At 43.9% G+C, this 1,144,110-nt stretch overlaps 11 protein-coding genes, 4 long non-coding RNA genes and 1 pseudogene across 57 annotated transcripts; 8 read left to right on the top strand and 8 right to left on the bottom strand.

The window, feature by feature from the left end:
- Positions 1–9,248: 9,248 nt before the first annotated feature.
- Positions 9,249–43,832, bottom strand: FBXO32 (F-box protein 32). 3 transcript variants are annotated; one of them, XM_045895939.3, is made up of 9 exons: positions 43,482–43,832; positions 37,265–37,377; positions 36,323–36,372; positions 35,118–35,210; positions 23,103–23,196; positions 22,077–22,261; positions 16,326–16,508; positions 15,203–15,346; positions 9,249–14,746 (listed from the first exon to the last, which is right to left on the bottom strand). In XM_045895939.3, the coding sequence occupies exons 1-9, from the start codon at positions 43,595–43,597 to the stop codon at positions 14,657–14,659; spliced, it is 1,068 nt and encodes a 355-aa protein (XP_045751895.1). In that variant the 5' UTR covers positions 43,598–43,832; the 3' UTR covers positions 9,249–14,656. The 3 variants fall into 3 exon arrangements, with proteins under 3 accessions (XP_045751895.1, XP_064443987.1, XP_054368441.1); XM_064587917.1 differs by lacking the exons at positions 36,323–36,372; positions 37,265–37,377; positions 43,482–43,832 and adding an exon at positions 35,685–35,705; XM_054512466.1 differs by lacking the exons at positions 35,118–35,210; positions 36,323–36,372; positions 37,265–37,377; positions 43,482–43,832 and adding an exon at positions 32,395–32,414.
- A 90,326-nt stretch (positions 43,833–134,158) lies between these two features.
- KLHL38 (kelch like family member 38) lies at positions 134,159–141,557 on the bottom strand. Its single transcript, XM_045895937.3, has 4 exons — positions 141,370–141,557; positions 139,373–140,964; positions 135,491–135,596; positions 134,159–134,588 (listed from the first exon to the last, which is right to left on the bottom strand). Exons 2-4 carry the CDS (start codon positions 140,759–140,761, stop codon positions 134,299–134,301), a joined length of 1,785 nt encoding a protein of 594 aa, XP_045751893.1. The 5' UTR covers positions 140,762–140,964; positions 141,370–141,557; the 3' UTR covers positions 134,159–134,298.
- Positions 141,558–164,878: 23,321 nt separating this feature from the next.
- Positions 164,879–221,540, bottom strand: ANXA13 (annexin A13). Its single transcript, XM_045895935.3, has 12 exons — positions 221,526–221,540; positions 220,304–220,426; positions 193,140–193,215; positions 184,584–184,678; positions 181,236–181,406; positions 178,434–178,467; positions 178,002–178,081; positions 177,345–177,413; positions 176,822–176,923; positions 171,982–172,057; positions 168,525–168,637; positions 164,879–165,626 (listed from the first exon to the last, which is right to left on the bottom strand). Exons 1-12 carry the CDS (start codon positions 221,538–221,540, stop codon positions 165,507–165,509), a joined length of 1,074 nt encoding a protein of 357 aa, XP_045751891.3. The 3' UTR covers positions 164,879–165,506.
- A 10,855-nt stretch (positions 221,541–232,395) lies between these two features.
- LOC135364067 (uncharacterized) lies at positions 232,396–246,749 on the top strand. Its single transcript, XR_010410524.1, has 3 exons — positions 232,396–234,417; positions 234,941–235,008; positions 244,847–246,749. It is a non-coding gene; the product is annotated as an uncharacterized LOC135364067 (long non-coding RNA).
- Positions 236,092–236,956, bottom strand: LOC123860482 (tetraspanin-3-like; annotated as a pseudogene).
- Positions 246,750–249,787: 3,038 nt separating the features above from the next.
- On the top strand, positions 249,788–296,901 carry FAM91A1 (family with sequence similarity 91 member A1). Of its 4 annotated transcripts, XM_045895931.3 has the most exons (24): positions 249,788–250,103; positions 255,009–255,093; positions 256,108–256,259; positions 258,125–258,182; positions 258,879–258,946; positions 259,493–259,606; positions 261,149–261,239; positions 261,650–261,712; positions 266,079–266,185; positions 266,709–266,747; positions 267,251–267,363; positions 267,791–267,906; positions 268,697–268,809; positions 269,145–269,231; positions 271,461–271,593; positions 276,043–276,191; positions 277,951–278,085; positions 278,231–278,344; positions 282,261–282,333; positions 284,159–284,308; positions 286,279–286,383; positions 286,903–287,026; positions 288,327–288,396; positions 290,391–296,901. In XM_045895931.3, the coding sequence occupies exons 1-24, from the start codon at positions 250,032–250,034 to the stop codon at positions 290,574–290,576; spliced, it is 2,517 nt and encodes an 838-aa protein (XP_045751887.1). In that variant the 5' UTR covers positions 249,788–250,031; the 3' UTR covers positions 290,577–296,901. The 4 variants fall into 4 exon arrangements, with proteins under 4 accessions (XP_045751887.1, XP_045751889.1, XP_064443985.1 ...); XM_045895933.3 differs by lacking the exon at positions 255,009–255,093; XM_064587915.1 differs by lacking the exon at positions 259,493–259,606.
- Positions 296,902–328,950: 32,049 nt separating this feature from the next.
- LOC135364066 (uncharacterized) lies at positions 328,951–333,484 on the bottom strand. Its single transcript, XR_010410523.1, has 3 exons — positions 333,207–333,484; positions 332,465–332,599; positions 328,951–329,254 (listed from the first exon to the last, which is right to left on the bottom strand). It is a non-coding gene; the product is annotated as an uncharacterized LOC135364066 (long non-coding RNA).
- Positions 332,652–480,993, top strand: FER1L6 (fer-1 like family member 6). The gene is made up of 41 exons (XM_064587907.1): positions 332,652–332,814; positions 366,799–366,881; positions 370,820–370,940; positions 373,854–373,908; positions 374,005–374,136; positions 376,527–376,589; positions 380,510–380,588; positions 381,832–381,988; positions 382,663–382,849; positions 384,535–384,727; positions 386,247–386,599; positions 391,694–391,802; positions 392,550–392,730; positions 397,324–397,444; positions 399,886–399,986; positions 403,340–403,430; positions 407,021–407,140; positions 408,623–408,775; positions 414,129–414,306; positions 417,615–417,739; positions 422,690–422,824; positions 426,772–426,921; positions 434,618–434,728; positions 434,990–435,151; positions 436,260–436,440; positions 438,666–438,892; positions 440,575–440,697; positions 441,957–441,996; positions 443,292–443,407; positions 444,668–444,799; positions 445,698–445,823; positions 449,272–449,399; positions 453,441–453,611; positions 456,389–456,549; positions 458,495–458,637; positions 460,854–460,942; positions 461,431–461,529; positions 463,788–464,029; positions 465,436–465,599; positions 477,626–477,726; positions 479,056–480,993. The coding sequence occupies exons 1-41, from the start codon at positions 332,792–332,794 to the stop codon at positions 479,237–479,239; spliced, it is 5,610 nt and encodes a 1,869-aa protein (XP_064443977.1). The 5' UTR covers positions 332,652–332,791; the 3' UTR covers positions 479,240–480,993.
- Positions 455,113–684,719, bottom strand: TMEM65 (transmembrane protein 65). 12 transcript variants are annotated; one of them, XM_064587909.1, is made up of 10 exons: positions 683,891–684,696; positions 662,310–662,390; positions 640,755–640,850; positions 639,249–639,293; positions 636,575–636,642; positions 631,971–632,025; positions 631,060–631,102; positions 628,515–628,620; positions 552,043–552,142; positions 549,059–551,657 (listed from the first exon to the last, which is right to left on the bottom strand). In XM_064587909.1, exons 1-9 carry the CDS (start codon positions 684,204–684,206, stop codon positions 552,053–552,055), a joined length of 900 nt encoding a protein of 299 aa, XP_064443979.1. In that variant the 5' UTR covers positions 684,207–684,696; the 3' UTR covers positions 549,059–551,657; positions 552,043–552,052. The 12 variants fall into 12 exon arrangements, 11 of the variants coding, with proteins under 11 accessions (XP_064443982.1, XP_064443979.1, XP_064443981.1 ...); XM_064587912.1 differs by lacking the exons at positions 549,059–551,657; positions 552,043–552,142 and adding an exon at positions 455,113–455,248 and having other exon boundaries at positions 683,891–684,695; XM_064587911.1 differs by having other exon boundaries at positions 549,059–552,142; positions 628,530–628,620; positions 683,891–684,697.
- A 129-nt stretch (positions 684,720–684,848) lies between these two features.
- Positions 684,849–728,689, top strand: LOC123858739 (uncharacterized). 4 transcript variants are annotated; one of them, XR_010410521.1, is made up of 5 exons: positions 684,849–685,315; positions 688,052–688,205; positions 718,243–718,355; positions 721,285–721,476; positions 727,201–728,689. It is a non-coding gene; the product is annotated as an uncharacterized LOC123858739 (long non-coding RNA). The 4 variants fall into 4 exon arrangements; XR_010410522.1 differs by lacking the exon at positions 727,201–728,689 and having other exon boundaries at positions 721,285–722,390; XR_006794214.3 differs by lacking the exons at positions 718,243–718,355; positions 721,285–721,476; positions 727,201–728,689 and adding an exon at positions 689,153–690,268.
- Positions 728,690–731,520: 2,831 nt separating this feature from the next.
- TRMT12 (tRNA methyltransferase 12 homolog) lies at positions 731,521–740,942 on the top strand. 3 transcript variants are annotated; one of them, XR_006794210.3, is made up of 4 exons: positions 731,521–733,005; positions 733,097–733,234; positions 735,768–735,796; positions 736,228–740,942. XR_006794210.3 is itself a non-coding variant. In XM_045895924.3 (2 exons), the coding sequence occupies exon 1, from the start codon at positions 731,653–731,655 to the stop codon at positions 732,970–732,972; it is 1,320 nt and encodes a 439-aa protein (XP_045751880.2). In that variant the 5' UTR covers positions 731,521–731,652; the 3' UTR covers positions 732,973–733,005; positions 736,228–740,942. The 3 variants fall into 3 exon arrangements, 1 of the variants encoding a protein (XP_045751880.2); XR_006794208.3 differs by lacking the exon at positions 733,097–733,234 and having other exon boundaries at positions 731,537–733,005; XM_045895924.3 differs by lacking the exons at positions 733,097–733,234; positions 735,768–735,796.
- A 3,473-nt stretch (positions 740,943–744,415) lies between these two features.
- On the top strand, positions 744,416–789,521 carry RNF139 (ring finger protein 139). 3 transcript variants are annotated; one of them, XM_045895913.3, is made up of 3 exons: positions 744,416–746,991; positions 778,809–778,884; positions 788,949–789,521. In XM_045895913.3, exons 1-3 carry the CDS (start codon positions 746,811–746,813, stop codon positions 788,959–788,961), a joined length of 270 nt encoding a protein of 89 aa, XP_045751869.1. In that variant the 5' UTR covers positions 744,416–746,810; the 3' UTR covers positions 788,962–789,521. The 3 variants fall into 3 exon arrangements, with proteins under 3 accessions (XP_045751869.1, XP_045751868.1, XP_045751866.1); XM_045895912.3 differs by having other exon boundaries at positions 744,425–746,991; positions 789,322–789,521; XM_045895910.3 differs by lacking the exons at positions 778,809–778,884; positions 788,949–789,521 and adding an exon at positions 756,890–762,406 and having other exon boundaries at positions 744,588–746,991.
- On the bottom strand, positions 759,542–802,351 carry TATDN1 (TatD DNase domain containing 1). Of its 10 annotated transcripts, none has more exons than XM_045895915.2 (12): positions 802,260–802,351; positions 792,165–792,230; positions 790,012–790,061; positions 787,020–787,083; positions 784,988–785,131; positions 784,849–784,891; positions 779,260–779,345; positions 779,127–779,167; positions 776,871–776,947; positions 764,206–764,276; positions 762,871–762,997; positions 759,542–759,723 (listed from the first exon to the last, which is right to left on the bottom strand). In XM_045895915.2, the coding sequence occupies exons 1-12, from the start codon at positions 802,279–802,281 to the stop codon at positions 759,627–759,629; spliced, it is 888 nt and encodes a 295-aa protein (XP_045751871.1). In that variant the 5' UTR covers positions 802,282–802,351; the 3' UTR covers positions 759,542–759,626. The 10 variants fall into 10 exon arrangements, 9 of the variants coding, with proteins under 9 accessions (XP_045751871.1, XP_064443969.1, XP_064443970.1 ...); XR_010410517.1 differs by lacking the exon at positions 759,542–759,723 and adding an exon at positions 763,363–763,534; XM_064587899.1 differs by lacking the exon at positions 792,165–792,230 and having other exon boundaries at positions 802,260–802,278.
- On the top strand, positions 802,072–809,382 carry NDUFB9 (NADH:ubiquinone oxidoreductase subunit B9). Of its 2 annotated transcripts, none has more exons than XM_064587906.1 (4): positions 802,072–802,205; positions 805,048–805,240; positions 805,874–805,987; positions 809,152–809,382. In XM_064587906.1, the coding sequence occupies exons 2-4, from the start codon at positions 805,076–805,078 to the stop codon at positions 809,281–809,283; spliced, it is 411 nt and encodes a 136-aa protein (XP_064443976.1). In that variant the 5' UTR covers positions 802,072–802,205; positions 805,048–805,075; the 3' UTR covers positions 809,284–809,382. The 2 variants fall into 2 exon arrangements, with proteins under 2 accessions (XP_064443976.1, XP_045751879.1); XM_045895923.3 differs by lacking the exon at positions 802,072–802,205 and adding an exon at positions 802,359–802,516.
- A 762-nt stretch (positions 809,383–810,144) lies between these two features.
- Positions 810,145–971,791, bottom strand: MTSS1 (MTSS I-BAR domain containing 1). 9 transcript variants are annotated; one of them, XM_064587893.1, is made up of 16 exons: positions 971,196–971,791; positions 948,549–948,610; positions 944,166–944,239; positions 845,939–846,023; positions 843,795–843,886; positions 842,311–842,385; positions 838,185–838,196; positions 826,280–826,437; positions 824,757–824,864; positions 823,371–823,468; positions 821,290–821,500; positions 817,203–817,322; positions 816,131–816,325; positions 814,714–814,887; positions 813,991–814,153; positions 810,145–813,088 (listed from the first exon to the last, which is right to left on the bottom strand). In XM_064587893.1, exons 1-16 carry the CDS (start codon positions 971,265–971,267, stop codon positions 812,388–812,390), a joined length of 2,400 nt encoding a protein of 799 aa, XP_064443963.1. In that variant the 5' UTR covers positions 971,268–971,791; the 3' UTR covers positions 810,145–812,387. The 9 variants fall into 9 exon arrangements, with proteins under 9 accessions (XP_064443963.1, XP_045751858.1, XP_064443965.1 ...); XM_045895902.3 differs by lacking the exon at positions 838,185–838,196; XM_064587895.1 differs by lacking the exon at positions 817,203–817,322 and having other exon boundaries at positions 971,196–971,790.
- On the top strand, positions 817,780–825,947 carry LOC135364065 (uncharacterized). Of its 2 annotated transcripts, none has more exons than XR_010410519.1 (3): positions 817,780–819,277; positions 824,954–825,083; positions 825,818–825,947. It is a non-coding gene; the product is annotated as an uncharacterized LOC135364065 (long non-coding RNA). The 2 variants fall into 2 exon arrangements; XR_010410518.1 differs by lacking the exon at positions 825,818–825,947 and adding an exon at positions 825,374–825,630.
- Positions 971,792–1,144,110: the final 172,319 nt, after the last annotated feature.

Genomic DNA, 1,144,110 nt, shown 5'->3' with positions numbered 1-1,144,110 from the left:
CACGCACAAATGGTAATTATGTGAGTTGGTAGAAATGTTAAGTAGCCTTATTGTGGTAATCATTTCAAGTATACATGTGTATCAAATCGTCAAGTTGTACACCTTAAACTTACACAGTGTTATGTGTCAATTATATCTGGATAAAGCTGGGGCAAAAACCAAAACAAAACTAGGGATGTTTCTAAACTTAAAAAAATCTTCTAGAGATAACTTAGGAGATGCTTATTTCGTAAACAATTCTATGAAACAGACCATAAAATTTAATGTGTATCATTCTCTTTTCTCCTCATACCTGAAGCTATGACTTTGTGAATTGTATGTCTTTGGAAATGAGTCATTGGAAGTTTTTCCAAATTATATACACAGGCAATTTTTTTTTTGAGCTAAGAAATATGGCACATGTTAGAAGTACTTGAAAGACACAGATGTCCCCAGAGCTGGGAAATGAGGTGACCCAAGTTAGTGAAACTAGTTAAAATCAATCAACTAGGAAAAAACAAAAGCAAAGTTCTGGGACCAGAGAAACCCCACTCAACATCCTATTATAGTAATTACTAAGTTACAGAGTATTGTTTTGGGGGCAGATACCGAACATTCCTAGGTCTCAGCTGTCTCAGTGAAATGGGGGGCGGGGGTGGGCTGTATGCTTATAAGAAGTTGATAGAAGCTGGACCAGATCACCTCTTCAGGTCTCTGTCAGGTTTAACGTCTGTAAGTCTGTGAAGTTCATGGTTTTAGGGTTGCCTGAATTCAAGGTTTTCTTCCCTCCTTTGTTTTGTCTCAAGTTAAGATCACATTCATGTCAAGGCATTTCCTGGTTGTGAAGCCAGACCTGGAAAGGGGGATAGTCCTAACTAGGAGAGGAGATGAGAGGGTTGTGCTCATACATACGAAGGAATGGAAACAAAGCAGTGCTCTGTGTATAATCCAATCCATCTCCCAGTGGCAGGACTATTCGCACAAGCCAAGAATTCTTTCAGTTATTTGTCGGCAAGTGTTCATCTAATAGCAAGCCCATTTGAATGGCAAGGCTAATGAAAATGCATCCAGGAGACCTTTGGGTATCTGGTGCAGGAAATACGTATTTCATGATGACTTTTCCCAAGGCACCGTATTAGATGCTGCGCAGGGAGGCTGGCTGTGGTGTTAAAAAAGCACACTGGGTTTAGGGTGAGACAGATTTGAGCTTAAGTCGTAGCTCTGTGGTTTAGTAACTGTGTGGCCAGAGTATGATGGTAAATGCTGAAGAATCAGCTCTGATTCGAAAGCACAGGATTCAATTGATTATTGATATTATGTCTGCACTTTCTTATTACTTACAAGTTTATTTTTATTTATTTGTTTTTAAAGATTTGATTTATTTATTTTCTTTGAGAGAGAGAGAGAGAGTGAGCACGAGCCAGGGGAAGGGCAGAAGGAGAGGGAGAGGAAGAGAATGTCAAGTCCTGATGTGGACCTCAATCTCACAACCCTGAGATCAGGACCTGAGCTGAAACCAAGAGTCAGACGCTTAACCAACTGCGCTACCCAGGCACCCCTATTTAGAAGTTTATGAAATTTAAAGGATTTTAACTTGAGAAATATTCTAACCAATGGAGGAGTGTATGTCCTTGTTTTGGAGAGGAGGGTGGGATGGTGTTGAAGAAGAAAAGCAAAAAAGAAAACAAAAATACCAAATAACATAGTTTCCTCTGAACTACTATATGACTTCCTAAAATTACAAAAGGATATTTGAGCTAAAAAGGATCTAGAGACTAGCTGATCCAACATACCTTCATGTTATAGATGAGGAAACTGAGAGAGCTGAAGTGGCTTCCCACAGTTTCAGCCTGGTGGGATAGACCCCTGAGTAGAGGCCAGGGCTGCTGAGTGGCTTCTATCCAGAGCTCATTCTGGGAGCCCTCCCCTTTCCAGCAGGTGTTTATTGGCTCAAGCAAAAACTTTTCCCTGAAGAGTGCTGGAAGAAATGGGGAATCTAAGGCTTATATTCACACTGGTCAGGAAAATGATTTGGCTTACTGTTCAGAATAGCTATTTAAACTGGTGGTCTCAGGGATGCCTGGGTACCTTAGTCGGTTGAGCGTCTGACTCTTGGTGTGGGCTCTGGTTGTGATCCCAAGGTCCTGGGATCGAGCCCTGCGTCTGGCTCCGCACTTGACAGGGAGTCTGCTGGAGATTCTCTCTGCTCCGTCCCCCGCCCCCCAAAATACATAGATAAATCTTTGACATAAAACCAGTGGTCTCTGAAGTGAGGTTCTGGAAGGAAAAAATGAAAATTGCCATTGACTGCTTTCTTGAAGAGGAAGAAATAAAGCAATTATTCGTGGTTTCTGATGGGAAATAATCTCCTTATGGAATTGAAGTGAAGGGACATGAATGAAGGGACGACTTGGAGAGGTGTGGGCTGGGTTAAGGGGACACAAAGGATGTGGAGGGCCCCAGAGGTGAGCAACAATGAGCATTGCTTCTCCCAGGCTTGGAGAGAAGACCCATGATAGCTGGAGACATGGGGAGGGTTTATGTGGAGGAAGGAGACAGCCCCTGTCAGAGATGAGTGGCCAGCCAAGAGGGAGAGGGCAAGAAAGACCCCAAACTCTCTCTTTCTCTGCTCTCTGGTCTCTGCTGGCACCTCCCATCGGGCAAACCCAACCACACAGCAATCCAATGGCAATGGAGGCTGGGGGATGCAGCCCTTTCCAGTCAGTCCTCCGGGGCACGGAGCTGGACATGGATCTTTGGGGACAAACACAGAACAACCAGCACAGAAGCTTTACAAATATTTAATATCCAGATTGCTAATCGTCCTCTCTGTCCACCTGTCAGACATCAGGTGTCAAGTCAGTACTCGAGGCACCTTGACCCCAATGCAAAGCGGAGGCCAGTGGTACCCTCAGTCGTTCATTTTTGGTGTATTGTAACATACTACAACTTCTGTCTGCCTGGCTACACGGATTTATGGATTACAGTATCTGGTTTTAAAATAAATCTCACAAAATGCACAAATGCTTTAAGAAGGTTCTTGTAGCGACACAGCAGAGTGAAGATACCACACTTGCACATAAAGGAACAGGAAAATGTCAGCACTAACATGGCTCTTCCTAGGAGGGTCTCTTCACTGGTTGCAGTTTCTGCTACAATGACAAGCTAATGAGAGCTGACCAAAAATTGGCTCAAAAGTTCAAAATGCTCCCAACTATTTGAAATACGGGTTTATTTCCATCATTACTAATGTTGACTGTCCTCCTGAGTGTTTATTATGCTTTGAAATATTAATGATAATAATGCCTGCCTATACTTCTTTTTTTTTAAAGATCTTATTTATTTATTTGAGAGAGAGACCAAGAGAGCAAGTGTGAGCAGGGATGGGGGGAGGGGGCAGAGACAGAGAATCTCAAGCAGACTCCCTGCTGAGTGCGGGGCCCAACATGGGGCTCGATCCCACGATCCATGAGATCATGACCTCAGCTGAAACCAAGAGTCGGACGCTCAACTGACTGAGCCACCCGGGCGCCCCTGTCTATATTTAATAAATACACATATTGGGTTTATGCTAAAAATGCTTACTGATGGGATGATAGGAGACCATTGGTTTAAACAGTAAGCAAAGGCTACAATTGTGGTAATTATGCTTCTCTTTATGGACAGTGAAGGCTACATGGTTTTTCTGCTTAGAGCACAATGCAAAAACAGAAAATGGAAAGTGGCCTTAGTGAATAATAATAATGAATGTTTATATAAAACTTAGTATGCATTAAGCACGCTCTAACCACACAAAATGTATTAATTGCTTAAAATGCATCAACTCAGGTACTCCTCACAGCAGTTCTATGATGCAGGCACTGTTACCATCCCATTTGACATATAAGGGGACTGAGGCATGTGAAGGTTGAGCAGTCTGTCTGATATAACAAGGAGGAGGCAGAACAGAGTTGGAACGCAGGCAGATTGACTTCAGATTCTTTGCTCTTAATCACTATGATGGGCTACCTCTCTGAAGGAAGTAGGGGCTTCTTGGAATAATTTTGAAATTAAGACAAAACTATCACCTCACACCTGTCAGAATGGCTAAAATCAATAACACAAGAAACAATGAGTGTTGGTGGTGAGGATGTGGAGAAAGGGGAACCCCCCTGCATGTTATTGGTGGGAATGCAAACTGGTGCAGCCAGTGTGGAAAACAGTATGGAGGTTCCTCAAAAAGTTAAAAAGAGAACTACCCTATGATCCAGCAATCACACTAGTAGGTATATTTCAAAGAACCCAAAGACACTAATTCAGAGGGATAATGCACCTGATGTTCATAGCAGCATTATCTACAGTAGCCACATTATGGAAAGAGCCCAGGTGTCCATTGACTGATGAATAAAGAAGATATGGTCTGCATATACAATGGAATATTGGTCATAAAGAGAATGAAATCTTAGCATTTGCAACGACATGGATGGAGCTAGAGAGTATTATGCTAAATGAAATAAGTCACAGAAAGACAAATACCATATGATTTCATTCATACGTGGAATTTAAGAAACAAAACAGACAAGTAAAGGGGGAAAAAAAGGGAGAGAGAGAGAGAGAGCGAGGCAAACTAAGAAACAGACTCTTAACTCCAGAGAACAAACTGAGGGTGACCCGAGGGAAGGTGAGTGGGGGCGATGGGTGAAACAGGTGATGGGGATTAAGGAGGGCACTTGTGATGAGCACCCAGGGATGTATGGAAGTGTTGAATCACTATATTGTACACTGAAACTAATATTACACTGTATGTTAACTAACTGGAATTTAAATAAAAACTAGAGAAAAAAGATAGCTGACAGGTCAACTGGGTGCTAAGCGGATATAGAAAGGCTCACATTTCTTTCACACACACTGAAAAGGAAAGAACTAAATATAATTAAAACAATTGAATGCCAGTTTAAAACGTACAAAGAAAGGGGAGCCAACTCACTTTTATGTAGGGTAAAAGTGATTATTTTGCTGCATTTTCTAGCATCTGCCAAATATGATTTCTCAGGATGTGGTAGCTGGCTGACAGCCCCTTAGAGCCTCTAGATTCCGCTCTCTCTCTGGGTTTTCTCCCTTTCCCTCCTGCCCTCTGAAGCCTTCCTGCAGACTTTCCTTGCCCTTGTTCTCTTTCTAGGAGCTTGTACTAGTCCGGGTTCTCCAGAGAAACAGAACCAATCGGATGCATCTCGCTCTCTTGCTCTGTCTTTCCCTCTCTCTATATGTAGATATACACAGTCTCTCTTTATCATCTGTCTATCATCTATCTATCTTCATCTATCTCTTTATCTATCATCTATCTATCTATCATCTATTTATCATCTATCTATCTATCTATCTATCTATCTATCTATCTATCTATCTATCTTTAAGAAACTGGCTCACACAGGTGTGGAGCTGGCAAGTCTATAATTTGTAAGGAAGGCTGGGGGCACCTGGGTGGCTCAGTTGGTTAAGCGTCTGCCTTCGGCTCAGGTCATGATCTCGAGGTCCTCGGATCGAGTGCCACGTCAGACTTCCTGCTCATCGGGGAGTGCTTCTCTCTCTCCCTCTGCCCCCTGCTCGTGCTCTCTCTCTCTGTCTTGCTCTCTCTCTCTCTCAAGTAAATAAATAAAATCTTTAAAAACAATTTGTAAGGAAGGCTGACAGACTGGACACCCAGAGAAGAGCTGATGTTGCAGTCTTGTGCCCAAAGGCAGTCTGGAGGAAGAATTCCTTCTTTCTGGGGGCACATCAGCCTTTTCCTCTGAAGACCTTCAACAATTGGCTAAGGCCCATCCACTTTACGGAGGCTAATCTGTTCTCTCTACTGATTTAAATGTTAATCATACCTAGAAACTACCTTCGCAGCAACGTCTGCATTGGTGTTTGACCTAACAAATGGGTACCATGGGTTAGCCAAGTTGGCTCAAAATTGATCATCACAGAGTTCATTGAAAGGACCTGGGGTTCACTGAGCTTTTGTTAATTTTTGAGAACAACGACAAGGCTCAGGCCCTGGGACCCCAGGAAACACAGAGCGCTTCTTCAGTTCCCTTCAGAAGGGAAACCTGCCCAACCTTCAGTGTTTTGTTTCGTCTTTTTCAAGAAACCTACTGACAGCACCAAACAGGCTTGGGTGGTAAGTCTTGGTCTCTGGCTTTTAAGCCACAGTCCCTGGCTTCCAGATTCCGGAGGAGCCCTTGTGTATACTGATTCAGGAAGAGTATGTTGTGGGCTTGTCTTATCCCACATTCTTCCTTTTCACAAGCATGAACTCAGTCCTTCCTCTCTGAATTCCTCTGGTACTTTGTACCTCAGTCAGGGTACTTAGAACTAAGGATCTTGTGTCGTAGTTGATGTACATTCTCTTGCCCCTCCCAGCCCCGCTGACCAGATCTATGGAAGTTCTTGAAGGCAGGGGTTGGGCTCACACTTCTGAATGACTGCCCCCTGCCAGGACACTGCTGCTTTGTAAACATGGCTTCTTGGGGAGACTTCGAAACGCTGATCCTCTATCTCACTGGGCTAAATTCAAGGTGTTGGCAGGGCTGCATTGCCTTTCTGCAGGCTCTGGGAGAGAATCGTTTCCTTGCCTTTTCCTGATTATAGATGGTGCTCTCCTTCCTTGGCTCATGGCCCGCTTTCTCCCTCTTCAAAGCCAGCAGTGGCGGGAGGGCCTGTTGTCCGTGACATCACTGTCCTCTCGTGCCTTTCTCTTCCACTTTTAAGGACCCTTGTGATTGGGCTCACCCAGGTAGTTGGGAGTAATCTCCATCTCAAAGCACTTAATAACACCTGCAAAGTCTCCCTTGCCATGTAACATGGTCACGGGATTTGGGGATTAGGATGTGAACATCTTTGGAGAGTCATTATTCTGCCTACTGTAGTAGCCTTATGATTTCCATTTAAAATAAGTAATTAGTGTAAGATATGATTTTAAATGGAAAGGTATAATAATTTTACTCATAACAATGCTAGAGTTTTTGAGATATATTTATGCTTAACTTATAAGTTATTAATTTACCTGGGAATGTTTTGTTTATTAGGGTTGATGCTTACCTGAGCAGATATTTGAAATGCTTATAAAAAAAAAAGCATATGTGTTAGATTTATAATTGTAGCTTTAACATGTTTAAAGGAATTTTCTTTTTTTTTTTTAAAGATTTATTTGAGAGAGAGAGAAGAGAGTGAGCATGGGGAGGGGCAGAGGGAGAGAGCCCATGCCAGGGCTCGATCTCACAACCCCAAGATCATGACCTGAGTCAAAACCAAGAGTCGAACGCTTAACCGATTGCACCACCCAGGGGATCCAAGGAATTTTCATGAAGTGTATAAAAGGGATTTGTTTTTTTTTTAAAGATTTTATTTATTTATTTGACAGAGAGAGACACAGTGAGAGAGAGAACACAGCAGGGGGAGTGGGAGAGGGAGAAGCAGGCTTCCCGCCGGGGAGGGAGCCCGATGCGGGGCTCGAACCCAGGACCCTGGGATCATGACCTGAGCTGAAGGCAGACGCTTAACGACTGAGCCACTCAGGTGCCCCAGGATTTGTTTTTTTTTTAAAAGAGACTTTAGTCTGTTCAATTTGAGCTTATTAAACAGTACTAGACTTGTAAAGATGTAGTTGAACTTTAATGAAAACTAGGTCTTCACATTTGTTACTTTTTCAACTACCATTAATTTTTAACCAAGAAGCTATAAATAGTTCTGTCTATGCCCATAAACTCACACTGATTCTTATTCGAGTGGAGGGTAAGCATGTGATCAGTGAGACTTTCAAAAGCATTTTGTGAATGTCTGTGTGTGTTATTAAAAAAAAAATTTTTTTTATTAATAGATAATGTATTTTGTTTCAGAGGTACAGGTCTGTGATTCATCAATCTGACACAATTCACAGCGCTCACCATAGCCCGTACCCTCCCCGATGTCCATCACCCAGCCACCCCATCCCTCCCACCCCCCTCCACTCCAGCAACCCTCAGTTTGTTTCCTGAGATTAAGAGTCTCTTATGGTTTGTGTGCGTTATTAATTCATTCAGCCCCAGCACTGTGCTGGGCACCATGACACAGCCCCAAATCAGATGCAGGAAAGTGTTATGGGAGGTGAGATTTACTCAGTCGGAGGAGGCTCTAGGGACGAGCTGGTCATAAGGAGCCATAGATGCTTACCAGACAGAGGCAGGGGAAGAATATTCTAGTGGGTAGAGCAGCCTGAGCAAAGAATGCATGGGATATTTAGTGAGTGTTGAGCTTTTGTGTTCCTGGTGGAAATTAAAAAAAAAAAATCTGATTACTCCAATGTGCCTTTTATGTCTTTTTCTGATGGAGAGTTAGTGGCAGGATCAGGGTGCATTCCAGAGTAAATGTATTATTAATTCAGCTACCATGTCGGTCACCTGAGCACATCACACCTAACTAGAGATGCAGAGCAATGTTGCTTGGGGAATCATGATTGTTCACATTTATGGAACACGTGTGGTGTGCCTGGTTCCATGCTTTTTTAGTCACATTAGTTCGCTTAGCCCTCACAACCATAAGTAATGGATTTATTATCACCATTTTGGAGTCTAGGAAATTGAGACCTAGAGGAATTAAGGGGACAAAGGTCACAGTGTAGTAAGTGGCAGGACCATGATCTGAACCTTGCTCAAGCCATTCCCTCTTTCTGGAATGCTCAAGACCTCACTTCTCTGCAGCTGGCTCTTTCTTACATTTTGGGTCTCAGCCTCACTATCTTTTGTTGGAGAGACCTACTGCTCAGCCTGTCATCAGCAGGTTCCCTTGTTATTCTGCATCCCAGACCCTTGTTTATTCTTACCATAGCACTTATTATGAATTAAATGTTTTCCTACTTACTTTGATTGTCTTTGTTTTTCCTACTAGAATCTAAATTCCATAAAGGCAGGCATTCTGTCTGTCTTGTTCACTATCCTATTCCCAGTGCCTTGCACAGGGTCCAGTGTATAATAGCTGTTCAATAAATGTCTATTGATGAATACATTGATACTGATTTCACAGCTCATTATTCCCTAATCATTCTAGTATACGTACAGTAAGTGGAACTATCCCATTTAAGCACAGTGCTGTGTTATTTACTGAGTTTGGCACTCAGCAGCAAGCTTATTTTTCTACATGTTCCTAGAAATTTTATAACAATGATAAGTTTCTGGGACAAGGAATCTAAGCCTCACGAGACAAAAGATAAACATACTCAGTATGCTAAAAAGCCAACTTGAATTGGCACACACCAAAAATGCACCCGTGTGTTGTTGGAAAAACATTTATTGCAATTCAGTGTCAAAAAATTTTTACAAAAATATGCCACCGTCTGGTACAAACAACTATAAAAAAATCAATTCATCATGCAAGGAAAGTGTGCAAATAATTTATACAGAAGGACTCAGCTCACACAATATTAAACATCTTTACATGTAATGAGACTAACCTTGTACTTTTAGTTACATGTTCAATCCCCTATAGCATTTTTTATTAAAAGGAGTAAAGCTTCTAAACTTAGGACATGGACTTTAATATACACCCCCTCTAGCCAGGGTTATTGGCACTTGGTAGAATAAAGATGGTGCCAAGAGTTCTCAAGCATAGAGCAATCCTAGGAGCCTTCTGTTTAACACACTTGTGCATCGTTAATTAAACAAACATTGCTATACTCAAAGACAGAAAAAGTCATGTTCAAACTCCAGAAGTTTGCTACAACAGATGGAGTTTTAAGAAGTTCAGAGATTGGGAGCAGCCATCCATTTTTGGACAAATGGAGCAGGGCCTGAATTTGGGGAGATTACTCAGGAAGCTTTGTTTGCTGAGTTCAGGGACACTTTGAAAAATGTCCAGCAGACAAAGTCACAAATATCTGTGGTCCCTCGCTCCTTGCTGCCTCTTGGAATAAAATAATCCGTCTTTGCTTAGTGAAGATGAAGTTTAGCAGAGAGTGGGAGGATTCTCCCCCGCCTCCCCCCCGCCCCCAATAGAAACTCACCAGATCTTATGGCAGGTGCTGGAGGGTGGGGAGATGAAGAGGATGGATTAAATGTACTTCTTGGTCTGAGAGGAAATACCTGCTTGGTTACCATCAGAACCTCAGTTTCTAGAATGCAAGCTGGCTGCTCAGCCATTATCTAGCTGTCTTAAGGACCACTTTTGTAATTAAAATTTAAGTACCGAGGGAAAAGTGAGTTTGTCAACACATGCTGCTTGCTCTATGGTGAGCAGGTTGTACTCACTAGAATGCTGTACTCTCGCGACAGGTTCAGAGGTTCGTAAAAATGTTAAGTGGCTCCGGGGAGAAATGTTAACTTCTCCACGGAGAACCAGGGACTTAAAATATTTGGAAATGATAATGGCTGGATGCCTAACACTGGACCTTCATGCTTGCCTTCCACAGTGAAGGTGTTGAGAACAGTCGGGTCAGGTGTCACGTGCCTCCAGACAATACCAACAGATGCTGGGTAGGGGGGCACAGAGTCAAGGCCTCAGAAAGTCCCGGGTTCATACTCAGGTCTACCACTGAGGACCAGATGGGCTCAGACATGTCCCCTGAATATTCTGGACCCCCTACCTCATGTTGAAAGGCGGAAGGAATGCCAGACTCCACCATCTTCAACTTCCCTTCCAGCACCAAAGTCTGGGATGGGAGTTTCCTTCCTTTGGGAAACCACGAGGGTTCACTCTAACAAAACAGAGAAGAAAGCATCTAAAGAAGATGTGGAGTTTAAAGGAATTATGATCTTGTTTACTGAAGACATCAAGAGCCCAAGATATATCAAAGAGCCATGTCTTTGCATTTGTCTAGAGGTTCGGGGTGTTTCTGAGGTGTGTTTAAACACTAATAGGATTTTAGGCCAGGATCCAGTCAGAAGGATGGTTCACAGACTCAGATAGTTGGAAATAGATAAAAAAAAAAAAAACCAACAAAAAACACCCAGATGTCCACATAGAAAATGTTGATATAGTTTAGTTAAAAAAAAATTCACACATAAAATAACAATTAAAAAAATTCACACACATAAAATAGAGTGCATAGCAAAACATTATTGCCCTATAGCCTGGCATAAAACTATAAACTCAGGTGCGTATTTTATGATAAACATTGTATTCAATGCTACAAACGATATACGGTTGAACATGTCTTGAAATGATTGACCTTGCAAATCACACCACTTGCTTAGACAAATGAAATTTTAAGCTCCCTCTCTTCTCCCACATAGAAACAACACAAAAAAGGAGACTCTGTTAAATTTTAAGCTCCTCATGAAAAACACTTTTCGAATCCACAGAGAATCATGACAATAACACCGTACCTGCTTGTGACCTTCCTTCACCATCACCCAGTAAAGCCCACTGCTGTACTGAGTATTTTGCGGTATCAACCCAGCCCCCCTCATCTCCTCGAGGCCACTTCAGTATAAAATTGATCATCACTAAACAAATGTCATCTCACGGCTGACACCCTGGGGATGTTTTTACTTTGTGGTTTTGCCAATCGCCCTCCCATGCTACCGATCCATCTACTCAAAGTATTAGCATCAAGTACATGCCCTCTACTTGAAGATATCATTGGACTTTTTTCTGGATCTTGCTATGAAGTGAACACTCACATATTCTTTCCCCAGATGTTGTGCCTTACTCTCAAGAGACTCCGGGCTCGCTGCTCATATACCTTTACGTTGGACCAGATCATACCTAACATCCCTGTGGACTTGTGCTCACTCACACTGCCCTGGGCACCCTCCTTCCTTCTCTGCAAGTCCAAGTTACTTCCTAGGTGACATCAAAGTCAAATTCTATGTTATGGGGTCGGGGGTGGTTAGGTAGGTACAGCAACGAGAGGGGAGCCTTCTATCTCTTCCAGCACTTTCCATCGTCCTGTCCCTCTGGCTTTTAGACCAGCAGTTTTGAGACAGGGATCCTTTGTTTTTGTTTTTGTTTTTTAGGTTAGGTTGTCCCCAGAGGGCTTGCCAATAGAAATTCTAAAGACGGTTAGTCCCCAGGGAACGAGAATTTTCTTTTTCACTCGCTTTACTTATATGTGAGGCTCTGGCCATGCTTAATAGCTGCCCCATGGCACCAACACAGATGCTCTCACCGCCATGTTCTTCTCCATTGCCTTCACACAAACCACAGCATCAAAGATAGGCCATTTCTATTCCTTCCCCCATCCCTCTCCACCTGCCATTGCCTTTCTTTGTCTCCTCTTCCAATGAAAGAGAACCACAAATGTTGGTTTCTTCTTTTTCCTTAAAAATTTTCCTTGACTTTGTCACCACACCACCTCCAAAAATGCCAACAGAGATGGGGAGAGCCCAGAGGCACCATCAAGGGAAACAACTCAGAAAACCATCACCCTACCACTTATGGTAGGAGTCATCTTGCACAGATGTGCCTCGCTGCCTGGGGTCTGATAGGCAGTCAGGGGCACTGCGGATAGTCCAAAGGAGACTGGTTTGCCAGCTTTGAGCTGATGACCTAAAGCGGGCAACATTTCTGGGACTGCAAACCCGAGGGTGCCCGGGAGTTCCCACCTCCCTGATCGTCACGAAGGGGCAGAGGTCACGAGTTGATGGACAGATGTGGAAGGCCACGAACACCTACACCTAAAAATGTCAGAGTCAAAGGTTCCAGAGATCTCAGAGTAACAATCAACCCAGCTCCGCCCCACGTCTTTCAGGAAGCGGAGACATTTGAGAGAAGTTGTCTGAATTCTGGAAGTGCTTGTTTTTTATTCCACCATCTAGGCCCCGCGTTCCTCAGTGTGACTTTGACTCAGGGGGGAGGGGAGAGCAAAAAAACCCATTCGGTATTACAGGGGCTCCGGAAGCTCAACCTTACCCAACAAGATCTCATTCTTTAATGTTTAATTCTTCTCAGTGGGGAGAATTTAAATGCAATTTCATTTTTTCTCCTGATGGGGGTGGGGGGTAGTGAAAATAAATACGGAGACACCCTGGTGTGTAGGCACAGTGAGGAGGGTTGACGGAGAGTTGACTTCTCTTCAGCATGCTGATACTGGGGCTGTGCACTGAGGGGAGGGCAGGAAGGGGCTCTGCATCACCGACTGGTACCTGGCCTGTTTCTGTACATGCTTACCCACCTTTCCCCTCCCCAGGTCACCCCAAGGTTCAACCCCTAAGGATACACTGTTCTCCACTATAAATGTGAGCAAGTTCCTATTTCTGCTTCACTTATTTGCCAAGGGCATGCAGCGTGGCAACTTTATTTGCAAAAGAAGAAAAAAAGCACAAAGCAAATACAACTGCCAAAATATGTACATTGTTGTAGAAAAGCAAAGTTCTATAAAAAGTAAAAAACAAAAACATCCCCTACCCCATCCCAGGAATATTTGACAATGACCTCATTAAGTCCTGAGATTTCCTTTCTTCCACACAGTTATCTGCTGATATTTGCCTAGCAAGATCCCCAGGGGTATGGAGCAAGTTTAGGGATGAACTCACAGTACTTCTGTTCCCTATGACTGGAACTCCGGGCTTTATCTCGTCATCCTCGCAAGAAATCCTAGCTTAGGCTGAGTAAATTTTGATGTTGGACATAAAAGAAAAGAAAGCTCCTCGGCCCATCACCTGCCATGAGGGACAGCCCCTAGTAAAATGTTTAACTGATACGTAAAACCTGTTTTACAAGCTTTTATCAGCACTCTGGCTTCGACCAGTCCACAGATAACGCTTATCTGTGAAGATATTCTGGGAAGCCCAGACAAGCCGAGAAGTTAAACAGGAATAAGAAAGTCTTCACAGCTTTTGGGTGACTCATTCTGTCTTTTCTGCAGTAGGACTCCTCTGGGACTGTTTTTAATCGGCCTTATGTTGTCCCGAATGAGCTATAACGTAGCTATAATACGAAAGGGAAAAAAAAAAAAAAAAGGCATATGTGCTGTGGAGTTATTCTAGAAAAGAGGCAACTCCGAAGAGTGCCTAGTCATCTAAAAAGGAAGTCTGCAACATGATGAGGATTGCCTCCAGGATCCCTTCCTACTGAAACCACTTTCATGTGACGAAAAACCAAGAAAAACAGACACTGCCTACCGGACAATGCACTTTGGCGGAGGGAGCACTGCATACTTTCCGAGGTAGACTATTGTGTGATAATATTTGCAAGATAAGGCCCTATGCCCTCGTGGGTTTAAGATGGGTGGTGCTTCCTTTGCCTTTTTAAAACAACCCCCCCCGCCCCCGCCCAAATTGAAACCAAAGCGCAGGGATTTCGCATTATGTTGTCGTCTTCTCTTTCTTTAAGCAAATTTTCACATTGTAAACAGAGTGTTCTATCTTGTATTCGAGTTCTGCCCTTTTCTTCCACATCCCTAGGGAACTACCAAGGCGTCTCAGTGAACATGAGGAGAATTCCATTTTCACCGATGAAACTGAATTCCTGCCCTTACAGTCTTGCCGGCAAATAGTTAGAAAAAAGTTTATTTACAGTATTTCCGTTTTTCCATACCAGTTCTAACGAGAAGTCCGTATTCTTCAACTCCCCGCCGGCAACTGCATCTCTCCCCTTCCAATGTCCTCTCAGTGACTTAGCTCAGAAGTTTTGAGCCAACGTTTCAAATGTACACTATTTACAAATGAACTGTCCAAGCTCTGTATTCACAACCATCTGATCAGCTGGGGAACCCTTCGGAAGTGTTGTCCCATGCTGGGATTCAGAACTTGAACAAGTTGATAAAGTCCTGGGGTGAAAGGGAAACGGAGCAGCTCTCTGGGTTATTGGCTGTGCATGGGTGATCAGTGCCCTGGAAAGGAACATCATGGTTTTAGGTTTGAGTTCTCAGAAGCATCTCGTTGGCTTGTAGCCCCATGAGGCTGTGCCCAAGCTCAAAACAACATTCCTCTGTCAAGAATGCCATAAGTTCTGCAAAAACTAAAGAACTGTGTGTGTGTGTGTGTGTGCATGCACACCCACACGCAAAGAGAACGGGAGAATTTGCAGGTGGGTGGGTATACAAAAAAAAAAAATATATATATATATATATACACACACACACACACACACATATAAAAATAGGGGTGGAGGAAATTAAGGACTCTCAAAGTTTTTCTCCCCAGGGACTGAATCAATGTCTCCTACACCTTCAGCTGCAGTAGGGAAGTGCAGGAGAGAAGTAGGAAGGGCTTTCGCATGGCAATGCTGGTGCCTTTGGCTCTTAGGGGCTGGGCTAGGGGGTCTGTGGCAGCCGAGAGACACATACCTTCCAGGAAAGAATGTGACAGTGTCTGCAAAGCTGAAGGGTGTCTCCATACTGCTCTTTCCGTGGGTAACATCGCACAAGTTTAAAATACATCTTCTTCCAATCCAGCTGTCCTTTGTCGGACAAAATTAATCGCTTGCGGATCTAAATTGCAAACGAATACAGATAATTGCACACGACTGCAGGAGAGTTCATCAAGAAGATGGTTTGTGGTTTTGTGCTCTGAAAAGTTCTGTTCCCACATCTCCTTCCCACTTGTTCATCTATGCCCTGCACTTGCCAGGGAAAAAATTGCCCAGATAGAAAGAAGGTCCTTCTGAGCTCTACCCAGTGAAATGGTAGCTTTTACCAGTCTTTAAAAGAAACAGGGGGCTGGTGACATCTTATTGTTGACCTCTACTAAGTTGTATTTGGATGGTCCTTTAAAGTTTAGGTGATTTCAATAAACACCTTCAATCTTTTCTTTGCTGTAGACTTGAGTGATTATTTCCAGGGAGATGCAGTCCCTGCTTGGCACAGTGGCTCTATTTTATATCTAAATATTAGTGGCTTCATGAACAGAACTTGTTGAACTCACACATCTATATAAAGAGGGTGGAAAAAAAAGTCTGGGGCAGCATGAGGAGGGGAAACAGGCCTAGAGCTGGTGTCCGAAGCCCCCAGTTCAAATTCATACTCAAGGCCAGTTTCCTTCCCTTGAGAGCCATTTCCCTAGTTTGTGGACTGAGTCCCCTCATCTGTTTAAAGTGAGCATCAAGATACCTACCCCACCCTGGGTTGTTAGACTAAAATGAAACATATCTATAAAAGTTCCTTAGCTGTAAAATATAAAGATAAGTTGCTTTTGTAAGTTACTCTGTTATAGAAGAGGAGGACAGGTGTTGCTTTATGAACTTTTTAAAGCAAGTTGTGAAGTGTGCATATAGGTTAAGAATGTAAGTTGTTTTTTCCACTAGAATCATATACATTATTTAGAAACTCCTCGTATTGTTGCTCTCTAGTCAGCCGGGAAGCCCCCTGGGGGGTGGGCACCCATGCCTCAAGCTCAGGAAGAATGCCAAGGAAGTTTGAGGGTGGGGGACAGAGAGGGAGAGGAGGGACTGCCCGTGAGGGCCCCCCTGACCTGCCGCTCGGAGAAATGGTATTGGCAGAGCTTCTTCCAAAGCAGCCGGTCCTCGCTGAGCACGTGCAGGTCGGGGGCCACCTGGCCGAGGCTGACCAGGTCACGCCCGTCACTCAGCCTCTGCATGATGTTCAGTTGGAGGCACAAAGGCAGGTCAGTGAAGGTGAGGCCTTTGAAGGCAGGCTGTGGGGAGAAGGATGACGTTAAGTTGCAGGTTGTGGGGGGCGGGCCGCACATCACCAGGTGACACTGAGGATGCAGGTGTCCCCTTGTCCTCCACCCTCAAGCTGGTTGACTGATCCCAGATCCAAAGCTGCAATTCTCCGCCCCCTGAGGGCAGAAACAGGACCCGCGGCTGAGGCCCACAGGAATAGCCTGGAACAGCTCGAGCTGAATGGTGCCAGAGGGATTTTCCTAAGTTTCACAAAGCTTTATACTTTTAACGATTCTCCAAACAGCACATGTTGGATTTCTCTGCTCCACTCAGTTCACTCAGTGACCAGATTCGCTACCTTCCTAAAGGGCCCCATGCCCTGGACAGAGAGCCCCGGCCTGCCACCTGTGCGGGCTTTCGCATCACCCCTCCTGGCCACGGATCCCTCCAGGCGGGTTTTCTTGCCTGTGCCCAAACACGCTGCGCCTGGGCCCCCTGCTCTCCCCTCGCCGCTCTGCCCATCCAAATGATGCTCTTCCTCAGATCCAGCTTATACCTATTTTCTCTGAAAGGGAATTTCTTTTCTGTTTTCTGTGGGTACCCCAGGCATCTTCCTGGAATTCTATGAACTCTTCTGGGGACTTTTTGAACCAGCCCCTTTTTGTTATGTAATGCAAACTGTTTCCAAAAGGAAGCTTGAATGGAATATTCCTGCTGGAATGTAAGCTCCAGGGAGGCAGCACGTTTTGTCTTTTTTCATTGCTGTGTGCTTTATCCATAGAAGAGTGCTTAGCATATAGTAGGTACCCAAAAAATATCTGAGGGATGACTGAAACCCTCCTACTGAAGTGGGTAAAAAACAACAACAAAAAGACCCTGTGCTTGTTGTGTATATTTGTGTGTGTTTGCACCCGCATGTGTGTCCTTTAGGAATGGCTGGTCCAGAAACTTTTGGCGTTAAGTGCCCCCATCCATTAGAACATCTCTATTCAAACCTAGGGCTCCATGGAATATTTAAAAAAAATTATTTGTGGATAATATGTTGACAGTTAATCAGGAGCTGTTTCTGCTATAACCCTCAACTTGTATTTAATTGTTTAATTTTATATTTATTATTTAAATTTTGATGGGCTCATGTTATCCCACCTACACCTAGATCCTTGAAGGTGGGGTCTAATTTCATATCCCTTGCAGACGAGCCCAGCACAAACAACCTCTTTTGAGGGCCTACTAAGGCCTGGCACTGGGGCTGGAACGGGTTCATTAGGCTCGCAAGAGACTCAGAAACATAAGCAAATAATTATAGAACAATATGTTAAGTGCTATCCAGGAAGTAAGCACAGAGTGCTCTGGGAACCATCTGTGCAGAGGAGGCCCTCACTAGTATTTACTGAGAGGTCCTCAACAGCAACTGATGCTGCTATTAGGGTAAGAAGTGAGCACAAATCACCTGAGACTGGGGTTCTTTGTTCTTCTCATGCTAGACCTGGGTGAGCTCTTGATTTTGGACTACTGCCATTTTTAGCTTGGTGCTCTGTCACCTCTGGGGGTCACAGGAAAAAATATAGAATGAAGAAGCCCTTCCTTAGCTCAGGGGAAAATAATCCTGTCAATGGGTATCCTCACATTTTTAGGGAACTACTCTGTACAAGGCACATCAGAGCCTACACGCACAGGATTCCAGGGGGAGATGCATGGTTTCACCAATCCCCACCTGTGTCCCCTGCAGAGCAGGACAAGTGTATAGAGGGAAGGTGGGAAGAGGCATGGGGCCTTGGGAAGCCGGACTATGGAGAAGAATGGGAGGTGGCATGGGAGGAACACGGGATGGACAAGCAGCAGATCTGGATCCCAGGTGCCCTTGGAACTCTGGGTCTCAGTTTTCCCATGTCCAAAGTGAATTAGCTTAGAAGACTCTCAGGGTCCCTTCCAGCTCTAACAATCTCAGATTTGAATCAGCTTCAGCTGATTCTTAACTCATCAGAAGTGTCTATGACTTGACAGTTTAAATTGTTCAGGCTGCTGGGCTGAATTTTCAATTGTTTGCAAAATTCAGGACTTTTGCTGGACCGCTGAAGGCTCTACACTTATTTGTCGTTTATCATCTGCTGCTGATCATATGAGCTAATAAAACTGCCATGAAATTTTCTTTTTGTTTCCAGCACTTCAAAGCATCTACTTTTTTGGTTAAAACTCCCAGGCCAATTATTACATGAACTCCTATTAAAGTCCACTTGGCAGAGTTCACGCTCAAATTTTCAAACCTGAACTTTTCCAAAATCCTTGCCCAGACCCCATGCTGAGCCCTTACTCCTGATAAATGGTTAACTGCTTGCATGCCGCCTTCTTTTGGAATATAAACATATAAAAGAACAATAAGTCAATCAAGCATTTGGCTATAATCCTTCTATGGCTACCCTGCCCTCTCTCTGCTTCAAACACAGCCTTACCCCAAACACTGCCTTACCCACAGTGATTCTATTTGACTTCTCCCTCTCCGAACCAGTTCTCTTCGTTTTTCCCCCTTCATTCTTTATTCTATTAATTATTTTTGCCAATAAAAATTGGCTCCATAAAATTAGATATGAAATTTTGAAGGAAAACAAGATTATATGCCGGGAAGATACTGCGAGAACTTTGGCAAATAGAAAGCAATTACTGTAAATGTCACCTTAACATTTTTGTGGAATAACATACTTCTCTTTAGTCCAAACTGTTAAAAAGTAGGCTTTAGTATATGTGCTGCCGAAATATAGTCCAGACTGAAGTAATTAAGTCCTGTTTTTCTCTCTCTTTCTCGATCTTTCTTTCCTCTGCAGAGTTGGGCATTTGTGTGACAAGCTCTTTAGGGCTCCATGGGTTCCCATCACTGCTCTCAAAATAATGTGGCTCAGGGCGAGGAAGGCTGGGAAGGAGGGCAGCAGGGAGCAGAATGCAGTGGGGAGAAGGGCCGCCTCTGCAGACAGGCCTGGGTTCAGTCCCCTGCATCTTACCTGCATCGAGGCACCAGCCACACTATCCCTTTTTTTTTTTTTTAAAAGATTTATTTATTTTAGAGAGAGTGAGTGAGCCCAGCGGGGAGGGGCAGAGGGAGAGGAAGAGAGCGAATCTCAAGCAGACTCTGCTGAGCGTGCAGCCCGATGCGGGGCTCGATCCCACGACCCTGAGATCACGACCTGAGCTGAAACTAAGAGTTGGACGCTCAACTGACTGAGCCATGCAGGTGCCCCCAGCCACACGATTCTTAACTACTCAGCCTGATTTTTCTCATTTGTAAAATGAGTAAAAGCATATCTTACAGTGTTGTTGGGCAGAGTGGACGAGATGATGCATAGAAGTACTTAGCATAGCGCCCTGTGGAAATCAGCTATTATAAAGACCCCTACTCATAGTTATTCACTGGATGAGTTAATGTACATGTGAAAGACTTAGAATAGTGTCTGCCGCAGAGCGAGCCCTTCGTAATAGTAAGAGCTGACACATTTAAAGACTTACTATGTGCCAGGCACTGTCCCAAGCACTTTCTATATGTTAGCTTATTAAATCTTACACCGGGGCTAGGAGATAGGCATTACTACCCTTCATTCATCATTCATTCATGCATCTAAAATTTATTGACTGCCTTCTGCTCTGTGCAAGGCGGAGGGAACAGAGCAGAGAGCAAGATGGTAGTCTTTCTTCGTGGCGCTCATAAGCCAGTGGATGGAGATAGGGAAGTGGTATCACGTTGGAGATCATTTCAGATGGCAACACTCCTCTGAGGAAGGCGAGATGAGAGTGTTTCCAGTGGACTGGATGGCCCGGGGAGGCAGGGCCAAGCTTGGCATGGGGCAGAGAAGAGCTTGGCCTGGCTGGAGTGCCAGGAGCAAAGGGGAGGGTGAGATGAACTTTAGTGTTTGATCTGTCCTGCACGGGACTGCATTGGATGTAAAGGGTTTGCAAAAACCTGGATCACTGAATACATAGTTGGAAGAAAGCTGGATTGAAAAGAAGTTTGGAAACCACTGATGTTAAGAAAGCTCTGCCATGTGAGGAATAAGGAGTCCTGGGTCCTGGCCTAAGCCGCTGGCTTCTCTGGTCTCCACTCCTGTCTCTGAAGGGTTATAGCAGCTACAGGGGCTACTTCCTCCCTGGTGTGTTTGTGGATCAGTTAAGGGGGGGTTCTAGGTAAGCAAGCCCATGGGCGTGCAAAGTACGTGAGCGGCTGTGGCCAGGGAGGCTCCTGGGATGCAGGCAGCAGAGGCAAGATCTGGCCAAGTGTGATCACCTAAATAGTGTTCCAAAGTTGCTGGAGGAAAGAGACCCTTGGGACAAATGGGACGTGCTCATTTAGATCACTGGCTGGATACTTCTCTCCTGGGCTTGGACCAAAAAAAGAAAGTGTTACGTCCAGGCTACACAGAATACCAGAAATCAGGTAGAGGGTCTAAGTGGGTTTTCTGTGAGAGATAAGCTGGGAATCTGGGTCTCAAATTCACGTCGTCAAACTATGTCTACACTTAAGAGAAGAGAATGGGGTAAATTATTAGAATAAACTCGGTAAATGTTCAGAATACACGCTCTTAAACAACTGAGATAGCTTTTCTGGGCTTGTGCTGTGTGTGTGTGTGTGTGAGTTGTAGCCAAAGTGATTCTAAGGAAGTCACATAATTCTGAAGCTTCTCATTATTCCCTTTGTTTCTGAGTTAAAAAAACTAAGAGGCACAGAGAGGTTATTAACAGCCAAGTCAAGGATGCTACATTTTGAAAACTTCATATAGTAAAATAAGTATTTAAAAAAGGTCAAAGAGGCTTCTTGTTACCTTCTCAAGAGATGGAGCAGACCCAAACTTTATCAGCTTGGGTCCCGGAACCACTTAGAACAGCGCAGTCAGTGATAAGCGAGGCGAGCGCTACGTGAGCCGTCTAAGTGTGCCTGTCCATTAGCGAGCCTTAGGAGATTACAGCAGTGTCTTTCTCACATTTTTTGTGTGCCTCAGTCCTCCTGCTCACTATTAAAAGGACAAGAGCTGAGGGCCAAGTTAGGTTCAAAAAGTCAAAAGACACTACCAACAGAAGTGTAGCTCTAATACAGGGCCTCTTTGGGTTTTTTTCCACTTTGAGTGAGACTCGCTCTCTTCTTTCCCTGCGTGGATGTTCGCGGTCTCTAACCAAAGGCTTACTTGTCATAATGATTAATCACTGGAACTAGACTTTGCAGAGGTTGGTGCCAACTTTCCAAGCCACTGCCATCAGAGCTCTGTTGTATTCAAGGAAGCATTCCTACAGCTGTAAAGGACACGTTCTTCAGGAGGAAATGGGAAAGACAAGAGAACTCCCCTCACCCCCCCACCCTCAAATCCAAGCTTCCGGTTTTCCTATCATGTTGCAATTCACATACTTTGATCCCGTTGTGCCAACTTTTTTCCCACCCCCTCTTTATTGGGAATTTCCAGCCCACTCTCAGCGCCCAGGAGAGAGCATCCAGATCAGGACAGTCCAGGCTCTTTGACCACCAGAGAAGATTTAAAAAGGCCTGGGGAGGCCGCCCGGCCTCTCGGTGGAGGCACCAAACAAAGTCTTTACTGCTAGGAGGAGGCCGGGGCGTTCCTGCTTACCCTGGTAATTTGGATATTGTTCAGCTGCTGTTGCCAGTGTAGAATCGTCTCCATTCGGTACACCCACATGTTGATGTTCCCGACCAGCACTGACTTGCCGACTCTTTGCACCAGTGTGCATAAGGACGTGTAGAGAGTCTGCAGCAGTTCCCTGATTAGCCTGATGTTCTGCTGGTCTTCGAGGACTTGAAGTGAGGGAGAGAAAAAGCATGAGCAGTTATGATACAGGGACACGGTATATTTTGTACTCGGGCCTTTCTTCTTCTTCATTCTGCTCCTGTCATGTGGGTAACTGCCTCTGGGGATGTGGTTTTCTTTCTCGCTCTTATTTATTCGACACCTGACCAAGCTTCTACACTTGAGGTGACTGGGGAGAGTTTCCATTATCTAGGTCCCTCTTTGTTCTCTTCTCCCTAGTTTCTGGCAAAGACTCTTTCTCTCTTCATTGTTTCACCAGCACCAATTGGCTCACTCGACCTGAAGGCAGTTTCTTTGGCCCAGCAGTGATGTCCTGTGTAGGTGGTCAGTAGTTAGGAACATGAGTTGTGATCCTGTCTGCCTGAGTCTTTGTGGGATTATGGATAAACTACTCTTCCTTAGGGGCCTCAGTTTCCCTGCGTGCACAAGGACTCAGATGAGCCAAAGACCTAAAGTTCCTTTTAGATCAAATAGTCTGTGAATCTATTCTGCCTTGTACATAGCTCAATTTTCTAGGAATTTGGAATCCAGAGGCTTGGTAGCCAAGCTTGGGACATGTGACCACACTGAGAAGTGTGAGAGGTGTGTAGCAGGGCAAATGGATGCTCTTGATAAAAGGATGGGAGGGTGACGGTCTCTCCCCTCCGTTCTGAACATGAGTGGCACACTCCTTTCTGAACTGGCATTTGGCACCCCTGAAACGCATCTGGAGTTATTCATGTCCATCCATGTCTCATGACGTGTCTGCTCTACTGGAAAATCCATCTGTCCATCCCCATCTCTATAAAAAGGGGAGAGAGGTGGGGCGGGGTGGGGGGTAAAGCTCACCTTTCAGTACCACTTTTTCCAAAATGTTCATGAAGTTCTTTTGGGCGATGCCACTCAGGGACGTGAGCTGTGACTTTGCTATCAGTTCCAACAGCTGTGGGTAAAAATAGAAGTTGCCAGGCTTAGAACACAGAGACATTTTTCTCCTCTAATCTTCGCTTTTGAGTCACATGATGTGGAGATACGGACCAACGGGGAGAGACAGAAGGCAGGCGGGCTCACAGTGGAAGACAAATGGGGGTAATTCAAAACCCAGGAATCAGGCTGAATATTTAATTGCTTTTTTTCTTTTGAATATAAAGAGTTTGGCTTCAGCCAGGGTGAATTCATTCTGCTTGTCCTACTTCAGCAAGTGAAGCCGAGGGACTCTGAAGGGAACAAAGTTGCCTACGACCTGCAAATGTTTGAGTTCTACACAGTCACTCCCAGCAGGAATCTTTCTACCCCTACTTGAACTTCTTCCCCACTGGTACCAACTGTTCTCAAGGCACATTATAGCTCATGGTCAGCAAGATGAGTACTTTCCAAGGAAGGGGCAAGTCTTATCCAGAAATCTCCTGCTCATGCAGTGTTCGGTAAAAATGTCTGTTAATTAGAATCTCCCATTGCACTTAATCTTCCCGTAGAAAGAGGCCAATCACAGGGAGAGAGGAATACAGGGTTGTATAGTATATATACATATTTCTACTTAGAGACTAGGATCCTCTGTGACTATGGGCAAGTTACCAAATTTCTTGGTGCCCCCATTTCTTCATCTGTACTAATAAAACTCAGAGTCCCCAAGACTGTTGAGAGCTTTGAATGAGGGAATGCCCGTCCATAAGGCACAGTGCCTGGCACTGATCACATGGAAAATCAAGGCTGGTTGGTTTGTTGGTTGGTTGGTTGGTTTGTTGAAGGCATGTGTCCTAATCCCACTACCCCATTTATTGCCAAACAAGAAGAAAGAAAGGTAATAATTTAAGTTGGTGCATCCTTAGTCTGCTTTTTCTTTGGTAGCAAAATTCTTTACAGATGTGGCAATATTAAAAAAAAAATCTATTAAAAATTCTACTGTTGAAAAATGAAACTTAAGACTGGAAGGGCATCTTAGAGATCAGGTAGATCAACCCACTCAGTAGATGAACAAAGTGAGGCTCAAGAGACTAAGTCTCACCAACTTCAAGCAGTGGGAGGACTCAGCAGAGACCTCCCCAATACACTCCATGCTTTCACAAAGTCACTAAACAAAAGAGGTTGATGTAAAGTGAAAATAATTTTACCAGAGCCTAGCAGGCCCCCAACTAAAACTAGCTATGCTAAGACTTAGAACCAAGACCCCTCCTTTACATTAGAGCTTGAATTTCTGCCCCTAGGAAACTTTTCAAGGGAGTTTCATCTGCTGGCCACGCCCCGGCCCAACATCACTTCAGGTCAGTAAACACCGAGTGTGACACTGTGCTCGGGCACTGGAATCAAGGCTGAGAGAACTAGCAAAGTGACATTCCAAACATTGGGCTGCAGAGGAGAACTGAAACTCTTGGATCAAAGCCCTAAGCAATTCCAAGGCATTTGTTTAAAACTTCTGTCCTCCTGGAGCCCCTTAGGAGCCTGTCAAACCACATACAGACTTTTAATTTCCTGAACATAATTTTACCCTAAGTAAAATTTTACTCTAAGTAAAAACAAAACAAAACAAAACAAAACCCACCAAAAAAACAAAAACAAATAAAACACTCCGAAACCTCTCCCTGCCTGGCTTATGTATCTCTCACACACGCAGGGAGAAGGAGGTGAAGAAAGGCTGAGGCTGGTTTGTTAAGATTAGTACTGGTGATCCAGCGTTGGAAGTCAGGAGCTGACCTAGTGCCCACAGAAAGAGGCAAGAAGTCTGTTCATCTGTAGACGCTACATCCATGGGTGGGCGGTGACCACACTGGATGACCTCTGCTTGTCTGGTTCAGCTCTGTCACCAACCAGCATGTGACAGTCAAGAGAGGAGTGACAAATGGCGGGGACTGGCCAGACCTTTCGTTTATCTCCCTGACCAACAACAACCAGATTCAGAAGGCCAACCTGATGGTCTATTAATACCCTGCGCCTCACATGACCAGCATGAAGCAAGATGAAAGAAAACAAAAGCCTTGAGTCCCTCTCGGAAGGGCAGTTGGCTGTGCACTGTGACTCATCATGGGGTGGGGGGAGGGCGGGCAGCGTTCTGCCTGAAATCCATCCAAAACCCAGATTCCATGTGACTACCATCTCTTGAAGGCGTCAGTGTTAATCTTGTCTAAAAAGGCACCAATCACAAGGAGAGGAAAACTCTCCAGGCTATGACTATGCATTAGAGGGAAAACAAAAAGCCCTTTGGTCTGACTGAGATGGTGTTTGACTAAGCAGGAGGAGGAATGCAGCAGCCAAAGTTTCTCAGTTGACAGCAGAAGGACATGTCAAGCACCCTATGTTCAGCCCTATCTCAAGAGAAAGTCCCTCCTTCCACTGCCAGGAAGTTGTGGGGTCAGGAGAAAAAACCCTAGGGAATAGGAGACCCAGCTTCTTTAGCCGGGTGACCTTTACCACTCTCTTCCATTGGCAAGTATTTTCTGAGTGCCCACACTGCCCTAGCATTGTGGTAGGTGACGTGGATATGACAATAAAGACACACGATGCCTAGACTCATGGAGTTTATGGTCTAGTCTGTGGTGTAAGTCTGCTAACCTCTCAAAACCCCAGGTTCTTCATTTCTAAAATGGAAATACAAAGACTACCTACTTCACAGGGTTGTTAGGAGAATTAAAGAGATAAATATGTGAAAAGCCACTCTAAATACAATACAAGGCATTATTATTACAAGATATTATTTCATCCTCTTCCAGACCCCAATCTTTTAGTGAAGTTTACAGCTGATATCAAGATTTAGCAAACTTTCTGTGAAGGGCCAGATAGTAAATATTTTGGGCTTTGTGGGCCATATGCTCTTTGTCACAACTACTCAACTACTTAACTCAGCAGTCGTTGTACAAAAGCAGCCTTAGACAATATGTAAATGAGTAGATGTGGCTGTGTTCCAATAAAACTTTATTTACAAAAACAGGTGGGGGGCCAGACTTGGTCCTTGGGCCCTAGTTTACCAACTTCTGATCTATATCTCTGATATATATAAATGTAACATATATCATAGATATATCATAAAATTTATGTGTGTGTGTGTGTGTGTAGAGTTTAAGAGGGTTTCAGAACCAAACTTCCTGCTTCAGTTTCGCCATCTGTAAAATGTGAATAGTATCCACTTCAGAGCTGCAATGAAGATTGACTGTGTTCATAAAGCATTCACAACAGTGTCTGGTACAAAGAATATACTCAAATTATTATCATTAGTTTTTATCATAATACAGAGACTGTTACTAGGTAATATTACTGCTAGGGAGGGGATAGTGAATTACTAAAGTAGAGCTGGCTTAAAGATCTTTAGAATCCCTGTATTTCAATTTTATTCATTGTCAATCAAATACTTAACTGGTTCCAAATTTTAATATTCCTTTCTGTCATTTTTATTATGTTTGTGATCCATTTAATAGCCCCCTGTCTGTTGATGAGAGTTAATGTTGATACATTTTATGTCTTACATAGCTGCATCTACTGCGAGGTCTTATTTGGCTAACAATATGGGGGGTTACTACATACCAGTGACTGCACTAAGCACTTCACATGCACGATCTGATCTTGCTTAGTCTTCCACGGTGAGCCGATGAGTTGGGTTCTCCATTTGATAAAAGAGGACAGTGTGGCTCAACGAAATTAAGTCAAGTACCTCAAGTCACAGCAGCAATAGTAAGTGGTAGAGCCAAGACTTGTGCCCATTTGTGTCTTAATAGAGAACATGTATTTTGATCACTTAAGGACTTCAGCTTTTCAGGGTCAATTAAATTTATACCTAGGGCCAAACTTTAAAACTAGTAGCAATATTTGCTATGTTCTAGAAGACAGAGTCTAGAAATTCTCTATTAATATGACATTGTGACAGGTGATCAGCTTTAACCAGGAAGGGAGAAATAATCCCCAGAAAGTGTTAATAACACGATCGGGATGGGGCAGTTGCTTTTGGTAAACCATTTAGGTCTACTTTCCACGTCAGCAGAACTCGGCAGGCCCTGAACGGGTAGGCAGTATTATGTGGAACTAGTGGTAAAGAGCACAGAATTGATTCCTTTTACTTCTGTGTTAAGAGAGCTGTGTGCCTAGGGGAGCAGGACCCTAGCTAGCCATTTATTTACCAAGAGGACTTAGCCAACTGGATTCTTTGCCCCCAGCCACAAGAGAGCAGAGGAAAATGTCTTGTTGGGAAATAGCTGTTTCTTTTCTGCTGGGCAGATTTGAGCCCAGGTGCCAGGAATTTGCAGCCGTGTTTAAGGGGGAGTGGGAGGGTCAAGAGGAGGAGGACGAGGAGCAGGAGGGCTCTCAGGCTGCCCCCGAATTCCACGGCATCACTGCCGCCTGGGCAGTCTGGGTATCCGGCACGATTTGCGGTGACTAGGTGTACAGTCACAGGAATGGCTCTGGGCTGCCAGAGGAAGGGATGGTGGTCACCGCATGTGGAAACCGCATCCTGCCCTTCAGCTTTGGCTCATGTTGGTTTTGGAAACGTTGAGTAGGAGAAAAATCGAGTTGCAAGCAATATCGCATAGCAAACCTCAGAGTGGATACCACCACAGTTTGAAGTGGTGTGTGGACCACGACTGGGCAGAAGGGAGATTTCCCTTCTCTCTCACTTCGCTGCAGAAAGAGCAGGTGTCTTCTCTTCTCTCCCCTTCAGTTCATCAGAGCATTCATACTTTACAAAACACAAGAGCTCGGGTCACTGCTCTGCTTGAAACCTTCAAGCGGCTTCCCTTTGCACTTTGAGAAGAATCTAAACTCCTTTCTGTGGCCGGGGCACGGTCCTCCCTGATCTGGCCTATGCCCCATCTCCAGCGTCACTTTGCACTGCGCTTCCCCGACTCATTCTGCTCTAGCCACACAGCCCGTCCTGGGTTTCCTGCACGGGGCCAGGTCAGGCCCACCCCCCAGCCTCTGCCCCTGTCACGTCTCCCCGTCTCCCCGAGCTGGCTCCAACCCACCCTTCAGGCCTCAGTGCGGAGGTCACCTGCTCAGACCCTCCTCTACGGGAACCGTCCGGTCTCATCGTGCCACTGACCTATCTCTGCAATGATCTTGTGTCCTCATTTGAGGACGGTCTAATTGGGATCCGAACCTCAAGACAGCAAGGCTTGTTTCCTTCCCTCTCACTCCACCCCCGGCCTGGCAACATGGTAGGCGGGTGACCGCTATTTGTTTTCTAATACATCTGTCTTTTAGAATCCATGCGTGTTGTAGCTGCAAGGGACCTGGGCACGAGTATACCCAAGTCCCTCCTCTATAGAGGAGGCGGCTCATAATGGTCAGATGACACCATCGCGGTCAATGGCAACTGGTCTGTGGACTGTCAGGCTGGGAGTCAGACGGGGTCTGGTCCCACGCTGATGTTTCAGCAGTTAAATCACTTACAGTGCACACATATGACAGACACCTGCCAGGGAGGCAAGCGGCTGAGATCTAGAGGGACACTAAAATTAGGGCTTCAGAAGCATCCACGGACGCAGTAGCTGCCCTGCCCGCTTGAGACAAAACCACACGGAGGTTACCCATAGGCTGGTGCTCAAAGCATACTCTAGCTTGCATTGAACGTGGTTAGGAACATAATTTATCTCTAAATTCTTCCATCTCTTAGGACAGTGGGCCCTGAAGTTTGAGTTACAGGTCTTGATGGAGAAATGAGCCTCCGGGTTATCAAAGGCAGAAAAGCAGCTGCAAGAAGCCTGCCATTTTTCACGTGCTCAGTCGCCAAGCTGGGGGTCTCTAGGAAGCTGTTGTCTTCTGCAGGAAGCCCTTGGTCACGTCAGGCAGTGCCTCTGCTCGTACCGAGTGCCATGGACTTTCAAGACCCTTATTTATTCAGGGGAGAACACAGATTAAAAACCTGGAAAGTTTTGTCCTGACTTTGAGCTTGAACACGGACAGGTTGGAAGAGGGAACATTTCAGCAACATTAATAATCTTCAGGCATGTCAAGATTGGGTAAATATTATTTGCAAGGGAAACATCTCTCTAACGGAGGGCGTTAAAATCCTAAGAAGGAGGGCCAAGTTTATACAAATTAATTGTATTCTCATCGGAGAGAAACTCGCCTGTCTTCTATCCGTCCTACATATTTTTGAACATGTAACGGTGCCCTGCTCCCTGTTGCATCAATTGGAACAGTTCTGTTTGCCTCAATACTCCTGCTTAAACTGAGGTTCCCGTCTACTCCAGCACTCGTCACCTCTACCCTAGGATTCCATGAGGCTGGATGTCACATTGCCCTTGGTCCCTGGCCCACCTGCATTCCCCTCCACTCCCGTTCTTTCCCACGTCCGGATTTCTGCTTCTGCCACTCATCCCTGCAAAGCCTGTGACTCGCCTCTCTACCTCACCAGATCCTGGCCATCCTTCAGGGAAGGAGGCTGGTTCTTCAATCTCAGGTTCTACCTCTTCCAAGAAGCTGTCTCCAATACCCCCTTCATCCACTCTCCTAGACAGGACCAAAACCCCATTTGCCATCTCAGTGGTTGAACCTTGTCCCCCAGAGTAGCCCAGAAGCTCCTGACAAGCAAGGGCCAGGTGTTTGTTGATTCTCAAGTGGCTTTGGCAACACTAGGGAAATGTTACGGGTTGCATAGAGAAACCCCCGTTTAGGAATGTGAAAGCATTCACCCGAAGGAGTCTGTGATCTCTGGGGATCTAGCAGGAGGATGCTGTCAACTCCTTGCTATTGGAGCTCCTCCATCAGTGGACCTGAGGGGCTTTCCGATCCTAGCTTACAGATACTGGGAAAAAAAACCCCTCTGTTTTACCCTCAACCGGAGCACTTAGAATACAGTGCCAGATGCTCTCAGGAACTTACCTCCTTGAATGGGAAAAAAGTCTGCTGATTGGTATTTAAGTCAGCTCACCTGTCCAATTTATCATACCCCACCCCCTGCATAGTAAGCACCTGACTTAACCTAGAAACTAGACAGAATTTTTGTATAAAATATATTTCTGGGCCCATGGTGGGATAGGTTTAGATTCTGAGTCCTGAAGAAAAAAATTTGATCCTGAGGTCTCCAAAGTGGGATGGGAGAGGAAAGCAGGCAGAAAAACCATAAAACATCAATCTCTCCATTTCATCTTTAATCTCTGTTATTTCTATCATCTTTCTACTTGTGTGTTTTCTAATGCCTGTAATCAGGACCCGAAAGATGAGGATATTAATGGCAATAAGTGATTCTTATTGAGTGCTTACCACGTAACCAGGCACTGTTGGAAAGCATTTAAATTCAGTTTTAATTCTCTGAGCAACATGATGGGGCAGATATCATTATTAGCACCTTTTATAGGTAGGTGATTCACAGATGAATTTATGAACACACATAAATGGAGAGTACATGCTTACATTGTTTGTTTAGGAGTCCATGGTCCAAGACACCACTGTTCTGGGCTCTTGGCCATCCCTCATTTTCTCAGGTGCTCCCCACTTGCGTGAGCACCCTCCTACTTCTGCATGCATTCCATTATTTCCATGGTTCTGCAGGCACCCTTACTTCTTCAGGTAGCTCCCCACTTCTGTGGGTCCCCAGACATTGCAGGATCTGCAATGCAAGCCTGAGTGCTTGTTAGGACTGAAAGCCAGGAATTCTAAGAGACACAGACTTTCTCCTGTAAAAATCACTGGCAGCCTAATCCGCAGTCACTGAAGGATCCCACCCTGTGCCCTCAACTGTTAATGCCCTGCAGTGGATTCTCACAATTCCCAACCATTTCTGCGAGTCCTTTTCAAATAGGCTCACAACGGCTCTGTTCTTTTGATTTGTTGCCTCTGGGGTGACTGGCCGCCTTCCCTCCATCCCAGCTTCTCTGTCCCAATGGAAAAAAAGAACCCCTGGCTTTAAGACCCAGGTGGCAGGGGCCACCCTCCATCTGAGGAAGGCGCCGGGTCTGTGAAGTGCCAAATTAATCCAAGGTCACTGCGGCAGAGGAACCCAGTGAAGGGGCCAGGCTTCTCAGGCACATCATGACCCACCAGGGGGTTGGCAACAGCACGCCCTTAATTTTAAGGCGTTGGGTTTGAATTTGAGTCACAGTGCCATATTTCAGCCTTTTGTTTGCCAAACCGCCAGTCAACTTAAACTAAAACATGTTTTTGGAAAAGACTTTCAGGGGTGGTAGGAATGCAGTAACTTGCTGGAAACATTCAAATGATCTTAGGGTGGTGATGCAGAAAAAAATAAGAATGTGCCTGGGTTTAGGTTGTGATGTTCTTTTTTGCTGCAGAGGGCTAGAGAGTGGGGTTGCAAGCTTTTGCTTGTCCTTTCTGATCTGCTAGCACATATGGGTCCGTTCATTCCAGTCAGGAAGTGGCCCTCAAGGTTCCCCAGGACCTTGCTGGTCTGGAGGGGGAAATCGACAGCCCTTAGAGCTGGGAGACCAGGTCAGAGGACATCCTGGCATTAAAGCATTAAGATCCTCTCCTGCCTGTGTGCCTCGCTGTATCTTGTTTAAAAACGCCACATGCAAAATATGGCTTTTGGGCTCCCAGTAGTTTTTTGAGCTGGTTCTCAAACTTGGAAACACAGGGATCACCTGAAGGACAAATTTAAGTAGCAAGGTGTGGGCACCACCTTCAACTAATTAAATCAGATGCTTTAGAGGTGGGCTTCTGTAGACCAACAAGCTTTGCTGGCTATTCTAATGTGCAGCCAGTTCAAATGAGAACCAGTGGGCCATTAGCAGGCTCACTTCAGAGAGCCATGAGTTGGTGTGTGATCTCCAAAACCCTCTCCCGGTTTACTGGAGACCCACTTTCCCCACTGGCCTCTCTGTGCCCTGGCTCCATTAATCAGCACTCACCTCCTCGTGGTGACCAAGTGCCAAGCCCACCACCAGCCCAGCCCCTAGAATCCTCACCAGCTCCCCAGGGGGATTTCCAAAACGTGTTGGCCCAGAGGCACAATGTAAACCAATTTTTAAAACGACCTTTCATAAAATGGGTAAGTTGTTGCCTCTAAAGATTTTAGATCCTCTTTAAAACCCACAGTTAAAATTGTATTTAAGCCATTGGGGGTGTATAGGGAAGGGGGTGAAGGCAGTGAGTAGAACCTGAAGCCTATCGAAATAAGGTACAAATGCCATATGAAAACCTTTCCAGTTTATATTCAAAAGTTTTGATTCAAAACATTCCACAAAATTTTCATACTTACTGATAAAAATGATGAAATCTTGAGATAGCGCTGTTAGCCATCTCTTTTATTCCCTCGGCATGGTCTGTTTCTGAAGATGACAGCCAGCATGAACACAACACATTTTTAAAAAATGTACTTGGCTTTAAAGAAATTAAAAAAACTTTTTTTTTTTTTTTTTAAGGCTTTCAAAGCTGGTTCAGTCATTCACTGGAACTAAGGAATCACTGTAGCACTGTATTAAGAACCATTAGGTGGAAGTAGTAAGATGGGGAGGACATATTGGCAAGCTACTTTGCAAAGTTGGCTTTAGGATAAGAAGTATATATGAGATGTGCATAGAGTTCCTTAGTAGAAAACCCTCAGAACACGGTGCCTATCATTGAAATGTTTTAAGCTCTTTAAAAAAATAACATTATTTCTCAAATTATAGAGGACTCTAACAGTGAAGGGGAAAAAAAGATGGCTCTTTCCAAAATAGAAACATTTTCCCACTACCGCTGAACCTGACAACTCTGAAAGCATGGAGCAGTTTCTCTGACTTAAAGATTATTTAAGGAAAAGTGCTCACAGTTTACAATTAGATACTATCAGATACAAGTTCTCTATGCTGGGTCTTTATCAAGTGCAAGATTTCCTTTTTTTTTTTAAGGAGAAAAACATTTATCAACTGGCCTGAAAAGGCATATTAGGGAGAATCAATAATAATTTTGGTTAGTAGGTAATAATAAATATTGTAGCTGACCCTGAATAACAGATTCTGGTTTGCAGGGTATCTCCACAGAAAACACATTACCGAGTGGACAGCTACCCTGTGAGATTGTTGTGAATCCTCATAGAAGGGGCAGCGGAGTCTTAGGGAGGCTGAATGAGGCTGAACTAGCCTGAAAGTAGTGGAGACACCGCCTGACCTCAGACCATTGTATGTTTCCATCCTCTGTTTGCAGAGGACTCCCTGTAGCAGTTAAGAGTGTGGACTCTGAGACGGACCAGGTTTTGGATTCCGATTTTGTGGCTTATGTAGCTTTGTGATCTTGGGCACGTCGTTTTACCTTGCTGTACACTCCCCTTTGTTTATTTTATTTATTTATTTATTTTAAAGATTTTATTTATTTATTTGAGAGAGAGAGAATGAGAGACAGAGAGCATGAGAGGGAGGAGGGTCAGAGGGAGAAGCAGACTCCCCGCCGAGCAGGGAGCCCGATGCGGGACTCGATCCCGGGACTCCAAGATCATGACCTGAGCCGAAGGCAGTCGCTTAACCAACTGAGCCACCCAGGCGCCCACACCCCCCTTTGTTTAAACAGATCATCCAAGTCCCCACACTCCATAGGGTTAATGAAAGGATAAAGGTGAGTGCACATAGTTACGCGGAAATAGATTTTGGCTACTGTGATCTTGTCCCTTTGCTTTATTTCTTGTGAAAGGAAAAACAGGTAGGAAGGAGAGCCATCTAAGAACGGACCGTTTTGCTGATCCGTTTGCAAAATGAAGACATCAGCACTGGGTGTCCTCCCCTGACACCTAGAACATGGAAACTATTCATATTCTTAGCAACAGAGTTTCCAGCTCCTGCCAGGCCTCTCTCTACCCAGCCTGGGCTGGGCTTCGGGCCACAGTGATCCCCCCGGAGGGGCAGAGTCACACTGAATGACACGAACATCTCATCCAGAAGCTCTCTCATGTTCATCCCTTTTGGATGGCAATAAGGGCTCAGCTGAGAGCAGACAGATCTGCTCATGCGGTCACACGCTCAGCTCAGAGCTTCTGACCTCCAAGGAGGCCTGGGTATCAGGTCCGTTGGGACGGCCAGGCCTGCATCTGCCCAGAAGACAGGTGAATGATCCAGGCCTCAAGGGGGCTTGATGTCATCGCTCTGGCTGAGCTGTGCAATCATATGACTCAGTGACCTGGCACAGAGCAGCATAACAACCAGGGAGAAAGAAAATAAAAACCCAACCAACCAACACCCAAACAGCCACGACCTCCCCGGTTGAACCACTGACAGAAAGGCACAAGACAGCTAAGAGTGGGGGAAACAATAATAAACCGATTAAAAAGAATCATGGACTTGAGGGGCATGGTTAGACTCATTTACTCCGTTCATCACGAATATTTCGCTAAAGCTCTTATTAAAAAAAATCCTCGCCCCCCCCCCCCCAATATAGGGTTTCAAATGGAAAGCAAGTGGTCCAAACAGGTAGTTTCAAGTTTTAGTGAACGCGAGGCCAAAGACCGAATAGGTTATCCCATGGGGATGGAAGGGAGTCGTGGGCAAGAAGCCCTGGGGTGCTCTGAACTCATCTGGTTTTGTAGCCTAAACCACGACTGCCTTGGGGTCACCGAGGCAGGACAAGGAGGAGGACAGTGAGAAGAACCCGAGGCACAGAAGGTTTTTAAAACAAGCCATGGTGTTTTCCCGGCTTGCTTACTATGAATTCGCTCTTACTAATGTTGCTGCCCTTGCTGCCTGCAGCGTGTTCCCCTTCATCTGTGGGCTGGGAGTGGCTCACAGGAGTATTATGGCCACTGCCATCTGTCACAGCCAATGTCAGGGACATCCTAATGGGATCCACGTGAGGACGTGAAGTACGTCTAGAGAGAGGGGAGTTGACAAGTCTGTTTTCTGCTTTCCTCAAAATTCCCAGTGTCCTAAGAAGTTATTTTGGGGGGAGGGCAGGAAGCTACCTCAAGACAACCTGAAAAGACAATTCAACCGAGACTCGAAACCTACAGAGACTTACCCGTACGACGTAGTTAAATCTTCTGGAATCCAGAATAGCAGTTGAGAAGTCCAGCCTGTTGAAAGCTTCCCCCAAAGTGCAGTATCCATGGCGCTGAACATGAAAACAGGGGGCACAGAGGTCATTCTCCAGAACAATCCCCCTGGACTCTACTGACAAGCCAGATGCCTGTCTCAGGTGACCTGTGGCCATCTGTGGCTTTCCTGCCATGAACAGCTCTTTCTGGGAACCCCGTGAGCCACAACGATGGGCAGGGCAGCCAAGAGCTGCTTTAGTCAATGACTCACGTGTTAAACACCCCTCCTCATGATTTCTACCATTGGAGCCCTTGCACAAAGCTGAATGGGAAAATCGTAAGTAGCTGCTTATCAAGGGAAGGTCAGGAGTTGGATGTCTGATGGGTGACAGGATGATAGCTGGTCACTGTAACATCCCCTGGGAGGGGAATTACATTTCCTGGTGTCAGCTCTGCGTGCTACCTCGTATCTCTAGTGCTTTTCTCATTGTGATCATCAGAAGCATTTTTAAGGCTTCATGAGGAAGCAAAAAGAAGTTTTGATCTTTTACCTGTGAACACACAAGGAACTGGGAGCAGAGAGCCCTGACTCCGTCCCAGCTCTGCTCCAAGTATCTGGGTGGTCGCGTGTATGTTCCTGAACCCCCGGCAGGGCCTCAAACCACACAAGGATGTACAAATTCACCAAGGTCCCTGAGAGTGACAGAAATTCTATCATTCTGCCATACTGTGTTGTATTCTAGGTATCTGAGCAGATGCCTGTGCAGAGAGAAATGTACACAAAAGGGTCTTATAAAGTGCCACGCAAATGTACTTACTACCGTGTCTTGTCCCCTGCGCAGGCACTAAAACTGCTGCTGTGTTTAGTGGTTAGCCCTTCTGGGGCTAAAACTTCACAAAGTTGGAGTCTGAAGAGATCTCAGAACAAAAGAAGGGGGAAAGAAGGGCTAACCACCAAACACTTGTCTCACTGAATGACTGGGGAGTCCACCTAGCAACTTTTGCTTCTCACGCTCTCTGTAGCCCTAAACCCTGATGGTTGGGTGGGTGGCAGACTGCTAGTCACCACCAGCTGCACCCAAGAAGACAGCCATGATTTGAAGTAATATTTTTGCCCAGTTTCCCTCCCTACCCTGTCGGGAGGGGCCTAAAGCTAAGCATATTCTTTAATAAACGGATGGATGCTCACCTCTTTAGTACTTCCTTTGTGAACATAGATCCATTTTTCTTGGTGGAAATCTACAGAGGCAATAAATAAATAAATAAACAAACAAACAAACAAAAACCCCACACAGCTTTAAAATTTGCAACATGCCCCAAATTTTAAACTTGTTTCTTTTTTATGTATTCCCAAGTGTCAAACGTTTTGACAAACAAGATGAAGACTCTACTAACAACCTATGAGATGCCAATGCCTGACTTCTGCAGCGCATATAGACTGGTGTTATAGCTCGCTTGGTCTGAAGCTCTCCAAATCTTTGATCATCAGACTTAGTAGGCCAAAGCTCCAAATTGAAAAAAAACCCCCAAAAACCAAAAAACCCAAAAAAACCAAATACCCAAGGACAAGTTTGTTTTAAATGCCAAGCCTACAACTTATACAAGGCCATAAAAAGTAGAAATAAAGCAGGTAACATGAGGAAATCATCTTGTACAGGTGGATTAAACTAAAGATCTATAATTCCCGCTTATTAATAGAACTTTATACTCTTACATATGGCATCTAGAAATGTAATGGTATTTATATAAGGAAAGAGGGAGAAACAAATCTATTTCCAAAGCCTCAAAGCCCAATGCCAAATAAAAACACATGCTGGAACTGATTCAGCTGACCATATCACTGTATAATAACTAAATTAACTATGGCAGATGTAAGTGACAAGCAGGAGAAAAACACCCCAACTACCAACTGACTTATAAACAAGACTATAAAGAACACATTAATCTTGCTTGTAAAATGCACAGCCAGTTTGAGTGCAGAGATCCCAGTAACCTCTGTCAATGACAGTCAGCATTAAAGCAGATGTCTCACATTCGGGGTCTAATTCCCCCCCTACCCCCCCCCCCGACCAAGAACCCATCCTAACGATCTTCAAACAGCTTTCTTCCAAGTTCAGAACAAATGGCTTACACTGAGTTTTGGTTTTGCTATTCAGCATGTCCTTCTTTCTCTTCTTGGCTGCAACATCATAGTTCAGGCTGTTGAAAAGATTCTCCTTGTTGTATACTTCCTTGTTGCAGTAACTAAGAACAACAGAAGAGGGGATGAGCTGTGACAGCTATACTTTAGTAAGAGCTGTTTCTATAAATAACTTACTGGGTTATAAAACATACATCTTCCCAAACAAAACAGTAAACCCCCTTGAAAAGAAGTCTGTTCAGGCACAGACCTCCCTCTTTGGGGATGAAATATTCTCGCAGCTCTGTGGAAGGCAGGGATGGGGGCTTCTACTTCTTTTGAATTTCCAACAGTGCCTGCCATTGTGTTGGACACACAGCCCTGCACCCTTTAACTAAGGGCAATGCCGGGCACTACAATATTACTTTAAGCAAAAAGGATGACTGCAGTGGGGAGGGAGAGGGAAGATTACTGGTATCACTGTAGTCCACAATGCCTTCATTTTGCAAAAGCATCCACCCTAAGCTGCTTTCTAAAAAAACAAACAAAAAAAACAAAAAACAAAAAAAACCACTCCCACAAAAAAACAGCTTTATGGAGACAGAATTCATATACCATACAATCCACCCATTTAAGGTGTACCCAAGCTGCTTTTAATGAGCATGCTTCTATCATGGCTTTGAAACATGATCACATTTGCCAAAAATCGGACTTATACCCTCCATTTCTAGGAGATGTTTAGCGTACAGTGCTAATTGTTTAAGTTTCACGTAATTCTGTGACTAACACTAGGCATCATGCTGCGGGGTAAAGACTTCGGGTCCTAAATGAAACCAGCTGAATTCACAGTTCATAAATTTATAAGGGCTGAAAAGACCGAAGGGCCCTAACCACAGGTCACTGAAGGATGCACAGGTTCAACTTGGGTCAGGTGCATACTTCCGTCAGTAGGCTGAGTTCTAGGCTATTACACCATGTAACTTTACAGAGAGTCTCTGAAGAGTTTCTGTAGAAGGGATGATACAGAAATATCAGGAATAGTGAGTAGCTTCCCCAAACCCCATGGGTATGGATGAGCAAGGCAGGATTTATAATGCCCACCGGTAAAACATAAACTGGGGGCTTTTTCTTCTATCACCAATCTATCAGAGTCCTTTAATTTTCTGAGTTCCTCTGCTGAATTTAAAATGGGATTTGCTTTAGATCTTCTGACATACATCTGTTGGGTAAAACGAGGCACACCTGCGTTTCTCCATTCAATGGACATTATGTAAATAGTAAGAGAGAAAAGAGGGTTTAAAACAATTTCCAGTATCCTGTTGCTGCAATCATTTCTCAAGTAGCACTTCAGTAAGTATCTTGCTACATAAACACACGTGACATCACCAACAATATACGTGGTGTTTCTGGACCCATAGGGAGGAGCTTGATGGGTAATCATTTGTTAATCTGCCCTAGGAAGGCCATTTACCGAGTTTCCTAGTATCTATAGCCTTCTTTTCATTTGGGCGAAACAGGATATTTTTAGGTTTCACAGAGATTACTGCAGAAATGCCCTCTCTTAGAGACAGTTTCTTAAGCAAGCCAAGGGTGAATGTTTGGGGCCAGGCTTTGTGTTACACAGAAGCGGGTGCTTGTCTACCTGCATGACTAGAGCATACAGAAGCACTGAGCAGCCAGTTACCTGCTCCCAGCTCAGCAGGAAAAGAGGGGCAGAACAAAGGGAGAGCTGAACTCTGAGTCCTTAGAGCCAACAAGAAATTTCAATCAAAGTTGAGGGGGAAGGGAAAAAGAGGGAAGGTCATTTGGTACATGACATACCAAAGCTGAGAACAGCTTTAGAAAGCAAAGTTAGAACCTTTTGTGTGTAAAGAGGCCACATGAAGGCTTATTTTTAGAGAAAACACACTCATGCACCATGAATGAAAACCAAGAGCCTAAATTCCACCTGTAGAGAACCATAAAATGAAGTGGTTTTATTCTCTTAATCACACATTTGAGATTTAGCAGAAAGTTTTCAGAGCCTGGGCCATAGACTGTGGCCATTCCCCAGAAATTTTAAGTATTTATAGTTTATCTTACTCTTTTTTTTTTTTTAAAGATTTTATTTATTTGACAGAGAGACACAGCGAGAGAGGGAACACAAGCAGGGGGAGTGGGAGAGGGAGAAGCAGGCTTCCCGCTGAGCGGAGAGCCCGATGCGGGGCTCGATCCCAGGACCCTGGGATCATGACCTGAGCCGAAGGCAGACGCTTAACGACTGAGCCACCCAGGTGCCCCGATCTTACTCTCTTCTAATTGAGAACATTACCCAAAGGAATTTGAGCACCTGCCTTCCTTATAGAAATGACAATGACCTGCTTTAAGTCCAAGTGACTCATTTCCAAAGTTAAAGAAGAATTTGACATCGTTGATGATGCTCTCCCACTGTCGAATGTAGATAAAGCTTCAACCAAAGACAAACCCTGCACTTTTCTCTTGGTTATTAGGTTTTGGATTCCTGAGGTAGGGCCTGGAAGGAAGGGCTATAAGATTTATTTGTGTTGCCTGCTTATAGGTTTTCTGTCAAGCAATAATTTATTTTGAGAGTTCAATTAGGTCCATTTCAAGGAAATGCAAAGCCAATGGAAAATTACAACTGAAAATTTTAACAAGAAAAGCCACCGCCATTTAGGAACGATGACATTTAATTTTTTTTTTTTAAAGCAAAACTATTTAAAGAGGCTACTTTCTTCATTAAATTCAATAATAGCCACTAAAGTTGCTATTTTGTGGTCAGTTTTTACTAATCTTGGTTTTTATAGGCGCAGGCCTAGAATAAGAAAAAAAGACCTCTCCCAGCCCTATACCATCAACACACACATACCAAGATATTGAAAGACAACTTTAGAAAAGGTGGAAAGATTTCAAAATCAAGACCTTTTGGGCAGAGGAGATAAAAAGGGAGGGAAGGGAAAAAAGGAGGCCTATTTCTCATTTTGTTCGCATTAACAGGGCATTTAAGAAAGCTGCCACTGCCCCAAAGGGCTTAGTAGTAGAGTAAGGCCAGTGAGATTTCTATGCTAATTTGCTCCCATACATACCCAAATGGTCAAACTCCCTTGGCTAGCACCCAGATTGTTTTGGTAAAACAAACAGCCTAATATATGAAGCTCATAGACCAGTGGCTTCCTGGCACGTAGTAAGCACTCATAAAAATCTGAACTATTATTTTCATCTCCTGCACTACTCATCCAGGGTACCAAGCTAAACTTCCTGCTTCCTGGTTCAGCCTTAGGTACACTGGAAAGCAACATTGGGGTTTTCAGCTGCAGGACTGTAGACTTGGAGAAGAGGGGCCTGAGGCTCACATCGCTGAGATTACTCATCCTGGGGGTGGGTGAGGCGGGAGTGGGTGGGGGGGGAGGTTGTTGGTGAGAAGGGGCTCCTAGCTGGCATGGGCTTAGTACTGTTCTGCTGTTGGAGGGGGACGGGGCTCGGAACAGAGAGACAGTGGCCAGCAGAGTCCAGAGAAGGTGTGCTGTGCAGACATGCTGTGATCAACACTAAACACTGTCCCCAGGTCGGGACACGCCAAAGGCACCCTTCATTCCCTATTCTTGTTCAGGCAGCTCACAGGATGGTACATGGAATTAGAGAAGTGTACCCTGCCTCTGTAGTTCTCGGTTTTATTACCCGTTCCTGTTCCTCCCCCTTTTGAAAGGGTCTGCCTTTTGTTTTCTCCTAACAGGAGAGGCATTCAGCTTCACCTGTGTAGGCAGGCATTCAACCCAAACCTTACTTCACAGAGAAACATCACCAAGGCTAAAAACAGTGGGGATATTTGAGACTACAAACCTAGGTCTCAGAAGACCAACTGCTTTTAAGTTGGCAGACTTCTCATGCTAAGTAGGGAAGAGATTGTTTACAATTGATGGAGGGAAAAAAAAAAATACTCCACAAACAAACAGCCAGCTGCTTTGCTAGGAGCTACCAGATGATTCCTAAACTCTGACTCATCCAAGAGCCACAGGTGGTCCCTATATTGATCACCATTTGTTATAACTATGGCAGTGCCACACCTCAGAAGGCAGGAAATGGGAGGAAAGAAAGGCGGCTCATAAGGGGACAGAGGGGTGTAAAGCTACCTGATCCAGCCTAGGTTAAACTTCCGCGGTAAATTAAAACCATCTTCAGGTCTCCCATACTATGGCCAGAGAGGCACCACTATTTGCTCCTAAAGGGAGTGAAACCAGCTTATCTCCTGGAGCAGATACAGTGTGAATATTTATAGGAACCAGAGGCTCTGTATTTTGAATCCTCCCCTGCTGAGCCCAATGGTCTGCATCCTACTGAAGAGCATCCTACAATTGTATCTGGGTGAGCCACTGCGACACCATTCAGCAGATCATTGCTGCACCTCCCCAGAGAGAATCTGAACTGTTGTACAGAAATAAAGTACCGAACTAGCAGATCATCATTCCTTAGGAACGAGGAGGAAGGAAGGAGCCTTCTAGTCTAGGAAGAATAATTTAGGCATAATTGGTAACTGGCATCCCTAAAAGGGAAGAGTCTAGTGACAGCCGTTGGTCTTTTTATTTTACTATAAGTAAATGATCTGATTTTCCATAAATGAGATTTCTTATTTGCTCCCCAAACTCCACTGGAACTGCCTCAAAGGATCTTTAACGTAAGAGTTATATATGCTCTTATCTCTCCTGACAGACCCCTAGGATTAAATGCTTTTTGGTTTTTTGTTTTTTTTCATTGGAAGACTAAAGGAGTTTTAATGCTTTACAAACCACAGACAGCTAGGGGAGGGGGTGCTCTGGAGTTCAAGCTATCAAAATAACCATACTTTCTTGTTAGTTTTCTTAAAATTGAGTGCCAGGGGCTCGCCAAAAAAAAAAAAAAAAAAAAAAAAGTCACTGGTAAATCTCAGTAAGCGGGAATCCCATCCAGTTACAGAACTCATCACCGAAATCAATTTAAGGGCTCTGGTACCAGTGGTTTCAACCAAAGGCTGCGAGAAAAGGCCCCCAAGGATGGCTGGGCTGCACTGATCCCCTCTGGATCTTCTTTCCTTCCTTTCTTCCTTTCAGATTTTATTTGACAGAGACACAGCGAGAGAGGGAACACAAGCAGGGGGAGTGGGAGAGGGAGAAGCAGGCTTCCCGCGGAGCAGGGAGCCCGATGCGGGGCTTGATCCCAGGACCCCGGGATCATGACCTGAGCCAAAGGCAGACGCTCAACGACTGAGCCACCCAGGCGCCCTGGACCCACTTTCATTGCCCTTCTCACCTGTGCCAAATGGCGGGGATCTGGAAGTCGACTGTTGAGATCCGGGACTGACAGATTCCTGACCACTTAACTTATTAGACAGCACTCCTGTGTTATTAACCAAGCGGAGCACCCGATCGAGCGGAACTCGGCTTTTCCACCAGACGGACAGAGCTCAGGTGGGACCTCCCCTGAGCCAGGTGGACTTTCTGCAGTCGATAGGCATCACTTGAAATTATTTCGGCCAGGAAACGGACCGAAAGGCCCCCTGAGGAAACAGGTGCTAATGCTTCGTCCTTTCAGAAGCAGAAAGCTTGTGGGTTCCATGCCCGCCCCCCTTCCCTCCTCCGCAGCTCTGCATCCGCCGCAGGTCTTCACCCCGGTTCAAGTCCGCCCCGCAAGCGCCGGCGCCCCGGGGACCATCTGGCCGCCCCTTCCCGGTTACTCATCCTCCCTGCCCACTCTGCGGTCGCCTGCGCGTGGGAAGAGCCTGGAGGTGCTGGACCCGGGACCCATCGCGTCACCCGACTTGTGCCACAGCGCTTGGGCGCTCCGAGCCCCGCCGCCCCGGCGGTGACAGGCGCGCAGCCCACTCGCCCGCGCCCCCGCACGGGCAAACTGCGCGCCTCGTGTCCTTAAGGCAGGGGTCCCCTGAAGTTGGGTGCTTAAGTTTGAACGTTTGCGGACAAGATCCGCGGTCGTCGTCAGATTCTCAGAGGAACCGGGGTTCTGTAGAGTTGTGCCCACTCGGAGACGCTGACCTTGAACAGCGAGAGAAACCAAATTCTCCGAATCCCGGGCTCTGGCGACCTCTGCAGAAACCCCGTCAACTCCCCACCCCACCCCCCGGCCCGGGCTCCCCTCCTCCCCCTGTTCCAGTCCTGCCGGCCCCCGATTCACCCGCCCCGCGCCCCCGAAACCAGCCCAGGTCTGTTTCGCGGGGCTGGAAGTTGGCGGCGGATCCACTCACCTGCTGAGGTCGCTCACGAAGCTGCCGCTCTTCTCATCCAGGAAGCGCTTCCAGCCGTCGGCCGTCTTCACCCAGCTCTGCCCCGGGGACCGCCAGTCCTGCCCGAGGAATGGCATGGCACCGGGGAAGACGCGACGGACTCGACGGACTGACGGCCCGGCCCGGCTGGGCGGCCTCGGGGAAGTGCCGCCCGGGGCGGGTGCTCGGGGTGCCGGGGCCGGCTTCAGGGAAGCGGCGGGCAGGGCTGCGGAGCCGAGCGCCCGTGCTCGCGGAGGGCGCGGCGCCGGGGAGGGCCGCAGGGCGCGCGGGGCTGGCGGGGCTGGCGGGGCTGGCGGGGCTGGCGGGGCTGGCGGGGCTGGCGGGACTGCGGCGCCGCCGTCGCGGCCGCACTATTTATCCCGGGCCGCGGGCTCCGGCCCTTTGTTGCCGGAAGAGCCGCCTGCTCTCAGCCCGGCCCCCCTCCCGCCCGAGCCCACGTGGCTTTGTTTATGGGCTCGGCTCGTTTTCCGAGGCGCCCGCGGCTCCCGCTCCTCCGGCTCTTGCACAACCACGCGCCGGTGGAAACTTGAAGCCGAGCTGCCAGGCCGGGGCTCCCGCCGCCCCTCCGCTCCCCGCCCCCCCCGGGCGCAGCTGCCGCCGCCGGGAGAGCGGGGCCCAGCGCTCGGCAAGACGCGCCCGGTCCTCCCGCCGCTCCGGGGCTGGCGAGGTGCGGGAAGGAGGCCCGAGCGGCGTCTGGGTCACTCCTGGGCGGGGCTGGGAAGGAAGGATACCCCCCCCCCCCAGCCCCGAGCTGTCACATCGAGTCCCGCAATCACAAGGGCCCTTCGGGAACGGGGCGGGCGAGCACAGAGCGGCCGGGAGTGGGACGACAGCCTCGTGGCCTCTCTCCCCTCCTCGACCCGGCTCTGGGGCGGAAGAGGGCCACCCCTGCGAGGCGGCCTGGGGAGGGGGGCAGTCCCCCCCCCCCAGCCCCCGAACTGTCGTTAATGGGTCCGCTGCCAGGCCCGAGTCCGAGGGTGGCAAAGGAAGGAGAAGGACAGGGAGGCCGGGCGGCGTCTGATGCCTGCGGGGTGGGAGTGGAGAGCAGGGACAGTCCCCCAACCTACCCTCGGCACCCTGAGCGCGCAGCGCCCACGTCTGGGGCGCCGGGCCGCACACAGCGCCGCCCCGAGCACGTTGGAGGCGCCCGAGCCTCGCTCCGGCGCCGGGGGCTGGGCTTTTGTTTTGAGGACCCGCTATACCCTCCCCTCCTTCCCGCCGGGCGGCATCCTCTGGGCTGTTAATTCCTCTCCGGGAAATAGCAGGCCGGGAGTTTTGTTTAGCTTTGGTGAGCGTTCCGGGAGAGGGACGCAGAATGCCCCTCCGCCCGACCGACGGGGACTAAAGGAAGTGCGGCGAACAGGCCTGGCCTGGGCGCAGGTGCCGAGACCCTCACCAACTGGCTCCTTAACCTAATCGTTTTAAACTGGGGCGAGCAGGCCCGGAGCAGGGGGCGGGGAGCTGCACGGTCTTCCAGATGAGGGCACAGAGGGCCCCAGAGAAGAGTTAAGCCAGTGACTTCCCCAGTTTGGTAAGGCTGGCTTCTTCACAGTCCTTAGTACAATCTGAAGTTACCCTGTTCAGTTTTACTTTTTATTTGTAACAATCCATCCCTCTCCATCCCTCTCTGCAGAATGTCAGCCCCTTGAGAGCTGGATGGTCTGGTTCAAGGGGCATCCCAGCACCTTGCCAGGCCAAAAGTTAGACCTTCCATCACTATTTGAGTAGGTGAATGGGAGGCTGTGGGAGGCTGCCAGCATCAGGATAGCTGCTTGCCCTTCATGACTTCTAGCTGTGATGCTTCACCGTCTGACCTATTGGGCGATTAGACTGCACGAAGCAGTCGCTGCAAGTTAAAATTGCATGCTCAGGAATTAGTTTCAAACTCGATCCCTCCATATTCCTTTCTCGGCAGCCATCTGTAAGTGTCTTCTGTTCCACAGACTCTGCAATCTCTAAGGCTTAGAGTAGGGCAAAATAATTGTGGGTGTGCCTTGGGAGGGTGCATGTTGGAGGGGGAAGGAGATGTTCTTAATAAAGTCTGTTTTCAAGTAGCCAGAGTTTTCTGATTCAGGTTTCCCACCATAAATAATTTATTAGTGTGGTAATAGTAAAAATAGCTTGTAAAAACACTGCAGAAGGTCCTACACAAATGACAAACACTATGATCATGCTAACAGATGGGACAATGTTGGGTCTGGCCTTTGTTGGAGAGAACTGAGATCTGCAAGGGAGCATAATTAAGGGATGTGATTATTATAGATGTCTGTTAGTTACATGTCAGTAAGCTACATCACTCTAGAAACCACAGAAGGCAGGTGATTTGAATTCTCATTCTGCTAGAGTATCATACTGCTGTCTGACCTGGATGAATGACTTAAATTCTGGAGGCTCAGTTTTTTGAGCCGTCAAGAAAAAAAAATAGAGCCCCTAATAATCCTTTCAGGATTATTTAGAGAGTGTTGTAAATGGGATTATCAGTACTAGTTCTTTTCTCCTCCCCACATGACCCATGGCTTCTTAGTGATATGTACTTATCTGTTTTTTTTTTTTAAGATTATTTATTTATTTGAGAGAGAGCACAAGCAGGGGGAGGAGCAGAGAGGGAGAAGCAGACTCCCCTGCTGAGCAGGGAGCCCAACGTGGGGCTTTATCCCAGGACCCTGGGATCATGACCTGGACTGAAGGCAGACGCTTAACTGACTGAGCCACCCAGCTGCCCCTATACTTCTTTGATTCTTGACATTGGACTTGGCCATGTGACTTGCTTTGGTCCGTGGGGTGCTGGTGGTTGTGAGGTGAGCAGAGGATATGGTGTGTGTGCTTGTGGGTTGGTCTTGTCCCCTTCTGTTTCTGTGAATGCCATGGCAAGAATATGCCCTGGGTAGCCACTGCTCCAACCTTGGTCCCAGGATGGGGCACATGGAGCAGACACCTCAGCTGCCCCACAAGGAAGAAATCAGTGTTTATCGTTGAATGCCACGGAGATGGTTGTGGTCTTTTGTTACGTAGCCAGTAGCTACAAAGAGTTGAGGGCTGAAAGTTTGTCAAAGTTTTTTTGACTTCTAAAATTCAAGCATAAATAGGAAATCACCTTTTTGGGGGGGAGGATAAGAACTAATCTCAGGAAACCTCAGTGTTTGTCTCTAGTCCCTCAGCTCTATCTTCCCTCTCAAAAAAAAAAAAAAAAAAAAAAGTTGTGGCTATCATATCTTAACCCAGCCTTCTTCTGAAGTGTCAGTGACTGCTTTAGATTTCCCTCACCACTAAAAATCTAACTTGACACTTCTTCAAACACATGGTTTCTCCTGGGAAGCCTTGGCATGCTAAGCCCCTCAGGATAAAGAATGTGCTAGGCCATGTCTAGAACAGTTACCTTCTTATCAGATCCTGGCTTGACTTCACAAAGTCTGTGTGAGTGGGGGCCTTATCCTGACTGAGCATTGAGAACCACCAAGGCAAAGCTTCGGACTGAAGATACAGAGGCAGAAGGATGCTCCAGGAATTTTGCAAGGCACAGACTGGGGAGGACCAGCATGGCCTCATGGTTTGAGCAGGGCACACCATGTGAGCACCACGATGGTGAGTCCCTTTGCATGGACACTGAGCCATTGCCTTTCCCAAACAGCTTCATGCAACAGATTGCCCATGTTATATGCTGGGTATTTGATTTTTTTTTTTTTTTAAATGTGTGTTCTCCCCTATGGGGCTGCGAACTCCTTGTGGGTAGGGCCGTGTCTTAGTGCTTTAGTCACCATGGTGCCTATTAGGGCACTTGCTACGTGACTCACAACCAATAAATAACTCAAAAAATGTGGTTGAACTACTCTGGGATGCAAGGTAGGGAGGAGGAAGGGATCCTACCCTGCTTAGCTGAGCCCTCCATTGGTGGCGCCTTACCAGTTGGTGAGGCAAATAGGGGAGGTTAAAAGGTAGCATCTTAGGGGAAAAAAAAAGTTTTTATTTTTATTTTTTAAAAATATTTTATTTATTTATTTGAGAGAGAGAGAGCATGAGAGGGGGAGGGTCAGAGGGAGAAGCAGACTCCCGCTGAGCAGGGAGCCCAATGTGGGACTCGAACCTGGGACTCCAGGATCATGACCTGAGCCGAAGGCAGTCGCTTAACCAACTGAGCCACCCAGGTGCCCCCCCCAAAATGTTTTGAGTGTTTAAATGTTTGTTCCCCTCATGACAGGTGCTAGCCATGCTAAAGACCCTGTGTCAAGCACTTTGCGAATGTAATCCTATTTAATACTCCTCACAAAAGCCTGTGAGCTGGGTATGGTTATTCCCTATTTTATAGAGTAGGAAGCTGAGGGTCTGAAAAGTTAGGTAGTATGTGGTGAAACCCAAGCTGGTACCCAGGTCTGTCTCCAACCCTAACTGGAGCCAGATTGGGTTCAAATCATAGTTCCCCACTTAAATAGCTGTGTGACCCTGGGCAAGTTACTTAACCTCTCTGTGTCACAGTTTCCTCATTTGTGAAATGGGAATAATGATAGTATCCACCTCAAAGGGTATTGTGAGGATTTATCGAAATGATACATATAAAGTACTTATAAAGGGGCCAGCACCAATGGTAGAGAATATTCTTACCTTTAGGCAAAATTTGAGCCTCCATCTTTTACTTGCTTACGTTCATGTCTACCCACCAAATTTTAAGTTTTGAGGGCATGGAGCATAGCTCACTCAACTAATTTCCAGATGGGAAAAATGGCCTATGTGGGAGCACATTATACAATGAAATGATAGTTTGCATGTTATTAGTTCCTATTTATTGCACTTGAACTATGGAAATGGACTTTTTTCTGTTCAGAAGACTACATTTCCAAAGGTAAACCCAACATAATTTTAGCCTGCCCACTGCCTCGCAGGGCTGTTTAGAGAATTTGTTTGTAGGAAGGATTGAAAACTTGATAAATACGAAGTGCTGTGTTGTTTCTACCCCAAAATGACATTCGTTTATAGTTTTGGCTGAGGGACTGACTACTTCTCACTAAAATGCAATGGTATTTTGTTTGTTCATAGTTTCTCTTTCTGAAAGGGTTTTTTTTTTTTTTTTAAATACTTATCAGCAGTAGTTGTAAGTTAAAAATAACTCTAGCTTGTTGGGTGGGGTGGGGGCTGGGATCAACCAAATCTTTTGGCTCACCCTGTCCCAGTTAGGGTGAATTTTATGAAGGGGGAGCCAGAGGAACTCGGGATATTAAATTCAGCCTGTCAGTGTGGTCACAGGATACAACAATTTGCACATGACCCTACACCCTGTCTGTCTAGGGTGTGGCATCCTTGAAACAGTGTGAACTACGTCTGTTAGGTGTGTTTGAGTAGGAATTGTTGGCTGTGTGTTATTTTTGGGTCTCCGGCTGCAGTGAGTTCTGCCAACTAAATTAAAGTCGGTTGGACACATGTCACTGAAAATATTCTCATTACTTTAATGAGAATCATTTGGCATTCCTCAAATGTGGGCCTGGTTCTGTTTGTGAGAGAGGGTCAAGGGCATTTTGCTATAATCCTCCTTCTTTCATAGCTCAGTTGTTCAGTTTTAATGAAAATTCTTTTTTTTTTTCTTTCAATAAGTAGTAAATAGGATTTGGAGGCAAGGCCGCTAACTTTTGTACAATATAGAGAAATGAATGAAACCACAACATTTTACATGAATAACCCAGACTTCTAGTGTCTTTTTATAAAAACACATTTTAGAATGAGGATGTTAAATTTGCTGTGGCTGTCAAGTTTTAAATACAATATCAGTGCCTGAAATTGGTTAAAACCATCCTATCTATAACCTTTCAAATGGTATCTTGAATAGTTGAGTAACAGGTTTTAGTTCTGAGATTTCTCATATACAAAAATAGCTTGGACTGAAATTCGTCTAGACATTGTGTCTTGTGGGTTACTTACTTATTATCACTAATGTTTATATAACTTCGCAAGGTAAGTATTTTTATCCCCATTTTATAGATGAAGAGACTAAGGCTCAGATACATTAAACATTTAATCACAGGTCTGCTTAAAGATCAGAACAAACTTTTAGAGAGGTTACCTAATCCAGTTCCCTCCTTTTACCCTTGAGAAGGTTAAGTCCCGTAAAAGAGAGACTCACTTGAACACAGAACTAGTTAGTAGCAGGCCTGGGAATTAGGCACCATGAGACCAAACCAACAGGGTTGGAATGTTCCATTAATCTTGCTGGACTGACCAATGTCCCTGAGAAATGTAAATTTTCAAGTAAAATTCAAATCCTCTTATTTACACACTCCAGTGATCAAGATTTTATTAGGACTTGTTATCAGTGAGTTTGTTCCAGAGGGTACAAGAAAAACAACTTGATCCCCTAAAGAGGCTACTCCTCAAAGTCACCCAGGATCCTAGAGAAACAGCAGAGTTGAAAAATCAGGTGCCTTCTAAGTACTTACCTGACCATCAGATTGAATGCAGATCTGCTGCTTGTTACATTTTGACAGCTTGTTGTAATCACTGCATGTTTTGACTCGTCAACCCTGGTGATTGGAGAAGTGGTTCATGAGTCATATGGAGTGTGTTTCCTCATGTGAATTAATTACTGAATTATCAAATCCTGGAGAAGTCACTTAACCTGTTTGGTGGTCAGTTTTCCGTTGATAGACATACCTGTTGTAAAGATGGTTGTATGATTCTCTGGGCATCATTGATTGAAGTGATCATTAACAATGATTACAAATTTTCTTCGGGAAATAGAAAAACAGAAGTCTCTCCTGTCTTTCTTATTGGGTGGCTGCCTGTCATACCCATCATTTTTCCACAGAAAGCAAAAGTCTATAGATGTGTTCTGCTCACTATAGTATGCCGTATGCCTGGCATGTATCAAAGAATCAAAGTGCCTCGGTGTATGTGGAACTGAATTTCTAAGTTGTAGCCTAGAATTTGTGGTCCATGAACTGAAAACCATTTTACCGTTTGTCTCAGATGATTCAATAATGAGCCCGTGAGGTATTTTTTTTTTTTTTAACAACAGTACATTCATTTCAGGAAGAAGAATGTAATTTAAAAATAAGTACAGAATGTTCATCTTCTTTCCCTTTCTGACTACAGCCTGAGAAATCCAGTCCCTTAAGGGACATAATATTTTCAACCAGGGTTTACTGTTGATAGTAATTTAAGAAATAATTCAGTCTTTTAAACATCTGCTTTGCTAAAAATGGTATTGTATAAAAGCTTTTTGCTAAACGTCTTCAAATTGTGTATTTATTGAAGAGATGGGGCATAAATTAGATTTTTTTCTCTCCTCTGTCAACCAAGCAAAAGGAGTGGTTATCTTTAGTTCTGGTTTTGATCATTTTACAGGCTGTAAAATTTATTATAGAATATCATTCATTCTTTGTCTCAACAGGGATACCTCATGCCTTTGCTATGTTCCTGGTACTCTTCTAAAACAACTTAGAACATTTACTCTCAGGGAGCATATAGGCTATAGAGAGAGAGAGACATACAAATATGTATTCCTAAAATTATGTGGCATGGGCAGTGATAGGGATTTGCATGGGGTTTGTTGGGACACCTGAGAGGATAAATCATGTGACCCAACCTGGAACCATCAGGTGAGGCTGCCAGGAGTTGCTCCTGAGCTGAATCCTAAAGGATGAGTAGGAAGTGATGAAGCAAATGGTGATTGATCCCATCCAAGTGATGAAGAAAGGGGAATGCCAAGGAGGGCTTTCTGCACCCTTCCCTTTTCCTTCCTTCCTTCCTTCCTTCCTTCCTTCCTTCCTTCCTTCCTTCCTTCCTTCCTTCCTTCCTTCCTTCCTTCCTTCCTTCCTTCCTTCTTTCCTTCCTTTCCTCTATGCCCAATGTGGGGCTTGAACTCATGACCTCAACATCAAGAGTCAGATTCTACTTTAGGTGGAAGAAGAAACAAATGGTTGGGTGGAAGGCTGAGGACTGTTCTGAGTGAGACCTCACTTTCACTGGTTTTAGGGCCACCAACAGGAGGAACTCTGTGTTTCCTCTGCCCTGGGGGGATTGCCTGTGTTGCGGGAGGGACTTCTTTCTAATTGCCCAGGCCTGCCTAGGGAAGAGGGAGGACCTCCATTTAGAACAACATTCAGAAGGGATCTTCTCTTTCTGTCCTCCACTATCTGATCCATCTTGAATAAGATGCTTTTTTGTTTTTTTGTTTTTTTCCTGACAGTGGTTATAACACACAGTCCTGTCCTGTGAAATGAAATGTTTCATTTTCAAATGCCTTAAAAAATGTTATGTATATATATGTAGTGCTGTTCTCACTACAAATAAGTTATAACAAACTTTCTTTTAAACAAAGAAGCAAAGAATGAAATTGCCCCAAACCAGTAAGTGAATGGGTGGGTGCTGAAAATTTGTTTTATGTCTATATTCTTATGTATATATTTTTACCATCCAGTTTGTACCTTCTGCTAGCCCCCTGATTTGGGGTGGAGGGTGGGGATGCCTCACGTATCTTGGTGAGAGGTAGTGCTGACTTCCAAATGCAGGATCAAAGGGACCGGATCTTCTCTCTCCCTGCTGTGGTCAAAGTCAGGGGCAGGCATGTGACCTGGGCTGGGCCAGTCAAACACACTCTCCTGCAGAAGTGATGGAAGGAGGTTTGGTGGTTCCTGGTGGGAGGGCATTCCTGGCCAGTGTCTTTGGAGAGGTGCTGACCCTGGTTGGCCTGCTGTAGCAGCTTTGCTATGATCCTTGCTGTCTGGTCCTCTGGGCTCTCTCAGTTCTTGCCTCAGTTTCCCATGCCTGTTTCTTTAGCCTCTTGCTGATGCTATGGACCCTGATAGTCTTCCAATAAAATCTTTGTGCTTAGAAGAGCCAAGGTCAATGTCTGTAGCTTGCTAACAGTAATTGTTAGCAATTCAGAGGCATTCAGAGCCTGGGTCACGTAAAAACACACGGTCTCCTCTGCCCATCACCCCTCCAAGCCCCAGTGGTCTCATGTGCTTATGTGTGCACTCAGGCCAACCGTTGAATTAGACCAGAGAGGATGATTTGTAAGTATTAGGACTTACCTAAAGAAATCATCTGCTGAGGAAACTGGGCTCAAGCCCAGATAGGGGATTTCAGCTTGCACAAAACTGGCAGATTTAGAAACATGGAGACAGAGAAGAATGTTGAGCTGTCCATGTATGAAAGTAAAAGATGAGGAATTGAAAAGCCCAGATCTATAGGTTTTTCTTATAAATCCATGGTATGAACCTCATCAGGGCAGGAAGCCTGAACCCTGAGAAAGTTCAACTGGTGATATCTTAGAAATTTCCCTAAGGTACACATTCTCTTACAAACATTTTCTAAAATTGATGTTTCAGGTGTGGAATTTAGCTTGAAGGCAGGATGAAGGGAATAACATTTATTGAGTACCTGTTGTGTGCCTGACTTTTATCTACATTGGCTTATTTAATTCACCCCCCCCAAACACTACAAGGTAGATATAATATCCTTATGTTATTCACAAGGAACCTGCATAGTTAGAATCACAAGCTTACAAGTGGCAGAGCTGGGATTTCAATCCAGGACTTTTAATTCTAAAGCTTGTGTTCTTTCCATGAAACAATTCTGTCTCCCAAAGTTTACAGTAGGGCAACAGGGAGAATAAGGACAGAGAAAGCCGACTTCTAGACCTCAGAAAGAAAATCCTTCTTTCATGTAAGTGAGACTCAGGACCGGAGACATGGCCAACTGGTTTTTGTCATCGCTGCTATTATGTAGTCTGGAGGGACCTCGATTGTCTTGGTATCCATCCTCTAAATAACCAAGGGACTCACTTTATGACAAAAGAAGTATAGCACTGGGTGCTTGCTGGCAAAATGAGCTGATTGGACTGTAACCCATCACTCAGAAGTTTGCCAGAACTGTAGAATGACCTTCTAAAGACTGCTGGGGAATAATGTTCTAAAAGTTCAGGGCTCCCATCTTACAGAATGCAGTAAATACAGTGTTTCCCCCATGTCCAGAAGGGGGGAGGTGGGACTAGCCCCATCTCATTTTTTAATCCATTATACCTAACAAGCCCCACCTGGAGCACTTTGGCTTCCCATCCCTGAAATCTTGGGTTGGTGGGCTTGGAGGTTCTGGTTTCCACCAGCGAGCACAGACACGGTTCCATTAAAGTTGAAGCTGAAACTGTCCCTAGCCATTTGAGCCTCCTCTTGCCATGGAACCAACAAGCAGACAGAAGGTTACTGTATTGACTGGAGTGACTGATCCTAATTATCAAGGGAAATAGGTTACTGCTACCCAATGAAGGCAAGAGAAACCATATCCAGAGCCCAGAAGGCTCACTGGGTCACTTCTTAGCACTTCTTAGCCATATACAATAATAATGGTTAGTGGAAACCCGTGATAATCCAGTCAGTATGGGGTCACTAAGGGCTGATCTCCAGGAACTGAAGAGTTGACTCATCCTATCAGGTAACAAAACTCCAATGAGTGGAGGTGCTGAGGGAAAAGGTGGAATGGTGGTAGTGGAGGGACTGCTGATTTTCATCCCATGAGCAGCAAGTGAAGTTTGGATTGGTGGTGGTATGCATGTCTTCTCTAATTGATTATAATTTTCTTTTTGGGGTTTAGCTTTCTGCTGACTCATGGGAAGGGTACGTTACAATATAGGTTCCAAGAGAAAGTGTGACTGTATTGACCTCTCCTTACCATGACATAGCAGTTTATGGGACTTTGGGTCTCCAGAATGTTGGGGGCGAGACTTTTATCAGTCTTCATCTGAATGAGGGGCAAGATGGATGCTGAGTAGATGCAAAAGGGGTGAATCGTGCAGGTTACTCCCAGCATCGCTCCCCTTCCCTTCCCTTGAATCCATCTAGACCCCCTCACCTGGGCTTCCTTGCGCTCTGGTTTCTGATTGAGTTTGGTCAATGAAAGTTACTAGCAAAAAATTAGAGAGAGAGAGAGAGAGAGAAAGATTTCCTCCTCTCTCCCTCTTTGCTTCCGCACCGTAGGCTTAGCCCTTCCACGACTTTAGTTCCTGCCAGGCAGCTGCTCTGGCCTGATTTCAGCTCTGACTGGACTCTGAAAATCACTTTCTGCCTTTTGCCCCCAAGACCCAGAGGTAGTAGCTGCTTCCTGCTGCCCTTGCCTCTTGTAGGCTCCCATAACTCTATCTGCACCTCTGTAACTGATCCCTTCATTAAAACCTCTTAAGTTAAACCATTTGAGCAGAGTTTAGTAACCTGCTAGGCCCCTGTGTGATACAAATTGGGAGCTGATTTCATTTTATTGAAGCATAAAGTGATCATTTTATTCATTTTATTGAAGTGGTCTGAATTTTCCCAGAAGCTGTGTAGGTGGTGTTTCTTGAAAAAGCAAGGGTTTCTACAATATTTAAATCAATTTGATCTACAAATGTTCAATTTATGTGAAGCTTTCCAGGAAGAAGGCAAGCCAGAAATAATACAAAATAAGAGAGGGAAGCTATTTTAAAAGTCTCTTTTACCTAAGAAAGTTAGGCAAATAGACTTTGCTCCTAGCATTACTTACGACAACATCATTTTTATAGTTTAAATGAGAAAGTTGATGGGGTAGAATTTAGCTTTTACTCTACCTTTTCTTTTTCAGTTGCCTGTCATCAAGTTATAATCCTTTGGGATATACAGTAATCATATTTATTCCATCATTTATTCCTTCTTCAAGTTTTTATTTTGTACTTAAACAAAGTCCTGCCATTGGTGAAACAAAGATGAGGGGGCGTGGCCCTTGCCCACCAGACACAGGCTAAGCGCAGGGAGAGAAACATGGGTAAATTCATTCCAGTCTCTGCTTTTGAGTGTCTCTGTAAGTAAAAAAAAAAAAAAAAAAAAAAAAACCCCCCCCAAATCCAAAAAAACAAAAAGCTAACTTTCATTCATTCAACAAGTATTTGTTGAACACTTTCAATTGTGCCAATGCTAGGTATTGGAGGTATAAGACTGAAAGGAAAAATGCAAAAAACAAACTCTCCAAAATACACGAAACAAGAGAAAAACAAAGCAAAAAAGGAAAACCCAACAAACAAATAAAGTTGCCCCCAAAAACCAACACCCCAAAACACATACTCAGATGGTCTCTTCAGTCATGGCATTTACAGTTCAGGGAGCTAGTGCAGAGCTGGTATGAGGGTTAAATGAGATGTTCATGGAGCAGCAGGTATGTAGTAGATGCTTAATAAATGCTAGAGATTATGAGCATCAATAGATGGGGAGACAGACCCATTGCGCTAAAATGTAATGTGTGGTATATCTGTGCAAAAGAGTAGAGGAGTGTAGAGGAGGAAGGAACTTATTCTGTTATGGAGAAGTCATGGAAGGTTCTAGAGGAGAGGAGACAGCTGAAGGACAAACCTCATTTCACTGTAGAAAGGACAAGGGAGGATGACATTCAGGCAGAGGGCAAAGCTGTGCAGGAGTGTGAGAGCCCGGGGTGTTTGGGCAAAGGTGTTGACTCAGTCTTGCTGGAGCAGAGGTTGCATGGAAGGAGACAGGAAACGAAACTGGAAGGCAAGTTAGAGCGTGATTGTGAAGACCCTCCTCTACAATATGGAGGGCAGAGAGTCTTTCAGAAGTGAGGTGAGCATCTTGCATAAACCCTACAGCACTGGAGACATGTTGGAACCAGTGCGTCTCTCCTTGTTGATGGGCACTCTGTGGTCTTGTGCTTTCAACAGTTTTAAAGGCTGAAGCAGCATTAGGAGCCCCTAAAGCTGGGGAGACCAATGGATCCAGAGAGCTGTTTTACAGTACAGTCTCCAAATATGGTACAGGATCACATGTTTAAATGGCATCCTTCCTCAGCAAGACTTTTCCAGAGAAAACACACAGATCAGATCATGTGTGACAAAATCACTATATTTGCGACATAGCAAAAATATAAGATACAACATGAAGACCACCACTATAAGCTTCTGGGATTGGTAGGAGTGTCAGAGAATTGAGTCAAGTGATGCCTTATTTTTCTTATCTATCTTCCAGAACCAAAGGGAAGGAACAGGGGCCAAAAACCAGATCAACATTCCATGAAATAACATTTATTGAGTACATGGAGTGGACCATGTACAGTGCTAGGTGCTGTTGATTCAAAGATGAATAAAATGAGCTCCCTGGTCTGGGAGGAGCTCACAGACTAGTGAAGGAGATAGTTGTGTCTTTAGACTGAGTGTCTGCCTTGTGTCAGGCAAGGTGTTGGGCTCCTATGTCATCCCCTAATGACCATGAGAAGCAAGTATAGTCATCCTCATTCTCAGCTGTGAGAATTAAAGTTTCTGGAAGCTAAGGTATTTGCCTGAGGTCTCATAGCTGGGATATCACTCAGGATCCCTGCAAGGAACAGACTCAGATGGGGTACATGAGAACAGTTTAGTAAAGAGACAGTTTATAATGGTTATGGGCAGGGAAACCAACAAGGGAGTGGAGCAGTGTGGGGACAGAGGTGGGGAGGAATATGCCCACTGCAAGGCCTCCAGGGGCAAGTGGAGGGAGTAGTTATAGGAACCTGGATTGAGGAGCCATGGTTGTAGGAGAGGGACACCAGAGAGGAGCAGTGGCCTTTGGTAAGGGATATGGCCAAGTCCCAAGACTTGGGACAAAGGAGCCAAAGGGGAATAAATACCCTGACCTGACTCTCTTCCTGCCCTTCCATCTCCCACCCATCCCTCCCATTGATAAACCCAACCAGAAGCTAGAGGGCAAGAATGCCCACTGATGCAGCTTCCTGGAGCCCAGAGCAAGTCAGAGAAGGGCAGAGTGTTGAGTCTGGAAAGGCAAATGGGAAATAGCCAGCACAACTCATAAGGCATTAAGAGGAGGTTGAACCCCCCACTTTTTCTGACTTTCTGACTCCCACTCGCCATGTTAAAGCATCAGCCTTCTAACACATGGCCCACCTTCACAATTACCCGGAGAATATCTGTCAGCAGGATTAAACGGTACAGAAAGTTGGGGTACAGTACCCCTCCTTGATACTTAACACGTGTGTGTGTGGAGGTGATAAGGTGGGCATGTGGCCCAAGTGAAGCAGGTCTCCGCAGGGCAGAGTTGGAGGCTTGGCCCCACCCTAAATATTCAAAATGTCACAACTTCCTGTGACCAGCACCGAAGGTACACTCTCCGCAAAGAGGACCAGGAGGTTTCAGGCTGGAGGATGTGCTGGGGAGCCCTACCTTTAGGCACCCCGTTTCTTCTTTAGAGATACATTTACATTTGTGGTGATGGGATTCTGCCTGTCCAGGGTGAGGTCCCATTGAAATTCCTGATTTGCAGAAAGTGCCTTTGTCAAGATAGTTCGTGTCAATCTGACATCGAGGTTCTGGGAACAATTTCCTACTGGGCCATCAGCACCATCTTGTTATATAGTTTTTTTTTTTTTTAATCTCTCAGTCAACTTACATAAATAGAACTCGTTATGTATTTCCAGGCATCACACATGGGCATTAAATGACAGCCATGAAATGATGACCAGTGTGTGGGCTTCTGTAGCCATTTTTCTAGAAGGTCTGGGAGGGGCTGAGCACAACCCTAGCCAGTCATCCACTTGGATATAGTGAGGCGTTCAGGGCATGTGACCCAAACAGAGTGAATTGCAGGACTCATGTCATGGTGCTAGAAGTCTCTTTTCTGCCTGAGTTGCAGAGAGGGTGGGACATGCTGGCAGCCTTCTTGCTTCCATGAGAGAAGCAGGAGAGAATGGAGTTAACACAGAGGATGACCGGCTGAGGATACAGACTAGAGTGACCAACTGATCCCAGACTGTCCTGTGTTTAAAACTTCAAGTCCCACATCCTAGGAACCCCCTCAGTCTGGGCAGACTGGGACATTCTGTGCTCAAGGACAATGAGGTATGTCCTGATGACATCATTGGAGCCCCAAGTCCCAGCCCTGCCTGTGGACTTTCCCTGGCTTCTGTCTTTTGCAACCAAGTAGGTCCTGCCTGAGCTAGAAATGGGCAGCTTAGGGGACAGGAGCATTTGTGTGGTTTAGACCAAATCACTGAAGTCTTCCAGGACTCCTTGATTTCCCCATCCTTAAGATGAGTGGCTGGATGACTTTTATGTCCTCTCCCAGCCCCATAAAGTTTATGCATCTGTGTCAGCCCAGTCTTGCAACCTCCCTCCCCCAACCTCTTAACATCAAAACAAAACAAAACAGAACAAACCTGCTGTGCAGAGTGTTCCAAGATTCAAGCAATGTGCTTGAGCTGATGTTATCGTCCCTTGGCACAGTTTTACCTAGATGAAAGTGAGGACTATTAAAATATCTCCTTGCAACTTTTATGTGGGAAGAGGGTTGGAACACTAGGCATGAAATGGTATTTATTTTGCTTGTGATACGAAACAGCCGGAGAGTCTTCATGAATCAGGTGTGTTGCTCATCCACAGTGACAGGTCTCAGTGGGGAGCTTCTGCAGGCGACCTGAGGCAGAATGTGTTCTAAGCCACATCTCTCCGGAGCAGAGAGACCTTGTCTGGGAGGCAGGATTCCTGGGTCCTAGAGTAAGCACTTCATTACTTAGTGGTTAAGAGTTGATGATACATTTTAACGTATATTAACATATGTATTCCCTTCACCTGTAGCATTCTTCCCCAGGTACTGGGTTTTACTTGACTAATTTCCACTTATTCTTTAGGTCTTTTATTAAACGTTCCTATGGAGCTTTTACTGGCATGCCTGGAACAGCTTAGTTTCCATAGTAATCGTGGTGAAGCAGGATAGATATTGGTTGTCAAGCACACCATCTCATCTCCCCCCCCCCCCCCCCCCCCGCCCTTTTGGTAACAGATCCTCCTTTCCTTGTGGGCAAACTCCCCCCTTTCTGTGTGGTTCCAGTGGGGCTGTTACTCACCGTGCCCACTTACCTTCCCATAGGGGTTGCCAGGTAACCAGGCTGGGCCAATCATAGTCCCTATCCCCCACCCCATGTCCTGCGCAGTGATTAGTCCATAGATGGGCATTGGGCATGTGACCTAAGTGGAGCCAATCAGAGTCTTCTCTGGAATTGACTTAGATCTGAGAGAGGGAGGGTCCTTGTGATGGGTCTGCTAAACCAGAAGTGTGTGCACCTAGGGATACCAGAGGCTCTCTTAGCAGCACTGAGAAAAATGATCAGCATTAAGAGAGAAAGAAGGCAGGGCACAAAGCGAACAGTGATGAGGAAAGGAATAGGAATGAGAGCCCTCTTAGAGATATACTCCACATACCATAAAATGGACCCTTTTCAAGTGTTCATTTCAGTGGTTCTTAGTGTAGTCTCACGTCGGTGCGACCATGGCTACTATCTAGTTCCAGAACGTTTTCATCACCCCAGAAGGAAACCCTGTCACCTTTAGCAGTCACTCCCAAATACCCCTCCCCATTCCTAGCACCTGAAGACCACTAATCTCCTTTCTATCTCTATAGATTTGCCGATGTTGGACATTTCTTTTATTTATTTACTTACTTACTTATTTATTTATTTATTTATTTATTTATTTATTTATTTATTTATTTATTTGAGAGAGAGAGTGAGAGAGAGAGAGCACATGAGAGGGGGGAGGGGCAGAGGGAGAAGCAGACTCCCTGCCGAGCAGGGAGCCCGATGCGGGACTCGATCCCGGGACTCCAGGATCATGACCTGAGCCGAAGGCAGTCGCTTAACCAACTGAGCCACCCAGGCGCCCCGATGTTGGACATTTCATCTGAATAGAATCATACCGTCTGTGGTCTTTTGTGCATGCCTTCTTTCACTTAGTATAATGTTTTCAAGGTTCATACGTATGGTAGCATGTTTCTGTACTTCACTTCTCTTTATAGCTGAATAACATTCCCTCGTATGCACATACCACATTTTGTTTCTTCAATCATCAGTTGATATACATTTGGCTTGTTTGGGCTGTTATGAATTATGCTGCTATGAATTTTTCACAGAATCTCACACAATTGTAATAAATTATTTCCATGATAATTTGTTAATGTCCGTCTTTCCCATCAGACTGTGAATCTATGAGTGCAGAAGAGCTTACACAGTGCCTAATGATTAGTAGGTGTTCAGTGATTATATAATAAAGGGAAGACATAAGAGTATGATCCCCATTTTACAGACAGGGAAGCTGAGGGTTAGGGAGATTAACTTGTCTAAGTCATGCAACTAGTGTGTGCATCGCAGCTCTTCATCATAAACAACAGAAGCCAACTCTGGCTGATTTAGGAAGAAAAAGAACTATGGAAAGCCTGTTGGGGAGTGCACAGAATCACCAGCAAGACCCAGGCTTACAAAATGAGCTGGAATAAGGGAGGCAAGATGGCGGTTGGGGCCAAGGCCAAAATGATGCCTAAGGAGCAGCCTAGTGAGGACGTACGTGGCTGACATCCCCACCTCCCCCTGGCACAGAGGACATTACCAGCATGACACTGGTACCATCACTGGCCTGGATACCAGGCATTGCTAGCAGCAATTACTGGCAATTACAACAGCAATTACTGTTACTGGCCTCACCAGAAGGCCTTTTCCACTGGCCCTACTTCTTCGCATTACCGGCTTCTGATTGAAAGCCCGTGGGTCTGTGACTCAACCACAAGGAAAGCTGGGATAATGAATGTCTGGCCTTTTAGGCTTTTATAGTGTAGGTGGGGTCTGCCTTACACCAGGACTCCTAGTGGGGTCCTGGAACAGGAAGATTTAGTGTTGGGAGAAAAAGATAACTTTAGTAATAGGTAGAAAGCCAGATCTCTCCAAATTGAATACATTATAGTTGTTTGATAGCTTCTTTTTATTTATTTATTTTTACTTATTTATTTATTTTTAAGATTTTATTTATTTCACAGAGAGAGACATCGAGAGAGGAAACACAAGCAGGGAGAGGAAGAAGCAGGCTTCCTGCCGAACAGGGAGCCCAATGTGGGGCTCGATTCCAGGACCCCGGGATCATGACCTGAGCCGAAGGCAGATGCTTAACGACTGAGCCACCCAGGTGCCCCTGTTTGATAGCTTCTGACAAGACACCCAGTCCTCTGAACCTTTTGACTCAGTGAAAGCCTTACCGTGTTGTTTTTCATCTAGTCCCCACTCTCCAAATGTCGGGTGTCAAAACTATGACAGGTCATTATGTACTGAGGGAGGCCTATTAATTTCTTATCTATTCCCCACCTTTTATTTTAAAAGCAAATCCTGCCAGAACACAGTGCCCTTTTAAATGTAAGCAGAACTGAGTGCCTAAAACAAAGCAAAACCAAACCAAACCAAACCAAATCAAACCAAACCAAACCAAACCAAACCAAAAATACCTAGAAAAACAGGAGGACCTCAGCCTCTGATCTTGTCATGCACATGTGATTGGGAAGTTTCCCTGCTGCTTTAGACCTTGAGAGGAGTGGCCTGATGGTTGTACCTCTTTGCCACCCTCCGTACCAAAAGGGACTGTATTGAGAACCACGTGGCTTTCTCCTTGTTAACGTCCCCAGGACTTGTCACACGTGAACTCCCTGTGGCATTTCTTCAACATCACCTCAAGGGAAGCTGGCCCCAGACCATCCATCTTGTTGCCCATGGAAACAGACTGGTTGCACCATCTGAGAGGCCTCATCCTGAATTAAACAGTCTTTGATGAGATCTGTGTAAAAATGTACCCACTCTCCTTTGCTCCCTGGGGCACATAGATAATGAAGCCACAGAATCATTCACAACCACCAAGGAGATGCCAACCTCCCTGTATTTAAGCCAAGAGACCTCAGGTTGTTATGACAACAAAGAAGAAAATAGATAACGGAAGTAGTGTTAGACAAATATTAGGTAAATTTAGCAAGTGAGCAAGTGTAATCTCTCTGTACCTCTATCTTATCACCTGTGCAATGGGAATAATCTTATCAGTACTGCATTATCAAGTTGTGTGAGGATGAGCTAAGTGAAAATGTGTAAATTGCTTAGGGTAAGACTTGGCACATTGTGTGTGCTAAATGAATGTTAGTTATTATGTTGGTTTCTTGACTCTGTCACCCAAAGGAAGCTTCAATTAGGTCCTGCTCCTTGACTGATAAATTAAAAAGTTAATTAAGTAGCTAATTACTCCCCTCTAAATTTTCTTGTGGAAATCTATCCAAAAGCTAAGGTCTCACTGTCCTATTTTAATGAGCCTCAGAGACAGTAGGAAAGGCTGATGTGGAAATTGAGGAACATGGCTGTGCCATCTTTCTGTACATGCAGCCTCTGGGCACTGTCCTGAGGGGTGAATTTGCTTCTAATTCTGGCTCTCTCAGTCCTGGCTAGGTGCCCATAGGCCAACCCTTTCCTTTCTTTGGTCATCCATTTCCTCAACTGTAAAAAGAGGGGGTGAAAATGCTCTTCTCAGTTCTAGATGTTTCAGTCAAATGTGTAGATGTTGGATCTGAGTTTATTGATTTTCTAGAATAGGATGGTGTAAGTTAAGCTTATGGATCCTAGAGTCAGAGTCCTAGGTGCAAGTGCAGTCTGTATGACTGGGCAAATTACTTAACCACTCTGTGTCTCAGTTTTCTGATCTGTAAAATGGGGATGATAACAGTATTTCCTTCAAGGGTTGTTGTGAGGATTAAATTAGATAGTGCATAGTGTCTGGTGTCTTAGGAGCTCCTAGTAAGGATTAGCTATTATAATAACAGCCATTGGAAGGTGTTTGTTTCTAAAGCTAACCAGTCTTCACATTCTGCATGGAGCACTGGGTGTTATATGCAAACGATGAATCATGGAACACTACATCAAAAACTAATGATGTAATGTATGGTGATTAACATAACATAATAATAAAAAACAAACAAACAAAGACAGGGAGTAAAGCTAACCAGCCTTTCCTAGCTTCTTTCCTCCGGGGTCTTAGTCTTTTCCTTTGAAGCCAAATATAAAGTTTTGGGTAACTGAGAGCTCTGGTTGGTTGAAGGCTGGTTAATCAAGAGTTGGCTCCCCTCCTGTTTTGTGGCTCATGCATATTCATGGATAGAATTTGCAAGGGGCCTGCTAGGCATCAGATGGTGCTTGTCTTGGGCACGTACATTCTGAGGGAAGGAAGTGATATAGGTTGCCATGCAGTGGCCACCACTCTGAAACCATTAAGGCAAATCAGACTTTGGGAGATCTGGTTGGATAATATCTTTATTTATTTATTTATTTATTTATTTATATTTTTATTTTTTAAAGATTTTATTTTTATTATTTATTTGACAGAGAGACACAGCGAGAGAGGGAACACAAGCAGGGGGAGTGGGAGAGGGAGAAGCAGGCTCCCCGCAGAGTAGGGAGCCCGACATGGGACTTGATCCCAGGACCCTGGGATCATGACCTGAGCCGAAGGCAGTCGCTTAACCGACTGAGCCACCCAGGCGCCTGGGTTGGATAATATCTTAGCAGAAGTGGAAGCAGCTTCTTCAGAAAAATAAAAAATCTATCTAATATCACATTTTGTCTGAGTGCATCAGAAAATGTATTTTTCTTGGTGATAAATCAAAAAGAAGCAACTGCCCCATCCACACAAAAGTAATAAATAGTAATAAAATCTCCTGTGAACAGTCACTTCTTAGTAACCTGGACCCAGAAGATGTGGGTTCAAAGTCAAGGGTAGAATGATAGTAGATGCATCACATAAAAACACAAAGAACACAGAGAACTGGTTATGGATTTATGACATGTTTATGAGGCTGAATATTTGCTTTTTAAAGAGCCTCCTTCCCATAGCTTTGCAAGGAGACGCAGCTCTGGGGAATGTTTCTGCTTGGCCTCCTGAAGAGTGATGGGGGGAAAGAGCAGGGAGGAGGTAGAGGGGCTATTCATCTGGTGATGGAAGAGCAAGTGAGCAAATGACCTAAGTCCCAGCCCCTTTGCATAGAAAGTAAACTCAAGGGTCTTAGGTCAGCATCTGGGCAAGTGGTCCTTCTGGAAGAGAGATCTTATAGTGAGTCCTGTCTCCAGGTAGCTCTTGGGTTCCAGGCCATGGAGTCCTTGGCACACTGATAATAGACCCATTTATCTTCCATGGCTCTTGGTTCTCCTTCTACTGCCCGTGTTCTACTCTGTAACCTCCCTGCCCACCTCACCAGCTATCCAATCCCCTAAGAGCACCATCTTGTAGAGCTTCCTTCAGTGTGTTCTCTGCCCTCACCATCCTCCCACTCATCGAACCCATCACTCTGTCCCAGATCAATCAATTTTAGTGCCTAACTACTGCTAATATTACACATTGAGCACTTACTGTGTGCTCATTGCTAGGTGCTTTACAAATATTACCTGAAATCCTTACAAAATCCCCAAGAGATGGGTATTCCCAGTTCCATTTTTTGTATGAGAAAACTGAAGGTTACTTGGTTGCTTGACTTATCCAATGTCTTACAACTAGTTAGAAGCAGAGCCATAATTTAATCCCAGACCCTCCCTTTCTCTAAGATCTGGACTCTTTACATAGTCTTCAAACTATGTGGCACCATAGGACTTTTCTCAGAACAAATATATCATATAGAAGATAAATGATTGGAAGTGGGCTATTCCATGGAGAGCAGGGATGGACGCTCATCATATGTTGACGGCCTTTTGTTTTGTGTTCACTTCCAAGGGGAAATTTATTTATTAATTAATCCAGTGGGATTGGATTATTTTTGAGCATATACGTTCTTGTTGTAAGCAAGTCCCTTGTTGTAAGCAACTAACCTACCCTCCCTGGGTTTGTAAAATGGGAATAATAAGGCCTCCTCATATGTTGTAGTTAGATTTAGAGTGGGTAATTGTGTAAGGTGTTGGTATGTGGGAGAACAATTCCAAGATTATAAGGACTGATTTCTCATTTATTGCTTTCTTTAAAGACACCAGAATCCAGGTGGGCCTTAGAGGCTCTCCCGCCCTGCATATCAGGGAAGGTCCCATCCACCTGGGAAAACATAAAGGGTGTTGGTAAATGTTAAGTCTGGGAAGAGATGAGCACAGCTGTTCTCATGAGCCAGTCAGGCACACTACCTTTGAAATGGAACATTTATATTCCAACTTCCCAGGTGCTTTGTAAAATTCTTTAGTTCAGTTGCTCTTTATGACAACGCAGAAGGCTCTGATTCTGACATCACCCCAGACAGTGGATGGCTGGGGGATGGTTATTTCTCCTAAAATTTCTTTCTCAATGGCTGGATTCCCTGAAGGTAATATTCCTGCTTCAGGTTACACTTTATGGAGTGTCTTTCCCCTGGAACAGAGCCACGAGTTGGACTGCAGAGAGGGACTCAGGCCAGGAAACCTGTGCTAGGGATGGGGCTGTGGCAGAGAGGGAAATAACCACGGGCCCTTGTAGCTGCCACTCAAAGGAAGAAAGCTGTTCCTTCTTTCTCTCTTATATCCTCTCCCTCCATATGGATGTCCTTAACAAGAGCCACGGAGGTCTCCAGTTAACCCGGAGTATTTGTTAGTGTTCCCAGCAGATGCATAAGAAGTAGAGTTGCCAGAAAGGGCCTCTGGTTACACAGACATTTCCCATGCAGAGTAAGTGACTTGGGGAAATTGTATATGCCTTTGGGCTGAGCTAGGTCAAGTGAGGCCAGGATGTAAGAGTATTCTGCTAAGGCATATAAAAGCTGGAAGGGTCTCACAGGCCCTAATCCCTTACTTTGAGTCAGAGCATTTAAGAGCTGGGATTCAGGAGAACTCCAGGGCCCTAGGAAGTTGTGACTTGCCCTGACAGGTGTCTCTTGAGTCTATTAGTCTATTGAGTCTATTAGTCAAGGCACCTGGCTTCGAGTGAAAGAGACTTGAGGAAGAATAAAAGAGCAGAGGGAATTTATTGACCCATGTGCAAGAAAAGCCCAGGACTGGCTCTTCGGCTATGGGCATGGCTTGAGATCCCCTGTGACTCTGTGTCTTTCTCTTCATTTCACATCCTTGCTCACCTCTGTGCTGGTTCAACACCAGGCAGTCTTGTCTCAGTGACAAAGGTATCCAGGGGCACCTCCCAGCTTTTGTTGACCTCAGAGCTGGTGATCCTAGAAATAAGGGAGAGCATCATTTCCAAAATTCCAGCCCAAGTACCCGGAATGACATGATTGACCTGGCTTGGTTCACATGCCCATTTCCTGAAGCAATTGCTCTATCCAGGAGAATTCTGATTGGTACCATCAGAAGCTTGAGAGGATGGGGCTGCCCCACCTGAACCACCTGGACTGCACATGGGGGACGGGGATCCCTCAGAGATGCTGGGCAGACAAGAAGGCTCCTCTACAGTGAACATCTGTATGCCATCAGCATGGCAGAGCTGAAGGGCCATGACACCTGCTCTCTGAGATCACAGCCTTGTTGGAGAGTGTGGCTTGTCCTTTGCCTTTCTTGTAGAATGATAGAATTTGGTTGCCTGTGGTAAGCAGAATAATGCTCCCCCCAAAGATGTCTATACATCCTACTCCCCAGAAACTGTAAATATGTTATGTTACCTGGCAGGGGGAATTAAGGTTACAGATTGAATTAAGGATTCTAATCAAATGGGCTCAAAATAAGGAGATTATCCTGGATGAGGCAAGTGGGCCTAATGTAATCATAAAAGTCCTTTATTAAATGGGGGAAGAAGATGGCAAAAGAGTCAGAACCTGAGAGATGTCATTGGGAGAAAGACTCTCCTGGCTTTGAAGGTGGAAGGGAGCCATGACCTAAGGAATGTGGGTGACATTTTGAAGCTAGAAAACGCTAGACTTGGATTCTCCCCGAGAGCCTCTGGAAAGGAATCCAGTCCTGCTGATTTTAGTCCAGCGGGATCCGTTTCAGACTTCTGACCTCTCGAACTGTAAGATAATAAATTTGTGTTGTTTTATTTTTTATTTTTATTTTTTATTTTTTTTAAAGATTTTATTTATTTATTTATTTATTTGAGAGAGAGAGAATGAGAGACAGAGAGCATGAGAAGGAGGAAGGTCAGAGGGAGAAGCAGACTCCTCGCTGAGCAGGGAGCCCGATGCGGGACTCGATCCCAGGACTCCAGGATCATGACCTGAGCCGAAGGCAGTCGCTTAACCAACTGAGCCACCCAGGTGCCCAAATTTGTGTTGTTTTAAACCATTACGTTTGTAACAATTAGTTACAGCAGCCAGAGGAAATTAACACACTGGCCAGAATAAGAAGGACATTGCTTGACCTTCTTTGCATCCACCTGGGGCTACCACTGAGTCTTGGGTAGAGGGGGAGTGGCTGTGTGGCAGCTCCTGGGACTCTCAGGTACCAGGCAGTGCCCTCTCTTCTCCTTCTTCATCTCTTCCATCCCGCTCTCTAGATGTGGATGCCAATTGGACCACCAGGATGAGGCCATACCCTATAGAAGGTGGAGGTATGAGCTGGAAGGAGCAGAGCCACAGAGCAGCCTTGAAATTTCTACCTTTACACTTTGACTCGAGTGAGAGAGAAATGTTTATGTTGTTCAAACCGCTGTTATTGTGGGTGTTTTCAAAACTCACAGCTGGAGCCAAACCTAATTATTTTGGAAAGAAAAGGCATTAACACTGACCTGTCAACAGATCTAGTCTCTACAAGGTGAGAGCATCCCAAGGGTGTTCCAAGGATGATTCGGGAGTTCCTCCCTGATCCATGACTCTTCCCTGGCGCCCCCAGGGTCTTTTCCATCTGGGGCTGCCATCTTGGATTTGCAGTCCTTGAGGAGAATCCGGTCTCCTACTTTGCTGTTAGTGCCTGTTCTTCAGCAGCAACCCTAACCAGCCCTGATTCAGCTTGGCCCTCTGGCTCTCTGAACCCTGTGCTGTTTTGGTGAGCACCCATGACCCAGTTCTGGCCCCAGGAAACTTACTTCTACCCTGGCTGGCCTCCTCCCACCCCACATCCCACCTACATATAGTTAAATAAGAGTGCAAGATTTAACTAATATTGAAGACCTTGTCTCTAGGTCTCCGTGTGTGACTTCAGAGGAGATCATAGTTCTAATAGTTAACATTTACTGAGTACCATGAGACAGAAAATTGACTGGTGCTTTATACTTTAAGTGCATTTAATCCTTGGAATAACACTAGGGGCAGGTACTAGTGTTATGTCACTTTACAGGTAAAGAAACTGAAGCTGTATTAACAGAGAAGTTAAATAACTTGTCTGAGGTCATTCAACTGCCAAATGGCAGAGCCAGTGTATAAACCAGGCGGTCTGATTTTGGAGCCCATGCTGTGTGTGATATATTAGGTGTACTGTTTCCCAAGCCCAAGTACTTTCATCTTCTGAGTAGCACTTTACTCAGCAGAATGTTTAGAGGATCATGATAATGGTTCAGGAAATCAGGCAGGGTCGCCCCGTATGGTTGTGTGGGCTGGACACTGCACAACTCAGGAGGTGCCATTCACATTGGCATCTATGTTAACTGTAACCCCTGGAGTTGTGCAGTAGAGAACCTGCACAACTATATGTGGCCACTCTAAGGCCTTGGGGCTTACATAAGCTGATAGCGGAAGGTCACATGGAAATGCCAGGAACTCAGCTGGGGAGCTATTAAAAACTATGCTTGGGCGTTAGTGTTGAAGATTAGGAACCAGGGAAACAAGCCAAGGTAATGGGAGTTAGAAATGCAGAGGACTCTGGCTAGGGCAGTCTGACAAAATCCACTTGATGGTTTCTTTCACTCCCAGGCCTGTACTAGATGACTCTTTACAAACGGGGGAGGAGTTAGTTTTGATGTTATCATAGAAATAATACATGCTTATTTTTTTTTGAAGATTAATCTATTTATTTGAGGGAGCATGTGAGGGGGGTGGCGCAGAGGGAGATGGATAGAATCCCAAGCAGACTCTCTGCTGAGCAGGAAGACTGTCATGGGGCTTGATCCCACAGCCTCAAGATCATGACCTGAGCCGAAATCAAGAGTCTGACACTCAACGGATAGAGCCGCCCAGGTGCCCCTAAAACATGCTTATTTATGGACATTTGGAAAATATAGAAAAGCTTAAATAAGAAAATAGTAGTCATCAATTGTCCATGACCCAGAGAGGGCCACTGCTAATATTTTGTTGTATTTCCTCCAGACTCTTTTCTGTCTCTTGATGGATGATATATACATATTTGAGAAAGAGAAAGAATGACATATTTGTATGTGGTTGATCATGTTAAAACATTAACTCATACTATTTGTATAATTTTCACCCAGTCTTCTAGAATGGTTCAGATGGGACTGGGCTGACTCTTGCTTGTCCTGGAGCATCTTTAATGCTCTACCTGGCTGCTAACACAAGTTACTGGGTGGTTCTTTCTAAAACGAATAAGATTGAAGGGGAGGAGTGGGAGTGATTGTTGGGACAGAGAATGCATCCCAGTCAAACCCAGGAGTCCCAAGTATTGAGGGGCCACTGGAACACAGCGGCCGGCACACAGAGCCATGAGCCTGTTTGTACACCGGGGAGCTTGGGGACCTAGCAGGTGATAGACTGGTCCTCCTGAAGGAGATCTTTGAGATGATGTGGTGCAGCCTCCTCCCTTGCCTTCATCCCTCTCCAGCCCCACCTTGACAGCATAAACACATTTTTCTAGTTGAGAAAACTAAGACCTCGGAAGGTAACTTGACCTTCTAGAGGTCATGGAACAAGTCATTAGTAGACTGAGACCAGAACTTGGGGCTCTTGACTTCCTTCCAATGATCCAGCATGTCCAAAACTGCAGGCTGGGGAAGGCCAGATTTACCATATACTCTGGAATAAAGACATGTTCCATGCTTACAGCAGCATTTTGGTCAAAGGCTGCATACTGTCATCCACTCAGATTCACAAGTACCTTAGCTTTCTCAAGGCTCTGAGAAGGCCTGCAGCAAAGAAACCTGTTGGAATTGGCTCAGTTCAGTGTTCCCCTGAGCTTGTGTGGACAAGGAGCTCTTTTCACATTAATTATCTAGTCACATCCTTAGGAACATCCTTGGGGAGAGAGAGACTGTGGTACACCATACTGGCTGTCCACTTAGGCCAGCAGGGACACCTGAGGACATCAGCAATGTCACACTGGGTCAGAGCCACAGTCCTTCTAGCCTCTGTGTTAGGGCCACCAAGGAAATTGTTGCAAGAGCATGTGGCTGCCCTCCGCTGAGGCAAAGCTTAGAGGCCAGAGACTGGGTACTCCTTAAGGGCCTAATAGCTTCATATGACACTGTTGTCCACAAATGGATTCAAAGTTTTGAAAATTTCAAATAGCTTATACTAAATAAATTCCATGGATGCAAGTTCTTGTGTGTCTTGTTCATGGCTGTATCCTTAGTGCCTAGACTAACGCCTGGTACACACTAGGCCCTCAATAAAGACTTGCAAAATAAATGGGATTAAATCTCCAGTTCCTTTTGAGGGTGCAGAATTCCTCTGGGTGACATAAAAATCTTGAACTTTCCCTTTCCAGGCTCTAATTTACAATTTAGGATTCAGATTAAAATTTTCTTTGAAATTTATGTGTGTTGAGTGCCTAGTGGATGTGAACCCTGTACCAGACATGTTCCCATCTAAATAAACTCCTATATAAACTTTCAATAATCCTATAACGTATGATCGTCTCCATTTTCCAGGTGAGGAGGTTGAGGCTGGGAGGCGTGAGGTGACTTGGCCGAGGTCTTGTTCTAAATCGAGTGGCGATGCCGAGATTTATGACCCCACAGCCAGAGCCAGGTCGAGCTCATTAACGAGAACCTGGGGGTGATCAAAGTACACATGAGACGCATGAGGAAGAGGCAGGCCCCAGATGAAGACTCCTCCCGGTTATAAAGGAAGGCACTTCCTCTTCTGAAAAGTAGTTTGCAGCAAGGACTGGTCATTAAGGCTGTCCTGGGTGCTAAGCAGGGACCCAGGGCCACCTGTCATGTCTCGTTGTGGAAAATAATTCTGAGTAACTCTGAGAATTGAGAAACATGAATAGTTCTCAGCTGATCGAACAGCTGAGGCACCAAGCCTGCCCAAGCCTTGGTTACAACAACACAGTGTCATATCACCGCAGCGTGTCTTCCACTTGTCCCGGCCACTCAGCAGGTTGGTATTTCTCCTTCCATTCAGCCCTTTGAATGGAAGCTCCAGAGTAACTTTTTTTCAGTTTAACTTAACAATGAAAGAAAACCATTATGACACCTGGTTGCCCTCTGAAAGCGGTGTCTGTTCCTTTGAGCTCGAGCACACAGGGGCTAATTAAACTGTGTCCAGGAGAAAGTGTCTAGGTGGTTGGGAGGGCTGGTGGATGGAAAATGATGTCTCAGCAGATTCATAGGATGTCAGAGCTGGGAGGAGATCATCTGGCTCTTCATCTTACAGAGGAGGAACGCAAGCTCACATCGCTATTGACTGGTGAAGTTGGACTTCAAACTCAAATCGCTTGATTTTTGGTGCAGTTTTCTTTCATCTACAACATCCTACTGGCTTGAATACAAGCTTGGCTCTGCCATTCATGCTGTGTGACCTCATACAAGCCTTTAGCCTCTCGGTTCTTGGCTCATTTGTAAAATACAGGCAATCATAGCTACCTACCTCATGGCATGATGGTAAGGAATAAATGAGACTTTGTAAAGTACTTTTCCAAGTGCCTGGCCCACATAATTGGTCAGTAAATTAGAGATTTTAAAAATTCTTCACAACATTGTCATTATTTTATTTTTATTTTTTAAAAAATTCTGTTTTTGGGGCGCCTGGGTGGCTCAGTCGGTTAGGCGACTGCCTTCAGCTCAGGTCATGATCCCGGAGTCCCGGGATTGAGTCCCGCACCGGGCTCCCTGCTCGGTGGGGAGTCTGCTTCTCCCTCTGACCCTCTTCCCTCTCATGCTCTCTGTCTCTCATTCTGTCTCAAATAAATAAATAAAATCTTTAAAAAAAATATTTTAAAAAATTCTGTTTTTTATTTTTTTAAGGATTTTATTTATTTGAGAGAGAGCAAGAGAGCACAAGTGGGGAGGAGAGGGAGAAGCAGGTTCCCCACTGAGCAGGGAGCCCGATGCAGGGCTCGATCCCAGGACCCTGGGATCATGACCTGAGCTGAAGGCAGACATTTAACGACTGAGCCACCCAGTTGCCCCTATCCTTCTGTATTTTAGAAGAGCATACTCTCCCTAGTTGAGGGGATGGTCTTATGGGAAGGAAGGGGCGTCTCTGTCTGTCTGCCCTTGTAGCTGGGGAGTGCAGCAAGGGCGTATCAGCGATGTTTTTGTTTGGGGCTGTCCTGCCTGTCGGTGTTCATGCTTTGCCAGACAAACACTGTATATTTCTTGTGAAACCCTGGGCATTTCCTGCCACTCAGAGAAGTAACCTGATGAACCCACTCCCATAAAGGTGACAGTGGTGTTTTACTCCTCTCAGGATGCCTGGCAGATGATATTTAATGCAAAGTAATTCATTTCCAAGGGGGAGAATCTCAGATCATGGTGCCTGGTAGATGGGAGAAAGAATTTGGACCTTGGGGCTAGCTCTTCCTGGCGCCCCTGCAGTTGAACGACAGGAGGTGGTCATCTGCTTGGTCCTTATCCGGGGCTCATCTCACCCCGCTCTCCCCATCCTCCTGGTATGGGATTTGCTCGCACACTGAGGACTCTCCACCTGGAGAGCTGGTTCTGGGTGGTGGGAGGGGAAGGACTGACCTCTCCTATGAGAAAAGGCACCTGCAGAGGCTTGAATGCGCAGCTTGAATATTATGAGGTGTGTTGTCTCCTTCACTCGTGCTCTAGTCGGTGCATAGCCTGAGCTCAGGGTTCAAAATCGGAAGCTTCCCACAAGTGAGATTAGCTAAGCGAAAACCTGGTACATTTCCTCTACAGTGGAGATATTAGGAAACGAAAGCAGAGAACACATCACCACGAGCACTGGTAGTAGGGACAGTCCATTTAAATAGCACACATGAGTGTGCTAATTTCATTCAAAATTTGAATCAATATACTTCCTTTGTATAAGAAGACTCAACCCTGTGCAAGCAGAACCCAGGACTGCTCTCGTGTCCTTCCTCTTCTCTACCCCTGTGTCTAGTCCCGTGCGGAGTCCGTGATGCACATATGAGTATCTCTGAATCCGTCTCCTTCCCTCCATCTTCATGGTCGTCACCCCACCATTGCTCCAGGCTATGCTGCAGGGACCTCTGTGTGTCTCTGCTGGGTCCCCTCCTAGCCAGTCTTGACTCCAGTGTCTCCAAAATTGTGCACACAGTAGGACCCGTTGTGGGCAGGCGGAAAACATTAGAACTTAGATTTTTATTTATTTTTAATAAAAGAAGGAATGAAGCTTTAGGAATAAAGCTTTACTGATATTCAAAAGATGGATTGACCCTGACCTCTCACCCAATCCTAGTGACAGACAGTTGCCTGTCATCTTTGGTTCAAGAGGGGTCCTGGAGGCTCCAGCTCCTGGCAGGGGTCAGGGAGTATCCTCATGCTTTCTGCTCTTTGGTTTGTTTCCCCGCCCACCCCCCCAGCTTTGCTGAGGTATAGTAGACAACTAAAAATTGTATATATTTAAGAGATACAACTTGATGATTTGATACACATATACATTGTGAAATACAATAATCGGTAATTAAGGTATCTATCACCTCATATAGTTACTTTTTTTGTGTGGTGAGAACACTTATAATTTATCCTTTTAGCAAATGTCAAGTACACAATACAATATTGTTAACTGTAGTATAATACATGCACATTGTTGTACATTAGATTTTTAGAACTTATTCATCTTGCAGAACTGAAACATTGTACACCTCAACCAACATCTCCCCATTTCCCCCAGCCACTGGTAATCACCATTCGACTCTGTTTCTATGAGATTGATTATTTTAGATTCCACATTATCAGTGAGATCATGCAATATTTGTCTTTCTGCATCTGGCTTATTTCACCTAGCATAATGTCTTCTGGGTCCATCCATGTTGTTGCAAATGGCAGGATTTCCTTCTTTTATAAGGCTGACTTGTATTATGTTTATATATATATAAAATGCGATACATATTTATCAGTGACATTTGGGTTGTTTCCATACCATGACCATTGTGAATAATGGGGCAATGAATATGGGACTGCAGATACCTCTTCAATATCCTGTTTTCATTTCCTTTGGATATATACCCCAAAGTGGGACTGCTGGATCATACGGATCAGTTTTTTGAGGAATCTCCACACTGTTTTCCATACTGGTATCCCAATTTACATCCCCACAAATGGTGCACAGGGGCTTTCTTTTCACCACATCCTTGCCAACACTTGTTATCTTTGGTCTTTTGATAACAGCCAACCTAGCAGGAATGAGGCGATATCTCATTGTGGTTTTGACTTGCATTTCCCTGCCGGTTGGTGAAGTTGAGCACCTTTTCATACCTGTTGGGCACTTGTATGTCTTCTTTGGAGAAATGCCTATTCAGGTCCTTTGCCCATTTGCTCTCTCCATGTGTTGCAATGTACTGCGGCTTATATCTTCTCGGGGGAAACCTGCTTCTGGATTATATTAAGTAGTTTTAATGAAATGATCTTTCAAAAAGTGGTCAAGCAACTTAAAGGGATTCCTGCATCACATTTGTAGATTGAAGATAATACTAAAGGCGAGGAAGAGGGAACCATAAGCTAATGGCTGAGCTGTTACACCTCCTAGAATCAGTAAGGACAGTGATGACCTAATCAAGTCTGACACTAAGTTGGCCCCTCCTGCCAAATTCAGAGTGATTAAAAATATCAAATGAAATATGGACAAACATCTACTATTATTGATAATAAACCTCACCCTAAATGTATATTACGCTTTGAGATATTAACTAATGTAGTCATCATAATAATTTTCAAGACTTAAAGAAAATCTTTTCTTTGTGAACATTTTCAAACATACACAAAAGAGAAAATATAATAATCTCACTCCATGTGCTATTGCTCAGCTTCAACGATTGTCAGCATTTTGTCAAGACAAAACTTTAAAAACTATTTTTATCATGAACTCCCTTTAAAGAATTTCGATATTTGTATATTTTATAATATACACGAGCTCTACAGTGTGTAACAAATACTGAATGCATAAATTTACGTAAATCAAAGGCGTATACTCAAAAACTTTTCGCTCATCAGGATTTGTGTCATCAAATGTTTAGAGATGGCTGCTTCACAATGCAGTCAGACCTTTTCCAAGTCCAAATCTCATCATGTTGCTCTTTGCTGCATACCCCTTAGCAGCTTCCCATTGCTTTTAAGGAAAGCTCTGCAAGGATCCACTTAAGTCTCGTGCCTCCCTCCCCCTCCATCCCCCTTTGCTCTCTCTCTTCTGGCGCCAGTGCCAGTCGACAGAGCAGACTTTGCACAGTGCACATATTGACCCATGTGTCCTTCTTTTTAAAGGAGGGAGAGGCAGAGGGAGAGAGATATTCCTAAGCAGGCTCCATGCTCATCGAGGAGCTGACGCGGGGCTCGCTCTCACGACCCTGAGATCATGACCTGAGCTGAAATCAACAGTCAGATGCTTAACCGACTGCGCCACCCAGGAGTCCCTCCCCTGTGTCCTTTTTTTTTTTTTTTTAAAGATTTTATTTATTTATTTGACAGAGAGAGACACAGCGAGAGAGGGAACACAAGCAGGGGGAGTGGGAGAGGGAGAAGCAGGCTTCCCACTGAGCAGGGAGCCCGATGCGGGGCTCGATCCCAGGACCCTGGGATCATGACCTGAACCGAAGGCAGATGCTTAACAACTGAGCCACCCAGCGCCCCTCTCCTGTGTCCTTTTGCCTGAGGTCTTTACACAGTCTTCTTCTGCTACTTCCCTTTTCAGCTCCAGTTCCACTTTTCTTTGGGAACTCTTTCCTTCCTTCCAGCCCGGGCTGTGTTTCCAGAATGTGATCCATGCTCATGGAATTGACTTCTTTTCCTGCACTTGTCTCTGTAATATGTAACTATAGACTCATTGTATGACCATATAGACTCCATGTAATGATAGACTCCTTTGAGTGGTGGCTAATGTCTGTGTCTCCCTGTAGACTAAAATCTCCAGAATCCAATGCAGTACCCAGCACACAGTAGGTTGTGGACTAAATGAAGCCTGTCTTATAGTGCTAGGTTAAAACAGCACAGGGAGAGAGGTGATCCCTGTAGACCAGTTGGTTAGATGAATCATCATTACACGAGGAGTTCAACATCGCAAGAGATAAGGAACAACACAGGACAACAATTTGAGTTCACAGGCAGTGCGTGGGTAAGTGCCAAACAAGCACAGTGGATGTTAACTGCGTCAAGTTCAAAGAGAACACTCTCCACGGGGTGGGCTGGGAGGGCTTCAGACAGTATGATCTTTTGAAATATAAAAGCCACATGTGAACAAACACATACTGACATCCTGGAAACTGCAATTCTTGCTCGGGATACTGAAAGTGTAATTTAATTTTGATTTACAAGAGTCTTCAATTCGACCCTGAAGTCATAATGATAACGTCATCTTACCCAATCATTCCAGCATGAATGAATCTGCCCTTTTCTCAGGCTCTGTATTCATTATGGCCTTGAAGACAGAGCTGTGGTTTATTAGCAGTAACGTCTTCCCTTTGGTCTTGCAACAGTTTCTTCCAGTTTGACTTTTGACTGGGCTCTCATATGGTATTTTTTGTGGTTTTGTAATAAAGGGACTTGTTTTTATATGATCTGGTAAATAGAGAACCAACTCTTGGTATTAATTTAGAAGACTGTAGGCTGACTTGTGAAGCCCAGTCTGACATTCATATGATCTGATCTTCTTTTTTGCCCAAGAGAAGCTCTGTTTGCATCTGTTTTAGTTTCAACACACCCTTGTTTATTTCTCTGGTTTCTTACTTTTCTGCCCTCATTAGAATATAAGCTTCATGAGAGCAAGAGCCTTCATGGTTCAGTCTCCTTTATAACCTTAGCACCTAGGACAGGGCCTGACGCAAAGCAGGCACTCAATAAACGTTGAATGTTTTCAGAATCTCTCAAGCTTGTAAGTAACTCGAGGAGATAGGAGATTTTTTGTTCTATCTCTTTATTTCCTCTGATACTGCCTAGTACCACATACTTGTTCATAGTAGATGCTGGGAGGACATCAGCTAAATGGAATCAAAGAGAATTCTGCTTAGTTATTTGACCATGGTAGAGGAGCGAGGGAAGAGCAGGTGGGAGAGGATTGGCTTTAAAATGGATGTACCTACCGTGGAGTCACAGTTCCCTTCTCATTCACTGAGTGACCTTGGGCAGATTATTGGATTTCTCAGCCTCAGTTTACTCATCTGTATAACAGGGATGTTAACACCAGTAGTCCTCGTCCCAGGGCCCTTGTGAGGCATTCTGTCTGGGAAGGGCTCTGTAAACAGTGAAATGCCTAGAGATATGAGTTGTGTGGACTCTGGCCAAGGCAGCTAGGAAATGCTGGAGATTCCCATAGGGCTGTTGGCAGTGCCTTGGCCTTCGGACAGACAGTGGCCTCAGAAGCTGAACCTGCTGGGTCCAAATTTCCAGGTCCCTGTCTCTATAAGCTCCTCTTGTCATCACCTTCCCTTCTACTCTGCTCTCCCCTGTGTCTTTTTCCTCCCTCCCCCACCTCCAGTCTCCCTTTATGCTGGCTCATCTAGCCTGTCTGAATTGCCAGATGAAATGTAACTTGATAGCCTGAGTTATCTAGAATTACATTCCAAACACATCTCTGCGCTTCCTCAGGGGAGAAAGGAAAACAGGGATCAGGGCAAAAGAGGGCAGAGAGGATACTCTAACCATGTTCTACTTTTTCTTTTATGAAATTTGGCCTGAGGTTTCTTAAGAAATTTCCCCAATCAATGCCAGCCATGCAGGTAGAATAAAGAGTCTCCTACTGGGTGTGATTAGAGGAGGGGAATTGGAAGGCTCAGCCCCAGTCTCTTACTGGCCTGAAATTCTCCCCTTACCTGCACTTTTGGTTTTGAAGCCAATGTATTTTCACTGAGGACCATAATTAATTGTTATCACTGAGCTCCAGTTAGGGTTATGTCAGATTCCAAGGGCCTGGAGCACAGAAGACAGAAAAGGCACAATCAGAAAAGGAAACCTTGAAAGGACAATGTGGACAGGAGCCCAGAGTAGCTGAGGGCATATGGAGCCTTGCAAACTGAGCCAGGGCAGGATGGAAAAATGGAGATGGGGTATCTGGAGAAAGGGGCAGAGATCGGTTGTGCCACAGATGTGGGCAGAGTAACTCTACTCCGCCTTTAAAATTTTAAGCCTCACTGAGCTGGTTCATTATTGTTTAATTATTATTAATTAAGGTTAGTGGAAGTTTTTTGTTTTTTGTTTTTTTTTTTGGCTGAAATTTCAAGGTGCTCTTTATTTTGTCAAAATGAAAACAGTCTTATTGACTTTTTGGGTTTTCATAATAATTTCATTATCATTATATCATAGTTTCATTATTATGAGACAGTACAGAGAAGACTGTGAGCTCGCTGAGAATAGCATGAGACTTCTGTGCCTTATACTCCCTCTTGGTGCCCACGGTCCTGCTCCTTGTCCTGGTCTACGTCACCTCTACACCTTGGCTTGAGCTTTTTCCTCTCCCAGGGGCACCCGCACACCCTCTCCACCGGTACCTATTGCAATCCCTCGAAGCTGAGCCCAGACTTTCTCATGATTTCTGTGCCATGTCCCGAGCTGTGCGAACGAATTTGCCTGTCATGAACCCACTTCACTCTCCCCAGAAGTAAGAGTGTACTTGCTTTCCACTCTACTCCCTGCCCCATCCCCCTGTTGGGGTAAGGAGTGTAAGAGACTGTCATCCTCATGTTGTAGCCCTCAAAGGTACTTAATAATGTCTGTTGAATTGATTGGATGCAGCTGGTGCACAATCAGTTTCTATAGTGATCTCAGAAGCTCCAGAAAGAAAGCATCCAACTTCCTGTCTGATGACTGAAATCCCCCATACAATTCACGTAAGCCTTTCATTTCACTTCAATGCAATGTTTATGAAAAGGGCTATCAGGTTTTCAGTTCTTCTAGAAATATCTGAATTATAGATCAAGCATCCTAATCACAGAGGTCTAAGGTGTTCTATATTGAAACATATACTGTTTATCTAAAAAAATACACTGTATTCCATAGACTACACTGAGAGGTCATATAGTATAATAATCAGTCAAGCTCAGTTCTGGGACTGGCCTCTCTGGGTTCAGGTAAATTGCTAATCTGTATAGTTCCTACCACTTAGAGATGTTGTGAGATTGAAAGTGGTAATAGTGGAGATCATAAAAAGTTGAGTAGAGCACGGCAGGCACGTGGTCGGTGCTCAACAGTGGGATTGGTATTGTTGTGGTGGTATTACTGTTATTTTCTGTCTAATCTGAATGTGCCTGTGATCCTTTGGGCAGCCCCTTCTTTCACTCTTTACCCACCTTGAGACCCAACTTGGCACCGTACTGGATTCCCTCCTGCAAATCAAATTGAACTACAAAAGTTTTGGTGAGAAATGCAGGTTTTACTGAAGATTACTTAGGGAAATCTGGATGATAAAACTGCATACCACCAGCAAAACTTAAAAAAAAAAAAAAATCCCTTTTTAAGCATCTCTGTTCTTTCCTGAAAGTTCTCTTAACACTAGCAACCTCATTTCTTCTCTACCCCCCCAAAATATTCTCCCACCCCTTTTGGTAGCATCTGGATACACCCTCTTTAGGATTCATCCTCCTTGGAAGGCAAATAATCTTTTTCCTTCCCACGTCTAGAGTGCTACCTAACAGAAAGTGCTGTTTATTATATATGTCAGACTAAGTGTGAATGCTGGATGCCCAGAGTAATTGGGGTGACCTTGGCCTACAAATCTCATTCAGGTTACCTGCTGAGGCCAGGGGGATGCTGGAGCCAGTTCACATCAGCTCACAGTGCCAACTGTGTGCATCTCTTCCCAGCTCTGCTTTCAGCGCCGCCACATTGGTGACTTGAAATTGGCCGTGGGAGTATTCACACCGCGGAAACAGACCGATGCTGTGAGCTGGGGCTTTCTGCTGAGAGTGGTTGTTAAACATTGACCAGCACACCACTGCTGCAGCCACTGATGCTACCCCTTCTCTGACTCTCATGAAAGACCTCAGGGTGCCCTGGCCTGGCTTTCTGCTTCCTGACTCCTGGCATTCTGCAATAGGCAGTGAGGCTAGGTGGCTAAGGAGACTTTTTTTCAGTTCTGGGTACTCTACCTCTTCCAGCCGTCTTCCCTCCTTCTCTGTCTTGGCCTTACCTCTGCTTGTTTTCCCTGGAATTTGAGGTCTTCTTTCCTGGTGAATGAGTCTAGGTCACACCTCAGGCTGGTTCAAGGTCACGCTCTCTCTCTTTTTGTCTAAGTTGCCAGCATGCCACACGGCAGGAGTCTTTTCAGACATGACACAGAGGGTGCAAGATTTGATCACAGGAATGGGTGGGTTGGTGATTCCAGAGAACCTGCGTGACTACGAAGATTGGGGCTTCTAGGAAGTCCTGGTTTCGCTGTCTGCTAGGTTGAGTCAGTGTTTTTCCACTGTAGCTGTACATTAGAACCACCCAAGGAGGGAGACAGTCCCAGTGCTCAAGTACAGCCCCAACCAACGAAATCAGATGGACCCAGGTGTCATTGTGCCTCTTCAGATCTAGATGAGACTTGCTTTGCCCTCCCTCAGTCTGTGGAGGGCCCAGGCTCCTCCCTCTTACTGGTGATTTTACATCTTGAGGGCCACGTCTGTTCCTGAAACCCTGCCTCTGACGCATTGGTTTAGTGTAGGAATGATCTTACCAGCCTCTAGGTGCTTCTTGGTTTCATAACTGCTTCCGATTGCCACTCTCTCAGGGAAATCCTCCTTGATTCTCCAGACCAGGTCAGGTCTTTTTGTTACATATATATATATATTTTTTTTTTCTTTCCATTTTCATTTTCTTGCATTTTTCTTTCATAGTGGTTAAACCAGTTTGTAATTCCATATTTAGTTTTGTATTATTTGGTTAATTAGATTGTATACTCTATGAGGGCAGAGATTATGTCTATTTTTTCCCAACACTTAGGCCAAGTGCTTAGACCCTCATGCTTGGCACACAGTAGGTACTCAGTGGATGGTTGTTGAATGTTAACAAGGTACCTGTGGGAAAGGAGACTGGGCCTCAGGAAGGGGCTGCAACAAGGAACAAAAAGGCCAATCCAGATGTCTTCATCCAGGGTCTCTGGTTCCTTCTCTTTTCTCTGAAGACCAGCCTTCTATGCTTCCCAGTCTAGTTAGTAGGTAAGAGAAGGCCATCAGACAGATGCTTAGTTTATATCACCTCCATTTAAGAGACCAACTCAGACTGAGCTAGACTTTCCTACTCCCAGTTCCGAGGTGAAAGACTGTGTTGGCTCCAGTTTGTTCAGGTGTCCAATCCTGGTCCAGTCAACCCTGGTGAGGGGATGCGGTATGAGGTATGCTGGTAAATGGTACACCTCAGGAGTCACATAAACTGGGCGGATACCCCACAATATGTTCCCCATAGCCTATATATAGAGTCACTGTCAAATAATAAAAACCTACAAATGATGCTAAAGAATTGGGAGGAGAGAAGAGACAGGTGCCTCAGTAAAAGCAAGGAATCCCCACCAAACAATAGGGGAATGGGTTGTTAGCTTGTCTCCCTGGATCATATTTTTTGACTTTAATCCCAAGGGCCTGGAAAGGCCAAACATTCCCAAGACTGATTTCCTGGCTGGCTTTGGATGTCTCATGCCAGTGGAGGGGAGAAAATCAGATGGACCAGTGCCCAGTCTGCAGAGAGGAGCTGGCTGCCTCCGGAATGGGTTGGCATTATCCAGATCTCCTCTGACTAACATGGAGTTGTTGACAATGAGGGAGGGTAGAAATTCCTAAAACAGAGAGCGAGCCATAAGAGGCATGGAGCTCTCAGGATGAGAGTCGGCTGTGGAATGACCATCCCGGGCAGTGGGCTTCTCTACCACTCTGTGAGCTCTGACAGGGCAGGGCTCTGTCCCTGTTGCTGATTCTCTAAATGACAATTTACTGAGGCCAGGGGATATAACAGCAGACACAACACAACACAGCCTCTTCCATCATGGGATATAGTCTAATGGGGGAGACAGAAACATAATCAAATTATTGTAGGACAGTATGTTTGGTGAATGCTCTGAGAGGCATCAGCTGCTGAGGCATCACATGGATGGGGGAGAAGGCTCCCTGAAGGAGGTGATATTTAAGTTGGGACAAAATGAATAAGATTTATCCAGGTGAATGAGGGTCATGGTGGAGAGAGGAGTGAGGAATAGGATTTTGGGCTAAGGAAATAATATTTACAAAAGCCTACAGATGGAAAGAGTGTGGTGTCATCCAGAGATTACAGGTTGTTCAAAAGTCTGGAGCACTGACCAACAGGCGCTCCTGTGGTAGTACTCTGCATGTTGTGCTAGACTCTCATTGTTTCACGGATGGGAACCTATAAATGGAACCATCCCAAATACCATGGGCTTTGAGTTCTATGAAAGCAGAGCACAAGGGAGTCACAGCATCTCAGTGATCCTCTCTGGACTGTGATTGCCTCCTCTGTAAGCTGCCCCGACAACGAATGTGAAATCAATTTTCAAATGGAAGGGAATATCACTGCCTCTCTTGGGTTCCTCTGAAGTCCCGGGCTTGAGGCTGTACCATCACCACTCTTGGGATGATTGAGTTGTTCATTTGACCAGATCTGTTTTCTAGGACTGTTCTCATGTTCTGCCCTGGTGTGTGCATGGCCCACTCAATCAGTACCCCTGGTGGTAATAATACCATGGCCTTCTCTCTTCTCCACAGCCTGCCAAAGACTACTACTACTTCTTCTTCTTCTTCTTCTTCTTCTTTTTTTTTTTTTTTGCCAAAGACTACTTCTGACAGTTCTGGAAACCCAGGTACACAGAGCTTCACTTCTCTGGGTGTAGGGGATATTCCATTCTGCCATTGGTGACCGTGGATCAGCAGGGTTGGTTGGCAGGACGGGTGTCTCCTCTCTCCTACTACTCTGTGCATGCCACCTCTTGAGCTGCTGGACAGATGGAGAGAGGGCCAAGGTGGAAGAAGATGACTTTCTCTGCTCTGGGAGGCACAGTCTTCGTCAAGGCTGAGGGAATAATTGTGTTCCCTACTAGAATCTCATCATCTTCCTGAGCCTCAATTTCCTTATCTATAGAACAGGGAGATTAGATAGGTGCTCATTGACTTGTTTGCCCATCTCCTGCTGGAGAGTCCAGGACAAGCTGAGCAGAGGCAGCCCAGGCACGGAGAGGGGAGGCACACAGAGTAGGGTGTAGGGTGAGCTGACAGAAGTGCTACCCTCAAGTCACAGGGATCAGAGTAATTTAGGGAAGTGCAATGAGCCCCAGCTGCTCCTTGTAGATAGAGATGGGCTCTCTAGTTCTCCACGGTCTTCTCCACAGCTGTCCCCCCACCCCCCAACCATGCCTCCTTCTGGCCTCCATGGTTGAGGCTCTACAGTTGACTCTCTGGCTGCCATTTCCTCCCTGATGTCCTTGCCATTCCCTCTCCCAGCTTCCTCATGGTCTGACTCCAGGAACTCTTCCAAGCCCCCTGAATCATAATGGCTACCTACATTTGTTGAGTAACTTACATTTGTTTTGTCTGGCATTGCACTAAGATTTTCCATACTTCCTTTCACCGGATCCTTATGAAATACCCTCTCCTGGTTTTTACGGGGCTGGTTTGTTTCCATCATTCACTATCAGCTCATTTACTTCTTCTTCTGTTTTACCACACCTTTCCCCCATCACTTACCCTTACACCATCCTGTTTTATTTTCTTTGTAGCCTTTGTTATGGAATTTATCCTATACATTTCTTTATTGCTTGTCGCTCCTCCCTAGGATTTAAACTCCCTAAGAGCAGTGCCCATGAATGTTTTGCTCACCACTGCCCCACCCCACCCCCAGCATCTAGAAGAGTACCTGCCATATACTAGGCATTCATCCACATTTGTTGAATGACTCAATGCTATTATTACTATTTCAAATATGAGAAAATTGAAGCAGAGAGAGGCTGAGTAATGTGCAGTTCATACAATAGCAGAGCTGGGGGTCAAACTCAAGTTGCCTGTCCCCAAAACAGACACCCTTCATCCTGATGCATTACTGGCCTCATGGTGGTATGACCTTTCCCTGCCTGATTTCTTCTTCTGGACTAATGTGAGCCAGATTACTTTTCTGCTCGGCATGCCACCTAATTGGTGCTGGGCCTTATTTTTCCTAACGTGGAATACAATCTCCCAGAGCTGTGCCTCTCATCAATCCCTGCCCCCTCTGTGTAAATATTCCCGAGGAAACTGAGCATTTTTTTGCCATGGACCTGGAAAATATAGGAAACCAAGGCCACATCTAGTTCTCCAAAAACCAAGAGGGCTTCAAAGTCACCATCACTTTGGGTCTCCCCTCCTTAGATATGGCGGCACTGAGGATGAATATAAAGGGATTGACATTTGAATCCTTTAAAAGTATTCTGGGAGAAGAAAAGGTAAAAACCCAGAGCCCAATTCTCTCAGTCATTTTTAGAGGAAAATGTAAAAATAGAAAATCTTGTTCTGCTGAAGAACTATTTAAGGACGAAAGTACAACAGAATCACATATAGAATTGGGGAAGGAAGGCAACCACAGAACACAAAGCCCATCTCCATTCTGGGAAGAGTCAGAGGAAAGGGATGTGTCTAGTTCTGTCCTTTCTCACGTTTGGTGTTTCTGGCATATAAATAAAGAGGGGACTGGAAGAGGAGAGATGGCAATGAGGAAAGAATGCAGTCTCCCAAAAGATACTGAAATCAGATTTCTGAAATCCTGACTGCAACCTCAGAAGTGTTTGTGTCTCGGAAAATCCTAGACCTATCCCAGCACCTTGAGATCCCACCCTGGGACCTCAGAAGCTCCATGTTTCTTGGGCACCTCCCACCAAGTCTCCTATCTTCTACATCCATGAATCCTCTGTCCCTGGCACATTCAGGCCTGATACCTGCTTTCCATGAGCCATGCTTGAAACAGACTTCTGTGTTTAAAAATCCCATCCCCAGCGAAACATGAAGTCCCTTCAATAAGAGCAAATAAAATCCCAAGGAAGTCTGATTTAGAAATACAGCCTCCCATGTGTTTTTACCCCGATTTCTCTTTCACTAGAGAAGTTTCTTAAAAAAAAAATCTCAAGAGGCTATATAGCTTGAAACCAAAACGAGCTACTCAGTTGTCTTCACTGGAATTCTGCTGGAGACAGTGGAGGCCTAGCATCTCACTCACTGGCTCAGCAGGATTGCTGGGGGGTGGGGGGGCTCACCTGGGGCACAGTGCTGGTGGCTAGATTCCCCAAGTAACTTCTTTGAACATTTCTCGAGCTCAGGGAAATACTCTCCTGGGATGAGATGAAGGAAGAGCAGGAAGTTGTTCTTTATATCTTGGAATGTGCCAGGGAGCCCATGCAGCCACAGGATAAACTGGCCTGTCCTCCCCTAAGTTTACATTTAGGATTTGGGAAATTTCTTTGCTTTTTGTTAAAACAAGTGTGTACATATAATATAGAGCAGCAAGCAAAATCATGGGGACTTTTAAGGTGAAAGAAGACTTCACCTAGTATGGATATGTTCAGTTGGCCCTACCATTTCTTTATTGATGGGCATTTTGGTTGCTTACAATTTTCTTCTATTGTAAACATCTGTGTGAGCATTTTGTCCATATGTCCTTGCACAAGGATGTGCTTATGCAAATATCTTTGTGGAGTTGCAGGTTGAAGGATTTGCATTTGAATTCCTTCCAACTGCCCTACAGGAGTTTAAGCCGGTTCATACTCCAACCAGTGGTGAGTGAGTGTGTCTTTTTCCTCACGTCCTCGACAACACTGGATTTTCTGTCTTTAGAAATGTTGCCAATCTCATGAGTGAAAAATGGAAGCACGAGGTTGCTATTTTACTGGTAACCAGGGAGCTTTCCTACGCAAAGGGCCATTTGCATGCCTCTTGTATTCACAAGCCCTCAGTTCATGAGAAAGAATAGGACTCCCTGGTCAGGTTGGACTGCCAGGGATTTAGGAGTTGGGAAGACTAAAAATGTCTGTTGGTTGTCTGACTCCTAAAATAGCCTGCTCTAGTGAAGCCGGGGCAGGGAAAGGATTTCTCTGGACCCCAGGCTCTGCCTCCTCCTGGATCTGTTTGGAGCAGGGTGACAGATGGGAAGAATTGAGGAGGGTCCTAAACTTCTGGACAAGCGGAAGTAACTTCAAATTCTCTGCCTTCCAATATCCCTCCTCATTGAGGTAGAGTTCACACCTGAGATTTGGTTCTTCCTTCTGCGCAGTCTCGGGTGATTCCCCTTTACTTCAGTTTCTCCACTTACTGCATTTGTGCAGTGATATGGTTAGCCATCTACATTTTGTTTCCTCATCTTAATCAGGAGCCGTGGGAGTTATTTACCTCTGTGTCTCAAGGCCTCCCACCATGTCTCCTGGGATTTCTAGCTGCTCCTTAACTGTTGGTGGAAGGGGTGTTTTTCTCTATCTACGATAGAAGGGTCTTTGACTAGAGTTTCTCAGAGTCACTGGCTTTGTTTTGTTTTTTGAAAGCATACAGATTAACTGTCTGTCTGTCTAACTATAGGGGCTTTACAAACACCCTCAAAAAATATATCAGAAAGGAGGGTTGTGTGTATATGTAGGTGCATATTCACGCATATGCATGTATCCATGTACACATGTGTATGGACACAGACACACGGACAGATAGATAGACATCTATATGTATAGATACATTTTTATAATTTTTGGCCTTTTATTTTTCTGTTATAGTAATGATACATATTCCTGATTTAAGATTTCAAATAGTATAGTAGGATATATGGAAAAATTAAGCTTTCTGCTTTCCCCCGAACCCACCACTCCAGTTCCTAGAGGAGCACCCTATTCCACCTTCTGATATTGATTTTTACAAATTAATGTTATGGCTACAGCCATAAACCTAAATGTCATTATAGCTTTATTTTTTGATCTGTCAATAATCATTTTATCAACTGGACAATATCTCTTGGCATCTTAGCCACTGTAGCTGACCACACACTTATATACCTACTACTTCTGTTTTCTTCTCTGTTCCCTGCCACAGTTTTGTTTTTTTCAGTCACTTCTCGTCGGTTCTCATCCTCACCACAGCCGGGCTCAGGAAGATAGCCCTCTGAAAGCAGGCAAATTCCTGGCAGGCCAAATCATTAGGTCGAAATTTCAGTGGGTTCCCATTTCCCACCCCTCCTGGAGAAGTGACAAGAAGATTACTTTCTATTTGATTTGTTTTACTTCCCGTGAAGACGATCTAACCCAAAAAGTCTTACTCATCAGACTGTTGACAACAAACCAAATTCCACCATTAGGCCTGCATGCTCTTAGCTTCATTAAAATAATCTTCCTTTATTTATATAATATCATTTACTTGCCCACGTAACCAGCTCCTAGTAATGATTATACTCTGCTTCCTCTACAGAGGCTTTTTAAACTATAAAAACATTTTAAGAGAGGGAGATTTGGCACTTCAAAAAGTTTCTAAAAAAAACCCCTAAAAATAATGATCAAGAATCACATTGGCAAATGATACAGATACTCAAGTTGAATAAATAAGAGCACCATGGTCGTTGGAGACATGAAGGTATAAAGTTTTAGAGCAATTAGTTTTGGGTCACAAAACAGAATTTCAAGATGCTGACAAAAGTTCAAGAGTGGTTATGTTTTAGGGGTTGTTAAGAACCATTTCTCCTTTGGGGTCACAGCTGGAGTTATGAGCTAGAACAATATGTATAGCAAACGGCGTACGCAGGTGCTCTGAGGAAGACTGCCAGGGTTTGAGCCCAGCTCTACCACTATTAGCTGTGTGATTTGGGGCAGGTTATTCAGCCTCTCTGTGCCTCAGTTTCTGTGTGGGTCTTTGTGAACATAAAAGAAATAATGAGTTTAACAACAGTACTTGGCACAAAATAAGCCATTATGTTTATAAATGTTGTTGTTCTCATTACTTTTGAGGCAATTAACACCAACAGTCTATTTTATGTATGATTCAGAACAGGCTGGAGCAGAAATTGGCAGTATAATAGTTTAGTGACAAGAGAATTTAAATTACTTATAGGAGCTTTGTTCTAACATTTTTTATTAGGTTGTTGCAAGAAGAAGCCGAGATTAATAAAAAGGTTGCACTATTCACTGAGTGAACAGCAGCCCTATATTTGGTTAGAAAATGTATTAATTCCATGATAGGATGCACATACCTGTTTCTCAGTGTTAGATGTGCTCAGGTGTTGGACCTATGAATAAATACACCTGTAGCGACCACTCAGAATTCAGAGTCTAAATGGAATTAATGAGTCTTGGTAAATCGTGGGTTGTCATCCCAAACTTTTCAAGTGGTGGAGGACCCAAACACATCCCACATATTCTATTCATAGACTATGAATTATTTTGTCACATCCTTTCAGAGACATACCCACCTGAGAGAGTAGCTCTGTAGAAGTGTCACCCATGGGTGTGATGGATCCAGGCTAGGGTTCTGTGGGGAGGTCGTGGGGGAGTTGGAGTGAGAGAAAAGGACTAGAATTGGGTGAGGGGGTGGAGAAGAAGGAGACTGCATGCCTGGGACCAGGAGGCAGGTGGAAGGTAAAGTGATTGGGGCAGAAAGTAGGGCTTCTTTAGTCTCAGAATCACTGGGAAGTCAAAACCAAGATATGGCAGTTCCTATATGAGTTGTCATCAGTTAATTTAAATTTTTGCCCTTGCATTTTACTGTTGTACTTACTTTTATTGATAAACAAATTAATATTGACTCATTATAGAAAACTATAGAGAAGTTACTATAAGGGAGGAGTTAAGATGGCAGAGGAGTAGGGGACCCTAAGTTTGTCTGGTCCCTGGAATTCAGCTAGATAGTTATCAAAACATTCTGAACACCTGCGAAATCAATCGGAGATCTGAGAAAAGAAATGCTGCAATTCTACAAAAGAGAAGTTGCTAAAAAGAAAAAAAAGTTCATAATCCCACAATGTAGACAACCCTTGTCACTTCTTTGATAGTTTCTTTCCAGCCTTTGTTTTAATATAGATACTTTTATTTGTTTGTGATCAGGTTCTGTAAGTGTGGTTTTGCATGTATCTTTTCTTTTATGCATAACATTATGTCATCATATTTCTCTATACCTTTATCAACTCTTTGTGAACATTATTTTTAATGGCCGCCTAATATTCCATCATATCAATGAGGCATGTTTTACTCAGTTATTTCTTTAGTGTTGAACATTAAATTGCTTCCAATTTTTTTCTGGATTATAAATAACATTAACATGGATATTTTTATACATAAATTGTTGTCCGTATTTCCAATTGCTTGCTTAAAAGATGCTCAGAAGTGGAATTACTGGGTCAAAGGGAATACCAGAATAATTTTCAGAAAACTTCTACCAATTTATACTCTCAGCTGGTTTTTATAAAGCATGGGAATTTTACAGGCTCTATTTATGGGCTTTCTCAGATTCTCAGCTCCCAACTGCATCTCTCCCTCCATAATTACTCAGACCCTACATCTTTCTTCCCTTGCTTTCCCTGCTCTGACTGGGAGTCATATTGGAGTCACTGTCATTCTACAACATGAAGCTTGACTACTACTGATTTCTCAAAGCTTGAGATGATGCTGTATTTTCTCACATTCCCTAAGGACTCCCAGAGCCAGCCAGTGAAGAAGGAGGGAAGGTTCTTATGCTAAAACAACAACAACAACAAACACACAAAACCCTGAAGCTCATATAGAATTGTCCTAATTTCACAACCTTTCTCTCCCTACTTTCAAGTTAATCTGAGCAGTAGTCAAAGGTCAAAAAAGAAGGAGAACGGCTGTCTTTCCTCCCTTCCTCACTTCTTTCCCTCCTTCCTTCTTTCATTTATTCATTCACATGCTGATTACCTATTAGATGCTGGGCATTCTGCTAGATGCTGAGGTTAAGAGACAAATGAGAACAGGTATGTCACTCAGAGTTCCTAGTTACAGCCCAGGAGCTGACTCTAGCTAGGATGTGTCAGAAGGATACTGGTCACTTCTCAGAGTTGACGGGAAACTGGAGAACAGGGCTTGGGCAGCAGGCAGGGACCAAGGAAGCCAGGCTGCTAAGAACACAGCCAAGGGCCTACCCCAGTGGCAATCTGCTGGTTAAGAGTCACTGCAGGCACCACTCTGCTGGGTGGCCGACACCAATGTCTAGATCATGAGTAAGCGCTGAGTGAACCTGCCTCTTTGCATGCCTCCCTCCAGGTGGAGGACTCTGATTGGTTGAGGCCAGGTCAGGTGGTTATAACTTCAAGGGAGGGTATGTCTGGCTTCAGAGGGAATCAAGGCCCTGCCTCTAACCATCTCTCACTCAATGGAGGATTTTCCCCAAATAAGAACAGAGTATTCAGATTTCTGGAAATTACCTCCCTCTTCTCCCTCCATGCACACGTGGATAAATGTGAATATCTCAGGTCTTTGCCATCACATGACTCATTGTTTGGTTGAAGAAACAGAAAAGTAAATAGATGACTAAAATACAACAGGAATGACAGGTGCCACATTCCTCAGTCCAGGTGGGGAAAGAGAAAACTGAACAGGTAAGAAATAATAAGGAGACAGGACTTAGAGATTCATTGAAAGTGGAAAGCAATGGAGAGCAAAGGAGAATAGACATAACACCCAGATTTTGGGACTAAGCAAGGAAATGGATGGTGCAGTGAATCAACAAGATGGAGAACACAGGTTTTTTTTTTTTTTTTTTTTAAAGATTTTATTTATTTATTTGAGACAGAGAGAATGAGATACAGAGAGCATGAGAGGGAGGAGGGTCAGAGGGAGAAGCAGACTCCCTGCCGAGCAGGGAGCCCGATGCGGGACTCGATCCCGGGACTCCAGGACCATGACCTGAGCCGAAGGCAGTCGCCTAACCAACTGAGCCACCCAGGCGCCCCGAGAACACAGGTTTTGAAGGGAAGATTGAGTATTTGGTTTTATATTTGCTGAGTCTAAGAGAGCCCAAGTGGAAATGTCTAAAGGCTGCTGGAGGCAGGTTTATTCATTGATTCAACAGATATTTATTAATCACTGGTTATGTTCCAGGCACTGTTCCAGGTGCTGGAGATGCAGCAGAGAACAAGAGGTGACCATCCTTGCTCCCATGGAGCTTACATTCTAGGGGAGTTCAGGTCAAGAGCACAGGAGAACAAAAAGGCTGGATGTCTAGATTTGGGGTTCATCCACACAGGGGTGGTAATGGAAGCCTTTGGGCCTTGGGCATGGGTGAGACAACCTGGAAGGATGTAGAATGGAAGAGAAGAAGACCCTGTGTGGGACACACAGGACTTGAGGAGGAAGAGACAGCAAAGGAGTATGAGAAGGAGCTACCATCTTTCATCTGTGGCTTCTCTAGTTCTGAAATCAGGTTCTTTCAAGTTGCTGTGGTCCTCAGAAGGATTTCAATATCAACCTGCTCCCACTCTCTCTCCCTCCTCCCTTCCCCAAGCTATGTCTTGCAGAGACAGGCTCCTCGTCTCCTCTGCAGCAGATGCTCCGATCTGTAGCAACACCCCATCAATCATCAGTAAAAAACCCACTTCTTGCCTCAAGAATAACAGTTTTATAATATGGCAAGTAGCTGGGGAGGTTCCAACAGAAGATGGCAAAACTTGTGGAATGTGAAACTGTCTTTATAACCTCCCATTTTGGATTTCCTCTTGGCTGCATTCATATCAACTTATCTCTCTCCATAACCCAGAGTACTTGGTGTACCAGTTCTGGAACTACTGGTATTTATCGCTGTCCTGAGGAGTCCCATTGCATAAATTCTCCTGAAAGAGGACATTGTCTTGATCACTTTGACATCCCCGCCTCGGGGAGCTGCAGACTGAGAAATGGACCTAACCCCCCTCTGCTATCATTCAGACTTCTGGCATCTTAAAACTGGAAAGGTGTTTGGGGGTTGTATTAGTCAAGGCTCTCTAGAGAAAGAGAACCAATAGGATGTACACACACACTTTTTTTTTTTTTTTAAGGAATTGGCTCCTGCAATTGTGAAGGCCTGGTGAGTCCAAAATGAATCTGCAGGGATGAGATGTAGTTCAAGTCCAAAGGCTGTCTGCTGGCAGAATTCCCTCTTGCCCAGAGGAAGTCGACCTTTGTCTATTCAGGCCTTCAGCTGATCGGATGAGGCCTACCTACATGATGGAGAGCAATCTGCTTTATTCAAAGTCCACAGATTAAATGTTCAAAATGCGGGCACCTGGGTGGCTCAGTTGGTTAAGCGACTGCCTTCGGCTCAGGTCATGATCCTGGAGTCCCGGGATCGAGTCCCACATCGGGCTCCCTGCTCAGCGGGGAGTCTGCTTCTCCCTCTGACCCTCTTCCCTCTCATGCTCTCTCTTCCATTCTCTCTCTCAAATAAATAAATAAAATCTTAAAAAAAAAAATGTTCAAAATGCCCGCACAGAAACATCCAGAATAATGTTTCACCACACACTTGGGAACTGTGGCCCAGTCAAGTTGACACATAAAATTAACCATCACAGGAGTCATTGAGTCTAACCTCTTCACTTGATGGATGAAGTGGGGTTCAGGGAAGCACAATGATGTGTTTGGAGTCATGTAACAATCAGTGGAGGGTGGAAGATGGGGATGCCGGCCTCCTGGCTGCAGTCCTGCACTCTTGTACTGAACCACTCACCAGGGTATCTCCGCACTGGGGCTGGGGGGAAACCCAGCACACAAGGAGATAGCTCATTGCTTTGGCAGCGAAAATAGGCAATCTCATTATGGCATCATTGAAATGTGTTGGACTGGCTTGTTTATAGAGTTGCAGCATACATTTTACAGGAGAGCTCTTTGGGAAGTTCAGTGTCTGTTTTTCGGGATCCTTCAGTTTGGTACCTCAGTCCAAATTCCAGGAAACTAAGCAGCTGAAACCTGAGAGTGTTTTTCTGGAATGAATGCCTTTAATCAAACCATAAATCCCCTTTGTTGTGTATATCTCACTGTCTACCTTATTTTCTTTTTTTTAAGATTAAAAAAAAATTTTTTATGTTATGTTAGTCACCATATAGTACATCATTAGTTTTTGAAAATTTTATTTATTTGAGAGAGAGAGAGAGCAAGGAGGAGAGGCAGAGGGAGAAGTAGACTCCCCACTGAGCAGAGAGTCTGACCTGGGGCTCGATCCCAGGACCCTGGTATCATGACCTGAGCCAAAGGCAGCTGCTTAACCGAATGAGCCACCCAGGTGCCCCTACCTTATTTTCAAGGGGAATTTTACAGTACAGTTTTGAGCCATATACCTGGATACATACTTGTTGGGTGATGAATAATGTAAAATCAGTCTTGACTTTCAACCCAGGTTGGGATGGCAGCGTGTGATTCTTTACCATGGTCCTGACTCATCTTCTGAATGATGAATCTAAGTTCTGGCTCTTTCTCCATGTAACCTACCAGAACCTGCTATTCTCCTCCCACCCTGGGAACATACCAAGTCAGACGGAATCGTAATCTCTAAGTCATAGAGAGTGAGTGGACTGAGAAATACAGGGTCTATTTATCCCCTTGTGGAAGAGCTGAACATAGAAGCAAGAGCAACTGTGTTATATAATGATAATAATAGTCACCTTTCATTGAGAAGCCACTAGGTACCAGCCACTGTGTTAAGCATTTTCCATGCATTTGTTCATAGGTTCATATCTCTCCTTTGCCTTCATGGGCAATTGTGAAACCTGATTCTCAGAATCAGGAGAAGGTTTTTCACTGAAGTAGAGCAGAATGCCCAGGACACAACTGAGAATGGTGTTAATATAACATATGAGAAATAGAAGGCATGGGGTTGGCCAAGGAGGCTGTAAATATGGTGTTGTACTGGAGGAATCTCTGAGAAGAATTTTCTGAGCCATGCAGGGCTAGAGGTTCTTCATTTGCTCATTGTGTTGGCATCCTTTGTAGAAGAGGACCCTATGCAAAATAATAGAGGGACTCAACTCTACTGTGTATGGCCTGGTCCAAAGTAATAGCACTCATAAAGCCCTTTAGTACTTAGAGATATGGCTTCCTGCTCCAAGTCATGGAAGGAACAATTATGGGAGCTTGGGGTAAATGTAACAATAAATAATATCATTGAATCAATTAGGGATGCTTTGGGCTGTGAGTGACATTTAATCAACAGTGGCTTAAATACTCAGACATTTATAATCTCCCTGAAGAACTCTGGAGGAAGGCATTCTGAGGTTGGTTTTCAGCTCTAGGGCCTCATCAAGGATCTAGGGTCATTTAACATTTTGCTTCTCTATCTTTAGCTTTTGAACATTGCCTTCATGCTCGTCACTTCATGGTCACAACACAGCTACTATAGCTCCAGGCATGACATCTGAATTCAAAGGAGAAAAATGAGAGAAAGAGTATGTGTGTGCATGTGTGGGTTGGGAGCACTTATGTGTATGATCTCATGGCTGTCCCCTTTATAGGAAAGAAAAAATTTCTCCAGAAGCCTCCCAGATGACTTCTCTTAATTTCTTATTGGCCAGAATTTGTCCACTGGTCAAATGAATATTCCCAGGCACAGGAGAGTCTGGGAAAGTGAGTATCTGGCAGAGAGGATTAGGATCATCATGACTATATCAGATCAATTTTAATTCATAGTCTGGGGCAGGCACAGTGCTTTCTTGAACAAAACTGGGGATCTGATAACAAGGAAGAGGGGCATCTGTGTGGGGGTATCTTCCATAATAATAGCTAGCATCATCTCATGAAATCCTCACAACAATCTTTGATTCAGAAATTATTCCTATCCCTATTTCGCAGTAGGAAGCTGAGAGTTAGAAAAGTGGTGATTTGTCTGAGGTCACATAGGATATTGGGGTGTCCTTATGGGGTGTCTTCATACCCTTAAGGGCTAGCCCTCATACTTCCTCCATGCTTCTCTTAGTGCCTGTGAAGTTTGGCAAGCGCTCACTAAAAGCCTGTTGTTTAAATAATGGAATGATGGCATATCCATTTAAGGTAAGAGGGTCATGAATTGGAATCTTGTACTGGGAATATGGGATCAGCAGACTTTGTTTCACTGGAAAGAGGAGTTGTTTCCCTTGAGGAAGTTTCCCTGGACTTCAGAGAAATAACCAGATAAGGACCTTCCTCAGGAAAGGGTTTTTGGCCATAAGCAGAGGCTCTGAGAGAGGCTCAGTGGATCCTGAGGCCTTTCTCTATTTGCTGCTGCTGACTTCCCCAGTGGTCCCTATGGTGTAAGGGGACAATCTCCAGGTGTGATCAACAACTCTGGAGAGTTTCTGTTTAATTTGAAGGGAATTGTCATGTAGGAGAGGAATTGACATCCCCTGGGTCCTTCCTGAGAAGAGAAATAGAATAAATCAGAACTAGAACCAAATGTTCAAGAAGAAGAGTGTTTTATTGGGCCAAAAGTATAGATTTTGGCAGCAGAAAGATCTGGTTTTGGATTTTGTTGTTGGGAAGATGAAGTGAAATAATGTATGTAAGGTGCTTAGGACAGCACGAGAACATAAATGCTCCCTGTCTTGAATCAAATTAAGGTTCCCAGTATAGAATAGAACACCAATGAGATCTCAATCTCCTTATTACCCAAATACTCAAACATTTAACCCATTATTCAGTGTTAAATAAGAACAACAGTGCCACCACCACCAACCAAATCAGTCAACATTTATTGAGTACTTACTCTAAGCAACTCTTGACTTTTACTGAATGTTTATTTTGTGCCAGGCACCACGCTATGCATTTTACATGAACTTTCTTACTGGATTCTTTACGACAATTCCAAGAAGTAGTTATCCCTATTATATAGATGAGAAGACTGAGGTTAAAAGAGGCTAAACACCTGGCCAAAGTCAGCCGGTGATGGAGGTGGGTTTTTGAGGCCAGATCTGTCTCTTGCCATGGCTATGTTGTTAATAAGCAGCACATGTAGTTCTCTGAAATGGACCCTTACTTGGATAAGGATCGCAAGAGATAGTGGTTCCCAGGCGTTCCTATGTCTTATCAGTTAATTCTGTCAAACACCCGGAGCCTATCATGACAGATCAGAAAAGCCCAGTTTCCCCAAGGACTTTCATATCTTTATAGACATTAAAAAATACATTTAAAAGCAGATAAAATACTATGCCCTGTTGGAGTAAACTCTATTGCTCTAGCTTTAAAACACGAATGAAAAGAATAATTGCATTGGCAGTTGAAGACAGTATTAAGAGTGAATGTGAAGTTTGCTACTGTCTGTGCTCCCTCCTTGCCCAGCAGCCACCCCCTTTCCTTTTCTCCCCATGTTATATCCAGTTGACAAAGCTCCAATTTTCCTCTGATTCTTTACCTGCATCAAGCAGCTGAACACGGCTGGAAAAAGTCCTCAGTGTGTTGACCAACCTCTCCTTAAATTGAGGACCATAATTTTTAAGAGGGCCCTCCATTATACATAGCCATTCTATGGCATTTCTCTGGTCAATTTCCATCCCATTCACCCAGAGTGCTATTTTGCCACTTTCACCTCCAATCTCGAACCCTCCCTTTCTCACTCTCACTCTGGTTGAGAAAATAGAAACAATTGTAAAAGAACTTCCTCTTCCCTCCACTACCAAACTTATGACATCCTGGCCATTGCCCCCATGTGCTCTGCCTTTGCTCCCTATGGTCCTTGCTTCTTGGCCAAAGTGCAGCCTTGCACTCATGCATTGACATCTGCTCCCATCATCTTCTCCAGAACTTAGCCTTTCCAACCATTCCCTCTTCCTTCTGGATCACCATGTTTCCCTCTTCCTTTTGGATGATTTCCTTCATCATGACATAATACATACCATCTTTTTAAAAAAATTTTATTTATTTATTTATTTATTTTTTAAAGATTTTATTTATTTATTTGAGAGAGAGCACATGAGAGAGGGGAGGGTCAGAGGGAGAAGCAGACTCCCTGCCGAGCAGGGAGTCTGATGCGGGACTCGATCCAGGGACTCCAGGATCATGACCTGAGCCAAAGGCAGTCGCTTAACCAACTGAGCCACCCAGGCGCCCCCCCAAAATTTTATTTTATTATGTTATGTTAATCACCATACATTACATCATTAGTTTTTGATGTAGTGTTCCATGATTCATTGTTTGTGTATAATACCCAGTGCTCCATTCAGTACATGCCCTCTTTAATACCCACCACCAGGCTAACCCATCCCCCCACCCCTCTCCCCTCTAGAACCCTCAGTTTGTTTCTCAGAGTCCATAGTCTCTCATGGTTTGTCTCCCCCTCCGATTCCCCCCTTCATTTTCCCCTTCCTACTCCTTTTTTTTTTTCTTTTAACATATAATGTATTATTCATTTCAGAGGTACAGGTCTGTGATTCATCAGTCTTACACAAGTCACAGCGCTCACCATACCACATACCCTCCCCAATGTCTATCACCCAGCCACCCCATCCCTCCCAACCCCCACCACTCCAGCAACACTCAGTTTGTTTCCTGAGATTAAGAATTCCTCGTATCAGTGAGATCATATGATACATGTCTTTCTCTGACTGACTTATTTCGCTTAGCATAATACCCTCTAGTTCCATCCACATCTTTGCAAATAGCAAGATTTTGGTTTTTTTTTTTTTTTGATGGCTGCATAATATTCCATTGTATATATATACACCACATCTTCTTTATCCATTCATCTGTTGATGGACATCTGGGCTCCTTCCATAGTTTGGTTATTGCGGACATTGCTGCTATAAACATCGGGGTGCATGTACCCCTTCGGATCACTACATTTGTATCTTTGGGGTAAATACCCAGTAGTGCAATTGCTGGGTCTTACGGTAGCTCTATTTTCAACTTTTTGAGGAACCTCCATACTGTTTTCCAGAGTGGCTGCACCAGCTTGCATTCCCACCAACACTGTAGGAGGGTTCCCCTTTCTCAGCATCCTCGCCAACATCCATCTTTTCCTGACTTGTTAATTTTAGCCATTCTGACTGGTGTGAGGTGGTATCTCATTGAGGTTTTGGTTTGGATTTCCTGATACCGAGAGATGTTGAGCACTTTTTCATGTGTCTGTTGGCCATTTGGATGTCTTCTTTGGAAAAATGTCTGTTCATGTCTTCTGCCCATTTCTTGATTGGATCATTTGTTCTTTGGGTGTTGAGTTTGATAAGTTCTTTATAGATTTTGGATACTAGCCGTTTATCTGATATGTCATTTGCAAATATCTTCTCCCATTCTGTCTGTTGTCTTTTGGTTTTGTTGACTGTTTCCTTTGTGGTGCAAAAGCTTTTTATCCTGATGAAGTCCCAATAGTTCATTTTTGCCCTTGCTTCCCTTGCCTTTGACGATGTGTCTAGGAAGAAGTTGCTGTGGCTGAGATCGAAGAGGTTGCTGCCTGTGTTCTCTTCTAGGATTTTGATGGACTCCTGTCTCACATTTAGGTCTTTCATCCATTTTGAGTCTATTTTTGTGTATGGTGTAAGGAAATGGTCCAGTTTCATTCTTCTGCATGTGGCTGTCCAATTTTCCCAACATTTGTTGAAGAGACTGTCTTTTTTCCATTGGACATTCTTTCCTGCTTTGTCGAAGATGAGTTGGCCATAGAGTTGAGGGTCCATTTCTGGGCTCTCTATTCTGTTCCATTGATCTGTGTGTCTGTTTTTGTGCCAGACACAAAAATGATGACAGCTTTGTAATAGAGCTTGAAGTCCAGAATTGTGATGCCACCAGCCTTGCTTTTCTTTTTCAACATTCCTCTGGCTATTTGGGGTCTTTTCTGGTTCCATACAAATTTTAGGATTATTTGTTCCATTTCTTTGAAAAAAGTGGATTGTATTTTGATAGGGATTGCATTAAATGTGTAGATTGCTCTAGGTAGCATTGACATCTTCACAATATTTGTTCTTCCAATCCATGAGCATGGAACGTTTTTCCATTTCTTTATGTCTTCCTCAATTTCGTTCATGAGTGTTAAAGTTTTCTGAGTACAGGTTCTTTGCCTCTTTGGTTAGATTTATTCCTAGGTATCTTATGGTTTTGGATGCAATTGTAAATGGGATCGACACCTTAATTTCTCTTTATTCTGTCTTGTTGCTGGTATATAGAAATGCAACTGATTTCTGTGCACTGAATTTATATCCTGCCACTTTACTGAATTCCTGTATGAGTTCTAGCAGTTTTGGGTTGGAGTCTTTTGGGTTTTCCACATAAAGTATCATATCATCTGCAAAGAGTGAGAGTTTGACTTCTTCTTTGCCGATTTGCTTGCCTTTTATTTCTTTTTGTTGTCTGATTGCTGTGGCTAGGACTTCCAATACTATGTTGAATAGCAGTGGTGATAGTGGACATCCCTGCCCTGTTCCTGACCTTAGGGGAAAAGTTCTCAGTTTTTCCCCATTGAGAATGATATTCGCTGTGGGTTTTTCATAGATGGCTTTTATGATATTGAGGTGTGTACCCTCTATCCCTATACTCTGAAGAGTTTTAATCAAGAAAGGATGCTGTACTTTGTCAAATGCTTTTTCTGCATCAATTGAGAGGATTAGATGGTTCTTGTTCTTTCTTTTATTAATGTATTGTATCACATTGATTTATTTGCAGATGTTGAAACAACCTTGCAGCTCAGGAATAAATCCCACTTGGTCATGGTGAATAATCCTTTTAATGCACTGTTGGATCCTATTGGCTGGTATTTTGGTGAGGATTTTTGCATCTATGTTCATCAGGGATATTGGTCTGTAATTCTTTTTGGTGGGGTCTTTGTCTGATTTTGGGATCAAGGTAATGCTGGCCTCATAAAATGAGTTTGGAAGTTTTCCTTCCATTTCTATTTTTTGGAACAGTTTCAGAAGAATAGGTATTAATTCTTGTTTAAATGTTTGGTAGAATTCCCCTGGGAAGCCATCTGGCCCTGGGCTCTTCTTTGTTGGGAGATTTTTGATTACTGCTTCAATTTCCTTAGTGGTTATGGGTCTGTTCAGGTTTTCTATTTCTTCCTGGTTCAGTTTTGGTAGTTGATACATCTCTAGGAATGCATCCATTTCTTCCAGATTATCTAATTTACTGGCATATAGTTGCTCATAATATGTTCTTATAATTGTATTTCTTTGGTTTTGGTTGTGATCTCTCCTCTTTCATCCATGATTTTATTTATTTGGGTCCTTTCTCTTTTCTTTTTGATAAGTCTGGCCAGGGTTTTATCGATCTTATTAATTCTTTCAAAGAACCAGCTCCTAGTTTCGTTGATCTGTCCTACTGTTCTTTTGGTTTCTATTTCATTGATTTCTGCTCTGATCTTTATTATTTCTCTTCTCCTGCTGGGTTTAGTCTTTATTTGCTGCTCTTTCTCCAGCTCCTTTAGGTGTAGGGTTAGGTTATGTATTTGAGACCTTTCTTGTTTCTTGAGAAAGGCTTGTATTGCTATATACTTTCCTCTTAGGACTGCCTTTGCTGCATCCCAAAGATTTTGAACAGTTGTGTTTTCATTTTCATTGGTTTCCATGAATTTTTTTAATTCTTCTTTAATTTCCTGGTTGACCCATTCATTCTTTAGTAGGATGCTCTTTAGCCTCCATGTATTTGAGTTCTTTCCAACTTTCCTCTTGTGACTGAGTTCTAGTTTCAAAGCATTGTGGTCTGAAAACATGCAGGAAATGATCCCAATCTTTTGGTACCAGTTGAGACCTGATTTGTGACCTAGGATGTGATCTATTCTGGAGAATGTTCCATGGGCCCTAGAGAAGAATGTGTATTCTGTTGCTTTGGGATGGAATGTTCTGAATATATCTGTGAAGTCCATTTGGTCCAGTGTGTCATTTAAAGTCTTTATTTCCTTGTTGATCTTTTGCTTAGATGATCTGTCCATTTCAGTGAGGGGGTTATTAAAGTCCCCCACTATTATTGTATTGCTGTCAATGTGTTTCTTTGATTTTGTTATTAATTGCCTTATATAATTGGCTGCTCCCATGTTAGGGGCATAGATATTTACAATTGTTAGATCTTCTTGTTGGATAGACCCTTTAAGTATGATAAAGTGTCCTTCCTCATCTCTTAATATAGTCTTTGGTTTAAAATCTAATTTGTCTGATATAAGGATAATACATACAATCTTAAAAAAGAAAAAAATATCTCCCTTGGCTCCTTGTCTATCTCCTGCTACATTTCTATTCTTCCCTGAACAAAAATCATGGGAATTGTTGCTTACCTTCACTGCCTCCATTTCTTCAGTTCTCATTCTCCTTTTTCCCCCATGGGGAAAAAGGAGAAGATAGGTTATTGCCAAATAAAAGGTGAATGACCATGATGCTTTTATATAGTGGGAAGAGCTATGGAGAAATAAAAGTGATGGAGTTGGGCTAGCTTAGCCTGAGTGGTCCCAGAGGCCCCACAAGTCAGTGACTTCTGGCAGTGACCCATTCAATGATGGGACAGGATGTGGCCAATCATAATCATGCTTGAGAAAAGATTTTGTTTAATGGTTCTTTCTCATTTCTTTTTTAAATTGTAAGATATAGTGTGCACAAGTCCTTAAAATCCCTATACAACACACACACCACACACACACACATAATTTAAATAATTTAAAAAATAATTATAAGGTAAGTCTTTATGTAACTAAAGTCCAGGTCAGAAAATAAGACATTGCCAGCATCCCTGAGTCACCCCATATACCTGCAATATACTCCTCCCTTTCTAAGGCTAATTGCTATCTGTTTTTTTCTTTTTTTTTCCCCATAATAACTTCCTTGGTTTTCTTTCTGAGTCTTATCACTTAGGCATGAACTTTTTAAACAATCAGTTCAGTTTTTCCTGTTTTTAAATTTTATACAAGTTGAGTTGCATTCTTTTGTGTCTTATTTAAACGCTCAGCATTATGTTCACAGTCTTTTTCCATGTTGTCTCTGATAGTCTATTCATTTTCATTGCTGCCTATTATCCCATCCTATCAATATACCCTGGGTCTCTTATCTATTCTACTATTGATGGACATTGGGTTGTTTTCCATTTGGGGCCATTATGAACATTCTTATATATGTTTTATGGTGACTGTATGCTAGATTTCCTCTATGGTAGGTCTTAGAAATGGAATTGCTGCTGGATGATGTGCTATGTGAATCCACAGCTTTGCTAGTAATGCAAACTTGCCTCCACTCTTTCTATCTTAAAACTGTTCTTTTAAGAGTATTTTTGATCTTAAACCTCTCTCTCCAGGGTCACCAGGCGCCTCCACATTGCCAAATCTAGTGGTCAGTTGGGTCTTCATCTTGACCTAGTAGCAGCTTTTGACACAAACACATGCCTCACCTGGACTCCAGCTGATTCTTTTGCCTATTTGCTGGACTGATGTCCCATTCCCAACCTGTAAAGCCCCATGTGGGAATGCCAGGCTAGTGTTGTCCATTCCTCTACTTATTCAAGGAAGCTAGAAACCTTATGTTTGTGTGAAATGTCTCAATCTTTAATGATGGCAATGAATTTACAAAATTTTAGAAACACTACCCAGGCCAAACAAAATATATCTGTTGGCCAAGGGCCTCTTTGAAAGAATTGGGGGAAGGAGACAGAGAAGATGTGGTTGGACAGATAGGAGGAGAACCAGGAGATTTTAGTGTCATGAAAATCAAGGGGATGGGGAGTTTCTAGGAGGAAGTGGACACCTGTCAAATATGGGAGGGAGGTTGGGTCAGTTAAGGCCTGAAGAATGGGCAGTGGATCTCATATTCGGGAGGACACTGGAGATTGAAGAAAAAATGGGTCCAGTGGCATTTGGGACATGTAGAATCCAGACTGCTGCGTGTTTAGGGGTAAACAGGTATCAAAATAAGGGAGGCATCAAAATGTCTGTATCAGTTAGGATGTTTTCGGCTATAAACAATAGAAAACCTTATTTGAAATGCCTTTAAAAATTAAGGGTACCTATTAACTCCTATAACAAAAGTCCTAAAAGGGGATCATTTATGGATTGTTAATTCGATGGCACCATGTTGTTATTGTGGACCCAGATTTTGTCTGTCTTTTGGCTTTGCTCCCATTAGTGCGTGTCACTCAATCCAACTGACATTCACATCATAAGATGGACACCAATTTCAGAAAACACGTCCATATTCACCAATAGTCAGAAGCAGAAATGCAGTGTCTCTTCCTTGTGTGTCTTTTTAAGAGCTAAGAGATTTTTTTTCCATAGCCACCCCCTCCCCAGCTGACTCCCTCCTATATCTCATTGGCCAGAATTATGACATGTGCCCATGGCTAACCTGAAATTGGCAAGGGCCATAAGACACCATTGGACAAATCCTGACTCCTGACTTGGGCTTGCCTTCCCTGCCATCTGGGTACTATGAGCAGGGGAAAGGGAACGTGGCTACTGTGTAGATGGGTCCTCTCAAGGTCCTGGTAGGACCTTCAGGAGTCAGTGCCCTGTTCCAAGGGAGTGATTTTCATAGCAAATGCTAAGCTTGGGAGGAGCTATTTTGAGGTAGAGTTGGGAATACCCTTTTGTCTACCTCAGCTCACACCATTGATTGTGGTAGGGTGGCCTCCTCCACCTTTTCATTAGGCTAATTCCTGGAGACCTAGCATAAGCAAATGGCCCATTTTATTTCATTTAAGAACTGGCTTTTACAGCCCATACTCACATGTGTTTTATCTCCTTGAATTGTCTGTGGATGGTGGTGGTCTGATTAAAATGTTCTTCCTACTGATTCATTCTTGGTTGGTGGGTGGGTAGGGGATGGATGGTATGTCTACCACAAAGAAGGTCAAATCCAGCCAAGTAAGATGTGTTTGTTCCTTTCCAAACTTACAGAGGGAAATGAAAAGCTAAGGACAATTACTTTGAGAGAACCAGCCTCTGAATTCTAGTTTACAAGGAAGAGAAAGGCTTTTTTTTTTTAAAGATGGATTGGTCCCAGGTGTTTTCCACATTTATGAAACTCACTAAATAATTTCTCTGCTCCTGACAGAGCCACCCTGTCTTTTTAGTTTAGAAGCTTCCTTACCTTCCTTAGATTTGGAACTGATCTCCAGTAGCAGTGCTTTTTCCTTTGCTCTCTGACTGGGGACATTTGTTTTAAAATGAACCCTAGGTCACCTGAACCCCGAACCCCAGTTCACCTGAACCCTGAACCCCAGGTCACCTGAACCCTGAATCCCAGGTCACCTGAACCCCAAACCCCAGGTCACCTGAACCCTGAATCCCAGGTCACCTGAACCCCAAACCCCAGGTCACCTGAACCCTGAATCCCAGGTCACCTGAACCCCGAACCCCAGGTCACCTGAACCCTGAATCCCAGGTCACCTGAACCCTGAACCCCAGGTCATCTGAACCCCAAACCCCAGGTTACCTGTACTCTGGGACCACTTCCTGCCTTGACAGGAAGTTTAATAGATTCTCTAGGCTCAAGCTTTGCTGTAGCCCTTGACCTTTGTCCACGTTGTTCCTCTGCCTAGAGTGCCTTTCCTCCTATTTGGAGGTACTCTTCTACTCATCCTTCAAGGCAGGGTCTCTTCAAATGCATTTGCCTTTTGCACACTCTACCAAGGCACCTGGCCCAGAGGGTGAGTGGCACCTGAAATCCAGCCCATATTCCTCTCACCAAGTGTTGGCTCTGTCAACCCAGAAGTAGGAGTCTTTTTTCTAATTTGTCTCCCCAAAGAGGCACCTTTCTCAAGTTTGTTCAAAGGCATTACCTAGACCAGCTGAGGCCCTATAGATTGACCTCCAATGTGGTCCCCCTGCACTGAGCCTTCCCTAACTGTCAGGCAGAGGACACTTCACTTCTGTGCTTCTGTATCATTTGCTCATTCCTGGATTGGAGTCCTTAGCAAGCTGAATGATTTGGTCTATACCCCTGTGTCTGTCTTATTCATCCTAGCATACCCAGCTCCTAAAATGTGGCCTGGACAATAAGAGTTTGTTTCATATTTGAAACCATTGTCTGCATATCTCTCATTGCTGATGCTGGGACTCAGATGCCTGATTCTTCGAATTCCCATCTTGTTATACCTCGGTCTGACTATGATCCTTCTCCCCCTCTTCCTCTACTCTGGTATGCTTCAGTTCTGTGGAGACTCTGTTCTTAAGCTGATGTTAACCTAAGGACTTGACCAGCCCAGCCCCTTGGCCTGCAGGCACTTAGGATAGAGAATGAGCATGACCTGGGACATCATAATGCAGATAAATGATACAGGAAGCCTTCCCTGGCTTCCCTTCCCTTTGTCTTCCATGGAACAAGTCTGACTCAGATATTTTTCTTCTGGCCTCCATAGCACCTGGTGCTTATTTATTATAGTGTTTTACAATCATATAAGTAATAGGTGCAGACTTTTTTTATTGAGATAGTAATTGGTCTATAATATTGTATTAGTTTCGGGTATAAAGCATAATGATTCAATATTTGTATACATTGCGAAATGATCACCACAATAAATGTAGTTAACATTCATCACCTTACATAGTTACAGTTTTTTTTTCTTGTGATGAGAACTTTTAAGGTATACTCTGTTAGCAACTTTCAAATATCCAGTGCAGTATTAACTATAGTTACCATGCTTTAAGTTACAGCTCCATGATTTATTTATTTATGCTTTAAATTTGGAGAGACTGCCACCCTTTTTTGTCTCATGAAGGATTATAAGGGTTGTCCTCTTATTTATATGAATGCAAAACTAGTGGACACCCTTGGTCCAAGGAGCAGAGTGTAATAAGACACTTCAGCAAAAGCCATATTTCCCTTAGGACACAAAAGTCTGGGGGAAGAGGTGAGAGACCTATTTGAGGAATGAGTGGGGCCCTCAGGGAGGGAAGGAGCTGATACCCCAACTTCTGAAGTCTTGAGACTGGAAGTTAGGGAGCTCTTTCAGAGTAGACTGGGACGACTGATCAAAGCTTGTGACAGGGAAGGGAAGGGGCAACGTGGCTCTTGAAATTAAATTACCTCAAGCAAGGGGGCACCTAGGATGGGCCTCCAGCTACACACAGGATCTGAGGATTGGTGGGGGTGGACTGGAACAGCACTGTCTGTGGCCGATGCTGGGCATTTCTCTAGACCAAGCAACCTGGGCTGGCCCTGGCTTACGCTTTGGAGAACAGTGGCTTTGCAGAAGTATAGAAACCACAGAGAGGCACCTGCTGAGAGGCAGCCCTGTGGGGTGGGCAGCATCCGTGAGTACAGTCCTGTGACGGCACACAAGCACCATCTGTTCAGCTGTGTGGGCCCCATGGTCCACAGCAACACCGGAAGGAGTGGGAAGTGGAGGGACAAGCTTCAGTTCTCTGCTTGATATGGAAAAAGGATGGATCCTGCCAGCAAGATTCTGCCTCTTCCCCCCAACTTCTTTGGACGACGTCACCAGAGTCATGTCCTGAAGAAGAAGATAACAGACTTTCTGCTGATATTGGCATGTGGGGGGCTGAGTTGCTAATTGGAAAAATAAAAGCAAACGAGGGCATTTGACCCTAAGTTGATGAAGCAAGGTATACTGAATGAAATGTACATATTTATAATTACCTGCTTCTGTGTCTTTTTCCTCCACTAGGCTAAGAGTTTGGGAAGGCAGGAATCATGTCGTTTACATCTCTGGATCCCAACACCCAGTGTGGTGCTTGCCCCTTAATAGGCACTAAATCAATGTTTGTAGGCCTGAGATTAATTAATAAATGGTTAGCTTGATTTTTGCAGATTTAAAGCCAGTGTATTTTAAGGCTGGGGATGATAACATAGGAATGCACCACCTGTGTGCCAGGTACTTGTAGGTCCTATAGAGAATATAGAGGTGAACCAGCTCTAGTTCTTGTCAACACAGACTTTCCTTATTGAAGTATGATAAGACCTATTGTAACAAATCAAATTAAGTATTATGGAATACAGCAGGGACTTATGGAAGCGTCCAGGGTTATTTTGATTAGGGCATTATAGGATGAACCTAATTTCAACATGTGGGGATGAAGGGCATTTCAGGCAAGCAAATAGCCAAGCAAAGGCATAAAGATATTATTATTCAGAAGTATTTAAAGTGAGGATGAGGGGCACCTGGGTGGCTCAGTCGTTAAGCTTCTGCCTTCGGCTCAGGTCATGATCCCAGAGTCCTGGGATCAAGCTCTGCATCAGGCTCCCTGCTCAGCAGGAAGACTGCTTCTCCCTCTCCCACTCCCTTTGCTTGTGTTCCCTCTCTTGCTCTCTCTCTGAAAAAAATAAAAGTGAGGATAAGGGGCACCTGGGTGGCTCAGTCGGTTAAGTGTCTGACTTCAGCTCAGGTTGTGATCCCCCAGAGTCCTGGGACTGAACCCCTCATTGGGCTCTCTGCTCAGTGGGGAGTCTGCTTCTCCCTCTCCCTCTGCCTCTCCTCCCAGCTTGTGCTCTCTCTCGCTCACTCTCTCAGATAAATAAATAAGATCTTAAAAAAAAATTAAGGATGAAAGGCAGGTGGCAGAACGCTATCGCTGGCTCACTAATAGACTGGTTGGGAGAAAGACTAGAATATCTGTCAGAAAAAGAGGATGTATGATTCAAGGTAGGCTAAGTTATGCTGCAGTAACAAACAACCCCAAATCTTAGTGGCTTATAATAACAAAGACTTCGTTTTTTTTAAACTTTATTTATTTGAGAGAGAGAGAGAACGTATGAGAGAGAGCACAAGCGGGGAAGAGGAGCATAGAGAGAGGGAGAGCAGGGAGCCTGATGCTGGGCTCAATTCCAGGACCCAGGATCATGACCTGAGCTGAAGGCAGACGCTAAACCGACTGAACCACCCAGGTGCCCCAGGTTTATTTCTCAGCCATGTTACATATCTACTGTGGATTACCTGGAGGCTTGGCGTCCTGCATCTCAGGATAACAGAGAAGTCACCAATTTGAGCATAGGAAATCAATAAGGCAGAAGAAAAGTGAACTCTGGAGAGACTCATCTGGTAATGTCTGCTGGGACACATTGCTTCTGGTTACAACTAATTGTCTGGAACTGGTCACATGACTCTACTGCCCACAAAGGAGCCAGGAAGTACATTCCTGCCATGAACCCAGAAGGTGGAGAGCCAGAAATATCTGGTGAGCAGCACTAATATTTACCCCAGATGGCAAGATCGAGAGGGTAGGATCATGGCCTGTTGGTGGGGTGGTAATGGTGGCAGGTTTGTGTGTGTCGAGTGGGTATAGCATACAAGTATATGTGGGGGGAAGGGACACTTGTCTGTTTTTTTAATTTTTAAAGATTTTACAGTTCCTTATTATGTTATATTTTTGTACCAATAGGTAACCAATACACCTGACTTGGTTTTCCTCATCGTGGCCTTTCCTCATTTGAGCTTTCACAATATTTTCCCTCCCTTCCTTCTTCCCTCTCCCCCCCCTTTCTTCCTTCCTTCCATTATTTATTCAAACAAACCTTTATTTTGGAATAATTTTAGATTTACAGGAAAGTTGCAAAGATAGTACAGAGAATTCCCATATACCCTTCACCTAGTTTCAGTTTCCCCTCATGTCATCTTCCAATTCTTTTTTTATTAGATTTTTTTTTATTTATTCATTTGAGACACAGAGATACAGAGAGAGAGAGAGAGAGCATGAGCAGGGGCAGGAGCAGAGGGAGGGGGAGAAGCAGACTCCCCGCTGAGCAGGGAGCCCGCCCGATGCAGGGCTCGATCCCAGGACCCTGGGATCATGACCTGAGCCGAAGGCAGACGCTTAACCATCTGAGCCACCCAGGCGCCCCTCATCTTCCAATTCTGTGATACTTTTTTAGGTTTTAGGTTTTAAACCCTTTGAGGACTACATCCTGCCTGACCTAGTATTTCGCTGGTGTTTCTCAGAGAACTGTGGCTAGTGGTGGTTCTGGCTTGAAGGCTTAAGCGTGTTTTCTGTTGATTGCAGACATGTCTGGGCTTGTCCAGAGACCAGGAAGGCCAGTCTACCATAGGTCTGTGTGTAGGAGGGATTGAGAGGCTCTTTGGGAATGAGAGAGAGGGAGGTGGAGGTGGCCAAACCGTTGGTTTAAAGGCCACGGGTTGGTGTTGGAAGGAAGGAGGCTTCTGAGCTCAGCAGGAAGTGTGTGGTTCAAGAGCTGTTTCTCTCTGGCTCTTTGACCAAGAGGAGGGGGATGGTCCTAAGAGTTAGAATCTGACCCTGTGAAGAACAGTGAGCACAAAGACTGTAGTCCTCTGTGAAGCAGAACTCAGTGGGACATGGAAGCCATGTGGGTGAGAGGACATTATGCATCTGAGATGCAACAGGAGGGGGTGGCCTGAGCAGAGGGCCAGACCAGCCTGCATCTGGTTGGAGCAGGAGTTCCAGGGCCATTGCTTTGGCAAGAGACGACCCTATGTGAGAGCTCAGAAGACAACGTTCTCTAGTTCATGTGAGCATGTTCTTGAGGACAGTCTGGGAAAGAGCTGGGTGGAGGTGGTAGGTTTAAGGAGTCACAAAATTCCCCCCCATATTCTGTGTTGTTGTTGTCATTGAGACCTTCTTGTACTCTCAAGGCAGGTTGGCTGGGCAAATATGAGTGACCTGTGCTGGCTCTGGATACTTGTTAAATATTGTTGACTCATTGCCCATCTCCATCTCAACTAAGGGAAAGTCCCTAGAGGTTGAGGCCCAAAGAGATGAGCATTTTCTTAGCCTGGGCCCCTTAAAGATATAAGTCACCCTCTTGAGACAGTTGGGCACCTGAAGGCCAATAGTAGACACAGTGGTCTGACCCCAAGGCTCTCTGGCTGAGAAGAGGGGCTTTCATGCATGATGGGAACATGAGGCCCACCCAAAGGAGGAGCTCAGGATGTGGGGAGGTTTGATGACCACCACTCTCAGGAATGAAAACAGAGATCCAGAGCTTCCAGGGACTTTCAAGGACTATCCCAGAGACAAGTCAGGATAGGAGCCTAAGAACTGGGTGGAATTCTGTATATTTTAGAAATTATTTGTATTGTTGTCTGTTGCTTAGTGAAGCAGTGAAGATTTGTCTTTGGGAGCAGCAAGGGGTTGGGACACAAGTCCATTCTCAGGAGAAAGAGAACCTGTAGGGTAGCTGTGGAGCGGCAGTGTGAGAGAAAGAAGTCCCTGGGCCTGGGCAGAAAATGCTGGGTCAGGCAAAGAACTGACCTCGAGGCTCTTCCTTCTTTGCAGGAGAATGGCTATGCTGATCTGCAGCAACTCAGAGTCAGAGCCCCAATCTCTGTTCCCAGCCTATTTGTTCTGATTAGTTATTCCATCTTGGTCAAGGGCATCACCATCTCCTGGTATCATGGACCGGAAAACTGAGTTACTTTTGTGCCCTTCAGTACAAAATGAACAAATTTGTACTGAGGGCCAAATCTGCTGAGCACTGTTCTGGGTGCTTTACGAGTATTTTTGTATGACTCCTCATAACATTCCAGTGAGATGGGTATTATTACTCTTATTTTACAAATGATGAAACTAATGCTAACAGATTAGGTAGCTGATTCGATCTTAAAACTACTATGTCCGACATCAGAACTCACATTCTTTCCACAATCCCTGTGCTGCATTTTAGTGTTTGCTGTCTTTTTCATCCCATGAGATCAATGTTTCTCCAGAACGGTCCCTAGTTATGTGCCTCAGAATCATCTAGGCTACTGTTAGGAAGGATCACTGACAGAGTCCAGACCCATGGAATCAGTCTCTGGAAGTAGAGCCCATGCTTTGCCTATGTAGCAAGTTTTGCAGGTGATTCTGATGTCGTTTATGCTTATGTTTCCCCTCCTATGGCCAGTGTCCATTTATGAGACTGGTTCGATTTCTAGGATTGATTTCAAAATTTTTGCCACGTGCTCTGTATCCTGTTTTAAGGGAAGAACGAAACAGATGAGCTATGGGTCAGCACTCTGGGGGTGGCCCTATGTGAGAACACGCAGAACGGGAACTGCAGGGTCACCCAGACAAGCCACTGGTCCATGGAGTGACGGCTTCTGTGCCATCTGGAGACCAGATTTGCTAACCTGCTAACCATCGTCATTGTTTAGAGAAGATGTGACATGAGCCTTGGAGATTCTTTCAGAGCAAACTTTGGTCCACAGATGGGGCTATTGAAATCAACTGTGGCCGTTTATTGTTTACTCTCTGTCAGCCATGAGGCAGGTGCAAAGTGCTTCACATGTATTACCTCACAGTGCCATGAGGTACATATTAATATTTTCTCATTGGGTTGATACAGAAACTGAGGTTTGGAGAAAAAATTGAGTCACTTGTTTAAGGTCACATAACTCATAGGTATTGGAATCTGAATTCAAATCCAGCCCATGGTACATAATGTGTAGTATGTTTGACTCTGCTTCAGGATACCAAGTCTTGGGCTCAGTGAGGTCAACTGTCTCCCGATAGTTCTGGCTCAATGGATCAACTGACCTTTCAGCTATTCGGCACTTATATTTTGTTGAGCCTGAGGCTCTGTTATGTGCTGTGGGGCCTCCACAGGGTAAGAAGAATTACTTTCTCCCAGAGACCCACAGTGTAATTAAGAAAACAACTCATTTGCAAGAAATTGTAATAACTCAAATGGGCTGGCTGGAGTTTTGCTCTGTGAGCCCATGTGTGTGAGGGTGTGTGTGTGTGTGTGTGTGTGTGTGTGTAATGGGAGAAAAGGCATGAGAAGAGACGAAGGCAGCGCTATGGGGGAGGGGAAGTGATGTGGCTCTAGGACCTGGTTCAGAGGGCATAGGGAATTCAAGGTCCTGCCTGGCTGGTGAGATAAGAGGATTTTGTGTGTGGAGGTGATGTTCAAAGTCAAGTGGCAGCACATTAGAATATCCGGGGAGCTTTTAAAAATACCAGTGCCTGGGCCCTGCGTAAAGAGATGGATTCAGCTAGGGCAAGCAGGGGATTGGAGATGGACAAATTGTTTTTAGAAGTCTCCTTTGTGATTCTAATGAATATCTGGACCAAGAAGTGGGCAAATGCACGCTTTTTCAGCATCTCCTGGGCTCTCCCCTCTTTTGAATCCAAGCCACATATCTTTCAACAGACTTCTCAGTGCTGGGCCTCCTTGTTCTCCCTTTCGTGTGACTGAGTGGTCAGATGACCACGTATATGCCTACAAGGAGAGGCCACCACCTGTTGCTGTAAATCTGGTGCAATTTCATCATCTCTTTGCCACGTGTATTTCTAGTACATCTGAATGGGTAGGCTGTTCAGTTTTCTGCTTTGTAGCAGCTTTTACAATCACAAGGGGATGTGTGCTGTGGAACTGCTGGGGCTTTTGCCCTGTAAATGTAGGCTGGGTGAGTTTATTTATAGGAAATTATGATGATTACCTTTCATTGGTATTGACCAGAGCAGGTTTTCACATGTCTCATCTGTCCTTAATTTGTTGTTGGGGAAAGACATTCAAATAAATCACTTTTATAAAGGCCCAATAAATTCTAACTGCTTTAGAGAAGTTCCCCTATGTGGGGACTTCAGTGAGGTCAGAGGGAATGGTCAGAAATCCCCCCAGAGCGATTAGAAAGCTGGAAAGTCTGGGAGAGAAGAGCTTTGTCGATGTATTTCACAATGCGTGAAGGCGGTGGTCTTCAATCTTGGCTGCACACTAGAATCTTCCAGGGAACTTAAAGGTCAAAAACAAGGACAACAAAAACCCTACATCTCAGGCTGTACCCTGGAATCATTGAATAAGAGTCTCTGGGACATGGGACCTGACATCAGTATTTTTTAAAGCCTCAGATGATTTCGATGTGCAGCCAAGGTTAAGAACCACTGTGTGAGGGGATAAGAGAGGCTTAATAAATAAGAGGGTGACCCAATAAGCTGCAAGGAAGAAAGAAGAGTAAGAAGTCAAGGTTAGAGACGAGTCACATACAGCAGCTTTGGAATGTAATAGTTAAGTCCAGCCAGCTCCAGGAACTCAGCTTAGCCTTAAGAAACTGATGGCCAATCTCCAAACATCCTTGCAATCCCCAGTTCATGAGCCATTTGCATCACGAGGCTCAGGGTCCATGTGAGGGCTAATGATGAGAGCAACACCACGCTTCTTCTGTGCCCCTTGGCTGAGGGAGGAGGGGTGAGGGGACTTCAAGATCGCTCTGATTCCCTAAGCAGCCAATCATCCCAATGGATAACTGCCAAAGAGGGTTAGGAGAGTACGGGGGGAGAGGAGGGTGTGATTGCTCTTTGGGGGTATGGCTGAGAGAGCCCTGGCAGAGGGATCAAGGGACACAGACAAGACACAAATCCATCATCCAAGGTCCTAGTGAACAGGTGTGGTCTGTTTGGTCTGTTTGTAAGCAATCGCCCAGGGACACTTTTAAAAGATGTTTTATTTTGAGATAATTTCGAAGGTACAAAAGAGTTGCAAGATTCCCCTACAAAGAACTCCCACACCATTACCTTGGATTCACTAATTGTTAACTTGTAACCACATTTACATTATCACTTCCCCTCTCTGTCTAGATGTATACATATTTTTCAGAACCTTTGCCCCTAAACACTTTAGCACGAATTTCCTATGAATAAGGACATTTTCTCACATAACCACAGAACTGTGGAAATCAACGAAGACCCACCAAATGAGAAAAGCAAAGTCTATTTATTCTGAGCCGGCTACTGCAAGAGAATCGACCACCATCACTTGAATCTTGGCAGAGACTCAAAGGCAGGCAGAGACATGGAAAAGCTCTATAGTGGAGGAAAGGGAAGGCTTCCAGGGTGGCCTGACTGCAGGCTGTTGGCACGAGGAAGCCGGAGGTGGGCTAACTAGACGTGGGGGATCCATGTCCTTGGTCAAGGGTGCGTGTTTGGCTTTCCCTGGTTGGTCCTAAGTTGGAAGCAGGGACAAAAATCAGGGAAGCTGTCAGTTAGGAATCAAGTCCTAGCCACTCTGGGCCAACTGTTACAGAAGTTATTGTTAGGTTTCCTGGATCGTCACTGTAGATACCAATCTGGCTTCCTGCAAGTCTGACTTATAGGGCTGTTTATTGTAGATAAGGGGTTGATTTCCTGGGCACGTTGCTGTAGGTTGTTGGTCGGAGTTCTGTTTTTATATATGGTCTGGCCACTGTCTGTATATTCAGTCTCACAATATAATGATCAACTTCAGATTTAACTTGGGGGTAAAACACTGTTATCTAGAATGCACTCCATATTCAAATTTTGTCAGTTGCCCTCATCATATCCTTTATAGCAATTTCCCCTCCTGATCCAAAATGCAGCAGAAGATGATGCCCTGCCTTTAGTGGTCATGCCTCTTTAATCCTTTTTAATCTGGAACGGCTCCTCAGCTCTTTTTGATCTTTCACGACACTGACTTCTGGGAAGTACCCAGGCCAGTTGTTTGGGTGGGGGGACCCCTAAAGATACGCATATATCCCAGCTGACTGTGAAAATGTGTCCACAGCCAGGGCCCCTCTGACTCTCGCTCCTCAGGCCTGTCCTAGAGACTCCGGGAATTGTTTGGGTGGATTCAGCTCAGGTAACTGGATCATCAGCCCTTTAGCGAGGACATGGAAAGTCACGTCTCCACGCAGGGCAGAGGAGAAGCTTGTAAACAGAGAGTGGTACCCACGGTCATGTCCTTTAGCAGCTAATCCTTTGCAAGGCCAAGAGCGTTTGTGAAACATGTTTTGGTTCCGTTTGTGGGAATATGTTCTTTCATTATCTCAGCCTTCCCCTGCATTTTGCATAAGTAGGCACTGGGTTTCCCTCCTTCTTACCTCTGCCCTTTGTCTCCTCCCTCCTCCAGTTTCCCATCTCGGCAAAGATGCCAGAAACATTTTCCAGGCCCCGAGGGGAGAAGGTCAGGGTTGCTGTTCCTGCAGGATGGGGGACAGTGACAGCCATTTGTCTCAGGACTGTTGAAATTGGCCTGTTTTTTAAGAACATCAGGGACACAGAGAAGGTTTTGTCTGGGGCCTGAATAGCTTTGGGGGCAGGCCTGCCCCTCTGAAAACATTCACCCCTCAGTCACTCCAAACTACTGTCAAAGAGTGATTTCTGGATCTGTCAACAGGCTGGATCGTAGTTAAAATTCCCTCTCTCTTCACCCCTACTAATACATTGAGCAATAACAAGCTTTTATTTATGGGGAATTAGACTAAAATAAGTGTGCTCTGTTAGCAGTAAGACCGTGGTCTTTGGTGTTTGATTGTTCGGCTTAACCCCTTTCTTTGCCACCTAGCTGTGTGTCCCTGGGTGAAGTGCCTCGCTTCAGGTTCCTCAGCAGTGAAAGCGGTGGAAGAAGTTGTTTTGCAGTGTCACAGTAAGGATTAAATGTCATGATAAGTGAAGGCATTTAGTGCAGTGGTTGGCAAATAATAGGCACTCCTCGAATGTTAATCATCATCACCATGCCTTTGCTTGTCACTTAAGTGGAAAAAGTTAAAACCCATTTGCTAGAACTCATTTTCCATGGCTGTTGTGGAGAGAAAGTTTCGCTGTCACTCAGGTGTGGATTTAGATCCTGGCTGTGCCCGTCATTGGCCGGGTGATGTTGAGCAAGTGAAATATCTTTGAGGTTCATTGTCTCCCATATGAAATGGGGACTGTGTCTTCTTTGCAAAACGATCATGTCTAACAAGAGAACCCAGTACAGTGCCTAGTGCAGAGTGGATGTCAGCCGAGGAAAAAAATGGGACATGGGAAAAATTAGTTTTTTTGTGCTTTGTCCGTGACTTGCTTTTCTTGTGGTGCCTCTGGAATGGGGGTCCAGAGTGTTATGCTTTCCCCTGGTCCGGCAGGGGCCTCCCACCACATTCCTCTCCTTCCTTGAGAAATCCCCATCTTCTAGATCATTCCCTTCTTATCACCCTACTTAAATTACTGGTCTTTTGTGACATCCTCTAGGACCTGTGAGAAAATGGGCAGGCTAAGCCAGGAGACTCATTTGAGCTAAGGGGTAAGTGGCTAATAGTGGATTAATGTGTCGATTTTTTCCCAGGGAATTTAGTTGTATTTTAAACTGAGGCCTTTAATCTTGGAATCCTATCCATTTTAGGATAAGAGAATTTTCCGGGTTTGTACTCCTCATTTTCCTGTGAAGGTAAAGACCCCATAGTTAATAGCAGAACCTGGGGCAGAAGTCAGGTCTTCTGATTTCTAGTCCAGATTTCTTCCTGCGGGAACAGAGTCACGATGAGAAACTTGGGCTTCCAGGTAGCTGAGCTGGGAAAGGAGCTTTGGTTAGCTGGACTGATGCAGTGCCTCCTTCTCCATGATGAGCCAGGGCCAAAGGTTGTGATGTACCTCGAATGTGAACCACCGACCAAAATGTGCCACAGAATCAGCTAGTAATAGCTTGGAGGGGGGAGGGCAGAGGAGGGATGAGTTTCAGATTTCCATTTTTTAATTTAATTTTTGAGGTGGTTTTATTTTTTGGATTAAAAAAAAAAACTTTTGTTCATTTGCACGGGGAAAAATAAATAGATTCTAAGTTACAGGAAAGGTCAGTTTTATTCCAAAATCCAAACATATTCAATTACACCCTCATTAAGAAAGAAATCTCCTCTCTCCAGTAACTGAGTTTTTCTCAGGGGCCCCAGCGGGGTGCCTGGGACTCCTCTGGTCCTCTAAGCGTGCCTGGCAGACAGAAGGGACCATGCATTGCTTTAAACCCTCTCAGCTCATTGCCACTGAGCCTGAAGTTTCAACCGCTAGGTCCCCTAAGGGATTGCTTCTTTGAGGGCCCTCTGAAGTACAAACCTGAAACCCAAAGGCTGGTTATAAAATCATCACGTATCAGTGCGGTAGTGAGGCATGGGAAGGGCCCAGAGGGAATGGAGGTTGGGAAGGGTATGTTTTGATGGAGGCGGTGGGTTGGTTAAAAAAAAGACTGAAGAAAGAGGAGAAAACACTTCTAGAGCTTAAGTTATTTCCTGAATGAGCCACCTCTGGGCAGGGAACCTTAGTTTGGGGAACAGTGGAGGAACAGAAGGCCAATATGAAGGGTGAAGGCAAAGGAAGGAGAGAGGTGTTACTAAGAACAGAGTTGAGAGAAGTTGCTGAAGTGAATTTCACTTCCTTTCTGAGTTGGCTGGCATTGCCTCCATAGTTGAAAGCTCCAGGGTTGTCGCTCTGAGAACTTTCAGATGCCTCCTTACACAGTATTTGCCTTTTTGGGCTGGCTGTGGGAAGAGGTGAAGAGTCCACCAACGTAACTTGCAGAGAGATTTTCCCCTCTCTTTTTCTTGTTCCCAAATAAACCTTCAAGCAAGAAAGAACACACAGACCTTGACCCGATTCATGTCTAACCAAAGCAGGACTGTGGGAGTCCAGTGCCTATAAATCAGCTCTCCTCTCTGAATGCCTCAAAGAAAATCTTCCCCAAGGCAGTCGCCTCAGCCAGAGTTCACACACACTGACCAGCCCTTTGAAATTCTGTCTGCAGATAATGGCAGTCACAGCCCGCCTGTCTTAGAGAATCCTGTTGGCTGCGATATAATCCAGAAGAATCTCCAAGGTGGCTGATGAGATTTGCCTTTTGGAGGGAAAAAATATAATGAGGACTATACCACATTTAACATTGTAGTTTAAAGAGGTCTTTAATCATGCAACCCTAGATATTTCAGGATTTTAAAACTAGGAAGATGATTGTCTTGAAGTTCAATTTAGAAGTGAACTGCGGGTTAATGAGGATTCAAGCACCATCTCTTCTACTAAATTTTTTACTGACATGGACTTTTCTTAACCTTGAGGTCCAATCAGATTTCAGGCTACAAATAGCTAACACTGGATTGTCCAGGGCTCAAGTCAAGGCCTGTTTGGGGACACAGGGTGAGGGAAAGTCTAAGTATATGTGTGTTTTGGTTCTCTAACTTGTGTATCCAAATTGTCATTTTAGTCCATGATATCAGAATCACTTGGGATGCTTGCTTAAAATGTTTGCTTAAAATATTACTAGGCTCTATCCAATCTGACTGGTTCAGAAATCTGTGGGAAAGGTGGCAGCCTAGAACTTTACATTTTACACAATTTCTTCATGTGAATCTAATGCATGCCAAAGGTTGCTTTTAATGAGACTCAGCTCCTAAAATCTCCATTACCTGTTTATCTTCAACCTAAATTTCAAATTCTTGGGAGAGAAAGACTGATTGGCTTCATGTTCCAATGATATGTTGCTGAATAACAAATTACCCCAAACCTTATGGCTTAAACAACAATTCTATCTCATGATTATGAGTTAGGAATTTAGTCAGGGCTCAGCTGGTGGGGCTGATACGGGACTGAAGGACCTACTTCCAGACGGTGCATTCCCATGACTAGCAGGTTGTTCCTAGTTGTCAACTAGGAGTGTAGCCAGATCATCAATGGAGAGAGCTCAGTCTCTTTCATATGGACCTCTCCACGGGACTGTTTGGCTTCCCCACAATACGGTAGCTGGATTCCATGAGCAAACGCTCTGAGGGACTAAGGTGGAAGCTGCAAGCTTCTTTTGACATAGCCTCAGATGTCAGACAGCATCACTCTACCATATACTGTGAGTCAAGAAATTCATAACTACCAACCCAGATTCAAGCATAACAAAACACACCCACCTCGCTGTGAGAAGTAGTATGTGCATAGAGAGCGGAAAGGAACCAAGGGTGGATATCTTTGAAGACTTTCTACTGTACCTTGCTTGGGTCAGTTATCGACTCCTGCACCCATGAGTCATGGACACATGGATGGGGGACATAATACAAATTTAGCCACTGGGAGCTCAACCTGTCATATTGAGGAGGGCACCCATTGAAGGGGGACTTGTTATAAACCTTGCGGGCTCTCTAAGGGATATCTGATGATTATGGAATCTTACAGATCATCTAGCTTGAGCATTTACTCAAATTAGGAACTGCCCTTGGGCATTGGCTATCCAGAAGAGCTAAAGCTCTTCTGACCTTTCCATGAGGCACCCTGTTCCCTTTTCAGACAGTTCTAGCTATGTAAACTGGATTCTGGTTCTCTGTAATACCCATCAATTATCCATTAGAATAACACTCAACTATGGATTGTTTTTCTAGACTGCAAGTTTCCCCACCAGGCTTAAACTCTTTAAGGCCTGGGCCCGTGTATTTTGTGTATCCAATCTCAGTCCCTGGCATACAGTAAGTGCTAAGTAAATGCATGTTGAATGTTCTTTAATGAATAAACACATTTACACTTCCCCATCTACACAGATAGCTAAGTTGACTTTGATGTGGATCTTGAGTTTCTATCTAATAGTTCATCATTGCACTCATATTTTCTCCAAGCAAAAACCACCTGAAGTAAGTTATGGTTAAAATGCAGGTGATAAGTCAAGTGAACACTGTCCTAAATATTAGCAACTAAAGCTAAATTCTTTAAAATCATAGGAGAAATGTTACCATTTTGGAGTCAGGATTGAAACAACCATAAACAAAGGCAGTATGTGCTTTGTTGTTTAGTTTAAAGAAAAAGTCCACAAACTGTGCCCTCCAGTGTCCCAGCCAAATCCTGCCTGCCACCTGTTTTTGTAAGTGAAGTATTACTGAAATACAGCCATGCCCGTTTGTTTCTTTATTGTCTACGACTACTTATGTGCTCCATCAGCAGAGGTGAGTAGTTGTGGCAAACTATGTATCCTCTCAAAGCCTAAAATATTTACTATCTGGCCTTTCACAGAAAACGTTTACCAACCTCCGGTAAAGGGCTTGTCTTACTCCATTTGGTGTCATGAGAAAATACCATAAACTGGGTGACTAATAAGCAACAAACATTTATTTCTCACAGTTCTGGAGGCTGGGAGTCTGCTATTAGGATGCCAGCATGGTTAAGTTAGGGCTGTCTTTCCAGGTTACAGATTTTCATTGTATCTACAGAAGATGGAAATTGGGCTAGACAGTGATGTGGGGTCTCTTTTATAAGACAATCCCATTCATGAGGGCTCCACCCTCAGGACCTCATCACCTCCCAAAGGCCTCACCTTCTAATATTATCACATTGGGTATTAGGATTTCAACATGTGAATTTTGGAGGTGCGGGCAGGGGCATGAACGTTCAGACCATTGTAGGTCTCTTCGTGATCCCCTTGATCTTGGATCTTGGTTATTTTACTTGGAAAGGTTGAAGGAATTTTATCACCACATTTCTACATTTCTAGACTTTTTTCCCAACCGAAAAGAACTCTTCCCCAGCTTGTCTATGGTGGGGTCTCCAGTGATGCTGAACTTTTAGGTAAAAACAAAGTAAGGGTCCTTTACTTGAGCAATTAATAAGAATAGATCATAAACCAGCAAAAGGAGCAGAAGACTTTTAACTTAAGAGAATGGGTTTGGGACCCATCAAATTAAACCCTGTAGTAGACATTTATTGTTCTTTATCTAGGTTGCATTCCTCCTTTCTTTTGGTAATAGCAATTTACTGACTTCTGGGTAATTACCTCTCCCCACTAAGTGTTGTCTTGGTTGACTCAAGGTACCTTGCCCTGCCTACCCAAGGTTAGACATATGATTCCAACTAGGGTTCTTTGACCCAAAGATGGACAGAATGTTGAAATTCACTCATCCTAGTAATGGTGGCCTGCATTACTATCCTTCTCTTCCTGTTGCCTAAAGTCCTGGAGATGCTCTGGTCCCTGCCAGATTTACTAAGCTTTCCTTTAATTCTGTGAGCCACCTGTATTCTTTTGCTACTTCCCTCTCTAATTAAAATTAGTCAAATTCTATTTCTTATAACCAAAGACCCTAAATGATACAAATACATAGTAATAATGAGCATATGAAAAAAAGAAATGTTCCAAGAAATACAAATCAAAATAAAAATTTATAGCCTATAAAATTAAAAGAGATTCAAGCAATGATGATATCCAGTTGTATCAAGGATGTAGTGAGATAGGCATTCACACAAATTTCTCTGAGATTGTTAATTGGTGTTTCCTTTTTGGCAATTATTTTTTATAATATGTGTCAAGAGGATTAAAAAAGTTTATAACTTTTGACCTAGCAATCCTGCCTCTAGGCATTTGTGCCAACAAAAGAAAAAGAGATGGAGATACAGATTTATGTAGAAAGTGTTCAGTGTTACTTATAGTAACAAGAAAGAGGAATTTACTTAAATATTCAATATATTAGGAGGATGGTCAAGTAAATGAAGGAGATGGTATTATGTTGTAGTTAAAAGTATGGGCTCTGGAGTTGGTCAACCTGGCTTTAAGTCTGATTTTGTACCTGACCAGCTGTGAAGCCTTGGGCCAATTGCTTAGACTTTCATCTGTAAAATGTAAATAAAATGATATATCTAACTGTGGTAGCTGGCCTTCCAAGATGGTCCCCATTGACAGCTGCTTCCTGGTATTCATGTCCTTGTGTAGTTCCCTCTCACATTGGACAGGCTGGCCTGTGTAACTAGTAAGATATTGTGAAAATGATAGAATGTTATATCTGAGTCCAGGCCATAAAAGATATGTGGCTTCCATCTTGCTCTCTTTTGGTTTACCTGCTCTGGGGAAATTCAGTCACCATATTGGGAGAGCACTTAAGCAACCCTATGGAAAGGTCCATGTGACAAGGATCTGAGGCCTTCTGCCAACATCCATGTGAGTGAGCTGTCTTGGAAGTGGATGCTTCAGCCTTGGTCAAATCTTCAGATAAAACATGTTGGATAACTGGCTGACATCTTGATTGCAATTTCATGAGAGACCTCTAGCCAGAACCACTCAACTGAGTTACTCGCAAATCCCTGGCCCACAGAAACTCCATGAAATAGCAAATGTTTATTGTTATTTTAAGTCACTAAGTCTTGGAGTAATTGTTATGCAGCAATAAATAACAGTTAACTTCACTGAGTCTCAGTCTATTCATTTGATGAATGGGGACAATACTGCCTGCCCTAGCTTTTTGTACAGAACAAATATGATTAGTGAAAAATTATAGGTCTACCATCCTTATCTGAAATCTTAGGTGCAAGATATGTTTGGGTATTAAGAATTTTTTAGCTTTTATTAAAGTAATAAGATGCATAATATACTGTATATTTTGAAATGCCCCATTGGGGTCTAATTCAGTACCTCATAATCAAACAGTAATATTCTGGCATGAAAATGTATGAGTATGCACCTGAAATAGATAAATAAAGACTAAAAATAGTCTCATGTCAGTTTTTGCTGTCAGGATTTGCTGCCAAATAAATTTGCTGCCAATATACAAAAGGAGCAAAGAAGCAAAATTGGTTTTCAGAGCTTTTTGGATTTCAGAATTGTGGTCGGAGATTGTGGATTTGTATGGTTTTTATCATCCCAGGTTGATTTCTTTCCAAACACTAGCTCCTTATCTTATCTAGTTAGTCTCTGGTTATCTTTCTCCATTTATTTAGATTAATGAGGAAGAGAGCAATGTGGCCTCCATTACTCGTTGGAAACCCAAAGGTTGACGCACTGAAAAAACCAGAGTTCCAACAAAAGGATCTTTCCCCTTATGAATTTAGTTCTCATTTCTGGGTGAACACCTGATAGTCATGACCCCAGAGGAGACCAGTGAATCATCCAGTCATGGGGTTTAGAGATGATTCAGCAAGATTGAAGTGGTATCAGGAGTGCTTTTGGCTGAAGATCTGGAAGGTACTGATTACACATCCAATTATGCAACTAGTCCTGAGGCTCACATTGTGGTACAACCTGATTCTCACCCAAACTAAGCATAAAACAGGGCCTTCACCTGGTAGGGCATGATCTCCTGCCCTGGGAGATCTCAGGCCCTGGAAGTCCAGGGAAATTGTTCCTGCCAAGATGGGTCTCTTCCCTGTCTGCAGAGAATGGAAGATGGACTGAGGGCCAGCTCTGTGCATTTTTACCCTCTCAATATCATCCTCTTCCTCTGAAGCAAGGTTAGGGGTGATTTGGGAGAGTCAGAAACAATTCCCTTGTCATATCTTCTTGAAGTATTGTCTACCTTCATGGTATAAGGGGGGTACTTCTCTGTGCTGAATCAATTCCTAATGTCCAACATTCAGTAATTAGGGACTCATTCAAATGCAATAAGACTCCCCCCCCCCCCCCCCCCCGGTTCTTGTAGGCAGGATAAGGTACTAAAATTAGAAATCATGAGCTTGGGCTCAAACCCCATTTCTGCTGTTGACCATGAACCTGGCCAAGTCATTTTATCTTTCTGAGCTTCATTTTTATCAATCAAGTGGGGGGATAAAAAGGAAGGGGCTCCATTAGCTTTAATATTCTACAGTTATCTTTGAAAAGCTACCTGTGAATTCCTTCCATTAACTCTCCATTTATCCAACAAATATTTGTTGAATACTTACTAGGCCTTGAAGATACACTGCCCCTGTTGTTAGTTTATATCTTAATATGATAAGACAGAAAACATAATTCTTAAAAGAGGAAGTGGATGTAGTGATAAGTGCTATGAGTAAAATAAAGCAAGGTAAGGGACAGAGAGTGAATGTGGGGTGGGTGTGGGAGAGTATCCATGACTATACTAGACAGTGGTCAGGGAAGGATTCTTGAGGGAGGTGGCACTTGAGAAGAAACCTGATAATCACTTGTTAATATTTGTTGAATATATGAATGAACAAGAAGGAGATAGTCATGGGACTATTTGGAGGAGGAACATTCTAGGCAGAGGAAACAGCCAATGTAAAGATCTTCAGTTGGCAATGACCTTGGCATATTTGAAGACTAGAGAAAGCATAGTGAGTAGAATGGTGGTCAGCAAGAAAGCCAAGGTAACCAGGGTCTTGTAGGTCAGGTTAAAGAGCTGGGTTTTATTCTGAGTGCAAAGGGAACCATTGGCAGAGTAACATAACCTGATTTACACTTTAAAAATATCATTCTGCAATGTGATACAACTTTCCACCCACCAGAATGGCAAACATGAAAAAGACAGACAATACTGAGTGTTGTTGAAGATGTGCAGCAGCTGGAATTCTCATACACTGCTGGTGGGAGCAGAGATTGGTACAAGAAGTTTGGAAACTTATTGGCCATACCTATAAAGCTGAACATACGCACACCCTGTGACTCCGCAATTTCATTCCTAGTTACAAATCTCAACAGGTAAGTGTACATATATTCACCAAAAGATATGCACAAGATCAGTTCATAATAGCTTCAAATGGGAAACTATACAAATGCCCATCAAGAGTAAAACAGAAATGTGAATTGTGGTATCATTGTAGGGTTGAATACTATAAACATCAAGAATGGGCAAACTATAACTACCCATAACCACATGGATGAATTTCACAAAGTTAACGTTGAGCAAAAGAAGCTGTACTGAACAGTTCAAACTATCCAGTCCCATATATATGAACTTCACAAACAGGCACAACTAATCTGAGGTGTTGGAAGTTCAAGTTGTGGTTCTTTTGGAGAGTCTAATGACTGGTAGAGGTGTGAAGGGGCCTTTGGGGTGCTGTAATGTCTTGTTTCCTGACCTGGATGTTGGTTATAATGAATGTATTCGGTATCTTTCTCCAGTTAACCCTGTACTCTTGATTCCCGAGGCGAAATGGATCTTGAGCCCAGAGGGGTGGAATGAAGAATGTGGGAGGATCTATGGCCACCATAGAGCAATGTCTGCTTTTCCATTTACAGCTGCAATTTTCTCAAGTGTGTTGGGCAAATGAGATTCATCCATTTTATAGGCAAGGACATGGTAGCTTAGTGACCTACTCAAGATCCCTCTTTCTATAGGGAGAGCTGAACCTCAAATCCAGGTCCTTAGATGCTTTTCATGAGGCCCACTGCTGTTTCCATTTCTCCATATTGCCTCTCTGGATTGGACCAACTGGTCTCTTAGGCCTCCTTCCAACTCCATGACTCAGAAATGTTACATTTGCATTTGAGAATTTGAATCTTGAAACTAATCTAAGAAAGTACAGTGCTTCGACCATTATGTTTATTTATAGAGCCTTATATCTAAATTTTTTTAAAGCAATGTTTTTGATTAAGGGGATAAAAATATTATAAGTGAAAAAAAAAGGTGGAGATATCTGTTAAACTCTGAGGGAAGAAACGATGGTTTTCATTGTTAGATTTTTCTCAGTCCCACTGCATGGACATATGGAATTGTGTGTGACACATTTTTGCTTTAACCACAAAATTTCATGAATTTTCAGTCACTGAATAATGAAATGAATCATCATTCTAGATGAAAAGGAGGAAATTTTGAGGGCAAAGTATTTCCCTGCAGACATTTTGAGAAACTAAGGCTTGACCACATTCACTGGAACGGAGCATTTCTGCGGTAAGTGTCCTATGCCTTTGGTATGGAAGAGCATGTCATGGGGTCCCCATAGGATGAAGAGCTAGTGGCCATGTATCTGAGATCTTTTTAGTCTTGTTTTCTATATATCTACAGCTGTAGCTAATAGCTGAACATTGTTTGTTAACAGGCAAGTAAGAGAGTTTTCTTTTTGGCCAGCTGGACAGGGAGTGTGGGGCAGCAAGGAGAATAGCATTTACTGAGTCCCTATTGGGTGGGCCCTCTGCTACCATTTTATTTGTTACCTGGTCAAGTGGAGGCTGTTTATTCTTCCACATGTAAGGACCTCATAAATATGGAAGTGAAACTTTAAGGTTTTTGAGGTGGGAAACCACTGAAAGGATTTAAGCAAGGAAGAGATCTGGCCAGGATTATCTTTTAGAAAGATAAATGGATCTATTGCTTCCCCAGTCCCTGCTAGGATTGCCCCTAGCGGGGGACAGTTTGTTAGAAGAGGAGACTTGGGAGCCAGAAAGAGTGGTTAGGGGGCCTCTTCTATAGTCTGGTGAGAGATCATTGCATTCTCATGCAACATACCCATGAAGCTTTATCACCTCCTCCCTTCCATCCTTCCTTCTATCATTGTCATTTACAATGCTATTGTAAATGTAAATTTTAAGTGTTATTGACATTTAAAATGTCATCATACATTTTACTTCTACATCTGTTATAACCCCCACCATTCATAGTTGCTACTTTTGCTTTAGACATTTAAATGGTTGTCTTGGGTGCTTCCCCCTCATCAAGCCCCGAGAAGGAGGAAAATATCATAATGCCTAAAATATAATTTGGCAACCACGTCCTAGTGGGGTTGAGTGACTCACCTAGGATTTTCTTTCATGTGGGAAGATCTGGAGGGTGACTGCTCAGGATTCTGTGTCTCATCATCATGTCCACTGAGGAGATGGGTTAAGGGCAAGTGCCCCACATCCTCTCTGTTGGACACAGAGATGTGAAGACCGGGAAACTGGGGACATTGTCCATCATGGATCCCTAGAGGGAGGGACAGAGGGGAGATGAGGGATTAACCTGGTCCCAATCTGCCTTGTGAAAGAGTTGGGTGGTGGAGGAACCGGCATGCGTAGCAAAACCTTGGACACCTTTATTTCTTCTAACATTCTCATTTTACGGGTGGGACCATGAAGGACCAGAGACAGGAAGTACGTGATAATAGTAATTGTTATAAATTGTTGAGTGCTGGCTTCTTCATGAACGTGCCCTCTTTCAGTCCTTGGGGCAATCCTATGAGGGAATGTATTAATTTCCTGGGGACGCTGTAACAAATTAGCACCAACTTGGTGGCCTAAAACACCAGGAATTTATTCCCTCATAGTTCTGGAAGCCAAGGTGTTGGCAGGGCTGCCCACCCTCCGGAGGCTGTAGGGGAGAATTCCCTTCCCTGCCTCTCCCTTGGCTTGTGGGGCTGCTGAATTGCATGCTTTGCCCTGGTCTTCACATGGCCTTCTCCTATGCATCTCAGATCTCCTTCAGCCTTTTGCTGATACAGACACTTGTCCTTGGATTTAGGGTCTGCCCAGATAATCAAGGATTATCCCATCTTGAGATCCCCTGCCTGGCTACATTTGCAACGACCCTTTTTCCAAATAAGGCTATATCTTTAGGGAGGGGGCCACTATTCAACCCACTACAGAGTAATAGAATCATCATCTCTAGTTTACCAATAAGAACACTGATGCTCAGAGAGGTTGAGAGAACTTCCTAAGGCCACACAGCCTGCGGATGGCAGAGGTGGGCTCCAGAGCCATTGCTCTTTGCAGTGCTCTGTATTTCATAACAATACTAATGATGGCAAACTCACAAATAGCACTTACGTACATTAATTCAGTTCTCTCAAAAACCCTATGAAGAGGCAGATGTTACCATAATCTGCACAATCTGCATTTTAGAGATGAGGAAACTGAGGAACAGAGAGGTTGGTTAAATTTCCCTGGGCAACACAGCCAGTGACTTGCCGAACCAGGCTGAAACCCAGACATGTTGGCTCAGTCTCTGTTCTCATCCACTCACATCTCCCTCACAGGTTCCTCCACTGACATGAAAGGTCACTGTACAGCCATTGTTAGACATGTTTTCAGTGATGGCCTGGGAGTTTTAAGAGGGGCTCTGAAATATGGGTCCCTAAGATCTAGTGGGTGAGACAGACTGTAAGCAAGATTGTAGATCCCTGGGACTTGTACAAACCCCCAGGGCAAGTAGCATTCTTCTGTGACTCCGGAGGGTGGGAACTCTGGGCAAACTTCCCCTTTCTTCGGTTTTGTACTTCTCTGCTGATGGCAAAGGTGCCCTGTGGGTCAGCCAGGCTAGCAGCTGTTCTCTCTCTCTTCCTCGCTCTCCTCCTCACCTTTTCCCATGTCCAATTAGTGCCTGTGGATTTGCCTCCTTGTTTCCTGTGTCCTCCCTTCCCTTTATACCTCACTCTTATATTAGTGGTCATACCTCATTATCCCTCCTAGGGATGGGAATAGCTTCCCATCTGAACTCTCCAGAGTACTCTATGCTTGCTCTGGCTGCCTGCAGAGTGATCTTGCTACAACACTCACCTGGATAAAGACCACTGTGCCCTCCCATGCCAGTCAACCCCTTCTCCATTATTCTCCTCTTCTCCCATGCCATTCCAAAAACTTACCTTCTCTCTCCTTTGTGCTCATCCTAAATGCCTGGATTGCCATTCATCCAACAAATCTTTGTTGATTGCCTTCTCTGTGTCAGGTGCCAGGGAAACAGATGCGAACAGGGCAGCCATGTTCTCTGTTCTCGGGGAACTTCCATTTGGGTGGGAGTGTCAACTAAATGAACTCAGGAAAGCAAATAAAGCAATAAATAATTATGATAAAAGGTATGAAGGGAAGACACAAGGAGCGAGAGAGAACAACATAGTGGGTGGGGTGGGGGGTCCATTAGGGTGGTCAGAAAGGGTGCTGAGGAGGTGCCAGAAGGTTCTTGTGTTTACTGAGCTAGGTAATTCAGTGCTTAATAAACGAGCAAATCCATTAGCAGTCTCAGTTTTGCTCTTCAGATAAGTAAGTCAAATAAATCCATACTCCAAGTGGGGATGAATTCCCTTTTTTTCTCAAATACTTGACAAAAGATAAACGTCTCAGAGACTCTGCTAATGAATTCTGCTATTTTTCTCCTTGGTCTTATCTTGAGTGTAGATGTCTCCACATTGCTTCCCTTCCAACCCCTTTTGGAAGGTTCTGATTTTTACAGTTGTTCTGAGGTGGCCCTCTTGTCTCTGAATGTGTGCAGGGCTGATGGGACTGTTGGGGACACTGCAAAGACAACCTCTGAGTGGGAATAGGACAGACCTGTCTGCATCTTCCCAACTTAGAAACACCTCGGACTCCTGAGTCCCTGTCTGTGTCCTCCAAGCACCATTTTTCTGGACCGCTGGCTTGTTATGGGAGCGTTACCAGGGAATTCTGGATTACAGGCCCTGGAATCCTAATTAAATCAAATCAGTGAAATCAGGAGGAAGAGAGACTCACGGGTATCTTTAGGGAAAACAAAGACCAAATTCCCCACATGAAGAGAATAACGTGGCATTTGAACAGGAGCCTAGAATTCCTATAAGACTGCGTGGAAGCTGACATTTCAGAAGCCAGACTCCCTTCCCCCCCAGAATCCTCAGCATTGGATTCACTCTCATGACGTCACCCCAAAGGCTTATGTTGGCAAGATCAAGAATAGGACATAACCGGTGACATTGTGTTAACAGATTAGTTCTCTTGCATAATTTCTTATGCCTGACCCTAATTCCTTCTTGATGGGCATTTGGCGGATATTGCTCACCCTGGCCTCTTGGGAAGCTGCTCGGAAGCTGTGTCTTGTATACATAGGCCTTGGGGTCCATTAGATGTTTGCTAGCCCCTGAGAAATGGTTGAGTTGAGTTTAGTGCACATTTACTGAGTATCTTTGCAGTGCCAGGCCCTGCGGGGCTGGAGTGGGGACACAGAGATGAAAGACACAGTCCCCGCCCAGGAGATGCCCTGATGAAATGGGGAGAGGAGGAGGAGTCCGTGCCATGTGGCTCCGCCTGGGGCGGGGGGGGGGGTGCCTTCCTGTGGGAGATGGCATCTGCGATGGGCCGAATAATGCCTCCCCACAAATGCATGGCCACCTGGATCCCAGACTGTGACCTTATTTGGAAATAGGGTCTTTCAAGATGTAATTAAGGTGAGGATCAAGACGAGATCCTGCTAGTTTAGGGTGGGCCCTAAGTCCAAGAAGAGACAGAAGAGGACACACTTGGAAGAAGGCCATGTGATCCTGGAGGCAGATTCTGGGGTGATGGAGCTCGAAGGTAAAGAATGACAGTTTGTCTGATAATGAAGCTCTTCTTTGCACCCAGAGCAGCCCATATGCTCCAGCGATGTTTAGGGCCCATTCACTTGTGTATCTGCTCATTCATCCTGCAAACGGGTCAGCACCGTCTGTGTGCCAAGTACTGACTGAACTTGGCCTAGAGGTTCATAGGGACCAAGACTCTGTGGGCTCCCATGAAGAGCTCCCCTTCCAGTTCCGGTAACAAGTCTCTACAGTGCTACAAAGTGGAAGGAGTTGGAACAAAGGGAGGGAGGGGGCAGGGTGTAGAAAGGTTGGAGAAGGCTCCACGGAAGAGGTGAAGGCCGAGTAAGAGTTCAGTAGGCAGGGCAGGGAAAGGCATCATGGCCGAGGGAATAGCGTGTTGGAGTGAGGCAGGGTTGTGTCAGTCAGACATCCTGAGAAGGACAAAGAGTAAGACCCGTCACAGTCCTTGTCCTCTGGGACCCTGCAGATTTTTGTTATAGGCGGCGAAGGTAAATTCAGCCACTTTCTTCTTGCGGACGCTGTTTTCTCTTCTGGCTCCTCTCCTGCTCACTGGTTTATGTTGGGACAGTGTGTTTGACGTTTTTGTTAGTGTTTTCTTGCTTAGCTCTTACTCCACTTCATTTTTGCCCCTTCCCTTGTTGCCTGTTGAGATGATCAGTCAGGCTATCTGACATTTTTTACTTAAAATGTTTCAGTTTAACCGCTGCCGGCTAAATATACTTTGACCTCAGCTCTGGACTGGTTCTCTACTCAAACAGTGAGATGAAGAGATGAAGGAAGCCTCGTGCCAAAACCTTCTCTCTCTTTCTTTTTGGACTGAGATTATCCTCAGCAGATTGGAAAGCACCCGTTATGGCCCGAGGGGCGTTTTGCAACCCAGTTCAGATATGGGGTTTGGCCGGGCGGATGCCCAGGTATGTGAATGCACCTGCCACGGTGTCTTACCTGACGCACGAAGCTGGCCCGCCATGTGTGTCCGAATGTGTCCGGCCCCGGTGCCATCTTCATAAACTCAAGGGGACAGTTTACTTAGTTCTTCTGTGCCCCAGCGAGACTTGGACAAGCTCCGAGTAGCCACAGACTCGGGCGGCTTATTACATTTTGGATTTAGACGAAGGGGAAGGAAAGTGGAGACATTAGCAAGTCTCTGACAGAAGGAATTTTGGAGGCCGCAGAAGGAGTTTATGGATGGCAAGACTCCCACTTCCAATTCCAGGCAAATGGGACCCTCTGGGATAAGCTCTCACCCTCCAGGCTTGACCTCGGTGGGCCATACTACTTCTTCCCCAGGGTGGGAAAGGGGAAGGGGAGAAGGACACAGGGATCCCTGAGCAGAGGATCTGAGGTGCTTACAGCAGGGACTATCCACAGTGACGTGGGAGTTTGAGATGGAGAGGGGAGCAGAAAAGGCAGGGCCACAGACAGGCGGCTGCTGGTGGCAAAGGCCCTGGGGGCTGGAGAAGGGATTGGGGGCTCTATGCAAAGGTCTCTGGGAAGCTGTAAAGTCATTTTAAGCAGGAGAGGAATATGAGCAGGGCTGTGTTTTAAAAAGATTAGCCTGGCTGTTGTTCAAGGAAGGATCAGAGGTGGGCAGGAGTAGAAGCAGCAAGGGCCACTTAGGAGGCTGGCCAGTGATGACAGCGCAGTGAAGACGGGGGGACCGAGGTGTCTGCGGTCCCTGACATGGACGCAGTGAGGAGTGGCATCTCTGAGCAGAGACCCGAGGGAGGGAAGGGGGGAAGCCCGCGGGTGCGGCATCTGGGCCAAGCGCGTTGCAGTACAGGGCACGGTGCGTGTGACACAGATGTGCGAGCCCAGAGGCCAGTGTGGCCGACGCTGGGTGGGGGGACTCATTGGGAGGTGAGAGCAGAAGGGGAACAGCGTGAGGGGGGGAGCAATCTTGCAGGTCTCTGGAAGGCATCGGAGAAAGCTGGGAAGGCTTTGGAGAGGGTTTTTTTTTTTTTTTAATTAAAAAAATGTTTTATTACCTTTTTTTACTTTATTATTATTTTTTAAAATTTTATTTATTTATTTGACAGAGAGAGACACAGCGAGAGAGGGAACACAAGCAGGGGGCGTGGGGAGAGGGAGAAGCAGGCTTCCCGCGAAGCAGGGAGCCCAGCACGGGGCTCGATCTCATGACGCTGGGATCATGATTTGAGCCAAAGGCAGATGCTTAACGACTGAGCCACCCAGGTGCCCCTACTTTTTTTTACTTTAATTCCAGTATAAGCTCTGGAGAGTTTTCAACAGGGGAGTGACCTCTTCTGACTTATATGTTTGTGAAAGACGCCCCAAGCCGCTGGGTGGAGAGAGATCTGGGGGCGATTCGTGGTGGAAGCCGAGATGGGTGCAGATGATGCATGATGGCAGTTTGGACCAGAGTAAGAGCCGCGGCTGGGGGGGCGGCTGGCGGGGGGGGGGGGGGCGACTGGGGGGGGCCCGCCCTAACCGAACCGAGTGGGTGGTGAGGGAGAAGAGCCAAGAGCGGCGGCGTCCAAGGCTTCGGGCCCAAGAAGGTGGGATACAGGTGTTTCCCTCTGCCAGGCTGGGGAAGCCTACTACGGGAGGAGTCGGTTTGGTGAGGAAAAAGTGACCGGGAACATGTCGACTTTGAGGTATTTGACATCCACTTGGAAACATGGAGCGAGCAGTGGAGTCTGGAAGTGGAGAACAGTGGGGAGTCGGCAGCGCGGCAGGAAGGAAAAGCCATGCACGAGGGGGCTTGCTCTCCACAACCCCCACCCCAGATGCACAAAAGACCTAAGGGCTGAGCCCTGGAGGGGGTGGTGGGCACCACCATTTACTAGTTGGGAAAGAAAGAGACAAGAATGAAGTGCAGGGAGTAGGAAGAGAGGGTGAGCGGTATCCCAGAAGCAGAGTGAGGAAGGCCTTTCAAGATGGAGGGAGGGTCATCTGTGTGGTAGGCTGCTGACTGGTCGAGTCAGCTGAGAAATCAAAATGCACTGCGTTTTAGGCACTGGAGGTGTCACTGGTTACCTATTGCAGGGAGAGGTGGGCTCGAGAGCCTGAACAGAGAGGTTCAAAGAGAATAGGTTGTAGTAAGAGGCCAGCCAACCGCTGAGGTGACAGCATCCAGGATGAGGAGCAGGGGCTGACAATCTGGGCAGGGTGTCTAGACCATAGCCACATGGTCTGGGGAGCAGGGCAGAGCTTTGGACCCCAGCAGGAGAAACTGAAGTGCAAAGAATATAAATTGGGAAGAAAGGAAAAGTCCAGAACATGAACCTGGAGAGCTGGGTGGCGAGGAAGGCTCCAGCTTGAGGGCACTCTGGTGCCAGGCTCAGGGTTGTGAGACTCATTCTAGATGCTTCCATTGCTGGAGAGAAGACTGCCAGGTGATTATAATGTGCCACCATCTTCCGTTTATTCCTGAGCGTGGGACTGAGCCAGCTTGGGAGGCACTTTGAGACCAAGAGGGCTGTGGGGGTATTCAGCTCTGGCATGGAGAGGGCAATAATTGCTGGGATCTCTGAAGGAATTTGTTGGCTTTCCTCAGAAGAATGATTCTCATAACATTTACCAAAATGAAAATCCTGATTAATTCTGCAGGTTTATAGCTCCCCAGAGGCTGGAGAAAAACATCATTTGGCACAAGAAACAAACTTTATTCTGGCTGCATAGATAATTTTGCAAACACTAGATACTGCATTGCACACATTATCCTGGAATTCCAATTCACTACATCCATAGAAGGCAAAGAAAACGGTCATGGCCAATTTCTCACACTGACACCTGGGCCCTGTGCTTCCAGGGACGCCTTTTGTTCTGGATTTCCACGATGCCCTGGGCAGATGTGGTTTTGGTCAGTCCAGCAGTTCTTTTCTTTGGGAAACTGCTTCTATCTCATGATGTGCAGTTTGGATGCGCTGTCAATGATAATAGTCAACCTGACCTCTTCCTGTAGGGACGTGCTCCGGGATTACACAGTTGTAGTAGCTCAAGCCCTGGAAATAGTGATTGGCTCAAGAGGAAGGCATGGAATTAAGAAACGGCCAATTAGGATTATTTTCAGGGTTAATATATAGATAATGGTGAAGTTCTGTCTTGAAGATGCAACTTCAGAAAACATTGAGTCTGAGTTTATCAGTTGCCATTGTCTTCATACTTTGTGGATAAAGAAGCTTGTTTGTAGCATGAAGTCTAACAGAGATGAGGTAGAGAAGGAGGGTAAGTGGGGGGAGGAGGGGAGAGACAGAGGGAGACAGGGTGGAAGTGTGGAGAGCCAGAGAGATACAGGGCGTTCTGTCAACAATATGCCTGGTTCCAGGCCTCCAGGCTCTGGAACTTTTGGTCCTGTGGGCACTCCCTGCATCCTTTTGGGGTTACGCTCCTTTGAGTTGGGTTTCTATCTCTTACAACAGAAAGCATCTTGACTAAGACCCATGGTTTCTCGACAACTTCATGGGAAGGTGGGGGTGTGGGGTATGCACTGGAGAGTGAGGAAGGCGTGGTCAAAGAGTTTGTGAGGCAGCTGTCCCTGGGATGTCCAGGTGTCTGTCTCGGGGTCGTAGCAGTCAAAGGAGGCCAAGTCCTCGATGCTGCAGTCCGTGGTCAGCCGCCGCCCGCCCGTCACATAGAGCTTGTTCCCCATCACCGTGGCCCCGTGGTGCATCCTCCGGTCTTTCATGTCCGCACACTTGACAAATTTGTTGGACTGAGGGTCATAAGCAAGAATCCTCCTTGTGTAACCTGAAAACCAATGGCATACCAGCAAGCTCAGCATTGCTCATTTGGGACTGGAAGTCTGCAGTCTGGAAACATGTCTGATCTTTGCCATTGCCCAGTACAAAGGCTGGACTCTGAACTGAGGTGTAGAATGTTTTGGTAACCTGCCCAAGGTCCAGTGTGTGGCAGAGCTGGGGTTTAGACTCAGATCTGTCTGATTCTGGCCCCTGAATCCTTAACCTCAAGTTAAGGCAGCATTAGATTGGGAGAAGCCTCTGGATTCTAGCAGCTTTCTCTGTCTCATTGGCTTTTTCATCTCTCTCACATGCCCCTCTCCCCCCAAGAGCCTTAACAGTCCAGCAAAGGAGCCTTGGGAATTCAGGAACCGTTCCCACAACGGCCTTATCTGGTCCCCACCACTTCCCACTTTCAGGATCCCCGTTTTACAGATGTGCAAACAGAGGCACAGAAAAAGATTCATAACTCGCCAAAGAGTATACAGCCAGTGACAGAGTCAGGATTTGAACCCAGGTTTGACCCTAAAATCAGTCCTCTTAACCAAGACACTATACTGCAATCGCAGAGAAATGATCCATTAGTGACTAATATTATTAACAGTAGCAAACATTTTTTGAGTCTTTGCCAGGTATCTGGGATAGTGCTAAGTGCTTTCGATATGCGAGCACATTTTATTATCACAACAATTCCGTGAAATAGGTATTATTTCATTCCTTGTTTACAGATGAAGACAGGGAGAAACTTCTGGATGAGAAAAGAACTTTGTCAAGTCATCCACACTCCCCTAGTTGGATGGATGTGCTCTTAAAAACACTGTTTTGTAGAACAACATCTGTCTATTAGTGACCCTTTTTCCATGGGAGATGCCAAGTTTGTGTCCAGCCTAGCGATCCTCTGTTCAAACTCACCTCCTACGATAACAATCCGTTCCCCAAGCACCACTGCAGGGGCACATACATTCTTGATCATTCTCGTCTCCATTTTGAACCATGTGTTTCTGGAAATGTGATAAACCTGAGGGAGAAATACGATCATGGTGCTGCATTTTAAAGTGATAATTTTTAAAAGATAGAAGTAGTATTTAAGAGATTGAAATAGGATTCTTTTTCTTTTCACTTTTTATAATGTAGGCAGGTGTATTATTATCAATAAAATGTAATTAAATAACAGAAAGTATGTATTACTAGAAATTGGTCTTTATGTGACCCCCATGAGATCCTTGGTTCTGTCTCTATAGAATGGACCAAGAGTTACTAACGCATTGAGGTATGTGTTTGCTTACCTTGCTCGGAACATTTTTTTCTTTTAATGGGAAATGGAGCAACTTGGGTATTCATAAAACCAATGATTTTTCAATCATTTCTATTTCCGGCTCATGTTTAAATTTCTAAATGTTCCAGTGTATCAGAGAGGGCTTTAGAGCCAAGAATACATTTGGGGCTAAGTGAGGAAGGCTTTTGAACAGTTCATGCCTGAAAATCATTAGAATCATAGAGGAAGTATGAGAAAAGAGAACGAGCAAAGAGTTGGGGCAGGGCTTCTTGGCCATGGTCTGAAATAGTCACAAAGCATGATTCCCAGAACATGTCCCCTTCAGTTTAAATAAAGTTCAAATATCAAATATAAATTAGTTCATTACTAGCAAAATTTAGCATGAGAGATTTAGGATGGACTTCATATAAGAAAAGAAGGGGCAAAACATTTATTTACCAAAGAAAATGGCAATTCTTTCTATATAAAATTTAATTGCTACTGTATGAAGGACTCTATTTTTTATAATTTTACCAAATTTGATCTTCACAACCATCCTATGAAGTAGGTACCATTACTTGCCCACATCTTTCACATTAGATCATTGAGGCTCAGAGAGGTTAAGTGACATGCCCAAAGTCACACAGCTAGATGGAATGGAAGAGCTGGTCTGGTTGAGCCCAGAGTCCAAGTTCTTAACCACTGTACTCCTGACTCTGCCTGAGGCTGTATAGGGGTGGCCTTTTTTGTTGGAGCGGTTTGAGACTGGAGACCTCTTGAGGTCTCTCCATTCTTGAAGTTGGTGAAGCCTAGACGAGGCCATGTGCTAGAGATGGGGGCAATCTCAATGGCTGTTAAGCCTCACTGTTTCATCTGAAAATACATAGATGACACTAGAAAGTGGGATCCTTGGAGTAAAAGTAAACACTGAATGAGTAATTGCCTCCTGGCTTTCTGTTCTTTGTCAGCAAACTTGGAGTATGGTTTTAAAGATAGATTAAACATCTGCACACAATCCTCGTAATGCCCCCAGAGAGGTTGGGGCAAGGATAACAAAGATGGTGCTTGACCAGTGGAGGAAGTGATGCTTTGTTATGATGAAGGATTTGCTCAATGCCATCCAGAAACAGAGGGAGAAAAAAGGCCAGGGAGAAAGGTACACATACACACATAAATTGCACAGTGACACCACTGTTCAATAGTTCCTAAAAGAATGCATGCATGCAGAAGAACCATCCTGTAAAGAAAACTGAATCTATGCCAGAAAATCCGACCTACTCCATCAAGCAACCCCCAAGCTTTGATCTCATGCTATAGTTGAATGAGTAAAATTACTGTTTCAAAGCTAAGGCTAAGTAGACAAGAAAAGCTTACATGAATGCTTTTCCCCTTTTCCCCTTCTCACCACTGCAGCGTAAGAGGATTACTCACATGTTAGTGGGTTTTTTTCTGCCTTTGCAAGCATCTTGTTTGATGGTACTGTGCATTTCTTGATATGCCAGCTTAAAAGCTTTTCTGAGCTTTGTATTTATTCTTAGGAAATCAATAAAAATTTTGCAATGTGAAGTCGTTAGCATATTTGTTGACTTCATTTTGAAAAGTATTTTTTTTTAAAGAGGGAGGGGTTCTAGCTTTACATAGGAGCCCTTTGTTACAACTGCATTGTGTGGCCAGAGCTTGGTGGGGAGCAGAACACGTCTCTTTTGGCTCAAATAAATGAGCGGGATTTGGAATAGAATCCAAATCTGCCTAGATGGTCAGAGAAGAGCTGAAAATATGGGCTGGGGAAGTGAAGGCATTAACAAACAAGGATTAAATTGAAGCTTGTTACTTTTCTCCATCTCCACTGGCACCAACTTAGCCCAAGCCACCTGGCTGGACCTCTAGAACAGTCCCCCAACTCTCCTCCCTTTGTTCACTCAGGCCCCACCAATCCCTTCTCTATAAGGCATCCAGAGGAACTCCTAAAAATGCAAATTTGATGACTTCAGCTACCCTGTTACTCTCAGGCTATAACCCCAATTACTTGACAAGGTCTAGAAAGCCTGCCAGGTCAGCCTCATCTCCACAAACACCCACCCCCCGAGAATGTTCCAGAATTTCTGTAGTAGGGGCTCAGGGGCAGCAGTCTGGGTGGAGGGGTCACTCAGGGCAGCTTGAGAAGGGGGCTGATGGAGACCACGTGGGGACTAACCCCTCCCCCCCAGCTCGGCTTAGGCATACCACCTTTATGCCTCCCCGCTTTGTGTTGCAGCTACACGGTCAGGCTGTCAGTCCCTCCAGGTGATGGGCTATGCCCCTTTCTGCTCCAGAGCCTTCGGTCCAGCTGTTCCCTTACCCAGGAACACCACCTCAACAGAGGACTCTGCCTCTGCTCAGAGAGGCTTCTTGCCCCTGTCTCCATCCAAGTCATGTCCTTCTATCTTCCCAGTGATTCTCCCTCTTCATTTACCCATCTTCTCTCTTCTCTTGCCTCCCTGTTGACGTCGGTGGAAACCAACCTCGAAAGTTCACACCATCCCTGATTCCCTCTAGACTGGTTTAGGGCACGCTCCGTGCTCTTAAAGCCCCCCTCCAGTCAGCACCTGAATTGCAATTGTCCTGAAGCTCCTGGAGGGTAAGTGCATGTTCCTGCTCATGCCTGTGTCCCCAGGGCTCTTATCAGGGCTGGGGCTCAAGATAGCTCTTGTCAATGAACAAAGCAATGACCAGGGATCTCCTGCATCATCTTTAAAGACAGGCTCATTATTCAAGTTTTTCATATCATTACGTGAGCTGCAGAGATTGGAACTTGCATAAAATGCTTAATATTTTGAAATTTTGGTCTCTATTAATAACACTTCTCAGAGAGCTTGCTAGTGATATTAGCATCTACCTATCATTTAAGGTCAAGGTTCCCTAACCTGGCTACTCCTTAGAAACTCCTGGAGATGTCTGTAACAAGTATATGTCAGGACCCCACACAAAGAGATTTTGATTCAGCTGATCTGAGGTTGGGTTCCCAGGAACTTGGTAACAGACTGTGGACCAAAGCTTGGGAATCCTCTTCTAAGGTCTTGCTGAATTGGGTTAGAGGCGTCTGCAGAATTCCTATAGAACTTCACTATCTGACATTCAATGTGTTCTAGCTTGAACTTTTATTTTTTATTTTTTTTGAAGTTTTAGACATACTAATGTTATTCCTCAAATAAAGATAAGCTCTTTGTGGACAGGGGTTGTATCTGACATTCCTTTGTATGTGTTAATCTTACACAACAAAAATTCATAAATGGATAAAGTCTTGCTGAATTTAAACTTCCTTCTTTCCTTCCTCCCTTCCATCTTTCCTCCCTCCTTTATGTTTCCTCTGCAAATGATAATGTGTGTCATATGTATGGGTGCATGCACTCACGCATGCATGTATCCATGTATGTGTACGCGCACACATGTATATGCATGTGTGTGCACACACATGTACACGTATGTGCGTGCACGCATGACGTGTGCATGCATGGGTGTACACTCATGCACTTCCATGATGGGAGAGACCAGCCATTTACCTGGATAAGGCGTACAGGATTCTGCATGATGTCCTCTCCCCCAAAGAGGTAGAGTCTTTGGTCTTTCACAGCAACCGCAGGGTGGAGAACCCCCACCGGCATGCTGGCCATACTCTCCCAGATGTTGAAGATGCTGTTGTATCTCTCCATGGAGCCCATGACCTCCTGCCCTTCTCCAATGCCCCCAATGGAGAAGATGAAGTTCTTATGGGCAGTGCTTCTGTGGGAGTAGCGGGCCACCAGCATGGGCTGTCCCAGCCTCCACTGGTTAAGCTTCAGGGAGTAGATGTAGACATTGTGGCTGGGCACGTTCTTCCCTGCCCCGACAGCCATGCCTCCCAGCACATAGATGCTACGGTGCAAGGTGATGGCTGAGGCCTTGTACAGCCGGTTCGGGAGTTTGGCAAGGTTCTGCCACTGGTTGGTCTGTCTGTTGTACAGCAGAACATCCCTGGTGGTCTGCTGGTTGTCCTTCCTCCCACCCAAGAGGATGAGGAAATCTTGGTAAGAGGTTCTTGGGGGGACATGCCATGGAGGATGGAGGTCTGGGGCACTGGTGGTGCTGTACGTGGCAAACATCTGCCTCTTGGCCATCTCCAGGATGGTCTGGCACGAGGGCGAGGACTGCAGGAGGGCATCATTGGCGATGAAGTGGTGGAAGAAGGCCGGGTGGATGTACTGAAGCCTGACCTGCTTGAACAGCTCCTGCAAGTGTCGTTTCCGGGCCTGAAGGTCATGCTTGATCCAAACCATGAGGGCCTCGAACACCTTCTCCTCCTCCCCGCAGAGCCCATCATCCCCCAGGTAGTCTCTCAATTCCAAGGCACAGAGCTCCTTCAGGTCAGCCGAGGCAGCCACCTCTGTGAAGCACGTCAGGGCCACCTCCCTGGCTTTCTTCTTGAGGGTCTCACAACTTAAGATTTCAGAGAGTCGCATCATGCCCAGGCAGTTGTTGGGGGTCAGCTGGCTCTGGAGGTAGGAGGAGCAGGCCTCCAGCAGCTTGGGGTACTGCAGCATGGAGGCTGCCTCCATCAAAGGCAGGGCATTCTCAGCCGTGATGTGCACCTCCCCAGTGTACACATACGAGATGATCTGCTCCAGAGTCGCAGAGTCGATGCCTTTCAGCTGGACTTTGGCCTCGCTTCTCTCCCGGAAGTTGCTGCAGAACATGGCCCGGAAGTAGGGGCTGCTGGAGGCCAGCACACTTCGGTGGCAGGGGACCTCACAGGTCCCGGTACAAAGGCTCACATCAGTCAGCATCCTGTTTTGCCTGAAGCCATTGAGCTGCCTCAATAAGTCAGAGGAGAAGTCGTGGTCTTTGAAGAGCAGCCCATCTGGCAACTCCTTGTCCATCCTACAAGGAGGGGGAGAGGTCCCAAGGGGAAGCATGTGCTGAAGGGTTTAGCTGTGGTGTCTCCAAGACTCAGAGCACCTATGTCCATTCACTAAGATGCTCGTGGATATTGCCAAGAAGGTTGCTTAGTGAAGATTGGAAAGAGAGGCCACCTATACCCCAGACCTCACAGCCAACACCTCTCTTTTTGGTTATGATTACTCCCAAAGGTAACAAGCAAAGAGCATCTTCAGATAATCTGAGAAGAAAAAAAAAAGAACCACCAACATTGTTGGAAGTTACCTGATGGTCAGGGGCTGAAGCAAGGTGACAGTCCATGCATTTGACCAGCCCAAATCCGTGAGCCTTGCTCCAGCTTCTCAGCATATGTTATTTAGTAAACTCGTGTAAGCATCTTTCTGGCTGTTAGTCATTCCCCCAGGAGTCATTCTAGGGGCGTGGCCCTCTGGTAACGAGACAGTACTGAAGGATGAAAATGGGCCTTTGCAATTTATTTTTTAAAACATGATTTTACAGAGTCTTTGGGGTTTTGTTTTGGAGATGTGACAAAGAGAAAGCAGAGACCAAACAATACTCTGGGCAGGGTTTCCTGATGACACCCGGCAGTCTACCTGTAGAAGAATTAAGCATTAGAGATCTTTACCTTGGTTTGCCGCGGTGACATCCACTGATGCCTGGTCCGGCTGGTCCCTCCGGAGAGCCTCCACCTCGGGCTCCAAGTAAAACAATAAACCTAGGCCTTTCCTTCAGTTGGCAAATGATTTGTCTTGGGAGAGTTCTGGATTTGTTTATGCGAACGGTGCTTTCGCAGTTTTCTAGAACTTCGGGAAAGAAGCACTGGGCAAGGAGACAGTGTATACATTCCAGGGCTAAGAATAGTTGCATATGTACTTTCCACTGTTATGACATGTGACTCTCCAGTTGCCTTTTGCAGCAACCCAAGGGCCTGCGGGGCCAGCGCATGCCCACATGCCTTGTTTCCTTGGCAAGTGTTTACATGGGCATAAATAGATCTGGAGGAACAGCTTCTCTTCGAGAAGACTTTGCTGCCCACTTGGACACATCTCAGGTCCCTTGTCCTAAAAGTGCCTGGGAATTCTAGATGTTTGTAAACAGGTTGCTGTGACCTGGGACAGTCACTGAAGACAGTTCTGGGCAAGTTGAAGGTGATGGATGGTCTTAGGGAGGCTGGGACATGGGCCCGAGGGTTCTGTTCGGTGGGGTCTCTATTTCCCACTGTCTGGGGGCAAGATCGTTGGAGAGGGTTGTGATTTCTGCCTGCAGTCTCCGAGGGGATGAAGTCTATAACAAAAGTTGTTTTTAATATTTGTGGAGCACCGCAGAGTTTCCAGACGCAGGAAAGATCAAACCTTTGTTGGTCCCCCTGTTGCCAGCTTCTGTTGTAAAGTGGCAAGGATCCTGCTCTTCCAGGTCATCCCTGCCTCTCACAGACACATGCTGATTGCTCTTCAGTTTTTTTTTTTTTTTAAGGAATTTATTTATTTGAGAGAGAGAGAGAAAAATGAGTGGGGGGGGAGGGGCAGAGTGAGAGGGAGAAGCAGGCTCCCTACTGAGCAGGGGGCATGGGGCTCAATCCCAGGACCCTGGGATCATGACCTGAGCCAAAGGCAGCCACTTAGCAGACTGAGCCACCCAGGCGCCCCTCTTCAGTTGTTTTTTTATGGTTCAGGCTTGCTTTTCTCTTTTACTTTTCCATTTTCTCCCATCAGGGAGGCTTGAGCTAGAGGCAGGAGGCAGGGCATATCTCTCCAGGGTGTGTCAGAGAGAGGGAGAGGGGGAGGGGGAGGGAGGAAGAGGAAAGAGGCAGAGCAGGGGAGAGAGGGAGGGAGGCAGAAGAAGAAGGAAAGAGAGGAGGAGGCAGCCCCCCAATGTAAGAATCAGAGCCACGATGGACAGCTGTGGAGTCACAAAGTTGATTAAAAGGGACCCCAGCTCTCTCCTGCCACTCCCCCCCCCCCCCCAGGAGATGCTGATTGAGTGCCCCAGCAGTGAGTGGCAGGGAAACATGGTTTTCTCCCCTTCTCAAGTCTTGCTTGGACTATTGCAACAGACTCCTGTGTCGATTTTTTCCCTTGCTCCTAGTCTTCCTCTGATACAACCGCCGTGAGTAACCAACAGAGTAACCCCAGGGAAGGCAAAGCAGACTCTACCAGGCCCCTGCATCATGCCTTTGGTGGCTTCCCAAGTCTGCAGGATAAAGTCCAGCCTTTAGCAGGAATCAGATTGGTCTGCTGCCCACCTTGAGGACTGTCTCCTGCCACGTCTCTCTCCCACTTTTATTTTTTATTCTAGCTCTAGTAGACGAGGTGCAGATCCCTGTATGTGTCTGGCCCCTGGCTGGGCTGGCCTGGCTTTTAGGGTACTACAGAGCATGGTGGAAGGATGAGTGTCTCTCCCTCATAGCTGCGGGTCACAGGGTGGCTCATGCCCCCAAGAGTCTAGAAGATCAAAGTCAGGCAGGTATCACCATAACATGTCACTGGGGCCAGGGACCCAGAGGCCAGGACTAGGAGTAGAAGACCTGAGGCAAGGGGGTCAGGGACCCATGGGGGTACAGGCAGGGAGCTGGAGAGAGGAACTGTTTAATAGCTGTCAGAGCTGGTGATTTCCCCATGCTTCTGAGCCATGCTGCGGATATGACAGGTGAGGAGCCGCATCACAAAAGGCCCGAGGCCCCTCTGTTTCTTGCTTCTGTGCCTTTGCCCGCTCTTTCTTCCCTTTGCCATCTCTTCTACTTTCACCTCTGAACTCCTGCTCATCCTTTGAAACTTAATTTGTGTATCAGCTTCTCTGAAAGTCTTCCTTGACCCTGTCAGATGATAAATTTCTCAGTTGTCTGTAGTATTTCCATTCTTCCTGCACACTTTTTAAGATTTATTTACTTACTTTAGTGAGAGAGAAAGAGAGAGAGTGGGGGAGAGGGGCAGAGGGAGCGGAATAGAGAGACTCTCAAGCTGATTCCCCACTGAGCGTGGAGCCTGACACGGCTCGATCTCACGACTCTGAGATCATGACCTGAGCCGAAATCAAGAGTCGGACGCTTCACCGACGGAGCTACCCAGGCGCCCCCCTTCTGCATACTTTTAATATTATATGCCTCATACCCTCCCCTCATTGCAATTATATTTACCTGTCTATGTCCCTCTTATTAGAATGGGAGTGTCTGGACAGGAAGAACCTTGTTTCAGTTGTCTCTCTAGCCCTAGGGCCTGGCCCAGTGGCTGACACATGGTGGTATTTTTATTATTTTTTTAAGATTTTTATTTATTTATTTGAGAGAGAGAAAATGAGAGAGAGTGAGCACATGAGAGGGGGGAGGGTCAGAGGGAGAAGCAGACTCCCTGCCGAGCAGGGAGCCCGATATGGGACTCGATCCAGGGACTCCAGGATCATGACCTGAGCCGAAGGCAGTTGCTTAACCGACTGAGCCACCCAGGCACCCAATGATGTATAGTTCTTGACCTGAGCATAACAGAACGGAGATTAGGAAAAGAGAGGGAGCACTGTTAGGTGGACTTCCTATCCCACCCCCCCGGATAGGTTTAGCAGGGCAGTCATGTACCGCTTGGTACATGTCCATTAGACCGCACTGTAAATGGTGCTCTGGAGTAGTCTGGAGGTCCCTCCTTTCAATCAAATCCAATAACATGATAAAGAGAAAAGTAAAATAACTGCTTTACACCGCAGAGCAAGAGTTATCGAGTTCAAGGTTGGGAACTGATCTGAAGTCTGCCCAGCCCCAATGCTAGTGCTTTAGTCCTTAGCCTCAGAGTCAGCACAAGGGAAAAAAAACTTCCATATTGCTCGGAAATGCCTGTCTTATTTCTCCTCCAGCTAGTGAGCCAACCGAGGGTTTGTTGTGAGGACGATAGGTAGGGATTTCTGGGAGTGAACTAACATGACACTATCTACTGGCCGGCATCTTGGAGATTCTCTGTGTTCTCTAACAAATTAGACCTTCTGACATCCAGCCCTGTCAAGTATTCAGAGGAGCCCTGGTGTGGAGTGTCAGTGTCTGACCAACTTTAATAAATACTCTGACTTCTCAGGTTTAGAAAAAACAGGCCCATTTCCTTTGGCCTGAACTGCTAGGAGAATTCTGGCTCTACATTAAATGTTAGGAAGAGACAAATCGAGCCTTGGTGTTTACCTCAAAGCAAACACACACAAATAACCCAAGCCCAATCCCCAAACCATTATCTACCACCCACATGGAACCCCAACCAACCTACTTTCAATTCATGAATCTATTTGTCTTTGAGAGTTCTATACTTTTCGTCGTAACATTGTGTCCTGACTTTCTGTGGGAGATGTCTTAGTTTAGGGTCTGAACATATGGGAACCCAAAATAAATGAGGACTTCAGCTCCTTGCCCCTCCTTTTGGTGAAAGTCAGTAGCATAACGAGTCAAGACTCAGGCTTTGATGGCAGAAAGACTCGGGAGAATCGACATTTCTTCCTGGCATCCGGATGGTCTTGGGCAAGTAATTTATATTCTTCTAGCCTTACTTTGTCCATCTGTTAAATGGGAATAACCAACCTTGTCACAAAGAAATAATGTATGTGAAGCATCCAGTAAAGTGGTCGGCACAGTGTAGGTTCACAGTAAATTATGGTTAGTATTATACTGTGGTTTGTGTCCTGAGGTGGCCAGAGAAGGACCAGTTAGAGGCTGAGCCTCAGCAAAGGGACCTCCTCTGAGCTTCTATACGTCTCTGGCCTGAAGCCAGAAGCTCTGGCTTCAACGCCAGTCAAGCTGCCAGTTCTTTATATTTTACTATTTCAAGTAAATTCATAAAGCCGTAAGTTTCCTCATAGAATTTTGCATTGACATTACACGCGCTTAGTCTCAGGAGGCCTCTTTCCTGTCTGGGTGCCCTGGGCCTGGATACCCGAGGAAAGGCAGACTGGTTCGGGTCAGCAGCAGATCTGACAGCTACCGGCTAAGAAGCCACAAAATGTCCTCCATTATGCTGTGTCCTCCTAACACCCGTCGGGGGCAGGCCTTACTTTCAGCAGCAAACCAGGGCTGTGGTGGTGCCCAGGAGCTGGGTTTCAAGAATGCAGGAACGTGCAAGGCTTTGTGACAGCTTCTTGGTGACGGGTAGGCTGTCTCTGCTGGCATCAGAGTATTTCTTGTTCCCACAGGTGAAGAGAAAAATGAGGTTTCGGTGAACTGGATCATTAAAAGCTGTAGGAAGGAACTTGACTGCTGCTGTATGATTAAAAACTTTTCTATGTATGTGAGTACCAGTCTATCGGTGTCTGTATCTATTTGGCTGGATGTGTTTTTTTAAATCAGCTTGTCGAAAGCTGAACAGGGACTTTGTACTCCAGACAATGGCCTAAGGAGAGTCTGCTCCTTGATCCCAAGGTTGCCATGACGACTGTCCTCTGGGAGCTAAAAGTCTGGGGCTACTTTTACTAGGCCAGTAGCGCAAATGACTGCATCCCCAATGCTTCCTCCACCCTGCCTCCCCACCAGAAAATATCTTTTTTCCCCCTTGGGAGGGCAAGGGGGAAAAAAGGGCTGACAGAGACAAGGTTAGGACTGTTGGTGGATTATTGGTATATAATCCAGCTGTCTGCCCTGCCTTCTCCCCACAAGCTCAAGTCTGACCTCACACTTCATTTATGCCACAGATCAGCTTTCTGGGCTCTAAGTCAAATTGAGAAGAAAGAAATAATGTGATCAAGGATGCATTCTTATTCTCCCGTTTTAGCACTGTGAGTCACAAAGAATAATACACTGCCTTGGCCTCTCTGCTCCCCAGGGCAGGCACTCCCTGATGGTGAGACAGGCATTTAGGCAGGAACAACACTCCCTCCAGGCCCCCCAGCCATGGTTTCAACTGCTGCTGTGGTATAGAAGGTGGATGACCTACAGAGAGAGGGTGAACTTTATTCCCTTAGAGGTAGGATTAATTAGGATCCCTAGGGGAAATGCAAATTGAGCAAGGTAAGGGTCTAATTAACCAAGGGTCCATTCATCTATCTGTTTGTCCATATATCCATCCATCCATCATCCATCCATCCATCATCCATCCATCAATCCATCATCCACCTATCCATCCATCATCCACTCATCCATCATCCAGCCATCCAGCCATCCATCCAACAGTCTATCCAGTAAGACACTAGGGAGACAGAAAATGTCCCTGCCTTTGTGGTGCTTAGAGTCTATAGGGAAGACAGACAAATAAATCATTTAAGTGTTCTAAGTGTTCTGACGGGAAGCCTTCCCCAACTTTCTTCCTTCCCACTTCACACCCCACCCACCACGAATCCCAGGACCCCATAAATGGAGAAATTAAACATACATTTTTGAAAAGCTCTCACGTCAGACAGAATGTTTCCATCTCTTTCCTGTCCTATAGCTCCTTGGGGGCAGGGATAAGTCTTACTCCCCACCCACTTATTAGGAAAGGTAGAGAAGTAAAATGGAATTGGTTGACAGAGACTGACACTGGACTGTTTACTTTTGCCTTTTTCAGACTGTTTATATTTTTACTAGTGGCTTTCTTTTAAGTTTTTCCAAAAAAAATTTTTAAGCTATGTTTTTCTAATGATCATAAGTAAAAATAAAATAATACTTTTGGACTCTCTGCTAGGTAAAAAAAAGAATCTGAATCCTGTTTACTTATTTTTTCCTGGCTTTTGTAAAGATGACCTGGAATTTAAGGCCCTGATTATTATCATCAAATTATTTTTTATTCTATATCTTATCTTTTATGAATGGCTTTGTTATTTGCCTTTGAATCCTATTTATAGACTAAGGTCAGTGCTTGGCTGATTTACATTTTCACTGCTAGTTCTTTTATGCCGTAGTTTCTTCATTTTTAAATACTTAATTCTGACTCATCTTTTGACCAACTGGATTTCATTGACTTGCAATATTTTTTAGGGACAATATGAGAGAGGTGTATTTTTCCAAATCCTTCCTAATCAAAGATTTTCTTTTTGTTTCCTATCATCCGCAAACAACAACTTGGCTAGGTATATCATAGTTTAGGATCCAACATTTTTTCTTAAAAATTTTCTGAAAACCACTCATTTTATTCTGGGAAGACTGTAGTGCTACAGAGAAGAAACTTCATAACTGACTAATTTATATCCTTTTTTATTTTTTAAACTTCTTTTTTCTTTATCCTTTTAATTAAAAAACTGCCATGATGTGTCCGGGGGTATGTTCTTTTTAAAACACATAAAACATAGGTGTTGACTTGCCTATGAAACACGGCCATTGGCTTGTATACTCTGGCCTTTATTCAGCACAGGAAAATTTTCTTCAATTATATCTTTGATTATCACTTCAACTGCAATTTTGTTTCTTCATGTACAACACTTATATGTATATTTTTAACTTGGCATCCTCATCTAAATTTGTATCTCTTTTTAAATATTTACTTGCTTGTTCTTTTCCCCTACATTCTAGAATACCACTCCAAATTTACCCTTTGCACTATTGACATACTTTTCATAGGGTTAGTTTTTCTCTTTATTCCTTCTAATGCAGAGTTGAAATATGCTATTGCGTTTTTATGACTCTGAAATAATCCCATACCTCATCTAGTTTTCTATGAGGCTCAGTTTGATCTCTATGGATTTCTGTCTATTTTACAGAAGGAATGTCATTTTTCTTTCTATTGATGCTGAAGTTTTTGAAATAATTTCTTCTGGACATACTCTTGAATCTTCAGAATGGTGTTTTTTCCTTATTCTTCAACATTTTTGCATAGTTTGTCTCTTTATTTATTCATCGTAGTTAAAAATACTTAATCCTTTTATTTTACATTGCAATAAAAGCCATACACAATAGCCAAAATATGAAAGAGCCAGATGTCCATTGACAGATGAATGGATAAAGAAGATGTGATATATATATTTATATATATAGTGAAATATTAACCATCAAAAAGAATGAAATCTTGCCATTTGCAATGCTGTGGATGAAACTAGAGGGTATTATGCTAAGTGAAATAAGTCAGAGAAAGACAAATACCACATGATTTCACTCATATGTGGCATTTAAGAAACAAAATAGATGAACATAAGGGAAGGGAAGGGAAAATAAAGTAAGATGAAAAAAGAGAGGGAAACAAGCCATAAGACACTCTTAAGTATAGGAAACAAAGTGAGGGTTGCTGGAGGGGAGGTGCATGGGAGGATGGAGTGACTGGGTGATGGGCATTAAGGAGGGCACTTGATGTAATGAGCACTGGGTGTTGTATGCAACTGATGAACCACTAAAATCTACCTCTGAAACTAATAATAATAATATAGTATATGTTAATTAAAAAAAAGAATAAGGATTCTGAGTAATAAAGATCAGGTCTTTTCTGCAATAAAATAAATTAACATCACAGACACAGAAGACTAGAAAGGGCAATTGAAGAATTCCCCTTGAAGAAAAATTGACAAAAATTCCCTGGGCTGAGAAAAGGCCAAAGTATACAAACCAATGGCTGTGTTTTGTAGGCAAATTAACATCTAATCAGCCATTTTATCAAGGCACATGATCAGTGTTGTAACATAATGGAAAGGATGGCTATTGTGCCTTGTTTTACTTAATCATACATGAAGCAGACCTGGAAATGATTGGAACTATTACTCTTAAGTCCTATTTACATTGTATATCCCCAAAGATTAAGTTTTACTTAAAAAAATAAGTGTTAAACATTACTTTCATGTACTACGGAAAAGTACAAATAGGTTGAAATTACCGGACGTTCAGAAGTAAGTAGTTTCACCTGCTTATTCATCTTTGAATGAGAAGATTTATCCAGATGCAGTGATGGCTAACCAACAGACTATGTAGCTTGCCCTGGGAACCACTATCCTTTTGGACGCTACTTGAATATCCTTCTTTTTTTTTTTTTTTAAGATTTTATTTATTTATTTGAGAGAGAGAGAGCACAAAAGAGCACAAGCAGGGGGAGTGGCAGAGGGAGAGGGAGAGGCAGGTTCTCTGCTGAGCAGGGAGCCCGACATGGGGCTCTATCCCAGGGTCTTGGGATCATGACCTGAGCGGAAGGCAGACACTTAACCAACTGAGTCACCCAGGTGCCCTTCTTCCTCCTCCTCCTCCTCCTTTTTTTAAAGATCTATTTACTTATTTTGGAGAGAGAGAGAGAGTGCAGGGGGGAGGTGCAGAGGGAGAGAGAGAATCTTAAGCAGACTCCCCCACTGAGCACAGAGCCTGAGGTGGGGCTTGATCTCATGACCTGAGCTGAAATCAAGAGTCGGCCGATTGAGCCACCCAAACACCCCTTGAATATCCTTCTAATGCCAACAGCTGGGGGGATGGCTGATTGTTCTTCTCACTCCCTCTATTGGGTCTAGTGGCATCCATGTAGTATGACACTGCTGGATTGATGTGTGATTTTCTATCTCTAATGCATGAGAAATTGTAACCCCCGACTGTCCAACAAATGTCTCCAGTAGACTCTTCCTGTTATCCTCACAGCTTTCAAAACTTTATTTATGCTGACTCCATTCCACCTTCAGGATCCACAGGGGCTCCTGGCAGGGACACTCCCCACCATTTTCCACCTCTTACCCTGTTGCTTGCTTGAGAGTTGCCGTCTCTGTAAGGATATGGAAAGATTTTGTGGTGTGCGTGTGTGTGCGTGTGTAGATGCACACACACGTGTGTAAAAAACTGTACTCTGGCTGCTGCAAAAAATTATCACCCAAACAGTAGAGTTTTAAGATTGATCCATTCTCTGTGTCTCTGAGTCAAGGAGCAGGTGTGTGGAAGAAATGAACTCTCTTCTCACTGACTTAGAGAGAATTGGATCTCTTGTCCACAAGGTAAAGCATGAATAGGTCAATCAGTATTTCTCTCAAGCCAACTGCATCTGCTTCTGATATCAGATTGATTCTGGTATTAGGTTGTAAGCAATCCTAGTTTTCTGAGATGTGGTAAATGTTCACCATTCCTTGTAAATAATTTTTGGTGAGTGAGAAAGGCTATAAGAGAGACACTGTTTTGTATTAGCTTCACACATTGTTCTTGAGGTTCAGTCCTCAGAACCTACCAGAGATTCAGGAGCCCCTGAGATAGAGGCTTCCCTATCACCTCTTTACTTTCTTCTACACCTGAATAATCAAAATGTAGAAAAAAGAGTGGGCAAAGACAAACATGGTTGATTGGCAACCCCCATCCCCAGGAAAGCTTGCCTATGTCCCCAAGGCTTTGAGTAAGGAAGTAGAGAGTATCTTGTGTTTTCCATTCTAATGGGCAGGCCAGCACAGGCCATGGAGTCTCAGACATGAGTTGGAGGTTGGGGAGCCTGATATTTAAACTCCTCATTACACCTAGTGCATTGTCAGTTGCCCAAAAGCATTGCACAATATTGGTAGTAATAATAGCAATCAGAAACCTGCCATTCCACCTGGGAGATGTGCACATTATTCCTATTGTCATCTCCAGAATTCTCTTCCACACACGTGCCTGAAGGGGGACTTTCTCTCCTTATGGCTCCCAGAGCAGATCATTATACAATGGCTGTTGGGGGTGGTAACCGATGACGGCACGGAGGCTCACAATTGCTATGGATGTGCCCTCAGACATGCTTGCTAAGAACAGTACTGAGGATGACCTTTTCTGAAATCAGGAGAGCCACCAGCACGTATTAATTGATTCATCCCAACACAAAATTATTGGACGCCTCCTACACGCCTACTGTATTCCCTGCTCCTGGAATGCATTTGGAGAGATACCTAAAGATCTCATTTTTACCCTCTCTTCTACTTGAAAAGCACTCCCTCTCCCACTTAGAGCAGATAACTAATTAGACAACAATAAGAAGTAAAACGCAGGAGAGAAGGGTAAAAGGTCATTCCAGAAGGTGTTATCAAAATGTGTATTCTCCCTAGAGAGAATGTTCCAGTCCTGTGATTAGTTTGTCAGATAAGCTGGTTGGGGTCTGAGAGGGGGGCACCTTGGAGAGGGAAACAGAGCTGTGCCGAACCTGGGATGGGGGTGGTGAATTATGGTGGTGCTTTTCTTGGGACAGTGCTTCTGAGAGGTTGGGGGTTTGCTTGATGGGGAGCTGGTCAGACTTGGTGTTAACCACTGAAAGGGCAGAGGGAACTTGTTAGCTTCCCAGATGTGCCTGAGGTTGTCCGAGAACCCTTGACGCAAGTTTCCCTCCTGTCAGTGCATCAGGCAAGGTGCTCAGATGTTCTCATTTAGGAGGAACAGATCTTTCTCATTTGACATGTTCCCGTAAGCTTTCTTCCTGTGGCCTCCCTAGGCTCTATCACCCTTCCACTCCCCCCTCCTCCCCCACTACCTCCCCATCTCATGTTCCCCTCTTGCTCAGTGCAGTTAAGTTTGTTTGCAAAACCACTATCCTGTTATTGCTTCTATTATCATGTCTCATGAGGAACTTTTCTGGACTTCACTGGTTTAGCCACCAGAGTCCAACCTGTCCCCTTTCTTTCCTTGGGGCAAGGAGAGAGCAGAGAGCCTCACATGCTGAGAGTGGGGCATGGTTTCTCGAGGTAAGTTTTCTTAGGAAACTGTGAGTCAGTAATCCACAATGACCATTTTTTAAATATGTGTAAAGGTGCAGAGTTATTTATTCTCAACTGTAAGATAAAGGGAGAAAAGCAGTCTTTGATCAGACCTAGAGCTGCAACTTCAGCCAAGAGTTGCCAACTTGCTAGTTAGGTACCTATGAGCACTTTTCATTTGGTGTGTGGTTAATCCTCAGGATAGTCCTTTGAGGCAGGTTTCATTAAGCCAAGATTGTAGTGTAAGTATGTCCCAAATAGTCATAAGACATACTTATGCTAAAATATTTTCTTGTTATCTGAAATTCAAATTTAAGTATGTATCCTGTATTTTTTATTGCTTTTTTTTTTTTTTTTGGTTTTTAATGTATCCTGTATTTTTTATTTGTGAAAGCTGGCAACCCTCCATTATATACTACAGATAGGTTATGGGACTTGCTCAGGGTGCTTGATAAGTGTTAACTTCATTCTCCTATCCTTCCCCATCTCCACCATTTCAAGCAGTTGAAAGAGAGAGAGGAGGGAGGGAAGGAAGGAAGGAAGGAAGGAAGGAAGGAAGGAAGGAAGGAAGGAAGGAAGAAAGAAAGAAAGAAAGAAAGAAAGAAAGAAAGAAAGAAAGAAAGAAAGAAAGAAAGAAAAAGGAAGGAAAGAAAGAGAGAGAAAGAAAAAAATATTTAAAGTGAATGAATATGCTCTGGCCTGCTGACCATTTGTCATTTCATTAGACATTTTCACCTATTGTCAGGAGCTCCCTGGCAGCACTAAATTCAGTAGAGGACACAGTGATGATCTGATACTTTGGCTAAATCCCGCCAAGTTTTGACCTTTTTGAAAGGGACATAGCAAAGCAGAGAGCCCAGAGGCCTTGGCATCCAAGGCCTGAATACCCACCCTGGCTCTGGCACCAACTCAGTCTCTGAACCAGGCCACCTCTGTTAATTCTTTTGTAAATTTTAGTTTCTCTATTGAAAAATTTGAGAATGGGACTACTGACCTTCACTCTTTCTGACACGTTATGCAGCGCATGGTACAGCACTGAATACCAGACAGCCTGGGTTCAAATCCCAGCTCTGCCACTTACCAGCTGTGTGACCTGGGACAAGCAGCCTGGTCTCACTGTGCCTTGGTTTCCTCATCTATAAATTGGAGATAATGCTAGTGCAAAATAGAGTGAAGCCTGCATGGTTACTGATTAATTCTTCCATTCACACAAACCCTTAATTGACAACCTAGTCAGCTCCTCGTATAAACAGCTCTGATCAGGGGCTGTGAATGAATGCTTCTGTTCTAGAAGCAATTAGGGATAGTTGCCGAAAACCGGATCTATGCCCTGAAGAACCAGCGATCCCATAGGAGGAGACCAGATGTACCAGGTGAAACAACAAGACAATAAAACCCAGGGCGGGATGATTCAGTGCCGATTCAGGCCTGATGCTAAGGAGGTATGAGGAGCAACAATCATGTCTTGTGCTCTTCTACCCACTGCGGTTTACCAAGGCATTTGAGGTGAGGGAAAGAGTGGCCAGATGCAGAGGGATGGGCGTGGGAACCTTCCTGGAGGAGGGGGTTCTTGAAGAAGCAATAGATTCACGTGGGAAGATGGCACCTCTGGTGCACAAATCCAAAGTGCAAAGGCAGGGGAGGTGGTGACACGCCAGAGGACAGCAGAGGAGCTGAGGTGGAGCCACCAGGAGACTGAGGCTGGGACCTTTGCACTTGCTGTTCCCTCTGTTGGAATGCTTTTCTCTCAGGCTCTCGTGAGCTGGCTCCGCGATGCTCAGGACTCGGCTCAGATATTATCTCATCAAGCATACCTTCTCTGACCATTGAAAGTACCTTTCACTTCCTTACCTGTCTCTCTAGGTCACATCACCTTATTTTATTTATTTTATTGTACTTTTTGTTGTGTCAAGTTACTCTATTTGTGATGTTTCATTATTTATTCTCTCCCTTAACAGAACAAGAACCTTGGGCCCATAGCAGGTGCTCCATAAGGATTTGTTGGAGGACTATATGAGCAGGTAGGTAGAGGCCCCAGAGTGCTAGCTAGCCTCAGGAATTAGGATTTTATAGAAAATGATGAGGTTCAATAAAACCTATAACAGTATTCTGTATGTCCCAGAAGGACCCTTCTGTGACAAGAGTGGTCCTTTTCTTTCCTCTTTGCTTAAAATGAGTCCAGGAGGTGATGGGAGTTTCCGGGAGTGTCCATGGGTTTCCGAGCTTCCTCATCCTGTGTTAAGCCGTGGGGCTCACCTGGCTTCGCATTGAAGTCCCTGCCCAATTTCCAGGTTGCACCCTGGTCTAAGTCCAATAAAATCCAAATCTTCGGGAGTGGAGTCCAGGCATCGGTATTCTGTAAGCTTGCCAGACTCCACTGTTCTGCCAAGGGTGGGAACCACTGTGCTAGACGCTCTTCCCGTCTCCTCTGGACTTCAGACATGATTAACTGGCCTATCTGATTCCTAGGAAGAATAAAGTAGAAATCCGTGACTTTTCTCCTTCACAGACACCCTGGCCCAAGGTGAAGTGCATCTAGTTCTTGGGTGCATTTCTATATTTGATAACCTGTTTGGAATTAGCCAGACCTTTCCCTCCACTGAGGTGGACCTGTTCTGGCCAGGTCTCCATGCCATCATGACGAAACATTATTTTGGGGCTGGTTGCTGGCAGCCCTGAGCTGGCCTCTGTTCTGCTGGCTCAGGCCCAGCCTCCACTTTCGCTGCCCTTGTGGCTGTCACGTTGCCCATGTCCTCAGCCATCCTGTGGACCTACAGTGACTTAACGTGGTTGGTATTATTTACATGTCACACCGAAGATGCCAAGCTGATGTCACCAGCAAATCTTATGCTCCTGCTGCCCACCTGGCCCAGGTCAGGGGCCTGTAGAAGGCAGATGACCTGAGGTCTTCTTGGAAAGGGGCTGCTGAAACTCCTTTACTCTTGGAACTTGCATTTGCGACCTATTTTGCTGAGTGTCATCCCTTCCCCCCATCCTCTGTATGCCAATATCTATGATAATCTTCGTGGGCTGCATATGCAATGCAACCTCTGATGAAATCAAACATCTGGGCAATTATCTCTGGACTGGTCTCTAATTGGACTAACTGGAAGAGAATTACTAGAGAGACTTGCTGCTCCCATCTGGGCTCTCAATGCCAAACGAAAGAAGCAACCAAGTAGTAATTCAGGTGCTGGATGCCCCGGGCAGTTCAAGACCCGTTTTGCTCATTAGCCAAATCTCTATTGCCCTCTTTCCCCTCTCCCCTTCAACATGTGCTTCCTAATGTGATTTAATTTTCATGAATTACGTCCATGGGTCTTGTTTTGGAAACTATGAGTAACTGCTGTAAACACAGCATTGCATCTCCCTACCTTTGAGTACCCTGAGATTTATAGTGCTCGTGGTGGCTTACCAATTAACTAGGCCTTCATCTAACAAACATGTTGAATGAGTCCTTTGTAAACAAATCTTTAATCGAGTGCCTACAATGTGTCAACCATTGTTCTGGTCGCTAGGGATATAGGTGGAAGACAGATAATAGATATGAAGAACAAATAAATCAGTAAGTAGAGATGAGATGATTTGAGATAATGATATGCGCTATAAAGGTGGCACCATGATTGAGAATGGGGTGGAGGGAAAGACTATTTCATATCTAGCCCTCAGGGCATGCAAAGTGGTTGGAGGTGTAGAGAATTGCTCTGTGTGTTGGGCTGGAGGATTGGGTAATATGTGGTCCCTGGTCTCAGAGCTCCTGGTCTAGTTGGGGATATGGTAAAGAGAATGAAGAAGAATAATGTAGTAAGTGCTCTGATGGAACTGTGTGAAAGGGAGAGCACAGAGAGAATGGCTAACTGCCCAGGGGAGGGGCAGGCAGGTCGAGGTGTGATGCCTGAGCTATAACTGAAAGAGAAAGTGGAAGTCAAGGCCTAAGGGTGGCTGGATGAGGGGAGGAAGGAAACTGTGTTGGGTGTTCATGTATTCAACCACTTTTACTGAGCATCTACTATGTGCCAGGTGTTGCTCTAGGTGCTGGGGTTACATGGTGAGCAATAGAGAAACAGTCCCTGAACTCCTAGAATTTATCTTCTAATGGCAGAGGTGGTGGGGTAGACAATGAATAGATAAAGAAAGAAGATACTTTCAGATGGTGACAACTGCTATGCCAATGCTACAGGATAATGTTAAAGGGAGAGTTTGGGTGTGTTCTGAGGACTGTGTTGGGGATGGGGCTTGATCGGTTGGCCAGCATAAGCCTTTGGAGGGGGTGACATGTGTGATGACATTGGATCATGGGGCAGTCTGGAAGAAGGTTCTAGGCAGAGGGAACTACAGTGCAGAAGCCTTGAGGCTGGAATAAGCGTGACAAGTTTGAGGAACAGAAAAAAGCCCAGCATGGTCAGTGCCTGGTAAGTGGGGAGGGGTGTGTGTGCGAGAAGGACTCAGAGGTGAAGCAGCTGCGGAAGGAGGAACCCGGTTCTGAAGCTATATTGTAGGGGTCCAGGCCAGAGAGGATGGAGGTTTGACCTGGATCGACAGCTGTGGGGGTGGTGAATCATGGAAAATCCAGGATGTTTGGAGAAAGAGAGCTAGCAGGACTTCTGATACATGGTCTTTGAGGATTGAGGGATAGAAGGAATCAAAGATGACTGTGGCCTGACCAGCTGTCTTACTGGGGGTGGTTACTGAGGGAAGACCAAGAAAGGAACTGGTTTTGTGTGGGAAATGAAGGTTTTTCTTTGGATGCATTTAATATGAGATGCTAATTGGATATCCCAGTGGAGGGGAAGCAGCCCTGATAAAGGCTTGCGGTCTGAGGGAAAAACCCTTCGCCTGGGGACCATGTGGGAGAGAGCTGCAGTTAGGGAAGAGGTAGTGCAGGCTGTGGGGTGGGAAATAGTCTGGAGGAGGATGTGACCAGAGGTTGGGGGGGGGGTCTGTCGTGTTAGTCCAGGTGGGAAGGTGTGGGAGGCATGAATCCATTTGGCATCCGCACCTTGGATTTGCCTCATCGTGCAAGAGACTGCTTCGTGATTCCATTTCAGGGTTGGTTACCCCAGCACAGATGGGGTGACTTGGTTAGACAACCAAACAGCCGGAGTGTAGGGAGCTCTTGGCTTGGGTCCATCTTTGTGCTAAGCGCTTCTGATACTTTATTTCATTTAATCTGCACCAAGATCTCATGAGGTAGGCATGGCTCCTTCACCTATTTGGAAATACAGTTATTGTTTTTGTTGTTTTTGGTAAGCTCAAAATGACTGCGTAAGTGACCTCTAAAAACATCTCTTGTTAGCAGGCAGAGTTGCCCTGATTGTCCTGGAGATGGTGTTGTTCTCATGTATGAAGGCACTTTTGCTTTTGGTCCTTAAGTAGGGGAGCTTCTGAACTCTCACCACCCCCATTTTACAGGTGAAGAAGCTGGGTCTCAGGAGAGCAAAGCGGCTTCCCAAAGGGACACAGCCTGTGAGTGGAGCTGCCTTAAGCCTCTCCCTGGTCTTTCCTTCTCCTATTAATTACTGAGCAGGGGGTTAGGAATTGGGATTTGTGGGAGGTGATGGCAGTGTCTTGGAGCTCTTTGACCAGGAAAAAAGCCTGTATGATCATCATAGACAAATCAGTGTTTCAGAAGGAAGAAAAGATGTGTATACAAGTGAAAACCCTCTCATTTGACACACTAGGGAAGGGCAATTGGTCATTTATGTTTAAGCTAAAAGCAGAGAATTGTTACAATAAAACATATCCAACTTAATTTTATTTTTCATATAAAGCATTCAAATGTACACTGATTTACTGAGAACTTTTCTTTGCAAAAGAGCCACTCATTCTTTTCATTTTAAATGCCACACACCTTTATCTAGTCTTTCCAAAGCATTCCATTTAGTGTTTATAGAAACAAAAAGTCCTTCTTTTTGCAATTATAGTTTATCAGCTTCTTTACTGTCTAATTAAATTATGTAATTAGAATAGCAAGAGCAATAGATATAAACAGACTTGGGAACAAATACAAGGCACTCTTGCAAAATGCATGATCCACCAGAAGACAGAGGACTTCCTACCTAGTCCCGCATGAGCCACCAGACTTCAGAGTCTCTAGGACATCCACCAATAGACTCCATAGAGAACACGGGTCATGTTGGTTAATCTCACAAATGGGTTAAGTGAGATTCAGTTCAAAGAGCTGCTACTGAAAGAAATACATATATAGTGCATATCTGTGTGAATGAAATACTTTTATGGAAATTATTTTGCTTTTCTGATTCTTTTTTTCTTCTGGTTCAACCTATTCCAAAGACTGGTTCTAATTTGAACTGGTCCAGTAGGATTTTAAAAAGAATAACTTTGCTTTTGTTTTCAGTGCAATAAAAAAAAAAAAATCAATATTTGGATTGAATTCAGAGTTCAGCCAATTAGTGTGTCCATTTTGGTTTCTGAGTCATATTATCCTGGCCCATATTACTCACAGTGAGGAATGATTCAAAACCAGTGCTTTTTGTCATCTAGCTCAGAATCTAAAAATGCCTCAGGCCTCTTTTGCCCTAAGACACCCTTGTTCTAAGCAATCCTGAAGTGACACTTATTGGGGGCCCAAAATCATTTCCAGGAAGAGACTGGCATAAGAACCCACTGTCTCTTGATTCTGACACTGAAGACGGTCTTGCTTTCCCTTTCCCCCGTGTGGTATCAATATTGGTTGAACACCTTTTGAACTCATTGAAGGTTGGTTACCTTAGGAACAGAAGATGTCAGTGTTTCTGGCTTAGTCACAAAAGAGCCATGGAGCATCCTCTTCAAAACCTAAGGACAATTCCTTGGGTACCTGGTATTGGAGGAGGTCAGAGGACCACTCAGCCATGGCCTGTCCTTTCTCCCCAGACCTGGGCACAAACTCGGCCATTCAGAATGGAAATACAACCAGTAGAACATGCAGGGAACTGTGTGGTTTGCTTTGATTCTTCCCATGGATCCTTTCTCTAGGAGCTCCCCTCCCCCTATCTTGCCTCCTTATGCTGTTTTTAAGATGTCAAAATTCCCCTTCCAGCATGAACCACATGGTACTGGATGAAAGTTGATATGGTATGAACTCGTGTCTAACTTAATATAGATACAGATGGATCTATGTCTGTGTCTACATCTACATTGATGTCATCTATCTACATGTATGTATAAATATGGATATGTGTGTATATACGGCTTAATATACACACATATATTTCCTAGCTCTGTCCACTGAGTGGGTCTAGAAGCAAAATGACACCCCAGTAGCAATGAACACACCTAGTACTCAGATCTTGGTTTCTAATACCATTCTTCCACAAAAGGAACCAGAGCTCCTTGGAGAAATGGTGGATTCTAGGGCTAGGGAAGGAACTATGCAAGATGAACCTGGAACATCTAGTAGTGCCAGAAATTAAAGAAGTACTCAAAAAGCAAAGTGAGGGGGTCTGTCAATGGGACACAGGAACCAACTGAAAGAATTCCCCATAGAAAAAGCTGGAACAACTTGAGCAACAAAATAAGTAATATAGTATTGGGTTTGTACCCAAAGTACAAAATAAATATTCCTAACTCTATACTGATATAAATAAATTATTAAATAAATAAATAGGGAGAACAGACAAACCTCCTGAACAGAAGGTCCCAAATAACTTATGTAGATACTCCCCTACTCAAGGAGATGGAGTGTAATTTCCTACCCATTAAGTGTGGGCCATGCACAGTGACTTTCTTTTAATAACCCCAGTGAAGATACCTGAAAAACTACCCAAGCTAGATGGTCAGTGTCAACATCAACAGTGATAAGTCATGTTGATAGCACGTACCTTTGATATGATGTGGTGGAAATGGCACTTTTCCTCTGTGATCTTCCTCCCCAAACTCCTAATCTAATCATGAGAAAAACATCAGACAAATCCAAACTGAGGGACAGTCTACCCACCTGGTACTCCTCAAAACTGTCAAGCTCAACAAAAGCAAGGGAAGTCTGAGGAATTGTCACAGTCTAGAGGAGCCTAAAGAGACATGAAGGCTAAATGCAACGTGATAGTCTCATGGGAACCCATAAATTGTTTGGGGTCTTCTGTTCAGGAGGTTGTCTGTTCTCCCCATTTATTTATTTATTCAATAATTTATTATATCAGTATAGACTTAGGAATATTTATTTTGTACTTTGGATAACTAATCTGATACTATACATTAGGTAATAACTACAGAAATGTGAATAAAGTATGGGCTTTACTTCATCATAATGTATCAATATCAGTTCATAAGTCATGACAAATCTTCCAGATTAATGTTAGCAATGTGAGACACCAGGAGTGGGGTATATGGGAACTCTCTAATATAGTCACAACTTTTTCTGCAAGTCTAAAATTTACAGAACATAAAGTAAAATGAAATTGAAAGTTTATTTTGAAAAACAGTCACCCCCACCCCAACCCCCCGCCCCCGGCCACTTCTTTTCTATCTCCTGACCCAATGTCTCCCAACATACTGGTCTGCACCGCCCTGGTCGCGGGAGACATTGCGGTGGTACAAACAGGCAGCCTGGACAGCTCTCTCTGAATTCAATGTGGTAGATCTTGCTTGTTGGCATGAAGAGTTGAATACCATTTCTGGTTTTCTGGCACCCTTATTTCTTGGCTTATCTAGTTTCTGGGGGCTTATCTAAGGCATTTTTATTGGCTGTAATGTGTCTGAGAAATAGTTCGTTTGCAGCCCGGAGGAGTCTTGTGCATTGAGGAGTTAGACTCTGCACTGCTGGGGCAGGAACACATTGCCCTCTGCGTGAGGATGGCCGAGTCTTCCAGGGGCTGTCACATGCAATTCCGATGGGGCTTATGTCTTCCTGAAGGCATCCTGGGTAGCCCTCCTCTGCTTCCTTGTGCTTCTTCACCATTTATCTCCTTGAATGTGATAAAACCTCTGTCTCATCTTCTGGACCATGATTCCCATCTCCTTTTCCTCTAATCTTTACTTTCAAATACTCTCCTAAGGATAGATTTGCAAGGACTGATTATATGGCTCTATGGGGTGCCTAGAGAAGCAGCACTTAAAATGTTTAGAATAAGAAGCTGGTAACAAGGCATTTTGTCCCGGGAAGAGTCTCTTGAATGGCCCTTCATAGGTAAAAGAGGTTACATAGAGTTCCAGGGTAAGGGTGGGGGTGGCTATTTTTCAAAATAAACTTTCAATTTTATTTTACCTTATGTTCTGTAAATTTTAGACTTGCAGAAAAAGTTGTGACTATATTACAGAGTTCCCATATACCCCACTCCTGGTGTCTCACATTGCTAACATTAATCTGGAAGATTTGTCATGACTTATGAACTGATATTGATACATTATGATGAAGTAAAGCCCATACTTTATTCACATTTCTGTAGTTATTACCTAATGTATAGTGTCAGATTAGTTATCCAAAGTACAAAATAAATATTCCTAAGTCTATACTACAGCTCTGTGCAGATTAGCAGAAGGCCCCCTTTCTAGGCAGCAGCTAGTGGCCTCTCTAGCTACAATCCTGCAGGCAAAATCTGATGGGGAAATTAGGGCTGGATTTGAGGTCCCAAACATACCTTCAGCCAGGGAGCCTTGTGCAGTAGACAATATACACAACTATTCATTGTGACCCTGAAACGTACTCTATATAGTAACCCATTGGGGGGGAAAAGTGTTCAGGATAATCACTTCTTATGTGAGTACCTGGAGACAGGGTGCAAATTGTCCTGGGAGTCCTCTGGGAGAAATGAGTTAAGACCTGCCCCAAGTGGCATGCTGGACTTGGATCCTATTGGTTCATGAGATTCAATTATTAATTTTTCAAGAATATTATGAGTTTTATTAAACATAGTAGTTATTAAAAAAGTATACAAGCTTACAATTAAATTATATTGATACAAATGTAGTGAAAACTCCAAATTCATTACTTCCTAACTATTTGTTATGCTTTCCTATTGTCTATGCTCTTGAAATTATTTACATCCATTGTATCTGTATGGTGGAGATACCACATACTGGTGTACTAGTGCTCACCTTTTCCCGACTCCGTGTTCAGTGACGTCATGTCAACAGCTTGAAATTAACCGTGGTGAGAGTATTTATACCATGGAAATCAGCAAATGCTACAGATCAGCTCCCACTCCCCCAGAAAAGGGAAAAGCAGGGGAGATGGGCTGGGACCCACAAATGTTCGGGCTGAGCCTGCATGAAGAGAACCATCTGGGACTCCCGGAGCTCCTGAGAGGAACTAGAAAGAGGCCGGAGCTCCCAAGTTGGCCGGGTACTCCCTCTGCTCCTCAGGGGAACGTCAGCTTCTGTCGTGGTTCACTTGGGCAAGCGCCCCAAGGTCTATGTTACCCACCTGTCCAGGTGACTCGGGCTGGGTGAGCAGTGTTATGGAACCCAATCAGGGACTGGCACTGAATTTCATGGGGAAACCACATGCACCCATGGGACCTGCTCCTTCTGATGCAGCCCTGCAGGTGGGGTTCAGACCCCTCCCCATCTATCCAAACATCTGCGGAGGAGCTGTGGCTCGGGAGAAGGGGGAGGTGTGGGGGGGACAGGGCTGCTCAGTGGCAGGGTGACAAGGTAGTGTTGCTCTCCCCTCTCTCTTCCTTCTTTGTCTTCTCTTTCTCCCCTGGGCCCCCTCCACAGGCAGGCCCTGCCCTCTGACGGCTTGGGGACCAGGGGGCTTGCGGAATGGTGAGGTGGGACCTGTGCAGGGCAGGGGTGTGTAGAGAGGAAAAGGAGGAAATTCCTTGCCTGCCATGGGGTGGAACACTCCTGGGACAGACCAGACTAGAGCTCTCCTGAGGGAGCCCTCACTCAAGCACACAAAAACAGGCCTCTGCTTGTGAGTGGTGAGATAGAGGTACCTTTTGCCTTACTCAGTGAAGTTTTGGGGAAAACACTCATGGACCTGAGCTAGCGTGGCAAAGGGCTCAGACATTAGAGTCAGAAGAACGTGGGTTTGAATTCCAGCATTTCCCATGTGAGACCTTGACCAAATAAATGACTTGGCTTCTCGGTCTGGCTCAGCCTGTTTCCTAGCCTGTGGAATAACCCTCCTGCTCTTCTCTGTGTGAGGGATGGCCTTCAACAATCTCAAACAGTGGCTGTGTTAATAGATCTCCTTTCGTTCTGTTGGTTTGTTTCTCTATGCTTACTGTGAGCTCAGATCCCAAGAACTGGTCGTCTTGTTTCTGTTGTTGAAAGCAAAGGCCCGCTTTGGCAGCACATAAGTGAACGTGAGTATGATCTGTCGCTGAACTTCGCTCTAGAAAACCTTTTTATGTGTTGAAGCTCATAACGACAACAATGCCTGTTAGATAAACCTGTGTGTGGAGGACACAGATGTTAGCATCTCAATATGTCCGTCACCATTTTATAGCCCCTAGGAAGACACCCCATGATCTATGCCGTGATACTGCGAGTTCGGCCTATTTGTTGTATGTCGATTACACCACCAAGTCAATTGCCAAGGCCCAAACCTGATCATGTTTCTCACTCACTTAAACATCTCCAGTGACTCCCCCACCCCGCCCCACCCGCCATTGCCCAAAGGACTGAGCCCATGCTTGGCAGGCAAAAACCACTGTTAATGTGACCCAAACATACTTTTCAAGGCCTTCGTGGCCTGCCTCCCCACCCTCTCCTTCCCTTCACTGCATCTGTGCCCAGGAGAATGGATTCCACCACTTTCTGAACATATCCTGCTCCCTCATGCTTCTGAGCCTCTGCTTTTGCCCTTCTTACTTTGTTTCCCTGGAGAACTTTTATACATCCTTCAAAACCCGGCACAGCGGCATCTCTGTGAAGCATTCCCCAATTCCTTCAGGCAGAGCTGTGTATTCCTTCTTTCTGCTCATGCGCAGAGAGCCGTGCCTATGTTAACGTGTCTGCATTCATTTACTTACAGCGTTCTGTTGAATACGGGCTCATGAGTCTACGTGACTGGCCTGGGAATGAACTCTTTGGGTTCCTCAACTGATAAATGGAGTAATATTAACCTCATAGGGCTGTTGAGAGGATTAAACATGAAAGTGTGCAACTGAGCAGCGCCAGACACAAATAATCACCCAGTGAATGATAACTGGAATGATTGGGTCAAATTGCCCATGTTCTCTTGACAGACCCCTCTATGTCTAGGAACACATGGCTAGGAGACAAACATCCTGAACAGAGATTCTACTGGTGTGGGACCAATCCATTTGAGAGTCAGCCCACTGACCTTGATCCTGTTGGCACTATGCCCAGCCTAATTGTATCTGAAGATCAGATGTAAGAATCAAGTGGGTTAAAGGTGTAGGGCGGCAAGAAGAACCATTTATACCAGGTAGCAGGTTAGTGAGTTTTACCCCTAGTTACATTTCACATGGGCACCTCAGTTGTTTCCTTGCTGCTATTCTTGATTGCTGTCTTTGGTGATCATTAATAAAGGTTATTATTTGCATTTCCCACATCTGTTTGAATTTCACAAGTCTTATATTTCCAGGACAAGAGCCAAAACTAATCAACCCAGTCTTTGGAAAAGCAGCTGATGGGGGCATACCCCACTTTAATTACCACTGAGGATTTGAAATTGAACACACAGAAGGAAAAAAAAATTTTAAGATTTTATTTATTTATTTGAGAGAGAGAGAGACAGAGTGCGTGCGCGCGTGCACGAGCGGGGGGTGGGGAGGGGCAGAGGGAGAGGGAGAAACAGACTCCCCACTGAGCAGGGAGCCCAATATGGGGTTCGATCCCAGGACCCCAAGATCATGACCTGAGCCCAAGACAGACGCTTCACTGACTGAGCCACCCAGGTGCCCCCACAGAAGGAAAATTGATCAACTGGTTAATTTTGTCTTCCCTGTACCTTAACCATTCAGTCTTTACCCACCTCTATGTGATACATATTCTTCTGAATGTTTTATTACAAGTGTAGTTTCTTTCATCAACGGCTAATTTCATCTGTGGTCAGAAAGCATTCAGTTCTCCACGCTAAAGGAAAGCCAAAAGGCAGCTCAGGTACCTGCTAAACCAGCATTCAGGGTGACCTGCCCAAGTGTTTTGAGGCTGTTGCCCTTCACCTAAACAGCTTGGCCCAGCTACAGTATTCAAGCTGCCAAGAAAATAAGCCAGGACTCTTCAGTACTTTATGTGCTGGAGTCACATTTATAAATCTGGTTCGAAATGGGCTCTTGACAAAGGTGGCTGCTCCCTGGGCTCCCACTCTTCTGGCTCGGTTCAGTGCAAGAGGGCCACCAGCAGCTTCTGGAAGTCCCCAGAGGTGTCTGAGCGAACCATGTCAGACAGAGACTTCTGATACTTCTCTTGGAACTTTGCTTTTATTCCCTGAAGGTCCACCTGTAGGAGAAATGGCAACAGCAATGAGGACAAGAACATTTATAGCGTGTTCACTATGAATGCAGGCAGGTACTGTTCTGAATAAATTGTACTCATTTGCTCACTTATGCCTCAAAACAACCCTTTGCAATAGGGGCTATTATTATTTTTATTTTATGAATGGGAAACGGAGAGCAGAGTCCAGTCTGCTGGAATATATTCACCTCTGCAACCTTTAGGGATATATATATATATTATATATATATATATATATACCAATACAAATTTATTTATGAATACCAAAACTTGAATTTCATTTGATTTTTAAGTATTACAAAATATTTTTCCTTTGAGTTTTTTACAGTCATTTAAAAACGAATCATTCTCAGGTAGCAATCCCGTACAAAAACAGGTCGGTCTGCAGGCCACAATTTGCTGACCTGTGGTAAAGGGTTAAGAAAATTATCAACACAGAGATTTGAATTTGAAATGAAGCTTTTTTTTTCTCTTGTACCCTGATCAGCAAGGCTATTAGTGCCAATCAACAAAATTCAAATCAATATCAATTTGTAGGACTTATTTTGAATCTAATTCATTGATAGCTTGAAAAACCTGGGCGCTGGAGATGGGCAAGAGGACTCAGAAGAAAAACAAATAAAAAGATTGTTCTGCTCCAAACACTCTTAGAACCTAGTAAGGGAGACAATACTTGCACCAGAAAAGATGGAAGTACAGAGAGAACACAGTGTGTCTCATAAAAGCAGCACAGAGCTTTCTTTAACAGGGAGTTGTGTTCTCTTTTTAATTTTTAAAAATTTAGACTCTATCGTGCATTCTAGACAGATTCACAAACTATCACTAAGGTTTCTGGTTCTTTTTCCTCCTGCCTCAATCGGAGGAATGAACTAAGAGAGAAAGAAGATGAGAGCAGAAGGCAGGAGAATGAGGGATTGTGTGAAGTGGATGCTGAGCAGGAGGGAGACTCCAGCATGATGCTGTGTGTCCCCTGCCCCCCAATCCGGCTCCTCTACTTGGCTGGGGGAGGGGCAGGATGGTGGGAGTCGGGGGGGTTGGGTGGGATGGGGGACACTGGGGCTCCATTCTAGTACCAAGCGGCTTTAGGGGATTAGGGGATCCAGCCAGTACGTCTCACTGGGCCTGAAGCATTCTGAAGGAATGATCCATATGTGGAAATGATCCAGGATATGTGGCCAATCCTAAGATGGGACAGAGCATCTTGGAATGATCATTCCATGGCTCACGTTGCAGTGAACGTGGAGCCCCCGTGAGCCCTCCAGAGTGATCCAATCCCCTGGGGTCTTTCAGAATCCCCGCTCTGCTCCATTGCGCCCCTCCTTCTTTGAGCCTCAGGATCTCAGAGACTTTGTGGGGTGGGTTGGAGGGTGAGTTGCTTAGGGACAGAGAGAGAGAGACCACGGAGATCTGGAGAGAGAGGGGAGGAGAAAGAGAGACTTAGGAGAGTGGCAGAGAGACTAGGGAAGGGAAGGAGGGGGGATCAAGACAAATGGACTGGAAGCTAGAAGAAAACTGAATAGTGGAGGAGGAGGAGAAATTCCAGGAATAGAAATAAAAACGAAAGAACGATCTTGTTGCTAAGTTATATTTTAAAACGGTGTCAGATGTTAAGTATTATTTGTCAAAAGCCATGGGCCAGGATTTGGGTTGGGATTTATCCCCCTTCAATTAACAATTTTTTGAGGGAAGATGTCTGTGGTTTTTCAAGGGCTCAGTTACACTTCATTCTGTAAGGCTTCTCCTACTGTAGACGAAATGCCATGTCCCCTTCATTTTGTCCTGCCTTCACTCTGTGGCCCCTTGTTCCAAAGCCTCCACCGGGAATCCTGACAGTTGCTCTCAAGCTTTGGGCTACTCATCTCTCTTTCTTACACTCAGGCATTCTCAAGGTGGGGTGATATCGCTCGCTACTCCCAACAGGGCAAAAGTGCGTTCTTAAGAGGGCGAAAAGAACCTTAATCCTTTTATGTAAAAGTACATATATACACGCATGCATACATAGAGAGAACATAACGGAATAAAGAAGGGCACTTGATGTAATGAGCACTGGGTGTTATATGCAACTGATGAATCACTAAGCTCTCCCTCTGAAACTAGTAATACACTCTATGTTAATTGATTTTAAATTAAAAAAGAACATAACAGAATATATGTGTATTTACAGAACACAATATATACATACAGAACATTGCAGAATATGAAACAGATACACAGTCTATCTGTGGTGTTCATGTTTTGGCGGGGAGTGGTGATGAGGAAAAAACTGGGTCCCAAAAGGCTTCTTAGTAGGATGAGTGATAACTATTATTATATTTTAAATTTTATTTTATTATGTTATGTTAGTCACCATACAATACATCATTAGTTTTTGATGTAGTGATCCACGCTTCATTGTATCAAAAACTGATGATGTACTGTATGAATGATAATTTAAAAAAAAAAGAGTTTGAGAAATACTGTCTTGTACTGATATAGCTCAGTGTGTTCTGAGCTGGTGTGATCAGTGACAGGCCCAGCTGGGGAGGTAGGCTGTCATTTGCTCATCGACTCCGCTGCTGGGTGACCTGGTTTCATGTTCCTTAAAATGGAGCCAAGCCTGGCTGTGCCACCCAGAACGGCTCAGCCAGGTCCCCTCTGCACGGGCCACCAGCTCTCCAGAGCTGCAGAGAGCAAAAATAGAAGCAACTATCGTTATTGTATTTTTATAAAAAGAAACAGATTGAAGCATGGCACAGTGTCTTCCACAAAGTCTGGGAAGGCAAGGGCTGTCTCTGTGTTACTTTTTCCGTAAATAGACCCTGAAGAAAGACTATTTGTGGCTGACATCAGCTGTGGCCAAAAGAGAAGTGGCTGCCCACGTGCTCAGAGTCGAGGGCGTCTTACCTCAGCCCTGGTCACGATGATGTGAATGAGTGTCTCCTCATCGGTTCCTGCACCCTTCATGGACTTGTACAGACGGTCAGCGAAATAGCCCTCCGGGTCCCGGGCGCACCTCACTGGCCAGGACGAGGGACAAGAGAAGGTGAGGCTTTTACATGTTGCATAACATGCAGACCCTCTGAGGGCACAGAGCTGGCCCAGAGTGTCACCTGGTTGCCCGTGGTGCTGACTCAATGGTGAGACACATGTTTGAAAGGGGCTGACCTCCCACTCTAATGGGATCTGGAAGATTCCCCTGGTTCAGGGCATCTGGGCTCCTCAACCAAGAACTGAGTCAAAACCCCTTCAGCAGCCCCTCTGCTGGTCCCTGAAGACCCTTCAGAGGAGGAAGAAGGCTTTCCCTGCCGAGTTCATGATTCCTACCAGCAGAAGTAACTTTTCTTATCTAAATGAAATCTCTGATGCTGGCGCTGGGCTCAGAGGGGAAACACGGGTTGGCTGACGATGCTGCTATAATAAAACTTCTAATCTTGAAGACTCACTCCCCTGGACCGTGGCCTACTTTCCTGTGCTAAACCACCTCCCCGTCCTTTGTTTTTCCTCGCTGGGTTTGCTTTGTGAGTCTCATCTCGGAATCTTTTCTAAGTGCCCCACATTCTTCTTGATTCTCCATCTGGGATGCGGCGGATGGAATGTTTAATGCTGTCTACGGACCACCTTCCCGTGTTCCTGCTCGTTGCTCTTTTCTGCACCGCTCCTTGCCTGCCAGCTTTGATCTAATGCACAGATTCGTGAAAAATAGTTTTGATTCACCCGTCAGGCTGGAGAGTGCTGGTCTACTCCTGGGGAGAAATCATTGCTCCCTCTCCCCACTTCCCAGGTGGCCCATCGTGACAAACATTTTGGGGAAATGAACCAAATACTCTTTAGGCGTTGACATTTACCTAGAACACCTCACATTTTTGATGTTAGTGATTAATAACAAGTAATCCATTGAGCATAAGTGTGAATGTGCGTCTTTAATATGTCCTGTAATGGGAACTCTTGTTGTCTAGGTAATTGCCTCTATGACTGATGCTTATGAGCACTGGAGAGGAACAGGGTGAGGGAAGCAGTGCCTAGGTTGGGGGAGGAGGGGGTCTGTTTCTTTCTTTTATAGGCCGTGTGGAATCCGCCAGAGTTTCAGTGGAAAAGAAAAGCCCAACTTGTGTCTGACCTCCTTATCCTGGAAACAATCCAAAAGCTGTTGGATCGGTGGCGGTTGTGGGGAGAACCTGTCAATTTGGGGAGTAGCATACTTGAGCCTCACTTAAGACCTTCCCCGGTGCAGGACTCATTGATGCTCATCGATTGTCTGCCTAACGTAAGGGTGTTCCAACCCTTCATAGGTGTCTTCTACCCTGACATTTCTTCTTCCTGATGTTCTGGGAAGAGAATCCTCAACGTTTCTGTTGTATACCGTCGACGCCTGGTGAACAACGTCTGTTGTTAGCAGTAGCAGGAATCGCTCAGGAGTGTGGTTGGGGCTAGCCAGGGAAAACGTGGGGCTAGAGCCGTGCCATGTAGAAGGCAGGGTAGCCAGCCATTGCGAGGAGAAGACAGTCCTTTGCGGGAGCTTGTAGAAGTGTGGCTTCTGGGCCCCATTCTTGGAGATTCTAATAGGTAACCTGGAATGGGGCCCAGGAAACTGTATTTTCCCGCACCTCCCCATAGAAGATTCTGAAGCAGGTGGTCCGTGGGGCCCACTGGAGGAGTGTTGCCCCAGAGGCTGCAAGAGGTGGGAGTCAATGGGTCTCAAATTTAGCCATAAACTGGCATCTTTATGAGTCAGGTATGAAGAGGGTGGGGAGTGTCTAGAAAAGAGAACTGTGAAGTCATGTTCTACGATTTGTGTGCTTTATACTTGAGGTCGTCTCTAATCACTTCTAAGTTTGCTACCACTGGAGTGCACCCAAGTCCTGCATTTCATTGTCCCCATCTCCAGGGATGTGGCCTTTCCTTCCCCTGTGCCCTCTTCACACTGGTGGTTTTTGTTTTTATCTTTACTGTAACCTAATCTGTTGGTTTGTGAGTATCCACCATGGACTTTAAGCTTCTTAAGAGCAGGAACTGGACCTATTTACCTCTGATCGCCACACCTAACACGACCCCCAGCCTGGGTTAGGTGCTAACTAAATGTTAAAGAATGGAATGGCTTTATTATTAGTAGTAATTTTGATAGTGGTTTATTGCCATTAATAATTAATATTAATGAAGATTAATATAATCTTCTGACTGAACTCTGGTTCAAGCACAGAAAGGATTTGGGGTCTCTGAGTCAGGCCATGAGTGGACCTCGCCATCCACCTAAGAGACTCATCTTTGAAGCCCTGAGGACAGTCATCCATGTGGGTCCAGCGTGGGTCAGAAGTGACACTAGGCATGTTTAGGCCTCTGTACGTCAGAGGTCCTGCTAATTTGAATGCAAAATGAGGATGGATTAAAAAAAAGTCAATTGCTGACATTGTTCAGAAAAATTTTTTTAAAGCCCCACAAAAAAACAAAAGGTTTGGCAGATAGAGCACATTTTTTAACTTCCAGGGCTGCTTTTTCAGTTCTTCCTCTGCTGGGGATCTGTCTTTCCATTTCTTGTGCTATTTGGGACGGTGCCCTCGACTCCTCGCCACAGGAGCATGGACAATGGACAATACCTTCATTCCAGGCCTTGCAGAAAGGAAAAAGGAGCCTGCCAGACACAGCGCCATGCCCATCTTTCTGCTATTTCCTGCCTATGGGCAACACCTGGAGAGAAGGTTGTGGTGTTTGCTTGGCACAGGAAAGATCTGATCTCCCTCCCCACTCTTGCTGAAGAGACCTCATTCATTCTAAATGTTGAAGGGAACCAAATGGAAAAGAACACCCTCGAGCCATCAGGCATGTGCAAAAACCCGTTCATGGATTGGAAACCTAGCTGAACCACATCGTGCTCCCTGAGACTAGACAATGGTCCCAGGCTGTTGACAGATGCTCTTGTGGACCCACCATCTTAATGCGACTGTCATGGATGCCAAGGTGCATCCCCCAGATGCCCTCTTCAGGACCAAGGCACTCATTCCAACTGTCGCCTCCTGGCTGCTCACAGCTGAGTCCCTCCCCAGGAATGCCCCCCCCCCCCCCCCCCCGCCAAGGAGCTGCCTTCTCCAGGGTTGTAAATACTCCCAGGGTACAGCCGGTGTCCACTTGTTGCTTGCTGTGGGGTGCAAAGACCTGGCCCCCTGGCCTCCCGGCTCCAGGGCTCCGTGGGGGACCAGCAAATCTCCCACTGCAGCTGCATCACGCTCACTCTCTCCCTTACCCAACGCTGCTTCGAGGTGTGGTTCCCAAATTACTCCCTAACATCTTCCCACACACCAACCTCTGACTCCAAGTGTGGTTGCAGGGAGCCCGACCTAAGGCAGGGACTCTCCGTGGTCTACTTTACCGAGAGTTAAGTAGGCCTTCTGCAGATCTCCTGATGTTTCTGCTTCAATGGCCTCTTCAATGTCTTTGTCGATGAGCTGGAGAGATAAACCGAAGTCCAGCCGTTATGCCAGGCTTTGCTTTTGGCTTTGGTACTCTTGGGGTCATTTCTCTACAAAAAGCATGGAATTCTTCCAGATTTGGTCATGTGGCTTTAAGGAGCCTATCCTGCCCCATGCCTTACATGACTGGGGATGATGGCCCCCCTTTGAGTGGGGTCTCTCATGGCTGATGACTTTTGACCTCTAGGGGGTCAGATCTGACCCCAGTGAGGACCACTCCCTTGGCCTGGTATGCTCATCTGTAAAATTGGGAGTGGGAGAACAATGAATCCTTACTATAACAATAATTCTTTACATCTATATAATAATTTAGTTTCCAAAGTATTCTTAAAATTCTTTTTCCTTCCAATTTTCTAGGAGGCTGTGGTGGTAATCATCTTACCCGTATAGTTCTCATCCCCCATGTCCTGGGACTGGGGATCAGCCACCCACAGTTTGGGTGAAATAAGAAGTAGAGGCTGTGAAGTTCATGCTAAGGATTTGGTCTAATGTTTCTGATAGAGTGGGGCTGCATGGGCTGGGAGCCAGGGGCTGACCACGTCAAAATGTCACTTTCCTTCACTCGAGGGTGATTCCAAATGATCCTGTGTTCACCACCGGCTCACATATCACTCTGCACAGCATTCCACGTTAGGTTTCTTTCCAAATATTTGCAGAAGCTGAAGTTCAGAGTAGATGGTGACTATGTTTCATGCAAGGACTACCTGGGCCAAACTCAGGGCAGGCAAATAAAGAGCAAAGAGGGCTCTTTGTCGCGTTTGGGGAAATGCAGTTAAGCATTAAGAATGCTGAAACTTCTTTCTTAGAAATTGTTTTTTGAGGGTATGACACAATGTGGTTCCATAATTGGGGCCTTTGGGGACACACCAGTGGAGTGCATGTAGTTTATTCCCGAAAACATAAGTGGACAAAATAGTCTTTGCAATGCAAGCACAATAGCATGGGGGAGGGGAGGAGGGTTGAGATTTAATGAGGCCCTGGTGCTTGATCTCCTTGTCATGGTTTGACATCTAGAGGTCTGGTGTGGGTAATGGACCTAGACGATGGGGATTGGCTGGGGGGCTTTCAGTCCTGTCCCTTCCTTAGCTGTTCCCAGCCTCTCTTGGGTTTGCTGCGGGAGCTGGTGTTTCGAAAGGGACTGGCCTCACTTTCCCACGAACGGGGTTCTTGTTCTGTAGACTGAGATTGCATTTCAAGAGGACATTTTGTTCACACAGGTCTGCGTTTACTAAAAAAATAATCCTCACGTTAAACTGCTTTCTGTTTCTATTGTTAATGCTGGGCCAGAATAGTGCATTAGATTTTCTATTGAATCTCAGTCGTACAACAGATCAAGGCAGGAAAACAGCTGTTCCGGGGAGGTGGGAGAGGGCTTCAGTACCCCAACTTTAGGCTGTATTGCTGGGTTTCTGCTTTCTCCCAGTCTTCTCGCCACACAACTCCAGGGGGCATTGTTCACATTGCCCCCTCTTCTCTACCTCTCTCCTGCCCACATCCCCCTCCTGGGAGCTACCAAGGCACCTTCAGGAACACAAACGGAAAACAATGGACTGGCCCAAGCTATTGTGAATCTCCTTTGCAAATGGTAGGCTTTTCACTGCAGTTACTGGAACACTTAATTCTTAGGGGGCTCTTTAGACAGATCAGGTTTTCTGATCTTGGTACAAAACCCATCGCTGGGGTGGATTCCAGCCTCTAGTTACCAGGTAGTGCTGCCTGTAGGGAGATTACTAGAAGAATAGGGGAGACATTTCTTTCTTTTAAAACCGATTCACCCAAAGAGACAGGATTCCCACAGCAGAACCCTGTGCCCTCTGGCTTTGGCCTCAGTGGTTATAGGGCTAAGGGCTCTGGAACAAGCTTAGGAAGACATAAAGGTGAGGGGACAGGTGTGGTGGGGACACAGTGTGCCTAGGCTTTGGGTATGTGTGCCTACAATTTGTATTGAGCCCTGTGTAGGGAACTCATTTCAGCTTTTTTTTTTTTTTTTAACATTTTATTTATTTATTTGAGAGAGAGCATGAGAAAGAGAGAGAGCACAAGCAGCAGGGAGGAGCAGAGGGAGAGGGAGAAGCAGGCTCTCCGCTGAGCAGGGAGACCGATGATGCGGGATTTGATCCCAGGACCCTGTGGTCATGACCTGGGCCAAAGGCAGACGCTCAGTCGACTGAGCCACCCAGGTGCCCATTACTTCAGCTTTATAACTATACGAGCCTTTCATGTTTGGTCAACTCTGGGACTGTGATGTTCTTGTGTGGTGTAGCAGAGAGGGGAAAGTTCTATTGCTTGGCAGGGATTTCTGAGAGCGTCAGTAGATAAGGCTCAGGCTTAGAGGGCAAATAAAGGGCAAAACCCTAAGTTTTCATGCCCAAATAAAAATTCAACTCTATGCCAGGACAGACTATGCCACATAATAGACTCCTATGATCTCATGCTAGCAGTTGATTGCTTTTAGCCAGAGGCCCATGTGAAAACTTATGAACCAGGGTCTTAAGCTCAGGGTAAACTCACAAAAATCAGTGATAAAGATCAAGATGAATGATGTTCGGGAAAGCTTTTGGAATGATGAGTAGGTAGTATTTTAGAGCTAGTTTCATGTAAAGAATCATTAAATCAATAAATTATCTTATTGTCCATTTGAGCTTTATTGGACACTGCTGGTTCACATAGGGAGACAACTGACAGTCGTTAGTGTTTACTAAGCACCTGCTGCATGCCAGGTACTAAGCCCTTTACTTCTATTAACTCATTAATTAATTACTAACCCTACGAAGCAGGTACCATTGTTAACCCTGTTTTACAGTTGGGGAAACGGAGGCGCAGAATCCTTAATAACTTGCCCAAGGTCATATGGCTAGTAGTCTAGTGCAGACCTTTGAAATTTTAACATGCACCAGAATCACCTGGAAGACTTGTTGAAACATACATGGTAGGACCCAAACTCCAGAGAATCTGATTCAGTAGGTCGAGGGTGGGGGCTGAGAATTCTCTCTCTCTCTCCCTCTCTTTAAATAAGAGAATTTTCCTTTTTAACATGTTCTCAAGTGATACTGATGCTGCTGTTTGGGGATTAATTTTGGGGAACAATTGGCCTGGAGAGTATCCTTGCAGGTGGCCAGGGCGCACACACACATACACACGCTCACGTGTGTGTGTGTTTCCATAGTGATCACCAACGGCAGCCATCCCCTGAAACTCCACCCATGGCCCCAGCCATGTGGGAAGAGGGTGTAGGTCATGGAAAAGTCTTCCAGCTCAGAGTCTACACAGCTCTAGGAGCAGAGGCCAAGGGAGTGCAGGGTCCGCTGGCTTTGATCATGACTCTGGGCACGATTTGAAAGCAGAGGGCCCTCAAGGCTTATATGCAGTACTGATAAAATTCCTAAGCTTTATTGTCTTTTCATCTGCTGGCAATACAGAGGAAACACTATTTCGAGTGAGGAGAGGCCAGCTCCAGCCGAGGGAGAGGCTCGGGCTGGGGAATCTTGCAGTTCTCATCCACTCTCCGCTACCGGCTTGCTGTGTGGTCCTGATAAGTTACAGATGGCGCCTTACTCGTAACAGACTTCCTTGTCCAGCCGTCCTAGGTAACAACAGCTGCTCGGCCTGCGTTATCGTTACTGTATTGTTGGGGCACTGAAATGAGATACAGGGCACAGAAGTGCTTTGACTAGTTAAAAGCACTTTACAAATAAACAATGGGAGACAAAATATCGGATACTCTCCAAAAGGTTTCTTGCAATTAAAGACTGATTTTCAGGGCAGGGCTCACCACTACTAAATGCCTTGAAATAAGGGCCTCATCTTCTTGGCTTAAAATTATCATTAGATAAAAAATAATTGTATAAAAGTAATTTATACGCGTCTTTGCAGGAGTCTATCTCTGAGGTAGATGACATCTGTTGTGGGAGCGGTAGGCACGTTGTTAGCGCAGCTGTAAATTGGAATAATAACGAGAGAGAACCTCTGTGTGCTTACCACATGCCAGGTGCTATTCCGAGCCTCGAGCCTCGTACATGTATCTTATTTAACTCTTGAAAGAACCCTGGGAGGGTGTGATGATGAGGATTATGGTCCCTGTTTTACAAATGAGGACAGAGAGGTTGGGTCACCGGCCAGTGATAGGACCAGGATTTGAACGTGGACGCTGACTCTAGGGCTTTGCTCCTCAACTTGGCTCTCCTCTGCTTTCCTAGTCTCGGTTGGAAAGCAGGGTTTCCCAACCTTGGCACTGCATTTGGGGTTGGATAATTCTTTGTTGTGGTGCATTGTAGGATGTTTAGCATCATCCCTGGCCTCAATCTACTAGATGCTATTAGCCTCCCCAACACCCAAGTGACAACCCCAAATGTTTCCAGACGTTATCGAATATCCCTTGAGGGGGGGGAGAAGCCAAGTCACTTCTTTTTTTTTTTTTTTTTAAAGATTTTATTTATTTATTTGAGACAGAGAGAATGAGAGACAGAGAGCATGAGAGGGAGGAGGGTCAGAGGGAGAAGCAGACCCCCTGCCGAGCAGGGAGCCCGATGCAGGACTCGATCCCGGGACTCCAGGATCATGACCTGAGCCGAAGGCAGTCGCTTAACCAACTGAGCCACCCAGGCGCCCGAAGCCAAGTGACTCCTGATTAAGCACAACTGTTGTCAAAGACCCCTGTAGTTCCTGATCCCTGATCTTGACTACTTTTGGAAATACACAGTTTTAGCGTGAACTCTCTTACCCTAGTACTGGTTTACTTACAATTTGGTAGGCTTGAAAGGTGGCACGTAATTGCTTGTGGCTTCTCTTGGCCAGGACTTCATTGAAGGCGAGCTCGTCCGTGCCCCAGCGGCCTTCCCCTGCCTTGCGGGCCAAATGCAAACATTTAAAAAAAAAAAGCCTTTTGCAGAAAGACCGAATATTCTGTTCTGTGACCAGGCCTCACTGGCAGGCAATTATACAATAGGCACTGAATAAAAGTCAAACTGATCCACTGAGCACTTTAAGCTTCCACCCGCGAGTAAACTTCCCGTATTTATTTATATTATTTATGCCCTCCCTTGTTCCAAAATGGATCTGAAGTGGTCAACTCTAGAGTGCAATAGTAGGAACAATTCTCAGAGGTTCACGAGGACCACATATATGAAGAAATATTCTAAAGGTCATACTTATTTCTCAAGTAACTCCCATTGTCATGAAATAAAGAAAGGTTTGTTGGAAGTAACGCTAATAAATTTAAAGAGAGAAAAAGAATTTGCTGAGACTGGCACGTCTGTACACTTACATCATACAGATCTTTGGCATCCTGACCAGCTAGATCTTTGTCCACGTCCTCTCCTTCATCACGATTAGCCTTGAAAAATTGACACATTGTTATTAACTGGAGCTCCTGCTTGACCACAGAAAACAAAAAGAGAAAGTCCTGGAAAGCTGGGGCTGATCTCAGAGGGGCTGCTCTTTGCTGCCATCTTTAGGGCACAACTAAGAAACAGAGTAGCTTCTGAGACAGCACTTGGGCCTTCTTTCTTGTACAAACCAGGGTCACTCACAAACCCCAGGGACCTCGAAGCAGGCTGAGAGCACCCCCCTGATGTCCCCTAGAGTGACTCCGTTGGAAAGCTAATAGTCTTCCTTTCAAAATACCACATTTCAACCTCTCGGAGCTTCCTGGTATTGAAGAAGCCTGAGACTTGGTCCTGGAAGGTTCTGGAAGTCTAGCCTAAGCCCTTTGTGGCAGGCAGAGTTCTAGGATGACCCCGAGCAGCCCTAGCCCTTGTTACGATCCCCTTCCCTTGAGTGGGGTTAAGACCTGTGAACATAAGCTGTCACTCCCATGACTGTGTTACGTTAAGATACAAAGGAGGTTTTACAGATGTAATTAAGGTCTATAATTAGTTGAGTTGATCAAAAGAGATGTTCCCCTTGGTGGGGCTGATCTTACCTGTAGCAGGGACACCAGGATTTTTTTTAGGTTTCCACTGGTATCAGCTTTGACATCTGATTCAAGGCTCCTGTCAAATACTTTTGAAGGAGAAAAAGGGGTGGGGGGAGAAAGCAGGTGATTTCATCTCCCAGAGGTATTTTGAAAGGAACATTCTTTAAATTTTTATAAATTTTTTAGAGTATTTATTTCTTATTTGAGAGAGCGAGAGAGAGAGAGAGAGAGAGGGAGGGAGAGCGAGCACAAGCAGGGGGAGCAGCAGAGGGAGAGGGAGAAGCAGGCTCCCCACTGAGCAGGGAGCCCGACGTGGGGCTCGATCCCAGGACCCTGGCATCGTGACCTGAGCTGAAGGCAGACGCCCAACGACTGAGCCACCCAGATGTCCCGAAAAGGCACATTCTTTACCCCAAGTCAGAACAAAAAGTCACTTACACCTTTGGTAGGCTTCCTTAATGGCAATGATCTCCTAGGAAGGGTGATAAAAAGAAAAGCCATTATTCCCAGGTGGGGTTGATCAGTAGGAGCCACACAGAGGGAAGCGCAGGAGCCTGTCTCTGGACACAGGATGGCTCCGGAACTTCCCCCAGAGAGGGCCACCCTCAGGCTTGGGGCCTGGGCCTGGAGCGGGTCCCTGGAGGTGTGAGAACATTCCGAGCCACCCAAGTAACACGCGCAGACACTGTCCTTAGTTGAAAGCAAAACTACTAGTGCCAAGCTAACATCTGACCGCCACCTCACGCCACCCCACGTCCCCATCCCCACTCAGGTGGGGCTCCTGCCACCAGTTCAGTAAGTATCTGCCCAAATACTCGTCTTCGCCTCTGTATACAGACAGACGTGCTACTGAAAATAATATAGAATTGTTTCCTTTTTTGTTGTTGTTTATTTATTTTTTTAAAGATTTTATTTATTTATTCATGAGAGACAGAGAGAGAGACAGAGGCAGAGGGAGAAGCAGGCTCCCTGCAGAGCAGGGAGCCCGATGTGGGACTCTATCCCGGGACCCCGGGATCATGACCTGAGCCGAAGGCAGACACCCAACCGACTGAGCCACCCAGGCGTCCCTATAGAATTGTTTCCTATGACAAGTAGAAAACAACTGTTAGAAAAGTGGAATACTGGGGCGCCTGGGGGGCTCAGTTGGTTAAGCGTCTGCCTTTGGCTCAAATCATGATCCCAGCGTCATGAGATCGAGCCCCGTGCTGGGCTCCCTGCTTTGCGGGAGGCCTGCTTCTCCCTCTCCCACTCCCCCTGCTTGTGTTCCCTCTCTCGCTGTGTCTCTCTCTGTCAAATAAATAAATAAAATCTTTAAAAAAAAAAAAAAAGAAAAGTGGAATACTGTATACGTTGCTCTTTGACTTATTTTTTACTCACTAAGACGCCTTGGAGATCCAGCTCTGTGGATACCTTGTCACTTAGTGTTTTTTAAGGGGATTCAAAATGTTCCATCCCACGGTCAGCGACCGTGTATTCAGCCAGCCGCCCGATGGATGGACATTTAGGTTGTTCCCAATTTTTCTCTACTTGAAACAGGCTTCATTCAGTAAAGAGTATGCTGTGTGCAGGAGTGCGGGCCTCTCTCTAGGGTGTGTAGTGGGAAGAAGGGCTTTGTATCTCGATGACTCGCGCTGAGGGGCCCCCTCAGGAACTGCCTCAGTTTACATTTAAGCCAGCAGTGTCTGAGAGCAGGCGTTTCCCCAGAGCGTCAAGCTGTTTAAGGGAGTCAGTGGGCAGGTGGGGGGGGGGCGGGGGCAGGAGAAGGTGAAGAGCCTGGGGAGGGGTGTCGGGGGACGTGGGAGTGGTGGGGGCTGACCGCTTGAGGCCATGCAGCTACTTCCGCTCTCCTCCTTTCAACCCACCGCCAGGATCTGCCTGAACCTGAGGGCTGCTCTCTTCCTAATTTTCTTCTCTCTGCTGTCAGATCTATTTGACTGGGGGGAAAAAAAGAGCTTGTTTGTTGTCTGAGAGCAGGACTTGAAGGAAACTAGACTGAGGAGGAACCGTAAGAGAAAAATAATGACCAGAACCTTCTTGCCGAGGCCGGCTGCCGACTGCCCCCATATTGGACGCCTCCTGGTTGGGACGGCCGTGTTTCTGGAAGGTGGGGGATGTTGTGTCGGGAACGCTGTATCCCTGCTGGACCAAACTGATACCAACCTCCTTTGCTGACCCTTCCCTACGGCCCAGTCCTGAATGGAAACTCCTTGAAAGGGAGGGTTTTCATTCTTTAGGGGAAAGAAGAGAAGTCCGGGGATGCTTAGGAAAGGGGCTCTGGGGCTTAGGCTGTAGCCTGGAGCACGGCAGCACTTCGAGAAATACGCCGGCCGGCACAGGCTGAGCAAGGACAACCCAGGGTCGTCTGCACTCAAGGCTTTGAAAACAGCCGTTTGGCATCAGAGCCCTGTCGAAGCTTTTCCTTGCTGTCTGCTCCAAACACTGCTTCTGTTTCCTACCTGGAGGCTTCGAGAATGTTGGGACTTTCTGGCACTTTCCTTGCGGGACTTCCCCATTCTACGTGATGAGTGGTTGTGGGAGAGGGAAGGGGTCTCTGAATAATGCTTTGTGGACCCCCTCTACTCTTGATGAGTTCCTTGGGCCTCAAGACTCTGGAACCAAAGATGAATGGGCTCCTGCTAAAGCCTTAACAAAGGCTCTTTTCAGCTCCTGAAATGGCAGCGTGTGCCCAAGGGACAAGGGGAGAGGTGTGCTGAGAAGCAGAGGGGAACCTCCAGGAAGGCGCTGGCAGCCGGGAGAGGTGTCCTTGGGATCCCCATCTGCACCACCCGCCTTCATGCCTCTTTGCAGCCCTTCCTGTACTCTATGCCAGATGACAGCCACAGACCAGGCAGCTGCACAAACATGCATAGACCACGCATTGCCTTATTCGTGCAGAAGACCCGCAAAGTCAGGCTGGGAAGAGGAAAGTAGAGTCTTGCCTCCTGCATATAAAAGTGTGCATTCCTTTTAGAAAAGCAAAAGCTGCGTTGACATAGCTGTTCGGGAAGGATCTATTCTGTCAAGCCAAGGGCAGCAACACCAGAATTGACAGCCAGAAGACTGGGAGAGGGATCTCTCCTGCACGGGGCAAGCAGGCACGTTTCTCTCCAGATGCTTGCTCACCCCCCGAGGGGAATGTGGGGAACAGTTTTCCTTCTGGTTGCTGCAACCGTCTCTGATGGGCATATGGATGGATGCTCCCTCAGGGGCTGGGTCGGGGGTTTGGCTGGAACTAACCTTATTGGTTCTTGTGCACAGGACCTGGATGAGCACGGCCTCATCTGTGCCCACACCTTTCATGGCCTTCTGCAGCTGCCGGGCATCGTACTCGCTGGGGCGGTCCAGGAGGGCCAAGGCTGTCTTCTCAAAGTTCCCACTCAGTTCCCTCTTGAACACCTCCTCCAGGTCCTGTAGGAAGATAGCGAGAGCCCTGACTCTTGCTTGGGGAATGGCCCAAAGCAGAGGGACAAGTGTTGCTCTCCCCACTGCATGGCCTTGGGGTCAACAGGAAAACTGCCATGGACAGTTGGGGGCGGGGGTGAGGGGACAGAGCTCTACTGGCCTGAGTGACCTGCTCTGGAGGACACTGGTGGTAGTCACTGGTGGTAGTCACCTTCCTAGCCAGAGACTTCCTATCCATCTTCTCCCTAGACTGGCAGAGGGGCAGAGAAGATCCCTTGCTCACGGCCGAAGACCTCCAAAGATGAATTATAGTAGCAACCAGCATTTGCCGGACATTTTAGGGTTCAGAGAGCCTTCTCACTGATCTTCAGAACAGCCGTGGCAGGAGAAAGATTGGCATTATTCCCATTTACTGACCTCAGAAAAACAAGGACTGACTCCCAAACACCCGCTTGACTAGAAAGGACTGAACTATAGGTTTGTTGTCTCTAGGGGGATCAGATCATTTGTCATCCAAATGCGAATGGGAATGGGTTTGAGAGTGAAAGGGGCAATAAGAAAGTAGCAATCATTGCAGAGCAAAACAGGAATAAATGGGGACCATCCTGGGTACACCAGATGTGCAATCGCTTTGGTTAACTTGTTCAGTGTGGAAAGGGAGACACATGGGAAAGCACTCAGGTAGGGAGAAGAAATGAATATGGGAAATGCCCACTGGCACTTGTTTTTAGCAAGTGTCCATCATCATGGATGTTTTCTGGCAAGTGCCTCTTATTATAGGTAAACTGCCTGCTCCTACCTGTGTCTCTCTGACACGACGGGTTAATGATGAAAGGGACAAGAATTGGTGTTCAGTCTAACTAGAGTCGCCAATGTCCCCAACTTCAGTGAAGGACCTCCAAGCAGGACCTTCATGTCCAGATGGCCCCCTGTGGGTCAGACTGGGGGCGGGGGGAGCCCTGCAGCAGCAAGCATCTTAGGAACCCAAATCACAGCACAGAGTGGCTCTGGCCCTTCGGTGACGTGGCAATAGGGCTAACCACACGGTCACAGCAGCTGTGTGACCTTGGAAATGTACTTTCACCAACTGTCAGTTCCCTGCTCTGAAAACTGGGGAGATAATAAGACTCCCCTCTTAGGGTTTTTGGGAGAAATAGCAGAGACAATCCGTGTAAAGCCCAAGCACAGTGCCTGGTACACTTTAAATGTTCAGTAAGTGAGTATTATTATCATTCCATACTGAAAGGAACTTTTGAAGAATGGGCTAATCAACTCTCACATGAGCCTCTGAGCTCTGAGCCTGGGAGAAAAACCTGGAAGAGTTTGCCTTACGAGGGGGGATCTGCAGTCTCATGAGGGGGCCGTGCTGTTTTTGCCTCCGTCTTAAGGGAGCTTCTCCATCGACTGCTGCATCCAGTAAAGGCAGGCCGGCAGTCAGTGCCCCACAGTGTGGATCCACCCAAAGATTGGACATGTCTTTTCAGGTCGGATGGGCATTGTATAGAACTGTAGGGAAGAGAACTCCTAGCTGCCTACTCTTCCAGGCCACAAGCAAGAAAACAAATCCCTGTGTTTACATTCTGTTCGGACACAGAAGCCGGCTCAGGAGATCTCAGCTCTAATCCTGGTTTTCCTGCTCACTAGCTGTGTCACCTTGGGGTGCATGTTTTCTCTGGAGCTTGGTTGACATGGGGACCTAGATTTGTCCCTTGCCAAGGTCTCCTTGGCAGTCCTGGCTGTCTGAAACAGCTGTGAACTGGTGTGTAAGCAAAGGATGGGCACATGCTGGTGTTGCAAAGTTTGGTGCTGGAAACGCCCACTTGACCTTTAGCAGAGCCCCCAAGTCTCTTTACTCTGCTTTACCCTCAGGCTTAAGAAGCCTGATCTGACTTGGGGTAGGGTGGGGGCAGATGTAGCTCTTGAGGGGCTGCTACAGTTAGGCACACCGACAAGGATGAAAGTTCAATGTCATTCAACTCAGTTCCGTGCAGGTGAACTGAAGACTCAACTTACTTTCATCAATGTCATCAAGGAATGACACTGACAAGCCTGACTGTGAGGACAGACGCAGGGAAACTATAAAAGCACAGCCATCTGGGCCTTGTAGTGTGAAAAGAAATAGCTCCTCTCATGGCAATGGGTTCTTCAGGAGTGGATGCTGGCCCTGGAGTCAAAAGACTGGGATTGGAGTGTCAGTCCTTTTTCTTACTAAGTGTGTGATTTTGCATGAGTCATGTACAGAGAGGAGCTCCAGGTTTCCTCTCTGTAAAATGGAAACTGTCAAACCTAGGATAGCTTCCCTTTACTGATAGGTGCTGTCATTAGCCTGCTTGATTCTCTCAGCAACCTGGGAAGGGAGGTAAATTACCATTTCATTCTGTCTGTGAGGACACCAGGGCCTAAAGAGATTTTTGCCTGCCCAGTGTCAAATAAGTAAGATCTGCCCATCTCTATATCTATTTATACATAGAGGGATTGAAACTGTAAAAGTTTTATAAATATGGATTTGAATACAGCATAATGATTAATATTCATTTTGCATGCTAATAATTCTCATGACATTAAGAAAAGGTTAAATTGTGTTCATCATATATTAATAAAGAAAATAGAAAGCCTAATGCATACTTAAAGATTTCTATACATAACACCATCAGCAACAACAAAAAGAAGGAAAGAAAAGACACATCTAAAGAAAGAAAACCAGGTGTTCATGCTTAATGAAATGGAGGTTTGTGTTTTGTTTGCTTGTTTTTGTTTTTGTAGTTTTCTATCACAATCACTTATGAAGAGTGTATCATTCTTGAGGGCCAGTGAATAGATGAAGAATTCTTGTATGAAGAAAGACCCACCTGTGAAAAGTGGTTCTCAAGTCACTGGCCTATCTGTATTTTAACATGTAGACTTGGTCCAAATGAGTGGAAAAATGACAGGGATTAATAGAAAAAGGAAGTCAATTTTCAAAAGGAGTTAAGGAATATTGATTTTGTAGGCTGTTGAGTTAACAAGGCAATTTCAGTTTCTCTGTAATCAATTAAAATTGTGAAGAGTAGTTTCATCTTGTTTTCTCTTGAGCTAACTCAGTAAAGCTTTAAAGATCTTCTCCGCTGCCTTGGGAGTATAGAGAAAGCAGAGAACGCCTAGGCCAAGGGCTGTATGCCTGCTTGTGAGGACCCTTCGGATCACCTTGCCATACAATGCCTTGTACTTTTGCTTGATTTGTTGCCTCTCATCCGATGTCCTGCTTGATAACATCTCAATGATGGCTGCTTCATCAGTTCCTAAAGAGCAGGAGAAAGAAACGAGGCCAAGAGTGAACAAGACAGAAGATGGAGGTTGATTTTAGTCAATTCTCAGGAAGCTAGGGCCATGGTCAGAGGTTTTGGTGGAACCTAGATGGACCCTTTCACTTTAAAGTCTTGTGGAGAATTGTGTTCTTCTCACTCACTTGACAAATATCCACGGAGACCTCACGTTGCATGAAGCATGGTGCTAGGCATTGTAGCAGAAAGAGGAACGAGTATGGCCTTAATTTCACTCCTAGGTACATATTCCATTCCTATGAAAGTACAGAATAGGGAAATCTATAGAGACAAGAAAGTAGTGTGTGGGGATGCGGTGGGTAGGGGGGTAATAGCTAATAGAGTAGGAGGTTTCCTTTTGAGGTGATGAAAATGTTTGAGATTGACTGCGATGATGCTTTCACATACCTGTGAATATATTAAAAAACATTGAATTGCACACTTTAAATGGGTGAACTGTATGGTATGTGAATTTATACCTCAATAAAACTGAACAATCTCAAAAAAAACAAAGTATGGTCTGTTCCTTGGCCTCCAAGTACTTAAAACTGAGTGGAAGAGATTAAAATATAGGCCCAAATTGCTACAATATCAAACTCACCCATAACCTTGTCAATCTCAAGAAAAAAGTCCTAACGGGGACCATGATGGGTAGTTGCCTCTTTCAACTTCTGACTATTACATCTTCAAATCACATTCTTTCCAAAAGGTTGTTTTCCCCTATGCTCAAAGTAATACATGCTCATTGTGGGATATTTAATCAGTACCAAAAACTATAGTGAATAAGAAAGAAGAGGAGAATATCCTTTTTAGAATATCCTTTAGAATGTCCATGGAGACCGGATTGGAAAGATGATCTGGGTATTGAAGGTGTGGGAATGAGAAAGACTACTTAAACAGCAAACCCTGAATTAGATTCTTCAGCCTGGATTCAAATAATGCCTCTTCCTTTACTGACTGTATGATATATATATTATATATATGCATACACACACACACACACACACACACACTATTGACCCTTGAATAATACAGGGGTTAAGGGTACCAATTCCCCTTGCAGTAGAAAATTCATGTATAACTTGTGAGTCTCCAAAAACCTAAGGACTTAAGTAATAGTCTACGACTGACCAGAAGCCTTACTGATAACACAGTCAATTAACACATTTTTGTATGTTTTGTGTATCATATATTGTAGTCTTACAATAAACTAGAGAAAAGTAAACATTACTGAGAAAATCATAAGGAAGAGAACATACATTTACAGTACTGTAAAAAGCCTACATGTAAGTGGACCCATTCAGTTCCAACCTGTGTTGCTCGAGGGTCAACCATATATAAAATCTCACTAAGGTATTAAACGTGTGATTTTGCTGACATTTTGTAAAGGACAGGGACTGAAGGAGTTGATTAAAAGAAGAATGTTATGTCACTAGTCCTCAGATTGGCCAAAATCATGGGAGGTGGTAGCCAAATGATTGAGGTTTGAAAGCCTGTTACAGAATATGGACTCTGGCCACAGAGACCCAGTGAGAGCCCCACGTGAGGATGGAGGATTGGAGAGATGCGTCTATAAACGCAGGAACATCTGAGGCCACCAGAAGCAGGGCAGAGGCCTGGGACAGGACCTTCCTAGTGCCTTCAGTGGGGAGTATGGCCTGCCGACTCCTTAACTTCAAGCTCTGGCCTCCAGGACTGGGAGACAATGGGTCGCTGCTGTTTTAAGCCACATGGTTTGTGGTACTTTGTTATGGCAGCTCTAGGAAACTCATACACCCACTACCCTCAGCACTATGTCAAGATTTCCAGAAAGGAGCCCCAAACCCGCTCTTCACAGCCAGAGTCTGGAGAGTCCTGCCTTGGCCCATTCCCGCCCCTACTCCCAGTGGCCATTCCCTGTGACTAGCACAGGCTTGGTCACTTTGGAAGGGAACTGAATTAGTTGAACTTGCACCATCGCTCCCACCCAGCTGAGCGATCAGGATCCGCAGGAACAAGAGGTGGTAGATGCATTTGATGCCTTTTGGTGGAAGGATTGGGGGAAGACAAATCTGGGTGGTGGGTACGGGGGAGGTGTAGACGGAAGGGGGGCATGACTGTAGAGAGGGGGAAGGGAATAAAAAGACTCTCCTGCTGTTTTTGCTGGTGGAGGCTGATGTGTTTTATCTGTGTCTCGACTCTGGCGCCGCCGGTCCTCATGGCAGAACCTGGGGAGACGGGGAAAGGAGAGCTGTGTGCGGGTCCTGGCAAGCTATGTGTCCTCAGACTGTTCACGTAGTCTCCGGGATTAGCTCCACCTGTACGATTCTGGGAAGACCTAGCTGTTTGATTCCAGCTGGAGAAACAGTAAATTCTAGGATGAGCTCACCTACAAGAAGAGTGGTGGTTAATCGCCGCCTAGTTCTAGTTCATTTTGAGCGCTGTTATTTATGTTGTTCCTCCAAATTCTTTCCTGCACTACCTTTGTCATGGGTATCCAATTACTTCCTCTGTGACTTTTTTTTTTTTTTTTAACTTCTGAGTGCCAGAAATCTCATTTCAGAAGGGATTTCTTTTTCTCGTAAAACTCTCCTGATTCGGCCCCTTTCTTTCTGTGAGGGCTGCTCCTGCCCAGGTAGAGGGCCTCCGCATCTCAGGCCTGGATCCCTGCTGGTGTCATCCCTGGATGGAGCCTTCCTGCCTCCCAGGTGGCCCATTCACTAGATTGTGTCAGCCAGGAATCTGGGGCTTATCCCTGGCTCTCTCCCCTCACTCCACACCCAGTTAGTTACCACTAAGACCTCACTATTCCACTTCGTTGGTATCTCTCAGACCCACTCATTTCTCTTTACCCTCACCTTTGTCACATTGCTCAACAGAACCACGGATACCCAACGGGGTTCCTGCATCAAACACACCTTTTCCAATGAGCATTCACCATCCCCAGAACATGCTTTGAGCAGCTCACCTGCTCATTCTTCTGTATAAAAGCTTATAATATTGGGCCCTTCAAATCCAGAATAGTCTCAACTCTTCAGTGGGGCATATGAGGCCTTTTGGAGTCCCTTCTACTTGCCTTTCAAAGTCATGTCCCTCCTACCCATCCTCTCCCAGCTTCTCCCTAACCCATGGGCAGCTCCAAGAACAAGCAACACTTTTCTTTCTCACCTCTGGGTCTTTGCATGGGCTCTTCCCTCTACCTGGAACATCGTTGTCTTTGATCCTCACCTTCACTCCCACTCCTCCTTTAGGACTCAACTCAATGTACTTTTTCAGAACAGATGAGGCATTCTGCCTTCTGTGTGCCTCACATGGCCTGTTCTCTGTCCCATCTCTTCCATGCCACATTGCACATCCCGTGGGACAGGGGGGTTCACTCATTGCTGTAGCCACACAGAAGAAGCCTCTCAATATCCATCAACTTGCTGAATGCATGGATATTTAAATGCATGCATATATGGGTGAATGAATGAGTGAGTGAATAAAGACTTCTGCATAGCATTATGAGAGATCTTGTCTCTGCATTAGTGTAAGCTTCATGTGCCACTTGGATGGGCTCTGTGTAGCTGGGACCAATTGGAAGTCTACTCTGATGCCAGAGTCAACCCGTATCTGGATAATTCAGGAAAGCCAACATTTTAAAATTAATGTTTTTTAGATTTTCCTTCCCGGAATGCTTTAGAAAGTGAGACCAGGGACCAAAGCAGTTTTGGGATGGCTCAGCAATAACCTGGAGGTTGGGGGGAGAGCATGAAAGTGACCAGATTTCCCTCAAGCCCTTTGAATCTGGGTTTCAGGTTTATCCTGGGAGGCTTTCCCACTATCCGACCAAGAAGGGATTTACTGAACAGTGACCTCATTTTACATTTCACAATATGTGTGTCATATAAGCAGTCTGTGCTGCTGAACGATTTCCTGTAAACATTTACAATGGTTTGAGGCACTGGGGCCAGTCCCCAGTGGTTCTGGGAAAGACTTCTTAAAAAACAAGAAGGAACCTCAGCCCTGCCTGTGCATCGGACACTGCAGGGTAATTATACAGTAGAGGTCAGGCCCAGGGTGATCAGCCTCCTCGCTTTTGCTCTCCCAGCAATTTTCTGGGAGGAGACTGAGCTGAGTTCCAGCAGGAGGGAGGCTGCTGAGTTTGAAGTGCCCTCCTCTTCACACCCGGGGCCCGTGTGCCACGTAAGGGATCTGGGCAGCGTGCTGGGGGCTGGGGCTCATCTTCCCCTGCAGGCTCCACACGTCAGCCCCAGCAGCCTGGCTGAGCAGGGGGCTGTGGGCTTCCCAATCCCTTGGTGTCTCCTTTGCAAATGGGGGTGCAGGGAAGGTAGAGGAAGCCACGAGTGAGGAGAACCTTGCCTGCCAGGGAGGGTCATTGCTTTTCACTTGCCCACTGTATTCGTTTCCTGAGGCTCCTGTAACAATGACCACAAGCTCAGTGGCTTAAAACAGCAATATATTCCCTCACGAGTCAGAGGCCAGAAGGCTGAAATCATGACATTAGCAAAGCCACACTCCCACCAGAGGCTCTGGGGTCAAATCTGTTCCTCGCCTCTTCCAACTTCCGGAGGCTGCTGGCAATCCTTAGCTCAGCTTCTGGAACATTACTCCATGCTCTGCTTTGGCTCCACACGGCCTCTCCCTGCGTGTCTGCTTCTCTTCTGCCTCTCTCTCTCTCTCTCTTCTTTTAAAAAAATGTTTAAGTAATCTCTGCACCCAACGTGGGACTCGAACTCACGACCCTAAGATCAAGCGTTGCATGCTCCACTCACTGAGCCAGCCAGGCGCCCCTCTTCTCTTTTAAAGATACTTGTCAATGGATTTAGGGCCCACCCAGGTAATCCAGGTTGATCCCTTCTCGAGGTCCTTAACTTATTACATCTGCAAAGACCCTTTTCCCAATTAAGGTCATATTCGCAGGTTCTGGGTGGATGTATCTTTGGGGGGGAGCACCATTCCACCTGGTACACCCGCAGTGATGAAGAACAAAGGCCACTTAACGGCGGGCCTCCTCGCTGCTCATACAGATCTAATGGGCTTTGTGGGGATTTTGGATCCGAGCTTATTGTTCAAAAGGAGCCGACTAGCATGTAATGAGGGCCAGTGAAGTGCTGAGCACTGTGATGCCTCCTTATCCTCAGCCCCTCTCTGTAATGAGGCATTATTAGCTCCATTTTGCAGTTGGGAAAACTAAGGTCACGGCACCAGAAGGTGCCAGAGCAGGGGCTCAAAGCCAGGTCCAAAATTCATTCCCATGCCTAGTGAGGGGAAAGAGAATTGGGCTCGGGGTCACAAGATCTGAGTTCTAGACCTGGTTCCCCTCCAGTGTGGCTTGAACAGCATTAACCTCAGTGGATCTCAGATGGATTAGACCTTGCTCCCCAAAGTGCAGTTCTAGGACTCATACCATCAGCATCACTTGGGAACTTACTAGAAATGCAGGATCTCAGAAACTACTTAGAACCACCAGTCTGAATCTGCGTATTAACACCCTGGTGAGAAGTCATGAACTAGAACTAGGGTAATCTCCATGGCAGCTTTTCTTTCTGGAGCCTCTTTCTGTGTTTCTTTGAGGGAGAATGACAAGCATCCTTTTACATTTCAGAAAGGATAATAGGTATTGGGTCCATGCACTCTCAGGTGTAAGGCCTTCTCCTCAGAAGGGCCAGCAGAGAGGCACGGAGTTCCAAGAGGAAGGCCTGACAAAGAGTGTCAATGTAGTGAGGAGGATAAAAGGCTGTTCTGGATTAGCCAAGACCCACACCACGCACATCGTTAGGACCTAGGAAAGCAGGGGCATCAAAGAAACAAGGAAATCTGTAAGTTTTATGTGATTTGGAAAAATCAAATATTATTTTAGGATAGAGCATTCTTATTTTGAATCCTGTAGAAGGATGAGGGGGTGGGGAGTGCACATAATCTTTTTGATGAGTAGGGCCCCTACACCCACTATGCCCCGTAGAATGGATACATGTGGCTACACAGGACATGAAGTGTGGCTGGGTCAAGTTGAAATGTTCTGTAAGTGAGGAATATACTATAAGTCTTTTGAAGACTTAATGTGAAAAAAAAGGTCAAATATCTCATTAATAATTTTTATACTGTCTGCTGAGATATATTTTTGATACAGTATTGACTTAGCTAATGTATATTATTTAAATTAATTTCACCTGCTTTTTTTTAAATTTGGCTTTTCAAAAACTTAAAATGACCTATATCACTCACCTTTGTGGCTATGGGACAACATGGCCCTAGTTATGTAAAGCCAGCCCTAGTAGGGCTGGGATATCAATGAGATGGGTACATGGTCTGGAGGACAAATTTTGCCAGATACAATTTTGCTTTGGCTTGCACTTAAAAAAAAAAAAAAAGATTTATTTATTTATTTGCGAGAGAGAGAGAGTGGAGGGGCAGAGGAAGAGAGAGAATCTCAAGCAGACTCCCTGCTGAGCGCAGAGCCCAACGTAGGGCTTGATCTCACCATCTCACGACCCTGAGATCATGACCTGAGCCAAAACCAAGAGTTGGATGCGCAACTGACTGAGCCACCCAGGTGCCCCTGGCTTGCACTTTTTAATAGAGGTTGGAATTCTAGAATTCTAGACCTTCAACCAAATCATAGTTTTCCAAGATGGCCCTAGTTTCCAATTCCCCCACTCTCATTTCCTAACTCTTTGACCGTGGCAAGATATTTAACCTCTGAGCCTCAGTGTTCTCATCTGTTAAATCGCTAGAATACAGCTTTATAGGGTTGTTGAGAGGGTTATACAAGACGACCTGTGTGCAGTGCCCAGCTTAGCACTTGGCACATAGAAGGTGCTCTACAACAGTAATCAGCACAACAGTGGTATCACCTTGAAGTCACATCCAAAAGGGAGAAGAAAACACTGATTTTGGCGTTCAGTAGGTGCTCCATCTGTTCTTTCTGAACTTAACTCACTAAGTGGCTAAGAATGTGGAGATTTATCATTGACTGCAGCTGAGTCATTCCCATACCCACTTTGTTCCTGTCTCCAACCCACATCCAGGTGTCAGGACCTCACTGGAGAAGCAGCAGGGAAGCACCTGTGAGGCTGGCTCAGCCACTCAGCAAGACTCAGAACTATAAACATCCTACCACTTCCAGGCAAACATGGCTCCCGACAGCTGTTGTCCAAATACAACATGAGCCAGGTCAGGATATGAGCAAGAAGCAACTCCTCTCTGCTGAGCTTTCCTCTGATGCCCCCCCCCCACCCCCACCCAAACCAAGCAAGCTAGTTGTCATTCTTCATTTCCAGCTCCCTCTCCCTCTGATTTATTCAAGAACACTTACTATGTAAGCGTTCACTTACTTTTACCACTTTCCTACCAGATCTTCTCCAACCCCAACTCCTTGGAACTTCTCCAACATTTCTTGGGCAAGACAGACTATTTTATATTCAGATAGTTCCTTATATTGAAGCAAAATATCTCTTCTTAGAACTTCCACTATGGATTCCAGTTCTTTCTCTGGAGTCACACAAAGAATTTATGGCCGTATTTGTTGTACCACAATACCCATTCCTAGGAAAGTAAATCTTCACTGATTTACTTCTAAGTAAAAATCTAGCACCTGTTTTTGCAAAACAATATGCAAAGTGAAAGAAGCCAGATGCAAAAGGTCACATATTGCATGATTCCATGTATATGAAATGTCCAGAATAGGCAAATCCATAGAGACAGAAAGTGGATTATGATTGCCTGGACCTGAAGGGAAGGGGGCATGTGGAGTGGCTGTTAATAGAAATGGGGGTTCTTTCGGGGCAGTGAAAATGTTCTGGAATTAATAATGATGGTTACCAATCCTGTGAATATACTAAAACCTGGGTTTCTGGGACTAGAGAGTTGTTTCATCAGAGACCTCCTTGGGTCTCAGAGACTCTCCTCATGGCCTTATTTCTAGATGCTCTCCCCTTCATCTCACCTTGTTATGGGGGTTACCTTATTCCTGATCTCTTTCTTAGTCTCTTATTCTTAGTCATGCACTTACCTTAGGCATCGATGTAAATGTCTTCTCTGGTCTTGACCCTTGATTCTTGACCTTGGCCACAGTTTTATGTTTACTTGATCTGCTTCTAGATGCAGTTCCCAGATCCCTAATCCAGCTTTCATCAGACCCTATTTCCCACCACCTCTCATGATAGGGATCAGAGGGGCTTGGATGACATTAGGATTGCATGACTACACTTCTCATGAAGTTTCTTCGACCTCAAGGTCAAATTCAGTGTCATGGTATCTAGTTTTCAACTATCCTTTTGAATCTTGAAATGCATTAGGATCTGATTATAGTTTGGGGATCTTTTACAAAGAGAACCCTAGAAGTGATTAACTTGGGTTAGCGTGGAATGCACAAGGTCATCTTCCTAAGATCATGGGAAAGTTGGACATGAGATCAAATTTAATCAACTTCAAAAGTAAGCTAAAATACAAAACATACCCATTCCTTTGCAGGCTTTGTTCAGCTTTTTGGCATCCCGATTCACATCAAAACCCTGATGACTTCTCTCTTTGGCCTGGAGAAAATAATTGAAAAGGTGAGTGGACAACATAGGCATTCTTTTTTTTTTTTTTTTAAAGATTTTATTTATTTATTTGACAGAGAGAGACACAGCGAGAGAGGGAACACGAGCAGGGGGAGTGGGAGAGGGAGAAGCAGGTTCCCCGCAGAGCAGGGAGCCCGATGCGGGACTCGATCCCAGGACCCTGGGGTCATGACCTGAGCTGAAGGCAGTCGCTTAACCAACTGAGCCACCCAGGCGCCCAACATAGGCATTCTTGAATTATCTTTGGCTGACATTGGTAGTTATCTGGAAGATGAAGAAGTCATCCAAATGAGGGACCAGCTGCCACTTTACACGTGGGTACATGTGGGAATCAGCTGGGGAAACTCTGGCCCCAAAGAGATGACTGGTACTCCTTGGAGCCAGCTGGCCTTGGATGACCACTGAGAATGGGCCCCTCTGTTCGTAAGGACAATCGGCCTGGCCATCTCTGAGATGAGATGTTTTGACATCAATCCTACCTTTGTGTGACTGCCTCTGAGACAGAGAATGATACAGTGGGCCAATGTCCTGGAATGCTCATTCTCCCCTTTTGCCATGAGACACAAGTATGTCTAAGGAAAAGGTGTTGCCAGGCAGAAAATGAAGGTTCTAGGATCTTATCACAGAAGAATTTGGTGACCTGGACTAAAGCTTTGCCATCCACACAATGAGAGATACAATATTTAGTTTGCCAGAGATACCTGTGGAAGAGCAATAGCAGAGTTACTGGTTTTTACTGTTCCTTGGGGAGAGAATATTCTGTTTATACACTAAGCTAGTGTTTCTCAGACTTTGGTCATTGGTATAGTACATGCACCAATTTGCTATTGAAGTCTACATTATTATTATTTGCTTATTATTTTTCTTTCAGCTGACCTACTTGGTTTTTACTTAAAGTTATTTTAAAAAGGAAATCTTCTATTAGCACTAAAATGGAAAAACAGTATTAGTTGCCTAAACAAGAGGTCAACATAAAAATAAATGTGTTGCTATTAAAAATGTAAAGATGTGAGGTTAATTGCAGTGACACTACTAATAGCTTTGAAAAGACCCTGTGTTTTCTTAGTTCTTGGCCTTCCCTCACAGAGATTCTCTTTGATGACATGTGTCCCTTATTTCCCATCCTTCGATGAAGGCTGGTGTAAGTGCTATTGTCGATACCATGTACCCGAGTCCCCTGTCTTGCCGTTCATTTCCTTTGGCCCCCATAGGGGAGAAATAGGAAACCAGTAGGCCCAGTAGACATGTTGTGTTTGTCTGGCATCGCTATTCCTTTGGGGGCTTCCCTACCCCCCATTTTATGTGTTTTCATTGGGGCTGTCAGTCATGAGGGTTAAGCCCCGTTGTCCTGCCCCTGGGTGGACACAGACCCTGTCAGTCTGGCAATCGTGACTGGCTCAGAAGTGGGAGTATAATCCAAGTAGGATCAGAGTCTTCTCTTTGGTTGATATTGAGATATTGAAAAAGAGAGAGAGAGAGAGATCTTCTGACTGGGCTTGTTCAACTGAGAGAGTGAGTCTAGAGAGAAGCAAGGCAGAGACAAAAAGAGTGGAAATATGGAGAGAGAGAGATTGAATACCACTGTATAAACCCTCAGACACAGAAATGCTTGTTTCCTAGCACCTCCCAGTTTTGTTAATGAACCACCACTTTCTTGAAATTAATGAGTTGGATTTCTGCCCTTGCAACCAAGTGTTCTGACTCATATCCGTGGACTAGAGGAGGGCTGGCTTCGAGGTCTTGGTTAATGGACAATCATGTAATCCTAGAGCCGAAGGGATCTTTTAGGGCCACCGATCACCTCTCTGCTTTATGGAATAACTCCATGGCGGGGCCCATCTTGAAGTATCTATTGCTGAAGCACGCGGGCAAGGGGACTCACATTTGTTGAACACCTGCCACATGCCTGACAATTTCTTTGTTTACAGACCCTTCTTCATTATCTGGATTCAGGACATCTGGGTTCAGGCAGGTTAGGGAATGTGTCTGAAGCCTTATGGGACATAGGGCCGCACGCAGCTTGGATTGCCTCCTCATACCCACGCTTAGTCCCGTGTACCATCCTGCCTCGCGCTCCAAGTATGACTTGGGCCTTTTTGTTCAGCAGGGGGATGACATATCCCATTTTTCTTTCCAGATGTCTTGTGTGGTGTGAGAAAGCTATCTGGTGCTGCTGAAGGCTTGTTGGCAGGATCAGCGCCATAATTTGCAGGGCTCAGTGCAAAATGAAAACGTTGGATCCATGTTCGAAATGGATTTAGAACTTTAAGATGGTGACATCAGAGCATTAAAGCCAGTGTGAGGCTTTCTGGGCATGGGGCCTGTGTGACTGCATGGGCTGCACACCCTACAGCCCGTCCTGCCTATTGATTGAATTCTCTGAGTGTGGGAGCATGGGAATAGCAATCTCAGAAGAGCGCATGGTGTCTTGGCTTTTCATTAGAAGTATTTTGTGGAGGGTTCCGGGAGTTAGAATTGAACCAGAGCAGCCGACATCTCCTCTTAACAGGTTGATTCATAAACTGCTCTTTTAGCCTCCTCAGTGCTGAGAATGTGGTGGGACACTTACTCTCTGCCCTGCTTCACATAAATGGAGACAGAGACGCTGGGCTCTGTGAGCAGCTCTGCAGGTGGTGGCAGAGGCAGAGGGGCTGGAGTTCAGCTGGGGTTACGTTTGCTCAGGCCCGGCCCGGCAGGGCGGGGCCAGAGCGACACATTTTTTCCTCATTTGCGCAAAGATGCGGCCAGGACTTGCAGAAGCCATGTGGAGACTTGCTTAAGATGACTGGGCCAGCCTGGCTCTGTCAGGTATGAAAGGGCATTCCCGTCCTTTGTCCCCTTAGTGTTTTAGTAAGGTGGTTCCATGATGTACCTGTCACAGAGTTATGGGAGCACAAAGAAGGGGAAACTGTATCTCAGAGGCCGACTCATTCTTAGTCAACACCAAGTGTTGTTTGGAATTTAAAAAATTAATGTAAGTGTCTATTAAAAAAAAAAAGAAAAAAGGGAAAAAACCCTCTGAATGTCTAGTTTATCCAAGGCTAAAAAACAAAGATGTAAGTGTCATTTGGTCCAAAATAACAGTGACATGGGGGAGGGGGGCAGTGGGAGAACGTTAACCACATGTTAGGAATAAAGATGACATTGAGATAAGTTTTCCCTTTTTGCTTAATTGAAAATGCAGCGTTTAGTTAGTGAGACCCCTGTTGGACTTCTGACCTATAGAACCGTAGGATGATAAATGTATGTTGTCTTTAAAAAATGCAGCGTAAAATTCTCTATCAGACGCACAACCATGGGTGGAAATCAACCATTCCCAGGTTCCTTCTAAGAACCACTCTTAGCCATGTTGGTTATCTTTCCTAATCCAAAGAGAATTCGGTCTTGTTCCTCATAACAGCAGGCTACTTGGTGTCGGAGTGAAGGAATCATGTGATGGGACTTATTTAAAAGTGGGGAGGGAGGCGAGAAACCAGTCTGTTAGGAATTTCCCCCTCTGCGTGGCTGGGACTGCCTCCACAATGGACGCATTCATCAGTGCCGCCCAGTGTTGATGCAAGGGGTGGCCCTGGCTTGTTCTGAGGAGCTGGGTAACCACCTTCCCTGGAATGTATATGGAGCGGACATTCCACCTCCATTGTTCATTGTTAGCAAGCCAGGCAGCTGACTTTGGGTCCTCAGGCTCGGTTGCCCATCAGATTTCATTTTTGAAACCTGAGGCCACTGAGCAGAACTTCCACGCAAGGATCTGCAGGAATGCGCGCGTCAGGCACAAAATGGCTGTTCAGGGGACTCCAATGTGAGGACAGACACCACCGTGAGGATTTAGGCAAATACACGATATTCCACCTGTTTTCTAGGCAACATAGAGGCAGAGCAACATTCCTTTTTTGTTTTCTCTCAGTTTGTCTCTTCACAACATTTGCATGACATTCATGAGACACATTAAAAGGATAAGATGTTAGATGTTAATTAAAATGATTACAGAAGTCTGGGCTTTGAGCCCACGTGAATCCAAGTTTGAATGTGGTTCTGTCCCTTAGCAGCCATGTGAACTTGGGCCATTAACCTCTAAGCCCTCATTTTCTCAACTGTAAAATGGGGGCAATGTCTCCCTTATAAGATCTGAGGCTTATGTGAGATAACATTTTAAAGGCTAGATAGGGAGCCACCGAACTGCTAGGGTTTCCTCTGCTTTTTTGGGTCAGCTCTTGGTTTTTGGTCTCATAGTGATACTAGTTTTCAATTCTGCATATTTTGATTGGACACGTTTGGAAGATAGTATATCTATCTATTATCTATCTATCTATCTATCTATCTATCTATCTATCTATCTATCTATCTATCATCTACCTATCTAGCATCTATCTACCATCTATCTATCTACCTATCATCTATCTATCTATCGAGAGATATCTTCCAAACTTGATATTGTGAGATACAGATATATCTCCGATGCCCCAGACTGGATTTGAATTCCAGCATAGCTGCTCATTACTCATGTGACCTTGGGCAAGTTTGGGAACCCCTCTGTGTTGTGGTTTCCTCACGGCAAATGTGGATAATAATAGTGTCTACTCATAAGTCTCTTATGAGAATCGAGATGAAATCCTTCATATAAAGCATCTAAAATGAAGCCTAGCAGAGAGCGTGTGCTTAAAAAATGTAAATGATTAATATTTACTAAAGGCAGATCAGCAATGAAACTTCTAGAATATTTTAAATCCTCTCCTGCTTGTGGGGTTTTCACTTTGTAAACGGTACGCCAAGGATCAGTTTTTCATTGATCACCTGCAGTTTGGATCTAGAGTCCCAGACACATTTTTTCCACACCAGGCAGTAAAGTGGCTCGTAATTCAGGCTGTGTGGAGTTCAGGCGACCTGGGATGACACCCCAATACCGCATTTTGTTAACTGCCTCATTTGACTAGCGTGATAATTAGCACCTCATGGAGTGTGAGGAGCTCACTGAGATACAGCCCTGGTGGGGTGCTTACCGACGTGCCAGAGCAGTAAGGCTCACAGGGGAAGCAAATACCATTAACTCGACAAAAGGCACTGCCTGGTGCACGGATAAGCTGGTATCTTTCAGTCTTGTTTTTGCTTCCTTCCAGTATGTCTACTTGGCGCTTCTCTGTGTCTCCATGTTCCTGCATCTTATTTTTTTTTTTAAAGATTTTATGTATTTATTTGAGAGGGAGAGAGAGAGAGCACGAGCGGGGTGAGGGGCAGAGGGAGAAGCAGACTCCCTGCTGAGCAGGGAACCCGATGCCAGACTCGATTCTGGGACTCCAGGATCATGACCTGAGCCGAAGGCAGACTTAACAGACTGAGCCACCCAGGCATCCCCATGTTCCTGCATCTTAAAGAAGGAAATGAATCATCCATTTTTCTGGAAGAAGGAGGCATACAAAATAAACTGAGGTACTATGAGCCTAGAGGCAGTGTCACCTGGGCAGAAAGAATGCTGAAAACACCCACTCTTTGAAATGACTCAGACACCAGCCAGCTACAGCACATCGATTGCCCAGCACATCGATTGCCCAGGAGAGAGGTTGGCTCTTGTCTCAAGTTCCAATACCACTCCCTGCCCATAGCCCCACCAGCCAGAAGGGCCCGAGTGGAGAAATAGACACCTGACCAAAGGTTTCTGTCCCAGTGCAGTTCAAGGAAAGCTTAACTCCTAGGATCGAAGAGAACATTTTGAGAAAATCTTCCTCCACCTTGCAGCAAACTCTGGGTATAGAGTTTGTGAAAAAGTTGGCTGAAGGATATGATTGGCAGACAGTTGCTTTGTACTATATGGTAACCAGGATGTTCCAGGACCCAGCCTTAAGTGTACTCCTATTTAACGAGACTCCCATTCATCAGTCCTGGTGACCTGATCTATTTGGAGAGCATCAAAACTGGAAAATAAGTATATACTTCTCATGAGAGACATGTGAATTTAATTAAAGAGCAATATGCAGCAGGCAAATTAGACTCTTCTCGGGAGGGTTCCTCCTCTCTCCCTGCTTCCTTCTCTTTTTTTTCTCTTCCTTCTTTTTTCCATCCTCCTCCCCTTTTCCTCTCTCCCCCTCCTTCAGCAGACAGGTAGTGAAGATCTGCCACGTGGCAAGCGCTGCCCCAGGTGAGGGGGACTTGATCGAAAAAGTTAACAGGGAAGCTGATCAACGACAAGTGCATTTATGGTAGGATGCACACTGTGGGTGCAAATAGCTGGGAGGAGGAAAAAGAATTTTTAGGGAGAGGCTGACATTGTGCTGGTTCTTGAAAGAAGACTAGGAGTTAGGCAGGCAAAATACAGACATACATATATACATACATACATACATACATACATACGGAGAGATGAAGGTGGGGGAAGGACACTGCGGGGAGAGACTGCAGCATGATGCTTTCTGGGTCTGTGTACATGTGTGCCTACCTATGACCTGCCATTGAACTACTGCAGAACAGACCTGACTGATTTAAACAAGACATAGTGACATCACATGGACTTGGGAGGAGGACCTACTGTATTCAGTTATGCTTTGACCCTTGCCAGTTGTATGACCCCCCTGGGCAAGCTGACCCATCTCTCTGAGCCTTTGTTGTCTCGGGTTTAACGTGGAGGTGCACCTGCTCACGGGTAGCTTGAGGTTTGGATGCATTCGTGTGTGGGAAGCAGTGCCAGATTATACAGCGAGCGCTTGGTTGGTGGCACGTAGGAGGTGCTCAGGGACATAAGGATGTAGGGGTCACTTGTAAACCCTGAAGCTTTATCAAAATGTAACAGGAGTGGCATTTTGATTGTTTGCTCTTTCCAGTGCAGTTCCCCAGAAGGCCCGGCTTGCTGCAATTTCCTCGGTAAATATTTGAAAGCATTTGCCTGGTATCCAGGCACTGAGACAGGAGGGCTCTGAGGAAGTGCTGGAGAGCAGAGGGCAGGGGCCTCATTGTACACGGATCGAAATGGGGCTGCTGTTTGAGCCAACATGAAATCGGGAGCAGGCTGAGGAGGGATTAAAAATGAGGACCAGGATTAGAATCAGGTGGTGGCCTTGGCTTTTTAAGCAGGGAGGAAGGTAGAGGCAGGCAAGGGTTGGGTTGGGGAGAGCCTCAGACATGGCTGAATTCTCCCCAATGTAAGCAATGGCCATTGCCACTGCTAGTTAATGGTACCTTGAGCCAATGTTGGCGATTTGGGCCAACCTTACTTTGTATAGATTTTAAAGTCATTGTAGACTTGGGGAAACTGAGATCCAGTTGGGAAAGAGACTTCTTTGTGGTCACATAGGTAGCCATTCTCCCAAAGATACCTACGCTTGAACCTGGCATGTTGCTATTTTTCTCTCCTTGTGCTTTCTAAGTCTCTCTTTTCCATCTGAAAGATAACAACGTCTTGTGGGTTGTTACAAGGATATGCATCAAACACGCTTGGCAGGAAGCTTGGCCCGTGGTGAGTGCTCAGTGTTATTTTTATTACTTCCTTCCATCTTGACCTGCTTCCTATGGAGTGTCAAATGAGCCCCTGACATGTTGCTTTGTGTGGCACCTTTAAAATAACCGATTACATAATTCTGTCCTAAATCAGAAACCATTTTTTACTTACAGATAAGTAGTAAGCCGGGCTAAGAGTTGAAGAGAAATTTAAGGGATTACCACTTAAAATTGAGGATGATGGCAAAACACAAAGCACTTACTATGTGCCAGGCACCGGCCCAAATAATTTACATGTAATACTCAATTAATCCTCACAAAAACCTTATGAGATAAGTTGAGAAAACCAAGAAACAGAAAGGTTAATAAGTTGTCTGAAGTCACAAAGCTACTAAGTGATGGAATTCAAACCTATACAGTCTGGATCCAGAATCTCTACCACTGACTTCCCATTAACCACATTTTTGTCCCTTTCAAAATTATTATTTTTTAATTTGATGGTAGATATTCTCAGTCCAGCTCTTAGAATGCTAGTATTTTACAGAAACACCAGATGAGACCTGTGATTTGTCTGCTGACCAGGGAAGCCAAGGCTCCCTTGCATAGTGTGACATCAAGAGATGTTCTTGACAATGAGCCAGTAGGAAGTGAAATGAAAATGAAGGCCAGCTACCACTATTTGCAAGGCAAAATGGACAGCCTCTTCCTGTGGGCAAAGTATATGTTCAGGAAAGGCATCGTTGTCAATTCTGTTGTCAGTATCCTTTTGAGTCAAATGGAATCATGTTTTCTGCTTCTCATCTGTGAACTAGGACTAATATCCACCCTACATAGCAGAATCTTGGGAAGATGAAGTAGGACAATGTGATTCATTACAGCATGATTCACAATAACCGATATAGGGAAACAACCTAAGTGTCCATCAACAGATGAATGGATAAAAAAGATGTGGTGTATACACACACACACACACACACACACGAAATATTACTTAGCCACGAGAAAGAAGATGAAATGCTGTCAGGGTGCCTGGGTGGGTCAGTCAATTCAGTGTCTGGCTCTTGATTTCGGTTCAGGTCATGATCTCAGGGTCGTAAGATAGAGCCCCACATTGGGCTCCACGCTGAGCATGGAGCCTGCTTAAGATTCTTTCTCTCCCTCTGCCCCTCTACCCCCTCTCTCCCTCTCAAAAAAAAAAAAAAAAGAAGGAAATCCTGTCATTTGCAAGAACATGGATGGACACTGAGGGCTTAATGCTAAGTGAAATAAGTCAGATAGAGAAATACAAATACTATATGATATCACCTATAGGTGGAATCTAAAAAAAGCCAAACCTAATAGTAACAGAGACTGGAATGAGGGTGGGGAGAAAGGGGAGATGTTGATAAAGGATATAAACTTCTAGTTATAAGATGAGTAAGTTCTGGGGATCTAATATGATTATAGTTAATAATACTGTATTATATACTTGAAAGTTGCTGAGAGTAGCTCTTAAATGTTCTTACCACAGAGAGAAATGGTAATTATACATAATGCAGGTGTTGGCTAAGGTTATAGCGGCAATCACTTTGCAATATGCAAGTGTATCACATCAACACATTGTCCACCTTATACTTACATAATGTAATATGTCAATTATAACTCAACAAAGCCATGTAAAAAGATAATGTGAGAGTTCTGGGCAAGGAGATTTCATTATGATGATCCAGAGCTGGCAGGGGAGAAACTGGCTTTTTTTTTGCCTTTCTCCAACAGGCTGTCAGGGCACTTCCTCCATCTCCTCTTTCCCCATCTCACCCCAAAACTTCCTGTTCCCTCTTTACTAAAACATCTTGCCCTCTGAGTAGTGGAGGGATCCTAGCTAAGGGACTGCAGAGGCAGTTTGAAAGCTGAAAGCAGAAGGCCAGCAGGATGACCAAGGTTTCTAATATGTTTATTCTTCTGGGTGACAGCTTTCCAGCCTGATAAACTGTCAAACATTTTTATAGGTAAAATCTCATTCCTCCCTACCTGACAGGATCTAGGCTGATTTGTCTTATTAGGAAGGGTCCATCAGGGTTCAGTGGGGAAAGAGGGGAGATACTGCAAGCCAATCCCTCACTGTAACTTCCCGAGTCCTCAGAGGGCCAAGGGGTTTGGGGTTGACAGCACTGGCCTCTTGCTCCTCCATTTCTTAAACACCTGGTTGCCCACCATTGAGTCCACTGGAAATGGTGGAGAATCTATCTACTTAAGGGAATTTGCTGAAGCCTCATCTCCTCTCTGGAACCATTCCTGACCCTCTTGGGAAAGACTGAGGACTTTCTGCCAATTGGGTGTGGGACCTAAGGTGGCCAACTGATTGCCCAAGACTGAGGGTTTCCTAGGATGTGAGATTTTCAGTGCTAAAACATCTATTTTAAATTTAATTTTATTATGTTATGTTAGTCTAAGCCATGCATTAGAAGAGAAATAATTAAGATTAAAGCAGAGATCAATGAATTAGAAACCAAAAACACAGTAGATCAGATCAACAAAACTAGAAGCTGGTTCTTTGAAAGAATTAATAAGATCGATAAACCACTGGCCAGACTTATCCAAAAGAAAAGAGAATGGACCCAAATTAATAAAATTATGAATGAAAGGGGAGAGATCACACCACCAAGGAAATAGAAACAATTTTTAGAAATTATTATCAACAACTATATGCCAATAAGCTGAGCAACCTGGATGAAATAGATGCCTTCCTGGAAACCTATAAACTCCCAAGACTGAAACAGGAAGAAATTGACACCCTGAATAGGCCAATAACCAGTAATGAGATTGAAGCAGTGATCAAAAACCTCCCCCCCAAAAGAGTCCAGGGCCTGAGGGATTCCCTGGGGAATTCTACCAAACATTCAAAGAAGAAATAATATCTATTCTCCTGAAGCTGTTTCAAAAAATAGAAACAGAAGGAAAGCTTCCAGACTCATTTTATGAGGCCAGCATTACCTTAATCCTCAAACCAGGCAAAGACCCCATCAAAACGGAGAATTTCAGACCGATATCCCTGATGCATATGCCTTCCAAAATCCTCAACAAAATCATAGCTAATTGGATCCAACAATACATTAAAAGGATCATCCGCCACGACCAAGTGGGATTTATCCCCGGGATGCAAGGGTGGTTCAACATTCACAAATCAATCAATGTGATAGAACACATTAATAAGAGGAGAGAGAAGAACTACATGGTCCTCTCAATTGATACAGAAAAAGCATTGACAAAACACAGCATCCTTTCCTGATCAAAACTCTTCGGAGTATAGGGATAGAGGGAACATTCCTCAAATTCATAAAATCCATCCATGAAAAACCCACAGTGAATATCATCCTCAACGGGGAAAAGCTGAGAGCCTTTCCCTTAAGATCAGGAACACGTCAAGGATGCCCACTCTCGCCACTATTGTTCAACATAGTACTAGAAGTCCTAGCAACAGCAATCAGACAACAAAAAGAAATAAAAGGTATTCAGATTGGCAAAGAAGAAGTCAAACTCTCTCTTTTCACAGATGACATACTTTATGTGGAAAACCCAAAAGACTCCACCCCCAAATTACTAGAACTCATCCAGCAATTCAGTAATGTGGCAGGATACAAAATCAATGCACAGAAATCAGTTGCTTTCTTATACACTAACAATGCATCTGTAGAAAGAGAAATTAGAGAAACGATTCCATTTACAGTAACACCAAAAACCATAAGATACCTCGGAATAAACCTAACCAAAGAGGTAAAGGATCTATACTTTAGGAACTACAGAACACTCATGAAAGAAATTGAAGAAGACACAGAAAGATGGAAAAACATTCCATGCTCATGGATCGGAAGAATAAACATTGTTAAAATGTCTATGCTGCCCAGAGAGCAATCTATACCTTCAATGACATCCTGATTAAAATTCCAATGACATTTTTCAAAGTGCTGGAACAAACAATCCTAAAATTTGTATGGAATCAGAAAAGACCCTGAATCATCAAGGAAACGTTGAAAAAGAAAAACAAAACTGGGGGCATCACATTGCCTGATTTCAAGCTATATTACAAAGCAGTGATCACCAAGACAGCATGGTCCTGGCACAAAAACAGACATATAGACCAATGGAACAGAATAGAGAGCCCAGATATGGACCCTCAACTCAATGCTAAAACATCTTGAGTAAACCAGGATGGTTGCCACCCAAGCTGGAGCTGACTTTGCAAGGTTTCAAGAGCCAATTGTGTGCGTCTCTCCCCAACTCTATGTTCAGGGAGGTCATGTTAGTAACTTGAAATCAGCTGTGATTTCATATTTATGCTATGGAAATTGGCCTCTGGCACAAATTGGGTTTTTGTCTCCTACCCCCACCAAGAGCTGGTTGTGAGACATGTTCTAGCACACTAGTTTCTCCTTTGTGCTTACACTCCACTCTAGAGATTGCTATCAGATCTCAAGATATATTATTATACTTATTCACTAGTTTATCTCCCTCCCTAGACTATAAACCTCTTGGGACCAAGAATTATGTCCTATTCCTTGTTGTATCTCCAGCACCTAGCACAATGCCTGGCACATTATAGGCACTTGGTAAATGTTTACATATTAATGGAAGCTCATTCGAATTCTCTGTAGCCATGAGGCATTTCTTTTCCCTTCTAGAGGAGGAAGAATCTTCTTCCTTTGTATGTGACAGAATATACCACATCTCTTTTCCTTTGCATCCTGGCCTTACTCCACTTTGTATCAATGTCAAGGGTCAGTGGCAATAGTGGGGACAGAGGAAGGGAAGAGCAAAGTTATCCAGTTAGACATCTTGAGCTGATAATGATGTTAAGCTTCTAGGGTAATGAAGCAGAAAGAATGAAAAAAGGAATAATAAACGTAACCAGGACACCTTAGAGAGCTCATTCAGACCCCACCTGGAGGCTCAACAGGAAATGCAAATGAAAGTGAATACCTAAGACTTTCAGTCTGGAATAGTTTGAGCAAACCATAGTTTGGGGGCTCTTAGAATTAAAACCTATGGAGGAAATTGTGGACTCTGAGGAAGATGCTCTGAGCAAAACATAGATGAATAGCTTTTTGACCCTGGATGCACATTAGAATCATTTGAGATGTTTTAAAATAAACAAATGACTGAGTCCCATCCTGGTCCTATTAAATCAGAATCTCTGATATAGATTTTCAAAATTTACCAGATAATTCCAATGTGCAGCCAGGTGCTGGTCTGACAAAGATTAGAAACTTTCCCATTCACATCCTAATGAATCAGAAAGACAACTTAAAAATGTGCTGAGGGTTGACACAAGTAAGAAATCACAGACTTTATTCAAGGAGCAAAAGATAGAGGGAAGAGGCTTACCAAAGATTCCTAGGGTAGAAATTCAACCTAGGGTTTTCAAAATGGGTGACATGGAACACTGAATATATTAAAGCCTTTTGGACTTTCAACTAAGAAAAGGAATTCATTTTTAAATTGTCTCTCAAGTCTTCTGATTGAGTCATTCTTTGCCTGATGATAGTATGTCTTTCACACTCTTTCAATTCAGTGATTGGCAAACTACAGACTATGGTCAAATTCTGGTCTGTCCACTGTTTTTATAAATAAAGTTTTATTGGAACATATAAATAAAGTTTTACTGGACATTTATTCAATGGGTGCTTTTGCACTTCAATGGCAGAGTTGAATAGTTGTAACAGAGGTTGTGTGGCCCACAAAGCCTGAAATAATTATTTTGCCAACCTTTTCTCTACTTTATGCAAATAGATCTTTTTATCAGAAAACAGATGACAGAATCTGAGCCTTCAGCTGGCAATGGTATTTAGTTAGAATTTAATATAGTCTTTTTTGCTTTCATTTAATTATCTATATTTCAACTGATAATGATTTTCCATTTATGGTACTGATATGAATTTTCTTTTTAAGATAAATATTAGTGTGTCAAAAAGATGAGTGAGTTTAAAGAAAATAATTAATAGAACTATTAGTAGAACAGGTGGCACATGTATTTGGCAACATTCATGAAGGTCATACTTAAGTCTGAAGTTTGGGAAACATTGAATGTATTCAGTCCCCTCATTTTACAGGTAAACTGAGGCCTAGTTATTAAGTCATTTGCCCAGGGTCACTTACTTGCTTTGGAAAAATCTGAACCCCTCCCTAAGGACAATGCTCTTTTACCTCGAAGTGGTTACTCGTTTGTACTTTGAAACCAGTTAGTGTGAATGCAAAGTATTGTACTATTAAAGTTCATGAATTCAGAGCCAGAAATATCCTGGCAACATTTCCACAGACATGTTTAGTAGACATTGATGGGCAATATGAAACACAACAGAGTGGCCACTCATATCTTTAAACATGAATCTTGGGTGATTAGTGGCATATTATTTCATTAAGTTGATTGTTTCTTGGGCATGGTTTCCTTGGAACAACACATTTTTTTTTTAAGTCTTGCTTTTTTTGTTTTAAATCAAAATCTGCTTAGATGCTTGTCAGAGCAAGAAGTAAAACTACTAATTAGAAAAAAAAAATATATCGCATTGTACTTGTTTGGTCTATTTAAACACAGTTTCAATCTTATAAGAGTATTTGGTATTTCACCATGTAGTTATTGTTCCATTAGGATTCTCCATGGTCACACTGACTAACAGCAAGGCTGATTCCTCCATTCTTAGATCTTCTTCCCACTTGGACGTTTCCAGAGTCTGTTAATCAAGGACGTCGACCAGATAGCTAGGCAGTGTGTCAGGATGCCTGAGTTCTAGCTAACCTTAGAAGGGTGCTGAGAACACATAGAACTGTTTGGCTATTGATCTATCTATCCTTTCAGAGATGCAATTTTAAGGTGACATATATGAAATATGTGTTTGGCCATCACTCTAAATGGGTAGGAATATTTGCATCATTTGGCAAAAAAAGGCTGAAAAGAGGAAAAACATCCATTTGAATCAGATCTTGATATGTGTTCTTAAAAAATGAGTATGTTCTTAAAAGGTGAGTGAAACTTCTTAGATTAAAAAAAATGACCTTTCTTCTAAATTTGGGATTATTTGTATGTTGGCATTTTGAGAATACCTTTTAATGAAGACTGATATAATTAGGTCATTTTCCAGAAAGACAAACTTTCTCAGGCTATGTCCTCTGGGTTACACATTAAGTTGGTGTGGTATTTACCTATCAAAGGTGACTACAGGGTTGGGATCTGACCTTAAGGATATCTGACTTTAAGACCCTCCAATATCTAGTGCCCTAAGGTGGTGGACACCATCATTTCTGAAGATATCGACAATATAATCAGAAATACAAACAATGTGACTGACCTGCTATGCACTGAGCTTTGGTATAGGGAGACTAAAGGAGGCAGTCCTTTTGGGGGCTACACCCAAACAGAAGGGAGGTGAGCAAATGGACTGATGATTGTTTCAATTAGTGACTTTCCAGCTGAGCTCTGCTCATCTAAGCAGGAAAACCAGCAGCTCTGAGCAGCCTCAGTACCGAGTATTTCTGTAGGGAAGCCCTTCTCACTCTGGCCATCAGAAGTTACTAATGGGCTAACAGCCTTTCAGGGGAAACCGCTACCTCTCAGCGGCTGTTGTCACCATCAGGAGGACTAGGGTCAATCTTGAAGAAGAGTTGGCTCCACCCTGTGATAAGAAAGGCAATCAGTGTGAGGGAATATCTAGGCCAGAGGGACAGGAGTGCATGTTTACTGATAGAAATTCAGTCAGATAAAGACATTACGGGGGCATCTCCTGCCCTATAACCTTGCTTTTGCTAAGGTCGGTGTCTCATGAAGTGGTTCTCAACCAACCAGGAGCAATCTTGCCTCTCTGGGGACATTTGGGACATTGACATTGTCATAAATAGGGGGTGCTACTAGAATCTGGTCACAGAGATCAGGGATTCTGCTAAACGTCCTACAAGGCACAGAACAGCCCCTCACAACAAAGAATTACCTGGTTCCGATGTCATTCATGTGAAGAGCTAACATGATGAGGGTCTACCACCCTGGCCTATCAGTTGTAACAATTCTATAAACATGTTTCTTTACAAGGTATTGAGAAGGCTGGGCTGCTGGTGCAAATGGCATATAGGTAATGACTCAGGCAAGGTCTCTAGTGACAAAGAGTGAATTGCTGTAGTTATATAAAAGGGAGGATTAGAAGTGGAGCATGATATCTTTTTTCCCTTAGTTTTATTTCAAAGAAACCCAGATGACAAATCTGAAAGATGAGTACTGGGACAAGGTAACTAGGAGGAAGAATCTGAGTTAAAGTCCGTCCATAGTGAGAAGCCTGTCACCCCCCTCTGCTTCCTTGTCTGCATCACAACTGTAGGCATCATGGCCTCAGCTGGCAGGAGCCTCAACTGGCAGCCTCAGCTGACTCATTCTTGGGGGCCCTTTAGTCCTGTGCTGGGCCGGACAACTCGGAGTTTCTCCTAGGGGTGGAATTATATGCATTGTCTGGAAACAAGATTGTGTCCTGGGGAAAGTGACTGCCTTGAGGTTGTCCACAGATTGTTTTGGGAGTCAGAAACCTCTGAAGAGTGTTAAACCTCCAGATATCCAATTACTGCTGTATTGCATCAACGAAAGTGAACTTGGAGGATAAGTTGGTTGTGGGGAGATGATGGCCATTCCTCAACCGTGAAAAGAACCATGCCTTTGAGAGTTATGAAAAATGAAGCACTTTTCTCATTAGAAAATAATTATCCATTTCCTTCTTCTATTGCCAAAGGCTATTTTTTGCCAATTCAATGAGAGTATAAACTTGGGATTCATTGCTTGCAGGGAAAAAAGAAGCAAGTGTACTCTGGGGTCCTCAAGAGTCAATGGTAAGTGGGTAGATGATGAAATTGAAAAGAGCAAATGCTGGGGGCTGAGCTGGGCCATTAGAGCACTGAATGGTGCTGTGTAGAGGGCATAACCAACAGTATGCGGACAAGTTTTGATTTGCTAAAAAGGAAACAAGGTGAAATAGCTAAATTTGCTTTGAGCACATTTCTTTCTCCATCAGAATCAAAACAATGGATGCTATTCTTTCCCCTGGTAAGAGTTGAAATATGCATTGGATCCAAGCCTGTTAATGATTTCTTTAAAATTCTTTTAAACATTTTTATCTTCTTTTTCATTCGCACCACAACCATCCAAACCCCCATTATAGGAAGGGTGAATTATTTGGCTGCCTTTCTACCTGACCTTTGAGTCTTCATTCTCTATTTCAGTCCATCCAATAGCAGCAGCAGCCATAGTAATATTAATAAAAATAATAGTTGTAAGAAAGAAATAATGATAAAGCAATATCCCCAAGCCCCCAAGAATTGGTAAGGCCAACCTCTGCCACAGTGACAGTCCAAGGAGTAGGTACATGACCCAAGCCAACCAGAATTTTTTCCCTGACACGTTATAGATGCTTAGCGAAAGAAACTCTTTTCCTTGATGTTGTTACTCTGGAGCTATGTGAGGCCATGGAGCTCTCTGTGGTGCTTGAGCCATCTGTGGCCATGCCTCCCTCTCACCAAAAACTTTTGCTTCCCACACCACTGGGAAATAGAAAATGTTCATTTTCGGTAGGAGAGAATAAGGCCAACTTACGGAAAGAAGGAGAAAGAGCGAGAGAGCGAGACTGAGAGAGAGCGTGCTAGTTGACAAGATGATTTCCCCAGCCCTGGGATGAATCATGATTCATGGCTGTCCTCTTCCCCTTGGCCAGTGATTGGTCTAGGGATGGGCTTTTGACCAACTCTGGCCAATGAGATCAAAAAGGATGCCTGCTTGGGGCTTTCCAAAAAGATTTTTCTCAATGATAGGGGAGTGGTACATAAGAAGAAAGGCACTTTTTTCTCTATCCCCTTCCTTCTTACTTGTGATCCTGTCATGTGAGATCATGAACTTAAACCCAGACCATTATCTTGTACCTATGAGGGGAGTTGCTGCCAGCACATTGAGGGTGGCAGAATAGAAGGGCAGACATGGCATGGGTCCTTACTGATGTGACTGAACTGCTGAACCAACATGAAGTCCCCTCCTTTCAGCTTCATGTGAGGGCTAATAATTAAATGTCTCCGTTATTTAAGCCACTGTTAATCCTGTAGTGTGCTACTTGTAATCAAACACATACTGACTTGAAAGCAAGAAAAAACAAACAAAACAACTATGAGTTCATACTCCCCAAATTACCCCAAGCTCAGACTTCTCTCTTGAATTTCAGATCCAGCTACCCTGCTAGGCATTACACCCAGGTATCCCATGGATATCTCAAACTCAACAGATCCCAAAACCAAACTCATCCTCGCATTGTGCAAACCTCCACTTTTCCCTATCCCCAGGATGCTCCCCATTCACGTGGGTACACAAGCCAGGTACCTGAGAGTCACTCTATAGTCTTCCTTGTCCCTCACCTACCTGTCCAGTTAGTCAGCCAGTTACAGCTATTTGACCTTCCAATCTGTTCTCTTCTTTCCAATCCCATTGCTGCTGTTTTAGCTGGGAGCAGGGGTTCATCATCTTTCTTCAGGGCCACTGCCTCCCAAGTGTTTTACTTGCCTTTGGTTATGTTTCTCTCCAAAAGTTTTTTTTACCAGCTTCTAGCACGGTCCATCCAAAGGGCAGCTCTGACCTTGTCATTGCCTTATCTGAGATCAGTTAGGGCCTCTCTGTTGCCTAAGATACTGGTTCTTAAAGTGTGGTCCCTGGACCAGCAGCATCGGCATCATCAGGTAACTTGTGAGAAATACAAATTCTTGGGCCCCAGTCTACTGAATCAGACACTCCGGGGATAGGGCCCAGCTCTCTGTTTAAACAAGCCTTCCAAAGGACTCTGATGTACAAAGTTTAGAAACCACTACTGGCCTATAGCAAAAAAACCCCAATTTCCTTGGTGTAGTAGGTTGAATAGTATCCCCCAGATTCTTGTCTACTTGGAACCTCAGAATGTGACCTTAGTTGGAAATAGAGTCTTTGCTTAAGTAATTGTTAAAGGATCATGGATGAGATCATCCCGGATTTAGAATGGGTCCTAAATCCAGTGGCGGGGGTCCTTTTAAGAAGAAGAGAAACAGAGACACACACAGAGGAGAAAGCCATGTGAAGAGGGAGGCAGAGACTGGGTTTCTTCTGCCCTGAGCCAAGGAATGCAATGCCTGGGGCCACCAGGGGCTGAAAGAGGCAAGAAAGAATTCTTCCCTACAGCCTTCAGAGGGAACAGTGGCCCTGCTAACACCTTGATTTCAAATCCCTAGACTCTAGAACTTTGAGAGAATGTATCTCCATTGTTTTAAGCCACCCAATTTGTGGGGTGCCAGGGTGGCTCAGTCAGTTAAGAGTCTGCCTTCAGCTCAGGTCATGATCCTAGGGTCCTGGGATTGAGCCCCACGTCAGGCTCTCCACTCAGCAGGGAGTCTGCTTGTCCCTCTCCCTCTGCCCCTCCTCCTGCTCATGCTCTCACTTGCTCTCGCTCTCTCTCTCAGATAAATAAATAAAATCTTAAAAAAAAAAAAGCCGCCCAGTCTATGATACTTTGCATATTAGCCCTAGGGTACTAATACACTTTGCATAGCAAACAAGGGCCTTTGGGTCTCACCCCTGTGCATCTGTGTCACCACCCCTTGTCCAGTGATCTTTCTATTAAAAATATGTATGGCGCACCTGTCAGGTGTCAAGCCCCAAAGAGACCGTGAGTAAGATGCACTATTTGCCCTGCAGAAGCTCCCAGCCGAGGGGGAGGGGCTAGCAGCTGCACAGGCAGGTGATGCTTGATGGCCTAAGTGCTTTGGCAAGTGAAGAGCTGTACTTCCCGGAGTACTACCCTTCTTGTACCTTTCTGTGTGTACTCCAGCACTGTAAAGAATGCCCTTCTCCACGTCAGGAAGCCTCTTCTACTCTTTCCTCCCACACAGCATCAGCTCCTCTTCTTTTTTTAGTATATGTGCTGCCGAAGCGAGCACATCAGCTCCTCCTCCATCCAAGTTTTGGACATGTTTCTATTTGTGCATCCATCATACATCGTTATAATTATTTATTTATTTGCCTCCCTTGGCAAATAAAATAGCTCCTGTGAGCTATTTTTAAGGGCACAGACTGTGGTCTTTTATTCCTCTTTTTATCTATAGAACCTCAAACAGTACCTGGCTCATAGGAGCTTCTCTTTCTTTCTTTCTTTCATTCGTTCGTTCTTTCTTTCTTTCAGATTTTATTTATTTGGGGGGGGGGGAGAAAGAGAGAGAGAGAGAGAATGAGCAGTGGTAGAGGGAGAAGCACACTTCCCGCTGAACAGGGAGCCTGACATGGGTGCTTGATCCCAGGACCCTGGGATCATGACCTGAGCTGAAGGCAGATGTTTAACCAACTGAGTCACCCAGGCACCCCCAGAGGAGTTTCTTTAAAAGAGTATGTTGAACTAACGGGAAGGATGAAGAGTGGCTTCCTTCCTCTACTGGTGGAGGGACTCTTGAGCTGTCTTTTCTCTGTGCAGTGCTAAGGTGAGTGGTGGGAGAGTGCAGCCTGGGGTCAGGTGGACCAGCAGAATGGGGCAGTTCCCTGGGTTGCGTTTGGTGTGTGAGGCCTTGGAGGAGGGTGTGGGGCTAAGTCGGCTTTAAAGGCCATCATCCGGGCATCTCTGCAAGCTGAGTGATAGGAGTGGTTCATAGCCAAAGCTGGACCATAGCTCCCAGACAAGGCCCATGAGATACTTTTGCTTCAACATTGATTCTCACACTTCCACGAACATCAGAATCACCTGGAGGGGCTTGTTCAGCTGCAGCTGCTGGGCCCTAGCCCCAGAATTTCTGATTCTGTAGATCTGGAGTGGGGCCTGATGATTCCTAACAAGCATTCCTAACAAGATCCTAGGTTATTCTGATGGTTAGTCTGATGATGGTCTGGGGGCCGCATTTAGGCACATTTCTGCACTAGAGGAACACCTGATATTAGACCCATGGCTCTCAACTTTGGGTACATTAGAATCACTTGGGGAGTTTCTAAAAATACAGATACAAGGACCTTACTCACACATTGGTCTGGGGGTGTACCTGGTCATAGGGATTTGGACTCCAACTAAGCAAAACATTGATTTGAGTAAGGCTTATCTATAAAATGTAATGAATTTATTAAACTTTTATTGAGCATTTGCTATGTGCCAGGTTTTGTGTCATTGTAATGGGATACAAAGATGAACAAGTGAGTTATCAGTCCAGTGTGGGGGAAATGTGTGAACAGATAGTTCTAAAATCACATGGGAGGGGAGTGACGGCATTATATGCAGAGTAGCATGAAAGTACTAAGGAAGAGCATTGAATCTAGCTGGGGGGTTAGGGGAGAGGAAGGAGGTTCAGGGATGAGGGTAAAGGGAAGATAATGATCCAGTTCAATAGTTTTAGAAATACTAGTAGGTTAGCTTCTGGTTGGTATAATGTGAGCCCAAGGTACTGTGTGAAGAACTTCTACCTAAATCCCAATCTGTGCTTCACCCCTCACTAGACATTATTTAATCTTTCCTTGCTTCACTTTCCCCAGATTTCAAAGGGGAATAATAATACTACCTCCCTCACAGAGTTGTGTGAGGACTGAAGGACACATGTGCATGGAGTGCTTGGTAGGGTGAAGGGCTCAAACTTCATGCACACGGCCCATGCCCCTGGAACAGCTCAAGGTCTAGCAAGCACTTGAGAAATGTCAGTGGTCATCCGTATCCTTTCAGAAGGCCACTTTGAAACCTCTAATTATGTCCACCATCACTGGGAGTCTTGGTTCTTGCTGCTGTGCAGCAGAGTGGATATACATCGGGTTCCATCCCCTACACCAAGAAGCCCCAGGCTCCTACAGCTTTAAAGCTCTTGTGTCTGTTTTTTGGTTTGTATGTTCTTCCTTCTGTCAGTGTATTAGCCCATAACAGTCTTTTTTTCCACCTCTTCAAAATGACTGCTTTTTATCTACCACAGATGAGAAACCCTCCAAAGCCAAGACTGTGTGATTGTGTTTAAAATACAGCCAACTTGTTTTTTGGGAGATTTTTGATTACTGCTTCAGTGTCCTTGCTGATTATGGGTCTGCTCAGGTTTTCTATTTCTTCCTGTTTCAGGTCTGGTAGTTTATATGTTTCTAGGAATGCATCCATTTCTTCCAGATTGCCTAATTTGTCAATGCCTATGAGCCAGTATAGTTGCTCATAATATGTTCTTATAATTGTTTGAATTTCCTTGTTGTTGGTTGTGATCTCTCCTCTTTCATTCATGATTTTATTAATTTGGGTCCTTTCTCTTTTCTTTTTGATAAGTCTGGCTAGGGGTTTGTTGATCTTAATTCTTTCAGGGTCCAGGGCCGGATGGCTTCCCAGGGGAATTCTACCAAACATTTAAAGAAGAATTAATACCTATTCTTCTGAAGCTGTTTCAAAAAATAGAAATGGAAGGAAAACTTCCAAACTCATTCTATGAGGTCAGCATCACCTTGATCCCAAAACCGGACAAAGACCCCACCAAAAAGGAGAAGTACAGACAGTATCCCTGATGAATATGGATGCCAAAATTCTCACCAAGATACTAGCCAATAGGATTCAACAGTACATTAAAAAGATTATTCACCACGACCAAGTGGGATTTATTCCTGGGCTGCAAGGGTGGTTCAACATCTACAAATCAATCAACGTGATAAAACATATTAATAAAAGAAAGAACAAGGACCATAGGATCCTCTCAATTGATGCAGAAAAAGCATTTGACAAAATACAGCATCCTTTCTTGATTAAAACTCTCAACAGTGTAGGCATAGAGAGAACATACCTCAATATCATAAAAGCCATCTACGGAAAGCCCACAGTGAATATCATTCTCACTGGGGAAAAACTGAGAGCTTTTCCCCTAAGGTCAGGAACATGGCAGGGATGTCCACTATCACCACTGCTATTCAACATAGTACTAGAAGTCCTAGCCTCAGCAATCAGACAACAAACAGAAATAAAAGGCATTCACATTGGCAAAGAAGAAATCAAACTCTCACTCTTCGCAGATGACATGATACTTTATGTGGAAATAAACCTAACCAAAGAGGTAAAGGATCTGCACTCTAAAAACTACAAAACACTTATGGAAGAAATTGAGGAAGACACAAAGAAATGGAAAAATATTCTATGCTCATGGATTGGAAGAACAAATATTGTTAAAATGTCTATGCTACCCAGAGCAATCTACACATTCAATGCAATCATTTGTATGGAACCAGAAAAGACCCCAAATAGCCAGAGGAATGTTGAAAAAGAAAAGCAAGGCTGGTGGCATCACAATTCTGGACTTCAAGCTCTGTTACAAAGCTGTCATCATCAAGACAGTATGGTACTGGCACAAAAACAGACACATAGATCAATGGAACAGAATAGAGAACCCAGAAATGGACCCACAACTCTATGGTCAACTAATCTTCAACAAAACAGGCAACAATATTCAATGGAGGGGTGCCTGGGTGCCTGAGTCGGTTAAGCATCTGCCTTTGGCTCAGGTCATGATTGCAGGGTCCTGGGATCGAGCCCCACGTTAGGCTTATTGCTCAGCAGGGAGCCTGCTTCTCCCTTTCCCCCTACTTCTCGCCCCTGCTTGTGCTCTCTCTCTTGCTATCTTTCTGTCAAATAAATAAATAAAATCTAAAAAAAAGAATATCTGATGGAAAAAAGAAAAGTCTCTTCAACAAATGGTGTTGGGAAAATTGGACAGTCACATGTAGAAGAATGAAATTGGACCATTTACTTACAACATACACAAAGATAAACTCAAAATGGTTGAAAGACCTAAATGTGAGATAGGAATCCATCAAAATTCTAGAGGAGAACACACAAACTCTTTGACCTCGGCCACAGCGACTTCTTGCTAGACATACCTCCAAAGGCAAGGGAAACAAAAGCAAAAGTGAACTATTGGGACTTCATCAAGATTAAAAAGCTTTTGCACAGCAAAGGAAACAGTCAACAAAACTAAAAGGAAACCTATGGAATGGGAGAGGATATTTGCAAATGACATATCAGATAAAGGGCTAATACCCAAGATCTATAAAGAATTTATCAAACTCAACACCCAAAAAACAAATAATCCAGTCAAGAAATGGGCAGAAGACATGAACAGACATTTCTCCAAAGACATACAAATGGCCAACAGACATGAAAAAATGCTCAACATCACCTGGCAACAGGGAAGTACAAATCAAAACCACAATGATATACCATCTCACACCAGTCAGAATGGCAAAAACTGAGTAAGTCAGGAAATAGCAAATGTTGGTGAGGATGCAGAAAAAGGGGAACCCTCTTACACTGTTGGTGGGAATGCAAGCTGGTGCAGCCACTCTGGAAAACAGTATGGAGGTTCCTCAAGAAGCTAAAAATAGAGCTACCCTATGACCCAACAATTGTACTACTGGGTATTTACCCCAAAGATACAAATGTAGTGATCCGAAGGGGCACATGCCACCCAGCAATGTCCACAATAGCCGAACTTTTTGAAGAGCTGAAATGTCCATCGACAGATGAATGGATAAAGAAGATGTGGTTTATATATATAATGAATATTACTCAGCCATCAAAAAGGATGAAATCTTACCATTTATATTGACATGGATGGAACTGGAGGGTATTATGCTGAGCGAAATAAGTCAATCAGAGAAAGACAATTATCACATGGTTTCACTCATAGGTGGAATATAAGAAACAGCACAGAGGATCATAGGGGAAGGGAGGGAAAACAGAATGGGAAGTCATCGGAGAGGGAGACAAACCATCAGAGACTCTTAACTCTAGGAAATAAACTGAGGGTTCCTGGGGGGGGGAGGTGGGTGGAGGGATGGGGTAACTGGGTGATGGGCATTAAGGAGGGCATGTGATGTCATGAGCACTGGGTATGATATATAACTGATGAATCACTGAACTCTACATCTGAAATTAATGATGTATTATATGTTAGCTAATTGAATTTAAATAAAAAATAAAATAAAATACAGCCAACTTTGAGGGGGAGGCTTGTTTTTAAATGAAGAAGGAATGCTTTAGTACATGTCATGTTTTGACATCAGAGGCACTTTTTATTTCCTCCTATAGCCATGGTGGTGTTCTGAAGGACTAATTTTCTGGGATAAATGATTTCCTGATAGAAGAGGTAGGACTGCATGGTCTAGGCTGGTTTCTGCTTGGTTTCTTTCACTAATTCCTTGGGGTTTGGGATCACACTTTAAGGCACACTCTCAGTTAAAGCCATACTTACTTTATCCCAAATTCCGAGTTCACATTTTTACTTCCCTCCAGAGCCTCCCTTCTTTTCTCAGGCATCTGGACCAATTCCCACCTGTTGTTTGGCTCCTGGGTGTTCCTAATCCACCTGCGTCTGAGCTTGCCTATTCCCCTCCTGTAAGTCCCAAACTGTTTTCCATTTTAGACAAGATTTATGTTGGCTAAATATTGGCACAAGCAAGTCATAATGTGGCATGTTCTCAAACACCGTGGCAGATCGCTGAGCAGATGTTCTAACATTGACGAGTTGGTTTTCACTTACGGGCACTTACAATGATACCTGCTTCTTCGGTGGTATGCTGATCTGTTCTTGGAAGAATAGTGTTATGCTCCAGTTCAGCATTTCCCAAACTCAGCTGCACACTTAGCAGGACCTGGGGAGCATTTGCAAGTCCCAGTGCCCAGGCCAACCACCAGACCAGTTAATTCAGACTCTTTGGCCGTGGGGCTCATGCTTCAGTGGTTTTTAAAACTCTGCTGGTGATTCCAATGTGCAGCCAAGTGTGAGAACTTGCTCCCTAGTCTAGTGCTTCCCAGACTGTCAAGCGCATAAGAATCACTGCAGGATCTTGCTAAAATGCAGATCTGATTCAAGAGGTCGCCATGGGTCTGGGATTCTGCATTTCTAACAAACACCCAGGTAACGTAGATGCTGCTACTAACCCAGAGACCAAACTTTGAGGGGCAAGGCAAGTCGTTCCTCGTGCCTGTTCATCAGCCTTACAAAGAATTTTCCAGAAATCATAAGTCCTCTTGAGTTTGTGATTATTTCAACATTTGGCCACGGCTCCCCTAAATCTTGCTCCCTCCCTATTGCTCTGTCCATACCCTGCAGCCCTACTCTAATGGCAAAGGGATTTCACTATTGATCTCAATTTTGTATTTTCCTCCAGATAACGATTCTCCTGAAAACAACCCACGCAAGAGAACAGAAGAGTCATCTTGCTAAACTGAAGCAGATTTTCCTGTGGATCTTATTTTTCTGTTGATGCACAAAGTTCACTGAGCATAAGGTCATGTCCTCTAGGCTAAGCAAACTCTGAACATTGTGTGATTTAGCAAATGATAGTAACTCCTTATCTCGGTTGTTACTGCTCCACATAGGTTAGTCACCAGCACTATGTCTTCAGTTAAAGAAATCATTAATGATAGCGAAAGAACTGGGGGAAAGCACAAAATAAAAAAGTAATTTTCAGTTTTCAGAATTGGCTAGGAAGGCCTCTATATCACAGTTCCTTGGAAAACGTAATTTCCTGGCCAATATCCTACTGGCTTTGGAGTATTGTTTGTCAAGCAGTTGTCTGTGGATCCGGGTCCGTGGATCCGGGTCCGTGGACATATCCTTGGGAATTTGTAACTTTCCTAATCTGTGTTTGCCGCTTGCTGGTAATAACTTAAAAACTAATGTAAAATGTATTAAATCATCAGGATGACCAAGGGCTAACACACAGTTTCAACACCTACATTTATGTTTCTATTTATGATTGTATATAAGCCAGATAGCCGTGTTTTAATTGTTGCAAGCCAATGATAAAAGAATAGAGAACAGAGGGAGGTAAGTTTAATGCAAAAGTCATGCATGTTAGCCAAGAGAAGTCCTGATTGTTTTATAGGGAGTCTTATAAACAAAAGTTTCTCAGTTTTGGACTAGAGAAACATTATAGTAGAACTAAAAAGTTACACACCACATCATATTTTAGACATGCTGTAACACAAAAGAAACCACATTATAGTAATCAGGACCATTTTTTTACATTGACTGTGGCCATTTAATTCCAGCAAAATAACATTATCTATTACACTAAATCAATAACATGCATTTGCTTGCACATTCTCAACTTGGATTTTACTAGTATTTAGTTTTATATATTGGTTTTGGTTGTGCAGTTGCTTCAGAACCAGAAGCATTATAGTTAGAAGTTTGTACATATTCACGTTGCTTTCTAATATAAATAATTGAAGTCATTACCAGGATGATTTTCTGTCCTTTAAGAAGGTTTTGCATTTGCTTACTTAGAAACACAGTCTTAGAACACATTCATTCCTTGTGCCATGTTAAATTCCATTCGCGTTTTCTAAAATATCGTAGTGGCCATATGGTAGCATCATGCTGTCCATTATAAGGCATGATTAAGGGGATACTGTAGGGAAGGGAAGCAGAGCTCCTAGATCACCTTTTTACATTAGCTGCAAACCTTGTAACAGACATTTTCCAGGGAAAGATTTCCCTGCTTGGAAGTCATGCCTGCTGATGACATTTGCAGGCTGGAGGATTGTGGAGGGTGCAACTGGACAAGTCATTGGTGAGTAATACTGGGCCCATGAGAGAGCCCAGTCATACTTATGATTTGGAGGGAAAACCAAATGCTTACAGGCTGTTGGGCCTCTGGCTGTCCACTCCCTGATGGGTGGCTGAGAGGCTGCACGGCTGCCGAGGGTTGGACGTCCCCTTTGGGCAACTGTTGACTGCCTTCTGAGAGGGAGTAAGACTGGCTCTGAGGATTCAGAAAAGAAATACATAAAAATGCTAGACCACTCACATAAGCCAGCTGCCTCATGGGGATGACACTTAAAAGATGAAAATGTCTTCCTAAACGGCTATGGCAGGGGCTCTCTGCAGCTATCAAAAGTATTATCTCTGAAAGATATACTGAATGGCAGGCTCTTGGCTAGCAAAAAAAAAAAAAAAAAAAAAGTTATCTACGGAAGATTTTAAATATGACACCTCCCCGAAGAAGTTATTTGTAGGCTTGCAACCACTGAGTGCAAGTTTAATTTGTAGCAAAGGAAAAAAACTTCTAAACAAAGTTATAGTTTACAGAACATTTTGGAGTTTTATTCTCTTTGGTCCTAGTTTACATAGAATAAATCACTGCTGTGGGGAGCTAGGTTCAGTAAGACCTTATTAAAATGCTTATTGCCACAGCTTTAGATATATAAAAAAATCAAGATTTAACTGTGCCCTGCCTTGGGCATAGTTGGTTCCAAATGGTAGTATTGTAGGCAGTTTTCAGTCATTCATAGTTTATAGACACAGTATTCACATGGGCCTAGACATTTCAGAAAAAAACCCACAAAAACCCCAAACATTAAGTCCATTCCCTGGATATCTGCAAATATCTGAATGTTTGATGCTGCTTAGAAATAATACTGGAATATTTTCACCTTCAGCCCAAGGTATATACAGCCTTGTAGGAACACTTTTACCTTGGCCTATGGATATTTGCAACACGAACCTATCTTCCCCACAAAACTCGGATGAGCATAATTTGTGAGGTTTTGTGCGACTTCGCCACAACGAACAGCTTTGGTCATATGTTCTGCAAATCCATATGAACCGTTGGCTCTGTTTACTGTCTCATTTTAAATGCTTCTCTTTAGCCCCTCCTAAGAGATTTTTGACTAATGGAGAAAAAGTATATTGCAAGTGCATTTTAAAAGCCTGGCATGCCGTTGTGAAAACCAACAATAAGGAGTAATCACAATGATCAAGCGTAAAGGTATCAATCATGATTTCATAGTTTAGTTTAAACTTCTCCACATGCTAACTAAAACGAAAACTTTGTTTGACTCCCAAAGGCAATAAATACTTACATGACGATTGCCCATTTTCGGCTTTCTAAGGCAGTTGTTCTGTATTTCATTAAGAGATCAGCTCTCCCACAGGCCAAGTTTATAATAGTTTTCCCAGGGCACAATATCGCTTGAGTTTAATAAGTAACTTTTGGCATTGAATTTGAATACATTGTTGGGGATGGGTAGGGAGTGGTGATAGTTACAAATGAGCTTAACCTTCCCAAGCTGTCTTTCTAGGCCATCTTTCCAAAATAAAATATTTATTAGTACATCAAGTATAGGCTTTTTAGGTTGAATAGCTTATTCTCAACTAAACCTGTCTCCCTTCTGGATTATTGAGTCGCTATTTTTTTATTTGGGCTATTTATTTAAAATTTTATACCTTGTAATAATAAAAGCATTAACCAAACAAGACTGAAAAAATCTTACTGTTTTACTAACATCACTATTACTATTACACAGAATCCTTTTGAGGGTGATGCCAACATCATCTTTATAATCTAGCTAGTTTTTAAATTGAAAAAGTAGTATGTGCAGATGGTAATTTTTTCCCTAATAGTGTGAAAGGGTACTGTGAAAAGTGAGCCTACTGACCTCCCAGGCCCTTTCCCAGTGGTTTCTTGATGGTTTGCATACTCAGCCTTGTCTGCCTGTCTCTCTATTTATCTCTTTTTCTTCCTCCCTCCCCCCTCTCTCCTCCCTCCCTTCCTTCCTCTCTCCCTCCCTTCCTTCTTTCCCTGGCCTGCATTTTTTTGTTTGTGTTTTGTTTTGTTTTATTGTCAACAAACGGGTTTGTGCAATACATTCTTTTCTATGCTTTTATGCTTCATATACTAAAGAGATATATGACACTGGCACATTTTTTTTCCAGTGGCCACATACTAGTCTTATATGAATGTGAACCAAACCTTATGTCATCAGTCCACTGTTCAAGGTCATGTCGGGTTTTTTTTTTTTTTTTTTTGGTCTTTTGTGTGACTATCTTCATTTATACATCTTTGCCTGTGTGTGCATGTTTATCTGTAGAATAAAATCTCAGGGTATAATTGCTGATCAAAGAGTATATGGTATGTGTTGTAATGAGCACTGGGTATTCTATAAGACTGATGAATCACAGACCTGTACCCCTGAAACAAATAATACATTAATGTTAATTAACTGAATTTAAATTAAAAACATTAAAAAAAAGTATATGCATTTAAAATTCTGATGGGGCACCTGGGTGGCTCAGCAGGTTAAGCTTTGGCTCAGGTCATGATTCCAGGACCCTGGGATTGAGCCCCCAGGTCAGGCCCCAGGGAGCCTGCTTCTCCCTCTCCCTCTGTCCCTCCCCCTCCTTGTGCTGGCTCTCTCTCTCTCTCTCTCTCTCTCTCAAATAAATAAATAAATAAAATCTTAAAAAAAATTCTGATAGATCTTGCCCAGTTGTCCTCTGCACAGACATCAAAATGCTGAACTAGTCGAAGTCCAGCTAACCCATGAGCCTGAATTTCTTTTCCTATTTATTTATTTATTTATTTATTTATCTATTTTTGAGCCTGACTTTCAAAAGGTGGAATGTGTATCTCCCGACAATAATATGCCAGGGCTCATTTTTTTCTACATTCTGGCCATGCTAAACACTATGAGGGTTTTTCATCTCTGCAAATTTCACAGATGAAAAATGATTACCTCTGTGTTTAATTTACATTCTTTTGATATTCTTCAAATTATATATCACACCTCTTAAAGGTCATTTGCATGAATTTTTCTGTGGTCTGCTTATGTCCTTTATTTTTATTTTCAGTTATTAATCTCTTCATTGTTTCTTTGTAACAACACTTTATAATAAGATCTAGGCCTTTGTCAAATGTAATAATTATTTCTCCCCAATTTGTTGTTTGTCTTTTGTTTCTGTTTGAGTGTGTTCTGAGCACATGTGTGTGAGTACAGAAAGTGTTAGTTTTTATGGATATATTGGCTTGTTTAGAAAAACATCTCTATATTAAGATGATTAAGACTTCTTGTACACTTTTTTCAAGTTTTTTTAATGGCTTCTTTTTTATTTACATATTTTTTATTTTCATTGTTTTTTAAGTGCTCTATGCCCAGTGTGGAGCCCTATGCAAGGCTTAAACTCACAAGCCTGAGATCAAGACCTGAGCTGAGAACAAGAGTTGGATGCTTAACTGACTGAGCCACCCAGGTGCCCCATAATGGCTTCATTTTTAAAGGCATTTGGAATGCCTTTAATCCATTTGGAATTGATATGATGTAGAGTAAGGAAGCAATGGTTTCAGCTTTAATTTTGCTTATTCCATAGATCCTAGATAGTTAGGAAATAATTCAGCTTTCCTCATCCAGTCCAAGAGTCCATCTTTATTTACCCTAATTCCCATGCAACATAGTATTAAAATTCTCGTGAGTTTATTAAATTCTGATTGTATATATTCGTTCTTTTGTTCTTTTTTTTAAATTTTATTTTGTTAATCACAATGCATTACATCATTAGTTTTTGATATAGTGTTCCATGATTCATTGTTTGCGTATAACACCCAGTGCTCCATTCAATACGTGCCCTCTTTAATACCCATCACCAGGCTAACCCATCCCCCCACACCCCTCCCCTCTAGAACCATCAATTTGTTTCTCAGAGTCCATAGTCTCTCATGGTTCATCTCCCCCTCTGATTTCCCCCCCTTCATTTTTCCTTTCCTACTATCTTCTTTTTTTTTAAGATATAATGTATTATTTTTTTTTTAATTTTTTTAAAAAAGATTTTATTTATTTATTTGACAGAGAGAGACACAGCGAGAGAGGGAACACAAGCAGGGGGAGTGGGAGAGGGAGAAGCAGGCTTCCCGCAGAGCAGGGAGCCCGATGTGGGGCTCGATCCCAGGACCCTGGGATCATGACCCTAGCTGAAGGCAAATGCTTAACGACTGAGTCACCCAGGTGCCCCTATAACGTATTATTTGTTTCAGAGGTACAGGTCTGTGATTCAATAGTCGTACACAATTCACAGCGCTCACCATAGCCCATACCCTCCCCAGTGTCTATCACCCAGCCACCCCATTCCTCCCACCCCCCACCACTCCAGCAACCCTCAGTTTGTTTCCTGAGATTAAGAATTCCTCATATCAGTGAGATCATATGATACATGTCTTTCTCTGATTGACTTATTTCGCTTAGCATAATACCCTCTAGTTCTGAGCCATGTCATTGCAAATGGCAAGATTTCTTTTTTTTTTTTTTGATGACTGCATAATATTCCATTGTATATATATACCACATCTTCTTTATCCATTCATCTGTTGATGGACATCTTGACTCTTTCCATAGTTTGGCTATTGTGGACATTGCTGCTGAAAAAGAAAAACAAAGCTGGTGGCATCACAATTCCGGACTTCCAGCTCTATTACAAAGCTGTCATCATCAAGACAGTATGGTACTGGCACAAAAACAGACACATAGATCAATGGAACAGAATAGAGAGCCCAGAAATGGACCCTCAACTCTATGGTCAACTCATCTTCGACAAAGCAGGAAAGAATGTCCAATGGAAAAAAGACAAGTCTCTTAACAAATGGTGTTGGGAAAATTGGACAGCCACATGCAGAAGAATGAAACTGGACCATTTCCTTACACCATACACAAAAATAGACTCAAAATGGATGAAATGTGAGACAGGAGTCCATCAAAATCCTAGAGGAGACCACAGGCAGCAACCTCTTCGACCTCAGCCACAGCAACTTCTTCCTAGACACATTGCCAAAGGCAAGGGAAGCAAGGGCAAAAATGAACTATTGGGACTTCATCAAGATAAAGCTTTTGCACCGCAAAAGAAACAGTCAACAAAACCAAAAGACAACCGACAGAATGGGAGAAGATATTTGCAAATGACACATCAGGTAAAGGGCTAGTATCCAAAATCTATAAAGAACTTATCAAACTCAACACCCAAAGAACAAATGATCCAATCAAGAAACGGGCAGAAGACATGAACAGACATTTTTCCAAAGAAGACATCCAAATGGCCAATAGACACATGAAAAAGTGCTCAACATCGCTCGGCATCAGGGAAATCCAAATCAAAACCTCAGTGAGATACCACCTCACACCAGTCAGAATGGCTAAAATTAACAAGTCAGGAAACGATGGATGTTGGCGAGGATGCTGAGAAAGGGGAACCCTCCTACACTGTTGGTGGGAATGCAAGCTGGTGCAGCCACTCTGGAAAACAATACGGAGGTTCCTCAAAAAGTTGAAAATAGAGCCATCGTTCTTTTGTTCTTTAACCTTTATCTGTTGAGTGCCTTGGATGTGCTAATTGCTAGGACTACAACAATGAATAAGATAGATTCAAATTTTCTCTTCCTAGAATGTAGTCAAGTCAACCATTACAAATTGTACAGCCTGTGAGGAAAACCAGCAGGATGCTATGATAGAGGCCAATGTGCGTGTGCGTGCGTGCGTGTGTGTGTATGTGCATGTGTAATTTACTTTAAGCTGTGGTAAAGCTCTTCAAGGAGATAACATTTAAGCTGTGGACTGAAGGATGAGAAGGAGCCCATCATTTTAAAAAACAAAGTGTTCCAAATCCAATGCTCTTCGTTTGTTCTGAGGCTCAGAAATTGGAAACAACTTTGCTAACTGAAGGAAAAGAAAGATGATCAAAGAGACCAGAATGTATCCTGTGCCAGGTGGGAGGACGGGTGCAGGAGGTGAACAAGACAAAACTCTCCTCCAGGAATTTGCAGTGGAATGGGGTTTGGGGGATGACAAGGAGACATAAATTAACAACTAATGCTTTGACCATTCTCTGTGATTTTGGCCTTTAGTATCTAATTTGGGCTCTATAGGTCTCTGCCACCTTTTCCCAGCCCCAGACTTCTCAGGGCCAAGTTCTCCTGCCCCACATCTGTGCTGGTTTGGAACCACCCTTTGTGTCACCAGCCCTTCCTAGAAGGCTTGATCAGGGATGTCTTCCTCCCTCTCTTCCTCTCCCACCCCAGGTTGTTGAAGTTCAAAGTTCAGGAAGAGCAGGGCAATTTGACGTGCGGTGATAAAAGTAGAGATAAGTTCTGTTCAAAGGCTCACAGGAAATGCCTACAGAAGAGATATAATTTATGGCTCCAGGGAGGTGAGATAGAAAGCTTAGAAGCCATGTGAGAAGTTGACACACCTTTTTATTTTTCTAGATCACCACCATTGTAACCACCTCTTGGTAATTTCACATTGCACATGGTCAAGTTTGGATCTGATTGGAACGGAGCTGTTTCTAGTGTCACCTCCTCTTTTCTGCTTCCCCAGCTGGATGGATCCACAGGAAGATGGCTACAGTAATTCCAAGCAATAGCAGTAGGAGGAAGGAAGGGGAATTCCTGTGACCCCAGGTCATTTCTGGGAGGCTGTCATGGTTGGGGGAGGAGGAGAGGAGAGAAGAGTAAGCAGACATTTTAGGGGAGGGAGGGCACAGAACAGTGAGGGGGGAGGGGTTTTGTTATCATCTTAAATATTTAGTGATTCTAACTTATTATAGGTTCCGCCTCATATTTTTCTCTACTAGACTGGGCCTGTTTATTTACATCTCTTGGACTTGGTGGTTCTCAAAGTGGTGATGCCAGTCAGAGTTCTAATCTCCTTCTAACCTTGGGAGTCTCAATAGCAAGTCATAAACTGATCTTGCCAAAGAGAGGCTTTTCCTTCTATGCCACCCACCAAGGTTAAGTTTCTAACACTTCTTAAAAATGTCATTTATACATCCTTATGGGTTAAATTGTATCCTCCAAAGGACATGGTGAGGTCCTAATCCTTAGTACCTGTAACTTTATTTGGAAATAGAGTCTTGGCTGATATAACCAAGTTAAGTTGAGGTCATTAGGATGAGCCCAAACCCATTATAACTGGTGTCCTTCTAAGAAGAGGAAAACAGCATGTGAAGACATAGGCTCATAGGGAGAAGGCCATGTGATGATGGAGGTTAATAACTTTTCAAGGGCAGAGACAGGCCTATTGCTTGCCAAATCCCACAGTGTCTCCATATAATGGCTACTTAATAAAAGTTGTTACTTGACTAAGACAAAAAGACTGACATCTGTAGGAAATGATTACAGTTGCTAACAACAACTGTATTTCTATACTCCTATACTTTTCCAATAGTAAAAACCCTGAAAGTAACACATCATCATGCAAACATAAAAACAAAAGTCTCATGGTACAAAAAGCTTTCTTAACTCAGTAATTGGTTAACTAGTACTTGTATGTTTGCCACATGCAAGATACCATGCTAGGCTCAGGGCATATGAAAAATTTAGGACATAGCTCCTACCCCTGCCCTGTTAGGTTTTTATGCTCCAGTTGGGGAAATAAAACATCCATATAAGAAAAAAACACTTTGATTTAATATAACATTTTGTGGCAGGAAAACCATAGCACTGGGAGAGCAAAGGCCTGGGTTTTAGGCTGGTCTCTGCTACAACTTAGGAGTATGCTCATATTAGAGTCACATTCTCTCGAGTTCTTGGGTTTCTATTATAAAAATGTAAGAGTTAACTTCATCTCTGTATTTACTTCCAGACCTAAAATACCAGGAATAATTTGGATTTAGGAAGACATACTGGGACTCTAACAACCTGACTCATAATCACTTAAGCAAACAAGGAATTTATTGGCTCACATAATTGGAAAAAATAGTTAGCTTTGGGCATAGCAGGATCTAGCTACTCTAAATATATCACCAGAATCCATGTTCCATCTCTACTTCTTAGTTCTGCTTTCTCCCTTTTCAAAGGGATCCCCCTTCTCAAGGGCAAGATGGCTGCTGGTGATTGCACATTTTCATCCTCACAATTCCAAAACTAGTGAGAAGAAAATGAGAGCTTTCCTTTCCTCCAAATCCAAATATACATCCTGATCTGAATCTCTGGTGGCAATTGGGACTCATACTTTCTCTGAACTGGCCACCATCGCTCGGGGGATATAGTGAGGACTGGATTTCCATGCAGCGGCCACTTTCCAAAGGCTCCTTCCTGTGGGCTTTGTCCTGGGAGCTTTGCTTCAGTGCCGGTTAGTGGACAGGGCTCCACTGTCCGTCCCTTGTGAAGATGAACCACCACTTTTGGCCTACACTACAGGGTTTCAGATCCCTGCCTTCATTCATTAACACATGTATCATTTGCTACATTCAGAGTGTTATAACTCAGTGCTGAGCACCATGGGGCAAAAGAAAGGAAGGTCAAAAATAGGGTGCTTGCCCTCCAAGAGCATAATGTTTCTTTGTAGGGAATAAGATATTAAAAAGAACAGTTGTCAGCCAAGATATAATTGATGTATGAAATGGCTACTGTAAACTATATTATGGACTATTATAGACGAATACAGACTACGATAAGCTATTCTGTAACTAGAATGTTACGGAAGTTGGGGAAGAAGAAATGGTGGCCCAAAAGAATGAGGGAGGCTTCATGAAGGCCTGGACCTTACTCTGGCAAGAATTGGAAGGGTGGTTAGGGGAAGGGCGTGGAGGGGTTGGCATTGGAAGTGGTGAATGCCTTTAGGGAAAGAGCAGGGGAGAATATACTGTGTTGAGGAGTGAGAGTGAGCTGAGGGGACTTGGAAAGCTAACCTAGATGGGATGGGAACGCCTGCTCTTGAATAGCGGCAAAGCCATGAAGAGAACCCAGGGTTTCAAGCGGGAGTGGCTGGCATTCAGCGCTGGCATCTTCAGCTATGGGGCAGTCTATGAAGGAGCTACTCTAGGAGGAAATGTGGATGCTGAGGTGCCAGACGGCCTGCAAAGGGAAGAGTTTAAGGGGCAGGAGGAGGAAGAGGTGCCAGGCTTCGCTGAGAAGTCAGGGATGGAGCCGTCTGGGGATCCATCCACACAGAGGGAAGGTAGAGTCTTGAGATGTGTGCAGGAAAAGAGAGCAGAAAAAGACCATGAAAGAAGTCAAAAGGTTCATCAGAGAAAGTGATAAAACACACACGAGATACAACAAATGAGTATGTAGTATCACTGGATGCAGGCTGCCTCCCCCAGGTCAGCCCTCACCCTGTTTCCCTGCTTACACCTTCTCACCCCAGGACAGGACCTCCTATGGACAGCGACTTCCTCCTCCTCCTCTTCACCTCTGTCCCTCCGAGTCTTGTATGGCACTGGTCCCATGGGAATCATGGCAGCTGACTTACAACGTGTCTTTGTTGAGTGAGTGGCCAAGAGCAATGAATTCTTTAGAAAACTGCCTGTCATAGGGGACATTTTGTGGTGACCATCTCCAAGGGATATAATAATTGCTTGAGCAGGAATTTAGTTCATGTGACTTTTCCATAAATAAATAATCTGGCTGAAAAGTGTGTGTGTCTATGTGTATGTACACAGGGTTTTCTCACTTTCAGTCAATTTGGGGTAGGAAAGCTGAGATTCACATCCAAAGATGAACAAGGATGTGCATGTGACTGATCCTGCAATTCTTAAATTGTTTCCCATTACCATTCTTTTAAGGGAGATTCATTAGCACATTTCAATCCACGATTTACTTATATATTGCGTATTTAATGTGCCAGGTGCTCTGCTGGACACTGGGGATTGGTGGTGACAGGGTGAGTTTGGGCCCTGGTGGAACTTACCTTCTATTGGAGAAACATAAACAAGTCCACAAAGACACAAACAACAGAGTGACAGGTTGCCAGGAGTGTGGTGCTGTGATGGGAATAAGCTGGGTGATAGGAAGGTGAGCAAGTGGGGAGGCCAGTGGTGATGGGACAGGAAGGGGCAGTCTGCATGAGGAGGGGACCTAGACGAAGCATTTGAAGAACTAGGGGAGGCAGTTTAGGGAGAGAAAGGAGGCCCCCAGGTAGAAAGGCTCTAGTACATTTGAATGGCAGAAAGGATGGCAGCTGGAGAGTGGGGGAGAGTGGGATGCTGGTTGGGGGGGTGGCGAGGGTGGAAGCAGATCCAGCTAAGCCTTGTAGGCTGTTGGGGGGTGGGGGTTCGGAGGACATTTGTAGAGAACTGTAAAATCACTAAGAAGTTTTAGATGACAGCATGGCAGGATCTGAGTTAACGTTTCAAAGATCACTCTACCCATGTGGTCTCTGATGGACTTGAGGGGACAGAGCAGAAGAAAAGAAACAGGTTAAGGGTCTTTCACAGTGGAGTAGGTGAGAGGGGCAGGTGGCTTGGATGCAGGTGTGGGGTTGAGAGATTTGGAAGTAGGGCCAAGAGGACTTGTTGGTGGGTTGACTTGTGGATGGAGTGTAAAGGAGAATCAGGGGTGCCTCTTTCAGATTTGAGGCTCAAACTCTTGGGTGGAGGCAGTCCCAATCACTGAAGTAGCGGGAAGAGATCTGGGAGCAGGGGGAGCAGGACTTTTGGCTTGGATCTTTTTAGTGTGGGATGTTTATTAGCCACCCACATGGAGATATCAGATCAGCAGTTAGGAATGTATGCATGATGCCTGGGCTAGAGACACATTTGGAGTCATGAGCACACATGTAAGTCGTGAGCAGGTGGAGATTCCTGAGAGAGAACATGAGGATAGAGAAGGGAAGTGCAGAGAAGGAAGGAGAAGAAGAGAGAAGGCCCAAGACTGAGTCTGAGGTGTGCCAACGCTTACCTTCTGGGCAGAGAAAGGGAGGGGAGACAGCAAAGGAGACAGAAGGAGCAGGGAGTAAGAGCAGAGCAAAGTCAGAAGAATGTGATGTCTAGAAAGGCAAGAGGGTATTTCAAGAAGGAAAGTAGTTAACTATGCTGACTGCACCTGAGAGAAATATGAAGCAAACAAAGTGTCTAAAATATACTTTATTTGTACAAATTAACCTTACAGGTTTTCAGGAATATACATATCACATAAACAGAAACTATCTCAGATAGTCTTATTTTTTAATGACTAATTGATAATAAATAAATTCTTTAAAAAATAAGTAATAAATTCTTACTTAATTAAATTTTTAAAGATTAGTAAATTTAATTTGATTTGTGTAAAGAGATTTGATTCCAGAGTCGGCTTGGGTTGGGTTGAGGTAAAGCAGGTAGTTGCTCACACGGTCACTCCAGGGACACCGAGGTCTCCTTGGCTACCTTACCCACAAGGCACTGGGCACTGTCTTGCTTCTCTGTAATTGAGGACTGATGACTGGAAAGTCCTTTTGTCTTCCTGGGCTTCCAAATTTTTTATAGCTGTAAAGCGAGGGGGTTAGACCAGTACCTTGTAAAGTCCCCTCCATCTTAAGACTACTTTGATTCTGGGGCGCCTGGGTGGCTCAGTCGTTAAGCGTCTGCATTTGGCTCAGGTCATGATCCCGGGGTCCTGGGATCGAGCCCCGCATCGGGCTCCCTGCTCAGTGGGAAGCCTGCTTCTCCCTCTCCCACTCCCCCTGCTTGTGTTCCCTCTCTCGCTGTCAAATAAATAAATAAAATCTTAGAAAAGGAAAAAAAAAAAAAGACTACTTTGATTCTGAGATTCCAGGTAGGACCATTTATTTAGTCCTTTCTTACACAAAATGAATGAACCTCGATAAAAACTGTTTTGTGGCCGTTCCAAAAATTTGTGTGCAAAAGAGTATTTTTTTTTCTAAAGATTTTATTTATTTATTTGACAGAGAGATAGAGAACACAAGTAGGCAGAGGGAGAGGGAGAAGCAGACTCCCTGCCGAGCAGGGAGCCTGATGCGGGACTCGATCCCAGGAGCCTGGGATCATGACCTGAGCCAAAGGCAGCTGCTTAACCGACTGAGCCACCCAGGTGCCCAAAAGAGTATTCTTATTTCTGACTTTTCATTTCATGATTCTGAGCAAGGCCGCGTCAGTAGCAAGATGCAAGATCCGCATTTTCAACCCCCTATTACTTTTATGGCATCCTAAAGCCTGTTCCATGTTAGAGATCAAATTTCACTTTATAAGGGTACACAATGACTAAGTTACCTAAGATAAGCGTTCTTTGCCTTCCACACCTCTCCCCTCGCCCCCATTTTGGCTCTATTTTGCTGGCTGACTTCAAGACCTGAACTTTTTATAAAGAAGGTACATATTGAAAGTTATTTGTTCTGAGGCCCTTTACTCTCTCAAGGACCAGAACATATGTGGGCTCCCCTCAGGAGCTTTATAAGCTTTACTTGATGATATACACATGGCAAAAGGTAGACTACTTCAGTTCCATAAAAAATCGTTTTTTTAGCCTGCATTTCAGATCTCCTGAATATTCCGAACTATCTTTAAATAAAGGCGGTAGAAAATTGCGATGTGAGCCATGCATAACAATAATGGATAAATAATTAATAGAATAGGAAGCTAATAACTCACTTGCTGATCAATAGAACATAGAAAACGTCATTGCCAAATGGTGAAGTGATAAAGGTTATACATCACTTTTTAATGGATAACTAAGGCTTCCGAACCCTTCCTGAGAGTCAAGACTACTTTTAGAGATAGAATTCTCAAAGTAACAAGGGAGTCAAGCATTATGAGGAATTTAATTAGTAATTAGGCACAGAGACTTATTTTATTTACCATAATTTAGTTTTTAAAATTCCTTTTCATTCTACTCATATTTATCAGCCCCCTGAGAAGAGCAAGCTGAAATTTTGCATTTCACTTCTGGGATACATGTTAAGTGTTTAGAAAACATGAAATCTTTTAAGTTACCAGTGAGTGAAGATATCTAGCTGGGTGTCATATACCCGAAAGATGTTTAATAGCTAGCTGAGAAAACAAACACACAGACAAAATAATTATCTGCTAAGTAGATGCACAAAATGAATAGTGTTAAGAACGGAAAAAAACACTTTTTCCCCCTGCTAGCAAATATAAAAATCCCATATGGGTTTTTTTCTAATCTTTTTCCATATAATAATATTCTTTTGTCCTTAAGTCAGTGTCATCTGGGAAATTCTGGGGGTTGGAGGGAGCCCTACTGAGGCAAGTATTTAAAACTAATTACTACAATAAAGACTATTAAAAAGATTTTTATTTTTCTGAAAACATACACAAAAACCTTGTAGAAAAATCAACTGCATTGTATAGGCATGTGGACATCACTCAACGTTGACAATAGTGAAACCCTAGGTGCCTAATTATAGATATTGTACACGCTGCAGATTTTTTTAATTTGGTAGAATTTTGTCTACAGCAAGCAGCCAAGGTGAGATTGTACCGTACCACCTGAAGAGAATCTAGGCGCTTGAGAGGCCTGCAAGGACTGCAATGGAGAGGAAGACTGGAAGTCAGCACACCTTGGGTTGGAAAGTTCTGATTATTTTGATATGTCAGCTGGACTGGGCTAAGGGATGCCCAGATGGCTAGCAAAACATTATTTCTGGGTGTGTCTGGGAGGGTGTTTCCAGAAGAGATGAGTATTTGATTCATTAGACTTGAGGAAAGATCTGCCCTCATTGATGTGAGTGTAGAATAGGAAGGGAAAAGGAAGGGCCAATTTCTGCTCTCTCTTCCTGGGCTGGGATGTCCCTCTTCTCCTGCCCTTGAACAGGGGTGCTCCCACTTCTCAGGCCTTTGGATTTGGACTGAATTATACCACTGGCTTTCTTGAGTCTCCAGCTTGTAGAGGGAAGATTGTGGGACACCTTGGCCACCTGTGTGAGCCAATTAATGCACTAAATGAATCAGTCAATCAATAACTCTATTAGTCAGTGATATGTATATCTTCTATGAGTTCCATTTTCCAGGAGAACTCTAAGATGTAAAGTTTTTGATAAAGCTACAGTAACTGAGTTGAATCATCGTTTTGGTATTTAAAGGTATATCAGCCACTCCTGTTTCATTCCACTGCACAGCACTAGATGTTTTATAAATGTCTGCTGAACCAAAGCAAACTCGCCTCCCTCCCTACTAGGTGCTGAGCACTGTGAAAATGCTAAGATAAAGGTGATGAAGATGTTCCTGGTATCACTGAGTGCACAATTGTGGAAGAGACATGTAAGCATCATTTTATGCAGTGAGGGAAGTGCTCTGTGGAGGCTGTCCTGCTGTGAGGTTTATGTGTACCTGGACACTCAATCTTTTTCTTTTTGGGGGTGATACAGAGTTTATGGATTTTGATTTTTCTCTTTACAACAGAGATCACATCTACATAGTATTCTGCTAGTCTACATGGCTACCTTAAACCTAGAAGTCTAAACCTAAAAGGGTTTAGACTTACTATGAACGGGCTCAATCATACAGAAACATATACACACTCACACTAATTTTCTTAAAACAGTAGTGCATGCATTCTATTCTACTATAAAGCCAACTTTGATTAAAAACCACTACTTTCAAAGATTGGCCTGATTTTTGAAGGTGAACCAAGATACACACCATATGATTCTAAAATCTATTTTAGCTTTTGTACGGTTGTTATCTTACTGGACTATAGTGTATGTTTTTTAAAAGGACACTGATGAGGGGCACTGTCTGGTGTTACCTTTAACCATACCTAGTTTCCTCCTTCTCCCCCCAGAAAACTTTGGCCAAGAGTTCTCCATCATAAAGACTGAAAGGACCCAGTGATACTCCAGCACCATGGAGGTAAGAGAAGCAGGCACCAGCCCTCCTTTGACTCTCCCACACTATGCTACCTGTAAGTGGTTCCAAAACTAGAACATAGACTGCCATCCTTAAAATCTTAGGGGACGTGGAGAGTCAGCTAGAATAGGGGAAAAGAAAGTCAGAGGTGGGTGGGGAAGTAGGTGAGCACATGAAGAGCCACCTGCTCTGTCCAACACCTGTGTATATGTGCTTTAACTGAATGAACTCAGGAGGCCACCAATAGCAGTGGACCTGCTCAATTCACCTTTCAAATCAGAACAACAAGACTAAAAAGCTCAGGTGTGCGTTTTCTTTTTTTTGAATGCTGTTTTTTAAAAATGTTTTATTGTTATGTTAATCCCCATACATTACATCATTAGTTTTAGATGAAGTGTTCCATGATTCATTGTTTGTGCACAACACCCAGTGCTCCATACAGAACGTGCCCTCCTCAATACCCACCACCAGGCTAACCCATCCTCCCACCCCCTCCCCTCTAGGACCCTCAGTTTGTTTCTCAGAGTCCATCATCTCTCATGGTTCATCTCCCCCTCCGATTTCCCCCCTTCATTCTTCCCCTCCTGCTATCTTCTTCTTTTTTTTTTTTCTTAACATATATTGCATTATTTGTTTCAGAGGTACAGATCTGAGATTCAACAGTCTTGCACAATTCACAGCACTCACCATAGCACATACCCTCCCCAGTGTCCATCTCCCGGTCACCCCATCCCTCCCACCCCACCCCCTACTCCAGCAACCCTCAGTTTGTTTCCTGAGATTAAGAATTCCTCAGATCAGTGAGGTCATATGATACATGTCTTTCTCTGATTGACTTATTTCGCTCAACATAATACCCTCCAGTTCCATCCACGTCATTGCAAATGGCAAGATCTCATTCCTTTTGATGGCTGCATAATATTCCATTGTGTATATATATATATATATATATATATATATATATATATATACCACATCTTCTTTATCCATTCATCTGTTGATGGACATCTTGGCTCTTTCCAGTTTGGCTATTGTGGACCTTGCTGCTATAAACATCGGGGTGCACGTACAGGCATGCGTTTTCGACTATGCAGAGGTTCCACCGGTGATGAGGAGCTCCTAAGCAGGATCTCGACTCCTCGGGCACAATCGGATGCATGCACACAGCACGCCCAGCGGCTGGATAGCTGCTGATGCCAGTGCCGCTCAGATAAGATGCACCAGGAATTCCTGTAGCTTCTTGACAACTAGAGCCTCGTATCCCTCGGCAGAGAGGTCAGAGGGCTGGGCCAGACTGCCAGGACAGCTGCTGACGGTCCCTCTGCACAGCTAAGAGGGACACTCTGGTGTTTGGTTTCTTTGAACCAGTCTGAGTTGCTGTGAGCTCCACAACAGTGCCGCTGTCTCTGTACGTAATCCCCCGCCCAGCTAGCAGCATCTGTGGCTGTCCCATTGCAGGTCTCCCACATTGTCTGAATGCTGCCATCATCCTCATGTTCAACCTTTGCTCTGTAAATGTATCCCCAACCCATGACAACGACTTCTGTGACAAAAGCCAAGAGCAGGATGATGACAAATGTGGCAAGTCCTTAGCGGCTTTCTGGCATTGTGGCACAGCTACCAATTAGCCCAATAAGGAAAAGTGGGGCTCCTACAGGGTGATCAGGACAGTGGGGATGAGAGTGTACGCATCTTCATCATAAATGATAAAGATGTGGGCTCCCACGTGGCATAAGATGCCGGCTGACCCCCAGAAGTTGAGGTGGGGCAACACCAGCATGGACCTGGAGGAGGTGCTAGCGCACAGACCCATGGTGCCCGCAGCCTGCTGGGAAATGCACAGCCTGCGGGACGCTCACTGCAGCACCCCTCCCCCGTGCCCTCGGGTAGCCCCAGCCCTGGTGAGGACCAACACTCCTCCTTTGGGGGAGTCACTGTCTCATAGCTCTGATTTTGGCCAATGGGAGGCTGAAGACAGGCAGGAGCCAACAGATGCTTCACCCCTTTGCCCCCCAGTAACTGTTTTGAGGTGCAGTAGGTTCATACTGCCTCTTGAGAGGCATCACACAGGACTAAGCAACTGACTGTTTTCTTTTTTTCTTTTTCTTTTTTAAAGATTTTATTTATTTATTCATGAGAGAGAGAGAGAGAGAGAGAGAGAGGCAGAGGGAGGAGCAGGCTCCCAAGGAGCTTGGGAGCCCGATGTGGGACTCGATCCCAGGACCCTGGGATCATGACCTGAGCCGAAAGCAGACGCTTAACCATCTGAGCCACCCAGGTGCCCAACTGACTGTTTTCTTGAGAAGCTGTAGGCCGTTCAGGACCACGGTACTTTGTATTTGCTTTCGGGCCTTTCCTGCCTTACGTTGTTTCCCCTTCACTCTTAGTGTCCTGGGATTGTACCCCCAGTAGAGTGCTAGCATGTGCTTTATCCATCTGTTTGCTAGAGAATTGGGGCAAAGACACTGTCTTTGAAAGTTCTGGAATACTACCTCTTGGTGCTCTGGGGGACCTAATCTAAGGTGAATGAGTAAGGGAAGAAGGAAAGGGAGCGGAAATCAGGAAAGGCTTCCAGAAGGAGGTGACTCTTGAACAGATCTTAGAAGGAAAAGTAGGGGATCATCAGGCAAAGTGGGGTTCATAAAGGAAGATAAAACAACACAAGCAAAAGTACAGAGAAGTGGAATTGTGTTTTATTCAGGGACTGGATTTTCTCCTTGGAAGGCTGGTAGAAAATCTAGAAGTTTTGAAGCTTTCCTATTATTGGTTACTTATTGTTATTACTACTACTTAATAATGTTTAAAAGTAATCATTTTAAGTAATGTTATTAATATGTAATACCTAATAATACTATTATTTATTATTAAGTAATAATAATACTAATAAGAATGATATTATTTAATCTTATTAGCTACTTGAAGTCTTACTAATATTGCAGGGGTAGAGAGAAGCTACTTTCACTTCTCCCCCAATAAACCTTCCACTGAGGAGCCAGTAAGAGGTGAGAGTGTTTAGGAAGACCCTGGACTTGGCAGATGGCGGCCTGACAACTGAAGCTGACTCACAGGCATGTGCCCCTCAGTGTTGCCCCCCACCATGGGTTTTCATGTACTTTGAATGGGTTGCCCATCAGATTCACACAAAATTCTGAATTCCCATTTCTCTTGAAAAATCAGACCAGGTAGCACTGGGCTTGCATCCCACCGCGGATCTGAGCAGCAGGTGCCCATGTTAGGTGAGGCATGGGTGTTCAGGCTGGCACAGTCCCCACCACCCCCTGACTGGTTCCTGTGTCTCGTCAACATTACTTGTGTAGTCTCTTAGCATCTGAGTTTGCAATTCTGGGCATTCCCGGGATACTGGGTCATCTTGAACCAACGAGACCATTTTTGCCCCCTTAGCCTGCTAGGGCTGGATGCGCCCATAGCCATGTGAGGGTGTCTTGTTGAGACTGAGAACATGGACACACCGTGCCTGCTTCTTTTGGTCACCAGCTGTTGATCCAGACCCAGACGTGAGCAAGTCTGATTGTTAAAGCTGAAGGCACATGTTCAGACCTTAACTGCAGAGGCCCCTGAGAAGGAGAATATATTTGCCATGTATGGTTTTGCTGAAGGGAGGAGAGCCCTGCCTCTTAGTAAGATCCATAGATGTTTAGACATTCAGCAGCCAAATGAATGAGACAATCTACTAGAAACGGGGCGGCCCTCTAATTGTGGTATGTCTACCAGCGGAGCAGCCCAGATGATCTTATGCGGAACACACACACAAAACTTTGCTTTGATAGCCTTGCATTATTTTATGTGTATTAGGACAATACAACGAAGACACGAAACCTGTGAATGACAGAAAAAGTTTATTATGTGAAGCATGACAATTTAGCAAAAAATCTCAAGAAAGTAGTAGTTTTGATGATACTTGGAAATAATAAGTTTATTATTTAAATGACCGAACTTTTGGAAATTGGTCTAGATAAATGCAAATTTTAAATTTCTCTTTGTGCCAAATATTAATAATAATAAGACAAAAATACATTTATTTAGGGGCGCCTGGGTGGCTCAGGCAGTGAAACATCTGCCTTCAGCTCTCAGGTCATGATCCCGGGGGTCCTGGGATTGAGCCCCGCATCGGGCTCCCTGCTCAAGCCTGCTTCTCCCTCTCCCTCTGCCTGCCCCCACCCCCGGCTTGTGCTGTCTTTCTCTCTCTCTGTCAAATAAATAAGATCTTAAAAAAAATACATTTATTTAGTGCTGTGGGCCAGACCCTATTCTAAGCACTTTAAGTTTGTTTGTTTACTTAAACATCACATCAACTTTAGGAGATAGTTACTATTATTTTCCCCAATTTTATAGATGGAGACCCTAAGGCACAAATAGTTAAATAACCAGAGGTCACTCAATAAAATAGTCAAATGAGAATTTGAATACTCTCTCCCTGACAACTATAGCATTAGGGTGGATGTGGATTCCTGTACAGTGATTACACTGAAAATCTTCAGAACTGACTTGGGATTTACAATCTGAAATTTGGGGGTGAATGCTTCTAGAGTACGTGCTTTCGTGCCAAGTGGTTTGTCATCTAGGGGACAGTTCTCAACTTTGGCATCATTGACATTTTGGGCCACGTAATTCTTTCTGTGTGTGTGTGTGGGGGGGGCTGTTCTATGCATTTTAGGACAGCATTCCTGGCCTCTACCCACTAAATCCCAGTAGCATTTTCTCCAGTTGTGACAACCGAAAATGTCTCCAGAAATTGCCAGATGTCCCCTGCGGACAAAGTTGCCCCTGGCTGAGAACTTCTGGTCTAGAGAATTCTGAAGTCTCTCAGTGAGGAGCCCAGAAATAATTATCAGCAGGAGGCAATGCGATGACTAAGCAGCCCTGGTATGTTCTCCTGCGTATTCCTGCACGGTATCATGTCATTTTTTGTTAATGGCAGGTGTGTCTAGTTTCTCATATCAGAAATAAATACATGGTACCAGCTTATACCAGCTATCGTTTTTAATGCCACGTGTGATAGACCTTTGTGTTTTACTTACAAAATGAGCAACCGGCTTCTTATTTTTCTAGAATCCAGTGGCTGTATGCTTGGCAGGAAACTACAAGTGATCTCAATTTCTTTAAACATTTCTTTCCTTGACAGTGTTTGGAATTCTTTGAGGGGGCTTCTCTGTGAAAATAGGACAGATTATAAACTAGGTCCATTTGTTTATTCATATTTTATTGATTTACTTTTTGGGGTTTTTTTGTTTATTAGTATTTTAAATACAAAGATCAATATTATGATCATGCTATATGAATATATCATAAAACATTGAAGAGCTAAAGAAGGACAGCTCTTCTCTCAAATGGGGCTTTCTGGTCATTAAATCACTGACAAAAGGGATTAGCAAGAGCATCACTCAATCCTTTTTATTTCAATGTGCTCTGGTCTCCGTGATATCTTCCATATCATCCCTTGCCAGCCAAAACACCTTCCCCTCCAGTCCCTTAGGATCTACTTAGGCAAAAACATTACCTCCTCTGTGATTGCCTCCAGAATCCTTAATCAGAAGAGCCACTTCCTTCCACTAGACCCTTTATCATCTTATCCTCATCATTGTATTCTCCTTTATGTTCCATCAAATTAAGTACCTGGATTCTCAACCCTATAAGATGGTAAATCATTTAAGGGAAAGGATCATGCTTTATTCATCTCTATCCCCAAATACTTAGTATAGTTCTTTGCACATAGAAAGCACTTAGCATATTTTTCTTAAAAGAATGTATCCTTCTGTTAAATTAGTATTTCTCTAGAATTGGAAATCAATATTTGGCAGTGAGACAAAATCAATTGCTAACTCTATTTCTGTTATTGGGCTGCAAGAATCAGGAGGGTGGTTAAGATCTGGGTGTGGCGTCTTCCCATCTCTTTTCCTTATTTACAGAGTGAGAGATTTTCCTTTGAGATTTTATTTAGTCCCAATTGTTACCTGCTCTGTGTTTCTTTCACATTTGGGAATTAATTGCAATCATTCATGTTAATTTCATCGATCGAATCCATGAAGCAATCTTGCCCCCTTTCCTCTGTTAGCCTGGATCAGGGTTGTCTGCCTAAAAGAATCCCACAGGAACGTAATCCTTCAAAGGATTCTCATAGTTCCCTTTAGATCCAGGCCCTTAGTAGGTCACGGTTTGGGTCTTCTTAGTTATTCCACTTTCTCAGTGGCCCATGGAAACCTGCCATGCTTCTCCTCATGACAGGTCCTGCTGTCTGCTACCCAAGGATCTCAACATGTGGATATTAACACTGTCTTGGAAGGCAGATAGTGAGGGGCAATCCCTCCAGCTTAGTCTTGTTCCTTCTTATGTTCCATGTGCAGAAAATAAATCGTGGCTCACATTAAAGCTGGCAGCTGCTTGGGAGTTGAAAATGTTCATACATGACTATATGGACAAAGAAAATGTGGGGCTATTTGGTTTTCAAAGTTAGACTTAATCATCCTCATACCCTCACCCCATTGGGGTGGGAAGTGGGGCTTTAAGTCTACTAGTAAAGATGCTCTTAATTCAACCTCTTCCTGATTAAATACAGTCATTTCACTGGGGCAATGGTTTCTATTCAGCAAATACTCTACCTTGAAGATTTCATCTTCTCCCTCTGTTTCTCCTCAAGATACGCCAGTGGGAACTAAAATAATCAGAAAACCTTTCTCAACCAAGCCTGGCTTTCAAGACTAGTATCTTGCTCAGACTCAAAAATCCTATTTTTTATTTCCAATGGTGAACCTTGACTTTCTCTTTGCCTTTCTTTGTAATAATCCTTATCTTCTCAAAGGCAAATGGATGATGTTGGCTTTTTAATTAATTTTTCCTGGCTTTCACTTTCCTGGGCCTACCTTTTACCAGGTTACATGGTTCAGTTGGCTTCCTATTTAAAAGAAAAAAAGAAAGAAAAAGAAAAAAATCACTACACATTAAGGCTATACAAAGTCTAAGAAGACATGTCACTAACCACATTTAACAAATTCTAAAAGAAAGAGAATTGCACATTTCTGCAAAGTGAGAGTACAAAGACCTGAGCTAAGAAATAGCTGATTTACATTGTTCTGGGATCAGTTGTAGTTGTAGCCAAGAAAGTATCCTGTCTCTTACTCAAATGTCATTAATAGAGATCATGAAGCAATCCCACTATACATGAATTTAATCCCTGATCATAGTTTACACTAGTATATAAACTCTTATTTCTTGTTAGACAATCAAGAGATTATGTGTTGCTAAAGGTGTAAAGTTTGGATGACATAATGTAGAAGGAAACAAAAAATATTTCATTTCAGCGAAGTTCTAAACCACTGTGACAATACACCCAAAGAAGCTAAAAAGATCTGCAATGGACCAATGCTCCATGTGTAACATGAACTCAGATAATTTCCCCTAGTCCAATAGTGTGTAATTCTTTGTTTCTCTCAGGGCTCTCCCAACAGTTATCAAGGGGGTAGAGAAATGATTTCTTTGGTCTACATGAACGTGGAATAAATGTTTGTGTATTTCTTTACAAAAAAAGCCAGGGGTGCCTGGGTGGCTCAGTCGATTAAGTGGCTAACTCTTGTTCCAGCTCAGGTCATGATCCCCGGGTCCTGGGATGGAGCCCCATGTCAGGCTCCACGCTCAGCGAGGAGTCTGCTTAAGATTCTCTTTCCCCCCCCGCCACCCCCCCCGCAAATAAATAAATAAATCTTAAAAAAAAAAAGCCTGGGGCAGACTGGAGGAATTATTTTGCATATGAAAAAAATTATTTTAGTTGGCTATGGAATTATTGTGTTGTAGAGTTAGAATGTACATTAGAAGTCATCTTTGTTCAATCTCATTTTACAAATCCAGCAAATGCTTATTGAGTACCTGAGGCCTGACGAGGCCTGATAAGTGGTTATCAAACCTTGCTGTGCTTTGAATCACCTGGGTTCCAACTGAGGAATTCTGATGTAATTGATCGGGTGTGAGGTCTAGGCATTGGTAATCTTAAAAACTTCTCAGGTCATTCTCATGCTCCTAAGACTACCCTCTTCCCTCTGTTTTTTTTTTTTTTTTTTAAGATTTTATTTATTTATTTGACAGAGCGAGGGGGTGAGAGCACAAGCAGGGGGAGCGGCAGAGGGAGAGGGAGAGGGATGCGGGACTCGGTCCCAGAACCCTGGGATCATGACCTGAGCTGAAGGCAGATGCTTAACCAACTGAGCCACCCAGGTGCCCCTCTTTTTGCTCTGTTAAAAAAAAATCTGGCATTGAAATATTTTCTTCTGTATCTAATCCATATACTTAAATGAACTTCTTTGATGAAGTAATGGGGAAGAGAAATGAGAAGAGCTCTCCAGATACCTCCTCACTTCCATAGGTTTTCATAAGCTCCTCCCTTTGTCCTCTTTGTTTTTCCAGCTAGTCCAATCTCTTACAAAACAGAATTGAAGAGCAACTATGGAATTCACAAATCCCATTCACTCAAAATGTGATTTTACTCCTCATCATGGATGCTATGAAAATACTTTCAATTAAGGATAAACTATGCTTTGTAGCCAATGGACTTATCCTGTTTATTTGGCCTACCACAGAAAACTTTAGGCTCAGTGGCGACCTTGAGATTGTGCAAACCTCAGATGGACTACTGTGCTGTAGTCCTAACTGCATCAATTTCCAAGGAAGAACTGACAGTATTTGGTGCTATCAGATATGCGAGACAAAGCTCCAATAAATAAAGAATTCCAAGGGGCGCCTGGGTGGCTCAGTTGGTTAAGCGACTGCCTTCGGCTCAGGTCATGATCCCGGAGTCCCGGGATCGAGTCCTGCATCGGGCTCCCTGCTCGGCGGGGAGTCTGCTTCTCCCTCTAACCCTACCCCCTCTTGCGTGCTCTCTCTCACTCTCTCTCTCAAATAAATAAATAAATAAAGAATTCCAAGGACTTTAAGGCCTGAGAGATTGGTTTGGATAATGAAGGAGCACTCCAATGTTTGTAACAGCAATATCCATACTAGCCAAAATATGGAAAGAGCCCAGATGTCTATCGATAAATGAATGGATAAGGAAGATGTGGTATATATATATATATATATATATATATATATATATATATATATATATATGTATATGTATATGTACACACACGCACACACACACACACGATGGAATATTACTCAGCCATCAAAAAGGATGAAATCTTGCCATTTGCAATGACATGGATGGAACTAGAGGGTATTATGCTAAATGAAATAAGTCAGTCAAAGAAAGACAATTACCATATGATTTCACTCATATGTGGAATTTAAGAAACAAAACAAATGAACATAGGGGAAGGGAAGGAAAAATAAAATAAGATAAAAACAGAGAGGGAGGCAAACCATAAGAGATGCTGAGCTCTAGGAAACAAACTGAGGGTTGCTGGAGGGGTAGTGGGGGGAGGATGGGATAACTGCGTGATGGGCATTAAAGAGGGCACTTGACGTAATGAGCACTGGGTGTGATAGGCAACTGATAAATCAGTGAACTCTACCTCCGAAACTAATGGTACATTATATGTTAATTAATTGAATTTAAATTATAAAATTAAAAAAGTCAATAGAAATGAGGAAGAGAAGAATTTGCAGGTTTTAGGTATAGAAATGTTGTGTGAGATCAGCCCCTAGTGGGCACTTTAACTATCACAATGGCTCAGCATTTCAGTTGTGTGGCTTGATAGTGGAATGTTCATTTCAATGTGGCTTGATATTGGAATGTTCAACACCAGAAATGTTCTGACAGACTGACTTCTGATGGCAGAAATACATTATTTTCGGTATTAGAGATAAATGTTATAATATCAATCTTTCGCAGGCTCTGTGAAGAGGATCCCTTTGCCTCTCTCTACGACAGACTTGTAACTCTCAGTTCCTTTCCATCATTTGCGAAGAAAGTCCTAGAAACTCCCTAACAGAGAGAAAAACGGTCCCACATTTTTCTTGCCCCTTCCCGCTTCTCCATCCTTACCTCCTGATTCTTTAGTGTTCCAGTCACAGTGTCTGGATGAGAAGTTTTCCAGGTAGATAAGTAGGGGAAAGCATTCAAGAAAGGGCATATTCTATTTGGCATATTTAGGGAATTGCAAATGTCTTAAAATTTCTGAAGTGTGTAATGCAAGAGAGGATGGACAACTGGGTCTTTCAGTCTTTTTCTTTTCTTTTCTTTTTAACTTTTACCATAGAAGAATACAGAAATATTTCTCCACTCCAAAATAAATGAAGCGCAGGTGGAATGGTTCTCACAACGACAGTCTCCGTAACAGAGGTGGAAGGGAGGAGCGAAGAATGTGGCCCGTGGGAGAGCCCACATTCTCTCTAAGGCAGATTACCTGTCCTCTGCTTCACTGACTGGTGGGGGAAAGAGGGTCTAATGCTGTGAGATTTTTCATTTTTATTTTTAAATAGGTAACAGATCTGGGTTTATTTCAAAGTAAGTGTTTTATTTCTGAACTCTTCCTTTTTCAAAAGATTTTATTTATTTATCTGATAGAGAGAGAGGGAGAGAAAGAGAGAGAGAGAGCACAAGCAGTGGGAGTGGGAGAGGGAGAAGCAGACTCCCCGCCGAGCAGGGAGCCTGATGCGGGGTTTAGTCCCAGGACCCTGGGATCATGACCTGAGCTGAAGGCAGACGCTTAACCGATGAACCACCCAGGCGCCCCCTGAACTCTTGCTTTCTTAAAGTATTTTAGCACAAATTCCAAGAGATCAAATTCTCAGTAGACTTAGATAAGGTTTATATCATTTAAAAAATATTGATTACATGTGCTATGGCATAATTTAATTTTTTATAATTAAAGAAAATATGGGGGTTTATATTTAGCATTACTTGTCATACCCATGAGGAGTTCCCAATAGTATGCAGATGAAGAAATCTGGACATTTTAAAAGACTTTAAGAACAGATAGTATTTCTCTCTCTCTCTCTCTCTTTTTTTTTTTTTTGCTTGTTTCTAACAATGGAAGTGGGCTATAAGAATAGAAAGTTAAGAAATTTTAATGTAATTATAATTAGATAAAGTTTTTTATTTTTTTAAATAAAGATTTTATTTGAGAGAGAGACAGAGGGAAAGCACAGAGGGAGAGTGAGAGAAGCAGACCCGTGCTGAGCAGAGAGCCTGATGTGGGGCTCGATCCCAGGACCCTGAGATCATGACCTGAGCTGAAGGCAGACGCTTAACGAACTGAGCCACCCAGGCACCTCTAGATTAAGTTTTTTCTATTGAAGTATAATTGATGTACAATAGCTTATTAGTTTCAGGTGTACATCACAGTGACTCAATATTTTTATACATTACAAAACAATCCCCAATAAGTCTAGTTACCATTTGTTACAATACAAAGTTCTTACAATATTGTTGACTATATTCCCTGTGCCGTACATTACATCTCACTGACTTACTTATTTTATGACTGGAACTTTGTACCTCTTAATCCCCTTCATCTGTTTTGTCCATCCACCGCCCCCAACTTCCTCCCTCTGGTAATCAACAGCTTGTTTACCTGTATCTATGAGTTTGTTTCTGTTTTGTCTTGTTTGTTCATTTGTTTTGTTTTTTAGATTCCATATAAGTGAAGTTTTTTAGATTCCAATATAAGTGAAATTATATGGCATTTGTCTTTCTCTGTCTAACTTATTTCATTTAGCATAATACCCTCTAGCTCCATCCATGTTGTCACAAAATAGCAAAATTTCCTTCCTTTTTATGGATGAATAATGTTCCATATCTTGGCTGTTGTAAATAATATGACAATAAACATTGGGGTGTGTATATCTCTTTGAATTAGTGTTGTTATTTTCTTCAGGTAAATACCCAGAAGTGGAATTGTGGGATTGCATGGTAGTTCTATTTTTAATTTTTTGAGGAACCTCCATACTGTTTTCCATAGTGGCTGCACCAATTTACACTCCCACCAACAGTGCCCAAAGGTTCCCTTTTGTCCACATCCTCGCCAACACTTGTTATTTTTTGTCTTTTTGATAAAAGCCCATCTGACAGGTGGGAGGTGATATTTCGCTGTGGTTTTGATTTGCATTTCCCTGATGATGAGTGGTGTAGAGCATTTTTTTCATGTGTCTGTTTGCCATCTGTATGTCTTCTCTGGAAAAATGTCCATTCAAATCCTCTGTCCATTTTTTAATCAAAATTCAAAAATTTAATAAAATTTTTTATTAATTTTTAATAGGTAAAATAAAACAATTGTAAAAGGTTACATATTCCAAGGTACTTAAGATATAGTCCCAACAGAAAAACACAAGCTCTACGATGAAAGTTCATGCTGCCTCAAGATAATCAGATTTCACCATTCAGGCAATTCAAAATTAACACACCATAGTCCCCGAACTGATTAAGAAATGTTCACTAACAATTTAGAGAATCTGGAGAAGCCAAATGGGAAGAGAAAATTTTGCAGGTTTGCATGTCCTCTATCAGTCAGATAACGAACATGATTCTTGAGAAGATAACCAAAAAAGGCCATGGTGGCTATAACACACAGAACCATTCAGTAATGCCAGGGTTTTATGGTTCTTTCTTTCTTTCTTATGCTTCTACTTAAAATGTGAGTCCTCACTTATTCCAAATAATTTTTACTAAAACCTAAAATAAGGATAAATTACATTTGGACTAAAATTCTATTGAGATGGCCATGATTTTAAAACCCATCAGTAAAAAAAAAAAAAAAAATTACTGGAAGTTCATTGAGACTCAGGCACTAAGATAGATTAACTTTAACTGTGACTGCTCCTCTTTACCCATTACCTTTGAGAGCCTTTAAATACAACCATGTCATGTTAACAAGGAACTGACTGCAAATCACAATCTATATAGACCAATTCCTATGTAACACTATTTTGGAGTGCTAAAAAATTTTCAACTTCAACTGCTCAACTTCACAGATATCAGTTCATCAGAAATGTCTAAAGCATCCTTTGAACTTCTTTGCCCTGATCTTCCTTTTAGATCACAACACAGGGAAACCATTGGTAAAGGTTCCCTGAAGTGAGCAAACATTTCCCCTACACCCTGGTATCACATGTCCCTGGATCTCCCCAACACTTAGGATCTATCTGATCTAGCAGGCAGGGAGCAAATTCATTTACTTTCTCCCCGAATCCACTGACTAGATGTGTTTAAAAAATTACTTCCTAACTGATGCCTTATAATGCAATGTGCCTGAAACGTTAACTCTGGTCTTTCTGTTTAAGCTTTTATACTTTGGGAGCAGCAGGTTCCCTTATGATGTCTTTGACATCATTGGTTCTGCCCATCAAATAGAATTCTTTGTTGGGAAGAAGACTGACAAAATGAGCCAGGCGGTTGGACATGGGGAAAAAAAGCTGAAATAGCAGCGATATCCCAGGCATCTTCTCGACTGAAGCCCTGCACCTCGAGAGCTTTTTGAAATGGTCATCTGTTATGTCATCAGCTCGGGAAAGAGCAAGTGCAAACTCCAGCAGGGAGGTCAGACTTTCTCCAGTTCACACAGACCTGGTCAGGGAGCACTGGGTTCTTCCAGTAGACCTTGTACCCGGCACTGCAGACAACCCCACTGTATGGACACTTGTTGGCCAGGCTGGTCACTACGATGACGAGTTCCTTGTCAGCTTGGCTGAGCTGGCCTGTTTCCTTGTTGCAGATGGCATTGTAATAAGCTAAGAAGGCTCTGAATTCCAATGGCCGGTGAGACAACAATTTACATTTGGTAAAAATCCTGTCAGCGGTGACAGGGTTCTGAGGTAGCAAAGCACAGACATGCTGGTACCCTGTTCAAAGCCAGAAGGCCTTCCTGGAGGCGCCTGCCCTCTTGCAGGTTTTTTTTTTTTTTTTTTAATACAAAGTTATAGAAGTTCTTTCTATAGTTTGGATATTAACCCTTTATTGGATGTGTGATCTGCAAATGTCTTTTCCCATTCAGTAGGCTGCCTTTTCATTTTGTTGATGGTTTCCTTTGCTGTGCAGAAGCTTTTAGTTTGATGTAATCCCATTTGCTTATTTTAGCTTTTGTTGCCCTTGCCTGAAGAGACTGGTCCAAAAAATTCTGCTAAGACTGATGTCAAAGACCTTACTGCCTATATTTTCTCCTAGGCATTTTTGGTTTCAGGTGTTACAGTCTTTAATCAATTTTTTTTTTTAAAGATTTATTTATTTGAGAGAGCGAGAATGAGAGAGAGCACATGAGAGGGGGGAGGGTCAGAGGGAGAAGCAGGCTCCCCGCCGAGCAGGGAGCCCGATGCGGGACTCGATCCCGGGACTCCAGGATCATGACCTGAGCCGAAGGCAGTCGCTCAACCAACTGAGCCACCCAGGCGCCCCTCTTTAATCAATTTTGAATTTATTTTTGTGTACGATGTAAGATAGTGGTCCAGTTTCATTCTTTTGCTTGTAGATGTCCAGTTTCTCCAACCCCACTGACTGGAGAGATTCTTCAGGGTTGGCTTTGGGAGGAGGGCTCATTGCTCTTCCACTATTTGAAGGCAGCTATGACTTCCTCCCCAAGCCCATCATTCTTAGACAACTTACTCCAGTGCCTGAAACTGGAGAAAACTGGGACATCCAGCAATGGCAATGCAGACCCAAGAATTTTAGAGACTGACAGGAGGAGCCAAACGCGTGGGCAGGGGGCGGTTACCCGGCGCTTCGCCTCACCACCTTCTTGCCCCGCCCCCTACACTCTGGGGGCGGGGCAGGAGGCCAGTCGGTGTCCCGGCCCTTCAGCCTCGCGCCAGCGGGCGGAAGTGACGCAAGCCCAAAGCCATTTCCGGCGGGCCGAAACTAGGAAGAAACTTGGAGCTGCAGAGGCGCTCCTTCCCCGGATCTCCGCTGCTCCTGTGCCCCGTGGCCCGGCAGCGCCGAGCTGTCGGGAGCCCTGGCGATGGGGCAGCCCCGGCCTTCCGCAGTGTGAGGCGCGGGGCCTCCCGCGGGCTCCCCGATAGGCCGAGGGTGGGCAAGCGGGAGGCGTCGTTGCAGCTGCGGTCACGGCCGCGGCCGGGCTCCCGGCATCATGAACATAGACGTGGAGTTCCACATTCGGCACAACTACCCCTGGAGCAAGTTGCCGGCCAACGTGAGGCAGGTACGGCTGGAACCTGGGGTCGGGGCTCCGCCCTGCCATCACCTGCTCACCTTGCCCGCGGGGCCGGGGCTGCCCCTCGTGGCTGACTCCCGCCCTTCCCCCGCCGCGGTCTCTGGGAAATGGTCCCGCAGGTCAGGGGTTCGAAGCGGACGGCTCTGGGGTCACAGGGGCAGGATGGGGCCGTTGCTAAATGGGATGGACTCGCTTGGCACCTTTGCCCGTAGCCTCGTTTAAAACCAGATACTGGATTAGGCGCTTGCGAAACCTCTTTAACACGGCCCTTGACCTCCAGAACTTCAGGATGGTGGGGAATAGACGAGAAACAAGTGAATACGTTACAGGATGATAGCCGCTCACACGTACTTGCATTGTAGTATATGTGGGCACACAGAGGAGTAGGAAATTGTCCGGGGAGTGTCTGGAGCCCGTGTGGAGGAGGCATTGAAATTGGGCCTTAAAGGACGAATGAGAGATAAGAGGGAGTAAGATTTTCCGGGGAGAGGGAAAGTTATTTTAAGGGCTTGAACGAGTGAAAGAGCGTGTTGAGAGGAGCTAGCAACTTAGTATCACGGGAGGTGGAGGTGTGGGTATATTGGTGTTTGGAGGTGGGATTTTGTGAGTGAGTGGAGGTTGGTTGGTAGCAGGTAAGGCTGGAAAAGCAGGCAGGGCCAGATTTTGAAGGCGCTTTCCTACTTTGATTGTTGGACTGTATCCTCTAGGCAGGATAGGTTTACCAGAGATGTTTCAACAAGAGAGTGACGGGAGTTTTTGTTTTTGTTTTTTTCTTGAGGGTTAATTCTCAACTGCTTGAGTGTCATTTTTACTCAGTTGCTCAGCAAATATTAATTGAACACCTGCATGCTATGCCTTGTTCTAGCTGCTTGTAGTTTGCACAAGTCAACAAGATAGAGACCCTGCCTTCATGGAGCTTACATTTTAGTAAAGAAGGACAGTAAACAAGTAAATGAACAAGCACTGAATGTGGCAGGTGGTGTTGAATCTTACGAAGATAGTGATACATGCCGCATATAAGGCACTGTTTCTCTGGCCATAGATTGATCTTCAAGTTCCTCCCTTTCTACTTGGTTGAGAGTGAAATTCTGTTTTCCGTTGGTGCTGGGCAGTTATATTTGGAAAATTTGGGATGGTAGTGGTGATGGTATAGGATTATTAGTTTGCTTCCTCACTCAGCATGGGGGCATAGTACTGGGAAATGAATAATTTAAGGTTCTGGCGATACATCACGTGGCAAGGAAAGTGCTTTCACTGTAAGATACCCAACAAACAAGAAAGTAGAAAGATAAAGGAACTAAGAATTTGTGGTTGTCAGTGGCTGCCCATGTGACATTTATCTTGACTTGGAGGAACAAAGCTCTAAACTTGAAAGAGTAAGTTTCTCATGTTAAGCTTGAATGAGGGCTTTGGTACTTCTGTTCTTTAGGGTTTTGTGGTGTATCCAAAGACAACTGGAAGACCCAACAGTCCTTTTCTTGGTTTCCATCTTTTCTCTACTTTTCCTTTCACAAAAATAAATGTAGCATAATGGAAGAAAGATGGATGATTCAGTTATGTTCAGCATGAATAATTGATCTCAGTATTGGCAAAAGCATATCTAATACTTAGTCAAGACTATTAAAAATAATCACAGATCAGTATTATAATTAGGTAGAAATGTGACATTAAATTAAAATTTGTTTTGGTAAGATCACTTAAAAAATAGCTGTTTTAGCTTAGGATAAGCTTCCACTTGTAGAAGGTTTTGGAAAACCCATCTGTACAAGTTACTTCCTTGGACTTTATCTAGCCTTACTACTGTTTGCCCAGGTCAAGCTCCACCTTCAGTTGCTACATCAGCTTTCTATCTGGTCTCTCTTCCTCAGTGTAGGACTCCCTCACGTTCATTCCTCACACTACACTGGGGTGAGATTTCTAAAAGGCCAATTCAATCCTGTACTGCCTGTCTCCTATAGATTACTTGTAGCTTCTTGAATGTCAGAACTCCTCCAGGAAGGTTTCCCTGACCTTCTACATCTGGAGAAGTTGACCCTCCACAGCACTGTTTCTCATCCATAGCACTTAACCCCACTGTGTTGCATTTGCTGCTTACATTACTTGTTTTGCTTTTGTATTCTGAGCACCTATCGCATGGTTGGCTTTTAGTAAATATTTTTGGAGCGAATGAGTGATGGTATCAGTCAGAGAATTTTTCCAGGAATAAAGCTCAGTCACTTTAAAAGTGGGAAATAGTTCTTGTACGGAAAGAATTTGTTTTTTGCCATTACAGATATTAAATACTTTGATAGAGTTTCCAGTAAGCTTTGATGACTTTAATTTGGAAATGACTCACTTGCCACTTCTGAAAACTGGGGGAAGGTTGAATTCAGATTTTTTTTTAGAAGTGTAAAGCGGGAAGGGGATTTCAGATTTTTACAAAATGTACATAAAACCAGTAGCTTTTATATGGATGAGATGAAATGTTTTTATGCGATATGGGCTATGCAAGACTTTAAAAAAAATACATTAAAAGTTGTAGATAAGGCCATTATTTCAAGGTTTTTCTGTAGCTTATCTGTATCTTGTATTCATTATTCAAAAACAATGAGGTTCTGTATCATCTAAGAAAGGTCAATTAAAAAATTGTGCGTATCTTTTTTGTGGGGGGCTGTGATTGGGGTTTGTAGGAGCAAAGTCTTTAGAAAACCATTCGTTCTGCTGTTAGCATAATCTGATGCACAATGGGTGTTTCACAGCCAGCACCTGTGTGTCTCTGCATCTGTTACAGTGCCTTTTATATGCAGCTCGGCTTCATTTGTCAGACCTGGTCAGTATTTCTGAAGGGTCAGCACGACCCAGGGTAAAATGACCCTTCTTTTAGTTTGCCTCCTGTAGTGGTAACAGTGTTTCAAAATGTGAATGGTGGGAAATTTGGGGTAGGAGTGAGAGAGAAGCCAAAGAATCTTTGTGAACAAAAGCAATTATATTTCATGTACATGGGTAGTGAAGAACAAAATCAACTAATACAGTTTTTAGATATTTGTGGGTACACATATGTATTGATTGATCAGGATCAGTCATTACTTAATTCCTGGCACAAAGGCTTAGATGTTTAGACGTTGCATTCTCTAACTGACTTACAAATAATAGGCTCTTATATTTTGTATGAGTGGCTTGATTATACTTTTGTTCTGGAGTTCCCAGGCATGAGGTTAGAAAGGGAGAACATGGTTGTAAGTTGGGATAAATTAAGAGATTTATTTTAAAACAGAAGAGCAAAACCTCAAGTGTGGAAGTTGCTCAGGTTCTAGCAAAACCGTGTGCTGTGTGCGTGTGTGTTTTGTGTTCCTTGAGAAAGAGACTTATCTGGCAGCAAAGCTAGAGAAAACCCTTTACAAGTTTTACAGCAAGCCCAGTATATTAAGTCCCCTCAACATCTTGGCTACTGACCCGGGCGTTGGTGCTGCATAGAAGATGTAGAGTAGTTTCTCTATGATGAACTTTGCTCCTAACCACTGGAAATGTTAAAATGGATGGAAAAAATAAAAGCACATATATTCTGGCAGTAGTGTGGGTCACAGTTTAACCTGTAACAGACTGACTAATTGATTTAGATGCAGGAAGAAAGATTTTCATTTTCTCACATCATCACTTTTTTGTTAAAATACATCCCACCAGTGGGTCCGGTTATGTGCCAGTTTATTCAAATGTGAGTCTTACCTGTCTTGTGAAGATTGCCTTGGGTGAAAGTAGGTGTATGAACATTTACCTTGCTTTTCAGACCTGTGAGTAGGAAATATAATAACTGAATCCTCTGATCTTTCTGCCATTAGTTTCCTAAGATGTCTAATTTTATATTACAGCGTGTTGGAAAGATCATGCCTAATAATTAGAGGGGGGAGAGCAGTCATGTTAAAATCAGTTTATGGTTGCACATTGAATATGATGTTGACTATAATCAGACATACTTATTCTTTGCTTTTATGAGAGCCCAATTTTGAATTTAAAACACCAAAGCACAGCTAGGAAGGTTTTTGCTCATTAAAAAATGATTTAGAATTCTAAATTGTCTAAATGTTTTTTAACAAAACCATAAGGAGCTGATTTTTTTTTTAAGATTTTATTTATTTATTTGAGAGAGAGAATGAGATAGAGAGAGAGCATGAGAGGGGGGAGGGTCAGAAGGAGAAGCAGACTCCCTGCCGAGCAGGGAGCCCAATGCGGAACTCGATCCCGGGACTCCAGGATCATGACCCGAGCCGAAGGCAGTCGCTTAACCAACTGAGCCACCCAGGCGCCCAGGAGCTGATGTTTTTAAGAAGTCATCTTTTTGGGGCTCTCCCTCACCTGCTCCTCCCCACGCTTGCATGCGTGCGTGTACTCTCTCTCAAATAAATAAATAAATCTTAAAAAAAAAAGTCATCATTTAGAGGTACATTTGAAATGTACATTCTCCAGAAGTGTTAATTTTTAATAATCATAGCCCTCAGATGTAAATAATTAGCAGACAGGGATCTGTCTTTAGTTGTCACTCTGAAATTAAAAAAATATGTAAGTGCAAGAAACCATCCATTCATCCATCCATCCATCCATTCATTCAACACACACAAATTAGGAACAGTCAAGAAAGAAATTTTTTAAGTAGAACTTAGTTTTTTGTTAACTTAATGAAGTTATGCTCTCAGATTGCTCTTTTATTTGATATTAAATACTTTAGGTAATTTCAGTAAGTCCTTTTAGAAAGGCAAACTGAAAATAAACGCACTGAATTTTTGCTCAATATTATAGCATGAAAATTAGTATAATAATATTTAAGAAAATATTCTTTGTTCTGGAAATTAGAGGTATTAGGATAAAATTAGGGGGCATGGTTTTGAAACTGTATGAGGAAAAAGTACTTTTGTTTTTTAGAGTCTTGGAAATTCACAGAGAGAATATGAAAAGCAGGTTGTCCTGTATAGTATCCGCAATCAATTACGATATAGAAACAACTTAGGTAAGTAGAGACATTTTTACATCAAGGTGGAAACGCCTGTTGCTATTTACCGTTTTCATTAATCTGTCCTATCTTTTCAATGCATATTTCATAGTACTGAAATTATTCCATATGGACATTTAAGAAGCTCTGTACTGAGCCATCCCACCTAACAACAATTTGTATTAGCAAGTAGATTTTTCTTTCTAAATCTGATTCAAATTATTTTTTTTTAGAGTATCATTTGTAGTTTCATTTTACCTATAGAATATTAATCTCAATTCAGATGTACTTTTTTCACTTTAGGTGAGAAAATAAGCCAGAAGAGAAGAAGTACATTAGTTCTTAGTGGTTTTTGATTTTGAATTTTGTGGGATTTTTTTTCCATAAATTTTCCAAATATAAGTTTGAAAACTCTGTAATAATTAGAACACGTTTTAAGCATAGTTGGTTGTGGTTTTTTTTAGCTTTCTCCTTAAATGTTTGCATTTTACTTGTCAGATGACTGATTAGTCTGTTCTATTGCCCTGCTAGTCTTCCTGTCTGTGTGTTACTCTCAGTTTAAGCACAGTAGTTCAGAGATAGTTTTTTTATTTAAATGTATTTCATGGAAGTCAGAGGCCTTTTTACGTTTAAAAAACAAACTATCAAATGATTTTTTGAAATAGACTTGATTCGTTGAAAACTACCATTCAGTTTGACTCTCTTGTTATATAGTAAGGGATTTGATGAATTCTAGCTTGCGTTTTGCATCTTTTGGAGAGGACATTCCACGATTGCTTTCTTGGCTTTCTGATTTGGTAAGAATTCTTTCTCTACTTATCTGTCCTGTTACAGATTCCGCTTGTGTACTCTGAAGTCTGTTTTTTGTGGCATAATTGTTTCTTTGTTCCAACTTAGATCGTTTTGTTTGTTCTCTTCCAACTACTGTGCTTTTATTTTTAATTAATGTTGGTTTGTAAAGTAGTTCTTACTGCATTTATAATTATATGTAACTGTAAGACACCTCAAAATGGAAAATTTCTCTTTCCCCAGTTAAACATGTCAAGAAAGATGAACGCAAATACTATGAGGAATTACTAAAGTACAGTCGTGATCATCTCATGCTGTACCCTTACCATCTGTCAGATATAATGGTAAAGGGCCTGAGGATAACACCGTTTTCGTATTATACCGGGATCATGGAGGTGAGTTTACGGTGTACATGGGCCATTAGGAATGGGACAGGACTACATGTCGTCAATGCCGAAGCCAGTAATGACTGGCTGGGCCCGTCTTAGCCCCAGTGGGCATTGTTTCTGAGTTTACAGTGGAAAAAGGAGTGTTGGTTACAAGCTAACTGTGTCATCCACACTGTACAGGGAGTTGTTGTTGTCTGGGCTTTCATAGTCGAAAGGTACCTGTTTTTCTTCTGTGCTCTTGTAGCATTAGTCATTTATGTTAGCAGAGTCTCTATAAAACTGACTGCTTTTAACATGTGCATAAGGTTGAAGATGTGGGTGACAGAATTGAACATTGCGTTCAGAGAAACTTAATGCTTAAGTTTAACTATTCTGTGACTAGAGAAAGAATAAATGATTATAAACCCAACATGCAATACATGTGTGTTAGAAAAAGAGAAATAGATCTGTAGTCCTGGCTGCTAATTTCTTGCCATTTTTATTAACTTTTGGGTGTTAGCGTTTTTCCAAAGGCGGTTTTTAGGCCTGTGTCGAGTAACTTTAAGTATACTGTTTTGCTTTTGTTTTTTTAAAGATATTTTTTATTTATTTATTTGACAGATAGAGAGCACACGTAGGCAGAGTGGCAGGCAGAGGGAAAGGGAGAAGCAGGCTCTCTGCTGAGCAGGGAGCCCGATGCGGGGCTCGATCCCAGGACCCTGGGATCATGACCTGAGCCGAAGGCAGCTGCTTAACCAACTGAGCCACCCAGGCGCCCCAAGTATACTGTTTTTAAGTGAGCTGTATGTGAAGGTTGGCAGTGTTTTTCTAGTACTCAGCTGCTACTTAACTTTATCCGAACGTTGCTGTTTTGGGCCCACTCGCCGCTTCCAGAGCAGGGGGCCTGGAGCTGAAGGAGCTGGGAGCGTGCAGGAACAGTGGCATCTCCTTCCGACGTGGCTTCCTTTGCGGGAGCTCCCTTTGCTTTTCTCCCTGAGCCCCTTCTTCACAAGCACTTAGGCCGTCCTGTGTCTCCCGCGTCTCTCTGTCCCTGTTTGGGTGGAAAGATTAGCGTAAAGCTCAAGGCCCGACAGCCCTGGTTTCTGTCAGTCCCTTTTGCCTAGAACCAGGGCAGCAGAATGAACGTGGCAGCTAATCAGTAAGTAGAATAATTGTGGCTGTCTCTTTGATTATTTTGCTGGTATTGACCACAAGGTTTAGGAGAGATAATAGGGCAAGGTTTTTTCCCCCTTTATACCAGCTTTCAGTTATATCCATGTGCTTGCTGCTCTCTGGTTTCTGTTCTTATACCATTGGGTGTAGCTCCTGGGTTGAAAATAGGCCCTATCCCCACAGTAAACAGTTGGTTTATTATTGGAGAAACAGATGGGATTGGAAGAAGCTGGATACTGAGTTTAACCGTGCCGGTGGTTGGGTCTCGTAGGAGCAAAGATGACTAAGTGGTTACAGTCTTTGTCGGTAGTGCGTGTCTCAGATTCCTGTTGATGGAACTGTGATACATCATGCCCCTCTTGTAGGGCATGAATCTAGGATCAGGCATGAGGGATGGAGAGGCAGGAACCTGGAGCTCTAAAAGAGGTATTCCTTGCTTAGCTTCCAGAGGGCAGAAAGTTACAGGGCAGATGTCTGGGATTCATAGAGAGTGCTGGGAGAAACCCTGACCTGAAGGTCTGATCATCAGTTACTAGGTTGGGACCACGTAGCAAGTACCACAATGTGGCATGCATGCATTAGGTTACACACTTTAATCTCAGTGCTTCGGGCAATAATTGTTGTTATTCTCTTTGGCTATCGCAATACATATTTATTCACGTGTTTTTATCTAAGGACCATTTTGCATTTAGAATTTTTAATTGTTTTCTTTTTGAAAGGACATTATGAACAGTGAGAAAAGTTATGATTCATTGCCCAATTTTACTGCTGCTGACTGTAAGTATTTAATTATGCTGAAGGTAACGATTAGAGTCTGTCTTTGTGCGTGCATGCTGTTGTTTGTATTGTCATGTGTCTTTAACCTAAAGCGCTTCAAGCCCGGGAACAGCAAGCAGCACTGTTGGTAGGAATTTTATCAGGTGATGCAAGTCAAGTTTAAGGTCTAGTCTAAATGTCTAAGGGAGGAATATTTTGGGGGTAAAATGAGAAAAATGAGACTAGTCTATATATTTCTAGAAACTGAAGTTCTTTCTATACTTGGGCTGTGTTGTGTACCAAACGAGGGAAGAAAATTTGTACATGGTGGTTTTGCAGCATGATACACAGTTGTTACTTAATATAATTTGCTTTATTATGCTTATTTTAAGGAAATACATATTTGACATGTGACACTGTTCTCTTGTGTAAGGAGAAACTTTTGCTGAGAAGTACACTTTGACTTCCCAGTGTTGGGAGGGTTTCTGCTTTTTAAAGATTTTCCCATGTGACATTGTCAGAGGTGTCAACTTGAGTTCATCTTTCCCAGTTTGGTTTTCTTTTATTATTTGTTTGAAGAATTCCTTTTAATTTGATATTGATTGTTAATCAGTCATCAGAGATGAACAGAAGCCAAGGGTTTTTTCCTAAAAGATCTGGGTGTACTGATATTTGAGATACATTAAATGTTTTTAAAAGAAAGGCTCCTTCTTTCAGGTCTAAGGCTTCTTGGCATAGGAAGAAACCAGTACATTGATCTGATGAATCAGTGTCGGTCATCAAAAGTAAGTTAGTTGTTGCCCTCTTTCTCGTTTCTTCCTTGCTACCACGCGTTCTCATTGTTTTAAGTGGGAGAAATAATGAATTGTAATTTCTTTGATCAAGAAATATGCTTCATACAGAAATAATACCAAAACAAATCCTCCGTATTCTCTAGGTTATGCTTGTGCGATTATCAAATTAAAATATTTAAGGAATAAAACATTTCTTTTTAAAAATTAACTTTGCTCATCTTTTTACTTGCTCATTCCACTCCCAGTGTTCACCGGATGGGTGAAATAAGGACACAGTCTCCAAATTCATTTTTACCTCTTAGATTTCCTTTGAGCTTCTGGATTTAGATCTAGACTTGATGATTAGTGTTTTGAAGTGATTTACTTTGAAATAATTGAAGAATGACTTTCTCTATTCAGTGTATCTAAAATTCTTCAGATTTAAAAGCAGAATTTAAAAAGATTTATTTAGCCTGTGAGAAACAGTCTTATACTATGATCATTAAAAGTAGTGATTTCAGGCTGATTGCAAATTCTCAGATGTTTGTACCATTGCAGAAATTTTTCAGAAGGAAAACAGCTCGTGATCTTCTACCAGTGAAGCCGGTGGAGATTGCCATAGAGGCGTGGTGGGTGGTGCAGGCTGGATATATCACAGAAGATGACATAAAGGTGGATACCTTCAGAAATGAAACATAGGATTTTTATTTTTTAAATTATCTTATAATTTTTAATTATCATTCTCTAATTTTTCTAGAAGTAACACTATTTGGTTTTCCTGAAGAAAATTAAGCGTAGGTTCAAAATTTTAAATGACCATAGTAGGCTAGAATATTGGGGGGTTTTGAAGATACTCTTTAATAAAATGAGGGAGGTGCCCCTGGGTGGCTCAGTCGGTTAAGCATCCGACTCATGATTTCCGCACAGGTCGTGATCTCAGGGTGGTGAGATTGAGCCCCGCATCAGGCTTCACACTCAGCAGAGAGTCTGCTTGAGATTCTCTCTCCCTCTTCCTTTGCCCCTCTCCCCCTTGTGTGTGCATGCATGTGCGTTCTCTCTCTCTCTCTCAAGTAAGTCAATCTTTAAAAATAAAATAATGAGGCAGACTTGACTTGGCTCATGTGCAGTAATCTGGGGACTTGGATTAGATAGAAGTTTCATCTCAAGGGACGTCCTGCTGCAGCTAGCAGCCGTGATACTGGCCGGCACTTCTTGAGCACTTGCTGCGCCCCAGATGCACCAGGCTCTCTTCCCCGCCCCTTTTATATTGTCTCATTGGATTCTCATAACAGCCCCCAGGGTGGGTCCTGCTTGTACTCCATTTCGCGTATGAGGCAAGTGGGCACAGGGGAATGAAGTAATGGTTCGCGTCACAGTGGGGGTGAAGGTCCAGGACTTTACCTCAGGCAGTGTGCTGTGGGAGTGCCGCTCCTGGTCGCTCTGCTGAGGTGTTGTACCAAAGGGGGAGGTGCTGTGATGGGGCCGAGGGCCCCGATCAAGGGAAATGATAGTCCGGTGGCCAGACCACATTGGAGATAAGCCTACGCGCGGTGGAAGAAATGCCCATTTAGAGGAAAAGGGGTGGAGCAGTGACCGGCCGGCCCAGAGACCAGCTCATGTCTCTGTGTGGCTGAAGGAATGAAAGTGAGCACGGGGACTTTTTTTTAGTTTGCATTTTATTTTACTTCAGAAGACAGATTAAATCTCGTGAGCGGAAGGCTTCGGAATTTTGCTTCAGTGTAGGAACTTCCTAACGGCTGTCAGACTGTGTCATAAGATAGCGAACTTCCTGTCACTGATGTATCCGTGTGGGGTCTGAATAAACTTCTGCTCTGAGAGATTCAGAGTCAGCAAATGTATCTGATTCCCATTCAGAGAAGATGATGAAATATTAGTATTTATTAGGTAACACTTAATAATTAACAGCCAATATTGGTACTTATAATTACTTTGTCCTCCATTCTGTTGGTAGCATATTAGGGTACCTTAATTGACGGTTATGTACATAGCTTTTTCCTTTGAATTCTAGAGTGATAAAAGAAAAAAATATGTGGTATTAGCTAATGACACATAATAATCATAATCATGTATAACATACAATATAAAATGTAATAATATATACTCATAATAATCATTGATTTAAACATGAAGATTTCAGGAGACTTATGAATTAATTTGGATCGAACTTAATTGAAAATATTTTGCTTTTCTTAGATATGCACTTTGCCTGAGAAATGCGCTATTGATAAGATCATCGATGCGGGCCCTCAGCTCTCTGGATCACTAGATTACAATGTAGTACATAGTAAGTGGTTAGTAGAAACGGTCTTTTGTCAACATAAAAACTTGTTTTAAACCATCAACAATCAATAGCAATTTTTATCAGTTAGATACACATAGTACTGTTTCCTAAGGCATGTTATTGTTTGAACTGTGACTTTAGTCCATTGTTTCCCAGTGTGGCTGTTACTCACTTATTCACATACACTAGAAATTTATACAAATGAGTCATAAGGAAATTTTTGTAGTTCTGAGCATACGAAGAAAACAGATTTGAAACCTTTAATTCTTTTCCTCTTCTGTTTACTTTTTTTTCTCCTTCACCTAGCATTCAGTTGTAAGAATCTTTACAGAAAATCAGGAATCTGTTTTGTTTTGTTTTATATTTACTGTTGTTTAGTATTCCATCTAAAACAAGTACTTTTGCTTCTGTAGGCTTATATAACAAAGGATTTATTTATCTGGATGTACCAATATCTGATGACAGTTGTATAGCAGGTAAGTATGTGCTTATATTTTCCACTGTTTTTGAGTGGTTACTGGGTGCTGGGCATTGCATATATCACCCTAATAAATTAGACACGTATCATTCTAAGATCTATGATACTAGAATTTTTCAAAGAAAGACATTTCTCCTTTGTTATGTTGTAACACGTTGCAATGTGTTCTACTTAAATTCCTTATTTTTATCTTCGTGTTGTTGTACATGCGACGTTAAAATAATGGAAGTCTGAAATAAATTTCTCACGTCCTGAATCAACTCAGTGATTTTATAGATTTGTGCCCTTTTCGTCTGTGTTCAGTGCGTAACTGGTTTTACAGATGTTCAGTCCTGTCATCTCTGATGTTTTCACCCCATGTGCCTGTCTTATTTTTTCGTGTCACTGTTGTCTTTTTTGTCTTTATCTACTCCTCCCTTCCTCCTTCACCCGTTCCCCAAGTTAAACCGATATTAAAGCCCTTGTGTATTTCCTTGTGGATGTATCCGTTTTATTAAAACATTCCCCTGTTGCTGGTTATTTAGGTTGCTTATCATTTTTTTGCTGTAGTAGTGATGTGGTTAACCTCCTTGAACACAGTGGAGCTTTTCTCTTCTAGGTTAGATTTCTTACCAATTTGTAGCACTTACTATATTTAGGTTATGTGTTACAAGTATGTTTTCTGGCTTATCTTTCAGCTATTGTTCTTGTTCATTGGTATCTTTTATCATACTAAGATATGTAATATTTGTGTAATCAAATATAAAATGTCAAAAATTTCCAGGGAATGACTTTGCTCTTAACTATTGAGTGATGGTAGGGGCTCATGACAAAAATAGTCCCTCATCTCATTGTTGAATCCTGACAGGTTATCATGCTGTAGTGTGTCCTGACCTTTATTTGTGATTCTTTAATAATGGATTTTGAACTGTGTGCATACATGAATTCTATTTTAAGTTTGGAAAGACAGTCAGAAAGTAATGAAATACTAATTCTGGTTTGTCTAATTGCTGCTATAACAAATAAAATACTAGTTTTACAGTTGGAAAGGTTTTGACAAGGAAATGATTTCTGGAGGACAGGGCTGGTAGTGGTTCCCTGTCACTGTGGGAAAATAGGAATGCATTATGCATTATTCTAGTCTTTGCTCTCATCGATAAACTGATGTTGACTCATTTGAGAATCACCTAGAAAGATTGGTTTTTGATTAGTTCCTCTCAGTCCCTGTTGACTGTTTGAACATTGCCTCACATTAGCACTAAGTGCATCTGAAAGGTGTGATCAGAGAAGGGCCAAGTGGATGGCTACTCCATTACAGAGATGTGTTCTGCCAGGCTTTTCTTAGTGTCTAGTGATTTTTGGTGGTACAGACAGACTCATGCTCTTTTAAGTGCTGACTATACCATCCTCGTCACCATGGAACATGGGATGTTCCCCAGTTTGGAATAACCTGTGAAAGGAAAGCAGTTTGACATCATGGAGGCCATCAAATTTGGCACAGAAGACACCTGAAGTTGATTTCAGAGAAAGCATTTCAGCTGTGTTTCAAAGAAACAAGCACTATGATGGTGGAACAGAGTGGGGGAGAGGAGCACTTTGAAGAGAATAGTCACGAAGGGGTCTGTTGTTAAAACATATTTAGCCCATCATGCATCAAACCATATACTTACTCAGTTTATGTCTCCCCTTTCATTTATAGCTTCTAGATTTCTGTTACACTTGAATAGATTACTTTTAGGATATATATAAAAATAGGCTAAAACGTCTTAAAATTAGCTTCTGTCAGACAAGTCCAAACCTGTAGCTGGAACTTATTTTTGTATTTGAGGTGAAATAAGGGCCCAACTTGGTTTTCTTCTGTTTGGAAAACCAATAACCTTTGGATAAATGCTAGGACGGTTTTTTCAGTAACTCATGACCACTGAATGGAAGTGTTAACTTTTGTCAAACATTGAATTCCTCTCTGCATTGGATCTAATTCTGATATCCTTTTTTCTTCACTGATTTATTTTTATTTTTATACTGTGTTGTTTCATTACAGTGACTTAAAGTAACCTTTAATATTAGTTATGGCCAGGACTTCCTTGTGAGTTTTTTTTTTTTTTTTTTTAATAACTTCCTTGGCTATTTCCAGGTATTTTTCTTTATACTTATTTATTTTTATTGACATGTTTAAAATTTTTATTTTGTTATTTTTTAGAGTTATAATTGACATCTACTGTGTTAGTTTCAGGTATAAACTGTAGTGTTGATAATTTTATGTATTGTGAAATGAGCACCACAACAAGTCTAGTTAATAACATCCATCACCACACAGAGTTAGCAGAAAATTTTTTTCTTGTGATGAGAACTTTTAAGATCTACTCTTTTAGCCACTTTCAGATACGCAGTGCAGCATTATTAACTATAGTTGCTATGCTGTAAGTTACACCCCCAGGACTTATTTAATTTTATTTATTTATTTTTTTAAGATTTTATTTATTCATTTGAGACACAGAGAGCACGAGCAGGGGGAGCAGCAGGTGGAGGGAGAGGGAGCTGCAGGCTCCCCGCTGAGCCAGGATCCCGACATGGGGTTCCATCCCAGGACCCCGGGATTATGACCTGAGCCGAAGGCAGACGCTTCACTGACTGAGCCATGCAGGCGCCCCCCCCAGGACTTACTTATTTTATAATTGGAAGTTTATACCTTTTTACTCCTTTTACCCATTTCGCATTTCTGGCAACCACCGGTCCGCTCCCTGTATATGTGAGCTTGTTTTTTTGTTGTTGTTGTTTTTTTAACCATATTTTTTGAGTAGGCAATAGTTAGGATATACAATTCTAAATTTATAGAAGAGTATAAAAACGTCTGCCTCTGACCCCTGTGTCTGGCCACCCAGTTTCTCTCTCAGGGGCCACTGTTAAGTTTCTTGTTTATCTTACCAAAAGTATGCTAAGCACATAGATGTGTATGTATATATCTTTTTATGTGTGGTCTTAGTTTTACACAGATGGTGTGTTGTAGTTCGTACTTTGTATTTTTAACTTAATGTGTATTGGAGACTATTCGGTATCTCTTCATGTAGAGTTAGGTCATACTTTTTTTATGTATTTGTAACCTCTTAAGTGTCTTGGTTTTTCTTCTCTAAAATACAGGGTTATAGTGTAGAACATCTCATGAGGTTAAGAGGATTAGACGAAATTGTGTACGTAAAGTACCTGGCAGTAGTCTGGCACTTAGTATGTGCTCAGTAAATGGTTGCTGTTACTCACACAATTGATAGTGTAGGAAAAGAATTAATGATAGCAAATAATGGGGTTTCTAAAATATTTCTAAAGAGAAACCTATGATCTTTAAAAGTCCTTGGATGACTGGAACTATAGGTAACACTAAATTAGAAAGTGACATGAGCCAGATCTGGAAAGTGAATACTCTGTCCTGAAATGTACATTGTGATTTTTCATGGTGTCTTCATTTTGAACACTTCAGTTTTCTCTGATTTCTCTTTGTAAAGAAGAACTTAGGTTTTGGGTACAATTAGATGGTATTAGGGTCAGGGAACATGGGGATACTTACTCAAATCTTTTGATGCCCGAGGCACTCTGCCTTCCCAGGATATTTTCAAGGGAAACCTGCACAGGGAGTATGGTAAAAGAAGGCATAGTGCCTCTTCATTATGAACTGGGCAGAATGCTCTAGTAAATTGGTTTAGAGTGTCTGGACCAAAGAGATGGAGAGAAATGAATATGAATACCCGTTCAGGTGGACATCCACTGCTGGGCTGCCTCCTGTGCTGAAGAAGGTCTTGCCCGTCTTCCCACCAAGGCCACTGAGGAGGACACACTAGAAGGCCCCAAAGAACAAATGATCCTAGTGATTGCTGGTAAAAGTGGCAGTCATGCAGATGAATTTCCTCTCTCCTCAGGATGGAGTGGGGATGATGGGGCAAAGGCAGTCAGTACTCTCTGTGCACCTGGTCTTTGCATATAGCACAGCAGTTCTGTGTCCTTTGCTTTTCTGCTTTAGCCCAGTCACCCCTGCTGTCTATGAGGCATTAAAACACAGCCATTGTGGCCTTCCCCATTCGGAAGCAGCCCCAGTCCCCTTGCCTTTCTACCCCGTTCATGTCCTCCAGCACTTCCTCTGCCTCAGTAATGCTGAGAGTTCCCTGGGATTACCCTCTGTAGGATTTGTGCTCTACTATCAGAGTCCTCTGTGTAGACGGGGTTGTATATGGCCTTAACTGTGCGGGTTTTAGAAAACTTGCTGTGGAGTGGATAAACTAAATCAAAAGCTGAATTTAGTCCCTAAAGTAGAAGTTTCTCTTTTGGAATAGGTATTTGAATTATGCTTTTTTATTTTATAAAATCATATCACTGATGAAAGTCTATTTTTGTTTTAGTTCCTCCTCTTGAAGGTTTTGTAATGAATCGGGTGCAAGGTGATTATTTTGAAACTCTACTCTATAAGATATTTGTTTCAATAGATGAGCATACTAACGTGGCAGAGGTAAGTATGACAATGTCTTATGAATGAACTTAACCTCAAGATTATAAGATAAATTTGTGTAAAGTAGATAAAGTTATTTAACAATAAAGTTAAAATGTTTTCAGAATCTATACATGGGTAGATCATAGACCATTAATATACTTAAGTCACAATTCTTAAGTTACTTTCTGTATACAGATAGTAACTTTTTTTTTAGTAAATAACTTATAATTTGGTAAATAAGTTTTTATATGGTTTCTTGGTAAAAGGATTGTAGACTATTGATTGATATGAGCATTTTCTTATTTTAAATGAGACTAAATTAAAATGTAAAGAATCTTCCATTGTTGTGGTTGCTGTTTGGATTCATACTACTGTAAGCATCTTAGACATAAGGAAAGAAGAAAGTTCTGATTTCAAAATGTATTCAGCCTTTGAATTATTCATAATATAAAATTTTGCTGATTATAGTTCACTTGTTTATGACAGCTGTGTAATATTAATAATTCTAGGAATGTAAATAATTTTTTGTTTTATTTTCTAGCTTGCAAATGTCCTTGAAATAGACTTATCCTTGGTTAAGGTATGTGATTTTTATACTCTTTTTATTTATAAATACCGAATGGCTTTTATTACAGACTTTTGTCTTGACATACTACTGAGAAAGAGAGACAGCGAGATTCTTATTGGCTGTGCGGGGGAGTGAGGACAGTAAGGGGGGGTAGAGATAGAAGAGAGCAAGGTAAAGGCCCTGAGGCAGTGTTCCACCCCAGGGAGTTAAAGCTGGCCTCACGGTCCTGTGCTTGCAGGAAGCAGCCCTAACTGTCTTGTAATGAGGTCACTGAAAGCAGGCCCTTCCTCCGCTGCTTCCTATGAAGCACCAGCCCAGAGATGGGAAGCACTCTCTCTTCTACATCTGCGAACGCCTTAGGTGAAGAGCAGGCCTACTGAAAAACGGCCTTTTCTAGTTACAGGATAGAAACGTTTGAGGTTCACTATAAGCAGAATCTATGACAATATTTTATTTCTACAAATACTCTGATGCCTAGTTTATTTTAAATGCTAACTTCCTTTATATTCTTTCAGAATGCTGTTTCAATGTATTGCCGATTGGGCTTTGCCCATAAGAAGGGACAAGTAATAAATCTGGATCAGCTTCACTCATCTTGGAGGAATGTTCCATCCGTAAACAGATTAAAGTAACTCATTTATTCATTATGAGATATTAGAGTTTCCTTTTGAAAAAAACATTGTTTTATGTCAAAAGTTTTCCTTATCAACCTGTCAGTTGAGGTGAACCCTGGATATTAGTGGTTTTTAATCTTTTTTTGTGTGATGAATCATTTTTAGAATCTGATGAAAACAAGAACCCTTTCCCCAGAGAAAAGTACATACAGTATTTTACATACAGCTTTAAAGAGTTCTTAGATTCCCTGGAGCCCATCCGTGGGTCTTGGTTAAGAACCACTGCTGTATGTGGGCAGAGCATTTGGGGCTATGTTTCAGTTTGGGGCTTGAACATGACTGGGTGGGTATTCATAATTAGCGTGCTGATTTCAGTAGCTATTTTTATGTAAGATATAATTTGTATGATTTTTAAAACGTGCATGTATTCTTCATTAATAGGAGTACTTTAGATCCACAAAAGATGCTGCTATCATGGGATGGTGGGGAAAGTAGGAGTCCCGTACAAGAAGCTTCATCAGCTACTGACACGGATACAAACAGTCAAGAAGATCCAGGTTAGCAGTTACTCAGTTTAATTTAGAGTCTGTGTATAGATACGCCATGTGTCTATACAGACACTCACAGAGTGAACTCGACTTTGTTCTTGATATCATTCGATCGCAGTCTTTGAGTACTTAGCCATATGCGAGGCATTGAATATGGTACCTTCCTTCTGAGGATTAAGTCTAGGGAGAGACAAGGTGGTATAATCACAGAAACCCACAACAATGTGAGAAGTGTTTTGGTGCTTGTGGGGAACAAAGGGGAGGAGCTCTCTTGTTGCTTCAGAGGTTTGGGAAGCCTTCGCGGAGAAGATGATAATTGGGCTAAGAAGGGAGTAAGAGCTTGCCAGGTGGTGGGTGAGGGAAGGCCTCAGCACGGGCTAAGCACAAAGGGAGGCAAAGCACAGTGCATGAGGGGGCTACACATGGTTTCACGTTGGGGCGGGGGGAAAGGAGCCCTGCATACGCTCCTGTTCTTACCCCAGGCTCTGACCCAAGCCAGGTGACTTGTCTGAAGAGGCTAGCTAGTCTTAGGGTTCTGATAGTTACCAAGTCTTGGTTTATTATTGGCTTTTAAGAAATTTACCACAAAAATGAGTACTTAAAAAAAAGTTTTTTTTTAACTTTCTCTGGTGGAGATAGGTAGGACTGGGGCCCCTTAGGACTATAAAATTGCTTATATTTAGTTAAGTACTTCTCAGTTATTAGATCAAGTTGAAATGCAAGTCTTTCTCATTCCAAATGGTGAGTGAAGAATAATTTTCATTTACTCGATTTTAAATTACGATTTTTTTTTTCCCAGCTGACACAGCCAGTGTAAGCAGTTTGAGTTTATCTACAGGATATACAAAGCGTATTGCTTTTCTATTTGACTCAACTCTTACTGCCTTTTTAATGATGGGAAATCTTTCACCAGTAAGTCAAATTCTTGCTTAAATATGACAGTGTTTAAAGATTAGATGTAAAACAGTTCATGCTTTGAGATCCTTTTTTTAAGTACTGGATTTATTCCTGAAAACACAAAATGCAACTGTCTTCGTTTTGTGTTCCTTAGAGGAGTATAGTAACTTTTTAGTGAGGGTTAGCCTCACACCTCACTCATCTTTAACTTTGATTATATTGGAAAGCATAATAGAAATATAAGATGTTATGTTTCTTATAGAAAGAGAAAATTAGAACTTATTTATAATAGACTTGTATAAGGTTTTAAGATCCATTTTAGTTTTTTTGTTTTTGTTTCTTTATGCCAGAACTTGAAAAGCCATGCGGTCACAATGTTTGAAGTTGGCAAACTCTCAGATGAGTCTCTGGACAGCTTTCTTATAGAACTAGAGAAGGTAAATCTGGTTGCTCAATTATGGGATGTTGGGGCATTTGGTACTGTTCCTTGCTTGATTGTGTTGACTTTTGATGTATTCTTGCTTATTCCTACCTCATTCCTCACCTTAAAACTGCAGTGGTCATTTATACTTAAAAATACTGAGTGGATGAACAGATTTTGTAATTTACAAAGTGGTTTATGGACCTTATCATCACTTAGCATAATTTGGTTTAATGAAATGGGGTATGGTGGAGTGCCTGGGTGGCTCATTCGGTTAAGCATCTGTCTTCGGCTGGGATTGAGCCCCGCATCCCTCTGCCTCTGCCTGCTGCCCCCCTGCTTGTGCTCTCTCTCTCTCGATAGCTCTCTCTCTGTGTCAAATAAATAAAATCTTAAAAAAAAAAAAAGAAAAAAAGAAATGGGGTATAGAAATAGTCTATGTAAGTTTTTAAATTACATTCTTCTAAAATAGCTTTTGATTTTTTTTTTTTTTTTTTTGGTATGACTCTCTAAGATCTCCTCTTCTGCAGTTTTATTTGAAGTTTTTATTCCCCTTGTCTTAAATCTGGAGCAGTGTCCCTGGATACCATATTTCTGTCTACTCTCACTATCCCCTTTAGCATCTTGAAGACTTCAGCTATATTTGCTCTTAGGCATCTCTTCCCTCCCTCTCCCTCCCGAATGAAAATAGCCCTAGTTGTCCTTAACTCTAAATCTTGATTGTCCTTCATGGTTTTTCCTGGGTTTTTTTGTTTTTGTTTTTTTGTGGGGTTTTTTTGTTGTTGTTGTCTGCTGTTTGTGCTAATAGTTTGTGTGCTGAATCTCTTCCTTGACTAATAATTTTGTACCTTTGTGCTTTAGTGATGAACTCTCTATATTAAATGTGCTACTTTGAGGATTTTTGATGATTTCATTAACTTCTTTATGTTAAAAAAAAAAACCATAACATTTGTTCACTCTTCTCCATAGGATTTTTAGTTTAATAATGCAGAATTATAGTTGAGATAATCCTTGCTATTAATTGGTCTCTTTCATTTTTACCTTTATATATCCATTATTCCCTCAATGCTTTTAATATCTTGTTAATTCCATTTCTCATATATTGTGTATCATCTTTTGCCAATAAATTTTTTATTTTCTAGCACATTTTAAGTTCTGTTTTCCTGATTTTTATTTTTCTCACCTCAACTAGTCTTTTATCATGTATAGCAAATTAGAAGATCACTTTATTCTTTATATATCTATATCCTGTTGTGTCACATAGCCATTCTTGGGAAAGCCTTTTAGTCTGAAGTTTAGTTGTTAAAAATAGTTCCTTAGCTATTTTTTAAGAAGCCTTGTCTTGATTAAGCTTAATTGATCTTATATATTTTTTAAGATTTTATTTGAGATAGAGTGAGCAAGAGAGGGAGAGAGAGAGCATGAAGAGGGGGTGGGACAGAGGGAGAGGGAGAAGCAGGCTCCCCCCTGAGCAGGGACCCTAAGATCATGACCTGAGCCGAAGGCCAACACTTAACTGACTGAGCCACCCAGGTACCCAGTTGATGTTATTTTTTTAATGCCAATCTAATTTAGTCATTTTCCCCTATAGACCTTTCTTTCCATTTCCTGTGTTGTTTCTGGGATGTATGTATTTTTACATATTAAAGAAGTACCTGACTCAGTGTCAGAAGAGCACAGGGGTTTTGTCCACGATTCTGTCCCTGCATCCCATACAGGTCATACCTAGCACTTAATAGGGACTTGGTGAACCCTTTTTAAATGAATTTAAGCTGTATATTCAGTAGTGTTGAAACAGCTATGTTGAATCACATACTCCATTGTCCCTTGCAGCCAGTGATACAGAACTGTGGACATGGTGATGAGAATTAGAAGCATAATTGGTGGCCATGGATTGGAGTACTTTTCTGGATGAAGCAGAATATAGATTTTAGCTTTTTTTTTTAAGCACCCTATTTGAATCGTATGTGGGAGGTATAATTTATATATAATGGTATAATTTAGCATTATTTGGTTGCTTAAAATTGTTAGTTTTACTTACTGGGATAATTTCTGTCATCTTCAAAGATGTATTCAAATGGAAACTCAGCCGAGATTTAGGTTAAGATTTGTTTCAGTATTGCCTGGGCAAATTTTTGGTGTACTGATTCTTAATAATGTTTTAATGTCTGTACTATATGGCTATTATATATTAGGATGAATGGTTTGAGACTGGTATTGCAAAATTTATTTTCTCTTGGTTTAGGTTCAGAGCACTGGTGAAGGAGAAGCACAGAGATATTTTGATCATGCACTTACTCTGAGAAACACAATATTGTTTCTGCGTCATAATAAAGATCTAGTTGCGCAGACTGCACAGCCAGACCAACCCAATTATGGTATGATAAATGTACTTGATTTTAAAAACATGACTCTATGGAACTTCTTTCTAAGAAATTAAACAGGTCATGCTCGCTTATTTAATCATCGCTTAATGCATTTTGTGTAGATGGCATGTTGAATTTGCAACTAGAGGCTTGTTTTGTGACTTTCTTTGCTCGTCAACTCTTTTTTTTTTTTTAAGATTTTATTTATTTATTTGACAGAGAGAGAACACGAGAGAGGGAACACAAGCAGGGGGAGTGGGAGAGGGGAGAAGCAGGCTTCCCACTGAGCAGGGAGCCCGATGCAGGGCTGGATCCCAGGACCCTGAGATCATGACCTGAGCCAAAGGCAGACGCTTAACGACTGAGCCACCCAGGCACCCGATTGTCAACTCTTTCTTGTTTTACTTTTTCTCCTTTCTTAGGTGTCATTGACATTTGTAGTATCTTAATCTGCTAAGTAACTACAAAAATCGTTGGAGTGTTAACTTGTTTAAGTGGCTGGATGGCATTTAGAACAGGCCTCAGTTTGAGGGGTGAACAAAGCCAAAATTTAGTTGATTTAGGAAGCATAACACTTCCTGAATGAAACATTACATTGTATAAAAAGAATAAGCAGGAGCTTCTGATTGAAATGCTGTTGTAATATTTACTGAAGTATTTTACTTTAAAAAAAAAAAAAGAGAGAACAGAGAAACTTTTTAGAGAGTAAAAGAAAGAAGACAGTGGCAGTTTTAATCTCTGATGAACCCTAATGTGGCTCTTGCCCTGGTGTGCACTCTTGGGTGTGGGATAGATTGGGGGGGTTCCCAAACTCTAGCTCAACGGACGGTAGGTCCTGAGTAGGGCAGTGCCACTCAGGAATGCATGTTTTTAAAAAGATGACATGGTTTGGGCACCAGGGAAGAGCATTTGGCTCCAGTCCTCGCTCATTCACAAGAGCTGCATCTTGCAACTCCGTGAATTCTTAGCACCACGAGAACATTGAATTTCACTCATTCTTTCATTTACTTAAAAGTTGTTTTTCTGGCCAAGAACCATTGGTTTCTGAGTCATATCCATTTTCATTCTAATTCTTTCACCAGCATCTGGCTTTCTTTTTAGCCCAATTTAAACATTTAAGGATGGAATCAGTTGTCACTTCACAAAAGTGGTCGCAAAGGTGAGGTCAACTGGGTAGTTGAGCTGAGTGAAGCTGGACACACTCAGTTCCTCGTGACTGGCTTCTTCAGCCCTAGCATGTCAGGGTCAGAGTTCTACTTTAGCAGAATTAGGACTGATTCCATGCTGGGGCTCCTTCTGAGATTATTCATAAGTAGTTATAACTGAGAATATTAAGTCATTAAGTGCCAAGAGGCCAAACCACTTATTCATAAGCATTCGTTAATAGTAACCATTTGTTGGCTACCAAGTAGATCATGTGACCTTACGAGCAACACAATCTTGAAGATGTCTTTGTATGTAAAAATCCTGAAATTACTGGGACTTTTTAGTGATTTAGGGAGATAATGGGTTAGAATATTTGAAATCCTGTTAGAGACATCTTGAAATACACCATTCTTTCCTGCCCATCGTGGCGTCCAAGAATGTTAGTGCTAGTGACCAGGCAAGTGTAACTCATTTTATACATAAAGAAATCGAAGTTTGTATTGGTCAAGTCTCCTGCCTATTTAGTCATAATGGCCTATATGATTAGTCAGTGGAAGAGATGGGACTTAAATCTATGTTTCTTGAAAAAAAAAATTTTTTTTTTTTTGCTCTATCCCTTTATTATCTTCTCTTGAACATTAAACTTTTTATTGATTCGTTCATAAACAATCTATTGCTTAGTAGTCTGGACTAAACTTTGTTTTTCACCATGAATAGTCTAGGTACCAAAAAGTTAAAGTTGAACGAAAAACCTCAGCCGTATCTATATGAAAGTAGTTAAGTATTATTCTAACTTTTGAGGTTGGTTTGATAGTTGACTGTTTTTGGTACCAGTTAGATCTTTCATTTCTCACTAAGATTTTTTTATCTGACATTTTTTCACTCATGGTTGTGATTTCTCAGTTTTATTAAATTTGTTCTTGATTTGTTGTATGTAATCAAGCATAAATTTCTCGTTTTTTTTTTTTAAGATTTTATTTATTTATTTGAGAGAGAGATTGTGCACGAGCAGGGGGAGGGGCAGAGGGAGAAGCAGACTCCCTGCAGAGCAGGGAGCCTGACACGGGGTTCAGTCCCAGGACCGTGGGATCATGACCTGAGCTGAAGGTAGACGCTTAACCGACTGAGCCACCCAGGCACCCTTTCTCTAGTCTTTATAGAGTTTTTCCCCTTCTCTCCTTTTCCTAAGCCACCTGCTCAAGTCTCATTTTACTTCAGAATGAACCTCACATCTGGCTCCAGCCAGACCTGTCTTACAGCCGCTTCTCATTCTCCTGCCCCCACCTTGTTTGTCGGCTGTATGTAACAGATGCTCTTCCTGACGTCTGTATGACTCTCTCCTCCATTATCAACATTTTATTTGGAAATATTTTAAGATTTATTTATTTATTTATTAGAGAGAGCATGAGAGGGGGGAAGGGCAGAGGGAGAAGCAGACTCCCCGCCGAGCAAGGAGCCCGATGTGGGACTCGATCCCGGGACTCCAGGATCATGACCTGAGCCGAAGGCAGTCACTTAACCAACTGAGCCACCCAGGCGCCCTATTTGGAAATATTTTAAATTTACAAAAAAATTTTAGGAATTCAAGAATAGCATAATTACTTTTAACTCAGAATTTGGGAGTAAGTTGCGTATCATGGTCTTTCTCCACAAAACTGTTCAGGGTACATTTCTTAAGAATAGGGCTATTCCCTGACATCAGTTTGTCTCAAATGAATAAATAAAATCTTAAAAAAATAGAAGATTTAATATTGAAAAAGTAGCCTGCCATTCGTATTCCAGTTTATTAGTTGATCTAGTAATGTCCTTAATAGCATTTTTTCCCCCTCAAGTGCAGGATCTAGTTTAAGATCTGATACTACATTAAATTGTCATGTCTCCTTTATCTCCTTTATTCTGGAACAAATCTGTAACCTTTTTTTGTCCTTTATGACATTCTTATTTTTTAAGAATATAGTCCCTTTTTGTTGGTTTTACCAGAAAGTTTCTCACATTGGGTATGTGTGATGTTTTGTTGTGAGTCCAGAGTATTACTTAAGTAATGTCATGTTTTTCTAAGGGTATGACATTCGGAGGCATGTGATTTCCGTCTGTCCCCCATTGTTAGTTTTGATCACCCAGGTAATGTGTTTTTGATTTTTCTACTATATAGTTAAATATTCTCCCCACCCACAGTGACTAAGTAATCTGTGGGCAGATACTTCCAGACCATGCACGTATCCTATTCCTCATCAATCTCTCCCCCCAGATGGACCATCCAGTGGTGGTCCTGCCTGAACCATTCTTTACTGTGATGGTTGTAAATTGATCATTTTTTCCAACTCCAGTTCTTCCAGTAACAGTTGGGACTAGGCATTGTTTTATATTTTCAGTATAAATTGATGAATTCCTGTTTTTTTCAGTGGCTTATAATTAATCACTGCTCTCCCTTTATTATTTGTGTGCTATACTTGTGTCCGATTTTGCCAGTAGGATTCCCTTCAAGCTGTCTCCAGTTTCCTTGTGCCATGCCTCCATCTTTTAAAAAAATCCTTACTTTTGGAGCAGTTCTTTACTTTCTGGCAAAACAGTCTTCTCTCGTACTTCTGCCTCAGTCTTGGAATCAGCCTTTTCTCCTAGGACCCTGGTTTCTTTTACTAGAATATGGTATTAAAGACCAAAGTCCTGGGGCTAGTTGTGGTCAGTGCTTCTGGGCCCTTCCAGCAGACCATATGTTTTTTTTGATTCATTCTTGCTTGAGGGGGAGATGGGCTAACTTGGTCTCCTGATGTTTCAGCCTTACCTATCTTTTTTAGAGAACAAATAGGACTGGTATTTTCGGAAAGGGTTAAGAACGGGAACACTGAAAATCTGGTACATGCTGAGGGAGTTCCTGCTTTATGGACCCGCAGACTTGGGCATAATTGTTAATGAGGAACGTTCCTATACCAGATTCTGAACTTGGCCATGAAGCCCTTTGCAGAAATCGGGGGAGGCCAGGACACAGCTTTTTTGTGGCATGTAAGTCTTCATAATATGCCACTGCCCAGGAGCGGCTGGGGATAGAGAGGAAGTAAGGCAGAGCAAACACATATTTCTAATGTAAAAGGAACACCAGTAGACCATTATCTTCCTAGGTCAGGGAATAAAGACGGTTAGCTTTAATCTTCAAGTGTCTTCGTGGTTTCCGAGGGAATTTGGCACTTTATTAATAGAGATACTCTGCCTATTGAAACAATATTTAAACACCAAGGCAGTTACCAGTATTTTATCTTAGACATTGCTGTTCCACCTTGTCGGTCTTCCAGCCTACCTATATGCTTGCTCATAATTCAGGTTTTCCTCTCGATCTGTTGCGCTGTGAGAGCCTTCTTGGTTTGGACCCTGCAACTTGCAGCCGAGTTCTAAACAAAAATTACACACTGCTCGTGTCCATGGCTCCTCTCACCAATGAAATCCGGCCCGTGAGCAGCTGCACCCCTCAGGTAAGGAGCCACTTGGAGCATTGCAAGTGTGACTTGCAGGTCACACTTCCTTGTGGTGACCTGAAGAAGAGGTTTACCAGGTTGATGGTGTTATTTCTCAATTTGCGGATGCCAAATATTAAAATCAGTAACTCAGAAAGTAGTTTTGTATTTTATGCTGTTGTAAGCTGTTCAGCTTGTGATATAGAATTGGTATGTTTTACTCATGTGTTATCTAGTGACTTGTGGCACATTGAAGTTTTCTTGATGAATGCAGTATTTTATTTTACTTAAAGATTTTATTTGAGAGAGAACGTGAGTATTAGTGGGGAGAGGGGTAGAAGGAGAGAGAGATTCTCCAGCAGACTCTGCATTGAGCATGGAGCCTAACGCAGGGCTCAGTCTCAGGATCCTGAGATCATGACTTGAGCTGAAACCAAGAGTCAGACGCTAAATCTACTGAGCTACCCAGGTGCCACATTGATGACTGCAGTATTGTATTTTGTTTTTTTTATTTTTTTAAAGATTTTATTTATTTATTTGACACAGAGAGAGAGACAGCTAGAGAGGGAACACAAGCAGGGGAAGTGGGAGAGGGAGAAGCAGGCTCCTGGCTGAGCAGGGAGCCCGATGCGGGGCTCGATCCCAGGACCCTGGGATCATGACCTGAGTCGAAGGACTGCAGTATTTTAAAGAGAATGTTTTAGATGCTCTAGGAAGGAAGCCTGGATTGCCTTCAGGGATAAAGTCAATTTAATTAGGAAAAATAAAATGTCTTAGAAATGGGTTTATGTTCGCTAAATAAGCCGGAAAGGAAAGATTGTGCTTGAAAACTAGAACTGTAGGTATCTCAGAATTGACTTATGAACATTACTGCTCGTCTTTTTAAAAATAAATTCGGTTGTGTATTTGTATACTTAGCAAGGACATTGTGGCCTATACCATTTTCAGAGAGTGGGGATCATGTTGCTGTTCTTCAGTGTTACATCCTGCCTGGTCTCCTAGATGTGTGAGGTTAATGGCGTAGAAGAAAGGAAGGGATCCTTGTACAAGGTTGATTTTAATGCTGTGCTCCCACACCCCCAAATTTGTTCTCTGTTCAGTAGGTGTGGTTATAGGTTGGCATTTACCAACTTTTTAAAAAATAATTCTTCGTGTGCTCCCCCCGCAACCACATATACATACTTCCTCCCATTCTGTAACATGACTTCTAGGCATAGTAGGATTCCATGAACTGAATGAATGGTAAGATGGATGGAAGGTTCGATAGCCCCTTTTGTGAAAAATCTCATGTGATTAATGACAGTAACTAGCACTTTGAAATAGAGCTTATTATATATGACAGGTGCTGTTTTAAACCTTTTTGAACAAGCTTGTAAGCTTGTGTCTTTACAAGGTAGATATTTTATGGCCACATTACAGAAGAGCAAAGTGAGGCACAGAGAGGGTAAATGACCTTCCTTTTTTTATTTTTTTTATTTTTATTTTTTGGTAAATGACCTTCTTAAGATGATATAGCTTAGGGGACAAAGCCAAGATTCAAACCTTGGTGTTCTGCTCCAGAGTCCATTCTCCCAATTGCATAAGACGTGCTTTCTCAGTTCTAGGATAAAATTGAAACTGTTTGAATGGAGCATTTGAAATTTATTTTCATAAGGATAATAGCAATGAACATTTATGTGAGGCAGTAGCTGTTTGTGAGACCATTCTTGGCCCCTTATGAGATTTGGCTGCTTTAGCTAAGTATTACAACTTTCTCTTCCCCGTTTTGTGATCACAGCATATTGGACCAGCTATCCCAGAAGTCAGTTCTGTCTGGTTTAAACTATACATTTACTACATCACTGGGCAAGGACCGCCATCTCTTTTACTGTCCAAAGGTACAAGACTTCGAAAACTGCCAGATATATTTCAGGTACGTTGTGTGAACCGTGTTTCTTTCTTTCTTTTTGAGGAGGGTAGAAATTGTTAAGCGGCATGATAGTGACCTTCTTAAATTTTTTTTTTCTTACATCTCTAAACGCCATTTTATTCATCTTTTATTCATTTTTTCCCCCTAGGGTTATGATCGATTACTCATAACATCTTGGGGTCACGATCCTGGGGTAGTTCCTACGTCAAATGTGCTCACGATGTTGAATGACGCTTTGACACATTCGGCAGTTTTGATTCAGGTACCGTTGCTTTATTTGAAACAACCAATTTTGGATTTTGATTTTGAAGATTATAGTTTGTCTAGCTTTCTGCCGAGTTGCAGTCAGATGTCAGTAACTTAAAATTTGTAAAGCTGAAATGCAAGGGATCAGCTGTGGGTTTTTGTCCTGGCCTTTGTCTGGCAGTGCGGGAATCGCAGAAACAACCTGGACTTTGGAGTTAGACCCAGCCTTGAATTCCAGCTTCCTCTTTTGCTGCCCCTGTGGCTGTACTTACAAGAGCTCTGTTGAGCTAGAATTCACATAGCAGACAATCCACCAATTTACATCGTACCAACTCTGTGGTTTTTAGTGTGGGTGCAGGTATCCACAGCCCTCTCCGTGCTCATTTTAGAACATTTTCATCACCTCAGAAAAGAACTCCTGAACGCTTAGTTCTCACTCTCCTATTCCCCAGCCCTAAACAACGCTGATCTACTTGGCTCTCTCTCTAGAATGCTGATTCCGGGCATTTCACATACATGGAGTTACATAATATGTGGTCTTTTGTCACTGACCTCTTTCACTTTGTAGAGTGTTTTCGAGGCTCATCACATTGTAGTGTATATCAGTCCATCATGAATCAGTACTGCATTCCTTTTTATGGCCAAATAAGAGTCCCTTGTGTGATTAGACCACATTTTGTATTTCCATCCATTGCTGATGGACATTTGGGTTTCCACCTTTTGGCCATTATGAATAATAGTAACCACTGTAATATATAAATGGTCATTTATAGGTTTTTGTGTGGCCGTGCTATCATTTCTTGTCGGTATGTGGCTAGGGGTGGAAATGCTGGATCATATGGTAATTCTATGTGCAACTGTTTAAGGAACTTCCAGACTGTTTTCCAGAGCGGCTACACCATTTTACATTCCCACCAGTGCTTGGTATTACCTGACTTGTTTTATCATAACCCTCCTAGGATGTGAAGCGGTATCTCATTGTGGTTTTGATTTGTATTTTCCTGATGCCTAATGATGGTGAGCCTCTTTTCATGTGCTAATGAGCTGTGTGACATTTTGAAGATACTTCTCTTATACTTAGTTTCCCACCTGTAAAACGGAGATGGCAATATTTACTGTATAGCAACAAAAAGTAATAGTAGCAGCTAATGATGAGATAAGCAGTTTATCGTCTTAGGATTATTGAATGAAATAAGACTGTGTGAAGTGTGCAGCGTGCATTCTGCTTCGTTAGTAGGTTCTCCGTAAAGATTTCATTAATTTATTCAACTAACAATCATATGTGCCATATTCTGTGCTAATTAATGTGGATATACAAATAAGACACAGTCTCTGAGTTTAAGGGATTTAAGTCTGGTGGGAAATGTTGCATAAGCAGTTAGTTTCAGTTTTTTGCAGAGTGAATAGGATTATATATGGTGCAACCATTAGAGAATAGTACCCAGTTCAGCCTTGAGGCAAGGAGAAAGGCTTGGGGGACACTCATCAGAGACAGTGAGACTCAGGCTGAGTATAGAAGGATGATACAGAAGAGAGCCAGGCCAGGCAGAAGGGTTAGCAGGAATAAATCTCTGGGCAGAGATTTGTTTTTTCTTTTTCTCCACTGCTACTTGCTCAGTACCTAGAACAGCGCCCGGCTCAGAGTAGTTTCTCATGAGGGTTGTTGTAGGCAGGCCCTGGAGTGTAATGTACCTTGACAGTTGTGCTACAGGGCTTAGACTGTACCCTGTAGATTGAGAGCAGCCAGTAGAGGGTGCTGAGCAGGGGATTTCTGTGGTCAGTGTGTTTTGGGAAGATCGCTACCCAGGTGTGCTACCCCAACCAGTAGGGTAATAAGAAACCTGAAGCAAGAGGTCCAGTTAGGATTTAGTATAGGAGTCCTGGCAAGAGGTGAGGACAGCCTAGATCAGGGAAGTAGTAATAAGAATTGAAAGGAAAAAATGGATTCAAGAGTTATTACAAATTAAAGTTGGTAGACTTGATCAGATGTCTGAGAAGGATATGAGAAGAGGAAGAGAATGATTCCTGGGGTATTGGCTTGTGAAGGTGGACGAATGGTGATTTCACTACTTGAGAGAATAGAGGAGGAAGAGCCAGTCGATGGGGGTCAGATGATGTGTTGTGTTTGGTGCATGTTGAGTATAAGGTGCCTGTGGGACATTTGGATGGTGGAGCTGTCTAATCGGTAATTGAAAATATTTTGAAATCCAGACAAGAGTCGAATGGGAGACACTGACTTGAGTGTCCGCATCAGCACGTGGTGGCACTTGAAACCATGGTTAGCCTACACGTTAGCCAGGAGGGAGGAACACGGAGCAGGGGTTCATGGTGGGAGATGACGTAATGGAATGGGTTAGGTGTGGGCTTGAGTCCAGTCCGTCCGCCTAAATCCACATCTTGATTCTACCACTTAGTAGGGGTCTCGGGTGAGTTCAGTTATCTTGAATTCCTTCGCCTGCAAACTGGAAGTAATAACAGGTCCTGTCTTTATAAGGTTGTTGAACTTTATGACCGAATCGCATAATCTGCATGAAATGGGTAGAGTCCTGCACTTAGCACACAGGAAGGTCTCCTGAGATGTTCGCTATGCCCTGGCAGTGGTAGGAGAAGCAGACAGAGGAGTTTCAGTGTTGGATACAGTGTTTTGTTTTTGCTCAACAAGAATGCCTCCTTTAGTAAGTGGTATGGAAGAAATTCACCATGCTGGAACTTATAACAAAATTAAGAGTTTGATTAAAGCCATGCTCTCATCATAACAGTCTTGATTAGGGTTTAAATCATAACTGTACCAATGAAGTAGAAGGGAGCTGTCCGAAGAAATATGTTCAAGTTGTTATATGAACTATCTTAATGAGTGCGATTATTCTCTGAAATGATTTTTTTCTTTTATATCGGAGTACTCTGAATTTCAGTAATGTATAGGTTTTTTTGAAAGGGAAAAATGTAGAGATCCCCAGTGTTAACTTAAATTTTCTATTAGAACAACTCTGAATGCACATGAACATTAAGTTCTTCATGCTTATTATTCTTACACCAAAACAAATTTAGGGATTTAAATACAAAAATACACTTTAAAACTAACAGAATTCAAATGAACATTAATTGAATGCAATGGCTAAAACTAAATTATTATGTGTAGCATGGGAGTGAAGTGGTTAGATTTTTCTTAATTTTTGAATTGATAGAACCTTCACATGATTCAGAAATAAAACACTATTAAAAGATGCACAAAGTATCACTGCACTTCTAGCACTATCTGCCCCATTCTCCTCATTTCTCCTCTAAATCAGATACATTTGTTAGTTTCTACTCTAGCTGTCTAGAATTTCTTATGCATGCGCGAGCCAGTGCACAGTGCCATCCCCATGCTTTTTTCACTTAGCAAGTGGAGACCTTTCTATTTCATTTCGGAGGGAGCTTCCTCTTTTTTCTCTTTTTTTCTGCAGCTGCCTTGAGAATACATCCATTAATTTATTTAACCCTTATTGAGGGGCTTATATAATTATATAATTTTGAATATGTGTCACGGACTGCAGGTTTTTGAGTTTTGCATTCCGAGTTCATGGTGCACCAGGTGATTGATGATGGGATTCTTTTACCACCGTCCTCTCTCAGAACTACAGCTAACCCTTGCACGAGTGTGCTTGATTTCAGTCTTCGCTTGTCTCATACCTCATGTACCTGTTAAATTTGCCTCTTTGTTTTTCATTAGCCATATGCTCCATTGGAGATACGTGGCCTTGTAAGTTAGTATGCACTTAAGATGGTCTTCGCTTGCTGGAGAGAAAAAAAACTGTTGAGAACTTTTTAATGGAATATTAATGTAGGATCTACCGTCACATGGCGTAGTCTCATTTATTGTTTGATTATCTGTTTGTTCATGGAAATACAGGCTTCTTGTATACCTTTCAACTGTGTTTCTTCATGTTTAGGGACACGGTTTGCATGGGATAGGAGAAACTGTCCACATACCATTTCCATTTGATGAAACAGAACTACAAGGAGGTATCTTACTTTTGAATTATATCTGTTTGACCTCTTTATCATTAATCTTTGTCAATAGTTTGGTAGAAAACATAGTAGGAAGTGAATTCTTAAAATTTTTAAGTTCTAGGGTCTTAACATGCTGCTTTTAAAGAGTATTAGCAAAGATGGGGGTGCCTGGGTGGTTCAGATGGTTAAGTGTCTGCCTTCGGCTCAGGTCATGAACCCAGGGTCCTGGGATCGAGTCCTGCATCTGGCTTCTTGGGAGCCTGCTTCTCTCTCTCTCTCTCATGAATAAATAAATAAAATCCTAAAAAAAAGTTACCTGATTAAAACTGATGTATATTCATATAGCACTTGTATTTCCCACTTCATGTAAAACTGCTGTTCTATAATCTTACGTTTCTGGTTCTTAAAGAAGAGCCTTATTTATTTATTTATTTATTTATTTATTTATTTATTTATTTAATTAATTAATTATTTGACAGAGAGAGACACAGCGAAAGAGGGAACACAAGTAGGGGGAGAGGGAGAGGGAGAAGCAGACTCCCAGCTGAGCAGGGAGCCCGATGTGGGGCTCGATTCCAGGACCCTGGGATCATGACCTGAGCCGAAGGCAGACGCTTAATGACTGATCCACCCAGGCGCCCCAAAGAAGAGCCACATTGCTTGAATATTTAGAGAGCCGTGAATGGTTCAAGTAATCTAACTTAGGTTGATTTATGTAAGAACTTAATGTTCTTCCAAAATGATGGTCACCACTCTCCCTGACTCCCTCCAAAGTAGGGAAAAAGGAATGTTTTTAAAATATTTTTTTCCTCTTCACATAGCTAGACTGCAGAAGCCTTGCGTTTGAAATTCAGTTCTCTCTTTTGCCTGTTGTGAATAAATGTGCATGAAATTTGGAGATGAATTTTCTCTTCCAAAAAACAGCCTCTTTTTCAGAAATAAGTACTTCTCTGCAATTAAACTTTGCTATTTAATCCTTTGACACTTTATAGATTCTGTGGGAAAAATATTTGTTCACCTGAAGATACAGGCTAGGGACAGTAGGATCTTAAAATTTATAAAATCTCAAAAACTGGGCGCCTGGGTGGCTCAGTTGGTTGAGCGACTGCCTTCGGCTCGGGTCATGATCCTGGAGTCCCTGGATCGAGTCCCGCATCGGACTCCCTGCTCGGCAGGGAGTCTGCTTCTCCCTCTGACCCTCCTCCCTCTCATGCTCTCTGTATCTCATTCTCTCTGTCTCAAATAAATAAATAAAATCTTTAAAAAAAAAAAAAAAAAAAAAAAAAAAAAAAAAAAATCTCAAAAACTGATTAATAGATCTCTTGCCTTGGGAGATTATTGTGTGAATTATAAAGGAAAGGAATCTTCGCTTTTGAGTATAATGCATTTTTCTGTTTATAAGTTCACCTATTTATGAGGACTTGCACTAAAATTTAAATAATTTACTAAGGATATAATTTGAAGTGCATTTTTAGCTTTAGTTTCAATAAGAATAATTTTACTTTTAAAAATTTCTCAAAAATATGGTGTGTATTTAATACATTTCCTAGCAGAAGGCCAACAAGTAAGCATTTGAGGCAGAATAGAACCACAAAGAGAAGCCTAGAGAATTTGCCCCCGACTGGTCCTATTTGCTTGCTTAGCAGTTAATTTGTTTTGATACAATAAATGCCTCCTGAAGGCTGTAAATAATACGGGTACACCATCCTTTCACATTCACAGGTAGTTCTTTGTGATAGATGAAAGTATAAAAGTAGTTCTAAGAATTGTTTAATAAAAGTATGTTTACATTTTTGATGTTGTGTTATAATAATGTGATGTCAATCTTTGTCCTTAGAGTTTACTCGTGTCAATATGGGTGTTCATAAAGCATTGCAAATATTAAGGAACAAAGTGGACTTGCAGCATTTTTGTGGATATGTCACCATGTTGAATGCTTCTAGCCAACTTGCAAGCAGAAAACTCAGTGACGCTTCTGATGAGCGAGGTCAGCCAACAGTCGGGTTCTTTGAATTAAGATCATTGTATGGGGTATATCGCAGTCTTAACACTTAAGAAGCAGGGAGACTTTTGTGGGGATGTTGAATTATTTGATACTTGATATTTTTTCACTAGGGTGAGAAAATATTCTGTGACATCATTTGGACAAGTATCAGTTGTTCGGATGGAGAAAATACTAGGTGCCCAGCTAAATGGGTGCTGGCCTGGGGCTGGAGTACAGAATGACTGTGGGTTGTTATTAGCCCTTTACTGCCATCTCCATTTCTGTGGGCTTTCAGTTAAGTTCTTTGTGGAATGATGGCTTCAGAACCTCAGTCTCTGTCTAAAAATGTTCCTGAAGTAGAACGAACAGTTTTTCCGGTTGAACCTTTCTCTGTAGAAGGTACCACTGTTCCAGGAACCCCGGCCTAGAATCTTATCTTTGTCTCTTCCTTCTTGTGCCACGCTGTCCATTTAGTTTCCGCGTTCTGTGGATTAGTCCTTAGAAATGTCTCTCATATCCTGTCTTCCCTTCTCTCCTTTTTAAATTCACCGTGACTGTCATGCTAGTCTGTGTCCCTTTCTTGCTCATTACCCTTCCTGGCCTCATTCTTCTTTCTGTCTCCAGCACGGCCTACATGTTGACAACAGCTGATTTTCCTTTCTCTTTTTAATTAAACAATGTATTTTCACATCACCTTCTCCTGCTTACTGATTGTTTCTGCTTTGGCAGAATTTTGGCTTGTAGGCGGCTTTGGTGGCCGAGGTGCCAGCTCTGGCCCATGACTCTAGGAAACCTTTCAGTTCAGACATTTGTCATTGGTTGATGCTGATTCCCTGAGCCTCTTAGCGTGAAATCCTGAGTAAATATGATTGATTGCTCGCCATCCAGTGCATTGGATTGGCTCCCTTTGAGTTAAATATCCAGCCCTAGTTCTTTACCTTTGGCCGAGGATCTGAGTAAATTTTAACAGTTGGGTGCCACGTATCACAGGGCATTTTCCAAACAGGGGGTATGGGTTAGGCAGTCATTTCAAAACATGGCTGCTGCAGTCATGTTTTCTTTCTTTCGTCCCACAAACATTTATGGAGTACCCGCTTAGATGCTGAAAGGATTGAAATTACTAAGACCTAAGGAATAAAAAAAACCCTAGCAAGGGCGACAAGCCAGTGAATCAGCTTGCTGTGTAGTGTTAAAAGTCTGTGATAGAGCTTGGCATCAGCTTAATGTGCTACCATGGGACAGAGAAGGTGTATCTCAGCCCAACTGAGCTATCAGAGAAGGCTTCTTAGAGAAGGTAAAGTTTGAACTCAATTTTGAAAAGTGAGGATTTGGGTATATAAAAGACGTTTGTTTATTTGGAGGGTAGCAGCCTTTCAGGCAGAGAGAATCAGGCAATAGAGCAGCTCATCTTGGCCAAAAGAAAGAATTTGTTGGAAAATAGTAGAAAATGAGAGTAGAGAAATAAGTAAGGTCAGGAGATCTTGGAGGATCTTATGTGCTAGAAGATAGGAAGAGTCCAAGAATTTTGAAGAGGAATGACATAATCTGACTGCATGTTTCCATGGGGATGGAAGCAACTTCAGTAATGATCTAAGTGAAAGTCTGAACTTGAGTTCTGCCTTTTGAGTTATTTCCTTGGGCCAGGGTTTCACCACTTTGGCACTATTTACATTCTGAGCTGGATAATTCCTTGTTGTGGGGGCCTGTCCCGTGCAGTATAACATGTTTAGCATCCCTAGATATCAGTAGCATCCCTATCCCCATTCATGACCTTTGCATCAGTCTCCAAACATTGTCAGAGGTCTCTTGGGGGACAGAATTGCCCCCTAGTTGGGAACAGTTGCTTTAGGCTGAAGACCCTTCGTTCTCCATTGTCATTCTTGTTGCTGGAAGTCTTCTCTTCCGTTAGGGCTGATGGACGACTTGTGCCAACTATGAGAATCCTAATACTGTGTATGTCCTCTCATTGCAAGGAGAACCTGATTTGGCTTCTGGCTCAGACGTAAATGGGAGTACAGAGTCTTTTGAAATGGTCATTGAAGAAGCAGCTATAGACTCGGCAGCAAAACAAAACTCTGGTAAGGCTTTAAGAATTATTTGCAGTTTTAGACTAGTCTCTGAGATTTAATAACTCCTCTGTTAAATCATTTGGATGTCATTTGTCTGTTCTGATTATCCATAACGGACTTTTTAATAAGTATTTACTAGGAAACTTGTTTATATATTTAGAATAACAATGAAAGTGTTACAAAAATATGACCTGAGAACAATGACTTCAGTTTCAATTTTCCTGTGTTAAATTCTTTCATCTTGTCGATGTCTTGCAGTGTCTTTTTTTTTTTGTAAAAGGCCATTTTGAGCATCTGGTGAAAGCTATGTACCTTCTCCCCAGAAGCATGTACATACTCAATAAAGATTCTTTCCTGTTGCAGAGATTCTCTGACCCCCTCTGAATCCTCTCCCCTGCTAATAAGCCCATTGGTGGACCACAGGGGTGGGAGGAATCTGAAAATTTCTGGACGTCCGTTAAGAAACCCTGGTCAGTCATAATATATGTAAACACATACGTGATTAATTAACTATATATCGTATTGTAGTTGCCACAACAGAAGCGGATTGGGTTCCTCTCGAGCTGTACTTTGGAATTCCATTGTTTAGTTCTGAATTAAATCGGAAAGTTTGTAGAAAAATTGCTACACATGGCCTTTGCAGAAAAGAGAGGTAAGGGTTTATGTTCATTGTCATCTTTCCATCTGTGAGACCTTTAGGCTGTCAGTTGCCACATCTTATTTTCTTTTATTTCACACAGGAGCATAGAAATTGCCTTGTGTTTATTCGTTGATTGAATAAAGATTGCTAGTTTAAGGGTTTACTATATTTTTCAAAATTAAACTTCAGCATCTCAAAAATTTGACACATGCAAACATTGGGGGCACATATTTTGGTTAATTTTAATTATGTTAACTTAGTTACCAAGATTTGGTAAGAGTGTGATAAACTTAGCGTGCTTATACGAGGTTATGCCTAGTGTTTGTAATGTGTACGTGTTTGTAGAACATTTCCCTTGTGCCCTTCTGTCCCTCTGAGCAAACACACACTCAAGTTATGTCATGTAAATAGCGATTATCTCTTTTGTTGGAATTATAGCTGAATTTCTAAATTTTCTTCAGTTTCCACATTTTCTAAAATGAGCAGATATTACTTATCAGAGGTGACATGGAAGTTTTATCTCACATGCCGACTCTGAGCCATTGGGAACCATTGCTAAGAGGCAGTGTTGTAAAAGTTTTGTGACTGTTGAGCAGAGAGGAATCTCCCTGAATCTGATTGTCGTGGCAGGGCTGCTGGGAGAGCTGATGTCCACAGGTCTCCTTGACTTCTTCATTTAAGAAAACAGAGTTGGATAATAAGTAATTCATTCAGTTGGCTTAATATACTTTATCAGAAGATTAAAAGTACTCAGTTGACACATAATTTCAGTAATTCTCTGTAAGTCACCTACATGAGTAAAAAAAGTAGGAATACTATACAGCTTTAAAGATTGCCACCGTAATTGTTACCAGTTTCCATATTTGAAAAATATTTGATTTCAGTGGGTTGATGTATAGTAAATCTGTCAGACTTTTTATCAGCATGTATTTTAAAATTAATTTGGGTATTTGAAGTTTGTATCATAATTGTCATTCCTCCTTGAGTTTTCATTTTAAAAGTTCTCTTTCATTTAACATTTATATTTGCTAATAGTATAAGCTTTTTCTAACAGTAACTTCTCAGTTTTGGTTTTATACATGATTTTTTATTTCAAAATGGTCTTTTTAGGCACTATTAACTCCCAGTTTTAATAATATTAAAACTGGCAGAGATTTCATTGACGAGAACCATTGAAATTTTAAGAAAATTTTTATGTGATTAATCAGAATGTATTTACATATATAAATGCATTTAAGATGCTGAAATTAAACTCTTGTGAGATATTCGTTCTTGTCATATTTGTTTTAAACTTTTTACCCCTGTTTTCCAGCCTTCAGAACCTCTTACATTCCAGTAGAAAACTCTCTCTACAAGTCCTTAACTTTGTTCACTCATTCCAGGTAACAAAACAAAAAATCCAAATGGTGTTTGCATAGAGCTTTATAGGATTCAGAACACTTCCGTGTTTATCTTGGGCCTCCGCAGTAATGAAATAAGCATTAATTTTAATTGATAAATAAAGATGTTGAGATTTAGGAAGTTCATTTTCTTGCACATGATTTACTGGCCGGGTGAAGGGGGTCTAAAGCTGGAACTCTTTGTTCTGTGTCAGTGCTTTATTCAGTAGAAATGTGGTAAGCATCTACCATGGGCCACGTACCATGCTAGGTGCTGGTTCCTGGGTACGATACTGTTCCCTTAACTGCAGTGATTCTCGGTTGCTGACAGGGAGATCTTTGTAGCGCAAGCCAGTGCTTTAGACCTTTTGTCTTCCCCCTTCCCCCAGGGAAAGAAAGGATACTCTGTAGACTTGATTTGTAGATGAACTTTTTTTTTGGACTGGAGTATTTCTGTTCAGAATATCTGATCCAGTGTTATAAAATCAGTAGTTTGGAGTTTTGTTTCATTTATTTTTTCAATAAATACTTGGGTCTGCTCTATGCCCGACCCTTTACTATGTGCCGGGGAAGAAGTGCTGTCCAAAACACTAGTGGAGCTTATAATGATGTTTGAGACAGTAAATAGCCAAGTAAACGTTGAATTATGTAAGTAATTAAAGATTTCAGTAAGCACTTTGAAGGAGCCAGACTCCTTGGAATCTGATGGAATTCAAAGGGAGACCTGATTTAAATGGACAGAGATGATATATAAACTGAAACTTCTAAGGGATGGAAAGGAGTATGCCATGCAGGGCTTAGTAGGAGCAAAGGTCCTGGGTTGGGAAAACATTCTGTGTACAAGGAAACGAAAGAAGGCTGGTGTGGCGGAAGCCTCATGAAAGTTGGGGGGTTGGCGAGAGGTGAGGATGAAGAGTAGGGGAGGGCAGGGCCTTCTAGAGTATGGTAAACAATTTGTATTTTATGTTGGAGTGCAAAGAGAAATTATTAAAGACTTTTAAACAGGAATGACATTATTTCTGATCTACTGTTTTAAAAGATTAATTACTGTTTGGAGAGCAGATTAAAAAGGGACAAGCATAGAAGCAAGACCAGTTCAGAGACCATGTGAGAGTTGTTGGTAGCTGAGCTCCCTTTTGAATTAAAAGTACCCCCAAATTTTGCATGTATCCATAATAAAAGTTTATTATCCGTATGTACTGTTATATCAATAAATTGTATATATTATAAAACATACACAAAAATAGAAATTTTGTTAAGGATGCAGTAATCAATACGGGATTTCTAAAATTTTTATAGTCCCATACCCCACTTTGGAGACCACTGGCCTCGACTATGGTGGTGGGCTATGGTGAATGAATAAAGTAATTTGGGATACATGTTGGAGGTAGATTGCTAGAACCTGGCGGTTAATTCAATGTGAGGAAAAGACTGAGGGTGAAAGGAAGGGAGGAGTCAAGCATGATTCTCCAGTTTCTGGACTAGCTCGGTGTGTAGAGTAGGGGGGACAGGGGAGGAGCTTGGAGAATGAAGGTTAGGGACGCGGTAGGTGTGGAGTGGATGGTGAAACACTCAAGAGCCGATGCCAGATAGGTGGGTGTGTGAGCTTGGAGTCCTGGGGAAAGGTCTGTGCTAAATATGAGAATCTGAGAGCCCAGGAAGCCCATGGAGTGTTCTGGTGCTTGATGCTATGTGAGGGGTTTTTAGAGATTAGGTCTAAGAATGAACGTTTGTCTTCTCTTACAGTCTCATGGCCCATCATTTCTATTTATTTCTAAGCACTTGAAGTCTGACTTGTATTAGTCATTATCGCATGCGGTGATACCCCGCCACTGATTATCTCGGCGTCTGTGAGGTAGATCTTTGCGTCTTCCGCAGTGCCTTGCATTCCATAAACATTTCTTGGGTCGTCAAAGTCCGTATTTATAATGAGCTGTATGAAGTGGTTTGGTCAAGTGTTGGCTATAGGATTTTTCTCCTGTTCCTTGGTCTTTTAGGAAGGTGCTTCAACCCTGGATGTTCCCACGGAGGCCAGCTTCTCCAGCGTGCTCTCACAGCCCTCCTGCGCTGAGATGGGAGTTCCACTTCCTGCAAAGAACTTAATATTTAAAGATGGCGTCTTGTCAGAATGGAGGGGACGGTCACCTTCTTCGCTTCTTATTGCTAATCTCCATTTGCAATAATTTGGTTCCACCATTTGTTGCTCACACTTCTGCCTTTTTTCTTTCTTAACGTTAGCTTTATGGTGCCAGCCACTAAAAAGCATCGTGCTGCCGCAGTGCAATTCACACTTCACCGACGTAAAAGGTTGGGGAACACGTTCGCGTTTTCTGAAGTTCTCCTCATTATTGCACCTCCTAACGCAACAAAGAGCTTTTTAGCAGCCCGCACTGTATTTTTTACCTTGAGACAATCTGCATTTCTTTTATAAGACTGAGGATATATACTTTATAGGCTTTATGATGACTGTTATGTTTATAAGCAGTCACTATGAATATTGCAGTGGTAATTTTATATGTTAGTTTATCAAACATAAATCTTGTTTAATTTTATATTTTGTTACCTGCTCTTTAGGGGATCACGGGAAGAGTCGGAACTCTTCCTCTGAAAAGGCTTCTTGGTACTTAAAGTAGCAAAACTATAAAACAATAAACATCCAGTTTCGAGAGATGATATGATGGGGCATTAAGAATTTCTGTGGATGTCTGTAAATTATGTATATGAGTTGAACATTGTCGACGGTATGTAAATCAGCATAGTTATGTACAACTTAACCTTGATTTATAAGGTCTTAACACCAACTATGACTATACATTGACATCTCCTGAGAAGCTTTGGAAAACATTCTATTTTTAAACCGACGTTTATATGTGGACTTCTGTTGTCATTCACTTTGGGCTTTACATTTTCAGAGTCTTTATGGGAAAGTAGAACTTATTTTCCACTCTTGTAATTGTGGCTGCTGTGTGTTTTCACCCAGACTGGCATTTTGTTTAGTAGCTTTACCAGTGAATTGTTATGAAATCGAATTTGATGTTTTGAAACCAAGGATTGTGATTTTAGGTTAGAATTACATATTAGGGGCATTAAGGCTATGTCTTCTGATCAAAAACACTTTGGTGATAAACCTACTTTGAAGACATTCTTAGGCAATCTGGATCTTAAATTTATGTGAATCGTTTTGGAGGAACTGATAAAGAAAAGTTGAGTAATTTCAAAATGTTTCTTGAGTCACTGATTCTTTTAGATCTCAAATGGTAATTAGAATAATTGGAATCACTTTCTAGATTTTCTAAGTTACCTTCCTTGGGAAGTTTGTGCAGTGTTACAAGTTTAGTGTAGCTCTTTTCATAGGATAATGGTTTGCTCATTTAAAACTGTAACCAAACTAACTGGTCAGACAACATATATCTAAAACACTTACAGCATTAGAAAATTTGGGAATGTTAGAACCTAAACATTTTTGCTGATAATTTTTGTTATTTATAGAACTGGTATTTGTGTATTTAACATAGTTCTGGAAATACATGCCTTTCCTAAAACTGTTAACAGAACCATGCATTCAGTACCATGGCCTACCTGTAGAATTGAGTATCTCAGAGCAGGTCACTGTGGTGCACAACTCAGTGCTGTGTTTTGGGGTAAGTGCAGTAACCTTTCCTTTTCTACTTTGTCTTATATGAGGTAGAAATCAAGTGTATGTTATAAATGTTTGTCTTATTATAAAAGGAAAAATACATACCAATATTAAAATAATTTCTTACGACTGTGAATCACCCATTTATTTTTCCAATAATTGATACTGTACATTCCTAGTGCTATTAGGTATGTATGTAACTTTTACAGTTTTTCAATAGAAAGTTGTAAGTATTTCACTTGATCAGGGCTCTTTAATCTCATTTTCATTTGCTTTGTTTATATCAACTGTAGTTGTTTTATTTATTCCTGTATTAACAATCTAAGCCTACTGTAATGACATGTACACTAATAAAGAATGGAATAATTAGTAGTTGTTGGCAGTGAACCCAGTTGGTAGTGAATTGAAAACTTAAAATATGGGAGTGATTTGCTGCTATATTTCCTTCGAGAGATAATGGAGGAAGAATTAGAACCTAATAGTGATCATGAATTTTAGGGAAAGTACTGGAAAAACAGGTGGAGAACTCTGGTTTCTCCCATGAATGAGGAAAGGTTCTGATTCCCAGTTGAAAACCTCTCGTACTTTTAAGGAGGGAGAATCTGCTTTTTCGAGCTGTTAGTAAAATGTGAAAGCTGCTTTTGTGCTTTGCTTTATGAATTTGGCTTTGTTTCATCCATATGTTAACTCATGGGAAGATGCATCTCCTAATCCTACAAGTGTTGATCCAGTTCAACAAAACGTTAAATTTTAAGTGTAGACTTCATTTGCCAAAGAAGACTTATGAAAGAATTTTAACGTAATTTCATTTGGCTTTGTGCTACCTCCCCTTTCTTTTCTCCCCTTAATGTGCTTAAACCATGGGAAACATTCATTAAAAACCAAGGGAAAAATACCAGAAAGGGCACAGAATTTGGTATGGTACAGTTTCACCTCTCAGGTGGGTCTAAAGAAATGCAACTTTAGGTCATTTAAAAACATATCTGATTTTCTCGATTCCTTTCATTCTTTCATTTTAAATATGTAATCAGATGATTTTGTATTCGTTATTGGGAATAGCAGTTTCTTTTACTTAATGTTGTCAGTCTTCTCTGCCATTCATGTTTCTATTTTATGTTCAGTGTTTCAAATACAGTTTGTATTTAAAGATTTTCAAGTACCAAAACTCTGTAACTGAGTACAGTGGATTGTTTTCTGGTATGATGTTAATATTCTGGAACAAAATGTATAAAGTGTTGTCAATTTGATTATTGACACATATAATATGTTTACAAATAAACTGTGGTGTTGATTAAATTACTGTGAAAATGTGTATATAATCTGTAAGTCCCTTTCTTAATATTAAATACAACCGTGCTTTCAGTGCTGTGGCTTTCCTATACTTTTCTTTAATGACCTTTTCATTTCAGATTTCTAGGAAAGTTGTAAAGATAGTCCAGAGATGTTTCCTATACCCTTCCCCAAGCTTCCCCTAATGTTACCACCTTATAAACTATGGCCTATCTGTCAAAACTCAGAAATTAACCTTAGGACAGTACTATTTACTATACTGTAGACTTTTTTTGGTGTTTCTCTGTTTTCCACTAATGTCCTTCTGCTGTTCCAGAATCCAGTCCAGGACACCACATTGCATTTATTTAGTCATTGATGCCTCCTTTGTCTCTTCCAGTCTCTGACAGTTTCTTAGTCTGTCATGACCTCAACACTATGAAGAGTACTGGTTATTTTGTAGAATGTTCCTTAATAAATGGGTTTGTCTGATGTTTTCTTGCGATTAGATTTGAGGTTATGCTTTATCAGGAAGGATACACAGAGGTGATGTGCCCTTCTACACATCACAGGGTACATGATGTCAGTAGGCATTACTGGTGATATTCCTTCATTGGCTTAGTTGGTGTCTGCTAGGTATTTCTACTGTAAAGTATTTTCCCACTGAATTACTAGGTCTAGCCCATAGTCAAGGGGAGGAGGGTAGTATCTATATATATTATTTAGGATTTTTCTTAAAGTTTGTTCCTCTTTCCTATTTATTTGATCCTTTGTTTATATTAGTATGTGATCATGGCTATTTATTTTATACTTTAGGTTAAAGTCTAATAGTGTAAATGGTTTCAACTTAGGCTTTTGGGAACTCTTTGAGGTTGACTCCTAAATTCTTTTGATGTGCCTTCATTTTTTTTTTTTTAAGACCATATTTTTACTTTCTAGCAATGCCAAGTATTACCTGGATGCAGGACCTAGAATTAGCTGTTTCTCCAAGAAGCCCTGGTTGCTTTCATTGGAGACTGGTATGTAGATACCAAGATCTGGGTGTTGGGTGTGCTCAGTGCCTTTTCTGTGAAATGTGCTCAGAGATACTAATAGGCATACTAACCAATATGTAGTACACATCTCTGTAAGTATTTCTAGGTTTATATATATGTATATTAAACATTCAGTATTACTCACTGAACCAGCACTGCAAGGTTCATTCTAGTTTCGCCTCTGTGTTCATTTGTAACTTCTTTCTCTGAGAGTGAGAACCCTGGCTTCTTTATCTACAATTTACTTGCTTATTTGTTGAACCTTAGAATACTAATAAAGTGGTTTCAGAATAGTTAAGTTGTACCCCTGTGAGAAAAATGGCCCAACTGGCGTACAGTGTTCAAGCACTTGTTTTGTCCTGAGCCTTACACTAGCTACTCCAAGCACCATTTTCCAAAGTAACGTAGTTCAGCTCCCTTTATGTCCCACTTCCTTGGTTAGGTTATGTCAGACATTTGTAAAACAGATTCGCTTGTCACGCTGTGCCTTCCATCTGGGGTCTCTTACATCTCGGTTGAGTTTTTCATACCATAAAATTTGCTCTATATAGGCTTTGACAGATGCATGGTATGTTCCTACCATCGCAGGACTATATAGAACAGTCCCATCACCCTAAAAATTCCTTTTTTACTCACCCCCCCCGACCCCTCACAACCACTTACCTGTTTTCCATTCCTATAATTTTGGTTTTCTGGAATGTCCCAGAAATGGTGGGATTGTGCAATTTGTAGCTTTTTAAATCTAGCCTCTTGCAATGCAGAATGCATTTTAAATTCATGTTGTTGTGTGAATCAGTAGCTCATCCTTTCTCTTGCTGAGTACTTCGTTGTATGGTTGTATCAAGGTTTGTTTATCATTTAATGGTCACGTGCAGGTTTGTAATATAATTCGTTTTGCTGGGAGTGGGATTGCTGACTCATTTGGTAAGTGTATATTTAACTTTATAAGACACTGCCACACTGTCTTCCCAAATGACTGCCATTTTGCATCCCCCCAGCAGTGAAGCAGAGTTTCTGTTGCAGTGGTAACTCTCTGTGGCTGAAATAGTCATTGCCTGATGAAAAATGATGTTGAGCACTGTCTTTTCATATGCTTATTTGCCACCCATATATTTTGGCTGAAGTGCCTACTCAGATCTGTTGTCCACATTTTAAAAGTTGGGTTTTATTGGGGCTCCTGGGTGGCTCAGTCTGTTAAGCTTCTGCCTTTGGCTCAGGTCATGATCCCAGTGTCCTGGGATCGAGCCCCGCATCGGGCTCCCCCCTTAGTGGGGAGCTTGCTTTCTCCCTCCCCCTTGGCACCCCCAGCTCCCACTTGTGCTCTCTGTCGCTCTGCACTCTCTCTCCAATAAATAAAATCTTTTAAAAACAAATAAATAAATAAAAATTGGGTTTTATTGCTGAGCTTTAAGAGTTCCATAAATTATTCTAAATACAACTCCTTTGTTAGATCCGGGTTTCGCAAATATTTTCTCCCAATCTGACTTGTCCTTTCACTCTCTTAATAGTGTCTATTAAAGAACAAAAGTTCTTAATTTCTGTGGAATCTATTTGTTTTAATGGGTTGTACTTTTGATGCGGTTACCTAAAAAATGCATCACAAATCCAAGGTCATGCAAATTTTTCCTCTGAAAGTTTTACAGTTTTATGTGTAGGTCTTGGACACATGTCGAGCTAATTTTAATGTATGGGGTGAGATTTATGTCGAGGCTTGTTCTTGCATATGGACATGCAGTTGATAGAGTACCATTTCTTGAGAAGACTCTCTTTTCCTCATTGAATTGTCATTACACCTTTATCAAAATCAGTTGATAAACCTGTAGAGAAAAGGTAGATTGGCGGTTCTCTAAGGTGAAGATGGGGAGCGAGTGCAAATGGGCATACATCATTTTGAAGTGCTGGAAATGTCCCCCCAAAATAATTGTATTGTACACTTAAATGAAACAAGTGAATTTTATCATGTAAGTTGTCCTTCAATAAAGCAGTTTTAAAATATATATATATCAGTTGACATTTGTGTGGGTTGTATTTCTGGGCTCCTTCTTCTGTTCCCTTGAGCAGTGTCTCTGTCCTTTGAATACCACACTGAAATTGCATAGTCTTCCCAACTTTGTTCCTTTTTTTTTTGAGAATTGAATTTATTTTGACTCCTTGGTTCCTTTGCCTTTCCATATAAATTTTAGAATCAGCTTGTCAATATCTACACACAAGCTTTGCAGAGATTTTAATCAAAGTTATATTAAATCTATAAATCAAACAATTGACACCCTAACAAATACCTCTCCATTTATTTATAACTTTTGGGGTGGGTGGGCACTGTTTTGTAGTTTCAGCATACATAAACTACATGTTTTGTTAGATTTCTTTATAAGTACTTCATTTTTGTGTGCTTTTGGAAATTTTTTAAGATTTCATGTTGAAATTATTCATTGCTTGTATATAGGGCTATGACTGACTTAGATGTTTTGGTTTTGCTAGCTCACTTAGTGAAATTTTTAGTAGATTCTTGGAGATTTTCAACATAGATGATTATATGGTCTCTGAATAAAAACATTTTATTCTTTCTAATCTGTATGCCTTTTCTTTTTCTTGCATTATTTCACTGACCAAACTACCAGTATAATATTGAATTAGAGTTATGAGAACAGACATCCTTGCTGTGTTCCCCCATCTTAGGGGAAAAATATTCAGTCTCTATTAAGTATGACGTTAGCTATAGATTTTTAAATGTCATGATGACCGTTAGGTTAAAGAAGTTCCCTTCCACTTACTGAAGTGTTGTTTTTTTTTTTTTTATCATGACTGGGTGTTGGATTTTGTCTTTGTTTTCATTGTATTCAATGAGATGATTATATGGTTTATTTTTATTTAGACTCAATATGGTGAATTACACGGATTTTTTTAAAGATTTTATTTATTTATTTGATAGAGAGCACAAGCAGGGGGAGTGGCAGGCAGAGGGAGAGGGAGAAGCAACCTCCCTGCTGAGCAGGACCCTGCTGTGGGACTCAGTCCCACGACCCCAGGATCATGATCTGAGCCAAAGGCAGATGCTTAACTTGATAGCCAGCCAGGGGCCCCCATTGATTAGTTTTTGAATCTTTAATCAACCTTGTGTTCTTGGTATGAATTCAACTGGGTCACAGTGGATTATATTATCTACTGATGGATTTGTTTGGCTAATATTGAGTATTTTTATGTCCGTATTCCTGAAGATCCTAATTCGTGGTGGTCTAATATCTTGGTCTGGTTTTGGTAGAATTTGCTAGTAAAACTATCTGGGCCTAAAGTTCTCTTTTTGGAAGATTTTGAACTACAAGTTTAATTTCTTTCATAGATACAGTTAACTATTTTTTTGGGTGAGTGAGTTTTGGAAGTTTGGGTCTTTCGAGGAGTTGGTCCATTTCATCTAAATTATTGAGTTTATGGGCATTTATTGTACGTAGTACAGGCATATCTCATTTTATTGCTCTCCACTTTATTGTTTCATAGATAATTACATTTTTTACAAATGGGAGGTTTGTGGCAACTCTGTGTCGAGAAAGTTATCGGCACCATTTTTCCAAAACCATTTACCCACTTTGTGTCTCTGTGTCATATTTTGGTAATTCTCTCAGTATTTCAAATTTTCTTACATTTGTGATGGTGATCTGTGATCAGCGGTTACAACTCACTGACAGCTCAGATGATGGATGGCTAGCATTTTTTAACAACAAAGCTTTTTTTTTAAATTAAGGTATGTACATTGTTTTTTAGATAGTGCTATTGCAAACTTAATCGTCTCCACTACGACCCAGCAATTGCACTACTAGGTATTTACCCCAAAGATACAAATGTAGTGATCTGAAGGGGCACCTGCACCCCAATGTTTATAACATCAATGTCCACAATAGCCAAACTGTGGAAAGAGCCAAGATGTCCATCGATAGATGAATGGATAAAGAAGATGTGATATATATATATATATACACACACACACACACAATGGACTATTACGCAGCCATCAAAAAGGGTGAATACTCACCATTTACATTGACTTGGATGGAACTGGAGGGCATTATGCTGAGCGAAATAAGTCAATCAGAGAAAAACAATTATGGTTTCGCTCATATGTGGAATAGAAGAAACAGGGCAGAGGACCCTAGGGGAAGGGAGGGAAACAGAATGGGAAGTAATCAGAGAGGGAGAAGAACCATGAGAGACTCTTAACTATAGGAAACAAACTGAGGGTTGCTGGGGGGGGGCGGGTGGGAAGATGGGGTAATTGGGTAATGGACATTAAGGAGGGCACGTGATGTGATGAGCACTGGGTGTTCTATGAAACTGATAAATTATTGAACACTACATCTGAAACTAATGATGTACTATAAGTTGGCTAATTGAATTTAAATTAAAAAAAATTGGAGGGCATGTACTGCATGGAGCACTGGGTGTTCTATGAAAACAATGAATCGTGGATCACTACATCAAAAACTAATGATGTATGGTGACTAACATAATAAAATAAAATTTAAAAAAATTGTCTCCAGTGTAATGTAGACATAAGTGCACTGGGAAACCAAAAACTTCATTTGACATTATAGTATGACACTTCATTGCAGTGGTCTGGAACCAACCTGCAATATCTCCAAGGTATGCCTCTATTCCCTTGTTGTCCTTTTAGTCAGTGGGATCAGAATAAGAAAAGAAAAAGATGAAGTGAGGTAAATTCCAAAGAGAAAATGTTTGAGAATTGTCCAGAACAGATGAATCCAGAGGTACAGAAATCCAATGCATATCAATAATGAATTTAGGAAACAATTCAATCACATCACAAAAGTACTTAGAGAAAATGTTAGCCTACATTGTGAATCCAGCAAAACTATCAACAACAAAGGTAAAAAAAATATTTTTAAATATGTTACTAAGTTTATTATTAGACTCACCTAAAAAAAAATTCAAAATTCAAATAAAGGAGAATTACTCCAGAAGGAATTTCTGCAATATGAGGAGTGCTGCACAAAGATGTTGATTAAAATGTTGATTAGATTTTTTTTCTAAATAAAATTTTTTTCTAAATAAAAATAAAAATGATGTTTAATTTGGGAGTAGGGAAACAGAAAATCCTAAAAGTAGGATTTAGTAGGGAAACTAAAATCCTAAAAGATAATGGCATCTGAGTCAGGAGATGTTTTACGCAGGGTTAAAACACTCTATACTCACTATTTTTTAGAGAGTAAATAATATTCTTTGATTTGTACACCCAACACTTACTGTACATTTGCTAAACGGCAAACGTGGTACTAGTTTTTAAGGATGGATCAGTGAATTAAAAATTCTGGACGTCAGAGAGCTTACATTCTAGTTAGTGGGGACAGACACTAAACAAAATAGTATAGCATATTAGAGGGTGGTGATTCTATGGGGGAAAAAAAGTCATGGTGAGAAGGATGGGAAACACTAAGGATTGGGATTACAGTTCACCTGTAACTGATTAGAGAAGACCTCAAGAAGAGAGAGACATTTAAACAAAGAATGAGAATGTGAGCCATGTAGCCATCTGGGGAAGAGTGTTGAGGGAGAGGAAACCACCTGTGCAAAGGCTCTCAGGTAGAAGCATGCGTAGCATGTCCAAGGAACTTCAAGAAATGTGATGAGACTGGGAAGGGGAGCTAGGGAGATTGTTGGGTAGATCTGGGAGCAGGAGAAGAGGCCAGAAGGTTTGGTATCTTACTGGGCATTGTAAGCACTTGGACTCAGGTGTGAAATCACTAGGTTTTGAGCAGAAAAGCATACAGTGTGACATTTTATTTGGTCACTCTGGCTGGTATGTTGAGAATAAATGGGTAAGCATGGAATTTGAGTATGTGCAACAATCTATATGTGAGGTATTGATGACTTCGGTGAAGATGGTTCATGGAAGTATTCCATGGAAGATGGTTCATGGAAATAGCTAGAAATGATTCGGATTATGCATGATAAAATATAAGTAACACTAAAGGAATAGCGTTTGTAACTTTGAAACTGGTAGAAGGGAAAAATGGAATTGGGAAACAAGAAAAAAGAGGGGGAAGAGAAGAAAAAGGTTAAATAAAAGCAAAAATATGGTGAAACAACCCAAATTCATGGAATCATGATACACATAAATTGACTAAACTTGCAAACTTAAAAAAAAAAAGAAAAGAAACAACCAAATTGTTAGGTTGAATTCTTTTTTTAAAGATTTTATTTATTTATTTGACAGAGAAATAGCGACAGCAGGAATATAAGCAGGGGGAGTGGGAGAGGGAGAAGCAGGCTTCCCTTGGAGCAGGGAGCCCAATGCGGGGCTCGATCCCAGGACCCTGGGATCATGACCTGAGCCGAAGGCAGACATTTAACGACTGAGCCACCCAGGCACCCCTGTTAGGTTGAATTCTATCCCCCAAACCTGTCAACTTGATGTTTACAGGAGACACCCTGAAAACCTAGAGATGTGAGAGGGTTAAAAATGAAATAATGGAAAAGACAGATAAGGAAACTAGGTACAAAAAGAAAATCTGATATTTACATATGACAAAGTAGACCTTAAGACAAAAGCATTATTGGGGATGGAGAGTGTATCAGGGTCCCAAATGGAGGCAGATGGCACATTAAAATTAGGACCATTTAAGGAGAGTCCTTTTATAAAAGGATTAACTGCTGATATTAATGAGTTAGAAAACAAAAATACAAACAGGAAGCCCACTGCCAAAAGACAAGTGGGATTAATCATAAAAAAGAAGAAACCAAAATAGCGTTAGGAATTAAGGGGTCATCACCTTAGATCCTGTAGAGTTTAAAAAGTTATAAGAATATATGAGAGGGGGTGGCTGGGGGGCTCAGTCTGTTGAGCGGCCAACACTTGATTTCGGCTCATGTCATGATCTCATGGGTCCTGAGATGGAGCCAATGTTGGGCTCCATGCTCATCGGGGAGTCTGCTTGAGGATTCTCTCCCTCTGCCCCTCCCCCCCCAATTGCTTACATGTGCATACTTTCTAAAATAAATAAATCTTTTTTAAAAAAAAGAATATATGACAATTTATACTGGTAGATTTGAAAACTGACAAAATTATAAAAAGTATAACTTAGTAAAATTGTGATTTAGGAAGAAACCAAAAGCCTGAATATTCCTATAACTGTTAAATCAGTAATTTAAAATCTTATGAAGGAAACATCTAATCTAGATAATTTTATAGGTATGTTCTACCAAACTTTTAAAGAATAGATAATTTCAACTTATGCAAATTCCTTCCAGTAAATAAAAAGGAGGGAGAACTCCAAGGCTAGTATAACCTTGAGGGCAAATTCAGAGAAAAAGGGGTCAAGAAAGGCCAACTACAGTCTAATCTCACCCATGAATGTAGTTGCAAAATTGTAAGCAATATATGAGCAAACTGTACCCCTGTGAAATATGTAAAAGATAGCAAGTTGAGTTTATTCCAGGAATGCAAGGTTCATTTAACAAATCTATTAATACAATTCATCTAAAATTTTAAAAAATATATGATCATCTCAATAGATGCAGAAAATGATTTTGATAAAATGCAACACCCAATTAAAGAAGAAAAAAAGGCAATGTTTTTAGCGAATTGAGAGTAGAAAGGAACTTTCTCAACCTGGTAAGATGTATCTACTAAAAACCTACAACAAACATCATTTTAGTTGTAAAGAGAAAAATTCCCTTTGAATTCAGCGACTAGATTAAAATACCCATAATTCCTACTTTTATTAAATCATATGTGGGAGGTTCTAGCAGTGAAGTAAGAAAAAAAAAAGATTGGGAAACAACGAAAGGAATAGCCATTATCCACAGATAATATAACTTTATATAGAAAACAAATTAACCTAGTAGATTATTAGAAATAGTAAGTGCAACATGGATAGATGTATAATCACAGCTAAAAATCGGATGCAACGCTATTCACCAGGACTAAACAAAAATTAAATATCTTAAAAGATAAAATGGCAAAAACATCAAGTTCCTAGCAATGAGGTGGTAAGCATTTATGCAGCACTGTTATGAAGAACTTCTTTTGTCCATCAGGATTTATGTAGAAAATAGAAGCCACATTATTATTTTAACAGAGATAAGTAAAATAAAGGGAGTCAGTGAACAGTTTTTTGGGGGAAAAAGGAAACCTGAGATAACCCAGAGTCCGTAACAGCAGGAACTCTACCCCCAGGTCTGAAGTAAACCTCGAACGAGGTTAGCGTTGCCAGAACCTAGAAGCATGAAAGAGGAGCCCTCCGGAGTCTGGAAGCTGACTGCTAAGGAGACAGCACCACTGAGCTGCTGTGGCTGTCCCAGGAGCTGGGAGGAGGTCCCCTGTGGTGCTGGGACTCGGATTTGAGGAAGGAGCACCGCCTGGCTGAGGGAGAGGAGCGGAAACCGGACTGATGTTGCCCGTGGTGTGGTAAGCAATTCAGTTTCCCTGTAACCAGAGTTACCTGGCCAGTGCAGTGACCCCCTTGGTTACCTGTTTTTTCAATGACATGAGAAGTCCAAGGTGGCCAGGTGGCAGTCTCAACTACTGGTTCGAAGGAAGCTTTGTTGTGCTCCCTGGAGGAAGCATTCCTCCCTGGGGAGCCTAAAATGTCCAGATGGAAAAGCAGAAATGCTGCGAATGGTTTATTAGTGTAGTCATGATGGGAGCCATGCCCATTTCCCCTCCTTGACTCCTGGGCCCTGTGTTCTGAATATGGGAGACATGGCCCTGCGAGGTGATCATGGATTCAAAGTATTTAAGATACTAGAAGATAGGGGCGCCTGGGTGGCTCAGTCGTTAAGCGTCTGCCTTCAGCTCAGGTCATGATCCCAGGGTCCTGGGATCGAGCCCCGCATCGGGCTCCCTGCTCGGCGGGGAGTCTGCTTCTCCCTCTCCCACTCCCCCTGCTTGTGTTCCCTCTCTCGCTGTGTCTCAGTCAAATGAATAAATAAAATCTTAAAAAAAAAAAAAAAGACACCAGAAGATAGAAACCCCCAGGTGTGCACATGGAGAAGACCTACCCAGTGGGAGCTCTTGCAAACTGCTGGTGGGGTATAAATTGGAACAAGCTTTTTTGGAAAACGATTTGATACAAGCTTGCAAAGTTGTGCACTTACGTATCCTGAAATCCAGCAATTCTAGCCCTAAAAATCTCTTAGAAGGCAAGTAGCAGCATTGTTTATATTAATTTTAATAGCAAAAAAAAACGGTGCTGGTGGAAATAATCCAAAAATCAATAGAGGAATCAACAAATGATGTGTTGCATTCCCATGTCGACATACAGAAGTGAAAATGATTGAGCTATAACTATTAGTGCCCCTTTCCAATTATAACATCCATTTTATAGATGGATATAGTATGTCCTAGTATCACCATGAGGATATTAATTCTAGTTTTCTTTTGATATTTTCTTCTGCTCTCTGTCTTGTCTCTGTTTTTCTCAGAATTCCTTTTTTTTTTTTTTTCCTCCTTGTGCTTCTGGAGGTTTTCCTGTAAAGACTGGCGATCATCTATGTAAGGGTGGGTATCCCCCAGAAGATCATTGGGACAGTTGTGTGCACAGGTGGGATTTGTTGGCTGGTGGGCACTGAAGGAGGAAGTTGCTTTTTACTAGGGTGCTTCCAACTGTCTGGATCTGCAGGTGTTTTCTCTGGGTCTGAACATTGTTGATTGTCAGTGATAATGGTGTGGTAGGGATAGTTGTGCTGTTTTTGGTTTAAGGAGAGGTTTCAGAGACTTCAAGTTGGAGGTGGAGTCAAGGTTTTATTAACCATTCTCTTCCGTCCTGTGCCTTATCCTGCCTGAGCCTTTCTGACTCAGTTTCTCCTTACATCCTAGCTGGATGAGGAAGAGGTGTGATTTGGGGGAGTCAGTGCTCTTTATAATGAACTCTATTTTCTGTTGGACTCCCCTTTATCTGCTCTGAAAAGCCACCTGCCCATCCCAACCATCTGCCTTCCATCTTCATGTGCTGTGGTCTGGTTACAAACCTCACTTCTTTTTGTCGGTGATTATGTTTCTCATTCTCCTTGTGGTTTTTAGCGGGTGGTTGCCAAGAGGAGAAGGGCAGAATGTTCTTTAACTTTTTAAAACCAGAAATTCTCCCAGCCTCATTATATTTTGTTTATTCCCTTAGGGTCAAGGAACTCCATCCTCATAGGAAACCACGGTGGTGGTGGGTGTATAATTTTTAGTATTTTAAAGGAGCCCTGAGACCAAAATGTTTGAGAGCTGCTGACCTCGACTATTCCAACTGTGACAACGATTAGGGATATACACATATTTTAAAATCACCATCAGCCATGGCCTATATAATTGTTTACAATTTTTATATTATTTTTAGGAAGCTTTCTAAGTCACAGTTTTTTTCCAATTAAGACACAATTCGCTTTTGCCATGATAAATTGGAAAATGCAGACAAAAATGAGGAAGACAATGTCAACCATAATTTCACTGCCCAGAGATAAACACTGGGAACTTTTTGGTGTGTTTCTTTGCTGCACTTTTTCCGACTTACTCAACACAGAAACACAGACACATGGGCATAGGTAAACACCTGGAACAATCAGGAACCACCCTCTACACGAAACCTGGTCTCTTGCTTTTTCTATTTCACATTACCTAGTTAGAATTTTTTTATCTACCAAATGTTTTCTGAAAATGTATACTTTTCATGCCAAAGTTTCCACATCGATATACAGCATCGTTAGTTAAGTAAATTGTCTCTTTTTAAAAAGATTTTATTTATTTATTTGAGAGAAAGAGAAAGAGAGGACATGAGGTGGGGAAGGGCAGGGGGAGAAGCAGATATCCCGCTGAGGAGGGAGCTGGATGCTGGGCTCAATCCCAGGACCCCAGGATAATGATCTGAGTCGAAGGCAGATGCTCAACGGACTAAGCCACCCATGTGCCCCAGTTAAGTAAATTGTCTTAAAAAATCGTGAGGATTGGGGCGCCTGGGTGGCTCAGCTGGTTGAGCATCTACCTTCCGCTCAGATCATGATCCCAGGGTCTTGGGATCGAGCCCTATATTGGGCTCCCTGCTCAGTGGAGAGCCTGCTTCTCCCTCTCCCTCTGCCTGCTGCTCCCCCTGCTTGTGCTCTCTCTCTCCCTCTCTCTGTCAAATAAATAAATAAAATAAAATAAAAAATCATGAGGATCAAAAACCTAGGTGATTCCTTAAGGCCAACTGAATAAAATGAAAGTTACACTTATTTAAAATAAAGTCCACCAACGACTAGCCCATTTTATCAATCCAAAAATCTCCCAATGAGAGCACAGTGAACGTCAGTCCTGAATAAATCCTAAGAGGCCCCTTCTTAGGCCCAAATTATCAAGAGTGTGATTTTTCTCTCTGTGTGGGAGGAAAAGGACAGAGCTTTGGAAAATGCCGAGTTGGCTCTAAACTGTTTTGGTGTTTTTGTATGTTTCACCCATGAGAGAAAACAACGGACACTTTCCACTCCCCAAGCAGACACCTGCTTCATCCCAGGCAGGATCGTCCGGCAGAAATTTGTCTTTAGACCATTCCTGCTGTCATTTGAGCAACAACACTGAAAATCCAGAATGCCCAAAGGGCACAGTTGCCCGATTAAACCTTTCTTTTAAAGTGATCTCTTGGTGATTTTCTTGCTGGTGTTTGCAAAGTCACTGTCCACGCTGCTGGAGTGCGGGCAAAGCACGGATAGTTCTGTTTAAAGCCCTTCAGCTGCTGGGGTCTGAATGGCTGGAGTAGCTCCAGTCCCCTCTGCAGGCTTTTCCCTTCCAGTGGGTGGCAGTGTTTCACTTTTTAATCCTCCTCGCTCTTCAGGAATTCTCAACTTGAGGACAGCACAGATTTTCTTTTCAGAAGAGTAAGCGGGAGCCGGTGATCGTCCCCCTCCTTTGCCCACCTCCCCAGTCCTGTGAACTGTTCTTCGCAGAAGTACTCTGAGCACGTCAGGTCTTACTACTCTAGGTTGATATGAATATATTTCCGAGGGAAAGTTCCTTGTGCTGGGGGGTGTCTGTGTGTAGGATGACACAGAAACATTGCCAAAAAGCCACTGGACTCTATCGGGTCGCCAAGGTTGAGGTGGGTGCCCATGGCCCCTTCTTCCTGACTTTGTTCTAGGAATCACCCCTTCCCCAGCAGGCCACGTAGGAGCATCTGATCCAGCCTGGCCTCACAGAAGGGCACAGAGGGTGGGTTCGCAGTGGAGGGATGTTATTGAGTCTGAAAAGCTGACCCTTGATCAATTTTTGCATTTAATGAAATGTTCCATGTGTGTTGGGTTTCCATGGCTGTGTAATAAACTACCACAAACTTAGTGGCTTAAAACAACATCCAGTTCTGCGGGTCTGAAGTCCGTGCACGGCCTAACTGGGTTCTCTCCTCAGAGTCCCCTAAGGCTCGAATCAAGGAGTCTGGAAGGCTGCTTCTCATCCAGAGCTCATAGGGTCGTGGCGGAACTCAGAATTCAGAGCCTTGTAGTCCTGGTTTCCCTGTTGACCATCTTGCCTGGAGCTCTTTTCGCTCCTAAAGATTGCCTGCATTCCCTGACACCTGTCCTCCTCTGTCTCCAGAGCCATGGAGGATCTTCCTGGTGTTGAATCCTCGCACAGTGACTCTCCCTGATTTCTCCATAGCTGATCTCTAGACTCAGCTGTAAGGGCTCGGGTGCTTAGGTCAGGCCCACCTGCACATACTCCTTATTTTACCTTAATTACATCTACAAAACCGCTTCACAGCAGCACCTAAGTAAGTGTTTGATCAAAGAACTAAGAGAATATATGTGACACCGGGGGCGGGGAATCTCGGGGGCCAGGAATTCTGTCACCACACCAGCTAACAGTTCAGGTGCCAGAAATAAGATATGCAAGCTCCCTGCTCTGACGGTGTTTCCATTCTTGACCAGGAAGTTGGGCTGGGGACATACAATAAAAGAAGAAAAGAAGCAACATGATACCTTCAGGTGGTGATAAGTGCTTGTGAAGAACGTTAACAGGGAGGTGTTGGAATGGCGGGCGGCTGAAACCCCTGACCCGGGCTCTTTAGCCAAGGCCTCTCTGGAGAGGGGACATGGAGCTGAGCTACAAAGGGATGAGGTGAACCAACGATGCAAAGAGCTGGAGGAAGAGCCTTCCAGGTGGACGGAAGGGTAAGTGCAAAGGTGGGATTTTGGAGAAAGGGAGAGCGAGGTGGCACGTGTATGTCCCATTTTCTCGGGGGTTCTGTGCAGGTGGGTGGGCAGTGCAGTCTCCTCAGGCCAACCCAGGTGAGCCTCCCTGTTCTAGCGCCTCAGCACCTGGTCTGCACACAACAGAGGGCTGGTTCTGTACAGGAGGCTGGTTGGTTTCATGCAGGAAGAAGCAGAGGGTTTCCTGAAGGCCCTTAAGGCCAGTGAGATCCTCGGCTCCACTGGACCAGGGAGTCTACGCTGCGGGGGGAGGGGCGCAGTGGAGGGCCATGACCGTGTGCTTGCCTCGAAATCAATGAATGGCGCACGTTATGCTCACTGCTTGGACAGTTCGGAGTACTTTTTCCCCCCAAAGAGAGCTTAGAGGAGTTTAAAAGGATTTGAGCAAGTCATGACCAATGTAGGAAACACCGGAGAAAAGAGACTTAATCTGCACCCCACACCCCTGTACCCCGGCTTCACCACACCCACAGGCTCCCCCAGTGGCGCCCAGTGGCCCCGGGGTTAAGCATCAAGCACTGAGGGCTGCCTTTCCTTTTGTACTTGAACTTGTACATTTGTGTGAAGCCGAGTAGTAGTGACACCTCTATTGGATGTCTTGATTTGGGGCACAAATCAAAGGTTTGCTTCTGGGGGGAGTTACGTCAAAATGAGACAGATTTTTATGCAAATAGCCTGTATGAGAGTTGACCCCTGGAATCACATTGGGGGTGGGGGGAGGGAAGGGAGAAACGCCATTAAGGGTCTGTCAGTGAGAGGGTTAAGGCTGTCGACAATCAGGGTCCATTCCCAAGGGGACCCTGTGGGGGACTGGATGAGACACGTGAGCAATGTGCCCTGTGGGTCAAGCACTCTGGAGATTGCTTCTCTGACCCCGTCCCTCATTGGTTGAGGGCTGCCCCTGTGGGCGTTAACTTCCTGGCACCTTTGACCTGCCCAACCAGGGGGCTGAGCATACTTCGCAGGTCAGTGTGACCCTTTGGGGCAGAGAGACACCTGTATGGGGGGCAGGAAGGCAGCAACATACTCAGCAGCTGAAGCTGCAGGTGACCTCTGGCGTGGAGTGAGGGGATATGGGTGGGGCTCACGACCCTGGGTATGTTGCTGGGGAAAGTGAGCTGTAGTTTCGCTTGGCCCTTGCACGGAGCCCCCTTGGTGGAGAGCCGCATGAGAGGGCCGTATACTAGGCTCTGGCTGCAAGCTGGCTCTCTTCTTGGCAGCCCTGCAGGGCTCTCTCTGTGATACCAATCCAACCATTCCCTTACAGTGTGGCCGGGACAAGTTCCGCCACTTGTCGGAACTTTGACTTCCTTGTCTGTAAAGTGGGGATGTACCTCTCCCTCTCCGTGATGCATTAAAGATTTAAAGAAATAGTGTGAATAGAAAAGTCAGCCTGAAGATGCCTTGTAGGCTTCTTCCTTTCCTGCCTCCTTTGTGCTTTTATTCTTAGGAATATTCATTTACTCTTTACTGTGGGAGGAGATGAACAGTCCTCTCATTTTACAAAGGGTTGGAGTATTATAAGGACTCACAGAAGATAGTAAAGTTTCTTGTTCCATGGAGTGAATCAGACCTGGGGGTGTCCCACCGTTCATCTGACTTGGTGAAGCTGGTCAGCTCCGTGAGGTCTGCTTACTGTGGGGGTCAGTTACAGTTCCGTCTTCAGTCTGGAGTGTTTCCTTCTGTCTTGTGACAGTTCTGCAGGCTGGCCATCACCCATTCCTGATGGTCACACTGTGGATGATAGTCACAGAGGGGCAGTCCCCACCAGCAGCCTAGGAGTGACAGTTCTCAGAGCTACGCTTTCTAAAAACCAGGCAAGAAATCGGTTTCGAGAATACTGGCTAAGTGACCTTGGGCAGGCTGCAGGATCATTCTGAACTCCACTTTCCTTATCAGGAAAATAAGGACAGATAAGACTTGAACCTTGCAGACTGAGGCAAGCATTAAATGATGTGAAGTGAGAGCTCCTGGTGCATCATCACCCTCCGTGAGTCCTGCCAAACACGCTCGGCTTAACACCCTGGTAACATCAGCCCTGCAGTGGCAGGGTCACCTACCAAAGCATTCCCTTTTATGAACAAAATAGATCCACGAAGTTTCAGCCTTTCTGACCTCACTGCCCTGCAGGGGCATGAGTTGCTCACAGCCCCATCAGAGCCCCCACCAGGTTGCCAGCACCCAGCCAGCCACCGTCTTTGGTTTGAATATAAGTGGGATAACCGGTGGGACTCTCAGAAGAGTCTGGGGTCTGTGTAACCTGAAACCTGGGCAGATGGTTACACTCCCTCTCATGCTGCCCTTTCAATTAACTTGTGCCAAATGACATCATTCAATCCATCTCAAAGGTTAAGAAAAACAGTGAAATAGTTTCTCTTGGGATCAAAATAAAAATCTGTTTCTCATGAAAGGTTACAGAGAAGATAGACTAGAAGGATCCAGGCTGGTCACTCAGCCTATACTGTCCACCTTTACATCACTGTTCCCGCGGGGCTGTGTTTATGGAACTACCTCTCAGCCCTTCCTTCTCTCTGACCTCATTACAAAATTGGAGGACTCAGATATGGGTGTGTGTGTGTGTATGTGTGTGCACGTGCACCTACAGATATCTGAAAGGAGCATTTCCAACACTCCAGGAAACTCTCTTGTGCTCCTTCCTAACTCACGCCCCCTCCAGACGTCACTACTGTGCTGACCTCTAGCACCTTACTTTTGAACTTCATATACATGGGATCATACGGTTTGCATTGTTTTGTGTCTGGGCTTCTTTTGCTCATCAATATGTCTGTTAGACTGATTTATATTGTTGCTTGGAACAGGAAGCAAAAGTTTTGCTTGTGGCTAATAATGAGTGGTACAACTCTCGTTTCTGTTCCTTGATCTTGGCTAAGGCAGAAACAGCGCCATATGTTGGATGCTGATTCGGACTATGTACAGCACCCTGAAGAGCCTTGCCCCAGCCCTGCAAGGGATTGCCAGCCAGCTAACACTGTGACTTAGTCTTCCACTGTTCTGTGAAGCCACCTTCTTCAGGATGGTGGTCAGACCGGTGAATTCCGTGATCCTGGCCCCACTGCGTGCTCTTTACTCACCGTGTTCGTGAGGGCAGTGCTAGCCGCTGTAACAGAGCAGACCCACCCTGGAACCTCAGTGGCAAACATGCCAGATGCTTCTTTCCTGCTGACTTGCAGTTCAGTCACCAGTGGAGTGAGCTTGGGTCCCAGACTGATGGGCATGATGCCATCCTCAACACCTGCCAGCAGATGAGGGGACAGAGAGCAGAGAGAGAGAGAGAGAGAAGCTTGCAAGCATGGGAGCTGGCGTAGATCACTTCTCTTCGTGTACTTGGGCCACAACTCAGGTACATGCTCACAACCAACTGCAAGTGAGGATGGGAAATACAACCAACCGTGTGCACGTCCAGGGGACGTGTGAGGTGGGCTGAGAAACAGCTGCCCCGTCTCTGTCACAGATTTGCACAGTAGACCTTCCGAGTTCAAGCTGTAGGACGCTGGCTCTGGAAGGGATTGTAGAGGTCATGTAGCCCATGGGTTTTCAACCAGGGCTGTGCCGCCCTCTTAGGGGCCACACGACTGGAAATGTGTGGTGCTGTCTTAATTGCAACAATCAGTGACAATCACTCACTACTGGCGGTGGCTAGGGGCCGGGAATGGTAGACTTCCTGCAACGTGTGGTGCGGTCCCAGGCAGGGAACAACGAGCTCAACCTGTTCATTTTACAGGGGAGGGAAAGCCCAAGGTGGGAAGATGCCTGTCTGTGGTCACAGTGTGACCTGGGACAACAATTCAGGTGCCCCACTCTGGATCCAGCATCTGCTCTCCTCTGACACAAGATGCAGTGGTTAACGGTGCAGGCTTGGGAGCCAGACAACCTGAATTCAGGTGGACTCCAGTATGTTCTATCTGTGTGACACTGGGCAGATGATTTACTAAGCTTCATTTTCTTCATCTGTAAAATGGGGATAACCTTAGTACTTGCCTCATAGACTAGTTTTTCCTTTTCTTTTTCTTTTTTTGAGAATAAAAATGAGTTAATTGTTAACTGAGCAAAGAGCTCAGAACAGTGCCTAGTACATGGGGACTGCTCCTTAAATGTTGGGTGTTAATATTTCCCACAGTAGCGCCTGGGTGTCTCAGTTGGTTAAGCGACTGCCTTCGGCTCAGGTCATGATCCTGGGGTCCCGGGATCGAGTCCCGCATCGGGCTCCCTGCTCGGCAGGGAGTCTGCTTCTCCCTCTGACCCTCCTCCCTCTCATGCTCTCTGTCTCTCATTCTCTCTGTCTCAAATAAATAAATAAAATCTTTAAAAAAAAAAAAATATTTCCCACAGTATTTGCGTATAGTTGTTTTCATGAAGATGAATGGTATTTCCCTTCTTAAAAAGAGTTTTAATGAGGTATAATGTATTTATAGAAAAGTTGACATAAGTGTGCAAATTAATGAATTTCCACCAACTGGACCGACCCTCATAATCAGCATCCAGATCAGTATCAGAAGCATCACCAGTACCCCCAAAGCTCCCTTTTGCTCCCTACCAGTCACATTCCCCCCAAAGGGTAAATCATTATTCTAAATTCTAACAGTGTGGATTCTTTTATGCCAGCTTTTGTACTCTATATGCATGGAAACACATAGCATGCACTTGGTGTGTCTGACTTGTTTCGCTCAACATTATATTTGTGAGTTCCGTACCTCTCAACTCCTCCCCTCTCTCCTTGTTTATTGGGAGGGACTAAAGTGCTGGTACGGAGGACAATATATGGGTGGTGACTAAACAGGAAGGAAAACATGCTATTTAGATTAATTAAGAGGATTTGGTGAATTTTTCTGCCTTATTTAAAATCCTGACATTTAAGAATTCCAAGTGCGGTAAGAAGTTTTGAATTAGTGATTTGGGCTCTGTGGAAGGAATTGAAGAATGAGAGTAATGAAAACTAAAAAAACAAAAACAAAAACAAAAACAAAAAAAACCCCAACCAAAAAACCAAATGATACTTAGCATCTTTTGTAGGCTGTCACTAGATAAGATGTTGGTTCAATAGAACTATTTCATCTCCTTCTACGACTTTTTCCTGATAATTCTATTTGTCATAACCAAAGGTTCATTTCTTTATATAATGAAAACACACTCTAAGTATAGCATGTTTTCCACTCCCAGAAAAATGATCTCTGCTGCCTGTACACTTTGTGAGGTGGCCCTAAGTGACCCCTCTGCTTCTTTCCCCTAGGATACCTCCCTGTAGGCCTGTTGGTATATATGTGTGAATAATAAATAAAAGTCTGTTGACTTGAATTGATATTCATCTTTATACTCCAGTAGGAGTCATTGTCTGCTTAATTTCAGGACGTAGATGTAATAATTTCTCTCTCTCTCACCAGAGCTGCAAAATCAATTCTGAGCTAATGCTTCAACAAGGCAGGAAGTCACCAAAGATTTGCCAGACATTTCAAGAGAGGTATAATATAAAGTAAAGAGCATAGTTCCCAGAGAGATCCATAAATAACTCAACAATTCAGCCAGGGAGGGAGAGTTGTGGGTTATAACCTGCAGCTACAACGGCATCCAGTTTGTGGCTGAATCTGGGATTGCTGCCAGGTGAGATCGAATCATTGTTCAAGGTGATTAAGACAGAGTAATGGGCAGGAATATTTTTCCTAAAGAAATAGTGAAGGAAGTTGCTGTTGGATGAGGAAGTGAAGTGGATAAGGTTTGAGGATAGAAAAAGCAAAAGATTGGACTAGTTTCTTTTCATCTTTGCAAGAATTAACTTTTGGGGTGCCTGGGTGGCTCAGTCATTGGGCATCTGCCTTTGGCTCAGGTCATGATCTCAGGGTCCTGGGATCAAGCCCCACATCGGGCTCCCTGCTCAATGGGAGGCCTGCTTCTCCCTATTCCACTCCCCCTGCTTGTGTTCCTGCTGTTGCTGTCTCTCTCTCTGTCAAATAAGTAAATAAAAAAATCTTAAAAAAAAAAAAAAGAATTAACTTTTTACTTTCACATGTCATTGTAGAGTTGGACGTTTTGAGAATTCTTAATATTGCCCATATATGATCTCCCTGTTTCCTTGTACACCCCCATGGCTTCAATCATTACCTTGCACAGGTGACTCCCAAATCTGTATCTTGAGCACATCCCATCTCCTATGCTCTGAATCTATAGATCCAAATGCTGGCTGGGCATCTCTATCTGATGTCCTATCATCATCTCCACAGGTAATATTCCCAGAGGTAAGCCCAGAATTTCTATCCCTTTCCTGTCGAATCCATTCCATACTGTGTTATGTGACTTGGTAAATGGCACTACCCACTTGCTCAAGCTACAGATCTGGAAGTCAACTTACTCTCCTCTCTCTATTTCTTCTCACATATTCCATTATTGCCAAATCTTCCAATTCTACCTTCTAAATACTGCTTAAGTCCAACTGGTCATTCTTTCAATTCTCATCACCTCTAGGGAATTTGATTCCTTTCTATTTCTTAACCAAATTATTCCAGTGGTCTTCCAAGTAGTCATCTGGTCTCTAGTCTGACCAGACAGGTCTTGTCAGTCTACCTTGAACACTGATGCCATAATGATCAATGTCAAAAGCATATCTGAGTCTAACAATGTACACAAAAAGCTATACACAACAATGTGCTTGGCATCAAATGAAGTGTGGGGAAATGGCAAAGCATTTTAGAATGGCAGGCATGATGAGGGCCATTTCCACTCTGCTGCTCTGATAAGCAGTTTCTGGACCTGTTCTGTGAGTAGCCTTACCAGCAACCTCATCTTGTTTGAACTTATATCTCTCAGGATTTGAATTAGCATTTTTATAAGATATCTCCAGTGACAGGAAACTCCATCACATAGTATGCAAATAATCCTCTAGAATACACATGTGAAATAAGCTTCCTTTAATTTTGTTTGCTCTACCTGCCCCTGCAAAGAAAATGAAATTATCTCCAATGAGATTGATTCTTTCCCAACAAAGCTTTTACCATTATGAAAAAGGATTACCAGGAGTAGTAGAAATTGACAAGTTATTTTGGTTCTTTGCTTAAGCAGATTTATCTAGGCAGAGACATTTTTCACCTCTTTTTTTTGGTCATATCTTATATTCTAGTTGGTGGAGAGTACAACAAAGGGAGAAAATAAGAGAGAGAGAGATCTACAGAAATCTTTTTGTATCATGAAGAATCTAACACTCTAGTTGTTTTAACATATTTTATTGTTATTATTTTTAGTAAAATGGAGGGAGTCCTTTAAGAAATCAGCCTTAAAATCCTTGAGCCATCTTGTGTCACTCTCTCAGGGAGAGCAAGTCTCCGAGAGAATTAAAAACAGCTGGGGGTGTGGGGGCACAGCCAGCTACATGGAATGTTCCAACACAGCAAAGAGGAGAGGCAGGAAGAGTGCTGAGAATTATAGCAAGGAACTTGGGGGATTCACCGGAAGCATTTTGCCCCTAAATATGCTTTTTAACCCTTTAATGGCCCAGCAGAAGCTGGAATTCATAGAGTCAAAGTCATAAGGACAGTCTGGATCCGTCTTTGGATGGGAGCAAGTTAAATGGAGGGCAATGATGGAGATCTGGATCTCATCATGATAACCCAAGCCTCAACCCAGCACCTCCCCACGGCCCCAGAGAGCTACTCCCCCCCCCCCCGCCCCCCCAGTGCCTGTTCCAGGCCCCGCCAGGCACCAGCTCTGTGGCCTTGAATAAATTTCATCATCCATCAGGTTTATCCCTAGGATAGACGAGTTAATGTTTGTGAAGAATTTGGAATAGTGCTTGGCACATGGCAAGAACTATGTGTACATTAAATGAAATGCTTGTTTTTTTGCCTTCTCCAAGAACTGTTTTTTCTATTCCTTTTCTATAAACCTTTCCATTTCACTTTATTTATCTTAGAAGAAAGCTTTATGTCATTCTTGAAAATGAAGAACCTTGTTATAAAAAGAAGGTACCTAAAAATAAAAACAAAGCGATGTTATTAAATTCTAGCTATAGTCTGTGCCCTGAGTCAGGCTCTGAGCTTGAGGCCTCCTTTTCTTTGTTAGAAGATGAGATTAGCTAATGCTTGGGCATTAAAGGTACAGTAGCACCAAAATGAAACTTGCCTTTGGTGTAATCACATGGACGAGGGAGACAGAGAGTTATGATAATTGTATTATAAGTTTTAATAATATTTAATCTCACCTAAAATAATCTCAGGATCATCAATATCTTGTGGGCATGTGTCTCTTACTATGGGAAACATTCTAACACACACACGCACATACATCTTGTTGCTCAGAAAGAGGAAATGGAATGTCAAGCACACAGCACTGTCTCTGTTTCTTTGCACTGGTTTGTTTAAAGACTTACTTACTTTGGAGATAGAGAGCGTGTAATTGAGGGGGGTGAGGTGGGGTATGGGGGAGAGGCAGAGGGGGAGAGAGAGAGAGAATCTCAAGCAGACTCCACGCTGAGCACCAAGTCCTCGTGGCCTGATCTCACGCTTCTGAGATCATGACCTGATCTGAAACCAAGAATTGGACGCCTAGTGGACTGAGCCACCCCAGGCGTCTCTGTACTGGTTTGTTTAAAAGCAGGAGATGGTTCTGCTCCTGCTATTGAAATAGGAACCCTAGATTCCCTGCTTGACAAATCCGATGGTTAATTATGATACAGTTCTGGGGGCTTTGCCTAACACACGTAGAGGCCAGGGAGTTGGGGATAAAAGGCAGGAATGCAGAATTAGCCTGATTCACTTAGGGCCAAAACTGGGAACACGTTCTCTGTATTTTGATGTTACAAATCAACTAGTTCGCTTTTCTTTCAAGATTCTGAGTGTAGATTTACGTGATGTTGTCTACGTAAAGAGTAAGTTCCTATTTCCAAAGGTGAAACTCAGAAAAGATTCTCTCTGAAGAGTGGGTCTTTCATTCAGAGAACACAGACTTGCCAGGGATGCCTAAAAGGAAAGCGAGCATTCGTGACACCTCCCAGCCCCCCACGGCCGCGAGGGGCAAAGTAAAGGGCTATAGCTCTCAACGTCCCAGCCCCAGGGTGATCTTCCTTGACGGTGGGCCTTGAGGGTGTGAGGGTCCTGGGACGCTGGCTCAGCCTCATTCTGGGGAAAAGGTACAATTCCTCCCACAGGTCCTGCACCACTTGCCAGCAATGATGTGAACTATGTGTCACTACCTCAACTGCATATTAGAAGAGAGTCATCATGGAGGGCGCCTGGGTGGCTCAGTTGGTTAAGCGACTGCCTTCGGCTCAGGTCATGATCCTGGAGTCCCTGGATCGAGTCCCGCATCGGGCTCCCTGCTCAGCAAGGAGCCTGCTTCTCCCTCTGACCCTCCCCCCTCTCATGTGCTCTCTCTCTCTCATTCTCTTTGTCTCAAATAAATAAATAAAATCTTTTTTTTTAAAAAAAAAGAAAAGAGTCATCATGGGTCCCCTTCTCTGTGGGTCCTGTTGACCAAATTGGTGGATCTTCTCTGCAGCTGCCAGGCACTTTAGGGGCTGGGCTGCTCCAGTGTCACCAACCGGCCATTTCCTTTGCATCCTGTGCTAAAAGCCAATCATGTTTCACACCTTTTCAATCACTGCCTTTGTATTGAAATTCAAACAACTACATTATAACCAAATTGCATCATCCTTCTTTTAATTTAAGGCCTATAGATTTCAAGTAATTTAAGCAATCCTTTGAAGAGCAAAAGAAGACAATCTCCTACAAATGTGATATTTACTCAAAGGGCATTGGGTTCCTAATGGGATTGTCTTAAAACCCTGCCGAGAATAAACACACTCTGTATTTTTTTTCCAAAGCCAAGAGTGTTTTTTTTTTTAACTTTATTTTTGAGAGCAGTTTTAGGTTTATAGCAAAATTGAACAAAAGGTACAGAGTTCCCATATGCTTCCAGCCCCCACACATACACAGCCCCCCTCCCTATTATCAACATCCCCCACCCTAGTGGTCCATTTGTTACAACTGATGAACCAACAGAAACACATCATTATCACCCAGAGTCCATAGCTTACATTAGGGTTCACGTTTGGTGTTGTATGTTCAACGGGGTTTGGACAAATGACTAATGACATGAATCTCACATTATAGTATCTTACAGAGTAGTTTCACTGCCCTGAAAATCCTCTGTGCTCTGCCAAGAGTGTTTTGAAATAGATTCTAGTAGATTTGTTTACTCTAGTTTAGAGCAAAGGAATGAGGCAAGAGACCCCACCTGCATGAGACCCCTCGGCTGCCTGTCTCCCCTGTGACTGCCTTGGAAGCCCTTGAGAGGACAAGTGGGTGTGGTTAGTGAAGAATATGGACAGGGTGGGGACGGGCTGAAGATACGCTTACAGGGCTGGGTGCAGAGGTTCTGATCTCTCCTTAGGAATAGTGTCGTGTCCGGTTCATTCATCCGTTCATGCATTCACTCCACAAATGTTTATGGAGCACTCACTACATGCTAGGTGAATGCAGTCATTAAACAAGACAGACAAAGTGTCTTCCCAGAGCTTATGACGTTGGGGTGGTGAGGGGACCAAACCATAAATACATAAATAAGGAAATTTCTGATGGTGCCAGGTGTTACAAATATGACAAAAATGACAGGGAGGGAGAAGAGGGCTCTTGGGGATAAGGGGATTAAAGAAGCACTCTCTAAAAAGACGTTCAAGCTGGTCTAGGAGCAAAGAAAGTGCTTTCCTGGCCCAAGGATCCAGGATCAGCAAACACAGGAGCAAGGAGGTGGGAGCCGCCAGTCACATTTGCATGCCCGGGGTCCAGCTCAGGACTGGCTCTCGGGAGGTGCTCTGGGAATGCTGAACTCTATCACGCTTTTAGAGGCTGCCTCTGAGGAAGGAAACAGGGCAAACAAGCATTGTCCCGCAGGTGTGACAGGACCGATGGTGGGTGACCAGGGGATCAGCTGGAGCACATCATGACTTTTAAGTGGTCTCTGAGGCATACAGGCACGAGACATAGAAATACCCGATGGTATTTGTTGACTAAAAGAAGGCCAGCCAGAGATTTGGCGACAGTTGATGGCACAAAATGATGGTGATTCAGATTCAGGTTGATGTCTTTTCAGGTCCTTTTACACATCAAGTAGTGTTTTGAACACACAGTTATTGAGCTCCCATGAGATACAGCCCAGGCTGCCTGCAGGGACAGCTCACGGATGGGCTTCCTGGGGCCCAATAGAAAGAGGGCTTGATCTGGAAGAGCAGCTCTAGGAAGACCAAGTGCTGTCCTGGAAGGAGGAGGCAAGGAGGGCCTGCGGGAGGTGGCGGCGAGTGAAGCCAACAAGCAGAGGTGTGACAAACAGCCTTGGGGGCTGTGGGTGGTGGAGGAGAGCCCACTCAGCTCAAAGGCTTCCACATTCCAGTGCTAACAACACACTCACCTTCACACACTGTTCACTGCAAGTAGAACTGTAAGTCCTCCCCCGAGGAAGGGCACCTACGTGTCCTATTTGCAACTAGTTTGTACATCGAAGAAAGCCTGGCTTCCTCCTTGCTTCTGCTCGGACAGCACAATAAAATCAGGCCGAGCACATGGAATTTGTTTTCATTATAGTGTTTCATTATGCGCTGTTAGGGGAAACCTGAAACTGTTCTGATTTGGCTCTTTTGCAAGGACTCTGCCTCTCCGCTTTGAATCTAGAAAGATTTTCGGAAGGATGTGTCTTGGCAGTGCTTTGTTTCTTTTCTTTTTGCCTGAAAGGTTATGAGTCTCTCATTTTTTTCTTTCATCTTGATGTTCCCTCCACTGCTCCAGTTTTGCTTTTGAGTGTTGCCCTATTTGTTTATTCGTCTTTCTTAAAGACTCATACACCATGTTTGTGGTTCTTCTCACTGTGTAAAAATAGTATCTGTTCTAGGTAGAAAATCATGGTTTTAAACACCCGCTGTACGTTGACAACCCCATCGCACCCTCTGCCTGAACTCCGTGCTCATATATCCACGTGGCTGCTCTACCAAGGGGTCCTCCGTCTTGGAGACTGGCATCTCCATTCAGTCCATTACTCAGACCGAAAATCCACCTGAGCATCCTCGACTGGACTCTGTCTCCGCATCTCACAGGGGATCCATTAACAAATTCCACCCCTTCCCACCACCTTCACTGCCGCCACACGGTCCAGGTGCCTTTCATCTCTTACCTGGAACAACGCAGTAGCCTCCCTCCCGTCCTTTGTTCTGTCCTTATCCTCTTCAAATACCAACCAGAATGTTCTTTCAAAACATGAGTTCAATCACGCCACCTTCTGACAGTCTAAAGCTCCCAAACATTTATTTCTTCTCTCTTCAGACTGTTGGAGTTTCCCCATCTGTAAAATGGGGCCAATCTTGTTCGCCTCATGGGTCTGTTAATGAAATGAGACACTTTGGAAAGTTCTAGACCTGCCGGTAATATATGTGGGGTCTGGGATCAGTTGGCAAATGGACACCTGCATCCCACATGTCTCAAGATTTAAGAGTTACAAATCAAGCCATCAGCTGTTTAGTGAAACATATGAAATCTTTATATCTTGACACATTTGCTTTCATCACGATCACAGCAAAATATATGGGTAAAACAGTTGTTTTTATAGTACTGAAACTGGTACAATATCAAGGATGGCTGAATTTAATGATGATTTTACATGTTTAGCAGGCCAGCCACATTAGGGTAAGTAATCTATGTAAGAATATATAACTTATAGCAAACAATTTATTTGTTCAATAACAGTTGGTTTTCTTGACTTTGTGTCAGCAACTCACTAGCTTTATTGTTATAATCAAGATTTTCACCTAACTTGTGTTCTATTGGCAGTAAAGTGGGAATTGGTAAACTTTCTATAAAGGATCAGACAATAAATGTTTTAGACTATGTGTTTCTGTCTCAACTATTCAACTCTGCTATAGGAGCAAGAAAGGAGCATGGGCAAAACATAAACAAATAGATGGACTCTGTTCTAATAAAACTTTATTTATAAAAAGAGGCAGGAGGAGCACCTGGGTGGCTCAGTGGGTTAAACATCTGCCTTTAGCTCAGGTCCTGGGATCGAGCCTCGTATTGGGCTCCCTGCTCAGTGGGGAGCCTGCTTCTCCCCTCCTTCTGCTACTCCCCCTGCTTATGCTCTCTCTCTCTCTCTGTCAAATAAATAAATAAAATCTTTTTAAAATTGTTTAAAAAACAGGCAGGAGGCTGATTTGGCCTGCAGGTTGTAAGTTGTGCTGCCTGACCTAAAAGATTAAAAAAACAAAATGCAGTTGTATTCAAAATATACAAATCTGAATATATTTTAATCAAAATGTAGTTTAACGTAAATGTAAAAATTTAAAAAACTTGTTTTCTATATGTTTTAATAGTAATTTTCTTATAAAATATCCCAAACTATCAAAATTACAAAGCAGAACACAAGTATAATTGACTATCCAAATTTTAAGTCAAAACTATTTAAATAAAGTTGAAAATTTTAATTAGTTTTTTGAGACTATAATTATGTCTCATTATTAAATATTTGTATAAGAAGGGAACTGTTGGCAATTTTTGCATTCAGTGTCCATCTGGTTGCCAGTGTAAAGAATTAGCATAATGTGTCGGGTATATTGACTCTACACTTAGATATATACACATTTAAGGGCATTTGGATTATTTCATGTTGCAGAATGTTCTCTAGGAGCCATGTGCTGCTGTAGGTAATATTGCACTAATCAGCAAGTACTTCTGACTGAGGATGCTGGGTATCGCTGGGAAAAGATACTGATTGATGCAAGAATCTCATGTTCTCTGGGGGCAGGGATTTGACAACTTATTAATTTACCTTTTCTCTTACCTAAGCACTTCTGCCACTCAAATGCTCTCCACACTCCAAAGCAGTGGATGCGGTCACCTTTGGTTTTAAGAATGTAGGTAGTAGATGTGAAGAAGTGTTGCCCCGAGGCCTGAAATGATGCGAGTGGCACGAGAAAGGGTATGGTATTTGAGAATATGTGTCTCGTTGTGCCAGCACTGGGTGCTGGTCTTGAATGACAGAGGCATTCATATAATCTTTAAAACTCTGTGTGTGTGTGTGTTCGTGCACATGCATGTGTGTTTGAGGTGTGTGGGGCTAAGCACACGTCCTTTCTTTCTTGAGTCTCCAGGCAAGGTGGGAAAACACTTAGTACCTGTGTGAAATATAATCCTCTCACAGTAGATCCAGCCTACACTGCATGCCCATGAGCTTCCACACCTGAAACCCCTTCCACTACGGTGCAGGAGAGTGGAGCCGGGGCCAGCGACTGCTTACAAGAGCCATATTCAGCAGGCGGTGTGGATCAAGCACTCCTAGGTAGAGAGGGAAAGCCTACCTCTAAAATGTGGAGTGCAGCAGCTTCTTCGTGAAACTAGGGCTGTTGTTTGGAGAAACAATGATGGTTTCAACATAAAACAAGGAACCCTGGAAGCTGGGGAGCTCCCAGACACCACAGTGTTGAGCCGAAGATGGATACCAAGGTAGGGATGGCTTGGAGGGGTCTTCCATGGGTATGTGGTGACTCTAAACACCTTCTGAGATCTCACCCCACTCTGAGATTCCAAGAGTGTAAGATTAAGTGTTTGGGGTAGCAAACAATAAGCAGAAAGAAGAAACACACAGGAAATAGGTATAATGGTGTGTTAGAGCCTGCTCCTCCTGGTTTGCAAGAGTCAACTGTTAGGTATTCAGGAAGTTTGAGAAGAGATGGTTAAACCATTGCAATCAGCCATGGTGGGAGTATGTACACCATGGAAATTAGCAGACACTTTAATTCAGGGCTTTCTTTTTCTCTGAGTGTTGGTTTACTGGTACACTCCTTAACACATTGTTGGTCCAGCCATTAAATTTTATTTTATCTGGGATCTATAAAACTAACTCAGCATCACTTCTTCTAGCAGAAGAATACAGTAACATGGAGGATTCGAGTGGTTAAGCCCCCTGGCTTTGTGTACAGACAGACCTGGTACTAACCAGCTGTGTGGCTTTGGACAAATTACTTGGCCTCTCTAAGCCTTGGTTTCTTCATCTATAAAATGGGGATAATAATGGTATTTAATAGGACTGTTGTGAGAATTACATGTGATAATTCATAAACATGGTTAACATGGTTCCTGGCACATTATAATCTCAACAAATTAATGAGCTGTTATGATCATTTTTCTAAGTTATACATTGTTAAAAGCTGCAGTGTTGGGTTTAAACAGCAGAAATGATTCCTAAAACTATTCCTGTTTACATGAAGCAATAGGGGCGATTGAGAAGGTGTTGCATTACATGACGGATGGAAATGAAGAAGAACCAGGATCAGATAATAAGCAGGAACCGAGAGAAGTGAGGAGGCTGGAAATTCAGGCAGGATTGTGTCACAGGGACAGTCCTGGGTGACTGGCCTCACTGCTGGCCCTGTGGTTACCAATACTGAGTGTTTCTGCTTTTCCCAAGCCCAACCATTGGAATGCATTATCTGTCCCTGTTTCTTTGTAGTCTAAGTATCAGATTCACAGCCATGGGCAGATATGTTCAATTGGTCAATCCTTATCAGGTACCAGCCCCTTAATTTGAGCAAGCATCTGATGTTTTCGGGATCTGTTCTAGGGGATGGGCTCTATCTCCCACCAAAACCCACATTGTGGATTATTTCCAAACATAGGAAAAATCTGGGCAAGTGACCCATGTCCAGTATGGTGTTCCATTTAGATGCCCTACCTTCTTCCCCCCGTATTTAGTGTTCAAAAATAACAACAAACCAAAAACAAATATAAACCGTGGTTCCATTTAATGTAATAAGACAATCCCTGGCACATCTGAAAACACTTTAACTCCCTCTGCAACCCGTCTTCTGAGCTAATGTCCTGCTCCAAGTTTTGGAGCTCTGATTCAGGCTAATTCTTCCTTTCATTTTTGGGGATCCCGACTAATACTCTGTAGCCTGTGCACTAGACCAGGGGCTGGCAAACTTTTCCATAAAGGATCATATAATACACATTTTAGGCTTTGCACTTGTGATACAGTGCTTTATGATAAGAAATATGTATTTGATCTTTGTCCCTGTTCCTGGCACAGAGCCTCTAAAATCCTTGGAATGTCCTAAGTGATGGGAGAGATGAAGGTGTCTTTTGTTGTGTTAACGAGGTGACTAGGGAGGGGGGGACCCCCTGATTGCCAGGGGAACCAACTGTGGGACTTGAGGTTTGGAACTTTCATTTCCCCATACCCCAACCTCCAGGGAGGGGAGACGGGCTGGAGATTTTCAATCATCTATAGCCTATGATTTAATCCATCATGCCTATGTAACGAAGCCTCCATAAAATCCCAAAAGGAGGGGGTTTGAAGAGCCTACAGGTTGGTGAACAAGTGGAGATTCAGGGAGAGTGGCATGCCTGCAGAAGGCATGAAGTTCTGTGCCCTTTCCCCATACCTTGCCCTGTGCATCTCTTCCATTTGGATATCCAGCTGTATCCTTTATCATATCCTTTAACTATATCCTGGTAAGCAGTAAGTAAACTGTTTTTCTGAGTTCTGTGAGCGGCTCTAGTAAATTAATGGAACCCAAGGAGGAGGTCATGGGAACCTCTGATTTACATCCAGTTTGTCAGAAGCTCAGGGAACAACCTGGACCTGCAACTGGCATCTGATGGGGGGCAGGGTTCAGTCTTATAGGACTAAGCCCTTAACCGGTGGGATCAGGTGCTCTTTCCAGGAGATAGTGTCAGAGTTGAATTGTGGGACATCTAGCTGGTGTCGGAAACTTGCTTGGTGGTGCAGAAAAAACAGACACAGAGGAATTGGTGTCAGAATTGTAGCGATCCACAGTGTTTGTCTAGGTTATTCTCTGCCACCGTGGCATGACAGCAGCCTTGGCAGATATGTAAATGAGTGGGTGTGGCTGTGTGCCAAGAAGACTTTATTCATGAAAATCTGCAGTGGGCTGGATTTGGCCTGCCGTCTGAAGTTTGCTGGCCCCTGGATTAGATTATAAAGTTTGCTATCACCACTACACTCTGTGTATAATGGGCAGGCCACATAAGGGGGACGGGGCTGTTTCTGTATACACATACTCACACACATAGTACGTAATGCAGGAAGGAAGGACGTAGAGGTGCAGGGAAGGGCTATGGGCCTCACTTCATCAAGAGACCACAAGGTCATAGGTGCTGGTATCTCTTCCCTCCTTTAGGGCCCATGCTGTGTCCCCTTGGCAGTCAGCAACTCAACTGGTTGTGGCTCATGATCTGATGGGGTGGCCCAAGTCTGTATTGTGCATGAACTTTCCATCATTCTGCCTGTGTGGGGCTGGAGTGGTCATCCAGTGACTTTCTCACAGGGCATGATTATAGGAGAGGCAGTCAAAGGAGTTCCCGAGTCTTAAGCATGCTCTTCCTACTCTGGGAAGCGGCAGCCCCTATTTCTTCTTGATAATCAAAGCTTAGGGAAGAAGTTCAGGTTGTTGTCGGGTGAACTGAGGAGACCTTGGGCCATGGGGCCTAGACCCAGCCAGGCCAGAAGGTTCTTGGTCTTGGCATGAGGATGAATTCAAGGACAGACACACAGCACAGAGGATGAGTGACACAAGCAGGAATGTTTATTAAATCGGAAAGTGCACTCTGGAGATATGAGAGGGGGGCGAGCAGGAGGGTGAGAGCTGCACTCTCTGGGGGTTGGATTTCTATATTTTATTGATAGTTGTTAACTAGGGGGTGGAATATTGATTACTTAAGGAGGTGAAGCAGTTTTCCCACTTTTTCTTACTAATTGGGCCAGGGGTTTCCTGGCCATCTTGGGCCTGTTTCGACCTGGCTGGCTTCTTATCGTGTGCTGCCAGGACAGGCTTCTGACCTTCCTGATAGCTGGCCATGAGTTCCTCGTTGCTGACCTCCTGGTCTCCTGTTAGAACCTAAGTAACTGCCTCCTCTAACAAGACTGCAGGCAGAGAAATCAGTTATAAATGTTCACTATATGAGCTGAATGTCAGAACAGCAGTATGCACACAAAGACTGCACCACACAAACACATCATACACAACAAATGTGGTGGCAAGGATCTGCTCTTGCTCTGTTCATGTATAGCTCTTGATAAAATGTCCCTAAATGATTTGTTTGTTTCCCCCACGAAGCTGTGAGCCTCCCAGGAGCAGAGAACAAAACATACGTGTTTTTGTCAGAACAGGGTATGACTGTTTTGTCCAGAACCAAGCACAGTGCCTGATAAATTGTTAGATGCTTGGTTGAATGAAAGGGTAAAGTTATTTAAAAAGTCAACATCCAAAAATAAGAGGAATTAGCTCCTAAGAATGTAACTTGGATGAAATAAGAGGACAGTAGGTTCTCATGGGCAAATGTGTGTAAGAAATGTATGTACTATTTGAGGAAACTGAAGTTTGTGGTTTCTGTTTCGTTTGGTTTTTTAAGATTTTATTTTTAAGGAATCTCTACACCCAACGTGGGGCTCAAACTCATGACCCTGAGATCAAGAGCCACATGCTCCACTGACTGAGCCAGCCAGGCACCCCTGAAGTTTGCGAGTAGAACATGATACAGGGTGATTGCCGTGCTCACCTGAGGGTAGAGATTGGGTATTTCTCTCTTCTCTTGCGAAGACCTTGCAAAATACTCTGCAGTGGGGAGTAGTACTGGGGCTCAAGGCGAAAGCAAATTTCCCACTCTTGCTTTTCCTTAGAAGATGATTTATTTAAGAGCTTAAACTTTTAAATCAATAGAACTTTGAAAAATAGTTTCCTCAGTAGATAAGACGTGTGGTGAGAAGCAGGTGTTATTGGCACTAATAAAAGCTCAAATCTAGATGAGGAATGGGAAAATATGATCACAGAAGACTTGACTTCTACTACTGGAAAGTTTAAATGCCAATTGAACTAAATTAAACTAAGTTCAAGTCAACAGATATTTTTTGAACATTTATAAAGAGTAAGATACAGTATAAGGCAGCATGAGGGTACATGATAAATAAGAATTAGTTCTTGCCCCCAAATCTGTTATAATCTAGTGAAGTTCTTTAGGTGCTGGAGGTATCAATTAACACCTTTAAGGAGGAAGAGATTAATTCCCACTCAGAGCATCAATATAAACTTCATGGAAGAATTACTTGAGAGATTACTAATATTTTGATAGAAGTGTATGGGGAAGAACGTTTCTGGTGGTGAGCACATATAGTAAAGGTTGCAAACTGAAATATCTAAGGGGTGAAGCACATCACAATCATGAGTGAAGCCAGTTGGGTGTAAGACAATAGGGATTGTGGCCAGTTGGAGAGGGTGTGCCCCATTTGAAGTGATTAACCACTTCTCAGGTTCAGTTGCCTGTTACCTTGACCTATTACTTTTCCAAGAGAAGCTGGGAATTTTCTTGATGTTGCCAATGGATTAGATAAAACAACAACCACTACAACATCATGTGATCCAAATGCATCTAAATCCAGTGTGTGGACAGTGATTTACATAAAGATGCAGAGGGGGAGATTTGCAAGCCATGCTTGGGAACTAGCACTGCTGGATGTGTGTGAACCTGAGTGGTGATGAGCAGGGGCAGTAAGACCAAGAGGTAGAAGAGCTGGACCTCCCAAGACACTGAATTCACTTTGAGGGAATCCAGATCTTATTCTGTGGGCAGCAAGGAGCCTGTCATCCTGGAGGTGATTTGTTGAACACTCTCGTTTAGAAAGACTTCTCTGGCTGCCTGTGGAGGAATGAATTGAAAAGGTTGTTGATGAGGGCAGGGAGATGGGTTAAAAGAATGCTGCAGGAATCCAGCATGAGAATGGATGAGCTTCTGAATGTAGACCAAAGGAGACCAGTGAGACACAGTAACCATCAAAACCTAATCATGACTAGCTAAAAATAAAGGTTGTTTTCTATTTCTTCAGAGGTTGATTTAGGAAACTGAGGTTTAAGTTCCAGATAAACCACGAGCTGGTTTTACGGCCTAAGGTCTATCATTTCTCTTAAACTTTAGCTTTTCTTCCAGCAGACAGTGACAATAATAACTGTCCTGTCAACTCGGGATGCTGTAGCAATCAAGAGAAGCAGAGCACATGAAAGAACAGCCACCACTATGAAGGACTGTATCCACAGAAGTGATTTTTATTGGTGTTATTATAGTCAGCTCTGGGATTCCTCATCAGTTAGGGCTTTGTAAACATATGGAAGCATGAAAAGTTATTCTCTGAAAGTGACAATTTGTTTTAAGATTTATATGAAACCAGGGCATCTGGAGAGGGAAATTTTACTGTTGATATTAGCAGTGGTAATCATGGCACCTGCTGTGCCTTACAGCCCCTTCTAAGTAAAATGGATCCAACCACTACCCAAGCTGAGGGCCCAACCCAAGGCAGCCATGTTTGACACCTCAAGCCATGCCTGACCCAAGGGCGGTAGATTCATTTGTTGATTAATGGTCTAAGATGTGCCCTTGTGTCAAAAAACCTCTTCCAAATGAGAATAATGGTAATTAGTTGAGCCAGGAATATAATTTCTGTAGGGAATTTCAGTGGGGGAACTAAAGAGTAAGGCACCCAGTCTATGGTGTTAGAACAATGGGATAGATGAGTAATAGGCCAGACCACTCCACAGTAAGATAGTAGATGGAAGATGGTAAGATGGTAAGACGGAAGATCACTGGAGAGAAGATCCAGTGCCTTTTGCATGCAGCACTGCTGGGGTTTCCTTAGGTCAAGAACCACCTTTTAGTCCCAACCTCCCTGAGGCCATGCCAGTTTTTATTATTTTGTTCAATAGAATTCCATTCAGTGGGGATCCCTAAAATAATCTTCACCCTCCACTTGAGTTAGTTCTTTCTTGCAACCAAAAGACTCTCCCAAAACACTGTTCCTATTCACCAAAAATAAGAATAACATTTTCTGAGGTGTTTGAATTTAAGAAGAAAGGTCATCTAAATTTTGCTTTATGTCTTCTAGTGGGAAAAAACAGAAGTGGTTAAATTAGATGGTATGTGACTGGGTAAATTCAGGATTTAGTGTCAATCAAACACTTAAGAAATGCAGAAGGACCGCTGCTTTAAAAAAGGAAGATGTCCTACCACTAGTCCAAGCAATGACGGGGGGAAAAGTTGAATTAATTCATAAAGTTGATGGAGTGGAATAATCATGGACTTTAGAGTTAGGAGCCTTACCTGGAAGTCTAAGCCCAGTGACTTCCTGGCTGGGTGGGCATTGAGATCTCAGGTAAGTTGCTCAGCCCTGCAGGTCCCCAGGTGTTGATGAATGGAGATGTCATGGTTATGGTGGAAATGATGATGGTGGTGCAGGAATCCATGAGAAAATGCATGTGAAATTCCTCATGAACTAAGCTATATGGTTGTTATTAAGGAACTAAAGTTAAAGGGTTGAAAATGAAAAGGGTTAAGGTGACAACATTGAAAAGCAATAGCAGTTATACACTGGAGAAGGAAATGGACTAATTTCAGACAAATTACTAGTGAAGAGTTGATATTCCTATTGGACTCCACATGATGGTTATGCAGTAAGATGTTTTCGGGCCTTCGCCTTTTATTTTATTTTATTTTTTATTTTTTTTAAAGATTTTATTTATTTATTTGACAGAGAGAGACACAGCGAGAGAGGGAACACAAGCAGGGCGAGTGGGAGAGGGAGGAGCAGGCTTCCCGCTGAGCAGGGAGCCCGATGCGGGGTTCCATCCCAGGACCCCGAGATCATGACCTGAGCCGAAGGCAGATGCTTAACGATGACTGAGCCACCCAGGCACCCCATGGGCCTTCACCTTTTAAAAGAAAGGTAGTATTAATAATGATGATGACCACGATAATGATGCTAATAATAATCACAGCAGCCAGCACTTCCTGAATATTTCCAATGGCCCAGTACTTGATATTCACTATCTCCAACCCTCCAACAGCCAGGTTATTATCCCCATTCTACCCATGAGAAAACCAAGGTCAGAGAGATTAAGAAGCTTGATCAGAGTCAACCAGCTAGGGGTTTGAACCTGGTCTTTCTGGCTCTGCATTCTGTATTCATTTTGCTAATTAGCTCATTTTAGAACAGCAAAACAGAGGGGCTGCAGTGATCCGTGGAGAATGCCTAGTGTAGGCCCTTCTTTTGAGACAAAGGGAAAGAGGCCCAGAGCAGCGAAATGGCCCGTCCAAGGGCACACAGCTAGTTACTGGTGAGATCAGATTCTCAGACTCAGGTCTTCGGACTCTCAGATCAGTAGCCTGATGTCTGCACTAGGCTGCCTCTCTGGTGTGCAGTTATTTTGAATAACCGTGCACCCTGGCAAACAGACTATTGGTTTTATTCCAGAGAATTGCAGGTCAAATGTCCCCTTCCTGGGGGAACAGCTGGTATGTGTGCCGTGATGTCTGTTATTGCAAAACACCCTGGGTTTATGGTGGCTTGCCTCTGGCTTCTATTGGCAGTGGGGAAGCTCTTTGTCATGGAGTGAGCAAATAAGGGAGTTCACTGAAAATCACTCCCTAGGTCCTTGTTTATTAGCTACCTCTAGCATAAGTGTTACATGGTGCCTTCCTTAGGTGGGAGCAGGGATGACACACGAATATCCTGAAAAGATCCAGCCTTTATGAGTGTTCATTACCTCCCAGGGTCCTTTAATTCTCACGATTAAGCTACAAGTTAATGGATTAAGCCCATTTAACAGATGAGAAAATTGAGACCCAGAGATATCAAGAAACTTGTCAATGTTAAAAAAAAACAATGAATCGTGGATCACTACATCAAAAACTAATGGTGTATTGTATGGTGACTAACATAACATAATAAAATGAAATTAAATAAAAGAAAAACAACCCAGTAAGTCCCGGAGCCAGGTTAGAGCCTTCCTTCCCGGGGAAGTTTGATGCCAAAGCTGATATTTGTAACAAACACACACACCTCCACACGCACACCTGCACTGCACCTTAGAGCTTTGCACCTATGGGGGTTGGAGGTGGCTGGGAAATAAAGGCAAAGTCTTTACCTTCTCAAAGTTTATAGTCTAACATGGGACACAAGCATGATTAATTCTAATACTCTGTCTCAGAGAGCATTGACTTTTTTCGGCCAGGCACTCTGCTAAGAAATGTATGAGCATCATCTTTAATTAATTAATTAGAGAGAGAGAGAGCATGCATGAGTGGGGGTGGGGTGGGGAGGGGCAGAGAGAGGGAGAGAGAGAATCTTAAGCAAGTTCCACGCCCAGCACGAGCCCGACACAGGGCTCTATCTCAGAACCCTGAGATCATGACCTGAGTCAAAATCAAGAGTTGGACGCTTAACTGACTGAGCCACTCAGGTGCTCTGAGAATCATCTTTAATTTCTCAGCATGACTATGCAATGAATTTTTATCCCCATTTTACAGATAAGAAAACTGAGAGTAAGAGACGTGCCACAAATTACAAAGCTCTCTGTAGTTAATAAGTATCAGAGTCTTGATTCAGTCCAGGGTCTTAGTCACTGTGGTCAAGTTTAAAATAAATAAATAAATAAAATGCTATGGGACTCCAAAGGGAGAAGGCTGTAAAGTTGAGAGCTAATTACACTAAATCCTTAGAACTGACTTCAATAAACTTTCCTGCCAGCCCCAGTGATCCTGAAAAACAGGGCAGTGTGTGAAATTGGAGACAGCATGGTGTAATTAAAATAGAGAATGGGAGTCAGAGTTCTGGGTTTGAGACCCTCTCTTCCTCCCAGTGAACTTGGTAGCCACTGTAACTGAAGAGAACTCCTTGGCTCTTTCTTCTGCGCCATGCTTGCTGTCACTGAAAGGGGCTTTCAAACATGGTTTATTTTTAAGAGGTGATTTTTGTTTTATTGCTTGTCTCTGGAAGGATGCCCACAGATGCTAACAAAGACTGGGGAAGCTATAAAAGATTCAGAAAAATCTCAAAGTTATTGAATTTCACTGAAATAAAAAGGGCTAATTCTGTTTCCCTCACAGCTCCTTCATAGGCATATTTATGTAATTACTCATCAGTAAATTTATTTTTGATATTGCAAAAGTCTGCTCCTTCTAGTCTTCCAAGTTCTCAAGAGAAAGAAGAGCAGAGAGGTATTTTCAATTTAGCCAGCTGTGTGTTCCTTATGAGTTTCCGGCTCTGTTTCTTTTCTTTGAGCTTTGTGGCAGAGTGAAAAGAGCATAGACTGGGCTCTCAGGCTGACTCTACTCTTTCTTAGCTATGTGATTTGGACAGGTCTTCTCCTTTCCTGGGCTCCGTTTTCTCTCTCTCTCAAACCAGGGGGTTGAACTTAGCCATTGGTTTTCACATCGAGCTGTGCATTCTTGGAAATGGCAGTGAGGGGCTGTGAGTTATTGGAGAGAAACTAAGAACAGTATGTTGGACAAATCTCAGGGCTGGACAAAATCATACCTCATACACATCCATTACATATGTATATGAGGATGCTGTTGTAAGTAATGAAATGTAATTTAAAGTGTTGTTGAATTTTTACTAATTTTGATCACTATGCTTTTCTTAATTAAAATGCAATTAAAACTGTTTTTGAATCACTAATTTTGATTTTCATGATTTTCTTAATTAAAATGTAACTTAAAATGTTAGTGAAGTTTTGCTAATTTTGGTCATTATGATGTTCTTAATAAACAGATACTGAATGTTCTGTTAATATGAGAAAGGTCTGAATATGTCTTTGATATTAAGAATGGGTCTTATAATTGTAAAGTTTGAGAATTACAGGTCCAGTTGATTTCTTGGGTTCTTTCTAGGTATGACATTTTGGGATTCTAAACTAAAGTGTCCCAAACAGTAGCCATTAGTCACATGTGGTTAAAAAAAATCCATTCAGTTGCACTAACTACATTTCAAAGGTTCAGTAGTAGTTACATGGGTTAGTGGCTAAATATTGATCAGTGTAGATCATGGAACATTTCATCATCACAGAAAGTTCTGTTAGACAGCCAAACGAACTAAATGATTTTATTAATGTGTTTTCCTTGAGATGAGATAGTCTTACCATATAATTCTCAGAAGAACAGGAGTTTGAAGCTTGAAGGCATTTAGCCCTTAGTCCTGTCACTGAAGGGAGCGGGAGGGGGCGTGGCTAGGAGCGCTGACAGATTGATCTCCTTGGGACAGTTTGCCTTTGCACCTTTGATTGTAATAGGTAACATGATGCTCAGAACAGTGGTGCACACCAATGAGTGTTGATTCAGCCACACCCCCAAATAGTCTCACATCAGATCACTCTGAAACTCAGAAGCTTATATCCAGGATCTAGATACAGCCAGACACCAGGATTTTGCTGGGTCCCAGCCCAGACAAGCCACTAAGAAGAGGAAGAATGGAGAAACCATCCAAAGCCAAGTAACATATTTCCTTCTCCTAATAGGAAGGCTTCTCTGGGTGTGGCTAGAGCCAAAGGGCTGAGAGCTGGGGACGAGGGTCTCCCTTCAAAAATCCTCAAGGGTTGTTAACTAAGACTTAAGGTTTAGTAGGCGAAGGTCATGGGCCAGGAGGGATGGTGTGTTTAAAAGAAATACTTTCCCCTTCTGATGAGAAAATATATTATTCATTGTAGAGAATTTAGAAAATACAGAAGCTATGGGGATTTAAAGAATCCCTCATAATACAACTGGAAATAACCATTGTTAACATTAAGACAATTTCCTTAATTCCTCGAGCTGGACTATAAGGGGTTAATATTAAATGCTTTCATTTTCTGAAACCAGGGCCTTTCCTTACTTAATTGCACTAACCTATTAAGCCAGCTGAAGTCTGGTTTCATTTTTCTCTCTGGCCATCTCCTTCTGCTTCAGACGCTCTTCTCTTGGTTTGTAAACTACAGACAAGGTCTTTCCAGTTGTTTTGCAAGAATGACGTCCATTGGCCTCGTTCATAGACTTGCTGAGGGAGCTCCTCTGGGGCTCAAATTGTACCCTTGTGACCATGGTGGCCTTGGAGGTTAGTCGTGTGGTTCAGAGCAGACCCTGGCTTTTCATTTTGTTTGGGGCTGGATAAATGGGGTCTGGGCACATTTGTATTTTTCATCTGCAAAGTGATTTGGTAGAATTACATGGGTATGTCATCAGCTCAGACTGGGGATGGGTTTGGGGTTCTGGTACAGGATTGCTGCTGAATCATTTTTAAAAATTCAATCATTGGATAACTATTTCTGAGGATAGTGCTTTACTAGGCACTGGGCTCACAAAAATGCATCTAAACAGATTATTTTCTCAGTGTGCTTACAGATAAGTATTGATCAATAACAACATAGGTGATTATGATTTGGGTGTTATAGGTATTGGGATAGGGGTCTGCTCAGGGTACTGGGAGAGCCCAGGTAGCGAGAGATATTTCATCCACATTTGGGGAGATCAAGGAAGGCTTCTTAGAAAAAGTATGTCTAAGCTGAGAAATGAAGGATGAATAGGAAAGAACATGCTTGAATGTGGAAGTAGAAGTGAAGGTGAGGGAGAATCTTCCAGATAACAGGAACAGCTCAAGTAAAGGCCGGGACGTGAGAAAGCATGGCGCATTTGGAAATGACATAGTCAGTAAAGTGTCTACAATGTCCATTTTGCATATTTTGCAAGCAAATGTCTTGGACAATAATGTTTGCTTCAAGACTGGCCTGTGTTGATCTCTGGTGGCACATTTCCCTTCCTCCCCAAGTACAAGTGCCACTGGTATTCTGAAGAGGATCAGGGTCAAGGCCACCTTCCTCAGGAAGTCTTCCTGGATTTCCTCTGGTGGATATAAACTCTGCTTCCTCTGAATTCCACAGAATTCTTGTCCTCTCTGAACTTTACACTTTATATAACAGCTCCTTACAGATGCTTCTCCTGCCTTAACTATGAACAGATTGAAGCCAGGGACAGTCTTCTTGCCTTTCAGAATCTTACCTAGTGCCGAGAGCAAAAATGCACTTAAAACAACATGTGTATATTCAGAGAATTCTGGGTTCATGACTAGAACTGGTCTTTTGTGTTGTGTTATTGTGTCTCATGCATTTTTTTTTTTTGATATTTTAGCACATTTTTTTCCCTCGTTGCAATTATCTTTTTTTCCCTCCAGATGTCTGCCCTGATATCCTACCACAGTTAGGCTCAGGATAATTTTCAGAAGAAAAGAGTAGCATTTGATTTTGTTAATTCATGCAGATTGGATTCATTAGGATGAAGGTTTTAAGTGGCAGTACAAACAGTGCCCGGAGTGGGGGCTCTGCTAGGAGCGGACAGAGAGCAGAATTTCTCACATGGGTAGCAACCCATCTAGTGTTGCGGAGGGTCTATAGCAAGGCTTATAGCCAACCATTATGCACTTGTATGACTGCATTCATTGTTAAAATAATGAAATAGTTTCATACCTATAGTTGAGGAGCTCTTATCCTGAGCCCACCGAGTGCCCTTCTGACACCTGGGATCCACTCACATCCAGTGATTAATGGGTTACTGCCTGGCAGAGTGGGAGGTCTCCAGGATCCTACACCAGTGCCATGATGGATGGTATTTGAAAGGTCAATTCCCAAGCCATCGATATTTTGACTATAACTCCTGATGATCAAGTATATATCAGTGATTTTGAAGTATTTCCTCCTGAAGAAAACAGGGTTTAGGGTGCATTTTGGATAAAAGAAAGCTGATGAGGAAACCATACAGGGTCCAACCACTGACTTCATCGTTCACCCACTATATCACATTAGGCACGTCACTTCACGTCTGCTTCTCTGTTTTCTTGTCTGTAAAAGAGGGAAAAGAATATATTCTTATATCCATCCACCCATCCATCCATCCACTCACTTATCTATCCAACAAACAATGGTGCCAACCCTAACCAGGAAGTGTTGCCTAATGGGGACCAGACAGACATTTGGGGAGTTCTGTTTGGGAGACTAGTCACACGTCTAGTTTTGAAGGCCAAACAAGACACTGAAAGTGAAAGCCTTTAGAAACTGTACAGGACTTCACTAATGTGTATTGTTACATCAGTAGCAGCATCAATTCCTTGGTGTGTACTCAGAGAACAGGCTAGGGCATTTTTGTGCAATATAACATTTAGTAAGGCCTGTTGGCTCTTCCTTTATTCATGGCATTTGTATAAATCCTGCAGAGTTCAAAAAGGACTGTGCATCAGTTTCCATTTACTGGTATTTGTTGAGAGCCTCTTTGTTCCACATGCTAGTTTTTTCCAAAACAAAAAGAGCTTTACAGTTTGGGCTGAATGAAAAATAATATACAGCCTTTATAAAAATGTAAATCAATATAGGAAAGGATATAAACAAAAGTAAAATTAATGCCAAATCCCACCTGACTATCTTTTTGATGAAAAATTCCTTTGGGAATCTTTCTGTGCATTTTTTTTTTACACAAACTGCATCATATTATACTTGCTGTTCTGCATCCTACTTCGCTATGAACATTACCAGCATACACGGAAAGCGCTCTTATCAGGTGTGATTGAAAAGAAGTATTTAGCATTAAAAAGTGCTGTGGTCCCTGAGGTTTGTTTCATCACAGCATTCTAGAATCCTGTGTGTTGAATTCTTTTCTTGCTCTTTCTCCCTGACCTACTAAAGTTTATGTTTAGGTCTTGTCTGGTGGTATTTTCTCAATTCAATAAGTGCATACTTGCACTGTCGTTGTTGATGAGCACATGGGATCCCATTGTATGCATACAATTTATTTGTTTAGTTAGTTCCCAGTTAATGGATTTTTGAGTTATTTCCCATTTTTGACTAAAAATTCCATAATAAACATCCTTTTACATTCAACTTTGCCCGTTTGCAAACTTTTGCAATCCCACCTTAGGATAAATTCCTAGAAATGCGAAGGCTGAGGTCAAATCTCTCTAAGTTTTAATTCATATTTGTTTCGGGGGCTATTAAGGGACAAGAGGAGTGTTTGTTGTGGAAGCTGGAGGTTCAGCTGGGGTGGTGGCATTTAAAACTCACGGCATAACCCAAGAACAGAGCAGAAAGTGTTTAGCAGAGAGCTGAAGAGTGAACACTGTTGAGTGAAGGGGTCACTTACTATTGGAAGCAGTTTCTGAGAAAGTGAAGTGACCTTGCTTTGGAGTCCCTGAAAATAGCCTATACCCTCATCAACGAGTGTATCTCTTAGAGAGAGCCCAGCCTAAAAGCAGAGTGGGGGACTAGCTTCTTTTCAGTTCAATAGATATTTCATGAGTACCCCTTGGGTGCCAGGCATGGGATAAGGCTCGGGCATCAAGGGGCTCTCATTCAGGGAGAGACACATGGTGACCAATAGGAGTGGCAGTTCAGAGTGGATGTGCTCTTGTGGAATTCCGCTCAAGAGGTGGCACAATGACCCTGGCTGGACCGAGGGGGTGTGCAGGTGGAGAGAACACTTCTCACGAGGTGGTGGTTGAAACATGAGGACGCAACTAGGGAGCAGCCCTGGAAACCTCAGCTATACAGAGGCTGGGGGCTGGGAGAGTGGGGCGCTGTGGTCCAGCCCGACAGGAGCACAAAGCACAGAAAGGGAGGTTGGTCCTTAGAGGCTATTTCCCACACCTGGCACCATCTACCTTGTCTTATCCTCTGGACTTCCTTCCTTCCTTTGCTGGGCCACGCTGGGCTTCCTTGTGGAGAGGATTTGTTTTGCATCTACTCTTCATGTAAAATAAAAATGTCCAGGCAGCATATGGTAACTGTCAATTGTAGAACCTGGTTTGCTTCAAGAGCAGTTGAGCAGTTGCCATTTGAATAGGTCAAATACAATTGAATACAGGCAACTTCATATGCTTCAGCTTAATACCAGGCTTCCCTAAGGTCTGGCAAAATTCTGAAAGTACTCCTCAGTGCAGAAAAAGATGAATTATGATTAGGAGAAGCCTAATCTACTATTTTATATTCTTTTTACAATCAGATATCCAGGCATAGTGATGATGATGGTGGTGGTGATAATGATGTTGGTGGTGATGGTGATGATGATGATGATGGTGATGATGATGGTGGTGATGATGATGGTGGTGATGATGGTGGTGATGATGATGATGGTGATGGTGGTGATGATGATGGTGGTGGTGATGATGGTGGTGATGATGGTGGTGATGGTGGTGATGATGATGGTGGTGATGATGATGGTGGTGGTGGTGATGATGATGGTGGTGATGATGGTGGTGGTGATGATGATGGTGGTGGTGGTGATGATGGTGGTGATGATGATGGTGATGATGATGGTGGTGATGGTGGTGGTGGTGGTGATGATGATGATGAGAGCTTAACTCTTGTGGAACACTTAACACATGCCAGATCCTATGCTAAGCACTGCCCATGCATTATTTCATTTAATCCTCCCAACTATAAGGTACGAACTAGTATGATCCCCATTTTACAGATTAGAAAACTTAAATTTGAGATTAAGAAAATGAAAACATTCAGTTAATCAAAATGTTAAGTTAATCAAGACACTCAACCAGACTACCATGAAAGGATGAAGTCCTGGTGCTCAGAGGCAGCCATCATGTATGAAGTAATTTTTTTGCTAGGCAACTAAAATGGTACTAGTTATATACCACTCCTGGGAGAATTGGGAAAGTCGCACAGGTCATTTTATGTGTCTCGTGGTTTTGATGAGGAACACTGGACAAGAAAGGCAGCTAGATCATGCAGGCACCTGTTCTTTCCTCTCACTTCCGTATTCCATTCTTCTAACTGTTCTCTCACAGCCATTGTCAAAACTGAATGACTGTGTGATATGGTGCTTTTTAGTTGTTTTGTTTTTTTTTTTGTATGCCTATTTGTTTATATAAGATAAACTTTTGACTTTGATCTAAAATTCAGTGGAATGTCTAAGGTTCAATTCTCTAGAAGTGAAATCTTTAGGTTGTTTTAGTTATATGCTCCATTGCTGTTATTTGTTATTAATAAGTTATATTCCTCTTTTAAGGTATTAATATATTTGTTAGGATATTGGTTTGGCTGTATGTAATAGACACTAAGAATGGTGGCTTATACAGATAGAAATGGACTTCTCTTTCATGGAATAGTTAGGAGAGAGGCAGTGCAGGGCTGGGATGGCAGCTCTGCTCCATGAGGGTGCCCAGGGACCCTGTTTCTGTCTCCCTTGGAGCTCTGACATCCTGACAGTGTTTCACTCATCTGCAGGGTCTGCTGAATTATTCATGTTCCAAGTGCAGAATGGGGGAAAAGACCCTTGTCTTTAAGGATGGAGCTGGGTTACAACATTACATTCATGACCCTCCTTTTGACTAAAGTTAATACATAGCCACACTCAGCTTCAAGGCACCAGGCTGCAAGGGGTGCTGGGAAATGTAATTTTGTAATATCTGTGGCTATAAGCCTAGCTAAAAATTGATTCTATCACTATGAAATAGAAGGAAAAAAGGATAGCAGGGACAGTATTCAAAAATAAAGCTAAACAATGATGAGAAAAAAATATATAAATAGAAGTTTTAGTATTTCTTTCTGCACTGCAATGGATGGTTTTGCCCAAACCCTGGAGTGTATGTCTTCTTCCTTGGAAAACATTGCCCTGTAGGGTTGTCTGATTTTCCAACACATTGGAACGCCCTCTCTGAAAATAATAGAATGCTGTTCTTAGAAACATAAACTCCAGGACCGGGTACATTATTTGTGGGGTCTAGTGCAAAAGAAAATATAGGATCCCTTGTTCAAAAATGATTAAGAATTTCAAGATGGCAAAACCAGAGCAAAGAAGTCAGCATGGGACTTGTCTAAGAGTGTGGCGCCCAGTGCAACTACATAGGTCACATATCCGTGATAAAGCTGGCTCTGGTCAGTAACTACTGAGGGGTGGCAGGAAAGGTGTTAAAGTTCCCACTGACTTCTTGCCATTGCTATGTAAGTTCTAGCAGTCAGCAGTTATAACACACAATACAGTGTAAATCAACACCTGAAGTAGGACTTCAACAGCTAAGTGTTAGAGTTTGCTGGAGTGGTGGGTGACCAGTGGTGGAGGCTTTGGGAATGTTCTCAGACTTGGGATACCAGTCATATATTTCTGCAAGTTAGAATCTGTCCCGTGACTTCATTAAATGTTCTTTGCATGACTTCCCCCTGAAGGTAGGTTAGGACTATGTTTAGTAATCTGGATGACCTACTTTCCTCTGGGTTCTGGGACAAAGGCTATGTCCATATGTCTTGGAAATTGTCAGCCCATTCATTTTGCCTGCTTCTGTGCATGGTGACCAGAGTGTACGCTGCAGGAATGTTGAGCTGGGGCCAGCTCTGGGAGGTCATCACAAGGAGGGCTAGACTGGTGGGATGTAAGTTCAGGTTATGATTGGGGAGGGAAATCTTGCCAACTATTAGGTCAAGGCTGTAAATAGGCAATATGGGGTTGGATCAGAAACCCAAGAGATCTGGATGACTGTAGGCAGCAGAACAGAAATGGAATAAGGCAAATTGTACAGAATATAAGCTGTAAATAGTCACAACCTGGCCCACAATCCTGTATTCACAATTCCTAAATCCATACAGCTCTGAAATCTGACAGTTTTCTCTAGGTTTGGCACAGAATCTTTTGTTGTAGAAGCTGACACGAGTCTGCTTATTGTCTTTATCCCAGTTAATATGAACAGTGACAAGTTTTGCTATAGAAATATTAATACATTTGATTATGGAATGCTGGCCCAGACTCTCATGGGAAATTATTTAACACTTTCTCTCCTTCTAAAATCAGAAATATTTTGAATTTATGGGGGATAAATCCCCCCACACTGGGATCCCAAGATTTGGGGCTTATAATATATAACATTTGTTGAACATATTTTAAGTGCCAGACACTATTCTGAGCACTTTATCTGTCTTAATTTCTTTAATCCTCATGGTGCTCTATGAGATAGATACCAATATTTTCCCTTTTGATTGGTAAGAAATTTGGAACCCAGAGAAGTTTTGTAATTTGCCTATGGTCATAGATAATTGGCAAATGGCAGGCAGTGAAAAAGGTGAGTGTCTGGGGGGCCTAGTTCTATATCATGGAGGGGAGTCAGCTCAAGAGGCATCAAAAACCAATCTCATTTTGGGGCACAATGGCTTGGCTGAATGATTGGGCAAATCAGTCCCAATAATGAATCTATTTGTTGGGTGAGGTGTGAGGCCTAATGAAAAAGTGTTCTTTCTACTATCTCAGCGACAGTCAGAACTGTACTAATCCTTTGGGAAAATCAAGTGACCTTTGAGTGATAAGGCTTCATTAATAGAAATAAAACTTCTTTATTTAAATATCCAAAGGGCAACAGAAGTTTTATTTGTTAAATTGGATTTTTGGCTTTGATTGTAATAGATATACTGTATTTAAAAAATCTTTACATTGGCTTTTGTGAAAGCACTATTTGTCTTAGTAGAATGTACTTTAATCCTTTTCTCAAAAATTGTACTTCTGGTTAAGAGCTGGGTGGGCTGACTGATAGTATCTTACTTTACCGATGCCCACATTATTCAAAGCAGAATCCCAAACCCTGACAAAATAAAGATAGATGACATTTATTGCTTCTTCTAGATGTTCCACACTTGTCTTGGTAAGAGAGCTGAATTAGATTCATTTGACAGGATTTGTTCGTTATGTAGCTTTACTGACTGTTGTCTTATACCTCTATACATCATTGTGTTTCTACCCAAAGTTTTTGTCTGATAATTTCTTTTCACTGTTTTTTTTTAATCTGGAAATAGATGCAATGTGTGTATCATGAATAATGAATGGTTTTATTTATATAATTGCTACAAATGGTGAAAGGGGTTAGACAGGAGTATTAATTCCTCCATCAACACTTGAATATGAATCAAGGATTTTGTTGATTTGTAAATTACCTTTTAATGAAATTTGGAAAAAAATTCTCTCATCATAGTTTCTCAACAGATTCTTAATAAATGCTTACTTTTGCATACAAAAGCATGAATATTCCAAAATGTTTAATTTTTTGGAGCAAAAATGATTCTTGGATCAACTAATACCAGAGAAGCCTGGTGGTGATTCATCGAAGTTTTTTTATTGCTGGTAGAATGAACTTTGTTTTTCTTTTTGACTGCTCTGCATCTTTAAACTTCCTTTCCCATCTGTAAATTCTTCCCAAGTAAAAACCGTAAACTTGTCTTTCCATCTTCTCTTGCAGCAAGGATGCAGGCATGTGCCCAAGCTGCACCAGTCAGATGCTTGTATTTGAGGTTCTGAATTGAAGGTCAGTGATACAATTAAGCAGGTGCAGCACAGAACCATTTTGGTGAGGAAAAGGGCAAACAGACCTGCTTTCTTAGGGAGGGCAGTGTTAGAAGTTCTGGCCGTGTTCTCTTGTTTCCAGTGTGGTGGATAAGCTAAAGTGTCTGTGTCTAGAAGCAGGGTCTCTTAGGGGCTGTCTGTGGTGTAAGATAAGCATAGCTCCTTGCTTTCTTCTCTTCAAATCTGGTCCTCTGGGCATCCCTGAAAATCTGGAAACTGTCGTTCCTTTTCTATTTAATCTGTAATTTGCAACTAAGAAATGTAATTTGATATAGCTGGGATATGAGGGTAATGACAAGGAAATGGGATTCTTTTATGTGTATCTCCTTTCACCTATTGAACAAGACTGTTTGCTGGGTCATTCTTACCGCAGTCATCATTCACTTGAACTGACTCACTGTTGAGAACAGCAAGCTGGAGAGAGTGACGCATGTGCAGGCAGGGTGTTTCTGAGGAAAATGGAGGATGACTCAATGCCAGTGCAATGACTGGCTATGAGTTCGGAATTTACCGGTGACCTTAGGAAAGGGAGTTAAAAGATGAGCCATGAAGAGATCCTGGATAGAGATCTTCTGGAAGGTTCCAGGGTCTTGGCTTGAGAGGCATTAAGAGCTGGTTGAAACAAATAATACACTGGACTAGAGGCCCATGATTTAATTCTTCCATTCACTTATTCAACACAGATTTAATAAGTACTCTGCACCATGTACATGCAAAGTACTGGGGAGACAGTGGTGAACTGGGCAGGGCCGGACAGATCTTTGTTTGGTGCGCTGGGGGTTCCGTGTTCTCCCACACAGACATGAGGAAGGATAACAAGTTTTATCATTATTTGTAACTGAAGACACTGGACACTGGAGAGCTTAAGGGATTTATCTACAACCACACACAGCGAGTAGTGGAACTAAGAATTGAACTCAATTCTTCTGGTTCCAGATCCTGTGATGCCAGGCACTTCCTACCTGCCAGAGCTCATATCAACTCTGAGAGACAGGTGTCAAAAGATGACTATTTCTTCCCATTTCTAGAAAGGAAGCCTGAGTCAAAGAGGGCTTAAACTAGTAAATAAAAAGGGCTTGTAGTCCCTTTACTGTCCCTCATTTCTACTGCCCCAGGCTGCCTCTGTCATTTATATGTGGATTGGGAACATGGTATTGAGAGCTGCACTTGTTGGATGAAATGCAGGGAAGGGAAAATATCAAGAGTACATCACATCTGAGACAGAGAGTCAGGTACCATCTTGAGATGAGGCTTGGGTACCATCTTGAGATGGGGGGGTCAGGTACCATAGAATATAGTCAAGTGTGAGAACTGGGGAGCAGGGATACAAGAAAAGGAACTCTACCTACTTGGCCAGTTTTTCCCTACAGCTGTGGTATTATAAAAGACACGGTTCCCACCCCTACCTGATACCACAATCTAGTGGGCAAGATAAGTATGTACACAGCTGAGTCATCTCTACCATTAGACCTGTACCTCTTGTATTACATTTATCCTACTAGATGGCATGAGTTTCTTTCCTTTTTTAATTGAATATTTTGAGATAATTGTAGACTCTGAAGAAATGTGGAGAACACACAGTTGTAAGAGATAATACAGAGATCTCCTATACCTTTTGCCCAGTTTCCCCCGATGGCAACATTTTGCGAAACCACAGTACAATATCACAACCAGAGTATGGACATGGATACAATCCATTGATCTTATTCAGATTCCCCAAGTTTTACTTGCACTCATTGTAGGTGCATATGTGTATATGTATGTGTGTGTATTTAGTTCTATAAAGTCTTATCACCAGTGTTGGTTTGTGAAACCAACATCACCATCAAGATACATACAGAACCCAAGGATCCCATGTGTTGTCCTTTTATGTTTTTATGACCACACCTCCATCCCTCCCTGGTTTTATTTATTTTTGTCTCATGTGCCCTTGGTATCTGTAAAGTCACTTAATAAATTTGTATTATATGAATAAATCAACTAACAGTACCATAAGAGATTAACATATATAAATAAAGCCCCCTGGAGGGCAGGGGAAGGAGCCATTCATTTGACCTGGGCCTTAGAGATAAAGAGGAGAGGCAGAGCATAACAGTGAGTGGGAACTTTTGACGTGGGCTGGACAGCACTGTGACTAATCTCGAGAGGGACTGACTGGGTTGGAATGTCCCTTCCACCACTTACTGTCCCACATAAGCCTCCTCAGTTTTCTTATCTTTTTTTTTTTTTTTTTTAAGAGAGGGAGGTGGGGGAAAAGCAGAGGGAGAGAGAGAATCTTAAGCAGTCTCCACACCCAGCATGGGCCCAATGCCAGACTCAATCTCATGACCCTGAGATCATGACCTGAGCTGAAATCAAGTGTCAGACGCTTAACCGACTGAGCCACCCAGGCGCCCCAGTTTTCTTATCTTTAAAATAGGGATGCCACCTGCCCACTTCAGGGGTTGCCTTGGGATGAAGGCAATGGTGGTTGTACCATCCTTGCCAGGGTCTGGCACATGGTGAGACCTACCTCAGTAAACATGCTGCTTTGAACAGTCTTGGTTCTAGTTGCTTGAGAGGGGTCTCCAAATACCTAGAGGGGAAGTCCTGTCGAACTCCGCCTTTGTGAGGAGGCAGGGACTGAACCTTCTCCTTGAGGCTTCTATGGCAGAGGGGTCACTTAGTTTATGGTTGAGCATGGCTGATACCCAGCCACCACCCCACTGTGGTTCTGTCATCCTTGCCCTGCTGGTCATTCCCATGGAGGCTCCAGAGACACTTCTTGCACTTTTCACATCCTTTATTATGTTCTGTGGGCAAAATGATAGGTCAACTGGCCTTTATGAATCGGGGGATTAGTGAAGGTTCTGGGAGGCTGCTCTCCTGAATAACCAGAGTCTTGTGTACCACAAGCCCCATGAAAACCTTGCACAGTTAGTGGATGAGTTTTACCGCAGCCTGAGCTCTTCCTAAGAGGCGTGTAGGAAATCATTTACAAGAGCTAGCTCCCCTTTCCCACAACTTCCTCTTTGTGAGATTGAGGAGGGGTGTTTACTGTGGGTCAGATTTGCATTGTGTTTGGACCTCCCTTGGTTCTACTGAAATTCCCTCACTCTGTACACACCTGTTGTGAGAAAATAAATCCCTGGGGGTTACAAGGACGAAGGCAGTTAGAGCAGGATCCAAGTTAAGAAACCCTCACAAATCCCCCTGCCAACCATCAGACCCCCTGCAATAGGGCCACCACAGCAAAGACCTGTCGAGAGAGCTGCAGAGACTATATAGTCTTTTCTTTTTTAAGACTGAGGTTGAGCAGAGCCTGGCAAAATTCCTTCTATCCACAAATTCCTTTTCAAGTAGTGTCATCATCAGAATTTATTGTGTGCCATCAATTATTACTATCGCCGTCTTTCTTTGGAGCCTTTTACTAATCTCAACAGTCTAGAGATTTAACACATTAAGTATGGGGAGTGCAGGGTCGGGTGGATAGTGAACTGTTTCCCAATTAGTGGACTCAAGTCTTAACACTGCTGTTTGCATCGGCGATGATTTTACAGGGCATGGGGACAAGACACTAAATAATACTGGGTCATGAAGAAGGCTGTTCTCTTTAAAATTATCTTCCATTTCCACTTTTGTCAAAGAAAATGTCTTTGACAGCTCTCTAAAATTTTCCAAGTCTTTTTTTGAATAAGAATAAGCCTCATACTCAGAGTCAGTTACAGCTATGGTTTAACAGTAGTGTTCCAATTTATTTTTTATTTTATTTATTTATTATTTATTTTAATTTTTATAACATATACTGTGTTATTGGTTTCAGAGATAGAATTTAGTGATTCACCAGTTGCAGATGACACCCAGTGCTCATTACTTCAAGTGCCCTTCTTAATGTCCCCATCCACCTCCCCTCCAGCAATCCTGTTTGTTTGCTAGAGTCTCTTGTGGTTTGCCTCCTTCTCTGTTTTCATCTTATTTCATTTTTCCTTCCCTTCCCTTATGTTCATCTGTAGAAATTATCAAACTTAACACCCCAAAACCAAAAAATCCAGTCAAGAAATTGGCAGAAGACATGAACAGACATTTTTCCAAAGAAGACATCCAAATGGCCAACAGGCACATGAGAAAATGCTCAACATCACTTGGCATCAGGGAAATACAAATCAAAACCACAGTGAGATACCACCTTACACCAGTCAGAGTGACTAAAATCAACAACTCAGGAAACAACGGATGTTGGCAAAGATATGGAGAAAGGGGAACCCTCTTATACTGTTGGTGGGAATGCCAGCTGGTGCAGCCACTCTGGAAAACAGTATGGAGGGTCCTCAAAAAGTTAAAAATAGAGGTGCCCTATGACCCAGCAATTGCACTACTAGGTATTTATTCAAAGGATGCAAACATAGTGATTCCAAGAGGCATCTGCACCCCAATGTTTATAAAAGCAATGCCCACAATAGCCAAAATATGGAAAGAGCCCACCCAGTTTATTTTTAAAATTATTTTCTGTGAAGTCATCTGTTACTAGTTTACCATTTAAAATAAAACATACAATTGCTTCTCGGACTTTTGGCTAAGATCAAGTGTAGTAAAATAAAACATACAGTTTTATTTATTTATTTATTAAAGATTTTACTTATTTTATTTATTTGATAGAGACACAGCGAGAGAGGGAACACAAGCAGGGGGCGTGGGAGAGGGAGAAGTAGACTCCCCGCTGAGCAGGGAGACTGACTCGGGGCTCGATCCCAGGACCCTGGTATCATGACCTGAGCCGAAGGCAAACACTTAACGACTGAGCTACCCAGGCACCTCACAGTTTTATTTTATTATAAATTTATTTGACTAATAAATGGTGAGCTAATTTTAAAAAACTCAGTTAATGATAAAGGAGAGATGTGGTTTTGGCATTGTCTGAAGGTGGTATTCAAATAGCTAAAGTGGGAAAGCATTGGTGTAATGGAAGCACTAGGGTGAGAGGAGAACTGGCTTTTAGAATTAGATCCTTCAGCAGGTATAATAGGACCCTGGGCAATTTAGAGCTTCACTGGGCTTCCATTCCTTTATCTGTAAAATCAGTGGGTTAGAGTCTCTGAAACATTCCTCAAACACCTGTTGTCTGCAAAATGTTGTGCTTATGAGTGTGAAGCTACTATGATGAAAATGGGATGAATCTTGCCCCCAAGAAGTTTACAGACTAAAACAAAACACAAGTTGATTTATTAGTGGAGGAAGCAAAGAGCCAACTACCAAGGAAAGAGGAATATGGCTGAGTTCTGGCCCTGGATCTGTCACTTATGACCTGATTTTCACCCATCATTCAACTTCTCTGAGCCCCCGGTTCTCACTCAGTTGGGTGCAAGTTTATGAGATGTCACAGTATTCTTATTTTGCCTTAAAGAACTCACTGCTGTTTATTTGAAAGGTCAGTCTGAAACCATCTTTTATCTAAAAATATCAATGCACTTCCCAGACTCAGAGGGCAATGTCTTAATTAACTCAGTAAAAAATACTGAAGGACCTGGAAAATCTATGGTGAAAAAGTAGGGCAACGCACTGTGGGATGGAAATCAGCTGCTCCTCGTATCTTCCCCAGGATGTGGCCTTCTCATTGAACTTGCCCTGTAAGGAGTGTGGGCTCTCTTCTGGGGTTCTGTACTTAAAACAACTGGGTGAGTGCAGAGCAATTTTAAAGCATGAGGACCATTCACTGGGGACATCCCTAATGGCATTTATCCTACTGTGATATCAGGTTCCTGGTGGCACGGCCAGTGGCCACCTCTGACCAAGAGGTTATTTTTTTCCCCATCCTAATACACAGGTATATTTATTTCTTTTCACATACTCATCTGGCATTGCACAGTTGTTTGAGGGACACTTGCCAAGTGAAATGCGAACTATCTAGACGTCCCTGACCCTAAGTGTCTGCTTTGGTGGATCATTTTCACATTTGACTTTTTTTTTTTTTTGCAACAACCAATTTGGGGGATTTTTAACCTCATGATCTTCTCTGTTTGACTTTTATTGGCCCCTTTTGCTGAGCACCCTCATGCTCAGCAGATGAGAGGGCAGGTGAAATTAAAATTGATGCAGAGCAAATAGATAATTTCATAATTGGTTTGCTGCTCTCATATTGTTCATGAAGCAAGAGTTAAAATTACTTGTGGTTTTAATTACCATATGCTTCTTATCTTCCATTACCATGGATACACTCAAGGAGACGTGTTGACCGGGGTGTTAATGAAACTACACTTGGCTGAGCCTGTGGGCCTGCCCATGACCAGCAGGGTCTGTTCCCAGCAGCCTCTCACAGACAACTGCCTTTCCCATAACCTATTTCTGGGGCTTCAAAGATCAGTAAGACCAATATAGAACCTACTGATCTTTGTCAAAATTCAGGGCTGTATTTGCCAGTGTTGAGATTGAGCACTGATTTTCACCTTCCTGTTTTTTCTAACATTATAATTATAAGATGTTAGATAGGCATCTTATAATAATAATAAAAAAAAGATGTTAGGCCGTTCCTCTCTTATAATGAACCTGGAAAGCCTTACTATGCCAGAAAGGAAGAAAGTATTTAAAAGCTGATGGGGATGTGTCAAAGGGACACAGGAGCCTACCCGAAGGGGCTCCCTCCAGCAAAATATGGGACAATTTGAGTATCAAAATAAATAACCCAGGAATGGATTATAACCAATTAAATAAGTAACCCATAAACCCATACTGATGCTAAAGAGGGGGAGGGGGTTGGAAGAGAAAAAGAAGGAAATCTCTTTTTTATACACAGAGGTAATAATAGAAAAAAAGAACATAAATCATCATTTTGCAATCCCTATAGTGATCATTAATTAGCTAAGAATCATCCATGGAGGCTAAAACCATTGGATGAGAGGCTGTTGGGAGGAATCGTAGACACCACTTAACCAACCAATTGCACTTACCAACAATAATGAGCCAATGGATATCACATGCCTTCCCCAGTGATGCACTGAAGCCACATCATCTGTGTGCCTCTCTGAAAAAAGAAAGTTCAGCCTGCATCTAATCATGAAGAAGTAATCAAACAAGTATAAACTGAGAAAAATATGTAAAATAATTGGTCTTTAAGAATATCAATTTCATAAAGACAAAACAAAAAGTTCAGGAAACCACCCAATACTAGAGGAGATTGGAAATTTCATGACTAAGTGCAATGTGTGAGACTCCCTGCTTGGATTCTGGGCCCCCCAAAAGGCTTTTAATAGATACAAAGGGCATTGTTGGGACAACTGGAGAAATCTGAACTTGGATAATAGTATTATTGGATATATTGGATAATAGTATTATTTCAATAGTATTAATAGTACTGTATCAATTTCCTGAGTGTAGTGGTTGTATTGTGGTTGAATAAAAGAGTACCTTTGATCTTAAGAAACTATGAATGATAAATTATTTGATGGTTATGTATCATGATGTCCATGACTAACTCCCAAATGGTTCCACGGGGAAAAAGGCGGAAACTACAACAACAAAAAAAGATAAAGATAGAGAAAACAGATGGCAAAATGTCAACTACCCTATCAAGGTAAAGTGTCTGTGTTTATTACATTGTTCTTGAAACTCTTCTGTAGAATTGAAAATTTTTGAAATAAAAATTCACAGGAAAAAAAAACTGAAAAAAAGAAGAAGTGAAGAAAGCAGGTTCTTTGGACAAGATTGAGAGAAAGGGAGGTGTGCAGAGCACACAATGTTCTAGCTCTAGATCTGAGTGGTGTTTACATGACTTTGTGATCATTTATTGGGTTGCTATTTTTGTTTTGTGTACTTTTCCTCATGTTGTTCTATAAAAAGTTGATTTAAAAAACTTCTTTATTCAACTATCTTCCAAATTTTATGACTCTCTTTCTTACCACCAACACATTCATGCACACACACACACATGCACACACACAAATATGATACAATGTGATGTAATATGACATGACATGTTATGATAGAGTGATCAAGTAATCAGAATAAACACAGAGGAGAAAGCACACTTCTCCAAGGTCATGGAAATTCATATCATTTTCTGGTCTCCTGCTTGCTAAGAGAAGAGGGTGACTAATAATAAAACAGATATGTAGTATTCAAGCTTTAAAAAGTCAACTTCTAGGGGATAGTCAGGCGTTGAGTCAGTAAATACACACACCACTGTTCTCTACCTTGCCTGTTGCAGGTAATCTACCACAGCTTCAAAACCTTCTGAACCGCTTCTCCAGGGAGCCACTGCAATTGATGAGAGCTTACATTTATTGTAACCCAGATCAGAGATCAACTCCAATGTACTCTCTTACCCTTTCTTATATCTGCTCATTGTTGGTTAAAATGATGACCCTGGCACAAGATACTTAACTGTCAAAGGACATTTGATAATATTCACTCTATCCTAATGGACTGAACCAAGAAGTAGTCTAATCCAAATAATTCTTTTTTTAATCACTGTTCCATTCAAGAAGACAGGCCACATGTTTAGGTAGATGCAGAGCTAGATTGACAGGCAGAAGTCTCGGGTTCCACTCCAAATCTGACCTAAGTTTGATCTGTGTGACCGGGGGCTGATCTGGCCCTCAGTTTTCCTGCAGAAGGAAGGCATTGGACTGAATTAATAATAAGCTTTCTTCGGTGTACGTTGTGCATTTTAAAAATTTTTGAGTGCATGCTGTATATTATTAACTGGATAACTACACTGAATGGGATGCTGAGGGCAAGAAGAGTGAACTGTATCTTGTCTGTCTCCAGGAGCTTTCTGGGTGCCTGGGAAAACATTGAGGGTGGTGGTGATGGTAATCACTTTCAGATGTGCCCTCAGTCTGTCAGAATATTATAGCCACGTGGAATCAAAATTATCCACTTTTTACTGTGCAGCAATAGTTGCATGAGGATGTCCTGTTTCTCCTGGATCTTTCACAAGATGATAGTACTTTCCAGAAAGAAACTTGTCCTATAGCCAGTTTTGGTGATGATTCCCCTGTGTGGTTCAGTGTTAGTATGATTTGGGTTCCTTGAGATTGCACAGAACAAAATAACATGCAGGTTACCCCTAGTAAGGGAAGCTTGTTCTACGGATACATTGAATATGGGAGAATGAAACAAGGAAGTATAGAAGTTAAGAGTGAAGGTGTCGGAGGCACATCTTGGCTGCACCACCCATAGGGCCGTTGATTCTGGACCAATCACTTAACTTCTCTGTATCTGTTTCCTTGTCTGTAAAATAGGGATAACAGTAGCTACCTTACAGAGTTGTTTTGAGGTTGAAATGAGATAAGAATATAAAAGTGTTGCAGTTCCTGGCATGTCATTAATGCTCAAATTAATAATTGTCATTATGGGGCGCCTGGGTGGCTCAGTTGGTTAAGCGTCTGCCTTCGGCTCAGGTCATGATCTCAGGGTCCTGGGATCGAGCCCCGCATCGGGCTCCCTGCTCTGCGGGAAGCCTGCTTCTCCCTCTCCCACTCCCCCTGCTTGTGTTCCCTCTCTCGCTGTGTCTCTCTCTGTCAAATAAATAAATAAAATCTTTAAAAAAAAATAATTGTCATTATGATTATGATTATAATTATTGTTATACATGGAACGGATTCCGGCAGGCAGCCTTATGGATGAGCAGAAACCTCAGTATAGCCCCCCTCTTAGAGATGGGAGTATCGCTCAGGAACTGGCATTACTGTTCTGGGTTCACATCAGCTCAGGAGATCTGATTATCCCAGAATCCCCCTGGGCACCAGGCTTCCTTTGACTCTTTCTTGTTTGATCGTAGGTAGACTCACCCCCTCTGTCTCTGCATCAACTGCTGCTACCACCACCAATTGATTTCTTTCTACTCCTTCTCTACATCGTGACTTCTGTTGACTCAGAGCTTTTGAAACCCAGTTGCTGTTCCCTCCTTGGGGCCTCAGCAGGCTGTCTTTCCCTGTGTGAGTTTGGGCTTCTGCCCCTGCTACCAGCATCTCAACTCTGTCCGACTTGAATTTAAATCCTTCCATCTATCACTTTTATGATGGCCACCTCCCAGACTGCTGAGCGACCAATGATTGAGGTCACATAGTTCCAGAATGGCCTCCTGACCTCTGAGAAGGGGCCTGTGAGGGTCACAGGGAAGCTCAGCCCAGTCTTTCCAATCCTGTGAGCACAAGGATGAGCAGAGACCACCAAAGCTCACAGTGTCCTTGACACCCAAGTTGGGAAAGAGATAGGAGGCAGTATTATATATGTGAATAGGTGTTAATAATGTTATACTTATTAACATATATAATATTGTATATAATATAATGTAGCTTTATTAATGCTTTTCATTTTCCCTTCTAGAATATTAGCAACTTTAGGAAAAGAATTTAATTCTTTCTGGTTCTTTTGTGTCTGTTTGTGGCCTAATACAGATAACTGGTCAGTAATACAAGACTAATATAACTGCTCTTTCAACAAATATTTAGTAAAAACAAATTTGTCTCACTTTTACTATTGTAGAAAAATATTTTTCTACTATCATAGTAATTTAACGGTCTTGTTGAAATGTTACAAAGAAGTATGGGAAAGAAGAAAAGAACCAAGAGATGACAGAGGACAGAAGCAAACATAATTCTAAGAGATGTTAAGAAATGTCACTTGCAATGTCTACGATCTTGTGCCAGTAGCTTGCCTTCTCTGGGCCTCTGTTTCTTCATCTAAAAAGAAGTTAGGGTGATAGTCCTACTTACCTCCCAGATTAGGAGGGCTAAATGACACGTTCGTAAGGTGCTTGCTACGGTATTTGCCTATTACCTAGCGGGTGACCAAAAAGCAACTGGTTCCTCCCATTGCATCTTACCAAGAACGTCTTCTCTTCATTACTGTACCTCTCAAGGAGGGAGAAGAAGGAAAACTGGTGAAGTTTAAGAAGGCTGAATCCCATATAGATTTATCTGTAGGTCTCTTGCCCCCGAAATGACCCGGATTTACTCTTTCAGGTGACTCTCACCTAACTGTTTACACAAGGAACACCTCCTTGGTACACAGAAAAGCATTTTCCCACTAAGCTCCAAACACTCTGAGCTTTGGCTTTGCCAGGAATTTTGCCAAAAAGCTATAGAACAATTTGTGTCACGGATTGTTCCCTTTCCATTCAAGTGTTGAATCACGAAGAGTTGTTGAGGTCCAATCCTTGACTTTTGACATTGAGTGGAACCCTTTTTAATGTGAATTCACTGAGAAATGCCTGCAGGAGTAACAGGTCCAATATTAAAACCTGTAGACAATTTAGGATCCATTGCTTATGTTTGAAAGCTTTTCAGTTTACCCATCTCTTGAAGATGACCCTATTTTAAATAATTAAAATCAAACCATTTTCTAAAAATAGGAATAAAGCTTTAATGTAAAGGATAATTAATTTCCTATTTTTCCAGGGAAGATTACATTGCTTGAGGGTTGCCTGGCTTGCTTGCTTTTTCTGCCTATTTTTTCAATATTATTGCACATATATTTGAGAATAGCAAAAGAAGAGAGTATCAAACCATCTTTTTGAGGCTCTTTAGCAATGCCAAACAAAGAATAGGTATTTATTTGTTGGAGAGTGGAGCTTTACAGCATTCCCCAAATTGTGGTCTGTGGAAAGCCAACATTCTAGTCTTGAATTCGGGAGAACTGAATAAAAGTTCTTATTGTCAACTCAATTTGGGAGCCACTAGATTCTGTGGTAGTTTTATACTTTTGAGGAATCAGTTATGCATTAGCATCTTGTTGAATCTAGAAAGTCCGGTAACACTGGATTTACCCCAGCACTTTTCAAATGTATTTTAAAATGGCATCTCTTTATTGGTGGAAGATCCCTTTGTGAATGACAAGGTCTGGATTCTAGTTCTGTTAGGGTGGGTCCTCCAGAAAGCAGATTCCAAGCTGGCATTGATCTGTTCAAGATTTATTTGGAGGAATACCTGGGAAGGATCAAGAGGTAGGAGCAGGAGGAAGCAAGGAGAGTCTTTAGACCATGATGCAGGACAGACATCTGTGACAGAGAGCAGAAAGGAAGGGGAATTGGGTTGGGAGAGTCTTCTAAGAAAGCCTCCTCCAAGTCGACAAGGATTCTTGTGGCCCACACCATCCACTGGAGGAGTTCTGAGTCTTGCAGGAAGGGCCTGAATTAGTTTTCTGGCTGTGAGTAGTCATTAGCTGGGAGAAGTCCATGGGCAGAGTGGGCTTAGTGAGGTACGGTAGTGGGTAGGGAGGTGTAACAGCTGGGGCTGTCAGTTACCAGTGCTTTCTGCATCTGGAGATCTGAGTGGCACTTTTCATGACTGCCACAATTTCTAGTTGTGTCCTTTGTTAGCCAAGCAACCTTGAGTAAGTCAGTCAAGGCTTCTGGGACCTAAGCATTTAATTTACTACTAATTTACTAAACGAGAGTGGGGCAGATCTGTCCCTTCTGCCTCACATAGCTTCTGTGATGCAAAGCCACATAGGAAAGCTGTTTGTATTCTATGAAGCTTTCTAGAAATAGAGAAGATTTTTATTACGGGGTAGCTGTAGGCTTTTCAAGTGTATTAGTTGCTAGAATGCTGTTGTCTGGCCATCACAGCTCTGAATTTCCCACAAGCCTACTACTGTGCTGGGCATCTAATAGGTACTGAGTAAATGTTTGTTGAAGCATGATAACGAGTGTTGTGAGTTCTCCAAGGAAACAGTCCATGACTCTGGCTGTACGTGGGATAATGATTGCAGACGCTGTGATATATTTCCTCTGGCAGGAGACCACATGGCAGAAGGCAGAGCATGTGGGAGGGTGGGGGATGATTCCTGTTGATCTGATCTGTATTTGTATCTGGAACCAATGTAGCAGCTTCCTGGTAAGGGGACTATTCTTCCCAGAGTGGAGAGGGCTGGAGGAGAGTTGTTAAACCCTCTCACTTGGCAACATATTCTTCCTTTTGCATTTCTAAAATAATTCTGAGGCTAATTGAATTGTAAAGACAATTCCCAAATTTCATTCTAGATAATTGTACAGCATCACTCCCCTTAAGTTCATTTTCCAGAGTTGTTTACCAGTTACATTTGTGACTGCTTTGAGTTTTTGCCAGTTCAACCTTGGGGAAATACTGGTCAGGGCTAAAAGGGTTCAGAGGCAAGTGCAGGAAAGAGGGTAAGTGAGGTAGCAAAGGTGATTTCTTGCTGGGTAATTTCTTAGAGTCGACCATAGCTCATCTATTTGACTTTCCTCTCCCGAGGGGTGGTGGTTTTGTCTATTCCTTCTTTGTACATTTCTTTTCCCCGGCTCAGCATTTTGTTCAATAAATGTTTGCAAAATGAACCAATGAATGAATTACATGTGTGGTCTACGTACTGGGTCCTGGGGAGACAATGATGAGTCAGCTAGACTGAGTTCCTACCTTAATGGACCTTTTTGTTTAATGCAGTGGTGAACACTAATGAAAAAAATCACATAAAAATAAAATTACAAACTAGGATCAGCAATGAAAAGAAAAAGCACTGAGGATCTGGGGGATCTGCTTGAACCTGGGGAAAGCCTCTGACAAAATGATATTGTGACCCTGGAGGAGAGGACAGCATGAACTCGGCAGAGGTGTGTGAAGGCATGTGGATTCCAGGCACAGAGAGGAGCCGGTGCAGAGACCTGGAGGAAGGGACATGGTCCCATCAAGTCACTGAAGGAAGGTGGTGTGGCCGGGGCAGACAGCAAGCAGCAGGAGATGCACAGAGAAACGAGGCTGTGAGCGGGGTCGTTCATGGGGGGCTTCCCTGCAACGAGCAAGCAGCCGACATGTGCTGTGGAGTGTCTACCGTACAGCCAGATGCTGTCTGCTCTCAGGATGTGTACTGGCATCTGAGTCAGACGCAGCAGGCTCGTGGGGAGGGTATCACTCTGCAAACAAGGGGAGAGAAGTTTAAATTTTAGGAGGAGGGATGGGAACTTCAGCTGGAGAATGCTTTGGGCTCAGGGCTGCTCAGCGCTGATAAGGGTTACCGCAGGATCTCTGTGAAGAGGAGATCAGATGAGGGGAGGAGGTTTGGTTCCTTTGAAAGGATCAGGGGTCTGGAGACGGGTTCCAGCTCTGACGCGGCCGTGACGAGCTGTGCCACCTCGGACGACGTCAGCTGTGCGGTCATGACTTTCCCCACCTGTGACACGTGAGGCTGGGACTCACTGGCTTCTGACAACCTCTGCTTCTGATGGGGTGCAAATCTCCCATGATCCAGAATGGAAGGAGGGATGCACCGGAGACCTGCTCTCTGCCTGTGAATCCCTGAGCTGAGGCTCCTTTCTCTGGGGGCAATGAGCACTCAGCTGCAGATTTTGAGTGAGGCTGCTTTGGGAAACTCCTATTTAACTTGCTCAGTCCTTACCTGCAAAACCTGCCTCCCAGCCGTCTGCCCCACACTGGGGACTGACTGCCTTCCTCCCTCGCTGTCTGCACCACGGAGGCTCTTACACTACCAGCAGGCCGACGGGCACTAACCTCCCAGCCTCCCCCATGACGTGCTCAGTGGAGTGAAGCCAACATTCCTTCCTTTCCTGCGGTGCCGATATGTGCAAGAGGAAGTGACCGAGAGCAGGGTGCCGGGGTCCTGGGGCTGCCTTAACAAATGGCCACAAACTTGGAGGCCAAAAGCTACAGAAATCTATCCTCTCACGGTTCTGGAGGCCAGAGGTCCAAAATCAAGGAGCTGACAGGACCGTGCTCCCTCTGAAGGCTCCAGGGGAGGATCCTTCCTTGTCTCTCTGGCTTCTGGTGGCTCCAGGTGCTCCTTGGCCCGTGTCCACAGGGTTCCAATCTCCGCCTCAGTTTCCACATGGTCTTGTCCGGGTCTTCTTCTTTTCTGCTCCTTGTGAGGACAGTTATTGGATTTAGGGACCACTCAGATAATCCAAAATGATCTCCTCTTGAGATCTTTTTTTTTTTTTTTTTTAAGATTTTATTTATTTATTTGACAGAGAGAGACACAGCGAGAGAGGGAACACAAGCAGGGGGAGTGGGAGAGGGAGAAGCAGGCTTCCTGCTGAGCAGGGAGCCCGATGCGGAACTCGATCCCAGGACCCTGGGATCATGACCTGAGCCGAAGACAGAGGCTTAATGACTGAGCCCCCCAGGTGCCCCTAGGTCTCAATTCAAATGTTAGCTTCACAGAGGAACTTTCTCCTTGATTGTTCAACATTAAGTAGCCTCTAGTCCTTTCCAGGATGCAAAACTACTAAATTTTTTTTTAAAGATTTTATTTGTTTATCTGAGAGAGAGAGAACACCAGAAAGAGAGAGAGAGAGAGAACAAGCAGGGGGAGGGGCAGAGGGAAAGGGAGAAGCAGGCTCCCCATGGAGCAGGGAGCCCGATGTGGGACTCGATCCCAGGACCCCGGGATCATGACCTGAGCCGAAGGCAGTCGCTCAACCGACTGAGCCACCCAGGCGCCCTCCTCTTGAGATCTTTAACTTAATTTACATCTGCAGAGATTCTTTTTTTGCAAATAAGGGCATATTCACATTTTCCACCACGTGGACATATCTTTTGGGGCGCCACCATTCAACCCACTGTAGGGAGAGTTTCTGAGGCATTTGACACCAAAATGTCCTCTTTTATGTTTTATTCATTTTTCTCCTTATAAACTTGACCTCTCTGAGACAGCATCAGGATAAAAGCCACAGAGGCAGCAGGCCAGAGGGCCTGAGAGGGCAGCCTCTGAGATCGGGTGGCTTCAGTCCAAATCCCAGCACCTACCAAGCACTCCGTGGCTCAGTTTTGCCATCCATACATTGGGTACAATAACAGTTCCTACCTCTGAGGGCTGTTGTGGGTCTTAAATAGGTTAATATTTGTAAAGGAATCTAGAACTGGCCCTAAGTAAATAAGTGAGCAGGGGATGGTGTGAAGGATTAAAAGGCCAGGCTGGATGGCTGGATAGTGGCTGGAAAGCACCCAGGGCTTTGGCACTGTCTGGAGCTAGGGTTCTTCCGAGTCCTGATCTACCCAGGGCTACCTGACTTGGAGAGAAACCCGTCAATGGCCCTTCCTCTCAGGACCTTCTCTGAGCTGCTGCGTTTGCTGATCAGAGTCTTGGGCTCTGGCAGCCAAGCCATGAGGAGGGCCTGAAGTTCAAACAGAGATAGGGTGTTGGCGGCAGACATACATGGAAAGGCATTTCCTGGGAGGCACCTGCCGCTCGCGATGGAGCAGCCTTATGCCTGACACCTACTCCGCTGGGCCACTGCGTTCTAGAGAGAAGCTTCCCTCTTCCCAAGACCAGTGCTGGACGCTGTCCCTCCTGCCCCGCTGAGCTGCCTCCGGTCCAAGAAGTTAGCGAGTGCGATTGCGTCTGGGCACTGTTAGGAGCCCCCACTGGTCAAGGTGAGGCTCGGGTTCTTATTGCTGAGCTTCACTGCACCGTCTGCTTGAGTCGGGGAGCTGGAAGCCCACAGGACTGCTGCAGCGGTTATCGCTCCTTTACTTGTTCTTAGACAGCTGAGCCGCTGGGGGCGGGGGGCAAACAGAGCACAGAGCCTAGGCTTCGGTGACAGACTGCTGTGTGGCTATAGGCAAGTTACCAAACCTCTCTGAGCTGCAGTGTTCAGCATCTGGGAAGTGAGGATTGCACAATATTTGGCTTCTCTAGGTGCTTAAAAAACTGTGGCTCTGACTGATATTTGGGAGGTAGCGTAGAGTAGAGGTCTGCCAGGCCAGAATTAGGTTGCAGCTTATGGCTGTGGGATCTAAGGCAGGTTACTTAACCTTTTAGACTTCAATCTCTACATCCCGAAGGGAGATTGAACCCTTCTATCAGATGGTTGTTGGGATGACTAAATTTTAAAAAAACTATGGAGAACCTTAACCCAGTGTCTGGCTTATCCTACATGTCTAAGGGACTGTGGCTATTAAGACTGTTCCAGAACACTTGGAATAATGATAATAAAGGGGATGAATATATTGAATAAATTATACACTGTACAATGGATAACCAAATTTTGGCTCAATCCCAGTGTGGTCTGGAAAGAAAAGCATTCAGCTAGCCATGAGGAGACAGTCTTGGAATGGCCTTAACTCCTTTCTGTTCAATGTGATACATTTTTGAAGACAGCCAAAGAACTGCCGGTGAAATCTTGTGGAGCTTTCTATGCGTAGGCTCTCTCGGTCCATCTGTCCATCCGTGTGTCCAATAGTCATTGAGCCCTACTCTGTACCAGGCATTGTGCCAGACACTGAAAGTACAGACATAAACCTGACATGGTTACTGGCCTCAAAACCTCAGCATGTAATAAAAGAGAATGACCTTTTCAAGTAACTATTATGACCCATGTGATAAAGGCTATAATAAGGATAAGAACAAAGTGCTAGGAATCTGGAGCACTGAGTGACTTGTTCCTCCTTGCAAAACTGGAGAACCCAGAAATAATATTATTTATTACAATAAATAATAATCTCCAAATCAAGTTGGAAAAGTTTGACATCTTTCCAGTATTGCATTTTCCAATCCATGGGCATGGGCTATCCTTCAATTTATCTTTTTTTTTTTTTTTTTGGTAATTTTCAGTGTAGAGGTCAATTTTTTATTTTATTAAAAAAAATTTTAACTTTATTTTATTTTTAATTTTTTTAACATACACTATTTGTTTCAGGTTTACAATATAGTGATTCAACAATTCCACACAGAGGTCAAGTTTTTCGAATGATTCCTAAGTTTTAAATTTTTGATCATATTATCGTATTTTTTATTTATAGTTTTAGCTTATAATTCTTTGTTTTTGGTACAGAGAGGTACACTTGATTTTTGTATATTGGCCTTGTTTCTAGATACCCTGCTAAATTCACTTAGTGATTCAAATAGTCAAACTTTATGGACCTGGTAAGGGCCTCCAGGACAGTGCTGAATAAAAGGGGTGTTCATAAACATCCTTGTCTCCTTTTTTAAAAAATCTTAGGGAGAAGTTTTTCAATATTTACCATTGAAGGGTATGAACTCTAGGGAGTTTTACAGATATTCTTTATCATGTTAAGAAAGCTCTCTGCTCTTCTATTTTGTGAAGGTGGCTACAGGATGGAGACTAGTTTGCAGGAAGGAGAGAGAACGGAGAGGCAGGAAGACCGGTTAGGTGCTTCTCTGCAACAGGATCAGCATGGATGGATGCAGAAAAGGGATGTGCTGGGCTCTCTGTTTCCTCAGTGGTTCTTACTTAATCACCGCTCCCCTCATAAAAGTTTCAAAAGAAGAAAGAGCACCAAAAGTTGCCAGGACTGTTTCTCTGGGTGTCCCACGCAGTGTTCTTTAAGACATTATCAGGTGTTTTGTGATAAGGGTGTGGTCAAGTCAATTTAGAAAAATCTGAATGCTGTGTTATCCCCTTGGAGAATTACAATACATCAGCATTATTAAAGGCTCTGAGGCTCTACAGCAGAGATAGCTATTTAATTTAATTTAGCACCCATCCTTCTGTCTTCATGTCCATGACACCAAAAAATGAGGTTCAGAAGGGACTTCTTAGGTCCTTTCTTTACCCATCATGGAATTAATGACTCTCACTTACGACAATATTTTTATATGTTAGTGTATTTGCATCCCTGATGTTATAACCAAGCCCTTCTGTTTCTCCGTTATGTTCAAAACCCATTGAAACATAGACCTACTCATCAAATAGGGATCAAAATATCACATCTATTGCTGGTAAAGCTAGGTTGGAGGAAGCTATATGGATTGGAGTCCAAATTGGTTTTCAAATCTTTTCCTGAGAATTGGGTGAGGTCAGTGCCCAGCTGCAGGGAGGAGAAGCCCTGCCTCAGTGACTTCTTCTACCTGACATGAGGTGGAATAAAATATTCTGGGACAAGGTAGACCCAAAGAAGGGAAGACCACATGGGAGTAAGAGCCTCAGACTTTAACCCAACCCAAGGGAGGAAAACTCAAACAATGGATGCCATACTCTTGCCATTCTGCCGCCAAAAGGTAATCAAGGAATATATGGGAAGAGGAAGGTTCTGGAAGTAAAGAAAAGGAGAAAGCCTGGAAAAGGTAGGAGTTCGAAGACTCCTTTATGCTGAGACGCAGGGAGGGAGAGCTCCTGTTCCAAATGTTGGGAAGCTGCCTGGAGTCTATTTTTGGATGAGAGCTTGATTCTTTTGTCTTTAGGAGAACAGAGATCAGGGCTCCAGTTAGTCTGGATATAAAGAGGATGGAATAAGAAAAATGAACATTTTTGTAGGGGCTCAAGCAAGAGAAGGTTTGGGGCTGGGAAGAATTTCACAGCCCTAACTCTACCCCCTGCCCATATGTATTTCTGTATCTTCCTTGAACTCTAATCAAGCCGTCACATGCTGATCTCAGCTATAGATGAGGAGCAGGAGAGGTTGGAGGCCAGTGGCCATAGGTTGAAAAGGTGTCAGTAGTTGGCCCATCAGCATGCTGCAGGGTGGGCAAGATGCATGTGAGGGGAAAGTCCCCCTTTTCCTGGGGCAGTCCTACAGCACCAGCCTTCTACCACCTTGTCCTTGAACATTGGCAAAGTCTCTGAAGGGCTGTCAGAGGCTGGCTGAAACAGGCCGGCTCTACATGATGTGGCTCCGAAGTATTTCTGAGTCATCCTTGGTTCAGAGAAACCACAGGAGGAGGGATTCATTAGCATCCTCGGAGGTGCATTTCCTTGACTCAGCTGACTCTTGCAGGTGCAATATCGAGGTTCTCAGTGACTGTCTGTGAAGTTGATGTCTGAATCTCCTTATGATGGCCACTGAGCTGGAATGAACAAAATGAGAGCCTAACAGGGAAACATTCCTTTACTGCTGCAATGAGGGAGGAGATGGCAAATCGTAGTAGCCCGGAGCGAACTGGTTCTCATGAAATTGGGAGTCAGTGCTCAGTCTATTCAGGCCATTGTCTGGGACACTTTGGACCCAAATAGAGGATTGATCCTGCTCTTTCAAATTGGAGGAGTCAGGTCCTCCAAGGTTGGGTTGATCCTGTGCATAGTAGAGAAGGTGACCAATTCTGTGGGCTAATTGCCAGGATGGGGGTTGAGTGGAAGAGGAACTGGGGTAGGATGATAAAGTCCAGCCTACAAATATATTCACCAAGTGCTCCGAATTTCCTAAATTTCACAGCCCCCCACTTTGGTTGAAAATTTGTCTTTGAATTTCCCTTAAAAACCATATACCTTCTCTTTGGGAAGAGAGCTCTCTGGCACTAATTACTTATTCACAGGGATTTGCAACACTGCTGCACATTAGAACGACCTTGGGAATCTGAAAAGTGCTGAGCATTGGCCTCACTGCTGATCAGGGACATCAGACTCTCTGGGATGGGATCTGGCTGCAGTGTGGGAGACTGTTTAGAAAGTGCCCCATATGAGTCCAATGCATAACCAAAGTTGGGCATCATTGCCTAAAGAAATAGGATATAGAGCAGGCAAGCTGTTATAGGAAGATGATGGGGAGAGAGGAAGAAACATTTCAGTCTTGGCAAGGCAGGAGGTCCCATGGATTTATATTTTAACTATCTTTTTTTTTTAAATATTTATTTATTTGACAGAGAGAGACACAGCGAGAGAGGGAACACAAGCAGGGGGAGTGGGAGAGGCAGAAGCAGGCTTCCTGCAGAGCAGAGAGCCCAAGGCGGGGCTCAATCCCAGGATCCTGGAACCATGACCTGAGCCGAAGGCAGACGCTTAATGACTGAGCCACCCAGGCGCCCCTATTTTAACTATCTTTAGTCAAAATCCACATTATGGCTATTTCTATATTTGGTGGTTTTCCTTTAATGAATATAACCCAGTTTTAAAAGTAAGATGAGTACACAGAGCAGATTCCTCAGTAGGCAGCAGGGAATCTATCCAAGGCTCTCTGGATAACCTCAGAATGGTGGTAGATCTTGGTTTTGCTTTATTTTTAAGGTAGTCCTGATTACATAAAAATCCCTTCTTTTAATAAGGAAATTTAAAGTTTATAAGTGTTTACCATATAAATAAATCCACAAATCAAAGTGGGTTTTTTTTGTTTTTGTTTTTTTTCACACTGGATGTTGTGACTCTGGGTTTGGAGGGTCAGGTGCACAGATGACCTGCAATCTGCATCCTCTTAGCTGGGAGGAGAACAGCAGGGGCTAGTCCTGGTCACACCCATTGACTCAATTAGCTTAGTGTTTGGCTGCTTGGCCTGAGCTGCTTCTACTCCATACTGAAGGTAGAAAAGGTGATTCCAGAAGGGGAATTTTGTAAGGCAAGTGGAAAACCACATGGAGACCCTAATTGTGAGCCATTTCCCGATCCTGGCTCCAGTGAGCCATGGATATGAGTTGACATTAATTATTTGTAGAGCTCCTAACAATGCAGCATGAGCACTCAGTGAGGTCATATACATAATATCCCACGAGAAGAGCAGAGTTAACTTTATTGCCACTTCCTGCAGAAGTGGAACCTGAAGCTCAAAGAGGTCCCGTGGCCAGCCCCACCGGCATAGTTAGAAATGGTAGAGATGAGACCCAAACTCTGGTTGTCGAGCCCCTCTTTCTGTGTGCCAGGTTGGCTGCCTTCCCTATGGGGCCACCTGGAGTGACACCACCTGGAACAGAGGTGCTGAAGGGAGCCTAACACGCACACTGTTTAACACTCTCATTGTTTGGATACAGATATTGGAGTCATGGTAGCTTTCACCCTGAGGAGACCAGGTTGGTACGGGGGTTTCTGTGTGTCTTGACTTACCTTGGGGTGGCCCTGGGAGGGAATTCAGTAGATCTGAAGCCAGAGAGCCCCATCCTTTTTTGTGAAGTGGGAGGGTTCCCATGCTGGAATCCGTGGCACACTGAGAAGGAGAAAGGGGTTTGATGGCTCCTGCCCTGGGGACTTGCTTCCTGACTTACTGGCTGACCCCAGTACACTGGCTGGAAACCCCTGACAGCCTCTCATTTGTAAAAATGGGAAATAATAGCATCTGTCTTGCGATCTGTTGTGAGAGTACTAGGAGATAGTGTGTGTCAGATGGTGCTCCTGGCCCAAAGTGAGTGTTAATACATGTTTCAAAAATATTGGACTCACTCAGGGGAGTATTGTAGCACATTTCCTTGTCATCAGTGTTGTAACACAGTATTTTGTAGCACGTTGTACACTTTACCAGCCTTGTTTCCTGTTTTTTTTTTCTTTTTTTCTTTTTTTTTTTAAAGATTTTATTTATTTATTTGAGACAGAGAGAATGAGAGAGAGAGAGCACATGAGAGGGGGCAGGGTCAGAGGGAGAAGCAGGCTCCCTGCCGAGCAGGGAGCCCGATGCGGGACTCGATCCAGGGACTCCAGGATCATGACCTGAGCTGAAAGCAGTCGTTTAACCAACTGAGCCACCAGGCGCCCCTTGTTTCCTGTTTTGATGCCCCTGTATGAACTGGGTAAGAAATGCCCCGTGGGAATGAAGCATGCTCATCTGGGTTAAGTGTCTGGTCCTAAATTGGAGAGCTAACAGGTGATGCAAGCAGGCTCGTGAGCTGTATTCTGTCTCCAGTTCGCTTTCTGCTGCCCAGTCTCCCAGCAGCATGATTATTCTGGGCTGGTGAGCCATGCCTTCTCTCTACTGCAGATGTCATGGGGCTGAGGAGGAAAAAAATCAATTTTCTTCAAGAAGCCTTTCATGCTGGGAGTCACGCTGGGAGTGCCCTTGATGACTGACTCAGGGTTTCAGGCAAACAACCTTGTGTGTTTGCGGAACCAATATCAACCCATCCAGGAGAGCTGAGCTGGTTGTAAATCCATTGGGCGTTACTGCGAAAGGCTCTCTGGCTTCCTCGGTAGCTGGGTCTGAGCTGTGCCAGGGCTTCTCAGCACTCGTTTTTCTCCAAAGCAATTACAGATCTCTGAAAATGGTTCCAAACATTGGTATCCTTTAAACGTCCTGAGGTGCCCCTAATGGTCAACAGGGCCAAGAGCTCCTGGTTTCAGAGGGACAGGGGTACCCATTTTTCTCTCTGCCTCTGCCTCTGCCCTCGCCAGTCACCTCAGGCATGCTTCAATGCCTCAGTCACCGGCTGCCCGACGGGAGATTCAGAATGCTGAGGCCATCTGTGATGAGGATGTCAGCTTCCTCCAGGAGCATCGAGTCTCCCTGTGGTAGATACTGTCATTTATTAGTAGTGACTTCCTGCTTGTTGATGGAAGAAACTCAGCCTTTTCAAGTAGTCTGCAGAACCCATTGGCCAAGTTCCAAGGGACATCAGATTCTGCCTCCATGAAATGATCATGGCATTGAGCCCTTGGAGACCACAATGGCAAGTCAGGGTTTGGAAGATACTGACCTTGGCCCTCTGCTTGGTAACTCTCTTTTGAAAACAGAAAAGTTATTGGAAGTTGCCTTCAAGAAATTTCAGAAGAGGAAAATCCTCCTTGTGTATGTTCTCCTGAGATTCTTGGGAGACTTTAGAATGATTTGCATCACAGATGATGGCAAATCAGAGGGGAAAATGCTACCTCCAAAAAGGGCACATCCCAGCACTTTCTATATACCAGGAACTGCCCTCAGTACTTTGCTTACTTCACCTCATTTTATTCTCACAATTCTGTAAAGTTAGGTACCTTATTATTTGTTTCCATAAATTTGTACCCACAGGGAAACTGAGGCTCAGAGAAGTACCGTGGTTTGCCTAATCCATCCATGTCTGGGGGCTTCCAGAGCCCATTTTTTCCATTCTACTGTAGCTCAAGGTCTTAAAGGACCCCCAGAATCCCATAAGCCAGTCCCCCTCTTCTGATGTTTGTCCTCTCTACAACATCCTTTTCCAGTGGTTGCTGGCCTTTGTTTGTACACCTCCAGGAACAGGGAACTCACTCCCACTCAATGCAGTCCATTTCACTGTTCAGACAACACCAATGTGGAGGGCTCCTTAATTCCTCAGTTGAATTAAGGCAGGATATAAAAAGAAAGTAAACAAATAAGTAAGTAAGTAAGTAAATGAATACATAAATAAATGGAGTGAACTTCTTCACCTAGTAGCTTCCACTCATTGGTCCTAATCTTACCCATTACAATAATAACAAGCATAACTAACATTTATTGAGCAACAGGTATGTTCCAGGCACTGTGCTAAACGCTTTACATTTCTTTTCTCATCTTATGCATGAAGACCCTAAAGTGCAGAGAGGCTCAGTCTGCCCATAGTGCTGGGACCAGAACCCAGACAGCCTGATGTGGAGTCCCTGGTCTTAGCCCCTCATGAGTCCTATATTCCTAAGCACACCGGACAACTTTGATGGCCCTCCACTTCCCTCACATCGCTCTGGGACCGCAGGGTGTTCCTGGGAGGGTTTGCTGCTCTCTCCTCCTCTGTTCTGTCTTTGTTATTCCTTCTCCAGCCTCCAAGGGTCAGCTCACCAGCCTGCCTGACTCAAGGCCAGGACTTTCTTCTGAACTGGGTCCATCCATCCTTCCATCCAGTGTTCAGTCCCTCAACTCTAGAAAAGGATTCTCTCAGGAGTGTGTGGAATGCTTCTGTTGTCTGTTAAGACAGAGGAGCAAGCCCTTTCCTGGGATAGAAGGAGACCCCAAGTGGCTTCTGCTCACAGCTAATAATGACAAAAATAATAGTAGCTGATATTCCGGGCACAGACCATGCACTAGTGGTGGGACCCCAATGAGTCCCAGGGTCTCTTGACCTTGAAATGGCCTGGGACCCTGGCTCTGGAAAGGGTGTTCACTCTGCACAGGGTAACCTGCTCAGGCCATCCAACGGTTAGAACCTGGGTTCCTGTGGTCCTGATGCTCAGAGCTGTGTGACCTCAGAAACACTACCTACCCTCTCTGGGCCTTGCCTTCTCATCTATAAGATGGGCAAGAGAGGGTTGCCATGATGATTAAATGATGTCATTTATTTTTAGTACCTGGTACAAGTAAGCGAGGAGAAACAGCAAAATACTGGCTGGGGCTCTTTGTATTCATATTCTGCCCATTTAAGTCCTAGGTGGAACCCATAATTTCTGGGGGGCTTCATGGTTTCTGCAAATGTAGAGCTGTCTGAAGAGCTTGTTGGGTCATCCTGACACTGGTCTTTTGATCCCCATCCAGGGTGGAAGAGGAGGCTGGTCAGCTTCCAGGAGAACTCAGTGTGTGTGTGTGTGTGTGTATTTCCTCCTTATATGTCTGGATTCCTCGAAGTTACTATTACAGTGTTATTTAGTTTTTCTTCTTCTTTTCAGAAAGGGGATGTTTGGGCTCAAGCTGAAGAAGAAGAAGAAGAAAGCAGAAAAGGGGTTAATCCTAGCCAATAAGGCTGCCCAAGGTGAGGCTTTTGGGGGTGGGGAAAATGCACTACCCTGGTGCCTACAGGTCTCACAGAGCTGAGCCCTCCTTGGCTGAGAATGGAGCTCTCCCTCCGTGGGAGTGAGGTGGGAAGTGTGGTGCCTGCTGGGTCTTCGGGCCCTGCCGGTCACAGGTATGGTGTCCGCCCCAGTGCTGCTGGTCATCTGGTCACTGGACCCAACAGGGGTGGGGCGGACACCTGCTGGGCTGTGGAAGGGGACCCCAGGGGGCGAGAGTAGCAAGGTTCAAGCTCCTGTTTCTGTCCTGATTTGCTCTGTGGTCCAGGAATCACAACACAGCTGTGATTCTCGGCTTTTCCCTCTGGCAAGTGGGCACGATGGGGGTTGCTGGGCCGACCTCACACGCCTTGGGGAGGATCCAGTGAGATTTTAAAAATACGAGTGAGGACAGCAGCTGCTACAGGGGAAGCTTTACATTTATTGTCTCATTCGACCCCGCCATCATCCGACCAGTGGGTGTTGCTATCCCAGGAGGTTGTAGAGATGCAGAGAGAGTAAGTCAAGTGTGGGAAGGACAGCTACTGCATTTGCAGGGCACCATGGAAAACGAAAATGCAAAGCCATAGTTAAGAAATTATTAAGTTTCTGGATGGCAATAGCAGAGTATTGAGCCAAGTGCGATGAGATCCTTCAGATCACAGGACCCTGTGTGGCTGCACGAAGCTCAGAATCGGCCTTGAGACCCAGAGCACAGGCCAGGAAGCAGTGAGCAGCACTGGGATGTCAGTCCCGGCTGTCTGACTTTGTGTCCTCAGAATGGGCTACTTGCATCTTCAAAAGAGCAAATGAATCCCCAAGTTACAGTGTGAACTGTGCCAGTGGGGATAGGCCTGGCGTCAGGTAGACACACATGTTTGTTGAGTCAGATAGGATTAACCACTTCCGATGGACAGTTCTGCGGTGGTCTCCTAGAGTCCACTGCCCAGCGGCCCTGACAACAGCGAATTCAAGGCCAGCTCTCTGGACCATTTCTAAACCAAAATGGTGCAGTGGGTCTGCTTTATCTTCACCCCTCTTGTCTCCTTGGGGGGCCTCCCTCACCCTTCACTGCTGCCCCCTGCGGGTGCTCTGTCGCTTCATGTCCCTCTCTCCCAACTCCATTTCCTGCCCTCACATATAACCTATAGTGGAAATCTATGGACCCTTATTCATACTAAAGTGTTGGTAATAACGATAAAGTCATCCTTGGATGGGATGAGAGAGGCATTTTAAGTGGAGACAGGGCTTAAAGCTACCTACTCAGGGAAAAAGGCTTTTAGGTCCTATCTGGTGTCCTTGAAATTAGGACCCTGCAGTGGGTCCCGGGGCATAAGGTTGAATGAGACAGTCCTTTACTTTCAGGACCTTATGAAAAACAATATTTAGGACACATTTAGTAAGTCCCTGCTGCTTTTTAGTTGACATGCATCATTCATGACTCTGAAATGTAGGTTCCTTTGCTCCTGTACAATAGAGGTGCAGAGAGGTTGAGTGCTTACCCAAAGTTGCACAGCTAAGAAGTAGAGAAGCTGGCTTCTGAGCAGAGGTCAATCTCATACAAGAGCCTGGGTTTTCCTACTCCATGGGTCAGCCTCCAGTTAGGAGCCTCTACTGACTGTACCAGGGAGGAAAGAACAAGCTGGTGGAGATTTAGGGCAGTCAACCTGAGGCATTTCAGAGAAGCTGACTCCCCAGGCTCATTCTAATTAGAGTCTTTAGCCCACAAAGCAAACAGGGCAGAGTGGAATCAGGCCCCTCCTAGAAAGTAAATAGCATTTATGCTGATGGCCAGGGGCTTGCCCCGTAGGAGACTGACAAAACAAAGTCCATAGTACGCTCTCTCCTTTTTGGCCTGGCCTGGGAAGTTAGGGTTTTACTGGATGAAGTATTTGGAGATTCTCAAAGTCAGTGGCTCTCATATCCATGTATTTGAGGCATAGTGGCTATGTCTTAAATTTCATAAAATTCCAATGATCCTAACCCATCCATTAATTAGTTACCCAAAGTTATTGAGTCCCTCCCATGATCAGCCATTCATTCATTTACTCAACAAATGCTAATGGACTGTAAACTGAGTGCTGGGTTCTGCGCTAGATTCTGGTATAGAACAGTGCCCTCGGGTAGTTTAGAGGGAGGATCACCCTGTGTAGGACTTTTCTGTTTGCCTTTCCCAAATCAATTCTCCACCCTTTTCCACCTGTTCTCGGTCCCAGGAGGCTGACCTGTATTGATGCAGAACCCAGGTCCCCTCCCCAGTGGGGCGCCTCAGCAGGAAGGATGAGGGAGGGAGGAGCATGAGCTCAGATCCAGTGATTGGATGTGTCCCTCAACTGAAGGGTTGTAGGGAGCTGACTGGACCTGACTTCCTCTCCTTCCAGGTTCTGGTAACTGCTCTCTTGCCTCATTTTTGGGGCCTCCAAACAGAAACAGCTTGGCAACTGTGAGCCCCAGATAGCTGCACAACTCTTTGTGATTTTCCTGTACCCACACCTTTGTATAAAGTCCTCAAATCATCCTGTTCTGGGGGGGGATGGGGAGCCTCTTTTATCTATTGAGACTTGAGTAGGTAACTGCATTACAGGTTGAGAAGAGTACTATAAAGAAAATAGACAATAAAAAATAACACCTCTGTGAGGTAGGTAACATTGGCCTTGCCTGGCTTTATAGATGAGGACGACAGGGCTGAGAGAAGTGAAGTAACTTGCCCCAAAACATAAAGTTAGAACCTTTGGAGTCAGAGTTTTGAACATCACCATGCAGTCTCTTAGTGCCTGAGAGAATTCCACACACTCTTTGGTTTTTGTCAAAAATCTGTCTGAGAAGTGGTTCTTAAGCTTTGCTATACATTAGAATCACCTGGGGGGATTAAAAAAAAATGGACATCTGGGCGACATCCCAGATCAATTAAATCAGAAGCCCTCAGTGGGGGAAGAGGAGGTCTAAAGAATATGTTTACTATCCATTCATTTAAATTTTCTAGGCACTCGTGCATTCATTTCCTGTGGCCGTTGTAACAAATGACCACAGACTGGGTGGCTTAAAATAACCCACATTAATTTTCTCATAGTAACGGAGGCGGGAAATTCACAATCAGTATCATGGGGCCGAAATCATAATATTGGCAGGGCCTCACCCCCTCGGGAGTATCTGATTCCTCCCTCTTCCATCTTCCAATGGCTAGGGTGGCAGCGTCTGGCCCATCTCTGCCTTATGATCACATTGCATTCCTCTGTTCTCCCTCTGCCTCCCTCTTGTAACGATACATATGATTGCAACTAGGACTCACCTGTATAGTCCCGGATAATCTCCCCATTGGAAAATCCTTAATTGAATCAAAGACCCTTTTTCCAAGTAACATTTACAGGTTCTGGGGACTAGGACTTGAAGTCTTTGGGAAATATAATTCAACCTAGGACACCTTTCTACTCAAAATTGGCCCTCAGACAGCAGGAACAGACTTACATGGACCATTGTTGTTAGAAATGCAGAATCTTGGCCTCCACCCCAGCCCTACTGAATCAGAATCTGCATTTCAACAGTTTCCCAGGTGATTCTTACGCACATTACCTTTTACTGAGGAGGTTCAGAGGGAATAAATGACTTGTCTGAAGGTCCACTGTGGCAAGGTCATGACTTGAAAGCATGTCTTTAAGTTCATAATCCAGTTGTCTTTCCACAATACCATGCATATACATCTACTCTTTTTTTTGGAAACAGAAGATGAATATTTTTTTTAGAAAAATTAAGGTACATGCCTTTCTTTTCTGCCAGTGAGATATTAAGTTTCATGCTGGCAGGGAATGTCTTATAGGCTCCTTGTACTCCTTATGATGATTGGCATAGTGCTGGACAGTTGAGGCTCAGGTCACCTCTGTGTATATCATAACTGACAGTTTTCTTCCTTTGTTTGCTCCTCTAGATGGCCAGAGTGAAGCAGAGGCACCACAGGAGGGGTCTTCTCATCAGGAAGGACCAGGAGGAGATTTTATTTATGATCATGAATCTATCACTCCTATCCCTTCAACTCCTCCAAAGAGAAGGTACAGTGTTGGTGCAGGCAGTCGGCACACATTACTGGGTACCTCCCATGTGGAGGCACCTCTGCAGGTTCTGGGGAACAGAGAATAATACCTGATCACTGTCTGCAAGGAGCCGGATGTCTAAGACAGGAAGACAGACGTCTGTATCTACTTCATATCCTCTATGGCAGTGCTGGCCTCTTGATACCGGTCAGCCTTCAGCAGGCCAGGGGCCCAGCTCTACCAGCTTCTGGTCTTCAGTCCCCTGAGTTAAGGTCCTGCTGTGCCTCATAATTCAGGAATGACAGGAACAACAGGAGACAGACTCAGGACCTGAGTCCCTCACCTGCTCTTTAATTCATCAAGGTGCCAGATATCTTAGCTTTGTGTTTGTCCCAAGTGTTTATCCTACCCAACAAAAAGTCAGAACAAACTGTCCTTTTGCATGTGATTTGCTATTATCAGTTAGCACTTCATGTGTAACAACCCCAAGCTCAGAGGCTTAATACAAGAATTTATTATTGCTTATGAATCTATGAATTAGTTGGTTAGCTTTACTGGTTCCAGATAGTTATACATCCATCACTCATGTGTGTGTGGTCACTGATAACTCTGCTGATTTTAGTTTGAGCATTGGCTGGTGGTAGGCTGGTCTAGGACTGTTTCACCCAGGACCACTGAGCTCTCCTCCATATGGTGTTAGATCCTCTAGCAGGCTAGTCCAAGCTTATTCCAATAGTGGTGATGGCAGAGTTTCAAGAGAAGGAAGGCAGAGTGGAAGTACACAAAGTTTCTTGAGTCTAGGCTTGGAATTAGCAAAAATCATTTCTGCTGCATTCTATTGGCTAATGCAAGTCACAAGTCCAGCCCATGTCAGAATGAGAGACTACAAGTTACAAGGCAAAGAGCATAGATCCAAGGTAACTAATACTTGGGGCTATTGATGTCTTCAGTCTACTGTATTTGTTTATGTCATTTTCTTACTCATGGTAATTCCTCACGCCCTCCCTTCTATTTCTGCTCAGAATTCTTACTATCAATAAAGCATATTAGTCCTTCCCTGTGTGGCAGAACCTGAATTGTAACTGGGCCATGGCAGGATAGCACATAGTAGATATGTGTAAGAGGTAGAGGGTTGTTGGGAAAGAGCTAGAAATCTGAGATGGTGAGAGCTGAAAGGTTCACTCTTAAAAGGAGACATGAAATTTGTATGCATATACTCACTGCAGTATCTCCTTCTCCCTATATGGCATCATGACAGTCATGGCCCCCCAAGTCCCCCGAATCAGGATTGCAATTATTTTTAAATATCCTTGAAGGGATCCCTTGTGATTTACTTCACCAGAATAACAATACTGAATGAGGAAGGCAGGGGGAAAAGAAGTAAGGAGGAGAAGACTTTTTCATTTTCCCTGGTTAGTGCATTCTGCATCAATCAAAATTCTACCCACCAACTAATGCTCAAGTGACATCTGATCTCTGCAGTAAAGTCTTTGTTGCTTACCTGGACTCTCAGGAATGTCTCTCTTCTTTGAACTTGTATCACATTTTTTTTTTCCCTACAACACATTTTACACTTACTAGTTCTTTCTTGATATGCTTTGGTCCTCTCTCCCTGGGATAGATTGCTAGCTCTGCAAGGGCCAGGTTGCTAGCTCATTCACCTGTTTATCCTCTGAGACCAGGAAAGCACTTTCGCACAGTAAATGGTCAGTATGAATTTGCCATTTTATGAATGAACGTATATACCTTTTGATATCTACCCTTCCCTACATGCATTATCTCCTTTAATCCTTAGAGCAACCCTATGTGGTCAGAATTATTATTTCCACTTTCAGATGAGGAAATTAAGCGTAACATCACAAAATTGGGAAAAACAAATATTTTAATTCAGATCAGTCTGACTCCAAAGCTTTGAGATTTTTTACTAGCTTACTCTGTTCTCTATTAGACTCAATTATAATCAGCAGAAAAGGGATGAAGTCAAATGCAAGATGGTATTTTCAGAAGGCAAGAGAATAAAATTCAATAGGAACTCAAACTCATTCATTTCCCACTCATTGCTGCCTTGGTGACGACAGGGATTCTTCACCTCTTTCTACTATTATCAGTTTCTAAATACCCAGGTGTTGCACATCTGTTTCCAATTACTTATGATAGTCCAGATAAATGAAATCCCCTGGAATGTGAAATCTCACTGAGATGGCATCTAGGTTGTTCCTTCCAATTTTCTCTTTTACTAATTCTTTCAAAAGCAATCACAAAACTCTGGGTTGTTATATTTACTAGAAATGGCAAAGGGGCGCCTGGGTGGCTCAGTCGGTTAAGCGACTGCGTTTGGCTCAGGTCATGATCCCAGAGTCCTGGGATCGAGTCCCACATCGGGCCCCCTGCTCATTGGGGGCTTCTCCCTCTGACCCTCTCCCTGTCATGCTATTTCTCTCTCTCTCAAATAAATAAATAAAATCTTAAAAAAAAAAAAAAGAAATGGCAAAGAAGTCTTGTGGATAGGATCAGACAGGAGATAAGGGAGATCTTTATGTAGACCCAGCTCTGCCACTGACTTGCTAGGCATCTCAGTTTCTCATTCTGTATAAGAAATAAATGATACTGATAATCATACTCACAATAAGAGTTGACATTTATTCTTGCCAAGCACTGGGTTAAACCTTTACATGCATTATATCATTCACTTGTAACAATTACCTCATGTGGTAAGTGCTATTATTAGTTCCACTTTTAGGATGGAGAAACTGAGTCATAGAGAGGTTAAGTCACTTGTTTATTTACATTTATCTCCTCCAGAGATGGAGAGAGAATATGTGATACAGTATTAATAAAACTACTTAGATATACCTGGGAAAATGTTATCATGGCTTATGGATCTAAAGTATGTTCTTACTTAAACAAATACATTAAACTTTCTTTTAATAGATCAAAACTGTTGACTAAGATCCATGATGGGGAGGTCAGGTCCCAAAACTATCAAGTAAGTGAATGACTCCTCCTGCCCAGCCTCCCCCAGTTCTTCTTGTGTGAACAAACAGCAAGGTCCAGAGTGCATACATGCTGCTTTGTGTTGTAGATTGCCATCACCATCACTGAGGCCCGCCAGCTGGTGGGTGAGAACATTGATCCAGTTGTGATCATTGAAGTCGGGGACGAGAAGAAGCAAAGCACAGTGAAGGAAGGAACCAACAGCCCATTTTACAATGAAGTAAGTCGTGGAGGTCACCAACATCTTCCCCACCAATTCTCCCTCCACTCCCATCTGTGGGAAAGCTGTGCCCCTCCTCACTGCTTCCCACGACTCGTCTAAGCCTTGGCAAACCCTCTGAGCCTCCTTACAAACAACCCTGTAGAGTTTCACAAAAAGATGATGAAAAGGAGAGGGGAGGAATTCCTACTGATTTTAAATTCATTGCTGTGTTTTCAATATACCCATTTTCTTATTTCTCATATGCTCATCTTCACCCATTATAAGCTCTGGTTTTAAGTTCAATAAATGTATTGAGTGTTGGTGATGAAGAAGATAAACATCTTTTTCATGAAAGAGACACTAGAAATTTAATTATTAATTTTGAAATAGGCATGTTGCTTTGGAAAGTAAAGCAGACGGGTTTTTCTAAGCAGTGTAAAAATTGTGAACATCAAAGAGAAAAACATCAGAGAGAGACAGGAAGCTTCTAAATGTTATACAAAAAATGCAGCAAACTCTTAAGTATTTCCCTAATGGGAGTAGTAATTGAAAAGGGAGACCATGGAAAATGAAATCAACAGAAAATAACCAAATCCCACTTGAGCTGTTAGCTCCTTTCCTCGTTATCCATCACTCCTGCCTCTGAGCTTTCACCATGAGGTTTTTCCTTCCCATCCTACCTTCACCTCCATAACAACTTTGGCATGGATGAGACATGAAATAATGTGTATGAAGATGCTTTAAAACTGCAAAGCTCTACAGATTTGTTAAATGTTATAATTAGTATTTTCTTTATGCATACAAGTCCTGGATCTAAATGACATGAAACTGGGCCTACATGTCATCAGTAGATATACAAGTAGAAACAAGTTGAACTGAAAACCTTAATTACAGCTTTTGACCCTAATTTTCAAGCCCAAGGGCCATCAGATGTTGAAGGAACCAGTTAATAGGGGCTGGGGAATATTTTCCAGCTAGAAAAATGTGTGTGGCTCAAAGGTCTAGGGAACCTGTGTGAGGCAATTGAGTTTGAAATGTGAAACTCAGCAGAAAACAATAAACATTGGAACTAATTTATTGGTCCAAGGAACTCAGAACGTTTCATATATCTGAACGAGGAATTTCATGTGAGTTTTCCACATAAAAGAAATTCTGAACAACACAACTCTTTAAAAGTTTGAACATATATATGAAAAGCTTCCTGAAATATCATGTGTATTTTCCCATTTTCTTAAACAGAAGACATTGAATGTAATGTGGCCTGTCATTGATATCTAGGGACTGCCATTTTGAAGGTTTCTTATTATGATGTATAATGGCATCTTTCAATTTCCACATTTTGGTTTTTCTGTTCTGCCCTTTAAAACCAAGCTGTGAGCAGTCAGTTCTCCCTTTCCTACTGCTGTCCTGTTCATCTCTAAGGTCCTTGCATTATTCCTCCACCCTAAAGCTCAAAAACAAACAACCCATGAAGCAACTTCCTGGTCCTGCCTCCCCCACCCCTACCAGTCCCCAAAAGACGCAACCTACAACAAAACACCACCCCAGTGTTCTACATCTTAGGAGAATATTACCTCACATTTGGGAGGTACTGGGTAAAGTTCAAAGGGTGAAACATCTATACTTGAATGCTTGTGTGATAATTTCTGGAGAACTGAGCCGTGCTCTCAGGCTCAGCAATAACCAGCTGTCTGAATCCAGGCATGTCTTTTAAATCCTTTGGTCTTCAGTCCTCTTATCTGTAGAATAGAGAGACTGGTCTAGAGAATTTCTTCAACTCTAAAATTCAATCACTTTCTTAAAATTAGAAGTCCTCCTTGTCCATAATTTCTTTTCATTCTCTTCCTGGTCAATCTTGGGAATGGCCACAAAGATGTTTGAAACTGAAAAATCCTGAGACAATTAGATTTTAATCAAGTTCACCCCAAATTAAAACCACACTCTGATTTTCACCCATCATTATTTATAGGCCAACAAATTAAGAGAATTGACAATATCAAGGGTTGGCAGGGGATGGGGAAATGGCTTTTTCGTATGCTGCCAGTGAGCATGTAAAATGGCTTGGCCCCTTTGGAAAGAAATTTCATATTATCTATTAGATATTTACATGCACATAAGCCATGACCCAATAATTGCACATTTTATGTCCATTTTAGAGGAAAATTCATGTATATCCTGTGCAAAGATGGAGGTGACAGCATTTTTTTTTTTTTTGCATTTGAAAAAAAAATTGGAAAGAATTTAGGTGACCCTAAATAGGGGATGGCCAGTTGATTTATGGTGTATCCATGCTACTGAGGACCATGCAGCAAGTGGTTAAAATGGTAGAAATCTACGACTAGTCCAGTAATAAAGTTCTTAAATGCAAGCCCTGAATTTATGGTCAGAATGAACTTTATGTTTTTTAGTACTTTGTCTTTGACCTCATTGGGCCCCAACTGCATCTTTTTGACAAGATCATCAAAATCTCAGTAAGTATATCATTGGTGATGGAAGTGGGAGGGTGATGGGAGAGATTCTAGGTATTGGGAACTCTCTAGAACAGCTCAGCTTGCTTAGGGGTGAATAGGTTTGGGAGGGTGAGTGTGGGATGGTAAGTGCAAAACCAACAGAATGGAACATGAAATAACTAATGTGGAGGAATTTGAGAAGGAAAACCTCCTCAAGGAAATCTGTGCTTCTTGGAAACAAGTTATAAGCTACTCTCAAGCTATCATGAATTGAATTGTGGAGTTTACTAATGTGGGAATTTGCAACACATGCTTCAAATGTCATCTTGACAGATTGCCATTTTGAGTCAATTTCTTTCTTTTTTTTTTTTAAGATTTTATTTATTTATCTGACAGAGAGACACAGCAAGAGAGGGAACACAAGCAGGGGGAGTGGGAGAGGGAGAAGCAGGCTTCCTACTGAGCAGGGAGCCCAATGCAGGACTCGATCCCAGGACCCTGGGATCATGACCTGAGCTGAAGGCAGCCGCCCAACCAACTGAGCCACCCAGGCGCCCCAATTTATTTCTTTTTATGAGATGAAATGTTAGTGTTTCTCTCTTGGGATGATATCCACACTAATGATAATTAATCACACTGCTCCCCCCTCCTAGTTGGTAATAAATAGAGAAGTAGGAAAAGGCATCAGGAAGGAACCAAATATATCAGTAATGCTGGATCAGAGGACATGATTTGGAGCAAGTGGTTGCCATTTGGCCTCTTCCTAGCTGCCTCTGAGTGTAGACCTTAGGACCTGTTCATGGGGGGTTATGTCTGCTGCACATACCCTTCTTCAGCTCCGCGGGTGAATTCCTGTCTCCACAGATCATGTCTGAACAGTAGAGACAGAGAAGCTTCTTGGTCTAGCCAGGTACCTTATCCAGGTGGTCCACCACATGGAGGACAGGAACGGGAAGGGAGAGTGCCCATGCTGAAGGGCTAGTACTTCAGAGAAAATGGGGGCCAGACAAGATTGATACCAACCTCACATCACTCAGCAAAGGGACAGAGAGACCAGTGGGTGACAGACTGCATTTATCTCACCAGTCTGGGAAATCACTGCTTCTCCCATGAAGAGGTTAGCATGGCTATGCATGCCTGAGAGAGGCGGAGTGGGTCATGGAAGGGTAAGTGCTCTCCTCCTAATGGTTCTGAAAGGACAGACTCCATACTTTATGTACCAGTGCAAGACATATGGAGAGTGAGGAAATGTTTTCCTCCACAGTGACACCAACTCTAGTTAGAATTTTGAAGATGGCAAAACTTGTCTTGGAGACTTCCTTGCCTGTCCTTATCATCCACCCATCTCTGTAATTTATATTATATTTATTATGTATTTTATATATGCACATAGTCTTATATATATATATAAACATATATAACATATATAGGTCCTGCTTTAAGTCTTAGGTAATAGTGGAATTATTATATTCTCTTTCTCAGGGACACTTGAAGAATGTGACTCTTGAAGAATGAAAAGTTATCAAGAATCAAACATTCTTAAAAAAATAAGAGCCAAACATTACTTATTTATTTTAATTTTTTAAGAGAGGGAGAGCATGAGCGGGGAGGGGCAGCAGGAGAGGGAGGGAATCTTAAGTAGACTCCACACTCAATGTGGAGCCCATTGCAGGGCTCGATCTCACAACCCTGAGATCATGACCTGAGCCGAAATCAAGAGTTGGATGCTTGACCGAGGGAGCCACCCAGGCGCCCAAGCCAAATATTCTTAATTTGAATTTTAGGCATGATGACAAGTGGTACAGAATATATTTTGGGACCTGGGGCATTGCCTCAGACTTTGTTACATTGCATAGCTCTGGCAACCACCTGTTTGTGAGATTGGCAGTGTAGCTGGGCCCTAAGGAACTGTCTAGATTTCAGACAAACAATTAATAGCTAGATTTTTATACCATAGCATAGACAAGGGTCATGGCTTTCTGTGGGACCGTGGATTTTTAGACTGAGGACCAAAGCTGGTATTGCCTTTCTTTCTTTCCCTAACTTGGAAGAAGAGAATACTTTGGGATTCCCAAATGACCCTTAGGGACAGAGACCAAAGATTTTAAAGGGAAAACTCCCCTTGGAGGGGAGTATTTAATACAAGTTTTCTGGTAGTTCATGAACTAAAAGTCAACATGCCCAAAATAAATTCAACATGGGACAAGAGGGGGTGGAGTGCAGTAGGCAGATACTATTGGGATAGACAGGCTATAGCAGACTATGGTGATGTCAAAGACCATCTTCCTTTGACAGTGACCACAGGCATGCAGGGCCCCCAGCACTCTGTGTGTGATACTCCCTGAAGTCCCTGTAATCTCATGCTTGCCCACACCTTGCGCTCAGACTGGGTGGATGGATAATTTGAGGAGGCCTCCTGTGTTATTTAAAGACCCATGTGGGCTCTTATGTCCCATTGTGCCCACAGGGACCCAGATGCCTTGGGCCTAAGAGAGCCTGAATCAGGCTTATGTTCTTGCTGGGGCCTTTGGGAAGCCAGATTAGCAACTGCAAGCATGGGGAGGTTTGGAGTGAGCTTTATATATGTGGCCCTAAATAACTCCTCCCCTCGAGCCAAGCTGTCCTTACTTGCCCTCAGTTCTCTTAACTCCCCTACAGAGTTTGGGAGAGGTAGTAAGGGTAGAAAGGGAGATTGGAAGGGCTGTCATTTCTTCATTTCCTAAAGTCAATTGAATTTATTTTTATTAGTTGCCTCCACCAAAAGGAGCTGTTTAGAAACCACATAAGTCTCCCACTCATCCATCATTCGATCAGTCAATCATTCATTAATTCAGTGAATGTTTACTGAACACCTATTCTGAACAAGGCCATGCATGTGGTGGGTGGAAGAAAGTAGGAAACTGTTTCTGATTCAAGGAACTCATAGAATGTCATAGAAGGAGCCCAGAGACCCTCTAGTCTAACACAGCTGGTGCAGGAACCCCTGTCGCCACCTTTCTGACATGGGGTTTTGGCACACTGCTTGGTTATATCCAGTGATGGACGGGTCACTATCTCTAGAAAGGCCTGTTCATTACTGGGAAGTTCCATTATAAAACCTATCCTTATAGTGAGCTGAGTCTCTCTATGTGTGACTTGGATCCACATGGGGAACCTACTCCCTCTTGTACATGGCAGTGTTTCCAAGATTGGAAAACACTTCAGTTACCATTACCTCACCTCCACACCCCCAGTTTTCTTTTTTCTGAGTTAAAGGTTAAACTACTCCTGCTTCTTCAGCAGTCTCTTATGCAGTGTGCCTTCTGGACCGTGCCAGGTCTGCTGCTTTCCTTTAGAGCTTCCTCATCCTGATAGCACTGCATTAAAGTGTGTTGCTTTCACCAGCCAGGCAATCTGCTGCTGACTTCTGATCAGACAAAACATTGAGGATGACCACTTCCTTTGTTCTTACTATTGTACATGTCCCAAACTTCTCAAAGCTATATGCGATGAGTTCTCTGAGTAAGTTGTGAGCAGGGTGTGGTGGAAGTTTAGGAGAGAAAGGGGACTTTCAGCTGTGGGGGATCAGGGAAGGCTGCTTGGAGGAGGCAACATTTGCTCTAGGCATTGAAGGATAGGTAGAGTTTCAATAGGGAGAGATGGCTGTTGAAGGGTGGGCTGTACCAGAGCTCACTTTGGTCTAAAAAGATACTTTTCAGAGAGTGAGATTTGTTAGGTGTCCTTCAATAGCTGAAAACCTGCTAGGAGGAAGAGGTCCAGGTGAGATACTTCTGGATGCCCTTTTCACTTGATGACCAAATGTCACTGTGCTCCAGACAAGAGTGAAGGCCAGACAAGCGTCACGGTCTAGAATCCTTGCTGAGGGGTCATGAACCCATTTCACAGATTTACCCTCAAAGAGAAATCTAGTGCAGCCAACTCACTGCTCCATCTCTCCTCAGGTTTTTCACCACAAGCTGATAGGCAGCATATTGATCGGCTCCTTCAAAGTAGACCTGGGGACTGTGTACAACCAGCCTGGTAAGGAAGCATCACTTCCCAATCTCTCCCTTACTCATCTCCAGTTTGCCACACCTGGAGGTCAACTCATTCATGTACCCATCCACTGACCCACTCATTCAATCAGATGAGCACCAATTACACAATTGGAGCAAACCCAGCTCTTTTCCTCAACATGGACCATCTAATGACAACATTATCTTTCATGTCCATACTCCTGAGCAGTTTTCTTCCCCCAACAAATTCCGTCTGTAAGTTCGTGCTGTGATGCTGTGTGACACAGCAGAAACGATGGCATAGGATTACACATATGGACTCCAGAGCCAGATTGCCTGGCTTCACATTCCACCCTGCTCTTCCATGGTTGTGCAACTGACTTGACTTCTCTGCACCTCAGCTTCTTCATCTGAGAAAATGAAGATAAGATAGTACCTCCTTTCCAGGGTTGTTGGAAGATTAAGTTGATACATAAAGTGCTTCATATAGAACTTAGCTCAGAGTAATGGCTATGGATGCCATATAAGGGTTTGCTATGATAATTCTTATTATCTCTGATTTATAGGAAAGTGAAACTCAGAGAAGGCAGGTAATTTGTCCAAGGTCAGGAGCTGATAAGTGAGAGGGCCATCAACAAATCTAGATCTTCTCATGAAAGCTCCCTTCTCTTCAAAGCAATTCCAACTCTCATGAGTTGGGGGCCAGGAGTGCAGTGGTTGGGGTTAATACCTTAAGGGGTGCTACAGACTGTGGGGAACAGGAGAGCTCACAACCCACATGAAAGGAGCAGTGGCTTCTTAGCTCCCTTACCACCTGCGAACACGTGGAACTGTACATTCTGTATTGGCAGATCTAACAATTTTTTTTAGATAAGCCAGAGGTCTAGATTTTGTAAGAGCTTTTAAAGTTTGGACTGACAGTGTAGGCCAAACAAAAAGATCCATGAGCCCCATTTACAGCCTGTGAAAGAGTATGTGACTTCTTTACCCCATTGATGTCCTCCTAGCCTGTCCAAGCTAGGAACCTATCTAGGTGATTAGCGCTGGGTGGAAGGCTTTCCAAATACCTGTGGCAGGTTGGAGAAGAGAGAGAAGAGGGTGGGAACAAAAGGAGAGGAGGGAAGGAGGGGAGGGAGGCAGCACGAGGCTGGGGATACTGACAAGAGCTGTTGCCTCCCAGGGAGCAGATCCAGGGAGGCCTGGGGTGTGGGGCAGACCTGCTGGGTCCAGCTGTGTGGGGAATCAGAGCTGTCAGGATGCTTTTACAGGTCATCAGTTCTGTGACAAGTGGGCCCTGCTCACAGACCCTGGCGACATCAGGACTGGCACGAAGGGGTACCTGAAGTGTGACATCAGTGTGACTGGGAAAGGCGACGTCTTGAAGACCAACCCCAAAACCTCTGATGCCGAGGAGCAAATAGAAAAGTGAGACAGGCCCATCCAGGGTCATGCAAGAGAAATGATATGTCCCAGGTTCCATCTCTCTTTCCTCCCTCTCCCTCCCTTTCCTTGTGGGCACATGAGAACTGCCAAGTTCATGGCTTGTCTACCTGGGATTCTGCTCTATCAGAGGCACCAAGATGTGTCTTATCAAAGGTGTCACTAGTCTTTGGGAGGTCAGCTTCTAGGACAAGGACTGCTGTCTCCCTATAATAACCCAAAATAGATAAGCTGTTCCTGAGCTTATCCTATTTATCTGAATTTGGCTGATTTTTCTTTGAAGGAATTACCATTTCATCCAGTGGTTTGTGAAATGGGAGGACTTAATGCACTTCTTTTAAGATGCAGAGTGGGAGACGGTGTTTATGCTATAATTCAAGGATTTGAAGGAGTTAGCATTCACTCTATTCATACCCTTCGCTGCCAAGTACACCACAAAAAAAACTCATTTCATTTTTTTAAATTTTATTTTATTATGTTATGTTAGTCACCATACAGTACATTATTAAGAAAACTCATTTTAGCGATGAATCCTGATCTTTTCAGTTTTTTCTCCTATGTCAGGATCCTTCTTTCTGTCTCCAAATTGCTTCTACCTTTTCTCTCTTCTTCCAAGTGAGAGAGCTTTTTTTATTTTTTGTTTTTTGTTCCCCCTCAAGGAACCTTTTGATCCCTCAAGGGTTTCCATCAGAGAGACCCTGGGCCAGATTCTATGTGAGACTCTTCAAAGCAGAGGGCTTGCCCAAAATGAACTCCAGCATCATGGCGAATGTCACTAAAGCATTTGTGGGTGACAATAAGGACCTCGTGGACCCCTTTGTGGAGGTCTCCTTTGCTGGGCAGATGGTAAGGAATGTTGTCACCACCAACAGCAAACCAGGGCCAGAACTCTGCTCTTTACCTAGGACATTACTAATCAAATGAAATCAAGTTAAAATAAAAATTAGGAAGTGCCTTAAGAGAGAAAGCTTTCACAAAAGGCGTTGAGTCACATGGCAGGAAAGTGGGGGTGGTGGTGACCCACTCACTGTCCATTTGAGATCATGGAGAGGGGATGTGGAGTATTGCAATTTAGGACCCAGGCAGACAGGCCTCCTTCCTTACCTCTGGCTACTTCTCCGAGCTGTTACTCAGTCCCCAGGCTCCATAGCCTCGCCACCTGCCTCCCAACCTACTCCCCAGGCTCTCCAGGTAGTCCTCGTCCTGTGTAAGCCTGGACATCTCTGTTTCCTGTTATTCCCTGCTCAAGAGCCATTGGAAGTACCAGCACCTGTGCACGTGGTCACAGCTTAATCCTGGTTGGTTGGACTTTGAAGCTTCAGCTGACACACATGTTGTCTCTGCCCTTACAATATATGCTACTCTAACCCCTCATCTTGGCAGGGTGAACATTGGAGTATTTTTTACTTGGATCCCTTGAGTCATATAGGACATCATCTCCATTTTATGACAAGGAAACTGAGGTCCAGAAGGGGGAAGTGACTTGCACAAGGCCTTACTTTTATAAGACACAAACTCAGGGTCTAACTATATCTGCTGCATGGAACAGATGCATGGAACAATTCATGTTCAGAACATGCATGTTGGCCTTTTTCCAGCCCCCATGTGATTATGAGAACTTTCTGAGGGCAGGACCCATCAATTACTCCCTTTGTTCCTGATGCCTGGCATGGTGTCTGGTGCAGAGTAGGATGTTAATACAGTATTCCTCCCTTATCTGTGGTTTTGCTTGCCATGGTTTCAGTTACTCATGGTCTTCATGGCCTGAAATTATTAAATGGGAAATTCCAGAAAGAAATAATCGATGAGTTCTAAATTGCACGCCGTTCCAAATAGTGGGATAAAATCTCGCGCTATCCTGCTCCATCCTACCCAGATGTAAATCATCCCTTTATCCAGCAAGTCAGCCCTGCCTACAGTTAGTCACTCAGCCACCTCGGTTATCGGGTACACTGTGGCGCTATGGCAGTGCTTATGTTCAAATCACCCTTATTTTACTTAATAATGTCCCCTAGATGCAGGAGGAGTGGTCCTGGCAATTCAGATACACCAAAGAGAAGCTATAAGAGCTTCCTTTAAGTGAAAAGGTGATAGTTCTCAATAAGAAAGGGAAAGAAATTGTACGCTGAGGTTGCTAAGATCTATGATAATGTTTATTACAATATATTGTTTTAATTGTTCTATTTTATTATTAGTTATTTTTGGTAATCTCTTACTGTGCCTTATTTATAAATTACACTTTATCATAGGTATGTATGTATAGGAAAAAAACTTAGTATATATAAGGTTCAGCATTATCTACGGGTTCAGGCATCCACTAGTGTCTTGGGATGCGTTCCCTGTGGATAAGGGGGGGCCACTGTAATGTTCCTGGGTGCAACGGATTTCCATGGGTGTTGAGTGGAAGCAGGTTCATTATTTCTGGCAACTTACTTTATATTTCCTGCTGGTTTGAAGAGTTTTCTTTAGTCAGTTCAGGGGGCCTCTTTCCTTTCTTTTGACGGCTTACATCTTGCTGGCTTTGTTTTTAGGGGCGAACCACAGTGCAGAAGAGCTGTGCCAATCCTGTGTGGCACGAACAGGTGGTCTTCAAGGAAATGTTCCCTCCTTTGTGTCGGAGGGTGAAAATCCAGGTGTGGGACGAAGGCAGTGTGAATGATGTAGCGCTGGCCACCCATTTCATCGACCTGAAGAAAATCTCCAATGAACAGGATGGAGATAAAGGTAAATCTTCATCTGTCTCACTTGGGAATGGGGTCACAAAATGATTGATTTTAAGCCCTCATTTTCATAATGAGAGGATTGGAGCAGGCAGTGTGTTAGGCATTTCCATGCTCTGTGTGGTTTCTGGTTTGGGTTGATTCAGGGCAATAGGTGGAGCCTGGCTGTGGGATCCAGGAGGCTTGATCGTGGTCCCAGGTCTTCCATGAACATTGCTGTGTGTCCTTGAGGTAGTCATTCCCCCTCTCTGGGCCTTGGGTTTCTTAAATGAAAAATGAAGAGTTTGGATTAGATCAGACATTGATAGGCTATGGTCCATGGGCTACATCCAGCTGGCCAAATACGTTTGTATGGTTCATAAGCTAAGAATGATTTTTACATGTTTAGCCCAGAAGATACTGTGCCCCCAGCTCACTGTTAGGAGCACATGGTCCTGAGTGTTGCAGGAAGGTGCTGTGACTGCACACTCAGAGAGCCAGAGAGGGAATGAGGAGGCGCAGCTAATCCACCAGTCAGGGGAAAGAGCTTTTACTCTTTCTTTATTTGCAAAACCTAAATTAGCAGGTGATAACTTTCTAAATATCCCAACAAACTCTCCCTCCTTAAAATCCCAAGGCAATCTTTCTCTGCACTACAAATTGGTGTTAATTGATGAATATATTTATGCATATATATATGTGTGTGTACATATAACGTATATACCAAAGGCTTCACTTAAGCAGAGGACAAGATTTACATATTTTTATACCTCTCACAGCGTGACACCACAGAAAGACCTCGATAAACACCTACTGTTTAAGTCTTCCTATCGTGGAAGGGTTTGCCACAGGATTGCTTTACGCAGAATGCGCACCACCCTCAGAATATCTCAACTTGGTGTAAACATGTTTTATCCCAAATTTTCAGGAACATCTTGATGGTGTTCAAAGAAATGTATAAAATAGTTTTAAAAATTAGACATCAGAGGCCATAAAATCTTTTTATCCCCTTTACCACAGTATCTCTGCTCCTTAAAATCGACCCTCCTTTGGGACAGAATCTCTCTCTTTCTGCCTGACCCCTCTCCATGCCTCTTCAGCCTGTTATTTGTTCTTGCTGCATAAGGCAAATCTCCTGCTTAGCACTTATAATGTAAATATTTACTTGTTTAATGTTCGTTTCTGCTTCATTCTCCACTGGGCTCTGTGTTTAGTATCTAGCGTGGTGCCCGGCACATGTCAGGACTCAATAAACATGAGTTGAATGAATGAACAGACAAGGGATGCACGTCAGCACTGGTAGTAACATTCCAGCTGTGAAGAAGTGTACACGTGTGCATGCAAGGAGGACTAGAAAGAAAGAAATACAGCAAATATATCAAAGTGGCAATGGTGGCTCTTTGGGGGATGGGATATTCTGTAAATATTTTCTCTTGTCTTTTCTGTATATTTTACATTTTAAATGAATGTGCACAATTTTTATAAAGCAAGAAATAATCAACTTGGAAACATTACCGGGCAACTAAAGCTTGGGGCTTTTGCAGGCTTTCTACCAACTTTCGGACCTGCCTGGATTAACCTGTACGGTTCACCCAGGAACCACAGCCTGATGGATGACTACCAGGAACTGAATGAAGGTTTTGGAGAAGGCGTGTCATTCAGGGGCAGAATCTTGGTGGAAATTGCTGTGGAGATCCTCTCGGGAGGGGTGCAGGAATCTAAATTTTCCAAGGCACTCAAGGAGCTCAAGGTGTCTTCAAAGGACAAGGACTCCAAAGCTTCCAAAGTCTCCAGTAAAGACAAGGGTGACAAAACCAATGATGGAAAGTCCCAGCAGGTGTCAGACAAGACCAACTCAACAGAGGTAGAGGTGGAACCTTTAGATGTGCCCCCCCAGGTAGGTCTGAGCACTGCTCCACTGCCCCTGCGAGGTGAGCCCAGAGTGGAGGCAGCACCTGCCACCCCAGCTCCCACAGGTTCCCAAAGGCATGCACAGGTCTCACTCCCCCTGCTAAATGTGTTTTGGCCCAGCCTTGTATTCTGCGCCGATCCGCTGCCTCTTCCTGACACATTACAGCCATCTGCTCATGATAAATCCCTCCAGTGTTCCCCCAAAACATGGAATCCCATGAGAACCAAAGTGAAAGGGAAATAAAAGTGTTCTGGGAGAGCTGGTGAAAGCAGGTTGGTGGGGGGATGGACTGAGCTCTATCTGTGGGCTAATTTTGTTTAGCTTTGTTAGCCTAGCCTATGCTCTGGATGTGAGGTAATGTGGGATGAGGGATGAAGAGGAAGAAGAGTGAGTGACACGCTAGGATGAAAGAATTTGAGAAACCTATTCCCCTGGCTAAGACTGGGGGGAAATCACAATTCAAAGGAATGCCCATTATGCAACATAAAACACATTAGCATTTTTTCTGTATCATGGGAAAGAGATCTGGGTCTCCAAGATGCATACAAACTGTGAATATCCCCTAACTGTTTGTTAGTTTGTTTGTTTATTTGAGAGAGAGAGAGAGAGAGCAAGAGAGCAAGTGAGTGTAAGTGGGGGAGGGGCGGAGAGAGAGGGAGAGAGAATTCCAAGCAGGTTTCATGCTCAGTGCCCGATGTGGGACTTGATCTCATGACTCCGAGATCATGACCTGAGCCGAAATCAGGAGTTAGAAGCTCAACTGACTGAGCCACCCAAACACCCCCCATCAACTGTTTAGATTAGCAAGACTGCTCTGTAGTTAAGCAAATGAAGGAACTTGTGTTTTGTTAGTAGCAGAGGTGAGTGGACTCCAGCTCTCAACTTGGATGATTCTGCCTCTGGGAGTATGTTTCTCAGGTCAACCAGACAATCATTTTGGGTGGGGAAGGAAGGTAATGGCTGGTCTGGGTCACCTTGGCTTTGGTAGAGCCACTTATTTTTACTGCTGGGACTTAATACATCTTAAGAATCAGTGTGGGGGAGAGGTTGGAGCCCAGGGTTGGTTCTATTCATGGCTCTGATAGTAACACCTCTCCATGTTTTAGTTTACTCATTAACAAAATGAGGTAGTAATAATCTCTTTGTCATAGGCATCTCCTGGGGGTAAATGAGGGAATGCCTGTACGACAGTTGACAGTGTTCTTTACATGCTTATGGTAGGCTGGCAGTACATTTACCATTGCTGTGACCGGTGTTTATGATTTGTTCAGAGCTCTCCACCCTGTTTTTTGGACCTATTTTGGATATTTTGTGGACCTCCCCAGCTCTCCCCTATGGACTTGTATATTGGGAAATATTCTCTGGAAATGTGTACTGTCAGTTTCTTGTGGTTAGAATTGACATTGCTTTGATGTGATTGTATTTATGTATATTTTTTCAGAATATATGCCGACTTTGGAAATGACATTTTTTGGACTTTGCCAGAAACTGCGGGTACCTTAAGTAGCCACCTATGCTGATACCTGACTGTATCTGATTCTGCAGCAATCTTTTCTACTGTTGAGACTGGCCATTCTCTTCTAGACAGGAATTACCGAGTAGAAAGGGCCTAATAGAAGATTTTCTTAACCCATGTCAGTATCTTCAAGATATTTTGCTAAGGCCATCTAAAAAAAAATTTCTAGCAGAAAGCAAGTGTAGCTGGGAATTTACATAGAGTGTACATTTTCTACAAGGCCAATAGCCCATCTTGGCTCTTGGATAGAAGGTGGTAGGAGAGGGGAAATTCAGGTCTCATTCAAACCCTTATTTCTCCTTCTTTCTCTCTTCATCTTGGCTTCTTGTTTGTGGTCAGTTTCCTGCTGGGCTTATTAGTTATCTATTGCTATATAACTATTATCCCCAAGTTTAGCAACTTAAAACAACAAACATTTATTTTTTCTGTGGATGAGGAATTTGGGAATACCTAGCTTGGTGGTTCTGGCTCAGAATTTTTGACTGGAACTGTGGGATCCACTTCCAAGATGGCACACTCTCATGGCTGTTGGCAGGACTTGGTTCCTCACCACATGGACCCTTCCATAGGCTTCTTAGTATCTTCATGGCAGTAGGCTTCCCCCTGAGTGGAGTGGGTGATCCAAGAGAGAACAAGGCAAAAATGTCAATGTCTTTTATGACCAAACCCATAGAAGTCACACACTGGTATTTAGGCCACGTTCTACTTGTTAGAAATGAGTCACTAAGTCCAGTCCACACCGAAAGGGGGGAGGAATTAGGCTTCATCTTTTGAGTGGGGGGTTTCCAAGGATGTGTGGACATATTTTCTACCTTCCCCAGAGCCTCAACAGCCTCAGAGCTCACCCTTACCAACATGGTGATATTCCTTCTTGAAGCAGTTTGTTTTTTAGCTGTCCAGGGTCCTGAGCTCCTATCTCCCTTGCTGCAGCCATGCTCTCATGGCATACCTGGACAAATGAGATCCCATGATGCTGGCTTTTCCAGTTCACCCTCATCACCACCATCAAAGGTTATCTCCCTATGCCAAGCTTTCACAGAGCATAGCTAATCTAATAGATATGTTCATTTTCAAATTCTGTGAACATGTACTGACTAGTTTCTTTTTTTAGACATCATCCTCGATATTGGTAGGAATACAAAGAGAGTTTGACTCCATGGAAATTATGATATAGAAGGGGAGGTAGGACATACAAAATAAATGTACAGGAAGTAGAAGGTGATACATGCAATAAGGAGCTACAGATAAAGTGCTAATATTTCCTGGAGTAAGTGAAGTATGATAATTAAAATGTTGGGCTCTCAAGTAAGAGAGCTGGATTTCAGATGTGGCAGTGGTTATTGCCCAGCCTCTGGAGAAACATTGCCTCTGAATCTTTGGGCAAGTGATTTAAGCTCCTTATGCTTATTTCCAATAATAATCTCTACTTCATGGGCTCACAGTGAGGATTTAATGAATTAATACATACAAAGTGCTAAGAATAGAGCCTGGCACATAGTAAGTGCTCAATAAATATTAGGCATGTTTAGTAATTTTGGACAGATATTTTAATCTTTCACAAGCTGCATTGTTTTCATCTTTAAACAGGTAGAATAAAAGCATCTTCCTCCTAGGGTGGTTATGAGAATTACATGAGATAATGTAGGTAAAATTCTTAATACTACATCTGACACATTATAAGAACTCAGTAAACATTGCCATCATCATTTCTCAAACTCAGGAAGTCAAAGGATGCTTCCAAAAGAATGGGCCATTTGAGTTAGACCTGAAGGATGGGAGGATTAAGAGATGAATTCTATCTGTTGAAATACTTGCCAAGACTACCATTCTTGTGGCATTTGTATGTGTAGGCTTTATACAAGATGCTCTGTGTAGATGATCTCATTATTCCCCCCTGTAGGCCCTATGACAATGTTTATTTCACAGACAGGGAAAGTGACACCCAGGGAGTGGATATGACTTGCCTAAAGTCAACCAGCTAGGAAGTAGCAGAGCTGGGATTTGAAGAAGGGCTGATCTGGTTAAGGAGTCCATCATCCCTCTTCTAGGCTACATGGCCTATAGTCCCATCAGGTCTTCAGATACTTTTTAACCTCCTCCCCGAGAGTAAACTTGGCCCCAGAAAGGCAAGATAAGTGGCTCATTTACAGCTGGTGTATACAGTGGCAGCAGGTGGGAGGGGTGTGTGCTCTGTGACTAAGATCCAGCACTGGGCCCCCACCCTGTCCAACTTTTTCTGGTCAATAGAAACATTTCCTGCTGAGGCCAACAGCAAGGAGGCTCCTGTGTAAAGGAAAGGTCACTTTTTTGAGACCTGTTGGCTCTCAGAGGGACAGGTCAGGGCTCTTGATTGAATGGGGCTCTTCAGCTCTAAAGCCATAACTGTTTATTTTCCTTAGATGAACCTTATTGCTTTTTCCATGTAATGCAATCAATCCAACTCTGAAACCAGGAAACACGGACTGTATGGCAACTCATTCAGCCTCTTCACTCAGAAATGTGATGCTGTGTTGGTGTCTCAGCTACATCTGCTCCCTGAACCATCAACCTGTTCCACATCAATAGGAGTCATCTACAAACAGTTATGGTTACCTCAGGATGGCTCCTGTCTTGTGACCTCTCAGGGTCCTGTGTTCCACAATGTAGGATTCCTTGAGAGGGAAGGCTTGGTGGAGCCCAAGCTTCAAATCTTGGCTGACTTTAACTTGCTGTGTGACCTGGGGAAGCCCCTTAGTCTCTCTGAGCTTTAGTTTATTCAGATAGGAGGAAGCTGGAGCAGATGAACTCCAAGGCCCTTTTCAGTATAAAAGCCGATGTGATCCTGAGACCCTCCGCATGCTTATAGCTTGTCCTGGATGCATTGGATTGGCTGATGCTCATGCAAGTGCTTAGCCTTCCTGTCTCTTTTATCCAGGCTTATGTTATTTCGGGGAGTAAGGTCTGTCTTTGAACAGCACCAAAGTGTTGGGTTAGCACATGATAGAGCTCAAAGAGCACTGGTCTGTGGTCAGAATACTTGGGAAAGTTACTAAGCTCAACCTTAAGTTTAGTTTCCTCAACTTCTTCGCCTGTAAAATGGGAATGATCCAGATTTTGACCTCTTGAGGTTGTTGAGAAACAAACGTAATGTATGTGATCTCCTATATAATCTATAAAACAATGCTCCAATGTAAGGGTTTGATTCTGTTACTGTCTGTTTTCTAAATGGCTGCTCACCCGAAGGTGATTCCAGACCTGTGTTTTACCAATAGCACTGACTGTAGAAAGATACACATGCCAACCTTTGTCTTTAAAAAAAAAAAAAAAAAGATTTTAATTGCAGGGCAGAAGCTCAGAAGGTTGAGATTATATCATTCTAGATAGATGGCTGAATTTGGATTTGTAATTTGTAGGTCCTGGTTCCTGCCCTGCCTGCTTAGCAGGGAAATGATGTGCCCTTTCAGGCTGACACTGAAATTCAAATGCCTACAAATCACTCTGGACACATTAACATCACTAATTCAACTTCCGGGTAATAAAAAAAAATAAAGCCAGACCTGTCTAAATTTTTTTTCTTTCTACAGATTATACCAGAAAAATATGAGAAATTTTTACTTTTTGGAGCATTTTTTGAAGCTACCATGATTGACCGGAAGATTGGAGATAAGCCCATTAGCTTTGAAGTTTCTATCGGTAAGTGCAAACAAGCACAGTGCTTGGCACGTGGCACTGGCTTTATGCTTGTTTCTTGAATGAGTGAGTTAGTGTCTTACATAGAAATGATAGCATTCTGGCAGAGGTTTGCACCTCAGAAAGAAATGAATAATTCTTTGTTCACCCTAGTGTCGATATGTAAGGGATAGATTTATTTTCATACTTAAAAAAAGGATTAAGAGTATCATTTGGATTCAGAAGGACTTGGATTACTAATCCTAGTTCTATTACTCCTAGGCTCACTTAATTTCTCTGGGTCTCAGTTTCTTCATCTATGAAATGGGAATAGCGATAACTCTTCATAAAGCTATTGCAAGAGTGTAATGAGTTAATGCTTGTGAAGTCCTGTGCATATTGTAGGTGCAGTTATTATAACTCCCAGTGATCTTCCTGGGCTGATGTACAGCTGGGAAAATCTTTCCAAGGAAGAGCATTCCATTAGAGAAGGTCTTGATTCCCATCAGGAGGGTGCCCTTCCAAGGAGCAGAAGAAAGTGGAGATGGAATCCAGTTAATTTGTGACTTAAGTAGTTTTTACAAAAGAGAACATGAGATGGATGCAGATGATGACTCACCATCACTGTCAATCTTATTTCTTTGGTCTGACCATCACACTTCCCACCTTCATACTGAGATCTTATTTCTCTGTCCTGGTAGGATATGACCTTGGTAGCCTGATTCTGCTTGTTGACACCTGACCTCTCTCCCCTTGCTGCTGTCTCTATAGGTAATTTTGGGAATCTGCTTGATGGAGGGTCTCATCATGGGAGTAAGAAGCCAGCTGAATCAGCTGAAGAAGACAGCCTCCCACTCCTGCATGAAGGAGAAGGGGATGCAGCCCACAATGTTGCCATCCCTATGGTCTCCACCACTCACCCAGAGAAGCCACTCGTGACAGAAGGAAACAGGTAGGAGACACAGTAAGGGAGAACAGCCAGGGTTCTGACAATAGGAGTCTGACCTGTTTCTGGGACTGTTTGATTCAGTTCTTCCCTAAAACCAGAAACATCATTTTTTAATCTTAGTCATGGGAGCAAGGCATGAACAGGGGCAACATGGTCATTGCCACTCTACTGAATCTTTAGTGAAATGTTGACAACTCTCCAAATGTCACATCCAGGTAATTCATCTAAGGGCAGGACAATGATGACGGCTCTTGTTACCATATCTATAACTTCGAAGCATAACAAGGTGGGAAGGTCAGAATTTAACATTTCAATCCAAACCCTATTAATAGTACTATGTTCATCTGAGTTCTGTGCTATTATGTAAATAGGATTATTGGATACATCATTTCTTATCTTGTTTTTGCCACAGTCAGACTAAAGAACTCAAAAACAAAAACTGTCAGCCACCAGAAAAGACCATTTCAGAAAACATCTGGGGTACCTCCATGCATACTCACTGATCTTAAACCCACATAACCTTTCAACATGCAAAGAGAAGTAAAATTCTAGAATTTTGTTGTAAGAAAGTGGTGTTGAGCATCAACCACATGATTTACAAGAAGGGAAAGCCATATCCAGCAAGAGTCTTCTGAGTTCTGAGGCTTGTGCCCTGAGAAAAGCTTTATCCTCTCATTGGGTTCTCATAAGAGAACATAGTTTTCCCCCTTTGTATGTGAGGAGATTGGAACCACATTGCTGGTGCTCTTCACTTTCTCTGCTCTTCCCAATCTAGACACTCTCTGGGCACAGACCCATGGCTTACTGAGCATTGTCAGGATAACAAGGACTCCCAAAAGCATTTCCCCAGACAGCCCTCTTCCCTGAGCAGCAAATCCAAACACCCCCACTTGGGTGTCCCAAAGTTGTAGCGGGTTCATTGTCTCCATACACAACATTGTTCCTCTTCCTGTCTTTCCCATCTCATGGACTAGTCCTACCATTCCCTGTGTCCTCTGAACCACAAATCAAAAAGCTGTCAGCTGCCCTCTGTTCCCTTCCTTCCCACATCCAGTCAGCAATGAAGTCTGGTCAATTCTGGTTCTCAAGAATTTCTCATATAGATGGTCATTTCTTTAATTCTGGCCATTGGCATCTTTGTCCTGGATTATTCTAGAAACTTCCTACCTGGCTCGGATCTTCAGGAAATTCACCAAACTATCTATCAGACCCAGTTACTCTGACAGCATTCATTGGCTGCTTTTGGCTTTCAGGATTATTTTCAGAAGCCACACCTTGTTATTTCCATCCCTATCTACTTCTCTACCATCATCTCTAGTCCGTAAACTCTGCCATTCCTCCAGCCATGCAGTGTCTCTGATGGTTCTTCAAATGTGTCCTGCTATTTGCTGCTTCTGGGCCTTTGAGTGTGCTCTGCCCTCTGCCAGGCAACAAGCCCCCTTGTCACAACTGCTGGTTCCCATTACCCTTCAAGGCTAAGCCCACATTCCCTTCCCTAAATCCCAAGTCTGATGTCTCCACCAAGCACCAATCATACTTGATTAAGATGTTTTTACTTGTTTGCCTCCCTATGAGACTGTGAGCACTCTGAGGACATGGACCATGTCTTATTCACCTGTGTATCTGCTCCTCTCTAAGCCTGGAATGTAGTAGATCCTCATAAATGTTTCTGAATGAGTTAAGGAATTACCATAACTGAGTTGCGCACAGGGTACTAAGGGGGCAGAGAGAGGAGGCGGATAACTTACTTTCCCTGGGGAGGAGGTGAGGAGTTGATAAAGGTCACAGAAAAGGCAACATCTTAAAGAATGGGAAGGGCCTTAAGCAGTGGAAAGAGAGTGTTTGGGACAAAGTATGAAGGAGTGAGTGAAAATAATCTGAGCTGCTTATCTGCTCATTTTTTAGTGTTTCCTATACTTTCTAAATCCTGTCCCTCCCATGGACCACCTACCTTGGCATGTTTTTTTGGCTCCCTGGCAGCCATAGTTGTTGGTTTCCACATACCCAACAAGGAACCCAAACTTCCCAGTCCTTTGATGGCTTCTCTGTCTATTCTCAAAACTGAGTTGATCAATAAGTGGATCCTATGCCTGGATCTGCAACTCAGGGAGACTTTTCTGAGACTACTCAGAGGTACTGTGCATCCTTTCATGGGGACCAGGCAGTAAAAACCTCTCCACTTGTTGGACTAGCCCCATTGTTGACAATGGGTGAGAATGTCGGGAGGTCTAGTGTGGGAACAGTTTGGGAGGAAGAGAAGTCTCAAAGCACCCTTGGATGGATCTCATATTAGTGCTGGCCAACTGGCTCAAGGAGACCCAAACGAATCATGCTATGTTTCTTGGACTTTCTGTCTCTCAGAAATATTCCTCAGTCACTGTATTGAGGCTCTGTCCACATAGTGGAAAACTGGGGTGGCAGCAGCTGAATTGGAAGATCCTATGTCTATAATAGGCACACATGTGCACGCACACAGGCACAGACACATGGTCACTTGATTTGTGTGTTACCTTCATTAAAATACCTCCTTGCGTTTCTTCTGGGCTTTCCTGTTTTACAAAGCACATGCATTTACATATGATTTCTGTACTGGACTGGAGTTCAGGAATGAGATCAGAGCACAGGACATCCCGTGGCAGTTCATCATTTCCTTCTCAGGACTCTAGGGCTACCCTTACCCAAAGTCACAAGGCTGGTCTTGTGTCAGGGCAGCCATTCCAACTGGCAGGCTTCTCTTCCCACTTGGCTTTATGGTGCCCTTGTGGTGTCCTCCCATCCGCCATGCTCCATCTGTACTGAGTTTGCCTGAGACCCACAGCATCGCAGTCCCAGGCCCAGTGAGACTAGGAGGACTCTGGGAATCCAAGAGACAAAGGCCCCGAACATCATTAGCCCAAAATAATCTGAACCATAGAAACCTTGGAACAAAGGACAATATTGGGTGAGAATGTATCTTTTTTTTTTTTTTAAGATTTTATTTATTTATTCATGAGAGACAGAGAGAGAGAGAGAGGCAGAGGGAGAAGCAGGCTCCCAAGGAGCAGAGAGCCCGATGCGGGACTCAATCCCAGGACCCTGAGATCATGACCTGAGCCGAAGGCAGACGCTTAACCATCTGAGCCACCCAGGCGCCCCGGGTGAGAATGTATCTTATAGGATTCTTGGCGCAATAGTTTTAAAAGAAGTGAAAGAACAGTTTGATTTCTAACTTTTTTATTTATTTATTTTTTGTTCTCCTGTTACAATAACAATCTCAGGCTCTGCCAAGAATTTATTTGGCTTCTCTTCTAAATTGATGCCTGCTGATTTATTTTCTGCAGAACAGACTGTAGGACACCTTTGCTAATTTTATGGTATCCAGAAGAAATTTGGTTTGTAGATCTAAAAAGAACAGCCATCCATTCTTTCAGGACGAAGTTCTCTTCAGTTTTTTGGAATGGAAACAAAGCCTTCTCTCCCTCTGTGTCTCCTCTCTCAGCCTTTGTAGGTGTGTGACTCCAAAGACTGCCCATGTTTATAGGGCCATATGTCTCACCCTGCCCATTCCAAGAACTTTGCCTTGCCCTTCCTTCCACATTTGTCTTCTCATAGTCCCAGCTGTTAGTGGGAAAATTACAGGGGCTTTGGGGAAAACTTAGTCAAGGATATAGCTGTCATTAGACAGGAACTTCAACTTTTTGCCACAATTCTCCCACCTTACCTGCCTCACCCCATCCCTTTCTTTCCTGGGGACCCAAACTGACAAGTTAGTTCCTTCTTTTGTGTCTTCAGTCTCACCCTGTTAACTGTCTTTTTCTCATCAGCATTTAAACATATCCAACCATCATCCTCAAAAATTTCCTTTGGCTCCACATCTCCCCTTCTAGCTATGTTGCACCCTCTTGTCCCTTCTTAACCAAGCAGGTTACCTGCATTATCAACACCAATGCCTGGCAGCAATAAATATTGGATGCATGGATAGATGGATGGATGGACAGATGGATGGATGGATGGATAGATGCATGGATGGACAGATGAATGAACGGATGGATGGATGGATGGATGGATGAATGGGTGGATGGACGAGTGGATGGATGCATGGATGCCTAGATGGATGGATGGATGCATGGATGGTGACATGGTTGCTGCAGTTTAGATTGAGGCACATGCTTCATCCTCATTAATAATATATTACGCTCTTACAGTTCTCTAGCAATTTCATTCACATCTGTTATCTTGGTTGATTTTCACATAGTGCGTAGCTTATAGACATTAAAGGGAACATGTAAGTTTTTCTCCCTTCTTTCCTCTCTCAACTGGAAAGGAAAGTTTCTCCTTGCAGAAGGCTTGCCTGATAAACCCCGCCCCCTGGTGCCCAGCTCTAGGCTTTGCCCTGGGTCTGATGGCTGTAGCTGTTAGTACCTCTCCATTGTCTCCACATATCTCTTCACTGTTTATTGTTCATGGGTCCCCGATCAGAATAGAGTTAATTGTTGGATTGTTTTGTCACCACTCCTCCCCACCCCACTCAGAATGTATAAAACATGAATATGTGGCTGGAATTGCCTGAATAATACCGATTGCCAACTAACATCCAGACCTAACTTGTTTTCACAGGAATTACAACTATTTGCCTTTTGAGGCCAAGAAGCCCTGTGTCTATTTCATCAGTTCTTGGGAAGACCAGACATTTAGGCTGCACTGGTCCAACATGCTGGAGAAAATGGCGGACCTGCTGGTAGGTGACACTCACAGGTGATGGATTTGAACATTGGGCAGCTGGAGGCAAAAGGAATCTTTTTATTCATCCAGGAGAGGGTCTTGACCTCAATTTAAATACAAATAAATTGCAGCCGCTGCTTTGGAGGGCACGTAGTTCCTACCATGTGGATCCAGGGGAATGAGAATACATTTTGACTTTAAATAGAACTACCTGGATTAGAATCCTCGCTCTGCTTCTTAATGTTACAGGATCTAGGGATAGGCTGTTTTCCTAATCTCCAAAGGGCAGGAGATTGACAACTTTCTCACAAAATTGATAGATTCTGGCTTCAACTCATATAAAATTCTAAGTCCTTAACATGGTAGAGAATCCTACAAGATGAAGTCCTGCCACCTCTCCAGTCCTGCCTCTCACATGCTTTCTCCTTTGTTCCAAGCACACTGGACTTCTGGTTTTTTGAAGAAACAAAGCTTCTTTAATGCCTCATAGCCACCTCTGGGCTGTTCCCTCATCCTGAGCTACTTCTCCCCTCCACGCTTCTCCTGTGTCACGCATCAACTTCCACAGCTCAGTTTCAACTACTTCTCAGAGAAGCCTTCTGGCTTCTCCCCATTATCCTCTCTCGTAATACCCTGTGCTTTACCTTCAGAGCTTTCTGCATTTTACAATTGATTTGTGTGCTTATTTATTCAATAACCATTTCCCACTGTTCTGTGGCATCTGGCGTAAGACCTGGCCCCTGAAAGGGGCCAAGAGTTATTTGAGGGATTGAACATGTGGAAGTACTTATGACTGTGCCAATATGCAGTGACTGCTGGCTTGCTCCACCCAACCCTGGGGAGGAAGGCAGCCCTGGGATCTCTGCTTCTTTGGGCTCCTGAGCCTGCCCTTTGATGTCTGTGCCTGCTCTTTTTTTTTTTTTTTTAAGATTTTCTTTATTTATTTGACAGAGAGAAAGACAGTGAGAGAGGGAACACAAGCAGGGAGAGTGGGAGAGGGAGAAACAGGCTTCCTGCTGAGCAGAGAGCCCGATGCGGGGCTTAATCCCAGGACCCTGGGATCATGACCTGAGCCAAATGCAGACGCTTAACAACTGAGCCACCCAGGCGCCCCTGTGCCTGCTCTTATATTTCTCTTCACGCCCTCTACTTTCTGTCCCACCATGCCTCACCAGGTGACCCTCTCATTCCATGAAAACCTATGTTAGGGAAAGAACAAATTTCTCTCTCTCTTGTTTGCTTTATCATTCGGTCTCTAGTTGTGTGAAACAAAGTTTCCCCTCTGGCCTTGGGGATTCCAGGCATCATGGAGGTAGAGTCTGAAGGTGGTAGAGGATGCTTGGTCTGATGTCACAGTATGTGGAAGCCATAGACTCGCTTTGTAAGGCTGGTGTTGCTTCTCCTTCAGGCCAAAGAGATAGTTTATTTCTAAAAGGCTTGACAAACAAGAATGTTTCCCTAGAGGCCATAGCTGCCTTTACCATTCATCTCTAATTCCTTTCTCAGTGCCAGGATCCCTGCCATGCTTGGCATATCACAGCTAACATGATTGAATATTTACTAAGCACTAAGCTGTGTTTGAAGAAGTCCACACCTCCCTATGGTGCTATAGGTGGGCACTTTTATTACCTGATTTTATAGGAAACTGGGCATAAGGGGGTTAGTTCACTTATAAGGATAGAGGCTGGATTTGAACAGAGGTAGTTTGACCCTATGCCTAAATTTTTAACCACTCCACAATTTGCCTGTTCTTACAGTGAAGGGGAAAGAGGGAAACATATGTCTCCAGAATCAAACTTTGATGTGTAGTAGAGAATGTAGTTTTTGTAAGTTCCAGCAAAGCAGTGATAACATGTATATTTTGAGTGCTGTATCCCTCCAAGCCACTGAATGGAATACTAGAATTTAGATCTAAAAAGAAAAGTATGATTATTAAATATACAAGCATATAGCCATTGTCATATGCAACCTGTCCTCCCCCATATAACACCTCACCCCCTGCCCAAACCCCTATAATCAGAAGAATTGATAACCCTTGAAATTTAGGATTATTCAGTATTACTGTATTCCCATATAACAAAATGACTTTAACATTGCTTTTGAAGTTTTAAAAAATTATATCTTATTTACTCTACTTTGTTAGGTATTTCTTGACGTTAGGTTTCCCCACAGCGTAGACTCTAAATAAATGGTTCCCCATTCAGAAATGGTTTGGGATAGAAATGATGAGTTTGAACAATGCAGGAGAAGATTTGTATTTAGACTGAGTCCAGTTAAGAAAAACAAGGTTCAAAGTTAGAATGCAGTAGCATTTCCCAGATCAGACACAAGAAAATGGAGGAAATCTTCCTTCATTTCTAAAACACAAAATCAGCAAAATATGATATCTGAGATATCAGTGTCTCCACTACAGTGTCTCCTTCCCCTCATGCCTCCACCTCTGTGGTTTGTTTCCAGGAAGAAAGTATAGAAGAAGTGAGAGAATTGATCAAGATTTCAGAGAAAGCATCAGAAGATAAAATAAAGACGGTGCTCAGTGACTTCATCAGTCAAAGCAGGTACTGGGAGAGACAGCTGGTATATGGGTTACTGAGCTATATGGAATCAGCTTTTAATTACCTTAGAAAATAGTTAATTTTCCATGAATTCAGATGGGCATTTTATAGTGTTCTATCCACTTTTATTTTGTTCAGTAACTGAGCTGGCACTTCTGGGCTCACTGTTGCTTCCTGACACTTAACTAAAGCATAAAGCAAAGGGGAAAAAAAGAAAGAGAAGAAAGGAAAGACTCACTGCAGAGACTTTTAAATGAAACAAGAAAAATGCTAGTAACATTAAGCCCAGCACACTTCTTTGCATTTGGTAGCTACTCAACAACTATTTAACAATTAGATGGATAAGTTATATCAAATACCATTTAATGGAATTTTTTATATAACACAATAAGCACCAACTAAGGACTCTGATTCCAGGTAGCAAAAAATATAATGGAAGATTTAAAAATAGAGTATACTAGTTGCTTATTATGGAGTAACAAATGACTTCCCAATTTAGTGGCTTAACACAGTATTGATGATCTCAGTTTATGTGGGTCAGGAGTCCAGGTGTGGTTTAGTCAGGTCTTTTGCCAAGAGCCTCTCAGAGACTACGGTCAAGGCATTGACTGAGGCTGCAGTTACCTTGAGGCTCCCAGTCGGCAGGATTCACTGCCAAGACCACTCACGTGGTTATTTGTGGAACTCAGTTCTTCACGGGCTGTTGGATTGAGGACTTTCAGTTCCCTGCTGGCTCTTGGTTGGAAGTCAGCCTCAATTCTTTACCATGTGGGCTACCTCTCACGACATGGCAGCTGACTTCATCAGAATGAGCAAGCTAGAAGAGTCAGAGAGAACATGCCAGCAAGGTGGAAGTCATGGTCTTTTATAATCTAATCTTGGAAGTGATATTCCATCACTCTTTCTTTTTTTCCATTATGTTATGTTATCCACCATACAGTACACCATTAGTTTTTGATGTAGTGTTCCATGATTCAGTGTTTGCATCACTCTTGACATACTCTACTATGAGCAAGTTACTAGGTCTACTGTACATTCAAAGGGAGGGAATTACCCAATGGCAAGAAGAGCAGGAGAAGGAGGTCACTGGGGGCCATTGTAGGGGCTGCCTATCACATAAGGAAGTAACCTGGACTAATGCTTGAAATTAATTAGTTCAAGACTTGAACAAAAATGAGAATTTGTCATAAAGGAAGCAATGATGAAGGGGCAGAGATTTATTTGATGTAAGGCAAAAATTAGACAGGGGTAGCTAAGTAGCTAAATTCTGGTGTTCTGCTTTGTAAGTTCTCTTTCCTAATCTCTCAATTACCCCACATTTTTGCTTTAAAAAAGGGAAGCAAACAAATAAATATATATATTTATTTCTATCTTTCTTTCTCATTTCTCATTATAGAAGCAGTATGTGTCAGTGCCACTCTTGCTGCGAGCTAAGTGCCACCTGCAATTCTCTTTAAGCATCTTTGAAAAGCTTCATGATCTCATATTTTTAGAAACTGTTTGTGGGCAAATTATAGCTCAGTAATATTTTATATTAGGGGGTTACTTGGAGTGATAATCATTCCCCTTTCTCTTCAAGTTACAAGCAACTGAGCACATATTTATGAGGGTCAGATGGAGTTCAAATTGTTAGTTTTATATTTGGTAATCTTGCATTTGAGAAAGCACCTGAGGTCAAGGTGGGCTTCCTGTTTCCCCCCCACACACCCATTTGTGGTTAAGCAGCTGGACTTCCGGGTCTCCCCTGCTCCCCTGGAGAAGAGACAGGCCACTTGCCACGTTAAGGTGAGGAGGCCATCCACAGGCCACAGCAGGTTGGGTCTGAAAGATGAAGAATGAACAGAAACAGGTGCCATGGTAATTTACTCTGATTCTGATGAGGAAATTAATGGTTTCTCCTGCTGTGAGAAAGGGAGAGAGAACTCAGAAGTCAGAAGTGTCCATCATGTCTCCTTGAGCTGGTCCGTCCTGGGAGTGGAATGGAATTTCTTGTGGCTCGCAGAAAGGTAGACATGTAGCAACAAGATGCCTTCCTCAAAACAGAATCCTTTTTAAAACTTAAGAGAACATTTAACTTGACTAGCACGTCCACAGAGAATTTCTGGTGAGGTTTCTAATTGCGCTGACATAGGACCCCTCACTGAGAGGTGTGGCATCTTAGACTTCCCCTTTTGTTTCCTTGTTTCCTTTTGTTTCTCCTTGATTTTCTAAATCATAGTGTTACTGCTCATCTTACCAAAAAAAGTATAGAAATGTATGAAGAAAAAGTGTTCTCAATTCTCTCTCCAATCCCACTCTCCAGAGACAAGTGTGATTTGTCCTCCTAGATTTTTTTCCTGTGCGTTTGCAAACCCACACGTTCCTAAAAATACTGTATTTTTTCACAAATGATGCACACTTTGTTTAGCACATTGTTTTTTTCACTCTACAACCGATTGCTGGCATATTTCTATAGTAGTATTAACGATAGTCCTCAATATTTAACTGTGTGATATATATCACATATTTCACTGGTCCCTGATATATTAGTTGTTTCTACTTATTTTCCTGCTATAAACAATGTTATGATAAGCATTACTGTGTGAACATCTTGCACAATTTTTTAGTTGTTTTTGAAGAACAGAATTCTAGTTTAATTTTTGGATCAAATTATACGGACATTTCAATTTTGACAAGTGCTATCAAATTGTCTCTTAAACATTATAACAATTATTGGAGAAGAGTGACTACTTCCCCCACCATCCTGGAATATTATCCAATTTTTAGTAAGTGAAGATGGTATTGATTTTCATTTGCATTTGTTATCGCTAATGAGGACAATATCTTATTTCCCCAAGTTTTAAAGCCATTTTATTTCTTCTTCAATTGCATTTATAACCTCTACCATTTTATTGAGCACATTTTTAACATCATCCCTCAAAATGTTACTATTCAGTCTTTTGTATAGTTTTTAACATGTGAGGACATATCCCAGTATTGAGTCTAAAATATTTTTTACATACAACTTTTCAGGAAACTCTTGGTATGTGTTAAATGTGTAAGATGATGGAAAACGGCATTATTTTGTGTTTGTTATGACCTTGGATAGCAATCATAATGGATATATACATGAAAGAAAGTAGGAAAACAAGCATCTATTCCCCCAAACTAATGTGAGATCTGGGCATCATTTCCAATCCTCATTTTGTCTCTTAGAAAAGTTAGCACACCACTGCTTAATTCTAAATGAGAAATCTTGGGTCTGTGCCTTCATCAACTTTCCTATTGTATTGCAGAAAGTATTTTTGCAAATCTCTGGAATTACATAAATGGATTTTCACTAAGTAGGTTTCAAAATTGTTATTCTTCTCTTATAGTGTCTTTATCTCTGAAGCAGAGAAGAAACCCAAGATGTTGAACCAAACCACCTTAGATAAGAAACGACTTACGCTCTGTTGGCAGGAGCTGGTATGTGAAAATCTATACTTTGAACAGAATTAAAACATGTGCTTTAAAAATAAACCTCACAGATGAGGCATAGGTCGTAGACCAGATGAGGATAAGGTTCTAAAGGTTATACATTTGCATGATGTAGAAGCATGAGTGAGAAGTGCATAAGTTGGAAGGGAACTAGCATTTATTGACCATTTATAAGAATGATTTAGAAGCCCACCAGTCCTACATCCTATTCTGATGGATTTCTCCCTTGCCTTGACATCTGTATTTTGTCAAAGGCTCTTTGACTTGACCTTTTGTCTTACAAATGGAGGAAACCCCTCCCACCCACCCCCAAAAAACCTGTTCTTCCCCTCTTCGGTTTCCTTCCATTAAGAATCATGTGAAGAGTTGTAAGCCTTCTTGACAACAGGGCAGGAGCGCTATGTCCGTAATGCTGCATGCCTCACAGATCCTCAGTCCCTGTCGCATGAGTGATGGCTGAGAAATGCCAGACCAAGTCAGACCCTGGATTATCTCACCTTGAAACTTCAGTTCCAGCAGTGGTACCAAGGGGCGTTTTGAACGAGGCCATGATAATCCTGTAAAGAAAAATTACTCAGTGTTTGACTGGTCAGGGACATATATAAGATGTGAGGGGGTCCCAGAGAGATTAAATGATTTTTTAAAGGTCACAGCTAATTAATCGTAGTCTATACACTAAAACCCAAGTCTCTAAATTGGTTTACCTTTCTTTCCAGAATAATAAACAAAGGTTTGTGTACTCCTCCTCTGGACTCCAAGGGAGGCCAAATTTTCACTATATAGAAGATCTTCCTCCTACCCCATTTCTTCTTTAGCACCTCTGACTGCTCTTCCCTGTCTCTGCAATGTCCATCCTCTACACATACTGCCCACAGAGCTCTATTTTCTTCTTATCATCCAATAGTCCTTGGCCTGAACGAGTCCATGAGTTTGATATCTTGTAGTGGCCCACCTCTCCCTCCTCATCTCTGGACCTCTATTTCCACCTTCCTAGGGGACACATCACCTGCTTGTCTCAAAGCACCTCCAACTCAACCCATCCTATTAAACCCATCAGCTTCCAATCTAACCTTGTCCCACATTCTGTATTAGCACCACCAGCTACACTTGTTGCTCCAACCAGAAGCCTGGACTCAACTTTGAATCTTTATTCCTAACCCTCGACAATCAATTCGACTGTAGGCCCATTGATTCCTCCCCTTAAAGACTCTGGAACATGCTCCACCTCTTCATCTGCAGAATCGCTGTCTAAACTGACTTCCTTAACCCAGTCTATTGCAGTAGGCTTTCTTCAACCCATCTTCCATACCACAACCAGAATGGTCTTTCTAAAACACAAACCTGATTAAATTGCCATTGCTTCAAAAATCGCTGACATCTGTCAGTCCTACATACCCTGCATCTGCAATTGGTTCCTTTGTCTGGACTATCCTTTTTCTTCTTCTTCTTCTTCTTCTTCTTCTTCTTCTTCTTCTTCTTCTTTCTTCTTTCTTCTTTCTTCTTTCTTCTTTCTTCTTTCTTTCTTCTTCTTCTTCCTCTTCCTCCTCCTCCTCTTCTTCTTTTTTAAGATTTTATTTATTTTATTTTATTTTTCAAACTCAATTAGCCAAGGTATAGTACATCATTAGTTTTTGATATAATGTTCAATGATTGATTAGTTGAGTATATCACCTAGTGCTCAACATATCACATGCCTTCTTTAATGCCCATCACCCAGTTACCCCATCCCCCCACCCACCTCCCTTTCTGCAACCCTCAGTTTGTTTCCCGGAGTCAAGAGTCTCATATGGTTTGTCTCCCTCTCTGATTTCTTCCCATTCAGTTTCCACCCCCAACCCCTAGTGTCCTCTGCACTATTCCTTATGTTCCACATATGAGTGAAACCATATGACATCACCTGATGAATTCTGTTCATTGTTTAAAACTCAGCTCAAATGTCATATCATCTGTAAAACCTAGCTCTGTCTCTCTCTGGCCCCCTGATATTTTGCACATATATTGCTTTCAGCTCACCAAACTGTCAGAGTCTCAGGAAGAGGAAGCCTGTGTTTTCTTCCCCTGTCCTAGGCCTTGGCTCCTAGAATAGTACCTGGTCCATAGCAGGTATTCAGTCCCCCCTGTCAGCACGAACATAAGGCTTTCTATGGCCCAGGCCCTGTGCTAGGTGCTGGGAACACAAAGCTATAAGGACTTGGTACCCGCCCCTGAGGAATTTATTGATTGACTGGCTTATTCATTCTACAAACATTTATTTATTTATTTTTTTAAAGATTTTATTTATTTATTTGACAGACATAGCGAGAGAGGGAACACAAGCAGGGGGAGTAGGAGAGGGAGAAGCAGGCTTCCCCGCAATGCAGGGAGCCCGATGTGGGGCTCGATCCCAGGACCCTGGGATCACGACCTGAGCCGAAGGCAGACGCTTAACGACTGAGCCACCCAGGCGCCCCTCTACTAACATTTATTTAACACCTGCTATGTGCCAGGAACTCTGCCAGACACTGAGAATAAGTAAGAACAAAGTAAAAACAAGCCAGAGGAGGTCCCTGACCAGTGGAAGTTTATATTTTAGTGCAGTAGACAGAAGATAGAAAGGTAAACAACAAATAAACAAAAATGATTATAGGTTATGATTATGAAGGAAACTTTGTAAGGCCACGGTGATCAGGAGAACGTGGGGGACATGAGGCAGTGGTGATGTTTAAGCTGAGGCTTCAGAAGAAATGAGCCATGCAGAGTCCAAGAAGGACATTTGAGCAAGAGGAAAGCCCCCCCACACTGGTCTTGAGGATGGACTGAGCATGGCGTATTTTGGACCCCCTTGAGGACCCGTGTGCAGGGGGCCCAGCGTATGAAGCAATACAAGATGAAACAGAGAAGAGGCCAGGCGCACTTAGGCAGTGTCTCAGAAATCACTGGAAAGTGTTTGGGGATTTCCTGAGCACAAAAATGTGGCTGAATGAATGAATTCAAATAAACAGTTTTGGATGTTCCAAACACTCAGGCTGAGCTCCCTGGCAGCATTTCTCAAATAATGCTGGTTTGGTCTGGAAGCATCCCCCAAGCCTCTAGGAGAGGTAGTGAGAGCAGTGACGAAGGACGTGGGTTCTGGACTCCACTGGGGCTCCGCTCCAGCTCGGCCTCTCTGTCCAGCATTACTCTCCCTCCTCGGCTATGGTACCCACCCTGTAAAGCTGCTGTGAGGAGCAATGAGGACTAATTCCACAGCTAGAATGTTGCCTGGCACAGAGTAAGAACTCAATGCATTTTAGTTACTTTTGTATGAGAGGGCCTGGATTTGGGTCCTGGCTAATAGAGTTCTAGGACCTTGACAGACCTCTGACTTCTCTGGGCCTTGACTTCTCTTCTGTCAAACAAAGGTGAGATGATATTCGCTGCCTCCATATGCCTATGAAACTTTTATTAAATGGGCAGCATGCACACTGGCAGGCCCTGAACCAGCCTCATGACTGGCTCAGTGTGGAACTTACAAGCACCTTCAGGATTCTCCAGCAACAGGATAGTACTTGTTGTCCAGATATCTAGAAAGATCTACACTGACTCTTGTCTTGTTTCAGGAAGCAATGGCCAGGGAGGCCAAGGGGATCATTCAGCAGCAGAAGAAAAAGTTATCTCTTGATGAAATGATCCATGAAGCAGAAAACTTTGTGGAAAAAATCCGCTTCCTTGTCGATGAGGTAATAACTCTAAAGGCAAACTTCCTTTGGGAGATTAGACCAATTGTATTCCTAGTGAGGTTTGAATGTTTGGTGAGGATGCAAGATGGAGACCAGTGCTTTCTTCCAAGCCCTGCTGAGCTGAGCAGGCACAATTAGTTTAGGGGTGAGAACAGAGATTTTTATACTAAGCCAAAAATGTACAGCTTCATTGATTTTTAAATGAAGCCTGGGTATTCAGCAGAAATAAAAAGCATGTTCCTTAATGGAATCAAGAAAAGTCAAAAGAAGTATGGGACCTTTGATAAGTTTTCAACTGTAAGAGGGTTTAAACTCATATCCAGCAAAAGTCAAAACAGCATCTCATTTTAAAGTTGAAATCTTTTGTGACTTCTAGAATGATCTAAAAAGCTCCTCATATTTGCTTTGGTCAGATACCAGGTTTTGTGAGTGAAGATTTCAAGGAGAGGTACAGACCTACTCCTTCTGTCAATCTCAAAAGTTGTATTTCTTGTTGCAAATCTATCATTCCCTGGGGACAAAATAAGCAGTGAGACAGGAAGTTAGGTTAGTAAATGCAGGAATTTTATTAAGCACCCAGAAGATTTAAACCAAGCATCAGGACTTCAGGTCTGTGACTGACTGACCCTCTGGCTAGGAAAACCTCCTTACTGATACTTCTGTTTCCATATCAAGAGAGAGGGGATGCCCTCTTTGGGAACAAATGACACCAGAGGATTATAGGGTTGGAAAGACAGAACACCGAGCCCAAGAAAGCCAAAGCATAGTTTATGACAGTGTACCTCCCTTTTGATTTGGTAGCTACTTTGGCTCAGAAATATGCATTTCAAACACTCACAACATAATGGGCCTCTTGGCAGGGAATTCTGCAATTCCTATCTCGATTAGCTCAATTTTAAAGTAAAATTTTATGTGCAATTTAGTCGAGTTTCTCCTGAAAAACCACCTAAAATGGAGCTAAAATACTTAGCAACCATATTTTAGGTCAAAAGTCCCTTGTAGAATTGTTTTTCCTTCCTTAAGAGCAAATAGAAAGACATTCAAAGACATTCATGGATTTTTGTTTTTGCTTTTTCATTTGAATATTCTGGAATGTTACCTGGCTTTTAGGGGGACCAATGATTGAGGATGAATTGTTATTACATGATTACAAAAAAGCAAAAACAAAGGGGAAGATGTTTTATTCCTTAGACGTAGATAAGTAGACCACCAGAGATGCCAAATCATGGGTCCAACTTGCATATCCTTAAAGCACAAGAGCACAGTTGGGCATATGGGGTTTACATGTACTTGTAAGTCAGGACATAGGTTTTCTCAAAGAAGCTACACTTAACTTGCTTGCTTGCATAGATGTTTAAGTGGCTAGATGGTTTAAGTCACAGAATTTGTTTTACAGAGGGGGACTGTTTCAGGATAGGAGAACTCTGGAAGGGTATCTGTTAAGCACCAACCCACCAAAGCCATTCCCCTCCATTCCCACAGCCACAGCATACCATCCCCGACGTCTTCATCTGGATGCTTAGCAACAACAGGAAAGTGGCATATGTCCGCATTGCCTCCAAAGACCTGCTCTATTCCCCCATCAGGGAGCAGATGGGCAAACACTGTGGGAAGATCAAAACTCATTTCCTCAAAGTAAGTCTGCACTATTTTTGACTCAAACACAGGAAACCTCTGTTTTTCCCGAGTCTCTCAGCATTTCTAGCATGTGTCCATATCTCTGACTCTTCCCCAAAACTTTCAAAGATCTGAGGACAGGCAGCTGAAACACCTAGCCCCCTCTTGATTCAAACTGTGATTTGGTAGACCATCCTGAGGCTGAATATTTTCCAGTTTTCCAATTGCTATGTCAACAGACACATAATAAAGGTGTTTTTTTTTTTTAATCTAGGGGGTGTACCTCAAGATTGCTTTAATTTTTATTTCTTTGATTACTAGGAGAAAGAAACATTTTTCTATTAGTTTTCTCTCTACCTTTTCTCTTGTGTAATTTGTTCATGGCACTTTTTCATGTGAGTTCATCCATATTTTAAAAATAAATTACAAGAGAAAAGGTTTGTATTTCACAGAACTGGTAGCTTAGGATTCCCTGGTGGCCTTCAACTGTGAAATTTCATCTTGGGTCCATGGACCCTTCATGAGGACAGGTCACCTGATGCCTCCCCTAATGCCTCACGAATGGACAATCATAGATACAATCTCCAGATGGATGCTGCTTCTGACTCTAAATCAAAATTTGAGCCTTTCTTGGAGACCCTGGGTATTTTACCTCTACTACAAATTTGTATCTCAGAAGTAGACTCGAGCAAATCTGGAGAAGGAGTGGTCCAGAAGCTCACCACTCACCAGTACCTGACAAGAAAGTGTAATTTGACTGATTAACTCTTCCCAACTCATTGTCGACTTTCCTGGCAATTGTAGTTCTGATTTCTTGCTGTAACATAATTATGTTCTACTGCCTCAGGGTGGGGCGCGGTGAGAAGCCGCATTAACCATGCCATATGAAGAATGGGTGAAGAGATAACAATGCTTAACTGAGAAGGCTTGACAGCATGATAGAGATTTTAAGTGTTTGTAGGGCTAACACATGGATGATGAGTGTGTGTGTGTGTGTGTGTGTGTGTGTTTCCAGAGGATAGAACCAGGCTCCATGATAGCTATGACAGGGAAATAGCTCCCTATATGGAGGTCCATATTTGTTCTCTGTCCCCTTGATATAAATATGGCAGTGGGCAGCTAGATTAGATAGCCTCTAAGTGCCATCCAAATATTAGAGTCTACATTAGATGTGATCGCTAAATGTTGGACACAGAAGAGGCAGTAGGGGATATTGGTTTAATGCTTGGGCTTTGAAACGAGGTGAATCTGGGTGGGAATTTGTATTGGTTTATCAGGGCTGCTATAACAAAGGACCACCAAGTGGCTTAAACAACAGAAATGTATTATCTTATAATTCTGAGATTAAGGTATTGGCAGAGCCACTCTCTCTCGAAGGTGCTAGGGAAGCACCTGTTCTAGCTTCTGGTAGTTCCTTGGCTTGTGGGAGCATAACTCCAAACTCTACACTGTGTTCTCCCTAGGGTGTGTCTCTTCACATGAAGTCCTTTTTGTAAGAACCATACTCCAGTTTGACTTCATGTTAACTGTATCTGCCATGACCCTATTTCCAAACAAGGTCATATTCTAAGGTAGTGGGGGTTAGGACTTCAATGTGTGAATTTTAGGGGAACACAGTTTAACCTATTACAGAATTCTGGGACTAATATTTACAAGCTGTGTGACCTTGGGCAAGTTACTTAACATCTCTGTGTTTCCTATTCTTCCTCCATCAAATGGCGATGATGCTGAGGGTTAAGCGCGTAACTGCCCATAAAGCAAACAGAGTGGACATCATCCAGAGTAATCACTCAATAAATATTGGTATTCAAACAAATGGGCATCCAACATCTAGAGGCCATTTCTGGAATTGTGTGCCCCTTCATATCTGGTGAAGTGTCTGTGGCTCTGTCTATTGTTTTCTACCATGTGTGTAATGTGATTCTTAAACTGATCCCTGTAAAGCTGTAACTGAAAAGAAAAAAAAGGAAAAAAATTCCCTCTAGCTATTTACCACAAATGTCAGGGTTTCTCTTCAGCTTTCTCCATCCAAGGAATTCTGGGGTCACGAGAAATATTTGTCTTAAAAATAGCAAATCATTTCAGAAGGCTCTGCACGAAAAATACTAGAAACTCAGTGTAAAGTTCCTCTCTGCTAAATATTTGGATGTATGCTGACTTTATTTAAAATTAGAACAAAGAACAGCTGTAACGTGAAGCCCGAGGACGGACATAACTGAGAATTCAGGACCTCTGCCCCTGGCCTTGGCTTATGTCTGTCTGTATTTTCCTTTTGCCATCAGGATTACTTTGGGTGATAGCTTTTTAAATTTTGTTGAATTCAATTGCACTGACTTGATGAAACATCTTAATTAGATGATTCAGCAAAACTGTTTTCAGTCCAGTTTTGATTGTTACCCTTGCTTTTCCTTCCCTCTCTCCACCTCTCTTTATGTCCCTTTCCCTTCACCGAAATGGTGAGTCTGAAAAAAGCAGGAGTGGCACCGGGGAGACAAAATGTTCACCCACCTACCACTCGCTCTGGTTTCTTAGCTGAAAATTAAAAGTGCAGGAAGACAGAGCAGAGAATGCAAACCTCCCAAATCTCCAGGCTGGAGTTTCCTCAAAGTTTATGCTGTGGGACAGCTGGGCTTTCAGTGGCCCTGTGAGCTTCCATGTTCAAACCCATCTGGGAGGTTGCAGGTGCCCCCTCCCGCAGGGTCTCAAGGTGCCCATTAGCCAGTAGAGGGCTCCCAGAAGTTCTGCAGTCAGGAAACATCTCCAACCTTTACAAACCACGCTTGCCAACGTTATTCATCTAGAATAGTTATTTACAAATGTTAGGAAACTCCTTTTACTAGGGGCCCGGTTTGGGGAATATTAATCTAGAGGAAATCAAAGTGCCTCATCTGAAGCCACATGGCCAAATAAATAGTAAATTGTAATAGTAAATCATGGTCCCTGGTTCCATGATCTTTCTTGTTTTCTAATTTTAATATACTCATAATGCTAGAGTGAACAGGAAGGAATCGCTGGAACAAAATTTGCTGAGCTCAGCCCAATCCACCCTCCAAAAGAACAGAGCTCTCCTGCTTGGGTCTCATCCCCACCATATCCTTAGTGGCCATAGGGTGGGAAAGGACATTCATGGCCAAAAGGAAAGTACGTGTGGAAGGAGCTGGATGCACTCAGAGCCCAGCGGGGAGGTGGTACTCCACCTTCATTTCTCCCCACTCCTGTGAAGTCCCCCACTCAGCTCCCTGTGAGTCCACCCCAGCTGGACTCCAGGGAGCCCCTCCTCTTGAGTCCAGTCACTTCTCTGGACCCCAACTTTCCATCCAGCTTTCCCTAGGATGCAGCACAAAGTGGTGGCTGGGTCCCGCCACAGACTGAAACCTCTACAAGGCAAGCACATCCTCTCTTTCTAGTACCTGCTGACCAAGTTCAGCACAGTATGTGTGAATTACCATCTCTTGTCCACATAATGAGCAGGATTCCTCATCCTTGTCTGTGTCATTCTCTTTCTTCTCTGAAAGCTTTTGGCAAATCCCTTCGTGGCACGGAATAAGCACTCACTCAGTGTGAGTCTCTGTTAGCACTGTTAGTTCCTGCCCCTGTGTCTCCGTTCAAGCCTTCCCTCTTCCTGGGATGCCTTCTCCACTGGTCCAACTCTTGAAGTGCCCATTTAAAGCCCAGCGAAATATTTGACTCATAAAGAAAAGATGGAAACCCCTGCTACTACTTCTCTGCTCCCTTAGCCTTTTCTCTCTTACCCTTGACTTTGCACTTGAATAAATGAATTAAAGTCAGCCTCCTTGTCTAGATGTGAGCTAATGAAGGGGGTAATGCCCTCCTGACCCCACTGCCTCAGTAAGGCCTAATGGCACTTCAGGCAGGTGCTGAACTGAGTGGCTGAAAATCCATTTAAAGGACCCACAGTGCAAGATAGAAAGGTAAATAACCATGCTCAATTTTGGATTTAGATGCTCTCCACGGGTGCCTTGGGAAGCGTCAGAGCAAGCTGTAGCCTCTCATGTAGGATTTTGTGATTCTCTCTGGAAAAGAAGGGGCGTGGAAGGAAGGGGAAAATATTGACGGGAAATCCGTAAAAAAACACTAAGAGACACTTAGCCGCGTCAACAAATTCTGGAGAGGTAACTATTCTCAGAATGAAGGTCTTGCCAGCAATCCTGAACACAGCCAAGTCTGGGGTTTGGGATTCCTTAGCTGGGGGAAGGAGTCCTCTAATCCTGGTGACTAAGAAATAAAGAAGCCACACTGCATTGAGTTATATCGTCCGTATCTTGAGAACGCATGCATCTATATATGCACACACTCATACCACTTACACTAAGACGTACATAAACACACCGATTCTAACAAACATAAATAGAAATCCAAATCCAAATACATTCAAAGGAGAGAATGGGGGCGGCCTGGGTGGCTCAGTCATTAAGCGTCTGTCTTCAGCTCAGGTCATGATCCTGGGGTCCTGGGATCGAGCCCCGCATCAGGAGCCTGCTTCTCCCTCTGCCCTGCAGGTCATGATCCTGGGGTCCTGGGATCGAGCCCCGCATCGGGCTCCCAGCTCAGCAAGGAGTCTGCTTCTCCCTCTGCCTGCTGCTACGCGTGCTTGTGCTCTCTCTCTCTCTCACACACACACTTTCTCTCTCTCTCTCAAATAAATAAATAAAATCTGTAAAGAAAACAAAACCAAAAAATCAAAGGAGAGGAGGCAGGGTAGAAAGGGAACTTGAAACCATGCTGCATGAGGAAGGGATGAAGGGACTAGAGATGCTTAGCCAGGAGGGAAGGGCACAGTAGGGCAGGTGGGTCCCTTCAAGCACATGGAGGCCTGACCTATGGAAGAAGCACTCGAGTCCTTCTGAATGAAGCAAAGAGGTGGGAGCTGTGGTTGGGCTTCCAGGTGCTTGGCAGTTCTGGAAAGGGAGGTTTAACTCAGCGTGGGAAGAGGCAGGCTGTGGGGGTACAGAGCCCGGCATCTAGCTCTGCAACTATCTCCCCTGGGTTTTGGTGCCGGCTCTGTCACTTGAAAGCTGAGTGATCTTAGGGAACTTCTTGAACCCCTCTGAGCCTGAGTTTCCTCTACATAAAACAGGGGCAATAATCATACCTTTCCGGTAGATTTAAATGATCCAGGGCTCAGAATTGCCTATTTAAGCTTCAGGCCCCGCTAAACCTGGATACTCCTCTGGAATGGTGCAGGGTGGCAAGTGGGGGGTCGTTAGTCTCATTTTGATATAAGATTAGGTCCTGAGAGCTGTTCCCCGAATACCTGCCCTGGATGTGTCCCCAGATCCGCAGAGGACCTCTTTTCTCAAAGAGTGAGGCTCCTACTAATGAAGTGGTCTTCCTTGTAACCTTTCCCCAGCTTCCTGGAAAACAGCCGGCTGGTTGGTCAGTGCAAGCGAAAGTTGATGTGTACCTGTGGCTGGGCTCCACCAGACACTCCAGTGCCATGTTGGACAACTTGCCAGTAGGCTATGAAGCAGAAATGTCCTCCGAAGTGGCCTGCGCCGATCAACCCCCAGCCAACCTGCTCTACCAAGGTATGAGGCCCACTGGGCAAAGAGGGTCATTAGGTGTCTCCAGTGGACTTCTGATAAAACAGTGAGGAGGGTGGCATGCATGAGTTGTTTGCACATTATTTTAGGATCAACTTATAAGCCTTTTAAAAATATAGTTTCTTGGGGCGCCTGGGTGGCTCAGTCATTAAGCGTCTGCCTTTGGCTCAGGTCATGATCCCAGGGTCCTGGGATTGAGCCCCGCATCGGGCTCCTGTTCAGTGGGAAGCCTGCTTCTCCCTCTCCCAGTCCCCCTGCTTGTGTTCCCTCTCTTGCTGTCTCTCTCTCTGTCAAATAAATACATAAAATCTTTAAAAAAAAATACATATAGTTTTCTAAATTTTCTTCCTTACTTTCCAATGTCCCATCTCAACAAAACAAAGTGAAATTGTTAAATACATTTGGAGTAAAGGTTTATATTTTTCTGCTAATGGAGAGGATGCAGTTTGAGTTTCTTTGTAGGCAGATTATATAGACTGAGTTTGCATTAGAAGCAGAAGATGCTTTTTAAAAACACATCAGTAAGTTCTTGCTCTGATATGACATGTGGCGCTAGGGTTTTGACCTGTACATGGCAGGCATTTACATTTACCAGTAACGACCCAGTGGGAACTGGGTATCGTTGGGGTCACTTGTGTTTCCTCAGCTTGGTTCTTGACATGGTCGCTTTTAGGAATTCAGCATGCATTATGTAATCCTCTCTTCTATATAGATATTTTCTCTGAGTGCCATTATTGACATGTTCATATAATTTAGGATTTTATTAAAAATATTAATGGCTTACGGTTGCAATTTGCATTCTGTTTCCAAATGGCTTCAATTTGCAGGATCTTCGCTGCCGAATTCAGACAGACTGCAGTTTTACCTTTGTTTCAGCTGAAGATAAGTTTTGCACTGAGCCAGTGTTAGAAGCACAGGAGAACTGTCCACAAATCCAGGTTTTCTGTGTTACACAACGCTCCTCTGATGTGGGTTGACCTTGACTACCAGTGGAATCTAAGTGGCTCAATAGTTAGAGAAGACAAGGTTCTGGGGATATTTATCCAGTGGTTCAGCTCATGGTTGCTGTGCCCAGTGGTAATGCACAAGAGCGAGGAAAGTTCAGCCCTGTCTTTTTGGAAAATGCATAGCCCCTACCAGGAGCCAAGCATGGTGCCCTCTACTTTAAACATTAGATTGTATTTATATTGTCACATCAGCCCCGGGTAGTTTCTTCATTTTACAGAGGGAGAAAGGGCGTATCAGAAATGCTTAGAAATTTCCCAAGATCCCATAGCTAGTGAACGCTGAAGTCAACTTCTCCAAACCCTGCTTTATTTTCCCAGCTTTCCATCCTGCCTTTAAAGAGTTTTCATCTTTGAGTGAAAGACACCCACATCGAGTTATCTTGTTATTTCTGTAGATACTATCTCTAGAGATCTGAGATACCTGGACATATTTGCTGGCCCAGCTACTAACAATTCAAAGGAGAGGGAAGATTTTTTCCCAAAGCTTTCTGATCCTCTGCAGTGTGTTATTTTCATGGAGTGACCTAATAAACTTTCTCTGCTATGCACTGACTTTGATGGCTTTGGCTGCCTTCCACACCCACTGGAAAATTTTGTTTCTTCACCCATTTTGTGCTTCAGAAAATATCCATCCAACCAGTAATGAATTTGCACCTACATATGGCAGGCATGGTGGGAAAACTAGTGGGGGATGCAGAGATGAGAGAGGGGTCATCTGGCTCTCCAGTGGGGGCAATCAGACTTGTCTCTACTAACCACAAGTGGAAAGTGATCTTTAGCACAAGAGGTGGGCCACCAAATTGTGAGAGCGAAGAGGAAGCTGACTTTATTAGTCTAGGGACGGAGCTGCTAAGGGGTTTCAGAAAAAGAAAAACCTTGACTAAATAAATGGCGCCCCCTAGAGTTGTGTGGTGTACTGCCTACACGGCCGTAGTTAGGGGCTCTAAGGGATGCCCAGGTGGCCCCCAGCTGCCACCATCACAGGTCACATTACAATGAGCAGTAGTAACAGCCACACCAGCATTTTCACACCACTTCTTCCCATGTGTCAGGCACCATTCTTAGTCCTTAGATCTCCTACGTCAACTCTATGAAGAACTATTATTGCCCCCATTTTATAGGCAAGTAAACAAAGGCACAGAGAGGGGTAGTGACTTTGTATGAGTCCACGTAGAGACCTGTGTGACCTAAGCCTAGGAGTGGCATGGCAGGGGTCGGGGGGCAGTATTTGCACCCTTAATTGAACTAAGTAGAGCTAGTCAAACTGGTATGTGAGAGTTCCTGTCTGCCAGTCCACACATCAGTGCAAAACACGGGTACCCTGAATGCGGTGTAGTGTAGCCTCTGGGGGACACAGGGAACAGGAATGGGGAAAGGGATAAAGAGGAGCAAGCGGACATAAAAAATAAGAGGGGCCTTACAAAGTCCCACGAACCCAGGAATATGTAAGTCACCTCTTACTTGGGATCTCCCCCCCCCACCCACTGAACCCTGGTTTGCCCTCACCTGCAGCCCTCTCTCTGCTCCCGTCCTGTCAACAGATGTGCTCACCCCTGCCTTTCACGTCCATGTCCTCTGCCTGTATTTCTCACAGGCTGCTGGTCCCTGGCCTCCTGTCACTGGGGTGCAGGTGCTTGTCTTATCTTCTGCCCCCTCCCTGGAGTTCCCAAAGGGCAGAGGCTGTCCTAGCCACTTCAGAATCCTTAGACCAGACGACCTGGTACACGGTAGGCACTCAAGGTGACACTGGCTGGCTGAATGGAAGAATGGCTGAGTGGCTGACTCAAGAGCTTACCGAAGCAGAAGCTATTAGTGGGGCGGCCCCTTTCTTACACACACACACACACACACACACACACGTGAGTGTATGTGCCAGTGGAAACAAGGAAAATTACAAAAACATAAAACGTGGTATTTTGGAAAGAGAAGGTGAGTTGGGAATCTGACAGGAGTAAAAATCCAGGCTCTGGCATTTGATAGCTCTGCAAACTTGGGAGACTTCTGTAGCCATTTGCCTCATACATATATGGGGATAATTAGATCTATAATCACAGGGTTGTTATGAAGATTAAAACACACGGTGTGGTAAGGGCGCCAAGGAGAATGCATGGCTCCGAAGTATCCCCCCACCTTCTTAACTGCTTCCCCTTCAGTCTCAGAGGCTGGCGATTCTCCTCGTCTTTGCCTCCAGCCAGCCACAGATGCACAAGACACACAGACACCTCTTGCCACTCCCTGTTGGGAAAAGCCCACTGATGCCTGTCCCTTTCCACTCTTTGTCCACAGCCCGGCATGTCTTTCAGCTGAGAGCACACATGTACCAAGCCCGGGGCCTCCTTGCAGCCGATAGCAGTGGACTCTCAGACCCCTTTGCCAAGGTCACGTTCCTTTCTCACTGCCAGACCACAAAGGTAACCAGGGAAGCCCGCCTGCCTTCTTCCCGCAGCCCATGACTGATGTGCAGCAGAACCCAGCACAGGAAAAAACAGGGGCTTGTTGCAAATACCCGTGTCTCTGGGGATGCAGGTGTTCAGACTTCAAAGCACGTGTGCAAGGAAAGATTGACACGGGGCAGCTCTCTTGTTCCAAGGTGACCCATGGTCCCGCAGCCAAGAGAGCAAGTCCCCAAGGTCAAGGAAGGGTGTGAGGAAAGAGGGATGAGGAGGAGAAGTGAAATCTGGCACATCTGGAGTGACTGCCGAAGCGCTGGGCACAAGGCCAACTTGGGTGGGGAACAAACACACGAGAAAACAGCACACAGGCATGGCTGTGTGAGGCTCATGATCTAACCTTTGTGAGGGGTGTCAGTGGGGAGGAACGTTTTCCAGCTTTGTGGTCAGGAAGCCCTAGACTTTGCACCAATGCTTTCTACTTACAAGTTGGGGGAAGGGCTTTCCTTCCAGAGCTCTAGAAAATACTACTTCCTAGTGGATGTTGTGAGGATTAAAGCAGGTGGGTCTACACTGGTTTCCTCTGGGCTCTCCTGCTTTCCTAGACACTGAGTGCTGAAAAGAGGAAGGGTCTCAAATCAGCGGGCATCCAACAGGACACTTTTCCCATTAGATCGTAATATCCGAGGATTGACTCTGTTCTCTGAGGATTCAGTGTTCTGAGAGAGAGTTCACAAGGGATTCACCCATCTCCGGGAGTTAAGACAAACACGGAGGACCCAACGAGACCTGAGTAGCTCATCTACTTTCTGGCCGAGTTTACTCACTAAAACTCCATCTGTCATCTAAAAATAGGGCTGCTATGAAGAAGCACAGAGTTAAGCGGATAAAGTGATTGATGAATGGTGTCCACTACATTGGCTGGTAGTACATGGGCTGACATGTCTCTCCAAAGTGAGGCCTGTGACCAGGGAGATCGAGTTTGATTTGTGAAACGCAGACCTGGATCATAATGTGAATCATCATCTTGTCCATTTCTCCAGCACCTGCCGAGTGCTTGCTCCGTGACAGGTCCCATGCTGGGCTCAGGGGCTGCACCATGGAAAACCCCATAGTGCGGGGCTAGACAAAGTCTTCCAAGAGCCGTGGGGAGAGAGGTTAGTTCTGTCTGAGGGGGGAGGTGAGAAAGACCTTGGAAGGAAGGTGACTGCATCCTCACTTAGTGAAGGAGCATGAAAACCCATGATGCAAGAAGACTTCCGACTACTTTCTCTTCCCTGTGTTTTGAGAGGTAGTACATAGCTCAGTGATTAATCAGAGTATAGACACTGGAGCCACATTGTTTGGGTTCAGATCCAAGCTCTTGAAGCAAAGCCCTCACGATGATGACCCTGTATACACTTCCCAGAAGGTAAACCACCCAGGACAGTGCCTTGCTTCTAACAGTTTCTGTGTGACTCCTTATTATTGTCATTGAGGCTTCCCACCAGAAGTAAGGATGATTCTCAAAGGGTGGACCCCTGGGGCCTTCCTCCACCTGCCACAAAACCATGAAATTCCAGGCCCTGGTGATCTCAGGGCCCTGGATGGGGAAGAGGTTTGAGTGAGCCCACTGGGCTGTGATTATCTTCCTATTTTGCATCCCTATCTACTACCTTCATTTGATTTGGACTCATATCTCAAAGGAACAAATGGCATTTATCAAATAATCATTTGAAAGGGAAAACAGCTCCTATTGAGCCCTGGACTTTGCCTCCATAGTTTTGAACCAAGTACCTAGTTTTTGTTAGTAATAATAGCTGCCATTTATTAAAAGCTCCTTTTTTGCCAGGCATCATGCTAAGCATTTTATATGCTTTGTTTACTACATCTCACTACAGCCTAAAGGTGGATGTTATTAGTGTCCCCGTTCTGCAGATGAGAAGGTAAGGCTTAGGGACCATATAGGTAGAAGGTGGCAGAGCCAAAATGGAAACCCACATTGGCCATTTCCAAACCCACTTTGCTTAACCACTCTGGTTTCCGTTTTGGTAAGCAAAGGTTCTGGTTTCCCTCTGCTGTTTCAGTGTCACGCCACACTCTTGTACGCTTCTTGATGGGGAAAGCTGAGCCTGGGGCCCCTGCCATCCTATCCACGCTCCACCATTCACCTGGTAGCACATGCCTGAACTGACCCTATGGAGCTCAGCGAGAGCAGTCTCAGCAGGGCTGGTCCTGCAGCCAGTCCTCTCTAAAGTGATGTCATGATCTGAAAGATATCAGAAGGGGAACCCTGTTATTCCAGAGGTCACTGATGATGTGGGACTTAGAATTCTTATAGTGGTCAAAGGATAAAGGGAAAGGGAGACAGCACCCCAAAGAGAAAGGCTTTGAAGACAGTAGGGGAGAGGGACTAAGTGGCGGAGAGGAGCTTTAGAGGAGAGGAGAGGACATCGCGGAGAGGGGGGCAGTGCGGAACCTGAGATTTCAAGCAATCAGAGTCCCGAGGACTCAGACGGTCTCTTGTTAGACACCAGTGCCCAGTCCACCAAGACTGGCATGTGGTAGGTGTTCAGTAACTGCTTACTCATTCATAAATAGCTTGGCAGGATGGAGTTGGGTGGGCAACAAGCACTTACTGAGCACCTACTGTGTGCCAGGCACTTAACACGCTTTATCTCAGACAATGGCCATCACAATTCTACAAGGTCAGCACTAACCCCAATTACATCAGGGGAATGATGGTTCACAGGGGTTAAATCACCTGCCCAAGTTGAGGCAGTCGATAGAACTTGGGTTCTATTCCAGGGATATCTGACTCAAAAGCCATGCTCCATCCATTGTACCTCACTCCTTCTTCAAAATGTCAGCTAAGTGCTACCAAAATCTCCCAGATGGCATCAAACACAGTCATAATGCATAACTCCTTAAGGAAGCCCTGAAGGAGAGAAGCTAGTCACGGGCACCTTGGCGGAGAAGTGGGAGAATATATTTTTGTTTGGGTGAGCCTTTTAGTACCTCTTGAAGGTGGCCACATGGCCCTTATACTCATGGGAACAACTCTGAGGACAGGCCACTATCCATTCATTTATTCATGCAGATTACGATTGAGCACCTGCTGTGCGCAAGATGCCATGTTGGTGCCCAATATTGAGCCTAGCACACTGGGTATTGAATGTGCTAAGAAATATATGTTGAGTGAACGAATGCTGGGCTCTGAAATCTTATCAAGTGGTAACCGCAAGGGCCAAGGAAGCCATCAAAATATTTCTATAGGAAAGATGCTGTGAGGATCATAAATAGCTTTGGTATCACATTTTTGTGTGCATACTGTGAAAGAGTTCACATTTCTATTTTTAAAAAAGCAACACAAACACTCATGTTTCTTTGTGATGTCATACACCCACATGGGGTAACTTTTCATTGCAACGACGTAACTCCTGTTCGTGGATTGGTTGAAGCCATTCTTCCCTTGTCCAAAAAGTTAAGATTTTTTTTCTGAGATTTATGTCAAAAACATCACTGTGTCTGAAGCTTAAAATACTCTAAAAGCAAAAAGTGAGAAGGGAAGGAAAGGGTGGAATGCATGGTATGTTTACGACTCCCATAAAGAAGAACAGTAAAAAATTCTCTCCTGACCACAGTGCCAATGGTTTAATGTCCTGACTAGAGATGCCTCCTGATGTAGAACTCTTGAGATGCCAGTTTGATTTGTTCTTTGGAGTCTGGGAAGTTAATCCAGGCTGGATCCCCCTGGGACCCCTCTGGCATGCATAGTGAGAAGTAAAGGTATAGTTCAGAGAGGGTGTGGAAATTCCCCAGGACCCAGCAGCCTTGGTTCTGTGTCCACCTGTGACATCACCCATCAGCCTGGGAGAGAGGGAGATGTGACACCGTGGCCTCTTTGCAGGACCAGCCTCGCACATTAACAGAACAGTTTCTGCCCAGGAACAGAGTCCACCTGTCCTGCAGACAACCCCAGTCTTCAGCTCGGTGAAACTGGCAGGTGTCCAAACATCCAATTAAACTAGAGTAGGAGAGGCAAAGACCAATGACACACCGGCTTCTGAGGGTAGCAGGTGAATGGCCTGGCAGGGGGTCTGTGAGCCAATTTCAGGTGAGACACTCATGGTTCTAAAGCAGTAATGCAGACTGTTGTCCTCTGTTCTTTGGTCTCTCCATCTGTAGGATGGACACAGCCAATGACCTATGTCACATTTTGCTATCTCAGAAAAAAGATGCCATGCAAAACGGTGAAGGTTATTTTGAAGACTTTGGTTAGTTCAACACAAGTCAAATAAATATCCACAGAACAGTGGAATTCCAAAAAAGGAATATTAGAGTTAAACCCCACTTTTGAGTATTTAATGACAAAATTTCATTTGCTCACAAGTGAAGCATCACTAGATCTTCCTCATCCACGAAGTACCCTTCCATAAAATGGAGATAAGGTTAGCATCGACGTGGTGAGGGTGGATGAGGTTAGCAGGCTGGGCTTTGGCGCCAGAGGAGTGAATCCCAGTTCTGCCACTTGCCGGCTCCAGACAAAGTGAGCCCTGGTTTCCTGATCCGTAAAATGTGAGCAGATAACCATCCACCTCTCAGGGTGGTTGTCAAGTTTGAATGAGACTGCGCATCTGAAATGTAACAACTGGCACATAATGCTCAACCGAGGGTAGCTCGTGTTACCAGCACAGCACGACCGGGAGGCTTGAGTTGAAATTATGGGTGCCAACACGGTGTTCATCATTGCAGGGGCCCTACTCATGAACTTCTGTAAGCTCTCCGGGACCAGGGATCTGCATCCGCTTGCATCTAGCACACGGTGGCAGAGTACATGGGTCTATGTTGTGGCTTGGATGTTAAGTGACTGACCGAGAATGAAGAGGATGGTTCTCTCTGCCCTCCACCACGAACTGTGGAATGAATGCATCCCTCCCCCTCCAGCCCTACTAAATGATCTTTTGCTTTTCTTTTGGCCCCACCTTCCAGGTCATTTCCCAGACCCTCTCCCCCACCTGGAACCAGATGCTGTTATTCAATGACCTGGTGCTGCACGGAGACCAGAAAGAGCTGATGGAGTCCCCACCTTCGGTGGTGGTGGAACTATATGACAGCGACGCCGTGGTGAGTGTCCCAGGAGGTGCCCACTGGGCCGAAGTCCACTGACGTACTTGGTCTAACCAGCCTGTGACTGCTCAGGCCCCGACAGGTGCCCAGAGCCATTCTGACCTGGGAAAACAATGATTTGAAATGGGAAAATGGGTAATGGTCATTTGCTTTACTAAGGGGCTTTTCACTTAGATTTCCCACGAGATTGCAATTAGAATAGGATCCGGGTCACAAAACTTCGGTCTGCACATGCTTCTTCAGGAACAGGATCCTTGTATGAAGTCACCTGCTATTGCACCCAGCCTTCTGCTACGTCCTATTGCTGCTCAGTAAAAATGTCCAGGCCTCAGGAACCTGGGTGGCTCTGTAGGTTGAGCGTCTGCCTTTGGCTCAGGTCATGATCCCAGGGTCCTTGGATTGAGCCTTGGATCCAGCCCCACATGGTCAGGGCTCCCCGCTCAGTAGGGAGTCTGCTTCTCAGTCTGCCCTCCCTCCACTCATGCATTTCCTCTCTCTCGCAAATAAATAAATAAAATCTTTTTTAAAATGTCCAGGCCTCTTGAAAACTGGAGGTGTTTACTGACCTCACTTGCCTGGAGGGAACTGGGTGGGTACCATCAGCAATTCAGCCCTCATAGCTGGGTCTTGTTTTCTCTTGGTTTTGTTCCCAAGCCCTGCAACAACACATTCATCTCCATCCCATTTCTGCTGATGTTAACCAAAACTTTTCCTCTCCAAAGATGTCTGTGTTCCATATTAAGTAGATTCAAAAGCTTACTGGAGGATTTTTTTTGATTACTAAGACAAACCCTCTTTTTAATTTTATTTTTCTTCTCCTTTTTTAAATGAAATAAGTCTAAGATAAAAGTCAAAGGCCGATTTATTTTCTTTGATGTCTGCCCCCTTGGGAAGTTGAAGAAGCACAAATATATTAAGTACAATAGTTGTTCCAAGAAGCCTCCCTACAGCCTCCCCACCTCCTCAAGCATGCTGGCAGCTCTGACCTGGATGCAAGGTCAGAAGGAAATTAGGATGGGAGAATTACCGATGAGCAGGGACCTTGGAGAGCATGCCCTCTGGCTTCCTGGAGAAGGAACCAGAGACCCTGGAAAGTCAAATGCCTTGTTCAAGGTCACAGGTAGCTGGAAGCAGAGCCGGAACTTGAACCTAGCGTCCTGTGTCCATCCTTTCTTGCACATGTGGGAGTAGCTGGTGTGGCCATATCCCTTTACGCACACACATTCTGCTTCTCCATGTCTCTCTCTCTGCACCCTGTTGCCCCAGCTGTAAATCGGAGTTCTGTAAATTGTATATGAGTTCTACCGTTGTGCATATTGTATAGATTTTCTGTAGAGACAGCCACAAAATAGATGCCTTTTTTTTTTTTTAAGATTCCATCTATTTATTTGAGAGAGAGAGTGAGAGAGAGAGAGAGAGTACAAGAGGGGGGAGAGGGAGAAGCAGACTCCCCACTGAGCAGGGAACCCGATGTGGGACTCGATCCCGGGACTCCAGGATCATGACCTGAGCCAAAGGCAGTCGCCCAACCAGCTGAACCACCCAGATGCCCAATAAATGCCTTTTAAATTGTGTTGCTTACAACATGATTCCCATCCTAAGTATTTTTGTATTTGAAAACCAGTAACAATGATCAAGCATCTTTGCAAACTCCTAAACCAACCTGCTGCCCTTTGTGGATTTCCCTTTGCTTTCAGACCCCTCCCAGATCCCCGTTCGACGACTGCCCTCCTGGGCCCCACCCAAGCCAGATCCTTCACAGAAAAACAATCAAAGGGAAACGTAGGAGAGAAAAAAATATACGAAAACTTTGTATTTTCTTCCTGGAGAGATACATGTAGACATGCAGAAGGTTCTGTTTACATTCGGGGGGCTGCAGCTATGTCGGGCCCACCACCCCAGGCTGGTGATCGGATGATTACATTCTGACTCTGCCAGAATGTGGCTCCAGTCTAGGACTTTCTCTCATTACCCAGTGGCTTGTACCCGCATTAGGGCCTGCTGCCTCTCTAAGCAATGAGTTTATATTTGGCAAATTAGCTCAGGTTTAAGTTTATACTCTTTTGTGCCCAGGGCAATTTTACTTAATTATTCCCAGCTTGGATCATGGACGACATAGACAGCAGACCACTTGCGTCATGTCCAGCGTCACATCCATCCCACAAAGAACAGTTCTGACCCCACCAGCTTTGTTTGTTTTAAAGTCAAACTAATCATCTAAAATAATTATAAAATCATCAAATAATCATTCATTGAAACGAAACCCCATTTCCACCTCAACCAAGGTTCTTTCTACAGCCAGGAGCACGAGTGCTGGTTTGAGTCCCAAGGCAATGAAGCAGAGGGGCTGCGAAAACCTGGCAGAAGCCGGGCACTGACTGCCAGCGCCGTCCTTGTACCTTGGAAGTCATTAATCCAACAGCTTTCACTCAATAAAATGTAATGAGTGCCTGCCCTGGGCTGGGGGACACAGCAGTGAGTAAAGCAGGCAGTGCAGCCATTCCTGAGATAAAGAGCGAGGCAGCCCCATGCTCCAGCCCCACGCTGCTCCTGGGGGAAGGCAGACCCACACTCCGGGGAGCAGGTGTGGTGAGAAGCAGGAGATGGCGCGATCTCATAGTTCTTAAGGAAATTTGAGGTCCATAGGCAAACATACATACAAAAATATTTTAATGGCCTCTTTTTTATTTTTTTAAGATTTTATTTATTTATTTGACAGAGAGAGACACAGCGAGAGAGGGAACACAAGCAGAGGGAGTGGGAGAGGAAGAAGCAGGCTTCCTGCGGAGCAGGGAGCCGATGCGGGGCTCGATCCCAGGATCCTGGGATCATGACCTGAGCCGAAGGCAGACGCTTAACAACTGAGCCACCCAGGCGCCCCTAATGGCCTCTTTTATTACCAAGAAAATTGGGGCAGAACTGCTCTATCCCTTGAATATACTGATCATCATCATCATCATCATATCATCATATTACCATGTATTGAGCGCTCATTGTATACCAGTCACTGTGCAAAGCACATACATCACTAAGTCATTCCCCATGGCCCCATTAACAGGTATTCTTTTTTCTTTTTTTTTATTATGTTGTGTTAGTCACCGTACATTTCATCATTAGTTTTTGATGCAGTGTTCCATGATTCATTGTTTGCATATAACACCCAGTGCTCCATTCAAGACGTGCCCTCTTTAATACTCATCACCAGGCTAACACATCCTCCCACCCCAACAGGTATTATTTTTAATCCCTTTTAAGACATGAGGCTCAAAAAAGTTGAGTAAATGGGCCAAGGCCATAGAGCTAGAATGTAGTAGATTTGGGAGCAGGGACACTGGTTTACCTGAACTCCAAAGCTTTTGCATTCCATGACCACAGTGGTGTCCTGTCCTGCAGAGATTTTGGAAGGTTTGGTGCCATGTTATTTCTTCTTTTCCCCTTCGAAGCCTACCCTAGGTGATTATTTTAACTTAATTCCACTGAGCTCTACACGTCGAGAAGAGATAACCCCTAAGAGCCTTGGGCCCAGGGGCGCCTGGGTGGCTCAGTTGGTTAAGCGACTGCCTTCGGCTCAGGTCATGATCCTGGAGTCCCTGGATCGAGTCCCGCATCGGGCTCCCTGCTCGGCAGGGAGTCTGCTTCTCCCTCTGACCCTCTTCCCTGCTCTCTGTCTCTCATTCTCTCTCTCAAATAAATAAATAAAATCTTTAAAAAAAAAAAAAAAGAGCCTTGGGCCCAGAAGTTTTCCCTGGGACCCCAAACGGATTCCCCTGCACGCTCCCCACTGCCCCCAGCCTTGGTGAGGGATGAAAGACACTTGGCAGAAGAAGAGAATGAGTTAGTAGCAAGAGGGACACACTGAGGCTGACAGTTTTAAAGGTGCACCGACGCAGGTCAGATCCAGGTTGGTATTGACGGGGGACAAATGCCTTTCTTTTCTGCCTTAGGGGAAGCCAGAATATTTGGGTGCCACCATGGCTGCTCCTGTTGTGAAGCTAGCTGACCAGGACTATGAGCCGCCCGGGCTGTGCTATCACCCCATCTTTTGTGGGAGCCTCTCTGGAGGGGACCTCCTCGCTGTATTTGAACTGCTGCAGGTAAGTGAGCTGGAAGTGTCATCTGCACTCGAATCCACCTCATCTTCCTGGCCAGAGACGGGCCCTCGCTGGAAGTACACTCCATAAAGCTGTGCTTGGTCGCTCCCTGCTGCCCTGGGTCTGGAGGTGTCTCCTTCTTGGGATCTGGGAACCGCCACTTAACAGTTCAGGTAACATAGGCTATTTCCAGAGCCCCTGTGCTGGAGGTCAGAGTCGCAGGGTGAAAGCCTCATGGGTTTGGCCAGCAAGGCTTGCGTAGCCCTGTGTGCACGTCCTGGAGCTCACGTGGACCATGAGAGGATACGGGGGAAGAAGGGAGCAAACTGGTGGGCACTGACCACACGTGATGTTTGCTGCCTCACATAACTTTCATCACGTAGACCTCCCTCAACCCTGTTGAGGTATTATGATTCCCATTTTCCAGATCATAAACTGAGGCTTGGTGCAATTGACTGACCTACCTCATCATGCAGCTAAGAGCTGAACTGAGACCTTTAAAGCCTTTTGCTTCTTACACTGCATCACATAGTTGCCCCGAAGACAGTTGCCCCATCTTAATCAGTCCTATTAAAACATAGGGGAATTTCAGGGGCACCTGGGTGGTTTAGTCGTTAAGCGTCTGCCTTCAGCTCAGGTCATGATCCCAGGGTCCTGGGATCGAGCCCTGCATCGGGCTCCCTGCTCGGCGGGAAGCCTGCTTCTCCCTCTCCCACTCCCCCTGCTTGTGTTCCCTCTCTCGCTGTGTCTCTCTCTGTTAAATAAGTAAATAAAATCTTTAAAAAAAAATAGGGGAATTTCTGAACGTGTGTCTCAGAAGACTTTTCCAGGAAGCAGAGGCAGGATACTGGGGAGGGAAGCTGAGACTCTCAGGTCTGACTGGTCAGTGGAAAACCAAATGGGACATGGAAAAGACCTGGAAAAGAAGTGAGCAGAAGAGACCACTGCATTCACTGAGGCAGGCGGCACTTTACCTTTGGGTCACACCCTAGGTAACCCTGTTTTTCAGAAATCCTATTTTTAAAAAATTCACTTAATAGAGAAACTAAAAGGCAAGCACTCCTAAAACATAGAGACAAGGGAGAGGGAAGGTGACAAAGTTGGATCCCAAGGGTATGGATCTCATTTCCACCACTTAGTAGTATGTGACCTTGGGTAAGCTACTTAATTTCTGTTTCACCTGCAAAATGGGGATGATGATCAGTCTACTGAAAGTGCCTGGCATGGAATAACACTCAACAAATACCACCTATTTTATTAGTAGTGGTAGTATGCCACAGAATATTGAAGCAAAATGTCTAGTCCCGCCTATTTATTTCAGGTGAAGAAATTGACTGGGTAATAGAGAGGTAATGACTTGCTTAACATGGCAGGTCAGGGCCTAGAATCCAACTATACTGATCGATTCCCCTGATGGCTGAGAGCCTGGAAAGTGTAATGGGGCAGGGAACAGCTGAGAGCGCCTTTAAAAAAGATCAATGTTGCCAGTAGGAACACTTCCCAAAGTGTGCTTCTTGGAACATCAGTTCAAAGATAGTGAAAAGAAAGTTTAAGAAATGCTTCACATTCCATATTCCCATAACCTGTTTTGTTTTCATTGGTTTTCTTTTTAAAGTCGCTTTTCCTTTATGCAAGTGTTACTTTTTTGCTTAACAGCATAAAGTTCCCTTTTTAAAAACAAAGCATTACCTAATGAAAATGTTCACTGGATAATAGTACAGGGCGATATATGTGGTAGAGGAACGGCTGGAAAACCAGATCTAGTGCAAGGCTCCCGTTTCACATGTCAGGAAGCTGAGGCTCAGGGTTAACTGACAGGGATTCAGTCAGCTGTTCTTTAACCACAGGAAGCTGCCTGCCCTGCTCTGAGCCTGAGTCCCCTAGTCCCTCAGTGAGGGGCTGGGTGACTGGTCCCTACAGGCTTACCAAGGGATGGCTCTCAGGGTTCCTTGTCTTCCCTCCCTCCATGCTGAGGGTCCCCCCTCCCCATCCCTTCCTCTCTTCCTCCACACTGAGGGTCTCCCCTCACCCCCTCCCTCCACAGCTGAGGGCACCCCCTTCCCCCTCTATGTGGAGGGTCCCCCTCCCTCTCCCTCCCTCTCTCCCTCCACTCTGAGGGTCCCCCTCCCCCATCCCTTCCCTCAGGTACCCTCAGTATGAAGGGTTCTCCCTCCCTTCAAGCCGAGAATACCCCTGCCCACCTCCCTTCATGCTGAGGGGCTCTGCTCCCCTCTCCCTCCCTCTTTCCTCCACACTAAGGGTCCCCCCTCAGCACCCCCTCCACTGCTGAGGGTACCTCCTCCCACCTCTCTTCATGCTGAGGGCACTCCCTCCCTCCCTCTCTCTCTCCCTCCATGCTGAGGGACCCCAACCACCTCCCTTCAAGCTAAGGGTCCCCCCTCCATCCCTTCAAGCTGAGAGTACCCCTCTCCACCTCCCTTAATGCTGAGGGCCCCCCTCTCCTCTCCCTCCCTCTCTCCCTCCACACTGAGGGTCCCCACTCACGCCCTCCCTCCACTGCTGAAGGCACCCCCTCCCCTGTCCCTCCACACTGAGAGGCCCCCTCCCCCCTTTTCCTCCCTCTACTGCTGAGGGTACCCAGAGATCCTGCTGCTTCCCCCCAGCTGCGTTAATTGTCAGAGGTGAGCAGCCTAGGAGATATAATTCATTAGGATTTCATTAGGACTTCTCATTTGATTGCTTGTTCAAAAAGTAATTTGATCATCAGCATGACAGACTTAGTATGTGGATCTTGTATGTGCTGAGAAGACAAGAGCTGGAAAATGCCTTCATTTGTCACCAGCTGCTCGCTCTCAGTTTTCATCTGTGGGTGATTTGCTTCAGCCTCTCCACCTCCATTACTGAAATGCTTCCGTGTCTCAGAAGAAGGATTTGGTAACTCGGCTCTTCCGTGTCCAAACTGAATGCATTGTCTCCACTTCCCTCCCCGACCCTCTGACCGCCCAATCCTGGCACATGGCCCCACTGTTCTCCACTGTTCTCTGCCTTGAAAACTCAGACTCAGATTTAATTCTTCTCTCTGTGTCTGCACCCTTAGCCAGGCCAAGCCTGTCTTCGAATGGTTTCCATCTTCCTGCTGCCATATATCTCTTCAGGATCCTTGCATTGGCCTGTTTCCTGGTCTTCTAGCTTCTTACTCTTCTTGTTTATGTCATCCTCCACATTCCTTCCAGAAGACAAGTTGGTTCATTCCACTCTCTTCTTCAGAAATCATCAATGGCTCCCCACTTCTTACCTCCAGAAACATTTCTCAAAGTCTATTTTGTGGAACACCAAATACAGTCCCTCTAGTTACACTGAAGAGAAATTTTGGGAAATGTTTCAAATTATATCCCTTCTGGGGATTTGGAATGCCCATTACCATGGTCAACACTCTGAGGGGATCCAAAATTTCCCAAATGTTGTGACTGTGACAATTTTTTTTTTTTTTTGGCGTGATTTTCATATCTCATGAAAAGAAAGCCTGGCCCATAGAGAATGTCAGATTTCCACAGCTTAGCACTCAAGCTCTCCTAAAACTTATCTTCAAACTTCTTCTTCAGCCTCATATTTCCTCATATTACTTTATACACACTCTGGCCTCTTTATGTCAGGCTACTCCAGGTTCCCTGACCTCACCACACAGATGCGCTCCTCTGCTTTTAGTCATGCTGTTAGCCCATCTGAAATGTCTTCCCCACTCCACCCACCCCAACATTAACCTAAACCACCTGTTTATGATAATGGTCATCAAAGTTCAAAACAAGAGATGCCTCCTCCAGGAAGCTCTCCCCACCCTCACCTTGGTCAAATTAAATGTTTTCTCTTCTTCCATCCTATAGCACATTGCCTCTTTTTCTTTTTAACTCTGGCTACAGTAAGGTAAATTGTTTACAGGCTTGTGTCCATTAATTTGTAAGTTTTTTGAAGGCAGGACTATTTCACTCATTCATGCAGTCAAACAAATATTATTGAGCGTCCACTGTGTGTCAGGCATGTTCTTAAGAATTCATCAGTGAGGGGTGCCTGGGTGGCTCAGTCAGTTAAACATCTGCCTCCAGCTCAGTCATGATCCCGGGGTCCTGGGATCGAGTCCCAAGTTGGGCTCCCTACTTAGTGGGGAGCCTGCTTCTCCCTCTCCCTTGACCCCTCCCACCCACTCGTGCCCTTTCTCTCTCTCAAATAAATAAATAAAATCATAAAAAAAGAAAAAGAAAAAGAATTCATCAGTGAATAAAACAGGCAAAACTCCCTGCCCTCCTGAGACTTATATTCTAGTGAAGGGAAGATAATAGAGGATACTATGTAAATTATAATGTAACAGCAGTGTGACACATGCTAAGAAGAAAAGGTAATGCACCGGGAGATGTGGAGTGGACATGGGTGTGTGGGGGAGGGGGCAGTTCGACATTTTGGCATCCAGGGAGGCCTCACTGAGAAAGCGGTATGTAAGTCAAGACCTGAAGGGGAGAAGTGAGTCGGCCATGCTGGTATCTGGGCAAAGAGCATTCGATGCAGCAGGAGCAGCAAATGCCAGACTGTGAAGCCTAAGTGTGCCTGGCATGTTCAAGGACAAGCAAGGACACCAGTGCTTCTGGAGCAGGGTGTAGATCAAGTCAGAGGGAAAAGATCATGTGGAGCACTGTGAGGAGTTTGGCTTTTATTCTATAAAAGATGAGAAGCCAAGAGAGGATTTTGTTGAATTTTGTTAAATTTGTCTGGTTTATGTTGAAAACTATGGATGCTAGATTGGGTATATGCTGAAGGGGCCCAGGGGGAAGCAAGGAGGCCAACTGGGAGGCTCTTCAGGTAATCCAGATTGGAGAACTGGAGACTTGGATCAAGAGTGTAGCCATGAGGGCGCCTGGGTGGCTCAGTTGGTTAAGCGACTGCCTTCGGCTCAGGTCATGATCCTGGAGTCCCGGGATCGAGTCCCTCATCGGGCTTCCTGCTCGGCAGGGAGTCTGCTTCTCCCTCTGACCCTCCTCCCTCTCATGCTCTCTGTCTCTCATTCTCTCTCTCGCAAACAAATAAAATCTTTAAAAAAAAAAAAAAAGAGTGTAGCCATGAAAAAGGATTCTGGTAGAGTCCACGGGATTAGCTGATGGGTTGGAAGCGGGGTGTGAGATTCATCTCCACGTCACACATGGAAGCCAACAATAATAGACACACATAGTAGACTCTCAATATCTTCAAACATGTCTCACTCATTCACAAAAATACGTAGACAAAATCTGAGCGTAGGGTGATAATGTTTTCCTTGCGAGAGGATTTAAATTTGCTTCTGAGGTAGTTTGGGGCACTAGCAATCCTAGCTCACCTGAGTCCAAGATGGCATGAAGTCAAGCTTCCACCTTTGCTGTCTCCAGTAGACCCTTACTCCTAGGGAATTTACATGTGCCAGAAAATGTGCCAGGCACCTTGCATGCCGTGTCAGCCATTTTTCACAGCAACCCATGAATTAGATATCATTATCTTCACTTTGCAAATGACAGAACCGAGACTCAGAAACACTGAGCAACTTTTCCAAGTTTGCACAGCTAGCAAGCGCTGGAGCCCTGGGCTGTGCTACCCATGGCACCAAAGAAGAGGGGTATCGCAAATGTAAATGATGGGCTGAGGGACACAGAGGACGCAGAAGGGCTTCTGAGCAGCAGCGGTTTTCAGATGAGCAGGACTGGGATTAAGGTCATGCATGACCCCGAGAGTGGCACCTGTCTAAATTTTGCACCCTAGGTCCTTGTCCTGGCCCTGCATCTGGATCTCCTTTGAGGTCCCGATATATTGTCTCCACTGGGCTATTAGAGCAATTGGCTTTTGGACCAACCTATTCAACCCACCTCTGATGGTTACCCTCTTGCATTTATAACCGTTCTTTATCTTCCTCTGGCCCCATGTGCTGAGTAACTACACACCACGCAGATTCGTAAGCCAGTAGCCAACCCATTTCCCTGTGAAAATGTCTACCCATGGCTGGGAGCAGCCACACAGCCTACACCATGATGCAGAGCCCTTCAGAGTTGGTGTTGAGTTCAAGGGCATCTGTCAGGCACTGTGGGACAAAGCTTCTTCAGAACATTTCCTGGCGGCCCCGGAATGAGGAAACATGTGGTACTTTTATCAAAGCCCAGCCAGGGGCACCAGACTATGCCACCACCACAGCTGTTCTATGGCTTTCCCTCCAGAGCTAGAGAAGCAGTCAGCTTTCTCAGGGAGGCGAGGTCTTGCAGGCTCAGTCGCTCAGGCTGGGCGGTACTGGGCATGCGTCCTCACAGCTTCCAGCGCCTTTATCTCGTCTGGTTCTGCGGCTTCACTGCCTCCAGCCTCTTTGGCGTCCACGGTGTCTGCTGTCTTCTTTGTCTGAGCTTTCTTGTAATTAGCTTAAGCGCATCTGTCGTTGCCAGCTAGAATATGTCTGTGAAGAAGAAATGGTGATATGTTTGTGCTTTGCCTGTTTTGAGGAGCAATTAAGCTTTTTTGAGCATATGGAGCTGATGTGTCAGTCAGCCAATAAACATTTATCAAGAGTCCACTGGGTGTGGAGCACTGCTTAAGGGGCTTAGAGAATGAAATGAAGTAAATAGAGGCTTCCTCTTGGTCAAGTCAGAAAAACATACCCAGTGCATCTGGCTCTCAAAGGGTTTGAAGGGTCATCGGGCCCACTATCTGGGGCCCCAGAGAGGGGAAGGGACTCATACAGGGTCACACAGTGGGGCCTGGTTTCTGGGCTCAGGCCACTAATTTCTGCACTAAGCTTCCATAGAGAACACACTGCATTCCAAGGACCGAAGGGTAGGAGAACCACCACAGTGACTGGGGTCAAATCAGCGACGGCTTTTTGGAAGAAGTACCCATTGAGCCAAGCCTTGCAGTGTGGGGTGGCCTTTGTAGACTTGCCAAACTCTTTGTGTGAGATTTCAGTGAAGCACGGGGATTATCCTCCTGCAGTTTCTGTATCTTCAAATGCACAGGAAATGATAACCTTTTCATTCTGGAGGTCTGTCTTCAGAAAGCTTCATTTCTGTTTCACTGATGAAGATGTAGTCTCTATTTGACTAAACACAAATCTCTTGGGGCTTCTGGGTGGCTCGGTCAGTTAAGCGTCTGCCTTCAGCTCAGGTCATGATCTCAGGGTCCTGGGGTAGAGCCCTGCATTGGGCTCTGTGCTCAGCATGGAGTCTGCTTGTCCCTCTCCCTCAGTCCTGCCCCCCACCCCACTCGAGCTTTTTCTATCTCAAATAAATAAATAAAATCTTTACAAAAATAAATAAATATGAAGCTCTTTTGTACTGGTATGTAATGAGGGCGTAGCTAAGTCTCAGAGCTCAGAACCGGACTAGAGCCCTTCTCCACACCTCTGCTGTCGTTCCAGTGTGATCTCATCAGCTTGTGAGGACCCACTTGTCTTTTCTTCTCCCCTCTGTATTGTGAGCTTACCAAAAGCTTATTAACCTATTAACTTTGTGGCACATTCTAAGTGCTCACTAAATGTTGGTCACCCTCGTGAAGGTGTCAATGAATAAATATTTGTCAATGAATAAATCATTAAGTGTGGTAAAATGCACTGTCTTGGCTACACTTTAAGCTGGAAACATTCGTTTTGTTAAGTGAGTGTCATATGGATGAGGTGGTTGCTTGGCAGTGCTGGTCTTCCTCATCTCTCCCCCACCTTCCAACCAGCGCTTGTTCTGTGTGGTAGGTCCCTTCATCCGGGCTACAGGGGCTCCCTCCCATTGACTCACCGGATGTTGCCCAGATCTACCCAGTTCCCGCCAACATTCGGCCAGTGCTGAGTAAATACCGAGTGGAGGTATGGTGCAGGGGAGGACTGACTTGTTCTTTGGGGCTACGGGCACTGGTGCATTGTCATACCTGCCTGTGTTGTCTGAGGGGATTGCGGGGTGGAAACGAGCCATAGCTGCCAGAACGGGGCTCTCAGGGAGCTGCTCGGTCCTATCCCAGAAGAACATACTTTAGTTCCCGGGCTGCACACCTGACTTCCCACACCCACACCTGCATGCCGGCTCCTCCCGGGGTCTCTGAGTGACAGCTCTGCTGGGCCTCTCGTCAGGTCCTCTTCTGGGGAGTCCGAGAAATGAAGAAGGTGCAGCTGCTCTCCGTGGATCGCCCTCAGGTCCTCATCGAGTGTGGGGGACGAGGAGTCAAGTCCTGTGTGATCCAGAGCTACAAGAACAACCCGAACTTCAGCGTCCAGGCAGACGTTTTCGAAGTGGTACAGCCTCTCCTTCTCCTGCCCGCTCACTCCCTTCATTTCCACAGATGGGACCCCCTCCTTCATTCACTTGGCTTGGGGAGATGCTTCAGAGTTTTGGGTGTCCACTACCTACAAGGAAGAACAGTCTGAGTAAAGAGCAAGAATCTCAGACCGGGATAAAATGGACTTTTGTTATTGCTGTTGCATTGTCTTCTTTTTAAAGGTTCAGCAAATCCAAGCAGGTGGACAGTGGTTCCCAAAGTGTGGCCCCCAATTCATCAGCATCAGCATCCCCTGGGAACTTGTTAGAAATGCAGATTCTCAGGCCCTGCCCCAGTTCTGCTGAATCAGAAACTGCTGGGGGTTGGGGCCCAGACGCCTCTGGCTTAACAAACTCTCCAGTGATTCTGATGCATGCTAAAGTTTGCAGAGCACTGGCCTAGAAGGTTCCTTAACGAAACTTATCTTAGTGGTTAGATTTTTAAAAAATTATTTGTATGTACCATGTCAGTGGCTTGCATGTGAACTTACATTTCTAAAGTGATGTTTTTTGACACCTGAGCTTCTATTTCAATATTTCAACACACATATTTGTGTTCTGATCTGGAACTAACTGTGAAGAACGTTTGCTTTGTGTGACACAGCTCCAGTGGACCCATTTCTAAATCAGCAGAGAGTGGAATTAGAGAATGTGCACAGTGTTTGCAAACCTGTCACACTGGGCGTTGTTGAGCCTCTGGGGCCACCGGGAGACAGGAGAGGGAGGGCACTGGCCCCTTACCCTCAGTTCCATTTTTAATGTGTCCACTTTCATCTGTTTTCTATCTTGGGTCTGGCTCAGCGTTCAGTTGAATTGGCAGTCTGTGATTTTTGCATTTTACACCTGGGATGACTTGTCAGTGCCATCCCTCATATTATGGATAATTGTTCCCTGGCTTGGAAGGCAATGCTCCAGACTTCTGGCCAGCTGCAGGGGTGACCCGGAGGGCAGAACAAAAAGGCAGGGACAGAGGGAGGATGGGTGCCTGGCTTGCTTTGATCCTGCCCCTAAAGAGGTCAGCAGGGCACCAGCAGCTGGGCTCAGCCCAGGCAGTGCTCCCCACTTCACCCTGGCCTCTCTTCCCAGGAGCTGCCTGAGAATGAGCTTCTGCACCCGCCCCTGAGCATCTGCGTGGTGGACTGGCGAGCTTTTGGGAGGAGCACCCTGGTGGGCACCTACACCATCAACTGCTTGAAACAGTTTTTGTGTAAATCCAAGGAGTCCCCGGCCCTCACCTCCCAGGTGGACGGAACCCAAGCTGAGCAAGGTAGGAAGCACCTTCTAGATTCTGGAGCTTCAGACTACAAAGCTGTCGTGCCTGCAGAGGCCTGCTAGGGGACACCACAGGAAGTGGGAGCCCCACCATCAAGTCGAGCTTTCTGAAGAATTTGCTCCTGCAGTCCCCTCAGCTTCTTTAGCTGCCAGGTTCTGACTCTAAGACTGACATCAGGGTCAGCTCCTCTAAGAAGGCTTCCACGAATATGAGTCCAGCTCCCTTCCGCCTCCACTCCCTGACATTTTTCTTTGCTTGATGTTACTTTGATTTGTTCCCTTTCGGATCTCAGGTGCAGAGTGGAGTTAACTGCACTTCTCTGCTCGTGCTGTGTAGTCATCACTGGTCTGGTCAAGGCTTCTGTCTCATACCCACTGCCCTCCTGGACCTTATACCCCATCCCCACTCCTGCCCCCTCCCACTGCAGGCCCCACACTGCCCCTCTTTGTAAAATTTCAGTCAATTTAAATGACATATATAACACGATGCTGTAATCTTCATTTGGTTTCCTACTCTTGTGCTCAAAGCAATGCTTTAAGATCTATCCATATTGCTGTGTGTACATTAGTTTGTTACCACTACCTGCTGATCCACCCCACTTTGCTTTTCCTTTCCCCTCATATTGGACCCCTAGGCAGCCTCCAACTCTCCACTTCCACAAATGATGCTGTTATGAATATCCTTGTGAGCGCTGCCCAAGGGAGGATCCTGTGTGGGATTTTCTTTGCAATATACACCCAGGAGTGAGATTACTGGTTCCCAGAGAATGTGCACATGTAATTCCACTGAGTACTACTACCAGAGGGCACTCTAGAGAGCTGTGCTGGTTTACACCAGTCTACACCAGTTTACGTTCCTACCATTACTGCGTCTGGAGTACCATTTGCTTCTTTCTCAATACCACCTGCTATTATCCACCTTTCTGAGCGTTTGTTTTGGTTTGGTTTGGTTTTTGTCATTCTGCTGTGTATAAAGTGGTATCTCATTTTTATTTCAGCTTGGTTGTCTCTGATTACTCCTGAATTTACACATCTCTTTACATGCTTGCGCCACCTTGATTTCCCTCCTGTGATTTGCCCACATCCCTTGCCCAAGTTTTATGTGTTTTTTTAAATTTTCTTTTTGGTATATTCTAGATGTTTATATCCTGTAGATCATATCTTCTCCTACTCGGATAACTGCTAAGCTAGCCTGCCTGTGATCCCCATCTTTGAAGAGAAATTCTTAATTTTAATGTAATCATATCCATCTGAATTTTAAACTTTATGGTTTGTTCTTTCAGAATTTTGTTTGAAAACACTTTCTCAATTGTTGGTGACAAAAATGTTGTTTTATATTTTCTTCTATTAGTGTTATGTTTTTAAGTTTCACAGTTAGATCTGCAGTTCTCTGTGTTTGTATATGGTTTAAGATAGGGAGCTTGCTACATTTTTCTCCATCGAGTACATCATTTTCCCCCAAAAGAGTCTACTTGCCCCATTGTTTTGTGCTGTCAGCTTTTTCATAAATCAAGTAGCCATATATCCCTACTCTATTTCTGAGCTTTCTATTCTGACCCACTGATCTCTCCATCTCTGTGCCCAGCACAGAGTAGATGCCTATCAAGTGTTTATGGAGTTGAATTTTCTGTTGAAAAATCAGCAGCTGGGGAACAGAAACTCCGGAGGCTCCCAACTGGGAAATGTTTCTGAGTACTGGATTCTACAGCACAAAATGGAGAGAAGAGGACCCTTGGCAAGAAAGGACAGTGTTATGATCTTTTCACTGGATCAACAATCCAGTTAAAAATCTCACAAAGTCCGGGAACCTACCCCTGCTCCCTGATGAGCACATGTAATCACGTGTCCAGAGTCTAGCCTGCAGTTGGGAGCTCACAGACCTCTGGAGCCTCCAAAGTTTCCCTGAGTTAACTGGGACTGGGAAAAGAAAACCCACACAGAGGACCTGTGCCCTAAACCTTGATATGCACTTTCCTTATGACCACAGTTATTTAAAATAGCTCTGAAGGATCAATAATAAGTACAAGCATTTATTGAATCCTGATTATCCCCCAGTGAGATGGGTTTTTTCACCATCATTTTGTAAATAAGGAAAATGAGGGTCAGAGATATAAGAACGTGCCATATTTGAATCCAGATCTGTCTGACTCTCAGTACTGGATCTCTGAAATGACCACCCTGCTTTGCAACCCGGTTGACCTGATATACTTCCAATTTTAGCTCTTTCAGATTTGTCAATAGCCACTGAGCCCTCTGGATCCCTTGGCTTCTCACAGGAGCTTCCAACAGATCACATCTATGTGGATATTGAGCCGCCTCCCACAGTGGTACCCGACTCTGCCCAGATTCAACCAAGCAGCGTGGTTGATATCCCTGACTCATCTCCTATGCTTGAGCCTGAACCCAAATCGGCAGCCCAGGAGCCACCCAAAGATGGTAAAGCTAAGGTCAGAATGTAACCCCTTTTCATATTTACAAAGCTTTACTTTGGAGGCTCTAGATACTAATCCTCCCACCTATTAGCTCTGTGACTGTGAGCAAGCCACTTCACGTTTCTGAGCATCAGTTTCCTCGTTTGTAGAATGAACATACTGATATCCACTTCACAGATAAGCCAATGTATATGAAATTCAAGTGCTAGCCAACTGTGACAGTCATATTTAATTGAACAGAAACTCTTCTAAATTAATTAGCTTGGAAAAACAATAGTTTCTGTATCTAGACCCATTCCACAAATATTTAGAACCTACTTCGTACAAGGACAAGTAAGAAAAAAAAAAAAGACGTATTCTCTGGAGTCTAAAGCAAAATGCTTAGCTGAGATTCTGGAAGGCAAGAGGGATAAGTACACAAAGAACCATAAAACATGAATGTGATGAATCTTTCTAAGTCATAAATTTGCGTGCACAATGCTGGTATGTCAACTGATGAAGCAGCAGCCAGTTTTTAAAAAGTCCAGAGGGATTGCCTGCCCAGCTCATGGTAAAGGCTGAAATAAAAAGCAGAGTAGGACAGATTAATGGATATTTGCTCAGGCTGTTCCTATTGTATCAATGCTCGGTATGACCCTCCTTGGCCCCCAAGGGCTTCTCTGCATCCTACCAGCAGTGCACCTGCCACTTCCTGTTAGAATTCCGGCTTAAGTGTGCATTGCCACCATAAAATTGTGGGCCCCGCCAGGTCACAGATGATTTTCTTAAAGATATCAGTATCCCCTGCTCTTGATAGAGTACCTGGCACATCACAGCTACTCCAGAGATGTCTGAGAGCAGACAGATGATGAGTACATGATGAGTCTGTCATGGGACCACTGTCCTCTCCCAAAATGCCTCCTCTCTCCTATTCATGCATCACCGCCTCTCCTGTCCCTCCGTCTCCTCCTGCATATGGTTGCTGGTGTCATTGATTTGGACCCATTCACATCAGAAATGACGCTAACAGGAAATTGTCTACATTACATTGCTTAATCCTCCCAACAGTGAAGTAGGCAGGTATGATTGTCCCCAACAGAGGAAACTGAGAATCACAAAACTTATATTAATTGCTTGTCAACTAATGCCTTTCTTTTTTTTTTTTTTTAAGATTTTATTTATTTATTTGACAGAGAGAGAGACAGGGAGAGAGGGAACACAAGCAGGGGAGTGGGGGAGGGAGAAGCAGCCTTCCTGCAGAGCACGAGCCCGATGCGGGGCTCGATCCCAGGACCCTGGGATCAGCACCTGAGCAGAAGACAGACACTTAATGACTGAGCCACCCGGGCGCCCCAACTAATGCCTTTCTGCCATAGCGCACTATATCATGCCGCCTGCCTGTCTCCTCTACTGAATGAAGCTTCCCTGATGCGGGGATTGTTTCTCATTCCCCTTTCATCCCCAGTGTCAGGCACCATATCTCACATCTGTGTATTTAAGTAATAGTAAATGTTCGCCGAATAAATGAGTGAATGCATGGGTGGATGATTAAAGTATCATTTATGGAAATGTTACAGAGAGCTACAGCCTCAAAAGCTGCTCACACCCTCATCTGCTTCCAAGGGGACCTGTGTGTTCCCTTCCTTAGGAAACCAGCCAGCCACCAGCAGGCAGATCCATGAGGCCTCCCTAATAATCCATCCCTCATCCCTTGCCAGGATGCCAGGAAACTTTCTCGAAGGTCGACCAAGAGGAGAAAGAGGACCATAGCGGATGAATCTGCTGAAAACGTCATTGACTGGTGGTCCAAATATTATGCCTCCCTGAAGAAAGCACAGAAGGTAGAGTGTCTCCTGGCTGTGACAGTCAAGGGATTGGATAAGAAAACACAGCGCCCTCCACAACACCCTCCCACACCCCTGCAAACCCATATTATCCCCTTCTAGATTCTACTATAGGTTAGGCCCCACTCAGGTGCAGTTCTTTTAACTACAGAAAGGGTCAAAGCCTGGAAGCATCCAGAATTGCAAAATCCTCACCCTCTGGCTGGAGCTGACCCTAGGACACAGGCTCTGTTGTAAATGCTGGAAGGATGTTCAGTCCGGCATAGCATCTAGAGATCTAGCCCCTGTCAGACTCTGAAAGGTCCAGCCATGAGAAAGGGGGTCTCTGGATACATGGGTATAGCAATAGGGGCTGCAGGTGCACCTGGAGATAGCCAGATCAAAGGGCCCCAGGTCTCCAGCAGGATTCTAAGTTCGTATGGGAAGCTACCAATGTAAAGGCAGAGGAGTTAGCCTTAGCAAATGCAAATAATGAACAGGTTGCCAGAGCAGAGCTTTGTGTATATGGAACAAGAAAGATATTAAGTTACAAAACTGGAGAACCACTGGAAAGTGGGTCAAGAGATTCAGGCAAAATCTCAGGGGCTGAATTTGGTAAAACGTCTCATCCTTAAGTAAACAAGGAAAGGAAAATTAGTCCTATGTTATCACATTCAGTTGCATAGAAACTCTTCTGATTCTTTCGTTTGTTAAGACCATAGCTTCTTCATCTAGGGCTACCCATGAGTATTGATATATAGTTAAATAAACAAGCCAAACGGTGGCCCCTGCCTCCAAACTCCCTCCTGTTGTTGCAGTGGACACTACCAATCCCAGGGGGGGCTCAGCCCTTTTTCCTTACCCTGCTAACCTCCCCAACCCCTGGGACAAACCCAAAGACCCAACAGCCTGGCGTGCCAGCAGATGGAACTCATGGTGCCAACGGGTGATGCTCCAGGGAGGTGGGAAAAGAGGGGGGAGAGGTAGTAGCCGAGAGGGGGCTATGCACACAGGGCAGGGAAGTCTGCTGCTTGCTGGTGCTTTTTTCGGACACATGGGCGCCTCTTCTGTAGGGACAGGTATCTTGCTGCGGGAGGGTCCTGGTCTATCAGCGAAGCTTCGCTTGGGGGCTTCTTGGACACAGTTTGCATAGTCTTTTAAAATGGCGTCTCCAAGAATGCAGAAGGCTGAGATGATGGAATTGGAACTGTTGGCCATCAGGACTCATAAATGAGTCATGGTAGGGTCAATAATCTAATCTCCCTCTTTTCTCAAAGGAAAAGGAGAGCAATCCCAAGGAGAAAAGAGGCAATGCAGGTAAGTTATTTGAGCATGGAATCTGGCCATTGGGGTTAGATAATACTAAAAGGAAGCAGTGGGAGGCATGCTCGTGCTCCACTCCCTCATTTCCCACGTGAGGAACAAGCTCACGAACATGACAACACTCTAAAAATGTAGCTGATTTGAGCTGGACTGGGACCAGATCTCAGGTCTCCTGAACCCAGTTCAGTGCTGGTTCCTGTCTTGGTATAGAAACAGCAAAGCAAAAGCAGGAGGAAGCTGGCATGATGGGCCAGATTCAGCGTGGTGAACTTTAATAGAGGTGACCCGGGTTTTAGGTTCCCAATTCAGTTAAGGATCCGATAGATCTGGTTTGGCAGAATTTCAAATGAAAGAGGGCAGGGATTTGAAATGACCACAAACTCGATTCAGGCCATCGGTAGGTCTTGACCTAAAATTAACAGTGATAGCAAGTGGTGGTGCTTTTTCAGGTGACACTGAGAGAAGTAGGAGAACCAGAACCAGGCTCACTCAGTTCCTCAACCACTCCTAATTGGCAGATTTAATCCCAAGACCAGCCTCGTGACATTAGCCACAGCATCTTCACTTTGCAGATGGTAAAACAGAGGTACAAAGAGATTGAGTAGCTAGCTCAAATTTATACGCTGGAAAAGAGCAGAGCCAGAGGTCTGTTGCAGATGGTGTTTTCCTAGAGACTGCTCCTGGAAAATTCCTGAGTAATCTCTCTAATGACATTTGTGACTTGGTGCAAGACCCTTAACATAGCTGAGCCTCAGGTTGCTGAACTAGATGAATCTCAAGTCCCTAAGCAGATCTGAGAGGAAATGTAACTAAATGTACATTTAGTTACATGTATATTTTCTAAGTATATGTAACTTCACACTTAGAAAAGTCAATTTTCTAAGTATATGTAACTTCACACTTAGAAAATTCATGTCTATATGCATGATGATAAAAAGTTACCAACTTCTTAGCCAGTTGGATGACTGGGCAACATCCTTCCTTCCTTCCTTCCTTCCATCTCTGGGCCTAATTTAATGAATTCTTACCTACACCAGGACAGGCCAGAACATTGCCTGGCCCTGGGGATCTGTTGTCACTGCATTGCTCCGTGAGTGGTGTCACCTCCCATCCTGCAACACACAGACTTTAGGCCGTATGTAACAACTCTGCAGTGACATGTTACTATTTCTTTTTGAAAACAAAAGTCCTGACACCTGCAGGAACAAAGGGAAAGAGGGAGCTTGACTCTGTTTCTTCTCATCTCATTAGCACTGAGAAGTCTAACAATTTCCACTAAATATCCACAGAGGCAAAACCAGACGAGGTGGTGGTAAATATAGAAAATGGGCCAAAGAAGAAGAAGGACAAGATGCTCAAGAAGAAACCCAAAGAAGACGAAATCCCCAACCTGGCTGTCTTGCAGGTGTGTGGACACGGCCATCTTCACCAGGGGTGGGAAGCTCCAGATGGGGGTTCTGTTAGTGTTTCAGTCAACCCTAGTAATGCCTTTGTCTGAACTAACTTACTTTGTCTTCATTATAATCACTGATGCAGAGAAATGAACCTTAACAAGCATGCAAGCAAGACAATGGAGCTTGCTAATTTTCTATTTTCTGTGTCCTCATATTGAGAAGGGGCATAACTTACATTGGTTAGCCTGGATCCAGCAAGGTAACTTGCAGTGGATGAGTTCCCCTTGGCTCACCTCTCAGAGCTTGACATCATCATGCTCAAAATATGATCAAAATAGCAGGAGTTTTTTTTTTTAAAAGATTAATTAATTAATTTATTTATTTGAGAGAGAGAGAGAGAGAGAGAGAGAGAGCATGAGTTGGGGGGAGGGGCAGAGGGAAAGAGAATCCTCAAGCAAACTCCCCACTGAGCATGAAGCCCAAAGCAGGGCTCCATCCCAGGACCCTGAGATCATGACCTGAACCAAAATCAAGAGTTGGCTGCTTAACTAACTTAGCCATCCAGATGCCCCCAAACAGCAGGAGTTTTAACTCTCACTAAAGTCAGCTCCATCAGACCAATCTTAACATTAGTCAGAGGCTATTAGCTAGAGGCATATTTATGGATATGAAAATTAGGAGTATGAAAATTACATGTAAGAAATTTAGATAAGTAATTTTGATAGGAAATTTGCATAAGTGATTTAATTATATTACCAAACCTAAAACTCAATTCAATTTTGCATTTCTAAAGTACATATATATATGTAACTTCACACTTAGAAAATTCATGTCTATATGCATGATGATAAAAAATATTCCATTATTTCATATGTGTTAAGAATTAGATGCTTAATGGACATTTACTGATTTGAATGTCCTCAAAATATTATAGTCTAGATACAATAACCAGATGATATCAATTTGCTATAAAAAGCTTTATCATATTTATCATAATATATTATATATTTTAAAAAAATTTTGGTTTAGCTATACTTCTTGGAACTTCAAAGTTTAGCCAAAAGATTTTATAAGTTTCAGAGTGGTAGCTAGTTCTAGGAATGCTGAGTCAATCATATTCCTTTTTTTGCTAAAAATAAATGAACTGTGGCCTCTTAGATTTTTCGAATGGGCATATATCAAGGCTAGTTTTGGAGAATCTTGGCATTTCTCATTAAATCAATCCTGGGCCTTCCTTCCTCTGAGCACTCTCTTCTCCCTTCTCCCTAAAGATATATGAGGGTGATCTCGAGAGTGAATTCAACCATTTTGAAGACTGGGTGAAAACCTTTGAGCTCTTCAGAGGCAAGTCTACGGAGGATGACCATGGCCTGGATGGGGACCGAGTCATAGGGAAGTTTAAGGCAAGTTCCAAAGTTAACCCTTTTATTTGGCTCTCCTGTCTGTAAATGACTGATGTGACTCAATTCTGTTAATGAGATTGTGGGGCGGGATGTGTGTAAGAAAATTCCCTAGTCTTTATGCAAGAGCTTCTCTAGAACCCCACAAGGTCTAGCCCTGGTCTTTTGAAATATTTGGCTTGTGGTCAATGAAGTGAGTCGGAACTCAGTCTGATGGGATATAAGGAGACAGCGTTGTTACCTAAAAGGATCACTGAATTTTATTTTGCTTCTCCCACCCCTGACCTACCAAATAGATGATCTATGCAGATGTACTAATTGGATGATTAATCAAACACTAACTGTTCATCCTGGCAGACTCTCGGTGTCAGCATCACAAAGAAGTGGTTGGCATTTACTATGACCTGCTGTGCGCTGGGCCATTTGGTGCAGGGCCGTGTGCTGGAAATAGCACAGAGACTGCAGTTGGCCCCTCTCTGATATTGTAGTACTAACTCGCTTCGTGATCTTGGACTTGACCTCCATGGGACTCATTGGCAGCATCGGAAAATAGGAATACTGCAGTAAGGCTCGAAGGACCTAGTGGGAGAAAGCACCAGCTCAGCTCCCTGTGTGTTAACGGTCCTCAGTATCCCATCTGATGCTCCTATCCACATTCCTCACCGAACAGCCCTATGAGGAGGCTGTTATTGTACCAACACCGATTCACTGACATACCGAGAAGCACCTCAGACACAAGCAGTTTACGTGGACTGCCTGAGGACCCCCAGACACAAGGGTAACGCCAGCCCAGGTCCTGCTGGGTCCCAGACTCCACTCATTTTCCCAGCACTATGCCCTCTAGGGCTTTGGTGGGACATATGACCATCTCGTTTCACTGGGTCATGCTTTACTGTTCCAGGGCTCCTTCTGCATTTACAAGAGCCCCAAGGATTCCAGCATCGAGGACAGTGGGCAGCTGAGAATCCAGCAAGGCATTCCACCCAACCACCCCGTCAAAGTCCTGATCAGGGTGTACGTTATTGCGGTAAGCCGTTCTTGTTTACTCTGAGGGATCGTCTTAATCTGCTCAGGCTGCCATAACCCAGTACCACAGACGGTGGTGAGGTAAATGACAGACATTTATTTCTCACCATTCTGGAGGCTGGAAGTCCATGATCAAGTTGCCAGCAGAGTTGGTTTCTGGGAAGGCCTCTCTTCATGGCTTGTCAGTGGCTACCTTCTTACTGTGTCCTCACATGGCCTTTCCTCTGTAAGCATGTAAGCACGTGCACGCTCACACACATACACATAATGAGAGTTCAAGCAGGAGAGTGAGAAAGAGAGAGAGCCAGGGAGAAGGAGACCTGGTGTCTCTTCCTCTTCTTATAAGGCCACCAGTCCTTTTGGATTAGGGCCCCACCCTTATGACCTCATTTAACCTTAATTAGCTCCCTAAAGACCCTGTCTCCAAATATAGTCACATCAAGGGTTAGGGCTTGGACACAGAATGTTGAGAACACACACGGCAGTCCATAACGGGGGGTATGAAGTTTGGTTGGTAATGTGCACATTTGCTGGCTTTTCACTCAGGGAAAATACTTCGCAGGCATGTAGGGTAGCTTCATTTGCTCTCTGTGGTTGCCTGATAGCTGGAAAGAAGACCAAATAGGCCTGGAGCAGGAAGCTCACAGGCAAGAGAGCAAAACCAGGGCAAAGCAGAACAGCTATCCCTGTGAAATCCTCCCCCAGGCTCGGGCTCTGCATTGTGGAGGTCAGAAATTTCAATTTCAAATATATTTCCAAGAAAAGTATCTTTTCTGCTCTAGGCTTCCTACTTTCTGATAATGAGAGCACTACACTTTTTTTTTCCTTTTTTAAGTTTTTATTTAAATTCCTGTTAGTTACCATACGTTGTAATATTGTTTCAGTTGTACATCATAGGGATTCAGTACTTCCATACATCACGGGTGCTCATCACGACAGGTACCCTCCTTAATCCCCATCACTTATTTCCCCATCCCCCACCCTCCTCCTCTGGTGATCACCTGTTTGTTCTCTGTACTTAAGAGTCTGCTTCTTGGTTGAGAGCACTACACTTTAATTATGAAACTTTTTGACCTGATTGCCCGGAAGCTTGGGGCCACATTTGATGTTCAATCAAAGCAAATCTCTGCTGAACCTTTATGGTTCATGTATTTGTTTTCATATCCTGCCCTTGGAGTTGATTTTTATAATCCTATTTGATTGCAGTAGGCTTATTTTATTCTAACTTCCTTCTTCAAATTGCCTATATCCTTTTTTAGAAACATAAATGAGGCATAAAACAAAGATGAATTATTCTTTACTACTTAGGGAAAATATAAATAATAAGTTAATTTAAAAATCTTACAGGGGCACTTGGGTGGCTCAGTCGGTTAAGCATTTGCCTTCAGCTCGGGTCATGATCCTGGGGTGCTGGGATCGAGCCCCGAGACGGGCTCCCAGCTAAGCAGGGAGCCTGCTTCTCCCTCTCCCTCTGCCTGCCGCTCCACCTGCTTCTGCTCTCTCTCTCTCTCTGTCAAATAAATAAATAACATCTTTAAAAAAATCTTTTAATTTAATAAAATATCCAAAAATGTAAAAAATACTCCTACTTAAAAGTTGCTCCAAGAAAGAAATCAAATCTCCCCACCTCTGCAATTCTATCCCTGGAAATAACTCACTTTTCTTATGACTATGTAAACACATCCATATCTATAGTTGAACAATGTGGGGGTGAGGGGTGCTGACCCCCCTCTCAGTTGAAAATCCACATATAACTTTTGACTCCCCACAAACTTAACTACTAATAAGGCTACTCTTGACCTGAAGCTTACTGATAACATAGCCAGTTGGTTAACACATATTTTGTGTATTCTATGTATTATATGCTGTATTCTTTTTTTTTTTTTAAAGATTTTATTTATTTATTTGAGACAGAGAGAATGAGAGACAGAGAGCATGAGAGGGAGGAGGGTCAGAGGGAGAAGCAGACTCCCCGCCGAGCAGGGAGCCCGATGCGGGACTCGATCCCGGGACTCCAGGATCATGACCTGAGCCGAAGGCAGTCGCTTAACCAACTGAGCCACCCAGGTGCCCCTATACGCTGTATTCTTACAGTAAAGTAAGCTAGAGACCAGAAAAATATTATTAAGAAAATCATAAGAGAAAATACATTTACAGTACTGTACCGTATTTATTGAAAAAAACCCACATGTAAGTGGGCCTGCACAGTTCAAACCCATGTTTTCAAGAGTCAACTGTATTTACACTTGTCTACAGCTACATCTAAGTACTTATTTAATAGACTCTTGCTTCATGCATTACATATTGATCTCTTTTTCTCTTATACAGTATAACTTGGTCATTTTCCAGATCAGTACATATAGGTGTTCCTCTTCTTTGTAGTAGACACCTAGTGTTTTCTTGAATTAATGTAGTTCCCATTTATTCATTCGTTCAACAAATATTAAGACCCTGCTCTAGGTCCTAGAGATAATGTAATGAACAAGATAGATGGCACCCTTGCTCTGATGGAGATCACACACTAGCGGGGGGCGGGGGGTGTGGGGATTAAGAAAGGACAAAAATAAACAGAGGAGCAGGTAAATGAGATAAATGTCAGAGATAACTGCTACGTGAGGAATTAAAACTGGGTGATGTGATGAGAGCAAATGGGGAAAGGGTATTTTGGATTTCTCTATATTGAATTTCTCCCTAAGTAATTAACATACAGGCTATTTACAAATCTGGCTAGAAAACAATGCTCTGATGAGCATCCTTGAAAACAGAGCTTTGTGTGCTTGTGTATTCCATCTGTAGGACAGAGTCCTAAAAATGGGATCGTTTCTCACTCAGCTCTCATTTCTACAGTTTCTCACCAGCCCCCTATGTGGGCCTTCGCTTAGAAAGCGTTTCCTCGGGATGGGTTAAGGCCCAGCTTGTCTAGAAGCAGACCTCACTCTGAGAAACAGACCACTACTCAGCTGGCCCGTGCTAAATGCAGGCCTGACGGAGTCATGGATTCAGAGCCCATCAGTTGTGGGATGGGCCTTCACGTCCCCCTCCCCATGATTTTACAGATAGATCTTGGAGAGGGGCCTGCCCAAGATCATACAAGAAATAGGACTAGAACTCAAAGTCATGCCTTCTGGCTCGTGTCCAGCATAGTGCTCATTACTCTGTGCCAAGCATTGCTTTCCACTGGGGAGATGGCTCCAGAGAAAGTTCAACTTGAGAAAAGCCAATAACTTTTCTTTCAGCAGCAAAATGGAGAGGCTAAAGCAGTGGTTCTTAACCTTGGATGCACACTGGAATCATCTAGGGAGCTTCTAAAAGTCCCAAAGCTCAGGGTCAATTAAATTAGAATCTGGGGATGGAACTCAGGCATCCATATTTTTTAAAAATCCCAGGTGATCTGAGTGTGCAGCCAATGTTGGGAACCACTGGACCAACAGAATTTTCTTTCTCTCCAGGCATTTAATCTCAGCCCCGCTGATTCGGATGGCAAAGCGGATCCCTACATTGTGGTCAAGCTTGGCCAGACAGAAATCAAAGACCGGGATAAATACATCCCCAAACAACTGAACCCAGTATTTGGAAGGTCAGTGGCCACCTGGGTCATGACATACTGTCCTGTGTGTGTTTGTTCCTGCTGTGTCTCGGGGGGGGGGGAGGGGCTGGTGCGTATGTGTGTGTGTCTGAGTGAACGTGGCAGGAAGTTAAGCTGACCTCTTGGTAATCGCCAAACTAACCTTCACCAAGCTAACCTTCATGGAGAAGAACTAAATTCTTTTGTGGCCCCTTCAGGAATTTGGTGGTACCTGGTGATTTTCATGCCCATAGTTTTCCAACAATGATCTTCTTAGATCTTAAATACAAGAAGCATCTGAACGGTCATCAGAATCAGCCTTCTGCCTTTGGACAGAGAGATTTCCTTTTTATAAACAAGCCAAGGGCAGCAACAGAGAGATTAAAAACTTATTCAAGTTCCCACAGCTCATGAGTAGGGGAGAAGGGGCCATACCTTTGGTCTTTTGTCTCCTATCAAAGGGATTTTTCCATCAGATCATTTTGCAGCTCATCTGGGGTGACCCCTGAAGCAAACAAATTGAATTGCATCCTCTGCTTGTGTTTTACGTTCCTGCAAAGTGTTTCAGCACACATTGCATTTGTTCGTGTTTGGGGGAATGAGATGTTTTCCAGTTCACAGCAACCCTACTGCCCCCATTTGTCTTCTAACAGTTTATGGCACACATTTGTATTCCCCGCTTGGATGTGTGCACCTGATTGCTGTTAACTTTGGAGTTAGATAAATGTGGGTTACATTCTGCCACATACAGGCTGTGTAACTTTATGCAGGTGGCTTAACCTCTCTGATCCCAGTTTTTCTAACAAACAATCGTGACACTTGACTCTCAGTGGCCTTTAAAAGATTAAATATACAGCACTTAGCACATTATCTACACGAGCATGTAGTTGACACTCAGAACACATCTGTTTCCTCCTTCTCCCCCCGTGATAATCATTTTAGCAATGGCTATGTCCTAACTGTATTTAACTTCTTTTTTTCTGGAGTAGCAAGGAGCGTGAGAGGAACTCTCCATTAGCCTCATTTAAATTCATTTACACTTTTGTGATTGCTGTGGACCCTCTGACATTTGATCAGAATGAACCTCTTAACACTTTATTGCTCTGGAGGAAATGAGGCGATACATGATCTTGCCTGTTCAGATTAATGAGAATGATTAAAACAATGGTGCCAGGGAGGTTTACCCTTGCTTCCCTGACCCAGAGATGACCTTTATTATTACTTGCTGTTTATGTAACCAGCACTTCATTTTGCCAAGTGCTTTGTAGTCACTTTTTATAAGGTACTTCCAGCACAGTGCATGAATTAGACTGGTTTTATTACCCTGTTGATGGCTATGGTAAACAAAAGAAGAGGACGATGAAATATTCCCACCAGCCTCTGGCATTGTGGAGCCTCTGCCAGAAGCCCTCCATATGTAGATGCTTTCTTCAGTGTGTTTTTAATTGTTACTTGGGGATAGAATTTGCTGGCTCAATCCTGCATGTTCCAGCAGGCAAAGTAGAGGGCTCCTGTCCCTGACCTGGAGTCTGGGGAATCCCTCTTGCGACCTCACAGTATGAGGAAGTCACAGGCTCCATCCCTGATGCCTGGCACCTTGCCTGCTTTCCTTTCCTTCATAGCTTCTGACATAACTTGACACGTTTCTGTGTTTATTGGCCATCTCTCATCTTCCCATCAGAAGGTAAGCTCCCTTGGAGCAGGGATTTGGTCTAGTCCATCCAATGCTGCATCCCTAGAACCTACAACAGGGTCTCGCACAGAGCAGACAGATGCTCAGCAAGTATTTGGAGAGTGAATGAATGAATAGATGGAGGGACAACCTTCAGTCAGTTTCCAATCAGAATTAATGGGCCCCTGTCACTCTGCATCATCCTGAGGTGGTTTCCTTTGGCGTTTCCTCATTTTCTTCACAGTGCCTGGCATACAGGTATACAACGTATAATAAATGTCATATGAACAAATGAATAAATAAAAGAATGAATGAATGAACAACTTTGCTCTGAAGCATAGAGGTACTGAATGTTTCAACAAGGCTCAGTTTTACCCATTTCATATGCTTTCACTCTTTTTTAAAGTAATCTCTATGCCCAATGTGGGGCTCAAACCCACAACCCTGAGATCAAGAGTCACACACTCTGCTAAGCCAGCCAGGCGCCCCAGTGCTTTCTCTTTTCTCATCCCCCATTGTATTTAGAGGTAGTATCTCAGTGTGGAAGCCTAGTCTTTCCCTGGGTGACTGGAAGTGCAAACACGGTGAGCTGTTTCTGGTAGTTCTTTTAATGACAGTTCCAGTGAATAGTCAAGAGAGGTTAATCTGTGACACTCCGCTTGGGAAGATGGACCAAAGCAACTGGGTCTTCTGTCGCCGTTGGCAGGGTAGTTAAGCACTTAACAAGTCCTTCTTGGTGGCAGCAACCATGGGATGGCCAGCCCCAGAGACTGTGGCTGGAGGCTTCCTGGTGAGACACCTCCAGAATATCAAGCACAGTCTGGAATCTACATCTTGGCGCCCAGGCAATGCTATGACTACTGATGGAAGACATATGGATTTCTTCCCCGCACAGCCACATCTCTGGCCTATTAGAGCTGCCTCAGTCAGTTCCAGTCCATGGAGCTGCGGCATCTCTCTTGCTTTCTCTCAAGAAGGCTTCATTGGCGGGGGGGGCTGGTGTGGGAATTGTAGTTGCTGCCACTGGAGACTGAGAGCCGGGGCTGAGTGGGTCTGACCCCAAGGGCAACAGCCCAGACAGGCCATTGGACACGGAGGGAAATCATGGGCCTTCCATCCTCCCTTTCTCCCCACCTCCTCTTGGTCCCTTGCTCACAGGCCAGCCCACAGCACCTGTCCCAGGGCAGCCGGAGTTGGGAAGGGCCGGAGAACGCTGGTGTGTTTTTTATTTTCTTCTCAAGAAGACCCTTCCCTAAATGGACTCAGGATTTACTTCTTTTTTTTTTTTTCCTCTCCAAGTTTTTATTTAAAGTCCGGTGAGTTAATATACAGTGCAATATTAGTTCCAGGTGTAGAATTTAGTGATTCATCCCTTACAACACCCAGTGCTCATCCGTACAAGTGCCCTCCTTAATTATCTTCTGTAATGCTCAGCAATGCGGATAATGCATTATCCCAGGAAATCCCACGGCACTGCTTTTCAACACCTTGCGCTAGTGAGGTATCATGGAAAGAGCTCAGAACTAGGGGGGTCAGGGAACTGGTACTTACCCTAGCTTGACCTGATTTATGGTCCAGGCAAGTCACTTCTGTGCTCTGGATTTCAATTTCCTTATGTGTAAAATGAAGGGGTTGGGATATGGTGATTCCCGAGATCCCTTCCGGTTCAGGGAGACATTCATTGCTTACTCTCTGCAGGTGAAGCCAGGGCTCCAGCAAAGCAGAGGTGAAGGAGGCAGGTCTCATGGTCGAGGGGCTCAGAAGTTTGCAGAGACGGCATTGCAGTCCTGCAATTCTGTTTTCGGGATTTTCCATCTTCAAAAGCCTTTTCATGTAAAACATACTCAGCTGACACCCCAACCCCCCATGAAGCAACCAGGGAGGGGGAAGGGAATGGCAGTTTATTGGACACCAGTTGCATACCTGCAAGCTAAATGTGTGCTTTGTATAAACAATATGACAGTTAATGACCGTGCTATATTATAAAGAAGATATACTGATCCCCATTTATACCTAAGGAGGCTAAGAGGGATGGAATAACTTTCCCAAAGTTTTACACCCAAGAAGTTGCAGATTCAAATCCAAAATTGGAAATCAGTTCTGTTGGAGACCGAACCCCCAGGTGTTTCATACCCATCTTGCTGTCACCCTAGATGAAGACTGTGGGATGTGACCCACAGAAGTGGAGATCATTGGCTCCTGGAAATTGACAGCGGAATTGGAAATTGAATCTCAATGAAACATTAAATCAAATAAATATCTACTAAGTATTCACCGAGTTTAGTGAGTTCCTATGAACCGCAGGCTAGCTCAAAACAGACCGGGGAGACGTTCCCTGTGTAGCCAGATGTAGATTCCTAATGCCTTTACTTGGACCACAGGTCATTTGAGATCCAGGCCACATTCCCAAAGGACTCCCTGCTCTCCATCCTGATCTATGACCATGACCTGATTGGGACAGATGACCTCATTGGGGAGACCAGGATCGACCTGGAGAACCGTTTCTACAGTAGACACCGAGCCATCTGTGGCTTGCAGAGCCAGTATGAGATGTAAGTTATTCTCGGGGTGGGGGGGGCAGGGGGAACTGCTGCGCCAGCCAAGGCTCAGCTTGAATGTCTCAGAGGGGTTCCAGGTCAGCGGGGCTGGTGGGAGAAACTGTTCGCTGCACTGGAGGGTGGTTGGGACTGGGGAGGCAGCACGGATTTAGAACCCAGGGCAAGTTCTTCAAGAGTCAAGAGCTGAATTAACATGTTCACTCAATCGGCTGGGCCCGGTGGGCAGAGTTTCCTGGTGAAGAATGATGTTAGAAGAAGAATGATTATTTTTTTTTTTTTTTTTAAAGATTTTTATTTATTTATTCATGAGAGACAGAGAGAGAGAGAGGCAGAGGGAGAAGCAGGCTCCCAAGAGCAGAGAGCCCGACGCGGGACTCGATCCCAGGACCCTGGGATCATGACCTGAGCCGAAGGCAGACGCTCAACCATCTGAGCCACCCAGGCACCCTAGAAGAAGAATGATTAATAGTACACAAATGCCAATATCCTAGTTAATTATAACAAACACTCAGGAGGGCTTATGATATACCAGACACTGTACCTCATTCAGTTCTCTCAAAACCCATTGAGGTGTTATCCGCACCTTACAAAGAGGGAGGAATGGACCAGCTCTCACTCTTTACAATGATTTTGAATTCTGCTTCATCAGAAAAAATTTTTGAAAGATTTTATTTATGTATTTGAGAGAGAGAGCACACATGAGCAGGGGGAAAGGCAGAGGGAGGAGAAGTAGACTCCCCGCTGAGCAAGGAGCCTGATGCGGGGCTCAATCCCAGAACCCTGAGATCATGACCTAAACCCAAAGGCAGAGGCTTAGCCGACTAAGCCACCTAGGCACCCCTCTGCTTCATTTTAAAATGTAGACTACCAGCTTTATTTTTTTTAGGTGTGTTTTATCTGATATCTTAAGAAAAAATAAAAATCTTCCGAATTTCAGCCGGGAAAAATAGAAAAACACTCATTAGATTTCCATGGTGTAATTTTAGACATGCTTTTCTTGAATATAAAATAATATATATTCATTGCAGAAAATTGAGGAAATGCAGAAAGTACAAAATTATGCTCAAATTATTCCACCCAGACATAACTTGTATAAAAAATTCTTACCTATTTCCTTTTAGCATTTTTTCTATGCTGTTTTTCCCTGAAGTGGCCTCACATTAGCCATGTCATTTTGCAAGGGGCTACTTGCATCTATCCCTATATCCTAAGCATTCTGTAGTGTCATTAAGTATTTTTTGAAATCATTGTTTTCATAGCATGGAAATCCAGTTCAGGGGCGCCTGGGTGGCTCAGTCGGTTAAGCGACTGCCTTCGGCTCAGGTCATGATCCTGGAGTCCCGGGATCGAGTCCCGCATCGGGCTCCCTGCTCGGCGGGGAGTCTGCTTCTCCCTCTGACCCTCCCCCCTCTCATGTGCTCTCTCTCTCTCTCACTCAAATAAATAAATTAAATCTTTGAAAAAAAAAAAAAGAAATCCAGTTCGGTTTGGGGGACTCTTGTGAATGTATAAGCCCCATGAGGTGTTTACCTGAGAAGGTACCATTCAGAGAATGATGCGTTCTTCTCACTCTGAAGTCAGGGAAGGAAGCCACAGGTAAAGATGGTGCCTCTTCTGTTCAGAAGAATTTCCTGATGGTGGAACCACGAGGGAGCAGAATAGTTTAGCAAGGGGGTTGTAAACTTTGTTTAGTAAATTTTTAAAAATAGGTGAGAACAAACAAACAAACAAGAAAGCAACCAAAACCAAAACCAGAGCACCTATTTCTGGGGAAGCCTGTGTACGTATGGCTCTGGGCATGGCTTGGATGAACTTTTCAGGATCCTCGTGTCTTTGGCATAAGGTAGGAACACTGCTTTATAGTTATGTTTTGATTTATTTAAATACTTAAATAAGTTAAATTCTGATGAATCCTGTGTCCCAGGGAACAGAGAAATCCAAACTTGTCTTGGTCATGGCTCATAGGGAGCATTTCATTGCAACTTAATATTTTTTAACCAAACAGCTAGTGTTTAAGGGAAGAAGGGGTTGGAAAGATTTAGAAACTAAGCACCAGGAAAATCACAGATTAGAGAAACCGCACATCTAGACTCTCCACCTGTGACGTGAGTCTCCAATACGATTTTGGTGGGGGAGGAGAGGGGAAGAAAGAAGCAGAGTAATTGAAAGGCTGAGCTAAGCTTTCCTCTTAGAAGCAGTAGCAGTCAGATGGCTCTTCTGCAAGGGACAGAACAAAACTAAACAGGAACTGCATGCAAAGAAATCCAGACCACAGAAAGCAGATGGCTGACTGCCAAAGGCTAAGCGGGGCAGGGAGGCAAGGAGCAACCACTTAAAGGGTACAGGGTTTTCTTTTGGGGTGATGAACAATTTTTGGAACTAAGTAGAGGTAGTGATTATACAACATTATGAATGTATTACATGCCACTGAATTGGTCCATTTTATGTTATATGAATGTCACTTCAATTTTTGTTTTAAGGTACATTTCTTGAAAAACACACACACATACACAAAAACAACTACCGGCAAAGGATTTTTATGTCAAGCTACTCAGAAGTCTTGACTTTCATTTAAGCATGCAGATGCAGAGGAATTAACCAGAAAAGAGAGAAAACAAAACAAAAAACATTAGCCCCAAGTGTATAGAATGACAAGAAATCTAAAGGAAACCACTGATCATACTTAGGTGGTGCTTTTAACAGCTACTTTAAGTGTGTCCTCCCAGGGGAAGGCAGGCCTCACCCCATCCATCCTTTCCCCCTGTTTCTAGAGAAGGATACAACGCCTGGAGAGACACATCCAAACCCACTGAAATCCTCACAAAGCTCTGCAAAGACAACAAGCTGGATGGACCCTACTTTCATCCTGGGAAAATACAGATAGGAAATCAGGTCTTTTCTGGAAAAACAGTCTTCACGGAGGAGGACACAGGTAACTCCCCCAGTGTATCCTGCTGACGTTGCTCTTCTTTTGAAAAGCCTGCTTCTGGTGGTATTTGTGGCTGGGAGAGCAGCTATTTATTGTAAAGTAATCATGCTCCTGGTAGAAAATTTGGAAAAGAAAAGAGGATAATGAAAATCACTCAGAATCCCCAAATTCAGAGATAAGCATGCTGCTTGTTGGTGTATTTCCTTACAGTGTGTGTGTGTGTGTGTGTGTGTGACATTTTTACAGAATTGGAAGTGTACCATATATAGTATCGTATCCTGCTTTTTCTATTTCCAATAGATTATGATGATTTTCCTTTGTTCTTTGAGAGTGTCATTGACAATATTCCTTTTTATGGCTGTGTCATTTATTTACATTGTGTCTTGTTTTTTGTACATTTCTGTACAGAAGAAACATGTTTCTTATACATATTTTTGCACATTTCTGATATTTCTATAGTGTAGATCACACAAATAGGGTTGTTGTGTTGGAAGGTAGGCAGTAACCTTAAAATGAATATGATATAAAACAAATCATTGGACACATCCCAAATTACCCTACAAATGTTATACCAACAGCTCTCTTATTTCAGTACCAAGAAGCAGATTTTCCATATAAGCACATGGGACATACCAGGAAGATTCCAGAGGGGCTTTCATAAATTGAGGATGAGAAAAAAAAGCCACCTTTACTTTACTTTCATGATACAGAACAATTCTTGTAATGCCATTCCCATCCACTTGATGCAAATCAATAGGTGTAGAGTTACATATGGGCAAAACACAGGTTCAGAGCTTCTGATGCAAAGCACCCAATTAAGGACATATCACTGGATGTGTTCACAATGTTATGTTGATCCCGCCACTTTGACACCAGAATTTCTTCTCACCTTGTTATTTTGACCCCAAGAACCTCTTGAAAGTTTTTTCATGCAGAGTAATTGACATTTAAATTGTGTATTAATGACATCTTAATGAATTTCTCTTGAGAAAAATATTTTTTCACAATATACTCTATTAGGCCAATTAATTCCTTTGTCAATATTCTACATTTCATGATGAAACCATTTTTTTTGGCCACCAAAAATCTGAAATGATATTCATTTCAGTCAGTCAAGAACTGATTAAACTTTATGACAAAAGATTTAGTTCACTGATTATGTGTTCATCCCCATCAACTTCTACTGATTGTAATTATTGCTATTGGGAGATTGTGTGTGTGTGTGTGTTGTTGTGTGTGTGTGTGTGTGTGTGGCCTTTTTAAAACTGAACTCAACATCCCTATGTCAAATTTGGCCATTCTAAACTTTATCAAAAATTTTGATTTTTTTCCAGCAATTTTTGTGTTATTTTTGCAAGTACTTTTTCTGCCAGTAGTTTTTATTATGTATTGCCTTCTTTGGTAAGATGACAGATGTGAGAACCTTCCCTATGAGCAAGTATGTTAGTGGGAAGGAACAACGAGAAAAGATAAGACTTCCATGAACACATACTGTGTGGATTTTACCACCTGTTCAGGACCACCCAGATCTACTAGGCCCTCTCACACTATGGTGTTAACAAATAGTCTTATATCTCCAGGAAATATACCCTTTCCAGTACCTCAAAGCCAAGCTTGCAGTTCACAGGCTCTAGAGGAATCTGATTCAAGGGGCAAATGGAGCCACAGACTCTGAGACCTTGACTGCACTCTGGTCATCTTGTCAACCCATCTCACTTCCTGCTCTCTAAACCTCCTGTCTTTTTCCCTCCCCTCCACTCCACCCCCACTTCTTTCTATTCTCTTTTTGTCCTTTTTCTCTTTTGCAGTTTTACTCTCTCCCCGTGCCTCAGTACATTTAAATTTAACCTTTAAGGGAGTGTTTAAAAGTGCACCTGACAGCCCATCATTGTTCCATTATGGGAAAATATATCGGACAAATGTCTTTATTCTTCTTTCTTCCATGCAGATGAGACAGTAGAGTCTTACGAGCACCTGGCCCTCAGGGTTTTACAGTCATGGGAGGATATACCAGAGGTTGGGTGTAAGCTGGTTCCTGAGCACATAGAAACTCGGCCACTGTACCACAAGGATAAGCCAGGAATGGAGCAGGTAATGGCCAAGACGGTTCTGGCCCCAATAGGTGTGTTCCTTCCCAAGGAATAGGACTTTGTCCCTAAAAGTTATTCTTGTGTTCCCTATGGTAATGGTTCTCAACCAGAGACAGTTTTGCCTCCCTGCCCCAGACTTTAGCAATGCCTAGAAATATTTTTGTTTGTCTCAGGTAGGTGGGGATGCTACTGGCATCTAGTGGGTAGAAGTCAGAGATGCAACAAAACATCCTGTACGGCATAGCCAGCCTCCCACAACGGAGAATTATTCAGCCCCAAATGTCAACAATGTTGAGGCTGAGAAATTCTGCCCTCAAGTCAGAGTCGGATTTAGTGCTTTTTGCCTTTTTAATGAATTTGAGTTATCACACTCTGTTGAAAGAATGCTGATATTTGAGAAACCTCAGAATCCATCTGACATGCCCAAGACCTGTCCAAAATCTATCAGTAACCCCACAGGCCATTAGTTTTCCCAGGGAAGCAATAGATGGTGGCTTATTCTGAAGAACTGGCAAGAGGAAACTGTTTGGAAAAAATAACCAGAGATCTGGGTTAGGAATGAGAAATGAAAAGAAGATCAACTTTATTAGGAGCCTTCTTGATATGTACTTATTAATTATATGTACGTAATTAATATGTACTTATATACTAGGCCCTTTATGTAAATTATCTCAGTTAGGATGATCATAGATTTGTTTGTCCAAATGATGGCCATTTTGAGAGTAAAAGAGGCTGCTGTTAATAATTAAGCTGGTACAAGGGACACCACCAGGATTTTCCTAGACAAATAGGGGTGTGTGAGTCACCTTACCTTATTCCCTAATACAGCCTCATGGTGTACTTATTATGATCCTTGCTTTTAAGATGAAGAAATTGAAGTTCATAGAGTTTAACTAACTTGCTCAAAGTTACTCATGTGGTAAGTAGTAGAGCGGGATTTCACCCAGGCAGTTTGAGTTTCCTGTCCCAGCGCTGGACTCACTCACTGTGTCACTTGGGCAAAACACATAAGCTTGACTCCATTGGGGCAGTTTCCAATGGCCACACTGCCATCTCAGTGGTGTTGGGAGAGTGCCTTTTATCAGATGTAGAAGCCTATGATTAGTTCCTAAAATTCACTGCCAGATGTTTAAAACCTTTTGGTTATTGGTATACTTCATTTTACCATGTGGCTTTTTGGTTACAAGTGAATGTTAATATCTCTTTAGAGACTCTAGGATTGTAATCCTCCATTCATTGGTTCTTCTCTTCCCCAAAGCTAAACTCATTGCTTAAATTGTCCCTTCCCTAGGAAAGCCCTTTTATTTTCTAGCCAAAGCCCCTCCTTCCCCTAAATCCTACAGATCCTCCCTGTTCTGGTTGGGAACCCCACTTCCTTCATATAAAATCTCCCCTGACCATCCCAGGCCTTGTTGATCATTCACCTTCTTGTCTGAGCTGATGGAGTACTTAGAATGTATACCACAGAACTGAGCATTGAATCCACTGGGACTTCTCCCCACATGGGCACTCAGATCCCTTGCAGCAGGGTAAATTCTGTTGTATGGAGTCCAAAGCAATGGATGGGAGGCCTTATTCTGCCACTAATTAGCCACAGGACTCCTATCATTTCTTTGGCTGCTCTAAGCCTTGGTTTCTTTAAATGTGTAACACAGAAATATAACTGGGCTAAGCAGTTATGGAGATAAAGATGTTAAAGCACATTGGAAACAATGAAGCATGATACCTCTGACAGATAGTATTATTATCTTTTTAATCCTTAGGAGTTTATAGAAAAAGCAGTCTCTGGAGTCAACAGACAAGGATTGAATCCAGACTCTGCTACATATTGTCTGTGTAAGCATGGGCAAGTTGTTTTCTCATCTGGCAAGTAGGAATAATAACATCCATCCTTTGGGGATAGTGGGGGAATTGACATAATGTTTTGTCAAGTGCATAGTACTGTGTCTACCACATAGTAGGTGCTCAATAAGGGTTTGCTTGCCTTTCACCTGCTCTTAACATATGTTCTGACTAATTCTTAATAAAAATGTAAGTTCTGTCTTTGTCAACAAATATCCTAAGCATGTATAATATGAATAATATCCATATGATAAGATATGATATGATATATAGCTAATATCCATGACTAGTCAAGGGATCTGTTAACACCATGAATGATCAGTTGCCCATGTGATACCCCATCAAAGTTAAAGGAGATCTTCTTTTCTTGACCAGGGCCGCCTGCAGATGTGGGTGGACATGTTTCCCAAAGATATGCCTCCACCTGGACCTCCTGTTGACATTTCACCAAGGCAGCCGAAAGGGTAAGTCAGCTAGCTGCAGCCCTACCTTCAGGGGAAGAGACCGTGGTAGCCAACTAAAAGATCATGACATTTGATCAATTACAATGATTGTTGCACTGTAACTTGAGTTACATTGATCAGTTGACACCTGATAATCATATCTCACTTTCCATCTGGCCATTTACCACAAGGGTGAGTGAGAGTAACGGTAGCAGTGGTTATGGTTGAAATGCTGGCTCGTGTTATATGTAGGGGCCATTGTGCTTCAGCATTCTGCAACATTCTGGAAAATGTCAGCTAATGGAAGAAAATACTGCTCAGAGAACTTCATGTCCTTGGTGATTCCAGCTGGGACACTTGGTTTTGAAGGAACCAAGACCTTAAGGGTTGATTATTTTGAACGTAAAGTTGAAGAAGCCCACTGACGCACAGCAATACCAGAAACCCATACACACCAGCTGACTCAACTTTCAAGGTCTTCAGCCTAATGCTGCCTTCTCTTATCCCAGGTATGAATTGAGAGTAACCATCTGGAACACTGAAGATGTCATTTTAGAGGATGAGAATATCTTCACAGGACAAAAATCAAGTGATATTTACGTTAAAGGGTAAGGTCATCAACAAACTCCATGCCCCCTTTTCTTCCCCTCCTCCTCTCTTTAACCCCTAACTGAAGCTATACCTCATGGAAGGTACTCCACCCACCTCATACAGAAGGAGTCCATCTTACTCACCTTTTTAGATAAGGTCACTTCCTTTGTCAAATATTATTTTGTCATTATGCTAAGAATTATCTTATGAAAATATTTTTGTGAGAAAATTTTATTATATAAACATCTCTTTCAGTTAAATGTTGGGTACCTAAGCTTTTTGAGTGGCATTCAAAATACCTTTACACCTGAAGCAGGTAGAGAGATGTAATGTAGCTGATGAGAGATTCAGTGTTAGGAAGGTTGTAAGACTAATACAGAAGCTAAAAGTTGCACCTTACCCTTTGCTAGTTCTACTGATAGGAACGACACCAACCTAGGACTCAGGAAACTACCCTCTTCCTCCCTCCCTCTCTCCCTCCCTCCCTCCCTCCCTCCCTCCCTCCCTCCCTCTCTCTCTCTCTCTCTCTCATCTTGGCTGTGACACAAATGCTTCCTTTGAGCCCCTAGTCATGGAGACAGATGAGGTGGTAGAGAATCAGAAGCAAAAGTGATTCAAACATGTCCCCTTGGATAAAACCCATCTCAGAAGTAGTGAACTCATCTCAGCCTCCTTTTGGCATCTCTTTGCCTTCCCCAAACAAGGAAACTTCTTCTTCATTGGCTCTATTTCTAGTACGCCATTAAATCCTCTCCATTTAGCTTCCCTAATGGCCATCAGCACTGCCCACTTCCATCTTCACCACACCACCATCATAGTCTTTCCTTCCATCATTTCTTGCTGAGGCCACTGAAGTACCATGTGGGTTGGTCTGTCTGTACTCACTCTTGCCTCCTATCGCTTATTCTCTATGTTGAAACATGGGTTATCTTCTCAAAACACAATCTGATCAAATCAGATTTAATAACATCCTATTTTCTCTGGATGAAGATTCAGATCCCTAATATGTTCTAAAATATCCCATCTGACTAGATCCTCCTATCTCTCCAGGCCCATCTCATTCTTCCTTGCTTTGTGCTCTCTAGTCATGCTGAGCTTCTTTCCCTCATTGGAATGTGCACCACCACACCACAGGGCCCTTGCACATCTCTCGCTGGTGACTTCTGCCAACCTCCCCTCCATCTCTCCATCCCCTTCCCTCTGTGGCTGTAGCTCTATTAAGGCAAGGACCATCTCTGTGTGCTCCCATCACTCCTCTAGCAACTAGCTCACCCCTTGCCTCATAACAGATACCACATATATGTTGGTTGAGTGAGCACCATCTGTACTTAAATAATTGCATCCATACTCTGAGTGGTACCACTCCTCTGGGACAAGGAAGGTCTTTATCTTTCCCTGACCTGTGGGGAAGGGGTGTCTGCTTTCAGAAAGCAAGTGGTTTGGAGTTATCAGTTGAAGTTAAAAGCACCTATTTTCTCAGTAATTCACCAGGGATAAAGTACTAGAGGAAAATGTATTAATGGTAGCTTACTCTACACTGGGGATGGAGGAGGAAGACCAGATAAGAGGAAACAACATTCTATATAACTTGGGGTACCCAAAGCACCTCACAGCTCTTACCTCTTATAATTCTTCAGGGCAACACTATGAACTAGGTACTGCCATTGCTTCCATCTTCCAGATGAAACAGAGGTACAGGGGGTTTGAGACCTTCTCCAGGGCTTTCCAGTTAGTAATGGCAGAGCCAGGACTAGAATGCAGGTGGGTGCAGACAGGCTTCTACCCTCCATGCCATGATGATACAGGCCTGCTGGGCTTTTGAGGCCCAGAACCGGAGAGGAGGGAGCTGATCACAGGCCCTGATACCATGAGTCTAAACCAGGCCAATTGTGCAGGCCCACCAGGGTAGTGGGTGCAGAGGTGGGACCCTCACAGGAAGCCCCAGGGGGAGAGGAGACTCCAGTTACACTTGCCCTTCACACTTCCTGAGTCTTCCCTCTTTACTGCATGGGGCTTCAGTGCCGCTCCAGAACAACCAAAGACATCTCCCAAACCTGCCTTAGAATGAGAGTCTCACCTCTCTTTAGGATGCTTTGACTCCTATTTCTCTCTTTCAGATTCAATGGAAACTTCCATCTGAATCTAACTATATCATAATTTAAAAACTATGATCTGTGACCACATTGAAACTAGTTAATCACTCTTGATTTTACGGATGCCTGAATAATGTACTCAGGGACTCAGGGTGTGTAATTCTTTTTCTGGCTTTATTTAGGTGGATAAAGGGTCTGGAGGATGACAAGCAGGAGACCGATGTGCACTACAACTCCCTGACTGGCGAGGGGAACTTCAACTGGCGCTTCCTGTTTCCATTTCAGTATCTCCCAGCTGAGAAGCAAATGGTCATCATCAAGAGGGAGAACATCTTTTCCTTAGAGAAGATGGAGTGTAAGACACCAGCCGTGTTGGTGCTCCAGGTTTGGGATTTTGAAAGGCTGTCTTCGGATGACTTTCTGGGTAAGCTGGTGGCTTCGTAAAGTTCACATTAACGTTAAGGGCTCCGTCCCAGTTTTTGGAGAGCTTGGTTTGATTTAGCTACAAGGATAACAATTTCAGTGCTATTTATGATAGCAAAAGATTAGAAACACTCCAAATAGGCATTAGTAGGGGATTGGCTGAATAAGTTATGGCACATCCTTATGGTGGAAGATACGTTTTCAAACAGACTTAAACTCATCTTTGCTCTACCAATAAGAAGCTGTTAAATTTTGAGCTAGTTACTAGTCTCCTCTGTACCTCAGTTTCCTTCAGTTATAAAATGGGGATGGTAATGTTACATACCTGAGAGAGTGTTTGCAGCTCTAAATTTGAAGTACAGCTTCAAATCTAATATAATTAAAAATATAACTTAATTCAATATAATTAAGTATAAACTTAATATAGAATTATTACAATTAATATAATTTAATGTGATTTAGTGTAAAATTAATGTAATTTAATATAAAAATATAATTGATTGAATACATTTACAATATAATTTAAAAACACACATGGTAAGCACTCAGTAAGTGATAGTCCCACAGCCATTAAAAATATTTGAATATTTAATGAGTCGGATAGTTGTACAAGATGCATTAAGTGAAAAAAGAAGGTAGAAAAAAATCCCCTTTATGCAAAGTACATGTTTATATGTATCAGAGACAGAGAGAGTCAGAGACAGGCAAAGAAACAATGACTAACATAGGATAAAAACTAATGTGTAGAGCAGTGATCAACTTTTGGGGGATGGAATTATGGAATATTTTTCTATGAATTTCTGGTTTATGTACATGCTCTAAATGCTCACAATTAGCAAATATTCTGTAGTAGGGAAAGGTTATTAAAGAGAGAGAGATAAAATACTCTCGTACTAGTATCTTATTTTCCATAATATTCACTCATTGAAAATACTTTGTTGAGAGCCCACTAAGGTCTTGGACAGTAGCTACAAAGACAGGAAGACTTAGTCCCCTACCTGGAGGAGTTTAGTGGACTCAGAGGAAGGTGAGTTGGGGGAGGAGGTTCTCTTCGGCAGACCCACGCTAAGGCAGAGGAAAGCTCAGAGGACAGGCACATAGTCCCCAAGCACTCAGGGAGTAGACAAGATGTCCAGCAGCGACAACACCCGAAACTGAGGCTTGGAAGTTATCTACTGTAGCTGTGCCCTGTCTTCTACCTGCTACTACATTGGGTGCCTTGAGGGCGCCAAACATGTCTTGGTAATATTTGTATCCCCCAAACCTAGTACATGCTAGTGATCCAATGTGGTGCTGGTTGAACAACTAGTGAGTAAATGAATGAATGAATGAATGGTGGGTGGGTGAATGATGCATGGTGATGGATACTAAAGCCCTTCCATAACTATCAAGGGCATCTCTTCACAGGCTCCCTGGAAATGAACCTCAATAGTTTCCCCCGAGCAGCCAAGTCTGCCAAAGCCTGCGATCTCACCAAGTTTGAAAATGCAAGTGAGGAGAACAAGATCTCCATATTCCAGCAAAAGCGTGTGCGGGGCTGGTGGCCTTTTGCCAAAAGCAAGGAACTCACAGTAAGTGGCAGCTGTAGGAGACAGGGTTGGGGGGCAGACAGGGGCCATCATGCTCTTTAAGTGAATCACTTTGTAAATGTCAAGTGCCTTGAAGTGACACGGAACACTTTAAGGCAAAGCTTCTGCTGAGAGGCAAGAATTTTGAAAACTATAAATGCATTAAGCTTCTGTATTTCAGCATACTTGATTAAATAGCTATGTCAGGGTGGTTTTCTAACCTCTTAGCTTGAATTTATGCCCCTGGCATTATTTTTTTTCCCAACATTTCTTGAAATCATGCATTAAGTCTTGACTAATGTACAGTTTTAATGCAACAACCTCATCCCCTCACCCTCAAATGCAGGACTCCATTTTAAAAGTGATGCAGACTTTTAAAACTTCCTTGAGAGGGTGGCAGCAGAGAGAGCCATTTCCCCTTTTCCCCGCATTGCCAGCCTGGTCCGTGTGGCACATGCTGTGGGCGCTTAGTCCTTTCACAGATATTGGGAAGGAAGTTCTGCAGCCTTCTTAGTGCCCCTCCATAAGGGAGGGCGGATAACCCACATGACGGGCAGGGTTGAGAGAAGGGAGTTCATTGATGACCCCTTTCCATGCTGCCTCCTCCTCTTGGTAGAGAGAATGTTCTTCCTTCTGCTCCTGTGCTTAGTGGCAGAAGCATACCCGGTCGGAACCTTCTGGTCACACCTGGTTCTCTCTCGCTGCTGTAGGGGCCCAGGGTGTGTGTGGCAAGGATTCCCTTTGCACCTGCCTGGCCTGACTCCATGGCATCTAGTTTTATTATATTTTCTGGAAGGTTTTCTCTTCCTGCCATTTTCAGCTGAACCTCCAGTGGGTAAGGTTGGGTCAAGAGAATGAGGCCACAGTCCTCACGGGCTTAGCACATAACAGATGCTCAATCAGTGAATTGATTGATGAATGGGTGAATTCAGCAATGCAGTCAGCGTGGCCTCTACCCTCAACCAGCTCAGAGTCCAGTGAGAGAGACAGATGTGTCTAGTCGTGCATGCAATAGTCAGTGTATAAATGACACAGAGAAGGAAATGAGAGGAGAGAGGGACCTAATTCTCTCCGAGGATGTTGAGGAGTCAAGCAGAGTATCAGTTTTTCAAGAGCAAAGGCTCTTGAAAAGGCATTTTCTAGATGAAGAAGAGGGTGGATATCTACCTTGAGTAGAGGAACCATGGGGAGCATAGCATGGAGTCATGAAGCATCCCTGTGTGGAAGGCTGGCTGCCCACTGGTCAGAGTTGCCAGAGTGCAGCATGAGGTCAGGACATGGGGGACTGCCAAGCCCCAAAATCCAAATTCATGTCTTTTGATATAATTCCTGTTTCTATAAAATCATCAAGAGTAATTATGTATGCATGATTATGTAATGACCGTCGTCATTTATTACACTTGTATAGCCCTTTAGAGTTTGCCAAATATGTTCAGACTTCTGTTATTTCATTTGAGCCTAGTTGACTATTTTCTGTCACTTATTTCTTTCTTCATTTCATGCAACAAATATTTCTTGAGCATCTGTTAAGTGATAGGTCCTGGGAATAAAATAGGAGTAATAACAGACATGGGTCTCTGCCAGCATGGAGCTTACTCACAGTCCAGGATCAAGGACAGACACACACATGTTGAAGAGTTTGGATTTTATCCTCAGAGCAATGGGGAATCACTGAATGATCTCCAGCAGAGAGGTGAGGGGATCTGGCTCACACAGGAAAAGTAATCCCTCATTGCTTATGTGGACAATGAGTCGGAGAGGGTCACAACTGGAGAAGGAGAAGAACTGAGGCAGAACTGTAGGAAGAAAATGATAAAAATGTGCCTGAAACAAACCCAGAGAAGAGTCTCTTTTGAGAAGGACAGTTGGGCCACTGTGTCAGATGCCCCTGAGTGGTCATATAAGAAGCAGAGAAGTGTCCGGTGGATTTAGCAACATGGAGGTCACTGGTGACCTTTTGGAAAGCCTGGGTGGCTCAGTTGTTAAGCATCTGCCTTCGGCTCAGGTCATGATCCCAGGGTCCTGGGATAGAGCCCCACATTGGGCTCCCTGCCCTGCAGAAAGCCTACTTCTCCCTCTCCCACTCCCCCTGCTTGTGTTCCCTCTTTTGCTGTGTCTCTCTCTGTCAAATAAATAAATAAAATCTTAAAAAAGAAAAAAGAAAGAAAAGTAGTGTTGTAAAGGCTCATAGCAGCACTGTTCATAATAGCTCTGAAGTGGAAACATCCACATGTCCATCAACTGATAAATGGATAAACAAAAGATGTTATATCCATACAACGGAATATAATTCAGCCATAAGAAGGAATAAAGTGCTGATACAGGCTCCAACATGGATGGACCTTGAAAACATTCAAGTGAAAGAAGCCAGTCTCAAAAGACCACATACTTTTGATTCCATTGATAGGAAATGTCTAGAATAGGCAACTCCATAGAATGTAGATTGGTGGTTGCCAGGGCTGGAGGGACGGGGAATGGGGAGTGACTGCTAACCAGTACAGGACTTGTTTTTTGGAGTGATAAAAATGTTCCAGAATTAGTGCTGCTGACTGTACAACTTCGTGAATATACCAAATTCTACTTTATTGTGCACTTTCAAAGGATGAACTTCATGGTATGGGAATTATATCTCAATATTTAAAAAGCATTGTCCGGGGGAACGGTGAAGACAGACATAGACTAGCATGCACTATGGAGCAAGTGGGGAGTAAGTTAGCAGAGACAACATGTGTAAACTCTGAAAGCCTTCACAATTCCATCTTTCCCTCCTCCCCCCAAACCGCACCAGCTGTCCTCATATGCTAGTCCCCAGCCACTCCCTGTTCCTTCCCACACCCCTCCTTTTCTAGGGCCTGGTACTTCTGCCTGGAATGCCTTGATTCCCTTCTTCTCTGCGAAATCTCCTCCTCCTTAAGGATTCTGAGACTCTTTTCGGCAGTCACCTCCTCTGGGAAGCCTCCCTGATGCCCTAGGCAGGGATAGGCTTGCTTGCCTTTCTGTTTCCATTGTTCTTGTGACACTGATTTGTAATTGTCTGTATACAGCATGGTTCTGCTGTGAGTGGCTTGAGTCCAGACAGTGTGCTTTCTCTTTCTGTCCCTTTTTGGAATTTGCAGTGTCTCATGTGGTGTCTGGCACATGGTATGTGCCCAGTAAATTTTCATTGCATGAGTCAACAATTAAGACATTGACCCTACCATCAAAGATATTTTATGATTTCCTTCTCTTTTTATTCAGTGTACTGAACACTCGGGAAGGGTTCAACAAATAGTCTTTGAGAACAAACACATCAGCACACATTTCTTTTTAAGGCTAAGTGTCACAGTAGAAACCAGAGAAAAACGTGCCAAAGAAATGAGAGAGAAGACAGGTAGATTTTAATGGTGGGAGGTCCCCAGGATCCAGAAGACAGGTTGTTTGGGGACATGTGGAGAAGGGATGAAGGGGTGTTTAGGCTGAGACAGTATGTTCTCCTAGATTGCATTAAGTATTACAAAATGGTTAAGACTAAAGAATGTAGAAGCAGACAGCTTGGGTTTGAATCCTGTCCTCTCCTGACTAGCTGTGTGACATGAGGCAAGTTACTTAACCTCTCTGTGCCTCAACTTTCATTATCTATAAAATGGGGATTGATAATACATACACAATTCATGGGGTTTTAACAGATAAATGAGTTAATATACATGAAGTGTTTAGAACCAGGAAAAGAATGAAGACTACTCAAATGTGAACGGGCTGTTTATTCAGAGCGGGCTATGACAAGAGAGTCAGCCACCGTCACTCTGGTTTGGTAGAGATTCAAAGGCAGGGGAGTAGGGAAGCTTTATAATGAAAAAAAGGGAAGATTTCAGGTTCGTTCTTATTGGAGATTGTTGGCAGGCAGAGTAACTAGAAGGGGGGCATCTATGTGACTGGTTAAGGGAGAATACGGGGGCGTGGCACACAAATTAGGGAATCTGCCTCAAATAGGCAACTTGGAACCAGGCAGCCACAGAAACTGGGAGAGAGGGGTGATGGATGTTTCCATTGCAAAGAGATGGCTCCCTGGTCTTTGGGAAAGGTGGGTCCTGGGTATTAAAGACAAAGGGCCTATCTAGTATCCCAAAGGATTTATACGCATTTCAAAGAGAAACGAAAGGGCTTCCAATTACATTTTCTAAAGTGAAGGCTCTTAGAAAAAGGAGAGGGAAATCTCTTCCTTTATTTTCCACAGGAAAATTTAAGCTCCTTGTTTTTAATTTGGTTTTATCCTTACACATCCTAGAGGGAAAATGAGACTTGACTTCCTAGAGGGAAAATGAGACTTGACTTCATCCCCACCCACCCGGCAGCCCCCCACTCCCTGGTTTGGCCTGCAGCAGGAGGATGCCTCACGTCCATCCTCTTTCCCTCCAACGAAACAGTAACCACAACGAGGAAGCCAGACCGGCAGCCTTCTCTCAGGGTGGCAGTGAGTTGGATGAGCTGGGAGTCAAGTGGCGTCATGGAAAACCTCAGTCAGGGTCTGCCACCTCCTGAGGTCCTGCCATCTCCAAGGCTCAGTTTCCACGTCTGTAAAAAGAGTGGGTTGGACCGGGTGCCCCCAAGGTGCCTTTCCGGTACGGACACCCGCTGCTACCGAGCTCCCCCACCCCCCACCCCCGAAGCCAGCACTCAGGGGGTCACAGTCCTGTTCCAGGCACCAGGCAGCCAGCAGGGATTTGCTTACTGCCACTGCCACGTGCCCAGGCTTATTTTTTATTTATTTATTTTTTTATTCTTATGTTAATCCCCATACATTACATCATTAGTTTTAGATGGAGTGTTCCATGATTCATTGTTTGTGCACAACACCCAGTGCTCCATGCAGAATGTGCCCTCCTCAATACCCACCACCAGGCTAACCCATCCTCCCACCCCCCTCCCCTCTAGAACCCTGTTTGTTTTTCAGAGTCCATCGTCTCTCATGGTTCGTCTACCCCTCCGATTTCCCCCGCTTCATTCTTCCCCTCCCGCTACCTTCTTCTTCTTCTTTTTTTTTTTCTTAACATATATTGCATTATTTGTTTCAGAGGTACAGATCTGAGATTCAACAGTCTTGCACAATTCACAGCGCTTACCAGAGCACATACCCTCCCCAGTGTCTATCACCCAGTCACCCCATCCCTCCCACCCCACCCCCCACTCCAGCAACCCTCAGTTTGTTTCCTGCGATTAAGAATTCCTCATATCAGTGAGATCATATGATACATGTCTTTCTCTTTTTGACTTATTTCACTCAAGCTGCTTATCTGTACACCCAGGCAGTGCAGTTTAGACATCTGCATCACAAAGCTCCTAGTGTGGAATGTGGCCATGCTTATGGTCAGTGAAAAACAGCTCCAGGTGGGATTAGCAAAGAACAGGTACCCTTGGGACAAAAGGAATACGTATTGAACAGCTGCTTTATGAGACACATTGCAGTATGCATTTTATATGTGTTATCCTACTAAAAGCAACCTTTAAAGAAATCACTACTTTAGAAGATGAAGATCAAGAAGTTTCTTGTACAGGTGAATCCCATTAATTGACAGTTAAAGAGCCCAGCTAAGTCTCAAGAACATCAACAACTAAAATTAAAAGGGATGTTTCTGTGCTTCTGGTTTTGGGTGAAAACCCCTCGTCAGTAGCCACTGTGGGTACACGCTCATAGACCAGGCGGTAAAAGTTCAACAGCGAAGGAGACAAATTCCTGGCATCGAGAAGCTCACAGCTTAGCTGAGGAGGTGGTAGACACACAGATCATCTAAATAGTATGTGGCAAACTCAGAATCTCTAGGAGCAGAGTGGGTATTTTCATGTGAAGATTATCTTAAGACAGAGTAGGTAATATACTTTTATAGGAAATTTAAAAGACACGAGAGTATAAAAGGAAAGAAATAGCACCCACATGTGCACCACCCAAAGAAAGCTATTGCTAATGTTTTGGTTGAGCCCAGTTTATGTAGATTTTGGTTAATTTTACATGGTAGTGATCATGCCATATTAAAAATAGTGCCTTTTTTTGTTTGGCTTGGTGTTCTAACGAGCATTCCCCTATGTTATGTTATCAATGTTATTATCAACTTTTTGTATTCTCAAAATAGAAATGCCAGTTTAATCATTGTGTTTTTCCTCAACATTTATTCATTTAAAAAAGTTAAAATGTGGAGAAGTTGAAAGAATAGGACAATGATCAACCATTTATCCACCACCTAGATTCAACACCTGTTACTATTTTGCTGTACTGATTTTGTCTATATACGTGAGTATATAGTCTCTCACCTCCCCCACCCCCCACACACATACTTATTAGCCGACCATTTAAGAGTAAATTGTAGACATCCCGACACTATTCCCTATTAAAAAAAAAGTAACTTTGAAGATCCAGTTGGCTTTATTAAATAATTCATGAATAGGGCAGCATCCCATCTACCAAGTAAAGGGGAACTCCCCCAAGTTAAACAAAAGGAAGGTTTTTAAAGGCAAAGAGAGGGCATAAAGAAAGGAATTTATTAGCAAAAAATGCATTATGTGGGACAGGTGCCCTCCTTAGAGGAATGAAAGGGTGTCTATCAGTAAATTTCCAGGTTGAAATTCCATATTGGCTGACTAAAGTTTAAATTCCTGGGTGTGGCAGGGGGAGACTGCAATTAGAGTAGGTATTAAGTCTTGGATTGTTCACATGGGGTCTTAATCTAAGTAACTCCATCATGGGCCTGTGGTTTTCTTTTTAACAATTCCTGAATACTTCAGCATGCATCTCCTAAGAATATGGACATTCTTATACATAACCACAATGCCATCATCACATATAAGAAGTTGATAATGATCACCTAATCTGATATCCACACCATATTCATTTCTCTATCTACAAGAAGGATACCCTATTACTCTCAAAATGTCTTTTATAGCTGTTTCTTTTTTCAAAACAAGATTTAGTCATAGTTCATGTGTTGCTTTTGGTTGTTTTGTCTCTTTGGCCTATTTTGTTTTAGTATGGTTCCCCACCATTTTTTCCCCCATGACAATACCTATTTGATGAAACTGGCCTCACTTGTCCAGTTGTTTTCTCAGGATGTAACTTATCTTATTCTCTAGACCCTGTATTTCTTGCGAACTAGAAGTTAGGTGTAACAGCATTAGCAGGATCAGGTTAAACATTTTTGTTAAGAATACTTAAGACCTGGTACTGTTTATTTCATACTGAATTATGCCAGGAGGTACATGCCCTCAGATGGCCTCACTAATGGTGATGCTGTGTTTACTCACGTGATCGTGCTGGTGACCACGAGATCTCTTCATTGTAAAAGTACATTTTCCTCTTTGCAATTAGCAAGTAACCAGTGGGTGAGACTTTGGCACTGTGGGAAATCCCTGTCCTGCCACCACCTTTCACATAATGATGATTGTAATTAAGTATTTCATTGGTGTTGCAAAATGATTTCTCTAATCCTTTCTTCCTTCTTTACCCATTCCTTCTTTCCTTCCATCCATCCATCTCTATCCATCTATCTTTCTATTATCTAGCTATCTAACTATCTATCCACCCATCCATCCATCCCTCTATATATCCCTATCATCTATCTGTGTATCTATCATTCTTTTTTCATTTATTAGTAAGGAAGAGATTTCTCTCAACAAATGGAAATCAATTATAGTTACCACCTCCTCAAAAAAAAAAAAAAAGACAGGATAAATGTTTAATTCTATCAATTACCACACTGTAGAATCAAGAATTGGTACAAGAGGTACCTCCAAGGGTGGTAAATGAGATTTTTTTTTCTCTTGCATTATTCCCAGTATCACTATGGACTTCTGGATTTAAAAATATTTTTTCTAGCTCTATTCACTGAAAGGACCTAGAAGTAAAATCACCAAGTAGCAAGAAGACTCCTAGCATCTGGATCCTGGTTTCTAAGTACCGATCTCTACTGAAAGAACCGGGCAGGCATATTTGGCTGACTCCAGGTCTAGGACAGGTAGAACACAAGATGGGCCTGGGACATATCATTGTGACAAATAGGACAATTTGAAAATCTGACAGAATAATGACTGTGCTTTGCATATTAAGCTTTTTCTGAGTTTTGAATTATTTCCTTAATTTATCTGCCCAGAAATGGCATGTCTCAGTCCAGAGTATGACCGTATAAGGTAATAGACACACTTACGTGGACATTATATGTATGCATGCATATATGTGTGTATGTATACGTGTGTGTCCCTCTTCCTAAGAGACTTTGCCAGGACACATCCCCACCATTAATGTGTGAGAATGCCTTATACCAGCGAGAGTTGTTTTAATAAGCAATAATTATCACTGAAGAAGGCATATCTGACCTAAAGCACCCGCATCCCTCCCCAGGGCATCCACTCTCTGGGCTCAGTGAAGTTCGAAGCCCATAAATAACACACTCAGTGCAACAAATCCAGTCTTTTCAGGACCTTTCCTGGTCATTTTCTTCCATCCATAGATGTCAGTAGGTTAATAGATAGTCTCTCAAACTGTCCATTTATCTTTCCTAACTCTGATTTAAAATTACATTTGGAGGATATTATTAGTGTAAGACCTCGACTTGGTGCTTGGTTGAATACTGATGATTAAAATAAAACTGGGAACACTCTGTGTGGGGAGATATAGAATGAGGAGTGGTATTTATCCAAATATGTCAATAAACCCTTTCCTCCTGGGGCCTGTGTGATAGAAAAATGCTTTGTGGCGACTCAAGCAGGACAGTGAAATGGGGGGTGAGGCCCTTCATGGTAATAACCAATGACATGGTAATAACCGTGTCTAGGGCGGAATTCATTTCTCATGCTCTGCTTCCCATTTCTTTGCATTGTCTTCCCTGGGTGTTTTCTATATGGGCAGATGTTTCCTATCGAATTATGTGTTTCCATCCATGAAATAGTGTTGAAGGTAGCAACTATAATCTCTTTAAGAGTTTACTGTTTACCAGGCACTAGGTTGAGCACTGTATATATGTTATTTCATTTATTTGTCAAAGCAAATCTGTGGGGTACATGCTATTAACACCTCCAGGACAGTGAGACTGAAGCAGGTAACACAGCCAAAGCCACACTGCTAGTAAGTGGTAGAGCCCAGTTTCAAATGCAGATCTGTCTGCACCAAATCCTATTCACTCAACTCTTACACTATGCTATGCTACGTGGTAATAATCCTTAAACTACCCAAGGTCATCCGTTAGATGGAAGCCAGAAACATATCATAAAGCCATGTTATAAGGGCCATGGCAAGGATAATGGAGCTTCTCTTGATCATTTCAAAAACACATTTCCTCACTGTTAAATATATACCTTGCTTCTTTTCTTCCACAAAGAAGGGCCTCTTGGGCACAGTTAATAGCAGGGGATGGGGTTTGGTGTCATAGTATCTTGGTGCAAATCCTGGTTTTGTAACACAAGTTAGCAAACATCATCAAGCCCTTGGTTTCCTTAGCTGTAAAATGGGAATAAGAATGTCTACTTTGCCAGTTGTCAGAAGGTTGAAATGGAATGACGTATGTGTGAAGCACCATGCAAATTCTATAGCACTGTGACTGAGCTTATTAGCAAGCAGTGGACAGCAAAGAGGCAGCTGTGATCCCCTTACTCTGGTCCTAACTTACCCACTGTTGATTATTGTCCTCTCTTCCAAACATTCGGGAGCCCAGCAATTGGTTAGCAACTCTTAAGCTGACTCTCTTTCAAACACAGAGGATTTAGATGAGGCTCCTAGCACGATGGACTCTGAGAAACAAACTGAGGGTTCTAGAGGGGAGGGGGGTGGGAGGATGGGTTAGCCTGGTGATGGGTATTGAGGAGGGCACATTCTGCATGGAGCACTGGGTGTTATGCACAAACAATGAATCATGGAACACTTCATCTAAAATTAATGATGTAATGTATGGGGATTAACATAAGAATTAAAAAAAAAAAAAGATGAGGCTCCTAGCGTATAAATATACTGCTCAGTAGAGCTTAGGTCACCTCTGGAAGACCTCTGGGAATCAGCCCTTTTTGCTTATTGGAAACCCTTCTGCCTTGAGTTGTAGGCTGGCCTCTTGGGTTTCTTCCAGCCCTCAAGCTTTACAGGGTCTCCTGCCTTTCATGAAACCTAGAAGTAGAGCCAGAAGTTGCCTTAAAGCACATCTGGCCATTTGACAGGTATGGAATCTGAGGCGCAAGAAGACAAATGCCTTCAAGTGGTAATTATGATGACAAGGCAATCATCTCATGTTAGGGTTAGGAAGGTCCTTGCAAATCTTCTAGTCCAACTATCTGGAAAATGCATGAATAAGTTGGGAGGCAGCCCACTATCATGGAAAGAGCATGAGCTTTGGCATCATACGGCCCTCAGGTCAAGTTCTAGTTGGTTGGCTTATTGCCTGTGTGACCTTGGGAAAGTTATTTGACCTCCACTGCTTCATTTGTCCATTGATAAAAAGGAGACCTACCTTGCTTGTTGCTGTGATTTTTTTGACAGATGAATTGAAGGAACATAGGCAAAGTGGGCATTCAATAAAGCATCGCAATTATAGTTAGAGTAATAGTACTATGACTCCACTGTTGATAGAGGTGGAGTGGAGTGGAGTGACTAGATGGGACAGAAACTTTGTATTCCTTCTTTCCTGGTTTTCAAATATTCCCCGAGTACCTATATATGCAAGTCATTACCTATAGGGCAAGATTTGTCAATAGGAAGGAGAGACTATATATATACATGTTTTTAAGGAATATTTCTGGATCGTAGGACATGTAATGTGTTCTGAGTTGGGCCAGGGTTGTAGTCTAAAGAATGGATGAGACCCCCTAGATTTGAACTCATGACTTCACTTGTAATATGCCCACTGCATTTCTTTACCAATTCAGACAACCATGCCACTGCCTCTTGTCTCTGGCTTCAACCCCACTCTAGATACATGACTCCTCTCTAATTTCTCCCATGATTAAATTTTCATGGTTGCCAGCAACCATCCTGGCTGCTAAGAAGTCCTAGCTTTTGGTGGGGGTGGGGGGAATAGGTAAGTTAACACAGGCTCACTGGTTCATCAGAAACTTTAATATTTTTACTGGGGTAGGAAATCAGGTTATGCCCCAACCACATGTAATTCCAAAATGATAATCATGGGTCTAAAATATTTCCATGATGCTCTAGTCCCCCTCCAGTTCTGTGTCCCTCCTATTACCTTGAATCTCAATCCACAAAACCAAAAAAGCAGAGAGAAGGTCTTCTTCACCGAGAACTGGAGCTCCAGGAGATCAAGGATCCTATTTTTCTTAATCATTAAGTCCCCAGTGTCTAGAACAGTACCTGGCATACAGAGGGTCCCTAAAAGTAGTGAATGACTGAACGAACAAGAAAGAGCGACCCTTACCTTCTGCAGCCATCCTGTCTCACCCTTTGACAACCCAAGACTTACATCAGTGCTAATAACGCACAGAGCTCTGAAGAAGCACATGACACAATTTTCAAACCAGAAAGGCTGCTTCTTATTGAAGGAGAAGGAAAGAGAAAGTGCAAGAAGAGAAGGATAATTCTGAAACCATGTGTGGAGACAATAGAAACAATGAAGGGTGACAGAAAAGCCATTTGGCAAATGTAGGGCGCCACCCACCAATTTCCTCTGGAGAACCATTGGCAGAGAAGAAAGACTGTAGCTGATTCAAAAGGGTTCTGTCACTCAGGGAATTCGTCCCCTTTCCAACTGCTATTGAGTTTCTATAATCAGATATTGATTGAACGATTATAAGTGAAGGAACACAGGCAGCCAAGGATATGTGTGTCTGTGTGTACAGGTGGGACTTCTCCTTTCACAAAACTCAACAGCGACGTCATTTCAGAGCTTTTACTGTTCATCATACAAATGGCTTCTCCCAGAACCAAAAAGATAACATTTTTTTCTCAAAATAGAGCAGCAGGATAGTCAAAATACTTCCTGGCGTTCCCCCACGCTGGATACTTCTAGAAGGTTGGCATTGCTCCCAGCAGTTCTTTGTGACTAGAAACTGAAATGTTTGTCTTTGTGCAGGGCAAGGTTGAAGCCGAGTTCCACTTAGTGACAGCAGAGGAAGCAGAGAAAAACCCTGTCGGAAAAGCCCGGAAGGAGCCAGAGCCCCTGGCCAAGCCCAAGTGAGTGGGGTTGGGGGTAAGAGCATGGGAAAGGCCCTTTGTAGTCCCCAAAGCAGGGGACTGGGCATTTCTCTAGAGGGCCCCTCTGGGAGGACTGAGCCACGAGGAGGCAGCCAACAGGTGCTGTCCAATCCAGCTAGCTTTTTATTGCTAAAATTGAGAAATATTCTAAAAACAAGATAGACCGTTTGGAAAATGGAGAGGGTACTTTTCTGTAATACTGACGCATAAGCATTTCTAGAATAATTCCGTATATTTTTTCTACTCTTTTTATGTGAATATGAATGCCACATGAATCTTTTTCTACTTGTTTTTGAATCAGGCATACACAATTGTCTTAATGTTTCATTTATCCTGTGCTGCAAAGTTTTGCTTTGTTGCCATAGTGGTCAGAATTAGAATTTTTTAATGCCTGTGGAATATTCCATACATTTGGTGCCCATAATTGACTTGGTCATCACCCCGTAATTGGATATTTAATTTACTTCTCCCTTTTTCCATTATTGTAATATGATGAAAATATTTCCCTTTTATAAATTATTACTTTAAAATAAATTCCCGGAAGTAGAATTACTAGAAGTGTTGCCCTGTTCAATTTAATCCATGGTTACATATCAATTAAAAAGTAAACATATGTGGATATGAAATATGTATAAAAATTACTCTTTCAAATCGTATTTCTCCTATTCTTCCTGAGATCTCCAGTGTCTCAAGATGAGTGATCCCTTCTCTGTACTTACTTTTCATCTATCATAGTGTTAGAAACATAATGGATACTTACTTATTCATTAATTAAAAATTATTTGCTGAGCTCCTGCAATGTGTACCTACTTAAAAAAAAAAAAACCAACACTTTGAAGAACATCGAAGAAATCTAAGACATAGGTTCTATCTTCTAAGAGCTTCCAATCTGTTTAGGGAGAACACAGACTCATAAAAGAGTTAACAGAGTATAGAAGACCAATATGTTAGGTCCAAAAAGGAGCTAAAGTCAAGTGATAGATGAGATAGGAATTTGGAAGGAGGGGGATCTTTATGGACCATGGTGGTCAAGGAGGACCTCATGGAAGAGGTGGCGTTTGGGGAGCTGATCAGGGTTGGACGGATGGAGTCAGACTTTCTCCAGACCAAGCTTTAAAATGATGCAGGAATCATCACCCAGAATGTTGGATTGCTCCTGCTTCAAGGCAACATGGACTTCTCCCATTCCCAGGCAACTCCTTGTGGACCTCTAGAAAGCAGGAGTCAGAAATACTTCCTGAGGTCTGGAGAATCCCATGTGTTGACATCATGGCCCCTTTCCTGATTTTTCTCTTGCTTCCCTTGTAGCCGCCCAGACACCTCCTTCTCCTGGTTTGTGAGCCCCTTCAAATGCCTATACCACTTCATCTGGAAGAATTACAAAAAATACATCATCATCGGTTTCATTCTGATCATCCTCATCATCTTCCTGGTCCTCTTCATCTATACCTTGCCTGGAGCCATTAGCCAAAAGATCGTCAGGGGCTCCTAGAGAAGCATGGAGGACCGGGCCCCTCCTGTTCCACTAATCCTCTCTTCTTCCTCATCTCTAATATGGAAGAGCATTTGCTCTGTGTAGGCACTGTGTTGGGTGCTAAGAGGATGAACACAAAGGGCCCAAGAACCAGTCCCTTTGTCTAAGGACAGATCAGCTCTTCTTGGAGGAAATGGGAAAGGAGCCTCCCCTCCCTGCTCCAACCCCTGCCACCACCTTTCAAACTCACAAGCTTTAAGCCATGTTTTCACCCATGGACAGCATGAAATGATGACTCCTTTGCCTCAGAGTAATCAATGGTGACCTCAGATTGATTTAGGTGAATGTTTTCTTTATGTAATTGGTTTTATTCTTAGAAGTCTAATTCTGGGTCTGAGATTTATTGGAAGTGCTTTCTTTTAAATAAAAATTTTACAGCAAATAAACTGAAAGCATTTTTAGCAAATTACTAGACATTCAACCTGTCCCATATATCTTAACCTTGTTTAATCCTTACAGTTTATAGAACACATTCACTTATTCAGGCTGTGAAACTGTCTTGGAGAAAACTTTTTATCACCTAAAATACTTTGTTGTTGAAATTCCCATCTAGAGATGAGATGTTGCTGGTTTTCCATCAAAGTCAACACTTATAGAACATGTTCAATAGAAGTAATGAGTTCTGGGGCAATCCACTGGGATTGATGCTCTATGGCAATTTCTAAGTGGGAATTTTATAAATATGAAATATTATTTTGTGTATGTGTTTTGGGGGGGTGTACCTCCATAATACCAGTAGGAATTCTCTTTAGCCAGATATATAAGCCCCACCAAATATGGTGTTCCCATAGACCATGCTATGAATGACCATGGTTGGCACTATTCAGCACTTAGTCTTACCACCATATGTAGTAGGTACTATCATGACTCTCAAGCATGCATTATTTTCAAAAGTAGTCCCAGAAATAATATCCTATGTACTTGTCAGGTGGGGTCAAGTTTTTTTTTTGTTTTTTTTTTTTTAAAGAAAACCTTTGATTTTCTACACTGTCTAGATCTGCCACCCCACCTAAAGCAGGGAGTGGAAATGAGCAGCTAGTGTTCTCAGTTAAAATAAGGAAACAAAGGAATTAGAGTGTTTGGCCTCATACACAAATAAATATGGCAACCATTTCTTCTTCCAAGCATGAGGGGCCATTTGGCAGCATTGAGGAGGCTGGATTGGGAATCTCCTCTCAACACCAGAAGCACCTGGGCTACTGTTTTCTTTATATCTTCTTGCACATATGTAACTCTTCTAAAATGAAGGATATTTACTTCCACATGGAAAGTCATTCTAGAATATTCCTGGTTGATCAAAATAAGATTGAAGCATGGGCTGTGTGATTTTAGACTTAGTGTTGTTCATTGAATTCTGGCCCTAGGTGCTCACTGCCTAGTAACTATAATGCCCTATTTTCCTGAAGTGATGAAAAATAGAGCATTTATGGCATTGGTGATGTTTCCTGGTGGTATTAGTTACATAAACTGTGCTTTTCCTTGCTGTGGAATCACACGGGCACCAGAAATCGTGGAGTGAAAAATACTTGAGGACATGGAATGCATACATTGAATACATTGTAAGTGAAAAAAAAACCAAACATACAAGTTAGAAAACTGTATGTACAGCATGATATAAAAAGAAAACATGTATACATGCATAGAGATAAAGCCTGGGAGAATATGCCAAAAGGTGAATAGTGATTATCTTTAGGTAGTGGTATCTTTTTTTTTTCTTCTTGTTTTTCTATTTTTCCTAGAACTTCTAAAATAAATATGTATTATTTTTAATGTAAAAATTCAGTAAATAAATATAGATTTAAGTGTGTTCATTTAAAAATATTTATTGAGTGTCTCTTATGTGCTGGGCAGAGGGATGCAGGAGAGACAAGACAAACGTAGCCCCTTCTCCATTGATTTTACATTCTGGTAGCTCCTCAAGGTCTGCTTTATCTTCAAATTATGGGGCATCCAAGAAGAGCACTGAGCAAGGGATGGGTTTCATGGATGAGGTTTAAGAGAAAGGACAACATACGTCAGTGGTGTCATTCAAAAGGAAAAGAACACCATTATTTTAGGTTAGAATTAGAAATAAGGTATACTTTCTGCTACATTTTGGACAGTAAAATGATGTTAACTTTTGACAAAATAATGCACATTGTTCAAATTCACCAAAAAAAAAAAAAAGCTAAAAATTGAAAATCCTTCAAAGTTAAATAGAATTCATCAACTTGGCTTTGATGCCAAAAGATGTCCAAACACTGAAAAGCCTTTAGCAGAAGTATTTGAAACACTTTCAGATCAGATGGCATCATAAGAAATGTGTGAGAAGAAGTGGCAAGCAAGGATAATTTTGGAATCAGCTATGTCTGCTGTTCTATATATAGGTTATCACTTATGGCCTGTCCTGCATGTAAAGAAATAAATAAAATAATATTCTAGGCTTAATTTTGCAGCCCTGGCCCTAAAGACATTACAGATTAAAAATTTTAAAAATTAAAAAGCAAACAACCCATTTCCCAAGAAGTTGCCACGAGTCCCTACTTATGGTCTTAAAAAAGACTAAATTTATTCATTTGACAGATTAGAGTTTTCTTTCAGCTTAAATCTGTTTCACAGCAGTTCTATTTATTTATTTTCCACAGTATTTGAATCCTTTTCTCCAAACTAAGCAAAACAAAATCAATACCAGCGACACCACCACCACCAAACAACCCACAGGAGGCTATCCAATTCTGTGTTTCCAGTAGTTGAAACATTTGGTACCTTCCTTGCTCTTTCCCTTAAGACACACATAAGTGGAAATTACAGGATTGACTTCACAGCTGGGGCTAGTTGGTATTTATTCATTTAAAAGATAATTATTGAGCTCCATCCTTGTTCCTGGTGCTGTGATCAACAGTGGGTACACAAAAGTACACCATCATATAAAGTAAGTCTCTGCTCTAGTGGAGCATAGAGTTTGGTGGAGAGAAGACACTGATGAAATAATCACACACATGGATAATTACCGACTGAGGGACTGAACAGGGACAAAGTATTGGGAATGGAAAGAGCATCTCATGGAGGGCCCCCACTCAGTCTGGCAGTCAGGAGGACCTCCTGGGGAAGGAATGGCTGGAGGGGGAAGAAGAATAATGAAGATAGGAAGAAGAGTACTCCAGACAGCGAAGATAGCATGTGCAAAGGCCCTGAGGTGGCAGGGAGTGAGGCACATGAAGGAGTCTGAAAGAGGTTGGGTATTATAGTGAGAGACAGAGGGTGCTGAGGTGGAGTGGGAAAGTCATGTAAGGGTCACATCCTTAAGAGTCTGGGTCTTTGTTTTAAAAGCAATGGATGACAAAGGATTTTTAAGCAGTGGAGAGGCACGATTAGATTTTTATTCCACGTGGAGAGTAGATTGGAGGTACTATAGTCCTCCTCACAAGACAGAATGGTTGTTTTCACTCAGTAATGATGGCAGAGGAGGGAAGTGGAGGGATCAGAGATTATCTCTTTAAAGCTCCAGGTGGTCTACTGGGGAATTTGGAGTCTAGTATTGACTCTGCATCATGCAAATTGTGTGACCTAAGGCAGATAACTTTCCATCTCTGAGCTATATTTTCCTTGTTTGTCATATAATGGCATTTGTATATGTGGTGATGAAAAGTCCATGGCATATTCTGGTGCAAAATTAACGTGTTAGTGGATCTGTTCTGTAGAGAGTTTGAAGGGATGGACTGACCTCAGAGCCAGATTGTGAGGGTCTTTGAATGCCATGCCAGAAAGTTGAACTTTATGCAGCACAAAATGGGGTCCCCTGGGAGGGTTTGAGCAGAGAACTGAAAAGAACAGTTCTGTGTATTAGAGAAGTTGTTCTGTCTATATATAGCGCATGATGGATTGATAAGGATGAGATCCAGGGGCAGGGGGATGCCTTAGGAAACAGTGGCTAAAACCCTGGAGGGAGATAAGAACCCACGCCAGAGCCAAGGCCATGGGGCTGGAGAGGAAGAGCCAGGTTCCAGTGTGTGGGTGAGGTTCCCTCCCCACTGCCCAGGCACCTGCCAGAGAGGACAGGGAAGTCTGAATCCTAGCCGCATTATTTCTATCTGGGCAGTTCGCTTAACCTCTGAGTCCCAATTTTCTCACCTGATACAAAGGAATTACTACTATTTGACGAGAATGGTGAAGATTACAGGAAAGGCATGTAAAATGTTTCACATGTGCCTGGCATGAAGCCGGTTTTCAAAGGTTAGCAGCTCATGGCACAAGCATTTCTATGGGCAGAATCAAGAGGACGTGGAGGCTAATTGGATAAGAGAAGTGATGAGGGAAGAGGATCAGGCTTAGGCTTTAGAAATGTTCTGGCACATGGACTAAGACACTTTTCAGCCAGTGATACTGCTGAGTGTATGTGTCCCATTGCCGCTGTAACCGATTACAACAAACTCTGCGGATTGAATTGATCATAGAGGCCAGAAGCCCACCACGGAGCTCACTGAACAAATAAATATCAAGGCGTTGGCAGAGCTGCCTTCCCTCCTGGAGGCTCTGGGGGAACATCTGTCTCCTTGCCTCCTCCAGCTTTTAGAGGCTGCCTGCATTCCTTGGCTCGTGGCTCCTTCCTCCACCTTCAAAGCAGCAATGTTATTTCTCTCTGTGCCTTTCTTCCATAGTCATGCCCCCCCCCCCCCCAAATATAACTGGACAAGTTCTTGCCTTTAAGGATGCATGAGATTACATTGGCCTCACCCAGGTAATCCAGGAAGATCTCCCCATCTCAAGGTCCTTAACCACATCCACACAGACACTTTCACCTTGTAAAGTAACATGCACAGATCCTGGGGATGAGGACGTGGACATTGTTTTGGGAGCGGGAGGCCTCACACAGGCATTGTGATTCGGCCCAATTTGGAAGCCCATTTAGCAGAGCTTTGAAAGCCAGGATGATTACTGTGCATGAAAGAAGGAGGCTCCACAAACACTTTTCTCTCTGGAACAAGATTTTCCCATTTGTTATTCAGCCTCTCAAGTGACAAGTGTCTCAGGAGAAAGGAAGGACCACGCTCCATCCTTCCCCGACTCCTTAAAATCCTCTCGAGCACAGCAGATGAGGCACATTCAGAGCTGGTAAGGGAAGGACACCCAGTCCTCCCCCACCTCTGCCCCCAGGAGTTTCCAGACCAGCCCCTAAAGTTCAGCTTTCCTTTAAGGGAGCACGAGCTCCTCCCAAATCAAGAGAGAACACATGTCTCTGCTCTCCCTCATTCAGAAAGGGCCATTTGAGAAAAGAGCACTCTATTTTTCTCTGCATCTTAGCAGGAGAAAGAAAATGGGCTTTGGAGGCTGAGATGGTGGCATGAAGCCTGAGCATAGACAATAGCTGTGTGACCTTGACCGGGTTACTCAACAACTCTGAACCTCTCTGATTTATAAGGTGAAGATGACGTCCATCTTGTAGGATTGTGGGAGTCTGGGCGTGCGGGCTGGTGGCTGATGGCTCTCTACTGCGGATGGAGGGAGAGGAACATTTTTTAAGTGTCTAGTATTGTCTTCTATATCATAGTATCCAAATGAATGATCACTTACTATCTGAGTAACAAACAATTAAAGCTCGCTGAATGCTATTATAGATTACAAAGTAATACATCTATTTCCTCGCTCATTCTCCCAAAGGTCCCACTGTGCAGACAAGAAAACAGCTCTAGGGGCTTCCAAGATGTCCAAGCTCCTTTGTAGCAGATCTAAATTCCAAGCGCTTCCCCCCACCTCCTGCCCCTCTGCTCGGTGCTTTCCTGGAGGGGCTGCCTAATGATTGACTTAAGGTGGGTGAGCCTGCCCCCAGTCAGAATATTCCCTGATGATTTTTTTAAGGTTCATCCATGCCCTGGGGGTTCAACCACAACCCCCCAAATATTTACACAACATCATGGATGCAGGTTGGAGTCTCTTCTCCTGTTTACCTGAAGCACTGCGTTTGATGATGGTAAGAGAATGTAAAGGCAGTTCTCGTTCATGCTACACCCGATCTTTTTGATGTTCTTTTCTCATCTTGCCACTTCTTGTGGTGAGGATCCCCACACCCACAGTGCAGAAAACAATGCAGACATTTAACTGAGCTCTTTCTAAGTCAGGCATAGGACTTAGATTTGGAAGTTAGGGTTGTAAAGAAACAGGCAGGGTAGAAACTGCTAGCTGCATACCCAATATCCATTTTCTCCTTCCTTCTTGGTAGCAGAAGACAAACTGTAGGAGGGCAGCAATGTGCTGAGCTCAAGCAGCACGTCTGTCCATGTCTTGCTATTGGGGGTAGCAGAAACTTTGTGAGCATAGCTCCGTGGGTAGGGCTTACAGGAAATCTCACTAAAGGGAGTTGTTTCAGCTGACAGACCCTTTGCACCTTTTCTTCCTCCTTCATCGCCCCTGAACTGTGGGTGTGATGGTTGGAGCTCCATCAGTTATCTTGGATCTTGAGGCAACCTTGACTATGGAAGCCGCCATAAGTAGTGGGGCAGAAAGATAAAAGGGGCACAGATCCCTGCTAATTGTGGAGTCACCAAACCAGTCCTGCAGGGACTATCTCCAGACTTTTCTACATGAAAGCAAAACAAACCTGTATCTTTCTAAAGCCACAGTTATTTGGGAGTGGTAGTTGTTGCTTTCATTGTTAGATGCAGCTGAACAAATCCTAATTGATACAGAGACCCTTTTCTGGACCTTACAGAATTGGCAACAGTTTATTCCAGTAGCTTATCTGAATTTCTTCACCTCTGGCCAGTGAGGGACCGGGCATCACTAGTCCCTTTGTGAAGACATATTATCTTCCTTCAAGTTGGAGCTGAAACCCAGGGAGAACTTCATGCCTTGAGGCACCTCTGCATTTGAGAACCAAATCAGTTAGAATTTCCAAGTGAAAGTTCTCTCTTTTCCTTCCTGAGCTTCTCTGAAGTCTCACCTTTTATTTATTTTTATTTTTTTAAAAGATTTTATTTATTTGACAGAGAGAGAGAGACAGCGAGAGAGGGAACACAAGCAGGGGGAGTGGGAGAGGGAGAAGCAGGCTTCCCGCTGAGCAGGGAGCCCAATGCGGGGCTCGATCCCAGGACCCTGGGATCATGACCTGAGCCGACGGCAGATGCTTAACGACTGAGCCACCCAGGTGCCCCAAATCTCACCTTTTAAAAAAATTTACTTATTTCTAACTTTAGCAAATCATACATAACATAAAATTTACCATTTTAACCATTTCTAAGTGCACAGTTGTGTGGTATTAAGTATATTCACATTGTTCTACAACCATCACCGTCCTCGATCTTCAGAACATCTTTCATCTTGCAAAACTAAAACTCTGTCCCCATTACCGACGGCTTCCCATGCCCCCTCCCCTGCCCCTGGCAACCACAGTTCTGCTCTCTGTCTCTATGAGTTTGACGACTCTGAGTATGGCATGTGGGTGGAATCATACGGTATTTGCCTTTTGTGACTGGCTTATTTCACTTAGTCTAATGTCTGCAAGGTTCATCTGTGTTGTGGCTTTTGTCAGGATTTCCTTCCTCTGTAAGGCTGAATAATATTCCATTGTATGTGTGCACCACCTTTTGTTTATTCATTCACGGACACTCAGATTGCTTTCACCTTTGAGCTATTATAATTGCTGCTATAAGTGAGTGTACAAATATCTCTTTGAGACTTCTTCTTCTTCGAGACCATACTTTCAATTTTTGGAGGGGGTGGGGATAGACTCAGTAGTGGAACTGCTGGATCATATAGTGCTGCTATGTTTAATTTTTTGAGGAATTACCCTACTGTTTTCCGTAATGACGGTCCCGTTTTATGCTCCCACCAGCTGTGCACAAAGGCTCTAATATCTCCATATCCTCAACAGTACTTGTTACTTTTCTAGGGTTTTTTTCCTTCATAATCACCATCCTAGTGGGTGTGAAGTGATAGCTCACAGTTTTGATTTGCATTTCCTTAATGATTAGTGATGTTGAATATCTTGTTGTTGCAGGCAGGCCCGGTCCGAGGACCCAGAGTGGGGGACCCAGAGCGAGGGTCCTTGGTTCCACACAGGACAGAAATCAAACACAAGCCAGAGAAAGTGAAAGCAGAGTTTACTGAGTAGCGTGAGTGACAGAAAATAGCAGACGGAATGTCTGGGAGACTCGGAAAGGAAAGGAGAATGAGTCTCGTCATCGCTTGGGGTTAGGGGCTTATGCTGGAAAGGAGTCAGGGAACGTGTTCCTTCAGGAATCCAAGGTAGGGTGCACTGAAATGTGAGTGGAAGGTGAGTAACAGGTGTGATTTCAGAAATCACTGAAGGTAGGGGGTGCTGATGACAGTGTCTGCCAAGGTTTGTTCAAAGCTAATGACCTGGAAACAGGTTTGGGATCCAGCTCTTCGTAGATGTGATCAGGTGCTTGGGGGCCTAGGAGAAACTCAGAGAATGATCAACCCTCTTGCCTCCCCATTGGAGTGAGAACATAGCTTCTTTGGTTTTTACTCCAAGGTAAATATAGGATGTGAGTAAATGGGGGCTTGCAGAGAAACTGCAGAGACAGAGCCTTTCTAACCTGGGGTCCCTCTGGCTTCTCCACCTCATTTTCATATGCTTATTGGTCGTCTGTGGATCTTCTCTGGAGAAACGTCTGCTCACGTCCTGTGCTCGTTTTTTTGTTTGTTCGTTTTGTTTTTTTATTATGTTATGTTAATCACCATACATTACATCATTAGTTTCTGATGTAGTGCTCCATGATTCATTGTTTGCGTATAACACCCAGTGCTCCATGCAGCACGTGCCTTCTTTAATACCCATCACCAGGCTAACCCATCCTCCCACCCCCGTCCCCTCTAGAACCCTCGGTTTGTTTTTCAGAGTCCACAGTCTCTTATGGTTCATCTCCTGTTTGGCTTCTGTTGTTGTTGGGTTTTCCAAGTTCTCTATGCATTCTGGGTATTAATCCTTCATCAGATGCATGGTTTGCAAATATTTTCTCTCATTCTGCGGCTTGCCTTTTCACTGTTGGTGGTGTCCTTTGCTACACAGTTTTTAACATTTTGATGGAGTCCAACTTGCCTTGATTTTCTTTTTTTTTTTTTAAGATTTTATTTATTTATTTGAGAGAGGGAGCACAAGCAGGGAGAGAGGGAGAAGCAGACTTCCCGCTGAGCAGGGAGCCCGATGCAGGGCCCAATCCCAGGACCTTGGGATCATGACCTGAGCCAAAAGTAAACATTTAACTGACAGCCACCCAGGTGCCCCCAGCTTACCTTGTTTTTCTTTTGTGGCCTATGTCTTTGGTGTCATATCCAAGAAATCATGATCGTATCCAGTGTCCTGAAGCTTTTCCTCTGCATTCCCTTCTAGTTTTATAGTTGCAGCTCTTATATTTAGGGCTCTGGTACATGTGGAGTTAATTTTTGTATTTGGTGTTAGGTAAGGGACTAGTGTCGTTCTTTTGTGTGTGGATGTCCAGTTTCCCCAGCACCGTGTGTTGAAAACCTCACCTGGTAAATGTTTTCCCGTACTTCCTTCATACATACCAATCTTAGTAGTTGCTCTTACTGTAGCCAGTGTGCTAGATATTTTCATAATCTTCTTGAGTCCCTGTGATGACTCCAAGAAGAGTCTACGGTCAGCATAGGCTAGAATATATTATAGTAATGCACACACCCTCCAGATCTCAGAGTTTTATCTGAATAGTTTCTCTCACTCACAGACTTGGCTTTGGGTCCGAGCAATACCCCACATGTTGGCCCAGGATTCCATATGGACCCTTCCATATCAATGTTAATTCCACAACTTCTGGGTCCAGGAAAATAGAGTAATGAGACTCCAACATTGACTAGTAAATGCTTCTTCCTCTTGGAAATAGCACAGGATACTTCCACTCATGGCTCATTGGCCAAAACAAGTCACGTGGACACACCCAACTTCAAGAGAGCAGAGAACTACAATCCCCCCGGGTGCTCAGTAGAGGAGAACCCGATAATGGTGAGTCATAGTAACGCTTTCTACATGTGGGTATGATTACTCCCAATTCACAGATCAGAAATTGGGGTGTCATGGCTAATTACCAGGCAGTTTTCTCTTTGGCTTTAAAACCATCTTCTCTTCCTGTTCCCAGCACTGTAGCTATTACAATAGAATGTACTGGATATAGACTATTTTCTTGCTAGGGAATTATCCAATTTTCTGCCTGCACCAGTCTTTGGGATGTTTATGATGATTTAAGGAAACTGCTCGCTAACTGTAAGCCAACTGATTTTCAATAAAGCAACAAGTTTCAGATTGTGGTGAATCATTTCTATGGCTTTCTTGAGCTCCTTCATCAGAATCACTTAGGGCTCCTAAGAGTCCACCCGTGGCTTTTAGGAGACACCCAGGGGCCCTTTTCTTCCTCTGCCATTCAGGAAGCTCGGCTGGATCAGTCAGGATCCATGCACATATACACAGCAGTGGTGGCCACGAAGTAGAAGTAAATTTGCATCGATGCCAATGTTCAATGCACTAATGTCAGTTTTAAAAATAAGTCTTAGGAGTCCATGACCCTCATCCCCTCCACCCCTTCCCTCCTGCAACCACCAGGTTGTTCTCTGTATTTATGAGGCTGTTTCTGTCTTTGTTCTTCTTTCTTCTGTTCTGTTTTTCAGATTCCACATATATGTGAAATTGAACTCATTTCACTTAGCATAATACCCTCTAGGTCCGTCCCCACGGTCATGAAATAGCTGAAGGGGATTAAAAGATATAAATCTCTAGTTACAAAATAAATAAGTCACAGAAATGAAAAGTACGGCATAGAGAGTATCGTGAATACTATTGTAATAACATTGTATGGTGACAGATAGTAACTATACTCCTTGTGGTAGACACTGAGTAATGTATAGAACTGTTGGATCACTATGTTGTACGCATGAAACTAACAGAAGTTGTATGTCAACTGTACTTCCAAAAAGAAACAAAACAAAACAAAAAAACCATCAAGAGGTACGTGATGCTCAGCGCCTCCCCACCGGGGGCGAGGGCTGTTCCTTTCTTTCTGCCAAGCCCCAGTGTATTTTACTTACCTCTCCTATGACCCACATGCATATTCTCTGGCTCTAGAATCAGTATGTCCTTGTCACCATGCCGTTTTTATCCCTGCAGACTGAATTTCCTCAGGTCCTATCAACTGATGGGTAGAAAGGGGATTGCAGTCATAGTAATTACCCCAAAGTCACAACTCTCTTGATCCAATGTAATCTATAGGAACCCGACTTCCTAAAAAAGTCTTGTTCCCTCACTCAGCCCCAGAACCTTTTAAATAAAACCTTCACCCAGGCCTAGGACAGTTCACCCACCATATTTCACCTCTAGCTACAGGGGCAGGATCAGATAAGTGGGCAGAGACTGGGGTGGCCATGTGACAAGTGTTGGCCAATGATGGATATTAATAAGTGGCTGGAGCCTGAGGCACAGCTTGTTTCCTTTATCCTGTCCCCCGATCCCATCTTGGAATGTAAATGTGATACCTGGAGGTACAGCAGCCATTTCTTCACATGAGGTCTGAAGCCGAGGCCACTGACGTGAAAACGCATCAAGAAGCCTTAGCGCCGCACTGCTCCCCTTCAGACTCCCCTGCTTCCAGGGGAGAGAACAACCCCTAACCTGTTAGGTTTTCTGTAGTTTGCAGTCATAGCAATCCTAACTGATACAGAATGGCGAGGCACATGTCTCCAAAACTACAGATGATATTCAATTGCTTTTAAGGGAAAACATACCCATTTGAGTCAAAATGGTAGAAGAAGGGCAGGGCAAGAGGCAGGGACTGGCCAGATTCAGGAGCAGAGTCAGCACAGGAGTCCACAAAAAGATAGACCATGGTGGCCCACGTTGAAGAGCAATCCCTCTCCCTGTCCCCACCACCAGTACCGCTCACATAGAAGCTGAGGCCCGGGCAGGGGCGGGAGCGGGAGAGAAAAGAACACTTCATAAAAATTCAGGAATTCAGTGACTTGGTCATTTGGTAAATTGGCTTTTAGTAAATTAGCTTTCAGAGAATTGATTTTCAGCAAAGGGACTTAATGCCTGTGTTTTCAGCTAGAACGACTGTCATTCCCAGGGCTATGGCTGGGCTGAGAGGCATGAGGCCCTCCCCCCACCGACTGTGTGCTCTGGACGGGCCTAGCCCAGGGCGGCTCGGTCCCACAGCCCTCCAGGGCTCTCAGTCCAGCAGCTCCTTTCCCTCCCTGCCCTCTCTGGAGCGTTCAGGCATCAGCCCCGGGGTGGGGCACAGAGGCAAACCCCCTGGGGAGCCCTGGGCTTCACTCACACCCAGCCTCCCCTCGGAAGACTAGAGTTTTTGATGCTGGTCAAGCTCTTGATGTCTGCCCTTCCTCATCCAGTGTTTGTTCTCTCCCAGGAGCCTCCTAAGTTCTCTTAGGAAGAACCCTGTGCAGGTGCGAGCCATGACTTTCCAGACAGGCCTCATAGGACTGACCCCTAGCTGAGGCTCGAGCTGAGAATACAAATCCCAAGTTCCCCAGGCGTGTCTTGCATGTCAGGTCAGTAGGTCAGTAGACACTTGTCCAATAAATGACTATAATAATTACTGCCCTCTATGGAGGGTCTACCGTGTGCTTTGCACTGTGCCAGATTCTTCATTTACATATACCTCAGTTCCCTGAGGCTAACAGTGTGCCCTCCTTCTAGAAAAACCAGGAATAAGGGAAATAAAATTGACTTTCAAGAACTACACTAGGAGACTATCCACTGGAGGTAACTGGTCAGTGTGAGAAGCAGGTCAGCCTCAGCTAAGCTTAGAAATAGGTGGGATCTCTGGGCTGAAAAATAATAAAGTCAATCTTTACCCAGGGCATGGTAGAATGTGGTCATAATCACCTGCTGTTGTTTTTATCTGCTCAGGATCCCTTGCTTTGGGGGGAACCATCTCTTTCCCACCTTCAGTCCAAGGGGTTTTAGGTGGAGATAAATTTACCTCCCTTCCCTCAGACATGTATTCCGACTCAGCCTGTGAGTGTTCCAGCCCAAGGGCACAGCAATTCAGTGAGTCATTCAGGGTTGTTCATGTGACCCAAGCCACGTGAATAACAGTCATTCCTGAGACTATCACTGCCCCTCACTCTTTTGTGTGTGGTGGGAGGAAAATTTATGGTAAGTGCCTGCCTGAGGATAACATCAGCCCAGAAGAAAGCATCTCAGAGAAGAGAGAGAAAGAGGGAGAGAAAAGCAAACTGGATCCAGCCATGCCTGAAGCACATACCTACCCCTGAGCTTCCCAGTTACTTTAGCCAATATATTTTGTGTTAAGCTAGTTTGAGTTGGATAGATCTAACACCTGGTCTGAGTACCCAGAGAGCTCTTCAGGGAGATGACTTGTTCACTGACTTCACGTATTCTGGTCCCACTGGCAAAGTCACTTGTATGCTTAATAGATATGCATAGAACCTCTGATCCACCATCTCCCAGGTTCCTCAGCTAGATAAATGCAACTGCCGTGGACACATCTGCCAAAATCCTGAGAGCTGTCATTGATTCTACTCTTTCCCATACCCTCCAAGTTCCATTGATCAGTGCCTGTCAATATGGGGTAGACCCCCAAAATATCGACATCCTTCTAGTCTTCTCCAGTTCTTCTGCCACCATCGTGGCTGGCCTAACTGCTGCAAAAACCTCTCACCTGGTGTCCCTGTGGCAGCCAGGGTGATCTTCTAAACGTGGAGACCAGGTTGTATTGTGGCCCTGCTTCCAAAGGTTCAGTTACTGCTCACTGCCCTGAGGAGAAAGGTTCAGCTCTGTAGCCTGGCTCATGAGCTCTGTACACTCTGGCCCTGCAGCTTCGGTGATCTCCCCTGGCCCCTCGTGCCCCTGCTCATCTGCTTAGGCTCCCCTGCTTCCTTCGTGTTCCCTGAACTTGCCCAGGGTCCTGCAGCCCCAGGGCCTTTGCCCCTGCAAGTCTGTCCTCCTGGGATATTTGTCTCCTGGCTCCCCCATGCCTGGCTCATTCTCATTTCTCTGGTCTCAGCTCCTGTGTCATGTCTCTCCTCAGAGAGACTCTTTGGCTTCCTTGCTTTGGACTCAAGTCTCCCTCGAGGGAACAGCAGCTCCAGGAGGGTAAATGTTACCCCGCCCCCACAGTCTCTACACCAGTGTCTGGCATTGTGTGAGTCAGTTCCAGCTCCACCACAAATACCACAGACCGGGCAAGCTAACAGGCATTAATTTTCTCGCAGTTCTAGAAGCTGGACCCCTGAGAGCACAATGTCAGCAGGCCGGCAGGGCTGATTTCTTCTGAGGCTGCTCTCCTTGGCTTGCAGATGGCTGTCTCTTCCCTGTGTCCTCATGTGGTCTTCCCTCTGCTTCCATCGGTGTCCTAATCTCCTCCTAAATACACAGGTCACATTGGATGAGGGCCACCCTAATGGCCTCATATTAATTTAATTACCTCTTGAAAGGCTCTATCTCCAAATACAGTCCCACTCTCAGGTCCTGGGAGTTAGGACTTCAACATATGAATAAAAGTCGGCCCTCAGACATACTTATTACATTAGCACAACGTCTGCCTTCTCTGCTTTATACTTGCTCCGGTAATCTCCTGTTGGAGATTTGGCTTCCCGAGCGACTTGTTGATCCTACTAATGGGAAAGTTCTAGTCCATGTGACAGATCTATTTCTCACTATAAACGAATACATCAGAATTCTGGTGTTTGCCTCGGTCTACCGTGCACTTTAATCAGCATCGGACAGTCTGCAAGGCCTCTTTACTAATCCGGCACTGACGACGACACCCCAGCCTTCCAAACCAACACTCAGGTCCTGGGATGCAGTGGATGAGAGTGACACCACTGGTGTGGCCTTCCCTGGCTTCAGCCCCACGCCCCCTCCCCGGATTTCTCCTATTTTACAGATGGTCGGAGAGGTCAGGTAAATTGTACAGTCACCCAGCTAGTCAGTCGTGCTAGAATCCAAATTCACACCTGGTCTTCTCTGGCCGCAAAGCTCCTGTGTTGTCATGGTTCTGCAGTTCTTGCTTCTGCAAATGAATATGCAAAAACAGGTCGCAACTGACCACCCAGTTCCCCCGGGGTCACTGATGTCATTCCTCAAAACACTGGCTGCTTTGGAAACAAGAGAGCGGAGATGGCCACGGTGAGCAGCCTGACAGAATCAAGGAGCAGGGGCGTTGTGGAAGGGTCTGGTGGGGCTTCACCTGCAGTCCCCCTCCTCACATCTGGAACCTGAGCCACAGGGCCCTGGCCTGGGCAGCTGTTTTTGGGCACTTTCCCCAGGCCTGGATCTTGTCAGCCAGGGATTCCAGAAAAGACTGCATAAAGAGCAAGTGAATGTCAGGACTATGTCCTCCATAGGGTCAAATCCTTCCAAAGCAGCTCTTCCCACTTCCCCAGGCCTCCAGCTCCATGGCTAGCCCAGGCTTCTGTCTCCTCCCACGTTTCGTCTCACTTTGCTGTTTTGCCTCATAGCCCTGCCGGGACTGGACCCTGTCCCTGTGCCCGTGAGGAGGGGCCAGGCAGCCCAGGGATGAAGAACCAGCCTGAGCGTTGACATCACAGAAATCTGATCTAAATCCAGATTTAAGCACTTGCCTTCCTTGTGAGATGTAAGATGGGGACAATAGTCCCAATCGTGCAGCCAGTTACGAAGATAAATGTGATAAGAAAGTCAAATTCTTGGCATAGTGTGAGCACTCAATAAAAGAATATTAAAACCTAAACCTGTGGCTGAGGTTCCTCAGCTAGTGCAGAGCTCAGCCAGGATTTGGATCCTGAACTTCCAGGCTTCAAAACCCCTGCTCTTTCTCCCGTGCCTCCCTCCTCCCCAGGAGGCTGACCACGCTGTCCCTCCTGCGTGGCACTGGTGGGAACACAGAGACAGGGGAGGTAGAACTGCTCTCTGCATTGTAGAAAAGCAAGGAAAATGTCAGTGGTTCTGCCTCTCACAGGCTGGCTCCACATCCGTCCTCCCTTTGGGACCTGTCTCTTAACCCACGACGTCTCCAGTGGGAGGAAATTGCCAGCAAACCTACTGCTCTGTCCCTCGACACCTTCCTCCTCTGGACCAGGGGATGGTTGCCTTGGGAACCAAGCGATTTCCTTGCTGTCTGCCCTGAAGACAGGCATGCCGAGAAAGCCACCAGAGGTGGGCTTCTGCCGGATTATTTGGTGCCAGGGCTATTGGCTTGAGTGGTCTAAGACACCTGCTGCTTGGGCAGAAACCAGGAGGTGTGGGGGCGGGAGGGAAGACTCGTAGAAATGTGGGTAAGGACCAAAACTGAAGTCAGGAAGATCATCCAGCGGAACCCTGAATCTGAAGGGTTCCCAGACAGAAAAGGAGATGAGAGGATGGAATGTGGGGAGACCAGAAAGAGGAAGAAGGGTCGAAGTGTAGGGTGGGAGTCAGAATCCAGGGAAATCACTACTACTTGGAAAATGTCAGTGTGAAGGCTCTGAGCGGAGGGTGGGAACCCTGGGTATAGGCAGAAGGAGCTGTCAAGATACTGACCCTATCCAGATTGGCAGGTTCAATCCATCCCTGCCCTTTGTCTCACAACCCTGAGAGAAGGACCTTTGGGATGGATCAGTTTTGCTTGTTTTGTTTTTTTTTTTAAGATTTTATTTATTTGACAGAGAGAGACACAGTGAGAGGGGGATCATAAGCAGGGGGAGTGGGAGAGGAAGAAGCAGGCTTCCCGCGGAGCAGGGAGCCCGATGCGGGGCTCGATCCCAGGACCCTGGGACCATGACCTGAGCCGAAGGCAGACGCTTAACGACTGAGCCACCCAGGCGCCCCAGAATCAAAGTAGTCTTAAGATGGAGGGGACTTTACAAGGTACTGGTCTAACCCCCTCGCTTTACAGTTATAAAAGCTGTCTCTTCCCACGCAGGCACCCCTTGCTTGTTTTTTATAACTTTATTTTTTAGAGCAATTTTATGTTCATAGCACAATCGAGTGGGAAATAGAGTTCTCATGTACCCCTGACTCCACACATGAACAGCCTCCCCTAAGATCAACACCCCCAATCACATTTATTACAACCAACGAACCCTCACTGACATATCAGTATTACTCAGAGTCCTTAGGGTACAGTAGGGTTTGTTCTTGGTGTTGTACATTCTACAGGTTTGGACAAATATATAGTGACCTGTCTCCATCATTGTAGTATCATATGGAATAGCTTCAGGGCCCTGAAAACCCTCTGTGCTCCACTAGTCATCCTGTAGAGCCACTGTTTGTTTTTTACCATCTCCATGATGTTGCCTTTTCCAGAATATCATATGGCTGTAATTACATAGTATGTAAACTTTTCAGCCTTTCCTTTCATTTAGCAACATGTTTTTAAGGTTCCTCCATGTCTTTTCATTGCTTAATAGCTCATTTCTTTTTTTTTTTTTAAGATTTTATTTATTTATTTGAGAGAGAGAGAATGAGAGAGAGCACATGAGAGGGGGGAGGGTCAGAGGGAGAAGCAGACTCCCTGCCGAACAGGGAGCCCGATGCGGGACTCGATCCTGGGACTCCAGGATCATGACCTGAGCCGAAGGCAGTCGCTTAACCGACTGAGCCACCCAGGGGCCCAATAGCTCGTTTCTTTTTAGCACTGAATAATATTCCATTATCTGGATGTACCACAATTTATTTAACCATTCACCTACTAAAGGACATCTTGGTTGCTTCCAAGCTTTGGCAATTACAAATAAAGCTCTATAAATATCTGTGTGTAGGTTTTTGTATGGACAGGAGCAAATACCAAGGAACATGATTGCTGAATCATATGGTAAGGGTATGTTTAGTTTTGTAAAAAAACTGCCAGAAGTGAGTCAACTTTGATGGTAAGAGTTGCTCAGACATGAAGGAGCTCTGCAAAAGGCAGTGAGAAAGAGTAGGGTAGAGGGAGGAGGTGGAACCAGAGATGCAAAAGAAGGGCAGGTAGAAGGCAAAGACAGGAAAGGTTGACACACCTGCTTCACGGCTGCCAAGGCTGGGTCTAGTTGGAGACTTCACCTTTGCTTGACCTTGATTCAGCCTTCACTGAGCCAGAACTGCCAACTCGAGTTACACCTGCCCGTAGGAAATTCACCAACTGGTTGTAAGAATCACAAATCATTAATCTAATTCATGGCTTTTCCAACTGGCTTCCTCTATAAAGAAAAATATTTCTCATAATTCCCATTTCACGATGAACAAAACACCCTGTTCACACTCAGGAATACCAGCTGTGGGTAATAATACAATGAGCCAAATTATGCTAAAGCCCCTCCTAGCATCCACACCAAAAACCCTGGACTTTTCCTTACTTTAAAGGGGTCTCTCTGTCAAAGCACTGGTGTGTTGGAGATTGGGACTATAAATTAGTCATTTGCCTTCCTTCCGGGCTATAGCCAGTTGACAGTAGACACAAGGAGCCAAACAGACCAAAGAATCAGTTTTATCAATGGCAGCAATGTCCCCTTAACTTGCTTTCGGTCATGGTCACCATCCCCTGCCCCTGCCCTGCATGGAAGGTCTGTGGGCCAGCAGAGCAGGATGAACTTATTAACCAGTCCGCCACTTTGCTTTAAGTTCTGCTAAGGAAGATGGAGAATGATGAGATCATGAGGCTCACTGTGCCTGGGCACAGATCCAACAAGAAACAAGAGCCCTGCCATGAATGAGCAGTGGCTTGAACACATTAACCTTGCCCAACAGAGCAATGGGCTGCTGAGTGTCAGCCTCTCACCAGCTCTCCGGTGGATGAGTCAGCGCTCTTCCTTTCTGCTACTGGGGTGGGAGAGATAAATCCACCATCCCGATTTGCCTGGGACCGAAGCATTGCCATGATGTGGGATTTTTAATGCTAAAACCTGGAAGTCCCTGGCAAATTGGGACCAGTCGGTCCCCTTCTATCCTCCTCAAGCCTTAGCACGTGTGTTGTCTCTACGGAGGGACAACAATGTGGAGAGAGGAAGAAGAGGGTTTCTCCCTACAGTGGCTCCAGCAGCCCCTCCAGGCTGATGAGAACCGGGGTCATTAGTGGATTGGTATGCGTGTGGGGATGAAATTTGGGATGTAAATACAACACCCCCTTACCGGCACTGCTCTCTGTGTGGTAAGACTGAGGGTGATTTTTATGTTCTTTATGCTTTTCTATTTTTTCCAAACTTTCTGCAATAACCATTGGTAGCATGGGAATCAGAAAAAAGAACTAAATTATTGTTAAGCAATAGGAATAAAAAGAGAAAGCCAGTAATTTAAATTGATCAAAAGTTACATTGATCAACTGGAACAGAACAATGAGTAGGGAAAATGGGAAATGTGTTCCAAATTTACCCTGGATGATCTTAGATTATCCAGTGGTCGTATCACAATTTTTAGGAGGTATCTGCTCCTCTACTCGCCCCTTCACAATCATAATCAACTATAAGTACGGGATTCTCCCAAAACACAAACTGTATTACCCTATTCCTCTCCAAATACCTTCTCTGAACTGAAACTGTGATTCAACGTTATGCTCTCTGTTTAAACAGCATTTCCCACCTTGTAAGCAAGCATGGCTGAAGATACAAATTTATTCTATTACCAGCCTAACTGAGAGGAAAATCTGAAGAGGTGAATTTTTGGTCTCAATTCAGCTCCTTCCTGAATGTATGGCCTTACACGTCCCCAAGACTCGCGTTCTTCATCCAAAGAGTGTGGCTGGGAGGCACTTTTCTCCCAAGCTTCAGTGCCCCTGGAGGGCTCCATCAAAATCAGTGAGCACGGAACTGTTCTATACCCTGCAGAATATTGTCCAAAGATTCACAACTACGTATCAAGGGATTGACCTTTTTGCCTTAGGAACCAGGAAACATAGAAACCAATTCAAATGGAAAATAAAACCATTCAGTCATTCGTTCATTCATTTATCCAAACAGCATTTCCTAATCACCTCTGTACTTAGAACTGGAGACCCAAAGATGGATAAGTTCATCTCTAACCAGGGACCGAATCTGGGAAGTATAGTATTCAGTGTTCTGCAAGCTCCCAGACCACCTTCCACCCACTCCTCTTAGTTCTGGCCTCTGTGACCATAATGAGACCCTAATGGGACCATAAGGAGACAAATCTCATTGAAAAGCAAGCTTCCAACCATTTCTCCACTGGTGACTGATAGAAACTCTTGTTTTTCTCTCCTTTTACCCAAAGGGAAAGATAAACACTTTAAAAATGATGAAAGTCCTTTGGTCAGGAGCCTGGACTCAGACCTAGAAAAACCAGACAGTAAACACTTAAATTAGCAGAGAGAAAAGATCTTCCCTAAAGAGCTTCCACGGGGCATGCACCGGGGAGGCTGAAAATAAACCCTTTGAAAAACAGAACAGGTGGGTCTCAGCCCCTTCATGACAGTTGATTGCAAACTCTATTTCAAGCTCTATCTTGGAGCAAAGAAGTAATTAAACACACAAAGGCAGACGAACTCAGACAGAGGAACGCCCACTCCCAGAGGACTGGGGCTGAGGGAAGACAAGGATGGCTTGCTTTCCCTGGAAGAGAACTGCTTCACAGGTAGGCAACACCCCATGTAATATGGTGGCTGCTGGAAGCCACCCAGTTCCCCAAATACCAGGTCCCACTCCATCCTGCCTTATGGGTATCTGGAACTCCACCTCATTGTAACTGCATCCTCTTAGGTTAAGATAGTGTCCCTGTTACACAACCCACACCAGGTGTTGGTAAAAGTGGGCAAAATCAGGCCAGTCAAGTTCTAGGTATTTGTAGGAAGAAAGGAGGTAGTTGTGAGCTGTTCAGAATGGAGAAGCTTTCTCCAGGATGCCTATAAAGAAAATGCTCAAGTCTGGAGGTTCTCAAACTTCCAGTGTGCCTCAGAACTGCCTGGAAGGCTTGTTAAAACCGATTGTTCCCCCATCCCCATGTATACTTGGCGCAATGAAGAATTCCATGTTCAAAGGCGCATACCCTTGACACTTTGAGGCTGATGCTCTAATGTCTGCTGGGATCTGATGTGGCTGAGATTTCTTTTCCTTTAGTATGCTGTTCCATAATTTTACTTTTTTATTTTTATTAATTCTCTGTGATTGTGGCTATTTTTAAAATTTTTTTTTATTATTTCTATGTCTTTTGAAATGAGGGCATTTTTTTTTTCCATGCTCAATCTATCAACTTGAGTGAGAAGTCTGAGCACGTGTTCTCAATCCTTTCCAATTCCAGGAAGCCGGCCCCAGAACATCTCCAAAAGCCCAGAGATCAATTTGTAAAACTCACATCACTCATTTTTAGAGAAACAGTTACCATTTCTGTTATCTCTCTGTATTCAGGAAGCATCGTGTATATATGGCTTGTCTAGATGCTTCCTTATTCCCTTGGCTCAATTTAATGTTTATTTATTTATTTATTTAGCATTTTTAAAATAATTTTTCTATTATGTTATGTTAGTCACCGTACATTACATCATTAGTTTTCGATGTAGTGATCCATGATTCGTTGTTTGCGTATAACACCCAGTGGTCCACTCAATACGTGCCCTCCTTAATACCCACCACCAGGCTAGCCCATCCCCCCCCCCTCTAAAAAGAAGAAAAGAAGGGGAAACGAAGCCACTTGTTCTGGTTCTGATCTGAGGTGAATCATAGTGTATATTTCCCGCTCCTCAACCCTGCTGCAGCATATGCACCCCAGGAAAATCAAATCCATAGCTTACCAGCTAGTCTGTCCCTCCATGGGAGCAGGTTGTCAGTGTCATCCCAACTGTACCCTTTGTACCTAGCACAGTGCCTGACATAGAGGGCCACGTTGCTCCATCAACTGAGTGAATAACCAGAAGGAGTAAGCGGGAGGTATGTGACGCAAGCTATATCTTGCTTGAGAAAACTGGGGGTCAGAGTCACAGCCAGGCACCAGAGTTGGGACTAGAACCCCAAATTTCTGACATTAACCCAATTCAACACATCCCAGGAGAAACAACACAACTCTGTTGATGATTTATTGACTGGACATTTCTCCAAAATGTGTCTTATTCATCTGTGTGCTCATATGAACCCATAAAAGATACTCAATAAGATAGATGCTTGTTCGATTATGATGATGAAATGAATTAATACAATTAAGCTAAGTATTCACTTGTTTCCTAATACTTTTGCGCTTATAGAACATCCTAGAATTGAGTAACAGCATTAAGAACCCTCTCCCCAGAAAAATGCATACCTGTACATGCACACAAACACACGACATTTTGCATCAATTTCGAAAGGTTCCCCAGAGCCCCTAAAGTTGAGTTAGACCTAAAAAATCCCTTTCAAAATCTTGAAACATTAGGGCTTAGAAGGGGCTTACAGATGATTGATTTCAGTGTCCTCACTTCACAGACACAGAACTGAAGACTAGAGATAAGGAGTTACTGGTAGATTGACTTCAGAGTGCCTACCGGGAACGAGTGGGGTGTCAGCTGTGTGGAAGTGCCCCTGGGAGCTAGCTGGGGAAAGAGCGATACCACTTCCCTCACCTTCCTGAGCTTCCTGGAGGCAGAAGTGACCTATCCCAAGCTTCATAGCTAGTTAGGAGAAGCCCTGAGACCAAAATTTCTAGCCCATTGCCCTTTCCATGACCAGTACTGCCCCACAGAGGCTCTTGTGTTTTCCTCTTCATTTTCTTTTTCTAAAAAATATTCTATTTATTTATTTATTTATTTATTTATTTATTTATTTATTTAAGAGAGAGCTTGAGCAGGGTTGGGGGGAGGGGCAGAGGGCCGAGGGAGAAGGAGAGAGAGAATCGCAAGCAGACTCCCTGCTGAGGGCAGGGCTGGATGCCAGGACCCTGAGACCCTGAGCCGAAATCAAGAGTCAGACCTTGATTCAACCAATCTGCGACTCTACCGAAAAAGAGGAGGAGGAAAAAAGTGGAGGAGGAAGGGGAAGAGGAGGAGCCACCCAGGGGCCCTTCCTCTTCTTTTTCTTTTAATTGAGGTCTAATTGATACACCATATTGTATTAGTTTCAGGGGTATAATAGAATGGTTCAGTATTTGTATATATCGGGGGGGGTGATCCCCATGAAGTCTAGTTAACATCCATCACCATACATAATTACAAAGTTCTTTTTTTTTTTTCCTGTGATGAGAACTTGTAAGATGTGCTCTCTTAGCAACAGCAGAGCCCCTTCCAACCTCTCCTTCCACCCTCCCAGCCTGCTGTTGTCCCCTCCTTCCCTCTGGGCTACCTTCTCATTGACTGCTTTCTCCTATGAAATTCTTCTTCTTCTTCTTTTTTTAATTAAAAAGGAATAAAAATTTCAGCCCATAAAGTGATACATAGTTAGCATAGGATGATTGAAACCAAAAATTACTTGTGTATGTCCAGTGTGAGGTTCCCCAACCAAACTATTTAAAACTCAACCAATTAATCAATTAACCATGAATGTCCCTCCTTCTGACACTAGGAAAATAACAACATAAATATAACAAGTGGATGGGACAAAAGAAAAGGTGACATTTAAAATTGTGTCCTGAAATGTCACAAGAGGCTTGAGTAAATCTTTATTATGCTAAAATAAATGAAAATAAAAATAAATGGAAGCTACCAAGTCACAGAGAATTTAGGGCCAATATCTGGCCAAGCCAAAGGAAGTGAGGTCAGGAAATGGAGCTCCTTCACTACTCAGTTCAACTGTCAATTCCAAAAATAAAAGCTGTGCCTAAGAGGCTGAGTAGAGATTTTGGGATTCTCATAGGACTAGAGGGAAATAAAATGGCATTCACAGTGCTTTAAAAAGGAGGGGCTTTGAAAAACATGCAAGGCTTTTCATTGGACAAGGGGAAGGGCTGCCCCCTGGGAGTCACATTAAATGGGAAATAGAATATCCCTCCCAAGGACAGAGGCTTCTCAATCATCTCAACCTCTGATTTGTTAACGTGATCTGCCCTCAGTTTAGATCAGTTTAGGAAAGTTCTAACTGAGGAACAACAAACAAATGTGACAAAGAGAAAACAAATAGGGGCGCCTGGGTGGCTCAGTTGTTAAGCGTCTGCCTTTGGCTCAGGTCACGATCCCAGGGTCCTGGGATCCAGCCCCGCATCAGGCTCCCTGCTCGGCGGGAAGCCTGCTTCTCCCTCTCCCACTCTCCCTGCTTGTGTTCCCTCTCTCGCTGTCTCTCTGTCAAAAAATAAATAAAATCTTTTTTTTAAAAAAAAGAGAAAACAAATAGCAAAATGTCAGACTTAAATGAAGCCATATAAATAATTATATTCAATAAAAATGGACTGAATACTGCAAGTTCTAAAAGCAAGATCCTATGTACTGTCTATAAGAGTAGGACACTTAACTGATTGCACCACCCAGGTGTCCCAGGATGTTTTTTATTCTTAAAATGTATATGTCAAAGTTGAAGTTTTATATATATAATATATATGTATATATATAAAATTTCAACTGACATGCAAATTTTTTTCTATTTTGTTTTATTTTTTTAATTCAAGTATAATTAACATATATTCATTTCAGACCTGTATTATGATTCAACAGTCTCATATGTTATTCAGTACAATATGAACACACTTGTAAATGATAAAAAATACTACATATCAAAATGTGTGAGATGCAGCTAAAACAGTATGTAGGGGGAAATATACAGCTTTAATAACTTGTATTAGGAAAAAGGAGGAGGAAATTAGCTCAAAATGTTTTACAGATCTAAGTCTAAGACCTGATACATAAAACTCCTAGAAGAAAACACAGGGAAGAAGCTCCTTGACATTAGTCTTGGCAATGATCTTTTGGATGTGACACCAAAAACACAAACAATAGAAGCAAAAGTCAACAAGTGGGACCACATCAAGCTAAAAATCTTCTGCACCGGAAAAGAAAAGATCCACAAATGAAAAGGCAATCTACGAAATGGAAGAAAATATTTGAAAACATAAACTGGATAAGTGGTTAATATCTAAAGATCTCATGCAACTCAATAACAACAACAAAAGCACACAACTGTAAGTAAATCTACTAGTATCTAAAATAAATTTTAATTTGGGGCACCCGGGTGGCTCAGTGCATTAAGCGTCTGATTTCGGCTCAGGTCATGATCTCAGGGTCCTGGGATTGAGCTCTGCGTTGGCTCCACACTCAGTGGGGAGTCTGCTTGAGATTCTCTCTCTCTCTCTCCCCCTTTGCCCCTCCCCCCACACTCTCTCAAATAAATAAATAAATCTTTAATAAATAAATAATAAAATCAATAACAAAATACATTTTAATTTAAAAAATAAAAATATCTGAATAAACAATGGGCAGAGGAACTAAATACATTTTTCCAAGAAAGACATCCAAATGGCCAGCAGGTTTGTGAAAAGATGCTCACCATCACTAATCATCAGGAAAATGTAAATCAAAGCTGCAGTGAGATATCCCCTCACACCTGTTAGAATGACTATCATGAAGAAGATAAGAGACAAATGCTGGCAAGGATGTGGAGAAGAGAGAACCCCAGTACACGGCTGGTGGGAATGCAGATTGGTACAGCCACTATGGGAAACAGTATGGAAATTCCTCAAAAAGTTAAAAATTTGGCTACCATATGATCCAGCAATCCCACTTCTGGGTATATATTCAAAGGATATACATAGGATAAAAACAGAATATTAAAAAGATATCTGCATTCTCGGGCGCCTGGGTGGCTCAGATAATTAAGTGTCTGCCTTCGGCTCAGGTCATGATCCCAGGGTCCTGGGATCAAGTCCCACATCAGGCTGCTTGCTCAACGGGGAGCCTGCTTCTCTCTCTCTCTCTCTCTCTGGCAAATAAATAAAATAAAATCTAAAAAAAAGGATATCTGCATTCTCATGTTTATTGCAGCATTATTAGTGATAGCCAAGATATCAACACAACTTAAGTGTCCATCAACAGATGAATGGAGATAGATATATGTCTACATGTATATCTATATCTATCTATCTATCTATCTATCTATCTATCTATCTATCTATCTACCACAGGATATTCCATGAGGAAAAAGGAAATCCTGCAGTTGGTGACAACATGGATGGCCCTTGAGGGCTTTATGTTAAGAGAGCTAAGTCAGACTGAGAAAGAAAAATACTGTATAATATCACCTGTAGGTGGAATATAAAAAAGCCAAATTTGTAAAACCACCACAATGGTGGTTACCAGGGCTGGAGGGATGAGAGAATTGGGGAGATGTTGTTTAAGGGTACAAACTTGCAACAAGTAGATAAATAAGTCTTGGGAGACCTAAACCACAATAGCAATAACCATATTATACTAACTGTAAAGTTGCTAAGAGACTAGAACTTAATTGTTCACATAAAAAAAGGAAATAATAATTATGTAATGTGGTAGAAGTGTTAGCTAATGCTATGGTGGTAATCAGACTGCAATGTATAAATGTATCAATCAAAATGTTGTATACCTTAAATTTATATAATGTTATACATCAATTATATCTCAATAAAAAAAGGAGAGGTGTTTAAAGTAAATCATCCCAATTCCACCTTAAAAAGTAAAAAGAAATAAAAGCAATTAAATCCAAGGTACAAGGAAAGAAAATAAAAGATCAGAAATCAATGAAATAGTTAACAACAAGGAAAACAAATAATAGAAGAGTTAACAAAGCCAAAAATAGTAAAGAAAAAACAAGGAAAACAAAGTTGCTGATATTAGCAATAAAAAAGGGGCTGTAAGTACATAACCTGCAGATATTAGGATAATAAGTCAATTATCATAAATAACTTTACCAATAACTTTGGCAACTGGACAAATTCTTTGGACAACACAACTGCCAGAAACTAACAAGAGAGGAATGACTCGAATACTGCTATATCTATTTTTAAAATTGAATTCATCATAAAAAGAAATGTCTCCACAAAGCCAGATGGGTCACTGGTAAATTCCATCAAACACTTAAGAAAAAACAGCAGAGTGTGTCAACGGCTGACTGGCCTTCATTGCTGGTGCTGCCAGGCATGCGAATCCCAGTCTCTGTCCCTTTCCTCCAAATTCCAAATTCCAGGGAAGAAATTTAATTAGCGCGGCATGGGCCAGGTAGACACCTCTAGAAAAATCGAATTGTCCATGGCCAGTAGGGGTGGGGAGGATGGGCACTTATACAGTACTGACCAGGGCACAGGGACCGACTCTAAGGTCTGAGCATGCTCTTGGAGAAGAGGGGGTCGCCCCAGGCAATCACCCCAGAGCACCTACTGCACCCACTGGAGCCTAGCCTGAGAAATACCCAACTCCTGCAACTGGATGAACATGGTCTCGGAAAGAACGGTAGCATCCAAACGCCCTACATTCACAGTCTTGTCATCTGAAAACGAGTCCCAATCACCATGCGGTTTCAGGCACAACGAAAAATGTAGTGTTGATCTAGTAACACATGAGATCAATCGGTGAATAGGCGCAGGGAGTATAACCCATAAGAGAGCCCACCAGATTTTCTTAACCAGCCCCCAAGCTTACGCAGTCCTAAAACAAGCAAACAATCCCCTCCCCAACCCCACCACCACCAAAACAAAAACAAGAAACAAGAACCAAAAAACAACCCCCAAAAAACAAAACAAAAAACAATGATCCTGGGGCGCCTGGGTGGCTCAGTTGGTTGAGCGACTGCCTTCGGCTCAGGTCATGATCCTGGAGTCACTGGATCGAGTCCCGCATCGGGCTCCCTGCTCGGCGGGGAGTCTGCTTCTCCCTCTGACCCTCCCCTCTCTCATGTGCTCTCTCTCATTCTCTCTGTCTCAAATAAATAAATAAAATCTTTAAAAAAAAACCAATGATCCTCTGAGATCAATACAGCAGGTTCCGTAGTACAGTCCCCACTTTCCAGGTGGGAAAGGTCACATTTAGAAAGGGGCCAAGGGGGGAGCCTGGGTGGCTCAGTTGGTTAAGCGACTGCCTTCAGCTCAGGTCATGATCCCAGGGTCCTGGGATCGAGCCCCACGTCAGGCTCCCTGCTCTGCGGGGAGCCTGCTTCTCCCTCTCCCACTCCCCCTGCTTGTGTTCCCTCTCTCGCTGTGTCTCTCTCTGTCAAATGAATAAATAAAATCTTAAAAAAAAAAAAAAAAGAAAGAAAGAAAGGGCCAAGGGGCCTGACCTGTCTCACTATGGGATCCCGGTATCTTATATCATATGATTCCTGCATGCATAGTTTTGCTCCTCAAAGGATAATTTTTGGCCCCCTGTGACTTCTGTTCATCTAATTTGGGTGCCACCTGGAGGAAGCAATGCAGTGTGGCCACCGACAAAGGGGCTCCTGCTTTTCCTGTGCTCTTGCAGATCCCCCGGATCTTCCTGCTTTGCCTGCCTCCCTGTCTTGTTGAGACTTGTTGTGTCTACCAGTGTTGAAATAAGAACAAAGATCATAAAGTGGAACCGCTATTCGGTTTGCAAAAGGTGACAGAAAAGGGCAAAAATACACATTTAAAGAGGCTCATTTTTTCAAAAAGCCTAGTGATTATTTCCTCTCAGAATAAAATTATGTTAAAATCATTCTCTGCAAGGAGGGGAAAAGATGGCCTTTGGAGAATAAAGCTAAACTAATTTTAGCTCCATTTGCATTTCTAGTACATTAACAACTTCAATTTGGAGTGTGGAGGGGAGGAGAGAGGCTGACCCAATTACGCATCTTAAGAGGGGGCAGGACAGACAGAGCTGAGCCTTCAAAGGCTTACTTGGGCCAGACAGGTATGCTTCGGTCACACAGCTTGCAGGGAGGTGACATTCCTCGCTCCTCTTCACTCCTCAGCTCTGGAGCCTCCAACCTTGGACTTGAATGCCATGAAGACTCACAGGAACAGCATGATGCGGTGGACAGGGCAAGGGTGGATTCCTTGCCTTGGGCAAGTCACAGCCTCTTTGCTTCCTGTTCGCTCCTATGAAATGGGAACTATTCATGGTTCCCATGAGGATTCCAGGTAATCATGTACGTAAATCACCTGCACAAGTAGACTTTTAAGAAGGGTAGTACGAGATCCTAGAAAATACATATTGATCTCTGCGCCCAGTTCAAAGAGCTCCTGTAACCCTGGTCATTTCCTAGGTGATTGGAGCACTAGGATAATCTTTTGTCCTAATATTTGATCTTTGACTCAGCTTCCTGACACAGGGCTGCTGAAACCCTTGCCATCTGCTGGGTAATAGGAGTGTCTTTTGTTCTAGGTGGGCTTCTGGATGGGGCTGGTCAGCAGGAAGATAAAGCCATGGGTAGAGGCTTGGAATTTTCAGCCTTGCCTCTCATTCTCTTGAGAAGGAAGAAGGGCTGAAAATGGAAGTAAAGATCTATCATACCTACATGATGAAGCCTCCATAAAAATCCCAGAAGTATGGGGTTCAGAGAGCTTCCCGGTTGGTGAACACACCCACGTACTGGGAGGTAATGGGCCCCAACTTCACAGGGACAAAAGCACCTGTCTCAGCACCCTCTCAGACCTCGTCCAGTATATCTTTTTATTTGGCTGTTCACACAGAAGCTGTTGGTAACCTGGGGACCTACTACTTGCGATTGGCATCAGAAGTGGGGCGGGAGAAATCTTGTGGGACTGAGCCCTTAACCTGTGGGGTCTGATGCTATTTCCAGGTAAATAGTATCTGAATTGAGTTAAATTGGAGGACACCAAGTTGGCAACATTAGAAGATTGCTTTATGTGGGGGAAAACCCCACATACTTGGTGACCAGAAGTGTCAGACGTTCAGTGTTCTGTGTGAGTAGTAAAGAAAAACTCACAGGAGGAAACAACTGTAGGTTTTCCCCTACACAGGTAGCTCCGATTATAGCTGAGCCCCACTCATCATCCCTATTATCCATCCATCCATCCATCGGTACCATCAATGGGTAGTGGTGAGACAGATGACAGGTACAGCCTGAGGCTCTGGAAGTTGATGGGTTCCTGAAAAGTCTTTCTTACCTCCAAGTCATGTAAATCAAACGAAATGCAAAATGCACCTGGTACTCTTGCTATTTGTAAATGACGCATAAAAAAAACCCATAAAGCAAAGACTTGGCTCTTCAAATCTCTGATTTATAAATAGGATTTCACATATAATTATAGACCCTCAGATGGAAAGGGACCCAGTTCTCCTGGGAGTTTGTGGATGCAGGGGGAAAAATATACCCATTATGTGGTTTTACACAGACTGAAATGAGACAAATAAATACCCCTTGCTTTTATTTTACACTTAGCTTTTTTTTAAATTACTTCTACCCTTTTTAATAGTGAACTTTGTCAAAGTGATTTGAAAGTATAAACAATATCAAAAATCAATTATTAAGGGAGGGGTGCCTGGGTGGCTCAGATGGTTAAGTGTCTGCCTTCGGCTCAGGTCACAATCCCGGGTCCTGGGATGGAGCCCCACATCAGGCTCCTGGCTCAGCGGGAAGCCTGCTTCTCCCTCTTCCTAAGCCTCTCCCCCTGCTCATGCTCACTCTCTCTCTGTATCTCTGTGTCTCAAATGAATAAATAAAATCTTTTTTAAAAAATCAATTATTAGGGGAAACGTTTCCTTCTTAAAAATCTATTTCCTCCTATTTCTAATCTTTAGCATAACATTTTTCCTCTCTGACTCTAATAACCAAAGGTATGGTATGATGCAGACTCAAAAGACGGGGAAATCTGAACCTGATTCTCAGCTCCACTATTTAACCTCCCTGGCCTTTATTTTCCTATCTACAAAATGGGGGATCTAATCCCACATAGTTGGTGGCGCTGTTGCTGTAACTGGTGTGCTAAGCAAGCATGAGGGTTCCCTGTGATCAAAATGCACTTGGTTATTCTTACACCCTTTAAACTTGATTCCCGGGGGCAGGGGTGGGGCAAGGCAGGGAGGGGGTGCTCTCCCCTACCTGTGAGTGACAAATCCTACAGGCCTACTCTGCTCACACTTCTTTGACAGTCTAAAGGCTACAAATACAGCTGTACTTCAGCAACGACACAGTCCAGTTCTCTTTAATGATCCAGAGCTCTGAGTGTGACTTAGCTTCACATCTTCCCTTTCTAAGCTCAGGCCTGCTTCTGTGAACAGTGTGGAGGGAGAGGCTTTCTGCTCTTAGCTGCTCTTTCAGATCTGCTGGCCAGGTTCCCAGAAGGGGAGGTGGGATCGAGGTAAGAGAGGAGGACAGTTCTCGCTTAGCACATGACTTTGCACTCCAGCCCTGGAGGTGAGTAAGACAGCAGGGAAAATGTTCCGAAGGTCTGAGAGTCCCTCTAAGCCCTCACTAGGCTTGAGGCTAAAAGGTGACACCCCACTCTCTTTATGAATCTTCTCTCAATCTTTCATAATTTCAAACAAGGTAAGGCAGTTGGTAGACAAAGAACAGGTTCTCCTTCATTCCCATTGTAAATCCTGCATGTGGAGAGGTCTCTCTCACATTGGCTCATAATCAGCACACTGATATACCTTGGAAAACTGGGTCAAAAGAGTCTCCTTTTAACATCCTGTCATGTGAAGATAAGAAATAATATATCTCATGTGTTTGGCTTATAGTAGGTGCTCAATAAATTATTGACAAGGTAGAATCCTTATTAATAAATCGTTTCTTCCATCTGGTAGATGAGAAGGGACTTTCTGGGAAAATCCCAACACGTGCCTGTCTTAAATGCATCAGAATGCTTTTCTAAAAATGCTCTGTAGTCATCCAATTTAGATTTCCCAAAGCCAAATTCTTGTTAATTATTCAACATCTTAATATATGCCACAAGTAAAACCACATGCTTTAGAATTAAAAACTCTGTTCAAAAACATCCCAGGGTTGGCACATCCAATGGTTGTTGGTAATGTTCCAGAATCAGAATTAAAACAAAAGACTCCACTGTGGGTTTGAGGTTCCTTTAAAAAAAAGTGTTACTTTTTCAAGCATGAAAGTATTTATTTTGCAGATCCCCTAGATTTAAATAATGGTTCAGAAATCTCACTGAAAATCTGCCGCCATCAGCTCTTTGGAAAATAGAGATTTAATTCTGGTTCTATCACCTCTGAGCTTGGCAGAGAACAAGCTGGACTATTTTCCAGGCAACCAAATCAATCAAAAACCACGAACCTTCCAGGAAACCTAAGACTTCAATTACCCAGAGCCCATGTTTGGGCATGTACCATGTGTGCGTGGTATGTTTGCGTCCTGCCCTCTGTGAGCTGTGGGCATTGAGGTTCCCCTGCTGAGAAAGCTGAATGCTTTGTTTTTCTCCTGGCAACATCATGGAATCAAAACCCACAGTAATCTGGCTGACTCCCACAGAAAACAGCACCTCTTCCAAAGCTGGAGGCAGCTTTGGTAGCCAGCAGGAACAGAGATGCAAATGCCTTCTCATCTGAGCAGGACCCTTTTGTATACTCACTCAGGACTTGGGTGATTCCCTTAAGTTATTTGGCTCCAAAACCCACCTTCCTTTGTCAGTTCCAGTGCAGTCTCCCCCGCCCCCTACCCCTACCCCCATCTCCAGTGGTGCTCAGTGCTTCTTGTCTGACAGTTGGCAGCCTTCTTGGCCTCTGCCTGTTCTCACCGCTCTCACCAGCACCTCCCCACTCCACCACCAATACTAGCTACTGACTAAATTACTGAAGCCCTCACCGCCCCCCTCCAACCAACTGCCCATCACTGAAAGGTTCGAGTAGAGACTGGTGACCTCTTAAAGGGGCTATCACACAGAGAGGATGTTACTTAAAGCATCATGGAGAATCTGTGCATTGAGTGATGAATGCCTGCTCCATGGAGCACAAAGAGGTGGATTAATTTGCCCCAATGCACATTGCCAGGACAAAGCTCTCCTACCTCGCTTTCCTGCCTTGGGCAAATGCTCTTCATCTGGTGTCTCACCAAATCTGGGAGTCAAGAGGGTCTCCTTCACATGGGTCATTTCTTCCTCAAGCAGTTTTTCTCTGGCTACCTGCATCCATCACTACTGTTCTCAAGGGGACCTTCTAGACTAGACTGGGTGTCCCCAAATCCTTCCAGCAGAACCCACTCTGAAGTAGACCTGCACAGAAGATACCTAGTAATGGGAAGAAATATAAGGAGGGTGCCAAAAAATATGTGGGGGCCAATCCTACTCCAGTGCATCCCAGAGAATGCACACTGGATTACTAGTAGCAGCTACTCTTGAGGAATAGTGCTATGAAATGTAAGGGAGGGAGTGTTTCACTCTTACTTTCTGCAATTCCATTATTTAATATTTTTTAATTTAGTGGTTACCCTAGACTTTGAAATATGCATTTATAACTAATCTAAGTCCATCTTCAAATAACACAATATTGCTATCAATACCCTATAACAAAATATTGCCAATACCTTCTGGGGACCCCTCATGATATTGCTGTTATTCATTTCACTTATCCATATGCTATAATCATCCAACAAATTGTTGCTATTATTACATTAAACAAGCAGTTATCGCTAGCTCAATTAAGAAGAAGGATAATAAAATATTTTAATTTAATCTTCCTTTATTCCTTCTCTGATGCTCTTCCTTTCTTTGTGTAGATCCAAATTTCTGACCTAAATAATTTTCCTTCTCCCTGAAGGATTTCTTTTAACATTTCTTACAGAGTCATTCTGCTGGTTATTAATTCCCCCAGTTTTTTGTTTGTCTGAGAAAGTCTTTATTTCTCTTTCACTTTTGAAGGATAATCTTGCTGGGTGTAGAATTCTAGGTTGGTGGGTTTTTTTTTTTTTTTTTCAAGACTAGATATTTCAGTACATTCTCTTTTTGCTTGCATGGTTTCTGATGAGAGGCCTACTGTAATTTTTATCCTTGTCCCTTTATAAGTAACATGTGTCCCTCTTCTGGCTTGTTTCAAGAATTTCTCTTTGTCTTTGGTTATTTGAAGTTTGAATAGGATAGCATAAACAATGTAGATTTTTTGGTATTATTCTGCCTGGTGTTCTTTCAGCTTCCTGGCTCTGTGCTTGGGGTGTGTTATTAATTTTGGAAAGTGCTTGGCCACAGTTCAATTATTTCTTCTGCTACATTATTTCTTCTCCTGGTATTCCAATGATGTGTTATCTGGCATATCCAATTAGGTTATATCGTTAGACATCCCACAGTTTAGGTGTTCTGGTTTGTGGTGTTTTTTCTTTTCTCCTTCCATTATTTTTTCTCTTCGCATTTTAGTTTGGGAAGTTTTTATTGACCTATCTTTGAGTTCACTGATCTTTTTCTCCGCCATGTCTAGTTGGCTGATGAAGTCATCAGAATAGCATTCTTCATTACTATTACAGTTGGTTTTCTCCTTATATTTCATTTGATTATTTCTTAGGATTTCTATCTCTGTCTTGCATTACCCATCCGTTCTTTTATGTTGTCTACTTTTTCCATTACAGCCTCTAACATATTAATCGTAGTTATTTTAAATCATAGTTTTTTAAATTGCTGCTCTGGTAATTCCAACATCTACAACATATCTGAGTCTGGTTCTGATGCTTACTTTGCCTCTTCAGACTGTGTTTTTTTCTTGACTTTTGTCATGCCTGATAATATTTTTTTTTTTTGTCAAAAGCTGGACATGATATATTGAGTAATAGGAACTGAAGGAAACGGGGCTTTAGTGTCATGTTTTATGTTCATCTGTCTAGGAATTGGCCTCTGTTTAATATTTGTTGTAGCAGTAGGTGTCAGAAACTTCAAACTCCTGTAGAGTTCCTGTGGTTGTCTTTAGTTTCCCTAACAATGCCTCCTTCAATAGAGTCTGCACCTTGCAGCTCTTTCAGCTGTACTTCACTGTCATTATGCTGGTGTCCTGTTGATGAGGCAGTAAGATGTGGTAAGGATGTGGTGAGATGTGTTAAGGAGGGGGAGCATTCTAATCTTATTTTTTAAATTTCAGTCATTTAGTGAGCCTGTGTCCCTGGACTGTGACCCTCACAAGTACTTCTGAGCCTCCCCCCATCCCCTCACCACCTTGAGTGACATAGAAAGGCTGCAGCAAGCTAGAGTCTAATAAATGCCTTTCCCCCGGGGGGAATAAGGGTCTGGTAAGGTCTGTTCCCTTTCTGGGTAGGCTTTTATTATGCAGAATACTCTGGCATATTTCCAAATGGTTACTTTTCTCCTCTCCCTGCCAGAGCCACAAGGAGATAATCTTGGATTTTCCCTGTGAGAAGCTGGTGAGTTTACTAGAGGCAAAACCCATGAAAATGGGACATTCCACCCAAACTGTGGCCACCAGGAGTTTCTCACTCTCAAACTACTCCACACTCAACCTTCAGAAATTCATCAAAAATTGCCATTTAAGTGTTCCCATTCATTTTTAGCTGCAAGGGGTTTCTGCTTCAAGGAAGCAGTTGTGACCTCAGTTTCCTGGTGGGTCCAAGAAAAGTCATGGATTTCAGTTTGTTTAGCTTTGATCTAATTATAAGGATGGGAGTGATGACCTCTGAGTTTTTGACATGTTGGAGTTGAAGCTGGAAATCTATTACTTAATTTTTAACAAAGAGTTTCATTGTTTTAATTAAAGAAAAACTTTTGAAAAATAAGACATCCTTTTTAGGGGTTTATCTTTGGCCTTTAGGTGTATAACTATAGAGTAATTTTCTTCTTACTTTAGCAAGGAGTTATACCAGCAAACCTTTTTAATCCTAATAGAAATTACCAATAGAACCATTGTCTCCCATAAGGAGTGATGATTATCCTCCTTGCTAAGCCCCGAGGCAGCCAAATCTTACTTTAGACAATAGCTTCCTGCATCCAGTTGGCAGTTTGTTTCCTGGACCCAACATAAAGGCAAGAGATTCTAGAAATTCAAGAAATACCTCCCAACCCTCCTACACTGTTGGTGGGAATGCAAGCTGGTGCAGCCACTCTGGAAAACAGTATGGAGGTTCCTCAAAAAGTTGAAAATAGAGCTACCATATGATCCAGCAATTGCACTACTGGGTATTTACCCCAAAGATACAAATGTAGGGATCTGAAGGGATGCATGCACCCTGATGTTTATAGCAGCAATGTCCACAATAGCCAAACTGTGGAAAGAGCCAAGATGTCCATCAACAGATGAATGGATAAAGAAGAGGTGGTATATATATACAATGGAATATTATGCAGCCATCAAAAGGAATGAGATCTTGCCATTTGCAACAACATGGATGGAACTGGAGGGTGTTATGCTGAGCGAAATAAGTCAATCAGAGAAAGACATGTATCATATGACCTCACTGATATGAGGAATTCTTAATCTCAGGAAACAAACTGAGGGTTGCTGGAGTGGTGGGGGGTGGGAGGGATGGGGTGGCTGGGTGATGGACATTGGGGAGGGTATGTGCTATGGTGAGCACTGTGAATTGTGCAAGACTGTTGAATCACAGACCTGTACTTCTGGAACAAATAATACAATATATGTTTAAAAAAAGAAGAAGAAGAAGAAGATAGCAGGAGGGAAAGAATGAAGGGGAGGAAATCGGAGGGGGAGACGAACCATGAGAGACGATGGACTCTGAAAAACAAGCTGACGGTTCTGGAGGGGAGGGGGCTGGGAGGATGGGTTAGCCTGGTGATGGGTATTAGGGAGGGCACATTCTGCATGGAGCACTGGGTGTTATACACAAACAATGAATCATGGAACACTACATCAAAAACTAATGATGTAATGTATGGTGATTAACATAACAATAAAAAATTTAAAAAATTTTTTTAAAAGAAATACCTCCCAATCTTCCCTCTCCCTGTAGATCCCAATCCCTGTAATGGGGGACACGGTCCTTCCTAAGAGAAGGATAGCTATGATTTCATTTCCAAAGACCCATGAATGAGAGACCTTAGTGACAAGTCTGTACTGAGGTGTAAATGATTGGTGGTGGTTATCTTCCTGAAAGCAGTCTCTTCTAAGACAGAAGAAGAGCTATGTGAGCATGAAGGGCTATAAAAAAGAGTGATACATTCACATGTGGGAGGGGAGAGGGAGAAAGCCACAGGGCCTTCCCCAACCCCTACCCTGCTGATAACTCTGAAGACTTCATTCCTCTCTCTCCCTGAGCTAAACCTGGCCAAGGCCAGCAAAACAGTACAGGACCGGACTGTAACAGCTGTGACACTTGGGAAACTTCTTGATGCCTCTGAGTATGGACATCCTGGTGGGGGCTCTGGGTACCACAATACAATTGGATGAGTGTGGAAGTTTTAGCATCTCACTTGACCTTGCTGATGGGGGTGGGTCTGCAGTTTTCTCTGTGGTGTTTAGCTGGAAAAGAGAACTTACTGTCTAAAAGTTTTCTGTCTTGCTACTCTGGGGACTAGATAACATAGCTCTTCCTTGGGGCTTTTGATGTCTATATCCAGTGATGTTTCCAGGTTGCTGGTTTCATCAGCTCAAGTTTGGGATGCATGAGGCAAACAAAGCAAAAGCCCAGGGGACTGACTACCAGGTCCTTAGGTCCTGAAGTCCCTAGCCAGTCTGCCTTCTTCTCTCCACCTTTCAGAGTCTTCCTAGGCTTGTGTTATATACCATATCCAGAGGTTTTAATTGTATTTCTTGGGAAGAATAAGAAAAGTGGATCTATTCCATCTTCCCAGAAGCAAAACTCTGCCCTCTTTGTTTTGTTACCTTCTTTCAATGCAACATCTTTTCATGCAAATAAACATATTTCATATGATCATTTTAATGATGGTATATTCTTCCACAACACTGATATATATTGCTTTAATTAAATCAATTATCCTGTGGTTGGACCTGCAGGGTTTCTTCTCCCCCAACACGTTTCTATTATGAATAACACCAAGTAGCTAAACATTTGTCATATTCTTAAGTATTCCCTTCGGCTAAATTTCTGGGCACTGGCACTGGTAACCTAAAGGGCATGTACATGATAACACTTCTACAAAGTGTATCTGATGCTCTCCGGAGAGCAGAAAGATTATAGCGAAGTATGCAACTGTGTGTACCTTGTTTGTACATGCAGCCCTCCTACCTGCAATATCACTGAGTATTATTTTTTTTAAGATTTATTTATTTATTTATTTATTAGAGAGAGAGAGCATGAGGGGGGGAAGGGCAGAGGGAGAAGCAGACTCCCCACCGAGCAAGGAGCCCGATGCGGGACTCGATCCCTGGACTCCAGGATCATGACCTGAGCCGAAGGCAGTCGCTTAACCAACTGAGCCACCCAGGCGCCCCTGAGTATTATTTTTTAAATTGCCAATCCAGTAAGTTAAAAATGGTAGGTATACCCCATTTCAAAAATTACCTTTATTTTGTTACTTGTGAGACTCGAGAGCAATGCTGGTGTTTTTAGTAGCACATTTCTAGGCACTGAGAGGAGAGATGGGGAAACCTGAGATTGAAAGCTTGAAAGAGTCCTCCAGGTAGAGTCAGGTCGTGGCAGTTTGTGGAACACCACTGCAATGTGGCAGCCCGTGGGCAGGACTCAGTGACCAGGCCAGACCCAGAGGGGCAGAGGATAGGGAGGTAGGAGGGCAGCGCTCATCTGATGGGACAACACATTTCCTCTGCCATTCACGGGGTCATTTAACTTCTCAGGAATTCTTGGGGCTGTTTCCTAAAGAAGCATCTGCCATCCATCGGAAATGGGTAGTTGTCATCACAGTGAATGGACTGAAGGCCCAATTTAATTGTTGTTCTATAACTACTGGCCTTATAATAATATAAATGAATACAGACGCACGCATGCGTGCTCACACACACACACAAACACAGCCCTGGCCTGTTTCAATCCTGGTCTTCTCATCCATGCCACACTTACTCACTATCAGACTATAATTAGCTTATGTTACAATTGGGCTGTAATGACAGTCACAAAGGACAAGTGCAAGATGATAGGGGTTGAGCCTGATAGAGAGCTTTCTTCTTAGCAGTTCTCAGCAACGGCTTAGATTTCACCAGTGACCATCCTGCTGCTCAATAAATGAATGTGAATAATAGTGATTCGCATTTGTTTGCAAGGGATTTTTTTTTTTTTTAATTTGAGAGAGAGAGCAAGAGCTAGGGTGGGGGAGGGATAGAAGGAGAAAGAGAATCCCAAGAGGACTCCTTGCCCAGCACGGAGACCAACACGGGGCACAATCTGAGGACTCCTAGATCACAACCCAAGCTAGAACCAAGAGTAGGCCACCCAACGGCCTGAGCCACCCAGGCGCCCCTGTCTGCGAGGGATTTTTAACTGTAAGTCCTTAAAGGCAGGAACTCTCCAGGTGTCCCACTCCCCAGAATCTGAGCTAATGACCACCTCATGTCATTGCTCCATTTCAACTTGCTGAATTGGAATACATTGAATTGTGTTTCATGAAGTTGATTTGTCTAGACTCTGGCATAAAGGGGACCCCCCATGCTGGTGATGGCGGGCAGCCCAGGATACCTAGTACCCAGTGCCTTAAACGCACACTTGCTTCTTCAGGCTGTTTCATCTGGAGCCGTTAGATTTCGTCAAACAGCTCATGTCTGGGGTGCTGAGGGGCAATCTGATACTTTGGAGTACAGAACATGAGACTTCACACAAAGAGGCACTCACTCCTCCAATTACTGGCGTAGAATTTGACCCCGCCCCCCACAGAAATTTCCATAAATTCCATTTTGTTCAATCCCCATCAATAAAAGGAAAAGGTGAATTTATAATTGTATGCACCGCATCATATGGTTTATTCCTGCCAGGAAAATACTTCCATTTTGATGAGACATTAATGAAAACAGAATATGCCAGGTACAATTACACCTTTGATGCCTGGAATAATTGTACACAGAGTAGCTTCTGGTAGCTTCTGGCCCGGTTTCGAACCCTATTGTTCCTTTACCACTCAAATCGCCTGTGCCAAACACAGGAAGGCATGTTCCTAGAGTGACACAACCCCTAGGTCTGCCTTTCTGGGTCCCTGCGGCTGAGCTGGCACGGGGCCAGCTGAAGGATCCCTGAAGGCATTACGACCTGCTGTTCAAAGCTGGTGCCTGGGCTCAGGGGGAGATCATGTGTCCCGATTCCCACCCCAACAAGGCCAGCCATGGTCCGGCTGTTCTGTCTGTGACCGGTGCATCCTGAGGTTGCCCAGCCCTGGGACCCAGGATATCCATTCGGCAAGCAAGGTATGCAATACACTGAGGTATGGAGCCCCCCACATTCTTCATTCTAGAAGTTACCAGAGAGCTTTGCACTTGGCGTTATTGATCACTGTCATTTCCAAAGCTGACACTGGAACCCCACTTGGCTCCTTGGACTGCATTTCAATGGTTGGAACCCAGATGCAGGGAAAATGGATTCTTCGTCCCACGACATCCTCCCTCACCAGGTGCTGATCATTTTACAGATACGGACACTAAGTTCAGCAGGATCTGTCTCACCATGGAACAGCCGGTGAATGTCAGGGGAGGGGACCAGGTATAGGCATTTGCCACTGTGGCTCCCCAACTCCCTTGTCTGTCCCTCGGTAATTCTTCACGTTACGAGCCTTGCCATTCCCCGACTTCTCACATTCTCACATTCCTTCACAGCTCATTGCACAAGTGGGACTCAGGTCCCACCAACAGGATGCACACAAGACTGGATTCAGAAGCGCACGCGCTGAGGAGGAGTCCTCATGCTGGGGAAGCCAATGTGCGGAGCTACGATGGTGGACATTCTGGGGTCTTGTCCCGAGCGAGGGTGGCCGTGGTTGTGGTGCTTTCACTGGGGCAGCACCCATTCTGCTGATCCGGACTATGTAGGTTCAGAGCTTGCTGAGCCTTTCCGGATTCTGGGACCCACCTAACACCTTTAAAGGTTTTATATATTTATTGAGAAAGAGAGAGAGAGAGAGCATGAGCAGGGAGAGAGGGAGAAGGAGAAGCAGACTCCCCACTGAGCAGGGAGCCCAGTGCAGGACTTGATCCCAGGACCTGAGGGTCCCAGGACCCTGGGATCATGACCTAAGCTGAAGCTAGACGCTTAACTGACTGAGCCACCCAGGCGCCCCAGCCACTTTATACCTTTAAATAAATTCTTTTCTTGCTTAAAATAACAAGAGCTTATTTTGTTGTCTGCAACACAAAAATCTGACCAATGTTAACCGAAACCCGAGTTTGGATTCCCAAAGTCAGAGCTTTTTTTTTTTTCTCTCGGTCCACCATCAGGTATTCGCTTTAAACTCACATCTTATTAACCTTCTCTCTTTCTCCAGATACGTAACCGAAAGTAAAGGACAGAGGGCAGCAGGGAAGAGAAACTTGGACCTTAGGACTGTCAGAATAGACAGTGGTTGGTGGGTGACAGGAAAATCCAGGGCACTGCATCCCACGAGGGGGAATCAGGAGAGGTGGAAACCCAGACAGAATCAGGACGGGCACCAGACAAGAACACACATTTACCAAGCAAAGACTTGGTGCCAGGACATGTTATAAACAACAGCAAAACCAAAACTAAGTATCTAAGATAGGTATTCCCAGTATTTCTTATCTCCCTCTTTCCAAGGAGAGTTGTCTGTTTAAGTTCTTCAGCTCCAATGTCCTTATGTGGGAACAGGTCTCATGAATAAGCCAAAGAAATGCCTCAGAGTTATGCACGGAACAAAGAAGAGGGACAGAAAGGGAGAGGAGGGGATTACAGGCTGGTAGTAGGAGGGAGGGCAACAGAAATGAGACGCTGGGGAGAGAGGTACCACAATGAGGGAGACTCTGGAGAAGGTGACATTTTAGGAGGGTTGGGCAGATTTGCTGGCACTGCCTGGTATAACACCCCTTCCCTGGCCCCCCCTTTCAAGAGCCTTCAGAAAGTCTCACATTACTCTTCAAGAGTTTTAGTATGCATTGGTTCTTCTTCAGGAAGCATCGCCATTCTGGGACCAGTCTTAAGCAGGAACAGATGCATTATCTCATTTGACATTTATTATAAGCCTGTGAGATGAACACTGTTGTGATTTCATTTCTCAGCCTAAGAACCTGAGGATCAGAGGGTTTTATGGCTTATCCAGAGTCACACAGCTCTGTAAGTGGGGAGACTGGGATTTGAATCCAGACTGAAAGGATTCCAAAACCCTTGCATAGAGGAAGGTAGAAGAGACAATACGTTGATCCCCTTCAAATCACAATTTGCCCATTTGCTTGCTGGGGCTGGTCACATGGATTTGGGAATTCCTGAGCTGATGTAGGGGTCTGCCAATTACTTAGATCTGTAACTTAAAAAAAAAAAAAAAGACGAGGAAGAAGAAGTTATGAAGTCCTACACAACAACTATTCCCACAGCCTAAGGACAGAACCTCCAAAGCCATAATTAAGACCTGCGTTAAGTTATTCAGAAAATAAAAATTCATTAAACTGCAAAGATAAGACAGGTATGCAATAATACCCCCTTGGTTTGCTAGTGATGTAACCCATTCTGAAGGCAATTCAGTTCATACGCACTTTTTAAAAGTTTAAATGCAATGACCTCACGGTTATTTATATCCACACAGACCCCAAAGTGATGACATGGGAGGGAAGCCTCCACTATGTAATAATTTTAGTCTAACGTGCTAGAACCAGGCCTGGGAGAAACTAACCGCTCTGCAAGCCTAAGAGCATCACAAAGGCTCTCTTTTATCCTGGCCACACCCCTAAGACTTGAATACAATGAGGCACAGCTTATAAATGATTCACTGGGGCTGCGAACGGGTAAGTGATCTGCTTAGTCACTCAGTTTCTGGTTTTAACGAGGAGACCATAGGTCCCGGCATAAGGACAGCCCTGGGTTCTACCTGTTAAATTGTCCCGCTTCATTCTCATAATTTTCCCCTCTTAGATGACAATTTGTAGGGTCACCCTAGTCATCAGTGGCAACACTGAGGTGAACCCACATCTGACTTACCCTATGGCTCTCGGTCACTGGGCTCTCCAGGCCTACACAGGGTACATTTCCATGAAGGCACCCTTATTTGGTGAGTCTCGAGTGGGCCCAGAAGTCCATTTTAACCAAGATCCCCAGGTGATTCCATTGCTGATGGTTGGAGCACCGTGGGTTTTTTTAAATTTTTTTATTGTTATGTTAATCCCCATACATTACATCATTAGTTTTAGATGAAGTGTTCCATGATTCCTTGTTTGTGCACAACACCCAGTGCTCCATGCAGAACGTGCCCTCTTTAATACCCACCACCAGGCTAACCCATCCTCCCACCCCCCTCCCCTCTAGAACCCTCAGTTTGTTTTTCAGAGTCCATCGTCTCTCATGGTTCGTCTCCCCCCTCCGATTTCCCCCGCTTCATTCTTCCCCTCCTGCTACCTTCTTCTTCTTCTTCTTCTTCTTCTTTTTTTTTTTTTTCTTAACATATATTGCATTATTTGTTTCAGAGGTACAGATCTGAGATTCAACAGTCTTGCACAATTCACAGCTGGAGCACCATGTTTTGCGAGAGACTCTCCTGTTACCTTAAATATTAGTTTGCAAGGGTTGCCATAACCAGATATCACTGACTGGCTTCAACAACAGAGGTTTATTTTCTCACAGTTTCCTATGCTGGAAGTCCAAGATCAAGGTGTTGGCAGGGTTGGTGTCTTCTTCTTCTTTTTTTTTTTTTTTTAAAGATTTTATTTATTTATTTGACAGAGAGAGACACAGTGAGAGAGGGAACACAAGCAGGGGGAGTGGGAGAGGGAGAAGCAGGCTTCCCGCAGAGGGAGAAGCAGGCTTCCTGCAGAGCAGGGAGCCCGACACGGGGCTCAATCCCAGGACCCCAGGATCATGACCTGAGCCGAAGGCAGATGCTTAACCAACTGAGCCACCCAGGTGCCCCGAGGGTTGGTGTCTTCTGAGGCCTCTCTCCTTGGCTTGCGGATGGCCTTCTCACCATGTCCCCCCGTGGCCTTTTCTCTGTGCACACGGATCCCTGGGGTCTCTCTGCATCCAAATTTCCTCTTCTTTTTTTTTTTTTTTTTAAAGATTTTATTCAAATTTCCTCTTCTTGTGAGGATACCAGACTGATTGGATTAGGGTCCACCCCAAAGGCCTCTTTATAACTTCATGACTTCTAAAAGCTTCCCCTATCTCCAAATACACTCACATTCTGAGGTCCCAGGAGTGAGGGCCTCAACATAAAAATCTAGGGGTGCACAATTCAGCCCACAACACCTTACTAGGTACAGAAAAGGGTAATGGAAGAAAATTATAAAATCTTCTTTTCTGGGGGTCTTCAGAAGTAAAGCAAAGTCACAGCTGTGAGAAACAGGTGTGAGCCAGGTACAAGGTGAGACCTTGTTCATTCCATCACTACCACTGGTTTGGAGGCTCTGAACGTTCTTTGGCCCACTAGTGTGAGTTCCAGAGGTGGCTGGGAAGAGATGCTTTTTCGGCCATGACCACCATCACCACGCCCTCCCCCATCCCCAACTGGGTAAAACAGAGCAGCAAAATCAAAGACCTCTGCTGCTAGAAGGTGGGAATGGGTGGCAAGTCGGATGCAATTTGGATTAACCTGCACGGCAGACAGTTACTTTTGTACCCTAACGACATTCCTACTCTTCCTTCCTGACAGAGGTTACCAGAACTACAAAGCAGGAGGCCTCCTGCTTAGTTGGAGCATGGGCATATGGCTGAATTTTAGTCAAGAGGAACCAAGGGGAAATGTCTTCGCTGGTTTCTGGAAAAGAATCTTCCTCTGGTTAACATAGAGTATTAAATAGAAGCTCCATGCTACCTGCCTAGGACATGAGTATCTATAGATGCAATGCGTGGGGCTGCGACCTCAGGGAGAAGTGCCCTTAAGAAGCTGACCCGAAGCCCTCACCCGTGAATCAATGCTGGAACCACCCTCTTCCAGATTTACCAAGTGAAGCAGTGAATATTTTCTAGTTGCTGAGCATCTTTTTGTAGGATTTCTATTACTTGTAAGCAAAAGCCTCCTACCTGATATAAGGAAAAGGACTCCAGACTTTATATTTTAAAGTGTTAATGGTTATATGGGACACCTGGGTGGGCTCAGATGGTTAAGCATCTGCCTTCAGCTCAGATCATGATCCCAGGGTTCTGGGATCGAGTCCTGCATCGGGCTCCCTGCTCAGTGGGGGGAGCCCGCTTCTCCCTCTCCCTCTGCCATTCCCCCTGCTTGTGCTCTCTCTCACTCTCTCTGACGAATAAATAAAATCTTTTATAAATAAATAAATAGAGTGTTAATGTTTACTTGAAAATCAGCATATATTGCATATTTATTACAAAAACCATAAGCAAAGATAAAAATGTATATAGAAATCAATCTTATAAGATTATACTCCATGTAATTATTTTTAATAATCCAATTTATGTCCTAGTTTATATCCTTTTTCCAGACATATATACATATATTTATTTTACAAAAATGGCATCATATTCTGCCCCTAGTTTTGTAATCTGTTTTATGTCTGTGCCTAATAGTATATCATGATGTTCTTTTCACATTTTTGATGGTGGCAAAGCACTCCCTTGTGTGTATGTACCATAATTTAAATGACCTTACATGGACGTTATAGTTTTTAACCACTATAACTGCTTTTATAAATACCATGATAAACATCTTATGTATATAAATTTGCTCATTTAACTGATGACTTCCATAGGATAGATTCAGAAAGTGCTACCTGAGTCAAAAGGTACTGTATGATGCCTTTAAGGATTTGGGTCTGAATTTCAAAATTGCTCTCCAGGAAGGCTGTAGCACTGTCTTCTCCCACGGTCTGTAAGACACCCTGTTTCTGCATGCCTTCCCCAACGCTGGATGTTATTCTTTTGAAGCATTGCCAATCTGATAAGCCCCAAAGGAAAATTTCTCTGATTTTTTGGTAGGCTTTTGATTACCAGATAAGGGTGGGCATTTTGGCTTCTTGTTGAAAGCTCAGCTATCTCAGAGCACAGGAGATTTCTTTCCTATTTTACCCAAACACAGGCTTGAGAGGCCCCTGAGCACCTGCCGTGACAGCGAGCAGCCCCCACTCACTCTCCCCAGTTGATTCCGGGGCTCAGTATGCCTGTTGGGGTGAATTCTCCTTCTAGCCTGCCTCGATGACAGCCTGTTACTCAAGCAATAGTGTGGCCCCACCCCAGCCTCTTTTTAAACTAACAACTTATCTTCTGTTGGCGAGTTTCAACCCTGGCTGCACATCAGGATTATCTAGGCAGGTGGGTTTTTGTTTTTTTTTTTTTAACTTTACTATAAATTTTATTTTCCTTCATGAATAGGTAACATATGACTCACAACAACAAAAAAAAATTAAGGGGTATTCAATTAAAAATCTCCCTCCGTAGCCCCAAACCACTCCATCATCTTCCCCAGATCCAACCAATGTCATGAGTTTTTTGTGGATACTTCCAGATATATGAGTAGATTTTAAGAAGCGCCCCTTCTGGGTCCCCACGCCAGGCTTTCTATATCAGAATTTCCAGGATGGAGAATCTGAAAACTCAAATTTTTCTTTTTAAAGCCCACAATGTTGTTAGGTGATAGCATTTAAAACAACTACTTTAGGTTGCCATTCGTTCATTCATTCAACACATATTTATTGAGCAAGCTCTTTTATTGTCAGACACTATGCTTGGTGCCCTGGGACAGCAGTGAACCAAACAAAGTCATTACTCTCATGGAGCTTAGATAGTAACGGGGGGAGAAACAGAAAATAAACTGTAATTATCAGAAAGTGAGACATTCCATGATGAAAACTAGTCTTCCAATTGCTTGTATCTCAACTTAAACCTCCTTTCTCCTCTTGGAGATTTTTCTTAGTCCCTCCATTAGAAGGCAGAGGGAAGATAGGAAGAAAAAAGAAGCAAAATGTGTCAGGCAATTAGATGCTTCCCAGAGCCCAAATTCTGGATGAGCTCGAAGCTTGTGCCCAAAGTCCTTCTGGTGTGATGTTCATTTCTCTTCACTAGCACAGGGCATTGAATTCTTCATAAAGGCTTAGAAAAAAATTCTGAGAAATGTCAACTTGCTCATTACTCCAAAATAAAAAGTCTGATGCCTTCTTTTTTTCCTGCAATCCACAAAGACCTACACTAAAGCATTGCGGGGCCCCCACACAACCATCCCATGTGCCTCTCAAAGAGAAAGGTGGTTGGGTGTCTGCTGGACTCGGACACTCACAATATTCAGTTCAGTTCAAAAAAATACCATTACTGACATGTGCCGTGCCCTGTGGTAAGTACCATTATCATCCTGTCTAAAATATGAAGAAGAGGGCGCCTGGGTGGCTCAGTCGGTTAAGCGACTGCCTTTGGCTCAGGTCATGATCCTGGAGTCCCGGGATCGAGTCCCGCATCGGGCTCCCTGCTCGGCAGGGAGTCTGCTTCTCCCTCGACCCTCTTCCCTCTCATGCTCTCTATCTCTCATTCTCTCTGTCTCAAATAAATAAATAAAATCTTTAAAAAAAATTTAAAAAATAAAATAAAATAAAATATGAAGAAGAAACCCATGCTCAGAGATTAGGTAACTTATCCAAGTCACCCTGGACTCAGGGTGACTTTTTTTTCCCCCTATAACTGTTTATTAGAATGTGAATATATTCCAAATCAATAACTAAAAAATAAAGATAAAAATACATCAAGTTACAGAGCATGCATAAAATACAAAGTAGCGATTTACAAATAGATAATAGTATCTTCATAACCAACCAATACTCTAAAATAATAAATGGCTACAGAAGAAAACCAAAAGACTGACCACAGCAGTGCCTTCCGTGTGCCCCACACGTCATGAGCACCGCAAAAGACAGATTAACTATGAAACATAGTAATCTATGCAAGCCCCAACACATGTATTTTTGTACTTGGGGGATATTCCACCATCCTGAATAGCATCAATTCAGTTGACACCAATTCCAGAACACTGCAGAGTAAGGGCTTAATATTACCCACAACAAAGTAAAACTCAGTATTAGTGTGCACACTTCTAAATGGGAAACGAGTTGCTCCACTGATTTCAATAATGTAGTGGGGGAAAAGTAGTTCAGGTTTGTATAATGCCTAAATGCATTCTGTTTAAACTCAAGGTACTATGTACTAGAATACATGCCTTTAAGTGGTACCACTTGAGCAGAAATTAACCTCTCACTATATTCCTTAGACATACTGAAACCAGATATTTAACTGGACTGTATTCCATAATATACTGCAAAACTCAAAAACCAGCATAGTTAAAATAATTATCCATGCCTGCTGATAGATACGGTGATAAAACTAGGGTGCATTTCGTTTACTGGAAGGTTTTAAGACAAAATTAACACGTCACAATTTGATACTAAAAGCATTCAATCAGTTATTGCCTGAGCAATAAAATGCCACATAATCTACTGCTGGGAAATTAGATGAGTTCAGTGATCTGGGCTGCCTGATCATTGCAACAGAGGCATCTCAGATGGAATTCCACCGGTCTCTCAAGTTCCCAGCCTGCCAGGCAGCATTGTTTAACCTATGGCTCCATAACCACACTGCTACTGAAACCATAAACAGTCTTTTGTTTATTAAGATAATTCTTATCCAGAAAAAAGTGTCCCCCTCTCTAATCAACTTTGATGCTTCCAAAAATTAAAAGACAACATTTACTAAACTACTTAACCTTATTAAGGCATTTTAGAAACTGACTTCCAGAATAATGGAAATTAATGGCATTGGAGTCACTTGAGGCTTACCGTCGAACAGCTGATGTCAGAGCTAACCCCCAAAGGGTTACCTCAAAAGTTGAGTGAGATGATCCAGGGGCACCTGGCTGGTTCAGTCAGGAGAGTGTGTGACTTGATTTTGGGATCATGCATTCAAGCCCCATATTGCAGGTAGAGTTTACTTTTTTTTTTAAATTTTATTATGTTATGTTAGTCACCATACAATACATCATTAGTTTTTGATGTGGTGATCCATGTTCCATTGTTTTCGTATAACACCCAGTGCTCCATGCAGTACGTGCCCTCCTTAATACCCATCACCGGGCTAACCAATCCTCCCTCCCCCCTCCCCTCTAAAACCCTGTTTATTTCTCAGAGTCCGTAGTCTTACTTTTAAAAAAATTGCAGGGACGCCTGGGTGGCTCAGTTGGTTAAGCATCTGCCATCGGCTCAGGTTATGATCCCAGGGTCCTGGGATCTAGTCCTGCATCGGGCTCCTTGCTCATCAGGGAGCCTGTTTCTCCCTCTGCCTGCCACTTCGCCTGCTTGTGTGCCCTCATTCTCTCTCTCTCTCTGACAAACAGACAAATAAATAAATAAAATCTTTGAAAAAAATTTCAAAGCCTCATTCCAAATCTCTGTACTCTGTACCACCCCATAGTACGTACACCCAAAAGGGAATAAATCTCAAAAAAAAAAAAAGTTGAATAAGATGATCCACACATTATGTTTGACATAATGTCTGGTAAATGGTTAAGACCTATTTCATTCTAGGGAAGCTACCTTCTTCTCCTTCATCTTCTTTTTCTTCCTCTTCTTCTCCCCTACCCTCCTACTTCCTTCTTCCTCCTCCTTCTTGTTAATTGACTGGACTCTTCAAGATGGCAGTTACGAACTCATGTCCACCATTTTTTTTTGAACCAAACTACAGAGAAGGAATGAGGTGGGGAGGAGTGAAACCAAGTGGTACAGGCTGGAATTCGCCTGCCTGCTGCAAGCTGGGAATTTGGAGGGCCTTCCTGGTACCCCGGGGCCATAGCATGAGAAGTTCCTGATCCAGCCTGCATTGTTGGTGCCTCCAAAACCTGCCTCATTTTCTCCTCCATTTGACCATGAAGCACTGGAGGACTTGCTCCTATCTGTATTCCCAGTGCCGGGAATGTTGTCTGGCTCATAGCAGGTACTACAAGTTGAATGAAGAAACAACTGGATGAGCAGCCTGACTATCCAGCTTCCTCTTCTCCAAGGTCAGACTCTGCCCTCGTGTCTTTAGTTACTATTCATTTTGCATTTTTCCCTGCCAGATGCTGTACTGGATGCTTTAGGTTTATTTTTGTCCTTAATTCTTACACCAGTCATTGGGGTAAGAAATATTAGCTCCACTTTACACCTGTGGAACATGAGGCTCGTGGTATGTAAGTGGTGGTCACGCTGTTCTGAAGCAGTGAGGACAGCTTTGGTATTGCCCCCTCTCCTTAACCCACCTGTCCCTTCGTTCCCCCAAACAGCATGAAACAAACACAGACTGAGCACAGTGCCAGGTGAGGCTCGGCACGCAGGGAGGTCATGATCCATGTGGCCCTCGTCCTCATGGGGTTGATAGTCCCATGGGAAACAGAGCAGTGAGTGGTTAAAATGCAGGGTGCTGAGTCCTGAGTGCAAGAAGAAACATGCAGGGACTGTGGGAGACAGAGGATGGGCACCCAACTCACTGGTGGATCATAAGGCTTCCGAAGGAAGTGGCATCCAGCCAGAGCCCTGAAGGATGCTCATTCGCCGGATGGAAAGAGGCAAGGGCATTCCCAACAGAGGGAACAGTATATTCAACAGTATATGCAAAAGACCAGGGAGAAAGAACAGTTGTCAGGACTTGCATGGGCTCACAGTGTGCTACTGGGGGGAGAGGGAAGTAAGCAACATGGCTGCCAAATAATTGGGCCAGATTATAAAGGGCCCTGCAGACCAAGATATTTAAAGACTGGGGGCTCTAATGTGCAGAGAAGCCCTGCTTGAAATGGGAGCGGGGTGATATGATCAGATTTGCATTTTCAAAAGATCTCTCTGGATACTGTGTAGACAATGAACCAGAGGGGAGCAAGGGCGGGTGCTTGAGAAAGTTAATGTACATGCGCGGTGGGGGAGATGGTGGACTGCATTAATGTACCAGCAGAACAGCATGGGAAGAAGAATGGATGGATTTCAGAGGCTGGCGCAAGCTCCAGCCAGCAGGACTTTGTCACTGAGTGGGATGTGGGTGGGTGGGTGGGTGGGATGTCTGTGTGGGGCAGAGCTAGGGGCAAGTGCAGGAAGCCTGCGTTCAGAAAGGGAGGGCGTGCTATCAACACAGCGCTGAGAAGGCATTGTCTTCTGCTGGTTTTAGTGAAGCACCCTCAGCTGTGCCTTGTAACCACCCCCTCTGCTATTTCTTTCTCCCTGGACCAGTGATGCCTGAACTTCCTATGACATATCCCTCTTTTAGCAATTACAATGTTGTGTGCTAATCATTGGTTGTGTATCTGCTTCCTCCAAATGGGCTGTGGATTTCTCAAGGCAGAGACTGGGCCTGGGTGAAGTGCTGGTGCAGTAATCACTAACTGTGGTCTTCAGACCACTGGAATTAGAGACACTTGAGGCTTACCATCGAACAGGCAAATTCTGGGGCCCAACTCCAGGCTGTTTCCAGAATCAGAATCTCTTGGAGGAAGGACCCAGGAATCTGCCTTTTAACCAACTCCTCAAATATATCCAATAGACGTCTACTGAAGTTTAATAACCCTTGGACTATAAAGTTGAGATATAGTCAAGAGGACAATCTCTGAAGTCAGAAGTCTGAAACCTAATTCAGGTCTTCATTGAAACTCAGTGTTCTTTTCTCTACAATGGGATACTCTGCTCACTCCTCAGGGATGAGTGAGATAGTGTCTATAACACACAAAATCTAGGGTGTGACAAAGGCGCCCACTCCATGAACACTGGTTGAATAAACTTGCAAAATTTGCATGCAACATGCAAGCATCTCAAAATGTTGCTACTTCATAGTCACTGAATGCCCCTTTGACATTAACAGCAGTTACATGCTAATGGCGAAAAGCAACGGAGCATTTCTTCTCAGGAACCTAGGACTCCATTGGCCCTGTTAAAATGAAATTGTGCTAAATTGATGACCACAAGGACATTTCCTTGTCCCCATAAGAAGATTCATCTAAATCATGTGGCAGTTTGTTCTCTTCCAAATGCTACCTGGACTGAAGAGTACCTTCCACGTTATTTCTTATTCAGTGTGTGTCTTCCCATTTGGCCTCTTTTAAAAACCATCACTCCACTTTTCCAGAATGAAAATGATCCCTTCTTAGAATCCTGCATGCTATTTCTCAGTGGCAGGAGGCTTGGGAGTCAGCGGGGGGCCTGGGTTGGAAGGCCAGCTCCAGTCCTTACCAGCTGAGCAACTTTTCCAAGCCTCAGTGATAACCTCTGTAAAGTGGGTATGATAGCAGTTCCTACATTAGAGAGCTATTGTGAGGATTAATTCTTGCAAACCGGTTAGAACAATGGTCAGCCCTGAGTCAACATTTGGGCTGGCTGTTCTAAAATGTTTCCAGCAGCAAATATTTAGCTGGAACCCGCTCCTCAGCTTTTTAGTCTTATACACCTTCTAAGTCCACTCAGTGAGGTCTATCTCTCTCTCTCCTGGGTCCAGTGTTTGTTGTTCGATTGATAATTAAACCTACCACAGAAAGAGAAGAGAAAATGTATCCCTTGTCTGGTCGACCGAAAGTAGCTTTTCCTCTGACCTCTTCCAGAAGGATTTGTAGTTTCAAAACTCTGAGCCTAAAACTTAACCTAAATCCTGCCTGACATACCTCCGTGGGTCAACCAACTCAAGACCTCAATAGGAAGCTGTTATATATTAGAAACTGGGCCTACTGACTGGGTGCAGTGGACACTGGCAGAAGTAGAAGGAAGTCCCCACACTCCTTCACTCCAAATCTCTGCCTGTGCTCCAGGGCAGGCATCTTTGTGGTCCGGGTGTTCTGCAAAATGGCGGTGGCTAGTGGCAGAAGGCACTTTGGTGCTCCTTCTGGACTAGTGCAGGACTGTGCTGAGTGTCTCCAATTAAAACCAGAGCACCCTAGATGTCTGAAGTTCTCAGCAGGGTGATGGTATGTCACAATAAATTTTATGCCAATAGTATGCTCTGCCTCTTCTCCCAGGCTTGTCTCTTTAGAAGCATCTGTGGAGCTTTGAAAAATCCTAATGTCAGGCCACTCTCCAAACCAATTACTTTAAACTTGCAGGAGCAGGATCCAGGTACCAGTATTACGGCAATGCTTCTCAAACTTTATTATTTTTTTAATTATATTATGTTAGTCCCCATACAGTACATCATTAGTTTTTGAAGTAGTGTTCCATGAATCATTGTTTGCGTATAACACCCAGTACTTCATGCAATATGTGCCCTCCTTAATACCCATCACTGGGCTAACCCATCCCCTCAACCCCTTCCCTTCTAAAACCCTCAGATTGCTTCCCAGAGTCCATAGTCTTTCATGGTTCATCACCCCCTCTGATGTCCCCCCCTTCATTTTTCCCTTCCTTCTCCTAATGTCTTCCATGGTATTCCTTATGTTCCACAAATAAGAGAAACCATATAATTGTCTTTCTTTGCTTGACTTATTTCACTTAACATACTCTCCTCCAGTTCCATCCATGTTGATGCAAATGTTGGGTATTCATCCTTTCTGATGGCTGAGTAATATTCCATTGTATATATGGACCACATCTTCTTTATCCATTCATCTGTTGAAGGGCATCTCGGCTCCCTCCACAGTTAGGCTATCGTGGACATTGCTGCTATGAACATTGGGGTGCATGTGGCCCTTGTTTTCACTACATCTGTATCTTTGGGGTAAATGCCCAGTAGTGCAATTCCTGGGGCATAGGGTAGCTCTATTTTTAACTTTTTGTGGAACCTCCACACCGTTTTCCAAAGTGACTATACCAACTTGCATTCCCACCAACAGTGTAAGAGGGTTTCCCCTTTCTCCACATCCTTGCCAACATTTATTGTTTGCTGCCTTGTCAATTTTTGCTATTCTAACTGGTGTAAGGTGGTATCTCAGTGTGGTTTTGATTTGAATTTCCCTGATGGCTAATGATGTTGTACATTTTTTCATGTGTCTGTTAGCCATTTGTATGTCTTCTTTGGAGAATTGTCTGTTCATGTCTTCTGCCCATTTTTTGACTTGATTATTTGGTTTTTGGGTGTCGAGTTTGAGAAGTTCTTTATAGATCTTGGATACCAACCCTTTGTCTGTAGTGTCATTTGCAAATGCTTCTCAAACTGTAAAATGCATTTGAATTACCCACGAAACTTGTTAAAATGTGGATTTGGATTCACCAGGTCTGGGGTGAAGCCTGAGAGTCTGCATTGCCAACAAACTTCCCGATCATGCCTACACTAATGGTCTAAGGACCAGAATTTGGGTAGCAAAGTCTTAGGCTGTTCCTCCTCCCATCCCTCCTGTCCCATCAAAATCAGTGCCTGATCCTCATCGGTCTCTTTACCTCAGGGCTGTAACATCAGAAATGCAGGCTTTCTTCCAGGTAGCTTATTTACTTCTGAGGAAAGGGAACTAATTATTATTGATTCACCTACATTATCTTGTTTAAGGTGAAGATGCTTAGAAAAATGGGAGTTTAAAACGTTCTTGCGGTCAGGGCTTTCTTTCTGACCAATGCAATGTGGTCATCTTTACTCTTCCTGCCATGGGACTTTCAGTTTTGAACAGGCTCACCTGGTTTCTCTTCCCCTCCAACACCCAGTTCTAGCAATATCCTTTTTTTTTTTTTTAAGATTTATTTATTTATTTGACACAAAGAGAGAGACAGCTAGAGAGGGAACACAAGCAGGAGGAGTTGGGAAAGGGAGAAGCAGGCTCCCGGCTGAGCAGGGAGCCCGATACAGGGCTCGATCCCAGGACACTGGGATCATGACCTGAGCCGAAGGCAGACGCTTAATGACTGAGCCACCTAGGTGCCCCACTAGCAATATTCTTTAAGGACATGCACACGCGGAGTGAGGTGCAGCTGTCCACTCAGAGCCGATAGGCCTGGCTTCGTATTCTGGCTCTACCACCTAGAGGCTGTGTGACCTTGGACAACTGGTTTAGCCCCTCTGTGCCTCAGCTCTCCCACCTGTAAGTTGGGAGTTATAATACACAAATTAAAATATCTATAAATAAAGTCTTGATCCTGTCGTGAGAACCTTATATGAATTTTCCTTTGGTCCCTACAATGTACCAGCCTGCTGTATCATCCCATTTTGTGGATGGGTTGAGTACTTGGTTTGAGGTCACACAGCTAGCAGTTAGTAGTTGTCAGGTGCAAGATGTGAATGCAGGTAGACTGGCTCAGATGGTCATTCTCTTGACCCTCACAGTAAACGACCTCTCACCTGTACGCACTAGAACTCTGGAGGTCATGGCTCTGGGGTAGGGCCATGCTGCCAGTGTTGGCCATGGTCAGCCACAAGCTCTCAGTCCCAGAGCCCCCTGCAGCCTCCCGGGTAGCCGAGGCCCTGATACCTATGCGCTCAGCAAGCCAAAACTATCCCCCTTCCCATCTAACGTGGGGCTGGCAACTGGAATACTGTGGGCAAGCTCTTCTGCATTCATCAGCTCAACAAATCTGCACATAATCCTTCACTTCTGGAGCACCTTCTGAGCTCTGAATGTGCCTCCTGTGTTAAGCTCTGGAGATGTGCAAATCGATAACAGCCATCCCTGCTCTAACAGAGCTCATGTGGGGCCTCACAGAGGAGACAGACTTGTGAGAGAGGATTTGTGATAACTTGCAGGAAGTGCTCAAAAAGAGGAATGAGCAAAGAGAGGAAAGCTCTGGCCGGGGACATCAGGGAAGGCTTCTAAGAGGAGGTGGCATTTCAGCTCAGAAATGAATCAGGCAAATTAATGAATTCATCAGTTCACTGACAACACTGTGCTAAGTGCTAAAGATGTGAGAGTATACTGGATAATTTCCATTTCCTCCTGCAGATTCCTGGCCACCTTCTCCCGCCTGCTCTGTGCCCCCGACCCACAAGGACTGCATCACCAGGCTGCTTTGCCCTCTGGCATCTGGTTGGGTTTGGCCAGTGAGAAGCACCAACAGGAGATTAGCAGGTGGAAGAAGAATGAGGTCAGGTATTTATCTGCTAGAGCATGGCTGTTTTCGTCAGTTCTGGCTTCTGTAACAAAGTGCCATAGCCTGGGTGGCTTATAAATGATAGAAACGTATTTCTCGCAGCTCTGGAGGCTGGAAGTCTGAGAGAAGGGTGCCAGTAGGGTTGGCTTCTAGTGAGGGCCCCCTCCCAGACTGCAAGTTGCCACCTCTCATTGTCCTCACGTGGTGGAAAGACAGAATGGAAGTGAGTTCTCTCCTGACTCTTACGAGGGCACTAACCCCATCGTGAGGCCCCACCCTCATGACTTCATCTATCCCTAATCACTTCCCTAAGGCCCATCACATTAGGGGTCAGGATTTCAATATATGAGTTTTGGGGGGACACAAACTTCAGCCCATGCAATGTCCCTATGGTGTTGCCTCTGATTGATTGCATCCCTCCACTGAAGGCATGGTTCATGTGGCCCCCTCCACGGGCTCTCCCTTTGAGTTCCAGATACCTTCACTTGTCCTTTCAGGCCCAATTAGGTAGAAAGGCTTCCCGTTGTTACCAGCCCAGGGCACAGCATTATTCCTTGCTGGCTCCCCTAAATCCTGCCCTTGCCTTACAAATAGTCCCTTTATTAAACTCACTTCAAGCCATTTGATTTGTGTGCGCCTCCGTTCCTGCCAGAACACTGATCAATACACAGGATAAACAAGAAAGACTTGGTCCCTGCTTTCAGGGAGCTTAGATATGTTGAAGAAGATGGGGCACATTTTGGGTAGGTGTAATGCATCTTAGCACAGATTAAGGGCTTCAGGGGTTTTGAGAATGATGGGGCCTTCGGTGTGGACAGAGCACAGGGTGTGGGGATAAGAGCAGCAGCAGAAGGGGCAGAGAAAGGTTCTCAACAGGGCACTTGCTGGGCACCCACTTTGCAAGAAGCACAAAGCTACTTGCTGGGTGAACCCTGAGATAAGCAAGGCTTGGCCCCTGTCCACAAGGACTGACTATAGAAGTAACAGAATGTCCCTCATAAAATAAGAATTCCCTCAGATCGAATAAGAAAGAAAACCATTACTCGTTTATTCAATAATGTGTATGTATTAAACATCAGCTACCAGGCATAGACCCTGCAACATGTCAGAGATCAGACCTGTTGGAATGAAATGCTGGGTTTGGAAGCTTTGATGGTGGAAAACCAGGGCAGGAATAAGTCAGGGACACAATGTCATCAAAAATAAAAATGAAAACAAAACAACAACAACAACAACAACAACAAAAAACAGTGGGTGCATGAATAGCTGTTGTTTATCCACCATTCATCCTTCCTCCTTCTTCTGGTTATATCCTCCTTTCCTGTTTGAATAAATTCTGTGCACCCTGCACCCCACTCCTGTGCCATCCCTAAAAGGATGGACAGGTGACCTGGGCTCATCTAATCAGAATACAGCACTCTCCAAACCATTGCAATCAGTGCAGGGAGGTCTGTGACTCATGCAAGACCAAATAGTGTCCTCCTGCTATTTGATTTGATAAAGGGGTCCTCTTTCTCTGAGATCACTCAGAGCAGTAATGACCAATTAAAACCTGAATTGCTAGAGTCTAAGTTTTCTCCATGGGATGAAAGCTTGTCTGAGAACGAAATGAAGCTGATAACAGGAGAGTGGTGATGATGGAAAGAGAGAGATGGAATTGTGGAACTCCTGGATCCAGCCATACCTAAAGCCAGAGCATCCCTCGGACTCTAATTATGAGCCAATAATGTCTCTCTTTTGCTTGAGCTAGGGTTTCTAACCTTTATAACATGAGGAGTTTTATACAAGAGCCAACAGAGAGACCCTGGACAGCAGTGGGGAGTGGTTTCTGAAATAGAGAAAGGGCCTAGAAAACAAGAAAGAAGGGAAGGCAGACTTCCTACCCTTGCTAGGGTTGCCTTGGCAATCAAGGCGAAAGAGCACCTTCTTTACTCCATCACGTAAGGACTGAAGTTCAATGGGCCTGAGCTCTACCTTCTATTTTGTCACTTACTCTGTGACCTCAGGCAAGTCACCTTCCCATTTTGAGCCTCAACGTCCACATTTACAAAATGAATAAACAAAAGTCCAACTCTTTTGGATTGAACTCCAACCCAGGTGGCTGCAATGATTGTTTTCCAATCTCATTATTGTTAGGGCTTCACATTCTCGCATCAGTTCTTGACTCCCTCCACGCCTTCCCATGTTTTGGAACCCAGGCTGTCCAGTTCAGCTGAAACATTCTACTAGATTCCTGCTGCTACGATCACAGGTTTCCACAAACTCGGTGGTTTAAGACAACAGAAATTTATCCTCTCATGGTTCTGAAGACCAGAATTCCAAAATGTGTCTTTTAAGGATAAAATCAAGATGTCAGTAGGGTCGGGTCTTTCTTGAGATTCCGGGGGAGAATCTGCTCGTAGCCTCTTCTAGCGCCTGGTGGCTTGGGCTGGCACCTTCCCAATCTCTGCTACAGTCATCACACTGCCGTTTCCTCTTCTGTAGTAAAATCTCTCTCTGCTGCCTGGTCATAGGAACCCATGTGATTGCATTTAGGGCCCACCCTGGTATCCAGGATCATCCCATCTCAAGAATGTCCATTACATCTGCAAAGTCCTTTTCTGCCATATAAAGAGACATGCATGGATTCCAGGAATTGGGACATGGATAGCTTCTAAATTTTTTAAAAGATTTATTTATTTATTTGAGAGAGAGAAAGCTCTGTGAGTGTGGGGAGAAGCATAGGGAGAGGGAGAGAGAGAATCCTCAAGCAGACTCCCTATTGAGTGCAGAGTCTGAGATCATGACCTGAGCTGAAATCAAGAGCTGGACACTTAGCCGACTGAGCCACCCAGGAGCTCCAGGACATGGATATCTATTAGGAGTCCATTAGATAGGCTGCCACAAAGATCTCAGGGGAAACTGGCCTCATCCTCTGATCAGATTCTCCCCTGAAGCTGGATTTTTCCTTGCTGTCCAGCTTCTGCTCTCCCTGACCTTCAGGCTTCCTGAATCTTCCTCTCACTGCAAATCATTAGGCAGAGCTGGAAGGTTCATCCCTCTCATTTTATAGTTAAGGAAGCTGAGGCCCCGGGAGCAACAGCGTGCTCCAGATCACACCGCTGGCAGAGCTGTGCTGAAACCTGGGCCTTCAGGCTCCCAGGCCAGGGCGCCTTCCAATGTCTTAGCTGTTCCACACCCACTGGACCTGACCTCCTGGCTCCTAGATCTGCTTCTCTTTGGAGATATCAGCCTTGTGAGTCTCTGCTTATCACTCCTGGCTCCCTGAAAGCCAAACTCTTTTGGATTAAACCCCAAACTTTCCGTGAGTGCCTGGACCAAGCTCAGGCCCAGGGCTCAACGTTCTCCACACTTCAGAGTTGCCCAAAGGGCTGTGATATGACATTGCACAGCAGAACGGTCCCTTAGAGGTGATACAACCCCATCCTCAGTTTCACCTGAGCCAGAACTGCCAGGGTTTGGGGAGCGTTTGCTCTTCCAGCCTCGTGGACTTCACTCCATGCCCACCGTTCCATGGCCACATAGTCCAATGTACTATGGAGTTGATTTATACTCTTCTCAAGTAAGACAATGTGAAGGCACCTCGGAAAAGCACCCAACATGGATGTCACCAGAAAACCCAAACTTCTGGAGAAACCCCAAGTACTCTGAGCCTGTAGTGATTGAAAGGTGCCCCGACTTTCTCCTCGGAAGAGTAGAGGCTCCAAACAGTGAAGGACATCCAGGCAGAACATGCTGCCTTCTGAATGCATCTCTAAGGCCTGGTATTGTCCCCAAGGGCATGGCACAGAGACAATCACGCTGTGTGACCCCCCACACTATGAAAAGGTCTTAAAGAGTCTTGGGGCCAAATCCAGATCTTCCCCTCTTGCAATTGGATGACCTTAGGTAAGTTACAGTGAAATTGGGTCGGTAAATTCTATCTCCTCACTTGGTTGCAAGGGTTAAGTGAGATAATATTTGTAAAGTGGACCAGTATAATATCCTGACACATAGTAGATGCTAAATCAATGTTAGTTTCTCTATTCTCCCACTCCACATTTTGATGGAAGAGGATGGGATTGGGGTAAAAATCCGTTTAAAGCAGGATTTCCCAACAATGGCACTGTTGATCTTTGGGGCCAGATAATTCTTTGTTGTGGGAGGCTGTTCTGCACCTTATAGGATGGTTAGCAGCATTCCCAGCCTCTACCCACTAGATGCCAGTAGCATCCCTACATTCATGACAACCAAAAATATCTCCAGACATTGCCAGATGCCCCAGGGGGGCAAAATCTCCTCCAGCTGAGAACCACTCGTTTCAAGGGACTAGGGCCAGCCTTAAGGAGAAAAGGTGTCATAAAACAGAACATCTATCCCAAAGGGCTCTTATCTCCTTAACTTCAGTGGAAGAAGGCTTGGTGGACCTTGCTCCCTCCCTGTCCCAAATTCCCCTGAGAGACTGCCTGGGATTGTCAGGTATGGGACAATCAGTCCTTCCAACATTCTAATCTAGAAAAATGAATGCATTTGGAGACACCAGTGGAAAAATACTTTAACCTTCTTTGCAAATGTCTCCTGATAATCTGAAAAGGCAACAGTGCTGACAGAGGGAGATGGGAGAGGAGGAGGAGAAGGACAAGAAGGGAGAAGGCAGGATGGGCAGGAGAGGGAAAGAGGAGGCAGAGAAGAAACCAGTGTTAACAAGACTGTGTACTAGGTACTATTTTTAAATGTGTAATAGAGATTTCCTCACAATGCCTTTTCAAGATGGGTGTTTATTGTGCCTGTTTTGCAGATGAGGAGATCAAGGCTCAGAGAGGCTAAGCATCTTGCCCAAAGACACACAGCTAGGAACTGTGGGAATCAGGATTCCACAGTCCAAACATTCTCCCTACTCTGTTGCTTGGAATACATTTCTTGCCACAGAAAGTTTCACTTTTTAGTAATTTGTCAATTAATTTGTTTAAATTCTATTCAAACCATGACCCAGCCCAAGTCAGGGGCATGGGAATAGTCCCAGAGAAGAGAAGTCTGAAGCAGAGACACAGTCAAGGCCTTTGGAAATCCAGACAGCAGGGGGAGGATGGGGTGTATTTGTGACATGTTCACTGATGTCCTGACAACGACCTCACCCTGGATTGAGTGGCCCTTGGATGACACAGAGAGCTGGTTAATAAGTCTCTGGCCAAGGAGTCATAAACCTTGAGCCCCATTTTACAAACTCTGTTCAAGTGTCCCAGAACATCCACTCCAGGAGAGGAAGGGAGGGAACAGGGAGAGACTGAGGAACAAGAAGTTTTGGGAAAGTTACTGCTGCCCAAAGTAAGAACTAAAAGTTCAAGAGTAAAGGGGGCTAAGGAGACATGACAACTGAACGCAACATATGACCCACGATGTGCTTTCTCTATAAAGGAAGTTATTGGGACAGTGGGTGAAAATAAGAGAGTTAGCTAGCTAGCTAGATGAATTAAGAGCTATAATTTAGATGATAGTATTGTATCCATTTTAATTTGTCAGGTATTGATCATTCTTACTGTGATTCTGTAAGAGAATAATTCTTATTTTTTAGGAAATATGTACTGAAATTTGTAGGTAGGGGTAAAGGGACATCATGTCTTCAACTTACTCTCACACAATTTAAAAATGAAATCGTGTGTGTGTGTGCACCGCATGCAGCATGTGCAGGGAGAGAGAGAGAGCCAAGTCCCTCCTTCCTTCTGCGGACAGCTCCTTCCCATCTGTTAGGCTTCGGTTTAAGTCAATAATTTTTGCTATCATCTTGCCTTTTATTTTTCAAAAATGCTACCACAATGTATAAATACTTACTTGTGAGTGTGTGCTTAATCCTGTGAACCACCTGAACGTGAAGAACGCGCTTACCTTGACTGCCTCCGTACCCCAGTGCTCAGCACCACCTGCTACGTAGGGTCACTTATTAGCTCTGTGACCCAGAGAAAGTCATTTAACCTCTCTCTCTTTTTACCTATAAAATGGGTTTCCCTCATAGGTTATTTTGAGAACTGAGATCATTTGCCATCTCTGGTATTTACTGCCGATTCCCTTCCCTTCTTCCTGGAAGAGGGCATCTATTAGGTCCCTTTCTTTTAAGAGACAGAAACTGCACTGGAGCTGGTTGCAACAAAAAAAAAGGAAGCTCTTAGCGGGTGTTTCTAAACCACTGGAGAAGCAGGTGAAACCAGGGACTCAAATGCCCTCAGCTGCCCACTTGTCCTTCTCATTCTCCCCCTCTTCCTGTGCGTGTATGCGTGTGTGCAAGCATGTGCATGTGTGGGTGTGTGCACGCACGTATGTATGTATATGTGTGCATGTCATATCTTTGCTTCTCCCTGTGTGTCACTTTTATTCACTTAGCTGCCTGCCTTTCTCAGGTGGGAAGCCTGTCTCTGCAGCTGTGGCTCCCATCATAATTTCCGTCCAGAGAGCAGCGGCGCTTCTATTCATCCCCCCAGCTCCAGTGAGAGGGATCCCAGGGAAGAACTCTGATGGCCCTGACTCGAATCATGGGACATTCCCCTGACCACTAGGGTCAGGGAGGTGGAGATGTACAGCTCTCATTCGGGTTAGGATAGGCTAGGGACCATGCACCCCAGAGAAGGAGATGCATTTCCAAGCAGGTGCAGAAGACTTCAGGCAGGAAAAAACAGTGATGTCCACCATGAGAAACACAATGTAACATGCAGCAGAGCATGCAGGGCATAGGGGTGGTTACAACGGCCTCTGTAAGCTCTTTATGTGTCTTTCTCCCTGGTTAAATGTCTGGCAACCTGGAAACAGAGACAGTGCCTTAATTATGATTCTTTCCGCTCTATCTAGCACCGTCCCATACACACGGGGCATGGAGTAGGTGTCATCTGAATAAATGAATGAACAGTGTAAGCCCCAAAGCCTTCTTTCGTCCCTCTTGGTGCTTCCGTGATCCTGGTCCGGAAAAACAAGTTACATAATGATCCTCAGAGTCTCCAAGAAATTTGGCTTCTCTCTCATTAGTTATTTATGTCTTAGAACGATCTTGCTGAGACTTGCCCATTCTCCTTTGCCTTGCTTGGCCTCTTCCAAGAGTTTCCATGTTCCTATTTATAAATCTCACTTGAGCCCGGCTCTCCGGGCCTGATTCTCTCCTCACTCCTTGCCTTCCTCCTACGGGCAGAATGCTTTGGTTAACCCGAAATGGCTCTCAGAGGAGGTACAGCTGCTCATACCAATGTCTTGTGGCTTCATCCAGTTCCCTGCCAAAGAGGGAGCAGCCTTTTTGGATTGCCTGTTTAGCACCTGCCTCAAGGACAGAATGGTCACCTAGCAGCTTCCCCGTTTCATGTATGGAAAAGTGAAAAGGCTGAGAAGGAAGTAATGGGGCCAGAGTCCCCGAGTTCCAGACTAACTCAGTTCTGGGCTTTGCAGGTTCCAAGTCCCGAGCCATGGCTAAGCCTTAGACACGTTTCCTCAACCCCTAGAGATGAAACCAGCCACCCTGGGCTGAGCACCCAGGCCCTGTGTGGGGTGCAGGGACAATGCAGTGATGCAGACCAGTTCCTGTCCTTGCAAGGCTTACATCCCCGGCAGGCAGCTGGAAAGGAAAACCATTAGTACGATGGGGTGTGACGTACCAAGGTTTCAGGCCATGAGTTGCACAACATAGAAGACATTAGAATGCGGCAAATGGCTTCTGCACCTGCAAAGACCTTGGTTTGACTCCAGAAAATCCTCCAGGGCTCATTTACCAAGTACCCACTCACAGAAATAACTCAAGAAAAATCCTTTAAAGTTATTGATTTACGGTCATAGCAATTTTTAAGCTGGAGGAATCTTGAAGATAATCTGATCCCAAGCCCCGAGTTCACAAGGGAACACACCAGATCTACAATTACACAATTAAATCATTGCCACGGTGCGCAAACTGCCCCTCAAGGATGTCATCTCAATAATGCATACCATTTTCTGTTGGAAAAAGGATAAAATTAAACATTGATGCATAAGCCTTGAGCTATACATACCATTGTCACATTTAATTCTCCCAATAAGGACGTGGTTGTTTTTATTCCATTTACAAAGGAGAAAACCGAAGCACGGAGACGTTAAGTGACAGCCCAAGGTCACAAATATGATAAATGATGGGTTGGGGATTTGAACTCAGGCTGACTTATTTCCAAAGTCTCTATTCCTATAAGAATGGAAATGTATTGAATTCCTGTTAAAAATCTGGGTCCTTGTCTTAAATCTACCACTAACAATTTACATGAATTGGGAAAGCTCCTTTCATTCTATTAGGACTAAGTTTCCTGAAGAGAACTGACTGGGGTCAGCGACAGCAATATATTATATGACCTATGAATGGCCACCCTCCCATCCTATGCCCAAGACAGACACGACTATAAGATCAGGGCACCATTTCCCCCTGAGCTCAAATTGGGCTTCGAATGCAGAGCCTCATGCAATCAGTAGCAATTGGTAAGAAATAAAACCTATTTGCCACCCTTTGGCTCTATGAGCTCTCAAATCTTTGCCAGCTCTATTTAGTCTGTGCAAACTCTGGCCATGGATTTTGTCATTTCTCTGCAGTGCTGGAAGAAAAAGGGGAAGAGCTTATCTGTGATTCTGCAGAAAGAATCCTGCCAGATGCAGAGCCCTACTGTTCTGGCTGACGGCAGAGCTGTGCCCAGGACTCCAGGGGGAAGGGTCTGCCATAAATGTGAAGGGTTACAACTCTGCTCCACATGCTGGAAAGCTTCCCTTGTGCCTGACGTTTACTGGGACATCACGTAGTTCTCTCGTAAAAGGAACCTCTATTGCTGAAATGGCTTCATACCAACAATGCCCCCAGAGGGATATACAGAAAAATACCATATATATGTATATACATATATATATATGTATACACACACACACACACACACACAATGGAATATTATGCAGGAATGAGATCTTGCCATTTGCAACGACGTGAATGGAACTGGAGGGTATTATGTTGAGCGAAATAAGTCAATCAGAGAAAGACATGTATCATATGATCTCACTGATATGAGGAATTCTTAATCTCAGGAAACAAACTGAGGGTTGCTGGAGTGGGGGGTGGGGTGGGAGGGATGGGGTGGCTGGGTGAGAGACATTGGGGAGGGTATGTGCTCTGGTAAGCGCTGTGAATTGTGCAAGACTGTTGAATCTCAGATCTCTACCTCTGAAACAAATAATGCAATATATGTTAAGAAAAAAAAAGAAGAAGAAGATAGCAGGAGGGGAAAATGAAGGGGGGAAATTGGAGGGGGAGACGAACCATGAGAGACGATGGGCTCTGAAAAAAAACTGAGGGTTCTAGAGGGGAGGGGGGTAGGAGGATGGGTTAGCCCGGTGATGGGTATTAAAGAGGGCACGTATTGAATGGAGCACTGGGTGTTATACGCAAACAATGAATCATGGAACACTACATCACACAATAATGATGTAATGTATGGTGATTAACATAACAATAAAAATAAAAAGAAAAGAAAAACACCACAGTCCTCCCATGCTGACTGGCACACCGGCCAGGGGGATGGGATTGGGGCGCAGTGATGGGGGACAGTTAGTCAGAGTTATCTCTATGGAAGATATCCCGAAGTGCCAAGCTATGTCAGGTGGTTGAGCCTGGGACAGGAGGTGACCGAGGAATGGAACATCAGAACAACATTGACTGACGCTAAGCTGACAAGTTCCACCAAATGCTATGGGCAGTGGCAACAGTCATGTCAGACCCGAGGGAGCACAGCTCCTGGCCACAACACCAGGCTGTCCGGACCACAGCAGTGTCTGCAGCGTGCAGGTCACCCCAACCTGCCAACAGCCACCATGAAAAAAAAAGTGGTCCATCCTTCCAAGTGTCTATTTGAGTTCAGTGTCAAAGTACCCCAGGCTGCCAGTGAGTGCCCAAGGCCCTGCATGGTTGCCCGACCTGCCCATGGAAACAACAGAGCAACAGAGATTCCAGGTTTCTGGATTCCCAGCCACTTCCTCACACAGCACTGTCGCTCAGGGAAGACAGTTGGGAATCCTGCCACTGGCTACATGATGGAGGGCACAACTAAGTGTCAGAACTGTCTCTTTGCAGCTCGGGATATCACAAGTTACCAAGTGTTGTCCTAGCTGCTTCCTAGGGAAAAGCAGCTAAGGGTTGTGGTGGTTGGGCACAGTGGATCTAGAACCAGACAGCCTTGGCTCAAATCCCAGATAGCGGTGTATCTTTGACCAAGTTACCTAACCTCTGTAAGCCTCAGTTTCCTTACCTGTAAAATGGGGGTAACACTTACATGAGGTTGTTATAAGCATCATCGGTGTTATACTTGCTCTTTACACATATTTTCTTATTGGATCCTACAAAAACACTTGGAAGTAGGTATTATGATCCTTATTCGCATGGGAAGAAACACACAGAGCTGAGAGATAGCCTGTCCCTGGTCCCACAGATGGCAGTGATTTTAATAATGAGATCTAACATTTAGTAACTCTTACTATGTGCCAAGCATGACAAAACAGGGTAGCTACCGTGGTCCCCAATTTACAAAAAAGTAAGACCTGAGACCCAGAGAGACTAACCTGCCAAGATCATAAAGCTAGTAAGTGGCAGCATGGCTTCAGAATCTGAGCTTCTGATGGCTCTCTTCACCCCGGACCTCTGTCTGCTACATCTTGCTACCTAGGAATGAGCTGTGGAATCAGCCATTTCCATGAAAAAAGAAAAAAAAAAGCTCTTCTTTGCCTATAACAGCTTTGGTCACCTGAAGAAGAGTTATAAGATCAGTCACAGTCATCATCGTCACGTAGAGGTAGCTCTCCCAGTCCAAATGAGAGCTGATGGTCCAGTTAGAGCCGGGTTCCTCGGTGGAGCGTTACCAGCATTGCGTATGAGACAGTTCTTTGCTGTCACGTGGGGAGCAAGCTGTCCCGCACCTTGCAGGATGATCAGGCCTCCCCCCCAACCCATGGAACACCAGGGACTCCCCCAAGCCACTGTAACACCCCAAAAGCCCCCCATGGCTTTCACAGGATTTCGGGGTGCAGGGGAGGATTCTGCCCCAGGTGAGAACCACTGAAATGGAGGATTACCTACTTCTCTCTCCTCTTTCCAGCAATTCAATTCAACCCAAGGAATTAGGAGAGAGCAGAAGCAAACCAGGGACAGCCACCCCTAGGAGACTGCGTAAAACTAAGTACCAAATGGAGTGCTGGCGAGCGACAGGCCGGAGAACCCTGCTGAAGGAGGAAGACACACCACCCAGCTATGTGGTCAGGAACGGCTCTGTGGCAACTCCCCTGATTGGAGGTCGGGGCAGAGGAGGAGGCAAAGTGGAGAAGGGATGTAACCTAAGTGAGGCCAACTCACCCCCCTTCACTGCTCAGTGGCTGGGACAAGGCCAGGCAGAGGTGGAGAGGCTCCGGGGGTGGAGGTCGGGATGCCAGGCCCTGGCAAGCTGTGTCACCGCAGTCAAGTCACCTACCCTCCATTCCTCAGTTACCCCAGTGGCCTCCTGAGGGTGGCTTCCCTGCCCACTTCCCGGAGTTGGAGGGTCACGGGACATCAGGAATGTGAGGGCACCCAGAACAGCGAATACCACTGGTAGTTTCCTTTGTGTCCAAGGCAAGTCTCTGGGCACGGAGCGCTGTTTGCTTTTGAGTATCTGTCACCATTCATAGAAGAATGAACTGTTGCCAGGCCTGCACTCAGTGATTCATTTGTCCCCCCACCGGGGACACCAAGAGAGCACTTCCTTCCCAGGCCAGTCACTGCCAAGTGCCAAAAACCTCGAGGGTGGTGTGCGTGGGCTGTCCAGAGTGCAGGGAAGGAGCCTGTGACTCAGGCACAAGCTAGGCTCTCGGCTTTTGCTGCCCCTCCATTAGGAAGGCCGGGATGGGGGCCCCTGGCTGGCTCAGTTGGTAGAACATACAGCCCTGATCTAGATCTAGATCTAGAGGTTGTGAGTTCAAGCCCCACCCTGGGGGTAGAGCCCACTAAAAAAAAAAAAGGAATGCCAGGATGTAGCCGTAAGCCGCATTTTAGGGCATTATGGTTCAGAATATGATACAGGCTGTGGAGTTCTACATCGTGTATGTGTTTATGAGAAAGGAAAGAGAACACTGCAGACTGAGCATTTATTGTGCACCAGATGCTGTGCTAAGGGCTTGGCGTGCATTTGTCTCATTTAATCCTTGTAGCACGTTGGCCACACGCATGAGGAAACTGAGAAATAGAGAGTTAAGTGACTTGCCTAAAGTAGTACACCCAACTGGTGGGAGTGGTAAACAAAATAATGCCCCCCGCCATGTCCTTGACCCCCAGAATCTATGACAATGTTAGGTTCTATGGCAAAGGGACTTGAGATTGCTGATGGGATTAAAGTAAGATCAGCTGGCTTTAAAGATTTATTTATTTATTTGAGAGAGAGAGAGAGAGAGAGAGTGTGTGTGTGTGTGTGTGTGTGTGTGTGTGTACAGAGGGGCAGGGACAGAGGGAGCATCTCAAGCAGACTCCCATGCTGAGTGCGGAGCCTGTCATGGGGCTCGATTCCAGAACCTTGAGATCACGACCTGAGCCGAAATCAAGAGTCAGACACTTAACCCACTGAGCCACCCAGGTGCCCCAAGACCAGCTGGCTTTAAAATCAGATTATCCTAGTAATCTGGCTGGGCCCAGTGTAATCACAAGGGTCCTTAAAAGTGCAAAGGGAGACAGAAGAGGAGAAGTAGAGAGGGGGTTGGGAGGGACCCAAGGGGAAGCAAAAATAAGCCTCTCCTTATCTCCTAACTTCATGTTCAGCCACTAGAATCCCATAATTACAGCTAATAATAGCTACCATTTATCTAGACATTGTTATGAGCCAGGTGCCTTGGTAAGCACTTCACACAGATCATCTCTCGGCAAAAAAAAAAAAAAAAAAGAGAGAGAGATGTGGCTTTATCTTACAAAAAAAGAAACTGAGGCACAGTGAGGTTAGACACCCTGTGGATCAAAGGTCAGGCCACTAGGGCAGCACCCCGCAAAGCTGCTTATTCTGACTGCATACCCATTGCCTGAGGGGGCTGAGGGCAGCTATGTGATCACCGCCCCCCCCACCCCCCAAGGACGCAAGAAGGCCATTCAGCAACAGTGCCCTCTGTCATTATCCTTGGTCTTCTCAAATAGCCACCTGAGCATTTTTCAAAGATACTGATTCTTTCTTCACTACTCAAGACTTGGCGAGAGGAGTTTCTTTTTGGTTTTCTCAGAAAATATGTTTAGGGAGTAGTCAGGTATTTCTTATGTAATAATTGTACTCCAACAATTTTCTATGTCTACAATTCTAATTTCTTTCTCTAAATTATACCAAGAGATTTCTGGCATCAGAACCTCATTTCCTAGGGGCCACCTTTGTGACAGAGTTTGGTCAACCAACTAACCAACCAATTAGAATCCGTTGCACAAGCTCGCACGTTGAGCCAAGGATTGCTACCCACCCTTCCTTCTTTCCGCCTCAGGTCCCGAACTGGGGTCTCAGCGCTACAGAATCGTTCTCCGGTGGAACATGACTAGTGGTTTCCCATAGTTAAGAAGAGGAGTTGAGCTCAGAAATGCAATTCTTCTCTAACTTCCTAAGCTCAGTGCTTTCAAATCATTCACTGCCATCTGCCTTCAGAGCCTCCGGGAGACAAGAAACAGGAAAGGGAAGAACAATGGAAGGTTCTGCCTCCAAGGGTCTCAGAACAGTTACTCAATTTCTTTGGTTTCAGTTTCCTGTACTCTACTATTAGGAGGCTGACTTAGATGGTCCCTAAGGTCCCCTGCAGCCTTAGACTCCTGAAGTCTAAGACACGCCAAAATATAGTGACTTTTCATCGGAAAGAGTAAAGAAATTCTAGTAGAGCAAAACACTAAGAATCTATACAGTAGTCCTCCTTATCCATGGTTTTATTTACAGTTACCCACAGTCAACCATGGTCTGGAAGCAGATGACGCTCCTTCTGACATGTCACCAGAAGGTCAATAGTGGCCTAACACTACGTTACAATGCTTATGTTGTTCACCTCACCTCATCTAATCACGCAAGCATTTTATCATCTCACATTACCACAGGAAGAAGGGTGAGTACAATAAGGTATTTTGACAGAGAGAGACTACATTCATATAACTTTTATTATAGTATATTGGTATAATTGTTCCATTTTATTGTTGTTAATCTCTTACTGTGTCTAATTTATAAATTAAACTTTATCACAGGTATGTATGTATAGGAAAAAGCAGGGTCTATATAGGGTTCAGTACTATCCATGGTTTCAAGCATCCACTGGGGGTCTTGGAATGTATCCCTTGTGGATAAGGGGAGCTACTGTATTAACATTTTCTGCCATTTGCTAAGCATCAACTATGTGCTAGATCAGTAGACAACTGTATATACTTCATCTACTTCTCACTAAAACTCTGGAGATAATCATTTCCCCCATTTTAGGGATGGGCAAACTGAGGCTTGGTGAGATTAGGCTGACTTGCCCAAAGGGAAAACATGCGTGGGTGGCATAGGTGGGATTCCTCACATAGTCCATTTGGCCCCAAAGTTAATGTTGTTTATACTGCACTATGTATCAGACAAAGTGCTGGCTTCCTTCTTCATTTCCACAGCCCTTTGTTTACACCAATTATTCAAGGTTTGACCACACCCACCCTGTATTATATCCATTTTCTCCAGATCTGCCTCACCCAGTGGTCCATCAATCAAACAACTGACCTTTCCCAGGGCACTTACCATATCTTATTCATCTCTCTTCCCTTCCCCAGCCCCAGACCTAGCTCCCAGCAGGTATACAATAATATATGCTCGCCAAATAGCGTGCATCAGTATTCCAAAAACGTCCCCGCAATGAATACCATGCTGATGAATTTTGATGAAAGAAGCCTTTTATAAACATCATTTTAAGATAGAAAAATAGGCATTGGTCACACTGTCCATTATAAACATCATCAGCTAAGCCTCTATTTTTTCTGCCCCCATCTTAAAAGTTACGTTTGATCCGTTGGGATGGCCCATATATTTTGAAGCTATTACCATTGCTAAACCTGTGATCAGATTGTTCCCTGGGCACACACTCAAGCACAGGAGAAATGTGATTAGTACCCAGATTCGCCTGCCATCCGCCCGCTTGTCAGTGTCTGGATCCATGGCGCTAGTGAGCATAATCACGACTGATTCGGTCCCTGAGGTTCATTGTGTAGACTCTGGATTCCTGCTGATTCGAATCTTGATTTCCCCAGATTCCTGGGTAGTTCTGAAATACTGAGAAAAACGAAGGACCAAACAGCTAAGTGAATCCTTGGCTGTCACACACTTCCTTGTCCAGAGACCTGTCACTTTGCCTTCCGGACACCTTTCCTTGGTTAATATTAGGATAGAATTATGGAGCTCAAACAAGGCTTCTTATTGATTCACTGGCAGTCTTTGGGGTGAGGTGTAGGGCTGCCTCTTGGACTTAAAACATGGACACTTTTCTGCTGGTGTTTTTTTTTTCTCTGACATAAGGGCAGTGTTGGATCAGAAGATGCCTGTAGACTCACATGCCAACACCTACATTCTGGCTGGCACATTATCAAATTTGCATTGTTTCCCTAATGGAAATTTTTGTAGTTAGGATATTTTCTGTTTGAGGCATTCAGTAAATCCCAGATTGAGAGCGGAAGAGAACTCCAAAATCCCTACAATTAAGCTTTGTAGTATTACATGCAGTAGAACTCCCAAAGCATCACCCATTCCAGCAGTCAGCCCAGCTTCCAGAACATAACCTGAATCCTTCCTCTTGTCCTCATTTCCAGCACTCCCATCCCAGTCCAGGCCACTGTCATCCCCCCCCCTTGACAGACCACTGCCATTGCCTCCTAAGTGGTGTTTCAGCGTTGCCCCCGACACACCAGCCAGAATGTTCTTTGAAAGAGAGAACCCAGATGGTATCACTCCTTTGCTTAAGCCTTCTAGTGGATTCCCACTGCATTTGATTCTTTTCTTAGGACCACTCAGGGGTTGTTCCTACCCACTCGGCGGCCTGAGCAGAGGGAGGTGCAGACCAGGCTTCAGTGGCAGGCTGAGCGCTCTGGTCTTCAGCAGGGAACTGTTGACCAGGCACAGAGGGCACATGCACGCCTTCAGACCAACTGTCTGGGACCTCAGGTTGAGTGGCAGCGAACTCAGGAGCTGGAACAGTCCACTCACCCTGACATTCCACCTGGGTCACAGCCTTTTGAGCAGCGGCCTGCTCTTCCTTTTCAATCTCTTCAGGATCTCTGTAGAAGTAGAAATCAGGCACAACCACTCATGGGTGTTCACGGGAAATGGTGCCACGCATGCGCAGAACTTCCCTAGCCAGCATCCACATCAGACCCGCCGAGGGAGCTTCCTTGTTGTTGCAAGGGATGGCGATGTCCGCATAGTGCAGAGGAGTGTTACAGAGGGTGACTGTAGACAGGTGAGCATAAGACGCCTCTGTGACAGGCTGGTGGTCAGCCCTGGGATCAGTAACCACCAGAAGTCTCAGCTCCCAGAAGGCTGCCTGGATCTGGTTAGCGGAGGTTCCAGGAGTGAAGCAGCCAGCAACAAGAGTGACTCCAGTGGCAGCAGCATCAGACTTCAGCCCAGCTCGCCAGCCAGGATTCCTGGATGGTCTCCACCACCTCCCTGCCAGTTGGTGTGGTTCAAAGTGTGGTCCATGGGTCAGAGCTGGTCCACCACATGCTTTTTACCAGGCCGGGAGGAAATAAGTACAGAAACTGAGAGTGTTTGGGAAAATGCATTATAATTTGATGTTCACGCTATTTTTGTTGTATTTTACAAAAGTATTGAGTACGATAGACAGCAAATTTAAATATCTGGTCATTCGCCACGGTTAGACCAGTAAGAAGATGGCAGAAGATGATCTCAGGACATCATTTGGTCCAGATCCCTGCCTTTGGGATCATCTATTACTCAGTATCCTGTGTTATACTTTTGTGTTTATTGATACTTACTTCTCCATGACCCTGTCACTGAGAGTTGGGGTCAGCCACAAACTCATAAATATTGTTTGAATGAAGAAGGGGGCCCCTTCCCAAGGCAAGGAGATGGTATTCTGCAGAAATACCTGTTATTCTTCAATGGCCACTGCCAGTTAACACTCCCATAGGTTGAAGAATGTTACTTTGGGGACATTTTGGCTTGGAATTCAGCACATACTCTCTGACCTATCAAAAATAACAAAAAGAATGTTTTGAGTTTATATATCCAACTTTATAAATGTATGTGTTTCATTCAGATACGTTCCGGTGCCCCCAATCAATCTTTGTTGTCCACGCAAGGGTCACATTATGGTTCGATCTTACTGTTTATTTGTCATGGTATGATGAAAACAGCCTGGACTGTGGAAACATGTTGGAATTCCAGTTGTCATTTTACTGGTTTCTATTTGGCAAATAAAGTTACAGAAATTCTATGAACTTCAGCATCTTCCTCTGAAAAAAATGTGAGAAATAACTTTCATTTCAGAGTTGTTTTGAAGATAAAATACCCTATGGGAAACACTTGGCACACAGTAGGTGCTCAGTAAATGCGGGCCCTTTACTTTATTTCTTTTGTTCCCTGTAGTACCGTCAGTCATGGGCTGGAGGAAAAGTTTGAGGCTCTCTCAATCGCCTTTAGTTATAACAGTTGCTGGAGTCTGTCCTCACATGGTTTCTGCTACACCCAATGCAACAAATCCTTCATCCTAAGTATTATAAGCAAATGCATAGTTTCCAGTGGAGGCCAGCCCTATCTGCTCCCAACACAACTGGTGTAATGACAGCAAGCTCTGGAACCTCATAAAGGTCATCGTGCTCAGGCTGTCCCTAAGCACTTTGAATTGAGCTTGCTGTAGAAGAGAGCTCTGTTGGCTTTTGCCCTTCCTTTGAGCTTGCATTAATTACCCCTTGCACGGAGTTTATAGGCCAGAGCCAGATGTGTAAGATCAAAGGGAAACTGGGCCTCAGGTAAGGAACTGGAAATTGCTTCAAAATGCCTTCAGGCGACGTGAATGGCAATGACTCCACCAGCAGGCCCTCACAGGGGGCTTTCTTCAGGATCTGGGCAGACTCTTCTTTAGTCTGCCCAAGAGGACCGAGGGCTCCCCAGACCAACACGGGCCGATAACACCCACCCTGTGTGAAATAGGTGCTTCCTGGCTGCCTAGCCAGTCTAGGCAGAAGGTTCAGGAAGTGAGAACCACCATAAAAACAGTCTTTGGCGCTGAAGAGTGACCAAGAGAACCTCTGAACCCCAGCTCTCCCTCCCCTTCTTCACACAGTCCTGCTAAGGCCTGCCCTGCCCTGGCCGGTTTGAGGGTGGCCCGTGCAGCTGCTAATGTGCCCCTAGGAACTCTGGGCCTCTCTGCTCAGCACTGGTGCCCCTCTGCTCTGTTCTCTTTTCCCTGACTCTCCCTCCCGAAGAAATGGGCTGTCCTTGGAGCAATTCTGGAGGTACTGATGACCGCCAATAAGAAAGAGTCCAATAGATCCTGGGTCTAATCTCAGCTCCCCCCCTTACTAGCCCCGTAACCCCAAGTCTCATCTTCCTCACCTGCAAATTGTGGGTGACAGTGACGCCTGTCCCATGAGGTTGTGCAATGGATCGATAGTGTAGTAAAGCCCTTAGTACAGTGCTTGGCATAGGGTGGATATTCACCAAATACTCTTATTACTGTGATTGTTCTTTTTATTATTAACGAGCAGCTAGCACACCTATTTCCAGGTCATCAAAAGTGTATTAGTTTCCTAGGGTTGCTGGAACCAATTCCCATAAACTGGATGATGGTTTAATACTACAAAAATGTATTCTAAAGACCAGAAATCTGAAATCAAGGTGTCAGCAGGGCCTCACTTCCTCTGAAGGCTCTAAGGAAGAATCTCTCCCTTGCCTTTTGTAGCTTCTCATGGCTGTGGGCATTCCTTGGTGTTTCCTGGCTTCTAGACACATCCTTTCAATCTCTGTCTTCACATTGTCTTCTCTGCCTTATTTCCCTTTGCCGCTTTCTTCTAAGGACACTTGTGAAGGTGTTTAGAACCCACCCAGATAATCCCAGATACTTTCCTCAAGTCCAGATCCTTAACTTCATCTCCTCTGTTATTACATAAGGTAATACTCACTCTTTTGCCATACAGGTAATATTCACAGGTTCTGGGCATTGGGACATACTTTACTGGAGGCTACCCAATTAAACCCACTACAGAAGACATGCCCTAGGAAAATGGGTTTGGGAAGGAGGGCTTTTGCTTGCTTCTTGTTCAAGAGTCTCAAATCCTGACAGCATTTGATTATCAGCTGCAAAACCCCCTTTGCTGTCTCTGTAGGAACCCATTCATGACCATGCCAGATCCTAACATGGTTACTAGGTCCCTGGATCCATGGTATATATAATATAGTCTGGGAGTGAGTTTGTGGGATGGTACGATGAGACAGAATAGGCTATAGTGACTAGAGATATGTAGCTGGAACAAAGGAACTCTTAAGAGAGAAAGAACATCAAATTTTGGTTCACATTATACATAACAATGGGGATGCTGTAAATCGGCCAAGCCTAAGATCATCTGGTCTTACCTTATGTACCTGGATATGAACTAAACCATGTTTAATCTTCACTTTTTTTTTTAAGATTTTATTTATTTATTTGACAGAGAGAGAGCACAAGTAGAGGGAGTGGCAGGCAGAGGGAGAAGGAGAAGCAGGCCCCCTGCTGAGCAGGGAAGCCCAATGCGGGGCTAGATCCCAGGACCCTGAGATCATGACCTGAGCCGAAGGCAGACTCCTAACCGACTGGCCACCCAGGCGCCCCTAATCTTCACTTTTGATGATAAGTGGTTTTGATGCCCTCAAAACTGTTGAAATAAAGTACTACTCTCCATCCCTGATCACTGAGGAGAGTGAGAGACATCATGTTCGAAGGGACACCATGCCTATTGTATTCTATGGATTTGTGGAATATGATGTCACCAATACCTTGGATTTGTATATACAGCGGCAGCTCTGGGGGAGATGCAGGGGAGAAATGGCCCTGCCTATGAGGTCAGAGGTCTCAGGCAGAGTTTCCAAAGTATGAGTTGGTGGAAGTGGAGATAGAAAGCCTCACCTTTCCTTGCCCTAGACCAGTCCCATGACCTCTGCATATCCTCGCCTCTTACGGGACTCAGTGCTCTCATTATAAAATGAGAGGGTATAGTGGGCTAAATAATGCCCTCCCCCCCACAAGATACCCATATCCGAATCCCCATAACCTGGGAATTTCACCTTATTTGGCAAAAGGCACTTTGCAGATGTGATTAAATCAAGGATCTTGAGACGGGGAATTATCCTGGATTATCTAGGTGGACCTAAATGTAATTGTAAGTGTCCATACTAAGAGGGAGGCAAGAGGGAGATTTGACTAGAGAAGAGAAGTCAATGTGGTGACTGAAGCAGAGATCAGAGAGATGCATCCCCAATCCAAGGACCACCAGCCACCACCAGAAGCTGGAAGAGGCATGACACAAAAACTCCCCTGGAACCTCCAGAAGGAACCAGTTCTGCTGACATCTTGATTTTAGTGCTGGGAGACCCATTTCAGATTTCTGACTTCCAGAACCATAAGAAAATAAATTTCTGTTGTTTTAAGCCATTAATTCATGGCAATTTGTTCCAGCAGCAGTAGGAAAGTAATGTAAGGGGTTAGGCCATATACCTGTAGTCAGGATAATTATACAAGAACGTTCAAGGGCTCAGCTTGGGCCAGGCATTCAGTAACAAGTTGTACTCTTACTTTACTCCCAACGACAACCCTGAGAAGTAAGTACTATTAGTCTCAGGGAACCGAGAATCAGAGAGGTTCATTAACTTTGCTAAAATTAAACAAGTAAATGGAGGGCTTGGATCTAACCTCAGGCCCAGCTGCTTACTAAGGATCCATGATATACTGCCTGCTTTTATATAAGCAATTTCTTGACATTTTTGACTTTGCACATTTAAGGAAAAAAAAATTCATGACTTACATAAGCCATTCAATTTCTACTTCCCAGTGGAACTCTAAATATCAGTGTGTGTACGTGCAAAGTGAGATCTTCTTCTCAGGATATGACACCTCCATTTCTTAGATTATGAGTTAAAATTGCCTTTAGCCTCATTATGAAAATCCAATTTCAGTAACGTAAGAACTCACTCAGTGGGAAATGAATGTCTAGTCCTTAGATTAGATAAAAATAAAAGTGTTAATAAAAATTATCCCAAACTTGAAAATATGGCAAAGGTCCATACAGTGTGTCCTTATAATGTCTTACTGCAGCACCATTGAACAGGCCCACCTAAGGAAGGTTTCATTCTCTTGGCTAGTGGTTCTCAAACTTTTTGGTCTCAGGACTCCTTTAACTATTGAAAATTATTGAAGACCTTTTACTACATGGATTACATTTACTGTTATTTAGCACCTTAGAGATTAAAAACTTAAAAATTCAAAATGCTTATTAATTCATTTAAATAATAATAAACCTATTCCATATTAATACAAGTCACATTTTTATGAAAAAAAAATATACACATTTCCCAAAACCAAGTAATTTAGTGAGAAGAGTGGGATTATTTTGTATGTTTGCAAATTCCTTTAATGTCTGGCTTAAAGAAGACCTCTGGATTCTCATATATGCTTCTGCATTCAGTCTGGTGTGATATGCTGGTTTGGCTGGAGCCTGGGAAGATAATTCTGCCTCACTGAGATACAGTTTGCGGAGCAGGGGAGAGGCAGAATTTAATGGCCTTTCCAGGTAACTATGTATATTTTCCTCTGATACTGTACCCAGCTTGGCTAGTGATAGTTTCTTAAAGCTTAATGGCAATATGGAACCTGATATATCAATGAACTTTTTGAACTCTGTTCCACTAAAGTCCATTGAGCTATCTCACACTTTAAATAAATGTTTTACCCACATATGGATTTTGTGCCATTGTACATTGATCATTTGGAAAATACTGGTTCACTGAGTTCTGCACAGGTTCCTAATGTTAATCTGGATCCTGGTGCCAGAGAAAAGAGTTTCAGAATTCTAATTTTGACTTGAAAATGTGAATTTTGTCATGGCCACAAATTCTGCCAGTAAGTTTTTCTGAAATTCTAGATACTCTTCATTCATTTTTGAGAAACGATTTGCCAAATACCCAAGGCTGAAAAACCATTGTTTGTCAGTTGGTTTTTGTGCTGTTTTTTTTTTTTTTTTTTTTAAGGAAAAATGGTGTTCCTTGAAACAAAGTGGCAAGTTCTGCTCCTAACTCCAATGACAGCCTGATTGCCTTTCCCCTGGATAACCACACACCTTGGGATGCAGCTGTAGTGTTTTATGTCCTCTGTACTTTCCATTTCACAGCATGGAATATTAAAAACAGTACTCAAAGTCAGGAGTTAAGACAATTAATACTTTTTACTTCTTCATCAAGGACATCCTTAAGTGAAACAGGTGGGGTTCTTTTGCAGCTAGTACATGAGGTAAAGAATGCACCAACCACCAGAGTAGTTTGGGCCCAAGACCTTGGTTTGCACCAAGGTGCCACATTTCTACCCACATTGCTTCTCCTTCATCAATGCACATGTCAACGCCATAAAGATAAATAAATAAAAATGGCTGAAGGGTAAATAACATTGTGGTGTTATTGTGAAAACAGGTTTAACATCATGTATTCCTGGAAAGGGTTTCAGATTCCCCACGGATCCATGGACCACACTTTGAGAACCTCCATCCAAAGATACCTTCTAGTTCTGAGAATCCATGACCCTTCCCTAAGGCCAGATTTCCTAGATGACTTTATCTAAACCTATCCTCACAACTGGTGCCACAAAAGAGAGAAGAGTAGCCCCAACATTCCTGTTAAACTTCATTCCACTTAGATTCTGAATCAAGAGATGTGAGGTATGGCTGAAGGTGGGCAGGAGGGTGTTAACAAAGGAAGTGACCTATGTAAAGGTTTCCATAGAGTGTCTAAGGTCTTAGACACTTCTAAGTCTTTTCTGGGCAGAGTTTTCAGGAAACAACCTCCTTTCTGCAGGGCTGTTTATCTCTTTCCCCAATTAATTCTTCCTGACATCTAACATTAGACATGTAAGCAGTGATTTCTAGTCTAGGTCAGCCACTCCATAACTATTTATAATCCTGCAGGAAATCATTATTCTTTTCATTTCAAGACAACTGATTAAAAAAAAAAAAACTAATTATGTCAGGCCATAAAAACAGAATTTCAAAGGGTGCTTTGGGGACAGAGTAACCTGGTAAATAATTATTTTCCCTTGTACCTAGCTCTTTAACTGCACAGATTTTATCACTGTCTTCCTGATGAGCTTTTAAGAATTAGCTGGGATTTGGAGAATTGGGGAAGTGGGACAGAGATGAGATTTGCATCAAGGCACAAAGTTTTTGTGGTATTAATAAATGTAAATGTGTCCTACGAGGATAGGCAATGCGGCTGCAGAGCACTGGAGGCTATTTAGAACTCTGCAAAGAATCTCTGAAATAAATGTCAGGGTAAAGATTCTTTGGGGTTTGGTCGGGCTCTCTGCTCCTTGGGAGCCTGCTTCTCCCTCTGCCTCTCTCTCTCTCATGAATAAATAAATAAAATCTAAAAAAAAAAAAAAAAAGACGAGATGAGACCTGTGAACTCTTGCACCTGTGGCAGAGCATGGGAGGGAGAGCCCAGCCTCCACAACAGCAGGTGGCAGGGAGGGACCTGCTTGTCATTCGTTTTTATATGCTCGTTTTTATACGCTTTGGGGTTTGGTATCAGGTTGAAATTGATGAGATTTCACCATAGTAATACAATTGATTTCAGCCCTCCTCCTCTGGAGCCATCAGGGGGGATCTTCTGTGACCTTGAGGATTTAATCAAATCAGTACAAAAGAGGTAAAACATTCTCTCAAAGAGAACTGTATAACAAGTCAATGTGCTGGCTGAGAATTCCTATGTCCCCATCCTCCCTGTCAATTAGTTTCTTTTCTATTTAACAAATATTATTGTTTTCACATCTACCCTGTGCCAAACTCTGAACAGGACACTGGGAAGAATATAAAAATTATTAATATAAAACCCCTTATCTCAAAGTTTCTAATTTTGTGCATAATTTAAGAATTATGCACAAAAAACTATAAAAACAATACACACAGTAATGAAAAGTCTTCCACTTCCTAACTGTGTGACATTAGACAAGTTATACAAGGTTTCAAAACTTCAGATTTCTCATCTGTAACATGGGGATAACCCTAGTACATCCCTTGTGGGGTTGTTTTGGACATTAAATGAAATAACATGTGTAAAGAGCCTTGTACAGAGCCTGTACTTAGCATTCCAAGTATCTGAGTCAATGATAAAAACTATCATTTTTTAGTGACTTTCCCTCCTAACAATAACCAGGGAGCATTAGTCCCTTTACAAATTATGGAATCTGAGCCTCAGGAAAATAAAATAATTCACTATTCCATGATACCCTTCAGATGAGAATCATTGCAAAATAGTAGAGAAAGGGACAGGCATTGAAAAGATATGGTCATTAATAGTTGTGGTAGCCTATCTCCAAAATGGCTTCCCAGGAACCATAGTATTTGTGTCATTGTGTAGCCCCCTCACTCAGTGAATAAATAAATAATTGTGGCATCAGTAATGCCACATGTTGTGAGAGCGGGTTAAAGGAGCCTAGCCTGACTCTGGGATGCTTGCTCTTTGGATGCTCCATCTTGGAGCTCAGTTGCCATGCTGCGAGATGCCTAAACCCAAGTCGCTGCCCCAGCCAAGCTCACAGCCAACAACCAGCACCATCTGATAGTCCTGTCCATGTTCCACTATGGACTTTATCCAAAGTCAAGCCTCAGGATGACTACAGCCCAGATGATATTTGACTACAACTGCTCTAGAGAAATCCAAGTGAGAACTGCCCAACCGAGGAGGGGTCCCATTTCACCTAGTTTGTGGAAAGATACAAGGGAATCTTTCTCTCAGCCTAACAATAAGAAATAACTAGATGATCTAAAAAATCATAACTTTTTTGGAGCATGTTGGAGAGCTAAAGTCACAAGATGACTAGGGAAACTCAATTCTAAAGTTCGACAAGTCCCTCCAAGACGAGATGAGACCTGTGAACTCTTGCACCTGTGGCAGAGCATGGGAGGGAGAGCCCAGCCTCCACAACAGCAGGTGGCAGGGAGGGACCTGCTCGTCATTCGTTTTTATATACTCAAACAAGTTTATAATTTTAAAGGAACCTGGACTGAGAAGCAGATGACCTGTTTGACAGACAGATGTTGATCGCAGCCCAGTGACCTTGGGAAGTACCCCACACTTTGGCTCCTATCTGGTTGAGGCTGCCTGTGGCAGAGGTCGCAGGTGACAGTGAGCACTTCTCAGAGAGCCACACCTGCGTGGAGCAGGAAGGCCACTGACACAGGTAGGCCAGGGCACTCAAGGACAGGCAGTGGCTTTGACACGCCCCATAGTTGGCAGACAACAAAGGTTCCCAACACTTTCTGCCTCTCCTGTTCATTGATTAATGTGCACAGCTTTACACAAATCACACATCTTCCCTGTGCTTTTGTGCCTCCTTTTCCAAGGTTCAGAAAACTAACACAGATACCCTCACTGCACTCTCCACCCCACGCACAGGCACCACACTCATTCGCAAACACCGTGGTGAGGAAGAACCAGGCAGAGTGACCGAGAACTACTTTACCAGCAAAATGACCACTGATGCCAAATGACTTGACAGGTTAAAAGATGCAGGGACAATAGATTCTCTTAATGAATCTCTAAGGGACCAAAAGAAACTGGGCACCAAAGCCCTGAGAGAAGTAGCAATGTTTTTTTGGCAATATCATCTACAAAGGATCGACTACATGCCAGGAACTTTGAATATTTTTTAACATTCTTTATCTTCAATTCATACAAAACTAAAAGTTAGATGTTACTGTCCCATTTTGCATATGGGAAAGCCAAGGCCAAATACAGAGTAATGATTATGCCATAGGCACTGCAGTCAGACTACTTGGGTTTGGTTCCCAGCTCTGCTACTTACTCGCCATGTGACCGTGGGCAAGTCTTCTCTGTGCCTCAGTCATCCCTTCTATAAGATGAGGATAATAATGGTACTTTTCATAAATGAGAGAGTAAAAGTAAGACATTGGGCAATGTGCCTAGCATACAGTAAACCCTTAGTGAATGTGACCTGCCATATTAAGTTACTTTACCCAAACCACACAGTGAGAAAGAGTCTGACTCCAAAGTTGCATTCTTTCCAAAGAAATATTGTTTGTGGTTGTGAAAATTGTTTTTGTGAAATATTAATAAATTTAAATAACCTAAGTTAAACAGAACTAGTATGAACTCAGATAGACCTCCCTCACTTGCCTTGATCCCCTCAAGGCAGCATAGCCATGAAGGACCAGATGTTTGCTGAATGGTTTTCTTAGGTTCCCTGCTCCCTCTCATTGTTTGTTGTCCCAGTTCATCAAGATTCCCTCTCTGAAGGAATCTCAATCCATTATGTTCAATTTAGGTAACTAAGGATCTTCAAAGTATAATATATATTGTATTTGCTATGTAAATTTAAGAATATCAAAGCAAAACAAGACTCCTAGGGAAGATTGTAAATCTCTCTTTGGGCTCTTTGTGTAACATAGGTTATGAGAGAGATACAAAGACATAGATGGATGAATGGATAAATAAAATGTGGATATATATACAATGGAATATTATACAATCTTAAAAAGGAAGGAAATTCTGGCACACGTTATAACACGGATGAAGCTTGAAGACATTATGTTAAGTGAAATATGCCAGTTACAAAAGGACAAACCTTAACAAGGTTAATTAGAGTAGTCAAACTCACAGAGACAGACAATAGAATGGTAGGATCCAGGGGTTGGGGGAGGAGAGCATGGGAAGTTAGTGCTTAATAGGTACACACTTTTAGTTGTGCAGGATGAGAAGAGTTACGGGAATGGACAGTAGTGAATGTACTTAATACCACTTCAAGATAGGTTTTTTTTTTTTAAGATTGATTGATTGATGGATGGATTGATTTGAAAGAGAGAGAGTGCACACATGTGGAAGGGAGGGCCAGAGAGAGAAGGAGAGAGAGACTCTCAAGCAAACTCCCTGCTGAGATCATGACCTGAGCCAAAATCAAGAGTCCAGTGCTTAACTGACTGAGCCACCCAGGCACCCCCACTTCAAGATAGTTTAAATGGTAAGTTTTATGCTATGTATATTTTACCACAGTGAAAATGTTTTTCAAAGAAGAAGAATATGAAATTTGGAGGAGACTAAGGGCATTATAACAATAGTGAAACAAAATATTGGTGAGTTTCTTGTTCTGAGTTGTGTTTGGAATGGATGAGTCCAATAGCCTGGTGGATGCTATAAGATCAATAAAATCTAAACTCCTCAAGCTTCATTTGTCTCAATGTTAAGAGCCATAGCTATTGGGGGATGGGCTCCAGGACATCTGTCACTGAGGGCTCGAAAAGAAACAAGATAATCAGTTGCCAAGAATATTATAGATGGAGTGATTTCCAAGAGAGTACCCATTATGAAAATCTAAGCTTGCTAAACAGAGGAGGCAGACAGGGAGGGGTCAACTGCAATCCATTGTTCATTGAAGGTCTCTGTGTGGCTAGCATGAACTGGGCACTTCTGGGAAACAAAAGCTATAAGGTGGTGTTCTCTACTGAGGGAGCTACCATCAAGTCAGAAGACATGACAGTGTCATGTCATCAGAACCCATTCAGTGCTAAGTTGTGTGGACTTTCCTAAGGGATCAAGATGTGTGGAGGTTCTGTATTGTGCCAATTTGGCTAGACTGGAACTATGCTTCCCGGAATTCCCTTCCCTGATGGTTCTGAGTTAGCATTGGTCACAGGAAGAATCTGCAATATTTGAAAGCAACCATTATGCTCTGAAGGTCCTAGAAGACCAGCACCCATGCTGGTACCTCTAATGAATGCTGGCTTTCATTGTTGGTGGGGATGGCAGCCAGCTTGCAGCTCCTCAGACCCCACCAGATCTTTTCCTCCTCTGAGTCTGGAACAGGAGCATGTTTAACTCTGTAACAAAGAGCACCAGCTTCTGGAAGTCATGCCCATCATCAAAATTAGGGGCAGCAAGAGAAAGATGTGGGTTCCAACCTGTCCTTGTGGGGTCCAATTTGCCTTTATGGGTTCCAATTTGTCTCTGTGCACCCCAAATTATTCTCACTGTTGTCCACTTCACATCCATCTTTTCTTTCTAACTGCTGGCATTGCTGACCTAGAGAAACTTCGAGCCTAGCACCAGAAGTAGAAGCAAGTCATACATAGCTTTCTTCAGCACCTCCCGCAAGTGCCTAAGATCTAATGTCTCTGGTGCATCCCTTACCCCGTATTAGCCACAGTGGCTCTGCTGTCCTGATAGAACCATTACTGATAAGACCATGGGACAGTACAGTCAGGCTAAAGAAGGTATATGTGAACTCCAGCCTTAAAAGCTAAGGTTTTTAAATCATTAACATGCCAACCACTTTCTAATGCTACTTTCCAAACATCACTCATCCATGCCTTAAGATGGCCTTTGTTCCATCAGGAGCCAGTGTTATTTCCAGCTCAGTACATACCAACCCCTAAAATATATTCCTGTGCCAGACCCAGGTAATCTCTTTTTCAGTCTGCCTGATGCCCAGAGCTTTAGAGTGGATAAACACCAGCAAAGGCTATAAAACCCAAGAGAAAAACGGGAAATTTGAAGCAATTACATCCATCTAGTTTAGTACAATCATCAGGATGATATTTGGGCTTTGTATTTACAATTGAGGATGAATCCTGGCTCCACACTTTCTAATCATTGGGCTTTTTGCCAAGTTGCTTAATTTTTCTGAGCCTCGGTTTTCTCATCTGTAAAATAGGAAGATAACCCCTTCATTATCAGTTTTCTGTGAAGATAAAATTTAAAAAGTGTATGAAATACTTACTATAGTGTTTTTTAGTGCTTAGTGGTATACCAAATATGTGTGCGCATACACATGCACACAAACACACAAACTCAGTATCAGGACTGAGGGTTTCCATTCTTTTGGTCATTGTGTCTTATCTCCAGTAACTGGGATGCTTGTCTATAATGAATAAATGGATGGATGGGTGGATGGATGGATGGGTGGTGATGTTTGCTTTGCTAAGGATCTCTAGATAGAAGGGCCAATGGGGGGGAAAAATGGACCTGAACGCCATGACTTTAAAACAGATGTTAAGTCAAGGACATACCTACAGAGAAATCACTCAAAATTGCCGCAGCATCAGGCTCTGCCAGGTTCTTGTCCTTGCTTCCCCAGGGTGTGTTCTTCAAGCCCCACACTGCTCTGTGTTTCTCTCACGGACTTTTACAGTCTTCAAATTCCTTTCATGAACATAATGTCATTAGATCTTTGCAATAGCCCATGAAGGCAGGAAACATGAATATTAGTTCCCCATCTTACCATCAGGGAAAGGCTTTTAAAGAGGCTGAGCCACCTGTTCTGATACCTAACCAAGGGCTGCTTCCCTCATGAGCCACAGCTGTACCAATGTTGCACAGCAGAGATGCAAAGAAAAACCACAGAGAAAAGCTGCTTTTCCATTACAGCAAAATTATGAAGACTGCATCTTGGTTTTGTGCAACGAATGTGATGCTTCAGCAGGGGAACCAGGGCACTGATTCTGGGCCTGCTTTTACTAGCTGCCATTTGGCATGGCCAAGGGGAAATACTTGGACCTCACAATCAAACAGATCAGAGTTTGAATCCCAGCTCCGCCACTGTCTGTAAAACCTTGGGCAAGTTACTTTCTCTCTTTGAGTCACAACTTTTCAATCTCCAAAACTGAGACAATATCCAGCCTGGAGGCTTCACTGAGATAACCTAGCAGAGTAGCTGAAATCTAGCAGAGGTTCAATCAATGATAATCCTCTATTATCCCTTCTCTATCCACTTCCACCTTAATGGAGTAAAGAGAAATATAGCAGAAAGTTAAGAGCATGACCTATGGAGCCAGGTTGTCTGGCTTTAAATTCTAGCCCTGCCATCTATTGGCTATGTGACCTTAAGAAAATTACTTAACTTCTCTCTGCCTAAGTTCGCTCTTCCGCCAAATGAAGACAGTAATAGTACCTACCTCATAGGGTTCTTATGAAGACTAAACCAATTAATATTTGTGAGGCACTCAGAACACTGACTGGCATATGGTAGGTGCAACATGCATTTTCTTTTTTAAGATTTTTTTTTTGAGAGAGAGAGAGAATGAGAGACAGAGAGCATGAGAGAAAGGAGGGTCAGAGGGAGAAGCAGACTCCCCGCCGAGCAGGGAGCCCGATGCGGGACTCAATCCCGGGACTCCAGGATCATGACCTGAGCCGAAGGCAGTCGCTTAACCAACTGAGCCACCCAGGCGCCCCTCATTTTCTTTTTTAAATAAAAAAAATAATCATTTTCATGGAACTTTTGTGGAAAGAACAGATGTGAAAATATCTTTTTTAATTTAGAAGAATCAGACAAAAGGAGAGAAATACTAAAACACCTTCCCAAAGCATCAAAATGTACTGAGCCCTTACAATTTCACAGCACAAAATAAGATGCGAAATGATGGCGTCTGAGCCATTCATCCAGTAAAACCTGTGTTGTGTGCCAACTGCACCAGGCACTTTGCTAAGCACTGGAGATTCGAAGGTGGACAACACAACCAGGCCCACTGCCTTTGTGGAGCTACCATTCAGAGGGATGGGTGGTGGAAAACTTAGGGGAAAAAATCAATAAGATAATTACAGCTTATAATAAGTACTTGAAGGGGGGCGCCTGGGTGGCTCATCTGCCTGCGGCTCAGGTCGTGATCCTAGAGTCCCAGGATCGAGCCCCACTTCGAGTTCTGTGCTCATTAGGGAGCCTGCTTCTCCATTGCCCTCTGCCCCTCCGCACTCATGCTCGCACACTCTCTCTCTCTCTCATTCTCTCTCAAATAAATAAATAAAATCCTTTAAAAAAATAATAAATACTTGAAGGAAAGATAGCTGTGTACTGTGATCACGGACAATGGCAGGAAGGTGCCTAGACAGAAGGGAGTCAGGGGAGACTTCTCCAAGGAGGTGGCATGTAAGCTGAGGCCAGAGGGCTGTGAAGGTTCTGCTCACAGAGCTTAAATCAGTCTAATCTAGGGAGTTGGGAGCACTTGGCATGAGCATAAATGGAGAGATTCTAATGGATCTACCTCACAGGATTGTTCTGGGGAATAAATATAATGAGGTCTGAGAAACACCTGGCACACAGCCTGGTCCACAGTACATGCTGAACATCATTACCCTCTCCCTGGAAAGTGCCTCACTTCAGAGGAGCTCCCACAGTTTCTGCGTAGTCAAATGGAGCGCTCTTCTGGGCCCATCCCTGACTCTCAGAGCAGCATCCATTGAGGAATTAATTCAACAATTCCCTCAAATCAACACACTGTTACTAAGTGAATATATTTATGAGTCACATTAAAGGTACAGATGTGATAAAAGATACAAATCCAACCCTAACCCTGCTCTCCAGGGACTTACAGATTGAAGGAGGAAACAGATACCTACAAACTCATAACGGGGGAGTCCAAGACCAAAGGGAGTAACACCTGTCCACCCCAGAGCAAAAGGTGGAGTGGCCCACAGACCCTCAGCAGAGAAGAAACGGAACAGAGGGTTAGGAAAGTCTGGCTACTTGGGGAGGGGGTCTCTAGGCATCAAGTGAGTGTTCAGTTTGCCAGCATGTTGGATCAATGAATGTTAACACCTGCTTGGCTCATGACACAAGGCCCCGGGGGCAGGCCCCAGGGCAGGAGTGCGAGCTGAAGGAAGAGGGGTCCAGACACTCAAGATGGGCAACAGCCACACCACAGGTAACAAAGACATCACCACTCTTGCCCTGCCCGGGAGACAACCTCAATCCTAAGGCACCTAATGCATTCCAGCTGCCAAGCCTCCACTGCCTTCTGTCCCTGCCTGGAGTTCCTTCTCTGTTCCCCACTTCCAGATTCAGTGCCCAGCTCCCGAGTTCAATTCTGTTTCCCTGGATATTACAGCCCAAAGCCATCACTGCCACCCCTCCACAAACGGTTACAACCTGCGTCCACGGGACTCGGATTCTCCTTCAATCAGACCACAATGCAGTAAGACCTTGCTACCTGCAGAACTCGGTGCAAAGGGCTGGAGGCAGACCTCACATGGGGCACTATGCAGGGTGCCAGGAGACACAGGTGGACATCATCCCTCCACACAACATAGGTTTGAGTCAGCACCAAAAGAGAATGAAAGAGAATAGGACCATGGCAGAAAAAGAGATTTCATACTTGCCATGTCTCCTCTCTTCCCACACTACATGGCAAAGTTCTTCGTTTATTCACTTGTTCATTGAAGAAATATGTACCGAGTTCACTCTTCTGGGTGATTAAGACACTTCAGTGAACAAAACAGACGAAAATCCATCAGTGAGGGGATATTTTCATGAAGACAGGAAAGAGGGAAGGAAATGACCCTGTGGACTAATACAGCGCATAGTATGGGCTTGGAAGAGCAATTCATTGCAAAGGCCCGGAGGTGAGTGTGTACCTGGGCCCCTGAGGAGGCCTGTGGCTAGAGTCAGTGAGCAGGGGAGTGCAGAAGGGGAGGAGGACTGAGAACTAATCAGGGGGCCACAGGGGAGCCACTGGGAGATTCTGCGTTGGAAAGGAACATGATATAACTCACATTTCGGAGGCTGTTGTGATACCACAGGAGACAGATGGTAATGGCTTCACCCAGGTGAGAAGCAGAGAAATAGCTTTAAATTCCATTTTCCTCCCTAGTGCTTGGGACCATGCCCGGCATCATCTGGGAGAAGTGGGATAAAAACCGGACTGATTGGATTGAAATGAAGCAAACACCTAAGAGCTCTTTGGATCTGAGCTCCAGCCAAGTCCCATTGTGCACAGACATGCTAAGGGAGGCCCTTTAACCTGCTGTCATCAGGCATGCTCGGGACTGTGCTGACTGAGCAGCAGTTTTTTCATGGAGAGCTCAGTGGGCAATCCTGACAGTAGGGCATGTGAGCCTGAGGTCTCGTTGGCTGGAGCTGAGAGCTGCAAGAAAGAAACCTGTGTCCTGGGTAAAGCAGTGAGAAGGGAAAGGTCCCTGTATTTCCATTATGTCACAGATTTTTAATGTATCAAGTGACCTCAAAATTAAAAGAGGCTTCTAAAGGCCCATCCACCCCCCCTCCCAGTTTGCTGTCCTCAGAAAGGCTGCCCTGGATTTCAGTCCAGAAGCCTGGTAAAGAGAGACTCACAGAACTCAAAAAGGCAAAAAAGTGATGATTCAGGGACCAGGTCCAGCTTGTCAAATCTGGTGTGCTCTGGGATGCAAAAGGAGAGGACGTGAGTGCATAGTGAGAGAGAGATCAATCTCCCATGGACTGAACCCCCTTGTTCTGCCCAAGCTCCACTCCCCCACTCCCCGCACCTGCTACAGAGTCCTCCAAACAAAGTATCATGTCATCTTTATGATCATTCCTACCAACCCTGTGAGACACCTGCTCGGTGAGGAACTCATTCTGCAGGATTTTGCAGGACTTGGTCCAGGTGAGAAACTGCAGGAAGATGGAGAAAAAATCAGGATCTTAGTGAGTTTCACTGCCCTGACCCCTCTATTTAAAGGAGTCTCCCCCACCTGCACTCACTGTTACATCAGCCTATGTCTAAATCCATTCAGGCTGTGATCACAGAACACCACAGACCAGGTGGCTTACAAAGAATGGCAATTTATTTCTGAGTGAGTGAATAAATATTTCATCAGCTTGAGACAGCCCATGCATGGAAATAGCCCTAGAATTCCATCCAGAGTCCAGTGCTAGTCAAAGAAAAGCCTTAACCTCCATTACCTTTCCAGTTTTCAGCGCACTAAGGACGCAGTCCCTGATCTGATCCTCACAGTAAAATCTGTGAGATAACTGTTACCAGTTCAGTTTTACAGCTGAGGAAACGGAGCCTCATAAACATTCAGCGATAGCCTCAAGATCATACAACTGATAAGTAGCAGAACTAGAACTCAAATAACCAAGTTCAAGTTCAGAGTTTATTCTGTGCCTGAGGGAACTTTAAAAGAAAGGCTCTTACTTCTAACTAGATCCTTTTCTAATTTATGTACCTATATCTCCTAAGATAGCATCCGATGTAATCTCTTTAACTCTGGGAAAAAAGTGTGGCCCAATAAAAATGGGTCGGGCTGGAGTCCAGACCAGAGCTGCAGGAACCAGTTATGTAACCTTGGACGAGGGCTGGCACCTCTCAGCGGGCCTCCTTTTCTTCTTCTCTCAAGTGGATGGAATAATACCTGACTTGTTGGCCTCGTGAGGCTCTCATAGAAAAAGAGAAAAGTGCCCCAGACACACAAGCTCAACATTACAAAGGGTGCCGGGGCTCTTGTGTCCTTCTGGCCCCTGCTGCTCGGACAGCTGATAATGGAGGGACCGTAACTCCCCCTATCCTGCCTTATTTCCATCTTACCCCATTTCCCAGATCTGACCCTCCCGTCAGAGCCCAGATCTAGGATAAGACAGTGGTGGCAGAAACTTTGTCAATCTACAAAAAAACCGCTGAATTTTAATCTTGAAATATGGTATGTGAATTATATCTCAATTTTTTTTAAATAAAAAGATGCGATTGCTAGCCCTAGGAATAGGCACAAAGACCTACCTAAGACTGGAGCTGTGGTAACATGGAGAAGACAAATTAATTGTAAGAGATTTTGAGGAAAAGAAAAAAGCCAAATGTGATTTGAATTTTAGGATGGAAAATGAAGGAGGACAGCGGGGCCTTTAACCAAAAGAAGGGCAAGCGAGTCTGGGAGAGATCAGAACCAACTCGGCCATAGGATGTATAGAATTTGAGAGTTCAGTGGGACACACAGGTGCATGTGTGCATCGGGAAGCCAGAAAATCAGGCCTGGATTTCTGGGAATGATGAGGACTTGGGGACGACATAAACGCCATGGTTAATGACAAGATTGGATGTGCTCCCTCAAGATTTAGGAAAACAAAAGAGTCAGCAGAGTTTTTATACGTCCAATATTCTGAGTCCTTCTTCAAATTGGTGGGCTCCAATCCTTGTCAATCTATGAATTCTTTGGGTACAGTTGAATTGGTTAACGTTGTCTTTCTCCAAGTAGGGTTAGGGTTTTCTCTTCTTCGAGCAGATAAAGGACCAGTACTCACCTTGAGGCCGACCAGCTTTGGCTTTAGGCTTTGTTGGCGCCAGTCTGTTGTGATCTTTCCCTTACTCCGAGGGCACAGTCATGACTCCGAGGGAGTGCTTTAGGGTGTAGTCCTTATCCCTAGGATTTGGGCCTCCTGGAGTCCCAACTGAAATCCTACTGAGGCCCCTTGACTTTGGCAAGACTTGAACTCCATCGTCTATCTCCCTGGCACTGTTCAGTTGCTAAAACCTTTGCCCAGCACTTAGCTTCCCTGCTGTTCCATTGCTCTGAGCATCCTGCAATCTCACTCCTCACTGGTGCAATTTAGGAGTCATCTGATGACTTCAGGGAATTTGCCTGCATATTTGGGGGCTCACTTATCTGAGATCCTCCTCTTCGGCAGCCCCAAATGCCGCATCCACTCCGCACAGTGAGGGGATGCTTCCTGCTCAGACTCCACCCCCCTGGCTGAGAATGACAAGTAGCCTCAGGTAATACTCTGAGGTGAATGGGGAGCTAATCTGACTTGCTGCCTTCTCTCAAGGATTGTGGCACCTCCACTTCCTGAGGTTCCCTCCCCCCAATCTTTCACATATATTTTAACTATTTTGCCCAGATTGCATAATAGTTTTAGTGAACCCGTTAATGCAACATGCTACTCCACAAAACTAGCAATCTTCATTAAGAAAATCAAAAGCCTGGGTGGCTCAGTTGGTTAAGCGACTGCCTTCGGCTCAGGTCATGATCCTGGAGTCCCTGGATCGAGTCCCGCATCAAGTCCCGCATCGGGCTCCCTGCTCGGCGGGGAGTCTGCTTCTCCCTCTGACCCTCCCGACCCTCCCCCCTCTCATGTGCTCTCTCTCTCAGTCTCTCCCTCTCAAATAAATAAATAAAATCTTTAAAAAAAAAAGATAAATCAGGACTGGCCCTCAGAAGCCATTTTAGGGAAACAGAAGGGGAGTAGTCCGATAGAAGGAAACGAGCAAAGAGGGAAACCAGAATATACGATTTTATGAAGGCCAAAAGAGAAAAGTGCCACGGAGTCGGCATTCTCAAAAAGAAAAAAAGAAAAAAAAAAAAAAAACCCAGCCATGGAAAGAAGGCTAAAATAAGGACGTTGTCCTTGACAAGGAGCAGAAGGTCATGGGTATAGTATTTACTGATTGTTTATATTCATCAACCGGTAAGCTTTTTGGGATAGGCGACGAGTTTTACAATTTGTATTTTCACTGGATAGTTCTGAACATTCAGCATATAGCTGTTCATGAATTATACGATAAGGAAAAGTTCTGAATGTTTGAGAGAGGCTGGTGTAAAGCTGATAGAGAGGTCTGGTTTGGAGTGTCCTCTGCGGAAGGGCTGGGAAGTGCTAATTTAGCAGAGGCCCCCCCACCCCGCCAGACTATTTATATCCACCAGCAAATGTGCCAGGTGCCTGGCATTCAGTTCATGGCTCGGGAAGACGGGAAATAAATTTCATTTCAAGGATCCCAGCTCCCATGTGGAAAAAGAAGTCTGGCTTGAGCTTTCTCTCTCACCCTCTTGATAACCACACAAATAACAGCCCTACACTGAAACAGACACCTGTGAGCACAGAGTCCAAGGACCCGACTCTGGGTCTGTATGAAATGTCGTTTCCTCTGCTTCATCTGTCAGACATTTTTCCTTTGCATTGAGTGAAAAGAATATCCGTGCGTTCACATGGACCAGTCTGACAACCGGAAATTCCAAGTGCTGCAGGCTCACAACTTGGTGGTTTCCCCGCCAGACAGGAAAGAGCTCCCTGCTAGCCCACCTCATCCTGCCCATTCTCACTCACCAGGCCCCCTCCCTTCTGGTAAGTATCCAGGCCGTTACTAGCCTGTATAGACAAGTCCACACAATAGTCTAACCCAGCAGCACTTCGCAGACCAACAAAGTCCCAGACGAGCGGAGCTAGAAGAGTCCCCGTGGGACCACCAGGCACAGCAGAAGAGCAGTGGTTTACTAGTTAAGTGAGCCACGGGAGCTGGATGCGGACCTTCAACTCCCAGCTTTGCCGCCTTTTACCCTGGTGACCTTGAGGAAACCGCGCAGTCTCTCTGTTTCAGTTTCCTCTTAGGAACAATGGGGATGATAGAAACGCTTTCCTCGTAGGGCTGGCGTGAGGATAACACAGCCCCTGGCTACCCCTGTGACGGCATGAGAAAGCTCCTCGCAAACCGTACAACGCAACGTAAACGTGCAGTGTGATGTGACCTTTATTGTTCTTACTGGCACCTCTGTGTTTAGTTAACTCGTACTTGTGTGGATTTTAGGAGACACAGCTGTTCGCTCTGTGCGGGTCAGCATCTGCACTGTGCTGGGTCAGAGGGTCAGAGGTGCCCGTGTCCGGGAGCAGCTGGGAGGAGGCTCAGCTGCCCCGGGGGTGAGGAGCTGAAGCCCCCAAGTCACAGCACTGCTGGGGGGAGGCCACCCCGGAAGCAGCCAGCATCAGAGAAGGGCTCTGGTTGGAGCGCCAGGCGGTCAGAAACAATGCAGGGATAGAGACGGGCTCTCTGAGAAAGTCACCACCACCCTACCCAGCAGGAGAGAAGCACCTGCCTCCTCCATCATCCAGCCCCGTGTACAGCGGATGGTCAATGACTCATCGCAAAGGGAATGTTTCTTTATGAGGATGTAATACATCTGCATTAGGCTGATTAAAAATTGTTCCTTGTCAGCCCAACAAGTGTGGTACTAGAGAGTCTGGAATGCAAATGCACAAAGGACTTTGGAGTCTGACCCACCTGCGCCCCAACCCTGGCTCTGCCAGTGACCAGCTCTGTGACCTTGGGAAAGCTGCTTAGCTTCTCTGGTTCTGTTACCTTGCCTATAAAATGGGGATGATAAATTTAACTCCCCCGGGTTACTGCTGAGAGTCAGAAGACCTGGCATATGTGAAATGCTGTGTGACTACTGAGCCAGGCTCAGAGGAAGCAAACAAGACAATGACCACGTCTCCCTCTTCCTTCCTAATAGAACCGTTATGTCTAGGTGTACACGGGTAGACCGTTCAATTGCTTATCAACCTGTCTATCCCACTGCATCTCAGGTGTATCCAGAATTCCCAGAATGGAACTGTAGTTGCTCAGAATATAAAACAAAATAAACAAACCTCTGGGGTGTCTTGCTCTATTCAGTTAACAGTTGTATTGCTTTCATTACCACAGCTCCAAAGCTTTGAATTTACCGATTTAGCCATGAAAAGTATGTTCATTATTTAAAAAAAAAAATACAGACCTAGGTATGCTGTCACAAGGTAGGAAGAGGTACTTTACCTAGAGCTCCTTCAATAATTTCCTAAATTTAGAAATTCGCACAAACTCCTTTTTACCAAAGTTATCACATTTTGTATTTATTTTCATGCCGATGTTCCCTACTCAGCTGGGGCCTCTATACGGTCACTGCTTAATTTAGTATCTAACGCATAAGCAGTGCTACGGAAATCTTCTTTTAAGTGAGTTCTGAATTGAGCTGTTCTTCCTACTTAAACTATTTTTTAGGTCAAATTCATTACTACTCTCTACATGATGGTTTACTATGACTCAGGATAAACAGTGTCATGCCTTTTATGCACCAAAAATAAAGTCTCTGTTCACATGAACAACTCGTTAATAAAAGATGCTCATCAGAGAAGTCAAAAGATGTCAGATTTTTCTGAAGTATATTCCATCCATCTCGCTTACGTGTTTCAATATAACCTGTCATGGAATCTCACTGTCTAATAATTAAAAACAGAACTAACAACTAAAGAGCTGTTGCCATTTATTGAATGCTTACCATGTGCCTATGTGAAGTGCTTTACATGGATTATCTGAATTCTTGCCGTAGCTTCATTACAGGGTCAAGGAGAAGGCAAACTGGATGCACGGGCCAGTGGGGCGGTCACCCAGTTAGCAAGCCAAATTTCAGGCCCAGAAGGTCAGACTCCAAATCCAGGAATTTTTGCCACTGCACCTACTTTTTGCCACTGCCCCCCAGCATGGCATCTGGGTTTCCTGGGATCTATTCCACAGACTTCACTTTCCACCTCAGTTTTTCCCTTCTGTGTACCTTCTGCTTCAGCTGGAGGAGCTCCTGTTAACATACCCACTCTGCACTTCCCCAGCTCCACCTTGGCTTAGGAAAGCCTGCTTCCTGGAATGTCTTTCCCACCTTCTCTGCACAGCCTAACCCACCACCCTTTAAAACCCAGGCCAACCCCTGTCTCTTCCAGAAAACTTTCCCTGATACCCTCTGCCCGCCTTCAACACACACCCCCAGCAGGCATCTTCTCTCCCTTCTCTGAACTGCCGGAGCATTTTCTCGGCATTTCCTGTGGACGCCCCGAATCTTATTCCTGCTATATCCTTTTTATGTGCAGATGCCCCAAGTCTATCTACTGGACACTGCTCACCTTGGAGGCAGAATCCACGCTGGATCCAGACCTGGATCCACACAGCATCCAGTTCAGGAGATTGTGGGTGGAAGCCCCTCCCATTGCAGCCCCACGACTGGGTAGCTTTGTCACGCAGATTCCCTTCCTGGCTTCTCTCATGCCCCCCGCCGCAACTTAATTGATTTAACGGGACTTTGTGGAATTCATCGATGAAGCATGAAATGAACCGACATGCTGCCGTAGCCACCCAGTTAATCAAAGGTCTAGCGGAAAATGAAAATGCTGGATAAGATCAAAATAAATAATTGCCAAATTAGTCACCATCTGTGTCTTGTTGTCAACAAACAGAGCCTAATTTTCCTCTCACTCCCTGCCTGCTTAGATTGTATAGTGAGGTCTCAGCTGAAAGGCATGAGGAAGGAACAGAGAGTGCTCTGGAGATAAGATGTGCCCCTGAACTTACTTTGGGGAAATTCCATCGACCCAATGGGTATTTATTAAGCACCTACTACATATGTGACACTCTGCTGGGCACTGGAGATAGAATGGTGACAAAGGCTTTTCTGTCCAGGAGCTGAACAGGGGAGTAGACTCAAACAGATGGGAAGAGCAAAGACTGACAGCTTCATCTTGGGCATGTGGCCCGGGGAGATCCTGTCACTGCTTTCAGCCTCAGTGTCTTCACCTGTGAGATGGGCTGATGCCAGGCTGGGGAGGGGGAAGTGAGATGACGTTGACATAAAGGCCTGGCTCACGCTGTGTGCTTCATGACTGGTCACTCCCTTCCACCTCTCTTTCTCTTGGGAGCTGAGCCAGGAGTGTAATCCCTCCCTCAACACAAACGCTATTGGAGAATGGAGGATTACAAATACAGTTCAGGGAAGCAAGCCCATGATGGAGACCTCATATAACCACCTTCCGGAAGACACACTGAGCTAAATGAATTTGATTTTCTTCCCATTTTCCTGGTGAAATGCGCATCATTTCCCATGAGCCTCAGATGGTACCCGCCTCCAAATTAAAATAGCCACATCTTAATTTCTCCATCTCTAATGCAGAAGACATAATATCCACCTCCCAGGGTCCTTGTGGGAAAAAATGAGATAACTCATATATCTGTTCAGTTTACTGAATGCCTGTGACGTGCCAGCACTGTTCTAGCTTCCGGGGTCACAGCAGTGAACAGAACAGAGTTTTAAAGAAACCCCATCCCTCTAGTGGGCCAGGCAAGGGAACTCATGTTGACATAAATTATACAGTATGTCAGATGCTGAGATGCATGCAAAGCATTTGGTGCAAAGCATGACTTATAACGAATGCTCAGGTTTATGGTGATGGAAAGAATGATCAGCACCGAGGGTAAATTACCAAAACAAGTCAGCTTCTTCAAGGTCAGGCTAAAAGAGATGTTGTGGGTGAGCAGTAGAAGAGGATCTTAGTCCCCACGATTACTTAACGTTATGTCATCCATTCGAAGAAAACATCCCTGGGCTTATCAGTGCTTGGAAGAGTCAACAGCGTTTTTCCTGTATACTTGAGAACAGCAGTGGAAATGATTTTCTTCCTCAGTCACCCCTGTTTCCAATTTATTTCCTTATTTGACTCAGTGGTCCAAAGTATCTTCAAGACTTTCTTGTATGAAAAATGAAATTATGTTGGCAAAATGTATATATTCTGTGGCCTTTTGCTTCCTGATGCAGAAAGAAATGATTCAACTTAGGCGTTGGTCCTCATCCTTGGGATGAGATTCAGTGTAAACGCTCAGAGGCAGCTGACGGAAACCAGAACATCTACCCCTGGAACAAGGTAACTGACTTTAATTCTCCATCTGAAAAAGCCAAGAGTTGGCATAAACATTTCCAAGGAAAAAGCCTCACCAATGGAAATAAGGCTGCTTGACCACAAGCTCCAGTCATCAGATGAAAAGCATGAAGTGGACATGCTTTCCACCTGTACTCCCAATGATGAGCACCCCAGAAACCATGGTGGGGGTGCCTTTGGGCAATAATGCAGCAAATCTCTGAGTTCCCAAGGGCTGAGACCATATCTTAATGCTCTTTGGAGCCCTAACACCTCCCAGAGAGTCAGGTGCATTATAGACGTGCTGGTGACCATGACCATTCATTTGCCTCTCTTATCAGTCCTCCACCCTGCTCCACCCTGCTCCACCCAGCTCTGGGCCCCTGAGAGACTTACCGTCGTGTTCTTAATCAAAGGGCTTTCTTGCCATCTGACTTCTAGTTGAGTTTGATCAATAGTGATGTTGGGGTGTTTATTCCCTAACTCTCTCCTTATGGGGTGGCTGGTGGTTGGTGGTGTCCCAGTAAAGGCCATTTCTCCGTCAGGGCACCTTATCCACATCTCTCTCTCTCTCTGGGTTCCAGTAACAGCTTCTTCGCCTTGCACTTCAGGCCTAGGAGCAGTAACAGCTCCCCACGGGTACTCAGCCCGAGCTGCTTGCACTATCCCTCCATCAATTTTCTTAAACACTACCGTAAATTTCAAAATCAACTCATTTATTAAAGTCTCCTTCAAATATCCAGTGGGAACTTGCCATTAGTTCCCTTCAAGGAAACTGCCTGACAGAGGATGTGAATAATAAATGTTTGCAAAATGAATTAATTGACTAATGGACTCAAATAGTATTATCCTGTTCACATATCCATATAACTTTATAATCCAGACCAAAGAACCAAAACCTGTCTGATGATTAAAATGATCTGGAGAACTTTTTAAAATAAATATTCTCAGGCGTATCTCAGGGAAATCTAGAGATTGAGTCTTGGAAATGTCTGTGTGTAGCTTTAGGGATCTCCAGGGGAATCTGATGATCAGGATGCCATAAGAACCTCTGATCTAGATGGCTTCCTCAGAATCCCTGATCATCCTAGAAACAGACTCTGTTAGAGACTGTCACCACCCACCCTTACACTGCTCATGGCTGGTTACCAGAATAACTGGGTCCAGGAGAAAAAAGAACTTGTCATCCCTTATGATACTTCTCTCTTCATTTAGGAAAGGGGGAGGAGGTGGAAAAGAGATAGAGAAGAACTTTCATTATGAGTAGTGATTGGTTATCCGATTAAATGCTGGAAGAAAAAGACTACTTTAGCTATTAGTTGAACAATCCTTCTACCTAGAGAGCCCCATTTCAAAGAATAACTGATAATAATCACTAAGAACATGATCTTAGGAATCTGCTCATTTGAGTCCTGACTCTACTGCACAACAACTATTTGTGGGCCAGACACACAGTCTTTCTGAGCCCCACTGTCCTCATGTATAATACTTATCTATCCATTCATTCATCTTCCAACCCATCAATCCACCCATCTACTTACTCATCCATCTATCCCACCTAACTATCCACCTAACTACCCACCTACCCTCCCAACCATCCATCCATTCATCATCCCTCTACCTACCTATCTATCCAACAAACCATCCAACCATCTATCCATTCATCCATCCATTCAAATCATCCAGCCATGGTCTACAGTGTTCAATGGCACCATTAGGATGGATTATCTTTATGGTCCTTTTTGGCCTGGGAGTCTGTAATTCCATAAAAATCAATAGGCAAAGGATGATTATATATAAAATCAACTATAGTCTCAGCAAGCCCTCAAAGAGCTCACATCTAGTGGAGAAGATCAAAAGGTAGTATACATACAACAGAGCAGAAGGCAGAAAATGAAAGGAGCCTAAGGGTGGTGTGAGCAGCAGCATAAAGGGTGGGGCTGATTGAAGGTAAAATGGCCTGATCCACACAGAGAAAGGCAGCCCTACCTGTTTCTGAAATATGTTGCAATCAGTATTGTGGATCTGAGGGGCACCAAAAGCCAGAATCTACCCCCTGCAGTAGCCAGTACAATGCTTCAAATTGCTACCCTCTTTTGCACAAGGGTATCTGCTTCCAAGTGGTCCCCATTAAAGGCACAAATTGCCTGGGAAATACATCCATCAGTACCTATCTATGGGACTAGCAATCCCACCACCTGTGATTCTAGGATCGTATTTCATGAACCTGAAATCAGAGCATGTGACAAGCACACATGGAGACAAATAAAATGTCTATTTGGAATCCAAGCTGCCTTGGAAAATCTGCGTCATATAGATGCTCTGGCCATAGACTGGCTGAGCCTGAGAGATCAGGAATTAGGTTTGTGGGAGCCTGAGGAATCTGGTTTTCACCTCCAGCCTGAGGAACTGCCGGGCAAAGAGCATCCAGTAGAATGCAAGGGGCACCGAAACAGTAGTAAGGAACAAAAAGTCAAATGAAAACAGGAAGAGAGAAGAGGGAACTTGGGGAATAGTGGGCAATCCTGAGAAGTCCCCTTATCTCCACCCACAGTGAACTTGAGTTCCTTCACAATTATTTTCTGACCTGGCTTTCAGTAGGGGAATCTGCCTGACCAGCCTGCACCAGAGGCAGGAGTCTGGGGCCCTGGGAGAGGGCTGAGACCCCTCAGTGCTTCTCTTTCCTACCCCTCACTCTCCTTCTTCAGAGGGGCAGAGCTCCTGTCCCAGGCAGTGGACTCCACACTCCTGGGAGGACCTCTGGGAAGTGGTTTCCCACAGGGGTGAATGTGGCCATTGGAGAGCATTTCCTGAGATGCAGGTATGCAAGGAGGGAAGCTTTCCCCTTCTGTGAGGATGACTATTTTAGATACTTCTCATTCCCTAAAGCCCGTCTCCTGAGTCATTCTCCATTATGACAAGTCAAATGCTGCCATTCAGCCTTCTAGGGCTCCTACAACACTTGAGTTTTACCTCTTACTTGGCGTTTAATTAACTTTCCAGATGTTATTTTCTTACGTATATGAATCTCTCCCTCCCACTCCAACCTTACTGCAAACAGGAAAAGTAGGACCTCATCTATACGGTGTAGCTTTCATTGTTAAAACGTCAGGCTTTACCTAGGATTGTATTAGATTATCATTAACACGTAGGTAATATAGAAATCTGGGCTGTTTTAAAGTTCTTCAAGATGCATAGGTCTATCTTATGGATATAAAACATAAGACCAAGTAGATCAGAAATACCTTAGTAAAAGATAAATTTTGTTATTCTCCTCTTAAAGTCAAATAACTGAAGTAAATAAACTAAATCAAATAAAAGGACCTCAGAAGTCACCCAGTTTAGTGCTCCCATTTTACAGACAAGATTATATCGTTTCAACTTAGTCACCCATCCAGTTACCAAGCTGCAAATATAGTGATAGTTCTGGGCCCTTCTATCCTAAGCCTTGCCCTGACAAGGTTCAGTCAGCGGAGCCCAGGCACACTCGGGGCAGACAGCACACCAGGTTCTCATCAAACCCAGAAGATGGTGGCAACTCCTCCTCTCCCCTTGGCTCCTCCAGGGAGAAGGTCCTCAACTCTTACAGACTTGCATTTTTTTTCCCTTCTATTTCCAAATTAGTCATTTTAAGAAAAGGGGAAGGGAAATCACTTGTCATTTCTGGGATTAGTCACACACAGCACTTCAGTGTCAAACCAAATCACAAAGCCCCAGCTTAAGACTTCCTTCTTTGCAAGATGGATGGGAAGGGAGAGTTGATGAGTGTCCACCCTAGAAGAACTTAGCAGGAAAGTTATCAGGGAGAGAGGAGGGCTACCCACCCAACACGTCATCTTGAAGCACGGGGTGGCCGTTCTGAAAGGTTAAAACCAAGGGCAGACACTTTGGGTGGGGCTGGCACAGGGGAGACATGGGGAGAGCACAATTAACACTATAGTAAATATGGCCCCTGTCCCATGTGAAAGTCCAGTCCTGCCATGGGTGCTGAGATACACTAGCCTCAATTCCGGGAGCAAATATTTTCAATTACAGCATTGCCACTGAGGGGTGAAAGAGTCACGCTTCTATTCTGTTTGTTCGTAGACTGAAACCCGGGATGTATAATGAGAAAGACTTGACTTGCACGGTGTTTGCTCATCCTCCATTGTCTTATTGGGTTCTCATGACTGGGACATAAGAGAGGGATTATGATGCCCCTTTAAGAGCGAGGACATTGAAACACAGAAGGGTGTAGTACCTCTCCCACTTTAGGCGGGTGGTTAAGGCAGATCAGGGACTCAGACCCAGGCCTTGTGCCTCCCTGGTTTAGGAATCTTTCTCTACACTGAGAAATAAGATATCGCAAAGCCAGTGGGTCCTTCAAAGGACCAGAGGGGCCTCTACCTAATAGCATAGCAACAGAAGCCCTGCAAACACACTCACAAAAACACACAATCTCAGCTGAGAAGAGGGGCTGCGGGGCTCTCTCCTGGTGGTTGTCTCCCCTCCATGACCCCTGGATGTCACCCTTCTCCTACTCAGCTTCTTGTGACCACCCCAATATTATCCTCCTTTCCCTTAACACTCAGGCTAAAGCTGACCAACAACCCTTTTCTTCTTTTCCCAAAGCAGAGCTGAGATAGCCAGACATTTCTGCATCAGATGGTTATAAATAGTAACCAGAGAATTGTGACCTACAGTGAAAATAGTATCACAATCGCCACATTTCCAAAAAGGAGAAGTTTGGGACATTGAGAGAGCTACAGACTCGCCCCCAGAAGTCCAGAGCCTCCTCCTAGACACCTGACTTCCAGAAGCTTGTCTCCAGGTCAGTCATCAGTGCCCAACTGCTGATGTGATCCGTATCTGCACCTGCCAAGTGAGACCACCAACCCTGGCCACTCTCCCTGCGAAAATCAAGGAAAAGCTACCAGATGGGACACAACTGAGACATCTTCAAATCTGATTAAATCTAGGGCTGTTCCTTTTTGTTGGTTTGTGTTTGTTTTTCTCCTTAATCATTGCTCTTGGACACAATTTATCATATGGGTCAGGAGAGACCTGTCAGAACCTCAGCAGGGATCTTCCAGAAGAGAGAGAGCTTGACGGTTTCAAGGAGAGGCTGGTGTGGAGCAGTACTTCCTTCTCCTGCACTTGTAGCTCTCCTACCAAGGCAAACCATCTGATGCACCCCAAATCCAAGTTTAGAAAAGAAAAGGCCCACATCCACCTGTTGGGTTTACCTGCCAGCAACAGATGGCAGCCTCAAGCCTCCTTCCCCTTCACTTGGGGGTGTGAAGTGAGTGGCAGGGGGTGGCCTGGCCGAGGAAGTCTTTCAAAGATCTCCAGAAGGTTTGCCCTTCAATGGGTTCACCTAAAAAGGTCTTATCCCCTCTCTAGGTACATGCCTACTAGAACCATGCTCTCCCTCCCTCCTGCTCCCATTGGCCTTCATCAACTCCACATCCAGGTGTGTGAGTCTCTGCAATGGGGACTGTCCTCCTGTGAACCCTCCTAGCACTTGGACCTCGAAGGGGACCCAGCACAGAAAGAGTAGGAGAGCTCAGTAAACATTTATTTGTCAGCCTTTAAATGCATAAATATGAGTATAAAATCTTGTCAGGTCCTGATTTTACTGTTAGGTATTTAACAGGTACTCAGGAAAGAGTTAATCAGGCAAGGTTTTCATTAAATCATGATAGCTACCAATTAAAAATATCTGTTGTGTACAGGGCGCCTGGGTGGCTCAGTCGGTTAAGCAACTGCCTTCGGCTCAGGTCATGATCCTGGAGTCCCTGGATCGAGTCCCGCATCGGGCTCCCTGCTCGGCGGGGAGCCTGCTTCTCCCTCTGACCCTCACCCCTCTCATGTGCTCTCTCTCTCTCTCTCATTCTCTCTGGCTCAAATAAATAAATAAAATCTTTAAAAAAAAATATCTATTGTGTACCAAGTGCTTTACAAACATTACTTCTGGAGACAAGCATGAAAGGTAGATGTTCGCATCCCCATTTCACAGATGATGAAAGTGGAACATGGTAGGTTAAGTATCTCAGCACTCAAGTTACTGATTGATTGGGTTGCTACCTTACCTCTGGTTTGATCCCAAAGACCAGCCCTCTTCTTTCTTGCCAACTGCCTGTCCACTAATGTGGCTCGCAGCCATTCTACTTCTGGATCCCACCCCACCTGTCATCACCATCCCAGAAAAAGCATTTGAGGCTCCTCGATGAGCAATAGGTCCTACAGATCTTTCTCTATCTAGGATCCTCTGTTTAGCAAGATCATCTGCATGGGGGTGAAAACCTATCACCACTATTTGTTCAACCAAAAAGCAGCAATTCAATTTCACAACGTGTCAAGCACAGGTACTATGGGGAGATATTTATAAGACACCTTGGGCAGTTATTATACAAAGGGCCTAGTTGAACAGACAAAAATAACACACTTAAGAACAAACTGATATCATAAAAAGACAGGATTTAATTATTTGCCACATCACAGATTCTGTGGCACCTCAAATGCCTAGGCCATACCCTTGCAAATCCTCATTGCTGGCAAAACATTCACTGACTGTAGATTTGAGTATCAGAAATTGCTAGACGTTATCCACAGCCAAATCGGGGGAAGAAAGACATCAAAGAAATGGAGTAAGTCCATTTTTATAAAAGAGCAAGGCAGTGATTAAAACAATTTTTGGAGGTTTTTTTTTTAATTAATATAGTTTTGAGGCAGGTCTGAAAGAAGACTTCCCACTGAGTCTCAAGCACAAGACACATCACTAAAACAGGGGCTTCCATTCCCAGATTTATTTGAGAAGGAAATATTACTTGGATTTATAACCTTGGGGGTGCTTGTTTTGTTTTGTTTTGTTTTGTTTTTTTTAAAGATTTTATTTAATTATTTGAGAGAGAATGAGAGAGAGCACATGAGGGGGGGAAAGTCAGAGGGAGAAGCAGACTCCCTGCCGAGCAGGGAGCCCGATGCGGGACTCGATCCAGGGACTCCAGGATCATGACCTGAGCCGAAGACAGTCGCTTAACCAACTGAGCCACCCACGCGCCCGGGGGTGCTTGTTTAAAAGAACAAAATCATGCTATTTTATTACTGAATCAGGGTAATTTTTTTAAAGATTTTTACTTATTTATTTGAGAGAGAGAGAGAACACAGAGGCAGAGGGAGAGAGAGAAGCAGACTCCCCGCTGAGCAAAGAGCCCGATGTGGGGCTCAATCCCAGGACCCTGAGATCACGACATGAGTCAAGGCATGACTGAGCCACCTAAGCGCCCTGAATCAGGGTAATTTTTAACCTTAATACAGGAGAAGCTGTGTAGAAAACAGGCTACATGTGTTCAGAATGTATTCTTTCTGGGGTGGCTGGCTGACTCTTGATTTCGGGGTCATGAGTTCAAGCCCACTGAGCGTGGAGTCTACTTAAAATTTAAAAAAAATTAAAAATAGGTAAATAACTAAATGTTTTATTTCTGTATCTGGGGTGAAAGAAGGCTGTTGATACCCAAGAAGACAGACACATGTAAGACACTGGTCACATTTGTGCTCCTCAAAGTTCGGAAATTTTTTTTTTGAATGCGGCCACGATTTTCTCTTCCTTCTGGCTTGTAGAAATGCCTGCTTCCACGTTAGTGGAGAGCTCTGGGGGTCTCGATGAGGCTTCTTTTTGTGTGTGTGTGTTTGTTCATTTGTTTAAAGAAGACTGCATTCTGGGGCGCCTGGGTGGCTCAGATGGTTGAGCGTCTGCCTTCGGCTCAGGTCATGATCCCAGGGTCCTGGGATTGAGTCCCGCATCGGGCTCTCTACTCCTTGGGAGCCTGCTTCTCCCTCTGCCTCTCTCTCTCTCTCTGTCTCTCATGAATAAATAAATAAAAATCTTAAAAAAAAAAATAAGACTGCATTCTGAAGGGCCTAAAAAACCAAGGCCAGATCTGCCCATGACCAGACGCCTATCTGTCTCTGGAGCCCCGCTCAAGTCCACGGCAGAACCGCCCCCCCCACACACACACTGGGGCTGCTACTGGCATCATCTCAAGAGCTTGCTGAGCTCCCAGGGCCCAACCCCCCCCCCCGGTGCAATTACGTCAGAATCTCTAGGGAGGGACCGAGGCACAGGTGTATTTTAAGGCTCCCCAGGCAATTGCCATGTACATCCTCCGCTGAGACTCCTGCAGTGTCAGATGATCCCCTGACACCCAGGTTGTGGCAGGGTGCTGGGCCATCAAGGTTCAACAGCGGCCAGCATCACACCATCGCCCGGGGCGGGGGGGCGGGGTGGGGGGGAGATGGGCAGCATCCCCGGCTCTGCGGACGGCACCCCCTGCATGTGAATCCCACCTCCATTACAATTCTAGTTACAGAACCAAAGGCAGGAGCAGAATGATGACTATTTCTGCGTCCCCATTTCCTCCTCTGTAAAATGGGGATTAAACCTTCTTGGGGGTCACTGTGAGAATTGAACAAGGTGATGTGTATAAGGCACACAGCGTACTGCCTGGTACCCAGCGAGCACTCGGTAGCATGATTTTTGAAATCTCAGTGTTCCATCCCCATTTAAGGGGGGAAGAGGCCATGAAATGAACAGTGCCTGCTGATCAGGGAGGAGTGAGCTCTGATTTCTCTTTCCTCTCTTCTTCTCTCCAGTAACCTTCACCCCAGCGTTTGGGGTGGGGCACACCTTGTCCTAGCTGCAAATTGGTCTTTAAAGAATGCCTCAAGGGGCAGAGGGCAGAGGACAGTGTCTCTGGGTGGTGGAGAAGGAGCAGCTGCCTCTGGGAGATGTGCCCTGCGCCTGGACTTCTTAGGAGCTTCGGTCATTCTCAAGGGGAGGACCCTCGAGAGGCTTCGAGGCAGGGAGGGCCTCTCTGACTTCGAGCCCTTTTATGTGCAGAAAGTTACCACGAGCAGAGTTCAGGAACAGGAAGGACAGGTGCTCATGACTCCAGCTTCCTTCTTTCTGAGAACCGTAGAGACTGAATCACAGTAAAAGCTCTATGATTCAGATTTTATACTGAGGTAAGAAAGGTCACACTAAAACAGTAATCTTTAAGTTTTAGCAGAAGTCCCTTATATTTGAACACACTTTAATTCCAGCTACTAGCTAACAGATCGTAGGCCACTTTTTATTGGAAGAGGATCAGTGCGGTATGCCCGATGTTTGGTGTGCATTACTTCGTCATGTCAGACTGAGGCTCATGGAAGAGAAACAACCTGCCAGGGTCTCTCAGCTGGCAAATGCTGGATTGCAAAGACTAGGGTTTCCCAGGGACTCCCAAACCTGAGCACACATCAGGATTGACCAGCGGGCTTGTTAAGCAGATTGCTCGGCCCCATCTGCAGACTTTCTGATTCAGGAAGTTTGGGATAGGGCCCAAGAACGTGCATTTGTAACAAGTTCCCAGGGGATGCTGATGTTACTGGTCCCTGGAACCACAGTTTGAGAACATCTGCCTTATGACAACCGTGTCAATTACTTAAACCTCAGCTATGAAGGAAAGGGAAGAGTCCTTAGGAATAACTCTTTAAAAGGTTGTTAGGTTTCCCTACTCCTCCATATACACCCTTACCAACACCATTGTTTATCAAGCAGATGTATTCTTCAGAGACAGGATTCTGCTTGATCCAAATCTAATCACACCCTCCAGGCAGCTAAGGGCGGAAGACCAAGACCTCACTAGCCCCCCAGTGTGGGCAACTTGGTTTCCTGAAGCCTTTCCTTGGGCCAGGTAAGGAAAAGCCCAGAAAAAGGAGAATAAACCAGCCCACAATGCAACCAGGGCACTCTCAACCTCTGCAAGAGAGCTTGGCAGCCGCTGAAGCTTGATTGCAATTTGTGGCCATTAACATAAGCTGGGCCCCAGGTGAACTCAGAAAGCCCCTTCGTTGATGTTTGTCTGGTTTCCTAGCAACCCAAACGTTAAGGAACAGACATAAAAACAAAAGGTTGTAGGAGGTCATCCTCCCGCTGGCTGCCCCCACCAGGTATTGGAAGAAATTTCTGCAGAATTAGAAGAGTTTTGTCTGCCAGCATGAATAAGGTTTGTGATCCCAATCCACAGGCTGAACATAAAACCAGAGACTAATTACCGCAGTGCCCATCACAATTAAAGCCAGACAAAGCACAGCTCTTGGTGTTGCAGCATAACTGAGCTCCTGGCAGAAAGACGGTGTGCAATAATCAGAAATAAAACCAGGGTTTGAAAGTTTAAGGCTCTGAGAAATATATGTCATGGCATTTCTTATAAGTGATCGCCACCTACCCAATAGCATGAACTAACCTAAATGGCAAGATATGCTGTCTATCCCAGTGAGATTTCTCGTCCATCAGATGATGTTGGAAGGTGTGATGTTTGGAGAGAAGACGGAGTGTGGGTGGGCCTTGAGTCAGCCCTGAGTTGAAGTCCCAGATCTACCATTTACCAGCAGAATGACCTTGGGCATGTCACCTCATTGCCACATGCAAACCACCACAAGCCCTTTTGGCTCTACCACCAAAAAATGTCCCAAATCTGTCTGTTTCTTTCCTCTCCACTGCTGCCTACCACATGCAAGCCACCCTTACCTCTAGTCTGGATGACTTCAATAACCTGCTAACAATTACCTGCTAACAAGGCTCCCTGCTTCCACAGTTGCCTACCAACAGTTCATTCTCCACTCAACAGCTAAAATAATCTTTTAAATTTAATTCTAATAAAACATGCATAACACAAGATTTTCCATCTTAACCATTTCTAAGTTGTGTTAAGAATATTTACATTGTTGTGCAACCAATCTCTAGAACTTCATCTTGCAAAACTATAATCCTGCGTCCATTTAAACAGCTCTGCACTTGCCACTCCCCTAGCCCCTGGCAACCACGGTTTTTTGGTTTTTTTTTTCTATGTGTTTGACTACTATAGATGCCTCAGATGAGTGGTATCCTATAGTATTTGTCTTTTTGTGACTGGCTTCTTTCCCTTAGTAAAATGTAATCAAGGTCCATCCATGCGTAGCATGTGTCAGAATATCCTTCCCTTTTAAGGCTGAATAACATTTCATTGTATGTGTACACCACGTTTTGTTTATTCACTCATCTTTCAATGGAAATTTGTGTTCTTCCACCTCTTAGCTATTGTGAATAATGCTGCTATGAACAGGGTAGATAAATATCTCTTCAAGACCCTGCTTTCAATTCTTTTGGGTATGTACCCAAAAGTGGTATTGCTGGATCATATGGTAATTTTTTAAAGATTTTATTTATTTATTGAGAGAGAGAGAAAGAGCATGCATGCATGTGCATGAGCAAGGGGAAGGACAGAGGGAGAGAGAGAGAAAGAGAATCCCAAGCAGATTCCTCATGGAGTGCGGAGCCTGATGTAGGGCCGGATCCCACAACCCCAAGACCATGCCCCGGGCTGAAATCAAGAGTAGGATGCTTAACTGACTGAGCCACCCAGGCACCCTGATCATATGGTAATTCTATTTTTAATTTTTAAAGGAACTATCATACTGTTTTCCATAGTGGTTGCAGCATTTTATATTCACACCAACAGTGCAGAGTAATCTTTTAAGACCTCCGCACAATTGACATTTTGGTCTGGATATCTATTTGTTGGTGCATATGTGAGGAGAGGGCTGCGTTTTGCGATGTAGCATGCTTAGCCATATCTCTGGCCTCTACCCACCAGATGCCAGTTGCACCTGCTCCCCCAATTGTGACATCCAAGAGTGTCTCCAGACATTGCCAAATGCCTCCTATGGACAAAATCACTCCTGGTTGAGGACCACTGAATTAGATCATAGCTCTCCCTAGCTTATACCCCTCCAAAGTCTTCCCATCACACTTAGGATAAAATCCAAATCCTCCCATAGCCAATAAAGCCCTCAAGACCTGCCCTGCCCACTTCTACAACCTCATTTCCTCCCATCTCCCAGGTGCTCAGTGGGCCTCACCATGGTGACTCTCCTTGGTCCCTTGAACACAACAGGCTTATGCCTGCCTCAGGGCCTTTGCACTTAACTGTTCCCACTGTCTGTTGTTCCCAGGTCTCTCTATTGTTCACATCTCAACTCATGTGTCACCTCCTCAGGGAAGTGTTCCTTGACCACCCAGTCCAAGCAGCCACTCTCTGGAATAACTCAACCATAACATTTTGAGGCTTAAGACTCTGAGAAATGTATGTCTATAAGTCATGGAATTTCTTTTACAAGACAATGCTATAGTTGTTTTCTTCATTGCCTTTGTCACCATCTAAAACCATTTTGTTCATTTTTTGTTTATTTATTATCTGTAGGATAAAAATATAGCCTATCAAACAAATCAGGACATTTTGAGAGTGAAAGGGCAAGCTAAAAATAATGAACAGGTGTTTTGATCCCAGACAAAGCAGGGAGCTTTGGTAACTCTAATTATCCATCTTCTAGACTAGGACGTGATCTCCATGAGGACAGTTCTGTGAGAACCTCTGTTTTGTTCATCATCTGTGCCTAGAACCTACAACAGTACTGACATGCTGTAGGTTCTCAGTAAATACTGCCAAATTGAATGTCAAAACTTTCTGATCTCAATTGCTTCAACTATGAAAACGGGTGTGTTAACTACGACAGCCTCAAGACTGGGGTGAAGAGAATACGATATTACAAATGTGCCATCAGATTCTCAATAAAACACTTACTTCCTTGTATGCTATTTTCATAGAAAAGTAAAGCTTTAGAACTGAAGAGACCTTAGTCCCTGGAAGTGGAATTCCAGAACTGGAGGTGACAGTCTCGTCCACTGTTTCTCAATCCTGGCTGAACATGAGAATGACCTAGAGCATATTTCTGAACATCAATTCCCAGGCCCCACTTCAAGCCAAATGAAACAAAAGCTCTGGAGGTAAGGCTCAGGCAGGTAATGATTTTTAAAATTTCTTGGGAAGGGGCGCCTGGGTGGCTCAGTCATTAAGTGTCTGCTTTCGGCTCAGGTCATGATCCCAGGGTCCTGGGATTGAGCCCTGCATCGGGCTCCCTGCTCTGCGGGGAGCTTGCTTCTCCCTCTCCCACTCCGCCTGCTTGTGTTCCCTCTCTTGCTGTGTCTCTCTGTGTCAAATAAATAAATAAAATCCTTAAAAAAAATAAAATTTCTTGGGAAATTCTGATGCACAGAGAGGGCTGAGGTCCCGGATCAGGTCAACCCCACTAATTTCACAGATGAGGAATCAGGCTCGGGACAGAGACCTGCCCAAGGTGACACACTCTGTGTGGCAGGTCTCCTGGCTCCTAGTCCGTCCTCTGTGCACCCTGTCAAATGGCTTCCTGCCAGCACCTGTAGTTTTCCAGACCTGGAAAGATCCTGAAGGCGTTCTACGGGAGGACCTATGCTTGTTAATGAGCCCCCAGTCAACTGCAGGATCGAAGAGCAAAGTTCAAGTTTAGTTAAGATCCTCATCAGATCACCATGCCTACCTCAAAGCAATCAGCACGGGCACCGTGGTGGTAAGTCCGCATTTGCCTCTCCAGACTCATTCTCTGCCCTCAACACCTCCCCAGTGTCCAGGGATGCTGACCTTCAAGCACTGAGTCACCCAGGCTCCTGCAGCTTCTAATTCAACTCAGCCAATGGGTGGCATCAGCAGGAGAGCAGATGACCAGAGGAGAGCCTGAAAATGAAGCTAACCTCAGTGGACTCCGTGAGGATGACCTGAGCAGATGAACCCAGTGCCCCTAGCTAACTACACTATGGTCACATGGTCAGTACACAATAAATATCCTTCCCTTTTGACACACAAGCCATGGGTAAAATCTGTCCAGTGCTTAGAGGAAGAAATGGAGATTCACCTATATTTATAGCAAAGGACTGACTCAAAAGATTCATTTCAACAGAACAGCAAAAAACAAAAGTAAAAAGTCAGCATTGTTCTCCTTTCTCTGTGTTTGTTGTTCTTGTTAATTATACCTTCCTTCTCCAGTGCAGGACCAACTTCGTTTTTCTTTTCCTAATCTGATTACTTTATAAACAACATTCAGAGCTTTTTACAATCTCTTGTGGGGCTTTCAAAAGTGTTCCTGTACTTAGAGAAACACTCTTTCTGCTGTTCAGAATGTGATTTTCCTGAGGCTAATGAACTGGAGCTAGACTCCAAGGAAAAGCAAGTGATGTGTTCCCAGCTTCCCAAGCTTGAACACCAGCCTGGGTTAGTCATCAAGAGTGTGGTGGCCTCTTCTCAGAAGTGCCTGGAGCTATCTCAGACAATCCCACTGGGATTTTCTGACCTGCAGTCTGCTATGTGGGTCATATCCAAGTCATGCTACTTGGATGCCCACAGGCTCCCAGTTTGACCTGAGCAGACAGCTTTAACGAGGCCATAGCTGTGAGTGGAGTACCAAGTGAACAGGCTGGCCTGCTCTGGGGTTGACTCACTATTGCTGTGTGTTGCTGGATGTGTCACTGAAGCTCCTCATGCCTCAGTTTACTCATGTACACAATCAGAATAGTAATCATGTTTACTGCAAGGACCAGTGGTAGATAGTAAACTCTGATTTGGGTTTCTAGCCCTGTGAGGAAGGAAGGGGATTTGTGGGGATTGGAAATAATGAATGTCAAGTTCTTGGCACATAGTAGGTGATGAATAAATAATTGTTATTACTTCTTAGGGTTTTGTAGGTGTTCAGTGTCATAATGTGTAAAAATAACCAGTTGATGGTAGACACATAGTAGAGGTTCAATAAATGGTACAATATATTTGAAAGCAGGCCTAAGAATATCTATAAAGAAAGCTCAAAAGTAACTCACTGCCTTGAGCTTGACTGGGATTATTCTAACATCTCTTTCACTCTTGGACAGTATCCTCTGGGGCCACCTTGTCCTCATCAAAAAGATGAGCTGAGCCCCTGACGGATACAGTTAAGAGTGATGGCAATAAGCCCCGTCATGAAAGTTAAAGTTACTAGCTATAGAAAATGTGAAACTCCAGGCACTTTTCAAACCTTATTTTAAATGCCATTAGTTGAAAGTTGGAGTGCAAAGCTGGAAGCAAAGTTCTGTAGCCTTGATTTGCATAGTGTTCTAGTCTTTATATTTTTCCTTGTAGGAGATGTTACTTTCTGCAGCGCTGAACTAAGAGGCAAAAGGTTGGGGGTTTAGAGCCCTACCATTAGCCAGTTGTGTGACGTTGGGGCCCTAGTCTCACCTGTCAAGCAGGAGGGTTGGGCTAGATTGTAAATGTGTGGCTTTCGTTTTCCCAAAACGTTGACGGTTGGATGGAGGGATGTTATTACTGACAATGACGGCCTTGAGTAAGTGAAGTGGGATGGATGGAGGTTAAGTGCCCCCACAGAGCGAGGAAAGAGACTCCCTGCCACCGGCTGGCTAGTAGTGTGCAGGGTATGGGGGAGGGATGGGGTTGTGGTGGCAGCAAATGGCTTTGAAGGAGTGATCACCTGTGGCAAATGCAGAAGGCAGAGGTCAAATAAGACGAGCACAGACTGGCAATGGATTTAGTGATTTGGAGTCACTGGTGACCTTGACAAGAACATTTCTGGGGAAGGGGCTGGGGATAAAAGCCTTACTGAAAGGAGACTGGAACGAGAGAAATTAAAGATGGTTAGACACACTTTGGAGGAATTTTGCTCTCAATCTAGAAAATTATTGCTCACAGTAAGAGATGAGCTATGTAAACACTTCAAAGAGTGCCTGTCATGATGGAATGCTGAAATAATGTTAGCCAGGATTATGGTTCTCTGTTTTCTCATCTGACCCTCACCACATACCTGAGAGGTCCAGGGGTCAAGCTTTACCTAAGTTTGACATGAGAAAACTGAGGCAGATAAATATGGGGACTTCATCAAGGTCTCACATCCCATTCCTTGGTTTATCCATTCATGTCACACATGTCAGTTGAGTGCCTGCTGCATACTGGGAGGACAGAGGTCGCTAAAGAGTAGACCTAGGGCCCATGTCTCCCAGTTAACAGATACTCTTTCTAGTATATTAGGGAAAGTTCTTAAAATGTTTAAACTTATTTTTACTATTAAATATGTGAGTCACAAATCAAGGCAACTCAACTCCTTGACTTCTCAAAGAACTACCACACAATTTGGCAATTCCACCTCTAGGTATTTACCCAAGGAAAATGAAAACACTGATTTGAAAAGACATATGCACCCCCATATTAATTGCAGCATTATTTATAATAGCCAAGATATGGAAGCAACCTGTGTCCACCATGAATAGATGGTTGGATAAAGAAGATGTGGTATATAAATATACAATGGAATATTATTCAGGCATAAAAATGGGTGACATCTTGCCATTTAGGTCCAAGTAGATGGACCTAGAGTGTATTACGCTAAGTGAAATAAGTCAGACAGAGGAATACAAATACTGTATGATTTCACTTAATAAATGGAATCTGAAAAAAAAAGAACAAACAAAACAGAAACAGACTCATTGATACAGAGGACAAACTGATGGTTGCCAGAGAAAAGAGAGGTAGGGGAATGGATAAGATAGATAAAATTAAGAGGTACAATCCTCCAGTTATAAAATAAATAAGATACAAGGATGTAATGTACACCATAGGGAATACAGTCAATAATACTGTAACAACTTTGTATGGTGACAGATGATAACTAGATATCATGGTGACCATTTCATAATGTACATAAATATTGAATCACTATATTGTATACCTGAAACTAATATAATATTGTATGTCAATTATTCTTCAATAAAAAATAATAAAATTTTTAAAATAAAATGAAAAAAAGAGACTGACCTCCTTTCTCATGGGAAACCACCAAAACCATGTCCATACAACGCTTTTTGGGCACTAGAAACCCATCAAAATTGGCCTCTTGACAGAGATGCCAAAGAAAGAGGTTAATTAGTGATCATTTTGGGGGTTTGTTTAGATACAAGAAAGTTATCCCTTAGAAATGGGGCTAAAATTCTTAGGTCCTCAGCCATCCATCACTGTCAAACAGGCAGGATTTAAATCAATTGCTTAGCATCGAAAAGGTTAAAGATCCGAGTGTAATCCATCTCTTTGCACTTTATTACCAATGTTCCTTTTCTCAACCCCTTGAGTAATCTAATTTCTTCAGCCAAGGAAACTGAATGTAGAATCAGAGAAGAGACACCAATTATCCCTCCTGCCTAGAACCACTGACCATGACACCGTCTGCAAGAAGCGATGAACTGCTTCAAACGCAACCCTTGCTTACTGAGTCCAGGGAGCCTTACAGTTTTCTTTACCACCCATCCCACCAAGTTCCCTTTTCTGACATGGAAGGGAACAGCCAGAGATAAGGATGGCCTGCCTGGCCACTGGCAAAACTGAGACTTCAGTGCTAATAGCACACTCTAGACCCTGCCTTCCAGAACTTTCTGCACTAGCCCATAGACCAATGATTAACTGTGTGGCTATGGAGTGGGCCAAGCTACAGGCCAAATCCCAGAGCTGACATCTACTTTTGGTTTGACTTTGGGTCCTGGATCTCAATTAAAACCCACCTCAAAGGGTTGTACAGATTCAAGGTAATATGTGGTGTATAAACCTTAGCATAATTCCAGCGTTCAGTAATTTGTGTAATAATTATTAAGTATTATTGCTTTTACACAGACCACAAAAAAGGAGGACTAATCCAACAAACACAGTTTAATCATCTATCACTGTTTATTTTTATTTTTTTAAAGATTTTATTTATTTATTCATGAGAGACAGAGAGAGAGAGAGAGAGGCAGAGGGAGAAGCAGGCTCCCAAGGAGCAGGGAGCCCGATGCGGGACTCGATCCCAGGACGCTGGGATCATGACCTGAGCCGAAGGCAGACGCTTAACCATCTGAGCCACCCAGGCGCCCCCATCTATCACTGTTTAAACATGTATCACCTCAGTTTAACTTCCCACACGAGCCATGGAGGACACTTATATTCAGATATTGCCTTGTGTGTCCTCTGTGACTGGGCTGTCTTGGATGGGCAGCCCTCTGGGGCCAGTGGCCCTGTGAATTCAATATGGAGTCTCTAATTCAGTGATACAGTCTGTCCCTCTGTCCTTTGCCATTTGTTCGCCTTGGTCTGATGGTCACAAGGTGCAGATGCCTTGCTCTAGTATCTGCAAAGTCCTCAAACTCTGTCCCATCATGTTCCTCCAGACAGGTTTGACTTAGATTCAAGGGCCCAGACTGGAGGACGAGGTATTATATTTCTTGGTGAGCCACTGCCGCATCTCTGGTTAGATTTCTGCCTGGCATATTGCAGTCCACCTTCTGGCAAAAGTTCACTCCTCCCTACGATGCTTCAGGTGCTCCACGGGGTAAACTCTGTCCCCCTAAAATGCATATGTTGACACCCTAAACCCCAGAACTTCAAAATGTGACTATATTTGGAGATAGGGCCTTTAAAGAGGTGATTAAGTTAAAATGAAGCTATTAGAGTAGGCCCTCATCCAATTTCAACTAGTGTCTGTATAAGAAGAGGAAATTTGGACACAGAAGGACCCCAGGGACGCGTGTGCACAGAGGAAAAGCCATGTGGGGCCATGTGAGAAGGCTGTCTGCAAGCCAAGGAGAGAGGCTGCAGAAGAAATCAACCCTAGAGACCTTGAGCTCAGACTTCCAGCCTCTAGAACTGTGAGAAAATTAATTCCTGTTGCTTAAGCCCCCACCCCCACCTCCACCCCCCATCTGTGGTACTTTGTAATGGCAGCTGGAGCTGACTAATGCAGACCATTTGTATTTCTCAACAGGCAGATGCTTCTACGTCAATTCACAAGTTAAAATAAACCATGCATACTCATTTTTATGGTGGCTTTGGAAACTGTCTCCGGACAATTATATTCAAGCTGTCACTTGACAATGGCAAAGAGGGAAGAGCCACAGCACTTGAAAGCATACTTTTCTTACAGTTTATCATTCTTCCTGAAGAGACACTGTGGCTCCCAAAGGTGAGGCTGCATCAGACAATTACTTCTTGTTCACATTTCAGCTTCTTCACGTGCTGGGATCCTTCTGCACATTCAGTTTTAGTCACATCACTGGAATGTTCCTCTCATGAACATGCACTAAAGCACTCACAAAAGGAATTCACAATTTCCAGTCCCAGTTCCTACACTGAGCAAAATGTTTCACATCTGAGGCACTGTGGGGAGCTCCACGGTGTAGCTGTCACCTTCAAATCCAAACCATATTATAAGCTCCCTAGATGTGCCAGAGCCCCCCTTATGCCACATATTGCATTGAACAACCTGGGGAGAGGGGACAGTTCCATAGACTATGGTGCTAATAGCACACTCTAGGGTTGTGCAGTGCACAACCTACACAGCTGTACAAAGTGGCCCTGGCAGAAATTACGTCTCATATAATTCATCTCCCTTCCAGCCTCATGCTGTGTGACTAAAATGCCCTTTATAATTATCAATTTTCTGACATTTCTAAGTGAAGTATTCTCCTTCAAAAAAGAAAAGTCACCAAGGCAAGAAAAAGGCTCTGGTGAAATATTAAATATCACAGCTCCTTGGATCACACTGTGTCTTCTCTGGACAATAGGAATTACCCAGTAGAGATAAAATGACCTATACACAGTTATCTCTGGGAAGAGAAGAGGCTTGGTGCTGCTTGAGGTTCTGATGTTTCTCCTTCAGTCCACATGTTTAAGCATCACCCTACAATCACCTTCAGCCTTTCATTGTTTACACTTAATAATGACTTTGTTCTGGGGCACCTGGGTGGCTTAGTCGGTTAAGTGTCTGCCTTCGGCTCAGGCCATGATCCCCGAGTCCTGGGATCGAGCCCTGCAATGGGCTCCCTGCTCAGTGGAGAGCCTGCTTCTTCCTCTCCCTCTGCTGCTCCCCCTGCTTGTGCTCCCTCGCTCTGTCAAATAAATAAATAAAATCTTTAAAAAAAAATTAATGACTTTGTTCTCCTCTAATTTCTATTTCTGTTAGAACCTCTAAGTACCTCCACACTTATTTATTGGTTGAATAATGGCTGTCTTATTCCTTAGAGCCTGTGCAGATGAGCTGGTAAGAATGCCTTGCAAGGGCTGTGAGCAAGTGAGGTCTCAGAGGGAAGCACATGCCTCAGGCTTACTGGGCATGCACCACTTGGAGATTGAGACACAAGAAAGAATGTCTTCTTGTTGGTTTAAGATGGGATGCACCTGCCAACCAAGTCCAGTTGCCCACTTCGGCACCTCTCAACTGTCTTTCCCTATAACCAAATATCTGGACCTCAAAACTGCAAGGTTTGATCAGAGGTTTGTCAGATCAGTGGAGATGCCAAGTTGTGTAGACTGATCCATGAGATAATATATCTACCCAGAAATAGGAATGGTGATGCCCATGGGGCAGCAGACACTCTCCACTGGACAGTGTTTGAAAGACACAGCCACTCCTGGCTCTTTGAGGATTTTTTTAAATTCTGTTCTTCAGCCTTACTCTCCCCCTTCGATTTTTCACCCAACCATAAATTACAAGTGAATAGGTATCTGCTAAGTGGGTTCCAAAGACTCCTGCTCAGTCTTCTTAGGGTCAGGTCACCTGATTACAGTTTCTTACGGTTCCAGACCCCCGGGTTTCTCATCAGCGGATACTTGCTTGGTTTCCGCCATGATTGGGTTTTCCTGATTTAACTCCCAAACAGAAACTTGTCACCTGAGTTCCCAGGGAACCATCAAACTCACTGCCCACCCTTTCAGCTCTCCTTCCTGCTTTTAAAGGACTATTGAGAGAGAGAGAATGAGACCACGCACGACATTCTGCAACCGGTGCTCAGCACGACAGGCACTCAGCAAGCACTGGTTTCCTCTTCCAGGGGGAGTGAAGCATGTATGGAGCTCTGCACACCCAATCACACCATGATAGGGGAAGGGTGCAGATGTGGATGCCCCCAAGAGAACTTCTGTTGAGTGATCGTGGGGATCCAAATTCCAACCCAATCCCACCCCCAAGTGGGATCCCAATGTGGGATCCAAATTCTAACCCAATCCCGACCCCCAAGGGAGCTGACCTTGAGGGAGACTATGGGAGTGGCAGGCCTGCCATGGATGTGGATCCTCGCTGGGGGGGGGGGGGGGGGGCGGCGGGGGGAGGAGGAATGCGGCATTTTGTGGCCTGACCAGTGTCCAACCAGATGGGCACAGTGACTGACTCTCCCAGCTGATAATGAAGCTCTGGCCAGATTCATCTCTACGAAAACCTCTGCCTCAGAGTTCAGGGATAGTCAAGGGCCCAAGAGAAATTCAGCTTTGATGTGAAACATGTTCCAAGATGGTGAATATGGTTGGATATCTTTGCCTCCCTACCTCGGGAGCAACAATAAGGCCTGATGTTCACTACCCTGAGATGAGAAGAGAATGTGAAAAGAAATAGAACAGTTGGTTTTGACTTTTCAGTGAGAAAAGAGAATTACAAGCTACTCCTCTCAGAGGACATTTCACTCATATGTGTCTGGGGTCCAGTGAGGAGGGCCCCAGGCCCATCCTGTATCCTCAAAACTGCAATCACCTACCGCAGACAAATGGGGCAGCTGGAGAGACTGGTTGGTGCCCGTGGTTCTACATTTTCCATCCACAGCCTGTAAGCTTGAAACGTGGTCTTCATGGAGAAAGCGATGACCCTCACCTTTAGGAATGAAGATAGAGACCTGGGGTCCAAGGGCCTTCCCAGCGACTATGTTGGCAAACACAGTTCTGTGTGGAGCATCTGTTACATACCGGGCATTAGGTGCGGTGCTGTGTATGTGTGATCTTATGTCTCTACAACACCAGGAACCAGGTGGGGGTAAGTAGCTGATCTGCTTAAGGACAACAGCTGGTAAGTAGCTAGACCAGGATCTGGACCCAGATCCGACGACCACTTTCTGCTTGGCCAATCTGCCAAGCACCTGTAAGAAGAGACCATGGTAGCATAAATTGTGTAAGATTTCCTAAACTTTGTAACCTGTGCATGTTACTGTGGTCTCTGTGCTGTGTCCCCACTGTGATTAGTTGAGGAAAAACAAAAAAACAAAAAAACCTCCAAACAAGAGAAGCCCATCTGCTTGTCTTTAGAGGCAATGAGAAGAGAAATCTCTCACGATCAGTGGGGCCAGAGTGGGGAAAGGCAACATCTAAGGGGTGGGATTCTAGAACCTTGGAAGACAGAATGGGAGAGTCTTGGCATCAGACCAGAAGAAGCTGCACCCCAGGGGCTCAATGGTAGACAGACTCAGGCTGGCTCACACCATGCTCCCAAAGACAGAGAAATCCTGATGTGGAGAAAAGAGGGTCGAAGGTACACTGATACTTGAGGGCCCTGTGGCCATTTCTTGAACTTTAGCATGACACACATGCAGAGTCATTGTCTTTTCTCAGAAAAAGTGATACTCTTTCAATTTTGACAATATCATTTACTTTTTTAAAGTCCCCTTGGTTTTTTTTATCCTGGAAACACTTGATCTGAGGCTGGGCCAAGGGAAACCACACTCAGGTGACCCCTGGGTCCTTTGGGTGCTCACTTTAGGTTCTTTGGGTCACTTTAACTTGTATGAGCCCAGAGGGTTTGGGGATACAGGTCTGGCTCTTAATAATATAACGACCCCACAGGATAATTAGCTGTAACTGCCCCCCTCGGGTTAATCTTGGTGCTACTGGTGTATGGACGACCTGAAATTATCAATGGGTCTGCTTCAATGGGATATGCTCACAGCAGGGAAGAGCCCCTCTCCATGCTGCCCCCAAACTGGGCCCATTAGTCAGGGAGCCAGCACCTGAACTTCAAGAAGGCACCACTTTCAAGATGCAGGGCCTTTCCTGCAAGTGCAGGGAGCCTTCCCTGCCTGTTGCCATCTATAATGGCCCCACTTTCCCCCACTGCCCTCCTCTCTTTCAGTCAGTAGCTAACAGTTAAGCTTGCAAGTGTCTCTGACTGTTCCAGAGGTATCTGCTTGACTTCTACTGTAAATCCTCTGAGCTTTGTGAGGTGGGTGGGAGTAGGGGGCTGTTCTGTGGATGGTTCTATCCCCCACAGGCCAACCCCAGGATCCAGCTCACGTTCACCAAATCTTAGCCAACTCTCTGGAATTTCTCTGTGTCCTCAAAACAGCTTTCTGAACAGTCCTAGATGCAGGCCTGCTCCTGGGATTCTTTTTCATGACTTCCAGTTTTCACTTATAGTATATGGACTCATAAAAATGAAGAGAGAGAAAGACAAAGACAAAGGAACAGTAACTAAGTTAGGAGAATTAATCCTGGAATTAAAACTGGTTCCTTGGGAGCACTCCTCTCCTGCACATAATAATCTCATTTTGATTAACATTGCCCCATTAGGGAACAGGCACAGTTTGAGTGCAGTAATGGAGAGATCAAATGTGGAATAGCCACTAAGCTGTCAACGCTCTTTGAAATATGTTTTCAACTTTCATTTCTGTCTGAGCCTCCACTGTTCTTCCAGCTCCCTCTGTGTTCCGAGTCAAGACTGTGTCTCTCCATTGGAGAGACATCCTGTGGGATGGGAAGACAATGGGCTTTAGGGTCTGATGGGAATGCATATGAATCCCACCTCCATGTCCTAGGAATTAAGACTTTCCTTGCAGGGCTTCTGCCATGGTTAAGGGAGTTAATAAATGTATGTGCCAGTGCACAGAGCAGGTGCTCAAAACATGGAAATGGTTTGTTTTGATTCATAGCATTGCGAACCCTGAACATACCTTGTCTGTTGTCACGGCTGCTTCTGCCCTGGATGAACACCTCTGCTGCTTGACATCCTACCCATCCCTTCAGTCCTAGGTTAACTGATACCTCTTCCGGGAGGCGGTCCCTGATTTCCAAATCAAATAAGAGATCACACATGGAAATATGACCATGTTGTTCCTCTAGTCAAGAACCACTGGGTGATTCTCCATTGCCTATAGGACAAATGTAACCATCTCTAGTGAGCACAACTAGGCTCCTTGTGATTTAGCCTGTGTTCCCAGTCCTTCCCCAAACTCCACCCTTGTGTCACATTCTAACCATGCACACCTGCTGTGGCTTCCTGACTATAGTGAATTCCCTCTGACTCCCCTACTGCTGGAGGCTGCACCATCAGACTCAGGTGGCTGAATCAACTTGCACTTGGATTTCTGGGACACAGGCATGCGAAGTGCGGGGTCCAGTTGTAAAAGGGCTCTGTGAAAGGTTCTTTCCTCTGGAGCACATCAAGAATCATGGCCAAGTTCCTTGAGGGCCTTTGCATCTGCATCTTGCAAATACAGCACTCTTGAGTTCATCTGAAGTCACCCTCATGAGGACTGTGGAAGATGTGCTTGGGTTGCCGCCTCCTAAACCAATCCGTCTAGCCTGTCTGTCTATCAGCAGCCTGGGGTCAAGGGAAAAGGCATCCCTCCCATGGGTGGACTAGAAATCCGGGGCTCTGTCATTGCTAGAGTACAGTACCAGGCAAGATTGCAGACCCCAGCAGAACCACATCTGGCCCAAACCTGACTTGTCTGGCCCAAACCAGCTTTGGTCTCTGAATCCTCATTTCTTCATCTGGAGGAGGGGAGTGGTCATAACATTCCAGAATGTTATGGGGAGGAGTGCCTGGCCTATAGCGGGTGTTCAATAAATGATTACCACTATTAGAATTTCTCAAAATAGCAGGCAATGTTTCCTCTGAAATGCCCCTGGACCATAACAAGCATTTTGGGACTGGGTTTTATGCACTGCCTGAAGAGAGTGATCCAACCACCTTGGATATATCTTTAGTTCAAACATTAAAAGGTCAAAGTTATGTCCTCCACTCTCATCCTTTTCATCAAGAAGCCTCCCTGTGGAAATTACAGAGTCTGTTAAGAGAGTCCCTGGAAGGAAGAATCTCTGTACTCCATGTTCAAGAAGTCAACTTCTGCAATTTTGATTCTTCAGAACTTATTATATGATGTGTAGGTTATGGTATGGGAAGATCCAAGAACCTGGAGACAGAGAACCTGAGTTCTGTTCTAGTCCTGGCCCAGCTGTTACCAGTTGAGCTGTGTGATTTTGGCTAAGTCACTTAGCCTCTCTGAGCTTCAGATTCCTCATCTGTAATACAAGAGTGTATACCTCACAAATAAGATAATGAGAGGGAAATTGTTTTAGAAACTATTAAGTATGTTCAGGTCTAAGGTTCTTGGATTTGTCTCTTTTTCCTCTTGGCCTATTTTACTACAGGTGAAAAATGGGATCTACAATTCCAAAATGCAAAAACATCTGAAAAACGATACCTTTTATAACTCATTTGGCTGCAACACTTGACCTCACTGATGTGATGTTATTTATAGACCTTATTCATCCTAGTTACAGTAAGTATTCATATGTTTTACGGTGGAAATAATGTATTTTAAAGTCCCTTTCCAGCTACCCTTGGGTGTGACAAGAATGCATGAGATATTCTGAAACACATCTGGCCCCAAGAATTTTGCTGAAGGAGTTATGGGTTTCTATCCCAGGAAGAGATCCTAAGCTGTCATCATTCATGTACCACTTTCGTGACTTTTGTCATATTCTTTTACCACCCGTATTATGATTTGCTTTATATAATTGACTTTTTTTACTTATTTTTTTCAAATGAATCTTTTTAAAAAACATGCAGTAAAATAAATACCTAATTATACATTAAAAATATTTTTCTAGGCAATACCCTGATTCACCCTTCACCTCACAGTGAACACACCCCACACTTAGGCAACAATGACCTCCAACCGGGACAACTATGTTGGTTCCTAAATAGAACACAAGTGGTAAGGGCAACATCGCCAAGTTCAGACTCATCTCTGAGGCTCTCAATTATCATAAATATTCAGCAGTTCAGTTCCAAGGCCAGCTGCAGTCCTGCTGTGAGCAGTGATCTCAGTCACATCAGCTGTGAGGGTCTGTTGAGAAAAACCATGAAATAGCCAGTAGAGACAGACGACGGGTTAATCTCCTAACAGCCGAGGTGTGGGAAGTTCCTTCAAGGATACTCTCATCGATTCTCACCTACACCAACAGCATCATCTAAAATAACAACCAGACCCACACAGATTGAGAGCTTCCTCTAAGGTCTTGGGGCCACAGGCAGAGCTGAGAGTAAATTCAGGGGCCTGCTGCCAAGCTAGGGTTTTCTGTCCCACTTCGTAGGGTCTCTCACCCACGCCAAGTCAGCCCCAGCTGCTCATGGTGCTGCTTATGCCACTTTCTGCCTCTGATTAATATTCACAGAAGCTGCTGGACTTCCACAAAACCAGCCTGCTCTCAGCCTAAAATATTGCCCTCGTGGCTTAGCTATTATCCTTTGCCAGTTGGTGAAAAAGGCTCTGCAATGGTTGAACGGGTCTAACAAGGCTTTTCGAGGTTTTGAGAATCTTCAGAATGGACCAAGAATTATGTGATTGTCAGCGTTTTCTACAAAACTGGGGGAAGAGAAGTTGGTGGAAATGGGGCAGTGCCCAGATAATCTGTTCCAAGGCCACATATAACAGCATGATTTAGCCTTTTGGCAAGTGTTTTCTAGAAACCACAATTTCTAGAAGAATCAAGAATTTCCCAATTAGCTAAACAAGTGCAGGAAAGTCAGAGGTCTCCCTCTTTTTTTCATTTCACCAGAATTAATTACTAATAGTCCCAACTTTCCTCTTTTTTCCCATGTGTAAGATCATGAACAAGAAATTATACTGGGGGGTCTGGAAGCCTGGGTCCTAAGTTCTGCCTGTGTCCCAGGACCAGTCTACCATCTGTAGACCACAGAAGCGTGCTCTAAGGAGATGGCCTGTAGTGTAATTTGGAAATCTAGGTGCTGTGGTCAGACACGTTTTCATCCTAGCTCTGCCCCTTGGTCAAGTTCTTTAAACTTCTCTGAGCCCCTTCTTTCCTCATCTGTAAAACTAACTGCAAAGGTGTTAACGAGGATTAAAAAATAAATTGGATGTAAAACACTGAGCACAGCCCTGGTACAAAATGAAATGTAAATAAATGGTAGCTGTTGTTGCTAGTGTCGATTTGGATAATCTGGGCCTTTGAACTGAACTATATGAACATGTATAATGAAAGGCTCTTGCTTCCAATGATTATAGATTTATTGCTCAGAACAGAACGACTGAGGAAGCATCATGCCATTGATAGATAAGCTCATCACAATTCAGTTTTCAAATGCATGAATTCTTCTAGCTTTGAGGAGTTATTCACAGCTCCTTGAAAGAAACAAAAAATCAACCAGCACAGCTTTAAATATGGCCAGTCATGGACTGTCAGTGGAAAAGGAAGTAAGGGCAAATGGGGATAAACATCACCAACAAATAATTATTATTTTAGTCTGTGCCTTTGACTTTCAGGACAGAACATTTTACCCAGGTGTGTCCCCCTGATTTGAGTTTCACCAAATTACTGTCCCTGGCTCCCCTGCTTCCTGAAGGGAAACAGTCTAGAGTTAAGGAGCAAGAGGCCAGAGGAGACATGAGGAAACCATGCTAGTATTTTGTGAAACAGAGTCAGCTGACCAACTGCATTAGGGTGACCTAGGTGTTAAAATGCAGATCCCCCAGCCCCAAATGAATGAGACTCTCTGGGGTTGGGGGTAGAAAATATGCATTTTTAGCAAGCACTATTGATGTAACCGAAACTTTGAGAACCACTGATCTTAGGCCATGTTATAATCATGCAATAAATGCCATACATTATTCATGTGCCATCTCAGTAGGATTTCTCTGTCTCTAGTAGAAATCCATGGCCTAACAGGAGCAAAAAAAAAGGGGAAACAAGCCATCCCAGGAATTGTATAGCCAAATAATAGAGGTGAAAACAAAGTAAAACAGTGTCCCAGAGCATGTGGGGTCAGTCTGCTTGGTGACACACAGGGACAATTGTCAAGAAGGTCTTCCCCAAGTGGAAGCTCCTCCTGCACATTTTTAGACAAAGTGGGTGAAGTATAGAGGTTGCTGGACAGATGTGGACAGGAGGCACAAGCAGAGCGAATAATGTGGCAAAGCAGAGAGATGTGAGAGAGGCTCTGGCACATGTGAGGATCCATAGTGATTCTTTCTGTGGCTGCAAGGCAGGGAGTGAGATTTCGAGGGATAGCGGAAACACGTCTTCTCAACTGTGCAAAACTACAGATAGGTTTGCCTTCCGCAGAGAAGAAAAGCCATTTGAAGTTTCTGGCATTAAAAAGCATAAACAAATCTCTAGGCTCTACTCTGACTTGATGTTTTTTTTCCTTTTCCTAATTTTAAAATACACTGGCCTCCTACACCAAATCCCAAGCAGATGGTAAATAGAGTCGGCGATACCGTAAGTTGCTTTGCTTGTCTTACCTAAACTCTCCCCTGTAGCTAGCTTGGCCTCATTGTGCGCCACATTTGGCTGTAAGCTCCTTAAGAGAAAAGATATCTTGCTTTACCCTGTCTGGGATCCTCACTGCAACAGCCCTCCATCTTCACTGTCTTTTGGGGCTCTAAGTCCCTCTTCTAATTTAGCCCCAACTTACGGGATCACTCTCTTTGTTTGATCTCACGTCCACTCCAAACCTAAATTCTTTCATTTCCTTAGTCTGTAGAAAAGGGGGATCCTTTCTTTCCTGGGCCCCGAATTCACCCACACCCCTCTTTAGCTTCAGGTCCAAACATGTGTATTCGGTTTGCACACTGGTCAACTCAGGTCATCAGGCATCTGGCATTAGGTGCTTTCCTCAGTCTGTAATCACATCTTGATTGTCTTCTCCATTGCTGGTCTTTCCTGGTTTGGAGAGTCACTGAATTTTAGGGCTGGAAAGAATTTTTGAGCCATTCAGGATAACTTTCCTTGATTCACTTTTTAAAAAATTAAAGATATTTCTTGAACACAAACATATGATTCTCTCAATCTTGTGAGGTAGGGATTATGGCTGTTATTACGCCTTTTCTATTACAGATTAGAAAGCAAAAGCTCAGAGAGGCTAAGTAACTTGCTCAGAGTTACCTAATCGATAGTGCCAAGACTCAAGCTCGAATCTGTTGGTTCCAAACTGAATGCTCTTTCCCCTCTTCTATACTCCCAGCTTTAGAATATCTGCCTTGTATGGACTTTGCAGCCCCATCCACTGGATCCATTTATCTATCCTCTCTCTCATCCTGGTGTCTCCAAAAGGCCCTCAGCTTTCACTCTTTACAGCTCTACTCTCTACCATCATTTATCTCTGATTTGACTCAATCTAGAAGTTTCCTCTTCTCCCAAAGTTATGCTCAACAATATTAGCATGAAAAATGCAACCATGATCTTGCTCTGGAAGGTCCTACATGCTGTCTTTATTAAAATAGTAAAAATTTTCAAGACGCCACACTCACATTTTATATTGTGTACCTATGCCCTCATCCCTAACAAAACTATTCTGAATCATCCATGAATTATTTTTGGAAGAGGAGAATTCTTTACTGCATGGACCTAGATGTCATTATTTTCTTCCCTTATTTGAGATTACGTCAGGAAAGCTTCTGGTCCAGTGGGTGGGTTGTGAAACTAAAATTAATTCCTCTGAGTAAAGGTGCTTTGTGAACTGCACCAGACTCCATACTCGTCGGGCACCACTATGGTCATAATTCCGATTGGTCCCTGATGGTCCCAGGAGTGCTGAAAGTGGCCTGACCACCCTGCACACCCAGTACTTCCCCTGGGTCTGAGAAGCTGGAGCTGCCATCTAGATTTCATTTCTACTTGTACTCTACCAATGGGCAGAGCAACAATATTAAGGCAGTGCATGTATACTTCTCTTTCTTCCAACCCCTCCTTCTTTCCTGACTTTTCCACCTTTCCCTTCTATCATCCAATCTTCCCTTTGGGCTCAAATACAAAACTTCCATCCTTCCAGATCCATCCCAACCTAGTATTCTTTCATCTTTCACTGGCAGTACCACTTCTGTGGCATCCAGATGCTACCAGTTGCAATATCTATTCTTTTTTCTTCAGCTTTGGTGTAATTTTGAGAAATAAACTCTTGAGAGCAGAGAGAGATGGGCTATTTTTATTTGAAGCAAAATCCATCGCTGGAACTGCTGAGATAAAGAAAAAGACTTTTAGAAAACAAGGCATTCAACTATTCCTATAGCAACAAGGGAATCAGGCATTGCTGTGTGGCCCAATAGATGTTTATGGAAATGCCAACACCTACAAAAGGATTATAATACAACGAGCATAGGAATTAGAGGCCAAGGATCTGGATAACAGAGAACCACCTCTGTCATTCATTGTATATGACCTTGAAGTTCTCAGAATTCAAGTTCCTTGCCTGTGAAATGGGGTAAGGAATACCTGTGTCTTCAAGATTGTTGTCTTAGCCAAATGAGATAATCTGTATGAAATTTCTTTGTCAATTAGAGAGCTCTAGATAAATTATGATCACTCCATTGGGACAGATAATGCTGACATTTAGAGGTGACAGCAACCAAAGATGGATGATCGAGTAAGGAGCACACACACACCAGGCTTTCGGGACCACGTTCAGGGTGGGGGAAATTCAGAGACAAAAGCCATAGCAGGTGTGTGAACCTGCTTCCCACTGCATTTGAACAGCATTCAAGTACCCATCAGGGCCAAACTTCAGCACTGGAAGAGAAACCTCAGTCTTTAGGCTGTGGGGCTTTTAAGTTGCATGGCTGAGAGAATACAATGCCCCCACATGGTGTGATGAACAGCTAGAGTCCAAACCTGTGGTCCTAGCCACCGTGTGGCAGAACCTTGGCACTGTCCTTATGTCATTGCTTCAGCATTCATCAGTTGAAGAAATCAAGCTATCCCAGCTACACTGCCACTTCAGGGTTCTACCATAAGTGGTTTGCTTGTCTTAAACTTTCAGCTATAACTGGTTTCTATGGGGTTTTTCAGAGGCCAGCCTGTGAGGAATCAGTCTGGGAAAAGTCAGCCCTTACTTTCCCATAGATTAATAAAGAATACTCCCTCCCCCGCATTTGAGTTCTAAAATTTTTGAGTTTAGGGGCGCCTGGGTGGCTCAGTCGTTAAGCGTCTGCCTTCGGCTCAGGTCATGATCCCAGGGTCCTGGGATCGAGCCCTGCATCAGACTTCCTGCTCCGTGGGAAGCCTGCTTCTCCCTCTCCTACTCCCCCTGCTTGTGTTCCCTCTTTCACTGTGTCTCTGTCAAATAAATAAATAAAATCTTTAAAAATAAAAAAAATAAAATTTTTGAGTTTATATAGAACTTTTTGAGTTGAAGATAAAAATAGCAGGCTTACTGGGGATAAAGGGTAGGGTGGAAATATGGGTGAGGTGTACAGCAGCAACAATGAGCTTGCTAGTTCTTCACCCCAGAATTAGGCAGACCACCTATCAAATCACAGGCATCTTTTATAAACCATGGGCCTTTCTGGGCAGGAGCAAAGTGGTCCATTTCTCTGAAGGGAAGCAGATCCCAAAGGAAACCCGGTAAGTACTGACAAATTCCCCCCAGTCAAACCATCATAAACAAAATATGGTAGATACACACAACCCAGGGGAGGGGAGGAGTCAAGCTAGTAATTGAGAAAGGCTAAAACTATTAAAATAGATAGCTCCTAAAGAAATACATGCCATGAGATGAAATATTTCCTCTTAACCGATTTTGAAGAATCCAGTGAACTGTATAGTCTGTCCTATTTCACATGAGAAAGGAGGTGTGTCTGAAGTTTTCCATTAAAGGAAGTCCCATTCCCCCTCTCCATGGATATTTAGCATAACTTAAGATAACAGCTATCTGAATGACAAAGCCATTTTCCATGCAGTCTCATCCCATCTTAAAACAAGCCTGTGAGTAATAATAATGGTGTCTAGTATTCAATTTGCAGATGAGCTAAATGACCAGGATCAAACAACTAGTAAACAGAAGACCTTTAGATTTAAACATTATTTCAATGAAACTATAGGAGTTTCATAGGACCTCATCAGCTTTAAACAATATGCAAGAGAACTATTGGGAGGCTCTAAATCATTGTACTTCGGTGCAATTATTTTAGGGGTAGTAGTGCTGTAAATAACTTCAAAGCCATGTGTTTGATCTGGGTTATCTTTTGGTTGCTTAACTTCATCAAAGGTGTGTCTGATGGACTGAGATTTCAGTACTTAAAGTCATACAATAAAGGTCCAAAGAGAGAGAAAGTAGAATGTTTTCACTTTTGCATTATTCCTCAGCTCAAATATATTCAACAGATTCCTCTTAAATACATATATATATATATATATATTTAACCACCAAATTGAAGACCAGAGAGAGTCCTGAAAACTGCTACCTTCACAACAATTTACTAAGCACCTTCTATATGCCGAGCATTTCACCAGGCATTATAAATATATAATTTCAATCCTTACAGCCCTAAAGAGAGATATTATTATCTCAGTTTTATAAATGGGGACACACTGAGACTTCAGAGAGGCTAGTCGTCGTGTGTGAGCTTCCACATTTAGGAACTGATGGGGTTAGAACTGGTGGTTTCTGAGTGACAAATACTAATAGCACGGCTTCAGAAAAGTAAAGGACTTTTCAGCCGTGAAAGTAGATCTTCCTGTATGACCACTGCCAGGTCCATCAGCAGCAATCACTCCCCTCGGAGGCTCAGAGAAGTACATTGCAAGTGGGTGAGTAGTTTAAATCCATCCATGTCTTTTTAATGAGTTTACAACTCCCTTACCAAGCCTTCAGAAGTTCAAAATTGATACAGAGTTAATAAAAAACCCAGGTAGAAAGAGGGATAATCCATAATATGGTATCGTGATAAATTCCAAGGACCCTCAGTGTCGAGGCCTCACACAAACAGATGTGGAACAGCGTGCTAATGCTATTCACAGAGAGCCATGGAATCATGAAAGATTTAACTCACTGATTTAAACTGAATTAATGTCTTGCCCTTTAAGATTGCCATATTTTATTTATATTTTTCCTGAATTGGAAGGATGCAGTATTTTTATTTAAAAGGTTACTGACATAAAGTCTTACTGCCGAGTAAAGACGAACCCATATGATGTGTCAAGCTGACTTACTTTGTCCCCCAATGCTGAATTATATACAAAAAAACTATAATAAAATATAAGAACTTAACAGCATCATTGTGACCCATGTGTGTCACTCAGATTTACAGAATTCTAGAGCACCCAAAGGTTGTCCATCTCCCTGAGAGCAGAAGATCCTCAAAAGGAGCTGGATCTCATGATTCTCTTGACCCACTTCCCTCATAATCTGGTTCATTACTGGGCACCAAACACATAATGGTAGAAGTAAGTGTAGAAAGTATTTTTTTCTGAATTGCATTTTGAATTTCTAAATTTTGCAGAGACAAAGAGAAAAGCTGAATCTCAAATTAGTAACTATTTATTAGCCATCTGAGTAGGAAGAATACTGCAGGAAGATATAATTATAAAACCTGAATGTAGCTGGGATCTAGCTTAGAGTGTTCAGCCTGTTTATAAAATATGCCAAATATCAGATGGCATGCAAAGGGTAATGTGTTAATAGCAGAAAAGCAAAACACTGGCTACAATTTCCAGGAAAGACTAAAGATTTTGGACTAAGCTTTTGGCAGAACCGCTCGACAACATACTTTTTCTCTCGAAATCCAACTGCTTAGAAATAGAAAGGACTTGAAGGAAATGAGGAAAGTTTATTTTAAGCACCTTAAGCATTGTTCTTTTTGAATCTTTCACTTGCTACACAGGGAAAAATAAATACAAAAAGGACACCAACCACAGAATGTTTAGTTTGTAAATTTAAAGCCCCTAAGTTATCCACCCCTCTCTCCAATTGCCTATAACAAGGCAACCCTATAAAATTGGAAGAAAAAAAGGAGCCTAGAATATGGAATCAGAAGAGTTGTATTTAAATAAAGGTCTAGCTGCTTAAAGAGATTTGCAACTGTTCTCACCTATAAAACTGGGGACTGTATTACCTTTCCTTCTTTGCCAAAAAAACCAATGTTATGATTATTAAGATATTCTGATGACTCATCAATGGTTGCTATTCGCTTTTGCCTGCTCTGGAGATTATGATTTTAAAGGCTTTGCAATATATCTTTTCTACCCTACTACTGCAATGATGCATTTTCAATTTAAGTTTTTTCCACTGACTTTTTATTTCTCTTAGAATCCAGGAAAAAGTCAACACTTACTACACAGTGTGCAAAGGTCTGCCATAGTTGCAAAGAAAAACACGAACATAAATAAAATCTGATCCTACCTTCAAGAAACTTATAACAGAAAGGATACAGGTACTAAAAACATGGATGTGATAAAAAGGCATTATCTGAAAGACCAGATGATTACAATAACAGTCTCTAATGAATAATGCCTTCCTGTGTCCTTGCCCCTTTGCAGTATGACATGGCCATTTCTCACACTAAAAGGATAGAGTCAACAGAGTCAACTTCTTCATTCCTTGAATTTGAGCCAGTTTTGTGACTTGTCTTGACCAAGGGAGGGTGGCAGGAGTTGCATGGCATAAAATCTAGAGTATAGGCATTTGGAGACCTCATGGTTTCTACTTTTACTATCTTGGGACCCAACTGTCATGTAAAGAAGATTTGGTTAGACTAAGACCTGATAAGAAACCATGTGGTGAGAGAGATCCTAGTCTTCCCTCTATGCCCAGACCATCTTAAACCCTCCAGCTTTTGCCAACTCACCAGCTGACTGCAGCCACACGACTGAACTTAGGCAAGACCAGCAGAGAAATTGCCTAGCGAGCACACAGAAATGTGAGAAACAGTAAATTATTGTTTGCAGCCTCTAAGTTTTAGAATAATGGATAACTGAGATATCTGATAAGTACTATAATAGACATAAGAAGTGATTTGGGAACAAAGAAGAGTTAGAAATTATTTCCTGTTCAGAGGATGTGGGGTGAAAGACAACTTTATAGCAATAATGTTTTTCCTTTTTCTCTTTTTTGGGGGGGCTATTTTTTATACAACTTTATTGCAAATATTTAAAGTATAAAATTTGGGGTGCCTGGGTGGCTCAGTTGGTTGGGCAACTGCCTTCGACTCAGGTCATGATCCCGGGGTCCTGGGATTGAGCCCTGTGTCAGGCTCCTTGCTCAGCCGGGAGCCCGCTTCTTCCTCTCCCTCTGCCTGCTATTCTACCTGCTTGTGCTCGCTCTCTCAAATAAATAAAAAATATTTTTAAAGAAGTATAAAATTTGATGAGTCTTGGCATGTGTCATCACCATAATCAAGATAAAGAATGCATCCATCACCCACAAGTTTCTTTTCTAAAGTGGTTGTATCATTTTACATCCCTACCAGTAGTGTTACTGTGAACCAGCTGTCCCACAACATCATCAACCCTTGATATGGTATTTTTCTCAATTTTAGCCATTCTAGTGAGTGTGGTTTTAATTTGTATTTTCATGACTAATGACACTGAGCATGTTTTCATGTGCTAATATGCCATCTGTATATCATGTATGGGTGTTTGTTTTACTAGATTTTGTCAATTTATTTTTGCATCTATTGAGGTGATCATGTAGAGAAATTGGGTCCTTAAATCTTTATAGTTTTCCTTCTTCCTCCCATTCTCTATTTCCTGTCTTTCTGAGATTCCAATTACACATCTTTAAAGGCATTTCAATACAATGGAATATTATGCAGCCATCAAAAGGAATGAGATCTTGCCATTTGCAACGACGTGGATGGAACTGGAGGGTATTATGTTGAGTGAAATAAGTCAAACAGAGAAAGACACGTATCATATGATCTCACTGATATGAGGAATTCTTAATTGCAGGAAACAAACTGAGTGTTGTTGGAGTGGGGGGTGGGGTGGGAGGGATGGGGTGACTGGGTGATGGACACTGGGGAGGGTGTGTGCTCTGGTAAGCGCTGTGAATTGTGCAAGACTGTTGAATCTCAGATCTGTACCTCTGAAACAAATAATGCAATATATGTTAAGATAAAAAAAAGAAGAAGGTAGCGGGAGGGGAAGAATGAAGCGGGGGAAATCGGAGGGGTAGACGAACCATGAGAGACGATGGACTCTGAAAAACAAACTGAGGGTTCTAGAGGGGAGGGGGGTGGGAGGATGGGTTAGCCTGGTGGTGGGTATTGAGGAGGGCACATTCTGCATGGAGCACTGGGTGTTATACACAAACAATGAATCATGGAACACTTCATCTAAAATTAATGATGTAATGTATGGGGATTAACATAAGAATAAATAAATAAATAAATAAAGGCATTTCATTGTGCCCATATGCCTCAAAAGGTTGTTCCATTACTTTCTTCTTCCTGTGCTTCAGTGTGTATTGTTTCCTATTGACCTATCTTGCAGGTCACTAATTCTGTCTTTTGTGTGCAAATCCAGTGTTACATCTGTCTAATGTGTTATTAATTCCAGATATTGTATGCAGTTATAGAATGTCTATTTTTGATTAACTTTATAGAATAACTTTCTGATGAAAGCCTCTACCTTTTCATTTTTTCCCCCGTTAACTTTTCTCAAACAAAAATAACATAGTTATCACTATACTGTATACCTGAAACTAATATAAAACACCATATGTTAACTATACTGAAATTAAAATTAAAACAAAAGAGGGACCCCGAGTGGCAGAGTCAGTTAGATATCCAACTCTTGGTTTCAGCTCAGGTCATGATCTCAGTGTCTTGAGATCAAGCCCCACATTGGGCTCTGAGCTCAGCAAGGTCTGCTGAAGTTTCTCTCTCCCTCTCCCTCTGTCCCTCCCTGCACTCTTTCTCCAAAATAAATAATCTTTTGTTTTACTTTTAAAAAAAGAAAGAAAAATAACATAGTTATTTTAGAGTTCTTGTCAGCTAACTCCATTATCTGGATTATCTGTGGGTCTATTCTTGTATCTTTTTTCCTTAGTTTTTGGTCATGTGGTCCTATCTTTTGGCATGTCTCAGAATCTTCAATTAATTTCCAGGTGTTATACATACAAGTTTTACAGGCTTCTGTAAAGGTGATATCTTCCTCCAGAGAGGTTCATCCTTCCTTTTGCTAGGACAATATAGTGTTCACCCTAATCAAGCTAGAAATCATGATAAATCAAGGCAGAGTTCCAAACCTTGGTATAAGGCTTCTTCTACCTTTGCCCTGGCCTTCAGAATTTTCAAATGATAACCTAGGCTGTTGCCCAGATCCCCTTCTTCCAGCAGGTTCTGAATTTAGTCTTTGTTTCATAAGGCTCTCTGCTTAATTTTGTCTTCTGTCCTAAATAGCTCTACAATTTTGCAAATTTTCCGAGAGGGAATTACATATGCTTGAGGCTTCTGTATATCTCTACCAAAAGCTCTCCTGGTTTCTGTCCCCTAGAAGCAAGACTTAAAATATACAAAACCAAAATTATCAGCCTCCTGACTGCAACAAGAATGGACAAAAGCTCCCAAGCTAAAAGCAGCTTTAGAAGTCAACTCACTTTTAAAATGTTCACTCCTCTTTGGAGTCCTGCCTAGGCAGGTTTCCACTGCCTTCAAATAGATGAGCTGAGATATGGTGGTGGTAGACTTAATAATTTCTAGCAACTAGTGATGGTTGTACTGTTTATTCTTTCCCTTTCTCAATAGAAGTGGTTATTGCATACTTGGTATGTAGGGGCAGATACTTTTTTCATTTATAGGATATCTGATACCAATGAGCCAGTTTAAAACCTTATAGAGAGAATAGTATATTCCTGGAGTTGAATGCAGTCACTGCATGGAAACTTGAGCCCACTCCCCTGTGGATGGGTGTTTTCCATATAGAGAAAAAGGTGAGACATCAATACTTGGTAGCCAAAATGGTAGATTGTGATACACAGCTAGTTTTCCCCCAAAATGTCCTTCCCTTCTTTCAATTTTTGGCTATATATTCAGCCATACATATGGGGAGATTTACAAGCATCTCTTTCAGTTCAGTGTTCATATGATGGACGTCTGATACATAAGTAGATGTGTCATGTGGCAACTTAAAAGTTGGTTCAAGCCCTTTTCTTTCTAGTTCCTTCCTCCTGGATAGACTGCAGATGTAATAGCTGGAGCTGAAGCAGCCATTTTAGATCATGAAATGACTACTGAGAACAAAAACTAATTACATGAATGAAGCAGAAGGATGGAAATCTGGGCTTTGCTGCTTTGTGGAACATAACCCTTACACTAGCATACTAGCCCTGGGCAACATACCACAACAACTTTATATGAGAGAGAAATAAATGTCCATCTTGTTTCAGCTACTATTATTTTGGGGTTTTGTTACTTACAGCTAAACCTAATCTAAACTAATTAGGAAAGTTCAGGATGGCAGTTCTCAAAGTGTGAAAGCGTGGTCTGCAGATTCCGTCTGTGAGGTCAAAACAATTTTCATAATATACTAAACCCTTATTTACCTTTTTCACAGTGGTGACATGTTCACTGATGGTGCAAAACCCATGGTGGGTAAAAGCACCAACATCAGAATGAATGAAGACACCAGTAGTTACTGTATTCTTCATTGCCATGCACTTGGAGTTGAGGGAGAGGGAGAAGAAAAGCTTCACTCAGTGTCCTTCAAAAAGCAGTAAAAATTATTTATTTTAAAAATTGACTGTTGAGTAAATGTCTTTTTAATATTCTATATGAATAGGCAAATGTGCACAAAATACTTCTGGGGAGACCAAAATATGATGGTTATCTTGGAGAAAAGCAATTATGAGATTGTTTTGTGAGATAAACTTGGTTATTCAGATGTGCATATTTGGCAGATATTTTTCTCAAACATGAATGAACTGTCACTTCAAGGAAAATTAATGGTATGTGTTCCCAATGACAAAATTTAAGCTTTCACGTGAAAATCAGAATTTTGGGAAACATGTATCTGCCATCTGAATTTGAAAGCTTCCCAATACTTAAGAGGCACTTTTTAAAATGATATCACTGGTCATATTATACATGATTTTTAAATTTTATGTGGGAAATGTATTAACATTGGGAGGATCTGCATAATTTGGTGAACCAATAATTTCCAAATGCTGAATGCATGGTGTTATAAAATCATGTATGGGGAAAAATGTTCAAAGTGCAAGGTAGAACAAGAGGTTTTAATGTAACCCAGTGCAAAATTTCATTGATATGGTTTTGAATTCTACAGTGCAATGAACCGTTTAGAAATTACCCCTTCTACAGTGTTAGTAGTGTCCAAGAATAAATCTACAGTCATATAAAAAGGTTATTAAAATATTCTTCCTTTTCCCAACTATATATCTGTGTGAGGCAAAATTTTCTTCATATACTTCAAACAAAACAAATATCAAACAGATTGAATGCAGAAAGATATGAGAATCCAGCTGTCTTCTAGCAAGCCAGACATTGAAGAGATCTGTAAAAAATGTAAAAACAATGCTACTCTTCTCACTATACTTTCAGAAAATAATCTTCATAAAATGTGTATCATTTATGTTAACATGAAGTTGGTTTATTATTATTTTAAAATAAATTGTAAATATTTTTGTAATTTGTCAGTTATAATTTCTAATGCAATAAATATTTTTATAGCCTTCATGAACAAACAAAAGGTTTTTGAGGACCTCTATATTTTTCTTTCAGAGCTCAAAGGAGTCTTGAGTCAAAACATTTTAAAATCTTTGGTTTGCGTACTCTGTGAAATAATGAGATCAGGAAAAGTACCATCAAACTCAGAGTTGGGTAAATAATGCCCTACTCAGAAAAAAGAGGAGTGCAGATAGGTTCTAGAAATTGTAGACTAATATACTTGACATTAATCCTCAAGGGAAAAATTAGTGCAGATTAAAGAGAAAGTAAAGTGGTCACCATTGGTTCCCAACACAAGTTCACTAAGAATGAATCATGCCAACCAAAGAACGTTTGTTTCCTTGATAACCAGTAGAACAGGAGATATAGACATACTATATATCCCATTAAGCATTTGACTGTTACAAACAATGGACTAGAGAACTGCCAGTAGAAGATGAACCATGAACCAATCTACCTGAAGCAAAATGTGGGAAGTTCAAAAATGATACAGAACATGACTTAGGAAGTGTTTACTACTGATAGACAATGGGATGGGAGTCAAGCCAGAATTCAAGTTCCTAGAGAGAAGTGCACAGTGATGTGGGTGGCAAGAGTTGACCCATTAAACTAGTATCTACTGAACACCCACCATGTTTCAGGCTGGTGGATGCCCACTATGTGCCTTTGTGGCACTGACATTCGAAGCACAGTCAGATCTTTTTCTTCTTATGAAATGTGGGTATGAATTACTATGGAAGGTTAAAACTGTTAACCATAAAATGAACTAAAAACTAATTTAGATTTTTTCTCCTCCCAACTGGGGGTAAGGGAGAAAAAGAGAAAATGTCTGACCTATATACATTAAAAATAACAGCACGGAACATAATAAAAATTATAAAAACTGCATTTCCATCAGTCCAAGGTTGGGGAAAAGAAGAGAAAATAAGGAAGAAAACAATTGCACTTGAGACATAAGGTAAAGAGATACAGAATAACCACTGTTGTGCAGGAATGGTGATGGTGGGGTTGACATGCAGGAGAGAAAAACTCTAATTCTAATTAAAGTACCCCCAGTTTTTTTTCAACTAACTCTCTTGAACTCCATGTATATCTAGCATCTGCATAACTATTTTATAAATGGTAAAGCACTACACAAATGTATAGCTTTCATATTAGCAAATGGCAAACCTTTACTGAATTTCACAATTCTCACAGAAAATTCCTTTATCCAACAGTTTTGGAAGGTCCACCCCTTCTCCCCTCAAAAGTAGTTCCTTTTAAGTTTAATTCTTCAGTCATCATTCTCACTTTCTATTCCTGTGAACAAAAAGTTTGACTTGGACTTGTCAAATCACACAATCTCTCAGGTGCCTCCTACTCTTTTTAATTGGTGTCAGTAAAATAAAGTGTTCAAATTTCTTTCATTCATAAACCTGTCAATGGCATTAACATGTTTGATGTCATAAATTTTAATATAAAAGCCAATATACAACACTATGTGCTTCATACTGCTGTCAGCAAAGATCGGTAGACACTAAAAGTCCTGAAGCTTCAAAATTAAAATGTTATATGTCCTCGCTTTAAGTAGTACTCCATTTCTAAAAGTTAAAGAAGAAAAACCAATTTCAGTGTTACAACTCATATACCAATAGCAATTATTGCTTTGGTAAAAACAAGTGATCTGTTAGTAAGATTTCATTATGAGCACAAAACAAACCCTAAATAATTTGCAGATGGGTTAACCACAGATTGTATGAATTCCCAGGTAGCTTCCCCAGGCTTCTTGGGCCATTTCCCTCTACTGCTGTCAGTAAATATGCGGGGAGTATTAATCCTAATATTTAAATATTAGTATTTAGACTTAATCCAGAAAACATTAATAATGTGAAACAAACAAAAAAATCTTACAAGACATTCCAAAGTGAAATATATCTCACAGGTCTGAGATTTCCTTAACATGTATTGTTAATGTTCTCACTTCTTTCAGGTCTTCCCTAAGCATTCTATAAAAATAAACCCTCGGGCGCCTGGGTGGCTCAGCTGGTTAAGCGACTGCCTTCAGCTCAGGTCATGATCCTGGAGTCCCTGGATCAAGTCCCGCATCGGGCTCCCTGCTCGGCAGGGAGTCTGCTTCTCCCTCTGGCCCTCCCCCCTCTCATGTGCTCTCTCTCATTCTCTCTCTCTCAAATAAATAAAATCTTTAAAAAAAATAAAATAAAAAAATAAACCCTCAACTCTGAGAAACAAACTGAGGGTTTTAGAGGGGAAGGGATGGGGTAATGGGTTAGCCTGGTGATGGGTATTAAGGAGGGAACGTACTGCATGGAGCACTGGGTGTTAAATGCAAACAATGAATCATGGAACACTACATCAAAAACTAATGATGTAATGTATGGTGACTAACATAATAAAATTAATAATAAATAAATAAATAAATAAACAAACAAACAAACAAACCCTCACATATGACCACTGGTACTTTCCATGCCCCTTACTTTGTTTCATTTATCTCTAGAACTTATCACTGTCTGCAATAAAAAATATTTCAGTGTATATTTGCCCCACTGATGCCCCCCTCCCCAGAATAAACTTCACGAGAATGAGGATGTTCTAGCTGTTTGCTCAGTTCCTTGAACAGTTGTGAGCACATAGTAAGCATAGAATTTCTTAAATGAACCTTGAGATTATAAGCACAATTCCCTTAGATTATCAGTAAGAAAACAACTCCACAAATCTGAAGGTAAAAAGGAATGTAAGCAGAGAAGAGACGTTACAAAGTCCATACAACTGATGCCCTATTGCATAGTAACTAAGAACACAGGTTTCAAACTTGGACAACAATGGATTCCAGTCCACTTTTTAGTAGTGACCTCACAGGTCTACTACTAACTTTCCATATAAAATTTACCCAATATAAAATAGGGATAATAATAGCACCAACTTAACGTCGTTATTTAAAGTGATTAAATATGACAGTGTGTAAAATACTTACAAAACAGCAAGTGAGTGCTTAATAAAAGGGAACTAACATCATCATCATCATTATCACCATCATCATCTCACTCAGGCTCCATAGCCTAATATTTCCCCCAAAATTCCTGGTAAGCCTGGCTATCTAGTTGCTAAATCCATACAGCTGAGAAGTGGCAAGTTAGAGAGAGAAGGAGTTGCCAAAGGCCCAGAGCAGTAAAAAGATGGGAAGAAAATTAAAGTTTTCCTGAGGCACTGCATTACAGCACAATAATAATGTCCATGGGGATGGTGCTTAGCCACTAAGAAAAAGATGACATTACATTTAATACATTCTTTTAAGATGGGAAGAAAATATAATTCTAAAATTAGGAAGATTTACTTCAAAATGGTTTACACAAACTTTTTGTGTGAAAGATAAACTTCCGTTACCTTCAAAATTCACCTCCTACAGAAAAGGAGTAAATGAGGCATTATTCTACAGAAGGCTTGGCTATCTCTGCTATAAAGACCCATCAGTGTGATTTATGCCAATCTCTCTAGTGTTATTTTTGACATTCTATTAAAGATCAAATTGTCTCAATATAGGATCATTCTTCTCTCATAATCTGTAATGGATCACCAATGTGGATTTGAGGGAGGTAGTAAATAATTCCATTTTACTGTCTCAGTGACATTGCTACAACCCTGTAAAAAATCTGCATTTATTTATTCTATTTCCTTTAGTGACAGAATAACCAGAGTCCTCCCTTAGAGATTAGGAAGAAAATCAAATTTCAAAATCAAAACCACATCCCAAATTTCGTAAAAGATATTTTTTTGTTCAATTCCTTTGTAAAAACATTGGTCACCATTTAACATACAGTGGCAACAAAATGCACCCAATTCACATGCATCAACAAGTCAATAAATCATAATACACAGACAACATGAATTTCAAACGAACAGTACTAAAGTAGCTCATGTTGTATTTAACTATAGTTATGGTGCTTCCAATAAAGAGATAGCTAATATGAGAAAAAAGATTCCAGTTTCAATCTGAAATAAGGTTATTTGTGACAAGTACCATGAAACTATGATTTTATGAAGTCATTATCTTAAAGGGAGCCATTTTTCAGAAATCACTTTGTGCCAAGCACCAATACTCATGTAGAATAAGATCTTGAAAAGATGTGTACCTTAGGTTAAGGACAAAAGGTCTCCATTTTTTGAAAGTTAATTATCTGAATGATTCAAATACTTATTGTGCCCCCAAATTAAAATATCTTTCAACATGAAGGTTATATATGCTATGTTTTGACACTTTAAATAATTCTGTAGACATTCAGCTAAACTGAAATCTTCCGTAGGACTGGATTACTTTCAAGAGCAAAAAGTGAAAACCAATAATCAAAGCCCTTTCTAAACTCACAGGCAAGGTTTCTGGATATGGGATTTAATTAATAAGAAAAATTAAGCACCACAATAAAATAGTTTTTAGAAAACAGAAAGGACTGGCAATATACAAGTTAGGAACAAATGCACTTAGACATTTAAAAAAATTGTTTAAGTAAGCACTCTAATCCTTTCAGCTAAAATAATAAAAAAAATTCTTTTTGGTGTGTATGTAGTACTATGTGGAACATAAAAACCACAATTCTCCTTAAGAAGTCAAGTTCTATAATTCTAATTTCATCAAATGAGACTACTGTATTATTTGTACATAATAAGAATGTCATATATTTATTTTTATATTATATGATTTATTTTCTTCTTTTTTCTCAAAAATCTATGATTCAAGGAGAGCTCTAAATTATTTTGGAGTGCACAGATGGTAATTTATGACAAATTGCCTTGTGGGAAAAAACAGCCCCTCTGAAAATAAGAGGTCAAAGTAAATATGTGCAAATGAAACTTTAAACTAAGGTAACTATAAATACAGCCATCTTAGAAGTTTTCCTTCTTTTGCATCTATTTAGCAACATAAATAATTTCAGTGGCCCAGTTATTTTAATTTCAGTTTTTCTCCTCCATGATGTGTTTACTCTTACAAGTAAGAGTAATTTTTTAGCATATGTAACAGACCACATGCTAACAAACTTTAAGGGCTCATAAAATTAAAATTTATGACTCATATATAGTTGTACTATATATGTTAGATATGCAAGGCTGAAAAGCAATCTCAACCTAGAATATTATTTAAACATCACAAAAGAAGAAGACCAAAAAAAAAAAAAAAAAAGATTTCTCACGTAACTTTTGACTATTAGACTATTCATAGCAAAAAAGAAAAATATAAAATATTTAGTCTTCACCTCAAAGTAAGTTATCCAGAAATAAAACACACTAAACAAAACATCAGATTATGAGTATGGAGACTCAGATTCATTCAATCCAGATGAGAAGATGCTTTGGGGAAAAAGAAATCCATCCCAAACAATCAAATTTGTATCTCATTAACCTCCCAAATACAACTTCAACTTCACCACTTATACCATAAGCTATCTTGACAGTTCCCATTTTCTTTTTCTCTAAAAAAAATTTTAGCTTCTTAATCTCCAAGTGTCATGTCAAACCCCTTATTTTACCTTAATTCCACAATCCCCATTTATAAAAGACCCTAAAATAATCATTTTCTTCTCCTTAGGAGCAGAAGCTACCATGTTATGATTCAAAATTGAGAAATTAAAGATTAAAAAAATCAACTAAAAATAATACACTTATTAACATACATGGTTTTATGTAGTAGGGACACCACATAATTACTCATTCTGATTAAACCTCTGGCTCTTGAGACAGTGAGGTCAGAAAATTAAAATGAGTAATAGATACTTAGAATACTTAAAGTGTGTGTTTATCTTGAATTGACTAAGAGTTTAAAAAATGACTAAAATTATATGATTGTAAGTGTTCAATGTAAAACAGTACCAAATTCATGTTGCCAAATAGAGTAAAAAAAAAAAAAAAAACCTTTAACTTATATTAAACACCTTAAATAATGTGGCAAAAATCTCAAGGCTGAGTTGTAACTAGAGAACAACAGCGAAGACGGAAGATCCTTTCATGCATGCACACACATGAAGTAACAAATACTCAAACCCCAACTCAGTACAGTATGTCAATGACTGATACTTAAATGATATTTTGATATATAAAGAAAAAGAAAAAGGTAAAATGTTGACTGCCATTGATGAAAAAGCATTTCAACAATTTACACAAAATGGATACTAAACATTTTTAAAAAGATGTCCTAAGAAAACCAAGCCACAATAAGTTAGTGTTTTCCATAATACATGCTGAATTATTTGATCCCATATCTATACACTGTTATTGTCTTAATTCCTAAATGTTGTGACAGCATATTTAGTAATTGAGGTACATTAGTTTACATTTTTTTATAGATACTCTAAGAGGGTTAATTTTTCTTTTCCAGTTTTTCATCTTCTTCACCTCCTCCAAAGAAAAGCAAAGGAAACATTCCTAGAATGCAGCCAATAGTCACCCCAACAGCTTTGCCCTAAGGAAACAAAAGAAAACATTTTTTGAAAGTTATTTTATCCCTGAAAGAAGAATCCTTGCCTAAGTATCTACGATAAATAATTACTATATACTATAAAATTCAACTGTAATTGCATTTCTTTTGATCATAGTAACTTAAATGTAAAAATAAGCCACATATGACAAAGGAGGCAAGAATATGCAATGGAGAAAAGATAGTCTCATAAATGGTGTAGGGAAAACTGGACAGCTACACGCAAAAGAATGAAACTGGACCACTTTCTTACACGATACACAATAATAAACTCAAAACGGATTAAAGATCTAATTATAAGACCTGAAACCATAAAAATCCTAGAAGAAAACATAGTAATCTCTTGAACATCAGCCTTAGCAACATTTTTCTGGATCTGTATCCTCAGGCAAGAAAAAACAAAAGCAAAAATACACAATTGGGACTACTTCAAACTGAAAAGCTTTTTGCAGAGCAAAGGAAACCATCAACAAATGACAAAGCAATCTACTAAATGGGAGAAAAATATCTATAAATGATATAACCAATAAGGGGTTAATATCCAAAATATATAAAGAACTCATACAACTTAACACCAAAAAACAATCTGATTAAAAAATGGGCAGAAGACCTGAATAGACATTTCTCCAAAGAAGACATACAGATGGTCAACACATGAAAAAGTGCTCAATACTACTAATCATCAGGGAAATGCAAATCAAAACCACAATGAGATATCACCTCACACCTGTCAGAATGACTAAAATAAGAAACACAAGAAACAAGAAGTGGAGAAAAAGGAACTCCCATGCACTGCTGGTAGGAATACAAACTGGTGCAGCCCTGTGGAAAACAGTATGGAGGTTCCTTAAAAAATTAAAAATAGAACTACCATATGATCCAGTAATCACACTACCGGGTATTTACCCAAAGAATACAAAAACACTAATTCGAAAGGATATATGTACCACTATGTTTATTGCAGCATTATGTACAATAGCTAAACTATGGAAACAGCCCAAGTGCACATACACACACACACACACACACGAATATTATTCAGCCATAAAAAAGAATGCAACAACATGATGGATCTAGACGGCATCATGCTAAGTGAAGTAAGTCAGAGAAAGACAAATGCCATATGATTTCAATCATATGTGGAATTTAAGAAAAAACAAAGGGGAGGAAAAAAGAGAAACAGGCCAAAAACAGACTCTTAACTACAGAAAACAAACAGATGGTTATCAGAGGGGAGGTGGGTAGAACAGGTGAAGAGGATTATCTTATCTTGATGAGCACTGAGTAATATATAGAATTTTTCCATCACTATTTATAGTACACCTGAAACTAACACTGTATGTTAACTAGACTGAAATTAAGAAAAAAAAGACAAGAAATAACAAATATTGGTGAGGATATGGAGAAAAGGGAACCTTTGTGCACTGCTGGTCGGAATGTAAATTGGTGTAGCCACTATGGAAAACAGAATGAAGGCTCCTCAAAAAATTAAAAATAAAAATACCATATGACCCACTAATTCCACTTCTGGGTATTTACCCAAAGAAAATAAAAACATTAATTTGAAAAGATATATAAGTAACCCTATATTTAGTGCAGCATTATTTACAGTGGCCAAGATACGGAAGCAACCTAAGGGTCCATCAATACATGAATAAAGAAGATGCAGTATATGTGTATGTGCATGCACACATACATATACATGTATGCAGGTGTATATGTATATGCATGTATACATACATATATATTGCACATATGTATGTGCATGTACACACACACACACACACACACAATGGAGTATTACTCAGCCATAAAAGAGAATGAAATCTTGCCATCTGTGACAACGTAGATGGACCTAGAGGGTATTATGGTACTTGAAATAAGACAGAAAAAGACAAATAACATATGATTTCACTTACATGTGGAATCTAAAAAACAGAACAAACAAAAAGCAGAAACAGACCCATAGATACAGAAAACAAAGTGGTGGTTGCCAGAGAGGAGGAGATGGAGGGTATGGGTGAAATAGGTGAAGGGCAATAAGAGTACAAATTTCCAATTATAAAATAAATAAGTCATGAGAAAGAAAAGTACAGCATAGGAAATATAGTCAAAAATGTTATAATAACTTTGTATAGTGAAGGATGGTGACCATACTAATTGTGATATTTTGTAATATATATAATTGTTGAATCACTAGGTTGTACACCTGAAACTAATATAATATTGTATGTCAACTACACTTCAATTAAAAAAAAATAAGCTACAAAAAGGTTCTAGAACAAGTAATATTTAAAGTTCAATGCAACTAGGAAAAGTTTTTTCAAATTGCCATGAAATAACACCAAAGAAAAATTCAAGCAGAAAAATACCTTTTAGAAATTGTACATACATTTTAACATCTGAAGATAGGGGAAAAAAAAACCTCACCAAATACTCTCAATATATTTGGATTTGCTCCTTTTGTATATATTCCTTTTCAATATTTATTCCCATGTATACCTAATTATATGTAGGTCTAATCGTTATGTAAACATAGCTTTGTTTTCTGCCTCAATTCTTACCCCAGAGCCACATATGTTATAATAAGCTCTTTTTTCAAACTATTTCATAAACTTAATAGAAAACTTCTAAACTCCACTGAATTGATGGCCTATAATCTGTTTAAATCTCTCCTTATACCATTAAAAGTCACTGCTACTTTTTCACCAGTATAAGTGATATTACAATAAACATTTTTATGTATAGTTTTTCCCAATGATTTATTTAAAAATAAAATAATATGAATATTTGTGCATATTCATAAGGTAATGAATGCCATGCTGTCTATTCTACACAAAAAGGACTGCAAAAACATATATACCAATTGAAATATAGTTGACCCTTGAACAACACAGGTTTGAACTGTGTGGATCCACTTATATGTGGGCTTTTACAGTGCAGTACTCCTAAATGTATTTTCTTTTCCTCATGATTTTCTTAGCAACATTTTCTTTTCTCTAGCTTACTTTATTGTAAGAATACTGTTTATAATATGTATAACATATAAAATATGTGTTAATCGACTATGTATGTTATTGGTAAAGCTTCCAGTTAACAGTAAGCTATTAGTAGTTAAGTGTTTGGGAAGTCAAAAGTTATATGTGGATTTTCAACTCATGGGGGAGATGGTGCCCCTAACCCCCAGCTTGTTCAAGGGTCAACTGTATATGTATATGTATATGTATATGTACATGGATATACACACATCAATTTTTGTACAACCATACCTACTCTATGAACACTTTAAAATTTTTATTTTTGTAAATAATTTTTTAAATTTGCATTTCTAGGATGATCATCAAGGTTAAGCCTCTTTCAATTAAGTTTTATTTCTTCATATAAACATTTATTGAGAATCTACTATGTGCCAAACTCTGTGCTAGCTACCAGAGAGAGAAAGACTAATTAGACGCAGTCACTCTCTCTCTCCCAGGAACTTCCAGTTAGTTATACAGAGAAAAGCAAATAAATAAAACAAGTTCTATCAAACATTACAGGTGCTATGACAGCTACATAACCAACAGTCTTGAATAAAATGTTTTTTTCCTATACATTGTCCATTTATCTATCAGACCCTACAAGTTTTCTAATAAATTTCAAGATTAGACATTAGTGTTTGACAACAGCTTGCATAAATATTTTCAATTCTGTTATTTTTGGGTTTTTGGTCATGGTAGTAGTGATGGTGGTATGCCCATGCTTTATATTAACAGTCAGACTTGTCATTTTCATCATGTCAAACTTTGGAAAGAATCACTCCTACAGAGTTTTAATAAGCAGAAATTTTCTTCATTCCAGAGGCTGAAAAAGTTAATCCTAGATTCTTATCTTGACCTGAGAGTTTGTATTCATTTATATTTATTTATAAACACAGAGACTATTTTATTTTAGATTCCTGACTTTCCCATACACATGAAATGTCCATTGCCACTTCTACTTCTCACCCATTCTGTTAGAATGCTTGTTACTATTGTCCATGGAAACCAAGGCTTTCCTCCCCACTCCCTGTAGGATTCCCAGTTAATGAGTTCCAACCCAATTATCTCAATGGGGCATAAAGTCAATAGGGCAGAGAGGGAGGAAAGAAGTGGGATATCCTTTTCTGGCTCCCTGATTCAGAACCTGAAACATCTTTCCATTGAAAAATCAGTTACTTATATATTATTATCAGGTCTTATGATAGTCTAGGCCTTATAATTAACTACACTGGGGCTAACCTAAGAACTTGAGTACATCCATAATATGGCTCTGCAAGAAAATATTTTCTGAGTTTCAAACAGCCAAATTACAAATGAAGTTTTAAAATACAACCTATGTCAACAGGAACCCACATGTGCATTTGCATATATTCCATTATGGGTAAATGTCAGAGTTAGCTTATGTCATGAATAGATTGCTGATCACTAACTTAAATTACTTCAGGCTATTTGTTAATTGAATGTTATGTTACAGAGTGGATTTGATCCTAACATAAAAGACGCAGAGTCAACAACTAAGAAATAGAATCACTTCATATGCTGGTAGAAGATTTATCAAAATACACACACATATACACACTATATATACACACACACACACACACACTAGCTTAGTAATTAAAGTACTTTTATAATAGGAAAAGGGAATGGATCTGCTTATAATACAGAAAGAAAACAGAATTATGAATTACATGAGAAGAAAGCCCGAAAATAATCTTCTCTTGATCCTAACTGTAGTGCTAAAATGTTAAGCCAAATTGCTAGAATGTTAGAATATCCTGATTCTTCAACAACTGTGGCAGATATTAGCCAGCTAATCTCACTTCAATTTATCTACAAATTGCAGGATATGGACACATATATATGATTTTTTACAAAGAAATAGGTAAGTCTAAGGTGGAACATGAAATCTGCATTTCTAACAAGTTTCCAGGTAGTGTTGATCCTGCTGGCCCTGGCGTTACACTTTGAGAAGCACTGTCCTGTATAATCTCACTTTCTCCCATGGTTTCAACTATCACCTTTTCAGTGAGGCCTGCAGACCTTCCTATTTAATCCTGCAAGCTATCTCCATCCCAGCACTCCCAACCACTTTTACCCTTCTCTGCCTTCTTTTTTTCTTTAATTCCTTTAACATTTGTGAACTTCTAGTACATTAAACATTTTATCAGATTTTTTATTGTCTTCTCTCCACTGTTAAAATTAAGATCCACCAGAAAAAAAAGATCTTGTTTTGTTAACCAATATATTCAAAACTCCTACATATGTACTGTGCATACAGTAGATAAAAAATGAATATTTGTTGAATGAATGATTGATAATACTCATCATCTCTAATTCAGACCTCTCTAACTCTTGACTTTTAATTCCAATGCCTACTAGGTATCACCACTTGCATGTCTTATAAGCATCTCAAATTCAACTTACTGAATCGAAAACAGAACTCATAACCTTTTCTTACTAACTTGTCCTTCCTCCTTTTCTTCTTGACTTAATTGTTGGCATTGTGATCCATCCAGTTTCCTTTCTATTTAAAATTCTTCACTAGCACTCCATCACCTAGGAATGAGGTTCAAGCTCCTTAGTGTAGCTTATACAGTGTCTTTCCTGTCTGATCCATTCTTACTTCTCCAATGCTGTTTCCTACTGCTGCTTCAATCTTCAACTACTACATATTATAGTCCAGCAATACCTAATTTCTTGTATTCCTCTGAACATACCCTGTTTTTATCATGTCTTTCTACTTGCTAGTCAATGTATTCAGAATTCTCTTGTTCACCTAGTAAACATCTCATCAAGAACACAAAAATCAGCTTAGATCCAATAATCACCAAGAAATCTTCCCACCAAAAGAATTTTCTCCCCACAAAGTATTAATTCTCTTACTTGTGCTATTGCTATATCTAGTGCATAATTCTATAACTGCACTAAATTATCATTCGTTTACATGTCTGGTTCTTCACCTAAACAATTCTTAAAAATAACTGTAATTTATATTCATTTTATGTCCTTCAGTCTCAAGGACATGACAGATATTCCTTCACATTAACTGAATCATATAAAGAATATTCTAAAAATCAAGTACACCTACAAAAAATAGACACTAAAAAATTATTGTTCTTCTGAAAACTGCCAAAGTTTAGACAATTTTTGTTAAAAACTCCATTCAAATCAATTTAGTCTCAAATTTCTCAAAGGACTGAACTATACAGTATCTTGCTCTGGCTACCTGAATTCATTATCATAAACCATATACAGTACTTACAAAATGTGTACTAACACGTGTTTGCCACATGTCCACTTGTTTTGGTGTAAGATCCGGAATTGACAGGCCTAATCTGGAAGCCAAAGCTTCAACGTAGCCTGCAAGTCTTTAAAAATACACAAGGACAGAATGTAAGTTTTTAAAGAGACACACAAAGGTCCTCAGATAACAAACTAATTGCTACAAAAAGAAACAAAATAATTTTACACCTGTAACTGGCACTCTAGAAATGGTGTAAATGTTTTTTACAATTTTCATTTTTATTGTGCATAAATATATACAATTCAAAATATTTTAATATTAATATATTCATAGATAGATAAACTAATTGACTTAGAGCAATTATTCTCTCTTATTTTATTTTATTTATTTTTATTTTTTTGAAAGAGAGCAAGGAGGGGGGTTGAGGGGGTGGGAGAGGGGCCAAGGGAGAGGGAGAAAGAATCTCAAGCAGGCTCCACACCCAGTGCAGATCCCAACACAGGGCTCAATCTCACAACCCTGAGATTATGACCTGAGCCAAAATCAAGAGTCAGATGCTTGGGGCACCTGGATAGCTCAATTGGTTAAACATCTGCCTTGGGCTTGGGTCATGATCCCAGGGTCCTGGGTTTGAGCCCCGCATGGGGGGCTCCCTGCTCAACAGACAGCCTGCTTCTCTCTCTCCCTCTGCTGCTACCTCTGCTTGTGCGCACACGTGCTCTCTGTCAAATAAATAAAATCTTAAAAAAAAAGTCAGATGCTTAATTGACTGAGCCATCCAAGCACACCTCTCTCTTATTTTAAAAGATCATTTCAAGGTATATAAAAAATTTTTGCAATAAAATTACAGTCATGCACTTACTCCAAATTCAAAGCAAAGCACGTTAACATATGATATTAGATTGGGGTGCCTGGGTGGCTCAGGTGGCTAAGCGTCTGCCTTCGGCTCAGGTCATGATCCCAGGGTCCTGGGATCAAGCCCCGCGTTGGGCTCCCTGCTCGGTGGGGAGTCTGCTTCTCCTTTTCCCTCTGCCCCTTCTCCTGCTCGCTCTCTCTCTCGCTCACTCTCTCTAATAAATAAATAAAATCTTTAAAAATATATATAATATTAGATTGATATACTAAGTAAAACAGCCTAGAATTTTCAGGGCAATCTCAAGTATTTATCAAGTCTAACTTCCCATCATTTATTGGATATAAACTCACTTTGTGAACTGTAAGAAAGAAAAAAATTTGCCAGTTAAACTATGCATACATCAGTTACAAGATGGATCCTAATATCAGATATGTTAAGTTCTAAAAAAAATTGGGTACCTAAGAATCAATAAAATGCATTTGTTATTTAATGATATTTTTTAAAGGCAGAGGAGAAATAGTTCTTAAACATAAAGACTCCCAACAAAATCTTTATCTCTAATCAAAAATAATTAATGATGCAATCTAAAATTAAATGGCCTTAAAATCTATTCGATCACTTGGTTCTATTAAATATAAAAAGATATCACAGTAGCTGTAATATTATCACTATTAACCTTAATGTTGGAAATGGGGAAACAGAATGTGTAAAGGGTGATATCATTATAGATTTATGTCAGGAATTTGAGAAATATAAAATTTCTGCTCTGGCCCAGAAGCAAAGAAACTTTGTGTTTTAACAGTAGCTTTGGCCCCAAACTGCAGTACAGAAGTCTAATACACAGGGTCAGATCACTTATGAAGCTGCCTATTCCTAGATTATAAGGCTAAGTAAACTTCTAGTAGGCCCAAATCCAAATCTCAAAACTTACCACTCTCATGAACCATGGAAGGAAAAAACAGAGCCAAAGACTGAGCAAAAGAGACTATGTTTATCACAATAATTAATGCCAACTTAGTCTAATTTATCCTTCCCAGCCTTCCTCAAGCTCAGGAGGCAGCCCAGGCCATGTGCTGCTTGGAAGAGAGAATGTAAAGTGAGAAAGAGAGAAAGCTGGCCTTTTCTAAGTAGACATCCTTGCTTTGTTTCATCATTCCAGCCACATGGAATAAAGAGAGCAAAAACAGGCCAAACCCATGTATGCTCTGGCCATTATTCTTTTTGAAAGTTCCTCTCTCCAGAAAACATGCCCAGTCAGTATCCTCACATTTGAGCCATATCTCTTATCTTTGAGCTTAGTGGGAGAAGAGTGGGGTGAAATAATGATGGGGTTCTTGGTTTTAATCCTGTCTCACCTTGGAAATGTCTATAAAATACACATGAATACTTCCATAAATGAGAATTAAACTCTGCTTACATTACAGTCGTCTTAGAAAAACTTTTTCATGTATCAATCTTTTGAGAAGATTTTAAACACAAATTCCAGGTCCCTATACCCAGAGACACAAGTTCTGAGGTATAACCCAGGTATTTGTATATGATGCACACTGAAGATTTAGTACTACTGATTTAGAAATATTAAATTTAAAACTTTAGTTTGAAAACACACACAACAAACGTCCCATATTTTTTATCTTTCTCAATTAAAGAATGGGGAAGAGAAAGAGAACAACACACATGCACAAATGAATAAATGAATGGACCTACCCAAGTCCAGCTAAATCTGACACAAGATTTCCCAAAGCAGCAGCTAAAAAATTGAGAAGTGGATAAGTGAATTGTTAGATGGAAGTCAGAAAAATCATTGTAATATATCACTATATCATCAGTAAAGCACTGATCTGGAAGAGTAATCACAGTTTCTGAAACTACAACAACTATATCCAAAGTAACTCATTGGATAGCTCTGAATCTCAAGATTGCAAAATAGAACACAAGTCTCTTGGGATTATAGTGTTCTGCTTCCATCAAGTAGTAGGATTTTTTCTGTTGTGGAAGCCAGTTTCCATTTTGGTTTCAATACCTATACAGTATTTTGTAGCTTTATCTTTCATTACATTTAAGGAAATCTGGATATTTGGAAGTTAAAGTAAAGCTTTATGCATAGCTCTGAAATTCAAGAAAATCATAGAGAAGTGACTCCTTCATGAATTCATCTACTTCATGCTTTCTACACAATAAACACAACACTGAACCATTCCTAAATTTCACTATCATGAAAAACAGAGTGGTAACTAGGGGAAAGAAAGTAATAGAACCAAATTAGACTTTCAATCTTATATTTCCTTCTTTGATTTTTCTACCCAACTTGAAAATAAATTAGTAAAAACAAGAGTAAAAAGGTTTTGGGGTAACACTGAATTAAGAGAAAAACTTAACTTTAACATAGTCAGTACAGCATTGTTACTTATTAACTAACATAAAGTGCCTAAAATTTCTCAGGAAAAAAGTGCTACATATACAAAATTAAGAATTTGAAGAATAGGATTAAGGAGACAAACTAATAGACATCTCAATGAGTAAATTTATTTAAATAAATCATCCTCTTCTAAGTCTAACCTGCTAAAATGTTTTATAAATATAAGTACAATGGAATAATAATATGACTTATTAAATACCTGCCATAGTTGAAATTCCCAAAATAATTCCAATAGACATCTCAATATGGGTTCCCTGAAAAATGATTACAAAGAAATTAATCTTAAAAATTAACGCTGAAGTGACTATAAAAATAGCAAAGTATTAATAAAAACAGATAAACTGGTTAAGCCCATAGGTTACTGCAGCAAAATTATATATATAAAATATGCATAAATATTCATATAATGCAGTAATGCACTTAACTATTAAATATATGCATTCATACAGAAACATCAATATCATTTGATTCATTAAAATTAGGCTTTTATAAAAAATAAAAATAGCAACAAATATAATTATAATACAAATAGCAATATAATCCATCATTAAAAATCTAGAATTTAGATTTTCCAACCACAAAGATTCTTTAAACCTCTTGGAACACAAAGACCAACTCACCTAATTTTAAATTCTGAGTGATACATCTGTATTATTGGTATTTACTCTATCAAAGGAGTAAAAAAAAAAAAGCAGACTAAACTAATTTCTAGGGACCCAAGAGATCAGACTTCAAAAATTATCTTTATAACACTGAGTTCTAACCATTAAGTAGTGAGATGACATGATTCATTTATGAGCAACAATAGCATTTTGCATAATAGATAGAACCTCAGTAAAAAACAAGGTACTGAATTTACTGAGTTTCTGACTTTCCACATCCATCCCATTCCCCTATAGACAAGAGGGACTTGTATTTTTACTTCCACTTTAAAGAGAAGGAACTGAAATTAAGATTAAACAATTCTAATGGGTTATTATACAGAATAAAGAAGAAATACTACGATCTATTGTGCTAATTGAGTTCTAATGCTTGGGCAATGCTCCCATAAGTAGACTTAATTTTCCTCCTAAATACTGATGATTGAAAATTTCTAAATAAATTTAAAAATCTCAATGATATTTATGGAGGGAAAAAAAAAGAATGTCCTATCTGGTATGTAGAAATATTGCATTACTCAACTATTTATAAAACTGGAGAGGGGCTCCTGGGTGGCTCAGTCGGTTAAGTGTCTGCCTTTGGCTCAGGTCATGATCCCAGAGTCCTGGGATCGAGCCATGCATTGGGCTCCCTGCTCAGCAGTGAATCTGTTTCTTCCTCTCCCTCTGCCCCTCCGCCTGCTTGTGCTCTCTCTCAAATAAATAAAATCTTAAAAAAAAAAAAACAACTGAAGAGAAGCTGAGTTAGTTTCCTCATTTTTCTCTCACCTAGGCCTTTTGGTTCCACCCCTTTAAAATACAATTCTTGGGGCGCCTGGGTGGCTTAGTTGGTTGAGCGACTGCCTTCAGCTCAGGTCGTGATCCTGGAGTCCCAGGATCGAGTCCCGCGTCGGGCTCCCTGCTCAGCAGGGAGTCTGCTTCTCCCTCTGACCCTCGCCCCCCCCTTAATGTCCTCTCTCTCTCAAATAAATGAATAAAAACTTAAAAAATAAATAAAATAAAATACAATTCTTGTTGGATATGGAGAGAAAAGCCTGATGCATAAAAGTCTCCAAGGTATTTAAAATCACAAGGAAGGTTGTGAAGGAATCCAAAAGAAACAGATTTCTGAAGAAAAAAAGGAACAGACCATGCATAAGGAATAAAGATGTGTATCTTTAATATGGATGGGGAAAAAAAAAACGCAAGAAAAACCCCCACAAAAAACTGGAGCACTAATATAGAAAAAAGGCACCTGACAGGTACAGTATATAAAAAATAAATATAGCATCCTTAGCAGCAACAAATCATTAGGAATGCCCCAGGAAAACTCTGTTTGCAAAACATGTATTTAAAAAGTATTCAAATGCTTTATCATTTAATTGAATTTAAGAAACCTGAAGGACCTTCTAATAACATAAAAAGCTTCAAATAAAGTCAAAGACAGTTTTAGGATAATGGACTACCAGTCTTTACTTTTTCCCATAGTTACATCAAGTTTTATCTTGTACATCTAATACTAATTATCTTCAATTTATATCTGGTTCATCATCTGAATACAATTAAACTACTCTAGAATTCTAACAAATTCTATTCCAATTAAATTGTAAGAAACATAATCCAAAAAAACCACCAAACATGTCATAAAAAGCAATCCTAGTAATATAAAAATATAATAAAAAACTATGAAACCAAAGGCTGAGTATGAACAGCAGCCAACAATAAAGGTCAATCTATTACAGGAAGTTACATAGGAATTTGTTTTGATGACTACAACTAGACTAGCAACCAGGAGAGGACAACAGGAAAGAGGAAAACATCAAATGTCAGTGGCATGACAGAAAAGAAGAATCAAATATTTCCTTAACTTACTATCTTAAAACAGTCATAGCTGTCCCACAATGTTAGGAGTCAATCAGTGTTTTTAAAAAATTAAAAGGTGAAAAACATTCTTAAGATAATGATGACTACTTATTTTCCTATTCATAGACTCTAGTTATATTATTTATGTATTTTAGTTTCAGCAGTCTATTTAAAACCTCCTTGGGAAACTGCACTGTCCCTGAACTAGTTTGCAATTATCACCGAATAACAATTTCGCTACACATGCCACTCTTACTCAGATACTGAAGCCAGCGGTCTAAACATTTATCTCAATACTATATAAGTAAAAACTGGTATTATGTCCCTTAAACTGGATTTCAATGTAAACTTCAAGAACAAGTATTATTAACTTGGAGTCAACCATCTCAGACCTGGAAAAATAGTTCACTCTCAGTTATACTAACAATGATGAGACATAGGCCGAGTAACAGAAAACAGTAAACAACATTACAATAATTTGACTCTAGAGTGTGTGTTTCACTTTATTGGTAGCTGTATTTAGATGCAGATTATCTGTTACTTTAGATATTTATTTCAAATAAGTAATAACACACTGTAAAGTTCACAATCTATGAAGCTACCCAGTTTCCCTATTCCGATCTCTCTTCAAAATCTCTATTCACCCTTCTTTATGCAAAATATATCATCTCAATACTTCCTCAATAGTCTTTTAGTATTTGACTATCTAAGGTCTGCCCTATCGAGGTGGAAAAAACAAATGAATATGAAGGTGGTAGTATGGATACCAGCTGTCAATTAAGAGAAATTTAAATATTAAATTGTATAAAAACCGAAAGAAATATTTGTCACAGAGAAACTTTAATTCAGACAATCTATTTAAAAACACATCAAGTCTTATCTACAGCTTATAAATTCATCATAATGGGAGTTTTCATTATAATTAGATATGATTTATTTTGTAGTATCTATTTCAGTAATCTAACCAACTCAAATTTTAGTAATTTCACTAAAAGCAGTGTGGTTCCAAGTTGCTGAATATTTACAGATATATTCTCATATTTGCAGATATATAAATTGGCCAATTTAATTCTTATATACATATTAGGAAAATGTCACAATCAGTCAAAAAACCAGCATTCTGAAATTATATTTTAGAGGCTCTTGCCAGGCTGCTTTGCCAAAGAACTACACAATGGGTGCTTCCACATTCAAGCTGTGCGCATGCTAGAGCACCTGCTGTGACTATTTAAGCATCAGGATACCTTCCTGCTATGTCAACAAGGTGAGGAGCCAGACTTTCTGGATAGCTGAGCACCATTAATCTGACATAAGATGAGACTATATAATAGCAAAAAAAAATCTTTTTAGATATTCTTTTAAGAATTTTAGATATCCTTTAAGCAAATTATATAATCCACACAATGTAAATTATACTTTTAGTCCCTGTTTTGAAACCAAATATTCTATTTATGTCCATCTGTAATACATATGACCTCCAAGACACCAAAACAACAAAAAACAAAACGAAACAAAAAAAACCCTTGCTCTCATATGTATTTTTCTCACATTCAATAATCCTAAAATCATTTTTTTCAAGTTAGAGTCAGTGAAGAGAAGTGGATAGAGCACTGGGCAGTTTTAGAAGACTTGCATTTTAATCACGGACTCATCTCTCACTTTAGAAACTGGACCAATGACCAATATTGTTATTCATTAACAAAAGGTGCCATTCAATGGTAGGAAAGGTAAAGAAGCCTTCTCCGAGACTAAACACTTTTAAAGGACACACTTACATTAAAATGACCAAAGCAAAGGGGAACTTTTTTTAAACACTACAATGGAACAAAGACAAAAAGGAGATATACTCAGTATTCTCAACTAAAATTTAAAATACCTTTGGGTCAAATGGATAGACTACATCAAAACACCCTTTAAAACATTTCTGCATGGAAAAACTAAACAAGGAACTAACCAAATAACATATATGTGATGAGAACTGTCAGTAAAATTAAAGAACATCAGAAAATTTTATATACTTTTTCCTTTAATAAGAATGTTGAAACTAGAACAGAATAATATAGACCTAATAAATATGTGTTTATAATTGTCAATGCTTTACCAAAAGTCTTAATGATTAATACATATAATGCCTTAAAACTGAATGATAGTTTAATTAACATGAAATATAGTAAAAAGTAGCCTTGTTCATTATGATGTTAACTAAAATTTTATAGCTAGGATATATAAATTATTAGGAAAATTTAGACCACATTAATTTCTTTATTAACTCAAAATAGAAGGGGTGAAAGAAAGAACTTACTGCAACAATCATAATTGCATTATCCAAAAAGCCAAACCCTATGAAAGGTATCGCATTGTGGATGAATACTGAAAAATATCAAAAAGAGAAAATATATTTTAGGTTTTCTATAACTTTAAATGAGAAAACAGACCATATAATTAAAGACTCCTAAACAGATCTGACAACCTTTGAAATTTGCTTTTCATTCCCCATAGCCAAAAGATTCTGCTCCTGCTATAAGTTTACTTCCTAGAAGCCACACTGGGAAAACAAAACAAAATTAAAAAACATGTAACATGTAAAAATAACTGTGTTAGATTTCTGGGTTGTTTTCTTACTAGCTACACATAAAAAGTACATACAGTTAACGGCAGAACAAATAAGTAAATACATATTACGAGTACCATGCTTTACCTGTTTAATTACTATTGATATCCATCTGTTTCTTATACCTAAAGACTGATATCATAAAATTAATATCCATATTAGAAATAATAAAAATACCCTGAATCAATTTCTAGCTATATGGTCACTTTTACTCACTAAACAATTTTTGGACAAATGTGAGAAAAATGTGATTATTTCATCTATATTAGCCATCTATATGCAGTCTCTTCCCCCATCACAATATCAAAATCCCTGAAAGCTTTCACAAACTATTTGATTTAAATCAAAACGTAATTTGGCCTCTTCCTAACAAAGGCACACCTTACCTTATCTATCTAATACAGAATCTGAATGACCTGACATAATAGAAGTGTAACTAGCAAGAACTAATACCTATATAAATTTTATACATTCAGTCTCATTTTTTTCATATTTGGATCTTCAGCACGTTGCAGAATGCATAGTGCATACCAGATACTCAATGAATATTAGTTAATTAAGTTGAGGACCACTAACCTGGAAAGGAAGAGAATTCCATATTAAGACAATTGAAGGCAGACTGTGAAACAGATTAAAAGCTGGGCTAGTTAAAAGACTTTATTCTGATTCATCTATAAAATTGCCAAGACATAGCCAACAATTCAACAGATGACTTTTTTAGATAAACATCAAACTTGTGAATTTTATAACATATCCAAAAAATAGTTCCTTAAGCGAATTGGTTGTATGTGTTTTTCCTTTTAATGCAGTTAAGTCCATAGAAAGTATAATTAAAATATAATCCAGAAGTTAAAAAAATTTGACATTAGTCTAGTGAGTTCTGGAAAGGCTAATAAACAGTAAACAAAACAAAACAAAAAAACACTCTACCCAAAACCACTATTGAAGACTAAGATCACAGGAAAAGGGTGTATATATCCTAGATCATTTCAGATTTCTTCTTGCTATCAAGTAAGAATGTTCAAGATAAAAAGTAGCATCTTTTTAATTATAAAGAATATTATTTTTAAAAAGGTATTATTTTAAAAGCTATTAAAGATGGTAAAAATCAAATAGCACATTAATGACATGGGATTTTTCAATTAAAGAGTCTAGCCTTAGTTCTTTGATTTTGCCTAAGTCTAGTTGCTTAACTACTAGACATTCAAAATTTTATAATAAGCAACTTTGAAGTATAAAATATATCATGTTTTTATGCTTAGACCTAAATAAATGCATCATATAAGTAAAAATTTATTGTCAACACAAAGGAAAAAATACAATTTTCAAATTGTTAAATAAACATGTACTGGACACTCCACCATGCATGAGATACAAAGATAAATAAGACTTGGTTACCAACTCTCAAGAAATTTGGGTAAGATAACATACCATATCAACAGTCAATTTCAATATAACCAACTGATAATAGTATTATACAGTGCTATGGACATAAATTTGCATGAATCTAGGCTAGGAGAATCAGGAAAAATTACCAGGGGAATTAAAGTCTTCAAGAATTCTTAAATGTTTTGGTATTTGGGAAAAGTTACTTATTTCTAATATAAATTATATTCTACCTCTGAGAGAAAAAAGAACTGGCTAGTTAATAAGTTTTAAAAAATCAAGTAAGTTTGCTCTCCAGTATGTAATGATCTCCTATTAATTTGTGATTTCTTCAATTTCCTTTGGGAAATACTACTCTAAAACAGCAAATCACATCTACTATTTAGCTTTCGCTTACAACCTACTCGAATTCACTGTACTGTTAAAACATTCTCTTCTTTTACTGTCTTTATAATAAGATCCCAAACTGTTTTACATTATGCCAGTGTTAGCCTTGACTATTTATTCCCATCTTAACAGACTAAAGAAAGCACACCAGCACCATTATAAGCTTCTTCTTCCTGGTGGTCTTAAATGAACTTAGCTTTCTTCATCATCATAAACAGCAAGCTGTAAGTATTTTCTCCACCAGAGAACAGTTCTACCTAGCCCAGACTTTCTAGTTCTGAAATTACCCAACTTAAATCCAAACTAAAGTGAACATATCCTTTTTTCTGGGAATTAAGAAAACCTTACCATAAGCATAATTTTATTTCTAGACGGTAACAACAGTTTAACAATGTTAGATACTGACTCCATAATATTATAATATGTTGTAAACCAAGTTTATAAACTTTTTGTTTCGGCATGATAAATTAGATAACCCACTCTATCTGGAAAAATTAAATTTACTGACTCATCTATATTAACAGTAAATGATACAGTTATTTTATATCTAAAAGATAGATGCACAGATATTTAACAATTATAGAACCATTACCATATCTCAGCTGTCCTGGGGTGGGTGGTAGAGCTTCCAACTTTTCTAAATGGGAAAAAAAGGGTTTAGGTCAAGAATTAGTTACTATAGCATGATTTCTTTTTTATTACAATAAAGAAAATACCAGCAGATTTACAAAGTGTGAGAATATCAAAGTTTACTCATAAATTTTTGTAGGTTAATGGACCAAAGTTATCCATACAGAAAATAATACTTGGTATGGATTAAATTACAAGGCTAGAAAACAAAACTGAACTTTAGTTACAAGTCTACCATGGAACTTATGACCTTGGGTAATCATTAGTTGTTCATTTTTGTGTTTTTAAAGTCCTTGCATCTATATAATGAACCTGTTTACATTCATTACAGAAAAAAAAACCCTTTGAAATATAGCTACCCTTCTTTAAGATGCAGTGATAAATGACTTAAGAATTATATATACAAACAAACATTGATAGTAAAAAAAAGAATATTCAAATAGACCTAGATATCCTTTAAAAAACAGAAAATAACATTTTTAAAGCAAAGTATTACAACAATGACTTCACTGGATTGTGTTCTGTTCCTTAATCTCCCTTGATAATATACTGAATATTTTGAGTTTTGAAACCTATATACTATTGGATAATATAGAATATTCTACACAATAAAATGACCCAAAAAAGTAGGGTGCTATTCAAAATCCTAGGTAACAATAAACTACTTATAATATATTGCATAATAAACACACAAAGTTTTCCCAAGTATAAATCAAAGTAAGTATCTTTAAGTGCCATCATTAAATCTAAAAATTAACAATTATTATAAATAAGCAATGTACCTAATTTCATAACAATAACCATCTCACCATTTGTATAAGTACAAGAGTAAGCTATGGTAAAATGGCAGAGAACATACTTTCTTTATCCTCATCCAGTCCAAAAGAATTAACTGACAGTCTATGGAGAAGAACCCACACCACGAATCACACTGTTCTAAAGATTTAGTATAACCGGACTGTCCAAGGAAATACATTATAAACTGGATATATATTTTCTAAAATATTTATTTATAATCTACAACAACATAAGAACTAAAGAATTTGGTTTTAGAAAAGTAAAAAGCAAATAAATTTCCATTGATAAGCTATATAAAAAAGAAGTATCGTCCATATTTGTGAATGGTATTTTACTAAAAACACATATAGTACCAAAATGGTTCTGCAACAAGAAGTACACTAAAACCTTGAGTTTAGTCAATTATCATATTATTCAGAAAGTTCTAAGAATGCAAGTTTAAATTTTGTTTTCCCTTTTTTTAGAGGAGTTATGAAATGAAGATATACTAATCTTTGCAGAATTTCACATCTGATTAAAACATATTTTCTATTTATTGACTAACACCATTACCTCAAAATCTATTTTGAAAGCATGCAAATGGTTTTCCAAATGTTAACAAGAAATACAGGATACCGCTGTACTCCACAGAGTTTTCTGGTGAAGTAAACATGCAAAAGTGGTTACATACCAGAACTATTTGCTAGTTGCATTACTCTCATCATCACTACAGTTCTGACACTGTGAGGAGAAGTCCTTGTCAGTTGACTGGAACATCTTGAAATACCTAAAAATTCAACAAGCAGGACTTTCCCAATAGAATGAGAATATAGAGTCCTTGCTTTTACTTCGTCAAATTCCCTACATATTCATACTGCACAAAGTACTTAAAATATTTTACAACTCCTAAGAAGAAAGGATAGGAGGTAGGCAAATGTATAAGGTGCAGCAAAGAGAAAACCACCAAATAATATAATCAATATTCCTAATCTTCCTTTCCTATTACCCATAAGGATTAAAAAATTAAAAGTAATGAAAAAATAAAATTTTTAAAGACTGAGAAAGAGAAAGAAATATAAAGGAGATAGAGTAGGGAGGAAAACCACTGGCACAGAGAATAAAGTAAAATCAAAGCAGAGATTCTGCCTCCTGCTTTACAAAGAGCCTATTGAATAGCAAGAGGAAACATGAAAGGAACATTTCCTAGAAAGTGGAAATTATACTGGAAATTATCCATCAAAATTTTTTTAAATCATAAATTGATCATTTTGAGGACTTTGACACTGTAAATTACCTTCTTTACTATGTTAACTGAATCAAAACTATATATATCAGAAGTGAAAAACATTGGATGTACAATATACAACAGAACTCCATCTTGGAAATAAGCCCATGCAATCTACACAGGTTTTAAAAATCTATACAAAATTTTCTTTTGACATATTGTAAACTATCTGCACTTACACTGGAAATGTACTCTAATCTAATATTTCATTAAGAAGACTTTGGAGTTCGGGGCGCCTGAGTGGCTCAGTCGTTAAGCGTCTGCCTTCAGCTCAGGTCATGATCCCAGGGTCCTGGGATCGAGCCCCGCATTGGGCTCCCTGCTCCACGGGGAAGCCTGCTTCTCCCTCTCCCACTCCCCCTGCTTGTGTTCCCTCTCTCTCTGTCTCTCTCCTTGTCAAATAAATAAAATAAAAAAATTAAAAATAAAAAAATTAAAAAAAAAAGACTTTGGAGTTAGAAAAACTAGTTCTTTCAGTTTCTGTGTGTGTATGTGTGTGTCTGATATACATCATGCTTTCTTCTTTTTCTGAATATCTTTAAAAAATAAGAAAACCATTAAGATTGTACTTCACCATACCATATTTTCCAATGATTTTAGCTTAAAAAAAATCTGGTTCTACTTCTACTATTGGCTTATTAGTAACCTCCTAGAACACCAATTCTCCTGCATAGAATAAATACACACTAAACACAAACATATATAAATAAATAACTACCAAATGCACTAAAAAATGACCAAAAACAGGTTGATTCTGGAAAGGAATGAACACTTAGAAAAAGGAATGGAACTAAGTGAGTTACCTGTTTATTGCAGCTTTTGGCCTGAGGGCAGCCTCAACCCAACTAAAACTCAAACAAAAAATCTTCAGTCTTTCTGGCCTGAAGAAGCAGTGGATAGGGTGCAAGGTAACCAAAGCCACTGGAAAGTGAAAGGGGAGTCCTGGAAAGGATAGAGTCAGAAAGGAAGAGCCTAAATCCAGTATATACAGTCAGTTCAAAAGTATGGCTGACCTGTGAAGGTAGCAGGAGGGGAAGAATGAAGGGGGGGGAAATCGGAGGGGTAGATGAACCATGAGAGACAATGGACTCTGAAAAACAAACTGAGGGTTCTAGAGGGGAGGGGGGTGGGAGGATGGGTTAGCCTGGTGATGGGTATTGAGGAGGGCACGTTCTGCATGGAGCACTGGGTGTTATGCACAAACAATGAATCATGGAACACTACATCTAAAACTAATGATGTAATGTATGGGGATAATATAAGAATAAAAAAATTTTTTAAAAAATGCTAGCTAAGGGTAAAATAACTGAGGATTTGAGCTACACACCAAGAAACAGAGTTTGCAGTATGAGCCTAACCATCAACTGCCTGCTAAAACAAGTAAAGAAAAACTGAAATTTTTTAGAAGAATAAAACACAACCCAGAGTCTCTACAACATGGTAATTGTAGCAGTGATTAAGATATAATCCAAAATTATTTCACAAAGAAACAGGAAAACATGACCCATTTTCAGGAGAAAAAACAATAGACAGAGATCAATTTTGAAGTGATTCAAATGTTATAAGTAGCAGACAAGGACTTTAAAGTATCAATTAAAAATATATTCAAAAATATAAATGAAAACATAGTCAAATAGAAACTATAAAAAAGAACCAAACTCTAGTCCTAGAACTGAAAAATGTATTATCTGAAATTTTAAAATTAATTGGATAGGCTTAAAAGCAAAATGGAGGTTATAAAACAAAGAGTGAACATGATGATAGATCAATAAAAATAACCCAATCTGAAGAACAGAAAATAAAAGGATTGAGAAATAATGAATCAGTCTCACAGACTTGTGGCTAAATATCAAAAAGTCAATACACGTATAACTGGAGTTCCAAAAAGGGAGAAGAAAGAAAAGGACCAAAAAATATTTAAGTAAATAATGCCTAATAATTTCCCAAATTTGGTGGAAGACAAAATTTCAAAAGATTCCAGAAAGTTCAGGAAACCCCTGGTAGAATAAGGATAAAGAAAATCAATGATAAAGAAAAAGGAATCTTAAAAGCAGTCACAAAAAAATGACACGTTAAAGGAAAACAATGATTTATATATACTTCAAGAAGGAAAAAAAGCTGTCAACGCAGTATTCTATATCCAGAAAGATCATCCTTCAAGAATGAAGCAAACTGTATCTTAGATAAACTAAAACTATGAAAATATGTTGCCAGCCAACCTGCAATATAGGAAATGTGAAAGCAAGTTCTTTAGACTGAAGGGAAATACCAGTTGGGCAGAGGGATCTTCAGGAAAGAATGAAGAGTATCAGAAATGGTAAATATTGTGTAAATATAAAAAACTACTTTTTCCCTAGTAATTGAATTTATGTAGACCTGTCTAAAAGAAAAAAATTTTAACTCTGTCTTATGGAGTTTATAACATATGTAGATGTAATTCATATAACATCAAAGCATAAAGGATGAAGGAGGTTACAAATGGACCAATTTGGTAATTTGGTTGTAATATTTCTACAATGTCTATTACGTGATACAATATTAGCTCTAAGTAGTCTATGAAGAAGTAAGAATGCATATTTGTAATGCCTGCAGCAATCACACATACAGACAAAATGCAATGAGAATACAGCTAAAAAGCTAGTAAATAATTTGAAGGGAATTTTTAAAAAATATTAAATTAAGGCAAAACAACACAGGAAATGAGAACAGAGAACAAACAGCAAATAGTATAATAGCAAACCTATATCCTACCACATCAATAATTACATTCAATGTTAATGGACTAAACACTCCAAATAAATGGCAGAGATTGTCAAAACATAAAAAAGCAAGACCCAACTATAAGATATCCATAAGAATTACACTTTAGTAGATTGAAAATAAATGGATGGTAAAAGATATACTAAACACTAGACTTATAAAAGCTGGAGTGGCTATATCATCATATAAAGTAGACTTAAAAGAATATGGCCAGAACCAGGGACATTTCAGAATGATAAAAGAGTTAACTCATCAAAAGGCATAACAATTTGATTATGCCTAATAACACAGCTTCAAAATGTGTGATGCAAAATCTGACAGAATTAAAGGGCAAAATAAATTCTACAATCATACTCTGAGATATAAAAGCCTCTTTCTCAGCAATTGACAGAAAACTAGGCAAAAATATCAGTAAGATATAGATTATTTGAACAACACTACCAATTATCCTTACTTAAGATTTAAATGATACCCAACAACTATATAATACATATTCTTTTCAAGTGGAGATGGTACATTCATCAAGATAGACCATAAGCTGATCCACAAAACATGTTAATAAATTTATGATTAAAATAATAAAGAATATGTTCTCAGACCAAAATGGAATTAATAGCAATAAGATATCTAGAAAAAAAATTGAAAATTAAATAACATCTTCTAAATACATGGGCCAAAGAAGAAACCAAAAGGGAAATTAGAAAATACTTCAAACTGAATATGAGTGAAAATACAACATACCAAAATTTATGGTATGCAGCTAAATGAATGCTTGAAGGGAAGCTTGAAGTACTTCCATTAAAAAGAAGAATCATCTAAGATAAATGGCCTATGGTTCTAACTTAAGAAGCTATGAAAAAAAAAGCAAGTTAAATCAAGAGTAAGGAAATAAAAAGAAGGAAATAAAAGAGCTGAAAATAATTAATAGAAAACAATAAAGGAAATAGGCAAAGGCAAAAGTTGGTTCTTTGAAAAGATCAACAAAATTAACAAACCTCTAAGTACACTGATCAAGAAAGAGAAAACACAAATTACTAATATCAGGAATGAAAGGGGACATCACTACAGATCCTACAAGGAATTAAAAAGAGTATTATGAATAACTTTATGCCAACAAATCCAACAACTTTGATGAAATGGGCAAATTGTTTAAAAAATACAATTTACCAAAACTGATGTAAAAACAAAAAATCTGAATAGCTCTATCCATTAATAAAATTGAATTTGTCATCAAACACTTTTGCATAACATAAACACAAAAATCCTCTAGGCCCAAATGGTTTCATTGCTGAATTTTATCAAAATCTTAAAGAAAAAAAACACCAATCTTACACAAACTCACAAACTCTTTCAAAAAATAGAAGATAAAGAAATACTTCCCAACTTGTTTTATGAGGCCAGAATAATTCTAAAAATAAAACCTAACCAAGAAATGACAAAAAAGAAAAAACTGCACACCAATATCCCTCAGGAACAGAGACACAAAAATTCTTAACTGAATGATACGTGTTCTGCTTTCCCCAGGTATAAGTGTTTATCCATAATAGTGGCAAAAAATAACATCCAGATTTCCTTACATTTTTTCCTTTCTTAAATATTTCTCATTGTTTGAGGGAGAAGTTGCTCTTAGTAGAGTAGAAATACACAGGTTAGGGGGCGCCTGGTTGGCTCAGTCATTAAACATCTCTTTATTTCAGCTCAAGTTATGATCTCAGGGTTTTGAGATCAAGCCCTGCATTTGGGGCTTGAGATTGTCTCTCTCCCTCTCCCTCTGCTCCTCCCCTCCCTTAAAAAAAAGAAAAAGAAAAAGAAACACAGGTTAGGAAAATTACCAGCAAGCATTTATGAGATAATATTTACTTATAGGATTTTTTTCCTTTTGAATTCACATTTAAAAGTGTGCCTGAGGGAGGGTAAATAAGAGAAGACAGTTGTTGCAAACTGCTAATTTATACTGTTATCAAATCAAAATGAAAATTATTTGAAATGGAACTATCTCTTCCTCCAATCCATCCTTGAGAATTTAAATACATTCAATTATTACAATACATAAACCAAGCTTTTTCTAATACAAAAATATCCTAGATATTCATTACAAATCTTGAAAACATAAGAAAAACACCTTGTATGTTTAAATATAAGATTTTTCAACACTTTCAACATTTTGTTTTGCTTCAGTAAACCAGGAAGATTCCAGAAAACAATTTAAAACATATAAAGCAATTTTACTTTTTTAATTAAATGAAACTAACTTTTTAGACTGTACAAAGCATGAAGTATTCAGTTAGTTTTCTAATTAACTGAAGCAACCAGAGACCTGTTGTAGCTTGTAAAATACTATTACTACCTAATATTAAAATTTTTAAAAAGGAATATTTCTTTGATGAATTAGAATATTAAAATGCATCACAGTCATCATTTTAATGCTCAATTATTATCTTTTTAGGAAATATAAAAATGAGGGCACTGTCACATAAATCAGAAGAGAGTCAAAAGAAAACATAATTAAGGGTTTTTTTCTATTTCAGGAATAAACAAGTATTTAATCTAGCTGCTTTTTATTTCTTGTTACATAAATATAAATATTTAAGTTGTATTCACTGTATTCACTTAAAGAAAGAGGAATGTTGGTAAGTTAGGAAGAGAACAGCAAAGGGAGAAATGAGAGATTTCAAGTGCAGACATATTTTTAAAAAGAGAGGGAGGAAGGGAGATTATTTTAAAGGGAGCCTCAGAGAAGAACACACAAGAAAGAGACTCCCTAGATCTGAGCAAATGAGTTGCTAGGACATGGGTTTTTTTAGTCCCTCTACTGTGATTCTTTGATCAGCCATCTAATGGTCTAAACTTGGTATCTTTAGATCAGACTCCATTGTGCACACAGATACTCATAATACATAGCACAATGTTAAGCACTCTGAGAAGAACAGATGAATAGAAAGCATCTCAGTTGTGCCAGAGGTTTTCAGGTTTTGCTGTAGGACATAGGTCTAAAGATTCTGTATCCTGCCTAGGCCATGTTCTCAAAATTTGTTTCAAAATAAATTCCTGACTATTCATTTATCATTGCCTTTTTTTTAAACCTAAAATGGCATCTAGTAGATAAAATTGGCTAATTATAGGCTCTAATAAACTAATTTCCAGTTAAGTTTATTTTTTCTTTTTCGTGTATTGGAAGGTAACCAAAAATTTCTTATTGGTAAGATTCAGGAGAAGCTTTCCCTAGAATATGTATTTGAGACAGTAATCCTACAATCAAGCCTATATTACTGCAATGACAGATGACCTCTAACCATAGAAGAACAACTATTACCGTTTTAAAGCTCACATTTGCTTTAATCCTAGAAAATTCTTACTAGGTTTTACCAAAATATCTTAGAATACTTCATAACTAAAATGTAACTTATGTATTCAAATATTTTTATCAGTGCCACAAGTATACTAAAATTTACTGTTTATATTAATACTTAGAATAAAGTAGAAAATTCTTTTAAATTGTGCTTTTCAGGAATATCAACATGCAAGTTTTAGAATAGAACCTCTGGAAACAGAACGACTGTCTGCAACCTAGACATACAATGCCTTGTGCCTTTGGTTGTGCTTTTCAGTCAAAATTGATTACTTTAATAGGAATTTACTGTAAACATCTTAAACAAGCCATATTTATATATATACATAGATGCCTTATGTATATATACACATAATTTACACATAAACATTTATTCATATTTACATATATTAAAAAGATGAGGATATGGAGTTTGTTTGTTTGTTTTTTAAGATTTTATTTATTTATTTGACCGAGAGAGAGAGAGTACAAGCAGAGGGAGAGAGAGAAGCAGGCTTCCTGCTGAGCAGGGAGCCTGGCACGGGGCTCGATCCCAGGACCCTGGGATCATGACCTGAGCCGAAGGCAGACGCTTAACGACTGAGCCACCCAGGCGCCCCGAGTTTGTTTTTTTTAACTTAAGAATTTTTAAGCAAGGAGGGATAGGGTGGCTAGGTGATGGACATTGGGGAGGTATGCGCTATGGTGAGCGCTGTGAATTGTGTAAGACTGATGAATCACAGGGGCACCTGGGTGGCTCAGTCGTTAAGCGTCTGCCTTTGGCTCAAATCATGATCCCAGCGTCATGAGATCGAGTCCCGTGCCGGGCTCCCTGCTCCACGGGAAGCCTGCTTTTCCCTCTCCCACTCCCCCTGCTTGTGTTCCCTCTCTCGCTGGGTCTCGCTGTCAAATAAATAAATAAATAAAATCTTAAAAAAAAAAACAAAAAAACTGATGAATCACAGACCTGTACCTCTGAAACAAATAATACATTATATGTTAAAAAAAAAAAAGAAGATAGTAGGAAGAGAAAAATGAAAGGGGGGAAATTGGAGGAGGAGAGGAACCATGAGAGACTATGGACTCTGAGAAACAAACAGGGTTTTAGAGGGGAGGACTGAGGGGGTTGGCTTAGCCCAGTGATGGGTATTAAGGAGAGCACATATTGCATGGAGCACTGGGTGTTATATGCAAACAATGAATCATGGAACACTACATCAAAAACTAATGATGTAATGTATGGTGACTAACATAATAAAATAAAATTTAAAAAAAAGAATTTTTAAGCAAAATTAGAAAATAACATTAAAAATACTAAGTTCTTTTGTCTTATCTAAACGAAAAAGTTCTACTTTTCAACTATGAAGACCATACATACTTACTGTGGAAAGTTAGATTCAGAAGAACAAAAAAAGAAAATTAAACTACCTATAACTTTTCAGAAATAAACATTTTAGGGCGCCTGGGTGGCTCAGTTGGTTAAGCGACTGCCTTCAGCTCAGGTCATGATCCTGGAGTCCCAGGATCGAGTCCCAAATCAGGCTCCCTGCTTGGCGGAAAGTCTGCTTCTCCCTCTGACCCTCCCCCCTCTCATGCTCTCTCTCTCTCTCTTTCTCTCTCTCTCTCAAATAAATAAATAAGATCTTTAAAAAAAAGAAACATTTTGATGTATAATCCTTCAATCTTTTTTCTACAGAGGTGTATACATAAAATGGTATTCTGCCATTTTCATAAGGCATTATCTGGTGAATATTTTTCCTCATCAAATTTTTTAAGGTAATGATTTTACTGGTGACATTTTTTTTCATCGTATGATGTACAATAGTTTAACTAATCCTCTATTACTAGATACTTATTCTTTATTCTTTTTCACTTTTACAAAGAACACTAATATAAATTTGCACCTAAATCTTTTTAGGTTCCTCTGAAAGTTCCTTAGAGTAGATTCCTAAGTGGCAATATTAGGAAGGAAGGAAGGAAGGAAGGAAGGAAGGAAGGAAGGAAGGAAGGAAGGAAGGAAGGAAGGAAGGAAGGAAGGAAGGAAGGAAGGAAGGAAAGGAGGAAGGAAGGAAGGAAAGGAGGAAGGCGGGAGGAAGGGATTTAAGGATTTTTAAAATTTTGCAAAATTTCTCTCAGAAAGAATATGCCAAACTATTCCCATCTTGCTGCATTTTTATCTTTTCAATGTCAACACTCTACTAAAAATATTTTCATGTTTTTAGAATGTAGGCTAAGTGTCATTAAAACAAATCCTTGAAAGAAATTTCTAAGCCCTAATCAATTGTCAAGTTATTTTAATTGGTAAAATATTCTAATAAAACAATTAGGTAGGACAGGTCTGAGAAGTTTATTATATGATTCACAAGTATATCTCCCCTTAATTATATTTCCTTTTAAAAATAACTCTTTTACAAAAAAAAAAAAACCTTCAGATTAATATTAATAAGCGTTTCTAGAATACTTTTTAGGATAAGGTATGCCTGGTGTATTTCTTATTTATTTATTTTAAAAGATCTTTTAATTTATTTTGGAGAGAGAGAGAAAGAGCAAGAAGGAGAGGGAGAGAGAGAATCCTCAAGTGGACTCCCTGCTGAGCGTGGAGGCCAACATGGGGCTCAATCCCAGGACCCTGAGATCATGCACTGAGTGGAAACCAAGAGTCGGCTGCCTAACTGACAAGAGCCACCCAGGAGCCCCATATTTCTTTTTTAAATAAGTTACTCTTAGAGGTACATCTTAAATTGAAAATCAAAACATTCTGGTTGAAGAAATGTAAGTAGAACACCTATAGTTTCTACATTTTAGTCTCTATTATAAAATTATAATAGATGTTTGTAATGGTGATGCTGGAAAACAAAACTAGGCCCCTTGACATATAGAATGAGTTCCATTATATTTAATAGAAGCCATAATTTCTCATGTTCATAAACATTCCATCATTAAACTTAACCATATTTTACAAAGTATAAATCCACACTTGAAAAAAAAAAGAAAATCCGAAAAACAAAAAGAGGAATCTTATTTTCTATCACGCTTTCAAGGCAATGATAACTCTAAATATGGTAACTTATTTTAGTCTGTTACCATGGACGTAAACATCAATGTAAGATCAAAAATCAAGGGAACAGGGACACCTGGGTGGCTCAGTTGGTTAAGCCACTGCCTTCGGCTCAGGTCATGATCCTGGAGTCCCGGGATCGAGTCCCGCATCGGGCTCCCTGCTCGGCGGGGAGTCTGCTTTTCCCTCTGACCCTCCTCCCTCTCATGCTCTCTGTCTCTCATTCTCTCTGTCTCAAATAAATAAATAAAATCTTTAAAAAAAAAAAATCAAGGGAACAATTTAAAATCATTTATAATGTACTTAATAAGAAAAGTACCAAAGCAATTGTACTCTGAGATGACAGAAAAGGACCATTTAATGCACACATTATTCCTTTAATTACAAATAATACTATAAGTGTCCAATTATCCAGTTTCTGATCTTTTGACCACCCGCTATTTGCTCCAGGCCCTACCCAGCATTTTCTCTAAGGAAGTACAGAAAGTAGACTTGGCAACACAAATTACACTTTGGCCTAATAAGAGATTTATGATAAGAAAAGAAATTACTGTGTTTAAGCAACAATTTGGAGACTATAGATCTTAGTTACCCAATTTATGAACATTATGAATAACTGTTTAGACTTTTAATAAAATCAAAAGTTCTGAAGAGTAAGGTGAAATTTACAATAAATATATTACACATTAAAGAATACAAACTTAAATGCAAACAATGCCATATACAAAATAATTTAAACAAATCATATTAAATAATCAAACATGCACCAAACAGGAAAAAGCTTAAAAAAGGGGTTTTTTTTTAAGCTACGAAGCAAAAAAAAAAAAAAAAAAAAAAAGCTACAAAGCAATATTTTTAAAAGAAACAAATTAATATGACTAAGTAATACACTTATAAAAACTCAAATTTGAAAAGTGAAAGCACTCTTCAGAAATAGCAAGGAACTTAAATATTTAACTTACTAAATTTCAGTTAACAAGTCTTTTAGAATAAAAACTATGATTGTGAAAGTCCTTTTTAATAATTGTTTTTAAAAAATGCATGCTTAGCTAACACCCCCCCACCTCAAAGAAAAAGAAAGAAAAAAAAAAAGAAAGAAAAAGCACTTGAATGTGATTTTGTAATTTTATTTAGCATTTAAGTGTACTGCAACATGCACATTATGTAGAAAAGAAACTTCTACCTGGATTTCTACATGGATCATATAATACTACTGCCTCATTAACCTCTGCGGAACATAATATGGGACCTGGGGCTTCAATGCAACCTAGACTGGTATCTAGTTAACTTCAGGGCAACTAAGCCATTCCTGGGTTGGGCAGGCCAGTCACATAACAGCTGAGGACAGGAGCTGGCCAGCAGTAATGATGAGGAAGGTAACAGTACCCAATTAATCATCACATTTATTACCTAATTAATGTAGTAACTTGTTAATTGTTTAACTCTGGCTGTACAATTATTTACTTCTCTTTTATCTGTCATTTCATAGAGGTTTTTCTTTAATTTTTCATTTTTTATTTAAATTGAATTAGCCAGGACACCTGGGTGGCTCAGTTGGTTAAGTGACTGCCTTCGGCTCAGGTCATGATCCTGGGACTCCAGGATTGAGTCCCACATCAGGCTCCCTGCTCAGCAGGGAGTCTGCTTCTCCCTCCGACCCTCCCCCATCTCGTGCTCTCCCTCTCATTCTCTCTCTCTCAAATAAATAAATAAAATCTTAAAAAAAATAAAATAAAAAAATAAATTGAATTAGCCAATGTATAGTACATCATTAGTTTCAGATGTAGTGTTCTATTTGTTATTTGTGTATAACACCCAGGGCTCAGCACATCACATGCCCTCCTTAATGCCCATCACCCAATTACCCCATTCCCCCCACCTCCCTTTCAGCAACCCTAAGTTTGTTGCTGTCTATAGTTAAAAGTCTCTCATGGTTTATCTCCCTCTCTGGTGACTTCCCATTCAGTTTTCCCTCCCTTACACTATGATCCTCTGCACTGTTTCTTATATTCCACATATGACTGAAACCATATAATTGCCTTTCTCCATTTGACTTATTTCACTCAGCATAATACCCTCCAGTTCCATCCACATCAATGTAAATAGTAAGTATTTATCCTTTCTGATGGCTGAGTAATATTCCATTGTATATATAAACCACATCTTCTCAATCCATTCAACTGTCAATGGACAACTCGGCTCTCCACAGTTTGGCTATTGTGGACATTGTTGCTATGAACATTGGGGTGCATGTATCTTTGGGGTAAATACTGAGTAGTGCAATTGCTGGGTGGTAGGGTAGCTCTATTTTTAGCTTCTTGAGGAACCTCCATACTGTTTTCCAGAGTGGCTGTACCAGCTTGCATTCCCACCAACAGTGTAAGAGGGTTCCCCTTTCTCTGCATCCTTGCCAAGATTTGGTGTTTCCTGTCTTGTTAATTTTTGCCATTTTAACTGGTGTAAGGAGGTATCTCATTGCGGTTTTGCTTTGTATTTCCCTGATGCCAAGGGATGTGGAGCATTTTTTCATTTGTCTGTTGGCTCTTTGTATGTCTTATTTGGACAAATGTCTGTTCATGCTTCTGCCTATTTCTTGACTGGATTCTTTGTTTTCTGGGTATTGAGTTTGATAAGTTCTTTATAGATTGTGGGCACTAGCCCTTTGTCTGATATGTCATTTGCAAAAATCTTCTCCCATTCCATAGGTTACCTTTTGGTTTTGTTGACTGTTTCCTTTGCTGTGCAGAAGCTTTTTATCTTGGTGAAGTCCCAATAGTTCATTTTTGCTTTTGTTTCCCTCGCCTTGGAGACGTGTCTAGCAAGAAGCTGCTGCAGCTGAGGTCAAAGAGGTTGCTGTCTGTGTTCTCCTCTGGGATTTTGATGGATTCCTGTCTCACATTAAGGTCTTTCATTCATTTTGAATTTATTTTAGTGTATGGTGTAAGAAAATGGTCCAGTTACATTCCTCTACATGCGGCTGTCCAATTTTCCCAGCACCATTTATTGAAGAGATTGTCTTTTTCGATTGGATATTCTTTCCTGCTCTGTCAAAGATAAGTTGACCATAGAGTTAATGGTGCATTTCTGGGTTCTCTATTCTGTTTGATTGATCTGTGTGTCTGTTTTTGTGCCAGTACCATACTCTCTTGACGATTACAGTTTTGTAATATAGTTTGAAGTCTGGCATTGTGATGCCACCAGCTTTAGTTTTCTTTTTCAACATTCCTCTGGCTATTTGGGGGCTTTTCTGGTTCCATACAAATTTTAGGATTGTTTCTGCTTTGTGAAAAAAGTTGATGGTGTTTTGATAGGGTTTGCACTGAATGTGTAGATTGCTCTGGGTAGCATTGACATTTTAACAATATTTATCCTTCCAATCCATGAGCATGGAATATTTTTCCATTTCTTTGTGTCTTCCTCAATTTCTTTCATATGTGTTCTTAGTTTTTAAGGGTACAGGTCCTTTACCTCTTTGGTTAGCTTTTCTCCCAGGTATCTTATGGGTTTTGGTGCAATTATAAATGGGATCGATTCCTTAATTTCTCTTTCTTCTGTCTCATTATTAGTATATAGAAGTGCAACTGATTTCTGTGCATTGATTTTATATATCCTGCCACGTTGCTGAATTGCTGTATGAGTTCTAGCAATTTTGGGGTGGAGTCTTTTGGTTTTCCACATGAAGTATCATGTCATCTGTGAAGTGAGACTTTGACTTCTTTGCCAATTTGAATGCCTTTTATTTCTTTTTGTTGTCTGATTGCTGAGGCTAGGACTTCTAGTAGTATGTTGAACAAGAGTGCTGAGAGTGGGCATCCCTTTCATGTTCCTAACCTTAGAGGAAAAGCTCTCAGTTTTTCCCCATTGAGAAAGATATTCACTGTGGGCTTTTCGTAGATGGCTTTTATGATATTGAGGTATGTTCCCTCTATCCCTACACTACGGAGAGTTTTAATCAAGAAAGGATGCTATAGTTTGTCAAATGCTTTTTCTGCATCTATTGAGAGGATCGTATAGTTCTTGTCCTTTCTTTTCTTAATGTGATGTATCACGTTGATTGATTTGCAGATGTTGAACCAACCTTGCAGCCCAGGAATAAATCGCACTTGGTCATGGTGAATAATCCTTTTAATGTATTGTTGGGTCCTATTGGCTAGTATCTTGGTGAGTATTTTGGCATCCATGTTCATCAAAGATATTGGTCTGTAGTTCTCCTTTTTGGTGGGGTCTTTGTCTGGTTTTGGGATCAAGGTATCTGACCTCATTGAACAAGTTTGGAAGTTTTCCTTCTATTTCTGTTTTCTGAAACAGCTTCAGTAGAATAGCTATTATTTCTTCTTTAAATGTTTGGTAGAATTCCCCTGGGAAGCCATCTGGCCCTGAACTCTTGTTTTGGGGGAGGTTTTTTATTACTGCTTCAATTTCCTTACTGGTTATGGGTCTGTTCAGATTTTCTATTTCTTCCTGTTTCAGTTTTGGTAGTTTGTTAATTTCCAGGAATGCATCCATTTCTTCCAGACTGCCTAGTTTATTGGCTATATATAGTTGCTCATAATATGTTCTTAAAATTGTCTGTATTTCCTTGGTGTTGGTCATGATCTCTCCTCTTTCATTCATGATTTTATTAATTTGGGTCCTTTCTTTTTTCTTTTTGATAAGTCTAGCTAGGGGTTTATCAATCATATTAATTCTTTCAAAAAACCAGCTTCTAGTTTCGTTGATCTGTTCTACCGTTCTTCTGGTTTCTATTTCATTGATTTCTGCTCTGATCTTCATTATTTCACTTCTCCTGCTTGGTTTAGGTTTAATTTTCTGTTCTGTCTCCAGCTCCAGGTCCTAGGTGTAAGGTTACCTTGTGTATTTGATATTTTTGTAATTTTTTGAGAGAGGCTTGTATTGCAATGTATTTCCCTCTTAGGACCACCTTTGCTGTATCCCAAAGGTCTTGAACAGTTGTGTTTTCATTTTCACTAGTTTCCATGATTTTTAAAAAATTCTTTATTTCCTGGTTGACCTATTCATTCTTTAGTAGGATGCTCTTTAACCTCCAAGAGTTTGAGTTCCTTCCAAATTTCCTCCTGTGACTGAGTTCAAGTTTCAAAGCATTGTGGTCTGAAAATATGCAGGGAATAATCCCAATCTTTTGGTCCTGGTTGAGACCTGATTTGTGACCCAGTATGTGATTTATTCTGGAGAAAGTTCCATGTGCACTCGAGAAGAATGTATATTCTGTTGCTTTAGGATGGAATGCTCTGTACATACCTGTGAAGTCCAACTGGTCTAGTGTGTCATTCAAAGCTCTTGTTTCCTTGTTGATCTGCTTAGATGATCTGTCCATTGCTATGAGTGGGGTGTTGAAGTCCCCTACTATTATTGTATTATTATGAATGTGTTTCTTTAATTTGGCTATTAATTGGTTGATATAATTGGCTGCTCCCAAATTAGGAGCATAAGTATTTATAGTTGTTAGATCTTCTTATTGAGTAGACCCTTTAAGTATGATATAGTGCTCCTCTTCATCTCTTACTACAGTCTTTGGTTTAAAATCTATTTTGTCTAATATGAGGATTGCTACCCCAACTTTCTTTTGAGGTCCATTAGCATAATAAATGGTTCTCCACCTCCTCACTTTCAATCTGGAAGTGTCTTTAGGTCTAAAATGAGTCTCCTGTAGACAGCATATGGATGGGTCTTCCATTTTTATCCAATCTGATACTCTGTGTCTTTTGACTGGAGCATTTAGCCCACTTACATTCAGAGTAACTATTGAAAGATATGAATTTAGTCTCATTGTATTACCTGTAAAGTCCCTGTTTCTGTAGACTGTCTCTGTTTCTTTCTGGTCTATGTTACTCTTTGGCTCTGTCTTCACTTACATGATCCCCCTTAATAGTTCTTGCAGGGCTGGCTTGGTGGTCACATATTCTTTCAATTTCTATATGTTCTGGAAGCTCTTTACTGCTCCTTTCATTCTGAATGACAGCCTTGCTGGATAAAGTTTTCTTGGTTGCATGTTTTTCTTTTAGTACCCTGAATGTATCATGCCAGACCTTTCTGGCCTGCCAGATCTCTGTGGATAGGTCTGATGCCAGTCTAATGTTTCTACCCCTGTAGATTAGGAACCTCTTGTCCTGAACTGCTTTCAGGATTTTCTCTTTATCTCTGAAATTTGCAAGCTTCACTATTATGTGTCAGGGTGTTGATCTATTTTTATTGATTTTAGGAGGGGTCCTCTCTACCTCTTGGACATGAATGCCTGTTTCCTTCTCCAGATTAGGGACATTCTCAGCTATGATTTACTCAAATATACCTTCTGGCCCTTTCTTCTCCCTCAGGCACCCCAAAAATTCTGATATTTTATGTGTTATGGCATTGCTGATTTCTTGAAGCCTCCCCTCATAGTCCATTAGTTGTTTTTCTCTTTTCCCCAGCTTCCTTCCTTTCCATCAACTAGTTTTCTATGTCACTTACTCTCTCTTCTGCCTCATTTACCCTACCTGTTAGAGCATCTAATTTAAACTGCATCTCACAGCATTTTTAATTTGGCCTGATTAGATCTCATTTATGCACTAAAAGATTCTCCAGTGTCTTTTATGTTTTCAAGCCCCAGCTAGTAACTTTATAATTGTTACCCTGAATTCCATCTCCGACCTTTTACTTATATCCACGTCACTTAGATCTGTGGCAGAGAGTATTACCTCTGGTTCTTTCTTTTGTTGTGAATTCCTCCTTCTAGTCATTTTACCCAGAGAAGAATGGATGAACAAGTGAGTATTAGCAAAAATACCAACCACGGGGGCGCCTGGGTGGCTCAGTCATTAAGCATCTGCCTTCGGCTCAGGTCCTGGTCCCAGGGTCCTGGGTTCAAGCCCCGCATCAGGCTCCCTGCTTGGCAGGAAGCCTGCTTCTCCCTCTCCCACTCCCCCTGCTTGTGTTCCTTCTCTTGCAGTGTCTCTCTCTGTCAAATAAATAAATAAAATCTTAAAAAAAAAAAAAAAACCCACAACCCAAGTGAAATACATACTAGAAAAATCCAAAGAGGTCAGAAACCAAAAAAGAAAAAGAAAAAAACAAAAACAAAAAAAGGGGGGGAGCATGGGGAGGGGGAAGAGAGAATATAATCTCACAGGGTGGACAAAGTAGGGTGATCCACTTGGTTCTGAGGGTATTTTGGTCTGTGTGTTAGAAGAGACTAAATCCCAAAATTGTAAAGAAAGCAAAACTTACATATATACAAAATTAAAATTGAATGGAGTGAAAGGAAGCCAAAAATGAAGACTATATCTATAAAATGTAAATGTAAAAAAAATGAAAGTTAAAAAAAAGACTTAAAAACAAAGAGCTGATAAAATAAGAAACTAGTTGAAAAGGGAAAAAAGAAAATAAATAAATGGAAAATTTTAAAGTGAAAGATATACAAATCATGAGAAAAAACCCTCAAATTCTATATACTATTTTCCCCTAGCACTGGAGTTTTACAGTTCTGTGTGGTCCATAAACTTGCTATTCACCTGTTCTTCCAGTTGGTCTTCTGGGGGAGGGGCCTGCTGCGCTGACTCTCAGGTGTTTTTGCCTGGGCAGAGTTGCACGCCCCCTGGGGGCCGGGCTTGGTGTAAGTTATTTTTGGTTGCTCTGTGTGGCTTTAGTTCCCTGAAGGCTTTCCGTGCCTCTTTAGAGGATCAAAATAAAAATGGCTGCACCCCATCTCCAGCCCCAGAGTGAAAAGATCATGGTCCCCTCTCCTCAGCAAACCCTCAGGGATAAGTGGTCTTCATGGTGTGCACCTACAACAATCCTCCAAGGGGAAGTCAGTTGCTGCATTTCTGCACTTTGCAGGGTCCTGCACAAAGAACGGTCACCTGATCATGTATGTACCCGGTCAGTCCCTCCTGGGGGAAGGCAGAGGGTCGCTGGTTAGTGTTCTTTACAGAGCCATCCCTCCCTCGCCCCCTGCACTGAGAGCTGTTGCCCTTTCCTGCACTCACACATACGCTTGGCCCCTCCCCAGGGAAGTTCCCTCCCCTGCTGTTAATCGTCCCATATCTCCCTGCAGATTCACTTCTCTGCACCTCCTACCTTGCAAAAAGTGCTCACTTTTCTACTTGTAGAGTTCCTGAAATTCTTTTCTTACATCTCAGGTTGAATTCATGGGTGTTCAGAGTGATTTAATAGTTTTCTAGCTAAATTCAAGGGACCAGATGAAACAAGGTCTTCTACTCTTCCACCATCTTGCCTCTTCCACTTCATAGTTTTTTAAAGATAATCAAACATACTATTGATCTGTGGTTGCTTTTACATGTCTAAATGTGTACTTGAAAATAATATATACTATTTAACACAGAAACTATATTCCTTCCTTTCCTTCATGCCAAAGGAAGACAGAAAAAGGAAATAATTACTATACATAATGACATTCCTTTTTTAAAAAGCTAAGATAAAAACAACAATATAAATTTTTTAAAAAAGATTTTATTTATTTATTTGATAGAGAGAGACACAGCAAGAGAGGGAACACAAGTAGGGGGAGTGGGAGAGGGAGAAGCAGGCTTCCCGCTGAGCAGGGAGCCCGATGAGGGGCTGATCCCTGGACCCTGGGATCAAGACCTGAGCGGAAGGAAGACACTTAACAACTGAGCCACCCAGGCACCCAACAGTACAGACTTTTTAAAACGATTTTATTTATTTGACAGAGATAGAGAGGGCATGAATATAAGTAGGGGGAGCAGCAAAGGGAGAGGGAGAAGCAGGCTCTCTGCTAAGCAGGGAGCTTGAGATGAGGCTTCATCCCAGGACCCCGAGATCATGACCTGAACCAAAGGCAGACACTTAACCAACTGAGCCACCCAGGTGCCCCAACAGTACAACTTTTTAAAAATAATCAGATCCTCTTACTTTTACTCATTACATAGAGACAATACTATATAACTTTAAGAAACTCTAGAAAAATCATATAACTAGGTATATTATACATATACATTATATTATAGATGGAAAGCTTAAGGAGAGCTTGAAAAATATAATAATTCATCTTGGAACACAATAAATGGTACATATATCTGCGGGTATAGTTACACAGATCTCCAGACGACGTTCATTTTTAAATAAAATTGCTTAATACTAGGAAGAAGCAGAGATTTTTCAGTCAATGCATTACCTTTTTCCTTTCCAGTCATTCCTCAAATAAGAATTCTTTCACAGAATGTTAGAGCTGAAAGGATCCCTAGAAACCATCTGCCAGTAGTTTTCAACATGGAGTATACCTCAACCCTTGCTCAGAAATGCAGGGTTGCTTTTGGATGTGATAGTGACTGGGAAATGCTACTGGCATTAGGGGTGCTAAACACCCTGTAATGCGCAAGAGAGTCCTTCATAATAAAGATTTATCCAGCCCAAATGCCAGTAGTATACCCACTGAGAAATACTGACTTGATTCTCCACTTTGAAGATGCAGCCACTTAGGGCCAGAGATGTTAAATGACTTACTCGAGGCTACACAGCTGGATCTAGAACCCAGGTTCTCATTCTCTTGTTCTAATCCTCGTTCAATGAATAAAATGACAATAGAAAACCACAGAAAACCAAGAATCAATTATATGTTAATACATAAACATTATCAAAACATTGGTCATACATTAATATTTGAAATTGAAGTAAAACTGCAATTAACTAAAATATTAATATCCTTTTCAAATTTTTTTTCCATCCTAAGAAATAGTTTCCTTTCAGATAAATCATTTTTCAAAAATCCATCACAGTTAAAAGAAAGAGGAGTAAATCAACTGACTATGGTTACCAAATAAAACATATTTTGAATGGGAAATTACATGGTTTCTGATGGTTTCAGAAAAACTTAATATCCTATAGTCTAGCACTAATCTTCTCTTCTAACCATGAAGAAATTTATCACAGCAAAAAGAACACTGAACTAAAAATCCAAAGGACTCGACACTAATCGTCACTCTGAGGTATAGGTAACCAGTTGCCATATCTTGAACATGTCACAAACCTCTAGATCTATTCCATGTTACATAAAATGAGTTTAGGTCCTGTGATCCTTTCTAGATCTAAGATTTTTATTCTGTATTTCTTCCTTATTGCATAACAAGTAGGGTTTAAAAAAAATACAGAGCTATCAACTAAATATTCACAAAAAAGTACCCTACAGTGAGGAGGGATACAACTAAAGACTGAGTCTCAAAAGGTGATCACTGACTCCTATTAATTTAGTTACTGTTCAGCAACACCTTACCTCCTACTGATATCTGTCATCATCTATAGAATCATTATCATTCCTTTTTCCCTACACTGTCCTAAAAATAAAGGCTAAGTAAACACTCTTCAGAATACTTCAAAATTATTCTTAAAAAGACATTTGCATTGGGGTGCCTAGGAGGCTCAGTTAGTTAAGCATCTGACTCTTGATTTCAGCTCAGGTCATGATCTCAGGGTCGTGAGATTGAGCACTTCATCGGACTCCACGCTAGGCGTGGAGCCTGCTTAAGATTCTCTCTCTCCTTTTCCCTCTGCCCCTCCCACCCCCACACTCTCTCAAGCTCTCTCTAACAAAAAACAACAACAATAAAAAGACATTAGCATTTAAACATTTAACTTCTACATATACACAGAGATGAAAACTTTTTAATTTTAAAATTACATCAGAACTGGTCAAATAGAATATACTGTGGGATTTTTTACAGAAAATGTACTAATCTGTTAATATGTGTATGTATGTACACACACTGTGCCTCTACATTTCTCTTAACCTCTTACAGACTGGTCTTCACTCTTGACAGTGTATATACATCCTAAGAAAACTGAGTTGCATTTAACCTTTATTCTTACAAAATTTCAATTATTCCATAAAATATTTTTGATACTTTTTCATACATGTGTTATACTTCTTAGGCAATATATCTATATTAAATAGCAATCAAAATAAAATAGGGACAGAGATATAGTTTTTATTTCTCCTTCCCTTCCCTTATCTTTCTCTCTCTCTCATACACACACATGGACATGCACACAACATAATTCCTCCAACCAGTTCATGCAACACAAGTTAGATATCAAGCTGTATGGAAACGGAATCTAAAAAAAATTCATGAATGACTTTAAAATAAGACTTTCAAAATATTCAAGAATATACTTTAAAAATGTATTTCCCTGAAGTTCAGTTACTTAAATACAGTTTCTCCTTACAATATTCTGAAGATTTTTCCTGTGTGTGGTCCTTTTTTCCTACTCATGCATCCTAAAGAAATTCATAATTTTTGTTGCTTCTTATGTCTCACTTCCTCAGTTATTTCAACAATTTTTTTTTTTTTTGAGAGAGAGAGACTGAGCACGTGGGGGCGAGGGGGGAGGAGCAGAGGGTGAGAGAGAGAGAGAATCTTAAGAAGGCTCCACAACCAGCACGGAGTCCGGCACAGGGCTCAATCTCACGACCCTGAGATCATGACCTGAGCTGAAATCAAGAGTCCGATGCTTAACTGACTGAACCACCCAGGTGCCCCATTTCAATAATTTTAAAAATATGTTATTTAAATATAACTAAATATAAGTGGTTTTATGTCTTGTTAAGGTTATAAATTTAATCCTTCAGTTAATTAAACATGCAATTATTATTCCATCCACAAAGACTAGGATTAGATAACAAAAATACTCTGTAGACAGTCTAAAACACTGGTGCAAAAAACAAAGGTTATCATTACAACCAAAACATTCTATTTCAAACAGGCAAGAAGTTCTGTCAAATAGATGCTTTGCTATTTGCAATAACATCTGACAATCAATCAATACTGTTAAGATTGTACTATACCAAAACTATCAGGGGTCTCTGCTGATGATACCTTCTTCGCTTGCTTCACAATGGCAATCTCGGGTTTGGGATATCTGCATGCTAAAAATATTGTAAAATCAAAATGTATTCAAGTGATAAAGTAAATAAAATATGTATAAATAAAAAATGTATATGAAATTTTGAAGTGAAGCATTCTAGAACATAGGCAGTCCTTACTTGGCACAGTAGTGTGGGGTCATAAAAATGACAATGCAAGATGAAACCATAAAGCCTTAATACCAATGGGGAAAATTACAATTGTTCTATGACCTTTAAAATTTTTTTCAAAACAATAAAAATTCTCTTGCCAACAGTTATGAACATAAAGGGAAATTTAAAATAGTAAAACTAATGTATGATCAATTTTCATTTCTTTGCTGTACTTTCATCTTTTTTGGTCAATTCTCTTTTGATTACCCATTTTTTTAAAACATCTCATGGGTTTATCACTATGAGACAAGAAGGCAATGCAAACCACACATTTTGCTATCTCTGTGTGAACTGACCAACAGATTAAGTAGTGACCAATCACTGAGAGACTGAAAGAGTGATATGATTGGCCATGATAATGATGTACATCTGTTGTTACACAGTGCTTTGTAGAAGGCAAAGTTTGTACTTTGTAGAATTACTCACAGTTAATATACTGTAGGAAATAAAATTTGAACTGTGTTGTTGGGAACTGCTGTTATGTAACTAAAACATAGTCACTGAAATTGGTGCATTTGGGAACCATGCAAAGCAAAGAATGCCTATAATAATAAAAAAATGGATTATTTAATGAAATGGGCATAAATCCAGGGAAAAAATAGGGTATTAGAATTTCATATATATTTTTTCTACATATGTAAATTAATGGTAAATAAAAGAGAACAAGATTCTCTTCCTTAGAAGTTAAATGTTTTCCACTTAAATCACTTAATTTACTATCATTTGACTATCAGTGAAAGAATACCTAACATATAATGAAGCAAGGTTCAGTGATCGAATCTTATGTTTAAAAGGGGGCGCCTGGGTGGCTCAGATGGTTGAGCGTCTGCCTTCGGCTTAGGTCATGATCTCAGGGTCTTGGGGTCGAGTCCCGCATCGGGTTCCCTGCTCAGTGCAGAGCCTGCTTCTCCCTCTCCCTCTGCCGTTCCCTCTGCTTGTGCTCTTCTGTCTATCTCTCTGTCAAATAAATAAATAGAATCTTTAAAAAATAAAATAAAATAAAAAAATAAAAGTAAAATACTTGTATCATAAATCAGCTGGCAAAACTTTTTAAAATGTGCATTCATTGCTGTAAAAAAAAAAGTTCTTAAAGGTTACTAAAAAACAAAAACAAAAACAAAAAACAAACCTTGCAGAAAATAGTCCCTAATCTCAAGGATATACAAACATATATGAGATGATTAGAGGAAGAAAAAAATACATATAAGTTTACAAAAGGGAAAAATTATAGCCTTAAGAAGTGGGAGACAGCCTCCAGGAAGAGGTTTTGAGTCTGGCCTTAAAGCACGGCAAGGATTTAAATAAGTGAGGGGAAGTAGGTTTCCCTTTTCCTTCCCATACAATTCAGTCTAAAAGCCATAAGATGGGAATCAGTGAGGTAGGCATTTGTGTGGGAGGCAGAACAGGGTCTCAGAGCTCAAGGGGGAGGGAGGAAGCGTTCACACGGGGGGTCAGTCTGGCACAATCTGTCAGAACCCAAATAGGGTAAGAAAGGCTTCCCCATGGTAAAAGAGAGGGGATGTGGCTCAGGGTGTCAGTGCCAGAGCTAGGGTGATAAGGGCATCTATATAGGAGTATGTTGGCAGTGGTGGTGATGGAATATTGGTGACATATAGAAAGAGTGATCTAAATAATAAATATATTAAAGGTAATGGGAGACAAACCATGAGAGACTATGGACTCTGAGAAACAAACTGAGGGTTCTAGAGGGGAGGGGGGTGGGGGGATGGGTTAGCCTGGTGATGGGTATTAAAGAGGGCATGTACTGAATTGAGCACTGGGTGTTATATGCAAACAATGAATCATGGAACACTACATCAAAAACTAATGATGTGATTAACATAACAATTAAAAATTTTAAAAAAACTAATGATGTAATGTATGGTGAGTAACATAACATAATAAAATAAAAATAAATAGGGCGCCTGGGTGGCTCAGTCGTTAAGCGTCTGCCTTCGGCTCAGGTCATGATCCCAGGGTCCTGGGATCGAGTCCCACATCGGGCTCCCTCCTTGTGGGGAGGCCTGCTTCTCCCTCTCCCCATCCCGCTGCTTGTGTTCCTGCTCTCGCTATCTCTCTCTCTGTCAAATAAATAAATAAAATCTTAAAAAAAAAAAAATTAAATAAAATAAAAAAATAAATAAATAAATAAATAAAGGTAATGGGAGTCAGGTATTTTTTCATCATAGAATAGAGTTAGAAATACGGGAAGAGAAAACTAGAATGTACGCTGTGGTGCTGGATCAGAATTGAAGAAACTGCTATCAACTCTCATTTTATAATATAGACAGAGAAATAGAAATATAAATGATATTTATTACATATATAAATACATATATTCATATATTCACTAGCTCTGTCCATGATAGGGGTGGAAATAGCAACACCCCAATAACTATGAGCACATCTAATGCCCAGATCTTGGTTTCTAAATACCATTCTACACTAAAGAAACAAGGGCTCCGTAACAATGGCTGATTCCAGAGCTAGGGCAGAAAAAGTCCAAGAGGAACCTGGAACATCTTATGGTGCAGAAAATAAGGAAAAAGGAAATGTTCAAAAAAAAAAAAAAAAAGAAGAGTAATGGGGATATGTCAAAAAGACAAAGAAGTCAGCTTGAGGGCGTTCCCACTGGTGAAGTATGGAACAATTAGAGGATCAAAAATGATAGTAATAAATTATAAACCATTAAACAGAAAAAGAATCCATGAGTATATATTGATATAAATTAATAACTGAGTTGATGAGGAATGGAATATTTCATAGACTCAAAGTACCTCTCCACAAAATATTTATCAGACAGATACCACTTTTGTCAAATGTTCAGAGAAAATGGTTACCCTGGAAATGGTTAACATGACCAGGGAAAAATTAAAATCATGGGCAACTGATAGGATGAAAAAGAACATAACACCACTTCTATGATATTCCTCCCAAAGATGCAAAACTGGAATCTATTCATGAGGAAAGAGACAAAATTAAATTGAAGTACATGCTACAAATTAACTGGTCTGTAATCTCAAAAGTGCTAAGGTCATGAAGATCAGGTCAAGACTGAGGAACTGTTCCAGGTGGAAGGAAATTAAAGATGTAACAACTAAATGCAACATGTGACTTTGGACTGGATCTTTTTGTTGTAAAGGAACATGAATGGGAGAACTGATGAAAGTGAATTACTTCAGAATATTTAGATGGTAGTACATATTACACTGTGGCTATATAAGGCAATGTTCTCATTTGTAGGAAACACAAGCCAAAGTATTCCAGCTGTAGTGGACATTGCAATGCATAGTCAGTCCTTAAGTGCTGGAATTCCTGCCAAGAGACAGCTCTCAGTGGTCAGTCATCAGAGGAGACTGCCTCAGCCAAAGAATGTTGCTTCATCCAAGGCTCTGTACCTTGTCCACATCCAATAAATAGCTCATTTTTACAGAGGTAGAGGCCCAGACCTCTCACCCAGCTCAGAACAAAACTGAAGGGTCATCCCATCTGTAGAACTCTCCACAAGGTAAACTGAGGCTTCCACTGAGACTGCATCACTTTACTTGTACCTCTGCCCAAACCTACTTCCTTCCCTTCCCTTTCAAAGATGAGGATTTCAATAGCATTCCCCAATAAACTTCCCGCATGCTAATCTTTGTTTCAGAGACTGCTTCCCACAGAACTCAACCTATGAGAGAGATGATATGGCATCATGTCAGCAACTTATTCTCAAATGACTCAGGAGAAAGAAAAAAAAAAAGCTTACTGTACTATACTTGAAACTCTGAGATTTGTTATATAAATATATGGAAAGAGATAAATCTGAGATTGTTTCAAATTTTTGTTTTATTTTTTAAAGATTTATTTCTTTGAGAGAGAGAGTCCATGAGCAGGGGAGGGGCAGAGGGAGAGGGAGAGAAGTGGATTCCCACTGTGCACGGAGTCCAGCGTGGGGCTTGATCTCATGACCCTGAGATCATGACCTGAGCGAAATCAAGAGTCGGATGCTCAACTGACTGAGCCACCCAGGCACCCCATGTTTCAAAATTTCAGAAGCAATACAAATTAAGCAGGGAAAACACAGGAAGAACAGAATGAAGAAAAGCAACAGAAAAAAATAACAGTAGGGGCATGGTACACTAAAGAAATGAGACTAACCAATGGACAGTATATTCAAGGTATTCGTGGAAAATGAAATAGATGAACAAAAAAGAATACATCTATTACAGCATTTATAACCAAAAAGTGATCATTGTAGAACTGTAAAATCAGTGTTAATGATTTACATTTTTGCTAATTTTTAAGAAGCCCCTTTTAAGCAGAAAAAAGCTAGGATAATGTTTTTCAAACCATAGATCTTAGTCACAAACAAATACAAAATTCTGCCAACTCACAAAATGTGCCACATCTTACATTATCACTCTTACATGTTTACCTGTTTTCTTTCATAATTCAAACATCCACATGACCTCAACTCTTTCCAACCTTAAAAACAAAAACAAAAACACCTTCTATAACCTTGCACTCAATGGACCTGTAGCATTGAAATCACTGCAAACTTGTTAGAAATGAAGAATTTTAGGTCCCACTTCAAACCTACTGAAACAGAATCTGCATTTCAATAGGAGTTCAGATGATTTTATATGTACATTAAGCTTTGTAAAGCAGGGCTCTAGTTTCCACTGTGGGATGTAGAAAGCCGCAAAGAGCTTTGCTCTCACCATTAGGATGAAACAAAGTCACACTAAATTCAAATGCATGACTTATTCTGAACCTATCAGAGAACTCAAGTCACAGAGCAAACAACAAGAGGAAGGCACCTGCAAGGACAGAGGGGACTTGCTTAGTTGTGACAGATGCAACCAGATACCATAAGAAGAATAAGCTAGAACAGTAAGGGAACAAGTGAAGGCAGAGTAAGGGCTGGGGGTACAGTGTGAAGGTACAAGGGTATGCATAAACTGGAAGAACCTGCACTTTCTTGCAGGTTCTTTGACCAGAAATCCCACCAGATGCAAAAAATATGAGAGAGAGCCCTAATAAAGTGTTCATTGTGGTGTAGACCTGGAGGAAGGGAAAAACAGTTGTGCAGGAAGAACATGAAACTCTACCTAGATCCTTTTTCAATTTGTCTTACGAGTCAAAAGCCTCAAATTGTAAGAAGAGCAAAAATACTATTACTCTTGGGGCAGGTAGGGTGACCAGCTGTCCGGTTCGCCCAAGATTGTCTCAGTCTTAGCACTGAAATTCCACATCCCAGGAAAAAGTGTTCCCTCTATCTCTTAGGCATTTTAATCTGAAAAATAGTTTTCAATCATCTTTTTTATTTCTACGAAAATTTTAATGGAACTGCAGAAAAAAAACAAAAGATTGTTGATAACTTGTAAAAATCTGTAACTTGTAAGAATGTGAATTTCTGAAAAAATGAAATAGTTAAAGCTTTATGTAAATATAATAAAACACAGAATTTCAATTAAGATATATTACAACTGGGGCGCGTGAGTGGCTCGCTCTCTGTCAAATAAATAAATAAAATCTTTTTTTTAAATATATATTACAATTGAACCGTGTTATAATGGTAAAAGCTGGTATCTTGTAGGTACTGGTTCTAAGAAAATACAGATAATATAAAAATTAAACAAATCTACAAAAAAGTTTCCATTAGTAAAGTTTAAAGGCATAATATACAACACAGTTTTCAAAAAACTTTATTTTTTTTTAAAGATTTTATTTATTTATTTGAGAGAGAGAGAGAGAAAGAGAGGGAAAACACAGAGGGAGAGTAAGAAGGAGAAGCAGACTCCCAGCTGAGCAGAGAGCCCAACATGGGACTCGATCCCAGGATCCTGGGATCATGATCCGAGCCAAAGGCAGATGTTTAACTGACTGAGCCCCCCAGGTGCCCACAACTGCTTATTAATTTAATCTTATCTTGATATACGTGAATCATTTTTTTTGGTACCATCTGAAATTGGCTTTTGAAAATTTGAATTTATATAGCATGAGAATAATGTCCCTGATGGACTAGAATTCTACAGGACTGTCTGTAAGAAATGAGTATACTAGTAACAAATATTTAACTTAAGTTCAGACTTCTGACCTATAAGAGATAATCTCAGATAAACTTAAGCTACTATCCAACATGTCCTGCCCTCCATATCCAAAGTTCCCTTTAAGAGTTAAATCCTTCCTGGGGCACCTGGGTGGCGCTGTCAGTCAAAGTGTCTGACTCTTGGTTTCAGCTCAGGTCTGATCTCAGGGTTGTGGGATCGGCCCCCACGGGGCTCTGCACTACGCGGAGTCTGCTTGAGTTTCTCTCTCCCTCTCCCTCTGCCTCCCCTCCACCCTCCTTCTCTCAAATAAACAAATCTTTAAAAAAAAAAAAAAAGGGAGTTGAATCCTTCCTTATTGATACTCCTTCAACCAACTAAAATCTGGCTTCTCCCCACAGAGATCTTATAAGATTGCTTCTGACAAAGACCTCAGTCTCTTTTATGTTTTTAAATCCAACAGACCTCTTTCTTTTTCCCCACAGTCTTCCTCTTACTTGATCTATCTAAAGTATCAAATTATTCCCTCTTTCTTGAAATACTCTCTTCTTCACTTTTCTTCTGGGATACACTATTCTTGATATTTTTCCTATCTTTGTGAACATTCCTTCTTGGCCTACTCCTAGTTCTGGTTCTTCTTCCTATTCCCCTCCAATAAACTTTGGTGTTTTTCATAGTTCTCTCCTTGATCTTCTTCTCTTTCCACTCTACTTAATCTCCCTGGCCTTAGTTGCTAAATATATGGGTAGGATTCCCAAATTTGCATCTTACCCTGGAGCTCCAGGGTTCATACAGCCAGTTAACTATTGGGTATCTTTATATATTGTTATCTCACAAATACCCAACACCAAAGAAGCTAAAAATGAACGCAACTTCTCCGTTCCAAAATCTGCTTGGGACCCTGCCTGGCCCCTTCCATTATAAAGAATTATCACTATCTTGTCAATGGCTCAAACCAGAAATCTGAGGATCATCTTTGGTTCACCTTTTTATTTCATAACGCTGTCATCAAATACCTATTCTATTGTTCAGTTAAATGTTTTATTATTTAACTCCTAAATAAACTCTCTTGAATATGTCTACCTCTTTCCAACCTTATTTCCACTAGCCTAGTTCAGGTCTCTATTATCTTTCTTTGATTTCTGCAAAGTTCTCCTAACTAATTGCCTCACTTCTACCTCTAGTCTAATCCCCCTACTATCCCTTCTTTGTGCTATATGCAGAGTGATCTTTCTAAACTGCAAATACGATGGCATTATTCATGATAGTTTACCTCCACCACCCTGTGCACACACCCCTGGATCCACCTACCTCTAACTGAGTTCTAGATTTCAACTTGAATGTTATTTTCTGTAAGGTAATGTCATCCCCTCTGCATTTTCCAGCTCCCCAGTCATCCCTCCAATGCACTTCAATGCACTGTAAACCCTATCACAGCACTTAACACAATGCATTATAATTTCAAGCTAAACTATCTCCTATCTTCTCTAAAACATAAACTTCATAATTTTAAGAATCCTATCAAGTGCCTCAACAGTGTCTGGGAAGTACACAGTAGGACCTCAAATTGTTAAATAAAAAAAATTTTAATAAAATGTCAAGCACTAAAATGGTGAAAATTGGCATGAATTTCTCTAAAATTTTACCTGGAGGTTTTATAACTAGTACTAGTTACTCAATCAAAAATAACATAAATGATTGCAAAGTTGTATAATTAGGTTCCACAGTTATGAAGCAAGTGGAAGACATCTCTCTGGCATTTAAGGGAGTTATACTGATTTCATAGGATTTTTTAGAAGAGGAAACTTAGTATATATTATTTTTAAATGCACTACAGAGCTGGTAGAGATCTTAGAGATTATATAATTAAACCTATGTTACAGTTATGAGAGAACAAGTCTAAAAAAAATAAGTGACTTATAAGCCCAAGGTGTTCCTTCCATTACAGAAAATGGACTAGTAGAATTAAGATATATATAAAATACAGTGTAGTGAAGCAAAAATTTCCTGCCCCCTTCTATCCTTTTAGCTAGACTAAGAATCAAATTGACACGAGGCATATTAGCAGAAGAAAATAAAATTTAACTTTATTATGTATGGGGAATCCACAGAGATGTGGTGGTTCAGTTGATTAAACAACTGTCTTTGGCTCAGGTCATGATCCCAGGGTCCTGGGATGGAGCCCCATGGCGGGCTCCCTGCTCAGCAGGGAGCCTGCTTCTCCCTCTCCCTCTGCCTGCCACTCCCCCTGCTTGTGCTCTCTCTCCCTCTCTCCCTCTCTGTCAAATAAATAAATAAAATCTTTAAAACTTAAAAAAAAAAAAAGAAATTCCAAAGACAGGCAAAATGACGTATACATGTCATTCAGAACTAAGAAAAAAAGGGTAGGGGTCTGGGACTTCAAAGGGAAGGAATGCAATTTGCAAAAAGATAAAAAAGAGTAAATGTTTGGTAAACAAATGTTTGCTGGGCCACTCAGAAACAATGGGACACAGGAGACTTAGAGCCAACAGGCCTTGCCAGGTTCCTCCGTCTACAATACCTAGCTTATATCATAATGTAGTTCTCTACGGTGATAGCTCTCTTCCTGGAGCAGGTCCTCTATCTAAATTTTTTTAGGCAGCTGTGGGGGAGGTAAAGAGCCTTTCCTAAATCTGCTGGGTTTTAATTGTTTTTAACTTAAAAATAATCTTCATGCCAAAGTGGGGCAGCCTGCCCTTGGCCTCTATAACACTAACACATACACACACACACACACAAATACACACACACTTCATGTTATTAAAACAATTCGTTTCTTTTATACTACATACTATAATTAATGTATAATTAATTTCAATAAATAAGTTACAAATAAGTGTAAGGGTCAGCAAACTATGGCCTGCAGGTCAAATCCAGCCAGTTTTTTATATAGTCATTAAGCTAAAAATTATTTTACATTTTTAAATAGTTTGAAGAACAGCCCTCAACTACTATTATCAAACACGGAATGGCTATGGAAATTAGCTGTGGCCATGATAATATTTCTTAAGGAATTCAACCCAAAACAGCATTTAAATGTGAAATATTAAACAGTAGTCATTGGAAGACAACTAAAGTTGTTTGAATCACAAGTAATGTCAAGTTGTTTTATATCCTTCCCTTACTATTAAAAGTTAAAACAAGAGGCAGGACCTTCATTTCCACACAAATATGTAGCAGTTTCATTTTCCTAGCTCAAACCACAATTCCAGCAGCATTCTTCAAACCTCAATGCAAGATCTGTATTTCAAAATCCATTTAACTGTGCAGTTGAGGAACTTCTACCTACCACAAATTGGAAGGGATTAATCTACAATGTAATATGTGAAAAGACAAATATCAGGAGAAAAATCTAATAGAATTCTAAAAAATGTCTTCTAAGCAATCAATATGTTCAATTTAAAATCATAAGCTTACAGACTGATGCCAATATTTGGAGGTACCTAACCATGTAAAAAGACATTTTCAAAGATGAAATATATAAAATCCCATTATAGACTGGCATTAACACATAATATCTACAATTAATTTTGACAATAAGGAACACTAATATTGAACCCTAATTAAGCTAAATGTTATCCTCCAAAAAGAATTCCATCTTCCTCATTAGAAGACCTGTATTTAAAAAAAAAAAAATTGTACTGAAGTATTTTATTACATTTTTAATTTTGCCAATTAAAAATATCTGGAAATCTGTTTTCTCTCTTACACAAATACTATATAATATCCTCAATTTTGCCTTTTGGTCTACAGTACCTAAAATATTTACAATCTGGCCCTTTAAAAAAAGTTTGCCAACGTCTGTTCTGTAAAGAAGCTAAATTGCTTTTTAATTTCTAAAAGACTAATACTGAAATTAAGACTAAGTAGTGTTTTCAGTAATTCTCTATTCAACCTATTCAAATATGTCCCCCCACCAAAGAGATGTTTCCAAGGTCACCAGTAACCTCCTTGTAAACAAATTCTATCTTACCAGCCCTCTCAGCAACATACATCATAGCAGATCATTTCCTCATTCTTGGCTTCAAAACTCTTTGCTTTTCCTATTTCACTGGATGCCCCTCCTCACAGTCTTCTTTGCTGGCTCCTACTCTTTTGACTTTGAAACTCTGGAGCTTCACAGTCTCAATCATGGGCTTTTTCCTCTTCTCTATCTAAAGGTCAGCAAACAGTTTCTGTAAAGAGACGGTCTAAATATTTTAGGCTTCGAGGGCCATTATGGTCTCTATCACAACTACTCAACTCTGCCATTCTAGCACAGAAGCAGCCATAGACAATACGTAAATGAATGAGTGTGGCTCTACTGCAATAAACTTCATTTACAAGCAGAAGTGGCAGCTAGATTTGCCTGTGGCCCGTAGTTTTCCCATCCCTGATCTAGACTCTCACCTTGGTGCCCTACTCTCCCCCATGACTAAGTAGCATCTACATACAACTGTTGACCCCCACACTTACATATGCAGTCTCAATTTCCCCTATGAATTCCAGATTTATGTGAACACACACACACACACACACACACATCCCTAATCTATTTTCCCCCCAGTCTTCTCCCAGGCAGTTAATAGCACCACCTTTCACTCAATTACTATAGTCAGAAACCTGAGTCATCCCTTACTATTTCCTTTCCCTTAATTACCTGTCCCTTTCTAACTCATCAGCAGTCCTATCAGTTCACTCTCAAATATACATCTGGAATCCATCTCCTTCTCTTCATCTCCATGGCCGCCTAGTCTAAGCCCTCAACATTGCTAGCCTAACCTACTGCCAACACTTTCCTAAGGGGTCTCCTAGCTTATGCATTTGCACCCTCCAGTTTGTTCTCTAAAAGCAACCAAGTACTCTTCAAATTCCATTACTTCACTCTCATGTTTCAACCCAGGAACGGACTTCATACAGTTTACCTAGAAAGGCCCTGACTAATCTTGCTTTCTGCCTACCTGCCTATCTCATCTCATTCCGTGCTCCCCTTTGTTTTTAAGTTGCACTCATGTTTGCCTTCTGTCAATTCTGACACTGTGTGAAGTCTCTTCCTAACTCAGGATCTTGGTATTTGCTTTTCCTTCTCCTCAGAATGCTCTTCCTCCAACTCTCTGAATGACTGGCTTCTTCAATCCTTTATTTTCAGCTTAAATATCACCTACAAAAAGGCCTTCCCAGATCACCTTATCTAAAGAAAGTGTCATTCTGTTTATTCACCTAATAGCACACACTATGAACAATTATCTTGCTTATTTACTTTATTGTTCATATCTTTCCTTTCTCAAAATGGTAAACTTTATGAGAGTATTTTGCCAAATTAATTCTCTGATATACCCCCAACACCTAGTACAACATCTATTATATGGTATGTACAGTAACAAATATTTGCTAAATAAATAAATTTTCAAAGCTGGAAAGCTTTCCTATGAATAGTGTGTTACATATTTTAAAATAAAAATCCAACAACTCATTAAAAAAATTTAAGGAAAATTAAAATTAAAATTAGAAATTTATGGCGGGGGGGCGCCTGGGTGGCTCAATTGGTTGAGCATCTGCCTTCAGCTCAGGTCATGATCCCAGGGTCCTGGGATTGAGCTCCACCTCAGGCTCTCTGTTCAGCAGGGAGCCTGCTTTTCCCTCTCCCTCTGCTGCTCCCCCTGCTTATGCTCTCTCTCTTTCTCTCTCTCTCTCTCTCATTCTGCCGAATAAATAAAATCTTTTTTTAAAAAACAGAAATTTATGTCAGAAGTCCCAAATACTAGTTTTCTGACTCTTCAAAAATTCTCACATATAAACATTTTAAGAGGTTTATAAACTTTTTTTGCATATTGATTTTACTTTGGCTTCTCTTATTTTTATTTTTTATTATTATTATTTTTTAAGATTTTATTTATTTTTTAGAGAGCGAGCAAGAGAGAAACAGCATGAGAGGGGAGAGGGTCAGAGGGAGAAGCAGGCTCCCCGCTGAGCCGGGAGGGAGCCCGATGTGGGACTCAATCCCAGGACCCTGGGATCATGACCTGAGCCGAAGGCAGACGCTTAACCATCTGAGCCACCCAGGCGCCCTGGCTTCTCTTATTTTTAAAGTAACAATGCCGGGCGCCTGGGTGGCTCAGTTGGTTAAGCGACTGCCTTCGGCTCAGGTCATGATCCCGGAGTCCCGGGATCGAGTCCCGCATCGGGCTCCCGGCTCAGCAGGGGGTCTGCTTCTCCCTCTGCCCTCTTCCCTCTTCCCTCTCGTGCTCTCTGTCTCTCATTCTCTCTCTCAAATAAATAAATAAAATCTTAAAAAAATAAATAAATAAAAATAAAGTAACAATGCCATATTTGCTTTTCTATTTAATGTTATATATAGTACAAATATACAGAAGTTAGACTAAGGTATTTTAACCAGCACATGAGACTGTTTTGAGCATTTGAGGTGCTACTTTTTTTCCCCAATGTGTGTTAAAAATCCCAAGTCTGAGTACCCAGAAAGGTGCAAGAAAAAAACTAAATTAAAAACTGCTCTGCCACACAGGTTGTAGGATCTTGGGCAAGCAACTCTGAGCCTCAGTTCTTAGTCTATAGAAAAAAAATAATAATTCCTTCTCTCTCTGAGAGAAATAAAATAATTACCTGAAAATTCACTTAGCTTAGTATGTCTGGCACATAGCAAATACTCCATAATTGCTAATAAATGGTAGTAAAGGTGACGTTAGCAACAGCAATAGTGGTAGTAATAGGATGTCTTCTATAAAATATAAGAACCCTTATACAATAGAAATTCAGAAGTTGTGTTACAAAATACTAGACTGTTTTTAAAATTATGAATGTTTCTAATAACACAGTGTACTAAATAATCTACCCTAAAACTCAGAAAGAAAACAGAAAATGTAAACCAAGTAAGAGCACATTCTAATTTAAATTTCCCTGAAACTGGGGTGCCTGGGTGGCTCAGTCATTAAGCGTCTGCCTTCGGCTCAGGTCATGGTCTCGGGGTCCTGGGATCGAGCCCCGCATTGGGCTCCCTGCTCTGCAGGAAGCCTGCTTCTCCCTCTCCCACTCCCCCTGCTTGTGTTTCCTCTCTCGCTGTCTCTCTCTCTCTGTTGGAAAAAAAAAAAATTTCCCTGAAACTTTAAAAACAGTAAATGTCTCAGTTTAGTTAACTTAAACTGTGCTTAAAACAATAATTCTTTCAACAGTCATATCCAGCCAGATGTTAGCAAAAAATACTCACAAGATCTTCAGTGTAAGATCTGAGGAGTCAAAAGAACAATAACAATGTAATAAATACAATTGGTTAGCAAGAGAACAGTGGTCTAATGACCTTTAAGTGTCTATCAGGAGTAAACCCCATTGGGAAACACAGGGGGATGAAAAAAAGAGAGGATGAAAGAGAAAGAAAAAAAAATAAAAAACACTATGGAAGAGTGACAAAGAGTAGACATTAGAAACAATAACAGAGATATCAAGAAGGAGACCTCCTTTCATAGTAGAAAAGAGTTTAAAAGAACCACAAGGGATGAATGAGAACAGAATTATCTGAGGGCACCAGGGAGCGGGAGGAGGGGTTTATAAGCCCCACACATTCACTACCACTAGGACAGTCTAAGAAACATGCCAACTGAAATGGTACAGTGTTCTGGAGGCATTTGGTGTGATAACTAGTATGTCTACAAATAGAAGTAGCCCCAAAGAAAAGTATTAAAATATAGTATATAAAGATACTGGCATCTGGTAGAAGCTAAATTGTGCTCATTATACTTTTACTAAGGTAGAGAAAAATGCAATACGTTCAAATATGCCACTACCAACAGCCATCAAAGTAGAGCTTAAGGGAAATGACGTCTTGTTACTTGTAATGTCCTTTGCCTAGAAGAGTCTCTCATTTACCAGGTGATTTAGGACAACTAAGTTATTATATTTTAACATACAACTACTTTGTTCTTATGTGGTTGTTTTCATTAACTTAAAACAGATATAAACCTATGAGTCAAAGATAAGGCTAGAGTCCTATAAATCTACATACTAATTAATTCAGCTGAATTGAGCAAGATGTTAATAAAATCTGCACTCAGGGATTTAGCCCCTATTTGTTCCAGTTAGCTTTACACTATGATATGCCAAAGAAAACCAGACCAGAGTGTGGTTATGCAAACTCATCATTATTTTTAGAAAACCTGAAACAGAGATGCCTGGGTGGCTCAGTCATTTAAGTGTCTGCCTTTGGCTCAGGTCATGATCTTGGGGTCCTGGGATGGAGTCCCACATCAGGCTCCTTGCTTGGTGGGGAGCCTGCTTCTCCCTCTGCCTGCTGCTCCCCCTACTTGTGCGTGCACTCACTCACTCTTTCTTTCTCTCTTTCTGATAAATAAATAAATAAATAAATAAATAAATAAATAAATAAATAAAATAAATCTTAAAAAAAAAAAAAAAAACCTGAGGGGCGCCTGGGTGGCTCAGTCGGTTAAGCGACTGCCTTCGGCTCAGGTCATGATCCTGGAGTCCCGGGATCGAGTCCCGCATCGGGCTCCCTGCTCGGCGGGGAGTCTGCTTCTCCCTCTGACCCTCCTCCCTCTCATGCTCTCTGTCTCTCATTCTCTCTCTCTCAAATAAATAAATAAAATCTTTAAAAAAAAAAAAAAAAAACCTGAAACAATCTTCACTAATAACGGTTCAATATTAGTCATCTCAACACGCAAGATCATCCATTATCTTTAGTTCTACCTAACTTTCTGGATGAGCCTATAAATTGCAGACCTATTATTTCAATTTTCCTATAGACAGATTTGTTCATAAAAATCTGCTTCTCATAATTGCTATAAAAAGTAAGCACTAAGTGACTACTGAGGTGGACAACACCAAATTAATTGCTGGTGAATGAAACTGAAGCAGTGTTGAACTTTTCTGAAGCCGGATTTTCTAAGCGTGTAATATTTAGAACTTAGTCAAGAACTTAGAAGTGAAGAAGCAACACAATCAAGGAAACCAGTTATCACAGCACTCATTTATTTGATAGAGAAGTGAGGAATCTGATAGGGAGGACCGGTCTCTGTCTTTATCCAGAGACAAATAAATGAAAATAAAGCAATAAGATTGAAGTACAGAGAATATACTGATAATAGCAAGTATCAATGGATGAGAGAAGAGAAGGAGATAAGGCAGAGGACTGAAGAAGACATAGCCTTATAGCATTTCATATAAAGCAACGGCTCTCCACCAGGGCAATTTTGCTATACTCCTCCCCTTACCCCCAACCCAGAGTCTCCTCCAAGGAACATTTGGCAATGTCTGGAGACATGACTGGTTACACACTGAGGGTGAATAGGTGGGAGGGCACTATTGGCATTTAGTGGATAGAGGACAGGGATGTTGCTAAATATCCTGTGTGGAGGACTGCCCCCGCAACAAAGAATTATCCAGCCCAAAATGTCAATATTGCTAAGGTTGAGAAATCTTGATACAGAAAAGGGAGTCCTAAACATCTCAAATATAAAAGGAATCACTGTACTAGCACTCAGTACAAGAACGAATGTTCAAAAGTCTTAAACACCTAGTATGTTAATGGTATGCATTAACAGAGAAAGAGATTCTAACAGAAATGATTTTTTAACATACTGATATAAAGGAATAAACTACAATTATTAGGTATGGTTATCTACATGGAATGCTCCTAATTTCCCTTCCTTGAATCAACACTGGTCTTAGTGATTTCCTTAACCAACAGCATGCACCAGAAATGACATTCTGGGAATTCCAAGACTAGGTCATAACAAGTCTGTGGGAGGCTAAAGAATGGCCCCCAAATATGCCCATATCCTAATCCTCTAACTTGTGAATACCTTATTTTACATGGCAGAAGAGATTTTGCAGGTGTCACTAAATTAAGGATTTTGAAAGAGATTATCCTGGGTTATCCAGGTGGACCCTAAATGTAATCATGTGAGGTGGATGCAAAAAGGTAAATGAAGGAGAGGATGATGTGACAACCAAGGTGGAAATCAGAATGATGTGGCCAGGAACCAAGGACTGCTGCAAGCTGGAAGAGACAAGGAACAGATTCTCCCCCGGAGCCTCCAGAAGGACTGAGTCTTGCTGACACTTTTATTTTGGCCCCTTAAGTCTCATTCTGGACTTCAGACCTCTAGGACTCTAAGACAATAAATCTGTGTTGTTTTAAGCCACGGAATTTGTGGTAACTTGTTATAGCAGCAACAGAAAACTAATACAAAATCTTACAGCTTCTACGTAGCCCTCTTGGAACTTTTTCTCTGTGAGTCCTGACCCATCTAAGTACTACAGTCATCTCAAGAATGTGCTAGTGGGGTCAGGTGCATTTACTCTGGTCAACCATTCCAGATGAACCCAGCTTCTGGCCACCTCCACCAAAGTACCAGACGTGTGAGTAAAAACATCTGGGACCCTGTGACCAGCACATCTGCCAGCTGAAATTTATGAAGTGACCTCCACAGGTACCACATGAAACAGTAAGAATCATCCAGCCAAGCCCTGCCTATATTCCTGATCCACAAAATCATGAAATGTAATAGAACAGTTGTTGTTTTAAGTCACACATGACTTTGAATATCAAGGTATACATGAGTGACGATCAGAGATTGTCAAATAGTACATATCCATTTTATAATGGAAGGAAAAAATCCTATTTGTGTTAGCTATTTTCTGCTGGCAGTAATCCCTAGTAATAAGACTACTCCACTATGCCAGTAACTCTAAAATATTCAGAATTAAGTTTGTTGGAATATACTGCTATAATTAGGTTCTTTCCATATTGGTAAAATAACTGATTGTAGCAAAGCTTCATTTAACTTATGTGGGCCCAATGATACAGAAGCTCTCAGCTTAAAAAAAAAAAAAGCGCGCAGCTTATTAGAGATCTCTTATTCTTCCTGACTCGATTCACACTTCATATCCTCATCCTGGTTCTTCCTCTCTCTCTTGCTGGGTCTAGTGTGAGTTACACTTTATTCCTCTTTTACTATTTCAACCAAGGCCCTGAAATATCTGTATTCACATATCTTAATTTGGAATATGAAATGTTTTTCTTGCTCTCTTTTTATTCTCTTTGAGCAAAAGCCACAATTTTCTCCAATTCATCCCAGAAACCAATAGCTTAACTGAGTTGCTACTTTCTCACATTACCATGGGCTGAGAAAAATGAGGATACTCTTGTTAGAGAGTCCAAGATCCCTACTGAATCAGAACTCCATGAAAAGTCTTGTCTTTAAGTATTCTCAGTATCCACTTTAATATCCGATTTTAATCTTCCAGCCTTTCATTTTGCCAAAGGCCTCTTGTTGTATATGGCAAGTTTTCAAAATGAAACATCCTGCCTTAAATAAATAATCACAAAAGGTGAAAATTACAAGTTTAGAATTATATGGTGTATCTATACAGATGTAGATAAATGGCAAAAAAAAAAAAAGCAATTTAAAATGTACACAATTACCACTTTCACAGAGAAACAGAAAAAAATGCAAGCTGATTAAGATCTAACATTAATAGAAAAACTACTCTGTTCACCTCCATACATTTCTTATCTACTATATGTAAAAGAAATCTCATTTTAAAAATACCTAGAGTACACATTTAACCAAAATATTCCCTCAGAACCTCCCTTTTTCAAATCATATCCTTCATTGTGCCTCCCCCAAAGCCAGCTATTATCTCTCTGTGTAATTCTCCAATAAACATTAATTTTAATACTTTTAAGTAAGTGTGGAAGGTAGACTCCAACATGGCCCCCAATGATTTCTACCTCCTGGTATTTGCACCCTGTAAGGTACCCTCCTGCTATGTACCAGGACAAAAGAAATGGACTACGGCTCTTCTAAGATTGGGTTATAACATATGTGGCTTCCAGCTTAGGCTCTCACTCTCTCCTATCACTCATTCTGGGGGAAGCCAGCTACCATGTTGAGAACACTTAGGCAGCCATGGAGAGAGACCCACATGGCAAGAAACAAGACTTCCAGCCAACAACCATGTGAGTGAGCCTTCTTGAAAATGAACCCTCCAGCCCCAGGCTAGATCTCAGCTGATGCAGCCCCAGCTAAAAGCTTGATTCAAACGACTCTGTGAAATACCCTGAGTCAGAAACATCCTATTAAGCCTGTACAAGATTCCTAATCCCCAGAAACTGAAATAAAACATGTTTGTTTTAAGCCACTATGTTTTAGGGTAATTTGTTATACAGCAATGTACAACTAATACAATAAGCATTGCCTATTCTTCAAAAACCAAACTCATGTTTTAAAAGTAAAAAAAAAAATTATAAATAGAAATAGTAATTGCAAAAATTGGGAGAAAATTTTGTTTTTAAAATCTTGGCTAAAATTGAAAGGCAACTGTAATGTCAGTTTGCCAGTTCTACTTAAAAAAAAAATGAGCCAACAAAGTACTATCAGGAAAATATGGACTGTTTGTGGAAGAACAGAGATCAGGTTGAGTAGGTACACTGGGAACACAACATCAACTTTTTTAAAATTGGGAAGGAAATCATTTTGTAATTTAAAAATCACAATCTCCTATTTAACTACAATAAGACATCCCACAAAGCTTGCCTTATCTATTTAGAATCTTGTCACAGCTTTACCTTGTCACAGACCATATCACATGCCTACTTTGATAAACACATAAGAAAGATAAGGGCAAATGTACCAAATTTCAACTAGATTTCACAGGCATATCAAAGCATAGATTTTTTTCCTGTGATGTTTCCACACCAAATCCAAAACACTTCTTTCACTCATACAAGCACACTTTCCAAGAATACGTAAGATTTCCTATAATACGAAACAGTCCTTTTAACATAACTTACTTAATGTGAAAATGCATTTAGTACCCATATATTTAGTACATGAGTTGGGTATTTAAAAATATCCAAAAAGCAACAATAAAAGAAAAACATTGGAGCTTTTCATTTATCTGATTGGGGGGAAAATGATTTCAGTGATCTCCATAGGAACTGTATGTACTGATATTGAACCCAACAAGGAACACGAAGACTGTACTAAAAGTTAAAGCAGCAGCATCAGTAAGTATCTTTTGAGTCAACGGGCAATAATTTAGTCATCAATACTGGCAAAAATAGTTGATTTAAACTCTCAAGTTCTTTAGCTTATGAATAGGAGATAAGCATTTGACTACCACATTGTTTCCTACTATATTTTCGCCAGTTTATCTTGAATAAAGAAGACAAATTACTAACTTCTCTCTCATATAACTTACACACTTATTAAGTTTAATTGATGCTAACTGATCTCCACTGACTGAAGTTAATAGGTCCTTTCCAAAATATTTAAAACCATGTCAAGGGGCGCCTGGGTGGTTCAGTCAGTGAAGCGAATGCCTTCAGCTCAGGTCATGATCCCAGGGTCCTGGGATAGAGCCCTGCATTGGGCTCCCTGCTCAGCAGGGAGCCTGCTTCTCCCTCTCCCTCTCCCCCTGCTTGTGTTCCCTCTCTTGCTGTGTCTCTCTCTGTCAAATAAATAAATAAAATCTAAAAAAAAAAACCATGTCAAATTTAAAATTATCTTCAGTGGAAAATGCAGCCTCTCTACTGCAATACTCCTGCCATGTGCTAAAACAATAAGGTATGAGATAAAATTTATCCAGTTGTATCACAGGATGTGCTTTTCAAGAACTGTCATAAAATTATATTAATAGGGCCCTGCAAACTTGTAACAATGTTAATGCAGAAGAATTTCCAAGAAATTACTTAGACAAGGCCTAATGTATGTTCAAATAGTGTTGTCCATGGAGAAAACATTTCTAAAATTAATGTTACAGCATATATGACTGGCTATATTGTTTTCCCAGGAGCACATTTTCAGAACTGAGTATTTTAAAACCACAAAGTGAGTACAAACATACCTTACAAATATGATTATTGCTTCATATAACAGCATGATTACACACTTAATAACTGAACTGATTATGATGCTACATTTTTCCTTAAAAGCATTGTGCACAGACAATATCTGGAATATCCAGTACTATAAATTGGTCCACGATTCCCTGAACATAGAAAAAAAAAAAGCAGTGCAAAGAAAGGCAAAGCTAAGAAAAAGTTTCCGGAGAAGCAGTATAGATAAGTCACGCTTACATGACCTTCCTTCATTCCTGTACATAGGCCAAAGAAACACTTTCAAGTGCCTCTGGCGAATCAAATGCCACGTTCCAATCAATGCACTCTAAACTTAGGAATCTATGGGATGTTTATGTACCTATCAACTTTGGGGAGGGAGGTAAACTTTTTAAAAAATACCAAACACATTGGAATGTAATATAAAATAGCAATGTATCTTGTCTGTTTTATGTATTTTGTCGGTACTACTGTATTTAAACGCAAAAATATTTTAAGGTGGAATTAATCACTTACTCCTTTCATCCTCTTGATTTTCTGAATTCTTAGCTTTTTCACCTGCACTCAAATTCAGACCTACAGCATTCTGCACTGGTTTTAAAAATATCCTATTTTAACATGTTAGCTTAAAAATAGCCTTGCTTTCACCGCTCCACATTACTTTAAAGCAGAAGTCTGCTTTTCATAGTGGAGCCAGATTCCCAGAAAAATACCTTCTTAATTACTTCATTCTTTCCACCTCTGGGGAAACAACAAAAACTGGAGTTTAACTTGTGCAGCGCCGAACCTACAGGGGCTTGCAAGTTATGTATCTGCTGCTGCTGGTTTGATCCATTCTTTCCATTTCCCAGGAAAATGTTTCCTTTGGCTGCTTAATTTAATACAACTCCATGTGTGTGCAAACACACGGCTGAGAGCATCTCCGCCTTAGGAAGCAACACCCTTCTTTTGGACACCCGTACATCTCGGTTTGATAACCTTTCCAGAAAGTTTCTTCCTGCATCTCGGGTTCGCGGCACTTTTCAAGCAGGCAAGGCACGCCACCTCCGTGGCCGCTCGTTCACAAGAAAGCAGCAAGGGCTTAGGGGGACAGGAGGGTTGGGGAGGGGGGGCACACAACAAATCAAAGCACAATCAAAACAGTATCGGTTGACAGTCTGGGCTGAAGCTCGGCTTCTAAGGCTGGGGAGGAACCAGCCAAGCGTCGGTCCGGGCTGCTGGCTCGATCCGCGCCTGTCCTACCTGCCCTGGGGACACTCAGGAGGCGCGGAAGGTCCCCCCGCACACACACACCAATCCCCGCCCCCGGGCCGGACGTCCCAGGCGCGAGGCCAGGCGGGCGAGGGGAGCCGGCGGCAGGGGTCCCGGGCCGAGGGGCGGGAGGGCTCCCGGGCGCCGACGGGGGTGGGGGCTCCGGGCCCCCAGGCTCGCCCCTCACGACCCCTTACCTTGGGCGATGGCGATGGACTCGAAGCGGTGCAGCTCCTTGAGCAGGCAGCTCCTCTCGGTGGAGTGCAGGCTGTAGATGAAGTCGCGCGCGCCCTGCGCCGTGTTCAGCGCCTCCATGGGCTCCTTCTTGGGGTGGGTGCCCAGCCCTCGGAAGCCGCCGGGGGCCGCGAGCGCCAGCAGCCCCCGCCCGCAGCAGCACCAGGACGGCGGGCGGGGCGCGGCGGCGGCGGCGGCGGCGGCGGCGGCGACCGCGACCGGGCCCGGCCTCAGGCTGCGCGCGGTCCGGCTCCTCAGCAGCGGCAACAGCCGGGACATGGCGGGCTGAGGAGCGGGGACCCCCGCGGCAGTCCGGGAGGGCGATTTCTGGCAAGGCAGGGGGAAGAGGGAGGTAGGCTCAGCCGGACCCCGCCCCAATGTCCTCCCGACTGGCGGCAGAGGCGCCGGGCACCATGCACTCCCCGGGCCCGCGCGTCGATCGCCTCCTTTTCTGTCCCCCTTCCCTTCCGAAAGGCCCGCGGCGGCTCCGGTCCCTCCAACGAGAAAAACTTTCTGTGAGGCTGCGGGCCGGGAGAGGGCGGGTGGGCGGTGCGGGCGGGCGCCTCCCGGCTGAGGAGGGGCGGCGCGGGCGGGCGGGCGGCTAGGGTTGTCTCCGTCAGTTTGATCTTCCAGAGGGATGAGTCAGCCACGCACCGCCCTCCTTCGGCACCGCCCTCCGCTCCTGCCGGCTTTCCCACCCTCCTGCCTGCCCTCGTCGGCGCTCCGTAGGGCTCCCGCGCCCTCAAAGCGGACGCGCTCCAGGCCACAGCCGCCGCCGCTACCCCTAGCGGCCGTAGAGGGGCTAACAGGGCGGGGCGAAGTGCCGGGGCGGGGCCGCGCAAGCGCAGTCCGCGAGCTCCCCGGCCGTGCTCCCGGCAGACTTGGGAGCGTGCACAGGAGTCCCCACCCCCTCCGGTGCGCGATGGTGGAGGAGCAGACGGCGCGTATCCCAGTGCTGGCGCCACCTTTAAGTCCAACGCAGGGAACGGGGAAAAACAGCTCTGGATTTCTTGCTCGGCGGTAGTGCCGCTACCACCGCTGCGCCCTAGCGCCAGGCCTAAACCTGGAGCTTGTTCCGAGCGGTGCTCCAGCGTGCGGCGCCCCCTCGCCCGGCACCGGCCTCACCACCGCTCGGAACCTCACGGCGGAGCGGCGGGGGGGCGGGTCCTGCTCAGGCTTTTGGGGATTGAAGCGCCCACCGTGGCTTCGGCCAGGCCCTCCGGTCTTTGAGGCACCTGCCCTGGGAGCTCCAAAGGGAGGGCGAGGCCAGGGGTTTGAGACTGAGGCCTTGACACCAAAAGTCCGCTTCCTCGTTCTGATGCCAGCAGGTTGCAGACCGTTAATGCTGGAGCAAGAATATCACAGACCTTTTCGGGCTGTTTGCCAAGGTTTGTTTTTAGTTTTTGTTTTTCTCTTTGCCAAGGAGAAAAGAATTTTGCGATTCTGCACTGTTTCCACGTGTCCAGATCCTAGACCTCTTTCAGGGCCAAGCTCGACGGTCTCCTACTCCAACCTTTCCTTTATCTCCTCCTAAGGAAGATCTCCCCTTTATCTGAACCTAATGACACTTAGGCTTCCTGCCTTAGAGAGTAGATCCACTTAGAGAGTAAATCTGCTCAAGCGCAATCAAGATCGAAATCTTACCCAAGGGTCTTATCCGCGGCTGCACCAGCCCAAGACCTGGTATGTGGGAAATGCGCTATAATCATGGAAGTGCAATATATAAATGTGAGTCGGGGGAGGAATGTTACCACTAAATCATTCTATTGCTCTAACTCAGCGGTTCTCAAAGTGTGGTTCCCGGACAGCAGAGCTTGTTAAGCATGAAAATTGGCCTACTCTGCTCTAGACCCCTTGAATCAGAAACTGGAGTTTGGGCCCACTCATCTGTGTTTTAACAAGCCCTCAAGTTAATACTGATGCACACAAAAGTGTGAGAACCACTGCTCTAACTTAACCATGAAAAGCATTTTTAAAAAAATTTCAAGGCAGCCTCTTTGTGTAATAATGGCAATTAAGAATGTGCTCTGTGAGGGGTGCCTGGCTGGCTCAGAAGAGCATGTGACTCCTGATCTTGGGGTGGTGAGCTGAAGCCCCAACTTGGGTGTAGAGACTATTTAAAAAAAATGTGCTCTGTGGTAAATGAAGTTGGGTGTAAAGACTTGTGTCTTTCTTGTTTTTGAAACCCTCTACATCCCCAGAGTAGAATCCTCTGCAGAGTTATTTTAGTCTCAAATTCGTCTCTCCTATATCTCTTACCCGCAAGGGATTCTGACTCATTGAGCTTGGGGCAGGGCCTGGGAAGTGAGGTTTGGAAAAGCTATTCACTAAGAACCCATTCCTAACAGTCTTTAGGACACCAGTTTTGTGGATGGACTCCAGAAACAGATGGCTGACAGTTTGACAACTGGCTCAACCATTTTCTAAGTGTGTTAGTGGTAGATTATTAGAATAGTGGTTCCAATGAATCATGACTTATCGTATCCATTCCTTTGTGTAGACCTGTCCCACATTGACTGTGGGCTTGGCTGTGTGACCTGCTTTAGCTGATAAGTGGGACATCACAACCCTGATCTAAGTGCTTGCTCGTTGGGACTTGTTGTAATGTGTTTGCTGGATGATTTATGATTATTCAAGTCTGCTATAGAAAATAAGAATCTAAAATGTAGACATAATTTTTTTTTTAAAGATTTTATTTATTTATTTGAAAGATAGAGACACAGCAAGAGAGGGAACACAAGCAGGGGGAGTGGGAGAGGGAGAAGCAGGCTTCCCGCCGAGCAGGGAGCCCGATGTGGGGCTCGATCCCAGGACCCTGAGATCATGACCTGAGCCGAAGGTAGACGCTCAACCAACTGAGCCACCCAGGCGCCCCGTAGACATAATTTGCTTATGAGACATTAAACCTGGGATAAATGGATACGTGTTGATCTTAGATAAAAAGGATGGAACAAATGAAAGTGCTACTTTAGATAGAAAGAGATAGACCAAGTGAACTTTAAATATTAGTAAGGTAGAGATTATACTACCTCTAGACACAACTATGTCATCCCTATATTGACCACCTACTAGTGACACGCATTATAGTCTCATTGTGGCCTCGTGTAGTCTGTACAAGAAAAGCAGATAAACCCCAAGAGACACACTTGCTCCTTCATCTCTGACAGAACAGATATGTGTTGGTTCCAGGCCCTCCTCTCTTACTTTCCTCTGTGGTCCTTCACAGCAGGGAGGTTAAGACATATGAACATTGCATAAAACAAAATTCAGATACTGTGGTCTTCCACCTTGCTGTCCTAAGCTGGTTTATCTATCCATCTCTTTCCCCTTGCTAGGCAGCTCATTGTTAGAGTCTCTTATAAGATGTCAATCAGATGTCAGCTAACTGCAGCTACTGGCTGGATGCCCAAGATGGCACATTCATGTGGCTGAGGATTGATGAGGATTGACACTAATGTGGCTGAGGATTGATGCTGGCTAGTGGCTAGCTGCATGCTCATCTGGGACTGTGAACCAGTGTACCTTCATTCAGCCCCTCCAGGAAGGCAGAACTTCTCCTTTGCTGGCTGGCTTCCCTCAAAGCGGGTGTCTGAAAAGAACCAGGCCCATGGCCTTTTCTGACATAGCCTAAGAAGTCATGCAGAGGGGCACCGCTGTGTTGTAGTCGGTTTAGCATCCATCACTTGGTTTCAGCTCAGGTCTGATCTCAGGGTGGTGAGATCAAGCCCTGTGTCAGGCTCCACACTAGGTGGGGAGTCTGCTTGAGTTTCTCTCTCCCTCTGCCCCTCCCCCCTGCATACACGTGGATGCTCTCTCTCTCAAATAAATAAATAAATCTTAAAAAAAAAAAAAAAGTCATGCAGCATCATTTCTCCTGTACTCAACTAGCTACCAGCAAGCTACTAAAGCCAGCCAAGATTCAAGAGAATTCAATGGGAACAATGCCAAAGAATTTGGGAACATGTTCTAAAGCTGCCACATAAACAGTGTGATTCAGGTGTCTTCATTTGGTTTATAAGCCCATCTGTCCTGTGACCTATGGTAGAGTCTGTGTGGTGGTGTACTTGGAGCCTGCCATTGCATCAAGGTAATTCTCCACATGACATTTGCCCTTTGGAATTCAGCTGCCATACATAGAACTCCGGAGTATCCTGCTAGAAAGACCACATGGAGGAGGAGGCAACAGCCAGTAACCCCAGCTAACTACCAGGCACATGTATGGGGCCATCTTGGACCATCCAGTCCCAATCAAGACCCAGATGACAGCATTGCAAAGAGGTAAAGTCATTAGCTCTGGAGCCAGACTTCCTGGGTTTGGGTCCTCACTCCTCCATTTACTAGCTCTATAACCTTGAGCTGATAATCTTTCACGGACGCTCATCTGATGGAATAAAGGCATGTTGTTAAATTTGCTCATCTGTTAAATGGAAATAAGGCATCTGCTTTATAGGGCTATAGTGAAACTAAATGAATTAATACATGTAAAGCATTTCAAACAATACCTAGAACATGGTGAGTGCTCGATAAGTATTAGCTCTTATTATCCAAATTCCTGTGAACCTCTCACACCTCTAGGATTATGTCTTTGGACCCTAATTTGAGAAATACCTACCTAGCTATCTGTCGTTTAATACACACTTAATGTGTACTAATTGGATCCCTTATCCATTCCTTTTCTCTGAACATTTGAATATCCTAAATCTGAGTAAATGGAGGAGATGGGGAGAGAAGAGGGCTTGGGGTCTGTGTATAGAGCTATGGAAAAATACAGGATAAGGCAGGCGCATGTGGGTGGCAAGAGGAAGGTCCTGAGGAAATTGTGAGGCTGCTGAAGAGAGTGCCAGCAGGTTGGAGAAGGTTACAGAAGAGGGAGAGCAGGAGGGCCTGGATTCAGCCTAGCCTGCCCTTCACTTTTAAAGATGACAGACATCATGCCTCAGTTAATAATCACAATCTCCTCCTCATGAAAAGCTGCTGCTGAATCAACAGTCCACAGTAGATTACATCATGCAAATACCTTCCAGAGTTCCTGGCATCTCTCTTGCTGGCAGGGCACAAGGCTGTTTGCTGTGTACATGTTCTGATATGTTATACACCCAGCTATTACTGTCCATTTTTAAATTCCTGAATGGTTGTTTTATTTAGTGGGACCTTTAATCATTTATTCTGCCCACATTTTTGTAGTTCCCTTTTGGCACTTCTCATCCCTCAGTTTCCCACCTTAGGATTCTGACCCCTGGAACTCCCTAGCGCCATCAGAATTACGGCACGTGGATTACTGCTTCACAATGAAAAGCACGAAAGGCAATTAGAAAAATTAAAGAAGACTTAATGGAGAGAAATACCAATTAAAGTTTGGTAAACGCAAAGTATATGATGTCTGTTCTCTCTGAATTAATCTATAAATTCAGCATGATGTCAATCAAAATCCCAGCTGGGTTTGTGTCTCTGTATGTGTGTGTACGAAATTGTTAAACTGATAGTAAAATTTACATTGAAATGAAAATGGAGGCCATACAGAAATGGCATGGGTCCCCCCGAGTTCAAATCCTAACTCTAACTCATCTACTAACTGTATCAGTTGGACAAGTTGTTTATCATTCTAAGTCTTGGTTTTGAGTTTCTTGTTATTTCTTAAAATCTACCCTAAGAATCATGAGGATGAAATGAGATAATATATTTAAAGCACATGGCATATTACCTAACATGTAGTAGGTGCTCAACAAATGATAGGCAGTATTAAAAGGCAGTAAGATTTAAAAAATAGTGTTAACAGTAAAACAGTGTATCAGAGGCCCATGTAACTTTAGAGCTAAAAGAAAAAGAATCCAATTGGATCTCTATTTTCTCAACATGCCTGTATCAGTGTTTCTCAGCGTTCCAACTCCTTGCAATCTAGCTGTCCAGTTTCCAAAGGACAAAGCTGGAGATATAAATGTGGGAACCATCAGCATCCAGATATCATTTAAAGCTATAGAACTGGCCAAGTTCCCATTGGGGTAAAGACGGAGATGAGGAGAGGGTCTGGGGCTTACCTGGGACTCTTCACCCCTGAGAGACTGGAAGAGGCAGAAGAGCCAGCAGGGTAGGAGGAAAACCAGAGGATGGTGGTGTTCAGATCATTAGATGCCTAGAACAATGTTTACCTGGTATAATACTGGTCATTATTATTCTTGGGATATTGGATGATTGGTTTGTTTTTTTTTACTCCTTTGCACTTGTATCTGTTACTTGAATTGTTTATGGTAAATGTATATAATTTGTTTTTAAAAACAAAACTTTTATTAAAGAAAGGAACTACAGAACACCTGAGAAATGCAAAATAAACCCTGAAGGGACAATCTCTCTTTCGGATCCTTTGCATTCCTCTACACCAGTCATTTAATACTACCTCTCATCATCTAATGATCTCATCTACATATTGGAAAGTGCCCATCACAGGTCAAGAAACAGTATCTTATGGAAGCAAGGTAGAAAATATAAGGGAGGGGCTATCAGTTGGCGCACAAAACTCCTGTGCTTAATTTCATATTCCATGAAGCTCATATTTATCTGTCCTTAAGCATACCTATGGGCAACAAGACTGACTGTTCCACACCCACCATAAAAAGTGCCCCTGCACACCAAATACACACACATACATGCATGCACACACACACACCTATTTGTCTCTTTCAGGGCAAAATTTTATAACATTTTTTCCTTTCCAGGTCTCCCATCGTGTTTGAGGTTGGGGAGGAATATTGATCAAAGCAAATATAAGCAGTATGGCTTGAAATGCCTTCTTTGCAAACTTTAAACTCGAGTTCTTAGTGAGGCTTCCAATATTTAGATGCTGAAAGTACTATTTTTTGAAAAATGACTCTATATGTGAACCCAGCAGGGAGGTCAGTGGAAGGATTGTGAATGTTCCTGTTTGTTTTGGGAAGAAAATGAGACATTGATTCAGACTTTTCTTGAACATCTTTTCAAAGAGACTTATCAAATCATCCCCAGACTCTATCTGAATTCAACATATATTGACATCACCAAATTAGGTACTGGAAGTATGAAAATAAAAATGTACTTTGTTTAAGGCCAGATTCTCTATTTACAATTTAATATTTTCAATGCTATAAATTACTACTGTTCAACAGTATCCAATTCTCAGGGCCAGAGAGGATTATTCTTTCCTATGCCCTTGAAGCTAGGGGTAGCTGTGTGACTTGCTTTGGCCAATGAATGGAAACCTGACATATTTTACCTCCAAATACAGGTACTTAATTGCCTGTGCTCGACTAGGCAGTTCTTCCCTCTCCTAATGCGGTGAGATTCACAACATGTGCTGAAATGAAGTCCTATGAAACTGATGATGCTGGGAGTAGGGAGCCTGTATAGGAGAAGAGCTGCCCTGGAGAGTTCCCCCAATCCATAGCAGACTTTGCATAACAGAGATAGAAGCTTTTTTGTGTTAAGTCCATGTGATGGAGGGATTCCTTTTTATTGCAGCAAAAGCTCCAGTATCATGACTAATATAGCTCTTCTTTGGCTCTTTCTCTTACCTTTATAAAGTTGAATGCCTTCCTTCACTCCTGCTATTTTTCTAAAGGGAGGGCCTGTTTTGGCTCCAGTGTGTTTGTTTTTCCTGAGTAGGATATAGGGAGACAGGGTCCTCTTTTCCTCTTGTTTCTGAGTTTTATGTGAGTCTGGCACCACACACAGATTTGGGAGTCGACAGCATGAAGGAAGTGGTTTAAACCCATGTAAGCAGATAAAGTTGGGTATAGCAAATGTGTGACTGAAAACATAAGAGGACAGAGACTCGGGGAACAAAAACAGTTAAGGGATAAGCAGTGGAAGAAGAAATAACCAAGGAAAGAAGGTGAGATAATGTGACAAAAGGAAAAAAATCTGGCCACAGAAAACAAAGGATGATAAAGTTTCTAGAATGAGTGGTCTAGAGTTTCAAATGCAGCAGCAAAGTAAAGCAAATCAAAGACAAGGAAGTACTTATTAGAAATGGTGAGTTGAACACGTATAATTATGACCCCTTTATAATAAAAGTGCTCTAAACTGAATGTAAATGAGTTAAAAAAAAAAAAAAGTCATACCCTTGTAAGCATGGAGTTAATAGGAGAAGAGGAAGAGCGGACAGCATTACAGAAATACAAGATGTAGAGCAGATGGAGGAGTGTTAATTAACCCAATGGATCAGAGAAAGGTGAAAACTAAGCTAAAATGGAGCAACCCACAAGGTTAATTTGAGCAACAGTCTCAAAAAAGTACCGGAATTGGAGTCACCAGGTACCTCTGAAGGTTGAGATATAACTGAACTAAAAACATAAGATCTAGGTGAAAATTTTTAAAGGCGTGTTCAGAAAGCCAGATCCCCTTCTACATCCTATATAGCTGGGAGAATGCCACTTCTGACTCCAGCAGGAATCCAGAAGTTTACTAGTGGAGAGACACTGGGCTTAAGGGCACTAGAAACACCTGAGGGCAAGGGAGGTACAACTCAAGAGATTAAGTAAATACCACAGTCTGACTCATGGGTCCCCCTTGTCACTCTTCTGCTCTGCTTCCAGGAGAGTTTGGTAGCCATACTATTGGAGGATTCCTCTTTTTTTTTTTTTTAAGATTTTATTTATTTATTTGAGAGAGAGAATGAGAGAGAGAGCATGAGAGGGGGGAGGGTCAGAGGGAGAAGCAGACTCCCTGCTGAGCAGGGAGCCCGATGCGGGACTCGATTCAGGGACTCCAGGATCATGACCTGAGCTGAAGGCAGTCGCTTAACCCACTGAGCCACCCAGGCGCCCTGGAGGATTCCTCTTTGAGTGCCCAATAAAATAGCTCAGCCAGACCACCCGGCAGTGAAACCACCAATTAACCAGCTCTGCCAGTCTGCCAATTACAGTTTCTAAACAACTTTTTGTTGTTTCTCTCTTAAATACAAAATATGAGCCAAGAATTTAAAATCACAGGTTGGTTGAAGAAAGCCTTCAAGACAAAAAAAATAGCTAGCATAAAAATATATAAATAAATAGCATAAAAATAGATAGATAGATAGATAGATAGATAGATGATAGATAGATAGATAGATAGATAGATAGATAGATAGATAGATAGATAGATAGATAGATAGATAGATAGGCGTCTGGGGCACCTGGGTGGCTCAGTCAGTTAAGTGTCTGCCTTCAGTTCAGGTCATGATCCCAGGATCCTGGGATTAAGCCCCGCATCGGGCTCCCTGCTCAGCGGGGAACCTGCTTGTCGCTCTCTCTCTTTCTCAATAAATAAAATCTTTAAAAAAAAAAAAAGGCATCTGGCTGGCTCAGTCAGTAGAGCATGCAACTCTTGATCTCGTGAGTTCAAGCCCTACATGGAGCGTAGAGATTACTTAAAAAAAAAAAAAAGACAAAAAAAAAAAAGGATCTCAGAGGACGTAGGGAGCAAAATAAAACTTTTGAAAATTCCTAATACTAATATATTTACAGAATGAGGGGAGATACCGCATCTATGGGAAAAAATGGGATTCTGTAAAAGTAGGAATAGCCAGAAAACAGTATTTCTTGAAATTTGAAATATGATAGTCAAAATGAAAAATGTAGCAAAAAGATTGGGAGATAATATCGAGAAACATTTCTTTAAAAGCAGATAATAGATAATAGATAAAATAGAAGATAAATGACAAAATTAAAGAATCAGGTCAGGAGGTGCAAAAAAGTGGAAGACAACACAGTTTGAAAATGTAAGAGAGAAAATTGTCAAATGTCTGAAGGAGAACTCCCAAAAGTGAAAGTCGTTTGTTCCCAGATCAAGAGAGTTCACTGAGGGACCAGAACACTAGATGAAAAAAGACACACTTTAAAGTATGTCATCACACTTTGTTGTCATCAGATCACTAGGGACCAAAAAAAGATCTTAAAAGTTTCCAGCAGCAAAGTCAAGAAGTGTCAAGGGAAGTTCAGTAAAAAGGATCCCATTTCAAATATAGTTTGTACTGTAATAGCGTTGTGTGGTGACAGATGGCGGCTACACTTGTGGTCACAGCATAACGTATAGAATCACTATGTTTTACACCTAAAACTAACGTAACATTGTGTGTCTATATTCACAATGACTATATAACTCATTTGCATATACAGGTCTACAAAGTTTTGTTTTGTTTTTTTTTAAAAAAAGGATCCCATTTCAGAACTGTTTCAGGTGTCTGAACACTAATGCTGGAAGCCAGAAGACAAATGGAACATAATAGCTTTGAAATTCCAAAGAAATTATTTCCAATCTAGAATTCTATATTGAGCAATCCAACGTGAAGGTGGATTATAACCTTTTTAAACATTGAAGTCTCAAAATATGTATGTCCCATACATCATATCAGGAAAAACTGGAAGATGTGCTCCCCTCTCACTCTTGAGAGTGTTTTCTGTATCTTCACTTAATAAACTTCTATCACTTTACTCAAAAAAAAACAAAACAAAAACTGGAAAATGTGCTCCATCAAATAGAAGGAATACAGCAGGAGATCCAGGAGATGGGAAGTTGCAGGACAGCTGGTCTAAAGAACAACCAGTCGACAGGGGAGCAAGGCGATGGAAGGCTTTGGGAGGTGTACCTCTAACAAAGAGATGGAATTTATGGATTTTTCTGATGTTTTTGAAATATTGAAAGAATTACACTTCTAGTGTTAGCTAGCTAGTCAGTTAGTTTAAATAGATGGAAGGTGTGCTGCATGATTTGTGTTTTAATGAGCTCTGCATCCAATACTTCGGACCCACGTGTATAAACCATATATCCTGTTTGTTTATGCATAGTTTTAGGAGTCAAAACATCCTTTTTGTGCTTTTAATTATTAAAATGGTTTCTGGCTATTATTTCATAACCTCTCCCCAGAATTTCGTGCCTTCAACACCCATTCCTCCTGCTGTATTTCCTTTGTACACCTTCGAAACTCAAACTCAGAGTTTGAACCATCTTTGACCTCTTTCACTTCAAAAATGTCTTTGCTAAATGCCACACATTCTATTAAATGTGACATTTTTTCATATTTTTTTAAAGATTTTTAAAATTTATTTAACAGAGATAGCACAAGTAGGCAGAGTGGCAGACAGAGGTAGAGGGAGAAGCAGGCTCTCCGCCGAGGGGGGAGCCCGATGCAGGGCTCGATCCCAGGACCCTGGGATCATGACCTGAGCCGAAGGCAGCCGCTTAACCGACTGAGCCACCCAGGTGCCCCTCATATATTTTTTTTAAGTAATCTCTATGTCCAGTGTGGGGCTCAAACTCATGACCTTGAGATCAAGAGTCACATGCTCTACCAACTAAATAGGCCAGGTACCCCTATCCATTAAATGTTTTTAATTTTTATTCCCATTTTTCCATCCTGGCTGGCTCTGATAGAGTTTAAGCTATCAGTATTTGTTGACTGTCTTTATGCACTCTCTTTATGCTTCTAAACTATATCTCCAATAGCTCCCCTTACTAACTTATGGTCTTTATGGTCTTATTAAAAACTGCTTTTCTAGCCGCATCTCTTACTCCTTTCCCTTTCTTGAGCCAAACATGACTCCCTTGGTACTCTCTAAGATTTCCAGTCTTCATGCTGGTGTTTACATTGTCACCTGTTTACAGCACGTTCACACTCAGTATCTCTACATGTCCACAAACTTTCCCATTCTTCCGGGTCCAGCTCAAATGCCTTCTCATTCCTGGGGTAGCTCTTCAAGATGTTTTCATAGAAGATATGACCTCTTTTTCTGAACTCCCTCATCACTGTCTCTGAACCTTCTTGTGTTCTAGTGCATGGCAGGAGTGGGGGGCTAGTTGGTGGGGTAGGCCTCACTTATAAACAACTTGAAGGAAGCTTCCCTGTTTAATTCATTTTTGTTTTCCCTTAGCAGCTAGCATAGTATCCTGTACATTCAATACATTTTTTGAATTTTAAAACTAAATAGCCAACCAATATTATTTCCTGCTTTATTGAGGTACAATTGGCATACAAGAAACTGCATATAATTCATGTATATCATTTGGTAAGTTTGGACGTATGTGTATATATATACTTCTTATACCATCACCAAAGTCAAGGTAATAAACATATCCATCACTTTCAAAAGTTTCCTTGTATCCCTTTGTTTTGGGTTTAGTTTGGTTTGGTTTTTTTGATAAGAATACAACATGACATATACCTTCTTAAATTTTAAGCACATAATTCCTTATTGTTAACTGTCGTCACTGTGTTATACATCAGATCTCTGGAATTTACTCATCTTGTATAACTGTAACTATATACACTCAACAACTCCTCTATTCCTCTCCCTCCCCACCCCTGGTAACCACCATTCTACCAATCAATATTTGATTTTATGATATATTGCCATTTGAATGGCAAAAAAAGAGCAGTAACCTTAGGGAACTATCATTATAATAAGACTAAGTTACTTTGCCCCAAGTCCCAGCAAGATAGGAAAATACTATATGATTGTTAAGGAAAAGATAGAGGGTGCATGGACTGAAAAGTCCTATTAAAGTTGAGGAGCTGTAACCCAATATTGTATCCATTATATAAATAGAACAGAGGTATTGGAGTCAGACTAACCTGAACTAATATCTTGCCTCAGCCCCTTACCAGCTGCAAATCCTTGGACCAATTAACCTCTTTGCCCCTCAGTGTTCTTCTTGCAAAATTTAGACAATAATGATACCTCCCAAAGCTGTTTGTGTAATTAAACAAGATAATCCACATGAAGAGTTTTGCAGAATGCCTGGAATACATCATATACGCTCCGTAAATGATAACTTCTCTTTTATTATCAGTGGTGAGAGCTGTGTTAATCAGTTGCCAAGAGCACTAGATTTGGAACCAGAGAGAGCTGGAGGTTCTTCTTATTAAAAAATGATGAGAAAACACTTCCAAACTCATTTTATTAGGCCAACATTAAGCTCATACCAAAGCAAGGTAGGGTCAATACAAGAAAAGAAAATTACAGGCCAATATCCTTGATGAACGTAGATGCAAAAATTCTCAACAGACACTAGCAAGCCATATTCAACAGCACTTTAAAAGGATCAGACCCCATAATCAAGTGAGGTTTATTCTTGGAATGCAAGGATAGTTCAATATACGCAAATCAATAAACATGATACACCACATTAACAAAATGGAGGATTAAAAACCATATAATAATATGAATAGATACAGAAAAGGCACTTGACAAAAGTAAATATCCTTTAATGATACAGACTCAACAAATTAGGTATAGAAGGAATGTACCTCAACATAATAAAGGCGATATATGACAAGCCCACAGATAACAAACTCAACAGTGAAAAGCTGAAAGCTTTTGGTTTAAGATGAGGAAAAGACAAGAATGCCCACCCTCACCACTCCTATTCAACATAATACTGGAGTCTTAGAGCAATTAGGCAAGGAAAAGAAATAAAGACATGCAAACTGGAAAGGAAGAAGTTAAGTTGTTTGTTTGCAGATATGCTCTTATATATAGAAAATCCTAAAGACTTCGCCAAAAAGCTGTTGGAACTAATAAACAAATTCAATAAAGTTACAGGAAACAAAATCAATATACAAAAATTAGTTGTGTTTCTATACACTAAGAATGAACTATTTGAAAAAGAAATTAAGAAAACAATCCCAATTACAATAGCATTGAAAACACAATAAAATATTTAGGGATAAATTTAAATAAGGAGGGGAAGGATCTATATAATAAAAACTACAAGATGTTGATGAAGAAATTGAAGAAGACACAAATAAATGAAAGATATATCATATTCATGGGTCAGAGAATTAATATTGTTAAAATGTCCATACTACCCAAAGCCATTTATAGATTCAATGTAATGGCTATCAAAATTCCAATAGTGTTTTTCACAAAATTAGAAAAAAAATCCTAAAATTCATATGGAACCACAAGAGATTCTGAATAGCCAAAGCAATCTTGAGCAAAAAGAACAAAGCTGGAGGCATCACACTTCTTGGTTTAAAACTATATTCCAGAGATTTAGTAATCAAAATAGTATGGTACTGGCATAAAAACAGACATGTAGATCAATGGAACAAAATAGCGAGCCCAGAAATAAGCCCACATATATAGAGCAAGCTAATCTGTGACAAAGGTGCCAAGTATACACAATGGAAGAAAGGTATAGTCTCTTCAATAAATGATGTTGGGAAACTAGATATCCACATGCAAAAGGAAGTGGATACACTTATACCCAAAAATAAATTCAAAGCAGATCAAAGACTTAAATGTAAGACCTGAAACCATAAAACTCCTAGAAGAAAAGATAAGGATAAGCTTCTTGACATTGGTCTTGGCAATGATTTTTTTTTTTTTTGACATGACACCTAAGTACAGGCAACAAAAGCAAAAATAAACAAGTGGGACTACATCAAACTTAAAAGCTTCTGCACAGCAAAGGAAACTCAACAAAATGAAAGGGCAATCTACAGAGTGGTAGAAAATACTTGCAAACTGTATAACTGATAAGGGGTTAATATCCCAAGTATATAAGGAACTCCATAACTCAATCACAAAAGCAAAAATAACTTGAGAGCGTTCTGGGGAACGAACTTAAGTGACCATCAACTTCATATAGACTGCTAAATGCTTAAGATGTTATATACAAACCTAATGGTAGCCACAAATCAAAAACCAGTATAGATATGCAAAAAATAAAGAGAAAGGAATCCAAGTATATCACTAAAAAAACCCCAGCAAACCATGAGAGAAGAGAGGAAGAAAGGAACAGAGAAGAACTACAAAAACAACCATAAAACAAGTAACAAAATGGCAATAAGTACATACCTATCAATAGTTATTTTGAATGTAAATTGACTCAGCACTTCAATCAAAAGACATAGGGTGATAGAATGGATAAAAAAGAAAGACCTCTCAGGGCGCCTGGGTGGCACAGACAGTTAAGCATCCAACTCGGTTTTATTCTGGTCATGATCTCAGGGTCCTGGGATCAAGACCTATGTGGGGCTCAGTGCAGAGTGTGCTTGAGATTTTCCCTCCCTCTCCCTCTGCGCCCCCCCCCCAATGCTTTCTCTCTCTCTAAAATAAATAAATAAATCTTTAAAAAAAAAAAAAAGACCCATCTATATGCTGCCTACAAAAGACTCAGACCTAAAAACACAGCATGCAGATTGAAAGTGAAGGGATGGAAAAGCATTTATCATGCAAATGGAAGTGAAAAGAAAGCTGGGGTAGCAATGTTTATGTTGGACTAAATAGACTTTGAAACAAAGGCCGGGGGTGCCTGGGTGGCTCAGTCAGTTAAGCGTCTGCCTTCAGCTCAGGTCATGATCCCAGGATCCAGTCCCACGTCAGGCTCCCTGCTCAATGGTGAGTCTGCTTCTCCCTCTGCCTCTTCCCCCACTCGTTCTCTCAATATTTCTCTCTCTCTCGCTCTCGCTCTCTCAAATAAACAAAATCTTTAAAAAAAAAAAAGGCTGTAACTAAAGACAAAGAAAGATATAATCATAAAGGGAATAATCCAACAAGAAGATATAATAATTGTAAATATTTATGTTCCAAACATGGGAGTACCCAAATACATAAAGCAGCTAATAATAAATATAAAAGAAGTAATCAATAGTAATACAATAATAGTAGACTTTAACACCCCACTTACATCAATGGATAGATCATTCAAACAGAAAATCAACAGAGACAGTGGCTTTGAATGACACATTGGACCAGATAGATCTAATATATAGAACATTCCATCCTAAAACAGAACATTCCATCCTAAAACAACAGATTCTTGTCAAGTGCACGTGGAACATTCTTTTCAAGTGCACATGGAACATTCTCCAGAACAGATCACATATTAGGCCACAAAACAAGTCTCAACAAATTCAAAAAGATTGAAGTCATACAATGCATCTTATCTGACCACAACACTATGCAACTAGAAATCAACCACAAGAAAAAGTCTGGAAATAGCCTGAAACTTGGAGGTTAAATAACATGCTACTAAACAATGAATGGATCAACCAAGAAATCCCAAAAAGGAAATCCAAAAATACATGGAGACAAATGAAAATGAAAACACAGTGGTCCAAAATTGGGGGGATGCAGCAAAAGCTGTTCTAAATGGGAAGTTTATAGCAATACAGGTCTACCTCAAGAAGCAAGAAAAAATCTCAAACAACCTAACCTTACACCTAAAAGAGCAGGAAAAAGAAGAATAAACAAAACCTAAAACTAGTAGAAGGAAATAAATAGGGGCGCCTGGGTGGCTCAGTCGTTAAGTGTCTGCCTCCAGCTCAGGTCATGATCCCAGGGTCCTGGGATCGAGCCCCAAACCCCGTGTCAGGCTCTCTGCTCAGCAGGGAGCCTGCTTCTCCCTCTGCCTCTGCCTGCTACTCCCCCTGCTTGTGCTCTCTCTCTCTCTCTGACAAATAAATAAAATCTTAAAAAAAAGAAGGAAATAAATAATAAAGATTAGAGTAGAAATAAACAAAATAGAAACTAAAAAACTATAGAAGAGCTCAATAAAACCAGGAGCTGGTTCTTTGAAAAGATCAACAAAATTGATAAACCTTTAAGCCAGACTCATCAAAAGAATGGGTTGTGGGGAGAGGACTCAAATAACATCACAAATGAAAGAGAAGAAATAATAACCAACACCACAGAAATGGAGGATTATGAGAGAATATTATGAAAAATTATATGCCAACAAATTGGACAACCTAGGAGAAATGGATAAATTTGTAGAAACATAACTTCCCAAAACTGAATCCAGAAGAAATAGAAAATTTGAGCAGACCTGTTACCAGAGATGAAATTGAATCAGTAATCAAAAAACTCCCAACAAATAAAAGTCCAGGACCAGACAGTTTCACAGGTGAATTCCACCAAACATATAAAGAAGAGTTGATACTTAATTCTCCTCAAACTTTTCCACAAAGTAGAAGAGGAAGGAAAGCCTCTAAATTTATTCTATTAGGCCAGCATTACCCTAACAACAAAGCCAAGTAAAGATACTACATAAAAAGAGAACAGCAAGCCAATATCTCAGTATCTCTGATGAACATAGATGCAAAAATCCTCAACAAAATGTTAGCAAACCGAATCCAACAATACATTACAAAAAATTATTCACCATGATCAAGTGGGATTTATTCCTGGGATACAAGGGTGGTTCAATGTTTGGAAATCAATCATTGTGATGCATTGCATCAAGAGAAAGGAGAAAAACATATGATTATTTCAATAGATGCAGAAAAAGTATTTGACAAAGTACAACATCCATTCATGATTAAAAACCCTCAACAAAGTAGGTTTAGAGGGAACATACCTCAATGTAAGAAAGGCCTTGTGTGAAACAACACATCATACTCAATGGTGAAAAACAGTTTTTTCACTAAGGTCAGGAACAAGACAAGTATGACCACTCTCGCCACTTCTATTCAACATAGTACTGGAATTCCTAGCCATAGCAGTCAAACAAGAAAAAGAAATAAAAGGTATCCAAGTTGGTAAGGAAGAAGTAAAACTTTCACTATTTATGGATGACATGAAACTATATATAGAATACTGTAAATACTCCCCAAAAATCTATTAGAACTGATACATGAATTCAGTGAGGTCACAGGTTACAAAATCAATATACACAAATCCATTGCATTTCTATACATTAATAATAAAGTAGCAGAAAGAGAAATTAAGAAAAATAACCCCATCTACAATTACACCAAAAATAATAAAATACCTAGGAATAAACATAACCAAAGAGGTGAAAGGCCTGTTCTGAAAACTGTAAGATACGATGAAAGAAATTGAAGATGACACAAACAAATGGAAAGCCATTCCATACTCATGGATTGGAAGAAGAAATATTGTTAAAATGTCCATACTACCCAAAGCAATCTACACATTTAATGCAATCTCTATCAAAATACCAACAGCATTTTTCACAGATCTAGAACAAACAATCCTAAAATTAGTATGGAGCCACAAAAGACTCCAAATAGACAAAACAATCTTGAAAGAGAACGAAACTGGAGGTATCACAATCCCAGATTTCAAGATACACTATGAAGCTGTAGTAATCAAAACAGTATGGTCATGTCCTTTATATATTTTGGATACTTACCCTTTATCAGATGTCATTTGCAAGTATCTTCTCCCATTCAGTAGCTTCTTTTAATTTTGTTGATTGTTTCCTTTGCTGTGCAAGTTTTATTTTTATGTAGTCCCAATAGCTTATTTTTGCTTCTGTTTCCCTTGCCATAGGAGACATATCTAGAAAAATGTTGCTATGGCCAATGTCAGAGAAATTACTATCTGAGCTGTCTTCAAGGGTTTCCATGATTTCAGGTCTCACATTTAGGTCCTTAATCCATTTTGAGTTTATTTTTGTGTATGGTGTAAGAAAGTGATCCAATTTCATCCTTTTGCACACAGCTGTCTAGTTTTCCCAACACCGTTTGTTGAAGAGACCGTCTTTTTCCCGTTGCATGTTCTTGCCTCTTTTGTTGAAGATTAATTGACCATATAACCATGGATTTATTTCTGGGCTCTCAATTCTGTTACACTGATCTTTCTGGGCTCTCTATTCTATTATATTGATCTATGTGTCTGTTTTTGTGCCTGCCTCTGATAATCATAAATGAAACTTAAATCGTCTTCCTAAAATGGTAAAGATAATCACTTTTAACTATTATCCTGCTGTATGGAAACTCCCATTGTAGTAACACTTATTGTAAAGGTTAAACAATTTCTTCATTTTCACTTTATAAGTCATACTGTAATGTCATGCCTGTGAACTTCATATGACTTTGGGTTTGAAGTATCCTGTTTGCAGTTTGTTTCTCGCTTGGTAAAATATTCTCATCAAGTAAAGTTCTCAGAATTTTCTTTTGGCAATATGTGCAATGGAATATTATTCATCCATAAAGATGAAGGAAATCCTGCCATTTGCAACAATGTGGATGAACCTAGAGGATATTATGCTAAGTGAACAAGCCAGATGCAGAAAGACAAATGCTGTGTGATCCCACTTATATGTGGAATCTAAAAAAGTACAACCTAACCGGAGAATAGAACAGTGGTTGCTGGGGGCTGGGAGGTGAGGAGGGAATGAGAAGATATTGGTCAAAGGGTATAAACTTTCAGTTGTAAGATGAGTAAGTTCTGGGGATGCACAGTGTGGTGGTTATAGTTAATAATACTGTATTGTATGCTTGAAATTTGCTAAGAGAGTAGGATCTTAAGTATATCACCACACACACACACAAAGTAGCTATGTGAGGTGATAGATATTTAAATAATTGTGGTAATCATTTCACATACATACTTATATTAAATCATCACATTATACACCTTTAAAGAATCATGCTGTACGATCTAAATATATACAATTTTTCTTTGTAAATCACACTTCAAGAAAGCTTAGGGGGAAAATGGTGAAAGGCTTATTTGGTAAAGTCTTGTGACTCTTTGACCTGCAAGTGGAAAGCAGTCCTTGAACAGAATGTGGCTAAATGAAGTTGTGCTTGCTTGCTACAATCTTTATCATCTCTTCAGATCCAATCAGGACTTCTATTTCCTGAAACTATTTCCAGGACAGTCTCTACTCCACCATTTGAAAAGACCTTCAAAGGACTAATAGTAACCCCTACTGGGTTCAGGAGAAGGATAACTCTCCTTTCTGCCTCCATCACTTCCCAGGTGCTATAAAATTAGATTAGGTCTGCTGATCAGTTTCATTGTAATAGCTAATCACCTCGTAGTATCACCACATGGAAAGCACTGTGCTAAGTGCTTTGCATACTTCATCTCATTTAATCCTCTAGGCTTTGCAAAGTAGCTTTTTTTAAATCTCCAGCTTAAAGATCATAATGACAATGAAGATTATAGCTCACCATTATTGAGTGCTTATTGTGTTCCAGGTGCTGTTCTGAACCTTTAGTATAGATTACCTCTCTTTATCTTCGTTAATAAACCCATCAAATAGGAACTATTTTTAGTCCTCATTTTTTAGATGTGAAACTAGAGGTAAAGACAGGTTAAGTAACTTGTTCAAGGTCACACAGCTAATAAATAATGGATGGGATTAAAACCTATGGTCTCCGTGAATCCAGAGTTCAAGCTTCTTCCCCCCTCAAAGACCCAGCCAAGTTCAGACGCAAACATGTTGACCTTAGAGCCAAGAGATACTGAGTCACCACAGTCTTCTCTTTGCATGAGTTTCAAGGTGTTTCAAAATCATAAGCTTGTTCTTTCTCTTGATAGCTCCAGTGGCAACTTCTCTTAGTAAATTATCTGTTGTCTGACTAGCTTCATATCTAATGACTTCATTAATCTCCAGTTTGAATTTCCCTTTATCATTACCATTTTAACCATCCCAAATGATTTTTTCATGTAATGTTGTCCCTGAGGCACTGGAAAATACATCATTTGAGTAAAAATTATATAAGATAATACACTAAAAAAAGATAATACACTAAACACAGGGTCCATTAATACAAACCAAAACACTATAAATGTTGGAAGATTCATGTATTTTGGTCTTCTTCTCTTGCAACTGTTTATTGGCAACCTTCTCTCTATGCAGCACTGGACTGGGCACTCTGAGCTCTTGGTTTCATGACCTCCTCTCTCTCCAGTGATCCTTTGCTTGCCCTCTTTTCAGGCACTTATGCCCGTGGTTATACCTGGCCTGGTCACCACAAATAATGTCGGCACCCTAATATTCAACCGTAGCATTTCCCCCCTCTGATCATCACTCTCTACCCTTTAGATCACTACAGCGGTTTGATTCTATCACAACCTCTAACCACTGACTCCACCAGTTTTTCATTATCCATCAATCCTCTCATGTCCTCCCTTCCCTTTGAACCCAGTTTAAATTCCTTGGCATTATAATCGCTCCTTTTGAAACACTATGAACTTGCCTGCACCCTGTCTCTCCATCCTTCTTCTTTGGCAACTTAACTCTGGCTAAACTCAAGTATTGGCCAGATACCCACCCAGCTCCTGGGCAGCAGCATGTGGTTGGAAAACATCACAGCCTTTTTCGCCTGCCCCTGCCACTGGGACTTCTGTCCCTTTACAACAGAGGGAGGATTCCTGCTCTTTCTTTTTCTTTTTCTTTTTTTTTATTTAAGTATAGTGGACACACAGTGTTACATTAGTTTCAGGTGTACAACATAGTGATTCAATAACTCTATACATTATGCTGTGCTCAGGACAAGTGTAGCCACCCTCTGTCACCATGCAACAATATGACACTACCATTGCTATATTCCCTATGCTGGACCTTCTTACTCCTGTGACTTGTTCATTCCATAACTGGAAGCTTTTATCTTCCACTGCCCTTCACATATTTTGCCCATCCGCCATCTGGCAACCATCAGTTCTTTGAATTCATAGGTCTGATTCTGCTTTCTATTTGTTTATTCATTTGTTTTTTAGATTCCACTTTTTTTTTTCTTTTACCAGTGAAAACTTTAAAAAATAAAATCTTTTGAGACTCCCAGTCTAGAACACAGAACAGATGAGAAGGAGGCTGTTCTGGTTAAAGGAGCGGGTAGGCCTGGGCCTATGCTGCTCCGCTCCCCCCTGCCACCTGGCCCCACCCGTCCCCGAGCACTTCTGGACGAGTCCTTGGAAAACCTGGGGCTTCTCAGAATGGGACTGGGGACCCAGCAGGGCAGATAGTTTCTGGGATCCCTTGCCCCTCTGCCACGTGGTCTAGGTCTAAGCTGCTGAGAATCCCTCCCGTGCTCCTGCCACCCCCACTCCCAAGCTGGGTGCCCCACTGTGGCACCTCACACTCCACGTGTGTCTAAAGGTAAGAGCACGTGGGGGGAGGCACACCAGAGGTGTGCAGGGGTGCAAGTCCAGAGCCACACCTGCAGGGGCTGGACACCACGGGCAATGACATCGGAAATTACGCACACCTGGGCCCTCCTCTTCAGGTCCTGTGGCAGGAGGCGTGGAGTGGGCCAAGTTTCCTCCAGGTACTCAGTGATGGCCAGTGACTGGCCAATGGTGATTCCATCGATCTTCAGGGCCGGCACCTGCTGCATCAGATTCAGTGCCCGGAATTCTTCAGAGAACTGCTGTCCCCCATCCTTTATGAGGTTGAGAGGTACGGTCTCATAGTCGAAGGCCAGAGCAATTTGAACTCTCCATGAGCAGGAGCTCCGGAAATAGGAGTAGAGAATGGGCTTGCCAGACTCAGTCATGGTGTCGTGGTGACCCTTGGCCTCTCAGGGAATGTCTTAGATTCCACATTTAAGTGAAATAATATGGTATTTGTCTTTCTCTGATGTATTTCACTTGGCATTATACACTCTAGTTCCATCCATGTTGTTGCAAATGGCAAGATCTCATCCTTTTTTATGGATGCATAATATTTCATTGTGTGTGTGAATATATAAATACATATACATTTATATGCATATAAATATATATACACACATACATATATGCCACATCTTTATCCCTTCATCTACCGATGGATACTTGGGCTGCTTCCATATCTTGACTATTGTAAATAATGTTCCAGTAGTTTCCTGCTCTCACCAGGCATATTTCATGGGTATTGCCTGCTCAGGAAGACCATTCCTAGAATTAACATCTTTAATTAACTAAATTTTTCTTGCATCCTTAAGTTCTTTCTCTGGATACTTCCCCCAAGCATTAAATCATCTTCTATTATGTTCCACCTTTAAAACAAACCCTCTCTTGAACACATTCATCTACAGCTACAGCCCATTTTTCTGTCTCACTTCAGGGCAGAACTTCTGGAAGAGGTATTCATGCTCATCATCTCCACATCCTCATTTCCCATTTACTCTTTAATGCACTCAGTTAGTCCTTCATCCCTGGCCCCACTTCACTGAAATTGCTTTTATCTGACAAATAATAGGATCTATGTCGCTAAACCCAGTATTTATTTATCTGTTCCAATTTTCCTCTAAATCTCAAAGGTATGTGAAGTAGCAAATTGCTCCCTCATTCTAGAAATGTTGTCTTTTTAAAAATCTTGGAAAACACTGAATTTGCTGTTTTTCCTACCCTCTTATTGGCTCCCTTCTTCTGAGTCTTCCGTAAAGGTTCCTCTGCATTACCTCACTGTGTTCCAGGCACTGCTCCTCAGCCTTCCTCTTTCACCTTTCACCCCAGGTGATCTCAGTCAGTCCCATGGCTATAAATGCCATGGTTATGACTCTGACCCCCAGATCTCCATATCCAGACGAATACATCCAAACTCATGCGTCCAGCTGCTCACCTGACATTTCCACTTGGATATACAATACACATCTCAAATATGACATAGATGAAGGACATATGGTTCTACACCATTTATTCCTGATGTGACCCTAGGTAAGCAGCACCACCATCCACCCAAATTCTTGGGTCAAAATCCTAGAAGTGAAATGTGTATCACAGGTAAATTTGTAGAGGCGGAAAATAGACTAATAGTGATTATCCAGGTGTACTGGGTTGAATGATGGCCTCTAAAAAGATATGGCCATAACCCCAGGAGTCTATGAATGTAACGTTATTTGGGAAGAGGGCCTTTGCAGTTGTAATTAAGTTAGGCATCTTGAGATGAGATCATTGCCAGCTCCCCAGGTGGACCCTAAACCCCATGACAAGTGTCCTTATAGCAGACAGGAAGAGAGGACACAGAAGAGAGGAGATGGCATGTGAGGACAGAGCCCGAGACTGGAGCAAGGCAGCCACAAGCCAAGTAACACCTAGAGCTGCCAGAAGCCAAAAGAGGCAAACAAGTATTTTCCTCCAGAGCCTTCAGAGCTCACGCAGTCCTGCTAACAACTTGATTTTGGATTTCTGGCCTCCAAAACTGAGAAAGGAATAAATTTCTGTTGTTTTAAACTACCAAACACTTTGTGATTTGTTCCATGAGCCTAGGAAGCTAATTCAGTGGGACTGGGGAGGAAGAGAAGCGAGGAGTGACTGCTAATGGGTGTGAGGTTTCTCTTTGGAGTGATGAAAATGTTCTAAAATTATATTGTGGTGATGGTTGCACAGCTCTGTAAATATCCTAAAAACCACTGAATTGAAGGCTTTAAATGGATGGACTTTTATTGGCATATGGCTTATATATCAATAAGATTAAAAATAAAACCCCTTAGAGTTATCTTTTAATCTTCTCTTTTTTTATTCTCACATCTAAATCCACCAGCAAATCTTTGGGCTTTCTCCCACAATGTGTCTCAAATCCGACCACTTCTCATCATCTCCATGGCCACCATCTTAGTGCGTGCCCATCATCTCTGGTCTGTACAGCCACAATAGCGTAAATAATTTCCCTACTTCTACTTGAGCCTCATCCAAATCCAAACTCCCTAAAGCAAACAAAACGGCTATCTTAGAACACAAATCACACCGTGCCATTCTGTTGCTTAACCTCTTCCCTGCTTTCTCCTGTGGCTTTCCTTTCCACTTAGAATAGAATCCAAACTCCTCACCAAGTCCTACCGGTCCTTCTATGACCTACCTGGCCTGCGTTTACATATGAAACCTCATCTCCTTCCATGCTGCCCTTTGCTCTACACTTCAGTCACACAAACATCCCTTATGATCCTGGGACAGACCAATCTTGTCCCTGTCTCAAGGCTTTTGCCCCTGTGTTCCTTCTGCAAGTACAACTTCCCATGACTGTCTTCTTCCTGTCAAAACCTTTTCTGACCACCCAATATCGAGTTGCCTTTCTCTCATTTACTCTCAATCATGTCACTTTATTGTTTAGCAATTTTTGTTTTCGGAAATAGTCTTGTTCATTTAGTTGTGTATTTATTTATAATGTATTTCACTCTAGTAAAGATAAGCTCTGTGGGAATAGGGATCTTATTAATCTTGCTCACTACTATATCCCCCCTCCTATCACAGTGCCTGACAAAAGAGATGTCAGAAAAATTCAAAATAATGAACTACTCCCTCATTCTAGAAATGCTGTCTTTTTTGAAATCTTGGAAAACACTGGATTTGCTGTTTTTCATACCCTCTCATTGGCTCTAATATTCAAAATAGAATAGTCTTCACCCAAAACAAATCTAATGACCATCCCTCAGTGAGAAACTTGTGGGGAACACATATTCCCCAAGCCCATACTGGTTAAGCAGCTGGAATGACTGAAGGGATAGTGAGGCCCATGAGTGATAGAGTGATGACCTTTGATGACCTCTTCTAGGATGCAAAAACAGGTTCAGAGATCTGTGGCTTCTTTGGGCAGCGTCCCTGGACCAATTCCCATCTCTTCACATTACATCTTCCTTGTTCTTGTTCTTTTTGGCTTCCAGATTCCAGTCTCTGACTGCAAGGACTGCAAGTTTAGTGCATGCCTATTGCCCAACGGTCTTGGCCTTCGTAGTGTATTGAAACATTCCTCTGACTTGGCCCAATGCTCTGCACAATCCTCAGAGTCCTCTGAATCCCAGAGTAAGAAATTCCCTCCCTCAGCTCTGGTATCCCAGATGCGTGCCCGCCCCCCACCCCCCCCCACCCCCACCGCTTTCTCTGAAATCTCCCTTCTCCACCACAGAGGAACTCAGACAGTTGCCATCAAGATTAACCAAGACACAAGACAGCAGAAAAAGCATGGGATTGGTGTCAATCATATCCCTACCATTTACTGTTTGTGTGACCTTGAGCAAGTTAATGTTTCTGAGTTTTGCTTTCCTCCCTTTTAAAACCTCCAAAGCAATATTTACCTTACAGGGTAGCTGAGATGATAAATGAAGAAAAGGCATCTTTTTTTCCTGTCCAGAAGCATTAAATCACTATATTGTATGCTTGAAACTAATATTACACTATTGTCAACTGGAATTTAAATTGAAACTTTAAAAAAATATTAGAAAAAAGAAAGGGCATCTTTTGACACCTTTTTCTCTCCTTCCTCTTTCAGTGTTTTCTGACTCATTGAATAGTCTTATTACCATTGACCCAGCTGCTCAAGCCAGCAACCTGGAGGATCTTGTTTACAATTTCTCCAGATCTGCTTTCTGTTGCACCAAAGCCAAGCAACTCTTATTCAAGCCCACTTCTGTCCATTTCACTGGCATGGCTCTGGTCTAGACAGTCCTTTCCTACCCAGCATGCAACAGTCTCCTAACCAGTCTCCTAACACCAGATCCATTCTGCAGCCACAGCCCTTCATAAAACGCAAACATAAGTATCTCATTTACTTCCTTAAAACCCATCATTGGCTTCCCATTGCTATCAGGATAAGGTGCTGAGTTAATAAAAAATAAGAGTAAGTCTAAATGTATATTATAATGTATATAATATATAATGTATATAATAAATTTTTATATTTATAAAATATAAATCACAAATTTTACTTTCTAATTGCAGCCACATAGTACATAAGGAAACTATTTTGAGCTTATAGCAAACATCATGGTGGCTTACATCTTTGGCATGTTTGGGTTCCTGGCTATTTGATGCTAATCCAGATGGTTATGCAAATACTTATATTCCCCTTATCTTTATCCTATAGTTTTCTTTAACTGATAAACTCAGTGGAAAAAAGCACAGGCTCCTCGATGGCAGGGACGTTCTCTGTCTCCTTCACATTTATCCCTTAGGCTTAGGCTGTAGGCACATACTGCATGCTCATTTTCCTAATGAACAAATCAGCCAGGTTTAATAACAGCTCAGACAAAGCACTCCTACTACCACCAACAAATATCCTGAGCATCTCCAATGCAAGTTTGCAATATTAACAATATTTAAGTAAATAGATGGTCTTTTATAAAAAAGAAAACACCACTATGGGAGTCATCAGGGAGGAACAAATGCAAGTAAATCAATTACCTTGTTGTTAAAAAGATTAGGCTAAGTGAACCAAAACGTCCCTTGCATTATAAAATTCCAATTCCAGGCACTTGGGTGGCTCAGGCGGTTAAGCGTCCAACTCTTGATTTCTGCTCAGGTCGTGATCTCAGGGTCATGAGATGGAGCCCCAGGTGGGGCTCTACACTGGGCATGGAGCCTGCTTAAGATTCTCTCTTTCCCTCTCCTTCTGCCCCCCCCCCCCACTTGCGGGCACTCATGTGCGTGCTCGCTCTCTCTCTCTCTCTCTCTCTCTCTCAAAAAATTAATAAAAGTCCAAGATTATGTGTTAGGCGTTTAGAATAGCAGGTGTGCGAGCTTACTAAGAAGTAATTGTGGTAGACATAATAATAGTTCCCCAAAGATGTCCACATATGAATCCCCAGGATGTGAATATATTACCTTACATGGCAAAATGAATTTAGCCAGTGTGAATAAGTTAAGGATCTATGCATGGTTAGATTAACCTGGATTATCCAAGTAGGCCCGATCTAATCACAAAGATCCCTCAAGGGGACAAAGGGAGTCAAGGGAGGCAGAGCAAAGATGTGACTATAGAATCAGTGATGTGATTGCTGGCTGGTGTCACAAGTCCAAAACTATGGACAGCATCTAGAAGCTGAAAAAGACAAGGAAACAGATTCTCCTCTAGAGCCTAGAAGGAATGCAGCCCTGTCAACACCTTGATTTTAGTGCCATAAGACCCATTTTGGATTTCTGACCTCCAGGCCTGTAAGATAATAAATTTGTGTTGTTTTAAGCTATTGTTTATAGTAATTTGTTACAGCAGCAATAGGTAACTATGCAACATTTTACTATCACTTATCATAATTGGTTTCCTTGGTAATTTTTTCTGCAGTTTATTTTATGCATTTAAATTTTTTTTCTGTTCCGCCACTTACTAGCTGTTGTGACCTACAGCAAATTATTTCCCCTCTGCTTCTTCTTCTACAAAATGAGACTAAAAAATCCACACCCCAGGGTTGTTGTGAGAATTCAATACGATAATATATGTAAGGATCACAGAGCACCAGGCTCATAGTGGGAACCAACAAAATGTTCTTTCCATTGCCTGTCTCCCCAAACCCTTATGATTATGGATTTCCTAATGAATTTCAAGATAATAATCATGACATTTTCCAGACCTGACCAGTGTTGTTAAGTCTTAATTGTAGCTACTGCTAAAAATATCTAACACCAGTTGCTTAATCTGACTTTGACCTTGAAATATTTAAGTACTGACGGTGTGTTTGGAAGCTTAGTTCCAGTTTTGACTAGTATTTTCTGAATAGCTTTGGCTAAATAATTTATTGTTTCTATTTGCAACATTGTTCCCTTCCTTTTGAGTAACCTTCATTCAGTACATAAGTTCAAATATGATTTATAATTGAGATGGTGATTAAGACAAAAATAAAAATGATAAGGTATTTTTCCAGAAAGGATGCACAATAAATGTCTTCATCTTAATGATTAAATTGTGCTTACTGAACCTCATATTCTGCCATTGTCTTAAATGGTCCTTGGTTGTTAATTAGGCACCTTTGAAATCATTACCCTTTGGGTGTCTATTTGATATCAGGGAAGTGTGACATATTAAGTAGCTAGGTTATCCAGGTGTCAAAGTTCAGTGCATTATAAATCAATAAGTACTTGTCAAATTCCTACTTCACTATCAAATCCTTGAGGGCAGGGATCATGTATTTTTCATTCCTCCCATTTGTGGATGGCGAATTATCTGAAACATATTAAGTTCAGTGACATGTCATCAAAACTTTAAAAGCAGGATAAGAAACCCCCAGATGACAAACAGGTTATATTACAAAGGTTTCCCTTTCCTTAACATAGTTTTCTATAGAAATATGTATGTGTTTATTTAGAAATAACTATGTAAATAGTAATGTAATAGAAATATATTAATAGTCATAACATATTAACAATGTATACTTATAAGTAGCTATCATGTTACATGTATGTGAAGTTTCCAAGCTGGCCCATAAACTCCAATTGACCCCATAATAAATAAAGTAACCAGACTGCTACTTTATTTTAAATATCATTAGATATATTTTAATATATGATAAGACTCTTAAGGATTGTCACTAGGCCAGGTTTCCCTCCAAAGCAAAACTCTGATTCACAGCCACTGTCTAATTCCCCAAGCAAGATGCTGAGGCTGGATTGGGGCTTAGGAGAGAGACAGAAGGCATAGGGCATTCTTATGAGTAGTACTCTGATGGCAGGAAAAGGGGACTAAGAGACTTTAGTTTGCACTAATCTAGCTCCCAGGAAATAATACTAATAACAGCCTCTGCCAAAGTTAGTCTTTCTGATTTATAATGCATTTTCATGTGCAATAGGCATTTATAACCTGGGGTCTGTGGGATGTCTAGTGGGTCTGTGGAAGGAGTCCTGAAGTTCAAGAGAGACTCTTCTGAATGATTGGCCAAGTCTAGACTATCTGTACACTTTTTTTAGACAGGATCATTCTCAAAGGGCTCTGTGACTCAAACAAGTTAATAGCCCAAGAGACATGGTCTCACTTGCCCCCATAACCACTTGGTGGGGGAAATAATGTAGGCATTATTATCTTGGGGTCCTCCCCCAATCAGAAGCCATCGGTAACAGGTAATGGCCCCACAAAGTTCACCAGCCAGCTGCCCAAGTGAGCAGGGGTCAAAGTGCACAGGAGTGTGAGCAGGACAGGTGGCTAGTGAGGGAAGGACTGGAAGGAATAAGAATTCCCACAGGGTAATCTTGTGAGAAAGTGGAAAGAAGAAAGGGGAGATGGAATGGACTCGAAGGAATGAGAGAAGCCTGAAAAATAGTAAGGCTGTATTTTTATCCAAGGGACACAAAAAATACCTGTAAAAGGCACAGTCACTCCCTCAAGGAGCTCATACCCTTGATGGAGCATGGAGAAGTTGGGGTAAACAGAAAGAACTGTAAGTTGACTAAAAGGAAGGACTATTTTATGGATCCCACAGTAATGATGTCAGTGGACATAGTAGGGGCTCAGTAAACATTTTGTTTGTTTATCATGTTGACGGTAGACACCATGAGAATAAAAATAGAGTTAGTGATCAATGTGTGGTACTGTTCACTGCCACACATGTTTAGATAAAGCATGGAATAACAGTGGGAAAGCCAGAGAGCCAAGACCACTTTGGCTGTACCAGAAAATATGGGTAATATTTTTATGAAACAAAGATGCAGTCAAGGGAATGTTTAGATAAATATTGGGGAATATAGTGATATTTGTCTGATTAAAACTCAGGGAGTGAAAGCAGGAAGGGAGCCCTTTGAATACAAATTCCTCATGTGACAGGGGAGGTGATATGCCCATTACATAGGAAGTTCAAGGCTATACTCAGCTCTCTTGACTCCTGGACTTAAAATTTCTCCACTACTCCATGCTGCCATGTTGGAAAGTAGTGAGAAATAAGGCTAGTGTAGATAAGGTGGGGCCTGATAAGCAGGGCATTATATCTGGGAATAGAGGTTTGGGTATTGAAAATCCAAGGTGTGAATAGAGGAGCATCATAGAGGAGACATTGGCCAGTGGAGGAAAACTAATCCTGGGTTTACACAATGAAGAAAGAAGTAGTTCCATTCTACAGTCAGTAAACATCTGATGGTTTGGCAAGTACCCAGCATCAGAATGAGAAATTTGGCATCTGGGGATTTAACGTAAACACTAAAGATAACCGGGGCACACAGTGGGGTGGCCCAGACCTTGGACAGCAGCCGCCTGAGCCTAAAGGATGATGGGTGTCAGCCAAATATTCCTGAGCATCAAAGGCACATCCCAGCCACAGCACAGAAAGCACTGATAGATTGGATGCCCATGGATGCACAGAGCAATTTCACATGCTTGGTGCATGAGTGGAGAAATGACCCATTAAAGAAAGTCTTATTAATCATTATCTTTAGCTATGTGACTCTTGATTTCTTCCCCAAGCTCTGTAAGATGCCTTGTGCCTGAGATACTAGCTTCACAATATAGCCTTCCACAGTCGTAGACAACATGTTTCCCACATCTAAGATTCATGTGATGGCAAATCCATCACTTTAACCATTTTTAACCATTCCTTGACATTGTTTAGAATGGCTGCAAGCTTTTCCTTGACAATGGTCACAGTGACTGAATCACAGATTTCCATAACACATCTCCATTGACAGAAAAGGCAGATCATTAGGACATCCCTATATTTTTGTTTTAAAGGCAGAGTAGTCAGGATTCAAGGTGTTTTTCAGGAATGATTTACATACGGTAAAATGCACTCTACCTCAGTATAAGTTCAGTGAGATTTCGTGAAGGCATGCCACCCAACTTACCCATGCTCCTGTAAACTACAGAACATTTCAATCACCCCAGGTAGTTTCCTCACACCCGCTCCTAATCAAATTCTGCCCCATGCCAGGCAATTGGTGTTCTGACTTCTATTGGCATAAATCAGGTCTGCCTGTTCTAGAACCTCATATAAGCAGAATCAGGAATGGATACTATTACCTTGCCTGGCTTTTTCACTCAGCATACTGTTCTTCAGTATTTGTCCATGTTTCTGTATGTGTGTCAGTAGTTTGTTCTTTTTGTTTTTGAGCAGTATGTCATTGTATAAATATACCACAATTTGTTTTTCCATTCTCCTGTTGATGGACATTTGGAGGGTTTCCAGATTTTGGAAATTATTAATAAAGCAGCTATGAACAATCTTGTACTAGGTTTTTGTGGACATATGATTTCATTTCTCTTGAATAAACACATAAAAGTGACTATGTTGGGCATAGGACAGATACCTGTTTATCTACAAGAAACTGATTATTTATAAGAAACTGATTATTTATGAGAAGATTATTTATTTATAATAAACTATTACTTATAAGAAACTGATGGTTTTCCAGAGAGATTATATCATTTTACATTTGCACCAGCAACATATGAGGATTTTAATTGTTCCATATCCTTGCCAACATTTGGTGTTGTCAGTATTTTTCATTTTAGCCATTCTAGTAGGTGTGTATTGGTGTCTCATTATGATTTCAATTTGCCCTTGCATGATTAAAGTTATATTGAGCACTTTTATATGTGTTTATTGACCATTATACGTCTTTGTGTGCAATATGTCTATTTATGTGTGTGCTAATTTTTTGGGTGGTAGGGTATTTTGTCTTTTTGTTTTTGACTTGCTAGAGAACTTTATGTGGCACTGTGAATATTTTCTCCCCATCGATTTTTTGATAAGCAGAAAATTTTTATTTTCATGATGTCTAATTTACCAGGTTTCTTCTTTTTTTTCTTTTAGAAATTATTATTTTTTATTATAATGTTCAGTTAGCCAACAGGTTTTCTTCTTCTATGATTAGTGCTTTTTGTGTTCCAAGAAATCTTTGTCTATGCCAAGTTACAAAGTTACTTTGCTAAGCACTGAGAGATACAGTGATGAACATGACAGCAAAATCTCTGACCTGCATGAAAGAGCTGGAGATACACATTATATAAGTAATGAACAAATGAAGAAGGTCACAAGTTGTGGGAACATACTGAGGAAATTAGCAAGATATTGAAGAAAAGCAACCTGGAAAAGGGCACTTCAGACAAGGGGGACCAGGAACGCTCTGAATGAAGAAGTAACATTTGAGCTGAGACGTAAAGATGAAGAGGAGGGAGCCATATGAAGACCTGAGGAAGAGCATCCCCTAGAGAGGAAGCCGATGAAAATGCTGACAGATGGCAAAGAGCTTAGGCCATTCTGTGGGACTGGGCAGGCCAGACCATACCGGGCTTTCTGGCACGTGTAAGTTAAATTTTATCCTAAGAACAATGGGAGACATTGAGCGGTTTTGAGCTGGGGGAGAGACATGATCAGATTCATGTTTTAAAAAGAGAACTCTGGCTCTGCATAGAGAATGAATTCTAGGTACAACTGGGGCTTCCAGTTTCAAGCTAGAGTCATCTGGGCAGAAGATAATGGTGAAGACAATGAGGGTGGAGAGCTGGGGGCATACCCAAAGTATCTTTTGGACCTAGAATGGACAGCACTCGCTGAAGGTCTGGTTGTAGAGGAATGAGAAAGGAAGAATGTCAGGATGACTCCTGCAACTTGTTCTTGAAGGCTGGGCAGGCGGCGATGCCATTTTCTGGATGGAGCAAACTGAAGGAGGCTGCCCCGTAGTCTCTCCATGGCACCCTGTGAGCTGATGGGGTGCAGACAGGAATGTCGGTCTACAATGTGCTCCCCTCCCTTCAGTAATAAGAAATACCAGTGGCCAACTTGGCCTCATCTTCTGAAATTCTCCTAATGACTCTGTGAGGTGGGTTCTATAATACCCTGAGACAGAAAACAGGCAAGAAAGTAAGCAACACCAACAAGGTCCCAGCATGGATGACCTCCTCCCTCTTCTTTTTCCTCCTCTTCTTCTTCTTCTTCTCCCCCTCCTCCTTCTTCTTCCCCTTCCCCTTCCCTTTCCCCTTCCCCTTCCTCTTCCTCCTCCTCCTCCTTCTTGCCATGGGAGATAATTTGTTTATTTTTTTATTATTTTTAAGATTTTATTTATTCATTTATTTGAGAGAGTGAGAGAGAGAGAGCATATGAGAGGGGGGAGGGTCAGAGGGAGAAGCAGACTCCCCGCTGAGCAGGGAGCCCGATGCAGGACTCGATCCCGGGACTCCAGGATCATGACCTGAGCCAAAGGCAGTCGCTTAACCAACTGAGCCACCCAGGCGCCTGATAATTTGTTTATTTATGCAATGAATGAAAACACATCTCTGAGCATCTTCCATGACGAGGCATTGCTCTGGAGTGATGATGATGACAATGATGATGAAGCAACAGCCAGAAAGTTTTAAATTCTCACTATGTGCAGGCAGTTTGTTGAGGACTTCACATACATAAAATTCTGGAACTCTCCAGCAGTTCTGTGAGAGGTATAATTATTGTCACCCAAGTAAAGATACACTGAAGCTCAGAGAGCTTAAGTGACTTGCCTTGGGTAACGTGGTAGAAATGATGAAGCCTGGGTGGAAATCTCCCCGAAAGAACTCCTGAAAAACCTAAATCTGTGTCTGTCCTTCTGACCTCTGTCCCCTCCTCATCTCGCACAGCACCTCGTGTAGTGTAGGTGCTCCTTGTTGAGCACCTGAACGTGCTTTTTAAACCTGCTCTGCCGGACCATTCGGATGGTGTGTGTGTGCGTTGGAGGGGCCTGTGGGGTCACTTTGAGAGAAGCCACTCTGGTGGCTGGAATTTAAAAGACAGTTAGGAGCCCCAGAACGTCTGGACTAGATAGAGCATTTTAAGCCATCCAGCTGGGCATCATTCATTTTCTTGTGAGGAAACTGGAGTGCAAAGAATTTAGCTCCACACTGTTAACTTACTGGTGCGGGAACTGAGGGCCAGATCATTTAGGTGAAACACACCCCGGGTCGCACAGTTATTAACTGGCCGAGCTGCTGCGTCCACAGGCCCAGCTGTGTCTCTCCCTGACAGGTGTGCCCTGGATTCCGCAGCGACGCCCCGCGCAACTGCCCTCAGGACGCAGCGCACGTGAGGATCGCTTCGCCTGGGCTCACATCACACCCGGCTTGCGTCATCCTGCACAGGTTAGTGAGTCTCTCTGGGACGCAGCTTCATCACCAGCGGAGCAGGTAGAAGGCATGGCTCAAGGTCCGTTGTGCAGGTTATGCAAAATGGTAAGTAAGGCTTTCGTAGGACAAGGCCTGACAGCCATACTCAGAATAAATAATTCAGAATAAATAGATGTGTTAGACCATATTTTGAAGTATTTATTTCTAAGTTTTGGCTTTTCTCGGGTACCCCCTTTTCCCTCTGTTCCCACTCACATTTACAAGGCTTATTGCTTGTGACCTCGGGAGGGATGTAACAGGAGAGAGCAGGACTGGCCTGCCTGGCTTCCTGAAATTCTTCCCCAAAGCCCAATCCCCAGAATCAGAGCAGAATCCCAGGTACGTGCTAATAGTCTGGGCAAGAAGCCTGGGGGCAAAACTGAAAAGGGAAATTCAGCAAAAATGTGGGAGTAGGGGAGGGAGGGACACCTGGGCGGCTCAGTCGGTTAAATGTCAGCCTTTGGCTCTGGTCATGATCCCAGGGTCATGATCCCGGGGTCCTGGGATGGAGCCCCATGTCAGGCTCCCTGCTTAGCGGGGAGTCTGTTTCTCCCTCTCCATCTGCCCCTCCCCCCTGCTCGTGCTCACTCTCACATAAATAAATAAAATCTTAAAAAAAAAATGTGGGAGCGGGGTGGGGGTGGCAGGGATGAGAGAGAATGGTTCTGTTGGTCCTGAGTGAAGAGCGAAGCAGGTCCCACGTCCTGGAATGGCCCCTGGATTTTGTCTAGGCACATGGAAAATGCAGGAAGCCTCCTGAAAAAGTGCCCGACCCACCCAAGTATGGTGGGGATGCCAAGAAGCCACACAGACGCACGCAAGTATAGTCACAGCCGACCAGAACCCCCATTTCCCTGTACTTTGGTACCATCATCATATTGAAATCATGTCAAAATTCAGTGTTCAGAGCGTCCCCAAAACCATGGCCCAATCCTCAGTGGGGAGAACCCCAGGAATGAGTTTAATTTCCTATCGGCTGGGAGGAAGAGAAACTTTAGGTTAAAAATGAAGTTGAATTATAGAGAATAAAGCAATCACTGCTTATCCCAAATATAGTGGATAAGTGTCCGGGACCACTTGTGGTAAAGGGGAGGGAACTCTGCCAGCATCTTGCACCCCACACGCCCCCCAGCATATGCTAGTGGGGCCCAGGGCTGAGAAGGAGAGTAGTGCAAGCTCAGTCCTTTCTCCAGGCAACCCCAAGGCATTCCCAGAACAGCCAGCAGCAGATTCAGGTTCGGTGGGGGCCTGGGATTTAGAAATTTGTGGCCGTCTTTATGGGGTCAAAGAGTATAAACTACCAGTTATAAGATAAATAAGTCAGAGGGATATAATGTAGAGCATGGTGACTACAGCTAATATGACTGTGTTGCATATCTGAAAGCTCCTAAGAGAGTAGATCTGAAAAAGTCCTCATGGCAAGAAAACACAATTTGTAACTGTGTGTGGTGACGGATGTTACCTAAACTCTTGTGGTGATCATTCCACACTATATGCAAGCATGGAATCATTACGTTGTGCCCCTGAAACTAATATAATGTTATATGTCAATTATGCCTCCAAAAATGGGGGGGAAAAAGAATACAAAATTACAAATATAAAAATAGGAACAAAAGCAAATATGTATCTAGAATAAGAAAAGAAATCCCAACATATTGCTACTTTAAAAAAAAAAAAACCTCACAAATATCACAAACATTACAAAACAGAAAAATAACAGTATTGTTCTTAAGTGTTTAAGGCACCTAAATAAGACCTTTTCTTCATATTTAGCTGCATATCCTTTGATTCCCTCTACATGTGACAACAATTTTATAGTATCCTTTTCTACATAGAGAGTAGGAATATGACTCAGTCTCTCCTCTAACATGGTTGATTGACATTTGTTTTTGTGATCGGGGATTGGAATGTATAAAACATGCAACTTCAGAGAACTCTTGCTGGTCTTATTATTGCTGCTAGTTTGTGGCCTACAAGCATAAAAATTCTGATAAACTCAAATGTGTGTGTTGCCATCTAGTTTTTTTTAAAGATTTCATTTATTTCTTAGAGAGAGAGCATGAGTGGGAATGGGGGTGGAGGGGTAGAGGGAGAAGCAGGCTCCCCACTGAGCGGGGAGCCTGATGTGGGGCTGGATCCCAGGACCCTGAGATCATGATCTGAGCTGAAAGCAGACGCCTAACCGACTGAGCCACCCAGGGACCCTGCCATCTAATTTTTTTTTTAAGATTTTATTTATTTATTTGAGAGAGAGAGAATGAGAGACAGAGAGCATGAGAGGGAGGAAGGTCAGAGGGAGAAGCAGACTCCCTGCCGAGCAGAGAGCCCGATGCGGAACTCGATCCCGGGACTCCAGGATCATGACCTGAGCCGAAGGCAGTCGCTTAACCAACTGAGCCACCCAGGCGCCCCCCGCCATCTAATTTTTAATTTAAAAAACATACATTTTATTGATGTATACAATAGTGACCAAACAGGATTTTAATTTTTTCATCTGTGGGGCATTAATTAAGAGCAAAGAGCAAATGACTGTCTCGCTTGGTTTTATGCAGACGAAACGAAGTTGCATTGATCTCTTTTAAATGTTTTTTTTTTAAGATTTTATTTATTTATTTGACAGAGAGAGACACAGCGAGAGAGGGAACACAAGCAGGGGGAGCGGGAGAGGGAGAAGCAGGCTTCCTGCCAAGCAGGTTGCCAGATGCGGAGCTCGATCCCAGGACCCTGGGATCACGACCTGAGCCGAAGGCAGACGCTTAATGACTGAGCCACCCAGGCGCCCCTCTTTTAAATGTTTTTATGTGAAAAGTATGTTTGGCCCCTGCTCTATGATTTCCAGGCCTGAATTGCATCAATGTAGTTGACATAGGGGAGTGTGACTCTGGACTTTTCTTTTGTTCTTTAGGTTTACACAAGAACTGTAATGTTTTGGAAGATCCTCAGCCAGCAGCCGCTTGGTTTTAAAATTTCTTGATCAAAAAATAGAAACATGTTGTCAGAGAAATCACCTATTTGTCCTTTTTAAGACTAATGAGTTGAGTGACAGGACATTCTTTTGGAAACTCTGAGAAAGGCCAAAGTGAGACCTAAGCATCAGGTAAGACCTCGTCTACTCTCCGTGCTACTGACATTGGAGAGCCAGGCTGTCCTTTTATTCTTTTCCTTCTTGCTCTCGGTTTTGTGTTCTTGTCCTACAGGAAGTTCCCTCTTGCAGGAATTTCACGCTTTTGCTCTATTCTGCCAAAAGGGAATCTAACCCAGAAAAGTTGAGTACTCCTGAGGTTGGATGATGAATGGTATAATGATTAAGACATGGAGGCTAGAACACAGACCTGAAGCAAGATTCTTGCTTTGAAATTCCACCAAAACAGCTTAATGAGTGCTGTGTGTTTTTGAATGGGAAGCATGTGTCTCAGTGAGTTGAACTTGTGTTGAATGTGATGTTTCACTAAATATCCTACTCTCGGGATGCCTGGCTGGCTCAGTCAGTAGAACATGTGACTCTTGATCTCCGGGTCATGCGTTCAAGCTCCATGTTGGGTGTAGAGATTACTTAAAAGATATATATATCCTATTCCTAAGCTCTTTTCTAATGTATGGCACATTTATAATGAATGTGCTGTGTTATCTAGTATATTCTGAACCGAATGTTAATCAGACATTGTTGAGAACTGAAGCCTCCATTTAAAAGTATGCATGCCTGAAGGTTAAAAGAAGCTTTCTGCACACTAGAAACTTGGTTTCTCCTCCATGACTCACATCCTTCAAGTGCCCAGCATCAGAAAACATGCTCACATCACCATGGAACACCTGGTCCTGTATTTCTGTGTCAAGAGGCCGGGTGAATCCAGCGGCTAGCCATACAATTATCTCTGAAATTCCTAAACCTGAATGGCTAGCAAGCACTTAACTACACACAGAAGAGAATGCGATCACATAAATGTATCCCACTAAACCAGACTAAATGTATCCCATCTTTTTTTTTTTTAAGATTTTATTTATTTATTTGACAGAGAGACATAGGGAGAGAGGGAACAGAAGCAGGGGGAGTGGGAGAGGGAGAAGCGGGCTTCCCGTGGAGCAGGGAGCCTGACCCAGGGCTCGATCCAGGACCCTGAGATCATGACCTGAGCCAAAGGCAGCCGCTTAACCGACTGAGCCACCCAGGCGCGCCTAAATGTATCCCATCTTAACTTCACCTACTGACTCCCCAAGATGCCCACATCCACACCCTACCAGAGAGGAAGGTGGCATGGAGCGACACAGCGATCTTAACCATTTGTGGGTAAGTCATCTTACTTTTGCAAATCTTACAAAAGCACATGACCCTGTGAAACCACTGTGAAAGGCATCACCCAGGGTCCAGGATCTTCGGAAGGAGCCCATGCACCTGACGGGACCTGAAGCTTAAGCTTTGTCACCATCACAGTAGATCCGCTTCTCAGAACAGGAAAGTGACTCACAAGCTAATGCTGTCCAAAGGTGAAATTTTGTGTGAATGGAGCCACGGTGCCTTAATTCAGCTGGGTGAGATGGTTCACATTTAGTCCCCTGAGAGCAGAACAGCCTGACTCTGGAAACTCATTTCCAGACGAATAGTCCTTGCCCAGGCACTGTGCTGAGCGTCAGGCCAGAGAGAAGGAAACAAGGTCCCCTGCTCTTGAGGGGGTCACTGTTGGCGAAGTGGATCTCTGTACCCTGTGGCACGTGCTACGTGTGAGAAATGAGGAGATTTTAATGGGACATTAGCAGAGGCATGGATTCCTTCAGATGGAGGGAGTGGTGGTGGGGAGGGAGGCAGAATGGCGGGGGAAGGAGGAGGGGGTGATGCCTGAGCTGAATTCAGGGGTAAGGAGTGTTTAGGTGGAGAGGAAGGATAGAAATGCTCTTCTGCCTTCTCTCTGGGCTGGGATAGGTCATCTTCTGCAGTGATTTCCTAAAGCCTAAAGGTGGATGGACCAGCCAGGTGTGTGAAAAACATCCAGTGGGCAGAAGGAAGATGGAGAGTGTGTTCAGAGAGTACTCACTGCAGCCATACAAAGAAAGTGATGAAATCCCTAAGCCCTCCCTTTGGAAATGTCACCAGTCTCTTTGCCCAGGAAAGCACCCCCTGGTGGCGACACCTAGTAATACAAACACACTCAGCCAGCCTCTCTAAAAAGCCCCCCCTTTTCACCTGCACCTCTCTAACCCAGAGAGCTCTAAACTATGCATCTGTGTATCTTACGTATAAATCTTGGAAAAGAGTTACAGTGCTAATATACTAATATACTTCATTACATATATGCAGATAGAGAAATTAAAGATACGGGACACAAAAAATGAATTGAAAGAAGAAAACTTTAGTATTTCCCCTCCCCCCCCCACTGGGACCATCATGCATACTCATGGGGCACGCGGCATCATTTTGGAGACCTCCAAAAACTGGTAGGTCACTTGTGCTTGACAGCAGCATGGGGCAGGGGGTAAAAATGTAGACTCAGGAGTCAGTTGGTCTGGATGTGAACTTTGGCTGCACCACTTCCTAGCTCGGTGACAATGGTCATATCCTTTTTTAAAAAACATGAATGATAATTGTAAACACCTCACAGAGTTCTTGGAGAGGTTCCTTAATAGAAAACATTGAAATTAGTGCCTGGCACATGGTAAGCACTTTATAAATGTTACCTATTATTTTCCTCAGTGCCACTATTAAAAATACTTTTAAATCTGGGGCACCCGGCTGGCTCAGAATATGGAGCTTGAGACTCTTGATCTCAGAGTTGTGAGATCGAGCCCCACATTGGGCTTGGAGCCTACTTTAAAAAAATTCTTTTATATCTTCTTTTTTTTTTTTTTAACATTGTCCTTAAAAAATTTTTTAAAAACCCAGGTGGGGGGAAAAGGAAAGAGACGTCTGGAAGGACCTCCTGAAAAAGATGATTCCCAGTTGAATTCAAATTTTCAGAGCTTGCTGAGTGAAAGTGAAAGCAGTAAGAGTCAGCTCAGTCCTTTCTTAGCTAAACTATGTTATTAAAACTTCTTCACACAAGTTAGTCTTTGCTCTTACGTCTCCTTCCTGTCTTTCATCCAAACTCCTCTCCAGAGCCTCTTTGTTGTTTCCAGGGGGCTTTTTCACTTACTGCCTAGAGGAATGTCACTTAATGGCTGATGTTTGTTCACTCTCCCTTATGTCTCCTCGATTTAGCCCCATAATCAAAAAGTAAAGCCAGTCCACCCTGCAGTCAGGGTGGCTTAGGGACCCCTTTCTGTCCCAGAGGGGTTGGCAGAAGTCCAAGGGGTAGGCACTTCTCTTGATCTGCCCTATTCTTTCTGCCTCATCTTGCTCACAGAGCCTAGAAATATTGTGCCCATATTGAAGCCTCAAGGATAAAAGGGTCACACTAAGACTGAGAAGGAGCCTGGTTTACTGGGGAGTTCCCTGAACCGATACACAAGCCCTGAAGTGCTTTTCATATTTAAAAAATATCTACCTCCCTACCCACTGCTGAGCTGCTGTTTGTTGGGAGTTTTATTACTTGCTGCCAAACACATTCATGTATCTGGATTGGCCGTGTCAGTAAGGGATGTCTAATAGAGCTGAATGGAGAATGGTAGGCCCCCTGAGGAGGCCTGGACATCCAAACCATTAGAAACCCAAGAACTTGGGGTGCCTGGGTGGTTCAGTCAGTTGGGTGTCTGGCTCTTGGTTTCCGCTCATGTCATGATCTCAAAGGTCCTAGGATCAAGCCCAGTGGCATCGGGATCTGGCTCCGCGCTCAGCGGGGAGTCTACTTGAAAATTCTCTCCCCCTGCCCCTCTCCCCAATCCTGCTCACTCTCTCGCTCTCTCTTTAAAATAAATAAATCTTAAAAAAGAAAGAAAGAAAGAAAGAAAGAAAGAAAGAAAGAAAGAAAGAAAGAAAGAAAGAAAGAAAGAAAGAAAGAAGGAAAGAAAGAAAGAAAGAACTTTACTCAAAGGCTGCAACTACTTTGGTGCTGATTGTTGCTGCCATCTAGTGGCAACAACTTGGAACTAAAACGCTCCCTTGGGCCATAAACTGTTTTTCCTGTACATCTTTCTTCAACAACTTGGAACTAAAACGCTCCCTTGGGCCATAAACTGTTTTTCCCTTACATCTTTCTTCTTCCATCGTTCACTCGTTCATTCATTCACTCCCTCACTCACTTATGTGTTCATTCTATGGATACTTTCTGAGAATGTACTATATGTGACGGGTCTTCATAAATACAATAAGGAAATACAGTAATGGGGGAAATCCAGCTCCTTACCCCCTTGAAACTTACACACTTGTGGGACGATAGCCATTAATCCAATTTAAAAATGAAAAAAATATGACTGGAAAGGGTTCTAAGAGAAGAACATGGTGCTATGAGAATCACTGGTAAGGATTTTCCTTACTGGGGAGATGGATAGGAGGTTAGAGAAGGCTTTCCTGAGGATGTTCTGACTGGTCTTGGGAAGGGAATTATCTGGGCAGTGAGACCAGTCATGAAAGTGAGCTGCAGCAAAGGGAGGGAGTGTGTTGAGTACATGGGAAGAAGAGAGGACAATGTGTTTAGATTAGCACTTAATACTAGGCATTCTAGTTTTTGAATTGGGACTATGGTTATGAATTATAATGACCAGAAAATTATTTTACCTGATAATAAGCTAAAAGGATACAGACTAACAGACAACTACAGAACATTCCACACCAACAGCAGAACACCCATTCTTCTGAAGTGCACCTGGAACATTCTCCAAGATAGACCATATGCTAGGTCATAAAATAAAGCCTCGATAACCCTAAAAGGATTGAAAGTATACATAGTATGTTCTCTGGCCACGATGGAATGAAATTACTAATGGATTAAAGTGAGAACTTTTTAAATAAAAATTTTATTAAATCTTGTTATTTTTGAGTTTTTATAAACTTAATTACAAAGTCTCAAGCTCTGAGTATCATAATATGAATTATTCAAAGCCCACGTACAATAATGGAACATTCAGTTATGGCATTATGTACTTTGTAATGTGACAATGTAGCTCTTTATATAGTAAAACAAAGCTTATGAAAAAAATTCTTCACCATCTTGGTTTTTACTTCAAATACTCTGACATAAAGGGAGTTAAATAAGAGTATGTTATCGGTGAAGTAAACAGAGGTGAACAATCCACTCGGGAAACTGTGAGACATAGTCTAGGACACTGTGCAGAGAGAAGGGGATTCTCTCTGGGGAACTCTGCAGCAGGTAAAGTCCATTCAAAATGAAGGTGGTTTTGTTGTGAGCACTGAGGGCAAGGGAGGGGCATAAGTAAAAGAAAAGTCCCAGGTTTGTGACATGAGCAACTAGGAGACTGGCAGGGCATTTCATGAGCTAAAGAGGAGTGGGGAGAACGCAAGCTGAGTTTCATTTTGGAAGTGTTGAGTGTGAAGTGTCTGGGAAAATCAAATGTGGTGGGGGAGGTAGACAGGTACACCCATAAGAAGAAGCATTCAGTGAGGTAGGAGGAAAAGCAACAGAATGTGTTCTTCAAAATGCACGAGAGGGATGGCTTAATCTTTCCTCCATGCTCACAAAACACTTGAAATTGCAACTCCAGTCACACTTCACTCATGGCATCAGAAGTATTCGTGAGCATATCTACAACTCAGAATAGAGTTCCGTGAAGGGAAGTTAGCAAACAGTTGTTCAAAAAACACAGCAGTGATGCTAAAATGAACAAATGAAGAGGCACCTAATGAAGGGAACAACATTCCAGGTGCAGCAAGCGGAGGGAAGAACAGAAGGAAGAGAAAACTAAGAAAGTGAAAGCAATTATTCCTCTTTATCTCTAGGCTCCAGGATCTCTCAAGCCACGGAGGCAAGCTCTCGTGTATATAGCCAGCCCAACACCGTGCAGAACCTCCTTCCTACATGAAAGCTGCCGGCCCTTAAAGAATTGAATGTCGCCTCTCACAAGAGAGGCAGGTGGACGGTCCCTTGGTTTGGCATCTCATCAAGAAGAGGTGTAACAAACTCATCTCCAGCTGGGGGCTCCCTGACTAAAATTCATATGGAATTAAATAATTCTGGCCACTTCAGGAGAGGCGATTTGTGATAAAGTTTTCCCACCCTCCCCTCTCCCTCTGCAGTTAATTTCCCTGACCTACTTCTCCTTAACTAAGTAATCATCCTCTTCTGTGTTGGAACTCACGGGTTGTCTACACGCTTGTTTATTATTGTTGTTGTTGGTTGCTCTTGCTTTGTTGTCATTTTAATGAGTTCGCATGATGGAAATGGTGGGGAAAGTGAGGTCACGTGCTTGAGGGATGGTGGATCAAGACGGCCATGTACAAGTGGAGATCATTCGTAAATCTGCAATTTTTAAAGGACCGTTTCCAACTCTCGAATATTAAGTTAGCTTTCAAATCATATCCCCCAATATTATGTTTAGCTCAGGTTAATAGTAGGTTATATCTGGGTCAAAGGCCTTGCTACATTATTTTAATTATTGTTGTAAAGTGTCAAACTGACTTTGGAACAGAAGGAAACCTACAGAAAAAACACTTTGTAAGATACGACTTTTCTCACCTCCCACTACAAATAAAATGAAAGGGAGCTTCCATTTGTAGGGGACCCAGAAAACAACTTTTTTGCTGCCTCAAGGATTTTCTAAAGATTTTTCTAAGATATAAAGATAACATTTGTTCATCACATGCAACTTGTAACTAGAGAAAAATATACAAAAGAAAATGGAATCACTTATAATCGCATCACATATAGGGAATCACTATGAATCACTGTTCACATTTACCCTCATAAACTTGTTTAAATAAATACCATCTAAGGCATAGTTGTATATTTTGCAACTAAACACTGTACAAGGAGTAACTTCCTGTGTCATTAATATTTCTTATAATCATAACAACTGTTTATTATTTCCATCTAAAGGATGTACCATAATTCATTTAACCTTCATCTGTAGGTTAAGTAAAACAGTAAGGAGTATTTAGTTTATCAATCCTTTGTTTGAATTTCTGATCATTCTACATTCATGGAATGGATTCCTGCTTGAATGGGTACAAACATGTTCAGGTTTCCTGGTGATCAAGCAGTCATTCTCTTAATTACTATAGCATTGCCAAGCAATGACTTGTGACTGGAAACTATACAAGATGCTGGGGATATAGCAGCAAACAGAAAAAGAACATTCCTTGCCTATGAGAAAATTATTTCCTACTAGGGAAGACAGACATTTAAGAGTAAACAAATAGCAATCAAGGAGAAATTAACAGTATTTTTTAAAAAGATTTATTTATTTGTTTTGAGAGAGAGAGAGGAAGCATGAGCAGGGGAGGGGCGGAGGGACAGGGACAGGGAAGAGAATCTTCAGCAGACTCCCCACTGAGCGGGGAGCCTAAGGCGGGGCTTGATCCCACAACCCTGAGATCATGACCCTGAGAACATGATCCTGAGATCATGATCCTGAGATCATGAGCAGAGCCCAAGTCAGAGGCTTAATGGACCGAGCCACACAAGCACCCTAAAATTAACAAACAGTAAGTAGACCTAACAGTGGAGGGAAAAGAGAGTGTTGAATTGAATGAAAGCCCCACCAGAAGATGACCTTCAGGCAAATCCCCAGCCATTCCATCATCTGAGGGAAGGGCATTTCAGACAAAGGGAATGGTGAGTACAAAGGTAAAAGCATGAGAAAAGGCATGGCCTATTTTCAGTCTCAGGCTGATTTAGGAGCCAGATCATGCATAGTCTGGTGGGCTAGGAGCTTACTCTTTGGACAATGGGTAGGCAGGAACTGTTTCAGTAGGGAGAGATAGGATCAGAATGTTTTGAAAATTCTCATCCTGATTGGTATGTAGAGAAAAAAAGGAAGGTAAGAGTCCTAAAGGAGAAACCAGTGAGAAGGCAGCTGCAGTAATCTATGTCCCAGAAGGTGGCTAGGGAGATCAAAAGAGGTAGACCAATTTATTATATACTTTGGATTATAAAAGTATATGGAGTATATAGCGTATGGAAACACCTGACAGTTAATCATCAAATACCTATAGGAAGTTGAGGAAAATGTGGGAAGCAGGAGGTGATTAGAGATAGTTTCTCAACTGTGTGTTTGAGTAAATTGTTGGATGCTGGATAATATGGTACTATTATATACATGGGAACAGTGGCAGAAAGAAACCTGTTTGACACATATTAAGTATGAGTCGCCTATTAGACACCAAGTTGAGATATTAAAGACACAAATGGTACTGGAATTGGGAGTGGTAGATATGGAGTGGTGGGAAATATGAACTTGAAAATATCAGTAGAAGTGAAGAATCAAGGGAGGTCGTTAAAGATGGCAAGTGGCAGTGTGTTTTGGGAATAATCCGGGAGAAAGAGAAAGAGAAATTGAACGTGCGTGACATAGAGAGAATTACTGAAAAACTGAAGTCCTAAGAGAACACTGGGAGACAGTTTAGAACATACCTTAGAAGTATTCCAACTAGGGCGCCTGGGTGGCTCAGTTGGTTGAGCGACTGCCTTCGGCTCAGGTCATGATCCTGGAGTCCCGGGATCGAGTCCCGCATCGGGCTCCCTGCTCGGCAGGGAGTCTGCTTCTCCCTCTGACCCTCCTCCCTCTCATGCTCTCTGTCTCTCATTCTCTCTCTCTCAAATAAATAAATAAAATCTTTAAAAAAAAAAAAAAAGAAGTATTCCAACTAAGGTGTGTGGAAGCTGGGAAATTTATTCACCAAATTCCATCGGTTGCTGGTTGAGCAATGCTCTCAAGAGGTGGGGGTTGGGTGGGCAGTAATTCCCCAGCATTTCCAGCCTCCCCTAGACATATGTTAAGCCAAATCTGGTGAGCAGAGAAAGCCATCAGGCAGACTCCTAAGTGGTTTAGTTAGAAGCCATTGGATTGGCATATACAGGAATGATGAGTCCCAAAGGTATATGGGGCACCAAAAGGGTCTTCTACTCTGTCCCACTTGATATTTTTTCCATGGAATCTGAATTTTAAACATAGAGACAAAACTGGGGCGCCTGGGTGGCTCAGTCGTTAAGCGTCTGCCTTCGGCTCGGGTCATGATCCCAGGGTCCTGGGATCGAGCCCCGCATCGGGCTCCCTGCTCAGCGGGAAGCCTGCTTCTCCCTCTCCCACTCCCCCTGCTTGTGTTCCCTCTCTCGCTGTGTTTCTCTCTGTCAAATAAATAAATAAAATCTTTAAAAAAATAAATAAACATAGAGACAAACTGACAACAACAACAACAACTCTGATTGATACTGAATAGGTGTCAAGAAACAAGAAACTGTTTTAACCATAGCCTTATGCCTCCCATACACAGAGACCTGAATTAGGGAACTTAATGTTAACTCTCTGGGTCTCAATATTCTAATGTGTAGAATGGCGGGAGGTAAGTAGAAAGAACAGGGCTTCTTTCCAACTCTTATTTTACATTATTTGCATTTAGGTGTAGCGGAATTCCTTGTCCTCATTAAGTTTATCAAAGCATTCCAACAGGTATTTAATATCTACTATCTAACCACTTCAACTTATCACATTATATCTCTTTAGAGTATCTACTCTTTGCTAGTCACTGCTCAAAGCGTTTTATATATAATATCTCAGTCGTAGCAATCATCTGAGAAAGTTAACCTAAGTCTCATTTTACAGGTGACGATTTTGGTTCTGAGAGGTGATATGATTTACTCAGATCCTCTGACTTCCGAACATTTGTGGGGTTTTTGTGTTCGTTTGTTTGTTTTTATACTTCAGGACAGTGAGAGGGTTACGACTATCTTAACAGGGAAAGGGAATAAGGAAGCTATAGTTGACCCTTCACTCTCAGCAAATGCTGTGGCCACTGACACTGACCTGAGAGCAGCATGAGACTATGGGAAGCCTTTCTCCAAATTCAGCCCATCATTCTAAGTGCACTTGTCTCTTTGGATTCGTGAGCAGAACTGAAGACAGTGCACGAGGGTTCTGGAGGATACCGATTAACTGGACGTCTTTAAGCCCACAGAACTCCTTGTTATTATTCATCTTCTGCTAGGCGGCATCAAGTTAACCGTCAACCACAACAAAGATGGCAGCCGCGGCTTCACCACGGCAACGGCGACGCTACTTGCCAACGGGCGCCTCAATATTTACTTCCGGCCTGTCCGTTTAACGTCACTTCCGACACCGGCTCCCGGGCGTGTGCGCCGCTCCTCCTGCAGCCGCGGTCGGTAATGCCGAGCCGGGTGAGTGGAGTCAGAGAGAGTCTCACGGAGGGAATCCGAGAGGATGTGGGGCCAGCAACATGGAAGGGGAAGGTGGGAAGCCTGCGGCTGTTGTCGCGGTTGTGACTGAGCCTCGGTTTACCCAGCGATACAGGGAGTATCTCGAGAAGCAGAAACTCCTGGATAGACGGCACCGGGTAGAAAAGATGCCGGATGGCACGGTGGCGCTGCCCGTGCTGGGAGAGACTCTCCCTGAGCAGCACCTTCAAGAGCTGAGGGATCGTGTGGCTCCAGGCAGCACCTGTATAGTAACGCAGCTCCTGGATCCTGTTCCCTCAAAGAAGGCCCAAGGTTGTTCACCTGCCCAAAGGCTGTGTCTTGAAGTGAGTCGCTGGGTAGAGGGCCGGGGAGTGACGTGGTCACCTCAGTTGGAGGCTGATTTGCCCAGATCTTGGCAGCGACATGGTGACCTCTTGTTGCTGAGCGAGGACTGTTTCCAAGCCAAGCGATGGAAAAATCTGGAACCAGACCTCTGGGAGACTGTTGCGTCTGCACTTGGCGTCCATCGTGTGGCCAAACGAGGGCGGGTATCACCAGACGGCACTCGAACACCAGCAGTGACTCTGCTGCTGGGCGACCATGGCTGGGTAGAGCATGTGGATAATGGGATCCGATATAAGTTTGACGTGACCCAGTGCATGTTCTCCTTCGGAAACATCACTGAGAAGCTTCGAGTGGCATCGCTGCCCTGTGCTGGAGAAGTGCTGGTGGATCTCTATGCAGGGATTGGTTATTTTACATTGCCCTTCCTAGTCCATGCTGGTGCTACCTTCGTCCATGCCTGTGAGTGGAACCCCCATGCTGTAGTTGCTCTGAGAAAGAACCTTGATGTCAATGGAGTGGCAGATCGGTGCCAAATACACTTTGGGGATAACAGAAAACTGAAGCTCTCAAACATTGCGGACAGGGTGAACCTGGGACTGATTCCCAGTTCTGAAGAAGGCTGGCCCATTGCCTGCCAAGTGCTAAGACGGGATGCAGGGGGCATTTTGCATATCCACCAAAATGTGGAATCTTACCCAGGCAAGAATCTCCAGCCTCCTGGAAGCAGTGAAGTGGAGAAGGAGCATCGGCCTTATCCTCAGCAAATTATCACCAACCAATGTACAAATGGAGCAACCACGGGTTCTAGGAGAAGAACGCTGTCAGCAGCCACCAAACCAGAGTGGCAGAGGTGGGCGGAATCTGCAGAAACTCGTATTGCCACCCTTCTTCAGCAGGTGCACGGGACACCATGGAAGACACAAATCCTGCACATCCAACCAGTGAAATCCTATGCTCCCCACGTGGATCATATAGTGTTGGATTTGGAATGCCGCCCCTGTCCTCTAGTTGGCTAGAGAAGGTGGATCCTGAGCCACAAGGATCTACATGTGAGTGACCCTAATACATAAGTTGAGGCGGGGTTCTCACCCCTCTTTTCTCCTGGCAACCTATTTTAATATTTTGTGTCCCTGAAAGCAGGCTCTAGATCAGTACAAGTCATCTTGTTTGTCTTCCGTTAACACATTGAGAACGAACTACATATCTGGGAGAAGCAGTATGGCTTATTGAGATGAGGCCTGTACAATGAATTCTGACCTCAGTCCTGTCTTACCTTGGGTACGTGGTTCCAATATTCTTTTGGCCTTGTAGTTCCTTACTTGCAAAATGAGGGTGTCTGTGAATGGTCTCATTGGCTGTTGTCTAATAAGCAGTTGTACACAGGGCATTGGTTATTTTAGAGTGAAGGACACAGTGCTGTTTCCAAAATCACTCCAGCTACAGTGTGGAAAATTGACCGGAGTGGGGCCAGGGTAGAAGCAGGGAGACCTGCGAGGAGGCTTCTGTGGTTGGCCAGGGAGGATATGGCAGTGGCTTGGACTAGGGTGGTGGCAGTGGATGGATTTGAGATATGAAATCCATGGGACTAAGCAACACAGTCCAAATCAAAGCACTCAAATGGTGCAGCTTTGTTACAAAGACTGACTAAATTAGGGAAGGAAGAGTTTAAGAATTACTCTATTGTATTAACTTCATTCCCTTTAGCATTCCTAAATGAGTGTTGGGGAGGCGTCTTACATATTATGTTTGTTGTTGTAGAAAAGAGATTAAGAATGACTGCTTTAAATTATGGGGAAACTAGATTTCCAGCCTTAAGTCTGTGCAATACGCTAGCTATTTTTTTTTTAAGAGATTTTATTTGAGAGAGCGCACGAGCAGGAGGGGTGGGGGCAGGGCAGAGGGAGAAGCAGATTCTCTACTGAGCAGGGAGCCCTGAGATCATGACCTGAACCAGTCAGATGCTTAACTGACTGAGCCACTCAGGTGCCCCTAAGCTAGCTATTTTAAAAGTTCAAATTAAAATCTTAGATTTTAACAGGCCTCAGACTCCCTTTTCATATTCTTTCTCTGGCTCCCTTTTCATATTCTTTCTCTGGTGGACATCAGGGCCAACATAAGGAGCTATTGGGAATGTGAGATATTCTGCAGTTTTTCAAGCCTCACCTTATCTTATGACTGTCTGCCAGCCCCATTGTTTACCGTTGGAATGACTAATTGCAGAGTATCACTGATTACCTTTGGGATGACTAATTTTGAGAAGCACTTCAGAGCTTTGTTTTGGTGCACTTTGAAGCCGTCTGGCCTTGTTTCCTTGATGAAGGAAACACAGGAAAGTGTGGCTTTATCGGGATGGTGATTGTATCTGGCATTTGGCTGGCTGGGGTTGGGCTGGAGCTGCTTGCCCTTTTCTTGTAACAGTGTCAATAAGGACAGGATCGGTGAACCTGCTGTGTATATGAACTGTAGGTGCATTAGATACAGCCCCAGTCTCTGAGGAGCTCACAACCTAGCAGCAGAAATAACACAAAAACTGAAAGAATTGGAATACAATAAGTACCATATGAGTGATAGCATGATATAGAAGTGCAAAGGTGGAGAAGAAAAGTTCTGAGAATGGGGAAGTCTTCAGAGAGGTAGTGTTTGATACCGCTCTTAAAAACTGGGTAAGATTTTGGTAATTGGAGTCGGGGTGGAAACAGATGCTAGTGGAAGAAAAAAAAACAGGTGCAAAAAGTTTGCTCAGAAAATGTTTGGAGCATCGTCATTAGATCAGTTTGGAACAGCAGAAGCAGGGAGAGAGGTGTTGAAGATGGTGGTTGTTATAAGGATTAAAAAGAATAGTGTCTGGTACATAGCCCCAGGAAATGTTAGCTCTCATGTGATCCCACCCCAGAAGGGGGCCTAATTGTTCCATTCCCATCCCACAGGGCAGCCTGCCTGTTTGCCTTAATCATCTCCTCTTTTACATACTGGGTTTCTTCTCACATGTGTGCCTGTAGCTTTTGAGCCTTAAACTAAAACTGCTGGGACTTGAGCCAATATGGGGAGGAAGGAAAGCAGGGGAGAAGCAATGAGGAAGGTGAGTCAGGGAGCCACATGTCCAGGGGCTGAGGAGTTACCTTTCTGCCATAAGCTATGGATAGGCCGCTGAAGTCAGATACACCTGGGTGAATTCATTCACCCTGCGATATACACATTAGGCCTTGAGGGCTCAGGGGTGCCAGAAGATTGGCATGGGTTCTATCTTCCTAGAATTGAGTTTCCACTTGTATGCCTCCTGGCTTCGCTCCCTTGTCCGTGACCTGAGGCAGCCTCTCAAGATTTAGTTTCCCCATCTGAACATACGAGTTAACAATTGTGCATATCCTGAAGGATACTCTTTAGCTTTAAATGAGTTAACGTACATTAACTATCATCACAATGGCTGGCACCCAGTAAATCATTCATTCAGTAGTCTTTATAGAAGGTGAACTACCGGGGCACCTTGGTGGCTCAGTCCTTAAGCGTCTGCCTTCAGCTCTGGTCATGATCCCAGGGTCCTGGGATCGAGCCCCGCATCGGGCTCCCTGCTCCACGGGAAGCCTGCTTCTCCCTCTCCCACTCCCCCTGCTTGTGTTCCCTCTCTTGCTGTCTCTCTGTCAAAAAACAAATAAAATCTTTAAAAAAAAAAAAAAAAGAAGGTGAACTACCGTTTCCCAATTTGGGTGTGAGGAATTGTTGTACATTTGCTTTAGTAGTTAAAGTAGAATGTCCTTATTTTGAAAAGCCACTCATTGATTAATTGGGATGTACTGTGTCCTTTCTCCGTTAGGCACTGTGATGAGGGCCAGAGACACAGAGGTGAGTAAAGTTAAGTCCTGAGGGGCGCCCGGCTGGCTCAGTAGGTAGGGCACGCAACTCTTGATCTCAGGGTTGTGAGTTCGAGTCCCACGCTGGGTGTGGAGATGACTTAAATAAAAATCTTAAAAAAAAAAAAAAAAAAAAAAACTGAGTCCTGCCCACAGTGGGATCACTTCCAGCGACATGGACACAGAAGAAACAATACTGTGTACTAAGTGCTGAGACAAACGGGTTTTTACAGGCACACAGAGGAGGCAGCCATCCATGTTTGGGGGTATGGGTTGGGGGAAGTGGAGAGTGTGCCTGGGAAGATGGGAGTGGGGATGCATCAACTGAGAGTTAAAGAATGAGCCGGAGTTACGTGTGAATGGAAGAAAACAAGGGTCCCTTAAGCCTTCTCTCCACCTTGAGTATATCCATTTACATTACAGTTTTCTCCAAGCACTTGCTGGATTGGCCTGGTCAGGAAGAGGCATCTAATGGAACCAAGGAAAAAAGACTGAAAGGATCAGGAGGCTCATGGAGTGTTTGTCACCTCAGTCCAGGAATGTGTGCTGAAGGCTTCCTTTGTGAGCGTCAGTATTAGTGGCCGGGTAAGGCACCCACTTGATGGAGAGGTTGTGATTAAAAAACAGTAATGATAATTTTATTAAACTCCCTCAACCGTGAGTTGCTTGGTTCATTAACTTCATAATTTAAATAAATTGTGTGCATATATTGATATAGAGTATAACATATACGTTTTAAACATAAAAACATTTAAAATGATGGCAAATACATAGCATTTTTAATTCACTTTCTCCCACCTGGGCACACCCAATATATGTTATTCTGAACAGCCTCAGGGTGCAACCACTTCAAATTGGGCAAGCCATAAAACCGGTCATTTTCTTGGCCTTTGGTAGTTTCCTTTTGTGTGTACTGTGTGTACTGATCATTACTCAGCTGCTACTTTAGGGGAATGGTCAGCAGATGTCTGGAGTTCTCTGTAGCTCTCTCCACTCTGGCATTCTACTCTCTGGACTCATTCCTGGGTTCCTAGGACTCCCTGTTCCATCTCCACCTCAGGGAGTCTCCTGGGCTCCACCTGGCTTCCCCCTCAAGCCACAGCCCAGAAACTTTCTCCAGGCAGTAAGATGGAGCAGTTCAGTGGCTCACCTTGTGGGTTTGCATCTCCCATGGATCATTGTCCATTGCCTATGTCCAGTACCTTGAGCGGGTTGTTCATGTGTTTTGTGTAACTTTTTTTTTTAAAACTATTTAGAAGTTTATAATAAGTGTATAAATTTACTAGCTTTCACAATCATTGAAGAAATTCACTCTAGCAATAATAAATATATACAAGTACTTAAGCTGACACAAGATTTCAACATATAAAGCACATAAAAATTTCTTACCACTATTGTGCTTAGAATCCCTACCTATATTATAAACTGAATATAAAAATATTAACAATAAATACAATGGCATCTTTCTGATTTGATATGATAATACTTGCCAGGTTACTCGATCAACAACCACATAATTTCAGAGAGGCCAAAAACTGTCAGAATAGCTACTTGTCTCTTTGGCTTTTTAAAGGTCAAGGTTGAATCAGAGGCAAATAGAAAATAATGAATATGAGGTTAAAACTGTATTTTGGTACATACCACAGACACACCACACATACATACCACACATGAATACCCACACACACCCCACACGTATCATATTGTCTCCTGGATTGAATGGCCCATGCAATAAAGATGCACGTACACCATTAGGTAGATAGATATAGATGGGTAGATTGTCCTAGTTTCTCTTTTAGTAATTGAATTTTATTTTTTTAAATCAAAGCTATATATATGCATAGTTTCATAACTCAAGTAAAGGTAACACAACTTTATGAATAAGACTGCACTTCCACAACACCACAATGAAGCAACTATATCCCCCTCTCCTCATTTTTGGGTCTACTTTGAACAATTTCAACTGGGCCCATGTGTCAAAGGGGATGTAGGATCTAACCAACATATACTACCAGGAGCCATGGAACCTGGGTCCTGAGAGCTGGCTAAGATGCAGTTTGCATTCATGTAGGACTCCACTCTCCCATCATAATATGGTCTGAGGAGATCTAGACCATCTGAACATCCCACAGAATATCACGCTAACCTACTATATTTATAGCATCATATTAATTAGGTCAGATAAACAATAAGCTAGTGTGTTACACTCCAAAGATGGAAAATAATCACTAATACAGTCCAGCAACCTGTTACAATAGTGAAATTTTTAGGGCTGCTGGTCTGCTTGAATGCTAAGATATCTCCTTCACAGTAAAGAATAAGTTTTTGCATCTCTCCCACACATCAATACTCCTGGATGACAAGAAAGGCCAGAGGAAATGAACAGGTAGCACAGGCAGGTGGCCCAGACTCCTGTGTCATATTTATAACTCTTGCATCAGTGCCTTCCCTCAGCTCACAATTATGGCCACTTGAGAGGCTCTTCTGTCTTGCTGATGAAGGACAGAAATGCACAGCTAAGTTAATTGATAGGTTTTCTTGGAATATGGGTTCAAACAAAAAAATAGACTGCTGCTACCCTACAGCCCTCTTCAGAAGTGAGGGGAGTCCTCCCAAAAGGCAAAATTGGCAATATTTCTGGTTCTCCACTTTGTATGGAAAGAGAAGTGGCCTGAAGTAAGAATATACCTTTATGGCAAATGTCAGATAGGTTGACGAGTTGATCAGGGCCCTGGAGTGGGAAAGATTAGATCAGGGACAAGGAAGCCGGGAGAAGAGGCAGTGGAAAAATCTCTGGGATTGGAACATGAGTAAACATCTTTGTATTGCAGAACAGTGCCTACCAGAGACCTGCACCGTGCAAGAGGAACTGAACAAGTAAACAAAAAGACTTGGCCAGTTAATTTTAGCAGTTGTAGTCATGAGCTACCCCAATAGCATAATGGGCTCATGAATAAAGTCATGTTCAGGGATGTAGGTTATCAAGATGCCAACAGCATGGCCTCTACTCACCAAGGAGCCACTCCCTAGTATTCAGTACTGAGCCCTTGGAACAACACCATCCCTCAAGGAAAACAAACAGCTAATTGGTAGCAAGTGGATTACATTGGACTTTGGTCACAGAAGGGCAGTGATTCACTTTGACCAGAATCTTCCCATCTGCATGTATGAGTTTGCCTTTTCTGCCCACAAGATGTTGGCCAGCATCACTATCCAAGGGCTTACAAGTGTGTGATCCATCTGTATGTATCCTACGTAATATTGCCTCTGACCTAGGGATCTGATTTACAGCAAAGGTGTTTCAGTGGACACATGACCATGTGACTCACCAGTCCTATCACATCCTAGAAAATGCTGGCCTGGTAGAGTGGTGGAAAAACTTTTTGACACCAGACCAAAGCTTGGAGATAATGCCCAGTGAATGAGATGCCATCCATCAGGATGCAGTATACACTCTAAACACCTATTACATAGTCCATGTCCCATATAGATAGAAAATGCACAGCTAGGACTGAAAGGGTAGAAATAGGAGAATTCCTACTATGGTGGGCTACATAATGCCTCCCCCAAATATGTCCATGTTCTGTAAATATGTTATCTTACAAGGTAAAAGGGACTTTGCAGATGTGATTAAGAATCTCAAAATGGGGGGGGGGGGCGCCTGGGTGGCTCAGTCGTTAAGCGTCTGCCTTCAGCTCAGGTCATGATCCCAGGGTCCTGGGATCGAGCCCCGCATCGGGCCTCCCTGCTCTGCGGGAGGCCTGCTTCTCCCTCTCCCACTCCCCCTGCTTGTGTTCCCTCTCTCGCTGTCTCTCTCTCTGTCAAATAAATAAAATAAAATCTCTAAAAAAAAGAAAAAGAATCTCAAAATGGGGAAGGTATCCTGGATTATCCAGGTTGGCCCAATATAATCTCAGAGGTCCTTATGAGAGGGAGGTAATACAAGTAGGAGGAGGTGTGATGACTGAAGCAGGATGCAGTAATGTAAGGAAGGGGCCACAAGCCAAGGAATGCAGGCAGCCTCTGGAAACTGAGAAAGGCAGGGAAATGGATTCTGCCCCAGGATGCTTCAGGAGGAACAGAGTTGTTGACACCGTGATTGTAGACTTCTGACCTCCATAACTGAGAATAAATTTATGCGGTTTCAAGCCACTAAGTTTGTGGTTATTTGTTACAGCAGCAATAGGAAGGTAACACACCCACTTCCTGTCCCCACAGGCCCACCCACGGAGTTTGTGCCTCCCATCCCCACAACTTTGTGAGACTAGAGGGCTGGTTCCTAATTGGGGAACTGTTTCATCAGGAGATAAAGTAATAGACCCTTTAAGCTTTAACCTACTGAAGTTTCCCAGTCACATCAGGCTCCTTGTGCTTAAGAGACCAGCAGGCGAGGAGGAGTCCCCATTCTGGGTGGGGATAAGTGAATGGGATCATGAGGAGGAAGTAGGGTTATTGTCATGATTGTCACACAGGGAGGGCAGGAAGGCGTATATTTCATGCTTACTCCATCCACCAGGGCGTCTCTTGACACTTCCCTACCCAATGTCAAGAGTAAAATGAGCAACTTCCAAAACGATGGAATAAGGACCTCTGAAAACTGGCCTCTCCATAAAAGCAATAAGAACACTGGCAAAAATTGTCAAAATCAACATTTTTTTTTTTTTAGAACTCTAGAAACTAAAGGCTTGCCACAATCTGAAGAGCATTTATTTTAAAAACTGCTAAATCTTGATTAAAAAGGGCAGCTTCTGGCATTCTAACATGTCCTATTCCTGCCCCCCCATCTCTAATACAAGTTAAATTGTTCTTAACTGTAGGGAGAATGCTTCCAGGATCATTCACCCTTAAGTGATATGCAGCCTTTGTTAGACCCATTATATTGCTGTTTTTTTTTTATCCTGCACTGTAGTGACACTTTTATCATAAATCAGGTGACCGTATATGTGGGGCTGTTTCTAGACTACCTTGTTCCACAGTCCGTTTTTCTATCCAAGCACCAATACCATCCTGTTTAAATTACTCTATCTTTACAATAGGTCCTGATATCTGATACTGTATGTCCTTCAACTCTGTTCTTTAAGATTCCCTTATTCTTGACCTTTTGCATTTTCTTATGAATTTTAAAATCAGCTTGTCAATTTTTGGGAAAAAGAACCTGTTGAGATTTTTTGTTAGGCTTGCATTGAACATAGAGGGTAAAATTGAAATCTTTACAGTACTGAATCTTCCATCTTGAAGCTTTTATTCTACTCAGTTGGGTGCAGCTCCGAAATGAGAAGTGATTATTAGAAGCCTGGACTATAGGATCCCATCTAGGGGGAAGGGTCCTATCCTTCCCATCCGTCAGTGGGGTACTATATCCATCTTCTTTGGGCTCCCTGCCTCGGCAGATGTTTTTAACTTAGTGTTACTTGTACTCTGCCTCTCAGTAGTGTCTTGGCCCTCAGATTATTCTTGACCATCACTTAACATGATTAACATATTTGAACCTATCACCTATTTACATTCTAACATAAATTAAGTACTGTGAATATGATTATCACATAAAACGATCCAAACTAACAAACAATATCTTAACAGTACTCCTGAGCCAAACACAGAACCATTGCGAAGTGTTGTGTGTAGTGTTGTAAGGTTTCCAGTGAGTATTCTCCTAAAGTTTGTTCACCACACTAATTACTATTACATACTATATATCATACTAAGTACTTAAAATATATTGTTTTAATTTGTGTAACCTGCATGAAAAATTACTTGCAGAGGATCAGATAGGCTCTGGAATCAGAAAAATACCAGTTAGAATCCTGGCTCTGCCACTGTTACTGTCTATGTCTTTCAACAGGTTTGTTGAGATTAAACTGGATGATGCATGCTATGTATTTCATACTTTATCTGGCAATATTAACCATCTTTTTTTCTTTTTCCCAGGTGAGGATACTGATGATTAGAGAGTTTAAGTACTCTATCTAGAGACAAGAGGCAGAAGTGGGCAAGCACACTGCCAAGCACATAGTGCTCAATGTCTGTTACATGAATGAATGAACCAAAGTAGTCAATATATACTCAACATTGATTCCAAATGCCACTATAGTCTCGTTTCCTTAACTAAACAACAGACTTTTCCTATTCATTTGGCATTTACAAAACCAGAAGACTCAACTAGTAGCTGAATTTTGATGGACATATCTGAAATTTACCTTTTTTTTTTTTTAAAGATTTTGTCAGTGAGAGAGGGAACACAAGCAGGGAGAGTGGGAGAGGGAGAAGCAGGCTTCCCGCTGAGCAGGGAGCCCGATGCGGGGCTCAGTCCCAGGACCCTGGGATCATGACCTAAGCCAAAGGCAGATGCTTAACGACTGAGCCACCCAGGTGCCCCATCTGAAATTTACTTAAATGAGAAAAACAATAAAGTAATTTCAGGCCAGAAATTATTTTTTTAAGTAATTCCCAAGGTCTGAGAAAAAGTTATGGAACATATTTATCCCTTTTTGGGCTATCAGTGCCTACCCTTCCTGCCAGCATCCCCATCTTCCTTTTGAAGTAAATACATAATACACTGGTGGGGAGAGGTGGAGTGGGTGGTTCTAAGTACCTGTTTCCTACTGCCTTCTCCCTCTAAGGAAGCTGCGTGTATCTGCTCTCTGGTACAGCTAGGGGAAGATACATGGTCCAGTAAGCTCGACCAATTGCATATCACTCTTGAAATTTGAAAAATAATGAAAATAACCCTCTAATAAATTCCTTTTTTGCTTAAGATAGCCCAGAATCAGTTGCTGCTGTTTGGAACAAAGACTTGGCAAATGCAAAGATCAACAAAATGCAAACAAGTTTTTACACATCCTACTTCCAAAGGCTTTTTAGAATGACTAACAGGCACTCAGCCATTAAAGCCAAATGAACAGATTGTTATTTTTAAACACAGGCAATTTATGTATATTGAGTGTGTCTGCGTGAATACACACACCCTCCACACTGCTCTGAGTGGATTCAATATAAATACATACCTGAGTTGTGCAACGTTCAAGTCAACGTAGAAACCAAGCAAAGATTAAATTCACTATTAAATTGCAGCTATTTCTATGAAAGCATTTTTTTTTTCATTGTGGTGGGTTCTATGGAGGGATTATGCTTTTTAGGAACTTAGCTTCTGTTGAGAAGATGACTAACACAGACATTTCCTGATACAAAACTGAGAAAACCTCTTGCAAAGCTAAGCAAACATAGCTAGTAAGTTCCTTTTGTAAAAAAACTATTCCTCTGAGGGGTGCCTGGGTGGCTCAGTCGTTAAGCGTCTGCCTTGGGCTCAGGTCATGATCCCAGGGTCCTGGGGTCAAGCCCTGCATGGGGCTCCCTACTCCACGGGAAGCCTACTTCTCCCTCTCCCCCACCCCCTGCTTGTGTTCCCTCTCTCGCTGTGTCTCTGTCAAATAAATAAAATCTTTAAATTTAAAAAAATAAACTATTCCTCTGAGATGTCCCCCCATTGTTCCTGTGTTCCATTCATAGCATCTATTAAGGTATTGTAGTCCTCAACTTTTTGGTAGTACAGGATATTTTTTGGTGGTATAGGAAGGGCATCCCTTCATCTTTACTTGCAAGTGATTATTTCTCCTAACTTAACTGGACCCATAAAATGTACGCAGCAGGGACGCCTGGGTGGCTCAGTCAGTTAAGCGTCCAACCCTTGATTTTGGCTCAGGTCATGACATCAGGGTCGTGGGATCGAGCCCCGCATCAGGCCTCCATGCTGGGCATGTAGCCTGTTTAAGATTCTCTCTCTCCCTCTCCCTCTGCCCCTCTTTCTCTCTCTCCCTAAGAAACAAAACAAAACAAAAAAAACAAAACACGTAAGCAGGCAACTGGAGAAGCTCAGACATGATGAAACTGAACTTAGAATATAGACTTAAGGGATGCCAAATGTAAAGCAGAAGAGTGCATCCCTGGCGTAGGTAAAATCTACCGAAAGCTTGTTTTATTTTTTAAATTCCTAAGCTTTCTAAAAACCACCGCAGTAATACACATTTAGTTTTAAGATAGTATTTTAAAGTACTTTGCCGGGATCTTATTAAACTGTCGTTTTATAGATAGGGAAAGTAAGATCCAGAGTTTAAAGGGATGTACTTGAAGTCATGTAAGATAAGAATGACCATACCACCACTCCTGAGAGTTCTTGGCCCAAATGGGATTTAGTTTGAATTAGAAATTCTTATACTGATGGTTGGTTAAGCATTTGCATTCAGCTCCAGTTGGGGTCCCAGGGTCCTGAGATCAAGCCCCATCTCAGGCTCCCTGCTCAGTGGGGAGTCTTCTCCCTCACCCTGTGCGCCCCATTAACCCCTGCCCCCCACCCCGCTAGTACTCTATCGCTCCTGCTGTCAAATAAATAAAATCTTTAAAAAAATTCTATACTAGGGCACCTGGGTGGCTCAGTTGTTAAGCGTCTGCCTTCGGCTCAGGTCATAATCCCAGGGTCCTGGGATCGAGTCCCACATCGGGCTCCCTCCTTGGCGGGAAGCCTGCTCTCCCTCTCCCACTCCCGCTGCTTGTGTTCCTGCTCTTGCTATCTCTGTCTCTGTCAAATAAATAAAAAAATAAAATCTTAAAAAAAAAATTTCTATAGTAATAAAATTTGTGCATCAAATTAAGATGAGAAACCATTAAAACAATAAGGACTGAAGCATTTTTTCAAGATTTTTATTTACTATTTACTACATTCAACTTTTTGAATAAAAATTGGAGGGAAACCCATGAACTATTTTATTCTCCATTTTGCATGATCATACTATAATGGTACTCGCCTGCCTTCTCTACCACACTCCTTAAGATTAATCCTTGTAGACTCTTTTCTCTCTAACAGCTTGTCTCTTTTTTGCTTTAAATTGCAATCAAGGCGGAATAACAGGTGAGTTGAGAAGCTAATTTACATCTGTGAGGTTTTCTGTATAAACCTTAATAGTCCTCTCATCAAGTTTGCTTTCCTTTGGGAATTTTGTCAGAACCACAAGTTTATCCCCCAGATGTGCAATTTGGGAAAATTAACCTGGCAGAGGTAAACAGACTAGATTAGGAAAAGTGGTGATCATAATAATCATAATGAGGATATTGCAGTTAATCAGGCAAGCTACAGTAGGATCTTGGTTTAGGATAGTGGCAGTGACAATACAAAGAATAGAAAAGAGGTACAAGAGACTGAGGAAAGAAGGGATACAATGTGGTAGCAGACTGGCTGTGGGTGAGAAGAGGAAGGAATCAAAGATCCCTGAAGTTCTACGCTTCAGGTAGTCCTGGGTTCTAATCCCAAGTTTGACTCTTACTAGCCACTTAGTCCTGGGTTCTCATCCCAAGTTTGACTCTTACTAGCCACGGCCACATCAGCTTACTACTTATACACATATTTGTAAAGGTGTCTCCCTCTCCCTTACCAAGAAGAGGGCAACACTTAGACTCAATCACCCACAAACCTTACTAAAGGACACCTTATCTTCCATTAGTTTCCCCCATATGTTTACTTTACCACAAGTTAGCCATCCCTGAAAGCCTAAACCCCTTTTTCTTTTTGTCACTTCTCTACAAAATTTTTTTGTTGTTGTTCTTTGCTTTACTTTACTAACCCAGCCTTCTTAAGAGAGAGAAAACAGGAAGAAAAGAACCTGACTCATCTGGGCTCCTAGCCCAAACTGCTCTGCTATCCATTCGTATCAGGGATCTACATGGGTGATTATCCTCTATTAAAACTATTAGTTAAAAGCTAATTTCCATTTTACAAATGGAAATTTATGCCCTGCTTTTTAGACAAATGGTGGCAGCGAGGAGGGCAGGCAGGGATCTTAATTTTTTTTTTAAGCTTCTGCTGCTGTTTCTCAACTACCTTCCGCTCAAAATAATCCTTATGTCAAAGTGGCATATTTTGGGGTGGCATATTCTGATCCCCTACAAAAACTTAATTATGGCTTCTTCCCGGAGGAGGGAGGAAGGGATTTCCTGGATGCGCTTACCTCAAAGACTAGAAACAAAGAGGCCTGGGTTCTTGCCCTTAAATCACAGTGGCCCTTAACATTAGCAAAATGCGGCCGATGAGCGTCCTCAGTTCTGCCCAATCGGGTAGAAGGTAGGAAAGGTGATGTGCAAAGAGATGAGGGCGATGCTTTTCTTGGCAGCGACTACCACACCTAGCCCAGTGCCACGTAGTGCGGCCGCTGCAGAAAGCGCGCTTAGCGACGCTCCAGCAGGACCCCAGGCGGCCTCGCAGATATTTTCCCCGGAATGTTTGCCCTCTCCCAGATCCTGCCTCCGCGTGGAGTGGGGGTAGGTCTGGCGGGCGGCGTCCTTTGCTTTCCTCCTCCCAAGCAGCTCTGAACCACGTTTATGGGATGTTTAATGGACTATAATAAAACAGCTAATAATTCCCGCCCACGGAGGCAGGGAGTCCCTAGCCCAACCGACGCTGACATCGCCTCCTGTGAAGAAGCCACTCAGTCAAGAGAGCGCGGCTTCCGGAAAGCGCCTGCGCCATGCCGTCTGGCCAAAGCCGCGAAGGTGGGCGGAAACCATAGCAACACTGCGAGACGATTGCTACGCCGTGCGCGATGACGTTTGGGGAGCGCCCCCAGCGCCGGATTATGATGCAATCAGCGGCGCGGGCTCTGCGGTCTCGCGTGACCGCGGGCGCAGGCGCCTGGCCTCCAAACAGCAGCAACGGCGGAGGCAGGCGGGCGAGGTCAAGATGGTGGCTCCGCGGGCGGGGGAGGTGTTGGAGGGAGGAGGAGCCAGACCTTAGCCGACCGGAAACACCGACACCCAGAGGCCTCCCGGGAGTCGCCGCCGCTGCCTCCGCCGCCTGCTCCAGCTCGAGAGAGGCGAGCGGGCGGCGGGGCGGGCCGTAAGAGAGCAGAGGAGGGAGGGCGGGGGCGGAGTCGCCCGCCTTAGCCCCCGCCCCTGGCCGCGGCCCCGGGCCCTGCCCCGCGCGGCCCTGCCCGGCTCGCCCAGCCCCGGTGTGGCAGCGGCTCATGGCGGCGGTGGGGCCCCCGCAGCAGCAGGTGCGGATGGCCCATCAGCAGGTCTGGGCGGCGCTCGAGGTGGCGCTCCGGGTGCCCTGCCTCTACATCATCGACGCCATCTTCAACTCCTACTACGATTCCAGCCAAAGTCGGTTCTGCATCGGGCTCCAGATCTTCCTCCGGCTCCTTGGTAAGGGGAACGGGGTAGCTTGCGTCCCGGGATGGCTTTGAGGGCCGAAACGTGCTTTAGGGAGCGGGCACGGTGCGCAAGCTGTGGATAGTGTGTGTATGTGTGTTTGAGAACCAGTTTCTTCGCCAATAGGGGCGTCTTTGCAGGTTGGGAAGGGGGGAAGAGATGACACTTACCTCAGAGTTGACAGCGGAGCGGTCCTCCTAAAGAGTCAGCCCTCTTTCATTTTTGCACCCGAGGGTGGGGAGAAGGCATGGATGTGTGAGCATGCGGCTCTTTGCCTGCTGTTTCCCTTGGGGAATGAGTGCTGGCTTGCCGCGTCTTATGCGACAGCCTTAGAAAAATAGCAGCTGTTTGCCCCGGTCTCGCCGTGTGACCTTGGGCTTGGAGTGCCAAAGCCTGGGCCTCAGTTTCCCCCTTTCCAAAATGCAGAGTACTCGTATGTTGTCACTTCTGTATCCACGGAGTCCACATGATCGGGAAGTGTCTGCGGTAAATGACATCCAAAAGAAAGAGGGTTTTGAATGTCAGACCTTGAGACCATTACTAAAAGTGCTCATGAAGACGGCGATGCTTGTAACGAGTCCTAAAATTTTCCATGAATAGAGAGGTATTGAAAATGGCTATAAAAACGTGGCTAGAAAGTCATGAGACTTTTCCAGAAGAGACTTCTGAAAATCAGTGTCTTTGTTGTATATGAATGGAGTGTTAAAAATATCTTATGTTTCACTCCCCATCTTCACTTGCATTACCAGAGTGAGAAGCATTTATGCATAAAAGAATTTTTTAAAGTAATTGAAACTTGGCAAATTTTGTTGATGAGGTAATTCTTAGTAGGCTTGTGATTTTTGAAGTTTGCTGAGGAAGAGTTGATGATGAGATCCTTAACCAAGCCTTTCTGAATTAGGAGCCATCTGTTGCTTCTTTATCTCCCGCCCGCCCCACCCCCACCCCCCCGCCAAAATGTTGAGTTTTGTTATTAGCAATAAATAATATTTTGTTTGGTACTTTACTTTTGTAAAGCATAAACGTCCCTCAGAGGTGGATTGTGTCATTCTCATTTTTTTAAATGAGGAAACTGAGGGGCATAGAGGTTTAGTGTGTTTTGCTTTTGATATACAGCAATTAAGTGGTTGTCAGAGCCTAGGCTTAAAAATCTTCTGACATCAAGTGTGGTTCACTTTCAGCTGCTATCCAGATACAGAATGATATAGTAATGATCATATGCTAGATCTTTAACAGATGTGAAAGTGATGTTCTTTAGCACAAGATTTCTCAGTAACGCACAAGCTATTTAATTCCAGTCATTCCTACTTATCCCTGCAAAAGTGTAATGCCCTCATTATTTGTGGCAAAAGTGGAGCTGTATGATTTCACAGCCTATACAAATATGGAATCATCATGTTCTACATAATGTTATGTGTCAGTTATACCTCAGCTTAAAAAGAAAGCATTCACTAGTTTTAATCTTTCATACTTAACGTATTTTGCTTAATTCTGGTAGTCATGGGTAAAAGTGATTTCAGTTAAATAACGTTAAAGTAAAATTAATAAGGGGGACCTGTTGGGAAGGCATTTTATTTCTGCCAGTTAGAAACCACTCATCATGATCATAAATTAACAGGCAGTTCCTTATCTCAGTGTAGTTGCTTAGGGGTTCCAGCTGAGCCTGATGAACTGCCAGCCCTCTTTCCCCGCCATACCTATCCACATTTGTTCATGATATATGCATGCAGGCAAGATCTATGCCAATTCTTGGTATGGAGAGAAATGGAGAAAAATTATCATTTCTATTCCTTAACTCCAGAGGATGGGAGAGAGCTTGCTAGAGAGAGAACAGAAGCTAACAGACTTGTAGGGAACTTTATCAATTTTGGGATAACCAAGTGCTGCTTTGGAAACTAACCGAATATAATATAGACAAAGGGGATGGGGGGATGACTTTCCTTGCTTCTGTTTTGAGAGGAAGTCATGATGGAGCAAAAAAAAAAAAAAAAGGTAAAAAAAAAACCCAAAAAACAAAACAGCTGTGTTTGAGAGGATTCATGTATTCATTGGCAAATAGTGTAGCCACTGCCTTGAATGTTCTTTTGGCCTGTGACTACATATCCTCTGACAATCCCTTTGTGACCAGGTGCTTTAATGCAGTACTCTCAGAGTTGAGCGCTAGGCTCAGGAGCTTTAAGGAAAAGGGAGTATGTTCCTTAATTAAATCATTTGTAGTTTAAGAACACTTAAGGACTTCGGTATTTTCCTTGTAATTCATGCTGATTTTGGTAGTAAATCATGGAAGTTTGTATTCGACAAGTTAAAGTAGAATGTGACCTCAGGCGAGTAACTTAACTGCTCTGTACCTCTCTTTGCTTACCTTTACATTTTTAAAGTTGGGCAATAATGGTCTGTCATAAGGTGTTAAGGATAATAAATGAGTTAGGATGTTCTCAGAATAGTACCTGGTCCTAGTATAGGCTACTAAGTGTTAGCTCTTAATAAGCTTGATAACTAAAAAAATAGTTCTACACTTCAATTAAGACAGTACAGATATTTTGGTCTTTAGAAGGCATCAGCATAATTTTGGTGCTTTGTTCCCAGAATTTTTGTTCACACTTTGTGAGAAATACAAAATATTTTCCAGATCTCTTACCTGGACTGCTCCTTACATTATGCCAGTGTAGTTTGCCAAATTTTCACATTTGTGAGAATGGTAAAATTCTTTTTTTTTCTTAAGATTGATTCATTTATTTTAGAGAGGGAGCACAAGTGGGAGAGGGAGAGAATCCCAAGTAGACTCCCCACTGAGTGCGGAGCCTGACAGTGGGGCTCGATCTCACGACCCTGAGAGCTTGACCTGAGCTGAAGCCAAGAATCAGACGCTTAACAGACTACACCACCCAGGTGCCCCGAGAATGATAAAATTATTAAAAACTGGTTTTGTTGCTAAAAATTCACCCTGAATAAAAACAAATGTCTTTGGGGCGCCTGGGTGGCTCAGTCGTTAAGCGTCTGCCTTCAGCTCAGGTCATGATCCCAGGGTCCTGGGATCGAGCCCCGCATCGGGCTCCCTGCTCGGCGGGAAGCCTGCTTCTCCCTCTCCCACTCCCCCTGCTTGTGTTCCCTCTCTCGCTGTGTTTCTCTCTGTCAAATAAATAAATAAAATCTTTAAAAAAAAACAAAAACCAAATGTCTTCAATATTTGAGGCCCATTCAGTGAGGCAGCTCTTGTTATTGAAAGTGACAGGTTTGTGTGTAAAAGATACCAAAGGATAGTTGAAATTAATTGTTCTACACCTGGTTATTTTTTTTTTAATAATTGTAGACCTCTCAGTATTATTATATCTAAATCTCAAAACTTGTCGGTCTCACTTTTTTCTTTAAAATGAAATTGTAAAAATGGAAATCTATTCTCTAAAAAGCATTACCAATTTTGTATCTCATCTCTAAAGAATTAACTCCACTCCCCCTACAGAAAAGTACTATCACTGCACTTTTGGTATCAAACTCATATGAGAATTTCAGCAGATCAGAATATAAAGCATCTCATTTTAGAGATCCAAATAAAATCAAATCACAATATACAGAGTATTTAAGAATATTAAGCTATTCTTAGGAGGTGTTAAATGCTAAATGAAACGCAACCCAGTGCAGCATAATGCTGAATTAACAAATCTAAATCCAAGGCAGAAAATACAAGCATAGGAGTTTGTTTTAATAGTATTACTCATGTAATGATAATTCATTGAAGTGGAAAGGCCTTTCTAAACACACAAAACCCCAAAATTACAAGGGAAAATTCGATAAATCTGAATATATAAAAATGAAAAACTTTCTTACGACAAAACTTTTTTTTTTTTAGCTCTTAAAAATGACAAACTGAGGATACTATTCGCATTGTATGAAATTGAATAAAAGTTTTACTCTCATTAGGAAAAATTTACACTCCCAGAGAAAAATGGGTCCAGGATAAGCAGTTCCCAATAAATGAAATGCAGATGGTCAGTATGCAAAAGAAAAATAACTCAGCCTCATTTATAATGAAAGAAATGCCGTCAGAACAGAATTTCAGTTATCAGATTGGTGAAGAGTTCAACATTCAAATAAAAACTAGTTTGTCAAAGGTGTGGGGAAATGAGTAAAGTTACACATTTTGGTTGCTGTCACTTGTGTAAAGGCTTTTGACACTAGCTACTGAAATTCATCATACACCTTTTGACTCACAATTCTAAGAATTTGACCTAGAGACATAGTTGTACTTGTTCAAAGACTATGGGAAAGGATTTTCATTGCAGCATTGTTGGTAATAACAAAATAGTTAATCTAAATATCTATTAAAAGGGAATCTGTTCTTTTATTAGGCTTAGACATACAATAATTTTTTTTAAAAGAATGAGAGTTATTTTTGGTGCTTTAGAAAGAACTCAGAAAACCTTTGAAGTGAGAAAACATTGAAGCAGTAGTAATTTTGAAACGATAGGGACAGGTTAGGAATTCTCAGCAACACTATTGATATTTTGGACTGGGTAATTCTTGGGGAGGTGGAGGGTGCTGTTCTGTGAATTGCAGGATTTTTAGCAGTGTCCTTGTCTTCTACCCATTGCATATCCATTAGCACCCTTCTTCCCCCTTTTGTGATTGCTAAAAATGTCTCGATATTTAGAAATTACCAAATGCTTGGTGTGGGGGTAGGGAGGTGGGGTTGGTGCAAAATCTGATCCTTGTTAAGAATCACTGAGATCGACAATAGACCAATAGCACAGAATAGAAAGCCCAGAAACAGTGCATCCATGTATATAGAGAAACTTGATGTGTTTCAGAATTAGAATTGAAGTATATACATGGAGGTAAATATAGACTATTCAGGTAATGGTCATTTAGTTGTATGGAAAATATACTGGATCCCTAACTACCAATATATAAACAGTTCTAAGTGGCTTAATACATAAATGTGAAAAGCAGAACTTTAAAATTTTTAGAAGAAAATATAGGAGAATATAGAGGTTTTTGTTTTTTAGAGTAAGGGAGAAATTCTTTAAAAATATATGAAAGTTGGGATGCCTGGGTAGCTCATTCAGTTAAGCATCTTCCTTCAGCTCAGGTCATGATCCCTGGGTCCTGGGATGGAGTCCTGCATCAGGCTCCTTGCTCAGCAGGGAGCCTGCTTCTCCCTCTGCCTGCCCCTCCCCCTGCTTGTGCGATCTCCTGCTCTCTCTCTGACAAATACATTTTAAAAATATATGAAAGTCAGGGCGCCTGGGTGGCTCAGTCTGTTAAGCCTCTGACTCTTGATTTTGGTTCAGGTCATGATCTCCGGGTTCTGAGATTGAGCCCTGCATCAGGCTCAGTGCTGGGTGTGGAGTCTCCTTAAGAGTCTCTCTCTCCCTTTCCCACTGCCCCTCTACCCCTCAAAAAAGAGCACATACACACACATATACATATATTTGAAAGTAAATTTATAAATAAAGATTGATAAATCCAACAACATTAAAATTAAAAACCTAAAAAATCAAAAATGTGAAAAGACCAGCCACATACCTGGAGAAGATACTTGCAGTCCAGGTAACTGACAAAGAATTTGTAGTCAGATTATTTTTAAGTGTCGGCAACTCAAGAAGGAAAAACAACTCCATAGATGAATGGACAAAAGATAAATTGGGAATTCAGAGGAAGAAACATGAATGGTCAATAAATTGGAAGATGCCTTCTTTGATAAGTAATCAGAAATGCATTTTTTTTAAAAGGTAAAAAAATCTCCACGTTTACAATGAGATCCCCTTTGGGTAAAAAGCAAAAAAGAATGTGTTTATGAATATATTTATGAAAAACTTTATTCTTCCTCTAATACCTATAAGGTTTGTTTTAAAAAATTATATTCAGATTTCTTTTTAATGAAAACATGTTAAAAATCGTAGAAGCAAAAACTTAGTGTTCTGATTAACAAAAGAGAATACCCTTTTTAACCCAAAATGAGAGTTTGATAGCAAAATTTTCTTTATGCTCTGGTTTATCAAGTATACCTATAGATTAACATTTCAAGATATTTTATTTACTTTGTCTACATTTCATTGCTGAGGGCTCCCTTTGGATTAAGGTAATCATAACATTTCTGTGCTGTTCCATCTTTACTCTGTTAGGCATTTAAATGTTTTTCCACAGTTTTCTTTAGATCATGTTTAAAAGGTACTTAAAGATACCTGGAGAGTTATAAATGTAATGTCTTATTTCCTTCTAATTTTTAGTCCTAAGTTTCCAGACAAGGTTAAAGAAGGTATGAATGTGTTTTACACATAAAGGGGTTAAATGCTTTGTTGTACACTGTGCCTGGGTAGTGTTTGTTTTGTTTGCTTGTTTCTGATAGTCAGATTGCAAAGGTCCTTCCTGAACTCTCTCCTGAATTGAGTTCTGTATATCTTCAGAGCTCCTGAATTGATTTTGCTCCTTGCCTGTTTTCCTACCCTGAAGACTTCAGTAAAACTCTAATCACTGGAGAACTGGATCCCTGAGATGTGCTTTCAGTTACTCCTATTCTCCAGTGCCCCATGGTGATTTTTCTTCATAAAGTAGCATTTATATATAGTCTTGATTGCTTCTTCGGATCACTCTTAAATCCTAGTGAGAAACTCTACCTCTGGGCTTAATTCTCTTAGGCCTCTAGGATAAATACCAAGAGTTTTATATCTGAAGTTGTGAAAAGGCAACAAACTTTGATGCTATTGGCAATACTCCCTAAAGTATTGGAGGAGTGTTACTGGAGAGACTTGTTACTTGGCAAGTTGGCTTTTTCTGTGAAATGAGAGCTGATTTTTCCTACATTCCATTAATAGGAACATGATATAAAAGAAAAATGTAAGCACCTTACATACATGCAACTTTTGGGTAGGAATTAAAATAACTTGATACTATTCTTGAAATGTTTCATCATTATGTCTTGGGGTATAATTTTAATCAAGAGTGGTATTTTTTATTTATTTTTTTTAATTGAGACAGAGAGAGAGGGCATGAGCAGGGGGAGAGGCAGAAGCAAACTCCCTGCTGAGCAGGGTACCCTATGTGGGGCTCAGTCCCAGGACCTGGAGATCATGACCTGAGCTGAAGGCAGAAGCTTAACCATCTGAGCCACCCAGTGCCCCAAGAAGAGTGGTATCTTACTGTTACTTGCTAGGATACATCCAGACTTTGAGTATAGTCTCACTACATTGTCTATCATCTCTTCCCCTTTTTTCCCTTTGATACATTTGCATGAAGCAAAATACACTTTTTCTACAGAAATATTTCTAAAAATCAAATCATTCCTTCATTTGTGTGTAAAAATAAGCTTCAAGGAAAACTATTAGAATAAAAAGGACTGGTTTATAAATTACAGCAGAGTTCATGAATATTCACAGGTAAAGATTAATTTACCCCTTTGTGAATAGCAAGTTGACAAAAATACTTTACAGTCCCTGTTTGGCTTTCCCCTTATACGTGGCATAAAATAGAACTGAAGTTATTTGGGTGTTGTTTTGACTTGTTTTAGGAGATTAAGTTTTGTCTCAGGAAAAATACTGACTTTTGTTTTTCTATGTAGAGAAAGCAAGATTACATATAGTGGCTTCCATTTCCTGTTACCTTATGTGAAAATGTTTCTAAACCTCCAAAAAAAGTTATTTTCTATTGAAAGGGCCTATTCACAGCTGTCAACTCTTTGGGAGATTATTAGTGGCCCATTTGTTCCAGGAATCAGATGGTTCTTATGCAGAGACTCATGTGTCTTTCAGGTGATTGTGTCCTTTTGTTCTCCTTTTCACAAATGACCTGACAGGTTGGCACAGGATGAATTTTAAGTTCATGGGGAAAGTCATCATTTAGAAGAACTAGCCCTTGCTTGTATATGCAATAGATTGTAAAATGCCTCCATTGTAATATGCGGTGTCTTTCCTTGATTACGTGCTGAAATAAGGTGGACAGATGGTGTTTAATTTGGGGTTTGCCATTTTTGCTGTACTCCAAGCTCTGGTTTCTCAGCTTTGTCTTAGCTTTTCATAGGTTTCAGTTTCCATGTGGGAATTCTTGGAATCCAGAATTCTACGTTAACATTTCCCCAGTTATGTCAATAAACAGTGAAATAATTTATTTTCTGCAGAATATTTTGGGATTCATAATGTGCAAGGTAGAATCCTTGCTTGCTATCACAAGGATACATTATATAACAGGGTAGATGACCTCCTCAGATAATTACAAACCTACAATATCAGGTAGTGTATGAGTATTGGGCATTTCACTGAGTTCTGTTGGTAATTTCAAAGATCAGTAACTATCAGAGAAAATTGGTCTGTTGGATGGGTAGGATTTGAACAGTCAGGGATTTGGGAAGCTCACCGTACCAGGCAAAGAGAAGAATGTAAACACAGCTGCGGTTATGGCAGAGAAAGGGGTGTGTTGGAGAAAGTCTGGAGTGGTGGGGTGTGTGTTGGAAGGAATACCACATTGAATCCTTGAGTGAGTGGACAAGGAATGTAGATTTTTGTTGATAGTAATTTCAAGGGCTGCTGCTTTTGAGCAAAGAAATGCAGAAAGGCACTTTGTGGCTAGATGGGATTGTAGATAGATTTGGACAAGCGTTTTTAGAGACCGGCTAACAGGTTGGTGTCACTGAGAAAAGGGGGAAAGTAACAGGTGTTAGTAGAATTGGCAAATAACTGTCAAAGTTTTAGGGTTCGGGGCTGGAGGTGCCATTAAGAGAATAATGTTACCTTTAACTGAAACTGGAAATCTCAAGAGTTATTTGAAGTCAGTTAGGTTTTAGAAATCTTGAGTATTGCACTTGTAACGTAGAAGTGGAATCAGGTGTATATTTGGATATCCTTTCCATATTGAAACCTTGGGCAATAATGTTTATTGTGATCTCACAAAATTTGTCAGAGCACAAAGAAAGATGATGCTGGATGCACATCACACACATCACACTGTACTTTGTTACATATGGAGTGTGGGGGGGTACTTATTCCATTTTTTTAAAACATGCTTTGGTTTTCTGAATGTTTTTGTAATTTGAAGAATAAAAAGGGTTGACTGTAGTAAGAGATAGAGTAATGTACAGGAAAAAGAACTTGGATGATGTTTCTGAAATCTGTAGGAAAGTATGTAGAGAGGGGAAAACAAACAAAAAACCCTGTATTTGGACCCAAGGGGGAATGCACACATTTAAGGAGCAGGAAAAATAAAAGCCAGCAGGAGTTCACTGAGAAGAAGGCGGCATTAGGTACAAGTATAAAAGTTAAACTTGATTTCCTAAAGAACACTTTTAAGAAAAAGAAATCTAAGATTTAACAGGAACAAATATTTGCATTTTGGTTATTTTTAGTGGTTATGAAATTATAAAGGACATGTTCTTTCAAGATTTAAAAACTTGTTAAAATGTAGGTATCACTAATAACTAATCTTGAAGATCATTTAGTAATTTGGTGTCTGGATATGTAGTACTACTTGAATTTGGAACTTAAAAGATAAGGAATAATATTTTAAAAAATAGTATGATTGATCTGTTGAACTCTGACTTTACAAAACTTTTCATGGCCCTTAAGCCTAAACTGTCTTGAGACTTAATGTTCATAACTTTGAAAATATTGTATTTCCTAATTAAGGGAAGAAGGGCATAACTGTTAGTACAAAAACATTCTTGAAAATGTTGGTTAAGTGTCTGCCTTCCGGTCAGGTCATGATCTCAGGGTCCTGGGATTGCGCCCCGCATGAGGCTCCCTGCTTAGCTGGGGTCTGCTTCTCCCTCTCCCTCTACCCCTTTCCCCGCTTGTGCTCGCACGGGCATTCTCGGGCATTCTCTCTCTCTCAAATAAATAAAATCTTTTAAAAAATGTTGCACTCAAATGACCTTTCTTTCCTTCTTCTTTTTTTTTTTTTTTTTTAGGTATATTTGTATCCAGTATTGTTCTGATCTTGTCACAACGATCACTTTTCAAGTTTTACATGTACAGTTCAGCCTTTCTGTTAGCTGCAACTTCAGTGTTGGTAAATTATTATGCTTCTTTACACATTGACTTCTATGGTGCCTACAACACATCAGCTTTCGGAATTGAGCTGCTTCCTCGAAAAGGGCCCTCGCTGTGGATGGCACTCATCGTTCTACAGCTAACCTTAGGAATTGGATACATTACACTATTACAAATTCATTCCATCTATTCACAATTAATTATTTTGGATCTCTTGGTTCCTGTAATAGGCTTAATCACAGAGCTCCCGTTGCACATCCGAGAGACTTTAGTTTTTACTTCTTCCTTGATTCTCACATTAAACACAGTGCTTGTCTTGGCAGTGAAGCTTAAGTGGTTTTATTATTCTACACGGTATGTTTATCTTTTAGTGAGGCACATGTATAGAATTTATGGATTACAGTTATTAATGGAGGACACATGGAAGAGGATTCGTTTCCCAGATATACTGAGAGTCTTTTGGCTAACAAGAATTACAGCTCAGGCTACAGTGTTGATGTACATTTTAAGGATGGCAAATGAAACGGATTCCTTCTTTATTTCTTGGGATGACTTCTGGGACCTCATTTGCAATCTTATAATTAGTGGATGTGATTCTACACTAACTGTACTGGGCATGAGTGCTGTAATTTCCTCAATAGCCCATTATTTGGGCCTTGGAATATTGGCCTTTATTGGATCAACCGAAGAAGATGACAGGCGGCTTGGCTTCGTAGCACCTGTTTTATTTTTTATTTTGGCTCTTCAGACTGGTTTAAGTGGGCTAAGACCAGAAGAGAGACTTATTCGCTTAAGTAGAAACATGTGCCTTTTACTAACTGCAGTCCTGCATTTCATCCACGGAATGACAGACCCTGTATTAATGTCTCTCAGTGCCTCTCATGTGTCATCTTTCCGTAGACATTTTCCTGTGCTCTTTGTCTCTGCTTGCCTGTTTGTTCTTCCTGTTTTACTCAGTTACATTCTTTGGCATCACTATGCACTAAATACATGGTTGTTCGCAGTTACAGCCTTTTGTGTGGAACTCTGCTTAAAAGTAATTGTTTCTCTCACTGTGTATACGTTATTCATGATTGATGGCTACTATAATGTCCTTTGGGAAAAGCTTGATGATTATGTCTACTATGTTCGTTCAACAGGCAATATTATTGAATTTATATTTGGAGTAGTAATGTTTGGAAATGGGGCTTACACTATGATGTTTGAGTCAGGAAGTAAAATTCGGGCTTGTATGATGTGTCTACATGCATATTTTAACATCTACTTACAAGCAAAAAATGGCTGGAAGACATTCATGAACCGTAGGACTGCTGTTAAGAAAATTAATTCACTTCCTGAAATAAAAGGGAGCCGCTTACAAGAAATAGATGATGTATGTGCAATCTGCTATCATGAGTTTACAACATCTGCTCGCATCACACCATGTAATCATTATTTCCATGCACTTTGCCTTCGGAAATGGCTGTACATCCAAGATACTTGTCCAATGTGCCATCAGAAAGTGTACATCGAAGACGATATTAAGGATAATGCAAATATATCTAACAACAATGGATTTATTGCACCCAATGAAAATCCAGAGGAAGCTGTAAGAGAAGCTGCTGCTGAATCTGACAGGGAATTGAACGAAGATGACAGTACAGATTGTGATGATGATGTTCAAAGAGAAAGAAATGGAGTGATTCAGCACACAGGCCCAGCAGCTGAAGAACTTAATGATGATACTGATTAAAATAGCATTTACTAATCATTGAGGTTATTTGTTTAAAATTCAGTTCATCCAAAATGGAGTAATATGCTTCACTTCAGTGTGTAACCAAGCACAAAAACAGTATCCATGTTGAATCTGTGAATGGTTTTCCGTTTACTGTGATGTGCTACTGTAAATATACCTCTTTAATTACTTCTGGTCTCTTTGGTGACCTATTTAAATTTGTGTACATTATTGTACATAGAATAAAATGTTTTCACGTTTTTATGACAAAATTTGAACAAACAGCTTTTTAATAGATGTAATGATACAATACAGTGCGTCAACTGTGCCAAAGATTCCTCAATGAAAGCATATAAAAGTATCTAACTCTGGACCCTAGTTTTTCTTTAAAATGGGTGGGAAAATGCAAATGCAAATCAGAGGAAACCACATTAAGTCAAGGAAATAATTTGGACCAGAGGATAAAAGCTACATGTAGAGTATTTTAAAATGAAGGAGAACATAGGCTGCCAGAAGAGACTTTTTTGAAATCTGAGTGTAGCACGTGGCTGAGCTGGGTTCAAAAGTCATGATTCAGAGACTGTGTAAGAGTTGAGAAACAGGCTTTTATCAACTAAACTTTGGTATAAAAACCAGAATGTGCTAATTGTTTAATTTTGATGTAAATAAAACCAGTATATTTGTTGGCCATTCTGTTTGCAGCGTTAACATAAAATTGTCCTTTTCAGACTTTTGAAGCAATTACAAAATATTTGGGAGTTTTCATTGTTGTAAACTAAGACCTTAATTGATACTAAAATTCTGTTCTGACTTGATGGTATGGTATGTAGTAATACGGAATAACTCTTTAGACAACTTCCAGAGAATTCCTTTATTCAATCTTTCAGTAAGTTTTACCATGAAATTTTACATAAATGATGGGAAATGGAAAGAACATACCATCAGGAAAAAAATATTTTAATGGTGTTGTTATATAGTGTATTGGCTAATTCCAATGGATCCTGCTCTCTCACTGCTGACATTATCTCCAGTATTTGACTAAAAGAAAACAAAACAAAATGGTTAAATTTCCAGGTATATGCTCAGTTTTAAAGGAAACTACTGTACTAGCACTCTTAACATAATAAGCTTAACAGGTATAAGGTTTTCAGCACCATCAACAGAAAAGTTTAACTGTTACGATATTTAAGAGTAATTTGAGACAAATTTCTGGGGCAGTCTCGCATATAACCAGAGCCAAGGTCCAGGTTCAAATAAATTCGAAAACCAGCCCACATTATGTCAACCACAACTAATGGAACTGACCCAGTGAAAATGAAGAGTTCCTTTAAACTGTGGTCATTATGCATTCATTAGTGGGTCATGATGACCTTTCAAAAAATAGTAAGAAAAGGAAAAGTACATCACACTTAGGGAAGTACTGTTTCATTTCTGTTTGGGTCTTATATATGTACATGTGTGCTGAGTCCCAAGGTATTGTGGCATTGTGGGTATAGCAAAGCTTGAAAGCCACTGCTAAGAGACTTAGTCCCAGAAGCAGCAAGAATTTGGTGCATCACGACCAGCACAATGTCAGCAAAGGAAGTTAGAAGTTATTTACTTGGAACAATGTATGGTTATTGGGGTGAGGGGAGGAGAGATGGCTTCTCTTCCTGTACTTAACTCCCTGCAAGAGCGAGACTAGCCCAGGTGTCCTTTCAGTTTCTGTGCCTAGAATAATAATCAGTAGTACTGTTCTCTAGCTATACTATATATAGATGTTTTTATACATGAATTAGAAAGTTCTAAAGTCCAAATTAAACATTTAAATATTCGTTAAGATTTTTGTCCCTGGTATGGGTTTCTTAAATATGAACACCTAAAGGAATTAGAGATTAACTGGGAATTTTTTAATTATATAATTGTAACGCAACAGCCACACTTAATATAGACTAAATTTTTATCTGAATAAGTCAAAATGTGCTAAAAGCAAATATATTAGCATTTAAATTGACAGTAAAGACCCAATTTTCTTAGTAAACTACAGAATTTTCCTCTTACCTACTCAGTTGGAACTTACCTGCATAATACTGTGTGAAATCAGTATGATTCCTGCCACCCATCTCCCTTTCAGTCCTTTCTCTATGCTGATACGCTACAGCTTTTTAAAAAAAAACAACAAAAAAACCACAAAAAAACACTGCCCCTTTCCTGCTTAAAATCCTTTGGGTCCTGATGAAATCTGAACTACTAAGGTTGACATACAAGAGCCCTCACCAATCTGGTCTCACTGTACCTTCCTAGGCTTATCACTTACCCGTGCATCCTACTTTTTGCCACACTAAACTCACTGTTTTCCCCAGAGCAGCCAACCCTTCTGCAGTCTGCCTTTGCTTGAGGTGTTAGTCTTGGTCTGGCACAACACCCAGTTGCACCCCGTGAACAGCTGAAGTGTCACCTTAGTTGAGCTATTTCTCCTCAAGGAAGGCAGTTGCTATGTCCTAGGGTCCTCATCATATATTTTTATACCTCTGTAACAGCACTCACATCTTGGATTATACTTTCTGCGTATTTGCTCCAGGAGGGTTAAGGATCCCTGTCTGATTCCTTCAATGTCTATCCAAAGTGCCTGGCAGAATGTACCTAGTCATCTGGTGGACAGATGCAGGGCAGGGACTGTCCTGATTCTTCTAGGTAGCCTCGGTAACCTTGTGCCTTTCCTGACATGCAGGAGCTTCAAGATGTGTTTCAGGGAATTTAAAATCTAAAAGGGAGGAAAGATCTCTCTAAAAATAATTAAAACATAAAACTGTTAATAGATGGGTTTGATAAAAATGACTTTGTAAGTAGGAATTAATTAGTAATTAGCATTAGACTAGAGGCATGTGTGTTTTTGAAATGTGGTTTAAAAACTTTCAGTTTGTAAATGCTGGCTTTCCCAAGCTCTGCCTCCTCAACTGGTATTCATGATGGCAGATGATACTCAAGCTTTCTTGGTTCTTAACAGTCTGCATTTGGAAGACCTTAGAATTTTGTTTTGCAAATGTGTCTCTAAAGTCAACAGCTATATTGTACTTAACATTAAGGCAGTATATAAAATCTGACGTGGATACACTGTTGGCAAATACTTCCCCTGAGCTGGCTACTAGAAAAATACCAGTTTCTTGTCTCTAGTGTCCTATTAAATCTCTATAAAGAATGATTCAGTAATAATTGTCTTCTGTCTTCTGACTGAATTTGCAACTACCTACATTTCATAAAAGTTACAAGTGATTCTTTACCAATCAGAATTTAAAAACATTCCTCAGCCTATGGGTTTTAAAACATTCGGTTTTAAAATCTTTGCCAACACCAGCATGTTAATAAAGGAAAATCTTTCCAGTATAATTTTTATAGAATAAATCTGCAGTTCTCTGCCACTGAATTTTAGATCTGGCTTACCTAATACTCTTATCTGTTAAAAACTAAAGTACATATGGAAGGAATTACTACAACCTAAAAGTAACAGCTCAGTTGCCTGAACTGGTAAACCATACTAGACTGATATAATCTCTATTTAAATTATCTGCTTATGCAAACAAAAACTGGATGATGTGCCCATTAACATGATACAAACTTATCCTGTAAGTTATAAGCTCTGTAGCTCCTTAACAGTTGGATGGTAAACAGCCCCTCTTTTCACATGCTATGTATTATAATAAAAAACGATGCTGAATTACTGCTTGGTCCCCCTCCCCCAGCTTTTGGGTTAGAAAAAGGAAATCCTTTCTATAACTTGACCTTTTTGTTCAGAGGCCTCAAGAAATGTGTTACTACTTAGGTTTATTCAGGTTGTCAAATAATTTAAAATACACAAAAAGGTCTCCTGCTAAGAGTGTATTTTTAAAACCATCAGCAAGGAGGCTGCATGAGAATCTTTTTTCCCCTTTCCTACAAAATGACAAATGACCAAAATCACATGAAGTTTTCACTCCTGTAATTAAACCACTTTTAATGAGTTGAGAGGTTGAGATGATAGGAAAAGAGGAGCCCAGATAGAGCAGTTCAGGTGCAGAGCCTTCCAAATCACTGCATTAAAATGGTAGCTTTTGATGTGAACTTCATTTGGATGTCACCCAACTTTAATTCGGTCCCTTGAGTTCATTTTGGAAATGGCATTTGGTGTTGACTTTAATGTTCTGAAGACCATGAAAACAAAATACTTACATTATATGGCAGGGCTCATTCCTGTCTTTTACGCAGTGCCCATTTTCCCACTTCTTTTTGGTAGGAAATGAAGTTTTTATGTATTTTGATCCAGCATGTGTACTTTTCACTCCACACCAAGGTGCGTCTAGAGTTAAGCAAAGATAGAAGTCTCTTACGAGGTTTATCTTTGAAATCATTGTTTTCTTAACATTATCAAACAAATGCATAACTTCTAAAATATAAGTCATGATTCAGCTTTAAAAATGGTAAAACAATTCTAAGCACAAGATTAAACCTTGAACTGTACAAATTTTTAAATGCCTTTTTAAAAAATTTTTTAAGTGCTTTTTAAGACTCCCTTTCATTACGTTTTTTTCTGCTAACATTACTGTTGGTGTATGGCATACTTTAAAAAAAAGAAAGCTAAAAGAAATACAAATTGTAACCTGAAAACATTTAAGTTAAGCCTCTATTTGCCTCTACTGAATGTGAAACAGTGGCTTTAAATACCGGGATTGGGGCACCGGGGTGGCTCAGTTGGTTAAGCGTCTGCCTTCAGCTCAGGTCATGATCCTGGGGTCTTGGGATCCAGCCCCACATCAGGCTCCCTGCTCAGCAGGGGGGTCTGCTTCTCCCTCTCCCTCTGCCCCTCCTCTCCGCTTGTGTTTTCTCTCAACTAAATCTTTTTTTAAAAAAAAATACTGGGATTATTCACTTACCTCTTTAATAAAGAATTATAAGAATTCACACATTTTACAAGCATTGTACTTTTAATATCATTTCATTTTCATGACTCTCCAAGAAAATAAACCTGATTTCTTCAGAATGGCTTAGTCTTGACTTTCCTAAAAAAGCCCTTATGTGTAAGTAAAGCCTTGAGTTCAGGGTTAGGTAAAATGTTTAGCTTCTAAGCTTACTTATAAGAGGCAACAGATTAATTTCTAAAATTCCTTGACTAAACCAGTTTGATTTAAATTCTTGTACTTTATTTGAAAAGTCTTGTAGAATTAAGCCATTACAAAGACAACACTGTAAAAAAAATTCTGAAGTTTTTGAAACCCCAAGTGAGATACTTCTTTAAGACTACTTGTTTAATAAAATATTTATAATTACAACCTCCTTAGTTACATATTCTAATATTCTTTTTTTAAGTGCTTAGGCTTAATCAAACTTCTAAAATTGAAAAACCTGATTGCATAAATACTTTTCTATCAATTGATAAAAAACCCCAAAGGTTTTCTGAAAAGTATAATTGCTGAAGCTATGAGTGAGCTGTTTTAAAATATTTTTTTGTCTAGCTCTTTTCTGATATGGTTTAATATGAAAATGAAAGTTCTAAAAGCATAAACTTACCAGTTTCAATCATTAGTTTTTCACTAGGTATTGACTTCAGAACTTCCAAATTAGCCTCAGTTTTCAGTGAGCTTAAAAAAAATTTATAGATATATTTAACCAACTTTTTTTTCATATTACAAACTTATCTAAAACAGATTACAAAACCTAAAGTCCCCAAACAAAACTATGGCTACAATGGCAACATACACATTTCTATCCTTATAGAATCTAGGTTAGGATCTATTCTAACCACACTCTAGCAGGATGTAATTTTTTGTGTTTATCAGCTGACTATCCAATAACTTTCTGAATCAGTCTGTGTAAAACAACTTTTTAAAGAATTCGTTTGCTTCCCTGGGTAATTTGCATAACTTAGGCTCAAAATGCTGAGTTTGAAGGTATGGCCAGTTCTGTTATGGGCCAAATACTGATCTGAAGGAATCAAAGTTAATGTTTCACTAATCAATACAATCTTCACAAAGGATGAAAATCACAATCATAGAACTAGGAGTATTTAACAAGGAATGAAAAAACCTAGTTAGGAGATGTCCTTTTCCCCACATCTGGAAACAGGATCTTCCACTACTCTTGACATTCTGAAACTTAATGTGTCTGGGCAAGAGACTTTTTTCATTCATTTAGGGGAGTTAGAACCCTTCCAATTTAGACTCCTCCCCCCAACTCTGGGAAAAATTATGGGGAAAAGGAATTTTCCCCTTTTGTTTTCTCTCTCATCTCTTTGTGGGACTTGTATTAGTTAGTTTTACAACTCCTGAATTGGTCTGCTATGGCCCTGTTTCTTTTATCCTTTTCTGGGAAATTAACTTTCATTTCCTTAACTTTCATTTTCAGACCCTGAGACAGACTGGATTATTGGTCCCAATTCTTCACTTGCCTTTAATATAAATATATCTACACCCTTGCGATGGTTCTTAGTAGGAAGGAGGAGGAGCTTGAATCTGGCCATGGCCTCAAGACTTGCTTTGACCAGAGGCTTGAAAATGCACTTTTATTTTGATGGCACTTTTGTGATCTGAAAGTAGCATGCACTAAATAGCCATTACCTCTTCAGCCTGGGCACCCAGAATGAAAACACAGCTCAGATCTGAATTCAACATGTGCCTGTGGCAGAGAGATCTGCCTCTATCCATCAGTCAACCCTCAGATGATCCTAAGACCCAGAAGTATGAAAAAATACTTACTGTAATATGCCAGTGAGTTTTAGAATGGTTTGTTATATAATGTGATGATGACTAATACTGTCCTTATGTTATATTTTTAATTTTAGCATATATTTAACTTCGTATTATGGAGAGATTAAAATATATGTAAAACTAGAATACAGAACCCCCATGTATTCATTACCCAGCCCCAATCTATTATCAACTCCTGGCAGATACTATCCCATCCACTCATCCCAAACCTCTCCAGTATTATCTTGAAGGAAATTCAAAATGTTGTATAGTTTCAACATTCTAGCATTTATTTCAGAAAATATTTCAGCATCTGTCTCTAAGCATGAAGTTTTTTTTAAATGTAACCACAATACTATTAATCATGTCCAAGAAAACCCAGCTCTTTTATCATAATATATCCAGTATTCAAACTGTCTCAATGTCCTACATTATTAAGTTTGTCTGACTGAGGATCCAAATGAGGGCCACATTGCAACTGGTCAGTGTTCTAAATCTCTTAACCTATTAAGTTTTCCTGCATCTCTTTTTCCCTTTAAAATTTGTTAAAGAAACCCAGCTGTTTGCCCTGAAGAGTTTCCCAGTCTTGATTTCATCTGTGTTCATCTGGATTTGTGTCTGGGCTCTGTATTCTGTTCCACTGATCTAGGTGTCTGTTTAGTAGGTTCCTAATACATGTTTTTTAAGTAGAAGTATAGTGGACGTACAATATTATATTAGTTGTAGGTGTAAACCATAGAGATTTGACATTTGTTTACATCACCAAATACCAGTAAGTGTAACCATCTGTCACCATACAAACTTAGTACAATATTATTGACTATCTTCTCTATATTGTACTTTGCATCCACATGACTAATTTGTAACTGGAGTTTGTACCTCTTAATACCCTTAAAACAGCCACCAGTTCTCCATATTTTTGAGTTAAATGTTTTTTGTTTGCTCACTTATTTTTTAAGTAGGCTCCATACTGGATGTACTTTATTTGAAAAGTATTGTAGAATTAAGCCATTACAAAGATGACACTGTGTAAAAAAAAATTCTCAAGTTTTTGAAACCCCAAGGTGAGATACTTTAAGACTACTTGTTTAATAAAATATTTATAATTACACCTCCTTAGTTACCACATACTCTGACATCCCATTTTTAAGTATTTAGGCTTAATCAAACTTATGAAATTGAAAAATGTGACTGCATAAATACTTGTGCCAGTACCACATAGTTTTGATTACTATAGCTTTGTAGGACAGTTTGAAATCTAGGATTGTGATTAACTACAGCTTTGTTCTTCTTTTTCAAGATTACTTTGGGTCTTCAGGGTGTTCTATGGTTCTGTGCACATTTTAGAATTTTAGTTCTGTGAAAAAGACTATTGGTGTTTTGATAGGGATTGCACTGAATCTGTGGATTGCTTTGTGTTGAATGGACCTTTTAACAATATTAATTCTTCCAATCCATGAGCATGGTATATCTTTACATTTCTCTGTTTCATTCATCAGTGTCTCACAGTTTTCAGAGTTTAGGTCTTTAACTTCTTTGGTTAAATTTATTCCTAGGTATTTTTTTGCTTTTTGACACAATTGTCAATGGGACTGTTTTCTTAATTTCTCTTTCTGCTAGCTCTTTAGTGTATAGAGACCCAACTGATTTTTGTATTTTAACTTTCTATCCTGCAACTTTACTGAATTCATTTATTCTAATGGTTTTATGGTGGAGTCCTTAGGGCTTTTTCTAAAAATACTATGTCACCTGCAAATAGTGACAGTTTTACTTCTTCCTTGCCAATCTGGATGCCTTTTCTTTTTCTTGTCTGATTGCTGTGGTTATGACTTCCAGTACTGTGTTGAATATGAGTGGCTAGAGTGGACATCCTTGTATTGTTCCTAATCTCAGAGGAAAAGCTTTCAGCTTTTCACCACCGATTATGATGTGGGTTTGTCATATATGGTCTTTATTATATTGAGGTATGTTCCTTCTATACCCACTTCGTTGAGAGTTTCTATCATGAGTGGATTTGTTGAATTTTGTCAAATGCTTTTTCTGCATCTATTGAGACGATCATATGATTTTTATCCTTCATTTTGTTAATGTGCTGTTCAATTGGCAGACATAACCATTCTTGCATGCCTGGAACAAATCCCACATGGTCGTGGTGAATGATCCTTTTAATTGAATTCAATTTGCTGATACTTTGTTGAGGAATGCTTTATACTGTTTATCAGGGATATTTGCTTGTAATTTTCTATTTTGTAGTGCCTTTGGTTTTGGTTATCAGGGTAATGCTGGTTTCATAGAATGAATTTGGAAGCATTCCTTCCTCTTCAATTTTTTGGAATAGTTTGAGAAGAACAGGTATTAACACTTATTTAAATGTTTGGTAGGATTCACCTGTAAAGCCATCTGCTTCCAGACTTTTGTTTGTTAGGAGTTTTTCTTATCACCAGTTCAATTTCATTACTAGTGATCAGTCTGTTCAGATTTTGTTTCTTGCTGATTCATTCCTGGAAGATTATATTGTTCTAGGAATTTATCCATTTCTTCTAGGTTGTCTGATTTGTTGGTGTATAATTTTTCAAAGTAGTCTCTTAAAATCCACATTTTGTGGTGTTGGCTATTTCTTCCCCTTCATTTCTGATTTTGAGTCTTTTGTTTAAAAGTCTGGCTATAGGTTTATCTATTTTGCTTATTTTTTCAAAGAACCAGCTCTAGTTTCATTGATTGTTTTTTCTCTCTTTTTAAGTCTATTTCATTTATTTCTGTTCTGATCTTTACTATCTCTTCTAATTTTCAACTTCATTTGTTCTCCTTTTTCTAGTTTCTTTAGGTATAACGTTAGATTGAGATTTTTGTTTTCTTGAGATAGGCCTGTATTGCTCCAAACTTCCCTTTTAGAACTGCTTTTGCTGCATCCTATAAATATTTTGAACTGTTGTGTTTTCATTTGTCTCAAGGTATTTTTTGATTTCCTCAATCTACTGGTTGTTCAGTGGCATGTTCTTTAGCCTCCATGTGTTTTTGTTTTTTCCAACGTTTTTCCTGTAATAGATTTTTTTTTTTAAGAATTTATTTTTTTAAGTCTCTAAACCCATCGTGGGGCTTGAACTCACAATCCTGAGATCAAGTCGCATGTTCTACCAACTGAGCCAGCCAGGCACCCCTCTGTGATTGATTTCTACTTTCATACTGTTGTTTTTTTTTTTTTTTTTCATACTGTTGTAATCAGAAAAGATGCTTGACAGGATTTCAATCTTCTTACGTTTACGGAGACTTGTTTTGTGGCACACATATGAACTATCATGGATAACGTTCCATGTACACTGAATGTGTATTCTATGTTTGGATGGAGTGTTCTGTATATCTTTTAAGTGTATTTGGTCTAATACTTCGTTCAAAGCCACTGTTTCTTTATTGAGCTTCTGTTTGAATGATCTATCCATTGATGTAAGTGGGGTGTTAAAGTCCTCTACTATAATTGTATTGCTATCTATTTCTCCCTTTATGTCTGTTAATGAATTGCTTTATGTATTTAGATGCTATGTTGAGTGCAGATATTTACAGTTGTTATATCCTCTTGTTGGATCCCTTTATCATTGTGCAATGCCCTTGTCTCTTGTTACAGTTTACTTCAAAACAAAGATTGTATCATTTAAGTATTGCTACTGCAGCTTTTTGTTGCTGCTGCTTCTATTTGCATGGAATATCATTTTCCTCACACTTTCAGTCTGCATGTGTCTTTAGGTCTGAAGTGAGTCTCTCATAGGCAGCGTATAGAAGTTTGTTTTTTTTTAATCCAGTCACCCTGTGCTTTTTGATTGGAGTATTTGATCCATTAATGTTTAAGGTAATTATTGATAGGTATGTGCTTATTACCATTTTTGTTAACTGTTTTCTGGTTGCTTCTGTAGTTCTTTCTTCTCTTGTTCTTTTCCCTTATGGTTTGATGGCTTTCTTTAGTATTACGCTTGGATTCCTTTTTCTTTACTTTTTGTGTATCTATTACAGGTTTTCAGTTTGTGGTTACCATGGGGTTCATATACAACATCCTATGTTTATAACAGTCTATTTTCAGTTGATGTTCACTTAAGTTTGAACACATTCTAAAAGCACTACATTATTTCCTCCTTTCCAAGTTTTATGTATATGGTGTCATTTTACATCTTTTTGTGTAATTATTGGAGAACTGATTTTACTGTGCTTTTCAATCTTCATACTAGTTTTATAAGTGAATGCTCTACTATCTTAACTATATGTTTGCTTTTACCAGAGAAATTTTTTCTGTTTATGATTTTCTTCTAGTCTTTTCTTATCTGCTTAAAGTATGTTTACCATTTCTTGCAAAGACGGTTTAGTGGTGATGAACTCTCAACTTCTGAGAAATGCTCTTTCTCCTTGAGTTCTAAATGATAACCTTGCCAGGCACAGTATTCTTGATTGTAGACTTTTTCCTTTCAGCACTTTGAATATATCATCACATCACTCCCTTCTGGCCTGCAAAGTTTTAGCTAAAAAAATCAGCTGATAGCATTAGGGGGTTTCTCTTGTATATAACTAGTTGCTTTTCTCTCACTGCTTTAAAGACTTTCTCTTTAACTTTTGACCTTTTTATTATGTGTCTTGGTGTGGACCTCATTGAGTTCATCTTGTTTGGGGCTCTATGTACTTCCTGGGGACATCTATTTCCTCCCCCAGGTTAGGAAAGCTTTCAGCTGTTTCTTCAGATTTTCTGCCCCTCTTTCTTCTCCTTCTGGGACTCCTTTAGCATACTTGATGTCCTAGAGGTCTCTTAACCTATCCTTATTTTTTAAAATTCCTTTTCTGTTCAGCTTGGATGGTTTCCACTACCCTGTCTTCCAGGTCACCAATCTGTTCTGCTGTATCCTCTATAATCTGTTATTTTTCACTTCAGTTATTGTACTATCTCTAATTGGTTCTTTTTAGTATTTTCTCTTTTTCTGATTTCATCCACTCCTTTCAAGTTCGCTGAGCATCTTTATGACCATGACTTTGAACTCTTTGTCAGGTAGATTGTTTGTCTTGATTTTGTTTAGTTCTTTTTCTGAGGTTTCGTCTTGTTCTTTCACTTGGAATAAATTCCTTTGTCTTCTCATTTTGCCTTTTTTTTTTTTCTCTTTGTATTACATCACTTACATCTGCTAGCCTTGTAAGCAGTGGCCTTGTGTAGGAAGTATCCTGTGGGGCTAAGCAGCATAATAAATATCCCCCCATGGTCGGGAGAACCAAGCACTCCGGGGGTGTGTTGCTGATGGGCTGCCTATGCCCTCCTGTTGTGTGTTGCAGCAGCTGTGGGTGTGCTGGTGGGCAGGGCTATCCCCAAGTCCAGCTGGCTGAGAAGCCCTCTTGGAATCGCTGCAGGCAAGCTGGGTGGGGCTAGAACGTGATCCTAGCTAGAGCTGTCCACAAGGTGTGGGGTTGGGGGCAGTAATTGTTTTGTGGGTTCACCAGTCCCAAACAAGGTAACCCCTGGGTGTTGCTGGGCAGGAGCCACTTTGGAAGGGCACCTGCCTGAACTGGCAGGCTGGGTGGAGTGGGTCTGACGGAATGCCAGAGCAGGGTGGGCTGTGCTATCAAGATAGGAGTGTCAGAACTGACTCTTATTAGCATCAGGCCAGAGAGGCTGGAGAAGAGCAAAAGAAATGGCACCTGCTAGCACTCCCAGTCCTGGAGAGCTTTTCTACAGATCCCTGCCCTTCCAGCACACACCCTAAAATTAGCCAATAAATCTCCCTCCTGCACAACCCAGATACTTTTCAAACTGCTGCCTCTCCGCTGGATCTTGGAGTAATATAGTGTGCTGGCCCTTTAAGAGTAGCATCTCAGTTTCTTATAGCACTCTGGCTCTGCTGGAGTGAAGTCCTGCTGGTTATCAAAGCCAAATGTGATGGGGGCTTGTCTTCCTGGTGCAGATCCCCAGGGCAGTCAGGAGGCAGGGGGCACCTGATGTGGGGCTTGATCTCCTTGCTCCTCCGGGAGGACCTCTACACCTGTGATATCCCTCCTGGTTCTGAGTTGCCGTACCACAGATTTGGTTCCCTACCATGTCTCGGCTCCTCCTTACCCTTCTCAGTGTGGCTTTTTCTTTATAGTGTGGAAGAGCTGTTCTGCTAATCAGGTCATTCTCTGAATGCGTTGCATTACATATAGTTGTTGCCTGGGTGTGTCTGTGGGAGGAGGTGGGATCCTCCTACTCCACCATGTTCCCTGGTCCTTCAACATGAAGGAAATTTTGCCTTCTGTATTTCTTACAGGATATCTAGAGTCTTGACCAGATTCAGGTTCGATTTTTTTTTTTTTTTTTTTGGCAAGACTTTCATAGTTGATGGTATGATCTTCTTTTAGAGAGGCACACAGTGTCTGGCTGTATTTTTGTGATAGGAGGCAGCCATGGCTGCCCAGTGCTTAGACCTCTTCATTCACCAGGAGTTGCAGAATGTTGATAGAACTCTGTCAGCCCTTTATTCACTAGAATACTTGTATACAAATTCCTGTGTCTACTATTAGGTACCCAGTGTAGTTGGGAGAGGAGAAAATTATGTATCTTCCTGTCAAATGTATGGAGTCCCTCACTTCTTCCAATGGTAGTGGTATTTTAACACAGACATTCATTTTTTAATCATTAAGGAACTCTCATGTTTTTTTCTTGTAATATTCTGTTCATATTTTATGGATGTAACATCTCAGCCTTTATTATATCAGATCTCTTAAATTTTTCCTTGTTTCCTCTGGTGTTGATTTTTCTATTTATCTTGGTCTTTTTCTTCCTGTTGGTTCACCTCATTTATCCGGTGGTCTTTAATTATCAATTTATACTTAAGGAGGCTTGAGTTGCCAGTGTTGTGTTCCCTCTGCTTTTGTGAAAACAGGGGACTGTTTTACTGTCAGTTCTGAGTGGGGAGTCTAACTGGAAGCTCCTTGTGGGACAGGCCAGGACTGGGCATACTGATCTGCAATTTCATTTAAGAGTGAGAAGGGAGGGGGCTGTGAGTCTTTTGCTCCTCTAAATGCTTTCCTGTGGGATCAACATTCGAATTGCCAAGTCTTGGCTCTCATAATTTGTTCAGTTTTCTTGAGAAAAGCGATTTCCCTCTGAGTAGAAATGCTTGCTGCACCTGCACTCTGTGCATGGCAATGAATATAGGGAGTGATATCTTTCTCTACAAAGGCCTTGAATTACCCTAATTTGGTCCTATTTGTCACAAATTCTAAACCCAAAATCCTCTCTGCGATTCTGCATGCTAAATTTGTTCTCACCTTCTCTGGGGCCCTTTAGTCTAAGTGGTCTCTTCCAGAAACTCCAGCCTTGTTTCTTTGCTCTTATAGGTTTTCCATTTTGAATATGTAGGATTTTACTTTAGAATGATTTTAGGAGGAGGGAAAGGGAAATGTGTGTCTAGTTTGCCATAAATACCAGCCTTTTTATTACTGTTCTCTAGAAAAAAAACAAAACTCCTATTTTTCAGCCAGCTTAACAGTTGATCAATATGAGTATTTTCAAAAAATATATTGCTATGCTTGATATGGGTATTTAAAACTTCCAGCTATCAAATTAGTTGCATATTTTTAATCTCTTGAAAAGAAATGTCTGACTTAGATGTTTCCTACGTATACTCCATGCTTGTAAAAACTGATGTAAATACAGAATATATACTATGAAGAAATATTTTTAAATCAAAGCCAATTATATCTTTAATAAGGTTTTCCATTTAAGGGAGAGCAGCTATATGATTCTGTAGTCAAATCTGAAACTTTCCCATTTTCTTGGAGGAAAATGTTATAATTTAACCCTTAGAAAACCAGACTTTATGTCATAGGTAGTATAGGTTAAATTACCATAACTCAGAGACTCAGATTAAGACTGCAATAAATTGAATTTAAGAATAAGAATAGAAACTGATTAAACGACTAACATTAATTCTGAGTTAATACAGGAAAACAGGAAAAAAAAAATCAAGGTCACATAGAAATATATAAATTCAAGGTCACATAGAAATCTCTTAAGACAGATGGACATTTCAAGTTGGTGAAATAAAGACCTTCTACCCTCTCCCTTTTAAAAAAAAAAAAATTATTGAGAGAAAGAGTGCAAGCAGGGCAGAAGGAGAGAGAGGGTCTCAAGCAGACTCCATGCTGAGCATGGAGCCTGACGTGGGGCCCAGTCCCATGACCCTAAGATCATGACCTGAGCCAAAACCAAGAGTCAGATGTTCGACCAACTGAGCCACCCAGGCACCCCTACTGTCTTCTCTTAAAAATCATTTCAAAATAATAAATAAAACCCCACATATTTTGATGAAACTAGGAGATGTTTTTGACTCCTAGTCACAAAATATAAAGCAGAAAGTAGATGGTAAAATGATAAATGATCTGTTTATGTGCTAAGTGATTTAAGTGCCATGTGGCTGCAGAGAGAGATACTGAAGACAAGCAAACCAATTCACCCAAGGAAGTTCTAAGAACTGAAAGATCTAGGTAGTTAGGCTGGGATAAGGCAAGGGACTGAGTGGGGACTGTTTTAAAAGGTGGGGAACAGAAAAGACAGAAGTCTCATTACTTTCCAGTGAACTGGTACAGTGAGGACTACTTCTGCCCCCTACCCCTGGCCTGAGAGAGAGAAGTGGGGAGAGGTTGTGCGTGCAGTCTCTGGAGAAGCTAAATCAGAGAACAAGCAGCACAGAGGAGCACAGGGGGGAAGCATGGGGCTGAAAACAGAGACCGGTCTGAATGCTAACTTTTCGGTGAGGTCCTCTCTCCAACCTCATTCTCCTCCAGAACACAGGTACATTGATGAATCCCCACCGTTTTTCCAGCAGAGATCAGAGGATCCCTCTCTGAAGAAAATGAAGCAACCCAGAAAGATCCTGACAAACTGACATTTAGGAATCCCTGGTGAGGTCAGCTGGCCTGCCACTTGATGGGCTGTCTCCCCACAGAGATTCCAAAGAGCTTTTTTCTTAATTTTTTAAATATACTGCATAAGAATTGCCTGACATTTGAAGAAAGTCATGACAGAAACTAAGAGGAGGAAATAAAAGCATCCTATGGCAAACAAAAAAATAACTGTAATTCATATCTTTAGAGAGATAAGGTGCATCTGTCAAACTAGATAATGGTAGGGAAGAGCTTTCAGAGATTAAAACCAGAAAGCTGAAATTTTATTAAAAAGTTGAAAAATATTTTTGAAAGTAGGGGGAAGGGGCACCTGGGTGGCTCAGTTGTTAGGCGTTTGCCTTCGGCTCAGGTCATGATCCCAGCGTCGTGGGATCGAGCCCCACATCCGGCTCTCTGCTCCGCAGAGGGCCTGCTTCTCCCTCTCCCACTCCCCCTGCTTATGTTCCTGCTCTCGCTGTCTCTCTCTCTGTCAAATAAATAAAATCTAAAAAAAAAAAAGTAGGGGGAAAAACAGATAGAAATTATAAGGGGAAAAAAATTGAGATCACAGTATGAGCTTGGGCAGTCCAAAGAAAGAACAGAAAAAATTTCCCAGGACTGACAGAGATGAGCTTCTAGCTGGAATGGGCCAGTAGAAAATGCAGAAACTCTGAATGACAAACCCATCAAAACACATTTGTGAAATCTGATAATACCAACGGTAAAGAAATAAAATATTCCACTGGGAGAATATAGTAGGTCACAGGGTAAGGACTGGTAATCAGAATAGCCACTGATTTACTGACATTAAACCTAGAAATGGAGCCCTGTAAATTCTCATGAAAATTATTTCTAGTCCAGAATATTATGCCCAGGAAAAATACCACATGGAAGGGTTTTTGTTTTTCTTTCATTAACTATCCAGGAAAACTTTCAAGAGCAAAGTAAATTCATTCAACAAAACTGAATACATGGGATATAAAAGAGTTCCATCACAGAGCAGACAGTGGTCCAAAATGAAGAAGATGGAAAGGTCAGGAACTTGGCAGATAATCTAGACAGCCAGATTATCTAGACAGTTTTCCTCATGCAGAAAAACAGAGAAAGGCATTTTATAGAGCTGTTGGAAAGTGTGAGAAGGCTTCAACTTTTGAAGAAAACCAAGTAAATAAAAACGAGGACAGTTGCTCCAGGAAAATAAAAAAGCGGTATATCCTGTAGTTCAGCAGTCAACAATATTTACACAGACCTAATAATGAAAACACTAAATATGCATACAACCTAAAATTCTGAAGTACACCGATAAGCCTCTGGAGGAAAGAATGCAGGTGGCAGGAAAGTGCTGGATATAAGAACGAAGACGCTCGTACTCCTTCATGGAAACAGACAGAGGAGATGAATTTAAGAGACAACCGCACATACATAAATATTACTTAGACCTAGGACGATGAAGAGCAAAGTGCGCGTCTCTGGAAAAGCTGACTTACAGGTAGAGAGTATGGTGGGGAGACTGTGTGTGTAAGTTTTTTAGAACTACTTTACAATCCATTATTCATGTATTCCTTTCCATAGAGGTTTATTAATTAAATGATTAAAATATAGAAGCAGCATCTAGGACATATAAATAAATCTGAACTCTATAGCAAATAATTTCATGGTTCTATTTCCCTGAAGAGATATTTTAGTTAAAAATAATGTAGTCAGCTAAGTGGTAGTTTTAAAAGGAATGAGACACTGGAGAGGGCAAGCCCAGGGGCCCAGCGGTGCTAGCTGACTATACTGGGCTTACGCAGACTGGTGTGGTGGAATAGCAGGAAGGCCAGCGAGGGTGGCGCCAAAGGACACTGATTCTCAAGCTGTGAGTTACTTTATGCCTGTTAACTACTGTGAGCCTCAATTTCTTGGCCTATAGAGATACACAAAATGATTATGTCATAGTAGGACTTTTCCCCTGGGGCAGACATCACTTGTGTATATGCATACACAATGCTGAGGACATGGATGTTTTATTTATTTATTTTAAGATTTTATTTATTTATTTGACAGAGAGAGAGAGTGACAGCAGGAACACAAGCAGGGGGAGTGGGAGAGGGAGAAGCAGGCTTCCCGCAGAGCAGGGAGCCCGATGTGGGGCCCGATCCCAGGACCCTGAGATCATGACCTGAGCCGAAGGCAGACGCTTAATGACTGAGCCTCCCAGGCGCCCCAACATGGATGTTTTAAAGGGATAAAATGACTTGAGAAAAAATTGCGTTGCTAGAGAAAGCTGTCAATCTCCATACAAAACTGTTTTCTATAACTGTGATACAGGGTTAGTAGTTTATAACCTGCAAGTTTTTTTTTTAAGTAGACTCTGTGACCAAAGTGGGGCTTGAACTCACCACCCCAAGATCAAGAGCCGCATGCTCTACCAACTGAGCCAGCCAGGTGCCCTTTAACTTTCAAGTTTTACTTGCAGGAGTAATGTAGTTTAATTTCTTTCATACTTAGGAAATTTGCAGGCCAAGATCAATGTGATAAATAAATACATTTAAATCCTTATCTACAATTCACTGTAAAACAAGGAATCTACTTAATATAAAACAAGCAAACTTAAGGACCTACCAGCCATTAAATCCTATGTAGAGACCCAAGTCAGTCAAGGCAGCTGCTGCTTCCTTCGTACCATCAAATGAATGCACCTAAGGACGTACAGGTACAATTTCATTGAATAATTACTCTTTCTTTAAAATCCTAAATAACACTAATAAGACTTTCTTAGCAAAAATATAGATGCATTAGGGTTTTCTGGACCAGAGGGTGTCAAATGCGGTGGCCCCTACAATTTTTATTTTCAAATCCAATAAAATGGGTCAACATCTCCACTGATGTGCGGCAAGAGGGGAGACGGCCGCCTGGGATTTCTGTCCGGGGCTGGCTGATGGCTGTTCCAGCATTCCTGCGGTGCCCCCAGGAAGGGGAGCGGCGGTGGGAGCCACATTCTCAGGCAAAAGCATGAAGTTAAAAATGTGACAAAACCATGCAGAGTGTATCTTCAAATGTTCAATTTTTATGTTACGGGATACTTTTTTCTAGGAGAGAGAGGACTTAAGAGGCAAGTTTTAAGAAGATCTATTCAGAGTTGTGATAATGTCACTAAAAAAACAGTAATAATCACCTCAGGAGGCAAAAAGGAGTGAGATGGTGGTGTTCTCCTTCAAAGAGACAGGGATTCAAGCATAGTTTTTCACACTTTGGATGTATTTGTGTAACCAAAACAGTAAGTAACAACACTTCTTTAAATACACCTAACAAGTCAGGGCACCTGGGTGGCTCAGTTGGTTAAGCATCCAGCTCTTGGTTTCAGTTCAGTCATGATCTCATGGGTCATGGGATCGAGCCCCATGTGGGGCTCAGTGCGGAGTCTGCTTGGGATCCTCACTCTCCTCTCCCTCTGCCCTTCCCCCGCTCATGTATGCATGTTCTTTTAAATAAATCTTTTTATAAATAAATAAGCACACACACCTAACAAGTGATGTCATTAATACGTTCATACAGCATCCAGGGTCCGAATCCACTATGAATAACATGCTTCTCAAAAATAAAACTGTTCCACAACTGCCCAGAAGGCTTTAGTCTTCCCTTCAGCATTTCCAGCTGACTAGAAGATATGTCCTCCATTAAAATCAAATAATTTTAAATAAGACTTCATAAACCATTTCAGAAAATTAGTTATACTTTATTTGGCAGCCTTTTTTTTTTAATTTTTAAGTAATCTCTACACCCAATGTGGGGTTTGAACTTACAACCCCAAGATCAAGAGTCACACATTCTACCAACTGAACCAGCCAGGCGCCCCTTGGCAATATCTTTTTTTGATAAAAGTCAAACATTTAGGTTGCATTTGTTGCTGTTAAGTAAATTCTTCTTTAGAAATAAAGCAAATGGGCTAAGAGGTGGAACCATTAATCCCAAGGGCATTAATCAGAGCCTCTAAGCCTCTCTCAGTTCCTAAAGGATAAACTGCAGGGTCAGTAAACTGTAGATAAAAATGTGCACAGCACTGCAGAAAACATCACTAGCGTCTGGGGGACATGAAGCAGAGGCTACAACGCGAGAATACAGGCGACACTCAAAGCAACACAGTGTGGGTATACGGTGAGTGCTCAGGGCCACTTCCTCTTTTCTTCGTTGGACTTAGTACGACTGATTTTATATACTTGGACCATAGCTTTTCTGCTAGAGACGAGTGAATCGCTCCTAAAATTACAGGTGAAAGTTTGTGCATCTGAGAATTTTTCTGAGGCAGATTTTCAAAAGAACCCATAATCCAAAAGATTTAAAAAATGCTGCTGTGGATGCCTGAGCTAAGGCAGATAAGATTTATGAGAACTGACTGAAATGACCACACAGAAGTGTTGAGATTGGAAGCAAATTACAGAAAAAAGGGGTCTCTAATCAGAGTGGTTAACAGTAAATGAATACAGGTGACAAGAAATTAAGAAGGCAAACCTGAAGTGAGGATTAAAATACTTGATTAAAATTAGTTTATACTCTGCTCAGAATTTCAACTGGAAAACACTGAGGAACATCTGATGGAAGAGGCAGAGAAAAAGAGTATCACCTACACTCTTAAAATGTGAGTAAATTCATGGGGTTTTCTTGTGAACTGAATTCTTTATCATTCTTGTACTTTGAACAAAATAAATGTAATTAAATCAGTGTGATTTATATATCACATCTGGTCCATAGATTCTATAGTAAATGTATGTCCTTCAGTAAGGGGGGGGAAGAACATCTACGGCTGATACCTGAATTCGCCAACCTGAGGAACAAGGAAGCTTCTGGGCATCATCTAGTAAAAACAGCTCTTCTACTTACCACTCCCCCCACACACCGGTCTCTGTTTCTTTTCATTATGTCTGTGAATTAAAAACAAACAACTGTTGGCAAACACCTTGCTTGATTTCTGTAAAATTCTTAAATCCTAAATGAGATTTCAGCTTTAACTCACCCAAAAATTCAGCATGTGAGTTCCTACAGTGAAGAAACATTGGTAATTTTGTTTGTTCTGCCAGTTCAAACTGTTTTTCAAAATATCTGTAGGACACCAAAAAAAAATTTCCTTGATAATTTTACTTTAGCGTGAGAAAAATAATTATGTTAAATATTTTTTTAAGTTAAAAAACTTTTATTATTTTGAGATTATAGAAGTATGAACTCAGACATTTAAATAACACATCTGGCTTAGCCAAAGGCTTTTTTATAACAACTTCCAGAAAAGGATACTTCATTTTCTGGGATTACAAAGTTATTTTCAAAAATGTTGGTTAGCTTTCCATTATAACTGCTAGGTAAATTAGGTAGCACTTTACTACTCATCACTTTTAGAAATAGAGAGCTATAATGTTTAAGTTTACAGTGATGGGAGCTGTTCCCTCAAATAATTACTTTTTTTAAAAAAAGATTTTATTTGAGAGAGAGACAGCTAGAGAGAGCATGGGGGGGGGTGCAGGGTAGTTAGCAGAAGCAGGGAGCCTGATGTAGGGCTCAATCCCAGAACCCTGGGATCATGACCTGAGTTGAAGGCAGACACATAACTGAATGAGCCACCCAAGTGCCCCTCAAGTAATTTTAACTAGCTTTTCCCACCAAACCCAAGCAAATGAAACAGACACCCTCCCATCACCCATGGGATCCCTTCCCTGCAGCATGTGTTGGAGGTGAAGAATACACCACCAGCTTCTTGCCCCGAGAGCTGGCTGAGCACCATCAGTGGAAGTCAGTTCGCTCCAGCAAGGGGCCAGGGAAGGCTTTATACTCAGTGTTTTCCATGTGCTGTTATATAAGAAATTACTACCACTAAACACAAGGATTTATTAAATAAATATAAGTAGCACAAAAACTGAAACACTATTTTTCAAAGATATAAAAATGATATGATAAAATGGCAGCCGTGGGGCACCTGGGTAGTTGTCGGTTAAGCGTCTGCCTTCAGCTCAGGTCGTGATCCCAGGGTCTTGGGATCGAGTCCTTCATCGGGCTCCTCGCTCAGTGGAAAGCCTGCTTCTCCCTCTCCCTCTGCCTACCACTCCCCCTGCTTGTGCTCTCTCTCCCTCTCCCCCTCTCTGTCAAATAAATAAATAAAATCTTTAAAAAAATAAAATGGCAGCTGTGAATGTTTGGAGAGTACTTTATAAAAAGGTTTTTCAAGTGCCACATACCATTATCTCATCTGATCCACAAAATAACCCTAGAATAGGATAAAAGCTGGTGTCAGGGGATGTAGGACCTCATCCAAGATCACAACACAACATGACAAACTTGGACCCAGAACTTGAGTGCTCTAATTCCAGGTCCCAGCCAAAATGACAAAGTTGTGACATTTCTAAGAAGCCTTTTCTGGTCGCACAGCATAATGACAATAGCCAGATGATATAACGGGGTGGGTGTTCCAGGTCTTCTCACTCAGCGCCGGGGCTTACTCATTCTCCACTCATGGTCATGCAGTTCAAATGAAACCAAGAGTTACAGACAGTAAGGGTCTTATTTTCCTACAGGAGTTTACCTCTTCTAGGCACCTTAATTTTAGGGAACAATTTCTCGCTGTTTAATTTAAATCTCTTGCTATATATTCCTCTATCTTGTCTCCCTGAAATACAGGACAACCATTTTCCTGGAGTACCCCTTTGTCCGCTTGAAAACGCTAAATTTTAAAATCAGAAATATAAGTGTACTTCTTAAATAGCTTTCATAATGTTGGTGGTCTTTGTCTTTATTACCCAGTGTTTAGGCTTTTAAATCACCTTTTCAGATTCTGCTGGGCTAGAATAAGCAAAAATAATTTTAGTTAACAAAGTGCTGAAATTTCAGACTGTAGGAAATAGAAATGAAATACTCAAAGAAAAGTCACTATTTCCATAACCTCTAAAGTAATTCAAATGTCAGCAATGAAATGCGCTCCAGTCATTACGTAAACTTGGCCGTGGCTCTGGCTTCTGGCTACACATCGCACTCTCCGCTTTACGGCTCCCCACTCTACACGGATCATTTCTTTCACACACAATTCTATGTGCAAAGCCACACAACCGAGCCACAGACTTACAGAATCTAATGATCCCCTTGAGAATAAGCCTATCACAGCAGGCAAAAGTAAAAATTATGAAAGTAACAGATGTTCAAGCAACGTGCCTCCGGAATTCTGCATATGAGAAAAGAAAGGTCCATGCACTCAAGCTAGCTAGGTATCTTAAGGAGGCCAATTACTCTTAATGACATAAATTGAGGATAACCAGTGCTTGACATTAAGTACCTGTTGTCTTTAAAGAGAAAAACCCACCATGGTAAATAGAAATCGCATAAGTTACAGGGCAGCAGAAACTGGCACCTATCAAGAGATTTCTCTTTTTATTTTTATTTTTTTCTTAATTCACATATGAAAAGCACTGTTGAAGTTAGATTTGCTCATTTTAGTGAAGCTGTAATTTGCTTCTGATTGTATTACTGCTTCTTCCATTTTAGGGTCAACAATAACTGAGGACAAGGGCTTGAAAAGGTCAGCTTCCGAGTAGCTGTTAGTAATTCAGACTGAGGCTACTCCCAAACGCCCAGAGCCTTACAGCACTGCACCTTAATCCACAGAGCAGGGCTGCCTCTGGACTGGCCCATGGCAAGGACAGCCTCACTTTCTCATCTCTGAGGTTCCCCAAATCCCCAGGCGGTTATTTTGAAATCTTGTCTGATGTCGGATTTCTTTTTCCAAAACAGACCTGCCCAGTATCAACATTTTAAAGCCCCAAGGAAAATCCCACAGCAAATTCCTCCAACTCAAGTGAACTAAGCACTGAACTTGCAACAAGGAAAGGGAATGTAGCACGGGGCAGAAACTGAAAATACAGCGTATGCTTCAAGGAAAACCTTTCCTTAGCAACTCCGGCTTCTTCCTTGTCTTCATGCTCTTTAAAAAATCTTTTCAAAGACCCCAAGGAAAAAGAAGAGTCTGTATTTTCCTTAGGATGGAAGTTTTGTTTTGTTTTGTTTTGTTTTTTTAAAGATTTTATTATTTGAGAGAGCGAGAATGAGAAAGAGAGCACATGAGAGGGGAGAGGGTCAGAGGGAGAAGCAGACTCCCTGCCGAACAGGGAGCCTGATGCGGGACTCGATCCAGGGACTCCAGGATCATGACCTGAGCTGAAGGCAGTCACTTAACCAACTGAGCCACCCAAGCGCCCAGGATGAAAGTATTTCTAAGACTACCCCCACAGCCACAATTTCTGGAGCATATACATGTTGCGATGGGCTTTACATACCAAGTGTTAAAAAAGGTAGGCAGTATTAGCCCCATTTTAATGATGAGGAAATGGAGATTTACAGAGACATACAGCCACCAAATGGCAGTTACGATTTAAACCCAAAGCTGTTGATTCTAAAGAGAACTACTTTGCACAGTTACATACTGCCTTTACTTACCAGTAGGTCTCAGACAGTATTTTTTAGCCACTGTGTCTACTGCCCATTAGTTCTGTCTTGCCTACTCACATCACACCATTTTCTATTTTTCTCTTCTGATACATCTTTTTCCTGACTGCATTTTTACTTAAAAAAAAAAAAGCAACAAAACATACACTGGTTAATTGTCTCAGATGGTATAAAAGAACAGCCCCCAAATTTAAATTCTTCCAAGAAAAGATCCAACAGTAAAAGCTGAATTATAAGCTTTTCAATCCATGCTGCTCTCCAGGAATCAAAAAGAGCCTTTTCCCCTTATTAAGAACTCTGTGAACATTTACGGAGTACCTGCCGTGCGCTGAGAGTACTGTGCATGGTGCTGTGGGTACGACAACATGAGTGAGGCTGGGTACGTGCCTCCGGAGAACTCCGACACTAGTCTGCTGTGGGACGGGAAGGGGTGACATAAACGTATTCCAGGACAATGTGCAAAATGCTGAAACAAGTACAGAGCACCCTGTGTGCAGGGAGGGAGCTGCACTCTGGGAGCATATGCTAGGGGAAAAGAGGGAGCATCGGCAGAAGGAGGGGGTTGTTTCCTTAACATCAATCCAAATGGGATTCCTACTGGTGTGTTTTTTTACTAAATCATTTGATGTTTTATAATTTTAAAAAAATCTCAAATTGAACTGCCCGTCTTTTCAAAATTTATACCATACTTTAGTTTGTCCTTAGCTTTATCTACTCTGGAAGAGACCTAGCTCACATCCCCTCACCTTATTAGCAAAGCCTTCCCTGACTCCCCCAGAAGGTCCTCCCCCCTGCTGTCATACATCTTTTTGTTAGCATTTTCCAAACCATTTTAATTAATTATGTCCTCTCTTGTCTATAAAGGCATCAGAACCAAGCCTATTCTTTGTATTACACTGGGGAGGCACTTGGTAATCATTCACTGAATGAATGGAGTTTAAACTCTCTAGTACAGATTAATACCTGGGCAATTGGTATCTGTGTTCAAGCATAAACTATACCCTGCTATACATACTGTTTTAAGTTCTGATCTTAAGGTGATGGTGGAAATATTCTCAGAGCAGTAATTTTTATTTCTCAATATTTTCATTAGATACAAAAGAAATCGAGTTTAAAGTATTCAGGTTGCATTTTAGAATCAGTTTGAATGCATCTGGATCAAAGTCTCATGAGGAGGGAATCCTGAGGGACTCTACCACTGCCCTTGATTGTCACACCCTACACCGTCTGTTTGCGTCATGACATTCATCTTGGCCAAAAACAGAATCTAAAGTGGAGGAATTATGATCTCTGGGCTTAACCTAAGAAACAACCTATTTTTCTATTTAAATGTGAATATGTGAACTTTTAAGGTAAGTGACCTATAAATGATATTCAAGAGATGTTAAGGATTTAGTAATCCTGCTTGGTAATCATGTGAATGTCCCTGAAAACCATAGCATCATACATCACTAAACAGCTCTGAGAGGATTTATTCTACTGTTTTATCACCTGGATAATTAATACATTGTTTTTGAAACGCAACAAAATGCTCATGTCTTAAATTAAGTCTATGACCTAATTTTTCTTTTTGGCCTATCACACTACCCACCGATATGCTGACAGGAGCTCCAACTAAAAGGTATAGGCAGTGGGTTGCAGGAAGTCTACAAGGGTTGGGAACTTTGGAATTTTCTGAGACGCCACCACTCTCCACATGGGTCCTGTGAAAAGACCCTCACATTCTAAGTTGACTATATCCAGTGCCCAGCAAGAGGAGGTTTTTCCTACTTTGATGATTGATCCTATAATTTCTTACCCTTGGCTCTTAAATCATGCCCCCAAATGAATTTAAATCATTTCACTGGAATGGTTCATGCATGAATACATTCATGAGGCAAAGAACAACGAAAGTCTCCATCACGTAAAACTCATCCCTTATTTCTACCATTAAAATTAAGTTAGATGGTTAATCGGTTAGGAACTGTATGCTTCCATCCCTTCCATTTCACTTAACTTTTGATATACAAAGGGAAAAACAAAAAATCCTGATGCTTAATCCAACTACATTCTGAACAGATAAAAGCTATTTAAAAAAAATCACTTAAGATTGTATGATAATTACGAAAGTCAAAAATTTCCTTACTTGAGCTGAGTATCTTTGGGACAGAACTGTAGTCGGTCGAAATCTTTAAAAGATAAAAAAAGAACCAGTAACAACGCATTACCGTATACAGAACAAATCACTTTCAAAGTCACTCTAACAGGGCTAGGTTGGCACTTACCCAGTCCACACTCCCCTACTGCTACAACTTTCCCCTTATTGTTTTCAGCAAGATTTAACAACTCCGTTAAGTAAAGATCAGGATCATTCTTTTCAAATTCATCACATCTTGTAGGATGACATCCAACTGTACTGAAAAACATATCTAGCACAAAATAATGTCTTAGGATTATTTTCAAAATATTTTTCATATTACATTTAATATGCAAAATGATAGAATAAGTTCAACTGGTTAATTTTTAATAGCCATAAACTATTTGAACCACAAGAATTAAGTTCAATCATATAATTTTTGGAACACCTTAACAAAGCAGGACATGAATATGAAAATTGCCATAACATATTTGTAAAAAGAATTAATTCAACTTTCCAAAGCTTGGTATTTATTGAGTCTTGTAGAATAGAAAGTGAAACAATTTCTTGGAGAATGAAATGTCATAACCTAATTATATCCTTTATATTCACTATTCACATCACTGTCTTTTTCATGTATTTAATATAACAAAATGTATTTCTTCCCCTTAAAAAGGGTGACTTAAAGAGATGGAAGGGGGATTTGTTTTTTGTTTTTTTTTTTAAGATTTTATTTACTTATTTGAGAAAAAGAAAGAGAGCACAAGGTGGGGGAGGGGCAGAGGGAGAGGGAGAAGCAGGCTCTCCACTGAGTGGGGAGCACTCCGGGCTCAATCCCAGGACCCCTAGGATCATGACCTGAGCCAAAGACAGAAGCTTAACTGACTGACCCAGACACTCTGGGATTGGTTTTTCTAATGAAAAATAAAGCTCACTTATTTGGAGACCACACCTTGACAGCTGTAATTGTATGGAACACAAATATGAAGTCAAAAAGGGCTTCTGAGGGGCGCCTGGGTGGCTCAGTCGGTTAAGCGACTGCCTTCGGCTCAGGTCATGATCCCAGGGTCTTGGGATCGAGTCCCACATCGGGCTCCCTGCTCGGCGGGAAGCCTGCTTCTCCTTCTCCTGCTCCCCCTGCTTGTGTTCCCGCTCTCGCTGTGTCTCTCTCTATCAAATAAATAAAATCTTTAAAAAAAAAAGGGCTTCTGAGTGGCCTGCACCTGAACCCACAGGAGAGGAGGGGAGCCTTCCTCAGCCTCTCCTGCAGGTGTTTACATATAAAGGAGGCAGAGGTTTTAAAGCAGTGAGGACACCGTAGGGGAGGAGGAGTGAAGAGGGCTGACAAGGAGAGCTTCAAGAACTTTTAAAAGCAGATCTCTTTGGGGATTAAAAAGTACAGAAGGCCATATTCTTATACCCCCAAAGGCATCTCGGAAGGTGACTACTTTTAATCACTAAGTGTCAGTGGATCCTGAAGAGAAGTATGCATTTTAGAAAGATTTCCATAAAAAATAACTTTTAATAAGTAAATCCGTATTTTGAAAAATAACATGGAATGCCTAATTCTTCAATGTCTAGCACAAGAAGCATGCATGCCAAAACACAAAACCAAAATAAGTTAGGTAAAGTGAATGCCAGATAAAGGAGAGGTTTTCTGTAACTAGGATTTCCTTAGGAACCAGTTACAAAACTTCATAGATTTTAAATAAAATGCAAAATGTATGAACATAAAGTGAGCCGAGAGATTATTTATTATTACTTGCATTCCTGGGGCCTTACAACAACTGTCTACGTGATAAATATTTAATAAATGACCCTTAACAGTTTAAGTTTTAAAAATGCAAATAAAAAGCAACTCACATCTAAGCACATTACAACATAAAAAATCTTACATCAGAAATATGTGAGGCTAAACTGTATACCCAGTGAACTTAATTCTCATTAACTGAAATCTTAAAATAATTGTTAAGTACAGTGAGAGAGAGGGTTTAATCACATCTGATACACCAGTGGGTACTTAGAATTCTTGCATTTTAATCATGTCCCATTGCAATCAGTCTGTTTTCCTGTTATTTCTACAGTCACAATCCATTGTATTGTACCTGAGGCCATTTTTAGAAAGATTTCTTCAAAATAATTCATATTGGGGGGAGGGGGTAAAAGTAATATGAGGATACCATTTGTTTGTGCCAAATGCAGTGCCTCTTTACTGTCCTGCAGATTTCCACCTGTAATCATAAACTGAAATAGAAAGAAATAAGCCTACTTGAATAGAGCATCAGCAACAGTTTCCCAAACATGCCTTCCTGCTGCTTTTTTTCCAGAATGCTTTTCTCTCTTTGACTGTCACACACTTACCCTTCCTTTAAAATTTGGCTGAAAGGTCATCACCTATTTAGAGTGGTCCCTGACTACCCCTCTCCATACAAGCATACATACAACACAGAATTTGTCACGCCTTCCCATTAAAATGTATTCACATGTCTGTTTTTCCTGTTAGATCAAGAGCTCCTTAAGCACAGAGATCACATTATGAAAGACCAAATAACTAAAGACTTCTAAAAAATAAATAAATAAATAAAAAATAAAGACTTCTAAATTTAGAGTTCTTTTAATCTGAGGCGCCTGGGTGGCTCAGTCGTTAAGCGTCTGCCTTCGGCTCAGGTCGTGATCCCCGGGTCCTGGGATCCAGCCCCACATCGGGCTCCCTGCTCCGTAGGAAGCCTGCTTCTCCTCTCCAACTCTCCCTGCTTGTGTTCCCTCTCTCGCTGTGTCTCTGTCAAATAAATAAATAAAAAATCTTAAAAAAAAAAAAAGAATTCTTTTAATCTAAATTGGAGATTCAGTAGTGTTTATTAATTCAACAGTTCTCCAAGTGCGGTCCCAGAACCCCTGGAGGAATGTGAGGTCAAAACTATTTTCATAATAATTCTAAGATGCTCTTTGCCTTTTTTCACTCTCACCCGGCCCCAAGTGTGCAATGAGATATTCCAGAGGCTACATGATGTGTAATATCACAACAGACTGACTGCAAAAACAGATATCCAAGTTCAGCAGTCTTCTATTAAGAGCCAGACATTCAAGAGATGTTTAAAATAAATAAGTAAATAAAACAGTTCCACTCACATCACATTTTTTTTTGTTTGGAAAATACTTATTTTTCATAAAAATATGCTACCTATGTTATATAATGGTTTACTGTTAATAGATATTTTACATTCTTCTTAGTTCTAATGTCCAATATTAGCAAATAAAACCCACATAAAGAAAAGCTCTTTGGGGTCTTCAGGAATATTGAAGAACGTGAATGGGTTTTGAGACCAATAGTTTGACCATCACTGGATTAAGGCATTTTGAATTCTTTGTAAGGAAATGCATGGCTCCTGGCAGAAAGCACATTTCTAAAGAGGCGCCCTCAGGGTCCACCGGCGGTCAGAACGACTGTATTAAAGGGACCGGCTACTGAGGCAGTGCTGAAGTGTGTGCCCTTCTAAAGAAGGGACTTACTAAGCACACTGATGTAGATTTTTTTAAGCATCTCACTCCAAGCGCCTCACTGAGCCAAAATCAAGAATTCCTTCTAGGCACGCGCCTAAAGAGAAAACACACAAAACACAGGAGGAAGTGCAAATGATGAACAGATGTTTTCATATAGCAACCTAAACTTCTAATATAATAGGCACTGAGAACCTAATTCAGGGAACGCACAGCCATTATTAAATCCTCAACTGCTTGTAAAACACAGGGTATAATATCTTAACAAAAATATTCGGAGAACTTGACTGTTTACTAACACTACCTAATTCTTTAATACAAGACCAGGTGCCCAGATCTAGTATTTCTATTCTGTAAAATAGTTTCTATTCAAGTCTCTCTTTTATCTATTATAACTTTCCCAAATAGATGAAAAAGCAAGGACAAGACCAGAGAACGTAATTTCCTCTCGCAGGTCACAATGATATCAGGATCATGGTGCCTTCCACCAGAAACCTGATAGAATAAAGGGTGTTTACGCAGGTACAATACCAAGTGCTTTCCACTCCAGCTTTATTTAACTCTCACAACAACTCCCTTAATTAGGCATTATTATCATTCTCGAATTACAGATGTGAAAACTGAAGCCTAGAGAGAGAAGCGCCCATGTTACGAAGCTTTGAAGAATGAAGCTGGGGCTGGAACCCAGCGGTGTGAGGCCATAACTGTGCTTTTCATCACTACAACTTAACTGCAAGACACTAAGTTAGATTCCAACTAGGAACCACGACTGAGTAAATTCCATTTCTGTCATTCTTACATCGGTGTGTGTACGCTTCCAAATGTTAGATTAAACTACTCACAGCTGACACATGAAAATTTAGGAGCTTGGTATTTCAGAGTCTGCAGAAAAGCATTTTATAAAGTGATTTACCAAGCAGAGAATGACTGCATAATGAGAAGTGAATGCTGTAACTTTTATCCTTTCTTATTACTTGTGAGCAGTGACTCTACAGTGTAGAGCTGGGACTGCGGATCTCAGGAGCCAGCAGGGTCCTCTCTTACAACGGAAGTAATTCAACCAGAAGCCGCAGCTACCAAGTCTCTGGACACCACACTGGGAAACTTAACTTTATGTGTGCATATGTGGGTTACCTTGATATTTTTTAAAAATACTAATTAAAAAGAAGTATCTATTCAAAGAATTTGACACAGAGCTACTGTTCATTTGCTTAGAACTCTCTAAAAAGCAGAATTTTCCTGATAATCAAATTAGTACTATAAAAATTAAAGTGTTTTCTCAGTTATTTGAAAAGGTATATCCATACACAGATACAAGTCTTTCTGATGACCAATGAATTCTAACAAAAGACCACTGAATTCTAACAAATGCTAAGTTATGTTACAAAATTTATTTTTAAGAGTTGCATCTTGAGAAGCCTGGTAATTCAGATAGGTTGTAAAAATTTTTTTTCAAAGAGACTTTGCCATTTACCACATTTCTGCTCACATAAAGAACTATCCAAGCATGAGGTCTGTTTCACTTAAGTTTGGTATTTTACTTCATTTACTTGCTAATATTACTTGTTGACAATACATATCCCAAAATGCCAAGTGTGGCATTAGCTCTTTCTCTTCTATTCTACAGTATCTTAACCAAAATTTAATTTTTAAGAAAACTTAACAAAAATTTACCTTTTTAACACCAATCCGGACAGCTCTCTCTATTACATCTTGTAAGTCATCTGTAAAAAGCAAACCCCACATTAAGAAAACTTGTTATAAAAAATTTCACTTATCCCTTCTTGAAAGAAAAATACATAGAAACAATTATATTTACCAAATCAATAGTTTGATGAGTACTTATAATAATCAGCAATCACCCGAGGGAAAAAAAAAAAGAAATCCATATGAGGCAAACTAGATGACTAGTTATCCATTTAATTATATTTTATTCTGTTGACCAAAAGGGAGAAAAGTGACAAAAATCAGGGGGTTCCAACAAAACGTGAATTTGCTCACTACAATTTAAATTACTTGCCTTAAGTTTGAAACTTGTTGGTACTGTATTTTTTTAAATAAAAATGAAACAATCATTAAAATTGTTATTTTTACTAGGGCTTTTCAAAATGTATCTGTAATGCCTCCCAAAACATGATAAAACATCTCTTTGTAAATTGCAGTTAATGCTGTATTTCTATAATTCCCATTCCCACAGAGGAAGGATAATTTTTATTTTCTCTGACAGTTCTTTGCTCTTCCCCCAAAGTTTCTTGTTAAGTAACAACCTTTTCTGGGGAGATCAATAGAAAGCTAAGCTTTAAGAGGCCTGAGGTAAATGGAACAGCAAAATCAAACAATTCTATCATAAAAACCCACTTATTAATTTCATATTTAATTATCACAGGAAATTTAGTTAGAATTCATTTCTAGAGTAGCAATAAAATTTTAGACAAAAACTATCAATTTAGTGAACTTCTAACAACTAGTTTCACTAAATATTATAAACCAGAGTGCTACTGATATTGATGATAATAAAGCTTATTTCACACACACACACGTAAGGGTCACAAAGCATGAAATCTAGGAAGTGCTACAACAGCAAGACAATCAGAATATAATTTATTCAATCATCTGCAGTACCTAACATCTTATAAAACAAAGACATTATCAAAACTTCTAAATGCAGTAGAAAAGGTAAGTTTTGAGGTAAGGCTTATGAAAGCTAATATTTAACTTTCTTCTTTCAAGTGGCATGTCACATTCCCAGTATTTAGAGAAGCTTTCACTTAGTATCACCTAGAAGCACAAGTGAAATTGGCTCTAACTTAATTGTTGAAAGAAATGTGTAATTCCTCTTCACCCAGACCACAAACCCAAATTTTCCTGTTTGCATTTACATAACAAATACAGTAATTTTCTAAGGCAATATTCATAAACCAGTTTATTGGAGAAATTCTCCTTTCAAAAACGTGTTGTCACCATCATTTCCTGCTTCCTCACCTCAGATGACAAAATACACGAATGATCTTGATATGATAAATAGAAGCCATTTTGCTTTTGGCTAAGCTTTCCATCAATCTTTGAGAAACTACTGTGTATTCCCACCTACACCGCAGGGATCTGGGCTCTAGCAGGACTTGGAAGAAAGGGGGGAAGGCAAGACAGGGAAGCTGGAGAGCAGCGCGCCCACTCCTTAACCACATTACCACTTTGTCACCCAGGTGAAAACATTTCCAAAAGACTAGGTATTACAGTGATGTTCAACTGAATGTGATTTTGATGTTCAACTGCATGTGATTTTTAAATTATGTGCCCTCATGTTCAATTGCTTAAAAGACTAATTAAACATCAACCATTGTTTGGCTTTTATGCATTTCTATATTCGAAATTATAAACTTCCTCAGAGAAGGAGGCCTTGGTAACACTGTTATTACAGGTGCTTTATAAATGCTCATGGTTGTGATTTACCCATGTAGCGTATGTATATTTCACTTGGTTTACAGTTTTAAACTATATGCATCCAAGATGCATAATAAATCCTTTTAATATTTCAATTGTAAAGTGGGTTATGCTTCTCATGATCTCCTTGAGGCAGAAAACTTGTCTTCATAGAGAAACTTTTTTTTTTTTTTTTAAGATTTTATTTATTGACAGAGATACAGCGAGAGAGGGAACACAAGCAGGGGGAGTGGGGGAGGGAGAAGCAGGCTTCCCGCGGAGCAGGGAGCCCGATGCGGGGCTCGATCCCAGGACCCTGGGATCATGACCCGAGCCGAAGGCAGACGCTTAACACTGAGCCACCCAGGTGCCCCTAGAGAAACTATCTTAATAAAAGAAACATTTACCTTGATGCTTCTGAACTCCCCTATAAATTCCTCTGAACATAGGATCTGTCAAGTTGATACCAATATCTGTGGAAAGCAAAAATAATTATTAAGAGCTTCTATTTTAAACTTCTATGTTAAATAGAAGTTCCTGTTATGAAATTTTTCATTCACTCAAAGTCTACAACTGACCACTTGTCAGTTACTGTGCTAGACACCTGGGACACAAAGAGGAGTAAGAATTCTAGCTCGCAAGAAACTCACTGCAGAATTGGAAAGGCAGATACATCAACAGTTAAGAAATAATTCTAAAGTAGACACTGACACTGTGGGACACAGATGAGGAACACCCAACCTAGTCTGGTAGATGGCCCAGAAGTTTCCAGAAAGAATGGATCCCTGAACTGAATCTTAAAGGGTAAGTTAGAGTTACCCAGAGGACGAGGGGAAAATTGCAGAGAGCGGAAGCGGGAGCGGTGCGTCTGGGGTGTGGAAGAGCAGTGACTGTGGCGAGGTACAGGCTGTTCGGCTGGAGAGAAATGTAGGGAAGTGAGTGGCCAGAAAAGTCCAGACTCAGCTATGTTACAGACATTGGTCTGTCTTTAAAACACCAGATGCAATCAGAAGCACAGATGGCTTTTAAGCAGAGGCGTTAAGGTTTGTCTTCTGGACATCTCATTCTGGCGTCTTTGCAGAAGGTAGGATTTGAAGGGGGCAAATGGAGTCCGCAGATCTCATTTGGAAACAGACAAGAGCTCATATTTACAATGAGGAGAACCTGAACTGGGTTAATGTAAGGAGAGATGCAGAGAGCAGAATAAATTATTTCTTTATTCACCAAATACTATGAAGACCAAGCCTGTGTCCTTACTATGTAAGGAGTTAGGGGATACAGAAGGGAGTAAGACCCAACACTTGGTCTCTGCCCTCCAGGAATTCATGGTCTCTATGGGAACTACAAATATACTTGGTGATATAATATGTTAGACTAAGCAACACAAGGCAAGAATGTTTTTCTTTATTGCTATATTCCTAAAACCTAACATAATGGTTGCCCCATAGTAGGAGCTCTATACATGCTAAGTCTATAATTACTATGTGCTTGGGAGCACAAAGGGGGCATTAACAGTTTTAGCAAACATGACGAGAAAAGCCTCCCAGCAGAGCTGGATCTTGAACAAAGCTAAAGCTTACAAGATGACAAAAGGAAAGGGCATTCTACAACATGGACGCGTGCAGGCACCGACAGTATCTGGAAGACGAGAAGAAAGAAATTCATTGTGCCTACACAGCAGTGGTCCTCAGTGGAGCGCAATTCTGCAGCCCCTCTCTCCTAACCTCCCCCCTTGGACAGCATTTAGCAATGTCCATGTTCATTTCTAGTTGGCGCAACTGAGGGGAGTTACTGGCATCCAGGCTTGAGGCCATGGATGCTGCTAAATATCTTATAATGAACAGGATAACTTCCCGCAAGAAGGGATTATCTGACCGCCAACATCAAGGGCCATTCTTGATAAATCCTGCTGCAGAGTACAAGGGGAATAACAGGATGTGAAGTCAGACTGTACTGGCCATGGGCAATTAATAATACCTTCCTTATGGGGCACCTGGGAGGCTCAGCCAGTTGGGCGTCTGCCATCGGCTCCAGGCGAGATCCCAGGGTCCTGGGATCGAGCCCCGCATTGGGCTCCCTGCTCAGCGGGGCGTCTGTTTCTCCCGCTCCCTCCGCCTCTCCCCCCACTTGTGCTCTTGCTCGCTCTCAAAATCTTTTTAAAAAATAATAATACCTTCCTTATTTAAAATACACACCCTTTAGCATTTAGCACCAGGAGAATCTCCAAGTTCATGATGGTTGGGGGCACTTGCCTTCCTACAAACCCTTACATTATTTCTGCTTACTTTCAGCTTCCTCTTGGTAATGTTCTCACCCTGATTTCTGGCCCTGAGTAAGTTGTGCTGCTTCCACATGAAGACAGACTTGAGGTGATGGATGGGAGTTTGGACGATCTAAGGGATGCTGGAGAGAGTAGTCCAGACATTTGGAAAAACAAAAGAAGGGCACAATGCAGAAAACTTGAAAGATATTTCAGCAACAGTATATATGTCAATAGAGGGCAGGAGATGAATTCATACCGGTACCCTTTAAAGGATTATTAACACACAAACACTAACCACAGTAAATACAATATAGGGGTTCAATGGAATGGCCCAGATCACAAGAATTCAGCATCAATTTTTTTTTTTTTTTTTAATTAAGGAAAGGAAACTAGATAGGGCAGAGGACAGACTGAGAAAGGGAGCCCAGGGAAGACAGGAGAGGCTTTTCTGCCTCGAAGAATCCTTCAGAGAGCTCCATCTACAATCACCCACCATGGACGATGGTTAGGAGCACAGACTTGGTCTGTATTTCTTCTACTCATTTCCCCTTTGTGCAGCAAAGAGATTAGTATTTTTCCAAAGCAATCTTTTTACTAGAAAACAAAGTGAAAAACAAAGGAAACAAAAGCAAGCAAATTTACCAAGTAAACTTTATGATACTTATTTTAAAAGCAACGGAGGGGTGCCTGGGTGGCTCAGTCAGTTAAGCATCCAACTTTTTAAAGATTTTATTTATATATTTAAGAGAGAGAGAGAGCAAGTGAGCGTGCATGAGCAGAAGGAGGGGCAGAGGGAGAGGGAGAAGCAGACTGCCGCTGAGCAGGGAGCCCGACTTGGGCCTCAATCTTAGGACCCCGAGATCATGACCTGAGCTGAAGGCAGACGCTTAACTGACTGAGCCACCCAGGTACCCCAGGTGTCCAACTCTTGATTTTGGCTCAGGTCATGGTCTTGGGCCTGAGATCAGCCCCTCATCAGGCTCTACACTCATTACAGAGTCCGCTTGTCCCTGTCCCTCTCCCTCCCCACTGCCCAGCCCCGGCTTGCACTCACTCTCTAAAACAAATAAAATCTTTAAAAAATAATTTTAAAAAGGCAAATTGAAGATTAACTTGGGGGCTCAGTTTCTGAAGCCTTCCCATGTCCTTGTCTCAACTTGCCTCACTGGACTGGATGCTAAATTGTTCTTCAGCACTTTATGCTGAGGCAGATATGGTTGAAGCCAATTCAAGGTGATACACTACCTCTTAGAACCCACTTCTAGTTGTGGGTCAGTCTTTCAGGCCCTAAGTCGCAGTGTAGTTCAAAAATCTGTATTCAGCTTTGGACCCAGGTGAGCCTTGGGCTTTAGGATATCCTACCCTGGCTCAGCCACCAATTTCTTCCCTCTGCTGCAAGAAATCTCTCCTGACTTACAGCCCTTGGCGCTTTTCTTTCTGACATATGGTTTGCTTGAAGTGTATTCCTTAGCCAGTTATTAGAGCTGTTTTCTACCTTGAATAGAATGCTTAGTCAGGTTTGGTGAAGGGGGTCAGAACATACCACCCCAAAATATGCCACTTTGGCATCCCAGTTATTTTGAGCTGAATGCACTGGAGAAAGAGCAGATGTAGGCAAGGCTCTCTGGTCTCCCTGCTTTGTAATGAAAAGGAGGTCATAAAATTTCCCATGAGAGAGATCCCCTCTCTATATCAAGAACAGAAGAATATTGTTATCACTGTAATACTGTTATCACCAGTCTGGGAGTCAAAGTCAAAATGAATCTGTACAAACAGACCCAAATAACCCTCATCATCTCCCATTAGTTTCCCCATACATATCCTCGTCATGGTCCCACAACTCAGACAGTTTAAGCCCTTTTATCACATTGCCCCTTATGCTTTTTGGCCTAATGGCTTCTTTGGGGCTTCATTTTCCTTCTGAAGACTCCCAGATACACAAAAAAATGTCTATGCTTTTCTCCTGTTAATGTCTTATGTCAGTTTAATTCTTCAACCAGCCACAGAACCTAACAGGGTAGGAGGAAGCTTTTCCTCCTCTACAGGGCAAATACATTCTTTTCCTTGACGCAGTCACTTAGGTTCTCTAAGAACTTCTCGTCCCTTATACTGGCTGACCTCTGGGCCTCCCACTCCCCATCTACCTACCCACCGGCAAACCCCTGCAGGGTGGTTAAGATAATTAAGAGGTCAGTATGGAGGGGGTCAAAGAAAAGTTCAACTCGATCACCAGAAAGTGTAAATTTGTGAGCAAGTACCAAGAAATCCAATGAAATGGAGGAACTGCAGTTATGGAAAAAGAATGGGCTCAGAAGTCAGATTTTGAATTCGACAAATAAACAATGATGTTGGGCAAATCAGTGGGCCTTCTGGGCCTCAGTTTCCCCACTAATAGGGCATAACATTTCTCCTTCCAGGGATGAAATGTGGCTCAAACTGGAAAATGAATGTGAAAGCATTTTGCAAATTAAAAGCCTTATAAAATGTACTTACTATTATTGCTGAGCACAGTATACATTCTGTAACATGCCAGTAACACATGGAATTTTAGTCAACATTAGCTACCCTGCCATACCACCTCCGGTGGTTAACACTCTCAATTCATTATTCAATAGCCAAAGTGAGCCCATCTTTTTATACCTAATTCATGATGCAACTACGAAAATAAAGCCACTCAAAATCCTACTTATTTAAATTGTTCAGAATGCCCTAATTTAGTATAAGAGATACTATCTTTTCAATTAAAAAGTTGCTATCACAGGGGCACCTGGGTGGCTCAGTCAGTTAAGCATCTGACTCTTGGTTTTGGCTCAGGTCATGATCTCAGGGTGGTGAGATCGAGCCCCATGTCGGGTTCTGTGCTCAGTGCAAAGTCGGCTTAAGATTCTCTCTTTCCCTCTCTCTCCCCCTCTGCCCCTCTGCCAGCTCAAGAGGGCTCGCTCAAATAAAATTTTTTTATATATTTTTTAATTTTATTTTATTATGTTGTGTTAATCACCATACATTACATCATTAGTTTTTGATGTAGTGTTCAAATAAAATCTTAAAAAAAAAAGTTCCTATCACAAGGATGTGTTGTCAACAAACTCAAAAAAAGTGAACAAATAGTATATGAGAACCAATTTCTAGCTTGAAATAGCTTGAAAAACTAAGACAGATGGGGTGAGAGCATGATAGGAAGAAAGACAATGTAGAAAATGACTACCGCTGATGGGGGAAATTGAGGGAGTCATACATTTAATGGCACGTCGTCATCTTGTAAGGATCAGTGATGTTTCTTTTCCATTAATCTTTTTTAACTGGCTGGCTTTAAAAGCAGTAACTGCTTTACTGTTAAAAACTACTTCTGGTATTGAGATTTCTCAAAACAAGAGTGGAAAACTGCTTGCAACCAAAACAAAACCACATCTCCAAACTGATGCCTCACTGGGCTCAGTGAAACACGTCCTATCACTGTCACCTATGATCTAGGGATACAAATGGACAGTAAACAGGGTGTTTAAAATTGCTTCGGATTTGCTTAGCCTTCAGATAGAACTTCAACTTTACAGGAAATACAGGAAATTAGAGGACAAGCGAAACACCAGCACACAGCAATCAGACAAATTCAAAAGACAGACTTCCGTGGGGCCACCAGCCAAGTGCTTCTCCGAGACAGTGCCACGAGGAAAGAAATGTGCTAGCTCAAGGGGTTGGCAAGCTGTTGCTGGCAGACCAACCCCTATCTTTCTTTGCCCCTGAGCTAAAAATGGTTTTACATTTTTAAATAGCTGGGGGAGTGGGGGGAGGAATCAAAAGAATAATAGGATTTTGTGAAACCTAAAAATTATAAGAAACTCAAGTTTCGGTGTCCAAAAAGTTTTACTGGAACACAGCCACACCCATCTGTTTATACAGTGTCCATGCCTGCTTTTGAGTGACAAGATCAGAGTATTTGCGACAGTGATCATATGGTCCACAAAATAAAAAATATATACTATATGGCCCTTAAGGGAAAAGTTGGCCAACCTCTGTGCTAGATACAAAACTTAAAGGCATCCAAATATCTGGATTGGATACTGTTTTGGACACGACCACCTTACAAAAGAGGCTCCAGAGAGACCCCTTGCCCGTTCCATCACATGAGGACACAATGAGAAGGCAGCAGCTAGAAACCAGGAAGAGGGTCCTCACCAGAACGCAAACATGCTAGCGCCCTGACTGTGGACTTCCCAGCCTCCAGAACTGCGAGAAATACATTTCTTATTTATAAGTCACTCAATCTGCAATATTCTCTTCTAACAGCCCAAATGGACTAAGGCAATCTATAACATCAGCTTCTCTCTCAAGGTGTACTTACCAAGTAGGTGGATTTTATCTCCCAGTCTATCAAACCTGTGCACTTCTTTCCGTCTCCCCCCTACCATAACACTCCAGTCAGCCAACTCCAGCCCGAACGCCACTTTGACTCCCCTTCTGTTCTGTTCTCCACCCGACCCATGGTTTCTTTTTTTTTTTTTTTTAAAGATTTTATTTATTTATTTGACAGAGACAGCGAGAGAAGGAACACAAGCAGGGGGAGTGGGAGAGGGAGAAGCAGGCTTCCTGCTGAGCCGGGAGCCCGATGTGGGACTCGATCCCAGGACCCTGGGATCATGACCTGAGCCGAAGGCAGTCGCTTAACCAACTGAGCCACCCAGGCGCCCCTGGTTTCTTTCATTCATAAATCAGATCATGACACTCTTAACTGGACTTCTCTCTATGAGGATGAAAATCAAGGTCCTAACATGGTAGGACCTTGGCTCTGCTAATCTCTTTAGCTCATTCTATACCATCCTCCCACCCTCTCAGCCCCTTCCCCATTTCTCTCTGTTCCAGACCCACTGGTCATTTTTTCAGTTCCTCAAAAGTACCACGTACCCTCTTGCCACAGGATGTTTGCACAGGCTGTTCTGTTTGGAACCTTCTGCCTTTCTTGGCCTACTGAACTCAATTTTTCAGAGCTCAGTCCAAGTGTAACTTCCTCAAGGAAACTTTTCTGACCTGCCGGACTGTTTTGTTCCTCACCAAATACCCAGAGAACCATGCTCCCTTTCTTCAGTGCCCTCATGTCTGTAACTGTGGTAAAGCCCTTAGTGCATTCATGAGGCTGTCTCCACCATGAGACTGTGACCTAGTTTCTGACCCCACCACCGCTTCCTAGCATTTAGCACACTGGATGGCACACAGTAGAGACTCGGTAAATACTTTCACAGTAGATACTTTAAAAGGAATGAATAACTAGGTTGCTTAGGGAATCAAAGACAAATAGGAAATACGATCCAATCCCTAGAGAAATGGAATTTATACAAAAAAGGTGGCCAAAAACCCCAACTGGCTTGCTTCTAGGGCCACAGGGCAGGATCAGAATCCTGTTGAAAAGACAACTACAGATTAATCCTAGGTACCTAAAAGCTGGATGGCCCGAAGGGATAGTTATGCTACTAATTACTGTCAGCTGCTCTCTCATTGGCCCATGGAGGGGGGCGGGGACTGCTAGACTAGTAATCATCTAAAGTCGTGCTTCTCAAACTAGGGGTGTTCCGGGGCACCTGGTGGCTCAGTCAGTTAAGCTTCCAACTCTTGGTTTGGGCTCAGGTCATGATCTCAGGGTCCTGGGATCGAGCCCCACTTGGGGCTCTGCACTCAGCAGGGAGTCTGCTTGAGGATTCTCTCTCCCTCTCCCTTTGCCCCTCCCCCCACTTGAGCATGCATGCTCTCGGGCTCTAAAATAAATCAATCACCAAAAAAACAAACAAAATTAAGGGTGTTCCACAGAGTATGTAACACTTCGAGATTTCATGGAGTTTCAATTTTACTTCAGAAGATTTAGGGGGTAAAATATCTTAATTTAAAAAGGGCACTATATTATTTCAAAGATAAACCCAAAACATCCAAAGAAATGTAAATGCATCAAGAGTTAGTTACACATCACTGTTGCCACCCCTACCACCCCTGGAATATGCTTCTTTCTACACATAGATCTATTAAACAACTAGGGAAGGATATACTTAAAAAGTTTAAACTGGCTATCTCAGGAGAGTAGGAAAAAAAAATGTATTCAAAATAAACGCACCCTCTTCAGGAAGTCTTTCCGAACTTATCTTACCGAAAGGTTCAAATTCCTTTATCAATTTTCTTACCACCCTGGTACTAAAACTACGTATATTGTTTTACCCATTCATTCATACTTCCATTGACCATCACTGTACTAAGTCCCTGGGAAACAAACACTACGGAGTATTTGCCTTAAGAGTGTGGTCTAGTGGGAAAGAGAGACACATAAATATTTAATTATAAAATAATGTGTCAAAGGGTAGAGTTATGAAGTCTGCTCTTGCAAGTAAAACTCAACTAAGCAAGAAGGTAGTCAGTGGGATATTAGAGGCAAAAGTGACATTATGGTCCGGAACTGCCACTCTAAAACCTTGTCCAAGGCAAGAAACAGCATGTCCAAGTGTTTGTCAAAGATAAAAGGGATGAGGCTGGAACAGAGGGCAGGACCAGAACACGCATCGGTTTTGTATGCTGTGTCAAGGTACTTCAACTATCCTGAGGACAGTAACTGAAGGAATTGAAGCAGAAGAAAACTGTAGTTGATTTTTACACAGACCACACTGAAGGCTGTATGTATGATGCGTTTAAGGAGACATGACTGGAGGCAGGGATTTAGTTTTATATCACAATAAGTTGTCTTTTCCTTGTGGAATGTTTCATGGCCCTTAGCCCATCTCCCCCACTAACTATATCACAGATTGGAGTAGAGAGGCAGACAGACACCACACCTGGAAAATGTCTACGACTACTGAGGACTACACCCCAGCCCCACCCCTGGCTCTCCCACAGCATTTTTAAACTTCTTTTGTGGCACTGAAAACACTCTCCCCTGCCCTTGCTTTGACTGTACATCTCTCTCTAGTCTGAAAAATAACTGCACCACTCGAATCTTTCATAGTTCCAAAAAGTTAGCACAAAGTCTTTGGAAAAAATATCGCTTAAAATAACTCAGATCTAAGACTACATTTCCAATTGCCCAGTAAATGTTTCCAGCTGGATGTCCTATAAGACTCTCAAACTTAACCTAATCCACATGGATCTCACTACATCTCCTACCCATTGCCAAACTAATCATGCTTCCATTTCATATTTAGGTATTTATCCCAACTCTGAGTCATCTCTGACTGTTCACTCTCCCTTACTCCCATGAACACCTGCCAAATGCTGCATATGTACATCTCTTCTATTTCTCTCTCCTTTTTCCACTGCCCTAGTTCAAGCTCGGAAATGTTTCCCCATCTCTCCCCCTCCCCCATAGAACTTACAGTAACTAACAGGATTGCCTTATTAAAGCAGAGATGTGGTCATTGCCCTTTCCCACCTTCAAGGAGCTGGAAACGCCACAAAGACAAGATCACACCCAGCTTTACTAACTGTTGTAACGCACAGCCCCAGGTTCCTGGTACATAACTGGCATTCCATGATTCATTTGAAGAAAGGTTGAAAGCCTTCAGCGAAGCTCCACTCTACACACCGTAAAAGTAAACTCAGCCAGACCTCTGAGTCCCAAGTTATCCTTCCAATCCTAACTCTCCAGCTTTTCCCATGTGCCTGGTAGTAAATACTCTTACCCCTTTGGTTCCTGTCGCATCTTCCCCCGTCTTGTTCTACTGATGGTGAACAGATTACTGTTCTTGCCAAGTAATTGAACTTGTTTTTCTCCCCACTATTTGTGTCCTCCAGTTTCTGCACCAGATGGTGATGCCAGCAGATCAGGGACCGGGTCTCTGCGCCCTGTGTTCCCTAGCCGGTGCCTGGCCCCCCAAGAGCGCTAACTGTGCTATGAACGCACGAATTAGTGAGTGAACGGGTCCGACACCGAAAGGGGAAGGGGCGGGAGGTGCACATGGGATGGAGGGGAATACAGTGAGGGGCCTCTTTTTGGCCTACTTTTGCTTCCTTTTTTTCTTTTTACTGAATACAACACATATGTTGAAAAGAGCACACATCATCGTACAGCTCGTTAATTTTCACAGATGTGTGATACCAGCACCCAGGCCGAGAAGCAGAAAATTAACGACACCCAGAAGCCTCCCCGCGCCCTCTTCCACTGAGTGTCCTCTCGACCTTCAGAAAGCCGGAGAGCTCAAGTCCTGGGCCCCTGGCCGCGGTAAGCGACGCCCGGGGGTGGTCTGAAAAGCCCAAGAACCGAGAAGACGCTTACCCACAAACTTGAAGCGACTCATGTTAGCAGCGCCGGCTCCTCCCCGGCGGAAGCGGAAGTAGTCGCCGTCGCCCCCGCCCTTCCGGCTGCCCCGCCCCTAGGCCCGGTCTCCGGCTTCCCGGCAGCCCCCGCGGCCGCTGGAGGAAGCGGGTCGTCATGGCGTTCTGCGGGCCGGGTCCCTACCTGACCCACCAGCAGAAGGTGTTGCGGCTTTATAAGCGGGCGCTGCGCCACCTGGAGTCGTATTGCGTCCACAGGTGGGAGAGGGAGAGCCGGGGCGCGGGGGGGTGACCCCGGGGATCCTCACAGAGGCTGAGAGGCCTTGGGGGACCGAGCGACTCAAGGTCATGGGGGACGAAGTGGGAAGGCGGCCATAGACCCGGGTTCAAATCCACGCTTCGTCGCTTCTAGCGGCGGGACCTTGAAGAGTTGTTTATCTGGCCCAGGCCTCAGTTTTCTGTTCAGGAAGAGCGACGCAGGACCAGCGCAGAGGGTTGCCTGACGATTAAATGAAATAAAGGAAAGTTCCTAAAACTCTAGCTTATTGTGCGTCCAGCGCTCAATGTAGAAGAGCTTTCTTCTTGACCTTCTTGTTGCTAATATTAGCAGGAATATGTGCATTGTTTTCTGTAGTCCTCATAACAACTTCAGGAGTTAGGGATTATTTAGCCTTAATTTACAAGTAAGAAAATAGGCATGGAGAGTAACTTGCCAAGGCCCTACAGCTGGTGAGTGGCCGGGCCAGGATTAAAACTCAGGTGCTAACCTCAAAGCATCACCAGTCCCCCACTTCTCCAATCAACTTTCCTCTTTTTAGCTTCAGCCCTTTCCACTATTTTCACGTCCACATAATTCTTTACCAGCCACGTCGTTCTCTTTCTTCTCTCCATCTGAGAGTAGTCTTAGGACAGAGTCTTAAAACATGGATTTTCGTTACCTGGAGGCAGTGCATGTGTGTGGATGCTGGGCCTCCACTGCCTCATAGGAATCCTAAAGCCTAGTCCCAGGAGAAGGGCTTCTGGGAGAAACCTCTAAACGATGGGAAACTAAGTAGGTCTGGAAAAGTTGTGGAGGGTATCCTTAAAGCCCACATTGCATATTTGTGATTATTGGAAAGTCATTGACCTACTTTGCTAGACAGAAAGATGGCCAGGTTCATTGTAACATTGTTAGTTTCTTCCCTGATTTTTCCTTATTCATTCATCTGACAAAATTTGCAACTCAGGTTCTATGCTGGCTACTGAATAAACAAAAACTAGTAAGTCCTCTTTCTCAGCTGTAGCAGCTCACGGATTAATGGGGAAGATGGACATGTAAACAAGAGAATTATCACTCTTATAAATATGAAGGAAGTTGAGCTGTCAAGAATTCAGGTAACACTGAACTGCATCTGGGAATATTAAAATCCATAGTCCTGGAGGAGAAGATGAAAGCATCTCCTATGATAACACTGACTCAGTGGTTTTTAAGTCTCGCTGACGTCCTCTCCCAGGACTTTTCTTCATCCATTTGTCCTCCGTGCTGTTTGTTCTCCATGGTTCCATCCCAGGTCCTTGGTGGTGGTGTATATGCTTTGGGCAGCCTCATCTAATGCTGGGACTTGAGTTACCACCTAGGCTCACTTGTCTCTAGAGCTGTTTTCCATTTATTTGTTAGATAACCTACAGTTCTCTGAAACTCAACTTGTCTTAATGCCTTAAAACCAAACTCTACCTCATTTTGATTTTCTTCCTAAATTCCCTGTCTCAGCTAATAGCATTGATTAGTAATACAGTCACTCAGCTTTAAGTCTTAGAATCGTTCTTACGTACTCCCTACTTATTCCGAGGCCAGTGACACACGTGCTTGTATGCAGTGTATATTTGGACACTGATTTTTGTAAATTCTCTCCACAGTGTAATAATATTGTAACTGACATTGAGCAGAGGAGGTAGGAGGCATCTGTCTGAAGTGTGTTGTTGATATGTTTTAACTCCTCAAATCTTTAGGATACTTTTAAGATCTAGATACTGTTACTAACACTTTTGTAGAGGAGGAACCCCTGGCCTAAAGACATTAATTTACCCAGATTACACAGCTAGTAAGCTAAGATTTAGTCTGAAACGATCTGATTTTAGCAGACACTCTCATAATTCTGTAATGTAAATGTTTCTCTCCTGTCTCCTACCATCACAGGTGCCTGCTTCAGGCCCTTCTCATCTGTGGCTTGGATTATTGTCGAAGCCAAATGATCTCTGCCTTCCGTTTCTTCTAGAACCTGACCTTAACTTGCCTACAGTCGTGCAGTTAGTGTCAGAATTAGGACTCAAACCCAGATCTGTGTGATTGATTCAAGCAATACTGTTTCCACTGTGTAACACCTCCCTTCCTACTCACCTTTGTATCTCCAGAATTTAGCACAGTGCCTAGCACAAGGTAGGAGGTATCTCAGTAAGTTGTCATTCAATGAGTGTTGAATGATCCGACAGAGGCTGTAGTTTTTCTCTCTTGCAAATTATCTTTTTGTGTGTGTGTTTGAATCAGCATTCCTTTTTTGGAGGCGAGAGGGGGGAAAGTGGTTAGGTTGTGTTTAATACAGTATTTTTTTTTGCTGCTGCCGCCGTGTGGGGAGCTGCCGCGGAGGCAGTCATAATGATGTGGCTGCTTCATTGGCAGGGTCTGGGGTGCCTCCAGGTAGTTACGCTACACATTCAGAAGATGTTAGTAGAAGTGCAGCCTCTTGTCAGACAGTAATCCTGCTCAGCTGAGTAGATAACCTTTCTAATCTCCAAAACCATTTTGGTTAAAGGGACAAATACCGGTACTTCGCTTGTTTGATGAGAGCCCGGTTTGAAGAACATAAGAATGAGAAGGACATGGTGAAGGCCACCCAACTGCTGAGGGCGGCGGAGGAAGAATTCTGGCACAATCAGCATCCTCAGCCATACATCTTCCCTGAGTCTCCAGGAGGGACCTCCTATGAGAGATATGAGTGTTACAAGGTAGGCGAGCACTGCAGTGGTGACTGCCTTCGGAGAGGCAGACCTTTTTTCTCCCGTCCCAAACCTCAGCCCCAAATCCGCTTGCCCCGTTAGGGGCAGCTAGGCAAATTTCTTTCCTGCCAGTGGTAAATACTTTTCTATTTGCAGGTGTCCATTTTCTCTGTCCCAGGTGACATTCTTGTTGCCTTGTCTTTCTGAATTCAGCTCCAAGGTCTTGCAGTATCTTTTTGGCAAAGCAATGCGCTAAATTACTTGGTATATAACTCATTTTGGGATCTTAAAGTTAACCAATTCGGATTGGTGCTTGGTATTTTGGAGCAATTACAGGTAACAGTCCCGCACCGCGTCAAGCTGCTCTGCGTAATTAGAGAATGCAGATCAGAGAGGATTGGTGCCAGCTGTCTTTGAACTGACCTTGAGGTTTCTCAGCCCTTGGCTCTTTGACTCTGAGATGTTCTTTGTGTCGGGGTCAGCTCACCCTCCGTTGGTCGTTGTGCAGCACCTGAGACGTCTGATGCTTGCAGTGGTTATAAAAATACACCGTCATTTTTGCCTTCTGCCTCCTGAGCAGGCCCTGCAGGTGGCACGCCCACACCTCCTATGGGCTGACGCGGTGATTTCCCCTCCTGACAGGTGCCCGAGTGGTGCTTAGATGACTGGCATCCCTCCGAGAAGGCGATGTATCCTGATTACTTTGCCAAGAGAGAGCAGTGGAAGAAGCTGCGGATGGAAAGCTGGGAGCGGGAGGTGAGTCTTCCCTGCCTTTCGCCTCACGGTTTGGCCCACATGGTCCACGCCTGGAAGGGGCTCAGGTTCTGTTCCCCAGGTGCAGAAGTCCAGGATCCAGTTATGACAGTTACTGCGGCCCCTTGCCTCTCAGATATACTTGCGTTTCTAAATGTGGTAAACGTAACCTTTACAGCCTTCTTGCAAACGGGTGACAGGGTGTCGCTGGTCTCTTTGGGTTTTCTGCTCTTTGATTTTGCTTCTCCCCTCCTTCTCCTCAGTCCTCTGCCTGACCATCTTCCTGTACCCTCCTGTCCCTGAACTTTCCTCTCCACCAGCATCTTGGACATTTTTCATTCGTGGTGTCTGATTTACATTTTTAAAAGCTCAACTTTAGTGTGAAGAGTATATTGGAGAGGGCAAGAGGAGAAGTGGAGAGACCAATTTGGGGTTGTTGCAGTTTGGTCAGAAGATTATGGCAACCAGCATGGGGGTAGGGGGGATGCAGTGAATAGGGAAAGAAATCGATTCAGGGTATCATTTGGCGGGATATGAAGGCTGACTGGATGTGGGGGGTGCATGAGGGACAGGGAGCAATCGAGAATGAGATCCATGTTAACACCTGGAGTCTGGTGATGGTTTATTGAGATGAAGAAGAGGAAAAAACGGGCACCAGTCGGTTAAACATCTGACTCGCAATTTCTGCTCAGGTCGTGATCTCAGGGTTGTGAGATGGAGCCCCATGTCCGGCTTCACACTCTGGGGAGTCTGCCTCTCTGCCCCTGCCCCTGCATGTTCCCTCTCTTCCCCCCCCCCTCAAATAAATAAATAAAAAAAACAAAACAGGTGTCAGGGGGACAAGTAAGTGTTTGGTTTTAAATTTGTTAAATTTGAGAATGCTGTGAGACACCAAGTGAGATGTCAATAGGCGACTTTGGGTGTAGGAACCTGGAACTCAAAGGAGAGATTTGAGCTCGAAACAAATTTGTGAGTTATCCATTGTTTTAAAAGCCGCGGAAATGAAGGAGATCCTTATGAGAGAGGAGAGAGAGCAGAAAAGTCACAGGCGCTCCCACTTGTGGAGGTGAGGAAAGGAGGCAGCAAAGCACCCAGCAAGGGGAGAGGGGTGACAGCGAGTCCAAGCCAAGAGAAAGTGTTTCAGGAACAGCCAGTCAGGGTTGGTCATTTTTGCTGAAAGTTGATAAAAGGTGGAATAGAGTGAGGGCCGGAAATAATGTCCACGGACTGTGGCTATAGGAAGGGCATTCGTGACCTTGGAGAGCCTTTTCTGGAGGGTTTAATCACACCAGTAAGAGTGAGCAGGAGGTAAGAGAGAGAAGACAGTGGGGGGGGGGGGGAGTTCTTGAGAAGTTTCGCTGGAACAGTAACTGGAGGCCAAGGCATTATTTTCTTTTTAAGATAAGAAATGATGCATGTGTGCTGAGAGAAGGTTCGGGGCGAGGGAGAAATGGACAATGTTGAAGCAAGGTGGAAGAGGTCAACGGGGAAAGCTTTGGAGAAGAGCGACGGGATCCCAAGCATGTGTGAGGGCCTCTGAAAGGAGAACGGGTTCTTCCTCCACTAGAACTGTACAGACGGTGCACGTACATACATCCGGGCTAGAAGTTTTGACGATGGGAAAATGAGAGTTCTATGTGACAGCTTCTCTGTTTTAGCAAAGAGGAAAAAGGCATGAAGTGGGCGCAGCCTGTTTTGGAGAATGTGGAGAAGATGTGGGAGTCATGGCAGAGGATGAGATCACTGGGAATAATAATAGGATTGCCAGGTAGTGGTGAAGGCCCATTTGAAGTTGGGACTAATTAATGTGTTGTGACGTTGGTTTGTTGCAGCATTTTTTTCTTTCTAGCAACACCAGCTGTCTGGGTGCAGTCTGGAAGGTGGATGGTGTGGTGTGTCCAGTGGAGAGTGTCGAGAGACCAGAGGTTACTCAAAAGGGAGTGATTGCCATGATGGGATGGAAGCGGCTAAAGCAGGCACGGAGTCAGGAGGCTGATGCAGAGAAGGACAAATTGGGTCAGAGGATCTGTGAACTGGCAATTTCTGCGTTTCAAAAAGCATTCTCAAGGGGATATTTAAGCACATGAGCTGGAGAGGGCTTCTGTGGTTAGTGGGATATTTGATCCACAATTGTCTTTTAAGATTTAGAGAGCACGCACTCGAGCTGGGGGGGTGGGCAGAGGGAGAGAATCCTTGAGCGGACTCGCTGCTCAGGGCAGAGCCCAATGTGGGGCTTGATCCCAGGACCCTGAGATCGTGACCTGGGCCAAAACCAAGAGTCAGACAGTTCACCGACAGAGCCACCCAGGCGCCCCTGATTCATGACTTATATGTTCTTTTAAGTTATATATAATTTGAAAGTTATATGGGTTCTGGTGATAAGGTCCAGGATGTTGACTGCAGAAGTTGTTGGCCAAGGTGGAGTGAGAGGAGTCATTGTGACCAAGGAGGGCAGTGCTTGCTAAGAAGTGTCTCCTCATTTGTAAACAGGAGGTGTGTTTATTCATGGAGAGCAGCAGGTTTGCTCTTCAGTTGGTGCCAGATAACGTCTTCTTCTCCACAAAAACCTTCTTTACCTAGTTCGTCTCACTGTTATTAAACAGCACATACGCTGGAGACTCAGGTCACCCACGATCTAGAATTGAGTTTTCTGGAGGAAGCTTTAGAAAACCATTATCTGGGGAGGGGTCCCTTACATGTCCTCTTCTATGGGGACAGTGATAGTCTTGGAGATCACTGAACTTGGGGTGGGTGGGCAGGATCAGGCAGAACAGAGCGCATTTTCACATGTGATTTCATGGTATCTCTTGTCCTGGTTGCTATTGGGGGGAGGCTTTAAAATGAACATCTCTAATATATATGAATTAAGGTTTCCTAATGGTGCTTTTGGAGGGCACGTAGCTGAGACATAAAAATATTTTTTAGGGGGTACAGGTTGGGGACCATAACAAAGGGAATGGGACTGGTAATGGTCAGTTTTGCATCGTAAGAGATGGGGTGGGAGGATTTCTCAGTTTTGCTGTTTTAAGAATGGGAAAACCCTTAAGCAGAATTGTTTCTCTGAGTTAAACTGTGGGTATAAACATAATGCAGGTATATATAAAAACCACCGCGGCAGGTTTTCCAGTCAGCGCGACTCTGATGGTTCTTCCCTTCCCCCTTTCCAGGTTAAGCAGCTACAGGAGGAAACCCCAGTTGGTGGTCCCAGCACTGAAGCTTTGCCCCCGGCCCGGAAGGAAGGTGATCTGCCCCCACTGTGGTGGCACATTGTGACCAGGCCCCGGGAGCGGCCCATGTAGCGGGAGAGGGAGACACCCCACCAGCCAGTCGCGCTCGCAAGTGAAATAATTTACAGCACATAGACACACTTGCCCTAATAAAAGTAACTCAATACGGTACGACTGCTGCGTTCTTCCGGGGGTCTGCATGACGCCAAGCGCGTGTGCCCCCGTTGTCTCTTCCCACTTGCACAGAGAAGTATGGGAAGTGTGGCCAAGTGTCCTCTGCCCCAGGAAGTCCTATTGCTAGCACGTGTTATCAGGGAAAATAGCAGAACCAGATACAAGATTTACTCTTGAGGATTTTAGTTGAACAAACCCTATTTGAAGGCTTAGTGACTGGGATGAATACAAAGTCAAGAGAAGGTATGCAAATCCTGAGGACTTGAGAAAACATTTTGGTTTTGTAAAGGTGCCAGGAATGACATTTTAGTGTGATTAAAAGGTTAACTCTAAGCAGCACATACTCAACGAATCAGCCTGGAGTTCACGGGCTTTGCTCGGGAGCGGAGGTTTGGGGGCTGGGGTGAAGCTTCCCCGGGACGGTTTTCCGGCTCTGCCTCTCTACTGTAGCTTGGGTGGTCTGTGGACTCCCAGGTAAGGGGACAGCAGAACTCTAAGTGTTGGAAGCAGTGTCTTTTAAAGGTAGAGCCATTTTTAAAACCATCATCAACCAAACCCATTGGCTTTCAGTTGGTGATAACTCACTGGAATTATGTTCAAACAGTTCATGAGTGGAGGCTGCTAGTGTTCTTAGGGCCCAGGGCCATCCCAGAGGTAATGTTCTCTGGTTTCCTAAGTAAGCCCAGTTGGAGTCTGCGTGCGTCTCCTAACAGTTGATGAAGACTTGGAACTGAATTTTAATAAGTCTTGACATCCAGGACTTTTTCTAGTGGTTCTTTATTTATAATGTAGGCTGAAGCAATTGTTACAAGGTAGAAGGGAGACACATTACACAACTGTTATTTATACAAGTTTAGAACAAAAAACTGCACGGGGAGAGGTCAACTCTCAGTACAAACTAGCAACTAAACCACAATAATTTACCTTTAGAAACGATTTCTTTATTTTTAGCTGTGACCCTGCTTTTACAATATGCAAAAACACAAACAGAACTACCCAAGGTGTGTCGTCACATTCTTTCTACATTGAATTTGGCAACATTTTATATTAAATTTATTCAGATTATACTAGCGTTTAAAAACTAAACAAGTGAAAAGCTGTACCAAGGTACAGTTACATCCATTTATTTCCAAGGTTTAAAATACCACTTTTATCTATTGTCATTACCTTGCAGTGATTTCTGCTTTTGCAAAAACCATCTCAAGCATCATATGCACAATGCATCAGCTACTTGTAGTCATCAAGATTGGTGGGCTAAACCACAGGCACTACTGTTGCTTATATTCTGAAGAAGGAGCTTGTTCTTCAAAGAAAAAAAGCTTAAATAGTTTCTAATAATCATGCCTTTGCTTTAAAGCCATAACATAAAATGCCCTTGAGCAATCACAGCAGTGTTAAATGTTAATATCTAGAACAGTGACTATACAGGTGCGTTACTCTCACATCCAGTGCAGTTAGGTATTAAAGCAGAAGATTATATAACTGAAGATTAGAGCCAACAGAAACCTGCAGGGTCTGCGGGACCCACCAAGCTCCGGTTTCTTCAAGAGAAACTGACCCGAGTGCTAAGGGGCTTGCTTGGTCCTTTTGAACATGTCTTCTCCAAACAAGATCCCTTTAAATCTACAAATCTCTGTTGGCTTTAGGGAATGGGCATTAGAACAAATTTAACTTTCACTTAAAAAAGACATAAATCCATTCCAAAAAACATTACCTAGAATACCAAAAAAAAAAGAAGAAGAAGGGACAGTATAGTGGTCAGATTCCCAGTGACAATAAATAAATCCTCCGCTCTTCAATGTTTGGTATGATGCCAATTAACTGCCACTTATTTAAAAGAAGAGAAGAAAAACAAGCCCCCAGGTCGGTAAACACATTGGCAAGTTGCTAGATTCCAAGCTGGTTACCCTTGTTAAATCCGCTCGAGTTTGTTCAAAATATTTGGGCTTTTCAACGCGCCCAGCCTGCTGGGCACGGTTAAGTAAAAGGCATTGGCTATATCTAAGAATTCCCTGCTATCATTTTTAAATGTTTTCACATTTTTAAAACTGCCTTACCCTTTTTGGATGTATTTGGATTCAATGAACGTGGGTACGAGAGACGAGTAACTGAAGGGGGGCGGGGGGGGAGCTCTGGGTCTACCCGGTGGCGGCAGCATGCACGGGACTGGAGGTGGGTGCTGTGTGCAGTCAAGAGGAATCGTGGGACAAAGGAAGTCCTTAAACACCCTACAGAAACAAACACTGCAATCCAGTATGGCTTATTCGGATGCATTTACCATGAAGCTACTAGAAATTCAACCTACGAGGCTACTCTTAAATGTTAACAGGATCGGCTATGTTGACTGTGTGCCCCTCCCACGGCCCTCCCCCCCAATCCCAACAGAGTCTACCATTTCCGGATTTACTTCACTCCGAATATTGCTCATCATTTGTTACTCCTGCTTTTCTCAGCCAGAACATACTACATGTAAATGAAGATTTTAACCCTTGATCCATTTTGTTTGTACATTAAAATAACTTGAATTTGCTTCTAAGCCAGACTACTACAATGCATCTACAAAAGCTTGCAGGAAAAAAAGGAGAGAGAAAAGAAAAGGCTAATAAGTAGAGTTATCTTTTTTTCTGAAATTAACTACTTTGTGTTTCCCCTTGCCCCGACCACCCCCCCAACCCATTATGCATTTAAAATTTTACAAAGACTTGTAAAAAAGTTAAATGGAATTTGGCACCTTCAGAAAAATCAAAAGGGAAACTAAGATTAGAATGTGCAGAAAGAAAACGGTCAATATTTACAAATTAAAAGATCAAAGTTATGTCAGTTACATATGTTGCTTTTAATTCTTATCTAAAGGTGTCGAGTACTTTCAAAAGAGCTGTATTCTGAGTTGCCTACAAAATCTTTTGTCTGATTATAGATTGGAATGGATCGAGACAAATTAGGTTTTATGAATTAAACAGTTCCTTCCCCCACTGGCAGCGTTTCTTGGGAGCCTAGCGCGCCTACGAGAAGCGAGGGGCTGAGCGGTCGTTGGTCGTGGTCTTCTTCAGTTTCACGCCCCTTCGGATGGCGTTCAGCATGTCTTCCCCTTGCGGAGTATCTCTTGGGCTCAGCTCTGCAGCGTCGCTCTCCGGGATCTGGCCTGGGGAAGCAGTGGCACTTGGGGGATCCCTCTCCTGGTCTTCGGCCTCGCTCTCTGGAATCGCCTGTCTGTGCTCCTCGGGGATACTTGGCTTCGGGCCTGGGAGAGGAGGGTTGACGGAGGCTTGGCCGCTCCACATGGAGGTGGGCATGCTGGTGACAGCCTGGGGGCCCTCGCCCACAGCCGGCGACTCGGGGCTGTGCTCACCCCTCTCCTCTGGCCCGTCCGGGGGCGCGGGCAACACCCCGGGGAGGTCTGGGACGGTTGGGGTCTTGACCGGGATCACGGGGGTCTTGATGGGGATGGGGCCGGCTCCGATGGTCCCCCGGCGGACAGAAGGCTTGGTGGAAGGGGTCCGTCGGATGGTTGCAACCCCCGGGGTGACCATAGCCGGTCCGAGGGTGGTGGGGAGGCCAGCCGTTGAGGCTGGGCGCTTGGCCTGGAACATCCGTCGGTAGGACTGGCTGATGTCGCTGTTTCTCGGGATGGTGGAGGATTTGTCAAACTCCTGCTGATCTGCCTCCTGGTCGCCACTTACAGAGAAATAATCATAATCTGAAACTGATGATAAGATTTGATTAGGACTCTCCGCGGCAGCAGCTCTGCTATTCGGTTCTTTGGTGTCGGAGGAACAAAAGGCACAAGAGGCAAGATGCTTTACCCGTCACCTCATCCCCAGCCTCCCCCAGTCTCTGCACCATCCTGAGAAGCCCTCGACGTCCGAGCAGTCCCCGCAGGGGTCTTCGGTTCCCCGCTCTAACCCTGGGCCCCAGGACGGCAGCGGACGCCCAGAGCGGGCTCGCTGCCCCCCAGCGTCTCCCGGCGGAGTAAGGGGGCGGGCGGGAAGAGGCGAGGAACGCCACACCCCCGCCGGTCCCGAGGCGGACGCGAGGATCCAGCCTCAGCCGCACTACCACCGCCGCCCGAGGCACGCGTCGGGCAAAGGCAGGAGAGAGAGCGGAGCCCCGGGCGCCGAGCCCCCGAAACCACGCGCGCAGTCCGGCCGCAGCCCGAGGCGTGCGCGCTTCGTCTCGGCACCCGGGCTCCCGAGGGCGGTGGGCGCAGAGCGGGCTTCTGAGCCGCCGCAGCACCCGCCGCGGCACTGCGGGACGGCCAGCAGCGCGCCCCGGAGGACCCCACGCACCGCCCGCTGCTCCCCGGGACAGCAAAACGGCCCTGCGGGGGCCCACGCAGTCTCAGGAGCTTGGAGCGACGGGCTGCACTCGGGCCGGTCCCCCCCCCCACCCCTCCTCTGGCCCCTGGGCTGCCATCTGGCTGGCGCGCGCGGCGCTGAGGGACGCAGGGCTCCCGGGGGACTGGGCGGAGTGGGTTCCGAACCCGGGGCTCGGGCTCGGGGCGCCCTGACCGCCACAGACCGCGGCGCAGTCGCTGTGGCGGCGCGGCCCCCGCCCAGGAGGGAGGCCGCCGCTTCGCCGCCGCCGCCAGCCCGGGCTGCCTCGTACCTTGGGAGGGGATGGTGTCCTCCGAGCAGCACGGGGTGGTGGTCTGGGTGCTGTAGCCGCTGGAGCACTGCAGCGAGTCCCGGCTGCTCCTCTGGGTGTCCAGCTGGAGGCCCCGCGACAGGGCCAGCGCCAGTTCCTCGCACGCCTCCATCTCCTCACCAGGCTGCAGCGGGGAGGCGACAGAGACAGACAAGCCGCCAGGGCCGTGAATCCCCCGTCCCATGTCCCCAGAGCCGTTCTGCGTCCTTCAAGTGGGAGCCTCAGTACTACTCCTAACCCGCTCCCGTGAACATCACCCGTCTGTGGGTCCTACCCAGGCTCTAGAAAGTTCCAGGAGTCCGATTTCAGTGCCAGGCTCTTCCCTGGGGGCCCTCTAATCACTACAGAACAGGGAGTGGGGGGACGGGGCTCAAGCCCCTCCAGTGCCGGGCCGACTCGGCCCCCTGTGCCGGTCAGCACACGGCCGCCAGCCAGGGCTAGAGGGGTCCAACCAGCTGTAGCGAATAAAAGCGTCACCCTGGGGCCCCTGGGGGGGCTCAGTCGTTAGGGATCTACCTTCGGCTCAGGTCATGAGCTCAGGGTCCTGGGATGGAGCCCCGCATCGGGCTCCCTGCTCCGCGGGAAGCCTGCTTCTCCCTCTCCCACTCCCCCTGCTTGTGTTCCCTCTCTCGCTGTGTCTCTGTCAGATAAATAAAATCTTAAAAAAAAAAAAAAAGGCGTCACCCTGGTGGCAGCTGACACGGTCATGCTCCGCGGTCTCTGCGCTTCGTCAGCCGCTGCGGGCGCGCCCCCCGCGGCCGTGGGCCCTCCTCCACTGGGGTCTGGCTCCCGCTTCTCCTTGCGGCGCTGTAGGGTGTTCACCAGAGGCTGGTCGTAGGGTCCTGGCTTGGCCCAGTCCTAAGCAGAAGGCACGCCGTCAGGCGCCTGGCCTCCGCCATCTGGAAGGCTGTAGAAGCCTCCGGACAGCTGCCCACAGAAGGCAGCCGGCCTCTGGGGAAGCTCGGGCTAGGACAGGCCAGCAGGCCCTTCTACTGCGTCCTCACCCGGCTCTAAAAGGAGGGACTGGAAAATCCTTTGGCGGGGCCCCCCGGGAACCTCCCCTTTCCTCCTATCCGCCCAAAGATGAAACACCCTCACCAACCAGGCAGGTACCTGTGGGTGACTCTTAGTTAGTAGCCACCTGCAGCTGACCAACTGTCTAAGGTGTCTGAAGGCCCCAGCCGGTGGAGAGCACATGCCCCGGGGACCAGGCCCTCCCTGCGGGTGTCTGAAGGGACCCCCTCTCCTCCAGCCCAAATGGCTTCACTTGAGCCAAGTGGCCACCAGGGGGCACTAACGGGAGTCAGCCCCTCCCGCTGAGGCTGAACCTCCGCCTCCAGGAAACTGGGCCTGGGCCCCAAAGGGCACCCGGGAAGTGCCCCCCTGAGGCCCTCACAGAGGGAGGGGAGGCCTCTGGGGTCAGCAGAAAGATTTTTGAGGAGCACGAGGGGTCCACACTACTTGTGAGGGATTAAGTCGAGACCTCAAAATGCCGCAGCCTGGGATCACCTACTATTCGAAGTAGGGACACCACCTCTCAGAATAGGATTGGACTTGCTAGGAACTCATTTTAAAACTTTGTTTTTGTATTAAGGCAAACACATTTTGAGAGTAAACAAATGAGACTAAAAAATAAAGTCTGCATTTACTTTTGAGATCAAGCATGGTAAGCCAACCCCCAGTTTGCATTATGGTTCTGTTGCCGTGGCCCAGTAAGGGACTCGAGGGGCAAGTCTGGGGCACGCGGCCGGGGAGGGCAGTGGCTCCCAGCCCCTGTAATGCTGACACCCCGCAGCAGCCCCCAGCAGCGCGGAACTGCAGGGCGCCACCGTCTGCCCGGGCTGAGGGAAGGTGCGTGACAGGGAGCCTCTCCCATCTCAGCTCTGCGTGCAAATTTCTCCCTCAGATCTGCCTGCTGCTTTTTGGTTCTTCCCGGTGGAAACTTTCTTAGGGAGAGGGGTTCTATGGGGAGGAAGGCAGAGTGTGGAAGGGAGGGCTGAGGGGGGTCAGGATGGGGGATCGTGGGACAGAAGTGGGGGGAGCACAGCCATGAGAGGGGGCGGAGGGAGAGGAGAGGAGGGGAGGGAGGAGAGACACAAACCTTCCAGCTAGGGATCTGAGATGACGGGAACATGCCGGGCCCAATGGTGTGATAATGAGCGAAGTCTGGAAGGTGGACAGAGGTGACCCGAGGGAGCAGGCGGGAGGCAGGCGGGCAATGAGGGGAAAGGCTTGCCCCCATGGGCCCCACATGGGATTCACTTGGCAAACTACAGTGAGAAAACCCGTTAGACAACTGGAAACAAAACAAACAAAAAAGGGGGGGAGAAAGGAAAATAAAATTAATATAACAGGATGAGTGTGGAGGTACAAGATGGCATTGACATTCAAGGGAGGAGGGGACCGGAGCCTTTATTCGGCAAACAAGCGGCGGGGCTCTGCTGCTCGTGGATGATCCGTGGGGCGGAAAGGGCCACGGGGCAAAGAGTACCCGTGGGACACCAGGCAAGTGCTCGGTCAAGGACATAACTTATCTACATTCTGGAATAGTGTGGAAATTGACCAGTGTCCTTCACTTGTGGCGTTCCCAATGGTTTTTGATCATTTAGCCAACGAAGCAGAGTTTCAGGGTGATCGTGATCTGCTCATCTCATTATGCAAATTTAAACATTCTCAAGCGTCAACTAAATCTGTTCATTCTAGGTTTCCGAAATCATCACACTGTTCAGGAGCAGATTCCAAATCGGGGTCAAGAGGGAGGAGGGGTCAGCAAACTAAAAGGCAGAAAAGCACACAGCCTCTGATGCAGCAGGAGGTCCCATCGGGCGGTGTGGCTACGGCGACAAGGGGGCCACAGTGGGGGAGGGGGGCTTGGGACGGCAAAGGGGAGATGGATGAGCACACGGCATTGTTCTGGGAAGGAGCCTTCCACCCCCGAGTTCCCCATATCCCTTCCTCTCCCTCAGGACGACGGCAAGGTCATGGCTCAGGAGGCTGGCGCCCATTCAAGAAAAAGCCCTCAGCCTTGTCCCTCTCTCTGTCCCCAAGAGTGGCTGCTCAGGGTGTGCCTTTGGTTGATTTCAAGTTTCAGGTCCTGGCGGTGACGGCCAGTGGCGGGCGGGGAGGGGGGGCGGAGAAGGGTGGCCGCGGTGGCCGGGGGCCCAGCCGGTCACCTTCTCTGTGGACGCCCAGGCGCCCATGGTGGAGCCTGAGCTGACCGAGGTGGGCGAGCTGCACTCGCTCACGGACTGGCAGGTTTCCGAGGCTTCGGAGGAGGCCGAGCTGGACGAGTTCTGCCGGCAGGGAGGGACCACGAGCCACCAGAAGTAGCAGGAAACCGAAAGAGAAGATGGGGCGGGGGGAGGGCACGCACAGAGAGAGAGAGAGAGAGAGAGAGAGAGAGAGAGAGACATATACACAGAAGAGGGAAGGATGAGAGAAGCAGAGAGTTAGGGTTATTTTTTCCCCCCAAGACTGCACACACACACAGAGGCTTCCAAGCCCTCGAAAAGAAGCCGGAGACGTGGCAAGGCCCAGACCTGCCAGGCTGTCAGCCCCCCGCAGCCGGGAGCCCAATTTGGGTGTGTCTAGTCTGTGCAGGGCGCCGGTCAGGGGCGGGAACTCCCGGTGTTCCCCCGGGCATCTCTCCTCACGCCACAAGCCCAGGTCCCAGGGGGGGCCTGCCTCTGGCATCTCCCAGGTGCACAGGCCCCTTTATTAGCTGAGGACTGACACCCCCCCCCCCCGGTCGGGCTTTGGCTCCAACGTCTCCAACTCCCGGCCTCGCCCCTGGTCACATGCAGCCTCTGCGCCCATGAAGGGCAGTTTCCAGCCCCTCTGAAGCTGCATCTTCGCAGGACAGGTTTTTAGGTTTCTCTGCCTGGGAAATGATTCTGAGGTTTGGGACAGTGAAGCCCTGAGCTCAGCGCAATGTTTCCAGTGGCCATTCAGGGAGGGAGGAAGCATCTGGAGCGGGGCCATTACAGAAAGGAGGTCTGACTTGGGACAACATCCCTTCATGCCGATCTTTATTGAACCTCCAGTCTGGGGGTCACCCCCCGCCCCGCCCCGCCATCGGCCAGGGTCTGTGCTCCCAGGTCAGTCTCCTGACATTCAGTTCAGGCAGGGACTGGGCCAGGGGGCTCACCGATCCGTCTCAACTTTCTAGTCCTGTTCTGGCACGTGGCAGGTGCTTGGAATTACTGAATGGATGCGTGACAATGACCATCTCTTCCGTAGAAACTGGGTCCCCTGGGATAGTGCTTTGGGCACACCCAGGTATTTGCTCTAAATTTTGTTCACAGCTAACTGCAATCTCTGGCTCGTCCTTTCGTTTAAATAAGCCCAGGGCGCCTGGGTGGCTCAGGCGGTTGGGCGACTGCCTTCGGCTCAGGTCATGATCCTGGAGTCCCGGGATCGAGTCCCGCGTCGGGCTCCCTGCTCAGCGGGGGGTCTGCTTCTCCCTCTGACCCTCCCCCCTCTCATGTGCTCTCTCAAATAAATAAATAAAATCTTTAAAGTAAATAAATAAATAAATAAATAAATAAGCCCAACCCTACTGGGGTCTACTATTACTTCCCCCAAAGTGTTCCCACATCCCCTGTCAAGGAGGCCGGACTCATGTTTCTGTCCACTTCTTTCACTGCCAGAAAAAGAAAAGTTTCCGCCAACCATCTCCATCCGGGCTCTCCATCCTGCAAGCAGCGAGACTCCAAGAAGACACTCTGCCGCATGGGGCCCCGTGGAACCACAGCAAGGACAGGCTCCCTGGCGGGTGCCCTGGCAGCCCCTCAAGCTTGGGGTCTGGTGAACCGGTCCCGGATCCAAAGTTTGAGGGGTTCGGATCCAAGTAACGTTTCTGTCACTTCTCAGTGGGGGAACCTCGGGCTTAATCTAAACCTCAATTTCTTTCATCTTTAGGGATCAGTAATATTGAACGGAAGAAGACGAAATGAGACTTTGTATCCAATGGATGACGATAAGGCGAAAGCGTATGTGTATGTGTGCGTCTGTGTCCAGAGAAGCCGGTTATCTCTGTAATTTGCCAGGGCTGTTCATTTTGGTCCCTCCAATTCAAGTCTGTTCAACTTGAAAAAAAGCCCATAAACCAGCGCAGGGCTGTGGGTTCCTATTTCCTTTGACTTCTGTTCGTTTTTCCTAAAGATCCTCTCACCTTGATGGAATGAAGAGCTCTAGGATGAGACCCTCACCACAGACACAGCCCCACTCCTGGGCCTAAGGCACTAAGGTACGACTTGAAAAGAGCACAGGGTAGGAAAACGGGAGAATTCTTAACATCCTCCATCACTCGGCACTCACTTCGAGCCATGAGACTGAGGGGAGCAATGAAGGGGTCCTGCCGCTTAGAGATGTGTGTTCCCTTCCTCACGTCCTAAATAAATGCTCCGGCCTATGTGATCTGTACGATTTCCTTAAGCTTCCCCTTTACCTTACAACTATAAGCAGCCCTAATGCCTTTTTGTAAAACTAGAATTCTCTACTAAATGCTGCAGCATCCCTGAGCTTATTAAGACTACCCTAGAGCTGCCAGCCAAGCAGATCTTGGGCACCGGCTTTCAGATTTGAGTAAATCCCCACACGCCACCTTCTGCTTCCCTCAGCGTAGCCGGAGGCAGAAGCCTCGCTTCAGCCTGACCCCCACTCACGGTGCGACAGGAAGGCTGGAGCGCAAGGCCTCCCCCTCCGTAGAAAGGAGCGTCAGCACCCGATACCCTGTTAACGTGTCCGCTAACCACACACACAGAATTCGGCCGCGCAGAGGAACAGCCTTGGAAGAATCGCACGTCCCTGTTTTGCTTCCAACCATTCACACTGCTTTCAAGACACACAGGTGTGGTTTAGTGCGCACGCGGCGGCGACAGGCGGGGGGGCACCTGACAGACCAAGCCAGAGCACCCCCGCGAGGACAAGCACGTTAGAGCTTAAAGCCAAGGCTCTTGGCCCTCGATGTTTCTGTGTGAGGTCGAGTCTCCATCCCAGGAGCACAGAGTGAGTCTCCTGAGAGGGCTGGAAAATGCCAGAGGGCCCACCGAGCTGAGAGCCTCTGGGTTCAGCAATGTCAGGCAAGTCAGGCAAGTCGCCCTCTGGCTTAAATTCCCACAACACTGCAGCTGCTTCCTCTCCAGGAAGTGCCCCCCAAACACTCTTCCAAGGACGCCTTACGGCTGAGAAAGAACAGAAAGGGCTCTGGATCAGTCATCAGAAGCCCTTGTTCCGGGAGCCCCCCCCCCCCCGCCCCCTGCCCTGCAGGTCACATGGTAGCACAACGTGGGGAAGTCACATCTCTGAGCCCCCGTGTCCACAACCGAGTAGGCGTAAAAATACTCCCCGTGGCTGTCGGAAGGACGACAGGGACAGCATGTGGGGGGCGGGGGGGAGGCCCTAGGGTGGTGCCGGGTACACGGTAGATACTCAGGGACTGTGATGCAAATTGGGTACCTGTATAAACAAGGCAAGCACGTGACCTTCTGAGTCCACAGGCTCCAGGACCAAAGGCTGTGGGCAGCCCGAGAGAGCGCAGAGGGCTCCCCAGCAGATGGCGCGGGCCGCTTACAAAGGGGGAAGCCGGGCCCCTGCCGCTAGGGGACAGGGACGGGGGCTGGGGGAGAGGGAACCGACAGGGCAGCAGGGGGAGGGCGTCCCAGTGCCCCCGCCAGCCCCTGCCCCTGCTGCAACCGCTGGCCTGGGCTGCGCTGGGTCTAGCGCCGCCGCCTAAGCAGCGGCGGTTGGAAGAGTCCCCATCGTCCCTCGTCCCGGGAGCAGAAGGCCAACCGAACCCATCTGCAAGGGCTCTCAGGATCCACTCTCATTCTCGCGCCAGCTGCGACAGGGAACCGGGCAGTGCCCCGGAAGGCTTCCCAGAATCTCCACCGCTCAGAGGGAAGCAGAGAGGGCGGGAGGGGAGGGGCCGCCCTTGCACCAATGTCGTTCCTTAAGCACCACGCTGAGCCGGACACTGACAGGGGCGCCAGAGGGTGGTCCGTCTCCTTGCGTAAGAAAACTCCCCGACCCAACGGGGTGACGCGACCATCACCGCCATGGAGACAGGCTTCAACCCCAACTTAGAGTTCTCGCCCTTTGGGGAAACAACTCATCGAAAGGTGACAGCTTAGACCAGAGGTCTCTCGTGGGAAGAGGACAGGGCTCTGCTAGAGCCGCCGTCCTTCCCTGGTGGCAGCCACGGGCAGGGGCCCGGGCACTAGACGCCACAGCCGCTTCTGGAGCCCGGGGCCCCCTTACCTGGTTGGGGGCCTCTGGCGGCATGGGGGACGGCGACTTAGACTGGAAGGCGTCCTGGGAAATGAATCCTGAGTCGTGGGAGGACACGCTGGACAGGCGGACGGGCGCCTGCTGGGCCAAGTTGGAGCTGCGGTAACGGTAGTGGGAGCTCGGGGAGTGGGAGTGGGAGCCGCTGGAGCGCGAGTCGCTGCTATTCACACTGTTCAGGCTGCTGTGGGGGCAAGCAGAGGGAGCAGGCGTGGGAGGGGAGGAGGAAGGAGCGATGGGAAAAACGGGGGGGGGAGGGGGGAGAACATAATGCAGTCAGCCCCCTGCCACAGAAAAGCGGGGCAAACGGTAAGGCATGGTTTCAAAGCCAGCAGATGATTCAGCTAGCAAACAAAAGCTTCTTCACGTGAGCAGGGGAGAGAAAACTAGAGTTATCATAAACCAAGAGTCTGCCGGGACTCACTTCTCTGATGGTGCCACGAGGTGACCTTAGCATGGAGGCCCATGACTCTGAAGAGTCCAGTGCTACCCGATTCTGCCACGTCATCTACCACCAAAGCTACAGACCTAATGTCTGCGGCAGGAAAAGATGGGGCTAATCGTCCCTGCTCAGCAGCTCGCAGAATCCCATGACCCTGTAGCAAAAACCATGAGGCTGCAGCACCACCCGGTTAGAATATGCGAGGGTCTCCCTTAGATGGACCATCTGGGGCCAGGAAACCAAGGTCAACCCAGACAACCGACGCCTTGGAAGTGCAGGTGCCAAGGGACTCCTCGAGGTGACTCCATCCTACACGAACCTGGCTCAAGACCATCATAAAGAACATCAGCAAATCCACTCAGTGTGTCCATGTCACCGTGCCGTACCTCTTATTAACAAAGGTGATGCTTTAATGAATGGCTTTACCCTGGCCACAAGAATCTGTGACAGTATCTGCGGGCTGGGTGTGACCGGCACACCTGGAGAGAGGCGGGCAGCTTTCGACACCACCAGGGAGTCAGTGCTAAGCTGTTTGCTTCCGAGATGAACAGTCAACAGGATGTCGAGAAGTGATACACTCCCTGGAGGTGTTGTCTGCTTCCATTTCCACCTCTAACGAATAACGCTCTGCACGGTAATTACTCAAATTATGAAAACCAGAAACCTGAACAGAGTTCTGTGGTCCCAACCGAGATATAAAGTACAGTCGTAGAAGTATCAGAAGGGATAGAACAAACAACCCAGCCCAGGATTAGAAAGTTTGCGGTTTCTGCTTCTGGCAAGAGTCTTGTCAAATTTCGCCAACACTGACAGCCAATGTGGTCAAGGCCGTGTGACTGCCCCAGGCTAGAATCACTTGGTGTGGACGCTCCGACAGATACAGGGGAGCGTGCCAGAGGAAATGACTGCGGCTGGGGATGATCATCATAATTTTTGCTTCCCCCCTCCCCCCCCCAGCCTGCCAATCAGCCAGAAGAGGGCATCTGCGCTCCACCAAGTTCATAGCCGATGCCGTCAGTGCTACGGGATTTTCGACTGAAGCTCACACTCTAAGAGAGACAAGATACTCATGCAGCTTCGTTTTATACCAGTGAGATGGTTTTCTTGGTTACCAAACTGAAAACCCAGTAGATTTGTCAAAGACACACACACACACACACACATACAGCCTACAAAAGAGGACACTAAATCAACCAACATTTTTAGGTTCCGGAATGTCAGGATGTAGTGTCTTCAGTCTGAAATCACTGTTCAGTGTTCACTAGACACGCTCAAATATGAAAGGACACACACACAAGTGTGTACAGAGACACAACCGGACACAGATTTGGCAGATCCAACCTGCTCTTTACTCTCAACACTCATTCACAAGAAGGGGAAGGTCATTTGGCTTCGGAAAGTCCAAGAAAAAGATCAGTCGGTCGAGGACACCAAGAAGGATCAGTGATGCATGGTGAACCTTCCATCCTTCAAGAAGAGGACAGTAAACTCTGCAGTCAGCAAGCCAAGAACGGTCAAACAGAAAACTGCTAGGAAACAATTCTGCAGATGGCAGAACTATTCTAGATGCTTCTCGAGTGTGTCAGGAGGAGCAGGGTCCAGCTTGACTTACCTGCAGACGCTGGACTTGCGGGACATGGTCGTGCTGGGGGAAGAGGGTGGCGTCTGGTACGACCAACTGTAATCAGAGCCTTTCAAGTCCAAAATCACCTAAGGGGACAGAGCCAAGTGGGTAATCAAGGAGCTGAGCAGGGAAACGTTATCCATCAAATCTTTACCAGTAACATCAAAATTCTGCCATCATCCAGAGGTATAATGTAAAAACTATTGTTCAGGTCTTTTTTTAAATTAAAGAACCATACTACCAATCCATCAATGTCCTCATCCTTTTTCTGACACAAGCAAAAATATAAAAAAAATTGCAAGGGGAGGGAGGGGACCATGAATATCAGTCTAGAGAGAGAGAGAGAGAGAGAGAAAGAGAGATTGATTTACAGTTACAGATGAACAATTTACAAGAGTCATTTATAATCCAGGCTAGAATTTATAGGACTTTTGTCTTCGAGAACTATAGGTTCAATCACGGTTTCAGGATTGGGTGATCTTGCATTTTAGCTGCTTGATATTTGGTGATCACTTGTGCCCTATCTGACCACAACTTGATATTTGAAAACCTGGCAGAATCAGGAGCAAAAGGCGATTCTTTCGCAGTTACTTCTGCATCTGGCTCCCCCGCCTGACAAGTAAGTACATGAATGTGAGGTCTACCTTTCATTCTTACAGTAGATGCTCAATAAATGTCTATTTATTGAGTCAATGCACGCCGGCTGTGTTTTAACAAAAGCGATTTCATAGAACGAAAAATATACACTCTTGTGTTTGTCTTCGGAGTTGGTTCTCCAGGGAGGCAGTAAGAATTTTGTACAAAGGGCAAAAGCCAGCACGTGATTCGTCAGCTGTTCCCACCTGATATAATGTTACTGTCATGTGAACTAAATGAATAAGCATGAAAAATGTCATCTTTTTCATAAGAGAGAGCCTCACGCATTAATTAATTAGAATGGGAGAAATTCAGTGAGACTGGTTCACAAGGATGACCAAGATCACGGTCATGTTCCTATACGAGTTTATTTCTAGAAGACAGATAAACACAATGGTTAAGACCACGGACTCTTGACTACTTGGTTCAAATCCCAGTTCTGCCACTAATTAGCTAGGTGAACGTGGCTAAGTGACTTTATCTCTCCGTGCCTCACTGTCCTGCTCTATAAAATGGGAATAACAGTGAAGATTAGCTGAGGAAGGCTATGCAAAGAGCCTAGAACACGACCTGGCCCACAACAGGTGCTCTATAATGGCTCGCAGAGATGACGACTATGTATCACCATGTGAAACACCAACAGGATTTTAAATGGGATAATGCCTCAAGGAACCCTCAAGACCTTGAACCTTTAGGTCTTTGGTTTGCTCTCTTGAGTGCTCAACCCACGCCTCCTACCTGTTCACTTGAGGACGGCAGTTTGTGAGGGTCCATGGTCAGGCTTTTCAGATCTTCTGATATGGTCTGAAGATGAGTTATTTCCCCTAGCATTGAGATTTCTTCTTCCTGAAGGACAGTAATGCACAGCATGTTGTCATCATGAGTGATTCACTTCCTTGTCTTGGTCCAACTGTTTCTCTGTCTGACCCTTTCAGCGTTTCAGAAAAGGCGCCCGAGACTGGTACATCTGTGCTGAAGGCGCTACCGCCTCCCCTCTCTCTTGGGAAACACCAAGGGAAAAAGGACTCTGCCATAATTATGGAGTGACTGCGCCCCCCAGACATGGTGAGCAAGTCAAAGCAAACACGTGGCCTTCCTTGCAGTGCTGGGGGGGGGGGGGGGGCTAGCACACCTGCTCAGATGGTCCGCCTGCGTATTCCCACGGGATCCTGCAGCACAGCCCCTCCACGGGCTGAGGCCCTGCTCTGAAGTCACTCCACTTCAGTGGCTGACCCGAGTGGGAGTGATTTGGGTCCGGATCGGATAACGGATCTCTGTGACAGCCCACGTGTGCGCAGTAGCGTTAACTCTCCCCCTTCTCTCTTGTGTTTTCCACCAACTTAATAAACGGCAAGTGAGACAGGAGCAGGAGACTACGGAAGGGAGTAATCCGCTCCACTGAAGTGCCAAGCTGGGACTGCAGGCCTGGGCAAGAATGAGCCACGGACAAGTTCTATGCTCAGAGGCTGACTCCTATTTGGGCATTTTGCTAGGGCTGAGGGAAATGAGCTGGTGTCTTACCAGCTTCAAGAATGCTGACAGCAGAAGTCCTCAATTATCGCATGGAAATGATTTACTTTAAAAATTAAGTCTGCACTGATTCATTGAGGATCTTCCCATATTAATTTCACAGTCACTCACTGGTGTTGAAGTCGGCCACCGAGTCTCAAAACCACCCGAAGGCCTTGTTTAAAACCCAGATGACTGGGTCCCCACCCCAGAGGTTTGGATTCAGGAGGGTCTGGGTTGGGCTCAAGAAGCTGCATTTTTTTTTAAGATTTTATTTATTTATTTGACAGAGAGAGATACAGCAAGAAAGGAACACAGCAGGGGGAGGGTCAGAGGGAGAAGCAGGCTTCCTGCCGAGCAGGGAGCCCGATGCGGGGCTCGATCCCAGGACCCCGGGACCATGACCTGAGCTGAAGGCAGACGCTTAATGACTGAGCCACCCAGGCGCCCCAAGAAGCTGCATTTCTAACCGGTTCCTAGGGGATGCTGCTGGCCTGGGGCCCACCACACCTTAAGAACCACCCTGCAAGGCCTTCTTGACTTGGGGAGAAAGAGTAAGTGAATGACCGGTGCTAAGAACCATGAACAAGGAACGGCGACCCAGAGAGCGTCACCAGCCTACGGAAGCACTTCCGCCATCACGATCCCTGACACGCAGCAAATTCCCCGGGACTCAAGGACAGGTGGATGGATAAAAGAAAATCTCCTCCAAACTGGCAGCTGAAGCCTTCCAGAGCTTTCCACTAACTTACAATCACTGGCCGCAGCATAGCAATGAAGGTGCAGAATCGGCCGCGCTCCTCAATCAAAGCCTTCCGGACTGCCTGCTTTTCTGTTTCTTCCAGCAGGAGATACTTGTCGTTGACATCCTGGAGAGCACTGTCCAACTGAGGCTGGATATCGCCTCTCCCTGGAAACAAAACAAAGGCCCGAGCGTGGCTCGCTGAAACACCAGCCCTAAAATAAATGCCCTTCCTCCCTCGAGTCCTGGCCGGAGTGGACATCACCTCTTTCCCGGACTCAAAACAACTATTTAAGGATACTCAGGATGTAAGGTCACAGTTTTCCGAGGACTGGCCATTTCCGGTTGTTTCCAATGCCCGGAGGGCACCTTTATCCTCCCGACGAGGAAGACTTCCTGGGTGACCCCTCCTGACTGGCCTTCTTGCCTTGTGCAACCCCACAGAGACTTCTGCCAACAAAACCCCAGATGTGGCAGCCAGACAGTATTCTTTCTTTTTAGAACATTCCGGAGAGCCTAAGGGATGAACAAGGTGAGGGCCTGTGGTTGTTTCCCAAAATGGGTACATGCTGGTTTGTCGGGTCAGCCGCAATCAAAGAGCCTGTGTTCGGGCAGAAGCTTCTGTCCCTGAAGACAAAGATGGCAAGTCTCCGCTCTCCTGTCTCGGGGAGGCCCCTGAGAATCCCTGGCAGTCAGTGTAACTCCCCAGTGGAGAGTCCTGAATGTTCCTCTTATAAAACAAGCCCAGGAACAAAAAGACCTACAGTCAGGTCTCTGCTGGTGAAAACCTAAAGGTAGAGTCAGTGCTGAGCCTGCCCCGTGTGAGGTAATCCCCGGCCATGTCCACAGACCCAGTGACGATGAGGCAACCATTTCTAGGGTTTAAGACAGAGTGTTAACCGTTTATTTATTTATTTTTTTGGAGTGGTAACCTTTTATAAACTCGAACTTTCTAAAGTCAGCAAACTATCTCCATAAATAAAGTTTTATTCGCACACAGCCACGCCCACGCGTTCTTACACCGCTATACCTGCTCTTCCTGCAAGAGCAGAGTGGAATCGTAACACACACCGTATGGCCCCTAGACTAAGAATATTTACGCTCTGCTTCTTCAGAGAAAAGGTCTGCTACGCTAGAAGATGAACACAGGCACTGTGTCAGAAGGAGAGGCGACTGCAGACCTGATGTGTAGGTGCGGACAAGGGGGTGACCACCCGAGAGCCCAGCTCAAAGGCTTCTGTGCTCATGTCCCCACGCAGGGGCTTTGCCTATCACCTGAACAGAGAAAACATTTCTAAACCCCTTCAGGGCAGGGCCTTGGAACTCTCCCCGCCCAGCCCCTACCCATGACAGTGCCATGTGTGTATACAGCAGGCGCTCAATAAGCGGTCATTTTAACCACAGAATGTTAGAGACGGAGGGGGCCTTCAGGGTTGTCCAACCTGCTTCTGTTTCGGTTAGAAGCAGAGGCCTCGAGAAGGTGAGCGGCTTGTCCAACGTCATTCAGGAAAAGCTGGAGAGCCAGGACAGAGCCCACGCGGCCTGACCCCCCGGAGGCTGGACTCCTCCTCCTCTGCCCCACGGCCTCAGCCGCACGAGGGAACCCCACTCGCCTCCTGGCAAGGGGCCTGAGCAGTCACCGTCTGCCCCTCTTTAAAAAGATGTAGAGAACGTTAAATGCAATGTGCTATTTGGTCTGAAGAAGGAACGGCTCAGGGGAAATTGCCTCGAAAGTAGGAATATGTTCCATGTTTTCTCTCATAAGCAGATGAGAAAGCTTAATTTGGAGCAAGAGGTGGTCAGGCTTCAAGAACATCCCAACAGAAAAGGTCTCTGGATTTTATTAAGGAAAAGTCACTTCCTGGGCGGGGATGAGGTTGTAGGTGAGCACGCACAGGGAAAATCCTACGTAGTCAAAAGTCACCCTTCAAAAAGCCTTGGACGGCGGGTAAAGCACAGTGAACACAGGATGAGCAACTCCCGCGAGGCAAGGGAGCACAAACACATGATGGCTACAACAGGCAGGAGCGAATTCCATGCAGGGGTTTGATCCAACAATTCCCTACGGGAGAGCTTGCCTATGTCCAAGCTGACTGCCTACCCCTCAGGATAATTCTAGCACCTCCTACAGGTTCCCCACCACTGCCTCTGTGTCTCCCCAAGGATGCGGGGCGTCATCCCCACACGGGAACCTGGCCCCAGACCCCAGGTTCCACGCATCTGCAGCAGCAGGGGACCCAAGAGAGCATGCGCCCCTTCTCACCAGGGACTGGCCAGGGAGGGGACAGGTGCTCCCCACCGAGGACACCCACTGTCTGCGGGCACACGCTCTAGGAGGGAAGGCTGGGGTGTCATCGGCCCTATGAGAAATGGGGGCTTTCTCTTCCACTCTTAAATTACTGATTTGTGCAGCTGAATCCACAGACACCGAAGTTGGACCTGGCACAAGCCTCCGGTAGTCAAGCCCTGGGACGCCTTCTCAATATTCTCTGCTGTTCTGCAGCCCACAAAACCGCCAGGCCCCTCTCCGGGGCTGATCTAAGGCCTCTTTAAGTCTTTCCATCCTTCTATGATGTTCTAACAAAACGTGGAGGGCCCCAGGCATCAGAATGTTCTCAGTTGCAGCGGACGAGGGTGGAGGGGAGTCGGGAAGATAGATTAAAACCCACAGTGCTTGACCAAGTCCACCGGGATGTGCTTCGATTACGGGAGCAATTTCTCCTCACATCAGCCTATAAGAAATTAGGAAAATGTGGCTCTTCCCTTCCTTTCACAGGGTATAAAGCACATTTCTATCTGCAATTAATTAACACTGACTTTTAAGCATATACCTCCATAGGAATGCAAAGTGACAGGGACCCAGGTCATCTAATCTGGTAAATATAAATTTTAATTATTCTATAATTACAGCAAAGTTATCTTAAATATGTATTATAATTAAAAGACTTTCAAATTGTAGTATTCTAAAATCAGTATAATCTGTAAAGACTGCTACAATTATAGGCAGTGAGTACATTTCCATTCAGATACGTCATAACCTAGAAACACAATGTGTATTTCTTCAATTCACCAACACAACATATAATTATATTTATTAAAAAACCGTGCAAGAAATTATTCCATGCCCTAGTTGGCTGCACTGGTTTTAAGACACAATCCAGAGCTGTATGGGTGCTGAGCCAACATACAAAAGCCCGTTCTCATGGCTCCTGCCGGCAACGTTCAGGGAGCCCGGGCCAACTGGCCCCGCGCAGCCAGTCCCTCCAGCTCCCATTGGGCTGGACTCCATCCTCTCGGCTCACCTCTGCTATGGCCACCCTCCCTGGGTCACCTCCATCTCTAGTCTGGACAGCTACAATGTCCCCTAATTTGTCACCTCCTATGCCCGTCCAGGGCAGCGCCAGATTACTTGCAAAATGCAAAGTACTGCTTCATTTCAATAGCTCCCGGTGCTTTCAAGAAAAGTCCAATGTCTTCAACACCGCCTGCCCGGCAAGGCATGCCCAGTCAGCCCATCCAGTCACTGGCAGCCTCTTAGGAGCCTTCTCAGGCTACACTCTCCCTTCCCTCCTCCCCTCACCTCACAGGCCCTTCTCCGGGGCCTGGGGTCCGGGGTCTGGCTCCGTCCCATCCTCATACATGCTCTCCTCCTCGCACCCACCTAAGCGCCTGTTCACCTGGCAACTCTCCAGCCTTCATGAACATCCTTTTTGAACTCTCTCACCCGATTGGTTTTCTTACTTGATCTCAGAAGTCCTACACGGATCCCACAGGACTCTCCTCCCAGTATAAATTTCCTCTTTATTTTTTGAGGTCTTCGATTGATGCCAGTCTGCCCTACTGATTGGGAACCCCACGGAGGTTTCCGTTCAGTGCTGTACCTTCTTGCCCAGCACACGTGCCTGAAGACAGGCACCCAGATATCTGCCAGTGAATGAGGCACTGATAGAAAAACTTGGCCTGAGATTGCTCAGTGGCCTTGACCATCCTGCCCTTAAAGGGCCTAACGCTATAAAACTCACCAATCCCAGGACAGCCAAGCAGCCACAGCAGGCCTTCCAGACAAAATTACTGAGCAAAGAGTCGCTTACGACCTTTTCCCTAAAACCCAAGTCACCTTAGTCTTGAGAATTTCTTTCCCCCACCGCCAGTTTCCAGGCCTTGGTTGTATTCATGCTGGAGAATTCTAACGAACAATAGCCAGGAGTCCTTTACTCCCCCAGAAGTCATAGGATGGTTCTCTTTACAGAAAATGCTACTGGGACAAAGTACCGATAATGGGCACATCATGGGCCAAAGCAGCATCCCTAAAGGAGAAAGGATTTCATTTTTTATTCTAATTAAGTAGGGAGAGTTTATAAAGCTGTCTGGAATGATAGGAAGATGCTGTATCTTCCAAACATTTTACATTTTATTTTCCTTAATCTTTACATCAATGTTCAAGGCAGGAATTAATACCCCCCATTGACAGAGGGGAAAACTGAGACCAAGGGAGGCAAAGTGGCTTGCACAGAGCCACCGAGCTAGGAATGGGCACGGCTAGACTCCACCCGGAGGTCTTTCTTGTTCAGAAGCCCATGCTCTCTACTTCATGCTCACAGCAAGCGTAAACCCTGCACACAAGCTGCCAGGAGCTACGTGCTGTGTGTCCTCGACAGCCCAAAGGAAAAAGCCAGTCAACTGTGATGAGCATGATCCGGAACCTCCCAGCCACTCACACACACACTGTAGCCCACACCTGAGCCCAGGGGCTGAACCAAGCTAGACACATTCTCAGGCAAAGGGCTTCCTGACAGGGAAGAACCAGCGCAGGACACACAGGGTCAAGACCACTGTCAGGAAAATACCCGAAGTCATCTCCTTCTCCTGAGAAAGAAGTACAGGGAAACCAGCAGAATCCCACAAGGTGACTCCCACCTGCCCCTGACACACACACACACACAACAGCACTTCATCGGAGGCACCCACTTGTTCACATTGCTCTAGCTCACAAATCATCTGGGACGGAAATACTGAAATTTGGGATACAAATACGGAAATGGACGTGCAAGGTGAGGCTGGGGGTGGGAACTAGAATGGTAATTCCCCTTTCCCATCAAAAGGCGGCTGTCCTTGTCATCTGGCTATAAATCTTCTGCTCTGCTATCCTGTAGCAGTTTTTGAGTGATTGCCCAAAGGGAAAACCACCGGAAATCAAAAGACTGATAGATTTGATCAGACCAGATTGAAGGCTTTTTGACTTAGCATTTTCAAACTCAATTTCTGTTATTCTTTCGCTAGGCTGTGCCCTCCATGCCCCCCCATCTGTGAGATGTAAATGACCGTCCCTAGCTCGCACGGTGGTCTGGAGACCACAGGAGGTCACCCACAGGAGGCAGTCAGCCCAGCGCCCGTGTGTGGTGATCACTCTGTCCGATGCCATCAGCATCTCTGAAGCCATCCTCCCCGCACTGGGCGCCTCGGCAGGGGACAGTGTGCGGGGCACACGGGTTGTTTTAAAGGAGCTTTCGGTTCCATGTCCTCTGTGCTGTGCAGAAATGCATAACATCCCATCATCCATCGGGATGAATCCGTCAGGATTCGCTGGCCCCTGAGCAATCAGCTGTTTAATCGAAGCAAAGACAGGCTCAGAGGACAACTAGGAAATGTCCCCTGCCAACCCGTGGCTCAGCACCCATGGTGTCTCAGGATCCTCGGTCATTGAAAGGAGTCCGCCTCCATGGTCAAGGATGCGCTCTCCCATCCATCACCTGCTTGCCTGAAATTTGCCTCCCTTCAACTCCTCTTTCTCACATTTCCCCTAAAAAGCTCTTGAACCCACCTGCCTCTCTCCGTCCCTGGGGCCACTTCCCCGAGCCCTGGCCACGGTCATGCCCCGCCTGGACAGCAACAGTCACCTGGTCGTGGGCATCCAGCTGGGTCACTACCTAATCCAAATGCACATGGTCACAGAAGAATTTGCTAGAAGCCAAGGAGCCTACGAGGCCTTCACTTCTCCGAAAGTCACGTCTTGAACGTGGTAGAAAGGCTGTGAGCGGTCAGCCAGCTCAGCCGTGCCTAGGCCTGCAGCTGAAGGAAGATGCAAGACCACTCCCATCCACGGAAGGTCTCAATATACAGCTCGTCCTTCCATCTTCCCTCGGCACGGGGAGAACGTGAGCCCAGCATCTAGCCCCCGACAGGACGCCTAGCAGGTACCACTCCATAGTAACTGAATCGAACGCCGACGAAACCCACCTCCAGCTTCCAGCCGCGCTGCTGTTGTGCAAGCCTGCCCCCGGAACGCACACTCCTCTCTTCTCCCACCCGCCCCCTTCTCTACAGGCACTCTTGATTCAACCTTCAGGAGTCTGCTGGAGTGTTGCCTCCTCCTGGAAACCTTTGGCTCCCCCGAGCAAAATCCAGCCCCTGCCTCCTCCGTAAGCACCAGCATTTTCTTCATAATGAACTGTATTGATGTTGCCATGTCACAGGGTTGTCGTAAGACATTAGGGTGTTGTCTTAGAACAGAACACAAATATCCATACATCTGGTCTTTGCCCCAGTTCCTGGCACAGAACTTCCCCAAAGCCTCAGAATTTCCAGAATGGCAGGAGTGTCTCTGTCGTGCTAATGAGGTGACAGGGAGGGTAGGGGGCTAGATAGACAGCTGCAGCATGGGAGATGCTGGCCAGGAAAACCAACCAGAGGATTAGAGGCTTGAACTTTCAGGCCCCACCCCTGACCTCCAGGGAGGGGAGAGGGAGTGGGCTTTCAGTCACCAATGGCGGATGCCTACTCAATCGGACCTCTGTAATGAAGCCGGGGTAAAAACATGAACGGCCGGTTTCAGGAGGAATTCCTGACCGGGGAATATACCGACGTGTTGGGGGGGTGGTAACCCCAGGGAGGCCCGGCCGCCCTGCACGCACCCCACCACCACCCTGTGCATCTCTTCACCGGGGGGGTTCATCTGTATCCTTGAGAACAAACCAGCAATCCTAAGTACAGTGCTTCCCTGAGTTCTGGGAGCTGTTTTAACGAATTAGCAACCCTGAGGGGAGTCCATAGGAAACCCTGACTTCGAGGTTGGGAAGGCCAAAGTGTGGGCAGCCTGGGGACCCCCACTTGTGGCTAGTGACTGAGGTGGGGGCGGTCTTGTGGGACTGGGCCCTTAGCCTCTGGGACCCATGCCAACTCTGGGTAGTTAGTGTCAAAACTGGGTCTGGTCGTAGGTGTCAGACAACTGACGTTAGAACATAAATGCCGGGGCGCCTGGGTGGCTCAGTTGTTAAGCGTCTGCCTTCGGCTCCGGTCATGATCCCAGGGTCCTGGGATCGAGCCCCGCATCGGGCTCCCTGCTCAGCGGGAAGCCTGCTTCTCCCTCTCCCACTCCCCCTGCTTGTGCTCTCTCTCTCACGATGTCTCTCTCTGTCAAATAAATAAATAAAATCTTTAAAAAAAAAAAGAACATAAATGCCTTTGCCACCCTGGGGACAGCTTGGGGGCAGAGGCCACTTCTGCTTCCTTAGCTGCACACGGGGGCTATCGGGCGTGGGGGGCACTCATACCTAGCTCCCTCAATGGCTTGCTGCACGGCGCGCATCCGCAGTCCTCCCGCAGGATGTTTATGAATGACAGAGACTGCACCAGCTGGGAACTAATTAGCCCGTGAAAACCGGGGATGGCTTGCAGCTCTAGCGAGGCAGACCTGCCACCCTCACCCCCCCGAATCACCGCACCAGCCACTGAGGAGGTGAAAACTACACTGTGTAAGAAATCAGTATTGCAAGCAAGCTGTTCTTTGATTTCTTGGCCTTTCCACTGGGCTCCTGTTGTATCCCCTCCAGGCCACTGTAAATACCTCTCCCTTGGCTCCTAAAGGCAGCCACAGGGAAGCCAGGTGTTCCAGCCCATGACAACAGCCTCACTGTGTTAAGGGACAGTTCAGCATTTCAGCTCCTGGGGTCAGCCAACCAGAGTCGCAGGCGAGGCCCCTGGTGAGCTGTGTGGGGGTGAGGCTTTCCCAGAGACCAGCTCTGCAAAGGAAGGGGGTTGGCAGCTCTGGGCCCCCGGGGGGTTGGGGGGGCGGTCTGCGTGGCCTGTTTTTACCTATAATTCTCAGCTGTGAAATACGGCCAAAGAATCCCCCTGCCTCTGAGGACCACCGGCTTTCTTCTCCAATGTGACAGCCCTTTGCGGGAGTTTCTCCGGGTTCAATTCCAACATCTCTACTGATTTCAGGCAGGGACAGCCTTCTGGAATGCCGCACCAGTATAAAAAGGAAAATTCGCCACTCCTGCTTCCACCAAGGTGGAAGGATCGGGCTGTCCCCTGGCTGTGCTTTTCCCCACCGGCCCGCTAGCCCAGGGCTTGGCCTCCAAGGGCTGGCTGTGTCACCCACCGGCTGGCTGTGCCTCTCGTTCTGCCGGCGGCTCTGCCCGGTGCTTCCGAGGGCCATGACATCCGTCACGCCGTGGCTCCCTAGTGCTGACCCATTATTACAAAGTCCTTCGCTGTCCATGTCGCACAGGTCTTCCCATTAAGGCTGGTACCCATTCTATCACTTCCCGCATAATTAAATGTGCGTGCTCCTGGAATGCCTTCCCCAAGACTGGAGCAAAGCTGTGACTCAACAGCCTTTTGGATCCAGTTACAGCGGGATCCAGTTACAGCTGGATCCAAATCCCCAGACACATCGCAAGGCTGCTCGTGGCCAAACCACCTCCGAAGGCTGAAGCCATCACCTGCTCCCAATTTCAGAAGGAACTGTTCCAGCTTCAGTTTCCACAGAGCAATCATCTGTTCGGGCCCAAAGCACACTTTTACCATCTGCACTGGTGTGAGTGCAGATGGGGGAAGCAGCTGGACCATGGGCCAGCCCCTCACCACCTATGGCAGGATTTAGGAAGGACGGGGGCTGGGTTGTTGCTCTGCAGACAGCCGACACGTGTTAGTGAGGTGGTGACCGCAGAGAGTAGTCAGAGATTTCCAGGGCCAGGTCTTGGAACCTAGACAGCCAGAAGCAACTGGGGGGGTGGGGGGGTCCCTCTGGGCTCCATCCCGACTCCAGTGGCCCAGGAGGTCCTAAGGGGCTGGCAATTCCTGACGACTCTCAGAGGCACACCCAGGACACAGGTGGTGGACAGCCGTGTGGGGCCCCTCGTGCCAGCCACGCCAGCTTCTGAGCAGCCACTTGTCCCTCAGGCTCAGCAGCAGGAACAGAGCAAAGAGGTCTTCTTTTTGAAGAAAGCCGGGCAAGAAAGCCAGGTGACCCACTAACAGCTCAGACTGTAGATGTTTAGGTGGGAACTCCCTCTGAGGAAGAGGGCTCCTAGAACTATCCCTCTTCCAGAACCAAAGGCAGGGGTGCCTGGAAGAGACCCAGACACGTCGTTTTTACCACAGAGGCAGGGAGAACGATCCACACTGACTGTAGGTCTGAGGGGCATTCCGACAGTGGTTTCTGCTGGCTTTCTAAGTATAGAAGAAACACGCGCGGGGACGTGGGCATACACCTGCTGTGGCCGTGGGACGCATAAACCACACTCATGCTGGAAGGCACTCAGCACTGATGGCGGAGAAGTTTAGTCCACTTTGGAGTCTGAGCACAAATGAGGCCCAGGCATGGAACCCTCTGGAGGCAGATCGGGGTAGCCAGGGAGCTGAGGCCGAGCAAGGGGAGGGATCCCTGTGGATCTCCTATGGGTCCAGTCCACCTGTGGGGAGACTGGCAGCCTCCAGAAAAGCTGACTCAGGGTAGCACATACCCTTGCCCTCAGAGTGCCCCCTCGCTCCATGGTCACCTTTGACCAGGGTTCCGGTGCTCCCGTCTAAATGGTGACAGCCATGTGTGGGCATACACTGTCCCCTCTACCTTGAACATCCCTCGCCCTATTTTCCACCAGCTGATCCCTTTCCATCTTGCTCACTATCACCTCCCTGCCTCCAGGCTGAGCTGAGTTGCTTCTTTGCCCACTGCTATACCTTTTGCTCATACTCCTCACAGCGCTGAGCACACCAGACTAAACTAGCTGGCTTATTTCCACTAGAGTCTCAGTTCCTCGAGGGGGCAGGATATCCCTGCAGAATACATTTTGAGTTGTAAATTCCTTCCCTCATGGAGGCCCCCAGCCAAGCTTATGAAGGAACCCAGGGTTCAAGGTAAATACTTCTAAGTAGACCAAAGGAGAGTTTCATTTATATATTTTTTTCTCTTGTTGAACCAGAATATTTTAACTAGTGTGAAACTGTGTTAAAATGTAGATGTCCAGGTTCAAAAAGGATTTAAACCTTGTAAAAAAAAAAAAAAAAATTTTATGAGGGCTTCAGGCCATACTGCTCTCTTATGTTTTTATGCCCAAGTTCACTGCTATGATTACATGTCACTGTGGCTTAGCCTTGTGGACCCTGCGAGAGAAAGAAACAGAGGGAGCTGTGGCGATTTCTCCTGAGATGAGCAGAGGTTAAGCTACGGAGCCAAAGGGCTGTGTGGTTTCCTTCCTCATCCCCAACCCTACTGCCCATCATTCAAAACGAATAAAATGCCCAGTTTACTCCACAGACGGACTCAGGCCAGGCTCTTAGCGAAGGTTCTAGTAAAACTCTGTGTCATCGTAAGGACACCTATTGTACAGTTCCTTTTATATGAAATGTCCAGAAGAGGCAAATCCACAGAGACAGAAAGCAGATGAGTGGGTGTCCGGGGCTGGGGGCAGGGAGAATGGGGACTGGCTGCTCAAAAGGCAGGGGGTGTCTTTTCGGGGTGGTGCCAATGTTATGGAATCAGTGGCGATGGTCACACAACACAGTGAATGTACTACAAGCCACGGACACGTACGCTTTAAAATGGTGAATTTTAGGTTATATAAATGTGATCGTAATAATATGCAAAAAAAAATTTTAAAAAGGGGGGGCTATCTTACCTTCCTCCCAAAAGTACACTAAATTTTGTTCAGAGTGTTTCACATTCACAACATTGAGGACTAGAGAAGATCATTGCTTATGAAGTTGGGGAACGACTAGGCCAACGTCACCATGAGGGGAAGCAGAGACAGAGCTGGGTCCTACACGAACGACAGCAGACCATCTCGGCCCCCCACCTATCACAGGAGACCCGGGCCACCTGGGTGTTTGTTGGAGAGGACAGATTGCAATTCAAAAACCTCTCTGGAGCTGTTCGATAAAAATGGTCTCAGAGGACACTCAGCACACTCAAGGCAAGAGAAACCACACGGACGCCTCAGACAGACCTTCCCGAGACAGAGGGTATAGCCACGAGACTCCAAAAGCAAATCACCCAGAGAATGAAGTTCAACATTCAGTCAAGAAGAATCACTGGGATTACTGAATTTGAAGATCTGATACCTTTGAAATGAAACATTTCACAAACTCCGCTGAAATAAGAAATACTTCTGTTTTTTGTTTGTTTGTTTTTTTAAAAAGACAACGAATTATTCATTTTGAAAAGAACTAGATGGTCCTGGGGAGACAAAGTTAAAGAAATTTTGCTAGCCAAATCTGATTTGGGGATTATTTTGAGGGTTTATTTAGTGCAGTTCTACACATTTTGTGATATAAATACACGCACACATATATACTCAGATATATATGTATGTATAAATACGTTTATTTCCGGTGCAAATCACTCTGTATTTCTTCTTTCCATGAGTCTAATACTGAATTATGATGATGCAAAGGCCCTCAGGATGTTGGGCTAACCCGTGAAAGGGCCAAACACCGAAAAAGGAAAATGATTAAAACACACATAACACACACGATTGTCTTAAAGTTATGGAAAATTAAGTAGGCACAACTGATTGTTCTGAGCTGGCAGGAAAACTTGGGTAACTAGCATAGATCTGGACAACCACGGAAAGCCCACAGCAAGGACCACATCGTGACCAGCCACCAGAGAGTCGGGATGGTAGACTTACCGAGAGCGTCCACTGGCGGGGGGCGCACGGTGAGAAAGTGCAGGATACACAATTGACACAAAAAGGAAAATAATAAAGTCAAACTGGGATTCGAGCAGCAGTCTTACCTTCCTTTCATGTGTTCAACAGTCCGTGGTTTGCCACCAGATTTTCTGTCGGGGCAATTAAACCCACCTCCACCAAGAGCTGCGCATCCACGGTCCCTTCCCTGACTTGCTAAAACTTTTCTTTCTCCTCTTAAACAGAAACCTTCCTCGTTACTAAGCATCACCCCCTAGAGATCACGGCATGGTTTCTAAGAAGAGAGATGAAGACTATATTCCCCAAAGAAGCCAATTAAGATGCTTTACACCAAGAAAATCTTTCAAGTATAATTTACTATAACTTGAAAAGTAATTGGGGAAACCCAGGAAACAAAATTTAAACTGGGGTGAAAAATGAAAAAAAAAATAATAAAGTTAAAATTTTAGTAGAAGAGCAAATAACGTCTTCGTCTAGACCTCTGTGAGTCTGTTTATTAGGTTTATAGTATTGGCTTTTTGCAGCCTCTGGTCAAAAAAGATAGATTAAACTATTGAAATGTCAGGCTCCAGGGTTAATATAGTAGAACGCTCCAGTTTTAGCAGCCTCAAAGAAAGTGCTGATAAGCTTTCAGTAGTTTCAGATGGAAAGAGAAGGCTTGACCATAATTAATTTTTACATTTAAATTAATAGTAATCTGGGAGTTAATTAAATGAGAAGGCTGCTGACTTTGTATGGTAAGGTGGCAAAAGCAAGCAAAGCAAAAGCAAGCACAGAACACGTTTCCCACAATCCATCCACGCTCACTTCCCCAGTCAAGTTTCGGCCAGCTCCGGGACCCGAGCTGACATCAAGCAGCAGGGCTTGATGAGGACTCATCGGACATCTTCTAGAGTTCGGACTATTGGGTCGGCTCCACAGCCCGTCCCTACCTTCCCGCTGCCTCAGTCTTCTCCCCATCGCCTGTCACTCAGGCTGGCTCTGTCCTGGGTCCCTAACCCTGGGCATCAGCCTGGAACTTCTCCGAGGGCGGGTACTGTCTCTGCAGCTCCCAACATCTGCCTCACGTTTACGCCTGGTAGGTGTTCGGTAACCCTGCCTTCCACGGAAATAGGTACATCCACCCACAGCTGGAGCAGATGCCAAGTTGTTTTAAAATGGTTTTGAGATAAAACCTAACCAAATCCCCAAAAAAAATTCGAAGTTTTTTTTTTTTTGGATGGTAATATTTAAATACCTTTAGATTATAAATTATCACTGTCTTTATTATAGGAAAAAAAAAAGAGCCCAATAAAGCATGTGACAAAAGGTGATATCTGCAGCGTGAAAATTAAATTAGTCACATACAAAAATGACGTCCCCTATGTGTCTGCCTACATATATACTCAGATATATATGTATGTATAAGTTAATTAATAGTAATAAATAATTAAATTAATAGTAATAAATAAATAATTAAAAAATCAAGAGCAGTGCCACCACCATGTTTAACTGCACAAAGGTGTTTGAAATTTTGAAAAGGAGAGTCAGAAGAGCTTTTAGATCAAAGATCACAGTTTTTTTAAAAAGGCACAGCAGAAAGCTGCTTGGTGATCTCCTGAAAACACATTAAAAGCAAAGTGATTATTTGGTTACCAGACTCAGTTCTATCAGGACAAAAAAAAAGATATCTGAAGCATGTGTCTATTGTAACACATCGTGTAAATCTCAGAAGAAGCTACCAACACTTTATAAGCCTAGAGTCCAGAAACCCACCACCTATGGAAGGTGATGCAGATGCCTCAAGAGGAGTTCTGGCAGCAAGGGAAACTTCAGGTAACCAGACCCCAAATCACGGGAAGCCTCAAATAACCAGATTTCTGCTGGCCCTGAACTTGCAGCATTCCTGCTCCATCCTCAGGGTACCCATCTTCTAGGAGAGCACTCCATTATAAACAGAATGACGACTCTGGTGCCTTCTAGAAGGTTCCATTCACCTCAGACATACACAAATCTGTGCACTCGGTCAAAAAAATGCACTTATATATTTTAGAAAACAGTATTTTTGTAAAGGAAAGAAAGAAAACTGTTTTCTGGTTGTACTCTGGATAACGAGAAAATCATCTGGAACATTCCAAGCAACTGATCTGACTTGGTGCGTATACATAACTATACCACCGTGGCCACCTTGTCTGGAAGGACATGGTGCCTGAGACCACCAGCTATGTGGCTAGCGCTGAGAAAGAATGCTTCCAGAAACCCCTGCTCACAGCCTCCATCCTCTGCCTTCAGGCCCAAGTGCCCCACGAAGCCTCCCAACCAAATACCAATTCTACTGAGCCCTAGGACCAGAAGCATCTCTTCATGTTACACAGTCTAGCACCCCAGGCGCCCTGAATCTTTCCCTCGGGTGCCTTGATGGGGAACTCATTATCCTCTCTAGGCAGCCTGAGCCAGTGCTTGGGCAAGTCTAACTGCCAGAAACTTCCTTTTGTGTTGCACTGCAATCAACCCATCAGCCTTTCCCGGGAGGTCCAAATTCTGCTAATTGGGACAATGCCAGGGACTTCGAGTGACAGATGCAGTGTTCCAGCCTCCGTGCAGAATTCAGATAAAAGGATTATCACTGCAGCCAAGAACTTAAGGCCTCTGGAAAGAGAACTCTGAAACAGCTAAGGGAAAACAGCTACTTTTTCTTCCCTCCTCCTTTTTACCAAACTTCCAAACATTTCCAAACCTGTAAGTGTCTTCCCTGGACCTTCCTTCCAAATCCCTTTCATCTCAAAGCTGCCAAGCCGTCAATGACATGGAAATCAGTCCCGAATGTTTACCAGCCAGATCTTCCATGGGACCCCAGATTCGATGGAAGCGATGGCCATTTGATTTATAAGCATTTACCTCTGGACTCACTGAAATGTTACTGGCCGCAAACCCTGTTACTTGTCCAATGTTAGGTCCCAGGTGCGCCAGGGAGATAGAACATACGTTTGAAAAGCACCAAGAAAACACATCCAAAACAAAGGGGTGAGGCCAAAACTGACAGAAGATCTGGTTATGGGTGAAAAGTCTCCTGCCCTTATCGTGAAATGGTTTTACGGTTTTTACAAGAACTGGGAAGACATTTTTGAAAAATGTCAAAGCTTAAAAACTTTGTCCAGTCCTTGCCCCCTTTCCACCAAACTACTCCAGCTCTCTGAATGTATTTTCCTCTAATTCCAAATGAGAACTGCCCGTTTAGGAAAAGAGGAAATTTGGTTTTGGGGGTTTCTACCTAAAAATTGTCCCAAACATTGTCCCAAACAAACACTGAACACAGAGTTTTTTCCTCATGGGAAAAAACAAAAACATTTCATCAGTTGTGAGACAACAAATTCAAAAAGCTGGTATCAAGAAGAACAGCCTGGAAGAATGTCACCCTCTCAAGTTCGAGTCCTTAGATTTTTGGTCTTAGGAAAATGTCACAAATGCTTGCAAAGTAGATGTAGCTAGATTTTTCTCTGCACATTCCCAGTCCATGTTGGAAGAGCAGAGCTGGGTCACAGATCTGACAGGGGGCCAGTGTGTGGATGACAGCAAGCAGGGAGGCGGGCGGAGGGCCACGCTGCCCCAGTCTGGTTTTCCCTGGGAGTCCCCACACTCACGAACACCATGAAAAAGCTCTCTATAAAGCACATGCTCCCAGGCTCCCACTGCAGCCATTTCTAACATTCTCACAAGGCTTAATAAAGGGTTTTGGAGATTATAGGCTGTGAACGATGGAGGAGAAAAGGACATAATTTCTGTAATAATTACTAGAGGACATCTGCATGAAGGCTTTTATGCATTATCCCAAGGCTTCCAAGAAATTTATAGGTTTCATTACAACGCACAATAGGCATGGAAACTGTCATTTTGGAGACAAAGGTAGGGGGGAGGGAACAAGTCAAGTACAACTTCGCAAGGGCCTCAAATTAATAGATATTCTGCACTTGGGAGCTTTAATTCAGATGGATTCTAGGTGCTCCTGCTCCCCAGGGCCGTCATATGCACCGAAGCCTGAATCCGATGCTTTCTGCTTCCAAGTCAAACCAAGCACGTGCTCGTTTCCCCAAAGGAACAATATTAATGGCAGAACTTGTATAGTTACCTTTTTTTGCTTTCTTCTGCAGCTTCAGTGTATCTGAGGACTTCTTTTTTATCTCTTGGCGAGCTTTTTTATATTCTAAAAGAAGGCAGAATATTGAATCATTTTACCACTTTGCGCAATGGACAATATTCTAAGGAACAACCATTACTTTCATTACAGAAAGCAGAAACGATGCCCTGAAATGAAGAGCTTAATCCAGAATGCCAAATGATAACAATCTCACACTGACATTGTATAGCCCAGGGGCGATTATTAACATGAAAAGCCACAAAATGCACCTTGGTCTTTTCCTGATAGTATTCACTTGTATCAGCTGTGAGGAGAGACGTCATTCGGGGATATTTCACTACAAGTGAAAAATCCACAATTTCTCGGCCCACGTATCAGGAAATTGAAAAATAGGATTTGCTTTCCCAAAGGCCCAAATCCACAGTGCTTTGCTCAAAAAGGAACCCATGTGGCAAGACGCTCGCCAGATGTTACAATTCAGCAAAGAGCCCCCGAGCCCCCGGCGTGAGAGATCAGATGGCGTGGGGGCAAACTGGGGAAGGTCCAGCTGCCTTAGCCTTACTCTCACACCCACACCAAGGCTGGCGCTGGATCCCGAGGAGGGGCGGCCCACATACGTACACCACGTCCCCCCAACGACTTCCTCGTCCCCCACCAGTCTACACCTGCTCCTGGACTTCCCATTTCTGTCACTGGCGCCTCCATCACCCAGATGCGGACATCTGAAGTGACAACCGCCTCTGACACCTCTCTCCTCCTTTGCTGACCTCATATTCAAATAACTGCCCGTTCGACCAGTTTCCTTGCGCAGACTTCCCGGATGCTTCCCTCGCCGCAAGCCCCCCAGCCCCATGCTGCCACTCAGGGCCCTCAGTCCCACGCTCCTGGGATCCGCTATGCGCCAACCCTTCCTCCTGGCTTCCTCCCGCCTCCAATCTCCCCATAGGCCTTCCCTCCCCAGCATTCACTGCAGGTCGTATGATCCTCGGAGAAACCCGCCCCTCCCACGCTGCCAGTACCCCCAGCCTTTGGGTCCAGGAGGACCAACTGGGGAGGTGTCCATCTGGACCACTCTGCCCCCAGAGCGCGGCACACGAGGTGCTGAGGGGCTTTCGTTGAAGCATACGCAGAGAGGGTGGTGGTTCCGGGCAGGAGACGCCAGGTCAGCTTCTCTCTTTAAAAGGTTGGCTTTCGAAACGTGCTGGAATGCCTTACGTGTGAATCTTTGGCGCCGAAGCCTGGCATTACCGTTCACGTTCCATTCAGCCGATCACAGCTGAGACCACTGAGAGCCTGGGCCATCAGCCGCTGAGGGAGGTTTCGGGAGTCCTTATCCTCCAACGCCGAAATGGGAGAAGTGGGACCAGAGGGGGCCCTGCGGGGGGCACCAGCAAGGGCAGGAGGCAACATCCGGCAACACCCGCAGCTCTGCTCGGGGCGCGTGCTGCTACGCAGCAGCCAGCCTTGCCCCGTACCTTTCGCGTGGTCTTTATCCAGCTGGTTGGCCACTTTCTTCCATTCTTCCATCTGTTCTTGAAGTGGGTTTATCAGACAATCGATTAAAGCACTTCCACCCCAAAAAAAAAAAAAAAGGAAAGACAAGGAGAAGTTAAACAGATACATTCTGTTGTGAGGTTGTCAAAACCACCTAAGTCACGACAACGGGGTGCAAGGCAAGGCAGCACCTAAGCCCAAGTTCACATCCAAATCTCCCCATTTCGTAACAACCTTATTCTCAGAGTGCTGCTTCTCCAGGGACTGGTAGGAGGCCGTCAACATGACTGGATGGAGCGAGCCCGCTTCCCATTTCCCCTGCTCACATTCTCTCTCTTGTGTTCACAAGCATGGTCGCAGACCTGTGGGGTCACCCCTCTGGCTGCACAACAGAAGCTCCTGGAGAGCTTTAAAAAGGTAAAGACATCAGGGCTACACCCCAGACCTCATGCCTGAGAGAAACCTGGAGGGTGGGACCCCAGTATTACTATTTTTTTCTTTTTTAAAGCCACATGATTCTGATGTGCATTCAGAATTAGAAGTCATGAGTGTAGACTAGCTGGACAGCCTGGAGAAGGAAAGCTGAATGGCCAGCTTCTGGAGAAGAGCGGCGAAGGCATCCCCAGGTACCTCCCCACACAGAGGAACCGTGTGAGGCACAGACCCCCAGGGTTTATGTCTGTGTAACAGAAGGAAAATGGATACATTCCTACGTCACAGAGATGTTATAGAAAAATTAGCAAGTGCCCATAAATCGCTCGAATTGCACTGGTGGGAATTACTACAAAGGTGCTCTCTGACTGCTTTTTGATCGTGGCCCTCCTGAAAATCTTGAAGTTCTTGGTACAATTCCCTCCTTTCCTCGTCAGGGCCTCCCCTCCCTCACACCCACGCCAGCCATCAGCACAGCTCACCTCCTCCTTTCTTCCAGGTCTCTGTTCAAATTGTCCTTCTGAACAGACTCGCTCTAACCACCCAGGGTGGAACCGGGCCATCTGTCTCCTAGCCCACGGATTTCGCCTCGTGGCATTTCCCACGGCCTGACGTTGTGGGAGGTGTACGCGGTGTCTAGAGTGTAAGCCCCATGAGGATAGGGCACGGTCCTATTCACTGCTATAGCCCACACACCTTAAGACAGTGCCTGGCACACAGTAGGTGCTCCATAAACATTGGCTGTTGAACCAGTGTCTCCTCATCCCTAAAATGGGGTAGGGTACCGCCATTCATTCATTCATTCATTCTTTACTGCAAATAAACCCAGATGACACGTGGGAGAGGAGGCATTGCGTGGTCTGGGAGCGAGCAGGAGGGAAGGCGGGCAGATGTCATCACCTGCTACCCAGGCGCTTTCTGCTCGAAATGTGTGGACATTCCATGAATTCTCACAAGCACCCCAATTTATAGCAGCTGAGATTCCAGCCAAGAGGCCCACGCCTGAGCGGCCAGCCCGGGGTTCAAACCCAGGCCTATCAGTCTCCAAGACCAGGCACTTCCCACCATGTTCTGCCACCTCCCATGGTGGCCCGGCCAGGAGGGACAGAGGCCTTTCACATTGGCAACCCCTCACACAGCTCACGATCCGTAAAGCAGAATGCTCCAATCTGCTTGGAAGAATGTCCCTCCCCTCCACCCCCCACTGGAACACTGGTGACTCCAAATCCCTGGCCAACCACTGCCAGTTCTACCCACTCTGGAGGCTGGTAAGACAGACAAGAGGCCAGCAGCACGGAGGGCTCCATGGTTACCGCTGTCCGCGGTGGGTAGAGAGGATGCCCCCGGGTAACAGCGCGTGCCCCGCTCCCCAGCACCATGACTCCCCTTCCAGAGGCTCCTGCAGAGGGTGCATGCCCTGCTCGCACGCTGGCGGGGCGCCAGGAGAGACCCAAAGGAGCACAAAGTGGGGTGCGGGCTCCACGAGGGCAGGGACCCAGGCCATCCGGTTGTCCGCTGCACCCCCAGCACCCCGCCCAGAGCCTGGCATGCGGCAGACTGCCCACGAACACTTGATCAGTGAGGGAGGAGCATCACGGGCTGTGGGTACTGCAACGCTACAGGGAAAAAAGTGCCGCCCCTTCCCCCGAAACCAGCAAGGGCTGGTGAGATCCCGGCGAGACGCACTCCTCACCTCGAAAACTGCCTGAGCTTGGCTTCTATGCTTCTGTGTCTCATGCACATCCTGGTCAGGGCGGAGCCAATCTCCCTGGTTCCACCTGAAAAAGAAACACAGGCAAAGCTGAGGACAGGAGACAAGCCGCGATCACTGAAATCTTGAAAAGAGAACGAAATCATCTGGAAAGAAGCTGGATTTCACCACGGGGTAAAACCCAAGCCACTGCCTCTCGCCAGGCGTGTGTACATGCCCTCACGCACACACGTGTGTAAATATACATGGTGACGCATTTTTCTATTATCACCAAAATAAAAGGTACCTTTACTATACACAATGCCCAGTCATACTTTCTATTTTTCTCTAAATGCCAACCGTGACCCAGAAATTGATTTTACGACCCACTAACGGATCGTGACCTGCAATGTGAAAAATAACTTCCCAAGGAAGACGATCAAAATAGTATCTGATATTTAAGGAAAAGCTGTTGTTTTTGGTCTGTTTTGTTTTGCTTTCCACTTCTGGCCAAATAAGCCCCTTAGCATTATTTAGAACAGCTAATAAGGACACTCTAGCTGTTTCAAAGCACATAGTCTAGAAAACAAGTCATTCGGAGACAAGCGAGGCCAAAGCAGAATGCAATAGGGGAGCATTTTCCTAAAGGGTTTGGGGTAAGGCTGGTGAAAGAGGTCCTCAGACTCGACAAATGTCAAAGCAAGCTGTAATTCGGTTTGATTTTCCCGAAATTCTTGTCCTACTGCCCCCTTCGGGCACACCCTCTTTCAGATTATTTATAAAGTTTCCCTCCTTCCCCCTCCTAGAAACAATGCCTGAATCAGCACTTAGCTGGGTGTGGGGGAGCAAACTGCAACCACAGATGGGAATTCAGCATCAAGCACTGGAAAGCGCAATTATAAATGTTATGAAAATACTAGGACTCATGAAATCGGGGGGGTGGGGTGGCGGGGAGTGTCAGTAAAGCGCTATTTTCCACAGACAAGGCCTTTAAGGGAAAGCTGCAGGCATTTATGGTAGGTTTAACCAAGCCAAGTTAACAGGAAAAAAATGCCCTCCCTTATTAGTACTGATGACATTACTACAGTTCGTGTCTCCCCCTTTGCCTGCTCTTCTAGAAATGCCAATGCGCTATTTCAGCTCCTCCTATTTTCCATTTTATTCTGCACAAAGGTTTCCAGAACCAAAAAAAATTAGTGATAATAGTAATATATATTAAATATTAATATTTCTATATCCTATTTTAGTCTGAAAAGAGAAGCCTTCTAGAACGATTCCCCCTTTCCTCTAAAACACGGTTTCTTGGCCCAAATACTACAAACATGTGGGCCAGATGAGTCTTTGTTTGGGGGTGGGGGATCCTGTGCATTGTAGGATGTTTAGCAGCATCCCTGGCCTTGACCTTCCACAAATCAGTAGCCGCCCCCCAATCTGTGACATCTAGATATGTCTCCAGACAGTATGAAGTGTTCCCTGGGGAGCAAAATCCCAGTTTGTGAAGCACTGTTGTAAGAAAACCGAGCAAGAGCTAAAGGTCACCTGAGGCTGGGCAGAGCCAGCCAGGAGTCTTGGTAAAATGTCACCCTTTAGCACCCTTTAGCTCCCGGCACCTGCAGCCACTCCCGGGAGTTAGAGACCACCTGGGCGTCCCCATCTACTGCCGCTCATCATTCTCCACCAGGGAAAACCAGTAGAGGGCGCTGCCTGCACGCGTGACGCAGGCAAGCTTTTACTGCTTAACGAGCAAAGGCAAGGAACACTTTATCCCCAGGGAAATATCTCCTATTTTTCCCTGGGCCTTCATTTGATTAGAAGTTAATAACCTGGCCATGCAAGGAAGCTGGCACACTCATGCACTGCTGGAAGGAGTGTAAACTAGTCCTTTTCTGGAGGAGAATCTGGCAGCGTCCATCCAGCAAAGCCTTTAAAAACGAGTCCCCTCTTTGACACGGCAATTCTACTTCTAGAAGTTTAACCAGAGAAAACAATTAAGGACGAGAGCAAATCCTTCCCCAGGAGGACAGTCCTTGAAATGCTGCTGACGACAGTAAAAACTGGAAGCAGAATCCCATTCTGGGGAGCAGGGTAAATAAAGCATAGAACACAGACTGATGCTGGAGTAGCAATGTAGCCCTCCCCAGGCCAGGCCGCGGTGTTGAAGGTCGTGGGAAGGTGAGTCACCTGGGTGGAGCTCAGCCTGTGCCGGGCCCAGGGAGAAGTGCCGGGCACACAGGAACTCCCTCCATCCTCGAAACGCTCCTGGTTCTGCTAGTACAATTATATCCCCATTTCGTAGACAGGAAAAGTGTCTTATGGAACTTGCCCAAGGGCACGTTGCTAGTAAGTGGGGTTCCAACCCAGGCCAAGCCTCCAGAACCTATGCATTTCACCACTCAGCATATGGCTCTGACTACAGACAGCAGAAGCTGGGGCAGGGGCAGAGCCAAGAGCCTAGAATGAGTACCGCTAAATGTACTGAGCGCCACGCTATGAGGGCTGTTAGGCCTTTAAAGCCCCGCTCTCCAATTCTGGCTGTGCAGCCTAGAAATGTCGAACTGGTACCGCAGGACTGAGCTCCTGTCCTTGCTAAGCTACCACCGAGAGCGCAGGGATGGGCAACTGCTTCACGGATAACCTCTGCCTCAGTTTCCCCAAGACGGGCTTCCGGGGTTGGAAAAGATCACTCAAGGTCGGTTCCCTCCCCCCATTTCTCCGCTCCATTATTTCTGTTACCTTCCCAGACATTTTCCCCTAGGCGGCCACCGGTCGTGTGCCACCCCCAGGAAAGCCGGAGGCTTCCCAGAAACAGCCAGTCTATGGTATGATAACAAGCAGGTCCCTCATAGGCCCCCGCAGCACAGGAAAGCCTGAGAGGGGAGGAAATGAAAACAGCAAAGACAACTTCCAAACAGCGTGTCTCTGTCCAACTGGCACAGGGCAGGAGACAGGCGGGTGACCTCCGCCACGGACTCCGGGACCGTCCGCGGGAATTACTGCTGATCGCAGCAACATGGGGCACCCTAAAAATAGCTCGATCTGTGGATGTGCTTAACATCTTATGCTCTTCCTGACCCTTGCTAAAACTCACCAAAAAAAAAAAATCAGCAAGTTTGAAAAAGCTTCAGAGGCAACCGGCTTTAGCTACAAAGACAGAGCAGACATCTGAAAGGGCTCCGATCTGACAGTGAGAATATTTATGGAATCAAATGGATAGCTGAGACACTCAGCAGCTTGTGAGTGAGGACAAGAGCTTCCTTGTTTCTGGATTCCCCGCACCCAGCCCTGGTGCTGAAGGAAGGAGCCACCATCTACCATTCTGAGAGCGGATCACCAGGCAGGCAGGCCTATACCTGGAGGCAGGACCAGGGGGGTTGGGTTTGTCTTTTGTTTAATCCATACATCTTTGTGTGTCTTCTACGTACACACTATAGAATATTCAAAATAAATACAGGAGTCTTCTTTTAGAAAAGGTCTAGACTGATGCAAGGTCCATCCAAAGGAACAATGGTATATTCACTTCCTATTGCTTTTATAGTCAATCACCACAAACTTACTGGCTTAAAGCAATGCACATTTATTATCTTACAGTTCTAGAAGTCAGAAGTCCAAAATCTGTTTCACCGGGCTAAACTCAAGGAGTCAGGAGGGCTGTGTTTCTTCTGGAGGCTCTAGGGACGAATCTGTTCCTTGTCTTTTCCGGCCTCTAGAGGCTGCCTGCATCCCTTGGCTTGTGGCCTCTTCCACCATCTTCAAAGCCAGCAGCTTAGCATCTTTTCTCTTCTCTGATCTCTGCAAGGTCCTCACATCTTCTCTGACACTGATCCTCCACCTCCTTCTTATAAGAACCCTTGTGATTACACAGACCCAGCTGGATAATCCAGGATAATCTCCCTGCCTCAAGATCCTTAACTGAATCACAGCTGCAGAGTCCCCTTTGGGATGAAGATGGAGACACCTTTGGGGACGGCAGTATTCTGCCTACCACACTGCATAAGAGTCACTAATTTGGAGAGTGCCCAGGGGCACTGTGTGTCTCTCTCCAGAGCCCATTCATCCTCAGATGGTTAAGTCTGGGCCAATGACCTAATTCCACCCCCTTTGACAGTAGCTGGTTCAGGGATGGGACAAAGAAGAGAGAAAGTTGTTGTGGACGCCTATGGGGAAAATGTCCCTGATCTTAACATCAACACACCAAAGAGATCCCACAGGTCACGAACAGAAAGCAGGCTGCCCACCTGCTGCAGTCAGCTATCATTATGGCCATGGGGACACCTGCCTTAGGATGAGACCTGTCCTCCAGACAGAAGACAGAGGGGCCGGCATCCCCAGTGACCTCCCTGAGCTGAGACACTAACACACAGACCCTGAGCAACCTCTGGGCCTGGAGCTCCTGTTTTGCAAGAGCATACATTTCCTTATTTTTAAAGCCACTTTGATTTGGTTCTGTTTCTTGCCAGTTGAAAGGAGAAGAGGGAAGGGAGCATGGGCCTCCTGCGCTTCCCCCGAGCATCAGGAAGCAACCTGCTGCTGAAAGAAATCGCAGTCTGGGCAGTAGCTGCTGAGCGACACAAAGATGCTTTATGGCAAAGATCTTAATTCTTTCCAACGTGGTACACATGAGAACTTTCTGCTGTAACAAGCAAAGGTTTTTATAATACAGTAGCACAAAATTAGTCAGTGATCTACACTGGATGAATTGCAAAGGACACAACGGTGGAGAAAAAAGACAAAAGTCCAGAGGCTAGGCTATCAGAGTATGAATGCTGGGGCCGAATACTCTGTTTTGCACCTGAAGACACTTAAAAACTCCACAAATGCTTATTGAGTATTGCATCCATTTCCCAGGGCTGCCGTAACAAAGCACCCCGAACCAGCTGGCTTAAAACAACCACAACGTACTGTCTCACGCTTCTAGAGGCCAGAGGTCTGACATGAAGGTGTGGGCAGGGCTGTGCTCCCGCGGAAACCCGCAGGGGAGAATCCTTCCCCCCTCTTCCCAGCTGCTGGTGGTTACAGGCAACCCTTGGCTTGTCGATGCATCACTCCAGTCTCTGTCTTCGTTGTCGAGGGGCAGTCTCCTGTGTGTCTCCGTCTTCACACGAGGTACCTGTGAAGGCATTCTGTCCTCTGTAGACGTCTGTGTCCAAATTTCTCTCTTCTTATAGAGACACCAGCTGTACTGGGTTAGGGCCCACCCTAATGATCTCACCTTAATTTGATTACACCTGCAAAGACCTCATATCCAAATAAGGTCACATTCACAGGTACTGGGGGGTTAAGACTTCGACTTATCTCTTTGGGAGACTCAATGCACCCCATAATGAGGATCTGCCTGCAGCAAGAATTGAAGTGATTCCAAAGATGACAACTAGGGCCTAACCTTTGAGGCGCCAGTGGACTGGCTGTGGGCGGCGGGGGGGAAGCTACGAAATGGTGCAGGGAACGCAATCTTTGCAGCAACACCGTGGGGTTGGTATTCTTGTCCCCATTTTATAAATGGAAAAACTGGAGCTCAGGTGGGTGAACTAACTTGCTGAGGACCCCAGGGTTGAGAAGTGGTAGAGCAAAGATCCAAGCCCCACTTTTACTGACACCCAAAGGCCCTTCCCCACTATGACAAACTGGACACATTCCCAACTGAGGACAAAGAGGCACATTAAAGTTACAAACAGAGTATGAACTGTTTTATGTCATTTGGGGGACGACAGGGGAAAATAAGGAGGCACTGAGCCACAATCATTCCCCTGAAAAGTCTGAGAGGACTACACCCTTCCAGACTACAACTTGCCACACGGTGGCTCTGCAGAGAGGCAGGACAGAGGCATGCATCTGGTGGCCTCGTCCCCATCCCTCCACGCTGCCTCATTGGCAGGCGGCTTCCATCTCCCCACACAGCGGGGCACTAATGCACCGGCCATGGTGGGGTCTCCAGCGTGCAGGTGGCCAGGGAGGGCTGAAAAGCCAGTCTGTCGGGCCCAGCTTCTGCAGCAGAAGGGGGGAAGGGGGAACAAGATTTAAGAAGCGCAGGGCCACAATAAGTCACTGTACCTCCCGGAGGCCCTCTGAGGGCTCATGTTGTTGGGAGCCTAATTAGCAGTCTGAAAGAGCCACAGGACAGGGGAAGGCTCTCCGAAGCCTCTGCAGGAGAGGGCTCAAAGGGACAGCGCCGCTCACCTACTGCAGGGGTTCTCGACCCCAGCACGGCTCACGTCTTGGACCAGATCCTTCTCTGTGGTGCGGGGCTGCCCCAAGCACTGTGGGGTGTCCCGCAGCGTCCGTCCCTGGCCCTCCAGGTGCCAACAGCAAGCCCCAGGTCAGGATGACTAGAAATGTCTCCACACTGTCAAATGTACCCTGAGGGGGGGGAGGGCGCAGAATCGCACCTGTTGAGAGCCACCAGCCGAGGGGAACAGGGACCATCTCCCATAAGGACAGCTCTCATGATCTTGGCGCTGGGCCTGGACAAGCCACAGCTGACATCTTCCCTGGGACGGCGGTGGCCCCGCCAACACACACTGCGCCACCCCAAGAGGCGGGCTCGCTGCCCACCCCCAGCATCCTGAGCAGAGGTAACAGGCACCCCCGTTCATGTGATGAAGAAACGACTTCGCTTGCCGTTAGAGAAACATTAATTCCAAAACACGCAACTGACATTCCCCACAAAGTCAACAGGCACTGACTCCCTCCCCTGCAGCCCTAGGGACACATGGATTCCACCAGAGGTGGCTGATGTTCCAGGGTAAAATACCAGAAGGATCCACACAGCCGTGAAAGGGGGGCAGAGACGGGCCCGATCCCAGGCACCGAAGCTCCACCGTCCATGCAGTTAGGAAGAGCTCCTTCGTGGGACCAACACGGGCTCAGAGGAACAAGGGCGGTGGAATACGGAAGTGACCTCTAGCCACTCAACAGCCCGTGACTTCTGTCTGGGCACAGGCCAGCGAAGCACTGACAGCCCCACAGGGTCTCCGAAGATCAGAGACACTGGACACTATACACAAACGCCATGCAACCCTAGCCTGGGCAGGTGCTCCGTCCTTGTGCACGCGGATGCATGCAATCGCTCCCCGCACCACCTGGTTAAAGTTTAAGAGATCTCAGAGGGGTGGCTGTGTGTGGTTCCTGGGCACACAACCACCAAACATGCCAGATACGCCACACATCCCAAATAAGACTTCGTCACCCTGTGACATATTTGTATCAGGAACCTTTTCCCAAAATGTATCTGTTTAATCACCAGATCTTACCTGTTGTGGTGTGTGACCCTGTCCCCTCCCCACTGACCTCAAAAGAGTTCTGGGGGCCCCTTCCCAGCTATATTCCACTCCCCCCACCAGCCCCAGTGCTGCATACCTGAGTGACATGCGGACCCCATGTAGCCTGCAGGCCATGGAGATCCCACAGCAGCACGCGCACTGTGGCTGATCTGGAGTCAGATCCCTGCCATCTCCCAAATTATCACGGGGATCAAGAAGAAAAGCAGTAGAGCAAAAGGATTAAGTACGCTAGGCTTTGAAGGGAAACAATGTGGATTCAAAGCCCAGCTCCCCCACTCACTAGCTGTGTGACCTCGGGAAGGGTCTAACTTGCTTAGACTCAAATGTGGATGACTGTATTCTACTAAACAGTCGTGCCAGTTCGTGTTTCAGGTCATCTCTGCTGCGCACATCACACCCAAATGCACCCACCTATGATTCAGAGTTTGGGCTTTTTGTGAAACAGCCTGAGTATCCCAGGTTTTTTACAATCTCGTCCCTAATCTTTCACAATTGCCTCATCCATATGCCATTTGATGGCGATATTTCTTTTTAAAAGCAACTTGCTTCTATCCCATATTTTAAGCATTCCACTTATTTCACAGAAATAACCAATCTTGATTTTACACTCATATTCCACACAGTAGTGTGGATATACAGAGAGAAGCCCACCAGCCCACCAGCTATGAGCTTGCTAAAGGCAGGGGTTGGTACAGTTTCTAGAGAAAGACAGAGCGCTGGTTACATCAATGGGCCAATTAAGTAGGGCTCTGGTGTGGCCATAATCAGCCAAGTCCAACAGGACTTCCAACAGGAAGGCAGGGGCCAGAGTAACTCTGGCCTGGCTGGAGCGACTGTCCACATCAATGTGCCAGCCACCAGAGGATGGCCCTCACTTCTCCCACATGGAATATTGCCCTTCTCCAAGCAGCTGGCTGATGAGAACATGGAAGGCAAGTTAACAGTACAAAGGGCGTTTTCTGCAAAAGCCCGGATTATTCCTTCTTTCCAAACATCTCAGGAGACCAAAGGCTGAGAAGGAGCAGTCCAGAGGGTCTGCTTAGCTATGCAACAACAAAGTGGTCATTTGATGGAACTCAGAGCTGTGGTATCAAGAGGTTCACGGTCACCTGGCTGCCGTGAGCTTCAATCTCTCGGTGCCCCCAGGCCTCCGTAACAGGCAGGCAGCTGTCCTTGGCTAGCCAGCTTTTGAAGGTGTCCCGAGCTCTCTACCTCTGCGGTTTACTTTTATGTTGCAAGATCAAGACAGGTGTGGGGCGCCTGGGTGGCTCAGTTGGTTAAGCGACTGCCTTTGGCTCAGGTCATGATCCTGGAGTCCTGGGATCAAGTCCCACAACGGGCTCCCTGCTCGGCGGGGAGTCTGCTTCTCCCTCTGACCCTCCTCCCTCTTATGCTGTCTCTCATTCTCTCTCTCGCAAATAAATAAAATCTTTAAAAAAAAGATCAAGACAGGTGTGTCACCGCCCTCCTTCCAGGAAAGGATGAAAAGGAAAGGTCCCATGGACTCCACCGCTCGGTACCCTCACAGGGTACTCAGGAGCTCTCCTGCCAATGGCGTGTGGCAGGGTGTTACATCGTGGGCTCAGTATAGGAGGACATGTCTGTCCTTTCTCTCCAGCCACTGCTCTTCAAGAGCCCCGAAGTCTTGAAACATCAGGAGTCTTTGACCTTGCCGGCCGGCTGGAAGTCTGCCCGGGCGTGGCGTCACAGAAGCTGCCTCGGCGTGCGTCACCTGCCGCTCTGGCCAGACCGCGCAGGGCACGGCTGGGGACACCATCTGCCGCCCTCGCCACGGCCACCACGGCTCCGCACACACGCCGGCGCCGCACCTGACGGGGAAGCTGGCGCCCCACTTCTGCCATCTTGCAGGCAGGTTTCGGGGTTCTCACAGCTCTGAGTGGTGGTACCCGGACTCCGAAAGGGGGGGTAAAAGTGTCTCAGGGACCTGAGTGTGAGCCTGAATTCTAATAAGAAAGAGGGGAGCTCAATTCTTATCCTTGAAGAAGCTCAACCATGACGCCCTAACCAAGACCACACATTACCCAAATATCCAGTCCAAGGGGCCAAGTCCAAAGGGCCATCAGGGGCACCACCATAGCTGGACCAACAACATAATGGGTCTGTAGGGAGCACTTGGCACTCCAGGCAGGGGACCAACTGGACCTCAGCTGGAGGTGGGCAGACCGGCCTGAGGCTCTAGAAAGTGGACTTTCCGGGTGACCTCCAGGCTGACCCTCTTTCTTCCTCTAAGGAAAAGCATCTTATGGCAGCCAGGATGCTGGAGAAGAGACAGGACAGCATTCCTACACTCAACAAACACTGAGGAAATGCTACTGTGGTCCCATTCCCATGCCATGGACAGGGAGACAGCCCCAGTCCTCATGGAACGCACAGCTCATCCAAACGTGGAAGCAAGGAATTTTCAGGGTGACCTTTGGGCAGGAAGGTCCCTCGGAAAACTCACCAAGCAACAAACCAGCAGTTCCTTACTGCTCAGTGTCACACTCCAGCCTTTAATTAGCAAAGAAGCTCCTGATGCCCTCTGAGGAGTCCCACACTGGCTGTCCTTTCTCATGTTTGGGAAACACACCCAAGTCCATCCCTGTGCATTTGTGAGGAGGCTGGTTCCTGTCAGGGGCACCATCATTTTCATTTAAAGGTCAAAGAAGGCACTCAGGATATTAAGAACAAATTAACTGTGTTTCTTTTGGCTTCATCAGCATTTTATTTTTATCCTCGGGCACAGAGAGATGGACAACAGGGAAAGGTGGCATCATCTGATGTCCTACATTTCTTTAACGGAGGGGACGGGGTGGGGAGGGGAGGGGAAGAGAAGGGGAAAGAAACAACCAGTTCCGTATCACGGGTTACCATACAGACAGTTTACCATTCACATTAGCTATGTAAGCAGCTCCGCTCAGTAGAGACACTGGTCAGGCTTCAGTCACAGAACAGCATCCAAACACCTTATGTTAACCCTGACCATGGTTTCAGAACACCCAACACTTCTGCATGTGCTATTTAGATCACCCAAATATATTCTTGCAACAAATCCACAATCTGATTTCAAGGAAACTAACAGATGAGAAACGTGAGCAGTATTTTAAGCAGTGGAAGGATCTGCCCCCTTTTGTCCTCATGGGGTCCCTTAGGACAAAAGTGGAAAAAAAAAAAAGTATAAAGATTTTTAAAAATAAACCCTTAAATCTCCCCCACAAAGGAAGCCAAACTTCCCTTTTGCTACAATGGCAATCCCAACCACCCGCTTCCACCTTCGCGGAAGAGAAAAACACATGGAGTTTCCTGTTTGAAAAACTGTATTATTCAGCTACTGTATGTGGCTTACGGGCGACGGACGATCCAGCTGGTGTTTACGGAACAGCTAATACCGTGCACTCAGCAAACGCTGGACAGGGTCAGCAACACAGTTTGGGAAGACACCCTTGTGCCCACATGTAGGGTGGAAGACACTGCAAACTGTTATCAGCTGACAATCTTGCAGCCAAGCTCGCGCTCCCCAGCCTCTCCCACTTCACGACTTTTCAAAAAGCAGAGGAAACAAAACCACACACAGGCCCACCACCATCTGGCGGCTTCAGCAAGCACGAGATTCTGGCATGCAGGGTACTGGCAGCCACAGAGACCAATATTCCTCTTTCTTTGTTGCTGTTTGAAAAGCAAAGCGAGAGTGGTAATACGGGAACACAAACACACGGACCGGCTCACGCTCTGGGGAAGACAGGGCAGGAGCAAATGCACTCCGACTGGGATCCTTCCCTGCCGCTGTTTTGGATGCAATGGTACCCGGTTGGAAAATGCTGGGCGGGGGGGGGGGGGGGGGGGGGGTATCAACCAGGAAATGCCAATGGCCCCCCAGACGGCTGTCACCACCAGCGCCCACCGCGAGGGTCTGCCTCTGATGCAGGTGTGCAGAAAGACGCCCCCACTGGAGCCAGGTGCTCAACTCAAGGAAGCCAACTCGGGCCGGCAAGGCAGATGTGGGCTGCAGTGTCTTCTCAGCTGGTGAAACTGAACCGCCGGGCAGATAAGATGCTTACAGCCACTGATCTGGGCATCACCTCCCAGGCGGCCTTTGGGGAAGGCCAGATCATGTAGAAGGGGGCCTGATGAACAATATGGACACAGAACAGGGCAGCTGTATCTTGGGGATCAGAGAAAGCCTGATGCATCCACCTCCCCGAAAGCGATGAGACCCCTGAGACTGAGCCCTTGATGGGTCTCTTTAGCCATCCCCTGGTTCTGCTTCCACTGGTGACCAGACCCTCCCTGTGACTAACAATTTATCCTTAAAACCTCTGCTATCCAGAAATGTGCTGCTGGCCTATGAACTGCTCTAGTCCTTAAAGGGGCTTCTGTACATCCCTAAACTATGCCAGAATGTGCTGACTTCATCAACTCTCAGGAAGCAATTTTGTTGCTTTCCAAATTATTAGGAATATCTACCGTTTACTAAGGGCTTATAAGCGAAGAGCGAGTTGCAAACAAAGAATTCAATTTTTAACCCCATTCTACTCCTCATATAGGTAACATTATAAGGTAGGTATTATTATCCTCACTTTACAGATGAGGACAGGGAAGCTCAGAGAAGTGAAGTCATTTGCCAAAGGTCACACGGTAGAATTCAGGATCTGTACCCAGGGCTGAGTCTATGGACCTTTTAAACGTTCTTCAGGACAGCCCACTGTTACAAATACATCTCAGAATAGCTGACAGATGAGAAATCAGATTTCCGCCCCCTGCCCTCGCCGTAACTGAAGGAAAATAAAAACCCCTCCACTCAAACATCTGTTTCATCAGCGAGACTCAAATCACTGTTGCCACATCCCTGCCGGACTGTGTGTAGCTGGTTGGTCTGCATGCGGGGCCCTGGCTCCCGGGCGGACGCGGACGGTCTCAGCAGGTCACCAACTGCCAGCTTCTTTGGACAGGTGCAAAGGACCCTTCCCTACTCATTAGGAGTGTCCTTCCCAAAATCACCCTTTTGGCTACTGACTGTCCCAGGAGGAGCCTCTCTAGCACAGTTTTGTGGAGACCTCATCCTTGCTTAGTCTCATTCGAAATCTCTCTGTTTTCTAGAAACACTGACATCTCATCAAACTGCACATCACGGGATGTGTGCACATCTCTGGACACAGTAGGTGCTCAGCAAACCTCCGTATGTGGGAATTGGCAGGCGTGCTGACCTCCGAGTTCCAGGCTTGTAACACTGGCTCTTCCCAATTCTCTTAGTACCTCCCCCGGCTCCCCAGCCCTCTCTCCGGGCATGCTGCCCACCCCACCTGCCACTGTGACAGGGAAAAGCAAGAGAAGCTCAGATGTCAGATTCTATCAGAAGAGTGGCCACATTGGCCAAGACTCCGAAAGACTTCTGTGTTGCAGCTAACTTCCTACCCAGATTCATCGAAGGTCACTCTCATCTCCTCCTCTTCCTCCCCTCCATTTCTATCTCAGGCCACACCTATGCCAAATGGTTTCTGGATGAATCTTTGGATCATTTCTGAGCAGGTTTCTTCTAACTAACCCTGAAATGGCAAACAGGAGGCTGGCTCTTCCAACCAGAGAAAGCAGGTATAGGGCTCAGGCAGGCAGGAAATCAGCATCGTGATGCAACCCAAGCATCCACAGGACCCTAGGGCCGGCCACCCCACCCTCCCATCCCCCATCTGTTCAATGCAAGGGCGTAAACCCAGTTCCCCAGCTGAGTCTCAAGGTCAAGCAGTAGTGAAGTGAACCAAAGACTATTCTGTTATTTCTAAATCTCTTTACTGCTCTGGCCAGCTCAACCACCCACAGTCCTTTGTGTTGTACCGGAACTGCATTAAATCTGGCAAAAATGATCCCAGAGTCACAGTTACTAGAGTCCTCCAAAGTAAAGGGGGGGCGGGGGGAGACGGGTCATATATTGCTTTGAAATGTCATTTGTTCAGTAAATAAGATCTTCCAAAGCTTGAGGTACATCCATAGATGTTGGGGAAACGCAAGGAGTCCTCTGTGGTTAGAAGCTGCTGCTGGAAGCAGAAGATAAACATGCATCTCCCAAAACATTTTCTTGGTCCTGCCCAATTTCCATTAAAAGAGGACACAATCCTAGCATCCTGATGACCCTTCGAGGTTAACCTAACCGGCCCATGAGATGCCCCCAAGAGCCAGTCACGGGATGGGACGTGAACTTTCTACTCGATGATCAGAGCTATCCCTGATCTTCTTCCTGCTCTCTGTTCCCCTGAACCTTTCTTTCCCTAGTGTTCTAACAGAGCACAAACACTTCCCAAGGACAATAATCACCCGTGAGTGGTTTAAACCTAACTGCTGCTCAGTCATCAAACAAAACCCACGGGAAGCTGCCAGAAAGCATGGACTGGCCCTGTGTCCTGAGGGGGAGCATGCAGGAGCCAGGGGCACACAGCAGCTTCCCCTGCTCCATCCAGCTCGCTGCCTGACCCTGAGGACCAGCTGGGTCTGATTTATGGCCACTGTGCTGTGTATGTTCCAGTGGCCAACAGCTGCTCATTCAGTGGGCTCTTGTGTTCCTTTCCTCTTCCCTGGGGAATGATTAGGGGCATAATTCTCAACCCTGAAGGTCTAGGCATTCCTTGTTTTTTAGGATGAATTCTTCACAAAGGCGGGTGGGGGTGGGGCAAATGGGTTTTTATCCTCTGGGCTAATTCTGATTGCCTGCTAATGGACGCCTGGAACAGTGTGTTAAGAATTCTGAGGCTAGATCTGGACTTGGTGGAGAAGTGGGTGCCTAGATCAGCTAGCAGTGTCTGCCATGATCGCAGGAACAATGGAAGGATGCGTGCCTTGTATTTGCTCATCTGGCTGTAAGCTCTCACAGGAACTAGAGCAGTAAGCTTTCACACTTTAATGTGATCACTAGGGGATTTTGCTAAAATGCAGATTCTGACTCAGAAGGTCTGGAGTGGACCTGAGACTCTGCATTTCTAACCAGCTTCCAGCTGATGCTGACTTACTGCCAGACCAGCAACCACGCTTTGGGTCGAAGGGTCTGGGGTACTTCATCAGCCAATACCCCTTTCCCAAAATCCCCGAGAACTCCACCACCACAAGGACCCTACCAGGCGAAATCTAGGTGGACCAGATGTCCCAGACTTGGAGGAGGGACATGGGGAATGAGACTGTTCACTGTGTTGTACCCCCAAAAGACACTGGTGAAGCTTCCCACCCCTCTCCAGAGGTACCCCTGCCAATAAGTGAAACTGCAAATCTGGATCCTGAGAAAAAGAGAAAGCTCAGAAGCATCAGACAGCATGTGAGGGCAAAGTGGCTGGATGTAAGCTAAGTACAGGTCACAAAGTGGCCCCTGGTTCCTGTGAGCCTCTGGCTCCCCCAGGCCTGGGAGGTTAAGTAGCCCTCAGAGTGACTCAGTATAAAAAGTTGGGCACGGAGTAAGCTCTCTCCTCTGTCTTACGGAGAATTAGCACCTCAGGGGTCTCCAGCACATGCAGTTCAGGATGGGGTAACGGAGGGAGAGGAGAGACAAGGGGACCAGACGGTAGCTAGCTCACCTCCCTCCTTCCCATGCACATTCATGCATCACCACACTTGTAACACTGTCCTGGGCTTACTGCATCCTGGGCCCGTGTCCTCCGCTAGACAGTGACCTCCCCGTGGATAGCCGCATTGTCCCAGCCATCTCTGAATTCCCAGTGTCTGGCAAGATGCATGGCCTAGAATAAAGGCTCAGTAGGTATTTGCAGATAAAAGGAAACCAAAACAGAAATAAAATTGTTTAAATCAGACAATAACCCATCCTGAAGAGCAGGTACCCTTAGCAAGTTGGTAGCTAAGGCTACATCTGAGCTCCCAGAAGAGGGTGATGAGCAGCTCTTTACCAGAGTTAGGCTCACCAGTGGAGTGAAAACAAAAAGGGACAGGAGTTCTGACCCCTGTGAGCTCTGGGAGGCCTGCCTGGCTTGAGATTCAAGACCGTTTAGTAAAACAGTAGATCTAAATGCTAATCTAATAAAGAATATTTAGATCTAAAGCTTGTCTGTTTTGCCTGCGCAAATAAAATTATTTGTGTACCTACTATGTGCAAGGCATTATGTAACAATGGGACAGCAATTCTTCTTCCATATAAGAGCATGCACAAAAGAAAAAAAAAAAAAAACAAGAAGGCAAAACGAAGAGTAGTCTTTTCACTTTAAGATAGGGGACCGATACGGCCCTCAGAAGTCCCCATCGGGATGGAACAGAGCCCATTAAAATGCTCACAATATTCAGAACATATTTTTTAAGAAGATAATTACCAACAACCTCGGGAAGCTCCAGAGCCCCTTATATGCTATTAGAAAAGCCTTTGCAGGCACAGCTCTGTTGCCATGACAACGATCACTTGGCTGAGTTATAAAGAAGACGGGGGACCCACCAAATGGTATTCTCAACAGTAAGCCCTGAGGTTTCTTAAAGCCACTTTCTAAAGAAGCTTCAGAATCTAGGAGTTAGAGAACGTACAAGCTGAATGGGACCTAAGGGCAGCCCAGTTTAGCATGTTTCTGGCATTTCTTCCCTTCCCACCCCTGCCAACCAGTCACCTAGACTCAGGTGACATATCCTCCAGGCCAGAGAACTCACCCTGTCCCATGCTCAGAGGGAGAGGGCAGGAAGCTTTCCTCTGCAATCCCTGGAGTAAAGTGAGCACAGGCGAAGCTTTAGGAAGGGCAGGACTTCTCATCTGAAGAACCTCTCCCTTCCAGGCAGAAGGTTCGAGTAAAGCACCCTGACCTCTTTGGCAACACCTGCCATTAGCTCAAGGAGGCCAAACAAAACAAAGACAGCCATGGAAGGTAGCTTCTTCTAGGTCTTAAGTACAGGACTGGTTTCTAATTCCAACCATTAAATGCCACCTGGAAATTTCATGATTGTCACTGTCTTCCTGTGACCTGAAACAGACACGGCTCACCAGGGACCCTCATGGTATTCAGTGAACCACTTGGGAGGCTGCATATGGCAAAAACATACATGCCTTGTGTCCACACGTACACAGAGTGCACATGCACGTGTGCACAGACCACGAGAGAGGAAGCCACCATGACGCGTGTCTCTTTAGTCACCTCCGTGGAGCATCACCAAGGACGGCTTCTCCCAGGGCCCCAGGCATCAAACCCCTTTGGGATGAAGGCATATGGATGCTTAGGTAACTCCCAGCGGAACGCACTTGTGCAGACCAGCATCGGGAGAAGGGGACACGGCTGAAGTGGGGGCACAGCTGGGCACGTAATTTGCATCATAAAAGTGGACTCGGGCATTGCTGAAGGAGAACCCCACATTCCACCAACACACGCTGCCGTGAGGAGTAGCACAGCCTGAAGAGGAGCCTTCCAGATCCTGGAACAGGTGACCTCCACCTGCCTTCCTGACACCACCCCCTTATAGTGAGGTTCCAAAACTCCAGGTGCTCTCCTGGGTGCCTACTTGCATCCTGTCCAGGACAGAACGGTCCAGAACCCTCAGCTTCCTTCAATACTCTGTGCCCCTTAGCTCACCACTTCCCAGATGGCCCCTGAACACCATCTGCATCTTTCACCCTGGGCCAGGGCAGCACTACCTGGGACCGCCATCCTGAAGCAAGCTTAAAGGCTCATTTCATAGGAGAAAGATCTGTTCTTAAAACTGTTCTTAATCTCGGAAGAATGAAGGGGGGATATCAGAGGGGTAGACGAACCATGAGAGACGATGGACTCTGAAAAACAAACTGAGGGTTCTAGAGGGGAGGGGGGTGGGAGGATGGGTTGGCCTGGTGATGGGTATTGAGGAGGGCACGTTCTGCATGGAGCACTGGGTGTTATGCACAAACAATGAATCATGGAACACTACATCTAAAACTAATGATGTAATGTATGGTGATTAACAATAAACAATTAAAAAAAAAACTATTCTTAATCTCTGTTCTTAAAACTGTTCTTAAACTCCAGTTTACTTAGTGTCTTATAAATATAACTTCTACCATCCGAAGGAAGAACTTGAAAAGATGAAACTATTTGATCTACAGTACTCTCATTGAAACCAAACACCCAAGTGGGCTCATTTTCACAGGTAAGACACCACTCATGCGCAGGTGTCTCCCCAAAACGCTGCAAGGCAGCCCCCCGGGTTTCCTACCAACATTCCCAATCAGGAGCCCAGCACGCATTCGGAGAAAAGCCCAGCAAACCTTAACAGTCCTGAATCAGCACACTGACTCAAGTTTGAGGCAGGAATTAGCTCCTGTAAGAATTAGCATTGATTTAGTGAGCATCCTACAGAGATGACGCTGTACCCGTCCCAAACCAGGGGTGACAACTCGGGGAGGACAGATGCACGGAGAGTGGCTCCTGACCGGGAGGCGGAAGACAAAGGGTGGAGGGACCGGCCGGAGTCAGCACGTTCCTGTTACAGAAAAAGAAGCCCGGCCCTCCCCCACCGTGGGACTGTTGGCCACGTTTCCAGATGGCTGCAGCGGGCCATGGGAAATGGCACAGGCAGCCAGCCATTAGGAGAGACAGCTCCGCACCCAGACGGCTAAGAAGACGAGCTTACAGCCCTGGAGATGCTAGTTTATTTTAAGAGACAACTGCCCAGTTATTACAAACCTGAGACTGACCTTTCAGCTAGAAATCGCGACATCAGGGACCTTCTTGTCCTCAGCCAGAAAACAGGAAAAGCAAGGACATTTGAATGACTTCCATTTAAAGAGTGGGTATGTGTGCACCTGCACATGTGTGTGTGCATGCGAGACAGACCAAGGAAACCCAGGGCAGGGGCAGACCCCCAGCCATACAAGGCTGCTAGATTAAAACGGAATTGTATCCAACCCACAAACCACCATTCAAAAGTGGATCAATAACTGCTGGAAAATGAGTCTGAGTAAGGCCCATTTTCTTATTTTTTAAGTTCAAAGACCGAGACCCATCGGGTAGGTTAAGTAAACCCAGGACAGACAGCACCCGGCCGCGAATGCCCCCACCTGGCAAGCAGACAAACCCTGCCCTCAGGCTACTCCTCCAAGCTCATTCCTCAGAATGAACGGATTCCTCAAAGCCTGATGCCAGTGGCAGTGCACAGGAGCTGAGGGGGGTGTTTCTCTGGCCCTAGAAGGATAGCATGATTTCTGACTGCCCAAGACGAACAGCAGCAGGCCCTGCTGGTTCCGCGTCTGCACCTAGTCCCCTGGCTACCCCCCAAGATCCGCTCAGGGTAGCCCAGCCGAGCCGGCTGTTGTCTCACAGAGGTTCCGATCTGCGTTCTGAGTTGAGCCCAGAAGCCATCCCTAGCGACTGTTGCAGCTCTCCCGGCAACCCGTGGCATAACCCTGGGCAGCATCCACTCTGAAGCTCAGCACTTCCTCCATATAGGGCCAGCGAGGACTGAGGGACGTAATCCTTGCAAGTAAGATGCTGGGCACCAGTGCAGGCCCTACGCATCCAAAGTACTCACAGACCCTTGCTACTATAATGCTATCAACGTTCAAGACCACAGCTGTCTGACGGCAGATCTCTTCCCTCGAGCTTCTCCGCAGGCACAGCTTCACACATGCCCCTTTCACCTAAATCTGGTTTTGGATTTACATCCCACCTCACTGCCAAATGCATTTCGCTTTTCTGTTTAATGCTTCAGCTGCAGCAGAAATGTCTGTAGTGACCGATTAGGAGGAAGCGGTCACTGCCTTCGAAGACGGCCACTGAAAGGCCCTTCAGGCCTCTTGGGACTGATGTGTGCGGCTCATAGGTGGTGCAATGCCAGGCTCCAGAGGACACCACGCCCGCAGACGGTGAGTCACGGGCCTCCGAAAGGCTGGTTCCAACCCCAGCCAAATCCAGAAGGAGATGGGAGTGGAACCTGAGTCACAGCACTGCCAGGTCTGCTGGCCCCGCCCTCTCCTTTCTTTTCCCTTGGTCTGTTAGCTAAGTTTAAAACAGACTGACTCACTCTCAGCAAAGGGACAGCTTCCTTCCCACCCCCCCACCCCCCCTCCAGACAGCTCGGAGGAAAGAACAGGGTGGTTACCTGCTACTGAAATCTTGTTTAGTTGGAGACCAGGGGCTAATGCCGCTGGTCCACCCCATTTGTGAAAAATCATCCGTTCCGTTCTCAGGAATCGCTTGACTACGAATGAAGTTACAACACCTTTTGCTCTCCTTTGCGGATGGATGAGTAGATCTCTTTTCCTGATGTACAAAGGCCCACTCACCTTTGTCCTCATTACAGGGAAGGAAGAACATCTCTGATTTCCAAACCAGTGGCAGCATCACCAGCAGACCTCAACTTACCAAAGAGGTGCATGTTCCAGAAGACTGTTTGTATTTGCGATTTCAAAAATGGAGACACTTTTTTTGTTTCCCTGCAAAGAAATAATGCCTCGACGGCAGTTCTCAGCCTAGCCCACACACGTGACCCATTACATACCTGAGCCTAGCACTATGGAACCGACCAGGCCCGCCACAGTGTGGCTGTGGGAAAAAGTACTCAGTTCCTACGTGGGTCATGGATTTTAGTGGCAAGGATTAAAAGGGTGGAGCAGAGGGGGGAAGTGAAGAGCCTCCTGCATTTGAAAAGACAATATTCCTCATGTGTTTTAATAGACATGCCACACCTACCATGCACAGACGCTAGGATTCGTCAATAATATGGTCCTCGCTCTAAAAATGGCTCACAGGCCCCTGGTACAAAATGAGAGGTACACAGAAACAGATGATACCATGTGTAAGGTCCCAGATTTGGGGGGAAGAGCTTGTCCAAGCTGAGCAGGCCAGGGCCCAGCCAGGCTAAGACAGCGTGCTGCTGAGTCCAGAGAGTGGGGAAGAACCAGCAGCAAGAGGGGACAGGCCTGGGGCCTCCAGGGAGTCCAAAGTGACTAGAGCACCTTGGATGGAGGGGCAGTAGTCAGAGGATGAAGCTGGAGAGATAGGCAAGAAGAGGCCCGGCCTGGAAATGGCCTCAGCAACAAGGTTAGGCTGGGGGAGAAATTTCACCCCAAGGCAAATGGAGAGCCATGGGAAGGTTTAAAAGAAGAGGCACGGCCAGCAAGCAGAAGGAACCCAGGCCCATCAATGAATGAATGGATCAATAAAATGCGGTATATGCATGTAACAGAATATATTTCAACTTTAAAAAGGAAAGAGAGGGATGCCTGGGTTCAGTACCCCACTCTTGGTTTCGGCTCAGGTCATGATCTCAAGGTAATGGGATCAAGCCCCACATCAGGCTCTGCGCTCAGTGCGGGGCGGGGGGGGGGGGGCGGGGTCAGCTTGAGATTCTCTCCCTCTGCCCTCCCCCTACTCACGTTCATGCTCACTCGTGCTCCCTCTCAAATAAATAAATAAATCTTGCAAGTATCTACAGCTGTCCAATTCATGGACACAGAAAGTGGAAGGGTGGTTGCCAGGGGCTAGGGGACAAGGAAAACAAGGAGGTATTGTCTAATGGGTATAGTGTCAGTTTCTGCAAGATGAGAAAGTTCTGGGGATTGATTATATGACAAGGTATAGACACTTACTACTACTGAACTATATATACTTAAAAATGGTTAAAATGGCAAGAAGGTGGTAAATTTTATATGTATTTTACCATCTTAAAAATTAAGATAAAAAAAATTTCAAAAGATTTCGGTGATCTCATCTCAGCTTCCGCTTCTGCTCTGGGAATGGTTTTGGAGAAGCTAATGCAAGAACAGGAATGTGACCCCTTTTCCTGGACCAGATCAGCCTGGGGGCCCCAGAAGGAGTCATTAAGAATCACAGGGCAGGGGCGCCTGGGTGGCTCAGCTGGTTAAGCGACTGCTTTCGGCTCGGGTCATGATCCTGGAGTCCCTGGATCGAGCCCCGCATCGGGCTCCCTGCTCCGCGGGAAGCCTGCTTCTCCCTCTCCCACTCCCCCTGCTTGTGTTCCCTCTCTCGCTCTCTCTCTCTCTGTTGAAAAATAAATAAAATCTTAAAAAAAAAAAAAGAATCACAGGGCAACCTGCTAAGCTGTGCACCCTTCTCTGGTCAGCCTCCTTCGGGCTCTGGCAGCTGGGCTCCAAGACCTCTGCCCTTCAGAGTCCTCCTGTCCCTCCTCAGCGCTCTCCCCACCGCCAGCATCACAGGTGACAAGCATCAGGGCTCGGGACGCTATCGGCCTCGGATCGAATCAGGACTGCAATTTCCCATTTCCACATTCAGGGTACAGATAAGCCAGGCCTCATAGGAAGACACTCGACAGAACATGCCAAGGCTCTGCGTGACGTCACAACGCTCCGTGCGGGGCCCCAGGCTTGAGGGTGCAGCAGAGAAGGGGTCACTGCAGTGAACTGGGAAACCGAGCCTGTGCCCGCCGGCGTTTGGGTTGACTGGGAAGCGGGCGGGGGCAAGAGCATTAGCTCAGGGCACCTTCTCTTTATGTGGGTGTGGCCTCTGCTGCAAGTGTGTTTATTTCAGGTAGTAAAACCACCCCCTGGGCACTGCTCTGTTCCTTGAGCGTGGTGGCCGGCGCGGGTCATCTGACATCCTCCTGCCTGGGTTTGGCTGCTGTGACTCAGCCCCCACAGGCGAGCACAGGGGATGGGAGACGCAGCAAGTAAGACCAGGGCTACTGTCAGAACCCATGGCCTCATGAGAATGAGATAAAGTACACCCGCGTGACACGGAGACGACAGAGTAGGGGAACACGGAAGGAAGAAGGGGGAAGAACAGGGTCCTGTGAGCGCCCCCCGCCCCCACATCCTCCAACAAATTCCTTCTCTGAGTCTGAAGTGATTTCTGCTGCTACAAAGCAGGCTCTTGACTGATGATATCCGGGAGGGAATTAAGCCCTTCTCATTCACCCCTGGAGCAATGAGGCATTTAGCTATTGAAATCTGGACTGCTTTTCATTTCCATTTCTGAGCGTCTTTATTTTTTTTTTTAAGATTTTATTTATTTATTTAATTGACAGAGAGAGAGAGACAGAGAGAGAGGGAACACAAGCAGGGGGAGTGGGAGAGGGAGAAGCAGGCTTCCCGCGGAGCAGGGAGCCCGATGTGGGGCTCCATCCCAGGACCCTGGGGTCATGATGCCATGAGCTGAAGGCAGTTGCTTAATCGACTGAGCCACCAAGGCGCCCCCATTTTTGAGCTTCTTTAAAAACAGGGATTGATTAGCAAACAATTCAGATTAACTAGCAGAAATCCACACCTAGGGCCTAGCATTTCATCTGCCCTCCGGCCTGCCACAAATCCTAATGTTTTTCCAATCAGGATTATTTAAGTAGGGACCCACAGGTGGAAAGGCTGTCTGTGCACAAAGGGAGGGCAGGGTGTCTCCCTCTGGCACAGAGTTCGAGGGACTTAAAGTCTGTGCCTAATGTTCCTCCCAGGAGTCATTCCCAGAACACTGGTGGCAACAAAATGATTTTCAGTCAGGGCTCGGCATCCGGTGAGGACGTCCTCTCTGGAGGTGGTGATGTGGCCACTGGGCAGCCCAGGCCCGGAGACCAGCAGCCGCCTCCAGGGGCCCCAGGACTCTTGCTTCCATTTCCAGGAGAACAAGGACTCACCAAACGGCCAGTGGGGTCGCAGGGTTCCCAACCGGGGGCCGGTGGCAGACTTTTGGGCCCCAATAGGCCATTAACTGCGTTAACCCATTTACCTTCATTTTCCTGGCCTGTCAAGTACGAAAGACCAAAAATTCTGTTCTTCCACTTCTTACAAATGAGAAAACCAGGGGATCTGGAAGGGTCCTTGAAAAATCATCGGGTACTTCATAAGGGATCTCACCTAAACCAGAGATCTACAAAATAATTTTTTTTAAACCCTATTTTGAGTTCAGATGTTTTACAGAGAAAAAGAGGTCCAGTGCTGGCGGGGGGGGGGGGGGGGGGCGGGGGCGTGCAGGGGAGTGCAGGGGCCCCTCATAGACTGTTCTCTACCCCAACCCCCTAGGCACACCTGAGAGCTCACCCATCTGATAATGCCACTCAAAATTTAGAGCCTACCCTCATTTTAGGGACCTCAGAGATATAAAGAAGTCAGCTGACAAGATTTACCACCACCTTTTACACTCCTCACTTGGGGTGGCAACCTTATGCTAGGCACTGTATATACTTGATTTCTAATATTCATAACAGCTGTGCTTGGTGGACATTAATATTCCCACTGTGGATGAGGAAACCGAGGCACAGAGACCAAGGCACTCATTCCAAGAGGTGGCCTGGCGCGTTGGCCCTCACCCAACACCAACTGTGTTTTGGAAGGGGGATTCTTTGTTGGGCTACGCATGTTTCCTCAGTCTTGTGCAAAGTGTTATGTAAAAGTACTCCTTCCAGACTCCTATGTAACGATATTCTCAAGCTGCCCGTGCACAGAGAGGGTAAGCAACCTGCCACGGGTCACACAGCAAATATAAGGGAGCTGGGCGTTAGACCAGATGTGTACACCTCCAAAGCCCATGCTCTTTCTACCAAACCCCACTGCTTCTCTCACCTAAATCCCTCAGACCGCCACCTAGGCCTCAGGGGAAGCTGCAGAGAACTGGCCACCACCCTCCGGGTACCAGGGTTCACAAGCGAACAGACAAGTACCCACAACACACTCTTTTCTGTTTCACCACATTCCTGGCTTTCTTTCGTGTCAAGAGTAAGCCGCCGCTGCAACGTTCCACGGTATCACAAGACAGATTTCCAAAGAGGAGGTCACCAGGGCAGCGAGCCTGCGCCAGTTCTTCCATATTTGATCTGCAGTTGACAAAACTAATCCTCGGACAGCTGGTGGGGCAGAGACGGTGACCCTGCTCCTAAGGCCACACGTGCTCCGAATGCATTGTGACCAGGCTGAAGGATGGCAAAGCAGCAGGAAGCCTCGGCCCCTTCCTTTCATTCCAAAGGGACACCTCGTGAGGGGTTTTGGGCCCGTGGCTTCCCCAATCGGCTCCACAGGGACCCTGGTGCCCAGCAGCTCTCCGTAATGCGGGTGCTGGCTTCAGCCTGGGAGAGCAGCCTTCCCCAGACCGGGGGACAGACAAAGGAGGGAAACAAACAAACAAACAAACAACAACAAAAAACACAAAAAGCAGCAACCGATAAGCAAGCTGAAATACTGTTCTAAGGAACAAAGGGGAACAGATGCGAGACGGTCTCAGACTTGACAATGACTTTTGCAGCCTCAGAATCATTTGACAATAACAGATTTATAACATTTGGGGGTATGATGGCTGGGAGGGGCAAGGATGAAGTGCTTTGCTCCGAATGACTGGGATAGATGTTTGTTAAGTTTATCTCAAATTTTCTTGTACGCGTTAACGGGAGGTAATTAGCATTCACGGGAGGAGGATTTCACCTGAATCTCAGAGAGCTGACATCTATTAAAGTTAACTGACAAAAAGGCAGAGCTGTGAATGTTCTCTGAAGCCGGCACCCGAGAGTCTTCACGGAAAGCAAAATGGGCACCAACTGCCAACACTGGGGCTCCAGATGACAGGCATCCTGGCAGCTCCCAAATGCCCCCTCCTCCCTTCCGCCGCCTCTCGGCTTCTCGACACGCTGTTCCCTCTGCTGGGATGGTGCCCTGCCTGCTGGCTTCTATGCACCCTTGTGACCGTGCCTGGGTGTCCCCCAGCCTGAGCGGCACTCCCAGAGCTCTGCCTCCGAGAAGCCCCCTTGCCGTGTGAAATCTGCACCCATCACCACCCGACACGCTCGCTGTCCGGCCACGGTCTCTACTGCTTCTCTCCTCCACCGAGATGAAGCTTCTTGCAGGTGCGGGGGGGGGGGGGGGGGTGTCCTGCCCACTGCACAGTGCCTGGCCCGAGCAGCACTCAACAAAGACTTGCTGAATGATGGAAAATGGGAAGGAAGAAATCACCAGGAATTATGGGGGCTGGAGGGTGTCATTAAAGACAATGGAAATGCAAACAAAATAGATCGGGTTGATCTTTCTAGACTTAAGAAGGAAAAAAAAAAAAAGGCTTTTTACAGTCTCCAGCTGGCTAGATGTAAGTATGGCAGAACTGAGACTCATGGAACTGGAAAGGATCCCAGGGTCACATGGCCCCATATCCACATAATGCAGGGCACACGTGTTGGCCTTGCACCGAGTCGAGCACATCACTGATGCTCTGTTTTCCTGGCAGACGCTGCTCCCCGAAGAGCCATAAGCTGCAGGCCTGTTTTTCTGTAGAATCACAGTACACAGATTAGAAAAATTTTTTTTCTTTCCACTGCTTCAACTTTCTATCAACTCCAACAGATGCAAAAAAAAAAGAAAGAAAGAAAGAAAAAAAAAAAATCCACAAAAACTTAGAGGCGTGGGCGCCTGTGTGACTCAGTTGGTTAAGCGACTGCCTTCGGCTCAGGTCATGATTCTGGAGTCCCGGGATCGAGTCCCGCATCGGCTCCCTGCTCAGCAGGGAGTCTGCTTCTCCCTCTGACCCTCCTCCCTCTCGTGCTCTCTGTCTCTCATTCTCTCTCTCAAATAAATAAATAAAATCTTTAAAAAAAAAAAAAAAACAACTTAGAGGCGTGAGGACTTCATACTCAGAGGTGGGCATTTTTGTCCTCAGGGAAATGGAAAGTATCTGTCTTCTCCAAGGGATCACTTTTGCTCCCCTCTTCTCGATGGGTATTCGTGGAAGACACCAGACTCACTCTTTTTTCATTCCCAAGGGTGCCCCACAAGGTCTTGGCACACAGCGAACATTCAAAATCTTTCCGAGTTGGTCTTTTACCAACAAAGACCAAATGTCGGCCACACCCATTTCACTTTTGAGGCCGTCTCCGTTCTTCTGAAATTCCCATCAGAATGGCAGAGGGCAAAGCACTCACCTAAAAAGTTATTTATGGCCAATCACTTTTATTACTAGAATAATAAAGCTAGGATCCAACCACTGTGTGAGGAGAGACGTTACTTTGTACGTACGGCAACGGCGCTCTGAGGAAAGAAGAAAACACAGCAATTTTCCAACATAGTTCCTTCTTCCTGCATAAAAAATTAAATTAAAAGGCAGAACAATGGAATTTCAATGCCTCACCAAGCTCTGATGGTACAAATGAAACCCTATCTTGAATGACTGGACATGGAATACGGTTTCTCCAACTGAGCACAGTTGTCCAGTTCAAAGGTCGTCCTCACCCACATTCCAGCCCCTTCCCGGCATCCCTCTGGAGAAGCAAGAGGAGGGAAGGCCAAAAAAAAAAAAAAAATTGTATACACACACACACAGAATTATCCTGATCGCCTGGAATCCCTTCACCCATAAAGGCAACTTCTTTCTTCCTTCCCACACATCCCTTTCCTTCCCATTCCCCACCCAAACCCACAAGGAAGGAAAACAATGACACCACTGCAATCACCATGACTCTGACCTTTAAATGTTTAACCAGGGATCTATTTTTTAAGGGCCAGATTAAAAAGGCAGGTGATTAGTTTTCAACATGAGTCACAATATCCTCACAGCGAAATAATTCAATTAAATATTTAGTGGCCTTAGGTTTTGTTTGAGGCACTGTGTACGTTGGGGCCTTGTTGGCCCTGGCCATGCTCTCCCGAGTGCAGAAAGTCAGCTCCCAGGCAGAGCGAGTTGCTTAGATGAGCGCAGGCGGCCCTATACCAGACCTGGAAAGCAGGCCCAGGAGCAGGGAAGGGACGGGCATCGGCCACCACAGCCCTGTGGCACTGTCTCTCACATCACACAGAAGCGGAGGCTGTGACCTCTCACGGAGAACTCCTTACTAAGCCTTGGAGAGCCCCGAAGAAGATTCTCACATGGGTTCCTGGCACTGAACTGTAGGGTTAAGGTTTGGGTTGGGTTTTGCTTCCCTCAAGTGACATGCTACTATGAGCTGGTTTTACTCTTTCAGTTGAGAAGACTCTCCCCGAGTAGCATCCCAAGAAAATAAGGGGAGGGGGCCTAGGGCAAGGTCAGAGAACAGACAACCCGTCCCTGTCCAAGAACAGGACGACGGTAAGAACGATCCAGCCTGTCCGCCTTCCTCAGCCCTTCCAAGACCTGGAACCACAGGGATTAGGTGAAGCATTCAAGTGCTATCTGTTCCAGAGGACTGACTGGGTCATTGAAGAGATCCCCAAACTACTTGATGTGCCTGTTTCGAGGCATATGGGTTCCCTACTGAAAACGTTGAACTCCATCTGCTATCATATGAACTCACACCAATGCTTATCCTTCTCATGAAGACCCCAGGGACTAAACTGCATGCATTTGTGTTCACACATAGATATTAAACGTGCCCTATTTCCCCAGATAGTTTCCGTTAAGGTATCGATCAATCACTTTTGCGGGTGGCAATAATGAAAGGTTAAAATTACTGGAAAACGTGGTGAGGCTCAATTCTGTGAATACCACATTTTTTACCAAACACAAGTCAATCTGGCACCCGAAATAGTTGGGTGCCCTGACCCTCTCCCAAAACAACTATCTGCACAATGAACTTTTGTTGAATTAACAAATCATCCTCAAAGAGTGAAGTTTATAAAATTAACCATTCGGTTTAAACACCTGACTTTAAAACAAAGCAAAACCCCACAGAAAACAAAGAGCATCTAAAACAAGGAAGCATCTTCTAAAATGTGCTGCCCTCTTCCCCTTCCCTGCAGAGATAGGAAAACGGTCTCTCCTCCTCTTGTCATCAACTCAAAGCCATCAACCATTGCTTCCTGTCGGTGAACAGCTAGGCACTGGTTAGGCCAGCTTAAAACAAAGGGGAGAGGTGCACTCACAATCTCCATTTAAGCTTGCCAGCCAGCCATCGTGCATGGATTCGAGAAGGCTGGACACCATGCAAAGGCCGGACACCATTCGAAGGCCTGCCAGGACCTGAGAAGAGTAAGAGGGCCCCTGCTCTCAAGGGCTGGACCAGAGTGGGAGAGAAAGGGACATGCATGCGCCGTTTACTATCATCAGTTCCAGAAGAGCGCCAAACCAAATGGCACTGTGTGTCGATGGCAAGGGAGTGCCATTTTTGGAGCAGGGCAGGGCCTTTTTCCTGAAAGACCAGCTGCCCACGTTGTAAGAGGAGAAATGGCGAGAGGTAAGTATCAGCATTCAGAGTGGAGGTGGCCAATGTCAACCTGGTCTCGGTGGTGATGTGCCAGAGAAGCAGAAAGGGAAGGGGTGGGCACAGGGAACTGCAGGGAGCACCGGCTATGAGCCAGCCAGCACGAGAGTGATCAAGATGCAGGGCCAGGGGACCTTCCCTGAGAGGGCCAGGAACAGACACAGAAATCAAGAGGAGGCAGTTCGGTTTGGCAGAGTCTCAGGTGCCACTGGGTGGGGACCAATATCCCTGTACTGTGCCAGGTACGTGGATGGCACTGAAATCAGCGTCTGTTCGGATGGATAGAGACCAACCAGCAGACGGCTGGAGTAGGAGATTGGGAGCGAACCCAAGGAGGTGGATTTGCCCAGGAGAGGGGAATGTGGGCACCGGAATTAATATGGTCTACACACAAAGCCATTTCCTGCCTTCCATATTACAAATGGCAGATGTCTAGCAAGTGCCTGGAAATTTCCTGACACTCCTCTCATAAATACTATCAACAACATGCTCACATTTCCCCAGCTACAGACCTCACAGCTGTAACAGCACGCGGCCCCAAATCTGTCAGGGCCAGGGTGTGTGGATTTCAGATCCAAATATGCAAATCACCCCCTTTCAGGGAAATGGTCTGGTGGGCGGGGCTTGGGAGCCAGCAGGAGAGTAAATGGGAAGGCAGGTGCAAGTGGTCCTCATCTTGTTGAGCAGCATGGAGGGCTCTCGTCAAGGCTGTGCCTCCCTCTGGTTACATGCCCCTAGAAAGGATTTTTCTGAGCCTCAGTGTGATCATCTGTAAAGTGGGACTCTCTCCAGGCCTTAAAAGACTGCAGTTAAGGAACCTGTGAGCGAAACCTCAGGAGAACACACCATAAAATGGTAAAGCCCTCCACAAGAGCCAGAGATTCTTGCCAAATAGCAGAAAACTTCTGATCCTTGCGTTGAACCTATCACAACAATTCTGACTCATTCTTACAGGCAGAATTCGGGTCCAGAGAAATGAGCGCAGGGTTGAGAATTTAAGGACCACAAAAGCTGAAACTTTAGACAGACCAGCACTTTCGGACACTGATTTTCAGTTCTCCAACACAGGCGGCTTTCACAGCGAAGTTCAGCTGCTACAGACCATCTGCTTTCGAGACAACTCTGCGCCCAGAGGCAGCCCAGTCCTGGCTCCGAGAGAGAGAGAGAGAGAGGCCAGTTAAGGCACCCACACACAAAAACTGCAGCTTTGAGAATCGCGAAAGGGGCTTAAAGGCTCCAGGTGTGCTATACTGCCTTCTTAAACACATCTTGTTCCTTTTATTTCTTGATGACCAGCCTCCCAGGCATGGCTACACATCCATTTTGATGAGCACATCCTCATACAGAGCAGTTTCCATCCAAGAAATCCAGATGACAGGATCACATCCCTGCAATGTCTCTGCACCTCTCAGCTGGCTTACAGGGTCTGTTTTCCATGGCCTGTGACTCTGGCTGAAGCACAGCGAGCACCTACTATGTGCAGCAGAGCACTGGGGAGTCTGCTGGCAACAGAAAGGGAGAGACTGTGTCTCAGTATGACTCCAGGGCACTGTGCAGGCAAGGATGATGATGGGGATGAGGATGAGGATGAATGATGATGGAGGAGGAGGGGGTGCTGGCAAAAGCAAAGACCAGTGACCCTGAAGGGCTATGGGAGAGGGAGGTACAGGGCGTGGGTCTTCCACGAGTGGAATTCGCCTCTCACTACACAGAACCATTCTAATGTCTCATAAATTCTTGTCTTGGGAACATTCTTCTACATGCAGTACGAGTCTGGTTCAGCCCACTGACAAGTTTCTCAGCTGCCATTTCTGCCGGAACGCTTGAGCTAAAAGATGATCCCATAGTCAAGGTAGCCCCAGTCAAAAGGACCTTGAGAAGCATGAAGTCCAGAAATTAGCCATCTCGGCCACAGAACGGGGTGGGTGGGGATGGGGAGCTAGTGAGGTTACATTCTGTAAGGCAGTTTGTTGGGAGGTACCCCATCCGCCAATGGAAAAGAGGTGATATGAAGATGCCCCTGGTGATGGGATGGGGGGGTGAGAAATGACCAGAGCCCAGCACGAACAGAGCAGAGTGCCCCAGCAAATTCCATCCAGAATATCTGCTTGCAGGTTTCTTCCTCTGCGTGTGATCCCAATCTCTGCTCCAGGAGACAGCAGAGAAAGGAAGCAAGGATCGCGTCTCCCTGTGACTGACGCAGGGTCTGATGATGCACGCGGCCCCGGTGCTAAGACAGGTCTCCCGAGGCATCTCTGGATGTGTGCTTGCAGCCCCTGCCCAGCCTGCACGCTTGGGTCAGAAGCAAGCCTGCCGTGGGTACTGCATCCCTCCCGAGTGCTACACTCATTCCCATTTCCTGCGAAGCAGCTACAGAGCCCGGGCCAAAGTCTGCACAGAGAAAACGCTCCGGGGCCTCAAGAGGCTGCCACCCTGTTCTCAAAAGAGAAAGTGAGGTTGTGCTGATCTCCTCTCCCACTCCCTGGCACCTCCGACCTCTGACCTTGGTGTCTTCGCGGTGCCTTTGAGCTGTCTGAAGACCTGGAGTCATCTTAAACGATCTAAAACTGGTGCAATTAAGTTATTCTGTTGGCACTCAAAGGATGAGGGCTGGCTATCGCGGAGAAACTGGAGCATAATCATTGCATTAGCTAACACTTACTGAGCACCACTGCATACGTTAGACACTTGGCACTTCCTCGTCTCCATGACCCCACAAGACAGGCACCTCTGCTTCATAAAGGAAAAGACTGAGGCTCACAGAGGTTATGTTAACCATGGTCACAAAACGTGAACGTGTTGGGGCCAGGATTCAAACCAGAACCATCAGATTCCAATCCGCATTCCCAAGTCCCCCATAACACTAAGCCACGGCCAAGGAGGAGAGGTGACGGAACAGGAAGACGGGAGGGTGCCAGGAAGCAGTCACAGAGGGGCAGAATGGGATCGGAGCACCCCGTGGAGCCACAGGTCCCCAGGCACCGTCGAGCAGGGCATGTAGGAGGACGTCAGGTGCCAGCCCAGATGTCGGAGTCTCCACAGGCAACAGGAAGCCAGAGAAAGCAGCACAGGAAAGCAACGTGAACTGCACTGTGGAAAGAAAACCGTGACACTGCCATTTCCCTCAGACAGAACCTTCCCGTGGCTAGAACACGAGCTGGGATGCACAGTACCACACAGGCCACCAAAGGAGCAGACGCCAAAAGCTTGGCAGGGGGCAGAGGGGCACTTCCCGCCCCAGTCAGCAAGCGTGAACTCCATCAGCCTAGCGGCTCCTGGTCATCTTGCTCTCGGATCATGTACCCCAGAACACAGCACCAATTATCTCTTCCAATTAAACCACCGCCACAGGATCCGAAATCCAATGACACAAACCAGCAGCAGGATGCTCACTCAGCTGCGGGCTGGCATTTATGACCCTGATTAGCAGGAAGGCTGTGTTTCCTGCTCCCCACGGCTCGCCCGAGGAGCCGGGGATGGCAGGTAAGCCCAGCAGGACCCTCCGCCTCCCTTCCCCACAGGACCCCGGAGCAGGGGCTCTGGAAAAGGGCAGATCGTCCCTGATGCAGAATCCAGAGAAGCCAGAGCTCGTTTACCATCACGCCTGCTGTCCAGCACCACAAGGCTGTCAGGATGCACCAACCCCAAAGGGGGGGTTCTTTCCCCACTGACGATGAGCAATTTACAAAACCTCAAGTTACAGGCATTTTGTGAGCTAAGAGATTCCTCTGACCGGGTGCGCACTGATGGGCCAGACACTGCGAGGAGCACTTGACATAATTTCATTCAATCCTCATGGCAGGCTCTGAGGCAAGTGTGCTCTTACCTCCCCTCCATTTTGAAGACGGGGAGCCTGAGGCTCTAAGAAAGTCGCCCTTTGTGGGTAAACCCAGGAGTCAAACCCAGAGGGTATCCGGCCCCAAAGTCTGCACATCAGAGCCCCATGACACCATGGCACACTGTGACAGTAACATGCATACCTTTTATGTAATCCTAGACAATCTACAAAAAAGTTTTTATTCACCAAGAAGGTCCGCGGGGGCAAGGAGGGCAAGGAACCAGGAATGAGAGCTAACTTACGCTGAGCACTCACGAGCGGGGCCCAGGCCTAAGCTTTGCACACACGTTAATCCGTGTTAATTCTTCCAACAACCCTGTGAGGAGGCACTGTTATCATCCTCATTTTACAGAGGAGGAAATGGGAGACTCGGGGAGGTCCAGTCGCCTCAAGTCACAGCGCTGCAGAAGGCTAGGGCTGGGTATTTAGCTCAGAGGCCCAAGATCTGCCCGCTGAACCACAGGATAGCTGGGCTTGGGGGACGCCCCTCCTACAACAGCCCCTAAAAGAGCAAGCTTCTCTGTGCCCAGGCGCTGAGACAGCCAGCTGGCCTCCAACAGGAGTGTCCTCCTGTCCTGGTGCGCAGGCGTGTTTCCATCCCAACACAGACACACAGCCCTCTGCTCAGCCTGCCTGACCAGAGAGTCCCTCCTCCCAGACTTCACCTACAAGGCTTTCCCCCACTTCCTCAGTGAATCATCCCAACGACTGAAGCTCCCTTTCTGAGCAAACCACAAGTTTTCCTTTTCATCTTAGGTGTCACCTTTTTTTCAAACGTATTATGCACGTTAGACTTTGTGTCAACAAAGCCATCAGCAGATAAGTGGGCCTTCATGACGCAAACGGCTGTCAACCCCTCAGGGATAAGGGTAGCAACAGGCGGGAGCGGGGACAGAGGGAAAGAACTGGAAGGAGGATGCTCAGAAAGGACTGAAGGGGGGAAAAACGGACACGAAAGGCCACGGATATTTCCCATTAATTTGCTTCACAGAGATTTCACATTTACAACTGGGTTTCTCCTGGTGATTCTAAGGAAGAAGGGAACACCGTAACTGGATCTCCTTGCTTCACAGGTAGTGGAAGTGAGATTCAAAAGAAATTAAGCCAGACACCAGGTGGTGTAGACCCCTGCTACACAGGGCGACCCACAGATCAGCAGCAAGATCTGGGAGCCTCAATGCAGGCTTCCTGCCGCCACCTCCCGCCTGCATTTCTGCAAGACCCCAGGTGATTCGCAGGCACCTTAAAGTTTGAGAAGCGTTGATCTAGAGCACAGCCTTTGGGGTCAGAAAAATCTGGGTTCTGGTTCTGGCAACACTACTTACTTGTATGGGACCCAGAGCAAGCTCTGTAGCCTGCACTCTCTCATCTGGAAAGCAGTACCTACTTGAAAGATAAAGTAAAAGTAAGCAAAATAAAGCAGTTGGCTGAGCTGTCATCAAAATTTGAAGGCAGAGCCCAAGTCACCAGATTTCGCCTCTTGTCATGGTCATCACCTGTGGTCATGGCACTCCAGAGCCTGCCTGACACACTGCACTCACTAGTGTGTTCTTAAATACACAATTTAACACAGCATCATCACCAACAGAAAGCTGCCAACCATGCCTGGAGCCAAAGACACACTTGTAGAAGAAAAGGAGATGACTAGTAGTGGTGCTTAAACATTTGGTCGGCCAGCACCCCAAAGATTTGCCCTTGAGCCTGAAGCACCTCAGAGACTGGGCGCTTAAGTCAAAGACGAGGAAGTCAGCAGAGGGGGGACAGGCCAGCAACTCTGGACCCTGATTCCAACAAGCTGCCACCGCTGGAGGCCCTGAGGGCAGCCCAGACCAAAGGTCACTACCTGGACCTACAAATATCCCCAATGACACAAAATGTCCTTTACTTCCAGAGCCAGCAAACACAACACACCGATTTCACAAGAGGTGAGCCCTTTCGGGCACTAGAGGCACGTAACACATACAAAGCAAAGATAGGGTCTACGCAACAGGGTCCCAACACCTCTGCCCGGGTCAGATCCTATCCTGGCCTCTGCACCTCACCGCACACCTGGCCTGGAGTCCTGGTCAACGCTTGCCTGTCCTTTACTCAGCTCAAGGCACACCATCTCTGTCCTAAGAGGTCTCTGGCCCTGTGCTGTCCACTTCACTCCCCAAATCACTCTCAGGTTCTTATCATGAAAGCCCTAGGTCTGCTGGCTGTCTCTCTACAGCTCAATCCTGTTCAGCATCACTCCCCTGCTCAACCCCATACACCACCTCCGACCCCACCATGCCCTTGGGTCGATCTACTGTTTAGGGTATCAACCCACGGTTCTTCAAAGGCAGAGGCTCCCAGCACTGCCCGCCCGCCCACTCCCGGTCTTCTGCGGCAGCCCTTGGAGGGACAGATCTGGAGTTTGCCGGGCAGGGTTGTTATTTGTCTGGTTTGGTTTTAACAGAAAGTAAACAGAACGGGGAGAAAGGGTAAGGAGCGTCCACGCTGCCTTTTATCAGCACACGCATACCACAAACAAAAGTCGGTAAAAATAAGGTGGCTCTTGCTACAAACTCGAAATTTCTCCAACCAAATGGTGGTTGTCGTCTTAGAAGCCAATGCTTTAATAAACCTACTGTTGGGCAAACACTTTTGAGAAGTCCTATTTTAAGAACAGCATTCAGAATTAGGTTCATAAGGAACTGGAGAAAAGCGGTCCTTTGACTTGAGAGTCAAACGCTCTTCTGACCATAAACAGTACTGAACAGCTTTGTCATCCACCCTGGTCCCAAGACTTGGCCCTGACTCTTGCTGCTAAAGGGAAAAATTAGGTCCACTCTCAGTGCATGAAAACTTACCACAGTAAGTGGTCTTTAAAATAACATTTGTTGATTCTAATTTGATATTGTGTTAGGTTCTGATGGTGATTCTAGAAGAGGTAGCCCCCCAAATCTGAGCAGTGTCCAGGTGGAGCTGATGGGAGCTGATGGAGCAAGTGGAATTAGCTTCCAGAGATAATTCATTCCTTCTCTCATACTTCAAGGTGTGATCCAGATCTAAATTTATGTATGAAGACCTAAGTTATTCAAAATGACAAAAGAGCAATGTTCTTCTCTACGTAGCTTCCTTTGAGGCCAGTACGAAGGTTAATATAGAGGCCAGTCTTTACTTAAAATGGGAGCTATAAAATGTCCCAATCCTCCCCCCAACGTTTCTTCATGCCTCTCTTCTCTATCCTCTCAAACCACATTGTATAAATATTTACAAATATGAAGAGATCTTGATCTGTCACCAAGGACACCAGAGGGGTCATGACAACGGGAAAATAAAAGTCACCAGCCTGATTTTCGTGATCAACTGACGAGAGCAGCAAACCTTTACATTCCCTTGACCTAAATCCTTTTTCTCCCCTGTTGCTGGAACAGACAGCATTAACAGCACCTAGCAGGTGTACAGTCCACACCCTTGGTACCTGGAGTGCGGTCCCTGGATCTGCAGCAGCAGGCCCTGCCCAGAGGCTTCAAGGACATGCAGCACCCCGGGCCCCCTCCCCACACCTGCTGAATCAGAACCTGATTTTTACAAGATGCCAGGTAATTCCTACGCACCTTAGAGACTGACAAGTGCTGTTCTCTGTGAGAACCTTCAAAGGTAGCAAATGACTTTTTAAAAGTCCTAATGAACTTTGTAGTTTTACAGAATAATAAACTCTGACTCTTGGTTCCCCATCTACTAAAAGGGAACATTGTACATTCTCCCTGGGTCTTTACCCTCCGGACACCACTTCCCTCCTCCTCCCTCTTTCTTCCCATAAATAAACCTCACTTTGGGGTTAAAAAGACAGGAGGAAAGAGACAAGTGCAAAGAACAAGCCGCAGGGCAGAGCTACTCTAGTCTGCTTGGAAAATAAACTTGCAAGGTGGGAGGAGGGAGGATGCACGCGGAATCGCCAGGTGCAGTGCCCCCTCCTAGCAGCATGGCCGTGGTCCCTGAAGTTTGAGAAGACTCAGGACTTCTTGATTGCACAGCTCAGCTGTAAATGTATATGTAAACAGAGAAATGGGTGATGCCTGACATATCCCAGCCAAATGCCCAAACATCCCCGTTCCTATAAAATCCCCCATATCCGCCCCCATCCAGAGCACACGAAAATCCTTATTACAGTTGGCGACTCTGATTAGCAGCTTCCCGCTTATCTCCAAACTGCCAAGCTAAGCTGCCTAAGGCAAAGAGTGGTTGATTCATCTTTACACCCTCCGCAGCACTGCAAGATCTGGTAGACAGCAGGTGCTCAATCACTGCTGCTTCGTGGATGTCCTGAACTGTCACTGTCTCTCATGCAACTGCCCTGTTTTTAGGTGGAACCAAACTTAATTTGTGACTCCCAGATTTCCATTTTATTAGATGGTTAGCATGCTTTCCATCTGGCTGCTAAACAAAATCAGGAGAAAGGTTACCTGGTCTCAATGTGCTCACCTAGGCCAAATAAAATACCCTGCTACATGCACCAAGTATCTGAATGAGGGAAGTCGACACTCAGCTCCTAAGGTTAAAAGACACAAAGGTTAGCAGGTCTGTTGTCAGGCTCCCCAGAGTTTTAAGCACACAGCAGCCCTGGATAAAGCTCTGGATGTAATCACAGCTACGGCCAGATTTTTCTTTCCTTCTTTTCTACCAAACATGTTTTGAGACTCCACAAATACTAGGCCAACGTAACAAAGGTTATTAACTCAGGGAGCTTGCCTCCCAAAAGTTTTCCGAAGGGCAGCCGCCATGACATGGTCATTTTGACAGCTAGGACAAATGAAGCTTAATTTGCTGAGAGCCTTCCCTGTTCATTTAGTGCCATCACTGGAGACTCATGGTCCCCATGGAGGAGACGCACCCAGATGTCCGCTGAGAGCCACGGATCTCCCAGACCAAGAGTCTCCAAGCATTCCCGTTCAGTGAATTGAAAGCCCCAGCCCCAATGGAGCAGGCCCACGAGGAAGGGGCCTGCTTCACACCTTGGGCTCATGGGGCTCTCTGCCCAATCATGACCTTGCAGGACCATCTTCGAGCCTCTTTAGAAGAACCTGCAGGTCACAGTATTTGCTCTGGGCAGGGAGCCACTTCTCTGTGCTTCTCTAAGAGTCATCCTGGCTCCCTTCAAGATGAAGAATTCGGAGGAAGACAGCTAGATTTTAAAATGAACTTATTTATTCATCCAATCCAACCCAAGGGTCTATTTTGTAAAAAGGGAACAGGAAAATGGGGTGGTAACCAAGGCAGGAAACAAAATCAAGGGAGGTTTTGGATGATGACTTTAAAGTCACCCACAGCTAGTCGTGAGGGAGGGGTGTCCAAGGGGGAGGTGCCTTTGTAGGCTGGGGTCAGGGGTGCAGCACCAGGAAGCCCCCTCTCCCACGGGAAGCGGGAAGCAGAGCACGGGGCTCCGTGTGGACGGGCTGGTGGTGGGCTTGGTATGGGCAGCTGAGCACTGAACACTTGCAGAAAGGAGGGGTTGGGGCATTTGCAAACCCCTAGCTGTGGCCCAGCTGCTGCTCCATGCTGGGACCTGCAGGAAGCAGGTGGTCGGCCATCTCTACTCGCATCCTGGCAGGAATGGAATTTCTGTGTCACATGTGGGCCTCAGATTCTTCAGCCAGAGCCACGTTATTCTGAGGAGTCTTCAAGCAAAAGGGTGATCTGCCCCTACAAGTTACAGAGCTGTTTTCATGGATACATTTTGGATGGATGTACCTGCTCATTCATTCATCTTAGGCAAATGTTTGAAGTCAGGTGGGAAAACTGCTGTGGGAACATGATACCAAATCAGGCTGAACCTTACCTCAAAGGACATCTGATCTCAGAGAAGGCTTACACACAAGTTAGATGAATGAAGGAGGGGAAGCAGGTTTGGGAGTTTAGAGGAGGGAGATTAATTCCAGTTAGGAGGAAGACAGAGTTTCCCAAACTTTACTGTACATAATAAGAATCACCTGAGAAACTTTCCCTATGGGGTCTCTTCCTTCTCATAAAATTCTATGATTCCTGTATCTTTTTAGGGAAGAAGAGGCTGACTCCCTTCATGGTATTATCATTTAAGATGGAGAACGTAGCCTCTAACAATAAATCGAACAAAGATATTAATCAGAATTCTTTTGTAGAGAGCCAAGGAAATTTCAAATTTCATAACCACAAAAGGTTTAAAGCTTGAACCCTGCTGCCCAGTTTTCAGGGTCTTTTTCTTCAATCAGTGGAGAAGACAGAGTCAAGAGGAAACACAGAAGTGTTTGTGATCAAATCCGCTACTGCTGAGTAGAGCTTCAAAGGAAGCCCAAATCATCCAAAAATAAGCCTGGAATGAGAAGAGTTCCATCTGAAACAGGAAAGGGGATCACACACAGACATTCCACTTCCAAAGTTCCTTCCCTGGCGGAGATCCGAGCCCTGTGGGCCACAGTCAGGAAACGGGAGGGTCCATGAGGAAAGAAGCAGACACCTGATCCTTCGAGCAGTTCTGTTCTCCTCGAGCTCCCAGAGAACTGGAAAAAGCTACAGAGCTAATTACCACCACTCAAGCATGAAGTGGAAATATCCCCCAAATGCTTCCCTTTTAATAACCTAGGAGTTTTTAGATCAACACCCATCACATACCTATTCCCTACCACTGCGGTCAGGACACAGGTGGGTGACAAGGACCTCGAGGCCACAAAAGAATGGGTAAGAGGAGGCGGATGCTTTTTTGCATCACTAGTAATTATTGCTTTCGTGTTATAAGCAAACAAATGATAAATATCATTTTGGAAATATAAAAACAGACCCTACAAGGGAAAGAATTTTAATGAACAGAGAAGACCAGTTTGAATTCATCAAAAGGCTGAACTGGCAAGTATGAACTCTACATTTTAACAAGAAAAGGACTTCTGGTTTTGAAATGCATCTACGGTGATGAGCGAGGTTAACCAGCTGTTGGCCGGCAGAAGGGCTAGACCATCTGCTTTAATGAAGCTATAAATTTCTCACAAAAGTGTGTCAACAAGCCCCTCTCCAGTGCTGTACGAGCATATGTGATCAGACAATCTTTCCGAGAGTACTGACTTGCTTCCCGGATTTCTTTTCTATGTAGTGTTAAGACTGTCATGGTCTAGGGGCACCTGGGTGGCTCAGTCGGTTGAGGGTCCGACTCTTATTTCAGCTCAGGTCATGATCTCAGGGTCCTGGCATCGAGCCCCGCGTCGGGCTCCCTGCTCAGGGGGGAGTCTGCTTGAGAGTCTCTCTCACCCTCTCCCTCTGCTCCTCTTCCCATTCACGAGCACATTCCCTCTCTCTCTCTCAAAAGTGAGTAGATAAATCTTTTATAAAAAAAAGACAGTTATGGTCTAAATGTTTATAAACTTGGAGTCTGCCAAGTTTAATCAAATAAGATTTTTAGGGGGGTACTTCTTGCCCCCATACCTCATAATCATATTAGTGAATGAGATAAACATAATAGAGACCAGTATAACGAGCCTAGCACAGTCTGCTGACATTTAATGAGCACCTACTATGTGGAAAAGCACTTTCACATATACTACTTACTAGATGGACCCTCCCCAACTGCAGTGCTGGACCCCCTCCCATTTTACAGAGGAGGAAATTGAGTGGTTTCCCTTTGGTCGCACAGCTGGTAGGTGGGCCAAGCTGGGATAAGAACCCAGCTCTCTGGACTCCCAGCCCACTCACTGTTCTTCCACCCTCTGGCCTATTTCCCACCGAGCAATGGGAGGTGATGCGAAGAAATGCAGTCACTCCGGTTCAGCAGAAAGACCGTCCTGTCTGCTGTGATGGCTGTTTATTTTAAGAAGGCAGAGCAGGAAAGGACTCAGAAATGAAATATACACACCTTAAACAATTTACTTTAAACATTCATGCCCCAATCTTGTGATGAAGGGCCAAGGTCTTTTCTTTTGAGGATGGATCTGTTGACTGAAGTTCCATGGTCTTTCTAGCAAAACCACACCCGCAAGGTCCCAGTGCAACTTCCTTCAAGGAGAGTTTCACTAACTTGTAAAGAGAAGAATCCTCCTAGATTTTAACCACCACCATGCCCCTTGTTTATTTATACTGATGCGTCTCAACCACACCTAAAACGACAGGAATTTTTTTAAAGATTCTATTCACTTATTTATTTTAGAGAGAAAGAAAAAGAGTGGGGGGGGGTGCAGAAGGACAGGAGCAAGCAGACTCCATGCTGAGCCCGACGTGGGGCTCAATCCCACGACCCTGAGATCATGACCTGAGCTGAAATCAAGAGTCAGACCCCTAATTAACTGAGCCACCCAGGCACACCAGGAAATTCTTTTTTTTTTTTTAATAAAGTTGCTTTTCAAGTCTTTCCAAAACACACAATGTAGTTTTCAGAAAAACAACTTCTCTTCACACTCAGATTTCATCAGTTTATATAATATTTCATTCAATTACATAATCACAAAAAGCAAGTGAAAGTGGCAAAAACAAGTTTGGAGGGAAAAAACACAACTGCCCAGTGAGCACAGCACTCTCTGGGAGGGAGCAATGACAGCCCCCACGGACGGAAAGAGCAGTTACCCTGGCCAGCAGGCCCCCGGAGGCCAGTTGAGAAAGCTTCGGTCACACACACCTGTAAGCACCTTGGGGCAAGCGGTGGAAGTTTCCATCAGAAAGCAGAGCCGTTTCTCATGCAGCTGCAGCAAAAATTAAATAAGAATATGTAAAAGCTCTCAGCCCTGGCCTTGAAACACAGAACTGCTCAACCAACATGAGTTCCTTCTCTGTCTTATGTACCTTTCTTCCATAGCGCCTAGCAACATACTTCAAAGGGAAAGCTGTGAAGATGGATGGATGGATGGTGGATGGATGGATGGATGGATGGATGGATGGATGGATGGATGGATGGATGGATGGATGGTGGATGGATGGATGGATGGATGGATGGATGGATGGATGGACAGCCCGACAGACCAATGGTCTGGTGGAAGACCTAAAAACCCTTCAATTTAGTAACTTGGTTGGCTCAAATGGCCCAAATAAATGAATCAAGAAGCTGTATCCTGAATCAGAGTTTTCCCTACCCCATGATGAATGAATTCTAATTTTACCAATGAGCATGGAGAGAAAAAAAGGAAGGATAAAGGAAAGAGACAAGCAGAAGAGAATTGTGAAAGCATCAGTCCTGGATAGTCAAGAAAAGAACTGACTCATTGGTAGATAAATCTCCCCCCCACCCTTCCCCTTCTTTCCAAATGTAGTTATTGAGAATGAAGGAACATTAGCATGTGCGTCACAAAGAAATGTACAGACGGCTAAATCCAGCATAAAGGTAATTTACCTTTAATTTTCAATAAACAGCAAGTCTCAAAAGTTAAAAAGGAAATAGTTCCAGAAGGACCACCATGTGGTTTGGTTTCAAGTACTTCCCATGTGCTAAACGGAACAGTTAACTGGAAAGATGTTTAAATCCTGAAATGAAGCAGGTGCCAGATACATGCTTTCAGCGATAGAAGCAATATGAATGGAAAAGAGGCAGAAATGGAAAGAAAGGCCCTAAGCATATCTTTTTTTTTTTTTTTTTAATGAATCACAGGAGATAAAGCATTCACACACTGGAGATTTTTTGTTTACAAGAAGCTCAAAGTGCTTAGAAAGCCATACCTAAAACCTGGGAGGGGACACTGTACTCTGCGGAGAAAAACATCTCAGTTTTAAACAGGAGCCCCAAATCAACCTACCCCTCTCAGTTTCAGCTAATTCCCATCTTCTTTCTGACGATCCATCTTTGGTCGGTCCAACTGAGCTTTACAACTATTAAGTCTTAGGGCGCCTGGGGGGCTCGGTCAGTTAAGCTTCTGCCTTCGGCTCAGGTCATGATCCCAGGGTCCTGGGATCGAGCCCCGCAACGGGCTCCCTGCTCGGCAGGAAGCCTACTTCTCCCTCTCCCACTCCCCTGCTTGTGTTCCCTCTCTCGCTGATTCTCTCTCTCAAAAAATAAATAAAATCTTAAAAAAAAAAACTATTAAGTCTCAGGGCGCCTGGGGGGCTCAGTCGGTTAAGCGTCTGCCTTCAGCTCAGGTCATGATCTCAGGGTCCTGGGATCGAGTTCCGCATCAGGCTCCCTGCTTAGCAGAGAGTCTGTTTCTCCCTCTCCCTATCCCCTGCTCATGCTCTCTCTCTGTCTCTTTCTCTCAAATAAATAAATAAATACATCTTTAAAAAAAAGAAAAAAAACACTATTAAGTCTCCAGGCATCTCCTTAGCTAATAACAAGCATTAACTCACCCAATTTGGGAATATGACTCTCTGAGGACAGCCTCACTTGTGTTTTTAAAAGACCATATGAGAAGAGTCAATGGCTTGTTGTTTCTCTAAGCCTCAGCTGTTCCATCTGTTAAATGGGGATATAGTGGAACCTACTTCAGTTAGCTGTTGTGAGAACCAAACACTTAGTGCATCCTGTACAACAACGCCTCGATCCTGCTATCATTCTCCTGCTCTGTATCATTAACAAAAACACCAACAAAAAGGATCTCTGAACAGTAAAACTGGCAGAGTTGAAAAAAAAAAGTGGGTTAATGCCTGGTCTCAATGAGATGCCTCCCCACCTGGTGGGGGATTAACTATCTAAACCCTTACGAAAGCAGCATTTGGCAACAGGAATGCTTGCCTGCAGCATCACCTGCAATACTGAACGCCAGAAACAAAGTATAACCAACAGCCGAGAAATGGTTCAATAAATGGCTGTAATGCTCACATGAGTGTTTCTATTCTAATAATGAAAAAATTATTGCAATATGATAATTTAAACATTAATATCTGTAGGGGCGCCTGGGTGGCTCAGTTTGGTTAAACGTCCGACTCTTGCTTTCGGCTCAGGTCATGATCTCAAGGTTGTGAGATCAAGCCCCAGTCCAGCTCTGCGCTCAGCAGGGAGTCTGTTTGAGATTCTCTCTCTCCCTCTCCCTCTGCCCCTCCCCTCCATTCACGTACACACACACACACACCCTCTTTCTTAAAAAAAAAAAATCTTTAAAATCTGTAGCCAAAACTTGGAGACCTTATATGTCATATATATATTTAAAATATTACGCATTCACAGTTAAATTATACACACACACATACATACACGCGGAAAATATGGAAAAATATTTGCAGAAGTACAAAATATTATGTTAGGTATTTCCAGATGGTGAAATTACAGGTCATTTTTATACACTGTGAAAAGATAAGTGCTCTGTGTTTTTGAAATCCTGTAAAAAGAGTTTATTTTAAAAATCAAGGGAAAAAAATTTATGAAGTTTGTGTGACGAGGAGAGGAAAAAGTACATTAGAGATGTCCCCCAGCCCATTTCCATGAAAATGAACTGGAAGCACATCATTAGGAGCTAATACCTGAACACACAGAAAGAAGGAACAGAACAGGACCCTCTCAGGCCCACAGCTTGAGCTACGTTAAGCCTGGGGTCATTTCCTTTAAGACCCAGGCACAAGGGCATTGCTCATTTTCGTGTACCATCATTTGTGTGTTGGCGGGGGTGGAGGTTGGGGCGGGGGGGAGCCTCCCAAACCTCAAACCACATTTGAATGCATAAGCAACACACAGTTCTATAGCATTCTGGTGGTTTCCCTGGCAACCTTATCTCTGTCTTCTTTTACCTCAGCCACAGATGATACAGCCTTGGTCCTACAAAGTCCCTGAGGTCACTGCCCACTACAGAGTGGCCACCCATGGTAGGATGCTCACTCGTTAAGAAATCCTAATTAACAAATTTGTTCACACCAACTTCATGCCACAACGATTTTAAAGAAGTGAATCTTGACCATCTGAGTTCCAAACTATCTGAACTTCCTGTTACCAAAATTTAATTTTAGCATCATCTAAACATAATTAATCTTTCTCACTAAGTGAAAGGAAAAAGGAAATCACATTGAAGTCTCCAACTTTACTAAATAGTACAGTGTCTAAACACATACCTGCTGTTTCTACCCCAGGTCCCTTGAGTAGCAAGTTGGCATGGGGGGGGGGGGTGCGTTGTTCCAGACCTAATTTTAACAGGTGAGTGTCAAACTGGAAAACCTCCCACCAGGGGTGGTGAGCAAGGCTTTCACATCTGAACACTACAGACAGAATTTTATAAAGAAGCCAGTGGAGGGGCACCTGGGTGGCTCAATCAGTTGGGCGTCTGCCTTCAGCTCAGGTCAGGATCCCAGGGTCCTGGGATCGAGTCCCATGTCGGGCTCCTTGCTCAGCGGGGAGTCTGCTTCTCCCTCTCTCTCTCTACCTGCAGCTCCCCCTGCTTGTACTCTCTCTCTGTCAAATGAATGAATATTTTTTAAAAAATGAAGAAGCCAGTGGATCATTTCAAAAAGGGATGGGGTAACTTAAGTCACCTACTTAGGATTCAGTTAACTATCAGGGGCCTTTAAACATTTTACAGAATTTGTGTTTTTCCCCTTAAAGGCATTTTTCTACAAAAATATCTGCCTAGATAAACTGGATAAAGTCAGGTGTGTCACCCACAGACTCATTCAACCATAAACATCCATCAGGGACTTAAGCATAGCAGGTCTTAAGATTTTTCTTTTTTTAAACGAATCATAGCCCATAAAGCTTTCACTCACTCTGGAGATTTTTAAGCTCAAGTGCTTAAGAAGACACACCTTAAACATGGGAGGGGACACTATACTATGGGAAGAAAAACATGGCACCGTGATAGGCCTCAGGGACACATGACCCAGAGATGGTCTCAGGTTAGTGGATCAAAAACATCTTCAGTGGGCAGAAGTACACGGGGCTTGCCCGCGCCCAGGGTGGCTAGTGGAAGCATGCTTCTGGGAGTAGCTACACTGTGGTATCACAAGTTGAAAGCACCCCAGTTTACCACGTCAGGTTATTGTTCTGGTGTTGGTGGGGTTTTTTTAACTATTTTTCCCAAATCTCATTTTCTCCATGAAGACTCAGCATGATTTTCAATTTTAAGCCCAAACCCTTGACTGAAATTCTTTATCATGAATGCCCAGAAAGTGAAAATGACCATACATTTTACTATTTTGAGCGCTCTAAACTTTTTTTTTAAAGATTTATTTATTTTTAGAGAGAGAGAGAGAGAGAATGTGTGTGCGCACGCACGAGCACGTGAGTAGACTCCAAGGAGGGGCAGAGGGAGAGAGAATCTCAAGCGGACTCCCTGCTGAGTGTGGAGCCCAATGCGGGGCTCGATCCCAGGACCCTGAGACCACAACCTGAGCCAAAACCAAGAGCTGGATGCTTAAGCAACTGCACCACCCAGGCCCCTGGGCACTCTAAGCTTTCAGTGAAAACAGCTGTTCATGTTCCTAAACAGAAAAAAAAAAACCCTCACCTCGGCACCCAGGACCCCAGCTTCCTCCTCCGCCCCCAGCCCCAGCTGCACAAAAACCATTCAACCCTCCTTCAGGGCAGTAAGCATGGACTCTCACCCCATTTCAAGGACTGTGGTACCTTCAGGAGCTTCTAATGCAAACGGGGTCCAACCGTTCCTGTTCTATTTCTCCCCTTCTCTCCATTTATCTATTTAGAAAAAATTGAATTTTTTTTATTATTCATTAGTATTTAAAATATGTGTAATGGACAGTGAGGTTTTTAGAAAATTGTATGTAACTCAGTTTTTGAAAGCAGTCTGGGCCATGTTGACATCTCAGCTAGTCTGGGCTCCTTCAGGAATCTAGGAATCCATTCCTTCTGGTTTTTTTTCCCCCCTCTTTCCACTGTGACACGGTCAAGGCCAAGTTCCCAAGCTTAGTCCACTAACTCAAAGGCTGGGCTATCTCAGTTTTAGTCCATTACATGTTAAACAGCTGATGGCCTGGAAAACGTGTAACAATGAATATGGCTGACACCTAATCAGCATTTCTGTGTAAATAAACGGAATAAATGATCAGAAATCATTCTGCTGTTAAATCCATACTTTCATTATTTAGACACCCTGCAAGAAATCCAAGAAAATAGTATGTGGTATCTGGGTGTGACAGGAACAAGGCTTCTCAACTGCTTTGAAAGAATAAATGCCCCTGAGTTTTAAGCCTCCCGTACAGAAGGCCGCCATCAGAAAGCTATCACCCAGCACCCTGAAGGAAAACTGGTATCACCTGTTTACACTACATAAACAGGTTGTACAACTTACTGGATCATAGCTAATAGCTATTTTCCACACAGTTTAAAAAAAAAAAAACCCACTGCATCATTACACATACCTTCTTTAAAAAAAGTAATTTATCTATATGCTCAAGAACTACCTCAAACTATAATTTCATATTACTTCTGTTTTATATATGTATTACATTATTCATGTCTGGATACATCCATATTTAAGATCTTTTATTTAACAGAATTTTTTTTGGCCTTTATTACATATCAAAGTTTCTGTGTTTTACCCTCAATAAAACAGGTTCCAATATACAAAAAAAGGTGTGTGTGTGTGTGTGTTTGTGAGAAGTGTTACCATTCCTCCTATCCCCATTATCTAGCCAATTTCAAAAGTACTAAGACAAATAATTTCTCATTTCTTCATATTATTACAGCCACCCACACCCTCACCTCAGACTTAGGATACAGAAAGCAAAGGCCACCTTCACGTCCAACAGTAGCCATTCCCAGCTCCTGACCAGGGGATGTTTCAACACAAGGTAAGAGAGGGAGGGCGAGACTCCCTTCAGGGGCTGCAGTGAAATGGACACCACGAGGCTGTGAGTTTGCCAGGATGAAAAACACCATTATTTATCCAACACCTAGGGAGTCCACATCACATGGGGTACACACAAGCCTACCCTCGAGGAGCCTCTACAATACCCAACCTCCATGAGAATTCTCCCCATGCAAGAATGGATCGTGATTTAACCCTCTCCAAAACAGCTACCCCTTCTGTCTTTTGTGAGCTACCTGCCGTCATTCTTCAAAAAGTTTCAGAAGAGTAATAAATAGCCATTTCCATTCAGACTGAACGCTGAATCAAGAGTTGGCAAACCACAGCCATCAGACCAATTATGGCTCACTGTTGTGGTAAATAAAGTTGTACTGAAACACAACCAGGGCCATCCATTTAGCTATTTTCTACAGCTGCTTTTGCTCTACAGGGCAGGACTGAAGAGCTGCAATAGAGATGCTGGATCTCTCAAAGTCTGAAGTATTTACTCACTGGCCTTTAAAGAAAAAGTGTACCCTAAACGGTACAAAGTGTTTAAACCTCTAGGAGGTCCACAGCATTATCAGCAGGAAGCAGCCCTTACCTAAACAATGCCCTCAAGTGGTGCAGCGGACCAAGAGGGCAGGGGCCCTGAGACGGGCTGTGCTTCTTACCAGCTTTCATGACAACCACAGGACTCTGGCAGGTCTCCGCTCCTCTGGCTAGGGCATCGATACCTACTTCACGAAGCTGTCTTGAGGATGGAACAGAATGACATATATAAAAAGCCCCTAAAACCAGGCCTGATATTCCTCAAGGTGCTCCAGTAAAGCCAATGACCCACCGCCCATCCTTCACCAACCATGGTGATCTGAGTACAAAACGTGAATCACTGAGATACCGACCTTCAGTCTTTATGGCCCCTTCTGCCATGATCTCAAAAAGGATCAGACTCAGAGCAGTATAACCCAAACAAAAGATGCAATGCTCCCACTTTGCTGAGTCACAGAAAGTTAAAGGCTCGGGATTTTATGTTCTTGTGTTTGGGGAAAAATACTGTGAACGGTTTCTGGATAAAATCTTTCCATACCAAACTTCAGGCAGCCTAGGGATATGGAAAAGACCCAGAGCTTAGCCATCTAGGGTCGTTCTTTGAACACTGTGTGTTTAATCTTATTAACAGAGAGCAAGTAGAACAGGGTATCCCCAGACAGCAACAAAACCACACCACCACAGACTAGCCAGAACGGTGAAGAGATGATGTTTTCAAGAGCTGTGAGATCCCACTCCTGTTGTTTCATGTGGGTAGAAGTGACACCAGCCAGAGCACAGAGCAAATGACAAGAAACAAGATAATCAGGACATGGTGAGGGGCAGGCGCCCAACGTGACCATATCATGACAATGTCCTAGGCCAGAGGCAGCCACATCTCAGCCCCTCCCCCATCCTCCCATTCCACCCCATCGCCTCTGACATTTGCAAACCAGAACCCAGGCTTCCCCCAGACCTTCCCTTCACTTTTCCCCTACCTCAGGGCAACTGATCTTAAATACAAATCCCAGGAAGTGGGAGGGGCAGGGTCTAGGTATCAGTTTCACAGCTGGGAAAACTGAGGCTCAGCAAGAAGTTGTGGCCTGGCAGCAAAGTCACAACTGCCGGACTTACCTACCACTCCATACCCGACCCCAGGGCCCGGCAAGTCCTTGGTAGTTAATACAGGTAAGTCCAGTTATTCAGGGCCTACGTTCAAATTCCAACTCTTCCATCGACTAGCCATTGACCTTGGGATGTCAACTGACCTCTCTCTCTGCCCAAGTTCGTTCATCCGTGAAACGGAAATAACAGTAACCTACCCCGTGAGGCCTGAGTGAGCTCGGACAATGCTTGGCCCCAAGCAGGTGTCCATTAACTGCTGGCTTGGGGCCAACCCTGCTACTCGCTGGGCTGAATCTACCTGACCTCAATCCCCATCTCTGGACCACTTTCTGCCCTTCTCATTCACATAGTCATTCCCCAAACACACAGACAGCAATTTTTTTTAAATTATGACCTGAGAAAAGCCACCTCCTAGGATGTCAGTATTAAAGCATCAGGCAACAAGAGCCTTTTTCAGAAAGCCATCTGGCTTAAGCTGATAACGTGCCACAAAGTAAGCCGATAGCCGCGGTCGGTCACGTGCGCAAGCCTCAACTGAAAACTTGAGCCTGACATGTCCACTCAAAGAGCATTTCTTTAATACACTCAGCACACGCCCCTCAACGACACGCCACTGCGCTCCCGGGCCCCAGCTACGAACACCGTCCCCGGGGCCATTTATTCATTCTTTTTTTTTTTTGGCCACTGACAACTCCAGCAGCGAACATGTTACATTCAGTACACTTCTTCAGAGTTCTGCCCTCTAACTACAGGCTGCTACTGCTTCCGGGGCCGCAGAAGGGCCCTTCCCCGAAAGCACAGACCAGATAAAGAGCAACGTAAAAGGCTTCCCAAGAAAAGAGGTCCCTTCAGCTGTTCTGGCTCAGGACCCTCCACCGGGTCACCGAGTCCCAGCCCACACCCAGCAGAAAGAAACCCTCGCGCAGGAAGAACTTGCTAAATCAACCGAGGGCTCAGCGACAGGAAAATGCACGGACTCAGGGTTACCTTGACCCCCAGATCAGGGGAAGCAGGACCTCCTGCTTGCTGGGCTTCATCCGTTCCCATCTCAGGGTTGCAACACTCTGTCCCAGAGGGAGGGAGCTCCTTGTGTGCTCTCTCCCAGAGCCGCATTCCTCCTCGGGGGCGGGGGTGGGGGGAGACCGTTCCTGGCCTGTCAGAGAGCCCCATTCTGTCCATTCCATTTTCCTTAAAGGGTATTCACTCCCCAACTTCAAAACTCAGTTCCAAGGCCACCTCCCTCGGGCACCCTTTCCGGGCTGTTTCCAGAGGCTCTGACCATTGTTACACTTCCCCGTCCACTAGGAATCACAAACTCTGTAATAATTGGATGGGACTCAGGAAACATCTATTCCAACTTCTCACCCCGTAGAGGAATTTCTTCTCTACATCAGCACTGTCCAAGAGAAATAGGATGCAACCCACAAAGTTAGCCACAGGAGTAATTTTTAAATTTCTGGGGCCACGTTACCATTAAAAGAAACAGGGGGGATTAATTTTCATAATATATTTTATTTAACTCAATATAGCTAGAATATTGTCATTTCAATATGAAACCAACCTACAAATCACTTGATGAGATACTTTAATTCTATTTTTTATATCAAGTTCTTTAGAATCCAGGGCGTATTTTCTTTTTTTTTTTTTTAGATTTTATTTATTAGAGAGAGAGCGTGTGTGAGAGAGAGAGAGAACATGAGCAGGGGGGAGAGGCAGAGGGAGAAGCAGACTCCCCACTGAGCAGGGAGCCCGATGCAGGGCTCGATTGCTTAACCAACTGAGCCACCCAGGCACCCTCCAGTGTGTATTTTCCACTGAAAAATACATCTCAATGCAGACTAGTCACATTTCAAGTGCTTGACAGCCATCAAGTAGCCAGTAGCTACATTATGGGACAGGACGGTTACACCACTGTCTGTGGGCATTCCTACAGTGCAGGGGAGTATGTTCCTTCTAACAATATACAGGAAAAAACACAATTCCTTCCTACAAAGACAGCACATTGGTATGTCATTTAGCAAAGGCTACCCTGGGTGAGAAACACAGGGCATATGCTCAGTCCCAGCATTTCCCTGTTAATTCACTACAACGGGGACTTTAGAGATCTCATGGTCCTTCTCATGACAGGTGAGAAGGATCCCAGGTCCTTCTCATGACAGGTGAGAAGACTGACATCCAGAAAATGAATGTGAATAACCTGAGGTCACACAGATAAGCAATAGCACAGGGAGGCCTAAAATCTACATATCTAGTCAAGGGTTCTTCAAATATTAATACCACACACACACCTATCTACTTGGTTACCACTCTCTGCAGTCAATGCATACTTTAAGATTTAAGATTAAGGCAGTTACAGAAGGCAACACAACTCTGCTTTCTCCCAATAAGCCCCAAATTTCTGAGATCTAGGAAATGCAACAGAATCTCACCAATTCCGTCCAGTGTCCACTTCCCACCCTTACCTGGGATGTGAGGAATAGGGTAAGAAAACACAAACAAGGAAGATAATCATAGGCACAGCAAAGCATGCCTCTTAATTAGGAGTAAAGCACAAAATGTGCACTATGCCTCTATCCTAGACATATCCACCCCCCCTTCCACCTCTAATGGACACTAACAGTAAACTGTGGGAACCTTACAAAAATGGATAGTAACCTGCAATGATTGTTGAAAAGCGCTTCTGAAGAATGATCTCATGGAGTCTGTTTTAATGAATCTCCCCCTAAAGACCCTGAAGTTTGTGCCCCCACCCAATACCTGTGGTAGGTTACCTATCACTCTGCGATCTCATTCACTCTGTGACTTGACTGCAGCAAATTCTCTGCTTGACCCTGTGACCACCTATCTGAGTTATCCATCCATTTTGGGACAACTGTCAAAAGGAATCCACAGATTAAAATTACCCCAAACATATTCAGTTCTGTGCCCAGGCACATGGGGCTTGCCTAGCTCTGGAATGTCTGGATGGGACACATGCACCAGGCAGGTGGGAGAAGGACTGGGGTAGCAATTCAGAAAAGTGGATCTCATGGGAAAGCCGAGATCAATTCCCGTGCCAACAAGAGGGAAACCCAGCAATGCTCTGTGGGATGACAGCCGGTTAAGGCCAGACCAGAAAGGAATCAGCTCAAAGTTATGCCCAAGTGAAATGGCTGGCTAATAACTTTTCATATACTACATCTTTTGTATGTTTTTATTCATTACAACTATCTTGATAGACTATCAGGGGAAAGGATGTATGTGGTAGCTTAAAAAAATACCAAAAAGGCCTTTGTAACATTTACTTTGAAAAAAAAAAAAAATACCCCTTTTCTTTGTAGGCGATACTATGACTAGGACTTTCTTCCATGAGGATGTTGGGGGAGGTCCGCAGTCAACAGAACCACTAGAAGTAACCTGCACTCAAAGAATGCTAAAAACTTAGATAATCTTAACTCACTGATCCCCTGAGTGCCCATCACAGGACAGCTGTATAGACTTGGCTGTAGGAAAAGGTCTCTTTCCCATCACAGATTCTCAGGCAGAGCAGCAACGTCTCAGGTTATTTACATTCCAGAGCTTCTGGATGCTCCCAGAAATATCTTCCTGCTGCTACCCACCCCCCCCATGAGGGTGATGAGGTGGATCATCGTCGCTGACCTGCCAGCTAACAGAGCAGCCTCAGCTCCTAAGGAAGGAAGGACAGGCCCGAAGCATTCCTGCGGACAGTTGCCAGGAAAATCCCGAGGATGAGACTCTTTGCCAAATGAACTATTAACCTATTTTTAAATGTTTGACCCTCTTCTCCCATCCAGTTTGCATTTTAAAGAAATGCGTTCTAGGGGCACCTGGGTGGCTCAGTCGTTAGGCGTCTGCCTTCGGCTCAGGTCGTGATCCCAGGGTCCTGGGATCGAGCCCCGCATCGGGCTCCCTGCTCCGCGGGAAGACTGCTTCTCCCTCTCCCTCTCCCCCTGCTTGTGTTCCTTCTCTCACTGTCTCTCTGTCAAACAAAAATAAAAAATAAATAAAAAAGAAAGAAAGAAATGCGTTCTTCAGAAAGAAAAAAATTCTCTGTTTCGAGAAGTATTACAGAAGCAAATGTTCCCATCTACTCTCTCACCGTCTGTCAGTTTTCCTGGTGAGAATAATAGTGTCTAAAATGTAAGACACAGGGCGCCTGGGTGGCTCAGTTGGTTAAGCGACTGCCTTCAGCTCAGGTCATGATCCTGGAGTCAGGGGATCGAGTCACGCATCGGACTCCCTGCTCAGTGGGGAGTCTGCTTCTCCCTCTGACCCTACCCCCTCTCGTGCACTCTCTCTCTCTCTCTCAAATAAATAAATAAAATCTTTAAAAAAAATAAGTAAAATAAAATAAAATGTAAGACACATTAATAAATTATATAGCGGGAGAGTTCTTCCCTTCCCATAGATCAGAAGAAATGGCAACTCACAATTCTGAAGAATTTTTGAGAAAAACAAAAGTTTCACAAAGTGTAAACACTCAAAGGTTCATGCTAAACCCTGTGAAGTATATTCTTATGTCAAGAACTCCAGGAGTCGAGATACTTTATCCTGACCCGGCTCAGTCTCCACTAGCAAGGTGACCTTTGCCAGCTGAGTATCCTTCAAGGTCCCAGTGGCCTTACTAAAAAAGAGAGTAAGTCCCATGACTATTCTGGGATAAGCATAACGTGATATATCTAGAGAGGGTCCCGACTTATAATGGTTCAACTTACGATTTTTTGAACTTCACAATGGTGTGAAAGTGATACATATACATTAGAAAACGTACTCTGAATTTTGAATTCGGATCTTTTCCCCAGCTAACAATATGTGGAACGGTCCTCTCCATCGACGCTGGGGCTCCCGGTCAGCCCCGCGACCACAAAGGTCAACAACTGATACACCAACAACCATACCATTTGTCACTTTAAGTAGAGTATCCAATAAATTACATGAAATATGCAACACCTTATTATAAAACAGGCTTTGTGTTAGATGATTCTACCCAACTATAGGCTAAAGTAAGTGTTCTGAGCATATGTGAGGTGGGCTATGCTAAGCTACGATGTTTCGTAGTAGGTTAGGTGTTTTACATGCATTTTTCTGTTCACGGTAATTTTTAACTTGTGGTGGGTTTATGGGGACATAACCCCACTGTAAGTCAAGGAAGATCTATATTAGCAAACACGATAACCAATGTGAACAGCTCTTTACAGCTTACTTACACTTCTCATTATCTTCTGCCCATTTTTGACAAGAACACCCTGAAGCTCAAATAACTTGCTCAAGGCCACAGAGTTAGAACAGGGTGTTGGGCTCTAGTCTTCTAATGCCAAAACCTCTAACAGTCTAATAAGAATGCTTAAAGATCAGTCAGGCACTCTATTCCTCATCATAAAACCACTTCCCAGTGAAGCACTACCCCACCCTCCCTTTTCGGCTCTGCAGCCCATAAAGAGCAGAGCAAGACGTGGACCAGAAAATGATGTGCTTATGAGCCAGGCGTGCTAAGTGCAGGCGCCCTGTGGCTCAGCCCAGGCGTGGGTACTTGCCAAGGGGGTCAGCGGAGCCCCGCCTGTGTACCAAGCAAGTCCACCGAGCCCTTCTAGGGAAGCGTTTGTTCCCAAAGTCGCTGCAAATGATTCCAAAAGGCAAGATGTTCGATGCCAACTCTGTTGCGACAGTCAGCTAGACAAATAAAGGAGAAGGGGCGGTTACTGAGTAGATTCGATTAAGAGAGATTTAAGCATATATCAACAAACACAATGATAGGACTCTGTATTTTGATTCAAACAAACTAACGTAAAAGACATTTGAGTCATGGGCGCCTGGGTGGCTCAGTTGGTTGAGCGACTGCCTTCGGCTCAGGTCATGATCCTGGAGTCCCGGGATCAAGTCCCGCATTGGGCTCCCTGCTCAGCGGGGAGTCTGCTTCTCCCTCTGGCCCTCCCCCTCTAATGTGCTCTCTCTCTCTCTCTCTCAAATAAATAAAATCTTAAAAAAAAAAAAAAAAAGACATTTAATGAGTCAGAGACGCCTGGGTGGCTTGGTGGGTTAAGCATCTGACTCTTGATTTCAGCTCAGGTTGTCATCTCAGGGTCTTGGGATCGAGCCCCGTGTTGGGCTCTGCACTGGGTGTGGAGTCTGCTTGAGATTCTCTCTCTCTCTCCCTCTCCCCCCTCTTAAAAAATAAAAATAAAAGACATTTGAGTCATTGAGGAAAACTGAGTACAGACTAACGATGTGAAGAAATGACTGTTAATTTTGTTAGAAGTGATAACAGTATTGTGGTTACAGGCTGTTGTTTTTTTAAAGCCTAATCTGTTAGTGGTTCCTGCTTAAGTGTAGATGGGTAGTCATGTGTGCATTCTGCTTGAAGATACTGCAGCACATGAAACAGGAGGGCCATGCATGTCTGAAAATAAGCCTAGCAGCAAGTTGATGGTTGTTGACCTGAGTAATGGGTAAATGGGGTTCATCAGAGTAGCTGGTCTCCCTTTGTGTGTGTGTTTAAAAATTCCCATACTAGGGGCACCTGGGTGGCTCAGCTGGTTAAGCGTCTGACTTTGGCTCAGGTCATGATCTTGAAGTCCTGGGATTGAGCCCCGTGTCAGGCTCCCCGCTCAGCGGAGGTCTGCTTCTCCCTCTCCCTGGGCCCCTCCCCACCACTCGTGCCCTTTCTCACTCTCTCCCTCTAATAAATAAAATCTTTTTTAAAATTCCCATACTGAAAAGTTTTTTAAATGAAGCCACAAAAATTAGAAAGATCTATTTCCTTCTTCTTGACACATATGTCGTTTTAGAGGCAGAGTAAGCTTAAAAAAAAAAAAAAAAAAAAGACATTTAGTCACAGATGGACTACATGTGAACAGAGGCCAGTTCCCTCTGCACTGAGCCAAAACAGAGCACAAAGACACAAAGGCTCAGCAGCCAGTCTGTGCCAAAGAGAGTTCCAGGGTCACCTCAAGCCCACCGCCCAAGCATCATGCACAAGGCAGATACACACAGCCCTCGCCTCAGTCCAAATTTAACCAGGAGACAAGGGCCTTCTAATGACACACAGGACCCCCAGGTACCAACCTCCTTAAAAAGGCATGAGACCCCTCAGTTCATACATCCAACCCACAGGTGGGTTTGGATCTCAGCTGATAACCTCATTACTAACCCATTTCAAGTTGTCAAATTACAAGCATTATAAAATGAAGTCCTTCTCCATCTGCTATGGACTGAATGTTGTGTCCCCCCCTGAAATTCATATACTGAAGCACTAATCCCCAATGTGATGGTATTTGGAGGTGGGGCCTTTGAGAGGGAAACAGGTCATGAGTGTGGAACCCTCATGGATGGGATTAGTGCTCTTATTAAAAAAAAAAAAAAAAAAGACACAAGAGGTATGATTTTTTCTGCCATGTGAAGACACGGCAAGGAGGCATCCAACTACAAATCAGGAAGACAGCCTCACAAGGAACCCAATCAGCCAGCACCTTGACCTTGGATGTCCTAGCCTCCAGAACTGTGAGAAATAAATTTGTTGTTTAAGCCTGTGGTATTTTTGTCACAGAAGCTCAAACTGACCCACATACCATCTTTGCATTATTTCAAAAGAAGGTGAACAAATCCCAGCAGTTCTGAAGTCTGTTGTATAGGACGTTAATAATCTACCAGCTTAACTCTGACAAATAGTTCCTTTACAAGAACTCAACACTAGTTAAGAACTAGAATCGGGGATGATCTGAGATGAAACAGACAAGTTGCTATGAAAATTACCTTTCTGTCCTGCTCAGAACAGTTATTTCTCACATTAGGGTAGCTTTAAATACATAATGGCCAAAGGGTATCAACTACCACACTAGTTTAAGAGCTCAGATTCTATTGGTTGCCAGCTATAATTTATTATATACTTTCCCCCATGAAACTATATCTTGATCCATTTTAGTGACTCACATCTCAGGAATGATCATATATACGTGCATATGCCTTTACCTGATAATATCAGGAAAGTTTATCTTTAAATACAGTGAAACACTTGGATCACAGCACATAGATCAGCACTCTAGGCTTATTCCAGAAAAGCTACCTAAAAAATCACATGGAGCCGCTCAGCTCATTTCTCAGGAGATTAAAGGCTAAGAACTATGATTTGACTCCAGAAGCAAAGAGCCAAACACCTAAACCACACTGTTTCCAGTGGTTAAATTATAAAGTCCATAGAAATTCTTGGGAGGAAACAGACAAGGTACAGTCGTCATAGCATTAAAGGGAACTGTGTAAAATTACCTGGTCATCTTCTGGATCTTCTCCCTAAGCAGAGTGATGGAATAACACCTGGACCACCCCACTCTCACCTGGGCGCCCTCCCTCCCTTCTTACAGAAACTTCTCCTAGCCCCTGGATCACATTTTCCCTGGGACCGGTTTCCCAGAGATACTTCTATCCTGACCAAGGCCCTGAAGGGAAGGATAGTGATTCACGCATCTTCAAATCAGCAGCATCTAGCACAGTGCCTGGCTCGAGGCTGGCATTTGAATGCCTGCTGAGTGAACAGAGGGTGGATGGATGGATGAGCGGAGAACCCATAATCCTGAGGAATTAACAAAATATACAGGAAAAAACAGAATGTACTAAAGTACTGTGAAGACATTAAAGAATGGATATTAAATCAACTTCAGACAGTGAGAGTGATCCTGGAGTTAAATGAGAGTCCAAATAAAATAACTAAACAGAAATAAGTACAGGGACACACCACTGTCGGGCGGATGTGGTAATCACTATACCGTGGGAACATCCATCAAGGACACACCATTGTAAGGAGGAACCCTCCTCCTCTCTCACTGTTAAAATCAGACCTTGTGATCCATTTCTCGTGGAAGCTGAGTAACAAAAGCCACAGAGTGTTAGAAACAGTCTGTCTCTACCCTACTCAAAGGGACTGCCCCCGCCCCCCACAAAATAGGGCAGGGGGGATGGCCATTCTAACCAGTTAGATCTCAAAACCGAGCAACTGTCCCAGTGATACCCTTGGACTTTAAGGCAGTCCACACATGTACATTAAAGAAAAGAACTTTGAAAAGCCCTGCACCAGTTTTGGGCTCAACTGTGCGAGATGACAAGGCACAGGGCAGCCTAGAGTCAGGTTTCAAAAAAGCGCAACCATATGAGCAATTTGGAATAAGCTGTGCCACAGAAACACAAGCCCTAGAACAGGGCGGCATTTTAGCCAGTCAACAGGGGAAGGAGGGGCAAGAAACCAATGATACAAGATTATAATTAGAAGGTATATTATGGTATTTAGAGAGAAGGAAACACTCACATACACACAGACACACACACACACAGACACCCACACACACAGGGGTGAGGCAATAAATCAGCAAGGCCTCCCCCACCATAGCACAGATCACTGCCCCACTCCTCCAACAGAATAGGTACTTCCTGGGTTATAGCTTAACCCCCGCTCCCACTTACTTGCCTGGACTGAGATGCCTCCCACTCTATACCAAAAAGGAAGCTGCAGCTTAGTGAGGGAATTCAAGCAGTCCCGTTTCCATGAAGGATGCTCTCAGTGCATATAATGTGAATGGTGCTGAAAGCCTCACGGTGGGGCAGCACATTGTGCTGACTCGGCACAGGAAGCCCAGAACCCTTCCCTCTGATAGCAAATTCGCCCCCATGACATCCTGGTTCTCCCCACTCTGAAGGCTCCTTTCCCCACCTGGGCCAAAGTGGGAGGAACTGATGCCCTGAGGCCATTTTCAATCAACAGACAGACAGGGAGGCAACAATCAGTGAACAGGAAAAACCAGACCCAGCCCTGCAGCAAGATGCCCCAGGGCAGGAGAATGCGCTTGGTCATTAGGAAGTTTATCACTCAGAACCTTCGTCCTTTGAGTAAAGAGCTTCAGTAAGAAAAACTCAACTAACACACCTATGTTTTAAAAACTGAAGTCGATCTGCTTTGTCCAAAAGAAAGGGTAATACTGAAAAGTAAAAAGCCTGGGAAAACGTCACCCAGAAACAACTCCAAAATTATATAGGTTTATTTCCTTCTGGGCTTTTTTTTTTTTTTCCTGTCCTAAACAGATGTATATTTGTAAACAGCCCAGGCCTGCGTGGGCTGATAATTACAGTATCTAGACAAAGAGCATGCTTCATGACCCAGTTCCCCAGTGCCCACCAAAGCACGCGTTCTTCTCTCAGGCTAATTCAAAAGGAATTTGCAGTTGAGAACACACATGTGACCATCAGGCATGAAAAGGCCAAATGATCAGGTAGTAGGATCCTAGCAAAGCTGCGGGCACAGACACCGCTGGGAGAAAACACAAGCCACAGCCTTCCCAGCCCAGGAGAGAGGCAGCAAGCTTCCTTCCTGGACCCACCTGTTCCTACAAACACCACCCTCCAAAGATGGGGCTGGGGACGAACCTGGGACATCAAATCAGCACAGCAGGGCCTCATAAAGGGTTTCCCTATTTATTCAAATTACCAAAGCCGCTTTAGCAAAGAGCCTGTTCACAGTTTGCTCATCACACATTTAGAACCTAATACGCTTCTTTACATTCATCTGTTTTCCCTGTCTCCCCCGCTTAGACTAAGCAAGCCTTAAGTTTTGAGGCTGTGCTTTATTTACCTTCGTGTCCACGTTGTCTAGCACATAGGAGGTGCTCAAGAAATGTTTGTGGAGTGAATTAAGAGGCATTTAAAATGGAAGAGGAAGCCAACTTCAGCTTCGTTTTACATTGAAGAGAAAGGAAAAGGATCTATCCCAGTCTTGTCTGCAGGCTCTGCTCTTTAGTCTCAAAGTCGATGGTAAAGGCAATGGTGGCGTTTTAGATCTATTTATCTCATTTGCTACTAACGCTGAACAATATTCCAGAGTACCTTCCGATGGTGTTTGGGAAGACCAGAATCCAACGATGCCTGAGAATGAAGAGAAGCCAGTCTCCACATTTTCTTAGCATCTAACACAAACAGCACCCCCAGCCCCCACGGGGGCTCCAGAAGTAACAACAGTGATGTTCACCACTGTATTCTAGGGCCTGGCCCATAGCAGGTGTTCCATAAATAATTTCTGAATGGTACTAAATGCCAGGTACAGCAGGGGACACCAAGACAGAGAGGGCTCAGGCTCTGCCACCAGGAAGCTTTTCCTTCTAATGCAGTGGTTCTTGGTCTAGGGCACCCACGAAAATTACCTGGAGATGGAGAGATTTTCCAAAATACTCAGGAGCCAAGCTCTTTCCAGACCTCTTGAATAACCTCTGAAGACAGGGTCTGGTACACCTCCTTTTCAAACAGCTACCCAAATGATTTGAATACACAGCTGAGAACCTCTGCCCCCACAGAGTAAAATAAAGCCATTGTGACCTTCATAAATACTGGGACATAGGCACAGGGAGAGGAGCGAAGCCGGTAATGGTTTTTTATTTGTAAGCATCAAAGCTTCCCTATACCTGATAGCACTCTGCAGTCAGACAAAGCAGGCAGAGACCAAGGGCAACTTCCTAAGGGGCTGAGTGACTGAGAAATGTGGCCCTGAGCCACTTCTGATCCAAAAGGCAGCTACTCACCTTTAGCCAGATGAGGACCCTGGTTGTCAGGGCCCCGCCCCCACCCCAACCCCCACACTCAGAGTCGCTGTGTCCGGTGCTGTCTGGATGGCCTCGGGCACAGAATCAGGTGGCCAGCACTGACCTGCAGCCGAGGCCTACAAGTCTGGCTCTTCAGAAAAGGAGCACCTGCAGCACAGCCATAAAGTCCCTCTCAGGAACTAGCACACTGTGCTGTGAAGTTTTTCCTTCGGCCACTTGACAAAACCTCATACTAAGTGAACAACACACGTTTGTTGACAAAGTCATAGCCTCAGGTGCCCTTCTGCTCAAGGAGGCTTCCCACAAACGCTTTGGCACAGAGCTCTAAGTGAGGCTAAGGACACTTGTCCCCTGGCGGGAAGGAAAATCCCCAGCGCCCTGTGTTCTCTGGCCCGACCGCAGTCCCCTCCTCCCGGAAGCCTCCTGAGCAGGGACTCGGGATCCTCAGGAAACCCTGGCTTGCATATGTATGCACCATCCACCCCAAATGACCCACCTGCCCCATCCATGCCCCTGCCAACGTCAAGTATAGGAGCGTCCCCGCTTCTGCTTTATCCCACACTCCTTAATGCAATAGGTTTTGTGAATTCTTGTCCCTTTCTTGGCTCCTCTGCCACGTGACCCATTATTCACCTACATACAAAGGCTGCTTTCCTCTTCCTCCTCCTCAAAGGGCCCTCGGAGTATCACCTTCTGCTATTTTGTCTTTGTCCATCCCAGTGTCCTTTTGTAAACGGCCTGCCACGCACGCGCAAAGCACAGTAGATACAAAGAAAAATAAGATGCAGTCCCATTCTTCAAGAAGGGCAAAGACACACAGAACCGAAAATGATGATAGAAAATGCAATGGAAGAGATAAGCCCCTGGCATCAGGGGAACACAGGGGATAAGCAAGGCTCACAGGAAGCCTTCTCAAGAGACAGTGCCCAGCTCGAGTCTAAGAGCCGAGGATGAGTCGGTGATGGCCACGTGGTGTTGGCAGACAAAGGACCGGGAACAAAGCACAGAAGTCACCCCATGCCTGGGGAGGTGGGAAGAAACTATCCAGACTCCTGGGTGGGACAAGAGGTGACGTCCAGGTGGGGAGTGGCAGGGGGGTACGCTGGACTGGCGGGCAGAGGCCAGAGCCTGCAGGGCCACCCCCTCTGGAGGCCTTAGGGCACCACCCACAGCTCTGCTGGCCTTTTCCCAGGAGTGGTTTCATGACTTCGAACCACAGGCCTTAGTTCAACCTGTCATCAGAGGGCAACCTAGTCGATGGCCCTAATTAAAGTCGCCTGAGACACAGGTGTGGCCGTTCCCTTCCGGCAAGGCCCGTCTCTGGATAAAGGTTCCCCCACCACAAGGCCCAGCAGCCGAGCCCTCCACGCGGCTTCCCACTGGCCTTTAATTTGGTAGCACCCAGGCACTCAGGTCTGAACCCAACCATTTAAGGTTACAAAACGTCTCTCTAATGGTTGGTAATGTGTAGACCAGAGTTTAGGGTATGCGAGATTACAGGCCACATTCTAAAACCGAGCCCTTCATTTTCCCTTGGGTTTGGAAAAGGCGGATGACCATGGGGTCCTCTCATACCCCGAAGCAGGCACACTCACAACCCACGGTCACATGGAATTACAGGCCACCAGGGACTCTTGCTCATCGGGGGACCTGGCTAGTCAGAAATCCGCCAAATATGCAACGAGAGTGCTTTCCAGAGTGCTTTGGCTTACATGGAGCCATTAGTCACTTCGGCCTCCAGACCTTTTTCCACCCTTTCTATAAACACGGCCACCCCCATCACCATCATCAACACATACTGAGTAATGACTGTGCGCCTAGCACTGTCCACCTGAGCCCTGTGAAGCAGACGACCATATTTCATCGAGTTCAGGCCCACGCCTAGACTCAGTCTACAGTCAATCCTTTTTCTCCCCATATTTTAATATCTCTAAAAAAAGCACGTCATACTTGCATTAGCAGGACTTTTTTTTCTTTTTACGGGTATAAAAAAATAAAGGTGCAGCTTAACTGACAGTATCTTGGGTTTGAGGAAGTGTCTATTTTTATCTCCCCCTTCTTGATATGGCCACTGAGCACACAGAGGGTAAATAACTCGCCCTAAGGCAAATGTTTGTACCAGGTAATCCGTGGGGTGCCTTTCAGCACTTAAATGATTTGAATACACGTATATATACAAGAAGCACGGCTGCCTTCCAACCCTGAAGACAAAAATTATTCCTGCAGGGTTCTCTCTCTGGGATTCTTTAAAGATTCCTTTGCTCTATTCAACAATCTCTTCAGTGTCGAATTCTATTTTTCTTCCCGAATCTAATCAATGAACACTTCATTGCTCTCTTTTCCCATCTCTTGAGATCTCAGTTCATAAAATATCATCCAAAGTTCGTTCATTCACTTAGTCTCACTTTTGGGCCTTTGCTTACTTTGTCTCCATCCTCACTCTACACCCTCCTCCAGGAAGCCTTCAGTGATTTCCTCCTGGCTTTTCTCTCTCTCTCTCTCTCTCCCTCCATCCCTCCCTCTCTCTCACCTATTTATCTGGATACATTTTGCATTAAACTGATCTCTCTGGGGGGTAAGCAGTGGGTCATATCCCTTAGCATATCCCTGGGGCCCAGCACTGTAGCTAGCTCAAGAGGACTCAAAAAACATGCTGAAGGGGCGCCTGGGTGGCTCAGATGGTTAAGCATCTGCCTTCAGCTCAGGTCATGATCCCAGGGTCCTGAGATCAAGTCCTGCATCGGGCTCCCTGCTCCTTGGGAGCCTGCTTCTCCCTCTGCCTCTCTCTCTCTCTCTCTCTCTCATGAATAAAAAAACAAACAAACAAAAAAAAACATGCTGAAGGAAGGAAGGAAGGAATGCATGCCTGGGTGTATAGCACATGTAAGGCATCATGCTCTGGAACACATGGGCGAGGCAGCCATGCAAACTCTCAACTCTAATACAGATATGAAACAGGTGTTCCAGTCATGTACTCTGCAAGAACAATAGAAGGAAAACTGAAGTCTGGCAGGAAGGTGCACTGAAGAAAAATACTGATGGAAGTGAGAGGGATAGAGACAGGAGGCTAGAAGGAAAGAGCAAGAGCAAAGGCAAAGAGGCTCCGGGTGCAGTCTTCCCAGGAATGGTCCAGCATAGCATCAGGCAGGGTTCACAGCTGGGATCCACAGACCCCTTGAAATTGAGTGGACAGTTAGTTGGGTGAATACATACCTTTCCAGGTAGGAGGTCACAGCTTTCATTACTGCCTCGGAGGGGAGACGAAGAGCCCCTGAGTCAGTGTGTCCAGTTAGGGGACAAGGAGAACAAAGGAGGGGGGTCACACATTTCAGGATGAGCCACCTCGCAGAGGGTGAGAATGCTACTCAGCAGAGTTTGAGCTTTATTTCTTCGCAATGGGGAGTCACGGAGGGTTTTCAGATAGAAAAGCGGGGTGATCAGATCTGGACTGCCAGAAAGAAAACCCCTCAGCAGCATGGAGGCCACACGGGAGAGGAGGCAGGGGAAGACCGGCTAGGAGAGGCCAGTGGTGGCCTGCAAGAGAGACAGACTCTAAGAGAGTGGGAACAAGAATAGAAATCAAGATTCCCATTTAAGAAAGAACAGTTCAAATGAACCCCAGACAGAAGTCTAGCCCTGCTAGCTCTGTAAAAAGGGGAAAAGAAAAAAAAGAACAAACCAGGGAGTAGGCTGGAGGGGAAAGCATGACTCCATTTCCTCCTCTCTCAGAATCTGAGTTTCCACTGTGAGTTTGGGGTGTAGGCAGACCTCCATGGGAAGCTCTCCCAGGGGGATACGGAGCTTAGCCATCACTGGGAAGAACTCCAGCCTCACTGGTCCAGACTCTTCACCCACACTACTAGATAGGGTCTGAGGTTATTCAGAAAACGCATTTTTGTAGATAGTACCAATTAACACAACAGGTTCTTAGGAGATGTCAAACATTTAAGACGGCAAACCTTCTTGAGTTGTAATGTAGTAGAAAGAACACTAGACACATGGAGCGCAGAATCCTGGGTTCAAATCTCAGCTCTTTTACGGAAGAATGGGAGTTATTATACGATGGGCACAGAGTTTCAGTTTGGGACAGTGAAAAGTTCTAGAGACAATGGTTGTGACAGTTGCAGAACAATGTGAATGTACTTAATGCCACTGAAATGTACACTTTTTAGAAATGGTTCAAATGGGGGCGCCTGGGTGGCTCAGATGGTTAAGCGTCTGCCTTCGGCTCAGGTCATGATCCCAGGGTCCTGGGATCGAGCCCCACATCGGGCTCCTGGCTCAAGAGGAGCCTGCTTCTCCCTCTCCCTCTGCCATTCCCTCTGCTTGTGCTCTTCTATCTCTCTGTCAAATAAATAAATAAAACCTTAAGAAAAGAAAGAGAAGAAACGGTTAAAATGGTGGGGCACCTGGGTAGCGCAGTCGGTTGAGCATCCAACTCTTGATTTCGGCTCAGGTCAAGATCTCAGGCTTTTGAGACCGAACCCCACGTCGGGCTCCGTGCTAGGCATGGAGCCTGTTTAAAATTCTCTCTCTCCCTCTCCCTTTGCCCCTACCCTGTCTAAAAAATAAATAAAAAAAAAAACAGTTAGGGGCACCTGTGTGGCTCAGTCGGTTAAGCGTCTGCCTCCGGCTCAGGTCATGATCCCAGGGTCCTGGGATCGAGCCCCACATCGAGCTCCCTACTCAGCAGGGAGCCTGCTTCTCCCTCCCCCTCTGCTGCTCCCCCTGCTTGTGCTCACTCGCTCCCTCTCTCTGTCAAATAAATAAAATCTTTAAAAATAAATGAACAAATATAGTTAAAAATAGTAAATTTTATGGTATGTGTATTTTACTACAATAAACAAGTAATAACCCTGCAAGGTAGGTATTATTATCATTTCAGACAAATGAGGAAACAGTCTTAAAAAGATTCTGTAATTAGCACAAGGATGCACAGCTGCCACAGAACTAAGGGCTTTGAGCTCCACCAGCTAACTCTAGATCCAAGATGGCACAGCACCATCAGCCACATGTGTTCCCACAGAACGGGCTGGAGGAGGATGGTACTTCTACTCTCCCCATTTGGTTTTCTTATGGGCACAACCAGTTCCACAAGCCACATCTTTTCCAGCATACTTTCTCCTGGCCCTAAACTTACAAATGTCTTGGTGGAGAATGGCACTGTGGACAGGAGGTGTCACCAGATCTGCTTGACACAAGAGACCCAAAGCTGAGCTTCCACCCCTCAGTTCACAACTACAGCAGGAATTCATCCCACTCTTCCCCATTCTCAACATCCGCCTTCTCTTTCCTACCCTTGTGGGTCTGTCTGCAAATGGATCCCTCACTCCATGTGGTCACGGACAGCTAAAAACGTCCCATCAGCCATTTTGTTTCAGGATGGCAAAGAGACCTGCAAGGTCAATTTAACATATCCTGACGCTCTTCAACTGCATACCAGATTCAGTTATAAAAAAAATCAATGCCTCTGAACGTGACCAGAAAACAAAAATGTCAAGATGCCTCAAGAAGCTGAAACCAAGACCTCCATGTATCAGGGCAACCAGTCCAAACGGACCGCTGTGTTGAAAATAACTCCTGTACCCAGGACCCAAAGTCCATCCTTAGCTCTACAGGACCTCATCCGATACAAGCTTTTACCAGCAAATTCTACAAAGCCTATCAAGGTCTGACTCACTGTGTTCTTGTGATGCAAAAGAAACACCTTTTGGTACACACGGGCTCTTTCCCACACAACTCTGTACCTTCTGTGAGGCCCTCGATACATCACATTCCCCATCAAAGCTGCTGAGTGAACACAAGCCTCGTGGTTTACACAGACATTTTGACTGTATCTGGCTTTGAAACTCTTTTCCAACTGGGTTTACTGCTACTGGATTTCACGTTGCTCCACTCGAAATGCTGAGTGCGAAATGAATCTCTCGGTAAACACCAAGCAGCAAAATAAGACCCCCACCCACCTCCACGCTCCAAAAATGCGATCCCTAGGACACCATGATAACACAGTACAATTAGAAAAGGTTTCATCCCCACAGTTTTAGATTCTATTTTTCTCTAAAATACTTACTCATTTTCTAATTAAACAATTAGCAGAAAGCACAGCCTGAGAAACTGCGTGGGAGTCACCAACTTACTACACGAGATACTGTGACAAATGACGCGAACCAAGGGGTAAATAAAACGTGTTTGGCTCCGATGTTTGCACAGGCAACCTCACCATCCAGCTTTTATGAGACAGCTTGCTCCAAACTCAATATACACACTTTTAATGACAGACATATGAAACAGAGAAACAATTCCTTTAAATAAAGCCCAGATTTCTTGGACCGGAGGGGGAAAAAAATAAAAGAGCTAGATGGGGAATATATTCAAGGAAGTATGATTTTTGTTTGTTTTACAGGATGCTACGGTACTACAGAAGGTCCCAGGCCCAAACGAGTCAAAGACTGTGAGCCACACAGTTTTGGCTGGCTTTTACTAACGTTCAGCGTCTCCGTCTACACATACTCAGGGATACAAGGCAAAGCGAAGACCTTTACAGCTCATGTGCTAAATCTGCTGGTTCCACTTGACTAAGCAAAGTTAATATTTGCTCTTCTTAGTTTAGTCCTAGTGAAAGAAAACGGGTAGCTACAGCACTCAAGTCTCCCTATGCTACATAAAGGCAGATGGTACAAGCGTCTCGCTCCTGTCCTAATAGTATCCAAATATCATCTCCACAGAAGGATGTGTCTGCAAGCACAAGCTAATTTTAAGTTCATTCATTTAAAGTTCTTATGCACTCATTCATTCATTCAGCAAGTCTGTCCTGAATGCCAGGTACTGTGGAACAGAGCTCTGTCCTCGTGAAGCTTACATGCTAGTGGACAGGAAACAGATCCAAGAGGTCATGCGAATAAGAATTTTATGTAATTCCAAGAGCCATAAAACAGGGCAGTGGAAGAGACAAGGAATGGTGGGGGGCAGTGCGTAGAGGAAGGAGGATGGGGTATTTAACCTGGGGTGGGTGCGCACTCAGAGAAGGCCTTTTTGACGTTACATTTGAGCTGAAACTTGTACAGAAGTCTGGGGAAGAATCTTCCAGGCAGAGGGAACTGCGAGTATATCCTGCCAGTGATCCTGGGGTGGAAAGGAGCTGGGCCCTTAGGGTTGAGCACAACCAACTCTGGGAACAAGTGCTGGGGGAGGGGGTTTGAAGGGGCCTCCCATGCAGGCCCATAGGCCACTGGGGACTTCTGATTGTGTCCTACAAGCAAAGGAGTCTTCTAAATCGACACGGAGCTACAACTTTAAATACAAACGTGCAGGCAAGCTCAGCAAACGTGATACACTTAGAACTGATGGTTTGAGAGGATAAAAATAAGGAAGTGGGTTTATGATAAACACCCCTTGTATAGCACCCTAGGGGCTACCAAGAGCTTTCTCCACATCATCTTATTTGCATGGTTATATTGGAGCAGTGAGCATCAGAGGTTAAGGAGGAACAGTAAAAAGAACTGCGAGCGCTTAATTACGAAGAAATGGATTCATCCTGTCTCTAAAGTGGTTAAAGAAGAAAACTCCAGAGACTGTGGATGAAAGAGGTGGCTTCAGGGCTCTTCTGCCTCTGAAGACTTCAAATCATCCCTTTCAGGAGGCGTGGGGTATGAACCCATGAGTGCCAAGAGGCCTGGTCGCCAAAACTAAACCGAGAGCTGCCATTTTCGGTACAAGACTCAGGCAGTCTTAATTTTCCATTGTCATCAGTTCTGAGGAGACCTTCTAGGACACGTGGCTTTTCAGTTTTGTTTTCTGCAGTGCCTCTGCAGTCTGATACGCTCATCGGGTCTGGACTGCTCCAGTCCCTCATTGCAGGCTACCCTCCTTAAACACTTCTCATCTCAAGAACCCTCCAGAGCCCTCCTCCAAAATCAGAGCTTCCCCTACCTCTCTGACTGTGCCAACCTCTCTTCTCTCATTGCTTCCAACTCACCCATTCTCCCCTCCAGAGAGGAGTCTCCACATGGTCCTCATTAGAGCCAAGCTGTCCTCCCTTTCTACCCAAACTGAGTCCCGCAGGACCAGAAAAGTCACAGTGCTTTCATGAAGTCTTCCTTCACTATCCTCACCTTCACTAGCTGCCTTGCCTTCTAAAACTTCACAGCATAAGAACCTAGGGACACCCAGAATTCTCATAAAGATAACTTTTCATGGGGCGCCTAGTTGGCTTGGTCTGTTAAGCGTCCGACTCTTGGTTTCAGCTCAGGTCATGATCTCAGGGTGGTGAGACTGAGTCCCACCTTGGGCTCCACGCTCAGGACAGAGCCTACCTGGGATTCTCTCCCTCTCCCTCCACCTCTGCGCCTCCCCTCACTCACACTTGCTCGCTCTCTAAAATAAATAAATAAGGAAGGAAGGAAGCAAGCAAGCTAACTTTCAGAAGACGACCAAAGTAGAGAGAGTATTCCAAGACATTCCCATTCCCACTGGTGGCTCAAACTCTGGAGAAGGATTCACGGCAGTAGCAAATTAGCTCAAGATGTCCCAAGTCCAAGTTTGAGATTTTGTGACTGTAGACAGCTGCCTTCAAATAACAGCTCTCAGATGAGAAACACTAGATATCTCTTATATAACCACCATCTTAATTAAGAACACAAGTAATACCTGCCCCAAGAAATACCTGCTATGATCAACATCCATTTCTTTTATAAACATCACTTAAGGAGACTGAGATTCTCCATTCATAAACACATCTGATCAACACTATTTGTATAAGACATAATAATAAGACAAAAGCTCGATTTTGGCTATATTCAGTGACTTCATAGAAAAATTCCTATCACAACACATACTAAGGGTACATGTCTCCACATCTAGTAGGTACTGTTCTGTAGAAGTTTTAAGGAACTCAGGCAGTCATGCCCATACAATAACTTTACAAATGTCAACTGGAATCGATACTCTGCGATCATCTCAAAGAATGCTAATTAAGGATCTACTTTTTTTCGGCATGTGTGTAGTGAAATAATAAGATGCACCCAGACGCTAAGGGACACAAAGATAGTATTAACCAGTAATATTATTTTCCTCCACTTAAAAATATGGAGAAGAAGGGCATCATGGAGAACTGTGGCCTTTTACGTATCGTCCAGGAAAGAGAAGGAAGGTGACTTTGTCTTTTTCACTTGATTTAAACCTCAAGAACCAAATCCAGGCCCTTGGCTCCAGACTAAGCCATCAGGGTCTCCGAAAGCTAGGAAATGCAGTTCCTCTACATTCCACACTGGACTGCTGTGTTCTGTTTAGTAAGGTGAGCTGTGTCTTAAAGTGGTACCAAAATGTGTAAGGACAGCACAGTAGAGATGAAGAGGGAAAGCCCCATAAAATGAAATATGAAGCCAGAGAGGAGACCACACATGCCTTCACACGGTATGTTCCTCTTGAAGAAAATCACTCGAGGGTGCTACGAGTTGCTCACAAGGACACGCGTGACCCAGACGCGGACACGCCAAGTGAGACCCAGCGCAAGGCCAGGATCCCAAAATGCTGTGTGAGAGTCCGCAAGGGAGGTCAGGCAAAGCGGGCTCTCTCCGCCATTCCACCCTGCGCTATTTTAAGCACTATGACTTCATTGTTGTTTGTTCTGAAGGAGCACAGATGGGCTGCTTCGATTTCTGTTACTACAGGAAGATAAGGAGACCCAGATTGGAAGCAGTATTTCTCTCGCCTCCTGTTAGGGCATCATGAAGCGGGAACTGTGACATGTTAAGCAGCTGCAAGCACTGTTTCTCTCTTTTTTCAGAGCCTAAGAGCATTTCACCAACACTGCCTTGTTTCATGGAACCAAATGCCAGATCCACCTGAAAAATGGCATAAGGGACACTGCTGGTAAGTGGTTAAGTACCCTTCAGTGTCATGGGTGCCACCCAACTGTGAAAGCAATCCCAGCCCCTCGAGACACAGGAAGGCTCGTCCTCATCAGAGGGCAGAAGGAAAATGCCACCCATCCAAGCTGGAATGTGGCTTAAGGTAGACCGGGGTTCTCACAGGACATTTCATTACGCAGATAGACCTCTGAAGCCACAAGGCTTCTCAAACCTTTCCGGGAAATGTAATGAACCAGACTGCAGAAGGAACAGGTATGTAACAGATTACATTTCTTAACCTCGCCCGGAGGCTGCACATCTTACTAAAAACTCCGAACAATCCTCTTATAATTCTTACTATTTCTATTTTAAAAGAGAAAACCAGCTCAAAGAGCTAGAGGAAATAACCAGGCCAAAAATACGTAGCCAGTAAGAATCAGAGCAAAAACTAACTCTTCTGCTCCATGGCAGGTACTGTCAAGAAACTGTCTTCCATGGAGAGGTAGGTTTGAAGCTTCTAGAAGAAGAGTGATCCTTCACTAGCCTATCCACTTTGCTGGCTTCTCCCGTCACCCTGCTGGCAAATATCACATGGAAATAATAAAGAAGTGCAGGAAAACTGCTGTCTTCCCAATGACCTGACTTTGAACGAGTTCTATCATCCAAGCCTCGGGGTCCCCTGTGTAAAGGTGAGTTTTCCTGTCACAGGTTGTAGACCAAGCATATCAGGGACTGATAGCTCCTGGCAATATAGCAAAAAAAAAATTAAAAAAAAAAAAATATATATATATATAAGATTTGAGAGTGTGCACGAGCGTGCACAAGGGTTTGCGAGCCAGGGGAGGGGCAAAGGGAGAGAATCTCAAGCAGACCCCCCACTGAGTGCAGAGCTGGATGGGGGGCTCGATCCCACAACCCCAAGATCATGACCTGAGCCAAAACCAAGAGTTGGCCACCCAACCAACTGAGCCACCCAGGCAACCCCAGTATATTTTTTCTAATGTTAGTGAAATTGACATAACATAAAATTAACCATTTTAAAGTGAACAATTCAGTGGCATTTAGTACATTGCCAGTGTTGCGCAGTGACCACCTCTACCTAGTTCCAAAATGTTTTCATCGCTCCAAAATAAACTCCCACGCCCATTAAGCAGTAAGTCCCCATCCCCCATTCCCACCACTCCTAGCAACCACGAACCTGCCATTTGTCTCTATGGGTTTACCTTTTCAGAAAGTTTCACATAAACAGAATCATAGGAGACCTCTGGTGTCTGACTTTCACGTACCATCGTGTTTTCAAGGTTCATCCAAGTTGTAGCAAATTACCAGCACGTCATTCCTTTTTGTGGCTGAATAATATTCTGTTGGGTGTAGCTACCACAGCTTATCATTCACCCCATGATGGACCACGGGGCTGTTTCCACCTTTTGGCTATTGTTAGAGCTGCTACAAACATTCCTGTAACAGGTTCCATCTCTTGAAATACTTTTACATTTGATTCTAACAACTTTGTGAGGTAGACCCTTTATTCATTAAAACAATTATATATATATATATATATATATATATATATATGTATATATATATAAAAGATTTGAGAGAGTGTGCACCTGAAAAATGGCAGAAGGGACACTGCTGGTAAGTGGTGAAGGACATTTGGGGTGTGCTGCCCTCTTCATTAATTCGTCACACTCAAATCCTCCCCCCGCCCAACCTTCTTTGTTTTAATCAAGAAAAATGGCGAAGGACTTCCAAGGCCAAGTCAGACACATAAAGACTTTGTGAAGAAAGGAACGAAAAGGTGTTTACTCATGATTTGATCTTTTTAAATTGATCATAACTGAGACTGTAACCCGATGTCTACAAAACTGGACATTATCCCTAACCTGTATGAAAAACATAAAGGTTGTAATAAGAATTAAATTCTTTCCAAGGTGAAGACACTGCAGGAATGTGGAGAGAAATGAGGCACAGGGGAGAACAAAAGCAAAGCTCCCCTTCTCTGGTGCTACGCTTCTTCACCACTGAGTTCAGTGACTTCAGGACACCCAGACCTTCCATTGCCCGGAACGATTTTCATCCAGTGGACACCTTCATGACCATCCAGAGAGTTTCAGCTCAACACCTTAAGCCAGGCAGGCAACCACGAGGCAATTGTGGGCCTGAGGGACCCTCAGGGCCTTCACCGCATTCCAGGGTCCAGTAGAAGAACCATGTGCTCATATCTAGACTTGGGAAGGCTAATATTGTCCTCATTCCTGTTGCCATTGTTCAGCTGCCAAGACCATTCTTCCTCCGCACAAAGAGAACCGCCTCCCCAGAGGTGCCAAGAGTCTGAAGCTCTCAATGAAAAAGTCTTAGTTCCCTGGAATCGCTTTTAAATCCAAGGTGTGGGGCTTCAGATGCAGCATACAAAGTGAACCCCATACAACAGGCTCCTTGAAAGGGCAAAACCTGAGGACGGAGGCCAGCCAGCTGCCGTCCCCAAGAGTCAGCCAGGCACAGGCTCACAGGGCAGCCGACGCAACTTGGCACGACTCACTGTGTCATGTCAAGTACTCCTCACTGCATACATAATAAAGTCAGTCAGATGAACACGCTCATGCTGTGTTCCCCATGTGATGCAAAGAGAAAAACTGTCTATTCAGAATTGTAAAGGTTTTGGGGGTGGGCCACAGAAGAGAGCGAGAGCCGTTAAGAATGCTCTTGCTCAACAACATCAAGGCCTTCCTTCCTGAGGCCACCACCATCACCAATGGTTTATTTTTTTCTTTTGTCTCCCCTCCATCAAGACTTTCATTTCAGGGATACACAAAATCAGGAGGAAGAGAAAAAAAAAAAATTTTTTTTTTTTTAAAGATTTTATTTATTTATTTGACAGAGTGAGACACAGCGAGAGAGGGAACACAAGCAGGGGGAGTGGGAGAGGGAGAAGCAGGCTTCCCACTGAGCAGGGAGCCCGATGTGGGGCTCGATCCCAGGACCCTGGGATCATGACCTGAGCCGAAGGCAGACGCTTAACGACTGAGCCACCCAGGCGCCCCCCCAAAAAATTTTTTTTAAAGAACGATTCATTTGGAATATTTAAATTTTACCAAAGGCAGGGAAAAGGTAAGGAACACACACTTTCTACCTCCAGCCCCACACTACTTCCTCCCAACCTACTTTGCTTGAATTCAAAGCAAACTTTTTCTGTCAAGGGTCACGGGGTAAATATCCTAGGCTTTGTGGGCCATCGGGTCTCCGTTATGACTCAACTCCAAAACTAGTCATAGACCAAACCTTAACACTAACGGGCTGGCTGTGTTCCAATAAAACTTTATGGATTAACCTTAAGTCTGAATTTCATGTTCATTTTTACATGTCGTGAAACAGGACTCCTTTTTTTCAAATGTGTAAAAAAACATTCTCGGCTCATGGGCCAGCAGTGAGGGGATGTGGCACGCAGGGTCTAGGTTGCCCGACCCTGCTCTAAATTGTTGATGCCAGCTTGTTAGAGATGCAGTATATGTGGGGTTATTTTGGGGAGGAGGGTTGGGGGGAAAGATTTAGAGGTCTGCATAAACCAAAACAGAACCAGGCACAGGAAATGTTTACAACAGTACATTTCAGAAAGAAAGCACCCACCTCTGTTACACGAATCCCAAGAAAGTCTGAAAACTCCTTTCATCACTTCTTGGCAAAAGACTACAAATTTTAAAACGTGCCTGCTTATTTCTAAACGTTAAGTGTTTCACTCTCTCCTCCATGAAAAAGAAGTATGAGAATACTTATTTATATTTTCTGAATCAGATCGGTAGGTGCTCCTTAGATTCCTCTTGTGGGTTCAGCAGTGGACATGCTGGTGGATATAAAGGATATCAAACACATCTTTTCCCCTAAAGGTCTTTGATCCCTGGGAGTTTTCAGTGATATACCCTCAGTATGGAAGTGATAGATGGGCTGATCCCTAATCCTAGGGATCCATAATCCTAGTTGATCCCCCTCTGATCCACTGCATGCATTTTAGAAATGATTTTACCTAGTGGTTAGTATATTTTTTTTCTTTTTTGTGTGTATGTATGTGTTTGTCTGTGTATGTGTTGTTAGTACATGTATTTATGGCAATGAAGTTAGTATGGTCTTAAAGGAACAATATCAGACTTTAAAATACTAATTCTGCCACTTAGCTCTGTGACCCAAAGAAAACTAACTAACCTCTCCAAACCTTTTACGAGAACAGACATGAAAACAATCTTTCTCAAATATCTCAACACTTTGGTGCAAGGCCTGGTTGGCTCTAATTCACCCTCTTATTCAACAAAGGTTTAATGAGCCCCTACAATGTCTGGGGCCGGAGGAACACAATAAACAAGGCAAACCCCGTCTCCTCCACTGTGGAATTTACAGACCAATGGCAACTCATTGCCTGTTTTCACTAAAAACACACACGCATGCCTAAAAACACTCCTTAAACTATAAAATGTCTATCCTCCTTCGCTTTCTCTACTTTGAATTCCACTCCAACCTGTTAACCTGGGAGTGGCACCAGCTTTGGAATCTAACAGACGCAGATCAACACACAACGTCTGTCGTGTATCTGTCATTCTTGCTCTAGAGTGTGACGTCAGAAGACTGTTGGCATTCGAAGATTTAGGCACTCCTTTCTTAAGAAATTCTATAGTCCATAGCGAGGGTTACATGGTTTTGCCAAGGCAAGGTCTGAATCCCGTATGTGGTGAGGGGGATCAGGATATGCTGCCCCCAAATATGCCACTTTGACATAAGAAATACTTTAAGCTGAAAGGATTTGAGAAGCAGCAGGTGCAGGAAGGATTCTCTGCCCTCGGAGGGATATCTAAAGGAATCCGAATGAACAGGCCTTGATACACTTCCCCCAGTAACTACCTTAGTTTCTACCCTTTTGTCCCATCACATTTTCCCATGACTTTCCACTCCTCATCAAAACTTAAAAAGCCACTCAGGTTCAACTATTTCTTAGAATCTTCATTTCCTTATGAAGGCTCCCATCTGGCATAAAACTTATATGAAAGAAATGTGTATGTTTTTCTCCTGTTAATCTGCCTTTTGTCAGTCCATTTCATGGGGTCCCTCGCTGGAGAACCTCAGAAGGTGTTGGGAAAAAGTGTTCCTCCCCCACAGAGGCGAGGTTGGTCTGTGAAGGCAAGACCTTTAGCTAGTAAGTAAGCCAAGCCTAGTGCCTGCATCTCAACTCTGGTTTTCTTCTTTTCATTTAACAGATTTTATTTAGCCTTTGCAACTACTCTAAGAGGCCGGTATAACCATCCTCATTGAACACGTATAGAAACTGAAAGTACCTGGACACTATAGTGGCTTTTGAGCATTTGAAAATCCATAAGGATCTTGTATGGTCACCCTCTAATGTTCAGGGTCTAAGAGGTGGTTTCTGACCCTGTCTGCACTTAGAATCCACCTAGGTGCTTTAGAAAATACTGATGCCCAGCCCCACTTCAGAGGAGTTAAATCAGACCATCTGAGAGCAAAGCCCAACAAGTATCAGGACTTTTTAAATGCCCTTCTGATTTTCGTCTGGGTAGAGGTTGTAAGGTGACAGTCCATGAGCCAAATGTAGCCTGCAAACTCCTAAAAATCAGAAGATTGTACATAATACCCAGATTCTGGCTTCTTCTACACCTGTGCTGCCCGATGTGGTAGCCATGAGTCACACGTGGCTATTTAAGTTTAAATCAATTCAATTGAAATAAAATTAAAAATATGGTTCCTCGATCATACCAGCCACATTTCAAGTGCTCAGTAGCCACATGTGACTGCCTTACTGGATGATGCAGGTATGGAACGTTTCCATCATCAATACAATGGCTACTACAATCCTATTTCAGTCTAATACAATTCTATCGGACAGCACTGTTCCTAAAAATCCAAGGACCTAAGCCCACTTTCCAATAAGACAACAGGGTCGTTGCCTGCTTTAGACAAGCCACATGCTTTCCCGTTGGCAGCCAGACTCCACTCATTCATGTCTGTGACCTGCCCCCTCCCTTAGATGTCATACCCAAACCCTGCCTAGCCATTATGCGAGTTAAATAAAACTGGTGCAGAGCCTGATTAGAAACAGATTCAAATTCTTTACCTCTAAAGCTTAACTGCACGTGTGCTGTGTTCCCTCTGTCCCACCTCCCTCCTTCCATCTCCCTCTCTGTTTTTACTGCAGTGAGAAGGTTAACTTATATGAGAATAGATTCTACCAGCCTGCAGGCCTTTGGAGTCGATCTCTGCATGAATATGTACTTGTCCTGCATGGTTCCCTATGCTTCGAAAGATCAGATTTTCATCTGGGCAAAGGCCCACCAATGAAGATTCAAAAACACTCCAGTTTCCACAGAAATGGTCACTTTTTCCTGTGAGCAACAGGGTTGAAGGTACATGCATTCTTTCCCATTCTGGACAGTTAGCCCTATTGGGCCCAAACCCTTGCCTGATCTGCTTCAAAAGCCCTTTCCAGAAGCTGCCCCAGTCCTCTAAAAGTGGAATGTGTTCAGAGTTTGTTCGGTGAACCATGGAACCAACTGCCATTCGGTCACAACAGAAGAGCTGGATGTGGTGTAGAAACCCACAATACCAGTCGACTCGCCTCACACTGAACATCTGAGAATGCCAATGGAAGATTTATATAGACTGTGAGAATCTTGAAACCTCTCACACTTTGCAACAAGATCCATGAGAAAGTTTAGAAGGCAGCCTAACTCCTCAATGGGAGAAAATTTATACAACACACTGTACAGGATTTGACAAGGACTAACCCCAACAGCCACCATCAAAAAAGAGTTATGAACCTCACATACACACTAATTTGGGATTTGATTAAAATCACCTCTAACAACTGCCAAGACATTCTCTAAACTTAGCTTTCCTTATTTACTCCAGGACTTTTTTTGCATCTAGGGTTCACAAAAACAGTTAAGTCAGCTTCTCCCAACCGCTATTTATGAACGAATTTAAGCCCTAGGAAACACAGAAATTGAGTCGTATTGGAGTTTCAGTTGTCAGTACCAGGAAGAGATTTTTAAAAGGCAACTGCTTTACCACTGCATCAGACCCTACACCTGGAATACAGATGCTCCCGAGCAGGTCAGCTCCATCTCCAGCTCAGGAGCACCAGGTAAGGCCCAGAGTCAGGCAGCAGGACAGGGAGGGGACAAGTCACCAGAAGAAGGACCTCCCTCCTCCAGCTATCAAACCTCAGGGGGCCATTGCCAGCCAGCTGATGCATCCGTTCTCAGCTAAAAGTAGGTAAGAAGGAAGCCCCTGGAAGTTGAGCCCCAGGGGAGAACACGTTAGGGTAGGAGAGGAGGGAATGGAGGGATTACTCCAAGGCAAAGAGAGGGAAGATGATCATAAGAAAAAACAAAGGTTGGGGCGCCTAGGTGGCTCAGTCGTTAAGCGTCTGCCTTAGGCTCAGGTCATGATTCCGGGGTCCTGGGATGGAGCCCGGCATCAGGCTCCCTGCTCAGCGGGAAGCCTGCTTCTCCCTCTCCCACTCCCCCAGCTTGTGTTCCCTCTCTCTCTGTCTCTGTCAAATAAATAAATAAAATCTTTAAAAAAAAAAAAAGAAAAAACAAAGATTATTTATATGCCACAATGAAGGCACTCAAGTTCCAGAACCCAATATAGCATTTCTATTGAATGAACAGCATGCAACAGTAATCATTTTAACACTTCTGTTATATTCATCTCTTTCAAGAACATCCAGGACCTGATCACCAATATACTCTCAACAGAGAAACTCAACCACCCCTTCCACGTGTTGAAGAACATTCACTGGTGCCAGGCACGGTGCTTCCACAGCATGAATGAAGGACACACTCCTTAGCAAAACAGGTAAGGACGCAAGGAGCCCTCACCCCTACCCATGCTGTGGTAGGCTATCAGCTCTGCATTGACGCCCTTACCCCAGACTTGATTCCTACGGGAGGAAGAATACACCAGGCCACAAAGACCCTCATGGCCAGAATAGTGGTTTCTTTGGACCACAGAAAGGGAGCTCCTCAATCACATTTAAGCAAGTTAATAATCTCTTCAAGGCCACCTGGGGATTAAGTGGCAGAGCACAGAGTAGAAACGTTTCCCGCCACCCCCGCCATGGAGTAGACTCCAAGGTTCAGCATTGCAAACAAAAAGGAGGATTATTGTGCTCAGCTTCCTGCTGAGTGAAAAGCTGGACCTTGGAAACCTTACACAAATGTGTCTATCAAATCTAAAACAACACAGGAAGCTGTGGCATTCTTTAAAAAAAAAAAAAAAAAAAAAAAAAAAAGGCAAATGACAAACTCAAGTAACTAATCTTCCACCCAGGATCATCCATCAGTCATGAAAGGTACTGCTTTTATGCCACACCCAGTTGTTTTTTGGGTATGTGTGTGTGTGTGTGTGTGTGTGAGAGAGAGAGAGAGAGAGAGAGAGAGAGAGAGAGAGAGAGTGAGTGGGTGTGTGTTTGGAGTGTGTGGAAGTTTTTTAAATGTCCACAATGAAAATGTACCCATCCTAAATATATTTCAAATTATTTCAGGGAACCTGACCACTGTGTAAATCAATACCACCTCTCTCAGAACGACCTTGTATAAAGATTAATTAACATAATCTACAGCAAGCACAGCATACTGCCTGACACATTCACACATACAGACAAGTAAGTAGTAGCTTACCATCTTCATGATAACAGTTGCTGGGGTGGCTCAGTCGGCTAAGCGTCTGTCTTCAGTTCAGGTCACGATCCCGGGGTCCTGGGATCGAGCCCCACATCAGCTCCCTGCTCAGTGGGGAGTCTGCTTCTCCCTCTCCCTCTGCTCAGGCTCTCTCTCAAATAAATAAATAAAATCTTAAAAAAAAATAATAGCTATCATGTAAAGTCTGCTATGGACCAGGCCCTGAACTAGGCCCTTCTCTCTCACACACACACAGAGATTTCCCTGCAGCCCTACATGGGTGCTATCATTGCATCTAATTTACAGACCAGAAAACTGAGGTATGCAGAGATTAGAGCCGTTTGCCAAAGGTCACGCTGCCAAAGAAAAAAAAAAGAAAGAAAGCACAGGCCAGGGTTCAACCCAAATTGAAGGTTCTTAACCAGCACACTGTGCAATTTCTCAACTCTAACAGCTGGGCAGCATTCACACCAAAAAAATATACCCTCTTTTACAATTCACACTGACATGATTTCAGGGGCCGTGTTTCTGTGGAGTGAGAGCAGGGTTCATCCGCACGCGTGCCCCCCTCCAGCAGCCTCCCTCGAGCCGGGGTCAGCCCTATTTACTGACTGGCTGGTGCTCCCTGGGGGCGACACAGCCATCAGCAGTGGCAAAGCAGCTGGGATCCGGAACTAACGTGCCTCCCGCCCTCCGTCTGCAAGGTCACAGGTATGAGGAGAAGCACAGAGGCAGGGAACCGCGGCCCCATTCCAGAGAGTAAGTGCTTGGTTCTGAGGCTGCGAGAGGGAACAGGACCGCTCTGGCCATTGCCTCCATGCCTGCAGGGCAAAAATGCAGCAAAGAGGCCACTGGAGGGGCCAGTCCGGCCCTTGGGAGGGAGCAGGAAGCCTGGGGCCGGGGAGGGCGAGGCCAGGCTGCTGGACGGAAGGCCAAGGGTGAAGGCCGGCTGCCCGGGCCGGGGCTGACGGCAGGGCCAGCTCTGGGCAGCTGGAACAGCAGTCCCCACCTCAGAGACGGAGAACAACGCAGGGAAGGGACGACAACACAGCACAGGAACAGACGCAACAATGGGAAACAGCGTTTGAAGCCAAATGCATACTAAACACAGTCCAAGAAAACAAGGAGGGGCTCTGAAGCCAAATTACACCCCTAACCATGTTCTCGGCAAAAAAAAACAAAAATGGATGGGCTTTGAACTATGGATGACTGCTTTGTCTTGCTTTTCTAACGCTGCCAAACGGTCGTCCGCCCTTCCTTCCTCAGCCTCCGGCCGAACCAGTGCACCTTGGTTCCAATCCTGAGGTTTCCTAAAGTAATGAAGCAACTGCACACTGAGCGGTCCGGCCCCAGGTTATTTTCATGGGACTTAAGCAGGATTGGCTCATGTGTAATGTTACAGAGCTTCCGGTTAAAGTAAGCAAATAAATAATAAACAACAAATTTAAATTTTAAAAAAATGGAAGAGGAGTGGCAACACCAGACATCCGCCCCTCAAGGAATTGGGAACATAAAAAAGGTTTCCAACAGCCTGCAGCCTTAATATCAAACACGGGCACAGGCACGCAGTGCACTCCCTGGCCCTTAGGCTCCGAACTTAGGAGGGAATTTCCAGGAGTGCTGGCTTCCTTGACAGCCTGGAAGGAATGCAACAACACAGATCCATCTCCAGACAAGAAAACCACAGCTGGAGGCCAGAGGTGAAAACACCTCTTCCAAGGGTCCTACTCCAAGGAACCACCTGCCATATCTGGGTCAATTTCTCTAGCAGCAAACACCACAGGATGCAGGGCAAGTGAGAATATGAAAAACCATTGCACTGAGATTGGTCAAGCGATGGCTGAACAGACACACTCAGGACCGAGGCAACAGAATATGGTGGCTCATAGCCTCTGGAGGCTTTGGACTGAAGCCCCAGTTCGCCCCCTCCGGTGGTGGTAACAGACGCTAGCTACCCCCTGCGAACGTGGGGAGGCCATAATGAATCAGCACCAGCGCGGTGAGGGCTCAGCGCTGGCTGGCTACCAACGCCCACTGCCATCTCCGTCACGAGACCAAGAGTGAGCTTCGGCTGGTCAGAGGGCGAAAGGTGACCTGAGCCTCGGGACTCCAAGTACTGGTCATCTAAACAAATGGAATTTTGTACCTACACTTTAGAGAGAAGAAATGATCCTTTGGTTTGTAGCCATGGTCAAATCTTCGAGCCCACAAATGCATTACAAGAGTAGAAAACGTCCGCACTAAAACAAAAACCTTTCATTATTTTTTCTCGAAAAACAAAACTGTAAGCTATTTTGCATTCTTTTTAGTTTCTCTTTTTTTTTTTTTTTTTTTTTTAAGTATCTGATAGCACGGCCATTAAAGACAATCTCTAAAAGTCTTTGTTGAGCATCAGAATGAGACAGCTGGGATATTGGCATGAGGAAATGTTCAATCTTGTCATTTTGCAAAAGGAATTCATATTCATAATTAATGAGGCTTTTGTCCATGCCAGAAAGAAAATCTAAAGGCTCAACTATGCTTAAGTAAATTCTACCCAAGCCAACTGCAATACAATTTTATAAATTATAGAGCAACAGGGAAGAACAAGATTTTATGAGTTGTGAGCCTAAAGAAAAAGACTAACATACTTCAAGGAAGAAATCGGCTTAAAAATATTAATTTCTGAAAGGATGGCTACATTTTTTTCTCCTCCATAAAAGAAACAGTATTTGAAAATTTTAACATCCTAAGAAAAAGCATGTATTTGGCCATCACTACATGTATTTGAAAGATTCAGTAAGTCTTTGTTTCAGTCTTTGTTTCTGAGTGTATCAGATGGATGCCACCAGGAACAGAACCAGGACCACCATTATCAACCCAAAATATCAACTAAAAATAACAAAGATGCGCAGATAAATACAAAAGTAGCTTTGGTTCCAGAGGCACTACTATGCAGATATCGGTGGACAAGTAGAAAACTCTTAAATACTAGGGAAACATTTCAAAGAAATTTCCTTAAAGATAACTTTTCTCATTATGTGGCTGTTGAAGAAATACACAAAGATAAATCAGTGCTAGAGTAAAAGCTCATCACTGACCAAAGTTTTATTCAGCAACAACCATGTTGGGGGCTAAGGATATAATGATGAAAAAAATACAAAACACCGGCAGGGTGACTGCCAGATACTAGTGGAGGGAGTGGACAAGAGGAAGATAGGGATTACCTGCTTAATGTGTATGGGCTTTTGGGTTTTTTGTGGTAAAATATACCTAACGTAAAATTTAGCATCACAGCCATCTCTTTAAGATTTTATTTTTTAGAGCCATTTTAGGTTCATAGCAAAATGGAGAAGGGACAGATTTCCCATATACGCCCTTATCACCACAAATGCACAGCCTCCCATTATCAGTATCCCCCACCAGAGTGTACATGTGTTATAACTGATGAACTGACTCTGGTACATCATTATCACCCAAAGTGCACAGTTAAATTAGGGTTCATCCTTGGTGTTGTACGTTCTGTGAACTTGGACAAATGGATAATGTCATGTATTCATCAGTATGGTATGACACAAGAGAATTTTTACTGCCCTAAAAATCCTCTGTGCATTATCACCATTTTTAAAAAAAGATTTTATTGGGCGCCTGAGTGGCTCAGTTGGTTAAGCGACTGCCTTCGGCTCAGGTCATGATCCTGGAGTCCCGGGATCGAGTCCCGCATCAGGCTCCCTGCTCGGCAGGGAGTCTGCTTCTCCCTCTGCCCCTCCCCCCTCTCATGTGCTCTCTCTCAAATAAATAAAATCTTTAAAAAATAAAAAAAAGATTTTATTTATTTATTTGAGAGAGAAAGAGCATAACAAGCAGGGGAAGCAGCAGAGGGAGAGGAGAAGCAGGCTCCCAGCTGAGCCAGGAGCCCGATGTGGGGCTCAATCCCAGGCCCCTGGGATCATGACCTGACCGAAGGCAGACGCTTAACCGACTGAGCCACCCAGGCACCCCAACATTATAACCATTTTTAAGTGTAGAGTTCAGTGGCACCCCAACATTATAACCATTTTTAAGTGTAGAGTTCAATGGCACCCCAACATTATAACCATTTTTAAGTGTAGAGTTCAATGGCACCCCAACATTATAACCATTCTTTAAGTGTAGAGTTCAATGGCGTTACAGTATGTTCACACTGTTGTACAACCCTCACCACCATCCACCTCCACAACTTTTCCATCACCCTGGGTGCAGGGATTAATCTGAGGTGATAAAAATGCTTTGGAACCAGACAGAGGAGGCAGTTGTACAACACTGTAAATAAATGAAATGACACCAAACTATTCGCTTTAAAACAGTTTATGTTATATGAACTTCATCTTAATTAAGGGAAAAAAAAAAAAAGACAGGGCACACCAGCATGCTCTGTAGTGTAATCAGTGAATGAGTCCTTGCCTTGAAGAAGCTCAGAGGTTCGTAAGGGAACAGTGATGGGCAGGTGGAGCCCAGGTTCTGGGGTTGGAGCAAAGCAGGGCAGCCTCTAGCCCAGTTAAGGACCAAGAAAAGGCTTTCCAGAGGAGAAACTGCCTGAGAGCAACCTTAGAGGATCAGCCAGGGTCTGTGTGAGAGAAGGAAAGGAACATTCCAAGTGAATGCCAAGGTGGGGAAGGGGAGATTCCCCAGACCGGGGGCATGTGAGAGGCAACTAAAATTCTCAAAATTCATTTTTTAAAAATGGTAATCATGTCAGGTGATGGGTTTGTTAATTAACTTAATCATGGTCATCATTTCATGTCTAAGTATATGAAATCATCATGATGTACACCTTAAAAAAAAAATCACAACCTAAATATAGTTATTTGTCAATCATACTTCGATAAAGCTTGAAAAAATAAAACATTTAAAAAAATTCATTCAAGTTACCATTACAATACCCCAAATCTAATAGCAACATAATATAATTACATGTAATATTTGTAATATGTAAATACTCATTTATAAACAAAAAAATAAACTGTATTAGTAATAAACAAAATAATAACAGAGCCCAGAGAATAAAGGGAACTTTTAAAATGTCAGAGGTCTTTCGGAGGAAAATCAGAGACGTAAAGAGATCCAGAGGCACAGGCAGAGGTTGGAGACAGAGAGGTAGGAGACAGGGCAAGCAACAGTGGAATCAGACAGGAGTGTTGGTGTCTAAGAAGAAGCCAAGGAGCCACCGGTCTGATGTGGGCAGGACCCCCAGAAATTACGTGACACAGGAACACATGACCTTGTGTCATAGCTGCTGGGGGCTTTCAGAGCCACAGCGTCAAGCGAGCTCCACGATCACCCTGACAGGCAGGGATGGCTGAACCCACTGTCCTCCATAGACAACAAAGCTGAGGTGTGTCCGATCGGATTGATCCACCAAGGCCACCCAGCTGTGACCGGGCAGCACCGACCTCATGCCCGCATCCTGACCCAGGCTCTTCCTCTGCCAAGCCACCTCTCCGTGAAGGAAGCCAGCCCAGCGGGAACGAAAACCCTCCGTTCGTCTCCACCACTGTTCTGATTCAACTTAATCTTTTAAAACACTATGCATATTTTCACACTGGGAAATGACCTTCTGTTGAAAAGGAGCAATCTTTTTTGGTAAGATGTGGACTCTTCACAAAGTTTTATCCACGACTTAGCACAGTGGTCATTGCTCGGATGAAACAATTGCATGACCTGTCAAACTTCTAAAATCAAAACACGGTTATAAATAACTTAAAACCTAGCTTAAATGAACCAAGTTCTCCACAACTGCGTCAAGAAAAGGCACAGCCATGATTCCGTCAAACCGCCATATGAAAATACCTGAAGGGTCTAGTTCAAAGGTTCTCTTCAGGACCGTTTTAACCCCCAGAGGACAATGTTGAGAGACATTTTCAGTTTTCACAAGTGGGGGATGGACCAGGGATGCTGCCAAACATCCCACAATGCACAGTCCTAACAAACAATTATCCAGCCCAACATGTCAATAGTGCCACGATGAAGAAATGCTGGTCTCAATCCCGAGATGGTTCTATATATACAACTGATCTCTCAGGTGGAAAGAATGTGGGACTGAGGGTCACGCAGAGCAGACACACACTCCAGGCACTGCGGCTTCGAAGTTGTGTGACATTTTAACCAAGTCACTGCGAGTCACCAAGCTGGTTTCCCTTGTTTGCAAAATGGAGTTGCTACCACCTCAAGATAAAGCAGCTGGAGGGCTAGCTGAATCCTCAAGGCCACGGCTGGACTGAGATCCCCACCACCTGTGACAGGCAAAGGCTCTGGTCCATCTCGCTGTTTCTGAAGATCATCCACTCCCAGCATTTGCTTTGTACAAACACATTTGGAAAAACAGATGTCAGAGCACTAGGCGTCCATCTAAACAGGGTTGGGGCCCATCTTACTCTCCCTCCATCTCATGGAGTCTGTTCACGGGCAGTGGGAACCTGGGGCTGGGTATCTGCCACCTCCCTGGAGGATGTGCTGTAGGCCCACCTGTGGCCAGTGACCGATGGGCCACCAAACCACTGGGAAGTCAGGAGCTGTGTTCACATGGCTCATGAGACCTTCCGATTCTCGTACAAGCAGCCCATCTTGCACTTGGCTTTAAACCGTATTATCCCAATGAAGGATCACTCTCATCATCAGCATCCGCCTTTCAACAAGCACAGATGGCAACCATGTGCTCAACTGGCAAATCCAGGGCTAAAATTCAGGCAAGCTCTCCAGGCTCTCTGATCCGGTTCTCTGGGCAGGTTCTGAGAGAGAGGGGTCAGGAAATGCAGGAAGGGGGGGAGGGGGCGGGGAACATGCAGAAAGCTGGTCTTTTGTCTGCTCTCAAGCCCTTCAGACAAATCAAACGGACTCAGCCAGAGTCAACGGGATAAAGGGCCATGTCAGCCCGCCCTGCCGTCATTCCCAAAGAGAAGCCTACAGATCCCCCGCTCAGGGCAAAGGTTCCACTTTCACCACCTCCCCCGAAATTCTTCTGTATTTTATCAGATACCTCTGGCCACCTCTGGGTGACACTCATGAAAAGGGTGCATATTAAGGTCTCTTTCTACCTTCGCAGAAATAGCATTTTTTAAAAAATTTGTAATCACTCTGGGGCGCCTGGGTAGCTCAGTCGTTGGGCGTCTGCCTTCAGCTCAGGTCATGATCCCGGGGTCGTGGGATCGAGCCCCGCGTCGCGCTCCCTGCTGGGCGGGAAGCCTGCTTCTCCCTCTCCCACTCCCCCTGCTTGTGTTCCCTCGCTCACTGTCAAATAAATAAATAAAATCTTTAAAAAATAAAAAAATAAAAATAAATTTGTAATCACTCAGATTTTCCCCCCTCTCCTTATTTTAAAGGGAGAAGCATCAGCATTGTATTGGACTGTGAAATGCGCTCAAACGCAGCTCTAAAGGGAAGTACCACCCAGCGGCTGGATGTTAGTTTCCATGGCAACCAGGGTCCCCGGGCCCTGGCACACACAGCAGGAAATGCTGCAGATTTCCACAGCAGGATCTTTTACTAGAAATAAGAGTCCCGTGGCAATTTTAAACGTTTGGGAATCAAAAACATATCATGTGTGCGACTGTATGTGGGCGCATGTTTACGTGCACACACGCGTGGATGGAGGTAGATTTGCAATAAGACAACGCAGACGAAAGAAATCTCGTTATTCTTACAGATAAATATGCTTATGTCAAATATAGCAATATGTTTTTGCTCCAAATTTAAGCAAAACAGCCCCGCCTCGAACAGACACAGAGCTAAAAGAAAACAAAAGCATCTTCCATTAGAAAAACGAAGGACCAAAATAGAAGTGGAAAATGGCTTTCGAAAACCAGTTGACCAAGGGTCCTGCGGAAACAAATAAGCAAACAAAAATCCTTACAAATAATCGACTGAAAGCAGAGATTTTTTTTTCCCCACAGCTCATGTTATTTCCTACTTGAATATCCTTAGCATTAAACCAAGGGACAAAGTGAACAAGCCGTTTACCATGCGGCTTTCAGGGGAAACCAGGAGACAGAAGGCTAGCAGGACAACCCCCCTCAACCGTGAGCCCCTTCCAGCTGCGTGGCCTTGGGCAAGTGACTTTGCCCCCTAAAAATGAAAAGGTTGCACCAGACACTAGGTGGTCTATAAGAAAAACCCTGTACCATCTTAAAAATGAAAGACCACAGGGTTAGATTAAAAAAACAAAAAAACTCCAGATCATTCTCACCTTAAGCCACAGATAGGTTTCTAAAAGTAGTGCATAAAAATCGAATTTCTTTAAAATGTATCAGAAGAATATCTTTTGAATAGTCTGTATTCTCAGAGCTGTTTCTCAACATCCTATTTTTTTTTCCCCCTCCAGGAGAGCACACATGTACAGTTAAAGTGATAATGTCAGTTCAGAGGAGTTTTCATACCTCGTGCAAGTTTTAGGCTGGGGCTTTATCAGAGGGAGCGGAGAACAGGCAGCTTGCAATCAGGCAGAATAGGCTCATCGTAGAAAAATACTAGTTTTGACAACTTCAAGTGTCTTCAAGTTCACATTTACATTCCAAACGGTTATTTTTATCTGAGGTGGGCAGACCAGACCAAGTTCACAACTCTATGGCAAATGATCTTTCCCATGAAAATATTGTTTAAATTAAAAAAAAAAAAAAAAACTTGCCTCATCTGTATGAACTAAAATAATTGCATCCTCCCATGAATGCTAATCCATATTTTACTCAAGTAACAACCACATGGTTGTATGCAACAGCAGGGTGGGGTGGAGTATTAGTTATTAAGCCAAAACAAAGAACAAAGGGAAAGAATGAGGATGGAGAGGAGAGAGGGAGAAGGGGGAGAGTCCTCAGGGCTCGTGTACAAAATGCAGACAGCCGGGCAAGCTGGAAGGATGGAACTGCTGAGCAAACCACTTCATTATGTAAACTGCCTAACGACACAAATAACGACGCTGCACAGATCGACCCAGTCACCCATAAAAACACACATCCTCTCCGTGCCTGGACCTTCCTCCCTGCCGCCGCCATCGCCTTCACCCCCGTGTCGAGTATTCGCCGGCATTTACTAAGGCTGCTGAGGTTAGACAGAAACCAGCACACATCACACTCAAGCATCGTCTGGGAAAATACACTGGGGCCAAACAGGGTGATGTCACTGAGCACGGACAGATGTTTCTCTCGGGTTAGTGGTGGGACAAGCCTTAGCAGGACACACGGGCTCCGGGGTGGAATTCGGACATCCCCAGCTCTCCCTGTTACGTACGGGATTTCAGGATGCTGGTGACATCCTGCTCCGGACACCCAGGTAGGCTTACGTTCAAGTGGGACTCATGTTCGTGCCTTTGAGGCCAAAGCACAATAACCACCGTTGCAAGTGTCCTTTCAGGAAAAGAGTGAAAAGTCAAACACGGCACTGGCGGGACACTGGCTAACCACAGTGAAGGTGGTTCGTCGCAGGCAACTGTTGCCACTCAGCCAAACATCAGTAAGAAAAGGCCACCTGTAGAGCGGGGAACAGTACTGCTGGTCAAGCATCAGTTTTAACATTAAGGAAAGATCAGTGGGATCAGAAAGGATGGATTTCATTCTATCACCAGTAATGCCCAGTTCAGAAGATCCCAATCTCCTGGAATATACAAATTGGCCCACCAAAATAATTGCATATGTTAACACCCACCTCTGAACTCCTACAACCAAAAAACAGAGGGGGAAAAGGGAAGATTTTTTAAAATTTATAAAATATATTTAATAAACATATGAATTCCTTTATTTCTTGTCCTTACCTACAGCGTGATTTGTAAAAGAAAAAAAAGTTTAAAATACACATGCCTCCTTACTATGCTAGACTCAACACCAAGTCTGAATTTCATATCAAGAGAACCAAAAAATAATCACGTTTAAAAAATGGAAAATGGGGGGCGCCTGGGTGGCTCAGTCGTTAAGCGTCTGCCTTTGGCTCAGGTCATGATCCCAGGGTCCTGGGATCAAGCCCCACATCGGGCTCCCTGCTCGGCGGGAAGCCTGCTTCTCCCTCTCCCACTCCCCCTGCTTGTGTTCCCTTTCTCACGGTGTCTCTCTCTGTCAAATAAATAAATGAAATCTTTAAAAAATCAAATTAAAAAATAAAAAAATGGAAAATGGTAAGACAAACTTCACCTTCATAGGGCCACTTTTATTTTTTTTTAAAGATTTATTTATTTGAGAGAGAGAGAGAAAGAAAGATTGCAGGCATGTGAGCAGGGGGAGGGGCAGAGGGAGAGAGAGAATCCTCAAACTCCCCTCGGAGCGCAGAGCCCAAGTGGGGCTCAATCCCAGGACCCTGAGATCATGACCTGAGCCGAAATCAAGAGTCAGACACTTAAATGACAGCGCCCCCACCCCCTCACCATGGGGCCAATTTTTAAAAAGTTGTTTTATCCCAAGCAGAATGTGTAAGCTTAAATGTACTGTGGTAATGAGTTAAAATGACTCAAGGTCTATCAGAGTGGAAAAGCATCAAAACAGTGAAACCCACAAGCAGGTATGCATTTATGAACCCACTTAAAAAGGCATTATGTTTTTACGTCATCCCTTTGTAGGTCAAAGACAACTCCAAAATCTCTCTAGGAGATGGAGAATTTATATCCTGGAGTGGTTTACATAATAGGCACACTTTTTAGCTTAAATATTATTATAAAAAGCAACAACTTACAAATTTTTTATTTGTACTTCATGTAAGATTGAGACTATGACAGGTATTAAAATACAAAAATAGGGCGCCTGGGTGGCTCAGTCGGTTAAGCGACTGCCTTCGGCTCAGGTCATGATCCCGGAGTCCCGGGATCGAGTCCCACATTGGGCTCCCTGCTCGGCGGGGAGTCTGCTTCTCCCTCTAACCCTTTCCCCTCTTGCGCTCTCTCTCTCACTCTCTCTCTCTAATAAATAAATTTAAAAAAAAAAAATCTTTAAAAAAAAATAAATAAATAAAATAAAATACAAAAATAGATGGATATGTACTCCTACACACGCACACATTTCAGCATGGAGTGGCTTGAGAAGCTGATGGAAATTCCTGAAGCTACTATCCCAGACTGGGGTGCAAACAGCCCTCAGCAAAGTTGTAAGTTACATATAATTAAAATTAATTAAAATGTAAAAAATCAGGCATTCAGTTCCTCAGTTACACTAGCCACATTTCAGGTGCCCAAAAAACCACCTGTGGCAAAAGTAACTACCATATTGGACAGTGAAAACGCAGAACATTTCCAGCATTTCACAGAACAGCCTGGCCCAGACTAAAAGCTCCACAGGGCCAGGACCCCACAGCATACACAGCTCCTGTCAAGTCCTGGCACTGGGCCTGCAATTAAAGGGAAAACAAACAAAAAAGAAATAGGAGAAAAAGGTGACTCTTTCTTTGCCCGGCCAATTTCCCACTTGAACCAAATACAAATGTTCTTCTTCTTCATAGCTCTGTTCTTACTCCCCACACCTGCCAACATCACACCAGTGAGACTTTTCAAAATCTACCTACCAGAGGGGCACAATGTGCCTAGGGGTTCCTCAGCATAATTCATGGGAATCAAAATCAAGAAGTCAAGTTCAGGGGCGCCTGGGTGGCTCAGTTGGTTAAGCGACTGCCTTCGGCTCAGGTCATGATCCTGGAGTCCTGGGATCGAGTCCCACATCGGGCTCCCTGCTCAGCGGGGGGGTCTGCTTCTCCCTCTGACCCTCTTCCCTCTCGTGCTCTCTGTCTCTCATTCTCTCTCTCAAATAAATAAATAAAATCTTTAAAAAAAAAAAAAAGAGAAGTCAAGTTCAAAACCCCGCAAATGAAAAGTAATGGAGAGTTTCTAGGTCATCTTCCATCCAGCATACCTAGACTTGTGTTTAAAAATATGAGAGAATACAGCTGCTGGTCCATCCACCCTGCAAGCTATGAAGTGTTTCACTTCAGAAAATTTTTTTTAATATCTCAGCAACTGTTTCCTGGGCATCTAAGATGTGCCAGGCTCCAGGAAATCAGAGCTAAGGTGCCCCTATTATGGCTATATACAGGCTCTAAGCAAAATTAGCCCCTGCCAGGTTTCCATAAAACTCCCTCTCCAAGGCTCCAGAAGATGCTTTATGCTAGACTCCTTTCTCTCCTATTATCTGGTAAATCCTCAGAATAAGATCATCAGAAAAATTAATACACGACCCTTGAAGTTTTCAAAACAAACTAAGCTCTTAAAAAAAAACACACACACAACTGAGCTTGTTTCCCAAAGACTTTTAAGTTCTCTCTTTTCCTAAAGGCAATAAAATCTCAAAGACAGTAACCAAAATAACCATTCATGATCTACCGTCATATCTAGAGATGAGCAGATTGCTGTTTTAGAACCTTTTATTTTGAATCACTGAATGGATTTGTCGACATTCCTTTAACTAGAATATTCAGTTCCAGGCCTGTGAGAAGGGCCTTACTTATGATTTTTTTTTTAAATAACCCCCCCACCACCCCCCAGTTTGTGGCTGAGGAGCTTCCTAGGTAGAAATCATAAGGCTCTGATTACATGAAAGAGTCTGACCTGAACACCAAAGTCAAGCCAGAAGTTAAGGGCCAGTGAAATCTCAAACCACCTAGTTAAAATAAAACTCAGGAGCAAACAAAACCAGTCTGGCTGCCTCTTGGAACAGCTTCCCAGCACCTCCTCTCCGAGAAGGGAAGATTCTCTCTCTTCCCTGGGCCCAGCCATTCACCCACCTGCCCCTTCCTGTGCCTGCATCATGAAATTACTTGGCCCTCTTCAGCTACAAGAAATAAGAAATCACACATTCCACACCAGACTGGACCTCAGGGAGGGGGGTCACCACAATGTAAGTTCTGAACCCCCATATGGAATCCGACCAAGATCCCATCCCACCAGCTTCCTGCCCCCAGGGATGACAGCCTTCCTCACCCGGATCCATTGAGGACCACGCTAGCGTGCTCACTGCTGTATACGCTCAGTCATTCATTCATCAAACATTGTCTGCACTTTGCCAAATGCCAGAGAGCCACTGAGCATGTAGGTGCCCCGGCTCCTCAGAGAGGAGCTGGATGCAGGCCTGTCCTGGAGGGGCCTGCATCCTAGTACGGAGCCGGGGATGACACAGGGAGCCAGAAGCACGTGCCGCAGAGGCCCTGAGGCCCGAAGTCTCCCTCTACCTGGTGACCATCGGTATCATCAGTGACGCAACTGCTAACCTGGCTCTTGGAAAACAAGCAGCAAATCCTGGAGCATCTAAAGGGGGCGGACGGGGGCGGAGGGAGAAGGACATTCCAGGTGTGGAATGCACACACATGCAAGCAGACAGGGATCAAAGAATTTAAGGGCTTCAGGGCGCCAGGAGCATTTCTCTATGGGTGCAAGTGCCAGCCACTGGCAGAGATGCCGCTGGACAGGTGGCTTAGGCAAGAGGCACAAACCTCGCCGGGGAGTAAAATCTCCCGAGGAACTTTAAAAAATCTGAGATTCCCAGGTCCTACCCACACCCACCTGATTCCACAGATACAGATTTCAGGGCCCTGCCTTGTATTTTTTTAAAAAAAAGGTTTTATTTATTTGAAAGAGAGAGCAGTGTGAGAGAGAGCAAGAGAGCGCAAGCGAGAGCGTGCAGGAGCAGGGGGGAGGGGCAGAGGGAGAAGCAGACACCCCCACTGAGCAGGGAGCCCCCCCATGTGGGACTCAATCCCAGGACCCTGGGATCCGCAACCTGAGCAGAAGGCAGACGCTTAACTGACTGAGCCACCCAGGCATCCCCGAAATCTGTATTTTAAAACCAACTTCCTGAGCGATTATGATCCACGCAGTCATATCTGGAGACCACAGCATTTAACAAAATGTATACTAAAAACGTGTAACATACACTAAAAACACATCACTATTTGCAAGAACCACTACTGCTTTATCCAGTGTAAGCCCCGGAGACTTTCTTCACCAAAGCACAGAACCTCGGCAATCCAGGCTTGCTGAAGATAGTGCACCTCCGGCCAACTGGGTCTCGCGGGCGGTCCTAAACGTTCCAGCTTCCACCTGCCCTCCTCAAACACACGCTGCAGGTCTGAGTGGGGGCCTTGATTTTTCTCTTCTAACCCTCCCTCTCTCCATAATCCCATGCTTAACGTTGCTTCCTCTACTCCTTTGTCTCCAGGGCAAAAACTGGAAAGTCTAAAGATAACCTAGGGGAGAGAATTTGGACGTCCAACTTCATTCATATTTTATGGACTTAATAGGGCCAACAAGATTTTTCAAATCATAAAATATTAGAGCGAGAAAGGTTCCTCATGATCATCTAGGACTCTGTGTCCTAAGAAAACCCCTTTGAGAGTTGGGGAAATTAAAGCCCTGAAAAGTGAAATATACAGTAGTCCCCTCCTTATCCATGGTTTTGCTTTCTGCGGTGTCAGTTCCCCACAGTCAACTGTGGTCTGGAAGCAGCTGACCCTCCTCCTGACAAATCGTCAGAAGGTCCAACAGGAGCCCAACGCTATGTCATGGTGCCTTCGTCATTCCCCTCACTTCACCTCATCACGTAGGCATTTTATCATCTCTCATCATCACAACAAGTATGGGACAAGAAGATGTTTTGAGAAATAGAAAGACCACATTCACATAATTTTTATTATACCATATTGTTATGATTGGTCTATTTTATTATTACTTTTTGTTGTTAATCTCTTACTGAGCCTAATTTATAAATTAAACTTTATCATAGGTATATACATATAGGAAAAAACAGTATGTAAAGCATTCGGGACAATCCCCAGTTTCAGGCATCCAGTGAGGGTCTTGGATAGTATCCCCCTTGGATAAGGGGCGGGGGATGGAGGGGCTGCCTAGTTGGCAAAACCAGAAGACAAACCCAGGCATCACAGTTCCCAATCTAGGTTACTCCAAGGTGCCACACAGATTCTTCTAATGCATTCAGGATCAAGTAACTTTAAAAGCAAATATAAGCTTATACTAAATCCAGGAGCTCCTTACATAAGGAATTATAACTTAATGGTTAAAATCTAGCTCTGGGCCAGACTCCTTTTACCACTTACTGGCCATGTAACCTTGGTTTAGGTTAAGTTCTCTTTATCCTGACTTCATCACCTAAAATGGAGATCACAAGCACTGTATCTCACGTTATGAGAACAGACTCAGCATATGTGATGCTCTTAGAACAGAGCCCAGCCCGCATTACTATTCAATAAAGGTTAGTTGCCATAATTTCCAACGTCGAAACCATGCCCACTCTTTTAAAGTGATGTACAAAGGCTTCTGGACATTAAAGATGATCTAGTCGGCTGGGGATCCATTTCCTTTCTTCATAAAATCTTAAACTCCTCACTCTGGGTTTGGTGTATCATTATCTAAACAGCCCTGAGATGGTTTTTCAAAGCTATAAAGTAATTACATAGGCACACAGAGGCAACCAGAAATGAAAGTCACACAGCATTATGCTCTTCAAAGGCCCTTGTGGACACAACCAAACAATGCGGTGGTGCAAAGGGCCAGTGCTGACTAAGGCGGAGGGTTTCATCAGCTCAGTACCCCTGCCTTCCAGTCAAACAGGAGGCAGGGCCCAGTGTGCAAGGACATACTCACAGGTGCAGGAATCCTATTCCCCAAGAGGTGCTTCTGCTGTCCAGAGCTAAGATGCCCTCCACCCCAACCCCCTTAGTTTTTTTTTCTTTTTTTTCTTAAATAACTCAGACAACTGCATACCAGTCAGTCCAACATTTCTCAACTCCAATGACAGGTCGTTTGCTGGTCCATCATGGACACGAAGAAGATGGGGACTCTGCTCCACAAAGTCTGGCATTCCATGCATAGCAAATGCCTAGACACTAACTCTTTGTGGTCAGTAATATGGGAAAAGGTATACTCTCATGCTAAATACAAACTGTATATTCATTCCAGAGTGCACAATCAACAAAATATGAAACTGTACTATGGATTATGGTGCTAATAAACTCTTAAATTCCATTATGGTTTAATTATTAATATAAATACACACATATAATAGCAACTTATACGCATTTGTATAATGAACAAAATAGAGTTCTAACATATTTCCACATCCTATTTAACAAGTTACATAATGAGTACATTAATTTTGCTCTTATAGTGAATAGCTTTAAAAGTTTTTCCTAAATAAATTGTATTAATAGCTAGTGCAAAATATTAGCTAAAAAGGACAAAGGAGGGCGCCTGGGTGGCTCAGTTGGTTAAGCGACTGCCTTCGGCTCAGGTCATGATCCTGGAGTCCCGGGATCGAGTCCCGCATCGGGCTACCTGCTCGGCAGGGAGTCTGCTTCTCCCTCTCCCGCTCCCCCCTCTTGTGCTCTTTCTCTCTCTCACTCTCTCTCTCAAATAAATAAATAAAATCTTTAAAAAAAAAAAAGGACAAAGGAATTTCAGAGCTTTGGGAGACAATATGGAATGCTAATATTTTGGAAACCAGAGACATGCTAACTTGAGATTCTGGATGCCTGTCCAAAAGAGATGCACTTAAATTCCCTTCTAGCACATTGAGCAAGGACTCAAAAAATACATCCAAAAGCTCTAAGCAAAAACAAACAAAAAAAAAAACACAAAAAACTGGACTTTTGCAGAGGGTAGATATCAAACTGCAAACCATATAGAGTCACAGCCTTTAATAAGCTTAAGTCCAAGTATATTTGCTGCTGACCAAAACAGTTTGAAGCAATTTCTACAGACTGTTTCCGTGGAGATGCACACACTTTTAAAAACAGATTACACACAGATCTCCCAAAGGATGTATACATGGGCATTAACTGCTGCATGGCTTGAAAGAGCAAATAAATGAGAGAGATCCTAAATTTCCATCAGCAGCAGAATGCTGAAACTGTGCTGTATCCAGACAATGAAATTCCGTTTGGGCGCTAGAAAGAATGAGGCCGATCCACAGGTATGGACATGGAAAGGTAACTGTAACGTACCGTGTAGTAAAAGCACGGAAATGTGTTCTTTAGGGGCTACCTTTAGATCATCCAGAAGTACTTTACTCCATGTACCATTCTACAAATCGTTCTGCAACTAGCTTTCTTCCTCCCAGACGTGTTTATACACGCAAAAAAAAAGTCTATAAATGATGCTCAACCCAATCCCTGCCAGGGGGCACTGGGAGGGTGGATTTTACTTTACAGACTTTGTTATATGAATTTTTTAAACAAAAGTGCATGGTCTAGGTTTTTCCATTTTTAAGTTAAAAATAACTTAATAAAAATCACTTATGATGCTTGTTGACCATACGAGAAGTGCCTTCGTGTTTCTCTTATCACCTCTATGAAATATACCTTCTTTGTATCAACCATACCCTTTTTAGGTCATGTGAGAGTTCTCACCCTCAAGAGAGTGCACAGGAATTTCTAGAGATCGCGAGATGTAAAGTTATTCTGGCATCGCTAAAAATGACCTGAAATCAAGTGGTTTAAAAATACATCAAAGCAGGGGTCTGTTCACTGTGACATTATTTGTCTTTTGTCATGTTCTTCACTTCCAAGCTGCGACTCCACCTCCATCACCGCCACAGAGAGGCTATTCTGGTTTCTTTTCCCACAGACAGTTGCTCTGTTTGTCCTCCCTGAAGCCATGAGACTTGCAGGCCCTCCGCTTTCCCACCGAGAGCCACTCCAGGGAGCAGCCTCTGCAGAAACCCCAGTTCCTGCTGTCGGCAATTACGGGAACTTGAGGGATGCTGCTCTCCTCCATCCTTGAGGGTCCCATCAATAATTAAATATAAAAATATAAAAAACTTGGGGCGCCTGGGTGGCTCAGTCGTTAAGCGTCTGCCTTCGGCTCAGGTCATGATCTCAGGGTCCTGGGATCGAGCCCCGCATCGGGCTCCCTGCTCAGCGGGAAGCCTGCTTCTCCCTCTCCCACTCCCCGCTGCCTGTGTTCCCTCTCTCGCTGTGTCTCTGTCAAATAAATAACATCTTAAAAAAACTTTAAAAAAACAAAATATTAAAAAATTAAAAAAGAAAAGAGAAAATATAAAAAACTTATTAAGAATCACAGAGTCTCAAAAATGCAACGCCAGCGATCTCTGTCCTTTCAAATAGTAAAGCCATTCTTTTAAGGAAGACACGTTCTGATGGCCATTCTAGAAAGACATCAGTGTGACTGACAAGCCCAGTTCCAGAGACCACTGAAGTAGACTATTTGAAAATAGACTCAAAAACACTAACAGTGGTGATGGTTGGCTTAAATGTTGCAGAATCTTTATAGTATCCAAGTAAAAAGAGTACAATGGACACATGTCTACTATGTAAGAACTTTTTAAGGGATTAAGATACGAATTAAGACCCCTATCAAGCTGACAAACCAGATCAAGTCCTTCTAACCACTGCTCTGGTACCTCCATCACATTCTCCTAGGGAACCTTTCGAAACACCGTTGGTGTCTTGGAAATAAGGGGAAATATTACCTCCCCTGGGAGAACCTCGACTCCCTGAGCTGAGCTAATTGCTCACTTTTCTGTATTCCCCCAGCACGCTTCTCTACTACTATTACTGTACAAACATATTACTTCTACCGCTAAATTCTCTATTCACACATCTCCTCCCTACCCCCCACTCAATTGCAAACCCCTCCAGGACACGAAGAATAAATAATATATTGATTTTTGTGGTCCCATAATAGTACCTAAAATATTAGCAGTTCTCAAGTTTCTTGAATGAATGAGAAGTATCCTCACTGCAAATTCATTTGAATATTTAATTAGACACCGATGGTAAAGGGGTACCAAATGAAACCCGCTGGAGGTATCCATCATGTGTTTCAGAGAAGCTAAACCCTCGTGGGACTGACAGCAACCCCCCAAAACTCACCCCCAATACCCATATTTTCCAGTGTTACCATGACAATGAAGAGACAGTATACAAGCAGACCCAGAAAAACAAGGCAAAAAAAAAAAAAAAAAGAGGCAGGAGAGCTTCCCTGCCTGGGAATGAAAAGGAAAGCACCCCCCTTTGAACAGGGTCTCCGTGTTACGAGTGATGTTGTCTTTCTGACAATGGCGGTGGATAGGGGAGCTTCATTTTCTCTCTATACCTCCTCTCATGTTTTTATTCTAGTCACTGAAACTTAAAAAGTTGCACAAGATTTCCCTTTGTTCATTGATTTAATAAACCTTTTAAACACCTGCTATGCGCTAGGCACCATTTTGGGGGAGTTCGACATGACTACGTCATAGTCTCAAGGGGTTTGCCCGTCCAATGTGGGAGACCCACAGATACAACACAAGAGGACACGACTTACACAAGGGATCCTCGCAGAAAAATGCTCTCTATCCGATCATTCTCGCCGCTTCCCTCTCCACAAGGGAATAAGGAAAACCTTAGGACAGACAACCCGTGTGAGGAGGGAAGGACGGCAACCAAACACACGGTTCCAGGCTCGGCAACCAGCACGTCATTAAAAGTGACCCACACCACACACCAGGCCCCCTCCCGCACAGACCGTGCCTCCTTTTCTCTACTTTTCACTCCCCCTCTCACATGCTTCGTTATCTGGAGGACTGTCTGCAACTTCCAATATGGGGAATCCCACAGAGTTTTCTAGGAAGTTAAAACCGTGAGTCAGCTAAGCTCTGATAACTTCGGCTGTAGCTCCCCGTGAAGCCACCCAAGGGTAAGAGCCCACATGCTGCATTCGGTTCGCGCTGGAAGCCGTCCCTCCATCTGCTTACCACGTGTGTTGGTCGCCATGTCAGCCACTTTCTGAAAGGCGTCCAAGAAGGCAGCTGCTGCTACTACTGTGGTCCTAAAATGCAAACAGAGAACAAAAGCATGAGGAATGTCTCATGCAAGTTCATTACAGCTAAAGGGTTAACAGCTCTGCAGGGAACGGAATGCAACCTTCTGGGAGAAACGACTCAACTGGACTCAACTGGACGTGGACAGGCACGGGCTTGGCAGGCCCCCTTGTTTGCTCAGGAAGCATTTCTCCCCATATTAGCACTCTCTCCCGCAAATACCCAGTGCATTCGGGGCTGGTCAGTAATTGTGGGCAATTCCTCCCACCCTGTTCCACCTGATGACATAATTACTGGGCCAAATTTCACAAAGGAGGAAAGACAGGTGTTTCTAACCTAAAAGAAAAACATCATGGGCACCTGGGTGGCTCAGTTGGTTAAGCGACTGCCTTCGGCTCATGTCACGATCCTGGAGTCCCGGGATCGAGTCCCGCATCGGGCTCCCTGCTCAGCGAGGAGTCTGCTTCTCCCTCTGACCCTCCCCCCCTCATGCTCTCTCTCTCAAATAAATAAATAAAATCTTAAAAAAAAAAAATCATTAAAAACTAGAAATGGTACAGGTGAAATTCATTTTAGTGTCGGCAAACAGCATCTCTACATGGACTGGGAGATGGAATCTTGGAGAGAGAGCCTCTGCTTCAAATACTTCATATTAGAGTTGGGAAAATGGAGACAAGTTCAGAGTGACTTTCAAAAATCACCAGTTCGCCTCAGAATTGGAATGGATGTAGCCTGGCAGGATGCACAGTCCCGTGCTCATCCGCTGCAGGACAAGATCCCAGCCGTGTGACTTTTCCCCCTAAATCCCACTTATAATGAAACAGACTATTTTTTTCAACCTTAGAATGCTATCTCGACTGCATCTTCTGAATTCCTTGAGACTGAGAAGTCACGACAGTCATTTGCTGTCCTAGAAATTATTTTGAGTTCTTCACATCCTCTTGAGAACTCTGTGGTCTACTGGTTCCTAGCACTGTCATCCCAAGATGTCATCCAGTGAAGTTAGATAAGCTCCGCTACCCACGAGGACCTGGGCCTACAACACACAAGCCAGCCCCAGGACTCGCACACATGGACTTCACAATCCAGCGTGGAGCCTGAAGTGCATTTCCAAGTTTCTCACATATGAATCTAGTCTTTGCTCAGCATTCCTAAGAATGCAAAGCTATAGGAAGAACATGAGAATAAGGACTAGAAAGGAAGGACTTCAAGATGGAACTGAAGAAAGGACCCTATAGCTCAGCAACAGTAGCTCTGACACAGAAGGTTCTGGAAGGTGCTGGGAGTGGTCCCCAGGGAAACCCGGGCCACAGTCCCTTAGCGCCAAACTGCAGAATGAGGCCTGATATTGTCCGGTAGAGCAAGAAAATATTCTGCTCAAATTAAAAAAAAAAAAAAAAACACAGAACAAAACTGAAAGAAAAAAGCCCCTCTGAAGTGTATTTTTCAAAGAGTTGACATCAAATGCAAACCCTGGAAAAGTTAGCTTTATCAAACATCCTGGGATTTATACATAATTCATTCTGATTGACAGTATCTGACACAATGGCTGGACTGATTCTCGTTCAAGTCAGTGCTGATCATCCCAATTTAATGAGCCAGCTGTAGAGGTGTCTTGCTACACGGGCTCCCCTGAAAAGGAGGATGGCGGTCAAGTGTGAGGAACCAGGAGCTTTTAACCACTGCCTTCCAGTGAGTCCTATTTCACTGTCTGCCGTTGTCATGAGACATCCTGGTCCTCTGACGGGGCTGAGCCACCATGCATGCGCCCGCAGCCCCGAGCAATGATTCAGCGTACACACTGCAAGCTTATTCACCTCTCCTACGGGCTTCTCATCCTTTCTTTACTACCGAAAACTAAACCATGTGCAGGAGGCTCTCAGCTGGGTACTCCTAGTTTGACAAAATAAAGAAATGGTCCCTGTCCTCAGGAGGCCTAAACGTTGTGAATAAAATATATAAAATGTTCTTTGTACCAACGGGGATAAGATTGCTTTAAGTTTTGGGGCGCGTGGGTGGCTCAGTTGGTTGAGCGGCTGACTCTTGATTTCAGCTCAGATCATAATCTCAGGGGTCCTGGGATTGAGCCCCCTGTCAGGCTCTGTGCTCAGCGGGGAGTCAGCTTCAGGTCTCTCTCTCCCTCTGCCCCTCCCCCACGCTCTTTCTAAAATAAATAAATAAATCTTTAAAAAAAAAAGATTGCTTTAAGTTTCACTGTAACTGATTAGCTGTGCTAAACAAATAATTACTTTAAGTTTTAGCTTCCTCTTTGGTAGAAGGGGAAGAGAGGATCTTCTCCTTGGTCAACCCTGAAAGGCTGCCAGACAGTTAAATGCGGTCAGAAAAGAAATGAGGCAGGGTGGCGGGGGAGGGGTACTCAAATGTTTTTCTGGTTTATTCCAGGAGGGACCTCCTACAGGATGGAGGGTAGGTGTAGCTCCTTGCATTCAGACAGAGGAGGTTGGAGCTGGCCCAACAGAAAACCTTTACAAGTTCCCCCTTTTTTAAAAAGTCTGTTCAAGTTCTTAAGCACCAAAATGGTAAAGGATTTGACAAGCCAAAAAGGGGCTATATGCCTGAGACGACTGTCCATCTGGAAGACCACTCACAGCTTGGGATATCCTAGGTTCATGGGATAGAAATCCCAGGCCCCACGAAGCTGACAGAATGGAAGAGGAAAGATCCTTCCTTCTGGAGTTCCTCTCTCCTGATCTACAGGGGATCCATGGATGTCCAGTCTTATGGCTACAGCTCCTGACATCCATGGGTAAAGGACCAAGAGGTTATGTCATCCACGTGGCTTTTTATCCTAGAAAACACCTACCTGCTTTGTCCTCTGGAAAACCACCTCCATACATCCAAACCAACTGATGTCATCCCCCATATGCCACGAACGGGAATCATGAAAATTATTGCTTTTTAAAATGTCCCATCCCAGGGGTGCCTGGGTGGCTCAGATAGTTAAGCGTCTGCCTTCGGCTCAGGTCATGATCCCAAGGTCCTGGGATCGAGCCCCACATCGGGCTCCTGGCTCCGCGAGGAGCCTGCTTCTCCCTCTCCCTCTGCCTCTCTCCCTGCTCATGTTTTCTCTCTGTACCTGTGTCTCAAATGAATAAATAAAATCTTAAAAATAAAATAAAATGTCCCATCCCTCATGGGGCACCCACCAAGTGGGTAGCCCTTATCCCCACTAAAAGCATATAGCTGTAACAAGAAGATGCAGACAAATTTTCTATTTCATATCAAATGATACATGAGCAAGCACAAGACAAGGCAACAATAGCCCCTTAAAGCCGCTCAGCCCTAGATCTTGTTCTTTTTTAAGCAGCTTCATTGAGACATAATTTGTATACCATAAGATTCACCCTTTTTGGGTATGTGATTCAACAATTTTTTTAGCAAAGTTAGAATTTTGCAACCACTACCACAAGCCAATTTTAGAACATTTCCATCACCCCCAAAAGATTTCTCTTGCCCATTTGTACTCAATCTCCTGTTCCTCTCCTAGTCCCAGGCAACACTAACCTATATCTGTCTCTACAGATCTGCATTTTCTAGACATTTCACACACATGGAATTATACAATAGTCAACAGTAAGTTGTAAACTCTTTTTTAAGACTTTATTTATTTATCTGAGACAGAGAGAATGAGAGAGACAGAGAGCACATGAGAGGGGGGAGGGTCAGAGGGAGAAGCAGACTCCCTGCCAAGCAGGGAGCCCGATGCAGGACTCGATCCCGGGACTCCAGGATCATGACCTGAGCCGAAGGCAGTCGCTTAACCAACTGAGCCACCCAGGCGCCCTGTAAACTCTTTATAAAGATAGGCAGTGGGCAGAATGGACTATGCAGCCAGACTCAGGTTCAAATCCCTGCTCTGCCATTTACTAGCTGTGTGACATTGGACAAGCTACTTAGCTTCTCGTTGCCTCAGTTTTTTCATCAGTAAATTGAGGATAATAGCTGTACTTATCCCTTGGGGTTGTGAGATGTAATTAATTTAACATATGCCTGGCACACAGTGGAGCATTACATAAATGTTGCTCATTATTACCTTACAGAGGATACCTCATTTGACTCCCAAAATTCCTGTGGAAGTAGAGCAGATAGGAGTTCGGTTTTACGTATGGGAATCGGGGGGCGGGGGTCAGGACATAAGGCTAAGAAGTGGCAGTGCTTAAATTAGAACCCACTACATGCTTCTGTATCTGTAATGCTTCCAAAATTAACCTCGATCTGCATCCTGGGTCTGTCCTATTCCATCCTCTGTCTAAGGATGTTGCCATTTTTCTGGGGATGACGTGCTTCTCTACTTACCGAAGCTGGGACTGTAGCTTTCCTGCTTTGTTTATGAAATCTTCCCACACTGGATAGCTCCCCTACAACAAAACAAAGTCATCAATCAGTAAGGCACACTGTGATAGACATCTGATTAAGACAATAACAGAACACCCAATTCCAATTATACAGGGAACAATCTGTGTGCGCGCCCTTCCTCTGCAGTCTAGGATACGGTGCCCAGATTATATATAAATGCATTGGCTCTGAAATGGGTTTAGACTGTGCTCAGGCCCTGTTATCCTGTAAATACTACAAACGCCAATTTGAACACGTTTGGCAGAATCTAACACATACATGGATAGATCACTTTTTGAGTAACAGATGGTGGGTCCAAATTCAAGATATGCAGAACATTTAAGGCTCTGACCGGAACCGCCTGACCCTGGCCACGGCTTTTCCCACCCTCATCCCCCAAGGGCAGGGAGGAGGTAACCAGAGTGATTGGCGGTCCTCCCCAGGACAGTGACTGACAGCCACTGGGAAGCATTACTAACCCATCAGAACCTCAAGGTTGAGAAGTTATCGAAGTATAGCCATCCAGCTGATGGCTTGAACCGAGCACCTACACACGACATGACAACATGTGGATCCCCAGCACACTTCAGCTCACAAGGAACTCAACACCCTCCTGTGGGAGCCTCTATCTGCCATCGTGTCCTCTGTGTCCATGCGGCACCAGCTTGAACCTTCTGGGGACCCTCAGGGTGATGCCCAACCCCGCTTCCGTGTGGAAGTCTTTTCAAAGAACTGAGGAAAACCAGCACATTCCTCCAGCTTTCCCTTCTCTCCCCATTTGCAGTTCATGTACTACCCAGGACCGTGTTTCACGTCCCTGCAGCGTCCTGGGGACACTGCAAGGTATCTCTCTCTCCCCTTTTAAGGGCGGTACTCAGACACAAACTCAAAACTGCAGGTACAATTCTGACCGGGGCAAACCAGAGTGGGGCGTGACACCTTCCCTACACGGACACGTTCAATTGATATTAAGATCAAGGAGCCAAGCAAGAGGGGATGCAAAATAAACCCATAAAAGGAGAAGCCATGGCTAAAGAAGCAGAGTTTGGCACAGAATAGTTTACATACAGAGCTAAGACTCAACACCTGCGGGGTGATACTTGCCGCCTCCTGATTTGGCGGTATAAGGAACGGAGGGAGAAATTCTGCTGAAGTTCATCATTTCATCTTCCACTAATTACAGAAGCCCACCAAAACAGGCTGCGACGGCACCTGAGCCAAAACATAATGATTTCATCTTCCTACTGATTTGAATGGTCTTAGTTTCTTACCCTGGCGTACAGTTGCTCAACCTTGCCACCGACATTTCGAGCTAGACGGTTCTTTTCTGTGGGGGACTGTCCCGTGCACTGTAGGGTGTTCAGCACCATCCCTGACCTCAGCTTCACCAAATGCCAATAATAGGGGCGCCAGGGTGCTCAGTTGGTTAAATGTCTGACTCTTGATTTCAGCTCAGGTTAGGATCTTAGGGTCCTGGGATAGAGCCCTGCGTCAGGCCCTGCACTCAGTGGGAAGTCTGCTTGAGGATTCTCTCTCTACCCCTGCCCCTGCTTGCAGGAGCCCTCCCTCTTTCTCTAAAATAAATAAATAAATCTTTAGAACAAAGAACCACTGCTTTACAGGGATGCTTGAGCCCCTCCCCCTGCACTGGGCTCACTGCACAGCGGGGAGTCTCCTTGTCCCTCTCCCCCTGCCCCTCCCTCGGCTCACTCTCTGTCTCTCTCTCTCTCTAATAAATAAATAAAATCTTTAAAAAATAAAATAAAATAAAGGGATGCCTGAGAAACTAATTTCTTTTGGTCATCTGAAGTTCAGCAATTTCTTCAGTATTATTTCACTTAAGTTTCAATTCTGTTAAAGTAAAATTAAATATATTTTTGTTTTAATCTTATCATAAAAGTGCCTCTTTCTACATTTCTCTAGCTATCAAGTCTGTCTGAAAATGTGCAGAGAGATATCTGGAAAATTGTCTACCAAAGTTCAAATAGCCTATTTCTGGAAGCTGAGATTTGGACCAATGTGTTGCGTTCTGGTTTGTATTTTCCTATATGGCCACAGTTTTTTTGTTTTTTGTTGTGTGTGTGTGTGTGTGTGTGTTTTAATTAAGGGTCATGTATCATTTTTACGAAAACAACAGTCATTATTTTTAATTTTAAGATCAAACTAGAGGTTCTGGCAATAAGAGCACCATGAAGTTACAAACCTCCCAAAGCCTAAAGTCTGCTTCACAGATGCTGCTAGAGCAGCATCTGAGACCTGCTTGGCCCAACTGCAGGTCTCGGGATTTATTCCCCCAAGCGACAGTTGGCTCCTATGGGGCGCTAAGCTGCACCAGGCCAGGCATCCTCTCTGACTGGCTCCTGGCAGAGGCCCTTTGGCAGCCACACCTGAGCTCCTGACACCAATATCCACACACAGGTCCTGTCACCACATTGCTAAGCCACACAGCCTCCATCTCGTCTTTGTGCCCCAGTGGGCTGCTTCTACCCGAGAGCATAACTTTATTTTAACTTAGGTTGAATGAATCCTTGACAGCTCAAGCTACCATTCCAGGCCCATCAAGACCTTGTGGGGAAATCCAATTATAACACCTAACGTATTTACCATTTTCTTATCAAGTATGAACACCCTTTCTACATCTATATCCAAGTAATTAAAGGGGCAAGGGCTGAGATCAGAGTTCTCTGGCTGGCCACGAGAGATCTCTGTCCCATGGACATCAGCATACTTAAGAGCACAAGAGTTCAACCAACCAATTACAGCCTCACCTCGCCTTTTCTTCTCTTTCAGATCCCCGAGAAAGTATGAGAAGCTTTTTGAAAAGCCTAAAGATGTTCAGACATACTGACCACCAACTTCCAGCCAAAAGGTACCAGCATCGCTCATCTACACAAAGGAGGCCATGACCGCCCCGGGGCCTTCCTATCCCCAGCACCAACCGCTCCCCTGCAGGGGCCCCTGTGAGAAAGTCACTGAGATGATCCAGAAGATTGAAGAAAAAGGTGAGGCACATTCAATGAGAACATGCCAGAAAGACAACAGTTCTGCGCAGGAAGCACACAGTCCTGATTTCTAGCCACGGCTGCGCCAGCCAAGTATTAAGGGAAGTCACTTTATCTCTCAGGGCCTGCTCCTTATAAAGACAAACAATAAAAACAAATAATTCCATCACCATTACTGAACACGGACATCACTGAACACTAAAAGAATGGAGGGAAGGAATAAGGGGATAAGTCACTACTTCTCGGGGTTGGTGGGAGGGATAACGGAGATCAAACCTCAAAAGCGCTCAGTGCAACGCCGGGCCCTCTGTCAGTGTCCAATAAACATTGGACAGGAATGACCCAAGGGTCTGCAGGGCCCTGTAATCTCACTCAGGCTACTGGGACAGATGTTAAAGCCTCGAAGTCAGACTGTCTGTCCAGGCTGGAATCCTGCATGCTAAGTGCAGAACCAGCTGCATCTCACAACTAGTTACCAGCTGGGTGTAGGGAGTCAGACTAGTCTCTGCCGCTCCCCGCACACGCTAGAAGGAGTACTCAGACCGACATGAATGTGCCTGAAATCAACTGCTTAAAGCACTTAAAAAAACAACTTATCTGCCCCCATCACTTGGGAGCCTCATTTCAGTCTTTACCAAATTAGCAACAAAAGGAGGGTCCCCTCTCTAGTCAAGGGGTGCAGCACACAGCTCTCCGCCCACGAACACCCACTCAGCCAGAAGAAGGCTGCCAAAAGCAGCTCTTTCCTGATTTAATGATATTTGACAGTCTATCAAAGAGTGTCAGGCCCACCTGTTTTAGGCAATATATAATTTAATGGATTCTAAAAAAAAAAAAAAATGAACTTCTAAGAACAGAAGACAAAACCTCCTTGTTGAGAATTTTTTTTTAAAGTGCGTAAATGTTATTAAAATTTAAAGGCAAGGTGATGTTGGATTGCTCTAGATCTAGTTTTTTTCTTTTAAGTTTCTTTCAAGGTTAAAAAAAAAAGTTTCTACCCACCTGAAAAGTAGCTTTACTACAAAAATTCAAAAGTCTGGAGGAAGTGAGAGGAGAGAGAAGAAACTTGAAGAGTTAAAGGTAACAGAGAAAAAGCCAGGGCTTCTTCTAGACTCTTAAGACCAAGTCAAAGAGAATATACTCAAGTTTCAAAAGAAATCTGCAGATCAAGATGCCATATCCACTGAGAACCCTATCAGAAAACAATCCCAACACAGTCCTTAATTTTCTCATCTGCACCGCCCACCAACGAGTCCCAGAAAGCTCTCCCGCGAGGCCATTGGTTCTGACTGGGCTCCATTCACGTTTGAGGAAATCCCCAGGAACACAGTCCTGGGGCTGTGAAAAAGTCTCCACACAGACCCCTCTGTGGGGTTCACCAGAGAACACATAAAGATTTCACAACTTTCCAGACAGACCAAAATCAAAGAAAATAAGACTCCCGCCAAGCACCCGGGCTCTGCCAAGTCCAAAGTCACAGGCAACGGGTACATGACTCTCGTCTCCCTGGAACCCCTTGGCTTTCTTTGGAGAAGAGGGCAGGTTTTGAACCCCAGGCGATTTGTTGAAAATAAAACTCACACCACACTGGATTCTGAGAGAAAGGAAAAGTCCCCTCTTCCAAAACGAGTTTGTTTACAAATATGTAAAGGACTCCCTTGATCAAGTTGCAAGACTGCCCCCCTTTCTACAGCAACAGAGGTGGGGCTTCCTTGAAGACAGGCTATTATAGCTCACACCTCTGCATCCACCAGGTGGGGTGCCCACCATGCTCCCCACATCACACACCCCGCCAGTGACGGCTGTTCTCTCTTCTAACCTCCAGGGGCATTCAACAACTAGAAAACCCCTATTCAGCCATAATAAATACAATCTTTAAAAAAAAAAAAAAAAAAAATCCCAAGTCACCCAGGTGACAAGAGAACCTAACTCACAGGTCACATACCTAACAGCAGTCTGGTCCCTTAGGGAGGGAGTAGGTAGTGAAGTCTTTTACTTACTTCTGAGAAAAAAGACCCACCCAATCTCTGTCAACTCCCCAAGAGGTTGGTGGCCACTTAAGCAAATATGGAAGCTGGCTTCCCCACCCCCACCGTCCAAGCTGAGCTCTGGGAACACCCCAGGGTCCCTCTCCTCTTCTCCCTCCCCTTCCTCCACTCTCCCCTCAGCCAGAAGGCGGGACAGGCCACTTGCCTAACACAGGGCGCAGGACACAGCACCCAACCAGTGGCTGTTGTGGCTTGGGGTTCTGTTTTGCTTTGTTTTGTTCTGTATTAAACAGAGGCCCAGGATGGCATCCCACACACAGAGCAGAAGAATAAACTGTGTGTAACTCATCGGCACGGCTGGTTAACGATGCCCCATAAATAATGCAGCAACTGCCTCTCCCAGCCCAGCCCACTGTGGCAGCGGGACCTCAGGGGACAGCTGAGGGAACCAGACACCCACGCTGGGAACTCGGGGGAGCCGGGAGCCGTGGTCAGAGAAGGGGCAAGGTGAGAAGAGCCAGAGCTAGAGAAGAGTCTCCCAAGGAGGAAGACTGCAGCTTAGCTGAGAACAAATGAGAGACTGGCTCCAGGGAGTGGGTTCCAGCTCAAAAGGCCTCTGTCCTGCCCAAAGGTTCCAGAGGGACGCTGGCTCACCACGCTGCTGAGAACTCAAGTCCTGGGCACACGACTGCACGGGTAACCTCCCAAGCCCCTCCTCTCACCCTGGCGACATGACCACCATCATCATCATCATCATCAAGCATCACCAGTTTCTAAAACAGTTGCTTGGTGCCAGGTGCATGGATCAGCAGGTCTCACACTTTCACTTCCATGCCCATCACCTGGGGATCCTGCAGAAACGCAGGCTCGGATTCCCTTGGTCTGGATGTCGCGTGTTTCACCTAAGCAACGCTGAGGCTGTTGATGCACAGACCACGCTGAGGAGCACAACCTGATACACATTCCGTTCCATGCTCACAACACCCCGCCGAGGCAGGTGCTACTGTTATTTCGCAGCCGAGGAAATGGAGGACCGACTTTGGGGCCCAAGGGCTACCCTGACTCTGGGAAGTACAAGCCACGAGACGAACAGACCCAGTTACCCAGCCCAGCCCCCAGGCTGCAGAAGGCCGCTCAGTAGGCAGGCTGGGTCCTGCTCGGTCCAAGAAGGGATGTATGAGGGCTCCCCAAACTGCAAATGCTCCAGGGGAGCTAGAGATGGTCATGAGCCTCAACCACGTGAAAAAGAAACCACGAGACACAAAACAAAGAAAAGCCCTTCGTGTAGAAAAAGGTCTGGAAGGAATGAACCCGAAATGTTCACAGGTGCTGTCATCCGTGGTGCGATTATGGGTAACTTGATCACATCTTCAGGTTTTCGATGGACTGATGGGGACTGATCAGGTTCTAGCTGACAGCCTGTCTGGAGCATCTCTACAGGCTACTGCTGTCAGCACCCCAAGCCACCAGCCTCTCCCCCACCCCGCCCCCTGGCAGATCTGCAGGAACCTCCTCAGGGCGAGCACGAGTAACACAGCCCTCAGCAGCCCTCCTCCTCCTCTCCTAGGTCACCCCTTGGTGTGGACTTTGGGGAAATGAAAAGCAAAGCTTCCAGAGGAAGCTTCTGATCTGAGCAGGAGTGCCTCTGGACCCCGTGTGCTTCTACAAGCACGAGGCAGGAATCGGCAGCTTCCAGAAGCGGGTGTGCAGGATGAAGGACAGGGCCCCTAACTGCCTGTCACAGCCTTGTCCCAAAAGCCACCCTTCCCCACCCTATCCTGTAAGAGGAAAGGGCTCCTGAGATCCTCATCATAAAAACCATTCCTGGGCTTTTATTCTCTGATTGGGGCCTGCCTAATCCACTAATTATCCCTGTCCATCAAATGGATGACAGCCTTGGGGATAATCAATGGTTGCTTCCTCCACACGCCCACCCTCATCCACTTGCCCAAGCTCACCAGCAATAAATAAGCCTATGAAAAGGAAGATTTAACCACAAAAGGTGCTCCCTCCACCCAACCTCCCCTCACAAACTGCTCCATTTGTAACCGTAAGACCCTAATAAAGTCAAGGACATCAGGCGTCTTCTTCCTCCAGTGCTATGAGGTTCTATGCCCACAATGCCTGTTTTCTGACACATGGGTAGGTCGCCACTGGAAATAAAAGAACCAACCAAATAGGTCAACTGTACCTTCAAAGTATTGTTGTTGTTACATTTTCTACCAAGAGGCATTCCTTTGTCTACTCTGAGCCTTCCAGCAAAAGAGCCACTGGCCACATGGACTTAAATTTAAATTCACTATGATTAAATAAAACGTAAAATCAGTTCCTCACGCCAGTGCTCGAGCCCCACATGGCCCGTAGGACTAGGCTGCACGGATGCAGAACACGTCCCCTGCTGCTGACGGGGCTATCGGACAGCGCCGGCCATCAGGGGACAAAGCCACTCTGGGCACCCGGTCCTGTTCTACACCTCAGTGAGGCTTCTGGTTCCATTGTTTCACTCTTGCAAAAACTGGTGTGCGTACCATGCACTACCATTTCTGTGAAAATGGAATCCTGCTCCTCTCCCTCTTCCCCAAATTCACCCTCTCCCTGCCCAAATCTGTGTTACACCAGCGGTCACCTGGGGCCATCTAGGAGTCCAAGTGTATTTCATGATCATCATTAAGAACCCCATCTCACGTTTCCATAGTACTTGAGGGTATAAAGGGCTCTCAGGACAACCCCTGCCAGGGTACTTGGCGGAACCAACCCCAAAACGGATTCTTGCAATCTGTCAAATCCAGCCTGGGGAGCCATGGCCTGGCCACACCGTACACACTTCATGGGCTCTGGCACCTTCCACTGAACAGTGCCTGCCCCACAACCCCCAAGCCCCACCCCAGGCTGCCAGGAAGGACACCCGGGGGGGGGAGGGGTCACCGAAAAGGCACTAACTGTGTTTGATACTTGTACACTCGCCGTCCTCTTTTTAACACAGTTTTTGTTTTGTTTTGTTTTTTGTTTTTTAATGCGAGAGAGAGCACATGAGAGGGGGGAGGGTCAGAGGGAGAAGCAGGCTCCCCGCCGAGCAGGGAGCCCGATGCGGGACTCAATCCCGGGACTCCAGGATCATGACCTGAGCCAAAGGCAGCCGCTTAACTGACTGAGCCACCCAGGCTCCCCTGGTTTTACCAGGTTGTTTTTTTTTTTTTTTTTTTAAGATTTTATGTATTTATCTGAGAGAGAGAATGGGAGACAGAGAGCATGAGAGGGGGAGGATCAGAGGGAGAAGCAGACTCCCCACCGAGCAGGGAACCCGATGCGGGACTCGATCCAGGGACTCCAGGATCATGACCCGAGCCGAAGGCAGTCGCTCAACCAGCTGAGCCACCCAGGCGCCCTCGCTGTCCTCTTTTTGGTCTTCCCACGGCATGTCCCCCTGGCCTGGAGAGAGCGCCCTGAGGCGCAGCCATGCTCGGGAGTCTGAAAGGACCCATGTGATGTAGGCGTCAAGAGCACGGCGCTACAGTCACGCTCCCGACCTCACATCTGCCCACTGGATGACCTAGGCGACTCAGTCACCCGCAACTGCCCTGTCTTCATGTGTAAAGAACGTCTATGCTAGGCCCCACCTCCAAGGATGGTGATGAGGGAAGGGAAATAGTGCAGGCGTTCAGAAGGGTGACCGGCACTTAGGACTCAATAAATCCCAGCGACTGCTATTTTCAGGAGTCCACATGCGATGCCAGCCACCCTAGCTGGGGCATTTAATGAGCACCTACTACGGTAGGAGTGGGGTGGAGGCCACACAGAGATAAGGAGCCAAAGCACTGAGGAACTCAGGCCAGTAGAACACGGATGCGGATGCGTTAGCCCCCATTCGGAGGGCACCACACTCCAAATATAAAGTACCAGAAGGTGCGGTTGGTGTAAGCTTCCCGGGGCGGGGGCGGGGGGGGGAGCCTCACCTAGGTCTTTAAGGACAAAGGGGCGTTTTCCTGGCAAAGGGGCAGGAAATAAAGAAGGGAGACAGTTTTCCTTGCAAAAGAAAGAATTAGCAGAGGAAAGGGAATACAGAAGATCATGCTGCATTTAGGCATGAGAGTCATTTTGGGGTGTAATCTCGGGGCACGGGAGAGGGGAGCAGGGAGATCCTTCCTACTTACCTCATGAGCTGCAAAGGAGGCTCTTGGTGCCCAAGAACCACTCCTACTTGCCCTGTTCCTGGTATAATCACAACCTACCAGAGACTCACTAGGAATGTCTGCTACGACTACAGAGGCCTGAGCCCCACCCCACAGCTACACAATGGACATCTCTGAGGCCCAGACACCTGCACTGAACACACTCCCCGAGGCACACTCACACTTTCTTGCTAAAATCACACACAGCAAGATTTGAAAATCACCACACCAGGGGCGCCTGGGTGGCTCAGTTGGTTAAGCATCTGCCTTTGGCTCAGGCCAGGATTCCAGGGTCCTGGGATCCAGCTCCATGTCGGGCTCCCTGCTGAGCGGGGAGTCTGCTTCTTCCTCTCCCTGTGCTTGTCCTCTCTCGCTCTCTACTAAATAAAATCTTTAAAAAAAAAATTAAAATCACCACACCAAATAAGACGCTTCGTCCCTCTGAGGCCCAGCAAGCTGTGGCCTCAGCAATTTCTCTGTCCCGATAGTCAAGTCTAGCTCCTTGAGAAATAATCCCTGGTGATGAGCACCTGCACGTGGGAAGAGGAATAGATACGTGCTTTCTGAACGGCACTGGGCAACGTGTTTGAAATGCCTTGAAAAGTCCGTACCTTTGACCCAGGATAAAGCCTTCAGGGGAAACTGTCCATGCAAATCAACGTCTAGCTACAAGGATATACTCACTGCAGTGCTGCTTATAATTAGTGAAAAACCGGACACAGCCTAAACACGAAATCAGCACGGGACGGACAGAACTGTGCCCACCTTAAGGCCTCCGCACATGCTCTTCCCTGGCCTGGAATATTCTTTTTCCAATATCCACGTACTTCCTACGGTGTTGCTCAAAGGTCACCTGCTCTGTGAGGCCTTCCCTAGCCATGGTATTTAAAAAACAACAACACTGCCTCTGCTCTTCTTTTCCCCATTGCACATAATCCTTCTAAAATACAGAAGAACCGACTTAGTTTGTCCCCACTGCCCTAGAATGTAAGCTCCAAGGGGCGCAGGGGCTGTGCCCATTTTTATGTACTGCTGTACCCCCAGCACTTAACACAGAACCTGGCATGTGGTCGGTCCTCAAAGACAGGTCAGCTGAATAAATTAATTGTACACATACCAAACAATGGAACACCACACAACATTAAAACTGACATGGCTCATAATTACATACACGGAAAGGCAAGGTAAGCGAAAAGCTAAGTGAAAAAAAAGTTCTGGCACAGCGTGGGCCGCATGAACCTTTGTCTCAAATGTGTGTACATAACCCGCTTTGTAATCAAGCAGTATGGGTGAGTTTTATTTTTTTACTTAACTGAAATTTCTGTTTTTCTTCCACTAACTTTATATTGCTTGCATAATCTTTGAGAAGTAATCCCTCATGAAATGCTCTCAAAGCACTTAATTTTTTTCTTTTTACGAATAAGCTTCCTCCTTAGTGATTTAATTAGGGTGTCCCTAATTAAGGCCAGCACAACATCAAAGAGGCCAGGTTCCAGGAGACCCTTGCTTCAGGTCTACTCCTGGCTGCAAGGCGACCTCAGTCCCTCCAGCTTGCAGAACTTGTGAGCGCTGGGATGCCGAAGGCTTGGCCACCAGCTAGCTCCTCCTGGCCCTACTCCCGGCTACTTGCTTCCTATTGGGGTGCCTCATCCAATTATTCAGGCCCGAGATCACATCCTGCTGGAGAGCTGGCTTTGAAGGTTCAGTAAACAATCACTTCAAAACAAAGAGCGACCATTAAACCAAACTCAAAGACTTCCTTAATGACTCCATGCTCGGCTGCAGGAGCCGGGGCGCAAGCAAGCCGGGCCTCAGAAGTGAAACTGAGGTCTCCCTGGAAACTAATCTCGAAGCATTTCCAGCCTCCTACTGCAAATATCCCCCTTCCTCTTTCGTGCTCAGGCATGTGGGTGCAGAGCCGTTACTGGGGCGACCCGGACGGACGGGGTGTCTTCAGCAAAACAAACCTGTGTCTCGTGGTTGTCACCTTCAACAGCTGTGTCAGAACCCTGGGTCTCACACCCTGCCTGCTCCCCACCTATTCCCTCTGCTGACAAATCAGAGGCACCCGTGGGGTGAGTCCACCACCCAACAGGATCTTGTCGGCTGGGCTTGACTCGGCTTTAAATACAGAGAGGCCCCTTGAGCTTCTTGAAGCAGTTCAAAGAGCCTCAATTGTTAGGCTTTACCTGGTTCATCCTGAGTCCTAAAGGTACAGATAGAACAATCGTCAAAGAGATCAGTGAAACAGACCCATTACAGAATCTGAGAAGACACAGCCCACCACGGGGATAAGCCCAGAGCCTGGAGCCAGACCACCCGGGTTCAAATCCCAGCCTTCCCTCTCACGAGCTGTCTGGTGTGGGCAAATGGCTACACCTCTCTGAACCTCAGTTTCCCCATCTGTAAAGTGGGAATTGTAGCAGCAACTATCTCACCGGGTTGCTGGGAGGAGTTAGAGTCTATTGGTAAGGCACTAGAATGCCTGCTTGTGCCATATAAAGGCTCATGAAATAGGTAAAATAAAACGTAGGTGTCACTCATACCAAAGCCTCCCCTGACTCTGTCCTCCACTCCCAACGATGATCAGAGGCCCTCCCTAAGATCTTGCTGCTTCTCTGTTCCTCTTCTAGACAAAACAACTTTAGGGCGAGGGCTTTACTGGTCTTGCTCACAGGTGTATCTCTACCCCCCGCAATGCCTGGCCCATAGCAGGCACATCGTCAGATCTGTTGAATATGTGTACTGTGTTCTCTCAAATTATTCATATACGTTGAAAGTTGAAAAGCACTGCAGTGTTGTCTCTATTGCATTATCAAAGTGGAGCTATAGGTTTCTTGTATTTTCTGAAACATCTGAGTGCTATTATTACAGGGTACTCCACTAGAAACTACCACGGCAGCTCAGATACACAAGAGCATTTTATTTAGCATTTATTTCATGCTAAGCCCTTTACATATACTTTCTCACTGAAGCCCCTACAACTTCAAGAGGGAAGTATTATTTCCCCCATTTTACAGATAAGAAAATCAAGTCTCAGGAGGTTGAGTAACTCGCCCTGAGTAATCTACCTAGGAAGTGGCAGAGCCAGGTTTTAAAGCCCAAGGGCAACCGCGTAAGGTAGAACGTAATACTCAGTAGACTCAACACAGGATGTGAAGAATGCCTAAGGATATCTGGGTTGGTGGAAAGCGGAAATAACTTTGTGGTGGGGCCTTGAAGGATGAGAAAGATTTCAGTGGCCAACAATGCAGAAATGTCCTCCAAGCAGGACAAACAGCAAGAATGAGGGGCACGGGATGTGTTCAAAGAGGCCAGGGACTCCAGGATGGAGAGCACTAGGCATACAGCAGACCACTCAGCTAGGGCCCAGCCGCGGGGTCCTTGAATCCCAGGCTAAGGCAGGTGGGACACATCCAGCAGGTGGGCAGGTAGGAAGAACTCAAATATGGCCAAGTCCTAGGAAGAGACAGAAGATCAGTGCCCAGCTGCTGCTACAGGGCAGGGTAAGAGGTGACCGAGGCCAATTTCCCTGGTGATCACTCCTGAAAAAGAAGGGGGAACTCAAACAATGTAGACAGAAAAAGACGGCCTTTACAAAGCTACTCCTCTCCCCTTACCCTGGTGTAAACATCTCTGAAAGACTTTTTTTTTTTTAAGCATTAAATGCCCTGAGGACCTCAGCCAGGACCCAGCCCTCCCCTTCCCTTTATAGACAATGGGTCTGCAAACACAGAATTGCAAATAGGCCCAGCCGAGGCAGATGAGGTTATAATGAACTCAAGAGTAATTGACTTAGCAAGAAAAAAAACAACGCAACTTCTCCATTTCCTGCAACTTCGGTGCAAACTCTAAATACAACTATGTCCAGGTTTGGGTAGCTTTTGCCTGAAGTGGTGGAAAGAATTACTACAGTGACTGGAACAGTAACAGCTGCTAACACCCGAGGGCCAGTGGCAAGGCACGGCGTGGAGCTTCGCAAGCGCAGTCTGCTTCCGGAATCCTCTGAAGTGGGTACTTTCTCAGACCCTTGCACAGAAGAGGAAAAGGAGGCTGAGAGATTAAGTAACTTGCCCATGGGATTGAAAAGCAGATCTCTTTGACTCCAAGGTCAGCGGGAGCTCTGGAATTTCCACAGGAGGGGTTTAGAGGCAACGAAGGGGCCAGCCAGAAGGGAGTAGAAGGTGTGCAGGAAGCTCACTGTTTTTACTTAAATGGTATGTTATAGATCTACACCGTCCAATACGGGAGTTACTAGCCCCATACGGCTATTTAAACAAAAGTGAATAAAACCTAATAGCTCCTTGATCACACTCGCCAGACTTCAACTGCTCAGTAGTCACATGTGGCTAGTGGATAACGTATTTGACAATTTCCATTATGGTAGAAAATCATACCGGACAGGGCTATGGTATATTTAAAATTGTTAAGTATTCTAAAGATGCTTTTTTCTACTATTTTTATATTTCAATTTATTTAATGTTGTTTCACTATAAATTTATTTTTATTTTTATTCGTGGCAAAACACACATAACATACAATCTATCACCTTGGCCATTCTTAAGCGTACAGTTCAGTAGTGTTTAGCAGAGTCACGTTGTTGTACAAACATCTAAACATGCTTTTACTCAGACTTTGGTGAGGATGAGAAAGTACTTTTGAGGGTGCTAAAACTGTGTATGACTCGGTGGTTCTCAAGCCTGACTACACATTAGAATTACCTGGGGGTGCTTTAAGAAAAAAAATGTGAATGCCCAGGATGCCCTCTGGAAGCAATGAATCAGAACCTCCAGGGAATAGGTCCAGGTATCAGTGTCTTAAAGGCTCCCAGGAAACCCGACGCTCTTAGGCCTGTAACCAGGCACATTCTACCAGAAGGGGCACACCAGCCCAGAGCCTCCTCCTCTGGCCAGACCCACTCCTCCAGCCCCGAGAGACCCCTGTCCTATGGGAGGTGGCAGGGAAGGGAGTCCCGGGCAAAACCTGCTACCCACCTCCAGGACTTAGGAGGCCACTCATGACAAGCGAGCTAATATTTTACAGTTGCCCAAATTCTTCAAGGGGAAGAAAGCAAATAAAAAGACACACAGCTCAAAAGACACTCAATTGATTTTTTTTTTTAAACCCACTTAAACTAGACAGGAGAAGAAAAACCACTTAGAAACTATGACCAAGGCCGTATATGCCAAGAGTCAGCACAGGAAGGAGGGGTTTTTGGTGATCCCATCAACTTCTGCAAACACAGAGCCTGAAAGGGCTCTACAGACTCAACCAAACTGGAGAGTTACGGGGACGTAATTAAATACAGAAAAGCTCTTTTACCAGAGAGTTCCAGGGCTGGACATAAAATGAGTTCAAGGTAAGGAGTTCCCTTAGAGGCGTCATTTGAACTTTGGGTGAACTTATTTAATTCATATAATTAGCGCAGGCTGCCAGGCTTGCACAGTCGCCCAGTCTCAGGAACCAATGGGCTCCCCGGACGTATAAACACAGCCCTCTGGCCACTCATGGAGAAGCCTGCCAGCACTTCGTATGGGGACAAGGACAGGAGCCAAGGGTGACAGGCCAGAGCCTGGCCCGAAGGCTTCTTTCCCCTCTGCACACCCAGAAGAAGAGGAAAGGGAATTCCAGGTTTGTCTGTCAGAGAAGACCGGTGAGTGGGAGACGGAAGGAAGCCACAATATGTCCATAGATCATAAATTAAATGACTTCCACAAAAGTGACAGCCAGATGGGAGCTGCCCACCCCACAACAGTCCCCACGGCATCTGAGCTCAAGTTCACGCCTCCAGGCTGGCTCTGGGCTCCAGGCACGGAAATAAGACCCTGATTCCTTCCTTGAGCCTCCTGTAGAACTCAGTAAAGTGGAATTCGGTATGCTGCCCTCTACAAATAAATCCATTCCCCCCTCTCTACCTTCAGCATGTTCTAAAGACCTCCAGCTTTGGGAATCAAATCGGCCAAGGCCTGAGCCAATCCACCTCACCGTGGCCTTGGATAAGTTACCCCCTCTCTTGAAAGAGCCTCAGTTTTCTCATCCGTAAAGTGGGGCTGATGTGAGGACGACATGAAACCATGCGCACCAAGCACTTAGCGCATTGCCTGGCACATGGCAGGTTCTCACCAAGTCCCTTCCTGCCCCGTGTTCACCATATGCCGTGAACACTAAGCACCTACTACACACAGGCGACGCACAAGAGCGTCTTAAATCGGGAAGCAGCAGACACAGCCCAGGTCCTCCCTGGGCTAAGAGGTGGGGAACACTGACAAGCGGTGGGCTGATCTCGAATCTATGCTGGGTGGGTTTGCTTTTGGGGTGTGTCTGTCTGTCTATCATGCTTTTCGGGGTGTGTGTCTGTCTGTCTGTCTGATACTCAGAGGAGACCTTGCGCAGCCTCCTAACTAACTGGGTGTGTGTGTGTGTGTGTGTGTCTGTCAACTACTCAGAGGAAACCTTGCGCAGCCTCCTAAATAACTGGGTGTGTGTGTGTGTGTGTGTGTGTGTCTGTCTGTCTGTCTGATACTCAGAGGAAACCTTGCGCAGCCTCCTAACTAATTGGGGTGTGTCTGTGTGTGTGTGTGTGTCTGTCTGTCTGATACTCAGAGGAAACCTTGCGCAGCCTCCTAACTGAGTGTGTGTGTGTGTGTGTGTGTGTGTCTGTCAAATACTCAGAGGAAACCTTGCGCAGCCTCCTAACTAACTGAGTGTGTGTGTGTGTGTGTGTGTCTGTCAAATACTCAGAGGAAACCTTGCGCAGCCTCCTGAGTGTGTGTGTGTGTGTGTGTGTGTGTGTCTGTCTGTCTGTCTGATACTCAGAGGAAACCTTGCGCAGCCTCCTAACTAATTGGGGTGTGTCTGTGTGTGTGTGTGTGTCTGTCTGTCTGTCTGATACTCAGAGGAAACCTTGCGCAGCCTCCTAACTGAGTGTGTGTGTGTGTGTGTGTGTGTGTCTGTCAAATACTCAGAGGAAACCTTGCGCAGCCTCCTAACTAATTGGGGGGTGTGTGTGTGTGTGTGTGTGTGTGTGTGTGTCTGTCTGATACTCAGAGGAAACCTTGCACAGCCTCCTAACTAACTGGGTGTGTGTGTGTGTGTGTGTGTGTGTCTGTCTGTCTGTCAAATACTCAGAGGAAACCTTGCGCAGCCTCCTAACTAACTGGGTGTGTGTGTGTGTGTGTGTGTGTGTGTGTGTGTGTCTGTCAACTACTCAGAGGAAACCTTGCGCAGCCTCCTAATTGGGGTGTGTGTGTGTGTGTGTGTTTCTGTCTGTCTGTCTGTCAGATACTCAGGAAACCTTGCACAGCCTCCTAACTAATTGGGGTGTGTGTATGTCTGTCTGTCTGTCTGTCAGATACTCAGAGGAAACCTTGCGCAGCCTCCTAACTAACTGGGTGTGTGTGTGTGTGTGTCTGTCTGTCTGTCTGTCTGTCAAATACTCAGAGGAAACCTTGCGCAGCCTCCTAACTAACTGGGTGTGGGTGTGTGTGTGTGTGTGTGTGTGTGTGTGTCTGTCAACTACTCAGAGGAAACCTTGCGCAGCCTCCTAATTGGGGTGTGTGTGTGTGTGTGTGTTTCTGTCTGTCTGTCTGTCAGATACTCAGGAAACCTTGCACAGCCTCCTAACTAATTGGGGTGTGTGTATGTCTGTCTGTCTGTCTGTCAGATACTCAGAGGAAACCTTGCGCAGCCTCCTAACTAATTCAAGGGAGAACCTCCGCAATCAAATACAATGGCCTTCCTCGAAGCTCAGCCAATTAATTTACTCCATTTGTCTCTCTGGTTTGCTGCTTAATAAGGCCATATCAGCAGTGCAATCTGCAAATCTGAGTTAAAGTGCTTAAGGCATCCATCAGTTCCCTCTAAGGAGCCCCAAATACTTCTCCTCTGGTGTCCTAGGCAGCTAAATCTGCCTTTGGCTTTTGTTTGGTTCCAGGAGAGGTATTTCTTTGTTTTTGCAGAGGTGTGGGTTTAAGGGGAAAGTGTCCTGAAGGCAGTTCCGAGAAGTAATGGAGACCTCACAACGATCTCATTTTCCCAGTCCCAATCTGAGCACCTAAACAGTCTTCTGCAGAAGGAATCTTTTGAGCTCTCACCCATCCCCGGCAAGATGGAAAAGCCCAGATGAAAATTATAGATAAAGCGTCTACTAGATCAATAGTTTCAACTTTTCCATCCTCCAAACATTTCAACAACCTCAAATGAGCTGGCCATATTGACAGACACCATTTTAGCTTTTTCCTTTTCCTGGATGCAAAAGAGCAGTTCAAAGTATAAGACGTCAATCGCTGAGAAGCCCGAGGATGCATGGAACATACTTACACTAAAAAGTTGTTCGCTGTTTATCTGAAATTCAAATTTAACTGGAAAGTCTGTATCTTTACTTGCTGAATCATAGCACTGAGCTCAGTGCTTGCAACCTTGCTGGTGCTCAATAAATACTACAGAATTATGAGTACATGCTACTCTCCTAAGAACGGACTGATAGCTGAACCAGGCAAAACTCAAACTCAGCTCATCTTCCATGTGAACCATGACCTGGGATTGACCTTCTCTCCATGTGAGGCATCACTGACTGTGGAAATTCAGAACATAAAGGTTCACAGTGTCGAACAATAAGTTCTACCCAATTTGGTTAAATATGATGTATACAGGATTTTCCCACAGAAACATTCAAGCCAAGACCAAAAAATAAATAAAAGACTTCTTTCTAAACCTGGACAAGATCTGCACCTAAAAAAACCAAACAGACTGATCTACGTAGGCTCTCAATCTCAGAACAGGCACCCATTCTGGACAGTTCCCCTGCTGCCAAATTTTATGACATCTTCGCTTCACCTTCTTCGCCCACAGGCCCAAATTGAGGAAGCTGTAAAATCCTGGGCAAACACAGCCATTTGCTAAGAGAAAAAACAACATGGGGCCCATCTGTACTTTACAAGGGCTCTGCTGGTCCTGCCTCTGTGTGTCCCCATTTTCAGGGCTGCCCGCCTCCCTCAGAGCACCTGGCCACTCTTGGAGGCCTTCGCTGGGTTTTCAGTATCTTCCTGGAGAAAACATTTTTTTCCCCCCAAGAGTCAAAGAGAAGTCCTTCAAAAACTGACTGATGCTCTTCCTTCATGGTCACCAGAGGGTACTTAATGTTACCTTCTTACAGCCCACAGGACAAGCAGCTCTCCAAGGGCAGGCCTTGTTGGCTCCTTGCTGCCCAGCCAGAGACCTTCCACATAGCAGGCCCTCGATAAACAGGAAGGAGCCTCTCGTCTGAGAGAAACCCCAAAGCCAAAGCAGTGGGGGGTGGAGGGGGAACCCTGAAATCATTATCCAGCGCTGACCCAATACCCACAGTCTTGATCTATGATAAGTGAGGGAAAATACCATGTCATGCCTTCGAACCACAAAAGATTTCCATGGAATTCAAGAAGTTCCTTTACCAGCTCTAATTTTAGGCAGAACTTAGGAGGATATAGGTGCCAACAGTGGCGGGGGGCAGTGGAGAGGAACTGAACAAGGCCCTTATTCTGCTCGGCACAGGTGCTGGTAACAGGACACCTCTCTCTACAGTGCGAGGTGGGGTAGGGATATTCAAGGTGTGCTTTGGTGCTTTTCAGCCCCCAGTCCCATTACATAACCCCTAACACACTCTCAAACCTAGTACAAAGTTCTCCCTGCATCAGGCCCAATTCAGCTCCTGACATGCTGATTCTTGAGCAACAAGGCCAAGGAAAATATTTGGTTTTAGCATCCAACTTAAAAAAAAAAACACCAAAAACCTAAGTTAATTATTAAAAGAACAAAGATATCCAGAGTGACTTGCCCTTGAGTTTAGCCAGTCTCCTGGTCTTAAAAGCTCCCCAAACATGATCAAATTCTTTGCTGGTTCAATTACTTAAACATTAAAAAAAAAATCAATCAATCAAAATAAATTTAAAAACTACAAGTATTAAATCACTGTGTTGCATATCTAAAACTAATATAATGTTGTATGTCCATTATATCCCAAAAAATTTTTTTTAAAAAGTCATGGCTCAAATCTGCTGTTTGCAGCATTTAGCCTGCTTTTCTTGGCACTTGGATAGAAACTCCAAAAAGATTCTAGAACCTCGTCAATGTCTAACCATTGTCAAACATCAGAAGCCGGTCAGTTGGCCTTCCGTAGTCACCGGCAAGCTACTGTTCCCCCAGACAAACGGGTGATGGGCCCTCGCCTCCAGCCACGTGAATCTCTGTCTCCACTTCCCTTTGGGACCAGCTCACACCAGACAACTTGATTTATGTGCATGGGCGGAAAGGCAGCCAGTAAGCGATTCTGCACACCACCGTCATTAGTGACCACCACCACAGGAGGGTGGAAGACGGGGGAAAACACACAAGGTTTCCTCTCGTCAAGGAATCAATAAGTTATTTAACAGCTGCTGCTGGATCCCAATGGAAGAAGAGCGAGGGTTTCTTCCGCACCCTTCCCCCTGAAAAGGATAAAACGCACACCCTGACCGCTGAGGATTTAGCCAGATGAAGGAGCACTAGAAAAAAGCAGGATTCCTCTCCAGCTTTTCAATGTCTTGAGGTTTTTGATTTTGGAAGATGTATGGTGTTAGGCCTTGAAATTACTCCATTTTTTTTTTGTTCTTTTCTTTTTTTTTCCTCCTCCAAAGAGGAAACTGACTCCCTTCCTGTGTCGCTGTACATTTTAGAGAATCAAATGCTACTAAAAAAAAAAAAAAAAAATTCCTTACCCTTTCCTCACCCCAGTCCAGCATTACTTCTGGAAAAATAACCTAAAAATTTTCTCAAGATGGCATTCCAAATGGATTTCCAACATTTACACTTGTCCTTCAAAGCAAACAGAAAGGGGACCAAAGACATCAGAAACCCATCATGGCAGTTCAAAGAGAAAAAGAGGATAAACTGGTCATTAGAAAGCCAGCTGACTTCAGATATTAAAAGACTGACTTTTATTGGTGGTGACTTCATGCATTATGCATACTACGCACTGCTTATCCTATATGCCCCCAATTTTTTTTAATTCCCTTTTAAAATATCACTGCCATCCAACCCACAAAGAAGTCTTTTTAAAAAAAAACTCCATTAAAATATTCAACAACTGTCTTCTGCGTAAACAATCTTGGAAATCAGTCTACGCCTTTCTTTTTCCTTATCTCTCTCTACTCCCCAAAAGTCTGGAATCCTGCAGACCCCGAGGCAAATTTTAGTCTTCCCCTCCAGTTTGCTTTTCAAATCTTTGCCAAAACAAAACAAACAACCTTAAAATAAATGCCTTCCCACAGGATGTTGAACAAACCCTACTAAATTCAAAGGGAAAGAAGTCAGGAACCACAAACTATAGATCCAGCATTGAAAGGGCATTAAATAAATCCTTATTTTTAACTGGCGTCTTGCAGAGGGAAAAACATGCCACCTTGGCACCCACAAATCCCCCTGGCCAGAATGCTAGAGGGCAGCCACAGGATGGCAGGCAGAAAATAGGGGGCCCATCCTGTGGTGGGCTACCTTCTGAAAGGCTTTGGGTTCAAACTGCTAAATGCAAAGAACGAGACTGGAGGGATTATGGATTAAGGAACAAGGAGAAAAAAAAAAACTCTAGATTTTTTTTTTCCTGGGTCTGCAGTGGGCAGAACTTTTAGGTCACTGGGTCCTTGTTACTACTCAGGGACTGGAAACATCCATTTCTCTTCAAAAAAAAAAAAAAAAGAAGAAGAAGAAGAAAAAACCGCAAGCAGCTTTACCTGCCCATCTCAAATTCTTCCCCTGGTGATCAAAATACACATGTGCCTCAAACCAAATCTTTGATTATAAGGCGTACAGAATTTAAGTTAACAAGAAATACCCCAGAGTCCGAGGCGGGGACACCAATCTTTGTCTCAAAAGAGCACTTCAATAAGTCAATGTGAATTGAGGGCAAAGGAATGAAAGAGGCTGTCTTTGAACAGGGAATAATCCATCTAATTCCAAGTGGCTGGATTAGAGGCATTCCTGGACAAGCAGGGTCTAGCTGAAGATAATGCTACACGAATGTCAATTTCTCACACACACAAAACAACAACAACAACACAGGCTCTGTAGAAGGAGAGCCAAGACCAGGATGGAGGCACCTTGGAAAAGTTCACCCTTGGGGAGATGGCAGTTGCTTCTAAAAGGGGGAAGCAGGCGTGACAGCTGAGCATTCCTTCACAAAGTCCATCTCCCAGGCCAAACCCTCTCTAAACCTTACACTTCATCAGACAAAAGCTCCTCCAAACGCCCAGTCAGCGGCTGAAGAGGGGCTATCCACACCCACCGGCTGTACAGCTTTCCAAACCTGCCTACTCGTTTTGGAAGCCGAGCTTTTAATTAAACACCACCTCCCCGGATCTGTTGAGGCAAACTGGGGCTGGGTTAAAGCCAAAGAGAAGCTCCCTAAATACACATGAAAAAAAATCCCCCCCACCGCCCCCAATTCCCACCTCCAGCCAGCTCGCGAGGCTGGTTATATTTCCTTTGGATGAGTAACACAGGGCCCTGGTCTATCTCTATGCACCAGAAAATCCACATCCAAGGATCAGGTTATCCCCAGTCCCACCCTTTGCAGGAAAAAAAAACCAGGGTGTTGTTCCCCGCCCCCAATACACACTCGCGCGCGCGTGCGCGAGCACACACGGACACACACACACACCACACACACACACACAATATTCACGATCCTTCCAAGAGAAAACCTGGAGTCGGGGGGGGGGGGCGTGGGGGGGCGGAATACAGTTCTTTAGGGGACTCCAATCTTGCCTTCAGGCTGGAGCCTCAGCCGGTGGAAGGAGGGTCCCCAGCAAGGCTACTCTGGGAACTTCTGCTCCGCGCCCCCGGGGAGGGCTGAGAAAGGCATGCACACCCTCACCAGCTTAGGAACAGCCTAATTAATGCCTAATTTGCTCAGATCCCCCCCAGGTGGACCTGAAAGCCAAGGAGGGAGAGGAAGGCCTCGCTCTCAGGCTCTCGGCCAGGGGTGGGGGGCCAGTTCCCGGGGCCGGGCAGAGCCCCCATACCCCTCCCCACCACCGCGCCAGGTGCCCCCACCCCGTACTCGGGGGAATCAGGTGTCCGCCCAGGCACCCAGTCTCCACGGGTCGCAGACACTCCGTCCAGCGACAGACAATGGCAAACTTGGAGCCGGGGCCCTGCGCCCCCAGGGAAACGAGATGGTGCCGCCCCCTGGGACAATGAGCGTGGAGAGGGCAGGGGGCATCAGACACCCCCAGAGAAGCAGCCCGCCCGGTGACCCAGCAGAGCCCGGAGCGGCGCCGCGGGTGAGCAGGTGACACCGGGCCGGAGCGCTCCCGCAGGTGGCCGGCGGCCGCGGCGCAGGTAAGGGCTGGGCGGCTGGCCCGGGGCGGAGGCGAAGCACCGCGGCGAGGTCAGTGCGCGGCCGCCGCCACCGCAGCCGCGCCCCCGGCGTCCTACCTTCATGTCGCTGATGATGGTCTGGAAGAGGCCTCCGAGCGCGCTGCATTCCTTCTCAATCACAGCCTCCATTTTCCCGGCGCCGGCAGGGAGAGGACACACACTCGGGGCCGCCTGGGCTGTGCGCGGGGCCGGGGCTCGCTCACCCGCGAGCAATTCCACCCTCCAAGCGACCCACCTCCGACTCACAGCCTCTTCTGCAAAGAGGACGAAGTGCCCAAGATCGGCGGTTCTCTGCCCCAAATAACAACAATAATTTAAAAAGCCAAACCGCCCTGCAGGGTGATTCGCCTACATGCAGTGCTCGGCTCCTGGTCTTAAAAATGCCCGGAGAAGACTGACAATCAGGCCACCACTGGTGCCCACGACGGAAACAGCAAAGCCCATCTTGAAGCAGAGAAAACCGCCCGCTGACCTGGGGCCAGCGCCATTTAAAAATGCAAGATTTTCTAATTTAATAATATTTTTGAAATTAAAAAAAAATCGCCCAACAGCAGAACGCGTCTGCTCGCGGCGTCTGGATCTGTTGCTCGCAGCCGCGGCCGCCGCCTCCTTTTCACTCCTGCGCGCCCGGCCCCGGCGCTCGCTCTGGCGCGGCTCCCGGGGACGTTCGGAGGGGCGCACGCGCGCTCGCGGCCGTGCGTCCGCCGCGGGGGCGCGGGTAGGGCGCGCGCTCTCGGCCGTGCGTCCGCCGCACGCGGGCGGGGCTAGGAGCGCGTGCCCGGGAGGCGCGTGGAGCGCACGCAGAGGAGGGGAACCGGCGGGCGCTGCGGCGAGGATTCCAGCCCCGCGGGAGACACCTCCTCCTCGGAGCACGCGCGGAGCACCCCCTCCTGCCCTGGGCGCGGGTCGCAGCGCGGAGAGGGCGTGTCAGCACGCGGCTGGACGAGCGCCCACCCCACAATGGCTGCGAGCGCCTGGAACCGAGGGTGCACCGCCGCTCCCCGGGGTCTTGCAGGGTGGCACGCTTAGCGCAGGGCCCAGCATATTCTAGTGAGCGCTCAGTAGGGCGGGAAAGCTGACGCGGCTGCTGCTACTGCAGCCTTTGGAGAAGCCCTTTCTGTGATATCAGGACTGCCACGCCAGTCACGATTGCAGGCAGCATTCGTAATCTGTAATTAATTTGTAATTAACAAATATGTAATTAAGGAGAGTTTGGGTGCGTATCCTGTGGCGGGATGCCCAGTTCAATAAAAGTTGCAGGCTGCTGGGAAAGTGGATTGATTTGCCTTTGCAAAATAAATGGATTGAGTTTTTGTATCCTGTCTTCGCTTTCTGGATATTGTTGACTGCCTGTGACTTGGATGTTTTTTTGGTTTTTGTTTTTTCAGGCCCACTGAGGGCATTGGGTGTTGGTATCACTGCAGAGAGCCCTGTTGGGACGTTCAACCTGGAAAGAGCACAAATGTTCCTGAGTTGATTTGGAGGCTGGTGGTTCATTTTCATAGCTCCACCGCCTAACTGCACATAGCTGGAGCCCTCATTTAGATTACCACCAAATAGGCAAGGAAGAAGGGAATCAAATGAGCGGCTTTTTAAAAGACCTTGAAACATAAGTACCTAACTCTTGACTGCTCCCTTGCCCCGTGAGCTGACCCTGTGAAGCACAAAATACAACAAAGGAAAATACTGGGGAGGAGACAAAAGAAACCATATGCAAAATGCTGTAGGCTTGTGTCAGACTCACTCACTCAGTAATAGGTCAAGTTCTGGCTTTGAAAAATTGCATGCATCAAGGAGATTCATGGAGGGGCCTATCACAGCTGCGGAAGATAATTTTACCCTGGGCCACTCTGCCCAACTTTTTTTTTTTAAGATTTTATTTATTTATTTATTTGAGAGAGAGAGAGCACATGAGGGAGGAGGGTCAAAGGGAGAAGCAGACTCCCTGCCAAGCAGGGAGCCTGGTTGGTGCTCGATCTCAGGACTCCAGGATCATGACCTGAGCCGAAGGCAGTCGCTTAACCAACTCTGCCCAACTTTTAATCACAACCCTTCTCCACCCCTCCCAAAAATCATAAAGAGGAGTGTTACTTCTGGAATTAACCAATCTCTTGGACAACCCTGCTGGATCCTGTCCCCAAGGTTATGGGGATGTGTAAGTCACATCTTCACCTTGCCAGTAATAGAACTTGACATACAGTTTGCTGTCAATCATTATCATTAGTATGATGTTTAGTGCTATTGGTATTATAGTGATCAGGTCACTGTTTATAGAGCCTGATTGTACTGGGTTCAAACTCCAGTTTACAACCTACTAACTGTATGACCTTGGGCCAAACTAACTGGGCTTCAGTTTCCTCATCTGTAAGTGGGGATAAAAACTTCATAGGGCTCTAGTGACTTTTACTTCCACTAATATATGTAAAGCATTTAAAACAGTTCCTGGCATATGATAAATAAGCTCTCAATAAATCTTACAGACATAGCTTCTTCATAATAGCTTCTTCATAATAACTATTACGAATAGCCAAGATGTGGGAACAACCTAAATGTCCATAATGGATGAATGGATAAAGAAAATGTGGTATGTACATACAATGGGGTATTATTCAGCCTCAAAGGAAATCCTGCAATATGTAACAACATGGATGCAACTTGAGGACATTATGATAAGGGAAATAAACCAAATGCAGGACAAAGACTGCCTGATTCCACTTATGAGTGGAATTGAGTACTAGCTAAAATACTCAAATTCATAGGATGGCTGCCAGGTGCTTGGGTTGGGGGAAGGCGGTAATGGGGAGTTGTTAGCCAACGGGCACGAAGTCTCAATTACACAAGATGAGGTAAGTCTAGGGCGCCTGGGTGGCTCAGTTGGTTAAGCAACTGCCTTCGGCTCAGGTCATGATCCTGGAGTCCCTGGATCGAGTCCCACATCGGGCTCCCTGCTCGGCAGGGAGTCTGCTTCTCCCTCTGACCCTCCTCCCTCTCATGCTCTCTGTCTCTCATTCTCTCTGTCTCAAATAAATAAAATCTTTAAAAAAAAAAAAAAAAGATGAGGTAAGTCTAGTGAATGAGGGATTTTGAACAGGAAAGGGACAACATCAGATTTACACGCCCTACATCACATTCTTTCCCCATGTTTCAGCATCCTCAAACTCTTTTCTCCCTTCAAAATGCCCAGAACTCACTGCACAGACAACAAGATCTGATTAACATGCAATTCCTCCCAGGAGTGTTTGCCCTTTTTTTTTAAATAGCTCCTAGGAGGAGGAACCCAGAGGAATGAAGCTCTACTAAAGGAATTTTAAGTCCTGTGATCTTGGAAAGGAGAGATTGAGAAGCAGCAAAGCCTTCTCAAAGGCACTCCCATCACCCTCCTTCACCTGGTAGAGGGTGGTTCAGGATGCCCACCACCATCTCCTAGCCCCGAGACTTCTGGCAGGTTGTTTGATCTCTGGAGCCAGCCTGTTTCCTTGCAGGTTCCTGACTCGTGGCCTTTTTCCAGGGTTGAAGTAGATATCAAATGCCTATCACATAATAGTCTACCCAGAGGAGTTCCCTTCCCTTTCAGAAGTGATTCTCAGCCCCAGGTGCACCAGGAGTTCTGCCTGGTCCTCAGACTTGGCAATTGGAATCCCCTGAGGGAATGTGAAAACACCTGCGCCTGAGTTCCACGACCAGGGAGACTGATTTAATTCATCTGGGCCATAGCCTGGGCATCAGGACTTTTTTAAACTCCCCAAATGATTCTAACGTGCAGCAAATTTGAGAACTTTGATCTAAGGAATTTTAAAAGAAACTACTCTTGCTCAGGTCCTACCCTTAAACAATTAAAGTAGAATCTCTGGGGACTGGGCTCCAGATTTTTTTTTAATGTATTATACACATTTTATTCCATCCTCGTATAAGGACATACAGACATATGAGTGTGTGTGTGTGTACATACGTATGTGTGCATATTTTGTCATTATTTGCTTTACACGAATAGAAGCACATCACACTCACTTTTCTGGATCTTGTTATTAACGCTTCCTGTTGGGGCTTCTGGGTGGCTCAGTTGGTTAAGCCTCTGCCTTGGGCTCAGGTCATGATCCCAGGGTCCTGGGATTGAACCCTGCATCAGGCTCCCTCTGCCCCTCCTCCTTGCTCAGGCTCTCTCTCTCAAATAAATAAATAAAATCTTTTTTAAAAAATAAAAATTTTTAAAAAAACATTTCCTGTTAACACTTCTTACCATCAACAATTCCTGGGGCACCTGGGTGGCTCAGTCAGTTAAGCATCTGACTCGGTTTCAGCTCAAATCATGATCTCACAGTCTTGGGATTAAGCGCCGCATCAGGCTCCACTCTCCATACGGAGTCTGCTTTGGATTCTCTCTCCCTCTGCTTCTCTGCCCACTTGTGCTCCCTCTCTCTTTCTCTCTCAAATAGGTAAATAAATAAAACCTTTAAAAAAAAAAAAACAATTCCTATAGAAATCCCTCCAAGTCAATTAATATTATTCCAATACACTTTTTTCATTTAATTTTTTTTACTTTGCTACAATTTCAAACATACAGAAAGAAGAGTGCAGAGACTTCCACATTCACCCTGCATTAGATCCCCCAAATGTTAACCCATGATGGTATTTCCTCCGTGTCTCCATATGCTTTGGAGGCTCCTCATGAGATTCCAGCGTGTGTCCAGGTTGCTAGGGGAGGCCTCAGGGATGCGATGAAGCTTCAGGCAATGGTCTGTGACACTTCTGACCCTTGTAAGGGATCCTTGCACAAGGGCAGCCAGGCTGTGGATAGGCTCTGAGGATAGGCTCAGGGTCAAGCAGCCTAGGTGTGAATTCTGACTTCTCCTCCCAGCTTTTCATGCCTCAGTTTCTTCATCTGTAAAATAGATAATGGAAGTGCAAACTCCTAAGGGTGTGTGAGGCCTAAATGGGATGACTTACTCTAGCACTTCGCACCAGTAAGTACTCAATCAAGGTGAGCTATTCACATGTATTGATCATTACCATGACTCATCTGTGAGATAAAACTGGTTTAAGCTCCCCCTCATGACCTATTAGCAAAATGTTTTATGAGCCCCAACCCACTAAATCCCTTAGAAAAACTGGGGAGTTGTCAGTAGATAAAAGCATCTCAAATTTAGAAACCGAAAGCCTTTTTGCAAATGAAACCAGCAAGAATCAACAATAATATCTGTTGTGGTGACTCACCCTAAGAGATGTTTTGTATGCGTTTGTGGATGCTGGCCTGGGATACACCCAAGAATAATATAACCTCAATGTGCAGAATGTGTCACTGAGGCAGGAAACTAATGAAAGAAGGTCTACCCTCACAAACTGATTGGTAACAAGGCCAAAGGCTGGAACAGCGGGGTCACAAGCTCAGCATGTCTATGGGGTCAGGCCGCATACCTGTGAAGAAGGCCAATTGTCAGTTCATGAGAAGTGGGGGGACAGTGGACGCCTGGAGAACAAAGTGCTCGCTCCAAGAGCCAGTTGTTCCTCGGTCCCAGGCTGGGTGGGAAGGTGTGCCCTTAATTGCCCCACATTCCAGTCCTTCCAGAGGGGCTGAAACTTTGCATCTTGATGTGAAGTTTTCCAAAATCTAAATATTTTAAAATTTCCCAGTTTTTAAAATCTCCTCTGCAGGCCAGTTTGAAGCATCTGGTCATGACAATTACATTGAGAGTTTGGTTCATAGGGAAGATGTAAAAGAGGGGAAAAGGAAAAGAATTTACATTTTTTGGGGTGTCTCGGTGGCTCAGCCGGTTAAGCATCTGCCTTCGGCTCAGGTCATGATCACAGGGTCCTGGGATCGAGCCCCACATCGGGCTCCCTGCTCAGCGGGGAGCCTGCTTCTCCCTCTCTCTCTGTCCCTCTCCCCACTCGTTCTCTCTCTCTCAAATAAATAAATAAATAAATAAATAAATAAATAAAATCTTTAAAAAATAAGAATTTACATTTCTCTGCGACTGTTCAAGGAAGAGAGACCCTATCTAATGGTTCTAGGTCACCAGGAAAGTCTGTGTCTGCCCAGTACTGGGGTAGGGATGGTTAGTCAATTCCTGATCTACTTCTTGAGCATCTACTCTGTGCCCAGTCACACTTCTCCCAGGAGAATTTGATTTCCTTCTCCTTGTTTATATTGTCCCAGGCTGCATGCTGACTCCTAATTTGGCAAAATTAGTTACCTTGATATTGAGAATGGAGTTTGCAGGGAAAAAGCAGACATCCCCATTGCGAATTACAGAACAGGATTGTCCAAGATCTGATCTCTTCCTCTTCCTGAGCTTAGCTTTTTCTGTTCCATACAAGCACAATGAAAAAAAGGAGCATTTTGTAAGTAAGATACGAGTTCTGGTTAGAGTAGCAGAAAAAAGAGTGAAAAGCATATTAGAACACCTTACTTTTAACATAACACATGAAGCAATTGAAAAACACCTAGTTAAATCTAATTAATCAGAGGCATCTGAGTTTGCCGGAAAATGGAAAATTTACGTATTCTGCAAAACCCAACATTTCCCCATGTAAACATTTTACAGTGATTTTTTAGTATACTCACAGTTGTGTGACCATCACCACAACTAATTTTAGAACATTTTCATCAAAGCAACCCCTACCCATTTGCATTTCGCTGTACCTCTCCATCCCCAGCCCTAGACATCTACTAATCAACTCTCTGTCTCTAGAGATTTGCCTATTCTGGACATTTCATATAAATAAAATCATACATTGACCTTTCTCATCTGGCTTCTTTCACTCAGTGTAATGTTTACAAGGATCATCCATGTTGTAGCATGTTTCTGTGCTTCATTCCTTTTTATGGCTGAATAATCCATTGCATGGATGTACCACATTTTGTTTATCCATTCATCAGTTGATGAACATTTGAATTGTTTCCACTTTGAGTACTATGAATAAAGGTGCTATAAACATTCATGTATGAGTTTTTGTGTGGACATGTGTTTTCAGTTCTCTTGGGTATATACTTATAGCAGAATTTCTGGTTCATATGGAATAGCTATTTGTAAACTTTTGGGGGAATTGTCAGACTATTTTCCAGTAAATAGTTTCTTATTCCATACAATTTCATAAGGTTTTTCACAACACGAAGTAGCTCTGATGAAGTTAATGTCAATCTATTCATAACAGTGACACCATCTATCTGTATCATCCCCAGCTAGTGCCTGGTGGTATGGTAAATCTCTATTACCTGGCATTGCACCCACAGCAAACTGTTTATTGATTCTTCCAATAGCATGATTTTAGAAATTTTTAAATTCATTTTCGAACAATCCCATTGTTAACGTTTCTAGCACTGAGACTCCCAGGTAAACAAAATTCTACTGTAGCCAATTAATATTCTGTCTATACATCTGTCTCTCATAAATCGGGCTAGCAGGAGTCTATCCCTGAGAGTCTGTTAACTCACTGACAAGACCAAGATTCTGCACCTACAAAGCTGCTTTCTGGTTTCTTTGGACAGCTGAGTATATAAAATGGCCCGCGAATTAAGCATGCCTTGGGGCAAGATAATAATCACCAGCCACTTAACATCTATAGTCTTTTGCTGTGTCCGCTTTGCACATTTAACTGATGGAGGTGGCTGGAGGCTTCCTCTCTCCAGCAACCCCACAAACATGCCTACAATTTCAGGAGGTTTTACCAGGGCAGATGCAAGTTTCCTTCTCCTGTGTCTTGGCTTTTCTTTAAATCAACAATGAACACAGGGGCATAGGAGACCTGTCTGTAACGTGCTAAGGTAGATTAGGCATGGGTTTGGAGTCATAGAGATTTAAGTTCAAATGCTCATGTTTCCATATTATAGCTGAATCCATGAGCAAATTACTTGGCCTGCCCATGCCGTTGATAAAATGCAAAATATCCCTACTTCTAAATCTTGAAGATTAGAGATAATGTGGTTCCCGAGCCTAAGCTGTAACAGGCACTCAATTGTGTGTGTGTGTGTGTGTGTGTGTGTGTGTGTGTGTGTGCGCGCGCGCGCGCGCAAGCATGCCTGTGATTCTCAACCACACTGCCGGCATTCTCTCTTTAGATTTTCAATATGGGAGGCTTTGTTTGGGGTAACAGGGGTGAATTTAGGCCACTGAGCCCGGAGACATTTAATCAATTGTTTCAAAGCAGTTCTGCCTTGTTTACTTTTAATAATGGGTTTGTTTGCTTTTAATAATAAGACCCAGACCCAGCCCTTCTATTTTCTGAAGCTGGGGAGCAAATGGATGCTTGTGAACCGGCACTCAGGAGCAATCTCTGCAGCCACAAGTGGCCAGTGGCCCCGGGGCAACAAGTGAAAACAGGTTGTGTGTGGGGAAACATTCATTTGCAGAGGGTAATGGTATTTACCTGCGATCCTATCCAGCAGCTTCAAAGGTGGTGGCAAGCATTACCCAGCTAATGAGCACAACACCCCCTAGGCCCCCTGGCCCCAAGGCAGGAATGATGTTACGTAATATCTCCCCAGTGATGCCCATCAGAAGACAGAGGGAGAAAAAAGAACTTGCCTACCTGAGCTTGACTAGCTGTGGGATCTCCAGGGAATCAGAGATCCTTCCTGGGCCTTACTTCCCTCTGTAAAATGAGAGGGTTGGTACCTTCCAGGTGACATTACAAGTGTCTTCCATGTGATGGTAGTTGACCTTCAGGCCTGATTTCAGGCTCACTCTCCATCTTTGTTGACTTTACATATACAGGCGTGTCTGTCTGTCTCTGGGGGTACTTTGGAAACAGCTGGAAAAAGAGATTCGGGAAGAGACAAGTGCTGTTTGCTCCAGGCAGTGGCCCAGAGAGGCATTCCCAGTGAAAGAACAAAGTCACTCCCCAGATGATGCTTAATTGCTTAATGCCTGCCTCCTCCCCCCCCCCCCCTTCACACTACCTTGGATTCTTGGACTCTTCCTATCACTTTGTCTGTCACTAGACAAAGCAGAAGAAGCATCTAAGTCCCACGATGCATGACACCATTAGCTTGTCCCAGCTGCAACTGGGGCACTTCTTTCCTCCCCAAAATTTGTTTATATTTATTTTACTCTAAATCTATTTTTACCTAAATATATTGAAGTAGGAGAGGCCTACCCATCTCACACCTCCTATTGACATGCATTTTCTGGAACAAATTCAAACCTAATTATCAAATGAAACAGATTTCCACTAAGTTCTTCCCCATAATTCCAATTCTTCTGATAGGGAGCTTACTATTTCAAATGGCAACCATCCTCTTGTTGGTCATAGCTATTTATTTGAAATAATATCTTTATCCTGAGTTGGATACTTTCCCCCTTGTTGAAGGGAATTTTCTTAAGGACCTATAATCAAGGCACCAACTTTCCTTCAACACCATCTCTCAGAGGAGAAATGTAAATAGCCACACAATTCACATACATGTTAACCACTGGGTCTCAGTAACATATTATTATAAGAAATTACATATTTATCTAAACTCTATTCTCTATATATTTGTATATTCTATTCTATAATGTAATTTCTGCTTATAGTTTAATATATATTGTAATATATAAAAATAATTTGAAAACTGGATTAATTTAGAAAAAGCGACTCTCTCAGGGGACCCATTCATGAAAATGGAAAGATCTTTTATCAAGTAATTTCCCCCGGGGGGCCTTTAAATAGCAATCTCCCCATTTTGATTCAATCTGTAGCAATCCCATTTAGCTGCATTACTGGACCACCTCCTTGTGTGAAGGAAGGTAAACTGTATTGGTGACCATTTAGCTCTCTGGGGTTTTTTCCCAACTTGCTTCTAATTCATTTGGCCATTAATCGGGCTCCCCCGACCCCGCAGCCATTTGATCTGTTTGCAAGATAAGCAGAGAGTTAGGGCCACTCCTCCAGTTACAATGGCTTTCCAGAAGCACAATCCAAAGGGACACTGGATTATGACAAATGATTAATTGAATAACTCACTCGAAAACGATGTGCCGCTTTGAAGACCTAATAGCTGATGGAGTAAGACCTCACATAGTAGCCTAAGAACATGCCGAGGGAAAAAATTTTTTTTTAAAGATTCCCATTAATGGATTTCTACAAATGCTGGATGCACGATAGACAATAACATTTCCATAATTTTGATAATATGCACTTGCATTTGCATAACTCTACACAGTTTATGAAGCATTTTCACAAATATTGTTGCAGCTCTTACAGTGTCAGAGGGATGGGGTGCAGGGGAGGGGGCAACGGGGGTGGGGGGGAAGAGGGGGTGGAGGTGGCCCTGAAAGTCCTCAGCTGGACTCGTGTCCCAGGAGTGACAGCAGGCTTGGAGCTGTTGGCTCCCCAAAGGCACCCCGCTAAGGAAGTGGCAAAAGTAGCACCAGGACCCAGGACTCTAACTTGAAATCTCTTTTAACCGCACCATCTCCTGAGCACCACCGCTTAAACCACCTCTTTGGATATTTCTCGCTCTGGAGAGAAGGGCACACCGCCTTGAAAGTATCTGGCCGTTGGGGGCCCAGCAGCCCAAGCAAGATTGCGACCCACAGAAAGCATCTAAGTCCCATGATGCAAGACACCATTATTTTCCGATATTATAAAGGAATGGGTTCTTTTCTGTGGGACCTTCATGGAATTTACTGCAAGGGGTCCATACATCCTCATGAACCCCCAAGCCCATGTACAGAGAGACTGAATATACAAGCAGTGGCCAGATCACATTAAAAAAATTAAAACTTTAAGCCACAACCTGCCCAAGAAATACATCCTTTATCTACCTTTATCAATAAACAACCCAGGTAGCCAGCCTGCCCTAACTCAGATTTGCAAGAAGCCAGATTGCCCTCTCTAGCGGCAATCCAGGAAGCGAAACAATAATTCTGCAAAAATCGGCCCCAAATATCCAGAACTTCGTTGGTAACTGATACCTTCCCTGTTTGGTTTTTTTTGTTGTTGTTGTTGTTCCCTTGCTTCCAACTTGGGACCAATCAGAGAAAGCTACATATGCACCCCTAACCAATAGAATCCCCTGCTTCTAGTTAGCCCGCCTCCAGCTTCCCAACAGCCTCCAATCAGGGCACACTGAAAGTTGGGGTTCCTTCCACAATGAAGCTCTCCAACTCTTCTGCCTGCCTGTCAGTCTCTGCCCAAATGCCAGTGACAGCGGCCGACTTTCTTGCGATCGCATATTAACAGGCTTTGCTTTTCTCACTTGGAGGGTCTTTGTTTATTTGCCGGGTATAAACCAGAGATGTAAAACGCCTCATTCATACACATACCCCTCCCTTCAAATATGTGTAGCTGCTGTCGTGCTGTGGGTCCTAGTCCAGACCCTGCCACGAACTGCATGTGTAAGATTAGTAGATTTGTCCTTCTTGTTGAGTGGTTCCAACACACACAGCTCTGCCCTTCTCCTTCCTGCTTCTTGGGGTCATTACTTGCTCAAGGCTGGCCGTCTAACACAGGCAGCTGGACTCCAGAACCTGGACTGCTCACTGCTGTGGGTCTACCCCCTGCCACGTCAGGGGTATGTGGGCACGGCTGCCTGTGCCTCACTGGATTTCCAGCACCTCCCTCAATGCTCAGTACATAGTCCATGCCTAGCAGGTATTTATGGAAGGGATGAATGGCTTCTATCTCATCTGTACGGGGCCTAACAAAACATTTCATACACATTGGAAGTTAATACTATTCAATGTCCCTGACTGTGTTCAGCTTTCTCCCCTGTTACTGTTAACAACCAAAGAGAAAGGCTTTACTATACACAAATAGTTTGTTTGCCCTACCCCCACCAGATTTTTGTTCCTATTTACCCGATGTCTAGTCCTGTCTTTTGTTATATTTCGATGCCCTGTTGAATGAAAAGGTTGTCTCAATAGGTGCTAGAAAACAACAACAAAAAGAGAGAGATCGTTTGCTTCTTTCCCACCCAGATCTATATCCATAATTCGCTCCTCTCTCCCTTTGGGTGTATTGTTTTTACTCCCCAGTTAGTGGCTCTGCCGTGAACGCGTCCAAAGAGCCATCACCTGTGGGGCCCCTTACCCTCTCTCTAGAGCTCACCTGCTTCTCCTTGACACCATTTACAGGAGGCGGTGCTAAGTTTGCAGCCCCAGGAACAGCAGCTCTAGGAACCCAATTCGCACACACTGAATGCTGTGGGATCCTGTTCCCGGCCGGCAGCTTTTTTTGGGTTGTTCATTTCCCCGGCCTGGCACTAATAGCTTTTTCAGACCTCTCCAGGGATGTGGACTATTTTGCATTCGTAAGCCACCTTTATGGAGAGGGCCTGCAGTTTTGAAGGACCCCGTGATCACTTACTCAGTCGGACACGCAAAGCGTCAAGGCCTCATTCATCGGAAAGTGGAAATGCGTGGTAAGTGTGATATTGTGAATGTCCTTGTGGTACTGGATGGTCACGCAGGACTCCAGCGTGGCTGACATCATGTTGGAGAAATGGAATTGTACTGATGCAAAGGATTGTTCTGCTAGCTCTTTAAAGGAGGGTGGGGGGATGAAAAAGGAAGTGCCGTTGAGTGGGGGCAGGCTAAGAGAAAAGGAAGTGTTCAGCTTGAAGTCTGGAATATTTTGCCCTTCCAAAGCAGGGCAGGGGATCCACCCAAGTCCCAGGTAATTGCCCCACCATGCTTCCATCCTGATCATCAGCATGGCAGGCCTAGAGAAGTTTCTGAACTAATTTGTGGCCCCTTCTCTGTGCCCGGCTCTTTCCCCATTTAACTCTCACACGATTGCTATGAGAAAGTTGCTGTGGCCTTATTTTGTACTTGGGGAAAATGACACTCAGGGAAATGACACAGTGTGTCCAGTGTCACACTGCTAAGGGATGGAGTCACTAATCAAATTCAAGGTTGCTGGGTGCCAAAGCCAGGTTTTCCCTCTGTGCCACCCCCACACTGTCAGTGACGGGCAAACAAATCAGGGACCATGACAATAAGGACCTGTTGCATTTCCTCAGTCTAGTAGACGTTGCTCTTTTTGTGATTTTGGAGATTCTCCTGGCTGCGTCCCCTTGGTGTCTAGTGGTGAAACTCCTTTCAAACACCAAGGAACAGTGCATTCTCTTGTAGGAAACTGAATTCTCTACGACAATCTTGGTGGGGAAGGGTGCCCCAGAAGACAGAGTTGACGGTGGGCACGAAACAAGGGAAGTCCCCCGTGGGGAGGAAGAAAGGCAGTAGGAGGAACTGGCCAGAGACTTGAGTCATTGTGGGTGCTGAACCATGAAAAGCCTGAGGAGGACCTGGTGTCTGTTTGTTTCCATGATCCCCACCCTCCCGGCGGAAATGAGTTTCCCTAGGGTGCTCCCGTATGCTCTAGGCATTCCTTTCACAATCAACTATTTGCTGAGTGTTTCCACATGCTGACGTAGACTTCAGATTAGGTTCTACTGCACATATAACACCAACACACATGGTGGCTTAAACAAGGCAGATGTTTATCTTTCCATCGTGTCAAAGTCTACATGTGGGCCACAAGTGTGGTGACTCAGTGGAGTCACTGGGGACATAGGTTCTGTCTCTCTACTCTTCCAGCTGCGGCTTCCTCCTGCAAGTCACCTCATGGTCCAAGATGGCTGCTGGGGCCCTTCCTGGGATGGAAGAAGGAGGAAAAGCAGAAGAGCAGAGAGGGGTCCTTCCCAAATGAAACAGCTACTTTTAAACAGCCTTTCAAGAAATCCCAAATAATGCTTCCTCTTATATCCCATTGGCTGGAATTTATTGAAATGGTCACATTTGCCTGTGGGAGTGGCTAAGAATTATCATTGTATTGTGCAGACTGCTGGACACAAATACGTGCAGCTAAAAATGAGGACTAACTAAAGGAAGAATGGATATTATGATAGACCAGGAGTCCCTAAGCTATGGCGCGCATGCTAAATCTGGCCCACGGTTCTGTAAATATAGTGTTACTGGAACCCGGCCAAGTTCATTCATTTACATATTTTCTAGGGCTATTTTTATGCTACCACAGTAGAGTTAAGTAGTTATGATGAGATACACCCGATTTACTATCTGACACTTTGCAGAGAAAGTTGGCTAACTGTTGGAATAGACAACAACGACGTGGGGGGCAGAACAGCATCCATGACGTCTACCCACTAGGCACCCCCAGAGCATCCCCCAAGTTGTGACAACCCAAACTGTCTCCAGACATTGCCAAATGTCCCCTGGTGCTGGGGGAGAGGGAAGGCGCAGTCGCCCCTTCTTGAGAGCCAAGGAGCTCGTAGCAAGGCTTAAATGAGATAGTGCATACGTTACACGTGCAAGCGTTAGGTTGATAACTATTCTCATTATTATAACTAGTGTCCTGGAAACGTAAACTGAAAGAATGAATACATGTCATAGAAGAGCAAAAATCTCACAGAAGCTATTTCTGGTTCTAGGCCGGCAAAGGTGAGAAAGGCGGTCTTAGCTGTGGCAAACAAAATTTTCTGTCAAACCCACCTGTTGCGCATGGCATTATGTTAGGAATGTTGGCCGAGAGGCATCATCAAAAGAGCTGTCAGTGACATATGTTGTTTCGTTGCTTGATTGCATTTTGGGGGGGAAATAGCCACCCCCACTTTCAGCCATGTGCTTCGCATGAAGCTGACCTCCACGTTGGTTGCCGAGGTGAATCACAGGCCTCAGGCCCAAGTCTCCTGGGGAAGTCCATTCTCCCGGCCGCAGTCCTTAGTCCTGGATTGGGAACCAGGTTCAAGCCAAGATGCAACCAGAAAATCCCAGGGGTTTGCTCGGACAACTCTGAAGATGGGGTTTTCCCCTCTCCACTGCACTTGGACATGCCAGGTCATGAGATGAAGGCTGTGGCCTGGGAAGGGGGGTGGTGTCTGGTGTCTGAGAATAAGGCCCACACACAGAGGAGGGCAGAGTTGAGCAGAAAGATGCCTGAAACCCAATTTGTTCACCAACTGTTCATGTTCTTGTGCTAATAAATTCCCTCTTGCTTGTTATTTTGGGCTAGTTTTCTGTCCTTGACATCAGAAGACCCCCGTCTCCCCACCAACCGATCCTTGATCCTGATTATACTAAGAGTATTTCACGAGTCTCTTTGCACAGTTTGAAAAAATAGGCTCCAGCTCCCTTTCTCTGGAGCTCTTTCGGCCCAGCTGTCCTCATTGTGCCGGCTCTGCCTTAAGGCTGGCTTCTCTGGTAGCAAAAATGGGGCAGTGGTTCTGGACCTCACAGATAATGTGCCGCCAGGAAAGAGAGAGGAAGAGAATTCTCAGTTCAGAACCAGCAAACAGAAGTCCTGGGCTTCCCTGTGGTTAGACCATCTTGGATCAGGTGCTCAACCTTAAACCGGGGTGATGGGTAGGGGATCTCCTTGGTTTGTAGCCAGGGCCTGAAGCTAGACTCCTTGGGCTGGCTCAGTGCCATCCGGAGCTTGGAGCTGCTCTTCAGTGGGGATACGGCATGAGTGCTGGAAGGCATGCTCACTGCTCACTTGAAAACAAGAAAATAATATGAAATGTCAACGAAAAGGTCACCGTTTAGTGACACCTTTTCGTTTCTGTTGGATGTCAGCATGCCTCTCCCCCGGTTCTTCCAGGATTTGCTTGTTAATATATTAGCAATTACATCTCAACTGTTAAGAGGTGTTTGTCCCACATTTATTTTCCTTGCTAGACAATTTGGGCAGAGAGCAAATCCAACATCTTTTCTTTTCCTCAACATAGCCCCGTACTCGGTGGAGGCCTGCTCTTTGTATTTATTTGTTTGCTGTACACTTCGATTTTATTTTACTCGAGATTTCCATGCAGATTATGCCAGTAGCCATCTTCTTGGCACCAAGGGGTTCTCATCTGAATCAGAGGCACAGCCAAAAGTTGGGCCAATAACGGGAGCCTGTTGTTTGTGAGAATTATTTGATTAGCAACACAACCAGCCTCTCTGTGATAATCTGCCCATGAACTTCAGTCCAGATATTGAAAGGCTAGACCTGAAATGAGGGAGACGTGTTTTAACTAAGTACACTGATTGCTTTCATTGACCAGGAGGTATTTTGTTTTGTTGTTGGTTTCTCTCTCTCTCTCTTTTTTCAAACCAATTAAATTTGTTCCCCTACAAAGCAAGGACAAAGAATTTCAAACCCAGCTTGCCAAGAGTCTAGACCTCTGAATTGTAATTCCAGGACTGAAGTTCAAATTTTTCCTCCAAGCTTATGGGCTGTGTGATCCTGAACAAGTTACTTAATCTGTATAAACCTCAGTTTCCTCATCTGTAGAATGGGGATAATAGTATTAACCACGTTGTAGAGTTATTCGAAAAAATGAATGAACTAATGTCCGTGGGTTCAACTGATGGGAAATGCTCAGCAATGCTAGCTCTTAATGTGATGGCTCTTTTTTTTTTATCATTGAATGTGTGCATTTGGACAATCCAGACAAAATGCCAAAGCAGCAGTTTCTTCATTTGTGAAACAGGACAAGAGCACCTCCTTTACAAGGCTCTTGTGAAGAGCGCGCAGTAGACATCGAGTCAACATTAGCACCAATTCACTTCCGCCCATGCTGGTCCCAACGAAGAATAGGATGGAGGGCGCCCTTCATTCTCCCGCCCCTCCCATTGGTGGAAGGGGCATTTGAGACCCTAAGGTTTGTCTTACAAATAATTAGGAATCTAGGGCAGAGAACCCCCGGTAGACGTTATGGTTGAGATCCGATAGTCGCAGATCAAGCAATCCAGCCTCTGTGGTTCCTCTTTCAACCACTGTTGACCACATTGGGCTTTCAGACAAACCTGCGGACAGTAAGGCTGAAGCTTCAGTTGGAACAGGAGAGGGGAAATATATGTGGGCAGCTGTAAAATGTCCTGACTTCCATTGGTGAAACACAATTGTGTAGCCAAGGCAGGGACCCCTGCTTCATTTTTGTGAGTTGTTGAAGTTTTTTTCCCCCACTTTGGAAGCTTCCAGCTACCTTAGTGGGTTTCTTTTTCCTGGGTTGCAGGCTACTGTTTAAGATGGCAGTTGGCACGTTTGGAAGGTACTGGCCTGAAAAAGATTCACAGCCTGAAATGCCCCTAGGTTTCCAGATAGCGGTTTATGCATTAGTGGATGTATTTGGGGGATCAGAGAGGTCTGTACTCTGTCTTACTATTCATTTCTGTATCCTGAGCCCCTAGCACAGTGCCTGACATAGACTCCAGGCTTAGCAGATGTTTGACAAGTGAGGGAGAAAGGAGGAAGTCACTCAATTAAATAGATCAGGGCACAAACAGCAAATCCTGACCAGTGGTGTTTATAGCCTATTGAGGACTGAGAATTTCCAGGCTGACCAGAGACTTATTGTGACATTTACTGACTTGTACTTACAGCAAGATCAATGGGGAACCTGTTTGGGCCAGTTGATCCCAATTTTCAGTTAGGATATTGAGTGGTGTCAGCCCAGGCAGAATGACCATATTCCTGTGAGCTTGTGTGTGTAATTGGTGAGTGTCCGGGGCTAGCCAGTTCAGCCTGGGGACGGGAGCACAAAGCAACTGCTGCTGAGCCCTTCTGCAAGATCATTGCATTCAGGTTAGGGATCATGACATTATTTCCTGGCCTTCGCATCACTTCATGCCCAGCAGAACTCCTGTCTGCCGTAACACAGTGGAATACAGACTCAGAGAACATTGGATCTGGAAAGGGCCGATGTTTATCTACCAGGCCTGTTGGACACGAGCATCAGAATTACCTGGGATACTGATTCATTGTACACATGATAAAAATGAAGCCCAGAGAAGTACAGTGACTTTCCTAAGGTCACACAGCTGGTTTGCAACAGAAGAAGCTTATACTGTGGTGTCATGAGAGCTTTATTCTGTTTTATATATTGTCCCAAAGTGTTTTCATCTCTATTCTCCCATTTGGTCTTCTCAACCCCTCTCCACCTAAGAACACGGAATTATTTGTTTTCATGTCAGGAGGAAAAGCAGTTTTTATTTAGATTTCTGTGTTAGCAACCAGACATGAGCTTCTCAAAAAAGGTACCACTAACCTATATCGTACCTTTGTACAAATTAGTAGAAGGCACCCTTTCTTCCAGGAAGATGTGGGCCTGGCCCATGTGACCAGAGTGCAAGCTCGATTTTGGCCCTTACTCCTGTCCTTGGTCAAATGGACTTGGGCAGTTTCCAACATGTACAACTGTACATGGCAGCCCTATTCTCAAGGATGAAGAACTTGTCTTTTTGTACTCCTCAGTGTCTAGCACAGAGCTGGACTTGTAAGTATTTTAAAAAGGTGACTGAATTGCTCAAGGCTACCTGGTTGATCAGTAGTAGGACTGGAACCTCTGATTCTTGGCATGGCCTCAGGTTGCCTTATGCAGGAGACAACAAACTTTAACCTGGTATGCTGACCATATTCCACTCTGGGGGACTCGGCCGGGATAACTTAGTTCTCCAGAAATAAAGCAACTTGGGGTGACCCCTGAAGACCAGTTTTCAAAGTCAAGGCTGGATTTGTAGTGATCCCCATCTCAGGTATGAGTGCTGGGAAGTGTGGGTTGAAATAGCCTGATGCCCCCAACCCCTACAGGAATCCAAATGCCGACCTCTGTGTTTGGCAGAAGTTAAATGAGAGTTTTCAGACAGGGAGCAAAGCTGGACTCCATTCCTGCCTCCGCCCCCCCTTGCAAGGTGTAAACACGTGGGGAAGGTTCCTGAGCAGCTGGGCCTGACCCATAATTACGGTAGTGACACTTTTGCCTACTAATAAACATGCAATTCTTAGCCTTTTTATTACATGGCTCAACGTTATCACAGAGAGGTGGCCTTTTCCCCTCAGGCTGCCACTGAAGAGAACTTCCATTGCTCAGGGATGGAACATTCTTAGCTTTGGCTCTATGTATAGCAGTATTCAACTTATACTGAACTCTTTGCAGGGGCCAGGCCATGGGCCCAGGGCTCAGGGCTTTACTGGGTCATCTTATTTCATCCCCACATTCACCCTGTGAAGTAGATGCGATTATGCCCCTTTTACAGATGAGGAAACTGAGTCAGAGGAGTTCAGGAAACCACTCGAGGTCACCCAGCTAGTAGGTAGTAAAGCCAGGACTCAGACTCACACCTCAGGGCATCTAACCACCCAGCCAGTGTTACTAACTCTCATGTTCCACTGTCCTTAGTCTTGTTTGATGGTGTGCCGTACTGGGTACTGAGAACAAAGACCTGCAGAGAGCCCTGCCTTTTTTCTGCAAGTATTTGCTTTGCCTCATTTATTGATTGCTTGCTGTGTAACCAACACTGTGCTAAGTAGCTGTCCTGGATTTACATGCATTTTCTTTTTTTTACTTTAAATTCAATTAATTAACATATAGTATATTATTAGTTTCAGAGGTAGAATTTAGTGATTCACCAGTTGCATATAACACCCAGTGCTCATCACATCACGTGCCCTCATTAATGCCCATCACCCAGTTACCCCATCCCCACACCTACCTCCCCGCCAGGAACCCTCAGTTTGTTTCCTAGAGTTAAGAGTCTCTTATGGTTTGTCTCCCCCTCTGATTTCATCTTATTTTATTTTTCCTTCCCTTCTCCTATGACCCTATTTTGTTCCTTAAATTCCACATATGAGTAAAACCATATGATAATTGTCTTTCTCTGATTTACTTATTTCTCTTAGCATAATACCCTCTAGTTCCATCCACATTGTTCCGAATGGTAAGATTTCATTTTTTTTTTGATGGCTGAGTAATATTCCATTGTATATATAGACCACATCTTCTTTATCCATTCATCTGTCGATGGACATCTGGGTTTAGCTATTGTGGACATTGCTGCTATGAACATTGGGGTGCACGTGCCCCTTCACTGTTTGTATCCTTTGGGTAAATACTCAGTAGTGCATTTGCTGGGTGGTAGGGCAGCTCTATTTTCAACTTTTTGAGGAACCTCCATACTGTTTTCCAGAGTGGCTGCACCAGCTTGCATTCCCACACAGTGTAAGAGGGTTTCCCTTTCTCTGCATCCCTGCCAACATCTATTGTTTCCTGACTTGTTCATTTTATCCATTTTGACTGGTGTGACATGGTATCTCATTGTGGTTTTGATTTGTATTTCTCTGATTACTTGCATTTTCTTTTAATACTCTAAGCAAACCTACTAGTCAGTACCGTGGCTCCCGCTTTCCCTACGAGAAGTTCAAATCATTCACTCAAGGAGAAGGTGGGATTCCAACTCCAGGCCTACCTACATGACTCTGAAACTTGTTCTCACCCAAAAGCCTTGTATTTGTCAAAGCATGGTCCGTGGGTCACCCTCGTCTACATCTTGGCGGTTCTTGTAGAAATGCAGATTCCTGGCCCACATTCAGGAGGGGCCAACCTACTGGATCAGAATCTCTGACAGCGGGGCCAGGGAATCTGCTTTCCTGCCAAGTGCCCCAGGTGTTTCCTATGAACTTGGTACAGGTAAAACTCATTTCCATACGCAGGTGCTGGTAACACACGCATGTGCACTTCTGAAAATTCACGGAGTTGTAGATTTCTGATTTATCACTTGTCTCTGTGTCTGTTACAGCTTAACAAAACTGGACTTAAAAATCTACTCCCATATAAGACCGTCTCTTTATTAGGAGCCTTTTGCCACAGTGTTACTTTTCCATCCTTAATCTGCATGGGACACTGCAGTGCACCAGGCCTGAAAAACCAGGCTATGAGAATGTCCCAGAGTCACCTCTTCCCCCGCCCAAGGCTATCACGCAAAGGTCACCAGCAGTTCTCATTTTCTTCTCTCTAGATAATTCCCCCAAAATAGATCACCCAAATGCCTCACTCTGAAAACTTCCATCATGTTCCATCAACCCTGAAACCCAAATCAGTACAAAATGGTCCCTCGGGGGCCTCCGGATGGCTCATCATCTGAGTTTCCACCACTGGGTCACCGGGGTGGTCCCGGAGACTTCTCTTTTTGGGCCCAACCCGTCCGTGAATCACTCCTTGACTAATTGTCACCTGTTCCTTTCCCCTTAACCCTTGGTGAGGGGTTTTCCTCTCCTTCTGCCTTCCTCTGCTTCTTCTGGAACCTTGGTAGAATGCGCATCAGAAATATTCTTACTCTGCAGCCTCTGGGAACTGATTCATTCACTCACTTATTCACATTTACTGAGCACCTATACGTACTAGGAACTCTGCTATGGAGAAGAATTTAAAAAATAAATAGGACGTGGCCCCTTTTCTTGTGGAATGCAAAATGTCGGCAATCCTTCTGGAGCTACTTTTTAAAATAATGTTGTGGTTGATGAGCCACTGATGCTAGAGGAGGGGAACAAGGAGGAGAAAGAGGAGAAGATGACATTATTTGAGCCCCCCACCCTTTTTTTAAATGGGCTCCACTCCCAGCACGGAGCCCAACACAGGACTTGAACTCACAACCCTGAGATCAAGAACTGAGCTGAGATCAAGGGTTGGATGCTTAACCCACTGTGCCACTCAGGTGCCCCTATTGGAGTCCTCTATCCATGGCAGGTCCTCTAATAATCACTTAAATGTATGACTTCTTTCCCTCAACAACCCCAGAGGGAGGTACTATTATAATCTTCATTTTACAGATGAAGAAATATAGGCCCAGAGAAACTGAGTACTTTTCTTGGGGTCACACACTTTGTAAAGGCTGAACCCTAGAGCTGATCTGGAGTCTGACCCCAGAGACAGGCCTCTCTAATATTCCCTTTGAGTCCTCAAAACCGTCAAATGAGAAGTATTGGAAGTGCAGGCAAATGGCCTGAAAGAGGATGAAAGATGAGAAACAAGAGCCTGGGAAGAGCATCGTCTGCCTGGCTCCAGACTGAGAACATGAAATGCACATTGGCTGTGGAAGTGTGGTCTTATCTGTCCTGTCTAAAGGATAGCATTTCCCCCAAATCATAGAACCATAAATCTCAGGGTTGGGAGGGATGTCGATGTGGTGTAACCTAACCCCCATTAGATGCTGAACCTCTTTACAACTTTGTCACCAAGTGCTCATCCGGTCTGTCTGGAGGACCTCCCTACCTTAGGAGATAGCTTATTCTGTTTCTTACAAACCAGTGTAATGAATATCGTGGTTTGGCCCGCCCAGCATCCCTTCTTCCTTTTGGTAACAGCATGCGAAGTTTTCTTTGGGAAACTTTCTTCCCCCATTTCAAGTGATTCTACCAGGGGCTATCAGTCAGTGAGGACCTGGGTATATGACCCCAGGTCAGGCCAATCAGACTGCCTCTGCTGGGACACCAAGGAACACAAGGATAGAAAACTGATCAAACCAAGTTACAGCAAAGCGAGAGTGGCCGTAAGGGCCCTGAGCAGCTTCGGGACTCCTGACCTTCTTCAGCTTTCTCTTCAATTCTGGAAGCAGTCATGTCCTTCTATTAAATCCTTTTTTTGCTTGTTCTGCCAAATAGCCAGTTTTTTTTGGGGGGGGTGGGTAGGAGGGGCAGAGGAAGAGGGAGAGAGAGAATCTTAAGCAGGCTGCATGCCTAGCACGGGACCGATGTGGGGCTTGATCTCACAGCCCTGAGATCATGACCTGAGCCAATATCAAAAGTTGGATGCTTAACCCACTGAGCCACCCAGGCACCCCACCAGGGTTGTATTTTGATGCTTGCAACCAAAATACCTTAGCTATTACAATCCACTTGTGTTTTCCTTCTGTTGTGTTGCTTTATTAAATCTGTTTCTTCATTATAAGTATAATCCACGCACATGGTTTTAAAATCTCTTCAGTGGAACACAAGGGTAATTTCCAATGGGGCATTTCCCTGGTCCTACTCCGTGGAGGTAACCACTGCTAATAGTTTCTTGTGTTCCCTCCAGAAACCTCTCTTTTGTTTATTAACAGCTCTGTTAGTTCTTCCCTAGACTGAGTTAAAATCTGCCAGTTTGTGCTTTCCATTCGTTTGTACAAAGTTTGCACTTTGTGCAAACCACTGAACAGATTTCACTTTCAGGTAGTTGACATTTCTGAAACCTCGCGCCTGAAGTCTCTCCTAGAACCAGTCACTCTCAGTTCCTGAGGCCACCACCCAGGCGGCACAGTCAGGAAGCCCCTCGCCAACCTGGCCCCTTTCCTCTGAATACACGCTAGTTTGCTGTATCTTTCCAGAACTGGGACAGCCGAGCTGAATGCGTTATTCCACAGTGATCTGGTGGAGGAGAGCAGAATGCCTGTTGCTGCCCTCGTCCTTCTTGTTGTCCTGGAAAATGCAGCCTGAGACTCTCTGAGTCACTCCGGTCGGCAGCCTTATCACCCCACTGACCTTACTGTCCACTAAAACACACACACAGAGACATACACACAGTAGCTACGTCAGATCTCCTTGATACTGAATTTCTACTGCTTCTTTTTTTTTTAATCCAAGTACTAGAACTAATACATAGCCACACTAAATTCTCTCTAGTGCGTAGATGCATATTAAAATTATTGGCCCTGACTCAATGAAATAGTACTGATAAGATCCCTGTTCCTGAGAGAGCCTATCCTGAACGCATAATCTCACTTTGTGCAAGTGAGCCCCTGCACACTGAAATACAGCACGGACATCAGCACGTGTATCAAAAGCCCCACATTTTTGCATATCTTGTTGCCCACCTGTTGTACTTCTAGGCTGTTCTTTGAAACATTGTTCAAAAATCATCCCAAAGTGCACAGAGCCCAAGTACCCCCACAAATAGGGACTTAGTCAAATAAAGCAAAGAACAATCATATGATGAAATAGCATGTGGTTATTAAAGATCAGGCTCAAGAGCCAGATACTCAAACAGATCAATCCGACACGACACAGCACTCTTTAGCTATGGGACCCTACAGCGCCGTGTAACCTCTGAAGCTGTCCACTTACTGACCACATGGGGCTAATAACATCCTACCTTTTGTCTCATCTTCCACAGCTCCCCACATTCTCTGTAACAACGCTTCCATCCTTTGCAACAGTGTTTCCCCTGTTCCCTCTGCCTGGGATGCCCCTTCCCCGGTAGGTCTCAAAAATACCCACTTGACCCCCGCACGAGTAGGGCCTAAGGTGTAGTTGAAGATGAATAAATATTCGCTGGATGAATAAATCCCACAAGATCAGGTTTCTCCCCCTTTCCACCCTCCCTCTCCCCTGGCCATACCTAATATCCCCAGGCAGAACAATACTTGTTCATCATCCCCATTAAATGTGCAAAATCCTCAGGTGCAGACCTCATGAATGACACAGAACATTAGTGTTTAGTAAACAATAGTAAAAGTGAAAAACAAGTTGGTTGGGAAAGGCATTATTATCTTCCTTTTAATAATGACTCTTAGGTTCTGAAAAACCCCAAAGAACTTTTTGAATCATCCTGGAAAGTTAAGCAACTTGCCCAGTCACAAAGGGCCCCAGGCAACCTCATTTTCTGACCTGAATCTGAGCTGTCAGACCACAGTTCTCTTAGGCGTTGAAGAAAAAGTACTTATTTCACAAATCTTAAATGCATATTTTCCAACATCTCAGAAACTGGGAAGGGCTTTTCTTTCTTTAATTATACATAGAATAATGGTGGTGTCTCTTATAAGTGATGTGTCCTTTGATTTGATGAAATGTATTATTAGTTGTAGTTGGGAAACCTGGAAGAACCTGTATCTGGCAGCTATTGATTCAATTAATGAAGGCACTTTTATACAATTGAATAATATAAAATGATAAAACTGCTAATAATTATGGTTAATTATAAACAATGGGTATGTATGTGTATGGATAAAAGCCATTGGTGATATTTTGTTCTACTAACAAAAAGCTTGGCTTCAATCTGATTCCATTTTTGTTTGAAAAACACCTCTGTGTGGATGGCCACCATAGTGTATGTGAGGACCACCTGCCATTAATAAGATTAGAGGTGTTCTTTTTTCACAGCTGAGTTACTCTTAAAAATAGCTAATTCCAATGCTATTTATTCATTTATCTTTCTTTGGTTATTTGGAAATACTTTTATTTATTTATTTTTAAATTTTTCTTTTTTGAGTAGGCTCCACACCCAACATGGGGTTTGAGCTCACAACCCTAAGATCAAGAGTTGCATGCACCCCACAGACTCTGCCAGCCAGACCCCACCCCTTATTTATTTTTAAACTGATTTTGAAATAATTTCTAACTTACAGAAAAGTTGCAAGAACAGTACACAGAAGGCTTATATACCCTCTTGTGTATTTCTTTCTCTTTCTGTCTCTTGCTCGTCTCCTATATTTGTGCTCACAAAATTATTTTTTATAAAACAGTGGAGAATAGGTTACAGATATCATGTCCCTTTACCCATTAGTATTTCATTATCCATTTCTTAAGAACAAGGATAGTCTCTTACATAGCCACAGACCCACTGGCAAATTCCAGACATGTATATTGGCAAATTCCAGACATGTATACTGATGCAATACTTTCATCTAAGCTACCGTCCATATTCCAACTTAATCAACTGTCCCCATTATGTCCATTATAGGAACTTATTTTTCCCTTGTTCAGAGCCCAGTTCAGGACAGTGCATTGCATTTAGCTGTCACATCTTTTGTCTTCTTAAAGACTTATTCATTTATTTGAGAGAGAGACAGAGACAGGAGAGAAGGGGCAGAGGGAGAAGGAGAGAGAGAATTTCAAGCAGACTCCCCACCAAGCATGGAGCTGGGCACGGGGCTTGATCTCCCAACCCTGAGATCACGACGTGAACCGAAATCAAGAGTTGGAGGCTTAACTGACTGAGCCACCCAGGCGCCCCTTATCTTTTTATCTTCTTTATCTGGAGCAGTTCATCAGCCTTCCTTTGTCTTTCATGACATTGACAGTGTTTAAGAATACAGGCCTGTATTTTACAGAAAGCCCCTCGATTCAGGTTGTCTGATGTTTCCTTACAATTTGGTTCAGGTTGTGCATTTTTGGCTGGGCTACTACATAAGTGATGTTGTGTCCTTCTCAAGGTATCACATCCAGAGACCCATGACATCTGTCTGTCCCTTAGCATGATGCTAACTTTTACCTCTTTGTTGTTACTTGTGCTTTCTTCACAGAATAGTTTCTATTTCTCCTTTGTCAGTAGTAAATACTTTGTGGGAGGATACTCTGAAAGTGTGTAAATTTCCTATTCCTTGTCTGACTTCTTCCCCACCTTCCAGGTAGAACCTGATGATAAATCTTACTTGAACCAATTTTTACTATATAGTTACAAAAGGGTGATTTTTCTATTTTAATCATTTCTCCTACATTTATTAATTGTAAGGAAGAGCTCCCCCTTATTTACTTACAATCAAAATGGACTACGGAGTTTTATTTTTTTCAATGGGTTACTGTCCCTTACTGTCTATATTTATCATGATGCTCAAAATTGTCTAGGTTTGGCCAGTAGGAGCCCATTCATGCTGACTCCTGTGCCTTTTTGACATGTCCCAAAGTTTGTTTGTTTGTTTGTTTTCTGATGCTTCCTCTGGCCTTTCTTTATGGCACAGAAAGATGTTCCAGGCTCACCTTCTTCCTTCCATGCCCCAGCCTTGGAATCAGCCTTTTCTCAGAGGGGCCACTTCTTTTTAGTGGATAATGGCATCTAGAAAAGAAGAGTGTGCTACACACCAAATCTGATACAGGCATTTCATTTTTCTTCTTTTCATCTATCTGTATCTACTATTTTAAAACACAAACATGTAATTCTTTATAAGAAGAGAAAAAAACTAAAGTTGTTTTTACATGACCTTCAACAACAACCAAAAGACAGTGGACTGTCACAAATCCCCATGGGAACCAAAATGCCTTGGACCCTGAGGACAATTTTCATCACACGTTGTCCTGGACGCTAGGAATGCACATGGCTCATATAGAGGGTCCCGAAGCTATCGCTAGTCGGGAAGAAGGCTGGTGATATGTGGACATGTGCCCAGGTGCCTCATCATAATACAAGCCCTGTCTGCCTTGACTTGGGACCAGGCGAGAATGTTTTGTGAAACTGTTGAGGAGCTTGGTTGAACGCTAAGTACTCTTTATGCAGCATGGTGTGTAAAGTGTGGCAATTTCTAGTTCAGAATGTTCTATTCAGTGTGGAAGAATGTGGCTATTTGAAATTCTGCTGCAAAGATGCTACAACTGTTCTAGACAAAGGCTGACAAATCTCTGTCACCACCTCGGAGGCACATGGAGAGAAATGCAGGGAGAGAGAGGGCCTCTCTTCTTCTGGAGAATAAAGTAGAAAAAGACTTCCCTGGGAATGCAGGAGAGGGAAGGACTGGTGTTTCACAGGTAAGGGGACATTTTTGATCCTTTCTACATATTTTTCATAACTTTATTCTGGTTATAAAATTAATATGTGCTGAATCGGGGGGGGGGGTGTGCCCAGAAAAATTTAAAGAAGAGCAGTCTCTCCAAATCCTTCCCCCGGATAATAGACTACCAGTTTATTTGGCATATTCTTTTCTAGTCTCTTTTCTAAGCATGAGATCAGTTGTACATATTTGAGCTCATGCTGTTTGTACAATACCATCTCTTCCTCCTCTCCATTGGTATGCCACAAGGATTCTCCCACATAATTAAAAGGCACATTATAAAGCAAGTTGCAGGATAATACATATGGTCTGATACCAGAAAAAAAAAAAACAAACACAAGCCAAAATAATAAGTTGTATTTGCTAAGCACACATGGAAAATATTTTTTTAAAGCTCTGAATGGACACATTTCAAATTCAAAATAGTGGTTATCTCTGGGGAGACAGAGGGAGAAGAAAGAAACTGGTGTAGGAAAGCAAGGGATATTAGCTTTCCCTGCAAGGCCCAGTTTGAAAAGGGGGGGGGGGAGCACCTGGGTGGCTCAGCAGGTTAAGTATCTGACTTTGGCTCAGGTCATGATCTTGGGGTCCTGGGATCAAGCCCCGCAAGGAGCCCCACGTTGGGATCCATGCTCAGTGAGGAGTCTGAGTCTCCCTCTCCCTCTGCCCCTCCCCCCAACCATGCTCTCTCTGTTTCTCTCTCAATAAATAAAATCTTAAAAAAAGAGAGAGAGATTCTAGTTCTCATGTACTATGTAGATAATCAAAATTATGTTTAAGTTTTATTGTAGTTATCATTATATTGTTTAATATTACATGGCTGCACCTTATTTGAAGGTTTCTTCTAAGATGGGACATCAGAATTGTTCAAAATTTTAACTATTCTCACTAATTTTGTGGAGCCCAAGCTTATGCTCATTTGGGTATAAATCTTCCTTGGGTACAAATCTTTGTCTTAATCTTAGGTGATTTCCTCTGCATGAATCTGGAATTCTTTGGACAGTGTCCATCAAGTCGCATTCCTCCAAGCACCACATGTTAGTTTAGTGTCTGCCTCACTGCATCCTCACAAGCACTGAGTATTATCACTTTTTAAATGCATTACTGGGGCGCCTGGGTGGCTCAGTCGTTAAGCGTCTGCCTTCGGCTCAGGTCATGATCCCGGGGTCCTGGGATCGAGCCCCACATCGGGTTCCCTGCTCTCTAGGAAGCCTGCTTCTCCCTCTCCCGCTCCCCCTGCTTGTGTTCCCTCTCTCACTGTGTCTCTCTCTGTCAAATAAATAAATAAATATCTTAAAAAAAAATAAATAAGTGCATTACTAATTTGGTGCTGACTCATTTACTTTTTTTTTTTTTTTAAAGATTTTATTTATTTTTTAGAGAGCGAGCGAGCGAGCGAGAAACAGCATGAGAGGGGAGAGGGTCAGAGGGAGAAGCAGGCTCCCCGCTGAGCCGGGAGCCCGATGTGGGACTCGATCCCAGGACCCTGGGATCATGACCTGAGCTGAAGGCAGATGCTTAACCATCTGAGCCACCCAGGCACCCGACTCATTTACTTTTAATTAGTATTTCTCTACTACAAGTGGATCTAAATCTTTAAATATATATTCATTAGCCATTTTCTCTGAGGAAAGAAGTTTCTTCATCCACTTGAAGTGGAGAAAAAAAGGCAGAAGCTCTTCAAGGAGGAAGCAGTGGGGATATACCTAGAATGGTGTTTGTCTTTGTCCTTGGAGGTTTCTTCCTTTCACTGCTTGGGAGAAGGAGAAGCTGAGAAAAAGCAGCTTGGGGGCCAGAACAACAGGAGTGACATCAGCTATGAGTCAGCCTAAAGCTCATAAAGTTAATCTTCCTAAAATACAGCTCTGGTTACATCACTGACCTGCCCACACCTTCATCTTGCCATCACCTGTCAAGAGAGAGTCCTCCTCAGTAGAACCCAACCCAACTTCTCAAGCATGCGCCCCTCATGATGGGCACATGTCATATCATATCCTCCATTCAGTGGACTGGGTGCCATTTTTCAAACACACAGCTCCAGCCCTGACTCTTTCCTTGCACACATTGTTATTCCCTCTACTGCAATGCCCTGTCTACTTGATCCCTTCACCAATCTTCCTCCCCAACAAAGATTCCGAAGGCCACCTCCTCAGTCATGCTTTTGCTCATCCCCTAAATTCAAGTGACTTTTCATTACTTTGAACTTCTCTTTGTTCTTGAGGCAGGAGTTAGGGCCAAGCTTCAAACTCTAGTTTGTTGACTTCTCCCACTTCCTACATGGTGCTTTGGGCAAATTATTAAGGAACCTGAGTCTCTGAGTCCCTCTTCAGAAAATCAGAAAATTAAATGAGATCATGTAAATAAAACGTCCACAGCTCCTGGCATGTAGTAGAATGGTCAAAAGAGGTTAGCTTCTACCTTACTTCATTTTGCCTTTGCATTAGTGTGATGTGGATAATTTTCATACCATCTCCAGCTCCCGTCTAGAAAATAAAGTCCTTGCAGGAAAGGTCCCAGTTCTTGCCCTTTTATTTGCCCTCTACACCAAAGCATCTAGCACAATGCCTTGCAATCAGTAGATATTCAATAAATCTGTGTTGAATTTGGAGAAGATTAAAGGCAAATCATTGAGAATTTACTTCTGACCAGAATTTAATAGGTAAGTAAAGGATAAGCACACAGTTGCTATAATAAACTAACCAAGGGACTCAAGAGAAATGAGCATAAGCTTGGGCTCCAAGATTGATTTTCCACTCTCGGGCTATAAGACACTGGGAAGGCCATTTATTTCATGTAAGAGCCTTAGGTCTTGTGTCCATGAAGGAGGTATTAATAGAACCGACCTCATGGAGTTCCCAGGAAAGAGCGAATGAGATCATACATGGAGTGGACAGCACGAGGCACATGGTCCGCTCTCACAGAAACTACTGATCATTTTATGGGTGTAAAAGCAGACAAAGACAGCAAGTTTCAGGAGAATTAAAGTTATTGAGAAGACACTGAGATATGTATCGTGCGAGTTCATATTTTTTAAAGTCCCCAAGAATGCTCTTTAATTCTGTTTGTTCAAAATTTGCATGTTTAATATTTTTTAGAAGAGAAATATTTTATAAACAAGGAGGACAATGTTTTCATGAATACGAATTGTCTGGAATTGATGAAAGTGCCAGAATGCCATCATCTTGAGTTTTACAGAAAGTATGGACCTTGCAGCTAGGACGGCAAGACCACACAACAATTTCACCCTCCTTACTTATATGTCGAGCACATACTACGTGCCAGGCATTTAACAACACACACACAAAGTGCAAGGGCGATAAATTTTAAAAAGGTTTCAAATTAATGACTCCTTTTTGTACTAGAACTAAAACAAAAGTCATGAGATTGTCAGATTTCGATTGCCACGTGCTGAGTAAAGTCAGGAGGTAGATCTGGCTCTGAATTTTTAAGGAAAGAGGAGAGTGTACACAACATGACCCTCCATTTACAGAAAGAAAGGAAGGAAGGAAGGAGGGAGAGAGAGGGAGAGAAACAGTAGGCCTGTCCCTACAAGTGAACAAATCAGGAAGATAGCCTCTCTTCCATCACCCCATCAATAGGCAGGTCTCCGCTCAAAAGCCTTCGGTGGCTTTCCATGGACATTAGGAAAAATTCCAAACTCTAACATGATGTAGTGGACAGTCTTGGTTTTGTACCTAATTGTCATTCTCCACCTTTCCAACTACACCTCTAGTCATTCACATAAACACCTCACCCCCAGTTTCAGAGGGAATTTGGCCTGTTTAAACCCCCAGGGCACGGCGATCTCTGGTAATTATCATTGGCCATTCTCAGCAAAGGAGTCTGTTGCTCCAGTCACCACTGAGAGCCACCTTGTGACCATGGGGAGAGGTTCTCATGAGGCCGAGAGTGACAGAACAATGAGCTAAATATAAAGACTCTGGCTCCACTGAATCAAGCAACTCCGAAGCCGCCCACCTCTGAGCCTCTTGTAAAGTTAGATCAGAAATGTCTTCATTATTTAGGGCAGTCTGAGCCTCGGTTTTGTACCTAGGATGCCAAAAGCATCCTAGTGGTTACAGGTGTTTTAAGGCCTTCCTGCATGGTACCTCCTTGTCCTGCCCTGTGTCAAACCACTTGATCTCAATGCTTTCAAGCCCTCTTCTCCTTTCGGTTCCTCAGATGTGTCTTGCTGTGTCTCTCCTCCAAGTCTTTCCGTACACAGTCTCTCTTTGGTTGGCTAATTGCTACCTACCCTCAGGCCTTGGCCTAAATGCTACTTTCCCTGGGAAGGCTCACCCGACCCTTACAATCTGGAGGTGAGTTAGACATCATTCTCTGGGAGGTAATTACATATTAGTTAGCTAACCTATTAACAGGATTAATTTTTTGAGGCAATATTATATGGTGGGTTAATCTACAGATTCCAGACTCAGACTGTTTGGGTTCACAACCGGCCCCACCTCTTACCAGCTGGTAAGTTACTCAACCCTATGTGTCTTAGTTTTCTCATACATCAAGTGGAGCTAATAGTACCCTCGTTATACATCAGTGGGGACTATGAGGATACATGGGCTAATATATGAGAAACACAGAATGCCTCATACACAGTAATGGTTGTTGTTGGTGTTGTTGCTAGAAAGGCGGCCTAGTAGGAAAAGGATAGAACACTCAGGTCCCACTGCTGGATCATCAAAAAAGTATCCATTTGAGCCTCAACGTCCGCCATGTTTCTCTGGGCCTCCATCTCCTTCCATTGAAAGGAGATCATAAACTCTGTTCTGTCATCTCTATTCATTTATTCAATAAAGTCTTACTGAGCACCCACTCTTTTATCACTATGAAAGTTCTCTCTCTATTACTGGGGACACTTTTTGTTTTGAAGTGTACTTTTTTTTAAGATTTTATTTATTTATTTGACAGAGAGAGGCACAGCGAGAGAGGGAACACAAGCAGGGGGAGTGGGAGAGGGAGAAGCAGGCTTCCCGCTGAGCAGGGAGCCCGATGCGGGGCTCGAACCCAGGACCCTGGGATCATGACCTGAGCCGAAGGCAGACGCTTAACGACTGAGCCACCCTGGCATCCCTCATCATTGTTTTTTGCATGATGTTTCTTTTTCTATCCTTTTACTTTTAACCTGTTTGTATCTTTGAACCTAAAGTTTGTCTGCTGTAGACCGCATATAATTGGATCCTGTTTTTGTTTTTTTTTGTTTTTGTTTTTTTAGTCCAGTCTGACAATCTCTGCCTCTTGTTGGATGTTTGGGCTTGTTTTTTTAAACACTGGAGATATTAGAGTAGATCTGAGTGCTGAGAAAGAGGCCCAGCAGAAGGAAAGGTAGGAGGTGTAGAAAAGAACAATGAATATTAATGCAGTGGGTCGTTGAGAAGGTAAGCAAGGAGAAAATCCATAGCTCACATGAAAGCAGTTGTCTCCTTTCAAGGAGGGATGTTTCCTCTCTAACAACAGAAGGGAAATAGGAGAACATTTTGGTGGTGGGAAACTCAAGAGCATTGACTTCTGGTGATTTCTGTATTCTCTTGTTATAGGAATCAAAAAAGGTAATCTGGACAAAAATACTTCAAAAGCATTAAAGAAATGCAAAGCAATGTCTTCACTTCTTCAGCCCATTATCACCTGGCATAGAGTGGAGCTTTGCCTAAGTGAGACTCCAGGACAGCTGGACTTTGATGGGGCTGGACTCTGGGAGTCAGAGGCAGGAAGGGAGGTCTGCGGCATTTAGCTTGGCCTGGCTTGTGCTTTGGACCAAAGCCAGGGCTGAGAGGGCCATGGGGAGAAGAGGCTCCTGCAGATTTGTGTCTAATTCCTTTTCATATGGGCCCAGCCCTGCTGGCAGTACTCACTAGCTCTGCAAAAGGAAGATTCTGGATTTGCCCAGTCATTGCACAACATCCTGTCACGTCCACAACCAGATATTGCTGATCACCCTGGGTAGAGTGACCCGTGGTGACGAGCACTTGGAACAGACGAGCTAGTAGGCAAGCCTCAACGGGGCTGCACCGTCTCCTCATCCTGCCTGAACTGTGCAATCCCGTGTAATCCTCACAGGCCTGAGGGGCTTCCCACTCACTCACAGTCCAGCCCACACTCTGATTCACACTGTTGGCCGGTGGGGAGACAGGAGTCTGCGCGGAGCAGCTGAACGGGGAGGAAGTGCTCTGGTTTAACGGGTCTGCATGGCAAGTGTTCTTTTCCCTCTTATCTATTTAAAGATTTTTTTTTGACAAAACACATGTTCGTTGTTGAAAAGGTGAAATATGCAGATAAAAAATATATCTCCCCCAATTCCCAGCCAAAGGTAAAAACCTGAATATTTTGGTATATGTTTTGGCATATGTCCCCTCTGGGGACATAAAATGTATATAATATATATAAAATATATATAATAAAATGTGAATGTATGTATAAATATATAAATAATAAAATATATGTAATTAAAATGTGAATGCATATATACATAATTTTTTAATGAAATAATGTTTTTGTGAACACAAAGGCAGGAGGGGGAAATGGAGTTCAAGTGCTCTAAGATTCTTGCGTTTTCTGGGAAGTGTTAAATACTCTATATGACAGTGTATTTTATATTAACCGTAATAAGTCAAGAATGCACACTGAAACACCTAGGCTAACCACTAAAGGAATGATACAAGCATATATAACTAGCAAGCTAATATAAATGGAAAATGAAGTAATAAAAAACAAAGAGAGGAGATAAAAAAACTAAAAACAAATATGGCAAATAGAAAACAATAGCATGGTAGATTTAAACTTGAACAGAGCAGTAACTATACTAAACGAAAATAGATTAACTATTCTAATTAATACTCAAAAATTGCCAGATTGGATAAAAAGAAAAACAAAGTCCAACCTTATGTTGCTGAACACTGAGAGGGTAGAAGGAAATGGACTGGAGAAGATATACCATGAAAGCTAACCAAAAGAAATCTAGTGCTATTAAAGAGGGAGACTTCCCATAATGATAGTGTGGAGAGGACAGCAATTCCCACCCCCGCAACAAAAAGAGGAATTCTAAAACTGGACAAAAATTATCAAAAACAACAATTTCTGGGTACTAGGAATTGACCAAAGGCAGAGCAATTGACAAGTATTTATGCTTAAAATATTACTAGAGCTTCAGATGAGAATGGTAGAAGTCTATGGTCTTCTTGCCTCTGGCTACTCATATCCAGCACACCTCCGGTTCCACAGGGGAGAAATGCAGCTCTATCACCCTGGATCTGGCCAAGAAAATCAGCAACTTTGATGCCAGAAGAGGGTGAGTTTGATTGAGGAGGCAGTAGGGGCAAAAACCCACGCTTTCCCAGCTAAAAGCGATGGGATTAGCTGGGAATGGACCGAGAAAACCCACAGCTCTGCTGTCCTGGTTCAGAACATAGGAACAAAAAAGATGGCAAAAGCAGAAAACAGATACTAGAATAGTGGCATTAACTCCAAACATATCAATAATTACATTAAATATTAATGGACTAAACATAATGTAGATCAGCTCCCTGCAAGGTAATATAAGGTGGACAGATTTAGAGCTTTGGAGTGAGCCAAGCCCATGTTTGGACCCCAGCTCGATCACTTACATTTCCTCAAATGTAAAATGGAAATAATATTTGTACTTTCTTCATAGGGTTAAATTATCTGTGTAATAGCTTACTTTAGTGCCTAGTATCTAGTAAGTACTCAATAAATATCAATCACTTCTCTTAAAATTTAATATAACAAAGATGAGCAGTGATCAGTTTCTCTAGGTCATTTTAACCTAGGAGCACTGGGTTCATCTAGAATGGGGCTGAGCAGGGAGCCTGATGTGGGACTTGATCCCAGGACCCTGGGATCATGACCTCAGCCGAAGGCAGCCGCTTAACCAACTGAGCCACCCAGGCACCCTGTGTATTAGCTTTAGAACTCTCACTTGTATGTTCTCATTTAATTATTACCATATTGCACCATTTTGTAGGTAAGAAAACTGAGGTTCAAAGAGATTGGTCACTTGCCAAACAGCAGGCAGTGGAAGGGTATTCTGACATCCCATCTAGTGCTGCAGATCATATCACTTCATACACATCTGTTCCCTGATGTTTCTCATTTTACTGAAAGAGAATCACTTTTACTAAGTGAAAAAGACAGTCCAAACTCTGATTTTAGTTAAGTTAACAAAGAGTCTGGAAGCTCTTGGAGATAGAGGCCTGGTAGCATTCTAAAAGTAGGGGTTGAGTACTTAAACCCTAGTTAAGTACTTAGAACTATTAGCTTTTGGCTTACAATGCTATAAAAATTTGTAAAAGCAGGAAGCATGTAATGCAAACCTATTAACATAGCACAGCAAACACCACCTGAACAGATCTCCCTCGTCCAGAGAAAATCCCTGGTGTGTTTCTAGCACTCAGCAAATTCAGCCGATAATTCTGAAGGTCAATAAAGTGCCAAGCTCTGTGTTAAGCATGGGGGGAGAAGAGCGGCCTAAAGATGACAGGACCCTGAATATGCCTTCAGAGAACTACAGTCTAGTAGGGGAGCTAGATACATATACACACATACAAACATCCACCTCAAAGAGAAAACAAGGAGCTTCCCATGGCGGAAGGGACTGCTGGGGACAAGGATACCTACAGGTTGGGGCTCAAAAGAAGAGAGGGCAACACTAGCCCCCTTTTAGTAGCTACAGGGAAACAAAGGGAAGGACAGCTATCGGTCTCTGGCTTTAACTAGTCTCTCCTCTGCCATTTCTCTGTTCTCTTCTGACCGCTGAATCTGGCCTTGTTAAAACTGTAGGAATTGGTTGTCTATATTTGTATATCTATCCATTTATTCATTCTATTCACTTCTTCATTTGCCCATTCATCCCTACTTCCATCCTTCCAACCATCTATTTATTGATCTATTCATTCATTCACTCATTGGTCCATTCACTTACTCAAGGACTCATCAATCTATTCACTCATTTATTCATTCATCCATCAAGACAACATTCATCGAGTACCTTCTTACCTCCACACATCAGGCCCAGTGCAGGCTGTGTGTGGGCAAGAATGACTTCTCTCTTATATTCACCATTGAATCCTCACTACCTGGAAAGATGATTAGGGGGTTACTAAGATGAGAATGAAGAGTCCCACAGCATTTGAAGATGCCTGGTGTGTCATGAAAGGGTATGGTTTACCTATACCCATAGGAGGAGTTCCTACTGGCTGGAGCACAGGGTTTCTAGGGGTCAGGAGGCTCAAGGAAGAAGACAGGCAAAGAGGCTGCCCTGTATGGATGTCAGGCCAAGGAGTTTGGTTTGATCCTGTGGGCACCAGGCAATCCACCTGGCTTTCATTAGGGGAATGAGATGTTCAATGTTTTTTTAGGAAGATAATTAACGAGAGATGGAAAACCAAAGGCCAGGAGGCCAGCAAGTAGGCTTAGGCTGAGGTCATGTTGATGGAGATGAAGAGGCAGTATTTGAGCATGTTTCCAAGGGACATTTGACAAGTCATATCTCTAAATCCCATCTAAGAAAACCCCGAGCTTTGAGGAGAAAACACCTTTATTTTGTGTTCTCCTTTCTCGAAGCACATTAAAGGCGTTTTCCAATCCAGAATGTTAATTATTGCATGGGCCCTCAAATGGCGGCGACCAGAGCTACTCCCCTGGGCCACAGTGCAGGCTGGTCTGCAGCTCTGAGTGTAATGAAGCCTTGGCCTTAAAGAGATTTTTTTCTTTCAGCTCATTCCTGATAGAATCTTTGAGATGCTCTCATTTTACAAATGAGAGCTACAAAGAGAGGCCCACCTCGGTTAAGTACTTTCTCAAGGTCACACAGAACTCCTACCGAGAGCAACTCAAGTCTTTCCACCGTTATCATCAAACGAATATTGACAATTGTTTATACACTAAGACTACGGCTTTGGTACAGATTACAGATAAGTTACACAAAGAAAGTAATTGCTGTGTTTGAGCCATTTTTCCATAAGATTCCTTTTATGGAGCTTTAAAATATATTTAATGATTACAAACTCAATATATAGATTCAACAAATGGGCTATGTTGTCAGAGTCTCAAGAAGGGGGGAAATCTGAAGTCCTTCCTGGTGTGGCCCCTTTCTACTCTTGGGAACTTGGAACACAATTCAGCATAACTCTGAGCAATTCCGTGCAATGATTCTGTGTAACTCAAGGATCTCTTGTAGCTCCCTCCTCGCTGGCTTTCCCTCTCCCGGGATAGTTCCCTGGTTGTCAGCCCTGATCCCACTCCTGGCTCACCACTTTGGCCTCATTTCTCCATTCTGCATATTTGCCTCCTACTGCCCCTCCCCAGGCTTCACACCAGCCGTGGACCCAAGGTCACCAACTGGCCAACTAATGATCTGATAAGGCCTACAACACGGTGCATGGCTTACACCATATTTTAAATATTTGAATTGGTTCTCAACAACTACAAATTATAAAACTTCACATTAAAAAAAAAATCTAGATTTCTGGCTTTTCTTTAAAAAGTGGGAGATATGGGGGCCCCTGGGTGGCTCAGTCGGTTAAGCGTCCAACTCTTGATTTCTGTTCAGGTCGTGATCTCAGGGTCATGAGATGGAGCCCCATATTGGGCTCCATGATGAGCATGGGGCCTGCTGAAGATGTCTCTCTCCCTCTCCCTCGGCCCCTCCCCACCGCATTCTCTTTCTCTTTAAAAAAAAAAAGGGGGGGGGGGAGTGGAAGATCTGGCAAGATAGGGCCTGCCTTCCCACACATAATCAGCCAGAGCTGACAAACATGTGCTGTCCAGTTTGCCACAGTGCTTACCTTCTGCTGACCTCACTCATTTATGGAACTTGACTGACCCCAAAGGCATTTGAGTTCACGATCCTCACAGTAGATAACCCTTGGGATACGTAATGGAGCATCTACCATCTCAAGTATTTTCAAAGGACCCGGGAGGTCCACACCGTGTAGCATTTTGTGATTTAACTGAGACCCGAATGGATTTGACTCAGGTATGGACATACAAATCGAAAAACGTAAGAACTTCTAGATAGCACAATGACTTTTAAACTTAATTTTCTTAATTTCAATTTTGTACTCAGGATCATTCTCTGCTAGGTGTCAATGCCATATTTTTTCTTTACTTTTAAAAATAAATTTTTTATGAAAGTAATGTTTATAATAAACCATATCTGAAAATGCAGGTAGGACAGTAGAAAATAAAAATCAGAATCCCTTTATCCAGAGATAAACTCTGTTAATTTTATGTACATCCTTTCAATCTTGTTCTATGTGTTTAGACACATAGAAAAGTGGGATTATATTGCCGCAATTATTTTATAATCTTTTTCTTTTTTCTTTTATTTTTTAAGACTTTATATTTAATTTTTTAAAGATTTTATTTATTTATTTAAAAAAGAGAGAGAGCATGAGCAGGGAGAGGGGCAGAGGGAGAAGCAGACTCCCCACTGAGCAGGGAGCCCGATGCAGGGCTCGATCCCAGGACCCCAGGATCATGACCCTACCCAAAGGCAGACACCCAACTGACTGAGCCACCCTGGCTCTCCACTCTCTCCCCTACTGTGGGCTCCTTAAGAGAAGGAGGCGTATCTTTTATCCTAAATGCCTACCCAAATGAGATCCCATCCTGGATTTTCAACAGGTGTTTGCTAAATGAATAAAGGAGTGACTGACACAGGGCTCCCAACACTGTTTCCATGATTTCTTTCCAGAACTAGGTGTTTCCTAGAGACCTACACTGCTCGGTTCATGGCCATGCCTAGCCTGGATTGTGCAAGGGGGTGGCTTCACTGGTCTGGCCACTCTCAGCTCGACCCCCTGCCAGGCCATGGAGAAGGCAGCCTGAGGTGGAGGGACAGACAGTGCCTCTCAGGACCTCAGGGTAAGCCCAGGCAGGCATGTTTCTGGAACCATCCTTCCTGCTGAGACTTTTCAGTGCAGGGACTCCAGGGAGCTGGTCTAACCATGTAGGCAAATCTTGTTTCTAAGGCAATCTGCTGAATGAGAAGGATGAGTAAAGGCTTTATGAACTGTAAAAGGCTGCAGGAACACGGGGGATTACCATTCGGTATTACTACTAATCTCGTGGAAAGACAGTTCCAATAGGGACCTTAGTAATGACATCATCTGTCCCCTGCCTCTGTTTCCCAGATGAGGACAAGGAAGCCCAAAGAGGGGAAGGGACTGGGCCAAAATCATGCAGTGGGCAAGAAGATTTGCAGAAGCCCTCGGGGAGGAAGGTAGAAGAGCTTGCCAGTGGATGGATAAAAGCTTTACTGAGCACTAAAAAGTCTTAGCTGAGAGCCCTGCTTGAGCTGACAAACTAGATGTGAAGATAGGATATAAACCATGGGCCGCTGACCACAGCAGACGCTGCTGGGGGTGCTGGGGTAGGTGGCGTTGCCCTTGTTGGCAAGGAGAGGACAGGATGGTGACAAGTAGATGAGAAGGGAGGTCTTGACCACCGGGCAGAGGGCTTTGGAGTTTATCTGGCAAAGTGACATGCACTCGGGCACAGCGTCCCCTGGAGCACTCACCGTGACAGAGCAATGGACAGGAAAGCACGTGAGGAAGATCGCATGGAGCATCCCGTGTCTTCTTTGCCAGGGTCCTGTTTGGCACCCCTGCATCCCTGCTGGTGACTCCCTGAGGTCTGCTCCCAGCAAAGCAAACCATCCTGGAAGAACACTGCCAGGGGCTTGCTGAAGCGTCAACAGAAATCACCTGGTGAACCAGAAAAGCGGCCTGGGCAACAGCCCGATCCAGAGCAGGTGTGGGCCTCAGTGTCCTCATCTGTACAATGGGCAGCTCCTTCCAGCTCATGCAGATTCGGAGGGCTGCGATTCTGAAAAGTCACAGCGGCACTGGTCGCCACTTCCCACTCTGCCCCTCTCCCACCCTCAGCGCTCTCCCTCTGTCCCGCAGCCCCCTGCCTCCGACAGGCTCCTTCCTCCTCTCTGCCTGAGTCCTGCTGGCCCCAGCTGTCCTTCATCAAAGGGCAAGATTTACCCCACCCTCTCTGCCACTCACAAAGCCCCCACTGGAGAAAACAGAGCCCCGCCTGGAGGGCTAATAAAAGCTTTATTGCCTCTTCGAAGTTACCTATTCAAGGTTTAGGTCTTTCTATAGACATGGCTTACGGCCAGGAGGTGACTCTCCCGGTGGGAACACTGGGGAGGAGCTAGGTAGGACAGGCTGACCCATAATGTGCCCCACATCTGCTTCTGTATCGCTGCCTTGATTCCAATATAAAGGACGACACAGAAACGGAGGAGGGACTCATTTTTATAGAGCTTAGAGGGCTCTCCAAGGCATTATTATCTAATTGGGTTCTCAACAGCTCTGCGAGGCAGGTCTGGCAGCGCTGAGCAGCTGGGCCAGGGGGACCGGTCCTAGGTGAGGGTGCCAGCGACCCAGACAGACCGCTGGGCTGGGCTCACTCGCTGTCCATGTCCGGCAAGTGGCTCAACCTCTCTGATCCCCAGTTATCTCATCTGTGAAATGAGAGTGATGATGTTAATAATAGCCCACCCTCCACAGGGTTATTGTATTCAGTATATGTGATGTATATTCTAAGGGCCAGGAAAGTGGTAAATATTACCACTTTTATTCTCCTTGCCCGTGTGAGCGTCCCAGTGGTCCTGCTGGCTGGGTGCCGGGTGAGAAGGCTGTAGACACACCCTCTGTGTCTGCTCATTCCCTCCCCTCCTCCCCCCAGCATTGCTTCCCTTACCCCTGGGGGCAGGTTGTGTGCCCAGGAGCCCTGCTGGACTCATAGATTGAACCAGGGGCAGCTATGTGACCCAGGCTGGTCCAATCAGATCCTATCTGGGAACGTGGTATTTTCTGGAAAAGCTATTCTTATAAGCCCTGGTAGGTTCTGATATCAAGGAGTCGGGAAACGCAAGGCAGACCTGGGTACAGAAAAGCAGAGAGAGGAAAATAAAGCAAGCGCAGGGAGGGACATAGATAGGACATCATGTGACAAGGAGGGAGAGGCGGAGAGGGAGGCCCGGGATGCGGAAGATCGCTACCCGGGTCCTGCCCTTCCCGGTGCCTAAGAGGATCTGAGGGTGGTGGGTAAGGGGGTGGACTCTAGGGCCAGGAGTCTTTGGCTTGAACCCACCTCCTTTCTCTTTATTAATTACATACTCTTGGACAAATAACCTAACCCCTCTGTGCCTAGTTTCCTTGTCTGCACAAGGATTCGACGCAACAAAATCTGACCTAGTTACCACGTCTGTGGTTCTATGACACGCTTCAGAGGGAGTGGCCTGGGGTTATACGCGTTATCACTGCAATCCCACCTCTCCCTTCCATGAGATCTGGGATTGGGTGTAGCTATTTGTCTCCTCGAAACCTCACTTCATCTGTAAAATGAAAAGAGTACCAAGTACACTGTTGTGACGGTCCAGTGAGTGGTGTGCCTGTAACTGCTTAACCACCAACTGATTGGTAGTGTTTGCTGATTTCCACGATGCAAATACACCCCCAACAGCTGATTTCCAAGGTACCGATGTAACATATTTGAATGAGGAATTGGCAGAGATGGGCACCACTATGTAATATTTCCGCTGTACAGATACAATAGACATGATTTGAACCTAAATAATAGTTAAATGTAGTAAAATAATTAGGCATGGGTGAATGTTGAGTTTTTATCAGAGCTGTTTTTAATGTAATTTCTTTAATTGGGAATTCACATAATGTAATTTTTAGTAATTGCTGTGTTTAGTAACCAGCCTGCAAAATTCTTGGAAATTTAACCACTGGCTCTCAGGAGCCAGAACGAGTTGGCTCGACATGCTGTGGATGAGCTAAAGCTCACAGCAGGCACAGGACGAAACCAGCACACGGAAGGGCTCAATCAACGGTAACCTGTGATTCTTGTCATTTATTTTTATTACGCAATTTATGACCGTAGGGGGAAAATCGGGAGAAAATAAACCACATTTTAAAAGTGCTTTTTATGAATTTAGTGTCGCTTTGTTTAACTGAGCGACACAGACTTGAGGTTTATGCAACGTGATTTACTCATAAAATGACTGTGCTTGGCATAAAGTCAAAACCGAGGCCAGAAAAAGAACTGAAAAATATTAGGTTAAAAAGTTTGTGAAACTTTGGATTTATTGTGGTGTCGCCTGTGGTAGCGGGACGCTGGAGGTAGTTCCTCACCAGGGACTGAGAAGTGAGGGGGGGAGGCTGCGGAAACCGTGCAGCCCTGTGAGGGGGAGGCAGCACCCAGGCGCATGCACCGTCCGGCGATACACGAAGTAAATAATGGGATGAAGTCTATTCACTGCACACGTACGTATACACAAATGTGCACGCCAAGGAACAGTCTCCGTTTTACAAGGTACGTATTTGGAAAGGAAAAAGATGGGCATACACAGAGGCACCATTGGAGAATTAATAGAAGTACTACAGACGAGGTCCAGAAAGTTTGCCTTACGATTTTTTGACTTGATGGTGGTGTGAAAGCGAAACGCATTCAGTAGAAAGTATACTTCAAATTGTGAATTTGGATCTTTTCCCCCGGATAGTGGCCCATCTGCTCTCGTGGTGCTGGGTGTAGGCATTGGCCACAGCTCCCAGTCCGCCAGCGATCACACAGTCAACAACAGGTACATCAGCTGCCATTCTGCACTATATAGCCATTCTGTTTGTCACTTTCAGTACAGTATTCAATAAATTACATGAGATATTCAACCCTTTATTATAAATAGGCTTCGTGTTAGATGACTTTGCTCAACGGTAGGCTAATGTAAATGTTCTGTGCATGTTTAAAGTAGACTGATGAATTATTAACTCTACATCTGAAACTAATGATGTACTATATGTTGGCTAATGGAATTTAAATTTTAAAAAGGGGGAAAATGTAGACTAAGCTAAGCTATGACTTTGGGTAGGTTAGATGTATTACATGCATTTTCGACGTGTGGTTGTTTCAACTTACAGTGGGTTTACTGGGACATAAGCCCATAAGTCGAGGAAGAGCTGTATTTGCAAAGAGGTGGGCAGGGTTAGGAAAACCACCAGTGATGGTGAAGTGGGCCAGAGGAGGAACAACCATGTGACCTGACGTGCTCTAGGCCCAAAGGGGCTGAATTGATTGAGAGAGTGTCTAGAGAAGGCCACCTCACAGGGCCCTGGGGATGTAGCCAACACCTGCCTCAGCAGAGCACCTTGCTATGCCACCTTCTGGGTCTCCTGACAGTGATTCCCGTGGGCCCAACCCCATCAGAAATCAGAGGGCAAGCAAACCATTGACGTCCACCCTACAGATGAGCCTCCAGGGACCCAGAGCTGGACTGAGGGAAATGGAGAGTAGATCTGGAGGGGCAAACGGAAGGGGTGCATCACAATATTCTAGGATACACATTGCACATAGTAGGATGGATGTCAATGGGGGAAAGGGAAAGAAAGTAAGGACTTGGAGTGTAGAGGACCATACTAAAACAAGTTCTTTGCTCTGATGGTGAGTGTAATCATGTCTTCTTGAATGGAAGAGCGTAATTAACCCTCAGCACCTGAGCTCTCAAAGAGAAGGCAAGTCTGACAGTTGCTGGAAAAGCAGCAAGCACACTAAAGAAGTCTTTGGAAAACAGCCTTTCCCCTTGCGCTCCAACCCCCATGTGAAGTCAGGGCTGGAGAGAAAATTGACTCTGAAAGAATGGGTTGGTCACAGGAAGGGGCCTCGGGCGAGGACTGCGTGATGGAAGACAAAAGCAGAAATGTGTGTGTGGGCAGTAGAATGGGTCTCAGGGGTAGTTGTAAAAATCTGTGTTTATCAGTAAAGCGGAAGAGAAGCTATGTGGACAATTAGGAAGGGATGATATTTTTCCTATGAAAAGAGAATGTACATACTTGCAAAGAAAAATGTCTGGCAGGCAATACACCAAAATATGAATGGTGGGTGTCTTTGGGTGTTGTATTATGAGTAGTTTTTATTTGTTTGATTTGCTTTTGTGTATTTTGTAATTTTCATAAAATAAACATGAGTTATGTAATGAGGAAGGAGTTAAGTTAAAAAAGGTAATAACGTCTTTGAATAACATTAACAGCTAAGAAGTGGGATTGATGACATATGTGAGAATTATGCCACACTTCTTTACTTCCTCACCTGCTCCTCCCTCCTCTGCCTCCAGGCTCTGTACACAACTTACACATGAATGAATTGATCGTGTCATTTGCAATATAGAAAATCTGGAGAGGCCCTGGCTCGGCTGGAAACAAGAGGGTTCTCAAGAGATTAAACTGTAACCACTGGGGCGCCTGGGTGGCTCAGTCGGTTAAGTGTCTGCCTTCAGCTCAGGTCATTGTCACAGGGTCCTGGGATCGAGCCCCGCATCCGGCTCCGTGTTCTGCGGTAAGCCTGCTTCTCCCTCTCCCATTTCCCCTGTTTGTGTTCCCTCTCTCACTATGTCTCTCTCTGTCAAATAAATAAATAAAATCTTAAAAAAAATAAATTGTAACCACTGCTTGGGAACATTCTCTACCTGCCACCAAGAGGCCAAGTGGGGATCAAAAAGTAATCCTTCTCGGAATTTGCGGTTTATGTTAGTTTCCCAGGGCAGCCATAACAAATTAGCATAGACTAGGAGACTTAAGACAACAAGAATTTATTGTTTTACAGGTTGAGATGCAAGAAGTCAGAAATCAAGGTGTTGGCAAGGTTGGTTCCTTCTGGGGGCTGTGAGGGAGAATCTGTTCCGTGTTTTCTCCCAGCTTCCGGTGGTTGCCGATGGTGGTCCTTGGCATTCCTTGGCTTGTAGCTGCATCCCTCCAATCTCTCTGCCTCCACATAGACTTCTCAAGGTGTCTCTGTGTCACCAAGCTTCTATTTCCTTATAAGGACACCAGTCAGTGGATTTGGGGACCCTCCCCAATTCAGTATGACTTCACTTAACTCGATCACAGCTGTAAAGACCCTATTTCCAAATAAGGTCATATTCACGGGTAATGGGGGTTAGGACTCTGACATATCTTTTTAGTGGGGACACGATTCAACCCAACCCACCACAGTACCATTTGCCAAAACTTTTTTGCCTTAGAAAAAATTCAAGCACCAGAATTTTCCTGGTGAAATAATCATGAATATTTATTTATTTATTTTAAAGATTTTATTTATTTATTTGACAGAGAGAGACACAGCGAGAGAGGGAACACAAGCAGGGGGAGAGGGAGAAGCAGGCTTCCCGCAGAGCATGGAGCCCGATGTGGGGCTCAATCCCAGGACCCTGGGATCATGAGCCGAAGTTAGATGCTTAAAGACCGAGCCACTCAGGCGCCCCAATCACGGATATTTAAAACTTCTTTTTGGGGGCACCTGGGTGGCTCAGTCAGTTAAGCATCTGCCTTTGGCTCAGGTTGTGGTCCTGGAGTCCTGGGATCGAGGCTTGCTTTGGGCTCCCTGCTTGGCAGGGAGTCTGCTTCTCCCTCTGTCCCCTCCCTCACCATTCCTTCTCTCTCTTGCTCACACACTCTCTCTCTCAAATAAATAATAAATAAAGTTATTATTAAATAATAAATTTAAGAAAAAAACAAAAAAACCCTTCTTTTTGGAGTATAATCTAATACAAGGAAGTGCAAAATCATGTTTGGCTCCACAAATCGTCACAGGGAGACACACCCATATGCTGTCATAGACCAAAAAGCAGAACATGACCTTTCCTGCAGAAGTTTCCCTCTTGTCCCCTCCCTTGATCCTCCCCTCCAACACCATAGATGCGGTTTTCCATTTCTGAAGTTACGAAACATGAAATAATGCAGTCTATTCTTTTGTGTCTTGATTCTTTCACCCAACATTGTGTCTGTGAGATTCATCCACGTTGTGTGTAGCAATAATATGTTCAATTCTAATCACTCTGTAGATTCCATTGTATGATTATTCCACAATTAACTCTACTGTGGGTGGATACTGGGTTGTTTCTGTTTTGGTTTTCACTACTATCAACAGTGCTGTGTTAATATTCTCATATGTGTCTTTTGGTAGACAGACACACATGGCTCTGTTGAGTACATGCCAGGAGTAGAACTACTGAGTCACAGGAAATGTCTGCTAAGTGAAGTGGATACTGCCAAAGACTTTCAAAGTCATATCACTTTACACTTTCTCCAGCAGCATAGGACTGTTCCAGTTGCTCTGTATTGTCACCAACACTTGGTATTGTCTTTTTAATTTTAACCATTCTAGTGGATGTGGATATCTTTAAAAATAAGATATTTCATGCAGCATTGTTCATAAGAACAGACAAAACAAAACAAAAACTGGAAAAGATTGAATGACTTGAAAAGATGCTTTTGATATATTAAGTTAAAATCAAGTTATAAAATTCTACAAACCCATTTTAAAAGAGAGAGAGAGAGGGAAGAGAGAGATGGAAAAAAATCTATAATCTCTCTCTTCCTCGCCTTCTGTCTATATATGCCCTTAATGTGTCTGATTCCTCTGCCTGCAATTCTCCCCCCCCACCCCGAACTCTTTCCATGGATGCTCATTCCCGTTCTTCAGGCCTCATTTCATCACCTCTTCCCAGGAAGGCCCTCCCGGATCACCCATTATAAAACAAGCTCCATCTGACCTTCCCCTTAGAACCCAGGTGTTTTCCTTCACAGCAATGAACAAGTTTCTAAGTATATATAATGGTGTGTTGTTTACTTTCTCCATAAACACAGGAATCATGGGTGTCAGACCCTGGCTATGGGGCTCTCCTTATAGCAGGTGTTTGGACCAGACATTCATAGGGACCACATTCTAGTGGGGATGAGAGAGACAAATAATATGATCACAGATGGTAGTAAATCCTTCAAAGGACATAAAATAAATGAGGAGAGGGAGTTGAGACCTGAAAGAATGATAAGCATCCAGGTCTGCCAAGATGTGGGGGAGATTATTTTAAGCAGAGAGAGGAGCAAGTGCAAAGGCCCTGGGTCAGTTTGGCTGGAGGGCAGTGAGGGGGCCGGGGTGAGGGTTGTAGATGATGAGGTCAGAAAGGAAGGTGTGAATGAGATGAAGAGAATCCTGGTGGGCTATGCTGAGGAGGTTGGATTTGGTTCTAAAAATAATGGTAAACCAGTGGAGAGTTTTAAGTGGAAAAGTGACATGATCCAATTTACATCTTTTAAAAGATCCATCTGGCTGCTCTGTGAGTTGTTAGGATGTTAAGAGTAGAGGCATGAGCTAGGAGGCTATTTCATTGGTCTCAGAGAGACACCAATGGCTGGGATCAGGATGGTAGCCGTGGAGATGGAGAAAAGTGAGTGGAATCAAGACATAGTTTGGCAGCTGTACCACCAACACGTGTTGAGAGATTGGGTGTGGTTTACGAGGAAAGAGAGAAATCAAGCGTGACTATTCTGGCCCAAGTTACTGGGTGAATGATGGTGCCACTAATTTGGATGGGCAAGAATGGAGGAACAAGTTTAGGGGAGAAAATCAAAAGTTTTGTTTTGCGTATGCTAATTTTTCAATGAACTTTAAGCTGATGATTACACATCCACGTGGAGGTATAGCTAGAAGCTGAATGGATACGTGGGCCTGCACTCAGGGGGAGGGATCGGGGCTGGAGAGAAGTAGTTGGCTATCAGCATGTGGATAGTATCTATAGCCATGGGACCAGCAGGGAACCTAGGGAGGGAGTGAGGAAGGGCCCACGTAGGGAGCCCGACACTCAGCCCAGGGTTTTTGAACATTCACAAACAATCGGAGGAAAAGCCAAGTCTTAGCAAAGGAGACTGAGAAGGAGCTTGGCTTTCTGTGATGGAAAAACTCAGAGTGTTTGGTATTATGAAAACCCAAGAAGAAAGTGTTAGAGGGAGAGAATAGTCAATTGTGTCCATTGCTTCTGAGAATTTGGGTTCAAGGAGAAGGAAGAGTTCACCCTTGCATTTGGCAAGCTGAGGTCGTCGGGACCTTGGTAAGGGCAGGTTTATTTGGTTGGGGTTGGGGTGGGAATGGAAGCCTGTTGAGAGCTGTTGAAGAAAGACTTGGACTAAGGAGCAAGTGACTTCTTATATGCTTGCATATAATGATGTCTGTCACACTGTGGTTTCCACACCCATCTCCCCTCCTACTCAGGCAGCTCGCTATGCCTTATTCATCTCCACATTCCCAATGTTTAATACAGTATCCCCGATACATAGTAGATACTCACTAAATTGTTGAGATGCTTTTAAAGAAAATCCTCGGTCCAACTCCCAGACCAGCCAGGTGCTGCACAGATGTCTGGGCCCATCATGGAAGCTCTTATTGTTTCATCTACTAAGTGGAAAAATTGAAAAACAGGGTGAACAATGTCAGCCTCCCAGGGTTATTGTGAAGATGGAATAAAATAGCAAATGTGACACCATTGGAAACTGCAGCTCACCATACAAACCTGAGTTGGGTTATTGTGAGCAGATGACAGAGAATCCACCAGACTCCAGCTCTCCGAGGCACCTGGCACATTGTCCCCTGAAATTTTACTTGCAAAATCAATTCAAATTGGCTTCAATACAGACACTTCCTCATGAACTGAAAGTCAGCCAAAAGACACAGAACAAAGAGCCATGGTGATTGTTAGCCTCTCACACAACAGGGCCGTGTTTACCGGAGATGCTGGTTTTAGGATCAACCTTCTCGAAGGAGGTCTTTATGCATCGACTGGGAAAGTGCCACCAGACAGAATCTTAATAGCACCTCCCAGGGAAACAAAATTGAAGGGATTTGCCATTACCCATTAGAACTGGGAATTTACAAATGGATTTTAAGGGCTGAAGTGTGTTCATCTCATTTCCCCTCCCAGGTCTAGCTGGGGGGGGTGGGGGGGTGCACAGATCAGGGGCTGCCCAGGCAGTGCCGGTTTGAGGAAGGCAGCAGTCTCCCCCATTTCACGCTCTGAGTGGGCATCACCTTCAAGATCGTCATTGCCATTATCAAAGCAGCATCAATTTCTGGAACCTAGGTGCTTTCTCTGTGCTCGATGCTTTACACTCATTACCTCGTTTTCTCTTCACCACCACCGCATGACGTCAGGTCAGTGATCATTCCCATTTGACAAAGAAAGGAGAGGCCCAGGAAAGTTAATCTGGACCACATTCCCAATATAAGAAGTGGTGGAGTTGGGATTTAAATTCGAACCTTTACACTCCAAAGCTTGAGCTCATAACCACGTGTCTATACCACCTCTCAGGGGAGGTTGTTTGGGTCCTTCGAGGCTGCAAAGATAGCTGTTGAGCTCACAGCTGACTCTGCCCAGGAAGATGGCGATTCTGAGTCCTCTCCACACATGCATACATATACACACACACCCCTCAACATCTAAGACCCAGATGAAGAGCTGGCTTCTTCTGGTTTACAGCTTGAGTTTGAACATTCTTTCCCGGCCACTGTGCCCAACAGTCCGATTTCCCAAAAGAAGGCCAGGTGGGGGTTTGTTGCCATCCAGTATGGCATATTTGATTGAGTGGAGTATCGCAAGCAATGGAATCATTTGCACAACACTCTTGAGTTCATTTGCTAGGAGGAAGTCTGTGGGTGAAGCTGGCACTTAAAACCTCATGGACTTTCTCCAGTCTAGAATCACAGAACCAAAACTTTCACTGGAGCTGGCATGCCTGTGTTCAAATGTCACCTTTGTCACTGACAGCCAAATGATCCCGGGCATGGGTGACAAACTAAGATAATTGGCTATTTACTAGGTACCAGACCCTGTTCGAAGTGTTTTCCATGAATGTACTTCTGAAATTGCCAATTCGGAGAGATCAGTTTTGTTATTATCATCCCCACTTTGTAAATGGGACAGCCAAGGCACAAAGAGGTGAGGGACTTGCCTCAGGGCATATGGCTAATTGTGAAGTGCAGGAATGAGAATCTGGGCAGAGGCCATGAAGCCAGAGCCTACCCTCTCTGCCACCATACAACCCTGCCTCACTCACCTGTGCCTCTTTGAGCCCTGGTTTGGGCATCTAGCAAATGGAGGGCATCTGTAGGGGTAGTGCAGAGCTGGATTTAGAACCCCATTTGTGAGGATCCCTAGTTTCACCTCAATTTCATTGCCCTTAGTGGAAGTCATCTTCTAGAATATAAATCTGACTGGAGCTGTGGGCCCCAGATCATACCATGTTTGAATAAATTAGTGTTGTCTCTTTAGAGTTGTGTTCTTCTTTCACCAAGGGATGGAGGAGAACACCAGGAGGAGGACACCAGCTCAAGAGGGTGTATCAGTTTCCTTTGTTGTAACAAAACACCATAAACTGGGTGGCTTAAAACACAAGAAAACTATTGTCTCACAGTTCTGGGGCTAGAAGTCCAAAAGTGAGTTATGGGTAGGGCGGTGCTCTCTGTGAAGACTCTGGGGAAGAATCCTTCCTTGCCTCCTGCAGCTTCTGATGGTTGCTGTCACTTCTTGGTGTCCCTGGGCTTTGTGCAGCCTAATTCTAATCTCTGCCTTTGTCTTACATGGCTGTCTTCCCTTTGTGTGTTTGTATCCAAATTTCCCTCTTCTTATAAGGACACCAGTCACTGGATCAGAGTTGACTCTAACGCTTCTTAACTTGAGCACACCTGCAAAGATCCTGTTTCCAAATAAGGTCACATTCTGAGGTTCCAGGTGGACATGAATTCGGGGGGGGGGGACACTATTTGATCCAGAATAGAAGGAAAAGGTGACAGCAGAGTGAGAAGCAGAGACATGGGTGTTGGCAGGAAGGGGAAGGCTGTCAGCTCTGCTTCTGTGCCTGGGCAGCATTCCAGCTCTGTACTCATCTCACCCCTCCGTGTCCATCTTTTCATCTCTAAGATGACAGGGTTGGTCTTTAAGACCACATCCACCTGTAACATTTCTCATTTCCTAGGTGAGCAAGTAAGCCTCCCTGGGAGCCATGAAGCGCCACAGCAGTCTGGAAGACAATGAAGCAACAAATCCCATAATGACAGGTGTCCCATTCTAGATGAGTCTGCGATCAACAAACAGCTCTTCCAACCTCATGCCAGAACTTTCAGCGGCCATGTCTGAGGGGTCCTTGGGTGGGACCTGTTGTTCTTGGTCCAGATGAGACCACGGCTGATGGTGTCCCAGAGACAGCCCAGGAAAGGGCTTCAGAAGGAATAGAATCACAAAGAGATTGAGACTTGGCCTGAGAGGAAGGGTAAGAATGAGCAGTATAAGTGATCTTGGTTAAGGGGGGTATGTGGATATATCTTGAAGATCCCAAATAGGTTAAATCCTGGATCCCTAAAAAGAGGTTTTAGATCTGCAGTGTGTGATGTTGGCATTAGAAGGTTGGCATACATGTGTATTAATATATTAATACACACATATGTGTGTATTAAATGTGAATTCTCTTAGGACCAAACAAAATACATGGAGTGGCTTTGAATTTGTGGCTTCCAACAGTTACATTTATGTGCATGAATGCAAAAAATACCAGACAGAAATATATCCAAATTACACAATTATTAGCATAATTTCAACTGATTAGATTTTTTTCTTTACACCGTTTTTATTTTCTAAGTTTTCTCCATGTATTTCTTTTTATAATCAGAAAGCTATGACCTTCTCTCATATGATTTTTTTAAATCAATTTAGTAACCCTTTTTATCTCCCCATGTAGAAGTTGTGAAAATGGGGATCCAGACAATGACTTGCTTAGGAGTCGCACCTTTGGGAAATAGCAGGGCCAGGAATCCAAACTCCGGGGCGGGGGGGGGCGCTGATTTCCAGGCCAGGTCAGGGTCAGGCTTGGGTATGAAGGTTTGTCTGGGGTTCAGGGATTTGTGTCTGTTTTGGGCATTGGGCTCCCTCCTTCCACCCGCCATGCACGTGTCGGCGGGCCTGGCTGCCTCTGGTCTCAGGCGGTGGGGTGTCTCATCTTCCTTCCCTCCTCTGTGTGAGGACAGTCAGCTATTTGTCCCGGAGCCAAGGACAGCCTATCAAGGGTTCAGACTCATTTTACTTCCTAAGCAGGGAAGAGGCCTTGCTCTGTGGAAACCATCAATTCGAGGGGATGAATTTAGCTGCCACCCCTAGTTGGCAGCGGGAAGGTGGGCAGGGGCCTGTCAGCCAGAGGATGCAGGCCTAGCTCCAAAAGCGCTTTTGTCTGAGGCCGGGCCCCAGGCCAGAGTGACATTCTTTGGGGGAGGCTGCCAGGGCCACCACTGAGTGGGGCACCTGCAGGGCAGGGAGGGAGAGAGAGCGAGCAAGAGGCCCGTCTTTCTTCCAGAGAAGAGAGAGCCTGGAGGGCAGAATCTGCTATTTGGGGGCCCCCGGGGTGCTGAGACCATGCCAGCACGTGCTTGGGGCTTGAGAACTGAAGCCAAGCCCCAGACTCCCACACTGCCCAGAGATGTGAACTCTTGATTTTTGGCTTTTATTATGTTTGAGGAGAATCCCAACAAGAGGAAAGAAATCCACTCCTTTGACTGGTTTCTTATAAAGATCCCGCGATCACAGACCTCTCTAGTGGGAAGAAAGGTCCTATTTTAGGAGTCTTCTGTTGTAACTCCCCCCTTAGGGCACACATTACCTTTTGTCGGGGATGCTATTGGTACCCCGCCCTGGGCCCCTCCACAGGGTCAGGTGCATCCATTCCCCAGTTGCTGTGAGTGTCGGCTGCTGATGCTCACAGCTGCCCCACTCTGTGAAGAATTACCCTCTGTCAGGAACCATCTTATCTGGGAGGCTACCATCCCCCCCATTCCCAGCCCCCTTTGCGGCCAATTACTGACACAAGGGCCTCAAGGAGGCACCGAAGTCTGTGGAGCAGTTCATGCTCCACAGCCCCCCACAGAATTGGGCTGAAGCTAGACTTTTCTCTTGGCTTCTGTCCTCTTTTTGATCCACCAGTAATCGAACCACCTGGCTCTCTGGGGCTGTCATGCCGATCCCACTGGCGTCAAATATTGATACTTTTTTATTATGTCATCCCCTCCATAGTTTCCTAACATGGTAACTCAAATGGAAGTTCGATACAGTTGTCCGGCTTGGAAGGCATGTGTTTCCAAGCGTTGGCTTGACGGGGACACAGGAAGCAAATTCTCACGTTGTGTCACTATCTGTCATCCTGTGATTACTCACCAGGGCCGCTTCCCTTCTCCACCTCCTCTGGACCCACACAACCCATGAAGAGAAAAATGGATGATGACTTGGCGGGGAATAGCCTTTGCCAGTCCCCAGCTAGGCTGGGGACTGGGCATTAGCTGCCACACGTATTTTGAACCTGGATATTCTGCCAGACACAGCCCATTACCCCCCTGGCTGTGACCCATTTAGGTCATTCTTCTGTTTCTTCCTTCATTTATTCATTCAGCATTTATTCATTTTGTGCCAATCCAGTGCCAATCTCCCAGTGATCATGAGGTAGGTGTTGTTACTATCTCCATGGTCACATCGGGGTGATCACCTAACTATCTTGACTGGTGTTGCACAAAGAGAGACTGGATTCAAACCACATGCCTGACTCTCCCAAACCAGTGTTTTTCACCATGATGCCACATCACTCTTACTATCCACCAAAAGATTGTCTATGGATTGTAGTTTTCAACTGTTTGTATCTTCCTTCCCACCAACAATTCTTGTGTGTGTTTGGGGGTGGTGAGGATTAAGGGTGAGGTGAAGAGAGGTATGTGGTAAATAACTTGCCCACAGTCACACAGCTAGGCAGAGCCAGATCTTGGCCCAAGGTCTAGCTGATTGTAAAGAGCCCAAAGCCCATCTGTCTCCTCCACTGCACCATGCTGTACCATTCAGCCTCTGGCTGCAGTCATCCAACCAATTGTTCTTTTTCAAACAGCCACTATATACCAGGCATTGTGTGGAGTACAAATGTCCATCTCCTCTGCCTCAAGGTGGGATAGATTCTGAAGTGTAGTTTTAGGTTCCAGAACTCCCTGGGGATAAGGTGGTAAGTTTAGATGTTTAGAGGAGGATGTTCTAGATTCTGGCGGGAGAAAGAGCCTCTGCCTCAGGCTTCCATGCAAGGTTGAGCATGTTGTCCACTGCACAGCTCTGGCTTGGACCATCCACTCTGTAGCATGTGTGAGCAGCATCCATGCAGCTGTGAATGGCAGCTGTATATCTGCTTTACAGAAAAAGTGTTGAGGAAAGTCAGGAAAAACATTATGCAATCAGCCATCCAACCACCAAAATGGATTTTGAAAGCCTGCCCTAGACGTGATGGGCACCTCTTATCTCTGCTCTCCAAGGGTGTTGAAGTTCACTTATTAGGGGAAACAAAGCAAAGGAAAGGTAACAACACAGAGCAGCATGGGACAGCGGGCAATTTTGCCCCCCACAGGGACAGTTGGTGACACCTGGAGACATTTGTGGTTGTCATAAAGAGGGGGTGGAGGGGTATGCTATCAGCGTCTAATGGGTACACCCCACAATGTATAGGACAGGGCAGAAGAGCAAGAGCATTGGGCCTGGAATTAGAAGTTTGGGGCTGCAGGTCACCTCAGCCCCTGACCAGCCTTCTCAGTTTGGGTTCGAGTCTGGTGGTTTCCATGGCTGTCCATCCTCTGTGCTTCAGGCCCCTGGTTCAAGGCTCATCTTCTTTCCTTGGCATGAATTTCAGGCTGAACTCCAAGGAATAAGATGCTTCAGTTTGACCCCAACGTGCTCATCCTTCTCTGGGCAGCCCTTCCGGATCTGGTTCAGGCCCCTTCTCTGGCTCTGGCCCTACATAGAGTGTTCCTGGAAAATGGGACACTATTTTAAAACCCTAAGGTCTTATTGGTGTCCTGAACTTAAACCATGTCTTCTTGGTTTGGTTGTATGACCCATCTGGGGTGGGGGCGCTTCTGGGGGGAGCCCTGGACAGGTCACATTTCCCTCATGGTCTTGTGAGTGAAAGGAAAATGTCTCAGTTTTTCCCAGAAGTAGACCCCGGGCCAATGATGTGAGTGCAACTGATTCATCAAGGAAATGCTCCCAGGAGAAACAAATAAGGGAGTGGAGGAAGAAGGACAGGAACGAGGAAGAAGGCATGCCAGGGTGTGATTTCAGCCAACGTCCCAGCTTCACTCCAACCCCACAGGGAACTCCGGAGCATAAGCTGCACCTCAGAGTTTGTCCCAGCTCAGATCCAAGGAACTGTGCCTTGTGCCACCACACCCGCCCTTTATAGGAGGGCAATGCTGTGAGGAAATTGCAGGTGTCATTGGTTAGCCTGCAGAAGTGAGGACAGACACAGGCCACCAGCTGGTCCAAGGTACTTGGGGGTTTCTAGATGCGGGCCAATAGATCCATCACAGGCTCAACTCTGTTCATCTTCTCTCTGTTCCAAGAAGTGATCACCAAGAAGTCTTCAAAAAGTAAGAGAGGGAAGAATTTAGTTCACCGATGTTCCTTTTGTCAAATACAAATTGTCGACCTCCAGTCTTCCTTCTAAATTCCAAATTCTGACTGGCCCAGATGGCTTCCTCTTTCATTTCAATACCGGCCTAAACAAGACCCAGTTAAATTGATTTACAGCAGAAACAAACCACAAAAACTTAAGCCAAATAGAAATGATTTTTGCGTAATCTGGGGGTTTTCTGGATATCAACACATCCGCTTCCCTCGAAATCTGGGCAATCGAGTGTTGATTATATAACAGTCCCATCAATGAATCTTTGTTGAATATTCTGAAAGGTACCTCTCACTTCCTCCCCAAAAGGATAGCCTCTCTCCACGTACTACCAACAGCTGATGTAGGATTTGCAAGTTTGAATAATAAAGAAGGCATAGCAGTTTAGGCATGAACAATTTTTACGTTAAGAAACAAAAAAATGCCATATAGGTAGCCCACCAGAATTTAACTTTTAAATGTGGGAGTACAATCTGTAATTGGCTCATCAAACATGAATAAAGTAACACCCCAAAGTGCCAAATTTTATACCAGTGGCTTGCAACCAGGTGCCATTTTGCCCCTTAGGGGACGTTTGGCACCACAGGGACCATTTTTGGTTGTCCTGGGTCAGGGGGAGGAGCCGATGGATATGCTATTGGCATCTAATGAGTCGAAGCCAGCAATGCCGCCGAGCATCCCACCATGCACAGGACAGACTCCACAACAAAGAATGACCCAGCCACAAACGTTAACAGTGCTGAGGGTTGAGACACTCTCATCTAGGTTAGTTTTATTTTCTGTGAATTTTGCACTAACTCTGTATCTAGGCCTATTTTCAATAGCTTTGAACTTTCAAATTCCCAGTGTTTAATGCTTTTGAACATCAATTAAGGGTAGACTGCTGCTCTAGGTGCTCTGGAATTAACTTTTTGCTGTTACTGAATGAGGAAAACAATGAGGCACTCAGCAACGTTGCGTTCCCTCCATCGGAGTTTTCTGAGTTCTGGCGTCAGGGCGTGTGACCAGTGTAGTGACTTTGTGTTTTGATAGCAGTCTGATGAGACAATGATACATGCACTGGGGCTTGGAGCCTGAGCTCATATAGGGTCCTCCTCCTGCCACCTGCCTGGGAGGGATTCTCTGCTGCCAGCTCCTCTACCCACACCCGGTGACTGTTGCTGCCCTTTGCCTGGCAGGGGCTGGAGTGGGCATGGGGAGGGTTGAGTGGGGCATGTGCCCTCCATGCATCAAGTCAGGGGGCAGGGTCCTGGGGCACCCATGAGGGTCTGCAGTGCTTCAGAAGTATCCCCATGCTTGAGGGAATGCAACATTAAATAGCAAATTAAAAAAACACCATGGGTTATGGACTGAATGTTTGTGTCTCCACAAAATTTATATGTTGAAGCCCTAACTCCCAAGGTGATGGTATTTGGAGGTGGGGCCTTTGAGAGAGAACCGGGTTTAGATGAGGTCTCGAGGGTAGGGCCCATGTTGTGATTAGTGACCCCATAAAAGGAAGAGAAATTAGAGCTCTTTCTCTCTCTCCACCTTGTGAGGACACAGCAAGAAGGCCACTGTCTGCAAACCAGGAAGAGGGCTCTCACCAGGAGCCCGATCTGCCAGCACCTTGATCTTGAATTCCTCAGCTTCCAGAACTGTGAGAAAATAAATTTCTGCTGTCTAAGCCCTCCAGTCTAGGGTATTTTGTTATGGCGGCCCAAGCTAAGACAGCATGACAGGTTGAGAGAGAGTAGAAGAAAGAAAAAAACTTACTCCTCCTTTTTTTCTCCTCACACTTTTTTTTGTCATTTTGCACTGGATCCCAAAAATTATGCAGCTGGCTCTGTCTACAACAAATAGCTACTGCTCTTTCTTTGTGAGCAAAACCTTCCTGGTGGAGTTCTGAGGCTTCCCCTTTATTCTGGAGACAGGAAGTCTTCCCACAGCAGGGTACAACCAAATCTTTTTTGGAGGAAACTTCAGACCAGATCACTGATACATCCAACATATCATTGAACTACTTAATACCAAAATTATTAAATAAAAATAAAAAGATAGAGCAATAATAATAGTTTGGATTCTCTTTCACATAGTTGTGTGTAATTAGGAGACTCAATTAGGATCTACTGGGCTTCTAGTTCTTCTTCTTTTATTGCCTTTGGCATCTCTGGACCTGGCCTTGTACGCCTTGGAGAGAAATTTCTTGCGTGGTGCTTGATGGAATGCCTAAGGGACTATACCGAGCTTATGGGAACAGCTGTGTTTGTTCCTGTCAGCTAATTGTGTTTGTATATGGTAGGATGTCATCTTGTATTAGCTTTCATTATAACATTCCTCCTGGTGGTGAGTTTGTGGGGGCTAGAACCAGGGCATCTGCCCTCCTGTGGTCACTGGGGCTACTGATGTTTATCAAGAGTTCCTGATGGTCATTGAGTGGCTACCTTGGTGCAGATCATGGCTCACTGGTGGGTGATAGTGCTGTTGTATTTTATTGATTAAGTTCCTGAGGTGTGGGAAGAGGGTAGGGAATTTATTCCTGGTCATGTGGCCAGCAAACAGCAGAGCAAACACTTGTACTCAATCCCGACTGGCCCCAGAACATGAACTCTAGCCTCTGTTCCTCCAGTCCTGGTGATGCTCCCCGCTGGCCTCCAGAGCTCAGGTGTGAGATCCTTGTCAGGGGCTAAGAGGATTAAGGAACCCCTGGCCCCTCTGTCTCAGGTCCTGTGAGACCACCCAGCTAAGGGATAAAGTAGGGACTGAATCCCCCCTATCTCTGCTTCCCAAGCCTTGGTCTGGCCTTTCTACCCGAAAGTATGGGGGCTTTTTATCAAGTTCATCTGCCCACAAGGGGCATCTTTTCCAAATTCACAGAAAGGCTCTGAACAGACAAGCATCTGTTCAGGGTATAAAGGGGTTGTTGATTGTTTTTTCCGCCTGCTTGACTTCCAGCTGGTTATTGTCCATCCTTGGGTGCTCAGGGCCACCCATACCCAGCAGGACACTCCTACCAAGAGGCCACACCCTTAGCCCTTAAAGCTAAGTAGACCCCGCTGCTTTCTCAAAATGTGGCCCAGGAACCATCTATGTCAGAATAATCTGAGAGGTTGTTAAAAATGCAGATTTCTGGACCTTGTCCAGATTGCCATACTCAGATTCTTGAAGGGTAGGGCTTGGTAATCTGCATTTTAATAAGTACTGCAGGGCAGCAGTTCTCTTCAGGTCATCCTGCTGACTGCCCTGTTCTTGGGGCACCTCCCTTTGGTGAGATGCAGACTCTGGCACACCAAGGCCTTAGCTAGCTGCTCTGAACCCTTGCTCTTGCCTCCTAAACCCTTTGGATCCTGCTAACACCTCTGGAACTTCACGTCCATATCCCTTCTTGCCTCCCCAATGTCTTGGTCACAGAGCGACTCAGCTCACAGTCCCCATCTCTGGGACTCTCAGAGTCCACTTTGGTCCTGAGTGTCTCCCAAGCCCAGGGCATGGGAGACATGGCAGATCATGCCACACTGTTTAGAGCCTTCTGTCCCCTTCTCGGTATGGTTCCTTTGCTATCTTTGGCTCAGGCCTGCCTACGGCCTATGGTTGGGGAAACGGGTAATGCTCTGGGTTTCTGGTTTATAGATTTTAGGAAGTATAGGGAAAACCTCAATTCTCATACGTGAGTCATTCAGAGTAAATGTTAGGGCTGAAAATGTCTTTAAAAAATTTTTTTTTAGCAAATTAAAGCCAACAGTAAAAGGTTGCATGTTCATATTTTAATGCTAAATATGTTATTTGGTAGCATCCACTGAAGCCTCGGGGTTGAGTTGCTCTTCTCTAGGGGAAATGATTTAATTATTATAATAGTCATCATGGTAATAACTAACATACTGTTTTATAGGTTACTTATGTTGTATCTCATTTGATCCTCACAGAATACTAATGGCTAGTAGTTACTCTGTGCCAGGCACTGCTCTATGACTTTTATGGATGTTAATTCCTTACCAACACAGGGAGGTTCATTAATCGGCCCAAAGTCACACAGCTTGTGAGTAGTTTATCTAGGATTGGCATCCAGACAATCTAGCTTCAAAGTCTGGATGTTTAATCATGTAAAGCTATAACTGTATCATATCAACCCAGGAAAGGTAGATTTTAATATTTCTATTTTACATATGAGGGACGTGAATATGGAACAGACAAAGTGACTTGTTTGGATGAATCATTGTCACCTTCTTAAGGTGGTGGTTCAGGATGTTTAGAGCATATCACCTGAGTTTCAGTGGCCATGTTCTTTTTTTTTTTTTTTTTAAGATTTTATTTGTTTATTTGACAGAGAGAGCACAAGCAGGGGGAGCAGCAGAGGGAGAGGGAGAAGTAGGCTCTCCACTGAACAGGGAGCCCGATGTGGGGCTTGAACCTAGGACCCTGAGATCATGACCTGAGACAAAGGCAGATGCTTAACCGACTGAGGCACCCAGGTGCCCCAGTGGCCATGTTATTAAGGCCAGTGGTAAAATGTCTAGGACATTGAAGGGGGCCTGCGGGTGGATCTCGAAATCCTGGTGGTAGCTTCCAAGGTCAAGAAAATCCCATTTCTTGTTGATTTGGCTAGCATTTGTATGCATTTCTGAACATCTTTTGAGAACCAGTTAAGTTCACACTAATGCATATGTTTTTTAAACTAGGTATTGTGCTAGGTGTGGAGGATACTGAGATGAATACGTCATAGTTTTGGCTTCGAGATGCTCATGGTTTCATGGAGGAAGAGAGACAAAGTCAGGTAATGATAAACCATGTTTATATGTTGTGTGGGAACTGTAAAGTGTTTTGTGGGATTATATGTGAGAGAGTGTGAGGAGTCATGAGATGAGGGTGGAGTTGGGTGAACAATAGTAAGGGGAGATTTTCTAGCAAAATGGCATCTAAGGTTTAAAGGGATAGAAGTTTTCCAATCAAAAAGGGGGTAGGCAGGCATTTGCTTCTGTCCATTAGATAATTGTTTGTGATGTACCAATTCTCCTTGCCAAGAATAACTGGGAAGACTAGATATAAATCAAACAAAAATCAAAAACAGTGGCTTGAAAGGATTGGAGCACAACCAAGGTAGGCATGACTTGTGAGACCAAGATGGTAGACAGAGGGAGCTGTAAAGAAGTGAATGATACTCTACACCGGTTTTCCCCTTAAGGCATTTACAATTTATCAGGAAAGAGGATAAGTCAATTAGAAGGTGACTGCTAGAAGTCTAAAAATCTGAGCACAATTTTTGGCAATCTCAAGATACTAGAGGAATTCAAATTCTACCAAAAAGAAAAGGCCCTGGTTAATAGACCAGACTTATAATGACACCACTGAAGACTCTTGTCCTCGGATAAGGGCAACTGGAAATAGACCAGGCCTTACAAAAACAAACGCACCCTCAAATTATCTCAATTTCTGATTGGATTAAGCCAAATTGCCCCCATACTAACTGCATCCAAGAAGAAAAGTAAAACCTCTCTAGAGAAATATAACATCATCAAGATTCTCTATAATTTTTCAAGACAATGCCAAGCCTTTAATAAATAATCACCAGATATTCAAAGCTAGAGAGTATAATGCTAAGCGAAATAAGTCAGCCAGAGAAAGACAAATACTATATGTTTTTGCTCATATGTGGAATTTAAGAATCTCTTAACTCTAGAGAACAAACTGATGGTTGCCAGAGGGGAGGTGGGTGGGGGGATGGGTGAAACAGGCGATGGGGATGAAGGAGTGCACCTGTCGTGATGAGCACCTGGTGATGTATGGAAGTGTTGGATCACTATCTTGTACACTTGAAACTAAAATAACACTGTATGTTAACTGACTGGAATTAAAATAAAAACTTAAAAAATTACCAGATATTCCAGTTAAAGAGAACCAAAAGATAAAAACCCAAAGGAAAAAAATCAGACAATAAAAATAGACCCACGGGGCGCCTGGGTGGCTCAGTCGTTAAGCGTCTGCCTTCGGCTCAGGTCATGATCCCAGGGTCCTGGGATCGAGCCCCGCATCGGGCTCCCTGCTCGGCGGGAAGCCTGCTTCTCCCTCTCTCACTCCCCCTGCTTGTGTTCCCTCTCTTGCTGCATCTCTCTGTCAAATAAATAAATAAAATCTTTAAAAAATAAAAAAATAAAAAAATAAAAATAGACCCACAGATGATCCAGACCTTGAGGTTAACAAACATAATCTTTAAAATAACTATGATTAAGTGATTTATGACAAGGTGAGGAAGTCGATCTATAGGAAAAAATCAAATAGAAAATGTAGAACTGAAAAATCCAACAATTGAAAATTAGAACTTAATAGATAGGTTTAACAGTAGATTTCATATGACAGAAGAGAGCATTTGTAAACCCGAAGAAAGGATGGTAGGAAATATCCAGTGTTAAGCACAGAGGAAAATTATGTAAACAACAGGAAAAAAAAAAACATAATGACATGGTGAAAGGGCTTAAAATGCCAGCAATTTAAGTGCCAAAACAAGGAAGAAAACAGGGTGAAAAAATATTTGAAGATAAGCAGGCCGAATGATTTTTCAGGGCATTAAACTACTTCTAGTAGTCCATTATCCCATTTTGTGAAAGCTGCCAAAAGATATTATTACATCCATTTTACAGATGAAGAAATGGAGTCTCAAAGAGGCTAGGGGTCTTCATTCAGTTATTTAAATGCAGCTATTCATTTACTCAGCAAACTTTTATTGAGTGGAATCATTTGCAAACTTGTTCTTGTTACACAAAGCAATAAAGAGCTTTAGAAATGACAACTCTATGAGTAAATATAAATGAATTCTTATTTTTAATTTTTTTAAAAAAAGGTAATTAACACCAAAAAACTGTAGATTTTATAATATATGTGGAAGCACCAGTATGACACAAGAAAAGAGAGTGAAATGAAAGTATACTCTTATAAGCTCCTTAGATTATACATGAAGTTTTATAACACTACTTAAAGATAGAATGTGTTAAGTCAAAGATAAATAATATAAAACCAAGAGCAGCCACTAAAATATACTCAATAATCCAAAAGAAGTCAGGAAAGAGGGGAAAAAAAAAAAAACAAAGAGCAGATGGGATAAATGGAATATGAATAATAAGATGGTTGATTAAATCCAGCTATGTCAATAATTACATTAAGAGTAGTTGACCTAAACATGCGAATTAAAAGGGAGATGCTCTCAGACATAGTTTTAAAAATTCATCGAAGTGGGCGCCTGGGTGGCTCAGTTGGTTAAGCGACTGCCTTCGGCTCAGGTCATGATCCTGGAGTCCCTGGATCAAGTCCTGCATCGGGCTCCCTGCTCAGCAGGGAGTCTGCTTCTCCCTCTGACCCTCCCCCCTCTCATGTGCTTGCTCTCTCTCATTCTCTCTCTCTCAAATAAATAAAAAGAATCTTTAAAAAAAAAAATTCATCGAAGTGTCTACAATTGTAAAAACCTGACAATCTCAAGTATAGCCAAAAATATGGAGCAACCAGAACTCTCATATATTGCTAGTGGGAGTGTAAACGGTACAACCAATTTGGAAAACTGTTTGGCAATATCTATTAAAGCTAAATATACGTATATAATATAATTCAGTAATTCACTCAGTAGAAATGCATCCATATGTTTACCAAAAAAAATGTAAAAGAATGCTCATAGCAGCACTTTTGTAATAACCAAAACCTGGGAACCACTCAACACTAGACTGGATAAATAAATTTGGTGTGTTTATACAATGGAATATTACATTAGACAATAGGAAAGCACAAGCTACCGCCCTATGCAACAGTGTCGGTGAATCTCAAAATAATATTAAATGAAAGAAATCAGACAAAAAGTCATCTACTGTATGATTTCACTTACATAAAGTTCAAAATCGGGCAAAACCAATCAAAGTGGAATGAAGGGAGAATATTGGCTACCTTTTAGGGTGTGGTGTCAGGAGAGAACAGGAGAGGCTTTTGGGTACTGGTGATATTCAAATCCTTGATTTCTATAGCCGTTACTTGAGTATGTCAGTTCTATAAAAATGCATCAAGCTGTACCACTTTGCTATATTCATGTCTTGTGTCAATAAAAATTTTCCTGTTAAGAAATAGAGACGAATGACATTTTGGGCAAGAGAGATGGCATACGCAAAAGCACGGAGGAATAAATAGTATGGTGTGCAGAAAATCACAGGTAGCTTGATGTTGCTACAGCTGAAAGCATGAGGTAGGTTATAGCAGGGCTCAGGGAAAAGGTTGCAGTGGGCAGGTCATCATGGAAGCTCTTATCTACTCTGCTAAAGAGTGCAGACTGTTTTCTGAGGTCATTGAAACACTGCAAGATTCTAAGGAAGAGGTGCCATACTAATATTTGAAATTTAAAAATATGTAATTACAAAATATTAAAAATATTCCCAGTGTCCATTGCTGAAGAGGGACCCAAATAGATGCATGGAGACTAGTTAAGACGTGCTAGCAAAAATCCAGTTGAGAGCTGAATGAAGATCTGAATCAGGACAGTGGTCGTGGGGCAGTCTCTGTAATATACAGAGAACAGGACTTCAGAACTACTTAGGAGATGATATTGGTAAGACTTTATTGGGTGTGGGAGGTGAGGAAGAGTGGAGTTGAGCGTGATTCGTAAATCCGTAGCACAGATGATCGCATGGCTGGTGGTTTTACTAAGGGAGGCAGAGAAACTTCAGGAGTTCAGGGAAGGGGCAGAAGACTCGTTTCATTTTCCACGGTTTGGACAGGTTTACAGATAAGGCAGCACCCAAGAGGAGGGGGATTCTTTGAGAGTTATTCTGGGGTCCCTTGTTTCCTGGAATTGATGACCGATTTAAATGCCGGGCCTCTGATGTTCTCCACAAGCACTGTTTGGTTTTGTTGCCGTTTCTGGTCCTCACGCACAGTCAACCCACAAAGCCACGGTTGTCAGCAGCAGATCCAGCCGCACCGCTGCCCTGGGGTCTGAAAGACTTCATCTCGCTCCCCGCTGCTGATCCAGACAAAGGCTGTCTTATGCACCGTCTATTTCAGTCATTTTTATGAGTGCTGCGGAATATTTTCAAGCTATCCCTTTTAAGCATTATCTCTTGGCAGTTAAGAAAATAGATCCATTGCCAGCGCTGGAGTTTCTGAAAAGGGGTTTAAAAATAGCTCAGGGCGCTCTTCAGCTGCAGCGATTGGGAAATTGAGCCCTTCGCTTGCACTTTTCGCCGGTTTCCATTTCAACTCTGCAGCTGGAAATCAGTAGCTCTTCCTCTGTCGGGAACGGATGCAGAAGGAGGAGGGAAGGGGCCAGGGCCCTCTCTTAACCTGGGGTCACATTCAACAATCTGTGGACGCAGAGAGGCACCGGGGGTAATGGAGAGTAGGCGTATCAAACTTGGGGGTTTGAAAAAGCCTCTTCAATATTATGGTATCTCTTTACATTTGGAAATGGACAAAATAAGCCTATTGGTTTTGTCGTGCAAACTATTGGAAGCAAATGGAACACCACCACTGGGCTGGTAGGGATAAGTAGAAAACACACGCGTCAATAGCAATGCTCTTGTTTGCACTTGGTTCACGGAGTACCTACAACAAAGCTAGAGGTGGCCGTTAGCGCCCTTCCCACCTTCCAGGGGTGAGCACTGAGGAGGAGAATCGTCGAGGGACCCTGTCTGACCTCACGGAGCCTGGGAATGGGGGAGGGAGAGTTAGGGCACAGCTCCAAGCCCCTGCTTGCAGCCGTGCCTCTATATTGCTTTTTCACTGGGAGCGGTGCACGAGATGTTACCAATTCTCAAAAGGGAGTATGAGGTGTTTGTAAGCCGGAAAAAGACCCAAGAATAGAGATGAACAAATCTCTTCTAAGCATGGCTCTGCCCTGACGCCACTCAGTATGAGTAAATGAATGAGTGCATTTTAAGTGAATGAAGACCCCTAGCCTCTCTGAGAGGCTCCGTGTCTTTATCTGTTAAATGGATACAATAGCATCTTTTGACGGCCTTCACGAAATGGCCGTGAAGATCAAGGCGGACAACGGACTCCTGGAGGTGGTTTAATCCTCCGGAAAATCATTCAGCACGGCCGCTGCACCCGGCATTGCTGTAGGTGCTGGGGATACACCCGCGAACCAAGTAGACAAAATCCTTGCTTATATTCTATCGGGGAGAGATGGGAACATTCTAAAGTGTGTTACAACGGTCTATACACTCAGGGGAGAAGGGCTATGGGAAAAAGGAGACGTGGAGGAGGGTACAGGTGACCTCACTGAAAGGTGCCATGGTGTGGACAGTTTACCGTGAAGGAGTTCGCTCTGCAGACTTGCGGGTGAAGAGTGTGGCAGGTAATGAGGCAGATGTGCACCTGCCGGGTCCCAGGCCGGTGGGGCTGGTGCCCAAGAGCAAGGTGGGGAGAGGGGAGGTTAGGGAGTTCAGGGCGGTGTGGGGTGGGGAGTTGGGCGGGGGGATGATTTGGGCTGTGTACTGACATGGACTTCCACTCTGAAAGAAATGGGGCTGCTGGGGGTGTGACTCGGAAGAGTGACTGTGTGCCTGACACGTTTTAAAGGGATCCCGCGGCTGTTGTGTTGAGAGTGGATGTAGGTGGTAATGGTAGAGCAGGAATATGAGACTAGCTAGCAGGCTGTCTCAGTAATCCAGAAATGGGGTCAGAAGTGTCCCCTTCTGCATGCATTGTGAAGAAAAAAAAAAACAGTGGGATACGATGGGGTGGAAGGAAAGGCCAGAAGGTGTGTGTTCCAGAATCCAAGCTAGGAAAGTAGATCGATGAGGAGGCGGTGATCACGAGCACTGATGGGATGTGCTGAAGGAAGAGGGGGGCGGGTAGAGAAGCCAGAGGCAAAGAAGAGTTCTCTCTCTCTTTTTTTTTAAAGATTTTATGTATTTATTTGAGAGAGAGAGAGAGAGAGAGAGAGAATGAGTGGGGGGGACGGGCAGAGGGAGAAGCAGGCTCCCCGTTGAGTGGGGAGCCCAACTTGGGGCTCGATCCCAGCATCCTGGGATCACACCTGAGCGGAAGGCAGACACCTAAGCGCCCTCGTTTTTGTGTTTTGTTTTTTTGACTTTTGACTATGATAAAATATGCAGAACATAAAATTTACCAACCTAACCATGTTTACATGAGTTTACAACTCAGTGTATGTTAAACATATTCACACTGATGTGCAACCAATCTCCAAAACTGTTTTCACCTTGCAAAACTGAAATTGTACATCCATTAAACAGCACCTTCCTGTTCCCCCCACCCCGCCCAAGCTCCTGGCACCCATCATTCCACTTTGTCTATGAATTTGGCCACTCTAAATAATTCATGCAATATTTGCTTTTTTCATGACTGGCTTCTTTCACTGAGCATAAGGCCCTTGAATTTCATCCATGATGTAGCATGAATCAGAACTTCCTTCCTTTTAAATATTCCATTGTATGTATATACCGCATGTTGTTTATCCATTCATTCACTGATGGACACTTGGGTTGCTTCCACCTTTTGGCCATTGTGAGTAATGCTACCATGAACATGAGCTGTAAATGTCTTTTTGAGACCCTGCTTTCAAATCTTTTGGGTATATATGCAGAAGTGGAAGAGCTGAATGAGGCAGAGAAAAGTTTTGCTGCAAAGGGAAGCCTTAAAAATGTGGGGGAGTAGTTGGCAGCAGAAGTGAGATCATGAGAAGGTTTTCAGTTTTTGTTTTAAAGTCTGGGAGAAATAGCAGCATGTTTTCATTTGATGGGACTGATCCCATAGAAAGAGAACAAGTGAAAATGAAAAATTGCTGGAGCCATGTTCTTGGGTAGGTGGGGGGGATTGGATTTCGTGTGCCAGTGGAAAGACTGGCTCATGGGGGGAAGGCAGAGTTTGTGGGTGCAGGTGTAGGAAGGGCTAATGGTTGATGGCTGGATATGTGGATGTTCTCTGATTGCTTCCATGTTCTTAGCAAAGTAGAAAGCAGGACGGTCAACTGAAAGTAATATATAATGACAGCAAGATCAGCTACCCATCTTGAGAGCTAGACACTATGCTAGGAGCCTTATTTCATGACCTATACCCTTCTCAGTTAGCCAGCAAAGCAGTTATTATTTTTTTTAATCCCCATTTTACGGATGAAGAGAATGGAGATTCAGAGACGTTAAGAAACTTGCCAAAGTCACACAGCTAATGAACAGAGGCCCTCACTTTCCACCCAGGTTTGTTGGACCCTGGAACCCGTACTTTTTCTGCTACACAGCACCAAGAGTCCTCATTTCTCTGACACCTGTCCTGTCTTGGAACCACAGTATCAAACTTCAGGGACCAAGGTCTCCGGGCCCCCTCCTCAAATATCGGAATGAAATTTTTTTTTATAAAGATTTTATTTATTTATTTGAGAGAGAGAGAATGAGAGAGAGCACATGAGAGAGGGGAGGGTCAAAGGGAGAAGCAGACTCCCCGCCAAGCAGGGAGCCCGATGCGGGACTCGATCCAGGGACTCCAGGATCATGACCTGAGCCGAAGGCAGTCGCTTAACCAACTGAGCCACCCAGGCGCCCTCGAAATGAAATTTCAAGTAAACTTTGGTGCAGAATTGAGTGGTGGGGGTGGAAAGATAATAAACAGGGAACAACGGAAAAGGCAACAACTCTATTTCCTTAAAATTAATTAAGTTGAAGGTGAGTGCGAGAGGCGTATTTTTCCCAGTCCCACTAGTGAGAAGCTTGGAAATACCAGGTTGCCAAGCATCAGCAGCCAGAGCGCTCTCCCTTTGGGATTATGCTTTGAATCAATGCCCCCGCCGCACCGTGAGTTACATATGAGTATCACCTCCATCTTATAGATGAGAAAGCAAGGTTTCCAAGAAAACACCTTCGGAAAAGTCGTGGAGCTTCGTGGAGCTGCAACTTGAACCCAAGTCTCTCTAGCTCGGGGCGCCTGCATGAGAGGAGGAAGCCAGGCTGAGAGGACACCCCCAGCCCAGCTAGTTTGGCACCATGATCACAGCTGTGCTGGCTTTAGTTAATAAATCTCAGCTGCAGTCTTATTTAGTAAAGTAGGGACCATGCTTTATTTTCAAGGGTTGCTGTCAAGACTCGAGGTGAAAATGTGTAGCAGTTGAAGACCCTCAAAGGGTCAGAAGAGAAACCTTTGGAAAACACTAAGGTGACTTGTCACAATTTAAAGGGAGACCTTCTCTAAACAAATGATCTCACATGTTTCACTTCTAGATACCTCTTCTGCAGAAACATTGGCTTATCTCCCAGAGATTTGTATATAAGGAAGTTCGTTGTGGCTGTGACTACAATAGAGAAAGATGGGAAACAAACCTGAATGTCTGAGGATAGACAAATGGCTAAATATCTATTTGGTACATCCATGCAGTGGAATCCTAGGGAGCCACTGACAAGATGCCAAGGTTCTAGGAGGACCGTGGAAAGAGCTCCAAGATACAAGGTTAAGTGAACAAAACAGTATAATTTGATCTTATATTTATAAATGGGGTGATATATAAAGTGGGATTTTATTATTATTATTATTTTAAAGATTTTATTTATTTGAGAGAGAGAGAGAGAGAGAGAGAGAGAGCATGAGCCGGGGGAGGGGCTGGAGTAGAGGGAGAGTGAAATGGAGAAGCAGACTCTCTACTGAGCAGGGACCTCAACACGGAGCTCGATCCCAGGACTCCAAGATCATGACCCGAGCTGAACTGAGCCACCCAGGCACCCCAGGATTTTGTTACTTTTTAAAAAAGATTTTATTTATTTTAGAGAGACAGCTGGAGGAAGGGGCAGAGGGAGAGAGGGAATCTCAAGCAGACTCCCCACTGAGTGTGGAGCCAGACTCAGGGCTGGATCTCACAACTCTAAGATCATGACCTGAGCTGAAACCAAGAGTCAGATGCTTAACCGACTGAGCAACCCAGGCGCCCCTAAATTGGGATTTTAAATAACATACCTATATTTACAATACATATTGTAATATATAAGCGAACATTTAAAAATCTGATTACATATTGTAATGTATTCCTAAATGCATGGAAAAAGTCTGGAAAGATTTGACAAGCATTTGTTATCATGGAACACTGCTGGGGGAGGGAATGGGATTGGGGAGAAGACAACAAATTACAAAAGAGAAATTTTAAAGGCTTTATAAATACAATTGGTCTTTAAAGTTTTTTTAAAGAGTTATGTCAATGTACTCATTTACTACTTATATCCCTAAATCAGACCATCAAGTACTATGAAAACAAGAGTAACAGTTCCTAAAGGTGAAATTTCCAGCACCAGGACAGAGGTTGTGTCCCTTTCACTGAGACCCAGGACTCCCCGGTTCTATTGGTTCTATTGATGCCTCTGACACTCGCTGTGTGATTTTGGACAAGTCGCTTTCTGTCTCTGGGCCTGTTTCCTCCTGTAAAGAGAAGATTGAACTCGAGTACCAACTGGTAAGACTTTTTATGATTAACTTCCAAGCATCTGACCTCTCTTTGCAAGTGCATTTTTGTGGGTGGAAGCCCAATATATGAAACAGAAGAAAGTACGTCAACAACCCGACCATTTGCACCCCAGACCCTTTTCAGTGCTAATGTTTCCTGACTGTAGTTGAATGCAGCAGACCAAATCCACCAGTCAGAGCTTTGCTGCCTCGCCATTGAGTGGAGAATCACGGGGTGATTTTAAGTGACCCACAGAAGCTCACATCTACCAGTTGCTCTTGCCGTGTTTCCCTGCGTATTAAGCCCAGACGCTGGCAGCTGCATGAGGGCTCAGGAACTGTTTGGGCTCCAAAGAGACCTTTGCTATTTCTAGAGCATTCTGTGAGGACCTCAGGTCTTTGGAAGAACTCTCCACAAATGGTTTTCAGAAGAATCAGGTCCCGGGTTATTATGCTCAGAACCTTCCAACCCCACTGCTAGCCCCTGACCCAGCGCTACAACGCTGGGGCTATTGCAGGAAGACAAGGCCACCTGGGGAAAGGATGGAGGCGATGGGAGAGGTCAAGTGCAACACACATCACGTTGTGAAATATGGGGAATGTTCATCAGGGCCCTTTCCCTGTTCTGAGGGGTGCCATCTGGACTTCTATGGCATTGGCTCCAGCCTCCTCAGGTGACAACTGTCATGATAGGGATCCTTTTGTCTCCTTTAGGAGCAGGGCTAGATGCCCCATGATGTTCTGCATCATCAGAGCCCCCAGACTGTCACGCCTGTGTCCTGAGTAATAATGAGCAGCACATCACCCAGAGCAAAGCCTGGGCCCTAGGCTTGTTGGATCCCATTTACACCTGGCCCGGGTTGACAAGACTCAAAGTCAGAGGAGGTGGGAACAGCAGGAGAGCAGTGCCTGAGGAGGGAGAGATGGATGTGTAGCCCATTCAGTAGGCTGGCCCTTCCTGGCTCAAGTCTTCCCTGTGGACGGAAGCAGAAGGTTGGCAGCCAGTGTTCCCACACCTCCCTGACTTTCCCTGCCCACTTGTAGGATGCAGAGCTAGGGCCTTGGGTGAATGACTAGTTATAGCCCACGTCCCCACTCCCACCAAGGCACACCAGCCTGGGCTGCGGGTCAGGAGAGCTGGCTTCAAGTCCCAGGTGGGTCACATTCTCAGTGTGAAGCTAGTCACACGTGTTCCCTGGTTCTCAGTTTCATTTTCTTAAAGGGTCTTGGATTAGATGCTTGCCAAGGCCCCCGTCAGCCCCGAAGTGGCTCTAGCACTAGACTGTAGAGCCTTCACAGGGTTCCACGTACTTAGCAAGAAGAAGGGAGTGAGCGATAAAGGTTAAGTGGGTAGACCCTGGGATCAGAATTCCCGAGTTTAAATCCTGACTCTCCTGTCCTTGCTGTGACTTTTTTTTTTTTTTTTTTTAAGTAGGCTCCATTCCCGGTGTGGATCCCACCAATGTGGGGCTTAGACTCACGACCCTGAGATCAAAACCTGAGCTAAGATCAAGAGTCGGACCCTTAACCAACTGAACCATCCTAGCGCCCCTCCTTGCTGTGACTTTTAAAGGTTTTCCACATTGGCAAAATGAAGGTAAGAACTGCAGTTACTTCATAAGGATGTTTTGAGGAATGTAACAGATAATCTGCATCAAGCTCAGCACCTGATGCAGTAAATGTTTAATACTCCTTAGCTTATTATTTTGCATTTCTCCAGTCTATCATGATGCTGAGATCAATAGCAGGCAGGGGCTCAATTGTTTCTTGATAAAACACGGTACCTCACCATAGATTCAGTTCTACTACAAGCCAAATCATATACCCCACAAAGTTCATCCGTTCATTCGATACTAACCCATCAATATTCATTGACTGTCGTAGGTGATGTCTTCTGACTGAGGAGGCAAAGACATCAGATCTTACTCTAGAATTTACTCTGATACAATCCTAATATAGAGCACACTTTATTGAGTAAGAAGTATTTGCTGAGCATTTATGGAATCCAGAGAACTGGTGTCACTGGGGAGTCCCTATGAAGGTTCATGTCCTGCCCACAAGGAGTTTAGAATTTCAATGGGGAGGAGGCCCCCACCCTCCCCTCCAGGATCCCCAGTGGTGACTAATTTGCACATTTGTGACAGATGCTGAGCATTTATGTGTCAGGGACTGGGTCTGGAGTGTTCCATGCAGTATCTCACTCAACCGCAGGAGGTGGTCCCTAGTGTTCACCCCATTTCACAGATAAAGGCACTAGTCTCAGTGAGAGGAGGTAACTTGTCTAGGGTCCCATAGCTGGCCAGAGGCAGAGGTCTGTCCTCTCTCACCAGACCCCATTGCTCAGTCTGCTAGGGCTGCTGTAACAGAGGACCACAGGGGGGTAACTTAAACAACAGAAATGGATTGTCTCACAGTTCTGGAGGCTGGGAGTCCGAGATCAAGGTGTCAGTAGGATTGGTTCCTTCTCGGGGTGGTGAGGGAGACTCTGTTCTGTCCCTCTCTCCTGGCTTCCAGGGTTTCCAGCCATCTTTGGTGTTGCCTGGCTTATAGATGCATCACCCCGATCTCTGCCTTTGTCTTCACATGATGTTCCCCTGTGTGTGTCTGTCTCTGTGTCCAAATTCCCCCTTTTTATAAGGATATAAGTCATATTGGATTAGAGCCTCCTCTAATGATTTCATCTTAACTTGATCATCTACCAAGACCTTATTCCCAAACACGGTCACATTCACGGGTACTGGGGGTTAGGACTTCAACATTTTTGGGGGGACACGGTTCAACTCCTAACACTTACCTTCAGGACTATGGCATCCCTCAACTGGCTGATCTTCCACTTCCTTTCAGAGACAACCTCAGTTAGCATGGAGTTTGATCTCCTCCTTGACATTCTAATCAGCTGGTGCCCACCTGTATTTGTCATAAGGCCTCTGTGTATGGAGGAAGGTCCCCATGGTGCCAGCTACTTTCCCCACTGAAATGGATCAGCTGGTGGGGGGGAAGGGGGAAGGCAGGTCACCTTCTACATATCAAAGTGTAACTGCAACAAAAATGATATAACATTGACTACTTATTGATCAGTTATTATACTCCAGTCACCGAGTTAAATATTTTACCCGCACCATCTATTTATTCTGCACAGCAACCCAAAAAGATAGATGTTACCATATCATTTCCTAGATGGAAAAACCTAAGGTTCATAGAGATTAGGTTCTTGTCTAAAGCCACTGACCCCAAGGCTTAATCAACACAGTATCAGGCATAACAATTATGAAATATTAGCAAATATTATTTTAACTATTTTGCCTCCTTCCCATGGAGATTTTGGGTTAAAATAACACCCCCTTTCCCTCCCTTCTATTCTGGTTGATTGGGAACCTTGCTCAGGCCCTATTAGTTCATGCCCTGGGGCTGTGGATGAAACTGGTGAGTTGCAAGGGCAGTAGCTGTAGGCAATTTGACCTTGGAACAAAGCTGGGCAAGGCCACGGAAGAGGAAGTCTGTCCCAAGCGTCCACCCTGTGCAGTTTCCCCACCCTGAGCTGTAGGACCTTCATGCATCCACTCCCTCGTGTAGGCTGTGAAGGGGGCCCAAGGTTTATTCTGTAGAATACACCATTCTGTAGGAAGCACCATTGTTTTCATGGTTTTAGGAAGTGGGCTAGGGCAGCCTTTCCCAGGGCCTGAGTCCTTGGACGGAGACAGAGCAGAGAGGCCAAGGGCAGGAAGAAGCAGGGCCAGAGTTGGACGACCCAAGCCAGGGCCTCTGTGTGCCTCTTGGGCTCTCTGAATGTTTTTTTTTTCTATAAAAGTAATCAGTGATTGTTTTCAAAAACTATGAAAGTGTATAAGATAGAAAAGCAACCGTTTTCACAGTCCCAGCCATTGGTGTATAGGCTTCCATAATTCTGCTATTCACAAATAAACATACACATGGACAGTCAATAAAAAGGATCGTATCACTCTTCGTCTGCTTTTGCCATTTAGCTATATAGAAGCATTGTGTTCTGTCTCTATGGACTGACTGATACTGTGCTAACGGCTGTGTAGGGTTTGATGGTTTCACTGTGTGGATGAAACACAATTTAACTAGACCATGTAGATAGACGTTTATATTGTTTCCCATTTGTCATTCTTACAAGCAATATTGAAATAAAAATTCTTGTACATAAGTCTTTGTCTTCTTGCCCAGTTATTTCTTTGGGATTAATTCTTTTAAAAGTGGGGTTGCAGGGGCAAAGGGTAAACATTTATTTATTTATTTTTAAAGATTTTATTTATTTACTTGACAGAGAGAGAGCACAAGCAGGGGGAGCAGCAGAGGGAGAGGGAGCTGAGCAGGGAGCCTAATGCGGGACTCGATCCCAGGACCTCGGGATCATGACCTGAGCGGAAGGGAGATGTTTAACCGACCAAGCCACCCAGGCGCCCCCAGATAAATACATTTAAAGATTTAAAATTTTGAGTTGTTATTTCTGGATTGACCTCTATAAGCATTAGATATAATAACAGTCCCATCAATAGTATTTGAGATTACCTGTTTTCCTTCCTCTGCCCACTAAGCTTTAGACATTTAACAGGAAAAAAAAAATCTATGTTTTGTTTTAAATGACATTTTTAAAAACTCATGAGTGAGGTCAACCATAGTTCCATATTTTTGGGCTACCTGTGTTGCCTTTTCTGTAAATGCTGTTGTTAATGCTTCTCTACCGGCGGTGAACTCATGTGATCCTGAGGAAATTATATCCTCAGCTCATCGCTTTACCAAAGACGATCTTTGCATTGTTGACTTTAATAGTCTGGAGAAAAGGGACCAGTGGCCATGAAACTCGGGTCGGTTATTATCATTCCTTCATGAATTCGGGGCCATTCATTCATCTACTCTTTTATTCGCTTGGAAATTATTCCTGGAGTAATCCGTTGCTCTGGTTTACTCATTAATCATTTTTTCACATAGTTATTGAGCACCTGCTGCCTTGGAAATGCCAGGTCCCCGGGGGGGTGGGGGTGGGGACTCAGAGAGACTCGGTGGGGATTACTCTCCTCGCCTAGTGGGGACATCGGTCCTGTACATGGTGTCCCAGGAATTCCTAGCCAGAGGGGTGGTGGGAATGGCGGGAGAGGCTGTGATCTGGGCAATCTTCCCAGATGTGGTGTCAGAGGATGGGTATGATTTGCAATAAAGAAGGAGCATGAGGAGAGCCCGAGTTCTCAGCAGAGCATGGGGCTAGGAGCTGAGAGGCCTGGGGTCCCCTCCCCACTCTGCCACTGGCTTGTCCATGAAGGGAGTTGCTTTCAGAAAGGTCAGAAGGCCATCTCTCAGAAAGTATGGCCCCAGCTCTGTGTCATTCCATGAATTGCCAGCTCTTTGTGGAACATCCCCTGGTTTTCAGGTGCTTTGCTAGGTGTGGGGGCAGAGGGAGTGAGACGGAATGATCTCGGGCAACAGGAAGGAGACCGGGAAGGGCAGATGGCACAGGAAACTGCTGGAGAAGAAATGAGCTGCTGAGATAGTCTCTTTGTTTCTGCTTCATTCTTTTTGATGGCTGCCAAGCAATTCCATCTTCTGGGTGCTCCATAATTTGTTTACCTATTTCCTGAGGAATGAGAATTTGTGAATTTTTGTCACAGACCATGTCACTATGGAATTTTGTGCACTGACTCTTGAGTGTAGGTGAGCATACCCCTGTAGGGCAGTTTCTTGGTGGCAGGAGTATATGTACTATAGGTTTTGGTAGCTTTTGCTGAATTGCCCTCCCCAAAGGGGCCTCCCGATTTTTAGGATGACTGGGGCACCAGGAAGTTAGGTTGCTTGCCCAGGGCCATAGCAATGACATGATTTTTCAGGCTTTGAGTCACGGTGGTTCTGTCTTCAAATCTCTATTCTTTCCATTGTTCTATGCTATAAATTCCTGGAACTCTTACCCCCTAACTCTCCGATGTTTCTGTTTTGCTCCTTTACTCCACAGCAACTAGTAAGAGAAACCTTGCAATGATAGGGCCTTAGGTCTTTGTTTGGGAGACAGCAAAGAAATGGGGGCAGGGGGCTAGAGTTTCACTTCAGGGCTGGCACTGGGTGGGGCACAGAGCAACCCCTCCCCCCCCCGCCCCCGCCGCCAAGATCCAGCCGGGAATGGCAGATCAAATGTGTTGTGAGGAAGCAGCCAAGCCTAACAAGGAGCTCAGGGGGCTTCCTGGGAGAACTGGGAATTTCCCAGACAGCCTGCACCTTAATCAGAAAAATCTTTGATACAGGGTTGTCAGCTCTGAATTCTTCCTACCAGCTGAATTACCGGGGACCTTGCGACATCTCTGCCCAAAGGGGTGGTGGTGAAGAAATCAGTGTCAAAATATTTTTCCCAGGTCTCATGGGATTGAGTTGTAATTCCCAGCTTCTCCCCGTTTTGCTTCTGCTCATCCTCCCAGCTTCCATGTGTTATTCTTACAAAGACGTGCAGTGACAATTCACAAAGTCGGGAGCTCCCATAGTGAAGTTCTGCATCCCTCCGTGTCTGCTGCCATGGTGAGCTGGAGTCAGACAGCCAGGGCTCAGATCCTGGCTCTCGGTCTTCAGATCCCCGGGCAAGTGATTCAGCGCCTCATCATCTGTGAAATGAAGAAACCGATATACCTTGTCATAGGGTTGCCATGAAGATGAGGTTAAATTGGCATTCTTTTCCCTTTTCCAGACTCCCCAGGTTGCTCAGGTGATGGCTTCTGACACGTGGCCCAGAGGTGGGACAAAAGCATAGATAGCACTGACGGAATGCTGACCACATGCTAGGCGGTGTTCTAAGTGTTTACATGTATTGCCTTAATTTTCCATTGCTTCGTAACAACAAATTACCCCAAAATATAAACAACAAATATCAAACACTATTTTGTATCTCTTGTGGTTTTTGTGGATAAGGAGTCTGAGAGCAGCTTAGCTGGGTGGTCCCAGCTCAAGGTCCCCTGTGAGGTTTCAGTCAAGATGGTGGCCCGGATTGCATCATCTGAAGGCTTGCCTGGGGCCGGAGGGTCCATTTCTTCTTCTTCTTCTTCTTTTTTTTTAAGATTTTATTTATTTATTTGAGAGAGAGAGCGTGAGCATGGGGGAGGAGCATAAGCATAAGAAGGAGAAGCAGACTTCCCACTGAGCAGGGAGCCAGATGTGGGGCTCGGATCCCAGGACTCTGAGATCATGACCTGAGCTGAAGGCAGATGCTTAACTGACTGAGCTGCCCAGGTGTCCCCGGAGGGTCCATTTCTAAGATGACTCCCTTACAGGCCTGGCTCATTTGGGCTGGTTGCCAGCAGGAGGCTCTCATTCTTTGCATGGCGACCTCCTTGCCAATTCAGAGTGCTGCTTAAGTGTCCTCATGACCTAGCAGCAGGCTTCTCCTAGAGTGAGTGCTCCAAGGGAACAGACTGGAAGTTGCAGTGTCTTCTATGACCTAGTTTCAGAGGTCACATTGTCATTTGTTGCACAATCCTATTGGTTACACCAGTCAGCCCTATCCAGTGTGGGAGGGGCCCACATAAGGACACAAACATGGGGAGGTGAGGATCACCGGAGCCATCTTGGAGGCTGGCTACACATGTATTAACTCACTCAGCCCTGCGTCCAGGGAGGCTTAGTTAGAAGAGACTGAAGTGAAGAAGGAGTTGCCGCCATGTGGGAGAGCCAGATCTCAGAAGTCGTAGAGACAGCGCCCCATGCCAACATGTGCAGCGTGAGGGTGGAGTTTCCTTGGCCAATGGCAGTAATGACTGGTGGAGAAGCCCAGTTAGGGGTAGTTCATGAATTGTTCCTGGCTGTGTTGCTTCTGAGCCGGAATCTTTGGCCCTGCAGGAGATTCTGCGAGCTACCAAATAAAATATGCCTGATGGCTTAAACTAGCTGGGAAGGGTTCTATTATCGCCATGAAAATCCACAATGACTGCTACAAATGTTCAGAGCACAGGGGGCATATTATTCTCAGAGGCCGAATATAGTGAGTAAGAGAGAGCCATCAGCATAAAGTGATGGCCAGAGTGCCTCATCATCTTAGGTTTTATTAGCAGAAGCACAGCAGCTATGATGAAGGAGGTGAGAATGTGTTTCTATTTGGCACTGGTCAGAAGACAACAGGAATATTGTGTCTGGAGGCTGTTTTTTGAAGGGAGACAGTCACAAACTAGAGCACACTTGGAGGAGAGAGGCCAAGATGGTGGAAGAACACAAAACCATTGCCCTTGAGGCCTCGGAAATGTTTTCCCTGGAGAAGAGGAGGTACCAAGGAGGGCACGGAAGCTGTTTTCACAGATATGAAATTCTCTTGTATCATGGTGCAGGGGGTTGGAAAGACTCCGGTTCAAACCCCGGTCACTTCCTCTGCGTGGTGTGGACAAGGCCCCTAGTTTCTCTGAGTCATTTATGGTAACATCTGGCATGTAGGAAATGCTTCATAAGCGTGGGCCTTCTCTTTACCTTCAGCACCAATGAGAATATAAGAGTAGCTTTGCACTTGGTCTGAATAGAGAATACAGGGTGTGCATGCCTTGTCTTTGGAGAAGACTAGGGACAGACTGAATGACCCACTGGGCTGTCTACCCTCACTGAGCCCTTCTGGATGGCTGTGTTCCAAGCTCAGCATGTTATATGCATTTTCTCCCTTATTCTCATTGCCAATCTTAGGAAGTGGGGGCTATTGTGTCCATTTTTTTTTTTTTAAGATTTTATTTATTTATTCATGAGAGAGAGAGAGAGGCAGAGGGAGAAGCAGACTTCCTGCAGAGCAGGGAGCCCGATGCGGGTCTCAATCCCATGACTCTGGGATCATGACCTGAGCCGAAGGCAGACACCCAACCATCTGAGCCACCCAGGCGCCCCTATTGTGTCCATTTTACAGAGAGGGAAAGTGAGGCTTGTTGAGGTGAAATAGCTTGCCATTCTGAGTGGCCATGTCAGAATGTGAACCCAGCTTTGTCCGAGTCCAGAGCCCGGGCTTGGAATCACTATGGTCCGCTGAGAGTGGAGGAAGGGGTGGGGGGCGGAGGGGTATGGCAGGGGAGGACAAGCAGTAGGAGGCGCCAGCACAGATAGGAAGACGCATTCAGAGCTACGCCATCCTTTGGTTTCCTCAGGGCTGTGAAAGAAAGTTCCTGGCTCAGGCTGTGCTTCAGCCCCGACTCCCAGCCCCCGGCAGAATGTCTGGCATGGTGCTCGGCTTCCCGCTCCTGCACGCAGGGAAGGAGCAGACAGTGAAGAGGCCCGAATGCTCCCCAGATGCTAAGGCAGGCCCGCACAGCGGGGCCCCGGGGAAGCTGGCATTGTGCAAGCAGGAGAAGCAGGCCCTGGAATCCTTTCTTTTCCGGAGAATTTAGGAGGACAAAAGGAGCCATTATCCCCAGGGCTGCAGCGGCGGCTGCCTGGGCCTGTGGCTCAGGTGTCACATGCTGTCCCCACTCTTAGCCCGCTTTCTCCCTTTGTCTGCGGGCACACAGAGGCTTGGCCCTTGCTTCCTTCTCTGCTGCCCTGCCCCCTTTGGGCCTTGGTCCCTAGCCACTGCTTTTCCAGACTGGACTTGAATCTCCGTGGACTTGGGGAGGCCAGCGTCAGCTGTGAGGGTGACCGCTGGCTGGGTTCGGCTTTCGTCCCCCGCTCTAGCCCTGGCTGTGCCCACATCTCCCGCCAGCCTGTTGAGGGGGGGAGCGGGGGGCTGGCATTCTGCACAGTTTTCACTGGGTTCCTCTGGGCATTTCCCTTGTCTGCCAGGCCTTCTTCATGCACCAGGCCCTGCCTCCCTCACCAGCATCCCTCCCCCGGCTCCACGCTCCCCCAGTACGGCAAAACAGAACCAGCTTTGGGGAGCTTCCTGAGAGCCAGCCTGTGTTCCCCACCTCTGCCCCTTCTCTCCTGCCCTCCTCTTCCCACCGGCCCCCCTTCCCACCTGTCCTCACTGGCTGCGTCTTCCTCAGCCTTCAGAACCAAGCTCGGGTGTCCCTCCCAAGAAGGCCTGGGTCCCCCTCCGCTCTGCTCCTTTAGCGCCTGGAGTCGGCTCACTCCAGTAGTTACGTGCAACAGGTGAGGTGGTGGGCCGCTTGCACGAGGGGCCTCTTGGGTCAGACTGCCCAGATCCAAGTCCCAGTCCTGCCATTTACCAGCCGTGGGATGTGGGGCAAGTCATTTAACCTCTTTGATTGGATTAACCAGAAGAGCCTCTTTGGGCCTCAGTGTACTTGCCTGTAAAATGGGCACGATTGAGTCGCTGTCAGGATCATGTGAGATCACACCTGTGGCCAGTAAAGCCTCTGGCACAGAGAGAGCCCTCGGTAGATGCGGCTATTACTATCACTGAGCAAGACATTTATTGAATACATCCTGCGAGTGTCAGTGTCTAGGCTCGGCTGGGGAAACACAAAGAACGAGATAGATACCATCTCGCTGCTTAGGGAACCGTGCACCCACAAACCGACACCTCACAACCCCCGGAACACAGCTGGACGGGATGGGAGAGGTACCACGGAACCACACGTGGAGAGGAGAGTGGCCTGAGAGGAGTCCTGTGTCCACACTGTTGGGAGAGATCCCTGTGTTCTGTGGAAGGTTGGGTTGAGGTGTGGATCTCCTGTGGGTCCTTCGCCTCTGCTCCTGGCTGTGGAGCGCTCAGGTGCGGACGGGGGACGGGACTTGCAGCCGGAATGTCGCCTCTTTCTTGCTTCATCACATTTTTGCTTCTTTCCAGTATCGTCCTCACCGGCACCAACGCAGGCATCCCACCTTCAAAAGCAAGAACTGGAACTCTCCCTTGGGGCCACACACACCCCATTTCTTGGTTTCCTTCTCTAGATTACTTCCTCCACAGATCGGCCTGTCCCCTCCCATGCTCTCCTCAGGCCTGTCCCACCGCCCTTCGTCCCCTCCAAACTAGCCTGATCGTTGCCCGAACCACCGGAAATTTTCATTCTCGTTTTCCTAAAGCTTAGACTGTGATTTGACCAGCTGATCACTTCCTCATTTCATTAGTTTTCTGTGGCAACCACAGAAAATCACCACAAATCTCCTGGCTTTGAATAACACAAATTTATTATTTTACAGATCTGCAGTTTAGGAGTCAGAGAAGGGTCTCATTAGGCTAAAATACAGACTGGGCTATGTTTCTGTCTGGAAGCTTTGGGGAAGAATCCATTTCCTTGCCTTTTTCAGGTTCTAGAAGCTTCTAGGAGGCTGCTCACATGCCTTGGTTTGTGGAACACTGAACTTCTCTGGCCATTCTTCTGTGGTCCTATCTCCCTCTGGCCTTAGGGAGGAAAGGGTCTCTGCTTCTAAGGCCCACCTGCAGAATATCATAATCTCCTCACCTCGAGGTCCATAATCCTGTCACATCTGCACCATCCTTCGGCCACGTTCAGTAACATAGCTACAGGGTCCGGGGATTAGCAAGTGGGTATCTCTCAGGGGCCACCATTCTCCCTACTATGCTGATTTAGAAATTTTTCTTCACTCAGCTTCTAGAACTCCACTCTTTATTTTCCTCTTATTGAAGTTGGTTTCAGCCTTCTTCCTCGGACCCCTATCTTGCTCTCCAGGAATCTCATTCAGGCCCTTCACTGTGCGCACGTCGTCGGCTTCTTGTCTCCAGAGTCCACCGCCCTCCTGAGTTCCAGATTCAAAGACTATGAAAATGCCTGCTTGGCATTTCCTCTTTCCTGGCTGATACATCCCTCCGACTTTTAGAACCAAACTCTGAATTTTATCCAAATAGCTTCTCCCTCCTTATCTTCCTCATCTTAGGAAAAGGCACCCCCCATCCAGTGCAGGCCAAGAGCCTAGGAGTTGTTCTTGAGACAGGACACTTTCTTACCCTCCACTTCTTAGTTAGCAGCCGAGCTTATTGACCGATTCTTCAAAAGACATCCTGGGTCCACGCATTTGTCATCACGGATATCATCGGTACGCGGGTCCAAACCACTTCATCTCGCCTGGGTCATTGCAAGTGCCCTGCATCCCCCTGTGTCCCCCCTCCCCTGCCCACCGCCGCCCCCAATTCTCCACACAGCATCTGGGGCGAAACTTGTAAAATGGAATCAGGGCATCCCTGCCCTTGCTTGAATCCTCCGGGGGCAGCAGCTTCCCCCACTTTGAATAAAATGCAATGTCTTTGGCATGTCCTCCTAGAGCATACACTATCTGACCCCTGATATCAGTCCAATCTCTTCTTACACCTGTGACCCCCTCGTTTCTTGTACCCCAACCCTACTGGACCCCTTGCTGCTCCTCACATACCATCGAGTGTGTTACTGATGCCGGGTCTTCACACGGCCGTTCCTTTGCTTGGAAGCTTCTTCCAGACTCCTATGGGGTGGCTCCCTCCTTACAATGTTGGCTGCTGCTCAAACGTCACCTCCTCTGAGAAGCCACTTCTGCATTATTTCCTCTGTATTATATACATATTATCTATTATCTCTCTTCCTCACTAGAATATAATCTCCATGAGGGCAGGGCTTCTATTCTTTTGTTCAATTCTGCATCTACAGCACCTAAAACAGTACCTGGCCTGCATCGTAGGCACCCGATTGATATATATTTGTTATCTAAATGAATGAATGAATGAATGAATGGGAAGGGAGACTTCCCTTGGGGAGGAGGAAGCAGCCTGGGAGCAGGGGTGGTGGGTGGGCTCTGGGTCGGGAAGAACACCCAGGAGGCAGAGACCAGAGGCAAGGCCTCTGAGGGAGACCGTGTCCATGGTAACCGAGGCGAGAGGCCCAGTGGCTGCTCTTGGGGGGAGGCCGGAGGAGGCCGGCAAGCTGATGGAGCCCGGGGCGACACCAGGGGAAGCAGAAAGCCAGTACCCAGGCTGGCATGGAGCTCAGACACCGAGGCTCCTTCCCCGCTCCCGCCTCACTGCTCTGGCCGCGGCCGACCGGGCAGATGGGCTCGTGGCAGGAGGCTGGCTCTCAGCAGGCCCAGGCCCTGCTCCTGCAGGACAGCTCCCCAGCCTTCAGCTCTCCAGTAGACGGAGGTGCCCAGCGCCACGGACTCCTGGATCAGAGAACGCAAAGGAACCCCAGCAAGTCGAGAGCAGTCATCATGTCGCCTAGAGAAGTGACAAGAATAATAAAAGCGGAGTGGCCAGCCTGCCTGTCGCTGTGCACCGGGAGCGTTACTTGGCTCATCCTCACAGTGCTCTGTGTGAAGGGGGCTGCTTATCCTCATTTACAAAGAAGGCCAACCTCTCTGGTGAAGGGGCCTTGTCCAAAGTCACACGGCCCAGAAGGGCTGGAACCGGAACTCAGTGACCCCCTCTCCTTCTGTTCTTCTTTTGTGTCCCCCCATGAATCCCTGCAGAGTAACTGGGCATGGCCCCCACCTGCACCTTCTCCTCGGCTGCTCACCCTAGAAACCTTTCTTCCCCACGCAGTGTGGGCCACCGCGCACCTTGTCCCTTTGTGAGTTCTTGATTCTGGGCCGTTTTGGAATCCTCTTTTATCCTGCTATTTTGCCAAGGAATACACATCATGGATCGTTTTGACAAACGTCCACGGAGCCCCTGCTCAGTGCCAGGTGGGCAGCGAGGAATAGTCATAACTCCAGTGCTGACGGAGGGGGGCTTCCTCTGCGCCAGGCTCTGTTCTCTGAGCTGTGCGTGTCTAGACACCCATCCTGTTCCCACATCTACCCTCTGGCGTAGGAGATGTCCTTCCTATTTCTGAGTTCAGGACACTGAGAAACCCCAGCTTGGTGAGTGGCAGAGCTGGGACAGCGACCAACCCATCTGACTCCAAAACTCTTAATCACTGGTCTACGCCGAGAAATGAGGTCTGAGGGAGAGGAAGGGGCACGGTGCTGTGGGGGTGCAGACGAGGGTGTGACACATTTGGCCGGGTTCCCGTGCAAGTGGACAATGAAGAAGGCAAGTGACTTCACCAGGTAGAAGAGAAAGGACATTTCAGACAGGAACAAAAGTCCAGACAAAAGCGGAGACCTTCAAGTACTGAGTGGGTTCGTACACACGTTGGTTTCTATGCTCCTCGAGTCTTGTTCACCTTCATATTTATCTACGCCTCAATAAATATTTGTGAATTTAAAAAAAATCAGATTTCGTCTGGCTTGGCTCCCAGGTTTGGGGCAAGAAGGGAAGACATGTGCATTTGTTGAGGACCGACAAAGCCCCAGGCCCTTTCCCGGGTGTGGGTCAAGTGGCTTTCAGACGAGTCTGCATGGTGAGCATTGTCTCCACTTTACAGATGAGGAGACTGAGGCGCAAACAGGAAGTGCGGCTTTGTGGCTTCCACTCGCTTCCTGAGCCCATATCCTCCCCGCTTTACCACAGCAAGGCCTCTGGAGCTGCTTCCACCTCTTGAGGTAACACCTGTGAAGTCAGTGAAGGGGTGTGCTGGGACATCACTTTCTGTTTCCCCTTTGCACTTCTTCTGTCCTCCTCCCCTTGTCCCCCAGACAGACTGAGGGCCTGTGCTCCCAGGACCTAAGAGTCTCCTCCCTTTCAGAGTCATGCGGGTGATAGAACTTTCAAGGGAATGGGCATTTTTGTTTGTTTGTTTCAAAACTAAAAACTTACTTTCTTCCTCCTTTTTCTTTCAATATGGAAAAGTTGGAAGATTTAGAAAAGCCACATGACCTCTGTGTGACTGGGGGCAAGCCTCACAGGCAATGAGCCTCAGTTTCTAAAAAATGTCAACGGGGACTCAAAATCATGTATCCTAAGGGCACAAAGAGTTTGTATGTACAGATCTGCCCATTGCAGCATTGTCTATGCTCTTGAGAAATTAGAAATGAACTGTGTGTCCATCAACAGGGGACTCGGTTAAATAAATTTGCTACGTCCATACGAGGTTCACTAAAAAGTATGATGTCGATCTATATTCATTGAATTAGAGACTTCTTGGCTTACCACGGAATGATAAAAGCGGTATTACAGTGGATGTAAAGGATGTTTTCTGCTTGTCTCGCCTGTCTACTCTCCACCCTCTCCATCCTGTTCTGTGCCCTGGGGCATTGGCCTCGAGGAACTACCGTCAGTGGGCTTCTATACCTTCTAACTGTGGCTGAGATGGCCAATGGGAGGCACCAGCAGTTGGAGGACAGGGGAGAGTGAAATCAGGGCTCCATGTCTGCTGGTTGGCTGGGGCTGGTTGTGTCTTCACTGAAGGCTATAGTTCCTGACAAGCAACCCTCTTCGTACAGCTCTGGTTTGTAGTAACCGCTCCCTCTGTCCTTGCCCTTTAGACCTATGAGTCATAATGGCTCTCCCCTGTTGCTAGCCCTGGTGTACCGCACCATTCCTTGCTGATTTTCCTAACTTCTGCCCAAGCCAATGAAGACATTCTGTTTAAACTCTCCACAATTACTCACTTGAACGTGCCATCTATTTCTACCAAGAGCCCAGCTAACACTATGATATAATCCCAGGCAGGTAAAATGATATCCATCTATGATCCAATAAGGGAGGTCTGGAAGGATGACCATGAAAACATTATTGTTTTGGTGTGAAGGGATTTGGGTGGGATTTTTTTTTTTTTTCTACTTTATGCCTCTGTGAAATTTTTGAACTTTTCTACAACAAGCAGGGATTGTCTTTGATTCCAGAAAAACAAACAAATAAAACAGTTGTTGTAAGGGTCAGATGAGAGCAGGACATGAAAAGTGCTTTGTACATTGGGAGCTACTGTTCAAACTTAAGGTCCTAAGGAGTGAGCCAGCTGGTGCAAGGATTTTTAGGGTATTTGCATTAAGGCCTGATTTCCTCATGGAGAGGCTGATTTCCCTCTAGAAAGAAGGACTTGAATGTAAACGGACTGGCCCAGCATCCTTAGCTTTTTCTTTCTGGAGCATCTCAGCAAACAGTCAAGTTCAGAGCAAAGCTTCTCTGCCCCTCCTGCCCTCTGCGTCAGTGACCTGCTGCCTTCCCCAGCCCCCACCGCATTCAAGGGCAGAGACAGCCAGATGAAAGCCAGGGTAATGAACTCACAGCAAAACTGCCCCTCTGGTCTCCCGGGTCAGCATGTCTCTGCCAAAATGAAAGAGAGGACTTCCAAAGGAATGCCTCCTTTTTTTCACAAAACTTGGCAATGAATTAATCATGGTTTATCGGGGCTGTATGATACTTGGTCCCAGTAATGGTGCTAAGACATAAATCACAGCTCTTTGGGGGTGGGGTTGAGGAGGGGGCCCGGCATAGCTGTAAAGAGCTGTTCTTCTAACCCAGGGAAAAAATATCCTTGTTTTCAAGCGGCTGGGAGTGCATTCTGGGCTATTTATAATCTGCTGCCGAGCTAAGGCATTTCTGCAGCTGGGCCTGGGAGATAATTAGCACAGTTTTCTTCTCAAGCCAGGTCTGCAAAACAGACCCCTCTCCTCTGGTAGCCCACCCCAGCCCATCTGCACCTGGCTTCCCAAGTCCGACCTCCCTCGCTTGGTTTCAGCTTTCTAGAAAGCAACGGGTGCATTTCAAGACAGAAAGGCCAAACCACTGTGGCTCGGAGATGAAGGCACGGCTTATGACCCACTGGCAGATGGATTTGCCCAGAGCAGCCCTGTGGAATGTCCATGGAACTTGGCACAAAGGGCCTTTGAGAGCTGTGGGGAAGGGGCACATGCCACGGTCTCTGTTTCCTTCTCCCAGAAGTTACTCCAGATAGAAAAACAGGGTCCCAGGGAGGGCAAATTCCAAAATTCTCCCATTGTATGTCTTGGCAGGAAGGTGAGCATTGGGGTGAAAGTTCCGGAATAGGGCTCAAAAAACCTGGCTGTTTCTCCCAGGACTGCCTGGTGACCTGGAGCAAACCCCTTTATGTCTCTGGACTTCTGTTTCCTTATCTATAAAGGGGGGAGAGCTCGGTATTTTTCACACTTTTAAAACTCATTAAAGCTCCTTTATAAAAGCAATATTGCATAGAAGTGGAGTATATAAAACAGGTACAAACGGGTAACTGGTTAACATGGACTGGGGAGGGGACTGAGACCGGAAGCCCACCCACCTGGCCTCTTTCTCAGCCTGACCGGATGGACGAAGGATGTCCAGGAGCCTCGGGCTCCAAGAGACTTTGGTCGCTGCTGGCTCAATGGCGTCAAACATGCTGAGCTTTGACATCCATTCATTCATTCCCCCATTCATCCCCCACAAATATTTACTGACTTGTGCCAGGCTGGACTTGGTGTTGGGGATGAAAAGATGAATAAGAAAGCCATTGTCCAGGAAAGAAACAACAAATGTTGGAGAGGTTGTGGAGAAAGGGGAACCCTCTTACACTGTTGGTGGGAATGCAAGTTGGTACAGCTGCTTTGGAAAACAGTGTGGAGGTTCCTCAAAAAGTTAAAAATAGAGTTACCCTATGACCCAGCAATTGCACTCCTGGGTATTTACCCCAAAGACACAGATGTAGTGAAAAGAAGGGCCATATGCACCCCAATGTTCATAGCAGCAATGTCCGCAATAGCCAAACTGTGGAAAGAGCCGAGATGCCCTTCAGTAGATGAATGGATAAAGAAGATGTGGTCCATATATACAACGGAATATTACTCAGCCATCAGAAAGGATGAATACCCAACTTTTACATCAACATGGTTGGGACTGGAGGAGATTATGCTAAGTGAAATAAGTCAAGCAGAGAAAGTCAATTATCATATGGTTTCTCTTATTTGTGGAACATAATGTCCTCCATAGCATGGAGGACATTAAGAGAAGGAAGGGAAAAATGGGGGGGGCGGGAATTGGAGAGAGAGATGAACCATGAGAGACTATGGACTCTGAGAAACAAACAGGGTTTTGTTGGGGGGGGATTGGCTAGCCCGGTGATGGGTATTAAGGAGGGCACGTACTGCATGGAGCACTGGGTGTTTATACGAAAACAATGGATCGTGGATGACCACATCAAAAACCAATGATGTATTGTATGGTGACTAACATAACATAATAAAATTAAAAAAAAAAAGCCATTGTCCTTGCCTCACAGAGTTTGCAGGGCAGTTGGATAGATAGATATTGATTAAATATATAGATTATAGAAATAGATGAATAATATATAATATGCAATACATGTGTTTTTGTATATTACATATAATAAATATATTTCTAAGATGAGGTTATACAGAAGTAGGTTGGGCCCTAAATCCAATATGACTGGTGTCCTTACAAGAAGAGAAGCGACACAGAGACAGAGCCACCCGAGAAAATGCCATGTGATGACTGGAGCAGAAAGGCCACCGCAAGCCACAAAACACCAAGTATTGTCAGCAAACCACCAGAGACTGGGAAGAGGCAGGGAAGAATCCTTGTCTAGAACCTTTAGCAGAAGCAAGGCCCTGCTGACAACTTGATTTTGGACTTCTAGCCTCTAGAACCATGAGAGAATACCATTCTGCTGTTTTAAGCCACCTAGTTTGCGGTATTTGTTACAGAAGCCCTAAGAAATGAATAACACTAATACAAATGCGGTTCTTGTTATTCACAGTGGTTATGTTTTATAAAGCCACCACAAGAACTGAATTAGTGAACACTGAACCATTGCTCCCAGGAGAAACACAGGGTTAGGTTCCTGGGAGCCTCTGGTCACAACATTCATCCACCAATTATTACATAATCTTGGTTTATGTGTGCTTCTGTTGAAAGACATCTTATTTAGTATCTATTGTCGATTCATTAATGTTAATTTATGGCCAAGAGCAGTATAACTCATGCCTGAATGAATCTTAGCCGACACCTACCTTTTCTCCACAAGGCACATGGCAGCCTTCTTGGGCTCAGGAGCACTAGACAGCCCTTCAGCACTGTGCTTGGGGACCATTTTAAACAGCAAAACCACCAACTGTGAGCCCCAAAATGTAAAAAATGTGACACAAAATTGGGAAAAGATCACTTGTTTAGAGTCTGAGAGCTGAGATAAGAAGCAGAGTGTCAACTTTGTTGGATCTCAGGTGGGAACACATGCTTTGGATGACTCAAATTTTTTGCCACTCTGCCCATGTCCACAGATGACCTCCAAAGCACTGCAAGTACTGATTTGTGTGATACAAATCAGTTTGGGGGAGTAGACAAATTCATAAATACAGAATCTACAAATAACACGGATTGACCGTAGACACATATATCAAATGGTAAGAAAGGTTGTGAACACAAGAATAGTGTTTTGAAAGATAGGAACAAACACTTATCTAACTGGCAAAGTCAAGGGGCCCCCTGAGTGGTGGCATTTCAAGCCTAGGCCTAAAGAAGAGAGGAGCCAGGAGTGGGGGGAAAGATCTGCCAGCAGAAGGGGCAGCTCGTAGGGAGTCTGGGGGCAGGCAAGAGCTTGGTGCATTTACGTGAGGTGGGAGTGCTATGAGCAAGAAGGTGACTGATTCAGGTGAGGCTTCTGTGTAAGGAGTGATGGGAAGGTCTTGGAGCGATTTGAGCAGAAAAATGAGGTGTCCCAGGCAGAACTAAAGTTCTATCTCAGCTGCTCCACAGATTTGCTGAAATAAGATCTGGTTCCCTCAGCTGGCTAATCTGAGAAATAAATGTGTGATAATTTCAAATCCTTCTTTGGATTTGTGCAGGGATATAAATAAATGCCAAGTGAAGTGTCATGGCGTGATCATATCTCAGTTTGTTCTGCACATGATGGTATTTAATTTTTAAATGATATCTACTAGGAATATAATGCCTCAAACCAAGGGAGTAAGACTTCCATGTGAACATTTCAGCTTCCACGGCAGGAAAGGGGAGGGAGATATTTTTAGAAGGAGACCTCTCAGTGCCCCTAAACCACGAGGGAGGCACTGCCCTGCCCCAGCATTCCGCAGGCCCTGCCTATCAGCTTTCATCGTGGACAAGGCGTGGGTGGGCTGAGGTACCCCATGTTGCCAGGAATGCCTGACCAGAAGCTGCTCTTGGGTGTGTCCCGGAGCTGCCTCCCCTTCACTTGACCCAGGACAGCTGGCTTCCTGGCCTTGTGAAATCTTCCAGAAGCAGGAAAGAACTTGAGTTCTGAGTGAGGCTCTTGAGTCTGACTTCGCGAGGTTGCCGTGTCTATCCTCTCCATGTCTTACTTCACCGTGTCCATCTAACGTTAATTACCATCCCCCTCGACCACCACCAAACCCTAGCAGCAGAAACAGTGTGGAGTTACAGAGACGCTTGGCACGCATTGGCAAATTGTCCTCTGTTAACTGGCAAATACCATGGCGGCCATTTTCTTTCCTTCATTGAGGAGAAAGTCCCTTGTTAATCATTGAGACAGTCTGAGTAAGCTTGTTCTTAGGCATCTGATGACTAAGGAAGCCCCTCATGCTACCTCATCATATTTTCTTCCTCTTCTCCAGGGCTTACCAACACTCCCTTCTGTAGGACATGCTGAGAGATTATGAGTCAAAAGGAAGAATGACGAATAAGTGATTTTTCTGGTCTGGTATTTGGAGGGCAAATTCAGTTCAAAAGTTAGCTATTCCAACCTTTGTAAAAGGTGTAGACGCTCTTGGGTGAACATACTTGGTATGTGAGTATGAAGGTTTTGCAATGGTGCCTGCCCCGCTCCAAGCCTGCCTGCCCCAGAAAAACTGCCTTTGTTCCTCAGTTGACCTCAACACAACTTTTCAGTCAGCAGAGGGCTGTAGGATCCGTGCTGGCCCGGAACTGTGAGCTGTTGTCCCCGTCCTGACACTTTTCCAAGAGACCTCAGGCAAGTCGCTTACCCTCCTGGGGCCACCCTGTCTGCGGAGGGCGTGCCCCCACAGCCAAGGTCGCCTGCTAAACAGCCGGCCCCACTTCCACGGAGGGGGTGTTGCATTGCATTCTTTTGTGCCGAAGGGACTCCAGAATTAGATTCTCCAGCTATGCCTGAGAAACACTCCGCAGGAGTTCGAACCAAGTAATGAAAAACCGTGGAAAACAACGAGGCAGCCCATGTCCCGAAATCACCTCTTCCTGGGCGGTCCAGGAGTGTTCCCGCCACTTACCCCGCATTCTGCTTCCCTTGCCTCCCCGCACGGAGCCCACATTTGCTCCAGGACAGACGATCAGACTCTTATCATGAGAAACTGCACCCGGGAGAGGGCCCCACCTCAGGAGGCCGCACCGAACCTCCTGCCTCTGTCCTCAGAGGGACGTCTCCCTGCCTCGCACCCCCCAAACTCGGCGGAGGTCGCCAAAAATTAACTGAGGGGACACAGGCACGGGGCTGGGCGCTGGGATGTGGAATGAAGGAAGACAGGACTCCCGCCCGAAGATTCCAGTCAGGAGAGGGGGAGAGAGGGTCCTGGAGGAGTCACCCCGGGGAAGGTGACAAGCGTGGTGGTGGGGATAGACACCAAGTGCTGAGAAATGACAGACAAAACGTGCCCCTAACACCTTGATCAATTGTTTCTCCCCCCCCCTTTTTTTTTTAACAGTTATGAAGCATTTTCACACCCAAGAGCTCATTTGTCCCTCACACGCCCTCAGCGAAGCAGACGAGACAGGGACACTGAAGTGTCCCCTGGGGTGGCTCCCTCGGTGGACACACAATGGTTGCTAACAGTACACGGAACACCGTTGACTGGGTGCTTCCTCCAAGCCAGGCCCGTGCCGAGCCCTTCACAATCGTGATCTAATCCTCACATCTCTCCAAAACAGGCATTATTATTATTTTTTCTTTTTTAAAGAATTGCAGTAAAAACCTAGAGCATGACTTTTACATTTACTTTGAGGACATTCACACCACTGGGCACATCACCACCTTCCACCCACAGAACTCCTTTCATCCTGCAAAACCGAAATTCTATACCCACTAAACAACTCTTCAGTTCTCCCTCCTTTCCTCTGCCCTCTGGCAACCACCATGCTGCCTTCCGTCTCTCCGTATTTGAGTTTTTTTTTTTTTTTAAGATTTTATTTATTTATTTGAGAGAGAGAGAGCACATGAGAGGGGGGAGGGTCAGAGGGAGAAGCAGACTCCCTGCTGAGCAAGGAGCCCAATATGGGACTCGATCCCAGGACTCCAGGATCATGACCTGAGCTGAAGGCAGTCGCTTAACCAACTGAGCCACCCAGGCGCCCTCCGTATTTGAGTATTTTAGGCACCTCAGAGGAGTGGAACCAGACAGGATTTGTCTTTTTGTGACTGGCTTATCTCACTTATTTCACTCAGCATAGTGTACTCAAGGTCCATGTTGTAGCAGGTGTCAGAATTCCCTTCTTTTTTTTTAAGGCTGAATAATATTCATGTGTGCGTGTGTGCGTGTGTGTGTGTGAGACATTTTGTTAACACATTCACTCATGGATGGACATTTGGGTTGCTTCTACATTTTGGCTATTGTGAATAATACTGACATGAATATGGGTATGCAAGTATCTCTTTGAGTAAACAGATACAGTTGTTTGAGCAATGTTGGGTTGTCAGCCTTGGGCACAGTAAAATATCCACATATAACTTTTGACTACCCACCCCAACTTAACTACTACTAGCCTACCGTTGACTGGAAGCCTTACCGTTAACATAAACAGTCGATTAACTCGTATTTTGTATGTTATGTGTCTTATATACTGTATTCTTATAATAAAGTAAGGTGGAGAAAAGAAAATGTTATTAAGAAAATCTTAAGGAATACAACATACATTGACAATGTTGTACTGTAAAAAATCTGCGTATACGTTGACCTGCGCAGTTCAAACCCATGTTGTTCAAGGGTCAACTATATTATGAATCTCCTTTTACTGGAGAGGGAAACTGAGGCTCAGAGATATTAAATAATTTCTCCTGGTTCAACAGATAGTAAGTGGGAGAACCAGTCTGTGTGACTCCAGACACAGGGTTCCTAACCATCGAACCATCCTACCTTTAAAAAACATAGGTTTTAACATAAAAAATATCTGCGTTCAAATCCCAGCTCTGCCACGAGCTGTGACTTGAGCAAATCACTTAACCTCTCTGAGTTGTGGGCTTGTTTTAAGGATGAAGTAAATCAATGTGCGTATAGTGCCAGGCTCAGAGTAGGTGCTGGATAAATAGTGTCTTTTGTCATCACTCTAACGACTGGTAGCAAGCATGTAGGAGAAGTAACCCAGGGACGCACACCCTCGGGTTCCTTGGCTGCAACTTCCCAGGTGGGCTGTGGGGCTGGCTCTTGCCGGCTGGGTTGTGGGCCACACTGAGGCCCCCTTTGTCATCCGCACCGAGCACCAGCCCAGGGCTGAGGGGGTCACAGCGCTTGTGTGGCTGCTAGGTGTAAAAAGGGAGCACTGCCTTGAGTCAAGAGGAGGGAGTCCTAACCCAGGGCAGCCACTAACCGGGCTCCCTCCCCTTCCCCCTGGGCCTCGGCTTTCCCACCTGTGGATCGAGGCTCTCACAGGGGATGACCGCCAAGGCCTGCATGTTCTGGAACTTCTAAGCTGTGACCTCAGCGTAGTGGTGTGAAGGATTTGGGTGGTGAAGTCAGATTGTCTGGGTTCAAACCTGGGACTGCTGCCCACTTGCTGTGTAAGTTTCAACCAGGGGCTTGGGACCCCTTTAGCCTTTGATTTTCTCATTACTAAAAATGGAGCATACTACAGAGCTTGAGTCACAGGGCTGTGAGGGTCAAGTGAGAGATTTAAGCGCTCAATAAAGGCAGGCTGTTGGAAGTCTTCTTACAATTATCAGAATGAATACTTGCTGACTTCCCAACTACCGGATGAGAGACCTAGCGTAGCAATATTACTCACCTGTGAATATGAGGTTTCTCCTTTGACGGCAGGAACCCCATCATCACCAACTCAAAAGGTCATGGTGGGGGTTATATGAGATAACAAATGCCAGGCACAAAGTAAGGGCTTAACCAATGTGTATCGGTGGTAGGATTATGCCCGTTGTAAAGTTTTAGAAATCTGTTTCTTCTCATACAGTGATCGAGAGTATAAGTTTGGGCAATTCCTATGACGGGCAATTTGGCAACAGCTCTCAGCACCACAAATCCACCTGCCCCTTGACCCGGCAGCTCCATTACAGGTAATTACAGATAACAGTTGGGAAATGATGTATGTCCAAGGCTCTCCATGGCGGCACTGGTTGTAAATGTCTGTCTGATTAAAATAAGTTGTGCATTGGCAAACTATGCAGCTATGAAAAAAAATGGTAGAAAAAGCTCTTCACATTCTAAGATCTATTAATTGAGAAAATTAAGGAGCAGACACTGTATCACCATATGAAGTTTAGCATTTATATAAGAAGGAATGGGGTGGTATATAATCATATTCCCATGTAATGCTTGTATATACATTAAAAAAAAATCTCTGGAGGGATACACAGCAGGCCCCAAGTTCCTGAGAGGTTTCCCTGTATCTTTTTATAATTATCTGCTTATAACTTTAAGAATGTATTGCCTATTCAAAAAATTAAATAGAGTAAAATTGTATCAAGGAAAGAAGAAAGGAAGGTGGGACAGCAGGAAGGGAGGGAGGGAGGGGAAGGGAGAGAAGTAGTGGGAGGGATGAGGACGGAGGGAGAGCATTTTTCCCCCCTTCCAATGTCTGATTTCTTAAATTAATTTACGTGGCAACTGCAAGAGCCAATGGCACAAAATCTCCTGGAAACCAAAAAGTCTTAAACACGTGAGAGGCGGAGGTGGTGATAGTCATTCCCCAGGTGGGCACGCCTCTGTCTTCTCAGACAGATGATCTAGAGACCTGACTGCCATCTTTAGGGGTTATACTAATTTCTTGTCATCGATGGTGTGAATTTAGCGATGAATACACAGTTGTAAATATACACGTATATTTCTGTTTCTCTCAACATTGGACTCTAGAGGAGTCTTTTTGCCTAGGCTTTGGCACATGTTACTCTTATTATTAATACATACGATACATTGGTTTGTATAAAATCCATAAATAGATTCATGGAAAAATAATAAATTTAATGGCAATTTATGGTTTGTTTTCACATCCATTATCTCATTTGCTCTTCAAACACCCCTAGAAGGTGGGTATTTATTCAACAAACATTTACTGAGTGCTCATCATGTCCAAGATGCTGTGCTAGGTCCTGGTGTTTCAGAGGTAAAACGACAGGGCTGTGGTGTAACTGAGGTCTGGTCTAGTCACAGAGACCAACACACAGACAGATATGCAATTATAGCCATAGACAGATGATGTGGGAACAGTGACGAGAGGCACCCAACCCAACCAAGCAGTGGGGAAAAGATCAGAGAAGATTTCCAGGCAAGATGTGGTCTGAGCTGAGCCTGACATAAAGCTACACTGAGTCAGACCACTGGCTCTCCCAGAGTCTTTCTCCTGGGAGCGGAGCCCAACGATCCATCGTAGAAACTCCACTCCATCCCAGGCGGCCATGCCTAACTCCATGCTACACATTCCTCGGGAAACTTGTCAGTCCAAGACCTATGCTTTGGTGCAGGACCTTTATTTATTGGTTTGGCTTCTTTCCTTGAGGAGTGGACTGTCTGGTTCTCTTGCCCCAGACACACCGGGGCTGATCGCTCGCACATCTGGCTCTGCACCACCCACAAGTCTGGACAGGACTCTGAAAACCACCTCTGACTTTACAGCACATTGTCCCACGCCCTGGGAGGTGGGCTGTGTCTGGGCTTGCTCGAGTCTGGGAACGGCAAAATCTGGCCAGAGCCTGCGCAGCCCAAACTCTGCTCGGAGGAGGTCAGCACAAGCCTCAGACTTTGAGCTCTGGCTGGGAGGTGGTCCCAGGAATTTGCAGAGGGGAAGCCCTGTGGATCTCTGCTCCCTGGGGGAGTGTGAGCAGCTCCTAGAAAGTGAGGGTGGTGAGCAAAAAGATGGTCCCTAGGAGAGTGGTTAAGAGGCTAGGGGGTGTCCTGGGGTGCCTGGGTGGCACAGTCAGTTAAGCGTCCGACTCTTGGTTTCCGCTCATGTGATCTCAGCGTCGCTAGATAGAGCCCTGCATGGACTCCGCATTCAGCAGCTCAGCACAGAGTCTGCTTGGGTTTCTCTCTCCCTCTCCCTCTGCCCCCCCACTTGTGCTCTCGCTCTAAAATAAATAAATCTTTTTTAAAAAGAGGCTAAGGCGTGTCCTATGTGGGGGTCCCCAAAGCAGATCTTGAGAAGAGGGTTCCAGTGCAGGTGACTCATTAAGGGAGCGCTCCTAGCAGAGACCAGGATGGGAGTAGAAGTGGGACAAGGAAGAGGAAGAAACTGGAACAAGGGAGAGGCTGACCTTGAACCCAAAGGACCTTTCTGCTTCAGAAGGATGGAGGGATTTCCCACCGAATCCCAGCCTCAGCCTGATCCCTGATCTCGTGGGGTGGGGGGTGGGGGGTGGGGTTGGGAGTAGCTCTGGGGTGTAAGTTATGCCTTCAGAGTTTGTCTCACCAGGAGAAGCAGGACCCTCACATTCCCCCAGCAAAGGGCTGCCTCCAGACTCACACTCCCAAGCACTTCCTGTGGGCAAAGCTGCCCCAGTAGCCAAAGCCCAGTTTCTACCCATGCGACCAAGGGCAAACTAACCTTATTGACAGTTTTTTCTTTTCTTTTCTTCCTTTTCTTTCCTCTTCTTTTTTTTCAAAGATTTTATTTATTTATTTGAGAGAGAGAGAGTGGCAGAGGGAGAAGGAGAAGCAGGCTCCCTGTTGAGCTCGATCCCAGGACCCCGGGGTCCTGGGATCTTAACCGACTGAGCCACCCAGTTAAGTTGGTAGATGAATGGGTAATGGGTAATAAATGGTAGCAACTTAACGCTTAACCGACTGAGCCACCCAGGCGCCTTGACAGTTTTTTCAACTCTAAAGTGGGGACAGTTAACATGTCCTTCGTAGGGTTGTTGTTTAGGGTAAAAGAGATAACATGAACAAAGTGTGTAGCATGGGGCCTGGCACGTGTTAGGAATTACTTATGTCTGAACCTGGCGAGTGCCCATCTGGGGGATTCTACCATAGGAATGTTGACGCAGGTGAACTTGAGCTCCAGGGCCTCTGCTTCGGCTCCTTGTGTCTCTCTCTCCCCTGCTGGGAGTTTCCACTTCTTTGTCTCAGAAACCCAGCCCTACTGCCCCCTCAGCAACCTCAAAGCCCTGTCCAGTCAAGTCTTAGGACCTCACACCTGAATCCAGCCACTGCCCCAGTCTTTTCCTTACCTTGTTGGCCTTGCTACCCGGAAGCATCATAGAGCAGAGTGATTAAGAGCCCAGATTCCAGAGTCAGGTGGTCTGCGTTGGCATCCTTGCCCCAACACTTACGGAACATGCAAACGTGGCAAAATACTTAGTCTTCCTGTGCCTCAATTTCCTCATCTGCCTAATGGGGTAACAATCACTCTACCTCTTAAAGCTGTTGTGAGATATTACTGAACTGCTGCATTGTAAAATGCTTAGAGCATAATGCTCCGTGTGTTGGCTAGTACAATCATCACTAAAAACAGTCCTTATGGGTCAGATTCCTGCTTTATTTACTGCTCCGATTCTTGGGTTTATAATTTCCTCATCAACCCCTGCTATTTTCACCCTCTGGTCGTGGGCAGGGTTCCCACCCTTGTCTTCCTTTTGGTCTCTGGAGCTCCAAGGTCACTTCCTGTTGGAGCCTTAGAGGGTCAGCACAGGGAGAATCATGAACACGTACATAGCACCTCCTGGTTTTCTACATAGCACATGTCTGACCTGACCTGTGCCTCTTTTTTTAAAATTAAGTTTTAGGGGCGCCTGGGTGGCTCAGTTGGTTGAGTGACTGCCTTCGGCTCAGGTCATGATCCTGGAGTCCCGGTATCGAGTCCCGCATCGGGCTCCCTGCTCAGCGGGGGTCTGCTTCTCCCTCTGACCCTCCCCCCTCTCATGTGCTCTCTCTCATTCTCTCTCTCTCAAATAAATACATAAAATCTTTAAAAAAAAAAAGAATGGAAGAAGAGTTGCCCTCATATTAAAAAAAATAATAATAAAAATTAAATTAAATTAAATTAAATTAAGTTTTAAATTTTAATTCCCATATAGATAACATACAGTGTTATATTAGTTTCAGATGCACCATATTGTGACTCAACACTTCCATACATCACCCAGTGCTCATCATGACATGTGTTCTCCTTAATCCCCATCCCCTATTCCCCCCGTCCCCCCACCCCACACCCCTCTGGTAACCATCAGTTTGTTCTCTATAGTTGAGAGTCTGTTTCTTGGTTTGTCTCTCTCTTTTTTTTTTCCTTTGCTCATTTGTTTTGTCTCCTAAATTCCACATATGAGTGAAATCATATGGTATTTGTCTTTCTCTGACTGACTTATTTCATTTAGTATGATACTCTCTAGCTCCACCCATGTTGTTGCAAATGGCAGGATTTCCTTCTTTTTTACGGCTGAGTACTATTCCATTGTGTATATATGCCTCCTCTTCTTTACCCATTCATCTACCAATGACACCTAGGCTGCTTCCGTAATTTGGCTATTGTAAATAATTCTGCTATCAACAGCAGGGTTCACGTATCCCTTTGAATTAGTGTTGTTGTATTCTTTGGGTAAATACCCAGTAGTGTGATTGCTGGATTCTAGGGTAGTTCTATTTTTAATATTTTTAGGAACCTCCATAATGTTTTCTACAGTGGCTGCACCCATTTGCATTCCCACTAACAGTGATCTGAGCCTCTTTTTAAAAATGAGGGGACTGAGGCTCAGAAAGATTAAACATCGTGCCAAGTTCACCCAGCTCCCAAGCAACTACCATGAATTCCAAGTTCACTGCTCCTGCACCCCCAGAGACCCAGTCTGGGAACCCCAGCCTCTGACGATGGTGGCAGAATGTACCACTTTTCCCTCCATCTACTCTGCACCTACAGCAGCACCTGTAGACCTCTGTGAAAGTGTCTCACCTGAGCAGTTTACTTGTTTGTCTCCCCTGCTAGACCATGAGCCTCTGGGTCTAATTCATCTCTCTATCCCCAGCCCCATCATAGGGCTTGGCATAGCGTAGATGCTAGTTTTGTGTTTGTTGAATGAATGGACAATCTGTTCTGGGTGTATATCCAGAAGTGGGATTGCTGAGTTCCAGAGTATGGGAATATTCAATTTTATAAGGAAATGCTGATTCTTTTTCAAAGTGGTTGTACCAGTTTACGTTCCCACCACCACCATGTCAGGGATGCTGTTGGACCTCATTCTCTCTGCACTTGGCGTTGTCAGGCAGTAAAACAGGAAAGTAGGGATCTACATTTGACCCACACCCTTCCAGCCCCCATTAGTGGTCACATGGGCCACCACAATTTCTGCCATGCATTTCCCAAGCGATGTAAGAAGTTGTCTATCCCATGTCTAGGGGCGCCTGGCTGGCTCAGTTGGAAGAGTGTGCAACTCTTGATCTCGGAGTCTTAGTTGGGTGTAAAGATTACTTAAATAAATAAAACTTAAAAAAAAAAAAAGAAGTAATCCCTCCATGTCTAACCACATGACCACCGTTAGTGGCTGTCCTCGGTCTCTGACCTGGCCCCTCCCTCTGTCTTCAGCCTCATCTCTTGATAGTACCCCCTGCCCCTTGCAGCCAAGGTTCCAGCAGTGAAAACACTCTCTGCCATCTAGTTGAATACACATCATATGTTAGACATTTGCTGGACATTTAAGAGACATTATCACTTTTAACCCTTTCAATGACCCCTTCCCCCATTTTATAGGTGAGGAAATTAAGGCTTGGGAGTTTAAGTTCACTGTCAAAGGCACACAACTGGTAAGTAGTAGGGCTGAATTTTAAACCCCCAGGGTCTGATTCCAGAGCCTGCACTCTTCACTATAACGTGTTTTCCACTAAACAATTGTGTTCACGAGTCTCTATTTTTTCCTTTGCAACTGCTGTTTTTTCTGCCTGGAAGAGCTCTTTCCTCTATTCCCCATCCCAACTGCTTTGCTTTGCTTGGTAAAATTTTCCTCGTCCTTTGGGACTCCAGTCAGGTGTCACCTTTTCTGAGAAGCCCTCTCTGACACCTATGACTGGATTACCTATCTGACACCCAGCATCTCATAGCTGTCTCATCATAAAAACTGATAATCTAGGGGTGGCTGCATGGTTCAGTCAGTTAAGCATCTGATTCTTGATTTCATCTCAGGTCATCATCTCAGGGTCATGAGGTCTGAGCACGGAGTCTGCTTGAGATTCTCTCTCTCCTTCTCCCTCTGCCCTTCCTCCCACAAGCATGCTCTCTCTCTCTCTAAAATAAATAAATCTTTTTAAAAAATAAAATAAAATAAAAATTTATAATCTATTGTAATTGTCCAATTTTCATTTCTCTTTGTGAGACTGAATTTCTGGAAGGCAGGATATCTATTCTCTCAACAAATGTTTACCAATGCCTATTAGGCCCAGGCTCTGTGGTAGGCCTGAGGCTACCATGATAAAAAAAAAAAAAACGAAATCCATGAATAAAAAAGAACTCTCAGCCAAGAGGGGTTGAGCAAGAGAGTCATTTTTGCAAGTACATGATTGTATTAGGATGTGGGTCCTAAAACTGAGCTGTGACATTAGTACAAGGCCCTATGCAAGAAGGAAGAGAAATTCAATGAGCTAAAAGTCTCAGAAGTCTTAACAATAGGGATGACATTTGATCTGGGTTTTGAAGGATGAAGAGGAGCGCATCGAGGGGTCAGGGCTGGCATCTGGAAAGGCACAGAGTGTGGGAGATGTTAAAGGTAAACATGTGGCTTCCCATCACTTAACATAGAACACTAAAAGTATTTAGAAAATATCTATTAGTTGAATCTATAAATGAATAAGTTACCTCTTTGGCCAGGAAAAATTTGCAAGCTCTCATCTTACCCCAAAAGATCCAGGTCTAGTTACATGTAGGTCTCATGAACAGGAAGTTCATGATGTTACTGCCTGGGTCTGCCACTCGGCTGACTGTCTCATGGAATTCAGTCTGGTGTATCATCCATGCAATCACCATATAGATTTCTACCATCACATTAAGCTGTGGCCGAAAATGTTACAGTACTCACTCAGTGCTGTGAAATGGCTTTCGCATAATCTTCTCTGGAGATGAGTCATGAACTAGATAACATGTCAAGGATACTGATTCCTCCAAAGTCAGAAGCGGAATCTACTCTACAATTCTCTACACAAGGCAAACCACACCTGTAGGCTGTATTCAGTTCCAAGCCAATTTTAAGATGTATTTTGTGGTGAACATTATGGTTACTTCTTGATATGGATTGAGTTGTGTCCCCCCACAAAAAGATATGTTGGAATCCTAATTCCCTAGAACCTCAGAATTTGACATTATTTGGAAATAGGGTTGTTGCTGATTCAACTAGTTAAGATGAGGTCATATTGGAATAGGGGTGGCCCTCAACCTAATACAACCAGTGTTCTTATAAAGAGAATGCCATGTAGAGAGAAAGAGACAAACACAGAGGGAGGACAGTGTGATGGGACACAGGGAGAAGATGGCCGCCTACCAGCCAACAAGAGATGCCAGAAACAGATTCTTTCCTCCCAGCCCTCAGGAGGAACCAACCCTGCTCACACCTGCATCTCAGACTCCCACCCTCCAGAACTGTGAGACAGTAAATTTCTGTTGTTTAAATCACTCAGCCTGCGGTACTTTGTCACAGTAGCCTTAGCTAACTGATACACCGCCCAACATCCATTCTATGACCCTTCCCATTAGTAGCCATCATGCATAGAGGAGGATGGATAGTTTGGACACCAATCAGGATGAAGCCCAGGATATTTTTTTCCTTGGCTGAAGAAGAAATATCCTCTTCCCCTGAGAGGAGAATGAGAAGCAAGGAGACCTATGAGCATTGGCAGCCATCTTGCTACACAAAAGAGAGCATTCTGAGAATGAAGCCCAGAAAAAGGCTGAGAAAATTGCAGGGAAATGAAAACACATCTCTAATGCCACTGTGAACCTCTGGATCAAAGCCTTACCTAAAGTCAGTGGCCCAAGTAAATCCCCTTTACTGTTTGAGCCACTTTGAGTTGATTTTCTGTTGTAGGAAACTGAAAGTATTGTAAGTGATACAGATGTTGTCATTTGGAGTATATTTGTTTAGGGGAGGATAATCAAGATAATGGGGGGTATCAGGAAGAACCAGATAAGAGAAAGATTGAGGGGGCCACACAGGCCACCTCCAACGCGTAAAGAATGGTCATGCGGAAGGGGAAGCAGACTTCTTGTGTGACCCCAAGAGATGGGACTGGGTCCAGTGGGCTGTGGTGTGAGAAGTCCTCCCAGCACAGGCAATGAGGCAGTATATAATCTGCAGAATTTATAAACAATGAGAAAACTCACAAAAAGTTGATATGCATTTATTAGCATTGAACGGTAGAAATTCTGAACACCTCCAGTAATAACATATTCTGTCCTGCTGGGACAGAAAGCTCCCACTGTCCCTCTACTGCTTGATATGCAAGTGCTGATGAGGAGAAACTATAGGGAGTGAAGTTTCAAGTTTGGTAGAGAAAGACCTTTCCAACAGGCAACTATGGAATGGACTATCTTGCGGCTGATGAATTATCCATCACTGGCAGTGTACAAATAGAGGCTAGAAAATCACTCTTTTGGGATACTGTTCAGTAGACTACTGAATTCAGTGGAGGATTCCCTTAAATGACCTTGAAGACACCAGCTGACTCCATGAGTCTCTACGAGGAATGACAGGGGAATGACTGAGACAACTCTGTTCAAGTCAGAAAAGGAACTTTGAGTGGGAGGCAATATTTCCGGTCTTCTCCATTAGGATGTGAGTAGCAATACAATAGAAACATTCTGAGGGTCATCTGAGCACTAATGCCCTCATGAGCACTGGAAATCAAGTCATATCAAAGGGCTGGAAAGTAAGAGGTGAAGTCTGTGGTTACTAATGGTCAGAAACATGAAAAGTCTGGGAGCCAGGGCATGTGCTAAGGGAGGCAAAGGGCCAGAATCCAGACGGTCATGAAGAAGAAAACCCAAGTACTAGTAACAAGACCCCAAAAGGGAGCATGATTCCGTCACACTAGCCTAGGGCAGATTAGCTAACCCCTCTGCATCGTTCCCATCTCATTGGATTGTAAAGGCTAAATGAATTAATATGTATAAAGCCCTTAGCGCAGTGCCTGGAGCAATGTAAGTGCTACATAGATGTTAGCTATGGTTATCTTTTCTTAAAGGACCTGCCCTGGTAAGCTGCACACCTCTTTCTGCTCTGCACATTGCCATGTACCCTCTCCCCAAGAAGGTCAGGACGAAGTTATTTATCCCATCCCGATCCCATTCCAGCTCCTTAATAGTCACTAACTGGTTTTTTGGTGGCTAAAAATTGTGATTTTTTTTTCCAGTATAATACCTCAGTGTCATTGGAAATGTTTAATATTACATGTTCTTTTTTTTTTTTTTAAAGATTTTATTTATTTATTTGACAGAGAGAGAGAGAGGGAATACAAGCAGGGGGAGTGGGAGAGGGAGAAGCAGACTCCCTGCCGATCATGACCTGAGCCAAAGGCAGACGCTTAATGACTGAGCCACCCAGGCGCCCCAATATTACATGTTCTTTATTTGTCCATTCATTTGTGTCTTCATTCATTCAAATACTTACTGGGTGCCTCCTTGATTCTTAGAAACTGAAGTTCAAGAGTTCGAACAGTTAGTAAAAATAAGCCAGATCGTTGGGCTCGCAAAGCTACAGTCTGATTGGGATGAGGCGGTGGGAGAGGGTGGGGGACAGACCTGTTAATAATAATCACATGGATGCAGATGGAATCACATTTGTGGCTGCGCCATCAAGAAAGGGAGACAGTGCTGTGATTGTGAAGTCAGGCAACATCCTGGTCTGGGGTGGAGCTTCCCTGAGCAAGTGATGCTTAAGCCAGGATTTAATTGCCTGTGTTTTAACTTAGGAAGTTAGGAAAGCTCTAAGCCAAAGTATCAGTGTGCTCAAATATCCTGACATCCATCAACTGTCATTTACAAAGTGCCAATCTTGCATCAGACACTCTGATAATAATGTTATGATCATTATTTCATGCAGACATTACATCATTCATTCGAAATAGAAGTTATTGTTTGGCCCATTTTACAGATGAGAAAAGTAGGGCTCAAAGGAGTCCAGTAACTGATGCAAAGTGATACAGCCTATAAGCAGGATTTCAGTTCAGCTCTAACTCTAGTCCCTGGACTCTTAACCCTGTCAGCAGAACTGTCTTATTCATCTTTGTATCTAAAGGCTAGAACAGTACTTTGCATGTAGTAGATGTCAGTAAATGCTGTTGTATAAACACTAAACTGAGTAAAATTGTATTGAGGGGGAAGAAAGGCTCCCATGTGTATGGGGGTAGGATGACTAGATGGAGGGCAGAGAGGGAGGGGTTTCAGGAAGAAGGCATTTCAATGGCAAAGCTTGTAGGTGGGAACACACATGGCCTTGAAAGAATATTCTTCTTTGATAGGTATGGAGCTGTTCGGTCATTAGAAGTATTCAAGTGCAGACAGGATAAATACTTTGGTCCTGAAAATGTAGTAGGTCTTAATTACCTTTCACATTATCTTCCATTCTGGGACTGATCTAATACAAAGTGTTCTTGTAAACATGCGCCAAAAATTTACCAGTTCCCAAACCTCCTACCTAAGTGGGGACCTAAGTGGAATGAGGGTGGGTGGAGTGAGCGGGCAGCCACTGAAGGAAGCCAGACAGTGTGACAAACATTAGGGAAGATGGAGCTACAACCTGGATATCAGCTGACATTCAAACGATAGCCTTAGGCAAAACAGATGCGTGCGAGCCCCTAGAATAGTGTCTGGATATAACATTCAAGAGGTGGTAGTGTTTCTTGTTATTAGATACTCAGTTTGTTTGTTTGCCAGATCAGGGCTTTTGTTTCATAAAATAGGGCTTTTGCTCAAACTGGTATCCAAGGGTTGAGGAATAAAAGACTATTTTCCTCTCCTACCAAAAGATTGCCTTTTGGTGGTTGCAGGGGTGGATCTTGGCCAACACTGTGATTTCATTCCATCTTCCTCAAGCAGGTTAAGTTGCCCAGGTCACAGGCCCTCAGTGGGTCGTGGAGTCTGGAGATGTGAGGTTTCCAGGACTGGATGCTTGAAACTCCATTTCCCTTTTCTAAGATTTAAAAGGTAAAAATGAATATTCGTATCATAGTTGCAAACCCCAGGTCTTCAAAGTGCAGAACCATAAATCCTTGTACGTTGTGGGCAGTATATAATCCTATCCTTACAGCATTGCAAGAGGGTGTACTATTATTATCCCCATTTTACAGATGAGTAAACTGAGGGTAACCATGCCTTAGATATACAGCTGGAAAGTGGTAGAGCCTGTAGTTCCCTTCGCCTCTGAAGGAAACATAATACAGCAATTAAGAACACAGCTCTTCATGTCATTAAGAAGTGGACTCAAATTCTAGTTCTACCACTTTTTGGTTGTGTGCCTGTGGGCAAGCATTTCATCTCCATCCCTCCCTTTGGAAAGTCTTCATCTTGGTTTTTAGAATGCTTTGATTCCCATGGTCTCCTTCCTGGGTATTTCACCTATTCCTTCTCTTTTCTGTGTTGGCTTCTCTTCTTGTCTTATACATTAGATGTTACCAGACAGTCCATTCTCCATTTTCTTTTCTTTCCTTTTCCCCCCTATATCCCCTTTTCCTTGGTAGTGTGGGTGCCTGTAGCATGGGAAAGAATGCATAGAGAACTTCTTACTGGCCCTTTAATCTTCCAATTGGAAATATGACACACTGATTGTGCTCACATTTCTTGGACAGAGCAAATACAGGGCCATATCTAACTTCAAGATGGACATGCTCTTGAATCAAGTGTCTCTTCTGGAGTTGTCTTATACCCATCAGAATCCTCAACTCTCCCTCTGTCCAAGAGATTTGCAAATATGTTTATGCCCATTAGAAAACTTACAACTAATCGTGCTTCCCTCTTTGCTTTGGCTGCTAGGAAGTTCAAAGCCAAATGTGGGGTCCATCTCTAGCAGAACCTATGGCATGAAGATGATGTGTTAACCTTATGGCTTAAATTCAATTTTATTTCATATCCCTGTGTTTTCCTTTTTTTAGTTTGTCTATTTAAATTGGTGCAAATCTTTGTATGCCAAATAATTTTTTTGAATGAGTCGAGGTATAAACAAACGCATTCATATGCACACATCCATTCAATCTTTCAGCCCTCATCTCTCATTAGAAATACAAATGATGGGGCGCCTGGGTGGCTCAGTCATTAAGCCTACCTTAGGCTCAGGTTATGATCCCAGGGTCCTGGAATGAGCCCCACATCTGGCTCCCTGCTCAGCGGGAAGCCTGCTTCTCCCTCTCCCACTCCCCCTGCTTATGTTCCCTTTCTCACTGTGTCTCTCTCTGTCAAATAAATAAATAAAAATCTTAAAAAAAAAAAGAAATACAAATGATAATTTATCATTGACCACTGGGTATCTCCACTGGGATATCCTATAGTTGCCTCAAATGTAATATGTTCCAAATGAAACTTAGTATCTTACCTCTAAATGGTCTCCTTTATTTAAAGTCTTCTTTCCACTCCAAAAAAAGAAAAGCTACAATCTTCCCTCCTGGGCAGACATTATTTTGAAGATACAATTTTCCAGGGAGAGATCTCACATTATTTAAAAGACCTGAGTTTAGTTCCTCAGATTCCTTCCTCTCTAGATAAAGAGTTATTAAGGGTAGGTATATATATCCAAGAGAATTGAAAACATATGGTTATGCAAAAACTTGTACACAAATGTTTGTAGCGTCTTTATTCATAATAGCCAAAAAGTGGAAACAACCCAAATACACATCAACTGATGAGTGGAGAAACAAAATGTGGCATATCCATACAATGGAATATCATTTGGCCATAAAATGAGTGAAACCTGACTATATACTTTATATCCTATAGAGATTCTCATATCATTTTCTATTTTGACCTTGATTCTAGGGCTTTGATTTTTTTTTTTTTTTTAATCAAGACTTCCCTTGCCAGAATGAAGATGTGTTAGGCCTAGAGAAATTTGGAGGAGAGAACTGGACTGGGGAGCGATTTATAAATAGCCCTAATAAGAAAAATCAAACACCTTCATTGGAAGGAGTGAAAAGGGGACCCAGAACTCGCATCCTCTCCTCACCGGCAACACTCACTGCCTCAGGCCCACTATCTTGGGATCGTCAGGATTCACCCATAAGGCTCTCTATTCCTATCTCTGACAAGCCCTACACGAAGTCCAAATTCCAAGGGCATCACCCAGATTCCGTATATACCTTGATTTTGCCCCATCTCCCACCTTCCTACTCCCCAGTGTAACTTTGGGAATCCACTGACCATCATCAGCAATGTCTTCTGTATTGTCAAAAACTTTTCTCTCTGTTCCCTTCACCCTTTTGCTCTAACTGTGACTTGGTGCTCCTCTGACAACCAACAACTCTGAAGGTCATGTGAAAAGATGATACCACCCACAACTTCTCCTGGGTGCAGTCGTCACCAGACCCAGGTGACTTCCCATCATTTCCTGGGGATTCTAGTTCCTGGCCTCTTGTCATTCTCTCCATCACTAGGTCTAACCTAACTTTGGTGATTTCATGTAGTTAATCCTTCCAGTGTCCTGGCCTCTCCCAGTTCTTTGGTCTCTTCTCCAAAGATCTTATAACCCAGCTACCCACTGCCATGGTCACACCCTAGACCTTGCCCTTACTCAGTATCTGCACCCCTGCAGATAATCTTAATTTCATCCATTCTCTCCCTGATCATCACCTCCTATCTTTCCAACTCATTCTCTCTGGCATCCAATGTCGATGATTCTTAGCTGCATCAGGATGGGGACTGGTCCAATAACCAAGGTCTGCCCAGAAAAGTATGGCACTTTCAGAAATTGACTCCAGAGTCAGACAACCTGGGCTCATGCCCTACTCCTGCCCCCTACTAGCTCTGTGACCTTGAGCAAACTGTTTAACCTTGCTAAGCTTCAGATTCAGTGATGACCCCAGTCTCCCAGATTATTTGAGGGTTATATAAGATACTGTAGAGTGACGAGCATAGTGTCAGACCTATATGGAATTCTTGGTAAAGGAGAATGATTATTCTGTGTAGTAAACATGATATGTTTTGGTCAGCCTAACAACTGTTCTTTTTTTTTTTTAACAGTAATAATACCCCAACTTTAAGTGAGAAATAGAGCTCTTTTCTTGGTGCTGGAAGGGGCTAATCCCTAACTCAACTCCATGAAGGGTACAGGAACCCAGGCCTGACAAGTAGGAGCATTCTAACCCCTGACAATGGTGAATAGTGTCATTCAGGAATGGGCATGTAAATAGGCTGCACCAATGGAAGTCTACTCAAAGACTTTTTGTGGGAATAATCAGGACAGAGGGGTCCTCCCCTGGATGTGGGGCTGGTAGGACCTACACAGGCAGCAAAGGGAGCCTACCTGAGAGTAGCCAAGACAGAGGAATGTGGAGGGGATGGATGCGGGAGGCTGAGATCTGTGTCCTTGTGTCCAGCTATGCTTAAAGTCTGTCTTGGATTTTCAGTTACACAGGAATAAATTCCCTCCATGGGACTTAAACCAGTTTGAGTTGGGCTTCTCTCTCCCACAGAGTTCTGACTGTTATTATATCGTGAAATGCCAGTTTGTCATTAAAGATGATGCTATAAAGCAACATTAAGACACAGAGAGATGCTCACTGTATGTTTTTGATTGAAAAAATCTTATAGAATAATAAGACATCAACAAGGATGAGAATGAGTAAGATTCCATTTTTTTTTAAAGATTTTATTTATTTATTTGAGAGAGAATGAGAGAGAGAGAGCACATGAAAGGGGGGAGGGTCAGAGGGAGAAGCAGACTCCCTGCTGAGCAGGGAGCCCGATGAAAGACTCGATCCTGGGACTCCAGGATTGTGATCTGAGCCGAAGGCAGTCGCCCAACCAACTGAGCCACCCAGGCACCCAGTAAGATTCCATTTTGTAAAAAATATATAGAAAGAAGTCTGGAAGGCTATATGACAATATAACCTTAGCAGGTTAGCAAAAGATTGCATAGGCTACATAGTTAACTCTGGATTTCTAAGGGTGGTAGGACTGTAGATAATTTGTATTTTCTTTTCTTTTGGGGGGCTACATTATCTAGCATTTTTACAATGTACGTAGATTATTAGTTCAATTCTTTTAAAGGTTTCCCAAATGAGAAAAGCATCCCTCCCTTGCCACACATGTGATCAGAGCATTAAATTTAGCCTGTCCTAGGGGCCCCTCTCTCCATCCATCAGGGTGTCTGGGACTGGGTGAACCTGTTTTGTGGGTTTGTGGCTCCTGGGTGTGCCAGGTCCTACAACCTTGAACCAGTTAGAATCACCAAATCACCATTTACAAGTTTAAACTGTCTTAGAGCAGTTGAGACATTCAGAATTAATCAACTGTGTCCTCTTGGGAGTGAGGTAAGCAGAGCGAAATGTGTACAGAGCTTTCAAAAGGGATCAATCATGGCTTTGGGGATTGTGCGTAGTGATGGGAGGAGCTCTGTGAATATTTACATGTGGGATTATTAGCCAGCACGCACACGGCACCCTCTTCACTGCAAAGGGTTTCACGTCGTAAGTTTCCTAGCAGAGAAAGGAGGTTTTGCCCACATTTTGAGGGTGGAGAAGCTGGAAATCCAGAAATCTTCAGTGACTCGTTGAGGGGTACACGGCAAGAACGGAGTTGTGATTTAAGATTCTCGACTCTGTGCCCTATTCCAGGTGCCAATGTTTTTCTATTAGGGCTGCTTCAGACATCTGTAGCCTGCCTCAAACAGGACAGGCTTCCCTCCCTCCCCTTCTATGAGCTTATTTTAAAAATTCATGTCAAGGTAATTTTCTCTGGGTTTTTCCTTTTAGAAACATTCAAGGTTCTCTCCTATAGTTTATTCCTTTCTCTGCCCTAACTTGGGGAGCCAAATTCATGGCGTGCTGCAAACATCTTTGGCTCCAATTGGGGTTACTGCTTGGGAAAGTTGCTGTATTGCATCTACGGGGTGGTTCACATTTTAGGGAGTGGTATTGAACCCTCCCCAGGTGGTTTAGCTCATCTCCATCCTAAGCATCCTCCTCCATCCCCTCCTCTGTGCAAATAATGATCCAGCCCCCAGTCCCCATTTGCCAGGCACCCTTCCTCACTTTGAGCCGTGGTTCCATGGCTGGAATACCTTCCTGCACTCTTCTCTACCTGTTCATCTGACACGTTAGCTTATCAGTCACTTACAGAGTGCTCACCGGGTGTCAGATTGTTGTTTAAGACTTTGCAAATGTTAACTCTTCACAGGAACCTAATGATGTGGTTATCTTTACTATGATCTCATTGTACAGATGAAGATACAGAGGCACAGAAACTTGCGCAAGATCCCAGAGCTGGCAGGTGCTCAGGGCAAGATCTGAATCCAGGCAGCTAGCTCTGGAGTCCACCCCTTTAACCACCATGCTTTTCTCGCCCCCATGCATCCTTCCTGTCTCCTGCCCTGCGAAGTCACCCTGATATGTATTTGGGGGAATTGTTGGTCCCTCTAGGATTCTTTTGTCCTTGGGCATGGTTTTTATTAACGTTGGGCCCCTACCAGTGGGGAGCTGTGTAAGGACTGGGATTTGGTGTGTTCATCTCAGGATCCATGGCATTCTCACCTGCAGATACTTTCCAGGTGTTTTAAACACTGGAGCTGTGAAACACATGTGGGCTCAGATGAACTGAAATCTACTAGAAGGCCCTATAGTGGGCACCTGGGTGGCTCAGTTGGTTGAGCGTCTGACTCTTGATTTTGGCTCAGGTCTTGATCTCAGGGTTACGGGACTTAACCCCCTGTTGGGCTCTGCGCTCAGTGGAGAATCTGCTTGAGATTCTCTCTCTCCCTCTGCCTCTCCCCCCACTCGTGTGCGTGCGCGCGCTCTCTCTCAAATAAAGAAAAGAAAGAAAGAAAGAAAGAAAGAAAGAAATCTTAAAAAAAAAAAAAAGAGGCCCCATAATAAATAAACACTTGAAGACAGTCCAGGTAAGATGTTCCCATAAAAGGTTTAACTTAAGCCAAAAACAAACAAACAAACAAAACGCAGATAATTTTTAGCCATCCAAGAGCTGATTATTTTCTTGTGATCATTATTCAACCCCCTCCTTCTCCTTATATTTCTTCCAATCTTTTAAACATTTCATGGCTTTGGAGAATCACCATGAGAAGGTGGAGAGCAACTAAAAGCACATTGGGTCACAGCAGCTCCCATGCCTTACCAGTTCTGTGACTTTGGGATGGTCATGTGAGCTTGCCAGACCTCAGTTTCCTCAGCCATAAATGGGATCATAATCACACTTAGTGACCTGTTACTGCATGTACAGCACCTGACCCAGGACTTGGTTGATAGAGAAGGCTGTGTAAATATTATTGTCGTCACCATTATCCCCATGGCCTGGCCAGCAGGACCAGGAGAAAGGAAAGTAACCTGAAATCTTTGATGTGTTTCTTAAGACTGAAAAAAAGGATGAAAATGCATCAAGTGAACATGACTGGTCGAGGTGAGGGCTGAAATAATAAGTTTCTTTTTAAATAAATAGAAATGGGAGGAAAATCCCTGCAACAGGGCAATGTCTTGAAAGAAACAATTGCCTAAATGCAACTAAACCCATATTTACCCATTCGATGCACAATTATGAAGTACCTACTGTGTGCCAAGCCCTGTGTTAGCTTTAGAGGTCCAAAGCCACCTAAGACACAGTCCCTGTCCTCAAGGAGCTCCCGCTCCGACGTAGGGGATGGATATGTCAGTGAAGAACTCAAAATCAAAGCCAATTCCAAGGATTTGCTTTTCTACTGGAGAATTTAGGGAAATGTAGAAGAAAAGATAGTTTGCAGGACAGCAGGAAGGAAGATGTGAGCTGGGGCTTAAAGGGGGTTATGTCAGAGTTCTCAGACGCAAGCAACAGAAAGCTTCCTCAGCTAGCTGAAACAAAAAAAAAAGGGGAAAGCATGGGAAGGAGATTAGGGGCTCACAGAATTGTCAGGAGGCTGAAATGACCATCACTCCCTTCCTATTAGGTCCAGGGTGTCATTCAGACACACCGTTTCCTTATTAAAATCAATAATAGGAAGGGGGTGATGTAGAGTACTGCCCAGCAGAAAAAGGCAAAGGTCCTCTACAGTAGGTAGGATTACAACAGCAGGCAGCGATGAAGGAACGGCACACCTGGGATGGAACAGAATCTGCAAAGGTAAGGGAGGAAAGTTCCGGGTTGTGGAGGGAATGGAAAGCAGCTGAGTGTAATGATAAAGAGTTAGACTGAAAGACAGAAGTAGATAGGTTGAGCCCGAATCATAGGTCTTATTAATGCTGCAATAAAGTCTAGCCAAGCTCAGCTACAGTGGTCTTTTGAGAAAGGAAGTACGGTAGTCAAGCCTGGGAGAGAAGAGTAGGTTGAGGCCATGCTTCTGACCCGATTTCTCCACAAGCTCGCAAGGTGGCCGTCTGCACTGCAACATTAGCCCGGAACGCTGCGGGAGCACGTGGAGGGGAGACAATGAAGCAGGGCAGCCAGTGGAACGCGGGGCTCCATCCCCGGGAGATCCGCTCAGCGGAGTAACTGGAGGCCGGTGGCCCCACCAGCAGGAGACCAAAGGCAGAGGTCAGAGCCCAGAGCAGGAACTGAGCTAATGAGATCGGCTTCACGGGGAAGAAAAGCTTTTAAGCTGCTTCATTTGCCACTGGATTTGCTTTTCCTTATTACTCAAATGCAAGGCAACTGGGTAACTGTGCAGATCTCCCTGGAAATCTGAGATCGTATTTTACCTGCCCCATATCGCTTTCCATTTCCTGTGGTAAGAGGCCCTCAAGTTTTTATTCTGAAGCCTGTCTCCTCCATTCGACACTAAGCCCATGACTTTTTTTTTTTTTTTTAAGATTTTATTTATTTATTTGAGAGACTGAATGAGAGCGAGAAAGAGCACATGAGAGGGGTGAGGGTCAGAGGGAGAAGCAGACTCCCCGCTGAGCGGGGAGCCCGATGCGGGACTCGATCCCGGGACTCCAGGATCATGACCTGAGCCGAAGGCAGTCGCTTAACCAGCTGAGCCACCCAGACACCCAGCCCATGACTTTTTAAAAGCGGTTGGCCCTATATTCTGGCGGCTGGGGGAGAGGTGACCTGTAAACTAGGTTTAGCCAATCAGAGGATTCTACACTCCCCACCCCCACCACGGTGATTGGCTTAGGAATGGACACATGACCCAGGTCCAGCACGCCCACTGCGGGAATTTTGCTGGGGCCATGGCGGGGGGGCGGGGGGGTGGGGAGGGCCCTCCTTCTGTAGAGTTGCCTTGTGGGTACAAGTCACGGTAGGGCTGCTACTTGCCACCTTGCCCACTTTATTGGGAGACCCTGCCGAACAACGAAGCCAGCACAGAGGAACGTGATGCTGGGAGATGGGGAAATCCCTCCCGTGCCTGGCAACATCTTGGCATTATATAACCCCTATGATCCCCCCTCTCCTTTTTCCCTTGTTCTTAAGTGCTGATAATGGTATGTTGTATTACCACATGATGGCATTAAAGGCTTCTCTTTCATAAATGATGTTTGGAGTTTTGAAAAAGTTGAAATTTCAGATATCTTAAAATGTGTTTGTTTGTTTTTTTTTAAGATTTTTATTTATTTATTTGAAAGAGAGAGACAGCGAGGGAGGGAACACAAGCAGGGGGAGTGGGAGAGGGAGAAGCAGGCCTCCCGGCGAGCAGGGAGCCCGATGCGGGGCTCGATCCCAGGACCCCGGGATCATGACCTGAGCCGAAGGCAGACACTTAACGAGTGAGCCACCCAGACGCCCCTTAAAACGTTTTCTTAAAAAAACTTAGCTAGGCAAGGTTATTATGTGTTGAAGTTCGGGCTCCATGGAAGCCGACGCTGTAATGGAGATTAGCATGTTGGGTGCTTTGAGGATGAATAGTTGTGGGAGAGTGAAGGGACCAGGACAGGGTTGTGATACAGTCACAGCGAACGTCTCAGCCCATTAGGGGAGACTCTGGAGCTGGGGGTGGCACTGAGGAGTGGTTCTCACTTGGGGCAAAGGGGCCAGGCATTTGTAGCCCTGTGTTAACTAGTCATCGCATGCAGGCTGCTCAGGCAAGGAGACAGGACCCCAGGCGAGGAACTCTCTTCAGCTAAGGACAGTTGTGGCAGGGGAGGTGCAGAGTGGGGAGCCCAGCTAAACTGTCAGTCAGCAACACTTCCAGCAGCTGCCAGAAGGATGCTTCAGTCCCAACGGAGAGGATCTGGGTGGTATACCTCGGGTTCCCCTACACTCCACTCCTGGGCCACTTCGTATAAAGGAAAAGCAAATGGGGCAAGCACTAGCCGCTGGGGCTGTAGCCTGTCCCAAGGTAGCAACTAATACTCTTGGTCTCCCTCCTCCACTATCCATCCTAGAGTACCCTCACTCTCAGCTAGCATCCCTGCTGATCTCGATGGTGGACCTTGTGGTGTGACCAGACCCTCCAAGTGCCCGAGCTCCTAGGCACCCTGCCCTTCTCAGGCTCCATCTGTGCCTTTGTCCACTTGCCTTCAAAACTAGGCAAAATTCACTGATACAGTGGGCCCCTAAATCTTCACAGCACTCATTTCCCACCCCCTTGAGCATATGTGACTTACCAAGCCCTCCCACATATTTGCCACTTCTTGCTCATCCGATCTGATCAACAGGATGCCATCAATACTGTGATGTCCTTTGAACTGTGTAGCTGGTCCAGGTCACTTTGGCATATATATCAGCTAGGTCTTGATGCTCGTTTGGCATATAGTTTTATTCTTCTCAATGCGGCAAGACTCTAAGTGTATGCTGGTGTGCATTTCAAGTGAATTCGAACTACTTCTCATTCTCCTTTCTAATAGGGATAAAAAAGAAAAAAAAAAACAACACAAAAACCCGATTCACCAGATCAATGGCGGCGTGCCATGTGCCTGAGACTGTGTTAGTTTCATCTAAGACCCTCCTCCTGACACAGCAGTTACAATGAGGCTACTTGACTGTGGGAGTCCACCATCATCCTCCAGGATGCATTTGCTTTTGAAGGACACATGGTAGGGATTACTGCCTCTCAGACATTAGGTCTTTAAGGGAGGCATAATCTCTGCTGTCTCTGCAAGGGTACAATATTATTTTGGATTGACCCTGTCGGCTGTGGGGAGGAGGCCATTTCAAAAGCTTCCACTTAATCTTTCCCACTACAATAGCTCTTCCCCCGCAAACCAAGGAACCAATGTGGCTGTTCAGTGAACTGCCAAGTCCATTAAAATTACACATTTAGAAACTGAAGAAATAAGTGCTAGGTTTGTCCGTGGACCCGGTGGACTCACACTGGAGCCAGATTCAATTTATTAACCGATCCCCAGAAGCCCCTAATCTCCTGAGGGACCATGTTGACACTTCAGGTCCCAGATACTAATGATAACTTGAACTCTGTGTCCAACAGTCCTTGGGATATTTGAAACATTTGGAGGTCTGCCCTTTCTCCAGGGTAGGAGGACCCAGGGTAGTGACTGGCCATAGGAAAGGTTGGAGGAACTCATTGCTGTATGTTTGTCCTAGTGTTGCAGGATCTACCGTCTGGGAACTCACCTCTCCCTCAGGCCATGCGTTTGGAGTTTGAAAATGGGCTCAGGTGTATCTACTTGTATTTTTCCTATGGTCCAAAACCTGAGCAAGGGATTACAAATCCTTATTGGAGTAGCAGCCCTCAGCCCCCTGATCACCCATCCTTGATTTCTTTTGTTTATAGATTAAGCAATATCCTCCTTGGTTGTCCATGCAAACAGAGGAAAAGAATTAAAGCCAGGATGTGGAGGATTCCTCACTGCAATTGAGGAAAACCCAATTATTGGCTTAGATTTTCTATTTGGGTTCTCACCATTGACCTAATTTGGATTTCTTAATAGACCCATTTGAAGTTGTTTTCTATCATTTTACTCACAGCTGGAAAACTCTCCTGGTTTGGTGCATGAAAGGGGTTCAGTCTGTTACGATTTTCAAAATTTGTTCCATTCTGATTACTCAGGTGGGGGAGTATAATTCTTGCCAGGAGGGGAGCTGGAGTCCCTCCTCTGATTAGAAGGATGGGCCAGAAGCTCCTCTGCTTCCTCCGTTGTGTGCACATCACCAGAGCAGGAATTTTCCCAGTAATCTTGGCTGCCATCTTGGGGAGGTGAGATCATTGAGCAGTGGGGGTGTGAGAGAGTTAGGTGCTGTGGGCAATAACAGCTTCAGAGAATATTCTAGATTGCGGCAGTGGGTCAGAAAAACACCTGCAGGCAAAAGCTCTTTCATGCCTGTGCAAGCAGTACCTGGGAAGAGTCCGGGTGGTCGGAGGGAGACTTGGAAAGCCTCAGCCAGCAAAGCAGGAGCCCAATGCAATAACATGACGTTGGTCTCATCAACCTGCTGCTGAGGTTTGCTTTGGGGTGAATCATCTCAATGGCTAGAACAAGCAGCTTAAGCCAAGTTCACCAGCTAATTGCTTGGTCCTTATCTTCATTTCACCAGTGTGGACAGAACCTTGGCTTCTGGCCCAGGAGATCTGAGTTTCTACCGTAATCAATCTACAGGCCTGAAATCCCACAAGCGACTGTCCCTTCCTTCAAGATGGTGATTTCTTCAGCCCTGTCCTTCCTTCACCCCCAAATTCCTGTCTCCCTCCCCAGGTTTCATCAACATTTTAACAGTGGTAAGACCCTAAACGGAACCAAAGCTTCCCCAGGTTAGCCTTCATTTTCTACTTCTTTTTTTCCTATGGTCCAAAATTTCTCTATATAATATGTATTATATATATTTATTATATATTTGTAGAATGAATTATATATTTAAATATACTTCTTTATTATGTCATATTAGATCATAATTATAAATACATAAACTATATTTTAGCTTACTAACTATAGTATAAATATATATTATACATAAGTTGTATATTATTAATATAAATATGTATTTAATTTATATAATATACATTCTATATTTATTTGACACCCAGTGCCAGCACTCAGCCGAACTCACCCATTAAGTCCCACCCCAAATATCACTTCCTCCTCTATAAAGATGCCCCCAACTTCCCCGGACTGAGGTTATCTCTTCTCTGTGTGCTCCTCGCCCCCTGGACTGTACCCTCATTTAACACTTACCACGATGTTTGAATTGTTTTAAATTTTTTTTCTATCTTTTTTCATGGGCTTGCACTCTTTCTGATTACACTCGGATCACATTAATCCAAGCATCCTTAATACCAGTCCCCGGCACTCCAGTGACACTCAACGTTTATGGAAAGAATGAAATTATTTCAATGCCTGGCTCACAAAAACATGAAGCAGATCTGTGTTGAGTGAATGAAGAAGGAACAAATTAATAGATGAGTATAGTCCAGGGCCCAAAGTGGATCAGTACCTAATGAATATGTGCAGGGCCTGGGCAAGAGAGCATGCTGAGGCTCACTTACTATATATCTAAATAATAAAAGTTACAAAACAGGCTAACTGACAAACTTGTTGAATAAAATGTTCTCGCTTCCTATCTCAACAAATACATCTTTATAACCAAAAGGGGAAAGATACATAAGTTGTGAATTAAGTATGACACAAAGTGGGCAAAATATCAAAGATGTTCAAGTCTAATTAATACTGCAAATGTTGAGGTATTCTATTGAGGGGCTGATGATTTGGGGGTAAATAACAAAATGAAGACAAATATAACCCATAAATTACATACATCTAGATTATACCATTTATTTTTCTTGCCTTTATTTCAGCAAGAGCTATGGGTTTTTTTGTTATACTTGAGTTTTTCACATCATTTATTTTATTGACAGTAATGCCAGATGGCAGAACCTTTCTTGGATCACTGAATTTTTTAGTTCTTTTTATGTAGAAATTCTTTTCAACCTGGGGAAGCACAGATATATAAGCTCATATATACAAGAATATTAAATGCGGCAGTTGATTGCTGTTAGTGGTTTATAATGACAAAAATAGAAATAAATGGGCCCATCGCTATGGGAATGGGTGAGTAAATTTTGTCACAGCCGCACCATTATTATGCAGCCACTTAAGGGAATAAATAGGAGCCATATCAGTTGACTTGGAGGGATTGCCAGGAGGTATTCCTGGGAAAACTGTATGTACAGAAATGTGTATAATTCATCTCATTTCCAAAAAATAGACAATGACAAGACCCCACATGCATATGTATATTTTTGACATATTTCTATAGGATTTTTTTTTTTAAAGATTTTATTTATTTATTTGAGACAGAGAGAATGAGAGAGAGAGAGCACATGAGAGGGGGGAGGGTCAGAGGCAGAAGCAGGCTCCCCGCCAAGCAGGGAGCCCGATGCGGGACTCGATCCAGGGACTCCAGGATCATGACCTGAGCCGAAGGCAGTCGCTTAACCGACTGAGCCACCCAGGCGCCCCTCTATAGGATGTTTGAACATGGAGAAAAGTGTGGAAGGAATCACACTGATTGTTAACGTGGATTTTCTGTGCGTATGCATGGAGGGAGTGGTGATGCAGGTTGTAAGAGGAATGTAGATATGAAAAGAAAAAATTCTGGCTAAAAAGAAAACTCTATACTTAATTTGATCTCAAGTGTTCGATAATCTGTATGCATTTGTGTGGAAGATGGAAAATCAGAGGGAAAGTTTATATTCACATTTACTGATATAGAGGTGTGATAACAGATATAGAATTGTCCAGAAAAATACTGTGATATCATTCTATTTCATTCACAGCAAATAAACAACCTAAAAACCCTGTTTATAAATGTCTCTGTGTTTAAACTGATGAACAAGGAGAGAAATATGGGAAGACTGGTACCGGGCCATTAACACTAATCCTCTCAGGGAACGGAGTAAGAGACGGGGCAGGAGAAAGGTAGTTTTTTCTTGATACATCTCAGTGTTGTTCTACTGGTTACAATGTAAACTTAAATATGCTGCTTTCGTAATTGGAGGAATAACAAATAAGATCTTTTCTAAAAAATGGAAATCCTTGGGGCACCTGGGTGGCTCAGTTGTTGAGCATCTGCCTTCGGCTCAGGTCATGATCTCAAGGTCCTGGGATCGAGCCCCGCATCGGGCTCCCTTCTCCGCTGGGAGTCCGCTTCTCCCTCTCCCACTTCCGCTGCTTGTGTTCCCTCTCTCACTGTGTCTCTCTCTGTCAAATAAATAAATAAAATCTTTAAAAAAAAAAAGGAAATCCTTGAAGAGCTGGGCTTAATAGTGATACTGTCACTTAACACCTCTATTTCCTTGGGCAAGTTTTTTAACTTAAGAAATGGGGTGCTTGGGTGGCTCAGTTGGTTAAGTGTTGGACTCTCGACTTCTACTCAGGTCATGATTTCAGGGTCGTTAGATTGAGCCCTGGGTCAGGCTCCTGTGCTGGGCGTGGAGCCTGGTTAAGATTCTCTCCATCCCTCTCCCCTCCTCAGACACCCCCCCCCCACACACACTCTCTCTCTCTCTCAAAAAAAAAAAAAAAAAAAAGTTCCAGGGGCACCTGGGTGCCTTAGTTGGTTGAGCATTCAACTCTTGATCTCAGCTCAGGTCTTGATTTCAGGGTCGTGAGTTCAAGCCTCACACTGGGCTCCATGCTGGACGGGGACCCTACTTAAAAAAAAAAAAAAAAAGTTCCAAGGGGCACTTGGGTGGCTCAGTCGTTAAGCGTCTGCCTTCGGCTCACGTCTGCCTTCGGCTCAGGTCATGATCCCAGAGTCCTGGGATGAGCCCCGCATCGGGCTCCCTGCTCGGCGGGAAGCCTGCTTCTCCCTCTGCCACTCCCCCTGCTTGTGTTCCCTCTCTCGCTCTCTCTCTATCAAATAAATAAAATCTTAAAAAAAAAAAAAAAGTTCCAAGGTAGTTAAAGAAAACTAAGTCCAAAGGAAATAAAAAATACATCTGGCACATTTGACTTTCAGACCATGTAACTATTTTATCTTATTAAATTATTAAACTAAGTTTTTAAACTTATTAAAACTAAATTAGAAAAAAAATTATACACATCAAAAGTGAAAGGAAATAAATGAACCTGTATATCCAGTTAACGGGGTAATCACATCACAGTCACACAGGAAGGGGCTTTCTTTAAACCTCCGTGATTTGACTGGACATCATTAGTGAGATATACTCTAAGGACAAAAGGAACTACAAAAAATGTTTTCACGGGGCGCCTGGGTGGCTCAGTCGTTAAGCGTCTGCCTTCGGCTCAGGTCATGATCCCAGGGTCCTGGGATCGAGCCCCGCATCGGGCTCCCTGCTTGGCTGGAAGCCTGCTTCTCCCTTTCCCACTCTCCCTGCTTGTGTTCCCTCTCTCGCTGTGTCTCTCTCTTCAAATAAATAAATAAAATCTTTAAAAAAAAAAAAATGTTTTCACTGCGTTCAGGGACCCTACTGTGGGTAATAGCATTTGACTTGATATTCTGAGACTGCTCTCTGTCCACTATAGGACAAATAGAATGAAGAATGTGGTATCATTGAGAACTGAGACTTGGGCATGGTTGGAAGGAGAGTTTTTAAGATCAATGAAGTTAAGTAAAAAACCCTGTAATCCTAAAGTGCAGCATAGGGAACATAGTCAATAATATTGTAATAATGTGTGGTGACAGAGGGTAACTGCACTTAACATGGTGAGCATTTCATTATGTATGTAATTGTCAAATCACTATGTTGTATACCTGAAACTACTATAATACTGTATGTCACTTGTACTTCGACAAAAGGAGGAAAAAACCTGTAATGCTAAATCTGAATTGAAAGAAAAGTCAGAGCATATCTATATTTAAAAAAAAAAAAAGATCAGCAATGCATTATAACCTCACAAAAGAAAGATAACCAATCAGATGCCTCCTGATAGAAATATACACTACAACCTGTAAAGTGGTCTTGAAAACCAAACCTGAATCTGATCAAACCTCCGGATCTAACTTCCAATCTACATGAAATACAGGGGCAGGGAACACACGTGTTGCAATCAGAAGAAATTCAGAATATGGGAAGCTCCACATGGCAAACAACCCAGTCTCTTCCACAAAAATATACAAGGAACAAAAAGAGAGAAATAGAGGGGAAACTACAAATTAAAAGAGACATAAGAGATTTATCAATTGCAGCTTTTGGAACTTTTTTAGATCCATTTCTTAATGCAAAAAAAGATATATGACAATCAGGAAATGTTAAGTGCAGACTACATATTTGATGATATTAAGAAATTACATTTATTTTTTTAGATGGGACAATGGTTTTGTGTTTTTTTAAAGAGTATACATCTTTAGAAGATGTACACTCAAGTATTTAGAAATAAAATTAATGATGTTAATATTCATCTCAAAATAATCAAAGTGAGGGAACACTGGTGGGAGAGTAAAGATAAAATAATATTGATCACATTGATAATTTTTGAAGCTGATTGGTAGGTATACTACATTCATTATATTATTCCATTTCTATATATAGTTATAAATGTTCATAATAAAATGTATATGCCTACACACTTATATATATGTGTGTATATATATCAACATTATTTTTAACAATCCCAAAGTGGAAATAACCTAAATATCATCAACAATAGAATATATAAATTAATTAAGGCATATTCATACAATGGTATACTACATAGCATTGAAAATAAACTACAGCTGCATGAAGACATACTAATGAATCTCATTTGAATAAAAGAAACCAGATGCAACTGAACATACATTGTGTGTTTCCATTCATATATAAATCAGAAACATTCAAAAACTAACGTAAGGTAGGGGCGCCTTGGTGGCTCAGTCAGTTAAGCGTCTGACTCTTGATTTCTGTGCAGATCATGATCTCAGGGTTGTGAGATTGAGCCCCAGGAGGGGCTCTGCATTGGGCATGGAGCCTGCTGGAGATTCTCTCTCTCCTTCTCCCTCTGCCTCCACTCACACACTCATGCTCTCTTTCTCAGTAAATAAATAAGTAGCAAAATAAATAAATAAAAAGTAAACTAAGGTGTTATAAATTAGGATAGGGGCTACCTTTGGGAAAGAGGACAAAGATATGATTGGGAAGGAGTAAGAGGGGTCTTATGAGGTATCACCAATACTCTATTTATTTTTATTATTGAAGTATAGTTGGCATGCAGTGTTAAATTAGATTCTAAATTAGTTTCAGATGTACAACATAGTGATTCAACAATTGTATACCATGACAAGTGTAGTCACTTATCACTATTACCATATTATGACAAGAGTATTGACTATATTCCCTATCCTGTTGTTTTAGTCTCGTGACTTATTTATTTTATGACTGGAAGTTTATGCCTCTTAATCCCCTTCACTCATTTCGCCCATCCTCCCACCCATGTCCTCCTGGCAACCATCAGTTTGTTCTCTGTATTTATGGGACTGCTTTTGTTTGTTCACTTGTTTTGTTTTTTAGATTCCACATGTAAATGAAGTCATGGTGTTCATCTTTGACTTATTTCACTTAGCATAATTCCCTTTAGGTCCATTCATGTTGTTGCAAGTGACAAGATCTCATTCTTTTTTATGGCTGAGTAATAGTCTGTTGTGTGTATACACACACACACACACACACACCACATCTTCTTTATCCATCCATCTATCGATGGACACTAAGGTTGCTTCCACATCTTGGCTATTGTAAATACTGCTGCAATAAACATAAGGGCACATGTATCTTTTCAAGTTAGTGTTTTCATTTTCTTTGGCTAAATACCTAGTAGTGGAACTAGTGGATCATATGGTAGTTCTATTTTTAATTTTTTGAGGAACCTCCATACTGTCTTCCACAGTGGCTGCACCAGTTTACATTCCCACCAACAGTGCACAAGGGTTCCCTTTTCTCTACATCCTCGCCAACACTTTTTATTCCTTATCTTTTTTTTTTTTTTAAGAGAGAGAGAGAGAAAGTGTGTGTGAGTGGTGGGGTTGGTGGGAGGGCAGAGGGAGAAGGAGAGAGAAGCAGACTCCTTGCTGAGCATGGAAGCCAACACAGGGCTCCATCTCACAACCCTGAGATCATGACCTGAGTGAAAATCAAGAGTCAGACACTTACTCAACTGAGCCACCCAGGTGCCCATTCCTTGTCCTTTTTTTTTTTTTTTTTTTTTAAGATTTTATTTATCTGAGAGAGAGACAGAGAGAACACTGGCAGGGGGAAGGAGCAGAGGGGGAGGAAGAAGCCCACTCCACACTCAGCAGGGAGCCTGAACCTGGGCTTGATCCCAGGACTCCAAGACCATGACCTGAGCGGAAGTCAGATGCCCAACCAACTGAGCCACCCAGGTGCCCCTCCTTGTCTTTTTGATAATAGCCACTAATGTTTTATTTCTTAACCAGAGAGGTATACCCAGAGACGTATTCACTTTGGGAGAATTCACAGAGCACTTAGGATTTATGCACTTTCTGTATGCATACTATACCTCAATTAAAAATAAAAATATTAACATAAAGAAAAAATAGACTCTGAATGAGTGCCTGAGAGATTTTCCTTTTGTAGCACCTCATTTTTACTTCTGAAACTGAGAACTTGGAAGGTCAGGTACCTAACAGGAGGGTGTGGTGGCTACAACTGAAACTGTGCAGGAATGGGTATTGGGTGTCGGAGGGGGTAGGCTGGAAGCAGGAACCCAGTCACCAGTAGGAAATGCCCATTCAAAGCAGAGTTGTAGGGATAGCCCAAGGACAGAGGTTGGCGGGAAGGAAAGGTTAGGCCACCAACAGATTGTGTAGCGTGTTCTGACTACACTCTCTACTGAGGAGGTGCAGTGGGGTGTAAGGGCCACAAGGCGGTGAGCAACACTGCGGCTTATAGCACAGAGATCAGAGCTGGACCATAGGGCTTCTTCCCAAGGCAGCCAGTGGGGTGTGTTCAGATCTAAATGAGTGTTTATCCCAGGGTGAGCTGGGGAAACTGAGATCTGCTAACATATTCCAAAAAATGGATATGGCTGAAAATAGGGTTAAAAATCAGAATAGGAGATCTGGCCTGGATTGGGGTGGGGGCGATGGTTGGTAGAGAATTGAAGACTTGGAGGCATTGTAGTTGATGGAGCTTGCCCGTGGTGGTCATTTGACAAGAGGAAGTGGAAGGTGGGTGTCCAGCTTTCTTCAGATATAGGGTCAAGGTGGCAGGGCCACAAGACTTTAACAGGGATAAAAATTACTGTAGTAGGGACTTTGTGCACCGGTCAAATCTTGAACGCAGAGAACTCTGAACCCAACCACCAACACTTGCAAAGAGGCTCAGGTTGAGAGCCAGAGAGACCTGTGTTCAAATCCTTGCTCTATGACTTAATAGCCAAGGGAGTTTGGGCAAGTTATTTAATTTTCCCATGGCTTAGTTTCCTCATCCATGAGATGCACACAATAATACCTACTTCACAGTGGGGATGGAGGAAGAAATAAAAGGAAATGCGGGCAAGGTGCCTGGCATTGACCAGCTACCATTCCATAAATAGTAGCTGTACCTAGAATACCAATTCCTGTGAGCATCAGTGGGTAGACACCAAGAAGTCTATTTTGGCAACTCTGCCGTAATTTGGAATGTTTCATGATTCTTAGCTATGCTCACTATAGATGAGATGCTGGGCTAAGCAACCTCGGCTTAGTGAGCTGGGACTGTTTTGTTAGTTGGGGCTCTGTGAAGGATTTCACAGATTCTCAGGCACAGTTCCCAAGATGTCCTCCCTTGAGGACATGCCATCCATTCTAGGAGGGAGTTTCTGGCATGGCATGACCTCAACTCTAAGCCTGTCATCTTTTGCAGCCTCCCTTGGAGATGGGTAAAGTCAAAGTGCCCTTTGAGGCTCCCTTCCCTGCTCTGAACTGCCCCGAAGAAGCCCACAGCTAGCCCTGCAAGGCCAGCTGGAGAGAGGAGCCTAGGCAGATGATGCTCCAATCTGCCTGCCTCATCCTGCTTCCCGAAGGCTCACCTCCCGCCTCCTCACTCGGGTCTCTGAACTCCCTCTGTACTGTCTATAGACCACCCCCGGCCAAGCCTCCCAAGACAAAGCAGGAACTCACCCTCAGCCACATCTCCTCCCACCTACCCCAATTCTGCTGCATCTTCACTAGCTCTTTTCATTAGGAGAACGATCATTTAGTCCATCTAGTTCATTTTACCACGTCATTTGATGGGTGTGGCCCCCAGAAAATTCAGAATAAGTGTGGGTGCACCACAGAAACACAGTTCCTAATATTCATGGCATATACCTACAGTGACCAGGATTTCAAAATTAGATTCTGTTTTACTTACAGGCTTTTTTCTTGGCTGTGTGACGACAGGGTAAATAGTGATTGAAAACTGAGTGTTGTCATCTGTTTTCCCACCCTCTGCTCATTAAGGAGGATTCTGACTTGTACTACTTAGGTTCTTATCCTCCTCCACCCTCCAAGGAGGACTTTGTCTTGCTAGACCAGTTCTTGGGCTTCTCTGACGGGTAATTGTAAGACAGTGAAGAGGGGAGGAAGACAACGAGATGCACATGGGAGGGAGGGCTAGAGCGTCTTCCTAGGGGGCTTATTAAGGACCCATGCAGCTGCAGTATGGGAGGACAGGGGGTGTTCGGGGAGAAAAATGTTCATGGTGTTTGGTAAATACCAGGTTTTTGGACATTACTTTTTTGCATGAACTATGTTTCTTTAACCATAACTCTACTTCAAACCTGGACCACATAGATCATGACCTTATAAATGATACAGCTGCAATGAAGAGACACACCCAAGTTTCTCAGAAAACTTGCGGGGGTGGATTTTAAGGATACAGAAGGGTTTGAATTGGAATTGGGGCATGTCTGAACCAGAACCAAGTCCAGGGACCATCTTCTCCTGGGCCCCGTGGGCTCTATCAGATGGCATGTCTGCTTTCTCCATTGCTCTGTTCCCTCACACCATTGGATGGCCTCCTCTCACTATACATGGTGTCTACTCCCACCTAGCTTCTGATTACCCATGGCTCACAGGACCTTCCTGCTCTACTACTGAATTAGTGCTTCATAATTCCTGAAAAAGGGAATCTGCTTAGCCCAACTCATCTTTTTGAGTTGGCCCACATCTGACGTAGTTTCTCAGACCATAGTTTGGCTGCCTTGGGTCTGGGACACACTTCTAATCCCCTCAGATTAGCTCAGAAGGGATAGGCTCAGCTGGAAGAAAATATGGCCTCTGTGGCTCTCCCTTAAACAGGGTTGGTGGTGGCATGGTTTCCCTTTGTAGGGGTGTTCGATGGCAAAATGAGATGCCATGGTCTGGTCCTGGTACAGTGGAAAGCACAAGCCTAGATTCTGGTCCTGGCTCTGTCTGGGGTGGTGATCTTGGTTAAGTCATTTAACTTCCCTGCACCTCAGCTTTCTCATTATGACCCCTCCGCTCTCGACTATGACAGAGTGGCAGAGGAGGACTAAATAAAATCTTATGTGAAAAGCTAATTCAAAAAGATAGAGGCACCCCTATGTTTACTGCAGCATTATCAACAATAGCCCATTTATGGAAGCAACCCAAGTGTCCATCGATTGAGAATGGATAAAGATGTGGTCTATATATATACAATGGAATATTACTCAGCCATAAAAAATGAAATCTTGCCATTCACAACAACATGGATGGATTTAGAGAGTATAATGCTGAGTGAAAAAAGCCGGAGACAGACAAATGTCATATGATTTCACTTATATGTGGAATTTAAGAAACAAAACAAATGAGCAAAATAAAAAAGAGACAAACCAAAAAACAGACTTTTAACTATTGGGAACAAACCGAGAGTTACCAGAGGGGCGGTGGGGTGGGGTGGGGGGCAGATGGGTGAAACAGGTGTTGGGGATTAAGGAGGGCACCTGTCGTGACCAGCACCAGGTGATGTATGGAAGTGTTGAATCACTACATTGTATACCTGAAACTAATATTACACTGTATGTTAATTAACTGGAGTTAAAAAACAAATCTTGTGTGAAAGGCTTGGGAAATTTCTAGGGCTTCACAAATGTAATAATACTGACATGTTTTTTTAATACCAAGATACACATTTCTCATTTTACTGTTTTTTAAAATCAGATATCTCACAATTTCTTTCTGCCTTATAACTGATGTGAACATTTAATGTCGGAGCTTTTGTTGTTTCCCCAAATGTTCTAAAGTCAGTGGTATGTCTTACACTCAGTGGCAGGTCTTACGGTAAATAAGATCTACATTAGTCTTCTACCACTGTGTACCACAGTCTAGCAGTGAAAGCAATGCCCATTTATTATCTCCTCATTCTCGTGGGCTCACCTGCTTTCTCAGCTCGGAGTCTCCCAACGCTGAAATCCAAGTGCTGGTGGCCAGGGCTGCTATCACTGCTGAGGGTCAGGGTCCTCTCCCAAGCTCACCAGTTGTTGGCAGAATTCAGTTCCTTGCCTCTCGAGGGCTGAGGCCCTCAGCGTCTAGAGGCCACCTGCAGTTCCTGGCCATGAGACCCTCTCCAAACATGGCAATTTGTTTCTTTAAGGTCAATAGGGGAGCATGTCTGCTGCTTTGAACCTCTCTGACTCTTCTGTTCCTGACCTCTAAACCCTCATTTAAAGTGTTTGCCTGATTGGGTCAGGCCCACCAGGATATTCTCCCTTTTGATGAACTCAGAGTCAACTAATGAGGGACATCTGAAAAGTCCCCTTGCCTTTGCCACACAATGCAACCTGAACGCAGGACCGAGATGCCACCACACTCTCACGTCCCACCCACTCCACTCACCCTCTCGGGGAGGGGATTATACGGTGTGCATACACCTGGGGCAGGAATCTGGGGGCCATCTTGGAATTCTGCCTGCCACAGTATCTACCAATACAGCAAACATGGCAGCTTCATGAGGAGAGTTTATTACGATGCCCATGTTCCTTGTGTGTCTTCCTGCTCCACTTCAGGGCTGTACCCAAAGTAGCTCTCAGAAGCCCCTCGTGGAAGAGTTCATTGATACCCCTTCTGTAGCCTTTCCTTCATTTCCCTCAGGTTGCCAAGTGGCCCAGGGTGGCAAATAAACTTCAGCTCACTCACCAACCTGCTGCGATAGATAGTTGCTGCCTCGTGTTACCTATCGAGAAGGATTGTCAGATTGCATATGGGGTTCCTCAGACAAGGAAGCCCCAGCACCCCAGGGCACTGATGATAATGGATTAACTTCTCTCTTGTGCACCTACAGTGGGATGAGTCATGTAAATTCTTCGGGCAATTGAGAAAGTAGTCCTTGCCGTCTCTGATCCCGATGAGGAACGCTGGTTGACATCCAGCGGTCTGGTACCAGCTGCTGATATCTGCCATGGGTTCCGGGCAGGGGAGTGATGGCGTGGGTGCCGGGACTTTGCCCTCGCTGATGCCCTTCATCCTCATGGCAGGCCGGTCCCCCTCCTGGAATAACTCCCACATAGGCCATTCCAAGACGTCTGCTGCAGGGCGCACGGAACACAGGAGAGAGAGAGAGGACCTTCTTAAAAGGCTGAGCTGATGAGCTTCTCGCCCTGCTGTCACTTTCCAGCTCTCCTGTGCTTTGTACTCCTCTGCTTGTGTCCTGGGATTAGGAAGATGAGCCAAAGATCACATCCTTTGAGCTAAAGCCGGCTGGTGATCTTGGTTGGACAGATGGCAATTGTCCACAGAAAGCCTTGTTTTGCCTTTAGGGAGTCCCTAATACACTATTGTTAGTCATGAGAATGGCCTGACAACTTCAATCAAGTCAAATCAACAGAAACCCTCCCTCCTCCTCCTTTGGCCTACAACCTGAAAACGCAACAACAACCATCCCGCTCATTCATGTCGCCGTCTCTTGTAAAAGCCTGGGGTGTGTGGGTTTTTTCTCCATGCTCCATTAGACTGTGAGGTTCTTGAGGAAAAGGGACCATGTCATGTTCTCCATTTTGTTTCCACTGCCTGGCATAGGACCAATACATGGTAAATTCTTGAGGGAAGAAATAAATTAACATGTGAATTTACTACACTCTTTCATGTACCCAGCACCAAATAACCTTGGTTTTGTTGTTGTTGTTGTTTTTTAATAAAGTCCCAAAGTACAACCTCTCTTCTCCCTTCATCTTTATAAGACAGTTTGGTTTATTTCAAGGGGAAAAAAAAAAAAAAAACAACCCGTGGGAAGAAGGTAAGCGAATTACACCAGGATCTGAAAGGAAACAGATAATGCTAGTGATTGTTCTTGTCGGCTTGTAACAGGCAGGATATAAATATACGTTAGAGAAGAGGAAATTCAAAACAGGCACGGGGAAGCAGGTTGGAGATTTTGAAGAATAGCATGTTCAGAACCTGCTTACTCAGAAGCAATTAGACTGTGACCCTAGGCAAAGCGTGTTTCACTTTGCTGTTTGAATGAGATGAAGTTTCATAAGCGGGCGAACCCCACCCCTTCCTGCCTATTTCATTGGAGCATAACTTATTTTTCAAGGGGTGAGGTTTGGGTGAAAGATGAGTGCTTTCCCCTTCTTTGGAAGCCCTAGTTAACAGAGAGGGGTGCTGTTTTTCTTCCCAGTGATCCTGCCTGCCCTCAATCCCATCTTTTATGCTAAACTTTAATTTTCAAGGCATTCAGGAAACATAAGCCCCTCGATTATAGCTTTTCACTAGACATACTAGGGACAACTTAAATTTATCTTGGTTTTTAAAAAAAGTCATTGCTTTCATCTAAAACAACAACAAAAAAGAGTAGTTAACACACAGATGGCTATTTTGAGTTCAGGAAAACGACTTCCCTTGCCCAAGGCAACTTGCAACCAAAGGAACTCAAAGTCCTTTAACTACCCCTTGAACTAAATGGTTGCTGCTCTAAATGGCAAGAGGGGTCTGCAAATTGTGCTTCCAAACACTCCAGGGATCCAGAGTCCAGCACTTTGCAAAGAAAATTCTGGGCCTGATGGTGGTGTCTGGTTAAACTCCAGACCGGACAGACAGGTATACAATGGGAAACCCAGGGGTTAACACTCAAGTGCCTGGTTGCCACAAAGCTAGCAAGCTGGGCAAAATGCAGGAAAAAGACACATTCTCAGACAGCATGTTCCCTCGAACCTTCTACCTCAGTGTGTCCCAGCTGCCTTCCTACCGGGCTCCAGCTCTGGAGCTCTGGAGAACACAACTGCCCCCTGTTCCTAAAGAACGCCGGGCAAGGACCCAGCCAGTTCAGTCTTTGTTCACTTGCTAGCAGCGTGCACATAATGGCTAGTTGGTAGAGCAGGATCCTTGCCTCCGTGTGTTACCCTCCTTGATGGGATAAAGAATTGTGTTGGAGATGCTAGATATTCGATATGTAATGTATTAGATAACGACTCAGGCGCCAAGTCTCCGATGTATTCCCAGAGTGACTGGAAAAGGGGCTCAGGGAAGCTTCCTCAACTGGCTTCTGGTGCTAAAGAAAGGTTTCTCTAGAATGAAGGCCACATGAACACTGGAATGTCTCTGGGGCCGTGGCAGGGAGTAGATGAGAATAAGTGGGGGGAGATTATGACAGTCTACAAAGTCCGTTCTCTGCCTACAGACATTCAGATTCAGTTGTGTGTTTGTTTAAATCATGGACCAACCAAACTGAACACAGCTGTGGACCATCTTTGGTTACTAGGCCGAGAGTCTTCCACACCCTGCCCAAGTGGTCTCCTGGACCACAGGGTAATGTGTTGTGTTACCCCACATGAACTTGGGGGCTAGGTCAGACGAGCCCCGGATCTACACCCCCCCCAAGGCCAGCGCTACCCACTTAGTGACTTTGGACCAGGTGGGTGACCTTCCCCTCTCCGAGCCTCAGCTTCATTTTACAAATGAAGATAATGCCGTCCTCATGATGTCACTCAGAGTGTGAGGATTCAGAGACATTTTGTATTGAGAGAATTTGCCATCGTGCCCCGCACAGTTTAGAAGTAGCAGTGAGCCCACAACCACACACGCTCACACATCAAGCCCTCAATACAGAGCATGTAGCTAACACCCAACACCTCAGAGTACACACCTGTCTGGTTCCTCTCCTCCTGATCCGCTCTGACCCCCGGCTTCCCCTGCTTCCCAGGCCCACGCTCCTTCTGGGCCCCAGCTAAAGATTCAGCTTCTCTGGCTTGACTCTGGGGGCTCCTTCCTGGGAGAAGGTTTGCATCTGCCTTCCAGATCCTTCTAGAGGCACCAGGCCATCCCCTCAAGAGGTATTTGGACAGAAGTCATTGTGCGGCCTCATGTCTAGGTTCTGAGGGGCCCTGGCTGTATCCCCTGCAGTGGGGGGAGGATGGCGAGCCTGAGAAGTGACTGATGATCCAGTACAGGGCGGCTCTGTTTCCACCGCCCTTCTCAGGGTCCCAGCAGTGGCTAAATTCTCTATGGCCTCAGAATCGTCACAGATTCTCCTTCCTTGCTTCTCAGTTTTTCCCTGACCAAATCCTACCCAAGCAATCCATCTCGGCATAAGTATCCCTAGTCAAGTTTCGTGAGCCCTCAAATTCGTGTCTCGAAGTGCTAATTCCCAAAGTGATGGTATTTGCAGGTGGGGTCTTTGGGAGGTAATTCGGTTTAGATGAGGTCATGAGAGCAGGACCCTCACGATGGGCTTAGCACCCTTATAAAAACAGGAAGAGACCAGCACCCTCTCTCCCTCAGCCATGTAAAGACACGACGAGAAGGCAGCCAGGAAGAGGACTCTCACCAGACATAGAATCTGCTAACACCTTCATTTGGACGTCCCAGCCTCCAGAACTGTGAGAAATAAATGTCTGTTGCTGAAACCACTCAGTCTGTGGCATTTGTTATAGTAGCCTGAACTAAGCCGGAAACCTTCCTTCACTCACAGTTATGTTAGCCCCCCTCCCAAATTCTATTCTCTCAGGGAAAACGCTATGTGGTTTTCATTGCATTTATTATAACTTGTACTTACACAGATTATATACTGGAGTGATTTTTTTTCAAGCTTTTCTCCCCTGTATTTATTTGGATGTATATAAAATCTCCAAATGACTTAACAGAAGCTTCTTTCTCTCTCATGTAAAACTTGGAGTTGGAAGGGCAGCTCTGCTTCACAGACTCACTGGTTCTGCCGTCCCTTAGGTGTTGCCTCACTTACGTGGTCCAAAATAGCTCAACACAATATCCTCATTCCTGCCAGTGGGAGGGATGGAAGGGGGAAGGGAGTCACACCTCTTCCCTTTAAGGGCTGGAGCCCAAAGTTGCAGGTGTCCCATCCAATCAATTCCCATTGGCCAGAGCCTGGTCACATGACCACATGCAGCCACAGAGTAGGCAGTCTTTATTCTGAGCATCTGTTTACCCAGCTAAAAACCAGGGATTCTGTTGCGCCAGCAGAAGGACGGGTAGATGTGAGGGGACAATGAGCAGATTCTACCTGCTACCCTTTCTGACTATGGGAAACCCGACTGCAGAGACCAGCTTTCTGTCAAGACCTTGTACTACGCATCCAGTCTAGTGCTTGATCTAGGTGAGAGATGGAATAGACGGGCAGAGTGGAGACCTAGAGACGTGGACAGGTGTGGGGTACAAGTTAGAGGGAGGACCAACGGGTCTTTCCAATCGGGGTAAGCACAGGGGTCTGCGGAAGGGCACTTCTTCCAAATGTGAACTTCCCGTTTGTGTTATTTACCCTTTTAAGCATTTATTCCTTAACCATCCAACTCAATTCTAAGCTGTCCAAGCTGAAGTCCAGGTAGAATGTAAACTATGGGTTCAAGTCTTATTTCTGTCATTTAGCCAGCTGCAGGAATTTTAGCCTGTTTTCTTATCTATAAATTCAGGATTGAAACACTCTGCCATGGGACGAACCGGACTAATGAACGTAAATGCATAGCACTGCACCCGATGGACATGGATCCTCAATAAATCACTTGTGGCTCTTCTGCTGTGTAACCACTTACCCATCCTAAAGCTAGCACAGGGAGTATCCATCACTATTTGTCAGTGGATAGGAACGTAAATAGGGTAATGTCTGTGCTCTGGAAAAAAAAAACCATGCACTGATTTCTAGAGAAGAGCTGGAGTCTGCTGGCTCTCTACCTGACTTCTGGTTCCCAGTGGTGCCTTCTCAATGTGTTCCTCTTTCCCAGGAAAGGGACTCTTCGTCCTCAGCTGGGCAGGCTGAGTTCTGTGGAGATGACTGGTGGCCTGACACTCACACCCAGTTCAAATGTCACCTCTTCTGTGAAGCCTTCCCTGACCCTTTTCCTCCCATCCGCTTCCTGCCCAGAAAGGCCTGGAAGAATGAGTCACTTCCTCTGTACTCTTGTTGCTCCCTGCCCATTTCTGTTCAAGCTTTTATCTCTCTGGTAACAGGCAGAGGTCTTGGGCTGGCTCCCTTTGGTATCACCCCAGCACAAACTCCTATGAGGCTTTTTCCCTTCTACCCCTTCACAACTCAGAACCTCAGGCCACCCAAAAAGAAAGGTTATCTATGCAAGAATAGTCAGAATGTGGTTGAGCCAAGTCTTGAGTGAACACTGGGGGGGGCACTTCTACTGATGAACAGACAACACTCTGGTTGCTGATGAGAAGGTCGGATGCCAAGGAGGACAGAGAGCATGGCTCCCGAGCCCCGGTGATCTGTGCTGCTCAGAGGTCTAAGTTTCCAGGAAGCCCCCTGGTTCTGATGTTGGATGGTGTTTGTTGGAATGAACTCTGTACTGGCCTGCTCCACGTGGTTCCCTTCTGCTGGGACCTTTTATTTGGAGCCCCAGCCCCCCGCCCCCAACATCTCCCCTCCAGGATGCCCACAAAGCCCAGTTTCTAGTCTTGGACAGGAAGGGGAGGCTTTATCTGGCTTCACTTTGTCATTTCTAAACCTCCAGACTCCTCAAGATCAGGCTTTTGACAAAACATCCCAAACCTTTTTCTCGAATTCTTTGGGCTCATCCCTTTGCTAAAGCACAGATGTAGCACCGTCTTGTGGTCTGCAGGAAAGGGGGGTCATAAGGCAGCAAGGAACATGAGCAGGTACTTGGGGGGAACGGTGGTTAAGATTTCAAAGATCTACCACATCACACTGTCTGGTAGTCGTCCGTGCTCCTCTGCCTTGTTAGAGAGCTTCCTGCAGGCTAGAGCTGTGTGTTACTCTTTTTGCCTTCAAGGCCTGCATTGGGCCACACTTTTGGTAAATGTTTATGAAATGAATGGCCATAAATGTGTGTGAGACTTCTTTGTTGGCAAATGTTCATCACTTCCATTTGTAAGGCCTCTGCACATCTGTCTCTGTTGCTTGGTTTAATCCTCAACACAATCTCAGTAAGGAAAGGCAGGCAGTGTTATTGCTTAATGCAAACTAGAGAACTGAGAGACTTGACTAGGGTCCCCTTGCTGGCTAAAAGCTGGGCTGAGACTGAGACCAAAGTCGGCCTGCCTCAAGGCCCATGTTCTGTCCATCAGAAGGGAGAGCAGGAAAGGGAGTGGGAAAGGGTGTGTGCCCTTATCAGAGCCCTGGGTCCCCTGTTAGCATTCTCAGCTGTCCTTTGAAGTCAAGTCCCTTGTTTTAGGGTCATATTGAAGCCTGGAGTTGGGGAATAATCTGGAAAAGGATGCTAATGTCAGTTATATTTGGAGGGCCCCACCCCCACCCAGGGTAGATTAGATTTTGTCTACTTGGCCAGAGGCTCCTGGGGACAGCGGGGAGCATGGGGGTGCTGGGACCCCTGGGGAATTCATCACTTGCTCACGGCCACCAGTAGGAGCCCTCAGCATTTTAGCATAAAGCAGTTCTCCAACTTTCTGTCCCTGATATATTCTCAAAAATTATTGAGGACCTAAAAGAGCTTTTGTTTATATGGGCTGTGCCTAGTGATATTTGCAATGAACTGAAATTAAAACAGGGATTTTTAAAATATGTGTGTATTAATTTAAAAATAAAGATTTAGGGTAAAGATCATTTTACAGTTGTCCATCTTTAACATGAAAGATGCTTGGTTGTTGTCAAATTTGTCTCCAGTGACCAACATCATCTATCCATCCACTTGGGAAGTGGGTCCCAAGTAAAAGGGCTCAGTGCTCTCTTCGGGGGTTGGAGGCAGGGTCTTGGGAGGTCTTCAGGCTCAGGCCCCCCCACCCCCTGCACTGGGTTCAGTTATATTTGGAGGACCCACACCCCCACTGAGGGTAGGTTAGACCATGTCTACTTGGCCATAGGTTCCTGGGGGCAGTGGACAGAGTGTGGGGGCGCTGGGACCCCTGTCCTGGGACAGTTAGAAGTCTGGGAACACCACCCCTGACCCCCTGGGAACAGCTGGAGATTAGGGGAGGTTGACCCTCACCCATAGATGATGCTGGAAATTTCCTGGGGTCAGGGGGACAGGGACCCTAGTTTGGGGGAGGCAGTGGTTAAGAGGTAGACGAAATGTTCTGAGTTCTGCAGGGAAGAGCTGTAAGGGACAGGGGGCCGGGGCTGGTTGGGGCTCGGCTGTGCTTTAAGCTGTCTGGCTTCGTGGAAGACAGCTGGAGTCTCCACTCTGCTCCAACGTGTTTCAGTTGAAGTACACGTAGAGAGTCCAGCCCCTTGCAGCTGGGCAGTGGGGAAAACAAGGAGTGCTCTCATAGCCTCTTCAGATAATTGTGGATATTCTTCCTTGATGCTCCCCCAAACTTGACAAGTGGAAGTTTCCCAAAGATTAGTTGCAACGTGGAATCTGAAACCGTACCAATGAAATGTTCCTACTCTGTTGGATCTTGCGCTTCAAATGGATCTCTGACCCACACCCACTGGCTCCGCCACGTACTGGTCACTCGGCAGCTCTGAGTTTGCAGAGTTACGCAGCTCCTCTAAGTATAAGCACATTTCTTTATGCAATTTCAATAAATCGCATTTATTAATATTACCACTGATATGATCAGAAACGTCTAAGTATTGGAAAGCTGTCAAGCTCAAAGGAGCCAATGCGCTTTTTTCCAAAATTTTGATTTTCACTCAAACGCTCGGATTTTATCTGTAGCAAAAAAGATTTTCGGTTGCTTTCCTTTATGCGACAGCCTTGCTTCGTTCAGTTGTTAGGAAGCCATGCATCTGAGGCTGAATACCTAGAGTTTGTCAGTCATTCTCTCGAGTGCAAATTGTATTCTGGGGGGACGGGGAGGGAATGAGGATAGTTCAGCCTGCCACTCAAATCACCGGAGAAGCACTGTTCCTGAAGATAACAGTCTTGCTGCGGGGTGCAGCAGAAATGCTTTCTGTACAGCTCCCATATCATTGCAATGGCGCTGTGCAAGTGACTCTTTCTCCCCCGTGAGTGGATGGGGCTGAAGAATACAATGACCACCAGGACAGGTGGTGTGACAGACTTCATTCACACTCAGGCGATCAGCAGTTTTACCCACATTCGCTTTTACACCATTAGTGAAAAGGTCAACACAGAGAAAAAGCGAATCAGGTCTTAGTATTATTACGGAAATTGCTTTGACCTCTAAGACCCTCTGAAAAGGTCTGGGGGACCACTGGGGGTCTCAGGCCATCCTTTGAGAACCATTGACCTCAAGCAATAATTGGTAGGGGAAATTCAGCGTCACCTGGCAGAGAAGAATCATCATCACTCTGGATATATCAGGAGACGTGTGTTTAGGCCCAGCCCTTTTCTGGGCCTCAGTTGTATCTTCTGTAAAAGGGAATAATATCTTCCCTACAGAATGGTTGTGAGAAGTCAGTCACGAGGCTGCTGTGAAAGCACATTGCTGGGGATAAAGCTCTGGGGGAATAAAAAGACGATTTTTTCGGGGTCTATGAGTATTCTTGAGGAAGGGAGAAGCCTAGGCCTGTGGTCCTAATGCCAAGATGCCTGTCTTCTGTGTCCATGTAACTCAAGCTAGAAGGGAAGGAGTTTGTACCCCACAGAGCCTCCCTCCAGGGAGTAGAAAGGGCATTGAAGCCTCTTCTCTCACCCATCCCTTTGCCACCTGCTCCTGAATCTCAAGTGGGCCCTCAGTTCTGCCCTATGTTTCTGTAGTCAGTTTACACTTCCACTCCCCGAGACGACCACAGCAGACAAACTATGGGTGCTAGGGCTGAGCACGGGTTCTTAGACTTACACCCAGAGCACAATCCGTAAAAGGAAAAAGTAATGAATTGGATCTCATCAAAATTAAAAACTTTTGCTCTGCAAAAGGTTCTGTTAGGATGAAAAGACAAGCTGCACACCAGGAGAAATGTTTGCAAGTCACTTATCTGACAAAGGGCTTGTGTCTAGAGTATATAAAGAACTCCCAAAAGTGCGCAACAAAAAATATTAAAAATTAAAAAAAAAAAATAGACAGTGAGCAAAAGACAAAAATTTCACTGAAGAGGATATATGGATGGTAAATAAGAACATGAAAACCATTCAACAACATGACCATTAAGAAAATGCAAATTAAAACCACAGTGAGCACTTGTGGGTGTGACATTGCATTTACTTTAACACAATGCTACAGTGGGAGGGAAATGGGACAAGGGTATACAAGACTCCTCTGCATTGTGTCCTACAACTCCATGTGAATCTACAAGCACCTCGAAAGAAAAAGTAAAATTTAAAAATTAATAGATGATGTCGAAGCCCTGCTCCAGACCCCTAATAGTTTCCTATCACACCTAGAACAAGTCTAAACTCCTGATCATGTCTCACAAATCCTACGGGCACTGGCCGCTGCCTCCAATTCCACTCTCATCCTTACTCTTTTCTTGGAACCCTGGCTTCCTTGAGATTCCTTGAATATTCAAGCCGGTTCCTACCTCAGGACCTTCTCAATGGAAGTCCCCTCCCCCCCACAACCTTTCCTCAGATCTTTGTATGACTTTCCCTCATTACTTTGGTCTTGATCAAATGATCAGATCCTAGGCCTTTCTGGAACATTCTATCCAAAAGAGCATCCACACTGTCATTCCTGCCACTCTCTCTGCACTCCGATGGTATATTTTGTCAGTATTTGCTTATCTGCATATTGCCTATCTCCATAGAAAAGGGGAGACTAGAGGTTCAATGTGGGTGATGTCCTGCCTATTATGTTCACCACTGCACCCCCACATGTGTGGCACATGGTAGGTGCTCAATAAGTTTTGTTGAATGAATGAACGAACAAACGAATATAAAAATGGCAAGTCAATGTATGGAAATGTTTGCTTTGCCACACATCACTCTGTACTAAGACCTCCTTATGTTTCTTGCAAAGTAAATCTGCTTAGGCATGGGAAAATAATTCCAGAAAAAAGAAGACCTGGGTTTGAGTCCCACCTCTGACACTATTCTGCCTAGGTGAATTTGAATAAATCACATCAGCTTTTTGAGTCTCGATTTCTTCATCTGAAATTAGGATTGCCCTAGGGAGTCTAGGCATAATAAGATTTCAGCAGCTCTGCCCCAAACCGGTTCCTCCTCCTGATCACCATCTCAGCACAGGGCACCACCACTCAGCCATGTGCCTGAGCCAGGAAGCTTGGTGAATCAGTCCCTGCGCTTTCCTATTTCCCTGCCCCCTCACAAACCAGCAGTTGCCAAGTCTTAACTTGTCTACTCGTAAATCTCTCCCCCATGTCTTTTCCACCTTTCCCTCTCTCTCAGCTACTCATCATCTCTTGGCCGAACCATTGCAATATCCTCCCTAATTGGTCTTTCCCATTCATCATCCATACCACTGATGGAATAATTTTTCTACTATGCAAATCTGATTATATCAGTACCTTACCCCAAACCTTAAATCGCTCCCCAGTGCTTTCCAGATAAAGAGCAAATTCCTTACCTTGGCACTGATCTGGCCCCTGCTTATCTCTTAATCCCATTGCTCATCTCTCCCCAGCACTTCCTGTCAACTCCAGCCATATGCTGAAACAAGCCATTCTCTATCATCTCTGACTGACTTTGATCCATTGTTCCATCTGTCTGCATGCCCTTCTATCCTGCCTGAACCCTACAAGATTGTCAGGGTTCACTTAGCATCAGCTGGGGGCATCCCTGACTTGCCTGTCTGTTCAGTGCCCCCGCCCTATACTTGCATGATAATAATGCATCTGCACACCTAACCCTATCACAGCACTGGGCTTAACACACAGGAGGCACCTAATAAAGTTTTAGCAAATGAAGGACTTATGTGAGACATTAATAAGAATGTTAAACCTGCAAATCCTCGTGTAAGCTGTAATGAGCTGTTCAGGAATTTTTTTCTTTTCTTTTCTCTAGCACTAATTTAAGATAGTTATTTGTAACTTTCTGGAGATATCTGGATTTGGCCCTGTGCGGGGCAAAGGAATGGACAAGTCGATGACCTCTGAAATCACCCCTCCTCAGACTTCTTCCAGTTCCGTGTGTGATCTTGGCCAAACAATGAAATCTGGATTCAAAGAGATGTGGGTTTGAATCCCAGCTCTGCCGGCGTGTTAGCTGAATGACCTTGAGCCTTAACCTCCATGAGGAAAATAATGGGATGTCTACAAAGGGTTGTCATGAGGATTCGACAAAACCACGCAGGAAAAGCCCATAGAAGGGTGCTTGGCACTTTCATGTCCGGTAAGTTTTAGTATACCTCCACCTAGTGGTCTTGGCACAAGAAAAGGAAGAAAAAAAAAATTACGAGGGGCAAGAGGCACTGGGGAGTTAGAATGGATGAGGAGGAGCAGAGGGTATGAGGTTGGCAGGAAGAACGGCAGTTCCTTTGGTGCAGAGCGAATGAAGTGGCCATAGAGAGGCAGAAAGGGAAGTGGGGAGGAAGGAGCCTGTAGGAGCGGACATCACTGTTCATAGACAACTAGAGCAGCTAAGGTTTAGGGGACTGGGAGCATCTTCCCAGCCAGTGGGTGGATCTGCGGCCACTGAGGTATTTTCCAGAGTCAGAGAAAGAGGTGGCCTAGGCACCCCCACCAGCCTGTGGTAATCCTGTCTACAGATCATTTCCCAGCCCTCCTTCTACCAGTGTGTTCCAAGTCAATGCTGAGTCCTGGCTTCACTGAAGGCAGGGCCCCTGCATGAGGACTAACAGGGAAATCCAAAATGGTCAGCCTGAGGTACCGAAAAGAAAACCGTTTGGAGTCTGCACAGGCTGGGTTCCACTCTGGGTGAGCCAAAGACCAGAGCTGTGTGACATTAGCTGGATCATTGAACTTTTCTGGCCTTCAATTTTCTCATCTGTAAAATGGGGATAAACTACCTAGTTTGCAATCTTTGGAGGGGTTGAACGACATCAAGATGAAAAATGCTGAGTACAAAATAGACAATCTAACTCGCAATTCCCCCCTTTTATCCAACTTGATGGGTTTTCTTTTATTCTTAGCACTTATGACCTCATATTCTATAGAATGTACTTGCTTATATTCTGTCTCCCACACTGGAGCATAGAGCTCACAAGAAAAGAAACTGTCAAGCGTCTTGCTTGCTACTGTAATCTCAACACCTGGCAGTATTTCGTAGTACTGAGTCAATGAGGGAATAGATTCTATTCCTTTAATTCTCCCACTAGAATGTAAACTCCATGACAATTAGAGTGTATCAGTTATCTAGTGCTGCATAACAAATCATCTCCAAACTTAGTGCTTTCAAACAACCAGGATCCTGGCATCTGTGGATCAGGAGTTTGAGAGTGGCTCAGTAGACAGTTTTGGCTCAGGGTTCTCCCACATGCCAGCAGGTCTGTCATCATCTGAAGGCTTGACAGAGCCCGGGGGATCCATTTCCAAGGTGGCTCACTCACATGCCTGACGGTTGCTGCCCAGTTGGTTCCTCTCTTGGACATTTGTTGGGGCTGCATCGACAGTCTTCCTGATCTGACAGCTGGCTCCCCCTAGAGCAAGCAATCCAAGAGACCAGGGAGGGAGCTGAAAATGCTTTTATGATTGAATCTTAGACTACAGGGCCTGAGAGTCACAGAGCCTCACTCCTGCCATATCCGGTGGGCCACGTAGTCCAATCTCCATTCAGGTGGGAGGAAACCATACAAGGGCATGAACACTGGAGATGAGGATCATTGGGCACCATCTTGGAGGTTGGCTACCACAAGGAGAGTTTATTTTTGAATGGAACCCCAGTGCCTGGCATTTGTTGAATGTGTGAGTGAATGCGCATGTTCCACACATTCCAGGGCTAGGCATAGAAAGGAACTCAGGCCCTGCCTTCAAGGAGATGGCATTCTAGTGGAAGAGGCAGACACACAGAGACATAATAATTCTGTGTCTCATAGCAGAAGATGGTCTAAAAATTCCAGGGAGACTGGTTCTGTCTCCTGGAGATCAGGCAAGTGGGTGACAGGTAGGCTGGGTTCTGAAGGGTGAGTAGAAGGAGGAGGAGTGAAAGGAAGGAGGAACAGCATATGCGAAGGTCCAATGAAAGCAAGGGAGATGGGAACAGAGAAAGGGTGAAAAGGAGGGAGAGAGATGTGTCATCAGTGTTGTGTTTATTTCCTTGTTATATACATCAGATTTCTATTAGTGCCTTTGCCTATGGTAAGAGTACATAATATTAGTAATACACTGTAAATAATATATTGGTAATAATATATACTATTACGGAGAGTGAGGAATATATAGTAGTAGTAATATAATGATAATAAAGAGGGTAACAATAAAATAATGAGGGAAGAACTGAGAACACGTTGAGATGTTGTGTTGCTGAGGTCCATTACCTCCCAGCGATGTCTATTCAACGTGTATGCAGTTCCCCACCAAGGCCAGGCTCCAAGCTAGGCGCTGAGAATATGAAGATGAGGAACACAGGCAGCTAAGGATTAGAGGGAGTAGGGCAAAGGCACGTACACAAATTATTGTGATGAGAACCAGAGTAACACGGGTTCCTGGAGGCACGTAGCAAGGGCTCAGAGGGCCAAAAGAAGGCATTGTTGCAGCCCTTTGGAGGAAGAACTGAAGCCTAAGAATATCTGAGAGACCAACTTGATCTGTCATCAACAAAGATACAGCTCTTTATAGAGACTGACTCAGGGTTTTTTAAAACACCCTTCCTGCATGCCTCCGTGAGCCAGCGAGAGGCACAGTCCTGCCCCGCTTGCCTGCAAGGGAGAGATGCCCTCCCTGGCAGGTGGTTTGCGGCAGGGGGAGTGATGGAGGGGACAGGTTCTGGACAACCCTCCAGGCTGCTGGGCTCCCTCCACCTTGTCAGGCCTCAGCCCAGGGGCTAGAGAAATGCAGGAAGGAAAATGGGGACAGTGGGCAGCCCCACTCCCCAAACCCCAGCTCCCAACAGCTTGGGGTTAAATTATGACTCAATATCAGTTCTCCGTGGAGCTTCCTCCACATCCTTAGTCCTGAGGAAATGAAAGCACTTCTTCCAGGTTCTCCCCAGGCGCCCACCAAGTGTACTGCACGGAGGAGCAAGGAATTGCTCCCTTTTAAAATGAAGGACGCTGAAGCCAGGGGCAGGAGCAGACTTGCCCAAGCAGCAGGCTAAGGAGTGAGGCAGGGCTTCTGAGGACCAAACACGGGGTGAAGAAAGGTCTTCGGAGGTGGCCTGGGAAGACTGCCACAGGAGCGGGACAGAAGACTGGGGGGAGCAGCGCCCATCCCACAGGAAAGGGACTGCTCAAAGCCACTGGACACCAAAGGAGAATCATACCGAAGCCTGGGCCAGGAATCCCCACCTGGTACTTTCCCCTGCATCATGGACAGTCTCTAGCTTCACAAGACCCCTCTGGGAATTTGAGGAATTTGGAACCCAAAGGACACTGGCCAGCTCTTCCCACCTTTCCTGAGCTCTCTGTTGTCCCAGGGGGAGCCATTCTCCAGGCTCTGAGGGCACCCCTGCTCCCTGAACCATGCCACCCAAACCCAGGGCATCTGGGTGGCCACCAATGCACTCTTCTGTACACTGAGGGACACTAACTTCACACCCAATCATTGCCGCCCACACCATTGAGACAGTGAGAATCACTCTCTCCAGACAGAATGAATGAATGAGGCCACAAGCACTCAGAGTAAATACCCACACAGCACAAGCACATGGAGATTTGGCCCCTCCTCTCACGGCTGGTGACAAAGCGTAGCCTGGTGACAGCCAAGCCCAGGGAGTGAGGTCCGTTCTCCAAAGGGTGGGGGTGGGACACACTCGGGAAAGGTTCCATGGAGGAGGCATCCTTTAAGCTGAACTTTGGGAGCTGGGTCTGCCACAGAGAACGGATGGGGAAAGCATCTGGGGGGAGCAGGATGAGGCATGGGCACTCCGAGCAGCTGTGGGCAGCTCCACGAGGCTGGAGGCTCAGGGCTCAGGGTGAAGTGTGGTGAGAGATAGATCCAGACAGAGAGGCCGAGCCTAGGTCACAAAGGACCGCGTGACCAAGCTGAAAGTGTGCATTTTGCCCTGAAGGTCGATATCTGGGGAGTCACTGAAAGATTCTAAACCAGAGAGTAACATTGGAGCAGAGACTTCCTTTTAATGGCTGTGTGACCCCAGACAAGATACTTAACCTCTTTGTGTCCCAGTTTCCATATCTGAAATGGGGTTAATGAAGATCTTTTTCACCCAGTTTTTTGGGAGGTTTTTAAAGAGATTATACATGCAAAGAGCTCAGCACAGTGATGCACATAGAGTAAATGTTCCACAAGTCATAAGCTCACCATTGGTGCATTTTAGAAAATCGCTCTAGTTTCTAGGTAGAGAATAAGGTAGAAGGGAACTGAAGTGGACTGGGAGGGCCACAGAGGAGACTATTGCCATGGTCTAGGTGTGAAGTGATCATGGCCTGAGCTAGCATGGAAGTATCGGGGAAGGACAGCACAGGACTGAAACGGGAGATGTTGCGAGCAGAGAAACTTCTGGAATGAGTGGCTCTTGGCAAGTGGGGGTGGTGAGGGAGGAGGAGGAATGTGGATTTGCCTGCTAGTTACTGAGATAGGAAATCCAGCTTGGGAGACCAGACGCGGGAATGATTCCGTGGTTGTTGACATGTTGAGTTTGGGAATGTTGTCCACCCTGGGGGAAGCAGGCTAGCTCGGCGAGAGGCAGGTCATCTGGGGAATAGAACTGAGGGGCAACAGCACAGAGCTGGCAGCTGAAGCCATCAGAGAGGACAAGACGGCTCAGGGGCTGGGTGTAGCCTCGGAGAGAACCCCGCCAGAATATTTGAGGAGGTGGGCTGAGTCCGCCCCTCACCCCCAACCAGAGCATGAAATAAAAAGACCCTTGAAGTTCTTGGCTGGTCTGCCATTAAGAATGCTGGTTTTCTGTAAATTGGGCTTTATTTTCCATGTCCTTAGAAGAGGCTAAAAACAAAAGCGAATAGTAAACTCTTGACATGATCTATTTTCTAAATACAGATCTTCACATCTTGGGTTAATGGGACCCCTTTAATGTTTGAAATTTGAAACAGGACGTTTACCCGTCCCATGGTTTTCACCCCGTGCCCTCTGCGGTCAAGGTCGTCAGAGAAGCACTTTCCCACTCAGCTGAGCCAGAGCCCACGGTCTTTCCAGACCAGACACAAGTGCCATCACCTCTACCCACTCTTCCTCTCCCACCCAAGGCAGACGCCATGGAACTAGTTCTGAATTATGTTCCACAGCAAAAGCAATGAGACATGATTTTTTGGTAAAACAGATCTCTCAACCTGCCTGCAGAGTTAAAAAAAAAAAAAAAAAAATAGCCCCACCTGGGCCGTTCCTTGAAGCTCTCGGAATCCCTGGGCAAACTTGCCATGAGGCCCAGATCAAGAACCTTAGGAACGGTTTCCTCATCTGGTCACTGGTCACTGTGGGGATGACAGCGTCACAGAACTGAGCTGGAGAAGGGCAGCCCCTAGCTGCACCCTTGCTGTCCCTGGGCCCTGGGTAGGTGCTTCTCTGGCCTTGGACCTCACGACAGTAGCCTGCTCTATAGCTCAGTTTGCCAGGCCTGCGGGAGCTGGCTAGGGTTAGCACTCCACGTCCTTTCTAGACCAATGATGTCTCAAGTTGTGTGCAAAGGACTGTAAGCTAAAGCTTCAGCTCCTTCTTACCCCAGGTCATCCCTCTGTGATGTAAAAAAACTTCCCAGGAATATTCTTTCTGGTTAGAGAGGTGCCCTTTGGTGATCTCTATTGGACGAGCCTCTGGGACAATCGTCTCGTTATTTCCTTCTGCCTCGCATGACAGTTGTCCTATCCCATCCTCGTCACTATTGACATTGGGGGCCGCATCATTCTTGGCTGCAGGACGCTGTCCTGTGCATTGTAGGGCATTAACGGCACCTCTGGCCTCTACCCACTAGATGCTTGGACCACTACATACCCCCCCCTCCAGTCGTGGCAACCGAAAAATGTCTCCAGACACAGTCAAATGTCCCCTGGGGGCCCACATCACCCCTGCTTGAGAACGAGTCCTCTGGGGGAAGAGCTCGTTGAGGGCGGGGTTCATAGGGAGGTCGGCTCTTTCTTTTCTGTCAGAGCTTGTCCCTGTGCCTGGCCCTTGGGAGGTGTTCTCTCGGTGACCCTGAGGGGAACCCCTCTCCGTGCAGTGGCTCACGTGGACAGATGTGGCGGGGAGAGGGCTTTGGGAGATGGTGATGTAAGATGTTTCCCCCAGTTGTCACCCTTTCCTGCTCCCACTCAGGCATGGGATGGGCCCTGCACTTCTGTTTCTTTCTGGAGAGACTTGTGCCCAGACTTTTGTTTCCAAAACCCATTGAGGTGAACAGGATAGGAGAACAAAAGATTTTCCTCTGGATTACGAAGAGATTTCCAGGGACTTGGGCAAGAGGTAAGAGAGAGAGTTCAACGAGTCCCAGGAGTCTTCTGAGTCTGTGGCTGGAAATGACGCACCAGGAGACTTGGCCCTGGGCAGGGACCCACAGGCTCAGCTAAGACCTCGAGTCCCAAGTGTGGCACAAAAATGGCAGAGACCTGGTCAGAGACCATGGGCATCTTAGTGGATGGCGGCTGACGACCAGCAGGACCCTCCAGAAACCGGGAGATCATGTTAAGATGTCAGATCCCTGGCACAAACTCTGGAGGACTCGGGGAAGAGAAACCAAGAAGGACTGAGGTAGTATGAAGCTGGAGACAAAATCAAGTTGATTTATTGAAAATAAAGAGATGCTGTTATTTCTGGAGCACCCGACTTTCTGACCTGGGATCTGTACCATGGTAAGTACGAAGCACCAAATTAGTCATAGCTAATATTTATTGAGTGCTTATTACATACCAGACACTCTTTTTTTCAGCTTGTGGTGAATTGTCTCCTAATTTTCCCCAATATTCCTCTTAGTAGGTCCCATTGTAACCGCCAAGTTAAGAGGTAAGGACTCAGAGACATATTCCAGCTGGATGACTGGCTCTGCACCTAAGTGGTGGGTGCAGATTAAGAATAGTAGCAAACATATAACGCTGTGTCAGGCGCCGTACCTTGAACTTTACAAGCATTAATTGATTTAATCCTCACCAACAGCCTAATGAAGTTGGTTTTGTCCCCATGCCTACTTGTAGAGAAACAAATGGAGAAACAGATTCAGTGAATTGTCCAAGTCTTTCAGCTCATAGTTGGCTGACTTGGAATTTGAACTTGGAGAGCCTTGGCTGCAAAGTTTGTGCATCTATCCACTAAGCCGTGCTTCTGAGACTCCAGGACCCAAGCTCTTAACCATACTCTGCTGGATGGGCACCTAGATATTCACAAATGACCGAGTAGTAAAAAGGGATTTTAGTAGGAACCAAAGGATGGTTAGAACCAAAATGGCTTGTTCGTGTTCCAGAAAGAAGAATCAGGCAGAGCTGTGAACTGTTGGCCTACCTTTGGAATTTACAACGAACACTGAGCTGAAGACCAGGTCACCCACCCAAGAAGTTACTGGCTTTCCTTATCTCTAAAGTAGGGACACCAGTGTTGATCTGAAGATTGATGACTGAGGAGATCATCTCCTTGTAATGGGTCTGCTAGGAACACTAACCAACTGGAGCGTGCAGGCAGGAGAAGACGGGGAAGGAGAAACCTATCACAGAGAAACAATGGAAGGAATTGACAGTGTTCAACTTGGAGAAGTCTGAAGGGGAACACGGATGTTTTCAACAACCCCAAGGATCTGGGAGCAAACTGACCAGGAGTCAGGATCTTGCGAGGCTTTTCGGTTTGTCTCCAGCCACCCAGTGTGCTCTGGGCTCATGTTTTCTCAGTTTATGTCCTAGAGCAGGCTCCCCAAAGACAATGAGTGGACTTTGTTTAGACCCTGATTTGAACAAATGGTAAAGACAGTTGTTGGGGGTTTGTTTTTGTTTTAGATGACAAGAGAAATCTACATTTGGACTCGATAGTGGGTGATATTAACAAATTCATGTTACCTTTGATAGGTGTGATAGTGACATTGTAATTATGCGAGAAAATGCTCTACCCAGGTCCCCACCCCACCCCTTACTTTTTAAAAAGTTGGATGTAAGGGTGAAATGGCATATTATGTGGGGTTTGTGTTACAACTTCAGCAAAAATAGGTTGTCCTTGGTAAAGTAGGAGTGGTGAAACCAGGTGACGACCACATTGTTTATTGTATTCTCTAGTTTTGTTTCTGTTTGAAAGTTTTTATCACAAAAAGTAACAAACTTATCCATAAGTAATTTTTATCCATAGGTATTTTGACAAGTAAGGAGTTGAGGTGAGGTGGCTAAGTTTGACCCTGGGATTTCCTGATGCCTCCTGTAACAGAATCCCGTAGCTGGTGCACGTGGAAAGGGGGGCAGGGGGCGGGGCAAGCTCCCTCTCACACTCTTTCTAAACTTGTGTCAGCCTTTCCTGAGCTGTCTTTATGAACACATCCCAGGCAAGTCAGGCATGGTAGGGATAGGTAGAATCCTTGCTTGTGGGTGTACCCAAAAGTGCTGAGTGTGGTAACTTTTGTACAAGAAAGGGGGTAATAAATATAAGTCAATATGCACATACACCCATATAAATACATATTTATTTATATTTCCCAAAAGAAACAATGGAAGGATAACCCCAAAGTAACGAAAATGGTTGTCATAGAGGAAGGGTGGGAACAGGCTGGAGAAACAGAATTGAAACTTTCTTGACAGTATTGGTCAAGAATTTATGTATTTAATGTATGTTATTTAATTTATGTATTTTGACTTTGGAACAATATAAATGTTTTACATAGGTTTAATAAATATTAAACGAGTAAAAAGCAATCTCTAAAACCTGAGAACCACTGAAACAAACAAACCTAACTATAGTCAGGTGGGCGGCATAGTCATACAGAAAAAAAACAAACTTCAAAAGATTTTAACTCAGTGTCTTGTGTATGTCCCTAGAGCAGGAGTCTTTAACCCGGGGCAGCTTTGCCCCCCGGCCCCCAGTGGACATTTGTCAGTGTCGGGGGACATTTTTGGCTGTCACAACTGGAGGGTGACTACTGGCGTCTAAATGGGGGTAGGGGCTACAACTCGCAGTGTGTTCCCACAACAAAGACATATCCAGCCCAAAATGCAGCGTTGAGGTTGGGAAATCCTCCCCTAAAGGAGTATATTGTAAGGGCAAAAAGAATTAAAAGTTATCTTTTCAAGATCACAATCTCAAATATTCTACGAACAATACTGCATCGCTCTTGCCACTTGAAATGTTTATAGGTTTATTGTAAGATAAAGTGAACAAGTGATTATATGTTAATGTCATGAGGATTCAAGATTTGGGGCATAGGAGAAAGAGATATGAGAATAAAATCAGAGACATTAAGTGCAAATTCTGCAATCTTAAATGTTCCCATGTCTGGTGCCTCGGGCCTCCACGGGGCATTTCATTCATCGGCAGGGAATCTCCACAGGGGCTTCTTGGGCTGCTCACAGCATAGGGATCTCAGAGGAGAGACCAGCTTCTTACAGAGTGTGGCTGGCTTCCAAGAGGCAGAAAGCAAAACCCCAGGCCAGTGAGGATCTACGGTTGAGGGGGCACAGCGTCACAAGCAGTCCCCAGGCCTGCCTGGCTTCCAGGAGGTTGAAAAACAAACTCTACTTGAAGGAGGAGTGGCAAGGTCACAGTGCCAAGGAGTATTCAGGATGAGAGGTACTGGGTGGCCAGCTTCCGAAAGCAGAATCAGCCCCAGCCAGGTGGTGGGGGAGGACGGAGCAGGGTCCAGCTTCCCCACCAGTGGCTACAAACAGGGCTTCTGACTCTAGGAACCTCAGGGAATGGCCAATTCCCACCCTACTTTCCCCCTGATGTGAGCTTGCTAACCTTTTGAGATTCATCAAGAGTCTTCCAGAACTCTCTGGGTTACTCCTGATTTCCAGACACAACTGCATTTCCCCCCGAGGGCAGTGGGTTGAGACCCAGTATCGGGGACCCGAGAGAGGAAGTCCACAGCTGCCTCTGCATTGAAGGGGCCTGGGCTTAGAGAGCCCCCTTCCAGAGGGCTGTCTGCTTCTCCTCCTGGTCTGGATCCGGACAGGGAGGCTGCTACGGAGGGAGAGGAGGCAAGACCAGGAACACATCTCTCAAAACCACTCGGCACCTGCACCTTCTGGCCCACATCTGCCTCTCACCATCCTGCTGGCCCTGGGAGATGGGCCAAAACACAGGAAGGCTGGAGCTGAGGGGCTACTCCAGGGACTCGGGGCAGATGGGCTCAGGAAGCACGGGAGGAAGGAGGGGCCCGATGTCAAAGAAACGAACGTTGTCCAAGGACTTCATCTTTATGACTGCTTCTCCAACGTGTGCAGGCCGGCAGCTTTGTGGGCCCAGTGCTCATTCATGCTCGGAAAGCTCTAGGGATGAATACGTGGGTGATGGGAAGAGCCAGTTGGAGAAAGCAGGATCAGGTGGGGGAGTGGGGGGAGCGGACTGTGGACACACGTGGGGTGCGGGCCAGAACACTCCCTAGCTTGGCTGGTGTGGAAGGTCGGTGGCCTCTGCCCTCGCCCACACCTCCCTCCAGGGGTAAAGGATTTTACTGTAAGCCTGCTTGTTTTCTGCCAAGCTCAGTTCCTCTCTTTGAGCTGCGGGCCTAACTCCACACCCAGAGGCTCTCAGCTGCCCCATCAGGGCAAGGACACCAGGAGGAGACCCACGGTCTCAGAGGATGAGAGGAGAGAGGAACTTTGTTCTCAGCTCCCTCGCGCTGTGGGCAGGATCAGCGACAGGGCTGAGGCTGGAGCACCCCACATTCAGGTGGACTACCATGAGTGTTGAGGAGGAAATCATGCTTCCTCGTCTCTATGTGGTTTCCATCCTGGTCCACTTTGTCCAAAGTAACAGTGAACTAGTAAGGGGCAGTTAGAGAGATACGGCCTGGGTTTTCACAAATCTTATTAAATGAAACTAAATGTAAGCGTGCCTTTGCATTTCCACCATCTTTACCAAGCCTTCCAAGTCCCGAAGAGCACTATTGCTCTTGCTGGTGGCCGAGTGTCCGGGTCTCTTTCATTTTTTCTTGCCAAACACGCTTTCCTCTCTGGTCTCATAGCACCTCCCTCATTTTAAGTGGAGGGTGGGGCGGGGGGAAGCGGACTCTTCTGCCCTTTATGTGGTCCGAGCCAGGTCCCCAGTCACAATGCTCCACACTATGGTGGCCAAACGACTCAGGCTAGCCAAAGAACTCCATCTCCTGGGCATAATGAGTAATTCAGGCTAGGAAGGCGACAGAAACTGGGCCAATCAGGAACTTCCCTAAGATTTTATGCATGGACACTGGAAACAATCATGCAATCCTCCTCTAAAATCAGGACTCTGATTTAGGGGTGCTGGTGGAGCTGGCCTGAGTGAGAATAAAGCTGGAGCACGACATAGCGCACAGGTGGAGAGTGAGAGAGATGTGATGACGTGATGTGAGTCCCTTGCAGGGTAGGGTGAGTGGTCTGCGGAGCTTTAGCAAAAAATAAGACTCTGTCCCCAAGCTTTTCTCAAGCACCACTATCCAGAGTTCTCTGCCACATGGCAGCCGGAAGGACAGAACTAAGGATGTTGCCTTCCTACTCAAGCCTGTTTATTCAGGTGGACACCAGGCAACTTAGATTGAGACACTGGGGCTGAGCAGAGCATGGAGGTCAGTAAATACAGTTTTTAGATGAACCTAGGCCAAACCAGATCTCGGCTGTCCTTATTTGAGCAAATAGACTTAAAGCCTACTTGGGGCTTCTTAGGGAATTTTATTGCCCCCAAAACGACAAGGCTGACCTGCCAAAGCCCTTGATCCAGATGCAGGTCTAGGCTCTTCCCCCACACCTGCTGGAAGGGACAGACTGTGACAGCACGGTAGCCCCCCAAGGGGCATAAACCTGGAATGCCATCTCAGGTGGACAAGGCAGGCCCCCCCAAGGGGACAAGTCAATAGCCACAGAGCATGTCAGCCAGGGGGGTGTTCCCCTGGGGGCAGAACCAGGATTGCCAGGGGGACCCCTCAAATGACTCACTGGCTGGCAGAGAAGAAAGTCTTTTCTGTTCCCACCCAGTAGGATTTGATCTTTGCCATGGTGCAGTCACATACATGGGGTTTCTTTGTATGCCCCTTTGAATGGGACTTTATTGCAGTTTTCCTGTTCCTACCTTGCATTGTCTATTGGTGTAGAAAAGTTGGGGGAGATCCCTTGTTTCTTCAAGTTGTGGTACCAACAGGAACTACACTCACCCTGATTGCTTAGCGCTCTGGAGTTCCTAGTTTTTGAGCTCATCAAAGCATTTAGGGCTTGGGGCTCATCTCCCTTGGAGAAGGGGTAAATGTGTCTAGGTGGGAGAAGGCGAGGGCCCATAAACACTTGGTGGCTAGGAGCATGGATAGGGTCAGACGCTGTTAGATCCCCAGTGCTAGTTCTGCCTTTCTTGTAGACTAAAAAGACACTTGATGTTTGTCTGGACACCTGGCCAGGCTATTTCCAGCCTCCCTTGCTGCTAGTGTGGACAAGTGCCTGAATGAAAATGAGCAGAAGTAATATAAATGGCTCTGGGTCAAGCCCTCAAAAGGAAGGGACCTTGCTCCCTTCTCCTTCCCCTTCTCCCCACCCTGCTGCTGGAATTCAGATGTGCTGGAGAACCACTTTGGACTATGCAGTCAAGGGTGATCCAATGGCTGATTCTGTATCAGAACTCCCCAACCTACAAACTTTTGCTCTTGAGCCTTTTATGAGTTCAGTGACCTTAAGAAAGTATAGAAATCACATCCTATAAAAATTACTGTAGCACTGGCAAGCTATAAAAGCAGTAACCTTGGGAAGCTATGAATTAAGAGTAAAGATTACAAGAAAATAAAGAAACAAATGTAAATTCACAGTATTCGTGCTTGTATTGCTGGTTTTAACAGCACAAGGGTATGCAACTTTTCAGGTGGGCTACGCATTAGTGAGGGGAGACCTTTCCCATTCTGACTCTTTCTCTCCTTCTTTCTGTAAAGTTCATGATAGAATTAGCTAAGGACACAGAATGTCATCAGAAGTCTGGGGCTATAAAGGGCAGGAGTAGCTAAACACATCCATAGTGCAGCCCATGGCCCCCAGAACTCCCAAGAGAAGCCAGCCCCTTGGGAAGTATTATCCTCCGGGTGGGGGACTGACAGACCTAAGCTCATTTCCAGCCCACCACAGCCCCGGTGTGTGAGTGTTTTGCTACAGCATTAAATATTGTCATTCACGAAGAATTTATGCCAACAATCCATGCATGTAATTGAAAATATGCCCATAGACCACCTCCTGGGTTCTGAGCCACACAGCATGAGCAAAACTCCTCCTCATACAAGAGAAGAAGAAAACATAGTGTCTTCCCTCTGACTTTCCAGTGTCTCAGAAAACCATTTCCCCACAGCACAATCACTTCTGTAATCAACGTGACATTTTGTGCATGTGTTGTCTGCTTCTCAAAGTGCTCAGTGCATGTGAAAGAGTCTCATTTATTAGATTCGTAGTTTTAATTATTTGTTTACATAAGATCTTGATTACAAATTTGTAACTGATGTTTAAATGTCCAGGGACATTTAATGTTAAGTTTTTATGCTTTAGTTCATTATGTGTACATAGCGAATAAATATTTGGAAATGCGAATGCTAAATATGAAAGGGAATGTTGTTTCAGAGATTAATGAGTTAGCACATTCCTTACATAAGAGACAGGTAAGTTCTTCTCTCTCGATTAACAGCCATTCTGAAATTAGCGCTATGCCTAGCCAAGAACAGGTGTGATAAAAACCTAGCTTATTAATTCTCATGGGTCTCAGTTTCCTCATCCCTACAGACAAGGGGTTGGATTCGGTCATTACTAAGCCTTCATCTCTAAGATACTGGATTATTATTAAGATTCAAGAACTGTTTTGTTCATGTTTATGCCATATTTTTACCAAACTGGAACAAATGATCAACCACACAGAGAAATGGAAGTCATCTCCTTCATAATGACTTCGACCTCTAGCCTGCCTTTCCTTCTTTTGTAATATTGCAGCTGCCTCTGTGTAAATAGACTGTCAGCATTTTGTCAAGGCCCATGTCTCATTGATAGGTTTTCCAGGCACACTTACAATCAAAACTCAGCCCATCTTGCAGATAATTACCAGCTTCTGCACAGCTCAGCTGCTGTAGTAAACTTTCTGATTCTGTGCCCCAGCTTCCCACAGCAATGGAAAAAAAAATAACAACAACACAAAAACAAAAAACACAACTGCCCACTTCTTAGGACATTTCCATCACATTTTTTGCAAAGGCTGAACATTTGAATAGTGTTTCACTGTTGACAACGTCCTTTTCTCACAATTACCCTTGTCTTACAGATGAACTCAAACTTGGGAGAGCCCAAATTGGCTCCTCAAAATCACACAGCCAGAATGAGGCAGGGCAGGACTCAAACCTGGGTTCAAGCCCAATGGCTTGTCCAGAAACATACCCTCAATTTATAGCAACATCTCTGTACCACATCGGGTTGTCATGAAAGCGGATTTCCACTTTGCTTGAACGTTTTATGCAGGCCTCCAGTTTTATAGAAACAGTAACACTAATGCTAACGCCTTCTCTTCACTGTTAGTTCTGGCAAAGGTTGTCTCTAAAGGCTGGACAGAAAAAGAAAAAAGAAAAACTGTGGGCTTAATTAAAATGTATCAATAAGGAGAACTGAAACAGGAGCTCCCAGATGTCTGGCCTGCTGTCTGTGCCTGGTGCCTGACTCCTCGAGGGCGCTATGAAGGAGTGTAATTTTTTCCCTCCCAACTGTTAACTGCCAACTGCTAACTGTTAACTGCCCAAGGTTGCCTTGCTGATGTCACGCCAGGCATGTGACTCGCTCTGGCCAATGAAACGTGAGCACAAGTGCCATGCGCCATGTGCCAACAGAAGCTGTGGAGAGCTCTTGGATATTTCCACACTCTCTCTTTTCCCTCTGTCATGAGATCAGCATATTCTAGATAGAGGTTGCTCCCACGAGCTTGGTCCCATAGTGAAAAGGATGTGGAGCAGAATTTCAGCCAACCTATAAAGATCAAGTAATGTGAGGGAGAAATAAAGTTTGATTGTTGCAAACCACTGCAGTTTGGGGGATCATTTGTTACTGCAGCCTGATGTCCCCTAAGCTGACAGATTTGAGCAATGATGCCATTGTATTGGAAAGATCTGTCAACTCCAAGGGACAGGAGGCTCCTCAAGCCGGTACTCTTGTTTAAGTATCCTTCCATCCCAGATCCTAGTAAAGGGCCCAGCATACAGGAGGTCGCAAGTGAATTTTTGATGACTGACTGGCTGGATGAAAGGAGGGATGGATGACCAGGAGGATATGACAATGATGTTATGAGTCAAAATGGAGCACAGAGTCCTCAGGATAGAACCCTACTTTCTTAAACCTCATGTGGATACCACTCTGTGCTCTGATTTCATCAATCCCACTGCTCTCCAAATAATCATGTAGGATGCTGCTGATTACCTCAGGCCTTAATATTCCACCTTCTATCATCCAAGTCTGCACTCCCTAAAATACCATCCCTGGATCTTGCTATTTGTGTCTTGGTGAGTCAGCAACTTCTGTTGACTTACCACTAAAACCCAATAGGAAACGTGACATAATAGCTGTCTACCTTGTCTCTGACCCCTTAAATATGGCTGCCCCCCCAACCCGCCGTGACCCTGTGTGCTAGAGAAGAGCAATCTCTGGCAACAACTCTCAGCCCAAGTGTTCACTAGGAAGACACTGTGATATTTCTGTTTTCTTTCCCTCCCTGCTATTTCCTGCATGGTTCCACAGCAACAAAATAGCATAGTAATTTGAGTACAGTCTCCACAGGGTCAGAAAGCCCTTGACCAAATCTTGATTACACTATTCACAAGGCACTAATGCCATGTGGAAGTCTGGAACTAGAATGGCAGGATTGTCCCAAGTTCAGCGGAGACGAACCAGCCTTCATCTTCCCACAATGAGCCGAGCTATCATTGGATGCAGGCTGGAGCAGAGAGATCTGTGTCTTGAACCTGCTTCTCCCTCTCCAAGCCCCTGTTAACACCTGAGGCCTCTCTGTAGAGCCGCTGGTTTGCTGTGTGACTCTGAGCTCAGGAAACTGGCTGGACCACGGCTTGGGAGCAAGAATATGCGAGTCGGAAGGACTGCTTTTAAAACTTTTCTTTTTGCTTCTTCTCTAGTTCTGACAATAGACTGATGCCTTTCACCAGAATTTGCCATGAGAAACCTGACCCGAAGCTTTCAGGACAGGTCAGTTGTCGCCTGCCATATCCTAAAGTTCTCGTAGTCATCAGCAACCTTTCATTCCTGGCACCTGCTTCCTAAACCACAACCCAAACAACTCTGCTGTTCCCAGGGGCAGTAGAGGTAGCCATACATCCCATTCTTTTCTTTCCTGCCGCTAATGACCAATTTCCAGCACCCCTTTCTCCTCTGGATGTCTTCCAAGTCAGAGCCATCATCTGTGGACTTGACCACTCCTTTCCTCTGAGGAGTGCTGTTGACAGACTAGATATAAAACAATGTACCCAGACAGCACAGTGCCAGGTCTTCCCCATGGTGGGACACCACGATGTAAAGTTTGCATTAATGTCCTCAGACTGTGCTTTTTTAAGGTGGTTCCACCCACTTGCCCATGTGTGAGGAAGCTCTTCCTGCAAGAGCCCTCAGAGGCTGCCCCCTCCTGGTACCAGCCCCCTCTCTCGCACTGTCCTGTCTCCCCTTCACAGGCCACATCCACCACGGATGTTCTCCTCTGACTAGCAATAGGGTAAGGAGCTCAGGCCTTGTCAGGAAAAGTTGCCCCTGCACAGAAACTGAGGAGCCTTGCGCAGGTTGGGGAGTGGCCAGGAGGCACAGGACGGGGAAATGTGAGAGAACACCAAAGGTAGGCCAGTGGCCCAACACAAATCTGTTCTTATAAAGCTTGTTCAACTGAAATTTCCAGAGATTTCGTTGGAGATTTTGATTAATGGCAGCGTTTTTCTGAGGAAACAGAAACAAATGCAAAGGGCAATTCTAAAAAAGGGAATTCTATTGAACTTTTCAAGAGATTTAGGTCTTAGAAACATGGAGAAGTCCTAATGTGTATGCTGTGTGTCTGATGCTCTGGGGACAGGAAGAAGAAAACCGGATGCACTTCCTGTGGATCAGACCCTGTTCTCAGCACCTTCCACACATTTACAACATTAGTCCTCCTCACGACCCTATGAGGTAGGCTCTATTACAATCATCCCCACAATACTGATGAGGAAACTGAGGCACATAGATGTCCGATAGCTTGCCCAAGCAGCAAGTTTGTCAGGTGGTTACAAAGAGGCAAAGCTGGGTTTCACACAATACCACCATTTTGCTACAAGGAAAGAAACTTCAAGTACCTGGTGCTCAATTCTCTAAGTCTCTAAATGAACTTGCAGAAACCCTAGGTAAGTATCATCACCTTCTATTTTACAGAGGAGAAAACTGCAACTTAAAAAAAACAAAACAAAACAAAACAAAACGAAAACTAAGTGACTTACCAGCATCACAGAGCTAGCAAGCCAGGATTTGAAAGCTGAGATGGAATTCCACCTTGTAAGGCGGCTAAGCAACAGGAAGAGATGAGAGATGAGAAGCTGTGGTTGCTTTCAGCACAACGGTCCCAGCCCAGGCACATGGCAGGAAATGGAAACGAACATGGCCTCCATCTGGCCAGCAACACTTCTATCTTCGTGCCATGACTTAGTTTTGCTTACCCGGTAGCTCTGTGGCCTATTTTTTTCTTAAGAATTATTTCATAACTTTTGGTAAGTAACTGTGACATGCTGAGCACAGCATCCATGAGCTTGGAGATGAAAAACACAAAAACAAAAACCAACGTTCCTTCAAATGTGTGGAGCGATATTTGCCATCCAGTAGAAAGATGGGAAGGGAAATTAAGAAGTCTCGAACCTGCCCTGTCCCTTGTATTCAGGTTGGTTTCCTTTTTACAACATCTGCCCTAAATCACAGGCAATGGGGCCCTGGATTGCTGGACCAGCTTTTCAGCGGGGCCCTCTGCATACGGAAAGTTCTACAACCTATTAGGATTAGGTCTTTCTTGAGCCTGCTGTGAGCATTGCATCTTCAGTACCTCAAGCTGGTTCCCTAGTGCCAATAAAATCCACTGTCCACGTAGGGTCTTGGGGCTGAAATCAAGGAAAGAGTGAGTTAAATGTTGGTAAGAGATGTAGAAGTGTTATTTAGGCAATGCAATTCACTACTTTTGAAACGGTTGAGCCACAGAATGCTGTGATAAAGGGTCTGCCTATAGGACTAAATGGATAGAATTACATGTAAAAGTATGCAAGGAGGGGCTCTTGGGGTCGGGGGTAAGGGTGATACATTCTGATTTGTACGTTGAAAAGATTTTCTCGGGTGGGAGGTCAGAAGAGTGAACGGTGGGTGAGTCTGCCCCTTCAAGGTTGAGTCCTATAGTCCCCAGTGGGACTTCAGTCAACATTTGAGAGGGAGCTGGGAGCTAAAGACCCCTACCCCCGACCCCACCACCCCTCCCTGCAAAACCCTCCCTTGCCATCCCATTGTGATTAGAGTACCTCCGGCTTTTTACCCGGACCTCTGGGTCCTCCATGATCTGGACTCTGCTTCTCCAGCCTCATCTCTATCACTTTCCTGTACATTCTGTGCTCTAACCCAGTCTGGTCCTCTTGCTATGCTTTGAACAGCTCCAAGTCTCTCTACCTCAGGAGCGTTGCACTGGCTAGTCCTTCTCCTTAGAACACCCCCATCTATAAAGCTGGCTCCTTCTCATCTTGTGGGTCTCAGCTGAAATGTCACCTCTTCAGAAAGGTCTTCCTGGATCACTTTCTCTAAAGGGGGACTCCCTTATCCCAGCCATTCCATTCTTTATCATATTCCCCTCTTTTGTTTTCTTCAAAGCACTTAACCACTCTCAGAAACTATCTTGCTTATTCATGTGTTTGTCTCATCTTGATTGTCTACCTCCACCGCTAAGTGGGAGACTCCATATGAAGGCAAAGACTGTGTCTGTCCCACTCACTCTTGTCTCCGCAGAAGCAAACAGTGCACGTGGGGGCCCTCAAATATTTGTAAAACAAAGGAACATATTGTGTTATTTCACCTGCCACCAGTTGGGTAACTGAACTCACCATTTCACGTCGATTGCCTTTTGTTTCAAGAAGCCATTGTTGACCCTGACCTTTCTGTCACACACTGGTTTACCTGGACTGCAGCATTCATTTATTAAGCATCCATATTAGAAGGCCATGTGCCAGATGCTGTGTTGGGAAGTAATTTCACCAAGTCAAACGAGCCATGGTTCCTGCCTTCAAAGAGTTTCTAATCTAATGGGAAGACAGGCAAGTAAGGGTGATCCCTGCAGGATGCTTTGGTAGAAGAAAGAAAAATAGACAAGAGGAGCATCTCAACCAGACTAGAGGGTTCTGGCCAGACTTCTAAGAAATGACTTTTGAGCTAAGTGTAAGTAAGAGCTAGAAAGAGAAAAGCAGTATATTTTGGGGTGAGGGAGTCCCATGGGCTAGAAAACTATGGGGTGGACACCGTGTGTGCTGTGCTGACCTAAGCAGGCAGTGGGCTCTGGGGAAGGTCTGATGGGCAGGGAGTTTGGGGGACTGGTTTCTGCCCAGTGTGTTCCTAACGAACTGTGTGATCTTGAGTGAGTTACCTCCCTTCTGAATTTCAGATCCTCTCTCTGGCTGGCATTTAGTGGAACCTGAACCGGTCTTGACATTTCAGACCTTCTATTTCGTCCATAAGTATTGAGTCTCTCTGCTCACAGTCCCCTCACACCAATTTACTGGGGGCTCATTTTATGCCCAGCAGAGCATTAAGTGTTCTAAAACATAAAATTAATGGAAAAATGCAGTCTTTGCTCTGGAGACAGTTATAATTTGGAGAGAGGAAAAAAAATAAGCCATAATAAAATTAGGAAAACAAAGCAGTTGAACACATCTTACATCTTTTGCTAATTGTTGCACATGTATGGTCCTGTTGTCCCACGTACATGCCAACAACATCAGGGCCAAAGACCCTGTGTTCTCATCCAGTTTAATCCAGCCTCCCGCTTTCTAGCTGTAAAACAGCGGCCTATGTATTTTACTTTTCTAAGCTCCCATTTCATTATCTGTAAAATGAGGAAAGTACCAAATTTATAGGGTGGTGAGGAGCAAATCAGCTAGAACATGGGAAGCACTTAACACAGGGCCTGACACATGGTATGCCCCCAATAATAATTGCATCCTCTGTGCTGCTGGACGTTGGAACACCTAACAATAGAGGTGAAACATCAAGAACAAGGTTGAAGAGTGATCAATGAAGACTGAGACTGCACACCTTCTGGAAGACCCTTGAGTGAGTTTTTAAGGAAGTGAGTTAACTGAGTTGTTGGTGAGGAATCAGCAGGAACAAAGGTAGGCTCTTGTCATGGCCAAGTAAAAGGTGGGGTCAGGACAGGAATGGAGGTAAGAAGGAGATACTATGGCGAGTTAATAGGATCTTGATGGTGCTCCTAGTCAAGGACTTCTGTATTTTCTCTGAAGGATCAGGCCACCAGCATTTTTTGACCCTCCCAAAGACCTGTTGCACAGGCTAAATTCCAAATGAATGCAACAGAGGCCTGGGGCTTCCTGTTTCTACCTAGCCCCACTCATAACGCAGAGGCTTATGTATGTCCTACATACTAACTTGCCTGTAATCTTCAAGGGTGTCAAGGTCATGAACGTCAAGGAAAGAACTGTTCAAGCTAAAGGAGACTAAAGAGTGCCTTGATAGCTCAACACAGTGTGTGATTCTTCTGTTGGAATCACTGACAAAACTTGAGTGAGTTCTGTGAACTAGATAGTCATAATTATCAATGTCAATATCCTGACTTTCATGCTTATATTTTGGTTATGTAGAATAATTATTGACAAGCTGTAGGATGATGAAGAGCAATTGTGGTAGCTGGTCTCCAACACGGCTGACCACCATGAATTCCTTCTGCCCTATGTACACAAGCCAGAAGTGCAGCCTGTTCCTGTGCTCCCTTGAATGTGGCCTGACTTACGACTGCTGCGAGCAACAAAATGCTACTGAAGTCATGCTATGTGACTTCAGAAGCTAGGTCCTAAGAAGCCTTTTAGCTTCTGCCTGGGTCTCTTAGAACGCTGGCTCTGAGAGAAGCCAACTACTACCTAAGAAGTCTGAGCGCCCAGAAACTACCATGCCCGAGGAAGCCCATGTTAGGCACGCAGGGTGGTTGTGTAGAAAGATGCTCTCTGAATGTCACCATCTGAGACGCTTCTAGTGAGAATTGCCACTGAGCACATCAGGCCCAGAACTCTGAAAGACATGAATAAATTGCGTGAACCACTGTTTGGGGGTTGTTTGTTACACATTTATACACAAGACAATTGCTATATTTGAATGGTAATGGAACTATGAATATATATAAACTTCTTGGTGTTTTTCTCTTTCTTTTTTTGTACTAAGCGTATGTTAAATTCATAATTAAAGAAATCACTTCTTTTTCCCCAGCACTTTAAGAGTAGCATTGCTCAAAGCATACCTTCCAAGACCTGGCTGTTTCCACTAGATAGAATAAATTATTCACCATGATATCTATAGCATCCAACACAATGGCTGGTTGTGATAGGTGCTTAGTAAATATTTATCAAATAATTGATGTATGTAAAAGCATTGAAAAAATTCTCCAAGGATGGAAGGCTATTTATTCATTTGTTCATTTATTTACTTAAAAGAGATTTATGTTAGTCTGGCATCATACTTTTTTCCAACTAGTTCTGTGCTCTCTTTAAAGATACCAGAAAGGGAAGCCATGTGTTGAAGCTATGATTTATTGTTTTTTTTTTTTTTCTGTACATTTACCTCTCCATGTGATTTTCCCTCTGCTTCCTCTGTGACTTCCCCACTCTCTCTCTGGACATTTTGCCACCATCCTCCTCCCTTAGGCCATGCCTAGGCAAAGGCAGCATAAAAAATAGAATTATAAATTAATCTCTTTGGGGAATAAAACTTAGATGAAATACTAATTAAGCTCAAGTTTATCAATTTTTTATATTCATGATCAAGTAGGATTAATTCCAAGAATACAAGGATAATAAAACATTAGAAAATTTGTTAATCTTAATAAAGTATGTTTCACAGATCACAGGAGAAAAAATATGATCATCCTAGTTTTTAAATCCTTAGTAAACTGGATCTTGAGGAATACTCCCTTAACATAATAAAAATTTATATTAAATGAACACTTACTGAGATTCAGCATAGGCAAGGCACTGAATTAAGTTTTCGGGATTAAATGAGGCAAGTCCCTGTTCCCAAGAACCTAAAGCATATACACAAAACATTACCAGTTTCCTTTTCTGCAGTGGACCTTCTATCTCACAAGTGGGAATTAATCCAAAACAAATATTTCAAATCCAGGTATTTTCAAAATGTTCATTGTACTGCTATATTTAGTAGCAAAACCTCTCAACCTTAATGGTCAACAATACAGGGATAGTTTTGGAAATTTCACATCAACTCAATGGAATATTATGCATTCATAAGTTTCATTCAGTGTCCATAATTCAGTGCCAACAACCTAACACATGAGCCTAATTCAAAGACATGCAATAATAATGAACACTGTATAGGAAGTAAAATTAGTGGTTGGTTTCTCTAACTTGTTGGTTAGTACTTGGTTTCTCAACCTTTAGTGCTGCGGTTTGGATCAGATAGTTCTCTGTCGCCAGCGGGGTTTGTCCTGTGCATTGTGGGATACTTAGCAGCACCCTGGCTCCCACCAGCAGGCTAGTAGTATGCCCCCCTGCTTGGTCTTGGCAACCAAAAATGTCTCCACACATTACCAAATGTCCCCTGGGCGGGGCAAATTTGCCTTTGGTCAAGTATAACACATATTCAACATATAACACCACTCTATGAAAACCTGTACATAAATGAATAAAAATTGGGAGAGACAATGAAGAAACAATACTTGCTAGGATCCTGATGGAATTCTGGTCGTAGTTTCTTTTCTTAGATTTTTTAAATTGTTTTAGCGGTAAACACAACCTGTGCCTGAGATGTGGTTTCTAAACAGCCAGATGTAGGAAGAGCTCTCAGTCCAGAAACACCAGTAATACTCTCTGGCTGTGTCGATTCCCCTGGTGGGCTGATGCACGGTCTTAATTTCCTTTATGTCTTCCCTGAGTTCTAGCACTCCACCAGAGCCCTTGGCTAGCTGAACATCTCCTTATATGTGCACCAAGGTCATGGACATCTGCTTCCAGCCGTTGCTGGATGACTCTTCATCATTTCTGGGCCGCATGGTGCCTAGACATTTGGTCAAACATGATTATGGGTGTTTCTGTGAGGCTGTTTCTGGACGAGATTAACATTTAAATCCGTAGACTGAGTGAGCAGATTGCCTTCCTTAATGGGGGTGAGCTTCATCCAAACAGTTGAAGGCCTGACTGGACCAAAAAAGCTGATCCTCCCCTGAGTAGAGAGAATTTTCCCGCCTGATAGCCTTGAACTAGGACCCTGGTGTTTTTTCCTGTCTTGGACTCAAACTGAAAGTTTGGCTCTTAGGTTTTAGGCTTTTGGACTCAGGCTAGAAGTAAGCGTTGTTTCTCCTGCAGACCTTGGGACTTGTCAGCCTTTATAATTGCATGACCAAATTCCTTATAATAAATCTCTTTACCTCCCTCCCCTCCCCCTGTTGTCTCCTATTGGCTCTGTTTCTCTGGAGAACCCTAATACGCCAGCAAAGGTTCACCTCCAGTCTCCAGGACTGGGCCTTTCCAGAGAAGTTCCCAACAAGATGTCACCAACCTTGTAACTGCATCAGAATCAAACAAAAGCACCCACTATTTTGGTTTCCACATCTAATTCTCAAATGGCTTTGACCTTGGGCTGGCACCATGTGGCTTGTCCCTACTCAGATCTGACCTTTCTCAATGGGCGAACCCACAGTAATCTTTCCCTTTTATTCTTCTTTTGTTCTAAAGACTAGACTTTGGCAAACTGTCTACATGTACCCTAGAAACAACTTCAATTTGCTTTTGTATTGATTTCACTTTTCCACCCTCGCTGCCATGCCCTGCCATGTGACTGAAAGAGGCCGATTCTTTCCTCGTTCATTGAGCGTTTTTTGGAAATGCAGCAAAAATGTACTCTGACAGATGCCTTTGCCTCCTTTGGTGCCCTTGCAAACACAGCTGTATAGAGTGGACTCAGAGGTGACTCCTATGACGGGACATCGCCTTACTGCGCTGGTGATGGAGAGTGAGCTAGACGGGATACAGCACACACGGACACAACCAATCACCCAGGCCACATGGTTGCCTTAGGATGCTGATGAGCTTTTGCGGACAGGCGTACTTGCTTCAAGATTCCAAGTGTTAACCAAATAACCAAGTGGCATGGACCAGGAGGGAGTCCAGACTTACAGGCTGAATTTAAGATCATAGGTTTGAAGATATCCTCAGGGGAACTCAAAGAATTCTGACCAGGGTCATGCTTTTGAAATAGATAGGCTGGTTAACAATGGAAAATAAACGGAGGCAAAGCATGCTTTGTTTTCTTTTCTGTCATATCTGTTTAATCTAGTTTGTAGGGTGTTGTGAGAATCAAAAGAAGTAATAATAGAAAACACATAGCACTTATTACATGGCAGATACTGATTTAAGAACTTTACATGTATGAACACAAGACAGTGGTAAGAACATTAAAAATGATAAGTGCATTCTGCAAAGGAAATGTGCTATTATTAGAAATGTAATTACTATTCATTGTTATCATGCACTTTTGCATGAGAACTCTATCCAGAAGTAAGCTCTTGCAGTAACAGATATCGTAGGGACCACTGAGATATCAGCAGGGACCAGGAAACAAATAATCTAGCCAGCCAGATGGGGCAGACTCTACCCTTCTAGGAAGCCTCATGGCCTTATCCCCATGAAAGAATCTGCCTTCCCCAGCAGAAACACATGGACACTCATAATGACACCAAGCTGCTTGCTGCTCAGCTGTCAGATCATGAGTTGCCCGGCTGTCCTTCCTGACTGTTCTCATCAGCCTCCTACTCTTTGTCCTACAGAAGCTACTTCATCTTTCATTACTTTACTGTTTTTTTAAAGATTTTATTTGAGATAGAATGAGAGTGAGCGAGTGAGAGCAAGTGAGCAAGAGTGAGTGAGCGAGAGAGAGAGAGAGAGAGAGAGCGCACTAGCAGGGGGGAGGGGCAGAGAGAGAGGGAGAAGCAGGCTCTCCATGGAGCAGGGAGCCCAACGCAGGGCTTGATCCCAGGACCCTGGGATCATGACCTGAGCCAAAGGCAGACGCTTAATCAAATGAGTCACCCAGGCGCAGGCGCTCCTCTTTTTTTTTTTTTTTTAAGATTTTATTTTTAAGTAATCTCTACACCCAATGTGGGGCTCAAACTCACAACCCCGAGAACAAGAGTCGCATGCTCCCCCAACGGAGCCAGCCAGGTGCCCCTCCTTTCTTTATTCTTGATTGCATCTTCCAAGTACTGGCCATATTTCCTGAGCGTTGGCGTCCAAACTGATCAAACATGGTGGACCAAAGTAGAGAACTGGCTCCTCATTACTTGACCCAACCAGGTCTGTTTATTGAACTGTGCTGCTGAGGACTGAAAAGTCACTCACTTTCAAAAAAAAGAGATGAAGATTGATGTCTTCTGCCAAAGAAAGAGGAGCAGGGCAGTGTCCTGTCACCTCTGCTTCTGCCCAATGATTAAGGTGACCGTTTATCCAAGTATTCCTGAGACAGTCCTGGTTTCCAGTTATTGTCTCAGAATAATTATTCACAGAGCCTCTTTCACTCTCCAGTGTCCTGGTTTGGGTGATAAATCACATGGTCACTCTATTGGTGACCCACCGTGGAGTGCTGCATCCAAATGTAGTGAAAGACATATTGAGAATGGGGGCTGGAAGACCAGGGCTTTAAAAAACCCGACTCCAGGGGTGCCTGGGTGGCTCAGTCAGTTGGGCGTCTGACTCTTGATTTTGGCTCAGTCATGGTCTCAGCGTCCTGGGATCTAGCCCTGCATCGGGTCCCCGCTCAGCAGGGGGTCTGCTTGTCTTCCTCTCCCTCTACTCCCCCCACCCTCACTCCACTCACTCACATGCTCTCTCTTTCTCTAAATAAATCTTTAAAAAAATAAAAATGAAAAACCCAACTCCACCACTGGTTCTATGGGCTTAGGCAACTCACTACCCCTCTCGGATCCTCAGTTTTCCTGTCTGCAAAATGGGCATGGTTCCTGCTCTGTTCTTTTCACAGACATGTGATGAGAAATAAGTGACATATTGGCAGGGAAGTCCTTGGTCACCTTTGTACCACTCAGCATATGAAAACTCTTTTTATGATGACAGTATAGATTAGGAGCCCATTATTTCATACTATTATCTAATAGCTTCCTAGGTGGTTTTTCCTTTATGCAGATGAAGAGACTCCATTTTATTCTTTTTTTTTTTCTAATTTTAAAATTTATTTATGGAAAAGTCATACAAAATATAAAAATTAAATTACATGTAGTCACACATTTTATAAATAATATTCATGAAAAGGAGTAAAAATACGTAAACCTGAAAATATTCTGGACAATTTCATGACAGGAGGACACCATGGGGCACAAAAACTCCCTGATATATATTTGTTAGTTTCCCTAGCTTATAGTGAGAACAGCGGCATTGTTTAATTTTAGTCTCTGTCTTTACCCAATATATGTATTTATTAGCAAAATGCTTTCATAGCAAAGAAATTTCAACAGTGGTTAAGTTTCTATCAAAAGCCAGTAACATTTGTAAGTGTTGAAAAATGTCACACTGGTGCTACAGCGACCTTATTATCTTTCCAAGTTAATTAGAATATTATATAACTACATTAATTAGTCCCCTGAAAACAGACAGTGAAATTTTTCTTTCATAAAATACGTATTTGTTTTCTACTAAAATGAAGTCAAGACATAAATCACACTTGGGCTGCAAGTTAACCCGTCTGAGTTACTTAATGTTTCTGCTTCTCAGTTTTTCATCCACAAAAGAAGATTGGATGACACCTCTATTTCCAAACTGGCTTTAGAATCTGTTAATTCTATAAGGAAACAGCAAAATACTAGATGAGACTCCATTTTAGAATAGAGACTGTCACAGGTAACAAATGACTTGTTGAACTTGAACTTGACAGTATGCAGATGTCATACTATAAAGTACCACGCTCTTCGTGGATTCTTTCTCCCTCCTTCCCTTTCCCACCCTAATAAAGAATCACCATGTAATTTATCCCAAAGGAATGCGGTTGATCTTTCTGGATCCTGATAAACAAAGAACCTAATGGTCCCAATCCTTTGTGAAGATGCGCATTCTTGGTCACTCAACACTGGTGTTTCCTTGGACTATTATTCTTTCATGGCAAAGAAAAGTCCCAACGCCGATTGCTAAGTCTCAGTGACCTGAATGCACTGGATTTCCCACTGGACTTGTTTTCTAATGCAGAATCCTGTCTTCACCTTTTCACCCATATCCACTTCCCACAGAGATAACCGGCAAGGAGGTATGACTTCCTTCAGCGACATGACATGCTTCTTGGGGCAGCTCCTCTGAGCCCTAGTGCCCATGAAACCCACGACTGAGAAGGGGTCACCACTGTCCATGTGACACCTTCCCAGGTTTGCTTGCCAGAAACAGGCAGGCACCCAGGGAATCAGTCCTATTTTCTCTATGCACTTTCTGAACAATCAGTGGCCCAAGGCCACTAGAGATATCATTTGTCACCCCATAAACTCTGCGAAGGAATTCAAAGGAAGCAAACTTGGAGTGCGGAACAATGAGCAGTGAGTCAGCGATGGGCCCATCCTTAGATCTTCCAGGATGTGAATTTATGAAGCCAGTTCTTAGGGTTTCCTCTGCAAGTAGAGGAAATCCAGTAAAAGAGTTCAAAAGTTTTAAAGATATCCTCTCAAATTAAATTATTTCTTCTTCTGTGGAAAGGAGATGAAGAAAAAAGAAAACTCATTCATTTTCAGTACATATTTATTGAACTACCGGGTACTGTAGTAGATGCCTGAATATAGCAGTGATTATATAGACAAAACACTGCCTCCTAGAACTGACACACTAGTCAAAGAGAAAGACAATAAACAAAGAAACAAACAAGTATAAAACGGAATGTCAGGTAACCATAAGTGACTACGGTACAATTTCTAGACAGGGTGGCTGGGGAAGGGAGAAGGGGGGCACTAGCTTCCTGCTCCCAGTGTTACTTTTCTAAATCTAAAGCTCCCCACCTTCCGCCAAAGGGCTTTGTCTTCTTCCGGGAACCCCCACAGGAAAAGCTCTTTGAGCCCCAAAGCAGACCCTTCATATGTGAAGGGACTTTAAATAATCCTCTCTCAAGACAAGAGCTTGCCAAAGAATGCCAGATTGTCTTGCAGCAAAATCTTATTTTTGAATGTCAACAGCAAAATATTACCCCAGTCTGTCTCTTGGCAGCGCCTCAGTAACAAATGATAACCCCCCAAGCAGTTAAATGGCTCAGGTGAACTGAGACAAAAGGTAAACTGCATATAAGCACATGAAAAATTTAAAAGCGGGGGGCGCCTGGGTGGCTCAGTTGGTTAAACGTCTGCCTTCAGCTCAGGTCATGATCCCAGGGTCCTGGGATCAAGCCTGCTTCTCCCTCTGTCTGCTGCTCCCCCAATTGTGCTGTCTCTCTAACAAATAAATAAATAAAATCTTAAAAAATAAAACAAAACTTTAAAGATATCACACCCTCACAATTGCTAAGCTCCTACTGGGTACCAGACACTATGCTAGGTCTTTGCAGAACAAAGGTAAATAAGATATGGTACCTTCCCTCAATGAAAAATCTAATAGGGTCATCCAGAATAGGGAGAGTTGGGACCACACTGGTGTTTCTCTAGAGGATGCTATGGGCATTTGGGACAGGACAATTTTTTAGTGTGCAGAATCTGCCATCCTACACTTTGTAGGCCACTCAACATTCCTGTTACATGCTGTCTTAGTTTGCCAGAGCTTCTGTAACAAAATATCACAGACTGGGGGGTTTAAACATCACACATTTATTTCTCACAGTTCTGGAGACTGGAAGTCCAGGACCAAGGCGTCAACAGGTTTGGTTTCTCCTGAGGCCTCTCTCTTTGGCTTGTGGATGGTTGTCTTTCTGCCTTTTCTCGGTGCCTGTGCATCCCTAGTATCTCTTCCTCTTCTTATAAGGAGATCAGTCCTATTGGATTTAGGGCCCCATTCGTATGACCTCATGTAACCTGAATTACTTCCTTAAAGGCCCTTAAAGTTCCTTACTATTGTATTGTTTCCAAATACAGTCAAATTGTGGGGTTAGGACTTCATACATGAAATATGAGGGGGATACATTCAGTACAGAGTACTTGCCCACTAACTACTGGTAGCATTAACCAAAAGGACCCAAAGATAATCAAAAAGTCCCCACATATTCTCAAATGTGTCCTAGAACTCTAAGACGACTTCCTGTTCTAATGTTCTACAACCTTGAGAATTTACACATTAACTTTAAATACTTACAAAGGCCTGTTTGTCTGTCAATTTTGGCTATCATTTTTTGATGACAGCTAAGATGGTTCTCTGAGAAAAGTGATTTATGAACTGACTCCAGTGGAAATCCAATGCATTTGTTATATCATTAGGTAAAGTTGATAATACCATCTCTCTTTCAGAGCATGCTAGCCCAAAGCAATATGTGACCAGGGACGGGCAGATCAACTCAAAGCTGTAATTTATATATTGCCTGCCTAGATGGAATACATTTTTCACAAATGAATATCATAAAAATCAGTCACATTCTGTTCTGAGATCTAATGTAAGAAGATTTAATGAGAAATTTAGAGGGAAGAAGAGACTCAGGGGGAACTGAAAGATGAGTTCTAGATAAAAGAAAATACAGGGGCGCCTCAGTGGCTCTGTCGGTTAAGCATCTGACTCTTGATTTCAGCTCAGGTCATGATCTCAGGTTTGTGAGATCGAGGCCCACATCAGGCTCCACGCTCAGTGTAGAGTCTGCTTGGGATTCTCTTTCTCCCTCTCCCACTGCCCCTCACCCCCTCAAATAAATAAAATATTTAAAAGAAAAGACAGGGCACCTGGGTGGCTCAGTCGTTAAGCATCTGCCTTCGGCTCGGGTCATGATCCCAGGGTCCTGGGATCGAGTCCCACATCGACTCCCTGCTCTGCGGGAAGCCTGCTTCTCCCTCTCCCACTCCCCCTGCTTGTGTTCCTGCTCTCGCTATGTCTCTCTCTGTCAAAAAAATAAATTAAAAAAAAAAAAAAGTAAAAGAAAAGACAAAAATAGAGCATGACCCCCCTGTCAAGCTGCAGTTATGATATGAAACACATTAACCAGGAAGTCTTTTTGCATGTGATTTTCATATTAATACTAGCCCCATGTACTGAGTAGTTACAGGGACAAGCATAGTAATATGAACCTTCCATACATGCTATCATTTGACTTAATATTGTTGAAAGGCAATTAAAATTTATAGATATTTCCACAACTCTTCATTTTTCCTCAACACCCCTACCAAACCTCAAATTTCCAAAGTTCCTGTATAATTTGAGGCCAGTTTTGTAGGTTTTGCGGGCGCTGTGACTCCAAGAACTAGACCTAGCCCCAAGAACTAGAATTCTTCTCTCTAGCCAGGAATGAGTTCTGCCTAGCCTTGATTTTTCCTTCTGGAGGAAGACTGACTTACTGCAAAGTGGATGCCAAGATGAGGACATTTGAAGACAACGAACCTTAGAGAAAATCTGTGGCCAAGGAGAAGTGACCCCTAAAATCCTGGAGAGTGGTATTTGGCATGTGGGACAATAGTCTCTCTTCCTCTGTGCTAATTAATTACAAATGGTTCACATTAGAGAGAAGCCATAATCCCTCATAATCCTCCAGTACACCCAGGTTTATTCTGGTTAAACCTAATTGGTACAAATATCACTTTGTGTTTGCATCAAGACTCCAAGATTATACAGGATTCAGTCACTCTGCAGTCACTTAGATTTTGCGACAATCCCTCCAAACAGCTGCCTCTGGGGCCACCTGCTGACACAGTTTAGAATCGTGAGCATTTTCTAGGACTAAGGAAAGAGCCCTCCGATGCTATTATGAGAGAGGCACCATCTAGGCTCCGCTCTGTTGATCTCCTTGCCTTGCTGTAGCACCAGAATCCAATCATCCTGGACATTTCTTTCCCCTCCCAACCTCCACACCCAGCCACTCACACACCTTCAAAAAAGATGTTAGGATCTCCTCAGTATCAGTTTCAACCCAAGCAATCCTCTGCGTTGGGGATGGATGGCTCTTGGACTCCTGATACCTTTGGTGCTCTGTGCCAGTCCATACTTTCTCGCTCAGCCAAGTTTCTGCTCTGTTGGACTGCACCCTGGAGGTGTTGAATCAGTCACAAGGTTCCATGGATTAATGATTGTTGCAGTAGCAATTCTCTGTATGCCCCCCCCCCCCCGCCCAAGTAATAGAGGGAGAATTGGAAAGGGGGGATGATGAAGAGAAGAAAAGGAGCTAGAGATCTGCTGAAAGCACCAGAAAGCCCACCACTCAAAGTCATCAAAATAACCCTCAGAACTCTGGGGAAGGTGGGTATCACCTGAGGCTTGGGGAAATCCAAATTTCTTTGTAAAGGGTCGTAAATCTTATACGTGAGGCAAAGAATGTGCTGATTAGGACATCACAGGGCTGCTCACCACATGGCTCTGCCCCACCCGCCAATTAGGGATGCCACCATTCTAACCCCCTTCTCTTTTGAAATGCAAATATCCCTGCAAAGAATAAAACCAGATAACTGACAATTTTGTGCAAGCTGTTATGGTCACATCGTCAGCTCAGTACTGTATCGGTCTGCTCAAGTAACAGAATGCCATCACAAAATGCCACAGGCTGGGGTGGCTTAAACGACACACATTTTCTAATAGGTCTGGAGCCTGGAAGTCAGATCAGGGCTTCAGCATGGTGCGCTTCTGGTGAGAGCTCTCTGCCTGGCTTGTGGACGGCCACCTTCTGACTGTGTCCTCACAAGTGGAGAGACGGAGCAAAATCTTTGTTGTCTACTCTTATAAGGGTACTAATAACCCCATGATAAGGGCCCCACTCTCATGACCACCTCTAAACGTAATTGCCTCCCACAGGCCAAACACCATCACAATGAAGGTTAGGGCTTTGACATATGAATTTTGAGGGGACGTAATTCAGTTTACAGTAAGTACCAAGCCCCTCCCTCTCTGAGACGCGGGAGAATTTTGGGGCGGCTCAATCTATCCCAGTACTGCCCACTTTAGATATTTCTTAAGTGAATAATAAAGTCTTTATGGTTTAAACAACTGCAAGTAAGGTAATCTGTAATGTGAGGCTGAAAACACTCCCAGAGAACCCATATAAAGACAGCTGCAACTGTTATTTTCAGTGACACCGATGCCTGCAAACAGCCAGCCAGGGGCGAGGGCAAAGCTATCCCGACTCCTGCGCAGGGGGGCCCCTCAGGAAGTCAACAGCAGGTGACATAAATATGGGTTGAATAAATGCATGAAAGAATAAAAGAAACAAGGGAAATGGAAGAAGGAATGAAAGGACTTGATGAATTTTTCCAGCTTCACAATAGGATATACCCCCATTGCCTTCCAGAACTTGCAGCTAGGAGTTTATTAAGCATCCAATATCCATTGACTCCTACTATGTCCTATGTGCTTGGGATGTAAGAATGAGACAGGATTCTGTGCTCAGCTCACCTGCTATATCTAGATATCTACACAGCCTACTATAATATAAGATGATCTGATGGGCAAATTCACTCATTTATTCATTCTTGAATCCAGTCTCAGATGTGGAAGGGAGGGCAAGAACTCAGGCCTGAGCAGAAGGAGAGGTTTGCCTAGGACTGGGGGGCGCTGACCACAGCTTCTCCTACCCACCCCACCGAGAACTTAGGAGCTAAAATTGTTCGTAAGATTTGTCTGCTTTGGGTGCAAAGATCCAGGCATTTATGCTTCTGCCTTGATCAGTCACTGTTGTGGGCTGCCCAGGAAGAGTGTGACTTTGGGAGAGGCTGTTCTCTACAACTGAGGCAATCCCTGAGGGGGGCTGACAGCTGAGAGCTCTCTGCTCATAGCACTCCCAGAAGTTGGGCAACCAGCCTTCTCTATTTATTTATTTTGGGGGGGGGGGCGGAGCGAGAGATAAGGCAGAGGGAGAGGGAAAGAGAGAATCTTAAACAAGCTCCACGCTGGGCTCAATCTCATGACCTGGAGATCATGACCTGAGCTGAAATCAAGAGTCGGACGCTTAACTGACTGAGCCACCCAGGCACCCCAACAAGTCTTTTCTTAAAAGGGAATCTGAGTGACACATTTCTGTGTCCATCAGTCATGGACTATGGGGCCTGACTTCTCTGCCCTATTTCCTACCATTGTTCATCTCATTTATTTTGCCCCTTACTGTTTCTTGAGCATGTCAAGCATCTCAAGGTCTTTTCCCTTATTGTTCCTCTGTCTTAATTGTTCTTCCCTTAGATAACTGGATGGTTCTTACTTTCTCTTCCTTCAGATTTCCACTGAAATATCTCTTTATCTGAGAGAACATTCATCACCAGCTTAACCAAAATAGTAGACCTTCCTCAGCATGAGAGAGACAGAAATAGATATAGATATATAGATAGATAGACGTGGTTGTGTTGCTCATTGATGGTCTCCCCCACACTATTTTGTGTACTGTTACATCCTCAGTGCCTGAGAATATACAATAACGGGCACATAAGAGGTTCTCAACAAATATTTGTTAGAGTCAGACACTGTGCTAGGTTCTAAAATAGAGTG

The sequence above is a fragment of the Mirounga angustirostris genome, unplaced genomic scaffold, assembly GCF_029215605.1.
Source record: "Mirounga angustirostris isolate CCGP_5_RB_7025 unplaced genomic scaffold, mMirAng1.0.hap1 SCAF_4, whole genome shotgun sequence".
NCBI classification, from domain to species: Eukaryota; Metazoa; Chordata; class Mammalia; order Carnivora; family Phocidae; genus Mirounga; species Mirounga angustirostris.
Note: the sequence above shows the minus strand (reverse complement) of the source record. Positions and strands in the feature narration are given on the sequence as shown.

Bases quoted from the DNA above. Each gene is read 5' to 3' on its own strand.
- FBXO32 (XM_045895939.3), bottom strand. From the start codon at position 43,597: ATGCCATTCCTCGGGCAGGACTGGCGGTCCCCGGGGCAGAGCTGGGTG. The intron at 16,509-22,076 runs GTAAGCAGGAAC...TTCTCCCCACAG, and splicing joins ACAATATCCAAATTACCAGG to CCTGCCTTCAAAGGCCTCAC. The intron at 15,347-16,325 runs GTCAGGGGGGCC...TTTGCAATTTAG, and splicing joins ACCATTTCTCCGAGCGGCAG to ATCCGCAAGCGATTAATTTT.
- KLHL38 (XM_045895937.3), bottom strand. From the start codon at position 140,761: ATGCTTCCCCTTGGGACCTCTCCCCCTCCTTGTAGGATGGACAAGGAG. The intron at 135,597-139,372 runs GTAAATGGCTGG...TTTCTCCCTCAG, and splicing joins ATCCTGTACGCCTTATCCAG to GTTTATCACATTTCCAGAAA. The intron at 134,589-135,490 runs GTGAGTTTGAAC...ATTGGTTTTCAG, and splicing joins ACGGATTGTTATCGTAGGAG to GTTACACAAGGAGGATTCTT.
- ANXA13 (XM_045895935.3), bottom strand. The intron at 181,407-184,583 runs GTGATCCGAAGG...ATCTTCCTACAG, and splicing joins ACAAGGCATTGTATGGCAAG to GACCTGGAGGAGGTGTTCAA. The intron at 178,082-178,433 runs GTAAGTGACTTT...CTCCTTCAAAAG, and splicing joins TAAGGAAGCCTACCAAAGGT to TATTTGACAGGAGCCTTGAA.
- FAM91A1 (XM_045895931.3), top strand. From the start codon at position 250,032: ATGAACATAGACGTGGAGTTCCACATTCGGCACAACTACCCCTGGAGC. The intron at 267,907-268,696 runs GTTAGCAGTTAC...TTTTTTTCCCAG, and splicing joins AAACAGTCAAGAAGATCCAG to CTGACACAGCCAGTGTAAGC. The intron at 268,810-269,144 runs GTAAGTCAAATT...TCTTTATGCCAG, and splicing joins TGATGGGAAATCTTTCACCA to AACTTGAAAAGCCATGCGGT.
- FER1L6 (XM_064587907.1), top strand. From the start codon at position 332,792: ATGGAGAAACCATCCAAAGCCAA. The intron at 381,989-382,662 runs GTGAGACAGGCC...TTCCCCCTCAAG, and splicing joins GCCGAGGAGCAAATAGAAAA to GAACCTTTTGATCCCTCAAG. The intron at 391,803-392,549 runs GTAAGTGCAAAC...CTGTCTCTATAG, and splicing joins TAGCTTTGAAGTTTCTATCG to GTAATTTTGGGAATCTGCTT.
- TMEM65 (XM_045895925.3), bottom strand. From the start codon at position 684,206: ATGTCCCGGCTGTTGCCGCTGCTGAGGAGCCGGACCGCGCGCAGCCTG. The intron at 639,294-640,754 runs GTATGTAACCAC...TTTCCCATTTAG, and splicing joins GCAACTAGCAAATAGTTCTG to AAAAGTTGGAAGCTCTACCA. The intron at 622,215-628,514 runs GTAAGTACTGTA...TTGTTTCCTTAG, and splicing joins CACGTGTTAGTACACATTTT to GGCAAAGCTGTTGGGGTGAC.
- TRMT12 (XM_045895924.3), top strand. From the start codon at position 731,653: ATGGAAGGGGAAGGTGGGAAGCCTGCGGCTGTTGTCGCGGTTGTGACT.
- RNF139 (XM_045895910.3), top strand. From the start codon at position 746,811: ATGGCGGCGGTGGGGCCCCCGCAGCAGCAGGTGCGGATGGCCCATCAG. The intron at 746,992-756,889 runs GTAAGGGGAACG...TTTTTTTTTTAG, and splicing joins GATCTTCCTCCGGCTCCTTG to GTATATTTGTATCCAGTATT.
- TATDN1 (XM_045895915.2), bottom strand. From the start codon at position 802,281: ATGAGTCGCTTCAAGTTTGTGG. The intron at 787,084-790,011 runs GTAAATTTTTGT...TTTCTATTTCAG, and splicing joins TCCGGATTGGTGTTAAAAAG to TTTATGATTACAGGTGGAAA. The intron at 759,724-762,870 runs GTAAGTATTTTG...GTTTTCTTTTAG, and splicing joins AATGAGCCCTGCCATATAAT to TCAAATACTGGAGATAATGT.
- NDUFB9 (XM_045895923.3), top strand. From the start codon at position 802,416: ATGGCGTTCTGCGGGCCGGGTCCCTACCTGACCCACCAGCAGAAGGTG. The intron at 805,241-805,873 runs GTAGGCGAGCAC...CCCTCCTGACAG, and splicing joins AGAGATATGAGTGTTACAAG to GTGCCCGAGTGGTGCTTAGA. The intron at 805,988-809,151 runs GTGAGTCTTCCC...CCCCCTTTCCAG, and splicing joins TGGAAAGCTGGGAGCGGGAG to GTTAAGCAGCTACAGGAGGA.
- MTSS1 (XM_064587893.1), bottom strand. From the start codon at position 971,267: ATGGAGGCTGTGATTGAGAAGGAATGCAGCGCGCTCGGAGGCCTCTTC. The intron at 948,611-971,195 runs GTAGGACGCCGG...GTTTTGTTGTAG, and splicing joins CCATCATCAGCGACATGAAG to GGGAGCTATCCAGTGTGGGA. The intron at 814,154-814,713 runs GTGACGCCTTTT...TCCCCGCTGCAG, and splicing joins CCGTGTCAGCTGCCACCAGG to CCTGGTGAGGAGATGGAGGC.